This window comes from Hippopotamus amphibius, chromosome 14 (genome assembly GCF_030028045.1).
Source record: "Hippopotamus amphibius kiboko isolate mHipAmp2 chromosome 14, mHipAmp2.hap2, whole genome shotgun sequence".
Taxonomy (NCBI): Eukaryota; Metazoa; Chordata; class Mammalia; order Artiodactyla; family Hippopotamidae; genus Hippopotamus; species Hippopotamus amphibius.
In genome coordinates, this window is record NC_080199.1 from 32,281,474 (window position 1) to 33,434,906 (window position 1,153,433).

The window sequence follows — 1,153,433 nt, forward strand, 5'->3', positions numbered from 1 at the left end:
TTCCACATATAAGTGAGATCACACAGTATGTGTCTTTTTCTGTCTGAGTTATTGACTCGTTGAAATTTGATGAGATTTCTTTTATATCCCAGGACACTGCCAATATTTGGGAATATTCCATGTGTACTTGAATAATATGTGTAATTCTATTTGTTAGGTGCAAGATACATACACATTACATAGTTTATCTAAACATAATATTTATAAAATATATACTTTATGTATATTTATTTGAAATCAAGTTGCTTATGTTATTCAAATCTCCTACAGTCTTACTAGCTTATCTATCAATGACTGATTGAAAAGTGTTTAAACATCCTATCTTGATGTTGTATATACAAACATATATATTTGTTGTGTTGTATATTTTATGCAAACATGTTCCTGATTTATATCTTCTTTGTGGATAATTCAGTTTATTATTATATAATGTTTCTTTCATCCCCGGTAAAGCTTTTTTGCCCTAAAATATATTTCACTTAACGTTAACAGTATTAATAATGCTATACCAGCTTTCTTTCAGGTAATATTTTTTTTGGCCACGTGACATGTGGGATCTTAGTTCCCCAACCAGGGGTCGTACCCGTGCCCCCTGTATTGGAAGCACAGAATCTTAACCACTGGACCACCAGGGAAGTCCCTCAGGTAGTATTTTTAATCTTCTTATTGTACTATGTTTTGTTTTAGAAGGGATTTACATAAGGTACACATAGTTGGATTTTGTTTTATCATCCAATCTGATGGTCTCTGTTATTTACTAAGAGAATTCATTTATTGTGATTATTGATATTTCTGGATTTGTTTATACTTTGGAATGAACTAATATAACATTTTGTGTTTTCTGTTCACTATACCTTTCTCCTTTTTCATTTTCTGTTCTGCTTTTCCTTAGATTTATACGTTTTTATATTTCATTCAGTTTTTTTTTTTCCTTCTGCTGGTCTAGAGACTATGGATTTGATTTCTGTTATTTTGCAGTTATCCTTTAGTTTTTAAAATTCATGTTCAACTATAAATTTTTCTAACCAAATTTCAGTTTATTTCCTTGTATTACTAGGACAAAGACTTCAGAATCTATTTGGCACTGCTTCCTCAGAATCCTTGTTACTGTTGCCTAGAGTTTTAGTTTCATCTTTTTTCCTTAGCACATACTCAAGCACACACAAATGTGATTTTAACAGTAGATGGCTGAATTACTCACTTCTCAAAAAATCAATTTATCCCCTCATTATTTTGTCTTTTATCTTTCCCTTACCTCTGAATCTGTTTCCTTCTTCTTAAATTTGGAGTTTTGCCTGTTTTGTTTTATTTTTCAATAAGAGTCGATGGGAAAAATGTATTTTGGGAGTTTTTTCGCCTTCATCCTTGAATGAGATTTAACTAGATATAAAATTCTGGGTAGATAGGTATTTTCTCTAAGAACTTTGAAAATAAACTTTTATTTCTTCTGGTACCTACCAGTAATAAGTCTAATTATAGGCCATCTGGTCTTTTCTCTCTGAGTAGATTTTAAGAATATCTTTGTGTTTTGCTCTTTTATTTTAACGTGTCTAGTTGTGTGTTTACCTTTAATTATCTAGAGTATATTTTCAATCTGGCAGCCCATGTCATCAACTCTAAAAATTTTCAGTTTTTATCTCTCTGCTTATTGCTTCTGCCTTTTCCGCTCTCCGCTTCTGGGATTCTGTGTGTGTGTGTGTGTTCATTCATTCGTTCGTTTGTTCATTGATTTTTAATTATCTCCTTATCAATCTGTCTCCACATCTCTTAAATGATCTTTCAAAAATTTTTTCCTCTTTGCCTTTCTGCTATGTTCTGGGTCATTGCCTTGTATTACCTCCCAATTCATTCATATCACTTTCATCATTCCAGTTTAGAGTTTACCAGTTTACTAAGTTTTAAATATCTTTTTTTGCATAATTTCTGACTTCTTTGGAATGATGCTTTTCCTTTTTGCATCTCTTTGATAACTGTAGACTTACTTATCTGAAAGCCGTTTAAGATGGCACATTTATTTTTATTTTGTCTAGAAGGATTTCATTTCCCAATATTTGATTTTACTTGGTGTCTTTCTTGGTGTTAATTTTCTTTTTTGGTTTTAAGGCCCACCTTGAGTTGGTGCTACTTTTCTTTTTCTCTCTCTTCCTCTTTTCTATTAAGAGGTTTTGTGGTTGCCTCAGGTCAGCCCCAAGACCTGTAGTTCAAAACCTGGTCTTCTGGGACTTCCCTCGTGGCGCAGTGGTTAAGAATCTGCCTGCTAGTGCAGGGGACACAGGTTTGAGCCCTGGTCAGGGATGATCCCATATGCAGCGGAGCAACTGAGCTGGCGTACTGCAACTACTGAAGCCCAGGCACCTAGAGTCCGTGTTCCGCAACAAGAGAAGCCACTATACTGAGAAGCCAGTGCACTGCAACGAGGAGTAGACCCCACTTGCCACAACTAGGGAAAGCCTGTACACAGCAACAAAGACCCAACACAGCCATGAATTAATTAATTAGTTAATTAATTTTAAAAAAAACCTAATCTTCTCTTGATGCTTAGGGTTCTTATTTGTCCATGATATTGGGAAGAGTTTAAACTCAGATGATATGTTGGTAGACTTGGACACAAAGGTTGAGTCTGTCCTGGCATCTGCCTTGGCACTCAGACTCTTATGAGCTATGGTTCTGGGCAGCAAACAGCAGCACCTTTTTTCTGCCTCTCCTCAGGACAGAAGAAGGGGTGAGAGTGTCACCACTGCATCCTACTTCTCTGTGGTCCTGGGGACTTGTACCCCTGCTGTCTCTGCACACCTGCTGGTGAGAAGGGCAGTCCTGTGGCTTTGTACCCACATTTCTCTTAATTCCTGGTTTACACATTTTTTAATAATATTTTTTCTTCCATTGTTTTTTGCTTGGATGTGGAGTTTGTGGGTGGCTCAAAGTGTGAACTTCGAATGTTATTTTGGTAAGAGGGCTACACTTTTATTATCTGCTTAAAAAAAATCCCCAAACTCAACAGAGCATCCTAACCCTAGTCTGGCCGCGGGCTCCGTATCTCTGCGTGTTCCAGCTCTCGTCAGCCAATGGCGCACCGCACACGGCGTCCCTTTCAGTTAGCACACCCCATCCTTGAGCAAAGAATGAGCAGAAGTTAGAGTGATTTTGAACTTCTCTCTTTATGTAAAGACTGAAAGATAAATTACTTAAAACATTTTCTCATAAAAATAAAGATGAAAAATATTCACATTCATTCAGGTATAGTGATAGGATTTCTCCTATCAACTGGGCAAGGGATACAGCTCGCCTCTCTGCTACTGCCTCCTACGAGTCTTTAGCCTCTTAACTCTAGTTTCCACATACTGGTCATCAGCCAGGGAAAGCTGATAAGATGTGAGGCATTGCCTTACCAAACAAACCATACACACACGCACACACAAAAACAAGAAAACAACGGCAAACCACAAACCACTGTTTAATATGGGTAGTAATAGATTTTCAAACCTAGGATAAATGACACTTTTAAAATAAACATCTCAGAATGGTACTTGTGATGTTTTTCACCCCTTTTTTGGGAAAGAGCGAAATGGAGATGATGAGGGAGGTTTACATTTAGATTTGTTTGAAATTTTAAAAAGCTGTTCTTTTAAATTTACCATCTGTTACTTCAGTGCTTGCAAGTGGCTGTGGTAACTGTTCGGGGCTACCAGACTGAACCGTGGTATAATCGGGTATGGCTTGACCCCTACTGGGCCTTTCTCATGCAGGGAGATCAATTTATTGTGAGTCTTGTCACATTACAAGAGAGTTTCTTTGCAAATATGTCAGCCTTCTGAGTTAATGCACAGCAGAGATAAGAATTAGTTATACGCTTTCTTGAGAGTCAGTTGAATTACAAGGTGCTAATTCTGTGAAGAAAATTCTGTCATCCTCCTGCTAGAAACTTCTATACATACTGCAGTACTTCAACATTTTTATACATATCTTAAATAACACCAAGTAAATATGCTTAAGACATGCAATTAGTCTTTGCTGAGAAAGAATGATTCATACTGTCAGTTTTCAGTTTCCATCCCTTTCCTAGAGATACTTTTATTTGAGTTGAAGAAATTACTAGAAATATATTGCTGATAGTGGAGTTGGTATAGCTATGTGGAGACTGGGATGTGTGTGCTATGATATGGTATATGGGAGAAAGCAGATATCCACTAAGATGAATGAGTTTAACCTTATAACCCTGAATTGAATATAAGTGCAAACTCATTTACATTTTTTAGTGAAAAGAAAAATTTATTTTTAGCACTATCCATTGAAATAGCCTAGAGATATTGACCAACCCAATAGCAATGAGTTACCCTAGTGCCTAGAATTTGGTCTTTAGATACCATTTTCCACCAAAAGGGGTCTGGGGCCTTGAAAAAAAGAGGCTGATTGGGTCTAAGGTAGGAAATGTACTAGATAAGTTTGAAACTTTTTACCAAATGCTAGTAGGATTGTGTGAAAAGGATTCAGGAGCTAACTTGAATAAGCTCCCGCTGTCCAAAGATTAGATGACTTAAGTGTCAATAAGAACAATACCATGGCTTGTAACACATCAAATATGTTTCAATCCGTGAGTTCAAAATGATACTTAAATACATAGATCATCTTTGGAGAATAACAGAGCTTTGAATTATTATTTTGGAAACTGGTAAATAAAGGATAAAGTCTTTATCCTGCCTTTTCTGTACATATTCAGAGTAACCAAATTGTGGATGAGACCAAGTATCTTTTTTATAGATGTGTTCTGGCTAACAAATGAAAAGGGAGAAGTAGAACGAAAACATCACATTTTGAAATACCCAATAAATTGTTAATACCACCAAGTGAAAGACAGTATGTGCTTCTGATGAAAGTACCCAATATCACTTATTAAGGAGTCTTCATATATACACACGTACACATACCAACACCACCACCACCACCAAACCTGAATTTAACTGCATCTCAAGACAGAGAAATAGGAGGGCCAAAAACATTTCTAAAACAAAACAAAGCAAAACAAAAATATGAACTGTAGGAAACTTTATGAGACAAATGACTCAGCTTCTCTTTCCCCCCATCCCCTTCTCCTCCCTTTCCTTCTCCTCCTCCTTCTTCTGCCACAACAACAAAACTGCAGGAGGAAAAGAGATGGAGAAAAAATTGTATAGGTTGAGAGCCAAGAGCCTATTAATCAGATGCAACAGACAGAGCTTTCGGAACTGTGATTCAAACAGACTTAGAGAACATTTATAGTGTAATTTGGGAAATGGGAGCACTGCCTGGATATTTGAGTAGATTCGAGAATCACAGCTGATTAGGGAGATACATTGATAATATTGTGTCGTGTTTTAAAAATGTAAGCATAGTAAATTGCTGTATTGAACCAATCTCCTGAGGTGGGAGGTAAGTGGGAGTAAGGTGGAGATAGAGGAGTGGAGAGGTCATGGAGGTGGGAAAGGAAAGTTTGCAGCTTCCTTTTTGCCAAAAGAAAAAACTGTAACTTGTATTTCAAATATGGTTTTAATTCACCCTGGAGCATGTGTATGAGCAGTTTAACAAATGAATAACGATACTGTTAAGATACATAGACAGTGGAAAAAGTTTCTCTCTAGCTCATTTTTCTCTACTGAAGTGTATTGAAACTTCAATAACAGATTCAAGCATCTCCATTTATATTACAGTTGGCAGAACAGAAATCTCAATACCTAATGAAAGAGTTAAAATATATACGTGCCTGCATTTTAGTATTTTGTGTTTGTTGAAATTTTGTAGAATTCTAAGATTTTTCTTTTTTCCTCCCTAAATTAATTATCCAATATTAAGCTAGAAGACAACCACAAGAGTAAAAAATAATAAAGAGAAAGGAAATTTTGAAGCTGAATATTTTGATACTTACATATGTAATTTTTTTCCCCCTGTGGCACATATTTCCTTTACCATATCAAAGAACCATGGGAATGAAGCACTTCAGCAGTAATTCCCATAGTATTTCTTGAATGACTTTGCCTCGACCTAAAATTGTTGAAAATTTTGCTAGGTTGTGAGATCTCTGAAAAGGTAAGATATTAGATCCAGAAACACATGCATGTGAAGTGCCTGAAACACAGTTGATTCCTGGTGACTGGAAGTTACTATTATTGTAAAAAAAAAAAAAAAATTAGCATATGTGTTGATTTTCCCCATTTCCCTGCCTGTCAAAGAAAATCTGCATCAGTGAACCCAATTTTCCATCCCTTCCCACCTTCTAAAAAGGATGGATAATTTTGTGCTGAATTTAAGCCTAAATTAATCTTCTACTAACGAGATGAGAAAGAGGAGAGAGAAAATGAGGGCAATATTAGGTAGGCTGGGCGTTTAGGAGGGTTTTTTGCGGGGGTGGTAGGGTTGGGGATAAGGGAAGAGGGTTTTAATAAAAGCAAATGTGGAGTATGTATTTGGATCCTCTTGAATGTGCTTTGAGAGTCACTAGTAAAAGATGGAATTCTTCTTAATTACATTTCAAGAGTTGAACTACACTTCTTGATGAATGTAGTACTGTTATGGGACTAAACCCTGAGTATCTCTGGATTTACAAGGTTTACAATATTATTTACTTGAAAGATGTGTAGTGAAGGATTAACGTTGCCCAAAGAGAAGCTTGTCCTCTGCCTTTGACTCCTGAGAGATCCCTGAAGTGTGTCTTTGTTTGCCTGGAGCCTTGGGCCACTCCCGATATGCTATTCTAACTCTGTGATTTATGGTGAAAGCTTTGGGCCACACAGTTTCAGCCCTACCTGGGGGGTGGGGGCGGGGCTGTAAGCTAAGGTCGACTATGTGAACGGGCAACCAAGTCTACCTGACTGAACCCCAATAAAAACTCTTGACACCAAGGCTGAGATGAGCTTCTCCAGTTGTCACAACTCAGTGTATATTGTCACACCTAATTGCTGGGAGAAACAGGCGTGGTCCGCACAAATTCACTGGGAGAAGACACCTGAAGACCTGTCCTTGGCCTACATGCTGCTTCCCTTGGCTGGTATTCATCTGTATCCTTTCACTATAATAAACCGCAACCATGAGTATGACAGCTTCTGGAAGTCCGTCTAGTGAATTATCGAGCTGGACTGAGGTCTTGGAGGCCTCTTGAACTTATGATTGGTGTCAGAAGTCTTGGGGACTCACAAACTTTGCAGAAGTGCATAACGAAAGAATATTTCTACACACAAATGTAAGGAGAAAGAATGTATGGAAAATCCTGAAAGTGAAAAAGGGAACCACATTTAGAAGGGAACATGTCTACAACTGTAGACCAACTAGCTATACTTCCAGAGGAAATATTAGCATATATATTCAAAATAGCAAAATATGGAAAACAATATGGCTTTTAAAGGAGTAAATCCTAATCTAATCTTTTTTTTTACAATAGTGACAAATCTAGTGAATTGGAGGCATATAATGAATATTTATATCAACTTTAGTAAAACTGTTATTTGGTCTCAGGATTTGAAGTATCTCATGTTCAATGGGATCCAAAAGGGCTGTTAAATTCTTCTAATTCAATAATGACGTGCACACAGTACAAAAAAATAACTCATGAAAGAGGACATCTATACAAATGCAAGCTAGGACAGAACTTGTTTTGCAAATGTATGGCATAAATTGATCCAGAATCATAAAAACCACAAGTTAAGTAGGAGTTAGCAGTGTGTCATTGTAATTCTAAAAGTTAATAAAATACTGAATTACCTCAATAAGAGAATGGCATGTGAAGCTTAGTCTGTCACTGTGTTCTGTTCTGGTGAGATCATTTTTAGATTATTGCACTCATTTTAAAACCCCATGTTTAGTGAAAGAGACTTTAGCATGTGGGGTTCCAGCCCTAGCTTTGCCACTGACAGACTGGCTCTATCATGGAACTGTTCAGGGACTGAGGTCCCCAGTTCTCCTCATTTCCAGATCCTATTAATTGAAGATATCAGGTCAGAAACACACTTAAATGGCCACATAGATCTAAAATCTTTTGTTCATCAAGAAAAGACATTATTGGGAATTCTCTGGTGGCACAGTGATTGAGAATCCGCCTGCCAGTGTAGGGGACATGGGTTAGATCCCTGGTCTAAGAAGATCCCACATGCTGTGGAGCAACTAAGCCCATGCGCCAAAACTACTGAGCCTGTGCTCTAGAGCCTGCGAGCCACAACTACTGAGCCCACATGCTGCAACTACTGAAACCCACACACCTAGAGGCCATGCTCTGCAACAAGAGAAGCCACTGCAATGAGCAGCCCCTGCACCACAACGAAGAGTATCCTCCACTTGCTGCAGCTAGAGAAAGCCCACACGCAGCAACAAAGACCCAACACAGCCAATAAATAAATTTATTAAAAAAAAAACTTGTTGCAAAAAAATAAATTTTAAATCTTAATGACCAAGAACATAACAATAATAAACAATGCTATGTTTAATAAAAAGAAAAAGAAAGAAAGAAAAGACATTCTTAAAAGTGATGGGGGTTGGGAGGTCTGAATCACAATGTCTTTGTAGACAAAGACATGTTTTATAGGAGACCCTGAGTTACCATCATCCACTGATAAGCTCTCAGAGTGGATGAGTCAGGAGCCTGAGCTTACAGGGCTCTGTGCAAAGATTACAACCTGCTCCCACAATCCATTTCTCCATCTTCCTTTAGGGACAGAAACCTTGGCATGTGTTAGCAGGTGCTTGGCTAGGAGACACACGTCATGACCTCCCTGCTTACGTGTGGCCAGTTGAATATGATGGACAGGAGTGGGGGCAGATGCTTCATCACATCCTTTCTTTTTCTCTTCCTTCAGGCAGGCGCACAGTTACGAGAGCCAGCTTTGATCAGGAGCTGCTAGAGGATGTACTGTGCTAAAGCAGTACAATACGCTTTAGACAATTCCGTGGACAGAGCCTCCTTCTGTTTTGCTATGAGAAAGAGAAAAAGAATCTGTCCTGTTTGAGCCACTGTATTTTATAGGTGCTTTGTTACAGCCGCCTCATTGTGCCCTAACTTATTTAGAAACTGGTACTGGAAACAGGATGCTATCAAATAAAAGCCTAAAACAAGTGGTATGGGCCAGTTGCTTGTGCAATAAGGAATCAAGAAATGTTGCAGGATGGAAATCTGATGACCCTTGTTATGCCATGGCAAAACATCTGGCAAAGTTCGTGCTTACTTTAGCTGTGGAGCCCATGATTCTAGAAGAAGAGATTGAGAAATCTCAGAAGGTTAGTATATGTTTGCTGCTTCTTACGGCAATTAACAAGATATCATGAGAGAGATGGTGTCCATGAGCCAGTTTGCAAGCATAAATGCTTAGGCATTGCAGTTCTGTTCTGACTGAGACCTGCAGTCCAAGTTGCCTGGGAATCCAGTGATGGAGGGTTTAATCAAGCTAGAAAAGCCAGCTGCAACGTTATGACGAAAAGCAGGAGATAAGAATGTTTCTTAGAGGCTGTACCAGGCCTTCCGCAGACAATGGCAATGAACTCAACTGCAAAGACCATTTAGCTGAAGGAGAGAGGGACAGCCAAGCACCGAGGCCAGTAAATAAATGAGGGGAAGTGGCAGATGAAAGAACTATGACCACCCGAGGCCTTAAGTAATGTTAATTTCATATGGAACTAACTAGAAGCAAGCGGACTGAAGCCTGTTAAGTTTTTAAGCAAAATATTCTGCTGAAGAGTAAAAGGTAAACCAGGCTTACAGAAGTCTATGACAGTTTGCCATGCTCCTTTCCACCCTGAAGCAACCCTGGGTCCCCAGATCCGTACTTCCAATGCCCACTTCACTCCAGTGTCCATGGTGAACAGTGGACAAGAGAGTGCCTCCCAGAGAACAGACCACATCAAACCAAGGATCTTAATACCAGAGGGGACTTTTCACAATTGCTACCCAGCAAACAATGTTCACTGCCACGCACCACTGACTGGTCCCATTCTTCCCTTTTCTGAATGAGAGGGTTTTTTTTTTTTTTCAATTGTTTATTTATTTAGACTTCATTGGGTTTTAGTTGCAGCCCGAGGGATCTTTTGTTGCAGCACACCGGCTTCTTTCTAGTTGTGGCGTGCAGGTTTTCTCTCTCTAGTTGAGGCGCGTGAGCTCAGTAGTTCTGGTGCACAGGCTTAGTTCCATCGCGGCATGTGGAATCTCAGTTCCCTGACCAGGGATCGAGCCCATGTCCCCTGCATTGTAAGGCAGGTTCTTCACTGCTGGACTGCGGGGAAGCCCCCTGAATGAGAGTTTTAGTTGTGATTACTTTGCTCCTGCTACACAATTGCGTGTTGGCTGGTTGGGAGACAGGGTACACCCTTTCTGCTTATAGGTCCCTGCACTGGAGGCAGTCATATCAGGGCCTGACAGAGGGCACTGAGAGTCAACCAGAATTCCTGGCCTCTGAGCTGGATGAGTGATCAAATGGGATTTCAGGGTGTACCCCCTTGAGGGGTGTGTTCTGTGTGTGGGAAGGAAGGTGCACTTGGATAATTTAGTAGGCAGCCAGAAGGACAGATTTGTAATAGATACTAGTTTTATTCTGCCTTCTTCCTTTAGTAGTAGAAACCCCTCAAATTTAAGCAGGACTCATGGCTAGAGATTACAGTTTATCCTCCTGTGCAACCCAACTGGCCAGGAGTCCCAAGTTATTTCAAAAGGGATGCAAATAGGAGTGTTGTGTGCAAGTTTTGTGTCACATCTTTAAAAAGGAAGGTGGTTGCCTCCACTCTGCCTTCCATGGAGCTGGAAAGCAGAAGTAGTGCTGGTGAGCCTGCTTTGACCTTGGAGTAAAGCATCCCTGAAGGAGTCAGCATCCCTGGATTAGACCAGAGCTGCTCTGCTCACCTTTTCTGAACCACAAGCTAACTCAGGTCTGTGGAAGAGAAAGAAATTTCTGTATGTTCGGAACCCTTGTCTTTCTGGATTTCATTGTTATGAAGCTTAGTCTGTGTTCTAACACCGTAACTGTCACTTGACAATGTTTACATGCTCCGTGTTAGTAAGCTACGGTAGGGGTTTTTTTTCTTTTTTTTCTTTTTTGATCTTAATCTCATATTTATTTGGTTGTTCAGATGTGTAAGACTGACAGCGTTTATAGCTTTTTCTCAAGAGAGAGTTTGAGAACGGTAGGGTTTTTTTTTTTTTTTTTTTTTGGCACACGGGCTTAGTTGCTCCGTGGCATGTGGGATCTTCCTGGAGCAGGGATCGAACCCATGTCCTCTGCATTGGCAGGCAGATTCTTAACCACTGCGCCACCTAGGAAGCCCCGAGAACGGTAGGGTTTTAATGATAATGTCTCAGTTCAATTTATTGAAAAGTTATATATTTTAGGGTAGTGTTAAACTTACAGAAAAGGTGTGAAGATAATACAGAGTTCTCATGCATCTCACACAGAGTTTCAGCTATTATTAACATCCCACAATAGCACGGTAGCTTTGTCACAATTCATGAGTCAATTACAAACTAAAGCCCTGGATGTGAGGGCGATCTGGCTGCGACATCTGTCACCCTATTGATCGCCAGGGTTGATCTGGCTGGCTAGGCAGGTGACCTCCCTCCCTCATTGCTCCATATGTGTCCCTACCGAAGCTGCACACTTGGTTGGCCTTCCCTGATAAAGGAGGACCATTCTTGGGTCAAGGGTTTATGAATCACTGTGCTCCCCTGCTAGAACCCTGCACACAAGATCTCAAGGTCCATTTGTAGGAGAATGTAGGGTAGCCAAAATTCCAGGGCTCCAGACACATTCAAATAAGTCTGCATGAGGCAATCTGCCTTTCTTTAAAAAAAAAAAAAAGAAAGAAAAAAACAATAACACTAACCTATATTTTACTCAGAATTCTTTAGTTCTGACTTCAGGTCCTTTTTTTCATTCCAAGATCTCATCCAGGAACCATATTACATTTAGTTGTCATGTCTCAGGCTCTTTTCTTTTGCTGTGATGGTGTCTCAGACTTTTTAATTTTTGATGCCTTTATTAGTTTTGAGGAGTACTGGCCCCTTAGTTAACATGTGGTTAGACTGGAGTTCTGGGTTTTGGGGATATTGTGCTATTTTTAATCACATCCTATGGAGTACATGCTAGTAATATGATTAATTATTATTGATGTTAATCTTGATTACCCGTCTGAGGTAGTGTTTGTCAGGTCCCTCCTTTGTAAAGTTACTTTTTTTTTCCCATCCCATACTGTGCTCTGGAAGATGTGCGCTACGGAGCCCACGCACAGGAAGTGAGGAGTTATATGTTCTACCTCCGTGAGGATGGAGTAACGATATAAATTATTTGGAATTCTGCATGAGGCATTTGTGTCTCTTCCATTATTTATTTATTCAATCATTTATTTATGCCAGCACAGATTCACAAATCTTTATTTTATACTTTGGGTTATAATTCAATGCCACATTATTTAGTTGCTCAAATACCAGCTTTGGCCAACGGGAGCTCTTTCAGTTCACTCCTCTGTCCCTTTGACATATCCACGTCATTTGTGTGTACATATGTGTGTGCACGTGTATGTTTGAGCACTTCCTTATTTCCTGGCACTATAAGACACTCCAGGTTCATCTTCTCGACATCCTGCCCCAGCCCTAGAACCAGCCATTTCTCCAAGAAGTCTTGGTCTCTTTTATTGGAGAATGGTATTAAAAATCAAGATCTGGATTCATTGCTTCTGGGCTCTGTTGGCTGACAGAGCAAGAAAATATATGTGTGTATACTCACCCATGTAAATGCACACACCTATAGAGATTTCTACGTGTAACCATCTCTATCTACGTGAAACATGAAATCACACTGATGTCTCTAACTCATTCATTACCACAGGGACCGTTCCTGTCTCCTCCCCCTCCTTATCTGTAACCTCCCATTTCAACAGTGAGAAATGTAGCTCCCACCAACCACTGTCCATTTACTGAATTATTCAATTCCAGTAAATATGTATATATAGTGGTTTCAGAATTGCTGACATGTACTCCATGAAAAACAATTTGATCAACTAGAGTACAGTGTTCTTACACAGTTACTTGTGTCTTTAGTCTTACACACTCCACTCATTTCCAAAGTTCCTATTCATTCATTTTCAAAGTTACTAAGGTCAGCACTTTTCCCCTTGCCCCCTTTACTGAGACTGTTTCTATACATTTGCAATACCCTTGGATTCTTTTTCAACACTCTGCATTACATCCTGGGATCCCTTGCCCCTGAACACCTTAATGAGATTTGAAATTTGCATATATTAAGGTTCATTCTTTGTACTGCAAAGTTCTGTGGACTTTGACAAGCGCATGGTGTCATGTATTCACCATTGCAATATACAGAATAGTTCGTGTGCACTAAAAAATTCCACAAGCTTCACCCAGTCAGCTCTCCATCTCCCCAGCCCCACTCCCCTTGAAGCCACAGCAATCACTGATCTATTTACTGTCTCTATGGTTTTGCCTTTCCAAAACCATATGTGTATGATTCACATAAGTGGAATCATACAGTACGGAGCCTTTTTCAGAGTGGCTTTTTTCATTTAGCAATATGCATTTAAGAAGTACCCATGTTTCTGCAGATCTGATAATTCATTCCTTTTCATTGCTGAATATTACTCCACTGTGTGGATGTACCATAGTTTTGTTGAGATGTTTGTTTATTGAAGGACACCTTGGTTTCTTCCAGTTTTTGATGATTATAAATAGAACTGCTATAAACATTTATGTGCAGCTTTTTGTATGGACATACATTTTCAAATTAGTTGGGTAAAAACTTAGGAGCACAATTGCTGAATTATGTGAAAAGAATATGTTTGGTTTTGTAAGAAACTGCCAAACTGTCTTCTGAAGTGGCTGTACCATTTTGTATTCCCATCAGCAATGAATGAGAGTTCCTGCGGCTCTGCATCCTTGCCAGCAATTGGCATTCTCAGTTTTTAGTTTTTAGCCATTTTCATGGGCGTGAAGTAGTATGTTATCATTATTTTAATTTGTATTTTCCTAATGAAAAATGATGTAGAGTATCTTTCATATGTTTATTTGCCATCTGTATATCTTCTTTGGTTAGGCGACTGTTCAGATCTTTTGCCCATTTTTTAAAATGTTTGTTGTTTCCTTTTTGTTTAGTTTTAAGAGTTCTTTGGTAGGGGGACAAATTCTTTGTCAGATATATACTTTGCAAATATTTTCTCCCAATCCGTGGCTTATGTTTTCATTCTCTTAACAGTGCCTTTCACAGAGCACAAGTTTTTAAATTTAATAAAGCTGAACTTGAATCATTTTTTGTTTTACAGATTGTGCTTTTGACGTTATATCCAAAAACTCTTTACCAAGTTTAAGGTCATGCTGTTTTTCTCCCATGTTTCCTTCGGGAAGTTTTATAGTTTTGCATTTTATATTTAAGTCTCTGACCCATTTTGAGTTAATTTTTGCAAAAGATGTAAAGTCTGTGTCTAGGTACTTTTTTTTTTCTTTTTTGCATATGGATGTCCAATTATTTTAGCACCATTTGTTGAAAAGACTATTTTTCTCCATTGACTTGTCTTTGTGCTTTTGTCAAAAGTCAGTAGACTGTATTTGTCTCAAATAATTTTAATCTCTTCATGAAACCAATAATATTCAGTAATATTTTAATGAAAAATTTAGAAGGCATAAATGAACTTTATGAAATGCCACCATTCAATTGATAATGTATATTTTTAATAACCCATTATGAAACAACCATAGTCTGCTCTTGCCTGCTTCTTCAACCTCATCTCTTCATGTTCACTAATTCCAGCCTCCTGGCAATCTTTCTGTGATTTCTTTAAATTACATAAAAGCTGCACTTGCCTTAGGGCCTAAACACTTTTTTATAGGAGACTTTCAATCCAATTTGTCTTTATGGGCCTGAAGGGTTCTTGAAGCTCATGATCTTTCCTTTTCTCTTGGGAAAGGAGGTAAAATTAACAAATTGTGACTGTCAAGAAAGTTACATCAAGATCTGAATGTTCCTTTCAACCAGATATATTATTCATATTGCAACAAAGGAAGAGAACGTGTAACATTTAAAAAATTCCTGTGAGAAGTGTTTTCTAAATATGAAATGATGCTGCCTGTTTAATATTTCTATTTGGAAAACAAAAAGGGATTTGGTCCTGAGTGCTGCCTCAGATGAGGTGAGGAAACATCATACCTGGCCCATTGTTTCCACTTCAGGTGAGAGCTGGTTCAGACCCACCTTTGACACAGTCATTCCTTTATCCAAGTGAGCAACTTCAGCCTGAGGACCAGAACAAAATAGCCATTTGGTGTAACCCACCCATTGGCAGAGAGCTGAAAGCTATGTAAGTAATATCTGAATATTGTTTTGCATGAGAAATAGAGGAAGCTTGAAAATCCTTTGACTGGTCTCTGTCTCTTGATACCTGTGAACTTTTAGCTCCTGTTTAAGAGAAGCAAGGACACATTTAGCCCAGAAAGTGGCCTGATTTTGGCTGATCCTAAAACATTTCCTGGAGTGCTTTTCCCCAGCCTGGTTCTTTCCCACTGTTTAGCTCTTATTTAAAATATCATCTGACAATATTATTTTTAAATACTACCCTTTGACTTAGTCGCTGCATTTTATTTCCTTCGTGGTATTTGCTTTCAGAAATTATTGTGTTTATTTATTTTTGGTCTTTCAAACTGTGCCTCCACCTTTCCTATAGAATTTAAGTTCCATGAGGGCAGGAGCCCTGGCTATTTTGATTATCACTAAGATCTGGAATATAGATTCTAAATGAAGATTTTTAAGTGATTGGATAACAGAACAAATGAATGAATGAATGAATGAATGAATAACAGTAGATTATAAACCAGGTATTTTTTCCTACAGAGTCTAGAATGATTGGGCATTTCATTGTATTAATGAGAAGAATGTTTCAAAGAGGCAATGAAGTTAAAAGATCTTTGCCAGATGGCATTTATAAGGCAATGAGAATGATTAGTTTCCCCTCTTCTAGTGAAAAAATTGAAACCATTACCTAACTCAGGAGGCATTTGAACATTTCAGTTACATCTCCGAAGCCATATTCCTCAAATAGCAGGACAAAGATCCAGTAAACACGATTCAGAATGGTGCCCAACAGTTGTGTCGCGACAAATTAACATGCAATTCTGTAGCACATGCAAACCATTCAACAACTCTTACGCATCTAACAAAAGAGAGAATCCAAGAATGGGGTAAGCAGCAGGGATAGATTCACAGGTCCATGCAGTGTTTGGGCTGGTGGGTACAGTAGCGAGCCAATGTTCTGAATCTTACATTTTAAGTAGCAGGAAATAGACCCATGAGGGAAATGGCCTATCCAAGTTAATACAGATATTTATGAGTACCTCTGGGAACTGTTGAGTGCTATGGAATAGGTGGAACACTAGAAAACAATTTATTTACATTGTACCAACTAACCAGTATATTCAGTAGTAACAACGACAACAATAAAAAATTAACATCATCATTGCTAGTTTGCCTGGACGTAGACCAAACAGTCACTTGTTTTGGCGGAGTTCTGAATCAAGCTGAGTAGGAAAATGTTCCAAACACTCATGATTTTCTGTCCTAGTAAACAAGTCAGAGAGTGCCCCAGCAGTGAGAACTGGACCATCTCATCACCCATGTCTAATTATAGGAGGGATTGCAATCAAACAATTAAGGATGTACAGATTACTTCTTGAATAAATTCATTTCTTGGTCTTAGTGAAAGAAAAAAAAAGATTAAAAAAATTCTATTTTCAAGATTACTAGATATATTTTTATTTTGCTTTTTTAAAAGGATACTCTCATAGTGGAGGAATTAATTATTTTTAAGAGACATCTCAATTAGTAATAGAATTCAAAGCCTGATATTCTGAGATTTAGGCTCTTGTGTCCAGGAAAAGTATGCCAGTCATAATATAATTAGTTAGCTGCAAAAATATATATATATCTCTTACAAATTGTTTTAGGAATCTATCATTCCTATGGTGCAAATAATCCCAGACATAAGGAAGTGAACTTTGTAAATCAGAAGCCCTTCTCTCTCCACTCTGTATTTATTCCATTTTTACAACAGCTTTCAGTTTAATTTAATACATTATTGTAGAAGAAAGGGTTCATTAAACAGCTACAGAAAAGTGAGAATTATGTTCCTTTTAGGTTTTTTTAAATGAAGCATTCAACAGTAGAATCCTTTAAAAATGATATTCAAATGATTTTTAATTACTACAAAGGCATTGAGATGTTAATACACTTTATATAAAAGAGAGGGATACTATTCCATTCGTCCTTTCCTGCCACGAATTCCAACTCCAAGAAAATTATTTCTTTTGATCCACTCTGATAGCATGTAATAAGAGAACAATAAAACACATGGCTCAATTACCACCGCTTCTCATCAAGCATGAATTAATGAATATCAAATTATTATTAATTGTTTTCTCTGGCTCCTCTCCATAGGACAATGATTACACATTGCTGTATTTTGATAAGCATTTAGCGTTTAACACTTTGTGAGCCAGTGTCTGAGAGGAACAGATGCTTGAAATCATTATACAGAAGAATAATTCTTTACATTGATCAACGTTTAGAAAATACATGATTATCTTTTAATCTCCCTAGTTTATGTCAGTTTTTTACAACTGCCTTAAACTCCCTTAGAATTCTTCCCTCTCTCAATGTCCCATATGTTTTCCTTTGAGAAGCAGTTGCCATGTGCATATAAAATAGCCCATAAGTGCAATGTCTCAATAACAGTAATGTCTTACTAATAAAAATAGTTCCTCACAAGATTATGGAATTTTCAATTCCTTAAGAAAAAGCTCTTTAAAAATCAAAGTTATAGCTTGAGCAGTTAAAAAATTAGGTTAAGCAGCACAGCACAGAACATAATAAACTATAATCATTATAATTGACAATATCAATGTCAGTGAGTGATATTTATAGACAATGTACAAGAAGATTCTGTGTAACTGACAGTTCATTTTATTTTTATAAACCATCTGTAAATATAAAGTGCTGTATAATAGGAATAGACATAGCATGCTAAAGAACGTGTCTTTGTAGTCCATTATTTCTCATAGATCATTTATGAATCCAGATTTTGAAATGCATGCAAAGAAAACTTAACAAATTATAATATGTAAACACTACATGTCGTATGACTTTACCCATTACCCATAAATGCAGGTCTTTCTGTTTTTAAACCACATTCTATAAAACATATCTGTGATAAACTGAAGGATGATACCAAAGGTACATTGTTTAGATATCCTATCTAGTTCAATACGCTTAACAAACACAGATTCAGGTATGTTTCTAGAGAGCAAACAAAAACTTGCTTTAGAATCTGATAATTTTGGAGCAGAAAGTGACCTCAGCAATCATTTTGTCCATTGCCCCTCATGTTACAGATAATAGCACAGAAATCTGAAAAGCATAAGTGATTTTCCGAGGTCCATACAACTTTATATGTTAACATCTTTCTGCCAAACTTTATCTTTCTGCCAAAATTTCTATCAACATTTCTTTTGCACAAAAAGGAAACATATCTTGCTTCTTTGACAGTTTTGTCAAGATGTCAATAACGTTTGTAAATCCAAATTCTTAGGGAAACAAAGGGAAATGGGAAATTTGTCTATAGTGGAAACCGTGACACACAGCCTAATACCGAGCAGAGATGGACCCGATCGAGGCTGACAATGCTCACTGACATCAGAAGCATCCTTCCTTTTGATGTTGGTAACTAGAAGCACTTGAATGTTTGATCTCTAAATCTAACCAGACACCAGATGGTTCCCTTTATGTATGTGACTTTAGTGGAGGCAATCAGATTATTTATGCAATAGTAGAGTTGTTAATTCTATACAAGAGTCAATCTTTGGTGTAAAAGCTTTTCTAGATTACATGTTCTCACAATACAAATTTTAATTCCTTAATGCATGCTTTCATCTTGATTTTCATGTTCCAGGATTACTGAATCCATTTTGCTGAAAAATTTAAAGAAAATAAGTTAGATATACAAATTCGGTACAAAAATAAGCCTATCACTAAAATTGTTAAAATAAATAATTATTCATCAAGGGGGTAGTGATGAACTAAGCATTTTACTTTTACCTCCTACTGCTTTCATCACTGTGGCATGGCTTTTGGTCATACCGTAAATACAAAGTACCGATGCCCTGTACTGATATTTATGACATGCCTGAGAGTCATGTCTTGACAACTTGTATGTACTAGAAAAATGCATACAGACAGGGAGGAAGACACAAAGACTTCTGAGTGTTTTGGTAACCACATCTCATAAACTGTATCATGGACTCCTAGGACTGAAAGTTTTAGAGCTGCCACCATGCACATCAAGGCCCCTCGATGTAACACTGGATCTGGATAAGGCTGCTCAATTAGGAAAAAAGGGAATATGAGAACTGGCTGGAGAAAGCAGAAAATAGAAGGCAAAATATGAATATAATTAGCTTTGTTCTTGCCAATGATTCTGCAGCCTGATGGAACATGGGTTTCTGAATATTTTTCAGAGCATTTTCCAGATGTAGCCTCTCAGTGCTTCATTAATATTACACATTTGTCATCAAATTCCATATTTTGGATCCCGTGTAAAAATCACAAATGTTCCTTTTTCATTCACCATCAGCAGGAAGCTTGCCCGTCACACAGTGCTGTTGACCATCTCCCTGGTACCTTCGTGATTATTCTATCTGCTTACTATTGAAGTCAAAATTAAATGTTGATACTAGCTTTACAAACACAATTCATAGGATTTTATATTGCTAACTTACCGTGCACTGTGCACATTCTTTTTTTTCTTTTTTGAGGACTTTTATTGAGATATAATTGACATACAATAAACTACATATATTTAAAATGTACAATTTGATTTTTTTTCTTATTAGTAATGTATATATGGCAATCCCAATCTCCCCATTCATCTCATCCCAACCCCCTCACCCCCCATTTTCCCTCCTTGGTGTCCATATGTTTATTCTCTACATCTGTGTGTGCACATTCTTTTAAAGCAAATTTTACAGCTTTCATGCTAAGCTTATTGAAAATATGAGTTAAAAATGCGGGCCCTTAAAGTTTCTTCTCACATTATTTATGCTAATTAGGTGCCGAAATTATAGTAAAGTTGGTCTTAAACTGTAAAAATATACTTAGATGTTATATTTAATATAGAATTGTACAGCATTAATTCTAAATTTTCCATTTAAAAATAACATTAAAAGGCATTTAGTATAATAACCAAATTAAGTTTAATAAAAGTGCATTCCAGTGGGAATGTAAAAGGTCATTCACAGAAATGTACTTCAATTCCAACGATTAGTTGAGCAAAGAAAATCTGTTTTTGTTTGGAAAAAATGGAAAATTTCCTAAAATAAGTGACTTTTGCTTAGTCGTATCTATGTGTGGTCTGACATCAGAAGAAAATATAAATGATTTTATATCATAAAATGAAATGCTTCCATTGTATCTGCAGCTGAATTTTTAATATAATTAATAAAATACTCTTTACTTCTGAAATCTTTCAACAATATCAAAAGTTGATTCATGTTAGTGATGATTCCTTACAGAGCTTAACACTTACCTACAACTTTAGAGTAGCAAGGTTCACAATGTATTGTCTGTCTGTAAATCCAAATACTATCACCTGCTTGTAAGTTTTCCAAAGGTTGTTTGCATATTTCACACTAAAGAAAAAGTATATATAAAGTTTACATTATACATGAAGTTTAGATTCTTGGTGTTAACAGGATTAAAAAAAGCCTTTTACTTTATTCTGTACCATCCTTCATAGCAACACTCAGGTGAAGCCTCAAGAGAACCCAGAGGGAAAATAAGAGAATACTTGTCTGTGATCCACACACCGAACTTTTCAAAACAATCTTCTCATAAATCCCTCTACTATGGAGGTATGCATTTCAGGGTATATCTACCCATGAAGTTTCTATGTAACACACCACAGAGTAGATACACATTTTCAAAAACTGGTTATGCCAAAGACAAGTTCACCACTGGATATCGCAGACAAAAACACAAAGTGTAATTATTGTTTGCTTACTAAGGGAGAGTTAAACTGTCCAGGTATAGCATCATTGAGCAAAGCAAACTTCTGATCCTAGGTTTAGGGGGAAGTTTGTTTCGAGTTGTGTTGATTAAAGAGGCACGAAAGGGCTGACATCTGCCTTAGACCTGTGCTCACTGGCGCAAGTCCGCTGCCAACTGGCTGACTTTCAAGTTCACTGACGCAAATTGTCATAGATCAGTTTGACATGTTTAAACCAGTTCAGATGGTTCTCTATTATTACGGCTATAGAATAATCCATCTTTTCCTAGGAGTGTGGGGACATTTTTATTCTCGATAGTATTTTATAATTAAATTGAAAATGGAAATAAATCATCCAAAATATAACAAATGGAAATTATTCCTATTTACCAAAAGCAATAATCAGGAGAATTTTCTTCTTTTAAAAAGTTTTCTGCATAATAATTTTAAATAAAGAGCTATAGACTAACTTTTGTTTCATTGAGTAAATTTTAAAAACTAAAAGGAAATTTTACTGTCTTATAATTAAATAATTATGAAAATTTCAGGTTATATTTTATATAGAATTTTATATATGATGGCCTAAAACTGGATTTTATTAGCTCAAAATGAGCTAATCATATTGCTTCTTGCTTTCTGTCACTGTCCGAAGCTAATTGAAGAAAAAGCAATCAGTTGTCAAGGTATTACATCTACCTGACTGAATTAGATAATTTGTATCAGTCATAGAATATTAGCACTAGAAAGGACTCACAGATTCAAGCTGTGGTTCTAAACTGGCTGCCCGTTAGATCTATCTAAGGAGCTTTTAAAAATACCAATGCCCAGGAATCACCTCTAAGATTCTTGGTTTAATTGGGGCTGGTCCCAAGCATTTTACTTTTCTCCTAATCTCCCTAGACAATTATAATGTGCATCCAGGGTTGAAAACCACTGATCTAATCAGCTGCTTCACTTTACAGATGAGGAGACTGAGTCTACACTAATTTAGGTGATCACCCAAAGTCACATGGCCACAATTAGTGTCAGTTAGGACTCCAACTCAGGTCTTCAGGTTCCCGGTTAAGTGCTCACCCAGTTACACCAAAAACTATATTATTGACCTATCCAATGTTTTTGTGAAAAGTAAAAGAAATGGCATATGAGAACACAAACTGAAGCATTCTACTGTGGATGCTTTATTATTGTTATACTAAGCCACATTTAATTATAATCAATCATGCTCTCACAAGTAGACTGAGTTTCAATTATTGTTAAGCCCATCGGCCCTAATTTCATGACGTAAGGAGCTGCTAGCTTTCTTCTCAACAATTTCTTTTCCTTTTCAAATTTCATTATATATCTTATTCAATGCATGATTTTTGAAAGTGCTGTAAAAACTTTTCTCAAGAGAACAACTGTTTATCTTTTTACAGATTTAAATCTGTAGTGTAAGAGTTATAAATGTGTCAGTAATCAACTCTAAGCCTAATGCCAAGAGAGTAATAATAAACCTTGGAGGTTTAGGCTGTAGAACTCTGAGAAATGTTTAAAGTGCATTAATGTGCATGACAGTGTTTCTGAAAGCTTAAACTTCATCTCATATATTTCATTAAATAATTATTTTCATTCCAATCATTATGCAATTTTATATTGAGTTAAATGCAATAAACATAGCCTTACCTTGAAGCAAGTGGAATGGCAGCAAATTTGTAATTCATCTAAAATCATCTTTGTTTCTATACCCAAGGGTTTTCGACAGTAAGTGCACATATCTCTTTCAATGACAGACCTATAGAGACGTAAGCAATTAAAAATAAATTAGTCATCATGCAACAGTCAGATGTATTCCCCATAAAGTCATATGGAAATGATATGTTAATTTTGTTGATACTTTAGTAAATTGTGTAAAAATCAAGGAAAGTTGAGGATGGACTTATCCTAGTGGTAGACTTGAATCTTCTAGTTATTTCAAAATGATATCAAAGAATTAACATGAAGGAAAGCCTCAAATTATTAATTCATTAGCAATCAAAAGTGCATCTGGGCAGGGCAAAGATGTTCACAGTTTTCTAAATGAACCAGGTCATAAGTACCTCTTGAAGCTAGAAGAGGGTTTTGAATTATTAATGTATGTATATCATAGAAAAAGTATGCTGCAGGTTAATATAAAAATTAGCTCTCAAAACATTCAATAGGACAAAAATAGAAATCCATTCAAGGATGTGTTGGTAAATTTACAAATGATGGACAACCTAGACTCTAGGGTCTAGAGTCACCACAATGCTCCCCTATGCCACTTGTCTTGGTGTCATTGTAAGACTCAGAATATTGGGGTCCCTTTCACGACAAAAATTCTCCAATATGATATACCCTCACCACAAATTTGATGGGGAAAAAAAGAGCTTTGTTATTTACTTTGGAAAAATCATGTTCAATAATAAATAAATGATTAGTAAGTCCAAAAGACCTTGGGTCAAACCAGAGCCTTAAAAAAGGCCAATAACTACACGCTTCTTTTCCTTTTGAAAGGTCTTAGGACTGTCTTAAACACCCTGCATATTTTTATAGTCTCAGGGTGTTAGCATACAAACCTGACATTTGCGGCGTAGGATACAGAATGGGGTGGTGAAATAAAAATAGCTAATATGTATACAGTGCTAATATGCTTCCTATGTGCGGATTTTCCATGCACGTCGCCTCTGTAAACTCTTTTATTCTTCATGACATCTCTGAGAGGCAGGGACTCTCATCTGTATCATTATTTTACAGAAGAGGAAGCTGAGGCACCGAAGGGTGAGTCATGCAGCCACTGAGTGGCAGAGGCGGGATCTGAAAGAAAGCAGAGCAGCCACCGAGCCCTGTGCTACTGCTGGGGCTGCGTGTGAGGTTGACCTGGCTCACTGGCTGAGAAAGAACTAGTCATGCCCAGAAACCACGATCAATCCTGTCATCAAACACAGGACTAGAAGCAGAGAGGAGGGAAAGTGAAAAGGAGGAAGGGGTACGAGAGGAAAGCGATTGGAGTAGTTAAAGCTTGTTTCATTTTATGCTCTCAGTCATTCTAGTAATCTCTTCTTAACCCTTATGTATATAGATAAATATTTCCCTCTTTCAATGAGCTCTTTAGCTACTTGCTTACATATTCCTGGAAAATAGTTTCCTATGCATTTTTCATATATATCCACATATGTACACACACACTTAAATTTCCCACATTAGACTGTAAGCACTTCAAGGGTAGAAAACAGCCACACTTTAGCATTCTTCCATTCCAGAAACGCTGAGACAGGAGCTGGGAATATAAAGAAGAGTGAGAGGGTCTCCTCCAATGAGAAGCCTTCTTTCCACTAGGGTAGCCAGGTGTGTGACTAGATGATCACCACATATTTATGGAAGTGCGAAGAGTTAGGAGAGCACAGCCAACAGAACAACTAATCCCTGGGGTGGAAGAGGAGAGGCTTGTCAGCGCAAGTGCCACGTGAGTTCAAGCTTGAGGGGGAAGGAGCTCTTGAGGGGAGCTCAGCGAGGAGGGGAGGGCGTGATGGAGGGGTTCCCAGCAGAGTGAACAGGATGTACCAAGGTGCTACACAGTGAGGGTGGCTGGAGTGACTGCACATTAGTCAGTGTTTAGCAGGACCAGGTTCTGAAGGTCCGTAAATCACCTGCAGAGGAATTTGGTCTTTATCCTGTAAACTGGCACTGGCCACTTTAAATGAGATTGATGTGCTTAGGTAAGAACTGTGGGGAATGCAGCTAATTTCACACAATAATCAACAGAAAAAGTTTGCTTGACTAACTGGCTTTAATGGAGAATTGACTTTTGCTCTGATGACTAAAAAAATTTCAAGGATCACTCAAGGAACAGGAGTGAAATTCTTCACACTGAGAGCAATACTTTAACAAATGTTTTTCTTCTTTAAGTTAACAATAAAAAGATGAGCCCAGGGAAAGCTCTGGTGTTCGTGCTATCCTTATCAAGATCATACGTAGTCAGGAATTCTCCGGTGGTACAGTGGTTAGGACTCTGTGGTCTCACTGCCGGGGACCTGGGTTCGATCCCTGGTCAGGGAGCAAAGCTGTGCCGTGTGGCCAAATAAAAAGATCACACTTAGTCAAAGATCTTTTCAGAGCCTTATGAAAAATCTAGCTCTGGTTTTTTGGTTATCTAGGCAGTACTTGTGGTGTTCCTGTGGTCACATCAAAGAGGTGTGACTTAAAGGCAAGAAGAGCATTGGTAACAGAAGATCTTACAAAAGCAACAAAAAGAGGACATAATTTTGATGCCTGGCCCATCTATGTTTCCCTTAGTAAATGGGACATAGGTTTGTCTTTTCAGGAATAATTTACTGAGTATCTGTTAGGCGTCAAGGACTGTGTTACAAGCTGAGGCTGCACATAAAAATGAGATATGCCCTGACCCTCAGTGAGCCATATTTCCACCCCTGCAACAGAGAAATACCATCAACAGAATACCAGACATTTGCACTACAGCTGGTTTCCAGGGGTTGGGTTGAAACGCGAATTATTTTCATCTCCTTGGCTGGAAGGCTGTAGGTCACAGTCTCGTGAGTGTCACCTCTTTCCCCCACGGACCATTAAATAGTAAAGAGAGTAATCGAGCGCAAAAGCCTGAGGTCCGTGTCCCGGCATTAAATGGATGCTTATTCTAACCCCTCTCCTGGAACTGAGTGTGGGCCCTGGTGGGTCACAGCAGCACCTCCACGCAGCTGTTGGCAAGGTGAGCTGGCTTGGAAAACCACAAGGAGGGAGGGCTGAGGGCACAGTCTAGGGATGCAGTGACGCCTAGATGCTAATAATGTGGCGGTCCTAGGGACTCCTGGGATCACCAGCAGCAGAGATGCTTGCCTGGGAAGCAGCGGCAAGGCACAGAGAGCTCTACTGGAATAAGGGGCATCAAAATCGAAGAACAACAGCCAGGAAGCCAAGGAACAAATTCCTGGATGCAGAGGTTGCTGTACTTTGTTCCACTCAAACAATCACCAGTGTAACAATCATTGTCGGGAGTGTCATCTCCGAGTTCAACGGACAACAAGCATGTGCACATGTGTATTTCAATATCATATATGTGATAAAGATATGTAAATATATATTATATATAAGTACATATACACATATATAATAAAATATGCATTACTTATAAAAGTATACACACACATATTTATATATAATATATAAGAATACATATGTTTACGTGTGTATATATACTTTTATGTATGGAAATACAGACATACTCACCTATCCGAAGTCGAATAAACAGTTTGTATGTATTTTCCAGAGATACTCTCCTGATATCCCTCCTTTGGTGATTTACTAGAAACAAATACATATGGACATGTGAGAATTGGTCTATCCCCCTAGTATTGAAGTATAAACTCCTATGCAGGCAAGGAAGCACACACCCACCCACTCACACAGCCTCACTATCATTCATCCTTGTGATGTTACAAGCCAGGACAATGTACTGACTCTTTTTTTTTTTTAATCTGGAGAAGTATTGATATGCAAGGGTACCTCCAAGTTGACATAAGTTGACATACCCATCAAAATAAATAAAGAATGGGGCAAGGGGACTGTGAGAACAAGTAGGGTAAGCAGAAAAAGCAGTTGTAGTCTCTCATGAAATGTATACTTGCACCTCCCTCATTTTTACTAAAAGAAAGCTATCTGTAGCCTAACATAGAGACTATACACAGAGCACGAGCCAACACAAGCAAACATAGACTGACACTCTTCACGTAGAGAAACACTCTTGAACTTTTAGAGAAAGCCTTGCAAGTTTTTATCTTTACTTGAAAACATTCAAGAATTGTTTAGAATGACAGTAAAAATATTGTGACTTTAAAAAGTCCTCTTTGTTCCCTTTCTGCTCCACTTGGTAAACATGACTCGCTCCTGGAGACAAACGCAGTGTGCCGTGCACCAGGCAGCCGGCGGTCCACAGCTGCTTCCCCAGTGCCCGTGCCACCTGAGATAACGTTAGCACCGCAGCAATACGTTCCCATTATTTCATACAGCGAGGGGTAACTCCAAAGCCCTCACTTGGGATTTTTTAATGAGAACTCTTTCTCTCCCTCCAAACTGCCTATAGGCGGACTGCTGTCAGACATAGAATCCACTACACAGCCCACCATGCTAGGTGAGAATTTGTACATCTTTGTGCAGGATACAAATACCATTACTCCCATTTTATCAGTCCGGAAACTGAGACTCAAATTGAGACAGGAAACGGAGGTGAAGTAGCTTCGCTGAGGCTACGTGGTCAGTGAATGACGAACTAAGCTTCAACAACAAATCCGATTCTAGGGCTTCTGTACTATACACTGCTCTGTCAGTGATGATTTTAGGGAGAAGTGGATTAAACAGAAAAATCAAATTTGAGGTTGCATTTTACAAGGTAACTTACTTATGGGTTTGAGAAATCCTTTTTCGGGGGAAGGGTGCTCAAATCCTGACACACCTTGAATTTCTGGGAGTCCCACCCCCACCCCATACTTTGCTCTCTGGCCTCTTTGAAATGGGCGGTGATCAACACGTGTACTACGGATATCCACATTTGAATGCCCCACCATTACCCTACCCCACAATTAGGCTAATTCTTGTTTTTATACTCTGTGAAATCGAATGACTTGTGAGTCCCTGACCTTGGTTGACATTTTCCTCAACCTCCATCACATTAAGCAGCAGATTTTGCGGGCCAGAGCTTATTTACTAAAAGTTATATCCCTTATTTCAGATTAGAGGTAGACAATAGTACACAGAACCACTTAAAGTGTGACTCCGCATTAGCATAGAAAGACGTGTGATTTAATAAAGCTTATTATGGGCATGTGTGTTTGTATGACAGCTTTCAAATAACTGTCCTGTTATGTATGCATGTGTTATATTAAAATAGTTTTTAGTCCATCCAATGAAATTGTATGATTATTTGACAACTACTTAATAACGGAAAGATCATAAAGAATTATATACCTAGAACTTAATATACTCTTAAATGGTCTGCTATTTGAGAAAAGCATGCATACCCTAAAATAATGGCATTTCTTCTTAAACACAGATTATTTCAAAATTATAAAATATACATATCAAAATACTTCAAATAAATTTCCAGTACCTATTTTCCACATACGTCCTTGTGTACACAAGTGTATCTTTCGGTGCTGTGTGCCTGGTTTCAGCTTTGGAGCTGCAATACAAACCATTTTACTTCATGTTTAAAGTTTGTTTACAGGATAATCATATTAACAGGACAATTATCCAATCCAATGAAAAAAATAATGCTCATATATTCCTTCTAAACCAGCGATCCCCAACCTTTTTTGGCATCAGGGACTGGTTTCGCAGAAGACAATTTTTCCATGGATGGTGGGGGGTGGCATGGTTTTGGGATGATTCAAGTGCATTGCATTTATTGTGCACTTTATTTCTATTATTATTATATCAGCTCCACCTCAGATCATCAGGCATTAGATCCCGGGGCTGAGGATCCTTGTTCTAAACTATTACCTTTGAAATACAAATATTAAAGTGGTATTAATCCATTTCTGCAAAATTTATTTATTTCTTCCATTTTGTCTTAACTTCTACTGTCTTGGCCTATTTCCAGAATACTACTATGAAAATTGGTCACTCAATAAGTCTGTTGCAGAGCACGATAGTTATTTTGAATATTTGTGTAACATGTTTTAGGGTCTATTTCCCTGATGTCCCATTCATCAGGGAAACCGTTGCTTGAGATTTCCCCACAAATCTCAAGCAAAAAATGAACCTTAATTAATCAACGTAACATCTGATTTAATGAAATCTTTAAATCTGCTTAAAGAATGTCAATGCCAATGTCATAATTATGCCTTTTTAAAAATTATAGACTTTTTAAGGAAAAATGACAATTTATACTTCTTATTCATAATTGACAACTTACCAATGACCAAGTTGTTTACTCAACACTCTCGTATAAGCCTGTTTAGCCACTGGTAAAATTAAAAATTTCTGCATTTCAAAGGAAGGAGCAGGTTGTGTGTGGATGTTTTCTTTAAAAAACCAGAAGGAGAAAAAAAGCCAGAAGGAGAATAGTCCTGCCATTTGTTTTGTAATTGACCACAGTACCTGAGCATCTTCTGTGCTTCATACGAATAGGCAGAGGTTCTAGAGGACAGGCTTATTAAAGCCTCAGTAGATCCACTGACTTGGCCATTTTGCCTGAGAAAGAAAATGCAAATATTTGTCACTTAAAATCAAGGCCACTTAGAAGTTTTTTTGTTTTATTAAAATTCTGTTCAATGGACATTTTTTTATATACAGTGACCCTCTTTCTGTTTGCCTGGTTTCTGTACAGATACACAAATAGAATACATGTACAACTTTACTCCTCCACAGAGACCACTGTCTTACCTTTAGGAATAATCTATAGGCATGTGTCACATTATCCAATGCTGGGACAGAATACTTTTTTACCAAGGGCAGGAACCATCTGAAATTGGTTCCAGTAACATTTTCACAGCAGCAGTGCCATTTTAGAAAGTTTTTCATGTACAACATATCTGAGAGTTTATCAATTTAATGAAAATTATCCAGGGGTTGCTTTGAGAAATTCTAGTTTCCATTTTGTTTCTAGTGGAAAGCAGTACTCTGAAGATTGCAAGAGACCTTTGACCTAGATTTCTGATAATCTAAAACTGTCACTATGCTTATTAAAGTGCAGGCATATTTGCTTTTTCCTATGAGACAGAGGAAAATTTCCATGCAGGAGTAGTGAAAGCTTTAGCTCTTTTTCCTCCCTTGCATTAGTAATCTCTGACATAGGAGAGACATAAAAACCAAGAGGAGGATTTAGATCTTAATCATGATTTATCATTCTTGACTGGCCTGTTCCTTTCATTTCCAGGTAGCTCTTAAAGAAGAGGAAAACATTTGTTCCCATATTATCCTCTCTGGCATACAAAAAACATACTTCTTTTAGTTTTAAAACAGATGTTTCACAGAAAATAAAGCTGAATTAAAGTGACACTAAGTAATGAGAAAGTAGAATTACTATTACTAGAAGATTTTTCTAATATGATCATTAGAATATGTCATTCCAGAAAGATAAACCTAGCTAGGAATTTTTTGGAAATATTCAAATCATTATAGTATACAATGCAAAACCCAGTTTTAGCAAACAGTTTCAAAGGACAGGGGCTGTCAATGAGTGCGAAACGTGTCTGTACTGTCCTCAGAAAGGTAAAACCAAATATCAACAATTCTCAAAATCTGCATAGGAAAGTGGAATAATTTGTAAACAGTTCTGATAAAGATTGAATTGCTTCCTGCCAAAATTCTTATGTTGAATTTGATTTAATTCGTTTGGTGTATGGCTTGGGCATTTGGATTCTTTTAAACCTCTCCATTGAGTCTCATGTGTAAGTCAACATTGAGAACCACTACCTTAGAGGCAGCCTGACATCTTACCCAAAAGAGCACTGGTTCTCAAAGTGTGATCCCTGGGTCAGCAAGTGATTCTGATGTAAATAAAATTTGGGAACCAGCACAATAGAGGACTCTCCACCAAAGTATTCCTCTTAGATGCCTTGAATAATATTCATAAAGAAAAACTTATGGCTCACAATGTTTTTTGCTCAATAGCTTTATTGTTAAGAAGTTACCCTTCATTGAAACAAATTGCTAAATTGTAACTTCCAAGTTTGTTTCTTAATTAAATAACTCCATAAACCATAAAACCAAATACTGTGTTGGAACTTACAAAATTCCAAATGGAATTACACTTGAGAAAATGTTTTCTGCAGTGGAAGTTCACCTTGACATTTTAACTATCTAGAGCCTTCATACACTGCTAGTGAGAACATCAAATGGTACAACTGATTTGAAAAATTCTGGCAGTTCCTCAAATGGAGTTACTATAGGATCCAACAATTTCACTCCCTGGGTATTTACCCAAGAGAAATGAACACATTCCACACAAAAACTTATATATGAATGTTTATAGCAGCATTGTTCACACTAGTAAATTATAATCTAATAGTGGAAACAAGCCAAATGCCCATTAGTTGATAAATAGACAAAATGTTATATAGTCACACAATGGAATATTATTTGGCAATAAAAAGAAATGAAATACAGAGACATGCTACGACATGGGTGAATCTTAAAAACATTATTCTAAGTGAAAAAAGCCAGTTATAAAGGGCCACATATTTTATAATTCCATTTATATGAAATGTCCAGAATAGGAAATTCAAAGAGATAGGAAGTAGTTTAGCAGTCGCCCAGAGCTAAGGGGATGGGGGAAATGATGTGTGACTGCTAATGGGCACTGGGCTTCTTTTTGAGGTGATGAAAATGTTCCAAAAGGGATTGCGGTGATGGTTGTACAGCTCTGTGAATATATTAATCAGAAAGCACATATCTATGTGGACTTACAATTACTATACAGAGTGAATACATTCAAAAAGTAAATCAAGTCTCAGTTTAACAGATTGGCCTATGACTTATTTAGATTTCCATTGTCCTATTTGACAACCTTGGCAACTTGACTTTAAACAGCATAATTTCACCTGATAAAGACCCATGCCACTGCAAACTTTATAAATTTCTTTTGCATGAAGAATGAAAGCTTAGTAAGAGCTTACCATTTTGAATCATCGTTATGTTAGAGTTTAGTTCTATAAAACTACGAAGGTTTTGAGCTCTTGTAAAAATTTCAGATTTTAAACATATAAAAAATATTCTTATGGGTACCAAAGGGGATAGTGGGGGCAGGAGGAAGGGGCGGGAGATAAATTAAGAGTTTGGGATTAAGATACACATACTACTATATATAAATTAGATAATCAACAAGGATCTACTGTGTAGCACCAGGAACTATACTCAATATCTAGCAATACCTATAATGGAAAAGAATCTGAAAAAGAATATATATATATATATATATATTCTTATATATATAAGAATTTTATATATATAAAACTCAATCACTTCTCTGTACACTTGAAACTAACATAACATTGTACATTAACTATACTTCAATAAAAATAAATAAAATTTTAAAAAAAGAATTCTCCTGTGGATAAAGAGAGGACCTGAGGCCAGGACATCTCTCTAATTTACTAACTTTCTGCACCTGATCAAGTCTCTTACTTTCTGATCCTCAATTTTCTATTAAATTTTTACCCATTTTGAGAGTCAAGTAAACCTTCTTTTCTGTAACCAGAAATATATGGGTGCAAAATTGGACCCAGAGATTTCTTTCTCCACTTTTTTTTCAAGTGAAAATCTTTATTACAGTTTTTCTGTCAGGGCTGGGGCAGTGTCTATACTTTCCATTTAATCTGGAGACAGATCTTGTACAAGATGCTGATAGAACTGAAGAAGAACGAATAACTTCTGGACACAGAACTCGGGGGTGAACAAATGATTTCACAGCAGCGGTTAAGGCCTCCAGGCGTAATGGCTGTGATGGTCACCATCCCACTGGAGAGAGGGGGTGCATTTGTGAATGTAGGTGTGACTGTTGGGTTATGTTAAGTAAGAAGCACAGATGAAATTGCAGGAAAGTAGAGGAGAGCGTGTGTCTGTTACAGTCAGCCACGGTGTTTTCCATCCCATATCCTCGTCTGTGCAGAGGGCCACAGCCACACTGCCTTGCTTAAGGGGGTCAGACAGACCTCAGAAACCTAGAGGAAGAGGAAGTTAGGAGGAAAGAAAAACAGGAAGGCAGCTAAAGTTCCCAACTATCAAACAGCTACAAAGTAGAGAATAAGGAAGCCAATAGGTAGAGGGAAGAGCAGGAGAAAAAAAGGCAGAAGCAAACACTCAGGAAGTAGCTGAGCTACAATAATGGCAAAGAACTAGGGTTAGTGTCTGGGGACTCCTGATGGAATGTCCTCGGGTCAAGAATGAACAACATTCCAGTGCAGGCCTCCACTAAGCCTGGGCATGCTACGAATCCTACCCTTGAATTTCCACTTCCTCATTAATCTTTCCAAAAAAACCCTGTTTCGTGAACAAGCCCAACTGAAACTGAAACACCTCTCAAATCATATTCAGTGAAAAGTTCCTTAATTATATGTCATCATTTACTTCTCATTTTTTAATCTCGATCTTTTCCAAATAATATTTGAGTGAGCTTGGTTAATTGTAAGTCCACTACTATTCCCAAAGTAGTGGATCCTGTTGAAAAGGAATCCTCCCTCATTCTATCAAAGCCTTGCTGGGGATCACAAAAAGAGAAAGCAGAGATGATTTGGGGAATTAGGGAACAGAAAGAAACTGCCTACCTCTTATATGCAAGAGCCCTTAACAGTTATTAAAAACAAACAAAGCAGTGAGCCAGCTCTTTTCCTACTTTTCTACTCTCTGCACCTGATATCAACAATATCATTTCTTTACATAAGAGTTTTTTTTTTAAACAGAAAAGGCAACTGTACCTTAGGATGGTTAAAAATAGAAACTTACTGCTTCTAGGGTCCTCCCATGTGTGGGGGGAAGAATTGCTAAACATGGAAGCCTTTTAAAATTCTTTCCTAATTTCAACAATCTGTTAACAACAATGAAGTATAGCTTCTATCTTAACCTTCGTTGTAAAAGAAACAAAGCACAACAGTTTTAAAGCTGGTATACTCCGTGGTGTAAAGAAACTCCAAAATTAGGTCCTGTTTTGTGGCTGTGATGAATTTGTGCATTCTTTTAGCGCTAGGTATCCAAGGAAGAGGTTCCCAGAGTGCTTTCTGCACCACTGAAAACCTACCAAGCAACAGTAAGTAAAAATAAATCTTCACAGCCCAAGTGCAAAGTCCTAAATTTCCATGATGCCTTGTAAACTAAGCCATTGAACAGCAGGCCCTTAGTCAGAAATTCTAACAGAATTGAGATTTTGTTAACTTTTTCCCAAAGTCAATTATTAAGCACCCTATACATTGTTTTTCATATTCGGATAATATTTATATTTAAATATCATAGTACAGTTCAACTTCTCAGAAAATCTTTCAAGGTTATAAAATTTATGGGGGCTCATATAGAATTGGTAAAAAAAAAAGTAAATTATAATAAGCCTTACCTTTCCTTGTTACTCCTAGACATATTGGAATTTACTTCAATTAAATTTTCTAGGTCCTGGTCTCTATAGAAAAAAAACATATATATATATATATGTATATATACATATATATAATGTAGTTACATACAATTTTAGGAAATAAACATTAGAATAAAAAATTTTTAGATCAGTGCAAGATTTTAAACATAGTCATTTGTAGTCTTTAAGAATATGGGACATTAAAAATCTGACATTGCACTATTTGATCTATACAACTCAAGTATGAGCATGGATTACATCATGAGAGAGAAATAAAGGACTAATTCTTTGGAAGGTTTGAGAAATCCAGGCTGAAAAGAAACGACTGATATTCACATTCAGCTAACTTTGAATGAATACTTACTTTGCATCACAAAGTACTAACTTGTGTATTTCCACGTGGGTTATCTCATTCAGATCTCACACACTCTTACAAGACAGCATATGCGGCTCAGAAAGGCTAAGTGCATTTTCCAAGGTCAATTAACTAATTTGCAAAAGAGTCAAGCCTCGAGGCTGTACCACCTGCCCATCTGAAATCAATTCCTAAATATTTAATTAGAGTCTTCATTCCAGCTTTTTGCATGACAGAAACATAAAAAGTCAACACAAAATTTGAATAAAGAATTCATAATGTGGAGGATAAATGGGACAATTACATTCTTAAATCTTTGGCTAAGTTGTGTCAAACTTCATGGGATACAATGTTCTCTAGTATGTTATGTATATATTAGTTATTTATATATTTGCTATGACACTGGTAGTTCTTATTTTTTTCCCTGAGTTTGGAAAAGCCTTGTCACCAGCCCTGTGGGTTAGCAGGAGAGTTTAGGAGTCAGAGCGAGGCCATTTCTTCCCCTACTTTCTTGGGCAAGTTAGTCCACCTTTCTAAGCTTCCTTTTGTACATTAGGATAATAATATTTAATTTCATAAGGTTGCAGTGAGAATAAACGAGTTAATGTAAATAAAATCTGTAGGCACAAAGACTACAGGTGTGACTGAACTAAGAATAAGTGATAATTAATAGAAGTGTAGTGACACAGCAGTAGGCACTTTGGATTCCAAAATTTTGAGGCACTAGATTTTCATTTTTATTTCTGCCCTAACTTTTCACATCTTTAGAGTTAACTCCAGTTTTCATAAGTCTCCCTTCTCTAATCCTGAACAGTAGATTTCAAGTAAGGTTCTTTTACATGGAATCAGTATATGGACTCTGACTCACAAAATTAATATTGATAAGGATGAAAAATAATATAAAAGTCCTCATATTTATGTGGAATGAGATTTCATACTCTTTTTATATAATATCCAACCCATCCATAATTGATAAACATGCCAATTAGGAAACATTCCATAGCTACACTTAAACCTCGCATTTAAAATACTAGCTGCACATCTTTGAAAACGTAGAAATTAGTTAAATTATTTTTTAATGTGAGTTATGGTAGAAAATATGCCAATTAATATATGTAAAAGTACAGGATTTCAGAAGTAGCACAGAAGTATCAAAATCATTTGATTCTGCAGTCTGAATGATGTAAAATTCAAAACTGACTTCCTGGACATAGGCTAGAACCGTGTGAGACCTCCCAGATTGCTTCTTGCGAATTTAGAAATAGAGACAGCAGGCTTTGCATCTGCCTAACCCCTGACGGTCCTTCCCTAATTACCAGCCTCATCTTCTTAACCTCGGGGTCACCATACTGCCTTAGTAGCCTGAGCATTAAATGATCCTCCCCTTAACATTTTAAAACACAGTAGTACCTTACTAACTACTTGGGGATAGTGGAATAAAAGTAAGTGGGTTATCATGATCTTCCATAACCCAGTTTCCCAGGAGTGCCAAGCTAGGATGGCTGGCAGTGGCAAACAGCAGGAGATCACCAGGAACTGTGAATCTTGGGGAAATTAGAATTCTGTCCCAGGAAGTGACTCTCCCTCCAAAAGCTGACCTTGGATGAACTGAGTGACATTTTTTAAGGAAGCTGGTGTTTTTCATTATCGCTTGAGAGTAAAATCACACTACCGTGGTTTAACATGGCCTTGCGTGCAGTAGCTGCTCCGAAGATACTTGTGGCATTCAATTAATTTAAATTCCCTTTTTCACCTTCTCTGGTGAAAATCTATTGCTACCTTACCCAACTCTGGGAAAAGACATGAAAGGGACTCCAGGGGAAAGATATTAGACCCTGAACCTTTACGGCAGCCAGATCAGCCTACATCTAGAGTGTGCACCTTGAACTCGCAGAAAAAGTTCAGAAGAGATGGTGATGGACATTTCACCACCATTGGAGTCTATCACCCAGAACCTGCCTGGGTTGCACACATTTCTTTCCTTTTTTTCACACAGCTCCCAACCCTGGCTTTGTTTCTATGTTTGGGGACACTTCCTTAGGGGTTGAATTTTGCCCACCCACCAAATTTATATGTTGAAGTCCTAATGCTGGTATGTCACAATGTGACTTTATTTGGAGACAGGGTCCTTACAGAGATAATCAAGTTCACATGAGGTCATTAGGGTGGGCCCTAATCCAATATGATTGGTATCCTTATAAGAAGAAGAAATCTAGGCTCAGATACACACAGATGGAAGACACTGTGAACACACAGGGTAGAGACAGCCCTCTACCAGCCAAGGAGAGAGGCCTGGAATAGATCCTTCCTTCTGGGCCTTCCGAAGGAATCCGCCCTACGGACTTGCTGATCTTGGATTTCTAGCCTCCAGAATGGTGAGAAAATAAACTTCTGTTTCAAGCCACCCAAGCTGTGGTTCTTGTTATGGCAGCCCTAGAAAACAAATACACATTCGCCTCTGCCCTCGTGACACGATTTTGTCCAGTCTCTCGGCCTGATGCTGCACGCCCTCACCTGCTCTGGCACTTTCCACTCCTGCCTCCTGCAGATGCTGCGTCTCTGATCTGCCTAGACCTCCCTCTCTTCACACCCCAGGACACAAGCGTTTTGGACCCTGGCTCTTGTGAGGGAGAGTGGAAATGGATTGAAGCCTAAGCAAGGAGGAGAAGCCAGAATCTTACAAATCCAGCCACTACAGGTAGATAACTCAAAATTGGAACCTATGCGTGCCTTCAAAGAAGCACACTCCCAAAGGGATATAGTGGTGAACCATTGAGGAAACCACGTTATTAGGGGTTTCATAGAATTTTTGCTGTTTTTATTTAACAATGCCACGTATCAAGTTTGGTAGAGTGGATTATAAGATTTTACTCTGAATATTTTATACTTATATTTAAAGCAAAATTAAAAGTTCCAGATTATGAAAAGTACAAAAATGCGGATTTGCTCTGGTCGTTCGCCCTGACTGACGTCATCAGCTAGATTTGGAGATCCAATAAAAGAAGTTCAGATTGCCCATAAACTTCCCAAGTGGAGGAAGGTAAAAATACATTTTAATTCTTTAATTAAGACCACATCTATCACATCAAGTCTCTGCCACTGTGGTAGAAGATGAAGAGCTGTGAGTCAAAGTGTGAAAAATAGATTTTTATAGAAGCCCAGCCAAATGCTGCAGGGTCGAACAAAGGCTTCATTCCAAACCTTTTCTGTGTCAGTTCGGTGGAAGGAAGACCTTATAATTTTGTGATTTTTATGAGCAGTTGGCATTAACTTCAAGAAAAACCACCAATTCTCTGTGGATACAGCGAGAAATGCTAACACAAAATTTTGTGAACCATAGCAACTAAAAATGCTTTTCTTTATGTAGACTTCAAAATGTTTGGGAGAAAATCTGAGTTATCTGTTATGTGGAGCCATAGCACATATTTTGAATATAAGCATTTATCTATGTTATAATCATGTAATTTATTTTCTACTACCCCATTAAGGAATATAGCACTCCTTACAAAGCAGATTAAATAAAAAATAGAGGTTCTGGGGACCAAGGTACTATTATGTCTCTTATAATACAGCTTTTCCTAGGATATGCTCTACATGAGACAAAGTTATCAGCTCACTTCCAAGTGCTCTTCCTCTCTTATGAGGGTGTGGGAGGTATTTATTAAAAGCTGCAATATGTTTCTCTCTCTACAGCTTACTTAAATTGTTTTTTGCAGAGTATCGAACACATTTGCAAAATTAAAAGCTCCCACATAAAAAATTTACTATGGTACTTCTTTTATGCCAAGAACTAAGTCTTAGGCTTTAAGCTTTAGTTCAAAAGGAATATTTATCCATCTGAAAGGAGTATAGAATACAGTGAGATAACTGTGATAATTCAACTCTATTGACTTCACAAAATGGGTCCAGCGTTACATATTTTTATAATTAGTTTCAATGAGGGAGTCAAAGATTTTATATTAAAGAAATTAACAGGTCCACAGAGAAAATGATCTATTTAGGTATTTTAAATATAAGATACGACCAAGAATTTCAGTGGCTCTAATTCACCACGGTTCCTTGAGATTATGATTCAAAATAGAGTCATTGGCTTCAGCAAAGAGACCAGTCATAGGATATCAGATCCCTCCAGTCTGGTTTCACTCATGGGGGGCTCAGAGTGTTAGAGTTATAAGGCAACAGGTTTTATCTAGTTGGATGATCACAGGTCTTGATTAGTTTTGAGATTTAGCCTGTAACTCCGAGAATATTTATCAATTACTGTAGATAAAGAAGTGAACAAGACAGCCCAATCCTTGCCCTTGAAAATCCAATAGTTGAAGAGAGATTATTAAATAATAATTCCCTCTAAGAGACAAATATTATAGGACAGAGAGCTTGAGAACATCTAGAAGGACCTGATGCAGAAGTGATGGGTCAGGTTGGGCTTCCCAGAGCCTGAGTAAAAGACACCTACACTGACACCTAAAGGATAAGTAGCACTTATCCATGCAGCAAAGACTACGGAGGAGCAAAGTGTGTGTGTGTAAGAGGGTGTGTGGGTTGGCTTTGCTTGTGGGTGGAGCATAGCATGGAATGGGGGTGGGAAGGCCTTTGGAGGCAAGATCATGGTGGGTTTTGGAAACCAGGTTAATGGGTACAGCTGTTGTCCGGTGACAATGGGAAACCACTGAAGGATTTCATCAGAAGAACGGGACCAGATTTGTTTTAAGAAGATCACTTTATAGTGTGGCAGATGGATTGAAGGGCAGAACGTATAACTAACAGCAGAGGGACCAGTGAGGAGTCTCAACAGTAAGCTGGGCTATAGCAGCAGTGGGGATGATGAAGTGTCTCAGTTCCTGAAATAACTAGGAGAAGCATCCAGAGTGACCTGTTGTTTATGGGGAATGAAGCAATGCAAAGAGTCAAGGTTACCTCCCACCTCCAGATTTCTGTCTTGAGCAGAAATATGAGAAATATGCAACAGGAAGATAGGAAGGAAATCTCCTCTTATTGGAATATTAACAAGGTATGTCTTAGCAAATAGGTAGCCTTTATAAAGATGGAAGTATAATACTACAAAGAGTGCAGAATATTTTTTCTACCTCAGATGAAAGATGCCTTTTCTAACTGTAAAGACCTATATCACTAGGTAGTTTTCAATCTTCATATGGGAGCTGCAGTTTATAGGCTACCGATAACTGAATATGACTCTTTAATGTCGGTTCATGCAAATGTGAAACTGTCACTGCTAAAATTCATGCAGTTTCTCCCTGAATAAATGAAAATTCTGTACACATCTGCATTTGTTTAGGTTGTTGTGTTCCTAGAAAGAGCTCAGGGACACCTGCTTACATTCTGATCGATGATTGAAGTTTATTCCACCCCTAACTGTGAATTAAATATACAGCTGCTGGAAATGTCAGCAAAGTCACACAAAAGGAACTCTTATTCACTGCTATTATACTATTAAATAATCAGTGCTCCTGTCACACTGAATTGGATGTAAAAGTGCCTTGTGGCTGTTATTCCTACTGGGAGGCATGTCAAAAGGCCCCCCTCTCTTTACCCATTAAAATCAAGTGGGCCACATAGATACATTGTAGATACAGGGGACTGAACACAGTGTGAAGTCATTCTTTTCAAATAGGCAGCTTGGTCTTTCCTGTTTGTTCTGCAATAATTCTTGAATATCCTGGCTGATTACCATCAAATCTGGCGAAACTACTAAAAAATAGTCAGACACCCCTTAGGTTAGATTTGTGGATCAAGCTGCCATCTGATATAGAGAACAAACCAGTGGGTACCAGTGGGAGAGGCAAGGGGGGAGGGGAAATATAGGGGCAGAGAATTGAGTGGTACAAACTATTAGGCATAAAATAAACTACAAGGATATATTCTACGACATGGGGAATATAGCGAATATTTTGTAATAACTATAAACGGAGTATAACCTTTAAAATTGTGAATCGCTATATCATATCATATAATCATATTATATTATACATCAACTACATGTCAATAAAAAATTAAAAAATAAATCCTTAAAAAAAACTGCCATCTGAAAACCACATGACGGTCAACATTTTTAAATTTCTTGTTTTAATAGTAATCCTATCTGTATAAGGAAAATGTCTTCTTTTTATAGATACTTTGTTAGGAGTTGCTGAAATACAAATTACTTTTTATGAAATCAGTCTCTTCTAATGAACAAAAGGCAAAACTCTTATAAGAAAGTTACCATTATCCATCCACATAGTGCATCTGCAGAAGGAGGAAGGGAAGGAGGGGAAGTCAGAAGAAGGGGAAAGGGAGGGAGAGGAGGAAGGAGGGAGCAGGGTTGAGGGGAGGAGGAGGAAAGAGAGAAAGAGAGAGAGAGAGATCTACAGTTGATGGAAGCAGCCACTAAGGGAGGAGTTGGCTACAGTAGCCACTGTTAGTCATTCCATACGTGCTTGTTAAACCTAACCACTTCCAACATGGGTTGGGAACCTCCTAAAACTGTTACTAATAAAAAGAAAGATCTGTTCCAACCAGTACCACTGTGAAGAAATGGTTCTACTTACCAAATAGAACCATTACCAGTGGCAGGGTTGACACCAAAAGTCCTCTATTATTTCAGTGATTAGAAAATCTCTAGAAGACAAACCTTTCTCCCCTCCCTGTCATTTCCACAGTAATTTTCTAGAAAAAGTGTATCTAATTGTAGTCCTTTAACTGCAGGGGTGGGAGGGGATTAGAAAGGAAGGGACTATAGGGAGAATAAAGGACAGAAAGAAGGGGTGAATCTGAGCTTTTTTTGCTCTCCATCTTTTATTTTTCTTCCAGTAGTGACATCAGAAGGACTTGAGTTTAGAACCAGGATGTGTTTTCTTTCTTGAGAAGTTTATTTTAGATCTTTGAGCTACAGTTTCCTCTTCTATAAAATAGCATGCATGAGTATATTTCTCATGGGGTTGGTTCTTGTGAGGATTAAACGTAGATACATTGCCAGGCACACCAGAGGTGCTCAGCAAATACTGCTCTCTAAGGAGCAGTTCAATTGCCTGGGTGCCTTCCTATCTCAGACACCCCAACACCTTGTGATAATAACTCACAAACAGAAAAGGCAAATTAAAACACTAGGATTGACATATATACACTACCATGTGTAAAATAGATAGCTGGTGGAAACTTTCTGTAAAGCACAGGGAGCTCAGCTCTGTGCTCTGTGATGACCTAGATGGGTGGGATGGGGGGTAGGAGGGAGGCTAAGAGGGAGGGGATATAGGTATACATACAGCTGATTCACTTCATTTTACAGCAGAAACTAACACAACATTGTAAAGCAATTATACTTCGAAAAAAAAAAAAAGAGAGAGAAAACCACTAATGTAGAAAACAAACGAAAAGACATAAGAGCGAGGCTAATGAGCATGTCACAGTGTTCTCTTTCTCCACATGGCTTCAAAGCACTTTTCCATATGTTAATTCGCTTTCTTCATCCCAGAATACTGAGACTATAATTCCCAGCTGTATATTTATTATGACAAAATTTCAGGTCAGCAGAACAATCTGGACTGCTTACACAATGCGCTCTGGTGCATTATCTTTAATAAGCTCTTTTGGTGAAAGATATGACATAAAGACAGTGAATTATAAGATATTTACAAAACTCACAATGGAAATTCAAGGTTAAAATCTGCCGGAATATTTTGTGAGCCCACACGAGCTGTGGATCTGTAGTTTTGCCAATGCTCCAATGCTCTGCAGGCATCTATGTAAACCACTGGTTTGGTCCAGCTTCTCCAAGATATGTTTTCCTCTTATTTAATTTCACTCATTTTTCATTTCAATCCTGATACTCTATTTCCTATAGACAACAAACTCTAAGTTGTCTTCGTGCAAATAAGAAATACAAAACTGAGTCCAAAAGAGTGCAATTGATTCCAGAAGTGTGCAGTGTGTTCCTTGCTGACAGGAAACACAAGGGTCATAAATGTGTGCTCATTTGAACAGTCAAGAAAAATAAAAGACTTGTTTGAAAAAAAAAGAAGTAAGAAAAAAGGAAGGAAGGGAAGAAAGGAGTGAGGGGGGAGGGAGAAAGGAAGGAAGGAAAGAAGGAAAGAAGGAAGGAAGGAAGGAAGGAAGGAAGGAAGGAAGGAAGGAGGGAAATTCCTAACCCTAGAACCTTGGGGACATGTCAAGATAGTTAGGCAAAGTCATTTACCGCTTAGTATTTCTGAGAGCTGAAGGTTTCACTTTAATAAGATTGTCCAAATCTTGGCTGTTCAAAAGAGAAAAAAATAAACTCAGATTAGTGATAGGTTTTTTTGCTTGTGCTGGTCTATACAGCAGTGCAATAAATCTATCCAAAATCTACTCCACTGAGGGGCAATAGACATGAGAAAGTGAAATGACTGCTTCTATTTGATTACCTTTGATTGCTCCTGATTACTGCAGGATTCACTTTGATGAGGTTATCGAGATCTTGGTTTCTTTAAAAAAAAATTAAAAGACAGCAGGTTAATTATAAATAAATTCTTTTGGTAAGATCATTAAGGTTGTAAATGTGCTTGAAATAATTGTAAAACAGAACATTCTTCCTACCCAAAGCACGAAAATTAATACAGTTCTATTACCTTCGGTTGTTGGAGAGAGTTTCAGGATTCACTTTGATGAGCTTATCAAGATCTTGATTTCTTTAAGTGGAAAAAAACATTAAAGCAGCTTGTGTTAGAGATAATACAGGTTTAAGTTGGTTGGAATTGGAAGAAGGGATTAGCTATTTTATCATTTAGTATGAGACACATTGGTTTGGCATAGAATCGCCTTGAAGTAAATTTTCAAACCAATCCAGGGAGGATGAATTATGTTGGATTAGGAGAAAAATTACTCTGACTTCACACACTTTATTGTCAGAGCCCATCTACAAGGGCACGGTGACTCAGAGTTCACAGCAAACATCTTGTGATTGACCACTTTTACTCTGGCATGCTTTCAACAGTATGAAGATACAAACTGGTTCTAAGGTCCTTGATATTTTAAAAATCATAGTCACCAAATAAAGATATCATTTTAAAAACATAATAAGCTCCCAAACTAGGATTAAACTTAACATAAGTCTTGACAAAGAGAGTTCCAGCAATCCATTGAAATTGTGACTTTTCTTTCCTCTCTGATGACTTAAAAAGCTGAAATCATGGTGAGATTAGGGAGATGCTCTGATAACCGCCCACTTCTTAGCTGAAACCCCATCGGCGTCTTTCCTCCGTCGGAGAACAGTATTTCCTCCCACGTGGTTCGCTATCACTCACTGCCTCATACAGTACTTTGTTTTTAAGTGATTTTTCAAAGCGTTCCTCTAAACTGCTTTGTAATATTTATTCAAAGAAACAGAAGAGCCCATGATAGCAAAAAGTCTTAGGATTGATAACACCTGCTTCCAGTAAATTTTGAACAGCAACCTGCCTATACCTCCTTCCCCCGCCAAAATTCCTTTTCCTTTATATAAAAATAAAGTACAGTTTACTCTTCAAAAAGCCTGACTCAAGAAAAAGAAGAAAAAAAGAAAAATTAAAAAGAAAAAGACAAAAAGACTGATGCAAGGTTAGGAACTGAAGGAGAGCCACTTAGGGGTTAATCATTAAAAAGTCTGAGAAAAAGATCTGCACTTCCTTCCCAATGCCTAAGCCCTTCCATAGAATTTGCCTCCCAGCTCATGGCTTCTCTGAGTTTGATCTCTTCATCCTTGTCCTCAGATCCCCATGGTAGACAGCAAGCCCCTACATGAATTTTCATTGTTTTGAATTATCTTCAATAATAATATTCTCAATTAAAGATAATCAACTGGTGTCTACAAACACTATTAAAGAAATGATAAACATAGAACTATCCAAAATAAAATTTTTTGTATAATTGATTACAAAATCTGTTATAAAATTAAATCATGCCTGAAAGATGATCTTTAAAATGAGGATAATTTCATACATTAAAAGAAAAAAAAAGTACAAAGAATAAAACTTTATAGAGGAAATAATATGCTCAAAGGCCACAACCTTTTAATACGAAAAATTAATGACAGTATTTTTAGTGTAACTACACATTATATTCACCAACTGGCATAATTAAGAATAAGCTGCATAAAAAATGCAAAGACAAACGTGACAGCTTCCATTTTTACTGTTCTGCTCAGTACAGAAAACTTGGTTCATTCCACAAATTAGAACTGTGCTATTCAAACCACTATATCATAGAGCTCATTAAAAAATACATTTTACATCACAGCCTAACCGTTTCTCTTTTCAGTCAGACAGACAGACACACACACATAATAAAACATAAATTTCACAAAATAAAACACCCACTATGTAAGAATAGCTCTCATACATTCTACTCTATTTCATTCTAGTTAAATTGGGAAAACAATGCTGACTGCCAGTCACTAAGTTAATTACAAGACCATTTAATAGGTTGTGACCCACGATTTGAGAAACACTAGCTTAGAAAACATATATATAAATGCGTGCTATGTTTTACCACCTCTCTTAAAAAGACCACACCTTGTGTTAAGTAAGCAAGGACCTCAGCAATAGTCCTGAATTGCCTTGACTGACAGCATCATGCAACTTATCTCAATGAATTGAAAACTTACAGACACTTTTTTCAGACCCTGGATCCTACAAACACAGGAATCTTATATCTAAATTTTATCCAGGAAAAATGTAACATTTTTCCTACTCAAGTTAGTGCTTTCATTTATTTTGCTTTAAAGATATAGGGATACACTGATTTGGCCCACCTCCTAGAATAATGGAAATAAAAACAAAAATAAACAAATGGGACCTAATGAAACTTAAAACTTCTGCACAGCAAAGGAAACTATAAGCAAGATGAAAAGACAACCCTCAGAATGGGAGAAGGCATTTGCAAATGAATCAACAGACAAAGGATTAATCTCCAAAATATATAAACAGTTCATCCAGCTCAATATCAAAAAAAACAAACAACCCAATCAAGAAACAGGCAGAAGACCTAAATAGGCATTTCTCCAAAGAACACATACGGATGGCCAAGAGGCACATGAAAGCTGCTCAACATCACTAATTATTAGAGAAATGCAAATCAAAACAACAGTGAGGTATCAACTCACACTGGTCAGAATGGGCATCATCAGAAAATCTACAAACAATAAATGCTGGAGAGGGTGAGGAGAAAAGGGAACGCTCTTGCACTGTTGTTGAGAATGTAAGTTGATACAGCCACTATGGAGAACAGCACGGAGGTTCCTTAAAAAACTAAAAAATGGAATTACCATATGACCCAGCAACCCCACCACTGGGCATATACCCAGAGAAAACCATAATTCAAAAAGACACATGCACCCCAATGTTCACTGCAGCACTATTTACAATAGCCAAGACATGGAAGCAACCTAAATGTCCGTCAACAGATGAATAGATAAAGAAGATGTGGTACATATATACAATGGAATATTACTCAGCCATAAAAAGGAACAAAACTGGGTCATTTGTAGAGACGTGGATGGACCTAGAGACTGTCATACAGAGTGAAGTAAGTTAGAAAGAGAAAAACAAATATTGTATATTAACACATATATGTGGAATGTAAAAAATGGTCCAGATAAACCGGTTTGCAAGGCAGAAATAGAGACATAGATGTAGAGAACAAATATAGGGACACCAAGGTGTTGGTGTGGGATGAATTGGGAGATGAGATTGCCATATGTACATGAACATGTATAAAATAGACGACTAATAAGAAAAAAATATCAAATTGTATACTTTCAATATATGCAATTTATTGTATGTCAATTATATCTCAATAAAATTCTTTTTAAAAGAAAAAAAAAGGATGTAGAGATACATCCAAATACTTAGCTATCATTACTTTCATGTAGTTCAAAAGTTGTAAAGTGTTTTGTGGTCATTGGCATAACTTTGTGCCACTGTCACTTCAAAGACTATGAAGTAATATTTCAAGTGACTCTGTGAAAGTAGAAGAGAACATGCCCTGACTGTCCCACGGCAAGAGCAAAAGTCCTAGCTTTATAGTTTCCACTATTTCCTGAGGTACTTAATCAACTTTCATTTATTTTAAAATCAAAGTCTACACGCTGTGATTTAAAGACCAGGAGCTGAGCTGGGAGTTGGAAGAACTCACAGAAGACTATGAGATTTTTGCCCTGGCCTTAGTATTCTTATCTGTAAAGTGGGGAGATTGGATTGGTTTCTCTCTAAACCTCTGCCCATCTCTAACATTTTCTACTCCTAGGAGTCTATGAATATGAATTTTACTGCCTGTCGTGTTTATTAAATTAACTATTTCATGTCTCCTTTTCTTTTTAAATGCAATTCATTGACAATACATTCTATATTCAGCAAGCAGTATGTGAGCACTCCAAAATGTAGTATATTAAGTTGACAACCTGTTATTGTCTTGGAATCCCATCTCTGTGCCCCCTGTACATAATTAGCTTTAATCTATGATAATTGCCTGCTGTTAATAAGATTGAGTATGTCTACTGAATTCTCTTTTTGGCATCCACGGCCTATAATTATACCTAATGTGCACCTAATGATACCTAGTTGTAAGCTTCAAACCCAGTAGGTGCTCCATAATTATTCACCACCTAACGCAGATCACAGAACTACTACTCGTCTTCCACTAGTTTTCTCGGTGACCCTGGTCAAATTATTTAACCTTTCTGAGTCTTAATTTCCTCTTCTGTAAATTAAGTAGGTTTGACTGAAACAGTGGTTTGCAAAATTGTTCAAAGTAACTGGGCTATGAGTTTTCTGAGGTTCTTTCCTTCCATTTCCAAAATTTTGCAATTTTTATATATACCAGCTAAACGCAAAAAAGTGATGAAATCATAAAAACATTCTTAAGTATGTATATAAATATATGCATACATATATATAATAGTAGTGTATAATGATATAAAAATCTCCATGTAACCAGAGACGAAAAGGGAATTTCATTTTCATCATTATAGATACTACTTAAAGAATTATCAAATTGTAGGTCCATTACTTTGCTGGGAGCTGCAAACCACCTAAGAAATAATGAACCTCATAAAATTTCCACTGACCACCAGAAAATATTCTCTGATAATGAGGTGAATGATATTACTTATAATGAATCTAATGAGGTGTTCAGCTCTTTTTAAAAAATTAACTATCATTAATAAATTTTAACCAAATCCAGAGACAAAGGTGTTAACATCAATACTACAATACAAAACATAAACAGGGCATAGACTAGCTATGTTTGTACCCCGATTACTCCCTTCAATTGCTTTGAGTTGCCTTTCTCTTAGATAGCAAATAGCTATCTAAGTTTTCAGGGACATGTGAAAATTCTGATGACTTTTCAAGATTTATACTCAGTTTGCCCATAGAATGATTACAAGTCATTTATATTCATATTGTGCTTAGTTAAGGAGAAACAAAACAAAGTAAATAAATCACATCCTTCTCTTACCCGGCTGCGTTTTTGACAGCTCTGGGGCTTACATTAATAAGTTCATCAAGACCTTGTTCACTGCTAAAACAAAATAAAATAAAAGGTCAAATTCAGTTGGAAATCAACAACTTTTATGACTAGCATTTTTTCTTTTGACACTTGTGAATCATTCCATGGGATCCTAGACAAAAGGTGATGTTTACCGAGTTTCTACTTTATATATATTAGTTATCTTTCTAAACTCTAAATTCAACTCAAAACAACTGAGTTGAATATTACCATTCTCTCTTTATAAATAAATTGAGTGTCGCAGAAGTTAAGACCTTCTTTGGGCCAGACACCTAAGAAATGACCGAGGGTGAACTAGGATGGAAACCATAGCAACTGCACCCCACACCACCTGCTCCCTCCTGCTAACATCCTTCCTCTCCTTTCACAATGATTCCTTACATCTGCACAATGCTTTTCACCAATGTTAGCATCACAATAATTTTGAGAGGTAGCTTGGAGTTACTCTGTTATGCTTTTCTTAACTTTTGCTCCAGTGAATAATGGGTCTTAACTTCTCAAGAAGACAGGAGTATATTCAAAATCATGCAGAAATATTCTAATCAAGTATTAGAATGTTATGTCATTGATCTTCTGAAGAGTCTTTTTAAAATTAATCCTCGGGTTTGTGAAAGAGAAGAAAGCCAATATTCTTTGGTTTATTCAGTTTTATGAACGTATAATTTATTTACTATAAATCTGCGGTAATAATCTAGTTATGCTACTATTGTGTCAGATGAATTTTCTCAATAGTCATTATCCAGAATTAGCATCAATATTACAATTTGAACAATATTATAATGTAATAAATTGAAGCAATATAGTAAAAGAAGAAAATCTATCCAGCATTATTACACATCAACAAATCAATTTATTCCAATTTTTTTTCATGTCTCCTTTCAAATGTCCTTAGCCAAATAATCTTATTCTGGGGCATAAATTCAAGACTTGCTCATGAGTCTTTGATAATCTTAATAAGCTTACCTTTTTTCTGCTAAGGGAGTCACTTTGATAAGATTGTCCAGGTATTGGTTCCTAAAAAATGTTTTAAATTTCAATAGTGGGTAAAATCAAGTCAAATAAATTATAACTTGTACATTTTTTTCAGTCTTAATATTGAATCAAGTGATTGTTGCCAATCAAAACTTCACCTTACTTGAATTCTCTTTTTAGCCCTCTGTAAAAGCAGGTGGCTACTATCAATTCATTTCTTACACAACTATATATATATGAAAATTTAGTTTAGTTTTATTCTTATTTCTTTCAAGACGACCTCAAATTTAAATTTCTCTTAAACTCCTTGTTTTCTGTATTATATTTTGGTACTAGAATTAACATTTAGAATATTTTTGAAGGTTGTAATGAACAAGAGAAAAATTTAAATGGTTCATCATTTCCATGTGTTCCTTGCTTTCTTCCCCTCAAAGTAAAACAAAACAAAACAAAAACCTGGGACTTTTTTTTAAAAAAGAGGCTATTTCCTGATTGATTCTAAGGTATGGAGGTAATATACATGATATGAATATGAAACATTGAGGCTACTCCAAGATATAAATCAATTCAGAATCATGCTTCATGCAATGCTAAATCAGAACAAGGAAGACTTCAGATAACATAACATGCTTTTGTTCTAAACACTCAAATAGGCAATAATAACTCTAAAGAGACATTTCTGTTATCACACTGGGCCTTCATACCAACTCTAACATCAAAAGGCCTGAACAAGATGCCTAATTTGATATACCTTATTATTGGACAATTGGTTATATATCCTGAAAAGAAAAAAGCCTAGAAAGGCTTATATCACCGAACTAATCTTTGGGATTACCTATAAACTAATTTTATCATGTATATATCCTTCCATGTAAATTACTGCATTCTATATTGAACTATATGAAGCTGTCATCTTGTAGATCGAAAATTGTTGAATGTCAACAATTTCATAAGATTCAACCTAACAGGATAATTTCTTTGGTATCTTCTTTGAACTAAGCATCGAGTGGTGCAATGGGGACACAACAATGAAGAAAAACAGTAACAGTAATGATAATACCAATAGATAATATCTAATAAGTACTTGAGAAATAAGTGCTTCATAAGCTTGCTCTCATCTAATTTTTCTGGTAAGTCATGAAGAAGGTAATTCTTACAATCCTTACTTTACAGATAAAGAAGCTGAGGCTTAAAGGAGGTTAAACGATTTATCCGAGACTATACAGGAAATACGTATTCTCTGAACTCAAAAATTTCACTACCAAGTAGAAGAGATGGACACATGACCTAAAGCAATACATGGCAGAAAGTGGGTGCTGAAACGAGGCTCACACACTGCAGGCATAGGTCATATCATTAAGGCCATCTGCACTTTACAAACGAAGTCATTTTGGAAGAGGGACAAGGGATAGCTGTCTTTCATTGAATCTTTTATCTGTAACATAAAATATTGCATGGTCTCTGGATTCAGTATCTGACCCTCAGACAGTGACACTATGATATGCTTTTATTTAGTGAACAAAATCTAAGGACAATTTATCAGTAAATATTCAGATGAAAGAATGATAAAATCTTTGGTCTAACCATACAGCGAATGAAATAATATATGTAAGGGAGGCTGTGTTTCAGAAGCTGTTCCAAGTACATTCAGAGTTGATCCTCTTCACTCACCCACATCAAATACTGTCTAGTCTAGGAGTCAGCAATCTATGGTCCTCAAGCTAAATTCAGCCTATAGGCTGGTTTTATAAGTAAAGTTTTATTGGAACACAGCCATGTTCATTCCTTTATAATGTATTATCAATGGTTGCTAGTTGACTAGTTAAAATAGAGGCTGTTTTGGCCCCCAAACCTGAGATATTTACTAAGTAGCCCTTTAAGCAAAAATTTCTGACTCCTGATCTAGTCTAATAAACTTTATATGATAGCTACCTACTGTAAAAATAGAAAGAATTCCTATATGCCAAGTAAGATAGAAAATCTGTCAGAAAAGATATATACCTTGGTATCTTTTGTATTTAACTCAATTCAAACTAGCATAACAATATATATTTATAGATTCACGGTCTTGTTACATCTCTTTGTTTACTGAACATGATACACCTCAAAGAAAATTCTCTCTATAAAAGACAAATGTCATTCTTTGTATTCTTTATTATTTCAATGAACTAAGTGTAATTTTAAAAAATGACCTCGCAACTTTAGGGATTACTTGAGTGTAGACATAAGAAAAGAGGGAAAAAATGATGAAGGATGAAGGAAGGAGAATTTTTTTCACATGAAGACCTTCTCTTAGGTTTCTTATGTCTAGGAAATTGTTTGGGGAAGATATTTCATCCCAGGAGGATTCTCGATTCATTTTGAGGAAATCCCAAGCATGCAACACAAATCTCACACTAGTAAGAGATTATTCCCATATTTTAAGGAATTCCGCCACAAATATCCACAACCAGGGAGCCCTGAATAAGGACCTGAATACTAGGTTTCTACACAGAGCTATTGATTTTGGGTCCCTTTATTGGCTGTCTCTGTGATGGGACAATGAATTTTATCGTATTTTCTAAGTTGAATAGAAGAAAATGGAGAAATAGAAGAGTTCCATAAACCTCACCCTTGGTTAGTTCTGTGTGTTTCTGGAGTCACTTTGATGAGGCTGTCAAGACTTTGGCCCCTTTAAAACATGGAAGCAATGATCAGGTCAATGGTCAACTTATATCAAGTGGTTGCAAATATTTATTAAAACGGAGAAATGTTTTTATTACAAAAATATTTTACTATAAAATATTTATTAAAACAGAGATCATCTCAAGGGGTTGGAGGTTTCCAGTGTTGACTAAAATATATATATTTGGATCTAACTATAACTGCATAGAAATAATAAACAATAAAGGTTTCAGAAATTTCATGATGTACCAGGCACCGTTCTAAGCGATTTACAAGATTTATTTGATTTAATCTTCACATCAATCCAATGAAATAGTGTTAAATTAATAAACAGAAACTTCAATGAAACAGAGTTGGGAGACCGGAAGGGGGAGCTCTCATGCCCTGTGATGAGAGCAGAGCCCAAGAGGAAATAGAGACTCCTCTTTTTCCCTAAGGACTCAGCCAATGAAACGTTGTAAATTCTTTGTTTACTGTAGCCCTCCCAACCTCCTTTTCTCCTTCTATGAAAGTGTTCTCCCCTTCCCCTTCAGGGACTTGCAGGCTCCCCATGGTTGCAGACCCCAAACTGCAATTCTCTGATGATCCTGAGCAAGTCTATCTTGGCTGGAGAACTATCTGGCAGTCTATTTGTTTCAGGTCAACAACAGGAAGTATTATCATCCTGATTTCACAAAGAGAAAATCTGAGACACACAAAGATTAAGTTTTCCCACATGGCTAGTAGTGGCAAGGCTGGAATTTAAAGCTACCTATGCCACCTCGAGTGTGTGCACTTTCCATAACACCAACCATCTCGTTGGAACTTAATAATTGAATTAACATTGGGAATGACCACGTGGCATCTGCTCCAATTTCCTCACTGTGAGGATGAAAAAACTGAAGTCCAAACAGGGAGTGTGGCCAGGCCCATTTTACACTCTCAGTGAGGGCAGAGCCAGGCCAAGACCGCATCTCTGGGCTCTGGTCTGATTCTCTTTCCACTCTCCGGTGCCATCCCTCTGCTTAAGAAAAGTAAATCAACAAATGTATCCCATCCATCCTGGGAAAACAGCTGTGCACCTAACGAATCAAGGTACCTACATTATGTTAGAAATCAGTTGACCAAAATCGTAAACATTTTACATATGAGGTCGTGGAGGTCACATGGTTTTTCTTGAATTACCATTGATATGTTGATACTATAGCAGTGTCAGTCTCCTGAAATGATGATTTAACTATGTTTTTCAGCATTGGTTAATGTGAAACAAAAAAGAGGTGCATGTTAAATCTTACTCTTGCATGCTTTTTCCTGTTCTTGGGTTCACTTTAATAAGGTTATCAAGGTCTTCGGAACTTTAAACAAAAAAGCAAACAAAAACATAATAAGTAAAAATGGAATTAAGTCAACTAAGTACTTTCTAGGATACACGTGCTCAAGATGAATTTTACAATTAAGTTTTGAGAGAGATCAATACCAATCTATGCCCTTCATTTAAAAGAGTAAAAATTTTGACCTCCATACAAATCATTGGTATACTAGCTCATTTCACGTTTACCCTCAAAATAAAACCATAAAATAGGGCAAGATTGAGTTAAAAAGATCAATTCTGGAACTATTTGCCAAAAACTGTCACCTGGCCAGCCCCTTTCAGTATTCTACCTAATGCTGTAGCTATAATTAAGCTATATTTAGTTAATAATTTCCAATTGTGGTGCCTTTTTGCTTTAAAGGGCTTTTATATCCATTATTTCACTTAATCCTTATAATAATCAAATGACAAATGTGGAACAGACATTATGATCCTCAATTTTATAACTAAAGAAGTCTCAGCTCAGTGTTCAAGGGACTTGCTCGAAGGTACCCAGCTGGTAAGTAATGGAGTTCAGACTTTCTGACTCCAATCCACAGATTTTTCAGCACAGCTTCTCTAATGAAAGCCACAAATTGATGCAGAATTTGATGCACAAATTGATGGGAAGGAAGAAAGATAAGATATAATCCTCACCCTGGGTTACTTCTGTTTACTTCAGAGGTCACTTTGATGAGATTGTCAAGGCTCTGGCCCCTTTAAACATAGAAAAAGTGATGAGGTTAATGATAGATTAGAACCAAGTTGATAAAACTGTTCATTAAAACTCAGAAACAGTATCAGCACTCACTGAGATCATGCCAACGAGTTGAGGATTGTTAAAGGTACGCAGAAGTAGGTAGGGATTTATAAATCTCTGACACTCATTGAGACTCAGCGAGACAATATTTTAATGTTGGAGCCATTAGGCCACTAGCAAATACTGACCTAGGACTCTGTTTTGACTCATTGAATGCTATGCTCTTAGCCTTTTCCAAGTACGCTAAACATATTTTGTAATAGTCCATTTCATGGAACATTCCACAAGACACAATACTACCCATCAGCTTCCAACATGCTGAGGGACTTTTGAACTTTGGAGAACGTATATTTTGTAAAGTTGACATTCATTAGCAGATTTTCTATTTAAACACTGGATTTAGATAAGTATACCAATTTGTTAAAGTCCATGATATACAAATCTGGTATCTGCTGCTGGTACTTAAAATTATGTGTTAAAACTACATATTTTGACTAGTTGTGTTGGCAATAAACAACAGGGAGGTTAAAATCTATAAAGTCCTGAAATGTAACCTATATTTACTGTAATATAAAACTCCCTGTAATCACTGAAAACAACTAAGTATTTTATGGTTACCCGTTAGTATATCTGCTTCTGATCTTAATGGAATTTTGCTTTTCCTATTGTTTCTACATGTGTTTTCCACATTCGCAGTGCCAGCCAATGTGCCTCTGATCTACAGAGATACCACATGGGTAAAGAGCATCCACAGAAGGCACTTTTACACCCTGTATCCCCATGCCCTGTGGCCCTGCTAAGATCAGATCACAAAGTCTCTAAGGTTGCGTCAATGCAACATCAAAGATATAGATATTGGGAAGCAGCTAGATGTTGACTTAAGTTTTCACTTGTATCCAGATGTCTGAGAATGTGTACATCCATGCTAAAAGCAGCAATAAAAATTTTGATCCTTTTCCATGCAAATAATGAAACTATTAACCCTGAGAGAAATGACGATTCTATCCCAGAATACCCTTTGTTGATTTTTTAACCCTTTGTTGCCTAAACGAAATATGTGGAATTTGAATGCCAGTGACCGAGAAAAAAGATTCCCAGGATTCTGTTTCTAGATTTGAGTACTCAAAAAGAAGCCCCGTAATGTTAAACATTGCAGCTCCTCCCTTGTAATATTTGTGCTGGTTGTGTTGTCAAGACCTGGATCTCTTTAAATATATTAAATAAAGCACATATCAGTATAAGGTTATCTAAATTTTAAAGTTCATAAAGTCAACAAAGAAGAGTGTGCTAATTAATGTGGTAATGTAAAATAATATGTTGAGATCAACTGTGGGAAGCAATGCCTCATAGTGTATACGTCTTCAATATTTATGCATTCTCTCAATCCACAAATAGTTACGGAAACCCTACTATGAGCTCCAAGTGCCGGGATAGCCGTGAACAATACAGACAGCCTTAGCCCTCAAGAAGCTTCCATTCTAACTTGGTGAAAGGCAGGCAATATGCAATCAAACATATAAATGAATGCCACAATTCCAGATTATGATATATGTTATGGAAAAAGTAAAAAAAGAGTGCCTGTTGCTGGAAATGTTGGGGTTGGAGAAGAGGGTGGTGACAGTTATATTCAATGGTCAGACGTAATCTCTTTGAGAAGGTGACAGTATGGGAATAGAGCTTCCCAAAGTGGGAATCGCATACACAGAAGTGTTAAGGCAGGAGCGAGCCTGGAATAGAAAAAAGGTCATTTTGGCTGGACTTTACTGAAGACGTGAAAGGTCATCACTAGAGTTTAGAACTTTATTCTACCTGAAATAAGAGAACATAGAAAGTTGTTAATAAGAGAGGGAGATGATCTTATTTAAGAGATCTACAGAATTTAATAATGCTCGGTAAAGGAAAAAAAAAGAAGATGACTACTGTTCCGAAAAGGTCCCAGGAAGCCCACACATGCACAACCATGTACGTAGGTACTCATGTACATATAAAAGCGCACAGGTATACCGACACATATATTCAGGCACACACAAGCAAGTCTACACAGGTATTCATTCACACACACGCTTGCACAGACATGCACACACTCACGCACACACAAGAACACACACATGAATGCACACATTTGCATGTGTGTACACACCTGTGTACACGTAGGTGCACACACACACACACCCCCAACCTATGAAAAACAATAGGTAATGATTCAGACTACTCTTTTTTAATAAAAATTAGAAAGGAAAAACATGAACTTTTCTTGGAGAGTGAAAGTAAATTAAACATTTGAACAGTATCTAAATCATTAAGGAAACATAATTCATGTGAATCTTTATTATTAATAATAATTATTTGTATCAGCTATGTGCTGGGTGTGATAGTGTTACAATCCCTATCTTGTAAGTAAGTAAATTGAAGCATACGGACACAGCTAGCAAGTGACAGAGCCAGAATTTGAACCCGGGTCCTTTTGACTCCTGGCTCCCAACCTCAAGTTACCTCCCTGAAATACCCAGGCAGCCAAGGAAATCAGTGCTTTCTTCTCAGTCTGTTGGCTGCAAAACTGTACACGTCTGTAACTCATCGGGTCACTGGGCCTGCAACCACACTGCGCTGCTGAGAACAGGACGGCCTGACAGCACACACCAGCTTTCAGCCAGCTGGGCTCTGCTGACGGGGCCTGCAGGCATCAGTGACACATTTTAGAATCAACTCATAATATCATGTACGAGTGAACGGTATGGAAAGGAGTTCAAAAGAAACCGCATGGAATTATTTGGTGCACATTTCAGCAACACGCCAACAAGCTCAGTTTCAGATATGTTCCATCTGTTTTTTAAAAAAATTAAAAAAAAAGCAAGAGGACATAAGCTCTCCAGATTTACTTGACAATTCATGGGTAGGGTAATTCTTTTACAAAGTACACTTTGTTAAGCTCTTCGGCTTTAAACATACACTACACCACATACACATACATACCCTACACACAAATATAGAACACATGTAGAGACACAGTTTGTACATAAACACATCCGCACACACTACTTACACACCCACAGACATACCCTTATTTATATACACTATTTATGCATACATACACATACACACACACTACTTATACGAACACACACACACACACACACACACACATATACACATACACATTGTGATGGTTAATTTCACGTGTCAGTTTGATTGGGCCACAGAGTGCCTGGATATTTGGTCAAATATTATTCCAGGTGTGTCTGTGAGGATGTTTTGGGATGAGATTAACATCTGAATCTGTAGACTGAGTAAAGTAGATGGCCATCCCTAGCATGGGTGGGCCATAGCCAATCAGTTGAAGGCCTGAACAGAACAAAAAGGCTGAGTGAAGAGGAGACTTTGCCTGCCTGACTGCTTGACCTAAGACACTGCTATTCTCTTGCCCTTGGACTGGAACTCGACCTAAGACATTGCTCTTCTCTGGCCCTAGACTGGAACTCGGCCATGGGCTCTCTTGGTCCTCAGGCCTTCAAACCTGAACTGGAACTACTACTGGCTGTCTTGTGTCTCCAGCTGGCCAACAACAGATCCTAGGACTTTTCAGCTTCCATAGGGGCAAGTGCCAATTCCTTATAATACATCTCTTTCTCTCTCTCTCTCTCTCTCTTTCTCTATAAATGCTGTTGTTCCGTTTCTCTGGAGAACCCTGATTAATACACACACATACACTTATACCAACACACTTATACATACACACTAACATATATACACATACATTTATACATAACACTATTTACACATGTATACACATACACACAAAGAAATAAATACTAGAGAAGGATGGTCAAATTCTCATTTAATTTCTCAAAATCTACCTTGTAGCAAATGTCACCTGAAAATAAAATGCAAGAGGTCACTTCTGTGTATCACTCATATAGAATTGTTTAATATGATGTATTTGGGAAAAAAGAGCTTGGTTTGGTTTGAATTTCAATTTGCTCTCCTGAGTGCAAGCACCCAGAATTCCAACATGTTTATAAATGCCAAAGGGGAAATAAAAAGCTTTAAATTACTTACCTCTTGATATTTTTGTCTGTTTCAGGATTCACTTTAATAAGCCCATTGAGGTCTTGTTTCCTTTGAATAAGGAAATGAGTTTTAATGAATGTCATTAAAATAAAACTAATCAAGTGAATAATGATTGGAAAAATTAAGAAGTGGTAAATATACACATTCTCTATCAATATAATTTTTAAAGCTCTAAATGCAAATGAAAATTCATCTCTTACATCTTGAGCCGAAGACCATTTAAGTTTCCTAATTTGCCAGCAAGAAACATACGATGTTTTTGTTTTGTTCTCAAAATGCGTAAGTATACGTGAAACTTGTTATTTAACAAAATCAACTTTGCCTTCAGACACATCTTGTTAGAATAGCCCAGATGGGCAGCACTGAAGTAATATAAGTTGGATAAAATTCTGTACTGGTTCCAGATAGAATGTAAATTTCCATCTAATGAATCAGATATAATTGCTTATTCTGCTTTAAAATAATAAGAACAATGTAAAGGATAATAATAGTTTAACAATATTAAAAATAATTTAAAAAATATATGTCTTCATATAAATGCAACCATCCCCCCTTTTAAAGTATAATTAGATTATGGTGAATTGTAAGAGCAAGAAAAAGATACCTTACATGGTAGGAAATTTAATGACTCACTTCTTGGAGAGACATGTCACCTCCATTAAAATGCACTGAGTAATACCAAAAGGGGCATAGCCTGAACCCAAAGGGGGCAGTGGAGGATGGCAGAAGTATCATGACTGGGTACTGCTGCCTTGTCAGCTTAGCCCTGAGGAAGAGAAGCCGTGGGATGTCCTTACTCCCAGTGTGTGTACCTGCCCAGCCCCTCCTCTGGGCTGCCTTCTGAGACCACCATCCTCAGAAAGGTTGATTTTCAAGAGTTTTACTCAAGGCTCACTCTTGGCTATCTTTGTCATTTTGGAGATCCACTTTTAAAATGTTGTCAAGACTGTGCTTTCTTTAGACACAAAGGAATTCAATTCAGTAACTCACCCCTAAAACCAAATCAAAATCTGGGAGAAAAGGCAATTTACTATTAAACCTTGGGACAATTCTTCAAAAATAAGCAATTTCATTGGGATCAGGGAGGAAAGGTCATGTGGCCCATCATTCTCATCCAATTGCATGCCAGTAAAACATATTTCTAAAATTAAAATGCCAAATCATTTTATCTTATTGTCACTTACAGAAATCAGACTTAAAGTTACTAATTAGTCTTACCCAGTGGTGTTTTCACTTTCTTTGGGATTCACTTTGATAACATTATCAAGGTCTTCACCTCTTAAAAAAAATTTAGATCAGTTTCAAAACATCAGTATCTTTTTAATATACACATTCCATATTATTGATGATTAATTCAAGCTCTGGAGAAAATTATTATACTAGTATTAAATTCATTTTTGTTATAAAATTACCTATCAATAATATAGTTAAGTTAATCTCTAGGATTCTATTGTATGTAAATTTAAATTTAGATAGACTCTCCAAAGTAAAACTCAGGTCAGTAGGATTCAGATACAGAAGAGAGAAGCCAAACTCCAAGATGTGACCCCCTTCAATATACTGAAAAGATCACACAATTAACCCAGGAGAAAATAAGCAAGATTTAGAAACATCAAAGCAGTTCCCACCCTCTGCTAGTCTGATCTGTCCTAGCGTTTGCTTTGATAACCATTTCCAGATCTTGGCTCCTTTGGAAAAAACATGAAGACAGTATGCCAATTAGGTTGCATTCAATTTTCTCTGAAATCCATATAAACAGGAATGTCCCTGAAAGGGTATCAGAAGTTTCCAGGGCCAACTGACCAGAGAAACATCAATATAAATTATCCCTTAGCTTATCTTTATTAATTTCCACAGTAGTACTTGGTTTAAACCAGTTTAGAAAAGCTTCACCAACACACCTCTCACTTTGTAATTTTGTCATTTGTATTTCTAATTTAGATAGAAAATTTGTCTTATTTTTAAATTATTTAAGAAAATATAGAATAAGAGATCATGTAACAGGTGTTCCTGCATTTACTTCAGTGCAACTCAAGCATGTGGTCTTATAGAAACAGGATCTATCAATTTTTTGCCTAACTCTCTCTGATAGGCCCCAAAGTGCAACAGTTCACCTGTGACAGTAAAGCATAACACTCCCATTTCTAAAGAGGTGTAAAAATCTAACATGAAAAAAGAGAGCCCCATCATGTTAGGAGCTTTACTTACCCTTTCTTATTTTTGTCAGTCCTTTGATTAACTTTAATTAGACTTCCAAGGCCTCGATTTCTTTATAACATTGGAGGGGGCAGAGAGGGCAGAGTAACAGAGAGAGAGAGAAAGAGAGAGAGATTCAACAACAGATTTTTCACAACAGAAGTAGGATGTCATCAGCACCTAAAACATCAGAAGTCTTTAGAAATGTTTAATTCAAGTGGCTCTTCTCAAGCCAAATGCTGATATGCTAACCATCCTACAGTGAGAAGCCAGCCACTACTCAGTTACGATGAAATCAACTCAAACGTGAACGTTCCCTCCACACCTCCGCTTTTGCTTTCTTTGTACTTTGAGAGTGGGTTGGTGAGTAACTAACTTTAATACATGTGTTGAGATACTGTCTTCCTTAAACATGAAAATCATTCACATCAAGGCTGGAAATCAGATGATCAACATTTTAAATCTAAATATTTTGAAGATTTAGACAAGTCATGTTTAATAAAAAGCAACCTTGGAGAAGTAGAAATAACTCTATGATGACCTCAGTACTTTATATGAGTTGACCACAAGCAATGAAACTTTCACAGGCCAATAGCTTAAAACAATTAGGGAATATGAAAGCTAATCTCTTTAAATCCCCCAATTGTTCAATGCCATTTTCATCTGTCTCTGTCTTTCACTGTGATAAGGCTATTGACATTTGAAGTTCTTTCTGTTTAAGGAAGAAGGAAGGGAGAGAGGGAGGGAAGAAGGAAAAGAAACTGTGGGCTCTCCCTGCTACACCAGTGAGACCCGTCTTTTCTGCATCAAAGCCCAGTTATCCCAGATTACAAAGGAATCAAGTTATGCCAGAACGCAAATCCCTTCTCTTGTCTCATCCTACCTAACACACACAATGACTGACTTGTGATGTTCATCTCACTTTTCCTAATTTCCACCACTTTTTTGGAACTTTCCAAACTTCCTTTCTTAAAGAACCTGAAATCTCAGCTTTTCCTGTAAAACTCATACAACCACATAGAGAATTGACTGCTTTCCCACTCCATCTGCTCTCCATTTGAAAAAAACCACCCATAATAATACTTACACATTCACATTATAGTAATATGTTGTTAATGAGCGTTCAGTGTCTGAATGGAGATTGTGATTGCCAACAATTTTCATTATATAGACTTTGTTAAGTGAGAGGGTTAAGAAGGCATACTGCCAAGATTGACTTGGAAAGCTAGAATACCCGTCTGTGCACAGATTGGCACAGATCAATGGTTTTTAAAGATAACCAGGACAATAGAAATAATTATCATGTTAAGAAAGCAAATCTAATGATTAACTGAATACAAGGTAAACAGGCAATCTGGAGAAAAAGCAGTAGAGACCTCATAAATCTTTACCCTTTGTCATTCTTGATTGTTCTGGGATTTTCTTTAATGAAACTGTCAAAAGTTTGATTTCTTTCAACATGAAAAATAACATCAGCAGCAATTCATTTTCTAGTATATCAGCATTGTCTGGAATTATATTAACCTCTTTAAATGCTATCCGTTCAGTTACTGATCATTAATTAACCCTTTTTATGATACAAAGTAAATAAAAGCATGGCTTTTGACCTTGAGATGTGGACAAGTGTATCTCAGCGACATACATATGAAGTGATTCAATCAAGATTCCAATGGAAAAATGCCTTAGTCCCTTAGAAAGACTTCAGTGGTGAGGGGCTACGCTCCCAGCATCAAAATGTCTTATAGTGAATATGTTTAGTTCATAAACCAGCCTGTCGTTCACTCTTGTATTGATCAGTTTGATTTCTTTCACTTTTAGATGTAAAAAGACCACCGAAATCGTACCCTTCATTTTATGGATTGAGGGAACAGAAGTCTCCAGAGGTTAAGCCACTTGTCCAGGGTCACCCAGATTGATGCTGGTGGCAGAGCCAGCACTAAGACACTCACCCATTTCCTGACCCTGATCACAGCCTGTTTCACCAGATTGTCTGACTTTTGTCTTGAGCACGGGGTCTCCCCCAGGAAATGGCATACAGTTTAGGACTCAATCAAAGAAGCCTGTAAGAGTCTCAATCTAGTCTTACCCTTTGGCATCTTTGTCTGTCTGGGTATTCACAACGATGAGATTTTCAAGGCTTTTGGCTCTATAAAACACAAAGAAAATTGAATAAAAGACTGCAGATTGAAATAAAATTGTGTGGTATCTTAAAAGGTCAGATACAGTAAAAAATTTTTCATGAATTGCTCATTTACTCTTACTGAACAGAGCAGCAGAAATCCTTCTGGGCAATTGTGTCTGAACTAAATGTACAATACTGAGTGCACTGCCCCATCTGCTAGTACATTTTTATGCCAGAGGATATAACTCCCTTCCAGCTAATGTCTGAAAGAATAAAACAAGCAATCTGGGAGATAATATTTTCAGGTTAGAGACAGATGCACTTACCTTTTCTCCATTGGCTCTGCCTTAAGGTTTGCTCTGAAGAGACCATCAAGACCTTGATTTCTGTAAATGTATTAAATAAAAAAGCTAGTCAGTGCTAATGATGGATACTTAACTCACAAAAACATAGATCAGTTTACATCTAAGACAGGAAATAAAAGCTCATTAGGAAAGATGAGCTACAATCCTTGAAATCACTTTATTCCAAACAGGTATCTTCCTGGACTCAAAATTTAAATTGCAGTGGACCTTAAAGAAAAGAAAAGATACAGACTGGGCATCTACAAGCTATAATAGGTCCAGGGGTGTGTTGTTTGGGTTCATGGAGTGTTTCTGTTTTTAATGTGGGCCAATAATTACAAAGCTGCCCATGACATGTAGATACCTGGAGTTTCAGGATCTCCTGCAAGTGTCCTGCAACTTTAGCCTCAAATTCTCACGTGGCAACATCAGCTGGAGCTGAGAAACAGCTGGGCATCCTGGACAGGGCACTCCCTCCACGTTTCAGAGCCAGCTCCCTTCACTCATCTATACTTGCCTGGCCCTAGCAGGCTGGGGAGTCTGATTCCTAACCTAATACCTCCTCTCTTTATAGATCAGAAAACTGACATTGGCTTTGTTTCTCCTCAGCTTTGGTCCTTGCCTGTTTCGTATGTCAGTGTGCCAAGTGACAGAGAGAGAACTAAAATTGCACAGACTTCTAACACAAATTTCAATTAATATGATCTTTAAGTTACACAATTACAGATGATTCAAAATAAGGAGATAATGTTGACTAGCAAAATGAGTGGTTTTTGTAGTGATTAAACTAAAAGCATTCAGTGACCAAAAGAAACGATTTACATACTAATATATTAGTATTTCAGGAAGAGAAATGTGGTTATTTTTTATAACTGCCTTACTAAACAATGGTGTATGAAAATCAAAGATACTTTAATACTAGTATCTTTAAATTGTAATAGCCATTTATAATAATGATGAAATGATTTCTGCAGGCTTTTTATTCAAGATTTGTAGGACACTTTTGACTAGTCCAGTATACGAGTCCTTGTGCTCAAATACTAAAAAATAAGAAAGCAAATTCAGTAATAAAGCAAAAAAAAGATGTTTTAAAATCTTACCGGGCTTCCTAGGTGGCACAGTGGTTAAGAATCTGCTTGCCAAAGCAGGGGAAATAGGTTCGATCCCTGCTCCAGGAAGATCCCATATACTGCAGAGCAACTAAGCCCGTGCGCCACAACTATTGAGCCCATGTGCTGCAACTACTGAAGCCCACACGCCTAGAGCCCATGCTCCGCAACAAGAGAAGCTGTGGCAATGAGGAGCCCGCGCACCACAACAAAGAGTAGCCCCCACTCACCACAACTAATGAAAGCCCGTGCACGGCAAAAAAAAAAGACCCAACACAGCCAATAAAATAAATAAATAAATAAATAAATAAATAAATAAATAAATAAATAAATAAATTTATTTTAAAAAAAGTCTTACCTATTTAAGCTTTTGTTCATTTTGATGAGATTATCCAATTCTTCACTTTGGGAAGAGAAAAAAATATATCACCTCAGTTAAAGCCTGGGGGCAGATTCAGCTTAAAATAACTATTTCTGAGTTCTCTGAAGTTCAACATATGTCCCACCTTTATCATCCACAAAAATCCTGTTTATTTTTCAAAGATCTCCTCAAACAACATTTTCTCCAAGAAATCTTTCCCAGTCCTTTAACTGAATAGAGTCCCCAACATTTTTGGAAGCCTCACAGTGTTTGGGGTTTTTGTATCTCCTTTATGGTGCTTACATTGCTATACTTTGTAGTATTGTCTCACGTTAATGGCCTTGCTTCTACATCTACTAGTGTACAGAGAGACACACACAGGCAAACACACACAGAGACATATATACACCACTTAAAATTGAGAACTGTATTTTATGTCGGATCCTCTTTAGGGTTTAAGACAGGATTTTTCAAACAGAAGATGCTTAATACAGGTTTTAATTGAATCAACAAATACAGGTACGTTGACTAATTATAGATTCTATCTTTGCATAATGTACTTGCACAAAACAGCTATTGGAAAACACTTGTTTATCAGTAAGTCTGGCTTCTTGAATTCTACTCTCCCTCATTCCAGGTCAGCTAAATTTGCTCCCCTGTTTCCGTATTTGAGAACTGTAAAGACTCTACTGACTGTTGCTTCAGGAGCTACTGTTTAAGCTAAACCCCTGGGTTCTGGAATATTCCTTCGAACCACAGGAGCTCAGCTTCTCCCCCAGTAAGGCAGCCGCAATGGTTTTTTGTCCCTGTTTGCTCCTCACAGCACGTCCTCTCGGCAACCCTTTATCCACTTGCTTCAGCCCCATTTCCCTTGCCTTCCTCATCTGGTTTTCCAGTTCACAAGTCTTGGTTCTCCCTTCTTCCTGCTCTAGCATCACCCATTTTCCACACTTCATCACTGTTCCTCTTTCTTCTCAAGTCATCACTGGTGTTGACCAGGAGGCCAAGTAACTTAGTAGTTAGACATTCAGGTTCCCAAGTCAGGGATATCTGGATTCCAATCTGGGATTCACCCCTTATTATTTGGTGGCTCTTGGTGAGTTACCTCTTGCTCCCTCAATTTTTTTCATCTGTAAAATAAGAATACTAGTTGCATCCACCTCAGAAAATAACCAATAAGTTAATAAATAGAAACTGATTAGCACGATGCCTGGCATGTCATCAACTCTCAATTTTGGCAATTATAGTAAACAGTTCCCAGTCGACATTAATTTTTTTATTAGAAAAATGCTCGTTATATTTATTTTTTAAACTAAATTTAGAGGCACCAAGACTTTGGCTCAGCCTTAGAGAGGTAAGATCACTGAGTCACTAATGGGTTTAGAAGATGCCCGGCAAAACCAGGATAGCTACTAGGACAGTTCTCTCAGGGAAAAGCTCATTCAATCAACAGCCATCACGGAGATGAATCGTTTCAAGGCGTGTTGCATATTTACTGGTAGAATGGAAGGCTGAGAATAAATATAGAAATATGAAAGTTGCTGACCCTGACAAAAAATGGATTAACGTTCTATCCTTAGGTGGGACAAACACTACCCAGACCCTTGACACAATGCTGCGTTGTCATTTCTTATTTGAAATTCTAATCTTCCAACCCTGAGGCTACAAATCGGTTCCATGTCCCCAAGGGAAAGAACAAACTCTGTCGATTTTAGCCCCAAACCTTTCTGATTGGTGAGTCACAATGATGAGATTATCAGGATTTGGGGTTCCACAAGAAAATTAACATAAATCATGAGAAAACACTCTGTGGGAAATTAAGTAAAACGGAGACTGCATTCTGAACAAAGTTGAACTGTCAAAATGGGCTTACATTGATGAAAGCTTTGGATATTAAGTTTCACCATTGCATTTACAATAAATTAAATGCTTAGTCAGATAGCAGTAATAGTTCATTTCCCAAAGGAGTATTACAAAGCAACTCAGATAAATAGAGCTATATGTAGTCCCTACAGACAGCCCACAGTAACAATACTCAGCTGTCCATGCAGCAGACATTTCCCCTGGCCTACGTCAAAGCAACAGCTTCTCCCCATGAAGAAGGTATCTGGCTGTGGAATCCATGCATCCTGGCTAGGGAGGTGGGACAGAGCACTGTTTTTGTCTGACTTTCCGCCAAACCATAATTGCCCTTTGACATCACTCACTTATCTCCCTTAAACACCCATCAAAAAACTATCCAGTCCAAAAAACTGTCCAATCCCTATTAAAAAAAATTACCTCAAACAAAAATAAATAAGTAAAATGAGAGATCTAGGCAACAAAAGAAATGAAAACATTCAGGATACTTTCAACTCTAGCTCCCTGGATTTAGAGCTTCTACTTTGTCCATGAGTTTGCAGAGAAGAGCTAAGGGTCACTTCTGTTTCTTCTGTTCAGTTCTTTGACTGAGATTGCAATCCCTGATAACACTCTTAGCAATGCTAAACTCCATTAAGCAAGGAAAAATTTTGTAGTCACAGGATTTAAACCATGGAATGTTTATACTCAAGGTTTTGTCACTGCTCAGCATTGTTTTCCCATTATCTACCATACAAACACTTCTACTTTGCACAAAGCATTGTGTCAGACTTTGCAGATGCCAGATGGTAAGACAAAATATCTGCTCTAAGAGATTAAAGAGATAACAAAGGAGATGAGACATTTACATAAATACATAATACAATACCAAATATGATTAGTTATTATATAATATGAATAACAGGGCTCTAATAGCTTAGAGAGACAGAAGTCACATCTAACTGGATCACTCACAGAAGACTTCGCAGAGGAGGCAGTATGTGATCTGGATCTTGAAAAATGGGTAGCATTTGAATGGATTGATATGGTGGCCGTGAGGTTGGAAAAGGCCACCATGTGGATGGAATGGTATGAACAAAGGCAGAGGCTCTAGAAACTACAAGAAAGGAAGTGATTTAATTTGGCATTGCATGTAGGATAAATGTAGGGGTGAAGTCAGAAATTGCTAAGGAATGTTAGGTCGGATCCAGGTTAGGCACCCAATGAGGTACATGTAATTGAATGGACAATGGGGAGCCAGGTGGAGTGATTTTTCCAGCAGAATCATAGAAAGAAAACTCTGGCAGTGATGACTAATAATGGTCTAGTGGGGGTAGAGACTGGAGGAGTGTAAGTCAATCCGGATAGCTATTCTGATAACCTGTGATGGAACCAATGAAGGTTTGAGCTGGGGTGAGGCCACGGGGGTGTGCGGGGCATTTTAGATATTTAATGCATACGTGCCTGATACTACACAAAGGGGTCGAGACATGGAGAATCAAAACTGATTCCAGAAAGGTGAGCTTGCCTGGATGAAAGAACAGAGAGAAGCCAGGAAACAGCACATTTGGGGAGGAAGTTGAAAATAGCCTAGAACATTCTAAATGGGGCTGCTAGGGAGACCTAAGTAAAGATCTGGGTCAGTAACATAAATACAGGACTGGGGGTTTGCAGCAAGGTCACCACCATGGGCAGCTAAGGTGACTGGGGTGAGCATTACTCACTAGAAGAGAAAGCAGAGGAAGAAGACTGTCCATACATGTCAGTACCAGCCCTTTCTCAGGGACACTAATCTAGAGAGACTGACTGAGTCTTTCATCTTTCAAAGTATACGTAATAAACAGCATTTGAAACAAAAAGAGAAGAAAAATGCAAGTTCAAAAGCTCTTGAGCTCTCACCCCTTGTTAGTTTTCTGAAGTGAAGTGGTCACTTTGACGACGTTCTCGAGATCCTGACTCCTTCAAACAATGAAAAATACACTCAAGTCAATGACAGTAGAGCTATGTTTGAAGGAGCTAAAATGTCTTATCTGTGTTCAGTGAAGAAAGCAAAAGTCCATGTGTTATCAGGAATTACTGCGTTTAACTAAGAAAATAGTCTATCATATCAGTTCACAGCCCTCATACACACACACACACACACACACACGTGTCACTCCACCTGGTCATTGGCTCTGCCATCTAGTGCCCACTGAAATAACTACAGTTTCTCCTAAAGACTTGTATTGGCTGCACACAAGTTATATACTGAAAAAAGGATATGGAAAGCAAAATTCAATTAACTGCACAAATAAACACAAAATATGTTCAGAGGTTTTTCTACCAATCAAGGGGCATTAAGCAACATATTCAGATGATCAATTACTCTCTTAGATGAAGTGAAAGTATCTGTCTTCTTAGACTTCCAAAGGGAAAGAAAGTACATTTAAAACTGTAAGTTGAATTCCTGCTGGTCTCCCTAGGTTATGAAAAGGAATAATTAGGGAAATCCTCATAGCTTTACCTGTAATTAAGACCTGTGTTTCATAAACGATATCTTACAGAAAGTTAATAGGGTTCCATGAAGAAAGAATTTTGTAGTCAAGTAAATTTGGGAAACATAACCGACTTTTAGAGATTTGGAACATATATAACCACACTGAAGGTTCTGGGAAGTTCATGATAAAGAGCTATTCTCTTGCATTTCCTAAACACGTTGGCCACTAAATGCTTCTTTCACAGAACATTCATTGACATCTTGTGGCACATGGGGCATAGTTTGGGAAATGCTGAGAGAGAGCTATACCTTAAGGTACTAGGTACATGATACTCTCCCCAAAGGTAAGGTATCTGTGTGATGTATGTCTAAGAGTCAAGGGAGATAATAAAGAAAATTAAAAGTATGTAAGTTTTGCACTTTGAAAAATGTTTTCAGTCAAAAAAATTGTCTACAGAAACTGCCTTATTATAATGGTTAAGGTGGTAAATTAATGTTATGTTTTTTACCAAAATAAAAAATGGTTAATCATATTGATAGACCTATAAAATAATATGGTTCAAAAACTAATTTCAAAAATAGTGTTTTTTTCAAATAAATAAATAAATATCCAAATAAACAAATAAATTTCCAAAATAAATATCCAAATAAATAAATATCTTGGATGGGATGTGCCAGACAACAGGCGTAAACTAAGCACTGTCATAGGAAGCCTTACTCAAAAGCATCAATACAATTTGTAAGCCTTTTACTGCTGCTGCAGGTGAAGCTGAATGTGACCTTACTATACAACCAATTCTAGGCAAAGCTTTTGCAGACATTCAATCACATGACTGTATTTCCACCTAGTCACTTATATATCAACACCAGCTATATCAGAGATCTTGGGACAAGTGCTGGGAATAAAGAGATGTTTTTCCATCTTAAGGGCTTCGATCTTATTCTGTTATCATGTTCAGACAATTTTGATTGTTCATAATGTAATGCTTAGAATAGAAATAAAAGGAATAAAATTCTGTAGGTACATATAAAAATATTTATTACCCACTATTGAAGTCAGCTGGAAAACTGATTTTGTCTATTTTATTATTAACTTTATGTATGTTTAAGCATTCTAATAAAGCATATTTTATTTCTACAACTACATAGATATAGATATATAGATATATAGACATAGATCATGGTACCTTATATTTCTTTCAGCAGATGTGATGGTTTCTGTATATACACTTGGCTTAGGTGAACATATCTGCCTGTGTTTTTCAAGTTAAAGATAATGTCTGTTAGGTAAGAAAACACTTCTCTGCTAAATTTAAATTTATGAGAAAACATTTATACTCAAAGAGATGAAAGTGTGTTCGAACAATAGCACTACTGGAGGTAAAAAACTTCTACATATGTTACTGCTCATTTTATTTTAGTTTAGTTTCCAGTCATCAATACAGTGTTCTCAGACTTATCTCTATTAGATAATGATGCAATATTTTCAAATAATAAGAATCATTTTTTTGTTAGGTGTCAGAAGGATTTTTTTCTCAAAAAATTATCCCCCAAACTTTGAATACTATCAAGAAATGTTTGCTCAGATAAGATGGTAAACACTTTCATATTTCCAGTACACACACCACATTGAGAATGACCACACTGAGTTGTTAGAATTAAATTTTACAATGTTAGGTTCTGTTACAATTTGTGATATAAGGCTTTTCTCTGCTCTTTTTCTTAGTATCTGATTGACCTACTTATACATTCTTGCTTGTTCTCAAGAAACTATATCCAACTATTTTTTTGTACTCCTGAGGACATGTGTTAATTACATAGGAAACACTTCCCTTTCATATTCTTTCATTAAAATCATCTTGCTGTGATTAAAGTAACCAGGGTTTAAAACATGCAAGTTGTCCTCATTTTATATTTAAGATCATTCGTGGAAGAAATAAATTAGAGTAGTAAAAATGGATTAGACCAATTCCCATGAAATCTTGCTTCTTTTGAATCTATACAAGCACACTGCTCCAGAGTCCCAAGGTTTAGTTTAGAATTTAGGGGTACTAACACCAACTTTTTTAGCCCCCTAAAAAATCCTATTCAAATTAAGATTTAATTGTTCAATACTATCAAAGTAAAAGGAAAAATAATGTAAGATAGAAAGGCTGAGAAGTTATTTTTAGGAGCATAATTATAACCATTGCACAAATTAAAAGTTATAAATCTGGCCTATATTTTAATTAATTCAATGAAGAAGTATTCTTTTAACATTAAAAAAAATTATCGTCTCCCCTTAAGGACAAAGTTTCAGAGGTACTATGAAGTTTCACTGAATAGAAATTCAGACCTGGGTTTTTAACTCGTTAGTATGAATGCCGAAAGCTACATATCCCTGCCACCCCATCAGCATTTTCTGGCTGAAGTTACCCTCTTAATGAAGAATAGTTCTCAAATTGTCTTACATGTTGTCAAAAAAAAATCACCATCAAAAAGTAAAAATACAAAAGAATCAAAGGCAGGCCATCAAGCGAATCTAATGTATTCAGTCTTCACTGAGATTTTATTTTTTAAATTTCTCAATAATAATGGAAATGTGCCATCTAGGTCTTGAAAAACAGTTTGAGATTATTAAGCAGTTTAACAGCAACACATGGGAAGATGTTCAGATCTCTGAATTTGTTTCTAAGTAATTACAGAGCATTGGAGATTCAAAGTAGAAAAGCAAGCCTGTCTATTTTTTCTTGATTTGAAGACAAGTTAATTAGAGAATTTTTTCAAAATTTGTAATAGTTTTGAAATAAATTACAAACTTCTTAATTAAAATGAGACTAAAGAACTACCCAGAGGTATTTCCTAACTTAAGGGAGTGTTTGAGCAATAACAAAGTTTCAAAAATATCTTTTGTTAGAAAATGTAGCTCTTAATGGGAATCTTAACTAGTTAAGATATATACATATGTATGTATATATATATATGTACATATATGGATATATATGTACATATATTTTATATTTTTATTGTATATATGTCAAGTACATATATACATATATATTTATATATATATGTGTGTGTGAGAGAGAGAGGTTCCTAGTATATAAATTAGAGGAAGGCTGAGTATGAACATTTCCTGGACATGACTGTTGTTCAGTTTCCATCTTTTTTTTTTCCAGGTCTTTATTAGAGTATAATTGCTGTACACTGTTGTGCCAGTTTCTGCTGTACAACAAAGTGAATCAACTGTATTTATACATACATCCCCACATCCGCTCCCTCTTGAGTCTCCCACCCACCTTCCATATCCCATCCCTCTAGGTCATCACCAGTCATCAAGTAGATCTCCCTGGGTTATGTAGCAGCTTCCCGTTAGCTATTTTACATTTGGTAGTGTGTATATGTCAATGCTACTCTCTCACTTCATCCCATCTCCCCCTTCCCCACCCCTGTGTCTTCAAGTCCATTCTGTTACCTACATCTGCATCTTTATTCCTGCCCTGCCACTGGCTACCTCAGTACCATTTTTAAGATTCCATATATATGTGTTAGCATATGGTATTTGTTTTCTCTTTCTGGCATACTTCACTCTGTATGACAGGCTCTAGGTCCATCCACCTCACTACAAATAACTCAATTTCATTCCTTTTCATGGTTGAGTAATATTCCATTGTATATATATGCCACATCTTCTTTATCCATTCATCTGTTGATGGACATTTAGGTTGCTTTCTAGTCCTGGCTATTGTCAATAGTGCTGCAATGAATGTTGTGGTACATGTATCTTTTTGGATTATGGTTTTCTTAGGGTATACACCCAGTAGTGGGATTTCTGAGTTGTGTGGTAGTTCTATTTTTAGCTTTTTAAGTACTCCATACTGTTTTCCATAGTGGCTGTACCAGTCTACATTCCCACCAACAGTGCAGGAGGGTTCCCTTTTCTCCACACCCTCTCCAGCATTTACTGTTTCTGGATTTTTTGATGCTGGCCATTCTGACCGGTGTGAGGTGGTACCTTGTTGTGGCTTTGATTTGCATGTCTCTAATGATTAGTGATGTTGAGCAGCTTTTCATGTGTTTGTTAGCCATCTGTATGTATTCTTTGGAGAAATGCCTATTCAGGTCTTCCACCCATTTTTGGATTAGGTTGTTTGTTTTTTTGATATTGAGCTGCATGAGCTGTTTGTATATTTTGGAGATTAATCCTTTGTCAGTTGCTTTGTTGGTGAATATTTTCTCCCATTCTGAGGGTTGTCTTCTTGTCTTATTTATGGTTTCTTTTGCTGTCCAAAGGGTTTTAAGTTTCATTAGGTCCCATTTGTTTATTTTTTATTTTATTTCCATTATTCTAGGAGGGCCAAGAAGGATCTTGCTTTGATTTATGTCATAGAGTGTTCTGCCTATGTTTTTTCTCTAAGAGTTTTATAGTGTCTGGCCTTACATTTAGGTCTTTAATCCATTTTGAGTTTATTTTTGTGTATGGTGTTAGGAATTGTTCTAATTTCATTCCTTTATATGCAGCTGTCCAATTTTCCCAGCACCATTTATTGAAGAGACTGTCTTTCCTCCATTGTATATTCTTGCCCCCTTTGTCAAAGATAAAGTGACTATATGTGCATTGGTTTATCTCTGGGCTCTCTATCTTGTTCCATTGATCTATATTTCTGTTTTTGTGCCAGTACCATACTGTCTTGATCACTGTAGTCTTGTAGTATAGTCTGAAGCCAGAAAGCCTGATTCCTCCAGCTCCATCTTTCCTTCTTAGGATTGCTTTGGCTATTTGGGATCTTTTGCATTTCTATACAAATTGTAGAATTTCTTGTTCTAGTTCTGTGAAAAATGTCATTGCTAATTTGATAGGGATTTCATTGAATGTGTAGACTGTTTTGGGTAGTATAGTCATTATCACAGTGTTGATTCTTCCAACCCAAGAACATGGTATATCTCTCCATCTGTTTGTATCATCTTTGATTTCTTTCATCAGCATCTTATAGTTTTCTGCATACAGGTCTTTTGCCTCCTTAGGCAGGTTTATTCCTAGGTATTTTATTCTTTTTGTTGCAAGGGTAAATGGGAGTATTTCCTTAATTTCTCTTCCTGATTTTTTGTTGTTAGTGTATAGGAATGCATGAGATTTCTGTGCATTAATTTTGTATTCTGCTATTGCAGTAAATTCATTGATTTGCTCCAGTAGTTTTATGGTAGCATCTTTAGGATTTTCTATGTATAATATCATGTCATCTGCAAAGAGTGACAATTTTACTTCTTTTTCAATTTGGATTCCTTTTATTTCTTTTTCTTCTCTGATTGCTGTGGCTAAAACTTCCAAAATTATGTTGAATAATAGTGGTGAGAGTGGGCACCCTTGTCTTGTTTCTGTTCTTAGAGGGAATGCTTTCATTTTTTCACCATTGAGAATGATGTTGGCTGTTGGTTTGTCATATATGGCTTTTATTATGTTGAGGTAGTTTCCTTCTATGCCAACTTTCTGGAGAGTTTTTTTTTAATCATAAATTGTTGTTGAATTTTGTCAAATGCTTTTTCTGCATCTATTGAGATTATCATATGGTTTTTATCCTTCAATTTGTTAATATGGTGTATCACATTGATTGATTTGTGTATATTGAAGCATGCTTGCATTCCAGAGATAAACCCCACTTGATTATGGTGTATGATCTTTTTAATGTGTTGTTGGATTCTGTTAGCTAGTATTTTGTTGAGGATTTTTGCATCTATATTCATCACTGACATTGGCCTGTAATTTTCTTTTTTTGTGATGTCTTTGTCTGGTTTTAGTATCAGGGTGATGGTGGCCTTGTAGAACGAGTTTGGGAGTGTTCCTCCTTCTGCTATATTTTGGAAGAGTTTGAAAAGGATAGATGTTAGCTCGTCTCTCAATGTTTGATAGAATTCGCCTGTGAATCCATCTAGCCCTGGGCTTTTGTTTGTTGGGAGATTTTTAATCACAGTCTCAATTTAAGTGTTTGTGATTGGTGTGTTCATATTTTCTATTTCTTCCTGGTTCACTCTTGGATGATTGTACTTTTCTAAGAATTTATCCATTTCTTGCAGGTTATCCAATTTATTGGCATATAGTTGCTTGTAGTAGTCTCTCATGATCTTTTGTATTTTTGCAGTGTCAGTTGTTACTTCTCCACTTTCATTTCTAATTCTGTTGATTTACATCTTCTCCCATTTTTTTTCTGCTGAGTCTGGCTAATGGTTTATCAATTTTGTTTATCCTCTCAAAGAACCAGCTTTTAGTTTTATTGATCTTTGCTATCGTTTCCTTCCTTTCTTTTTCATTTATTTCTGCTCTGATCTTTATGATTTCTTTCCTTCTGCTCACTTTGGGGTTTTTTTGTTCTTCTTTCTCTAATTGTTTTAGGTGTAAGATTAGGTTGTTTTTCGAGATTTTTTCTTGTTTCTTGAGGTAGGATTTTCATTATCATTTGTTTCTAGGTATTTTTTGATTTCCTCTTTGATTTCTTCAGTGATTTCTTGGTTGTTTAACAGCATATTGTTTAGCCTCCATGTGTTTGTATTTTTTTACAGTTTTTTTTTCCTGTAATTGATATCTAGTCTCATGGTGTTGTGGTTGGAAAAGATGCTTGATACAACTTCAATTTTCTTGAATTTACTGAGGCTTGATTGGTGACCCAAGATGTGATCTATCCTGGAGAATATTCCATGTGCACTTGAGAAGAAAGTGTAATCTGCTGTTTTTGGATGGAATGTCCTATAAATATCAATTAAATCTATCTGGTCTATTGTGTCATTTAAAGCTTGTGGTTCCTTATTAATTTTCTGTCTGGATGATCTGCCCATTGGTATAAGTGGGGTGTTAAAGTCCCTGACTATTATTGTGTTACTATTGATGTTCCCTTTTATGGCTGTTAGCATTTGCCTTATGCATTGAGGTGTTCTTATGTTGGCTGCACAGATATTTACAATTGTTATATCTTCTTCTTGGATTGATCCCTTGATCATGATGTAGTGTCCTTCATCTCTTGTAATAGTCTTTATTTTAAAGTCTAATATGTTTGATAGTATTGCTACTCCAGCTTTCTTTTGACTTCCATTTGCATGGAATATCTGTTTTCATCCCCTTACTTTTAGTCTGCATGTGTCCCTAGGTCTGAAGTGGGTTTCTTGTAGACAGCATACAGAAGGGTCTTGTTTTTGTATCCATTCAGCCCATCTGTGTCTTTTGGTTGGAGCATTTAATCCATTTTCATTCAAGGGAATTATTGGCATGTATGTTCCTATTACCATTTTCTTACTTGTTTTGGGTTTGTTTTTGTAGGCCTTTTCCTTCTCTTGTGTTTCCTGCCTAGAGAAGTTCCTTTAGCAATTGTTGTAAAGCTGGTTTGGTAGTGCTAAATTCTCTTAAGGTTTGCTTGTCTGTAAAGCTTTTGATTTCTCCATTGAATCTAAATGAGTTTCTTGCTAGGTAGAGTTTTCTTGGCTGTAGGTTTTTCCCTTTCAACAGTTTAAATACATCCTGCCACTCCCTTCTGGCCTGCAGAGTTTCTGCAGAAAGATCAGCTGTTAACCTTATGGGGATTCCCTTATATGTTATTTGTTGCTTTTCCCTTGCTGCTTTTAATATTTTTTCTTTGTGTTTAATTTTTGTTTGTTTGATTACTATGTGTCTCAGTGTGTTTATCCTTGGGTTTATTCTGTATTGGACTCTCTGTGCTTCTTGGACTTAATTGACTATTTCCTTTCCCACATTGGGGAAGTTTTCCACTATAACCTCTTCAAATATTTTCTCAGACCCTTTCTTTTTTCTTCTTCTGGGATGCCTATAATTTGAATGTTGGCATACTTAACGTTGTCCCCAAGGTCTCTGAGGCTGTCTTCTATTCTCTTCATTCTTTTATTCTTTACTCTGTTCTGTGGCAGTTACTTCCACCATTCTATCTTCCAGCTCACTTACTAGTTCTTCTCTATCATTTATTCTGCTATTGATTCCATTCAGAGTTTTTTTATTTCGGTTATTGTGTTGTTCATTACTGTTTGTTTGCTCTGTAGTTCTTCTAGGCCCTTGTTAGAATGTTTCTTGTATTTTCTCTGTTTTGTTTCTGAGACTTTGGATCCTATTTACTATCATTATTCTGAATTCTTTTTCAGGCAATTTGCCTATTTCTTCTTCATTTATTTGGTTGTGGTTTTTTATCTTGCTCCTTTGCCTGCAAGATGTTTCTCTGTTTTCTCATTTTGTCTTATTTACAGTACTTGAGGCCTTCTTTCCCTCGGCTTCCTAGTCATAATTCCTCTTGCTCTGTTCTCTGTCCCCTGTGGTCCAGTGTCTTGAGTAGGCTTCCTGATGGAAGGAATTGGTACCTGCATTCTGGTGAGTGGAGCTGAGTCTTTTCCCTCTGATGAGCAGGGCTGTTTAAGGTGGTGTGTTTTGGGGTATCTGTGAGCTTAGTATGGCTTTAAGTAGTCTGTGTACTGATGGGTGGGTTTGTGTTCCTGTCTTATTTGTTGTTTGGTATGAGGCATCCAGCACTGGCAGCTGCAGGCAGTCAGGCAGAGTCAGGTCTTAGACTCTGATAGAGGCCTCCATGAGAGCTCTCTACAATTAATATTCCCTGTAGCCAGGGATTCTTTAGTGGTCCAGCATCCTGCACTCAGTGCTCCCACCCCAGATCCTCATGCTCTTCTGGTTGAGGAATCAAGACCCTGTAGGTCACTCGTTTCCACAATAAAGGGGATTTAACAAGACTAACTAAGCTCCAGATTAATGGTAAAAAGTTAAATAAAACAAATACTGAAATAAGGAAACATGTACACACACAAGAGAAACAAAAACAGAACCAAATAAAACATAAAGCAATAGAACAACTAGACAAAAGAACCCCAGAATGAAATCAGACAATTGAAAAGAGAACCAACAAAAACTCAAAACCAAAAAAAACAAAACCAAAGCAGAGTGCCAACTAAAGGCTGATGCAAAGAAACAAAACAAGCCAACAAGAATGATTTAAAAAAGAGAGAGAGAGAGAGAGAGAGAGAAAGGGGAAAGAAGACAGAACAATAGAAGAGCAATGTAGAAATGGACATATATAGAAAAAATTTGAAAAGGATGAGAAAAAAAACCCAGAGAAATGGTGAAAACAAAATCAAACCAACAAAAAACAGAAACAAGAACCAAATATAACAAAGAGCAAGAGAACAACCAGATAAACTGAAGAGCCCCAAAACTAAACCAAGCAATTAGAACTAGAACTAAGATAAAGATGGAAGCTAAAAACAAAAACCAAAGCGGTGTGTCAACTGAAGAACAAAGCAAAGAAACAGAACAGACTGATAATAACAATTAAAAATAAAATAAGATAAAATAAAATAAAAAGGGATAAAACACAGAACAACAGAAAAGCAAAGCATAAATGGAAATATAAAAAGAAATAAAATAAAAATACAGTAAAGAAAAAGAAGAAAAAAAGATAGAGGAAAAGAACACAGCACAACAGAAAAGCCAACTAGAAATAGGAATATATAAATAAATAAATAACTTAATTAATTAATTAAAATAAAAGTGAAAAAAAGGATAAAAAATACAAAGATTCCATAAGACTAAAATAGTAATTAAAAAGAAAAAAATGCCAGAACCAACAACAGAATGAATCAAAACAATAGAATTAATAATAAAAATTCTGTCTCCTTGGGGTCTCAGCTGTAAGTGTCTTTATACTTGTCTTGAGCCACAGACCACTTTCACCTCCCCAACAGGCCCTCTTCTGCCTCTGGGTTGGACTCTGGACCTGCTGTGGGGCCTGTGGGATCCACTTAGGCTCTGATCTGGCCCAATTTCTGTGTGTGCTTGCCCCCAAAGTCCACAGCTGCCAGAGCTAGACCTTTTTCGTTTGTGGGAACATTCATTGTCTACTCAGATATTCCAAAGACACAGGGTCTATCTAGCTGATCATGGGGATTTAATCTGCAGCTTGTACAGCTGATGGAAAGATTTTCAATCCTCTCCCTTAGTCCCTCTGTCTCTGGTGTTCAGCTTTGGTTTTGTCCCCAGCTCTGCATGTGTTCCAACCCCAGGAGTCTGGTCCTGAGGCTGCCTTGGAGCTCTTGGGTCTGTCTCAGTGAGGGCTTCCTTTATTGTTCATCTGCAGTCACTGGCATGTGGGGAGAGAGAGGCTACAATAGTGGTTCCTCTCCCTGCTTGTGCCTCAGCTGTAGCACCCTGCTTGGATCGCGGGAGCCCTGGCAGCAGTGCCAAATGTGCAGGGAAGCTGGCAGCTGCAGGTGTAGGAAATCTGGCCCTATTAAAGGTCTTTACTGGCACCTGGTGAAAGGCCCATGAAGGCCAGCCCTCAGGGGGCTTTTTGTATTACTCTGTGACCAGCAGGCAATAGCCAATCCTAGAGAAGGCTTCCTTTATTGTTAGTCTGCAGGCGCCTGTGTGTGGGGGGAGAGAGGGTACAATAGCAGCTCCTCCCCCAGCATGTGAGTCAGCAGCAGCACTCTGGTTGGATCATGGGAGCCCCAGTGGTGCCAATAGTGTAGGGAAGCGGGCAGCTATGGGTGTAAGCGGTATGGCCCTAGTGATGGTCCACCCTGTGCAGGCTTTTTTATGGCACTCTGCAGCAGGCACAGTAGGGCCAGCCTTTAAGGGGGGCTTTTTCTATTACTTGTCAACTGGCACACAACAGCCAGGCCTAGAGAGGGCTTCCTTTATTGCTTGTCCCAGGTGCTGAGAGAGAGGATACAGTAGTGACTCCTTCCCTTGCATGTGACTCAGCAGTAGCACCCTGCTTCCATGGCAGCCCAGTCTTCCCTGGTAGGCATTCCCTGCTGTGGATTTCTTCCCTCCTGTCCCCTCAGTCCATTTCCCTGCAGCCAGTAGTGATTCTCACCCTGGGCCTGTTCTCTGGTCCCCATGTTCCAGCTCCCTGCCCCCCTGCACTCCTGTGAACACACATCTCAGACTGCGTCCCATGGTACAGACCGTCTATGTATTTCTCACTCTGTCCCATCTACCACATATTGGCCGCTTCACCCTCTTTGGACAGCCCCAAATGTCTCCCCTCTGTCCCAATCAAATTCCCCATCAGAGAGGGGGTTTCCCCAAATTCAGGAATCTCTCCTCTGCTTCAGCTCCTCCGCCCTGGGGTGCAGATACTGTCCCCTTTCTCCTCCTCCTCTTTCTCCCTTTTTTTTTTGTCCTACCCAACTATGCAGGGATCTTTATAGTCCTTTCCAGTGTCCAAAGTCTTCTGCTAGTGTTCAGCCAGTTTTTAGCGAGAATTGTTGCACCTATTGATGTATTCCTGATACGTCTGTGGAGAGAGACAAACTCCACGTCCTTTTACTCCACCACCATCTTGCTCCCCCTCACTTTCTATGTTGAAAGTGGATTTTCATAAGACAAGGAATGGTCATAAGGATCCAAAGGCAAACATAAATACACATTTGTGTGGACAAATAGAATTAGAAAACCTTTCCAAGTGCTTCTTCAGTGAATGTGCACACAAAACATACCCATGCTTTGCACAAAACAAGTCACAGTTCACTTGCTTTCATTTCCCTCGAACTTCTTCATTTTGCAAGAAATTCTGGAGTGCTAGGTCTTACCTATTATCCCGCCTCAGCTGGTTAGGAGATGAAACAGGAGAACTGGGCTTTGGAGGTATTGGAGGGTGAACAGTTGGTTCGCTTTAGAACAGAAAACAGCAGTCATTTCACCATGGAAACGTGGTAAATTTTAGCATCTATTCACCACATGCATTTATTGTCTATATGAACATATCTCATGTGTCTTACAACCCCTGTGCATGAGCTACCTGAAAGGCCAGGATCTTTGGAGCTCTAAACTTTAAATAAGTCAAATACTTAAATTACAGGTATTTTAAAAGTTCATTTAATCAGATTTTTGGAAACACTGTCCTCCCCAACTATAGTCTGAAGCATAATGTATTCTTTACACAGCTTAATATTTTACTAGACTATCTCACTCATGTTGTGACATTTTGGATCAGCAACGCACAAGCATAGTAAGTGGTTCTTGGGCATTAACATATAAGCTTCTTTAGGAATTATGTCAACTATCTAGCTGCTATGGAACCAACAAGAAAGGTTTTCAATTCTACAGACCTCAAAGTGAAGTTCATTTGAAGCTCTTAGCTAAATCTGACTTAAATGTTGTCAGCACAGGCCAGTTTGATGCTCGCAAAGCTTACATACCCTGTCAGCCTAAACTTTCCAACAAAGGGCCAAGGTAGCCTCTGAGCTGGCATGATTTGATCACCCAGGAACTGGAACAGGCAATTATGGGCATGTTTGGGATGCAGTCAGCACTTTACCCAGAGCATGTCAGTCCCCCGCCCTGAAACTCCCACCCCAGTGGTTCCCCATTATCCTCAAGATAAACTGCATAAAATTACCCCTGTGATCTAGACTCTCTATACCCCTCTGGCTTCTGCAGAGTACTAGGGAGCAAGTAGGCTCTGGAGTTAGGCTGCCTGAATCGCCAGCTATGTGACAATGGCCTAAACTAATTCCATTTCTGCATTTGTAATAATCCTTCCAATAGGATTGTTGGGTGATGTCGAGATGAATGAACTCATGCTTTTATTTAACACGTTTATTGGTAGCTTTCTATGCACAAATAGCTTTCTTTCACTCTACAATGTGGATAATTTCCCTGTTCTCAAAAGCCTTTCAATACACAAATAAATGTATGACAGATGAAGAAAAGTACCAAGAAGAAAATAAAACAGAGTAAGAGAATATAGAGTGATGATGTGGGAACACCTGTCTGTGAGGTGAAATTTGAGCCAAGACCTGAAGGAAGTGATCAAATGAGCCATGATGATATCAGAGGAAGAGCATATAAATACAGGCACCATCAGTTTCGAGATGACATCTAACACCTGAAACTGGATGAGATCACCAAGGAAGTCAGTGTAGGTAGAAACAAAAAGAGGGCCAAGGGTTGACTCCTGACCCCTGCAATATTTAGAAATCAAGAATATGAGAATGAAACAGAAAAATAATCTGAAGAGAAGTAGCCAAGGAGAGAAGAAGAGAAATATGAGGGTGTGGTTCCAGGAAGTCAAGTGAGACAAGTGTTTCAAGAAGGAGGAATGAGCCATGTAAGATGCTACTGAGAAAGCAAATAAAACAGGGTGAGGGTTACCATGGTGCTGGCAATATGATGGTCATTGATAACCCTGATAAGAGCAGTTTTGGCGGAGCAGTGGGGAAAAAGCCTTCTAGAGTGGATTTAAGGCAAAATGGGAGGCAGAGGCATTGAGGTAGATACTTCTTTTGAGGCATTTTGCAGTCAAGAGGAAGAGAAAAATGGGTCGCTACCTCAAGGTCGATAGGTCAAGGAAGGTTACTAGAGTAGGTGGATATGATAATGGGAGTGATGCAGTGAAGACAGTAAATTTGATGGTGCAGGAGAACAAGTAGAAAATTGCTAGGCTCGGAAAGCGAGGAGACGCAGGGCACAAGTGGGAAGGCTGGTCTTGGATGGAAGCCCAGAGAGCTCACTCATTTAATCCTCACTTCAATCCCAGAGAGAAGTATTCTGCTTCTTCCTGTTTTACAGATGAAAAGACTGCAGCGCAGAAAGTGAAAATAAATATCCCATGATGATACAGCTGGTAAGGGGCAGAGTGAGAAATCCACACTAGGAAGTCTGGCTCCGTAAGCCCTTGCCCCCCACCATGCTGCCTCTCAAGGGCTCTTTGGACAACACGAATGGCTCAGCTGAGGTTAATGCTCTTGAAATTAAAATAAGGCTAGTAGTGACTTCCCTGGTTGCACAGTGGTTAAAATCCGCCTGCCAATACAGGGGACACAGGTTTGATCCCTGCTCCAGGAAGATCCCACATGCCACGGAGCAACTAAGCCCGTGTGCCACAACACTTGACCCTGTGCTCTGGAGCCCGTGAGTCACAACTACTGAGCCCACGTGCCACAACTACTGAAGCCTATACACCTAGGGCCTGTGCTCTGCAACAAGAGAAGCCACAGCAATGAGGAGCCTGTGCACCACAACGAAGAGTAGCCCCTGCTTGCCACAACCAGAGAAAGCCCATGTGCAGCAATGAAGACCCAACACAGCCAATGAATAAATAAATAAGTTAATTAATTAATTAATATTAAAAAAAAACAAAATAAAATAAGGCTAGTAGCCATTGTTTTCTTTTGCCATGTTCAGCTGCTTCGGGGCAGGAACAGACCAAACAGAGAGTTGGATTTAATGAAGTTTCTAATTCAGCCAAAAGAGTGCAACAAAGAGTGACAACAAGAGAAGGGAAGGGGTACACAGAGAAGCGATTACAACGAGGGACCATAGGATCTGAGATGGACATGGAGGGAAATGAGGATATGAGGGGCAGGGGCTGTGAAAGGTGGTAGAATCAATGGATTGGTGATTGTGGTGGGGCTGGAGAGCTTCTGGTATCAGAGGACCAGAGGGATTGTGCTGGTTAGAGTAGGGAGAAAGTGAGTAGATAGAAAATGGAAGCCAGAAAGGGAAAGCTTGAAACTGAAGTTTTGTAGCATGTGTGGTTACTTATGAGGGCAAGATCTACCGGGTGGCTGGGGTAGGGCAATGGACAAGATCATTGGAAAGGAGATCAAGAAAGCGAAAGGCCAGGATGGGGAAGGATCCTCCCCACAGATGTGGAAATCACCATGCATTATGACAGGAGGGATGTTTGTGGGAGACAGCCCTTTGCCAAAATCTCCACAGAGTTAGGGTGAGTGACTCAGAGACCTTCCGATGACTCCAGAGAGGAAGAGAAGCTCATGATGGCACAGCTTCAAAGACGATGGGGAGTTTTAGAGGAAGGAATTAAAATTGATAGGAAGTAGCAATATGGAGCAAAGAGGATCCCTCTTCTTCCTCCAGACCCCGTGATACACGGGATTAGAAGAAAAGAAGCCCTCACTGAGAAAGAGGTTGTGGGGGCAGGGTCCTTTGGGAGAACCCACCAAAGAGGTGAGAGATCATCCAGTCAGAGACGACATTGAAGAGGAGCAGATTTTGATGGTACTGGATGACACATCCAGGAAGGTTAGTGTACGGGTTTGAGGGGTTGGGATGCTGTTAGGTCGGGTCATGTTCAGCAATGCACAGAGCTCTGTGGGGTCCAGGTGATGAGAAATGATCTGACTGGGGTTCCCCTGGGGATCTATGACCACAGGGATGGGGGACATGATGGAATTAGTCCTGAAGCTTTTTACCAGTGTGGTAGTGAGTCCCTGGGTGATGGGCAGTGGAGAAGTGGACGCAGAGCATGGTGGGTCTTGTGGTTCTTGTGTGGATGGTGGCTTTGAAGCCAGCAGGAGGGCATGCAAAGTATTAGAGAACCACCTGGCTCAGTGCAAGTGCTGTGGCTGTTGTTGTTTTCATCCCACACGAACCCAGTGCTGTAGCTGGGCCAAACCACTTGCACTTCCTAAACCCATCCCATTCCAACAGCACATTCTCTCTCCTCTTGGGCATACCTCCTTCTCCCTTTCACCTGGATACCCCTCCTTGCCCTTCAGACTCTGGCTTGGGGGTTACTGTCTGCAGTGGTACCCAACGCTGTAGTGAATACATTTCTATGTCTCCCCATAGCACACCTTCCTCACAATATGTACCATGCTGTCCCAAATTACACATAATTTTCTGTTTCCACCCTGGCTGGCCTGAAAGACCCTAAAAGGATAATTATATCCTGAGTAGTAGGATTATATATGATGTTGGTGTCCAATAAAGATGTGTTGAAAGAGGGAGGGATTGGCTGAAATTCTATTTGTTAAGAAGGAAAATGGGCACTGAAGAGGGGCCTAAAACTTAAAATCTCTTCAGTGTTAGCTGTCCCATAGAACTGCATTGTCCACTGTTGATTCTATACCGAATACTTAGTAGGTGCTGGGTTCTCAGATGAGTTGAGTAACATGATATGTATGGAAAAAATAATTTACAGGAAAATAGTCTCCCCATTCTGACCTAATGTTAGATTTTACAATTAGATGTTATTTTGTTTGTATCAATTGCCATCAGCTTCTCTTCTCAAAACATATCCCTGTGTTGGGAATAATGTAACATCACTCAAGGGATAACGTGTCTTTGATGTGTCTGTGTCGATTAGCTGATTATATGCTTCTCTTCCAGGGATAGAGGAAAGGGTAAGAAGGTGGTCGGTCCCAGGTATTAATGGGTCTACACAAGGCACTGGATATCTGAAGACAGGCAGGAGGGCAGTAGCGAGATGGAAGGGAGGATTACAAAGAAGGAGACATGGGATGGATCCCAACTTTGCTTATGCCAGAATCACATTGATAGAAAGCTAAATTTCTTCCATGTAAAGTGGCTAAGCCCTTAAAGAGGTGGGTAAATATTGACTGGGTGTGTCTGAGAGTCAAAGATGAGTAGAAAAGAAAATCTGGGTGCACAGGAAGAAGATGGTTTGGGGAAAGAAAAGGTAGGTGTGTAGTTGTGATGCCAGGAAAAGCAGAGGCCTGTATTTATTTCTGAGGATGCTGCATTTACACCCTCAGGCCACAGGCTGGGCCAGGGCAAGGCCACGACGACGGTAAGCCACTTTAAAGGAGCTTTCCTTTGCATCCCTGCAGCGACAGCAACAGATGACAGAACCCCTGACCTGGGGGCAATGAGAGGAGTCTTTCATGCTGTGTCAGGAGCTCGAGACCATGCCAAGCAGGGGCATGGAATGAGAGGGCAAGGCAGGAAGCTGTGGCCTGGAACGTTTTGAAGAGATGAAAACAAGAGACATTCACGCGGAATGATGTTGTTTGAACACCACTTTGAAACGCACTGTTTAAGCTTGGATGAGTCGACCCTGGTTCTCCCCTCTGTCTTTTCCTCAACCTGTAAGACCTTGGCAGGGTCAATGACACCACACTAGTGGCTATCATTGTAAAGGATAACGTTCAGGAATCAAAAGGCAGCTTTCCTGCGCAGTGTGTGAACACTTGCAGATTGCAGACCAAAGGCCAGAGCTAATAGAAATAACACTGTCAACCTGTTTATATTTCCTCATTTTCATGTGCTGTTGCGAAGATCACTTCCTTGCATTATGGATTTTTTGGAAAACATGTTTGGCTCTGTGACTTCTGTTTCAGACTGACTTTGCGAAGAACATTTCTGTTACTCAGCACAGCTCAAGGCTGAAAAAATAATCGACTCTAAGAATTGATGGTGAATTTTGTTCTCACTTCCATCGTGCTTATTAGCTTTTGTACCCCACCAATAGAATTTTTATTCCACCAATGGCAAAGGAGAGGGAACTTATATTTTTTGAGTAACATGCCAAGTTGATCAAGTTCTCACCTACTTTATTTTATTCAATCCACACATCTATCCTGTGGAGTGTATTGTTTCTTTTGTTGTTATTTTGTTTTTTTCACTGAGTCTAAAAAAGGTGAGTAATTTGCCCTGGGTCACACTGCTAGTAAGTGACTCAGCCAAGGTTTTAACCTAGTCTTTTTGATGTCAAATCCCATGCTTTTTTCCTCTATATCATACTGTATTAAACCAACACTCTTCTAGGTGTTTCCAATGAAAATCTAATAACAATAGGTTGTCCTGCATTATTTCCTTCCCTAGGAAGGTGTCATTAGTTCAAAAAGCATTTATTCCACAACTGCCCTAGTTATAACGCTAGGACACATAACAATGTATGAGGCAAAGTTGGGCATTCAAAGACTAGAAAAGGTGTGGTGTGGTCCATGGCCTCAAAGAGCTTACAGAATGCAAGACATCCTAAAGGTTCAAAAGAATCTGTTGTTCATTCAAAAGAATGATTGCTGTAACAATGTCTTATTTTCAGTGGCCAGAGACCATTTCAATGAACCACATCACAACAATGGAAGCATGTGCTGGACCAAAATTCCAGAGACCTGGGTTTTAGACTAGTTTTGCCACTAACTTTCAGTTTGATCCTGGAAAGAACACTGATCCCGGGACTTCCCTGGTGGCGCAGTGGTTAAGAATCCGCCTGCCAGTGCAGGGGACACAGGTTCGAGCCCTGGTCTGGGAAGATCCCACATGCCGCAGAGCAACTAAACCCATGTGCCCCAGCTACTGAGCCTGTGCTCTAGAGCCTGCGAGCCACAACTACTGAACCCATGCACCACAACTACTGAAGCCTGCATGCCTAAAAGCCCGTGCTCTGCAACAAGAGAAGCTACTTCAATGAGAAGCCCTCGTAATGCAACAAAGGGTAGCCCCTGCTCGCCGCAACTAGAGAAAGCCTGTGCGCAGCAACGAAGACCCAACACAGCCAAAAATAAATAAATAATAAATAAATAAATTTATTAAAAAAAAAAAAAAAAACACGGACCCTCTATGAAGAATCTGCTTCTTCATTTATAAAAGGGCAAGATTTGTCCAGACCTGTGGCTAGCAAACCACTGCGTGACCATGGGAAGGCAGAGTGATTGCAAGGAATCCTCAGTTCCACAGAGCCCTAAGCCCCTGCTATGGACTAAGTCCCTGCACATTCATGTACTGCACTTTCTAAATGTGTGTAGATTTAGCTGTGCTTAACAGAATTTAAATTTGTATAATTTAGGTTGGCTCTATAAGAGCACAAATAAACCTTAGCTGCCAATAGACATAGAAGGACAGAAATTTTCAAATTATTGCAGAATTCATAGCAGCGCATTCTGTAGTAGCTTTCTCCTCATTCTATTCAAACAACGCTTCTCAAAAATAATAAACCTTGACTCAGGGTAACGTTCTAATTATTTTGAATGTCTCTAATAGGTATTCTAGGCATTCAGATAAGATTTTTAAATCATTATACTTTGACATTTTCCTGAGTCTTGGACCCCTAATTTTTACACAACAGATTCTGGTTAATACAAGAAGATTTTTGTTGAGATAAAAATTAAATATACAGTACTGATTTAATTTAAGGTTGCAGCAAACTTTGTAGAAGGTTTGGTACCAACAGAGTTAAAAATGTTGCAGCATAATTAGAAAGGCTAATTTTACCATTTATAGTTACAGACAGAAAAATATAACTGTAGTGCAAGGTTGCCACGGCAACTCACTTCTCAATCAGGATTTTTTTTCCTCCTTCAAATCTACCAATCAGCTAAGTGGAAGTGAAAACCACTGAAAGAGGAGAGGTTGAAACAAATATGGATGAGAAATTATGAAAGTACGTACCAAGCATTTAACAACATGATAATTTCCTATGATAATTTCCACACATGCGAAATTATCATATTTCCACTATTTTAATTTTATCAGATATTATATATAGTTTCTTTTCTGTCTTTGGAAATGATTGTAGAAAGAACACACTGGTTTTTCAGTGGTGGTGGTAGTGGTGGCTTCATTGCTGCTCCTGAATCACTATAACAGATAACATCATAACATTCATATTGTCTGTTAAGCACCTACCTAAATTGGGCTTCAGTGAGTTTTTGTTTTCTATTTAATTTTTTAAAAAATTAATTAATTTATTGCCTGCATTGGGTCTTTGTTTTTGTGCGCAGGCTTCCTCTTGTTGCTGCTAGCAGGTGCTACTCTTTGTTGTGGTGTTTGGTCTTCTCACTGTACTGGCTTCTCTTGCTGCTGAGCATGTGCTCTAGGCTCGCAGGCTTCAGTAGTTGTGGCACTCAGGCTCAGTAGTTGTGGCACATGGGCTTAGTTGCTCTGCAGCATGTGGGATCTTCCCAGACCAGGGCTTGAACCCGTGTCCCCTGCACTGGCAGGTGGATTCTTAACCACTGCGCCACCAGGGAAGTCCCTTAGTGAGTTTCTTAAATGAGCTTCATATGCCATTTAAGCACTGCATCTCTAAGTCACCTAAGCACAGAGTCAGAAGCATTGAATTTACCATAAACAGAACATCAAGATTTAAAGGTGGGTTCTGAAATCAAAAGCAACTTTAATATCAACTTCCTAGAAAGGCTGTGTCTACATTTTATTATGATTTGACTGAGCATTTCTCATGAATGGAGCCTGTTATCCATGCCAGTGGCTCAAGCCCTGGCAAATGTGATCACTCTTTCCAAAGACTCAAAGATGAAAAAAAGTTTAAGAACTTGAAAAATTAAGACACACACTAGTGATTGCTGACAAACTGCTTTGCGTCAGACTTTCTGATAAATCTTAAAATGAAAGAAATGGGAAAGGAAAACTTTCACTGGCTCTGACCTTCTAATTTTCTGTACTGATGACCTGTATATTTTCTTTTATATATATTTCAGGACCTTTAGTACACAGAGCTCGAATTACATAAAAGCAAAGCAGTAACTCTTAAAATAGAAGCAATCTTCTGAAAAGGTACCTAAGCCTATCACAAATTACAAATATGTACCCATAATGTCCTATACTAAAAGGCATTTTTCTACATGGCATGCAATTTGTAATTACTGGATTTACTGCTATCACTAAACATAACTGATAAAGAACGAGTGCAGCGAATACCTCTTAAATAGAGATCCCATAGTTCTACACACATGAATAGACACAAGCATGTGTGAGCTCTCATGTGCACATGCACGCATACACACACACACACACACACACACACACACACACACACACACACACGCACACAGAGCCCATGCTCTCTGGCGTTAGAACCTTTGTTCCTCCTCTCCTTTCTGCTTGGAATGGCTCTATCCCCACCTCGCCTCTGCACTTCGCTTACTCTTATTTCATTCTCTAAGGTTTACCTCAGGCTTCTCCTCTTTTGACCCCACTGTACCCCAAACACATCCTTTATTGCCTCCCTCTCCATGCTCCAGATTTTGTGGCTATCTCAACCTTAGTGTTTACCATACCCCCAAGGACCTGCTCTCAGTCAGGGCCTGCCGTCGTGTGTACCACTCTTGTCTCAAGATGACTCCCTCATAGACTTTGAGTTTCTTGAAATAGGGACTGTATCTTACTCATTTTTGTATTCTTGGCCTCTAGCAAAGTCCTTTCCTAGTTGAGAGAAATTCCTTATCTTGTAAATACTAAGATGTATTAAAATTAATCAACCAATATATACTTATTGATAAATTACTACAGGTAAATCTATTGATGATTCAAAGGGTTATAAGATGATGTCATCTCGAGGGACATACCATGTTCCTGGATTGGAAGAATCAACATCGTGAAAATGACTGTACTACCCAAAGCAATTTACAGATTCAATGCAATCCCGATCAAATTACCAATGGCATTTTTCACAGAACTAGAGCAAGAAATCTTACGATTTGTATGGAAATGCAAAAGACCCCGAATAGCCAAAGCAATCTTGAGAAGGAAAAATGGAGTTGGTGGAATCAGGCTTCCTGACTTCAAACTATTCTACAAGGCCATAGTGATCAAGACAGTATGGTACTGGCACAAAAATAGAAAGGAAGATCAATGGAATAGAATAGAGAACTCAGAAGTAAGCCCAAACACATATGGGCACCTTATCTTTGACAAAGGAGACACGAATATACAATGGAAAAAAGACAGCCTCTTCCATAAGTGGTGCTGGGAAAATTGGACAGCAACATGTAAAAGAATGAAATTAGAACACTTCCTAACACCATACACAAAAATAAATTTCAAATGGATTAAAGACCTACATGTAAGGCCAGACACTCTAAAACTCCTAGAGGAAAACATAGGCAGAACACTCTATGACATCCATCAAAGCAACATCCTTTTTGACCCACCTCCTAGAATCATGGAAATAAAATCAAGAATAAATGAATGGGACCTCATGAAACTTAAAAGCTTTTGCACAGCAAAAGAAACCATAAACAAGACTAAAAGGCAACCCTCAGAATGGGAGAAAATAATTGCCTATGAAACAACGGACAAAGGATTAACCTCCAAAATATACAAGCAGCTCATGCAGCTTAATACCAAAAAAGCAAATAACCGAATCCACAAATGGGCAGAAGACCTCAATAGACATTTCTCCAAAGAAGACATACAGATGGCCAACAAACACATGAAAAGATGCTCAACATCACTCATCATCAGAGAAATGCAAGTCAAAGCCACAATGAGGTATCACCTCACACCGATCAGAATGGCCATCATCACAAAATCTGGAAACAACAAATGTTGGAGAGGGTGTGGAGAAAAGGGAACTCTCCTGCACTGTTGGTGGGACTGTAAGTTGGTACAGCCACTATGGAAAACAATTTGGAGGTTCCTTCAAAAACTACAAATAGAACTACCATATGATCCAGTAATCCCACTCCTGGGCATATACCCAAAGAAAACCATAATCCCAAAAGAAACATGTACCATCATGTTTATTGCAGCACTATTTACAATAGCCAGGACATAGAAGCAACCGAAATGCCCATCAACAAATGAATGGATACAGAAGATGTGGCATATATATACAATGGAATATTACTCAGCTATAAAAAGGGATGAGATGGAGCTATATGTCATGAGGTGGATAGAACTACAGTCTGTCATACAGAGTGAAGTAAGTCAGAAAGAGAAAGACAAATATTGTATGCTAACTCACATATACGGAATCTAAAAATGGTACTTATGAACTCAGTGACAAGAACAAGGAAGCAGATACAGAGAATGGACTGGAGAACTCGAGGTTTGGGAGGGGACAGGGGGTGAAAGGGAAGCTGAGACGAAGCGAGAGAGTAGCACAGACATATATATACTACCAACTGTAAATAGATAGTCAGTGGGAAGTTGTTGTATAACAAAGGGAGTCCAACTCGAGGATGGAAGATGCCTTAGAGGACTGGGGTGGGGAGGGTGGGGGGGACTCGAGGCGGTGGGGAGTCGAGGGAGGGAGGGAATACGGGGATATGTGTATAAAAACAGATGATTGAACTTGGTATACCCCCCCCAAAATAATAAATAAATAAATAAATAAAATTTAAAAAAAAAGAAAAAAGAAAAAAAAGAAAAAAAAACCTTATTATGCATTGCTTCTTAATTTTGAAGATTATACCTTTGTATAATAAACATGTGCTCCTATGTATATTTTATGTATACTTTGAAAATTAACATTTTGATGCTTCCTAAATAAAAGTGAACTTTCAAAACTATATTTCTTCACCATGCATTCCACTGACAATAAATAAATCTCTTTCTAATAAAAAAAAAAAAGATGATGCCATCTCATTGATGAATATGCCCCTAAAAAGTAATGTTTCAAGGTAATGCACAATTAATTGCCAAGTGAGAACTGTATACAATAAACTAACTTTCTGAGTTCAGAGGATAAAAACAGACTTTTGGGCTGAGAGAGCTGCGTGGAAGAAGTAAGGTTCAGACCAGACTCTGAAGGATGGGCTGCTTTTGGAACGGTAGAATGCATCCACCTAGTCTATCTCCACCCTGCCTACCTCTCATCACACCTCACCTTGCCAGGTAATTGTGCTAGCTATTTTCTGGTTTCTCCTTTACCACACCAGAGCTCCCAGAAGATGTTGATGCTTTTCTCATGACCACATAGCTCTGATCTTGAGTTATGGTTACCTGTGTATCCATCTTACCAACATGTGGAGCTAGAGAAGCCCCCAGCTGCTGCTGCCCTTCAGAGTGCTCTGACCCAGGAGCTGCCCACCAAGCTGCTGCGTGTCGTCACCTAGGCAGGTAAGCTCCCTCTGTGATCCTCCTCTCTCTCAGGAGTTCCCTGGCCCTCCTCTCCTTTTGGGTCATGGCCCCTGTGCTGCTATCTTTGGACGAATTCATCCTGGGAATGACTCCCTCCCCATGCAAAGCTTCAAAGCACCATCGAAACAAAGCTCTTAGTTTGCTACTGCCCCTCCCACAGTGGCTGTAACGTTTCCCTTGATCAGCACCGTGAAGTCCCTGGAACTCACTACAATGACTGTTGAATAAGGGGAGTAAGGGAGACAGTTTTGGTGTCTTATGTGTGGGTGATTGAATGTTTATATTATTGTGACACAAGAAAATAATTTTATTTTAAAAGGCAGCATAGAATACCTCGCAAAGAGTGGATACGTCCTCATGTTTGGTTGTGATAATGAGATTCTCTGAGGATAACACGGGACAGCAAAAGGCAACTAAGCTACCAGGCATAAGTAATTAATAAAGAATTTGGGGGTGGGGTTAGAGGGGAGAAGAGAAGAAAGGAAGGTGGAAAAGAGAAAAAGAGAAATGGAAGAAAAAAAAAGGGGGGCTGCTGAGCAAAGTAACAACAGGATCAGGCTTGCAGAGAAATGTCAACCAATGAGAAATGGTCAATTACAGGAGTGGCCAAAGGACTTACAAACAGGAATTTCTAATACTACACTTTACATCGTTTGGTCCAGCTTTTTACAATGTATTGCTACCACTCCCATCATCCATTACTTTTATTTAAACATTATGCAAGTGGTATTTGGCCAATTCAAGGAAAAGAAGCTGCCATCTTCCAAGTCTGAGTTACTGTGGAGCAAAGAGAACAGAACAGAGATCAGTCAGAAGTGACAATTTGAAGAGAGATCAGATCAAAACATGGCCCCAAGAACATAAGTGCCCTGGATAGGGGAGAAGACAGTGTAGCAGGCAGTGAAAACCTTATATGCGAAGGGGCTAGAGAAGGTGGGAATATAGCACATTTAAAACAGATGGGGACTTCCCTGGTGGCGTAGTGGTTGAGAGCCTGCCTGCCAATGCATGGGACACAGGTTCAGTCCTTGGTCTGGGAAGATCCCACATGCCATGGAGCAACTAAGCCCATGCACCACAACTACTGAGCCTGCGCTCTAGAGCCCACGTGCTGCAACTACTGAAGCCCGTGTGCCTAGAGCTTGTGCTCCACAACAAGAGAAGCCATCGCAATGAGAAGCCTGTGCACCACAACGAAAAATAGCTCTGCTCACCACAACTAGAGAAAGCATGCATGGAGGGACGACCCAATGCAGCCCCCCACCAAAAAGAAACAAAACAAATGGAACAGAGAGCAAAGGGGAGTTACGAGGGATGGAAGGGAAGTAAGGGCAGGCAGTTAATGCTAAGGATTTGGGTCTTTATTCTAAGAAAAATGAAAAGTTATATTTTTATTTAGGAGGGTGATATGTTCCAATTATCCTTCTAAAAATATCAATCTAGCAATTGTGTAGAGACGAGATTAGGGGAGTGGATATCAGGGTGAATGAAGGGAGAATATTTAGGTAGCTATTGTTTTAGTTCAGGGGAGATGTGGAGATATAAATGGAGAGAGATATATAGATTCAAGAGGCATTTGGGAGGCAAAGTGACAGGATTTGCTGATGGATTGAATATTGGTGGTTAAGGAGAGAAAGGTGTAAAAAAAAAACTTCAAGATTTCAAGGACGTCGGTTGACTGGAGGAGAGTGCAATTGAGATAGTGGACAAGGTTAGTGAAGAGAATTATGAATTTCATTTTGAACCTGTTGAGTCTGCAATACTTTTGAGACATTTAAGTGAAAGCAAGTAGGCAGTCGACCATCCAGAGGTAACTCAGAGACGAGGTGTCGAGTGGATATAAATGAAGGTGTTAGGAACATACAAATAGCACTGAAGCTGTGGGCATGGATTGGGTGACTTGTCAAAACGCAGAGCATGGAACAAGGAGAGAAGAGGGACATTACGCCTTTAGGAACATCAACATTTAATGGCTCAGTAGAGGATGGTGAGGTAGCAGAGGCAGCTGAGATGAAATGGCTAGAGAAATATAGGCACACCTCAGAGATACTGTGGGTTGGATTCCAGATCACTTCAACAAAGTGAATATCGCAAATCACAAGTAATTTTTTGGTTTCCCAGGGCATATCAAAATTATGTTTACACTACACTGTAGCCTGTTAAGTGTGCAATAGCATTGTGTCTAAAAATATGTACATACCTAATTAAAAATACTGTATTGCTAAAAACTGCTAACCATCATCTGAGCCTTCAGCATGTCGTAATCTTTTCGCAACAGCAACATCAAAGATCATGGATCACCAAAACAAATACAATAATAACAGAAAAGTATGAAATATTGTGAGAATTATCAAAATGTGACACAGAGACATGAAGTGAGCAAATGCTTTCAAGAAAATGGCACTAATACACAGGGTCCCCACAAAACTTCAGTTTGTAAAAAGCACAGTATCTGCAAAACAGAATAAAGCAAAATGCAACAAGGTATGCCGGTAAAAAAAAAACAAAAAACTAGGAGTGTGTTGGGGTTGGTGAGAGGGGGATGATTTCAAAAGGCGATGAGAGGGACTTCCTTGGTGGCACAGTGGTTAAGAATCCGCCTACCAATGCAGGGGACACGGGTTCAAGCCCTGGGCCAGGAAGATTCCCACATACTGCGGAGCAACTAAGTCTGTGAGCCACAACTACTGAGCCTGTGCTCTAGAGCCCATGAGCCACAGCTATTGAGACCACCTGCCACAACTACTGAAGCCCACATGCCTAGAGCCCATGCTTCGCTACCAGAGAAGCCATCGCAATGAGAAGCCCACACACCACAAGGAAGAGTAGCCCCTGCTCACCGCAACTAGAAAAAGCCCATGCACAGCAATGAAGACCCAACATGGCCAAAAAATAAATAGATAAAACCAAGTTAATTAATTAAAAATCTTCTAGAAAGCGTGGCATAACCTGATTTAAAAAAAAATACAATGAGAGATAAGATTTTTAAAGGCATGAATAGCCAGTGGCACCTTCTGAAAGGTCAGTTAGTCATATGTACTGATAGGTCAACAAAAATTTATCAGCAAGGTCATTAGTGACCTTGAGGAGAGCTGTTTCCATGAACTAATGGCAGGAACCAGAAAATGAAGATGGCCAGTGTCATCAGCTCTTCCAAGAACTTTGTCTGTGATGGAGAGAAAGGGTGCTGGTTAAACAGATTTGTAAGATTAGGCTATTAATTTTTAGGAGGCTCTTTTTTAAAATGAAAGGGATTTGAAACAAGAAAAAAGGGAGAAACCAGTGAAGCAGAGGTTTGATCATAGAGGTAGGAGAGACAGATCAATGTAACAAGGAAAAAAATTATAAAGCTAAAGCTTGATTCGATCCTGATTAAAATGCAAAGAAATTACAGGTTCTGATGGCTTTTGAAAAGAAAATTTCAGAGGAAATAATCTTGTTGACTCAAGTCAGTGGTTTCCCTTCTCAACAAGAGAAGGAAGAGAGGATCAGAGAACATTTACATCCAATGACCAAGGAGCTAGAAATCAGCTAGAAAAGGTTTTATTTAGGCTCACAACTTCAGCTGCTATGTCTGACTATCGTGAATTACAGCTTCTCTCTTTAACCTTGTTTTATCAAAAAGGGAGCAAGTGGCTTTCAAAGATCCCAACTCTAAAATTTTGTTTGATCACCCAGATCTTAACCCTCTCATTGCAAGACTAGTGTACATCATATATAAAATGACACATTTTAAGAAATTGCTTTTTTAACTTTAGCTTTAAGATATGATTATTTTAGAAAATTAAATTTGCTCATTTAAGCTCTAGTTGAACTCACCAACCTTATGTTAATTATATAGAATTACATGTAGATATAGTTCTAGATGTAAATGTAGAAATAAATATAGAGATAAACAGACTTATAGAGTCACACACCCACACGCATATATATATATACATGTAGATAAAAGTGTGACATCATGAATCCTTCTGTTGATAATAAAGCTTACGACCCTCTGGATGCAGCTTACATCATGCCTGTAATATATTTTAATCCAAACACAGCACCAATACAGGTTGCTAATCCAAACACAACTAAGTTTGGTCCTTCCACACTATGTAAGCGAAGAAAGGAACAGCTGGGGAATGGGGTGGTCCATTGTGTCAAAAATCATGGAGAGGTCAAAGGAGAAAAAAGTTCAGGAAAATGATCCATTCCTGCAATGACTGGGAAAGGGTGTGTGGCAGAAATGAAATCTCCGGGGAAGATTAAGTGATGGAAAAATAAAGGTTTACAAGATGAAGAACAGAAATGAGAGTGAGAATGTTAGCATTAAGGGGAAATTCTTTCGCAGAAGATAGGAGGAAAGAGAAAGGGAGAAGGAGACCAGTGAATAAGCAAAGGTTGAAGGAAAATAAGGTTAGCATTGAGCTATTAGCTAGTGTTAAAAATCACAGGTCTCCATTTTTATCTGTCTTCGACCTATTTTCATTTTCTTTTTGTTCTTATGGGGACAAAGATCTCTTTTTGAAGCCTTTGCTTCCTTTCATCATTTAATAATTGCTTCTATTTTTCAGCTTTTGCTAAAAAGGCTACTTCTCTGTTCTGAGAATGCACTGGCTTTAAAGGTGGGAAACAGAAGCTGTACTTTGAGCTCTTCCAAAGAAAAGCACTTTAAAAAATCAAAGACATTGCTATATTGTTATTATTCTTTATTCTCTCTTTCCCCTGAAAGCTTGGCATGACATTAGCTCTGATCCTCGAAGAGAATTCTTACAGTTTAACCATTATATTAATAATCTGTGACTCTAATAAAAAAAGAATGGTTACCTAAATGCATCCACCTTATCCAATAATCTTCCCTCTCCCTTATTTCCCTTGTTAAGGATCTGATCCAGGAATCAGAAATAGGAGCATTGTAACTTATTTTATCTTCCATGTAAATCACATCCAGCTATGCATAAATTGTAAGGGAATATAGCCAAGCACTATCAGTTCTGTGCAAACAGAGATCTACAGCTGAATGGGCATTGAACACATGAGATGTTAGCTCATGAATAATTCTTCTGTATCTTTACACAGTTATATAAACAGTTGCTTATTACGATGATAATTTGCATTAATAATGGAATGATAAATAGAAGATAAAAATAAGAAGCTATTTTGGAAATAAGTAATAAACATTTCTAAGTATCAGTTACTGTCTATCAAGACAAAACTGGATGGATCTTACAGTAGTATCTTATAATAGTAACTAGCAAAATCCGTAGTTAATATTTTCCCACTTAGGTAGCTCCATGAAAGGTATCACTCTCGGAGAAATAGCTAAACACAGCCTGAGGAGAAAGGAGGCTTGCCATTCATACAATTGGAAATCACCCATAGATGAACAGGTTTAAAAAGAAAATATTTTAACAGAGGGTGGATGTAATTCCAAGTTGTGATTATTCAACATGTTCAATAATTTTATATATATGTTATACACATATAATATAATAAATACTCATGTATACACATATATATACACAGATGCAGCCAGAGGTACGAAAAAGACAACTCGAGCTCTTTGTGTCTATTAGTCAACTAAAGTTTACTTATGCTCTTATAGATTCAACTTAAATTATAAGACATTTGTTTCCAAATATGCCTATTATTTGGAAATAAAAGAGACATTAAAAGCCTGTGCAACAGATGAAAATTTTTGGAAATAAAACAATCTCATATGAAACAAGCACACTGTTTCATAACTCTTTTCCAATTGTTGAGCTGGGAAAATAGATCCCATTTAAACATGAAACTATTTGAAGAAGATATTCTAGGGGTTGATGACAGGAAAACAATTTTGGATACCCTAAAGCAAAACCAACTTGGAGATCTATTTTTCTCCAAGTGTCAGTGATGACATAGATTATGGGAGTCCTACACTTGAGTCTGCTTCTTTGAAGGCTCAGATGTAGGCTCTGTGTTTTGTTCACTAATATCTCCCAAGATCCTAGAACAATATCTGGCATACAGTAATCACTTGTTAAGTATTTATTAAGTTAAATAGTTGTTGACATTCCGGCATGGAAATTGTAGAACAAGGTGTCCTCGACATGGTCTATAATTTTAGTTATAATTATTGCTCTCAACAAAAACAAAAAAGTAAAACAAAACAAAACAAAACAAAAACAAAACCCCCCACTCATCTGTCACTTACAGTTTACAAAGAACTTGCCATACATATTCCCACTCAGACATCTGGGCTCATCACAGCCAGAAACGGCTGTGCACCAGGAGCCCACTAGTGCTTGCCTCTGTTCTCTCCTCTGCGACCCTTACGAATTGAATTATGTCCTCTCCAAATTCATATATTGGAGTCCTAACCCTCAGTGCCTCAGAATGTGACCTTATTTGGAAATAGGGTCATTGCAGATGTAAGTAGTTAAGTTAGGATGAGATCACACCAGAGTTGGATGGGCCCCATATCTGCTATGACTGGTGTCCTTATAAGAAGGGGACATTTGGACGCAGACACACACACAGGGAGAACACCATGGAAAGATGAAGGCAGAGATTGGGATGGTGTTTATGTAAATTAGGGGATGCCAAAGATTTCTAGGAAAACATTAGAAGCCAGAAGAAAGGGTAGAACACATCCCCTCTCACAACCGTCAGAAGGAACCCTGCCAACTCCTTGATCTTGGACTTCTCGCCTCTGGAACCGTGAGACAATAAATTTCTCTTAAGCCACCCACTTCATGGTACTTTGTTACAACAACTCTCAGCAAACTAAAAATACAGGCACTTACTCCTTAAAGCTTGTCAGATTTCCTATCAGGGGCACTTGTATTTTCACTGACCTTACTTTCACTGGGCACTGTCGTATTCAGCGCTCAGAGTTCACAGAAGTGCCTCCAGTTTTTTCCAAAGCATCCACAATGATACGTTGTCAATATCTAACATATTCTTCCATCAAATTACATAGCAATTACCTCTGACACCTTTCCCTTACCTTCTGCCTGCTCCTGTGCTTGGGGCGGCATTATAAGCTGGAGGGGGCGGCGGAAACCAGGACTGCCTGTTAGGAAATGACATTCGTTATAAACATGGTGCTAGAAAGGCCTGATCCTGCCCACACGTCTACCGGAAAAAGCTGAGAATAAATTGACAGTTAAAAAGGCAAGGAGATGACTTTCATACAAGGTCTCGGAACTAAGATGAAAACTATTCACTTCCTGCCACAGGAAGTAATGGTCTGTGTTCCAGGCTATCTGCTCTCCCAAGTAAACCCCTTTTCCCATTTCCTTTGACACTAAACAATGCAGACATTTCTTTAAAAAGAAATCTGAAGGAAATCTGGAAAATAATAACTTTGGTTGAATCTAGATGGTAGGTTCGTGGGTGCTTATCAACACACCTCTCTTTTTCTCTATTTGTCTGAATTTCTGAAACATTTCATAATAAAAATAACAACAATCTTATGCTCCACTCAAAATATGGTTTTAAAAAAACTGTATGATAGGAAACTGTGACGAGTAAAAATTTGAAAGTATAAATGAACACCATAGCAATGCTAACCTCAATTTTATATAGATGCATATATATGTATGTATATACATGTGTGTATATATATATTTACACACATATATACACAATTAGAAAGATGTCTTCACATTACTAGGACATAATTTTAATTGGCAGAGATAGCTAAGGACTCTGTCAAAAAGACTAAGTTCTGGATCAAAAATGAAGATGTTCTGAGGAGAGTAATAGAGCCTAGAATAGGAAGGTCTGGGATAAGGACAGGAGAGTCCTTTAAATTCTTGAAGCTGGTCTATTCTCTGAGGCATCACAGGACTGAACTAAGATGGGATGGGAGTAAATCAAAGCAGATTTCAGCTCGACACAACCTCTCAGAACTAGTCAAGGCATATCACAAAAGTGAGAGTCGTATTGCTGACTTCAATGGTCCTGAATTATGCCTAACCTGTCAGAGGAAAGAGTCTTGCACTGGGTAGGAGACTGAACTAACTGACCTTAAATTTCCCTTCCAACCTTTCCTAACAGATAACGGATCGAGGGGGGACGGGGCGGGTGGGGATGTGAAATTTGAGTCTAAGAGAAAGGTAATCATATTTTCTGAGACTCTAGATGCAACCACAATTCTGACTACAGGAGAAAACAGAGAGAGCCAGCCATTTCTCTCCAGGAGGATTACAGCAGCATCACGACCGTCAGCCAGCCCATCAGCCAACATGGAGTACCTACCCTATAGCCGGCATAGTCCTAGGAGCTCTTGAAGAAAATAATTTCAAAAGCACCAAGGTTCACGAATGCTAGTTTTCCACTTGCATCATGATTCCCTGGCACTGTGTTCTCGTCAAGATGCAAAAATCACGCCCACTATCACATTTTGTCACATGAAGAATATTCCACCACCAAAGGTCTAGCTCCTCTCCATGCTGGAGATAAATGGAACTTAGCACAGGCAAAAATGGGAGGCCTCACAGGGGAAGCTGAAGGAAGAATAATAACCATACAAACACAGGCCGATGCCTCGAAATGGGGCCTTTGGCTCTGTACTTGGAAGTAGCCCAGTCTATGGAGCAGACGCAGGCATTCCCTGTAGTAGAACTCTGTTGAAATGTGTTACCTGAAGTAGCTTACCCTTCAATACCTGAGCTCTATCATCAAAATGCTACCTAATTTTCAAGACGCTAAGTCGCATACTTGAGGAAGAGATCAGATTTGTGGTTACTAGAGGCAGGGGGATTAGAGGAAGGTGGCCAAAAGTTACAAACTTACCTTTTTTGTTTTTTTGTCCTTTAGGCCAATTTATTTAATATCCATTTGAGATATCATCCAACAAAGGACAACAAAGTTATAAGATAAATAAGTTCTAGGGATGTAGTGTATAACAGGATACTATAGTTAACACTACTGTATTATGTACAAGAAAATTGCTAAGAGAGTAGATCTTGAGTTCTCATCAAAAGGAGAGATTTTTTTCTTTTCTTTTTATTGACAATGAATGTTATGTGAGATGATAGATATTAATTAAACCTGTTGGGGTGATCATCTCACAATATATGTGAATCAAAGCATCACACTGTATACCTTAAACTTACACAGTGATGCATGTCAATAATTTCTGAATAAAATTGGGGGGAAATGATGGCGTATTTGAAAAGAAGATTGGGGGGAGTGGGGAAGGACTGAGGATAGCAGCAGCCAGTAGGCACTGGATCCCTGGGAAAGGGAGGAGGGAACAAGCAGGAAGGGCAGAGCAACTTCTGGGTGCTGCCTGGGGGCCTTGGTGGATGATTTGCCTCAGAAATTAAGAAAGAATAATCCCTTACAGAATTGCAGCAAGAGGTAGTCCCAACGAGCCCATCATACCTCTTTTTCTTTATAGGAGTAGTAGTGGAGGTGGAAGCTGGGGTGTTGGTAGCATTTGCACTGAACAAATCTCCAGGTTGCCTGTTTCATCATAAGAACAAACAATGATCACATTCCTGAAACTTTTCCATTCTACCCCACCTTTTAAAGGTCTTATAACCCACTCATATTCCCACCAGAAAATGTTTCACTTGAGGATGAAAGAACAACAGAAAAAGTTCTTCCTTAGTTCACCCATTTTACAAATTGCCAGGCTCTCATTCAAATAACTAAAACTGAAGGAATTGAATGAAGAAGTCATTCATCATATGACATTAATTGTGTGTCTGAAACCCATACTAATCAATCCTGATGTGCTATGGATTCCTACATATATTTTTTGATCCTGTATATGTTGTGGCTAACAGAATTATACTGTAATTTTTTGCATTAAAAGTATTAGCTCATTTAAGAAAACATTTAAAAATCACACCGTTTTAAGTCTCTACTTAGCATTTATTAATATATGTAGACCCTCAGAATAATGGAAGTCACCCAGGCCTGTTTCAACAACTGGAGGTGCAGTCCAGTGTGAAAATCACTTTATTTGTAAATGCAAATTTAAAAATCAAGTTTTCAAAAATCTACCTAGTTTGGCTGTTTATAACTACTATTACTACAAGGAAAATGTATTTCGTCTACATAGATTGTTAGCAAAGCCATGACTTCATGACTAAGCTGAGTTGTAGATACGATGGATATTTTGGGAGGCAAGTGAAATGTGCAAGAAGAAAGAGTCGCCATAGGAGTGAGGAAAAAATTTAAAAGTTCTAGATTTTAAAGAAAAGAAAAAAAAGAAAAGAGAAGAAAAGAAAAGAAAAAAGAATGACTTCAGCTTTGGTGTTTGGTTAGACCAGAAGGCTTTCTGTGTTAAAGTCCAGATAGAAAATACTTGAAGTTTTGTGGACCATTTCAGTATTTCTACTCTTCAACTCTGCCCAAGCTATGGGGGCATGGCTGAATTACAATGAAACTTTGGTCTGAAGGCAGTATATCCTGATTTTTCTTGGACACATAGGAAGAAATACACTTTATTCTTAAAATGTAATGTCGGTTACAAAAGTACATACGTCTTTGTCGCTTCTGGTGATCGAAATGTGGACACATTTCTGGTAAGAAAAAAAGAAAGCAAAGTTTGAGCAGCAACAAAGAATGAATTCTTGCATCAGCTTGCAATTGTCCATGAATTTAGAGTTACTATTTTTAAAAGTTAACATTATCTGCGAGAAAGAAAAAGAAAGCATCAGTATTTGAATAAATTTGAAAAGTTGACCTCATGATTTTTTAGCTTTGTGTAGTAGATTCCAAAAGAAAATTTTTTTCTTTAGAAAATTCATTATCTTTTAAGCTCAGTGTTTTTATTTGCTAGGTTCAATAATTTTCTTTAACAATAGAAATATAAAATTGACATTTACACGTATGTCATAATCTTGCCACCAGGATAACTAAAACAGAAATATAAGTGTGGTAAGAATTATGGCCCAGAGCAATGAACTCTTTTGATTTTGAAGCCAGGAATAAGATTTTATTTTCTTTAACTGTGAGCAGGGGTAAAGTTTTTATGCCAGAATTATTTGTGTTAAAAAAAAAAGGATAAGATTTACAGAAAGATATTAAGTAGGATTGAAGATTGTAAGTAAATAAGTAACGCTTAGAAAAATATTGTACTTGAGCCTTTTCCAAAGTGAGTAGATACTGGTACCTATTGGGTAGTCGATTATCCAGGGTATTGGCCTTATATGTTTTAGCAGCATCATTTCTGTCTGAGATCCTTTATAAAGAAATAAGACAAAAGTCTGGATGAACATTTAGATTGTTAAACTCTTTTCAGACCTCTTTCATGCTAGCATCACTTCACAACATAACCTTTCTCTGGTAAAGACAATTGCTTTTCAGGTGTTACATTTTAGAAAATTTTACAATTAAAAAAAGCTATAATACTTATGACAAAATCTATTTATGAGGCCATTTTGATACAGTTTGCAACTTTTAAAGTTTATGTTTTTCAACTAGCCTTTCTGACTCATTTGAGCATTTGTCTCATTAACTATTTCATATTCATTATTGTTTAATAGTATCTCTAGCCAATGACAGTACTTCCTATGTCACTAAAAGGAATCAAGAAGACTTAAGCAATTTTCAAAAATGTTTTATGGCCTAGGCAATGCTATATGTTTGCCAAACTCTTTATTTTCTTTCTGAGCACACGGGGAGACCATATTTCCCCATCTTCATTACAATTAAGTTGGGGCCACGTGATTGAGTTCTAAGTTAAAGAATGTGGGCAGAAATATTATTTGTGACTCCCACGGCCATCACAAAACCTTTCACGTGATCCTCCATGCTCTTTCTTCCCCTTCTACTGTGGCTTTGGTGCCTATGAGTCGAAGATGACAGCATTAAAACATGGAAAGAATTAGGTTTCTGAGTCATCCCATGGAGAAGAGACGTCCCCTAATTTTCAACCCAATCACTCTGGACTCTGATGAGGGTGAGCAGTAATCTTCTATTGGGCTAAACCATGAGATTTGGAGGCAGGAGAGGGAACTTGTTATAAGAGTTACTCTACCCTGGCGAATTTGTTTGCACTAACTAACACATTTTGTTAATAGGCCCTGGGAACCATCAGAGGTTTTTTTTTTTTTTTTTTTTTTTATTGGAATATAATTGCTTTACACTCTTGTACCAGTTTTTGAGGTACACCAAAGTCAATCATCTGTATTTATACGCATATCCCCGTATTCCCTCCCTCCCTCAACTCCCCCCCACCCTCCCCGTCCCAGTCCTCTAAGGCACATCAGAGGTTTTAAATTCCCTAAACTCAGGTCTCCCGAAGGAGGGTAGGTCTGGAAAAGGCGTGTTTGTCCGTCTTTTGGGTCATAAGACAAATTGGGAATCCTGTAGTCTGCACGTCAATGGTGGGATCGCACACGTGCAACCCCTGGAAGAGCACACCAGAAAGGAAAGCTCTTCCTGAGATGTGGGGCTGTCTTCTGGAGCATTCAGCAGGCTTGCACAAAACTAGGATGTGGCAAAATTAGGCTCAGGAAAACAAAAGGTCCACAAGATGCCTCTGTTGATCTCATACTATGGGTCTGCTATAGCTTTCTCTAAACTTTCACCTTTATCATCCATCTTAGTACAGGGCTTTATATAAACTGTTCCTGGGAAGATGGACACTAACCTTGTCTTGCTCTAAAAAAATTCATGATGGAAAAATATGGTTTAACTTTCTTAGCTTTAAAATGATTTCAATTTCTACCTGTCATTTTGACATGTGGAACTAAAGCATTTGGTAAATAACTCTAATACATTAAAATTCTACAAGTCAACCCCATTGTGATACATAATGAGCAGATACCTTGAATGCAAACTGATAGCTCTTGAATGCAAAAAGGAAGGAAGGCTGATTCCTTCAGAGCTCCACATTCTCAACTGACTGTTCACAATACAGGTGTCAACTTGTACAGAATGAATCCAACCACTGAAAACTCATGATGATAACTCAGATGACCATTAGGCCAAAGACTCATATATCCCTTGTCCTAATTGCTACTGAGCCTCTGATGTGTTTATATTTGAAGAGCTCTGCAGTAAACCACTGTGAATACCATAAGATGTCAGGTAATTCTAAATATTAAATCTTAAATGTTCCTTGGAAACTACTCAGCGTTTATAGCTGTCTATGAGGTCCTCACATAAGTTAAAAATAATCTTGGATAATTGCTACTCTGGTACACTGAAAATAACAATCTGTCTAAAGAAAACGTAACCTTCATATCAAACATCTTTAAGGATTAAATAAAGGAGAGTTCAGCTGTTAAAATTAAATGAAGTTAAAATCCGACCGTTTTCATCTATGTGGGCAATAAATACTTCATGTAATAATAAAAATAGCTATCTACTACTATTTGCCACTCATCTTGTACAATTTCCTCTACTCTTCAGAACATCCCTACAAGGTAGGTTTAATTATTTTCATTTTATAGATGAAGAAATGGAGTCTCAGAGAAGGCGGGTGGCTTTCTCTTGGCCACACAACCAGGAAGTAGTCTATCTCCAAAGTCTTTCCAGTAGGGCCCAGGGTCATACACCTGGTTCTGTAGCGTAATTGTTCCAGCACTCGTGATCAACATGTCTTTCTTCAGTTATTATTTTCCACCTCCACTATCTCTTTCATGCCACTAGGGGGATCCATCTATAAGTAATAATGGAGAGAACTCTAAACCACCATTCCAATGCTTTCATCAATTTCATATTACTGAGGGAGATTAACTTGATACTTCTCTTAGAAACTAATTTTCTGCCAATTCGTGATATGAGACAGGTTGTTTTAACAGAAGTCAGTCTTGGAGACAGGAAATACAACATTAATTATTAATTAGCAACATATTAAATTATAATGTAAAATAATATCAAATATAAACAATATTAATTAGCAACAGGATCAAAAGAACCAAAGGAAAAGTTACACTTCCACAACAGAACAGTAGAGGTCTCCCTAACTTAGGTTTTCCAAATTAGTCATGAAACCACCTTCAGGGTTTGGGCCACAGTATACACATGTACACAATTACTTACTTATGTTTCTTTAGAACACTTCATATTTTTACCAACGGATGTATATTTTAGAAGGGAACTCTTCAAATGTAAACTCAGCACATTTCTCATTCATTTACTATACGCATTAGTGTTGAGATGGCCCAAATACTCACACGCCTGACACATGTGATCACCTTCCCCCTACAGTTATTTCACATCTTGCACTGGGAGTGGCCTGAATGATGGGAGTCTGACTCCTGTTCTCAGGACACGCCTTTCTTTACCGACTCCTGTTTTCTCTCCTTCACATCTGTTTCCACACTTACAGAGATGCAGCTCACTATTGGGAGACAGACACCACCTGGGGAAGGAGTTGACCAGGATACTTCTTCCAAACCTGTGCTGCTACACCTCTGCGCAAATAAAGCAGGGAATCTCTGGCCACAATGCCTAGTTTACAAAATGAAGGACTTGGGCTAGGTTGATGGTTCTGAATTTTAGCTGCACATCAGAATCACTTCCTAAACTTTAAAAGATGCCTGGTTCCACCTCAGACTAATTAAATTAGAATTTGGGAGATGAGAGCTGGCAGGACCAAGTTATCAGCACAGTTGAAAAACTCTCTAGGTGATTCTAATTTGTTGCTGAGGCTGAGAATGGCTCAGTTAGCTTCCCTGTGAGGCCTGGTTCAGTCTATTGCTAATGTTCCAAGGCTCCATCTTGACTGGCCTGATACAAACTTTCAGACACACGGGCTACAAAGGCTTAGGTCTCTCTCATATTTACCTTTCTTGACACCTAATTATCTCACTTGCAAGTACATTCCTAGAAGTAGGGTTTCTTCCATCAATTAACAGTGCAATAGGCCAGCCTGAAAGGCCAGGTGAACAGGCAGAGGTACTGCGACTCCTCTCTCCACTCAGTGCTGCAGAGATGAGAACCTGTGTATATACTTCCACAAACTGATTTTTGTCAAGGTTGTTAATTACAAGGGAGACGTCAACTCCTTAGGGATACCAGTGCTGGTTGTCTGCTATTAGGGAGATTGACTTTAAAAGCTATGAAGGGTGTAGAAGTACATGCATTTGCCGTATTAATTGACACGGGCATGGTCTGAATATAGACTCTATTAGATGCCATAAGTTTTAGCACATATGCGTCAAGTGCAGCAGGTGGCATGTTTGTCTCCAAAGGCAGCACACCTTTAGCTACAGGGAGTGGCTTCAACTACCAAGGGCCTCAGGTATTCACTGTGTCTAGACTGCAAATAAAGATGTTAACTTTGTTCTTTACTCGTGCCTAATAAGCACCTCTACCAAATGTAAAATTAAAATGTGACTTGTAGCATGTACGTTTCAACCTGAACAGATATTCCTCAATTTTCTATTGAGGGATAGGGATGAGCCCTTCCTTTCCCTCCATCTAAGACTGAGCCAATAACAGGCACAACACAATGACTCATTCTACAGCCATATGGTAACTACACTGCCGAAAGAGCAGTTTCATTTTCTAAAGTCAAGAGTTAAGGTCTTTATCCTAGAGTGGATCAAAACTACTGTATTATTAAAATGTACAGCCTCTCCATAAGGCAGTTATACAGAAACTGCTGTTTCTCTGCCTCCAGGATGGAAAGACCAAAGTTAGAACAAGAACTGGCTACTCACACAAAAAACCTATATTCTCCATTTAAAATTGAACAGACTGCATGCAGTGCACACCCCACCTATACTCAACTAGTTTCTTCAGAATTTTTTCTATTGATCTACTGTGAGCAAGCTGTTAGAAAAACGGCATATCAAGTCAACATTTTGTGAGTTTTGAAGAAGAAGATACTTCGATCTTTATCGTCCTGTCCCTGGAGATAAAATATCATGGTTGAAAGCTTACTTTGGTAAACATTTAAATGCCTCATGCTTTATGAGAAATGGAATTTAACTTATGATACGCATTCTACTTGTGTGTTTCAAAACACCTTACCTGTCCAAAGTGTCATCAGATCTGTACCGACTGATTGTGGCTCTTTGCTCCTTCTTTTCATTTGTTTTCCTGTAGCAAAAAATAATTATAGAAAGAGCAAATAAATTACAAAATATAGTTTATAACATATCATGGATTTGGCAAAATTTTGGCCTATTCAGGTAGGAGATGTACATGTTACCAAGAAAAGACACATTTGGAGTACCAAAATCTTCCCAGGCTTTCTTTGACTTGGATAGGATGAATTATAGCAAACCCGATTTCCCATGCTAATAAAAGAATTCTTCTCTAGGTCCAATTATTTTAATTGCAATGTAACATATTCAAACTGGGAATAAGAATAGGTGAATAAGCAACACAACATGCAAAATGGTTAATAACTAATATGTACTGTTTTCAATGTTGTTGATTTTTACGTAATAGGAACTCAATCCCTTATAATCAGCTATGTTTTGTTTGCAGAGTTTCAGCAGAGTCATAAACCAGCCCAATGGCTACGCACAAATTGCTTTATTGCAAGTTCAGCACCGTGGACAGTGTTGAAAAAAAGAGATCTTGCTGGGAAGGAGAGAGAAGAAAAAAAAGGAAAAGAGAGAAACATGAGATAAACTGCAACATGAGAAAGAACTGAAAAGAAGAAAGTGGGAGAACAGAGAAAGGAGGGATGGGAAGGATAAGAGAAGAGAGGGGAGACCAGGAAAAGTAGGGAGAGGAGAGACAGAGGCAGACTTGAGGCAGACAGATAAGTAGGAAAAAGGGAGTGGGAAGAAGACAAGAAAATAAGGGAAAAGAGGATAGGAGGCCCAATAGTAGGAACCATGATCATCAAAGCAGTGGAGAAATCTTGATCAGACTGATCAATCAGCAAGAAAAGCCTGTTCAATGCCTTACACAACCCTGTGATCCAAGGGAAGCAAGCTCTTTGGAGAATTACACCATGATTTACTGTATTTGCATTTCAAAGCATCATTTGAAGCTGACAGATCAAAGGTATTATTTGAGATGTAATTTTTAACTTGGTGTAGTATATCTTTCTTAAGCAAATATTTGGAGGTAAACAATATACTGTGCTGATGATTGTAAGTCAAGAATGAATTAACTATAAACCCTACACACACAGAGCTAGAGGGACAAATCGGACATATGTCCAATGTCGTAAAAGAAGTTCAGGTCAAGTGCAAGGAAGTTTGAAGCTGAGAAAGCTTATTTGTAGAGGTGGGGATCAGAGAAGGCTGTCTGGATGAGGTCTAGGTTGAGCTGGACCTTGCAGGATACACAGACATGAACAAACAGAGGTAGAGGGACTAGTGTTGCTTAAGGCGAGAACAAGGTAAAAAAAAAAAATGCCTAATGCAATTTCCCGTGTTTTTAAGGAAACTCAGATTGAAATCATGGTGCGGTTCACCAGCGTATATGATGCGGTGAAAGCAAACAGGCGCTGCATGGCCATCTGACCCCCTTCCAGAAAACAACCCCTTCGCAGCTGCTCTTGCTTTGTGTCTCATTAGCAGCTTTGTTCTTCCAGGCACTTATCCCCACATGACATATTACATTGTGTTTACTTATTTTCAGTCTCTCCCTCCTCCACCTTCAACTAGGGAGCAAGTTCTATGAAAGCAGGGATTTAGTTTTGTTTTGTTCCCAGACTTTAGGACATCTCCACAGGTACCACTTGAGTAGTACCTCATCTGTACTCAACAGTACCTCATTCTGCCTCATTCGACATATTTTAATGATCTGGCAGAGGAAGGACGCAGTCAAATGTCCTAGTTTGTGCATATTATGGAGCTTGTTTTCTAGGGTGATGAGACTATTATTTATTTTCCTTTTCCTTTATCTTCAGTCTCTGCCGGTGTGGAACTCTGGGACATATTATTGCTGCTGCTGGAAGCACCTCCTTCCCTGCCCCATGCCCACCAGCCACCCTTTCCTACTTGGAACCCCACCTTCAAGCAGCAGCACCAACTCCAAGGACCACTTTCAAGTGAGGTCTCCCACTCACGCAGGCAAAGTCAGCCACTGCCTCCTCTCCTTCTCATAGCACTGGCACACACGTCTACAAGCACTTTCCTCAGTAAATGTGAGTATTTGTGCTTATAGATTCATCTTTTTCCATGAAATGTGAAAGCTCCTTAAGGTCAAGGCGGGTGTCTCATGCATCTTTGTGTTCCCAGCACCTGACACAGTTCAGCACACAGTAGGTGCTCCAACGTGGTGCTGGGTGAACACCAAAGTGGACACAGCCTCTGCAAAAGGGCGGAAAAGTGTCACACAGGCATCCACGTGAGCAAATGCTAGGAGAAAAATAACCTACACGACCTTTTAAGAAGATATCATTTGAGACGCTAGTCAAGGAGTCAAGGGGGAAATGTCTTAGGCTTACAGACTTTGCTACTTAGGATAAAAGCTCAATGTGCTGCTTTAGCCACAATGCTTTCCAGCAAAAAAAAAAAAAGGGTTCAGGTAACCGATATAGTTTAAAATATAAAATAAGCATAGAAGGCATTAAGATCCCATTATTCTGAAACACACTAAGAACACGAAGGTTAGTTTTCTTGGTCACGCTTCTCAGCAAGTATGTTTGTTCTTTAATAGTTCCAGAGAAAGGCAAATCAAAGGGTGGGCGCATTTTCCATTGGTGCCTGGATTCAAACGATCAGGCTCCCTTTGTTTGGGGAGATGAGGGCCCACAGAGAACAAGGCTGTAATTTTCAAAATCCATGAAGACCAAGGATGGGGAGAGTCTGCTGAATCAAAGAACAGCCAATTGGATGGGCAAAGGCTGGGAACCCCAAAACCAATCGGATACTTGGTGCAGAGGGGGGTTTAACTCAGGACCCTTAGAACAAGTCAAAATTATGAACAGATTAAATTTTCCAAAATAGACATATTCAAGGTGTCTACGTAACTTTTTAAAGCCCTACCATGAAAGACAACCGCAGTCCTTTACTAAGTATGTTTTGGTGGCAGACACTGGCTACTGGACCAGATAAAACTTGTGTTTGAGAAATAATCAGCTTCTTCTGATGGGTGTGGCTGTTTGTAAGTGTGTGAGTGTAAATGTGCTTTGGGAAGAATATTACCCATTTATTTGATTAGTCAGATTATTTACATCATTGTGATCACGAGTTTTGTTTGAATTTTCCTACTAATTTGCATTTGTCAGTCTACTTGCCACTGAGTATCATTTAGTGGTTTTCCGCAAGCCTAGGAGTTTCTGAAAAGAAATGTACTGTCCCATAAAGCAAGTGAACTCAGCTGTTATTTCTCTTTTAGGGTTCCTTTCTCGAAGGCTCAGAAGTATCTTTTCTCATCATGTTTCTGTGGGGGCCCTTTCCCGTCAGGAAGGCCACCTGGGTGAGGTGGGCAGTGGATTGATTATTCTACACCTCCAAGCCGGATTCTGGAAGCATAAAGCTGGAAAGCCACAGCGGGCCCTGTGAAAAACCCCGATGATATCACAGATTCTCCTTCACGTGCCCAGAATGTCAGGGAAAGCCTGAGGCTAGCCACAAATATTCAGCCTGTCTTGAACATGTCTACTCTCAGAAACGAACCTCTCTGTGTTTCTGCTAATGATGTAACTCATCTGAAACACCCACCTGTCCAAGGCATCGTGGGAGTTACATCTGTGGAGTACCTCCCTTCCATAATTTTCATCTCTGCAGAGAAAGAACAAAATTAAGTCGCATGAAAAGTTATCACAGTGTTTAGTAAGTATTAAAAAAGGCAGACATGAAAGCGCTCACAATGTTTGGCAAGGTTAATTCGTTTTACTTTGGGCATAAAAACACAACCATGCATTTATTTTAACCAGTCACCACGTGAAAGAGCATGGTGAAAAGAAACAAGTTTGTCAGTACAAACAATCATTATTCTAATTTATCCCATGAGATTTCCATGCGATTCAACAATGGAATGAGTGTTCGTTGTTTGGTTTTTTGGTTTTGGGGTTTTTTCCATCAGGTTGTGGGAACACATGGTCATCTAGTTTGTATATATTAGAAAAGTCCTTCTCTGCAGGAAGGCAAACATTTTTTCAAACATGTTTTAAATTTAATTAAGCCTGTTATGTCTGAAATTTTTCCACTTGATGGCCTTGATTGTTTTCCTTGACAAAAGGTAGGAAAATAAGTACCAATGTTTGTGGCTAAGAAGGTTGATTGTTCACAGACTGAGCCTATTTTTGAATCATGAGAAAATTGATCAGGGATTCTGTGGCTTTCCTGAGGCTAAAAGGTTAGCAAGTGACAGGGCTGATCTTTTTATTCCAAACTTTTGCTTTCCCTACTGGTCAACCCTGCAATAGAACTTCATACATAAAATCCCAAAGCTATGTCTTTCTTACTTTGTATAGTGGGCCTGAAAGTACAGGCAATTTTAGGCAATGTCAAAACATGTAGTAGAGACTTTGGCCTTGAGCCACGGCAGAGAGTAAATATCTGAACCTTTTCATGTCAAGTCAACCAAACCTGAAATACCACATTTCTCCTGGTGCTGGTTACTTAACACGCTGGAACCACTTACAATAAAGCTATAAAAGAACTGCAGTAGATAATTAAAGAAAGATGAACAGTGAAACTGAAACAATTCCAGTGACTATACACCCTAAAAGATCCCAAGAGAACTTTTCCATCTCCCTGGTATCCCCTCCCTAAACTTGTGGGAGAGTAGCAGACATCAGATGCATTTTTGCCTGAAGAAAAATATGTAGAATGTAACCCACCGCTGGGTCAGAGGGTGTGGGGAAACATCAGAGCCCATTTCCCCATCACTCAGCAGCTGTCATGCCATCCACACTGGCTTCCTTGGGCCTTTTTAAGGAAGCGTGTCTGGTATAAAACCATCACTCCTACCGACTATAAATTGTCTTAGACATTTCTGTCTCCTCACATCTGTGCAAATAGGCACAACCCAAAATTTGTGATCGACCTTTGATACCATTCTACCACCATGGAAAAATAGAAATGCCATATTCAGTTTCAACAGAAGCAGTAGATGTTGCTGTATAGAAGGAAATGATTGTTTTCTAAGAGTGTTAACTCCAAAACTTAGTGTGAGTCTCCAAATAACCTTACAGTTCCTTAAAATAATAAGATTTAATAACAGAATTGAATAGATATTTTTGTTTAACAGTTACAAGCATGCTCCTCAAACAACCATGTATGGTCAGTTTAGTAAAAAACTTAGAGTGAGTATCCTGCAATGCAGGAATTCCCGACTTCAGTGCTGTTGACGTTATGGGTTTGGTCATTTTTCACTGTGAGGAGGGTCCTGTGCCTTGTAGGTTGTTTAGCGGTATTCTTGGTCGCTACCGACTAGATGTCAGGAGCACCCCCCAATTTTGACATCTAAAAATGTTTCCTGACCTTGTCAAACATCCCCTGGGACCAAAATTGCCCCCGACTGAGAACCATTGATGTAATGGAAAGATAATGGGTCATGTTACTCTCAACTCCACCTTTTCATAGCTGTGTGCTCTTGGACAAGTTACTTCACTTCTCTGAGCCTCAGATTCCTCTTCTGTAAAAATGAGGATGTAATAACTACCTTGTGTGACTGTTGTGAGATTTAGTGATGCTTCATATGTGAAGTATCTAGTATTGAGCCTGACACATAAGAGGGAATCAAAGGGGTGTGTGTATGTGTGTGTGTGTGTGTGTGTGTGTATACACACTATATAAGAAATACATCTGGGCTGGACACATGTCTACTATAAATCTATGTTGGCAATGGGCGATGGTCATAGTCTTCAGATCTTTAAACATACAGCTAATAGAAGCAATGCTTAAAGCAGACAATACTTTCTTGATGGTAAGTGTTTTCTCTGACAAAGTGATAGTGCGTTTACCACCTTTCTGTACCTAGAGGTACATGGCCGGGGGGACTAAAATGAGTTGAGAATTTATCGATTTTACTTGCACATAAGGAAATTTTAGATAAATTATTGTTAAATTTGTAAACTTGGAATCATATTTGTGTTTGTTTCAACTGACATCAGGCACCAGCAATCTCCCTACCATGGGTTAGATATTACCCTTTTGGAAACTGGAATGTCTTTTTGTTTTTTTTTTTTTTTCAGGTTATCAAGTAGGCTCTGATGTCTATGCTATTTATAACAGTGAAATCCTACTTTTTCTCACTAATGACTCACATTCTCTTAGGTATGGGAATATTAAAAATGGTAGAGATATTCTTAAAAATCTGATGTAACCGATTTATGCTTTCTAAATCTTACCAAACGTGAGGCCAAGCAACAAAGTGTTTCAGAAGGAAAGTATCCACTTTCCACATGGCCATTAGTTTCCCAAATGGAGAATGGCTCTCTCTATTCATCCACCCACCCACACTCCCCACACCCTCTTACCTCTCTTCTTCAGGACGTTTCTTTATCCAGCTGTTATCCTGTAAGAAAGCCCTTCTTCTGTTCACCTCGTGAACACCCTGTTGTTTCAGTGTAGTCCCCTGAGTGGTAATCTTCACGTCTACCAACAGAAAAATGAAACATCAAGAGATGTAGCTGCATGGAGTTGAGTGTGTGTTTATTAACTTGGAAACCTTGAGAGGAGCGTCTGATTGGCCAGCATCAATCTTCTAGGCTGGCAAGTCCAGTAGTGTTTCAAAGCAGAATGCACCGGCAAGAACAACTTCCACACCCCATCATCAAAGATAACATACAAAACTGCTCAGGTGCCAACTGAAACTGCTCGCGCACAACATGAAGCCCTGCCCGGCACCTGGGAATGTAGAATCACAGAAGCAGGATAAACCAATAATGGATTTAGTGGGTTGGCCATTTTGCTCAAGAAGAAATATGCCTTATAAAGACACACAAGACTGTTTTAGAAGTACCTAGCGAACCATAGTCAATAAGTCCTGGTGCTTCTGATTATAAAGAAATTAATTCTTTGATCTCATGGGAGCCAAAAGCACAGAAGGTCACACACACACACTTGATTTTTAAAAGAAATCTTTGAATTGCAATTAGGTCAGTAAAATCTATAGCACTCTTACTTTTTTCTTAAGCCTAACTTTGGCCATGTTCATTAAATTAGACTGCTGCTTCTGAGAATTTCACATCTACATGAAAAAAATAAGACCTGTGAGTTGTTTTCCCCAGATTTTTAAGTTCTCTGAGTAAGGGAGACATCGTCTACATTACCATTTCCTGTGGGAGATGTTTTTCTCAAGGTAAAATTGGACATGCTGCCTTCCAGTAAGGATCTAAAAGAAAAATGGGGATGCAGAAAACACAATAATGACTCGACAAAGAATCAACAAGGGACTCGTTCATTGCTAATGAGACACATTTTTCAATGACACTGACAGTCGCATAAGCTGGTATAACGAATACATGATATAAAGTGCCCCCTAAGAATCTGAGAGTTCATCCATTCCAAAATATTTATTCTTAATAGACCAAGAAACTGAAGCCAGGAGTATTTAGTGTCCCCTAAGTTATAGGACAAGCAGTTGGCTAAATCAGGCCATCAGCCAATTCATTTATTCAATGAATAAATACGCATTGAGTGCCTGGCACTGAGCCAGGAGCTGGAGACACAAAAGATAAGTAAGACACGTGTCTGGTCAGATCAACAGGGAGACGGAGACATGGAATTCACAGCACAATATGCAGAAGGGCTCATCAGCTCCTTCTCTGGGGAAGCCAAAGTGAACCCAGGTAAGTGATGTGTGATTAGAAGGGAAGTAGTCAGAGCATGGGAATCACAGATCTGGGGAAACACTGGTGGATTTAGGTAATGCCTGTGTGGGAAAGCCCTAAGATTCTCAGCTGTGACGAACTGCCACTGCCAGGCTGCTAAGGGATGAAGGTGATGCTCAGTTCATTTGCCTGGCACCGATGGTGCTTTCAGGGCTGCAGTATGACACTGTGAGTCTTAGGCATTTTTGCTTTCAATGGCCTCTTCTTTCACACACACAGGCACACACACACACATATACACGCATACACACACAAAATTAAAAATTATATTTTATGACTGTTAGTTTAAAAATTAGTAACAATCCAGGCTGGCTTCCTTAACACATATTCATTATTATTATAATATTCATTTTTTTCTTCTGCTATTGAAAGGAATTAAAATTAGGACCCTTTTGTGGGCCCCAAAGCTATACTGGGTCCTGAGTGTGGCCTTTTTTGCTTAACAGATAAGACAGTCCTGAGTTTCCCTGAATGTAGCACTTTCAGTTTTTAAACTGGAAAACTCCTGGACAAACAGGACGGGGCTGGTCACCCTAGGTGGGGCATTACATTTTTTGCAAAGTCCATCCCACCGGATGGTGTATGGAAGTTTGGAGGGGCCCTCCATCTCAAGTCAGAAGCAAGTCCTAGGTCCCGCTTTATAACATCAAAGTTCTACAACTGAATCACTTAATCTCTCTGTAAAATGGGCTAATGAAACCTGCCTTCTACTTCATAAGGTTGTGATGATCAAATGAATAATGTACATGAAAAATGCTTTGTTAAAATATAAACACTGTTGAGACTTACAGCTATATCATCAGATGGCAGTTTATAGGTATAACGTGGAGGTTCTAAAGCCCCCATCTCCCACCTTCTGGTCCAAAAGTATCTCCTACAATAACTCGCCGTAGGACCTGAACAGGTACAGATACACTCCTCTGGATCAAGGCATGGTTTCCCTGGGAGCTTCACGTAGAATATCAACTCCCCTAAAGTAGCTGATAAGTGGAAGCCGCTGGTGCCTTTACCTGCTGGTGCTGGGCACTGTGGGCTCACGGCTGCACCCGTCTGGGGAATTGCCCTTAGCTTGTGGGGCTGCCAGTAATACACCCTCCTCCTCCACTAAACCTGCAGCCAGGGACTGACTGACCTGGAATGTAGAGCCAGGTCTGCAGGGGACTGGTGCTTCAGCACTCACCTAGGCTAGATGGGGGCGCGTCGTGACTCAGCTCCTTCACCTGCCTCCCCTCCCTGCTTCCTTCTCTCCTGAGCACATACCCTTCACAAGTCACAGGCACCCAAAGCCCTGCCAGGCGCTGCTTCTAGGGGGCACAACCTAAGAGTAACAACCAGCACAAGACCAGCAGCTGTTCACTCTGCGGAGAGTCTGAAAGTGTTCGTGAAAGGAGACAGACCTGCGTGTAAAGCGTGCTGTTTACTGTGTCACCTTGGGACTGTCACCTTTCAGCTCCCTTATCTGTAAAATGAGGTGAACTGGGACTGTTTTGAGGATCACATTAGGTGACACAGGTAAAGTGTTTGATTATCGCCCAACACACAGTAATGACTCAATAATTCTTAAGCTTATGTTTCTATCACCTTGGAAAGTGTAAAGCAAAGAGGAGGTGTGGTTGGGAGTGGGGAGGAGAAGAAACAGCCTTGCATTTGGGCCCTGGGCACGCAGGGAGTGTAGAGAAGCCCCCGTCTCGTTATATTTGGAGACTCCTGAAACTTGGGCAGAAAGGGGAGGAAAAGACAAACTTCCATCTCAACTACTTGTTTGCTTCACCTCACTCTGGCCTCGCTTCCCGTGTTCTTGGCTAACCTGTTTCCTGTTTCTAAATGGTAAGTTCTTCCCCTGAGCTGGCGAAGAGCTGGAGGGTTCACAGCAGACTGAACCGGGATTCTGAGGTGGGCAGGATGCTGAATGTATATCTGGTGATACATTTGCAGAGATTGCAAACTCAATCATGAAGCATGGGGCAGGGTCAATGGAGAAAAGGCATTTTGCAATTATCTGCTTTTTTGTCTCTCACAAAGACTGAGTGTCCTGTGAGCCGGACCTAAGATCATCCCTTCTCTTTTCCAGTGTCTGGGACGGAGTAGATGCTCTCTAGGTGCTTGTTATATGGGCTGAATTGGGTCCCTCTCAAAATTCTTAACACCCAGTACCCCAGGATGTGCCTATATTTGGAGGCGGGGCTTTTAAAGAAGTGATTACATTAAAACGAGGCCATTGGGGTGAGGTCTAATCCAATCTGTCCTATGACCTTATAAGAAGAGGACTTTGGGCACACAGAGACACCAGGGATGTGTTTGCAGAGAGAAAAGGACATGAGAAGATGCAGAGAGAAAGAAGGTGGCCATCTGCAAACTGAAGAGAGAGGCCTCAGAAGAAACCAAAACTCATGACACCTTGATCTTAGATTCCCAGCCTCCAGAACTATGAGACAACAAATTTCTGTTATTTAAGTCAATCAGCCTACGGTACTTTGCTTTGGCAGCCCTAGCAAACTAATAGAGTATTTATGGAAAAAGTGGTTTAAACATTTCTAAAATAGCTAAGTCATTCAAAGAGCTTTGTGCCACCCTGTCTCTGACCTGTGCCCTTTGTGTCTTTAATTGCCCTACTGCCCAGGGCAGTTGCCAATAGCCATAGTACCTGCTCTCAACAGGATACCTCAGAGGCATCATCTCATCCTCACATAAACTGCACAGCAGCTATTGCCTCCATCTCCCAGATAAGACACCTGAAGCTCAGGGAGAGGATGTAACCTGCCAAAGTGGCAACAAGCAGAATCTGGCTTCTAAACCAAAGCCAATTCGTTCCTCAGCAACCAGCAATAATGCTCGTCATGAGTCATTGCAAGGCGGGACCCGTACCCTGGCATTAGAGTGAGAAAGGGAAGGTACACAGCAGGGCCTGCCTGACTCTTGACATCTCTGGAAGTCCCATGAGCTCTGCCCCACTGCCTGCAGCAGGAGAACCAGGACAGCTTCTCAAGGAATCATTGCAGCCGACAAACTTCTCTGTGTGTTCCCTGATATTTCGTTGCTTATAAACATATGTCCATGCAAAAACGTGTACACAAAAGGTCATAGCAGCATTATTCAAAATAGCCCCAAAGTGGAAACAACCACATGTCCATCAGTGGATGGGTGGATGCAACATGGGGCAGATCCATGCAATGCAATACTACTTGGCAATGAATGGTATCGATACATATCACAACATGGATGAAGCTTGAAACACACTAAGTGAAAGAAGCCAGACATAAAGAAGACGTATTTGTGATTCTACATGGATGCTGTCGTTTAGATTTTCCTTGGTATCCTCAATTCTCCTCACAAGCCAGGTGTCTGCTGCCCCTTTAGGCTCTGTTGGGTAAGGAGGAGAGTCCAGACAATAATAATGGTTTAGATGATTTTATAGTCACTTATAATATAATTTATAGTAATTTATAATATAATTTATAATATAATCCCGTTTCATTTCCATACCCATGTTCTAAGAGTAATATAATCCCTACTTTGCGGAGACATGGCTCAAGGAGCTGCTGGGTAGCAAAGCTGGGACTCCACCTGAGGCTTTCCAGCTCAAGGCCCATCATTTTGTCCTCTCTGCCAGGGACTCCCAGATTTACAGCACTTCCTGCAGTTGTAGAGAGAAAAGCAGATATCTCCTCTTTACCTTACATTTAGGGCTGGCTCTAATCAGATCCAGCATCCTGCTAAAGGGTCCTATATTTTCACACCTTTGGTAGCCGGGCATTCTCTAGAAGGAGTCATAAGGTAAGACACCCAAACAAGCTCACGGCCCTCACCGCTTTCTCCCTGCCAGTGACTAGCCTCAGGTATCCTATAAACACCTCATTGGCTCCACCCCAGAGTCTCTGAAATACTTTCTAGGAATAGTTTCCAACGAACTCACTTGCTTTCTCTGGGGACACCCCAGTTTTATCCTGTTGCCTCTTTCATGAAAGTCCCTGGGAATAACTAGGCCTTTTGTGTTTCACCCTTTTCCTCTGAAACTGGGCTGCCAGACAGAAGGTAAGAGCGCCATCTTTGGACCATGAACTAACCACAGGACTAAAGTCACACACTAAGAATGGCAGAGCAGGAAGTAAGAAGAAGCCTAGTTCCCCACGGAGCTGCCAAATAGCCCTGGATGATCTCTCTCTTAACTTTTGGCAAGAGAAAAAGAAACCTCCTAGTTTTTTCATGAGATTACTCTTTCACATTTTTGTTACTCAAGCTTAATGCTCTTCCTACCTGTTACAAGATCATAGTGGAGCAAACAGAAGGTCTAAAAGCCCATGGCGGTCTACAAAATATAAGATACTAGTGACTCTTATTAGTAAAACACTATTTTTTGCAAGACATTCAGTGTTCCTAGCAAGAAGGATCATGTGTTCAGTTCCTACTATTGCTTCCGATTGGGCCACATGCTTAGTGCACATTATCTTATTGAATCCTTCCAGGTGAGTATTTTTACCTCTAATTATAGGAACTCAAAACTTGGAGTGGTTAAATACCCTCTCACAGGAAGTGACAGCCAGGAACTGCAGTTAGGTCTATATGACTGCAATGCCAGGGTCTTTTCAGTGCATGATACTACATGTTGCACAGAGTACCATGTGATATAGCCAACCCAAGACACACAGGGAAATGCCCAGGAGTTCCAAGAGCTGGAAGATAACGGGAGGGAAGCTGGAAAGAGCAGCAGTATAAACAGCTGCTGCATCAACCCCGGGCAGCTCAGCCTCAAGCCTCACCCCTCCCGTGGCCACACTGAAGCCACGGGTGGCCTGGCACTGTTCCTTGCCAGACTCCTTCTCTAGATCTATCCCCCTACTAGGTGGCTGGATAATGTTTTATACTCTCTCCTAGCTCCAGGCTGTCCATTGACACAAGGTAAATGAGACAGGAAAATATAATGTATTCTATTTTCAGGTGAGAATAGTTTAATAAGTATGCAGGTGTTTTTTTTAATGAAAATGACTAATATTGGGAGGAAAGAAATTTTTTTCATCAAACCTACATGTTTCACTTACATCTCCTGCACAACCTCCCTCAGCACTACCTGCTCTTTTTTTTTTTCTTAGGACCCATTGGCCATGTCACTCTAACCATCTCCTTATGTCAGCCCATTTGGTGGCCCTAGAATAATTTCTGGAATCTCCAATCTAAAACATTTATGGTACAGCCCCACTCTCATCAACCTCTAATCCCACAGAAATTTTACTGCAATGGAACACTTTCCATCCTGACCAGAATATAAAGCAACATTTTTTATACGTGGATAGTTTCTATACTGTTATTAAAAGTGAATCAACCATATATGTCCCTGTGAATAATGCTCTTGTTAAAAAATACCCTTTTGTAGAGTGGATTAGAGATTAAAACCCTTTCAAATTGATAATGTCAAGAAATACATGCAGCAAAATTTCAGTTTTAAATTATTTTTTAAAGAAATTACTTATTTCAGTGACTGAGGTTATCCTGAGTTTCATATCTACTCAACACACATATAATGACAATTTAATAGCCTAAGTTCAGCCAATTAGATTTATTTCTAAGTGCTATCCTTCAGTATCCTTCCAATCAACTTTTAAACTTCTCACAAGAAAGATGAAACTCTCATCTCAGCTCCTCAAAATGCTGTTACGGGTACATTTGCCAAACAATGGCAGATACCAGCAACTATATTTTTTTTCAGCAACTATATTTTAAACGTATAATATTGTGGGGAAAGATGTATAAAAAGATGTGTCTCTATTATGCTGGGAACTACAAAAACCTTTCCCTTTTAAAGCACCAAATGCATAAGTTGAAAACTCTGATGTGAAATCATGATGTCAAAAGTCAATATGGAAAGAGAGAAAAAAAAAACCTTTTCAACTTCTGGCCCCTCTTTCATTTCCTCTTTGCGGCAAAATACCAGAAAGTGCCAGGTTTTACCCAATGCCTACAGCCTCTGCTCAAAGACATCTGTCTTCAGGTTTTAGGTGAAATTACTCTTCTTAAATTCTGAATCACAAAACCAGTCATAGTTTTGTGATTAGTTTTCTTTTTTTGAAACTATTGAACATTTGAAACTATCAAACATCCCCCATTTTTTTTTAAACCTCTTTATTGGAATATAATTGCTTTACACTGTTGTGCCAGTTTTTGAGGTACACCAAAGTGAATCAGCTGTATTTATACATATATCCCCATATCCCCTCCCTCCCGTGACTCCCTCCCACCCTCCCTCTCCTGGCCCTCTAAGTCATCACCCATCATTGAGTTTATCTCCCTATGTTATACAGCAACTTCCCACTAGCTATCTATTTTACATTTGGTAGTGTATCTATGTCAATGCTACTCTCTTACTTAGTCCCATTTCTTAAATGTGTCTCTTTTCAGATCCTCTTCATCTCCCTATGGTCCTTCTCAATTTCTATTTTTAATAATAGCACTATCCCAAGAGCATATAGGTCCACTAGGTAATCCACTGCTCCCCTAGCCAGTCAGCCCCAGCGCCTCCTGTCCCAACTCCAAGAATCCCCTGGGCCACCTCCCAACTAAGCTACAATTTCTCCATCTTTTGGGTCCTCTTGACAAAAAGACTTTGTGGATCTCACTCCTTCCCTTCCCACCCAAAGACAAAAATGCCTCTCGACTTAATAATAACTCTCCTTAAGAAAGATTTTGTGAGCAAAGAAATTGGAATGAGGTGGTGTAGAGATGAAAGAGAGTAGGAAGAGTAAGACAGCGGAGAAAAATGCAGAGCAGAAAATAGGATAACAAAGCAGAGGACAAGAGAAGAAAAGAGAAAAAAAAAACAGCAAAAAGAATTCATGGCTGGTATTTGGTCATGTAATAGTGTTAGCCATATTGAGCTTAGATTTTATACATATTATCTCATTTAAGACCCATATAATAATGCCTGAAGGCTGATATCATTATCCTCCTTCTATACCTAAGTGAAACTTTATAATGAATAATTTCAATGAAGTCGGAGTCCTTTTTTGGAAGGTAGGGCAAGAGTTGGAAATGTGGACAGTGGATAAAATTAGTTCTTTCTGGAAAGAGGTTTTAGGATGAGTAGTTTGCCTGAGGCTACACAGCCAGTGCACAGTTGGGATTCCAACCTAAATTGACCTGACATCAAAGTTCCTCTCCCAGAAGCCCAGGAAACAAAAAGGGGCCAACAGGTAGAAATTTACCAGGTTAAAAGAAAGGCTGAGAAGAATGACATTTCCTTTGCAATAGAAGTCTCTGATGGACCTCAACCAAGAGTGAGATTTGAAGCGACTTTCTCTGATCATTTTACCAAAGCATCATGAGATCAGCATAGAGTGACAGCTGGATATTTAATGGCTCCAAAGTCTCCCAATTAATTTATCAAGCTTCTAATATACTTATGTAAATTGATATCTTTACGGAAAAGACCAAATGTGAATAGTTGCCTAAGAGAAAGCTCTAAAGTGATAGAAAGTATAAAAAAGCAAACATAGAATAAGGAAATAAATACAGCAAAAGTGTCTAGAATGACATATGTAGCTTGGTGGTATTCACTTTTGTGTATGAAAAGGTCTTCATGGTCCGATAATACCTATTGGGTTGGCTAAAAAGCTCGTTCAGGTTTTCCATAAGATGTTATGGAAAATCCCAAATGAACTTTTTGGCCAACCCAACACTAGTACTTTTTTCCCAAAAATCACTGGTAACAGGGAAAAACCCCTAGAAACTGAAAAAGGACGAATGCTATTAAACCATTTTCAACAGAAGAATAAGAGAGGCTCTATAATTACAAATCAATGAACAGCAGAATTATTTTCTGTAAGATGAATACCACAAACCATCAAGCAACTAATTATCACCTAAAAGAACATGAAATATCATGTAAGGATAAAACAAACAGGGCTTCCCAAAGTGTAAACGTTAACAAGTGCATTTAAATTAATAGACTATGTTTAGCCTTCACACGCAGTGTAAAGGAAATCCGATAATTATCAGACTGGGAAAGACTCATTTAGCCTGCTGTGATGGTTAGCAATTTGCTATTTCTTCAGTCACAGAGCCTCCCAGTCTACACTTAACATTAGAAAACTTGGGTACTGATGGCGAAAGAGTTTATCAATAGACTGTAGCACAAATAAAATCTTGTAGCCAACTAGTTGTCTATATGCTATGAGTTGTGAGTCTAATAACCATCAACCGTAAAATGTCCTTACTGTTTGCTCTTGCTTTTAGCATGAGCCCTCACCTGCCCTTGTTTCCGCCACCAGCCTCTTCTGCAGAACGATAAGTAACACCAAACTTTAGCATGAGGAGTCCTACTCGCTGGGACAGTGATCGATTTCATTTTATGAAAGACACTGGTCTAATACTCATTAGTAAAACTGCTATCTAATAGAAATTATCTATTGCTTGAGCCCCTCATGGACTGTTTTCAGTTCTAGTTGAAAATATTTGTTAAATGAGTAAAAATCACAATTTTGACCATGGACTATAAACCAAAGTACTGTTACCTTAAGTTCCTTATCATATTTCATATTCACCGCAGCTCTGCCATGTGGTCACTCTTCATCCCAATTTTACACAGTGAAATCTTTCTCATTATATTAGTAATAACATGTTCAATAGAAAATATGGAAAATTTAAGAAAGGACAAAGAGGAAAAAGTCAGACACTTTTCATCAATCTTTGTTCTTTTCTTCCATGGTTGTTTATTATTATTATTATTAATTATTATTATTGTTATTATTTTGCCTATTAGAGCCTACTGATACACATTTTTCAATGCCATTTAAAAATATTTAAATAATTATTTCTTCTGCAACTACAAAATATTTCATCTTATGGGTCTATCTATCAGTATAATCAGTATAACATAATTCCTCTGTTTTTTCCAATAAAACCATACAAAAATCTTTTGACCACATCCCTAATTATTTTCATCTATCTCCAATGGATCCTTAAAAGTTACTTGCCAAGGGATGTAACTTCTAAAATATTCTTGGTCCCTATTGTCAGATCTCTTCCCACAAACTTTATACCAGTTTATAATCTACTAGCAGCTTATGAATGTCCACACATGGGCCAGCATTTAGAATTATCATTTATTAGTCTCTTTAATGATTTAATAGATGAAAGTGGAATCATTTTGGCTCAAATACATATTTTTACAATTTTATTGGTCATTTTATTTCTTATTTTGTGAATTTTCCATTGATTAACATTACAGATGTCTTATCGTTTACTTATTTTCTTTATATGTCAGAAAGATTTGTTTTTACTTTCCCAGTTTTCACTTAGCTTCTAATTCTGATATTTTTTTTGATCAGCAATTTCCAATTTTGTAATTCTCTATCTTTCCCCTTATTAGTTCTTTCACTCCTTAAAAGTTCCTGTAGACCATCCATGACTTCTTTCTGACCTCAAAATCCAAGTCCTACAACGCTGCTCCTACATCACTCTCGTCTTTCTGCCTCTATTCAAGCTACCAAGTCAAGCTGCCATAAACTGCTTACTGTTTGAACAGCTTCCTACCTATATTCCCAATCTCTAGACTTACCCTCTTCTAATCCATTCTCACAAGTGCCAAAGTAGTCACCACCTTGCTTAAAAGCCTTCAATGGCCCTCCATTTCTGTCAGGATAAAATCCAAATTGTTAACAAGGCTTACAAGTCCATACCCTCCGGCCTCCTTTCTCCCCACTCCACATGCCTCACTCAAACTCTAGTTCAGCTAAGCTAAGTAGTTCCAGTTCCTGAGGGCTCCATTCTTTTCATCACTTTTAGGCTATTGCTAACTCTGCACTTTATACCTAAAGCATTCTTCTTTCTGAGCCTCTCCTCATCCTTACTCTCCTTTCAGGAAAGACTTACACACATTTTTCAAGTCACACATTACATATCCTCCTGGATGCATTCAGAGACACCATTGCAACCCGTCCTCACCTCCACCTCCCCAGGCTGAGTTAAGAGCCCAACTAAGTGTTCAAATAGCAAAGAGCACCTCTCCATAACAACGTTACCATACAGACTGCCTGTCTGTGTGGCTGAATAGTTTTTCTCCACCCCCAACACACACACACACACACACACACACACACACACACACACAGACCTATTGTAAATCTTGAAGGTTGTAACCAAGACCTTCCTCTTTACAGTTGTATTTCCAAATATTATTTTATCTGGCGTATGATCAACTCCAGAGGAATATTTCTTGGACAAATGAGATTAATAAATATTTACATGTTTTCTTCTAATTTAAAAATTATATTTTATCATTACATGGAAACTTAAATCCATGTGGATTTACTTTGGTAATGGCTGAATATGTTTCCCATTTATATAAGATTTTTTCCTTTGTCACATAAAAAATTCTTATATATTCTAGCGTGTGCTTCATAGCTGTCTCTTCTGTTCCATAAATCTACCTTTAGTTTCTTGCAATAGAAACAAACTGTTTTACTTACTGTCTTTTTATAATACATTTTAATACCTAATTCAAGTACTATCATTAATTTACCTCATAGAAATTCTATCAGCTGTTCTAACTATTTCTTTAAGATAAACTTTAAAATTATTTTCTCTGGTTTCAAAACAAATATTCTATTAGAACTTTTGATTGGAATTTCATGAATCCTGTAAAATGGTTTAGGAAGAGCAGATATTGATGATGTTCAATCTGTCCATCCAGGAATAGTACTCAAAGAAGCACTTCCTCAAGGAAGTCTTTAGGTCTTATAGTAAACATATGTGATTTTCTTAATCTAGGTCACACATTTTTCTTATGGAAATTTTTTTCTTGAAGTTTTACACATATTTGTGCTATTGTAAAAGAAATAGTAACATATCATATTATGTTACTATAAATATATATGTATAATTCAGTAGGAATCCTGAATTTTCTTTTTATTTGTTGGTACTGTGAGGTAAGTATCATCATACAAGTGACACTTGGTCAAAGTGGGGGTTGTAATTAAATCCAAGGCTATCTGAGTTTCAGCCTCCTCCGGTTTTTTCCTACATGAATTCCATTCAAATATTTACCTAATGATAAAAGAGAGAACACTGGGAAGGAGGGGAGAGGAGGGTTGGGCTGTAGGGCCCAGTTTTCTCCAAAGTGTTTAAAATTAACTCTTGGTATAGATGTACTATGCATATCTTGTGGCTTCTATGCATTTTCTGGAATACTGCCACAGTCTCCTGGGATGTGTGTATTCTAGTTGAAAAAGCATGATCTATATAGTTCATTACTTTCTCCCAAAAGGTTCCATACAAAGGAGACCATCACATTTTAGGCCAGGGAAACCTGGGTCTAGAAATACAGAATAAATTATTTAGATGCTTAGAACACTCAAGTATACAATTACAATGAGTATTCAGAACCAGAAGTAAGCCAGTTGTTTAATGAACAGCTATAAAAAGTACCCTTCCAATTAATAATCACAATAAGAGGATGACTCATTTCCTTAAAAAGTTTAGCAACTCACATAAAATGCAAATCTAATAGATGTAGGTGTCATTTGACAAAGAATCCATTTGAGGAAGGGCCTTTCCCAAATTCTAAAATCTCATGGATTTTTACAATGGTAAACTAGAAACCCTTAAGAAATACATTTGATTAAAAAGTAAACTTTGAGCAACTGCAGACAAATATTCAGTAATTAATACATAAAACCCTTATTTCCAAGTTCTCAGCAAGAGAAAAGGAAACATGATCAACAAATAGCCTAGAAGCAGGATAATGTGAGAAGGCTAACTGTGTGGGACCAACAGAGGTTTCCCCTGGGCCACTGGCTGGCCAAGCATCCTATCACAGCCCTCTTAAAGAATGCTTAGAGTTAACGCCCAGATCATAGGGACACTATCAGTTAAATCATGGTGAAGTTGACTGCTTAGTAAATTATATGCAGCTCATTCCACAGTCTGAGTTAGTCGTTCAGAACATCTCCTCTTTGCTTTGTTTACAAAGTTTCCAGGAAAATAAATCTCTCGGCTGTTTCTGTCAGGTAAGCAGCCCGTATGGACTGGTAGCTGAGGTGAGGCTGTCTCTGACTGAGTGTACCACAACCTACAACCTACACACACATTGTCTTCCTACACAGGGGCTGACCGCTCCTGAGTCTGAAACCTAGGAATATAATAAATAACAAGACTGACTCCACAAGCCACAAATTAAAAATGTATTTCTTCATGTCGCAGTCATTCCATACGCACTGTAATAATGCTCTCAAGTATTACTGGATAAAGGAAATTCTTCTTTCCAGATAATTTCTTTTATAAAGCCAGAGGGAAGCTCATTTATTGCTACCATGTATTTTATGTGAAAGAAATATGAAAAATCATTGAAAAAATTCAGTAGGACCAAAATCAGGTGACTCCTTCTGGTTCTGTTAACTATGATTCTGGCAAGTTGTTTAACATGTATACGTTTTGTCACCCTCGTCTAGAAAATTCGTGAGTTAGACTAGATAAGTCTATGCTCCATTCCAATTGAAAATTTATGTCAATTTGATCTAAGGTTTACATGAAGCTAAAATTTTAATGAAAATCCTGGCCTCTTATCTGAATTCTATATCTATCCTGACATTTAGAATCAAACAAATGTTTTACTAAAAATGTTACTGATGTAATATCACAGTTTTCTCAAATTGATTTTCCCAATACTTTAATTCTAGAATACAGCAAATATCAGAAAGACCATAAACTGTGGAAGAGAAAGCTGGTTTTAAATTTGATCACATTTCATGGCAAGTAAAATTATAATCCACAAACGCTATACTTTAGCTTTCTCATTACTATAAATGTTTGAAAGCCAAATTAGTATAAAATTCCTCAGTAACTTTTGGGAACTGAGCTCTAAACGCCCCTGAGACAGCACGTGACCTGCTCAGCAATGGGAAGTAATAAAAGCTCTAGAATGGAAGACAGGGCCAGGTACGCTGTGGGAAGCACCCTTCTGGAGGACAGAGAGAGCTGGTTGCAAGTGTGAGTAGCTCCTGAGTTCAATTCCCACAACTCTGTGTCTCGGATACAAATGGTGGGGAAAAAACACAGGTCAGACAAGTCAGCCTAGCTATTAATTATAAAGGAGAGCCTGGTTAAATAACTTTTCTGTTCTTATCAAAGAGCTTCCAAAACTGTTTTTTCAGGACCAGGATATGAATAGAGGTTGGAAATTGCCCCCGTGTACATTAATCAACATGTAGGTCAGAAGTCAGGATATAACGGAGCAAAGTTAGCCAAATGCACATGAATCCTCGTGGGAAACTGTGCACCTCCAGTTAACCCTGCCATGCTTTACTCCCTGGTACATTCACTCAAGAAATGTGATTTTCTTATTTGGGAAAGACAGAGTGGAGGTCTGGGCAACTCTCACTCACAGGTCAGATGTTTTCAGCAGTTAAGAGAAACAAACAAGACTTCTTATCTATAAAACGGTAGAGTTCACCATTTCAGTAAAAGCATCATCTGTGAAAACAGGGAGCTGCTTTTAAAGAATGTTTTTATAGTCACTTGAGAAAATAGACCAGTGAGTGCTGGTCCCTCGACTTAAAAAATTTGCTATCCTTACGTGTGACTGGAGTCGCCAGCTGACAGCTCCTACATGGAAATTCAAACAGGCTTTCATTTCTCTGCTGCCCGGAAATGTGTAAAATTGCAGAGAATGTAAAAGCAATACCATCTAAAATCACAACAAGGAGAAGCAGAGTTGTCGACAAGCAGAACAGCCCGTTGGAAGCTGTTAAAATTTCACTTGGAAAAAAAAAAGTTAAGAGAGTAAGTTCTAATTTTAATCACTTGCAAAGAAAACAGGGAAAGTTATGCAATAAAGCAGATGTATTTACATTTGCAAATATAATTCAACTTACCAAATTTCTTGAGCAGAAAACCGGAACTTTTGGTCTAAACAGCCTGCAGTGATTCCCCAGGTGGATCTGACTGAAACTAATAGTTACCTGGAGTTTACTGAGTGCAGTTTCCACCTCCACCTGCCTGTGTTAATGAACAGATCAGAGGCTTCTCTCTCAGTGGCTGAGTCACCCCGGGAAGAGGTGGGTGGTGTGAAAGAGGGTGTCACCTTGTACAAATACCGATTCAACTAAAGCAGCTCGCTCACGGACCTGCTGTCTTTGGTGAATTCTTCGTGTAATTTATGGCCTTGATAGACCAAAAATATGTACTTCTGTTATCACCCTTTTAACTGACATCAATACACACAACTCTATTCCTGACAAGGTGCCATGGTATCCAACCTACTTGGGATTCTCTTTTGTAAAACAAAGCATAAAAGTTAAGGTGGGAGGAATCTCTATCTGCCCACGGTGCTGGACGGCTGGGGCCCAGATACACACACAGGAAATGCACTGCTGGTAGGAATCATCCTCAGGAGAGAAAAGTCCTTTGGAACCCTGAGATCAGGAAATATGAAAAGAATCTATTACACAAATTCTACACATGGAAATTTGGTAAAACTATCAGAGGAAAAATATATCCTGAAATATAAGAACTCTGACCTTTTTACGATTTTAGCACTTATAAAAGTGTAAAAAGAATGCTGGAAACGTCTTTCACATCTGAGGGCAGCAGTAGACTCCAGCGTTGACACCTCCTTCTGGTGAGGAAGGAACGGTAAGGAAAAGCCACACTAGGTGGGGGCTCCTATTACAGGTTCTGAAATGTACCTTTCGTGGCAGCCGGGAAGGCTTTAAAGAAGCTTAGCGAATCTGGAACACTGCTGAGAGGAGCAAGTCATTAGAATTTCCTGGGTCATCTTTATTCATCTGTCACACCAATAATTAACCAAACCCTCCCTGTTTCAAGACAGCTCCTGGAAAAGCACAGTCCAGCTGAGCTATAGTCACAGAAGGGACTGTAAGAAGATGTAGAAACATGCAGATTAGAAGGTTCAGGCAACTGCAGGATGCAGTCATTATGAACTGAGACATCACTTTCTTGATGTGCCCTTATTCTGGGATGAGGAATTTGAAAATCTAAAATCTACATATATATATATAACTTTTACAGAACATTTTATATATGTATTTACTAAATATATTTAGTAAATATATATATGTAAATATATATATATATATATATTTACTCAGTGCTTTCATAGAATTTTATGTCTCCAAGATATTCTAGAAATACGTTTTAAATTTCTGTGATGCCCATAAATGTCAGTTGGACTGAGGTTGGCTATTAATATCACAGATGAGAAAGTTGAAAAACCAAGATTTGAATTGGCTCATCTCAAAAAAATAAGTAAATTAGAAGTATTACATTCAGGATTGTTCAGCATTCTTTTTTTAAATTAATTAATTAATTTATTTATTGGCTGTGTTAGGTCTTCACTGCTGCGCTAGGGCTTTTTCTAAGTTGTGGCAAGCGGGGTCTATTCTTCATTGCGGTACGTGGGTTTCTTATTGCAGTGGCTTCTCTTGTTGTGGAGCATGGGCTCTAGGCACCCAGGCTCAGTAGTTGCAGCACAGGGGCTCATTAGTTGTGGCTCATGGGCTTAGTTGCTCCATGGCATGTGGGATCTTCCTGGACCAGGAATCAAACCCATGTCCCCTGCATTGGCAGGCAGATTCTTAACCACTGTGCTACCAGGGAAGCCTCAGCATTCACTTAGCTGAATGAAGGGCTAAAACAGTTTCCGAGTTAGCTTGTAGGGACAAGTAGTAACTTATAGAATGCTTAAATGTATGTTTTCGTCCTTTGTAAATTATAGAACCAGAAAATAATTTCCTACCTTGCAATGAAGAAAAATATACTGCCCAAGATACATTTAAAGCTTTTAAGCTTCCAAGCAATTGTTTCTGCATGGAATAAAAGAAACTTTAATTTCTTTTATATACTGGAACCCATACCACTAAGCCACGTCAGTGTCTTTCCATTTAGAACTAAATTTTTGATTCAAAAAACGGCTAATTCTAAACACTTGGGCAAAATTCAGACCTCCTTATTGCTGAACAGACATTCACCCAAAAGACTGCTGAAAATTAAGGATCTCAAAGTTCAAAGAGGTCAAACAAGGATGTGCATGGGCGTGGAGGTTGGCCAAATAGTTTGGCCTTAGTTTCGCTCAGGCCTTGAGCTGGGCAGCTTTCAGCATGCTTAGAATAACTTGGCTTTACCACACCTATTTCACTGTGAGTGGTGTTCTTGAGGTCTTTTTAGAATGTAAGCTCCTAGGCTGGGATGGCAAATGTTTTACCATGGGTGCCAATGCCAACTGCTTGGCACTGGCCGCCTGGGGGGACATGGTGAGATTTGTAAGGCAACTTTGAACTGGCCTAGGAGAGAGCCACACCTGATTAGCAATGTCTGCCGCAGGTCTCAGATGGGGGAGGGTTTGATGAACCTAACTCCCAAAACAGGGCAGTGCTTTTCCGAGGAGTTGTATCCAATGAAAAAACAGCTAAAAACGAGCACTTATTCCTACATAGTAATGAAAATAGCAAATGCTTACATATTTCATGCACCAGGCATTGTTTTAAGAACTTGTCATACATTCATTTAAGAACTGCTATTGAAAAATTGTCACTTCCTGCTACAGTCTGAATGGTTGTGTCCCCTCAAGACTGATATGTGAAATTCTAACCTGCAAAGAAAGATGATGGTATCAGGGAAATGGGGCCTTTGGGAGTTGCTTAGGTCATGAGTGTGGAGTCTTCATGAATGGGATCATTGTTCTTATAAAAGAGAACCTCCCCCCACCCCACCCCCCCCACCCCCCACCCCCCACCCCCCCCCCCCGGGTGCCCGCTCCGCCCCCGAGCTTCCTAGCCCCTTCTACCATATGAGGACACAGTGAGAAAAAGCAGGCTATGAACGAGGAAAAGGAGCCTCACCAAACCACGCTGGCAGCCTATCCTCAGACTTCCCAGCCTCCAGAACTAGAAGAATCAAATTTCTGTTGTTTATAAACTGTCCAATCTGTGTAATTTTGTTATAGCAGCCTGAACAGACTAAGATAACTTCTCATCCCAGAGAGATTCAAAAAGTGACACTGAAAATGCAAAAAAATACAAACAGGACAAATCAGCATCTCAAAGCTCTCTAATCTGTCAGGCAAGGACTTTGAGAGGTTGAAAGATAGAGGGCTCCCCACTTTCCTCCCAGATGGAGAAAATAAATGTTGTGTACATGTTGAAACAAAAGCCATATCATTTGAGTAATAATTACAGAGCTAATTTCTCTTTGGCGGGGAGTAGACAGATGCCAGAATTAATGAATTACTGCCTTAGTGCCAGTGCTACAGGAGCGGGTGCATTGCTTAATGCACATGGATGGGGCCAGCATGATGCAGACCCAGGGAGGGCCCAGCAGAAACCCCACGGGAGCCTGTGTTCCATCGTCTGTGCAGACCCACTGTTCCCTATGGGCAGTCACTTCATCCTCAGGTCCACGTCTTTCTTGCTGCGGGGAGATGGATGAGACCAATCTCTCTACCACCTGAACAGGTCACAACGAAGAGATCAGGTTTATTTAATCAGGACTCCATACTTGCACGCTATAGACCACATCAGGAGGAAGCAGGAGGGCCCAGCCCCAGGTTCCTGAGGCTTTCTGACTCTCTTCATGCTCCACGCAGGCAAGTAAACTTGCCCAAAGAAACCAGCAGAGACGAGGCAAGGCTGATGATTATGATGGTGGTAAAAGTAACAACAACTAGAGCTTAAGTAGGTGCCGGTCATTGCTTAGCGCTTCACAGGTTATTTCATTTAATCCTCACAGAAACCTTATACTCTAGGAACCATAGGAACTGCTGTTAGGTCGCGATAGCAGAAAACAAACGCCTAAGCTCACACAGTTGGGCATTAGACATGTCCAGAATCTCAGTCTAGGCAGGCTGACTGAAGAGCCCACATTCTTGGGAATGAAGGTCCCCAGTGTCTCTCCAAGGTGCCGGAAAGGAAATGGGCACTTTACCCAAGAGACCGTGGTTGGATTACAGGGTGAGCTAAATTTACAGCAGGTGACAGAAAAGCACAGTGGCTTTTAGCAGGAAACATGTGTGTATATGCTTGTGTGTAGGCACTTGTATCACTCATAGCATCAAAAAATAATAAACCACAGCCCACATGTGTTAGATCAAAATTATCAGACAGGAGAATAGCCAGAAGTTGCTATAGAATCCAGGTCCTTTAACAATGGTGTAAATCTAACTCACCAGTTTTCTTTTTCCCTTTCAAATAGACTCCTTTTAGAGCAGTTTTAGGGTCACAGCAAAATGAGGAGGAAGGTACAGAAACAACCCATGTACCCCTTCCCCCCACATGCATAGCTTCGGCTATTTATCAACAACCCCCATCAGTGTGGTACATTTGTTACAATCAATGAATCTGTACTGGTACATCATCATCACTCAAAGTCTGTACTTTGCATTAGGACATCACTCAGAGCTGAACATTTAATGGGTTTTGATGAATGTATAATGGCATGTATCCACCATTAGAGTATCATGCAGAATAGTTTCACTGCCCTAAAAATCCTCTGTTCTCCACCTGATCATCCTTTCTTCCCCCAAAGCACTGGAAACCACTGACCCTTTTACTGTCTACGTGGTTTTGCCTTTTTAAAAATGTCGTATAGTTGGAATCATACAATATACAGCCTTTTCAGATTGGTTTCTTTCACTTAGTAATATGCATTTAAATTTCCTCCATGTCTTTTTATGGCTTGATAGCTTATTTCTTTTTAACACTGAATAATGATCCACTGTCTGGAGGTACCGGTTTATTTAGCCATTCACCTAATAAAGGTCATCTTGGTTTCCCAAGTGTTGGCAATGATGAGAGAAGCTGCTGTACCCAACCACATGCAGTTTTCTTTTCGATATTCATTGGCGTATAGTTGCTTCATAATTTTGTGTTAGTTTCTGCTGTACAGCAAAATGAATCCACTATACATATACATATATCTCATCTTTTTTTAGATTTCCTTCCCATTTAGCTCACCACAGTGCATTAAGTAGAGTTCCCTGTGCTATACAGTAGGTTCTCATCAGTTATGTATTTTATACACAGTATCAATAGTGTATATATGTCAATGCCAATCTCCCAATTCCTCCCACTCCCTCCTTTCCCCCTTGGTATCCATACATTTATTCTCTATGTCTGTCTCTATTTCTGCTTTGCAAATAAGAGCACCTATACCATTTTTCTAGATTCCACATATATGTGTTAATATACGATATTGTTTTTCTCTTTCTGACTTACTTCACTCTGTATGACACCCTAGGTCCATCCACGTCCCTACAAATGACCCAGTTTCATTCCTTTTTATAGCTGAGTAATTAATATCCCATTGTATATATATATGCCACATCTTCTTTATCCATGCCTCTGTTGATGGACATTTAGGTTGCTTCCATGTCCTGGCTATTGTAAATAGTGCTGCTATGAACATTGGGGTGCATGTGTCATTTTGAATTATGATTTTCTACAGGTACATGCCCAGTAGTGGGATTGCTGGGTCATATCATAATGCAGTTTTCTTTTTTAAAAATTGTTTATACAATATTTTGAACTAGTTATATATCTACATTTTTCAGAAATTAAAAGTATAAGAAGGAATACAATGAAAAGTCTTTCTCTCCCTCCAAAACTTAATCTCCAAAAAAAGGGTAGTTATTAGCTTCTGCTGGAACTAATAAATCCCAGAGATATTTATACACATACAAACGAATGTAAGCTATAGATATTTCCTCTATTTTTTTTTTTTTATTATTATTATTTTTTTTTGGCACACGGGCTTAGTTGCTCCACGGCATGTGGGATCTTCCCAGAGCAGGGATCGAACTCATGTCCTCTGCATTGGCAGGCAGACTCCCAACCACTGCACCACCTAGGAAGCCCTATTTCCTCTATTTTTACACAAATGTTTGCATATTATACTATTCTGAATTTTTTTTCCTTTAACATTATATCTTGAAGATCTTTCTACATAGTGTTTTTCACAGCTGCCTGGCATTCCATCATACAGATATTCCATAATCTATTTCATCTATCCACTACTAATGGACATTTCTACTATTTCCAAGCTTCTGCCAACAAACAATGCTGTACTGAAGAGCACTGCATGTAAATATTTTGCACACATGTGCAGATAAATTCTTAGAGATGTAATTGCTGGAGTCAAGGATATATATATTTTAGCTCTGGTCGATAAATATTACCAAATTGCTCTCATGAATTTACCAATTTATCTTTTATTCTCTTTTGTTTCAGTTATTTGTTCATTTAACAAATATTAAGTTCCTAATATGCCTCTCATAGTTTCAGTTCCAAGTGACAGAAAAATTAATGGCTTGATAGCTCATCTCTTTTTAACACTGAATAATGTTCTATTGTCTGGAGGTACTACAAGGAGACCTGGTGATTGGTCTCTAGGAACTCACCATGTTTGAGGAGACAGACATTGAATTAAATAGCTGTAAATAGCTATAATACACCAGGATAAAGTAATACAGAGCAATTTGGTGGGTTTCACATGGTGGAGAGACTAAAGAATTCCACCTGGACCTGGAAGATGTTGTTGATGCTGAATTTTGAAGTTTGAGTGGATGATGATTAGATGCTCAAGAGGGAAGTGAGTCAACCAACCACAGTGCCTTCCTAGAATTTCTTCTTAACATCCTCCAGATTTCTGCTTGTGAATATAAGCAATCCGAGGCATGGCAATCCAAGGCATGGCTGGTTCAATTAATGAGAGACATAGGAGTTGTAATTCGGTAAGCAGGACTTGCTGCTGAATGCACCTCAATAGTGCCAAAGCTGAGAAACCCCGGTTGAAAGTTTTGCTACCTTCCTCCTTTGCTACTTGCTTCCTCGTGGCTGCACCCACCAGAACCAGCCGTTTTGCAGCCCAGCAATACCACTTCCTCAGGGCCAAGACTGAGATTTGGAGCAGACTTTCTTTTATCATTTTACCGAAATATCAGAGTTCAGCATAGAGTGATCATTGGATATTTTAACTGCTCCAAAATCTTCCAATAATTTATCAAGCTTCTAATATACTTATGTGAATATCTTTATGGGAAAAGCCTTACTTTAAAACACAGATTATTTCATTGTTTTATGATCATCATTTCTGATTTTCCTCAATTCACAATCCATCTTTCCACTTTTCATCAGGCTCTCCATTGCCAAATATTCCATGGTATTACCTCTCAAGCTACCCCTTGCAATCAGGGGCCTGTATATTTAGCTTTATTCTAAACGTGTAGCACAGTTCTGACTCATAGTAGCATTCCGTATTGTTGATTGAATGTTGGAATTATAACCATAAACAATAAGAGTGCATATACAAGGAGTATTCACTCTTTGCCAAAACTCTGATTTATCTGTTTTATAAATCTGATTTTCTTATCAGATTTTTCTATCTCTGCCTGGACTACAGACTATAGATGATATAATAGGCTGAATTTAAGGCTATATTATTGGCTCTTCGACTCACCTACAGGTTATAACATTCACTGTTCTCTTAAAGCAAGAGAAGATCTCTCTGCATCTTGTAGAGATTGCTCAAATCATAATTACCATAGCTGCACTTATTGCCCAAGGTGGAAACCTTCTTGTCATTGCCTCCTGCTTCCCTCTCTCCACTCCACATCCTCATCCAATTAAATGGTGACTGGTCCATCACTGTCAAGTCTACCTCCTAATTCAGTCCAACCTTCCCCTTCCACTGGACTCCCATTGCCCCTGCTTTGACTGGGAACCTCATCATCTTGAGGGAACACTACTTTCATCGCCTGATAACTGGCCTCTTCCTTGTTCAAATTTGCCCCCTGCTGAGTCAGTCAGGCTCTTTCAGGTTGTAAAGATCAGATATAAGCTCCGGAAACCTCAGTGGATAGGAGCGTACTAACAGTTACTTAAAATCTATGTAGATTTCTAAGAATCATCATTTTGGGTACTGTGGCTCTACCCTGTTTAACTGTTAGTACACTCTCATCAACTGAGGTTTCCGGAGCTTAAAACTCTACTTAGTACTCTGTAATGACCTATATGGGAAAAGAATCTAAAGAAGAGTGGATATATGTAATATGTATAGCTGATTCACTCTGCTGTACACATGAAAGTAACACAACATGTAAATCAACTATACTCCAATAAAAATGTTTAAAAAATAATAACGCTATAGTTCATTATAGGAAAAAGATGCAGTGGTAGCAACCACATTAAAGTAAAGATAAGCATAACAGCTAAAGGCTGTCTCAGTTGAGGGTCAGCAAAGCCATTTGCAAGCTCAGTCCTTTCTCTGGAAGGTCTTTGCAAGATATACTTTCTCTCACGTATCAAGAACCACTGACGTGTGAATGGGTCACCCAAATGGAATCTCAGCTGGAATCTCTTATACCCTGCTGGTCATGTAGGGTATTCCTGCTATGTGACCAGGGGTTCCGGGGACTCAGCAGGTACAAATCATCCGTCTCACTATCATCAATAAACAATGCTGATTAACTGCTTCAAACCATCCTGAAACTCTTAGGGCACAGGGTTACAAAGCAATGCTATTAATCAGTATGTTTCAGATCAGGGCTGTGCATGCTTTTTTCTTATTTTAGTACAATAATCAGGCTAATTCCAGGCATGCTGGAACTAATCCTCACAGCACAAGAGGTTTAGTATAAAGATTCGGGGGACTATAAGGAAGACAGGCTACAGTGTCAGCAGCCTTTCTTAGAAATTAAAAAATTTTCCCTACTGGTTAACTTTGCAAAACAACAGTAGTTGTCCAGTGCGACTCTGGCCACCCAATAGCAATTCTATGAGTCTCCCTACCATGACTTGGTTCTGCTACCTCTGATTCTCTTCCTGCTTCTTCGTTCTACCACGTTGCCAATTTATCACAGTCCCTGCATGTATCAGTTTAAATCCTCTGGGAGAGACCTGCTTGAGTTGGTCAGCCGCCATGCCATGCTGGGTTCCTATATATAGGTAGAACTCTTGCACCAGGCCATCCCTGGGCGAGCTTTGGGATGGATAATTTTGGCAAGCAAGGAGAGTTTTGCACAGACACCTACCCTATCTCAATCCGCTGTGACCAAGGCAACAGCACTGCATGGAACAAGGCACTGCTCCCCTAGGCCTTGTAACTACTCGGAAGTGGGCTACAGGCAGAGCACACAGCAAGTCATAACTTTCTCCCCAGTAAAGATACATCATCCCTTAATATTATTTTTCAGATAATCACATCACTCCTCAGCTTCAAACCCCTCATAAGTTCCCCTTGTCCCATCCTTTGAATTAATACCTTAGATTCATGTAAGACTCTGCTGTCCAATGCAGCAGTCACTAGTCATGTGTGGTTATTTAGCTTTAAATTAGTCAAATTAAATAAAATTTAAAATTCAGCTCTTCAGTTGCACTAGCCACATTTGAAGTACCATATTGGCCCAGCAGATAACACAAGCAAAAAGTTGGTTTAGATGCCTTTTCAAAGTAACTTTCAGCTATTCCAAGCTCATCTCCCACCACTTCCTCCATGCACTCTAAGATCTAACTTCATCAAAATCCTTGCTTTTGCCCAAACATACTGTATATTTCAGGCCCGTAATATTTGTCCTTATGCCATTCCTGTGACCTGAAATATTCTTGCCTCTTGTGCATCTAGTATTTCTCTCTTTTTGTTCCCATCTTATTAACCTTTAACGGTCCAGCAAATATCTAACTTGCTCTGTGAAGATTTTCCTACCATCCCACTCCCCAAACATAGGCAGGCGCCCTCTTTCTCTCTGCTCCAAGGCAACTCTGTATATGCCTCCATTACAGCACTTAACCACAGTATATGATACACTAATTGTATCCAGCATACCACATACACTTCTAGGAGACCTCAATAGTGGAGGCAGTATGGCTAGTGCTTAAGAGCATAGCCTCAGGTGTCAGATGGCCTCTGCCAATGACTGCTTGCGTAAACTTGTACTATGCATTTAGCTCCTCTTGTCTCGGTTTCCTCATCCATGCAGTGTTCACTGTAGCATTCCGTAATTCCTTTCTCTTAGATGACAACTTGCTCTGGTATTCGATTGGCTTGGCATTTCTCTCTTTTTGTTCCCATTGTTCCTCTTTCCTCAGTATCCTATATCCATCATGGTAGAGTTTCATTTCTTTCCTGAAATCTATTTTATCTTTCCTCTAATGATTTACTAATGTATTAGTTCCCTCTTGCTGCTATAACAAATTACCACAAATTTAGCTTAAATTTGACTTAAAAACAATATAATTTATTACCTTCTATTTCTAGAGATCAATCAATGTGTTGGCAGGGTTGGTTCTTTTGGAGGATCAGAGGGAAGAATCCATGTCCACCCTTTTCAGATCCTAGAGGCAGCCAGCACTGCTTGGTTCACAACTCCCCCCTTGCATCATTCCGACCTCTTGCTCTGTCATTCCATCTCCTGCTTCTGACTCTGATCCTTCTGCCGCCATTTCATAAGGACACACGATTACATTGATCCCACCCAGATAATCTAGGATGATCTCCCATTTCAAATCCTTAATTTAATCATATCAGCAAAGTTTCTTTTGCCAGGCAAGGTAACATATTCACAGCCTCCAGGGATTACAATGTGGATGTCTTTGCAGAAACATAACAATCATATTTTTGCAATTTCTCAAAGTTCTCTATAATTTCATACATTTTTTACAATTTAAAAAATACTAAAAATTTCATTAAGCAAACAAAAGTTCAAATGCAATTATTTGATTTAGTAAATAAATACCAAAAAATCTATAGTCTTAAAAATAGGTGACATCTTTAGGATTGCATCAAAAATTTTATATTTAAAAATCTTGTAAAATTCTAGAAACACATGCAATTTTTTAAACAGTCATTCTCTAAGTTCCATTCATGAGTAATATAAACAATGTTAACTTAGGCATGTTTTCAAATGATCACAGATGCTTGAGTATTCACAGCAATGATCATGTGAAATCTGTTTCCAGTTGAATCTTTGAGAAAAACATGCATATTACCTATGCAAACACACATATGTACCTCCATATATTCATATTTACACACATATAAGTCATATATCATAGTTGTACATATAGCTCATGTATGTTAGATTTATAAATGTGTAGCATTTATATATTAGGTTTATACACCTTTACACACACACAACTCACACACACACATACATGTGTTTTTCTTTCCTAGTAGAAGGTAAGCATCTTAAGGGCAGGAACCCAAGCTTCTTTATCTTTGAATCCTTAGTGTCTACACTGAGCCTGACCTAGACAGTTCTCAGCAATTGTTTCTTAATTGAATATATTTGCATTGTCATGTGACACATGGGAAAATGGAATAGACGTTGCCTGACAGAAAAATGAAATCACCAGATCCTCTCTTCTCCTAGGTCTTCCTTCTCAGTAACAGGCTTCAACAGACTAGACGAATGTGGTTCAAACAGTCTTCCTCAGTCATGCTTATGTCTCTGTTGCTCTTTTCCTCTTACACGTCCTGATGGACTGACTCGCTCAAGCCACCTCCCCGCACACAATATCTGCAAGGCCCCCACTTACCATACTTCAGCCGCTGCCACTCATGTCCTCCTCCTCTCCTTTCTCCACACAATTCAGCCTTAAATTTTCTCCTACTTCCTTGACCGTGCATAACCAAAGGATCAATCCTGCAGAAAAGGGCAGAGAATTCTAGAAAAAAATTTAATTTCCAAATATTTTTGTAAATTAGTGGGTTATCCTTCACTGAAACAAAATTTTTGACAGCATTAATGATGTCCCTAGAAAACAGTGATTCTCAAATATTTTGGTATTGGTACACCTTCTTATTGCTTTGATTTTACAGTTCCCCCTGCCAATACCCCCATTCTTCTCCTAACCCCAAATAATTTAAATTTAAAGTTATTAAAAATAGTTGGTTTCAATAATTTGGGAGTGTGTGTGTGTGTGTGTGTATGTGTGTATGAGAGAGAGAGAGGGAGAGAGAGAGAGAAAGAGAGAGAAGACAAGGTTTTAGGTGATTGAGAATGCTATGAGGTAATTTGCTTTTTATTTCATGCATTTCATGCTCTTTTAAAATTTTTTGATGTTTTAAATTTTTTTTCCTATTGGTTTTCTTTTTATTTTCCATTTTCTCTACTTAGTATTCAGTTCTTTCAGGAAGAAAAAAAATTACGTATGTGTATTCATTCAGCTGTCTTCCATAAAAACAAATCTGGACTTTTATCAGTTCTACTACTAACAGTCAAAGAAAAGTAAAGAAAGTGAGGGAATTTTAAACTAACAAACCAACCAAATTCCCAAGGCAGGCTAAAAAGTAATCTAAAGACTTGATTAAATGCATGTTTATACATAAAAGGCACACTACTGACCTATGATTCCAAAGTTATTATCTGTTTAAAATATGACAGTTACCCAAAAAAAGTACATCTTATAGAACATTTCTTCTCAATCAGGAGGAATTTCCAAGAAACCATCAGATTCTTGTTCACAAAACCTGCATTAGCAAATAAAGTATGATGCTCCTTGGCTTTGAGCACAGCGAGAGACAAAGTCTAACATGAAGTCATCAAACAAAATAAAAATGTTATGACAGCTTTCGCTCTTAATGTAACTGACACAACCTAGAATCAGCCCTCCTTGTTGCTTTTTGTCTGTGGCCAGAGGTCAGCAATCTTTTTCTTAAAGAGCCAGGCAGTAAATCTTTTATTTTAGGCTCTGTGGGCCATATCCAAAAACTCAGCTCTGCCGTGGCAGTAGAAAGCAGCCATAGAAAATACGGCCAAGGAACGGGCGTGTGGGCAGAATGGTCTGTAGCAGCCGGAACTGTCAGTGCTGGGCCCACCTCTGCTCTCTGCTAGCCAGCACTATGGGAAAAGCATGCCTTTTCTTTTTCCTCCTCTCCCTGTGAAGGAGGAATGCTAAATGAGAAAAAGATCCTAAACACTTAGCCAAAACCTCATTTTCAAGACATGAATACTGAGGCTCTGAATGGTCACGTGACTTGCCAAACATCCAGCAACTTCATTTGTGTGGAAGTGAGACCAGAGCCCACTCAAAATGATGGAACATTTCTGAACCACTTACTATGTCAGTAAGTTTCGAAGCACTTACAACTTATCTGATTTCATCCTCGCAACAACTTTCTAAAGTACAATTATCATCTTCATTTCACAGGTGAAGAAACTGAGATTCAGAGAGGTTAAGCAACATGCTTAGAGTTGCACAGCAGACACACAGTATGGGGAAGAGCCAGGGTCTTTAACCCTCTGCTCCTTGCTGCTGTTATTCCCGCTGCTACAACATGCACCTCATTTCACTTTCCACTGGACATTGTTCCATGATGCTCTTGAGAAGAAGCCGTTTCATTTTAGTACATGTATTTTCTGTCCTTGGAGGCCAACACCAGACTTCCCACCATTGCATCTGACTCAAGCTGGTTAGGATTTTTTCCCCTCAGAAGCACTCACACAACCAGACTTGCCTATCCAGTCTAACTGTAATTCTGCAACACAGAAACAGGGAGTGGGCCTGGAGTTTACACGCCCATGGCCAACCCCACGTGGAAAGGCCAAGAATGTCAGTGTTTGATCTCTGTTTGCACAACCCCAACCTGAGAGAACCCATATAAGTTACCCCTCCTACTCTGCTCGATGCCTGGAGGAGCTCTGGGGCTCATTCCCCTGTTCACAGCTACTAGGAGTCCACAGAAGGTGCCCTGAAAACCCAGACTGGGGTTCCCTTTCATTTCACAGCAAAAAAAGTGTGATTCTCTTGGAAAGTCGGGCTTCCCTGGCACCCAGACATTGCATTATGTTAGCATCGCCCACTTTGTCTACTTTGTTTCTCCAAAAGCCCTGTCGAACAAGTAGGTGCAGAAAATATAGGAAGGAGTATTCAGTAAACGCTTCTTTTCTGAATAAATGGATTTCCTTACAAACATTTGGCAAGCGTCACATCTAAAGCCTCCACCAAATAAAAGTCATCGCAAGCTATATGGCAAGATATGAGCTAAATGAAAAGGTTTTATGAGTTGATGTGTTCATGTCACAGAATCGAATCTTCTTCATGTGTCCTATGCGTGAATGGAGCTCACTGTTACTAATCCAGTTACTTAAGGAGAGGTTATGTGGTCTACGTACTTTTATTCTCATCCCAGACTCTAGAAAGGGGCACATAAAAAATGCATTCTCCTCTGATGACCGAAACCTATAAGCATATACTCCCTCTCTGCCCTTCCTCCCAATCAAGCCCCATTGTGCCTCTGCTAAAATAGGTAGGTTCAAATGAAAAACTAAATGGAAGAGAACTTCTGTCTTGCAGCAAGAGTAATTCCTAATGGGTTTCTAATGAAGCTACTTGATAAAGTCTACTGTCCTTTACCCTTTCATCCAAATCCTTACTTCTCCAACAGTAAGGAGAGAAGAAAAAAAACTGGGGTTAAATTGGTAAGGCAGCCTACAGGAGTCTCCAGTGAAGTAAAAGACTGGGGTAGTAAAGAAGTGTGTCAGATTATAAAAGAGCAGCATTAAACACCCTCCACTCCCTTTCACTCACTCCGCAGAGTCCATGGCAGAGAGAAGCAGTGTGTGTGGTTGGGGGAGAGTCGGGGGGTGGAGGGGAGGGGTTCTGTCTGGGACTTTCCTGAGTTGACTGCAAAGATCAGAAGGAAAGAAAGCCAACATATTTCACATAACTGTGTGATTTGCCAAGACGGCAGAGGCAAATCAAGAAATGTTAAAAATCATGTCATTGACATCATTTAGTGAAGGTAACCAGAGTTACTTAAAAATAACAACAAAAAATTACCATGGAGAGGATCTCATTGAAGCACTTCAGATATTTGCAGGCAAACACCTAACTACAGGAGAAAATTCTAATGTTGCACCTCAAGTTCCCACTGCCATGTGGGTGGCTGGGCAGCTTCCTGGATCTCCCAGGAATGCAGCCCGCCCTGTGGGCTGACCCACCTTTCACAGCCAAACCTGACAAGGTCCGAGTAAACATACTCTCCGAAGCAAGGACATTCTTTGGGGATTGTGCAGAGGAACTGGCAGCTGCGTCTTCCTCGTGGGGTGTGGCGTAAAGAACAAGTTCCTCAGCCTGGGGCACGGGGTTAGCTACAGCTTCTCTAGAAGAAGTCCCACTACTAAATTGTCTTTATCCAGAAATCCACAATTACACTAAAATGCCTGTAGCCTTCTTCTGCTAATGATACCTTTAAAATATTAAATCATAACAAAATAAAATTTACCCTGGCAAATGTTACTTGTACTGAACCAAGTGATGGGTGCAACTAGTACAGGAAGCTGTATACAAACACCATCTCTACTCTTCTATTTTTTCCCCTCCTTCCTTCCATGGAATACCAGTGAAATAGCTCCTGACATTCATGGTAGATTCTGGGAACCCAGTAAGGAAGACTCTAGGACCTCATACATCCCAGGAGGGATGACAGCCCTCAGACCCAGAACCAGCCCTCCATAGGGTTCTTTTTCAATCCCAAAGGGCACTGTGCGTGCAGAGAGATACTACTGTCTTTTTAACTATAACCTTGTTTCCAGAGACCACATCCATCATGAGAAAAGTCAAAGCTTGAGAGGAATTAGGTTCCAGCCCCCACCTTTTTATCTCAAGGATTCCTACTGGACCCAACCCGAGGTCAGCATGTTCCTATTTTTGATGTGTGGCTCTGCTTGCTTTGGACAGAATACAATACTGGGTGTTAAAGGTGTTGTTATTCTGTTGACTTGCAAAAGGGGTAAACTTACTTCTCTGTTGGAGGGGAGGAGTCTTATGCTGAGTGGGAGAATCGGGAGACTGCAGAGGTGAGCTGAGCTGTCACCCTGGGCTGAGGGCTGAGTCTCTTATTGATTCACAATGAGAGTCAATTGCCACGGCCCTGTGAATCACTTGTGAACTAGGCACGAACCTCCTGAATGCCAGCATTGAGTGGGTGGAGCACTGAAGGATTTTTTGTTGCTCTTATTTAGTTTTTTGCAATAAGGAAGGCTCTCTGACTTGTCCATGGGCAGAGGTAGATGAAATAATAGGCCAGTTCCTAGAGGCCAGAAAGACAAACTAAAAAACAGGAAGGATGCTGGGAGAAAAACACCAGACAAAATATCTGTGGGATGGTGTCAGCCCTCTGTGACTAAACCAGAGTTACCTTAGGACAGAAAGCTGTGCTGTCTGTGATCACTTCCCCTTGTGTGCGCTAGAGCAAGAATTACTAATGAATAATGGTTTATAGCCTTTCCCTCCCCCCAACCCCTATTAGAACATTTGAGCTTTGCCCATTCAGCAGTACCCTCCACAACACACGTTTTCTAGGTCAAACTTAGGAGGAAACTACCATAGTCAGAGAACAACTACACACCATAGGACTCGCACAAGATAGGAAAGATGGAAATTCCTGTGTCCAGAAGTCTGCTGGATGGTGAAGAAAGAGGTGATAAAAAAGCAAGATGGCAGGGAGAAGGATTGTGAATTTGAGAGACAATAATTGGAACATAAGAGTGAGAGACTTGCTAGAATTGCTGGGCCCTAGAGAAGTACTATCCAAAAAAACTGATCTCATACCGCTACCAGCAAAAAAATATTTTGAGCTCATACCACCTATATTGACTTCATTTTCTTTTCTTTTTTTACTTTTGTGTATCTTGTGGTGTGCAGATTATCTGTGGGCAACCCAGCACTATTCATCATTCAAGATCCCTTATTCACAAGGGCTAGAAGCCTAGGAACTGCATTTCGAAGAACCCTCGCCAGCAGGGTTTTGCATTGTATTATGCCTGTGAGAGATACTCACGTGAGCCTTGGAAGGTGGGAGAGAGGCAGAACCCCTACCAGCAGGCATATCATGTGCTTTGGCTGATGGTAGATTAAAGATGTTTCCAGGAGCTTCTGGTATTCCTCCTGTGAATTATTTCATATCAGTGGTGAACAGGTAGCTGAATCATGGTCAGCCATTTCCTGCAATTCCTGATTTCCTGAAAGCCATTAGCAATTTTGTTTAAGCTGAATACTCCCAGCTTTTCTGTTTCCTTAGCAGAAATTTAACTGACACATATTCCTCATAAAGTGTAATTATACAATAGATGTGAAAAGAGTAACACAAATACTGCTTTGATCATTTGTTTCTATAAATAAATTCAAAACTTTTTTCTCAATAAAATATTAGTTTGTAATTCTTTTCAATTACTTAGCATATAATTTGAATGTCTGAATCTACACGTATTTCAGTATTTAGTTTTAATAGCTATGAGCTAAAACAATGATAGCTCACAAAAATATATAGATTAATATGGAAGATGCACCCGTACATTACTTACTGCACTTACTACATATGCAAGAAAATTATGATATGCAGAAAATTATGAAACTTTCCAAAAGGACACTAAATAATACCTAAATAAAATGGAGACAGATCTTGTGTTCTTGGGTAGGAAGGTTTAATATTATAAAGCCACTGTGATTTACCCCAAATAAGCTACAGACAATGCAGTTCCAATCAAAACACCAACAGAGCTCTCCATGGAAGTCAGTGAGTTGATTCTAGAACTTACGGAGATGAAAGAGAATACCCAAGAGCTTCCTGAAAAAGAAGGCTGTGGTGGGGTGCAGGACTTATTTCTCCAGACATAAGAACTTGTTATAAAGCTGTAGTAATTAATCCAGTGTTGTATAGGAATAGATTAATTGATTAATTGATTAACTGGACAAATACCAAAGAAGGAAACCCACACAAATGTTTAACTTTGATTTACAACAGAATTGTTTGCATTAAGCCACCCAGTCTGCGGTCCTTTGTTCTGACAGCTCAGCTAACTAATATAGTCTCCAGACCAGAATTTCTGTCACCTCTCCTCTACGTTTCCCGGTTTACATGAAAGCACAGCTGAAACATGCTGGCACCTTCTGCAGAATGACTTCTGTGTAGCTACTTTGGCATCATTACAGGAAAAAGGAAACTGATAAACATTATTCAATTCTAAACTTTCTCACCAAATTCTCTTCTGATCTTACGATTACAAAATTAAATGTCGCATGATTGCCACAAGTGTATGCCTCAATTCTGAGTTTTGCTTTTTGGGGGGGATTATCACTTATTAGTATTTATTTTATTGACAACATCCCACATGCCTGCCATTACTACTAGCTAAATAATATCCCTTTACGTTCATGAAATCCACAAAATGGCTAACCTGAAAAGGTTACGCTGCTGTTACCAGAAATGGTTGCCAGGGAAATGATGTGAATCCTAGGACTGCGTGAGGACCAACCTGGAAACCATCCTTCCCATCAAAGCCAGTCTATCTGGGCTGCTACCCTCTTCCACTCAAAACTGAGAGAAACTAAGAGCAGAACATCGAGGCAGCTAAGCAAAAAGGACACACATCCCCAGAGCAGAGCTGTACGGCTGTGCTCAGAATGAGGGAGGCCGTTCTCCAAGTCATGCGCCAGGTGACACAAGAACTTTGCTGAGGTCTTTAGAGCAAATGGACTTCCATTTAATGTAGGGGATCACGATTACTGTCCTAAAGGTGCAGAGAAACAGAATCCTTTGCCCTGATAGAAAACATGACGCACCTGTGACAGCAACACAAGTTTGCGCCCTGAGCAGTATTTCCTGTGGCTGCAGAAGCCAGTAAGACTGTGTGTCTTCCCAGGAGTCAGGCCAGTAGGAGCATGGGCGCTCCTCCACAGCTAGAAAACCAGGAGGCTGCATCACGAAAGCACCACTTAGGAGCCGGCCAGCTGGAATTCAGAGTTAGGGGGCTGGCCCGTGACAGCAGCCCAGAAGATCTTCTCAGCCTTGTAGCTGCCACGGGGGTGCACAGTGCAGAAGGAAACTGGGTAATTCCAATAGGGTCTGCCTTCACACATCTCTGAGAGTTTATTTTAAAGATGGCTCAAAGCTCATTCATTGAAAGCCAAAATAAAATATAATTTCTACCTTTAAAGATCTCCAAATTTATTATAACACCTAAAAACCAAAAACAAATGATCAAAAACAACAACAAAAAACCTTTGCCAATATTTTGGTCAACTTCTTGGATGGTAAAGTAACTGACTGTGCTTCGTGTGTTTTAAATAATATAGGCTCCCTGTTTAATTAGTTGAATTTTTCTCGATTTGAAACTTGCTTCTTTTTAATTAATAGACTTTATTTTTTAGAGAGGTTTAAGTTTTACAGAAAAATTAGGCAGAAAGTACAGAGTTCCCATATAGCCCCTTCTCACCCCACCCCCAGTCTTCTCTGTTGCTAACCTCTTGCATTAGTGTGGTACATCTCTTACAGCTGATGGGCTAATATTGGTTATTATTAACTAAAGTCCATAGTTTACATTAGGGTACACTCTTTGTGTTGTACCACTCGATGGATTTGGACAAATGCATAATGTCTTGTATCTACCATCACACATCAGAAAGAATAGTTCACCGCCCTAAAAATCCCCTGTGTTCCACCCATTTACTCCCCCTCTCCTGGCCAAACCCCTGGCAACCACTGATTTTTTTTACTTTCCCTATAGTTTTGCCTCTTTCAGAGGGGCATATAGTTGGAATCATAGTATATAGCCTTTTCAAACTGGCCTCTTTCACTTAGCAATACGCATTTAAGATGCAACTGCCTATTTTTCTTTATGGGGTGGTGAAAAAATGAAAAGGATAAAGAGAACACTGTCAATTTTATAAGAAATACTCCTAGCGGTTTGCCAATAATTCTCTCTCTCTCTCTCTCTCTCTCTCTCTCTCACACACACACACGCACACACACCGGTCCTTAGCTTCAATAACTCTTCCCTTTATAGGTTCTGAATGCTGAGAGCACCTTCACTTATTAAATGTTATACAACATTTAATATTAGATATATCTCTGACCCCATTTAACCAACCAGTAAGAAAGTAGGTTCAGAGGCAATTTCATTGGCACATTCAACAATTAGCATGCACACAGGAAACAAGAAGTAAGGGATGTTGGATTTCTGAGTGATGCTTGCATCTTCTCAAGCATACAATACACTGCAGCACACAACTGATCTTCAGGAAAGAGCAAAAGGACACTAACTTGGAAAGAATTTTCATGCACAGAAAAAAAATTTAAAAACCTTAACACTCTGATAGTCACAAAATATATTTGAACTTTTACTAATGTGTCAGGCCATTTGCTAGACATGAAAGACAGAATGGCATAAAAGAAGGAACAGCTTAATTTCATAGAGGCTTTAGCTTCAGAGAGTTCTCTCAGCTAGTAAGTGGTAGAGTGTGGTTTCAGCTTCAGTCTTGTGTACTTCCAAAACTCATGCACTTTAGTTGTGGCATGCAGGGTCTTTAGTTAAGGCATGCAAACTCTTAGTTGCAGCATGTGGGATCTAGTTCCCTGACCAGGAATCAAACCCAGGCCCCCTGCATTGGGAACACAGAGTCTTAGCCACTGGACTGCAATTAAAAATTCCTGCATGCCACAACTAAGACCCTGCACAGTTAAATAAATAAATAAATAAATAAATAAATAAATAAATAAATAAATAAAAGAAACCTCCCTCACTTGACCACTGTATTTTTACATGAAGAATTAGCTCCTGTGGAATGCTTCCATCTTCAATTTTGGGCCTATAGTCAAGTGATAGTTGAAGATTCTAAATTGTTGCTTTTCGTATTTGTTCTTTCACATAAAAAGTGAAGCTTGTGGTAATGGGTAAGAGAATTGAAATATTTTTAAGTAAAATAAAATACTCATTGGTATTTTATTTTTAAAGTCTCACTCCACTGAGTTCTGCACAAATGAGTTACCAAACTTTTGCAGTGTTCAGATTGCTTCATGGTTGTCTCAACATAACAACCAACATTTCGAACTGCAAAGCAATAATTTGGGTACTATTTTTCTACTTGATGCCAAAAATTCAAAGTATCCAATTTTCCCCCTAAATTGACTCGATAATTTGGCACTGTGAGCAGCCTCAGCATAGCTGTCAGGGATATCAGATTAAATATTATCCAAAATAAAATGTGGGGCTCCAGAAGAAGTAAAACAAAAGCCATGCCAAAACAGACAAACACACACCCTCCTCTGAAGATTACTGCCAAGTGTCTTTAAGATAATGCCAAAGAACACATCTCACCCAGGTTTACTTCATCTTCATCTCCCCTGTTCTGATTCTCATACCCAGGATATTGCTTACAGCACCACACTTCTACCTTGACCTTCAAAAACATATTAGTGGACTAACTGGCTGAAATCTGAGTGATGCCATTTTACTCTGTCACCCGGTTTTATCACCTGCTGGAGAGGAGGCAAGGAGAATGAAGCTGAGGGGTCTGGCCATAGGTGTGAGATCACAAAAGGTGAGGGTTTTAAAAAATGCAGCGCATCGGCATGTTTCCCTGCTGGCCTGTCCAGCACCTTCTTTACTGAGAAGAGGACAAAAGCATCCCTGACAGGTTGTCACACCTAGATTCTCTGATTCATGGACCTGTCAATGTGGGAAGTTGTCCAGTCTCAACTGTGAGATCACCAACCCTAGAAAAACGACAAAAATATTGTTTAGCCTCCTGCCAAAAGGAATATTAAGTGGCTCTGAATCACAGTTACGGGGCACCCACCCAGAGTGACTGCAAAGCATAGTCTTCCTCATTTAGAATACCAATAAGACAGTAATTCTTCCCCAAAGTACTAGTTCTTGCTCTGGTAGCAAGCCCTGATCATTTTTCTCTTTCTTAAGACAGGGGGAAAGATAGACATCTATTACCTCAGATGCTCAAGAATGACCAGAAATATGACGACAGTGTCTTTGGATCAAAAATTGAGTACTTGAAACCTGGAATCCAAATATTAATCCAATTCCCCTTTTGAAAAGTTACTATAGTGCTATAGCATTATGAAGTGAAAACTTGAGTGTGTTAAGCCTATAAAGTAATTTGATTTTATTGACATCTAAGATAAAAATTGTTCCAACTTGAGCCTGATACCTGTACATCATTATAATTTGTAGCATCACTAAATTCAGACAAAATACCAGGGCCATGTAGAAGATGTAGAGACAAATATAACCTTGTGTTTGAACCCTTGAAATCTGAGTATTAGCAGGAAAATAGGTATTCAGTAGTTGGTGAGTTAGGGAGGTAGAGGGGATTCAGAAGTATGGTTCACACATCATCTTAAAAGGGGCAATAGTACCCAACTTCTAAAAGAAACCATGAGAGTCAATCTTCTCAATTCCTCTTTTTTTTTTAATTGGAGTACAGTTGCTTTAAACTGCTGTGTCAGTGTCTGCTGTACAGCAAAGTGAATCAGCCTTATGTATATATATCCCATCTTTTTTGGATTTCCTTCCCATTTAGGTCACCACAGAGCACTGAGTAGAGCTCCCTGTGCTATGCAGTAGGTTCTCATTAGTTATCTATTTTATGTATAGCAGTGTGTATATGTCAACCCCAATCTCCCAATTCAGCCCACCCCCTCTTCCCCTTCGGTAGCCATACTTTTGTTCTCTATATTTGTGCCTCTATTGCTGCCTTGCAAATAAGATCATCTATATCATTTTTCTAGACTCCACATATACCCAATTCCTTTTTTTTTCCTTCCAATTCCTTTTTAAATGAACACATTCCTTTGAGTTGGATGTCTTGCTAGAAAATTCCCCATGCACTTTTCACTTTGGGCACTAGAGGGAGACAAAGTAAGAAAAATAAGGTCAAAGATATCAAGTAATTAAAAGAACACTTCATTTTATTAATTTATTCTTCCGTTACTTTAGGAGAGAAAAAAAACTTTCAAATAGTAGCCTGGTTTCAAAATACACTGGTTTGGATTTTATTTCACAATATTTCAATTCTACTTCTCAGGAATAAATCTACAGCAGAACCTCAGAGATGCATTAACTCCCATGAAGGTGGGAAAAAAAAATGAAGCTGTAAGTCAGGTTTGAGAAGAGTTTACACAAGGTTACACAAGCTTATTATTAGAGTCCTATTTAAATTCTTTTCAGGAAATTACTTTCCAAATTACATGTAGGAGCACATTTTTCTACTGTTATTAAGAGCAGGAGGCAATAACCCATTTCTGACTTTGGCTTTCTTTTAAGTACACCCATAGGAAGGTCATGGCTTTCAGAAATAAAAGAGGAAGAAGTATTACAATTTAGTGCATACACCTCCTCATCATCTTCCCATAAAGGAAATATGTCTGGGATTTTCATTGCCGATGATAACGAGTGTCATTAAGCCCTTCGGGGAGTTGCCAGGCTTGAATCCTTTCATCTGCTGTCCATCTTCATCTACAAATGGAGCAAAATTACAGGTGAAGGAAGACTCATCTTCTAAGTGCTACCCCAGTGACTGGTTATAATCATGTTTTACATATGGAATAATTTTAGAATTAGTTTGCTATTGAGATATAATGATAACGTTTGAACTTGAACTTGTAACTTGCTTCATCCAACCAAACTTCAAACTAGGGATTTATTGAAAGGAAAAAATAACATTGGTTCCCAGTAACTTTACTCAAAGTATTTGGCAAAGTAATTCTTGATTTTAAAATGTATACATGTAATGTGTGTGTGTGAGTGTGTGTTTGTGTTATAGTTAAAAGCCAGCCATTGTTAGAATAGAAAAAAACAAAGTGAGAAATGCCAGTTTTATGTATTTGAATTATCTTTGTGAAAACCAAATGTATGTACTTTAAGTGCTGGTGCACAGTTGGTTTTTATTTGCAAGGCTGAATGAGGATAAATTTAGTCCATCTTTTCTGGTCCTTAAAATCTGGGGGAGTAGAAGTTCAATAGTGTTTGATGCCTCTAATTTGTTCCATATAGTAATAGAATGACCTTGAAAAAATAACATTACACTTGTGTTTTATTTATTCTCAAGTTTCAAAACTTAACAGCTCTCATAAATCCTATAAATGATAATGATAATAATAATGGCAATTTTTTTTGTCTTTTCATCTTCAAGTTCAGCGTTTGTGTTGCTCAAATACAAATCATAGAAGTGCAGGGAGCTGTGCCCTATAGCAGTTTGCCTGAAAAAGAAAGGGAAAGTGAATATTGAAATAAAATCCTGTAAACACATGTACAGTTTGCACAGTTATTTCTAGAACATAAGCTCCATGAAAGTGGTGGCTGCCATTGCCTGGCCCAGCGTGGTGTCCCTGTCATTGGGGCAGTGCTGAGTACACGCAGGGCACTCAGTCTTGGCTGAATCAATATAACTTGGGCTTGAGCAATGAAAAATAAAAAATCTGTCCTCATCTTAAAAACTGAAATCAACAGGAGAGTTTAAATTGCATAAATTCTAAATAGTCTGACTCAGGTATAGGCTAATTTGAGCTAGCCGCTCAGGCTTCCTTAGGAAATGAACTGACCATGCAGAGCACTGTATCTGACACCAAAGCTGTGACAGTCACTGATAGATGAAATGTGGAGAGAACCATTTAATATCATGCCCAGTGTAGATGAGAAAACTGATTTACTCTAGTTTTCACAGAGCTAGTGGCAGAGACAGAACTTAATCTCCGTCTCTCTGAACCCACAGTTTGTGGGTTTTACCGCTGTTTCAGCTCAAGCCAAGATGAGGGGCAAAGTATGGGGGACAGTAATTTAAACAGTGATGTTACTTTCTCACTAAAGCCAAGATGAAAGACCATGACTAATGAATGGGAGAGAAGGCAGAATTAGGGAACACACGATTTTTAACAAACTGGTTGAAACAGATAGTGAAGTCCACAACTTGGTATAACGATTCCTAAAATGTAAATGAAATGCGTGATGTCAAATATTCTTCACCTCAATGCCTCTGTGAGGATTTTGCAGCAACACTGATGGACCTAGAGAGTATCATACTAAGTGAAGTAAGTCAGAGAGGTGAAGACAAAAATTATATATCATTTATGCATGGAATCTAAAAAACATAATACAAATGAATCTATACACAAAACAGAAACAGACTCACAGACATAGAAAACAAACTTATGGTTACCAAAGGGGAAAAGGAGGGAAAGGGATAAATTAGGAGAATGGGATTAACAAACTACTATACATAAAACAGATAAGCAACAAGGATTTACTATACACCACAGGGAATTATATTCAGTATCTTGTAATAACCTATAATGGAAAGTAATCTGAAAAAAATACATATATAGAACTAAATCACTTTGTTGTATACCTGAAACTAACACAGTATTGGAAATCAACTATGGAAATACTGGGTTGGCCAAAAAGTTTGTTCGGTTTTAAGTAAAAATAAGACACGTTTTTCATTTTCATCAAGAACTTTATTGAACATATTCACTGAGCAAATTTTTTGGCCAACCTAATAATCCAAATGTCCACCAATGGATGAATGGAGAAATAAAATGTACTCATCCATAAAACAGCATATTATTCAGCAATGACATGCTATAACACGGATGACCCTTGACAACATTATGCTAAGGGAAAACATTACACCAGTCACAAAAGAACCACATATTACATGATTCCATTTTTATGAAATGTCTAGAATAGGCAAATCAATAGAAATAGAAAGTACATTAGTGGTTTCCTAGGGCTGGGAGACATGGAAGAGTGGGGGAATGGCAGGTGAAGGGTACACGGTGTCTTCTGGGGGCGATGGAAATTTTTTTAAACTGATTGTGGCAGTGGTCGCACAACCCTGTGAATATACTAGAGTTACTGCACTATATATGTTAACTGGATGAATTGTAGGGTATGTGGACCATATCTCAATAAAGCTGTTAAGAAAAAGAAAGAAAAAAGAAAGTGGATTCAAAGTCAGCTGTCTTGGGGTGGGGCTGAAGACAGCGTTTCTAACAGGGTCTCAGAGAATGTAACTCTGCGGATTCACAGACAGCTCTGTGCATGGCAACGCTTTACCTGATGCCTGTTTGAAATACCAGGTAAGAACTACATCTCTCTGCTTTGTCAAATGAAGCAAGACCTTTTCAGGTTTCACCAGCTTGAAACAGGTATGGTAATAGCCAGTTGTACCAGAAATCAAAGCAATTACAACAGGCTTAAAGCAAGATTTTGGAGATTAGGATAAGGGTTTAGGTGGAGTCATAATTATGCAAACATTCCAGAATACCTCCCTTCGTTTCCTTATTGAACCTGGCATATTCCTTCAACTTCTCACCACTCATAAAACTGGAATATAAACACCAGAGTATCGGGAGTTCAGTACAGTATAATGGTAGAACATGCTAAGAATCATGGAATTCCCAAGAGATCAGGTTTGTGGTTATCAGAGGCAGGCATTTGGGGGAGAGGGAACTGAATGAAGGTGATCAAAAAGTACAAACTTCCAGCTATGAGATAAATAAGTATCAGGGATGTAATGTACCACAGGATGACTATAGTTAACACTGCTCAACGTGATACATGAAAGCTAAGATCCTAACAGTTCTCATCACAAGAAAAAATTTTTCCTTTTTCTTTTATTTTTTTGTATCTGTATGAGATGATGAATGTTAACTAAACTTACGATGGTAATTGTCTCATGATATATATACATCAAGTCAGTGTGCTCTGCACTTTAAACTTATACAGAGCTGTATGTCAATTATATCTTGATAAGACTGGGGGCTGGAGAATTATGATTTTCCATGTCATCTTAGAGTGCGATGCAGGATCATTCTATTTTTTTTTTAATCTAATGTGTGGTTCCCCCCCTGCTCATTTCAAAGACAGCAGTGAAGTTGTTGTTACAGTGGTATCTCTCCTGGGTTTTTAAGCTGGTATTTATTTATTAAGGATATACAATGTGTAGATAGTATACTAAGTATTTAAATGAATTATTTCCTTTCTCTACACAATAATTGTGTATAATTGTGTAAGTCCTACTATCATAGCCATTTTAGAGATGGGAAAACTGAAGTTTGAGGAGATAATGCAAGTTTCCCAAAGTAACATAGCTGATTAGTGAGAGTTAGATTCCCTGAGATCTTCCTGAATCCAAAGCCAAAGCTATTATTCACTATGCCCTGAGAGATCCTTTTCTGAAAGAAAGGAGTCCATTTTATTTTGAATATTTGTAAAGAGCAAGTTAGAGGATCCTTTTCATAAGCCATTGTCAAGCCAAGAAGGCATTTCTGGCTTGCTGGAGGGAGTGATGATTTTCAGCCTGGTCTGAACCACCAATCCTCTCAAGTGTACCTGATTTTCATTAACATGATAGTGAATTCTGGCAGTGTGCATGGCAGTGTAAAACAGGAATAGTTTTACACTATGCATCTCTCAGCTGCAAATTTAATTTGTAGCTCAGCTACCATAAGAAGTGTCCTCCCACTACTAACTCTTCCATCTAGGACTATGTCTCTACAATGATGAGTATGTCAGTAGTGAGTTTTGTTTTGTTTTTACATCATGCAAAAGGACTTAGAACGAGTCGTGAAGCCTTTCACTTTTCATCTGGATCATTAGGCATATGAAGACATAGGGTCTCTAGAAGGGGCAAGAATAGGGAAGCAAAAACCTATAGGATAAAGACACGCCAGTGGGACAAGCAGTCCAGAAAGGTCCAGGCAGTGCCCAGAAGCCCAGAGTGGCATCATGGTTTGGTGGTGAGCGTCAGCACCAGGCATACAGTGCTGGAAAGTCCAGTGAACGCAGAGGTGGATGCGGTTGATATCAGGGACAGGTGCTGACACGACCTCAGAGAAAGGCTTAGGGCAACTGTCCCCCAAAGGAATGATGAGAACTTTGGCCCTACAGCATCCATGCAGTGACGTTCAAGGCAAGGGCTTATTTTTTTAAAAAGTCAAACTTGAGAATCAAGTAAAGGGTCTGGGAGGGAAATTCACAGCATGTGACCTGATACTAAGCATCCACGCCAAAGAACTAGATTTCCCTAATTTTCTTCCAGCTCAGAATGAAATTAATCCTCAGTTAGGCACACACCCGATTCTCTGGGGAATCCACTATGGGAATTAAACAAATACAGGTTTAGGAAGCTAAGCACATCACTAAAATTACATCTTCTTTGCTTGAACTTCTAATTCACTGATGGAAATAAAAGGGCTTCTTTCATGATAATTAATTAAATACTATATTTTAAGAACTGAGCAATTGGAGATGTCTCTGAAATACTTAGGTGAACATTTCAGTGCGCATTACATTGTATCTTATTTTACAGGTTGAGTCATGGTCAGCCTAGACCCAAAATGGCAAAGGCTGCTATTTGTCTCCAAATAACTGGTCTCCCTTCTTCCTGGGCACATCATTGTACAAGATAAAGAGTGTAGTTCTCAGTTTCCCTTACAGATAGGCGTAGCCCTGTAACTAAGTCTGGCCAACAGGATGTGAGCAGAATGTGAAGCATCAGGAAGTGTCCTTAAATGATGAGAACATGCCCTTCTCCATTTCCTCATCCCCGGTTTCTGGGTGGGACATGGTGGCATGACTTCAGAAATGGAGACCCTGGATGGAGGAGCACCAAGATAGAAGCCTGGGTCCTTGAGCACTTCAAGAAGCAGGAAATGTGTCATCACAGCCAGGGAATGCCTACATCCAGGCAGTAACGGGAGAGAGAAATGAACTTTCTTTATTAAAGCACTTTCACTTGAGTTCTATTGATAGTAGAAGTCCAACCCAACTCTAAGTAATTCACTTTGTTGCTGTCATCTTTGTAAAAGTCACATCAAGAAAAGAGCACTAGGGCCTACCCTGGTGCCCCAGTGGTTAAGAATCCACCTGCCAATGCAGGGGACATGAGTTTGAGCCCTGGTCCGGGAAGATCCCACATGCTGTGGAGCAACTAAGCCTATGCTCTAGAGCCCGCGAGTCACAACTATTGAGCCCATGTGCCACAACTACTGAAGCCTGCACACCTAGAGCCCGTGCTCCACAACAAGAGAAGCCACCTCAATGAGAAGCCCGCGCACCACAACAAAGAGGAACCCCTGTTCTCCGCAACCAGAGAAAGCCCGTGCAGCAGCAAGGAAGACCCAAAGCAGCCAATAAATAAATAAATTTTAAAAAAAGAAAAGAAAAAAAAAAGAAAAAAGCACTAATGCTAAGCGGTTACAGCAACTATCAACGTATAAAGTGGTAGAAATGAGGGTAAATCTGTGGTGCATCAGTTAGATCATGTTTCAGCCATTTAACGCTCTGCCTCACGAAATATACAAGTTGAGCAGTGAAATTAATATTCCTAGATTACTTCTATCACCATTTCTTTGAGAAATTTTCACAGTCACCAGATTTTCTTACACAGACATAAGATAGACATTGAACAACCTGTATATTCCTATTGCTTAGTACAAAAAGTTTTGTTAAACTAATGGAACTGAGAGAAGAAAATAAATAACTAGGAACCAGAAAACTCCCCTGCTGACAAACAAAAGCATTAGCGGACCATAAGATGAGAGAGAAGGTTTACACTAATCTCTCTTTGGCAGCTACAGTGCTAAAAGTGCTTTAATCAGTGACTAGATGATTCTCTGAAAAATTGTGAGAGCAGAGAAATTCATAATTGACACCCACCACGCTTCTGGGTGGTTTCTTCATATTTTCTAACACTTGCACTGTTTTCAGCCCTGATGTTCTTATGATGTCTTTTGGCTGCTCCTTACACACACACATACACACACACACACCCTTGCTAGGATATGATTCCATTCTCAAGACCTTTTCTCTCATCTCATTAATGTACTACGAATTGATACTTATACAGTTTTTATATATATTTGCTCATTCAAACCCATGAAGTTCGTGGTTACAAGGTACCCTTATTATCCCCATTTTAAAGATGAAAGTGCGAGTTGCTGACTTAGTAAATTGTGGAGCTGGAATCCAAACACAGGCAGTCTGGCTCAATGTGAATTTGTTCTACAAATATATCCCATTTCCTCAGGAATATGTGTGAAATGAAAATCGTTGGCATTTCTCAGACAATTATATTTTCCACAAAACACAATTCCTTAGCCTAGCAAAAATATGTCTTCTCAAGGAAAACCGAGAATACAGAACTGATCGATCTATTGGAAGAGTATTTTGGGAAGGGGGCCATCTGTATCACCCAAATCATGCTCTTTGGACACTCAACCAGTTAGTACAAGCTGGTCTTCCATCAGAATCCTATGTGCGACTATGCTTGAGCTACTAGCACGCAATATGAATGTGAGAAAGTAAATTAATTTTGCAATTTTTTAAAGTGAGATTGGTTAGAGTGAGCCCTGCTATACCTGAGCCAAATAATATATTCAAAACGTTTGAAATGGTTTCCTTTTCTCTTTTATGAGGCCCAAGTTTTTGATCTAAGGAAACTGCGGGAATTTTATTATTTCCAGCTTGGTGCTGAGCTGCTATTCTTTGGTACCACCATTTATACTTCATTGTTATCTTCACTCTACCATTGATTTTTTTTTTTCCTCTGTGCTGTTAGCCTTTTGAATCTGGCAAATACAGACATTAAAAAAAAGACTTTTTATCTATTGTGATCATGACATACTTTATATTTCTGAGTTCTGATGCTGAGTCTTTCAGTAAAGGCATTATCGACAGAAGACTTGCAAAGTGGTATATTTATAACAATAATTGATATTTTACATCCTGTGAGATGGATTTTTTGGCCCCTGTCTGCAGATGAAGAAAGTGATGCTCAGGGGCATATCATGCATTTCCCAGGAGTAACCAGTGGGTGAGGCTGGAACCAGAACTTACCCAGATCTCCTGACTCCAAACTTTATATAACACTGTGGTGTCATGCCCTTACCAGATTTAAAGGGTCCATGTTTATAATGGAAAGAAGAGGTCCATGAGTTATATCTTTAAGATTAGAAAGTCAATGAAAATCATGATTCAATTTCTAAAAACTTACTAAAAATCCCAGCACGATTTCCATAAACATATTCACTTACGTCTCTGGCCAATGCAAGTTTTATGGTGTCTGTTGCCCACCTCTCTTCTGTTGGAAACTGGAAAACTGACTGTCCATACCTGGTGAGGGACAGAGCAACACTGTGTACATGGATTCCATCCCCACCCCCGTACATGGAACTGGACCAGAGCAAGGCATCTGCCTAAAAGGCAGCCAATCCACTGGCCTGCTAGGAACCAATACCAATGTGGCCCAGCTTGAAAAGATGAACTGAGCCAAAGAGACTCCTCCCTTGAGAATGTGGGACTGAGTTAGCAGCAGGGTCAGAGCTATCTTGTAGAAAGTATCAGGACAGCCATAACAGTTCACCAGCAAGCTAAAGTTCTGAGGACATGAAAACCAAGTATGTTAATAATAAGAGCCACCATTTATAGGATACTTACTCTGTGTTGTGTATTCTTAGTTTATTTGCCCTATGAAGTTTTTGCTGTGGTTAACAACTCCCCACCACCACCATTTTACTGATGAGAATACCGAGGCTCCAGGAAATAAGAAACTAGTCCAAGGTCACACAGCTAGTGAGATTACTAGCTGGGAAAGGAAGACTGAAACCCAGGACATGTGGCCTTGCTGCCAAATTTGATATAAGGCATAAAGGCAGCTTAGCGTACAGACATAGAGAAGATAATAACTGGCAACACACGTGCAAAGAGAAGCAGAAAGTCACCAGAGAGAAAGACTCAGAAACAAGTGGGGAGCGAGAGGACATGATTCACAAGAGGCATCCAGCTCCCAGCTTTACTTTACTCTTCTTCTCAGACTCCCATTGAAATCCCTGATTATGTCCTCATGCAGCTTAGTGCATCTGTTCCTTGTGAATGAGAGATCCCTAAATAAAATAATACAACTCATTTTGGTACTTCATAAATATAGCACCCAGAGGTACTAAAAGTTACATTACTGTGTATTTCTTGTTTGAGGTAAAGAATGGATCTCTTAAAGATGAATGATCCCAATACAGAAGAGAAGGTACAAAAATGTGCATGCAAAAGAAATATTTATAATTTCAAGAGTATGAGAGTATGATGTAGATTAAAGTAAACCAAATAAACTCAAAACTGTTGTTAATAAATCAGGAAAACTTTCTGAAGAAATAAAGCATAAGCAGGAAAATAAAGATCATGTTTGTTTAATATAGAGCTTGAACCAGGGTGAATGGAATACTTTTTGCCTCAGTGGAGTAGAGGAAGCAGCATGGGGAGGGTTGGATAATAAAAAGTGTGTGTGTGTTATTGAAAGGTAGAGGAAAGACAAAGATAAAAAAGAAAAATCGAAATGAAGTTAGGTGTTGTGCCATTGTACAAGAGCCTAGGCTAGAGTGATGAATTTCTCTGGATTTACAAAAAATCTAATATGTTTTTGGCTAATGCTTCAATGAAAGCACTTAAACATACAATTTTATTTTCATAAAACCACCACTAAATTCTCATTTGATGACATTTTTCAAATAATCAGGCGTCCTGATTTCATGCCTTCTTGCTCGCTGTCTCCCAGCCACAGGGTGCCCTTCCTGCTGTCCTACACGCTGCCGCACGCCAGGCACTGCACAGACACACATGGGCTGAATAAATAAACAATCGTGTTACCTCCCATTTAGACACGAGATCATATCTATAAAACTTTAAATCCCGTGCAAGTTTTTTTCAATGAATTGCCTATATTCATGTCTTATGAAACCAAAAAATTCTTTGCTCATGTCTCCCTGCTTTCTGCACCCTGATGAGACTATCTATTCACACTGTATCATGATATTAACTTTTCGTGACTGCAAAAAAGATCAGTTAAAACATGAATTTTTAGATATTCAAGCGGGTTAACTTTCGCCCAAAAATAAAGTGTTGGCTATACTTTGTTTGCGCATATAATCCAAATAACATTTCAGCCCTCTCTAACCTAGAAAGCCAAATGGGCTGGATTCTAGGAACCATGATGCTAAAAATAATATAAACTGAAAACAGTAGCAACATAAAGAGAAAAAAAAGAATAACAAGTCATAACAACCTACCCTGTAAGCAATTGCCATACCAAATACAGTTGAGAGTCTTCTTTGAGCTTCTCAGGGAACTGTACAGAAAAGCTGCAAAATAAAGCTTTTACCCTTTGTTAGAACATATATAGTCTAATGGTTGCTAATCTATTCCAAATGCAAAAGAAAATATTCAGTCTGAGCTTTTGTGCGGGTAAATGGAGATTTGTAAAATTACAGATTAGCACCAGTATTTGTAGTGTTTACATAGCATAAGTGAAATGGCAAGTAACTCCGAGAAGCTTTGATATTATCTCAGGATGAGTAAGCAGATCAAAGAAAAATTTTAAAAACAAAGATTAATGCTATAAGATGTTTCAATATTTTATAAAGCTATAATACTTAAAACAGTCATCTTGGCTTAAAATGTAATTATACATTTTTATATTTATATATAAATAAACACAACCTTGTGATTTATTCAAAGTAGTTTAAAGATTTAAATTTAAAAATTAAAGCATTAAAAAAGGAAGAAGAAAAAAATAAAGTGTTGAAAATACTGATAGAAAATCATTTGAACATCATATGTCAAACAGTTAAATGACACATTTGGAATAACATTTGCAACAAATTCAATAAAGAGTTAACACCTTTAAAACATGTGCATATATAATTGCACAACAGTGTAAATGCATTTAATGCCACGGAACTGTACACTTAAAACAGCTAAAATGGCAAATTGTATGTTATATATATTTATCACAATGAAAAAAAAACAGTACATTCATACCTCATTTTATTGTGCTTTGGTCTATTGCACTTCTCAGATATTGCATTTTTTACAAATTGAAGGTTTGTGGCAACCCTGTGTAGAGCAAGTATATTGGTGCCATTTTTCCAACAGCTTTTGCTCACTCTTTGGTAATTCTTGCAATATTTCAAACGTTTTATTACTATTATATTTGTATGGTGATTGGTGGTCAGTGACCTTTGATGTTACTATTCTAATTGGTTAGAGGTCACCACGGACTGCCCCCATATGAGACGGCGAACTTAGTCGATAAATGTGTATGTTCTGACTGCTGCATCGACCAGCCATTCCGCATCTCTCTCCCTCTCCTGAGGCCTCCCTATTCCCTGAGACAAAAAATATTGATAACTCTACACTGGCCTCTAATTGTTCAAGTGAAAAGAAGAGTTGCATGCCTCTCAATTTAAATCAAAAGCTAGAGTGGGGGGGAGTCGAGGGAGGAAGGGAATACGAGAATATGTGTATAAAAACAGATGATTGAACTTGGTGTACCCCTCATAAAATAATAAATAAATAAATAAAAATTAAAAAAAAAAAAGCTAGAAATGATTAAGCTTAGGCTTGGTGAGGAAGTCAAAACCCAAACAGGACGAAAACTAGGCCTTTTGTGCCAGGGAGACAAGTTGTGAACTCAAAGGAAACGTTTTTGAAGGAAATTAAAAGTGCGCCTCCAATGAACACACAAATGATAAGAAACAGCCTTATTGCTGATACAGAGAGAGTTTCAGTGGCCTGGATAGAGGATCAAACCAGCCACAACGTTCCCCTAAGCCAAAGCTGAATCCAGCGCAGGGCCCTAACGCTCTTCAATTCTGTGAAGGCTGAGAGAGGTGAGGAAGCTGCAGGAGAAAAGTCTGAAGCTAGCAGAGGTTGGTTCATGAGGTTTAAGGAAAGAAGCCATTTCTATAACATCAAATTGCAAGATGAAGCAGCAAGGGCTGGTGTGGAAGCTGCAGTGAGTGATCCAGAATGGCTAGCTAAGATAACTAATGAAGATAATTAATGACAGATTTTCAACGTAGATGAAACAGCCTTCTATTGAAAGAAGATGCCATCTAGGACCTTGATAGCTAGAAGGGAGAAATCAAGGCCTGGCTTCAAAGCTTCAAAGGACAGGCTGACTCTCTTGTTAGGGACTAATGCAGCTGATGACTTGAAGTTGAAGTCAAGCTCATTTCCCATTCCGAAAATCCTAGGGCCCTTAGACTTACGCTAAATCTACTCTTCTTGTGCTCTATAAATGGAACAATAAAGCCTGGATGGCAGCACATCTGTTTACAGCATGGTTTATTGAATATTTTAAGCCTGCTGTTGAGAACTACCACTCAGAAGAAAAGATTCCTTTCAAAGTATTATTGCTCATCGACAAGGTACCTGGTCACCCAAGAGCTCTGATGGAGATGTGCAACGAGATGAATGTGTTTTCGTGTCTCCTAACACAACATCCATTCTGTAATTCATGGATTAAAGAGTAACTTTGACTTTCAAGTTTTATTATTTAAGAAATACATTTCATAAGGCTATGGCTGCCATATACAGTGATTTCTCTGATGGATCTAGGCAAAATAAATTGAAAAGGTTCTGGAAAGGATTCACCATCCTAGATGCCATTAAGAACACTTCATGATTCATGGAGGGAGGTCAAAATATCAGCATTAACAGGAGTTTGGAAGAAGCTGATTCCAACCCTCATGGATGACTTTGAGGGGTTCAAGACTTCAGTGGAGGAAGTAACTGCAGATGTGGTGGAATAGCAAGAGAACTGGAGTTAGAAGTGGAGCCTGACGATGTGACTGAATTTCTACCATCGCTGATAAAACTTCAGTGACTGAGGAGTTCCTTCCTATGGATGAGTGAAGAAAGTGGTTTCTTGTGATGCAATCTGTTTCTGGTGAAGATGCTGTGAAGCTTGTTGACATAACAGAGGATTTAGAATATTACACAAACTTAGTTGATAAAGCAGTGGCAGGGTTTGAGAGGATTGACTCCAGTATTGAAAGAAGTTCTACTGTGAGTAAACTGCTACCAAACAGCATCGCATGTGACAGAAATTGTCCATGAAAGAGTCATTTGATGTGGTATAGTTCATTGCTGTCTTGTTTTAAGAAATTGCCACAGTCACCCCAACCTTCAGTAACCACCACCTTGATCAGTCAGCAGCCATCAGCATCAAGGCAAGATCCTCTACCAGCAAAAAGATTACTAGGACTTGCTGAAGCCTCACATGGTGCTTAGCATTTTTTAGCAATAAAGTATTTTAATTAAGTATTTTAAATTAATTTTTAATTTTTAGTTAAGTATTTTTAATCAAGTATTTTTAAATTAATACATGAATTTTTTAAACACAATGCTACTGCACACTTAATAGACTACAGTATAGTGTAGACTTATAATTTTTATATGCACTGGGAAACCCTAAAATACACATGGTTTGCCTTATTGTGATATTCACTTTATTGTGAACAAAGAAAGCAATAATGCTCTAGAACCAAACCCGCAGTATCTCTGAGTTATGCCTGTATATATGCAAAATCACTAGGAAAAATATTTTGAGAACCTAATAGATTCATGGCAAAGAGATGACTAGTTACTTCAAAAAACACAACAGCACTTGTTATCAAATATTTGGGAAAGTGATCAACCTCATGAGTAATCAAACAATGCCAAAAGCAGTGCGGTACAACTATAGTGCATCCAAAAATTTACCTCGTACAAAGGTTTTTAGGAAACTATACACAACTATGGGGTACAGTGCTATAAAACCGGCATTTTCCATATCAGGTCACTTCCTGACAGGACCACAGCCTGAATAATTCTTTTAGGAGCAATTTGACAATGTGTGCTTTGGTGGGCATGGTGGACTGGTGCTCCACAGCCACTGCTACCTCCTTCTTCTAAAATATCTTCCTAACCTGCTAAACTGCCAAAGCCAGGAAACTGAACATTCATTGTCTTGATTCTCTCATAGTTGTGATGCTAATATGATTTGAGTTGGTACGAGTCCATGCCCTTGGTGAGATTTGGAAAGCAGACATGAAGTAGTGGCCACCTTGGCTGCTTTGGCTTTTTTTTTTTTTTTTTGATTTAAGTATAACTGGCTTACAATGTTGTGTTAGTTTCAGGTGTACAGCACAGAGATTCAGTTACACACATATACATATTCTTTTTCAGATTCTTTTCCCTTATAGGTTATTACAGAATATTGAGTATAGTTCCCTGTGCCATACAGGAGGTCCTAGGTTATCTATTTTATATGTAGCAGTGTGCATACGTTAATACCAACCTCCACCTTCACCTTTGGCAACCATAAGTCTGTTTTCTACGTCTGTGAGTCTATTTCTGTTTTGTACATAAGTTCATTTCTGTCTTTTTTTTTTTTACATTCCATGTATAGGTGATATCATATGGTTTTTGTCCTTCTTTTTTGTTTGGTATGATAATCTCTAGGTCCATCCATGTTGCTGCAGATGGTATTATTTCATTCTTTTTCATGGCGGAGTAATATTTCGTTGTATATATGTACCACATCTTCTTTATCTGTTCATCTTTCGATGGACATTTAGGTGGCTTCCACATTTCTTCTGGCAAGCACAGATGTCGATGCAATTGGATTTACAGTGGCAGGGTGAAGAGAACTGCTAGTGTTTCTTCACTTTCTTTAGGGTGTCAAATATGGGGCATCCATTTGCTGGCTTGGGTTTCAGCTGGTGAGTGTGGTTTTGCATATGGAAACTGTGGTGCCCAAGTTTCAATTCAGCAGGTAGCTTCCTGGCCATTCCTAGGAGAGGCATCAATCCCCTTGTTGGCCCGGTTCTGAGTATGGAATTGAGAATTATTTCTGGGAGCTCAACCTAGACTCTCCTCTCAAATTCTGTAAGTCTTTAAATTCCTTATTATAAATATTTTCTGCTATTCTCTGTGGCTCTGTTCTCTGACTGAACCCTGGTTGATGCATGCATCAAAAGTCTCTAAAATGTTCATATTATTGTCCCAATCATTCCACTTCTGGACCCTAGTCTATTTAAATAATACTTAAGAAGTATAAGATTCATAAGCAAAAATATGCATACTTATATAATAGAAATTTAAAACTACATAATCAACAATGGGGACTAATTAAGTAAACACAGGACATTCATTCAGTACGAAGGAAAAAATAATAATAATAATATGAGCCCTGCTCTGCTGTCTCTAGAATTTTGCTCATACTCTGTGCTCTTCAGAAAACACCGTTTCTGGACACCCCAGTCCCCTATCCCTATGGCCTCCTCTTCTTTTGTCTAATTATTGTGGTTCTTCATCCTTCAAATATTTATTGATTGTCTACCATGTGCCAGACAACTACCTAGACACTGCATGTACAACAGCAAAAAAAAAAAAAAAAGTCATGAATCGATAAAGGTTAAGTTCTAAATAAGGAAAGATCCAATAAAAATTTTTTAGCATAATATATACGGCATATCATATGCCATATAGTTCTCCTTTAGGAAACCTCCTATGATCCCTCAAAATTGGGTTTGGTATCTATTCCTTCCTTAGCAATCTCAGTTCATACTACAAGTTATATACATCATACCATATTAAAATTGCCTTTCAACTGGCAAGACACTTTTTGACAATAAGCTCTTTGAATGCTGGGCCTTCTCTCCTTTGTTTGGTAGTCTACACTAGTGTATAGTTAATAGTCAATAAATATGCTAATTCCATAAATAGATGAATGATGTTTTGAAGATTTTTCACTAAATGAAGAAAATTGCTATAATGATAATAATAATGATAAAAAATAAATTTCAAAATGTTATGCACTGCAGAATGATGACCACTGTGGAAACTGGGTGGTGGGCTCATGGGAGCTTAGTCTTCTTTTTACTTTTGTGTATATTTGAAACTTTCAATAATAAAACGTTTACAAAAATGTTATGCAAAATTTAATACCACTTATGTCGTGGGACCTAATGAAACTTCAAAGCTTCTGCACAGCAAAGGAAACTATAAGCAAGACGAAAAGACAACCCTCAGAATGGGAGATAATATTTGCAAACGAATCAACAGACAAAGGATTAATCTCCAAAATTTATAAACAGTTCATCCAGCTCAATATCAAAAAAACAAACAACCCAATCAAAAAATGGGCAGAAGACCTAAATAGGCATTTCTCCAAAGAACACATACAGATGGCCAAGAGGCACATGAAAAGCTGCTCAACATCACTAATTATTAGAGAAATGCAAATCAAAACTACCATCAGGTATCACCTCACACCGGTTAGAATGGGCATTATCAGAAAATCTACAAACAGTAAATGCTGGAGAGGGTGTGGAGAAAAGGGAATGCTCTTGCACTGTTGGTGGGAATGTAAATTGATACAGCCACTATGGAGAACGGTATGGAGGTTCCTTGCAAAACTAAAAATAGAGTTACCATATGACCCAGCAATCCCACTACCGGGCATATACCCAGAGAACACCGTAAGTCAAAAAGACACATGCACTCCAATGTTCATGGCAGCACTATTTACAATAGCCAGGACATGGAAGCAACCTAAATGTCCATCAACAGAGGAATGGATAAAGATGTGGTACATATATACAATGGAATATTACTCAGCTGTAAAAAGCAATGAAACTGGGACATTTGTAGAGACATGGATGGACCTAGAGACTGTCATAGAGTGAAATGAGTCAGAAAGAGAAAAGCAAATATCGTATATTAACACATATATGTGGACTATAGAAAAATGGTACAAATCTACCAGTTTGCAAGGCAGAAATAGAGACACAGATGTAGAGAACAAACATACGGACACCAAGTGGGGAAAGCAGGGAGGGTTAGGGGGGAATGAATTGGGAGATTGGGATACCAAATTGTACACTCTAAGTATACGCAGTTTATTATAAAAAATTAAAAATTAAAAATTAAAAGAAAAACGATGTGGTACATATATACAATGGAATATTACTCAGCTGTAAAAAGCAATGAAACTTGGACATTTGTAGAGACATAGACAGACCTAGAGACTGTCATACAGAGTGAAGTGAATCAGAAAGAGAAAAACAAATATCGATATTAACACATATGCGGAATATGGAAAAATGGTACAAATCAACTGGTTTGCAAGGCAGAAACAGAGACACAGATGTAGAGAACAAACATATGGACACCAAGTGGGGAAAGCATGGAGCGTTGGCGGGGAGTGAATTGGGAGATTGGGATACCAAACTGTACATTCTAAATATATGCAGTTTATTGTCTGTTAACTCTATCTCAATAAAAGTTCTTAAAAAATATTTAATACCACTTATGTCAATAACATTCTACACAGAAAAAAAATATGGGAAAGAAATACCTTAAAATGTTAAGGTTGTTATGATAGATTGTTTGAGTGTTTTTTTCTGTGGTTGGTGGAATTCTAAGGTACCTGTGATTGTATATAGTCATCTTCCCTTGAGTGTTAGCTGGACCTGTGAATACAATAGGCTACCTTACTCATGATTAATTTACATCATATGGCAAAGATGAAGAGATTTTGCAGTGATAATCAAAGCCCCTCATCAGCAGAGTTCATCAAAAGGGAGATGATCCTGGGTGGGCCTGGCCTAATCAGGTGAGTCCTTTGAAAGCAGACCCAGATCTTCCCTGAAAAGAGAGACTCCTGTTGCTTGAAGAAGTAAGCCACCATGAGTTCTACAGCTGCAGGAAAGGAATTTTTGCCAACAACTACTGAGCTTGTAATCATATCATAAACCTCAGATGAGACCACAGTCCCTAGTGACACCATGAAGGCAGCCTCTGAGCAGAGGACCCAGCTGAGCTGTGCCCAGACTCCTGACACACCAAAACTGTGAGATAATAAATGTATGTTGTTTCAAGCTACTAAGCCTGTGGTAGTTTGCCATGCATCAATAGAAAATGAATGCATTTCCTTCCCAACTTTTCTGAATTTCCCAGATTTTCTATAATAAATATACTTATTTTATAACAGAAGAAAAAACTTTTATAACAAAAATAAAACTAGCATAGATAATTTAAGTCAACCAAATCATATTTTGCAGAAAAGTGAACTGACATGATTTTTCTTAATGCCGTTAGCAAAGAACTACATTAAACAGGAGGAAATCTTCTCTTTGTACTTTAATGTTTGGGAGCAACTCCAAAACCCAACTCAAGGACAAAAACATTCACTCTATATAATCAAACTGAATGGGTTCTGAAAACAAATGTGCTGAAAGATAAACCTTTGCATAAATCATCCTTCTCTCACTGTACTAAGCTTCCATGAAACCATCCTCAACAAACAGATTTTAATTTCAGTTTAGACAGTAACAGCCCGCAGGCTACCCCATTGATTAACGATAATAAAACAGTGGAAATGGAAACCATTCATGAAACAAACAATAAAACAATCAATCAGGCTAGGGCTGACAGTATTCAAACACTGTCAAGTATTATACTTGACTCTCTAGCACCACTCCATGGAGACCAGCTGAGCTGCTAAACACTTTAAAGTTAATATCAAATGTATCAATGCAAAGGTTCACAGTATCAAGTACGATGAGAAAAAGATATAATATAGTATTGACTGAACACACAGAAAGAGCTGGATTCACTATGTTGCATGCTTAGCTTAAATCCTGATAGAGAAACACAAACACTTTTTCTCCAGCTCCAATCTGCCACCTGCATCTGCCACATAGACACATTTAACATGGGGATGGGAGAGATCACCCTTGCATCTTTCAATTCCCTGCTGGTGACTTTGTGATTTCTTCCACTATGTGAAACTGGTTTGTTTATTATTTTTTGCATTTGGTATTATCTATTATTTCATTATTCCCTCAATCTGTGTTTACATTGGTCACCTCAAGAGGTCCAGGACCCCCACAGTAGCCCTCAATTCTAATCCCAATTGGCTCTGTGAGAAATGAAGCAATCCCTCCACCCCCACCCCAAACCTGATTTATTTTTTTCCATGGCACTATCTGACCTACCATATATTTCTGTTTTTTTAAATATTTATTTACTATTTTAATTTATTTATTCTTGGCTGCATTGGAGTCTTCATTGCTGTGTGCGGGCTTTCTGTAGTTGTGGTGAGCGGGTGCCACTCTTCATTGCCGTGCATGGGCTTCAGTACTTGGAGCGCATGGACTCAGTAGTTGTGGCTTGTGGGCTCTAAAGTGCAGGCTCACTAGTTGTGGCGCTCGGGCTTAGTTGCTCTGCGGCATGTGGGATCTTCCCGGAGCAGGGCTTGAGCCCATGTCCCCTGCATTGGCAGGTGGATTCTTAACCACTGTGCCACCAGAGAAGTCCCCATATATTTCACCTATTAATGTATCTTCTTCCTCCAGGACTTTAGCTCCATCAAGGCAGACATTTTTGTTTGTTTTGTTCACTGATAAATAACCACTGCAGCGTGTCTGACATAGAGTAGGCAATCCAAAAAATTGTTTAATGAGTGAATTAAGTACTTTTTAAAACCATTAGGAAGAATTCCAGGGGCTTCCACTGGGCTCTTTTTATCATAATAATCTTTATGCCATGTGTCAGGATCGATGAAGGGATTTTGGGGTTGCTGAGGGTTTTCATTCCAATCACAAAATCAGGAACAGAGTTAAGTAACAGAGATGAGTCCAGGTCCTGCTGATGTAGATTCAGCTCAAAACTCCATTTATTACCGGAGCCCCACAAGCCCTCACACTGACTGATAGGTCACAGCGAGGTTCTGGACCCTCAGGAACTGGCATAAGCTCAGAGCAACTGTTGTACTATACCTGAAAGGTCTAGGCATTTCCCTTTCCTCATGCCCAGTCAACCCTTTGCAGAAGAGGCTGGAAGAAATACACACTTGCAATAGTAGCAGTGAGTTCCTTTTCAAGACTACATAGCCTTCCTTTTAGGATGGAGAATTTAAGTTTGGAAATTGGGTAAAAAGGCCAACACTTTCTTATGTGGCAATTCAAGTTGGACCTCTGATTACCATACCTAGAATTTTGGGGGTTTGGTTGATGTTGGTATTATTTTACAAATCAAATATTCTCTTGGTGGGCCATACATAGAGTTCATTTCTAGAATATCCATGGGTGTTTAGCAAATACCAAAAATCTCTAGGGGTAGGACCACGTTGATTACCACACTGACTCAACCTCTCCTTCCTCCCACAGCCACCCAAACCCCCAACTGCCTCCAATGTTTACAGCTGCTGCTACGTGGCTTCTGCCACTCTGGGATTCTGGTATCAAAGTAAAATCAGAGCGCTCATTTCAACTACGTCTCCTCCCGCTGCATTCTAGGGCCGCGAAGAACAGCCTCTGTAGGGATTTTCTTAAAGGCTGGGATGCTCTTCACCAATCAATTTCTCAATGCATGGCTCCGTGAAAAGGACTTGGGGCCACAGTTAGGAGTTATAGGAATGGATTGTACACAAGAAACTCACTCCCCCTTTCCTACATCTCTAAGTCTTAATTTCCTTTTCTTTAAATTATACCCGGAATGTCTAGGCCACCGTTGAGCCCAAATTTTGTCAGTAGACTACAAAAAGTAACTAAAATCATCGCCAGTTGAATATAGAATTGTACAGAGGTGTGTGCACAAACTGACACATTCTGCTTCATTCAAATCGCATTCCTCCATCCTTGGGTAACAGTCCTCAGATTTCACTTCCATATGTATCAGCCAGATTTTTGCAAGTATAAGTGAACAAAATCTTGCCATTCTTTTAGGCTGTCTTTGCCAAAAGCCCTGGGGGCGTGCTCGCACTGGTGGGGTCCAAACAGATTCACAGTGCCACTAATGGTTAGAATGCTGAGCAACCCAGATCCTCTCACAGGTCTCCATCCGATGTCGGGACCTCCGCTTAGCCTCCTATGTTAGTTGAAGGTGGAATTTCTACATAAGAGACAAGGGAAGGTTATAAAATTGATGTAAGCCAACTTGGAGGCTAAATCTTGGAGCGCACATTTCAACTGAGGCTGAGAGAGATTATTCTTTTAGCACTACTTTAGAAAGTGACTGGTTTTCAGTGGTGAATTGAGCTGAGAGTTAAGAACGTTGAGTCTGTCATTTTTTTGCTACCAACCTGTCCATTGCTATACCCCAACAGTCCTTGAATTCCTCCTTTCAACTGCCTTCTTGTAGCAATCACTGTCTCACAAATCCAGGCTTCAATGGAACTGTCACTCAAGGGGACAGCAGGGGATAATTTGAATAGCTGTTTTTTCCTGAATTTCTATGGCTGTTCAGGTCCAGTTTCTTAATAGCAACTTGATTTCTACTTCCCTTTAACCCCTCCTGGAACAGGTAATGTATTCCAATTTCCCCCCTGTACCAGGAGAGGTTGAAGTCCATGGCCTGCAACCTCTCCTGGTACAGCTCTTAGTAACAGTTAGAGCTTTGGGATGCAAATAAAAGGAACCAACTCTGACTAATTAAAGCAACAGTGGAAATTATTTAAAAGATGCTGGATCGTTCACATATTTTCTGAAGGGCTGGAGATGTACATTTAGGAATTTTACAGCCAGAAACAATTCTCAAAGGCAAACCACAGGACTTGTCAAGCAAAGACATCCTGAGATTCCTGCTAAGCACAGCCACCTCAGCACATTCAGGCAGCTTCAGTGACCAGACCCTGGATTCTGCCGTGGGAGCCACCATCCCTGTCATCTTAGGGAATTAGATGTAGCTGTGGTTGCTGTCCCCAATCCCATATTTTATCCAAATATGTTCTGGGTGGCCCTTGCTTCTTGGCGTCACTAGGGACTGATTCACAGTCTGGAGAGCAGGTGGATCTGATTGGCAGAGCCCAGACCAGTGCCTTAACCACAAGGAGCCTGGCAAGACATCATAAGGAAGAACAGTTCCCAAACAGAGACAGTGAGTCCTGATGCTGGGAGTGACTCCCCAACGTAAGATAAATATCCACTCCACAGGAGTTCTAAGCAACGGCAGAGGCCGTGGCTATAGACAGACCCAGGTTTGAATTGGTGAACGTTCTTCACTTTCTATGTGACGTTGGGCACGTTACCCTCTCTGAACTTTGTTTTTTCTCATGAGCAAAACAGATGTGAAATTGAAACCTATTACTTAAAAAATTAATCAAAATATACACTATGTTGAAAGGATTCTTCTTAGTAGAACATTTTCTTTCTATTGGATTTTTCACATATTTATGCTTTTTCTCTCCGATCAGAAGATCACTTTACATGAGAGGCCATGTGGGAGTAATGTGGCCTTTTATTCCCACAGCATGACATGCACGTACACAGAGTTAATAAATGAACTAACATCCCAGACCTCATAAATCAAATAGCAGTGTTTCATTCTATAGCAGTGAGTCAAAGAATATTTAAGTACAGGGTATATCACACTCCAACTTTGAAGTGGATTCCTAGAGAGCCTCCGCTGCTGACTACAAAGGAACAGGTATGTTAGTGCATATCACATAGGGCTCTAAAAGAACACTGAGCAAGAATCATAGCAAATAAGTCATCACTATTATAACTCAAAAGTTTCCACCATCTAAATCAAGTCATTTCAAGGTGAAACATATGGCCATATCTGGAAACAAGATGATAGTAGAAACGGTAATGTATTTCTTGTACACATCCAAAATGCCAATCATGCCAAAAGAACTGGATTGCATTAATAAAAAAGACTGAAAAAATTTTGATAGATTCAGTTTTTTTTTTTTAGCTCATTTACAGTACTGAAGAATACTCCTGCTATAATAACTTCCTAAAGTATAAATCTGATCTTTTCATTGTCCTCCTCAAATTCCTCACTGATCCTCAAAATAGACCCTACACCTCTTGGAATGGAGATTATACATGAAGAATGGGTAAATAAAATCTGATTTAAATTTTTAAAAAATTCCTCCTCCACTTACCTAGTGTTGGAGAATAGAGTTTTTCAACTGTCTCTCCCAAATACCGATGATTCTGTAATGATTCAACCAAGAAGAGGAAATACAGCCTCCTATTTCTGTTCCCACATTACAGCCTTGGCAAGTCATTTGGCCTCTTTAAGTTCAGTTTCCTCATTTGCAAAATGAAGAAATCAAACAATGTTCTTTCCAGCCCTAAAAGATTGTCAGCTCTCCTTGGCAAAGTCCACTTGCCTGTGCTCTGCTCCCACCTAAAGTGGGCTCTGTTTCCCTTTGGCTTCATTGACCAAGGTAATCAGCCAAAGAAGATAAAACAAAATTATACAGTCACCAAGTCTAAGTCACACAAGCAAAAAGTAATCTAGTTATTCGGCATTTCCGTAATACTTTATTATGTTTTCAAACAGTGTTTAGCCATTAACACAAATTGTAGTTAAGAAGATCCAGAGACCCAGAGAGGAAAAAAATTGTCATTGACAAAATTGGTCCAACAAGTAAAGCAGAGATAATGACACTGGGAATGGGTGAATGAATGATCCCATGAGTGACGGGATGAGCCACACGTACTTTTGGTGTGGGTCTCACATGGGCAAGGGATGCCACAATTCGGATTGAGCCCTACTTCTTGGGTCCTCATCCCCTCTCTGTTACACTCCTCGTGGCTCACTTGGAGCTGGGATGATGACTCTCCCACCTGACACTCCCATACATCGCACTTCGTCCCAATTAGATAATTCATCCAACTTTCCCCAAACATTTGTTAGATATGCCAATGTTTCACACAACTCCCCAAATAAATAAATTATTGAAATCCTCTTCCTTCATCCTCATTGTCTTTCTGGCCTCTGCTCTCTCCCTTGTTCTGCTCCAATCACACTGAACTCTCTTCCCCCAACACACATGGCAGATGCCTCCGTGTCCTCCCTCCTCGTCCCTGGACTACTCCCCCCAACCCCCATCATGTGTCTGTCCAGCACCATCGCTGTCTCGACTTGCTCCCCTCGCCCTGCTATTCCCCCTCATGGCTCTCTGAACCAGGAGCTTTATCTTGGAACGTGTGCTTTATTCCAAGCTTCAGCCTGGTGACCCCTAGACACATCCCTCCCTTCATTCAAACCTCAGCCAGATTAGAAGTGATAACGTTGAACAGTGACTGAACCTTCATTTTTGGTGAGGAAGTAACTTGTGGAATTTCAGAATAAAAGTTTTACTCTTAAATAAATTACTCATGGGGAATGACGTCTCTGAAAATTAATAATGAAGTTTTTCAGTGAAAACATAGCGGAATATACTTTATTCAACAAAGATATTGTGTCTAACATTCTAGTGATAAAAAGATGAAAAAGATATATTCTCGAGCTTAAAAAGTATACCACCTACTAAGAGAGGTAGACATGCAAATAACTAAATTATAAAGGCAAAATGGATGCAATAGACATACGATTTGGGTGGAAGAAAATGCAAAGCAAAGTGCTATCATGGTTTTTACTGGAATTTATTAAAATTGCGTGTTTATGTCTTTGTTTCTCCCTTTCGATTGTAGGCTGCTGAGCAACCAAACTGTGTCTTTGATGTCTTTGATATTTCTAGCATTGAGAAAAATGCTATATCTTGCATACAGAAGTCATTCAATAAGTGTTGACGTGAATTATTAGTTCCACATGGGGCAAGGGGAGGATTCATGGATGGATTTGGAAAGAAGGTAACATCTGAGCTGGATCTTGAAAGGTGCGTTGGAATTTCCTATGAAGATGTAGGAATAGGATAGAATTTGAAAAATCATGGCAGACATAAAATAATAATAGTAATAATAACAGCTAACATATGATGCGCCATGAACTATGCTAAGCACATGCCCTGTCATTACATGCACTGTCATTTTATTGTTATTTCAACTAAAGGAGGTAGGTACAATTTTTATCAATGAGGAAAGTGAGGATACAGTGGTTAAAAAACATGTCCAAAGTCACCCAGTGGTGAAGCTGGGATTTCAATTTCAGGGAATTTCATGATTCTCTGACTCTGAAGCCTGTAAGCTAGGAAATACTATACACTCCTCCAGAATTGAGCCAGCTCCACTGTCCCAAGCAACCCAGCACCTATGGTCACTAGTTGTCTCACCATCTCCTGAGAGTGGACACCAATCCATCCCTTCTACTCTCACGACTCTACCATTTTCATGATATGACTTCTGTATGCTCTTTGACTGTATCTCATCTTTGCTCCTCTCTGCTATTGCTTCTCTCTTTCTACTACTTTCTACTTCTCTGTTATGTGTATCTCCTATTCATGCTCTTCAGGAGAGCATCTCATTGTGGAGCAGAGAATAACAAACGTCCACACAGAGAATAAAAACTCCATACTGGATCTATTCCTTTAGCTCTAAGCCTTATGCTCTGTTGCCTGTGCTTAGTCACTGCTGGCTCTGCACCTTTGTAAAAGAATGTTGCCTGTAGCCTGAAATATACAAGATAGCCCATTCTCAAGGCTCTGACCCTTAAAGGTATAACACTTTTCCATTCACATAGAGATAAAAAACTGCAGAACAGAGAATAATATTTGTCTTGTTGGAGGTTTATAGGACCAGGTCTATGTGAACCGCTGCAAGAACAAAGGACTCTGCCACCAAGAAGTTTGCAACAACCAGACACACCCCCTTCCCTTTTAGTATAAAAGCAGCCTGAATTCTGACTCACGTAAGATGGTTCTTTGGGACACTAGTCCACCATCTTTTCAGTCTGCTGGGTTTCCAAATAAAGTCCTATTCCTTGCCCCAGCAACTTGTCTCTCAATTTATTGGCCTGTCATGCGGCGAGCAGTACAAGCTTGAACTTGGTAACAATTGTGTTAGAGAGCCAACTATAGTCACCATTTGTTGGTTTGGGCTGTCCAGCATCCAACTCCTGGGAGCAATCTAATCTCCTTGTGGGGGAATCTCCTACTGTATATAGCTGTAGGGATGGAACCCACTTCCCACACAGGAGCCAATGAGCCCATGTGCTCTCTCCCTACCCAGCCCAGCTGTGGAGCAAGCCTGTCACTTGCCTAGGCCAGGCAGACAAGTGTAGGTGCAGCTGCAGACCACCCCCTCGAAGAAGCAGCAGAAAAAGCAGCCAATTGCACATACTGCTCTTCCTGTATAACTTGCTGCGCTCCTCACAGCAGAGCTCTTCAGAGCTCCCTGGCTCTTGACTCTTTTCTAAGCCAGGTCCTCCAGGCCCCTATAGATATGTGAGCCACAGACATCCTTCCAGTGAATATCCTGCTGAGGTTAAATTAGGCAGAATCATTTTTTATTGCTTGCAAACAGGAATTCAAACAGGACTCAGACACCATGTAGTTTTGGCTCTCACATCTGAGATGCATTTGGCTGCAGCCTTTACATCTGCTGCCTTTGGCTATAGCCCCACCATAATCCTGTCCCCTGAGGCCAGGGTGGCAGGGCCACAGAACTGAAAACATGGCAGCTTCTGTCACGGGAGCCACCTGTGGCTTCTGTGTTCAGGAGGGAGCCGGGAGCTGTTGCTTGGACTCTCACGGACCTCAGTCAACACTCTAGGAGAGATGGTGTCAGGTTTATATGCTGAGAGAATTCTGTCAGTGATGAGTAGGAGACTGAAGACACATGAGAGAGAAGAGACCAGGATGGAGCAAGGGCCCTGAGGAAAGAGGAGTGAGGTGGAGGGATGGGTCTTGGAAAAGCAGGGGAGTCCCCTTGCCCTCCGCCCCAACCCCGCTCCCGAGACTGCAGAGGCAGGTGTGTTTTTTCAGTGGAAGGAACTTGAAGGAGTTACTGTAAATAGAGTCTATTTCCTCTGTGAGGTAACAGCCAAGGTAACCTGCTGACAGTGCGTTTAGGCAGTGCCGGGGAGGATTTGAAGAGAGGGACGAAGACTTGGAAAAACCACGATAGACGAATGGGGAGAGGGGCCTCCTGGGAACTGGCAAAAGGACCGCTGAGCTGCATTGAGGCAACTGTTTCTATTTGCATTTGCTAATAGCAATTACCCACTTCATAGACCTGTTTTGAACGAGGACCCAGACAAAGGAAAACACAAGCTTTCTCTGAAACTTTTTCAGTACAAAACCAGGGACTTGGCAAAATCTAGCAAATTTCACAAAACAGAAGACCTTTAACCTAGCTTCTCAATTTTGCAGATTTGCAGCTGTGGGACTTTTCAGAGTGACCTCTTTTGCTGGCCCAGAAGGCAAAAATTATTGGAGTAAAAAAGAAAGTTTGAAACAAGAGAAATTTTTTTCTTAAGTCATCTGGATTCTGTCTGATTCAGTTCTTTTTGAGATTAAGAAATGGGTCCACTTTGTACACAAAAGTATAAAAGAAAATTTAGACAAAAGACTTTTAGGGTCCTTACAGAAAGAGTAAGTAGCAGTGTTATTCACATTGACAAATTTATTCAAAATGATCTTTATTATAATTTGTAAAAAAAATGTAACTACCAAGATGATCCTCATTGAAATTCAAGTAGACAGTGAAAAGCTAATCTTTAAAGTCTCTGAAAAATAATGGAGCTTGGGTGTGGTTATGTTTGACGGTGCACTGAATTAAATATTAAAATGCCCTGCCTTCTGGTTCTGGTAAGCAACTGAATTGATAAATAAATTGTAGACGTCGCATTAGATTGCTGGTTAGATTCATAAAGTAAGAATGTGCTTCCGATATGTCATAAGAAAATGAACAATTGCTCTGCATCAGTTGGCACGTCCTAAAAGAAGACAGCCTCTGGATAAAATTCAACATGCAATTTTAGCTTTTGTCCCATTTTGAATAAATGTAGTTGGCTGAAAAACTACCTATTTAAATTATTGAAAGCTGGTGATTACAAATAAGCATCCTGGCTGATAATTAGAGGGGCAGTAGAAATCATTTAGAGTATGAAGAGCTTGGACAGGATTCCAGAAGTAGTTTTCCCTTAAATTGAGTGGCGCAGACAAAAGCAGTTTGTTCTTCAAAGAATGACTGTTCTTAAACTATCGCATTCACGGATGGAGGCTGCACAGACGTGGGTTAATTTACTTAACACTTCAGAGGTTTGCAGTTTTCAAATCGCAGCAAAGATAAGGCAAAATAGAGATTAAAAGTCATCCTTATTCTGTTGTCCTTTTCAAAGAGGAAAGCATCGCATTCTTCGAGGACAGCTCCCAGCACACAGGTTTTTATGTGAGACACGGTAAAGAAACAAAAAGACAAATTCTCTTTTTGAAAGATAGTATGATTCAAAACAGCCACTAGGGGACAGTCAAAACACTGGGTAATGTAGCAAGGCGAGTCCCTGGATCAGAACCTTAAAATGAAAGCTGTTTTGCAGAATTTTAAAAACATTTGATTGTTTAGCGGGCGTAGGGAAGAGAACAAAGTATCTTCCTGATCGCATTAACATAACATTAATGGGAAACAGCAGTAAAAATCTCACACAAGCCTGCAAGGATTTTTACTGGCACACATTTCCACGGCACTGTGATGACAGTTCAAAGTCTGCCCCGTGCCTCAGGGACAACAGTTGTAGGGCAGTGAATCAGCATATATGATGTAATGAGGTCAGTGCCTCAACACCGTCTGACTTAACATTGCTTCCAAAACAGCAAAAGATCAAGGATAACACACCAAAACACAAATCGCCTGCATCAGCCTTGTGGAACATTCACAGGCAGCTGTATTGGTGAATCATTTGCTGTCTACTCGTGTGTTTTTAATGTAAGCAATGTCTTTTTAGATTCTGAAGTCAGAATTATTACTTTAAAAAAAACTTCCCATAGCTCCATTTAACCTACGCTGTTTGTGGGAGGTGAGGAGAAAATGACTCACGAAATTGCTAAAATGCTTGTGAAAATGCAGATAAAATGGTGACAGACACTGAAGCACTCAGTTCTTATTCTTTAAAAATCTTTCCAAAAGGAGAATTGGGCTAGGAGTGGGGACGGCATGAACAGGAATTAATTCTAAGCGTTATGTAGAATCCTAGGCGTTACGGCTAAAAAGTATTTTAAGGTCCTCAGCATAGAGTATTTTACATTACTTCCAGTCTGTAATTTTTCTCTTAGCCATTTTAAAGTAGAAAAAAAATCTGTATACCATGATATCACATACAAGAGGCTTTTTCCAAATCAGCCGCTGTTCAACTGAGCATGGAACTGTGGTTATAAATGTAGTTTGCAAAGGTTAAAAGTAACTAAAGAATCTTCAGGGATTCCACGCATGAAGGTAATGAATACGGACAGAACACATTTGATTTCCTGAAGCAGAGCTCAGCCAGCCGGTGCTGGGACTTCCCTGAACAGCACCCTGGCTCCTTGGAGGAAAAAGCTTTAGGCATTTCAAGCTGAGACAATGGGAAATAATCCTTATTCCTTCAGAGTGAGATGACTAATCCTAACTCGTTGACAGTGAAAAGGAATAAGTGTGATACTTAGGTCCAAGACAGTTTCTCTAACCATCTGCATACATTGAACATATTTACGTATACTTTTGTCAGGAAATACATATTTTTCAGATGAATGCATAGGAAAGCAAACCATTTGGTCTAATGTAAACCATCTTACAGTGGGTCTCCTGACTATTTTTTATTCTAAACTCCTCTCTAGTGATCTGTGTGACCTTGGGTTTGCCTTTCCTTTTCCTTCTGTGGAGCAGATTCACAAGGGAGCAGTAGAATCAGGCATGCCTTCAGTATTTGGCCACTTGTTATCACTGGAGTCATTCTACTTCCTGTAAGAGACAGGGGAATCTGGAGTAGTGATTCCTAAGATTCCTGAAGAGGCCTTCAAAAGCTGCATGGGTTCTGAGCACCGAAGGGGTTTTATGTATCTTGTTCTGCTGCAGGCCAAGAATAGCCTACACTATGTAAATTTCAGGACAGGTTGTAAAATAATCATATGTAAAAGTAAAAGTTCAGTTCCAAAAGTGCCTGCAAGTTTGAGACTTGGGCCACCTAGTTAAAATACGCAGTGGAATAGATTCTAGAAATTCCTCTCTGAAGCTTCTCAGGTTTCACCAGGAGAGATATGCACCCCTGTAGTTTCTAACTGTATCTTTCAGATGCCCTGTGAATCTTATAGTTACTGTAAAGTCCTAAAAAGCCAGGTGGTATCTCATACACTGCTCAATTGTCCTGGACTGTCTTGCACATTTGTAATTCAGTGAATGTTGACGTGATGAATGAGATTGCAAAAATAGAAGGTAAGCAAGGGATGCGACTCACCCATCCCTGGGCACTTCACTTCCCAGGGCAATTTAATCCTCCATCCAGAGGCAAGACCCAGAGCTTCTAGGGATGCTCTCCACCTTGTTCACAAGTGTTGGTGCTGCCTCGGGCCACGGTGGCTCAATGCTTGACCCATTCAACCTCTGCACCGATGACAGTCAACCTCCTGGTTCTTGAGCTGCTGGACAATATTAACTGATACTCTTCCATAGGATGTGTGGACCGAGTCATGTCTAGCGCAGCATCTCTCATATTGGAGGTCCTCTCTACAAAAGAAGGGAAGAAAGAATGACTATATGGAAAGACATTAAGCTCTAGTTTCTTGAATATAGACAGAATTTTCAAAACCAAATCTGCCAGACGGCTAGTGCAGACCACTTGTTCTACTCTGAAGCCCTTCTTGTCTCTTCCATCCTTCACACTCAATAATGCCATTGGAATGGGCCATGTAGCTCCCATGAGGATCATTTCATAAAGTTGGATGTTTCAGGGAAAAGTTGGGCTCTTTGATCTTTTATCTGGTTTGTAGCTATATTTCTACTTATTCTCTCCAGACTCTGCTTTTCTTCCCAAACCGCCTCCAGGTTATGGTGTTTGTGAAAGTGCTTACACTTCAACTGTACTCCACCCAGAAGCCCACAGCACTGCTGTATTAGACGTGACTGCTGATGGACGTAGCGATAATCTGGTATAACTAAAGGAAAAGAAAAATCATTAAACCTGCTGCCAAAACAAAAATAAAATTCTGCCTGTTTTTCACAGTTGGGAGGAAAACCTGGAAATTTAATGGGATCAATTGTTTAATAAAAGAGCACAGAAAATGGTCACAAAAAATGTGTGGGAGTGTTTATATACAAAGTATGATTTTTCCTTAGTATATAGGGACAATTCTCCCTTCCTTCTCTCTCTTTCATTTGTTCATTCATTCTTTCATGATCACACATGTAAGCAGATAAAACAAAGGAGCTTTTCGTCTTTTGAAATTATGAAAAATGAGACAAATGGGAAGAAGCCAAACATCCTGCAAAAATAGCAAAGTGTGACTGAACTGTCTTCAGTGTACACTAAAATACTGATCATTGTTTTACCATGAGAAAAATGTAATATATTGGCAGAGTTACAATTCTGTTATATCAACCATGTATATTATAATGTTCAATATACTTTCATATATTTAACTTCATTTCCATAACTCGATATGTCCAAGGGTAATGGTTTCTCAACTAAAAGAATCTCTGAGGACTTCGTATATATCCCTTGAGGCTGCAATATTTTTTCTTAGCTTTTAGTTAGAGCCATTTGTAATTAATAGAAACTGAGACTCACTCACAGCATCTGTGCCAACAACTAGTTAGCTGTTCACCAAATGAGTTTTTCTTTCTTCCCAGGCACACTTCTGGGCAACATGTCATAGCCCATTTTGCAATTGGATGTAGCCATGTGACTGAGTGTTAGTCAATGGACTATGAGTAGAAACAACAGTATATGAATAGTAAGAGTGTATGAATAGTAACGTATATGACTTCCAGGGCTCACTCACACAATACTCTTTCTTCCCTCACCCCTCCCTCCCCACTGAATAGAGAAGACTAACAATAAGGAAAAGGATGTAGAGCCTACAGCCTCCTGCTTGGAGGACAGCCATCCAGTAGAGCCAGCCAACCTTGTGAAGGCTGTACTAGTGTGACAAATAAACTTTATTTTGATTTCTAATCCATATTTTAAATTTTGAAATTTTAAAGTTCTGTATTGTAGCAGTTGGCTTGTCCCAACTAATAAGCCAGTCTGAGAAAATTAATGTTCTTCCATAGCTCTTCACCAACGTGAGCTGGGATGGGAAACCAAGCTGCTAGGAACAGGTGTGACTATAGAGACCTACTGTTTTCTCCCTTCTTCTGTCACTCATTCCCAAAGCTCCAGACTAACATAAGATAGCCCTGGCAAAGATGCTATGAATATTCAATTCAAAAAAACATTTAGTAAGCAAAGCTATGTGCCAGAAACCAACACGATGTCTTCCTTTGGTTAATCACCAGATGGGAGGAGTAAATACTTCTTGGCAAAAAGGGTGGAGACCCAGAAAACGCACAGCTTAGTAAGACAATTAACTAAAGGCTTGGGGAGGGAGAAACAAACAAGGTATGAAGAAATGGGGGAGAAAGGGGGGAGGAGTACCAGAAGAAGGAAGTTCGGGATGGGAGTAGGAAGCAGGGCTTGGAGAGATTCCTTGCAGCACCCCAGAGCAGCAGTCCCCAACCATTTCAGCACCAGGGGCTGATTTTGTGGAAGACAATTTTTCCATGGACCAGGGGTGGCGGGGGAGGGGAATGGTTCAGGCGGTAATGCGAGTGATGGGGAGTGATGGGGAGCAATGGGGAGTGACGGGGAGCAACGGGGAGCAGCAGGTGAAGCTTGGCTTGCTGCCCACCGCTTACCCCTTGCTGTGCGGCCCTGTGCCTAACAGGCTGAGGACCAGACCGGTCCTGGTGCGAGGCCCGGGAGTCGGGGACCCCTGCTCCAGGGGACTTTCAAAGGGATCTTGAGGTCCTGCCCAGGGAAGAGGAGAAAACAGGAACAATCACCAGTCTTGGATCTGATCCCTTCAGCCTTTTCATCATCACTCCCCATCTTCTTCAATTTTCTCTCATAAATCTTATTTTTTAACCATTTAATTGTCATTCCGTTCCCTTAGCTCTCTTTTAAAGTAGATTGTCTGTTTCCTGGTTTTGTATAGACAATGTCAAGTACAGTCCCCTAAACTGGAGACAAGCTGAAGGACTGATGAGCAGAAGCACCTCCCCATGTTTTCCTAAGTCATGCTCCATACTTACAGGTCAAGGTACACCCCACGTATCTCGTCAGAATCTTGAGGGGGCTGTCACACCAACCAAGCAATGGCAATTTCTGGATCCTTTCCTGCCACAGTGAAGCACAGACCATTGCACAAGCCTTGAATTTCTATGCAGTACTTTTGGTAAGATATGAAAAAAAAAAGAAATACTGCCCTAATTTTTGTGATTCTCTGGAGCTGGCTGCCACCAAGCAAGGTTGAGCAATCTATTTCTCTGAAGGGAACTCCCATTTTTCTGGGAAAATTTAGGCACATTCCTTCCTAGAAAAGAAGGGAGGGACTAGGTGACCTTTGGTAGATTTTTAAATCTAACTGTCTAAAAAAAATGACACTTAAAATGATGACATGGTATGGTTGTGAAAATTTGATTCCATATGGCCCGCTGTCTTCAAGTCATTCCCAGTGCCTTTGCACATACACCACTTAGCCCTAAGATACATGGTTTGGCAATAGCCTCACTTGCAGAGCCATGTAGATTACTTTGTCTAAGGCTTCCAAGAAACTACTGTAGGCCTAGAATTAGTGCTTTTGTTCAAAGAATAACTAGACAGAGGTTGGAATCTTAATGTTATCCCTTTTGAGTCAAATGTGCTTGAGTAGCCTAGGTAACTCTGCCCTGTCATCTTTATCTCTGAAATGGGAGTAGTAGCTGGATCAGGTTCCTTTCGCCTTCACTCCTTTTTGATAGGGATAGAGTAGGATAGTTATGTAGGTAGTTTTAGAAGTCCCACTAGGGAATTATAGACAGAGAGGAAAACAGGAAACTTTAGGAGACCACTGTAAGTTAATGATCACTCAAGAAAGCTATTGGAACATCATGGAAGGAAGCAGGCTTGCTTAACTATAAGGCCATCAATAAAAGCATGAGCTATGCCCCAGGTCATTAAGTGAAAAAAAGTGAGGCCTGCATCCTGCTGGTCAAGTCCAGCAAGATAATGATCCTTAGAAGCAAGGACAGGAATATAAGGGAAAGGTGATATTCCAAAAGCTCCTCATGATACTGAAACCTGAGCTGATTTAACATATTTTAGTATATGCTACCACCCTTCTGCTGATTTAAATAAGCACCATGACAGTCTTGGTTTGACCTCATAGGGTCAAACACTCTCCTGCCTGATGTGAAGGAGGAGCTAGTGATGTAAGCCTGACGTCTACTCAAAGAATGAGGAAGAAGGTGGTCTTTTCCTCCTCCCCACTTTCCTTTGATTATAAGAACAGAGCCCATTTAATTCTCAGGGCAGAGGCCCCTTGCCTGTCTGCTTGCATCCCTCACAAGCGTCCTGTATTAATAAATCTATTTCTTGCCTACTGTTTTGCCTCTTGCTGAGCTCCTTCTGTGCTGAGACACAAAGAACCTGAGCCTCAGTAAGTCCAGACACCAGGTAAGTGATTCTAATTAAAAGACCACAGGTTCAAGTCCCAATCTGAGGCTCACCGTTTCACTTTGACTCTTCTCATTCCATCCTGTGGTGCAAGGCAGGCTCTACTGAGAACTTTCCTGACCTTCCAATCTAAAGGAAACATTCAGTTCTCCATTACATTGCCCTGATTTATTTTCTTCATAGAATTCACCATTAACTGAAATTATCTTTTTTTAAAAAACATTACTGGTTCACTTGTCAAACATTTGCACCCCCCTGCATACACATATATTACAACGTAACTTCCATATCTACTTGTTCACCACTATATATCAATAGCATAGTACCTGGTACACAGTAGTCACTTAATAATTAAGTGAATAAATCCAAGATGCACTATGAAAAGTGATCAATATTAGCTTTTCTTGGTCTTATGGATGCTTCCCAGGAATGGGAAAATACAACACAAAGAGAACGTACTAAGATGGTTAAGTAGAACAGTGACATAAAGTCAGGACTGAGGGACAGGGCAGAGGACCAGGTGGAAATGAGGATGAGACTCTGTGAGCCCTGCTGAGAGCAAACTTGGCAGTGACTGGAAGACACCCAAGGGGAGCAGTAGAGGAACATCTCACTTCTCTTTGTACTCAAGGATATTTCTAACAGACATGACTAAGCCTGGGGCCATTCTTATTGACTTCCTAGGCATTTGGAATGTAACAAGTTGTTACAATTGTGATACTTATTCCTAGTGCTGTGGTGAGGACTAACATGGATTGAAGTATATAAAACCCTTAGTACCCTGATACAGGTAAGTAGTAGCCAAAATTCCTTGGATTCCTCTTCTCCCAGGCATCTTCCACATGTATTAATATTTACTTCTTCAAACATGCACTCATTCCTCCATCTTTTTTTTTCTTCTAATGTTTGTGGTTGTGTTCCAATAACAATGCATTTACAGGACTTCCTAGGTGGCTCAGTGGTAAAGAATCTGCCTGCCAAAGCAGGGCACATGGGTTCGAGCCCTGCCCATGCCGCGGAGCAACTAAGCCCGTGTGCCACAACTATTGAGCCTGTGCTCTAGAGCCCGTGAGCCACAACTACTGAGCCCATGTGCCACAAGTATTGAAGCCCACGCACCTAGGGCCCATGTTCAACAACAAGAGAAGCCACTACAATGAGGAGTCTGTGCACCACAATGAAGAATAGCCCCCACTCGCAGCAACTAGAGAAAGCCTGTGTGCAGCAACGAAGACCCAACGCAGCCAATAAATAAATTAAATAAATAAATTAAAAAACAAAAAAAAAACCCAATGCATTTACAAGAACAGATTTGGCCCAAGGGCCAGAGTTCGCCAACTCAATGTAGGTCATTCCATGCCTGAAGCCATCACCATCTCCAGACTCTCCAGCTCAAGCCAACAAATCCTTTTTTACCATTTGCTTAAGTGGTCATCATAAATTCCCAATTAAGATCTACCGTCTCAAGCTCCCACAGCTCCATCTTCTAAATAATCTCTGTTCCTGCCTCTAACTCTATCTTTTTGTTTCTGTTTTTGAAAAGAGCTCCCCACCCCATCACTGGTTGGCCTTCCACAATCCAGTTACAGAAATGCTCTTGCTGAGGCCACCAAGAACCCCTTGCTGTCACAAACAAGGAGGTCGTTTAGACCCCTTCCCTACTACCGCTTTGCAGCAGTCAACATTCTTGAGCGCTCGCTTCTTGAAACCTCTTTTCTCCTAGCTTTTTTGACACCACACTCACCAAGTTTCTCTCCCACTGGTCAGGCCACTCCTTCTCACTCTCCATTGCTGCCTTTTCCTCTTCTACCTGATTTTTAAATGTGGAAATTCCTCTATCTTCATTCTTTAAATATTCACATCCATTCCTATATTTTAAATCCATCTGTATTCCAACTTCCAAACTAATAACCTCCAAATGTGTATCTCAGCTCCAGATATGTATATCCAAATGTCTGCTTGACATATCCACTTGGATATCCTCCAGACATCACACACATGTCCAAAACAGAACTCTTGCACTCTCCTCACCCCAACACACTCCTCTTCCAGTCTTCTCCATCTTGGCAAATGAGACCTCCATTCACTTGGAAAAGAGCAATTCTGCTCCTCAACCATGGTGACCAATTCATTATTAAGCCCTGCCAATCTTCTCTCCAAATTAAATTTTGGCTCTTTTTCTCTTCACCTCTACTTCCTTTACTCTGGTCTTGCCTCCAACATCTGTCATCTGAATTTTTTTCCTTAAAATTTTGTGCAACTTCAATTCATTCTTAGAGTTCTTACGATATCCTAGAATGATAATTTAAAAATTAAATTTGATCATATAACTCACCAGCAAATAGAATAAAATTTGTCTTTTCCATGGCCCATTCAAACAATCCAGTCTCTGCCTACTTCTAAAGCTTCATCTCATCTCAGTTTCTCATCCCTTGTCATGCACCCAGGACATGGTATATACCCTTTACATTTGCCAAGATGTTTCCCACTCCTGCACCTTTGCACAAACTGTTCCTTCTGGATAGAATGCTTTCCCCATCGCCTTTACCTGCCTACTCCGAGTAACTCTGCAGATTTTCATTCAAATAGTTTCTTGATTCACCAATCTAAACTAGACCTCCCCCAGTTTTACCTGAACTCTATTTAACACAGTTGGTAATTACTTAGCTGTACATGTGATTATCTAGAATATTTACCTATAATTATCTATAATGTAATATAAATTAATTTATTTAATATTCATATATACATTATATGCAATTACATATAATTATTTATATTTATATTTTATATATGTAGAATTATATATATGTAAGTATATATATGATATAATTGTATATAAATCTACACATACACATACATATATATATATGTATCTGTCATTATATAGCTGTGCATGTGATTGTCTCCTCAACTAGAAAGCATATGTTTTCCTCGCTCTTATATATCCTGCACCTAGCACAGTGCTTGGCACATAATATTCATATAATAAATATTTATTTCATGAAATATTATCATTATTTAGCAGTAGTAATAAAAATGTTTATAGTAGTATAGACCTAAATCCCTTTTCTAAAGCCTTTGAGCCAGAGGTGTTTGGGAATTCAGAAATGTTCTGATTGCTGGAGTAACGTGGTGCACAAACTACTTTATGGAACCATCCCGGTAGCATCTGGGGTAGCAAGTGTAATCAAACACTAATATATCCACAGCTAAATGTACAAACATTTATAATAAGTAGAACCAGTTAAAACTAAGAATAGCCCCACATCAAGTCAGGTCCAAATTTATCACCAGTGAAGCTGTGAAAATGAAGTCTTTGAGTTTTCAGAAACATTTAGATTTGAGAATTGCCCGTGAAGGGCCGAGGAGCTGCCCCATCCTGCTATGATCTCCCGCCTTCATAAGAGGTGACACAGAGGAGCTCACTTTCCCCATGCGAAAACGCACTTGACATTTACTCAGACTGACCCCAAATACATTCAAACCACTCACGAGCAAACAACTGACTCTCAGGGAACTCCAGTTACACGAACTTTCCACCATGAAATTCACTCTCGCTGAACTAACCACCTCCTGGGAGCACTTAAAACTCTCCATTTTGCGACAGATTTGGGAGGAAAAAATAACCAAGGAATCTGTCCAAAGTCAGGGTCAGCGCTGCCTGAGATGCATTTAACAATAAAATTTCTGCATATACATATTAACTGTTCTCGGAGGGACATTAGTCTTGAAATATTTTATTTCCCTGCCCAGGGATTGAACCTAGCCGCCAGTCCACTAGCAGCTACAGGCTAGAAGCAAAGTTCCCTGATTCTTACCCTGTTTGAAAGCAAAAATGTTTCAAGGAGGCAAAAACTGCAAAACAGGTACAAAGTTTATTATTAGAGACACAGTGCAACTTATGGGAGAGAGCACAGAGAAAGAGTTTATTTAAAGCAGAAATACACACACAAATAAATAATGCAGTTTATTTATTTAAAGCACGGAGGGGAGTGCGGTCATCCTGAATGAGGAGCACAGTAAAGAGGTGATTTAAATCACTTACAGGACAGTTCTTCCGGGTCTTCATTTACACTTAGCCAATTCTCTTATTTCTTTTTTCACACCTGACTGATCCTAAGACCCTCCCCAAGATGCGTGTGCAAGTTTTTTCTAAGACAGATTCCAGCCCAGAGGCCTATGAGGCGGCCTTAGCATCACATGTATGGGGTGGCGTCCCCTTCCTTTCTGACCCCCAAGGAGCCTTTCTGTACATGTACAGACCGGGAAGTTTTCCTTGACCTCAGGAGTGGGCACCTTATCTCTTTACTTTAGCAGAGCTCAGCTTATGCGACTAGCTTTGTCCTTGGAGTGTCTGGGTGAGAACAAAGCTTCAGTTTTACTTCACTTCACAAAGCCAGCTATCTGGCCCAGGGGCCCATCTATCTCCTACCTCACAACCACTCTTTTTTTAGATTCTTTCCTCATATAGGCCATGACACAGTATTGACTAGAATTCCCTGTGCTATGCAGTAGGTCCTGATTAGTTATGTATTTTATATATAGTAGTGTGTATATGTCAATCCCAATCTTTCAATTTATCCCTCTCCCCCTTACCCCCCAGTAACCATAAATTTATTTTTTACATCTGTAACTCTATTTCTGTTTTGTAGATAAATTCAATTGTGCCTTATTTTTTTTTTAGATTTCACATATAAGCGATACCATATGATACTTGTCTTTCTTTGACTTACCTCACTCAGTATAATAATCTCTAGGTCCATCCATGTTGCTGCAAATGGCATTATTTCTTTCTTTTCCATGGCTGAGTAACGGCTGTACACCTGACACTAACACAACATTGTAAATCAACTACACATCAATAAAAACTTTTTAAAAAAATAAATAAAAATTTAAAAATAAAAAATAAATTAAAAAAACAATAAAAGCGCTGCCTCACCCATCCTTGACCTTGCCCCCACTCCTGACTTATTCAACTTCTATGCTGATAACTTTCCTGAATCTTCCAAATGTGTTTGTGCTTGCATTATAAATGTTTTCACCTTTAAATTCAACACAGTGTCACAAATTATTGATTATTCTTTGTAAGCATTGTTTTATTTTAAATTATTTTATCCATACAAGAATTAAGCATTTATGAATTTTTTTCTGCCAAAACTTAACAATAGACTCACAGTAAAAAGGGATTAATTAAGGGGGAAAATTCAAGATGCTTTATATTCTGTCAAAATATGTCTAGGTTCTTGCAGCCATGTCTTCTTGCCTTTTACCACCATCCTGTGATGCGAAACAACTGTTCTAAAATAAATTTCAGGCAAGTTTTTAGATGAAAATCTGAATTTTAAAACACCTGATACATTCTGTGACTAAAAAAAATGGAAAAAATCGTTCTCACTTTAGTGTTACTGGCTTGAATCTTTGACACATAAAGGTGTTCACAATAGTTATTATGACAGAAAATAAGCAGAAAAATAAACAACTTTTGAAGGCATTATTAGCCTACTTTAAGTAAGTGGGCTACTTTAGCCTATTAGCCTACTTTTAAAAAGCCTTCTATTAGCCTACTTCAAAAAAATAAAAGAATAGTAAGATTCAGTCAAATATTCATAAGGGAACAAGAAGCATATTATCAACAGATGGGGCTCACTTTAGCAAATAAGAAAGTATTTTATAAATATCTTTAACTTGATGCCCAAATGTACATTTTTAAGTATGTTCAATACTAAAAAGATATGATAATATTACATTTTAATGTTAACTGCCATGTACACTTATCTCTGACAAAGCAATTTTCTAAGATGATAGCATTATTTTTCTTAATTTTCTCTTCATATCTGTAATTGTAAAACAAATGCTAGATGCAATTCTATTTTATCTGAAGTCAGAGCCACATAGACATGTCTCAGAGCCGACGGCCTACCAAGAGATACATCCTAAAAGAGGCAAAAGAACTGTTGGTGACATTTTAGCAGCAGAGACAGAATTTTAGAGAAGTGGTCTTATTCCCCTCTTAAACTAGGGAAAAGGATAAACATGAAGATGCAGCTAGAATTATTTTAAACTTTTTTCTTTTCAAATTGTGGTAAAATATACATAGCATAAAAGTTGCCATTTTAACCATTTTTACGTGCGTAGTTCTGTGGCTTTAAAGTACATTCACACTGTTATGCAACTATCACCTCTGTCCATCTGCAGAACTTTTTTATCTTCCCAGACTGAAACTCTATACCCATTAAACACTAACTCCCCTACTCCTCTAGCCCCTATCAATCACTATTCTACTTTCCATCTCTGTGAATTGAACTATTCTGGGTACCTCATAAAAGTGGAATCATACAATATTTGTCCTTTTGTGACTGGCTTATTTCACTTAGCATGATATCAACATTCATCTCTGTTGTAGCATGTGTCAGAATTTCATTCCTTTCTAAGACTGAATAACAGTACACTGTATGTATATACCACATTTCCTTTAACCATTTATCTGTCTATGGGCACTTGGGTAGCTTCCAAATTTTGGCTATTGTGAATTACACTGCTTAAACCCTTTTTAAAAAAATCTTGTAAAAGGAAATTTTTTTGTAAAATATTGGCTAGAAAAATTTCTCAACAAGATAAAACTGACACCCTTTGTTTCAAGTGGAAACCTATTCAGCCTAGGAAGAAACTGCATGTTATTCAGTAACCCTACAATCACCTTCCCTCAAGTTTAGGGTTGTTTCATTAGATGAAACATATACTATCTCCTTAACCAACTTCCTTCCAGATCACCAAACAGTTTTAGAATTCATGGGAAATAGAGACTGTAATAAAACATCCTCCATTCGTTACTAAATTTGTGCCACTGAAAAATGACAACCATTTGCCAAATTCACCAAGATGGTAACGAAAACAGAGAACAAATCCTTGTCTTCTACTTTTCCAGGGAATTGGGTTGACATCAACTCTGCGGATACATGTAAGCTTCAGAATCACAACAGTACAAATACCAGGTAGACTTTAGGATGAATTTAGGTCTATCTTAAACCCCACATTGGGAGAATTATTATTAAGACTTCATTTTAATATGGTCCCTTGCAATGAAGTTTTAAATGATAGACTCCCAAAATTTTCTCATAAAAGGCATAATGTGGAAGACACTATAGAGATTATCTTGGGCAATTCCTCATTTTACATCAGGTCAAGAAGGAGTATTTTCCCATTATATCCTATAGCTAGTTGCCTTAAATCATTTTAGGAATAACAAGGGAGATGAGCTAATTAGTAACATCCTATGTCCCCTTTTATGTCTAAAAGGATGATTCCAGCATAATTTGATGGTTTTCAATGCAGCACCCTAGGAAGTTATCATTTCATATTTTCAGGCTGCAAAGATTGAGTGTCATGAAGTTGAAAGTATCCGAATCTTTCATCTCAGGAACTGCTATTAAAATGGATGTGTTTATCAAAGGCCAGATCTTGTTGATAGCTCACCTGATTGAATGCTTCTTGGAGATGAACTATTTATACGGGAGAACCATCACATTGCTCAGTAATATATGCAGTTCCTTTCTCACAGGTCTAGTGCTGTTTCCTTAGATGAAAATTACATTCCAGCCCTCCTCACACTAACCTTTCCTCGAAATCACTGTCCTAATGTTGCCTCTCAATGTGATTTCATCACGAAGGCACAGAGCAATAAATTTTGGGTTTCATACTATAACGAAATTGTAATAAAAAGCACCACTGTTGCTTCTAAATTTGTGCCACTCAAAGGTGACATCTTATCATCTGTTTAAAAATACTGTGCTCAGTCTCTCAAACAATGTCACATAAAAAGCAACCTAAGGAGGAAGAAAAGTCATTCACCTTTTTGTCTAATAAAGGATTCAATCTTTGCAGCAAATGCTGAACAAACGGGTATTTCTTGCTTTAAGTTGGGGGGTGGGGTGGGAGTGGAAAGCCCCTCTTCACAATTCCAAACTTATAAAGTCAATAAATTAGGGAAATCATTATTTATATTGCAAAAGAATTTTTATGTTTTTCATACATGGGCTCACTAAGCCTCGATTCTGCCTGCAGAATCTTGCATGAGTTCATTTCATTGACAGAACGTAAATCACACCTACAACATCAAAAGCAAAGAAGTCTGGGAGAGAAGGTTCTCAGGCTTCCAGCCCTGTGATACAAGGGAGAGCATAAAAGTGTGGAAATAAATGTCAATTTTATATATATGTTTGGAGAGAGGGAGTCATAATATAGAATATTCATGTCACACACACACACACATCTGCCAAGTTGGGTAGAGGGTTTCCCTTTCTCGCTTATCAACTGTGCTAGCCTGAGGTCACAGCACCCATACAGAGGGTTTCCTACATGGAACAATCCCTAGGCTCTTCCACAGAGATGGTTATAACACTACTTTGTGAACGGTCATCCCCTTACTTTATTTACTCTTATACTCTCTTCTTAACGTTGCCATAGTTATGCAACAATGCAGAGCTCCCCCCACCCAAAAAAAAGCCAGTTCAGCCTGAAGATTCCATTTATGAATTAGATGAAGAAGGCTTTCTTCCTAGGACTTTGTCTAGAGCAGCCAGCTGGTTTGCATTTATAAGCCAGTTTCAGCATGTGCTCTTGTGTTTGCATCTGAGTAGTTTCTTATTTGGCAACATTTCTTGAATATTCACCCTAAAGCGAAACAAAGAGAAACCACAGACATTTCCCTGGATGAACATACGTTCTAGTTAATTTTTTGAGCACTTATTGAGCAGCAGAAACTTTACATACATTTACGTACATCATTAAAATAAATCTGCAAGGCAAATATTATCCTTATTGTACAAAAAAAAATTAAATAAAAGAGAAACTAAATATCTTGCAAAACCCCAACTCCAACCTAATTACTGCTAACATAGAAACACATAAGAAGTAGTATATCCACAAGTCCACCTCAGTGCAAAAGTGCTGAAAGGATGCAAAGCTAAACAGAGGGGGAGATGGGTGAAGATAAGTTCACGGAAAACTACAGGTTGCTGCAGCATTACCCCAGGTCCCTTTTAAAAAACAAAAACATAACACACAAAAAACTCTTGCACTAACGCCTTATGACGCTTAAAAAATGTTTTAAATTTAAAACATTGCTAATTTAGCACTCACTTTTGCTTTCTAACATGTCAATTTTCTCTTAACAATGAGTATTATTATGAACTAAATTTTGACACCACACACGTAAAAGCTCCAAGTTAATTAAGAATCTATGACTATACAATCATTTCCAATGAAAATCTGACGTCTAGGGCTTCCCTGGTGGCGCAGTGGTTAAGAATCCGCCTGCCAATGCAGGGGACATGGGTTCAAGCTCTGGTTCAGGAAGATTCCATATGCTGCGGAGCAACTAAGCCCATGTGCCACAACTACTGAGCCCACGCACCACAACTACTGAAGCCTGTGCTCCTAGAGCCCTTGCTTCGCAACAAGAGAAGCCACCGCAGTAAGAAGTCCGCACAGGGCAATGAAGAGTAGACCCCGCTCTCCGCAACTACAGAAAGCCCACGCACAGCAACAAAGACCCAATGCAGTCAATAAAAATATAAATAAAATTACTTTTTTAAAAATCTGATGTCTAAGTGTGGCTCTATATTAACAAGTATAATGTGATATGACCAGAGTTCACAGGATTTAGCTATAGCAAAGATAAAGTTTACCTTGCCTGGCATAGGTACTTATAGTCCCAGGCTCCTGCTATTCATTGGATTTATAGACTGGCCTCAATAAATCACTGGTCAGAGTTTTAGCCTCTCCAGTTCTTCCATCCTGATAGTGGACCCAGTCAAAACAAAGAGGAACATGAACAATAATCTAGTAAATAAAACAACTAATTTGGAACATTTAGGCCCAAACCACTTTCTTACAGGTAATAATTCTGTACTGCTTCAGCTGCCCTCTTCCTGTCAGCCATATGCTCTCAGTCTTACTGTCCTTCATGGCCTTTAATTCTTTGAGGCACAGATAATAGTAAACATAGGATGTTGCCTTAGAAATAAGTTTCTGGAATGAAAATGATCAACTTAAAAATTGAGGCTGTTTTTTTGAGGTTATTTTTAAAAGCAAAAAATTGTTTTCCTGCTTGGAAATCACATTAACCCCCCAATTTTTTTTAAGGATAAAACTTTTGAACCTTTGACTTAGCTTGTCCAAGCAATAGTCTATTACCAAAATTTCAAAAGACTTAGCCTACTTCTCTTCCTAAAGAATGGTATTGGTGTTATTGGGTTCATGTAATTCTCACAGACATGTCCTCAGCAAATCAAAGATTGAGTTACACTGGCCCATCAGTCTACCTGCTTCTGTTTGTCACTACAGGGCTCCGGCAGGACTCACAGCCACAGGGCAGTATTCCATGGTCTCTTCAGTTCATCACAATAGCCATTTCCAAGATGAAAAGCTTGGCTTAAATTTTCCTTAAAGTTCTTTTAAGCCCTTATGGTTGGCTAATTTTCAACATGGCTTTGATTACAAAGACTTTATGTAGCCAAAAGAACAAATCCAGGTAAGTAAAAAAGCAATTTTGGTGTCATATGGATACAATTGTAAAGGCTGATTAACCATCTCCCAACAAGATTGGAATTACCATGATTAAAATGTTATTGTCTACCCAAAACCACCAAGAACACTTTCAAGTGGAATAAAGCATGGCTTGACTGAGAGCAGAAAGTGGATACATGTCTCATGACCTGAGTTAGTGTTTCTCAAACATCCTCATTTCTGCCCTGGCTCCAGCCATTATAATCATATCTCATGGAACCCCAACCCAACCTTAAGCACATACACATGATTTTTAGTCTTTTGAGATGAAGAAATAGCAACTCTGCATTGATCAAATGATAAGATTTTCCCCATAGCTACAATCTAAATCAACTTGGGTTGGGTACACAAAAGCAAGATGTGATCACAAAGCCTTGTCACAAATCTAATCACATCTTCTACTGAAGGACTACACTAAAGCTCCCTGAGTCACCTCCATCAAAAAGGTTCATGATTACAACATATATTTAAAGGAGAATTTTTCTTAAAATGGACATTTCTTAGCAGTCACTCAAGAAGCACTCAAGTCTCTTACTCTTCCCTTTTTCCCATTAACTTTCTTAATGTAATTAGCTCCATACAACTATGGGTAACTGTCTATGTTTCTCTGAGATTTAATCACTTAACATTATTTTTGTACCATAATTAATTTTTATGGACCTGCCTATCATCTCTCTTCATCGAGTGAGAATTTTGATTTTTTTTCTTTCCCCACTGACCTATGTACTTATGTCATCCACATTTCTTTGAGGTATAAACTCTAAAAGGTACTTTATAAACAAAAATCCCCCAAGTCAAAAAAACATATTTCAATTGTTTTTACCTCTTTTCTAATCTCTGAAATACCATTTTTAAAGTTCCATTCATTAATATCACCAATTTAGTATGACATTAAGAAGAATTATGTAAGCAATTAAAAATTTTTTCAAATTAGATTTTATTTTGACATGTATTATAATTGTCAACCTCCTTTGTTCCAAATACGAACTTAAGCAAGTGACATTTACCTCCAGCTCCTGAAGAAATATCTTTGCTTGCATGTTTGAAGTCTGAATGTCATCTTCTAACAAAATTTGGATCACCATTATTTAATTTTCTAGTGAGAGTCTTGACCCCACAGACTGCTAATTCTTTCTTCTGTGTGTGCTCTCTTTCTTATAAACTGTGGTCTCCTCAAGGGCATGGGGAATACTTTATTCCTATGAACATACAGGGACTGGCAGACTAAATGATGTTTATCAATGATTTACCACATCTTATAAACTATTCTGGTCTGAAATTCACATCAATAGAATAATAGTAATTACATCATATCAGTGATTAAAATCCATATCTTCTATTCCAAAGAGAATATTGTAAAATTTTCCTCCACTTTCCCTGGGAAAAAGAAAAAGAGGTACAAAGACATAGGGACAAAAGTTGGATAATTATAGCACACAAAATAGCATTCATACACCACTACTAAAATCATATAGTCGTGTGAAACAAGTAGAAAAAATGCTAAAATATAAAGTGACATTTTGCAGAGTCAAGCTCATTTTAGCACCCTAAAATGTATATTACCTACCTACATATACACGGGAAGAATTCACCCTGATCTATAATGTAATATACTCTTCCACAAAAGTATTACATCAGGTGTTGTTCTACTGGACTTAAGGTAGAGAAGATACACCAAGCACTTGGGCTAAGACTTAGTCAGAGTTAGTCAGACCCAGAGGTTAGATGCAGCTACCCTTTTGACTAAAAAGGATGAAGAACCTTATCTTTTAAGGGCCCATTAGATGTGTAGTAAGCAGAAAATGACCCCTTCAAATATATCCATGTCTTCATCCTGGTGTCAGTGAATATGTTGTCTCACATGACAAAAGAGATTTTTAAAAATGTGATTAAATTAAGGAGCTTGAGCTGGGGAGATAATCCTGGTTTATCCAGGTGGGTCCAATGTAATCATAAGTGTGCTTATAAGTAAAAGAGGGAAGCAAGGGTTTAAGAGTCAGAGAAGGAGATATGATGAGAGAAACAAAGTCAGAATGACGACCATGAGAAAGACTTGGTTGGCCATTGTTGGCTTTGAAGATGGAAGAGACACCATTGAAGGAATACAGGCGGCCTCTAGAAGCAGGGAAAGGCAAAAGGAAGAGTTCTCTCCTAGAGTTTCTAAAAGGAACACAGCCCTGATGACACCTTGATTTTAGCCCCATGAGGCCCATTCCATATGTCTCACCTCCAGAAATGTAAATAATAAAATTATATTGTTTTAACTCACTAAATTTGTGGTCATTTGTTACAGCAGAAGTAAGAACCTAATACAAGGTCATCAAGCCCTCAAAACACTGACCTAAACACGTGATAATCACACTGTAATAGAAACGCTGAAAGAATTAAGTGCACAATTTATACCTAGAGGAAATCAACGTGGAAGGAAAGAAGGAAGAAAGGAAGGGAAGAAGAAGGGAGGGAGAGAGGGAAGGAAAGAAGTAAATCTAATTTAGCAAGTTCACAAAAACACTAAGATTGCTCAAAATTCAAAGCCTATGTATGGCATTTTGAAGAAATGGGCTACTGAGAGGAGAAATGTTAGGAAGCCTAGAAAGTAATTAAAATTTTTAAAACTGAAAAAAACGTTTAAAAAAATTTATGGGATCTAAAAAATGAACTTATTTACAAAACAGAAACAGACTCACAGACTTCGAAAACAAATTTGTGGTTACCAAAGGGGAAAGGTAGGGGGGAGGCATAAATTAGGAGTGTGGGATTAACACATACACACTGCTATAAGTAAAATAGATAATCAACAAGGACCTCTTGTGTAGTACAGGGAGCTCTACTCAATAGTCTGTAATAACCTATATGGGAAATGAATCTGAAAAAGAATGGATATATGTATATGTATAATTGAATCGCTTTGCTGCACACCCAAAACTAACACTGTAAATCAACTATACGCCAATATAAAATAAAAATTAAATTAAAAAAATTTAACAGGAATGAGATGGAAAAGGGGTACAGATAAACAGCATTGCTCAATAGATCTAAGTATTGCAACAGTGGACTGAGATCTCTTTGGGGGCATGCCTCAAGTTTTATTCATTTTTCCATACTTGTACTCCACCATAGTACCTAACATAGGGTTGGCACTTAATAAGTATTTGTTGCATAAATAAATATAGGCCCTAGAGAAGTAGGATCTAAAGGAAGAGAGAGAGAGCAATACAAAATAGAAGGTCATTCATTCATTCATTCATTCAACATATTTGTTCAGTGCTGATTTTGTGCCACATGAAAGAATAATAAGAAAAATACAGTCCTTACTGTCATGAAGCTTCAAACATTCTTCAGCCTTCAAATACCCTCCAACCTTTAAGCATCTTTGACATCAGTTTCCCAGGGAGATAAAGTTTTTTTGTTTTTTTGTTTTTTTTTTATTTTATTTTTTTGGGGGTACATCAGGTTCAATCAACTGTTTTTATACACATATCCCCGTATTCCCTCCCTTCCTTGACACCCCCCCCTCGAGTCCCCCCCACCCTCCCTGCCCCAGTCCTCTAAGGCATGGAGATAAAGTTTTAATTTCATAAATTCCTATTTCATTTTGTCAGGTTTTTATAGTCTCAAGAGTCTGAATTATTTGAGGCCAGGATTTACTTATTTCCCACCTTGTGCCAATGGAGCCAAATTACTTTAAAGAGCATTTTTCGTACTCTATTTAAAAGAAAAACAAACAAAAAAAGGATTGAGCTACACAGTCTACCAAGTCTTCCAGGGAATCCTGTGCCTCTAGCTCTGGAGCTTCCATCACCCCCAAATGGCAAAAACAAGTTGAGAAAACCCAGGCAATACAGTGAGAGTGGATGCCTCAAGCACAAAGAGAAAATGGAAAGTACTTTAAATGAATGTAAGAAAAGTGACTGAATGTTTTTGAACATCATGGATGGGAACGACTAAGCTAGGGAACATTTTTTCACCTGCCCTCAATCTAGCAGGAATTTTGCTACATTCACAGGATACCCCAGTGCAGTGGAGAGTGCCACAGAGTGTACGTGCTTCATAAATGAATGAATGCCTGATGGTCAGGGCTGGAGCCAAATTCTCCTTCCCAGAGACAAACCTGTCCTCTGGTTTAATAAATAGTATACCCACTGGGAGCCCTAGAGAAAGGAGGGCTCTAATCCATTTCCGGTTTGAGTGCTGATGAGGAAGGCTAGCAGAGTTAAGCATCTGGTTAACAGTTTATTTATCGCTTCCCTCGTTTACCAACCTGGGTCCTGGCAACGCTCACTCAGAGCCAACTTCAGCTCAGAGCCAGGAAGGTCAGAGCTTCATGCCTGTGGCAAATTTAAGCAAGGAGACAAGCAGAGTGCTGCAATAGTGTACAGATTTAGAAGAAAAGCAAATGGGGAACTGCTTCTCGAATTTCGTGACTTTGGCTAAACATTTTTAAGATCAGTGTTTTTGTTTTTTTTTTTAATTAGAAAATGTTTTGAGTGCCAGCCCAAAGAAGTTTTGTGAAGTGGACAAAATGTATTTGATCCTCTCAAGCCTCATCTTGGCTTCCTCCCCTGCCCTCTTGCCTTGCTCTGCTCAGAGAGGCTCTCCCTGCACTGGCTTCCGGTATCAAATCTGGCTGCTAAGAGCCTTCTCTCTTTGGGAGTACTGGCTCCATTAATTCCCAGCTGACTAGAAAATACGTTTCTGCCCAACTCCATCCCCAACTGTGCAGTTAGCAGCCTAAAGTATTCCTCCTAAGAAATCCTACCCTTTAACACAGAGGGTATGGAAACATTTCCTTGTCCTCGAGAAATGCAACTTAGCACACATGATATTCATCAAAAAGGCTTCTCATCCAGCTGAAGTTCTTATTGTAAGTTTGATAATGGCCACCCCTCTGGAAGTCCTGTCCATGTGAATGTAACACTCCAGGAGTCAGACAAATAGCATCACAGCATGCAGAGATCAAATCCTGCACTAAAGGGTTCTATTGGCTTACAAATGAACAAGATGACAGAGGAAGAGTGAACCTTACTACTACATCACATGCTGTTCTAGCGTGTTCCTGTATATCAGGTTCGATTATGGAATAGCCAACAAACATCCCAAAGGTGGGTCATGGTTCTGTAAAGTTATTATTTTCCCGCTTACAATAATGTTCTTTTGTCCTTGGAAAGTACTCTAACAGGATTTCACTGTATTATGAACAGCTCTGCCAAGGGTGTAATTTTAGTTTCCTGTAGAGACTTCAGTATATATCTATACTGGAACCACCAAATTCTTAAATAGATTACATACAGATTGTGTGTGCGTGTTTAGGAAATGATAATGTTTTCAAAAAGATACAAACTGTGTAAATGCTGCTGCTACACATACTGTTATGCTGATCTAAGACATACCAGTTAATAGAAAATTCACTTTGGAAAATAATTTCTATAATACACACAGCATCATCTTCCTTACAGCCATCAGGGTAGCAACAGCACATGTGGCTTGAAGTTGACTCTCCAAGCCCTGGGAAAAGGTTCATGACTGTAATAGGATTGTTTAGGTGGGTAGTTTGTCAATATGTCTAAAGTGGTGTATATAGTAATCATTTTTATGACCACAAGCACTAGAGAGGCTATTTTAAAATTACAACTGGAGAAAGATAAAAACACAGACTCTAATCATTGTGGTTATTGCCTGTCATTTTAGATCTATTCTTTTGTTGGTTGCCACTAGCAACAAGAAAATCAAGCTGATGAAATTTTAATCAAATAAATACTGCTCTTTACCTCCCTGATCATATGCTATGTTGCACTGAAAAATAGGTAAGTTCAATAGCAATCAATAATCTGAGATATGAATTCTTTGGATAGAACTTTAAAAATCTTATAACAGTAATCATCAATTGTAAAGATTAGGTTCTTGGAGCCATAAAAAATAACCTCCACTGAGTTCATGAGCATTTTCTACTCTACAGCGTGTGGAACAATGAGATTTCTTCTCTAGCCCCCATAAATAGGAAGAGATCAACTTAAATATCCAGTATCTGACCCAGAAATTGATCTGAGCTCTAGTATTGCTGATTGTAATCCTGAGGGCTTTGATCATTAAAATAGAAAGTGCCTTTTAAAAAAGCAATAAAAAAATCTTAATAGCACAAAAATAATATAGCTAAAGCTACTCTTAACTGAGCATTTATTAAGCTAGGCACTATGCTAGATGTTTACATATCATAAGTCATTTAATTTTCATGTGTCTGCAGATACAGTCTTCTTTTTCTTTTAAACACAGGGAAACAGAAACTCAAAGAGGTTAAGTAATTTGCCTGAAGTTGCTGGTGGCTAAGGAGTGACAAAGGAGAATAAGGATGGCTTTATGCAACTTCAAAGGTTCTGCTCTTTCCTCTCTGCCATGGTGGCTGTCTGAAAATGCAGAAAGCTACTATATATTCTCAGTACAGGTATATATTGTTGTAGGTCAAGGAGGTAAGAAAACAGAGGACCTCCTGTGTTCCAGGCACTTTCCACATATTACCTCCTCTAAAGCACACTGCAACCTGTGAAGTAGGAATACTGACACTCAAACCCATTAAGGGACATAATCAAAATCACAGAAATACTAGGTGGCACAGCTAGTATTTGAAATCAGGTTTATCTGACTCAAACGCATCTTCTTTCTGCTCTACCTTCATACCTCCTACAAAGTGGAGTCGTTAGATAATGTTGGTATTTATGGATTGAATAAAAATCATCTTAGATTAGAATTTTTTAATTGAATATAGTTATTTTCAGAGGATAATATCTGACCTATGGCCAAATCTGTATACATCACAAATTGCTATGTGACAAAGTTCTCCTATATATTCCAGTTTTCATTAGAGGCCACAATTCTCATTTAAGTTGTGTATTTTTTTTCTTATTCTACTTGCATGGAGAAAAAAAATAAAGAAAAGGCACAATGAAGCAAAAGAATGTTATGGTCAAATAGCATAAGCATAAAATGCTATTGCTTATGCCTAACCTATTTAAACTTTTATTGCTTTATGAATGTCATTTAAGAAAAAAAACTAAACAAAAAATCCAAATTCCAATGGAAATTAACAGCCAAAATTTATCGATTGAATAGTCATTTCCTATAGACCAAATTGTAACGTACATTCTTACAAATACGCATGGCATTTGCAAATTTTAACAACGTGTTAAACGGAAGCAAGAACAGGTAGCTGTCTCTTCTGGAGGTTGTTCTCCTGGAGACGCAGCCCTACAGGCACTGTACCTTGAATGAAATCTGCATAGGTCTGTATATTGCTTCGAACCAGCAAAGGCAGTGGTGGTGACACATAAAGAGGTTCTTGTCAACCACGTTGAACCGCAGAGAGAGAAACTGGAAGCATAGGAAAGTGGCAGGCACTGTCTTCATTTTGAACAGAAGATGATGCTAATATTTTAAATTTCAAAATGCTGTTAAAAATAATATCTGCTTCCCAACACTATTTGTACTCAGGCAAAAGGACAGTGTCTGCAAGACCCCTCACATGATCAGTGGTTTCTACAAAGATCCAACACTGTGGGGCAATCTCCCCCTCAGACCCATCATCCTCACAGTTGGCATCCCCAGATCACTCAGCTTCTTTCCCTCTGAACTTTGGCTTTGTTTAATTTCCATACTGGGTTAGTTTGTTTGTTTGTTTTCAATTTCATTGACTTCTGCTCTTATTTTTGTTGTTTTTCCTTCTATGTATGTTCACTTTACATAGCTTTGCTTTTCATTTCCAACCTTCTTAAGATGGAACTTTAGATCATTGACTTTAGACCTTCCTTCTTCCCTAAAATAAACATTTCAAATTTTCAATTTCTCTGTTAAGTGCTAGCTTTGCTGCATCCCACACATTTTGATACACGGTCATTCTATCCTTCAGTCTGAAATATCTCCTAATTTCTCTTCTATGTTTTTGATCCATAAGTTATTTAGAAGTCCAGACTTCCAAAAATTTGGGATTTTCCTTGACATGTCATTGTTTTTCATTCCTAATTTAACTGTTGTGGTTCAAAATCATCCTCTATGATTTTTGTGAAAATTAATAAACAGAAACCTCAATTAAAATAGTCATGAGGCCAGAAGGGGGAGCCCTCACACCCTAGGATGACAGCAAACCCCAAGAGGAAGAAGGAAGGCTTCCTCTTCTTACCTGACAAGAGCTCAGCCAATGAGACACTGTCACAATTCGGCCAGTGAAAAGCCACTATACTTCGAACTCTCAATTCCTCCAATGGATCTTTGTTTACTGTAGCCCTCTTATAACCTCCTTTTCCCCTCTATAAAAGATGTCTCCTTCCCTTGCTGTCTGGGGACTTGCATCATGGCTCACCGTGATTGCAGACCCTGAAATGAAATTCTTTATCGATCCCACAGAAACCCATTTTTGCTGTAGAAATAACTGGCAATCGATTTGTTTTAGGTCAACAATTTTAATCCTTTCAAATTTATTGAGGCTCATTTTATTGCCTGGCATAGTCTTAGTATCATGCATATTTTTAAAGAATATGTATTTTGCAACTGGGTGTAGTGTCCTGTAAATAGCAGTTAGATTATGATGCTTGATAGTGTTGCTCATTTCACCCACGTCCCTACTGATTCCTTTGTCTAGTCTATCAATTAGTGAGAGAGGAATATTTAAATCACCAAATGTGATGGGGAATTGTCTATTTCTTCCACTAATTCTATGAATTTTGCTTCATGCGCTTGAAGACACTTTTATTAGCCATTGTGGTATAATAAAAAATAGACATTTGGTTTTTGTCCCTGTTTCCTGGCTCAGAGACCCTAGAACCCCTGGAATTTACTGTCCTTTGTATGCGAATGAGATAACTCATGGGAGAGCCCTACATAGTTTTAGGATGCTGGACATCAGAAAAAACAAGTGATTAGAGGAATTAGACCTCAGGGAGGAGAGACAACTGGAGATTGAGTTCAATCACCAATTTACCGGTGATTTAATGAATGGTATCTACGTAATAAAACTTTCATTAAAAAAAAACAACAACCACTGAAAGACCAGGTTTGGGGAGCTCCTGGGCTGGTGAACACACTAATATGCTAGGAAGGTGATGTACCCAGGATGAGCAGGGATGCTCTGCAGCCCTTCCACCTATACCTTGCCCTAGACATGTTTTCCACTGCCAGTTCTGAGTTGCATCCTTTACAATAAACCAGTAATTGTAAGTAAAGTGCTTTCCTGAGTTCTGTGATTCATTTTAGCGAATTATTGAATCTGAGGAGGGTCATGAGAACCTCTAAATTTGTGATCAATCTGGCAGAAGTATAAGTCTCCTGGGAAGTCCATTTGTGGCTGGTGTCTAAAGTGCGGGCCGTCTTCCAGGATTTAGCTCTTACCTTGTACGTTTTGGACCAAGTCTGAATAGCTAGCATCAGATTTGAATCAATTGAATTGCACGGTAGGGCACACAGTTGGTGTCAGAGAATAAGAGAATAAGGTGGTTTCAAGAAAAAAACACACAGGCATATAAACATTTGTGACTGTTATTGTTTCCTGCTTAATTGATTCTCTTATCATTATGAAATATTCCCATTTATCTCTAGTAAAACTCTTCTTACTGAAGGATGTTTATCTGACATTTGTATATTATATTCTTTTATATCTTTACATTTAAAGTGTATCTATTGGAGCTTCCCTGGTGGCGCAGTGGTTAAGAATCTCCCTGCCAATGCAGGGGACATGGGCTCAAGCCCTGGTCCAGGAAGATCCCACATACCATGGAGCAACTAAGCCCAGGTGCCACAACTATTGAACCTGAGCTCTAGAGCCTGCGAGCCACAACTACTGAGCCCATGTACCACAACTACTGAAGACCATGCACCTAGAGCCCATGCTCGACAACAACAGAAGCCACCACAATGAGAAGTAGCCCCCGCTTTCTGCAAAGAGAGAAAGTCCACGCAGAGCAACGAAGACTCGACACAACCAATAAAAAAAAAAGTATGAAAAAATAATAATAAAGTGTATCTCTTGTAAAATGCAAATCAAAACTACAATGAGATACCACCTCACACCGATTAGAATGACTATCATTAAAAAGTTTACAAATAACAAATGCTGGCAATGCTGGGAAGGGTGTGGATGAAAGGGAACCTCTTGCACTGTTGGTGGGAATGAAAGTTGGTGCAGCCTCCATGCAAAACAGTCCAGAAGTTCTTCAAAAAACTAAAAAGAGAGTTGCTGTATGATCCAGCAATTCCTCTCCTGGGCATATATCCAGACAAAACTATAATTTAAAGAGATACATGCACCCCTATGTTCATAGCAGCACTGTTCACTATAGCCAAGACATGGAAACAACCTAAATGTCCAACAACAGATAAATGGATGAAGATGTGGTGCACATACATGATAGAATACTACTCAGCCATAAAAAAGAATGAAATAATGCCATTTGCAGCAACATGAATGGACACAAAGATTAGCAGACTAAGTGAAGTAAGTCAGAAAGAGAAAGACAAATATATGATATCACTTATATGTGGCATCTACAATATGATGCAAGTGAACTTAACCATGAAACAGAAACAGATTCACAGACATAGAAAACAGACTTGTGGTTGCCAAGGGAGAGGGGATTGGGAAGGGATGGAGTGGGAGTTTAGAGTTAGCAGATGCAAACTAGTATATATATAGAATGGATAAACAACAAGATCCTACTGTATAGCATAGGGAACTATATTCAATATTCTGTGATAAACCATAATGGAAAAGAATATATAAATAGACATTCATATATATATGAATGTTTATATATGTATAACTGAATCACTTTGCTGTACAGCAGAAATTAACACATTGTAAATCAACTATATTTCAGTATATATAAATAAATAAATAAATAAATAAATAAATAAATAAAAAGTGTATCTCTTACAGACAAGACATAATTTTTTAAAATTCACTTTGGCCTTCTCTATTTCCAACATTGTCTAGTAGAGCTTTCTGGGATGATGGAAATGCTCTACCTCTGTACTATATAATATGGTAGCCATTATCCATATGCAGCTATTGAGCACTTAAGATATGGCTAATACAACTGAGAAATTGAATTTTTAATTATATTTAATTTAATTAATTTAAAATTAAATAGACACATATGGCAGCTGCAGCCATATTAAACAGCACACGTTAGTTCAGTAACATTTAAAGTAATTGCTAATTGGGAGATTGGGATACCAAATTGTACACTCTAAATATATGCTGTTTATTGTCTGTCAAAAAAAAATAAAGTAATTGCTGATATGGTTGGACATAGGTCTACATTTTGTTTATTTTCTGTTTTGTGTCCCTCTTGGATAATTTCTATTGATCTATTTCCAAGTTGCCTGACACTTTACTTCATCATATGAGCTTTAACTCCTCTGCATACTCCTTTCTTCTCCTCCACCATTTGGAAGCACACATTCACTGTTCAATACTCAGTTAAATGCTTTCTAACTCTTTGATGAATTTCCTGAATTCCCATAAGTGGGACCCTTCCCCTCCTTGATGCCCCTACTATATTGTACATATTCTTCTCTCCTGGTAGCTCTAATCTTATTGTTAGCTCTGTCTCTTCCTCCTAAGTTGTCCATGTCTTATTTGTCTTTGATCTGTCCTAACACTGTGATCTGTCCTCCTAACACTGTGATGTGTTCTCCCTGTATTGATTCTTCTTCCTTTAAATCATTTTTTTTTTAAATGATGATAAGATCCACTAGAAGTAAAACCATTTCCTACAACAGAATTTTTATCTGCCATGGACTGGACAGATATGAGTAATGTTGTCCTCAGATTCATCTAACTGAAAATATTATGAAAGAATTGCACCTCAGAAAAACCTCTAACAACAGCACATCCTTTGTCAAGACAGGGCCTTGTTGCTATTAGACTGAATTGAAATCCACATCAATGGAAATAATTTAATCAGCTAAAGGGATCTTGGATTCTAGCAAAGAAGAGAATGTAGGATTCCCTAAGAGATTGTGAAATTGGCAGCAAAATATTTAGTATTCACTAAGGAAACAAAATCACATGCTGATTTTCACTCCCTGTAACTGGAAGGACAAATTTCCCGGACCTTTTGGCATATTCTCTGATCATACAGCAGGTGTGGTGGAAAGAACAAAGGCTCTGGAGTAAAACAAATCTGGTTTTAAATCCCAGGTCTTCTGTTTACTAGTTGTGCAGCCTTTGAGATGTTCTTTAATCTCTCTGATTGATCTATAAAATATGAAAAGTGATACTTAATTTGTGCCACTGTTATAAATACTTAAAATTGCATATTGAAAGTCCCTGGAAAATAAAATTTGCATTGAACAAATAGAAATCTTTAATGTTATTATCTATATAAGGTTTATTATTATTATTTTCATTTATAGTATATATCCAGTCAAGTTCACTGGAAATAATTTAAGACCCATTAAGGCTAATTTGGTAGCTACTCTTGGCATTATATTTTATTTTGCACAAATTTAAAAGTCTTCAAAGTTTTATTTTATTTTAGCTATTCCTAGGACTTATAATTCAACCTCTGAGAAGGAAATTTTCGACCAAAAGAGATTCTCCAGGATCATAGGTCAACTGCAGAAAAAGCTGTCACTTACTAAGAACTAAGTGCCAGGTACTGTGCTAAGTGCTTTACGTGCATTATGTTATTTAATCCTTTAATCATCTAAAGTAGGAGCTGTTGCAAAAGATGAAATAAAGCCTTTTAGAGGTTAAACAATTTGCCCAAGCTCATACAGTAAGATACAAGCTGGGATTCAAAGTCACATCTCTAAAACCCTAGCTGTTTAATTCCCACTCAAAACTGTTTTCCAGCTGATTCAAACCCTCTGTTTTCCAGTCCTGCTGGCTCACTTAGAGGCCAGTCTAGGGTTTGCACTTTCTTAATGGTAAAGCCAATGGTGAAACCAACATGACCCAGAAAAGAAAGTGCTTTGACTTCAGGAAACCACATCATTTTAAAGGTGCTACCAATTAATGTTTCTAATAAAGCAGGGGGCAACCCACACTGGTAGACATTAGCAATCCTAACACTAAGATTAGCTTTTCTTCCAAACACTTAGCTATGTTTTTCCCTAACGCTCACAAGTGTTCTCCTGGTGGAGCTATCTCTGCCCTGCTTACCAATGGGGAAAGCTGAGCCCACTTTTATGCAGACACCACCCACACAACAGAATGAATCACTGTTCACTAGTGATTCACTAGTGAAGAGAGCTAGTGAAGTTCTCTTCATCAGCATCAAGATTTTTCCCCTTTTGCTGCTTCCGCCTAATGAATGAGAAACTTAAAGGAGAAGGTGAGGATTAGAGAGACAACAGATACTATGATCCATCCACAGAGATCACATTCCTAAACGTATTTAAGGACAGGAAATCAATATTCTAACCTGAGGACTTGCAAACAGAATTGAAACATCCTCTTCCCCACACAATGTTTAAAATTGAAGAGTCCTTATTAAAAATTAATACAAACATCACTCTTAAAAGGCATGCTGTAGCAGAGCTATAATCAAGGCCAAAAGGGCTTTAATTGGCATTTCCTTTGGTCAAGAAAGGAATGTTGGCTTTAATTCCTTAATTTTTGGAGTGTGTGTATGTCTAAGTGAGATGAAATGGAGCTTTAAGCCTTCAGCTTTAATAAATTCTTCTTGAGGAACTATCACTTTAATGATCACTTGTAATTAATTGGAGCTGTTTACAGAGCCACTAACTTCAGCAGAATTCCTGTGTTTCTTGCTATGACTCGAGTTGCCCCTAAATTCCTGCCTAGCACAGAAAAGCTGTGTGTATGTGTCTGCAAGAGAAAAAAATTATTTTAAGTTTTTTAGACTCTGGCTTTAGCTAATTTTTCTTTTTTCTAGTGGCTCATCTAACACACAATAAGAAGAATGCACAAGAAGATCAGAAAATTCATTGCATGTTCCATTACTAAAATATCTAGATTCAGGCTCAATGTTTTTGGTTTTCAAAATCTCAAAAGATCCTATTAAAATTACTTATAGATTACAATATTAGAAGGGAAGGAACTAATCTATCTAATGCACTTTCCTTGAAAAATAAAGAATGACATGGATGTATAATAAGGTGTAAATCAATAGAATGTAACCATTTTAATCTTTCTTGATTAAGAAATACAAAAGGATGCTTGCCCTCCCCCCCAAAAAAAACCGAGGAGAAGATGAGATAAATTAGACCGTCCCATACAGTTGTATATTTTGTGCACTGCTTAAACACACATGACCAAGCCTGGGGCAAATCTAAGCTCTATTTGCCTCGCTGGACTCTATGGCTCTCCAGGGGAGGCTCTCGGGAGTGGGGGTGGCGGGGGGAGGAGGGGGACAAGTCAGAAAGAACGCATCTACCCAGTGGATGCCTTTTCCTAATTTATCCAACCAGAGGGAGCACTCTTTCTAATTTGTAAAAGGCCCCATAGAGGCTGGTTGTGGTCTGGTGAAAAGACCACATTCTTCATGGTTTGCATTTTGTTGCTTTAAATCTAAAATTGCTTGTGCTCAGTTTCATATATGGTTCACTCGTTCATTCAACGAGTATGTCCCGAGTCCCTTGGCTGTTCCAGACACTGATATTCCCAGGAACAAACCATAGCACTTGACCACAAGGAGCTTTTAGTCCAGGTACATGGAGACAAGTACCCAAAGTTTACAAAGCATGGTTAATTTTAGGCTTTTGTGGGATCATGTTCCTAAAATTACCATGACTATCAAAACTGAAGCTTGCAAAATTGACACCTGGTAGGGAATATGGAAGGATATCATTTCCACAGCAAATCAGTTTCCCCCATGTTAACAACTTTGCTTCAAAAGCAAATATTTCTCTTGACAATTTTATCCAATTATTCAGAAAAAACTGCTGCATCCTTGTGATTTGGGAAACTGTAGAATTTCTTACCAGTTCCACAATCTGTGGACTCTCTAGGTCTAATACAAACTCCACCCTTTATTTAGTGTATGAACTGGGCAGGTCCTGTGCCTCAGTTCCTCACTTGCTAAGTATGGATTGTAATAATATATTTACCTTATAGAATAGTTAAGAAGGTTAAATGAGATAAATCACATAAAGTGACTGGATTCTATATTTTATGCATTTATTTTAAAGTTTATAAATCTAATATTGCTGGAAAGTTTGAATTTAATGGGTGGTTTTTTGTTTTGATTTTGGGGAGGGATTTTTTTTTTAACTTCTTATTTTATATTACAGTATAGTTGGTTAACAACCTTGTGATAGTTTCAGGTGTACAGCAAAGCGATTCAGTTATACATATACATGTATCTATTCTTTTCCAAATTATTTTCCCATTTAGGTTGTTACATAATATTGAGCAGAGTTCCCCTGTGTTATACAGTAGGTCCTTGTTGGTTATCCATTTTATTTTTTTTCATTATTTTTTTTTTAACTCTTTATTGGGATATATTTGCTTTACACCCTTGTACCAGTTTTTGAGGTACGCCAAAGTGAGTCAGCTGTATTTATACATATGTCCCCATATCCCCTCCCTCCTGTGACTCCCTTCCCCCCTCCCTGTCCTGACACTCTAAGGCATCTCCCATCATCAAGTTGATCTCCTTTTGTTATACAGCAACTTCCCACTAACCCTCTATTTTACAGTTGGTAGTGTAAATATGTCTATGCTACTCTCTCACGTCGTCCCAGCTTCCCCTTCACCCCTCACCCCAGCCCCGTGTCCTCAAGTCCATTCTCTAGTTCTGTATCTCCACTCTTGCCTGTCACTGGGTTCATCAGTACCATTTCTTCAGATTCCATATATATGTGTGAGCATACAGTATTTATTTTTCTCTTTCTGACTTACTTCACTCCGTATGACAGACTCTAGGTCTATCCACCTCATGACATATAGTTCAATTTCATTCCTCTTTATGGCTGAGTAATATTCCATTGTATATATGTGCCACATCTTCTTTATCCATTCATCTGTTGATGGGCATTTAGGTTGCTTCCATGTCCTGGCTATTGTAAATAGTGCTGCAATGAACTTTATGCTACATGCTTCTTTTTGGATTATGGTTTTCTCTGGGTATATGCCCAGTAGTGGGATTACTGGGTCATATGGTAGTTTTATTTTTAGTTTTTTAAGGAACCTCCAAACTGTTTTCCATAGTGGCTGTACCAGCTTACATTCCCACCAACAGTGTGGGAGAGTTCCCTTTTTTCCACACCCTCTCCAACATTTCTTGTTTCTAGATTTTTTGATGATGGCCATTCTGACCGGTGTGAGGTGATACCTCATTGTGGCCTTGACTTGCATTTCTCTACTGATTAGTGATGTTGAGCATCTTTTCATGTGTTTGTTGGCCATCATAAAGATCAGATCAGAAATAAATGAAAAAGAAATGAAGGAAACAATAGCAAAGATCAATAAAACTAAAAGCTGGTTCTTTGGGAAGATAAACAAAATTGATAAACCATTAGCCAAACTCATCAGGAAAAAAAGGGAGAAGATGCAAATCAACAGAATTAGAAATGAAAGAGGAGAAGTAACAATGGGCACCACAGAAATACAAAAGATCATGAGAGACTACTACAAACAACTATATGCCAATAAATTGGATAACCTGGAAGAAATGGATAAATTCTTAGAAAAGTACAATCTTCCAAAACTGAACCAGGAAGAAATGGAACATATGAACAGATCAATCACAAGTACAGAAATTGAGACTGTGATTAAAAATCTCCCAACACACAAAAGGCCAGGACCAGATGGCTTCACAGGCGAATTCTATCAAACATTTTGAGAAGAGCTAACATCTATCCTTCTCAAACTCTTCCAAAATATAGCAGAAGGAGGAACACTCCCAAACTCATTCTACGAGGTCACCATCACCCTGATGCCAAAACCAGAAAAAGATGTCACGAAAAAAAGAAAATTACAGGCCAATATCACTGATGAATATAGGTGCAAAAATCCTCAACAAAATACTAGCTAACAGAATCCAACAGCACATTAAAAAGATCATACACCATGATCAAGTGGGGTTTATCCGTGGGATGCAAGGATTCTTAAATATACACAAATCAATCAATGTGATACACCATATTAACAAATAGAAAGATAAAAATCATATGATAATCTCAATAGACGCAGAAAAAGCTTTTGACAAAGTGCAACATCCATTTATGATAAAAAAAACTCTCCAGAAAACGGGCATAGAAGGAAATTACCTCAACATAATAAAAGCCATATATGAAAAACCAAAAGCCAACATCGTCCTAAATGGTGAAAAACTGAAAGCATTCCCTCTAAGGACAGGAACAAGACAGGGGTGTCCACTCTCACCACTATTATTCAACATAGTTTTGGAAGTTTTAGCCACAGCAATCAGAGAAGAAAGAGAAATAAAAGGAATCCAAATTGGAAAAGAAGTAAAATTGTCACTCTTTGCAGATGACATGATATCATACATAGAAAACCCTAAAGATTCTACCAGAAAACTGCTAGCACTAATCGATGAATTTAGTAAAGTAGCAGGATACAAAATTAATGCACAGAAATCTCTTGCATTCCTATACACTAACAATGAAAGAACAGAAAGAGAAATTCAGGAAACTCTTCCATTTACCATTGCAACAAAAAGAATCCATTTTGAATATAGCCGTGTGTACATGTCAGTCCCAAACTCCCCAACTATCCCTTCCCTCCACCCTTTCCCTGGTAACCATAAATTCATTCTCTAAGTCTGTGAGTCTGTTTCTGTTTTGTACATAAGTTCACTTGTATCATTTCTTTTTACATTCCACATATAAGCAATTTCATATGATATTTCTCTTCCTCTGTCTAACTTACTGCACTCAATAGGACAGTCTCTAGGTCCATCCACATTGCTACAAATGGCATTATTCCATTCTTTTTAATGGCTGAGTAATATTCCATTGTATATATGTACCACATCTTCTTTATCCATTCCTCTGTTGATGGACATTTAGGTTGCTTTTATGTCATGGCTATTATAGACAGTGCTGCAATGAACATTGGGGTGCATGTATCCTTTCAGACCATGTTTTTCTCCATGTTTTCTCTGCAGAACCTGCCCAGTTCATACATTTTGCCCAGGAATGGGCATTGCAGGATCATATACTAACTCTATTTTTAGTTTTTTAAGGAACCTCCATACTGTTCTCCACAGTAGCTGTACCAATTTACATTCCCACCAACAGTGTAGGAGGGTTCCCTTCTCTCCACACCTTCTCCAGCATTTGTTGCTCGTGGATTTTGATGATAGCCATTTTGACTGGTGTGAAGTAATACCTCATTGCAGTTTTGATTTGCATTTCTCTAATAATTAGCAACGTTGAACATCTTTTTATGTGTCTCTTGGCCATCTACACATCTTCTTTGGAGAAATTTAGGTCTTCTGCCCGTTTTTTTATTGGGTGATTTGTTTTGATCATATTAAGCCACATGAGCTCTTTGTAAATTTTGGATGAGAGGGATTTTTTATATTTTCCTTTGGTTTTATATTTTTCCCATTTTCACAATTTTCAATAAAATTTTTATTTTCCTCATGAGTGTTTCACAAGTATCTTGGTAGCTGAGGACAAATCTTCTGAATTGTAGGAACAGAGAATAGTAAAAATATTGGTTCTGAAACCATACAGTCCCGAGATCAAACTTGCCTCTGACACTCATCAATTCAAATGCATCTGACATCGGGATCACCTCAGAATTACCATGTGTATATAAACCCATATTTCTTTCTCTCTCTGAAAACCTGTTGTTAAACCATAGTGTTTTGGCTTTTGTTTTGAGTTTTTGGTGTTTGGGGATTTCTCGGCCTTGCTTTGTTTTATTTTTATAACCTATAGTATCTTACCATTTAGGAAATAGTAATTTGTGTAATGGTAAGCAATTTATTTAAACTTCTTAAGTCACTGTTTCTTCATCTGTAAACCTATTTTACTCATAAACCTGTTCGTTAAAGTCAATATGAGAAATAAATGAAATAATGCATATAGGGTACCTGGCATAGTGCCTAGCATGTACCAAATGATTTATACATATTAGCTATTAATTATTGGTATCCACATTTTGCATTGAGAGGATGAAATATAAATAGATTCTCTTTCTCTTCAGTAAACCATTAAGTTGCTCCCAGAAGGGTCTACTGGAAGAGTCATTATCACGGACTTCTTTAAGGAAATGCATTAGAGAATTAGAGATCTCAAATTTTGTCATTTATGTGTGAGTAGGGGATTGCTGTACCGTCGTGGCTATTTTGATAGGATGAATAGAGTCCAGAGAAATTCACAGATCAGCCTCTTGGAGATCATCTGTGGAAATCATTTTGGGGGAAGTGACTTCTAGACTGAGATTAGAAGAATGAGCAAGTGTTAGCCAGGTAAGCACAGAGGAAAGAGATCTGCAGGTACAGGACGTGCCAAGTCCTGAAGGTGAGAAAACAGCAGGGTGTGTTAGAGACTAATCAATGCTATTCATAAAGCTTTACTGTGTTTACAAAACACACTGCATATTTGAACATAAGTAATGAATACACTTCTTTCAAGATTCAGGGGATCATTCCTAAATCATAAATCCTCTCCTTTTTGAGATAAAGAAACCAATGTTTAGAGATGAATGATGGGAAAGAGGGAGAAATAGAAGGTAACTAAAATGATGGGCATAAATTGTGTGTCAGACAAATTATATTATGCATATATAATAGATGAGGAGGCTGAGACATAAATATGTTAAATAAGTCACTCAAAGCCATAGTGTTAACAAGAGCAGAGCCAGAATTCAAACCCAGATCTACAATCCCTCCAGATTCTAGGCTCATTCTCACTCTACTCCCTGGAACTTGTATGAGTTCTTCCACATGTGAAATTATCTTCACAATGGCATTGCAATTGTTTATTTGTGTATTTATTTCGGCACTAGTCTGTAAACTTCTTGGGAGTCTTTTTGTGTTTGTTAGCACACTTCCTGGAAGATAGATGAATCCAACAAGCTATCAGATGACTGGATGGGTGGATAGATAGATGGATAAACAAGCATTTGAGAGATTACTTGCGTGGATTTTTCCAAGCGTCTATCCAGTTACCTTTCAAGCAATTTGTGATACTCTCAAACATATTTCTAAGTCTAATTAATCATATACATTTAAAAAAGTCAATAAGAAATCTACCATAATTTTAAATTTAACAAATATAAACTGAATGGTTGTGAATAAAGTAACAAGTGGCAGATTCATGAATAGAAGCCCTACATAGTGAGTTCCTTGCAGACACAGTCCATGACCAACTCATCCTTTTGTCCCTAATATATGGCCTCTGAACAGATTTGGCAAACATATATTGAAAGTCTAATCAGTCAACAGTTCTGATTAGAGTCATGCATGGCTGGCCTTTAAGTAATAGAAACAGTCCAATTCTGAAAATAACATTTTCTGGTGGACAAATAATTCTAGACTGATCCTTAAAGGAAGAGGAGAGATAATGTTTTACCACACAAAAGATCTACATTTACTATCTCCATTATGAAATTCCAATGATGCTATCAGATGTCACATTAAATGTTGATTATGGGCAGGAATGATGTGAACGTATCTAACCACTGTACATATAGGTACCACTAGTCAGAACGGACATCATGACCCAGCAGAAGGATGCCTCAGTAGCTAAGAGCAGATACCAGTATAAATTACCAGTCAAATGCCTTGTATATGGCATGAATAACAGCCCTGCTCATAGGTCCTTGAAGATGAGAAGCAGAGATGTGGTTGATGAGGAGTAGAGAGAGAGATGGATAAGAGGAAAGAGGACCACAGAACTAAGCTACAATGTGAGGACTTGTTCTGAGCAACAGGGTACAGCACAGTTTGCTAACCACATAATCCACATCAGTCTTGTAGCACAAGTGTTACTAAAAAGGCTGAGCACAGATCAGATGCTTGCATATTTGGTGCTAGATAACCTAAGTGTTGACCTAGAGGTGCTCTCAAAGGGTGGGATTTGTCCAATGATCTCTGGGGTTAAATAGAGCAAGTGGAGCTTACGTGATTCAGCTGTGGAGAAAGGAGAAAACCACTCAGACTTCAAAAAGAATATCATATGTGTTTGTAGGAACAGCATCCTTTGTTCCTTCCTCCTTTTGTTTATTTTCTCTTTGAATTAGATAGGATCAGTTGCTATTGCTTGCAATCAAAGAATAACTGCTACACAAAATACTTTGCCTTATTCCTGACACAATATCCCCAGTAATTCTTTCTAAGCTCATTAGCTCTTTGAACAACCAACTGCTTACTCATTAGGTGGTTTCACAGATGTTCGTATAATTTGGGGTTTAGTTCTAAAATATTTTGATGCAAAATACTGGACAAGAACTACTTGAGTGAGATTTAGTGGTATAAGTAACAGACTTTTCCTTCATTATTTTATATTGAAGAAACCATCGTTGGTTATTGCTAAGTTCCAACACTCTCTCTCCACAGCCCCATCCCTTGGTTCATGCTGCTTTTTCTCCCAGAAATGCCCTTCCTACCATCTTCACCTGTAGAAAACATATTTATCCTCAAAAGACTGACTTAAATATCAGCTCTACGAAGCCTTCCCCATTTCCCAAGATAGAACTAATCGCTCCACATCTGTGCTTCCTGGCAACGTCACCTCTGTTGGAGCAGTGCCCTGATGTGCCTTGAACTGCAGATAACTGGAGTCCTCAAAGAATTCATATGAGGGTACCCAGGGCTACAACGAATGTTAAAAGTTATATTTATGACTCACTGGTATAAAGATAAATATATTAATATTGTATACTAAAGCATTTTCTTTGACCTAAAAGTTTATTTCTTTCTTCCAATTTCAAAAGAGAGTAACATTTTACATTGACCTTTAAAAGTAGGGTGCACCCTTGGCACTGTGCCCACTTCATCTAATGAGTAAGCTGTCCCTGTGTGTCTGTGCTCCCATTTAAACAATCTTCTCACTTATATAATCTACAGCCTAAAGGGGCCTCTCTGAAGGAGGACAGGTTTGGTTTCAGAATGTGGGGACAGAACCAAATCTGAGGTAAGGGTAAAATGAGTCAGCCTCAAGGGGTTCTCTTAAAGCAGGCTTACATATTTTTTTTCTAAATGAATGATTCAAGTACATAATAATTCTCTTTAAAAAGATTTTTAAAGCCATGGACAGTTTGCTAATTAAAAATTTTCTCCAAAGAAAAAAAATTTTAAGATAAACCAGGGCTACTACGGGCATTAGCAGTCATTTTGTTTGGGGACATACCAATTTCGAGCAATATTTGAATTAATCTGAAATAAAATAACTAGCCCTTGCATTATACTTTAGGACTTTTATAAAGCACTTTCACGCATTTAATCTGCACATCCAACTTGAAAGGTGTGTATCTTTTATTTTTCATTTGATAGGCAAGAAAAACAAGCCTCGGATGGATTGAGTGACTTACCCAAGGTCACACAGCTGGCAGCGCAGAGTCTGGGACTCATGCCCAGTTTTCCTAATTCCAGAATCTTGTATTCTTCCCACTACATCAAGCTGCCTATAGGAATAAAAAAAGCATCTATGTAAACACAAGCTTAAAAATATGGATCTCACACTTCTAAGTAGATTGATGTTCCTTTGGAAAATGCAACGGCATTTCTGGAGATGTAATTGTGTTGTGGGTTTGGTTCTAAAACGTTTTAACAAGAAGATGATTGACAAAATTTATTTTTCATGAAAGTCAAAATTAAATGAACAATATCTTGAACTTGCATGAAATCTTACGGACAGTGAACTTTGGTCAAAATTATGATTAAATGTCAGGAATATTTACGTAGGTTTATATTTTTTATTCCAAATTCCATGTCTTTGTTCTTTGGGTTGTTAGATTTCTTTTTTCTTCCTTTCTCTTCTCAGTCCTTAAGCTTCCCCTTGGAGGTAGACTCCTTTCATACCCTATTTTGGTAAACAACCTAAAACAGAGTTGATTGTGAGAGTTATCTTTTATCAACTCTTTTGCTCCTGAAAGGAGTAATTTCCTCACAAAGGAAAAACAAATGGAAGGAAGGAAACGGCATTGAACAAGTCGGATCTTGAAAAAAGCAAAATTCTGCGAAGCATGAATTCTACTAACTCATACATAATGTAGAAAAAAGGGGGTGGGGGGGAGCTTTTAAAATTAGTCAGCAATTCACTGTCACAAGAAAATTGGGCAAAACAAAGAATGAGACTTCAGAAGAACGTGTTGAGCCAATGCCATACAATACACAAATGGACTCTTTCAAGTATAAATCCAGTAGCTTCACAGTTCTAGGAACTAGTCTGGCTGAAAAGAAATTGTATTAAGCCAAGTTTGCAAGGTCAGGCAGTGAATAATTGATGATTGATTGTGAACATGTCATTTTGATTACCCACAGGAGAAGGATCAGGAAATAGTGATTAAGAGTCTCCTGGAATGCATTTCTGAAGTTTAAAAATATTTGTGTGTTATTTTACTCAGAAATAAATGCCCAGTTAATTTCACAAATGTCTTGATTTTACATGCCTTACTATGTGTTATTCTCTCCATTTGCAGTCTGAATACAAATAATTATACTGTAAGTTTTTAAAATATACAACCTAATTCCATCTTACTTTCTATGCTGGTCAACTTTTTGGTCTCTGGGTCACAAATCAGAAAGTATAATTCAGGAGCAGCCTCATGAAGCTAGCACTGCACAGATTGCTTTATCTACAGCAGACGTCCTAACCAGAAAGTCAGCAACTCACCCAAATGCTGCATTATAACCTGTCTCAGTGCGGCAATGAAGTACTTGAAGCAATATTTGCATAGTGTGTGTTCCTTGTACTCAGGCAATGATTGCCATAGCAGTGAATGTCATTTGAAAACCTAAGAATAATATTTGCTTCCCCATATTTTACTGATTGGTACATGGAATGATCCCAAAATTTGAACAAACATTATTGGAACAAAGAGGAAACATCAATACAGATGGACCACCTCACAGGGCAGATGGCTTTGGGGGATACTTTCAATAACAACTTTATGGAAGGTTTCCTATGGGTCAGGCATGTGTTCAGAACTAAGGATACAGGATGAAAAAGACATAACCCCTAACCTTAAAGAGCTCAAAGGGACTATCTTTATCTTATCTCCAAAATGTAGCACACAGATTGGCACATTCTAGGTGCCCAATAAATCTTGGGTGAATCCCCTGGAAGACCTGATTACTATTGCAAAAAGCCCGCTACAAACACAGATAAATACACAACAGGAGCTCCAAGCCAGAGGGTCAGAGGGAATAAAAGAAGGAGTCATGCATAAAATGAAAAGGATAATAATAGGTGTGGCTGGTATTAGACAGCATGGAAGAGAAATGTGGTGTGAAAACAAAATTAATCTTAAAATGAAAGATATCAGTGAATTTTATCAGAAAGGAAAAGAGAAGCTTATTAATAAAGACACTAGAAAACCAAAATATGTACATAAAAATTTTATACTAGAAAACCAAAATTTACTTTGAAATCAAAAAGAACTTCATTGATAAATATAAAATTTTGTGTCAACTTGAAGTATAAATTTTAAAACAAATTTTGGAGACTTTAATCATGACTTGCCATTTACAAAATCGTCATTTTAAAACTTCCATTTTTTCAGCCATTTGAGCTCCTATGCTAAATAATAAGATTGTTAACCATTATTTTCCCATAGTATACCTTATTTTTTAACTTGTTTCGAAATGTAGGAAAAGAATGTTGTACTATAGATTTGGTGATGGAAATTGTCAAAAATAAAATTAGTAAAGAGCCACTTTAGGAAAAACTAGCACTCACATAATTTATGATTACACCGTAAAATTCTTAATTTTTTCTTAATTTCTTAATTTTTCTTTTCTTAATTTTAGTCTTAATAAAATTACACAAAGCAATAACTGGTAATGACTTCCATAAGTCCAGTGAAGATAATATTTTCATCTTCACAATGAACTTTTCATCCATGTAAATCAATGGGACTAGAATCAGAAATTTGAGAAAGTCATCAACTTGACTTGTTGAAATTTGCCAAGGTTCAGGGAGCAACTAGCAAATCAGACAAAGCAGAGAAGGCAAGAATTTGATATTTCAGATCTCAGTGCTATTTTGGCTACGGGAGTTTTTTGAACTGGAAAACACAGTAAATCTTGAAAGAACAATTTCCACCTAGGCTTTATGAAGATAGGCTTTGTTGACAAATTAATACATGATTCTGACAAAGATTTCTTCATTTTTATGGCTAAAATGTAGCCAACTATTAAAGAGTTACCTACTGCTAAGACAGCTGTTAGTCTTTGTTAGTCTTTGTTAGGCCAACAGAGAATTTCTAGTCTAAAAGACCAACAATGTTCAAAATCTTTTCAAAGAAGTCCTGACTTCCCAATAAGATATACTTATGCTTTCTTTACGAAGTAAAATAATGCAGGCATGACACACTTTTCCCCAAAGACCTGCATAACACTAAATACATTTATTTCATTTTAAATTTTTTCATTAACCGAAAAATTCTGAATTACAAAAGACAAATTTGGGGACTTTCCTGGTGGTCCAGTGAGTAAGACTCCAAGCTCCCAATGCAGGGGGCCCGGATTCGATTCCTGGTTGGGGAACTAGATCCCACATACATGCCACAACTAAGTCCACATGCTGCAACTAAAAGACCCCACATGCTGCAACTAAGACCCAGCGCAGCCAGAATAAACAAATAAATAAATATTGATACTGTTTAGTGATAAACATTTAAATTTCATTTACTATTATATAATTTGGTCTTCCAACTGCTTAGCTACTTAGACATTAGTCAGGTGAGGCTTACAGTGTCTCAAGCATTTCACAGAGTGATATATGAATTTTTCAGATTATTGGAATAAAATATAGATTTGCTTTAAATCTATACCTACTCTTTACTTGTGAAAGCTACTGACAAAATAAATATGCCAGTATCAAGCATAATGTTGCAGCCAAATTGTTAAGAAAATCTGGCCAAGTTTAATTCCATTCAAGAACAAATTTTCATTTTCAAAAGACAAAATGGCAACTATCAAAATTATTAAAACATTCTATACCACAGGCCCTTTATAGCCAGTAGAATCCAGTGTACTTCAGGGCTGCAAAGTTTTACTCTGCTTTAAAAAAAATCAGTTCATTCTGGAAATAAAGGGATTAATTCTATCAGAAACAAAACAAGCAGTACCTGGAACAAGGACACTTCCCTGGGAAGAAAAGTAAGTATTTTTCATGATACTGGGAAGAGTATACAAGAACATGCCAATGTTCTGAAGATGTAAAGGGAAGTCTACCCAAGAACAAATGACCTGCAGAATCACCCTCTCAGCACACACTCAAAATGATGTTGGACCATGTCTTTGCATTTCATGGCACAGGCAAATTGACCTATAAAATTAATCATCGCAAATGATATCTTTAAAGTACTGAAAGAAAAATTACATTTTTCAAAGAAAATGTTCTTTATAAATTACCCAAAAATGCATTTTCAGACAAACAAAAACTGAAACATTTAATTTCCAGTAGACCACACTAAAAGAAATACTGAATGAAGTTCTTCAGGCATAAGAAAAATAACCCCAGATTAAAAGTATGAAAATTCAGGGAAGAATAAAAAGTCATAAACAGGGAAAATTTGTTAATAAATCTAAGTTAATATTGAATAATTTAAAAATATTTTCTGGGGTGTAAATACATAACAGCATTTGCAAAAAAAAACTTAGGTTCTAATATGTTAAGGATGCATGTTATAACCTCTAGAATAACTATGAAAAGACTGAAAAAGAATGTGCACACAGTGAATAGCTGAGGGAGAACAGAATGCTGATTAATGAATGAATAAAAGAATGAATGAATTGTAATTTCTTCTTAACAAGAAAAAGAAAGGAAAAGGAAGATAGATCAGGGAGAAAAATGAGAAAACAATGTTAATGTGGTAAATTTAAACTCAAATATGCCACTATTTGCATTAAAGTTAAATGGATTAAATATTCTAATTAAAGAACAGAGTGGATTTTTTTAAATTAGAGATGTAACTTAAGTATAAGGACATAAAAATATTGAAACTAAAAGAATGCAAAAGAGATCACAAACAAAAGCAATAAAAAAAATAAAGAAAACTATAATAGCTGTGATAATTAGACAAATAGGCCTCAAGGCAAGAAGCATTCCTGTTAAAAGTGACAGTTGACAAGAAAGATATAAAAAAGCTACATTTGTCTGTATCAAATAACATAGCTTCAAAATATAGAAACAAAAATTTGCACAACTAAAAGGAGAATAAAACAAATCCACAGAGTGTGATACTTTAACACAACTCAAAAGTATTAATAGAGATAGAGGAGATTTGAACAACATAATACATTTGACCTAATTGACATATTTAAAGCATTGGATTCAACATGTAAAAATATACATGCTTTTGAAGTGCAGGTAGAACATGCAAAATTGATGCTATGCTGGCCATATAGAAAACCACAACAATGTTCTCTGACTACAGTGGAATTAAGCAAGAAATTAATAAAAAAAATAACTATTGGGCTTCCTAGGTGGCGTAGTGGTTGAGAATCCACCTGCCAATGCAGGGGACACGGGTTCAATCCCTGCTCCAGGAAGATCCCACATGCCACGGAGCAACTAAGCCCGTGTGCCACAACTATTGAGCCCATGTGCTGCAACTACTGAAGCCCATGTGCCTAGAGCCTGTGCTCAGCAACAACAGAAGCCACGGCAATGAGGAGCCCGCTCACCACAACGAAAAGCAGCCCCCACTCAGCGCAACTAAAGAGAAAGCCTGCACACAGCAAAAGAGACCCAACACAGCCAATAAAATTAATTAATTAATTAAAAAAATAACTATTAAACCCTAAACTATTTATTTATTTATTTATTTATTTTAATTTATTTATTTATTTATTGGCTGCATTGGATCTTCATTGCTGCGCAGGGTTTCTCTAGTTGCAGCAAGCGGGGGCTACTCTTTGTTGTGGTGCGTGCGCTTCTCATTGCGGTGGCTTCTCTTGTTGCAGAGCACAGGCTCTAGGCATGCGGGCTTCAGTAGTTGTGGCATGCAGGCTCAATAGTTGTGGCTCTCAGGCTCTAGAATTGAGGCTCAGTTGCTCTGCAGCATGTGAGATCTTCCCGGCCCAGGGCTCAAACCTGTGTCCCCTGCATTGGCAGACAGATTCTTAACCACTGCACCACCAGGGAAGTCTCCCCTAAACTATTTATTATCCCCAAAACTTCCAAATAACCAATGGGTCAAAGAAGAAATCACAATAAGTATTAGATAATATTTTAAACTAAGTGATAATTAAAATGAAAAGTATAAAAAATATGTGAAATATTAAAGCAATTAGAGGAAATTTTATAGCCTTAAATACATATTTAGATAAAAAAGACTAAAATCAATGATACCTATATCAATATCAAGAATTTAGAAAGATAGCAAAAAAACAAACAAATAAAAAGGGAAAATATTTAAAATAAAGACAGGTTAATCAAAAATTTTTAAAAGTCAAACATTAGTTCCTTGAAAAAAAAATAAAATTTGTGAACCTCTAGCACAGCTAATTAAGAAAATGAGAAAAAAAAAGTCACAAATAATCACTACAGGAATGAAAATGGAGACATCAGTACAAGTGCTAGAGTCAGTAATAAGGTAATAAAAGGATGTTACTAGCAACCTTTTATCAATGAATCTGAAAATTTACATGAAGTGGTCAAATTCTAGAAAAACACAATATACCAAAACAGATTCAAGAAGAAATAGAATGAATAGTCTTATATGTATTAAAGAAATTGAATCCAAAATTAAGAAACTTCCCAAGAAAAACAAAAGGCAAAAACACCTCCAGGTTCAAATAGCCTAACAGATGAAGTTAAGGAAGAAATAGCACCAAACTTATACAGACTTTCACAGAGAATCAAGAAAAGAGTGAATAAGTAGCAACTCATTTATGAAGCCATCATAATTTTTAAGCCAAAACCTGACAAGGACGTTGTAAGAAAGAAAATTACAGGCGAGTCTCTCAAAAACACAGATGTAAAAGTTTAAACAAAGTATTATAAAACATTAACCAATACATAAAAAGTATTATACATCATGACCAAGATGGGTTTTTTCTTAGGAATTCAAAGGTGGTTTCACATTTGAAAACCATTAAATGTAATTTACTATATTACAGAACAAAGAAGAATAAGAATGCTATAGTAGACTTAAAAAATGATAATTTTCAATACCCATTTGTGATTTAAATAAACAGTAATTTTAAAAAATTTAACAAGCCAAAAATAGAAGACATCTCCTTACCTTGAATCTGGGCTGGTCTTTGTGACTTCCTTAACCAAAAGAACATGGTAGAAGTGACATTCTGTGATATTTAAGGTTGATCATAAGAAGCCTTGAAACCGCCACCCCAGCTTTCCTGAACACTGCTATCTAAAGTCAACTATCCTGAGACCACCATGTTGGAGAGGACATATGTGTGCACTGTGGTGAATAGTCCCAACTGAGCCCAAACTTCCAGCCATCCCCCACCAAGAAGATACATGTGAGAGAAGCCATCCACCAGCTGAATACCTCAAAGTTGACCTCCTTCAATATCATATGAAAGAGGCTTCCCAGGTGGCACAGTGGTTAAGAATCTGCCTGCCAATGCAAGGGACACGGGTTCTATCCCTGGGCTGGGAAGATCCCACATGCCACGGAGCAAACTAAGCCCGAGCGCCACAACTACTGAGCCTGAGCTCTAGAGCCTGCAAGCCACAACTATTGAGCCCACATGCTACAGCTACTGAAGCCTGTGTACCTGGAGCCTGTGCTCCACAACAAGAGAAGCCACCGCAATGAGAAGCGCACGCACTGCAACGAAGAGTAGCCCACACTGGCCACAAGTAGAGAAATGCTGGGCAGCAATGAAGACCCAATGCAATAAATAAATAAATAAATAAATAAAATTAATTTAAAAATATCATATGAAACAAAAGAATTTATCAGGGCTATACTCACTAAAAACATAGCAATTGCTGAAAAGTTAAGTACATCTTGTATTTAAATGGGATGGGGTGACAAATGTTATCAATCATTTTCTAATTAGTGGTGGAAGATCTGAGATGTTAGAAGCTGCCACAATTACACAGATCATCTATTTCCTTCACTAGAGCAGAAGTTGGCAAACATTTTATGCAAAGTCTCAGATAGTAAATATTTTAGGATTTCTAAGTTGAGTCCAAAAAGGATATTATATATAAACTATATAAGTAAGAAAACAAACATAAAAATTTTTACCCAAAATTCAAAGTATGGGAATTCCCTGGCAGTCCAGTGGTTAGGACTCTGTGCTTCCACTGTGGAGGGCCCAGGTTTGGTCCCTGGTCAGGGAACCAAGATCCTGTAAACCACATGCAGTGGCCAAAAATATGTGTATATGATAATTATGATTGAGTATAATTTTTTGTAATGCAGGTCTTCTAATGAGATGAACAGAATTCTTTTGGCAATGATTGCTGAATTGAGGATCAAAATTAGTATGCTTTATCATCAAATAAATTGCAAATGTTTGTCTATAGAAAACGCTCTTATCACACAGGCCATACAAAAACAGGCAGCAGGCCAGATTTGGCTCACAGGCTCTAGTTTGCCAACCCCTGCAGTGCAATATAAAAAAGCTAGGTACTTTCCTTGACACTTCTCTGCAATTAGGTGAAAGCACAAGGTCAGTTTGTTGTTGTTTTATATGCTCTTCTGTTGGCTTGGGGCAGTGCAGGACAAATCCAAAAACATTGGCTGGGTACTTTTATGTGATTACTGAGATATATGGGTAAGGGGACAAGAAACTTTAGCCTTCAGGCTTTTCCTTAATTTTTTTTCACATTTCTTGACTTTCCTTAAGATCTCCTTTAGAAAGCCTCCCCACATCTCTGGCACGGAATCTTAGAATTGGCTCTAACCCCTTAAAAGAATAATGTGGGCCCTAAGACTCAGGTGAATCTTTCTCCAAGTACAAAATCTCTCTCTAACCAAGTTTAGGCATCACTACTGTAAAAAAAAATTTTTTTCCAATCTCAATCATTTAAGTTGTGATTAAAATTGCTTTGAACTTAATTAAAATAGAGGGCAGTTACTTCTTCTGTGCAAGTATCCTTTCAATACCTTCAGGATAGCCCTAGATATCCATTTCCATCTCTTCCTCTAAGTGTGTGACAACATCTCCTTGACTACAGGAAGTGTGTTGCTAAGAAGCACATTGTTGTACTGGATCTAAGACAAAAACCAACACCATTAATGAAAACAGTTATGTCATATAGTTATTTCCTACTTGCAGTTAGCCATGGAGTTTTGTTAAAACCCAACAGACTCCACCTGGAAAACAATGTGATTTGAGATGAATCAACATTCTTAGAAAACTTCCAGTAACTCCTACTAAAAATTCCACACTATCATTAGATCAGTTCATGTGCTAACAAACATTCTTTAGACTACTGAATTTAGTTACTTTACAAGTGAAACAGAATTATGTTAGAAAAAACAGCATTTTAACTGCCATTACTAAGCATCCTCCCATTCTCCCACTTTATTTCTTTGCATGAAAACATTCATTTTGCCCTACTAGTACTACTATTTGGGATTTGAGAACTAAATTTTTTTTTTAATTTCTAGTAGCATAATTCATCTGAAATGATAGGGTACAGTGATGTATAAGATACAGAAAAGTATAAGGTACAAAATTAGCAAATATTTATGCAAATGAATAACCTAAAAGTGGAATTTCTTCTTTTTTTTTTCTATGCCTGGAAATTCAAAGAAGCTCATATCTATTTTTCCTTTAGACTCTCTACATAGTGTTTTATCATCTATTATGACATTCTAATGAGTGAGTTATCTTTTGTGCACATCTTATCTCCCTTACCAGGGACTTTCCCTGTCCCATGTCCACATTTTTCCATCTGGAGCACCAGAATAATAATGGGTCAAATTAGGATGATTAAATCACCAGTCACCAGCTTTAGTGAGTTCCCACCAACCTGAGCATTTTCACTTGGCTGATAAGGCAATGAAAAGATGGCTATGAACATTGTCTGCTTTCATAACAGGATTACATCTTGGCTGCAGCTGACTATACCTTAACGTTGGGGTGGGACTTTTCTTTGGAACACATCAATTAGGACTCCAAGGAAGATAGCATGTGTTGCTCACCTAACATGTTAATATGTCATCTTCTTTCTATTGGAACAGGTTCCCTTATGAGAACAATGAGCTTTTCAAAACGTTTTGCTGTGGATTTTTTTGTTTTTGTTTGTTGGCTTGTTTTTGCCTTAACGAAGATGCATCCGTAACTGTAAGCCTAGGCATGATAGTTTCTGAGAGCACAACCAGATTTGTTTACTTCTAACAGGCTGATTCATCAGATTGTTAGCTGCTGGCTTTGTTTGTCGCCTGGGAATGGAATTCAGAACTGCACAATTACGAGTGTTTTCATGAAAGGACACGTACATGTTCCATAATTTTATTTACCATTTCCATATTACTTCATTAGGATTGCTCCATTTTGCCTTTGTGTGCTCTGGGAAGGATGGCTCAGTCTGAAAAGTAATCATACATGACTAGGAGTTCTTTGTTAATAATTTGATTTTTAAGTGAATTTTATTTGCAATATCTGGAGTATCTCACTCTGCTCTGAATTTTTCCAAATCAATTTCTTTGCATCTCTTTTCTGACCTTTAGTATGTGTTGTGGGCTGAATTATGTTCCCTCGAAATTCGTATGTTGATACAGATGGCCAACAGGCACATGAAAAGATGCTCAATATTCCTAATTATTAGAGAGATGCAAATCAAAAGTACAATGAGGTATTACCTCACACTGTTCAGAATAGCATCATCAAAAAGTGTACAAACAATAAATGCTGGAAAGGGTGTGAAGAAGCCAAGACAGCCTTGGGGACTGCACAGAAAAGGAAGGGGAGAAGGGAACTTGCTATGAGGTGAGTACTAAAAGGCAGCTGGGCAGGCTGAGGGCCAGTGTGTAAAAAGACACGTCAAGCTCAGGTGTGGTCTAACCATACAGAAGTAAAGGTTAATCTCAGTTTCCATCAAGCTCTCTATCACCGTAAATTAACTTTTAATTTATTTAGTGGGATGGAGACGTGGAAATTATGTATCTGCTAAATTTGAAAATTAATTCCATTCAGAACACAAATTCTGGCAATCATTCCAGGTCAATGTCCTAAAAAGCATTTAACTGTACAGAGGTATCATTTTTAAAACACTATTTGATGTAGCTTAATCATTTTTAATAGAGCTGCTGAGAAAGGGACACCATTAAATTTCAGAGATCTGTATATAATAATTGTATCTCTGTAGGAAGCATAAAGTTTAATAATTTATTGAGAGACCATGATCAATTAGGTACTCTAGGTGGGATGTTATGCAAATACAAAACAAATACAAATAAGTAAAAACCAAAGCAATATTGGTTTTGGGAATAAATGGTGAATTTGGTTTTGTTGTTGTTGTTGTTGTTGTTTTTGTTATATATATATATTTTATTGTTTTATTATTTTTTTGGGGGGGGTACACCAGGTTCAATCATCTGTTTTTATACACATATCCCCGTATTCCCTCCCTTCCTTGACTCCCCCCCCTCGAGTCCCCCACACCCTCCCTGCCCCAGTCCTCTAAGGCATCTTCCATCCTCGAGTTGGACTCCCTTTGTTATACAACAACTTCCCACTGACTATTTTACAGTTGGTAGTATATATATCTCTGTGCTACTCTCTCGCTTCGTCTCAGTTTCCCCTTCACCCCCCGCCCCCTCCCATACCTCGAGTTCTCCAGTCTATTCTCTGTATCTGCATCCTTATTCTTGTCACTGAGTTCATCAGTACCATTTTTAGATTCCGTATATGTGAGTTAGCATACAATATTTGTCCTTCTCTTTCTGACTTACTTCACTATGTATGACAGATTGTAGTTCTATCCACCTCATTACATATAGCTCCATCTCATCCCTTTTTATAGCTGAGTAATATTCCATTGTATATATATGCCACATCTTCTGTATCCATTCATTTGTTGATGGGCATTTAGGTGGCTTCCATGTCCTGGCTATTGTAAATACTGCTGCAATAAACATGATGGTACAAGTTTCTTTTGGGATTATGGTTTTCTTTGGGTATATGCCCAGGAGTGGGATGACTGGATCATATGGTAGTTCTAGTTGTAGTTTTTTGTGGAACCTCCAAATTGTTTTCTGTAGTGGCTGTACCAACTTACAGTCCCACCAATAGTGCAGGAGAGTTCCCTTTTCTCCACACCCTCTCCAACATTTGTGGTTTCCAGACTTTGTGATGATGGCCATTCTGTCTGGTGTGAGGTGATCCCTCATTGTGGTTTTGACTTGCATTTCTCTGATGATGAGTGATGTTGAGCATCTTTTCATGTGTTTGTTGGCCATCTGTATGTCTTCTTTGGAGAAATGTCTATTGAGGTCTTCTGCCCATTTGTGGATTCGGTTATTTGCTTTTTTGGTATTAAGCTTCATGAGCTGCTTGTATATTTTGGAGGTTAATCCTTTGTCCGTTGTTTCATTGGCAATTATTTTTTCCCATTCTGAGGGTTGCCTTTTAGTCTTGTTTATGGTTTCTTTCGCTGTGCAAAAGCTTTTAGGTTTCATGAGGTCCCATTCGTTTATTCTTGATTTTATTTCCATGATTCTAGGAGGTGGGTCAAAAAGGATCTTGCTTTGATGGATGTCATAGAGTGTTCTGCCTATGTTTTCCTCTAGGAGTTTTATAGTGTCTGGCCTTACATGTAGGTCTTTAATCCATTAAGAGTTTATTTTTGTGTATGGTGTTAGGAAGTGTTCTAATTTCATTCTTTTACATGTTGCTGTCCAATTTTCCCAGCACCACTTATTGAAGAGCCTGTCTTTTTTCCATTGTATACTCGTGCCTCCTTTGTCAAAGATAAGGTGCCCATATGTGTTTGGGCTTACTTCTGAGTTCTCTATTCTATTCCATTGATCTTCCTTTCTATTTTTGTGCCAGTACCATACTGTCTTGATCACTATGGCCTTGTAGAATAGTTTGAAGTCAGGAAGCCTGATTCCACCAACTCCATTTTTCCTTCTCAAGATTGCTTTGGCTATTTGGGGTCTTTTGCGTTTCCATACAAATCGTAAGATTTCTTGCTCTAGTTCTGTGAAAAATGCCATTGGTAATTTGATCGGGATTGCATTGAATCTGTAAATTGCTTTGGGTAGTACAGACATTTTCACGATGTTGATTCTTCCAATCCAGGAACATGGTATGTCCCTCCATGTGTTTGTGTCATCTTTGATTTCTTTCATCAATGTCTTAAAGTTTTCTGCATACAGATCTTTTGCCTCCTTAGGCAGGTTTATTCCTAGGTATTTGATTCTTTTGGTTGCAATGGTGAATGGGAGAGTTTCCTTAATTTCTCTTTCTGCTCTTCCGTTGTTAGTGTATAGGAATGCAAGAGATTTCTGTGCATTAATTTTGTATCCTGCTACTTGACTAAACTCATCAATGAGTGCTAGCAGTTTTCTGGTAGAGTCTTTAGGGTTTTCTATATATAGTATCATGTCATCTGCAAAGAGGGACAATTTTATTTCTTCTTTTCCAATTTGGATTCCTTTTCTTTTTCTTCTCTGATTGCTGTGGCTAAATCTTCCAAAACTATGTTGAATAATAGTGGTGAGAGTGGACACCCTTGTCTTGTTCCTGTTCTTAGAGGCAATTCTTCCAGTTTTTCCCCATTGAGAACGATGTTGGCTTTTGGTTTTTCATATATGGCTTCGATTATGTTGAGGTAATTTCCTTCTATGCCCATTTTCTGGAGAGCTTTTATCATAAATGGATGTTGAACTTTGTCAAAAGCTTTTTCTGCATCTATTGAAATGATCATATGGTTTTTATCCTTCAAGTTGTTGATATGATGTATCACGTTGATTGATTTGCGTATATTAAAGAATCCTTGCATCCCAGGGATAAACCCCACTTGATCATGGTGTATGATTTTTTTAATGTGCTGTTGCAGTCTGTTAGCTAGTATTTTGTTGAGGATTTTTGCATCTATATTCATCAGTGATATTGGTCTGTAGTTTTCTTTTTTGGTGACATCTTTGCCTGGTTTTGGTATCAGGGTGATGGTGGCCTCTTAGAATGAGTTTGGGAGTGTTCCGCCTTCTGCAATATTTTGGAAGAGTTTGAGAAGGATAGGTGTTAACTCTTCTCGAAATGTTTGATAGAATTCACCCGTGAACCCATCTGGTCCTGGGCTTTTGTGTGTTGGGAGATTTTTAATCACTGCCTCAATTTCCGTACTTGTGATTGGTCTGTTCATGGTTTCTATTTCTTCCTGGTTCAGTCTTGGAAGATTGTATTTTTCTAAGAATGTATCCATTTCTTCCAGGTTATCCAATTTATTGGCATAGAGTTGCTTGTAGTAGTCTCTCATGATGTTTTGTATTTCTGAGGTGTCCGCTGTTATTTCTCCTTTTTCATTTCTAATTCTGTTGATTTGCATCTTCTCCCTTTGTTTTTTGATGAGTCTGGCTAATGGTTTATCAATTTTGTTAATCTTCTCAAAGAACCAGCTTTTAGTTTTATTTATTTTTCTTATGGTTTCTTTCCTTTCTTTTTCATTTATTTCTGCTCTGATCTTTATGATTTCTTTCCTTCTGCTCCCTTTGGGGTTTCTTTGTTCTTCTTTCTCTAGTTGTTTTAGGTGTAAGGTTAGGTTGTTTATTCGATCATTTTCTTGTTTCTTAAGGTAGGACTGTATTGCTATAAACTTCCCTCTTAGAACTGCTTTTGCTGCGTTCCGTAGGTTTTGGGTTGTTGCGTTTTCGTTGTCGTTTGTTTCTAGATATTTTTTGATTTCCTCTTTGATTTCTTTAGTGATTCCTTGGTTGTTTAAGAGTGAATTGTTTAGCCTCCATGTGTTTGTGTTTTTTGCAGTTTTTTTCCTGTAATTGATATCTAGTCTCATGGCGTTGTGGTCTGAGAAGATGCTTGATATGATTTCAATTTTCTTGAATTTGCTGAGGTTTGATTTGTGACCCAAGATGTGATCTATCCTGGAAAATGTTCCGTGTGCACTTGAGAAGAAAGTGTAGTCTGTCGTTTTTGGATGGAATGTCCTATAAATATCAATGAAGTCAAGATGGTCTAATGTGTCATTTAAAGCTTGTGTGTCTTTATTTATTTTCTGTTTGGATGATCTGTCCATTGATGTAAGTGGGGTGTTCAAGTCTCCCACTATTATTGTGTTACTGTCGATGTTCCCTTTTATAGCTGTTAGCATTTGCCTTATGTACTGAGGTGCTCCTATATTGGGGGCATAGATATTTACCATTGTGATATGTTCTTCTTGAATGGATCCCTTGATCATTATGTAGTGCCCTTCCTTGTCTCTTTTAATAGTCTTTACTTTCACGTCTAATTTGTCTGATATGAGTATTGCTACTCCAGCTTTCGTTTGACTTCCATTTGCATGGAATATCTTTTTCCATCCCTTTACTTTCAGTCTATATGTATCCCTTGGTCTGAAGTGGGTTTCTTGTAGGCAGCATATAGAAGGGTCTTGTTTTTGTATCCATTCAGCCAGTCTGTGTCTTTTGGTTGGAGCATTTAATGCATTGACATTTAAAGTGATTATTGACATGTGTGTTCCAATTACCATTTTCTTAATTGTTTTGGGTTTGTATTTGTAGGTGTTTTCCTTTTCTTGTGTTTCCTACTTAGAGAAGTTCCTTTAGCACTTGTTGTAAGGCTGGTTCGGTGGTGCTGAATTCTCTTCACTTTTGCTTGTCTGGAAAGCTTTTGATTTCTTCCTCAAATCTGAATGAGATTCTTGCTGGGTAGAGTATTCTTGGCTGTAGGTTTCTCTCTTTCAGGACTTTCAGTATATCCTGCCATTCCCTTCTGGCCTACAGAGTTTCTGTAGAAAGGTCAGCTGTTATCCTGATGGGTTTTCCCTTATATGTTGTTTGTTGCTTTTCTCTTGCTGCTTTTAATAGTTTTTCCTTGTGTTTAATTGTCATTAGTTTGATTAATATGTGCCTTGGTGTATTTCTCCTTGGGTTTATTCTGTATGGGACTCTCTGTGCTTCTTGGACTTGGTTAATTATTTCCTTTCCCATGGTGGGGAAGTTTTCCACTAGAACCTCTTCAAATATTTTCTCAGACCCTTTCTTGTTTTCTTCTTCTTCTGGGATGCCTATAATTCGAATGTTGGTACTTTTAAGGTTATCACTGAGGTCTCTGAGACTGTCTTCTAATCTTTTTATTCTTTTTTCTTTTTCCTGCTCTGTGGCAGTTATTTCCCCCATTCTATCTTCCAACTCACTTATTCGTTCTTCTGCCTCAGTCATTCTGCTGGTTATAGCATCTAGAGTATTTTTAATTTCAGTTATTTTGTTATCCATTGCTGTTTGTTTTTCTGAGTTCTTATGAACTGTTTCTTGTACTTTCTCTATTTTATTATCGAGATTTTGTATCATTTTTACTATCATTACTCTGAATTCTTTTTCAGGCATTTTTCCTATTTCCTCCTCATTTATTTGGACTTGTGGCTTTTTTTCCTGCTCCTTAGCCTGCATGGTGTTTCTTTGTTTCCTCATGGTTGTCCAAACTTTTGGGGTTGCTTGTCCTGGCGATAGAGGTGTTTATAGAAGACTGTCCAAGCCTCAGACTAATGTCCAAGTATTGGATTAAATGAATATTAAGTCTAGGAAACACATACATGTATAAGACACACAATTACTGAATCCGTTAGGACATAAGGCTCTAGAAAGACCTGACAGAACCCCAGTGTGCTATCAGATATTCAAAGAGAAACCCAACAGAAATTGACAACTGAAACAGAACAAATCAGAGACAAAAGCAAAAGCAAACAAACAAACAAATAACACCTTACGCATACAAACATCAATCCAGGGAGATTTTGTAAGCTAGGATCAAATATAGAAAAGAGCTGGAGTACCACCAGAGAGAATGGAGATTCTCAGAATGTAATTAGACAACTGTAGTAAGAACTAAGATAAAGACAAAAGCCTAGTATTAAATACCAAGGCAGTGCGTCATCTGGAGAATAGAGCAAGGAGTCTGAGCAGACCGATAGTGTTGCTTATAAGTATGTTAAGATAAAATACACTTAAAATGGCTGGAAGAAAGGGGAACAGAAGAGCGTAATGTGGTTGGAAATATGCAAATAAAAAGAAAGGAATAGAAATGTATAAAAGATAGGGATGAAAGGAAAGTATGAGAGATATTTTGTCCGTACTACCAAAAACTTAGCGGCTATGTCGGGCTCCCCGCAGCCCTTTCTGGTGTCCGAGGCCATCTGCTGGTGTTCAGCTGGTTCTCTGTGGGAATTACTGCGTCCTTCCGTGCATTGCCAATGCATCTGTGGAGAGGGATGCACTCCACGTCTCTCTACTTCACCGCCATCTTTTCTCTCCTGTTGTTGTTGTTTTGTTTTGTTTGCCACAGTTTCCCCAATCCATTCTCTTCCTCATTAAGTCCAACCTTCTAGCCACAGGAAGTGAACATACTCTATGAACCTCTTTGATCTTTTTACCAATATCTATTTACCAACTATAAAGTTTTAAGTTTCTTACTAAATATAAAACTAAACATATGCTTATGACGTAGAGAATGTTAAACCTACCAAAGAGTGGGCCTCTGAATAACTTTGGAACCCTTAAAGTAGAACATGTTTACCAAACATCACCAGAACTTTTTAAAACAGTCACTATAACGTATATATACATATATAAAAATGTATATATATATGAATAGATAGATAAAATTCAATATTCTATATCACTGGGTAGAATAGCAAATATTTCTTTTCCCGGTTGCTTTTAAAGTCTTTATTGAATTTGTTACAATATTGCTTCTGGGTTTGTTTTTTTTTTAATGTTTTGGTTTTTTGGCCACAAGACATGTGGGATCTTAGCTCCCGGATCAGGGATCGCACCCGCATCCCCTGCATTGGAAGGCGAAGTCTTAACCACTGGACTGCCAGGCAAGTCCCTCTTTGCCTGTTTTAACTCTTTAGTAGATGAATAACCATAAACAACTCATATAACTTCTCTAAGCCTTAGTTTCCTCCTCTGAAAAATGAAGGGATTGAATTAGGGGATTGCATCAATGTCTCTGACTCTCGAGTTCTATGATTTTAATTAAGCCTGTGTGTCTTCATTACCTACATAGTAAAATCCCATTATGGTGAATTTCATATAAGCTTTACAATTTTTAGTCAAAATAAAATGTTAGATGGGAATTCAATATGAGAATTCACATATTGTTCCTATAGAACCTAGGGAAAAAATAGTCAAAGGAGATAGATGATTAAGGGAAAAGAAAGTCTTGGAATCCTTTATTAAAAAGGAAGGAACATCAATTTCCTTCTATCTCAGTCTATCTTCTTACAAGCTCCTGGATGCTGTCTCTGTAGTGGGTGCTCTGGGAATTCAGCCATATTTTCCCAGTAAGAGTTGAAATATAAGTGAGGTAAGAAAGCAAAAATGGAAGAATGGTTGTTAGTTGATGTTTTTGACAAAAGAATTCAAGAACTACATACAGGTGTGATAGTAGTTCTGCAATGCAAACAGCACACAAACAAGCTATTTTGACCATGTGTGACGAAGACCAAGAAAAGCATTTATAAAGAAGCAGAGCACAGAGTCCACAGAAGACTGTGAGCCATTAGCAGAGGTGGAGAAATGACTTTGTTGTGGCAAAATCTTCTTTGTAATTGTTTTCTCATAATTACACATTTAACTATAAATGCTCCCTTACCTGGCTGAGACCTGCCTGGCCTGGCCACCTGCACTGGGTACCCCTAGCACCCACTGGCTGTGCATTGAAAAGACCAAAGCATGTCTGCAGAGAAGAACAGATGGGTGCATACGCCAGTAGGCAGTTCTGTCTTCCCAGAAGAACAAGCTTGTTCTGGCAGAAGGGTTAGAAAATGAGCTGAAGGAATCATTCTATTCAGACAAAGCAAAAACATCATTTCCCCTTTCACATGTATAACTGGAAGCTATATCCTTCAGTCCTCTTAATTACAAAAAGCCAGTAAACATATCTACAGCATAGCTACGATTTTCTATAACCAACTGAAAATGACTTTCATTAGATTTCATAGTTCATGATTTATTTCACTCAAGAATCTCTAAAATAAAACAAATTTGGCCAGGGATGCTACTAAAAGCCTATCGAAAACAAAATATCCCCTGACCACTAACCAAAGTTTGACCCATGATGAAGACAATGGTTTTATAGACAAAACAAACGCAAATTTTAAGCAATTAACTAATTATTTTTATCAAAGGCATCATCTGAGCTGCTTAGACCACCAACATTTGCTTTTTTCCTCTCTAAATCAGGTACGTAAGGTGGAAAATCTAGGTAATTTCCCTTACCATGCAGTAGGACATCTACAGTTTTTCAGGAAAAACCACATTCTCTACTGAGCTCCAAATAAGAAAAGGTCATTCATTCAGTTATTCTTCTGACTTGCTACTCATCACCTCATCCCTGACCTCCAGGGACAAGTGTGGCACATTTACTAACGGACAGGTATTCTTCCTCAAACCCATATGCCAATTACAAGGGATGCTAGAGAATATAAAACCAAAAGAACATAGGCAAACAATCCTGAACACAGTTGCTCAGAATCTGCTTAAAGCAAGCTGGGAGATACAGGCAGAAGTCCAAGTTGCCCAAACACTTTTGCAGCTTTGCATTGTCATAGAACTTTACGTCTCAAATGGTAGGCTGATATCCTAACACCCAAGTGTGAAGCACTCAAAACAAGTGCACAAGGAGCAAGATTCAGCACTCTCAGGGCCTGGCTTGCCTTGGCGGTGTGGTGGTAAGGCTTACAGTGTCCGACAAGAGAGATAAATGGCATATCCTGCAGGCAACTGCATACCTATGAATATTAGATATTCATATATCTGTGGATATTATTCCTTTAGATAGTTTTAAGTATTAGACATTCACATTATTAATTTTGTTCTGAATGGAGTTTTTGAAAATAATGATTGAGAAGCAGGGTCGTCAAGGTTAAAAATTTTATAGTAGGAAACCTGAGTATGGCTAAGCTATGTTTCTAACTAAGGGCAGATTAATAGGCTTTCAAATCAACTGAAAGTAGTGATTATCTTCTACGAGTGCTGAAGAGCAGACCTAGGACTTATGGCCACCAGATATCTGCATGAAGAAACGATATAGCACTGTCACTGTGGAGGTCACCCTTCAGGCTACCAGTTAAGCTTTACTCTCGACATAGCATATTACTTAGAAAAAGAGAGAGTTTTAATATTTTATCATTGCTTTTTATTCTTCTCTAAAATGGATTGAAATCTCCCTGTTATGTTATTTCATTTTGCATGTGTGTGTGTGTGTGCGTGTGTGTGTAGTGGAAAAACTGAGCCCAGAAAGGTAACAGAGGGATTGAATTAGGAATAATTTCTTCATTCCCAAACTGCTCTCCACGATGCCTAAGCGACTAGAAACTCCCGTTAAAACCAGTGATTGAGATCAGGGAGGGCAAACAACTGATTAAAGTTTCTACTTCCATCCAGTCTCTTGCTTCTGCTTAAAAAAGCTACCAGTAACTAGTATCAATTATCTCATAGGCAAAATGGTACAAGTCTCAAGGTGCAATTTCAAAATTCCTTCTAAAGACAAGCCATTGAGTAACAAAACCTACAAATTACCCGCTACTGAAAGACAGGCAAAAATTACATTTTCTTCCATGTGACATCAGACAGAAATCACTCAAATTCAAAATAAGACATTAGGTCTGTGAAGTAACCAGATTATCTTAATTGTATAAGCCAAATGTTTGTCTATTGCATTACAGAAGCAAAGCAGCAGGACTGCTGTTGCATGTTCGTAGGTCAATATGCAACTCCTTGGAGATGTTGATGTGGAAATGTAATAATTTAAAATCAGAAAGGTTATCCAACCTTTTACTGGAGAAGAAAAAAGGACAATACTTTTTGTCTACTGTACCAGTTCCGTTCTCAGATATATTTTAAATTTTATTCAAAATTTTCTGTAAAATTTTTATACATAGCACTCTATATAATATATCCATAAAATCAAGATAATAGTGTACTAATGAGCTTTAAAGCTTCAAACAACCAAAGGCATTTCCTATCAAACACATGAAAACTTTTGTTAACACTGTACTTGTTTTCACAGAAATGCTAGAAAAGCTGTTCTACCAAATTCCCCTTTCAACATACAATTTGCCTCTTCTCTTGTAACAGGAACTTTCCCCGTTATGCTGTAAGAACCAAAGATTCTTTCTGTGGAAAGATTTCACAATATTTAAGCAGATGTTTAAACATCTGTTTCTGAGTAAACAAACAAAAAGTGAGCAGGCCCTTCAGAGAGGTGCCCCACATGAAATTAGTTTCCATCACGTGACATTGCTTACTCTGTGCTGAGCAGTCAGTTATGCATATTGGAAGGTGTGCCTGGAGGCCTGAAATTACTCAAAGGTGAGACATGACTTGGCCACAAACAGCAACGTTCATAATAACTGTGCAGGGCAACTGACAACGCTGGAGTCAGAGCAGACTGCAGGTGGGTTAAGTCTCGGGTTTATGAGCACGACTTAGTAAACAGGAACCAGAAGGTTTTACCACGGGCTGAGCAGGCCACACACAACAAACATCAGGATCAAGCAGAGTGAAGGAAGGAAAGCTGGCTTCCCTGGAGACAGCCTGAGAGCTGCCTGCCAGTCCCTGAGGAGCAGGCTGATGTAATGGCATAGAACCTTCAGGTCACCGAGCTGCAGAGAAGAGCCCAAGGGGCCCTTGGCCGAGATGATGTTGCCTTCATCTGGTCTCATGTGGAAACGTAAGTGGGAAATCGGAACTGAAATGGCTGGCTACGTAGGAACCAGACAACCTGGATGTTTTTATCTGCTGTAAGTGTTCTCTGGGTGTGCCCATGCCCAAGTGCCAGGCTTTGAGTGTCTCAGTGTGGGGCCAGTGTGCTGGATGATGGGACCTTTTGTGGCTCCAGAAAAGAGCTCCTCACTGGGAGTTGGGATATACAATAACTCAGATTGGTGGTCATCTATGAGCCAGACCTCACCTCTCCCATCAGGTTCCATCTCCCAGAGGCTCACCTCAGCCCTTGGTCTCTGCATTGGGCCAGCTGCTCACATCCTTCCCAAAGTCATTCAAGGTCTCCTAAATTATCTTCCTGCCTCCAGTCTCTCATCTTTTCATTCTATCCTTCAAGAATTATCTTTTCAAGGTAACATTTAGTTTTTGAATACAAAAGTAATACATGTAATACGTGTCTGTAACAGAAGTTAAATATATAAAAAGAAAATCACACGTAATCCTACTTTTATCTTTTAATGGATATGAAATAAGTGAAACTCCTTCCCTTCTCTCCTTTCTCTTTAGCACCCACCTCTGTAGCCACCATCAAGAGATCATTTTACATTCTTTCAGATTTTATTCTATGCTAATAGGAATATATATTTTTGTTGTTTTTTTCCCCAAATGAAATAGAATCAGGTTATGAATATGGTTTTGCAACGTGCTTTTTGTTTTACTTATAATGAATATTTTTCCGTCAGTACATATGAATCTATAACTTTCTTTTTAATTGCTATATGAATTTCCATTAATGATATTCTGTATTGATTTAGCCATTTTCTTATTGACTGAGAGTTCTCCTCTGATTTTTAGCTAGTAAACAACACTGCAATGACATCCCTGGACATTTATTTTGTGTGTAATTAGGCTAGTATTTCTGTATGATAGACCCCTAGAAGTAGAATTCCTAGTAAAATTTCTGGGTCAAAGGTCGTGCATATTTTAATTTTGATAGATAATGTCAGTTTGCCTTACAGAAAGCTATACCCATATTCACTCCCATCAATACAATTATGAAAGTTCCCATTTTCCCGCACTAAAGGCACATGTTATCAATCTATTGAAATGTTGCCAATCAAGTGGGTGAATAAGATATCTTGTTATTCTTTAATTTGCATTTATTTAATAATTATTGAAATGTCATTTTTTCATAAGTTTATTGGACATTGATAGCCCTTCATTCATTAAAGGAACTCTGTTTGAGTTCTTTGTCAGTTTTCCATTGGGCTGATTATCTTTCTCTTGTTCACTGATTGAATGTTAGTAAGACAATCCAGATATTAATCTTTTGTCTTTATATATGTTACATATATTTTTCTCCCAACCTCTTACTTATCTTTTACCTTTACTTTTATCTTTTCAAAGGAATTTTTTAATATGTTGATTTTCTTTATGGTTTCTAGGTTTATATCATGGTGAGAAAGTTCTTCCTCATCCCACAATTATACGCTTATGTTTTACTTCTTTTCTTCTAGCATTCTTGCAGTTTGGGGGGTTTTTTTTGTTTTTTGTTTTTGTTTTTTGTTTTTAGTGTATAGATCTTTAATTATTTGAGATGTATTTTTGTGAAAGGTGTGGTATAGAGATCTAACTAGATTACCAAGTATGTTAACATCATATGGAATAATTATTTTGCCTATTATTTCTGAAATTCCACAATTGTTACTGTACTAAATTTCCAGATATGTTAGTGGTTAATATTGACAAAGTATGTGTGTGTGCATGTGTGTGTGTGTAGTTGCTACATATACACATGTTTTAATATCTGGTAGGCAAGTTTCCTATATTATAGACTTCATCCTAAAGGCAGCAATAATGACTATGGCCAATAGGACATAATAAATGAATTTACAATTCACAAGAAATGAAATTATGCTCAAGAAACTCTGATGTACTTATTAAAAATGATGCTATTCAAAAGCACACACACAATGGTTTTTAGTTAGTTCTTTTAAAATATTGCAAAATATGTAGCTTAAATTAATGTGTAAATAGTATTGCAGAAGTACTCCTTTTTCAAATATTATCTCACAGTCTAGTTGGGAGAAAAAAAGCTTTTTAAAAGAGCAGACAGTTTTCTGTCATTTCTTTAAGCTGAGAGTAAGTTATTGCTACCACATTTTACAGTTCATGTCATGACATAGCTTCAATTAGGAAGCAATTTATTCTGTCCAGTGAGACAGAATAAATAGCTCGCAGTGGCAGTCCATTTTGCCATTACCAGGTCTCTAGTCCAACAGAAATAGAATTTTTTCACAGATGGGTAGTTCCCAAGGGACCAAGTCTCTGGAATCTTCCCTCAAAGTCTACATTTTAAAAAAGTCTTTGTTTCAACCCAGAAGAAACAGTTTTGCACTAAACTTTATTCTTACTAGCACTAAAGTATAGAAAAGAAACTTAAAAAATTTATTTAATAACCTAGACAGAGATAGCATGCAGGGTATCCGTGAGGGGTTGCTAAAGGCATAAGGTACCAATAAACCCTACCACTTCTTGAGCGCCACTCAATGTTCACTGTTGCTGAAGCCACAGATACTCTGAAAGAGCCAGCAGTTGTGGGGAAGCATGAGGACAGGGTGGCAAAAAGACACCATAAGAACATGTCTCTGACCCAGGAGGCAGGTCTTCCCAACTCCACCATCCTTGCACCACTGTTTTGCAGTATAAACATCTTCACAAGGAGAATAAATGGAAATGTATACAAACCACTGAATTATTAATGTTCTTCACACTGTGGAGCTAAGTGATGAAATGTTCCCTAAATTAGCTTGACATGAAGATGTGGATTTTGTCATCAGCTAGGCTGTCTTTGTAACTGCTGAAGAACGTTCAGGCAAAGGTCATACATAATGAAATATAGTTTGAGAAAAAGTCTTCTTAAAGAATGTAACATCAATTTAAATCGGTGAATATCCTCCCCACCCCCCATAAAAAGACACAGATTAAATGCTCCCAAGGTGTAGGGCATCTGTCTGCACACCTGTGTCTGCTCTTTCAAATTGATAGAGATAATTAAGCCAGGAATAATTTGCATCTTGAGTATATAATTATTCTTTATCTTAGCCAAGGATAAAAAACTAAGATCATGTCATTCTTAAAACTGCTTTCTTGTCCTTTAAAAACTGTATTGGCTACCCTGTTCTGTGCCAATGTCTGTGCAATTGTCTTAATCCTTCCACACTAGGGCCAGGACTATGCTTTACTCATTTTTATATCTCTTATAGCATATTGCCTTGTACATAGTAGCTTTTCAGTAGACTTAGTAGATGAATTACATGAAGCATCAAATGTTCTATAGAATAGTGTGATCTAGGCGGGCATCTGGTCCAATCTGACTTATATAAAAAATTAGTACTCATTTAAAAATGTAATATTCACTCTGAGGTTTAAATATATAGTTATCAGATATTTAAAAACCACTACAAAGAAAGACATGCAGTTTGCAGATATAAATTGTGAATTAGTTAAGTCTCAAGATTCTTTCAGATTAATAACAGCTCTTGTATTACAAACCAAAAGAAGGAAATGCACAACTCCTTAATCATATACCTTGCCTGTTGCTCCACACATTAAGAATTTAATAAATGGTTACTACACTAGATGTATTCTTATGTGTATTTCTTTATACACCCCTCAGAATTAAGCAGGAAGTAGCATTTCAAACACCACAAAGGAAGGTGACAAACTCCAGGTCAATTAACCTGATATGGATACTCAGTTGGCCCTCCCTAGAACCACAGCCATATCGGCTTTGTGTTTATGAACCAGTCTTTTGCCCTTCCCAGAGTTCTAGCAAGAACTCCCAGGAAAGCAGTTGCCAAGGTTTAGGAAGAATATAGGGTCCCAGGGAAAAGGCTGAGATTAGAAGCATAACATCCATTCTGAAGGTGATACTGGAGTACAGAAAAGGAAGTCATGGTAAGAATTTCGTCTTAAGATTGTGTCAAACAGTGGAGTGGAGGAAGGAAAATGGTTAAGGGGGTGGATCATAGGGGTATGCTACTCAATTTAAATTCACTCCAGATCCCATCATCAGGTATGTGTGATTCCAGTGATGTATTGTTGCTTTGGACAGGAAGAGTTCAAAATCTGGGCGGGAGAGGAGCCTGGTATAGGGAAGATCCTCTGTATCTGTAGCTGAATGGGACTGGGACAGGCAGAAATGGACCAAAGCATTAGATTCATTAATGGGCCAGTGTTCTCTCCCCACTATCCCACTCATATCCAGTGACCATCTCCTCAGAATAATTTAGTGTTGTGTGAACAAGTTCAAACACAGTTATGCTGCTTTTAAAATATTTATTTTGAATAATTATAGACAACAACATCATCTGTCATCTTTTGAAGATGGTAGAAATTGATAAGGATTAACAAGGAGGACAGGCAGAAATAGAAAATGTTTAAAAACGTCTGCAAAACTGATTTTATGGTTTTAAATTACCAGCATAATACAATGTGCATCAACGTTATAGACAAGTATATGAAATGGATATCAGTATAATACTGCCCTTGGGGCCTAGTCTATGAAATTAACTTTTTGTGAGATAATTTATTTAAACACATACATGCCATTTTTTTACATTTCATCCAGTAAATTATCTGAGGATAAAGAGGATTCCACTTTTTTTTACTAAGTTTCTCTCCATCAGCGATTATAACTGAGTACAATGGATCTGAAGCAAAGTTGGGAATCAAAAATTAGTGTCATGGTAAAAAACACTTGAATCAGGACATCCAGCAAAGTGAAGAGAGTAGTAAACAGTGTGTGGAGAGGCAAACAGTAGTAAATAGCCAGGAGAGGCAAAACTAGATTCAGAGCCTACAGTGGAGTGAGACTCCAAATACGGATTTCACATCAGAGTGCCAGGACAGCATAATAAAGTCAGAGCTAAATAAGACGGCCTTTGGGCTCTCATTCATTACAGAGAATTCTAAGGCTTTGGGTTCATAAGCGAGACATGGCTGAGAAGCAGATGTAGGACAACAGATTACTTGTTCCCCTTAGCAGGCACAGGCTAGCCAGTCAGCCCCAAAGTAGTCTAAAGAGTAAATGAACTTGAAACTCAAAAAAAAAAAAATTATATCCAAAGCATTTTATGAAAGCATGTTAGGAAAGCTTTCAGTGAAATCTTATCTGTACTTAACCAATCTTATCTGCCACCACTCTCCAGCATGAGCCCACAAAACGGATTTATTCATGTCTCCCAAACATGCTTTGTGCCTTCCTACCCATAGATCTTTTGTAGCTCTTCCCCCAGTCAGACAAGGCCCTCTATCATATGCCCATTTACCCAAGCTTTCTCCATCCAATAAAACCAATTCAAATCCCTTACCTCTCATGAGGTCTTTTTTTCATTTATCCCAACTTATATGATTTCCCACTACTCTGAACTCTCAGGTCATTCACTGGACCCTTCATATATATTGCCCTGAACTACTAATTTTATTTCCTGTTCCTATAATTAACTGGATTGCTAGCATTAAAATACTCAATAAAGATTTACAGAACTGAACTTGAAGTCAGAGGTCTTGTCTTAGAGTATATATCTCTATCTCTCCAGTCCCAGCACCCCTGGCATATGCCGTGCTATAAAGCTAAACAACTCAAAACGATATCTGGTACCGGCTCTGATAAGTTAAAATATAAATACATGTTTAATTTTCTCTCTCTTCCTCTCGCTCTCTTTCTTTCTTTCTTTTCTATTTGCCAGTAGATTTTATCTTTCCTAAAGCTACATCATATTGCTAGAATTTGAAATTTCTCTACCAAATGGAGTTAAACCAAAACTATAAAACTACAGAGAAAAAAGTACAAATCACATTGTAGTGATATTATTTCCTTATTTCCCAAATCATACATAATCATTAAAGAAAAATTAGAAAATAGCAAAACACAAAAAGAAAAACACGTATTTTTCAAATCATTTTTAATCCTACCACTCAGAGACAGGCATTATCAATTTTCTGGTGTCTATCTTTCCTTAGTAAAATTACTTTATGCTGCCTATATGCCTAGGTCATTCTAAATGAAATTACCCTACTCACACCCTCTACCTTATGAGACTTACCACGCCAGCCCATCACTGCAGCTGCTGGTAGATATCTCCCCAAAGAAACAGACTGTCCAGCAATAAATATAGCCCAATAAAATAAGCCCAAGCAACAGGCTCTATCTTGAGAATTTAAGTTGTATACATGAGATATTGAATTGTCTTCTATAGTTTTTAAATTGCCATTCCCAGATGACAATCATTAAAATTTATATCCATTGAATGGTGGTTATGAAATGGACACAAAATAAATCCACCAAAATGGTGATTTCTACACACTCACAAATTAAAAACTCGCTAAGCTATACCCAGACTCATATTATGCAATTATAGTATACAATTGCAGCATTTTTCTTACTTGTGGAAAGAGAGCAATTTATTTTCTCCTTGATAGAAGGTAAATGATAGTAGTACAACAAACCAAGTGATGTGAGTAACTCTGATTTTCTCATTTGTTTTAGATTTATCAAATAATGTGGTCAGAGTATTTTTTTCTCTCGAAAAACTCACTGCAGCTATAGTTAACCCAAAATCTTTATGAGTTTGCTATGGTCCTTTCCTCGTTCTTGAAAGAGATGACATTCCACTGAGATAAAATGATCACTTATGAAAACTTTGATATTTTTGGTATAGTCTGAATTTAAATCACCTGCAGAAAAGTTCATCAGTGAATTTATATAACTCCATGCACCATTTTGAATGATATTGACAGTGACTTTTCCTGAAACTGAGTTATAATTCCTATTTGATGAACATACTATTTGATTACTTTCATTTGAAATGTTCTTGCATATCTTAGTAATGTGTGGCCCACAATTTCATTCTGGATTATGACTACAGCCAAAAATGTATAACAAATTCACACAGAATGTGAATATTTTTTCCTCTCTAGGAGCCCTTCGGGCAGTCTTGTCAAGGATCCCTGCTTAAAAATGCTGTGGAAATGTTTGATGATTAATGACTGTATACTGATCATGAGAAGGGAGAGGCACATAATAATCACATTCCCTTCTCAAAATATAAATAAAGAACCCAAGACTAATCTCAGCTTCCCCATCCATAAAATGAAATGAATGCCTACTTCATAGATTTTTTAATGACCAAATGAAATACATATGTGGATTAATTCAGTTAGCCTACTATGTGGCACATAAGTGTTCAATAGTGTTTTTTTTCATGAAGCTGATTTAGCCACCTGTAGGAACACTACTTTTGGTCCAGCTTAAAGTCTATGAAATCTTCCAAGAATTTGTGACAGACTTTACAGAGGTCGTTCTCTTTACTTAATGCTCAGAAAAAGGTTTAAAAACATGAAATTCCAATAAAAAGTCAAATAGGCTTTCTACTCACACTCACCCCATAGTACTGAAAATGACAGAAAGAGAACCCCCGAAGTTATCTAATTTGTGTTATTTCTAACCTACTCTAAGGTTCAATATAGTAGATCAGATTTATTTATGTTAACCAGATGGTGTTGAAAAATAAACAGATTATATGAATACCATTTTAGCTTTAAATGAAACGAGAAAAATAATTTTTAAATAAGCTAGTAGAACAGACACAGAAGAGACTTGGTTTTGAAGAACATCCAGTGGAACTCGATTAATTAGACAGGGAGGAGTCCTGGCAGTGGGGTTCTTGAGCTGGCTAAGACTGGCTTGCAAGAGCCAATTGTTGAATTTTCACGAATTTTGCAAGCCAGTTGTTAAAGATGGCTATTATTAAAAATTAATTACATAAACACAATATATTACATTAAATTGAAAGGTAGTAAATACTCAAAACTCATCACTTCCTAATTATTTTACTAAATTTTAGTGTTGTCCAGTCTCGAGATTATTTATGTCTATTACACGTATATGGTAGAAATACTACACAAATGTTCAATGGTTCTATTGGTAGTTTAAAGTCAGCCATGATGGGCATATTTACATCATGTAAATCAGCAAATGCTACAAATTAGGGCCCTTTTTTCTTTTCAGAGAACCACTTGTTAAACATTTGTCAGCACATCAGTGAATATTGGTCTCAGTTTTGCTTTCAGAAAGACACAAATTCTGACCAACTCCTGGCTTTGGGAAAGAGCTATGTCCTTTACAATACCTTGTTGGAAGACAATTCTCCGTGAGTCTCTCATGATTCTACACCTCTTGTGAAACAAGACACTGTCATTCATTCTGAACTATCTTTTCAAGGATTTTAGCATAGCAAACAGTCTTGAAGGTTATAGGCATATTTGTTGCCCATTATAAAAAAATTTGAGTTCCCTAAGCTTAGGGTTCCTCTCCTGTAACTCAAGTCACTTCCATGAAGGCATCCATCTGAGCCTGTGTCACCTCTGTGGAGCTTGGAGGCAAAGGGAACAAAGACAAGTATGTGTGCTAATGCTTAGACTGTTTGCTGTGCTGTATTTTTGTCACTCTAAGGCCCAGGATTTTCATGTCTTCCACCAGCCTCCATCAAACCATGGAAGGCTTATCTGTAAGCTGGCAGAAGGGGTAAAATCTTGGGCCCTTCGTAGTTCTTGACAACTCTTTCTGAAAGAGTAATCTAATAGTTTAGGATAGCCTCAATTAGGCTAAAAAGAGCTAGAAGGTTTTTTTTCTTAATATTTCAGCATGTTACTTTTCTTAGATGCAGTTCCAAGGATTTTAGTTGCTAAATACTTCCCTGGACGCTTACCTACTTCATATTGTGTCAATTCCAGACTAGGTCCCTTCCATTTCTCTTCCATGACACAAGCAAAAAAGTATATTTTCAAGAGAATGACAGAGAAATGATAAGAGGAAGAATAATAGCTTAGAAGGAAAGAGAGACATTTTTCTTTTTCAAGAAATTGAAATTAAGTTAAATTTAAATCTTAAAATTAAGTTTAAGATGGCAGTAAAAATTTTTTAAATCCAAAGACTGTTACAAAAATAAGGAAATTTTTCCAAAAAAAATGTATTTTAAGGAAATAGCAGTTGATATCAAAATAATAGTCACCGAGGGAAAATAGTACCTGAAAGTTCTAAAAAAGTATGACTATGATACATTTATTGCTATTATTATTATTATTATTTTGACATAATACTATACCCATTTTGGAAATATTCTTTTTCTCAAACAACACAAATTCTTATTTTGTAGGGGATTATGGTGTCTGGAGTGAGTACCCTCTTAGCCAACCCAAATATCTATGACATCACCTTCCTCTTTAGTTACTCTGACTGGCTCTGGGCACTAGAGGCCACTGTGAGAGTCACCAGAATGAAGATTTGTGAACGTCGAGTTCTGTATCACTAAAGCAATGCCTGCCCCAGGTGGCACATGCTTGGAGCACTGCCAGCACTGTTTATGACAATTAAATCACACCTGTTCACAAAGAAATGGGTAATAGCATTTACAGGTTACCACTTTTAATAGTATGTTCTAATATAAAAATCTCTTTAGTTTACCATTTTGAAGTCAGTGGCTATGGCTTATTTCTCAAAAACAAATGACGAAGGCAATAGAAAAATAGCAATAGAAAAATAATCCATTATACAGCAACAGAACTTAAAGTAGACAATATTTTTCTAAATCACGTCCTCTGCAGTCTTTCCCATTTACAGACCCAAGAGAGTTTTAGAATTAATTAGCACTTAGAAATCACAGCAAAGTTTTCATCATTTAAAAATAGTCAAGAATAGCAGGAAAATAATTATTGTGCCAAACAAGAGGGCTTTTTTATAAAGATATGTTGATTAGTAGTCGATTTTATCAACTTTTTTTCTTTCTTTTATCTCATTAAACTGGACTCAAAATTAAAAGTGTTTTAAATTAACCTAATCAAAATATGTTGCCCATATTTCACCATATAACACCCACCTAGAGAATAGAATTAAGGTACACTAATGGTAACGACCCATATTTCTTCTGACTTTGTCCCCCAACCACAATTTTGGGATCTCCAGACTCACTCAAAATCTAGTTTCACCTGGGAGTCCCCAGAAGCAGATCCATTCTGCCTCCACTACCTGCTTGGAGACTTGGCATGTGCAGGACCCAGCTCTCATGATGGTAAATTCTCATGATGCTGAATGTGGCAAGCTCTCTGGAAACTTGTATGTGTCAAAGCCATGCTGTGTTCCCTCCAGAAAAAGGAGACTACATCTCTTACTTTTTGACTTTGTGCCTAGAGACCAAAGTAGAGATGCTTCGTGTTCTCATATCTTAGAGTGCAGTTGTGGACATATATACTCAACTCCTATTTTCTATAAGACCTATGTGGCACCGGATCAGGGACATTGGCTGAGAGTCTGACAAGGTGCTTCACATAAAATCAAGGCTCCCTTTGATGCCTGAGGCATCTGTAAGCCATGGTGTCCCTGCCTGACTTTTCCTTCTTAAGTATGAGTTCTTTCCCAGGAAGCTTCATGTATTCATGTAAATAGGTCTCTTGCAGGCCCACTCACCCAGCCAGCCAGACATGCTTGAATCCTATCAGGAAATACAGCTTACATGCTAGCAGTGCCCCCATCGTACTCAAAAAGAACTGTAAAAGTTGGCAGCCAACCTTAATTATTGTTAAATACCCAGTGTGAGATAAAAGGCTAATAATGGTCTGGTGAATTGAGGATGTAGAAGTGAGTTTTCGACAATCATTTAGGAAACTCCCTTTGCTTCATTATTTAGAACATCAGAGCAAGGAATATGTATCTGTTTATGGATACGCTCTTAAAAGATGGACTCACAAGATGATTGTTGTATATAATGCAAAAAAACAAAAACAAACCCTATAGCTAACAGAATACTTAGTGATGAAAGACAGAATACCATCTCCCTAAAATCATGGTCAAGGCAAGGGTGTCCACTCTCAGGACTTCTATTCAACATTAAATTGAGGATTCTAGCCAGTGCAAAAGGGCAAGAAAAACAAATGTACTCCTCCATACTGGAAAAGAAAATCTGTCTTTATTCAGAGAAGACATACATAATTATTTATGTAGAAAATCCTATGGAATCTATTAAAAAATGGTAGTAAAACTAATAGGTGAGCTTGGCAAGGTTGTGGGATATAAGATTGACATAGGAAAGTCTATTTCATTTCTATGTATCAGCAACAATCGGAAATTAAAATTGAAATAAGAATGCCATTTACAATAGCATAAAAAAGTGAAACATTTAGGGATAATTCTGACAAAAGATATGCATGACATGTTGAAAACTATTGAGCATAGCTCAGAGAAATTAAGGAAGACCTAAGTAAGTAAGTAAGACAGACCATGTTCATAGGTTGAAAACTTCAATGTTGTTAAGATATCTGTTTTCCTGATTGATTCATAGATTCAACTCAGTTCCAATCAAAAAAGGAATTTTTGTACAGAAATCGACAACATTCTAAAATTTATATGGAAATGAAGAGAATTTAGAATAGTCAAAACAGTTTTGAAAAAGAAAAGCAAAGCTGGAGGACTAATGCTACCTGATTTTAATATTTATGATAAAGCTACAATTATTCAAACAGTGATATTAAGATAGATAGACTAATAGAGCAGAACAGAGATTCTAAAAGTAGATCCATACATATATGGACAGCTGATTTTCTAACAGATGTGCACAGGCAATTCAATACGAAAGGATAGTCTTAATAAACAGTTCTGAAATAAATGAATATTAATATACAAAAAATTGAACTTCAATCCATATCTCAAACCATATATACAAATTACTTTAAAATGCACCAAATATCTAAATGTAAAATCTGAAACTATAAAACTTCTAGGCAAAGACATAGAAATTATTTGTGACGTTGGGTTAGGCAAAGATTTCTTAGTTATGCCACTAAAAACACAATCAACGACAAAAACAAAAAAATGATAAATTGGCTTTGTCAAATTTTAAAACTTCTGCTCTTAAAAGGACATGGCTAAGTGAAAAAAAAAGGCAACCTACGAGGAAAAAAATATTAAAAATGTATTTAAAAAACATTCAAAATTTAACAGTAATAAAAAACAATATAATTATTTTTAAAAGGTCAGAATATTTGAATAGACACTTTCCCAGAGAAGACACATGGATGTCAAATAAGCATATAAAAAATGCTCAACAACTTTAGTCATTAGAGAAATGTAAATTAAAACTACAATGAGATACTATTGATACTATAGAACTATTAGAATGGCTAAGATTAAAAAGACTGAAAAAAAAAAGAAAGAAAAGAAAAAAAGACTGACCAAAGGGGATGGGGGGTGGGATGAATTGGGAGATTGGAATTGACATATATACACTAATATGTATAAAATACATAACTAATGAGAACTTGCTATATAGCACTGGGAACTCCACTTCACTATGCTGTACAGACTAACACAACATTGCAAAACAACTATACCGCAGTTTAGAAAATAATAAAAAATAAAAAAATAAAAAGACTGACCATACCAAATGTTGGCAAGACACCTACGACTCTTATCCAACTGTGAGTAGGAATATAAAATGGTTTGGAAAACAGTTTGGCAGTTTTTGAAAAGCTAAACGAAGACCTACCATTGACCCTATAATTCTGCTCCTAAATATTTACCTAGAGAAATGAAAGTACATGTCCATACAAAGATTTATATAAGAATGTTCGCAGTAGCTTTACTGTAAGAGCCCAAACTGGAAACAACCCAAGTATCTATCAACAGGTTAATGGATAAAGAAATTGTGGTAAATTCATATAATGGAGTATTACTCAGTATAAAAATGAATGAACTATTGATACACACAAAATAGATGAATAAAAAAATAAGTATGCTGAGTGAAAGAAGACACAAAAAAAGATTACATACTACACAATTCCTTTTATATTAAATTCTGAAACATCCAAACTAATCTAGAGTAACGGAAAACAGATCAGTCTTTTCTTGGAGAGAAAGAGGAGAAAGGATAGGGTTTATGAGAGGCACAAGGAAACTTCTGGGTGTGATGCGTGTGTTTTCTATCATGATTGTGGTGACATTTTCCGAGGTATATAAATAAGCTAAAACATCACATTTTACTCTTTAAATATATGCAATTTATTGTATGACAATTATACCTCAATAATGCTCATAAAAACAAAACACACAAAAAATACTTTCCTTAGATTATCGAATGGGAAATATTGCTTGAAGCTTCAAACTTGGCACCTACATTAAGAATTACTAACATTCATATCAACTTCCTACATTCTGAACAGTCTGCAAATAAATGGATATTTGAACTTACAATACTTTGTCACTAATAGTCTTATTTTGCGCCACAGTGAAACAGTAAAAATTAAATTACTACTTTTTTTGAAGCAGTAAAATGTTAAATTAGTATCTTTTAATGTGAATGTTTTGAATTGATTTGAAAAGAACTATACGAAGGGATTCTGGAGTAGTTCACTTTCCCTGAAGTTTTAGCTTAAACGCATGGAACACAGCGCATTTCAGTGGGCTGTGCTAGTAACCCCAACCTCTCGAGGTGTTAATCACCATTAGGTACCTAGCGTTCTAGCTATTCAGTGGGTAAAGACATATATTGACTTAGTAAGATAATAACACTTTTATCAAATCTATATCACACGGTGTTCGCTGTACTATGTTCCAGGCCTGCTATGTCTACCAAGCATACAAGAGCAATTAATAAGGTCTTAAGGGACTCATAGTTTAGTATTATTTTGATATCAACAAGCATTACTATTGTGTCATGAATGTAATTTAGCAGACATAGCATTGCTAAAGAATAAGATGCAACTCTACCATTGCAGAAATAATTGCACTGAATTTATAGGGAATATGGCTTTCTGCCCATGGAATAATAAAGACTACTGCATTATGGTTTTGATTTGTGAACACCCTGTGAATCAGACACTCTGACACAGAAGAGATCAAGCACAGTGCATGTCTGGGTACAAAGAAAGAGGGAAAATATAACACTGTGTAGCAAATTATCTGTTCATGAGGCCTAATTTATCTTTAATTTGAATTTATTCTTGTCAAATATGAAGGCTGCTGTTTTCTTACAGACTTTCTTTTGACATCTGTAGGATGTTTCCAGGTTGATTCATTACCTTGGTGATAGACTTCAAATTCTATTTTCGGGCTTTTTTTTTTTTTTGGCAAATTCCAGAATCAAGATTAACTGCCTGTGTGATCATTTCTGAAATAAGAAAGTGTTTTGCATCATTCACATAGATATGTCCTAGATTATGGTCAGCAAGTTTAAATAAACAAATGCAGCTAGTGGGTGTAGTGTAAGTGTAATGACTATAATTAGGTAGGCACTTCCCTATCATTAGTCTGCAACCTTTCACAATAACCCTCACTCTTATTAATAAGCCATTATTTTTTATGCACTTAACCCTGCTTCTGAAACTTGATTTAAATTCTAAATGCTCTGCCCATATCTACACAACACAGAATAAAATGAAGATCTAGGGAAGTTAAGCTGGATACAGTAAATCTGAATAATTCCCATCTATGTTGCTAACCTATGAAAACAAAATCACTATTTAGTTCTAAATTTGTCTCTTTCACTAAAAGTAAAAAATTTGATTCAGCTAATATGAACTGGAAAGAGTTATATATTATTATGTACTATAGCTCTGGTTAACATGCCCAAATTTAATTAAAAGGGCTTGGTGAAGTTCTTGAGGAGTCTCAGCTCATTCTACAATTTCAGATTTTCCACCAAATAATATTAAAAGAAAGTACACTAGTAAAACTATATTCTGAGTTTAGTAATAGAAAATAACCTATTATTCTGAGACTAAGCTTAGTTGGGCTAGCCTAGAAGATCATACTCATAAAAAGTTCTTAAAGAATTTGTTTCACTTCTTTCATTCTCCTTAGGCAACATCAATCACAGCAAGCACAGTGATGCTGTGAAAACTTATTTCTACCATCAGGAAACAAAGTTAAATCAATACAGGCTGATTTAACTTTCTGGAGTATGTTCTTTAACAGACATCAGTTTGACTTCGGTTTTCCAACTGTTTCCAACTTGCTAATGCACTGAATACATCGTATACTATTTTCAACTGGCTTATGAACTAAATGCTGCTCTATGAATTTTTGTAATATCATGGTAATATTGTAATTAAGCAAATTTTATGATATTGAAGTGAATGAATAACAGAGCATGAGCATCCTCCGGGAATTTCCAGAAGGCACACTCCAACATCAAGAGACATGAAAACAAAACCTAATTTTCATGATTCTGTTCTCTTTCTAGATATTCCTTCACTAAGATTACAGCAATGCTAGTTTCTCTATTTCCAAAATAAAGACAAAATTTTCTAAACAGGAACTGATCTGTGCAGGGTTGCCTAGAGAACTACAAACAGTACATTTATTTCTCCTCTTGTGTTCTCTGCCCTCTTAATTACGTATTTCAATTGCATTAACATTACTTCTCTTGGGAATTTTCCATTAACTGATCAATCTGTCCATTAGGTTATTATCCCTGATATAATATTGAGCTCCTGCTCTCATTTGCTATTTTCCCCACATTAGTGCTAATTAAATCCCCTTGGATCAGGGAGAATAATACTGTTCCATCTTGGCATTCTCTCTCAAATGCTGTAGACAATGATGTACAGCTTTATTTATTATACATTGAATACTTTTAAACTGTCCTGAATAAGTCTGCTTGAGACTGTAATTATGTTGACTAGCCCTTCTTTGAAAGTTCTCAAACTTTCTGATCTTTTCAAAGGTAAGGTATTTAAAATTCACTAGAATATATTAAAGAAACTGTCAGCACCCACACCAGTGACTTCTGATTATATCTAGAGAAGAAAGAGAGAGACAGTGAGAGGGAGAGAGACAGAGACAGAGAGAGAGAAAAAGAGAAAGAGAGAGACAAAAAAAGTGTGATTTACCAAAGAACATTAAAGCAGAATTTAACACAAAATACATTTATGGCCATTTTAACTATGAGATTGATTAACCCAATTTCTAATTTAAAGCAAAACTATCAGAATTTTAAAATTAGTCCACTTCTAATGCTAAATGAGCTTAAAAATTTGATGACTTTGTCTTTTTTCTCTGGTATTTCTCCTCTCCTCTAGCATTCTTCTCTCAAAATGCCTTTTGCTTGTACCATCTTAGACATTAAATAAATACTGGTTAATTGAGAAGTACAACATTGATGGATGATGGGAGGAAGAGATACAAAGAGGATTAAACATGTCATTTCCATAGGATTTATTTATATTTTATTTTATTTTTAAGCTCTTTATTGGAATATAATTTCTTTACATTCTTGTACCAGTTTTTGAGGTACACCAAAGTGAATCAACTGTATTTACACATATATCCCCATACCTACTCCCTCCCGCTACTCCCTCCCACCATCCCTGTCCTGGCCCTCTAAAGCATCACCCATCATCAAGTTGATCTCCCTTCATTATACAGCAACTTCCCAGTAGCTATTTTACATTTGGTAGTGTATCTAAGTCTATGCTACTCTCTCACTTCATCCCAGCTTCCCCTTCGCTTCCTACCCCCACCCCTGCCCCTTGTCCTCAAGTCCATTCTCTACATCTGCATCTCCACTCTTGCCTTGTCACTGAGTTCATCAGTACCATTTCTTCAGATTCCATCTATATGAGTTAGCATACGGTATTTGTTTTTCTCTTTCTGGCTTACTTCACTCTGTATGACAGTCTTTAGGTCTATCCACCTCACTACAAGTAACTCAATTTCATTCCTTCTTATGGCTGAGTAATATTCCATTGTATATATGTGCCACATCTTTTTTATCCTTTCATCTGTTGATGGGCATTTAGATTGCTTCCATGTCCTGGCTATTGTAGATAGTGCTGCAATGAACATTACGGTACGTTTCTTTTTGGATTATGGTTTTCTCTGGATATATACCAAGTAGTGGGATTACTGGGTCATATGGTAGTTCCATTTTTAGCTTTTTAAAGAACCTCCAAACTTTTTTCCATAGTGGCTGTACCAGCTTACATTCCCACCAACAGTGCAAGAGGGTTCCCTTTTCTCCACATTCTCTCCAACATTTATTGTTTCTAGATTTTTTGATGATGGCTATTCTGACCAGAATGAGGTGATACCTCATTGTGGCTTCGACTAGCATTTCTCTAATGATTAGTGATGTTAAGCATCTTTTCATGTGTTTGTTGGCCATCTGTATGTCTTCTTTGGAGAAATGTCTATTCAGGTCTTCTGCCCATTTGTGGATTGGGTTATTTGCTTTTTTGGTATTAAGCTTCATGAGCTGCTTGTATATTTTGGAGATTAATCCTTTGTCCGTTGCTTCATTGGCAAGTATTTTCTCCCATTCTGAGGGTTGTCTTCTTGTCTTGTTTATGGTTTCTTTCACTGTGCAAAAGCTTTTAAGTATCATGAGGTCCCATTTGTTTATTCTTGATTTTATTTCCATGATTTTAGGAGGTGGGTCAAAAAGGATCTTGCTTTGATGTATGTCATAAAATGTTCTATGTTTTCCTCTAGGAGTTTTATAGTGTCTGCCCTTACATTTAGGTCTTTACTCCATTTTGAGTTTATTTTTGTGTATGGTGTTAAGGAGTGTTCTAATTTCATTCTTTTCCGTGTAGCTGTCCAGTTTTCCCAGCAACACTTATTGAGGAGGCTGTCTTTTTTCCATTGTATAGTCTTCGCTGCTTTGTCAAAGATAAGTTCCCCGTATATGTATCGGTTTACCTCTGGGTTTCTATTCTGTTCCATTGATCTTCCTTTCTGTTTTTGTGTCAGTACCATACTGTCTTGATCACTGTAGCCTTGTAGTATACTTTGAAGTGAGGAAGCCTAATTCCAGCAACTTTGTCTTTCCTTCTCAAGATTGCTTTGGCTATTCCGGGTCTTTTGTGTTTCCATACAAATTGTAAGATTTCTTGTTCGAGTTCTGTGAAAAATGCCATTGGTAATTTAATAGGGATTGCGTTGAATCTGTAAATTGCTTTGGGTAAGACAGTCATTTTCACAATATTGATTCTTCCAATCCAAGAACATTGTATGTCCCTCCATCTGTTTGTATCGTCTTTGATTTCTTTCATCAGTGTCTTATACTTTTCTGTGTACAGGTCTTTTGCCTCCTTAGGCAGGTTTATTCCTAGGTATTTTATTCTTTTTGTTGCAATGGTAAATGGGAGAGTTTCCTTAATTTCTCTGCTTTTTCATTGTTAGTGTATAGGAATGCAAGAGATTTCTGTGCATTAATTTTGTGTCCTGCTACTTTACTAAGTTCATCGATTAGTGCTAGCAGTTTTCTGGTAGAGTCTTTAGGGTTTTCTATGTATAATATCATGTCATCTGCAAAGAGTGACAGTTTTACTTCTTTTCCAATTTGGATTCCTTTTATTTCTTTTTCTTCTGTGATTGCTATGGTTAAAACTTCCAAAACTATGTTGAATAATAATGGTGAGAGTGGGCACCCTTGTCTTGTTCCTATTCTTAGAGGGAATGCGTTCAGTTTTTCACCATTTAGAATGATGCTGGCTTTTGGCTTCTCATATATGGCTTTTATTATGTTGAGGTAATTTCCTTCTCTGCCCATTTTCTGGAGAGCTTTTATCATAAATGGATGTTGAATTTTGTCAAAAGTTTTTCTGTGGCTATTCAGATTATCATGTAATTTTGATCCTTCAATTTGTTGATATGATGTATCACAGTGATTGATTTGTGTATATTGAAGAATCCTTGCATCCCAGGGATAAACCGCACTTGATCATGGTGCATGATCTTTTTAATGTGCTGTTGGATTCTGTTAGCTAGTATTTTGGTGAGGATTTTTGCATCTATATTCATCAGTGATATTGGCCTGTCATTTTCTTTTTTTGTGACATCTTTGCCTGGTTTTGGTATCAGGGTGATGGTGGCCTCGTAGAATGAGTTTGGGAGTGTTCCTCCTTCTGTATACTTTAGAAGAGTTTGAGAAGGATAGGTGTTAGCTCTTCTTTAAATGTTTGATAGAATTCACCTGTGAATCCATCTGGCCCTGGCCTTTTGTTTGTTGGGAGATTTATAATCAGTCTCAATTTCCGTATATGTGATTGGTCTGTTCATATGTTCTGTTTCTTCCTGGTTCAGTCTTGGAAGATTGTACTTTTCTAAGAATTTATCCATTTCTTCCAGGTTATCCAATTGATTGGCATAGAGTTGCTTGTAATAGTCTCTCATGATCTTTTGTATTTCTGTGGTGTCACTTGTTACTTCTTTTTCATTTCTAATTCTGTTGATTTGCGTTTTCTTCCTTTTTTCTCTGATGAGTCTGGCTAATGGTTTATCAATTTTGTTAATCTTCTCAAAGAACCAGCTTTTAGTTTTATTGATCTTTGCTATTGTTTCCTTCATTTCTTTTTCATTTACTTCTGATCTGATCTTTATGATTTCTCTCCTTCTGCTCACTTTGGGGTTTTTTTGTTCTTCTTTCTCTAATTGTTTTAGCTGTAAGGTTAAGTTGTTTATTCGATATTATTCCTGTTTCTTGAGGTAGGACTGTATTGCTATAAACTTCCCTCTTAGAACTGCTTTTGCTGCATCCCATAGGTTTTGGGTTGTTGTGTTTTCATTGTCATTTGTTTCTAGGTATTTTTTGATTTCCTCTTTGATTTCTTCAGTGATTTCTTGGTTGTTTAATAGCGTAATGTTTAGTCTCCATGTGTTTGTATTTTTGATAGTTTTTATCAGGTAATTGATATCTAGTCTCATGGTGTTGTGGTCAAAGAAAATGCTTGATATGATTTCAATTTTTTTTAATTTACTGAGGCTGGATTTGTAACCCAAGATGTGATCTATCCTGGAGAATGTTCTGTGTGCACTTGAGAAGAAAGTGTATTCTGTCATTTTTGGATGGAATGTCCTATTAATATCAATTAAGTTGAGATGGTCTGTCATTTAAAGCTTAAGTTTCCTTATTTATTTTCTGTTTGGATGATCTGTCCATTGATGTAAATGGGGTGTTAAAGTCTCCTACTATTATTGTGTTACTGTCGATTTCCCTTTTTATGGCTGTTGGCATTTGCCTTATGTATTGAGGTGCTCCTATGTTGGGTGCATAGATATTTACCATTGTGACATGTTCTTCTTGGATGGATCCCTTGATCATTATGTAGTGTCCTTCTTTGTCTCTCGTAATGGTCTTTACTTTAAAGTCTAATTTGTCTGCTATGAGTATTGCCACTCCAGCTTTCTTTTGACTTCCATTTGCATGGAATATCTTTTTCCATCCCTTTACTGTCAGTCTATATGTGTCCCTTGGTCTGAAGTGAGTTTCTTGTAGATGGCTTATGTAAGGGTCTTGTTTTTGTATCCATTCAACCATTCTGTCTTTTGGTTAGAGCATTTAATCCATTTACATTTAAGGGAATTATTGACATGTATGTTCCTATTACCATTTTCTTAATTGTTTTGGGTTTGTTTTTGTAGGTCTTTTCCTTCTCTTGTGTTTCCTGCTTAGAAAAGTTCCTTTAGCAATGTTGTAAGGCTTGTTTGGTGGTTCTGAATTCTCTTAAGATTTGCTTGTCTGTAAAGCTTTTGATGTCTCCATCAAATCAGAATGAGATTCTTGCTGGGTAGAGTATTCTTGGCTGTAGGTTTTTCTCTTTCAGGGCTTTCAGTATATCATACCACTTCCTTCTCGCCTGCAGAGTTTCTGCAGAAAGACCAGCTGTTATCCTTATGGGTTTTCCCTTATATGTTATTTGTTGCTTTTCTCTTACCGCTTTTAATATTTTTTCTTTGTGTTTAATTTTCATTAGTTTGATTAATATGTGCCTCAGTGTATTTCTCCTTGGGTTTATTCTGTATGGGACTCTCTGAGCTTTTCGGACTTGGTTAATTATTTCCTTTCCCATGTTGGCGAAGTTTTCCACTATAACCTCTTCAAATATTTTCTCAGACCCTTTCCTTTTTTCTTCTTCTTCTGGGATGCCTATGATTCGAATGTTGGTGCGCTTAATGTTGTCACCAAGGTCTCTGAATCTGTCCTTCATTCTTTTTACTCTTTCCTGCTCTGTGGCAGTTATTTCCCCCATTCTATCTTCCAACTCACTTATTTGTTCTTCTGCCTCAGTTATTCTGCTGTTTATACCATCTAGAGTATTTTTAATTCTGATTATTTTGTTATCTATCACTGTTTGTTTGCCCTTTAGTTCTTCTGAGTCCTTATTAACTGTTTCTTGTATTTTCTCTATTTTGTTATGGAGATTTTGGATCATCTTTACTATCATTACTCTGAATTCTTTTTCAGGCAATTTTCCTATTTCCTCTTCACTTATTTGGCCTTGTGTATTTTTACCTTGTTCCTTCATCTGTGACATATTTTTTGTCGTCTCATTTTCCCCCCACTTTGGATGGGCAGGATTGTGTTCCTGTCCCACTGGGTGTTTGGCCTGAGGTTTCAAGCACTGGAGTTTGTAGGCTGTTGAGTAGAGCTGGGTCTTGGTGTTGAGGTGAGAACCTCTGAGAGACCTCACTCTGATGAATATTCCCTGGGATCTGGGTTTCCCTGTTAGTCCAAAGTTTTGGACTCAGAGCTCCCACCTCAGGAGCTCAGCCCTGACCCTGGGCTTGTGAATCAAGACCCCACAAGCTGTGTGGAGTAGGAAAATTTTAAAAATCAAAAAAAAAAAAAAAGATGGAGCAAGAACTGGAAGGTAAAACAACTGCAATAGCCTAAGTGAAGAGGTGAGAAAAAAAAAAAAGCCAGAAAAGGCATTGGCTGTGGGGGCGAGGCTTAGACAAGGGGGGTGGGGTTAGGCAATGGGCAGGGCCTACACTTAGAAAAGGCCCTGGGGGTGGAGGGGAATGGGGCTTAGGCCCAGTGAGGCAGAGGGGCCCAGGAATGCCTCTGGTCCTGGGGGCAAAGGACCAGGTCGAGGTACCCAGTGGGCTCCCTGGGCCCGAGTTGGTGGGAGAAATCTTAGGCACCTCCCCTAGTCTTCTAGTCATCAGAGAGTCACTCCCCCTTGGGTTCTCTTCTTCCTCACTCCCTCCCTCTCATTCTCCTAGGACCCTCACAGCTGGAGGGGGCACTGGAAGACTGGAGACCAGACTATGATGCCCAACAGGCTTCCCAGGGCCAACTGGGCTAAGGTAATGCCTGCAGCACTTCCCCAGATCTCCCAGTCTCGTAGGGTCCCTGTCTACCTCTCCTCCTCTCCCCCTCCCCCCCACTCTCTTAGGTCCCAAGCAGCTGGAGGGGGCCCTGGAGTGTGAAAAACCAGGTCTGTGAGCCTAGCAGACTTCCCAAAGCTAGTGGGCAGGGGAAATACATTCTCCACCTCCCTTGATCCTCCAATCCCAGAGGGCCCCCTACCCTGCCCGCCTCTCCTATACTCCCCTGCTTTCCTTCTACACCCCCAGGACCAGTGAGACCCAGACGGGTCCCTGGAGGACCGAAGACCAGGCCTGGGAGTGCAACAGACTTCACAGTGCCAAGTGGGTAGGGAGATTTCCCACAGCGTCCCCCCTGATCCTCTGGTCCTGCAAGGTTCCCTCCACCAGTCTGCCTCTCTTCCTCTTCTCCTCTCCTCCCTCCCATGCCTGTACAACCCACTCAGCTAGAGAGACTGAGGGGCCAGACTCAGGAGCCCAGCAGGCCCACTGGGCCCAAGTGGGCAGGGGAAAGGTCCCCTGCACCTCCCTTGGTCCTCTGCTCCTGGAAAGTCCCACCACCGGTCTGCCTCTCTTCCTCTTCCCCAGCCACGATCCAATGTCCCTGGGACCAACGTGTCTGGGAGGGGACCCTGGAGAGTTGAAGACCAGGCCCAGGAGACCAGCAGGCTTCCCGGGTCAGTGGGCAGCAGAAATGTCTTTATTTCCTCCCCTGATCCTCTGATCCCAGAGGGTCCCTCCCCCCTTCTGCCTCTCTTCCTTTCCCCCCACTGCTTCCCTCCTGTACTTCTAGGACCAACAGCCTGGAGGGGCCTTGGAAGGTGGAGGACCCACCCAGAAGAAATACCCAGCAGCACCTCCCCTATTCTTCTGACCTGGAGAGATCCCTTCCTACCCCCACTGTCTGCCTCTCTCCCTCCCCCCATCCCCCTTTCCCCCATGCCTCCAGGACCCTCATGCCGGAGTGGGGCCTGGAGAGTAAAGAACCAGGCCCAGGAGCCCAGTCAGCCTCCCTGGCCAAGAGGGCAGGCAAAACACCCTCTCGCCTCCCTGTCCCCCAATCTCAAAGACCCCACCCCCACCAGTCTGCCTCTCCACCTCCTTGCCCCTCCTCCCTCCTTCCCACACCCCCAGCACCCAGGCAGCCCATAGGGGGCCCTGGAGGGTGAAGGACCCCGCTGAGGAGCCCAGCAGGCCCCCAAGCCAGGGAGCTCAGCAGGCCTCCTGGCCTCCCAGGTGGGAGACACCCAGTTGCAGTTTTGGATCTCCCCAGCTCCCAATGGTCTCTCCAGGCAGGAACCTCCCCCCTCATCTAGTCACCCCCCCACCTCCCCCCCAGCACTGGTCCCATCCAGATTTCCCTTCCGCATCCCCCTGACTTCCCCCTGGTTCTACCTAGTTGCTCCAGGATTCCTGTGGTCTCCTTCAGCCTCAGGTCCCCCACTGGCCTTCAGCAACCTATCTATTTGTGGGGAGACGCGAACTCCACATCTTCCCATGCCGCCATCTTGACTCCGCCCTCCCTAAATTTAATGTGTGACATAGGTTGCCACCTGATTTAAGTAGCTGTAGAAATCCCTGCTTGAATTCTTTTAAAATTACTAAATTACAACATCAATGGCATGGAAAAAACAAGTGAGGGACAGTGTTCCAAGTTAAAAGAGTCAAAAACAATGTAATAATTAAATATTCTGTGAGAACCTAATTTGGATCCTGTTTCAAACAAACCAACTGTAAAAAGACATTTTTGAGGCAATTGGGGCAATTTGATTATGGACTGGGTGTTACATGATACCAAGGAATTATTGTCAATTTGTGAGGTATGATAATGGCACTGTGGTTGTGTAATAAAATTTCTACAAATCTTATTGACGCATACTGAGTTAGGAGTGAAATGGTATGCTGTTTGAGATTTGCTGTAAGGCCTTTTAGCAAAGAAAAAAAGAGGTGGGGAATATATGCAGTAAGTAAGGTAAAACCCTGATAATTGTTGGCTGTACTAGATGGTACATATATGGAGATTCATTATTCTATCTTCTACTTTTGTGTATGTTTAAAACTTTTAAAATAAAGATATTTTAAACAATACAAAAGTAACACATATTCAATATGTGAAAAGACATGTATAAGTTAAAATGCAAAAGTCCTCCCTCACCACCACCCATAAATCTTACTCACAGAGGAAACCACTACTAACAATTTGGTGTGTATACCAATATGGACATTTCTATCTACATATATACTCATATACACATATTTAATTTTTTTACCAAAATATTTTTTAACCTTTTCTTTATTAAAACTGTATCTTGGACACTTTTCCATGTCAGTAACTTTAGACTTACCTTATTCTTACTAACTAATGCAGATAATTCCACTGCTTGGATATTTTGCACCGATGATTTTATTTTTACTATCCCATATGGATAAGTAATTTATTTCTTCCCAGTTTCTAACTATTACAAGCAAAATTACAGGTAATTTTTTGTACATGTCTCTTTGTACATTTGTGTGACCATGTGAGTAGAATAAAGTTTTAGAAGCAGGATTGAGAGGCAGTCTAAGTTAGTGGGAAAGGGTATGCACACTTCAGTCAGGCTCCTCAGGTCCTAATCTCAGTGTTGTTTCTGACAATCTGAGTGATCTTGGCCACTCAGAATGTCCGTTTTTCTTCTGAAAGTAGGATTAATAATAATCATACTCACTTGACAACATTATTGTGAGAATAAATAACATATAAAGTGTTTCGAATAGCTGTGAAATAATAGGAAATATATATATTGGTCTCTGTCCCTGATTCCTGCTATTTATATACTTATATTTGGTGTTTGACCTCATTTTCTGACACAGAGCTCCTACAATCCTAGTAATTTCCTAAGTGATAGGAGTGTCTGACACAGAGCTTCTAAATCTCCTGGAATTTCCTGGGTAATGGAAGTATCTTTTGTTCTCACAAGGTGACTCCTGCTGGGCTCCTGGATGGGGCCAGGACATGGTTAGAAGCTTGGAAATTTCAGTCTTACTCTCCATTCTCTGGAGAGGGGAGAGGAGCTGAAAACTGAGCTTATTATCCATCACGTCCACACAATGAAGCCGCCATAAAAATCCCTAAAGCACAGGATCTGAAGAGCTTCTGGTCTAGTGAAACCATCATGTACAGGCAGGGTTGCACACCCCAACTCCATGGGAACAGAAGCTCCTGTACATGAGATCTATCTGGACCTCACCCTATGTATCTCTTTATCTTGGTGTTCATCTGTATCCTTTATTACATCTTTCACTATAAACTGGTAAATGTAAATAAGTATTTCTCTGAGTTGTGTGAGCCATTCTAGAAGTTATCAGACCCAAGGAGGGGGTCATGGGAACCTCCAATTTATAGCCAGTTGGTCAGAAGTAGAGGTGAGAACCTGGGACTCTGAAGTGGGGGCAGTCTTGTGGAATTGAGCCCTTAACCTCAGTTAAGGATCCAATGCTAACTTCAGGTTAATAGTGTCAGTACTGAATTGAATTGTAGGACACCTAGCTGGTGTCAGAGAATTGGTTAGTGTGAGAAAAAATCCACACAGCAGGTCACAGAAGTGTTCCGTGTGAATGTGGTGAATAAGAAAAAATAGTTTTCCTTTAGTTGGTGTAGAGAGTTTTTTTCTTCCTATGAAATAGGTCATGACACACATAGGAAGTTCTCAATAAATGTCAGTTATCATCATCGTTAATGTAGATTGGGTTGATTTACATTCCCGCCAATAGCAAAAAAATCATTTTTTTAATCTGATGAAGGAAAATCATCTCCTTGTTTCAATTTCCATTTTCTCAATATTTATTGAGGTTGAATATTTGTTTATAGATTTCCTGGCCACTTTTATATCATTTCTTTCATGTTAACTTTTATATTAACAAATGTCCTTTACCCATTTTCCCACTGAGATTACTAAGTTTTAACTTAGTAATGGCACATTCCAGAGAGATGAACAACCACCTACAAGCTCTGATCAGACCTGAATTTCCAGGTAAGAGAATCTGCACATTCTAGTTGCAACCTGACTTAAAGCAGTCTAGGGGACATTCACCCCCAACTATGCATCAGACCAACACTGTCACCAAGAATCTGGATCAAATTCTGTAAAAGAAATCAGCAATTTGAAGGCACTCAAGAGCAACACATAAGGGGCAAGATCACAGAGAGAAAAGAAACACACAAATGTGAACTCAACATTCTCCTCCACTTTGCCTCTTGAGAAATTTGCCAGTATTTAAGCACCACTGGGCTTAGTAGCCAAGCAGAGCGTTCAACTTTCAAGCTCAGAGATTTCAGCATGTTCACAGGGATGAAAAGAAAAAAACTGATGCTTAAGAACCATCAAGGTAAACAACTGTGCTTTGCATTAGACTCCAGAAAGTCTATGCTCCAGGACTGAGGACAAATCAAAATATACCACATCTTACAAAGACCAAAATTCCATCACAAATCATCTTAATTGTTGATTAAATCAAAGACATCTACTCTTATACAAACTGCTTACCAACAGAAAGAATATCTTCTCTAGAAGGAATATAAGATCGTCTGAACGTCTACAATTTTTCTGCCTAATATCCAGCATTCAGTCAAAAATTACTAAGCACACCAGGAGACAAGGCCCTATTACCAACAACCAAAAGCCTAAACAACAAGAAAGTAGACAACAGGAATGTATCCACAGATAATCAAATAATGGAGTTATTTATGGCAAAGGAAACAAAATACATTTCCTTCAAATAAGCAACAATAATACTGACAGCTGTTTTCTTATCATAAATGTTGAAAGAAAATAACTGTCAAGCTACATTTCCATAGCCCCCAAAAATAAGTTTTGCAAGATGAAAATGTTCTAGAGATTGATTGCATGACAATGTGAATGTACATAACATTATTGAACTATACACTTAAAATGGTTAACCATACACTTAATGGTTAATTTAATGATAACTTTTATGTTGTATATTTTACCACAATTTTTTAAAAAGTAAAGGAGGAAAAAATAAAGTGAAGAAGGTGACTTTTGTGGTACGTAAATTGTACCTTAACAAAGCTATGTTTTTAATGTGAAGAAATAAAGACATTTCAAAACAAAACAGAGAGAGGTCACCAGCAGCAGATCAGTATTAAAAGGAATATTAAAGATAGTTCTTCAGACAGAAGAAAAATAACCCCAGGTAGAAACACAGAAATGTAAAACAGAATGAGAAGCAATCAAAAGAAACTCTAAATAACTGTAACAGCAGAAAACACTAATACTACTCCTAAAAGGGGCTAAATATACATATATATGAAAATGTAAGAAAAAAAGGCAGGAGTGTAGCATACTGGGTCAGTGTTCAAATATCTTGACATTGTTAGGAAGTGGTAAAAGTACTAAGTTGTGTAGACTCTAGTAAGTCACGAATGCATGTTGTAATGTCTATGGTAACTACTAGAAAATATTATGAAATAACATATAATCAATAGTTCATAGAGGAAAAATTGATTTATAAAAATATTTCATCAATTCAAAGGAGGTAAGAAGGAGAAAGAAAGAAGAAACAGAGAAACAAGTAGGAAACAAATAACAAAATGACAGATTTGAAAGTAAAAATATCAGCAATTTGGATGAAATTCTCCAATTAAAGAGACCATCAGAAACTAACACAACATTGTAAAGCAATTATACTCCAATAAAAAAAGAGAGACCATCAGACTAGATTTTAGAACTTAATTATATATTCCTTAAAAGAGACACACCTTAAATGTAAGGGCATGGAGGAATTAAAAACAAAATATTGGAGAAATATATACAATGCAATAACAAAAAAAGTTGCTGGAGCGGTACTAATATCAGGAAAAAAAGCCATTACTAGAGGTAGCAAATATATGATCAAGATAAAAGAGTCAATCCACTAAATTGAGTTAATGATTATAAATGTGTGTCCTTCTAACAACAGAGCCTCAAAAGAAGCAAAATTTGACAGAACCCAAAGGAAAAATGATGCATCATGATTAGATTTGAGGATTTAAATGCAACATTCTCAGTAAAGGAAAGAACAGGCAACAAACAAGAAAAAAACAAAAAAAAATCCCGCAGGATTTAGAAGATTTTAACAAATGGGATTAATGAGCCTCATTTAATTGGTATGTACAACAGCATAGTTTTTTTTTCAAGTGTACATAAACCATTCACCAAAATTAACCAAGTGTTGGACCATAAATCAAGTCTCAACAAATTTCAAAGAACTTAAATCATTAATCTTATGAAATAAGCCTGGAAATCAATTATTAAAAGTAACTAGAAGAGGTCCAAATGCTTGGGGGGAAAAGCCGTATCACTACTAAAAAGAACCCACTGGTCAAAGAATTGCTCACAATAAAATCTTTGAGCTGAATTATAACAGAAAATGTGAAATATCAAATGTGTAAGATACAACTAAAACTGTGCTTAGGGTGAAATTTAGAGCTTTAAATGCTGACATTAAGGAGACAGAGTGCTACAGTTCAATGATCTAAGTACTGATCTCAATAAATAAACATATACTTTTGATGTGAGCAGTTTTCAGTATGAATATTTTACTTGGATTTTTAAAAGTTTACTTAAAACCTTCTTTTCAGAAAAAGAAACTTCGCAAGGTACATTTGAGATTTTACAAGTACTCAGAGGATCTCAAAGTCTGTGAATATGCTTCATAAGCCACTCAGCTCTAGCCCCTCCTGAGAATGCCCTAATCTCCGAGGGTTTTGGCAGGTTTTTTGGTGAATTTTTAATTTTTTTTTTCCATTTTGCAAATGCTCTAAGGTCAGATTAGCCTCTTTAGAACCACGCTGCAGAAGAAAAGAATATCCAAAAGCTCTGTGGTTCAGACTCAACCCTTCCAGAAACAGGCAGACACAAGCCTCTGCGTGGACAGAAAAAACCAGTTACTCTGCAGGATTTACCACACCCATTCAGCAAGAAATATCTGTTTCGCATAAGCGTTTATCACACTAACCTCAAAACAGGATTTGCTAAGTACAAAATTACACAGGCAGTATTTTCAAAAAGTTTCTGACCTCTTTTCATAACATCATAAAATACAAAATTAAAACTCATTCACTGCACTTGTTAAATTATTAAGCAGCAGACATTTCGTTACTATCATCTATTGTTGTTGGCATGATTCCTGTCCCTTATTCATGAAACTTAATATTGTTTTGAGAAAACAATGCATTTAGTATTTTAGTTCTAAAACTTAATTACTAATGTACTGAAAGAGAATTTTCATAATGTACTTATGAATTTTCATTTGAAAAAGTATTTTGGGTGTGGGTGTGTATATATTGTAAAGGTATTCAAATTTATCCCCCCATAAATAGAATTAGATGGTTTGTGAGCACTAATTAGAAAGATTTCATTGAAAACACCAGATTAACATATTATCAATATGATATAATTCTCAGCCACACTAAATATACAAGGGCTTTAAAATTTCCTTGTTTCCTTCTCAAATACTAGTGTGACACTGGTCCATTTATATAATTTTGGTGAATAAAATGATTAGTTTCATTTCAAGGTCTCCTACTTATAGAAATATTATGAGAAATGACACTCGATAAATCTGAGGTCAGTCTTCTCCACTGAGTATAAGTAACTAATGTATTTCCTTGAGCACAAAAGGAAAAAGAAACCTCACCCTGCCCTGCACCTAGTTTCTGTAGGAACAGGTTGCCTCTGCAGCCACTAATATGACTCCTTCTCTGGTCAGGGCAGGAAAATGAGAAAAAAAGAAAAAAAAAAGAATAAGTCTCTGCCATTTCTTCCTGGGAGGTTTCCAAGCCCCAAGTCAATGTCCACTGCCTTGTGAGTGACTGTAAGAGGATACTCATTCTGCCTACAAAAACACCCAGGGAATTCCCCATGGAGGTTTGTGACAGAGGGAGGTGTGCCTCTTGGCAAGCAGGGAGGATGACTGGATAGGAGGAGTTTGGGGAGGATATTTAATCCTAGACTGATGGCCGCCAAAGGGAAGATCTGTACCCTTTCTGCAATACTTGTGTATTGAGCACCACCCTTTGTTGAAACATAATGAGCATCTTGCAAATCTTTCTCCACCTCCATGTATTGCCTCATGTCTCAGCTCCCTTTGCACATTTAAACTATTAGAGCAGGCACTCTGCTCACTCCTACTCATCTGGAGTGCTTCCTATCTGAATTCTGCACACCCATTTTTAATGCACCCTTGGAAATTACCAATACTTTTCTCTCAGTCAAAGCTCAATCTCTCTTTTGAAGCAATTATCTTTCAAAAAATTGTTACCTATTTCAGTGTTCCTACAGCAAAATACGTTGAATTGTGGGATCAAATATCTGCCGGTTTGCAAGTAGAGCCCTAAATAAAGAGAAAGAAAAGAACCCTAAATGTTATTCAAAGCACTGAGATGTTATTGAAAAAACAGTCTTGTATAACCTGTTCATTTTCTGTACAGCAGAAAATAACACAGCATTGTAAATCAACTATACTCCAAAAAAATTAATTTAAAAAAGCAGTCCTAAATGACAACACTTTATTAAACATTTTTAAGTTTTTAAAAATTTATTTGAGGACTTCCCTGGTGGTGCAGTGGTTAAGAATCCACTGGCCAATGCAGCAGACATGGATTCAAACCCTGGTCCAGGAAGATCCCACATGCCATGGAACAACTAAGCCTGCAATCCATAACTACTGAGCCTACCCACCATAGCTGCTGAAGCCAGCAAGCCTATAGCTTGTGCTCCTCAACAAGAGAAGCCACTGGATTGAGAAGCCTGAGCATCGCAAAGAAGAGTAGCCCCCGCTCACCACAACTAGAGAAAGCCCATGTGCAGCAACAAAGACCCAACACAGCCAGAAAATTGATAAATAAATAACAAATCTTTCTTAAAAATTAAAAAAAAAATAAAAATTTATTTGTCCACATTCCATTAAAGTGTCTTTAATACCATGGTCACTCATTTCTGGTTAAAAGCTATGCATATATTTCAAATGCACCAACATTTGCATCATAGGGGTCCCAGAAGGAGAAGAGAGAAAGGACCTGAGAAAATATTGGAAGAGATTATACTTGAAAACTTCCCTAACATGGGAAAGGAAATAGCCACCCAAGTCCAGGAAGCGCAGAGAGTCCCAGGCAGGATAAACCCAAGGAGAAACACATCAAGACATATAGTAATCAAATTGACAAAAATTAAAGACAGAGAAAAGTTATTAAAAGCAACAAGGGAAAAACAATAAATAACATACAAGGGAGCTCCCGTGAGGTTAATAGCTGATTTCTCAGCAGAAACTCTGTAAGCCAGAAGGGAGTGGCACAATATATTTCAAGTGATGAAAGGGAAGAACCTACAACCAAGAATACTCTACCCAGCAAGGATCTCATTCAGATTCGACGGAGAAATCAAAAGCTTTACAGACAAGCAACAGCTAAGAGAATTCAGCACCACCAAACGAGCCCTACAACAAATGCTAAAGGAACTTCTCTAAGCAGGAAACATAAAAGAAGAAAAGAACCTACAAAAACAAAAACAAAACAATTAAGAAAATGGTAATAGGAACATACATATCGCTAATTACCTTGAATGTAAATGGACTAACAGCACCAACCAAAAGACACAGACTGGCTGAATGGATTCAAAAACAAGACCCACATATATGTTGTCTACAAGAGACCCACTTCAGACCTAGGGACACATACAGACTGAAAGTGAGGGGATGGAAAAAGTTATTCCATGCAAATGGAAATCAAAAGAAAGCTGGAGTAGCGATACTCATATCAGATAAAATAGACTTTAAAATAAAAAATGTTACAAGAGACAAGAAAGGACCCTACATAAAGATCAAGGGATCAATCCAAGAAGAAGAGATAACAATTATAAATACATGCACCCAACATAGGAGCACCTCAATACATAAGGCAAATGCTAACAACTATGAAAGAGGAAATCGACAGTAACACAATCATAGTGGGGGACTTTAACACCCCACTTACACCAATGGACAGATCATCCACATAAAAAATAAATAAGGAAATACAACTTTTAATGACAGAATAAATCAGCTTGATTTAATAGATATCCCTAGGACATTACATCCAAAAACAGCAGATTACACATTCTTCTCAAGTGCACATGGACCATTCTCCAGGATAGATCACCTTTTGGGTCACAAATCAAGCCTTGGTAAATTTAAGAAAATTGAAATCATACCAAGCATCTTTTCTGACCAGAATGCTATGAGATTAGAAATCAATTACAGGAAAAAAATCTGTAAAGAACACAAACACATGGAGGCTAAATAATATGCTACTAAATAACCAAGAGATCACTGAAGAAATCAAAGGGGAAATCAAAAATACCTAGAGACAAATGACAATGAAAATACAATGATCCAAAAGCTATGGGATGCAGCAAAGGCAGTTCTAAGAGGGAAGTTTATAGCAATACAATCCTACCTCAAGAAACAAGAAAAATCCCCAATAAACAATCTAACCTTACACCTAAAGAAACTAGAGAAAGAAGAGCAAACAAAACCCAAAGTTAGTAGAAGGACAGAAATCGTAAAGATCAGAGTAGAAATAAATGAAATAGAAACAAAGAAAACAATAGCAAAAATCAATAAAACTAAAAGCTGGTTCTTTGAGAAGATAAATAAAATTGATAAACCTCTAGCAAGACACATCAAGAAAAAGAGGGAGAGGACTCAAATCAATAAAATTAGAAAGGAAACAGAAGAAGTTACAACAGACACCACAGAAATAAAAAGCACCATAAGAGACTACTACAAGAAACTATATACCAAAAAATGGACAACCTGGATGAAATGGACAGATTCTTAGAAATGTATAACCTTCCAAGACTGAATCATGAAGAAATAGAAAATATGAACAGACCAATCACAAGTAATGAAATTGAAACTGTGATTAAGAATCTCCCAACAAACAAAAGCCCAGGGCCAGATGGATTCACAGGCAAATTCTATCAAACATTTAGAGAAGAGCTAACACCCATCCTTCTCAAGCTCTTCCAAAAAGTTGCAGAGGAAGGAACACTCCCAAACTCATTTTATGAGGCCACCATCACCCTGATACCAAAACCAGACAAAGATACTACAAAAAAAGAAAATTACAGACCAATATCACTGATGAATTTCGATGCAAAAATCCTCAACAAAATCCTAGCCAACAGAATCCAAAAACATATGAAAAGGATCATACACCATGATCAAGTGGGGTTTATCCCTGGAATGCAAGGATTCTTCAATATATGCAAATCAATCAATGTGGTTCACCACATTAACACATTGAAGGATAAAAACCACATGATCTTCTCAATAGATGCAGAAAAAGCTTTTGACAAAATTCAACACCCATTTATGATAAAAACTTTCCAGAAAGTGGGCACAGAGGGAACCTACCTCAACATAATAAAGGCCATATACAACAAACCCACAGCAAACATCATTCTCAATGGTGAAATACTGAAAGCATTCCCTCTAAGATCAGGAACAAGACAAGGATGTCCACTCTCGCCACTACTATTCAACATAGTTTTGGAAGTCCTTGCCACAGCAATCAGAGAAGAAAAAGAAATAAAAGGAATCCAAATTGGAAAAGAAGTAAAACTGTGACTGTTTGCAGATGACATGATACTACACATAGAAATCCTAAAGATGCCACCAGAAAACTACTTGAGCTAATCAATGAATTTGGTAAAGTTGCAGGATACAAAATTAACATGCAGAAATCTCTTGCATTTCTATACACTCACAATGAAAGATCAGAAAGAGAAATTAAGGAAACAATCCCATTCACCATTGCAACAGAAAGAATAAAATACCTAGGAATAAACCTAACCAAGGAGGCAAAAGACCTGTACTCAGAAAACTATAAGACACTCATGAAAGAAATCAAAGACAACACAAACAGATTGAGGGACAGACCATGTTCTTGGATTGGAAGAATCAATATTGTGAAAATGACTATACCACCCAAAGCAATTTACAGACTCAATGCAATCCTGATCATATTACCAAGGGCATTTTTCACAGAACTAGAACAAGAAATCTTACAATTTGTATGGAAACGCAAAAGACCCTGAATAGCCAAAGCAATCTTGAGAAGAAAAGACACAGTTGGTGGAATTAGGCTTCCTGACTTCAGGCTATACTACAAGGCTACAGTGATCAAGACATTATGGTAGATGCACGAGAGTCCTAGATAGCTTCCTCCACAGAGAGCAGACAGCAGTATCAAGCAGTATCAGCAGTATTTTGTCTTGAGGAACTGAAAACCACAGCCACAGAAAAATAGAGAAAATGAAAAAGCAGAGGACTTTGTACCAGAGGAAGGGACAGGATAAAATCCCAGAAAAACAACTAAATGAAGAGGAGATAGGCACCCTTCCAGAAAAAGAATTCATAATAATGATGATGAAGATGATTCAGGACTTTGAAAAAAGACTGGATGCAAAGATTGAAAAGTTTACCAAAGGCCTAGAAGAATTAAGGAGCAAACGAGCAGAGATATGCAACACAATAACTGAAATGAAAAATACACTAGAAGGAACCAATAGCAGATTAACTGAGGCAGAAGGGCGAATAAGTGATCTGGAAGACAGAATGGTGATAATCACTGATGCAGAAAAAAATAAAGAGAAAGAATGAAAAGAACTGAAGACAGCCTAAGAGGCCTCTGGGACAATGTTAAACGCACCAACATTCGCATTATAGGGGTCCCAGAAGGAGAAGAGAGAGAGAAAGGAGAAGAGAGAGAGAAAGGACCTGAGAAAATATTGGAAGAGATTCTAGTTGAAAATTTCCCTAACATGGGAAAGGAAATAGCTACCCAAGTCCAGGAAATGCAGAGAGTCCCAGGTAAGATAAACCCAAGGAGAAACACGCCAAGACATATAGTAGTCAAATCGACAAAAACTAAAGACAGAGAAAAGCTATTAAAAGCAACAAGGGAGGGGACTCGAGGGGGGGGGGAGAAGTCAAGGAAGGGAGGGAATACAGGGATATGTGTATAAAAACAGATGATTGAACTTGGTGTACCCCTTAAAAAAGAATAAATAAATAAATAAAATTTAAAAAAAAAAAGCAACAAGGGAAAAACAATAAATAACATACAAGGGAGCTCCCATAAGGTTAACAGCTGATTTCTCAGCAGAAACTCTGCAAGACAGAAGGGAGTGGCAAGATGTATTTCCAGTGATGAAAGGGAAGAACCTACAACCAAGAATACTCTACCCAGCAAGGATCTCATTCAGATTCAATGGAGAAATCAAAAGCTTTACAGACAAGCAACAGCTAAGAGAATTCAGCACCACCAAACAAGCCCTACAACAAATGCTGAAGGAACTTCTCTAAGCAGGAAACATAAAAGAAGAAAAGGACCTACAAAAACAAAAACAAAACAATTAAGAAAATGGTAATAGGAACATACATATCGCTAATTACCTTGAACGTAAATGGACTAACTGCACCAACCAAAAGACACAGACTGGCTGAATGGATACAAAAACAAGACCCATATATATGCTGTCTCCAAGAGACTCACTTCAGACCTAGGGACACATACAGATGGAAAGTGAAGGGATGGAAAAAGTTATTCCTTGCAAATGGAAATCAAAAGAAAGCTGGAGTAGCAATACTCATATCAGATAAAATAGACTTTAAAATAAAAAATGTTACAAGAGACAAGAAAGGACATTACACAAAGATCAAGGGATCAATCCAAGAAGAGGAGATAACAATTACAAATATATATGCACCCAATATAGGAACACCTCAATACATAAGGCAAATGCTAACAACTATGAAAGAGGAAATGCAAGGCAGAAATAGAGACACAGATGTAGAGAACAAACATATGGACACCAAGTGGGGAATGCAGGGAGGGTTGGGGGGGAATGAATTGGGAGATTGGGATACCAAATTGTACACTCTAAATATATGCTGTTTATTGTCTGTTAACTGTATCTCAGTAAAAGTTCTTAAAAAAAAAAAAAAGACAATATGGTACTGGCACAAAAACAGAAATAGAGATCACTGGAACAGGATAGAAAGCCCAGAGATAGACTATCGTCAACTAATCTATGACAAAGGAGGCAAGGATATACACTGGAGAAAAGGCAGCCTCTTCAATAAGTGGTGCTGGGAAAACTGGACAGCTACATGGAAAAGAATGAAATTAGAACACTCCTTAACACCATACACAAAAATAAACACAAAATGGATTAAAGGCCTAAATGTGAGGCCAGACACTATAAAACTCCTAGAGGAAAACATAGGAAGAACACTCTTCGATATAAATTACAAGATCTTTTTTGACCCACCTCCTAGAGTAATGGAAATAAAAACAAAAATAAATAAGTGGGGCCTAATGAAACAAAAGCTTCTGGGGGCTTCCTAGGTGGTGCAGTGGTTAAGAATCCGCCTGCCAATGCAGGGGACATAGGTTCGATCCCTGTTCCAGGAAGATCCCACATGCTGCGGAGCAACTAAGCCCGTGTGCCACAATTATTGAGCCTGTGCTTTAGAGCCCGTGAGCTACAACTATTGAGCCCATGTGCCACAACTACTGAAGCCCACGCACCTAGAGCCTGTGCTCCACAGCAAGAGAAGCCATGGAAATGAGAAGCCCATGCACCACAACAAATAGTAGCCCCCACTCGCCGCAACGGGAGAAAGCCTGCGTGCAGCAACGAAGACCCAACACTGCCAATAAAAATAAATAAATAAATAAAAATAAAATAAATTTATTAAAAAAAAAAAAACCTTCTGCACAGGAAAGGAAACTATAAGCAAGATGACAAGACAATCCTCAGAATGGGAGAAAATATTTGCAAATGAATCAACAGACAAAGGATTAATCTCCAAAATATATAAACAGTTCATCCAGCTCAATATCAAAAAAACAAGCAACCCAATCCAAAAATAGGCAGAAGACCTAAATAGGCAATTCTCCAAAGAAGACATATGGATGGCCCAGAGACACATGAAAAACTGCTCCACATCACTAATTATTAGAGAAATGCAAATCAAAACTACCATGAGGTATCACCTCACACCTGTGAGAATGGGCATCATCAGAAAATCTACAAACAGTAAATGCTGGAGAGAGTGTGGAGAAAAGGGAATGCTCTTGCACTGTTGGTGGGAATGTAAATTGATACAGCCACTATGGAGAACTGTATGGAGGGTCCTTGCAAAACTAAAAATAGAGTTACCATATGACTCAGCAATCGCACTGCTGGGCATATACCCAGAGAACACCGCAATTCAAAAAGACACATGCACTCCAATGTTCATTGCAGCACTATTTACAATAGCCTGGACATGGAAGCAACCTAAATGTCCATCAACAGATGAATGGATAAAGAAGATGTGGTACATATATACAATGGAATATTACTCAGCTGTAAAAAGCAATGAAACTGGGACATTTGTAGAGACATGGGTGGACCTAGAGACTGTCATACAGAGTAAAGTGAGTCAGAAAGAGAAAAACAAATATGGTATATTAACACATATATGCAGAATATAGAAAAATGGTACAAATCAACCAGTTTGCAAGGCAGAAATAGAGACCCAGATGTAGAGAACAAATGTATGGACACCAAGTGGGGAAAGTGGGGAGGGTTGGGGAGAATGAACTGGGAGATTGGGATACCAAATTGTACATTCTAAATATATGCAGTTTATTGTCTATTAATTGTATCTCAATAAAAGTTCTTAAAAAAATTAACAAAGCAAAAAAAAAAAAAAGATATGTGTATATTTCAGAAGAAAAAAATACTTTTTTCAGAAAACCAAACAAGGAGCAAGTCAATTAATGACATCTATGTTTATATAGTATCCTAGTGACACTTCATTTTCACATACCTTCTGTGATTTAATCTTTCAACTAACCACACGGGGTGGGCAAGGCAAGACTCATTACTCGCATTCTAGCACTGGAACCATCAGAATCTTGTGACTAATACAGCATTCTAGTACTTTCACTTTAACACACACACTCTGCCTCTTCAAGCATTCATAGCAATTCAAATATTCATAGCAAGAATCCATCACCATAGATTATATCTAAACAAACATGACATTTTCATTTTCTGTAACATCTTTAAACCAGAAAAGAAGATGCTAAAATATGAATTCATCCCAAGGAATGTAGACCCAAAGGATATGACAGACTTGTTCTCCCAGGAGAAAAGGCCCAAAGATTGTCATAAGCACATGCCCCGGAGTCTGCTATTTATTTGGATCAGCCTGGGTCCGTATCCTTCTGCTAAAGGGAGGGCTTATGGAAAAAGTCACCCTGGGTTGACCTGGGTATGCTGGTTCATGAATTCATTCCAAAGATCTGAGAGGAAAGAGGGCTAGAATCTCAACATGTGAGTCTAAGTGCAATAAAGTGGTCATTTCTTCTCTCCCTCTCTACCCCTCTCCCAGCCTTTGAAGAGAGCGCTTAGATTCTGTTCTGTGATAAGAGGGAATCCCAGCAAAGTTACGCTTGCCTAGAGAAGGACCCAAATAAAATTAAGAGAACACTATCACTCATGACTGGAGCTGGTCTGAGAGACCTAGAAGTGAGTGCTAGAGTTCCTTCACTTCTGTAGAGAAATCATGACATACAACGTGCTCTTTATGGCTCTCCAGCCTCAGCTACCCCGGAATCTTGAAGGTTCCTGAAAGCATCATGCTCTCTCTCAATTTACAGGATTTGCACAAACCTCAGGTGAGATCAATCCTCACCTTTACCTGCCTATGGTCTGCTCATCCTTTTTGACAGAGCTCAATCATCACCTCCTCCAGGAAGTCATCTTTTACAATCTGCACTCTTCACCCCTGCCTTGTATGTTCCTGCAGAGTCCTGTGCTCATCTTTATTTATGGTTCTACCACACTTGACTGCAATCAGCTTGTCTAGTTCACCTACAAGACTCTAAATTATATCTTATCATCTTTGTATTCCTCAAACCTAGCCTAGAGCCTGGCATATAATATACACTGAATGAAAGAAAGGAAAGAAGGACTGCTTATCCCTGCCCCATCCCAGAACTTCTGATACCTTCTGGCTCATCAGCTTGGTAGTGTGTACAAATCTCCTCTCTGAATGACTTGATCTAGCTTTGGTTCTACCCCTGCTCCTATTCACCCTGGACTTAGTTGAGAGGCTCTTGACCAAAACAAGCTTAGTAGGATTCTCCCAGTCAGGGAAACTTTGTTTCCCAGCCAAAGGAAGGAGATACAAATAAGCTCAGTCTTGTTCCAATCGTTCCTACATCACAGCCATCATCAGGCACAGTCCCATCTAGGCCCAGAACAACTGGATGATAATTTAGCAGGTTATTAGGAGCTCCTTTCCACCTTCTTTGCTTTGTTAAAATAGTCTGCTCAGACACGTATTGTCTGGTGCATCGTTTTGCTATAGTTATGTGACCTACCTTCAGATGCCAATATGCTTAAAAAATCCTTCTGCCCATATTCATTTTTCCTAGTCTCTCTGTCATCAGGCTAAACTTCTTGTTTGCTTTCCTGCACTTCCAGTCAGGTGGTCTTCCCTCTGAACAAGCTGTTCCTGAAATCCAATGTGGCCCAGAATTTCTGATGTCATCACCTTCTACCAGCTTCTCTTGGATTTCCCTCCAACTCTGCCCTTCAATTTCCACACCTATTTTTGAACCTGGTTCTGCTCTGGGACCTGTACTTTGCTTGGGATTTTTTTTTCAATGTGTGTTTGCATTTTTTATTCCAAATTTAACATCCAGAAGCATGTTACCCCCTGAAGATAAGGATAATCACATTGAAGGTCAACATAGGACATTATACACTTCTAAAATACTTAAACTGCTCCTAAATGTTTCCCTTAAAGTAATAAAAATGTTTATTGTTTGTAGATCTTGCCAATAACTTCAGTAGAATAGCTGATTAACCCTTTGGAAGGGGCACTGTAAATTGGGCCAAAATTAAGAGTCTGAAATAACTATAGACTCCACAAACGTTCATGTGATCACACCATGTCCATTGCATTTTATGGCAAATCCATTTTTATAAGTCTATTTACGAGTACAAAGAGGCTTAGCCACCATGCTCTGGCTTGCCAGCTTGGGCTGACTACTGCTATTTTAACCACATTCCCCTCTAGAAAGAGCACAGCCAACAGTTCCAAATTCCTGAGGGAACCATAACTATTTATACTGAGAAAACTGAATGACACATCGTTTGGAAATTTGTTGCTATTTAAACCACTATCAACTTGGGTTTTGTTTGTTTTTGTTCGTCCAGAGTGATCTCCTATGGCCCAAAGTGCCATATTTCTACCGAGCACTCAAGAGTGACTGGTCCCAGGAACAGAAGACTTGTCCTGGAGAAGAGCCTAGACAATGGACACCAGGAACCAATACACCCTAAAAAAGGAAAGTCTCAGGGCTCAGCCAATGTTCTCCATCAGGAAAAGAGCATCACTTTCTCTTAAACACGGAGAGTGAAAATGGCCAGGGCCTGCCATGCCTGGGCCTAGAACAGTCCAAGGACTTAGCAACTTTAAGAAAACAAAGTCTGACATAAGGTCCCTTTTGGAGGAGGGAAAACAACCCAATCTGGATTAAAAGTCATGCTCTACAATAGAAAGGAATCAAGTGGTTACTTTTTGCCAACTTGTCTCTGACTACTTTTGTCTGGGATATGTGCTTCCCTGAGCTATCCTAGCCTCACAGAGTCACCTGTTTCCTAGTCTGTTCATTCATTCAGGTCCACTCTGAACTCAGTCTAAGTTGCACTTCTAGATGATTCCAGATCACCTCTGTTTACTTGATATTTGCCTCAGCCTAGTAATGCGTTTCCCTCCAGATTCAACCCTGCCCCACCCTGATCATCCAGCAATGATCCACACCAGATGTCCTGATTTAGGGCAAGCCTTAAATGACACCCAGGAGAAAACCTTCCAAACCCATACCCTGAGGAAGCTTCTTTGCAAGTGTCAAGAACTGTTACAGCTCTTGAGATTTTTACTAAGCTTTGCAGGCTGACAAGCTAGTCTGCCACAGTTCCTTGGATACTGGCAGAAGACACAAGACTCCAGGGTCGGAGATAAAGGATTTTATTACTCAAAGTGCAGTCAGCACCTTGAGCTTCATGTTCCTGTTGCTTCCCCTTATCCCTCAAGTCCCACGGGAATTACGTGGAGCAGCGTGGGTAGGTGCTGCTCATGCAATGCGTTTGTATCACGGCTGAAAACTCTGGGTTTAGGAAACCCCAATCTTTTACCCAAAAAAATGGACAAGAAAACCTGTCTAAAGTTGCTTCAGAGGGAGACATTCTTTTTATTATATTGGACAGCAAAAGAACTAGCCCTCTGCTCCAGAGGGAGATACTGTCTCTATCTCGTATTCACTATTGAGCATCTTTGAAAAGATCCAGAAACAAAAGACAACGTCAGTACCTTTACTCACAAGATGTTCAGAAACATGAGAAACACATGAAAAATTGTCTCAACAGTAAGTTGAAAACGTCAGTGAATAAATGAATGAATGACACAATTTATGGACATCTTGGAGGAAGAGACAAAGTAATGAGTACTCAATACAAATAGTTCATCCATTCTCTACTTCTCTAAATAAGCACATAAGCCTATGTCAGCAAAGGTCATTTCTGCTCACCAAGGAAGAGTCTCATTTTATTCATTTAAATGTATGTCACTCTTTCAAATAATTGGCACTCCTTTGAATAAATCCTATAAAACTTAACAAGTGACACTTTTTAACTTACCAAATGCCATCTACTTCATGGATATAGTTTCTTTCAAATATCCTTCCATCACTTCACATGAAAGCTATGGTACTTGATTCTAAAAATCTTTATCCCAAAGACAAAAAATGCAAATGACACAGAATTTTGAGATTGAAATCAGTCAAAATAAAGAAATAAAGAAAACTGTATATGAAGACTGTGCTTCTGACTTTATTACAGAGTTGATCAGAGGCCTTGGAGGGCAGATAGGCATAGGTTAAAGTCACAGAAATACTTCACAAGTCATCCCTATCTTCTGTGGCTTGCCTACTGATAAGTGCCTTGGTATGTCTTTTTGAGGATGGGGCTTTTCCTAAACAAATTGTTCTTCCAATCAGAAATGGCATGAGCAACATTCAAGGAATTCCAAGCATTACGATGGTTAAGCAGCATTTTGCGAACTGTGCTCTGGAGAACACAAGTGCTCTTTATGATGTTAATAAATATTCTGCCATCTAAAAAAATTACTTGGTCAAGTAAGTTTGGTAAGCTATAAACTGCAAAATTTCTCAGAGCCTCTAATTGGGCTAACGTAGACTAATTGGACTAATGACGTTCATTTATCATGGAACCTCCAATAGGTGCATTAGGAATATGGTATGAAACATTTCCCACACTTATTTCACTGTGCAAAAGTTTTAACATCAGATGTTTTGTGTTAGAGATACTAGATGCTTAGGAAATACCAGAGTTCCATTGAACACAGTTAGAAAAACTCTGGGCCACAACCCAGGCTAGATGTGGGAAAAGAACAATGAAGGTATTGAGATAGTTGGGTGTTAGTTTTGCAAAGGACCTTGCATTGTATGCTGCTATTTGAACTTTATTATGTAAGCAGTGGGGAAATATCCTGTTGACATTCTTTTTATCTATTTGATATGTTTAGATGTGGTCATTTTAGTCAGAAAAATATTAAAAGATCCTAGGAACTTGCAATTTTGTAATAGATTCCTTCATAGAACAAGAAATCGACAGAAGAGAATAACCTCTGTAAATACCCAAGTTCAAAACTTAATCGCATTCACTCTTAAGAAAGTCCTCTGTATGTCTAAGAATTCCTATGCAGTAGTTTAAATTAATTTACTTTTTTTGCTGTTCTGTGTTCATTGTACTTCCTCTTCTCTGAATTTCAGCTCTAGAACTTAGCCTGGCATCAGAGACCAGCAGAGACACCAGATCCATCCAAGGATTGTCCTCATCTGAATAAAATGACTCCCCAAGTTTCTATCATTTCGTCTTATTTTCCAACATTTCCATCATAGTCAGGACTATCTTGGATACTCTAACCAAGTTTTCTTTGTTTTGTCATTCAAGGAATATTTAATGAGCACTATCTGATGCAAGGCATTGTAGTATGTGCTGAGAGATATAAAAGGAAGATTTAGATACATTCCTCTTAAGATCTGTGTACACTTTTGAATATTTTGCTTTAAGATCAAATTAGCTATTTCTTTCAAGCTTTGATTGATTTGTGCAGCTTGTAAAGGCCAAGTATATAAAGAACAATTCAGTCCATCAGTCAGTGAGTATTTATTGAGTTTTCAGTATATGCCAAACATCACATTAGGCGCTAGGGATACAGTAAGATAGGCCTAGTTCCTGCCCTCATAGAGCTTATAAATCTGGTTGTAGCTAAAGAAAATAGAATGACTGTGAAATTTGTATTAGTTATCGAAACTCTTTTTAAAATGTTATTAGCGACTTCCCTGGTGGCGCAGTGGTTAAGAATCCACCTGCCAAGGCAGGGGACACAGGTTAGACCCCTGGTCCGGGAAGATCCCACATGCTGCGGAGCAACGAAGCCCCTGCACCACCACTACTGAGCTTGCACTCTAAAGTCCGCGACCACAACTACTGAGCCTGCGTGCCGCAAACACTGAAGCCCACGAGCTTAGAGTCTGTGCTCCACAACAAAGTAAGCCACCACACTGAGAAGCCTGCGCACCTCAACGAAGAGTAGCCCCCGCTCGCCACAACTAGAGAAAGCCCGTGTGCAGCAGCGAAGACCCAATGCAGCCAGAAATAAATGAATAAATAAACAAACCATAAAAAGTTATTTAAAAAGTTATTAGTTATGGGGGGGGGCATGTATGGCAAAATGCTAACTAGCTGGTCTAGAAGAGTATATGGGTATTCATTTAACTATTCTTTTGATGTTTCTGTTAAGTTGAAATTTTTAAAAATAAGATGGTGGAGGAAAGTTTAATAAGAACAAATCAGTAAAAATTTAAACATTTGAAGTCATATTTCTTTCATAATCTAATACTTTCTTTGCTTAGCTGTAACATTTCAGTGTTCTATGACTTGCAATTCACTTATTTCCATATTAGAACCCCCAAGGCAGAAACCAAAACCTTGCCTTATTAAGAATAAAAGCAAGACTTGGTTTGCATTTTCCCTACCACAGAATGTCCTGCCCAAAGGGAACACTGTGGCTCTTGAATGTGGCAAGCATTTTTGTTAAACTCCCTATAAAATGTCAGCGTACTTAGTTTTTGGCTAAGTAAATAAGGAGAATTACAATGTCCAGACTTGCTATTTGCTGTCATTTGTTTGGCATTTTTTAAGCCATTTTCTAAGGCAAGTATATATGTTTATATATATGATTATAATGATTATAATAACCTATAACAATTAATAAACTCAATGTATTTGCTGTAATTTTGCTAAGATATACAAGATAGAACCTCTTTGTGCTACTAATGGCGGGACAGAATTGACACCACCTATGGTATATCCATATAAAACACTGGATGTGAAGAGAAAGTATGGGTGGATTTAAGTGGCTTTTAACAATGTCTTCCTATGACTCCTAATTCCAGACTCACCAAATATTATCATTGTTTGCATTATTATTTTCTCACAATTTCAAATTGCCAGATATATTTCTGTCTCTGATACATGATATATCTGTATTTTCAGCAAGGAATGCCTATAGGAGAAAATCAAGGGCATAAAAGTGAGAGCCAGTGATTAAAAGTGAAAATGAGCATGAAAACTATTTGCGTAGGAAATAATATGACATCAAAGACCTGCTATAGGTATTCCCAAAGAAAAGAAATACAAGTATCCCTTGCTTTTCAGAAGTTCCCTTTATGTTCACTCGGCTTTTATGAAAGACTTAACATTAGTAGCTGTTTTTTGATAACCAAAAAAGATCTGAAGAGGATTTTCACTTTTATGGAAAAAGACAAAAAAGCAAAAACAGCATTCAGTGTTGGTTTTGCAGTGACCCAGTTATAGAGGTAGTGCACACCCCGACCAGTGAGAGCGGCACCGCCAAGCTCCTTCCCGGAAACTACACTCAGCATCTCAGACTCAAGCTGCCATAGCTTCGAGCTGTGTCTGTGAGCATCCCTGCTTTATCTTGATTTATTTTGTGTATTTGTTAGCACGATGTGTCCTAAGGTAATTGTTTCTTTGCTTTACCCCATTTTGGCTTAGGGACTTTCAGATAGTGGGGAAAACCTGTACAGATTAACAGGTAAGTGACATTTCCCCTCCACTCAAAAAATGTGTTGCATGTCTGCTATGTGCCAGACACTATGCTAGTGGAGATAAAAGAATACAATATAGTCTCTACTTTCAAAAACTTTAGCAGACATGCATGATAGAGTAAGAGAGGTGATAGGTATAGTGGAAAAAGCAATGTGAGTCTTGGACTCAAACTCACATTAAGTCTCTGTCATTTATAAACTACAGGCATACCCAAGGATATTGCAGAGAGGGTTCCAGACCACTGCAATAAAGTGAACACTGCAATAAAGTGAGTCAAGCAAGTTTTTGGTTTCCTGGTGCATATAAAAGCTGTGTTTATGCTATACCGTAGTCTATTAAGCGTGCAATAGCATTATATCTAAAAAGTAATATACATACCTTCATTTAAAGTATACCGTATTGCTAAAAAAATGCTAACCATCATCTGACCCTTCAGTGATTCATAATCTTTTTGCAATATTAACATCAAAGATCACTGATCACAGATCACCATCACAAACATAATAATAATGAAAAAGTCTGAAATATTACAAGAATTACCGAAATGTGACAGAGACATGAAGTGAGAAAATGCTGTTGGAAAAAATGATGCTAATAGACTTGCTTGAGGCAGATTAGCCACAGATCTTCAGTTTGTAAAAACTGCCATATCTGAGAAGTGCAATAAAGCAAAGTGCAACAAAACAAAGTATGCCCATTGCCTCAGACACATGATCTGACCTCTCTGAGCTTCAAGGTTCTCATCTGTAAAATGCAAATAATTATACCTACCTTGTCCTCTAGTCATAAGAATTAGGATTAAGGTGTGTAAACTGTTAGGCACACACAACTACTCAAAAAACCTTTATTATAAATACTTCAATAGAGGTACATGTATAATGATTAAAAACCACAAAATTTGCCCCTCCTAAAATTTTACAACTCAGAATTTTGAAAATTATGCTATCAATCAGTGTCCTAAAGGAAACTGAGATTTTGGGTAGAATTTAATGAAGGAACTCTTTACAGGGATGAGGGCAGGATTAGTAGGGGACCCAAGAAGGATACTGAATCCCACAGGGGCCATTACACCCCTAGGCCCGCCCCCAGTGGTAAAAGAGACTTGGAACTAGGTCATCCCCTCTACAAACACAGAGATGATGGCTCTGATTCTCAGAGTCTGATGTCATCAAAGATAACTAATACCCTCACTCAATAATCAGCAGGTTGATTACAATTTTGTTTTTCCACTTAGTTTGCCTGCAAGAACAGAAGTTGCTAGCCAGTTAACACAACCGTTTACAATGCTCATTGAAAAATAATGAGTTGACAGTAAGAGTAAATGAATATTCAGACCAAATAATTTAAACAAGCCCACTGCTCTAGATGTGGGTTAAACCCAGCAGAATACAGTGGCACCACTGTCTGGCTATTTTGCCTTTGTTAATTTAGGTTACCTATATTAGCTGCCATGCAGACTACAACGAAAATTCTTAGATCTTTTTGCTCATGAAATTCTGTTAAGCTATGATTCTGTAATAGATGTTTTAACCTAAATTTCACATTTTACCTTTATCCCTGTTAAGTGTTACTTCAGCATTCATTTCAACACATTAAGATATTTATATATTTCATCTAAATTAGCAGCTTTATATCATCTACAAATTTATAAGCATGTCTTTCTATATTTTTTTCTAAGTTGCTGATAAAATGACTGAATTCAATAAGACAAGATCAGAGCCATTCGTATGTATTCAATAAAAAACTGAGCATCTTATGTGTACTAGGCTCTATGTTAATTACTGGGGGTCCAGATAATAGAGAAAGAATCATAAAATTTTGGTTAGAGACAAGTGCTACAAAGACACAAAATACAGTATTACACTAGTGACTAAATAGGGCATAGCCAGCTTTAGATAAGGGGAGAAGAGAGGCTTCACTGAGCCCTAAATGATGACAATTTGACTGCCCTATGCATATTCCATGGAAAAGTGGTCCAGGAAGAGGGAAACAGGAAGTGCAAAGGTCCTGAAACTGAAACAAGCTTGACGTATTGGTAGAAAAGAAAGAAAGACAATTTGTTTGGAACACTAGGAAAGGGGAAGAATAACGCGTGATGAGTTAAGAGAGGTAGACAAAGATCAGATTATGCAGAGAACTATAGTCTCTAGCAAGGAGTTGGAATGTTATCAAAGTATAATGCCATCTCCTAAACTGGCACCGATTCCACTGATCTATTTATGAATATAGCTTTAGAACAATAACTTCACTGTACTAACAATCAGCCTAGCTAAAATCAAGAATGAAGACATCATTCATGGGGACACAAACAATGAAATATTTTCTGCCAAACAAGAATTTAATCTGCCTGAGAAACCTATTCATTTCTTTAATCTGCTTTACATACTGGGATTTTACATAAGCAGTCAGAAGAGAATTTACACAAGCCTCCCACCCCATCTACACAGCTACCTGCATCCGGGCCCATGGACTCTTCCATGCCTGCTATCACCGTGGATGAATTATCCTCCTCCTGAGACCAAATTCTTCTCAGTTTTTACCTTTCTATAGTCTCATATCCACTCAACGTTACACATGAAGTAATTTCTCCAATCATAAATACATACGTACTTACATCTAATCATATAAACCTCTCTTGGCCCCTATATCCCTCTCCAGCTACTACCTTGTTTCTCTTCTAGCTTTTATAGCAAAACTTCTCAAGAGAGTTGTTGGTATTTACTGTTTTAATTGCTCTCTTTTCATACTTTCTCGAACCCTCTCCAATTAGATTTCCTCCCCACAGCTTCCATAGAACTGCTCCTGTCCAGCTACTTGACTTATTTGCCTCACATATTGTTAGTTGTTCAGGCAATAGCCGTTTCTTTCTACCAACTTCATTGCTCAAAAAACAGCCATGTGCTTTAGGAACCTTGGGCCTTTCTCTGGCCCGAGGGTCGGGAATCATGATTAGTCTCTATGCCATCCACCCTACCACCATTCCCCTTACTGTTAGCTGGCTTAGGAAGGACAGACATGTGTCACAATTCAGGCCAATAAACCTGAGGGAGATTTTGCGCTTATAATAAAGTGAATGCACTAGTTAGTTTAACTACTGCCTTACTGGTAAATGTTAAACGGATTGCAATTTAGTCTTAATTATTAATCAGACAGTTACAAACATCTTTTTGAATGTAGAGGACATCTGTTTCCTTCTGTTTTGTTGATTAGACAGAATTCTGGTGGTCATCGTTTCAGGAATGACTTTACACCCCCATCTCTATTCCACTATTCTCTAATGCAATGATAAATTCCTTATCAGTAAGCCCTCAACTTAAGTTCACTCCCCACCCCCATCATCCACTCTTAATCGGGTTCTCTTGGTCTCTACCTTCTTAGAAACACATTCCTTTCCTTTCGGATATTCATCTCTATAATAATACAACTGCCACTATCATTATTTGAAGATAGCTATCTCCCCCATAAAGTTGTAAACTCCATGAGCACAGGGATTCTATTTTCTTCTCATTGAATAGTCAGCACTTGTCAAAGTGTAGGCACATAGTAGGTACTAATTTGTTGAAGGCGAGAAAAGACAGAAGACAGGAAATCCTCTGCATAGTAATATATGATAATGTTTCATGGGCAGAATTGCATTGCATTCAGACATTCTGTTCCTTGTAATGTGAATGAGCTCATCTCATTCAGAGGGTACATGAGATAACTTTTAAAACTAACAGGGGCTTCCCTGGTGGCGCAGTGGTTAAGAATCCGCCTGTCAATGCAGGGGACACGAGTTCGATCCCTGGTCTGGGAAGACCCCACATGCCACACAGCAACCAAGACCGTGCGCCACAACTACTGAGCCTGCACTCTAGAACCTGCGAGTCACAACTACTGAGCCCAGGTGCCGGAGCTACTGAAGCCTGTGTGCCTAGAGCCTCTGCTCTGCAACAATAGAAGCCACCGCAATGAGAAGCCCATGCACCACAAGGAAGAATAGCCTCCTGCTCTCCGCAACTAGAGAAAGCCCGTGTGCAGCAACAAAGACCCAACATAGCCATAAATGAACAAATAAAATTATAAAAAAAAATTTTAAGTAACAAATAAATTCTGGATAACTTAAATTTTTAAAAAATGGGGAAGGGGATTTACGAGATGAATACTGAGGCATTTCATAGAATCAGTGGAAATATGGACAACAAAACCACAGGAAGGCAGATGCAAAGGTCACTAGGTAGGAAACCTCAGAGCGAGAGTTCAGAGGCCTTATCTCTGGGCACTGCCATTATTAGAGCAGGCCTTCAATCAGACCAGTCTGTGCTTCCCTCCTACAAGTTTCAAATTGTCTGAAGAGAGGGTACGATTGCCCAGCTTGTGTCAACTGTCCACCTACACCTGGATCGATCAACTTTGACTGGAGTGGCAACGTCATACAGTACAGGCATGGCCACTAGAGGCCCGTTCCTTTGTTTTGATTCATTCCCAGAAAAAAGGAAACTACTGTGAGCGAAGTGGCCACCCCAGATGACGACCCCTTTAGATACACAGGGAAGACGTGTATATTGTCCAGCAATCGTTAGAGCAAGGGAAGGGGCAATTTCAGGGTCAATTCTGTTGACAAAGAAATATTTTCACATAGACTTTTAATTATATTTATTGTTTATTTTTATATTTCTTTACATTTATAGTTATATATAACATATTATCTGTATTTATCTTCAAACACATCAAAGTAGAGAAAGAAAATGACCCCTCAATGTACCCATCACCCAACTTTAATAATTACCAATTTTTAATTATTATTTTATATTCTCTGTACCCAAAAACTTGTTTCCTGGGGTATTTTTAAATAAATGCCAGATATTATATTTCACCTTATAAATATATCACTGTATATCTGTATTAGGTGAGGAATTTTAAAACCATAATCATAACATCATTATCATACTGAAGAAAGTAACAATAATTCCTTAATATTAGATGCTATTGGTCTAGTTCCATTTCTATAAGACTTGCTCTCTGCTATCAAAAAGTTTAAATCTAGAAGGAGTGATAAGACTTTTACTTAAATAACCAAGAGAAACAAATGCCATAAGAAAAGAAGAGATGAAGCACCATGTGATGGTGCAAGGAGGGAGATGGTGGTGGAGATGGAAGAAGTAGAATATATATTAGAATACAATCAGGAGCCCAGAAACAAGTGTGTAACAAAAAAATCAAGGGGATCACTGGAAGCTGAGAAAGTGGAAGACTCAGAATTCAAATTGGCACCTGGGTCTTGAAGGAGCAGTGGAAAGCCATAGGGCCTGGTACAGTCCAGAATCACAGGAACAGAGAACACAGAGCAAGGAGGGGAGACCCAGCTGTCCTGGTCTCAACTAAGAAGCAGGTGAAAATCCCCAGTGAATGGTCCAGAGGCTACAAGTGATGAAACCAAGAAGAGTTAGGTCTTGGAGACACTCAGCTGGGATGCACTGGTCCAGCAGAATCTGTTGTTTACTGCTGGCTTTGCTTCTGATTCTATGGGACTGTGATGCATGAGATGTTAAATATTTGAACATAACCCCTGATTACAAGAAATATCTCCATGACATTGGCTTTTACCCAGAGTATCCTTCGTGCCTAGTCTGGTGCCTGAAACAGAGAAGGCACTCAAATATATTCTGATAGAACAGATGAATGCATAAATTTTAATTGCTTCATTAAACTATTTTTAAAGTTACATATAAAAATCTCATTCATTCATTTACCTTATATTTTCAAAACTCGTGCTATGATAGCTTCCAGCTATGTTGAGAGATTTCCTCATTAACTCAGGTATAAATTGGCTCCAAGAGAAAAATGAAGAACATGCTAGAGAAATTATTTTTCAATATGCTTCAAAAAGTATACATTTCCTAGTACTAATCACAGAACAACCTTAAAAGAGAATTTAAGATTATTGCCAAAGTAACATTGCTATCGACTAAACATTTCCTTTATTTGCAGAAGCATAAGTGTAAAAATCATACATCACAAAACATCTGAGGAATGAATGCCCTTAACTGAAAGAGAAAGTTTGTTTTTTAAAAAGAAAAAAAACCCTTAATAGTAGTAATATTTTAGAATTATCTTATTCTTCCATAAATCAAGAATTACCTAAAAGTCAATATTTCTGTCGTTTCTAATAGTATTGTGAACTTTCTCACTTTTGCAGAAAAAAGTAGAGTCAGTGTAAATATTATTTTTTATTCACACAAACATTTAATTCACTCTCATCTACATAACTACTCTAATAGTCAAAGGGGTTCCTGAGCAAGTTTTATCTTGTATGGCAGGACTGAGTCAATTAAGCTCCTAAAACAATGTGTTAAAATGAACAAGGCTGGTTCATAACGGATCATTGGATCATTGTGCAGGAAACATCTCTGTTACATAAACAAGCTTATAAAAGTGCAGCATTGAGTAAGAAATTTGGTTTGCTTCACAAATTACTGAAGGTCATAGCTTAAAATTATGTGCAGTGTCTCCAAACAAACATCTCAGAAGGTTCTATGTCTGGGTTTTGGGGGGTGGGGGGGGGGCGGTGTTTTTCTTTCTAAGAAATAAATATTCACATTGAATTGGAAAACACTTCACTCTATAAAAACAAAAATAAAATGCAAATTGTGATTTCCAAGAGTGACTCAGAAAGTTATGCAACCACCTGTATCAGTTACAGTCTTGGCAGGATATAGATGAGTAAGTAGAGAATTTAAGAGAGAGATCTTTAGAAGGGGTGGGCAGTGTTAAGGAAATCAACAAGGGAAAGTGAAGCACTCCACAGCCAAATAATTGGGAGTCATGACCATCCCTAGATCTGAAGGAGCAGGCAATTACTGGAACCTGAAGAGGGTTCCAGAGGAAGCTGTAGACTCAGGCAGAGGAAAGCAGCTATGAGGCCCTGCAGAAAGGGAGTTGGGTGAATAAATACCCCAAACTCACTCCTTCTGCCCTTCAGATTTCCTTCCAGTGCCTCCCATTGGCTGAACCCAAGTGGAAGCCAGAGGGCAAGGGAGCAAATTAATACAATTCATAAAGACCAGCCAGAGTGGTAGAGAGTGGGTCTAGAAGGGCATTGGGAAATATCCAACACACATTCCCTTCCACCATTGTAGCTCCAGTTTCACTAGCCTTACATATTTTCCAACAGTTTCTCTCATCCCTGTGATGGGCAAATCAAGAAGCAATCTAATAGGTATTTAGGAAACTCAAACTATCTAGATAGCTTTATCTAGATTTTAGTACTATATTAGAGTCTTAAGAGACAAATATAAAGAAGTCCAAGACATGGATTCTTCCCCCAAGATAAAGACTGGAATAAGTGGGAACAAGATAATATAGGTGACAAGTTTTAGATCATAGAAAAAACTGAGGATTTGGCTTCAGGAAAGACCAGTTATCTCCTCTAAGGCAGTTTTCAGAAGGCTGTGTGAGTGAGTTGCAGTTTTTATAATTTTTACGGATTATTCAGGAAAAGAAAGTTGAAGAGTAAAGATGTTTTTTGGGGAATGACGGTAACCTAACATCCTTAGAAACACTCTAGTAGCAACCTGGAATTTTGCCCAGGCTTTTTTGCTAGGTAATCTGTTCCAGCAGAGAAAAGGAGGCTAAAGAAAGAAATTGCCTATTCTTTTCATCCTCTTAACATGTATACCTCTCTAAAATGCAAAGACAGTTATCAAAAAAGCTGTTTTCAACATTTGTAGGGCTGTCACATAAAAGCCAAACCCAACATCAACTGGCAAAGGCTGTATATCCCCACTACCTGAGATGCTTTCCACACTTCCTCATCATGCAAACTCATGTTAATTCCTCAAGATTCCACTCAAACATGACCTCTACTTAGCATTTTCTGAGCATTCCAGGCAAAGTCAGACCCTTCTCTGAACTTTAACCTCTAAAATGATTGAAAAGAGTTACTTTTCAACAGTATCCTGGTTCATATATTTACTTTTGAAGAAGCTACCTAATATTTGCTTTCACTACTTTATTCCAGTATAAAAATTTAATAAAAGACACATATGTCTAGCTTTGTTCAGGATCAAAAGCATTGCCCAGAGATCTTTTCATGGTTAATAAAATTTACCAGGAGAAAAGTAAGAACTTGCAATAACTATTGTATATTTTAAGACAATAACTCTAAACTTGAATGTATGAAAACTTTTAATATAGCATTGAAAGAAAAACCGTCTTTTCCCATTAAATATCTCATCCTTTGTTGAAAAAAAAGCTATTACCCAGTCACCATCCATTTATCTTTTATGGATTTTTCATAGCCATAGTTAAGACTGCCTTTTGTTGTTGTTGTTCTCCAAGCATACCTTTGAGATCGAATGACTTCATAACTTACCAAGCCATCACTGAGCCTGGTTAATTTTGAGAGAGAAAACAGAAGTACTTATACATGTTCAATAAATACCTTTCTATTTGAAAAATTATTTGAAATCTAACCATGATGAAACTGAAGAAAGTCTGTTCTGGAACTTCATGGAAGAAAATAATCTAAATGGAATGAAAAGCTAAAATAAATGGGTACAAATACGAAGAAGCAATATCTTTAATTTCAAATTTCTATTAAGGATTCTAAAACATATGACCATTTGGAATCCAAAACAAGTTGGAGTTGAGGGAGAAGGTGAAATAGCTGCAGCCTCATCCAATTTTCCATTTGAATCAAACATATGTCTGATTTGAATACAGAACTGTTCACTTAAGGCAGGCACAAAGTCACAACTTCCAAAAAAATTTGGAAAGAAATCAGAGCTATTCATTCATTCATCAAAGATTTATTGAGTGCCTGGTCTGGGCCAGACACTGTGCTCTGTCTGTCTGTCTGTCTCTGCTGGTATAATATAGTGGGTGATATAAACATATTGTTAAAATCAGACATGTTACATGCTGAAAGAGGAAGTCAGAAGTTAATATTTATTAATGGGCCAGGCACAATGTATATAGAGTCTGATTTAATCTTCACAATGACCCTATGAGCTTGGTATTATTCATCTAATTTTACAAATGGGACACTAAAGTCACGGAGACTCAGTGAGTCACCAAAGTTACCCTGCTAATGAGAGGTGGGGGTTAAATGCCAGCTAAGATCTGTCTGACTCCAGAATTTATTCACTTTCCTCTCCACAATGAGAGGTGAATCTTGAGGCACATGAGGAGACTTTTGAGGCACCTCTGCATAAGTACCTTAGAGTGTGTGCAGCACAAAAAACCACTGTTGGACACCATGCCTGTGGTTGGCAGTAGAGTGCAGTGGGAACACGAGCTAGGAGTGATGGATTCTGTGCAGTGGAGCCAGAAGGAAAACACAAAGAACAGGAACTGGGCAGGCTAAGAAGGGGACGGGAATTTCAGGGAAAGGAAGAAAAGAGGTACCCACTTTAATAAACATTAAAGACCATAGCTAATTTGGGTATTGTGGAGAAGACCAATCTCTAGCCAGAGCATAGGAAGAAGTGGCAGCTAGTACAAATGGAAAGCGAAGTTGGGTCAAATTGTAAAAATTTAAGAGGCACTTTTATAGCTATGCTGGCAAGGAGCACGATGGTATGTTATGTACTCCAATACTCCAATTCAGATTTCAGAAAATAATGGAAAGATTACAAAGTATTAAGAAAAAAATATTAATGTGTCCTACAGAGACCAAACCTTTCATTTAAAGACAATCAAATACCAAGCTTCTCTAATGCCAAGGAAGTTATTGTTATGCAAATCACTGTTGTGTTTCTGTTAATTGGGGTTTGTTCTCAGTGAAAGAGGAGAAAAGTTTTTATCTTTAAAAATGGAAATTAAATCAATTTTAAACTATACAATGAAACAACAAAATTGCAAAGTGTGTTTTTCTATAATTAACAGTTTTCAGTGACTCCATTTTCTATGTTGTCAGTATACAGTGTTCTCACAATTTGCACTGGGTTTTTTTTGTCATTCAGTAATATTCAGTAATTTAGTAATAATAAATATCCCATCATTGATTAAAATTTGTACACAAAGCAAACAAAAGTCCACATGCAAGACGAATAAGCATTTAACACTTAGAAATTCTTCCCCAGCTGAAATGTAAGGCTAGGATTAAAAAAAAAAAATCCTAGCTGATTGGACCTAGAGTTAATTCTGAACCTAAGCTTGGTACTTAGGACAAACTTTGGGAATCTCTGTCCCCTAAACTGAGATTTTCCTTATGTTCAACAATATCATTCTAGTCCCTGTGGCTACTACTCAAAACCTTTTTGCAATGGGAATAACTTTATTATTAGTCGCTAACCAGTAACATTACACTTTTTTCGATGTATCATTTTTTAAATTAAAATACAATTCATATATCAACAAAATGAAGTATTTAAAAGTACACAATTCAGTGATTTTAGTATATTTACAAGGTTGTACAACCATCACCACTATTCCTTAGCTGTCACCTGCTCAGGCCCTCCTCCTCCTAGCTTCTGGCAACCACTAGTTTACTTTCCGTATCTGTGGATTTGCCTATTCTGGACATTTCACATAAATGGAATCATACAATACATGGTCTTTTGTATCTAACTTCTTTCCCTTAGCATATGTTCTCAAGGTTCACCCACAATGTAGCATGAATCAGGACTTCATTCCTCTTTATGGATGAATAATATTTCATTGTGTGGATAGACCATATTTTGTTTATCCATCCCTCAGTTAATAGACATCTGGATTGTTTCCACTTTTTGGAATTATGAGCAACCTTGCTATGAACATTTGTGTACAAGCTTTCTTGTGAACATATGTTTTCAATTCCCTTAGGTATATACCTAGGAATGGAATTGCTGGGTCATGTGGTAGCTGTACGGTTAACTTTCTGAGAATTATCAAACTGTCTTCGAAAGTGACTCTGCCATTTTACATTCCTACCAGCAACGTATGAAGGGCCCAATTTCTTTACATTCTCACGTCAGTTATTTTTTTTTAATTTTTATTATAGTTATTCTAGTAGGTATGAAGTGGTTTTGATTAATATTCTCTGGTGACTAATGTGATGTCATGTAAAATAATAGTAATAAAAATTAGGAAAGTATTTCTATTAAAAAACAGTAATCATAAATGCTTTGTATGTTAACATAAATAACATATTTTCCAAAACTGAAAAATGAGAGAAGCGGTATTGTTTTACATTTTGGCAAATCCCTTTGATATCTGGCTTAAAATAGAAAAAAGTTGTATTTTCATGTCTGCTTCCACATTGATCTGTTGTGATATGTTGCGGTTGATGTGGGTAAAGAAAATCCAATTTCAGAAATGTGGTTTGAAAAGGCAGGAGTGTTTTCATAGCCTTTTCAGATAACTACAGATATTCTTCCATTGATAACTGGGCAGTGGTTGTTTTTAAGACGTTAGATGCAATATGGAATTTAAAACCATACCAGTGAATTTTTCCTTCTTTGTTATATTAAAATCTATTGGTCTGTTTTTCACTTTGAATAGATTTCTTGCCCATGATTTTGTAACATCCTGCATTGGCCATTTGGCACTTATTGGCTCACTGAGTTATACAGATCTTCCAAATGTTGACTCAGTTCATTACATAATACTTAAAAAAATCACATCCATTAATTTAACCAACAATCTCATTAGAAAAATCTTTAGGTGTTAGGAAGCTGTCAAGTTCATGGTAGCAGATACAAGCTTTACAAAATACTAATTTTATCATTGACAAAAAACCAAAAATAACCCAAACTACTGTTTTCCTGAAGTGAGAGACTCAATTCATTCACTTTCAAGAAAATATCTGCCAAATAGCTTGGGCCCCCAAAATCATAGTTTGTCTGTCAATTGTTCTTTCAAGTAAAAATGATGTGCTACAGAGTGGTGGGGGTGGAAAGGGCTGGTTGAGCTGGTAATTCAAACAATCGTGCAAATGTTTTCCTTGGAAGAAAAGGCATTTTGATTTGTAGAAGTGTTTTATAGGTACTTCCCATTTCATCACACTGATTATTAAAAAGCTGTGTTCTTAAGGACCATGATTTAATAAAATTAATACATTTCCCTGCATCATCAAAGATATTCTTAAATGAGAATGACTATTTTTTTCCTTGACACAAATGTGCGGGTACAATGATGACTGTATACTACTGACACAGTTCAGTACCACTGCCTTGATTCCAGTTAAGGAGTTGTTTTAGCCACTGTTGCTTTTGTACCATCAGTGCAAACGTAACCATAGTGGAAAAGGTAAATAACATCTTAGTTTTACCACGAAAATAGTTTTAACCTTGCAGAACTGCTGCAAGGGTCTCAGGAACCACAGCTGTCCATACTCTGAGGACTAATATCCTAGACAAAACACTTAGTTCACTGTAGAATACTTTTTTTTCTTTTCTTTTCTTTTTTTTTTTTTTTGGCCACACTGCGCAGTATGTGGGATCTTAGTTCCCCAACCAGGGATCGAACCTGTACCCCCTGCAGTGGAAGCATGGAGTCTTAACCACTGGACCGCCAGGGAAGTTCCTAGAATAGAATACTTCTGAATGAGATGTTGGTATTTACACTATCTAGAAAATTGGGAAGAAGTGGGTTCTTTTAGGGAGCTCTAGAATTTGATCTCTGCAATCCTCTCAGCTGTTCTTTCACTTCCATTGTTATGGACACTATCCAAGTTTAGGCACCTGTCACTTTATATACAGATAACTCTTTGGACTGCTCACTGGTTTCTCTAGCTCCAAACTCTCCTCTCTCCAAACGTCCTTCTATGCTAACTGCTGCAGGTTGATATTCCTAAAGCCCACTTTGATCCCTTTGTGCAGATATTTCCAGTGACTTTTTCTGCCTAACAAATAAAGTCTAAATACCTTCATTTGACTTCCCTTGTTCTGGGTCCAACTTCCAGAGTTTTTCCCCTGCTTTTTCTCCATGCTTTCCAACCTCAGAACATACAGAGCATTTCCCAACTTGTACTGTATTTGTCTGAACACTCTTTTCATGTTTGAGGCACTTCCCCACCTTTTGAATCTTCATAGATGGCAGAGTCCACCTCTCACTAACAAGGCTAAAAAGGATGGATCCTTGCTTTCCCAGGAAGTGTGGTTAGGACATGGGCACATGAGCAAGGCTCAGTCAATTATCAGAATCAGACTCTTCAGGATTTTGAATCTGGAGCTAGTGACATGAAGTTCCAGGGAGGTGGTGGATCCATTTGGCAGTGTCAGGGGCAGGGCAAAGAGCCACATGGGGAGCTGGGGTAGCACGCAGTAGCCAGGGGCTGCTGTGGTGCCAGTGGCAGCAGCAGCACCTAGGAACACCTGGCAGTGCCCGCGGCATTGGAGCTGCAAGCTGTGGAGCCCAACGCTGCACATCCCCTGGGTGAACTTGGCTACAGTGACTGGTCACAACTAAGAGGAAACAGGGTTTGCTGCTTTACAGGAAAGTAAAGTGGTAAACTCAACATGCTTAAAATAAATTTTTATTCACTTTTGCTACGTGAAAGAGAAAATATAGGAAGATTGAATAGCAGACTTTTCTGCAGTCAGTTATTTTGTGGTAGTAGAGCTCGAACTAATGAAACCATGGTCACTATCTCACAGGCCAAAAAGGTAAAGCAGCTATTCTGTGTTGTCTGGTCACACAGCACAGGTTATAGGACAGAGGTGGAAAGTGATCATACTGCAGTCCCAGGAAATGACAATATTTGTATCATTGTCAATATTAAGATCATACTCTAAATATGCAGTTTGGTGTGTCAGTTTCAGTATCTTCACATACATAAACTAGAGTCCATTGACTAATTCTGTCCCTGAAACCTAACCTGGCAGAAAACTTCATTTATTTCATGAAATTTGAACTGGTACCTTACTACCTAGCTACTTATATCAGTACACCAGGGAAGCAGAAACATTTCCCTGTAATAGGCTCACAGGATGAAAAACAAAAAAGATACCACATTAAACAAAACTTCTGGCACTTGATTTTTTTTTTCCAGAGGGCTGATGGGGGTGGTTATCTGGTCTTTACTAATTTTTTCATGTCCTAAATTTGCTATTGTTTTCAAGATTCCCTTGGCCTCTGGATTCCACAAGCATACAACTGATTTAACACTGTGCAAACAATGTATTAGTCAGAACTTTGGTAAAGTTCTCTATTGCAATTTTGCGAAAGTCCACTAAAAAGGACAGATATAATTCAAAGGTCAGTAGTAAGGAGAGTGAATAAAAAAAGTTGAATTTATATGACCTGAAGTATAGAAGGTTTAAAAGAGACTGATGCTCGTTTCTGAGTACGAAAAGGCTTCCTACATAAAAGATAGAAAACAATTATTCTCAGTCCCACGTGGTAGATGGAAATTACAGCAGGGAGAATTTAAACTAGAAATTAGAACTCTAAGGATTGTGAAATGTGGGTATATATTGTCACAAGATTATAGAGTTTTATTTTTTTAAAACAGGGTCGAATTGATAGTTATTTTCAAATAATTTTAACACAACTAAAAACAGGATGACTCAATTTCTTAAAACAAAAATTCACATCAAGATTCTTTGTAGGGATGGAGTGATATAGGAAGACACATCTCTATCCTCTGAGAGTTACAATATTGAAAGGAGGGTGAGCAGATTTAGCCAGATATAAAAATAACTGCAAAATAAAGCAGAGTATAAATGATAAATACAAAAAAATAAAATCCTGTATTCGTGCAGAGCATATCACTGTAATGACAATTTATCAGATTATATCACTGGTGACAAAAACTGAGATTCAGATGTCTCAGCCCACAGGCCATGTTTGCTCCTCAAAGTGGAATTGAGCATTGGTTGAATAACCATAAGATGGACTCACTATAGAAAATAAAAAGAAGTTGCCATTTGGCTATGCTACATAGCAATATTATTTAACACAATTTGGTAAACAGATTTGAACATTATTGTTTTTTCATCTTTGACCAAGTGTATAAAGAGGGAAAGTTTTTAAGTTAGGAAAACTTGCAGAAGGAAGAAAATGTGCTTAAAGAAGAATCTTTTCATTTCAAAAATTTCAACTTCAAAATAGGCCGAGAATATTTATAATTTTAAATTTCTACAGTATGACCATGTATATACTCTGGTAGTTGAAAACATGACCATATAAAAAATACCATAAGGAAACTTCCACAGAATCATAGAGTAGAAATGTAAGAAGGGTTTTAATGGCACTTCCCTGGCAGTCTAACGGTTAAGACTTTTAAGACTTCTCCTTCCAATGCAGGGGGTGTGGGTTTGATCTCTGGTCCCTGAGCTAAGATCTCACATGCTGTGCAGCAAAAAAAAACCAAAAACCATAAAACAGAAGCAATATTGTAACAAATTCAATAAAGACTTTAAAAATGGTCCACATCAAACATAAATAAATAAAAATTTTAAAAATTTAAAAAATAAAGAAAGAAGGGTTTTAAAACTTGCTTCATGTTCAGTTCTATGCTTTGGACAATTGGTAAATACATTCATATTTATTTCTGAAATATTTATTAAAATCAAATATCCACTTATAAATGGCATTGACTTTTAAATCACCTAGCCTGTCTGTTTCTCATACATCTGTGCTAGAAATAAGCTTTCTGGAAATAAGATGCAGAGAAACACTGTTTTCACATTTTCCAGTGTCCTACTAATGCTAGTAGAACCGTGGTATCTCTAATAAAGGTATCTTTATTAATAAAGATACCTTTATTAGTAAAGCCATCTTCAAAAGTCAAACTTTAAAAAATAATTTGCCTTAAAATATAACCTGATTTATGATCTTTTGACATTCATCAAGAAAATGCTGAAACTACAGTAGATAAATTGGCAATGGCATGACCAAAACAATTTACAAAAGAAAAAAAAGGTTTAATTAAATTGAAAAAATATAATCAAAGAAAAACAAAACATTTTCCTATAATATTCAGAAACAAGTTTTAATTATAATGATCAGCATTGAGGAGTGTAATATTTAAGTGAACACTTGAAAACACAGCTTGTGTAAATGGAACTTGGTATAATCTTTATGAAAAGCTAGTCAGCAATTCAGATCATAAGCCTTAAGAAGGTTTATAACTTTGACCAAATTTTTCTACTTTTAATAATTTACCCTAATGGTGCAGCCACTACAGAAAACAGTACAGAGGTCCCTCAAAAAATTAAAAATGGAACTATTATATGATCCAGCAATCCTACTTTGGGGTATATATCCAAAAGAAATGAAAGCAGAATTTCAAAGGGATATCTGCACTTTCATGTTCATTACAGTATTATTCACAATACCCAAGATAAGGAAACAACCTAAGTGCCCATCAATGGATGAAGGGGAAAAGAAGAAATAGTATATACATACAACGGAATATTATTCAGTCATGAGAAAGAAGGACACCTTGCTATTTGTGATAACATAGATGGACCTTGAGGGCATTGTGCTAAGCAATATAAGTCAGACAAAGGCAGACAAATACTACACGATTTCCCTTATATGTGGAATCTATAAAAGTCAAACTCATAGAAACAGGGTCTCCAGGGGCTGGAGGGTGGGGGAAAGGGGAGATGCTGGTCATAGAGTACAAACTCCCAGTTAAAGATGAATACATTCTGAGGATCTAAGATACAACATAGTCACTGTGGTTACTAATACTGTATTACACACTTGAAAGTTGCTAAGAGACTAGATTTTAAATGTTCTCACCACAAAAAAGAAATGGTAATTATGTGATGTGTTGCAAGTGTTAACGAGTGCTATAGTTACAATCACTTTGCAATGTGTATCAAATAAACATGTTGCGTACCTTAAACTTACATAATGTTATATGTCAATTATATCTCAATAAAGGTTGGGGGTGGGGGTAGGGGGAGGATTTACCTTGAGGAGAAGGAGCTAGAGTCAACAATATTCACTACTTATAATGGTGGAAAGTTGGCCCCGTTAGTCTTCCATGGGGAAGGCAGCCATGAGAATCCTTTGCTACAATCACCTTTGTCTACACTGTAATGACTACACAGAAATAGCAATAAATATGCTACTCAATGTTTTTCAGCTTGTGTAATTCAGAGCACGGGGTCATGTTTCCTAAGAAAATGTCTGGCAATATGTGAGAAATTTGGTAGGAGTTGGGGTGGGACAAAGGGTTCTAAAATACTTAGAAAACTATGTAATACTCTTCTCAAGCTGCCATAGCAAAATGTCATAGACTAGGTGGCTTAAAAAACAAAAATTAATTTTCTTACAGTCCTGGAGGCTGGACATCCGAGATAAGGGTGCCAGTATAGTCAGTGTCTGGTAAGTGTTCTCTTCCTGGCTTGTAGATGGCTATCTTCTCTCTGAGTCCTCAACATGATGGAGAAAGAGAGACAGCTCTCTGGTATCTCTTTTTACAAAAGCACTAATCTCATTATGGGGTCCCCACCTTCATGACCTCATCTAAATCTCATTATCTCCAAAGCCTTCATCTCCAAATACCATCATTTGGGGGTTAGGGTTTTAACATATGAATTTTGGGGTGACACATTTCAGTCCATAATACTATATGAAAGAATAATCTTTCAAAGTAAATCTAACTGTAGAATGGTTCCAGTAAATGATAATTGTGTTAAACTTAATCCATTTATATAAGCTAAAGATCTAGCACCCTGATGCAATTTTTTTAAGCTCTTTACTGGAGTATAATTGCTTTACATTGTTGTGACAGTTTTTGCTGTACAACAAAGTGAATCAGCTGTATTTATACATATATCTCCATATCCTCTCCCTCCCACAACTCCCTCCCACCCTCCCTATCCCAGCCCTGTAAATCATCACCCATTACCAAGTTGATCTCCCTGTGTTATGCAGAAGCTTCCCACTAGCTATCTATTTTACATTTGGTAGTGTATATATGTCAATGCTACTCTCTCACTTCCTTACAGCTTCCCCTTCCACCCCCCAACCCGTGTCCTCAAGTCCGTTCTCTACATTTGCATCTTTATTCCTGCCCTGTTGCTGGGTTCATCAGTACCATTTTTTTAGATTCCATATATATGAGTTAGCATACAGTATTTGTTTTTCTCTTTCTGGCTTACTTTGCTCTGTATGACAGACTCTAGGTCCATCCACCTCACTACAAATAACTCCATTTCATTCCTTTTTAACATAATTATGTTAAATTTAATCCATTTATATAAGCTAAAGATCTAGCACCCTGATGCAATTCTTTAAAAAAAAGAGATACTGAAAAAAATTTCCTGTTAGTACGACAGTATTAGAAAATCAAGATTCTGAAATAAATGATTGCTAAAACCACTGAGTAGAAGGCTGCTGGGAGAATAGAATAATTCCACAGTGTCCAAGTATCACTTTTCAGATTACTTATTAATTCTACAACCTAGAGCTCTGGCATTTAAAATCTGAACTTAATGATCATATTCAGCATCACTGGTAGTGGGACAACCTGATGTTACATGCCTCCTGGTTAGATGTGAAGATGTGAATGACGTGTGCTTTACAAATAGGTTTAATCTGACTTTAATCAAATCCAGATCTAAATTTCAGTCTTCATAAAATAAAGGGATTAGAGGAACAGGTTAAATAGCATCACGAGAAACAATCAGGATATAGCATAAACTATACAAGACAACTAGCCTAGACTCTTCAAAAAGTCAGTGTCATGAAGAAAAAGGTCAAAATTGTTCTGGTTTAAAAGAGACAAACATCAAGTTCAATATGTCAAATTTAATACATTCAAATAAATATATATCCATAAAAGGTATTTGGAGACAATTGGAAGGATTTGAATATGGAGTGAATATTAAATAATGTTATGAAATTATTAAAAATTTTCTTGGATGTAATAATAGCATTGGGATTAAGTAGAACATTCTTAGAAGTTGTATGATTAAATATATTAAGGAGGGAAGTTTCATGTGTCTACAAATGACTCAAACATTTCAGCAAGAAAATAAATTTACATGTGTATATAGACAAATATTTAAAAATTTGGTAATGTTAAAAATTGTTGAATTTACTGCGGATATATGAATGCTTTTTTGTATCATCCTTTCACCATTTCTGTATATCTGATACTTTAAGATAAAAAGTTGTCAGAAAGGCAAATTAAATGTTTTTAATTAAAAAATAAATAATACTAAATAATATACTGAGTAAAGATGTAAGTTATAAAACATAATATAATCAATAGCCATAAATATATCACCCAAGATCTGGAACACTAACAATATCAATAAATCTACATATATGCTCTTCTTCATCCTATCCTCCAAACTCCTCCCCAACTATCTTGACATTTTTAAGATTTATTGTGGAAATATTCAAGTATACACAAAAACTCTAGCCCCATATTTGCAGTTTTGTTTTTGTATATTTTAGTGGTTTATCCTTACAGAATTCCCCCATCATGTGCAAAGCCAGAAACACCTCCAAGGTGTATACTGTCTAGAAGTTTAAATTTCCGTAAAGGAAGATACTTTCAGAGATATTAAACCAATACATATCAGAAGGAGAAATCCTTAATGCAATTCTTAAATTTTCTGAGGATATACTCTCACTTCAGTTGGGATCAGTTAAAAAAAAAAACAACATTGTTTTGGATATAATATTTCTTTCCATACAAAACCAAACAGATTTTTAATATGAAGTCCAAAATGTATTTTATAACTAGCATCACCTTGAAGAATCTGTTCTGGTACTTCATTCAGTTTAATTCATTGCTATTGTGAAATGAGCTTGTAAAACAGAAATGAAACTTAGTTCTCTGTACTGAGTAACAGCTGAATGGAAAGCAAGTATACCAATCAGAAGGCTGATAGTCTTTGAGTTTGATAATTAAAGTAGCTAATGCTTACTCAAGGACAAAGAAGAATTTTAGTTACTAAATGGAATGAACCTAGCAGAACATTGAAAGATTAAGAACGAGGAGCTTAAAAAAAACAAAACAAAACAAACAAAAAAACCCCAAGAAACAAGAGAAAAGAGAAGAAAAGAAAGACTTGAGTCAAAGTTTACAGTACTGTTAAAGAGGAAATAAGAAAAGGAAGTGGTTTATAGAGGAGGGTTTTTATGTATTAACTTGAGATTTTACCTCTAATGACAGGAAATATGAGTTACCATTAAAAAAAACCGAAAAGCTAATACATTATGAGATGAAACTGTTAAAGCATAATGTAATTATACTTTCCCATTAATCACTTTTCCATTGTGTATCTAGATGCTCTCTCATGGTTTGATTTTAAAGCATGATAGAATGTTGTATACCTATAGAGTGCTGGATTCGCTCATGCATCTTTTAATTCTCATGATAACCTCAGAAGACTAGAATCATCCTTTCCATTTTATAACTGAGTTAACTGAGGCTCAGAGAAGTTAAGTATGGATACAGATCACAGAACTAGTAAATGATAAAAATAAATTTTGAACTGGGTTTCTTTGGCTCCAACTTAATGCTTTTTATTTGCTAGGCTAAACTACCTCAATAGCCTAAATAAGTGTTCCTAAGTTAAGCCTACCTTCATAAGACATGGGATTTCTGAACTGTTAACAAGTGTAAGATTAGACAATTTGATTACTATTTAATCAAATCTGAAAACTATAATAAACTTTTAAAAATTGCCAGTGCTTGTTAGAAAAGGAAAGAACAAACAGTTCCCAGAAGATAAAGTACAAAAATATTTATATATATATAAATATATATGTACACATGTATATATATATACACACACACACATACATATGCACACACACATACACTTTAAATATATATGTGTGTGTATATATATATATATACATACACATACATTAAAAAAAATAGACTCTAGTAAGCAAAATGACAAACAAAAACAATCATACTTTCATTTTGCCTATCAGCTTGGTAACTTTATTTTAATCCTAGCAAGAGTACTACGACACAGGTCTAATCCAATTGTTCTTGGAGTTAAGACTGACGTTATCTTTCTTGAAAGTGATGTACAGTATGTAAAAGTTTTAAAAAGAAAACCTGTTTATCTGGTATGTCTGCTTCTAGAAATCTAGTCCAAGAGAAAAAAAATGGTGATAATCATAAAGTTTTGTAAAGAATGATATACAACTCAACATTATTTACAAGGGTGAAAGAATGGGAACAATTGAATAACAAAAGGGGACTTCTTCAATAATGCAGGGTACTTTCACATGTTGCTTAGTATATAGTCATTAAAATGATTTTCTCAATTATTAATTATATAAAAATCACTACAACATAATAATGAGTAAAAAAAGATACAATGCTGGATATACAGTATAATCTTAAAATATCTTTAGAAATATATGCACACATAGAGAAGAAATATTAAATGAAAATATACCAAAATACTAACAGGTATTATTTCCAGGTTTTATGATTATGGGTTAGTTTTCTTTCTCTCTTTCTCTCTTTCTTTCTTTTTCTTTTCTTTCTTTCATTCCTCCCGCCCTTTCTTTCTTTCTTCCCGCTCGTTTGTTCTTTCTTTTCTTTTTCTTTCTTTCTTTCTTTCTTTTTCTTTCTTTCTTTTTCTTTCTTTCTTTCTCTTTCTTTCTTTCTTCCTTTCTCTCTTTCTCTTTCTTCCTTCCTTCTTTCTTTCTATCTTTCTTTCTTTCCTTTTCTCTGCACCACACTGCTTGCGGGATCTCAGTTCCCTGACCAGGGATTGAGCCCAGGTCCTCTCTCTTCTTTCCTTGGTTAGTCTAGTTAAGGGTTTCTTGATTTTATCTTTTCAAGGAACAAACTCTTAGTTTGCTTAATCTTTTCTATTGTTTTTCTGTTCTTTACGTCATTTGTTTCTGCTCTAATCTTTACGGTTTTCTTCCTTCTGCTAACTTTGGGCTTAGTCTGTTCTTCTTTTTCTAGTTCCTCAAGGTGTAGTTAGGTTATTTATTTGGGATCTTTCTTGCTTCTTAATGTAGGTCTTTATTGCTTTAAATGTCTCTCTTAGAACTGCTTTTGCTGCATCCCATAAGTTCTGGTACCTTGTGCTTCCATTTTTGTTTGTCTCAAGAACTTTAAAATTTCCTCTTTAATTTCTTCTTTGATCCGTTGGTTTTTCAGAGTTCTGATTCTTTACCCTCCTTGTGTCCTTGGCCTTTAACAGAAATGTGCATGCTCTTTCACTAGGACGTAGAGTCTACTTTTTCATTCCTTGAATCTGGACTTGCCTTGGGATTTCCTTGCCTCAAAATTATTTTATTTTCTTTAATAAATGTTGTTTCTGGGTTGTTCTTTGGCCAATGAATAATTAAGAAACATGGCGCAGGGAGGAACTTGAAAAGCATTGGTACCATTGGGTTTTCCATGCTCTTCTTTGTTGCCTTCACCATGAGAAGTCCACGTCTGTGTCGACCAACGGATCCCAGGATCAGAAATGCCAAAGCCATCCTAGCTGAAGCCATCCTACGTTATTCAAGAACCATCAACCCCTAGAAAAGGAGTGAACTCAGCCCAAGTCAGCCGAATCTCTTACACTTTTGAGTGAAATACATATCTGTTAAATGAAATTTCATTGTTGTTTGTTGTATGACATTATTGTGGCAATAGATAGCTTGTGTACTCCATTTAATGGTGGTTATGCCAAAGCTGGTCTATTAAATTGCTTTCTTCGGTCCTGCCATCTTTCTGATTTCCTTTTCCTATGTTTAAATAAGCACAAGGGAAGAGCAATATACATCCACTGCCTAAACAGATTGTCAAGAACTGTGAAGCCTGAGACTTTCCCTTACTTACAAGCTAACAACTTAGCCTGCCAGTTTCAAGGATGTCCATAGAAAACACAAGATTCTCGCATCAGAGAAGAAGAGTAGTTTATTACTCACAGCAAGAGTGGAGCCACAGTATCATTAATTTTGTGCTGTTTCTCCAAGACCCATTTCCCACAAGGAGTTATGAAGAGGGCCAGATGACACCTGCATATGAAATGGGTTGTATTTCAGGAGAGGAGCTTCAAGTTTAGGGAACCCAAATCTCTTAAGACAGGCATGTGTTGAGCCTGACCTTTGCTCCAGAAGGAGACATTGTCATTATATTAGACTGCAAGCATTCTCGCCCTTTGCTCTTGAGGGAAACACTATCCCTGACTTCTAAGGCTGTTTGCTATACAAACAGTCTTGAAAACATAGGCCAGAACAAAGTGTAGTCCATGCTTCACTTGTGAAACAAGCAGATATGTGACAGACCCATGAAGAAGGGGAAGAATTTTTTTCCAACAGAGACAGATGCCTACCAGGAAATAGAATTGTATTTTTTTCTTCTAGCCAGTTATTCCCCATTTTTAGAAGAGATTGTCCTTGTCCCTCTCCTCCCCACCACTTCCTCCAGGCTGACAATTCTAGCTGTCTTTCATTATCTTGACTCTCAGACTTATGTAGACTGAGAATGGGTGGCAAGCATCAGTTATTCCAGAGCCAGTTCTGTAGCCGCTAAGCAATCTTGAGCCTAATTCTCAGCAACAAGAAAAGTCCCCATTCTGTTACAAATGGCCATATTGCTCGGTGTGTGGACACTTTGTTGAGCTGTATGCTCAAGTAGTATCTCCTAGGAAATAATGCAAACTGGCAGCAGAAATTTGATAACATTTCACAGCCACACAAATTTCTATGAGCAGCATAGATGTGTACTATTGGAACTTGGCAGCAGATGCCGTAAGAACAAGTCTTGCAACAATCTTAGATGGAGAAGTTCCTTTGAGAATATACCAGATTCCACATAATATGCAACCTCTGAGGCAAAGAAGACTTAGAAGTGGTTTCAGCAAATGACACATATTCTTTTCGTCAGTGACATCTCAAAGTTAATAGGCAAGTCATGAATATTTGCAACACTGCAACCAATTAGTCCTTTACTGTAACCAATAAAGGATTAATATTTTAAATGTACAGTAAGTCCCCTACATATGAACGAGTTCTGCTCCGAGAGCACATTCGTAAGTCCAATTTGTTCAAAAGTCCAACAAAGTTAGCCTAGGTACCCAACTAACACAATTGGCTATATTGTACTGTACTGCAATAGGTTTACAATACTTTTCACACAAATAATACATGAAAAACAAACACAAAAAATAAAGAAAACATTTTTAACCTTACAGTACAGTACCTTGACAAGTACAGTAGTACACACGACAGCTGGTGTACAGGGGCTGGCATCGAGTGAACAGGCAAGAAGAGTTACTGACTGGAGGAGGGAGGAGGATGGGAGATGGTAGAGCTGAAGGACTGTCAGCAATAGGAGATGGAGGGCAAGTTGCAATTTCACTCATGCTTCACGTCGATGGCACAGGTTCTGGTTCCTTGCTGGATTCAGTTCTATCGACTCTCTTGAAAAAACAATCCAGTGATGCCGGGTAGTAGCTCTTTTTTTCTCGTCATAGATGACACAGTAGCACTGGATTACATTCTGAATGGCTGCTGGAACCTTTATGTACTGTTCTATGTTTGGGTCCTATGCATCAAAAACTAACAGTGCCTCCTCATATAAAGAAAATTCCCCTTGCCATTTCCTGCATCGTGAACCTCTTCAATTTTTCAGTTATTTCTTCTTCCTCTTGTCTCTCTTCATCCTTTCTCTGGGCCTCCAACTCCATCAGGTCTTCATTAGTAAGCTCCTTGTGCTGCACAGCAAGGAATTCAATGAAGTCATCCTCTTGCAGAGCCAGCTCCAGCTTCTCACTGAGGGAGGGTCACTACGTTGCTAAAGACCTCTTTGGACTCCTCATTCACCTTCACAAATCCATGACAATCATGAACAAACCATGGGCAAAGGTTCTTCCAAACCCCATTCATGGTGAAGGCTGTAACCTCATGCCAAGCAAAGTCAATGTTTTTTTATGGCCTTGTAGATGTTATAGTCCTTCCAAAATTGTTGTAAGGTTGTTCCTGATTCGTCACTCGCCTTTACTGCCTGACGAAAAGTGTGATGTAAATAATATTTCTTGAAAGTCACTATAACTCCCTGGTCCATAGGTTGGATGAGTGACATAGTACTGTTTTCGGTGGCAGATGCACTACTTTGACATTGGGAAGAAAGTCATCCATGAATGGAGGATGGCCTGAAGCATGGTCAAGCAGCAAAAGAATGTTGAATGGGACGTCCTTCTCCAAGCAATATTACTCTGCCTCTGGGATAAAGTGATGGAAAAACCAGTCCTGGAAAATGACCTGTGTAACCTAGGCTTTGGGGTTACTCTTCCGCACAACAGGAAGAGCACACTTAACTATGTTTTTAAGGGCGCTTGGGTTCTCTGAATGATATACTAAGAGAGGTTTCAGTTTCATATTGCTGGAAGCATTGCCACCAAACAACAGAGTTAGCCTATCCTTTGCTGCTTTATAGCCTGGCATCAACTTTTCCTCCTTCCTGATGTAACTTCGGTCTGGCATCCTCTTCTAGTACAGTCCTGTCTCATCTATGTTAAAAACCTCTGGTAAATGCGTGCCTTCATCAGTAATTTCTCCAAGCATTTCAGGAAATTCCCTGGCAGCTACTGTATCTGCACTCGCTGCCTCACTTAAGTTTTACATTGTGAGGTTTGGCTCTAGCCTTGAACCAATGAAGCCAGCTGTGGCTGGCATTAAAAGATGTGCCCTCTGATTCTTCACTGTGTTTCTTCTTCAAGTCTTCATAAGGGCTTTTAGCTTTCTCTTGAATCAGCATTAAGCTGAGTGGGACTTGATACTGATGGTGATCCCGCATCCACACACTGAAAAGTTACTCCATCTCCTCCATCCCTTTTCTACGCTTCTCCAATGCTATTGTCGACATCATCGGTGCAGCAGACTTCACACGTTCCACAATCTTGTCCTTGTTCTTTAGAATCGTGCCAATGGTTGAACAATTCATGTTATAAGAACGAGTGACATGTATCATCTTTTCACCTTGCTCCACTCTCTCAATTGTTTTCACTTTTGTTTCCATCATTACCGCTTGGAGCTTCTTAGCAGTACCGGCTATATCACTGCTGCTTTTACGCTTGCTTCCAGACATCCTGGGCTTGAAATAAAGATACTGTACTACTGTATGCTATACAGTACTATGCAGCAAAGTACACAAAAGCACAACCACTTGTAAAGGATGTGCGCACGTGACAATGTACGCCACACAGGTGAGCTAAATTTAATGTGATTGGACATGTCAATGCATGTTTGCATCTTTGAAAGTTTGCAACTTGAAGGTTTGTATATAGGAGACTTACTGTATAAGGGATTCCTTAGCATCAGCGAGACAACACTGGGCAATTGTGGTAGTCATGGAGATTCCTTACTCAGATCTCCCTCCTAAAGAACTGTGGCAAAAGGGTAGTTGGCAGATAGCTGCAACATCTTTGGATACATGACAATGTTTATACCAAGGCCGGGCTCGCCAGGTTGGCTCCCAACCAGTGACTGAGCAGGGGAGGGCACTAGGGTCTGCTGATTCCCACCAACCACAGCACTCCTCTCACAGGCATTCTTAGCTCTGGGACTCCCCACTGGCCTGGCTGACACTCTCTCAGGGCTGCACTGCAACGAGGGACTCCTACCCAGTCATATTTTCTGCCTTCCCTCCTTTCACAGGTGTCAGAGGCTTTTGCTATCCATTCCCATTCACTTTTATCCTTTTTTTAATACAAATATTCATACACATGTCAACTTCAAAATTTGAAGGTAAGCACAATTGTATGTTTCCCTCACAACAATAAAATAAGGAGCAGAGAAATGTAAAGGTGGCAGTTTTACAGCTCAACATTAACAAACCTTAACTGCTAAAATGGATGCTATTTTTAAAAGATAACGTAACATATGATCTCATAAAGCAGTGGTAGATATACCAGTACCTTTCCTACCCTAGTCTAGCAAATACTGCACTACAGCAGGGACAGCCAAAACAATGGCAGCAGAAAGTTTCACTGCACAAAGGAGAAGCAAAAAAGAATCCTCCCTTTCCACATTACACTCCACTAGCAGATCACCCTATTCCCACAAAGTTTGTCATACAATTAAAATTAATAATAAATGTCTCTCTATATGTCTATCTTGGCATCTGCTTCCTCAAAGTAGGTATACAAAATAGGTATACAAAAGGGTATACAAAATAGGTATACAAAGTAGATATATAAAACTCAAAGTAGGTATACAAAAATACACATACACACAAATAAAACTATGAAAGGCAGATTAAAAAAATCTACCTAAAATATATGAAACTGAAGACCTAATGGAGGAAAGAAAATGGGATTAGAATTCAGAAAAGGATGTCCCTCTAAAAAGCAGGGTTATTTATGGACCAAAGAAGGAATTATAAAGATCAGTGGTCACAGCAGTCACAATGGTTACCATTCACTGAGCACATACCATATGCTTAGCACTGCTGTATGAGTTTCCATGAATTAACTCACAACAATCCCATGAGACAGGTACTACTAATGTCCCCACTTTAGGGATGAGGACATTGAGGGACAGAGAGTTTAAGTAATGTGCCCAAGTTGTTTAAAAAGAATTCACAGGGGGCTTCCTAGGTGGTGCAGTGGTTGAGAATCCACCTGCCAATGCAGGGGACACGGGTTCAATCCCTGCTCCAGAAAGATCCCACATGCCGCAGAGCAACTAAGCCAGTGTGCCACAACTATTGAGCCTGAGCTTTAGAGCCCGTGAGCCACAACTATTGAGTCCATGTGCTGCAACTACTGAAGCCCATGCACCTAGAGCCTGTGCTCCTCAACAAGAGAAGCCACGGCAATGAGGAGCCCACGCACCACAACGAAGAGTAGCCCCCACTCACCGCAACTAAAGAAAGCCCACACACAGCAAAAAAGACCCAACATAGCCAATAAAATAAATAAATAAATAATAAATAAATAAATAAATAAATAAATTTATAAAAAAAAACTCACAGGACTTCCCTGGTGGTCCAGTGGTTAAGACTTCACCTTCCAATGCAGGGGCTGTGAGTTTGCTCCCTGGTCAGGGAGCTAAGATCTCACTTGCCTCATGGCCAAAAAAAGCAAAACATAAAACAGAAGCAATATTGTAATAAATTCAATAAAGACTTTAAAAATGGTTCACATAAAAAAAATCTAAAATAAATGAAAAATTTTTAAATTAAAAAAGAATATAAAGAATTCACTCAAGTTCAGTTAAAAAGGTTGTATGCAAACATGGTTTACAGACTATTCTAAATGCCATTTTAAAAACATGATGGGAAATAATAATAAAATGAAACATAGCACTCCACCACATTTTAATAGCATGATCTTGGACACGTATTTTAACCTTTCCAGACTTAGTTTACTCATCTAGAAGATAGCACTTTATTATGCTATGGTACTTGGTACCATGGTATTATAGTACTTTACTATTTAAATTACATTTTGTAATTATATTTAATATAAATATGATATTAATATTCACTCATGTGCTAAAAAAGTGCAATTTAAAATAATAGAATAGCTATAAATTACAATTTAGAAAATCCTAAATTTGGAGCCATGCAATAAATAAAGCCAAATATCAACTTAAAATTTATTGTAGCCAATTATTTTCATTCTTCTTAAGCTATGCACTTATGTGCATGTGTGTATACCTGAAGATTTGTAAGTAAATAAGCATTTCACCAGCTATTTATAAGAGTTTGAATGTTACAAGCTTCCAAGTTCACTCTCTTGGAATGGGAGCAGTTACAATGAATCAGCTTATTGGGGTTTTTTTTGACAAATAATTTATCATACTCATAAAGGATAGGATGACATAGTTATGATTTTTGTGCAGAATGGAATAGGAAGAACAAGAATGGAATGTTCTCATTGATTCTGCAAAATTCTGCTAAGCCTCTATATCTTTATGCCCCATCCTCTCATGTTTCATCTTTCCAATCCAATTATTTCATTTAGGAACTAGGGCTGTTTTCCTTATGAATGTTAGCCATATTAAAGCAGTCAAATAAACAGTACAATGGCCCCAGAAGTATTCTGGCTTTTTAAATTTATTAATAGGGCTACACTATGATCTCACATGGTATAAATTCATTTCATATAAGACAAACCATTACTGTGGTATTCTACAACTATTTTGTCTTAATACCAGTTACATAAAGTATGGAATCATAGCAGTGGGATTTACAGAGTTTATGATAGTTTATTCAATAGTTATCAGATTTGTACAACTCTGAAAAAGTAATAACTCTAATAAGTGAAAAATTCATAAAATAACCCTATTATTTTGAATATTGGAATTGTAATACTACTACTAAATAATGTGTTTATTATTTTTAAATGTGTCACGATACACTGAATTGGGGGATGCATTTTTCTTGGGCAGAAAAGGAAGTTGTTTTTTCTTTTGTAGTATTTTATGTTTTGAAGTCAGATTAAAGAAAGAAATTTAGGGGTTATGCTCAGTTCTGTGCTAGTGGCTAGAAAATGGATGCAAGGGGCAAGACATTGGGTGTACACACACACACCCCCACACACATTTTGAGGCAGTGCTTCTGTTTGTCAACAGAATTAACTTTCTCTTGCATTCTGTAAACATCATTAGGACAGGCCAATGTTCACTATTAGAACCTTTTATTGTTTTTAAATAAGAGTAAATTAAAGAATGTAAGCAATGATATTAACTCAAATAGACTATGTACCTGTATTACAAACAATAGTGGTGGGTTGACTTCTAAAATTTATTATTATGTAGTATACCTGTTATACCTTTCTTGGTGCAAATATTAAGTAAAGTTAATTTTTTAGCCACTGAAGAAAGACTATGATTTGTGTTGGAAGAAAACAGGGTGACAAAGAAGATGAGTACATCAAAAAATATTAAATGTCTTTTAATGCTGTACGTTGCCAGTTTTTTTAAATTAACCATTAAATCAGTCACTGTTTGCATTTAGAATGAGTCAGACTCATTTTTCTCTTGCCACATTAGAAATGAGGCTGACCTATTTCCCCAAATTAAAACTGAAGTAGACACAGTGGTTGGCCTAGAATGGGGATTTTCTTTCTGTGCTCTAATATTCTTGGAGTTCCCACACGAGTCTTTAGTTTTATAAAGCATGTAGATAAAGCCTGATGTGAAGCTAGATTTCTCTTGTCCCTCCTTAAAATACTTAAAGAAAGAAAATGATAGTGTTTACCTGAGCCTACTGTAGCAACAGTAGTTAAGTAATTATGTCTCTTACATCCTTTCCATGATAGACTTCTCAGGGGCCATTCATGCCATATGCCAGTAGTAATGAACAGAGAATAATTTACTGTTTCCTGAGCAGAAGCTGAGTGATGATTTATAGGACTGTTTTGAGACCTTGCTTCTCTACTGCCTTACCAGACCAGAAGGGCAACATCTGTCTACTAGACCAGGAAAATAGCATTTGCCTATTAAACAAGGAAGTAGCATGTGTTGACCAGACCAGAAGGGGAGAATCTGCTGATCCATCCAGGAGAGTGGCATCTACCAGATCAAGAGGGTATGACCTGCCTACAAGACCAGGAGGATGGTATTTGTCTACTAGAACCAGAAGTTTTGTTTATCCAACAGCCAGAAGGGTAGCCTCTGATGATCAGACCAGGAGAGTAGCATTTTTCAGAGCTTAAGTGGATTTATTTGGTTTTTATATTTGTCTATTTGCTTTAAAAATCATATTATGGGAAATACTGGTGATTTAATAATCAAAGACCCATTTAAGTATTTTGGTATGAAAGTAAAAATATTAGAAAACAAACCCTTGAGTGCAGAGTAAAAATTACACTTGTACAAGCAGTAAGAGGTCACAGGAACTGATTATAAGTACTTAGAGCTCTACAGAATTTAGTTTCAGATGGTGAATATATTCTAAGTGCAGTATTTTAAGGAAAGCTATGGGATAAATACATTTGTGCATAGGCTGGCTTCACTAAAAGGTCCAATGATTTTTTTTTCTAGAGATCAAAATATGAGGTGAAGCACTTTGCAATGTCAAATTCAAAACAGTTATATAAAATTTCAGTTTTATTCCAAAAATATGATTATGTAGTAAATAAATTTAAAAAATTCATAGTAAGGTACATCAATAAAATATGAGTGTTACTACAACATGTATCTAGACATTCTTACTAACCTGGTTTAAACTAGAAAATAATAGAATTATTTCTGTGGGAGAAAAGTCATTTTAAAGATAAATGCTATATATTCTATAAGAATTATATATCTGAATAATTGGAAAAATCACAGAACTAGCTGTTTAGTCATTCATTTATTTATATTCCCCACGTTATTGCTCAGAGATCTGAGTCGATCTCTGTCTAGAGTACACATTTTGAGTTAACAAAATTTAAATCAAAGTAGAAAATTAAGATCAAGGAGAAGATACGGAAACCAAAAGGAAATGCCAGAGTATCAGTTCAGTTTACACAAACCAGTGACTTTTCAACTCAATTACCACACCTCTTCCTTACAGTAAATGTTGTGTAACAACTACTTTACTATCCTGATATTAAATTAATAATATAACTTATCTTCATATGTACTAAATAAAAATACAGTGCCTTTATATAAAGGAAAACTAAAATGAAATTTTTAATTTACCTATCCTATCAATATTTTGGTGTTTTATATATATATTTAATAAATAAAATGCACATATAAATATATTTAAATGTCATTTTCTAAATATCTTATAATTATTTTAATATACTTGAATAGGTAAATATGCTTAAACTAAACTCAAGTGAAATACATGTACATATGTTTATATACATGTAGTATATATGTCTATACTACATATTTATAAATGCTTTGGTAAGATTTCACTAGAAAATATAAAGAAGCAATCAAATACATGAATTTAAACATTCACTCACCACACATGGGACAACTACAAAGACAGACTGATGCGGGTGTGTTATATTGGTGACTCAAACATAATGAATAAAATTACAAATGAAACAAAGGTCAAATTTCCCTTGGTTTATACCTTTGCTATATTTCTGGGAAATTCTTAAAGCAGACAAAGATCACTTAGTGTCTGAGATAGCTACTCTGTGGAGATGACCCTCAATGTTCTTATCCTCCCTGTATGGGCAAGATGCTTCCCACAAAAGGTGGTTTCTTTGTCCTCACCCTAAGTCTGGACTGGCCTTTACCAATAGAAAGCAGCCAAGTGCTGCTCTGGGACGGCTAAGCCCAAGCCTGAAGAGCACTGGCAGCTTCCACTTGTCATCTTTTGGAATGCAGCTACTATGTCATGAGAACCCAAGCCATGCAAAGACGTCACGTGAATGAGGTCTGAGGTGCTCCAAGTGATCAACTCCCACCCAAGTACCAGCAGTGTGAGTGAGCCACCTTGGACGTTCAAGCTCAGGTGAGTCCAGCCGACTACAGCAAAAGTCGACCTCACCTGGAACAGAACTGCCCAGTTAAGCCAGCCATCCCGTAGGATCTTAGGAAATGATAAACTTTTATTGTTTTAAGCCTCTAAGTTTTGGGTTGTTTACTATACAGCAGCAGATAACTAAAACAGCGTTTATATGTGAAACTGAATTAGGTTCTAGGCTCAGGTTGCTATAAATAAATGTCATCTACTTGAAAATCTAGTGGGACATTTGAAAGTGTTGCAGGAAAGAGAATAACTCTTTATTATGAGGGACTGTCCTACATAATACAGGATGTTTATTATCTCTAGCCTCTGCCCTAAATGTCAGTAGTGTTTCCTAGTTATTATGACAACCAAAAACACTTCCACAAATTTTCAAAATGCTCTATAGGTGCTGACTCTGCTAAGAACAACTAACTAAAATAATTATTGGTACAGCGACTACATGATAGATACTGGAAAAGGTAGAAACGAAATATAATCCATGCCTTCAAGAGACTCACAGTTCAGTTGACAAGAAATGAATGAGATAACACAAAATGATAAACATTTTGATGGAGATGTTTTCCTGGCACAGTGGTAGTACAGAGACCTGGTAGTTAAATCAGACTTAGGAAAGGTCAGGATAAGTTTCCTGGAGGAGTTAATTATTGAGCCGAGTTTTGAAGTTAAGCCAGGTGGAGATGAGTGAGAATAGAAACTGAAGCAGAGGAGACAGCTTGTACAAAGGCACAGCATGGGGCACCAGCAGCCATAAAGGTAGTAAGGTGGGCTGGGGCCGGATGGTGGTGTGTTTTTTATGCCCTGCTAGACTCCACTTAAACCTGAAGGCAAATTTCAAATTCTACCCAGAGGTAATGTTATATGTTCACCACACCACTAATCGCAGCCTTCCTTGCAGTTAGCTTGTGGTCCTGTGACTTGTTCTCAGCAATGAATGTGGGTAGAAGGGATGTAAGCCACTTCCAGGCCTGGCCCTTGACAGCATCCCCTGCAATTTTCCAATGTACTCTTTTCCTGCCTTGTGTTGGAGCCCACACGGTGCAGATGGCAAAGCTCCAAGATGAAAGAGGGCTATCTGACGTGTATCAAATGTATGAGGAGTAAGCTTTTATTGTCCTAATCCATCAAGGTTTGGGGAGTATCAACTGGAATTATGTGAGAAAACAAATTACCCCAGATGGTTCACATGAACAGACTTTAATGAGGGTAATCCTTTCAGAGGTGTGAGCAGGGTAAGGGAAGAAACATGGGTGGCAGGAAGCTATTTCATTCCTAGAACTGAAGGGGCAGAGACGAAAAGAGTTATCAGAGCCCTGGGAGCTGGTGCCTAGGAGGAGGAGCAGCCCAGCAGGAACCTAGTCTTGAAGCAGCACAGCCACTGCCAGAAGAATGGGGAGAGCTGGGGGGAAAATATCCTGACCTCCTCTTCTCCTGTGCTTCAGTCTCCTGAGAGGGTATCCCCATTGGCCAAACCCAATCAGAATGCAGCCTCAAGGAAGCCCAGGCGATGCAGTGCACAGGATCCAGGCTCCAGGGGCACAGAACAATTCAGTGAAGGGAGGAGAATGGCTCTGGGGGGTAAAAAGGCCGAGCAGTTCATGAGGATTTTCTGTGGTGGCAGCTAGCTGTAATTACTCTAATACAAAGTCACTGACAGATTTTCAGCAGATTTTTAAAATGTTTTATTAAAAAATAATTTGCATCCCATAAAATTCAACCTTTTAAAGTATACAATTCAATAGTTTTTAGTATGTTCAAAGTTGTGCAATCATCCATACAATCTAATTCTAGAACAATTTCATCACATTCTGTCCCCCCAAAAAAGTCCCATACCCATAAGCAGCCCCGCCCTTCCCCAGCCAACGACAGTGACCAGTCTACTTTCTGTTTCAGTGGATCTGCATATTCTGGGTGTTACAGATAAATGGAACCACACAATATGTGGCCTTTTTTGTCTGGCTTCTTCCACTCAGCATAGTATTTTCAAGGTTCATCCGTGTGGCAGCATGTATTCCTTTTTATTGCTGGATAATATTTCATTGCATATGATACAATTTTTGAAGATGACAGCTATGTAGAGAATAGGTTGGAGTAAGCCAAAAATCAATGGCAGAGGAATGTGTGTGAGTTGCAGAGTCATCGCACTCTCTTAAAAACATTCTCTCAAATTATTTTTGGCGCAAGAAACAGAGAAGGTAAACAGCGCTCTTCATCTCCCATCCTGAAACAGCCTTCTTTCCCTGGATTCCACTTCAATGAATGGCACCACGGTCCACCCAGAACCTGCGAGTGACATTAGGATCCTCCATTTCCCTCGCCCTTCCCGTGTGATCACTTTTTCCTCTGCGTTTTACTTCTCCCCTCCATGTTGACTGCCTTAGCTGAGGCCCTCAGCAAATCATGCTGAACTACAACAATAACTGCCTAACCAATGTCCTTTGTTCCTGGCGCCTGGCTACATCTATCACCAGGAAGAGCAGCCGTGACAGAAGATGGATGAACGATGGCTGGGGGAGGTGCAGTGCCTTATCTCATTGCTGAGTTAGGAAGCAGAAATACACAGGTGTTTATAGCCCCTTCCTCCTTTCATCCAATCGGGAGTTAGGTGCCTTCAGGGAGCACGCACTCTCTTCCCAATAGCGTAATGAGGACTGCCCCTGCCAGTTTTAAAGTGAGTGTGTGGCTAAAGCTGCTCACATCTGGGGTTCAGAGAACAGAGCTTCTTTAGCTTTACATTAACTGTCCTCTCAGCCGTTATTATAATAAAGATGAATTTTTGTTCCATTTGCTACTAACCTTTTTCACAGCTATTTTTTTTCAGAACTTGAAAGGACTGCAGCAAATACTATGTTTACTGTTCTGCAGTAGCTGAATGTAAGGGGAATCGTGATCAATTATGTAACTTTTATTAATGAAAAGGGAACGAACAGTAAAATCTGTTTTTCTGATTACTTCATTGCAAAATCAGATTTAGAACATGGCATGATGACATGAATAATGTCATCAATATTTCAAGCAAATACAAGGACACATTTTCTGTCTTCTAATCATACTAATTATCTTGGTTTAAGTTTCCCAGGAAACCAGCTCTGAAACAAAAGCTTGCATGCAGAAGTTTACTACAGTGTACACTCAGAAGCAAAACCTGTGAAGAAGTGGGGGAAGCAGGACTAGGTAAAGGGAGACGTTGAACAGAGATCAGTTACAAAGAGATGCATCAGCCAAAACCTACAGAAAGCTCTGGAATTGAGATGCCCTTAGAGTTGTATCCAACTTAAGGCAATTGGGCTAGACCCTTGTACCACCACCATGTTAAGTCACTTGATGCAAACTGCACCTCAGGGAGGGGACATAACATAACCATGATCCAGGCAGCAACCTTCCACTGACTTCCGGGCCCAATGCTCAGAGAAGAGCTCAGCTGTGAGGCATCAGAGCCAACACTTCCAACGACTGGGAAATAAGTGACTCAGTGCTGAAGGGGCGATCAGTCTGGACAAGAACCCTGGATAGTCCACCTCCAGCACTGCTCAGATTCACTTGCTTCTCTAGAGAGTTCACCCCATACCCAGGATTCTGGATACCCTTTTTTTTCTGCAGAAACCTAAAACTGGAAGGCAAGTGGGGTGAGCCAGAGCCCTTGTTGCTACAGCTGGTCTCAATGCTACAACTGAAATTCAAAACGACCGTCCTCCACATCTATCCTAGATTGCCTTCGCTTCAGCTAGAGTCTCTGCTAGGCTCGGTGGACTCCCTGGTAGGACCACCCACATTCTTATCCCTGAGCTCCTAGTGACCAAGCCCTTCTCAGGCCATGGGGACTGCACCTGCCCATTTAAAGTCAAACTTTTGTTAGGAGTAACAAGAGACACACCCATAGCTCACCTAGGGGCTATACACACTCTTCCCTGCTCCCTTATGTAACAGCTACCCTATCTACTCCTGATGATAGGGGCCGGTTACTCCTGCCAGCATAGGGACTCCTTTCTTAGTCTGCTGGTCTCCTGGACCAAGGAGCCTGAAATGACTAAGAACAACCATATTTTAAAGTCCAACGGGGCTCATACTGGGCCCTCTGGTGGAAGCATTACACCTTTGGGAACCAGGAGCTCTAGAGCTACAGAGCCCAAGTAGGCCAGAAAGCACATATTCTCTAAGGGGTTATTGGGAGTAGGGCCACTACTGCTTTGGCTCTGGGTTCCTTAACTACTATGTTCTATCTACTGGGGACACAGCACCATGCAGTACTTGGTAAAGTACATTATGTTCAGCTTATGCCCCAACTGCACCTTCAAAAGACCACGCACGTCATCATTCTATTAATAGCCAGTTCTGGGTGGCATTTTATATTATAGGATAAGTGGATCCAACAGATATTGTACTTGTTTCCTTTGCTTCTGTAACAAATTTACTGGGTTAAAACAAGCCAAATTTATCTTACTTTTTGGTGGTCAGAAGTCCTAAAAATCAAGGAGTCAGCAGGGCTCTATTTCTTCTGGAGGCTCTGGGGAAGGATTTGTTTCCTTTCCTTTTCCAGCTTCTAGAGGTCATACGCACTTCTTGGCTTACAGCCCTCCCTCTACCATCAAAGCCAGCAGCACAGCATCTTCAAATCTCTTTTTCTCTCTCTTCTCTGCTTCTGCCATCAGCTTTCCTTAGACTCTGCTTCCACTGACACATTGCCTTCTCTCACTCTGACACTCTTGCTTCCCCTTTATAAGAACTCTTGTGATTCTATTGGTCCCACCTGGATAATCCAGAAAGCTCTTCTCATCTGAAGATCCTTAATTTAATTACACCTGCAAGACCCCTTTTGCCATTTAAGGTAACATATTCACAGGTTCTGAGGATTATAATGTGGACAATTTTGGGGGGAGGGTCATTATTCAGTTTAACACAGACATATACTATCAAGTGGGCACCTTGGTCTGAGACAGTGCTTTTCAGGACCCCATATCTGTGAAACAGAACTCTAAGCCTTCAGATAATGGCAGTGGCCAATGTGGGCAGAGAACACAAATCCACACTAAAATATGCATCAACCCTAGGCAAGTTGAATCGCTGACCCTTCCAGAGTGGGAGGTAATCACCTATCCAGCAAGCGGCTGTTTGGCTTCCTTGAGGTACTGTACTTGATCCTGCAGGCAGATCGCACATCCTGCAGTAGCAGCAGCTAGATCAGCATTGTTAAGGGAGAGCCCTCCCCGAAGTTCCATGCGTAGCCTCCATTTCTGCACCATGGCTACTCTGTCCATGTGCGCTTTGTGCCGCTACTGGGTGGACAAAAAAACAGAGGCTAACCAGTATCAACTGGCAGAGTCATTGTATCTACGTGGTCATTTCCTGTCTCTTCCATGGTGGGATGTTCTCTAATGGGCATTACCATGTGATTCAAAGATAGTCACCTTTGTGCTTCCTCCCATAGGTTCATTCACATGCCTCTTCCATAGACCTTTTTCTCCCCAATCTTCCAATCTTTCTACTTCCAGGCCCCTACCAAATGGCCAAGCCATCTGCTACTACCCATGAGTCTTACATGTTCTTACTTTAGGCCGCTTCTCCTGATGTGCAAAATGGGTGACTGTGTGCAGTTCATGAATTTTGCTTCATCACTACCTGTCAGATCACAGGGTAGCAGCAGTTCATGTCAACGTGCACCTGCTCATCAAGTCATCTTATGCTTGAACCAAGCTCAGCCTTTTTCCTCTTCTACGTCAGTCATAAGGGACCCCTCAGTCCCATGCAGCCATATGTCTGAACTTAGAGGCAGCTACCAGTGCAATAACGGTTGATGACATCTGGCCACACAGTCATGCAGCTTACTTGTTCTCTGGCCCTGTTCACGCCCAATCCTGGGTATATCACCTCCATTTTATCATAGGTTTTTGCTGGGCCCACTGGACCTTATAAGTTGGAGGATCTGATAAAACCTAGCTCCCGTTAGTCAGTTCGAGCCACCTGACATCTCATGGCAAGGTGCTCTGTCATTATCCTGGCCCAAACAGGGTGCCAGGAACTATTTTTCAATAGTTTGTGATTTTTTATTCTAAAGATCATGTGGCCTTGCTCCAGAACCCTTGGAGTTTTCTTTGTGATTTTCCTATTGAAACTTTCCATTTATTCCACAGCATCTTTCCCTACCACTAATACATTAATATCGTACACTCTGTCATGTTGTATGGTCCACGAAGCAAAAGTGCTTGCCCCACACTAAGAGATGATGCAGAGCTCTTTCCTGCTCTGGGCACCAGTCAAAGCTGGCAGCCATCTGTGTCATTCAGGAAATGTGTCAGAGCAATATTCTCAAGTAAATATTATACCTGCAGAACTCAGAGGAGCCTAGCAGGTGTTGTCTCTCCTTTGTGTAGCAAGTGCAAGGTATGATAACCTACTATTTACTTTGTAGGATGTATCTGGCATGCCTCAGACCACTGGACCCCTAACTCAGTACTTCACTGTCTTTCCACAGTGCAATATTACCACAGATTTAGTGCCTTAGATGACACACATTTTATGGCTTAGTTCTGTCCTCTGCAAGCCTGCAATCAAGGTGTCAGCTGGGGCTACAGTCTCATCTAAGATTCAGTTGGGAAAGGAACCACTCCCAAACTCAGTTTTTGGCAGAATTAGGTTCCTTGTAGGCTGCTGGACTGATGGACTAAGTCCTTGCTGGCTGTTGGCCAGAGCCTACCATCTGCTACCAGAGATGTGGACCTCTCCATACAGTGGCTCACAACATGGTAGCTTGCATCTTCAAAGTCAACAAAAAAAGAGAGGGTCCCAGCAAGATGGCAGCTGTAATATTATGTAACTTAGTCGTATATGTAATCATGTATATCCTGTCACTGTGCCATATTCTATTGGTTAGAAGGAATTTGCAGGTCCTACCCACACACAAGGGGAGAGGTTTATACAAGGGCAGCAATATTAGGAGACAGAGATCATGGGGTCACCTTAGAAACTGTCCACCACAGATGGGGTCTCATTGCCACCCAGCCAGTGGATGATCCAGCTCCAAAATCCCATATTAGAGTCTGCTTCTTTGGACCACTATCCATACTGACAGGTCAGGCTCCCTAAGAAACAGACTCAGAGATGGAGGCTTGCATGTAGAAAGTTTATCGTTAAGTCCTTTCAACAATACTGCCTGTGAATTAGTGAGGAAAGCGGGTGAGAAAGAGAAATTGATGCAATGCACTTGGAACAAACGCCTTAGCTAATGGAGAGTTGTGAGCTAGCATGGCTTTTCAGAGTCATCCTGAAATATGGTTAGAGGGCCAGGTTTTTGTATACCACATTGAGCAATTAATTCATGTGGGCTCCCCTTGGGGAGGGGCTGGAACCCTGGACTCTTGGACAGCTCCCTAATGTCAAGAGTAACTTATGAGAAGAGGCTTAGCTGTGATCAGCTAGCAGTCAATACTTCCAGCAGCTGGGTAGAATAAGTGCCTCAGACTTGAAGGATATCTGGGAGGCACACCACTGTAGAAATTGTTAATAAACCCAAAAGGAATGACATAAAATACAGTTCACTGAACTTTTTGATGTTGGACTTGAATAAAGCAAGAAGGGTCTTTTTTCCCCATAAAAATAAATTTGAAACTTTGTTCAACGGCTCCACATGTCAAGGATGATGTCAGTGATGCCCTTGGCATTTATCTCATACCTCTTATCTCATGGCTACAAACATCAGGCATTCTGACCATCTTTGAGGCGGAAAGAGAGAGAGACAATAGAACAGTACCAGCAGACTTCCCATCATCCTGCTGGCCTGGATTGTGTCCCAAAGCCAATCTTAGATGTAAGAGAGTCTCACAGAGAGAATACTTCATTTTTTCCTGTCTCTAGAGTAGAAGCAGGCATGGAAGAAGGGGATTTGGAAAGGGTGCAGTGAGTCAATCAATATTATTTTCAAAGTAGGTTTCTGTTTTTCGAATTGAGGCCAGATCTACAAGCTTTAAAGACCAGATGAAAGATGATGACATGCCATCATTTGGCTAAGGAGCCAATTCAGGTCTATTATGTGGACGGGAGACTACCTATCTCACTCCAAGTCCAATCAGGAAAACAAACAAGTGCACGCCAGGTCTTTAAGAGAGGGGACTGAATATGGGGAGCTAATTGCAATGGTACTGAAGGAGCCAAAAAGCCAAAGAAGGGATAGAGACATCTCAAGGATTAATATCATCAGGAAGCTAATATAATCCCTAAGGTTGGAGATCCCAAAGTAGGAGATACTGTCACAAGACTCCAGGAGTTGGGACTGCCCAGTGAGAACTTGTTCCACAAGAGGATACCTGGCTGGAGCTGGATCATGAAAGGAGAGGCTGCCCAGCAGAAGCTGGAATCACAGAGGAGATGTTGCCCAAAACAGAGCAGGGAGGGTGGGGGATGGGAGAGGCACAGTTTCTCCTCCTTCCCATTTTCCAATCACCCATCTCACCCCAAAAGCTTAACCTAATTTGAAGTTAGCTGGCAATAGAGCCTGGAAAATGAAGTCTGCAGGGCTCATTCCCTTGCTGTACAGAGCAGGGCTGGGGCATGGGGAAGAATGGACTCGAGCAAACAAGCAAATTACTTGCACACCATCCCACCTGCATGTGGAGATGCATTTAGGAGTACCTGCAGGGAAGCAGTGTTGTCTTTGCTCTACCACGTGAATAATCTAGCTCCTAACATTTGACATCATACAGATAAGATTATTTATTCTATCTGAACTAAGAAAATAGTTCCACTTACCACAAATTAATTCAGGAAAAGCATGAACTATTTTTTATGAAATATATGTTCTAAAAACTTTTTAAACAGCTTCTGGCCCAGTTTGAAAGCAAACCTGATGTGATACAGAAGGAGCAAAATATTTTTAAGAGAATTATTTATGAAGAACTAGTAAATCGATTCCTTTTTACTTTCAAAATATAAAATAAAAATACTGATCAAAACAGGAAGTTGAACTAGGTGGGACTAAGAGTTTGATGTTAATTACAGATAAATTAACAGAGAAAGTGAGCCATGGATGATTTATAATTTTTGACCTAAAAGTGTACCAGTGCCATCAGCCACCTGAGAAGAAACTATAACATTTTGACTATCAAAAATACAGTCACCAGTTAAAATTCCAAAAACTCACTGAATTTATGAAAGTAAGCAATATGTTTTGTGAAGTAACACATCAATCAAGAAAGGGTATTTTAGGAAAATGAAGAGTCTTTAGATTCTATTCTTCTTGTCATATCAAGATACAGTAAATCTGTGTTTGTGGCTAGGACTCAAAAAAAAACAAACTCCCAAATCCCAGTGTTTAAAACTCAAACTGTATAACTGTTTTGTTACTTCCTCTAGCACAAGATTGGGACACACTTCAAATAAAGCACCACACATGATAATAATAGTTATTGCCTGCCAGATAATGTGCTAAGCAAGTCCTTCATACATATCACTTAACTTAATTCTCAAAGAATCTAATGAAGTAGCTCCTATTATTACCCTCATTTTACTGATGAGAAAACTTAGCCTGAGGAAGGCTAAATGTCTTTAAAGTGAGAGCATGCCTAGTATAATCAGTTTAGAGCCATTTAGATATATCCCGATAGCTGGATTAGCCAAGCACCCTTTTAAAAATAATATATTTCAAAGAAACTTTGACATTATAAAATTGCCATTCTATATAAAAATTTCAATAGTCCTTTAGGGTTTGAGGAAATATGATTTAATTATTAAACTATTTAATCTTAGTAATAAAGACCAGCCTAATAATTTATGAACTATATTGAAGTTTTCAAGATTAAAATTCTGTGGTTCTTACATTTCTCTCAGAGTTACACTTTACGTGACTTTCTGTATCACTTGTGAAAGCTGCTTCTGGGCTAAAACATATCACAACAATGAGATTTTTAAAACCATGACTTGCATTCAAATATATATGAGGGTGAGTCAAAAATTATCTGCACTCTGGCTGTAGAATTTATTGTAATTAACATTTAGAAAAGACACATCATTTTTCGACATAATCGCCTTGCTTTTCAATACAGTTTGTCAATCTGTCAACAAGCTTTCGTATGTCCTCATTAAAAAATGTTTTAGGCTGAGCTGCAAGCCATGAATGCACTGCTGTCTTCACTACATCAGAAGTGAATCTTTGTCCTCGAAGGGCTACTTTCATGGGACCAAACAGGTGAAAGTCCAATGGAGCAAGATCAGGACTATAGGGAGGATGCTTTAACACCTCAAAATGAAGTTTTTGCAGAGTGTCAACAGTGTGTGGATGTGAACTGTCATGCAAGATCACAACACCCTTGGATAGCAATCCTCTGCATTTAATCTGAAGTTTAGGCTTCAACTCTTCAATAAACACCTCACTGTAACAAGCACTGACGATTGTTGAACATATTTTCTGATAATGTTCCAATGCTGGTCCTTGAGAATCTCGGAAAACTGTAAGCATCAATTTTCCAGCTGATGGTTGACTTTTGGACTTTTTCTTGGTCAGTGATTGAGGATGTTTCCATTCCATACTCTGCTGTTTACTCACAGGCTCGCAGTGATGAATCCATGTCTCATCATCAGTAATGACTCTCTTGAAGAAACTTTCACCATCCTTAGAGTATCGGTCCAAATTTTGTTTACAGATATCCAAACGCTTCTGTTTATGCTCTTCTGTGAGTTGTTTTGGTATCTATCTCGCACAAACTTTTTGAAATCTAAGTCTGTCATGGTTTATTTCATTTTGAGGTGTTAAGGTACCCTCCCTATAGTCCTGATCTTGCTCCATTGGACTTTCATCTGTTTGGTCCCCTGAAGGCAGCCCTACGAGGACAAAGATTCACTTCTGATGAAGAAGTGAAGACAGCGGTGCGTTCATGGCTTGCAGCTCAGCCTAAAACATTTTTTAATGAGGGCATACAAAAGCTTGTTGACAGATGGACAACGTGTATTGAAAAGAAAGGAGATTATGTCAAAAATGATGTATTCGTCTTTTCTAAAAGTTAATTACAATAAATTCTACAGCCGGAGTGCAGATAATTTTTGACTCACCCTCATATTATTGAATTTACATACTTCAAAGAATATTCTTACTAACAGATGTTTTAGAATAATTTTTCAGGGAGAAAAATTTAGCTCAGGGCCCCTAGAATCTAAATTTTTTATTTGTTGGAAAAGTTGGACATAAAATTTGTATCTTTTAAAACTAATATGAATAAAAAGGAAAAAGCATTAACTCTTCATACCTACAAATTACTGACTCTTTCAAGGCTCTAAAAACAGTTGTTTAAAAGGAAGAGGTCAAGGTATCTAGGGGATCCAATATGTAATTTTTGTTTAAAAGAATTTCAACTGCCATGTTGACTTTTTCTGTTCAGTTTGCAGTATTAGATACATGAAATATATTTCACTTTAAAGTGCAATATGGCCATATTTGTCAAGAATGCAGAATCCTGTGGTGCTTAGAAAGTGGCTACTGAAGAGTGAAGCATTTCTTCACTCTTCAAGCTGGAGCACTTTTTTCCTTCCAAATTGTTTTCAGCGACCAAGCTTGTTTTAGGATGCTCTCAGCCACCGATTTTGTTTTTTACATGCATTATTGTACAAATCCGGGAAACAAACTCAGACTCTTGACTCTGACCACAACATTTTCAGCAGTCTTGATGTTTCTGATAATATATATGTTTCCTGTGTTTGTAGCATTAGTCTTGTATAGCATTAGTACAATATTAACCTTTTAAATGAAACTAACAATATCAATCATTGTCCTCTTACATACACTTTATGGTTTCTGCCTGTTATTTACTACATCAGTGCTGATGGCTTCCTTAAAAGAAAGTCTACTTATAGAGTACCAAAAATGTAAATCTGATAAGAGTTCAGAAAATTGTAGTCCCAGGTTTGCAATTTGAAGTGGAAAAGAGTGATAAAATCTGTGATCATAGGGATAAAAGATGAAGCCATGGTCTTATATGGTCATAGAGAAGAGAGATGCTTTTGAGAAATGAGCATGATATCAATCACAAAGACTAAAAAATACTATGCATGTATTTCACTAATAAAATGGGCAAAGTCATTTGCCTTAGTTCAATTATATTATGTGTCCTGAACTCCTGACTAGCCAATTATGACACCCTACCCGCCCAATGCTCCCTCCCAACACGAATGCACACACGCCCAGCCCGGCCAGAAGATAAAGCTAAGATGGCAGCGCGGAAAGTACTGGAGCCGTGCTCAATGGGCCTGGAAAAACAAAAGCAAAGCCTCTATATATTTCTTCATTCAGCACATTTCCTTGAATAATAAGAGCCCCCTGCCCCTCTTCCCAACACAAGGCATTCTATCGTAGTGCGCGCAGTACTGGCGGGAGGTGACGCTTGCTTTTGCACATTTCGGGAAATTCACTTCTCCCGTTTGCAGCGCTGGTTCAGGTGACCCTCACGACTTGCCTTGGGGACCACCCTCCATTTCAGGTCCCCTGGACGTTAGAATCAAGGGTGAGTCCAAAGGCCCTTTCCTTCCCTGCTTGCGCCCCATTCCCTGCCACCCCAGGGGAGCCTTCCAAGGTGCCCAGCTGCCAAGGCAGAGGAGTAGCAGTTGCAGTGACCCGGGAGCGCACAGTGCGGAGGCAGGAAGAGGAGGAGGAGGAGGAGAAAAAACGCTGCATTGGCTATCAGTTTAGAGTAGAGCGGCCGCTACCGCTGCCGTGGAAGGAAACGCTGCCAACCGCAACAGAAACGCCACCCTCGGATACCTAAGTGAGCATGTGTGCGCTTCTGCGCACGCCTAGTTGTGCCCCTCAATGACAACGGGTTTCTTAGAAAATTATCCAGTTACCGGGTTTTGTGTGTAGCCAGAAGGCTCGGGAAGGGGCCTGTCTGGGACTGAAGGGTACCTTAAGAACCTAAGGGCAATTAAGAAATGGGTAAGGGGGAACTTGGAGGCAAATATTCCAGGTCAGTTTCCACTAGAAACTCTAAAAGGGCAATGACTGCACATGCCATCGCCTAAGCCGGAGCTGGAAATGTTTCTCTGTGCTGGCAACATTTATTCAGTCACTTATTCATTCATTCAACCAATATATATTCCCCTCCTGCTTAGGGCTAGATTCTGTGCTAGGAGCGGGGAATGTAATAGTGGAACGGGCACAAGCATCATTCCAGTCCTTATGGAAGAGTCTAGTATGTTTTGTTTTGTGTAACAATTTGTGAAAAGCCATGTGACAAGGTGGCTGTCCTCCCACAGTCTCCTGTAGTATTATTTTGACCATTTTTCAGAGGATGAAACTTGCCCAAAGACATACAGGTAGCAGAGTCAGGTTCCAAACCCCTCCTCCTTTTGGCTACCTCTCTGGCTCTTGCAAAAAAGAATAACAGCCCTTAGAGCTGCTAAGAGTTCAGGCCTTTAACTCCACCAGCCTTTAGCGGCCTCTATACCTGTGTCTTGGCTCTCACCACAGGGTTGGTAAGGGGGTGGACGGATGGGGGGGTTGGGGTGGAGGGGGAGGGGGGCGGGGCGGTTTCTGTTCAATGCAGGTGTGTAACTGCGCTGAAGCATCAGGATAGGAATTTCGCCCAACAAATACTGGATATCTACCATATACGAGGTTCCAGACCAGGGGCTGAGGAGGACACCAAAATAAACAAGAAGCTCTGAAGGAGCTTCGAAGATAGCTGGCGAAATAAGACAAGTACAAAACCTGTGCAAGGGAGCTACTCACATGACTAAAATACTATTATTTCTCATGCCTGTCCTTTGTCCCCATGTCTTCATTATCCCACTTCTACTTATCTTTTTAAAATCAAAATGACATCCATTTATTATTCAAAGCCTCAGATAAATGCACTCATCAGCACTCTCTCCCCACAAAAGCTAGAATTAATTTAACTTACTTCCGCATTTCTTGTTTGTACTTCTCTAAACAGTAAACATGATGTGATTTTTTTTTCCCCTAAAGAAGGACAAAGAAGCTTAAGAGCCAGTAAGTATTTGATATAACACCAGGATGATAGGACTTAAAAATGATTTTGTCAGGACTAAAAGTTAGGCAAACTCTTCAAACTGAGAATCAAAAGGATAAAACATAATAGGAATCAGGGTGCACTGGTGCATATATTTCTAGAGCATTTACTTAGAAGTTAGTAGGATAGCTTGGAACAGGGGGTCTCAGCAAATACCACATTTTTATAGATAACAATTATCTTTGGTAGATATGACATTTTCAGATGTCACACACTGTCACGATTAGTTTCAGATCATATTCAAGAATTATCTTTAGTAGCGTAAAAAGATAAGTCATGAAGTGACCACTGTCAAGAGATAAGAGTGCTCTCTTAGGGTGAGTGTGGAGCCAAAAAAAGAATATTTAGGAAAAGTACTACTGCATTAAGATTCAGCCCTGATGTAAATGTTAAAAACAAGAATTTTGGAATGCCTTAGACTCGTGAATACTCTCATATCTGGGAATTCTACTTTCACCGAAAAAAAAAATGCACTAAATTACCACCTGTGTTTCGTAAATGAAAACTATTTTAAACAGACTTAAATCCTAATGACAAAAAAACCAAAATAGGCTCGCCAAAGGGACTGCTGATTCGGCTGGCCTCCCCTGCCTTGAATTCTGAGTGCAAGCAGCACCATACACAGTAAGTCTTTCCGTTGGCAGCACACACTTCGGGGAAAGGTAGCAGGAGTGCTTAAGGGTCCTCTCTGGGGGTGGGCACAGGGCCTCTATCTTTCCGGTCCCAGTTCTCCCACCTGGAGGGAACCCAGTACCTGAAGCCGACTGGCTGTCGTTGACAGCCTCCCCAGCACTTTCCTTACTCTTCCTCAAGCTGCTAGTAAAACCCGGAGAAGCAGACTTCTTTCGGATCCCGCGCGACTCTACGGCCCCACACCCAGAGCCCGGAGGTGGAGGGAGTGGTGCCGGAGAGGGGGTGGGGAGGGAACGGGGCCGCAGTGACTGAGCATGTGCGAGGAGTGGCGCATGCCCAGTGCGGCCGGCAGCTTCCCATTGCGGGTGGCTCCGGCGGTGGCAGCTGTGGTGGTGGCGGCGGCGGCAGCGGCGGCACCGCCTCCTCCTCACACTCCTGGGGTGGCGGGGTTAGATGAGCGGCCCCAGTAGTGGCGAGGGCGGCGCGGGGAGGAGGAGGAGGAGAAGGAGGAGGAGGAGGAGGTCGCTGTCTTTGTAGTCTCCCTGCTGCGGGAGCGAGAGGCCGCCGCCGGAGCCGTCGTCGTTGGAAAAGGACTGTGTGTGTGCGCGCGCGTGTCTGCCTGCCCGGCCCGCGGGTACGAGGCGGCGGCGGCGGCGGCGGCGAGGATGATGATGTGCGCAGCGACTGCCTCTCCCGCCGCCGCCTCCTCGGGGCCCGGCGGGGACGGATTCTTCCCTGCCGCCACTGTCTCTTCATCCCCGGCGCCGGGGGCGCTGTTCATGCCGGTTCCCGAGGGCTCCTTGGCGGCCGCCGGGCTGGGGCTGGGGCTGGGGCTGCCGGCCGCGGACTCCCGGGGTCACTACCAGCTGCTGCTGTCAGGCCGGGCCCTGGCCGACCGCTACCGGAGGATTTACACAGCTGCGCTCAGTGACAGGGACCAGGGGGGCAGCAGCGCTGGACACCCGGCCTCCAGGTGCGTCTCCGGGTGCCCTTCTTTGCGCCACATGCTGCATGTGCGCCCGTGTGTACGCGCGCCTGTGTGTATGTGTGTGTTTGCGTGTGTGTCTGTCTGTCTACATACGTATTTGTTGAGCTGTCTTTCAGCAAGCGCTTGATGGTAGATGGTGGAAGCACTTATTGAGATAGGAGGGTGCGGTGGCAGCAGTTTCTGTTCTAAGTGTGGGTTACTGTCTTTGTGGGGGGCAAGGGAGGGTGGGAGGAGAGCGTGTGATGCTAGAAAAGGTGATGGTGCGGGTCGGTTATGACACGTGTATATGTATTGTTGAAGAAGGAGGAGGGATGAGTAGAGGGTAATGCACGGAGAGAATTTGTAAGAGCGGTGAGGGAAGTGGCGTTTCTTGTATTTCTGCCGCAATGATATTTGCACGTTATTTGTCATCCACCCCCCCCCCCCCCCCGCGCCATCCTCACCTTTCCGCCTCCCTTAAAAAAATATGCCTTTCACTTAGGGAGGTGATGGTATCAGTTCAGGACAATGTCATATATATAGGATGAGTATTAGATAATCAGGCTGTAAGATAAGGCATGGGGTTTCAATTTAAGAGATTTACGCGAAAGGGATGCAGATGGAGGTTCCTGTGGACGTGAAAGGTGTCTGATACAGATTTTTAGATCCGTACTTTAATAACTGGACCTTTTGGTTCTCTAGAGATGCGGTTGCAGCAGCGCTCGTGTTCTGTTGTCCAATCGGCCATTTCCCTTTATCTTCTGTTCTATTTCCTCTGTCACTTTTTGGCTTTAGATTAGAGGGGGTTTTGTGGGTAAAAGGGGAAACCTGAGGAACTTCAAAATGTGACAGCTGGTGTAGTGATCAGCTGCCGCCAACTAGAAAATTTGAGTAGCTCCTACATCTCTTCCTGGGCTTGGTGCACCTTCAGCTTCCTTGATGAAGGAGGTGTTAAATCACTTTCATTTTCTTTTTCTTAAAATGTGGGTGTCTTTTTGCTTAGGGCTCACCTATTGTTTTCCTTTCCATGCCCTTACATGCCACATACCCTGAAGGATGGTGACTGACTTGTTTCACCAGCTTGGCTTTGGCAGTGGTATGATTGGGAGTTGGCTTCATCTTTTTTTCTCACACCTTCTTGCAACACATAGGGAAAGCATAGTTGGATTTTGTCAAATAAGTTACAGAGTTTACTGTATCTATTGAATGTGCAGTTTGTTTGGTAATAACCAGATGCCATTTTCTCTCATTATGAAAGGGGCTAGGCTGTGAGTCAGGTATTCGTGGTTGACCAGCGTGTACTGTGGCTCTTATCCACTGCAGAGTTGTAAAGATGGAGCTTTCTTCACACTTTTTCTGGGTAAACCACTCTTCTCATGTGTATAATTGTTTATAGAATTGGGACTTGAGTATTTTTACCATACTCATATAAATGTGTGTAACTAACTACCCTTTGCTGTCTATACCGAAAGCCACAAATGGCACAAGTCTGTTTCTTGCTAATGTTTTTGAAAATAGCACAAAACCTCAAGAGACAGTTTGTTCCAACAATTAGGTATAATTTTGAGCTGTGAGTCTGTAAATTATGGCACTGCAGGTACATCTTTACAAACCCCTCTCAAAGAATTCGAATTTATTTTGTATGTCGTTTCCAGACTTATACAATAATTTGTGACTGGTATGTTCCCTGTTTTAACTTTCTACTACTGCATTTGTGTAATAATACAGTTTCTGTGTATTTAGAACTGTATAAACAGTTTTAAACAAAATTAATATAGATTAACTACATATATAAAGTCTGAATGATTTTTAGTCTTTGGTCTATTTTTGTACAAGATGTCAATTAAAATTAGTGAAGAATTAGCTCAAGTACCATCTTTCAAGAGGTGCTCATGGAAACGAGCCTTAAGTTGTATGATATTGCCTTCTAGTGCTTGTTCAGAACATTATTGTTTATTATAGTTCACATCATTTTTTGTAAGTCTTGGCTTGCAACTATTCATTATTGAGGATTTGCTTAAGAATTCAGTCACATTTCTTATTAAATATGAATGGGGAAATTGGAGCTGGGATTTTGGTTCTGAATGAATGATATAATTATTTGTATAGGGGCACTAGTTAGAGGAGAAGATGAAATGTTTCGGGGACAGAGAATGGAGCAAGAATAGAGGGTGGAGTTCTAGTGAGAATCAAGTTTAAAGGTGTGAGAGAAAGGAGACAGTGACGAAAGCTGAAAAAAGATTTAAGAACTTAAGAAGAGAACCATGGGACAGTAGCACCTCTGATCCTAAGAAAGTGGATTGAAAGTCCTCAATAGGGTTAAATGTTGAAGAAAGTGAGAACACTTTCCAGGGCACTGATGACTTTTGAGGAAGTGGTCAAGATTCTGTGGAAGAGAGATGTGGCTGAGGAGTCAATGGGATATTTTGGGGTAATGGGGAGATGCAGGGTGGAGGGAAGGGTATTTGAGTATGGGAGAGTGGGTGGGAAACATCCAGTAAGTGGAGAAGGAGAAATTAAAGAAGTGGGAGAGGGGATAAGTGATTGGGGAGAAGTCTAAAGGAGATCTCGGGGACAGATTTAATATGACAGGTGGAGAGGTTAGCCACTAAAAAGTTAGGTGATAGTCATCCTTTAATATAGAAGAGGAGAAGGTATTTATTAATCTAAAGACTAAGAGTTTATTAACTATATCCTATTCATTTTGGTAATCCCAATGTCTAGCACAGTTTTTGCCATCTGTCTGTAAATATCCAATGCCTACTGTGTGCCAGGCACTGTTTTAGGTGCTGAAGATGTAGCAGTGAGCAAGATAGACAAGGTCTCTACTCTCTTTGGAACTTTCACTCTAGTGGGGAGACAAAAGCAACTGGTCATTTCAAGTAGTGATAAGTAACCATGAAGGAAATAAAACCTATTTCATGTGATAGACGATTTGTAGTTGGCGGGGGGAAGGGGGTGGTATTTGAGGTATGGTGGTCAGGATGGGTCTCTTTGTGAGTTAACATTTAAGTTGAGTCATAATGATTGGAAGGCAGACCTAGAGAAATAGTGTTTTAGGAAAATATAAAGCCTCTGATGCAGAAACAAGGTTGTGTTCAAGGAACAAAAATAAAGTGAGTGTTATCGCTCAGTGTTGAATAACTTAAGTACTGTGGATTACGTTTTAGGTGTAGGTAGAGAAGTTGAGGGATGGCAGCCTGATGATGTCAGTGACTTTGATGGCATTCTAGTGAATGCTTGGCTTCTGAAGCTAGACTGGTTTTAGATCCTGGCTTTGCCACTTTTTAGCTGTGTGACCTTGGGTATTACATAACTTCTGTGCCTCAGTTTTTTGTTTACAGGATATTTTGGAGATATAATTGGCATATAACATTATATTAGTTGTTGGTGTACAACATAATCATTCCATATTTTGAGAAGTGACTACCACGTAAAGTCAACATCCATCACCACACGTAGTTGAAAATTTTTTTTTCTTGCGGTGAGAACTTTTAAGATTTACTTTCTTAGCAACTTTCAAATATACAGACCAGTATGATTAATTATAGTCACCATGCTGTACATTAAATCCCCATAACTTATTTATTTTATAACTGGAAGTTTTTATTTGTACCTTTCTACTTCTTTTGCCCATTTCGCCCATCCCTACCTCCTGCCTCTGACAACCATGAATCTGTTCTCTGTATCTATGAGTTCAGTTTTTGTTTCTGTTTTGTTTTGTTTTTAGATTTCAGTTAGAAGTGAGATCATATGGTATATTTGTCTTTTTCTGTCTTAGTTCACTTACCATAATGCCCTCAAGATCCATTTCTGGTGTTGCAAATGGTAAGATTTCCCTCTTTTTTATGGCCAAATAATATTCCATTATATATATATATATAACATCTTTTTTCATCCGTCAGTGGAAATTTAGGTTGCTTCTTGGCTATTGTGAATAACGCTGCAGTGAGCATAGGGGTGCAGATATCGTTTCAAGTTAGTGTTTTTGTTGCCTTTGAGTACATTCTCAGAAGTGAAATTGCTGGATCATGTGGTAGTTTTATTTTTAAGTTTTTGAGAAAGTTCTGTATTGTTTTCCATAGGGGCTGCATCAATTTACATTCCCACCAACAGTGCATAAGGCTTCCCTTTTCTCCACATCCTCGCCAATACTTTTTATTTCTTGTCTTTTTGATAATAGTCATTCTAAAAGTGTGAAGTGATATTTCGTTGTTGTTTTGATTTGCAATTTTCAGGTGATTAGTGATGTTGAGCATCTTTTCATGTACCTGTTAGCCATTCATATATCTTTTTTTGGAAAAAAGTTTGTTCAGAGCCTCTTTCCATGTTTTGAATTGGATTATTTGTGGGCTTTCTTTTGTTGTTTGTTTGTTTATTGTTTTTTGATATTGAGGTGTATGAATTCTTAATTTTAGATATTAACCCCTTATAAATATATGGGTTGCAAGTATTTTCTCCCATTTGGTAGGTCACCTTTTCATTTTTGTTTATTTCCTTTGCTGTGCAGAAGCTTCTTAGTTTGACCTAGTCCTACTTGTTTATTTTTGCTTTTGTTTGTGCCTCAGTTTTCTTCTGTGTACAGTGGGAATAGTAATAGTGAGGATTGTCTTGTAGATTAAATGAATCTGTATGTGTAAAGTGCTTGGCCCATTAAGTGCTAATAAGTATTAGTAATTTCTACGAGAGTGAAAAGGCAGATGGAATTTGGGGATTTACAGAGAAGGCAGAGATCATGTCTTACTCTTTTATGTTTGGTCTCAATGACTGTGTCGAATGTGGGAATAGCTATTTCATTTATTCAGTGACTGAATAAGTATATTTTTGTAGGAATAAATCAGTCAAAGTTGGGAATTTGCTTGAGGAAAGGGATTGTAAGGAAATGAATAAAGGAATGTTTGATCAGTTCTAAGTGTGAATGGCAGTACAGCATTGACTGAGTATAGCATTGTTTGCATTTGGGAAGAACCATAGCACAGTGGCTAAATCTGCTGGGGAGTCAGGCTGCCTTAGGATTTCAGTTCTGCTTTTTTCTTTCTTAAAATGAGCAAGTTAATTAGCATTTCCGTGTCTGCTTCTTTACTTGTAACCTTATAGGGTTATTGAAAGGACATTGTGCCTGAACATGGTTTAGTACTCATTAAATGTTAGCTGCTCTTGTTGGTAGTTTTGGTATTACTAATATTATTATTAAAATCACATATTTAAAATTCCAATCAGCATGATGTCGTAAGCTTTTCCACTCAAGAGATAAATGAAAAAAACTGCTAGTTGATTCAAGGTCGAAGTGTGCCCAGAGGTCAAAGAAAGAAAGAAAGTGAAGGTTTTTGGTGACAAAGATTGACCATATGGTAAAAAGGAAAGTGATGCTAGGAGGGAACTGATAGACTGGGAGATAAAAGTAGTCAGGGTATCTGGGTTGAAGTGGTAGAAGAACAGTGTTAGTGGAAACAATAGAGGGGATTGTGGTTAAAATGGGAAATTGCTTTTCTTCTCTAAGCTAAATCCACTTACTTCCTTCAGCTTCTTTATCTGTTTCTTGTTAGAAATGCTATTTGAGCCCATCCTTCAGATGCATGGGATTTCAGTTATAAGAGGTTAATCCAGCAAAGATTCTGTGATTAATACTTGGTGCTAACCATTGGCCTTATAAAGATTTGCAAGATAGTTTCTACCTTGAGTTTATTGTCTGGATGGGGGTGAAAGGTACAAAGGCAGGTACTTACAAAAGTGTTAAATGAAGTTACTAAGAAAGCATAGCCTGTTATGACAAAGAGATGGCATTCTGAGCTGGTACAAAAGCATGAGCAAGAGGTGAGAAAACACAGTTTGTGTGTAGGTAATGGTAAGAATTCTGTTAGAGCTAGGATGTAGGTGTTATGAGGGAGAGTAATGGGAATTCATTCTGGAAGCGGAGGCTTTGGTCAGAGGGTAGGGCAGCTTGAGCTGCCGGGTAAGAGTTAGATTTTATTCAGTAAATACTGAGAGTTTTGAGCTATGAAGAGACATTATTGTAGGAGTGTTTTAGGAAGTGATATGGGATTGAATCAGTGTATTCGTGGATAGGTAGTAATTTGCTTCATATAGCTGTTACATCTATGGAATCCTCTATAAACAAAAATTACTCTATTGGCATATTAGTGGATAGAAATATGAAATGAATTTATTTCCTAGCTCAAAATAAGAGAAAATCTTGCCTTTGGGCTTAAAAAGAAATTAAAAATGTTAATTTAAAAATAGTTTTGCATTTTAAGATATTTATTTTAAAAAATCAACAGAATAGCCATAATAGTCTCACTTTTTTATTCAAGAACAGATTAAATATTCAGCTTTTGGGGGGGAGGGGGGAGGTTAATCGAAGTTTAATTTACATATAATAAAATTTACCATTTTTAAGTGTCCATTAGAAGAGTCTTAGAACCATCACAGTCAAGTATAGAATATTTGCATCATTCTAAAATGTTTCTTTAGTTAACTTGCTTTTCCTTCCCCTAGCCAGTGGCCACCACAGACCAGTTTTCTGTCGCTAGTATTTTACCTTTTCTAGAATGTCTTATAAATCTAACTCCTTAAGGGCAGGACCCAAGATATTGTTCCTCTCTATGTCATCTATCCCCATATTTCCTATAAATGGAAGCTAGGCTTTAAAACTTCAATAGGTTTTGGTTAAACAATTTTTGGCAAGAATATTCTGTTGAGTACCACACATTGAATCCCATCCAGAGGTTTTCAGGTTGTCTCGTTTAATAATGCTCAGTCTAGTTTCTTGAATTACCTGGATAAGATGGTACCCACTAGATCTCTTTTCTGTAAATGTATGCTTCTTCTATTTGCAATAAGCAGATAATTGTGGGTAATAACTTTGGCACACTGTGAATATCTTGCACCTAATGGCTTTAGCATCCTTTGATAATCCTTGACTGAGTCAATAATTTCATTAGGGGCTTCAAAATGATGATTTTTCTAATTCTGTTAAAATAGGATTTAGTAGCTTATGCTCTTCTGCAAAAAAGAGTTTTCCCTTATCAACTGGTGGTGAACTTAGTTCCTCCTAAGAAAGCAGGGTAAATGATTCATTTTCTCCCCTCATTAGCCAAATTGGTATAATAGTCCAGCAGTGGTGTCGTAGGTGCTGTAATTCATCACCCATGTCCCCCTTCAGGTACAAGTTCCCCTAGCCATTGAGAATATTGGCAGCTAAAACTGATTGCAACTGAGTCTCTCCAGGCATTGCTCTGAGCCAACAGGGCTGCTTCCCTCAGAGTCATGTGTCTTCTTCAGGGTCAGCGTGTGTCCAATGCCAATTCTATATGGGGGTGTAAATGCCTGGCCCTTTTGCCCTAAGGTAGGACAATGTTGAAGATCCAGCCCAACTCCAGAGCTCCCCATGATTGGCTGAGGCATTCTTGTGGCTGCGTTTCAACTCAACTCCTTCCTCTGTTTTAGTCTCACTTCCTTTACTCTCCCACAGCTGCTGATTTGGAGGGCATTCCCCAGTACTTTGGGTATGCAAATCTCCATTTCAGAGTCTTTTTCCTTCCAAGACAGTTGTGGTGGCAGAGTGGTCTGAGGAAGTAGTCTTTCAAATGGATTTTGGAGCTAGATTATCTGCTGGCTGGCTAGCAGTAAGAACCCCACTACTGGTTGTAGATGGAACATGATACTGAAACCTTTTGCATGCTGTGCACCTGTTAAAACTTTCACTGGTGGTGAATTGGAATGGCATTTCTGTAGGAGAGAATGTATTTGTGGGTACAGTATCTTAGGCTTTTGAAACATTTAGGGAAGTTATTATTTGTAAGGACGGTGTAGTCAGATGGCTGTTTGGTGAGCGACATTGATAGACTGGAGAAAGACTATGAAAGGCTGAAGGTAATTGGGGGCAAAATGAGAAAGGTAGGTGATTTCTTTCTTTGGCATCATGTAAAGAAACTCATCTTCTGCAGTAGGAGGAAAGAAAAAGCTAAGCAAGATTTAATTTCAAGGGTAGCAGAGCTCCAGGGCAGGTTGATTTCTCAGCAAGTCTGCTAGGCCAGCACGTCTGTGCTCTGCTTAGGAAGGAATGGGACCCTGGCTTTTAAGATGGGACCTCTGAGTTGATGCACTGGAAAACCTTGAAACCCTAAATTCCTCTGAACCTTCTGGGCCTACAGAAGTGGCCTTCTTCTGGCTAGCGGGCAGTTACTTGAAGATTATGCTGCCCCTACTATCCCCATCTACTCTCTTCTCCCCTGCTGACATCACCAAACCAATAGCTAGAGTTAAGTCACAACAAAACCTACTGGAGGTGCTGGGCCTGCTGAGGGAGGAAAGGGACTGAGGTGCGCATGTGTGTGCGTGTGCATGTGCGCGTGCACACACACACACACGCCACACACACACTCCTGAACTGTGCACTGAGGCACCCCAGACACCCCAGCAGACACACAGGAATACCATGTGATATTTCAGAATTTTAAAGGAGATACAGAAATGTTTGTCACAGACTGCTAACTTGAGGTAGTTCATGGTTTTGACATTAGGATCATGTTGCACTCCTTTTGCTGATTTCATATTTTTTTGGAGTTGAAATTTTGGGAGTTGCTGTGATACAGTAAAGCACTGCACAAAAATCAGTGTGGAACAGAAAAGGAAGATGGCATGTTTAATCTGCACAAATTTGGGAAGTTGTGCAGTACTCAGCAGGTGCAATGTCCTATTATTAAGTAATTATGGTTATTTAAGATTAAATAGAAATATTTTTCTTTAAGTTTATGTTTATTATTTTTTCTCATGGCTACTAAGTTGTTAGAATGTAAATTCTTACTAATTATTTGGATCTCATTACATAATAAACACTACTGTTAGGTATTCCATTTGGCCTACAAGTGTTGTGGAAAAATTACTGATGATGGCTGTTCAAGGACCCAATAATGGACTTATATTTATATCAGTGCTGATCTAGCAACTGAGTTGATGAATGTCTAGCCTGACAGTAGCAGAGACTAACTTCAAGGAAGCTAACCAGTCCTTGTGCCTTGGAAAGGACTGTGGTGCATTTTGACTGGATTTGACACATGTTCTGAGTATGAGTTTCCTTTTTCAACATGCAGGGGCTCAACCAGTGCTGCTATCTGAGGTCTTATAGAGTGATCCATCAGCACAGGGTGCAATATAACATCATTTCAGGGTAAAGGTCCCCCTTTATAGCAGCTGGATCCCAGAGATCCACTTGTGCACTCGTGCCCCATAACCACCCAGAAGCTGCTGACCTGATAGAGTAGGAAGCCAGTCTTTTGCAGGCGCAACTAATGATGAGCCTGAGGTCCTATCCTTCAGTGTTCCCAGGAGGAAGAACACATGGAAATGGGGATGCCTCCACTTAGCATCGCTGTCAGTGATCCACTGGGGATTTTACGCTCCCTATGTCTGAAGCTCTGAGCACTGGGGACTAAAAAGTCCTGGTTCTCAGAAGGGAAACATTTTCAACAGAGACACTGTAAGAGTCCTGTTATACTTTAAGGCCCAGCTGCTGGTAGGATTTGGTGCTCCTTTTCCATGAGAAGGTGTCACCATTTTGACAGGGCTAATGGACCTGATCATTAGCTGGAGGAGGTAGGGCTGCAGTTACACAGTGGAGCATGGAGTTTGGCACACAGGTGATGTGATCTACTGGATGTCTGTTGGTTCTTTCTTTTCCAACTTTAATGGTCAGTGGACATGAGAAAGGCCTGATGGCCACCTCACAGGATCAGCTAACTGGACCAGCGGAAATTCTAGCCAAAGATGAAGGGAATCCAGAGCAACTAGCAGAGAAGAGGTTGTGACTGAAAGTTTTGGCCTTGAAACCATCTGAAACCAGTGGTGGAGGCTGTAGTTTGTCCTACTTTACTTCCTCTGGAAAGTTTCTCCAGGAAATGAGAATGACCAGAATTCTGCAGGATCATTATCCAGAATTTATTTGAAGCAGTGAATGCTAGTAGTATAATAGGTGAACTATAGTGAATGCTATGGATTAATTTTAATTGTTTTATAGATTCTCTGGGATGTGCTATATAATCATATCATCATTCTTTCTGATCTCCAGATACCCCTGTGCTCCCCCCACCTTTATTCCAATGACAAGAACCTTTCTACTTCTGTTCAGTGCTGAATAGAAGGGGTGAAAGTTGCGTATTTCCTTGTTCCTAATCTGAGGGAGAAACAATGACAAATTAGTCTTTCTTTCACTAAGTATAATATTAGCTGTAATGTTTTCGATGGCCTTTGCCAATTTGAAGATCTTTATTATTCCTATTTTGCTTATAGTTTTTATCATAAATGTTTATTGAATTTTATCAGATGCTTTTTCTGCATTTATTGATATGATCATATATTAAGAGAATAAAAGGCAAAATTAAATTAATTTAGAATGATAAGTCAACCTTGCATTCCTGGGATAAAACCTCGTGTGTGATATATTGTTGAATTTGATTTGCTGTTTTTTTAAACAAAGACATGTAAAAAATTTTATTATTTATTTTTGGCTGCACTGGGTCTTCATTGCTGCGCATGGGTTTTCTCTAGTTGTGGGGAGCAGGGGCTACTTTTTGCTGTGGTGTGTGGGCTTCTCATTGCAGTGGCTTCTCTTGTTGAGGAGCACGGGCTCTAGGCCCATGGGCTTCAGTAGTTGCGGTGCATGGGCGCAGTAGTTGTGGCACACAGGCTTAGTTTCTCCACAGCATGTGGGATCTTCCTGGACCAGGAATCACACCCATGTCTCCTGCATTGACAGGTGGATTCTTAACCACTGTGCCATCAGGGAAATCCCTTGATTTGCTTTTATTTGTTAAGGATTTGGGGGTTTATATTCATGAAGAATATTGGTCTGTAATCTTTTTTTCTTTCTTTTTGGTAATGTCTTTGTCAGGTTTTGGTATTACAATTATCTTTGTCTTGTAAAATGAGTTGATTAGTAATTCCTTCTGTATTTTTAAAAAGTTTGCATGAGAGCAGCCATTTCTTGAATATTTGATAGAATTCACTGGGGGTACCATCTGGTCCTGGAATTTTCTCTGGGGGAAGCTTTTGACAAATTCATTTTCTTTAATAGATACAGGAATATTCAGATTTTTTGTTGTTGTTATTTCTCATGTGAATTTTGGTAACTTGTTTTTTTGTTTGTTTTTGAGAAATTTGTCCTTTCATCCAAATTTTTGGCATAAAGTTGTTCATAGCATTCTTTTTACTATCCTTTAATGTCTGTGGGGTCTGTGGTGATAATCCCCCCTTTTTTTTTTAAAGCTCTTTATTGGAATATAATTGCTTTACACTGTTGTGCCAGTTTTTGAGGTACACCAATGTGAATCAGCTGTATTTATACATATATCCCCACATCCCCTCCCTCCTGCAGTTCCCTCCCACCCTCCCTATCCTGGCCCTCTAAGTAAGTCATCACCCATCATCCAATTTATCTCCCTATGTTATGCAGCAACTTCCCACTAGTTGTCTGTTTTACATTTGGTAGTGTATATATGTTAATGCTACTCTCTCACTTCGTCCCAGCTTCCCCTCCCCGCCACCCCGTGTCCTCAAGTCTGTTCTCTACATCTGCATTTTTATTCTTGCTCTGTCACTGGGTTCATCAATACCATTTTTTTACATTCCATATATATGAGTTAGCATATGGTATTTGTTTTTCTCTTTCTGGCTTACTTCGCTCTGTATGACAGACTCTAGATCTATCCACCTCATTACAAATAACTCAATTTCATTCTTTTTTATGGCTTGGTAATATTCCATTGTATATATGCGCCACATCTTCTTTATCCAGATAATCCCTTTTTGATTCCTCTTTTGGGTTTTCTCTTTTTTCCTTGAATAGCTGTAAGTTTGTCATTTTTATTTATAAGTTCAAACAATCAACTTTTGGCTTTGTTAATTTTCTCTACTGTTGGCTCATTTTCTATTTCATTGACTGTCCTCTCATTATAAGTTACTTCTTTTTTACTGCACTTTTTTTTTTTTTTTTTTTTTTAGTTTTTTAAGATGGAATCTTAGGTCGTTGATTTTAGATTTTTCTTCTCTTCTAAGTATTTGAAGCAATGGATTTTCATATAAGCAATTCTTTGGTTGCATCCCCCAATTTTCATATTCAGTATATTCTTTGTCATTTAGTTTAAAATATTTTCTAATTTTCTTTGTAATTTCATCTTTGATTCATGCATTGCTTAGAATTATTTTATTTAATCCTCAGATATTTGATATTATGTATATATAATTGTTATTACTTTCCAATGGGCATTTTGTATAATTTCAGTTTTTTAAAATTTATTGAGATACACATTATCTCCTAGGATATGGTCTACCTTCATGATTAGACCATGTGCACTTGAAAAGAATAAACGTTCTGCCATTTTTGCATGTAGAGTTCCACTAATATCATATAAAATTGGTTGATAGTGTTGTTTGGCTCTTTTATGTCTATACTCATTTTTTGTGTGTAGTTCTATCAATTGCTAAAAAGAGATATTAAAAATATCCCACTCTGTGGATTTGTATCTGCCTCTGTAATTTTGTCAGCTTTAGCTTCATATATTTGGGGCTCTGCTGTTATGTACATGTATGTTTATAATTGTTAAAACCTCCTGATGAATTATTCTTTTGTTTCATTATGGTACATGTTTCTTTATCTTCAGTAATACTCTTTGTCTTGAACTTACTTTATCTGATACTGAAATAGCCTGTTTAGACTTTTTAGGCTTACTATTTGCATGGTAAATTTTTTTCTGTCCATTTACTTTTGATCTATCTGTATTTTTAAGTTTAAAGTTTTTATCCTTTGGGCAATACATGTAGGATTTTGCCTTTTTTTTTAATCCATTTTGTCAATCTTTACCTTTTATTTGGAGAGTTTAGACCATTAATATTTAATATAATTAATTATTGATATGGTTGACTTTAGGTCTGCCATTTTATTGTCTTCTGTTTCCCTCTTTTTCATTCCTCTCTTACTGCTTTTCTACCTTCTTTTGATTTATTCTTTAGTATTCATTTTAAAGTATCTATTGGACTTTTTTGGCTGTATCTTTTTGTGTTAATTTTTAATGCCCTAGGGATTACAATATAGATACCCAAGCTTTCACAGCCTACTTAGACTTACTGTTGTACTGCTTCACTTAAAATAGAGAAACCTTACAACCACATAGATGCTTTTTTTCCCCATCTGCTACATTCCACTCCGTCCTTTATGTTACAGTTGTCATATATGATATGGCTGCATATTTTGAAAACCTCACCATACAATATTATAATTTTTGCTGTCAATAGTCATACATATTTTAAAGAACTTAAAGGAAAAAGTATTTTATGTTTACCTATATATTTATTATTTCTGTTATTCTTCTTTCATTCCTGAAGATCCTACATTTCCTTTCAGCATAAAGTACTTACTTTAGCATTTTTTTGTAAAGTAGTCTACTGGAGATAAACTCTCTTTGCTTTTCTTCATCTGAGAATGTTTGTATTTTACTTTCATTTCTAAAGGATATTTTAGATTAACATAGAATTCGGAGTAAAAGCTAGTTTCCTTTCAGCATTTTCATGATGTTCCACTGTCTTTTCACCATTATGATTTTTGATGGGAAACCTTTGGTAATTCAAATTTTATTTCCCTTTATGCAGTATGTCATTTTTCTTTATCTGCTTTCAAGAATTTCTCCTTTGTTTTCAGTTTTCAGCAGTTCGATTTAATGTATCTGGTCATTATTTTCTTTGAGTTTCCCCTCTTCAGAGAATGCTCAGCTTCTTGAATCTGTAAATTTGCCTTTTACCAAATTTGGGATGCTGTCTGCCATTGTTTCTGAAAATATTCTGCTCTAGTTTCTGCCTTTTTTTCTGCTAAGATTCCAGTGACAATTATGATGAAACTTGAGATTGTGCCACAAGTCTCTGATTATTCATTTTTTCTATTGTCAATTTTTTTCCTCTTTGTTCTTCAGATTGGATAATTTTTATTGATCCATTTTCAAGTTCACAGACTCTTTTCTCTTTCATCTTCATTCTCTTATTGAGCCCATCTTGGTGAATTTTATCTCACATACTGCATTGTTTGATTTTTAAATTTGCATTTGGCTCATTTTAAAAGTAATTTCTCTTTGTCTTCTGAGAACTTTTTCCTGTTCAGTTGAAGTGTGTTTGCCTTTACTTCATGGAGCATATTTATAATAGTTGCTTTAGAGGTACTGTTGGATAATTATAATATGTGGATCATCTCAGGGTTGGCACCTGTTAATTGTTTCTTCCCTTGAAATTTATCACATTTTCTTTTTGCATTGCGAGAATTTTGGGTTGTATCTTGGACATTGCGCATGTTTGTTTTGAAAACTCTGGGGCTTACCATAATTCTCTGGAGTGTTGATTTTTGTAGTTGTTTCTTTTAACAAACTATCAACTCATTTTGTTTCAGATGGCAAATTTGGTCTTGCCTTTTGTGGGTGATGGTTTTCAATTCTCAGAGCCTTTGCTATGTTGGTATCGGTCTGTCTCATACCTGTGCAGCTCCAGAGCAAGCCCAAGACTTATGTGGGCCTATAGACAGGACTTAGAGAATCCCTTTCTCCATCTTTCTCCCTTCCAGGATTTTCTCCACATTCTCCACATACCGGAGCCCCTTTCCCCAATTTCTGTGGCCAGAAAGGTAGGGTTTCTCTTGGAGTTTTAACTTCTGTGTTGTTTCCCTCTGTATGCAGTGATTGCTTCCTGGCCTTAGAGCAAAGCTGTTAGAGAAAAGAAAAAAAAATAGCCGAGCTGGGAAGCTCACTCTCCCATGGGTTACTTTTCCGAGTTTGACTCCCCTCCACAGTCTGCTTTTGTTTCCTTTTCAGAGTCCGCAAATAATTTTTTCTTTCTTTTTTATTTTGCCCAAAGTTTGTAGTTGTAAACAGTGTGGAAGACAGACTGTATTTAGTTTATGCCACCATACTGGAATCAGAGTTCCTTCTCTGGCTGCTTTTAAGATTTTTCTCCCTATTTTTGATTTTTAGCAATTTGACTATGTTCTTCCTAAATATGTTTTTTTTCTTAGTGTGTGTTTATCATGCATTTGATGTTAATTGAACTTCTTAGATCTGCGTGATATAATTTTTGTTTAACTTGACACATTATGGCCTTTATTTCCTCCAATATTATTTCAGACCTAGTCTCTCTCTCATTTTTTTCTGGGAATCGACTTATACACATATGAGGCAGCTTGATATTGTCCCATGGGTGAAGGATCAGCAAACTTGTTCTGTAATGGGCCAGATAGTAAATACTTTAGGCTTTGCAGGCTGTCTAGTCTCCCTTGTGATTATTGCAACTCAGTTGTTACAGTTTGCAAGCAGCCATAGAGAATATTTAGACAAATGACTATGACTGTGTTCCAGTATAATTGTATTTACATAAATAGGTGATGGGCTAGATTTGGACTGCATGCCATAGTTTGCTGACTCCTGAGGTGTAGACTGCAAATAGTTGCCGAAGCTACATTGTGAATACAGAGGTAAAATCAAGTGTAAAACACAGATATTATCAATAACTAAAGTATGGGGCAACAGAACAAAAGAGAATAAGAGTATATGAGAAAAGACGGAAAGATATATTAGGACTGGGTTACTATGTTCCAGGTATTGCTTTATTTGGGGACGATAGTGACAGAGTTAAACTTTCAATGTGTAAAAGTATCTATAGTAGCATTGTAAAGGATGAGAAGACATCCATCCCCAAAGCAGGGCTGGCTACCTTTAAAGAAGTGCTTGCAGTGGTTCTGACAAGTGATAATAAAACCTGAGAGAAGCCAATGGGAATAGATGAAATAGAACAGATTTGAGAGACATTTTGGTGTTAGAAGGCTAATGAAAGAATGATAGGATAGCAGATGACTAGATGTCAAATATAGAACTATTAATGCCATTCCTCTATGTATTAAGGTAGGAAGGAAGAGCTAGTTTCTCAAGAGGCCATTTTTGATACCTTTCTCTCTAAATTTTCTTTGTTGGTTATTTCAGTCAGTCCTGTGATTTCAATAATTACCTAATTTTTTTGGACTTCCTGGTCTGTGGTTTGTAGCTAAAACCTTTCTCTAGACCTGTATTTTGAAAAGTCTACTGTTAGGAGTCTCTCAATCCTGTCTCAAATACATTATGTGCAATATATTCAAAGGCTCCTCATGAACGTATTGTGACTTACAAGCTGACTGTTTTTCTATAGGTCAGCTAAATGAAAGTCTGAGACAACATCTTGAAGTTGGCGTTAAGAGACTATAATGACCTAACACTCATTCACCCCCACCTCCTTTTTCCAGAAGGCTGAGAAAAGTCACATTCAGTGGGAAAGTGAATTGCGGTTAGACAGAGAAGGGAGTACAGCATTTAGAAATTAGTGTTTACGGTGGGGAAGGGGAGGCTGGGATGAATTGAGAGAGTGGCATTGACAGATATTTACTACCTTGTGTAAAATAGCTAGTGGGAAGCCTCTGTATAGCACAGGGAGATCAGCTTGGTGCTCTGTGATGACCTAGAGGGGTGGGATGGGGAGGGTGGGAGGGAGGCTCAAGAGGGAGGAGATATATGTATACATATAGCTGATCCACTTTGTTGTATAGCAGAAAGTAACACAACATTGTAAAGCAATTATAATCCAATAAAGATGTAAATAAATAAATAAATATGAAAAAAATAGTGTTTAAAGGGAAAGAAGGAAGATGGTAGCTTGAGGAAGGGGACAAAGAATTAATCTATCTTTTGGATAAGAGACACTGTAGCAGGTGTTCTTAGTGTCCTAGCCATATCTCTTTGACTTTCATCTCTATACTGTCTACTTACATTTATGAATTTCTGCCTGAGAACTTTCTCACTGGCCATAGAGACATGCTTGGCCTGTGTGCAGGGCAAGCCAGAAATGCCAGGGAGTTAATGCTGTTGGAAAGGCTTTCAGCCATTGATCGATGGGAATGTGGTGGATAAATACCTTGTTTTCACATCTCTCTGTTGGGATAACTGAGCCGTGTTCTGTACCATCTACTAGAGTTCTCCAGTAGGATCACACTCTAGTTGCCCATCAGGTACCTGGCTTAATAATGCACTCTTTCTTGATTGCCTCCCCTTCCCTATCTCACTTAAAATTTCCCCCGTCAGTGTTTTTACTGACTCACCTCTCAAACAGCTGCTTGCACTTGACTCCTTGAATCATCTCTGCTTTTGGGGAAACCCAAACCAGGGTAGACACTTTACTTTAGCGTGGTAATAAAAAGAAGTAAAATTTGTTTGGCCCTTACTAAATATTAAGCATAACTCCAAGGGCTTCATAATCTAATGGGATAAGTACTATTTCCTTCTCTTTTACAGATGAGACAACTCAGGCACAGAGCAGTTGATTAAATTTCCCAAGATCACAGAGCTAATAAATGACAGAGCCTGCATTTGAACTTATGCCATATGTCTCTAAATTCTGTCCTCTTAACCTGGTAGACTAAGGGAGAAGAGCAGGAATAATGAACAAAAAAGAGAGAATGAGGACAATAAATGGAGTAAGGCCCTCGTAGAGATTATTTTGAGGTAGGTGAAAGGAAAGGAAAGGGAGTAGTACATTCTAAATGGTGTCCCTTTTAGCAGTTAAGTAGAGGGTTAGGTTATGTGCTCTGAGCTAAATGGGTAGTGGTGGGATTTTGAAGAGGCTCAAAAGGTGGTAGATTTTCATGGTGGATGTACCTTTATTGTCAGAGAACATAACTGGTTCTAGACCAGCATTCTGATGATACTTGTGAACTCTCAATAACTGTTATTAATATTGTTATAGCTTATTGAAAACAATGTAATTTACCAATATAGAAATAAATATAGATTATGAACAGATAACTCTCGTGATAAGTAATGTATGTGCTAAAGATTTAAGAGACAGGAAAAGGAAGAAAAAGGAGCTAATGAAGAATGAGAAAGAATCATCATCAAGGGAGATGGAACACTAAAACAGAGATTCTTCTAGAAGCTGAGGGTGGGGGAGTATTTAAAGAAGTAGACTGTTTGATAGTGCTCATATGTAGAAGAAGATAAAGGTTGAAGACTGAAGATAGGGAATTCATTAGGCAACAGGAAAGTTTGTGATGTTGAGACGTCTCATACACTTGTAGGAGCTTGATCGTAGGGCATTGAAAACATTTGAGACAGTTGTTCCTCAAGAAATTTAGTCATGAAGAGGGAAGAGGGTTAGAGAATCATGTAAACACCCTTTTTTTTTTTTTTTTAAATTTGAGGCCAGTAGGCCTCTATGGTTAGAAGCCATAGAAGACAGAGATTAAAGAATGAGAAAGGATGTAAGTGATTGAGCAAAATCCCAAGGATGGTGAATGAGATGGGTTCCAGTGTATGGGAGGAAGGGTGTATTTGCCATCTCTTTTGGGATGGAGGGACTTGGAGGAGATTTCAGTTTTGGAAGAGGTTTCAGGAGCATATTTTCACCCTGTTTATCTTTCTATCTGAATTCTAGTAATTTTTTCTGATCTCTTCAAATTCTCTCTCACTGTGTCTAATATGCCATAAACTCACCTATTTAGTCTTTAGTTGCAGTTATATTTTTCATGTCTAGAAGTTGGATTTGATTCTTTTTCAGATGTGCTAAATTCTCCATACCCTGCAGGTATTTTAAAGCTAGACTTTTATTTACTTAAATTTGGTAAGCGTAGTTGTGTCTGAAAATTTCATCTGAGGTCTGTTCTTCTTTCTGTTGTCTTTTTCTGCTAGTTCTCACTCATGGTGCCTTGTATATCTTTGTGTGCCTTGTTGTTTGACTGTTAACTCTCATTACCCTTCTGGTGGCTCTCTTAGTCCTAGATGAATGGATTGTCTTCAGAAAGTGTTTTAGTTGCTTCATGGCTTGAGTTTTGCTTGCCCACCTAGGCTCTGTGGAGCTAGATTATAAATCTGTATGAGGCATGGTCTAATAAAGTCATAACTTTTCAGAGTCTTTTCCTCACCTCACTGTCTACTCCCAGTGTCTCCCCCACTCTCTTTTCTTTGTGCTGCTCTGCGCACTGCCAAGGTAACTTTATTTATAGTCCTTACTCCTCCCCCACTCTCCCACTCCTACCCCCAACCTAAAGACTTCCAAATAAAACAGACTGAAGATATATAGGAAATCTGTTTGCATCTCTCTCCTAGATCAACTTGAACTGTTAAAAATCTCTGTTCTTATTACTAATTATCAGCCTGAGTTAAGTAAATAAAAGTTTTCTACTTAGTAATCAGACTACTATCCCTCCCTAATTTATTCAGTGATGCATGAACACAATGAGAGTATCATTACATTAATTACACAGAAGAAATGTCTGGCTTCTATAGAAAAGCTGCAATTTACATATGGTGTTTTATAAATTAGTTGATTTTTAAAAATTGGTCTTCTATTTACTGACCTTAGTAATTCATTTATTCTTTATTTGTGGATTATTTTGCATTTTCTATAAATATGGTTATGTTATCTACAAATAAAAATGCTTTACTTTTTCCTTTTCAATCATTATGACTTTTATACCTTTTGCGTGACTTACTGACTTCCAGTACAGTATTAAATAGAAGTGGTGATAGTATAAGTTCTTGTGCTTTTTTTCCCGTTCTTAGTGGAAGTATTTAATTTTTTATTGAGTATAATTAATGTTAGCTGTAGGGTTTTTGTTGAAAATCTTAATTAGATTAAGTAACTTCTTTTCCTAGTTTACTGAGGCATTTCGTCATAGATGGTTGCTGAGTTTTATAAAATAACATTTTTGCTTCTGTTGAAATAATCATATTTTCCCCTTTATTCCTCTTATTCAGAATAAGGGGAAACATTTAAAAATGAATTTTGCATTTTATTTATTATCCTTTTTATGTGTTGATGGACATTAAAATTATTTTTAGGTCAATGGCTTTTTTTCTCATAATTTTTGTAGAGATATGAAATTCACATACCATAAAATAGACTTTTTTAAAGTATATAATTCATTTTTAGTATATTCACAACTTTGTGCAACCAGAACATTTTTCTTCACCCCAAAAATAAATCCCATATCCTCTTGTAGTCACTCCCTGTCTCCTTTTGGTCAGCCCCTAGCAACCAGTAATCAACTTCCTGTTTCTCTGGATTTGACTATCTGGACATTTATATAAATGAAATCATACCATTTGTCGTCTTTTGTGGACTTTGCTTCTTTCACTTAGCATAATGTTTTCAAGTTTCATCCATATGGTAGCATGTGTCTCCTGCATTCTTTTTTATGCCTGAATAATATTCTATTATATGGATGTGCCACATTTTCTTTAATCCATTCATCAGTTGAACACTTGGGTTTTTTTCACTTATTGGCTGCGTAGTATTTTTGCTTCTGTGTTCGTAGGAGATACTGGCCTGAAATTTTCTTATTTTGAAATATCCTTTTCAGACTTTGGTATCAGAATTATGCTAGCCTCATAAAATATGTTGGGCAATGTGTCTTCTTTTTATATTCTCTGGAAGAGTTAGTCTAAGACTGATATTGTTTGAAAGACTGTACCAGTGGATTCTTTTAAGTGTTTGAAGGAATTCACTGGTAAATTTAAAGGAATTCACCGGAATTCACTGAGTCTAGAGTTTTCTTGGGGGAAGCTTTTGACTAGGGATTCAATTTCTTTAACAGATACAAGACTACTCAGATATTGTATTTTTTTTGCTTTTTTAGTGTCAGGAAGTTATGTTTTTTTGTTGTGAAATTTATGGGCAGTGTCTGTAATGATCTCCCCTTTCTAATTTATTTCTCATATGAGTAACTTGTGGTTTTATTTTTTCCTGACTAGTCTTTCGAGAAGTTTATTAAACTTATTAATCTATTCAGAGAATCAGTTTTGACTCTTGATTTCCTCTGTTGAATATCTGCTTTCTGTTTCTTTGATATCTACTCTCATTTTTATTTCTCTCCTACATTCTTTATTTTGAATTTGCTCTCTTCTTTCTAGCTTCTTAAGTTGTAAGCCTATATCATTTACTTTCAGCTTTCTTTTTTCATTGTATGCAAAAAGCTATATATTTCCCCAAAGTTACTGCTTTAGTGACAGTCCACAAGTTTTAATATGTCATATTTAATTTTTATTCCATTTAAAATATTTTCTAATTTCCATTGTAAGTCTCTATTGACCCATAGATTATTTAGAAATCTCTTTTAGATTTTCAAACATTTGAGAATTTCTTAGTTTTTTTTTGTTATTGGTTTATAGTTGAATTTTTCTGTGATTATTTTCCTTGGAGAGATGTTGAGACTTGGCCTCTCGTCCAGCATATCATCTATTTTGGTGAATATTCTATCTGCCTTAAAAAAGAATGTGCATTCTGCAATTGTTGGATGTGGTTTTCTATGTATGTCAATTAGGTCAAGTGGATTAATCATGTTTTTAGATTTTCCTGCATCCATGCTGTTTTGTCCTCTACTTGTTCTATTAATTAGATAGAGGTATATTAAAATCTGATCTTTTGACTGTGGATTTGGCTTTTCTTTTTTTACTTCTCTCATTTTTGCTTTACGTGTGTTGAAGCTATGCTGTTGTTATTAGATGCATTCACATTTAGGATTTTTGTGTCTTCCTTTTGAATTGACCCTTTCAGCATTATGAAACATTCTGCTCATCTCTAATAACACTTCTAGCCTTAAAAATTACTTTGTCAAATATTAGTATAGCCACACCAGGTTTTTTGGGGGAGGCCAGTGAGTGTGTACGAGATATATCTTCTCCAGTCCTTTTAGTTTTTAGTTTGTGTTCTTTTATTTAAAATTTTGACATAGCAATTTTTAAAGAAAGACCTTTCTTTTTTATTTCTTACAGTGTTGTTGTATTGACAAGGAATTGTGTCAACTTTTGTAGATCTAAAATTATCTCTATTTTTGTCTTCATTTTTAAATACATTTTGATAGATGTATAATTCTAGGTTGCTACCCCCCCATTCCCCACCCCCCAGCACTTTTCAACACAGAGAATGGAAGCTATCAATCTTATTGTTGTTTCTTCAAATATATCTTTTTTCTCTGGCTGCTTTTACAATTTTCTCTATATCCTTTGTTTCAGCAGTTTGTGCCAAGCATTTGGTATGCCTAGGTGTGGTTTTCTTTGCATTTTTCTGCTTGAGAGTTCCCTGAATTTCTTGAATCTCTGGGTTGATTTCTTTCCTTACTTTTGTAAAATTATCATCAATTATTTCCTCACGTATCGCTTTTGTTCCATTCTTATTTTCTCTCTCTTTCTGCTATTACAGTTACATGAATATGAGACCATTTGACTGTGTCCCAAGTGTTTCATACTCTCGTTTTTGTTTATCACATTCTTTTCTCTGTGTTTGATTTTGGATATTTTTTCTTGGCCTGTTTTCAAGTCAATGAATTTCTGTTTTCCTCTGGTCAGTTCTGCTCTTAGAGTCTTCTGAAAAGTTCTTAATTTCAGATATTGATTTTTCTGTTCCAGGAAGTCCACTTGGATTAAAAAAAAACTTTTTTTTAATTGTTGAAGATTACATCATTTCATCCATTTTGCTCAACTTTGCATCTATGGCAAGTCCTTGCCTCCTAATGTCAATGTCTGAGTTATCTTAAGTCTGCCTGATTGTCTGGTTTTCTCTTGATTATCTGCCTGTCTCATTATTTTGCTTCTTTGAATGTCTCTTAATATGTTTATTTTATGTCTAACATTATGTGTAAAAGAACAGTTAATTTATTTCACATGATATTTTCTTTCAGAAAGGTTTGTTCTTTATTGTGTTAGACAGATAGGGTGAGGTGTTGGCTACCTCAGTCCAAATCAGGGATTAAATAGATTCCTCCATCTACTGAGATTCTGTCTTCTAGCCATCCACTGAGATTCTGTCTTCTAAAACTGGGCAACTGTGGGAAATTGACCCTACCCTATTGGCCCAGCCTCCCTATCTTTCTTCAGTGCCCCATCACTAAGCAGATGTCCTGTTCAGTATCCTGGCCACATATTTGAAGATTTTCTGGATTCCAGTCTGTCATTCCAGCCCATGCAGACATCTGAAGTATCCTAGTTTTTGGTTTCCTTTAGTGAGCTCAATCCTCACTTGTACCCAAACTCTGCAAATGCCCTCGTGCAAGTAAATGCCAGTGATCTCAGCTCACTTTGGAAGTGCTCTTCATCTCTGCATTTTTACTTCATCTGGTCCTCAGTTGCTTCCAGACCTTTCTATATTACTCTAGTTTTTGAAGGAAAAGCAATGGCTTGCTTCTATCTGGTATCTTACCTTAGTAAAATAAAAGTGAAAGTCAGGAGTTTATCTTTGTGGAAAGAAAAGGCAGATAATTTTAAGAGTCCTTATTTGTGTAAGCATAGTGATGTTTTGAAGTTTTACCTGTGTTGCATACTAATAGTTATATATTTTTTTCCTTCTGATATATGAGCCTGTGTATCAAAATATACTCTAAGCCAGGGGTCAACAAACTACGGTCCACAGACCAAATCCGGCTCAATTCCCATTTTTGTACAGCCTGTGAACTAAGAATGGCTTCTACATTTAGAAAATACGTACATACATACATATATAAATAGATATACATATACAAATAAATAATTATATAAATAAGTAAATAAAAGGAGAAAAATATTTTGTCACATGAAATTCAAATTTCAGTATCCAGCACCCAGAAATTACAATCAGATTGTAATATAACCACACTCATCTGTTTTTGTGTTGTCTGTGGCTGCTTTCATGCTAACAGATGAGTATTTGTAACAGAGATCTTATGGCCCACAAAGCATAAAATATTCACTATCTGTCCCTTTACAGAAAAAAAATTTCCCTATTCCTGTCTTAGAGCATAGACTCAGGAATTTTTCATTTCTCATTTCTAAGGGAAAGTAAACAAAAGGTTGAAACCCTCTTATTCCATAGGTTCTTTGAATTTTGACTTATTTAAATACTAACATTTTAGAGTTAGAAGGAACCTCAGAGATAATCTCCTTTATCTCTTTATTTTGCAAATGAAGAAACAGAGCGAGAGAAGTTTTAAAGTAAATTATGACTAATTTTTGTGTTGTAAAATAGACTCAGTAAGAAGGTGATTTAGAAACTAATGATCTATATCACAGAACAACTTGCAAAATTCGTTTGTTCTTATTGCAGAAGTATTTGGTTTTACTAAACAGTGGTAGCTATTAAGAGAATTTCTTCTTTGGAATTTTTAAAGTAAATATTTTAAAATAAATATTTAGAGCATGTTAATAACCTTTGCCTTTCATTACCACCCATAATTCTTTCAAATCTCATGGGTATGAGGTTCTTTTTGTGAGAAGACTAAAAATATTATAGGACCAATTCCAGACATTCTTCATTAAGCTCCTATTGATTAAGGATTTAAAGTCCTAAATCATCAGAAATTCCACCGTGAAATGTTAATGTGTAAGACTTGTTTCTAGAGTTTTTCTTTTATCTGTCTATCCTCAGATACCATGAAAAGTTTATTTAAGCTTAATTCTGAAATGTAGTCATATAGTGGGATGTTATATTACTAACACATAGCATTTTTATTTTCTAATGTTGAATACAGATTTTCTACATATATTTTTTAGCTTATTATTAGCTCTTTTGGACAACCTTCTTCTAAAACAAGCCAAATCAACAAAAAACACAGTAAAATCAATTCGTGGGGATTTGGGGAAAGCTGATTCTTCAGCTGATCTATATTCAGGATTTGGTGGGTCCAGATTCATTAAAATTGTTATAACTAATTAAATGCCAAATGCATACAAATAAATATTTTAGGAACACATATGAAGTCATTTGAACTTTAAGGAGGTCCGTTGAACAAAACAGACAAAGGTATTGGTGTATGCTTTGGAAAATTTAAGTCTGTGATAAGTAGGCTTCAGGAAATTTATCTTAATTTGGATTTATATATTCTGTTTCTCTGAAGATTGGTTTTGAATGAACCTTGATGCTTTTATAAATTGTATAGAAGGGGCTAACCTTTTAGCATTTACATATTCCTTTTGCTCAAATAACTGATTTCACTTAAGTAAACTTTTGTATGAAAAAAAAGTTGGTTTCCTAAACCACACATGAAAGATACTCCTTGCTTTTCATCAACTTGTTTATTCATCTGATATTTCTTGAACATCCATGATGTGTCAGACACTGATGAAGGTGCTTGAAAGGGACAATGTTGAAATAAATGTTTTTTGCTTATAGTTGAATAGATTGCGTGAGGAGGTATATCTGTTCACGTGTAGCATTTGATACTATTACTGTCTTTTCTTTTATAGCATACTCTCTTGGGGAAATCCTATCTACATACATGATTTTCATTACCTCCTTTGCACCAAAATCTGAGTAAAATAATCCCATGGATAATACCTTAATGGACATTTCTGGCTAGATACCCTTTAAATGTATTGATGTATCTATGGATCCATCCTTGGCCCTCTGTTTATCTTACTCTCTAAGTAAGCTATAGCTCTGAACTTCCTTCTTTTTTCCCTGTCCTCTCTCCTTCCCCCCACTTTCTCCTTCTCTAAAAGTACTATTGAGTACTTTGTTTCAGGCACTTTTCTGAGCAGAGAGGCTGAAGCAGTGAACAAGAACGATATGGCCTCTGCACTCTTGGAGCTTACAGCTTGTTAAGAGTGATGCATTAAACAAACAATTCCAAACATAATTACAGTTGTAGGTTATTGAAACACAAGTATAAAATGAAATGAGAATGAATGTTAGGGAAACTAGCCTAGCCTGGGACATTCCTGAGTAAGTGACACTTAAACTGGGACCTCAAAGATGAATGGGTGTTATGAAGAGATGTGGAATAAAATTCCAGGAACCTTCATGAAAGCCCCTAAGGAGTTTAGTAGGTTCAAAAACTGAAAGAATAGTCCTTGTGTCTGGAGTGTGATGAACAAGTTGGAGAAGAATGCAAAATGAGGCAGGAGAGACCGGCAGAGGTCAGATATTGCTAGAGGATCTTTTAAACTATGTCAGTGCTTTTGGTCTTTATATTAATAGAGTTTGTAGTGGGAGAATCACCTATTCATTTGTTTTTTTAAAAAGTTGACTTGAGTTCTTATATGAAAAATGGATTGAAGGGGGGCAGATGTGGATGTGCGGAAATGAAGCTTTTACGAAGCTTTTGCAGTGGTCCAGGCGGGAGGTAGTCGTTACTTAGATTATTAGCATATCAGCAGTAGAGGTGATGTAGATAGATTCAAGAACTTTTTATGAGATATAATTGATAAGATTTCATGATTACTTTAAGGTATGAGGCTGAAGGAAGTGTCAAGGATAAAATTTTCATATGCTTGTTCATCTGTGTATTGTTGACATTTTAGTGTCTTGAAGTCAAACATTTTCAAAATTGAACTCATTTTTTCCTTTTGCAAACTAATTCTTCCCCTTGACTTCCCTGTTTTGTGAATGACACTCCTACCTCCAAGTGACCTAGCGTTACAACTTTGTTTTGGTCACAGGTTCCACTACATTAGTTACCAAGTGTCAAGGACCTGACCTCTGTAGCATCTAGTGTCTCTTCCTTCTCCTCCTCCTCATCTCTTTCCCTTCTCCTCTTCCTCCTCCTCCTCCTCTTCACCTTTTGTCTTTGTTTATAGCAGTAGCATCCTTTTGCTGGATCATTAAACTATGTTTTCATTCAAGTCTCTGAGCTCTTGGAGGACAAGAACTGTCCTTTTCATCTTATGTCTTTAGTACCTAGCAGTGTGCACTTCAGCATGATAGACATAAAAATATTAAGTGAGATGAAAATACATTTTCCTTGATTCTTGTTTCTTCCACTATAATTCTTTATTCTTTGCCATATTAAATTTTTTTTTCCTCAGAGTCATTCAGGGGCTTCCTTTTGCTTAAAGAATAATTGGGTCTTAGGGCTGCGAGGTAATGAAAAACTGGCTGCTGGATATGAGAGTTGGCGTTTTCCTATAGTTATTTAGTAAAAATGGACTCCTGACCCTTTTTGCACTGTAGTCCTGACTACTACAAAGAGCAGGCTTTTCTGGAAGGGGACATAACTGATCTTTATTGGCAGCCCCATTGTTAAATAAAGTTTTAAAAGTTTCATTTCATTTTATAAAAGTATTTGCAGAATTCACATTTTAAAAAATGAGTTAATGTGTGCTTCTTAGCTATCCAGTATTGTGCTGTTGTATCAATAGCTATATTGTATGTTAGTATCTTATATGTACATCTGAAGTATATTGTTTCATAGAAAGAAAGTTTGTACAAGGAATATTCATCTATTTTGGAAGTACCTGTTTTTAGTAGCTTTATATGTTCTAATGCATGAACTTCCATAATTCTTTTATTCTATTTTTCCCCCATTTTTAGGAATAAGAAAATTTTAAATAAGAAGAAGTTGAAAAGAAAACAGAAGAGCAAATCAAAAGTGAAGACAAGAAGCAAGGTAAAACTGTTACCAATTTATAGGAAATGAGGACTTTTTCAAATAGTAATTTGAATAAAAATGCCAAGATTAAAAAGGTAATTTTAATTTTGGTAAGAGGAAAGAGGTACAAACTACTACGTATAAAATAAGCTACAAGGATATATGACACAGGGTATACAGCCAATATTTTGTGATAACTATAAATGGAACGTAACCTTTAAAAATTGTGAGTCACTGTGTTGTACACCTGAAACTTGTGTAGTATTGTACATCAGCTATACCTCAATAAAAAAACAGTATGAGTATAATTAGCAAACCATTTTATTTCTGTGTGCTAAAGTAATTTTTAGCAGCCCCTTATTATTTGGTCACACTGTTTAGTTTCATCTTTTTGGCGATTTCTTGCCCATCAACCTGGAAGTTACCGTCTGGGTGCTGAAAATTACTTATTATTTATTCTTGTTACCTTTGATCAGTCCTTTGCAGGAAGGTATTTCTCTTCTCTTTTTTCACTCTGACTACATGTACTAGAAACTGATTAAAATTGGCTTGTGAGTTGGGACTTGGATTTGGTTTGTCACATGCCTACGCATACATTATGAATCAGAGAGTGTCTTGGTGTGTCTGTATTGTTCTGAGCTTCTTTTGACTGTTGGTGGCTGTACAAAAGAAAAGGCAATAGAGAATATTGGAATTGGGTGGTACTTTAGAGATCAAGGGTCTGTGTTTCTACGCAGTACCGATATCTTCTCTATAAAATCCATCTAGTTTTTACTTAAACATTTTCGGGGACCACATCCCACTTTCTGTAAAAGAATCTGTTTTCTAATGAGCAGTAGTAAGAAGCTTAGACAGGAAGAAGAAAGAAATCATAACTATGATTTCTGAAGAGCTCTGCTTTTGGTTATAGAAACAGTCACTCAGCTTGGGTTGTATATCATATTTAAGTTCTAGAGACAATTGTTTCCTGCCCTTTTTAATGAGTGCTCTTGCTCTTGTCACTGAGAGAAATCTACTTTAAAGTAGTAAACCAAAAATAGAAGGATAGGGGATGCGATTGATCAGTTGGACCCAGGGATTATAATAATGTCATCACATCTTCTTGCTCCTCTTTCCCTCTGAGTGTGAGCTTATTGCCTGTGGCTGAGGACTAAGGCTGCTGGCATCTCCAGCCTTATTTTCTTTAAGCAAAAGGCAATTTCTTCTACTAGTTGTGGCAGAAAATCTTGGATAGGGTTTTTGATTGACCTGCATCATTCACTTTGACCTTGAAGATGGGGCACTTTGATTAGACTGAGTTATGTTTATAATCTTGTAATGGACTGTATGTAGGTGAGCACCCTGATGAGCAGGCTATTTGGAATGGGAGAGGGGTGGTTGCCCTAAGGAAAATGTTGCTGGGTCGACAGATAAATAATATATGTTCACTATATCACATTTTCTATTTTTGGGACAGAAGAGGGAAGTGGAGAGCATTCTTACTGTACTTAATATATGAAAACCTTTAACAAATATATAGTCATTCAGATTTACAACCTCTATCCCTTTGCCACTTTTTGGTGCTGTGTGCAGAGTCGGAATATGGGAATACTGAAAATCTTTTAAAACCCTTTTTAAGGTTTCATTTGTTGATTTTCCTGAAAGTGTGGCATGTGATATCCAGGAAGAGATGGGAAGTCAGGGTCTTTCTTCTCCTTCAATTCTGTCTCTAACAAGCTTTGCTTCCTTAATAATTCATCTTTATTCTGTTGGTGATCAGGTTTTATATCTGCTTTTTAGGGGCAGCTTGTGATAAGAGTGATATAAAAAAACTTCATTTACTCCTCAGACATTAATTGCATACTGACTCTGCACAGGCCTTGTGCTAGGTATTTGGGATGCAAAGATAAGTAAGAAACATCTCCTGCTCGTGATGAGTGTATAAAATGGTGGTGTTAGTCTCCTTGCCCTCTGTTAGTGTTTTTGGGCTATTTTTTATCCATCCTCTTTTTATGAAACTTATTTTAAAATGCCGTTTAGCTATACTAGTTCATCTCCTTCTTATTGATGTCATTTGACCTATTTCTCCATTAGCCATCTCCTTCATTTACTTTCCTTCTTATCCAGTGCAGATACCATAGTGTTTTTAGAAAAATTCTTGCTTAATCTACTGTATTAGTTCTTTATGGCTGCAGTAACAAATTACACAAACTTTATGGTAAAACAACGCACATTATCTTACAGTTCTGGATGTCTGAAGTCTAAATGGATCTCAGTGGGCTAAAATCAAAGTGTCAGCAAGGCTGTGTTCCTTCTGGAGGCTCTAGGAGAGCGTTCATTTCCTTGCCTTTTCCAGCTTCTAGCGCCTGCCTGCATTCCTAGGGTTGTGCTTCCTTCCATCTTCAAAGCCAGGGATTGTTGGTTGAGTCCTCTCAAGCTGCATTACTCTTGACACTTTCCTGGAGTTATATTTCCTTCTCTGACTGTCTTGCCACCCTCTCCCATTGATAAGGACCCTTGAGGTTACATTAGATTAGGCCTACCTAGACAATCCATAAGAATTCCCCCCATCTCAAAGTTCTTAATTTAATCACATCTGCAGGCTCCCTTTTGCCATGTAAGGTGACTTATTCACAGGTTCTGGGGATTATGGAGGAGATCTTTTTGGAGGCCATTTTTCTGCCTACCACATCTTCCTTTCCCCCATGTATATTAGTTGGATTTATCTGACAAAACTCAGTTCTGTGCAAATCCAGCCATCTTTCCCTTCAAGTAAATACCAGGTCCTGCTAAAAGGAGTTAAACAAGAGTTTATTGATACCAGTACACTTTCATAATTACCAGTATCAAATGGACCTTCCATAGCCAGACTGTCTTCTTATTTTTTCTGGTCAAATAGTTCGTCCATTTTTTCCTGTGACTATTTCAAACCTTTGCCACTCTCATCAAACTTCTGATAAATTCTGCTCTCCAGCAAATAACTTCACTTTCTTATAAGAGAAGTCAAATCCATTTCACAGGAAACTTCCTCAATGTCCTGCTACCAAATGTGGCTGTCTTAGATCAGGTTCTTTAATAGTAGAACCAGAGTTAGGGATATAAAGTGTACAATTCAGTGAGTTTTGAAAGGTACAATCAAGGTTTAGAAATTTTCTGTCATTCCCAAGGCTTTCCTCATCCTCTGCTACATTCCATCCCTCCTTATAGCCCTGGCTCTCAGCAACCACAGAGGTACTTTCTGTCATTATAGATTAGTTTTCATTTTCTAAAAGTTCATATAAATGTTATCATACTGATCTGGCTTCTTTCCCTCAGCATAATGATTTTGAGTTGTGTTGATGTAGTTGTATATATTAGTAGTCTTTCTTTTTTTTTTCTTTCTCTGATTAGTGTCTCATTTTTTGGATATATCCCAATTTATTAATCCGTTCACCTGTTGATGGACATTTTGGTGTTGTTTCCAGTTTCTGGCCATTGCAATTAAAACCGCTGTGAACATTTGTGTATTAGTCTTTGTGTGGATATATGTTTTTGTTTTTTGAGGGAGGATAAATACCTAGGAGTGGGATTTAAGTGATGTTTTCTTCGATGATTTGCCAGAAGGACTCATAAGACTCAAAAGCAATTTATACTAATGGCTAGCATTTAGTACAACAAAAAGTACAGAGTAAGCAGCAGGAAAAATAAATGTATTGGTGGTTAGGTAATAATGGCATAGGCCTCCTGGTCCTTCCTGTGTGAGCACACAGGACATGCTTTCTCTCTGGTGGTAAACTGCAGGAATATGTGTGGAATGTTACTGTCCAGGGAAACCCATTTGAATCTTAGGATCTGAGACTTTTATGGAGATCTGGGTCACATAGGCATATCCTGATATGCAACCAGCCATAGCAAGTGAAAGTTGGGTTCACATCATCAGTCTTGATGTTTATGCAAAGTAGTTGGACAAGCCAGTGGATGTAGTCCATTGCTCCAGGAGTATGTAACAAATGCATCAATACCAAATATAAAGAAAACTCTAAAGACCACATTCCCAAGTGTTGGCCAGGGTGCACTGGTGGTTCCCTCAGAGAAATACAAGGAATAAGCAATGTTAATTCAATGTTAACTCTTCCTCACAGGTGACATAGTAGATGAATGTTTAGCATTTTGAGAAACTGAAAACTGTTTCCAAAGTGATTATTCCATTTTACTGTTCCACCAGCTGTGTGTGAGAAGTCCAGTTGCTTCACATCTGTGCAAGCACATGATCTTGTTAGCTTTTAAAATTTTAGTCATTCTTTGTTTTTTAATACTCACATTAATTTTATTCTTTTGTGAAAGAAAGGGGCATTTAGAGTCATAGATAAAAATGATTTTAAAACAGTTACAATTATTTCCTAGGGAGTAATTATGGTCAAAGTTTATATGCTAGGAAAAAAAAATACTTCTGAAAAGATATCACTGTTTTTCACCCTGTAAGAATGTTACACAAAATTTTAGTCATTCTGATAAGTTTATAAGGGTATCTTACTGGTGTTTTACCTTGCTTCTCTCTCATGAGTAGTGATGTGGACATCATCATCATCATATATTGTGCCTTTCACCAATTATGTCTTTCTATTGTGAAATATCTGTTCGACTCTTGCCTCCCCTTTTTATAGTTGTCTTCTGCTTACTGAATTCTCGGAGTACTTTATATATTTTAGATCAAAGTCCTTTGTTAGCTATCTGTGCTGCAAATAATGTTTGTGCTTTGCCTTTTTTGTTTTTGTAGAGTGCTTTATAAGAGCAAAAGTTTTTAAATTTTATAAATTTAATGAATTGAATTTTTTTTTTTAATGATTCATGCATTTTGTGTCCTAAGTCTTTGTCTACCCCAAGGTCACATAGATTTTCTTCTATAATTTCTTCTAGTGATTTTATAGTTTTAGCTGTTACATGTGATCTATCCATACAGGTCTGTGATCCATTTCAAGTTAATTTTTGTGTATGGTATGAGATAAGGGTTGATGTTCATTTTTTCACATGTTGGTATTCAGTTGATCCAACATCATTTCTTAAAAAGACATCTTTTTCCGTTGAATTCTCCTGGCATGTCTGTAAAAAAAATCAGATGACTGTATTTATTTAAGGCTATTTCTGGAAATTATTTTGTTTAATTGATCTATATGTTCTATATGTTTATCTTTATACCAATACCATACTGTCTTCATTACAGTAGTTTTGAAATAGGTCATATGTTTTCAACTGTGGTCTTTTTTTAAAAAATTAATTTAGTTAACTTAGGTTCTTTATGTTTCTATGTAAATTTTAGAATCAGCTTGTAAATTTCCATTTTTAAAAAGCCTCTGGAATTTTTATTGTAATTACATTGAATCTGTAGGTTTGGGGAAGAATTGCCATTTTAATGATATGGAATCTTCTCATTGATGAACATTGTTTCTCTCTCCATGTATTTAAGTCTTCTTTAATTTCTCTCAGCAGCATTATTTTGGTTTTCAGTGGACAGAGCTTGTGCATAATTTTTATTAAATTTAATTATTACATGTTTTCGATGTTATTGTAAATGCTACTACTTAAATTTTTTTTTTAATTTTGAGGTGATTGTAATGTGAACACTGTTGTAGGAAGTAATACAGAGATATCCTGTGTACGCTTTACCCATTTTCTCCCATTGTTAAGGTATTGCATAATTATAGTAAATATCATTACCAGGAAATCAACATTGATACAACCTACAGATCTTATTTGGTTTTCACCAGTTTTACATGTACTAATTTGTTTGCGTGTGTTTAGTTTTATGCAGTTTTACCATGTGTTGGTCTTGTGACCATTACTACAGTGAAGATGTAGAACAGTTCCATAACAAGGATCTATTGTGCTACTTTTATATAAACAAAGACATCTCCAAACCTCACCTTCTTCCTAGCCTCTGTGAACCAGAAATCTGTTCTTCCCCTCTATAATTTGTCATTTCAAGAGTGCTTTATAAATGGACTAATGCAGTATGTAACCTTTTGGGATTGGCTTTGTTTCCACTTAGCATAATTTCCTTGAGATTTATCCAAGTTGTTGCATATATCAATGGTTTGAACCGTTTTATTGCTGAGTAAGCATTCCATGGCATGGGTATACCACAGTTTGTTTTAACCCTTCATTCATTAAAGGACATCTGAGGTGTTTCCAGTTTTGATTATTTTGAATAAAGCTGCTATGAACGTTCATGTACTGATGTTTGTATGATCATAAGTTTTCATTTCTCTGGCATAAATGCCTAAGTGTGTAATTGCTGGATTATGCTGTAAGTACATGGTTAATTTTCTAAGAAAAAGCTGTGCTTTTCTCTAGTCTCTGTATCATTTTACATTCCCATCAGCAGTGTATAAGAGATCCAGTTTCTCTGCATCTTCACCAGTATTTGTTGCTGTCACTGTTTTTTACTGTAGCCTTTCTAATAGGTGTGTACTATATCTCATTTTATTTTCATTTGTATTTCCCTAATGTCTCATGATAATTGAACTACTTTTCATGTGCTTATCTGCCTTCTGTATATCTTCTTCAGTGACATGTCTATGTCTTTTGCCCCTTTTCTAATTGGGTTGTTTTTTACTCTTTGAGTTTTGAGAATTCTTTGTATATGCTGGATGCTAGTCATTTGTCACATATGTGGTTTGCAGATATTTTCTCCCAGTCTGTAACTTTACTGCTGTTAGTTTTAAAACTACATATTTTAATTGTTTACTCCTAGGAAATAGATATATTATGCGTTTTTTATCTATTTATTTGGTACCCTGTGACTTTGCTAAATCCACACATTATTACTAGTGACTTTGTTTTGCAGACCTAAGATTCTTTTTTATGTCTCCTACAAATAAAGACAGTTGATTTCTAGGAGATAATTTTTCCTTTCCAACTATATATTTTATTTCTTTTCCTTGGCTTATTGCACTAAATAGCATCTCTTGTACATTGTTGAGTCTAGTTGCTGAGAGTAGATATCTTTGCCTTGTTTGCAATCTTAGGGTGAAGGCATTCAATCTATTACTATGTTAGCTGGGGGTATTTCATAGATGCCCTGAATCAAGTTTTGGAATTCTCTTCTATTCCTAATTTACTTAGGCTTTTTGTTGTGAATGGGTATGTAATTTTTGTCAAATGCTTTTTCCATGTTTATTTGTAGTCTTTTTTTTTTTTCTCTTATTTTTTGTCAGTGTAGATTTTGGATTGCTTTTCCAATGCTGTACATCCTTGTTTTTGAGTTGATCATGATGTATTAGCTTTTTAAGAGTATATTGTTGGATTTGAATTGCTAATATTTGTTTGTTTTTAATATCTCTGAAAGACATAGTAACATGTTATATGTCAGTTAACTTTAGTACACTTTGATTTAACAAGGAGTACTCCATTTTTTTTCTAATTATTTATGGAAGAAGGGTAGAATTTTGAGACTAAGTGTTCTTGGTACTCAAAGTGTCGTTTTATCTATCTTGGATACTTCCTGGACATACTCTAATTGTTGGAATATGCATTTGCAGAATATCTTAAGCTAGTTCTGTATATTTATAATGTAAATGTTGATCTCAAAAATGTGGTTGGAGTCTGATGAATAAAGTGCTGGGCCAAAATAGAAATTATTTAGTTTTAACAATTAAATTACCAAGCATGTGATTTGTAGTACTTATTAAGACAGATGGCTAAGAGAGAGCTTTCAGAAAGCTATGCCCATAATCTGTAGTTATCTTAGCATTACTGTTATTTGAATGAGAATGAAATTAGAATTGACTAAAATTAAGGGTTTGGTTTTTTTTTATGTTTTTTGTTTTCCAATCCTAATTTCTGTTTTAGGGCCCTATATCTACTTTTGAAAGAAATCAAAACGTAATTCAACATTTATAGTAGGTCTTTGAGACTCTGCATTATATCTGGTGTCCCCTAGAACAGCAACAAATGAATATCCTTTGAAACTCCAGCAGTTAGGCCTTGTTGCCTCTTTTCCTATTGTGAGGTAAAAGTATATTCCTGATAAGTTCTTTGCTGACTCCTTTCCAGCCCTTGTCAGGTTGGTTATTGCTGTGTTACTTAGAAAGTAGTAAAGTGTAGTAAAAAGTGTGCTATAAGTTGAGTCAGTAGACTTAGATTATCTTTGCTGTGTCACCTATGTGATGTCTGCAAATCATCTAGCCTGTCTAATGTTTAGTTGTTTGTTAAACAATGAGAATTGATGATGATGGAAAGGAATATGAAATTGAAATATTATATCCTGTATTTCAGTCTGAAAACTTGGAGAATACAGTAATCATACCAGATATCAAACTACATAGCAATCCTTCTGCATTTAATATTTATTGCAATGTACGCCATTGCGTTCTGGAATGGCAGAAAAAGGAAACATCGCTGGCAGCTGCATCTAAGAATTCTGTGCAGAGTGGAGAATCAGATAGTGATGAAGAGGAGGAATCCAAAGAGCCCCCTATCAAGCTTCCAAAGGTAAGTCACCAAATTCTACTTAGATGCATAACCTACAGGTGTTTGGGCTATAATACATATGTTTGCGTTGCTAAAATACCTTGTTTTTAATAAAATTGCACACTGAAAATAAGAGGGCCTATGGGTAAAAATAGGTTTGAGCTAGATCAGGAAAACTTTATGCAGCTTTACAGTTGGAGTGCTAATAAAGTCAATAATTGGAACCTCAGTGGGGAGTACTTAGAAAGCCCAGGGAGGGAGCTCAGTGGCTTGGAGTCTGTTACAGGGCCTATTAAAAATGTACAAAAGCAGTAGAGGGGAAATGGTGGCTTGCAGGCACTGAGCCATTGCAGATGGAAGTGGAGCTCTGAGCCAGTGGGCTGCTATTAAGGTGGGCATAAGAGGAAGTGCAAACCACCACAGCCAAGAGCCGTGAAAAGCTGGAGGAGCATCCCTCCCTCTGGGTACAGGTATGCATTTTAATTTTTCTTGAATAGAGCTAGAAAAGCTCCTGACTGTGCAGCAGCTGAGCTGAGAGCTTTTGCCTTTTCTGTCTAAGGTTATAATTGTACTCTCACTATCCTGGTTCCCTTTGCCTAGGAAGGGAATTACATATGAACCAATAAAACTTCTGCATTGTTCTGATATCACTCCCATATTTACCAGAGGCATATACTCTAACTAGTGTTATAGAAACACGTATTGAAGTAGAACAGGCTGTTCTTAAGGGACTCTGTTATATTTAAGCATTGGTATATTTCAAGAGTGTAATGTTATTTTATATATATATATTTTTCTATATTAGTATGTGTAGTTAGTATTTCTAACCAAAGAATGGCTGAAAATATAGACATTTTAAAATGGTACCTTTAGCATAAATGATTTATGCGTATTGCTTTTTTCTAAATATAGACATTTTAAAGTGATTTATCATAAACAATTCATTATATTGTCTTTTTACCAAATGGATACGTTAAAACTATGCCTTGAAAACTTCTTTATATGCATACATAAGATATCATGTAAATACTTATTTTACTACTTGGAAACAGCAGCCAGGTAGAGGCTGTGTCCCTGATCTGACTTATTTTACACATTTCATGGTGGCTCTTCATAAGTTCACCATTGTCCTTGATCACTACTGTCAGGGTCTTCTCACCGTATTCTCAGCAGTTGACTTGCTTCCTGTTTCGTAGGGTAGTAGAGGTTTTGTGAAGTTCCTCAGCCTCTTAATCAGCCACCTTCAAATGTCCTTATCTCCTCTTGGGACCCTTTTCCCCTTAGCCCTTTTCTCTCCAGTGTCCTTAACTGTACCTTCTCTACTAGCTTCTTGCTTCAACCTAAAACAAAAGGCTCATCTTTTCTGTGTAAGTTCCTCCAGGTAAAGAGCATGGTCTCTAATTCTGGTTTCTTATGCTTAATTATGGGAATTTGAGGAAAAATACATTGTTGAGTTAGGATATAGGGTTGAAGGAATCAAATATACTTTTGGTATAAGAATTCCATTCTGTGTGTGGGCGAGTCCCACTGTACTACAGTAATCACTCAGCTTCGGTTCAACATTGGGAAGGAAAATAAAGACCCAGAGGAACCTTTCACACAGGTATGCAGATTTCAAATAATAAACTGTAGTTAATTTAAAAGATAATGCACAATCAAGAACAGCGGATTCTTAAGCTATTTTAAAACATCAGCATGAGTGAGTATTAAAGAAATAAAATACCAGGCATTCTTAAGACTGTTTTTTTTTTTAGCATGATTAACAGAGTCAAAAAAGATGCAGAGTCAAAAGGGATCTTTCACAGAAAAGTAGAAGAAAAGCCAATAGCTCAAGTGATTAATATTGAGTTTTCCATCAAGTTCTGACCTGTCAGAAACAGGGTATGGTGATGAACATGGGCAGTTGAGTCAAACTGCCTGAGTTCAAACACTTGTCATTAAAAATACTAGCTGTGTGATGCTGGGAAAGTTATTTGACCTCTCTGTGCCTCAGTTTTGTCATCTCAGAAATGGGGATAATGTCTACCTCATAAGTAGTAGTGAGGATTCAAAGAGTTAATAAATGCATGTGTGCTCAATAAATGATAGCTGTAGTTGTAAGTATCAGGTGCAAATAGGAAAATGTGTAGGTCCAAATAAATTTCAGTTAGTTTTCAGGGAACTCATCAATTTATTAAGAAATACTTTATATCCAAGGAAATGAAACTTCTAACAGTCAGTGAGATCAGAGAGGAAGGAGCAATGGGATGCCTTTATGCAGAGGTAGTCAGAATGCTGTGGGTGGGGGCAGGGCTGGGAGTGAAACTTTCAGGACTTTGGCAGCAGTTTGCAGGACACAAAAGAGATGAGGCCTTTAGGGTTTGAGGTGATGGGAGTGTGAGGGCAGGTGAGAAATGCTGACTTTTTCTTTTCCTTTTGACCATTTCTGTGCCTCTGCTCCACCAGATGCTCTTTCATGTCAGTTCTTTGCTTTTCTTTGTTGTTCTTCTCTTACTCCTCCTGAATGTGTGGCTGTCAGTTTCTTTTTCCTTGCTGGATGTTTCTTTCCTGCTTCTTTTTTCTCTCACATAATGAAGACAGTTTTTATTTGTTGCTGATGTATCATTTTGATACAGTTCTGTGCTTTCCCTTCTTGACTTTTAAAAGTTAGTTAAATTGATTTTGACTGATGTAGGCCTTGCTTGTCAGATTTTCTTGGTTTTTGTTTTTTTGAGGGTCAGTAATCATTCTAAATAGTACTTTCGTACTTTCATGTGCTTAAAAGTTTTTTTTCCTAAGCCTTTTTTTTTTTTTTACCCAAAACAGTTTTTACCCAGCTCAAACTGTCTTTCACTATCTAATTTCGAGATCCTCTAAAGCGTTCCAAATTTCATAGCTACCTAATTTTTTAATATTGATATTTAGGATTCATACTTCCCATCCAAGCTTATTTGAGGCTAGTAATGCCTCATATTTTGTTAAAAGATGTAGGTGTACACAGATTCGTTTATATACTTCTTAGTTCAGTAAATTCTTTTTGAGTTTATAGCAGGCATTCTATTAGGCCCTGAGAACAAAATGATGAGACACGATCCCTACCCTCAAGAAAGTTAAGTCTAGTTGGGATAGTAGGCCTGTCCAGTGCCCTAAGGATTGATAGGGGTGTGCAAGGTATAGTGGAGCACAGTGGAGTAAGGATGCAGTACTGACTGACTGCAGGCAGGGGGAATAGCATCGTGACAAAAACGCAAGCGGTCAGCTTCGGCTAGAATGGACTGGCTGAATAGGGCAAGAGGAGAGAAGGGCCTTACGTGTTGCATAGCCATTTTCAGATTTTGTCTTATAAGTTGAAACTATGGAAGATTTTAAGCAAAAAACTATGATCAGACTTGTATTTTATTAAAGTTGCTCGGGTGCTGGAAAAGCAGATCCACTAGAGGGTGGGGAGACTAAGCGGAGGGACCCGCGAGGCAGCTATTGCAGTCATCTGAAGTGGCCATAGGGGATGTGGCAGTGTTTGGCATAAAAGCAATACTAAGGAAGTAGAGTTGTCAGAAATTGTTAATTTGTTGGTTATGAAGGCTGAAAGAGAAGGTAGAATGCAAACATATTTCTGAAGTTTCTAGGTGGTGATGGCACTTACTTGAAGAGGGAGAACTGAAGGAGAAACTGGTTTGTTGGGATGATAATAGGTTTAGTTCTGGTTGTACCGAGTGTGAAGTAGCTGTGAGATGTCCAGTGCTCACTGTGTAAGACTGAAGTTGAAAAGAAAGGTCCCAGCTAGACGTACAGATTTGGGAGTTAGTGTGGTGGCAGAGGTTGACACAAAATTCTGTCAGAGATGGAGCAGTAGGTGTCATCAAGAACATTGTTTAAAAACTAAATTAGCTTTGAAAAGTTGTAAGAGCACTTTTTTTTTCTGGTTGTGAAGAGAAGGGAAGAAGGTGGTAGAAGTCGTAGATCAGTTTGTGTATTAGAGGCTAGGAGGTTAGACATTCCCACCTGGACCTTCTGAGGTGCAGGATTCTCCTCTTCCTGTCCCTCCTCTCCTCCTCTGCCGTGTGTATTGCCGTTGCCTCCTCGTCTTCCATTCTCTCACTCCTTTAGATTTTTATTTTTTATTATTCATAAATGATATCTCTATCAAATGTTTACAGAAAAAACTTTAAGACAGTATATCTCACTCTATAGTAATATGTAAATCCACTTTTGGTTCCCTTTTGTGCTTTTGCAAATGTTTTCTGTAAGTGTTAGAACTGATTCTAGAACTTTTTAATAGAAGATACACTTTGTAATGGCAAAGAGTTTATTATTATTAAATCCAAATGTGATGTATCTAAACTCTCATGTTATTGTTAGTGAAATAATAATGCCACCTTTGGAAATATGTGATTTGAGGAGAGCAAACTAAATCCTCAAAAGACTTTTTTTTTTTTTGGCGAAATATATTTTTGCCTCACTTTTCTCAACAGTGGCATTGGACTGGCTGTACCAGTTACTTATTGGGTTTTGTATTCCTTCAAGTATAATAGAGAGCTTTCAGGATTTAATTGTTTGAAAGCAACAGTGAAGATAACATTCAGTAAATTTACAAAAGATTGTTTTCTGAAGAGAAGTGGAAGACCTTGTGTTTGGTGGTTAGTTATGGTTTATCATCAAAAGTATTGAGAGCGTAGTGTGTTATTATAATGAACCGTTCTATTTAGCAAACTTATTAATAATTTATTTTGCCATTTATAAAGGCAGTGCATATGCATTGTAGATAATTTGAAAAAATGGAGAACATTTTTATAAAGAAAAGAAAATTTTAGATTAGAAGCTATTTCTAAAATCCCATTAACCAAAAAATACCCACTATAAACATTTTTATATACACACATTAAAATGTATTTATTTCCTCACAGATGAAATCATATTGTGTTCTATGTACTATAATACAGATTGCAGTACATGTATTGTATTATATAGTACTATATTTTTTCTCCTTATTCTCATCCTTCTTAATATTAAGGAAGGAAGACGTATGGTATGTTCTCAGTGACTGTAAGACAGGCTTTAAAGTGTAAAGTGCAATTTCAAAGTTCGTATGTATAGTAAAATACTCTCAGTCAAACCTCAGAAAAAAGTCTTAATTCACAACATGTTTTGTTCCTCTGCTCAATGATTCAAAGCTAAATCTGATTGGAAAACTTGAAGTTGATTTCTATTTTGTTGTATATTGAATACATATCACAGTTCTGGAAATGAATTAGTGTTCTCCCTTATTAAAAAAATAAATCTAAACTGGACCAAGATACATGTGGTAAGTGAGAATTCACAGTAGTTAACCTAGAGAGATGGATAATTCCTTGTCCTGATCGTTTGACTAACATTTTATGCGTATTTTTCACTAAAGCCATCTAGTGCTCTGCTCCTAGACAGCCCACCTGAGTTACCTGTTGTCATACATTTGTTATTATACCTTAAACTTATTAGAGAGACAACTCAGGAATCTGTTCAATAAGCAACCTTACTGTTTTTGGCAAGGTTCAGTACTTTTTCTGTTACTATAGGAACATACTTATAAAAAGAAACCCTAGCCAAGAATGTCATCTGTGAAGAATTCTTTGAATTATGAAAAGTTATGATTGGTAGTGGTAGAGTAAGAGATCTTAAAGACTGATAGGATAGAGTAGTCTCTTGCTGGCCTGAGAATAGAACCCTACCTTTTGTACTTAAGAGATCTTTGACTTCAGATTTGTCTCCTTTATGGACATAAACAGATGGAAATCTTGGACAGCATGTTTTTATTTTCTGGTCTGTTTCAGGAAAATAAACTATATGAAATGGCAAGTTTTCATTTCCATTTAATTAATTGAAACTCTATACAAGCACTTCTGTAATCTTAGCTATGATAATCAAGTATTATATGATTTTAGATAATTTCTCTAAAAACAATCCTACTAGTTATTTTGACTTTTCAGTCATATCTGTATTCTTCAGAAACCTTGCAGATGGTAATGAGAACTGCAACTGCCTTGCCTGCAACCGTTTTGACCCTTGTCAGGCAAAACATTTATGAGTCGCAGTGGTGTTTAGCACACAACTGAGAGAGTAAATGAATATTTGTTGTCTGCCTATCATGTGTAGGCACTGGGCTAGTCATGGGAGATGTTAGTTAAGATATACTCTGTGTCCACAAGGAGATCCCAGTTTAGTTGGGAAAATAGAAACAAAAATAGTTACAGGATAACATGATAAATGCTGTAAGAGATGTCTGGACTGGGTAAGCATTATGTATGAGATTCATTTACCCTGTTAGTTTAAACTCTTAGAGAACAGGGTCTGGTATAATATATCTCATATCTCCTGTAGCGAGTTGCACAAAATAAGAACTTGAAAAATATTTATGTAATATATGAATTAATGTACAAATCTCAGCAGAGAGAATACCTTCTACTGTTTTGTTCAGTAGAATTAATGCTTTGAATGCACTTATACTAATTAATTTAGTTTTAACTTTTTCTGTTACTTACTACTTCTCCAAATAATTTAACACTTCCTGAGAAGATCTTTTACATTTCCTTCTCAAAATGTTGGCATTGACTGAGAAACGGAATTTCATTGTCTCTTGTTCTGTCAGCCTTCTGAAGGTATCTCCTTATACCAGTTCATCATATTTGCTCTCTCAATCTTTAGTTACAGATTTATTTATCTTTTGTTAGATACTGAGTTGTATTTTTCTTGGTCCTGATACGGAATAATAAGATAATTGGAGTAAAAATAGCCATGATATTTCGGCTAGGCAGTTTTTAATTCTTTTTGTGATAAATCCTACAGGAATAAGGGACACCATCTACAAATAATGATATGGTGATTGTGCCATCATATAGACTTTTTTCTGGTCATAAGTAACAATTAATATAATGTAACAAAAGAGTGCTGATTTTTACTTGAGTACAGCCAAATGAACTTTGTAAATTAATAGTTTATTTTTTTCTGAGTGAATGCAGTTTAGTACCTAGTTCGCTGTTAAACCGTTTTCATGATGTTTTATTATGGCTTCTTTATACTAACACTGCTTTTTAAGTAGTACCACTATTTTTTAACCCGTGTAACCAGATGATTTTCTGAATCTTGAAATTATGCACAATGAGTTTTATTCTTTTTTATGTGATGACTTTTTCTGTGCCTTTGAAGTGTTGTACTGTCGGTCATTTGCTGTGGAGGTAAGCTGTACCGATTATCCTGCCTGAGAAGTGTTGTTAGCTCACATGCTGTAAAGTATAATATTTTTTTTCATCTTAAATAGATCATTGAGGTTGGACTTTGTGAAGTTTTTGAGTTGATCAAGGAGACGCGGTTTTCTCATCCATCCCTGTGCCTCAGGAGTCTCCAGGCCCTGCTTAACGTGCTTCAGGGTCAGCAGCCAGAAGGCCTCCAGTCAGAGCCGCCCGAGGTCCTAGGTAAGAGCTTGGGCACGTCGAGTGAGTCCTTTAAATGTGAAGAGCTTTTCTCATGAAGCACATACAGCAGCCTGTAATTCAGTCTCTGTTTATGGTACTGAAACAGCAAGGGTATAAATTTTAAGTTACTTTGCTGTGTTCCGCTGGAGTCATGATTTAAGAGTTATAGTTCATGCACAGACGTTTCCTGATTATTATGATGATGGGGAAAAAGCAAAATATAAATTCTTGGAACCCAGAAATAATCCTCAAGCCTTATAGTCACTATGAACTTAAATCATTTTTATTTAAACCTTTGGCCAAAATAGCTAACATTGACTTTGTTTAACTTTACATGTTACTTTGGAGAGTAAAAAAAGGTAGGAAAAGAGGGAACAAATACTATCAACCCCAAACAACACAGTTTCTAAATAGAGAGGGCATTTCTTTTGTGTTCATGATAAACAAAAATCTTTTTTTGTTAAAGATAAAGCTTTTGACTTAGTAGCAACTTCCATTAAGTAAAAATGTTTGCTTTTTGTAAAGTGCATTTGAATTTTTGAATGCCTGCCTTTTATGCCCAGTGACCGAGGCTCAACACATAATCCTGTAAGCAAGATGGGGACTTAAGGAAGCAAAATGGAGATGGAAGCTTGATTTTTGGAGGCTAATTACTATTCTCTGATGCTAACTCTGGGCCTTCAAACAGTCGAAAGTCTTCTAAATCTCAGGCATTAGCTTGTTCAGCCATATATGTGGGCCCTGACTGTGGAGTTCAGTAGTTTGGGATGGCACCTGAGAGTTTGCACTTGGAGTGAGTTTCCGGTGAGGCTGATGCTGACACTGCTGGGCCGGTGCCCACGCTGCTGGGCTGGACTAGAGTTTGGTCCTTTTTCTCTGCTTGGCTATTTGGACTACGTTAGGCCCACGTGTGAGAACTTAATTGCGTGGTTTTAATTTGCATGTCAGATTGTTATTTTTTCAGTCACATACAGTGCTTAGATTTTGTGTTCAATTTGTTTTGTTACTGTTTTGTTTTGGTTGGTGGTGGGAGTAGTGGCCATGAAAATAAGCTGAGGATTTTTAAAAACATGTCATTAAATGCTACTACCGAATAAAAGCTGCATGTGTTAAGAAGCAGGTACCTTGTTGTTTATTGTCACTGTATCACCAGTGATCGCATTACTTTTGTGAGGCACTACTTGATTTCATGGCATTTTATTGAAGATTTCATTAAATTAATTAATTTTATTTAAGAATATTTTGCTAGTTATCCTTAGCTCTGGTTTGTAAATTAGCAAATAGTTGAAGTATTTAAAATATCCACTAAAACCAGTATATCCTAAATCTTATTTTGAACAACGTGCTAATCATTGTTTTCCTCCTAGATCTTCTGCCATTCTGTTGTCTTCTGTCATTTGTTATGTACTTTCTTTTATATTCGGTTTATACGTAAATACTCCCTTTCCTTTATTCTTTTCAAAATGATCTTTTTCTTAATACTGGGTTTTAAACTTATCATATGTGCTTTAGCTTAATCATCTTCTATCAAAACTTAAGTTTCCCAATTTATTATTTTCTTACTGACAGTTTCAAATGCTGCTGTACTATACTGTCTTTGGTCTCTCTTCTGTCCTTCCAGTGCTTGCTTCTGATCTTTTCACTGCAGTGACATATTTTTCTGTTCAGGCATTTACCATCACTTCATATTTTTTATTTTGTTTAATTAGCTCAAAGGTGTAAGTAGTAATTTTGTTCTTTAAAATGAAATTTGTATTGAAACCTGCCTCTGTTTTTTTCCTTTGATTTAATATCATAATCATATTAGTTACACTTTTCCACATTGGTTTTTTTCATGTTATTCATGAAGGTATATGTATATATGTATCTCTAATTGTTGGGATAGCTTGATGATTATTATACATCAGACTTCTCTTTGAAGATGGATTTGATTTGCAAATTGGCCAGTTTTTAAAAAAGTCCTTCCCTTATATCTATCTTTTTATTCAATTTAAAGTTAAAATATATATTCTCAATTATTCACTTAAATGTAATAGCATCTCCTGTCTTCTGTGCTAAGAGTGTAGAATACAGAGGTGATTAATATAAACATCATTGCTGTTATGGAACTTAGCATCAGACAGTTGGACACGTACAATTACAAGTGTGGATAAATAGTATGGGGGGAATAGGGAGTTCTGGGAGTTGATAACAGGTTTCCCTGAAGATGTGACATTTAAGATTTGAAGGATGAGTAAGAAGGAGTTAACTAAGTTTCCAGGCAGAAGGGAGAGCATGTAGTAAGGCTTTGAGGTAGGAAGGAGTATGCCTGGAAAAAGACTGTATGGCTGGAGTGTGGAGAGTGAAGGGATGGAGGAGGCACAGAGTAGGTCATGTGGAGCTTGAGAGGCCATGTTAAAGGAGGATGGTTATTGTTCTAGGAAGAATTGAACGTCACTGTCTCACTGTCTCCTTATGTTTAAAAAAAACCAAACTATGGTCTTAGACTGTTTTCTTCCATTTGAATCTAATTTCGTTGATGGCAGGGCGTTCTTTGTATTTGTCACTGTACTACCCCCACCTAGAATAGTTCTGGATGTGCAGGAAGAATTCAGGAAATACTGGCTGGACTGAAGGATAATGAGGGAAGGGAGGATGGACAAACAAGAAAGACAGATAAAAGGATGGAGGGAAGGAAGGATATTTGGAGGGAAAGGCAGAGGAAAGGTTAGATGCAATAAAGGAAACACTGAAAGATTTACAGGGACATGAAGAAGGGAGGGAGAAAGGAAAGAAGGAAGAGGAGCAGGAAGGAATTAACAAAGGAGTAAATGGATTTTAAATAGAAAACCAGATTTTTGGTTTAAAAATTGTTTGGCTAGAAGGATGCAAAAGTGAATGGTAGAAGCTAATTTCTGAACAATTTTTAGTAGTCTAATTAAGAGATGGTGATAGATAGCATGGATTGGGGAGTTGCTGGTGATACCCAAAAGCGGAGGAATTAATCAGGAAGTAAAATTGACAGGATTTAGGGATTAGATATGGAAGATGGGGACTAGATAGAGGAAGCCTAGGTTTCTGTGAGCTAACAAATAAAACACAGGTGGCCTTTTAGTTTGCAGAGAATTACAACACGTCAGTTCTCTCTCTTGCTCTCCTCCTTCCTTCCCCTTTCCCTCTCTCTCTTTCCATCTTTCTCAATTTTCCTCTCTCTTTTTCTGACTCTCTGCTTTTTTTCTTTCTCCCTCTGTCTCTGAGTATGTACTTGTAAAGGATTTTCAAATCTCCCTTCCCTTCTATGTAAGAATTTCACCTTTTCTTTTCACTTTTTTTTGGCACACGGGCTTAGTTGCTCCGTGGCATGTGGGATCTTCCTGGAGCAGGGATCGAACCCATGTCCTCTGCATTGGCAGGCGGATTCTTAACCACTGCGCCACCTAGGAAGCGCCCCTTCTACATAAGAAATACCCAGAAGTTTACTGATTCAGTCTTGGGTGGAGTTTTGTGTGGAGACCTCTAATGGCCATAGAACATTCATGTGTTATTTTTCCATCTTTGCCACTATATGGCTTTATGATTTAGGGAAAATCTCTTAACCTCTCTGTGTCTCAATTTCATTATCCATTAAAAGGGGGTATCTGTTCTATTGATTTGGAGGTTTTTTCTAGAGTATAAAATGAATTACAAGTGTGAACTGTTGTTATGTTAGTGGTAAAGCCAATTTTATATTAAAACAAATTATTGCATATGTTTTATGTATTCTGTTGTTGTTTTGCAAATAAATACACAATTTTCTGAACACCTAACATTTTAAGAAGCCCGTATTTTTCCCAATCTAAAAGGTACAAATAAGTGCAATGAGTAGTCTGTTACTATTTGATAGGCTACTTCCTGAATATTGTGAGTGCCTCAAAGCAAGGTTCTCTGCTTCATTTACAAAAATTAGGAGTTGAACTAAATATTCTCTAAGGTCCTTTTTATATATATATTCTAACTTTGGGGGGAAAGGGTAACTAGAAAGGAACTAATGCAAAGTAAGTGTTGTAACTGCCTTAAATATTTTTTTATAATGAGGCAAGGTATAAACAGACAAACAGATACTGTATAATGTTCTGTATGTTGAATGAATATAATTGAGTTCTGTTTTATCTGCAGAGTCTCTCTTCCAGCTCCTTTTGGAAATCACCGTTCGAAGTACTGGAATGAATGACAGCACAGGACAGTCTCTGACAGCACTTTCCTGTGCTTGTCTCTTCAGTCTTGTGGCTTCTTGGGGAGAAACAGGAAGGACACTTCAGGCCATCTCTGCTATCCTCACCAACAATGGCAGCCATGCTTGCCAAACTATTCAGGTATTTCATGTCTAGCTGCTTAGAAATTGATAAGATGCCAGGTTGCAGTTTTACCTCCGTTTCTGTCAATAGGAATTCCTTGCTTTTTCTCACTCAGTATAATGGTTTGATCTGTCCAACGTTGATATATAAATAATCTAAGGTATTTGAGCCAAGCTACGTGTGTGTTCAAGTCTGTGACATTAAAGGTAATAAAGTGAAATTTGGAGAAAACTTAAATCTTTGACCTGCTCTTTGTGTCTGCACTACAGCCTCCTCTTTGGTTGCACTGTCTTGCTCTCTGCCCTCCCCCACCTCCCATCTTGCCCTGAATTTTCAGGTATGGAATTCCTTCATTGTTTCTAAATATCTTTTCCCTATTGAAAGAAAAGGATATATCACTTTTACCATGTTTTTTATTGATTATAGTTTTTCATGAATTGGTTTGTTTCTGAGCCACTTCAGCTGCACGTATAGCATTTAGAGCTTTTAATATGCAGCTGTGGAATGAGCTCATCATCCTCGTTAGTGGTGGGGAATATAGCCCTATTATAGACAAACTTGATTTAACTGTTTTGGACTGTTCTGGAAATTGAGTGAGAAGTTACAGAGGTTTTTTTTGTTTTTAATTTTTATTTATTTATTTATTTGACTGCATTGGGTCTTAGTTTGTGGCATGCAGGATCTTTAGTTGCGGCATGTGGGATCTAGTTCCCTGACCAGGGTTCAAACCCAGGCCCCTTGCATTGGGCACATGGAGTCTTAGCCACTGGACCACCAGGGAAGTCCCTGTGGTTTTTTTTTGTTCGTTATTTATGTATTTATTTATTTAGCTGTGTTGCGTCTTCATTGCTGTGCGTGGGCTTTCTCTAGTTGTGACGATGGAGGCTACTCTTCGTTGCGGTGTGCAGGTTTCTTGGTGCAGTGGCTTCTCCTGTTGCGGAGCCCGGGCTCTAGGCGCGCACAGGCTCAGTAGTTGTGGCTTGCGGGCTTGGTTGCTCCGTGGCACGTGGGATCTTCCCGGATGAGGGATCTAACCTGTGTCCCCTGCATTGGCAAGTGGATTCTTAACCATTGAGCCACCAGGGAAGCCCCGATGGTTCATACTTATTTTGAAGTTCCTCTAATTTAGTTATTTCCAAACTGTTCTGCAACTGTGCTTTGAGGGTTCAGCAAAAATTTAGTTTTAATATATCTTTGAAATATACAAATACTGCCAAAATTTTAATAGAATAACACAAACATTCAAATATCAGTGCCAAAATTTAAAAGTATAGTGACCATAAACATGTACTTATTTGAATCCAGTGATTAGTGGTGTAGAGAGAGAATGTTCTTGATAATCATGTGCTAAAGCATGGAATTAAGAGTGGAATACTGAAGGCTGGAAGAAGTATAGTGTAGTTATAGTGTAGAGAGCTGTCATATAGCAGAGACAGGACTTGAATGCATGTCTGTCTAACTGCAGTATTATGCACAGGCACTAGGCTGCACAAAAGTATGCAGTCCCCCTGAACCCACAGCCAAGGTTCTCTGTAGATCTGCCCTGTCACTACGTACCAACTTCAGGCCAAACGCCATATTAAAACCTGTTATCTTAACATGGCATATAGTGTTCTTCATCATTTGGCCCCATCCCACCTACCTACTTCATTTCACAAAACTCCCTTGGCCAGGCTATGATTGGGGGGAGAAAAGTCTTCCCTGAAAATGTATAACTGTAACATCTCAAATTATTTTGGAATCTGAATGCATATTACTTATCTTGTTCCTAAAAGCTTACGCTGAGAGTTTAAAGTAAGTTAGGAACAGTAGTCCTGTGAAGTCCTTCACTGAAGGAGACTGAAATCCTTTCCGGAGGGATGAACTCCAGACTTCAGAGGCCTCCCACAGACACAACACTACTGTGTCTGAAATCACAAACAAAAAGGACATAGAAAAAAGGCACTGTCATTGAGAGTTAGTAGAAAGAAATGTAGCAGAATCAATCTTGCCAAGTGCATATATATTGAAATTATTTGAGAGTATAAAATATGTGTATATATATTTAATATGGTTAAAGTAATAAAGTGTCAAAAGTATTATTAAGGAATAAGGATATAAAAAGTAATCAGATCAGAAAACAAACCAAATAGAACTGGAAATGAAAAACCAAATAGTTACAACTAGAAATGTAAAGGATGAGTTAACCAGTGGATAATATAGTTGAAGATAGAAGCAGTGAACTGAAAGATAGAGAGGAAGAAATTATTTAGAATTCAGCACAGAGAGACAAAATATGAAAATAAGAAACATGGATAGAGAATGAGAAAGTCTAAAGTATCAGTACAGTCTTGAGTTCCACAAGGCAGCAATAGATTTGTGGAGAGGCAGTATTTGAAATAATACCTATGATTTTCCAGAATTGGTGAATGACTTGGAGAATCCTCAAAGAAAGTCTAGTTTATCAGGATAAATTCTCTAGGTCCTGCAATAGCATTGGTGAGAGAAAATCAATAGGAGAGGAAAAGGAGTATTTCTGAGACTTCTGATTGTAGCACTGGGTTTTCTTAAAACTTTAATACCCCGTTAAAAGTATATGAGAAATAGAGCCATGTTGAAGGCACTGCTCTTCCCTCCATCCCTGCAGTCTCCACTAAGATTATAATAAAGGATTTTTTTTTAAGTAAAAACTTTTAAGAATGGGACATTTTTAGAACATAAATACTGGGGAAAGCTTAAACTTAATCTCATCCAGAGGCTAATGCCCATAGAAAGTAAGTTGATTTTCACCTAAAACTGCAGATAGGATTTAGGATTGGAAGCATTAAACACCTGGAAAGTGGTGTTGAGGGGAGGAGGTAAAAACTGATTGAAAGTCTGTGTAATGAAAGCTCAAGAACCCCAGAGCCCTTCCTCTATACTTCCCAGCCAATCAGTTGTCCTCCTCTCATACCCCTAAGAGTTAGGTTTGTTGTGTAAAGAAATTGAGCCAGAGGCCAGGGGAAACCAGGCACAGTAGAGAGTGGAATTGAGGAGCCAGGCTGAAGATGGAGATTAAGTGAAAGTCTCCATATTGATGATGAAATTTCTTAATCCTCACTGAGTTCCCAGTACTGGGAGTGAGGCTTATAGCTTCTAGGGAAAAGACTGGCAGATTCTTCTTTGGAGAAAAAGTGAGATAAGACATAGATGCAGACGTTTGGCGGGGTGCGGGGGGGAGATCCTCCAATGAAACTTTAAACTTAGTGTGATCATTTTGAGGTGAGCTCACTCTCTGTCAGGCCCTATCCATTCACACCAGCTTCCTATCAGTTTTTTAGTTGCTTGCTCTTTAAAAAAAGTGTACAGCCAAGTATCACTAGGCTAACAAGAAAGACAGAATATCCCAAATCAGTAAAAATAGCAATGGTAATAATAATAATAATAATTAAAAGAACTTTGGTGAAAAGAGTTTAGAGGACAGAAGAACTCTAAGAAAATTGTAATCACTGTTTTGAAGAGGGGTGAGACAATGATTATTTACATTAAATGGCAGTGTTAAAAAATAACAACTCAGAACAAAGAGTTCTTACCAGTTAAAAAAATAAGATAGCAGCAGTAAAATCAGTAGAAGGGTTAGAAGTTCAGATTAGAGAGTCCCCAGACAGTAGAAAAGAGAGAGAGAGAAAGAAAAAGAAAGAAAATAGGTGATATAAAGTAAAATTAGAGGATCCTTCCAGAAAGGCTAGTATCTAATAGGTATTCAAGCAGAGAGGAGGAAATTACCTAAGTTTTATAAGGAGAATTCCCATCCCCCAAAGATACACATTTTCATATTGACAGAGCACACGCTGAGTGCCCAACACAACGAATGACAAAAGACTCACACTGCGTATAACTTTGCAAAATCATAACACATAATAAAGAGAAAATAAAGGTTCCATCTAGAGTGCAGAGACAAGTGATGTACCAAAGATCAAGCTGAAGGCCATTGGACTTCTCAAAAGCAACATCGGAATAGAAGATAACAGCAGTGCCTTCACAGTTCTGAGGGGGAATGATGTTCACTATATCTAGCTCAACTGTCCATCATGTTTGAGGGAAGATAAAGAAGCTTTTGAACACACAAGGCATGGAACAGTTTTAACCTCTGTGCCTGCCCTTGACCTTAGCCTAGACTGGAGCAGAGCTACTTTTTTATTTTTTTAAAGATATTTTTTTAAGCTCTTTATTGGAATATAATTGCTTTACACTCTTGTACCATCTTTTGAGGTACACCAAAGTGAATCAGCTGTATTTATACACGTATCCCATATCCCCTTCCTCCCATGACTCCCTCCCACCCTCCCTGTCCTGGCCTTCCAAGGCATCACCCATCATCGAGCTGATCTCCCTTTATTATACAGCAACTTCCCAGTAGCTTTCTGTTTTACTTTTGGTAGTGTAAATATGTCTGTGCTACTCTCTCACTTCGTCCCAGCTTCCCCTTTGCGCCCCTCCCGCCCCCAAACCCCGTGTCCTCCAGTCCATTCTCTGCATCCACATCCTTGTTCTTGCCCAGCACTGGGTACTTCAGTACCATTTTTTTAGATTCCGTATATATGAGTTAGCGTACAGTATTTGTTTTTCTCTTTCTGGCATACTTTGCTCTGTATGACAGTCTCTAGGTCTATCCACCTCATTACATATAGCTCCATTACATTCCCTTTTATGGCTGAGTAATATTCCATTGTATATATGTGCCACATCTTCTTTATCCACTCATCTGTTGATGGGCATTTAGGTTGCTTCCACGTCCTGGCTATTGTAAATTGTGCTGCAATGAACATTATGGTACATATTTCTATTTGGGTTATGGTTTTCTCTGGGTATATACCCAGTAGTGGGATTACTGGATCATATGGTAGTTCTGTTTTTAGTTTTTTAAGGAACCTCCAAACTGTTTTCCATAGTGGCTGTACCAACTTACATTCCCACCAACAGTGCAGGAGAGTTCCCTTTTCTCCACACCCTCTCCAACATTTATTGTTTCTAAATGTTTTGATGATGGCCATTCTGACTGGTGTGAGGTGATACCTCATTGTGGCTTTGACTTGCATTTCTCTGATGATTAGTGATGTTGAGCATCTTTGCATGGGTTTCTTAGCCATCTATATGTCTTCTTTGGAGAAATGTCTATTTAGGTCTTCCACCCATTTGTGGATTGGGTTATTTGCTTTTTTGCTATTAAGCTGCATGATCTGCATGTATATTTTGGAGATTAATCCTTTGTCCGTTGCTTCATTGGCAAGTATTTTCTCCCATTCTGAGGGTTGTCTTCTTGTCTTGTTTATGCTTTCTTTCACTGTGCAAAAGCTTTTAAGTTTCATGAGGTCCCATTTGTTTTTTCTTGATTTTATTTCCATTGTTCTAGGAGGTGGGTCAAAAAGGATGTTGCTTTGATGTATGTCATAGAGTGTTCTGTCTGGCTTACATGTAGGTCTTTAATTCATTTTGAGTTTATTTTTGTGTATGGTGTTAGGAAGTGTTCTAATTTCATTCTTTTCCGTGTAGCTGTCCAGTTTTCCCAGCACCACTTATTGAAGAGGCTTTTTTCCATTGTGTATTCTTGCCTCCTTTGTCAAAGATAAGGTGCCCATATGTGTATGGGTTTACCTCTGGGTTCTCTATTCTGTTCCATTGATCTTCCTTTCTGTTTTTGTGCCAGTAGCATACTGTCTTGATCACTGTGGCCTTGTAGTATAGTTTGAAGTCAGGAAGCCTAATTTCACCAACTCCGTCTTTCCTTCTCAAGATTGCTTTGGCTATTCAGGGTCTTTTGCGTTTCCATACAAATCGTAAGATTTCTTGTTCTAGTTCTGTGAAAAATGCCGTTGGTAATTTGATAGGGATAGCGTTGAATCTGTAAATTGCTCTGGGTAGGATAGTCATTTTCACAATGTTGATTCCTCCAATCCAAGAACGCGGTATATCACTCCATCTGTTTGTATTGTCTGAGATTTCTTTCCTTAGTGTCTTACAGTTTTCTGTATACAGGTCTTTTGTCTCCTTAGGCAGGTTTATTCCTAGGTATTTTATTCTTTTTGTTCCATTGGTAAATGGGAGAGTTTCCTTAATTTCTCTTTCTGATTTTTCATTGTTAATGTATAGGAATGCAAGAGATTTCTGTGCATTAATTTTGTATCCTGTTACTTTACTAAATTCATTGATTAGTGCTAGCAGTTTTCTGGTAGAATCTTTAGGGTTTTCTATATATAATATCATGTCATTTGCAAAGAGTGACAGTTTTACTACTTCTTTTCCAGTTTGGATTCCTTTTATTTCATTTTCTTCTCAGAGTGCTGTGGCTAAAACTTCCAGAACTATGTTGAATAATAATGGTGACAGTGGACACCCTTGTCTTGTTCCTGTTCTTAGAGGGAATTCTTTCAGTTTTTCACCATTTAGAATGATGTTGGCTTTTGGTTTCTCACATATGGCTTTTATTATGTTGAGGTAATTTCCTTCTATGCCCATTTTCTGGAGAGCTTTTATCATAAATGGATGTTGCACTTTGTCAAAAGCTTTTTCTGCATCTATTGAGATTATCATATGGTTTTTATCCTTCAGTTTGTTGATATGATGTATCACATTGATTGATTTGTGTATGTTGAAGAATCCTTGCATCCCAGGGATAAACCCCACTTGATCATAGTGTATGATCTTTTTGATGTGCTGTTGGATTCTGTTAGCTAGTATTTTGGTGAGGATTTTTGCATCTAAATTCATCAGTGATATTGGCCTGTCATTTTCTTTTTTTGTGACATCTTTGCCTGGTTTTGGTATCAGGGTGATGGTGGCCTTGTAGGATGAGTTTGGGAGTGTTCCTCCTGCTATATTTTGGAAGAGTTAGAGAAGGATGGGTGTTAGCTGTTCTCTAAATGTTTGATAGAATTCGCCTGTGAATCCATCTGGCCCTGGGCTTTTGTTTGTTGTGAGATTTTTAATCACAGTCTGAATTTCCTTATATGTGATTGATCTGTTCATATGTTCTATTTCTTCCTGGTTCAGTCTTAGAAGATTGTATTTTTCTAAGAATTTATCCATTTCTTCCAGGTTATCCAATTTATTGGCATAGAGTTGCTTGTAGTAGTCTCTCATGATCTTTTGTATTTCTGCGGTGTCAGTTCTTACTTCTCCTTTTTCATTTCTAATTCTCTTGATTTGCATCTTCTTTTTTTTCCTGATGCGTCTGGCTAATGGTTTATCAATTTTGTTTATCTTCTCAAAAAACCAGCTTTTAGTTTTATTTATCTTTGCTATTGTTTCCTTCCTTTCCTTTTCATTTATTTCTGATCTGATCTTTTTGATTTCTTTCCTTCTGCTCTCTTTGGGGTTTCTTTGTTCTTTTTCTAATTGTTTTAGTTGTAAGGTTAGGTTGTTTATTTGATATTTTTCTTATTTCTTGAGGTAGGACTGTATTGCTATAAACTTCCCTCTTAGAACAGCTTTTGCTGCATCCCATAGGTTCTGGGTTGTTGTGTTTTTATTATCATTTGTTTCTAGATATTTTTTGATTTCCTCTTTGATTTTTTTAGTGATTTCTTGGTTGTTTAATAGCGTATTGTTTAGCCTTTGTGTGTTTGTATTTTTTACAGTTTTTTTCAGGTAATTGATATCTAGTCTCATGGTGTTGTGGTCAGAGAAGATGCTTGATATGATTTCAGTTTTCTTGAATTTACCAAGGCTTGATTTGTAACCCAAGATGTGACCTATCCTAGAGAACGTTCCGTGCGCAGTTGAGAACAAAGTGTAGTCTATCGTTTTTGGATGGAATGTCCTATAAATATCAATTAAGTCGAGATGGTCTAATGTGTCATTTAAAGCTTGAGTTTCCTTATTTATTTTCTGTTTGGATGATCTGTCCATTGATGTAAGTGGGGTGTTAAAGTCTCCTACTATTATTGTGTTACTGTTGATGTCCCCTTTTATAGCTATTAGCATTTGCTTTATGTATTGAGGTGTGGAGCAGGGCTTCTGGAGGGGTATTGCCAAGGGGAAAAAGTAGAAATGATTTTTATGACTTTGTTGAGAGGAGTGCGAGGAACACTTAATGGAAGGTATAGAAAAAACTTAGCAGATGCAAGAATAGGGCAATTGTTGACTCAATGAACAAAAAGAAAAAATATATAAGGGAAATGTAGTATGTAATACAGTTTGGCTCAGTTCTGAACCATGATCACACAGGCATAATAAAATGACCTCTGAATACTAGTTTACCCAGAAATTATTATGTAGCTGAATTTGAGGATTTGGGAAGAGAGGAGGAGCATCATCTTTCATAGAAGACCCAATAGAAAGTATCTGAAACAACAACAAAGAAATTGCAAGTGAAGCTTTGGCAGATTATATAAGACTATATATATCAATTCTAGATAAATCAGTTTTAATTTTAAAGTAGTTACTTCTAGGGAGAGAATTTGTAGTATTCAACCATATACATAAATAAAGGTTTTATTTAGTAGAAGTTCCATATTTTGATTGGGTCAGATGCCTTAGAACTCGAAGGGGAAGAGAAAATATATGTTAACAGTGGGTCAGTTATCCCTCTGAAATCTCTATCCTGTAGAACAGTGCTGTCCAATAGAAATATAATGTAGTCCACATGTGTAATTTAAATGTTTCTGTTACCTACATTAAAAAGATACAAACAGATGAAGTTAGTTTTAATAATAGATTTTTCTCAATATATCCAAAAAATAATTTCCACATGTAATCAATAGAAAATTATTAATAAAATCTGTACTCTTGTTTTTATACTGTCTTCAGAATCCAGTGTGTATTTTATATTAAAGCACATCTGAAGTCACATTAACCCCATTTCAAGAGCTCAGTAGTCATTTGTGACTAGCGGCTGCCGTTTTAGACAGTGCAGTTGGAGAACTGGGGCTGATACAGTGCCCTAGGGTTTTGCCCTGCAGTCAGATGTGTGGCAGCCATCCTTGGGTAGTGAAAGAGAGACAAAAAATGAGGAGCAGGGAGCTTTCTCTGGTGGCCGAATGTTGGTCCCTTGCTGGTGACTTTTGAGGACTCATTTACAACAAACACCAGATATTTGATAAGTATTGGTTAAATGAATGCTGAATGGATACACAGTTCAAACAGCTAAGTTTTCATATCATGGAAAATTGTTGATGTAAATGGGTATTAGGCATAATAAAAAAGCAAAGTAGAAGAGAAATACTGGAAATTTTGTTTCATCTGTAGAAGCAGCAGTATTTCTCTTATGCTTAATTTTGTACTTCATTATCATGGAGTATATTAATGGATATACATATCATACCAAAGTGATCATTTTGGCTTGCGTGTACTGTATATATAAAAAATATGTGTTCGGTATTCATACCTTTCACTAATCTAGTATGTTTTAGTTTATAAAACTTAAAGTCATAGGTAGTATAGGTTACCTGATGTTTTGGAAAAAGATGCATATTTCAGTGTTTTGGTCACAAATGCAAATTAATATTTTTGGATTTACATTTTTATTTTGTCCTGCTTGAGATTTGTTTCTTATAGATTTTCTAGTTGGTACTTTTTGCTGACATGCCAAACATGATCATTCTGAATAATTTTTTTTTTCTTATAACTGATGCTATATTAATAAAGTATTTTTATTTTGTCTGTTTTGTGTTTGGAACGTTTAAAAATGTCTTTTTATGTTTTTCTTCTCTTTTGATTAGGTGCCAATGATACTAAATTCACTACAGAGAAGTGTACAGGCAGTGTTGGTGGGAAAAATTCAAATTCAGGACTGGTTTAGCAATGGCATTAAGAAAGCAGCTTTAATGCACAAGTGGCCATTAAAGGAAATATCTGTTGATGAAGATGATCAGTGTCTGCTTCAGAATGACGGGTTTTTTCTTTATTTGTTATGCAAGGATGGATTATACAAAATAGGCTCTGGATACAGTGGAACAGTTAGGGTAAGTGATTCCTTACAGCTCTTAATCATAGTGGAGTTATGTCTAAAATGAACTATGTTCTGTTTGTTTCTTGCTTTATTTTTAGTGTACCATCTAATTTTGATATAATATTTATTTGAAAATCAAAATGGAACATACATATTAAATGTCATTCATCCATTTGTTATTTTCCACTGATTATTAATTATGAAACTGTTGACAGAACTAACTTTTGTTGTTTTGCAGGGCCATATATATAATTCTACATCTCGCATCAGAAACAGAAAAGAAAAAAAGTCTTGGTTAGGGTATGCTCAGGTAGGAGAATAACCGCAAGAAACCAAACTTTTCTTCCTTATCTTTTAAAACATGTGGTTCATACTTGTTTAATCAATAAATAATATCACTTCTATTTAAACAGATATAGCATATTATTAATACTTTGACTATAACAATAGTATGGTGTAGTATAGAATTTATAAGAGATTTACTTTTAGATCTGGCCCTGCTTCTTACTAGCTGTGTGACTGTGGACAGCTAAACCAATTTGTGTGATCCTGTGTGATTTAGCTGTAAAATGGGAATAAAATTGAATTCTGTTGGAATTCTTGTTTAAGTGAGTCTCTAGTTAAGAATCAAAGACCACCTTTATCATTTGCAAATCTGAATTGGGAATGTAACTGTGACCCAAAGCTAAATTAGAGCTTTTTACCACAAACTCCTTCGTTCTGCGTCTAGATCAGTACCCTCCAGGGAACAGTGTGTGGCCTGCTCACTAGATCTCTGCCTGCATGGAGCATCATGCAGAGTGTGAGCGATGAGAGAAAAGAGCTAGGCCTGTGTTGTTCTTTTAATAGTGTGATCTCATCACCTGACTAACGTGGTCAAGTGGGTGTCAGCACTTGGATGCATGAAGCAAACGAACAATGAAGCAAATGAACGATGGTCAAAGGACCGAAAGTGTTTATTTCTATACTATCCTTTCCTGAGTAGTGAAGCCCAAGTTTCCTTGTGGGAGAATGTAGAATAAAGATGTCCCTGCCCTCCTGTCTTGCACAGCTCTCAGTTTGTTGTCAGCAGTAGTTGAAAAAAAATATTTGAAAGCATTTTGGAAATTAAAAAAAATTACTATTGTATGAAAAATAATCTTACTATATCAACTTTTGGGGGGATTTTTAAATTAAATTTTAAATGTCAAATTAATTACAACAACAAATTAGTTATCTCTTAAAACATAACCTGGTTTAAAGTATCAAATTTTTATTTGCCACTGCTGTATTTTATCTAACAAATAATATCATGGGAAATACATTTATAGAAATATGTTCAATGACATTACTCTGCCTAAAACCATTATTCTATTGATTTTTAAATATTAACCTAAATATTTGTGGGAGTAACAGCAGTCATTTCTATTCCTTACTTGGCAAATGATATAATTTTGACTGAAATAACCAAAATATTGTCCTGTGTGATGTATCTAATATGTGTATCTGAGAATTAATAGGTTAAATTGATACTCAGTGGTGTACAATACCTCCTCTTATTAAAGTATACCCAGGTTCTTATATTTTAAATCTTTAATCTGTTTTAGACATCAATATTGATGTTTTATTGCGCCTCAAAAAACTGTAATACAGACCTGTATGGCTACTTCATCTACTAGGTGGGTAATGAGAAAATATTTTAATATATAACATAGCAAACTTTTTTGTTGTTATCAGGGTTATTTATTGTATAGAGATGTGAATAACCACAGCATGACAGCCATAAGAATAAGCCCTGAAACACTGGAGCAGGATGGTACTGTAGTGTTACCAGGTATGTTACTCAACTAGTCATCTCTTTTCTTCACAGGTCATTTTAAGAGATGTGCATGTTAGGCCACTGAGACATATAAAGAATGGTTAGCAAGGAATAGTGCTTGCTTACAAATGGGTTAAAAAAATCTTGACATGCAAAATATTTTATAGTCTATATAAAATTAATGCATGTGAGGAAAAACAGATACCATGAGTATAGTATAAAGTGTTTTAATACGTGTTTTGAAATTCTTGCCCAAATTCTGTAGCCTGAACCCCCCCTCCCCCTCCCCCCCCCCCCAAGACGGTTTCAACTCCTGAATTAGTGGGGGGAATGTTGCTTTGTTCCTCTTATATAAGCCATGACTCTGACTCTCAGATAACCTTGGTGTAAAGAGCTTTCTGTTTATTTATACTTTAATGACAGTGTATTTTGGGTTTTCCTCTTTATTTTAAAGAGTTTTTAGAGATAGAGATTTTAGGGTGGGTCAGGAATTTTTTAAATTCTGTCATCTATACTTTTCAGTAATACTCTGATAAGGCACTTTGGACACAGTTCATTTTGCTTTAATTTTGAGGTTGTACATATGTATTTATCCTTCAGATCACTGTGCTGTCTAAATTCTTGGGCAGTGAATATTAAATTTTGTGGAACACTGGGCAAATGTATAATATATTCTCCATTGTAAGGTATTTGAATTTGCTTATACCTTTATTAATACACTCTACAGATTTTTTTTAAAATCTTAAATGTTTACTATGTCTACCAATAATTTCATGGTAAGCAGCACTATTACTTTGAGGTGCTTGGCCATCTGAAAATGACTGAGAACTTCTGGAGAATACATTGAGAAGGATAATTGCTCCCTGGCTGCTTGTGAATTTTTAAGATATTTTTATAACTTCATCAAACATTTATTTAAATATTGCTATGTATACATATATCCAAATTAGTGTACCTGACCACATGTTAAGGTAAATATCACATTTCATGTTTATTTCACAAATAAAGCTGCTTTGGAAAACCCATGACTTATTAAAACCATTTTGTAAATAACTGTCTGTTTTCAAATATGTCTACAGGGTTTTTGTTTGTTTGTTTGTTTGTTTTTAATCATCACAAGCCCCAGGCCATGTCTCTGGTCTTAATAATGATAGTAACAGTAATAAAAATATTTTGAAATAATAACGTACCCCATATATATATACATATATTAAAAGTAACCATACTTATTGTACAAGTATCATATAAGCAAAACAAAATAAAAATTGTTACCCCACTTCCCATCTATAAACACTACTGACATATTAGTGAATATCCTTCCTGTCTTTTTCCTATGATTATTATGTACATACTTGTACAAACGTGATGTATGCTACATATTGCTTTTTTAACCTGTCCCTTTCACTTAATATTCTGAATTAAATTAGTCTTCTGTAACATCATTTTAATGTTATAAAATATATTCCATTGATTAACATATTGCAACGGAGGTCCCTTCTGATTTTTTGCAGTGTAAATTTCACTGCAGTGAGCATCCCTATGGCTCTGTCTTTGTGCAAGTCATTTTAGCATGTCTTGGAAGAAAAAATTCTTAAGCCCTTCACCCCACCCCCAACAGATGGATACTAATATAAAGGATTTACTTCTGAAAACCCCTGATCATTTAACGGAGATTGTGACTGAGAAAAACCATTTGAAAATAGTCTGCAGCTATTTTATGTATTCCATCATGGTAAAAAATGACTTGTTAATGTTCTTATTCAGTTCAAATCCCTCTCCTTCATTTAACATATGAAAGGCGACTTTTAACAATACAAATGTGGCTCTCTGTGTTTCACAAGTATGTACCATAGTCATGGTGAAGAAGGAACCAAACCGGGGGGAGGATGGTCACATGTGTGTCTTGATATTTTCCTGAAGATGCTGTCTTACAGTGTTACATGATGGATACAGAAACGATAAAGAGAAAAATCTTTTTGAAATCATGCAGCAGGAAGACCTGCCCTCAAGCCTGAAGAAGCCTGTTGTCATTTTTCCCTTTCTTTGACCTGGATGGCAGTTTCTTTAATAGTCCTTTTTTTTTTTTTTCCCCAGCTAGGGGCAACCTGGCTTTGTATCTTTCCCACCAAGAAGGAGCAGAAGTAAACTGTCAGGTTTATAGATGGTGATGAATACATGTTTAAAATTGACAGAAATCTGAGCTTCATGTTCCAGCTTGTCTTATAGTCTAGTTTATAAATGAGTTGTTTTCAACCCAGCACTGATGAGCTAAAAACATACTTTTTTCCCCTGTTGTCATTTTAGCCTTGATATGTTGGCATACCTTTTATACTGTATCCCTGTGTCGTTTACTCTTTGTGTCTGGTGACAGATTGCCTCAGATCATGAGGGTTTTTGCTACTCTTCTTGCGCCGCTTCAGTCCTCACCCCTGCATTTATCTGAAATTATAATGAGTTTTTCTTCTTTGCTTTTTAGTTTAAAATCTTACTGCTTAGAGCTTGAGAAGCATCTTTCTTGCGCCTCTTTGTATTCTGTACAGTGGACTAGGAACTCTTTCTTTCGATTTCTCCTCTCTTTGATTACCAAGTCTCTTGGGCTACCAGTGGGCCTTGTCTCCCAGTTTCTATTTCCAGTTTGTGATCACTGAATTCTCTATTTGGTAAGGGTCTGCCTGTGTTTTGCATATTTATAATAAGGAAGTATGCTAGTATGAAGCTCCTGGGCAAAGATATAGAGTAATCCAGCTTACTTGGGTGGGCTCCATTACTGCAAAAACCAGAATTTTATATTTTGCTGATTCAGGTGCAAATAGAAATGAAATATTATTTTTTTTTTTTGGTATTGTAATTAATGGAGAGATTCATCCTAGTTCTCTGCAGTTATTTTGGGAAGTGTGTGTGCTTTTAGACTTGCTTGCTGAACATTTGTTTTTCCAAAAAGATACTGTTTATACTTAGATATTGAGTTGCTTGTAGTTTCATGTTATTTAGTAGCAGTCACTAACACATGTCCCAGTGATCCTTCTGTGATACTGGTATCCCTTGTTTCAGCTGCACTTGTGCATTATTTTGATCAAAATATATAGTGCACTGTTCCACGGAGATATATACGGTATTGGTGAAATATGGCATTCCAGCCAAAATATATGAGCACTTTCAGACAAAAAGAAACATGTAAGCATAGATTTATCTGTTCTCTGAAGGGTGAACATTTTAAAAGTGTATAGCATGCTAAATGCTAAAATTACTGGGAATAAGCAATAAACCTAAGTGGAAACTGTATGGCTAGCTCTACTTTATAAAAGCAAGGGATATCTGTAGTTGGACACCATAGACCTCAAATGCAGAAGCTTTAGGTCTATCTGTATTTTTCTGTGACACTAATGACTGTGATGTATGTCTGAAGGTAGAGTGTTGCCTACCTCGCATGTGATTGTATTGAAATGATTATAACCAACATTATAGTTTGTTCATCGTGGTGCATGTTTATTGTCAGACAGTATCTAATACTAATTCATTTTGAAATTAGCTGGGCTCTCAGGTCCTTGATTATGGAAGATTTATAAATGTAAGCACAAAATGTAAGGCGTATTATTAGTTGAATTGTTTAGTTTCTGCTAATTTGTAACTCATTATTAAAAAGTGCAGTCTCCCTTTGAGTTTAAATTATCTTTATTGTGTGGAGAACTCTCATTCTGACTTCAACAGAGGCGTAAAGTCATTTTGTGAGATGTTTATTTATATTGTAGTGTAATTGCTGTTTCTTCCTCTTGCACAGATTGCCACACTGAAGGTCAAAATATTTTATTCACTGATGGAGAATATATTAATCAGATAGCTGCTTCCAGAGATGTAAGTATTCTGAGTCATGAGAAACTGGTATAGATGGAATCCTCTTCTCATAAATTATTTGATTTTTATTAGATGGAAAGTAGAGCCTTAAAAGAGCAATTCATGTAACAAAGTACTGTGGATGTTTTCTTCCTTTTAGGATGGCTTTGTTGTCAGAATATTTGCCACAAGCACTGAGCCTGTGCTACAACAAGAATTACAACTTAAACTGGCCAGAAAATGCTTGCATGCCTGTGGTATCTCACTATTTGATCTGGAAAAGGACTTGCATATTATAAGTAAGATGATCAAAAAAACTTTTCTCCCATATTTTAATTTTCAGATTTTTTATTCTTTTGAAAGCTAACATGTTTTCAACATTGTAGCTAATCTTAGGTAGCTATTTTGCTCTCTGTTACTATGAAGGGCACTTATGAATTAATATGTGTAAGTAACTAGGAGTAATTTGAAGCCTTTGATTTTTATTTGAACAAGTTTTAAGAATAGCCATCGAATGACCCCATAGATAGTGAAGATGATAATTGGCCTAACATTCATTTCATTTGGATACAGACATCCACAGGGTATTTCTTGGACTTAGTATACTTACTCTTGCAGGGTCATAGTAGTAGTTAGGATTACTAATTTCCATGAGGGTCTCAGTTTTGGTTTGTTATACTGCTCCTGGTTTAATGTTTCCCTTTCTTAACTTGTGGGATTCTTTGCAAGACCCAACTTTCTTGACCGTTACCTTATTAAATTTATTAAACTTCATCAGTGATTTAATTTGCATATTTGTGTAGTATTTTTGTTTTTCCGTAGAAAAATATTGTATTGAACTCATAGTTTTTAAATTTCAAAATCCCATAAGCTCAGTAGTAGTTTGTATAATTGGAGAACTCGTAAAATGTGCTATGCATAATTATTTACTCATAGATTAACAATTTGCAAGTGTGCATAAGGGTCTGTGTGTATATATTCAAACATATGTAATCAGATTCATGGAGTAGCTACATGAAATGTTCTTCTGTAGGAAAAAGCTTGAAACAGGGAATCTGAAATACCTTAGTTCAGGTATCTGTGTGGCATTGTTCAAGCCCAAAGACTCCATTTTAGGACTTAACCTTACCACGCTTTACATATTTGCTTATTTGTAAGCCAAGCAGTAGAGTTGTGAGGATCAAATAGGAAAAGGCTCATGCATTCTATAATGCCTGATAGCTAATAGATGCCCAATAAAAATTAATTCCTTCATTAATGTAAGGAATATGGCTGACATTGATTTAAACAATTATTTTAACATTAAAAAAATAATTTGGCACTAATTTGAAACAAATTAAGAAGCTTATGGTAACTTTATCTTTCCTTGGAGTAGTGTAGCTACTGTTAATATTTTTTTAAACTGAAGCATCTGACATACTCTGTCATCCTTGTTTTTGGGTGATATTAACTGAATTGACTTTTTCATCATTCAAAATAATACAAGTTATGCTTGAAATTATTCATATTAAAAATGTGATAATATTTATTAAGTCTTGTTATATTATCAGGTACCGGATTTGATGAGGAGTCAGCAATTCTTGGTGCAGGACGAGAGTTTGCACTAATGAAAACAGCAAATGGAAAGGTAAATTACTTTTATAGGATTAAAAATTAACATATATGCTTTAAGAGATGGTATAATCAGTTGATTAGCTTACACAGTTCACATATTTAAACATAATCATATTTTAAAGTTTGATTAAACATTTTTTAGATAGTAAAATTTTATTCGTGTTGAAATAGTATAAAAGAGAATTATGACATTTGAGTATAAAATTTTATAAACTTTATAAAATGTTACCTTTTTACAAATATTTACCTTAATTATGGGGCTCCTTGTGTAATTTTTTGAGTTAGGGTAAATTCACATTTGTGTTTATTTTGAATAGTATATTCCTCACAAATTTTTATAAATGTGCAGACATATAGACTACAAGATGGGGTAAGTAGGAGTAGGTATAGTTAAGTTATAGGTTGTCGAAGTCTATTTATAGAAATGGAAGCTTTTTTCTTATCTAGTGTGTGTGAGGATAAAGTAAGGTACTTAGAAGAATGCTGAAAATTAAAATTATAAGGCATATATATACAGTATATTTGTATGTAAGACGTTTTTCACTGGGAAAAATGAATTGAGAATTTTATGAATTTCCTTCTGTATGTTTGGAGTGTATTTATGGCATATATTTATGTCTATTCAGGATACTCATGAAAGATGATTAGTATCCTCAGTAGATATGAAAAAAAACTATTGTGAACTGTATATTTTTGGAAAGATATTCCTGTTTCTCTCCTGCTCAGCTGTCAGAAGTTGAATAATATTAAAAAAGAGTTTGAGTTCTTGTTGTTTTTATTTTCAACGAAATATGGAAGTTTTTTGCTCTCATGTGAAACCTGGTGCACTACTCCAAAAGGCACTATAATTCTTCTTTTTTTTTTTTTGATATGTTAAGATATATTACACTGGCAAATACCAGAGTCTCGGAATCAAGCAAGGTGGTCCTTCAGCAGGAAAATGGGTTGAGCTACCAATTACAAAATCCCCAAAGATTGTGCACTTCTCGGTGGGGCATGATGGCTCTCACGCCCTTTTGGTTGCAGAAGATGGAAGCATATTCTTTACAGGATCTGCTAGTAAAGGAGAAGATGGAGAGTCAAGTGAGTTGACTATTCAGTAAAAATACTGTGGAATTTATTAACAAAAGAAATATCAATTTCAACAGCACCAACCTTCCCAAGTTAATAGAATATTTTATATTGAGGAATATTCAGTTAATGGTTGTGGTGTTCTGTTCGTTAAAGAGCTGTGATTGCTGATTTCATACTAGAGTTCATATTCATGAATTTTTATATACTTTATGCATTGCATAAATGGCTATTTATCTGTTTTGTCAGTGGTGTTATTTTAAAAAAACTTATTTATTCCAATATATTATTTTAACCCAAAATTTTGGAAAGAATATATATTTCACAATGAAGTAAACCTTATGTAAAATGTGTAATAGTGTCAGGTATGAAATACTGTTCTTGGTGTTATTTCTTTATGATGAAATTCCTAAGCAATGAAAAATTAAACAATTTTCGTTTATCTCATCTTTCCTATGTTTCTGTTCAGTCTTCCTCAAAGTGTCATTTTTCTCTTTTTGTAATTTCTCTTGTACGTTATACATTGTAGAGTTGGGATAACATCTTATGAGGATTAGGTTTGAAGTCAACATCTAATGTAGAAATCATGTGTAAATAGAAGTTATCCTGAAAAAAAAAATCCCTTAATATAGCCATGAAGTGTATTACCATATCTCACAAACTTCAGCCCAGCCAGTTTTTCCTCCTGGCATTTGGAAGACATCATTCGTCTTTTGTTTGAGCACCAGATAACTTAGTTGCTATATATATGTATATAGGTCATGTTATAAGAAAAAATATAGTGGTATTTTAATCCCAGAATTATACCCAGCACAGCAATATGTTTTTATTCAGAAAGGCTTGCAAGAACTGGGATTGACTAAGGGACAGAAGATTGATATTTCCCATCTTTTGCTCATTTCAGGGATTTAGTTTTTGAGAGCAGAGGCTGCTTAAATCTTCTACATTTAAATTTATTTGCTCTCCCTCCATATGCATATTTCCTTTCCTTTCAGTTTCTGACTAGGTGTAGCTACTTAGTAAATATGTGTTGAATGAATGAGGAACTGGTTTTACTTTCCAGGATCCAGTGGAGGCATACATGTGAGGTAGAGTTTGAGAGAAAAGGGATTTAAAAATATATATATATATATATATATATATATATATGATAATGGAATGATATTGGTAATGTAAGTAGCTAATCTAGAGATTGGGCTCCCCAGAAATTTGGTAGAAAACTGGCATTTCTCGTTGGGAATTTCATTGTGCTACAAAGAAGAGGATCTGATAGTGATAGCCTAATAAATATTTAATGAGATGAGGCTTTCAGATTGACTCATTTAACTGACGTTGGGAAGCCCAGGCCTTTGTGAAAATAAAGTGTATGATAAATGCAAATGATATATTTTTTCCTTGGGCTTTATATACAAATCATTATTTTTACTTGTACATGAATGCCTTATATTAAATGTTTCTTTTTTTTTTTTTTTAGCTAAGAGCAGACGGCAATCAAAACCTTATAAACCTAAAAAAATAATTAAGATGGAAGGAAAGATTGTGGTGTATACAGCCTGCAATAATGGAAGTAGTTCTGTTATTTCTAAAGATGGAGAGCTATACATGTTTGGAAAAGATGCCATTTACTCTGATAGTTCAAGTAAGTTAACCTTAAACACCACTTCACTTTTTTGCACAGAAAGTCCTATACTACACATTATGTATTGCAAAGATATATCTAGAAAATTAACATTTGTAGCATGCTTTCTCTGCATTTTTCACATTTCTTTCCAAATACAATGTTGTGTTCTTCTTTCCGTCTTGTTGCTGGCAACACTGTCACTAGTTTCCTGCAGAGTTAATCATGGGGCTTGACTAGTGCAGCTCTACCTTAGCTGTTACTTTCTCTGGAAAGCTTTCCCTAGGCTCAGACGCTCATGTGACATGTTCCTGGTGGTACCCTGGGGACATGATTTTCATAATTTACGGGATTTAAAACGGATCAATTATTTATCTCCCCCTATTGTTAGATAGAGAAAAGCTCTCTCTCTCTTATTTACTTTTATATACCCAGTGCCCAGTGCAGTGTCCGGTGCATGGTTGGGTTTAAAGAATTACTTGTTAAGTGACTGGGTGACTGAATTACAAGTAGTGGGTATGAGGAATAGAACTAGCCAAATAAAGAGTTTTATATTTATAAACAGTAAACTCAAAAACTTGTCATATTTGGTTGCTAGATTTTCTTTCTAGCATTTAGAAATGAGTATAATGACGGTGACAACCCACTTGGAGGGATTTTATATGAAGTAAATATGTAAAGTCTATAGATTTCTTTGTAAAAAGGAAATCAGAATTAATGAAGTTTCTGATGGGAAGTTTAAGTGATTGTCTCATGCTGGGGAAATGACATATATCGAACATTTATAACCATCCATTATTAAATTGAACTGTTCTCAGGTGACTTATGAGATGGTTTAATGTGGTAATATTTAGAGTCTCAATTGGCCTCAGCTGTCAAAGTGAATCAAAATTTGGGGATGGGCTCATGCATAGTTTAAAAATAATATTCAATGTAACTGTTGAATGCTCAAATCCTCTTGGCTAAGGCTGATGGTAACTTGTGCATTTATTAAGCATATATTTATTAGAGAACTAACAATATGTCAGGGATTGGTAGACCAGACAGACGTAGTCCCTTTGTTTTGGAGGCTCTGAGACACAGGTGGACATTATAGAACTTAAATGTTAGAGAGCTGTGATCTAATGGTTATGGATATAGACTCAGATCCTGGCACGGCCACTTTTTATTTGGCTAACTCGCTTTTATTATGTAACTTTTCAGAGCTTTTCTTAACTTTTCATTTTTTTTCCACCAGTAAAAGGGAGCTAATGATAATACCTGCTTCATATGGTTCTTGTAAGGTTATAGGAGATAGTGCTTATGAAGTGCTTAGAACAGAGCCTGGCTGAAAATATGTCAGCCAGTACTGTTATTAACAGTAAATACTATTTCTTTATATACATATCTTTTTCAGGTATGCTAAATACTAAAAATGGAAGGTATTTTTAGTATTTTGGGGTATGCTTAACCAAAAGACCTGAGTTAGTATAGGATGAAAGGGAAGGTCACCTTAAGGAAGTGATATCTGAGCTAATAATGTAGAATAGTTTTGCCAAAGTGTGATATGAGAATTACATTATTTGTAATTTAAATAAAACAAATACTTCAACTTTTAAAAAATGTTTTCATTTTAATATATGATGGAAATACTCAACAGTCATTGATTTTTTCCTGTTACTACTACTAGATAAGGTTAAAATGCTTTAGTCAAATTTAAAATTAATGTAAAAATATTAAGATAATATGGGTGGTACTTGAATATGACAAGTATAATGAATGTAATATGTGAATAAGTGAAATTTAGGAGCTAGCTCTCAGTTGGATTGTGGAAGAACGCCTTGTAGATTAAAAAGGGTTGAAAAAGACTGCTTTGGAAAATCTCAAGGTTTCTACCAAAGCAATGTTATTTCAGAGTACTCTGATGAGTGTTTTACTCTGTTTTGCTGAGGCAGGTCCAAACAAGTAAAGTACATGATTCAAAGGTTCCTTTGTGCTTGGGTCAGGAAAATTTGAAGTCTAGTGACCCTTCTAAGAATTGTTGAGATGTGCTGCCCTTCAGAGCAAGCGTCCAGGAGAAGCAGGCTTGAGCTGATGCCACAGTAAAGATGTGTCCCAACGCTAGGTGGTAACATTTTAAGATTTTGAGGCTCACTACAAAATTATAAAATTAATTTACTGATACCCTGCCCATCTTTTGGCCACTATTTCCTGTTCTGGTGGGTTATGTTATCCCAGAAATGAAAAGTTCTGTGTTGAGGTGGTCCTTTTACATTGCCGATGATTTACTAGGCTCAGAAAGGCTTTTTTTGTTTGTTTGTTACCAAGTTTGTATCTTTCCTGTAGGTTTGGTAACAGATTTGAAGGGCCATTTTGTAACTCAGGTAGCTATGGGCAAAGCTCATACTTGTGTTTTAATGAAGAGTGGAGAAGTATGGACATTTGGTGTGAATAATAAAGGACAATGTGGACGAGACACTGGTGCCATGAACCAAGGTGGGAAAGGTAGGTGTTTAATGCGTGGATATTAAATTTTCTGCTATCTTTTCAATATTTTTTCAGGACACCATGGTGAAGAATCTTACTCTTTCAAAACAAGTGGCTTTTTTTTTTTAATGATAAAATGGTTCACTTTTTAAAATTATCCTTTAGGAAGTAAAACATAAAATTTCCAGAGAAGCATTTTGTTTTCATTTTTAACAGTAGTGCTAATAGCAAACAAAACAAGTGGCTTTTTGATTTTATACTTATAAATTATGAGAACTACTAAATTTCTTATTTATTTGTCTGTCTGTCACTCACTGCATTAATCAAAATACTTTAGACTTTGAATTTCTGATCAAATGAGCTTGCTTACTTGTATGTTTTTCTTAATTTTATATAAAATGTAATAACTCTTCTTTGATTTAGCATTTTTAGTGACTGAATTATCCCAGAAAAGTGCATTTTTGAAACTCTTTGTTATTAGGTCCTTTTATACCCTGTGTTTCAGTTATAACAATTTTTGACAGCAGTCTATCTGCAAATATTATCTTCCTGTGTCACAGCATGTACTACCTGTAATTCAATCAGTTCTTGATAACTAAGAATGATCTGTAAGAATACTTGACCCATTGTCAAGAGTTAAACTGTAGATGCACTTTATATACTGTATCCTTTGCCCCGACACTCAGGCTGTTGAAGGGAGATGAGGGGGTAATCCTTTGTCCTGCTTGTTGTGGGTGTTTTGTTTGTTTGTTTTTTGGTTATAGTTGTGTTTACCTCATGCTTCCTATCAGATTTTACTTCTAGCTGCTATCAGTCCTATACCCTTCACTCCAATTTCTAGTTTTCTCTTTTTAATTTTGTATGGATAGAGAGACATATTATTAGAATTAAGCACTGAATTGTGTTTAAAGCATGAATGGGTTTGAGGATTAATATTTGTATAAATTAACAAAAACAAGTTTAGTTCTTTTGGGGCCTTCTTGATGGCAGACTCATCTGGATATAAGGAACCCTCTTATTTTTTTCCTTACCTTATTTATATCTATGTGTATTTAAAATACTGTAATTTTTAAAAGAGCAAATCTGTTAGAGCATATTGATTTTGAAGAAGAGGGAAGAACAAAATAAAGAAATGAATTACTCCAAAATGGAAATTTTCTTCTTCTTCTTGCTGAACTAGTGAGCCATAGATTTGGATAACACCCACTGGGCATAAAGGAGAGAAGCAGCTTAGTTTTCTATATATAGTATAAATATGGATTCAGATTATATTTTATAAGAGTTCTGAGCTGAACAAAATTGTTTCTTTATTATCCCAAAACTCTTGTGAAATTTTGGCATATGTTTACACCTATGTTCTGGATTCTTAGGGTAAATTTCATAATAACCAAAATGAAACTAAAAGTTTTTTTTCCTTAATATAAATCTGTTAATATAAATCACCAACTCTGTTAGTAAGTAATGCATTAGAAAGCAAACTGGTAGTGCAAGACACACAATGAATGCAGGTTGCAAAGTTGTAAAGAAATAAAGGATTTTTTTAAAGTTTTTTAAAAAACAGGAAAAGTACAGAAAATAATATTGCAATATAAAAAAATTGTGTATATACCACCATGTCGTATCATTTTTCAGTAAAAAATATACGGAGAGATAAGATTCAAGTGTCCCATATTCCCTTTCTAAGGCTTATTACTGTTCTGCATCTCTCTCTTCAGAATTAATCACAATCATGACTTTGATTAATATCCTTTCAGTCATGTTCCTGTATTTTTACTTATTTTTATATAGTTTATATATTACATGTTCATATTTTACACATAGGAAAGATTTTTATATGTGCTCCTCTGTATTTTTCTATAAATTGATTTTTTTTAAATCTCACCATTGTGTTTGAAATATAGCCACATTGGTACATATAAATCTAGATGACTCATGTGAACTGCCATGTAATAAACCACACCACTAACATATCATAGTTTAGCCATTCTCCTGCTGATAGATGAATTTATTTCCAATTTTTCACTCTTATAAATAATTTTAAAACCTCCTTTATTCATGTTTGCTGGCAAAAATGTGTGAGACATTTCTCTAGTGTAACTGCTGTGCTGTAGATTTCAGCTTTGCCAGATTTTTCTTGAAAGGTTGTACCAATGTATATTCTTACAAGTAAAGTCTGATTTACCATATCACTCTAACAGTTAGTACTGACAGACTGATTTTTTTCATTTTGATGGCTATGGCATGGTTTTTTGTTGTATTTTTTTGTTATATCGAAGTATAGCACATACAGAAAAATACACATAGGATAAGTGCACATCTTGAGGAACTGTCACAAAATAAACACATTCATGTAATCAGCACCAAGATCAGGAAATAGTCTGCTACCAGCACCCCAGGAATCCTCCCTTTATGTGCTTCTCCAGTTACTATCTACCTCTCCACTTAACACTGTAAATTACTGTTGCATACATTTATACTTTATATAAATGGAATCCTGTAATATGAGCTCTTTTGTGTCTAGTTTCCTTTCATTCAGCTTAATGAGCTCCATCCATATTGTTACCAGCTAGTTGTAGATTGTTCATTCTCATCATTGTATAGTATTAAATTGTGTGAGTATACCACAGTTTTAAAATCTTTCCTAGTATTATGGACATTGGGGTGGTTTCTAGTTTGGGTTATGTTAGTGTTGCTGTGAATAATCTAGTAAATGTTGATGAAAATATGAGTGCCCTTTTTTGGGGGTATTTAGCTAGGAGTAGAGTTGCTGAGTCTCTCTTGTAATTTGCATTTCCTTGACTATTAATAGTAAATTAGATTCTCTTCAAACTTTTCTTATTTGCTTGTTTTTTTCTTATTAATTTGTAGAAATTTTTTGCATATTATATTGTATGCATTGTAAATATCTTTGACCAACCTGTGGCTTATCTTTTACATTTAGTTATGGTTTCATTTGTTGTGTATAATTTTAAAATTTTGGTAAGTTCTTCATTCTTTTTATTTATAAATTTTTGCTTTATGTAGTCAGGTTGGGGCCTTTATTTTCCATATGAATTAGAATCAGTTTTTTTACTTATCACTGTGATTGGGATTGCTTTGAATTTGGAGATTAATTTGAGCATGATAGTTGTGGTACTGTTGGGATGCTTAAATGAGTAATACATGTAGAGCCAGGTGCAAGTAAATGCTCGATGTATTTTAGCTATTGTTAAAAACATGAGTCACGCCTTCTTAAGGACTGCTTTATTCTAACCCTTGACATAGTTATTCAATACTTGGTCATCTAATTTCTCAACCTGTCCATAGGTTAGAAGTGGCAGAAATAAAAAAAGATTATATATCCTCTGAGTTCATTTTCTGATTAGACAGACTTGTATTGAGTCTGATATAAGTGTAAGTGATAAGAGAATAAGGTTGACTAAGAAAAAGAGATGATAAGTAAGATATAACCTTGTCTTTGAGCATCTAGGTCTGCTAGAAAAGAGAAACATAAAAAATAATTGCTTGATCCCCACAGATTTGCTCTTTCATTATATGGTCTTGTAGCACTATATGTTCTTCGTAATTCTATCACAGTTGTATATTTACACTTTTCAGTGTGGTTGTTTGATTAATGTCCATCTTTCTTACTAGCTTACAAGCTTTATAATGGCTCATTATTGTAGTCCTCAGTGCCTAGAGCAGAGATTTGCAAACCATAATCTGATGCCTTATCTTCTCAGTGGCCTGTTTCTATATGGCCCTTCAAGCTAAGAATATATATTGTATTTGTAAAGGGTTATTTCTTTTAATGTGACGTAGACTTATGTGGCCCCCAATGCCTAAATTATTTACAATCTAGCCCTTTACAAAAAGGTTTGCTGACTCTTTGCCATAAAGGAGTGCCTGGGACATAGTGTTCAATCAAAAAAATAATTGCATGAATTATAACACAATGAAATAAGTTGTAATTGAGGTATAAACGGGCTTTGAAGAGAGAATGACTTATCCCGGAAAAAACTGTTTTCATAGGAAAAGACCACTGAGCTGAGTTTTTGAAGGCTGTAAAGGAGTTTCTCTGGTAGATGAGATAGGAAGCGGCACCTGATAAATGAGGTAGAGAGATATAGGTGGAGCAGGAATGAGCAAAGGCCCTGAGCATGCAAAAGGGCACAGGATGTTTAGAAGGCAGAGGGGACGTAGACTCAGAGGGAATATAGCTTGCATGGAGGAAGTGAGGCTGGAGGAAATTGGGAGCCGTATTGTGACTGACTGTATCTCGCTGAGGAGTTTTATTCTTTTGAAGACCTTGGAAAGACATTAAAGATTTGTAAATTGTGGAGTCATAGGATCAAATATATATTTTAAGAAGCTGGGTTCTAGCAATGGGAGGATGTTCTAGAGTGGAGGAACTCTTGGCTTAGAGTATGATTAGGAGACTTTGGTCTCTTGAACCAAAGTATTGGTGGTGAGGAAGGAAAGTATAGACTAAAATCAGAGAAAACTAGGAATATGAGTGACAAAGAAACAGCTAAGAGATACACCTGCCGTCACTGACTCTTTTTGCAGAAAGGATATGGAGAGAGAATTTATTAGTGGTCCCTAAATTTGTTGTTGTTGTTGCTCTTGTATTTTATCATTCCTTTGTATATTCACTTTGATTAGTATGTGTTATGTATTTTTTTAATTGGAAAATAAAATTACCAGTTTTTTAGACATGGGAGTCATCTAGATGAAAATTATAAACTGATCTTTCAAATAGGGTTTGGAGTTGAAAATATGGCAACAGCAATGGATGAGGACCTGGAAGAAGAGCTAGATGAGAAAGACGAGAAGTCCATGATGTGTCCTCCAGGCATGCACAAGTGGAAGCTGGAGCAGTGCATGGTGTGCACCGTGTGTGGAGACTGTACCGGTTATGGAGCCAGCTGTGTCAGCAGTGGGCGTCCAGACAGAGTCCCAGGAGGGTAAGAGAATGATTAATACTCAAGAGATAAAATAATAGTAGAAAATATGCAAAACACATTTCTTTTCAAAGTTATTCGAGTGTATTCTATTGTGTTGTTTCTTTGCTTCCTTTTTTTTTTTTTTTAATTTGTTTATTTATTTATTTATTGGCTGTGTTGGGTCTTCGTTGCTGCACATGGGCTTTCTCTAGTTGCACTGAACAAGGGCCACTCTTCATTGTGGTGCACAGGCTCCTCATTGCGGTGGCTTCTCTTGTTGCAGAGCACGGGCTCTAGGCGCATGGGCTTCAGTAGTTGTGGCACACAGGCTCAATAGTTGTGGCTCACGGGCTCTAGAGCACAGGCTCAATAGTTGTGGCGCACAGGCTTAGTTGCTCCAGGGCATGTGGGATCTTCCTGGAGCAGGAATTGAACCCGTGTCCCCTGCACTGGCAGGCGGATTCTTAACCACTGTGCCACCTAGGACAACCCTCTATTGTGTTGTTTCTTAAAGGCATATTGGCATTTACTTATAATTCTTATAATTGTTTTCTGTTATAATAATTTCTAATTCAGTGTTATTTTTTTTTATTTAAGGTGCTTTTCTTTCAATTGATTTGTTTAAACCTTTATTTTATTTTATTTTATGTATTTTTTCCTCATGTCCTCAGTTCATTTTATTACTTAAATTTTTATTTCACAAAAAAATATACATATATTCTATTTTTATGTATTGGTGAATCTGTTTCTATGGAGTATATTCCCAGACTGTTATTGCTTGTTTAAAAAATATTGGTTTTTGTTTGTTTTGTTTTTGATGGTTGTGTTAAAAAAAGATGAACAGTTTCTATTTTCACTAACAGCAGAAAAAGGCACGCTTTCTCTTGAAATACTGCCAGTATTTAGCAGATCATATAATTCTTTAATTTTTGTCAGCCCAGTGGATGTAAAGTGATATTATTATTTTCATTTATAATATATTTCCATGACTGACATTTTTCCTGACTATTTAAACATACTCTTCTGTGAATTTTCTCTTCAAAACCTTTGCCTGTATTGTTTTTATCCTTAACAGTTGGAAGGTGTTCTCTGAATATTCTTAGTATTAACTATTTTCTGTCTTCTCTACAAATAGTGTTTCCCAATGTACTGATGATCATTTAACTAAATTAGGGTATATTCCGTTATGCAAAAGCACTTAACATTTTTTATAAGCAAATGTGTACTTCTTTGGCATTTTTGAATTTTCTATTTAGACTAGAAAGATCTCTCAATTTCTAGTTGATTATATAATATCTTAAATATTCTTCTAGAAACCCATTTTATTTCTTTTTACATTAATAGTTTTTAATGCCAGTGGAAATGATTATTGTTTTGATATGGGGTAGACGTCCAACTTCATTTTCTTACAGATATGTAGCCAATTGTACAGTCATTACATTTGAAATGGTTACCAGATTTATCATTTATTATATTCCCTTATATGTCAGAACCTATTTTCTGGGTCTTCCATTATTTTCCTGACTTACTGATCCAGTCTTTTGCTAATATTATGTGGTTTATGTTTTGTAGAGTATTTTAACATTTACTAAAGTTAGCTCCTCTCAGTGTCTGTCCTTTTTATCGTTTGAGGAACTATTCCTAGATATTTAATTAAAACGAAAAATAATTTTAATTGAAATTGTGTTTAATTTACCTATTAGTTTCGTTCTTTTTTTTTTTTTTTGGAGTTTTTTTTTTTTTAATTTATGTATTGGCTGTGTTAGGTCTTCGTTGCTGCGTGCGGGCTTTCTCTAAGTTGCAGCGAGCGGGGGCTACTCTTCGTTGCGGTGCAAGGGCTTCTCAGTGTGGTGGCTTCTCTTGTTGCGGAGCATGGGCTCTAGGTGTGCAGACTTCAGTAGTTGTGGCATGCAGTCTCAGTAGTTGTGGCTTGCGGGCTCTACAGTGCAGGCTCAGGGGTTGTGGTGCACGGACTTGGTTGCTCCATGACATGTGGGATCTTCCTCGACCAGGGCTTGAACCTGTGTCCCCTGCATTGGCAGGCGGATTCTTAACCACTGCGCTGCCTACGAAGTCCCTATCCTTTTCATTCTTGTTGGACCACTTTTCCCCCATGCAGGGTTCTGTGTTATCATTTTAAAGTTAATATGTGAGTTTGGCAGAGTCAAAATGCAGGTTTTTCCCTAGAATGTTGGGGAAAATTTCAAGTCCTATTTTTGTGTTGCTGTTTATAGCTAATATAGTATAATGAGGTATCTTTTGTGAGATCAAGTTAATTATCATACATCTTTGTATTCTTTGTAAGATCTGATTACTTATAATTAGCAAACTTTGGGAAGTAGGGGGTATCTTGTGAAGAAACACTCAGAGTGAGAATAGGCACCTCCCCATCTCTGGCTTCCCTATTTGACACCTTGTTAGTATTCAGGCACTTCTTCCCAAATGATGTCTGGATTTCCTATGAGTATACTTCTGGGTTTATACTTGGCCTAATATAATTAAATAGATCATGTATAATAGGCCTTTTTTTAAGGCTGTTGAAATATTATGATTTTTAACAATAAATTTTCTTTGCACTTTTAGCCTGGGTTAAAAAATATTTTAGCTCTCTTTATCAAAGGATAATGATACTATTTCTTTTAGAAAGCTATATGGTTGGCTCTGTTTACTGTATTTAAGCCCTTAACTTGTTTATTTTAAAATTTAATTTCGGTAAAAGAAAGAGTCTGTGATTTTTTTTTTTTTTTAAAAAACAACGTTGGAGTTGAAATTTATCTTTTTGGATCTCTCCCAAGCTATTTCCATTTAAAATTAAGTGTTCCCAATTCTGAACTTAATCCACTGATAAACATCATAAAAATTTTTTAATTCTTTGGTCCTTCCTAAAATTAATTTTTCTTCTTTATATACTTTTTCCCCAGAGATATACTATCAGTTTCTAGTAATTATTTATAGATTTAAATGGACAGTAGCTAACCAAGTACAGTAATTTCTTTATTAGCGAAGCAGAAATAAACACGAGTAAAGTCAACATAGGAATAAATATGCAGGACACTAGCACTATTACAGGTGACTTAAAATATTATAAAATTGTGACTACATATCTTAGAATAAATTTATAATTAAACATTATTTTTAAAATAGTGCCCATGGCCAATTCAGTAGGGCATATTATTTTATCAGCTTTTTACTGTTGTAGTAAGTGATCTTCCAAATTGTCATTAATACTTGCTTTTAAAGGCAGGAGTTTCACAAGACACCTGTGAAACGTTGCCCTGTGAACGTTGCCGGGTAGATCCTTCGTCTTGTGTCTCCACAGATCCAGATAACCAGGGAGAGGCTCAGTGAGGCTGTCAAAAGTTTTTCAGGACTGATCCAACAAATAACATTAAAGCTAGGACTTCTACATGTACAGAATATGTAACTAAGAAATTGGTGTTCACTGATCCTCTAGCCAGCTCCTGGGAGCGTTCTTGTTTTCTTTATATTATAATCAAATGCCATATGCTTAGTTCACAACTGATAGGAAAAGGACAAAGAAAGGGAAAAAGAACAGGTAATTGGATGCAGTGAAAGTAGACGATGGGAGATGATGGCATGGTAAAGGAGAGGGAGGAGTAAGGAGACAGTGTATAAAGCTGGCAAGCTAAGCTCACTCGTTGAAGGCTGCCCACATCTCCTTTATCTGGGAGATGGCAATGTCGTTTGTTTGCTAACCTTTTAATACTAAAGCTGCTGGTGCCTCACTAATTGTGAAAACTTTTAAAAAAGACTTTGTTGATAGTGGCTTTGAAGATAGCAGAATCCATTTGTATTTTATGTGGAAATATACCAATTATGTCTATTAGGAGTTTTTAATATCTATTCATACCTTTTAATTATCTGTTCATACCTTTTCTTTAAAATTGACAAATGTTGATCTGAAGGGGTGATTTCATTGCTGATTCATTTAAGTTAATCTTAAAAATGCAGAAAAGATGTTATGGAGTTTTAAGGAAAGAGAAGGGTTTCAGTTAATCATTTATTTATTTATTTTTAGGATCTGTGGTTGTGGTTCTGGAGAATCTGGCTGTGCTGTATGTGGATGTTGCAAGGCTTGTGCAAGAGAATTGGATGGTCAAGAGGCAAGACAAAGAGGAATTCTTGATGCAGTGAAAGAGATGATACCTTTAGATCTTCTGTTAGGTAGTAAATCTGATAGTTTAAACAATTTTTTTTAAGATACATGTTAAAAAATTAAGACAATAGTTGATTATGCGATACTGCTTGGGTGGTAACTAACAATGTGTCAACTGTGTTTTAGATACTGTTTTTGTTAGCTTTTACTTTCTTGAATTTCATATAGGTCTGTCATATCTATTATAAAACTAATCGATCAACTGATTGTCCATCATCTAGCTGTCCCAGTACCCGGAGTTAACATTGAAGAACACCTTCAGTTACGACAAGAAGAAAAACGGCAGCGTGTAATCAGGAGACACAGATTAGACGAAGGAAGAGGTAAGATGTAGCTGCAGAGAAAATGTGTGTGACAATTCATTTTCTTACCCAATACTGAGACCACTTAAAAGTTTATAGACTAGGATGATTTGATAAGAAATTAAAATTAGTAACATTCTAGTAACTCATGAAAGTATTGTGAAAATACTTAGGGTATTTACAGTTGTGCTAATAACAAACATTTAATTCAATAGTGTGTTTAGGGCATGTCAACCATATTAAGAATTGTGCCATATGCTAAGCATCAAAAAATATTAGCAGCGGCAACCTTCAAAAGTACAGATGCTAAGCACTGTCCTTCACTCATATTTTGACTCATCTGCTTAACTATAAACACCAAATTAGTTTAGTATTTTAAGTTCTGTTTTGTTACTCATTTACAGTTATTATCATTTGGGCATAGTCTCACCACTCTTCCTTCCAATTTAGTGCATAATTATGCTTTTATGTATTTTTCTGGAAAAAGCTTATTATGGCTATATAAGGGTAAGTTGGAGTGTCTGCAGGTTTTAATTGCAAAGATAGATTTATTACTTATCTTTGCCTCATTGTTTGTGACCATTTTTCAGCCTAAAAAATACATTTGCCAGTGATTATAAGGAGTATTTTAGTATATATCCAACAAGCACAGATAAATAGAAGTATTACTACGTTATTATTGCCCAATAGAATCTTTTCTTTGTATTGATAAGATTAAGACAGATTGTTACAAAGGACTGTGATTTTATTCCTCTGCTAGGCAAAATCTTGATTAGAAAAAGTGATATTGTATATTTTAATATTTATTAGAATGGCATGATATTTGATATAGGAGATAAAACCTATTACTCATTTAACCATCATTACAGAATTTCTTAGGCATTCCTTTTTTTAATATAAAATGGAGTAAGTACAACATATGTAGCACACATGGTAATTCTATTTTTATTAAACTTAGGTCATCAAACATCTGCTTAGAACTTGAAGATTGTTTTTTGTCGTGTCTCATAAGCAATGTTGAGGAGTTGATACAGTGAATATTTGCTGTTAGGCTTTGTTTACATAAAATCATTGCCTTTAAATGATATTTTAATGAGATTAATGTATATACTGTTATTTATATTATATAAATGTATGGGAAAATTGCATATTAAACATTTTGTAGAGAATAGGATAAAATTTAAGTTCTGGGCCTTTATGACACATGGTAATTAAGTGATAATTCCTTTTATATTAATAGTATGATTTCCTTAAGGTTAATTATCAGTGATACGTTTACTACCTGTTTTTTCTTTATTTTGGAAATCTTAGCTTCAATCATATGAAAAACCAGCAATTTCCTGTGTTTTAGCCAAAGCATAGCAAATCCTTGTGATGACATTTAATTCTTGCCTGATGCTATATATCTTTTTTTTTTTCTCTCCCTCCATAAAAAGTTCTTTTTCTCTAGGTATAGTATATTTCTGTATATCAGAAGTTAAAAGAACATTGATTATCCACTGATTATTCAGCAAAACTTTGTGATTGCAGAATATTCTTTTGCCATTTATTTTAAAATGTATTATAGGCCTTTAAAACATAAACTCTCGCCCTTTAAAGGTTAAAAAATTCCATTGTTTAAATATGTATGGAAGTTAGATTATTGTATCTGCTTTAACAAGCTTTCCTGGTGATTCTGAGGGTGCTGAAGTATGAGAACCGCAGCTCTAGGGCAGTATATGAAAGTTTGGTCCACGGACCTTGTACATCAGAATCACCTGGGCCTCATACTTCAGCTTTTCTGCCTGAGGATCCTTGATACAGATTTGAGTCATATGCACAGTGTTCTAGGGCTCTTGTTTGGCATCATGCTTATAGCAAGGATTGTTAGTCTTGTTTTGTCCTCATGAGGAACAGGAATGTCAAATAAATTTTTAGTGTTCCAACTGCCACACATACATATACTGGTCTCCCCCACCCTTGGCTTCTACTTTGTACTTTTTAGATAACTGTTAGCAGTCCATTGATAATTATGCTTATTAGTAATTGGCTTTACATGTGTTGAAATTTCAGCCTTTCAGGATTAGATTGTTAAATTATTTTACTTGATTTATCTCTCTCATCCTGTTTCCCAAGTTTGTGTTAATTGTTGTAAAGTTGATCAAAACTTTAGGACCTAGCTCTTCTATTAAAACCTTGCTCATCAACCTCAGGCCTATTGATGTAGTTTAGCTGCTGTTTTTGACACAGACTCTTCTATTGCTCTTTAAACCCCCAATAGCAGTGTGGTTACTACTTTTTGATAAAGTTGGAATTTTGTCTTTAATTTTTTTATGCTATTACTCTTCCAGGTAATAATTTTCTTGCATATATATTCTTAGGTACCAGTAGTATTCATTTGCAGATTTTTTTTCAGTGGTGTTTGTGATAGTTTTTAGTTCGTCTTTTAGATTAGACAGAGTTGATTGATATATAAGTTCTCTGAGACCTGTATTAACTTTACACGCGGAGTGCTTGTTCAGTGGGATTTTTAAGTAGAACTCTTAAGTCATCAGGACTCCTGGGTGATTGTGCTTATCTTTATGCTCTTTTTCACCACTCTGTTGTTAGGAAAACTAAGCTCAAATGATGTTGCCTACTTTTCCTTCTTTCTTTTTACACTAAATGTCAAAGCAAAGTTTCATAATTGTGAGCTGTTGCTGGGGTGAGTTATGTCCTGGTTTGCCTGGGACAGTCACATTTTATGCCTACTGTCTGGGCGTATTTCTTACAGTGCCCTTTTCTGCTCTCAGTGGAGAGTTTCATTTGGATAATGTTATGTAGTTAGCTTAGCTATATAGCATGGTGGTTGAGAGTATGGATTCAGAAGTTAGACTTTGGTTCATATACTGGCTTCTTAAGTTTTACTTGGAGTACTTGATTGCTTTTCTCGCAACATGGGGATGCTCATCACAAAATTTTGATTACTGTTAATAAAACCCCTACATCTTCTGTAGAATAAAATGATTCCATTTTGATAGAAAAACAGTTTTCCCATAGTTACAAATTAGAATGTAGAAACAAATTTATTAAAGACTAATTTCAAAGCAATTGAGAAGTTATTGCTATTGATTTTTAAGCCTTGAAAACCATTGTTTTCTTGATTTGACACATCAGATCCAGTATTAGCTGATCTTCCAATACTACATTAAAGTCTCTTTTTAAATTAAAATATTATATGACGCACATAGGAAACATAAGTAAGAAAAAAATATCAGTGTAATTCTTTATCCAAAGATAACCACTGTAGAATTTTGGTATACTTTCTTAAAGTTTTCCTATGCATACTTTTTTGTTTAGATATTTTACATCATTTCATATTGTGATATGTATTGGTGTACTGTTTTTTTTCCCCTTAATTCTATCATAAATGTTTTTGTGCCATATTGCAATACTGTATTAAAGTTATATAGGAGTTTAGGTTAAAAATTTTCCGTAAACCTATCCTTTAATTAAATTATTACTTTTATTTATTTCATTGTCATCTTCTCATCAAGTTTTATACATTTCCAGTTGCATCACTGACTGAATCTTATATTTTATGTATTTGCTTAGTGTTATAGTGTATACATTTTTTTTTAATTTTCTTGCAGTTTTTTCCTTGCCTTCTCATTCTCTTTTACCAAGCAAATGAGGTTTACTCTAGTAGGTATATTTCTGTGTCTTATTCCATTAAAATATAATCATGTGCAGATATCTACATGTGTATGAAAGTATAGGCATCTGTTTATTTGCAGAAGTGATATTGTATTAAATATACAGTTGTTTGCAACATCTTTTTCCCATTTTACGCTACAACATGAATACATTCTAGCGAATATGGACCTGTCACATTGTATTTAATAGCTACATAACCTTTCATAGTATGTCTATACCACAGTTTATTCAACCAGCATTTTGTTGATGATCATTAAGGTTATTTTCAGGTTTTTATAAATTTTTCTCTAATAACTATTCTTAATAGTAACCATATATAGTAGAATTTTTGTTTATATAGTAGAGCTTCCCAGAAATAGGACATTTGGGCCAGAGTGTGTTTATTTTAAATTTTAATAGATATTTCAAATTATTTAAGAAATGTTATAGGAATTTATCTTCTCAAGACTAATGTATGAGAGTGGTGTTTTTCTCTAGCACCACTTGTATTAGGTATTATTATTATTTTTAATTTTTGCAAAACATTGGTGAACGATGTTATGTCATTGCTAATTTAAATTTCACAGAAGACTTTTTCTTCATAAATCTTATTTTAATGGCTGACTATTATTCCAGTGAGAGAATATACCATAGTTTTTTATTAACTGTTCTTCTTTTTGGATTGTTTTAAATTCTTTGTTACACTTAATAAGGTTATAGTAACACCTTTGAGCTGAAATGTTTTTAAAATAACTTTAGTTTTCCTTAGGACAGATTTCTGGATGTATAATTACTGAGCCAAAAGATAATAATAATTTTTAGGTTCTTGAAATGTATCACCAATAACTTTCTGAAGGTAACTCCCTACTTTCCACCCTCAAGGTTTGCCAGCTGTCCTTCCCAGTGTACTTAATTTTGTCATAGCACACGGTCATAATTTCTTCTTGAGTTTTGTGTAAACTCCTCCCTCAACAATTAGACTGTTAGCTTCTTGAATCAGAGATGGTGTCTTGCTTATCCAAGTGTTCCTAGGACCTTGCATGGTGCTTGAAATTGGTCAGTACTTAATTTGTCTTTGTTGACTAACTGAAAACATTTCATGGACTTTTCATCACCTCTACAATGAAGTATCAAAAGACATTAATTATCTCTTTTGTATATTCATCTCCAAACTCATTTTCCACTACTTTCCGCCTCATAACCTTATAGTGCATCCATTTCAGCTGTGTGTGTTTTTAATGACCATACTGTAATGTTGTTTATGTCTTCATGCTTTTATAAGTCCTATTTCTTTTACCTGGAATGCCCTCTCTTTTCTTTTTCTCTTGGCAAACTTTTTCTCATTCTTTGAAACCTGTTTGATTCCTTCAAGTTGATTTGATTACGTTTCATCCTTCAGGGTATAATGTGTACAGATTTCCTTTATAACATGTATTAGAACATATTGCAATTCTTTGTTTTTACTCTGTCTTCCCTGGTGGACTGAATTTGAATGAGATCTGTGTCTTTGTCATTATATCTATGATACCTAGCATCTGTTACATTAAGCATAATAAAAAATGTTTGGTGAATAAATGAGTGACTTAACTGTGTAAGAAAAATTATTTTAGTCCATGGGAGACAAGAGTATTTTAGAACCCGGTAACCTGATATTATAAATGGTTGAGCTCGAATAGTATATACTTTCTATGTGGGATTGCCTGTGGGCCTTCTGTATTTATGTATAGAAAGGACTAAAAAGATTGAATTTATGACAGGCTAAATAACTCTGAATATTATGGGTACAATGTTTTCATGGAAAGAAATAATATCTCAGGCAGACCGTAGAAATTAGAAAATGGTAATACAACTTAATATTGTTACTTTAATATTTACAGTTCTTTTGTATAGTTGGAAAGTGTCTTATACTTTTTAGTGTGATTTATATTATCTGTTTTAGTAAATCAGTTGAAAAATGGGGCAAGTTGAAGAAATAAGATGTGTTCATATTTGAAATGTGTCTCATTTTATTATATTTTAAAGATGAAGCTTAGTTTATATAATCTTAGTTTCAAAGTGATGGATACTGCATTACTAGAAGATAATAACATTTAATTCTTCTGTTAAAATTAAGTTAGCATATTTCTATCTGTAGTAATCATAGAATATGTTATTCTTGGTTTTTCATAGAATTGATGCTGCTTGTGTTTTTTTCCTATATCTAGAGACATAATTAAAATATATTTTTTCTACCCATTTTTTAATGCTTAATGCAGGGTGCTTTGGTATTTAATATAACATTTGTCAAATTTTATTTTTTTTTTTGGGGGGGGTACACCAAGTTCAATCATCTGTTTTTATGCACATATCCCCATATTCCCTCCCTCCCTCAACTCCCCCCCACCCCGCCTCGAGTCCCCCCCACCCTCCCTGTCCCAGTCCTCTAAGGCATCTTCCATTCTCGAGTTGGACTCCCTTTGTTATACAACAACTTCCCACTGGCTATCTATTTAACAGATGGTACTATATATATGTCTGTGCTACTCTCTCACTTCATCTCAGCTTCCTCTTCACCCCCCGCCCCCTCCCAAACCTCGAGTTCTCCAGTCCATTCTCTGTATCTGCGTCCTTGTTCTTGTCACTGAGTTCATCAGTACCATTTTTACATTCCGTATATGTGAGTTAGCATACAATATTTGTCTTTCTCTTTCTGACTTACTTCACTCTGTATGACAGACTCTAGGTCTATCCACCTCATTACATATAGCTCCATCTCATCCCTTTTTATAGCTGAGTAATATTCCATTGTATATATATGCCACATCTTCTTTATCCATTCATTTGTTGATGGGCATTTCAGTTGCTTCCATGTCCTGGCTATTGTAAATAGTGCTGCAATAAACATTATGGTACAAGTTTCTTTTGGGATTATGGTTTTCTTTGGGTATATGCCCAGTAGTGGGATTACTGGATCATATGGTAGTTCTATTTGTAGTTTTTTAAGGACCCTCCAAATTGTTTTCCATAGTGGCTGTACCAACTTACATTCCCACCAACAGTGCAGGAGAGTTCCCTTTTCTCCACACCCTCTCCAACATTTGTTGTTTCCAGATTTTGTGATGATGGCCATTCTGATCGGTGTGAAGTGATACCTCATTTGTCAAATTTTATTATAGAGCAATAGTTTCATTTTGTCCCATTATTAGAAAAAGTTAGTTATAGCTGAAGATCTATAGAGAATCACAGAGAAATTTAAAAATATTCAGTGCATATATACTGTTAGTTTCCTTTTCAAATACTGTTAACTTCTTAACTGTCAAACTTAATGCTTTGAGATTTGTAAGCATTTTGATGTCGCTAAAATGCAAGGAAGCTGTAGTTCTGTTCTGTAAAAAAACTAAATTTTAAGTTTTCTTTTCAAGCTAAACAGTAATGGGGAAAACAGTTTTTTAATTTTATTGAAATTAATTTGGCTATAGATTTTTTTCTTAAATATTGTATAAGTAGAAATGACTGTAATCTACATCAGTATATATGTATATATGTATATGTACATAGAGGAGCTTCAGAAGGAAACTATTTTATGAGAGAATGGTTAATGTTCCAAAAATGTTACTGGGTTTAGAGTCCCCTCTTCATCATCAGTATGAAATTCAGCTTATCCTTGTGTCTGATTTTGTATATGTGGTTACAGAAGTCATATATAAACTTAGACTTATCTTATTTTTAGAAAATCAAATCAAATGCAACTTATGCAATTCTTTATAAAGCAGTGATTTTATATATATATACATATACATGTGTATATATGTGTATGTGCATACATGCATGTATATATGTGTATATATGTGTGTGTATATAAATGTGTATGTATATAAATATGTATATCTCAGATCATAGTAATTTTTTGTTTTTGTTTTGTTTTTGACCAACTTGTTTTCTTACCTCTGTGATAGAATGCAGTTGTCAATAACATCTTGGTTTTATATGAAGATTAATGTGGATATTAAATCTTGAAGACTTTGTTAAAATTTAATCATTAATTTAAAACTTACTGGTTTTTGGTATTTTAAAAGGAAAGATACTTGTTTTTAACAAATGTATGGTTTGCTAAATTTGAACATATATGATACTAAAAGATTTGCAAGATAATTTGATTTATTCTATTTGAACTTTATGACTATCTATTTGAGACTGTTAGTAACTACCTAATAATTTTATAAGTATAAAAGATCAGAGTTTATACTTTATTAAGTATATTTAAGATAACAAGACGTGTGTAGAATGGTGAATTGGTTATGGTTGGGAGTGGGAGGTTAACGAGGGGGACTTGGGAGAGAGGTATGATGTCCAAAACTTTAATTTCTCTGCTTTTTGGTTTGAATTATTTTTGTTTATTGTAGTGTTTTCATCTTGTGAGCTTTTCTATGCACATACAAAATGTTTCTCCTCAGGCCCCCTTGTATTTGCTGGTCCTATTTTTATGAACCATCGAGAACAGGCTCTAGCCAGACTCAGATCCCATCCAGCACAGCTAAAGCATAAACGGGACAAGCACAAAGGTATTTGGTCTTACTTATCAACTAGGTGGGATACCTTCCCAATTTCTTCCACTTATTTGAATTTTGTCTCTGGGAAAATGCACAAACCTAATTCTTCTACTTTGCTTCTATCATTATTATATAGCCTGAGGAGAAAGAACGTGCTCAAAGTGTACTGTTTGTCAATGACTGTCAATCTTGTTTTATTGTATTTTTTTTGGTTAACTTTAATAAAAATGATATTTTACAGTATAACTTTTTCTTTTTCATATCTTTTCAAATTTCCTAACATTAATAGAAGGTGGAAAAAGTAATTATTGCTATTTTGTATACTTTATTATGTTCTTAGATGACTGCCATCTGACATTTTGCAGTCCTTTTTTCTTTTTTTAATGCTGTTTGCTTTAGAATTAATAGAATTGCTAAATTCATTGTATAGAGTAATAATGAGTTGACTACTACGACACTTCCATTGTTTTAAAGTTTATATTCACAATACACATGATTTATTTGATATTTGAGGTTTAAAAGTGATATATGTAAGTAAAGAGTTATGTAGACCTACTCCAGTCCTCAGAAACTGTCATAGGTCTAAGCAAGACTGGAAATCTACTTTTGCATAATTCTTTGAGATTGGAGTTCTAGATTAATTAGAAATATTCCTAAAGCAAAATTATTTTTTCTTAAACCGCAGATTATGGGTCAACCAAGATCAGAAAGAATTTAAAGCAGAGAACTTATAAATTTATATATAAATTCTGCCTTGAATCCTTGCATGTGAACCAGGCACTCTGAGTAGTACAACTTAGACTTACTATTTTCTTAAATGCCTGAAATAAACCTCGCAAAATAGAAGATTTTAAAAACACATATTCCATGCAAATTAAGTAACGTTTTGTCTTTTTTTTTTTGCTGCAAAACTGTTATAGACTAATTTTATTTTTAAACTTTCACATGCAATATATTATAATCTACTTTGTTTTTATTTGGCTGTTTCAATCTATCAGTTTGTTACTCAAAGCAAAAATGCAAAACAAAACAGACAAAAACCCCTGTTTTTAGTAAAAACACAAGTAGAATACTACTCAAATTATATTCTGCAGAAATAAAAATTGAGAGTATTTTAAATCTAGTGTGATTAACCGTAGTAAAATTTGTGATTGCCTTATTTACTGGGTGCTCTAACAATGCCGTTAATATTTAAATCTAAGGAATAATATTTAAATCTAAGGAATAATATTTAAATCTAAGGAATACTATTTTCTATGTAAATTATTTTAGTTGTCAAAATCTGTGACTGCATATTTTCTACTGTACCAGTATTAGAACAGATTGTTTCTTTAAAAATTTTTCTGATGTGGACCATTTTTAGTTTTTAATGAATTTGCCACATTGCTTCTGTTTTATGCTTTGGTCCCTTGGCCGCAAGGCATGTGGGATCCCACCTCCTCAACCAGGGATCGAACCCGCACCCCCCCAGCATTGGAAGGTGAAGTCTTAACCAGTGGACCGCCAGGGGAGTCCCAGAACAGATTTTATCAGTGTCATTTTCTCACCAATTATGTGGAAGTGGAGTTCTTCTAATACTTTACCTGAGGTTAACTATTTACATTGCAATAAACAGTTTAAAACTTCTTCAGCTCCTTGTTAGTATCTTATAGACAGTCATCTTTTTTTTTTTCCAGAATTTTAAAATGAAATTACTCAACAATAGCAAGCCTTACTTCCATCTGGTCTGCCATAGGGTTATTATATGAGAGTGTGTATTTGTAGCAACCTCTTTGGAAAGATTTACTTTGTAGTATTACAGTGTAGGGCAATTTTTTTAAAAAAAATCATTATATTGTATGGTTTTATAGAGTGAAATAGTTTCACCTCTTTACCACAAAAATAAATTTAAAGTGTAAGTAGTATTTTATCAAATGGTGTCCCACTTTTTGTAGAGAATGTTAACTTACCAATCACTGTACACAGATTCACTCTCCGTTACGCCCTCTGCTTTCGCTGTTCCTGTCGTTTAATCCCCTTGCCAGTCACTCTTTTACTCTTGCTGCATATAGTCATAGTCTTTTAATAAATTTTTCTTCCTACGTAAACGTTTTTCTCTTTTGTCTTACCCTATTTATCTTCCACTGAGAAATTCACTGTATTAATTGCTCTGTTCTATCTTACATTTAATTACATTGGTGGCACAAATTGTAGAATAATAACGATTTAAATTTTCTAGACTATGACTTTTTTGTGAGGGTGTGTGGAGGGTGAGAACTGTGGGTTTATTGTTAACAGGAGTGAGTTCTAAGATGGAAAGTTGGAGAGCTTCTGGCTGATTGGAGAGAGTTCAGAGAAGGTCATGGAATCTAAACTATACAGGCAAATTTTGACCAGAGGCAAAATAGTGTATAAGACTGAATCAATATGTATAACCTATAATCCATATAACATATAGTATTTAAAGACTGTAACTATAAACTATATTTTAAACAGTTATCTGAATTAACATCTGTTTTGGCTATTCAGTGCCTTACATAGAAAAAAAAGATTTTAGTGTACTACTCTTAGAAATGTTTGAATTGTTCTGGAGATAGTCTTGAAGTGACTGATGTGAAAATCTGAAGGCACACTCAGAAACATCTGTCTGTATTTTACACCTATTTTCCATAAAGCAATGGTATGGTGTAATGGAAATACAGGCTTTGGAATTAGGCCTCAGTTTTAATCCTGTTTTTCATTTACTAGAACTATGTGGCCATTCATAAATTTCTTAATCTCTTTGGTTTCAGTTTCCTTATTTTAAAAATAGGAATGATAATTCCTGAGTATGTTGATATGAAGATTAAGATATATATGTGTTTGTGTGTGTGTACATATATGTATATATATTTCTTGCAAATAAAAATTCTCCATGAATACTAGCTTGAATTCTTTGAATTGAATGCTTTCTCTTTTACAAAAGATTTAAGATATCAGCCATTTGGGGGTGGTAAAATGTGTGAGCCTTATTTTTGATCAATTTCTAAAACTGCTCTGCCATTTATTACTTTGGGCTGGCTACTTAACCCCTCTAAAGCCTCGGTTTTCCCAACTGCAAAATGGAATAACAATACCATATCATCGGATTTTTGTGTTGATTAAGGAGAGCAACAATAGTGAATATTGATGGAGCACTTTTCATACATTATTGCACTTATTTCTCATAAGCACCTTGTGAGGTAATGTACCATTATTGCTATCTTACAGATGGAAAAACTAAAAAATTAAAAAGATCCAGTGTCCAGTTATCATGAAACTAATGAATAGTAAAGCCAGGATTCCAATCCAATTCTCTTAGGCTCCAGTGCCCAAAAGCACTATCTACTGTGCTACCTAAATTTTCAGTATTTAGTGGAGAGGTGCTTAGCAAACTGTAATTACTACTGCTTTGCTGTTTTATTTTAGTGATTTCTTTCAGAGTACTCACTGTATTCTGTGATACATTCAGTGATATGCATACCTATAAGATTACCCCAAAAGTATAGATTTAAATAAAAAGTAAAAATAAAAGTTAGAGTCCTTTAGATACTGAATCTTCTTTTCTCTCTTTGTGTACACAAATATGCATAAATAATGTATATATATACACAACATTTTAGTTACGTATCTATCAAAACTTTATAGCTATCACAGTTTCAATATCACATGATATATGTAGGAACATACTCATATTAGGGAAAATACAGATATACCTAAATGGCCAATTATAAGACTATTTAGACCTAACTTTCCTAAAAACCTGAGATTAATTTTATTGCTGCTCATGAACACTTGATTGAGTCATGAGCTTGAGCAGAATTTATCTTGCTGACTTTCACTTGCTAGTTCTTGAATTTACACTAGATTCTTGACTGTTTATTAGGTATCTTTTTTGCTTTGATAAACTTTTATAAATTATTAGAATTGTACTTAATTTTTTTAACTGACATAAAATTCCAGATACAGATTTTAAAAATTCTGTCACTGCTGCTACCAGTGATCAAGAACCTCATCCCTGTTTTCTTATAATAACAATATTTTCACCACCTATAGTAACTGAGAAATTATTTTCTATAGATAAAGGTCTGTTTAGATGAACTAAAGATGTTTCTCATATTATTTTTTACCTCTGAATAATAGCTACTGCTCTTTTAATCGCTCTCTTTTAATCGCTATGATTTTAATTGGTAAATTACTAGGCTTTTTTTTTTTTTCCTCCTTCCCTGATGCTATGTCTCTGTTGTGGGCTTTGTATCTATATTTAATCTCTGATTCAAGGGAGAGAGCAAAATGCCAAATTCAAAGTTAAAAAACTTTAACCAGGCATCAGTACATTTATATAAAGAGAAATTAAAGTGTAGCATTGAATGTAGTTAGGTCTGGCACAATCAAATGAACACAATTTGTTTTCTATATTAAATCAGGTTTGGTTTTAATAATTAGATACTTTTGCCAATTGAGATAAAGTTGTAAAAGTTTTATATATCTGTCATCTTATTTAAATAGTCTTTGGAAGATACTTATTCCTTTATGGGTAGGCCCTTGTTTATACTTAACCATTTCACTGCCTTTCCAAGATAAGTCTTTGAACTAAGAGTGTATTGCATTTTGGGTGGAGTGAAACTAAATGTTGTGATTTTTTTTTTTTTAGCCCATCCATTCTTGCAGATTTAGTTTGGCAAACCCACATTAAATCACTTAGCAAAAGAGGAATCATATTCTTTATCCTTTCATAGTAAAACCTCTCACTAATTCAGAATTTATGATACTTCAGATGCAGTATTTGTGATCTCTTTTGAGTAAAAAATTCAAAATAACTTCTTCCTCTGAATTTTCAGGGTCATACTTATAAGGGGAAACCTGTCTAAAATCACTAGCTTTTCAAACCAAGGGCTCAAGAAATGAAGGATTCCTTCAACGTGCCTTCAACCTCTGGGTCCAGCAATTAATTCTTGTATGTTAAAGGACTTTTATGTTTATGGTGCATTTTTATGTAATATAGGCCTATTTTGAATTATAATGTAGGTAACCACATTTAATTTATTGTATCAATAGCATTTAGTTTAATTTATAATCTGTACTGCTTGAAAGTAATACAACTGAATTTTTACTTAAACATTCTATAATTAAGACCTTTTCAGTAAGTCATATAGACTAGCCCATTCTGTTATTCCGAATTAGTGAGATTTTACTGTCCTAGTGTTGTGAAGAGTTTAAAGCTTTTTAGAATGCTAGAGTCATTTAGTTATAGAAATGGAACTCATAATTTAGGCCACTTTTGTCTTACCTGGATGTTACTAAAGGTTAGAAATATTAGATAGAAAAAGAAAGGATAATGTGAACATGAAATGATTTGATGTTATTCTGTTTAATATTCTAAAATGGGTAATTAAAATACAGAATCGTTTTAAAATGTGTGTCTGTAGATCCACATGTGGATCTGCATTATTATACACACTTTTTTAGGTTTACTGTATCACGAAGCAATTAGCTTAGACTAGTTGACTTGAAATTCCTTTCAAATTTACATTTATTCCATGTATAAAGAATTTGAATCTTGATGATATAGAGGTCATAATTTTAACTGATGTACAGTATTAGACTAGGAAAAGTAGTTGCCTTTCTTATTTACACATTCCAAAGTAAAGTTGTTATATTTTGGAATGTGTTTTTAAAATTTTATGGTTAAAATGCCAGAATATTCAAAGTCAAATGTAGAAACCAGGGTTGGAGGGAGGGCCTTGAAGTAAGCTTATGGTAGGAAATTATAAAAAGAAGGGAGGAGGAAAGAAGGAATAAAAGCAGAGGGTTTGGTTCAGAGTTGTGGTTGGGGGCCAGAAGAAGACCACGAAGCAGACTGGCTGAGGGTCAAGGTGGGACAGATAAAATGAATGGCAGGAAACCAGTGAACTACAATACATTGGATAAAGCTCTTTGGTCTTTATAAATTTTTTAAAGTTCAGTTGAGTTTAGCAGTACTGGTGGACAGAGTAGCCTTTCTAAGGTGTGTTTGGGAAATCTAAGTCATTTGCAAGTCAGCTAGGAATTTTTTTAAAATGGCTGGCACTAACAACATCACTAAGTTTAAAACAATTGTTAAATGATTTTGCATGCAATTATTTTTATGCAAACTAAATTTTCCCATATAAACTATTACATTTAGAATTTTATTTCTATACCTTAATGACCCATTTACATTACATAACTGATTAGGTTCATAGGTTTCATCTGTAACCAGACCTTATCTATGTTTTTACTGATTTAGTAATATTTGCAAACAGAAGTATATAGCATATCTTTTCAAAATTGCTTCTTTGCAGGTAGATTCTTGATCTGTCATTTCTAACAGCTGCAGATTCTTCTTGCTTGTTCCTTTTAACATTTTCTCTTGTTTTTCCGTAGTAAACTGATTTAAAATTTTATTTTAAAGATGAATAACGGCTTAATTACAAATTATAACACTTACAGATGGAAGTGGAGAACGAGGAGAAAAGGATGCCAGCAAAATCACAACATATCCTCCAGGCTCTGTGCGATTTGACTGTGAACTCCGAGCAGTACAAGTCAGCTGTGGATTTCACCATTCAGGTAGCAGCTGGAACTTTAGGGTATAATTGCATTTTTACAATTGTGCTAAATAACCTGTTTGTTTAGTTTTGACAAATGTAGTATGTTAACTATGTTTAAAAGCTATAGTGTGACAGTATCTCTCAAATCTATGAAAGCACGTTCATTACAGAATCTCTTTTAAGCTATGGAATGATTGTCTAGAGATCTGACTTCTAATCTGTCTTCTGATGAACTTATAATTCAGTTCATGAAATTCCTGAAGATAAAATAATCTCTGAAATCCCTTTGAACTCTACAACTCTGTGATTTTTATAACCTAATCATAAAGTTTGTTACTGTTCAATGAGAAATGTGCATCAGCAGATTTCTTTATTTTTTTAAAATGTAGAAGGTATTTCAATTCCCAGTAAATCACTGACATTTGGGTTATACAGCTTAGGTTCTACTATTCAACCTAAAAATAATGTTACATTCTTTCTTTGATATTCAGTATATTTCTTTATTTGATAAGACATTGACAGATATTAAAGGTTTGACACACATATTGATATTGTACATAACTGTTCAGAGCTCAAACCCATCTACCTGTATAATTATCCTAGATATGAGAGAATATTTTATATGTTGGTACTCATTATAAAAAGCCTTTACAGTTGACCCAAACCAATATTTTATTAAATATTAATGTTAAGTGGCATTTATAAGAATTTTAAAATGTATATTATGAAAACATTATACATTTTTATAGCCTACAAAAATATTTTACGGAACAGAAATTATATTTATTTCTCATAAATATAGATTTGTGCTTCAATTGCCTATTTTTAATGGCTCTACAAATTTTAAACAGTGAAAACTGCGCTGCATTCAATATAGTTGTGATAGAAAATGAAAAAATAAACCTCTGGATTTTGGTTTCAGTGGTTTTAATGGAAAATGGCGACGTCTACACATTTGGGTACGGGCAGCACGGGCAGCTCGGACATGGAGATGTCAATTCCAGGTACTTTAACTTTTTGTGTGAAATTACTGAGTGTTTCGTTTTGTTTCGTCTTGTTTTTTCTTCCTTTATTCCCTTTTTTCCTTTTTTCTTTCTAAATATATATTTATACACTTGAAATAGTATTTATACCCCTCTTTTGCAAACTGTGGCCCATAAATTATTGCTGGTTCTTGATTTTTGTGGTTGAGTGCTTTTGTGGGGATAGATGATTTTGTGGTTTCAGGAGAAAAGTTGATTTACATTTTATACATTTAAAATGTAAGAGTGAGTATGGTTATCACGAAGTCTTAACTATGTTTATATTCTTAAGAATTAATATCTTTTTAAAGGCTGTTTATGGCAACAGAAAAGACAGTGACTATCCCCAAATGGCATTTTAATGTCAGCAGTAGATTTATTCATATCCCTCAGTGTTATCATTTTTAAATTTTGGTCTAATATTAATATGAAGTCATTGAAGCTTTTGAATAATTTTCAAACAGAATCTAATGGTCACTCACAGAAACTGTTTTAACTTACCAGAATAGTGAAGAACTAATTGTGGTAGAGACTACTATATGCATTCTTCCCTACTTCACTTGGTAATAGAGTTTTAGTTGGTGACATGACTTCCTTTTTCCATCTCCATTGCAGCAAGATACGGCCATGTGAACTAAAATGATATGTGCCGCTTTGGGATCTTGCTGTTAAAGGCAGGGGGGGCACCCTTCCATTTCTCCCTCTCCTTTCCCAGCTTGCTGCCTGGAGTCCATGCCTGCTGGCAGGAGCTGGAAAAGTCATCATAGTGATCATAAGTTGGAAACTCTGTATTGAGAATGTCAGAGCCACAAGGTAGAAATAGTCTGGGTTCCCAACACCATGGAACTGCCACATCAGCTTCTTATAATTGGGCACTTATGTCAAAGAGAAATAAACTTCTATCTTATTTAATTCCCTGTTACTTTGCTTTCATTACAGCAGCTGGTTCCGTATCACTTAATACAGTGAGAGTGCTTTTGGTCAAAAGTGTAGAAAATCCATCTTTATTGGCTCAGGCCTTCCAAGAAAAAAATGCTGAGACGGGATTCAATGTGCAAAGGATTTATTAGTAGAAAACTGCTGTGAAAAATAAAAGGGATACGAGCAGGAATAGGCCTGATGTAGACCTGACCCTGTGAAAGGAAAGAAGGAAGAAGAGTGGGGTGGGAAGAATTAGATCACAGTGTAGTTCTGATTGAGTTTTATTAGCAGACCAGTGGGGTGTCCTCAAGCCAAGGTTGCCTTTGGAAGAGTCCCAAATTGGGCAGGATGGGCCAGCATTCATACCTGCACAGTGCTCAGTCACAGGCTGGTAGCTCCCCAGGGGAAGAATGGCCTCGTGGACCCAAAAGAACAGCGTCTGAGGCTCAGTCGTTTATGTTCCCTGCAGCAGATGGTCTTCACGAGCTGAGTGGTCCACGTATCTGGCTGCGCCACCATTGAAACCAGGTGTCTTTATAAGTCTGGGGATATATAGGGCAGCTTCCAGCTAGACTTGACTCGCCAGTTTAGTTTGCCACAAAACCTCCTTTCTTTTTGTCTTGCCTGATTCTTTCTGTAGTCACAGAGAGCATCCAGGATCAATTGGAACTATATGGTTTCTCATTCACAGACAGTGAATCATTCTAGTCGTTAAATAAAATCTGGAATTTTCACTTTATTCTGAAGTCACTTCATTACTGTCAGGGATGATGCCATTTACATGATAAAGACCCGTGATTCTTAATCCTGGCTGCACAGTAGAATTACTTGGGGAACTTCAGAAATACCATGCCTGGATCCTAAATCTAGAATTTTTAAGCGATGTGTGTTGGGAGACGGGCATTGGGGATGGCAGATGGAGGCAGCAACGGTGGGATAGGATGCCAGCATCAGTTTTTTCCTAAAAGCTCTCCGCACTCTACTGTGCATCCAGGATTAAGAAACACTGTCCCTCCCTAAAGGGCAGGGTCAGATCCATTTGCAGTGCACACAAAATGAGGATGAAAGGAATGTCCTTAGTTACTTTGATGAATGTTGTTACTGATGAAAAGAGATGACTTGAGGTATCATTGAGTTGAACGTCTCACTGAAGACACAAGTGCAACATACATTTGGCACTTGTTAAGATGTTTATAAAACTGTCACAATCTTAATGACAAATATTGTGCCTGAAAAGAGAGCAAAAGGCCTTTGACAGAATTACTTTATCAAATGTCACTGGACATGACATTTGTATATTGAATGTTGGATATGACAGAATATCAGTGGCTTTTCAGGGTTGGGCACTTACTGTCACAGGTATTAGAAGGCAGCAGATATTTTGCTTCACAGTTGAACGTCATCATTCATGTGCAGAGACCGAGACAGGGCTTGTAATATGGGTGGAGAAGAATTTGGAAGCTTTTTATTTTGTTTCTCATGGAAGATTCATGACCCAGAAGAGGATTTATTATTGTCATTGTCGTCACGGTTCTTATTCTTGCTGCCGTTGTGTAGCTGGCGATTGTTTTCCGAGTCATGCCATAACCTGGGGAAGGTGCGTCACAGTTAGACATGACAGAGCTTCAGTCGTGTGTGCAGCACGGGTGGCACTTTTCCACAGATCAGACTCTGCACTTGTATATCATTCCACAGAAAAGAATGAGCAAATAGGTGTATTTCCTGGCCTTGACTGAGGGGGAGGGAAAGAGTGGAAATCAAATCTATAATCAAATCACAGCCCTCGGGTGATGGCAGTGTGAAGAATGAACAGCATAGGTGCACTACTACCCCCACATAGAGGTGTAATGGCTGTTGAAAGGGAAGGATCTCATGTCAGCTTTTAAGATGAAGACGTTACCTGAAAACATGCCTCCTGGTCCTGATTATCAACCAGGGAGCACCATTCCCTGACTTGTAGTGACTTGCTCAGGTGACAGTATCATAGCAGTATGCTAAGTATTTTTAATAGTTTGAATACATCTTCATGACATAGGATAGTTGTTAATATTGAAAATTAAATAATTAGGGTTTTTTTAAAAAAGAGACTAAACTCTGGTGGGATTTGTTTTAACTGCCCAAAGTTGTTCTTTTCCAACATGTAAATTTTCACTCCTGGTTCCATTGATTGAGTTGTAACTGGAAGGTTGAGTGGGGAATGCTAAGTTAGGTAACTCGGTGAAATAAAGCCTACGCCCTGTGCCTGGGGGACTAACTGACAACCAGTCAAAACCATCTGTGCCGTAAACATTCTGGTTACCCTGTTTGTCTGGATCTGTGTGGGACTTGGAAGGCAGGAGTCAGGAACTGTTCCACGAGGAATCGACCACGTATATGGAGGAACAATCGCAGGAGGGAGAAAGCCTCAAGAGCATACATGTGAACTATCACAAAGCAAAACATTTATAGATATTTAGTTGAAATAAAGTTGGAAGGTATTTTTTTAAAGTTTCTAGTGATGAAGTGCTTTTAACTGAAATTTATTATATAGCACACGTTAACAATGTGTGATTGATAATAAGATAAATATTGTAGTGTGCACGTGCTAAAGGTAGAAACATGTTATTGGTATTTCCTTTATTTAATGTGTTGTCTTGCCAGAGTGGCTGAACCTGGTTTTATCACTTGCTGCCTATGTGACCTTGGCCAAATTACTTAACTTTCCTGTGGCTCAGTTTCTTCCTCTTAAATGGGAATGTGTATCTTTCTCTCCGAAGATTGTTGTGAGAATTCATTGAGGTGATACATGTTGTTTACTTAGCACAGGGCCTAACCCATAATAAATGCTCAATAAATGTTGGCTGTTACTGTTGCTGCTTCTAAAGGTGAATGCCAGAAAGCTCCTGAGGGCTTTTATACAATCACTCACTCACTCATGATATGAGTCTACCAGCCCTCTTTTTTGTTTGTTTATTTTCTTCAGTATGCTCCTAAATCTCTGAATTCCAGATTCTTTTACTCTTTTCAGTAAACTTAAACCTGGATGTTGGGAAAAGGACTATGTTTAGATGATTTTATTCTCCTTTTTTCAGTAGAATTTGATAATTCTTATAGTGTTTCTGTTTCTTCTTTTTCTTGCTATAATATCCTCCTTCTGTGTTAATATGCTACACAACCATGGTGTCTGGAACCATTTAGACAAGGCTCAAATCTTTGATTCTTCTCTTACCAACTATGTGACTATAATTTACTAAGCCTTAGTTTAAATATCCCATAGGATTATTAAAGAATTAACATAGTGTCTGTAAATTGCATGCCATGCATACATGCACACACATAATTTTTCTTTCCTCTTCTTCCTTTGTTTACCAAATAATTTAATAAATTGGCTCTAGTATCATGAAAAGAGTTTATTGGAAGAATTGCCACTAACTCTGGGAAAATCCTTTTTAAAGTGCTTCATATCTACCCGTAGAGTTATTTTGATAACCAGTGATACATTTTATATGAAAATGCTTTATAAACTGCGGACAAGTAAACAGTTATAGGAACTTTCCCTTTGTTTGAATTCTTTGTTTGAGTCAAACTGGACATTTTTGTGAGGGCATTAGTTCACCATACAGCCCTTTGACATGGTAACTGTTTATTGCCAAAACTCCCGGTACCTCAGATTTGAGAACCAGTGAACTTTCAGTGCTGTTCCTAGCCATATTATTATATCCTCAAGTCAAAACTACTGCTCTTTTGAGGCAGAACCATTACGCCCTCCTCCCCTTTTGTTACTACCTTCCTACCTTTTAGTCACCGCTTTTCATTCATTGAAAATTGAGTATCTGGCTCTCAGTGGTTCCCAATCTGAGTCTTGTCACACTCGTGAAGGGACTACGTGGTCCCATACCATATAGTTACCTTGGCACCCTTCGTTACATCTAGTGACCTTTACTTCCACATTCATGGTGGTCATTCCCAGGACCCATTATGGATCTAAGCATAGCTCTGACTCTGAATTTTTAAGTTTAAACAACCTGTAATCTGATGACGGTTTCTTCTTCTGTTACTTGGCATTACTTTACTTGGTGTTTGACTTTATCAGTACTTCATTCTCTACATCCTTCTACTTTCTTACTGTTATCACCTGTTTCACTTTTTTCCTGACCCAAGTTAGAAATTGTCATTTATTCTCTTCACCTATACTCTTACCATTATCCTCAGTTTTCTCACCCTTTTGGTCTTGATGCTAAGGCATGGCAAAACTTCAAGCATGAATCAACCTACCTATATTCTATGTCTAACTTAGGCTTCTGGAAAAAAATTAATCACCATGATTATACAGATTTTTATGATTTGTAGATTCTACCAATCCTGCAATAGGCAGTGATCCTCCTGTTTTGCAGTTTTGAACTATTTGATTTCAGACCTTTTGAGGATGTGATGGAAGATATGCGTTGTCTCTACAGAAAAACAAGCATAAGAATATACACTTAAACGTTGGCTTACAATATTCAGAAGGTTCACAGATCTCCTGACACTCACTCTTAGACTTCCTAGAAGTCATTTGGATCTGGGTTAAAAACTTCCAGTCTAGGTTTTTATTTGTTCCATTCACCACCATACCCTTTCCGTTATCTTCAAACTCTCTCCTCACTCATTTCCTTCATCCTGTCAGCACTTGACCTCTCTTCACATCACAGCAAAAATGAAAACATTACATGGGAAATTCTTCAGCCCAGCAACTCTGCAAACCTGCCTGCATACACACTACTTCTTTGCTTCTTCTTCATGTTACACTGAAAGAGGGGCCTGTTCTTGACCATGCTGTGAAGCCTCTGCCTTTTCCATGGGGATCTGGTTCTGTTTCTTGTCCCCCCCACCCCCACTGTATCTCCTTACCTTTACTGACTCTTTCAGACTTCTGCAAATTCTTAAAAAGGACAGAGTTTCCCCTTCAGCTCCATTTTCCCTCCCTGGAAGCTGTTAGTTCTCCTTTCTTTTGCCCTTTTGTGCTGAGATTTTTGAAGGGGTTTTGCATAGTCTCTGACCCCACAGTTAACTCCTCCTTTGCTACATAGTGTTGTGCCTACTTCACCACAGAGACGTCCTTCTTGCAAAGTCAAGTGGTCATTTGTATCTGTCTCTAGAGCATTCAGCATGTGCATTATTTCCCTGTTCTTGAAATGACTCTCTACATACATACCACATTTTCCCAGAGTTCATTCTTTGTTATGTCCTAGATTTTTATGAGCTCTTCTTCCTCTGTTCGTACCTAAATGTTAGAAGAGACAATGAAAACTATCTCTTTTCTCTTTTTGTCTTCCGAGATCTCATTCATTCTCATAGCTTAAGTGAATGTTACCACCATCTGCCTTGTAACTTAAGCAAAAAACTTCTTTGCCACATATCAGTCATTGCCGGAGTCTAGTCAGTTCTGTCCCTTACAGAGCTGTCAAATCCATTCATTCCTTTCAGTCTACCCTGTTCCTATTTTAGGCCTTCACCATAACTCACCCAGATTATTGTGACATTTTCTTAACTAGGTTTCCAGCTGCTCATCTTGCCTCTTCCCAATTCATTTTCCATTGCAGCCTGAATAATCATTAAAAAATATGTTATATGTAATTTAAAAAATTTAAAGTATTAAAATTACATTGTCTCAGAAACAGCTCTCCTGTTGTGTGTGGACTATTTCTATAGTGGTGATTGTTCCCATTATAGATAATGATTACCAAAAGTGGTTAGTAAATGGTAAATAAAGTGATATAAGGAGGGTTACAAGGACAGATACAATGGATACAAGGATGCCATTTATCAAAGTAGTTACCATTTATTAATTGTTAACTGTGTACCAGACACTGATCCAAGCACTTGACGTATGTGAGCCTCTTTATTGTTCATAGGACCCCGATGGGGTAAATACTGTTTAATATTATCTCCATGTAATAGAAGAGAAAGCTGAAATACAAAAAAGATGAGTAACTTGTTCAAAGTCATGGTACGATGCTACTACGTGGTAGAGCCAGGATTTACACCCAGGCAGTCTACCTTTAGAGCCTGAGCTTGTAGCTACTGCTGCGCTGCCTCTCATGATATTATATTCTAATTTATTAACTACTATGTATGTTAAAATCTATAGTTCAGTGAAAAAAGGTAGAAAAGAAGACATAAAATTGTTTTGTATGGTTCTGGGATTGAATTTCTGTTAAATTAGCACATGATTTTTATTTTATCCAAGAAATATTTATAGAGATTTCTGCCTTGCCATTCACTGTATAAGGTAACATTTTTTTTTTCTTTTAAAGCAAAGGTAGCACCAATCTTTCAGAAAAAATAAAAGTTATGTGTCCATATTTAGGGTAGTAAATTCAAGAAATCTTTTTAATAATCTCCTTAAAGTCAGTGATTATGTCTTTTTCATCTTTGTGTACCTAACACCTAGGATGGAGACAGGCGTATAGTACCTAAATAAGTGTTTGCTGAATATTCTTATTAGTGCCTTTTATCTCTTCTATTTTTTATTGCATTGCTTATTTTTATTTCAGTTGGGTCTTGTAAGAAATTGACTTAATTTTTTTTTTTTTTTAACCTAGGGGATGTCCCACTCTTGTTCAAGCATTGCCAGGCCCTAGCACACAAGTTACTGCAGGCAGCAACCACACGGCAGTACTTTTAATGGATGGACAGGTCTTCACATTTGGAAGTTTTTCTGTAAGAAATTTTTTAAGCGTTAATAATATTGCATTGTACCGTTGCCTTGCAATTTGTCTACGTTAGCTATTTTTTCTGGTTTCAGTGAAATTCTTGTATTATAATTATTGCATATGCATATTTCCTGTCTCCACATCCAATGTACACAAAACCTAAACAACTTTACTTTGAAATTATTTTCTTCTCTAGTGTAGCATTAGAATTTATTCAATTTAACAGCCTGTTAGCACATTGGACATGTTTATTCCAGGTCAGAGTCCGTTAAGCATTCAGTAGAGGTAATTCTGTCATTGACCGCTTATTTCCCAACTAGCTTGTAAAGAATCATTTTTCTTAACATGTAGAATTATTTCTGTTTTAGAACTTTTCAAAGGCCTGGTTTTCTTGTTAGATTTGTTTAGAATTATAGTTTACTTTTTCCTCTCCCTCTCTGTGTTTCTCTCTGTTTGCCTGTCTATTTGCGCTTTCTCCTTTTGCCAAAGCTTGAAAAGAGTGAAATGCTCTGAGAATTTTGTATAGTTTGGGCATATTAGTGATCGGGGAAAAGCTTAATAAGACTGTGCTGATAAATCTATGCCATCTGTGATGTGGACAATCGCTCAAAACCGTATAACCTAAGTCTCTGGGATGTAATTTGCAACTCTTGATTTTTTAAAAATGTAAATGTGAACTTAAAAAAAAAAATCTCTTACTTGGAAATGATTTTAAGCTTACAGAAAGGTTGCCAAAAATATGAATAGTACCTGGAACACCCATATACTCTTGAATCAGATTCACCTGTTGGTAGCATTTTGATCTGTTTATCATTTGTATATTCATGCTCCCGTTCTCTCTCACATATTCTGTATATGTGTGTGTATAAAATGTTTTTTTCTTGCCCTTTAAGAATAACTTGCATATATTATGATCCTTTACTCCTAAATAGTTTGTGTTTTGTCAGTTGATTCGGTAATTCTTTTTCGGCATTTTTTATCCCCTCCAATCTAGGATCAGACATTGTATTTATTTCTCATGTCTCTTTAGTCTCCTTTAATCTGTAACATTTTCACACCTTTTCTTTGTCTATTATGACATTGACATTTTTGCACAATATGGTACTTTTTTTCTTTTTCAATAAAACGTTCCTCATTCTTGTTTCTCTAATATTTCCTTGTGTTTAGATTCAGGTTGTGCATTTCAGACCAGAATACCATGTAAGTGACATTGTATCCTCCTCCGGGCATCACATCTGGAGGCACAAAATGCCCACCTGCCCCTCATTGGTGATGTAAACTTTGATCACCTGTAAAATTTTGTTTGATTTCACTACTGTATAATTAGAATTTTTTGACTTGAAACTAATACACAGTCTTTGGGTTGACACTTAAGTTTTAAGATACCCACTGCTCATCAGAATATCCCTCTAGATTTATCATCTATTGCTTGTTCTTGCCTGAAGCAGTCTTTACAATAATGGTTGCAAAAATGATGATTTTTCCAACCCCAGCACCCCCTCACATTCACCTGTCAGCCCTCTGTGTTTTACTGTAAGCAAGAGCCCGTTTAATATCTGTGTGTCTGTCTACTTATTAATGGTATAGACACATGTTTTTCTTGTTTCTTCATTACTGTACTTAATTATTTGGGTGCTTAGATTGTCTAAGATTTTGCCAGTAGGTGTCCCGTCATGCCGGCTTCCATGTTCTGGTGACATGCCTCTTCTGCCTCTTCGTTTTTTTGAGTACTTCCTTACTTCCCGGCATAACAGGTTGTTCCAGGCTTATCTGTATGAGTTCTAGAATCAGCTGTTTCTCTAAAAACCTAGGTTGTTTTTAGTGGGGAATAGTATTAGACACCAGCTTAGCACTAGGTATATTCGTTGCATCCCCAGTACACATCTATGTGCACATATGCATGCGTACGTGTGTTTTAGAAATCTTAAGTCCACACCAGTACCTTTAATTCCAGCCCATTCCTGTAGGGTTCTTTCTTACCTTGTCCCATTCCGTATTTATGTCCCTTCTTCCTCAGTAAGAATCCTGGCTACCAACAATATCAATACATTTACTTCTCATTCACTCAGTCCTAAAATATGTCTAACATAGCTTTATATTTGCTTTGCCCACACTGCTATGAAAACAAACTCACTGAAAAGAGTTTAGGATTTGATCATCACTCTTGCTTCTGGCCCCCTCTCACCTATGTCATACCGCAAGACTGAAGCTATAGTCAAATAAATGTGTTCATAAGTTACTTGGATTCTTTCTCTCCATGCCCTTTCAGTGGAATTATGTTATTCCTTTGGAATAGAGTTGGGTTCATTTGTTTTAGTTTTTTTTTTCTTTAAACTTTATTTAATATGGATAAAAATACGTACAACTAGCAGATTCTTTGTAAAGAGTGACAACAGCCAAGGATCACCTTCCTTCCCTTGTTCCTGAAAACAGGCCCTTTTACCAGGTCCATTTTGTCTCACCCCGTCTGGGACAGGGATTCATCTCCGTAAAGTGAGTAAGATCTGATTTCAGGGGTTGGGGAGAAAGAGGGCTGATCTTTCAGCATGAAGATAAATTTGGCCTTGAACAATGAATGAGGCTCCAGAAGAACGATAGGGCAGAATAGGGATGGATTAAAGGACTGTCACTGAGTGGGGTTCCTCTTCTCCCTCTTTTTTTAAATTAATTAATTAATTAATTTATTTATTTATTTATTTTATTGGCTGTGTTGGGTCTTTTTTGCTGTGCGCAGGCTTTCTTTTTAGTTGTGGTGAGTGGGGGCTACTCTTCATTGTGGTGCATGGACTCCTCATCGCCGTGGCTTCTCTTGTTGCAGAGCACGGGCTCTAGGTGCGTGGGCTTCAGTAGTTGCAGCACATGGGTTCAGTAGTTGTGGTTCACGGGCTCTAAAGCGCAGGCTCAATAGTTGTGGCGCACAGGCTTAGTTGCTCCGTGGCATGTGGGATCTTCCTGGAGCAGGGATGGAACCCACGTCCCCTGCATTGGCAGGTGGATTCTCAACCACTGCGCCACCTAGGAAGCCCCCTCTTCTCCCTCTTGTAACAGTCTTTCTAGCCCTTCCTAGGAAGACATTGGTTTAACTGCTGACCCCTGGCATGTCCTGCCAACTTGGAGCTCATAGGCTTCCAAGGAGAGTAGTTTGTGGTCCAGTGCTCTGTTTCAGTTTGCTTTTAAGTTTAAAGATCTCTCCTCCCACAACCTTAGATGGAGTTTTATTTTTTGAATGTGTAGAACCTTAACATGTTCCCAAAAGTGAACTCATATAAAAATGGTATTCTCACCCAAGCGTCATTCCCTCCCCCATCTCTGGCATTTCTACTCCCCCCACCTTCACTCCATGCTTGTAGGTTACAAAGGTCACTGTTTTCCAGTTTTTCCTTCCTGTGTTTATTCTTTTAAAGATTAGTACATAAATAATCACACATACCATCTATCTGTATCTGCGTTGATATAGATGTGAATATGGTATGTATATAGTATATATATATATATATACACATAATATATAATTATTTTCCCATCTTTACTTTTTTAAATGTAGCATTTTATATATGCTTCTCTGTACTTTGTCTTTTCACTTTACTGTGTCTCCTAGAAATCATTCCTTTCCAATTCATATTTTACATCTGCATAGTACATTGTGTATATATATACAGTAGTTTATTAAATGAATTTCTTATGCTTGGAATAAGAAGTACTTTCTAATACATTTGCAACAGTAGCAATGAATATTGTTAGAGGTGTACCTTTGAGATAACTTTTTCAAAGTAAGATTGCTGGTTTGAAGGCTAATGCCTATGTAGTTCTGCGAGATACTAGCGATTCCCCTCCATTTTGCATTCTCATCTGCCGTGTGTGAGAGTGCCTGTTTCTCCACAGCCTTGCTCACAGAACGTGTTGTCTGTCATACCTTCTAATTTGCGTCAGCCTGATGAGTGAGGAACGGTCCTGCACACTTTGCAGCCTTTTTTCTGTGGCTGGTGCTGTGAACCTCCAAGTCCTTGCCCATGTGTAGCATTTTCACATTAAGGTGTGGGTTTTCCCTTTGGGGGACTAATTTTGCCAGTTCTTTTCCTCTGTTCTCCTTCTTAAGCCTCCCCTTTTGTGCCCTGCACCGCTCTCCTCAGGCTTGCAGGGCAGGTGGGTGGAGAAGACTCTTGGAATTTGATTTTTCTCTGGTTTCAGGTAATTTTAAAATCGTGAGATCCACTATTTCCTCATACTGCTGAACACTTGAGTCATGTTACGTTTTCTTTGCTCTGTGTTGATCTTATGTTGTTTTGGAGGGAATGTGAATGGTATTGTTTAGAATCAGACAATCATTATTGTCCTCTAGCCCCAGAAGCCCAAGTTGTGAACCTCTGTGTCTTTAAATGTGGCTTAGTTACAACCACGTTCTGAATTCCATGGGGCTGTCCAGGCATCTGTCATATTTTTAGACTGCTTTTCTTCACATTAGTTGGTTGATTGTAGGCGAATAGATATTTCAGTAGTCAATGAAAAATATAATTAATTTCTTTTCCTCCAAAAGCATAATATATCCCTCAATATGATGTACACGTTTTTATGCTGTTGTTGTTTTGTCAGAAAATAAGGATAGACCTTGAAAGAAGCTGAAATGAACACTGATATTTCTTGGCTTCTTCTCTAATCATGTGCCTTCCACTTGTCCCTCTGTGGGTTCGACCCAGGGATTGGAGCTCTGTTGCTTTTGCAGTCAGTTTGTGATGGTGTTTTCTTGCTGTGGTGTTGAAGCGGTGACAGAATTCATTAGAAACCTGGTAGTTACTTGGGTGAGAAGTTAGCCACGATGTTTGCGGTGCTCCAGGGTCCCTTGGTGCTTTGAGTGTTTTGCTGTGGTTTCTCATTCCCATTACGTGCAGTGAACCCTGGCTGCCTTGGTGCAGCGTGGTCTCCCTCCAGGTGGTTGTGGAAGGGGAATGCTAGGAGAGCGAGCGAGCTGCTGAGCCAGCGGTGGGTGAATATTTCCTAATCCAACAGTAACATTCTTTTACAGCTTCTAGCTTAGTAGTGAGAAACTTCCTGTTATTCTTACTTAACCAGCCCAGCAGATAGCCATACTTATTGAGTTGACAGTTACTTATTTAAGGCATCATAATGATTCTGCTCTTTATGTTGAAACATAAATGAAACAACTTACTAACACATGATTATGTGAAAAATATCTAATTTCCTAATTATATTCACAGTTACAGTATTCATTATTTCGGTCTTTTACCCAAATATCTTTAGACTCTGTGAGTTCCATAGTGACATTTTGTTATACTGTCAATGTAAAATATCAAAGTGATTTTTTAAGTGAGCAATTTGTATTACTAATTTCTTTTTTAATTTATTTTTTTGGGGGTACACCAAGTTCAATCATCTGTCTTTATACACATATCCCCGTATTCCCTCCCTTCCTTGTCTCCCCCACCTCGAGTCGCCCCCACCCTCCCCGCCCGAGTCCTCCAAGGCATCTTCCATCCTCGAGTTGGACCCCCTTGGTATACAACAACTTCCCACTGGCTATCTATTTTACAGTTGGTAGTATATATATGTCTGTGCTACTCTCTTGCTTCGTCTCAGCTTCCCCTTCACCCCCCGCCCCCTCCCAAACCTCGAGTTCTCCAGTCCATTCTCTGTATCTGCGTCCTTGTTCTTGTCACTGAGTTCATCAGTACCATTTTTAGATTCCATATATGTGAGTTAGCATACAATATTGTCTTTCTCTTTCTGACTTACTTCACTCTGTATGACAGACTCTAGGTCTATCCACCTCATGACATATAGCTCCATCTCATCCCTTTTTATAGCTGAGTAATATTCCATTGTATATATATGCCACATCTTCTTTATCCATTCATTTGTTGATGGGCATTTCGGTTGCTTCCATGTCCTGGCTATTGTAAATAGTGCTGCAATAAACATTATGGTACAAGTTTCTTTTGGGATTATGGTTTTCTTTGGGTATATGCCCAGTAGTGGGATGACTGGATCATATGGTAGTTCTAGTTATAGTTTTTGAAGGAACCTCCAAATTGTTTTCCATAGTGGCTGTACCAACTTACAGTCCCACCAACAGTGCAGGAGAGTTCCCTTTTCTCCACACCCTCTCCAACATTTGTTGTTACCAGATTTTGTGATGATGGCCATTCTGATCGGTGTGAGGTGATACCTCATTGTGGCTTTGACTTGCATTTCTCTGATGATTAGTGATGTGGAGCATCTTTTCATGTGTTTGTAGGCCATCTGTATGTCTTCTTTGGAGAAATGTCTACTTAGGTCTTCTGCCCATTTGTGGATTGGGTTATTTGCTTTTTTGGTATTAAGCTGCATGAGCTGCTTGTATATTTTGGAGGTTAGTCCTTTGTCTGTTGTTTCATAGGCAATTATTTTTTCCCATTCTGAGGGTTGCCTTTTAGTCTTGTTTATGGTTTCTTTTGCTGTGCAAAAGCTTTTAAGTTTCATGAGGTCCCATTTGTTTCTTCTTGATTTGATTTCCATGATTCTAGGAGGTGGGTCCAAAAGGATCTTGCTTTGATGGATGTCATAGAGTGTTCTGCCTATGTTTTCCTCGAGGAGTTTTATAGTGTCTGGCCTTCCATGTAGGTCTTTAATCCATTTGGAGTTTATTTTTGTGTATGGTGTTAGGAAGTGTTCTAATTTCATTCTTTTACATGTTGCTGTCCAATTTTCCCAGCACCACTTATTGAAGAGCCTGTCTTTTTTCCATTGTATATTCGTGCCTCCTTTGTCAAAGATAAGGTGCCCATATGTGTTTGGGTTTACTTCTGAGTTCTCTATTCTATTCCATTGATCTTCCTTTCTATTTTTGTGCCAGTACCATACTGTCTTGATCACTATGGCCTTGTAGAATAGTTTGAAGTCAGGAAGCCTGATTCCACCAACTCCATTTTTCCTTCTCAAGATTGCTTTGGCTATTCGGGGTCTTTTGCGTTTCCATACAAATCGTAAGATTTCTTGCTCTAGTTCTGTGAAAAATGCCATTGGTAATTTGATCGGGATTGCATTGAGTCTGTAAATTGCTTTGGGTAGTACAGTCATGTTGATTCTTCCAATCCAGGAACATGGTATGTCCCTCCATGTGTTTGTGTCGTCTTTGATTTCTTTCATCAATGTCTTAAAGTTTTTTGCATACAGATCTTTTGCCTCCTTAGGCAGGTTTATTCCTAGATATTTTATTCTTTTTGTTGCATTGGTAAATGGGAGAGTTTCCTTAATTTCTCTTTCTGCTCTTTCCTTGTTAGTGTATAGGAATGCAAGAGATTTCTGTGCATTCATTTTGTATCCTGCTACTTTACTAAACTCATCAATTAGTGCTAGCAGTTTTCTGGTAGAGTCTTTAGGGTTTTCTATATATAATATCATGTCATCTGCAAAGAGTGACAATTTTACTTCTTCTTTTCCAATTTGGATTCCTTTGATTTCTTTTTCTTCTCTGATTGCTGTGGCTAAAACTTCCAAAACTATGTTGAATAATAGTGGTGAGAGTGGACACCCTTGTCTTGTTCCTGTTCTTAGAATTCTTCCAGTTTTTCCCCACTGAGAACAATGTTGGCTTTTGGTTTTTCATATATGGCTTTTATTATGTTGAGGTAATTTCCTTCTATGCCCATTTTCTGGAGAGCTTTTATCATAAATGGATGTTGAACTTTGTCAAAAGCTTTTTCTGCATCTATTGAGAAGATCGTGTGTTTTTTATCCTTCAATTTGTTGATATGATGTATCACATTGATTGATTTGCGTATATTGAAGAATCCTTGCATCCCAGGGATAAACCCCACTTGATCATGGTGGATGATTTTTTTAATGTGCTGTTGGAGTCTGTTAGCTAGTATTTTGTTGAGGATTTTTGCATCTATATTCATCAGTGATATTGGTCTGTAGTTTTCTTTTTTTGTGACATCTTTGCCTGCTTTTGGTATCAGGGTGATGGTAGCCTCATAGAATGAGTTTGGGAGTGTTCCGCCTTCTGCAATATTTTGGAAGAGTTTGAGAAGGATAGGTGTTAGCTCTTCTCGAAATGTTTGATAGAATTTGCCCGTGAACCCATCTGGCCTTGGGCTTTTGTGTGTTGGGAGATTTTTAATCACTGCCTCAATTTCCGTACTTGTGATTGGTCTGTTCATGGTTTCTATTTCTTCCTGGTTCAGCCTTGGAAGATTGTATTTTTCTAAGAATTTATCCATTTCTTCCAGGTTATCCAATTTATTGGCATAGAGTTGCTTGTAGTAGTCTCTCATGATGTTTTGTATTTCTGAGGTGTCCGTTGTTACTTCTCCTTTTTCATTTCTAATTCTGTTGATTTGCATCTTCTCCCTTTTTTTCTTGATGAGTCTGGCTAATGGTTTATCAATTTTGTTAATCTTCTCAAAGAACCAGCTTTTAGTTTTATTTATTTTTGTTCTTGCTTCCTTCCTTTCTTTTTCATTTATTTCTGCTCTGATCTTTATGATTTCTTTCCTTCTGCTCACTTTGGGGTTTTTTTGTTCTTCTTTCTCTAGTTGTTTTAGGTGTAAGGATAGGTTGTTTATTCGATCATTTTCTTGTTTCTTAAGGTAGGACTGTATTGTTATAATCTTCCCTCTTAGAACTGCTTTTGCTGCGTCCCATAGGTTTTGGGTTGTTGTGTTTTCATTGTCATTTGTTTCTAGATATTTTTTGATTTCCTCTTTGATTTCTTTAGTGATTCCTTGGTTGTTTAGTAGTGAATTGTTTAGCCTCCATGTGTTTGTATTTTTTGCAGTTTTTTCCTGTAATTGATATCTAGTCTCATGGCGTTGTGGTCTGAGAAGATGCTTGATATGATTTCAATTTTCTTGAATTTGCTGAGGTTTGATTTGTGACCCAAGATGTGATGTGTCCTGGAAAATGTTCCGTGTGCACTTGAGAAGAAAGTGTAGTCTGTCGTTTTTGGATGGAATGTCCTATAAATATCAATTAAGTCGAGATGGTGTAATGTGTCATTTAAAGCTTGTGTGTCTTTATTGATTTTCTGTTTTGATGATTTGTCCGTTGATGTAAGTGGTGTGTTCAAGTCTCCCACTATTATTGTGTTACTGTCGATGTCCCCTTTTATAGCTGTTAGCATTTGCCTTATGTATTGAAGTGCTCCTATATTGGGGGCATAGATATTTACCATTGTGATGTGTTCTTCTTGAATGGATCCCTTGATCATTATGTAGTGTCCTTCCTTGTCTCTTTTAATAGTCTTTACTTTCAAGTCTAATTTGTCTGATATGAGTATTGCTACTCCAGCTTTCTTTTGACTTCCATTTGCATGGAATCTCTTTTTCCACCCCTTTACTTTCAGTCTATATGTATCCCTTGGTCTGAGGTGGGTTTCTTGTAGGCAGCATGTGGAAGGGTCTTGTTTTTGTATCCATTCAGCCAGTCTGTGTCTTTTGGTTGGAGCATTTAATCCATTTACATTTAAAGTGATTATTGACATGTGTGTTCCAATGACCATTTTCTGAATTGTTTTGGGTTTGTATTTGTAGGTGTTTTCCTTTTCTTGTGTGTCCTACTTAGAGAAGTTCCTTTAGCACTTGTTGTAAGGCTGGTTTGGTGGTGCTGAATTCTCTTCACTTTTGCTTGTCTGGAAAGCTTTTGATTTCTCCCTCCAATCTGAATGAGATTCTTGCTGTGTAGAGTATTCTTGGCTGTAGGTTTCTCTCTTTCAGGACTTTCAGTATATCCTGCCATTCCCTTCTGGCCTGCAGAGTTTCTGCAGAAAGGTCAGCTGTTATCCTGATGGGTTTTCCCTTATATGTTGTTTGTTGCTTTTCTCTTGCTGCTTTTAATATTTTTTCTTTGTGTTTAATTGTCATTAATTTGATTAATATGTGTCTTGGTGTATTTCTCCTTGGGTTTATTCTGTATGGGACTCTCTGTGCTTCTTGGACTTGGTTAATTATTTCCTTTCCCATGGTGGGGAACTTTTCCACTATAACCTCTTCAAATATTTTCTCAGACCCTTTCTTGTTTTCTTCTTCTTCTGGGATGCCTATAATTCGAATGTTGGTACGCTTAATGTTATCACTGAGGGCTCTGAGGCTGTCTTCTAATCTTTTTATTCTTTTTTCTTTTTCCTGCTCTGTGGCGTTTATTTCCCCCATTCTATCTTCCAACTCACTTATTCGTTCTTCTGCCTCAGTCATTCTGCTGGTTATAGCATCTAGAGTATTTTTAATTTCAGTTATTTTGTTATCCATTGCTGTTTGTTTTTCTGAGTTCTTATGAACTGTTTCTTGTACTTTCTCGATTTTGTTATCGAGATTTTGGATCATTTTTACTATCATGATTCTAAATTCTTTTTCAGGCATTTTCCCTATTTCCTCCTCATTTATTTGGTCTTGTGGGTTTTTTTCCTGCTCCTTTGCCTGCATGGTGTTTCTTTGTTTCCTTGTGGTTGTCCAAACTTTTGGGGTTGCTTGTCCTGGCGATAGAGGTGTTTCTAGAAGACTGTCCAAGCCTCAGACTAATGTCCAAGTATTGGATTAAACAAATATTAAGTCTAGGAAACACATACATGTATAAGACACACAATTACTGAAACCATTAGGACATAAGGCTCTAGAAAGACCTGACAGAACCCCAGTGTGCTATCAGATATTCAAAGAGATACCCAACAGAAATTGACAACTGAAACTTCAAGAACAAATCAGAGACAAAAGCAAAAGCAAACAAACAAACAAATAACACCTTACACATACAAACATTAATCCAGGGAGATTTTGTAAGCTAGGATCAAATATAGAAAAGAGCCAGAGTACCACCGGGGAGAATGGAGATTCTCAGAATGTAATTAGACAACTGTACTAAGAACTAAGATAGACAAAAACCTAATATTAAATACCAAGGCGGTGCATCATCTGGAGAATAGAGCAAGGAGTCTGAGCAGATTGATAGTGTTGCTTATATGTATGTTAAGATAAAATACACTTAAAATGGCTGGGAGAAAGGGGAACAGAAGAGCGTAGTGTGGTTGGAAATATGCAAATAAAAAGAAAGGAATAGAAATGTATAAAAGATAGGGATGAAAGGAAAGTATGAGAGATATATTGTCCATACTACCAAAAACTTAGCTAGATATAGAAGTATATAAAAAGGAAAAAAAAAAAAAAGAATAAAAAATATCATTAAAAAAGTATGTTATAGTCAAGGAAGGGAGGGAATACGGGGATATGTGTATAAAAACAGATGGTTGAACTTGGTGTACCCCCCCCCAAAAAAAAAATTATGTTATAAAACTTGTAGATCCCTTAGGGCTAAGATCATATTTAATAAAGAAAAAAAAAGAGAAAGAGAGAAAAAGAGAATAAAAAAAAAAAAAAAAAACCAGAAATGATCCCAGAATGGACCAGTTCAATAGGAATTGATACTAATATTTCTGTTTCCTTAGTGTCTCAGCTGTAAGTGTCCTTCTCCTCGCCTTGGGTTTTTTTTGCGTTATTCTGTGACCAGCAGAGGTTCCTTTATTGTTCGTCTGTGAGCATCGGTGTGTGGGGAGGGAGAGGGTGCAATAGTGGCTTCTTCCCCTGGGAGTGAGTGAGCAGTGGCGCCCTGTTGTTTCAGTCGGGCTTGGAGGTGCCTGTTGCAGAGGGACGCTGGTGGCTCAGGAGTAAACAGAAAGTCTCAGAGTTGGGCCTCTCTCCATTTTTTTTGTTGTTGTTGTTGTTTGTTTGTTTGTTTTTCTTGGCAGCCTCCCTGCTGCCGGCATTCCAAGGGGTTTTAATCCAGCCCCGCCCGAGCGCCTGAGGGTGCTTGTTATCCTGGAGCGCCTTAGGTGGCCACAGGCGCCTCTCCACTGCCTGTTGCAGAGGCGCTGAAAGAGAGAGAGAGAGGCTATGTGCGTGGCTCCTGCCCCCCCGCCCGTGAGCCTGCAGCCTCCAGCCGCCATCATGGCCGGGCAGCTCTCAGGGACAGGCACTCCTTGCCGCGGACCTCTTCCCTCCTGTCCTCTCGGTCCGTCACCTTACTGGCAACAATGTTTCTCACCCTGAACCAGCTCTCCGGTTCCCACGCTCCTGCTCCCAGACCCTCTGTTTAGCTGTGGATCAACATCTCTGTCCGGGAACGCTAAGCTGCGTTGTGGAGCTTCCGTATGTTTCTCACTCCCTCCTGTCTGTCACAGCTCCACCGCTTCACCCTCTTTGAGCCGTCATAGATGCCTCCCTACCCGTTATATCAGGCTCCTTGCGGTCCTCTCTGGTGTCCGAGGCCGTCTGCTGGTGTTCAGCTGGTTCTCTGTGGGAATTATTGCGTCCTTCGGTGCATTCCCAATGCATCTGTGGAGAGGGATGCATTCCACGTGCCTCTGCTTCGCCTCCATCTTTCCTTCCTCACTAATTTTTTTAACGTATTGTGTTTTTCTTATGCTTTTCATTTAGATGTTGGTGAAAACAATCACAGTATTTCAGGGAGATTTCTTACATGCAAAAGCATTTCAACTTTATTATTATTTTTTAATCATGTACTTTGTGGTTTATTAAGGAGAGAATTCCTACGAATAATAGAAATGATTTAACTCCTTTATAAATATTTGGTCCCAATTTCACATGAATTTCATTTATTAAAAGAAACAGCTAACAATTGATGAAGAGTAGTGTCTCATAAAGCTATTTTTATCTACTATTTTCTTAACCTTATAAAATGTTATAAGTTGTTTATCCAGTAATATTGTTAACACGATTTATTTAATCTTTCAGAAAGGACAGCTGGGTAGACCAATTTTGGATGTGCCTTATTGGAATGCAAAACCGGCTCCTATGCCTAACATTGGATCAAAATATGGAAGAAAAGCCACCTGGATTGGTGCAAGTGGGGACCAGACTTTCTTACGAATCGATGAAGCCCTTATTAATTCTCATGTGCTCGCTACATCAGAAATTTTTGCCAGTAAACACATTATAGGTAATACCCCCAAATAAACAAATGTCCTTCAAAGAATCCTGAATAGTAAATAGTTCATCTTTCTTATTAGGAGATGTAGTCCTGTAGCTTTTTGTTTTCTTCCATTTGAAGAAGTTTAAAAGAAGCTTCTAAGTGTCTGTGTTTATATGTATCTATGTGCTGGAAGAATGGAATAATTGGGAGACTAGAAAGCAAAGTATTTATAAGCTAGAGAGTGGTAGAAATATGAGCTAAACTGTAGTGGTACAAAATCTGTACAGTGTATTGGAAAGAGGAATTTTTCTGTATTGGTTCTTGTTAAATAAATGATAGAAATTAGTTTTATGGAAGGTTACATAAATCAGACTTTAAAGTTTCATTGTGACCGAGGTGTCTATTTATATAGTGTCCATGATATCATGAATAATTATATAATAGAATGGTATAGTGTAGAAATTAAGAGCATGTGTTGTGGATTTAGACAGCCCGAGGTTTTACTCCAAATTCTGCTACTAAAAGGTTTTTAGTTAAACTCCTAAGTCTCAGTTTCTTCATCTGTAAAACAGAGATAGTAGTAGTACTTACCTTATAGGAAATTCTTATCTTATAAGTTGGGGGAATATAAAAAGGTAAAGCATCTTTAAAATATATAAACTTCTTTTCCCAAGGCTTGGTACCTGCTTCTATATCAGAACCTCCTCCATTTAAGTGTCTTCTGATAAATAAAGTGGATGGGAGTTGTAAAACTTTTAATGACTCTGAACAAGAGGATCTGCAAGGATTTGGTGTGTGTCTTGATCCTGTGTATGATGTCATTTGGAGGTAAGCTTCTCTGTTTATAAAACAGAGTAATAAATAAGGTTGGATGAAATTGTACTTTTGTGGAATATAAAAGTCATGTATAGGCAGACTTTTCCTAGATGAGAACTCTCCTATTTAACTGCTAACTACACTTCTATCACAGTGACTCTCCTTTACAGTGTTGTATAGTGGTTAAAAGCATGCATTCTGAACCAGACTGCCTAGATTTATCCCAGCTGCACACTTTGCTTTCTGTGTCACTGTGGAGAAGTTACTGTATGCCTTACTTTTCTCATTTATAAAATAGGTATAATAATGGTACCTTATAGGCTGTTATGAGAATTGAAGAACTCAGGGCAGAGGCAAATAGTAGGTGCTGTAGAAGGCTTTGCTACTCTCATTATAATAAGAAGTTTTATATTTTCTCTTGTTAATTATTTTTAGTCTGTTGGCAGTCTTGGCTGTATTGTATAGAATTCACTCTATTTCCTGGTCCCATAAATATCTGATCATTACCAACTACATAGAAGAAATTATGCCAAAGATAATAAAGAATAAGTAAGATCAATGAGCTTGCCCTTTAGGAATGTATGTAACAAAATTCCCATATGGGTGGAGAAATACACAGGTTATCAAACTCTGGAAATTATAAAAATGTAGAGATGGATACAGGTACACACGCAATTCAAGAAGTTATGTTGCACTTGTTTAGCATTTGTTATGATGCTTTATGTACATAATGAGTACAGGAAAGAGTTATCCTCAGGTTTCTAGCTTTGAGTACTAACAGGAGGTGTACCCTGCCTTTACCAGAGTGGCTCGTCACAGGACTTACCGTTTCTCCCCCTTGCGTTGTTTCTTTGGCCAGTCAGTAGGGAGGAATCCAGATAAGTTGAAATGTTGAAGTGGCATGAGTGAGGAGAGGGAAGACTTTGTCTTCTCTCTTCTGCCCTTTTCAGCCAGCCAAGTCTTAAAAAGCCATGTTTTCTGTCAGTCCTGAGGCCTGATTCCGAATGAAGGAATTATAGTGCTTCCCAGGTTGCTGACAAGCTTTCTGTCTCATTTGGGCATTTCGTGAGAAGACTTAGAGGCCAGAATTGAGTTAAGAGGTGCCTTTAGATCTCCCTAGCAGCAAGATACAGGACCGATTAGTAACAAGAGCCTAGAGGTGAGTAGTCTTATAGTGATTCTTAGGAAGATGTGAGATACTGAGAACCAGAATTGGAGTGGTCATAGTGGAAAGGAGGGGATAGAGAAGCAAGTGATGTAAAGGTAGAAGTGTTCTCAATTATTTACTGATTGGAAGTCAGTATACAAGAGACTTAGTTACCAAAGAGCAAGCTCTGGTTTGGACCTAGTTTTAAATTGGTGTTTTATTTTCTGTGATCTTTACATGTTTTATTTTTAAGTGAAGTAAATTTGCATTAACAAAATAAGGTAAAAACTGGCAGTATGAAATTTGTTTCTGGATACATTTACTAAATTAGAAATGCATTCTCTAAATTAGAGATAACAGTAGAAGTAGGTTTTGACAGTGTAACTAGAGTCATTTCCATGGGGTCTTAACAGAACTCCGAAGTGTGGTATCTGAATAGTTGAACCTTGCCTTTGTCACATGTGGTGGCAGTGGGACAGATGATCTCACATGCTGTGCCGGGGCCTTGATCAATTTCCCCCCTTATCCTAAAACAGAGATTAAAAGATGAAGGGCAATCTCCTCCTATATTTGAGTAAAACAGCTGGAAGGTGGAGAGTTTGTTCCATTATCCTGACTTCTGGCTGCTTTGTGTCCTTTGTGTTTTTCAGTAGTGTACCTGCATTTTACAGCTATCACAGACATTGCAGATTCAGTGTTAGCTTACTTTGACTTTCCTTCCGCCTGCAGTCTGCTTCCTTTTGTATTCTTAACAATAACTTCTCCTGAGTAATTAGAAACTTAACATCTGTAAAGAGCAGATAAATGTTAATAGCAATTTTATTTCCTATTTCAAAATTTACAAAACTAACACATGAATCTGGGTTGTTATTTTTTAAAAAGCAAAGCACGAATACAAACAGGAAAAATGATGTGGTCCTTCCAAATCTTTTTTTCCCCTGTGCCAAATCCCACTAACCTTCTCTATGGGTCACAAATATTAAGTTTGGTTTATATTGTTTGATACCTTTTAAAAAACAGATGATTAAACTTGGTGTACCCCCAAAAAAATAATAAATAAAAAAAATAAAATAAAAATAAAAAATAAAATGCATGTATTCTTTTTTAATATAAATATGAATACAATTAACAGATTGATAGATTAAATTAAAAGGCAATAATACAGTAATATTAATGCTACTAATTATTGCAGCTATTTTCATAGAATTCATTCTGTGAGAAGTATTATTTTTGTGTTTTTAAAAGTAATTTAAAATTTTTTAATTATGGTAAAAAACATAAAACTTACCATCTTGAGCATTTTTAAGTGTACAATTCAGTAGCGCTAAATATAGTTACATTGTTGAACAGTAGATCTCCAGAACGTTTTCATTTTTTAAAACCTAAACTTATGCAAAGAATAATTCATTTCTCCCTCCCTCCTGCTCCTGGCAACCATGGTCTACTCTGTTCCTACGCATTTGCCTACTTTAGATATATAAGTGAAAGCATACATTGTTTGTCATTTTGTGACTAGCTAATTTCACTTAGCATAATGTCTTCAAGGTTCATCCGCATTGTAGCCCATGACAGGATGGATGTCTTTTTTTTTTAAAGCTGAATGGTATTTCATTGTCTGTTTCTACCACATTTTCTTTATCCCTTCATCCATAGAAGGACATTTGGGTTGCTTCTGCCTTTTGATTATTGTGGATAATGCTGCTATGATCATGGGTGTACAGATATCTCTTCAAGATCCTGCTTTCAGTTCTTTTGGATATGTACGCAAAGTGGGATTGCTGGATTTAAGCGCTTTTATATTTAGTAAATTTGGATCATCAAGTGCCATTGATTGAGAAGACCAAGATTTAAATAATATATTATCAATATTTTGATACAAGCATATGAAAAATCATAAAGAAAAGCAAGAAAATAATGAACTTCTAAAATTCAAGATAATTGTTACGTTTGAAAAGAAAAGGAAAGGAATTGAGTAGGGAGGGAGACAGAGTACTTTAATGATAATTGTAATGTTCTTTTTACTAGTGTACATTGTATCATTATTCTTCATACCTTTGTTATTTTGAAAACATTTTGTTACTGTTCTTTTGTGTATACTCAGTAGTTGATAAAGACAACTTTTCCAAAAAGAATTTATAGAATAAAATAGATAGAGAAGTGGAGACTGCTTTTTGAGAATTTTGTTATGAAGAAGATAAAAGGACTGAAATAATGGCAAGAGGGTATTGTGGGTTCCTCATGGTTTTTATGATGCTTTACTGTTTATTAGTAAGATTCAGCATCTACATACATTCTATTCGTGCTTTCTTCATAAGAACAGCATCCCATGGCCTTTGCCCACCTTTGGTATTGGATTGATAATCTCTTATTTGCTTGCGGGAGCTCCTCTGCATTATAGATATTGTTGTTTTGTGTCATATGTTTGTTTCATGTATTTTCTTTTGACTTGCCTTTTGTCTTTACACCTTTTTTATGGAGTTTTTGCTGTACAAAATCTTTATATATGTATATATATATATTTTTTTTTAAGGACTCGTATTGAGATTTAATTGATATACAATAAACTGCATATATTTAAAATGTACAATTTGATATTTTTTTTCTTATTAGTAATGCATATATGGCAATCCCAGTCTCCCAGTTCATCCCCCCCCGCCCCTGTTTTTCTCCCTTTGGTGTCCATATGTTCTGTACATGTGTCTCTATCCCTGCATTGCAAAGCAGTTGATCTATACTGTTTTTCTAGATTCTGCGTATATGCGTTAATATATGATATTTGTTTTTCTCTTTCTGACTTACTTTACTCTGTATGACAGTCTCTAGGTCCAAACATGTCTCTACAAATGACCCAGTTTCGTTCCTTTTTATGGCTGAGTAATATTCCATTGTATATATGTACCACATCTTCTTTATCCATTCGTCTGTCATTGGACATTTAGGTTGCTTCCATGTCCTGGCTGTTGTAAATAGTGCTGCAGTGAACATTGGGGTGCACGTGTCTTTTTGAATTATGGTGTTCTCTGGGTATATGCCCAGTAGTGGGATTGCTGGGTCATATGGTAGTTCTATTTTTAGTGTTTTAAGGAACCTCCATGCTGTTCCCCATAGTGGCTGTGTCAATTTACATTCCCACCAACATTGCAAGAGGGTTCCCCTTTCTCCACACCCTCTCCAGCATTTACTGTTTGTAGATTTCCAGATGATGCCCATTCTAACCGGTGTGAGGAGATACCTCATTGTACTTTTGATTTGCATTTCTCTACTAATTAGTGATGTTGAGCAGCTTTTCATGTGTTTGTTGGCCATCCATATGTGTTCCTTGGAGAAATGCCTATTTAGGTCTTCTGCCCATTTTTTGATTGGGTTGTTTTTTTTTTGATATTGAGCTGGATGAACTGTTTATATATTTTGGAGATTAAACCTTTGTCTGTTGATTTGTTGGCAAATATTTTCTCCCATTCTGCGGGTTGTCTTGTTGTCTTGTTTATAGTTTCCTTTGCTGTGCAAAAGCTTTTAAGTTTCATCAGGTCCCACTTATTTATTTTTGTTTTTATTTCCATTACTCTGGGGGGTGGGTCAAAAAAAAAGTCTTGCTGTGATTCTCCCTTTGAGTGTTCTCCCTATGTTTTCCTCTAGGAGTTTTATAGTGTCTGGCCTTACATTAGGTCTTTAATCCATTTTGAGTTTGTTTTTGTGTATGGTGTTAGGGAGTGTTCTAATTTCATTCTTTTGCATGTAGCTGTCCAGTTTTCCCAGCACCACTTATTGAAGAGGCTGCCTTTTCTCCATTGTATATCCTTGCCTCCTTTGTCATAGATTAGTTGGCCATAGTTTATCTCTGGGCTTTCTATCCTGCTGCATTGATCTATATTTCTGTTTCTGTGTCAGTACCATATTGTCTTGATTATTGTAGCTTAATTGTCAAAAGCTTAATATTTGTAAGTACACATTAGACTTTAAGCATATTCTTGCTCTATTATTCATGAAATAATGTGATCTATATTACTGTTTTGTTCAAATTATTTCATTTATAGTAACATAAATCATTTTATTTATATTTTTAGCTCAGATATGGAAAGTAATGAGCTACATTTTATCCTGTTTAAACTGGGTGTAGTATTCTCTTTGTATCAGCAATTATACTTGCAAGTTTTTTTTAAATGAAAATGTATGTTGAGGTGCTATAATTACTGTCTTTCTTGAAAGGTTTCGACCAAACAGTAGAGAACTGTGGTGTTACAATGCAGTGGTTGCTGATGCCCGACTTCCCTCTGCAGCAGACATGCAGTCCCGATGTAGTATTCTAAGTCCTGAACTTGCCTTACCAACGGGATCAAGGGCTCTCACCACCCGGTCTCACGCAGCTTTGCACATTCTAGGTAGAGTTGGTATTTGATGATCAGCTAATTTTCATTAATGTGTGCTGACGATTTTTAAGAGTATTTAAAATTGTATATCATTCTGTCATGTTTGTTAAACAGTAATATGCTGGGTGCAAAATAAGTTAAATCCTCTAACTTGAAGAGGTTTATCCTACAGAAAACAGTACATCAGACTTATACCAATACCGTGAAAGATTCATATATGCCCAAATATAAAGCAGTCCTGAATATAATTTTCCTAATAGGTAGATCTCTTAAAATGTTTTTGCTTAACTTGAATCTATAAACTTTAGTGATATAGGTTAAATATTCAAATGTGTAATTATAATATTTAATTTTTATACTTTATTTTAAAATAAATTCTATAAAGTATTATACGAATTTTATAGTTACCACTTCTATTTCTTCTTACATAACAATTTTCCACAGCACATCAATTTCACTTCTGTTTAATTAATTTGAGATATAGTACTTTTACAACATCTGGTAACCATTGTAAACATCCAAAACTAGCATTGATTAAGGTTATCTCAGGCTCCTGTGCCTTCCTGAGATAGTACTTTGAGAATCAATGTAAAGTGATTCAGAGAGTTTGATAAAAGGAAGAACCTTGTAAGTGATTCCAGCTTTTCAGAGAGACAGTTTTGTGTGAAACATTGTCATGTAGCTTATGTTTAAATATGATAATTACCCAGGCAAAGGATGATTTTTATTGGTTGCAAGTACTTTCCATGAAATGTTAAAGCTTGGAATAAATTTGTTGAGCACATTCAGAGTTTATTGTCTTAATTTATCCCCTCCAGCATCTCATATTATGACTACTAGGGGAAATTTTAATTTCAAGGAGTTGAATTTTTATTTGTTTGCTTTTAGGTTGTCTTGACACCTTGGCAACTATGCAAGACTTAAAAATGGGTGTTGCGAGTACAGAGGAGGAAACTCAAGCAGTAATGAAGGTTTATTCCAAAGAAGATTATAGTGTAGTAAACAGGTTTGAAAGTATGTACATTTATGTTTAAGGAATATTGTCTTATAAATGAGATATATGGATATTTTAAAACCTAAATTATCATTTGCATCCTTTAGGTCATGGAGGGGGCTGGGGTTACTCTGCTCACTCAGTAGAAGCTATACGTTTTAGTGCCGACACAGATATTTTACTTGGTGGTCTCGGTCTGTTTGGAGGTAGAGGAGAATATACTGCTAAAATTAAGGTAAGCAATTCATTCACAGTGTTGCCCTTTGTGCTTGAATACAGCGATTTTGGCTTAGTTTATTATTTTATAGAATGCCTCCTTTTGTAAAGGATCTGAGGAAACGTTGCTAGGATCAAATACAGTAATGCTAAATCAGTAACTCATGAAAAAATCAAAAGTCAAGTAAAGGGGAGTAAAGTAAATAGAAAATGATTTTTTCAATAATTTTAGATTGAAAAACGCTTTAACAGTTAATCTCTATCCTTTGTGTACCTTTCTGTGTGCCTACTTTCTTGTAGTCGTTTTAATGACAAGTTGCAGGGGTATTTTGATGTAGCACTTTCACTGCCAAATAGTGTGTAAACAGACATCATCCCCACAGGTGTGGGGACCAGGGATGAAGTGAGTAAGGGGATGGGTTCCATCTGGTAGTGAGTCAGAAAACAATCAAAAGTCATAAGTTTACTGCACTTTTCATCTCAGCAAGGGCCAACAGTTATGCTAAGCAAAGGATATGCTCAGTCTTTGAAAATTCACTAATAGCTTGAATGTTCTGTTGTCACATTATCTGATTTTGCTCTTAAAGTGAAAGAGAAAACTATAGTTTATGCCTTAATTTCAATAGCAGTCTTCATAAAAAAATTCTCAGTTAATGCTACTGTAGTCTCAGTCCTTATCTTCCTTAACCAGTCAACAGAATTTAATCCAGCCGAGCTCTTCTTTGATACAGTTTCTTCACATGGCTCCCAGGACACCACACTTCATTTTCCTGCCTCTCACTGGCTGCTCTTCTTAGTCTCCTGCTGGTTACTCATCATCTTCCTGATCTCTGAATGTTGGAGTGCCAGAACTCAGTCTTGGACATCTTTTTAAAGTCTGCTACCCCCACAGTGATCCAGCCTTATGGCTTTAAGTATTTTTCCTATCACTTTCACACGTAATAGACCTCCAAAGTCTCATATACAACTGCCTACTCTGCATCTCCATGTGGATAGCTAACAGATATTTGGGATGTAACATACTCAAAACTAGGCTTCTGACCATCTCTCTAAACCTGCTGTTCTCTTGTCCTTCCCCATCCCAGTTAACTGTGTCGGAATAGAGTTAACTTCATTCTTCCAGTTGCTCAGGCCAGAAATCTTGGAGTCGTCCTTGACTTCCCTCTTTCTTTCACACCCCACATCCCCTCTTGCAGCAAATATTGTTGTCTGCGCTTCGAAAATAAATCCAGGATCTAACCACTTCTAGAAACTTCCCCTGGTACCGAGTTGGTCCAGACCACAGCCACTTGGATCATTACAGTAGCCTCCCAATTTGTATCTGCTTCTCTCCTTGCTCCCTTCCGTCTCTTCTCAATGTAGCAGAGTGATTCTCTTAGAATGCACCCCAGGGTATGCCACTCCTCTGTTCAGATTCCTGCAGGGTCTTCTTATGTTAGAATAAACACCACAGGCTTTACAGGGGCCTGAAAAACACCATCAGAAGTGACTTCCATTACCACTCTGACCTTGTGTTATACTGGTTGCTTCACTCTAATCTGGCCACACTGGCTGGCCCTTGTTCCTCAGACATGCCAGGCATCGTCAGAGCTCAGGACCTTCCTCCTTGCTACTCCCTCTGACTGCAGGTCTTCACTCTAATACCCGCATGGCTCACCTTCTCTTTACCTTAAGATCTCAACTCTGTGGGTAGCCTGTTTAAAACTGTAAATCCTCCCCCTTACCACAGACTCACTTCCAGTAGCTCCCATTTTTTGTTGTGTTTTTATTTGTTTGCATTGTTCACCTCTGTATGCCTGGTTCCTGGCTCCTTGCCTGGCACACAGGATGTGTCCAAAATTATGTGTTGAACCTAAAGAGGGGATCCAGGTTAGGGACAAATCATTGAGGACCTTTATGTCATGCTACAAAGCCAGGGAAGAGAAGCCACTGAAGACTTTTAGATTAAGGAAGCATTCTAATTAGATACTCATTTTACAAAGACGACTATGGGTTATTAAAGAAAAGCAAAACTCCTTAACTTTGTGGAATTTGGGTTTGGAGCAAGGAGAGAATGTAGAGAAGAATTAATTAATTCGTATTGAACTCTTCCAGCTAGTAACACTGGTAACACTGGTTGCATTGACAAACTTTGGTGCCAGCAATAGAATAGATACAGTGCTGGTAGAGAGATAAGGAAAAAAGGATTATCCCAGCTTTTTAAATGTGAGTGAGTAGGTAAATGATAGTGCCATTATTCAGAACAGGGAAGGCAGGGGGAGAGAGAGATGCGTCACTTTACAACTAGTGAGATTGAGCTGCCTGGGGGAAATCCCAGGCATAGACTAGGATCTGAGGTGGAGACAGATTTTTAAATTATTAGAATATAGTTGAAAAATGGAGACATCTAACAGAGTGATTGTCCAGTAAGTTTTAATGTCCCTGTCTCTTCCTTCTTAGTGTTTTACTCACCTTTCTTGTAGTTCACATACTGTAATTATCCAGAGAAATAAGGGTTTTAAAAATGTTAGTCCATTTTTTTTTTTTTTAACATGGTCAGAAAAGCCTTTAATGCAGTATACATAAGTGATCCTAGAAGACCAGGAGTGCTTCTGAAAATTTCACTGCAGTCTATAATTACACTTTTCCTTATTTCAGTCATATTTCACAAAATATATGTCATCTCTTTGTCCTGTTGGTTGACTGTATGACAAGAATGGAAACAATCTGTTTTTTTTTTTTTTTTTTGCTTTGGTATTATATCTTTTTTTTTGGGGGGGGGTACACCAAGTTCAATCATCTGTTTTTATATACATATCCCCGTATTCCCTCCCTTCCTTGGCTCCCCCCCCTCGAGTTCTTTTTTTAAAAGATCCTTTCCTCATAATTCTTGTTTATTTTCACTTAATTTCATAAGTTTTGCTATTTGATATCTTCTCTTTTATTCTTTGCCTGTACTCTGAGGTCCTTCCCCTTTATTATAACCATTTTCCGCCTCCCTCTTTATATCTCCTTTTCCAGTGCCATTTGAGCTATTTTTTATGTGTTTTCTTAAGGATCCTTACCTTCTGTTACTCCTCAGCTAATATTTTTCTAGCCTTTTTTTTTTTTTCTGGGTATTGTTCTAAGTGTTCCACAAGTATTGTCTTATTTAATTCTCACAATTACAATGAAATAGGCACTGCTAGGAAACTGGGTCCTAGGATCTCACAGCTAGATATGTGTTGAAGCAAAATTCTACTACATTTGGAAGCTCTCACCCCCTTCAGATGTTTACATCTGGTACAGAATGTTTTCTGGAGCATTTGATATAAGTAAATGAATATATAAAATAAGAAAAACAGAGGTTAATATAGACCATAAGATATTGTATATGTTTCTTAATTTAGCTATATAGAGTCATGTATTTTACTGAATCACATTTTTTTGAAAGCAAGTCCTCTTTTACCTTCTGTAGTGCCCAGCTTATATTGGAGACATGAGATTATAAACATATTATTCAGCAGATTTACATGACCGAGTGACTGAGCACAGTGTGTTTTTCTCCTTCCCCCAGCTGTTTGAGTTAGGTCCTGATGGAGGTGATCACGAAACTGATGGAGACCTTCTTGCAGAGACTGATGTGTTGGCTTATGACTGTGCTGCTAGGTAAAGATTCCTTGAGTGTTTAGTGTAATCCTTGCATACTTAATGTGGGGTATTTTTTACAGATGAATAATGGAACTTAAGAAGAAAATTTTAAGTAATCTGTGATCAGATGCTTAAGAAACTAAATTATGTACTAGGTAACGTTAAGTGTTGCTTTTAACAGTGCTACGTTGCAACTAATAGTATCCTTCATATTTGTATTTCACAAGATAAGTTGACTGTTTCTACATTGAAGATGGAAATATGCATATATTTTGCACATATTGATATGCATTGCTTAGAGAACACAAATATTCTAGCATTCTAGTGATGCAGTACTATTGTTTACTACCGATAGCATTCTATATACTGTCGAATAGTCATAGTGAGCCATATTTCAGATCACCTGTATACTCTGACACCGTGCCTACAGTTTTTGCTTGATTGTGACACACGTGGAGAGGTGGCCAGCTTTGTTGAAACCTCTTAGGAGGTAACCAGAATCAGGATGTTTATTTATGAAGGTTCGTTAAATAATAGACTTAGATTTTATCAGTCTTCTCTGTGTAATCCCAAGAATTATCTCAACAGTGTGTTATGACAAGTTAGTGATTTGAATCAGGGAATATTATGATGAGAAAAAGAAATAAATTGAGCTTCATGAAATGGTAGTATACTGTCTTTCCGAGTGATAACTAAGTTAAGAAAACCTCCTGTGGCGTTCATAAGCTTTTTGCTGATGAAAATGTCTCTTTTCTGAAAATAGTAATAAGGCGTTGAGCTTGCTTTTAACAGATAGATACTTTTGAGAACAAAATAGTAAACCTAAAGAAAATTTTGACTGTTTCTTCACTATAGGTATTCACCAATATTAGGAGATGCTTTTTCGGTAACTTCTTAATGCTATACTCAAAGATTAGGGAAATTTCAGGAAAGTTAATTAATTTTTAAGGAAACTTTAAGATGCCATTGTCATCATTTTTTTTGAGCATATGATATGAGTCAAAAATACAGTGTATGATTTTATGTATAGAGAGTCATCTGGATTTTCTTTATTTGCCTACTAACGAAGCCTAGATTCCTAAGTCTAGCATTAAAGGGCTTCCATAATCTTTCACAGCATCTTTTTAAATTTTCTACCTACTGCTCTTCTATATCTGTCTTAATGCTTTAACCTAACTGGACACCTTGCCACTTCCAGACCCTGTTTTGTACTTTCAGACCTCTGCAGATCTGTTCATGACAGTCTTCCCCTTCCTCATACCCTTTATTCTTCTCTGTATCCCAGCTACAACCAATATTCATTCCTTCTACTCTATTACTTAGGACTTTGTAACTTGGATATATCTTTATCAGATGCCCTTATTTGTGTACACGTTTTTTCTCTCCTAATTTAGTAAACTTTTTGTGTAGTTACTGTGTGACAGGCTCAGTTCCAAACACTTTTTCTAAACTCAATTCCCAGAACAATCCTATGAGCTAGATGTTATTTTTATCCCTATTTTCAGATGACAAAACTGAGTCACAAAGAGGATATAGTAACTTGCTCAAGGTCACCCAGCTAGCGAGTTACAAAGCCAGACCTTGAACTCAGGTCATCTGACTCCAGAGCTCTCAAAACACTTTAGTTGAATAAATGAACTTTAAAATTCAAAGTTTTCCAACAAAGCTGGAGTGTTTTTTTTAACAACAGTTAAAAAAAATTGTCTTCTTTTAGTATGAAAGCTTTATAACATTTAAGCAAGTTTTAGAACTCAGATGAAGGGGAAGAAATGTAATGCCATCACCGTAACACAAGAAACTATTATTTGTGTTCTTGTCCAGACTTTTTAAAATAGAGGAAGTAGGGGGTTTTTAATGTTATTTGACAAGAATCTTATAATACAGTATATTTCATGTTTTCTTTATAAAGGATTTTAAAAAATAAATGTATGTAACAGAGAAGTGCAAAGGCATTGTCTTTGACACATTAATTTTCTTCCTAGAGAAAAGTATGCAATGATGTTTGATGAGCCAGTCCTCTTGCAAGCTGGCTGGTGGTATGTAGCCTGGGCTCGAGTGTCAGGACCCAGCAGTGACTGTGGATCTCACGGACAGGCTTCTATTACCACAGATGATGGGTAAGCAGAATGTTTAAGTATTTCTTAAGCAACTCTCATTTTTGTTAGTGGAATATCGTTTTGAAAGCTCAGAGGCCTTTTAGTAGGGTAAAAAATCTTTGTAGATCTAGAGCATAATATGACCTGCTAAAAATTGAATTCATATAATCTCATGAAAAATTAAGATAAGACAGAATGAGGACATAATAGAACTGCTATTCTTTGCTCGTCAGTTGGCATTTGTATGCATTTCTGGATGTTACATTGCTTAAAAGCTTATTAGCAAAATTAGAAATTATATAGAGAAAAATGATAAAGATAGTGAGTTTGGAAACCATAAAAAAGAAATATATACATGCTATAAAATTAGACAGTGCTTATGAAAACACTTTATAAATTGCAAACCCTTAACGATGTGAGATAGTGTAGTTTTAATAAAATGTAAAGGGAAATTTACTGTTTAAATTTCAAGTATAGATTACTTCCCAGTTTATAAAGTACTTTCATATGTATTATCTTGTTTGATGCCCTCAGTAACTTTGTGAAGCAGTTACTAGCCCTGTTTTTTTACTCTGGAATAGAGAGACAAAAGGTGAAACAATTCGCTTCAAATCATCCATCTACTGTGTGTCAGACCAAATTTGGACCTGGAGTTTCTTGACTCTAAGTCCAGCCTTCTTTATACTCTGTACTCTGATTCATGTGAAAGGACCATCATTTATAAGAGAATTCAGTTTATTCTTTATTGTTCTTGAGCATAAACTGTTTGAAATGGATAGAAGTTATGAAATAGTGTATATTTCATATGGTTTCATTCAGCTCATAACAAAGCTGACCAAAAAAAGAGCAGACTAATTTATGAGATGACTAATTTAACTTGTTCCTGAATGTTCAAGTAGAATGCTGAAGAGAAATTAAGTCTACTGTTGTAACAAATCCTTTTCAGTTTACTCTAAAATTGTATGGTAGAACTGGGGAGACTGCTTTGATCCTGACTGTATGATTCCCATACACAGTTCATTCAGACTTGGAATATCATAGCATTTTGAAGCTAAAGTTTATATTGTATCTATTTAAGTAAATTTTAAACTGTAAGTTGAAATATTTTGTTAAAAGCTTATTGTTCTGGTTAAAGTTAAGCTTTAACCAGGAGGGAAGGAGCAGAAAAGCTACTCCTCTAGAAGATCCCAGTCAGGTTCAATTCTTTCATTTAACGCATTAAAGCCATTCAGAGCTAGAATTAGAATCAGAACAATGTTTTTTTTACTTTATTTTTGTCCTTAAAGAATGAATCTCTTTCAGTAACATAAGATTTGAAAACATGATTAGATTTTTCAAATCCTTTCATATGAATTTTGAATCATGTTGGTTTTGGTTACATTGTTATTTTTTCTCTTCTTAGGGTTGTTTTCCAATTTAAGAGTTCAAAGAAATCAAATAATGGTACAGATGTTAACGCTGGTCAGATACCTCAATTGCTATACAGGTATTTAGCATATTTATAATTAACATGGTCTATCCTTTTAATATAATGAGCTGGGAGCACTATAAAATATATGGCATATAATACGGGAGAAATTCTTTGAAGCATTCAGCACATTATAATAAGCCTTTAGAAATAGAGCTATGCTTAACAAAAAACATTTATGTTTTGTATATATTTAAACATTTTTTTACCTCAAGTTTAAATAAAATATCTCTAAGGACTCAGATTCTGTATTATGCCTATTAAGAATATTTTAATAACTTATTTTTTAAATCTCTTGGGTTTTCTTAACAATTTCAGAATGTTTTAAACTAATAAAATTAGTCTTAGACAATGAAATCTGAGTGTTAGATGGGGATTTTAGATGTAGGCCTGGTTGATTTGTTCTACAATTGTATGTTTCTTGTTCACCTTGTGATGGAATGAATTGGAAAATCCCTTACTGCTCAAAAATTCCACCTTTAATTAAAATATCAGACAATAACTTGCTCACATGATAATCCTGTTATATTTTAACATTATTTAAGAGTTTTAATTACTTCATGGGAATTGAGACATTTATGGGAGCAATGCCTATGTGTGTGTCCATCTATCTCGAGGTGATTACTGCCTTAATTTTTAGATCAAAGAATTTAAATAGATGTAAACCCTCACTAAAAAATGACATTCTTACTTTAAGTAGTAAAAATCAAAAATCAAAGGAAATACCTTTAGAACAGTAATTCCATATCTTTTCTAGTGATCTCTTTAAGAACCTGGACGATATAACCTCACTTTTTGCAGGAGGAGATTTTTGTTTGTTTTTATGCAATCTGTTATAGTCAGTATTTATAATATGTAGCATTTTGAACAAAACAAGTTGCTTGAACTAATCCTGGGTACAGTGGTTGAGTACCTTTTTAATAGTAGCATTTAATAGTAACATTACTAGAGAACATAGGTTATATATGTTGTCTAGTTAGAGTTTCTACTTCCCAGGCTTACGAAGGTGGCATTTAGAAGATGAACTGCTCACGTGCTAAAAATTTTGCTTAGCATTGAAAAATGTTTATAAAAAGCCCCATATTGGGATTTTACCTAACAAAGATACTTAAATGTTTAATTTATTTTGCTATTGCAAAAATGTATATTTGAGAAGAAAAATGTCATTGGACTTTCCGACATAAACTTATGTGTGCATGCTACCTTCAGACTTCCAACGAGTGATGGCAGTGCTTCAAAAGGCAAACAGCAAACTAGTGAGCCTGTACATATTTTGAAGAGATCTTTTGCAAGAACTGTCTCAGTGGTAAGCCATTTTTTAAAATTTCAGTTTTCTGTCCAGTGCTCAGTTTCATTTTGATGTTTAGCACTTTGCTACTTTTCTAAGAGTTTATCTCAGCATAGCTTTATAATTCAGATTTGTTTGTATTAGCTTTGACATCTCAGGCCAAAGAATGTGGACTTCAAATAATGGGAAAATAGAGATGTTGACTGATTTTAACATAGCTTGCTGTTTCTGAAATAAATGTTGGATTTTCTTATAAATTGTATGTGAATACATATGCTGAAGGAGTTAGAAAGTGAAGGAAAAGTTGAGTGATGTTAACCAAGAAGTGTTACTTGAATGCTAAAGAACTAAGTAGAGGAGTCATATATTTAACTAGGGACTTTGTTGAACTACTTGGCCATCCCCATTGTACATTTAAAGACCTGGTGCCATTGAGGTTACCAGTGTAGAATGGAAAGCCAATAAGATGTAATTGAAATACCATGGTGTTTCAGCTCAGGAAGTTTAGGTTAAATTCTTATTCTTTCATTTGTTAGTTGAGGATTCTTATGCAGATTACCTCAACTACATCATAGCATCATTGTGAATTTCTAATTAATTAAGGGATAAAAAATTCCTTTAATTTGTAAGGCACTACATGAATGTGATTTATTAATGTAGCTGGTAGTCTATTGTATTAGTAAAATGCATAGGGAGAATGCTTTTTTTTTTTTTTTTCCTTTCTTAGTTTTTTTAAAACCACAAAATTAATACACGTCCCTGGTGGGAATAGGGTAGACTAGAGTTAAAACTGTACTAAAATTACATTAAAGTTCTTTTACCATCATGCTTTTATTACCATATATAACTACTATTTACATTTTGATGTATATTCTTCCAGACTATTTTTTGTATATAACAAATCTATTTACTATATGCTATACAGTCTTCTTGTTTGTTTTGATCATGCTTAAAGTTCTGCATCTTTTTAAAAATTTCTTTTTTTGAAAGGAGGTAGTAAAATACTCTCTATTCAAAATGAGATGATTTTTCTTTTTCTTTTATTTATTTTTTTAATTTTATTTTTTTATTGAAATATAATTGATTTACAATGTGTTAGTTTCAGGTATATAGCAAAGTGATTCAGTTTATGTATATGTAAATATATATACATATACATACATACACACTCTTTTTCAGATTCTTTTCCCTTATAGGTTATTACCAAATATTGAGTATAGTTCCCTGTACTATACAGTAGGTCCCTGTTAGTTATCTATTTTATATGTACTAGTGTGTATATGTTAATCCCAAACTCCTAATTTATCCCTCCCCCCTTTCCCCTTTGGTAACCGTAAGTTTGTTTTCTATGTCTGTGGGTATATTTCTGTTTTGTATATAAGTTCATTTGCTTTTTTTTTTTTTTTAAGATTCTATATATAAGCCATATCATATGATATTTGTCTATTTGTCCTTCTCTGGCTTACTTCACTTAGTATGGTTATCTCTAGGTGCATCCGTGTTGCTGCAAATGGCATTATTTCATTCTTTTTTATGGCTGAGTAACATCTCATCATACACACACTCACACATACATACACACACATCCATTCAGCTGTCGATGGACATTTAGGTTGCTTCTTTCTCTTGGCTATTGTAAATAGTGCTGCTGTGAACATTGGGGTGCATGTGTCCTTTCAGATTATGGTTTTCTTTGGATGTATGCCCAGGAGTAGGATAATAAAAATTTCATCAAACACACTACAGATATATTCCATATTAGTACATTTGGCTCTGAATTTTTTTAATGTTTGCTTAGTATTCCATAGAATTTTGTACTCTAATTTACCCAATCTTTTCCTGTCAAAGGACTCTTTGTTTCTCATTTTTTACTATAAGAGTTGTCCCTTGGTATTTGAGGGGGGATTGGTTGCAGAACCCCCCACAGATACCAAAATTCCTAGATGTTCAAGTCCCTTATATAAAATGGCATAGTGTTTGCATATAACCTACACACATCCTCTTGTGTAGCTACAGATGATTGTGCTACTAATCATCTGTAGCTGCTTATAATACCTAATGCAATGTAAATGCTGCATAAATAGGTGCTGGTATACCACACTTTCAAGTTTTGCTTTTTGGAACCTTTCAGAATTGTTTCTTTTGTGAATATTGTCGACCCCTGTTTGGTTGAATCTGTAGATGCAAAACCTGTGAATACAGAGGATCAACTGTATATCCATATCTGTACATGTGTGTATTTGAGTACTTCTGTGAATATTTCTACTGGAAGTGGGCTAACTTAAGCTTTGATATATCATGTCAAATTCACCTTCCAGAAGAGGGTGTGCTTTGAATAAAAGACTCTAGGAGCTTTGACTTCTTGGTACCTTGCATCCTTTTAGTATTAAGATCAGTTTAGTATCTTTAGATCCAAAAAATAATCTTTGCCTCTGTTATCTTTTTCAGTCATCTCTTTTTTCTGTACATAGTAATTCTTTTATATATATGTCTAAGTTGTTTTGTGGTCATTAGGTAATTGTAATCTTTGTATAAGAAACTTATTCATTCATTTATTTAAAAAGTTAAACTACAAAGCTTTATTCTTGGTATGCCACACCAGAAGACTGAGATTTGGTGGAGATGAGGGAATAAGTGCTTTACATTGAGATTCATCTAGTATCTGTCGTCATGTAAGATGGTAGAACCTGCAGGCCCACTAGAATGCCAAGGGATGCTCACTACCCTACACCCACAGTCTAGAATTTTTAAAGAAAGATCCAAATAAGTGTGTTTTCGTATTTTCTAGTCAATTTTAATCCTCTATTAACTTATCAAGATTTGGCTATAGTTTGTATTGTGAAATTTAATATGTAGACATAAAATAAGTTATTTGTTATTGTCACTGATATCTAATATTGAAATACTTTATTATATTAAAAAGTTATTAAAGTGCTTAAAATATTTTTCGTTTATATACATAATACTACATTGACAATATTAAGTTTAATTTTTCTTTCAAGTAAACAAGTTTATAAGTGTTTATAAGTGTTTTTCTTTTTTTCTTTATTTTTATGATAAACTAGATAGCCTGATAGCAAGGAAGCTTAAAAATGTATTTTTAAATAGGTAAATATTGAAGAATGTTGTTTTTATAGAAGCCTAATAACTGTGCCTTTCTGTCAAGCTTCAAAGATACTCCAAATGGTGATGTAATGAATGAACTAATGGAATGCCTATTGTTTGGGCTACCAAAACTCAGTAAAAACTTCAAGATAAACTTTTCAAGTTGAATGTCATCTTTCCATTTCATTTGAACTAATTGTTATCTATTTTTTCATATTCTGGATTAGGAATGTTTTGAGTCATTATTGAGTATTCTTCACTGGAGCTGGACCACCTTAGTTTTAGGAGTTGAAGAACTTAGAGGATTAAAAGGATTCCAGTTTACAGCTACACTTCTAGATTTAGAGAGACTGCGCTTTGTGGGTACCTGTTGTCTGAGATTATTGCGTGTCTATACCTGTGAAATTTACCCAGTGTCAGGTATGATGCATTTTTTAAATAACTTTAGGAAGAAAATGTTTTGAGACATTGAGAAGGTTTATTTAGGGATTACCAAGAGTTTGACATCCCCAGCTGCCTTTATTTAACCTGCTCCTGCATAGAGGGAAAAAAATTGGCTTGCTGTGATGCTTATATATTTACTTATAAAGGCTAATAGGTTACATGTCATTCTGATAACAAAAAGTCATGTTAGACTAAAGTTAAAAACCCTAATAAACTGTTATTTTAAACAGATTCTGTCAAATAGAAATATTTTGAATGACTGATTTGAACTTAAACGCTGAAACCAGTATTTTTTTTTTTCCTATTTAGATTTTAAAAAGAATTTTGGACCACATGTAATCCCTATATTGTTTCATTTCTAGGTTATGAATACTTACGATTTTTAGCCATATAGGAAATTACTTGAATTATATTGAGTGTTTTCATATATATTTATTATTCTATTTAATTAGCAATCTGCTTTATTCTCTTAAAGCTACAGGAAAAGCTGTTGTAGAAGAAACTAGCAAATTAGCAGAATGCATTGGAAAAACGAGAACTTTGTTAAGAAAAATTTTGTCAGAAGGAGTTGATCACTGCATGGTGAAGTTGGATAATGATCCCCAGGGATATCTCAGTCAACCCTTGAGTCTCCTAGAAGCTGTCCTTCAGGAGTGTCATAATACCTTTACTGCCTGTTTTCATTCTTTCTACCCAACTCCTGCCTTACAGTGGGCTTGCCTTTGTGATCTACTGAATTGTTTGGATCAGGTAATTTAAGTTTGTAAAATGTTAGTTAAAAATATGATACATTACTTAATACTCTTCAAGAAAATATATTTCAGTTATACTCTCTAACTTGTATAAAAGGTAAATTGGGAAATCAGTTTGGTGTATGTGACTTTAATCAAAGGTAAAAAATTTTTTTTTTCTGTTTCTTTATAATTTCTTAGTTATAAAATTGGCAGGCACATTGTACAGCTGCCGGGTTGCTCTTCGAATCTATGAGTGAGAGCAAGGGTGCTCATGGTAGCCCCTGCCACTCCCACATCTCCAGAACAGTTGGGAGAGAGAGCTGTGACTGAATTTGCATGCTAACGTCATTCATTTATTCATGAGGAGACTGCAACCCTCTTATAGTATATGCACCAAATCACTTTCAGAACACCTGAGTAAAATACTGATAGAACTAAAGGGAGAAGTAGACAAATTCACATTGATAGTTGGTGACTATCAGTGATAATAGAATGTAGAACTCTGTCAGTAATTAGTAGAACAACTAGACAAAGAAAGTCATTTGGGATACAGAAGATTTGAAAAACACTATCCACCACTTTGACCAAATTGACATTTATAGAACAGAATGTGCAAGTTCAGTATACATATTGTTTTTAAGTATACATATCATGTCGACAAAAGTAGATTATATGCTAGGCCATAAAATAAGTCTTAGTAAATTTCACAGGATTAAAATCTTAAAGTGTTTTCAAACCACAGTAGAATTAAATTCAAAATTTAAATGCAAAATATATCAAAGAAAACACCACATATTTGAAAAACAGACAGTGCTTCTGAGTAACCAGTGAATCGAAAAATTCCAAAGGAAATTGGAAATTTTTCACACTGAAAATAAAAATATAACATATCAAAATTTGTGAGAAGTAGCCAGTGTGTTGCTTAGAGAAAAATTTATGCTTTTAAGTACCTATACTAGCAAAGAAGAAAAGTTTAAGATCAGTGATCTAAATTTCTACCTTAAGAAGCCAGAAAGAACAACAAATCAAAGCCAGTGTAAGAAGAAAGTAATAGAGATAAAGGAAGGAAATAAAGATAAAAGTCAAAATCAATGAAATAGAAAATAGAGAAGAAAGTCAAAAATTGATTCTTTTAAAATAAAACAAGATTTTAAGACTCCTAGGAAGTCTGACTGAGAGAGAAGAGAGAAAGAAAAAACACAAAATATCATTATCAGGAATGAAATACGAAATATCACTATAGATCCAACACACATTAAACTATTACAAGGAAATATTATGAACAACTTTATGCCAATAAAGTATAACTTTAGATAAAGTCGACAAATTTCTTGAAAAATACAACTTAACCAAAACTGGCACAGCAAGAAATAAAATAATCTGAATGTTCTTATATCCATTAGAAAAATTGAATTCATTATTAAAACCTTTACCACAAAGAAAACTCCAGACCCAGATATTATCATTGGTGAATTCTGCTAAACATAAAAGAAAGAAATGATATCAATGTCTTAGAGACTTTTTCAGAAAATATAGGAGGCAACACTTCCAAACTGATTTGTCAAGTTAGCCTTATCCTGATACCAAAACCTGACAAAGATAGTAAAAGAAAAAATATTATAGACAAAGTATTACTCAGAAAGATGGATGCAAAAGTTCTAAACAATATTATCAGATTGAATCCAGCAATATAAAATACGTATTATACCAAGTGAAATTTATTTAGAAATGCAAGGTTAGTTTTACATTTAAAAATTAATGTAATTGGAACTTCTCTGGTGGCGCAGTGGTTAAGAATCCGCCTGCCAATGCAGGGGATATGGGTTCGAGCCCTGGTCCAGGAAGATCCCACGTGCCACGGAGCAACTAAGCCCATGTACCACAACTACTGAGCCTGCGCTCTGGAGCCTGCGAGCCACAACTGTTGAGCCCATGTGCCACAACTACTGAAGCCCACACACGTAGAGCCCATGCTCTGCAACAAGAGAAGCCACTGCAATGAGAAGCCTGCACACCACAGCGAAGAGTATCCCCTACTCGCTGCAACTAGAGAAAGCCCACACAGCAATGAAGACCCAACACAGCCAATAAATAAAATAAAAAAATAAAAAATTAATGTAATTGATATTTAAATTGCTATTACAACCATATTAACTGAATGGAGAGGGAAAACTGTATGATCCTCTCAATAGATACAGAAGAAGTATATGACAAAATTAGCACTTACTCAGTGATGAAAACTCAGCAACTTAGGATTTAAGGACACTTTCTCAATCTACTAAAAGATATCTACAAAAAAAATCTACAGCTGCTGTCATATTAATGGTGAAATATTGATTGCTCCCCTAAGTTTGGGAACAAAGTACAAGGTATCTGTTCTCACAACTTCTATTTAACATTGTACTGGAAGTTCTAGCACCAGCAACTCCTCCCCACCCCCCACCCAACCAAAAAATTCCCTGTCAGAGGCAGGGTACCCTAGTGGAGTAGAAAGGTTATTCTAGTAATGACATCTGGGTAGGCAACTTTGGTTTAATTTTATTATTTTTTTGAACTATTTACATGTTGAATTTATTTTTCCTGGCATTAAAAAAAAATTTGTTATTTCATTGTTGTGAGCACACCTAACATGAGATCTATCCTCCTAACACATTTTGCATTATAATACAATATTGTTTACTACAGATATAATATTGTAGAGTACATCCCTAGCACTTATTCATCTTTCATAAATGAAATATTTTACCTCTTGAACATCAATTCCCCATTGCCCCTCCCTTCAGCCCCTGGCAACCAGCATTCTGTTCTCTGCTTCTGTGAGTTTGACTATTTTAGATTCCTCATGTAAATGGAATCGTGCAGCCTTTGTCTTTCTGTGACTGGCTTACTTCACTTATTAGCATAATGTCCTCTCCACGTTCATCCATGTAGCAGGGTAGTGTATTTTACCACTCAGTTTGCTGAGGCAGGATTATTGCCTGGGCTAGTGCACAACTTAATTACTCTTTCACTCTCTTAACCTGCCCAGTCTGATGTGGCTGTTTCTTCCTTTGCTACTGAAAGACTAGTTTGTTTGTTTAACAAACATTGGCTTTACATATAAAGTGGAACGTTGCTTTACTTTTAGCCTGACTTTGTAACACAAATATTTGATGAACTAAGTGTACACAGTTTTTGTGAATTAGGATATCCTGTGTTGATAAGTTTTTAATACTTTGTTATAAAATCCTACCAGGTGTGGTACTAAATTTTCTGAATAAACTTATGTGTAATGTGTTTACATAATTTTGTGACCTTAGTGAAATGCTGTTGTAGACTTACAGTAGCACAGAATTACAATTTAAATCATTTGCTATCTGAGGAAAATAGTTTTCATGCTTATTGCTGAAAATGACTTTAATGTATACTAATTGGGACCTATTTGATGTCATTTTTGGAAATTGTGCTAGAGACAACTGTGATTCTAAGGATATATAAATACATAAATAGTACAGGCAACTGATTTTTCTCAACCATATTTAGTAATTTTCCAGTTTCATTGGGTAGTAATTTAAACAATTGTGTTTAAAAGTGTTGATATAACATTATCCTATAACAAGACAAAGTGACTGAGTGCTAGAAAATTTTGGTGTGATTTAAAAGGTTGTTTGGCTTCCTAGGTGGCGCAGTGGTTAAGAATCCGCCTGCCAATGCAGAGGTCACGGGTTCAATCCCAGCTCCAGGAAGATCTCACATGCCGCGGAGCAACTAAGCCCGTGTGCCAAAAAAAAAAATAATAATAATAATAAAATAAAAGGTTGTTTAACTTTTATATATCCAAAAACTTGGATTATACTGATGTGGTATTTCTTTGGTGGGGTGCATATTTTTGTTTTTAAAAGGACATCCAAGAGGCAAACTTTAAGACATCAAGTAGCCGACTCCTTGCAGCTGTGATGTCAGCTCTGTGTCACACTTCTGTTAAGCTGACTTCTATCTTCCCTATTGCATATGATGGAGAAGTACTGCTACGATCAATTGTTAAACAAGTTAGCACAGAGAATGACTCAACACTGGTTCACCGTTTTCCCCTTTTGGTAACGCATATGGAAAAACTCAGCCAGGTAGGTCTTTTTTTGAATACCTTTTATATGGAAGCAGTAAAACTGTAAACGGAGACATACTTGGCTTGGTGCTTATTCTTCTGTATCGGTAGGTATATTTATCAGATTATTATGAGTTTTATAAGAAGAGTTAAAATTAAGAAAAAATTTTTCTCATGTTTATCTGTAAATGAGCAATCTTTTTCTCTAAATTTTTTATTTCAGATGTTCCCTACCCTATGAAAAACTTGATAGAGTTATGAGATAAATTCCTGTTTATTTGTTTTTTACTGAACCACTTAAAAATTGTAGCTACTGTAAGCAAGCTTTTATATTCTAACATAGTATTTTAGATTGCCAAGATAGAATTTTAGGGAAATAAATTTTTAAAACATTTTTTTCTATAATATTTTGGTATGTTAAAATAAGTATTTTAAAACAATAGTCATAGGAAACATTGTTTAGTAACTGCTTCTGGTTTATTAGAAAGCATTGTGGAGAAAATTATTTTATATAAATATATATACATTATTGTACAGTAGCAATTTTCTGTTGACTGAAGCAACAGAAAAAATATGAGAAAAATTTCAACGATGTATAGAAACAAAACAGGACAATAGTTGGAATGGGAAGAAAATCTGCAGTTAATATAATACCTTTGTAGGATCCCAGTAGAAATAATAAAAATAAATAAAAGAGAGACTTTAGAGAGTAAGCCAGCACAGGAAATTTTTCAGCCTTACTAGTAATTAAATGTGGATGAAAGTTTTATCACGGTATCGATATATTTGTAAAAACTTAGGAAAAATATTTTTTTTCTCTCATACAGTCCTGTGCTGGTGAAACTATAACGAAACCTACTAAACTTATAGACGGTTCCTGGTGTTATGTAGTGTAAATGATCCTTTTCTTTCAATCTTTTAGCAAGTATTATCATGTATCTACTGTTTACTAAGCATTTATTAGGTATTGTTTGAGATAGGAGTTAAAAGATAAATACAGCTCTTGAATTGGGGGTCCATAAACTGGAAAGTATTTTTGAAAGATAAGTTGTTAATTCAGTATTACATGTGACATTTGCAAAGGAGGTTATCTGAGGAAGTAATTGGAAGACTAAAGCTGTATATGTATTTTATTAAAAGGAAAAATGAAAAACTTAATTAGAGCCTTAAATGTTCATCATTAAATGAAATAGTTGAATTTGGATATATCACCTTGATAGAATATGGTTCTATCAGACATTAAAAATAACTGTATTTACATTTAATATCAAGGCAGATGTTTTTAAGTTTTTAAAATAAAAAATCAGAAACCAAGGTATATATACACACTGTGATGACAAACTATGTAAAATATATGTGCAAAAACATACATACTTTGCAAAACACTGGAAGAGAAAATAATGTTTGGGTGATAAAGTTATGGATAATCTTTGCTTTTCTTTTGGAATTCCCTTTAGTGTTACAGTGTTTTCCTTAAAAATAAAGTAAAACTTCAAAATATTAAAAAAAATTTTTTTGAGAACTACTAACACTTGGTAATTATTAAAATTAATAGTTGCATATTTGAATGCATTAACATTCTGTGACGATATCTACTGATTAGTATATATTCTACCCTCTTTTTAATGGATAATATAGAATTGTACCATTTGGGTGTGGTGTAATATAATTAATCAGTCTTTTCTCTCTCTCTCTCTCTACATATATATACATAGTTAGATTTTCCCCAGTATTTCAGTATTTTAAATAACGCTGCTGAAAATATCATTGACTAAATTTTTATGCATATACACAATGATTTTTCCAGAATAAATCTTCAGGAGTGGAAAGATTATAAGTCAAAGGAAAACACATTAAGATTTCGCTACAGATTGCCAAAATGGTCTCTAGAAAACTAATGTCAGCTTGCATTCCCCACCACGAGGGGAATAAGAGTTCCTTTTTCTAAAATTTAGTGGCTAGTAATATGCTTATATATGTATATACGCACACACGTATGTGCATACGTGTGTGTGTATATAGATACATTTGGTCCTTTAACTAAAACTTATTGACAGTCTTGACTCCATGTTAAGATTTTATGGGAAGATTCTTGTATTAATCTTTTAATTACAAGTTAGAAACTAAGTGGACATAACTAGATAAATGCACTCCACACATCCTCCATGCCCCCAAAGAAAGCCCTTCTAGGCTACTGATTATGGAGTACTGTTGGGGATTGAGTTTCATCCAAAGCTAATTTTCCAAGATGTTCCAAAAAGTAAAGTTTTGGGAGAATGAAAGTGATGTAAGGTATAGAAGAATTATAATTTTAACAAAATTAAGAATTGATTATTTTTAAGCCATGAAAAACTTAATTACATAAGATACTGACCTAAATGTTACAGTAATTTTATTCAAAGATAGTAGAAATGACTAAGTTTGAAGCTTATCTCTAAGTGACTTTTTATTTTCAGCCTGAGATTGGACATTAATATGAAAGACAGTGCACATTATTGAGGGTGATTTATAATAATGCTCATGATGATTTTAACTGAAAAGTTACTTAATTTTTTCTCATGGATTGAAAGAACACTCATTTATATATTTGGTTTGTCTTGGGAAGAGTGATTTAAGACCCTTTTCTACCTTGAGATTTTTATAACTATGAAATCTGTTGAATCGGCGATATCTTGTAATGCAATATAGAATGTAAGTATTGTGGGAGAACTTGCTTGCACAGGGAGCAACAAGGTGTTTTTTATAACATAATCATAGCAAATGATTTCCCTGATTTTACAGATGAAGTTGAGACACTGAAAAAACTGGAACTAGATCCCAAATTATTTGATTCCCTAGTCCACAGGACAGCTGGAAGGGTCATTGGTCACATTTGGCCCTCTGATGAAACTGAATGCATCTCATTCTCTGTTATCAATGGACTAAAAGATATTTAGGATGGTAAAAGAGATAAATCGTATTCATGCTGGATATTAATTAAAATATTCATCTTTTTTTGCTGGAAAAAAAGTATTTTCCCATTGGTCTTTAATGGGACTGTGTGATTTCTTATTTTGAAAGTTGTTCATTAATAGGGATTGGAATTTCTTATCTTCACTTCTGTGATCAAGTATAATAGGAATTGTAAAGCTGCACAGAAGGATTTATTATACAATTGCATATTTTTGTTACATGCATGTAAAGAAAATTTTATTAGAAAATAGATTTGTATAGACTATTTCTCAGTTGCTTTGCCTTTAAATCAGAAATAATTATATTATTTCATACCAGAAATTATTTCATACTGGAAATAATTGTCTGTTTGGAATCTTGTCCTATAAAAAGAGCTTTTTAAAAAGAAGAGTTTTTTTCTGTCATATATGATTGTTATTGAAAAGTGAAATAAGAAGGTAGGTGAAAATGACTCTAGGTTAAAAAAAAAACACAAACACCTTGTAAATGTGTGGTACTTTTATGATACCCAGAGACTAATAATTTAAAAAAGAAGTTCTACGTGAAAAGTAGATATAGTAACTCCACATACAACTGGATAGGTGTATAGACATAGACTCAAGTCTGAATTATAAAGGTGTCATCTAGAAAGATAAGATTTTGCAATTGAGTACTCATGTGAAGGAAAATAAAGCAATATCTTAGAACTTTTTCTTTTCATGTATCACAGAATGAAGAGAATATCTCAGGGATGACAAGCTTCCGTGAAGTTCTGGAGAAAATGCTGGTTATTGTGGTGCTCCCAGTCAGGAACAGCCTGAGGAGAGAAAATGAGCTCTTCTCCTCCCACCTGGTCTCCAACACCTGTGGATTACTGGCCAGTATTGTCAGTGAACTGACAGCGTCAGCCCTGGGATCTGAGGTAATGTTATATTTTGATACTGGATAATGAGCACATGTTTAAACTCTCCACATTGTTTCTTTTTTCATATATTTTGACTTTATAGAAACTAATTTTTGTTAAGAAAATACCTTCAAGCTAGACTGTTCCCCCACCTCCACTTTCTCATACCTCTCCTCTGCTCTTACGTGCTTCCTATCTCTCACCAGTGTACCCAGGACGTTGCAGTAATACAAGGTATACGTCTTCCCCTTGACTGCCTCATTGCACAACCCACCATCATGTCCCAGTAAAAGCAAAAATAGTTCTCATTGCTGTGTAATGAGAAATAGAAGCAGGACTACTAATCATGAATATATGGTGTGGAAAAGGTAAAGAGGTTCACATCTTAGCTCTGCCCACTTGATTGACCCTAGATAAACACATATGTAATATGGAAATAATTTTTATCTCACCTGTATCACAAAGGCTTTTTTTAATTGTAGTAAATAAAGTAACAAAAAATTTATCATTCTAATCATGTTTATGTGTAGGGTTCAGTGGCATTAAGTATATCCACATTGTTGTACAGCCATTATCACAAAGTTTTAAAAGGATCAAATATTAATATGTTTGAGAAAATCACTTGGAAACATTTTAAAGTCCCTTTACATTTTTGTAATTATTTTTCACCATTTCACTGCCCTGCTCACTCTGTTTTATAATTTACCTGAACGTTTTGACTGAATTTGTTCAATGTTTCTGTTTTTTTCCTGTAAAGGTAGACAGTAGATTGGTTTTGAAAATCTTGTCATAATGTGAAATATATCATACAAATGAATGTTTAATAACCGGCATGTACTGAGTGGCCCCAGGTCTCTCGTTTCTTACCAAGGGATGTCTTTCTCTATTTTACTTTTATATTTCCTAGTCTTTACTTTTACTTACTTACAGATTTATTTCAAAATATATTCTCAATTAGTCCATTCAGTCTATACTCATTACTGATTCATAGTGAGAGTTTAGCCTTTAGGATTTCTAAATGATTATACACACCTGAACAGATTTTAGTATCTCACCGAGGCCTGAGAATTGAAACCCTTGTTAGAACATTTTAATTTTCTTTTTCATTTATTCATTCAGCCTATAATATGCTTCCCTCCTATACTAGATTGTGGAGGAAGAAGTTTATAATGCAACAGTCCCCCCTCAGAAATTTACTATCTCATAATCTCCTGTGAATTTACTTTTCTAATGAAAAGGAATGCCCAAAATTGCAGGTGCCTGATATACAACCTTAAGAGTTTCTAAAGGTCCTGACTTAGATATCCATATTTTTTTTTCCTCAGAGGAGTTTGTAATTCTTGCTAAAATCATAAACTTCAGTTTTTTCCTCTTGTAGGTCTTTCAGACTTCTGCAGCTAACTTAGATCAGAAGCATGCACTATAATTAAAAAGATAGTTTCCAACCAAAATAAGTACTCTGATCCTCTCTAATCAAAGTCTGTAATTAATGATATTGTACTTGTGTGTATATATTTTCCCATATTGACTGCCAAGTTATAATATACACTAACTAGTGATGTTCAGATTTAAGGCATAGAACATTTTCTGCAATGAAGTCTTAGCTTGAAAACTGACATATAAGAGGAGGGATGGTCTGACTGAAGAGGGGAACCTTGAATCCATCTCTTTCTTGAATATCCTTCTGTCCAGCATTCCTAGTGTTCTGTGTGTAGCATTGTTTGAAAACCATTGGTTTATGAAATATTTATGAAATTTTTGGTATCTCTTTGCAAAGTGAGTGATCATTCATGTGTCATGACTGTGACAGCTTACAAGTTCATAGTTCTGACATAAATTAAGTGAAATGTATAGTTTATATGACTAAAAAATACTGTCACATGATATCAATTTGTGAATTTAGAATGATAAAATCTGACTTTATTCTTGGTTAATCTCAATGGAATGTACCTTTAGGAAGGTTTAAACCATCTTGTTAAAGGTAGGTTATTTTACTGAACTTCCTAGAAACTTTTAGACACTTTTGTTAAAGGTGTATTAGTAATGCTTAAGTACAGACTACTGATGTAGTTGCTTTTGTCGTTCACAGGTCGATGGGCTTAATTCTCTCCACTCTGTTAAAGCCAGTGCTAACCGATTCACAAAGACAAGTCAGGGGAGAAGTTGGAACACTGGGAATGGGTCCCCAGATGCAATCTGTTTTTCAGTAGACAAACCTGGAATAGTTGTGGTTGGTTTTTCTGTCTATGGAGGAGGTGGAATTCATGAATATGAGTTAGAGGTGTTGGTTGATGATGTAAGTACCACTCTTACAGTGTTCATCCTGCTGTGTGGGTTGTGTGTCAGGACATATCATCATTATAATAGTACAGTGGTCCAAATACTGAGGGTTAAGCAGATTAATCATAGATGAACAACATTAGAGAAATTGAAAGGGAGTGATTCTACATGATTGCTTATGTACCATTTTGGATCGCTCCTGCCTCAAGTTTTTTGCACTTCCAGGGAAGATTTTAAATGGAAAAACTAGAAATTGAATAGCTAAGCCTCTGATTATAAATCTTGAGTAATTTTTTTTTTGCTATTGTAATATTTCAAAAAACAAGAACAATATTCGGGCTGGTATTATTACCTGTATCAGTGATTAAGCAGTTTTGTCAGAGTGCTAATGGATGATTCCTAGTAAAGATAGTGTTGTTGATTAAATTAGCTGTATCTTGCTATATACTCTGTAAATTTTTTAAAGTGCTCGAGTTTCACAAGGTTTTATTAAAAGTGAGACAGGTAGCATGTAAATCATTTGCTAATCAGTAACAGTCTGTATTTTGCTTCTTTTGAGCAATTAATTTGAATTATTTCTTTACTTGATTTATTTGATTAGACTCTATAATTAGATATAGCATTCTTATGAAGAAGGGGTAGTCATTATAAGACAGATGAAAAAGCCTATTTATATGATATAATTTGTAGATGCCTCAGGAAATCAGATGAAAATGAATAGTTTAGAGGAGCAAAAATGTTTTATATTTATATGCAAGGAAATAAACTGCTTAAAAAGAATAACTGATTATAAGTCAAAATTGTTCATTTAATGAAATTAAGAGCATGTGGGCTCTGTTTTATTTTGTTTTAATTAGAGTGAACATGCAGGGGATTCAACTCATTCTCACAGATGGACATCTCTAGAATTAGTCAAAGGAACTTATACAACAGATGATTCACCCAGTGATATAGCTGAAATCAGACTTGACAAAGTTGTTCCTTTAAAGGTAATTTTAACAGTATGTTTCTTTTTTAAATAGGATGTATTATTATGAGTTTACTTAAAAACAGTGAAAAGTATATCCCTATATGTGGTCCTTTAAATGTTTATATAGAGTACCAGCTGTATTCCTGATATTGTACTGTATTATATTCTATTTTTGCAGAAGATCTCTTAAAGTGCAGTAGAGTGGACAGTATTCACAGGTTTTGGAGTCAAACAAACCTAGCTCAGATACCTGCTCTTCCAAATATTAGCTCTAAGACATTAGACATGTCATCATTTGCCTACTCTGAGACTGATCTATAGATTGGGAAGGATAATACCTCCACTGTAGTGTTGTTCAGATTAAATTAAGGAATGGAATAAAGTACTTGCCTCAATGTCTAGCACAATATAGAAATTCAGTAACTATTAGTTCCTGTTTTTTCTTCTCCTGTTGTGCCAAAACTTATGTAAAGAACAAGTGGTCTTAATAGATAGTATTAACTATTAAAGTTATTAATATCTTATACAACTTAATTGTCTAGCAGTAAATAACCATTTAGCAAAACAAATTTTACTTAACATTAAAGTAATAATTAATAGAGTAATTCTGAAACCAACTATAATAATTTTTATTATATACAGAATTTTGGATGAGGTAAGTTCATCGGTTATTTCATCAAAAACATAAGCGATACCAAACAAACAAACAAAACCCCATCATTATGAAGTTTATGTCATGGGTCATTAGGCACCAGTGTGTGTCTCACATTTTCTCTATACAGTAAATCTCGTTTTGGACAACTTTTTCTTACGGATATTTTTTTCCGTTGTCTGTCTGCCTATCTATTTCTGTCTCTGGAGGTCTCTCTTAAAATAAAAATATAATGGACTCACCATTATTTTTCCCATATTTAAAACTATTTCAAAAGTTAAACTCATCAAAGGAAAATATTAATTCATATATTTAAAATCTCTTATTAAGGCTAATATTCTTTAGAGTGTGATTTAAAGTAGGAACTAGAGTCACACTGCTTGTATTTAAATGCTAGTTTCACTACTTACTAGCTGTGTGACTTTGGGCAAGTTACTTAATTTCTCTGTGCCATAGATTCCTTATCTGTAAAATAGGGATAATAGTAGCACTTACCTTATGAGGTCATTTTAAGGATTAATTTAATGAAAGTAAATCACAGAAAGTACTTAGGATGGTATCTGTTAAATAGTAAACATCAGTAAGTGATAGTTATCACCGTTTTATCCGTCAAAAACCTCATTTAACCAAATTGTCTATAAATATAACAAATTCGTTATACGGTTGACCCTGGAACAACATGGGATGGGGTTTACCCTCCTCACAGTGGAAAATCCAAGTGTAACTAATAGTCAGCTCCTTTTATACCTCCCTATACTGGTTCCATATGTGTGGATTCAACCAACCTCTGGTCATGTAGTACTGTAATATTCACTGTTAGAAAAAATCCCATGTAAGTAAAACCATGCAGGTCAAACCCATGATGCTCAAGAGTCAACTGTGTTTGCCCAGGTTGCTGCTAGAGCTCATTTTATTTACCCTCTGTACATTATGAATAAATATAAACATGCCTTACATCTTTATCGTGAAGGAAAATGTTAAATATGCTGTGCGCTTGAGGAACTATGGAAGCCGCACAGCCAATGGAGATGGAGGAATGACCACGGTTCAGTGCCCTGATGGCGTGACGTTTACCTTCAGCACGTGCAGCTTGAGTAGTAATGGCACAAACCAAACCAGGGGACAGATTCCACAGATACTCTACTACAGGTAGGTGTGTGTATAGAAATCAGGGAGCTATTCTACAGTGGTAGAATATGTGCATTTTACTACCGAGGGACGCTGAATGGGGCAGTGATAATTAAATTATACAGTGTATCTTCCTTGCACGTGCTAATTTGTATAAAAAGATCTCATTTTAGGGACTTTCCTGGCAGTCCAGTGGTTAAGACTTCACCTTCCATTGCAGGGGGTAAGGGTTCCATCTTTGGTCTTGGAGCTAAGACCCCACATGCCTCACAGCCAAAAAAACCCAAAACATAAAACAGAAGCAGTATTGTAACAAATTAAATAAAGACTTAAAAAAATTTTTTTTAAAAGGTCTCTTTTTAATATATAAATTCAGTGTTTACTTTAAAACATTCTTTGTCATTATTTCTTTAATATCTTTGAAATGTTTATGTCTGGGCATACGTGCTATTTGTTGTCACTTTTAGAGCTTTGTGGTCTACATTTTCAAATTTTAATGGCATTTATTCATTTTTCTAAAAAATACCAAAAGTTAATGATCAAATCAACTCTATACCAAAGTACTATTGTTACCTTGAGCCACTTGTTCAGTCTGCAGAATATTTTGGTGTCTGTGAATCTAGTCCTTGGAGCCCTAGAATACATAATGATATGTTTCTAATATTTTTAAGAAAAACCATTCCTTATGTAAAAAGTGGAAAACAAAGAATTAGAGCAATTTTGAGTTAAAAAAAAAAAAACACCTTTAAATATACATTTCTCACTGAATCTGAATTTTTCTTTTAGTAACTTAGCTGGAATCATAGGTAATAGTGAGTACCATTCACCACGTTTGTCCTCAACCTGACTTGACATCAGATCACTGAAGTTGCATATCACTTTCAGAGGCTTACTTCTTCTTCCATTTCCTTCATAAACAATCTGGGGACACTGTCTCGGCAGTTAGTACAAAATGTTTTCCCCTAGATATAGATGATCTGCTTGCTTTCTCCACCAGAAATAGAATAGAAATAGTAGGCATTAAATAGTTACACAGTGGCATATTGCTGCTGAGATACAAAAGCTTTCTAATCCTTTTACCCTAATGGAAAACCTTTTGTTATATAGCCCTACAATAAACAGTACATTATTCTCTTTCTCAAACTGTAGATTAGAAACCATATCAGGCACAAAAGAAGAGTTATGTGTTTCAAAAAGGTGGAGAGCCCTTTAAAAACATCTGCTATCCAGAGTTTATATGTTTATAAAATAGTGTTTTCTATATTTTGATATTTTCCACCAAGATTTAAGTACCATTAGCTTTAAACTCTAATTAATTAAATTTTAAAAGATGAAAATCACTTAACTATAAAAACCATGCTACTCTGATGGCTCCCAAGTTTCTATCTTTAGCTTCTGTCTCCTCTGAGCCCTGGAACGAATATCCAGGTCCCTCTAATAGCTTCATCCAAGTGACAGTAATGGAGATGATGATGAGAGTTCTTGTGTACTGAGTACTTCCTTTATGCCATGCAGCGCTCTGAGTGCTTTCCCTGTGTTATCTCAGCCTGTCCTCACAGGAGCTCCATGAGGTGGGCACTCTCCTATCACTGCTTTACAGATGAGGGAACTGAGGCCCAGAGTGGCTCAACAACTTGCCTGAAGTCACACTTGTAGTAAATATGGTCCTGGGATTTGTAGGCAGGGGATTGGACTCCTGATAAGCTACCTTTAACCACTGTACCACACACACATCCTCTTTAAGATTGGCTAATAGGCATCTTAGTGGATGTCATCCACGGTGCTTCTCCCCATCCACAGGTACAGCAGACACCTTGGGGGTATTATTGACATCGCTCTTTCCCTCACACTTTACATCAGTAAGTCCTGGCAGCTGTATTTTCAAAATATCCTAAATCTGATCTTTTCTACCACTCCCATAATTAACAGTCTAGCCCAGACCATCTCTACCCTGACCTAGGTAACTACCTGGATAACTGGATCTTATAGGAAATAGCCTCTAAACCAGTCTCCCTCCTTTCACTGCTGCTCTGCTACAGTCTGTCCTCCACCGCACAGCCAGAGTGACCTTAGAGAAATGTAAATCACATCAAGTTCTCCCCTTGCTCACATTCCCTTCATAGCTTCCCTGTCCCATTCCAGGATAAAATGTAAACTACTTACTGTGGTGTTTGAACCTCACGTGATCTGACTCCTGTTTGCCTTGCCCACCTGTCACCCTTCACTCTTTGTCTCCTTTCACTCCAGTCACTTGTCTTCATTCTGTTCCTTAAACTTACCCATCTTGTTACTGTCGGAACACTTACCTTACTGTGCCTTTTGCCTGAATACCTTTCTCTTAGCTCAGATCTTTTTTTAACACAATTCAAGCCTTTGTTTAAATAGTGGTTCCTTCTTGATCTTATTTAAAATAACTTTATGCCCTTAATCTGGCTTTATTTTTCTTTGAAGCCTTATTACTCCTTAAAATTATTTAGTTAAATATTTACTTTTTTTTAATTTTAACTTTTTTAACTTAAATGAGCTATGATCCAGATATGATTCCTAGAGTTAGATCATGTTTTACCCACCATATAAAATGATCTCATGTGTTACTCATGTTATAGGAGTGAATTTGATGGAGATTTACAATCCCAACTTCTGAATAAAGCTAATGAAGAAGATAAAAACTGTAGCAGAGCTCTCTCTGTGGTAAGCACTGTTGTTCGAGCTGCAAAAGACCTCTTGCACAGAGCTCTTGCTGTGGATGGTAAGACTTTTCTTTTACTTCCTTAATAGTCATATATTTGATTCTTTAATTCCCTAACTTATGCATAGGGTTACTGAAGAGGAACCATCTTGTAGAATCCGAGTGTTTTATTCATTATAGATCTAAACTTAAATGTACATTCATTTTGGATCAGGCATACTCCCTGTACCCTAATGCAGAATTTTTTAGAATGTTCAAAAGCAATTATTTTATACTGTAGTTTTCTTAGTTAACCCAGTAAGAGAAAAACTCTTGATGAAACTGAGTCTTTGCTTCTTTTAGTCGTCAAAAAAACATTTTGTTTTCTCCTTTAGACCTGTTTTTCTTTCTGTATGTTCTGTTTCTAGCATCACCACTCATCCAAAGGGTAACCCCAAACATCTCCCCAAATTCACTTGTCTAAATTGAGTTCTGTGAGTTCCTCCACTGGAAGCTTTCCAGTTTGTATTCTCCTCTCTGTTCTCCCATAGTTCAGGCCGCCATGGTTCAAGCACATGTCCTCCTTTTCATGGGTTGATAACATCCTAATAACCTCCCTGCCACCTTTCCCCCGTACCCCGTCGAGTTATCTGGTCGTCCTCCACAATAGTAGAAGAGTTGCATTTATAAAAACATTTCTGTTATCTATAACATTTGTTCCTAAATGAAGTTGCACATCAGAATCACCTGAGAAAGTTGCTGAAAATAAAGAACATTTGGTCCATCCAAACTAGTGGTTTAGGCTGGGTTAAGAAACTGTATTTTTTAAATAACTGTCCAGCCTATTGTGATGCAACAGTAAATCTAGAACAAGTATTTGGAAATAATTGACCTTTAATATAAAGGCCAATTTATTATAATTTATGTAACATAATATACTGTGTTCACAAACTAGACTCAACTTCCCAGTACCATGTTCATGGATAAATAATTAAAATGTCCATCAGCAAAATGCTTTCCTTGGAAAAATGGAAGGTAGTATAGCTAATAACAGCAAACGTTTTTGGAGTACTTAATGTTTGCTGGCATTGTTCTAAGCGTTTTATATGTAAACTCAATCATCACAACTCCACTGAGGAAAGTATTGTTATCCTCTTTTACAGATGAGTAACCTGCATACAAAGATTATGTAGTTTGCTTAATGTCAGGCATATAGCTGTGTGCGGCACCAAGAGTAGTGGTTTAGAATCATGACTGTTACCTGAGTTCTAATCCTGGCTCTGTCGTTTTACCGGTGTATGATTTTGGATACGGTACTTAAATACTGTGTGCCTTGATTTCTACTTCTAAAAAGTGGCAATAATAAAAGTACCTTATTTTAAGGATCAATTGAAGTAATATGTGTAAAGCCCTTAAAATAGTGTCAGGTCCTTTATAAGCACTCAATCAATGTCAACTATAATTTTACTCAAGAGACTACAATATAGATTCAGTACAGCGTATATACAGTACAGTGAAATTGCCTTCTGACTGTAGTGTTAATGCCTTTTTTAGCTGACGACATTCCAGAACTGCTTAGCTCTTCCAGCCTGTTTTCCATGCTGCTTCCCCTTATTATAGCCTACATAGGACCAGTGGCTGCTGCTATTCCCAAGGTGTGTGTTTAATTCTCTTTGAATCTTTTTTGTAAGTACAGTTTTTTTTAGATTTTGTATCTTTGCTTTGAAAATACTTAAATCTTTGAGGCATCTGGGTTACAGATAACAAACAGACAGACGTGTAAATGGTAGAAGTTATGAGTTAAATAACTATCTGATCTTAGTATTATTTACTGGATTACTATGTTTACCTATTGGCTTTACGTTTGAAGAACTTGGGAATTGGAAATATGTTTTAGAATATGATATGTAAGGAATGCTTAAGCTCACTGAGATGTTTAATATTTATAGTGATGCCAAGTCTCCATTTTGAATAAAAATAGCAATGTAAAAGAATGAGTGTTGTAAAATTGTGAAACATTCACGTCATGGGAGAAATTATAAACTGTTAATTCTTTGGCATAATTAAGTTTGAGTACAGCCTAGTTTATTGCAGATCACAAAAAGGCAGATGGGTTTAAAAATAGACTAAGTTATTTTCATGTAACACCTAAGACATTTAAGATAAATCTTTTTTCGCATAGAACAAATTTCTCTTTGAAGAAAAACTTAGCCAGAAAAAACTTTAGATGGAAATTCTTAATAATAAGGATAACCAACAATTATAGTAATTAATAATTTTAAAGCAACTTTCACATTTACTGTCTCATTTAATCTTTTTTTTTTTTTTAATACTAGGTGGCTGTAGAAGTCTTTGGCCTTGTCCAACAGTTGCTTCCTTCAGTTGCCATTCTGAATCAGAAATATGCACCCCCTGCATTCAATCCTAATCAGTCAACAGATAGCACCACAGGAAACCAGCCTGAACAAGGCCTGTCTGCCTGTACAACCTCTAATCACTATGCTGTCATAGAGAGCGAGCACCCCTATAAGCCTGCATGTGTGATGCACTACAAGGTGGGCACCAATTCCTAGGGACCGTTTAAACTTAAAACTTGATATTCTATACGGATATCTTAAAAGATACTTAGCCTCTGTTCAGAAGTATAACTACTTCTGTTTGTAAATATAAAGAATCAGCAGGTGGTTAGACACTGTCAAATACACAAAAGGGTTAAAGAGAGAATTTTTACTGTTAAAGAGTGTAGTTTTATAGGGTTTATGAGAGTTGTTTGCATATCTTTTTACAAGTACAGGGCTGTGTGTAATGCTCAGCTGCATATTATATATTGTAATACTGGATATAAGCATTAAAATTTAAAAGTCACTTTTTTCTGAACTGATATTATTTGTACCACAGCCTGAGCTCTGAAAACACCCGATGTAGGATTTTGAATATTATACATAATGTTAAAATGTACATATAAAATATTTATAATGTTGTCATTATAGAGTATTCAAAATCCTATTACTTGCTTTCTAAATTGTATCATTTAAATTAAGGGGGAGAAAGAGAATTTGCCCTCCTAATTATAAATTTAAGGTTTATGCGCTTGTAAAATATTCAACTTTTTATTGTAGACTATGGTAAACATATGAAAGGAGAGACTAGTACAGTTTACCCCATTTATCCATCATCCCAGATGCAGAACTTATCAACTCAGGGTCAAACCTGTTTCATTTATTCCCCATCCTCTTTGTCCCTTCCTATATGGTTTTAAAGCACATTCTTGGATTCTTCATTATATATCTGTAAAAATGTAAGGGACCTGTGAAAAATAACCATGTTATTATCACACTTAAGAAAACTAATAATTCCTTCATGTTATCAAATACACACATTTTAATTGTTTCAACTAGAATCCGAATAAGATCCATACACTGTGAATGGTTATGTCTTTTAAGTCTCTTTTAATCTATTGGTCCCCCTCCATCTCTCTCTTTTTACTTTCCTTGAATTTTATTTAAGAAACTGGGTCATGTGGTTTTTCGGGGGGTTTTTTTGTTTGGTTTTTTGTTTTTGATAGGATCTTCTTCAGCTTGCCTCCCAAGTCCTTTAGACACACCCCTTGTAGTCATTCATAGCATCCTCACTCTCTGGTGTAAGATGTTATAAGATGTTACAGGCTCTCATATAAGAGGTTTTAAGAGGCTTACACATTTCCTGCCTTAGATCTGAAATCCGCCATTTTTTCAAAGTGCTGTGATTCCTTTTAATGGTAATGAGTGTTTAAAAGCCAAAATATGTCACTAGGAATGTTCATTTCCCCTGGGTTGGTCATTGTTTCTAGATATTTCTAGTGTACAGAGCTAGTACATACACTCACATGTAAACACACATATATACAGGCATATATTATTTTTATATATATTTATATATGTGTGTATGTATTTATGGATAAGCACATTTATGTGTATAAGAATAAAATACCTCACGAGTTTGTACAGATGATACTCATTCAAAATAAGGACCACAAGTTGTTATAACTGAATCTTCTTTCTTGTAAATCTAGAATTTACCACATAAGTGATGTCTTGTTCTCCCCAGTACATCCTGTTGAGAAGTACTTAGTCACTTGATTAAGGTGATAGCTCCACTAAAAAAAAGCATCTTTTTTTCCTTTGAAAATGCATGTGTGTGGCTATCTGTGGGTTACAGACTGTGTAAAAAATTCTCTTTCAACACATTTTAGCATCCATTGGTTATTCTTACCCAAATCATTTATTTTTTTTTATTTTTTTTATTTTTTTGGGGGGTACACCAGGTTCAATCATCTGTTTTTATACACATATCCCTGTATTCCCTCCCTTCCTTGACTCCCCCACCCTCGAGTCCCCCCCACCCTCCCCGCCCCAGTCCTCTAAGGCATCTTCCATCCTCTAGTTGGACTCCCTTTGTTATACAACAACTTCCCACTGACTATCTATTTTACAGGTGGTAGTATATATGTCTGTGCTACGTGGTTGCAAGATGGTGGCTTTCTAATTCTGTTTTTCCTCCCAGCTGGTGTTTCATTGTAAAGGAGCGTTTTCCCATCCCTTCCACTTTAAAAAATGTATTTATTTATTTATTTTATGTGTTTATATTAATATGGACTCAGAGATTCTCTTTTTGCTCAGTGTTATAATTTTTTGCTGTCATTCAGTTTGATGCCCAAATTTTAATTGATTTGGCCAGGGAAAGTCTGTTCAAGCTGGATTCTGTGCCCTTTTTCTGTGTTTTCATCAGTTATTGAGTGCTTCTTACTAGTTCCAGTCAACACCATTGAGGTCTTTTTTTTATATCTTTTACATTTACATATGCCACTATGAATAATAAAAATGCTATGTAAAATTAACAATTTCTTTGGAAAATTTTTGTCTTTGTTATTAATCCCACTAACATTAATATAATCAAAGCACTTTATTCAGAAGTTGCTTGGAGTAGTTCAATTTATGTATATGTGTAGGTGGCTATATATGATCAGTTTAAAAGTTAGACTTATTTATTTATACTTAACTTTTGTGAGTTTTTTCCTATCCTACTTGATTTAATTTTACTTTTAAAATATGTAAAATATTAAGATGGCTCCAGAAATAAAATTATACAAAACAACATACTCAGAATTATAAGTCCTCTTTCTTCTCTGCTACTCACTTACTCCAGCAAGTATCCTGATGTATCCTTCCTGTGCTTTTTTTTGGGGGGGGAGGGAATCAGAAAGATAGATAGATTGATTTAGATGTAGTCTTATTTTCCTTCTTTATTTAAAAATGGTAATACGCTATATATACTACTTTGTACTTTGCTTTTTAAATTTAGCATTGTGTATAGAAGTCTCTCCATGTCCATTTAAAGAGATCATCCTCACTCCTTTTTACAACTTTGGAGTTCTCCCCTACAGAGACGTGTCAGTTTCTTCAGCCAGTTTTATGTGTGTGAACCTCTGGGGTGTTTTTCATTTTTTTGCAGCTTTTTTTTTTTTTTTTTGCAGTGAATAACTTTGTGCATATGTTTGGGGTTTTTTGTTTGCTTTTTGTTTCCATATTGTTAGAAACATATCTTCAAAGTAAACTCCTAGAAGTGGGATTGCTGGGTTAATCAAATATAGAATGAGGAGCTTTGTGCTTGGTAGATCTGGGATTGCTGACTCAGAGGGTAAATGCATATGTAATTTTGCTGGATGTCGACAGTTCCCTTCCATAGAAGTTAGGCCTTTTTGTATCCCCAGTGCTTGTTTTCTCACAGCCTCCCCAAAAGAGTATGTAGTTACATTTTGGGCCTTTGGCCAGTATAATAGAAGGAGTGGTAGGAAGATGGTGTCTTGGTTTAGTTTGAATTTACATTTATGTTATTGTAAACAAAGTTGAGCTTTTTATTTAGATAGAGATCGTAAAAAATCCCTATTAAAAATGTTTGCTGTAGTCCAAGGTAATTTTTTTTAGACTAATATCATACTTAGGAAATGTCTTAAGGTTTATATCATGTCCTACAACCAGTTCATAATTTACTACTTGATATGGTCCTACTTAACTGTATTTTGACTACCATTACAGAATTCCTTCTACCATGATGGTGACAGAAGCTTAAAAGTGGTCCTAAAAATACTTATAATTATGTGCCATCATAAACTTATATATACAGTAAAATTTTAGGTTAGGAAAACATAAAAATCTAGGCTTTTATGGAGTATATAAGTGTATGTGTGTGTTTATATTTATTCTCATAATATATGAAGTTACAAAGTTTTTTTGTTGATAAGAAGAAGCATTTGTAATGGATACTATGAGTGATAGATAACCTAAAAGTGACTAAAACCTTACATTTTAATGATTTATTCATTTCCATCAATGTATCTGTATTTTACCTATCAAATTATATTATCAGTTACCTGCTTATATTCCTTAAATGCATACTGACTGAAATGGAAAATTTATTATATAAATATACTCTTCCAGAGGAGAATCGATAGCTGAATGTTTATGGAAATTAAGCAGCTTTGTAATTGTTCTTCTAATGATATCAGTGTGTATTTAAAAACATTAATGCAATATCAACCAAATATTATATAGAAAGCAATAGATATTTCCGGTGGGGAGTAGAGACAATTGAGACTGACTATTAATAACTTGATTTCTGATCACTTATTTCCTTACTTAAAATTTATTTACAATATTAATTCCTTACTTAAAATTTACAGTATGTTGAAGGCATCATCTTTACCGTATGATGTCCTGTTTCTAAAATAAACAAAAAGCTAAAATCTAATTCATCTTATGAGAGTGACCTTGCCTGTTGACCTCAGGTGACATTCCCAGAGTGTGTGCGGTGGATGACAATCGAGTTTGACCCTCAGTGTGGTACCGCACAGTCAGAAGATGTCCTCCGTTTGTTGATTCCTGTCAGAACTGTTCAGAATTCAGGATATGGACCAAAATTGACATCTGTTCATGAAAATCTTAATTCCTGGATAGAATTAAAGAAATTTTCAGGATCCTCTGGGTGGCCTACAATGGTTTTAGTGTTGCCAGGTAAGTTATCTTTTTCTTTTTTTGTTTTATACTGTAAAATATGTGCATTTATGATAATTATGCTTAGTAAGGATACATCATTGAAAATGTTTATTTAACTTTTAGAAGAATCTTTTCAAGACCTATTCTGTATTTGGATTGCAGTTGGGTAGTGAAGAAGACTCTCTGGGCATGGGGCATAACATGACCGAGTTTTAGAAAAGAGAATGTTTTGAGGATCTTGTGAGAAACGATTAGCTTGACGGAAGTAGAGACTTAATACTGAGGAATCTCTGTCTGTATAGTTGGGGCCAAACTATAGAACAAGTGGGTTAGGTATTTTATCTTCCTAGTAAGTGCTAAATTTTAAGAAGTTACCAAGGATATCTTTGGTTCAAGAGAACTGGTGAGCCACTGAACCCACCGAGTTGTGTAAAGCTGTTGTTTTCAAGCTTGAAGGTGTATGTGGCCAGGTGGGTGGGGGCACTTTTGTTATTGCAGTCTGTTGTGTTTTTAACCAGTTAACCATAACTACTCTTGTGATCTCTCAAACTAATAGCCAGTTTGAATTCAGAAACTTCTTTCTTCTAGTCTGACCTGCCTTGTTTGTGAAGAGATCAGACACAGCCAGGTTCCAGCATAGAGAGGATTGCTCACACTGAAACAGAAAAGGCTAACCTAGGTCACCTCAGTAATTGACAGATAATTGACAGTGATTGCTCATGTATCTTAAAAGTAGGATATGTGATTAAAGAGAATTAGATCATAGAGAAAAATAACAACCTGGTATAGTTTTATTGTTTCTAGTGTTATTTTGAGCACAGTTTTTTTCAAGTAGATAAAGGGACCCCAAAACAGACCAGGTTTTTCAGTGCCTGATTTGTATTGCCACCTATCTTGAAATGGATGAAAGTAAGGAAATTTTAATAAAGTTGTTTCAGATTTCGAACTCAATGTTAGCTTTTTTCTTAGGAAATGAGGCCCTTTTTTCATTGGAGACTGCATCAGATTATGTGAAAGATGACAAAGCTTCTTTCTATGGTTTCAAATGTTTTGCAATTGGATATGAGTTTAGCCCTGGACCTGATGAGGTGAGAATGAATTATCTTTTGATTCTATTAAGGATGACTGTGTTTCTGAGGGCTGCTGTTGACTTAATTGTGTTTTCTGCCTGTATACAAGAAGTCTGAAATTTATTTTGAGCTAGGGTATATAATTTAAAATATTTTGTGGTTTAATATTGTGCAGAGGTGTGGTTTTGTTACTTTTAATATGTGAAGAGAATGGAGTCTGTGTAACATGACTGAGCCTTTAAAGACTTAGTATAATTGTGCCTGTTTCAAACCTGGTCTGGTTGCTATACCCTAAATAAATAATAGAACCTAATTTCACACTGAGACTAACTTCTAAATGTTTCAAATCATGCAGTTAAAAAAAGTCAAGGTGAAAAAATGATCATGTTCCTTCAAAGTAATGAATGAAAAATTCTTTGGCAGTGATCCTGTAGGTCTGAACCTTATAGGCAGTATGAGATGTAATATTGAATCTCTTACAATCTTTTTTTTTTAATTTAATTTATTTATTGGCTGCACTGGGTCTTCATTGCTGTGCGTGGGCTTTTCTCTAGTTGTGGCGAGCAGGGGCTACTCTTCGCTGCACTGCACGGGCTTCCCATTGCGGTGGCTTCTCTTGCTGCAGAGCACGGGCTCTAGGCGTGCGGGTTAAAGTAGTTGTGGCACGCAGGCTCAGTAGCTGTAACTCATGGACTCTAGAGCACAGGCTCAGTAGTTGTGGTGCATGGGCTTAGTTGCTCCGGGGCATGTGGGATGTTCCCAGCCCAGGGATTGAACCCATATTCCCTGCATTAGTAGGTGGATTCTTAACCACTGCATCACCAGGGAAGTCCAAATCTCTTACACTCTTAATTAACCATTAGCTGCTAACACATGTTTACTTTTAGTTTCAGAAGTTATGCTTGAATGCAAGTCACACTTTTTGATAATCCATATCATCTTTCAAAAATTTCATCTTCCAAACATTTTTTAAAGCATCTGATTTTGTTTTTGCAATTCTCCAGGGAGTTATTCAGTTGGAAAAAGAACTAGCCAATCTTGGTGGGGTTTGTGCAGCAGCTTTGATGAAAAAAGATCTAGCACTTCCTATTGGTAAGTCTGGTCAAGGTGTTTGTTTATGATTTAAAAATAATTTTTAAGAATAGAATATGCTTATTACAGAACATTCTGAAAATAGATTAGCAAAATGAATTCAGCAGTGTCATACATTCATGAGCAACTGCTTAATACACTGGTTGTTTGAGTTTTTTGAATGGAGACTGAAGACTCTCTCTCTAGTCTTTTTATTCACACATATGTGCACACAAGCATCCACTTTATGTACATACGTGCTATGTACCACATTCTGGATTAAGCATTGGAAATAGAGTGTTAAACCAAAAGCTTAAAATATCTCTCAGGTATCCTAGTGGACATATCAAATAAGCAATTGGATGCTCATTGTCTAGAGCTCAGGGGACAAGTCAGTAGAAATGTCATTTGAACATAGCATTTAAAGACATGGAGCCATATGAAAGATGAGCTACGAAGAGAATGCAAATGAGAAAGAGGAGATAGCCAAGGGTCAAAACTGGGACTTGCCGAAATTTCAAAGACAGATGGAACAGCAGGAAGAGGCTGCAAAAAAGACAGGCAGCAGCCAGTGAGGTAGGTGTAAAACCTCAGAGGAGTGAATATTGGTGGGATTTTTTTTAATGCAACTGAGAAGTCAGTTAAAATTTGTCATTGGGTTAAATTTGTTGGCTATTTATATATTCAATAAGAAATATATCAGAAAAAATGAGAGAAATATAAGGACTTTTAGAGTGGGGTGAGAGAGTGGAAAGTCAGGAGGGGGAGTCAGGTTGAACGTAGAAGAACTCTTTAGAAGAGTTTTCATGTGATGCACAACAGAGAAATGAGGCAGTGGCAGAAGAGTACCCATTTCGAGGATACAAAATTGTGTGAAACATAAATTGATTTATTATAAAAATGTAAAGATGAAAGTAAAGGTTTGTAAAGATGAAAATAAAGTTTAAAATGTTTGCTAGTTCTGTGATGTTTACCATAGTTGAACATTTTATTTTTATAGTAGTTGTGAATAAATGGCATTATTACTGCATTTTCCCAATTCTCACCCCCAAAAGTTCATCTGTATCTCCTCCATCTGGGACTAACTACCCTTCCCACTTTATTCTTTCTTTCCTACCTTCTCTTTCTTTACTTTTTTCTTCCTTCCCTATTCCCGTCCCTTTTCCTGCTCCCTTCCATCCTTTTTGGTTCCCTTGTTCCTACTTAATGTTGATACGTAAATGAGGAAATGAGACATTTGTGTTCTATTCACGTGAGGGAAATTGGTACATCTTTGAAGGAAATTTGTCAGCAGCTATTCAAATTTTATAGGCATATACCTTTTGATGTAGAGATTTTATATACATACTTGCACAAATGCTCAAAAAATATATGTTTTAAGATAGATTAATGTAGCAGTACCTGTGATTATATAACCTAGAAGCAACTGAAATGTCATATCAGTTAGGGATTGATTCAATAAGAAATGGGACATCCGTACAGTAGGAATGTATGTGACTGTTACAAAATAGCAACAAAAAAGTAGATCTGTGTATCCTGGCCAAGAAAGAGCTCCAAATTATATTCACTGATAAAGCAAGCTGCAGAAGAAAGTCCCATTTTTGTGAATGTTATCTTTTATGTGTATAAATACATGTGTATGTGCCTGTGTGTGTATATTGACACACATGTACATACACTTATTATTTGCACACAAAGTTTCTAGAACAATGAACTGTTGACATTATCTTTGGAAGGGGGCGGTGGCAGAATTTTTCATTCTGTACTTCTATATAATTTGACTATTTCCCTTTGAACATGTATTACTTTAGTAGTAATATTTTGTAAATTAATTGAATTGTCAAAATTGAATAAATAAAATATGTTCTACATCAAACAGTAAAGGAGAAAATGGCCAGAGAATACAGTTACTATCTTATGTTTTCCTATAAGTAATTGTTGTTTACTAAATGTAAAGCTCTTCTATAATATAACCAAAATAGAAAGGCTCAGATTCTGAATAATCACTACCCCTATGGTTTTTTTTGGTAAAAAAGTAAGTATACTAAATTCAAAAATACACATTTATATACATAAATATTATATATATCTTTTGAAAATCACTTGATGGATGCTTTCTTGAGTATTATCTTGAGAATTACAGCTTATATTCATACTGAAAGTGACACTTTAAAATATAAACTGCTGAGACTTATCCAGAGCGATGATAGTTCTCTTCAATTTGGAATATCAAATTTGTGGGAAAGGTGTAATGAATGCAAAGGACGGGAAAGTTAGTCTAAATATTGATATATTTTAGTAAAACTTTTCATTTACACAACAGGTAATGAGTTAGAGGAAGATCTTGAAATTCTTGAAGAGGCTGCATTACAGGTATTGTCCTCAAAATTGTAACGGTACATTAATTTTAAGCAGAATTTTCACTCAGATAAACATTGTTTTTCTTGAACATAGGGCTCATCATTAAGTATTTCCTTCCATAATTAGCAGATAACTCATAATTTCTCCCCTTGATGGGAGGGACCTGGGTGAGCCCTTGCTATACTGTGTGGTAGGTGTTAACTGGAGTGAGACGTAAGCCCTTCTGGAGGAAGAAGAGCTACCAAGTGCCAGTGGTCAGGGGAAGGCTTTGCCTAGTGGTGAACTTTTGAATCGGATCTAGAAAGAAGTTTTATTTACCAGTTAGAAAAAGGAGGGGAAAAGTGTTAGTGGTAATCATTTAAATAATATCTGTAGGGCATTTTATAGTTTACCATATTTTTGACATTATCTGTCTATTTCTACAGTTATACCTTGAGGTCAGTATTTTCTCTTGTATCTTACAATTATAATATCTGAAGTTCAGAGAAATTTTGTGATGTGTCTAAGAATTCAGCTAACTGGGAGATAAAGACCAGTGTCTAGGTCTTCTAATACCTGCAGTTAGTGGTTTACATTTTATTTATTTTCTGAAATGAATTGATTACAGCTGTAATAATAAAAACATTTTTATCTTAACTTTATCAATTACTATTCCAAACACTTTGCATATTTTTAACTCCTTTAGTCCTCACAACAACCCTATGAATTAGAGACTCTTACCTTTATTTATAGATAAGGAAACTGAGGCACAGAGAACTTAAGTAACTGGCCCAGAATCACACAGCTAGTAAGCAACTAGGCTGGAATTTGACCTGTGGCAGTTTAGTGACAGAGTCTATGATCTTGATCACTGTGCTCTAAGCATAAGGAGCCATGGTGTCCTCAATAATGTTAAGAAACTTCTGTGTTTTAAAAGCCCACCAGCTTTTGTTTTTGTTTTTTTCTTTTAAAAAAAGTGAAATCTCTGTATCTTAAGATACAAAAATAGAGATTGATTCAACACATATTTAATAAACATACTATGTCAGATAACATTCTAGCTAAGTAAAACCATCAAGTAGCTCATATTATCATTACAGGGATTATTATGATTTATAGAATGTCGTTTAGGCCAGATATAAAGAGATCTTTATTGTGCCACTGTCAAGAAAAAAAAAAATGACGTCCCAAATTTCCCACCTTTTTTGGCATATAAAGTAGTCGTTGTGATGGTCTAACATATATTAAACACCTACTGCTTGTTAAATTACATGTATTATTTAATTCAAATTTTATTATAACCATGGAAGAGATATCATTTGATCACGAGTTTATACATTTTACTGATTCAGGAATGCCCTGTAACTTGTTAGCTTGAGAGCACGCAGCAATAACTCATCCAAAGTCAGGATTTGAACTCGTCTGTTTGATTTTAAAGATCATGATTTTAAAATTACATGGCTTATAGAATGCAGAAGTTACTGTTGTAGAAATTGATTGAACTGAAGGTATAACCCTTTTCTATGAAAAATATTTTGTTTTGAAATTTATTATAGTCATTAAAGAGTTTCTAGAGTTTTAGCACTTAAAGCGGGTCTTCCCAAAATATAAGCCTTGCTTCTCATATAGCTGAGAACTAAAATTTCAGTTTTATCTCCCTTTTTTCCCTTAACTTTAATAAGGCTTACACAGGCTAACACAGTATATGTGCAGCCACAATCAGGCTTCCATCCACTTTTTGTCCAAGCTAAGACCTTGGTACCCACCTGCCCAAGAGAACAGACACCGCCAACCCATGATAGTTGCCAATAACAGAGATGCAGAAAGAGGGAGACCTTTACAGCTGTCTTCAGAGGGTGCCCTGGTGCTGACAAATGGGGATGCGGCACATGCCGAGAGCTAGAGTGGGAGGAGACGTACCGTTGAAGCTAGCATGCAGATCTCTGGTAAATCACTTACTTTCGTGGGAGGAAAGAGACTGGAAGTATTATCCACAGTTTTTCCCTCCTGGGAGTTTTCTACTATATAGGCTAAAGGAGCACTGAGGCATGGAGAGAAAATGATTTCCCCGAAAAGGCCTATCTAAAATTGGGAGTAAATTCAAAACATTCATTTAAGTAAAGTTTTATATTTTAAAATATATTAATGTTATCTTTTACCCAACAGGTGTGCAAAACCCATTCTGGTATTCTTGGAAAGGGTTTGGCTCTTTCTCATTCACCAACTATATTGGAGGCACTGGAAGGAAACTTACCACTTCAAATCCAAAGCAATGAGCAGTCCTTTCTGGATGATTTCATTGCTTGTGTTCCAGGATCAAGTGGTGGAAGGCTTGCGAGGTAACATACTTTAAGTACTACAAGGACTTTCTTTCAGGGTTTGCCTCAGCCTTCATTTCTGAAGAGAAGTGAGAAGGCAGTCATTAGGATGTTACATTGCTGGCTAAAATAATCTAGTTTAGGTGTTTTGGACTTGCTGAAATATAAAATGGTTGTTAATATTTCAAAATTTTTTTAAGTGTATGATAGTTAAAAATATGTGGAACACATGATAAAATTGAGAAATCTCTGTATTTGACGTTAATATTTAATATCTATACTAAACTCCTAAATTTTGTACTTCATTTATTTATTTTCTATTTATTTTTAAAGATTTATTTTATTATTTATTTATTTTTGGCTGCATTGGGCCTCGTTGCTGCACACGGGCTTTCTCTAGTTGCGGCGAGTGGGAGCTACTCTTTGTTGCGGTGCACGGGCTTCTCATTGCAGTGGCTTCTCTTGTTGCAGAGCATGGGCTCTAGGCACTCGGGCTTCAGTAGTTGCGGCTCATGGCTCTAGGGTGCAGGCTTAGCAGTTGTGGCACAAGGGCTTAGTTGCTCCATGGCATGTGGGATCTTCTGAGCTCAGGGATCGAATCCGTGTCCCCTGCATTGGCAGGTGGATTCTCAACCACTGAGCCACCAGGGAAGCCCTTACTATATTTATTTTAATATGGGATTTTTTCCAAATCTACAGTTAATGCAAATATAAATTTAGAATTTAAATCAAATCATTTGAGGTTGTGAAGTTCTCATTTATTTTGTTACTATTTGCTTTTTTTTGAAGATGAAAAGAGCAAATATGCAGATTTGTGTGGTTTTACTGGTGAATATAGAACTCTAACTTCGTTCTGGCTTTAATTTTAAAAATACAGAGGTTAACTCTTTAGTTTCTAAAAACCAAAATGGTGATTGGAGAAGAATAGAAAATCTTTTAAGTCAGCCTCACTGCTATCTCTGTGGACATTTTTATAATACATCACAGAATTACTCATTATTCATATCACAGGACAATTTGAATGTAGATCATAGGCATGGATATCACAAAGTATAGAAAGCTGGCAGAATTTACATGGAAGGGAAAATAGTGAGGAAAGATAGTTAGGAATTGTGTAAAGAGAGGACAGTGCATCTTTAACCTGCTTGCTCTCCAGCAAGCAGAATGTCACTTCTGTCCCTGACAGAGATGCTGCTCTTTCCCAGGTTTTCAGGTTGGCAGATTAGGCAGGCCTCCTTTAAAGAAAGTATTTGGGACTTCAAGGTATATGCAACCTAAATTCATTTTCTTGGTTATTTTAAATCAACTGTCATTAAAATTTCAAATTTCCTGATTTTAAAATTGTTTCTATTTTATTTATAATCATCAGGGATCTTATATGCTTTAGCATATTTTTTAAAGAATTTGTCATTAACAATTTCCAAGGGAGACGCTTGTAGTCATTATTACTGAGTCAGAAATGAAGCTATCATTTTAGCATTTTGTTCAATGTAAGTTTTATTCACTTGGCTTAGTATCATGTTAATTATTGAAGATGTTGATAAGTGTTTGGTTTTTGTTTACCTATTTTTTTTATTACTTCTAGGTGGCTTCAGCCAGACTCCTATGCTGATCCTCAGAAAACATCTTTGATTCTGAATAAGGATGATATTCGTTGTGGTTGGCCTACCACCATCACTGTGCAAACAAAAGACCAGTACGGGGATGTGGTACACGTTCCCAATATGAAGGTAATTATATCGGGATTAAATTAGTAGACATCTATGCACTGATTGTTGTAACTAATGAAATCTGAGAAATGGCAAGAGCTTAGAGTCTATTTGCAATACCCTCTTTCCATATACATAATGAAGGAAGCCAAAAAATTGTTTAAATGACTTGTTTATATTCATCAGTACTCATTTTTCCAAGACATATTTTTTGGTTTGTTTTTTACATTTTGCTAAGTGCTAAGGTGATTCAAAGGAAAGATAAGAAAGTGTCCATACAGAGAGTGCTAAGCACATGGAGGGGAAGGCCATAGTACCTAAGTGATTGAATGAATCATTGAAAGAATACACTGAAAAATTTTGTATTCATTTTTTAAAAGACGCATTTTGTATGTGGTACTGTTGAAACAATCCTTAAAATATAATATTAATACTTGTTAAATAAATTAAAAATACATAAATTTGGATTATGAAAGAATGAGGAATGGAACTAGTTATGTGCTATATTGAAGGTTATAGTTCTTTGGATACTCTTCCCTGAGACATTAATAATGACATTTTAGAGGCTATTATAATGCGTAAAATTAAATTATTTGTGATATAATCTATTAATTAAATATCTTATTTAAAACTTTTATTATATTTCTGAAAACAGTCAGTATTGAATGAAAATTTGCATAGGCAATTCCCAGCTGCCCCTGCCCTCCAAAGTTGTGTTACAAAGTGATTTGGTCAGTTGGTACTTAGAATTGTTTAAGCCACAAACTCTTTTTTACTCACAGAGCAGATGATTTTACCTTAGAATTACTTTTAGTAGAAGTATTTCAACTACTTGGTACATTATTTCATTTATACCATGAAGAAAGACAGTGCCACTAGAGTCTTTTACTTGACTCATAGTAAAAAAGGACAAGAGATATATAGTTCACATGTCTTAAGACCAGTTAATAAAACTGTGTGGAAAAGTATTTGACCCTGATACTAAACGAACATCAGGCTTTACCAGTGGCTTTCAAAGTTCTGTCCATGACCCCCAGCAAGGATTTGCATCATGACCCAAACATACATATGTAGGATGAAATAGTATGTACTCTTTATTTTGATTTAATCTTTCTTTAAGCAGCTATATTTACCCTAAGTAAATTAACAGTAGAAGTACATCTGTCTATGTACTGTGAACTTTAAAGTAAATCACTGAATAATTTCGTACTCTGTAAGAGTACTGAGATATAAAGTGATAACCATTCTGCTTTCTTTTATAAACTGTGCTTCTTTGTGAAAGTTGTTATTGTTTTATTTCCTACACAACTTTCTCTTTTCACTAAATAAGATTTCCTTGGAATAATAATTTTATAAGTTAAAAAAATTACCAATAACACTTGCTGCTTTAAAAAGCATTTTTGTTTGTGTATTCACTGATGAATTTCTCACTTAAGTATATGTGGTAAGTTGTTAAATCCAGTCTTTGAGCCCACAGTAAGTTCCTTATTCGTGTGACTACATTGTCATTACCATTTTCCAGGTCAGCATTCTTTTTAATCTATATACTGTTATGCTCATGGTATATCTTTAGTTGTGTTTTCCTGTGTTTCCTCCTTTGCACCTTTTTTGTCTCTCACTCCATCTTGGTATCTGGGTTGTTTACATCTCACAGTTCAGAGTCAGACTTTATGTTTTGTCTTTTGTTCTCCTCCTCGTCCTCTTTTTTTTCTTCCTACATATTTTGCTTCTTGAGGGCAAGAAGCCCTAAACTTCTTATTCAATATGCTCAAATTCATATCATATTTATCTCTAATTTAGAAACCATTTCCTAAACATACTATTTAGGAAAAGTGATTGGCATACCTATTGATGTTTAATTTGTTAATATCACATTATCATATTAGCTGGAAAAAAAATTTATTCTGTTTGTTTTATTTTCAGCCTGATAGCACATGAAGTTTTAGGAGCAATTCAGACTTATCAAAAATTATCGACGTATCCTTACATAGTAATAACTAATTATTTGGAACATAAAAGTTGGTTTGCAGCTAATATTTCAGTGAGATCCAGAATGCTTTTTAAAGCATCAAGTGTTATTGGTAATTTTTTTAACATAAAATTATTATTCCAAGGAAATCTTATTTAGTGAGAAGAGAAACTTGCAGAGGAAAGAAAAGAATAACAAACTTTACAAAGAAGCACAGTTTATAAAAGAAAGCAGAATGGTTATCACTTTATATCTCAGTACTCTTAGAGTATGAAATTATTCAGTGATTTACTTTAAAGTTCATAGTACATAGTCAGATGTACTTCTACTGTTAATTTACTTAGGGTAAATATAGTTGCTTAAAGAAAGATTAAATCAAAATAGTATGTATAAAAATAGTGGCAATAATTTAAAATCAGATGTCTTAAAATTTGGAAGCATTTACTTTTTTCCTTATTACATTTAAGTTTAAAGCTTTTAATAGTGGCAATGTATATAAGCTGAAGAATTTTACTATATATCTTTAAACTTCCGTGTTTTAAATGTCAGAGGAGTTTTTAATATTTCCAGAGCATTATATCCATCCAAATACTGATTTCTCATAACCCCAGCCGAAGATTGTGGTTATTTAATGGAACATATTCTCTAGCTGCACGTAACTTTCTGTAGACAGTGAGAGTCTCAAACTGCTGACTCCCTAGAATGGCATTAATAAGGACAGTAAACATTAAAGACATTCCACATTTCTGGGATGTCTCTCAATTACTTATGTAATATTGTCACTTTCGTTTACACAATGCTTTCTATTTCTGTGAAGATCCTATTGTTGAATTACCTGTTCTTGCCAGCCACAAAAGTAGTGTCTGAAAAGAACAGAAGAAATTTTGGGTGATCCTCAGAATGATAAAGCACTAAAGTGGTATTTTAAAATGTTTAAGATAACTTTGTAGTTATTTTTTGCCAATGCATAAACAAACAAATAACAATAAAATGTTTTGTTATAACTCTTCGAAAGTATTTCCGAGTATTGTTTGTGTTTTAACATGCTTTAGGAAATCTGTTCTTTTCATCTCTACAGTAAAGTAGATAAAAGATATCCGCATATTATTGTTGAAGAAACTGAGTTGGAAAATTTAATTAGATTGTTTAGCTCTAATAGTTCATGTTGGTGACAGAACTATCTAATAGTACTCTTTCTGCAGAGTAAATAAACATCTTTACATTTTAGGTATAAGGTTTGTTTTATTATCTGTTAATTTCTAAAATATCTGTCAGTGGAGTACTTTTTCTTCTACAGAGCAGTATAGCTGACATTGAGATTAGTGCTTCAAAATATGTGATGATTGCTGGAAAGTATTTATACTTGAATTACCAGATAAAATAATTTAATGTTAATCCCTGCAAGAATGGATTCATTTTACTGTCCTTTCCAGGGCTTTATTAATGGTGGCATTTGTTTTTATTTTGTGCTTTGATTTCTGTGATTATTTATTCCCAAAACAAGGCCTCTCTTTTACACTGTGCTCAGGATCCCTCTTGAGGTGGAACCATGTTGATCATTCTGGCACTGTTAAGTAATTTTTGAAAGGAATGCCCAAGAGGGACAAGTGGTAACATGAAATTTATAGAATTGTGAGTTTATACTTGTAAGTTGCTTCTTTTGGTGTGTCATGGACAGTTTTATAATAATAGCATTTGGTTTTTATAATATCTTGCTTAGGTGGAAGTGAAAGCCGTTCCTGTTTCTCAGAAAAAAACATCTTTACAACAAGAGCAAGTAAAGAAACCTCAAAGGATTCCCGGCAGTCCTGCAGTAACAGCTGCATCTTCTAATACTGACATGACTTTTGGCGGGCTGGCATCACCAAAGCTGGATGTTTCCTATGAACCAATGATAGTGAAGGAGGCGCGCTATATTGCCATAACAATGATGAAGGTAATTTATTTTACTTATCAGAGAAATTTTATTTTTCACCATTCATGTAACACACATTTCAATGATTCAAACCTTAGATACAAAATCACAGGTCTAGCGAGCTGTTGATAGATGTAAAACTTGCAACGCATTTTTAAGGATGATGTTACTTTCCTACAAAGAGGATTTTCATTCGTTTTTAGCAGAAGTCTTGAAGGGTTTCTAGTTGTAGATCAAGTTGATCCAATCAGAGATTAAGATGTTTGGAAACTGGATTTCAGTTCCTGCAAAAGTACTTGTCTGTTTTCAATTTACCATTACTCCTAGGACATAGCTCTTCAGGGATTCCAGGTTTACCTAGGCCTCCTACATTTGGGTTCTTCCAAATGCCAGGTTCATCTCTTTGAGTTTCTTACTTCTTTAGGCTTTTTAGCTCTTTGATGCCTTTAGACAGATTTTTTAAAAAACTTTGTCCAGCTTTTTGAGTTATCTTTAGAGACTGTGTTAGTCTAAATTATCAAGTTGATCATTATTTGAAACAGAAGTTAGGAATTATGCTATTTTCAGAGAGCAGTGGTAAGCCACTGAAGGCTTTCAGTTGGAGAAATGGCACGATTATTTGTGTTTTACAAAGATCATGGTGGATTACGGAGAATATAATTGGGAGGATACTCAGGAGACATGGTTTGGTTTCAGTCTCTTTAGGAGACTGTTGACTTAATCTGGTGAGATATGCTGATCCCTTGGACTAGGGAGTTGTCAGTCAGGGTACATTAGACATATTTAGGATAATTAAGACTTGGTGGCTAATGCAGATGGGGTAAACAGAAAGGTCGGAAGTAAGAAATGAAGTTCACATTTTGAGCTTGAGTAGTGAGATTGGTAATGTTGGAGAAGGGGAAGGTTGAGGAAGATAATAGATTCAGCTTTTGATGTGATGAGTTTTAGATATCTCTAAAATATGCGTGTGCAGATATATAAAAAGAAGTTGAAACTACAAACCTGAAGTGATCACAGTCTTACCTCAAGAAAAGAATTGGAGAATCATCAGTACTTGGATTATTTATGAAATTACAGAAGTAGATGATATCTGTCTAATGTGGTAAGAGGAGAGAGAAGTTCCAGGACAGGGTCCTGAGGAACACCAATATCTGTGATCCTCAAACCTTTGTCTACATCAGAGTCATCTGGAGCATTTATTTAAAAAGGAGATTTTCCTTTCATCCAAAGATTTAGATTCAGTAGGTCTGAAAAGAGATTTTGAAACTTTCATGTAAAATAAATATGCAGTTGATTCAGGTTCAAAAGCTACACTTTGAGAAACATTGATTTACAAGATAAAGAAAAAAAAGAAAAGGGCAACAACAACAACATCGGCAAGAAAACTAGCCAAAGGGCTAGTATAAACTAGGACACCAGCTCTTACCTTTGCCACTTTTCCCACGACTTGCATATGGTAACTCATTTAATCCTCATAACAACCCTTTATAAATTACTGTTTTTTATTCCCATTTTACATATGTGGAAACTGAAGCACAGAGAGTTTGGGTAACTTGTGCAAAGGGCACACAAACAGCATGGAGTCTGATTCCAGATTTGGTTTTCCTAACTGCTTGCCCCAGCTACCTTATGCCATGTCTTGAAAGTCACAGAAAGCAGTTTAAGAAGGGTTCACGATGTTATGCCGCAGAAGTGAAGTTTTGAAAAGGATCTAGCTGATCAGCAGTCTTGGCAGGAGCAGCTTTAGAGGCATAGTCGATTTATGTGCAGATGAAGAGGAAGTGAAAATGCTAAAGAGAAAATGAGTGTAGCTATTTCTTTCAAGATGTTTGGTTATAAAAAGAAACAGAGGAAATGGTAGAGTGCAGGCTTTAGAGTCTGAGATTGAATATAGAAAGACATGTTTTAATACCGATGAGGAGATAACTGAGAAGAAGGGAACAAAAAAGATACTCCAAGAGATAAAAATAGTCTCTATAGCTCAGGTAAAGAAATTGGCTGTAAATAGGAGTATTGCCTCTTTCACTGTACCAGGAGAGGGAAAAGAAAATAATTAATACAGTTGCTAATAAATTTGTAGGTTGTGCCGCCAAAAGAATTATTTGTGATAGCAATTGTATGTTTTAGATTGGAGATGGGAGTGATGAATCTTAGGGTCAAGATTTTGAAATGAAGGGAAAAAATGAACTAGTCGTAGGGAATGAAGAGAAACTGATCAGAAAAGACTTATCAGACATCCTTGGAGAATCAGTTGAAACTGACGATGCTGTGCTAACAGGGCAGTGTGAGCCTTATGAGCATGAATAAGATTTGAATTGATTTGGTATGGACGTTGTGCCAGCTAGTTCAACAAAAGAGCAGTGACTGAGGAAGAAGTTAAAGAAAGGACAGTGCAGCCCAGCTGCTTTGGAAGGGAAAATAAAAGTGGATTCAGAGAGAGAAATTTGAGGAGGTGAGAACTAGAAATCTAAGAATAGATATGGTAGGAGTTATAGAAGCAGAAAACTGAGCAGGCCATTTTATTTTGATTTCAGAGATTGGACTATTCTGAGTAATGTCACAGGTCTGTGACTTTTGGTGTGAGTGGCTGAAACAAAGTTGAAGTTGAGATTATTGAGGTTGAAGAAATAAAGGAACTGAAACGCTAGAATTTTGGATGGGTTGTCCACAGACTATTAAAGAATTCAAAGCTAAACATTCTCATCCATTTCAACTTTTTTTAAAAGGGATTTACCTTCTGGTCTCCTACCTCCCTAATCGTTCTTTTAGTTTCCTATGAACATACTTAGGTTTGTATAATTTCTTTTGAAAATCTAGTTACCAGAACTGAATTCAGTATTTCAGGAATGTTCTGAGAGGCCCAGCTTAGGGTAGTTACAGAATACCATTCCCAAACTGTCTCTTTGGGATATTAATTCACATTCCAGGAAAGGGGATTTTCTTATATCAACCAGTCACAGATACTGTGTGCTGCCCAGGAGTGAGCTAAGTATAGCGGAGGATGGGAGAGGGAGATATGGTCTATTCTTTCTTTATTAAATATTAACAGTATGTATCTGAGGGAAGTTGGTAGAGTGGAAAACCCATTGTACTGTGAATCTGGAAGCTTGAGTTTCCTGCTGTTAACACCTTCGTAATCTTGCTAGACTTACCCTTAAACTGCCTTTTTCTCATTTGCAGCTTTTTAGTAGGTGACAGTAGCTAGATCATGTCTAAATCACTTTCATGAAAATAGAAAGGGTGGACAAAGGAAGGAGGATTGTGAGTGGCATGGGTGTGCTTCTCTTTGCTGTGAGTATAGTTTGAAGTGAATGAGCAGTTAGAGAACTTCACCTGAACTTTGGAAGATTAATTTGGAAATGTTGCAGGAATATAAAAGCGTTGGGAATAATGTGATAAGTTTCATGTACTTACAGCCCATTTTTATCTTTACATTTCAACAAAATTTTTTCAGATCTTTTTGTTATTTCTGTTAAGAAACAGATTGTTAACAGTACAGTTGCAGCCTTCTGTAAACCCTTCCCTAGACTCATTCCCATCCCTTCCCTAGAGGTGACCACTGTCCTGAATGTAATTAATGGTTCTTGTTCCTCAGATATATTTTTCGAATTTCACTGAACACAAATTTATCTATAAGCAATATAGTATTTAGAATTTGGTGTGTTCTTCAGAAGTTTATAAAAATGGTATATCATATGTACCTATCATTTTGCCAGTGTTTGCCCAACCTTGTTTTTAAGGTTTGGAATAATCCAGTGTTATTACTGTTCCATAATTTGTTTATTCTCCTATCGATGGGCATTTAGGTTGTTTCTAGTTTTTTTTCATACTGTCAAATTTATTGAAATAAACATCCTCTTATATGTTCCCTTTTGTAGATGAGCAAGAGTTTCTCTAAGATACATATCTAGAAGTGGAATTGCTGGATTGTAGGGCGTACCTGTCTTCAGCTATACTAAATATTGCCAAAATTTATATGCCCGTGAGCAGTGTATCAAAATGCATGTTCTCACCAGCATTCGGTTCTTACCAGCACAGTTTGATGACTGTGATATGATTATCTTGTTTTAATTTTGCATTTCCTTGATTCCCAATCTAGTTGAATAACTTTTCAAATGTTTATTGGCCTTTCAGATTTCCCTCTTCAGTGACTTGTCTTACTCACTTTTCTTTTGTGCTGTTTCTCTTTTTTGTATTGATTGGTTCTGTGTATATTATGGGTTCATATCCCATTTTGGTGAACTGAAATATGAATCCTCTTCCAGGTGAAGGCTTATCTTTGCAATATCTTTATCATGTCTCTGTTTTGGAGAAATTTAAAATTTTAATGTGCTCAAAACATCTTTTTTTTTCTTCTGAATTTGTTGATGTTTTGTTTGTTACATCTAGGTCTTTAACACATCTAGAATTTATTTTTATAAATGGTGTGGTATAGATTATTGAGTTTTTTCTTTTTCTCCTGTGTGGATAACCAGTTGTCTCGGCACCATTTATTGAATATTCTGTGACTGCATTAGTTAACAATGTTTCTAATGATTTTGTGATTCTTTCTGGTCTTTTTCTTAAAGGTTTATGAAAATTACTCATTTGAAGAACTGCGTTTTGCATCACCAACTCCTAAGAGGTGAGGATCATCTTCTCAAAGCGTAGCCACAACATGTGTTGTCAACTGCTTACAACTAAGATTACCCTGCATTTCAATTTTATTTTCTATAAATAAATATTTTCTAGCATTTTTAAAATAGAGATTTACGACAGGTTGTATAATGTATAGGTTTGCTATTGAACTGTAGTATGCCAGTATGTTACATAACACAAAGGTAATACAGAAATAACTAATATCTAAAAGTATATAAATTGGCTTGTTAGGCATTCGTTGGTTGGTTTTTTCTGTTTTTGTTTCCCTCTCCGCTTCACCTAAAGAGTGGCAGAACAATTTCAGTGTATGTTGTACTTGTACTTAGTTATGAGGTCTTTGTTTTTAAGCCCTGAGTAATTCTGTTAACTCCAGATTGAAGCATATTTTTTGGCTATTTTATTTGCTTGTTAATAGAAGTACTTTTTAAAAACAGTCGCTTGGAAAAATTATTAGATGGACTGTACTTTAGAGAGACCACCTGCATGGAATTTAGAAAAAGCTTCAGAGTGAATCTGAAGGAGCATAAGTACTTGTACATTTCATTTGTCATGTATCAATGACTTATTAGAAATTAACAGGTCACTATGACTTTATTCTGACATGTATGCAAAGTAGAGTTTTAATGCACAATGTAGAAAGTGTTCTGTCAGAATAGCCAAGTTTTGAGAATGTGTCTTTGTCTAGAAATAGGGGAGTTGCCTTTTGCCTCTGGCTTAATTTTAGTTACAAAATGTCCATTCAGTGGAAGCATATGATTTTTGTAAAATAAATATGGACTCCATAGGTTTATAGAATGTTAAATAAGAACAAATTGACCATTTGCCGATAAATAGCTTTTCATATGCATTGGGCATTTTAAACCTAATTTTAAAAGTCTCTGTCAAAGTAAATGCATTTATTAGCTCAGCAAATACTGTTAGGCATCTGCTGTATGGAAGGCACTGGGGTACTTCTATGAACAAGATAGACAAGGAGCTAGTTCTCATGGCAGATACATTCTTGTGGAGAAACAAACGATAAATAAGTAAACTACATAGTAACAATAAATAACATTATTTGATAGAGAGTGATGGGGATGGTATAGGCCACCAAAGTATTAGATGACATGGGAGGGCTATTTGAGGAGGTGTTTTTTGAGTGGAGAGCTAGATGATAGTTGGTTGTGTAAAGATTTGGAGGAAGTTCGTTTTAGGAAGAGAAAACCTGGGATAGATGGAGCTTGATGTCTTTGAGAAACAGAAAGATAGCGGGACTGAGCAGGAAAGAAAACGGTGGAAGATGAGATCAGAGCACCAGATGATGGCCGTATTACATAGGGACTAGTAGGCTTTGTTAAGAAGTTTGAGTTTTCTTGTAAGAAATTTATTTGGAGGGCTTTAAGCGGGGGAGTGATATAATCTGATTCATAGTTTTACAAAGACCATTCTGGCTGCTCTGTGAAGAATGAATTTCAGGGCAGTAAGATTGGGAACAGAGAGGTGAGTTAGAGACTCTAAGGTGGCTTGGACTAGCGGTGGACGGGTCTTAGCAGCGGAAATGAAGAGGGGTGGATGGATTTGGGATACATTTAGAAGGTGAAGCCAACAGCCTGCTGCTAGAATGGAGATAGGAGGTGAAGGAAAGAGAAGATCCAAGAGTAATTGCAGGTTTTTTCAGCTTCAGCAGCAGTATAGATTATCCAGCAGAGTAGGGATTGGTTGGGCTTGGCCTGCGGACCCAACCAGGCGTGTTTTTGTAAATAAAGTTATGTTAGAACACAGCCTTGCTCATAGAGCTTATGTATCGTCTGTGGCTGTTTTCACACTATAGTGATAGAGTTAAATAGTTGTGACAAAGACTGGTGCAATAGGCTAAAATAGCATTACGGAAAGTGTTACTGACCCCTGGTATAATTTTTTTTATGAGGATCAAAAAGTCTGAGAAATGAGCAAGTATTTTTTGTTTTGTTGGGTGCTGGGGTGAGAGGGGGAATAATAATTCTTCTCTGGATGTATGAAAATTGAGATGCCTCTTAGCTATCCAAGTGGGGATATTTCCAGGGCAAGAGGAAATACCAGTTTGAAATTCAGGGAAGAAATAAATTTTTGAGTCATCTTTATAGATATGGTATTTAAAACTGAGGGATGGATGAATGATCAACTAGAGAGACGATACTGAAAGAAAACAGGAGACCTAGACCCAAATCTTAGGGCATCCCATAAGTTAAAGGGTGGTCAGAAAAGGGAGAGCCAACAAAACACTGAGTAAGAGTGGCCCGTGAAGTGTGAGAAAAGCCAGAAGAATATTGCAGAAGCAGAAAGAAGGTTTTTCAGGAAAGCAGGAGTTATCAGTTATCAAATGCTACTGAGAGAATCCTGAGGACAGAGACAACCATTGAATTTGGTGATGTGGTGGTCATTGGTGACTGTGATATAATCAATTACAATGAATTGCTGGGAGCAAAAGCCTAGTTAGGATAAGCTTTGGAAGAGAATTGGAAATGAGGAAATGGAGAGTGGTTGTAGAAAATTCTTTAGATAAGTTTTGCTGTAAATGGGAAAAGAGAAATGAGACTGTTTTAGGGAAGGCTGTAATATCAAGAGGAGGTGTTTAAGATGGGAGATTCTGGTTTGTTTGTATAGAAATGAAATAGAAATAGAAGTGATCCAGTAAAGTGGGAGAAATGAACAAGGAATGAAAGAGAGCAAGATAATTGCATCACAGAATGAGATTCACAGCACAAATGGAGGGGCTAGCTTTGGACAAGACCCAGAACATTCCTTCCGTTGTGACAGGAGGTAGAGGAAAGTAGGTTTAATCTGATTGCAACTTTAAGGTTGTATCTGACTGCTTCTGTTTTTCACTGAAGAAAGTGATGAGGTCATGATCCGTTGAGTTAGGAAGAGGGGTGCTAGAAGTTTGAGGTGAGGAAGAAAAAGTAAATTCAATCACGGAGATAGGAAAACATACTATGACAGGGCAGGATTGCTATTCATTGTGATAATATAATCAGAAATTTAATGTTGGCTGATACATGTTAATGATGATGTCAACTGTTTAACTAAAAGTAAATATTCCAGTATCCATCTTATTTCCTTTTAGGCCCAGTGAGAATATGCTGATTCGTGTCAATAACGATGGCACTTACTGTGCAAATTGGACTCCAGGGGCTATTGGACTCTACACTATTCATGTTACCATTGATGGCATTGAAATAGGTATTTTTTTTTTAAGTTTTAAGTTACTTAGTGCAAAGAACTAGAATCGAAACCCTCTTTCTGTTCTGGTTTGCCCTTTAACGTGTATCACAGACATGGACAGACTTCATAACTTTTAGGGAGCTTCATATCCTCTTTTATAATGAGTACTTAATTTGTACATTCATAAGGTCTTAAAACTTTGTAGTGATTTCTGGGTCATTGTAGCCCTCATGACTCCTTCCCTGCATTCCCTGCTGTGACTAGTCAGGTTCCATCTCCTCTGTGCTGCCCAGAACCACGTGCATGCCTCATCTCCACCTCGTGGTATGTCCATCTTCCTTTCCTTTCTGTGAGAAGACATCTCTTTGGATCTCCCAGTCTGACTCAATGCCTGGCGCACAATGGCTGCTCAGTAAATTCTTGTTGAAAGAATGAATTTTCTTTACCTATCACTAACTTTGAAAAATATATTGCTTTTCCTTTGGGCATTAATCTTTCTCTTTTCTTTATTTTTAAACTATCCGTATAATAGGACAGCAGTAGAACAAGAAAGCTCTAATAAGTGTTTATCAATGTGGATTCCTTATAACACTATCTTTCCTAATGCTCCTTAAGGAAAAGGTTTCCTATGATCAGGTAGCTTTAGAAAGCCCAATATATTGTAGTCTCGTCTTAAACATTAATATAATTCACATTATCATATTCGGTATAAGAAATCCTGAAGTTAAGAATCCTCCCTAAATTTGTTTAATCCTTATCATGAGACCCTTACATATAGGGAAGAGGGAGGAGACAGGTTACAGATAAAAGTAATACAGATTAACATTCCACCAAAATACCCTTTGGGAAACTTTAAGTAGTTTGTTTTTACAGTGGAAGTAAAGAGGTACTTTACATTGATGTAACTATAGAAGTATAAAATATACATTAATGGAACTATAGGATCAGATATATCAGATTCATCTGTACCATCCTAGAGACCTTTAGTGGCAGCCTTTCCTATACTCTTATTTCAACGTACCCTTAAAGCCTTTACTTCAGCAAACTTTTGTTGGTTCTGAGCAAAACATTGTTCTAGGTAAGACAGTTCCTGTCAAGTGTTAACAACTTACTGATGATTGCAAGATAAAATAGGCAAACAAAATCACATGAAGTAGAATATAAGTAGTGACATGCAAGGGGTACATATTACAGGAGTTCAGAAGTGGAGATAGTCAAGAATGGTTTCATCTTTGGTAATAGTGGGTAAAGAAAACTGATACAAGAGTAGATAAGAAAAATCCATTTACATTTGTTTTCTGGAATGATGCTGGAAAAAAAGATTCATAGTTACTTAGAATCATTCATTTTCTTCCCTACCTTCTTAACTTAGCTTTCTCCAAAGGTGACCAGACTGTTTGTAGGCTAGGATCTTGCTTGACCACAGTCAAGGACAGATAATACTTCATTAGAATAATGATGATGATAATAACTAACATTTATTGAGCATTTTATATATATGAAAATTTGTATACACACCTTATATATTTTATATATATTTTTAAAATCATTCTCACAACTGCTCAGTGAGATAGGTGCTATTCTCATTCCTGTTTTATAGATTAAAAAAATGAGGCACAGAGAGTCAAACAGTTAGTGACAGATGTGGGAACAACCGCGTCTAACGTGGGAACAACCGAGTTAACATGAGAACCCCGGCTCTTAAACGCCATACTGTGCTGCCTGTTACTCATGAGATGACTGGTATAGGTGATGAGTAGGGTGCTCTGATCAGTTGTTGTGAGATAACGTTTAATTACACAAGGGTTTCTTTTTTATTATTTTGAATTTTTCAATATTGTTTTATATATTCTATAGCCCCTCTTCTTTTCCTTGAACCCCTTTGGAATCTTAGGGTCATTTTTTCAAATATTTCTCTTTTTAGCTATTAAATATTAATCACCTTAAAAGGACAGAATTCAGATATTTGTTTTAATTGTTTAAAATAGCATGTGAATGTATATAAAGTTAGGTTTAAAGGTCCTCCCTCCCTTGTATTCTCAAATGTTACAGTTCCCTTCCTTTTCTTACAGATGCTGGCCTAGAAGTAAAAGTAAAAGACCCACCAAAAGGGATGATACCACCAGGAACTCAGCTGGTCAAACCAAAGACTGAGCCTCAACCAAATAAGGTTAGGATAGAATGAAAGCAGAACATGAATCGGTCTGAAATTTATTAATTTTCTTCATGGATGCTTCAAGGTGGCCATCAAACATCTGATATTTTACTTTATTTCAGTATTTGAATTCTAAGTATTTCTAAATAAACTTGAAGAATAGTTCATGGTAATTCTAATTATTTCTCAATTGTAGAACCTGTACTTTTTGGTATCTTTGTATAATGCTATAGTAATTTATAGGCCTTGTGTACTTTCTGTTATTGAAAGTTTAAAATTGGGACTTCCCTGGTGGTCCAGAAGGTAAGACCCGCACTCCCAATGCAGGGGGCCTGGGTTCAATCCTTGGTCAGGATCCCGCGTGCCACATCTAAGAGCCCACATGCCTCAACTAAAAAGATTCCACATGCTGCAACTAAAGATCCCTTGTGCCACAACTAAGACCTGGTGCAGCCAAATAAATAAATAAATAAATAATTTTTTTTTAATTGCTACCCTTTAAAAAAAAAAAGTTTACAATTAACAGAACATCTACTGAAATTGTGTATAAAGTTGACAAGGTTAAAGTATCCTGTGCTGTTAAAAGAAAAATTCATTTCCTAACATACAAAGAATAAGCACTATAAGAATTTTAGTAAACTGCTTATTAAAAAAGAAACATGGGTAATAGAATTTATATCATACCTTCTGAAAAGGAAGAAAAATGGCTCTTTTCTTCTTTTTATCATGTCTTCAAAGTTTAGAAATTATAAATATATATTAATAATTTTCTGTTTTTTTAATTTACATTTTTATGCTTAAAAATGTTTTTATAAATGTTTTCTCTTATTGTTATGAATAAACCACTGTTATCTGCACAGGGAAACCAGCTACAAATAATTTCAGAAACTTTCTCAGAATTGTACTTTCAAATCTGTTTAATTTTATCTCTTACCACTTGCAAGGTCTCTAGTCCATGATTTCCCCTGTCTCATCTGTTTGTCTTGGCCTTCTCAGGTTCGAAAATTTGTGGCCAAGGACAGTGCAGGGCTCCGTATCCGTAGCCACCCTTCCCTTCAGAGTGAGCAGATAGGCATCGTGACGGTCAATGGAACCATCACTTTCATCGATGAGGTAATTTGTGAAGAAACACTTGGTAATAAATTTTGGACAGAAGTTTCTGCATTGTTTGCACAATGTGAAGTTACTAAATTGTTTGTTAGAATATGTTTTAAGCAGTTTGGGTAGTGTTTGGGAAATTGTTTTGCAGAATTTCAGAATTCTGTTCATTGAGTTTCAAACTTTGCACTTATTTTTCTTCATCAATAAAAAAGTAACTACAGTTAAATGTTTAACATAAAAGGAATTCAGTTAACATGGTAGTCAGGACCTGTCCAAGGATTCAATGAAAATGAGTACAGATTTTATTAAATTTTTAAAATGTTTGTTTTTGAATGGCTTATTGTATTGCTTTAACTTTGGACAGTATATTTTTCTAATACAGTCAAGTAACTTTTGATTCTTAAAATCTAAATTGAGGGGAAGGAAGACTTAAGTTCTTTTAGGAAATATCTGATTTTATGTTTTAAGTATTTATCTTAAAGTGTGATTTCTTTGTGCTTTTACTCCTAAGCAACATTGTTTTTTACAATCTCACTGTGTGAATTATCATACTGCTTGGCATTCCTTGCTGGTTTTTTCCATAAAGGTCCTCTCATACTTACCTTCTGCAAAAACTAGATGCTAAATCTCCATGTCCACCATTATTTGCCTGCTTTGTAGCCTTTCAGACCTTGCTACCCTCATAGGAGTTACAGGAGGGCGTGGCTTGTTTCTGTTGCTTCTATTCCATAGATCCATAATGATGATGGTGTATGGCTGAGGCTGAATGATGAGACAATAAAGAAGTACGTTCCTAACATGAATGGTTACACTGAAGCCTGGTGCCTCTCTTTTAATCAGCATCTTGGGAAGAGTCTTCTGGTCCCTGTCGACGTAAGTAAAAGGTGGTTTTAAAAAGCATTATAGGTATACTCTGTCCTCACTGCAGGGCTTTCTTTAATTAAGGCTTCTCAGTTCTGAGGTAAACCACAACTAAATAACTTTAAGTGCTTGAATTCGGAGAGCTTCTGTGTAGTAAAGAGGGAGTTCGGCAAGGCTAAGGACTTCAATACTTACTACCGTCCATCACAGGCAGGGAGTAGTAAATGAAAACTAAGCCTGCTGAATTCCTTTCACAGAGCAGGGAATGAGACGAGTTACATTTTTCTTCTTTCTTTCTTATTCACACTACTGTTTGGAATGAATTCCAAACTAAAATTTAAGAATTCAGTATTACTATTCATTTCAGAAATATGTATAATGTATTTTTTTTATGTTGGCATTTTGTAATTCTGTGTTGTCTAAGTTTGAATCTTTTTTTTCTTGGCTTATGATACTTCTGTGTTAAAATAAGGTGGATTTTTAGACTTGTGGTGCTGTAGTGTTCTAGTTGAAGCTGAATCTTAGTGTCTGAGAGAATTCATTGAGCCTCTTTGACAGATGCAGTAGAATACTTAGAGCCAGTGTTCAAAAGTTTGCTGTATCACTAAATATGATAGGAACCCACAGCTCTTTTTATAATTTAAACAGAAATGATTTTTTTGTCTTTCATCTCCATCAAATGTATTCCTTATAACACTGCTAATAAATAGCACAGGTAAATTTTTACCTTAAAAAAAAGTATTTTTTTAAACCGTAGTATTTTAAACAGTTGAATTTCTTAAAAATCAGTGTATAAAACTAGCTCTTTATATCAAATCATTCAATATATTGTTTTTCTCCTTGATAGTTCAGAGTAATATTCTCCAAAGGGGTGGTTATACAAGATGATTATTTGGGAAAGAAAATAATGAACTTCTATTTAAGTTTATTGATCTCATTCTTTTTCTATTCTTTTGTATATGTTCTGTAATAATACAATGGGGAGAGAGATATCTATATATTTTTAATGAATAGATGTGTGTGTGATAAAGAAAGTTCGGAGGGTATTGGTCTACTGCTTTTTGATTTTTTTTTTTTTTTATCTGTGGCTTGAAAGTTGGCCTTAAATGGTTTGAACCCATCTCTCATTACAGTAATTAAATATTCTTATGAATTATGAAAATATTTTAAATGAGATAATTTTAATAGCCATTTTATTTATCTTGTTAACAGTATACTTTTAAAATTTTGACCAATTTAGAGTTTTGTGTATTTTAAGGCCCTGAGAAGGGATTATATTAGATTATATTATCTTTACTGCCTTCCCCACTTCAAAATTTTCTTCCTAATTCTTTTTTGCTCATTTGAGGAGATTGTATAGGAAGAGGAAGATATTCACACAGATAAAACAAGAGAATAAACAAAGGTAGAAAGGAAGAGCAAGAAGTGTGCTGTGTGTTGAAGTTCTGAATCCCATGGCTTCGTTTTGGAACAGTGGTGTTCTGTTATTTGATGCTCTTAAACTCCAACCAAGAGACAGTTTTTAGTAGACAGTCTTGAGGTCAGAGAGAGAGGACATGATAAAGGTTAAGAGGGAATGCCAGATGGAGTGAGCCATACAAATGCTCATGGATGGCTTTTCACTGGTATGTGAACGAGGAGATTCTCACTGACTTATTTGAAAAATCTAGATGAAGATTATTGGAGATAGAAAGTAAAATGAAGTAGCTTTTGGTACTTTCTAGATTGTCTTTATGTTGAAGAATGACATGAGTTCTCTTTTAATGTAAGTAACTCAGAGTATCTGGTATCATTAAGAAGGCTGAGGTTTTTTTGGTTCCTTTATTTTAAGGATGATAGTGACTTGAGATCCTTATGAATTAAAGGAAAGATGCCAGTAGAAGGGGGGACATTAAAGGTATAGATAAGAGATGTGAAGGCCGAAAGAGGAGGAGAAAATGGAATTGAGAGCACATTAGAGAGTTGTTTCTGTAAAGGAGGAAGGGGTATGTATGGCAGTGGGTAAGTTTTTAGGGATGAGGGAGGAAGGGAAGAGGTTGAAGGAGACCGTGATTTCCATATAGAAGAGAGAAAAGTCATCAGTTGAGATTGAAACAGTTGAGTTCAGCTAGAGACTTTGGAAATGCCATGAAGATTTGGAGTAATGTTTGAGAGAAATCGGAGCGGGATCTGACAAAAAACTACTTGTTTGGGGTGGGCCACTAAGGACCCAGTGAGACCACTAGGTAGATCCATTCTGGATACCCTTCCTCCCCCATGGCTCTAAGTATCCAGCATTATAGGAGCCAGGAAAGCAGATGATAGCATTGGCTGGAATTTCCTGGCCTGCTATGACAGAAAAATAAGGACAAAAGGGAATTTCAAATGCTGATGAAAGAGCAATTAAGATCACCAACTGTGGGATCCGGCCTACGTTAGAAATGTAGAAGGATAAATGGAGGGTCCAAGGGACTTGGAGGACTTAATAAAATAGAATAATATAGTGAGTGCACCATAGCTGAAGAGCTGGAAGGAGATAGGCAATTTGTGTGATAATGTAGCATATTTGAATTTAATTTCATACTTAGAGCATTTTATTGAATGAAATGGCTCATTACTGTGGCAGTGAGAGCGCAGCTGAAGTATATTGGAAGTCAAGGTCATTGGAACTGCCCAGGTTTAAGAACTAAAAAGCTAGGCAGTTGGATGATATCCACATCGACACGAAGACATACCGATGATGGCAACGCTGTGTGACCTGCAAGGTTTGAAAGCGAGTTAGTATACCGTTGTAGGAGGAGTTCCATTAGTTACAATATAAAGTCATGGGACAAATGGGAATAATTAGCTGTTGGATCAGGAAGAAGCCTAGAGTGGTTTTGGTATAAAAATAAGAAAACAGGTAAATGACATAAGGGTTTATATTTTATGTGGTGACCAAAGAGGACAGAGGGGATGTGTGACGACTCGCCTAGGGCTTCAAACAGATGTAGTATAAAGTTGCTTCAGCGTAGGTGTTAGATGAGGACCCACAAAGTTAGAGACCGGCATAGGCAAGAACAGGCTCGTTTTCCAAGGTTTTGATTTTAGGGACCAGGGCAGGCATCTTATACAGTCAATTTTTTAATGAGTACCTCACTCTACAGGGCTGAACATGATAGGGCATAGAGGGAATAATAATTGCATCTCATCCCCTCAAAGAGTTAATACAGCTAAACAAACGCATCTTGCTACTTCTTCCTTTGCATCTCTTATTTCATTTACTTCTGGAAAAATACTTGCCACCTACTTTCCCTTTTTATACTTCAATTCATTTGTGAATAAATCAACTATAAATTATGGCTAACCCTTGTGAAACACTACCTAATTAAAAAAAAGAAAGCTAGGAGATTTGAAATAAAATTAGAAATTATCAAGGACTGATGTCACTAACTTAAAAAGATGCAAAAGCACCAAAAAGTTGCCTTGAGCAATCTTTACATCAACCTCTTCAGCCTTTTCTAGTTACAACAATTTTGTATTTACGTGACTGCTTATACCATGTTTGGAGCCTGATTCAAACAAACTGTTGGGGAGAGTGGGGGTGGGGATTGGAAATTGAATACTGACTAAATATTTGATGGGCTATTTAAAAAAAAAAAATTACCGTAAATAATCATATTTAGAATAAGCTTTAAAGTGATGTTTGTTGCACTGTCTTGTTTATTTACTCATATTGTAGAACTATCATTTTCATTGTAGATATGTACTTTAGCTAAGTTTTGACCTGCCTAGCAGTAGTTCTATTTAAACATCATACTTTACTAGGACATAATGACATCCTAACTTAGTTCAAATATAACTTAAACTAGATTTTAGTACTTTAGTAATGCTCTAGTTTAGAGATTAAATAGCATTAGACATTCATATTATGACTATGTCTTTTTAAAAACATTTTTAAATCAAAAAAATGTTTAAATCAATGGAAAGAATGAGGAATGTAGATCCTTTTTTGTGAGGTGCTCGTGGTCTGTTAGAACCTGTTGCCCCTTTTAGAACACACTTTAATTTTACATCTTTGAGCCTTTGTTTATGTTGTTTCATTTGTCTAAAATGCGTTTACTTTTTTTTTTTCCCTAACTTTTCTAATATATTCTTAATTGGGCAGGCTCAAAAATTTCTGTCGACGTTTCTTATCCCTGTGCTGCCCAATAATGCTGTAGTTATCAGTTCATTAATTGTTCATTTAATGTATATTTATTGAGTCCTTATTATGTACCAAATACTGAGTTGAAAAGTTAGTGTTGGGTGGAGAGGCGGAGGAGAGGAATACAAAATAAGTAGGAGTAGTTCTTGCTCTTGGAGTACTCACCATGTAATGTGATAGACATACAATATTCAGATAATTAAGTTGTGCCTTGTGATAAGTTATAGAGTGACTTTACTTAGAAGATGACATTTGAGGAAGTCTTAAAGAAAAATTGCCAGGTCCCAGTAAAGGAATTTCACATTGGAGAATCAAATGTCCAAAGTTACGGAGGTATGCTGTCTATGGGAACTAGTAAACAGTTGGTAAGGGTGAAGCAAGAATTGAGGATAAAAAGCGTATAAGTACTGGGGAAATTAGCTTCCTCTCTCCCTTCTCAGGTAGCACTTTGACTGTAAAAGTGGAAAAGGCTTATGTCTTTCTCCAACTACCCATAATGTTTAGTTTTTTGGGGTTTTTTTGTTTGTTTTTTGTTTTGGGTTTTTTGTTGTTGTTGGTTTTTGCCTTTAACCCATTTGTATTTATATACCTCTTATTTCTGTTGTTAACCTCCTCAAGGGTTAGGACTCATTTAGGATCCCTTCTTACTCTTATTTTTTTCTTCTAGTGTGTCAAATATTACATTTTGCTCATAGTAGGCTTTCAACATTTGTTAAATACTAAATTTTAATTCTTGGCATTGGGTATGATCATACCGCTTAAAATAATTTCTGACCTCCTTATGCTCTGTACCTTAGTTCTCTCGTTTAATTTTCAGTGTGCCCCTTTGATTTAAGTTTTTATCATTCTCACTTTTCCAATGACAGAAGAGAGCTCTTCTCCCAGGATCGTAAGTAGTAAGTAGTGCAGCTAGTTCTGGAACTCCAGTTCATGTGATTCCAAAGCCCATGCTTTTATGTTTAGTCTACCTTAATGTAGTGGAGACATAAGGATAAATAGTTATAAAAGGATAAAGTAAATATAGCTATAAAGTTAACATAGCTATATTACTTTGGCTAGCACTCCACAATTAAATAAATATGAATACTCAAAACCTTAGTGGTTGAATGAGGATGAATATTGTGATGTATGTTGAAGGTATACTTGGGGAAGGCTGATTTTAAATTAAAACTCTTAAGATTTGGAAACTACAAATATAAGCTAGTAGAAAGTTTCATTAACCAAAAGAGAGAGAAAATCAGTTATGCACATAACATGGGAGACATTTGACTGCCTGTAATAGAACCTAAATTTTTTGGAAAGCAAATTTACTTCTAAAATTAGGGGATATTAGTGATTTGAAACTTATAGGCCCGATTCGTTGTCAAAAATGAGGTCTTTTAACATTGTGAGTGAGATTGAGTGGTAGAGAAAGTTTATATCAAGGAAGGTAGATGATACCTCAGAAGTATTCAAAGATATCTTTATAATGCGCATATTATCCAAATTCTCACAGAAGCATCTTGAGTCTCTGAACATTTCCGTGCAATGATACAAACCACTTTCTACCTACTTAGGCTGATTGGTGTTCACATATTGAAAGTAGGTTGATTTCCCTGGATTTGGGGGCTCTGAAGATTTGGGGGAGAGAGGAAGGAAAAATATCATTCGGTATTCTCTCTTATAATATTACTCAGAGTAATTGGTAAAATTCACAAATGTTTCTTGTGTTTTATGTCCAGTTTCATTCTTTTGGGGTACCTAATGATGCTTGGTAGTTACAGCTTTAATATATGCCAAATTTCTTGGTTTTGTCTCGTAATAAATTGTGTATATATGTATGCATAACCTATTTTTCAGTCTTAGTATTTACTTAATACACCATTAGTAAATATGCTGTCATTAGATGGTTATCAAAAGCTTCATTTCATACTTTGGCTTGATGTTTAAGTTTCCTAAACAGAATGGAATTGAGGCCATTAAAATAACACTATAATTAGTTGTATATATGCTGAGTTTAATTTCCCTAAGCTATTTTATCTTTTTCACTTTAAAAATAGCAATTCTTCACTATGTGCTCATCCACCACAATGAAACAATTATCATTTTCTTTTTTTGCATGAGCCTTTGGCATGTTTGGTCATGTATTTCTCTGTAACAATTATTCACTTATTTGATCTCTTCTGTGCCTTGAAAGATTATGGTCTTAGAGTTGCAACTTGATGCTCATCAATTTAGTTAAGTTTTTAGCATGCTTCATTTTCTAATTTTCTTGACAGACTTTTTTGCCTTCAAAATAGTCTTTGAAGATAAAATGATTTAGATTATTGTAGATATGTATTTGTGTGTGTGTGTGTGTATATACACACACTTATACATGCATATATAGTGGTGCTTATATTAGTCTATAGAATTATGCAATATGAAAGCTAATTTATATATTTTAATAGTGAGACATTGAGACTTTGGATAAATTAATATTTTCATGCATGGTCATATCTTTAGACTAAACTTTCCTAAATTTTCGAAAGAAAACTGCAAGTATGTCTTATTTTTAAACTCCAGCTTTCTGTCTGGTGCTTTTTTGATACTTGATAAATACAATTTTATTAGGACACCACATTTTAAAAATAATCTTATAGTAAACCAGCGTAGACTAAGAGTTTTCTACAAATGCAGAACAAAAGCAAAAGAAGTGTCAAATTTGAATCCACATATAATTAACATGTACAAAATTGATTTTATTGGCAATTTGTTACTACAGTTAGCAGTTACATCACTTTAAGGTATCATTGTACATATTAACTCATGCCCTCAGACTCGGAAACACTTGAGTTTGCACATTGAAATAAAAGAGGGGGAATTCCCTAGTGGTCCAGTGGTTCGGACTCTGTGCTTTCACTGTCAAGGGCGCAGGTTCCACCCCTGGTTGAGAAATTAAGATCCCACATGCCACACAGTGTGGCAAAAATTAAAAAAATAAAATAAAAATAAATAAAAATCAAAGAGAGATACCCGCTTTAAAATGGTCAGTCACCATATTGCTTCTTTTTTTTTTTAAGCTCTTTATTAGAATATAATTGCTTTACACTCCACATTGCTTCTTTATTCCTAACTCGTCTGCGTGGCTTTTTACGCTTTTCACGTCGCTTTTGCTACTAGAAAAATTTATGCTAAAAAGTAGATTATGCTAGAAAGTATTAATATTGTTTTATGTCAAAAAGTCTGCACTACTATTCTCTGCAAAGGAGAAAAACCATTGAGCAAATACTCCACAAATTCTTGTATACATGGGTGAACCAGTAAGGACATCTTTTTCCTCCCAAAATAGCATTTCAGAATGCTTTGCAACATGTTTGCACGTCACCTAAAGAGAAAGTGCCCTATCTGTGGAGGGGGCTTTGGTTTTTTGTTTTTTCTCTTGTTTTGCGTTTATCTGTAGGCACACTAATGGAAGCTCATTTTTTCCTGGCTTTTATATATCTTACATTTCTGTATTAGCATATATGTATGTATATGGGTGTGTATCTACATCTGTCAGTACATGTATTTACATGAGGAAAATACAGAACTGGTGACTATTAAATAAATTCTCGCTATCTAAAATGACTTGCAATTGGTTGGGAATTGTGTTTCTTTTGTACTGAAATCTTGGATAAAGACAACTTTAACATTTTGAGTCCTCTCTTTTGTACTTATATAAGCAGTAAAATTGTGTAACTGCTAGTTTCTAAAAGGATTTTAATTTCAGATCAAATAAATATATTCAGTAAGATGATATATCTATGTAAATGTGTATTATTTTAATTTTCATGAAAACATTTTGTGAAAATATTGATTTTTCTGGAACCATGTTGCTGTAAATTGGTTGTTCTTTAAGAAAATATTTTTAGATTGTAGATATCCTAAATGCTCTGTGCACTTCCAAAACTTTGAAGTGGGGAAAACTAGGCGTGCCTTTTGATAAAAGTTCAGATTGTATGTTCTTTCTCTGTGCTTTTCTGAACAAATTTGCTAACAGATTTCAGTAACATTTCCAAGTGACTTTTTTCCCATTTATAGAAGAGAGCAAGATTAAAAAATGACTTACATTTTTTTTTTTACTTTTTGTTTTTGTACCTTAAAAAATAACTAGTTCATATATACTACATGCCATATTATTCATAATAATAGTTGCTCTGTCTGTACAATCTGTATTATTCACATTTTCTTTATAAAACAGCAGACTGTTTTCTGTCACAAAACAAATCTGGCTTATACTGGAATAGATATGTCATCATTTAAAGGAGTTTTAAGGTGTCTTTCTTGCAGTGGCTGTCTTAAGCTTTAAATCAATGTCTGGCTCTTAATTATAGTAAATGGCATGACACACTATATCCATGGAGAGCTTTTGACAAAAACTTATGTATCGGAATGTCTTTGCTGTGTGGTTTACTCAGGTGGCTTCAGTCTCCCTTTAGTGAAATAATATCCCAGTGCTGGTGCTAGAGTATGGGACGTTGTTGTTACTGTGAACGCCTCTTCTGCAGATGATATCCTGTTCCCTTTCTTTGTTGATATTTTTCTTTCTTAAACTTTGTCGCTCAGCATATCTTTAATGCTAGCCAAGGAGTCAGGGATTTGGACGTATTTTCATGGACTTCCAAAGCTTTTTTCCCCCAGGTGAGTTAACTGTAAGGAACAGTAATACATTATTCAGGTATTTCAGCTTGTATAACAAATTTTACATTGTATCTTTGAAGCCTTTGCTTAAGATTAATGAAAAAAAAAAATTTTTTTTTTTACCAAGAACGATCAGTGCAAAGTACTGCAATTGTTTCCCTATAAACCTTTCCCCTCTGTTTCTGCCAAAGACTGTATTATTAAAGTTAAACCTTTACTTGACTTCAAATTTGTTACATTTAACCTTACGACTAGCTTCTTCAACAATTATATAGAAGTCTAGCTTTTTCAGAACTTATTTAGGTGGGAGAGTTCCAACTCTCTATGGCTCTTGTTTTTTCCTAGCGTCGCACAGTGCTCTTTTGAATGTTGGGGGGGGGGGTTGCAGTGAGCAAAAAATAACATTGCAATTCATCAATTTTGTATGCTGGTGTCTTAAATTTCTGTATTGAATAAAACATGCGTTTTAGGATTGCTGGAGAATAACACAGTTCTGTGATTTTAGGTCTGTCAGTTCTTTTTATACAAGCTACTATAGAAAAAGGATCGATTTTGCTCTCCATTTATTAATTTATATAGTTTCTTTAATCAGTAAAATATTAAATGTTTTAGTACAGTTTTTATATATTGCCTTTCATTGAATAAATTGCAATTATTATTAGTGTTTGCCAAGACTTTTCTCTCTCTGTTACCCTGAGTGGTCAGATTGGAAATATTGTTATTACTTAATTAAATGCTCGAGATGTATCATTAAAGACCAGTGAAATTGTTTCTTCACTAAATCCATGAATATTTATTTAGTTTTTACATCATGCCATGTAATTTTTAAAAAATCATTTGTAAATATGACTAATTTGACTCTTTCGTCTATGAAATAGCATGATGTATTTGCTAAAATTGATCCTTCACAACTAGACATTTCTAAATATTTGCTGAAAATCTCATGAGTAAAATAGCACAATTTAAAGTTTAGACCTTACTCTCCATTTTTATTTTGAGTGCTCTCTTTGTATTCATATAGTTGTGTACATATATAAAGTTTTACAAATATACACACATGGATATATGAGTATTTTATGTTCTATTATAAATCTAAATTTTTTAAGTACTTAAAATGCTCATTTCCATTAAATTGGCAATATATAAATAAGGAATGTTGAATAAATATGATACAATAATTACAGTAAATGTAAATAAATATTGTCTATAGTAGATATTTGTATAAGTAAAAATTGATGATTACTCATCACTGCAATGAAATTTACAAGATATTATGTGAAGGTTAATAATGGATTTAAAATTTTTCCTGACCAATCATACATTGAATTAATGTCACAGGTACAGAAAATTCTTGAATCCACATTTTTTTAACCTTATGATTTTATTTTTAATTTTCTAGTATATAATGGACATATCTTTTAGAATGAGAGTACTCATAGGGATAGAGCTATTCAGTAATATTTTATCTTGCATAATGTTAGTGGGTTTTTTTCATTTTTATCCTATTTATAACATAACTAAATATTAATTTAATTTTAACCTAATGTTTGAATAAGTGTCCCATTATGATCTTTTTCTGTATTTGAATAAAGCAATTTTTAGAGTCTATATCACTGTATTTAAAAATGCAGTTTAAGTCTATTTTAAAGAAGTAATAATGACAATGGAAGAACTTCCAGGGTGGAACTTTCCTTTACATTTAACCGGGAAAAAAAGCAAATATGGAAAGGTTATTATTTCTCTTTATTGCATTCATGTAGGAAGTAATCTCATCACAGCATTCAGATTCAACAGAAAATTTAAGGCATGTTCTTTTCTTTCACTTTAGAGGTGACTCCTTTATATCCAAATGCATTTTATTTATGTAAAACCACATCTTTAATGTTAATCTCTCCTCTCTACTAAAATGTAATCATCTTTTTCTGTTAATAGCATTAGTATTATCACTGTTTAATAATGGCCTATCAAATCTAACAAGACATTTTTATTTGCACTGTATTAAGAAAGTGTGAAAACCTTTAAAATCTTATAAGCATTCTTATTTCATTCATAACTAGTAAATATTAAGATGTAGCTATATTTCATGCACATTTTTCATCAGTGTTATCTCTGTTTATAGATAAGTCTCCAGAATATTCATACCTATTTTCTCTATTTATTAATAATTATTATAAACAAAAGTAAAAGAAAATGAAGATTTAGACTTTTTTGACCCATACCAACAGGCAGTAATGCAGTAATAATGATTAAAAATTATTCAGTTGTGGTACATATAGTAAATTATTTTTGTTTCTCCTACTGTTAAATATTTCACTAAAAGATAAAAGTAAAATCAAGTACTACCATATATCTCAAATTATGGTGGACAGAAGCTAGAGGTTCAGTTGCTCTACTGCTATCTTTTCTTCTCTTCAGCTCTATTTTAAATATTTTTCAGAATTGAATAACTGAAAGATTTTAATAGTAGTGTTAACCAACACGAGTTATCTTTGGATATGTGTTCTTTTTCTTAATTGATATGTTATGGACTTGCTGTAAAAGCAAGAAGGATGTTGAAGGTGATGATAGATTGTATTTTGTTTACTCTTTTTTCCTATTCAAATTTTCAGGAACCTAAAACTAATACTGATGACTTTTTCAAAGACATAAACTCCTGCTGCCCCCAGGAAGCAACAATGCAAGAACAAGATATTCCGTTCTTGCGAGGAGGGCCAGGCATGTACAAGGTAGTGAAGACGGGACCCTCCGGTCACAACATCAGAAGCTGCCCTAACCTTAGAGGTATCCCAATTGGAATGTTAGTTCTGGGAAACAAAGTCAAAGCAGTGGGAGAGGTATGGATTCTTGTAGCTTCATGACTTCTAAACTATTCATTTTTAATATAATAACAACCAAAGCATCTCTTTCTTCCAAAGGTTGCCATTTCCATCCCAGGTTTTTAAATGTTAATGTTCTTTATCTTTACCTGTATTGAAAATACTAATGCAGTTTTTTTGCGCTTCTTTAATAACTTTATTCTCACAATTATCCTTGTGAAAACAATATTTATATATAACAAAGTGATTTGTATTGTATACATAAATGTTCGGAATTTGCAAATATCTTCTCATTATTACAAGTGTGTACTATAATGTCATGGATGAACAGCATTTTAAAATATTTGCTATGAATCAGTTTGGAGATGTGATATATACAGAGTTTCATTTCTTCGTTCCCATTCATGTGTCTCGCTGAAGTCCTGAGCAAATAACATTACTCTTCAGTCAACTGTGGCACTTGCCTCAGCTGATGAGCTTAAAGATGTAGTGTGTCATGCTATTTCTCAGTGTCAGGGTTATTTTCAAGTTGCATTATAGTCACTACCAACCTAAATAATAAAATGTTGGGACATTTTAGGTGCCAAACAAAGAGCCGCGTGTTTTGGGGAAGCATTTAAAATTATTTAGGAATTATCGTGTGCCTTAAAAAAAATATCATTTTTACTGAAATCATCAGTGAGCACTATTTTACAAGACTGTTTATTGATTTCTGTCTTACCTCAGGCTGTGGTCTTAATTTCAGAAACTAATTTGATGATAGAGATTTATTGGAATAATCACTCACTTGCACTTTTTGCTGCTTTTCAGCCTGAATTCCCTGAAAGAATCAAGCCAATCAAACATGCTTTTTGTTATGTACTAGGTAACCAATTCTGAAGGTACATGGGTGCAGCTGGATAAGAACAGCATGGTAGAATTCTGTGAGAGTGATGAAGGAGAGGCATGGTCCTTAGCTAGAGACAGAGGCGGAAACCAGTACCTCCGACATGAAGATGGCAAGTTGGCTTAAATTTGTGATTTATTCCGATTTACCTTTGCAATGCAGAAGTTTAAAGTGTACTGTATTTCTTTTGTTGTAAAGAGCTTTTTTGTGTGTTTATTTTTTAAGGAAACCCAAAAGTAAAGGTTTAAAAATCTTTCAGTTATTAAAATTCCTTTGTAAAATACATGGGTACTAAATGAATACACATAAAAGAAGAATTAAAAGGAAATGTCAAACATCTGAATTAATCTTTGTAAAACATACTATTTATTTCATTAATATGAATTTAAATGATAATTCTTTTGTGCCAGTTCAGGACTAAACGTTTTACTCTTTCTACCGCTAAATGGAAGTTCACTTTTGAAACCACTGATCATAGTACTTCTCCCAGGCAATTTCATTCTGTTGAATTCTGTCTCAGGAAAGGAGCATTGAATATATGCATAGCTTCTTTTGGGGGTTTCCTATTTTGTTGCTGGAGTTTCAGCTTTAAACTTTATTTTAGCGGTTTTCAACAGTGATCTCATTTAATAAAAGATTTTCCTTTTTGTCCTCCTCTCTTCATTCTCCTGGTGGCAAAATCTTGTTCAGATCATGTCATCACTTAGGTGAAGCTTTAACTGATCCTGACAGAATGAAGAGTTACCTCTGATCCTAAAGAACTGAATGCACCACCCTAACAAAACTGATATTATATTAAAGTTAATTTTTATTTCTTCATACCCAGATTGTGAGTCCCTTGTGGACAGGCACAGGTTTTTTATCTTTGTATTCCTAGTTCTAAAACAGTTTTCGCACATACTAGTTGCTCACTAAGTTTTCTATATATACAAGTTGAGTCACAAAAGTATTGGGACATCAAAATAAGTGGGTAAGCCAAACATAGACTTTTTCCTACCAAATCCCCAAATTTATAGGATAGGGTCAGACAGTTAAAAGAACATGCTTCTTTATCCAAAAGAGTATAAAGTTAACCATTATCCAAGAGGTAATATGGCCATAATATAAATAGATTCAAGAAAGTTTGGAATTTGTATGAATGACAGAGTTCGTTTAGACATATTAACGTAGTACATTAAACATTCTCCCTTTTTTCCCCACAACAAGCCTTGACATAGATTATATAATCTTCATTTTATAGGTAAGGAAATTAAGTAAGGATTGCTGTTCATGGGTGTGTTTCAGAAGAAATATTCCACTGCTGAAATACCTCATACTGAAGAGTATTGCCTAAGGGAAGTGCTAGGATTGGTTTCTTGGAAAAAGTCTAGAAATGCTAGTAAAGAGGTAGACCATACAGTAGCACCAGTACAGCAGAATTCCGACTTATAGGTAGGAAGAAAACACTCTACCACATTCTTCTAGTTCTGTTTTCAGTTTAAAGGGATATGAATTTTTAAATATATTTAAAACTTTTAGCTATTCATAATGTTATTTTAATGAAATAAATACTATTTTCTCCTTTTTACCATTCATTTGACAGACTTTATTTTGCCCTTTACTAGTTTGCATTAATATGACTAATTATGGTATTAGTGTTTTTAGTATTATATCAGACATAATCTTATAGCCACTTTATTGTTAATAGGGGATTAACTTAGTTTACCAATTTAAATGTTGCATTCTTGCCCTTTATAAACTGGAAAAAATATTTGCCATTTCCTTCTTGAAATGAGAATTTTGATACATTTGTTGTCATCAGGGTATGTTAATAGCAGTGATTATATAACCAGGTTTATCCTTTCATTTAGGGAAAATATCTTTTATATAGTGAGTAAAAACAAGTATAAAGTTAAATTCTCCATAATTTTCACATTTCGAACTTATAATATTTTATAAGTGAGAATTTCTTTTGATAACATATACTTAGACATTTTGAAGACATTTTTCTATTTGAATACTAGTGTACAAGATACTTTAATTTCTGGTTTATAGGGTATCCATTTTTATTTTATAAAATGCCCTTGTATAAGTTTGTTACAAATATGAGTTCCTGGTCCAGAAATATTAGTATACATTCAATGATGTATCCTGCCCCAATAAAAGCAAACTGACTCCATAAAAGCATATCTCATTTCTAAATAGCATAGTGATTTTGATAGATGAAAACAAAGATTTCCCATATACTTTGTCAGTGTCAGTGACCTAATTGGTAGACTTATTATCAAATCTAAATGTGAGGTTATTTTAAAATTTAACCATCATAAAAATCTTTCTTGCAATTTTCTCTCTTTAGTCTATAAATAGGGAGTAGCACATAAGAAACTAATTTTATAGATGTTCCTTTTATTGTAGAACAAGTTCTTCTGGATCAAAATTCTCAAACTCCTCCTCCAAGCCCTTTCTCAGTACAAGCTTTTAATAAAGGGGCAAGTTGCAGTGCCCAAGGATTTGATTATGGACTCGGAAATAATAAAGGTAGGTGTTTAAAGTGAGTCTTTTACTTACCTGACTGTAATTTTTTTTTATTACCTGCTCTAATACCCATTTTTATTACTGTTCACCCACAAAACTTTTTTTAAAGTTTATTCCTAGAAAACTAACAAAATGTTTATGAAGGTGTTCTTTTAACAATATTGTTTTTATCCATTTTAGCTTGTTTATAGTTCTTCCTTACTTATTCCTATTTTATAGACACTTGTTTTGAATTCACATCATAAAGGTTCAGTAGAAGAACCTTTTTTTATCATCCACTTATTAAATGCTAATGAGCAAAAAAGAACTTTCCAAAATGATTCATTTAAAATCAAAGTCTTTTAAGTAATATTTTTAAGTAATATTGCACATCAGTTTTATTAAATATGTGTGGCTTCGAATGTCTAATCTATCTTAGTGAATTTCGAATTACATGAAATGAGATCTTTGGGTTCGGTATGTATAATGAAACCAAAAAATTGTAAAAAGGAAAACAAAACCCCTAAGCCATATGGATATACAGTGTATACAACTTGTTTTGGTTGCATGAATAGAAGAGACCAGCATCATAGACAGTCCAAATAATAACTATTTTGGAATAATTTATGCTCGAATTACATCCCAGATTCCATTTATGTGTAAATTTGGACACATTCACATTCTTTCTAATGAACCTAATCCTAACTCACATCTTCAGCATCAGCGGTATTGTCAGCAGGCAGCATACAGCTGGACCATGGGTAGGAAGAAGATAGCCTACGTGGAAATGCTTTTATTTTAAAATGTTTTTTAAGCTAATTCATAGGACTTGATTTCCGTAGACAAACGCAGCGTCTTCTTAATACCTGACTTGCAGAGCAAGTGAAATAATGAAATGGTCAAAAAAATACAAAAATACATCAGTATAGAGGAAATATTCAATTTAAGATAAAACCACTTTCTGTTTGATATCTTTATTAGTTTCTGCAAAGTATTTTTATGAAGGAAGCCTTAGCTACAAGATTTCTTTTTGGCTCTTCCTCCTGTAGTGGGTTGCTGTGTCCTACAGACTTGGATACTATCTGCGGGCTCATTTCTGGTAGCTCAGATTTTAACTAACTTAAACTAGATCTTCATGCTTAGATAGGGTAAATACTTTGTGGTGTTTTCTTCCTGTCCCTTTCCTTCTACCACTGCCAATCCTTAAATTAAAATCTCAGTGTTTACTTACGACTATATACTTGTAGTCTGTTTTAAAACTGTGTTTAATTCAAATTGTATGCTTTCAGTCTCTAAAATGTCTAAATTGTACTGGTGGCTGTCACATTTAAATCAGTCTTAAAATATAATTTGTTAAAACACCGTAAGAATAAAAATCAACTCTCAAGAGACACAAACATTGCTGAGAACATTTGTTATTAAATAGAAATAACATCACTTTTTGAAAGTGGTTTTGCTACTATTGTTCAAAAATAGCATGTACTTAATAGGTTTTTAAAATATTTAGATGGAGTGAAGAAATATTAAGAAACTTTAATCTGATTAAAATATATCTAAACTTTATTATCTTACCTTAATTAGTAGTTCCAATTTTCTTTAACTCTTCATACTATCCAAGATCAAGCAGTTGTTTTCTGCAAAAATTCTTTTTCCTTAAAACAATTTCATAAAATTCTTCATCATCTCTAAAATCTTTCCTGTAACCTGCAGCATTAATTTTTTTTAAGTAAAGATATGTAGCTTGTGTGCACAGTTCTTTCTATATTAATCTGTTTCTTGTTGGTGCTTCATTTGAAATTTCATTTATGAAACTTTGTTATATCTAGGGACTATGGCTGGAAAGGTACTGTTTTCCGGTTTCTGCATCAGCTAGTCTGGATGTGGTTTCTCCCCCCCTCTTCTTCAGCATCATTTAAACTACTTAATATATATATACTCATAAATAAGGAGCTGTCACCCATCCAATTATATTGTTTCATATTTTTAAAAGTATTTTTCTGTTAATGTCCTTTGTATTTAATTTTGAAGAAGATATCAGAATTCATGTTTGAGCTACTATTCAAATAAGGTAGCTCATATTCCTTTTTATCTTATAGGTCTTTTATAGATTTTTATATTGTCTATCTGAGCAAAAGAGTTCATGCTTTTAAAAATGTACAATTTCGTTGGCAATAACAACTTTGAAAAAGAAAATATTAATTTATAACTGCAATATACATGTATTACTAAGTTAATAGCATATATTTTGCCTCCCTTTAACCCTACATTAAACTGTTCATATTATTTGCATATTTTCTGCATGAAGTGTACTGCATATGAGGCAGGGTGATAATAGTTAATGTCAGGTGCTGCATAGAAGACGTCATTGACTTAATTAGATCTTCATTTATACTTGTATGATACTGAATCAATTTTTCACAGTTACTTCATAGACTGTATTCTCTCATGCTGCTGCTAGATGTGGTATATGAATTTAAATGGCTTTGTTTTTGTAGGTGGGCTATTACGTAAAATTTGTTGGGGTGCTTCCATTATTAAAACAGCAGACAACATTCGGTCCCTCCTTTGAGGATAACGATCACCCGCCTCCACAGCAGCTGTGAACTGGCATTGTTTTATTTAGTGTTTCACTTTATCTAAATGTCATAAAGCACCGTTTACTTTGCCATTTGGATGTTAATTAATAACAAGCTGTAGTTTTGACTGTTTTGCCCACTGCAGGTGACCAACTGAGTGCCATATTGAATTCCATTCAGTCACGGCCCAATCTCCCAGCTCCTTCCATCTTTGATCAAGCTGCAAAACCTCCCTCTTCCCTAGTTCACAGCCCATTTGTGTTCGGACAGCCCCTTTCCTTCCAGCAGCCTCAGCTTCAGAGTAAGTCTTGTCAGCCTTACCTGCCTCATCAAACCATTTCTGAAGCTTTGTTCTGAGTTGTTTATCAGTTACTAATGATTCATCAACTCACCTAACTGGTTTTATTTAATGAGGATGTTATCCCTTCCCACTTTTTTGAAGCACTTAAGCTATTCTGACCTAAGACATTCTGCAGCTAAGAAATTTGTTTTTAATCACATTTTTTATTAAGTGTAGTTATTGAAATATGACTACCTCGTTTCCTATTCTGATTCCAGAATAAGCAAATCATACTATAAAATATATTAAGAAATCACTTGAATTAAATTTTTTTATAATATGCATAACTGTGGTAAGCATCAGTTTTAGGTATAACTTTCATTGTTTTACATTGGTTCTTTGTTACTTAGAGATTCCCCAAGAGAATGAACCTATTTCAGTATACCAGTGGGTGGAGCAGAGGCTGTACTGGGCAGATTCGTTTGTTTCATTTAAGTGAATTTGGTGTCCATGAAATGTATAGCAACTTAGGTTTCCAAATTTTCTCATATTGTTGTTTTTTCTCTTATTTTCTTCTGTTGTTGTTGTTGTTCTTAAGAAGTTAAACTGATCATTTGAGTCCAGTTCTGCCCTCTAGGATTGCTCTAGCCCTTTACCCATGATAGTCATTCACACTGATCTGGAAAACAGACCCCAAACAAATTACATTTACCTGAGTCTTCTTTTCTCTTAATAAGCTCCTGAGGCTTCCCCGTAAACGTCTCAAAGCTCCTAGTATGATAACAATATGCTCTCCTTGGCCTTCGGTTCACATGTTGGCTGTATAGTATATAAACACACTCACTGAATTGAGAGAGTTTATGAAAGTCTCAGCTTGTATACCCATTTGTTTGAATTCAAATGCATGACCTTTTTGCTTTACTTTAATAAAGTACATTCACGCTTAGATCTAAGTTATTCTTCTATAAAGATACTTTTATAACTATTATTAGGATTACTTAAGAGAATGCCAACTGTTTTAGTTTTTATTAGGAACCAGAGTAGTGTATAGTTAGCAAATGATATTATTCATTATGATACTATTATCTGTCTTAGGAAAAGAGTATACAAGAGTATAAACTTTTCTAGGTTTGCGCTATGCATTAGGCAAGTTCAATTAATGAAATTAATTAGTTTGTAGATATAAGTAGTATCAATTTCTTAGCTAATCATCTCTATTCATATATAATAGTCACTTTAATATCTCTTAACTGAAGAATTTCAAGGAAACATAATGGTGTCATGTGTGTGAAATAGTTTTTTCTTCCTTGATAAGCATTGTAGAAGAATGAAGTTTTTTCTTCCTTGATAAGCATTGTAGAAGAATGAAAGAGAAGTCTTAGTTTACCCATTTAATGGAGCAACAGACATTTAAATTTAAATATACCCAGGTTGCAGGAAGTTTTAAAGGTAAGGACAAGGAAAAAAAATCACAGCCAGGCAGAAAATTCATATTAAATACAAAATTTTAAAAGAGAAATTTCCCTGATAATGTCATAGTGGCAGCAGACAAGAGAACTAAGGAATAAGGACCTTTTTGTTCTACCTAAAGGCTCATTGCTAGTCTTCTCTAAAACTTCCCTAAAAAAAGTATAATTACTACTGTTTATTTTACCAAATTACTTAATAAAATATTGCAAAACAAAATGTAAAGACCATAAGAAAATCAGATTTGTCTCTTTTAAAGGATAATAAGTTTCTAACTGACATCGTGTCAAAATAATTTTGTTCATATTGTGTCTAAGCATTATCAGTACCACCACTTCCTTTACCACCATCTTGGAGCAAATTTGAAATCATGGCCTAGAAATGTCTCAAAATTACCAGTTTCCTGAATCATTACCGGCCTGTACTCCAGTGATACAGACTTCTTATTCTCAGCAGAGTATCACTGAAGTTTGACTACCCAATTCCAGAAACCAGAAGTCTTAATCTTTAGCACAACTGAAAACGAGTATGGAATCTGAAAATAGTTTAATACTTTATAAATAAGAATTGTAATTATCACGTCATATTAGGAAAATTAAATGTGGCAGAGTTAAGACTATCTGAGTAAGATATTCTTTCTTGAATAGCTTACCATCCCACCAGCATTTCGTCTTGCTTTAGAAGATGGTTTATTCATACTGAACTTCCCTTTGCTAATTAGTAAAAGGAGAATCATTTGTCTTATACTTTTGTGATTCTAAAATGAAATATTATGTATAGAAGACTGTATTTACTAATTCTTGCTTATTCTGATAAGTCACCACAATGTACTAAATACTATCCTTGAGCACTTTAGTACATCCTCATGTGAGATGAAGTCTCCGTTTTACGGTAAAGGAAATGGAGGCTTAAAGAGGATAAATGGTATGCCCTAGAAACATACATAGTGAACGGTAGGGTCAGAATGTGAGGCCAGTTCTACTGACTACAAAGGCCATGTTTTTAAATATCTAGCTCTGCCTACTAATAAATAATGTAAAAATCTGTTCTTTAAGATATAGTTTTTAAATTTCTGTTTCCATTTAGGTCTAACATCTAGAGTATTAGCTTTGTTTAGATTGGTTATTTTCCCCTTCATAGTTTAAGTATGTAGCATGGTTTGAAAGGAAAAGATTTCCTAAATACCGTAACTCAAGTTCCCAGCTAAGTAGATGAGCTCTACAGGGACATACATAAACTGCCCCACGTGTCAACTTTGTAAGCGTTATTATCACTATTTCTGTAGGATTTTTTTCCCCCTGAAGCATAGAGGTTTTTAAACTAATCTTTGGAATTGAAAATAATCTGGCACATTAAATTAATTTGGTAATTTTTTCAGTTAGCAAAATTATTTTATACGTGCACACATGCATATGTATATACACAAATTATTTCAACTGTTTTTCTAGTGAAATAGAATAATTATAGAAATAAAAGTCACAAATTTCCTTGTGTTACCATATTTATGTATGTGCACAGGCACAAGAGAGAAGAGAGGTGTGTATATAAACTTCTCCTGTACTGTTCCATAATTTCCTTTTTTATTTCAAAAGTATTTATGTAGGTATTGCCAGTTGGTAAGCAATTTGGCAGTGTTTCTTGTGGACTGAGGCGGGGAATGATATATGTGCCCACTTTCTTTTAAGAATATTACATTCTTTATTTTCATTGTCTTTCCTCATTTCTTTTGAAAGCATCATTTTATTTAAGTCCCACATCCTCTGACAATATCTTCCACATCATAAGCATTCAGAGAGTGTTTATTGACTGTAAATACCTAAGATTATCACTTCTTCAGTGTAAACCATGAAATTAAGATGTCATAACATCTTATCTTATGATTGATATTCCAGTATTTACTCAGAGTACATCTTCGAAATAGAGAAAGAATATTTCAGTTGTAATTAAATCCAACTATGACGTGATGACGTGATATCTAATAACTCTGTTTATACTGATGGAATTTTACACAGGATCCTCCAACTGAAAAACTATTTCACGACTGTGTTTAACATAAGCATTTTCTACCTACTGTCCAAGAAGATAAATAATTTGCTTTTACTTTTTTGTAGAAAAAAAATGGTAAATAGAGCATTAATAAGACAGTTTACGATTCTCCCAGAGATTTTAAACATGTAACATACATATGTCAAAGTATATTGTACTTTCAAGCCCAGATATGAGAGCTCTAGGTTACTTTGCAATAAGAGTTTTCCTGTTATGCCCATGTATCACATTCACAAATGAGACAAAAATTTTGCTAAATGTGACAAAAAAGTCCACCTGAATATCTGCATGCATATTGATTTGTGTTCGAGAATACTAACATATACTAAAGCACTGTGTTTACTTACTGAGCTTATAAAGATGTAGTGATGGGGAGACGTTAAGCTCAGCTTTCCTCTCCAACCGCTTACTAGCTTTTGTTAAGTTTCTTGAGGCATCTGAGCCCTTTTCCCCTCATCCACAAAGTGAGGTGCCTAATAAATGTTATCTGCTTATATTGATACTGCCTTTTGATGCAAACATTTAACATCTCTCATGCTCCAAGGAAGACTGGAGGAAATCACAGTCTCAGAACAGTCTGTTCTCTGTGGAGTGAGTTGCAGGAAAGAATTTGGAAAGGCACAAAAGAGGTTTGCAACTCTTCAGTACAGTTTTCACAGCTTAACTTCATTATTTGCTTTGAGATTAATTAGTCATATGGTAACACTATATTCAGATGTTAGCATGAATGTTAGTGTAAAAGCAAAGTTTGTTTCTAAGACATAGACATCATTTTTATCCTGGTATAATCCTGGCCCAGAATCTGTCCACTTGTTTGCCTGCCTGCTGGGAGCTGTGACATGGATGGAACACTTGACTTAGGAAGGAGACCTGTGTTTTAATTCCTCCGGTTAGTTTTGTGATACTAAGCTGATTTCTGAGATCCCTTTCCTCTTTATAATTTTTATTAAAAAAAAAATTAAAGGATGATATCAACAAAGATTTTATAAAATAAAATAAAGTTCAATAAAATTTTTCATACTTGAACCATCTGTCACAATGGCCAGTATATTTATTTCAGGGCTCTAACATCTTTAACCATTCCTACAAATCCTTGTCATTTCAGTCATGGGCCAGGATTTGTCTTCACTTGGTGTCGCCATCTTCTCTGTGGCAGGAAAGCATTGACCCATGTTCCTTTGCATCTTCATCAGCCCTCACCTCATCCTAGGAATCTGAACAACAGAGAACACTGCTGTTGTTTATAAGACAGTGTGCCCTAGTGCATCTGTTTGCTTTCTCCTCACTAGATCTGACCTTTTGTCTCTCCCTTTGCTCCCATCTCCTTACTGGCTAATAAGTTTATTCCACCCTTCATGACTGCTTTTCTCCAGATGGGTCATTTATTCTTCCATCATCCATTTACTTGCTTTTGCTAAATATCTGCTCTATGCTAGGTTATAGTGAGCAATAAGGGAAAGAAGATATCATCACTGATCTTGAAGGGCTTTTGGAATACTGTAGAAGGCAGCCACATTAAAAAAAATGATGGCATTACTTTAAGTCTGCAGGAGCAATTTTCACAGGATACATTGGAAACACAGGAGAAAACAGCTGCTGGCTCAGCTAGGAAAGGTTACAGAAGGCATTAGCAAAAGAGATGGACCCTAATCAGAGTGTTGAGGGAGTCATAGGAATCTATCCGGCAACGGTGGGCGTGGAGAAGGAGGTCACAGGTGCGTCCCTCTATGAGGATAGCATGAGCTAAGTGATAGAGATCCATTGACTGAAAAATATTTATTGAGCACCACCTACGTGTCAGGCACTGTTCTAAGCAGTGGTCATGCAAGGAGTCCAGGCTTTCACAGTAATCCAGGTGAGAAATGATGGTGGCTTTACCAGAGTAGTAGCCAGAGAGATGATATTAAATCATGGAATACTGGATACATGTTGCAGGGGAATCAACAGGATTTGCTTAAAGATTGCGTAAGCAATGAGAAAATCAAAATAGTCGGGGGGGCAAATCTAAGATTTTTGCCTAGGCATTTGGAAGAATGTAATTGCCATTTACCATGGGGACAATAGCAAAGGCTTAATTTGGGGCATTATATTGGTAAGCTACTGTTGCATAACAGACCACCCCAAAACATAATGACTTAAAACGAGCACTGCGTAGCTCACGATTCTGTGGGTTGGCAGAATAGGCTGGATTCAGCTGGGTAGTAGTTGTAATCTTGCCTGGGATCCTTCATGGTCTGTAGGTCAGTCAGGTATTTTTGCCTTATAGGTTGGCTGGCCATTGGCTGGTGTGAAAAGGGTGATTAAACCAAACGTCTCTTGTCATTCAGTGGGCTGACTGAATTTGTTTGCATGGACACTGCAGGATTCTAAGAAAGCAAAAGCATGCATAATCTTTTGAGGCTTAGACTTGAAACTGACACCACATCACATGCTGTGTTGGTCAAAGCAAGACACTTATGTTCAGAGGTGGAGAAATAGACTCCACTTCTTGATTAGAGTTGCTGCACAGGGGCATGGATACAGGGATAAGAATAATTGTCACTGTGTTTGCAAATGATCAGATACATTAAGTTTGAGGTTCCTGTTAAGTCCAGTGGAGATAGCAAGTTGAGACTGGTGTATGACCCTGGAGTTCAGGAGAACTGTCTGGGCAGGACACATAAGTTGGGAGTTCATTGGATTATAGCAGAATAATTTGAGAGTTGTTATATATATTTAAAGCCATAGGGGTTGATTAAAGCAGCAGGAGAGTAGGTATAGGGAGAAAAGAGAAGATGCCTAAAGACTGAGCCCAGGGGCGCTTCAGTGTTTAGACATGGGAGAGAGGAGGAGAAATCAGCAAAAGTGACTGAGAAGTGGCCAAAGAGGTAGAAGGAAAACAAAGTGAGTGTGGTGTTTCTGGAAGCCAAGTGAAGAAAGTATTTCAAGGAAGTAGTGGTAAGCTGTATCAGATGTTGCTGATGGATCAGGTAAAGTGAGGACTGAGAATGGACCATTGGATTTAGCACCATGGAGGTCACTGCTGATCTTGATAAGAGCAACTCCAGTCGGATGAGATGCCAGAGCTCTATTAGAGTGAGTTCAAGGGAAAGGGGGGAAAGAGAAATTGGAGACAGTTATTATCGATAAATCTGTCAAGTTTAAAGAGAAGGAAAAAAACATAAAATGAAACCAGGACAGAGGACGTGAGATCTAGAGAGGGTTTCTGTTTGGTTTGGTTTTTAATGGGAAAAAGGTAACATCCAGGGTTGTTTGCTAAGGAGAATGATCCAATAGAGAGAAAAATTGCTGCTGCAGGGGAGAGGGGAGAATTGCTGGAACAGTATTCTTCCGTGAAAGAGGGGATGGGGTACAGCACAAAGCAGAAAGGTTAGCCAGGTAGGAGCAGAAGCAGTTGATCCACCATCACAGTGGGGAAAAGAATGTTTCGCGTTAGCAGCTTGAGAATGTTCTCTGTTCCTGTTTTGTTTGTTTTCTCAGTAAAATAGGAAGCCATCATCGGCTCAGAATTAGCATGATGAGAGTGTGTTGGTGGTTTGAGGAAAGAGAAGGTTTGAAATAGCAATAGCTAACACATGGCAATCTTTTACCACTGACCAGGAACCATGTTAACCACTTCAAATGCATCAACTCATTTGATTATGTTAGAAAATATGATTTACTTGAGAAACTTCATGCGTTTGTAGCTTAGAGTGTTAGTGTCCTAGTGGCATTTTCTTATACTGCAGAGGGTGGGGCCACATCATGAAGGGTCTTGTAAGCCATTCTTAGTAGTTTAAGCTTTATCCCGTGAGTGAAGTGAGGAAAATGGAGGGAGCGGGTGAGAGGATATAGAGTTCTGCAGAATTTTAAACAAAAAGAGTAATATGATCAGTCTTATATTTGTGAAAGATAACTGAAAAGATTATGAAAAAGGTTCCGGAGAAAGGGAGAGTGTTAGAAGCAGGTTTTCCAGAGAAGAGCTGAGTAGGGCTTAAACTGAGGTAAATCACAGTGGGCATATAAAAGGAACACATTTAGAAACATGTTGGCAGTAAAACTTTTCAGGACATGCTAATCACAGTTGAAGGAGACAGCCTAGAAAGACATCCAGTTTTCTGTCTTTGTTTTGAAAGATTATATGCTTACCTAATGCCAATACACAGAATAAAAAGCAGATTTTAAGGAAAAATGAGTTCAGTTGGGTAGCTTAGCCTCCAGAAAGCTGTAATATAACTTGAATATGGGAGACGTATTTAGCCATAACTGAAGATGGCTTCGTTGACTGACAAGTTGAAAATACATCATTACAGATTTCCATCCATTTTCCTTTCTGCATTTGTACCATATGGATTAATGTTATATTATAGTGAAAAGCATAATCCTGTTTTATCCTTACGTTGGAAATTTTGTTCCAGCTGTCATTCTTTTATAATTCATTTAGTATACTAATTATTATATAAACAAATTTTATGTCCTTTTCTGTGTCTTAAGCTCTTTTTCTTCTGATACATTTACTAGGATTCTGTTCTGTTAGTGCTTATACATATCTACATTTATGTGTGTGTATATATATATATGTATATATATATATATATATATATATTTTTTTTTTTTTTTTTGGCGCACGGGCTTAGTTGCTCCGCGGCATGTGGGATCTTCCCGGAGCAGGGATTGAACTCATGTCCTCTGCATTGGCAGGCGGATTCCCAACCACTGCACCACCTAGGAAGCCCCTGTGTGTATATATTTTTAAGATATAGAAAGAAATCTAATTCTACAGAAACTTCACAAACGATGGTAACATTTTGTCAAGTTTACAGTAGAATGATAGGAACAGTGTTTGTGACTTTTTTCCCTCAATTTAAACGCTGGTAATTGTACACTTTCATTCTTCTCCAAATAGAACTACAAATATTTTGACAATATAGACTCTTACGACAGGCAGTAAATGATTAAGGTTAATTTATAATTCAGGTATTCTGGAAATTACTTATTTTAAAACTACTTTAAAAATATAAAAAACGAGTTTATTGGTTATTGAGGAAACAATATATACATTATACCTTCAACCTGGCCAGAATATGAGCTACAAAACAATATGCAGATAAGAAATAAGTATAATTAAGTATGAGTATTATTCCCACATCTGTCTATTGATGTTTTGGAATTTAGAATAAAGTGATAGTGATGGTAATTACATACCTTAGCTAGCAGCTGCCTGGACTGACAGCTTTAGACGCAAATTCACTGGATATAATCCAAAGAAAATGAAAACACTTATTTGAAAAGATAAATGCACCCCAGTATTTGTAGCAGCATTATTTATAATTGCCAAGATATGGAAGCAACCTATGTGCCCATCAACAGATGAATGGATAGAGAAGATCATTGCTTCACTGTTTTGCTTTGTTTTTGTGGCAAATTAAGTTCCTTTATTTTTTTTCTTTTTTCTTTTTTATTGGCGTCTAGTTGCTTTACAATATTGTGTTAGTTTATACTGTACAGCAAAGTGAATCAGCTATATGTATACATATATCCCCTCTTTTTTGGATTTCCTTCTCATCTAGGTCACCACAGAGCATAGAGTAGAGTTCCCTGTGCTATACAGTAGTTAGCACAGGGTTCTCATTAGTTATCTATTTTATACATAGTATCAATAGTATATATATGTCAATCCCAATCTCCCAGCTCATCCCATCACCCCCTTTCTCCCTTGGTATCCGTATGTTTGTTCTCTATGTCTGTGTCTCTATTTCTGCTTTGTAAATAAGATCATCTATACCAATTTTTTCAGATTCCACATATATGTGTTAATATACGATATTTGTTTTTCTCTTTCTGACTTACTTCACTCTGTATGACAGTCTCTAGGTCCATCCACGTTTCTGCAAATGACCCAATTTCGTTCCTTTTTGTGGCTGAGTAATATTCCATTGTGTATATGTACCACATCTTTGTCTTTTCCTCTGTCGATGGACGTTTAGGTTGCTTCCATGTCCTGGCTACTGTAAATAGTGCTGCAGTGAACATTGAGGTGCATGTGTTTTTTTTGAATTATGATTTTCTCTGGGTATATGTCCAGTAGTGGGACTACAACACTGGAAGAGTATACTCCCTTTCTAAATCTCAGGACTACAGTTTTGTGTACTGCCACCAGATGGTGACAAGTGCCTTGATTCTTCCACTGTATTGTCCCAATAACGAGGTCAGGGTCCTAATACCCACAGCAAAACCACAATTTGTCTTTGTCCTAAAACGACAATACTTTCCTTATTAAAAAGAAAAGTTGTACTGTCTTATTATTATCATTAGCCTAGGGAATAATTTTTTTTAAATACAATTTACAATGAGCTCAGAGGGCTTCCTAGGTGGTGCAGTGGTTAAGAATCTGCCTGACAATGCAAAGGTCACGGGTTCGATCCCAGCTCCAGGAAGATCCCACATGCCACGGAGCAACTAAGCCCGTGTGCCAAAAAAAAAAAAAAAAGTACAATGAGCTCAGAATTGATATGACCAGAGAATGAATGAAGTACCGCAGGGAACTTGATACTTGGGACTTAAAACAAAGAAAACAAGGAATAAATGACATGTAAAGAACCATATTGTTGATAAGGGGATATTTTCTACCAAACAATGTTGACTTCAAATGAGTACTGGAGGAAAAATCCTGCTTTTTATATTGTTTTAAACATTATTCTCCTTAGTTAACTATATTATGACGAAAAAAATCAAAATTCTTCAGAAGTTAATTTAATATTTGGTTTTTTTATCTATAAGGTAAGATAAAAAGGAGCATGATTAATCATCAAATATCTGAAAGTTGATCACGTTTTTTCTTCTGTGCATAGATAGCAATGTATCTTTTAAGGATTACTTCTTTACTTTTTAAACTGAAAGATATAAATCTTTTAAACAGTTAACTATTTCAAAGTATTTTAAACATGAGCAAATTTTGTAAAAACTAAATGTCTAGAACAAAATGTTGTGTGAAATCACAGCTTGCTTTATTTAGGCATTTGACAATAACCTTTTTTAGACTTTCAAAAATTGTTTCTTTCTTATTCACCCTGAATCATACCTACAAATCCAGTCTCTTTAGGTTTTATAACATATTGAGAAGACTTCAAGGATATTTTGGCTTCAAAACCTTTTCCAGGAGTTTGTTCTTAAACCTCTAACATCTTATCCTACAAGTATCCATGTAGTTTTGTACATTTATGTTACAGGTGCTTTTAATTAAGATCATATTCTGATTTCCTGCTCATGTGTCCTCCTGCTAAACGCAGTCTTCGCAGATTTTAGTGACCAAGCTACAAGACTGTATCCTTACATTGGCAGTTTGAATTGCCCATGAATTCCAATCAAAAGCTGGCACTCTCCTAACTGACATTTTCATTGAGAGTTGCAGACTAAGTATTATATGAGATTAAAATAGCATAAGAACTCCTTTTGCAATACCGATTAGCTTTGAGTTTTATCGACTTTAAAAAGAGGGATGCTCAGAAACATTACAATTTTAACATTTTTTTTTTAACTTACATGAACATGACTTGATGGCATGTGTGTCTACCTCTCCATCTACTCCTGCCGTTCTCTCTTGAACCAACTACAAGGGGTCTTTGCAATTGTCCTTATCTGTAGAAATTGTTCTAGTCGGTCTTTGAGTTTTATTTTGCTAAGTTAAATTGTCATTTCTAAGATTTCATTTTATTTGCTCTGTTTTCAGTGTTTGACAGGGTTGATCTTTCTTCCCTGAAACAACTTCTTCCTTTGCCTGCTGGATATCTCCTACCTCAGCTATTCATATCCGATCTCTTTTCTAATACCTCCTCCTCTATTCTGTATTCCTAGGAATGTCCCGGGGCTTTGTTCTCTTCTAGACCTTGCTCCCTGAGTAGTCTTATCCAGGCATGGAGTCTTACCCAACATCTATGTGCTTATGACTCCCAAGTTTATCACTGCTTCATCTAGGGTATATTTGTTCATTGTCACTCTCCCTTTTACTGGAGGATAAGTTCCATAAACGCAGGGACTTCTTTTCCGTTCATCACTTTATGCTTGATTCCTCGGACAATGTGTGACACCTAATACGTACTCAGTAACTTATATGGAAGGACCTCTTGGTTTATGAGTAGTTCATCTTTAATCTTGGTCATAATGAATCCGTCAACTATTACTTTTTCTGTTTTGAGAAAAGTGTGTGTTGTATCCATTTTTTTAATTTCAATAATTTTAAGAAAGTTATCTCCTTATTAGCTGAATTTATTTCAGCTCAGTTGATTACACTTATTTTCATTGCCATGAGTTAAAATTTTAAACAGAGGATTTATTTTTAGATTTAGAGTTTTGTTTTTTTTTTAGCATACTGCTTTTGAAAGACCACTTTAAAGGTTCTGTTAACCTTTGAAAAAAAGATAATTTTTTTAAACTTTAAGTACTTCATTTTCTGCATGGTAAATCATTAATGTGTCTAACATTTTCAGTGACTTGTAAATTTTTTTTGCTGTTTGTGTTGTGAGACTTTTTATAAACAAAATTTGGTATCTCAGTAATATGAGCTACAAAACAAATACTAAATCTTGGTGTTAGCACTAACATTTTTTACTGAAGATGGACTCAGAAAAGTAGTCAACCATAAGTGTCAACTTGGGTCCCTTCTGAGATATGTACTGGAAAAATTATAGTCATGTGTCCATATAGAAAACCAGGTGACAATAGGTTAAACTAAGTAGCATTTCTTTATCTCCCACTATTTACAAAAAAAAAAATTACTCATAAACTTTCATTTAAAAGTAAGTGAGCACCAAATTAAAGAAAACTGAGGTAAAAAAATATTAGTCTGAAAAGAAATGCTCAAATTTGATTTATTAGTGCTATGAATGTTATTTAACTTTTAAGCATATGCATTTGGTGCTGTCGTTATTAGTCTAAATTAATTAATTTGACCTTTGTTTTCAGTTTTTAATTTTAGACAAATATAAACTTGCTGAAAAATTGAGCAGAATATAAACTTTTTAATAACAGTTAATAGTTGTGCATACCATTTGAAATGCTTTGTTTCTGCTTGTGTTCTCTGCTAAATTTTTTTTTTCCATTGAATCTGTGCTGCTTCTTTGCCAATGTTTTCCACTGTAGAATCTCCATCTCGCAACCTTGCTTCTCGTGAGCGCATTTACAAAAATTATGGTGTAGCTGGGCCTGCCTCTGCTCTCTCATCTCTGTCTCACAAACTGAAGGGTGGGTATGCGTGCCTTCGTGGATGGGCCATTCTTAATGAACATAGGAGGTTTCAAGAAAGAATTTCGTTCACCTCAGTCATTTTCATCTCATTCCATTTAAGAGTAAATTTATCATTTTATTTAAAATTTGATATTTTGGGATAATTTGTGATATATCTATTCAATATTGTATTGATTATCCTAATTGATATGCCTGATTACTATATCTCTAGGTTAAATAGTACTCTCACTTAATTTCAAACTTATATGAGGTCTTAAATAAAAGTATGTAGAAAGAAATGCCTTTGGGGAATCGTAAAACCATTATTACCAGAACAAGGTGGTATATGTGTAAGCCATAAAGTGCGTTGTGATCTGTAAGAATATAGTATCTTATGTGACAGGTTTAGTCTTAGACTCATTTTCCTGTTTTTGTTTTTTATGAGAAACAGTTTGATAAGTTTTTTAGTTTAGTTTTCAGGGCTGTCCTGTCTGGCGTGAGTCTTCATTATAGTATTTTCTTAGTCGCTTAGTTTTAATACTTTAAACTTAGAAATGTTTAAACTGTTGACAATTGATAAAATGGCAGACAATTTAAAAATATGCTCTGGTCTTTTAAAAATGCTATAGATGCCTAATCAGATTAGAAATATTAGATGCCTAATATTAGAGAAATATATAATTAAAGTTTTAAAAACTTGTATTCCTAGAAATGAGTAAAACAGTTTTACATTTCTCCTTTGTACAGTTGACTGACACTATATAATATTAGAGTGTAATTATAGACCCTGATCTCTGTAGTATATATAGTCTTGTGTAACCTGGTACATAGTATGTACTATGGCATATCATATTACAGAAGAGTATTATATTATGGGCATATTATAATACAGGATGGTATTATATAACCATTTATTTATGGTTTTGACATGAAAAAAATTATGCACATTGTTAATGAATGAATACCTAATATTTAACATTTTTACTGTTGTTTGAATGTACTAAACTTTTGTCCTGTCCTGTATTATTTTTTCTTCAGAATTCTTTTGAGATGAAGAAAAGGATCTGTTATCACTTAAACTTATGTATAATAAACATAAAACAAAAATAAGTGATGAATGTGAAAGTATTTATTATCTAAAGCTTTTATCAGTGTGTTTATATTAATACTTAAAGCAGCCACATGACCACTTTTAGTAATACTGAATGCCTCAAAACTTTTGAAACCCAAATGAAGGAGATAAACATCAGTTAGTTAGCATATGGGTTTACCACACTTAACTAACCATACTCTCTAACCCTCTATATAACAAACATTCTTGCTCGTATATGACAAGTGGTGTTCCTGGTATTTGAAAGATTCGATTGTTTAGCCAGTCACAGTGGAGATTTCCTGTATGAGGAATTGTGCATCATTAATTAGGAAGCAGAACTCTTTCAATTCACAAATTGATCTTGTAGAGAGAGGGAAAGCAAATGTAAAAAAATGTACTAATTTGTCTAGATTCACCATTATGTATGTTTCCACTTGTGAAATACATGTGATGATGAGGGCACTTCCAGCTGTCAGAGTAGTAACAAAAACCAGTGCTCCTTACATTAGTCCCTCAAAATTAGTGGCAGGGACTAAGCTGATGTTTAATTCTACCAAACACAATATATTGGTTTATAAAATCTGACCCTCACACAGCAATGGCTGCTGTCACCTCAGCCCAATGACCGTGGGAGCCATAAAAGTAAAAAAGTAAATTTTCAGAGAATCTGAAGATTTGTGACCAACAGAAGGGAAGAAAACTAAGAAAACAGGAATTTATTTACTCATTTAACTTATGTTTATGAAACACTTACTGTACTGACCCATTCTTGACGTGACATCAGTGAAGAGCAGTAACAAACGAAAATACCAGCCCTTGCTGGCCTTCCAAGAGGAGGCAGACTCTTTGGCAAAACTCTTCACAAATCGATAACTAGGGTGTAATTATAAATACACGCGCATGCAAGCAAGCCCAACAACACTTTTCTGCTTTATCCAAATTTGTTCATATCCCTTTAAAAAAGAAAAAGAAAGAACTGCAGTGTAACCAGAGTCATTTCAATTTACTAAGTACCCTTTTTCAAAAAATATTAATGCTTCTAGCAAGGTTTATGGATTTTCAGTTTTTCATGCCACTTGAATCACTTCAGATTGCTTTCCTCCTAACAGTGAACTAATATCACTTGTACTAAGGGTAGACGTTTTGATTTTAGGGAGCAAGGATGAACTTGAAGGTTGTACCACTTACTGAGAGCAAAGACAACCTGGCTCTAATGCCTCAAAGGAAAGCATGAAATAGTAGGAAGGAGAGACACTGAATGAGGGCCAGGAGGCCAGAAACAAGTGGTGTCCATGTAGAAACATCTGGCTCTTGCCTAGGCAAGAGCAGGATTATTTTTCTTTTTATCCTTTTTTTCCTGTTATTCTCCTGACTCCTTGTTTAAAGGCCCCAGAATTCAGACTTGTACTTCTCATTCTGAGGATTCCACCATTTTTCCTCTTTCCAAGGGGACACAAGCCCTGAGTTCTAACCAGCTAAGCTTATGAACTAAATAAGGTTTTACAGTATAATCTCTTTATAAATAACAGACTGTGTGAATTACATGTAATTAAATAATAGCTTTAGGGCATTCATATGTTAATTATAAATTATTCTAAATCAGTCATTAGAATATCAGAATTATAGAATGGTGTAATCGAAATTTGACAAGAAATATTTCCCCAGTATTTCCCCCTTTTATCTTTATTCTTAAAGTATTTTTGTCTATGACAAGCAATACAAATTTTTTTTAGCTGTGTTATTTCATTGTTTAATGGCTAAATCATCAGTAAGTTATAATTATATTAACAAGTGTCACTATGAAATGGACCATACAGGTGACCGAGGAACTATCTCAGCATCTTCTAGACCAGTCTGTACATCAGGAAAATCAGAACTGTCCTCCAAACACAGCAGAACACTTAAACCTGATGGACGTATGAGCCGGACTACTGCTGACCAGAAGAAGCCGAGGGGTACAGAAGGGTTGTCGGCTAGTGAGTCTCTCATGTTGAAATCTGATGCTGCGAAGTTGAGGTCAGATTCTCATAGTAGGTCATTGTCCCCCAACCATAACACCTTGCAGACACTAAAATCTGATGGGAGAATGTCTTCTAGCTTCAGAGCTGAATCTCCAGGACCAGGTTCTCGGTCATCTTCTCCTAAGCCAAAGACTCTCCCAGCCAATAGGTCTAGCCCATCCGGTGCTAGTACTCCACGCTCCTCCTCACCGCATGATAAAAATCTACCTCAGAAAAGCACTGCTCCTGTTAAGACGAAACTTGATCCTCCTCGGGAACGTTCCAAATCAGACTCTTACACACTTGACCCAGATACCCTCTGCAAGAAGAAAATGCCCCTTACAGAACCATTAAGGGGACGTTCAACATCGCCAAAACCAAAACCAGCCCCAAAGGATTCTAAAGATTCCCCTGGATCCGAAAACAGAGCTCCTTCTCCCCACGTGGTACAAGAAAACCTCCACAGTGAGGTGGTGGAAGTCTGCACTTCAAGTACTTTAAAAACCAATAGTCTAACAGACAGTACCTGTGATGAAAGCAGTGAATTTAAGAGTGTGGATGAAGGTTCAAATAAAGTTCATTTCAGCATAGGAAAAGCACCACTGAAAGACGAACAGGAAATGAGAGCATCCCCCAAGATAAGTCGAAAATGTGCTAATAGGCACACCAGGCCCAAGAAGGAAAAATCCAGCTTTCTCTTCAAAGGAGATGGATCCAAACCTCTAGAGCCAGCCAAGCAGGCCATGTCCCCTTCCGTGGCTGAGTGTGCCAGAGCCGTCTTCGCCTCTTTCCTGTGGCACGAAGGCATAGTACATGATGCGATGGCTTGTTCTTCATTCTTAAAATTTAATCCTGAACTTTCCAAAGAACATGCTCCTATAAGAAGTAGTTTAAACAGCCAGCAGCCTACAGAAGAAAAGGAAACCAAATTAAAAAATAGACACTCATTGGAAATATCATCTGCACTGAATATGTTTAATATTGCACCTCATGGACCAGATATATCTAAAATGGGTAGTATCAACAAAAATAAAGTATTATCTATGCTTAAGGAACCTCCTCTGCATGAAAAATGTGAAGATGGGAAAACTGAGGCCACTTTTGAAATGTCCATGCATCACCCAATGAAGTCTAAGTCTCCTCTTCCCTTGACTCTACAACATTTAGTGGCTTTTTGGGAAGATATCTCTTTGGCTACTATCAAAGCAGCTTCCCAGAATATGATTTTTCCAAGTCCTGGTTCTTGTGCAGTCCTTAAAAAGAAAGAGTGTGAGAAGGAGAATAAAAAGGCCAAAAAAGAAAAAAAGAAAAAAGAAAAGACAGAAGTTCGGCCAAGGGGTAATTTGTTTGGTGAGATGGCCCAGCTGGCAGTAGGAGGACCAGAGAAAGATACCATCTGTGAGCTCTGTGGAGAGTCACATCCGTACCCAGTGACATACCACATGAGACAGGCTCACCCAGGTAAGTGATGTTATTGAATACATGTAAGTACTTTGTGTAAAAAAAAACAAATTAGGTCACTTTGACTTAAGCTGTTCTATGAATTATGTTAAAGTACAGGGAAAGTTTTGCACAGAATTTTTAGTGTCTCACAATGTAATTTTTCAGTGCTTTATCAATACAGCATAGGTTTTATGAAAAATAGGTAAAGAAATCTAATAGTATGGTGGTAAGGCAATTTAGTACTATTTCATTTTGACATACCACATTGAGATACTGTTAACTTTTTAACTGTTTCCTGTGGTATCCAAAGGATGCTGTTAAGGTGTCTCACACAATAGAAATAATGACATGTCCACGCACACAGGAAAGATTCCAACATTAGGTCTCCTTTGATTATATTGTTTTCTTGTTCGGAATTGCAAATTAAATTAGACTCTACTGATTTCTTTGGGCATTTTCCAGTGGAAGAGATATTGTTTCATCAGAAGACAGTATTTTAGATAAATGTAACAATTTCTGTAACAATTGGTTAGTATTATAAAATTCCCTTATTATGAATTTGGGTAAATGTTTTCCTCTTCCTACATAGTACACAGAAACCTTTTGTAAATTATGTGATTTGTAAAATATATTATTCTTACAGAGTATTTTCTACCTAATACCTGTTTTGTCCAATTTTTTTAGTGTACTTAAATAAATCTAAATGTACCCACATCTTATATTTTTTTATCTGCCTATGTAGAGTATCTGCAGTATTTTAGTTATCAATTTAATTGATTACTTTTCAATTACACATGCAATTTTGCTGATATAATTAACAATCTGGGGGGGTGAAGGAAGTTAGATATTTGCTTCATATTTTGCTTACTTCAAGAAGGGAAGTCTGTCATTTATGTGTAGGTGGCAAGGATCAGACTGTTAAGGACACTTAAAGTGTTACATTTTTATCTATGTTCTTATTTCAAGGTTGTGGCCGGTATGCTGGTGGGCAAGGTTACAACAGCATTGGGCATTTTTGCGGAGGATGGGCTGGTAACTGTGGAGACGGTGGCATAGGGGGAAGCACGTGGTATCTGGTGTGTGATCGCTGTAGAGAAAAGTACCTCCGTGAGAAACAGGCTGCTGCAAGGGAGAAGGTATTTTTATTTTGTTCTGGCTGTACTGTTAATGATAAGGGTAAACCTTATAAAAACCTTTTTTTATGATCATATGATCAGACAGCTCCAAATAGTTGATATTAAAGATCAGCTTTTTTAACAGGAATGATACGTAAATTTAATTTATGTACCGGGTCAGCTGTTTTTAATTACAAAAACAAATTATATCTTGGGATAACACAAAACAGCTGTCCTGTAGCATACAGACCTTATGGACAGATGTTCATTGTGTAATTTTTCATTATTAATTTGTCCTCTACTTTACGCATATATCTAGCTTCCCCTCTTCACCTTTATCTCTCTTAACTCTCTCTTTTTCCTTTTCTTTTTCTACTCTTTATCTCTTTTCTCTTTTTCTTAATCCCTAATTGTGGGGAGGACTCATGGAAAGTCAGGATCATTCACACTAGTGACACACCTAACTAAAAATATTTGCCAAGTACACACATACACACACCTACAGATTATTTACTCTTTTATTTAAATAATTACATTTAGTGTTTACTAGTTAGGTTTTTAACTTTCCCAAGGAAAGAGAAAAATATAATTTGTATTTGATATAAATTAGTTTTAATCAGTTCAGGAAAAGCATGAACTGAATGTTGTTTTTGGTAATCACTATTACTATTTTAAAGAAACGGATGATTGGACCTGGTGTACCCCCAAAAAAATAAAAAATAAACAAAACAAAACAAAAAAAAAAGATACCAAAAAAAAAAAAAAGTTCAAGTGTTTAATAATTTTTATTAGAAACTCGAAATTTTTAGGTTAAGAAATTTAAAATTTGGATATAAGTAGGAAAAGATCCCTACAAATTCTCTTTCCAGGTCAAACAATCCAGGAGGAAGCCAATGCAAGTCAAGACGCCTCGTGCCTTGCCCACCATGGAAGCTCACCAAGTGATCAAAGCAAACGCCCTCTTCCTGCTGTCCCTGAGCAGCGCGGCTGAACCAAGCATTCTGTGTTACCATCCCACAAAGCCGTTCCAGTCTCAGCTTCCCAGCGTGAAAGAGGGCATTTCTGAGGATCTTCCTGTTAAAATGCCTTGTCTTTACCTGCAGACATTAGCTAGGTAATATAACTTGGTTGTTGTTTTTTTAAAATCACTTTGGATTAACAGCTGCTGTTGATTAATATCGTGCTCTGAATTCGCACGCTACGGTACATATTGTATACAGTAAAGTGACCTCTAGGAATTTATTTTCTGAGTTGCCTTAACAAACATACAACTGGTAGGGGTACAAACTTTATGGTAGTAGGTATTTGAAAAAATATGTAAATACTATATTGATTTGTATTATTATTAATACACAATATGTCTTAGTAAGACTTTAGCTATCTTTTACTCTTTGGTAGGCTGACATTAGTCTGATAATAGTGGGAAATGCTAAAGTGGAAATAAATTGATATTTGCTATCCAAAATCTTTCATTTCTCAAATTATTAATTCTGTTAGCATTTGAGTGTTAGTTAGCTGGGTACCAGCTTTCTGTTATACCTTGAAGACGCCAAGATGAATATAATAAAATCCTGACTTCAGTGTGTTCACACTCTGGTGGAGACAGACATGTAAATGAAACATTTAAAATGTTACGTGAGGAGTACTTATATAGAAGTGTGTATAGAATACTGTCAGAGCATAAAAGATAGAGAGTGTCTGAATCTTCCCAAGGAAATAAGGAAAGGTTTCCCAGAGGATCTGACATGTTAGGAGTTTTGAAGGATTAGAAAGTTTAGAAATCAATCAAGCAGGTGATGAGAGGAAAGCAATTCGTGGCATAATAAATCACATATGTGAGGACACAAATGAAATAGCATTACACATTTAAGGAATACAGGCTTATTAAAGTATTGGCTACCAGGAGAAATATATGAAATGTCCTGGAAGTTGTTACCCAAGGCCAGGTAATGCAAGGCTCTGTAGCCCATGCTAAGGTTGGATTTTATCCTATTAAGGAAACAGTGGAAGAATTTTAAACAAGGAAATGCATGAACTGATTTGCAGTTAGAAGATCGCTCTGCTGCTACTGTGGAAACCGGATCAAAGGGCATAAGTGAAGATGGAGAGAAGCTTGTTAACAGAATACTATTTTCCTATATTGGGCTTCGCTGGTGGAACCCATATGTTCACACACTGTACGCTGATACTCAAAGCAGCCTTTCATAGGCCAAGCTCAGATTTTTTTCGTCAGCTGAAAAATGAAGATTTCTAGAAACTGCCTGCGGGCGTGGCTTAGCAGCCAACAGTTCCATTTTGAGAAGCAGAGTTATGTAGTTCATTTTTGTACTTATATTCAATAAAATGAATAGGGAGCAAAAATGAAAATGTGAGACTGAGTACACTTGGGACTGCGGAGGAAATCATCAGGAATGCCAAAGTGCAACAAGCCTTCAGCTTCAGTCACCTGCTTCCTGTACTTAAGCTAGTACCTCTCTGTTCCAGTTTGAAAAGGATAGAATCGAATGGTAAAACATATGAAAAATGCTGGCATATTATAATTATGGATTTTGTATTTTAGCCTTTTGGGGAATAGATACGGCTCTAACCCATGGAATGTTTCTTTTTTTTTTTTTTAAAGCTCTTTATTGGAATAGAATTGCTTTACACTCTTGTACCACTTTTTGAGGTACACCAAAGAGAATCAGCTGTATTTATACACATATCCCCATATCCCCTCCCTCCCGTGAACTCCCTCCCACCCTCCCTGTCCTGGCCCCCTAAAGCATCACTCATCATTGAGTTGATCTCCCTTTGTTATACAGCAACTTCCCACTAGCTATCTATTTTACGTTTGGTTAGTGTATCTATGTCTATGCTACTCTCTCACTTCATCCCAGCTTCCCCTTCGCTCCCCAACCCCCACCCCAGCCCTGTGTCCTCAACTCCATTTTCTACATCTGCATCTCTTGCCCTGTCACTGGGTTCATCAGTACCATTTCTTCAGATTCCATCTATATGAGTTAGCATAAGGTATTTGTTTTTCTCTTTCTGGCTTACTTCGCTCTGTATGACGGTCTCTAGGCCTATCCACCTCACTGCAAATAACTCAATTTCATTCCTTCTTATGGCTGAGTAATATTCCATTGTATATATGTGTCACATCTTCTTTATCCATTCATCTGTTGATGGGCATTTAGGTTGCTTCCATGTTCTGGCTATTGTAAATAGTGCTGCAATGAACAGTATAGTACATGTTTCTTTCTGGATTATGGTTTTCTTTGGGTATATGCCCAGGAGTGGGATTACTGGGTCATATGGTAGTTCCATTTTTAGTTTTTTAAGGAACCTCCAAACTGTTTTACATAGTGGCTGTACCAGCTTACATTCCCACCAACAGTGCAGGAGAGTTCCCTTTTCTCCACACCCTCTCCAACATTTCTTGTTTCTAGATGTTTTGATGGTGGCTATTCTGACTGGAGTGAGGTGATACCTCATTGTGGCTTTGACTTGCATTTCTCTAATGATTAGTGATGTTGAGCATCTTTGCATGGGTTTCTTAGCCATCTATGTCTTCTTTGGAGAAATGTCTATTTAGATCTTCCGCCCATTTGTGGATTGGGTTATTTGCTTTTTTGGTATTAAGCTGCATGAGCTGCTTGTATACTTTGGAGATGAATCCTTTGTCCTTGCTTCGTTGCCAAGTATTTTCTCCCATTCTGAGGGCTGTCTCTTGTCTTGTTTATGGTTTCTTTTGCTGTGCAAAAGCTTTTAAGTTTCATGAGGTCCCGTTTGTTTTTTCTTGATTTTATTTCCATTATTCTAGCAGGTGGGTCAAAAAGGATCTTGCTTTGATGTATGTCATAGAGTGTTCTGCCTATGTTTTCCTCTAGGAGTTTTATAGTGTCTGGCCTTACATGTAGGTCTTTAATCCATTTTGAGTTTATTTTTGTGTATGGTGTTAGAAAGTGTTCTAATTTCATTCTTTTCCATGTAGCTGTCCAATTTTCCCAGCACCACTTATTGAAGAGACTGTCTTTTTACATTGTATATTCGTGCCTCTTTTGTCAAAGGTAAGGTGCGTATATGTGTGTGGGTTTACCTCTGGGTTCTCTATTCTATTCCATTGATCTACCTTTCTATTTTTGTGCCAGTACCATACTGTCTTGATCACTGTGGTCTTGTAGTATAGTTTGAAGTCAGGAAGCCTAATTCCACCAACTCCATCTTTCCTTCTCAAGATCGCTTTGGCTATTCAGGGTCTTTTGCGTTTCCATACAAATCATAAGATTTCTTGTTCTAGTTCTGTGAAAAATGCTGTTGGTAATTTGATCGGGATTGCATTGAATCTGTAAATTGCTTTGGGTAGTACAGTCATTTTCACTATGTTGCTTCTTCCAATCCAAGAACATGGTATGTCCCTCCATCTTTTTGTATCGTCTTTGATTTCTTTCATCAGTGTCTTACAGTTTTCTGCATACAAGTCTTTTGCCTCCTTAGGCAGGTTTATTCTTTTTGTTGCAATGGTAAATGGGAGAGTTTCCTTAATTTCTCTTTCTGCTCTTTCGTTGTTAGTATATACGAATGCAAAAGATTTCTGTGCATTTATTTTATATCCTGCTACTTTACTAAATTCATTAATTAGTGCTAGCAGTTTTCTGGTAGAATCTTTAGGGTGTTCTATGTATAATATCTTGTCATCTGCAAAGAGTGACAGTTTACTTCTTTTCCAACTTGGATTCCTTTTATTTCTTTTTCTTCTCTGATTGCTGTGGCTAAAACTTCCAAAACTATGTTGAATAATAATGGTGAGAGTGGAAACCCTTGTCTTGTTCCTGTTCTTAGAGGGAATGCATTCAGTTTTTCACCATTTAGAACGATGTTGGCTGTTGGTTTCTCATATATGGCTTTTATTATGTTGAGGTAATTTCCTTCTGTGCCCATTTTCTGGAGAGTTTTTATCATAAATGGATGTTGAATTTTGTCCAAAGCTTTTTCTGCATCTATTGAGATTATCGTATGATTTTGATCCTTCAATTTGTTGATATGATGTAGCACAGTGATTGATTTGTGTATATTGAAGAATCCTTGCATCCCAGGGAATAACCCCACTTGATCATGGTGTATGATCTTTTTAATGTGCTGTTGGATTCTGTTAGCTAGTATTTTGTTGAGGATTTTTGCATCTATATTCATCAGTGATATTGGCCTGTCATTTTCTTTTTTTGTGACATCTTTGCCTGGTTTTGGTATCAGGGTGATGGTGGCCTCTTAGAATGAGTTTGGGAGTATTCCTCCTTCTGCAATATTTTGGAAGAGTTAGAGAAGGATAGGTGTTAGCTATTCTCTAAATGTTTGATAGAATTCACCTGTGAATCCATCTGGCCCTGGCCTTTTGTTTGTTGGGAGATTTTTAATCACAGTCTCAATTTCCGTATATGTGATTGGTCTGTTCATAGTTTCTATTTCTTCCTGGTTCAGCCTTGGAGGATTGTACTTTTCTAAGAATTTATCCATTTCTTCCAGGCTATCCAATTTATTGGCATAGAGTTGCTTGTAGTAGTCTCTCATGATCTTTTGTATTTCTGCGGTGTCAGTTATTACTTCTTCTTTTTCATTTCTAATTCTGTTGATTTGCGTCTTCTCCCTTTTTTTCCTAGTAAGTTTGGCTAATGGTTTATCAATTTTGTTTATCTTCTCAAAGAACCAACTTTTAGTTTTATTGATCTTTGCTATTGTTTCCTTCATTTCTTTTTCATTTACTTCTGATCTGATCTTTATGATTTCTTTCCTTCTGCTAACTCTGGGGTTTTTTTGTTCTTCTTTCTCTGATTGTTTTAGGTGTAAGGTTAGGTTGTTTATTCGAAATTTTTCTTGTTTCTTGAGGTAGGACTGTATTGCTATAAACTTCCCTTTGAGAACTGCTTTTGCTGCTTCCCATAGGTTTTGAGTGATTTTGTTTTCATTGTCATTTTTTCTGGGTATTTTTTGATTTCCTCTTTGATTTTTTTAGTGATGTCTTGGTTGTTTAATAGCGTATCGTTTAGTCTCCACATGTTTGTATTTTTTACAGTTTTTTTCCTGTATTTGATATCTTGTCTCACAGCGTTGTGGTCAGAGAGAATGCTTGATACGATTTAAATTTTTTTGAATTTACCGAGGCTTGATTTGTGACCCAAGATGTGATCTATCCTGGAGGATGTTCTGTGTGCACTTGAGAAGAAAGTGTATTCTGTCATTTTTGGATGGAATGTCCTATAAATATCAATTAAGTCGAGATGGTCTAATGTCTCATTTAAAGCTTCAGTTTCCTTATTTATTTTCTGTTTGGATGATCTGTCCATTGATGTAAATGGGGTGTTAAAGTCTCCTACTATTATTGTGTTACTGTCGATTTCCCTTTTTATGGCTGTTGGCATTTGCCTTATGTATTAAGTGCTCCTATGTTGGGTGCATAGATATTTACAATTGTCATATGTTCTTCTTGGATGGATCCCTTGATCATTATGTAGTGTCCTTCCTTGTCTCTCGTAATGGTCTTTAAAGTCTAATGTGTCTCATATGAGTATTGCTACTCCAGCTTTCTTTTGACTTCCATTTGCATGGAATATCTTTTTCCATCCCCTCACTTTCAGTCTATATGTGTCCCTTGGTCTGAAGTGAGTTTCTTGTAGATGGCTTATGTAAGGGTCTTGTTTTTGGATCCATTCAGCCAGTCTGTGTCTTTTGGTTGGAGCATTTAATCCATTTACATTTAAGGTGATTATTGACATGTATGTTCCTATTACCATTTTCTTAATTGTTTTGTGTTTGTTTTTGTCAGTCTTTTCCTTCTCTTGTGTTTCCTGCTTAGAAAAGTTCCTTTAGCAATTGTTGTAAGACTGGTTTGGTGGTGCTGAATTCTCTTCACGTTTGCTTGTCTGTAAAGCTTTTGATGTCTCCGTAAAACCAGAATGCGATTCTTGTTGGGTAGAGTATTCTTGGCTGTAGGTTTCTCTCTTTCAGGGCTTTCAGTATATTCTGCCACTCCCTTCTGGCCTGCAGAGTTTCTGCAGAAAGATCAGCTGTTATCCTTATGGGTTTTCCCTTATATGTTATTTGTTGCTTTTCTCTTGCTGCTTTTAATATTTTTTCTTTGTGTTTAGTTTTCGTTAGTTTGATTAATATGTGCCTCAGTGTATTTCTCCTTGGGTTTATTCTGTATGGGACTCTCTGAGCTTTTCGGACTTGGTTAATTATTTCCTTTCCCATGTTGGCCAAGTTTTCCACTATAACCTCTTCAAATATTTTCTCAGACCCTTTCTTTTTTTCTTCTTTTTCTGGGATGCCTATGATTGGAATGTTGGTGAGCTTAATATTGTCACCAAGGTCTCTGAGACTGTCTTCCATTCTTTTTATTCTTTTTTCTTTTTCCTGCTCTGTGGCAGTGATTTCCCCCGTTCTATCTTCCAACTCACTTATTCATTCTTCTGCCTCAGTTATTCTGCTGTTTATACCATCTAGAGTATTTTTAATTTTGATTATTTTGTTATCTATCACTGTTTGCCCTTTAGTTCTTCTGAGTCCTTATTAACTGTTTCTTGTATTTTCTCTATTTTGTTATCGAGATTTTGGATCATCTTTACTATCATTACTCTGAATTCTTTTTCAGGCAATTTTCCTATTTCCTCTTCACTTATTTGGCCTTGTGTATTTTTACCTTGTTCCTTCATCTGTGACATATTTTTTTGTCATCTCATTTTCCCCCCACTTTGGATGGGCAGGACTGTGTTCCTGTCCCACTGGGTGTTTGGCCTGAGGTTTCAAGCACTGGAGTTTGTAGGCTGTTGAGTAGAGCTGGGTCTTGGTGTTGAGGTAAGAACCTCTGGGAGACCTCACTCTGATGAATATTCCCTGGAATCTGGGTTTCCCTGTTAGTCCAATGTTTTGGACTCAGAGCTCCCACCTCAGGAGCTCAGGCCTGACCCTGGGCTTGTGAGTCAAGATCCCACAAGCCATGTGGAGCAGGAAAATTAAAAAATTAAAAAAAAAAAAAAAAAGATGGACCAACACCTGGAAGGTAAAACAACTGCAATAACCTAAGTGAAGAGGTAGGAAGGGGAAAAAAAAGCCAGAAAAGGCATTGGCTGTGGGGGCTGGGCTTAGACAAGGGGGGTGGGGTTAGACAATGGGCAGGGCCTACACTTAGAAAAGGCCCTGGGGGTGGTGGGGAATGGGGCTGAGGCCCAGTGAGGCAGAGGGGCCCAGGGATGCCTCTGGTCCTGGGGGCAAAGGACCAGATCAAGGTACCCAGTGGGCTCCCTGGGCCCAAGCTGGTGGGAGAAATGCTAGGCACCTCCCCTAGTCCTCCAATCTTGGAGGGTCTCTCCCCCTTGGTTCTCTTCTTCCTCACCCCCTCTCTCCTATTCCCCTAGGACCCTCACAGCTGGAGGGAGCACTGGAAGGCAGGAGACCAGACTCTGATGCTGAACAGTCTTCCCAGGGCTAAGTGGGCTGGGGTATTGACTGCAGCACTTCCCCAGATCTCCCAGTCTCATAGGGTCCTGGTCTGCCTCTCTTCCTCTCCCCCTCCCCCCACTCTTTTAGGTCCCAAGCAGCTGGAGGGGGCCCTGGAGTGTGAAAGACCAGGTCCGTGAGCCTAGCAGGCTTCCCAGGGCTGGTGGGCAGGGGAAACACCTTCTCTGCCTCCCTTGATCCTCCAATCCCAGAAGGCCCCCTCCCCTGCCCACCTCTCCTCTCCTCCCCTGCTTTCCTTCTACACCCCTAGGACCAGTGAGACCTAGAGGGGCCCCTGGAGGACCGAAGACCAGGCCTAGGGACGCAACAGGCCTCCTGGTGCCAAGTGGGTAGGGAGATTTCCCACAGCTTGTCCTCTGATCCTCCGGTCCTGCCAGGTCCCCCCCACTGCTGTCTGCCTCTCTTCCTCTTCTCCTCTCCTCCCTCCCTCCCACGCCTGTACGACCCACACAGCCAGAGAGACCGAGGGACCAGACTCGGGAGCCCTGCAGGCCCACTGGGCCCAAGCGGGCAGGGAAAAGGTCCTCCGCACCTCCCCTGGTCCTCTGCTCCTGGAACGTCCCACCAGCAGTCTGCCTGTCTTCCTCTTCCCCTGCCACGCTCCAGTGGCCCCTGGACCAGTGTGTCTGGGAAGGGACCCTGGAGAGTTGCAGACCAGGCCCGGGAGCCCAGTTGGCCTCCCAGGCCAGTGGGCAGGCGAAACGCCCCCTCACCTCCCCGTCCCCCAATCTCAAAGCCCCTACCCCCACCTCTCTGCCTCTCCACCTCCTTGCTCCTCCTCCCTCCTTCCCACACCCCCAGAGCCCAGGCACCCTGGAGGGGGCCTTGGAGAGTGGAGGAGCCCGCTGGGGAGCCCAAAAGTCTCCCAAGCCCGGGAGCTCAGCAGGCCCCTTGGCCCCCCAGCGGGAGAAACCCAGTTGTCGTTTCGTGTCTCCCCAGCCCCCAACGGTCCCTCCAGGCAGGAACCTCCACCCTCACCCAGCCACCCTGCCAGGGGCACCGGTTCCATCCAGCTTCCCCTTCCCCGCCCCCTTGACTTTCCCCAGGTCCTACCCAGTTGCTCCGGGGTTCCTGTGGTCTGCTTAGGCCTCAGGTCCCCCGCCAGCCTCTGGCCACCATCTATTTGTGGGAGCATTTCTTATATCTAATCTTTTTCAAATTTCCCTCTTATCTATGTCCTATCAAAAAGGTCACTGCCTATACTTCAGTAGTCCATGCAAGAAATGTCATTAGCCTGAAGCAAGGCAGGCAGTGGTGATGGGGAACAAGAAAAGAGAATAGTGAGAGGGAACCTGGTATCCAGAGGCCTGAGTGAATGGTCGTGGCCGAGGGCTGAGCGTGCTGTGATACCAAGATATTTTAGTTTAAGGCATTGGGATAGCTGGTGTGATCACTCACTAAAACTGGAAGATGGAAAAGTCCTGCAAAGGAAAGAAAATAAATTCAATTTTGGATTTGAAATGTTTGTGGTACCTGGAATATCTATGTGTAAAATTATCAGACTTTTATTTCCTCCTACTTACATCTACAACTATTTTAATACTTTAATCCTCAATTATGGACTCATGGGTTTCTTTTACGAAGGAGATTAAAAATGGAAAGTATCTGTATTGCCATCATACTTAAGTTATTGGGTTTGATTTAATGCAGGCATCATCATGAAAATTTTGTGGGTTATCAAGATGACAACCTATTCCAGGATGAAATGAGATATCTGCGTTCAACATCTGTCCCTGCCCCGTACATATCAGTAACTCCTGATGCGAGTCCCAATGTATTTGAAGAGCCAGAGAGCAACATGAAGTCCATGCCACCCAGGTATTTGAGTTATTTTCTTCCTGTTGAGTCCAGTGTTTGGTGGAAGAAAGACGGTAAACCAGAAGAGAATGCTGTAGAAGTTCTTTTGTACATCCCTCCATCTCAGGAAGGAAGTTGTGTCAGCTCTGCTAGCTGTTAGAGCAGTAAGAAAAAGCATGCATTCATGAATCAGGTAAGGTCCTTGACAGCAGAGGCAGGTCCAGTTGCAGAGAAAAGATCAACTAGTCAAGTAATGAAGGATTCCACTCCATGATAATTATGTCTTTTAATGCTATGGTAAATCCGACTAGAGAAAGGTCACTTTGAGGCAGTGCTTAGAGGAGGTTTCATGGGAGAAGGAGCACTGAAAGTAAATCTTGAACTGCTTGGATTACTACTTGCTGTGTTCCCCCACCCTACCCCCTTACATTATAGTATCAGAGTAAAACTGAACAGAAACATGTAAATATAATACAGAAGGAAACGGTACCACTGAGACTTTAGAGGAGGAATGACATGGTACAAATGCAGAGATACTCTCCGTGTCAACTGAGAAGCTGAACATTTTAATCAAAGATTTCAGCTAAGGGTGTGGAATTAGATTGTGTTGGCAATGGTTGTTAAAAACAGGTGGATAAAGGAGATAGTTTGTAAGAAAATCAGTGTGACTTAATAATGAAAAGGATAAGTTTAGGATAGCATCAAGAGTTCAGGCATGAATAACTGTGAACATGTTGTCATTAGAAAGGAAACCTTTGGGTTTTCTTATGTTGCTTGAGTTTTTTCACAAGGTTAATCAATTTTATATGAACAAGTCATTGTTTTTTTAGGTTGTACAACAATTTTTTTTAAGTTGATAAACTTCTGAAAGCAGAAAAAATGTGTTTTACAGTAACACCATCTATAAAGTGAATTAAATTAACATATCCCTATATTCTGGTCATTCTGGAACCAAACAGCTGAAACCGACACCCAGGCACCTTTACTCCAGTTAGTTATGTACAACATTTATCATCTGTTCAAACAAGAGTGTGCACACACTGAGCCAGTGAAGCAAGAAAATGGCCTGGAAGTTAGCCACTTACTAGAAAGTATATAAGCTTTACTGAGGGACACAGGATTTTAAACCTGACTTGAATGGTAGAAAAGAAGCAACTCTAGAACTCATGGTTAGCAAAAATAGCCCAATATGGAATGAGGTGACAGAGAAAGAATACATGAAAAAAATAGTTTGTAAATTTACCTTGGAAAGTAAGAAAAGATATTTCTATTTTTATAAAATGTCTCAATGAAGGAAATTATATAACCGTCTTAATACTTTTTCAAGTTTTTTTTTTATAAATTTATTTATTTATTTATTTATTGGCTGTATTGGGTCTTCATTGCTGCACATGGGCTTCCTCTAGTTGCAGGAAGCAGAAGCTACTCTTTGTTGTGGTGTGTGGGCTCCTCATTGCTGTGGCTTCTCTTGTTGCAGAGTATGGGCTCTAGGTGCGTGGGCTTCAGTAGTTGTGGTACATGGGCTCAGTAGTTGTGGCACATGGGCTCAATAGTTGTGGCTTATGGGCTCTAAAGCACAGGCTCAATAGTTGTGGCACACTGGCATAGTTGCTCCACGACATGTGGGATATTCCTGGAGCAGGGCTCGAACCCGTATCCCCTGCACTGGCAGGCGGATTCTTAACCACTGCACCACCTAAGAAGCCCTAAAGTGTTTTTTAATGCTGCTAAAGTAAGTAGAAAAATTGTTGGTTTCCTAAAGCCCTCATGAAAACCATTGAGTTCTCATATAGATGTAAGTATAATATAAATGACACTGGAAATCAGTTTGTCACCTCTCAGTACTCTTTGGTGTGGCCATGCTCTGGATGGGACTTTGGGCAGCACCTCCAAAGAATGAGGAACGTCATAGAACACTCAGCACCAAAGGAGAAGTGTGTCCTTTCACTTTCCATTTTACTAGGTTTCTTTATGTACATATCCATTTTCTTTCTGTTCAGTGCTATTATGAATATATCTGCCTGCTTTTCCCGAATATCTTGACACACGTCTTCTACCACGGTGCTTTTGACTCTGAAAGGAGCTTAGAACATTTGACGCCTTTTCTTCTTTTTCATTTGAAATACAGAGTAGATTTAAGAAAATCAAAAGTTTTAAGATGCCATTCTGAAATCAGTCAAAATGTGACTACATTTGGAAAGATTAAGTTATGATTTACAGAGAGAATGTCAAGTTGGCTTTGAATTTGTGTTCTTCCACATGAAATACAGGTTCACATATTTGACTACACTATTAAAAGCGAAATAAATATAGTATCACATCATTCACTTTTTCTCCTGAGTTTTTGTCTGTCACCTTGTTCTATCTGCAGTTTGGAAACCAGTCCCATAACTGATACTGATCTCGCAAAGAGAACTGTCTTCCAAAGATCATACTCAGTTGTTGCTTCTGAGTATGATAAACAACACTCCATTCTACCTGCAAGAGTTAAAGCCATTCCTAGAAGAAGAGTTAACAGTGGAGACACTGGTAAGTATAAGATGAAAAAGAAGAACTGAGTGATCCAAATGGTTTTATTTGTAGATATTTTTTAAAATCCAATTTTTGAAGGCAGAGGAATGGATTAATTCTAAATTGTGGTAGACATTCCTTTTATGTGACATAGCCTTAGATGTGCCTCTCTCAATTTCACATCTCAGTTGGAAGAGACACCCAGAGATCATCCAGTGTTATTCAAGAATAAATTGACTTTTAAAATATATCACTTGTTAGATATCTAAGCCAAATATTGCTACCATTATGCCTTCTGCTAAGCTTCAGTGAACCAGCAGTTCCAATGACTTAACACTCTCACAGTGGTCTTCCCGCTCTCAATAGAAGCTTATAACTCCTGTAGCTACTACCACTCAAATAGGTAATAAAACTGGGGATATGGCTAGCTCTTAATCAGTAAAAATGTTAGATAATCTGGACCAGTTGGTATCAACAGCCCCAAATTGGGACGGATTGATTCTATCTGAAGAATAAAGAAAGAAACCCAAGAAAAAAAGGGTAATATGTTAATGATTTATCAGGCCGACCACTTACTAAATGAAGATCCGACCTAATATTTATAGGTAGATGATTGTGTATCTAAGTGAAGATCTTTAAGGAGAATAGTATTGAGGATAAATAGATATCAGTGATTTATCATTAATGATTTATTGTTCATTCATCAAGTATTTTTAAGCTGTTATTGAGATCCTATTTGTTATAAAGCAGTCCTTTAGAAAATGATAGGGATAAGAGGTAGATTCCATTTAGGGAGAAAATAAATCGCTTTGTGTTTAGTGTTTTAGAAAGCATGAACTTTAGATTCAGACCTGGATTCAAAACCCACCTCTGCAACTTAATAGCTATATAACTTTAAGAAAGTAAGATATTTAATCTTTCTGAGCCTCAGTAAAAATTGAAATCATTGATTTGTGTCACATGCAAAAACAAAAACAAAAGAAACACAAAGACTCTAGAGTGAATAAGCTAGATGCTATTTATTAGTATCAGCTTAAATACATTAATCATGTGTATTGCCTATGAAAACTAATAATTTTCTCTCTTTTTTTTCTTTAAATAGAAGTCGGTTCTTCTCTCTTGAGACATCCATCTCCTGAGCTTTCCCGACTAATCTCCGCCCACAGCTCTCTTTCTAAAGGAGAACGCAATTTCCAGTGGCCAGTTTTAGCTTTTGTCATACAGCATCATGATCTAGAAGGTCTCGAAATAGCAATGAAACAGGCCTTAAGGAAATCTGCTTGTCGAGTTTTTGCTATGGAGGTAAGAAAACATTAATAGGATTGACTCATTCATCACACAGTTCATGTGATGATTCGATTTAGTGATACCACTTCTCTACCAAACAGAAATTGTGACAAATGAAGAGACGTTAGTGAATAGAAAATACCGTGTTCACAACAAAATTAAACTCTTAAGTTTATGAGTATAGTGAATTTAGTTTCATAGTTAAGCACTCTTAAAAACTTTATTTCTGCATTGCTTTAGTATTTGAACTTAATAATATCTTTTTTAAAAAGCTTTTTGTAATCACAGTGTCATTTCAGTTAGAATAATCACGCAAAGAGGATGAAAAGTGGGCTTTTGAGTTATAAATTTAACAACTTATCTGAGTCTCTGTTCTCTGGAAATGGATTGCTGTATGTCACAGACTTGTATATAAAAGTCTTTTTTCTTTATCATGGGTAGGAAGCAACCTGCCATTTCATCAGTGGGAAAAATATGAGGGTATTTAAGTAAATGGTAGCTTATGTAGAACCTAAGAAACATTCTGTGTTGATTCTGAATGCAAGTTGGAAAAAAAATGTGCTTGGGTAAATTAATATTAAAACAAATTTTGAAATAAAAAGTGGTTTGGAAAAATACTTTGGTATTGTATTCCATATATATTATTTTTCTCTTTTATTATTAATTAGGCTCAAAATTATTGACTATATAAGTTCAGTGTGCCTTCAGTGAAATGAAGATCAGACTTCCTAGTATCTTTCCTTAAAAGACTTAGTCCAAGAAGGTTCTTTGTTTCCAAATAAGATAAGTCCTGATATTTTCACTCGTATATTTTCTTTTTATCTTGGACTTACTTAACCGTCATTTATTCAGGCTTTCAACTGGCTTCTGTGTAATGTCATCCAAACAACTTCTCTCCATGATATTCTGTGGCATTTTGTGGCCTCACTGACTCCTGCTCCAGTGGAACCAGAAGAAGAAGAGGATGAGGAAAATAAAACAAACAAAGAAAATGCAGAACAAGTAAGTAAGATTCTTGGTTTTTTAATTGTCCATATTTTTATAGAAGAGTACTGTTTTACTCTCAGATAATGCAATAATTTGCATGAGACCATTCACAGATTATAGAACCTAAAGGCAGGAATAAAATTTCAGTGCTGTGAGCCGCTTATGAAGTATGCTGAGTGAAAGTTTTCTGTCTCCAAAAATGCTGTCAGTCAATTCTGATTTCTCAGCCATCACTGTCACAAAGTGATCAGCTGGAAGATAAACACTATTCCAGTGCAATAGAAGACAGGTAAACAGGGCAGCACTGTCACAGAGAAGATCAGTCTACTTTACAACACTACTGTAAGGCACAGAGTGAAAATGAAACTGTGTGGGGACATGAAATTCAAAACTGTTTGGCTAGAAGGGACTTGGATTTTATAGGAGGCACCCTGTATTGTGGAAAAGCATTGAATTTGGACCCTGAAAGCCTGGGTTCCAGCCCCATTTCTACCTCTGTAGCTGTGATTTGTGGGCCTCATTTCTATTTCTAGAATAAAAAAGTAGAGGACTAAATCCTCCATTTAAAAGGCTGTCATAATAGATAGAAGAAAAAAAAAAAAAAAACTCAAGCTAGGTAATGTTTATAAGTATCGCATCTAAAACATAAGGATAGAAGAATATTACAAGTAGAAGATTAAAAGTAGAAAAAGATATACTGGGTAAACACCAACCCAAATGAGGTTGCTGCAGCTAGTTTAACATCAGAAAAAATTGACTTCAAGACATAATTATCAGTAGGGATAAAAAGGCTCTCTACAAAATGATAAAAGAATAATTCTATGTAGTTAATGTATGTTTGTAGTTAATAATATAGCCTTTAAAGAAGTAAAAATCAACAGAGCTGCAAGGAAAAATAGAAAAAAATCCACAATTACAATGTGAAATTATCACACATCCATAAAAGCTATCTATTCCTGTGTAACAAACCACCCCAAAACCCATTGGATGAAAACAGTTGTTTCTTGGCTCACAGCTCTGTGGGCCAGCAGTCTGGGTGAGGCTCAGCTGAAGAGAACAGCTCATTTCTGCTAGTAGACTAGTGAGTACACCGAAATATATACTCATATATAGCATTTATTTGTTTGGTGATTTTATTGACAGGTGACCTTATCAATTTTTCCTTTAAAATAATATAAACATAATTAGTTAATCTTAGTGGATGTTTTGGGTATGGTTTGATTTTGTTGTTTACGTTTCTGTTACATGAGTGTCCTTAAAGTATACATTTTCTTTTGTGGGGAAAATTCCTTTCAGTACACAGACCGATCAACTCGCTTTCATTTTCTGTCTTAGGAGAAAGATACAAGAGTATGTGAACATCCACTCTCAGATATAGTGATTGCAGGAGAAGCCGCTCATCCTTTACCACATACATTTCACCGCTTACTGCAAACCATCTCTGATCTTATGATGTCTCTCCCCAGTGGCAGTTCATTACAGCAGATGGCCCTGAGGTAATCTTATATCTAAGTATTGTAGGTACCCTGGAAAAGAGACTTTATGGAGTAGTTAACGCACGGAATGCTTGAAAAATCTCTTTAAATAGTAAGATAGAAGGAATACCTGCATTATGTGAATGGAGACTCCCTCATTACTGTCATAATTTAGAATTGTCCTTCTTCTTAGCTCATGCCTGTTTGGCCCTTCTGTAAAATGTGGATAATATACTTTAGTCCTCTAAATTATCACAGTCTGTAGCAGTCTTCCTAGCTTTCCCCTCTCTTCTACCCCAAATCACATGTCTCAGTGCTACTCAAGAGTAGAATCTTAAATGTCGCCTAAAGGGAGAGGGAATGAAATCTCAAAAACAGAAATCAAAATAGGATTTTGAATTGAAAAGAAAATCAAGAGAAATGGAGCCTAGTCATATGCAACCAGTCCTGAAACTGCACTGAAGAGCATCGCTTCCTTTTAAGTCCAAACCTGCTGAAATTCAACAGTACTTTTACACTGTGAACCTTGTCATTAGAACCACGTCCTAGACTACACATATAAATAAATCCTCTGCTGATTTTTATAAGAAATAGGTTCTTGGAGTGATTTTGGTTACACAATCCCTAATGATAAGACCAGCAGAGAGGAGATTTTGTTTCCTCCTCGCAAGATTTTTGAAGTACAAAGTGTGTTATATATGCTGGTGAAGTAATATGGAATTGTAAGACTAATACATTTAAGAGCCTCTTATAGTTGAGGTAGCACTTGTCTATAAAACTGTCTTATAGCCTTTTTTATTTCTGAAGTCTTGATCTTCATGTATCCAGTTTTCTATGTTTAAAATGGGTGAACTTTCCTTAGAATTTACATTGTTTGAAAGAAATGACCTTTATTTCTCAAAAAAAAAAAAAAAAAGCCAGTAAAAATAATTTTGTTTCTTGAAATATTAGCTACAAAGTGCTTTTTTCCACAAATTCCTTAGAGGTTCCTGAAAAAGAATTTTTGATGTATTATTTATGCCTTTTTAGATGCTGGAGTCTGAAATTCAAGCAATCTGATCACCAGTTCCTCCATCAGAGCAATGTCTTTCATCATATTAACAATATCTTGTCAAAATCAGATGATGGAGACAGTGAAGAGAGTTTTAGCATCAGTATACAGTCTGGCTTTGAAGCTATGAGTCAGGTCAGTCATTTAACAGTTATCCTGTGTTATCCTGTTAATACTCAACAGTGTATTGAAGGAGAAACTGAAAATTACATCTAAGTTGTTCCTTACTTTTATTTCTTACCTCATGTCTGTTTGTTTTATTATCGTGGAAGATTTACATTTGAGTATTATAATTATGTATGTTTATTTCTGGTAGGAATTATGCATAGTAATGTGCTTAAAGGACTTAACCAGCATTGTTGACATAAAAACTTCAAGCCGACCTGCCATGATTGGCAGTTTGACAGATGGTTCCACAGAAACCTTTTGGGAATCAGGAGATGAGGATAAAAACAAAACTAAGAACATCACCATCAACTGTGTAAAAGGCATCAATGCTCGCTACGTATCTGTTCATGTGGACAATTCCCGAGATCTTGGGGTAAGAAAGGAAACTTAATTTGTGCTTCACTAGTTCTTTTCAGACCTTTATTAATCATGCAGTCTCATTTCTGAGTTTTAGCAAAAAGATCTTCCTCTGGAACTTCACCAACCAAACTACCTTTTTATATTTCCAAAATAAATGTTAAGTCTAAAAACAGATTAATGTGACTGGGAGCATTGTGGAATACCAATTCTAAGCAGAGTTCAGATTACAAATATACCATGGCTATAGCTAAGCAAGATAGATACCTACTCCATGATTTTCTACCTCCATGCCCTTGTTCAAGCTATTTCCTTGGCCTGGAAGTCCTCCCCTTGAACTCTGCTTTTTAGATCCTTCCCAAATCTAAAACCCAGTAGATAAATCCTCTCCCAGTACCTCATCTATAAAAATTACTCTTTCTTTCCTCTGGGTCCTTTTCTGTATTATTCTGATGGCACTTAATACACTTTGACCTATAGTGTAATTAGCTTTGTGTTTTTAATCCTCACCCCTGGCCATCATGGAGGACTTGAGGGGAAGTTCCTGGACTAACCTAAATAGTCATACTTTATATTCTTCCTAGCTCTAGCCTATCTACGTGTTTCAACAGAACTGAGCGCTCTTCTACAAAAGACTCTGAAAAGGAAAAAGCGTCCTATTTACTTGAGTGTTAAGAGACAAGAAAAAAGTAGCACCAACTGCCAAACTCCCATGCTTTTACCCCATTCCTGGGGAAGGATACTTCTTGGAATTTTTTCCCTCAGAATGGAAGTGGCTTGCTAGCAGATATAGTATTAATAAGTCCCCTTGGGCCATTGCCAAGCTGCTCCTATCCCATTTGTGTATTTCCTTTCCCAGGGACAGCCAAAGTGGTGTGTTTGGGTCTCCTGTGTGGAAACCACCAACCACAAAGTTCAGTCTGCAGTCAGAGCACTTCTTGCTGTCCACAGTCACCCCAACTTGTGTCTGTCAGCTCAGACTGAATAAGAAATAAAGGCTTAGCTAATATATCACCAGTTCATCTCCTCTTGAGACCCAAGAGTTCAGTTGGTACAACTACTTTCTCTTACTTGAAAGTCAAGTGTAATAAATCAAAACATTTTTCTGCCAGGAACTCATGGCTCAGTGCAATGTTATTTTTGGTTCATGTTTTAAGCTAGGACATACTTTCCCTTAGAACAATGGTTGCAATCAGTTTGACATTTTTGTGTTTTAGGAGAGATGATCATGATAATATTCATTTTTAAAAGCTCCAGTATGTATGCTGACATGAGCTTTTCTTTTAGGAAACCTCATCTAATTTATATGCATCATTAAGACTTATATACTTCTATGTCTCCCAGCCTGCCCACCACACTGCCTTAAATACAGCATTTGTTGATTTGAATTGCAACAATCTATAGTACTTAAAGTATGCAGCTCTCCAAGGAATTAGTATGTCAATCTCTTTCTTTTTTTTTTTTTTTATATTATTGGCTCTGTTGGATCTTTCTTTGCTGTGTGCAGGCTTTCTTTAGTTGCAGTGAGTGGGGGCTACTCTTCCTTGTGGTGCGCAGGCTCCTCATTGAGGTGGCTTCTCTTGTTGTGGAGCATGGGCTCTAGGCACGTGGGCTTCAGTAGTTGCAGCACATGGGCTCAATAGTTGTGGCTCGCGGGCTCTAAAGCACAGGCTCAATAGTTGCGGCACACGGGCTCAGTTGCTCCGGGGCATGTGGGATCTTCCTGGAGCAGGGATGGAACCCGTGTCGCCTGCATTGGCAGGTGGATTCTCAACCACAGCGCCACCTAGGAAGCCCTGTCAATCTATTTCTTGATGCGCTTGGCGTAAAACCTACTCAAACTTAAGGTCTCTGGCTCTAGGACCAGCATGACTCTTTTCAGTACTTAGAGATATTGAATTTCTTTTGATATTTTACTTTGTGTGTTAATGTTCCTTTCCTAGTTTGGCAAGGATCTCGAGGGGGTAAAACCCATCACTCTAATATATCCTTCTCCAAGTCCCTAAGGCCGTCTGGGTACATCTGATACTCACAAGTATGTGTTGCTTAAAGCTACCTGTGATAAAAATTGGATGAGAGTAACAAAGCGAGTTGTTGAAAGGCTTCATGATAGAGATATTATATATATAATATCTCTATCATGAAGCGAATGCAAATGATTAGACTTTGGATGAAAAGAGGGAATGCCAGCCTCATCTCTCAGAGCCCATAGAGATGGGCTGAAATGTGAGATTCAAGTTGGAGTTTGTGAGAATTAGAAAAGACTGGAGTAGTAGGAACTGGGGTTGCTTGGACAGATGGAATGAAGTCAGTTAGGAAGGACCATAAAAGACAGGCAGAGCAGTCGATGTGATATTGATAGGCTGTAAGAAATCACTGTCACTTCTGGAGCCTGGAACATGACATAGTAACTATTTTGAATTGTGTATTTTAGAATAAAGTTACCTCAATGACCTTCTTAACTGGCAAAGCAGTAGAAGATTTGTGCAGAATAAAACAGGTAATTAAAACTTTGTCATTAAATGTTTTACTGCCCAGGGAGAAATTTCTTCATCTCAGTCTCCACTGCTGAGTTCTAATTTTGGCATGCCACCCAAGTGTTATAGGGAATCATCTATTTACAAAACAATAAACTGGCAAATGGTCCATGTATAAGAATAGTTACAACCATCTCTGTTCTAAACATCTTACCCATTATTTCCCTAAATGTTCTCTAGTCATGAGCAAGTATACTGTGCCCACAGCCCTCCACCCTGACTCCTACTCCCCTGCAGAGATTCACGGTGCCTTAAAATTCATCATAGATCTGATTCACAGTTGTCACCTACACTTCAGGTTAAAATGTAGGTTGTCCTGTAGCTTGAAAATCTTCCAGTTATAACACTGCAACTATATCCAGGTTGAAAGTCAGTTTACAAACCAATTCTAGAAACAGGTTAAGTTCTATTTGGGCATGTGACTGAGATTCTGTATAAACTCACTCACTTATGAGTGAATAGTGTCAAAAACCATTTTACTGTGCGTTGAAATTTAATCCTTGAAAAAAGTTACAGTCTCAATGAAATATACTGAAATAAGTAATCACAGATGTGAATTTACATATTATATAATTTTTCTTCAAAAGTAAAACATATTAAGTAACTGCACAGTGAAAATCCTCGCTTTAAATGTGCTTTCATGTGAAGATGCACAAAACAGGACTTCATTGCTGATCATGTGAGCATTTCTACTTACAGCCAAGTTCAGCCATGTAAATTGTTTGCAATGGTTTCACTTATGTAACTTGTGCTCGGAAACCATATAGTAAGCAGACCTGCATTTTAATTCTCAACTCCGTCACTTACTAGCCTCCTACCATCTGTATTAACTTCACTTTCTTCATCTGTAGCTATTATAGTATTGCTTAGCCTCACAAGGTTTAAAGAAGATAATCAGTGTGAAATAATGTAATGAAATTTTCTGTATATACAGTTATTTGAGCTTGTTGTTATTAATGCTAAGTCTAGGACAGTGATAAAATAGTAATACACCTGTATCAGGTTTCTGTCCCTTTTCTGCTCTCCTAGGTTGATCTGGATTCCAGGCACATTGGTTGGGTAACAAGTGAACTTCCAGGAGGGGATAATCACATCATCAAAATTGAATTAAAGGGGCCAGAAAATACACTGAGAGTTCGACAAGTTAAGGTTCTGGGCTGGAAGGATGGTGAAAGCACAAAAATTGCTGGCCAGATTTCAGCCAGTGTGGCCCAGCAAAGAAACTGTGAGGCTGAGACTCTACGAGTATTCAGACTTATTACATCACAAGTGAGTGTCCTCACTACACATTTTCTAGCACAGGATAAATCGAAATAATATACTACTTCAATAATAATATCAAGGGGGGTTGGGGTGGGATGAATTGGGAGATTGGGATTGCCATATATACATTACTGATAAGAAAAAAATATCAAATTGTACACTTTAAATACATGCAGTTTATTGTATTTCAATTATATCTCAATAAAAGTTCTTTAAAAATAATAATAATATCAAGAGGTTAACAAAATATTTTGTAAAACTTGTTAGAGATTGCTGGCTACAAATGTGGCCCATTTTTTTCTTCTTCTCATAGCCCTAAATTCCTGTATTTCATTTTGCATTCTTAATTCTGAAAAGTAGAGGTATACTGTAGGAATAGCCTAGTAACATAAAACCCACAGAGTCAGCTATTGAGTCCTCTAGGCTTCGCGGTGGTAGTTCTGCCACTAATTTGTTCTCACCTCCCTGTCTTCTTCATCAGGTATTTGGAAAGCTCATCTCTGGAGATGCTGAACCCACACCAGAACAAGAGGAAAAAGCACTACTGTCATCACCTGAAGGAGAAGAAAAAGTATACAATGTATTTATTTATATTCTAAAAATATTTATTCCCCCTTTTCATTTTCTTACTTTTTTTCAGTGAAATCATCCATGTGTTGCTATGTATTTTAATGTATATGTGACACTAGTTTCTGTGCAGTTAATATTTTTTACTTAAATAAGGAAAAAGATGAAGGAGTGATCAGGAGACATTCATTTTCTGTTCATGGATGATCTAGCTAATATTTTAAGTAACAACAAAATGCTCTAAACCTTAGGCCATTATGTTCAAATGTTGGCATTTGTAAAAGCAACTTCGTCGTTGGTTGACTGTGCTGTGCGCCTTCCTCCATCTTCTCTGTCCTTCACGGTTCACCTCAAAAATCCTGTCTTCTTCATGAACCTTCTTTATGATTGTTTGGGGGAAATCATGAAGAAGGTTCGTGGAGAAGACACAAAATAGTATTTCCTCTGCTAAACTTCACAACAATTTCTGTGTTTCTTCTTGGTTTCTCTCATGTTAGGTCTATTTGTAAACATGTTTTATATCTTCCACTTAATCATAGCTTCTTAAAGACCAAGTACATGCCTGGTTTGTCTTTATATCCACCATGGCATAAACACACATGTGTTCAGTAAATTTTTATTGCAATAACCTATTCTTTACACTGTTCTTGAAATTTCTTCTAAAGTGCATTTGCCTAACTTATTTGGTCTAAACTAAAGCACTATATCTAAGAGGAGAACCTCATCCGTTTTCAAAAAGAGAAGTCAACCCTGCCTAGTCTTCATATTTTTGTGTCTTTAGATGCTATAAATAATCACCTTGACAGCCCTTTGAAAGATAATTTCAAGGACTTACCTAGGCTAACTCTGTGCCTTCTGATACAATAGCATCTAAATCATCCACATTTTTCTATTTGGGTTCTGTTAAAAAAAAAATAGGATTTCATAAACTCCGGTAATTTTTTTCAGCATCTTTTGGAGATCTTTGGACGACTGCAAGACTGAGTAACTACTCACTAAATCAACTGAATTTTAACAAGCGGCAGTTCTTTGCTAAACAACCTTGAGAACTGGTACTAAGCCCTCAAAAAGCTTGCCTTCTGTTCTTAGATATGAACAGCCCATCCTCTCCCTCCCAAAAAAGATCAACAGGGATACTCTATAGTACAATATATAATCAAGTTATTAAATATGTGAAAAATTGCACGTCATAGGATTTTAGAGTATATTGAGGTTACTGTGCCCTGGAGTGGTCAAAGAAGGCTTCTTGGGGGATATTAGACTTTGATGACTAGATGAATAACACCAGTTACTCATGTCTAGTATATAAAAATACAAGACTTTTGTGTATTAAACTTATATTCTATGGTCTTCTTAAATTCACTTATTAGTTCTAGAAGCTTTTTTGTAGTATCTTTGGGATTTTCTTCATAGATAATCGTGCAGTCTTCAGAGGAAGTCAGTTTTACCTCTTTCTTTCCAATCTTGTGTTATTGCAGTGGCTAAGACCTTCAGTACCATGTTGAATAAAAGTAGTGAGATCAGGTGTCTTTGCCTTTTCTAGATTGTAAAAGGAAAGTGTTCTGTCTTCCACCATAGATTTTTTGTAATTGCTCTTAATCAGTTTGAGGATGTTCCTTCTATTGCTAGTTTGCTGAGAATTTTTATCAGAATGGATTCCTTATATATTTCTCTTTTTTCATTTTCTCTTATTCAGTAAAATAATCCATGTATTGCTATGTATGTTAATGGATATGCAGTACTTGCTTATGTGCAGTTTATTTTTCTTTGATAAAAAAGAAGATAAACTAGAAGACTGATAGCTGAATGGCATAGGGTTTCTTTTTGGGGTGATGAAAATGTTCTAAAATTGACTGTGGTAATGGTTGCCCTTATCTGTGCATGTATATAAACCATTGAACTGTACACTTTAAATGAATGAACAGTGTGGTACGTGAACTATATGTCAATAAAGCTGTTTTTAAAAAGCTGAAAAAAACCCACACCAAAAACAAAAAGCAAAATAAATTGTGAAAGACGTTAAAAGGTCTTCCTATCTCAAAGGAGCTCATTTGTTAATGTATAATCTAGCTAGTGTTTTAAGTCGCCAAAAAATAATAATAATAATTCTACAAATTTACTTTCCTTAGTAGATACAGGGATATTGCAGTTATCCACTCTTTTTCAGTGAGCTTTGGTAGTTCTTTCAAGTAATTTGCCCATTTCATCTAAGTTGCTGAATTTATTAGCATAAGTTGTTCATAATATACTCTTATTATCCTTAGACTCTATAGTGATATATCTTCTTTTATTATATCTTTCCATCTGTTTACTTTGGATTTGATTTGTTCTTTTACTGGTTTCTTAAGGTCCTAATACTATGACTTGAGACCTTTATTTTCTCATATAAGTAATGCTGTAATTTTCTGCTAAGCACTGCTTTAGTGTCAAAAATTTGGATGTGTTGTTTTTTCCATTTCATTAAATTCAAAATATTTTCTGCCTTCTATTTTGATTTCTTCTTTGACCACTGGGTAATTTAGAAGCGTCTTTTTTAATTTCTAAATATTTGGGAGTTTTCCTGATAGCTTTGTGTTATTGATTTCTAGTTTAACTCCATTGTGATTTAAAAAAAATATATCCTTTGTATCATTTCATCCCTTTTAAAAGTGTTAAGACCTGAATTCTGGCTCATAGTATGGTATTGTTTAGTGAATGTCCATGTGTTCTTGAAAGTAATGTGAATTCTGCTGCTGGTCTGTGCAGGGTTCTATAAATATTGATTAATTCAGTTGGTTGATAGTTTTGTTCAGGTCTATAAGAACCTCACTGATTTTTGTTTGCTCACTTACTTGTTCGATCAGGTACAGAAGGAATAAGTCTAACTATATGGATTTATCTGTTTAGATTTTAGTTCACCTGGTTGCCCATCTCAGCTCTCTGATAGGCACCCAGAAAAGTTATGGTTTTGTAGATTATCAGCTTTTCTCATTGTTCAGGTGGGAATGACATTCTTTTGTGGCTTTATCCTAAGAAGTGTGAAACTAAGAGTCATTTTTAATTCTAGCACAGGGTGGTTTGCCTCCGTTTTCTTACCTGTAAAATAGGCAGAACATCAGATCTTACCTTATGGGTTTTTTTGTGAAGATTAAATAAGGTTGTGTGTATGTGCGTATTTTTACCTGTTTTTGTATTTATCTATCACTTAAAAGAATGTCATACACACAATAAGCACTATAAGGCTTCAACCTTCATTTTTCTTCCTATGATATGTTTCTTTGTTTACTGTTGGTGTTAGAGTAGCTTAATTTAAGACCACCGTTATCAGAGAGTTTTGTTAGGGCACTTTCCTTTTAACCAAATGTCATTTTCCCGAGTTGCTTTTCTAATAACCAAATGTAGGATATGAACTAATAGTGTTCATAGTTTAGAAATAGATTCAATCAAAATGACACAAATTGGGAGTTCCTAGGTGGTGCAGTGGGTGGGAATCCGCCTGCCAGTGCAGGGGACACAGGTTCGAGCCCTGCCCCAGGAAGATACCACATGCTGCGGAGCAACTAAGCCCGTGAGCCACAACTGTTGAGCCCATGTGCCACAACTACTGAAGCCCATGTGCCTAGAGCCTGTGCTCTGCAACAAGAGAGGCCACCGCAATGAGTAGCCTGTGCACCACAATGAAGAGTAGCCCCCGCTCGCCACAGCTAGAGGAAAGCCCGTGTGCAGCAACGAAGACCCAACACAGCCAATAAAATAAATAAATAAATAAATAAATAAAATTATAAAAAAAAAAAAGACACAAATTGACTAGGTGAAAGAAATCCATGAAGTATACTTCTAGATTTCTTAAATTCAGAAATTTTGTCCTTTTTAAACTCACTTTAGCCAGTAGTGATTTCTTCAAACTTTTTATCCTTTGACTTAGTGTTATAGATCTCAATTTAAAATAAATTCACCTTGTAAAAATATCTGCATAATTGTTTCTCAAGATACTTCAAAATGTCAAATACATAAATTTTATTGAAAAAACTGCTTCCTTTTTTCCCCTTTCTCTATCTATATAAAGGCAACATCAGATGCTGACCTGAAAGAACATATGGTTGGAATCATATTCAGTAGAAGTAAACTGACTAACCTACAAAAACAGGTTGGTTAATAGCCATTTCATTGTCTTCATCAGTTTTTATTTGTTTGTTTTTAGGGTGTAAAGCATTTTCCAAAGTTTATGGAGGCTTTTTTATGCTGACTCTTTTATAGGTCCTGCAGAATGTGCCTGCCTTTTTCTAGAGAGGAAGGAGTATATTGGCATACCTGCATCACTTTAAAGATTTTGTTACGAATGTTAACTTTCTTACCTTGCTGCTCTTTGTTTTTCTCATTTTCAGGTAGATTGTTTCATTTTGGTGTCAAATACCCAGCTATATCAGATTTCATTTACATTTCCTGTGTTCCTTTCCCCACTGTTTTTTTGTTTGTTGGTTGATTTTCTTTTAATTATTTTGCTGAGCAATTATAATGTTAACTAAAGCAGTGTTAGTATTTTTAATTATCAGGAGATAGGAGAGTAGCACTAGATCGTTCATATGATGGGAGTTCATTTAGGGGTGCCGAAATAACATAAAATTAGCCTGTCAAAAGTCAAGTAAAATATTGATTTTTGAATTAGGTTTTAAATCGGCCCATTATTTTAACTTTCAACACCATTAAATCTTTCAGATAAATCACATAAATTTATTTGCGCTTTATCTTTTTAACAGCGTTTTATTGAATCTTAGAGGCTACCAATTGTAAGATGTGCTGTTATTTTATGTGTCACTAAAAAAGAATTTGCTGCCAAATAAATTACGAATTACATCAGTTACAAAGCACATTATGAATAGAAATGTTAAAATGTGGGGGGAAATATGCCTTAGAAGTGATTAAATATGATGATTTGTTTTCATTTCATGTCTTAAACCACAGGCAGGGGAATTGGTAACTAGCATGTAATTCATTTCTATACTAGTTGATTTAAATATTCAGATTTTAAATCATGATTTGCCTAGTTTTCCTTAATTATTTTTAAGATGAGTTAAGAGAATGGTGTGATGAAGAATTAACTGGGAAGAAGATTAAATTGAGCATCAACTAATATTGTGGGTTTTTTACTAGGCCTTACAAATGTGTTTTTATATTTTCTTTATGTTGCCCTCAAATAGGTGTGTGCTCACATCGTCCAGGCTATTCGTATGGAAGCCACCAGAGTCCGTGAAGAATGGGAGCATGCCATATCAAGCAAAGAAAATGCCAATTCCCAGCCCAACGATGAAGATGCCTCCTCTGATGCCTACTGCTTTGAGCTGCTCTCCATGGTCTTAGCCTTGAGTGGCTCCAACGTGGGCCGGCAGTATCTGGCCCAGCAGCTGACTCTGCTCCAGGACCTCTTTTCACTGCTCCATACTGCTTCTCCACGTGTCCAGAGACAGGTGACTGTCCCACCACATACCTGAAACATCATTAAAGATTACTGTAGTAAAGAGAATCAGGGGTTTTTGTTTGTTTGGTTTTTGTTATGTTTTGGATTTTGGATTATATTTTAACCACGTGTTTTTCATTATAGTGAAAATATGGAAGAACAAAGTATGTTCCGTTTTAGTAATGTGCTATTGTGGTAAAGAGTATTCTGCTGCTGAATATCTTACCATGAGGTATATAATGTATATAATGACCAAGTAAGAGACATGCTTTTTTCTTGCTGCCCTGGAGTGGTAATTACTACTTGAGAAATTAAATCATGTTTAAATCATTTCTCTGTCTTTCTCAAAGCTTTTGAAGTCATAGAACAGCAGCTAGACTCATTAAAAAAAAAGAAAACTTTAAAACACCAATCTTTTTTTTTTAATTGGAGTGTAGTTGATTAACAATGTTGTGTTAGTTTTAGGTGTACAGCAAAGTGATTCAGTTACGCATATACATATATCTATTCTTTTTTAAGTTCCTTTCCCATTTAGATTATTGCAGAATATTGATCAGAGTTCCCTGTGCTCTATAATAGGTTCTTGTTGGTTATCTGTTTTAATACGGCAGTGTGTATATGTCAGTCCCAAGTCTTTAAATAGGATTCTTTTATTTTTTGCACCAGGTGACCTCCTTACTAAGACGCGTTTTGCCTGAAGTGACCCCTAATCGTCTGGCCAGCATTATAGGAGTGAAATCCCTCCCCCCAGCAGATATCAGTGATATTATTCACTCAACAGAGAAAGGAGATTGGAATAAGCTAGGGATCTTGGACATGTTTCTAGGATGCATTGCCAAAGCACTCACAGTACAGCTAAAAGCCAAAGGAACCACCATCACAGGAACAGCTGGTACCTCCGTGGGCAAAGGAGTTACAACAGTTACCCTTCCCATGATTTTCAATTCCAGGTTGGTGATTGCATCTGCTTTGGTACAGAAATAGAACAGAGTGAGCTACTGCTTGAAGCATTCAGATATTTCAAATTCCATCTTGTTTGCTTATTTACCAGAAATAGAAGCCATAAATGACTGACCCATCTATGCTGTGTATAATAAAAATGTCTTTTCAAATTAGTTGGGAAAGGAAAATCCGCTGAGTATATGATGTTAGAATACTTCCCAAGTATAAAAAAAAAAAAAACTGGAGGCCCTCAAACCATGTACAAAATAAACTTTAGATCAATTAAAGCTTTATATATCTTTGGTTTTAAACTCTACTAGGAAAAAATATAGAAGAATATTTCTGTAATCTTCAGTTTGGAAAGACATTCTTAAATAAAACACAGAACCCAAAAGTAACAGAGGAAAAGACTCAGATTTGGCTCCATAAAAGTGAAAATTAATTGATAGATAATACTATTGAAATGTTTTAAAACACAAACAACTGACTTGGAAAAAAATATTTAACACATATAGTAAGCAATGAATTATAGTCATCATATTAGAAGAATGACTACAAATCAATGGAAAAAAAACAAAGAACTGAAACAAAAATAAATGACGAGAATAGTCAGTTCAGAGAAGAAAAATTACAAATCAGTAAATAAATGAAAAGATACTTCACTGATAGAGAAATGTAGATTAAAACAATAGTAAAATATCTTTGCATTGGCATAATTGTGAAGAAATAGGCAATTTTTATGACGTCCAATGTAAATTGCTAAAACCTTTCGGATATCAGTTTGATAACGTATCACTATATTTAAAATACACATATTCTTTGACCTACCAGTTCTACTTCTATAGAACTGTTTCAGAAATGTTCATACATGTACACAAAGATATATAGAGAGGGCTGTTTGTTACAGAATTGTGTGTGTAACCACAGATGCTTAGAGACATCTAGAATAATGCTAGTCAAAGAGCCAATTCATGACATTAAGCAGTAGCACCAGAATGTAAATAAGTGTATCATTTCCTTCATCTGGATAGTCTTGCTAGGGGAAGACATGTGAGCTGAACTGAACAGTAGTAGGCTCAGTGATATAGCTGACATATTCTGGTACAAGCTTTTATCTTTATGTGGACTAGTAACGAATAGTTTGTGTTCTGTAGGTATATTTTGAACAGTACTATTCTAAAAGATGCATACAAAAATATGTAAACAGTGAAATATTTAAAAGGAACACATATCAGAATAGCTACTCTCTTGGGGTTGAAGAGATAGATTATGGGTAATGTTTTGATTAATTTTCTTTTAAAATGCCATGACTGTTGAATCATTGTAAAATTAAACTGCTGCATGCTGAAATAACAGTTTTCATCTTATTCATTTGTTACTCTCACTGATTGATTTACAAATACTGACTTTTCTTTGTAGTTATATCCGTCGGGGTGAGAGTCATTGGTGGATGAAGGGCTCAACTCCCACCCAGATCTCAGAGATCATCATTAAACTTGTGAAGGACATGGCGGCAGTAAGTTCCCATCCTCCTGATCGTTATGTCAGTGACGTGCTGTGGAAACCTGATTAACGAAACAAGTAGCGTAATCATTCTACTGAATGGATAGGAGGACTGAGTGTGTTCATTGGATAAAAATATCAATACTTAGGAACGATGTTTAGGAACACCAAAGTTCTATAATAGTAACATTTGGTGTTCAGTAAAAATCAAGCCGGCAAATTAATGTAGTTGTAATTTGAACCCATTTATGCTCTTGGATTCCAATAATAGTCTTCTAAAGCAATTAGCTTAGGTGTATGACTTCCATGTTAGATAACAGTTTCATGATCAAAATTTCTCAATCATAGACACCTTAGTATTTGTTATGTTTTTATCTAAATGTAAGGTGAAATGTCAGAACTCTATAGGAAAAGAGTATTGAGAAACTAAATTTTTATCTGCTTTTCTTTGGAATCATCAAAATAGTAGATAGAAATTGAATTTTTATATGGTTGTGAAGGATTTTTATTTTAAAGTATGCCCTTTGATCTAAAATTCCACTAGCAAATAAATTTTCCTTTTTGGTGAGAGATGTTAAAAGAACAGAATTTGCTGCTTTGATTGTATATTTTTGATTGCTTATTAAATTATTCTGTCCTCATTAGGGTCATTTGTCAGAAGCGTGGTCCCGAGTGACAAAAAATGCCATTGCAGAAACCATCATTGCCTTGACCAAGATGGAGGAAGAATTTAGATCTCCAGTGAGATGTATTGCAACAACTAGGGTAGGTTTCCTTTCATTTGGTCTATCTGGTTGCATGTTCTTTTTCAGTAATGGATTTGAACAAATTTAAATCAATAAGCCAGCTTAATTTTCTTTTTTAAAAAATTTATTTTATTGAAGTATAGTTGATTTATAATGTGTTAATTTCTACTGCACAGCAAAGTGATTCAGTTATACATGCATACATACACTCTTTTTCATATTCTGTTCCATTATGGCTTATCCCAGGACATTGAATATAGTTCCCTGTGCTATACAGTAGGACCTTGTTGTTTATCACTTCTCTATATAATAGTTTGAATCTGCTAACCCCAAACTCCTAATCCATCCCTCCCCGACCTTCCTCACTATATTGTATTTATTGAAAAAGTATGAAGGGCTTTTTTGAACTATAAGCTAAGCATGGTAATTTTTAATATTCACTGTTATGTTTTCTTTATCACTTGTTTTTGTTATTATTTAGGGAGCTAAGGATATACTGGTTAGAAAAGGCTAAATTACCTATATGTCAGTGCACTGTCTTTTTTTTAATAAATTTATTTATTTATTTATTTTATTGGCTGTGTTGGGTCTTTTTTGCTATGCACGGGCTTTCTTTCTAGTTGCAGTGAGTGGGGGCTACTCTTCGTTCTGGTGCACAGGCTCCTCATTGCCGTGGCTTCTCGTTGCAGAGCACGGGCTCTAGGCGCGTGGGCTTCAGTAGTTGCAGCACATGGGCTCAATAGTTGTGGCTCACAGGCTCTAAAGGGCAGGCTCAATAGTTGTGGCGCACGGGCTTAGTTGCTCCGCGGCATATGGGATCTTCCTGGAGCAGGGATCAAACCTGTGTCCCCTGCATTGGCAGGCGGATTCTCAACCACTGCACCACCTAGGAAGCTCCTGCACTGTCTTTCTAATGATGTATGTACTGTTAATTTTAGTGTCAGCATGACGTGATAGACTGAAGATCCTTTAAAGACAAGGACCCTGCCTACTCCTCCTATAATAACTCAGTTGTCCTAAAATAGAGCCCTGTAGCCTACTTACTGAATGTGTAGGCCTTACTTTTTTTTCTTTTTTTTTAAATTTAATATTTTTGGCTGCGTTGGGTCTAAATTGCTGTGCGTGGGCTTTCTCTAGTTGCGAAGAGAGAGGGGGCTACTCTTCATTGTGGTGCATGGGCTTCTCATTGCAGCAGCTTCTCATTGCAGAGCATGGGCTCTAGGCATGTGGGCTTCAGTAGTTGCAGCATGTGGGCTCAGTAGTTGTGGCTCACGGGCTCTAGAGCGCAGGCTCAATAGTTGTGGCACACAGACTTAGTTGCTCCGCAGCATGTGGGATTCCCGGACCAGGGATCAAACCTGTGTCCCCTGCATTGGCAAGTGGATTCTTAACCACTACACCACCAGAGAAGTCCCCAGGCCTTACTTTTAAAAAGCAGAAAGTGTGTGCCCAGGGCATGGTGGGGTAGAATCTCTTAGGAAGTGAGATTGCATCCTTCAGATGAGACATCTATTGTAAATTTTAACCTACCAAATTTTATGTCCAATATACTTCCAAAAGAGATTTGAGATTTCCTTGAAGCAAGGCAGTGTGACAACATTAGGAAGAATTAAAAGCTGGTAGAAGTTGCCTAAGTTAATTCTCAGAAGTCTGAAAAAGAAGATACACTGTATTTCCCTTGGGCAGAAAAAGCAGGTTTATGCCATGTTGCCAGTGAGTGTGACTCCGAAGCAGCTGCTCTCACAGTCACCTTTTCCTACCACGTGCGCTGCACAGGTTCTTCAGTCGGCTTTCTCCTTTCTCCTTGCATACTTTAACTTTCTTCTGGTTTCTCATTACCTATTTTTCTCCCCTCCTTACTCTTCATGTCCAGTGACACTCACATACACTTCTCAAAGTTGAGACAGTGAAGTAATTTTCTATTTTTCAGTAATGAAGAAATATTCTGTGTAAAAATGACTTACACTCAGAAAGTTTTGAGCTATTTTTGAGGACAATTTTCTAAAGCTTATAAGATGTTTACTTATTTCTGACAAAGTGTACCAAGCGAGACTGTTAGAGGCATACAGAGATTTCTGAGGAACTGTTTATTACCCAGCTCCTCGTGGGACTGTTAAAATTTCAACAGCCCTTTTTACCACCTTCCTTGGAATTAATGCCTCAGGCAGATACTAGACGGAAATATTTGTCGGAGGCATTGGTTTATTAAATATGTAAATTTATGTATTGACATGTTGTTTACACAGAATAATAAAGGATAATTTTATATGTCAGGTAGACAACAGAATGGTTCATCAGAGCAATAGTCATTCATTCACTATGTACTTGCGTGCCTACTGTGTGCATGGTACACACAGTAGTGGTCATGTGTGCCTGGTACCACATCAGGAAGACAAGAGTGCCACTGGGGATCTACCTTGTTTCAAGTCCAGCTAGCATTTACTGAGCCGTGGCAGTCAGTGTTTTGTAAGTCATAACCAAACACTCAGTAGTGTAACAGCCTTTCCCTTCAACAGCTCTGGCTTGCTCTGGCGTCACTGTGCGTCCTTGACCAGGACCACGTAGATCGCCTGTCCTCAGGAAGATGGATGGGAAAGGATGGACAGCAAAAACAGATGGTAAGATCAGAGTTATTTTATAAAAATTCAGCTTGTTTCTCTTTAGCTTAGATTTTAAAAAGCACACTACATGTCAAAATACACAATTAGTGGCACTCTTGAAAAATTGTGTCACGTTGCCCAAGTTCATCTCACAAGTCTATTTCACTTAGAGTTCCCTCTTCATAGTCTATTAGGGGATTTAGTTATATAATAAACTTTTCTTCTCTGCGTCATGTTTGTATCATGTCAAAATTTGGTTTTAGCCAGACTCTGAGTCTATATCTACATTTTGTACTAAAATGTAATCAGTCTTATGATGAAAGAAAGCAGTAAGAGAGCCAGATGATTCACCATTATTCACAAATGTACTTAATGTGGGTTTGATAAGTATCCCTTGTTTCACTGGAAGGAAAAACTTTATATAGGCCCTTTCAACATTTTCTTATTAACATTCAAGTTTCAAAAATGCATGATTTATTCATTTAGCACACAGAATGTTTGACTATAATGGGAGAAATTTTCTTATGTCACTAAGAAAAGTATACATGTTTGTTTTGTTAATCATTGAACACACAGAGCACATTAATCATTGATTTGGGGATTTTGAGGGCTTTTTATAGTTAAGTATACTTGCCATAATTCTGTTTAATGTTCAGATTCTAAATTCTTAATTAGAGTTCAGAGTAACAGTCTGCTCCTGTTGTAAATAAACCACGTTCAATTTGTATGAGTACTTAAGACTTCCTTGTCAATCTGTGGTAACATATGGAAATGTCCTTTTCCAGCCTATGTGTGACAACCATGATGATGGTGAAACTGCAGCCATCATTTTGTGCAACGTATGTGGAAACTTATGTACTGACTGTGACAGATTCCTTCATCTTCATCGGCGAACCAAGACTCATCAAAGACAGGTGAAGATTTCTGCATTTACATGCAGGATAGTATCTGGAACATAAACATATTCAGTACGAAATAAATGTGGGAAGGAGACTTGGTATAATGGGAAGAAATGAACCTGGAAATCAAAGACCTTGGTGGAGTTCCCAGCTGTGCCGTTTACCAGCTGTGTAAATCAAACACATCATTCCACCGCTGAGACTCGGTTTCCACATTTATAAAAATGGGGCTGTTGTGAAGATTAAAGAGAAGCCCAGAAATACCTGAATTTCTTAGAGTGCTTAATAAGTAAAAGCCATTTTCATTATTGAATAATTAAATTTTATACTTCTTTCAGAGAGATGACTATATTTTCCCCTTTGCTTTAATGATACAATAGGTCTTCAAAGAAGAAGAAGAAGCTATAAAGGTTGACCTTCATGAAGGTTGTGGTAGAACCAAATTGTTCTGGTTGATGGCACTAGCAGATTCTAAAACGATGAAGGCAATGGTGGAATTCCGAGAACACACAGGTAAAAGGATTTAAGATTGAACCATGCCTGACAAATACATTGAACCATCCCTACTGATTACGATTAAACTAGATGTTAGTTTAATTTAACTATTTAATGTGAATAATTTTGAGTGTTTTCTTTTAAGTGGTTATGACATCATTGATCACCGTCTGTATTGTTATATTTACTAGACAATGTTCAGTGTTCTATTGTAGAGCATTAGATTAAAAGTCAGGAAAGTTGGTTTGCCATGATCTAGCTGTGTGGACTTGGGCAAGTCATTTTATCTCCAAAACATGCATTTTTTGTTTCGATATTTTTCTAAAGTCTGGTCCATTCCCAGCTTAAAGATACGTTGAATCTTACAAAATTTCAGTTTTCAGCACCCTTGTAGTCTGCCATTTATCTGACACAAATTTCTAATTTTGGTAATAGATATAAATCTGACAAATTTAAATATAACTTTTCATGCTACAAGAGCATGGTGTTTTTTTTTCTCACAGCTGATTCTTTTTCTCTCCTGTTATCCCTCCATACCATATACTACATTAACGAATGTTCTAGTGTTTGAACCATCATTGTACTTATGACATAAACTATGCTTAAAATGTTTTAAAAAACATTTTCTGTGAATATCACTAAATTCAATTATTATATTTAGAATTTTGTATCTGTGTTTTAAAATGAGCTTGGACTGTATTTTTCAAATCTTGTTCTTTTTCCTTTTGTTCTTTGTTTTATGGATTCTATTCCTTCCTTAACTATTTCAAACATTTAAATTCCTTTTCAGATTCCTCTCTTTATTATCTTTAGTTCCTTGTGTGGGAATTCTTCTGTTATTCACGTTTCATATACTTTGGTGATAGGTTTTCTCCTATACCTTATAATATTGTCATTGGGAAAGGTACTTTATGACTTCCCTTTCTTCTGTGTATTTTTATTTAATTTTTGTTGTTATATTTTGTCTGGTGCTATGCTTTTGTAATGAGAGAGCGTACCATAGCTGCTCAACCTGCTATCTTGACTGGAAGCCTAGTCTATTTCTATGTACTGAAGTATAAATAAATCAGTTAATAATTTGTCTTCAGATAGCTCTTTAGTTGCTTATCCTTTTTTGTGTGTGATTATTTACTTGTAATTAGGGCAGCTTACAACCCTTCGGCTGCAAAACTGCCAGGCTGATTTGTCAGTGATAGCAAATGATACATATCCTGGTTTGCTTGTTTTGTTTTTTCAATTAGTTATATTAAAATATGTAGGAAACATATACTGAAGGGGGATTTTTCTTTTTCTGCTTGCACCTAGGTAAACCCACCACAAGTAGCTCAGAAGCATGCCGCTTCTGTGGTTCCAGGAGTGGAACAGAGCTGTCTGCTGTTGGCAGTGTATGTTCGGATGCAGATTGCCAGGTGCGTGTGTGGTTCGCCATCGTGTAAGGAATAGCATGTACTGCTCATGACGCCTTCACTTCACATAAATAAGAGTTTGAGCTCAGCATCACTTTTGTTTTCCAAATTAGTGTATTGCCCATGTCAAGAGTTAAATGCTTTATCAGAGCTGGAGAATGGATCAGTTCAAGCTCTCAAACCCAAATCAGTCTCTTTTGTGTGTTTCCCAACTACCACCATCATATATATTTAACATTTACTTCTGTGCTAGAAGCAGATAAAAATCTATGGGTTGCATTTCCTTTGCTTATTACATATTTTATTCACTTGTTTCCTTAAAGTTGTTTATGCCTGAACATCCAAATATTTTTGATTCCTCAGTTTAGTTAACAAGAATGTGGATAGTGTCCAGACAGTGAAAGATGCCTGTGTTTTTTTAATCCCCATTTTGGTGAGGGGTAGGTGGTGATTGGAGGATTATATGTCAGCAATTTTTCTTTTGTTTCATGGCTATGCATGATTACAAATAGATTAAAATCGCAGTTCACTTTTTAATCAGCATTCCCTTATGTGGAGTGAATTTTTTTAAATCACATTAAAGGAAAAATAGACTTTGTTAATAATCCTAAGTTATATTTAAACAAAGAATAGAAATAACTTTACTTTGTGGTTACTTAGCCTTCTATCTATTGCCCATGGGAACGTGTCTTGGAAAATTACTATAATGGATGTAATTACCAGGATGTGTGCCTATTTTCATATTTTCTGTGCCGTTGTAATTCATCTTTAACAGGAATATGCTAAGATAGCCTGTAGCAAGACGCATCCTTGTGGCCACCCATGTGGAGGTGTTAAAAACGAAGAGCACTGTCTGCCCTGTCTGCACGGCTGTGATAAAAGCGCCGCGGCCCTGAAGCAGGACGCTGACGACATGTGTATGATCTGCTTCACAGAGGCACTCTCCGCAGCACCGGCCATTCAGGTTGTCTCCGCTTTTAACGTGTTACGTGTGTCTAGATTTTTTCAGTAGGAGATATAAATATACTTGTCAAATAAACAAATGATTGAATCTTTCTCATACCACTGGGAGAAAATATCCCACCAGTTTATTAAAGAGCAGATGCTGTCTCTTTATGTTCTTGTCTCCATTTTGTGCAGTGAGCTTTAATCTGTGATTTGTGTGAGCCTGTATAATGAATTGAATGTATAAAATGTTCATAAGGGAGGAAAAAAATAATTCGATTATTCAGTAGCTTCCCTCTTCTTAATTTCCAAAATCCAGGACGGCATTTTATAGCATTATGTAATTGATCTATGCATAATGATATGTACCTCTATATTTAATGTGTATCTATATACACATCTGTAATATATTAGTAATAATATAAAAGTTATAATTTGCTAAATAAGTTTTTTAAAATTTATTGGTCATTTGTTTATACTTTTAGTTCTTGATTCCAAGACAATGAGTATTCTCAAAAACAAATCTTAAATCTTTAAATCAGTAGTTTTTTTTCTCTTCTTCCAGTGAGATGCAAAATTGAATAATTTCACATTCCTCCCTAACCCAGTTTACTCTGTATAAGGTGGCATTAATACATGAATGGTAAAAATTCGGAGAAGCTGAGCATCTAGTTCATAATGTGCATAATAGAGAAGTACTGAAATTTCTAGCTTTTCCTCTTACCTGCTCTGAGTAGCGCCTTACATTGAATAATCTGCCAGTTACTCGTGTTTATTGTTAGCACATTTGCTTATATCCTTCTCTGTTCGTTATTTAAGCTGGACTGTAGTCACGTATTCCACTTACAGTGCTGTAGACGAGTTTTGGAAAATAGATGGCTTGGTCCAAGGATAACATTTGGATTTATATCTTGTCCCATTTGCAAGGTATGGACAGAATCAGAAATTATCTGATTTCTATTTATTTTTATCTTTGTCTTCATCATTCATCTTTCAAAGTAAACATGTAGCAGCACCTCTTGGTGTCCTTCCCAGTCTACTTTGTAGCACCAGCCCATCAGCTGCTGTTCTCTTCACCTAGATGGTACCTGAGAATATTATAAGGTCTATCTATTGTAATACATTTCAGAACATTAATTGTCTGTTAAAAGCTGATTAAATTAAACTATTGCATCAGAAAATTGATTTAGATATCATCCCGTGTTTGTGGGCACACATCACTGCTTTTAGACCCCCTGAGAATTCAGTCCATGTGACATAACCGTGGGTGACTACCAAAAAAGAAGAATGCGCCTGTGGTGCTTGTAGGTGCTGACACGTGCCGTGAAAGCATCAGCTCTGAACTTTAAGTGCCATTAGGTCAGATTCTTTAGAGCTCAGGTAAAACAAGGAGAAAATTCTTGACATTTTGACGCTTCTCTACAAAGATATTAAACCCAAGTAGTAAGTTATTTTGGCAAGCTAATAACATTTAACAAAAAACTCTTATTTAAGAATATACTTGCAGACTGATGTATAGGGTATAACATGGACTTAGCACAATCATTGCTTAGACTGAGCAGTATTCAAAAAGATTATAGTATTTTTTCTTCCTTCTCATTTGGAGCCATAAAGAAAAGTCACATTTAGGAAATGATATGTGCAAGTGATATAGAAAATACAAATTGAACTGTATTGTTCATTTCTGTTACCTAACATTCTGCCCCACCCCCAAGGAACCAAAACACGCATAGAATGATGTTTGTGGCAGCGGGGTAACCTTTTATTCCCAGAACAGCTAAGGCAGCAGGAGATATATTTCATGCTCAGGAATGTGAAGCTAATAAAATGGAATTTTCATGTTCTGTGCCCCACTTGCCCCCACCTTCCCTGCTCTTGGGGGCGTATAGGCTTGTGAGGACTTTACAGGATTTTTTTTTTAATTTTACTTTTTTAACTTTTTATTTTATATTGGAGTATTGATGATTAACAATGTTGTGTTAGTTTCAGGTGTACAGCAAAGTGATTCAGTTATACACATACATGTATCTGTTCTTTTTCAAATTCTTTTCCCATTTAGGTTGTTACAGAAACAGGGATATTTTTAAATGACATTTTATTTAGGAAATGTTTGGTTATCTCCTAGCACAGTACTTGGCACTTAGGTGAACACTAAGTCTTTGTTGAATTAATAAATAAATGATTCTCTTGAATAAAGAATGTTTATTTTTTAAAATTTCAGAACAAAATAAATCATATAGTGTTAAAAGACCTGCTTGATCCAATAAAAGACCTTTATGAGGATGTCAGAAGAAAAGCCCTAATGAGATTGGAATATGAAGGTCTACATAAGAGCGAAGCTATCACAACTCCTGGTGTGAGATTTTATAATGACCCCGCTGGCTATGCCATGAATAGATACGCGTATTATGTCTGCTACAAATGCAGAAAGGTATGCCGCTAATCATACTACAAATTTTTAAGATTACCTGTGTGATTAAGAAGTTGAATTGTATAATGATGTCTAATTATTCTTATGTCTTAAGTCTAAAGTTAAAAATGAGAAAGTTTGGTGCTATGCTTCAAGTAGAATTTATTTTCTTAATTTGCTTTGGGATTTTTTTTTTTAACAAACTGTTTCCAAAACATGAAATATTTCACTACACAAGCTATTTCCCATCAGTAATACCCTCTTGTTTGCCAAATCCAGTTGGTTCTTGAGTAAACATCTCTTGCTTAACTCTTTTGACCATTCCCTTCTTAAAATTCTTACCTCCTATGCTTCCAGGACAAGACTCTCTTTGGTATCTTCCTTCCTTTCTGGTCACTTGTCTTTAACTCCCTCACAGAGTTCCTTTTTATTCACCTAGTCTTTACATATTTGTTTCCCCAGCCCTCAGTTCCTACCTCTGGTGACCTATATACCCATGCCTTTGCCTACCACCTGTATTGTTCTAACCCTCCAGAATTGTTGATACTTGGATACACATAACCCCCTGTCTACTAGACCTTTAGATTTTTCGCAGATACTCCTGACTCTCTCAGTCTCCAGTGTTAACAAATTAACAAAGTCAATTCTCTCTCCAAATCTCTTTTGAGTTTTTTTCTTTCTATGACATCTTCAGCAACCCTAATCATTCTGTTTATAATTACAGTAGCTTTCTCACTGGACTCGTTGTGTGGAGCCCCTAACGTCCCCATTCCATGTTTTACACTTACACTTCCATTAGTAGATTAATATTTGTAGATCTCAAATCGGATTGTGTCAGTGTTCTGCTTACAGTCCTATAGCCCCTCCACCTCTCCACTCTCATCTCCCAGTATGCTTCCATGTGGGCAACACAATACTGAACAACTTGCAGTTCCCCACACTGGGCCATATTAGCTCCCTGTCACCTCCAGGCCATCGTGGAGGCTTTTCTCTTCATGGAATGCTCTTCTCTACCTCCTCCTGTGCATCTTACTCTCACCTGCCACCCATACCTACATGCCCTTAGGGCAGCCAAGTATGTCTAATCACATTTCCGGATGCAGCTCGGGCTTCAGCTCCTCGGTAGCGTGCCCTGCCTCCCCACCACCACCACGCCATTTTGGTGTCCTGCATGTGCATCCATCGCAGTGCGCATTATTTCTACGTTATAACTGGTTCATGTGTCTCTCTGTCCCACTTGGTAAGTTCCATGAGGATGAAGACTGTGTTTTTTACGTTCTCTACCTCCAGTACTTGGCACTTATTAGACACTAAGTTAACTGGAGAATGAATAAATGAATGAAGGAATCAGTATGTGAAAAATGCATCGTCTCCCAAAGTAACAAAAAGAAAATACAGATAATAAATGGAAGGCTAAATAGGTAGTTGATAGCCAGAAAGGCAGACAGATACACACACCCAAGGAAAGATCAGGGGTGTACATTTGTGAAACTTGAATTGTTACACATAATAAAATATTATTTCTGTGTATTTAATTTACTGAACCTCATAAATGAATAATGTGCTACCACACGGATGAGGCAGTCAAATGTTCAGGAAGCCAAGCAGAGAATCTAGAAAAGTGAAGCAGCTGGAATAGGCCCCCAGGACAAATGAAATACTTCCGAGGCCTGATTTAGCTGGTGGACGACCATTTATAACCTATCAATGAAGCCTGTCTCTTGACCTGTTTTTCTAGTAATAATAATAGATTTCTATTAACAGATCTTATTTATACCATCATGGATATAGTTTTTTTTTTGGCTATGAGACATGTTATGTATGCAGATTGCCTCAGTTATAATTGGTCTAATTTATTTTGTGCCCAGAGCAAACACAGATAAATTAGTCATCATGATAATTTCATATATTCTGTATTAGATACTGTTGAATTCCTGCATATAATGTAGCTCTATAAGTATGAGCAATGGTCTGAACAGAATATGCAAATTTGCCTTTCCTTTTAAAAAATTTTTATATGAACAAAATTGATTTTTTTCTTTCCCATTAGCCTCAGGATTATAATTTTATACTAATATTTATTTTAGGCATTTTTTTTAGAGTAGTAGAAGGGAATATGTTATTTAATATTTCAAAAAGAGAAAAACTATTTAAACTTTGCCCTGGAAAAGCACACTTTTTCTTTACTACTTAATATCCTATTCTTGATATTTATTTAGAATATTATACATTCTTTCATTATTTTGCTTTGATGGTGCTGTACAGTGTTTGGACTTCCTACTGTAAGCATGAATCCATTCTGGAATTGAAGGAGCTTTATTCCTTACCCTGATCTGTTCCTTACAGTCAGCAATCTGGGCATCCACGTGGCATAACAAGGGAAGGTCTAATAGACAATAGTATTTCCTGAGGCCTCTAGATCGCACTCCCACTGCCCCCACACTGAACCTCCCATGGCAGAGCCTTCTGTTTCCTGCTGTAATCTGAATGTGTTCCCTCCTTAGGCATACTTTGGTGGCGAAGCTCGCTGCGATGCCGAGGCTGGACAAGGGGATGATTATGATCCCAGAGAGCTCATTTGCGGTGCCTGTTCTGATGTGTCCAGGGCTCAGGTGGGCAGAACATATTATTAGAAGGGACAGTTTAGAAATGTTGAACTTCTATTTTTTAAAAATAATAATATAATGAATATGATGGGGGTAGTGTAGTAGGTTTCTTCCCCGGTGTTTTCTGATGTTTGTAGCTTTGTAGGGCAGTGTATAATTTTCCAGATCACTTTGTGTATATTATTTCTTTTGGATGGTATTTGCATTTTTTAATTTTGTCTCCCATAAAATAATCACCATATTTCAACAAGTAATAAATCTACTTATTCATTTTCTTAAACCTGCAGTCACACTTTTAGGTTTTCCCCTCTTCAGTGAACTCTTAACTCTTAACAATACATCTATGAGACTGAGATGGAAGAAATATTAATGTTTCAGTTTGGCTGACCAAGAGACATTCACAAGGAAATTAAATGACTAGCTTATTAAATAACACTGGTTATTTTGGAGCTGGGATTTAAACGTGGGGCTTCGTCCAGACCTTTTGGACCAAGCCACACATTTATTCACTTTTTTTTAATATATGTATCATCAGTTCTTCAGTCAGTTTTGAGAGCTATGTATACGCTCCAAATATGAATCACTGCGCTATGTATATGATTATCTTAAGTATAATTGAAATAGACTCGCCATAATCTTGTATATATTTTCTTTTGCTGTAGATGTGTCCAAAACACGGCACAGACTTTTTGGAATATAAATGCCGCTACTGCTGCTCAGTGGCTGTCTTTTTCTGTTTTGGAACAACACATTTTTGTAATGCTTGTCATGATGATTTTCAGAGAATGACTAGCATTCCTAAGGAAGAACTACCACACTGTCCTGCAGGTATGCTTTTAATATTTATAAATATGGTTATGATGTATATGGTGTCTAGTTTTACTCAATGGTCACATGAGAACACCTTGTTTCCAGTGGCAGAAACCCCATTCAAACGATCCTAAAGAAACAGCAAATTCCTCGGCCCTCGTAAGCTTCTGACTTTCTGAATGAAGTAGCAAGTTAAGGTGACCATGGTGAGTGAGGGGCTCAGAGCTGTGAGAAGCGACTGCATGAGGACCAAGAAGGAAGTCAGCTAAGGATTAGTAGAAGGGTTGCTGCTCAGCACTAAAGGGCCTTGAGAAGTTTGAAATTATAAATTGATAACAGAACCATTTAAAAGGATTTTGTAATTTTTTTTTTTGTCACACATGTGCCTTTATTGTGAGCAGCTGTGATTTTTTTAAGAAGCCTTGGAATCAGCACCATAAGCTGGACAAGTGACTTAATCTCGACTGGCTGGGGGTGGGCAGCATAGTGAGCACCGGAAAGCCAAGGGAGTTACAGGAGCCTCTGAGGATACAGGGGAGAGGACTGTCCGTGGAGGTCAGGCTGAGAGAAAGTGAACGTGAACCCAAAAAGAGACTGAAGAAATGGGAAGAAGGCGGGAGGCTGGTGATCACAGGGAGGTGGAATACCACCAGGCTTAACAGAAGTGAGAGAAGTGGAAGGAGAGGTGCATGTGACCATAGAAAATAGAGATGTGAAACTAGCGAAAAGACATGCAGAAGCGCATACGCCACCGCGTACGGAGTTGTTAAAGCTGGGAAACTCTCATCCACTGCTGATCAGAGTGCACGTGGCAGAAGCCTGTGGGGCCTCTCAGAGTTGCCAGTATATCTACCCTTCAGCAATCCCACTTCTGGGGATGTACCTACGTATGTGAGAAAGATATAAAAGAGCAGACATGCAAGGGTATTCATTGCATCGCTGTTGATAATACTACAAATTTGTGAACAATGCAAGTATCCAGTAAGGGGTTGGTTAAACACTAAATACTACACACTATTAAAAAATGAAGGGGGCTGAGAATGGAGTTTCTGTGTACTAATACGGAAAGATCTATAGGAGATGCTGTTAAATGAAAAATCAAGTTACTGAACAGTGTATATAGTATGCTGCCTTTTGTAAGAAAGGGGGAAATGAGAATACATACTCACATTTATTTCTATTTGCATTTAAAAAACACTGGGAAGATTCACAAAAAACTAATAAAATTGATTACGTATTGGGGACAACCGGGAAAAATGATAAAAATAGGGGAAGCTGACTTCTTTTTATATGTAATTTTTTTAATATTTTGATTTTTAAACCATGTGAAATATATTATCTATTCAAAAACAAAGATAATAAGACAAATAGGGTTGTTTTTTTTTTAAAGTATGGCTACTCCTTGCTATTTGCTCATGTCAAATAAAACCGTTACACTGTTCTCCCTCTAAAAACTTTTTTTTTTTAACAGTAGAAGTACTTTAGGACTTTGAAAAAAGCAAGATGAGAATAATGTGAGGCTGGAGTGTTTAGGATAGAGAATAGAGACCCGTGAGCAGGAGGAGGGTGGCCAGCGAGTGAAGGGAGTGAAACGGGGACAGCAATTGTGTGGACGAGGGCAGGAGTCCAGATGAAGAAGCTGAAGTAGATCATTGCTCTGTCGAGCCTTTCCTTTCTAAAATATTTATTGACTTCTTTCTTGGTGCCAGGGTACTTACTCTTCACAGCACCTGTGAGTTAGGTATTCATGTGCCTATTTTAAAGATGAGGGATCTAAGACTCAGAAAAATTAAATTAGCTTCACCTCAGTTTCCGTATCCACAAAATGGGATAATATTTTCTGCCTCTGTGACTCTTAGAGGATTAATTGGGTTCGTGTACTAGAGTAGTGCCTCAACAGTAAGCACACAAACCTCTGCAGGTGTTTTTTCTTTTGTTTAAATTTTAATTTCACTGTTATCATTTTTTACTATCACATTGGATTACGAATTCCTTAAAGATAGGGGTCATATACTATGTATCTTTACATCCCAGGCACCTAACATGTCACTGTTCACATATTAGGCACTCAGTAAATATTTGCTGAATAAATGACCCCTTATTTTTTCCCCAAAAAAACTCAAGGACTGCACGCAGTTTCGGGAAACCACCATTGATGGCATTGGGTACCTGCGCCAGGTCCACCACTGAGTGTCCTCCTGACCACTCTCCCCGCCCACGGGAGGGGCAGGCAGAACATCGGTGTGGTGTGATTTGGAGTGGGAGATACTGTATAGTTTACAACAGAAATAAGTACCTTCCTAAAAAACCTCTGATGCCCTCCTATCTTGACCCATCCTGGAGTCACGTGCGTGCGTTTGTGAGACAGCTCTAAACTGCTGCTCTTGTGTCTGTCAGCTGAAACCAGCAGTTGACTTCTCCCTCTGAGATTAGCTGCTTTTGGTTTGAAACGTACCTTCATGCCTCTGTCTTATTCACATGGAACTTCCTTTTTATTCCTCTAGATCAGGCCACAGTTTGTTGTTGTTCAGTAATAGTAATAGTAATAGTAGCTAACATTTATTGGGTAGTTATACTGTGCCAGGCTAAGAGCTTCATAAACACTAGTCTTTTATCCCTCATGTTTTCCTTCTTTTATGTCAGAGAAGTTTTTAAACCTAAAAGAAGTAAATGGGATCTCATTCCCCATCAATCTGGATAAGCTCATTCAGTTCAACCTCATCCTGCTCTTCTCTCAAACAAAATCAAAACTTACATTTATTATTGTGGAAATGAGCTGTAGGAAACTAATGGATAGTTCTGTCCCTTCCTTTCTGTTAATAGGAATCTGCGTTCAAGTATAAGCCCAGCCTATATTCCCCGCACAGAAATGCTCCTTACTTAGAAAGCAGCAAGAATCCTTTTTAAATGATATGAAACAAAAATCTTTCAAAAACTAGAAAAGTACAGTTTTTTGTATATTTTAAGCCTAGTTTATTTGATTATAAATACATATATCTTCCCCAAAATTTCTTCCAGATTATTATATTTTATATTATTTTACCATTCATACCTTTAAGCTGGTTTTCATTTTTCTACTAATCTCCCTTTAGATACTCTTTAAAATAACACTAATAATCAGTCTTCCTATTTTACCAATGTGTGCTTTTTCTTCAGAGAAAATAGAAGGATAACGTACATGGCTTGTTTGCACTTAATTTCCTTTTACTTGAAGAAAAACATTCTATACAGAAGTCTCCGTATTTTCTCATCCAGAATAATTTTCTGCTATACTGCATTGAGAGATTTTTGTGACCATTTTTGTTCATTGCTTTTTGTTTTAAAATGATGCATCTAATTCATCTATTAATAGAAAAAGATCTGTAGTTCATAGTGGTTATCTCTAGGCAGGATGCTGTGGGTAAGGGACCCTATCCCTTCCTGTCATGTGTATCTGGTATGTTGAATTTTTCATAATGAATGTTTTTATTTTTGTGGTTAGAAGAAAATAATTTTTTAACTTTAATTATATATTTGCATAACCATAGTCATATTATTTCCATAAGTAACTTATTGGTGATTAATATTTACATTAGGGGTGTGTGTGTGTTTTAATTATATTCTTTTGCCTCCTTCAAAATTTATACAGGTCCCAAAGGCAAACAATTAGAAGGAACTGAATGTCCTCTCCATGTTGTTCATCCACCCACTGGAGAAGAGTTTGCTCTGGGTTGTGGAGTGTGCAGAAATGCGCACACTTTTTAAAACACTCAGCTTCCTTTGTCTACAGAGAGAAAAGTTGCCTTCATCCCTCAAGTGGATGTGGTGAAGTTTAAACTCTGCTCAGGATAAGGATGGGACCATTTTTACATCCATGAAAATGAACCATTCACAGTGCAAGGAGGATGCCAAATACCATGTACATAATTCTTGCTATGGAAAGTTTCCCCATTATTTCAGTTTATCTTCTTTTGAACCAAGACATCAAACTTGTGAGGTGTTTGCATGTGGCCATTATTGTCATTGGCCTGTGAAGCATTGGACATTTATAGATAATTGATATCAAAGAATTGCCATGCCCATGGACTAAGAATGATGCTGGCTTTCAAGCAAAAAAGAAAAATAATCATTGTTTATTGTATACTGCCTTTTTGTAATCCTGTACAATTGCATCACGGGCGGGGATAAAAAGAGGAATATTCTGGTTTATTTCCTAGACTGTTATTTAAGAAAAAAAAAATTGTGTTAGGACGGCATATAAATGTAATAAGTATCACACTGTATATAAAGATATCAATGTTTGTCCTGTATAAGAATTACTAAATTACAAATGCAGTTTCATTTAAACTTCTAGGTTAAGTTTGAGCCTGAAATTTTAATGAAGTGCAATACTGAGTGTGCCTCATTATCTTGCAGCTGTAAACATATTGGAATGTACATGTCAATAAACCACTGTACATTTTTATACAGTGATAAAGTCTAACAAGTGTGTAAGGTGTTGCTTGAGAAACAAAATTTAAATACCTAAGGTCTAAAACTCCACCCAGTTTTCCTTGGAAAGAAATTTACTAATGTAGCAAAATCATAACTTTCATAACTGTTAGGGAAAATAAGAGTAGTAAGGAAGTACAATGTTGGAATCCTAACACTGGAGAGAGAGAGAAAGATAGATATTCATAAACAGACATACGCCAAAGACAGAAGAAAATATTTAGGAAATTCACCAACCTCCACCTTACTAAGCAGCACCTTCTTCAACTTTTATAACAATCAACAAAATCACTATTTTGTTTGTGTGTTTTACTAGATATTTTTTACAGTTAACTCATGAAATTGACAAATTGTTGATTTATGATGAGTCATAAATCAGATTATACTAATTTCATGAGACTGACAAAAGTTTTGATCAGTTTTGTTCTAAATTCCCACTGTTGAAAATAATTTGTCAATATTACTTTAATGACATTTGTTAAGCATTTGTAAGAAATTTAAAATAATCTTTGCCTTGAAGAAACTTAAAATATGAAGAAAAGATCAAGTCTGAGTACAGATACCTAGAGAATCTTCTAGTTAAATTGCATAAAAATGTCCAAACCAAATGCTTCAGGGTTTAGGAAAGATTGTTGTTAGTGATTTTTGTTTTTGTTATTGTTGGGAGGGGGGTAAGCTAAGAGGCTCTTTAAGCTGCCTTTTGAAAAATAAGTAGCATTTCAAGGGTGGAGATGTAGAGAAAGGCAGGAGGAAAAACGTGTGTAGAAAATTCTAGAATGTGATAGAACAGTGTCAGTAGTCAAATTTGCCTGGTGTTGGAGACCTAACTGCAAAAAAAAAAAAAGCCAAAAAAATCTGAAGATCATAAAGACTGATCTCTTCATGGTGCAATTTGTGGATCCACTGTATGTACAAGCACAGGGGCATCCTGAGCAAGGAAGGACTCTGGAACAGTAGAGGTCCCCCTTCATCTGAGAAAGATACATCTGCACCGTCAAAGAGAAACTAATGATAACACTTGTAAAATCTCTCCAGGGACTTCCCTGGTGGCACAGTGGTTAAGAATCTGCAGGGGACACGGGTTCCATCCCTGCTCCAGGAAGATCCCACATGCCGCAGAGCAACTAAGCTCATGCGCCACAACTATTGAGCCTGCACTCTAAGAGCCCGTGAGCCACAACTATTGATCCCGTGTGCCGCAGCTACTGAAGCCCGCGTGCCTAGAGCCCATGCTCCGCAACAAGAGAAGCCCCTGCCGTCAGGAGCCCATGCACCACAATGAAGAGTAGCCCCGCTCGCCGCAACTAGAGAAAGCCCATGTGCAGCAACGAAGACCCAATGCAGCCAATAAATTAATTAATTTAATAAAATAAAATAAAATCTATCCAGAGAAGGGCATTATGTAAACTTCCTTTGTATTAGTGACAGTGCCCCAGAGTTGCAAGCAATTTTTAATTGCCCAATGGGTTCGAAAGCGAGGGACGTGATTTGTTGTCATTGAAGGCACTTCTGGTGGTCCCAAGACAAGCTGAAAGTGTTGCTGGCAGGACGCGTTCAATTTCAACCTCCAGAATACTTTGGATTAATGTTTCGGGAAGAAACCCTTATACCCGAAGCAGAAAAGGGACCCAAAGGCAAAGGCATTCGCATCCCCTCCCCCGCCCCCCTCCCCCCCAAACGTTTCTCTTTCTGACAAAGGGCTAGTTGGGATTCTCTACCTATGTTCAAAAGAGATTCCAGAACCTTCAGGGCAACACCGTCCTCTTCTTCGAAACACTCATTCTACCACGAGGATGTTGGGCCACAGGTATCAGGAAGGAGTGGAGACACTGCTCACAGACCACCCCTCAGCCCCCGCTTCCACCTCTCAGCACCTGCTCGCATAGCTCTGCCTTCCCATCCTTTTCCAGCCCCGCCTCTCACAGTAATCTTGTTCCATGCCCAGGCCCGTGGGAGAACACTGGGGACACGGACGCAGGATTGGCTTTCAGTGTTTCCGGAAAACACAGAGTAGGTCAGAGACGGAAGCAGTTCCCAGGTTTACCCCAGAAAACCAGATGTGATGAGGCCATTGCGAACATATCTGACTGCAACGCATCAGCCACAGGAATGGAACTAACCTTGAGAATGCCACACAGATAGGAGGCGTCATGGACACTTGAGAACTGTAAGCCACAGTGTGTAAATGGGAAGGAAAAAGAAAGGGAAACTGTGGGGATGGCTTGACCGGCTTGAGCCATCTCAGGTTAAGATGCTGGTAATAGAAGGGATTAAGAACAACAAAGTCCTAAACCGTTCTCACAATGACTCCAGCTTATCTTCATTTATGAGGAAGCTATTTTTAGTCATATTCCCCGCATCTCAAAATCAGAAAAGCATTTTAAGAATAAATAGGTTCTGACAAAGCACAGAGGCAGATGGCTTTGGCAGACTTCTGGCTCAAGCATACTGTGCACAGGTTTCAAATGCTGTGCAGGATACCAGGCAGGAAACAGAAAGCAGAATCATGAGAGCAGGTGTAGGGGAATCTGGAAACAAACTCTTTTCCTGTTATATTTTCAGGCCTGGAAAAAGCCATTTTTCTTAAGTAGTTTCCTGGCCAGTCTATTTAGGTGTAAAAACTCCTTATTCTATCAATAAGCATATTTGAAAAATACACACAGTTCTCTATTAACTTTTCACATAAAAAGGTTACTTATTCGCCTTCTTTTTCAGATTTTTCAGCCCAACATCTCTCCCTGGGCACTTTGTCACTGAGTTCCATCAGTACATAGTCACACATGTTTCTGACAGTAGCGACGTGATGGAAAACTGCCACTTGTTTTCTTGAAAACTGCCAATAGAACATTGCTGAAACCGAAGCCAGAGGACTTGGGTTCAAGCCCCAACTCTGGCTGTGTGACGCTGTCAGCCACTAATTCCTTTCCGTCACAGATTCTTAGAGGTAATAATACCTAATGAAATCAGTTGAGAAAGCATTTACAAAAGTGCTTTATCCCACATAAAGTATTATTCAAAAGTGAAGAGTAAAAGAACATTTATTCAACGCCTCCTCAACAGCAGGCACTGAATTTTATTAGCATTTTATTTAATCCTTCCAGCAACTCTGTTGCTTCCCCCGAAAGAGCTGCTAGGCAACTGAGTAGGTAAAACGTTATTAATCTCATTTCAGCAGATGACTTTAATCTCGTTTCAGCAGGTTAAAGAAGTTAAAGAACTTGCATTAGATGCCAGCTAATCTAATACAGATTTGGCTGGGAAAAAAAAACCTGCAATGTGAATCCAGATCTTTCTGTGTCTCAAACCCAAACTCTTCCTACCCCATCATGCTATTACTATAACATCACCAACCAGTCCTATGAAAAGAAGTACTTTATGAAATGGTAACTGGCCACCGGTAATACGGGCAACATTGCAAAGGAAACAAGACAAGGTTCGCCTCAAGGACCGTGCACAGTAGACCTGGAGGGACCCGGCTCCCATCTCCTTCATGGGGGGAGAGGGTCAGCCAACTGCCTGCACCTGCCCCACCTGTGGGATCTGCCACAGCATTTGATCCAAAGCTACACTCTTCCCCAGCAGCCCTGGCCAGTGACAAAGCACGGCAGGGTACCAGGGCCTGGCCATTTCTGCCCAAAGAAGTGCTCCTTTCTGGGCCATCTTTACACCAGGACTCAGGCTAGCCTAGCCGAGAGAGAGATCCCTTAGAGCCCAATGCTCCTTCTCCCTGTCATCTCATAGACACCAAACCTGCACATCAGTCTGAAAGCTCTCCCCACCTTCTCCTGCTCCCTCACCCCCTCATCTTTCATAGGCACCACCCCCAACAGATTTCTTGCACTTCTAACTTTATCTTGGCATCTGCTTCCTAGAGGACTTGGCTGGCTGACACAGAAGGATAACACATTTTAAATGACTGACTTACAGTTGCTTCATTTCATAAGTGACATAAGGTAGCTTAGAAAAAAATGCATAGACTGTAAAAGAAATACTGGAGGGAGTTACAGTGAAGAAAAATTATGAAAGAAAAATCAAAGCCAAGGTTAGAGGAGAGTGTCCAGTAAGTAACTATACAGTCTTACATAGTTGCTAGAGAGAAGGCCATAAACTTCACAATATGTTTGTCAGCTAACAAAGCCGGAAAAGAAACATATTCATTTACAATTGACAATGTCCATTTCCTCAAAAAAGAACAAAGCAGGTATTTAAGCCCAGTCTTGAAGGATGGATAAGTTTGACAAGCACAAGTAAAAAGGCATTCCAGGCAGAAAGTGTGGTGAAAACTAAGGCTTTGATGTGTTCCTCCAAAGTGGAAGTAGGTTGTTTTGCTTCATTAATTCATTTAATAAATAGTTGAACACCTGTTCTATATCCACACTTGGCACTACATGCTCACGAGGATGGGAACTGTGTTCCCACTGGCTTAGTAACTATGACTTACACACAGAAGGTGCCTGATAAGTGAACTGCATGCGTTAGTGAGTAAATACGTGCAGCACTGTGCCACGGGCTAGGGCTGAGATGCCCACAGAACACAACTACAGAACCAGTGTTATTAAGAACTATGACCAAACTTTTCTAATAATAAAAGAGAGCATTTGTTGAGGGCTTACAGCAGCCAGCCACTGTGTAATGCCTGGGTGTAGTAGGCAGAATAACGGCCCCCCAAATAAGGCCACATCTTAGTCCCCAGTGGGTATGAATGTGTCACCTTACACGGCAAAAGGAACTCTGCAGCTGTGAGATGGGGAGATTCTCATGGATTAACCTGGGCGGGGGCGGGGCTCGATGGGATCACAAGAGTCCTAATATAGGAAAGAGGAGGCAAGGTCAAAGTCACAGAAGGAGATGTGATGACACAAGCAGAGCTCAGCACAAGAGACATGAAGACCCTACACTGTTAGCTTTGAAGATGAAGGAACGGGCCAGGAACCAAGGAATGCAGGCAGCCTCTAGAAGCTAGAAAAGGTGAGGAAACACATTTTCACACAGAGTCTCCAGAAGGAAAGCGGCTCTGCCATCACCTTGATTTTAGCCCATTTGGACTTCTGCCCCCCGGAACTGTGCGATAATAAAGTTGTGTTATTTCAAGCCACTAAGTCTGTGATAACAGGAAACAAATACAATGGGTTTCACATGCATGATGACATTTTAATCTTCCACACACCTATTAACTCTCATTTTCCTTTTGCAGATGGGGCGATTCCAGTCTCACAGAGGGTAAATAACGAGCCCAATGTTTTTACTTGGTATCGAAGGACAAAGAATTTCAAATATCTCAATAATTTTTTAAATTGCGAAGTACCATATTGAACTGATGATATTTTGGATATACTAGTTAAATAAAATATTTAATATTAAAATTAATTTCACCTACTCCTTTTTTGCTTTTGTAAAATGTGGATTCTAGAAATTTTTAAGTTATATACATGGCTTGCATATATTTCTAAATGAACCATACTGGCCTAGAATCTCATTCTCAACTATCTGGATTTTATCACCCATCTTTGGGGTTTTTTTGAGAAAGGGACAAGTGCTTTAGGAAGAAAATGCAAGAAGCAGGTTAGGTGGTTTGAAAGGCACTGTCCCTGCAGAAGACCAGTTGGGAAGCTATGACTGTGGTCTCAGGAAGAGTTGATAAAGGTTCTTGTCACAGGTTTTTAAAACAGACTTCTTTCCTTTGAGGAGTCTACAATCTAACCCTAGATAAGAGTTAAAATACAAAGAGACAGCCTAAAATGAAATTGTTTCGTTGGGCTAATTTGCCTGAGAGGGAGCTGTATGCTGGAGCAACTCAGAGGAGAGAAGTGGGGTTGCGGAGGTAAGACACCATGCAGGGATGAGTGCCCTCACTTGCGGAGTTGGAGCCAATGGTGATAATAAGAGCAAAGTAGCTAACAGTTACTGGTCATTGACTACATACGTTAACTCACTGAATTCTAATGGCAACTCTGTGTGGTAGACATAAACTCCATTTTACAGATGAGGAAACTGAAACACAAAGAAATTTAGTAATATGTCCATGCTTGTATATGCAGTAAAGGCAGAACCAGGATCAAAACCTAAGCCCCGACCCAGGTCCACACCTTCTCCACCCCATTCTGGAGCAGCTTTGATTGAGCAGGGGAGACATGGCTTTCAAGTTTGCAGGACCCAAGAAAGACCTGAGGAGATGGGAGTTCCTCCTCCTGTAGGGAAATGCCAAACTGGAGGACCTGAAAGGAAAGGGCTTCAGAGAAAGGAGATGAATTGGGAAAAGAGAAAAAGAGGTCAAAGAATGGGAAAGAAACTGTGAGCATCCTCCTTATAAAACTGTACATATATAAGGCCTTTCCTTTGTGTGATTCAAAGGAATGACTAAGTTAAAATTAAAGGTCTGTCCCTTCCCAAGTCAATTGCTCCTCAGAGATCTACCTGAACTCAGAAAAGAACTTCATGCATCTTTCTTATACAAGATCTGTGGCTGACCTGCCAACTTGGAAAGCAGGAAATCCTGCAAAAAGAGGCAGTCATCATGCCCACTCATTTTCCTGGAACTCCATCCAAGAGAAGCCCACCCCCAGCCACCATCCCCCCTGTATTATTAGGCAGAATCAGGCTTGGTTAATGGCAGCTGTGGAGAAATGCCACCCCTATCCCCACCCCACTCCCAGACACAGGACACAGTGGGAACAAATTCCATGATCGCCCATCAGTTAAAAGGAAACATCATTAAAGACCCAAGGAGAGGGCTTCCCTGGTAGCACACTGGTTAAGAATCCGCCTACCAATGCAGGGGACATGGGTTCGAGCCCTAGTCCGGGAAAATCCCACATGCCACAGAGCAACTAAGCCCGTGTGCCACAACTACTGAGCCTGCACTCTAGAGCCCGTGAGCCACAACTACTGAACCCATGCTCCACAACTACTGAAGCCTGCATGCCTAGAGCCGATGCTCCACAAGAGAAGCCACCGCAATGAGAAGCCTGTGCACTGCAATGAAGAGTAGCCCCTGCTCTCCATAACTACAGAACGCCCACGTGCAGCAATGAAGACCCAATGCAGCCAATAAAAAATAAATAAATAAATGTATCAAAAAAAAAAAAGACCCAAGAAGGAGCCTTTCCAGGTCAAGTTTGTACTGGTAAGGAGTTGCAAGCAAAAGAAAGCAAATTCAAAGCAACTTCAAGCAAGAAAAAATGCAATTGCTGGGATACTGCCAGGTCTTCAGAATAGAATAGGGCAGGGCAGAGGGCTGTGGTTTTCATCTCTCCTCTAGGTCCTCTCTCTGCAACTACCTTGTTCTTCTTCCTTCTCACTGCAGAGCACCTTTCTCTGCTTTCCAGACCATGTGGTAGAAAGTGACCACCTCTAGCCTTTGGGTCTATATGTTACAAGTCCAAATGCCCAAGGAAGGGACTACTTTCTTTCCTTCTGCATTAATTCCAAATTCCCAGGGGGGAGGATTGTCTTAGCTTGAATGATGTGTCCATTTCTGGACCAATCAACTGTGGACAGGGCCTAGCTTCTTGTGCTACAGGAAACCACTACTAAAACCAAGCAGATAGGGCGGGGCTTCTCCCCAAAAGGGCTGCTAGGCGACAACTGAATAAGAAATGTGCACTACAGATTTCAGTCCTGGGCAGTATTTGAACACAACCCTCCAATAAGTAGTTGAAATGACCTTCTAATTTTGATTCTATCATCTTACCAAATCCTGCCCTTGTGCTTCCCTTGCCACTTGGATAGATGGCCTGCCTCTCTTCTGCCTAATTCCATTATTTTCTTCAAGATTTGATTCAAAACCAACCTTGATCAACGCATGAGCTTTGCCCATCTATCCCTATTCTACTCTGCATCTCATGCCCTCAGCACTCTCGTGTTCTACATTATTAGGAACTTATTAATACATCATTGTGCAAGTGTTTTCTAATTTCATTGGTGCATATTATCCCTTTAGACAGCTACAGAAGGACATAGACTTGTCCCCTTTCCTCCTTTGCAACCACCAAGCACCTGCAGACAGTGGAGGAAAATGAGAAGGAGGAGGAGGAAAAGGAAGACCATGATAGTTACATTTTCTTTCTCTTGTTCTATTAACAGATTTCCTGTTTTCTGTGAGGAGGCACCCGGTTCCTCGTGGGACTTGTGATACTAGAGAATCACAAAAGCACAGGGTTCCTTGTATGATCTGGAGCCTCTGGTCCATAATCAAACTGGCTTTTCCCCATTTACCTCTTAGGATTCTCCCTCTCCTGCAACATGTCTGCCCATCTACTCCCCACAATGGATTTATTTTAGTTGCAACATGGCTCAAATCCAGGACACTATACCATGTAATACAAACAGAAGCCCTGTCCTGTCACGTTCTTTCATTCTTCAAAGAAACACTTACCAAGCCAGGAACTGTTCCAGGAGCCTAGGACTGGCAAACAAACCAAACTAAGACTCATGTTTTCACGATGCATATTATATCTGAGTTGGGACATTACATAACAGACATACGATATATAATATGCTAGGAGGTGATACGTGCTGTGAAAAAGGAAAAACAGGTCAAGGGAGCTCTGGAGTGTTACTGTCACTGTTTTGTCCTGGTTTCACTTATTTTTTGATTTTAGTAGTTCATTGTTGAATTTGATTAATTTTTTTTTTGAATTTCTGCACCTATTTTCAGAGGAGAAGTGGGGCTTCGGTTTTCCTTTCTTTTCTATATTTGGTTTGGAAGTCATGTTTATACTAGCTTCATAAAATGACCTGGGCAGCTTTTCTTTCTTTCTATTTATTTATTTATTCGCTGCATTGGGTCTTCGTTGCTGCACACGGGCTTTCCCTAGTTGTGGCAAGTGAGGGCTACTCTTTGTTGCAGTGAGCAGGCTTCTCATTGCAGTGGCTTTTCTTGTTGCAGAGCACGGGCTCTAGGTGCTTGGGCTCCAGCAGTTGTGGCACATGGGCTCAATAGTTGTGGCTCTCGGGCTCTAGAGCACAGGCTCAGTACTTGTGGCACATGGGCTTAGTTGCTCCTCAGCATGTGGGATCTTCCCCAACCAGGGCTTGAACGGGTGTCCCCTGAATTGGCAGGCGGATTCTTAACCACTTTTGCACCACCAGGGAAATCTCAGGGCAGCTTTTCTTCTTCATCCTTTTTCTCAACTTGTGGAAGAAAGGATTAACACTTACATGGAAGTCTGGTAGGGCTCTTATAATTCCCTGTGGGTCTAGGGTTATATGGGAGGAAAGGGCTTTACTAATTGCATCAGTTTATTGATCTATTCAAATTCTCTACTTCTTCCTGCCAATTTTGGCATTTTATATTTTTCCAGGACTTCATTTTATCTAGGCTTTCAACTTTATTAGCTAATAATTATTTACAACATATTTTTATTGTTTTAAGTAACTATGGTGGCTATATTTGTTCCCCCTTTAAAAAAATTCTGTACTTTGTTAATGTGCAACTTTTTTTCTTAATCAATCTGACTAGAGTTGTATCTACCTTATTCACTTTTATTTGAATCAGCTTTTGGTTTTGATAATCTTTATTTTTTTCCTATTTTGTTGATTCTTGTCCTTGTCTTTATTAATTCTCTTCCAGTTACCTACGACAGTGCGACAAGCCACTCAACGCTTACTGCATTGAAACGGGTGTTTATTATTGTATCTTGGAGTTCACTGAGTGTTGCACCATGAAGCTTTGTTTTCCTCCAACATGGTGACTGGTTCTCCTGGCACACTGTCTGAAGAATAAGTATTCCAAGAGACCCAAATAAAAGCTGTAAGGTTTCCAAAGACCTAGCCTCAGAAGCTTTAAAACGTCACTTCTGCCTCATGCTACTGGTGAAACAAATCACCAGGGCAAGCCTAGGTTCAAGGGCAAGGGAACTGGACTTTATCTCTCGCTCTCTCTTTTTTTTTTTTGGCTGCGCTGTGCGGCTTGCGAAATTTCAGTTTCCCCACCAGGGATCAAACCTGAGCCCTCGGCAGTGTAAGTGCAGAGCCCTAACCACTGCACAGCCAGGGAATTCCCTGGACTTCATCTCTTAATATGAGAAGCAGCATTTGACTACCAGAAAGGGAAGAATAGGTGGTAGCCATCTTGTAAACAACGTTATACTATCCTTGATGTTTTGGATTTTTTCTGTTGCTTTTTCTTTTGAATTATTGAATTAAATATTTGGCTTTTGTTGAATTGTACTTGTTTATGGCTACCTATATTTAAAATTATGAATTTCACTCTATGTTGGCATAGATTTTTTCACAAATACTGATATATATATCAGTATTTTCATTATCATACAAGAAAATTTTTCTTAATCTCTGCACTAGCAACTCTAAACGCGGTTGGTAACAAAATATTCTTCCCTGTTGGACCGGACTACTCCACAGCCGCCCTCTCCCTTCCCGCCACAGTGCCACTGATCTTGGCTAATAGGACTCATAAATTTAATTAAGTATTGACTGATTTAAAAAGAAGTACAAGTTGCTTTCTTCAAAAACGTAAAATAAATTTTTAAAAATAACAGGAAAGAAAAGGAAGCATTAGATAGGTAAAGTGTGCCAAGATCCTATGCTTGTCTTCTTTAGGGACAGGATAGACTGTAATGAGGAATTAAAACGGGACTACAGTTGGAGTGTGAAAGTTTTAGTGTGATAAAATATATACCGGTTACGTTTGCTGATTTGGTTTAATGTGTTTTGCTGATCATTTATTCTGTTAACCGAGCTTTAAATAAATGGACCTGTATGTGACTTTCCTCCCTCTAATAATTATTATTGTCTCTCTTCCTGTTGTCCTTCATCAGGCAGTCACGGAGGAACCTAAAAAGTGTTGCAGTGCAGGTACAGCCACATTATCATATTGCTAGAGACCTTGTTCCCTTTGACTTGATGATCAGATAGCCAGGCCCTAACAAAAACAGTAGCGTTTTCCCATATTGAATCTTACTGTCATTTTACACATGCCTTCCTAGCTCAGTTTTGTGGAGGACTGCCTGGGTTTTCACTGTCTTCCAGTCTCTTACACATGGGTCAGATTCTTGAAAAGACATCTTGGTTTGAATGAAAAATTACTCTCTTTTTCTTTATTTTTGAGGGAGGGAGGGTGCATGTTATGATTTTGCACCTACGGACAGTTTTAACTTTACGAAAACCCAGTATTCCCCAAACCCAAACTTTTAAAACAAGCCTGGTTAGCTTGTCACAGTTACAAAGATGCCCCTACTTACAAAAGGCTTCACTAGACTTTTCATTAGCCATCTACTCCCTTACACTTTCTTCACTGTGTTTCAGAAAGCTACTTAAAAGTTTCAGGAATCTATCTACCTTATAAAGGCAATTAAAAAAATTATCTGTAATCCCAGCGTTAACACTGTCACCATTTCTGCTTTAATTCCCCGCAGTTTTAAAAACCACCTTACATATACATGATGCATATCACTATGGTATACCTGTCATGGGTCTTTATGGTGTATATTATTACAAGCTGTATTCTCCCCCCGCTGGTTACGCGGCGCAGGTGTGGCCATCGGAGGCCCGGCCTCGCGCGCGGAGGTGTGTCCGCTGCTGTCTACCCTGCGGCCCGAACCAGCTCCTGGGCTCCGGCCGGCTCCGGAGACTCTCCCTTCTTTCTTCTCGCGGCTCCACCTCCCTAAACTTTCCACCTTCCACTGCAGAGTCTCCTAGGCATCTAGCTGGCTCCAGCCCGCCCACCTTGGGCAGTCACGTCTCGGGGAGGAAAGCTGCCGACGCCCCTCCCGGAAGCAGGAGGACCAAGGCCCCCCGCCGCGCGGGGGCGGCGCGCGCTCCCGCGTGGGCGCGGCTTCCTCTCGCCCCCAGCCTCGCCCTCCGCGGACGCGCCGCGGCGGACACGCGCCCGGGAAAGCGCGCGGCCGCGAGCCCGGGCGCCATTTTGGACTCGGCATCTGGGCCGCGGCGCCGGGGACCTACGCGGCGGCTGCGGCTCGCTGAAGGCGTCTCTCGTGCGGCGAGGAGGGGACCCGAGAGAAGGACGCGGACTGCGGGGGACTGAGAAGAGCGGCTTCTCCCCGGGCAGCCGGAGCCGCAGAGGTGGAGCCGCGTGGGCGCCCGCCCCGGGACCAGCGCCTCGGATGCGGGCGGAGCGCGGGGGGCCGCGGGAGCGCGAGGCGCGGGGCTCGCGGGGCCTCATGTGAGAGCGGCGGGACCAGCCGCCCCGGGAGCCCGGGCTGGAGTGTGGGGGAAGCCGCCCCCGGCAGCAGGTAACGGCGGCGGGCCGGAGCCCCGGACGTCGGCAGGTGTGGGGAGGGTGGCCGACGTGGGCGGTTGGTGGGGCGGGGCGGGGGGCGCGGGGCCCCGGGTGCGCGCGGGCCGCCCCTCGGGAGCGCGGGGCGGGGCTCGGGGCGCGGCGCCGGGACCGCGGAGCCCGCCTGGGGGCGTCGCCCCGCTGAGCCGCTTCAAAACCCGTCAGCAGGGCGTGGTGCGTGCGCGGCGGCCGCCTGCAGCCTCCTCGCGACGCCGTTGCTCCCGTCGCCCGGCTTGGTCCCCCTTGGCGGAGGCTGGTGGCCGACACCGTGGAGCTCGCGCTCTGCCGGGCTCTTCCCGGTGTCGGCTGCGGCCGTGCTTGTAGCTTGAGAAATGAGGGGCCTTGAGATGTCAAAACAGACTGCCCGGGATAGGGCGCCGCAGAAGTGTCAGGGAAAGCCAATCCGTGGAGGGGACGCGGGAGGAGGGGACGCCCCGGCCGCCCCGCGCGCAGCCAAGTGGAAAACTTGGTCACCTTGTGATGAGCGGCTGCGCGCCTGCTTTGAGCGAGGGCACCCCTTTCAGGTCGGGTTGCGGACAGGCATCAGGAGACAGCCCGCATCACCAAGCGAAGAGATGAGCTATTTTGTTGCTGATCATGTCCAATCGAATGGCCCGGATCTTTTAATTAGTCTTTTTGCTTCCACTCCTGAAATCGTTGTAAAAATGCCATCAGCTCCCAGGATCTACAAATGATCGCTGAACAAATTTTCACCACCACACTCTCTTGATACCATCTACTTCAGAGAGTTAATCTCTCTGCACTGTTTTAGTCTTGTATTCCAGCCAGAGAATGCATATTAATTGTGATATTAGTCAAAGCAGAACATAAATGGAAAGGAAATGCGATGCCAAAACAGGCTTTTTCGAGCTAAATACAAATGGGCTTTTAAAATTACTTCCAGGGCAATGTACTAAAAATACAGTGAGGGGCACACAGCTAAGTGTGCTCTTCCGCTCTTCTTGTACTGAATAAGTTGACTGCTCTTTTCAGAGTGTATGGAAATGTGAAGAGTTAATTCCATAACTCCCTGTGCTGCTCAGCCAGGCTGGAGTCTCTCCTCATTAGTCTGCTTTTTGATGCTTTGCAGTAGTATCAGTTCCTCACCAAATGCTTTTAGTGGCCTAAGTTGCATCAATTATTTGGGGCCTGGAAAAGTTGCAGTTTGAAGTGAACTGCCGGAGTCATGAAGAGGCCTAGTTTGGGTGTGCTACAAAATCTAAGAGACTTTGATCAGCCAGCTTCTCCTCTGCACTCCTGTTCAAGTGTGAGAGGGGTTTTCACTTGGACTACAAGTGAGAGATAAATACTCCGTTGAAGTAAATTCTTTGCAGACCGGTGGATGCTCTAAATTGTTTAACTTTCTATATAGCAGAGCTTCATGTGTAAATAGGTTTAATAAAATATTTTTGAAAGCAGTGTAAAGTTTTACATTAATAAATGAGATCATTGTGGGGAAAAATTGACATTAAAATTTTTTCTTAGGTGCCCACTATGATCTCATATTTTGAGGATACTAGAGACATTTGTATTGGCATTTGTATTTGGTCTTACGTTTTTGTTTCTATTGCTTAATATACTGTAATTCTGACATTGCAGTCATTTATGACAATTTACAGACTTTAGTTCAGCTAGTCATAGACTAGTAAGTGCTTAAAATATACTTTGGTGATCATATAGTCTTATATATCTAGACCAAGAGATGCTGTTCCTCAGTGTTGCATACTTCTTTTTAATATGTCAACTTTTTTCTCCCCTCAATTTGGAAAGGTATTGAAATATACTTTATTTAAAACAAGGCTGCAACAGACAAAAGAAGGTATTTGTTTTTAGGATCAGCAGAGATAATTGTGTAAATAAGGTTGTCATTTTATTTTTGTTTGTGTGTCCATATACTTTAAAGTAAAGTGAATCATTCTGTCTTTAAGTTGAACAGTTCTGGTTTGAGAAGACTTTTCTCCAGAAATAGATCATCATTGTATAATAAGGAGTGGAAATTATAAAGGCAACTTTATTCTTTTTTGAATTTCTGTATCTCAAAGTTCTGAGTAATTTTAAGTAGTCAGAAATTATAAGCCCTGGGTAGCAAACTCTTTGTTCTTTGACCCAAATTTTATATGCTAAAATTAAAGTAAACCTTCAGGAGAAGTTAAAGCAGAAAAATGGGTCATAACAGTGTTATCTCAACCTCTAGTGAGACATTATTCCTAGGAGAGACTTTTATTTTAATATTGAAGATGACATTGTAGATTATACTACCTTTTCTCTAAACACATTTAAAAAATTTATTCTTAGGTTCACTTGTAAGTTTTAGTCTTCCATAAAACAACCCTCTTGCTATCACCTTTGTTATTCAGGTTTTCTCCCTTCCTCTCGACCCGCGCAATAGTATATACATTATTTACTTCACTTAACTTATAGTTGGAAGTAGGAGTAATGAGGAATAGGCAGTTTATTGCACATGTACTAAGACCTCCTGGGCTGACTTTAATGGCCTGAAAACCAGGCTCCCCTGCTGTTTTCTTCCAGCCCCTAATCCTCCATTAAATTTTAGCTAGCTACTGGATAGAGAGTCTGCAGCGGCATATTTGGTTAAGAGCCATGCATGTGTACATTTGCCCCACACAGGAATCAGAATTCAAATGTGCTGATGTGCCAGAAGAAGGGAGTTGGAGCTACAAGCCATCCTTTGTGGAAAAGCTGTGACTCTAAATCCAAACCATACCCTGCCGTAACTGCTCTCTAGAGACAAAAGTATTGCAGGCTCTAAGCTAAATAGGGGTACCAGTGAGCAGTCTGCAGTTACCCCCATTTAGTTAGAGCCTGCAATACTTATTTTTCCAAATAAATCAAAAGGAGACCTTTTATCTGATTACAGTGTAATTCATTGACATTAAAAGAAATATGTAAAATATAGGTAAGCATATTGACAAAAAAAAAAAATCACCTGTAATCCCACCACTATTATTATCCCACTGTTATTAATATAATATATAATCCCACTATTATAGTTACTATATTAATGTGGTAATCTACTTCCAGTGTGTGTTTCTCATACATAAGCTTGTGTTCTTACACACTCTCTCTCATACACACTTCATTTTAAAACAAATCTAGGATCTTTCTTTGCCTTCTGATTGGTAACCTCTATTTCTACTGTGTGTTGCACTTCGGTGTCTTTAATACTAGATTACTTTCCTATACCTGAGTTCAGCAGTCATCAATATCTCCTTTCAAAAGCCCTAATTCTGTTTAATTCCTCACAAGAACCCTGTGTGTTTCTGTTATCCCCATTTTACAAACTGAAACACAGGAAAGTCGTGTAATTTGTTCAAGGCTGCGTAACCAGTGAGAAGGTGGAGCCAGGAATTAAACCCAGGGAGCTTTATTCCAGAACCCATTATACTATTTTACAACAACAAGGAAAAAAACTATTTTCAAAAAATCAAATGGAATGAAGGTAGTCCAAATATATAGGATAAACATTTACCTCTCATTCAGAAATACAACTTGGATAAAATATTGTAACAGCAAGTGATGTGTTGGAAGAAGAAGCCATTTTCCAGACCACACTATGTACAGTAGGGATTAGTTTGCTCATTTTAAGCAGAGATTGGGTCTGGCAGTAACACATATCACGGGTTACTCAATATGGAAAGATCTGTTGACTACTTAATTTACACCCTCTCTGAAGGTTCCTGGGACTCTGTCTGCCGTGAATTCAGGAACTCAAATATAGTAGGTAGCCTTGGATGACTTTTAAGAAATCTTGAGGAAGTGTCACTGTAGGTTCTCTTTTATATTCTTTTTAGTTGACCACAACTTTTGAAATATAAATTCTTGGTTTAGTTTCAAAATTATGATAAACTTCTCCCCCAAGTTAGTACAGTACAGATAAAAATGTTTAAAAGCACCCACCAAAGGTGTAAGATTGTAAAACAGCAGTTGGTCTCTTCTGGCATTTTTCATTATATTTTGTTTGGCATTCTTCTCTTTGAATTACTGGTCCAGTTCTTCCTGCGTGTTTGTGTTTGTGTTTATAAGCACATGTATATATACATCTCATGACAGAAGAATGGATTTTGCATTTATTTCTATTGAAAAGTTAAGTATGAAAAAAAATGATGCATTTTTTCTGAATAGGATGAAACGAGGAGGAGAAAGAGAGAGTGACCATAATTCAGAAGAAGTTACTGCAGAGAAATCCAAGAAACTGAGGACTACAAGTGAGCATTCTCAGACTTGTGATTGGGGTAATCTCCTTCAGGACATTATTCTCCAAGTATTTAAGTATTTGCCTCTTCTTGACCGGGCTCATGCTTCACAAGTTTGCCGCAACTGGAACCAGGTATTTCACATGCCTGACTTGTGGAGATGTTTTGAATTTGAACTGAATCAGCCAGCTACATCATATTTGAAAGCTACACATCCAGAGCTGATCAAACAGATCATTAAAAGACATTCAAACCATCTACAGTATGTCAGCTTCAAGGTAATACTTTAAATGCTTCTTTTAAAAATAAAGCTTATTTAGTGGCTTTTGTGTCCTAAACCAGTATATCTTGTCATGTCTTTTAACTGTTGCCTTTTTAGGGAAAGTGCTTAAAGATTTAGAATAATCATGTACCTTAGAGGCTGTCACAAATAACTATATTGAGCTAAATTTTCCATTTTATTATACATGTTAATAATTTCTTAAAAGAGCAGAAACAACCTTTAAATAAACATAAATCATATACCAAAGCTGTTACATTGAATTATTGTGAACAAAGTTGAGCCAAAAGAAATATACAATAAAATAAAAACCGTGGAGATTTTCACTAAAACTCAGTTGCTATTTCTATCTAATGGGACTTAGATAGTTTTGCTTATTGACGGCTTTGTGTGGAGTCTTTAAAGAAAAAAGAGATATAGAAACTATGTAAAAGGTATAGATGAGTATATTTTAGAGAGATAGAAAAAGGTACATGGAAGAATGCCAAGGAGAACTGTTTGCTTCTTTTTATTGCCAGCAGGGACATGCCGGAAGTTAGGCAATGATGAGATAAATGAAGCGGGGTGGTGTTTTTGAGATGTCAAGAATAGTTAAAGGAATCACAGTGGTTTGTGTGAGTACGCAGGCTTGTAGTGGTGTTTTGTTTTGGGAATGAATAATGAAATGGGGGTATGTTCACTAAATCCTCAACACACCTGATGATTACTGTTGAAAAGTAACACATGAATACTTTATTTGCCATGTGCAGCTGTTGTTAAACAGGTCAGGTTAAACCCAAATATAGCAATGGTTCTTAACCCAGAGATCCTTGCCAAAAACTAAAGCCTTATCGGCTCCCAAGACTGTCATTCCTTTTTAGATGGAGATTTCCTGTTTATTCTCCCATATGTGTCACAGGTGGAAAAGAGAGCTGGTGTCGGGAATGGTTGGGTGTATTTGGCCGTCTTTCTAGGATAATGCACAAAAGCGCTTAGACAACCGAGTGTAGGATTGCTAGGTTTAGCAAATAAAAATGGCGAATGCCTAGTTAAATTGAATTTTAGATAATCAATGGATAATTTTTAGTATAAGTATCCCTTGCATTATTTGGGACATACTTAATACTTATTTAATTGGATGTCCTGGATGTTATGTTGCAACCCTAAGTGAGGGCCAGGGTGAGGGAACAGTGGGAGGATAGAAGAAGCAAAAATCCAGGAACTCCTGGTGTGTTGTCCCTGTCTGCCTGCCTGTGAGGAAACATGAAGAGCCTTGCCCTCGGTTTCAGTCATCGTTGGGTTCTCCAAAAGTGTTCCTGTGGTAACTCCTGTAAAAAGATGCGTATAATACTTTAGTGTCCTAGTTCTAAAGACTAATTCCATCCAGTGGAATGGCTGGGTCAGTGTTAGTCTCTGACACAGTTCAGCTGTATCCAACTTGTATAACCTTCACAAAACCATTTGTCCTATGAGTTTAAACATTTTTATTAGGGATTGTTTATTTTTCTGAGGAAATTTCTGAATTGTAGAAAGAGCCACATCCCAGGATTCTTCTGAGCTCTCCTGATAATATTAGGGTTTAATTTATCAGTGACTATAGGCCAAAGAGTCTTATAGTCAGAGTTATTAGTGTAGAACAGTGGTTCTCAAATTTTATGTGCATCAGAAATGCCTGGGGTGCTTCTTAAGACAAAGATTGCTGGGTTCCAGCTCCCCGCTTCTGATTCAGATAGTCTGGATTGGGCATGAGAATGTGCATTTCTACCAAGTTCCCAGGTGATGTTGATGCTGCTGGTCCAGGACCACAGCAGTTCTCAAAGGAACCACTGGTGTAGACAGACTTAGCCAAAGGGTAGTGTTAAAAATAGCTCTGAAACTGTAATATAAATCGGTACATCAGTTTCACAGCTAGCTCTTCAGAACATTTTTGGGTTAAGGTAATGTACATCAATCTGGAGATTAAAGCAATGATATTAGATATTACTTTTAACTACTCTGTTTAAGATGCTTTTTAGCCCAGGGGACAACTTCCTTTTTGATAGAGGAGCTCATTCTTATATGCTGAAGGAGTTTTTTGGCCGTATTTCCCTTCCCCCAGGAGATGTCTATGCAGAAGAGTGTATGGGAGTAGCCACTTCTCATTTGGTTCAGATTTTCATGCTTGACTAGTTGGAGGCCCTCATTTTACTTACATTCATCTTCAATTAATAACATTAATGATGAATCCTGGGTTGTGATTCTCCTGAACCTTATGAGTAAATACTCATTCAGTTTGTTTTGAAGCATTTGTACCAAAAGCACTGTATTTCCATATGTGATCTGATCCATTACCAAATATATAAGTATTTTTCCAAAGATTATAAATTCATGTTTCTATTGTTATATAGTCCATTTGGAATAAATCAACTTAAAAGCCAAGTCCTTTTAACATTAAATAGATATCTTATCATAGTGAAAGTTAAGTCTTGACAGTTGCTTGTAATTTTTCAGACAGATTTGGAAAAGGCTGACGTACGTGAGGGTAGATGATTTAAAGGATAAATGTTAATTCTTTAAATTATAATGCAGTAAACTAATAACTGTTTCTTTTGTAAAGTTAAAATATGCACTGAGAAATGTGACCATATTCACGTGTAGAGGATGTTTTCTTTTCCCAGGTGGACAGCAGCAAAGAATCAGCTGAAGCAGCTTGTGATATATTATCACAGCTTGTGAATTGCTCTTTAAAAACACTTGGACTTATTTCAACGGCTCGGCCAAGCTTTATGGATTTACCAAAGGTATCTGCTGGTTTTGTTTTATTAGCTATTACTGAGAAATACAGTGAAATCCTACCCATTTCTTATACTGATAATGAGAATGTAAGAAAAGTGGTATATATAATGGAAAATCAGTTACTATTTAGAATGTTAAGTATTATGATTTTTTAGAGAGCTTTTCCTTTTTTTTTTTTTTTAATCACTTTGTGCTTCTTTATGGGTAATATTAGAGAGTGGATGAATTTGCAGAGGATCGTATAGGAAGTACTGAAAGAGACTAAGTAAAACTGAGAAATAAGTGTATTAGAGAGAGACATGTAGATGCTCCTTTTTGAACTTTCAGAGCAGATTGGTGAGATTATAATCAAAGAAAAGTAGACAGTGCCAGTATTAAGAGCAGGTAGAGCTCGCTTAGAAAATTTTCTGATAAGTGTGTAAAGATTTATTCTTGAGCAAAGTTAGTATCAGTATAGCTTGGATTAATTTACAGATTTTATTTAAAGAAAAATTTTTTGGTGAAATTTATATTCATATAAATTTTATATTCATATATATGTTCTAACATGATTCTGCATGTAATTAGAGATAGTCTCTTTCTCTAATAACTGTTCTCCTAAAATAGAAAAGTAAGAAGTGTGCATTTTTAGAAAGGCAACTGATAAAGTGCCGGTGTATGTTAGCTCATGTTCAGGAGGTTAGTATCCAGCAATAATTTGTAAGGTTTTAGCAGAGTACATCACAAACTAAAATATAGACAAACCCTTTAAACACCTAATCGTTTAATTTACTAGGATGATTCAAGAGGAAATACACCTCCTTTTATTGCACTTCACTTTATTGCAGCACTTCCAGATAATGCAGTTTTTACAGATTGAAGGTTTGTGGCAACTGTGTGTCAAGCAAGTCTGTTGGCACCATTTTTCCAACAGTGTTTGCTCACTTCATGTCTCTGTCACATTTTGGTAATTCTTGCAATATTTCAGACTTTTTCATTATTATTATATTTGCTATGGTGATCTGTGATCAGTGATCTTTGATGTTACTGTTGCAAAAAGATTACAACTTGCTGAAGGCTCAGATGATGGTTAGCATATTTTAGCAATAAAATATTTTTAAATTAAGTATATACATTGTGTTTGTAAATATAATGCTATTGCGTACTTAATAGATTACAGTATAGTGTAAACATTACTTTTATCTGAGCTGGGAAACTAAAAAACTTGTGTGACTTGCTTTATTGTAATAGTCACTTTATTGTGGTGGTCTGGAACCAATTCCTGCAATATCTACAAGGTATGTCTTTGTTACTAAATTGAATGTATCTTATAACCCAGGTGCTTCAGTGGAATATCAGTAACAATGTGTCACCAGTTGCTTTCAAAGTCTTAATTGATTTTTTAAAAAGGTTCATTAAATATGTACATTTGAGATAAATTGTTTCCCTCGTGTAAAATAAGGGATATGGGAAAGAGTCTGTTCATGTCAACATTTTAAGGTTCTAAGTACATGAGCTCAGTGTACTTAATATGCATAAAAATCATCTGAGGAACTTCTAAATTTTGGGTATTCCTCTTCCAAATTTCCTTTTCCTAAGAGCAGTCCAGGTGGTTCTGATTAAGGTGGTGCAAAGCCCTCGCTCTAAGAAGCACTGAGTTACATGGTATAGTAGCGCCTTGTTCAGGCTTCATATGGGAAATGAAATATTTTGAATTGATTTTTTTGTGACATACTATAGTTAAAAAACAAATACACATACAGTATATGTAAAAGATACCATAGTAAAAGGTATGTTGAACATAATTTCCTTTTTTTCTTATTACTCAGGATGATCATTATGCATGTCTAGTACTAGTATTGTACTTACACGTAGTCATTTTGGTTTTAGGAACTATGGGTGCATCTGGGACTGCTTCCTTCCTTATTCAGTGGGTCTAGGATGCTTATGCTGTTTTTCTTTCTTTTCCTGTTATCGCTTTTGTAGAAGATTGAAATATGCTCTTGATGTATCTTGGAAATCCTGGGAGAACTGAAGAGAACAGGAAAGAAATGTATTTGACCAGAGCTAACTCTGAGGGAAATGGGAAAAAGAAGGCAGTGATGGAGTTGTGTGTATACTAATGTAGAAGTGCGATTGTATAAGATACAGTTGAATTTGATATGGAAATATTAGGAGAAGGATGTTAACATTTAAGTTGTTAAACAGTTACTTAGTGAAAATTTAAGTAGTTGTTTAATCACAGTAGGAAAAAAGTAATTTAGGGAATGTGACCAAGAAGATAAATGTTTCATTGTACTTTCTTGGCTACTAGCCTGCCCTCCTCCCTTTCATTGCTGTAGTGACTCCATTGGTTATGACTTATTAGCTCTGATTCAGAGTCCCATGCTTTGTGTTTAATTCCTGTTTCCCTACAATGGTTTCTTTAGGTCAGGTTCTGTGTTCAACAAAATAATATATATAATATATAATATATAATAAAGAAATGATTAATTTGTACATATGTGGTAAAAATACATTAAAATAAAATAGGTTTGAAAATGTAGATAATTTAGAATATTTAAAGGAGTTTTAAATTTAGAATATTATTTAGTTATAATTTTTATTATTTTAGAATCAACTTTTATATGAGCTTCCATATTCCAAATGTCTTGCATAGCTTCTAAGTTGATTGTTGTTTTAATTTTTGATGATTGTTTTAATTTTGATGATTATGTTGTTATTAGTATTTTAATGGTCATCACTCTCACCAAAAAAGAATGCAGTTCAGTGTTATAATACACTGGCGTGGGCTTTCCAGATAAGGTGCTCTGAAGTGTCTGAGAGGTATTCTCATGCTGGGTTCCAGAATTCCTGTTTTCACTTACCAGTGATTGTTGTGATTCAGAGACACCTGTCCTGAGGCTTGAAATCTTCCCCCCCCCCAGGTAAAAAGGTCCTTCTCAAAGATGGCAGGAGGTCACCTCTCTTCTTTACCATATTCCCACAACAGAGTGAGGGGCTGCTACCCCAAAACAGTTGTGAAGTATATTAGGGTTCAGATGAGCTGTATGTGTATTATATGAAAACCCCTCAATTCTCATTTGTAAAAATTGAAACAGTGTTTTAATTTTTTGTTTTTCAGTCTCACTTTATCTCTGCACTGACAGTTGTGTTTGTAAACTCCAAATCCTTGTCCTCGCTTAAGATAGATGACACCCCAGTAGATGATCCATCCCTCAAAGTACTAGTGGCCAACAACAGTGATACGCTCAAGTTGCTAAAAATGAGCAGCTGTCCTCATGTCTCTCCAGCAGGTATGTTGTGGTTTTTGCCAGATAATGTTTTAGTAAAACATATTAGTGTGTTTATCAAATTAAAGAGAATTATGATCATTAACCTTGAAGCTGGGTTCATGTGATTATTTCCTCTCCATTGCATAAAAAATATTTTATTGTAATACAATAGCATAAATTCTGTAGCATTCCTAGGCTAGACACTTACTTTCAACTTATTATCTAAACGTTTTATTTGGAGATTTGTGTCCAGCCTGTGCTAGGAAATGGATAAATTAAAAAAATGAAAGGACAGTATGAGGTTGGCCTGAGATGGCCCTTTAGGTAAAGTAGAATTTTCTCTAATCATGATTAGGCTAACAGAGTAGGTTTTGAGTCAGAGCAATCTCACAGTTGTTTTTTGTCTCACTATGTAGAGGGAGAAGAGTTGTGCTGAAGTTATTACCTCACATTTTACAAGTTGAGTTTTGGAGCCGAGAGCACATCAGATGGAGGAGTAGCATCATTAAAGCTCTTCCCAGCTTGTATAGACTTTTAAGCATTGCTACTTATTCAGTTTGAGAGCATTTAAATTCCAAATGGTTTGTGTTATAAAGCAATTATGAACCCACACTTTGTGTTACTCTAACACTTCACTCCTGACTCGCCCTCCCCCTGTTGACATCTCTCCCAACCCTATGGCTGTGTTATTTGGAAACCTGTTTTGATCTCTTTACAAGAACACCTCCCACCTTCTTGCCGTAACTAAAGCCTGGCCTTCCCCCAAGGAGATGATTCCCTCTTGGATGGAGATTACTTCCTGTGCTCCCATGTCTCCCACACGGAGAGTCGGGTAATGGGAATGGTGAGGTCTATTGCAGTGTTTTCCTAGCTTTTTCTGTTGCTTCTAGACTGTCATTAAAGGGGATGATATCTAAATAAAATAGAAGTTAAGAAGATTGGGCATTTGCAGTTCCTTCCTATGTGCCCTTGGTCACATTTTACTATCTACTGTATAGGTTCCATGAGAGTATGGTCCATACGTCATAGCTTCATGGTGTACAAAGTTCTTTGTATCCTGACCTCCACCTCTCTCTTTAATCTTTTTACTCGTGTGCAGCTTTTATTTGAGCCCTCTCTAACAACAGTTCTTTGTACGTGTGTGTGGTCAGTACACTGTACTTCGGGGGATGCCATAAAAAAATTTTTTTTTTCATTTCTTCATCTGGCTAAACTCCAGTCCAGCCTTCAAAATTTAGTGCAGATGTTCTGGTTTTTTCTTCCTCCTATATGGTTTAGAACCCCCACCTGCTGTTAGAGCCCCCACCTGCTGTTTCCATAGCACTCTGGACATAACTTGTAGCACTTACCACACTGTGTGAGAACCGTTGCGTCTCTGGTTTCTCTGTGAAGTTGAGCTCATTATTCTCTTTATCCTGGTACATCCCATGTTCATTTACTTCTATTAAATACACATACCAATTCTCATAGTATAGTATAAGCTCACTTGGTCTTACCAAGCTTTAATGGCATTTGGACTAGTTGTTTGGGAAGGGAAGAGAAAGAGCCACTTTTTAATTACAGAGTATAAACATAGAGGATTTAATTTAAAATTTAACACGTGTATTTTTTTTCTATGCATATTTTGCATATTTAAATAGTTTCTCTAAGTTGAAATTAAGGGCTATTTTCTATGCTTTTCTTCACTGAACAATTTTTCAGTTAAATTTTATCAGTTTTTCCCATTTCATATAGTCCTTATAATTGTCTATTACTGGATCTCTAAGCGCCATGTGATACTAGTGACGGTTCTTGATTTTCCTCCTTCCTTTCTTAATTGTTCCTACTCTGTTTCCTCTGCTAGTTTCTCTTTTCATTCCTTAAATTTTGGTGTTTCACTGTGTTCTGTACTGGGCCCTTTATTGTTTTCTTCTGTAAACTCTGGGCTGTGTCATCTTCATCAATGGCTTCAGTATCTTTTTAATGTTAACACCTGCTACTTCTAGTGTTTCTGGAACTTCAGAGCTATGTGTTGAGCTGTCAATGGCGTAGAGCCTCTAGAACGTCTCACTGGTATGTCAGACTAATGAACTTCCTTTTCTGCCTATTGAAATCTCTTGCGTCTCCCTTTTTACTATCTCAATGAATGGTATTGCTTGTTTGGTTGTCAGGTACCAGGCAGATATCCTTGATTTCTTCTACCCTTACTTTCTACATCCCTTTAATTACTGAGATCTGATGCCTCCATCACTGATACATGCTTTGAATCTCTGTGCTATGGACTGATTGTGTTTTTCTCCTCCACCCCTCACCCCCTGCCCCACTTCACACGTTGAAGCCCTACTCCCCAGTGTGATGGTGTTTGAAAGTGGGCTTGGAGGTATTTAGGTCATAGGGGAGAAATTCTCATAAATGGGATTAGTGTCCTTCTAAAAAGGGATAGGAAAGATGATCTGATCTTTCTTTGCCATGTGAAGACACAGCAAGAAGGTGGCCATCTATAAGCTGGAAGGAGTTCTGGCCCTCTCTAGAACCCAGCCTTGCTAGCACCTGATCTTGGACTTCCAGCTTCCAGCACTGTGAGAAATGAATGTTTATTGTTTAAGGCACCCATTCTGTGGTGTTCTGTTAAGCAGCCAAAATTCACAAACTACCTTTCTTCATCTCCACTCTAATCTAACCCTATAATCTTTGTACCTTCTTAAGTGATTTCCTAACTTGCAACCGTGCTCTTCTGTAATTTGATTTCCATGGTACAGCCAGAGTAATCTTTCTAAAATATAAATCTGATTTTTTTCTCTCCAGTTTCCCTCAGAACATCTCACTATACTTTAGGTGAGATCGAAACTCCTTACTGAGGCTGACAAGGTCCCATGTGATCTAGTCCTTGCCTGTCTGTTGGATTTCAGCCTTTAAGATACTCTCTTACTTACATACTGTGTGTTGAGATCCCTTTAATTTCTTAGAATGTGTGTGTTTTCATCCATGTCTGAGTGTTCACACAGGAAATACTATTCACTTCCTTCTTTATTCGCCTTTTGCCCTAGCTTGATCTAATTCTTTAGGTCTGTGTTCTGGAAATTCTTCCCTGATTTCCTTGTTATGACTCCCAGAGCATTCTTGTTTATCTACTGGCTTCTGTTAGGATGAGGATGTCTTGTTCCTGTTGACGCTCTACCATCCTAGCACCAGTTCTTAACATACAAGACACTCATTAATTATCAGCTGAACTATTGAACTAATTTAGCTACTTAATTTTCTGTCTTGTTGATAGGCCAATATTTGCCTTATAGTTCTTTTACGGTTGAACATCTAACTTGTTTCCACTTCCTTCAGAGAAATTATTAAGATGTGGAAGAGCTAGGTCAAAGGGTTTAGATTTTTTAATGCTTCTTGCTGTGTTTTTTTCCAGAATGAGTTATATGAATTTATATACCACCACGAGTGGATTTCTGTACCAGTTTTGTAGCAGCTTTATTGAGATGTAATTCATGTATCATACAGTTCACAATGTATTGACTTTTAGTGTATTGATAGAGTGGTGCATCCATCACTACCGTCAATTTTAGAACACTTTTACCATCCTCAAAAGTCCCATGTACCTCTTACCTGTCATCCCCCCAAAACCCTCATTCCACCCAGCCCTGGGCAATCACTAATCTATTTTCTGTCTCTGTAGATATACCTATTCTGGACATTTCATTTAAATGGAATCAGGTGGTCCTTTGTGACTGGCTTCTTTCACTTAGCGTGATGTTCTCAAGGTTCATCCATGTTGTAGCATGTTTCAGTATTTCATTTCTTTTTATTGCCAAATAATATTCTGTTGTACAGATAATACCACACTTTTCTGTTGACCAGTTGATGGATATTTGAGTTGTTCTCACCTTTTGACTATTATGAATAATGCTGCTATGAAAATGTATATGCAGGTTTTGTGTGGACATATCATTTAATTTCTTTTGGGTGTATAACAAGAGATTAGAATTGCTGGGTCATATAGTAACTCTGTTTAACCATTTGAGGAACTGCTGGACTGACTGTTTTCCAAAGCAGTTGCAGCATTTTACATTTCCACTAGCAGTGTTTGAGGGCTCCAACTTTTTCATATCTTCATCAACACTTACTGTCTTTTTTGATTATAGCCATCCTAGTGAATGTAAACTGGTATCCTGTTGTGGTTTTGATTTGTATTTTCTTGATGACTCAAATGTCTTTTCATGTGCTTGTTGACCATTTGTATATCTTCTTTGGAGGGATGTCTGTTCAGATCCTTTGCCTATGTTTTAATTAGGTTATTTGTCTTTGTATTATTGGGTTGTAATAATTTACCAGTTTTATCTTTGTCACTATTTTGGGTTAAGTGTTTAAACACTTGTAACTGTGTTTGGTTTTCTACTGCTGCAAAACTAACAACTACATATTTAGCAGCTTTAACCATCACCCATTTATTAGCACCCCAGTTCTTTAGCTCAGAACTAGGGGCATGGCTCAGCGGGCTTCTCTGTTTAGCTAGAGAAGCTCCGAATCTGACTTCCTGTGCTGCAACCAGTCAGAGAAAATTGTGGTACAGGGCTCGTGTGATTAGATTAGGATCACCTGGATAACCTTACTTTAAAGCTAACCCTGCTGTCTATAGCATACCATAATCATGGGAATGATCATCTTATCACAATCATAATTCCAGAGGTTAGGGCATGGAAACTTGAAAACAACTTGAAATTACGCCTGCTACAACTGTTTTAGCAGTTATTAAATGCTATCTCAAAGTTTCTTTTATTTGCATCTTTTTTTTTTTTGATTATCGTTTCCCATGTGTTTATTTTCTTTTTATATCAGGCTTTATAAGATTGCAGAGAACAGAGATGTGTTCAGGTTACTTTGGGTGATCAGGGTTTATTTCAAAGTACAGTATGTACATACCTTGTGGAGAACAGAAACTTTGCAGTGGCTGAATAGTGAAGCACAGGTGTCTTTTATCCCCTCTTATGGTGACTCTTTTACTCTGATGATTCAGTTTATCACTTCACTGATTGTTGCCTGTATTCTGCTCCCGCTGCTGTATAAAGCTTTGGCTTATTGGTGAGCTCTGTCTTGTCACTTCTTAGGCAGTAGGTGAACACATGAACTTAAAGAGTCACTCAGTCTGTGAATTCCAGCTTTGCTATCTTTAGCTAGCTGACTCAACTTCAAAATAGAAAAGATACTTATTTTTCTAGATTTTTTGAGTATTTGTGGGATAACATATCTAGTACCTGACATATCATACTTGTACAATAAATAGTAGATAATACGTGTTTTGTTGTTCCTGTCCTTGTTTCTAAACACAGAAAAGAAATGGTTTGAGTGGGTCTTTTATCAAGTAGTATCAGGGTGTCTCTTTGGGACAGAGTTCTTACACTAGGCCACTTTAGAGATCAGACACTGACCTTTGGTAAAACCTGCTCCTGCTAGGGGCTTTGGGCAGTTTTGAAGCATAGTGCCTGAAGTATAAGGAACCATTTAAGGAATTGTTTTCTGAGTATGTTAGAGCTTTAAAAGCCTTAAAGTATATTTCCATTAATGTGAATTGAGCAGTTATCTTTTGGTTCATTTATCTAGTGATATCCTGGTATTTTTTTCTTAGAAATTTGACAAGCTTGTTATATTATTATTAGCAGTTAAAGTCTCTGCTCATTTGATGAGAAATTTTTTTTTTAATTTTTCAAATGTCTTATTTAGTTACATAAATCAGATTTTATCTGGTTTTACCTTATTTTTTTCATTAAGATTAGATTTTGAATTTCAAAAAATGTCTTAGCCTCTGTCACAATGATCATGTAATTTTTCTTGCTTAACCTAAAAATTTACTGTTAGTAATCAGTTTTTTTAAACAATATGATACTGTGCATTACTGGGATAAGTCTTAGTCATGGTATATTTTAAAATGATAGTTAACAATTTATGATTTTTCCAAGTTGGTTAGTGAACTTCATTTCTTTTAAGGTATCAGATTTAGAATTGGTCTCATTTTCTTATGGACAGAATTGGTAATAGATTTTTAAATGTGTATGACTTTCTGCTGGTTCAATCAGTACAACTAAATTTTAAGTTGTATAGCTTTGTGGTAAGTGGATGTGGTAAAATTTTATTGTAGGACATGTACTCAATTAAATTTTTGAACAGACAATGAACTCGTACAAAACTTTATAAATAATTGGGTCTGTTTTTCTTCCAAGGTATCCTTTGTGTGGCTGATCAGTGTCATGGCTTACGTGAACTAGCCCTGAATTATCACTTGTTAAGTGATGAATTACTGCTTGCTTTATCTTCTGAAAAACACGTTCGATTAGAACATTTGCGCATCGATGTGGTCAGTGAGAATCCTGGACAGACACACTTCCATACTATTCAGAAGAGCAGCTGGGATGCTTTCATCAGACATTCACCCAAAGTGAATTTAGTAATGTATTTTTTTTTATATGAAGAGGAATTTGATCCATTCTTTCGGTATGAAATACCTGCCACCCATCTTTACTTTGGGAGATCAGTAAGCAAAGATGTGCTTGGCCGTGTGGGAATGACTTGCCCTAGACTAGTCGAACTAGTAGTGTGTGCTAATGGATTACGGCCACTTGATGAAGAGTTAATCCGCATTGCAGAACGTTGCAAAAATTTGTCGGCTATTGGACTAGGGGAATGCGAAGTCTCATGTAGTGCCTTTGTTGAGTTTGTGAAGATGTGTGGTGGCCGCCTGTCTCAGTTATCCATTATGGAAGAAGTATTAATCCCTGACCAAGAGTATAGTTTGGAGCAGATTCACTGGGAAGTGTCTAAGCATCTTGGTAGAGTGTGGTTTCCAGACATGATGCCCACTTGGTAAAAACCAGATGACAGAGGGCATGATGAACAGCACCTTAATTTTAAGCACGTTGTGTTATAATACAAGTTTATTTCCTGTAGGTCTGATGTAATTCTACTGTTTTGTAGTACAGAAATCTGGTATCTTCATTGAGTATATAAGGATTGTTTTTTGGAAGACCCATGGACCAGTTCTGGTCAGAAAACATCTATTTCTTTAGCCTGATAGCCGTCAGGTCTCAGAAAGTTAAAACAAAAAGTGATTCAGATCTGAAAGTAATAACCAGTAATAAAGATTAAACATTTTACAGTCTGAAGGAAATAAAACCTATATATTGTACTATCTAATAAGTGAGTACTAATAGGTTTTCCAAAATGTTATGTTCTCTATGCATTTTTTTAAAATGTAAACTTGACATTTTAGGGTCCTCAGTTATACATACACCTGTTATAAGGTGTTTAATATAGCTCAGGAAAGTGAGCATTTTGTGAGAAAAATATAGTTAGATGCATCGTATCTAATGAAGAAGATTGGTTGAATGTTCTAAAATGTTACAAAGCTGTTTAAAGAGGTATATATAATTAATTGGAACACTTAAAAAACTGATGAATGTCACACAGTGGTTATTATGAAAGATAATAAATAGAGCCAAGATCAAATTAAAAGAAAATAAGTGGAATAGAAGGGAGGCAGTGTTTCGCTTTGTATAAACTTTTAGGATTGCTCTATAATCTGCTAAACTCTATAAATTCTTCTGTGTGATATATTACTCTGTATGTGGCACTTGGGGCATCATATGTAAAGTAAGGAATGCTTTACCAGCTCTTCTTGGGTTTATCTTTGTTTAAACTAGTTTTGAAGTATTATACAGTAATTGAAATGAGAAGTTTGTCTACTTTAAAAAGCCAAATTGAAATAATTAAAGGTAGAACTTTAAAATGTTTATAAATTGTTTCCATGAGAGAATATTTGTCTCCAGTGAATTTTAGTGATGGCTTATTTTTACATTTTGGAATTATATAGTTATGTAAGTAGAATTTTCAAAAATCATAAAAGCACCAATGTACAGTTCAGCATAAACAGTAAATTTGAAAGAGCATATATTTAAGTTCATAATCATTTTTTTGAATACATATTGCTCAGTGGACTGGAAAATTTTAATAGAAAAATGTCTGCAGTTTTGTGATTGTTAATTTGGTTAAACTGACATTTTATATTTAAGTTAGGTAGCATTTTTATTACTTTCATATGAATAAAGGTAATCCATACATTGTAGAAACTGTAAAAATATTAAGTTTGGGGCTATAGTTTTTTTAGGTATTATATAAACTTTGATTCTGAGCACTAGTGCTGGTAGATATTACCCTCCTGAGGGAAATTAGAAGTGATTTATGCCTGATGGAATGTATTAGTGCTTGAAACTTAGAAAGCATCTTGGTAGATATGGAAGCTAATAGTGTTATGGGTCTAATCTATTTTTAAAACAGATTACCTTCCTAAGAATAAAGTGAAAAGGTGATTTTCTACATAATTTATGCTTTCAAAAGTGATTCTGAGCACATATAAATGAGAAGAAAAAAGGCTGATCCAGACATGGAAATTAAAAGCAGTTATTGTTAATATTCCTCCCTCTTACTAAACAGTAAAAAACTTTGTACAAGAAATACCTGTGTTAGTGGATAAAGCTTTTTTCTTTGACAACTTTGGAAAATGGATTTGACAGTATGTAATCAGCTCTACTAACCAAAGCTTTATTTACTTTTTGTACAAATTGAATTATATAATGCTTGAAAAACTTTGTCACTTTATAAGCAAAATGCATAGCACTTAATTTGTTTATACTGTAAAGTATATGTTAAATGCTTTTATCAATTTGAGAATAAAGATAGTTACTAATGCTGTTGTAGTATTAGTTTTTTAAAACTACCCTAACAAATGTACTTATCTGATTTTAAAACAAGGTAAACTTACAGATTTATGGTTTTAGTTTCAAATCCATATTTGATGGATATAATGTTTAATATAAAATATTTATGATAGAATGGCTTTTTTGAAGATACAAGATTAAGCATTTGGAATAAGAATTTATAAAACAGATTGCTAAAATAGAATTCTTAGTCAGGATCCTTGAAACCAGCTTGCATTTTTAGAGAGAAATGCCTTTATATAAATCCATACAATCAGAATAGTTTCTAAACTACTGAAATTATTTGCATCTCCAGCTTCCATAAAATAACTTCAATTTACTTTGGTAATCTTAATCTGGGCTATTTTATTAACAGTATTATCAGAAAAAAGGCATGACTGACAAGTCAGTTTACTGCAATCAAAGAAGAATTTTTTATATTTATGGCAAAGCTTAGGATAGAAGGGAAGGGTTGGTATGAAGAAGGCTCGGGCCTGAACTAGGTCCTTTAATAATTAAACTGTAAGTAATCTCTATCCCATACACAGCTGGGCACAATCTTTGCAGTTTATCTCTGGGGCTGTTTTAAATGTTACCAAGCAGCCAAAAAATTTTACCTACTTGCTGATACTCAACTTTCCTTTTAAAAAAAAGGATATATGATATATAAAAAAGAACACAAAGCCTTTTACTCCATAGTGAATTAAGAGCATATCCTTAGAATAATCAGTCCTTTAAAAGAATGTATGATTAACATGCTATCTCATTTTATTTTTTTAAATATTTATTTGGTTGTGCTTGGTCTTAGTTGTGGCAGGCAGGCTCCTTAGTTGTGGCACATGGGATCCTTAGTTGTGGCACACGAACTCTTAGTTGTGGCATGCATGTGGGGTCTGGTTCCCTGACCAGGGATAGAACCTGGGCCCCCTGCATTGGGAACGTGGAGTTTTAACCACTGTGCCACCAGGGAAGTCCCCATGCTATCTTATTTCAAATAGGGGAGAGAAAATGTAGAAGGTTTGAGGAACAGGGTGCTATTTGGACAATAAAAGGGTGAATATGAGGAAGATGCTGGAAACAGACTTTGGCCAACTCATTTGCTGTGAAGGGAGAAGCATGTGTGTGGTCTGGGAATGTTGTTCTTTCTATAACATACCAACAAGTTCTTAAAAAAAGAAAAGTCATCTTAAAGGAACTATAGCCGCAGAGAATTCATTAAGTGCCACCAGAGCAGATTATAAAACTGGATGAGACGTCCTAAGATTTTTTATTTTTTTTCCTGATTTCTAATAAGGAGCCAGTATTGATTGAGGATTCCAAACATTTGAAGTTTAAGAGTTATTTTCACCTTTTGACTATTTTCCTGTACCTACAAATGATGACACTTTGTGGGTATACTTAACTAATATGGAGCCAGAATTAATGAGTGAGGATTTATTTATTCTAAAGCCTAATATAACTCAAACTTCAACTAAATGGTTTCTCACAGAGAAAATTTTATACATTTACAACTGAAATTAACCAGAAAAATAGAAATCACATTTATATAGTAGTTCAAAGGACAGCAAAATTTAATTGGCAAATTCCTGCCTGGTTTGTGTTTTGGTTTTCTAATTACCATTTTAAAAGCTTGCTCCCTGAATCATCTCTACTTCAAAGCCCTGCTTCATCTTGTAAGTATAGTTGACAGGTTTGATAAATTCTTAACAAGTAATTACTTAATGAATGCTGTATACTCTGTTATAGTCACCAGAGTCTATGTCACTTGCATAGAATTTCTTCACTTAGTACTTTTAGGAACGGTGAAAAATCATGAATGCTTTTTAATGTAAACTATTAGAATCTTACTTTAATATTCAAGTTCCATGTACGGATGTCCTCATTTGTCTTTGCCATGGAACTAAGTTATGTGATTTACAGTTAACACAAAGTTGGCATAGAAGTTTCTGCTTGTTACCCCAGTGCAGTTCTGGAAATTCAAAACACTTTTCCCAGAGTAATCTTCCTGAGAATCCCATAGAAGTTGACATTGCCCGATTTTAGCCACTAGATGGTGATAGTGCAAAGACCCAAGTTTTCCTGTGACACGTTCTGAAGACAACTAGCAGGTTAAAGATGCTAAAGTAATCAGGAATGTTTGGCGCTATTAACAGGAGTAGACAGGCTAAATGGTAGGCAGTGAAAGCAAGCTCTCCCTGTGCACGTGGGTAAGACGTCCTCTGTGCAGCAGACATCATCAAAATGGTGCAGCACTTCTCAAGCTACCTGTGCTAAAGGGCTGGGTTTTTATTTTCAGACTCTGATTTAGCGCCTGTAGTTTTGAAGGAGACGATAATGAATTCCTAGACAAATGAAATAAAAGCAAAGTACAAGCCCCATTTTTTTTTAATTAAATTCAACAGAAACAAAATTAGTCCAACAAGTTGCTTTAAGAGTACCTCCTCACAGACCAGTAACATATGGTGTTAGGAACATAAGGTCCAGGCATTGGTCTGAGGACCACATTTTGAGTAGCGCTGAAAAATTTGCTTGATAGTGCATCCCATTCAGTCAGCGGAACCTGGTTCAAAATGAGACTCCGTTATTACTAGCTGGGTAGCTGTGGAAAGGTCACGTGAGCTTTCTGTCTCAATTTACTCATCTGAATCATGTAAAGAGTACCTATGCTTAGGCTTTTTATGATAACTCAATGATAATGTACTAACCTCTTATGAAGCACTCAAATGTGGGCAGAAACTGAATAGAACTGGTACATTTACATAGTAAATACAGACTGTTCTCTGACCTCTGCCTCATCATTTTCCTCACTGGTATTTTTTCTATGAATAGAAACAGGGTGTTCAATTATCATGAAACACTTAACGGACCTTAGAACCTTGTTTGAGGGCCTTAATGGCAGCACAGCTACTTGGAGATCCTTGACAAAAACCTGCCCTCTCTGGGAAGTGTACCTTCTTGCATTGCTGGCAGCTTTAGATGGCAGCGGAAGGACTGTGTGAAGCAGTGAGGGAATTAGAGGGTGCTTGTTCACCCAGACATACCAGCAGTCAGATACTTCCACCTCCCACATGTGTGAAGAACCACAGAAGCACTGTGCTGCCAGCTGAAAGTCCAGGTGATCATTACAACCAGGAAAGGCTGGCACATTAGGCAAGATCAACGATGGCGGTTTGTTCTTTGATTAACCGTTATAGTTAGCACTTGTTACCTTACTAGGCCAAATTATACATGGCTTCAATCTTTACAACAATCCTGACAGATGAATCATTTTAGAGATAAGGAAACTAAGGTCTGGAAATGTTAAGTTGTTTAAATCACAAAATGCCAGTTACTGGCTAGTTCTAAAATGCTAGCCAGAAACTTGTGCTCTTATCACTGATTGTACCACATCTGGAAGCACAAACACTCCAGCTGTGGTGTCCAAATTACTCTTTAAGGTTAAGTGAAAAGGAACAAAATCAAACTACTAGACCTGGTTCCAGAAGTTACAAAGGCTGTAAAGTCAGTCAAAACTACCAAAAAGTATTTAAGTGAGAAAGTGTAACTACCATACCTGGAAAAAAGCACCTCCTGCCATGAAAATGTCACTGATAGTATTTTTAAAGTCTTGGCACACCATATCCACAATTTCACATTCCAAGTCCAAGATCCTATATGTATGATATGATACAATTCTCCATGTTAACAAAGGCTTGGAGATTGAAATCAAGATCACCCAACAGGTTCACTTTGTCCAACACAATAAGAGTTTTCAGCTTCTTTCCCCCCAAAATTCCTGAGATATTATTATGCAGTGACTCTGCCCATGTGTATTTTACCTTTCTGCCTCAAGGAAGAAAGGTCTAAGAAATCCACACATGTAAAACCACTCTCTGAAAAACTGATGTGCTGGTAGAAAAAAAAAGCAGTAGAAGTAAGGTTTTATAAACCAGAGAGCGTTTTGTTTCTGTTAGGTAAAGGGATTTCTTCATATGTTATTTTAATAAAAGGGAATTTCATGGGTAAAAACCAATATTCAAAATTATAAAACAAATAGAACTGTCTGTGTATAATCACTGCATCAAAAATTTGCAAGAGACTCAAAAGAAACTCTTTAGTTGACAAATGTGGTTTGAAAGGGTAATAAAATCTTTTTATGGCTAAAGCGAGAGTCTTGTTTCCTGTTGGCCCAAAAAGAGATGTTTCATTTCCCAAATAAGTAGGTTCTCCGCTGTAAAGAAATATTCTTGTATAGTTGGTTTCTATCTTCTTGAAGTCTGCTCCAAGTTCAGCCAACTTCGTATACGTCCTTAACACAAATTTGGAACAGTCGTAAGATTCAAACCATGTGTCTGCCCCCTTTTCTGGGCTGGCTTGGACAGTCCATGTCTCATAATAAATCCCTGTTTCATTGTCCTGTTTTACCCACTTGGCCATTTTGTTAAACATGTCTCCTAGTTAAAAAAACAAAACAAAACACTATGTGAACATCAAAGCTAATCATGTTAGTTTTAAGTAAAATGTTCTAACAAGATTAGGGCCATGAGTACATGAATAAACAATAGTTTCTGAATTTCCAAACCTGCATCTCACAATAGGAATCCAAGCTCAGCCAATTTCTGTTCCATTTTTCAAGGCACAAGGTATTTTTGAACTATAAACATTAGATATAATAGGTATGTAAAAAGAAGTCTTACATACTAATTCTATAATCATTTAAGCTACAGTCAAAAGCTAAATTGTACACGTGCCGAAGTCCTCTTTCTCTGCTCCACTCAACAACTGGTGGACTCAGAGGCAAGAGAGAAAAAGGAAGCAAGGGAGAAACTGTGGAAGAGCAAAGAGTGAATGAGGCCAAGACAGAGTAAGAAGAACTGAGAAAGGTGAAACAAGCTTTTCAGTGCAAAGTACGTTATGTGTAGGGTACAAATGGCTGCCTGAGGGAACAGCTACTTGAGAAGGAAGCACCATACCCCACCCACCTTGAATATCTGGTATCTCCCTTTGCTCCCTGTACTTGCGGCTACTGGGATTCTGCTTACAACCTTTCTACCCACCACGCAAATTCTTCCAATGAATCAACTAAACTGGAAATGTTTTTGACCAAGTTCATGGGTTATACAGACTCCAGGACGACTAACATTCTCTCCTACCACCTTGTACCAGACCAGAGGAATCGCTCAAATGTTAACTAAATACTGTACTCTGCATGGTTACAACCTCATCCGGGCCTAAAACAGCACAGCCCCAACTTTTCACTTTGTCACTGTGTGGAATCTTTCTTAGGTTACTCCAACTTGAGTCCATAAAATCACTACTTCAAGCCCTTCAGAATGAATAAAGTGGCTGCTTTTATCAATTTTTATGGTATTAAAATTGTGAAATAAAACATAAATCCTGTTTCCTTAGAACTGGGGATACTTTTCTTAATGTTCTTCAACTCTGAAAAGCCACTGCTTGTAATGAAGACAGAAGAATGCTCCAAAACACTATTTTGTAACATGAAAAAAGGTCAATGAACAGGATTCATCACAAGGCAGATGGACAACTTAAAAGATTTAAGTGCTGGCATATTACAAACTCTTCTACAGAAAATAGTGATCACTTATTCATATGATCATACTTTGATGTCAGAAGGAAGATTTTGCAGATAATGAGGTAGGTGGAAATGGAGAAAGGAGAGATGTGAACTGGCCTGGAATGAAAGAAGGATAGCTATTTATCATACTGAGCATTGTTAAGAGAGAAATGGACTTTTATATTGTTGGGATGGCTTGGGGCACATCAATTAGAAAATAGGAAGACAGAAAATACCATGATACATAATTAAAAGATTTCCAGATTACATTTAAAAGACACCAATTCTGCAAATCAAAACCACAAGATATTACCTCACATCTGTCAGAATGGCTATCATCAAAAAGAAACCAAATTATAAGTGTTGGTGAGAATGTGGAGAAAAGGGAACCCTTGGGCACTCTTGACGGGAATGTAAATTTGTGCAGCCACTATGGAAAACAGTATGGAGGTTCCTCAAAAAATTAAACATAGAACTACCATATGACCCAGCAATTCCACTCCTGGGCATTTATCCAAAGGAAGAGAAAACACTTGAAAAGATATAAGCACCCCTAAGTTTACTGCAGCATTATTTACAATAGCCAAGACATGGAAATAAACCAAGTTTCCATCGAGTGATGAATGAATAAAGAAAATGTGGCATATACATACAATGGAATATTATTCAGCCATAAAAAGAATGAAATCTTGCCATTTGTGACAACATGGATGGATCTAGAGGATATTATGTTTAGTGAGTTAGTCAGACAGAGAAAGGCAAATTACCATATGATTTCATATGGTATGTAGAATCTAAAAAATGAAACAAATAAACAAAACAGAAACAGAGCCATAGATACAGAGAACAATCTGATGGCCACCTCTAAAATAGGGATTTACCTCTATTATTTTATTTAGAAAGTCCAATCTAATTGTACAAAGCTTTTTATCATATATTTTTATGATGAAAATAGAAAAGATAATCTATAGATAAGGTACTTACCTGATATGGTTGCTACTAGAACTAACGTCCCATTTTCCTTCCAGTGATTATCATCGATTCCTTCAAAAAAGCAGGCAGCTCCTTGATTACACCAGAAAGGGGCATTCATTTCAGGTCGGAGATGGGGAAATGTGCAGTTTCCAAGTTGGAAAAGTTCATACCATTCCATTGTGTAGTTCTTTCCAGTTAAAGTACTCCTGAATCCAATGGCATCGTGCATAATTTTCTGTGTAAAGATCATACATGTATAAAAGCATTTGTGAAGTAACCACTGGTTCAGGAGCCAGACGGGAGAAAATGCGATCCCATAACTGCACAGAGTAGAAGAGCTGTTCCCCTTCCCCGTTCCTATTCTCGCATCTAGTCCATGGCTTCTCAAACTCCCAGCCCTCATCCACTCAGGTACTGGCCACTGCAGTTCATTTCAGGTAGGAAAAATGCATGCTGTGTGGACATGTTCAGAATTTTCTTACAGCTCAGAAGGAGTATGAGAAGCCTCCATGCCCCAGACTCAGGAAGGAACTCTGTGTACCTCTCAGGTGATGAGAGGCTCAAATTGTGGGCTAACCCAGGAAAAGTGTGCACAACAGGGACTGAACATGAAGAAATGCTTCCTGCCTGCCTTGCCCCTTGCTCTGGGCCTCCTTCTTTCTTTCCTTCCAGGATCTGGGTACAGGAATTGGGTTTGGATTCGGAGTGTTAAAAGGAATTAAAGCAACTGCATTGATTATTGTCAGGATAAAATCTGATTTTTTTTGGACTACTCATTTAAAATTCACTAAGAGGAACACCAATAAACATAATCTAAAACCAGCCCTTTTTTAAAAATTAATTTTTATTGGCATATGGTTTCTTTACAATGTTGTGTTAGCCTCCACTGCACAACAAAATGAATCAGCCACACACATACAGATATCCCCTCCCTTTTGGACTTCCCTCCCATTTAGGTCACCACAGTGCATTAGGTAGAGTTCCCTGTGCTACAGAGTATCTTCCCATCAGTTGTCTATTTTATACATAGTATCAATAACATATATGTGTCAATCCCAGTCTACCAATTCCTCCCACACCACCCCTTTCCCCCTTGGTATCCACACGTTTGTTCTCTATGTCCGTGTCTCTATTTCTGCTTTGCAAATAATATCATCTATACCATTTTTCTAGATTCCACATATTTGCGTTACTATACAGTATTTGCTTTTCTCTTTATGACTTACTTCACTCTGTACGGCACTCTCTAGGTCCATTCACGTCTCTACAAATGACCCAATTTCATTCCTTTTTATGGCTTGTTAAAACCAGCCCTTTGAATGGTGATTATTCCCTCAAATCTACTTAATCAAATCACTTAATTAAAGAGCTATATCATCAAGATGCAGCCTTACCAAGTGTCCCAGGAGATCTCCATATTTAAATTCCCACACTGGGGCTTGTAATCGAAAGACTTCAATGACATCATCATCCTTCATCACTGGGATGGGGGAGCCAGTGGGACAGAAGGTGTACTTAGCTTGACAATAAGGATCTGGTTCCGGACGGAAGGAAAAGCGCCTAATAAAGAAAAAAAATCAACTTAGACTCTAATAGGAATTTGGTTCTCGCACATCTTAGAATCCAGATTTTAGCTTCAATGTTAACATTTTTAGGAAAAACATCCAAAGCTCAGGCCATAATGTATAAATATACATTTTCTTTGTTACATCTGTTGTGAACAAACTCCAATGATGTCTTTAATAGCAAGTGATACATTAAAAGCACTGATAACTGCATGTTTCCTGGTTCCCTGCTCCCATGGTGAGAATTCTGAAGACCGACCATATCTGAAAACGTTTATAACTAATTTAGTAGACAGATATTTACTGCATAAAGAAGGAGTTTTCAAATGATATTTAACTTCCCAAACAACCCATACATCAAGATTATTCAAAGACAGTCACGATTAAATAGAACATATTTTCTATTTTCTTAAGAATTAGCCAACATTCCCTTCAACCAATATTTATTAAGGATCTACTATTATACTAGGAAGGAGGGAAACAAAACTTAAAATGCTGTTCCTCTCCTCAAGGAGCTCTGGGTGGGGGCTGGCAAGACATGAAACAAATGATGAAGAGCAGCAAAAAGAAATACACGAAGTCCTGAGGGTGCAAAAGAGGGAGAAATCATTTTTACCTGATGTGGGATGACTGGGGGTGAGGAGGCAAAGGAAGAGATGAAGGCCTGGCCTAGGTTTTTAAAATACTTTAGAAAGTTAGTACCGAAAAGGAGAGAAAACGCTACATATTCTAAGACAAGCATGACACGCTGGAAGAGTCTCAAGTAGGTAAATAAGACTGGAAATCAGGCTTTAAGGCAGGAGCGGTGAGAGGAGAGGGGGGCAGCGACTGTCATTTTGCCCTAATTCAGGTGTTCCTCGGAGGCAGTGTGGGTTCACTTCCAGACCCATATCAAATATATCGAATAATGCTTTAAAGTGAGTCACTTGAATTTTTCAGTTTCCCAGCACATATAAAAGTTATATTTACATTATACTGTGGTCTATTAAGCATGCAATAGTACTGTCTAAAAAAACCAACATATACACACCTTAATTAAAAAATACTTTATTGCTAAAAACTGCTAACCACTATCGACAACACAAGGTTGCCACAAATCTTCAGTTCGTAAGAAACGCAGTGCGTGAGAAGCGCAATAAAACGAGAGGTATGCCTGGACAATGCGAAGGGCACCCCCCAGAGTCCCACAACTGGGGAGGCCTGAGCCTGCGAGGGGGCTTAAAGCATCGGAGGTAGCAGATGTGATATAAATGAATTTGCTCTAAAATAAACCTTATTTTATGAATTAGAAGAGAGTGGGGAGAGAGGCCAAATTAAGGCTAAGGTTGGTGAGGAGATCACCGCAATAATGTATGAAAAGGGGGCCTGAGAAGGCCAAGGCAGTAGGACTGGGGGAGGGGGAACTACGGTGAATTCAGACCAGCACTCACTACACACCTTCCATATTTGGCACTGGGAGAGAAAGATGAAAGAGAGAATGAACTTGCCTCTATCCTCTAAGAATCCCAGATCCTTGAGGCTCTAGCCAGATCTATTGTTCTACAATCCTAACACATCAACAAAAACGTCTATTTTAATTTAAGAAGTTAAAAATCTTGATTTAGACAAAAATATTAACAACCGGCCTAAAAGTTTACGAGGCTTGGGCATACCTGTTTTATAGGTGTTTACCTAGTTTAAACAAACAGGTAACTATATATACGTTTCACTTGCCCATAGCAAAATCTATTTTAGGTCAAAGGTAATTTCAAAAGTATAATGTAAGTGTGAACTTAATAACGTTAAATTTTTATTTTGAGGATTAGATGAAAGCAGGGACTTAACACTTCAAATTTTTAAAGAAATGTAATGTCATAGTCAGCACCTTGGCCTTAAATCAAGTAGTTCTGAATTTCCAATCTCCTCCTTGTTTTATTAAATATTAAACTTTTACTTCTTTTTGAACATTTTATTAACATTTTCAAGAAAATCAGCTTCAAACTCAGACTTCTCTTTTCATGTATATCGAGCAAAACAAGAAAGCACTGCAAGCCATTCAGGGACGAGAATACACTAATACTGTATCCAGGTTTGAAAATACCTGGCTGGCATTTATACGTTTAATCCCCCCAACAAACCTGAAGTAACTACTGTTCCTACCTTCTGACTCACGATATGTGGGCCCAGAGATACGGAGCCACTTTCCCAAGATCACACAACTAGTGATGGTGGAGCCTGACCGATCCGCAGCGGTCGGAGCCCAGAACTCTCCTCACTATTTTGTCATCCAAAATAGTTGTGCATTTTCAAAAGCTGCTGGCCTTTGCCCTGCCTGATGCTGACACTGTTTTCCTTCTCTCTGCTTAGCCATCTCTGACAATTAGGCCGTGTAAATACTCTTCTAGTTCAAAGGCTCAAATGTTTCATATCTCTGCAGTCTCCGCGTCCTCAGCTAATGATGAACGTCCCACCTCCAGGCTGAAGACAGTGGACAAACGAGGTCGCCAACCGAGGGGGCGAGGGGATTCCCGCGACGCCGGACTCCTGAGGGCTAAAAACGGGAAGTCCCAGGCCAACCGGGTCAACTGGAAACTGGGCGTGCGAATGTTATGCACTCAAGATACCGACAGGGCACGACACGGTAATAAATACGATGTTAAAGGTCTCCCGAAACTATTCAAATTGTCTGTTACCTGCATCCGCAAGTTACGCAACAACATAGCATTACTCCCTTTTCTTCCACGATTCGGGACAGCCCTGAGCCTAGGTCACCCCGTAACAGGCTCAAGCGTCCCAGGAGAAGGAAAGACCCCAGGGCGGCGCGCAACAAACAGCCGCGACACCGGAGCTCTCCACTTCGTTCCACGCCGCGCCCTCACTGTCGCCGAGCGCCACCTCCGCACCGTCGCGCGACCGGGACCCAAACCCTGACCCTCCTCCGCCCCTCGAACCTCGGCCGCGCGCGCCCGCCCGCCCCGCCGCGCACTCACTTGTAGGGCACCGGCCACCGTCGCCGGGAGGGGCCCGCCGCCGCCGCCGCCGCCGCCGCCAGCCAGAGCAGCGCAAGGACCCAGCGCCAAGGCGCGCAGCCCGGGACCGCACCTGCGCCCGCGCTCCGCCGACCCCCGGCCCCCGGGTATGCCTCCTCCGCCGGCGCCATCAGACGGCTCCCGCTGCTGGCTGCGTCTGCCGAGCCCCGCCACAGCGGAAGGCCAGCGAGCCGCGCATGCGCAGAGCCGTGCCCCCGCGCAAACCAGGGACCGGGCGGCGGACCCCCGGCGGCCCCGCCCCCTTCCCAGCGCGCCGCGCGGGAGGCCTCGGTCAGCTCCACGCTCCACGCTCCACGCTCCACGCTCCACGCTCCACGCTCCACGCTCGACGCCCGATGCCCGACGCCGCCTGGAGCGCAGGGGAGCTAGGCGCAGGGTCTCCGCGCGGCCTCGTCTCCTCGCCTGTCGGCGCCCTGGGCGGGCGCGGCTTCCGATCTTGACCGAACAGGAAGGCGCTTCGGTCCAGCTCCCCAGAGCAGCCCAAGCAGGCCGTGGGCCTCCTTTTTCTCTGACTGACTCTTGATGCCGAGTCCTTTTGGCCTCACGTCTCAGTTTAAAGGTCACCACTTCTTTGGCGCTTCTGCTCCCCCCGCAACCACCACCAAAAGCAAATGAACAGAAAATCCACCTTTGGCTTCTTTTGGATTCTCTAGCACCGAACTCTTACCCCATGCCTCAGGGCCCAGATTAGGAGACAACAGACGTTTGAGTGAAGGAGAATATTTGGGGGGTGGGGGGTGGGGGGTGAGTGCAGTGAGGAAGACGATGGTGGGGGAGTGACTGGTCCTCAGCCGCCTAAGCTGGTGATGACAGTGCCACACTAGCAGCAGGTAGCCCACTTCCACCCCCCCCACCCCCACCCCGTGTTCTTCCTTGTTGGATCTGCCACTTCAGTGGCGAAGCGTCTACATTACTCTGTCACCTTTGAGCCTGCAACCACCTCAAGAAAACAGTGGGATCAACTGCCCTGCTTCTGATGACCCTGCTCTCATACGCAGAGGTTGACGTATGTCTATAAATAGTACATTAAAGGCACTTACCATCATTTCCAGTCACTTACGGTCACTTACAGTCACTCGTTTTACAAGAGGGCAGCCTGCAGAACTCTTAGACCTGGGCTTTCCAACGACTTCACTTCACGCACGACGGAGCGAAGCCGCAGAATATTTGTAAGTATGTTGGAATGAACAGGGTGACTGCAAATGGCCAGAGAGGCCGCTGTGACCTGGGGCGTGGGGGGGGGGAGTGTCATTGGCTTCTCCACGCCTGCCAGGCCTTCTGAGGGTTGATGAACATTGTTGCCCACTACGCGCGCGCGCGCGCGCACACACACACACACACACACACACACCCCTTTGCCCACTTGCTGCAGCAGGTTGGCGGGGCTCTGGGGAGCTTCAGGCAGGGGTTCACTTTAACACTAACTTACCTAAGCATTTAGGTGGCTCCAATCCTACCCCTCCTCCATATACCACCACCCCGTTCAAAATCGCTAAGGCTAAACTGCCTTCTCCAAAGACCCGCCCAAGATGAGAGGGAAACTCATCCAAGCCGTGAAAGTACTTGTGTGCTGTTTGACTTGAAGGGCACCTGTAGGATTCTGAGTGGGCCCGCACTCGAGCATGGCTTCAAACTAAAAGCAGCAGCTCTCAGAAGGAACATTATAGCTTTTACAAATAAGGAGACCAGACACTCGAGAGCCACAGTGGAACTTTCCATCCTGCTCAGGATTTCCCAGAGCTACAAAAACAAGCTTCAGGTTGACCTTGGTTCGTGGTGGGGATCTCCCTTCTTGGGTGTGCAGTCTCTTCCCTGCGTGTGCAGGGAGCTCTAATGGTGAGAAAGTGTTTCCTCGTATTAGCAGCCCCAACGCAGCCTCTCAGTAGCTCCCATCTGCTCTGCTCTGGTTCTGCCTTCTGTTCTTCTTGGCTATGACCCCAGCACCCCAGGCTAAGGATGCTTCTAGCCTATTGTTGCCTGATCCCACATTGTACTGCTTACTTCTCTCTAGTCTGAGGTTTTGAAACTTTGAGGACCCAACAAATAGACTGAATTTTAATCCAATAGATATCTCTTGGGGCCTTTTCCAATTAGCCTAGGACCACTGTGGAACAATACTGTAGTAAAATCAGGTTTATTAACCATTGCATTGTGGGAGATTGCACACAGAGGAATTGTATCTCCCCAGACAAAGGAAAAGATAGAGTTATAGGATTCTGAGGTAGGGTGGAGTTTAGATGAAATGTAAGTGAGCAGTATTTTGGTAGGCTCAAAGCAAGGCTGTGCACAGCACACAGTCAATGTGCAGTCTAGACGACAGAGTGGACCTGGGGTCTTATTTCCTTGAAAACTACAAAGTTTCAATAGAGATGGAATTTTTGTGTCTAGAAACCCCTTATTGGGAGCTCTGCACCTGGGTTATAAAGGTTGTAAATTGAAGCTGCTTCTCTGTGTCAAGGGACTGAGAATCTCCAGGCAAAGGTGGGATATTTCATTCTTACTGATGTAATTTGCAACAGCAAAAACTCTCTGAGTCTTTAATTTTAGAGAACAAATTTTCTCAGTGAGGCAGAAAGCAGGAGGTAGTTATGACACTTTACAGCTCTACTGTGTTTGGGGAGAAATATTGCTTTATGTTAATTTTGCAACTGGTTTCATCAGCCTTTTATTCCAGGCTCCTGAATGGCAGGGCAGATTTTTATAGTCCAGGCTAGTTTTACTTTCTCACTCACGATGAAATACAAATTCATATTTTAAGGCAAGACAAGAAAAACTTAAACATAAATTTTTTTCTCTTCCTATTCGGGCCTCCTTCCTCCCCTCTAGTGTGCACCGTGCACCTGCATTATGTGTTGAGGAGACCTACCCAGAGGCAGAAATACCTGTTCAACCATAAAGATCAATTTTTCTTCTTCTGGCACCAGCCATACTGTAACTCTTTAGAAGGTAGCTTTCCTTTCTCAATCCTGTAAGGGGTCACAATAACCCACCACTGGCCTTGTATGCGCAGACATCTTTAGTGAACTTTATGCGCAATGCCAATATATCTTTTCCCTTAAAGATAGGGATTGGTGCAGAACAGACTGGTCAGAGGACCTGGGGTGATCCTGAGCCACACTTAATGGAAGTTCTTAGCTTAAATACTTACGTAAGACCTATTAATGTTACTAGCTATGTTAGTAAATATTTGCCTCTTTTACAAGATTATTGTTTCTTGAATTACCAAATGTGTGACTTGCCGAGACCAGCTCGGCGACTAGGGGTGAGTGACGGGTGCCGCAAGCTTAAAGAAACAGAGACACAGAGTTAAGAGAAAGATGGGACCGGGGCACTCAAGACCTCTAGGATCAAGAGCCTCGCTGATTGATCCCATGTTGCTTTTATTGAGCTCTCAGCATAGCCTAAGGGTCTAACACTCCCAGTTTCACCCCACAAACCCCGTTATCTTTGAAGTAAACAAACAAAGGCCTCACATGACTGGCGGCAATGATCTTTGTTTGCTTCCTGGGTCCGATTTGAGCTGGGTGTGGATTTGAGCTGGGCATGGAGAGCAAAGCAGCCCTGGAGACCTCGCTCAAAAGGATTAAGGGTCTGTGCGCCACCCCTGTTGACCCCTCTGAGACTGTGTCTGTCTTAGGTTGTTCCTCCCTTGAAGAATCTTACCCGTCTCTGGCTAACCAGCCATCCTCCGGGCCAAACAGGGTGATATGAGGTGTGCAAGTGAGAAAGGGGCTGTGCCCCCAGAGAGGATCAATTTTCTGTTTCCATGGTAGCCTATGCCCCCATGGTCTGCACGCCCAGCACCCTTAGTTCCTCCGCTGCTCAAGCAGGACATCCTGCATCCAGTTGCTCAGCCCACATACTTTAATTACTTTTAAAACATTTTCAAGGTTTCAGAAAGACTTCTGAATGTTTTCCCACAGTGACTGAGCCTCAGATAAAATTAATGATGATTATGTGACTGGAAATGATTAGCCAAATACACAGTTCTATAAGATCAATGATTGTAATAGTGTAACTCTAGACATGGAAAGAAGCAACAAGAGGGGACCATGTCCTGGACCATGACAAACTGATAAAATAGGCAGTCCGGAAGCTTTCGTCTCTGGTTCACAAGGCATAATTCAGTAATAGCACACTGAACGGCCTACCAAGGAAATCCTTGCCCGACCTGAGGACGAGCATTGCTAGCAAACCGGTCATGAAATGCCTCCCAAACCTTGGTTGAAATTAAGACTGAAAGGAGATGGATTGGAAAATGAAGAATGTTGCTCACTCTCCAGTTCTACAAGAATCATTTCAGTAGTCACTGCAGCCCCTGACCTACAATACACCCTAAGGGAACTCAGGGTGACGATCAGGATGAGGTACTTTGTGCTCTGAGAAAACTGACCGAACTGGCCCTCAGAAGGTTAGATAATTTCAGGAGAAAAATTTTTATAGACCTAGTTTCTTACATCTTCCCATACTTTGGAAAGCACTAAAACCATTAAGATATCTGTTCCTCATGACTAGCAGTAACCTTCTACCAAGCTGTGTGCTTGATAGCACATACCCGCTTCACCAGAATCACATGTATACTGACCTCCCCTCTTACCTCTTTGGAACAGTTCTCAGAGCTCTCTGAGAGATTGTCTCCTGGGTTATAATCGTCAGTTTGGCTTGAATAAGATTTTTCATTTCTTTCATAGACTGTTCATTAGTTTTTTCATTGACACATAATCCAGTGTCAATATTGTAAATCCAGTGTTAATATTATTTTAGATACTAAAAAACATTAGTCTGAGAAGGGCTTTAACCAGGCTGCCAAAGAGATCCATGGAACACGAAGAAGGGTTAAGATCCCTTGCCCTGGACACACTAATTTCCTGCACTTATTTTATTTTAATTTTTAAGCTCTTTATTGGAATATAATTGCTTTACACTCTTGTACCAGTTTTTTAGTACACCAAAGTGAATCAGCTGTATTTATACATATATCCCCACATCCCCTCCCTCCCACCCTCCCTGTCCTGGCCCTCTAAAGCATCACCCGTCATCGAGTTGTCCTCCCTTTGTTATACAGCAACTTCCCACTAGCTATCTATTTTACGTTTGATAGTATATCTATGTCTATGCTACTCTCTCACTTCACCCCCACTTCCCCTTCGCCCCCCACCCCCCACGCCAGCCCTGTGTCCTCAAGTCCATTCTCTACATCCTGCGCTAATTTTAATGCAAGAGGTTAACAGTATCTTGATGTTAATCAAATCATTAACAGCCCCCTCCCCCGAAAGCTTGTGAAACTTGGGTAAATGTACCTGTTTTATAGGTGCTTAACTGGTTTAAACAAATACAATCAACTATATGTCAATATATAGGTCCTATTTTCAGGTTTTTATTGGCAGTTTCACCTACCTACAGCATAATTTATTTTAGATCAAAGATAATTTAACAGTATAATTTAGTGTGAATTTAATAAAGTTACAGATTATATTCACTTGAAAGAATTAGTGTCACATACATAATATGTAATGCTTTAAAACAAACAACTATGGAGCTATAGTTAACACTCTACCCTAATCCTAAATCAAGTAATTTTGGATTTACACTCTTTCACTTGTTACTTTAAGTCTTTTAAATAATTCTTTACAATCTTGTAGTTATTTATTGAATATATTTTTTACTTCTGTTGTGAACAGTTTTTTTTAATACTGTCAAGAAAGGCAGCTTCAGAACAAAAACTTCTCTCCTTTCATGTATATCAAGCAAAAGGAAGCAGTGCCTACCATGAGCGGAAATACATGATTATTAAGGTTTTGATACAGCTGATATTCACTGTATTTACTCCTCCAAACAGGCCTATGAAAAATGTGCTACTTCCCTCTTTCAGACTGAGGAAATATAGACACAGAGATATTAGTAATTTTCCCAATATCACTCAGGGTAGATCCCCAGAAGGCAGACCCGGAACCTGCTCCCACCACCAGGTTATCCTGCTTCTCAAGTTGATTAATACTCTCCTCCTCTTCCTTCTCCTTTTCCTCCTTAACTGCAGTGATGTGGGCAGATACATATGTGTTTTCATAGACAGATGATCTTTCCCCTGCCTGATGTTGGTACCATATACACTTCCTCTTTCTAAATTTAGGTGTCACTGACAGTCTTAGGTTATGAATATGTCTTTCTGGGTCAAGAGTTAGAATCAGCCTCATGGGTTTGTAATTTTCCATCCATGGAAAGTTTGTGACCAGCATCTACCTCCAGACTAAGAAAGGTAGATTTTCCTTCTTGAAAGTAGATGCAGTGCTTTATTACATGGCACTTAACAAGGGCATAATTTTTGTTGGAGGAAGATAGGGTTAATAATTTAAAGATCTAATAGGGGAAGTAGAGACGTAATTGATGGAGATTGTAGATATCATCCTTAAATAATACAAGACTAAATTTCTTTCAAATATCTGGTCAGTATATGAAGTCATACAAAAGAAACTTAGGGAGCATCCCAGCTAAACAAGGTTAACACATTCTTTGCTGTTTCTTTCCTGTGGTCATAGAAGAAAACTAGGCTAAATATATGGATATTGGACTTTCTAAGAACTTGCTGCATTTGTGAAACGCAAAGTATCATGAGGCATTGCATCCTCACCAAGACTGCCTCATTTCATGGCTCTTAATTACGATCCATGCTGTATTTGGTCATCAACCTTTCCATTTTAAGTGTCCTAAGAAATTATTCATCCTTCAGCTCTGATGCAGATGAAAGGGTGCAGTGGCAATTCTCATTCAGTTTCTTTTCTGTCAAAATCAGCACTTCAACTTCAAGCTTTGGAGCTGAGCAGTTAAAAAACCTATTGTACACACTAAAAAATTTTTTTAATTGACATATAGTTGATTTATAATATTGTGTTAATTTCAGCTGTACAGCAAAGTGATTCAGTTATACATATATAAATATTTTTCAGATTATTTTCCATTATAGGTTATTGCAGGATATTGAATATAGTTCCCTGTGCTGTGCAGTAAATCCTCGTTGCTTATCTATTTTATGTATAGTAGTTTGTGTCTGTTAGTCCCGTACTCTTAATTTATCCCTCTCCTTGATTTTCCCCTTTGGTAAGTTTGTTTTCTATGTCGGTGTCTCTTTCTGTTTTGTATACAGATTCATTTGTATCACTGAAATTTTTTAATTAAAAAATTATTGTATATAAATATTGACGTTCTCTTTCAGAATAAGTTGCTTGGAAGTTACTTCAGTCCAGCTAAAGGTGGAATCCCATTTTTTTTCTCTTAAATTTATAGATAATTTTCAAATAAAAGTTTGGTTAATAAAATCTGGGTTACAGCTCACTGGCACAACTTTTCTTTCTTCCCAACACCAAGGACAGAATAGCTGCAGCTTCCCCCGGTCCGGATGCGCAGTTTTAGCAGGCGCCTTTCTCTCCCACCGGGCTGGTGACCCCTGGCCAACACCCTCTCCATCAGGCTGTGCGCTAGGCCAGTCCGCCGCCGGGCGGAGATCGAGTGCAGCCCGCTGCCGCCGCCTCCCGCAGGAAGGCTGCCCCGCCCTCCTTCTGGCAGAAGCGGCGTTTCTGTGGCAGCCAAGTGCATCAAACTTTGGCCCGGTTAGTGCACCTGAGGCACCAGGGGAAGGTTAGCACAGCCTGCGCGCGGGAGGAGGGCGCGCGTTCACTCCGCAGCCCGCGGAGTTGCGGGGCAGACGCATCCCAAGACTTTTTAAGGAGACCATAGTTTACTTCTAATTTTGAACAGTATTCAACGCTCCTTTGTCCTCTCCACTCGTCACCAGCCATTGAACTGCGCTTTAGTCAAAAAAAAAAAAAAAAAAAAAAAAAGCGGGGCCGCTGGGAATATTCACCATCCTAGTGTGAAGGCAGGGCTTGGGCCTAGGAGGCCCGTCCTTCACCTGCAGCAGCCTGAGACCTCCCCACGTGGTTGCCCATGGTGGCCAACAGTGTGTTTCCGGTTTGGTTTGGATTTTCTTGTAGTAAAATATACGTAAATTTTTTTTAAATCATCTTCAGCATTTTTAAGTGTGCAATTCAGTGGAATTAAGTACATCCACATTGCTGTGCAACTGTACCATTACCCATTTCCAGAGCTTTTTCATCATCGCAAACTAAAACTGTACCAAATTGTGATACTGTGATTTATTATAAATATATGTTTGGGTGTCCTTCATTTTCTGGCTCAAAGCTCCTAAAACCCAAGGAATTTCTTAAGTGCGATGAACTTTAAAGATGTCTTTTGTTGTGTTAATGAGGTGATTTTGGATGCACCTAACCAGGGGAACAACCAGGTGATTAGAGGATTGGAACTTTCAGTCCCACCCTGCTGATGTCCAGGCAAAGGGAGAAGGGCTGGAAGTTGACTCAATAGCCAATGGCCAGTGATTTAACCAAGTATGCCTATAAATGACACCTCCTTAAATACCCAAAAGGACAGGGTTGGGAGAGCTTCTGGGTTGGTGAACACATGGTGATTTGAGAAGATTGGAAGGTTCAGAAAGGGCTTGGAAGCTCTGCACCCTTCCCCATACCTTGGCTCTACGCTTCTCTTCCATCTGGCTGTTCCTGAGTTATATCTTTTTGTAATAAACTGGTCATCTAGGAAGTAAAATGTTTCTGTAAGTTCTGTGAGCTGCTCTAGCACATTAATCAAACCCAAGGAAGGGGCCATGGGGATCTGATCTATAGCTGGTTGGTCAGAAGCAGAAATGACAACCTGGACTTGCAACTGGTGTCTGAAATGGGGGCAGTCGTAGGATGTCTTCACCCTGTGGGATCTGATGCTATCTCCAGGGAAGATAATGTCAGAATTGGGCTGAATTGTAGGAGACCCAGCAGGTGTTATGAAAATTGCTTGTCGGTTCAGAGAGAAAAAGGCTGGAAAGGCTGGAGTTGGGTGCAGAATCTTACCATTGAGCAATAATTCCCCATTACCCCCTCTCCCAGCTTCTACTAACCTCTACTCTACTTTCTGTCTCCATGAATTTGACTACTCTAGGTGCCTCATATAAATGGCATCGTACAATATTTGTCCATTTATGACTGGCTTATTTCATTTAGCATAATATCTTCAAGGTTCACCCAGGTTGTAGTCAGAATTTTGTTCCCTTTTAATGCTGAATAATATTTCATTATATGCATATATCACATTAATTGATCCGTTCATCTGTCCAAAATGTTTGGGTTGTTTTTATCTTTTGACTGTAGTGAATAATGCTGCTTTGGCCATTGGTGTGCAGGTATCTACTGAGTCCCTGTTTTTAGCTCTTTTGGGTACATACCTAGATGTGGAATCATTGGATCATAGGGAAATCCTGTGTTTAACTTTTTGAGGAACCACCATACTGATTTCCACAGTGGCTAAATAATAGTTTAAGGTATGCTACTCATTCATTTTTTTTTTTTTCTGACTGCAGGATTTGAAGTTTGGAGTCAGAGAACATGTCTATTCATGAGGAATTCACTGTTACCCCAGGAGGAAAAATGACTTGCTTAAAATCATTACTAGTTAGTGACAAAGCTCCTTCTTTTAGAAGCCTCTTGTTTCTAAAACTTAGGGAAAAAAAAAAACCATTTAAACCTAGTACCTATTTACCTTCAAGGGTTTTAAAATTTATGTGGCTGATAATCACTCATTTGTTCACCAGGGAGTTATTGACTTCCTAGAGGGTGGAGGGCAATGTCGTTTTTTAATGAGCCTAGGTGTCTGTCCTTGAGGTGAAGTTCCTTGGAAGTAGAAGGACTTTTTATTGAAGTATAGTTGATTTACAATGTTGTGTTAATTATTGCTGTACAGCAAAGTGATTCTGTTATACTTATATGTATTCTTTTTTAAAAATATTCTTTCCCATTATGGTTTATCATAGGATATTGCAAATAGTTCTCTGTGCTATGCTGTAGGACCTTGTTGTTTATCCATTCCATATATAAAGCTTATATCTGCTAACCCCAACCTCACACTCTATTCCTGCCCCCCCCCCCCCCCCCCCCCCCGCTTAGCAACCACCAGTCTGTTCTCTATGTCCGTGATTCTATTTCTGCTTCATAGATAGGTTCATTTGTGTTATTTTAGGTCCACATATAAGTGATATCATATGGTATTTGTCTTTTTTCTTTCTGACTTTCTGAACAAAATAATGCCATTTGCGTTTTTTATAGCTGAGTAGTATTCCATTGTATATGTGTACCACATCTTCTTTACCCATTCATCTGTTGATGGACATTTAGGTTGTTTCCATGTATTGGCTCTTGTGAATAGTGCTGCTATAAACATAGGGGTGATGTATCTTTTTGAATTATAGTTTTGTGCAGATACATGCCCAGGAGTGGGATTGCTGCATCATATGGTAATTCTATTTTTAGCTTTCTGAGGAACCTTCATACTGTTTTCCACAGTGGCTGCACCAACTTACATTCCCACCACCAGCATAGGAGGGTTCCTTTACTCCACACCCTCTCTAGCATATTTGTAGACTTTTTAGTAATAGCCATTCTGACTGGTGTGAGGTGATACCTCACTGCAGTTTTGGTTTGCATTTCTCTAGTAATTCCTGATGTTGAGCATCTTTCCATGTGCCATTTGTCCATCTGCTTTGTCTGCTTTGGAGAAATGTCTGCTTAGATCTTCTGCCCATTTTTGGATTGGGTTGTTTGCTTTGGGGAAATTGTTTACTCTTGCAGCACTTTGTTAAAGGGTCCAAGGGACACCCTAGTGTTGGATGTATGTTTGACCTTCACCTCCACCTTGGGCAAGTGGATCCAATTAATTCCATGAGGCAACTGCAGGACAATCTGTTTCCAGAATTATTGGTTTAAAAACCAGTCCATGTTTGTTTGCGTCTTTCTTTCCCTTCAGAATGTTCTGTCTTTTCGCAAATAATGGAATATGTGATTGCTTAGAATCTCTCTCACATGTAGCACAGATAGGAGATATTACTCAATTTTTTAAAAGCAAAACTATGGAGCAGAGAGCATGTTTAGAATATTAATATATATTTTAATCAAATGCAAAGCTTAGTAACAGGAGGCTGAAACTCATGACCTATGCTTTCTAGCCCTAATGATGCCCTCTCAGAGTTGGGGGACATTTGACTCAGACCAGCCCTGTCCACCTGCAGTGGAAGTGGACCTCAAGCTTGAGGTAAAGAAGGCAGTGAAGAAGGTATGACTCAAAGGCTGTCCCCCGCCCCCAATATACAGGTGCTGGCCCTGAGCTTCCTCCCTTGCCTCCAAATCCTCATGTCTCCCCAGATCAGTGCCCCTGGAGGACTTAAGGGTTGAGGGCAAGGAAACTGCAGTGATCTCCCCATCCAAGTGTTTCTGATGGCAGACGAGGGCGGGGGAGGGATGGTGTTAATCCAGAGCTTGGTGGGGCTGGATGCATAGAAGTGGGGCAAGTGAGAGCTTCCAGATCTGCCTTGGGCTCTTGGTATTAAAAGCTCTGGGATTTTAACTCAGAGCTCTGAGGTTGTGAGTTTTATATCTCATTGACTTTAGATCATCGATTGCCAAGCTGACAAATAGTGGAATCACCTGGGGAGGTTTTAAGACATACTATTGCCCAGGCTAGTGCTTTACTCCCAAAGAGTCTCATGTAAATGGCCTATTTGGGCCTCAAGCACCCCAGGGGATTCTAATATGCAGCCAGGGTTGAGAGTCACTGCTTTGGAAAGATTTCCAGGGCTGATTTCATCACTTCTCCCATGTTTTGGAGCCCTGTATGTTCCTATCTGTAAAATTCGATCCTTTCTTCCATCTCTTTAAAAAGCACATATATGTATATATGTATATGCTTTTTATAAATACACACATTCACACACATACAAGCAACCAACCTCTTTCTGTTCTGCTTTCTTTCTGGAAACTAATTTATAGCTCTATTTTTTTTTTTCTTTAGAAGTCCTGTGTAATTTCTCCCTTGCGGTCAAGCTGTAATATTTGCAGCTGGTGTTGGCCCCAAAGGCACAGAGAATTAGTAGATTTCTGACTTTCTTTTATGGTTTAGGATCTGAGATTGATTTGCTTGATTGTTTTCTTAGAGGCAATGACATAATTTGTTTTTAATTTCTATTTTTGAAGGTGAAGATATTTGCTCCTAATGCTGAGCAGATGCACATCATTAATCACTTGAAAGAGAGCCCAACAGAAGAGAAGAGAAATATGCTGGAGGAAAGTGCCAGGAGGGCCCATGGGGATGCACAAGACTTGGCAGACCTGAACTTCAGTGAGTTTGATGCTGTCAGGATACCTGGTGAGTGAGTTGAAAGCTGTGAGGCCAACTGTTCATTTTAATTAATGCTCACTGACTTCCAAACCCTCTTCCCGAGAGAGTGGTACGGACTCAGCTACCATTTTGAACCCCTGTTCCAGGCTCTGGGTCTGAGGCACGTCAGAAACACTGGAGAGTTTTTAAAACCTCCCAATGCCTGGGTCACACCTGAGACCAATTACATCAGACTCTGAGAGTGGAAACTGTTTTTTGATGCTCCCCACGTGATTCTTCTGTGTGGCCAAGTCTGAGAACCAGTGCTCTACCTAGAGTGACCAGTGGCTTTCAGACGTGGCTGCACCTGGAATTACCTGGGGGCTTCAAAACCATCTATGCCTGTGCCCTTATGGCCTGGATTTTGAAATTAAGATTCCCAGATGATTTTCATATGCAGACAAGTTTGAGATCCACCAGTCTATACCAATGTGTCTCTAACTTTAATGAGTATTTGAATCACCTGGAGATCTTGTTACACCGCAGATTCTGGTTCAGCTCCTAGGTGACAGGTGGCATGTGGAATGCAGCCCACGTTTTGGCTCTAGGAATCACAATGGAGGACTGTTTCTGGGCCTTTTCTGTGCAGGAATCACTTATAGATAGGTGACTCCATCTTTTAAAATAAAAGATTGATTTATAACTGTCAGATATTTTGATTTCATTTTGTCCCCTTCATAAGGAGCTATATGTTATATATTTATTTTTCAAACTAAACAACTAAAATAAGTTTTAAGATTATTTTAAACATTCACAATACTCTTGATATTTTGGGAGGTAGTTTGGAGACGTCCCACAGTGAGAACTGGGAGTCGTTTTATTTATTTATTTATTTTTTAATTTATTTTTTAATTTTTAATTTTATTTATTTTTGGCTGCGTTGGGTCTTCATTGCTGCATGTGGGCTTTCTCTAGCCGTGGCGAGCGGGGGCTACTCTTTGATGAGGTGCGCTGGCTTCTCATTCCTGTGGCTTCTCTTGTTGTGGAGCACGGACTCTAGGCTTGGAGGCTTCAGTAATTGTGGCACGTGGGCTCAGTAGTTGTGGTTCTCAGGCTCCAGAGCACAGACTCAGTAGTTGTGGCTCACAGGCATAGTTACCCTGCGTCATGTGGGATCTTCCCGGCCTGGGATCGAACCTGTGTCCCCTGTGTTGGCAGACGGATTCTTAACCACTGTGCCACCACGGAAGTCCCTGGGAGTCATTGTTTTAGGTTAGGAGTGTGTTGCTCCTAATGCTAATATGAGGATACTTATATGTATCTAAATTGGTTACTTACTGCTCCTTTACATATACAGTATTCCAGGTATCCATTGCTGTGTATAAAAACACCACCAAAGTTTAGTGGCTTAAACAATAATTTATTATCTTTCCTATTTCTGTAGGTTGACTGGACTTGGCTGGGTTTGCTTAAGATCTCTCATGCAACGAACATATGGACACCAAGTGGGGAAAGCTGGGGGAGTGGGGCTGGGGGGAATGAATTGGGAGAGTGGGATTGCCATATATACATTACTAATGAGAAAAAAAAATCAAATTGTACACTTTAAATATATGCAGTTTATTGTATGTTAATTGTATCTCAATAAAAGTTCTTAAAGAAAGAAAAATCTCTCATGCAGTTGCAGTCTCAGATAGTGGCTGGGGCTGCAAAACACCACAATGGTGTCTTCACTCCCATGTCTGGTGCCTGAGCTGAGATTGGCTGGAACGTTTGCGGCCGTTCTGTGTGGCAGTTTTGGGCTTCCTTATAACCCATAGACTTCAGGTGCTTAAGTTGCTCATGTGAGAGCTGGCATCGCTCAGCACAAGCATTCCAAGAGAACCAGGCTTTCCTCTTACGATCTAGCCATGGAAGTCCCTCAGCATCATTTCTGCTACATTCTGTTGATCAAAAGTGAGACCAGATTCAAGGAAGGGAGACTATAAAAGGACATGAATATTGGGAGGCATGGATTCTGGGGCACCATCTTTGGAGACTTGCTATACATTATGTGTACACCAAGTTTATTATGTATAAACAAATTTAAATATCTGTTTACAAAACCCCAGGGAGAGTGAGGTAAATTGATTGTATTTGAGCTTTGGTGTTTTGAGAATTTACTCTTTTCTTCCATTGCAGACAGGTTTGCCCTAAGACAACTTTATAAAGATTATTGCCCTTCAGGTCAGATGCTAAAATTAGTGTTTTCACATCTAAGACAGTATTACCTGTAAATCAATAAAAAAATTACTGCTATTTTAAAAAAAAAACTTATTCTAACACATAAAAAGAGGTTTTTGTTTTTAGGAGAAATGATCTCAAAATGCTTTAAAAATATATATAGTTTACTTTGTACCAAACTTGAAATATTTAGCAAAAATTAGCATCATGATGGGTATCCCAGCTTGTGATTCAGAATTTCATACTGTTGATGCAAAATGTTTATTATTTTTATTACTATTAGGTTAATATAAACCCTTTATGTTTGTCTATAAAGTTTGCTTACTACAAGGGCTACACTGAAGCCATAATGATTAGGTCTGTGTTCTAGCATTTGGCACCAATTTTTACAAAAACATCTCTGAGTCACTTTGGCAAATATAGATTGCTATCCTGACTTTAAAACTAAGTTAATGAGGGACTTCCCTGTTGGTGCAGTGGCTAAGACTCCGGGCTCCCAATGCAGGGGTCCCGGGTTCCATCCCTGATCAGGGAACTAGATCACACATGCCACAACTGAGAGTTCTCATGCCGCAACTAAAAGATACCGCAACTAAAGATCCTGTGTGCCGCAACTGAGACCTGGCAAGCCAAATAAATAAATAAATAAATAAATAAATATTTAAAAGAAAACCTGTTAGTGAGTTAATCAAAGTTATTATCAACTCCATAAGACTTTAAAGAAATGCTATTTTGCCATTAGACTCAAATGTATTATTGCTCTTATATGCCTTCTTTGCTTAAGAATTAATTGTTCATAGGTTCATTTTGTCAGCTGCCTCAAATAATCCCAGGCCCCCTATCTTTCCAGTTGGTTTTGGGGTGTCCCAGAACCGCACTGTCAACAGTTCTGTAAAGGACATTTCAGTCCTAACACTGTGCTAAGAAGCCCATGAGCTGGTGCTGCATTTCCCTGTGCTGGCAGCTGAAACCTTCCTGCTCGTGAAGTCACAGTGGGTCAGGATAATATTGTGGATGGAGGAGAAGAAAAGGATGAAAAGCTTCCTGTCGGGTAAGCATTTTCCTATTTCTCTTCTTCCAGGTGAATATAAATGTGACTGCTTTTCTGATAGCTTAACAAATTATCATTCGTTATGGGGCTGCGGTATTTGGTGATTGGCATTAAGGTGGGGGTGGGCATGGCAAGGGGCTCTGGTTTAAAGTGATAAGACCAGGTGACATGAATCATAGAGAAGATGTATTCTTACAAAATACTCTGGCTTAGTCTGTAAGAAAAATATTTCAATATAGCTTTTCTCTTGTATGATATTATTCAGCTGTGTGGATCTAATTGTGCTTACTTGAATTATTTCCTATTGATCCTAGTACATATAGCCCTCCTTTCTCTTACTAACTGGATATTTCAATGAAGCCTCACACTGGAACAGATTTCTTATGTGCACGGTGCCTATGAAATTTTGTTCCAAATACTGCAGTGTTTGAGAAGCCATTGAGAGCTGATAATTTTAACTCTCTTCACAATCATGCTGTCAGGTGCCTAAGAAACATTTTCCCCCACTCGGTTAGATCTCCTCTTCTGATAGGTTTGCTGATGCAGAGCCAGCCACTGCTGCCCAGAAGCCTAGATGCAAACACAGCTTTGGGGATGTGAGGGAATACTGCCAGGATACTGCCAACAAAATGGCACAGACGTGCGCCTTGGTGGCATGGCCCCTCGCATGAAAATTGTGATGGAAAAGGGAAGATGATAGGGGGGTGCTTTACAATGTATTTGAAAAGTGATACTTTATAGTATTTGAAAGAAATTGTGCAAGTAAAAATATTTTAGCTCCAGCCAATTGAATTACACACTTTACCACTTGATGATAGGGATGTTTGATGTGATCTTCACTCAAAGATGAAATAACTGTCATTGAATTATCCACATACCCATGGTTTCTAGACAAGCACTTTGTCATTTTTATTTTTCATTTTTTAAAGTCAGAAGCAATACTTTCATGCCATGTTTTAAACAGATGGGCCTCGGGCTGTTGCAAAGGCTTTTTCCTAAATCTCCAGGTTGGCTTCTACATGGCCACCAACTGTAACTGGGGAGGGTTGACTTGTTTTCAGAAATAACTCCAACAAAAAGCAGGGAAAATCTTTTAAGTGAGACAATATCTGAGTGTTGATATCTGCATTAACAACTGAACTTGGTGACTAGATTGATTTTCATTATTTCTGTGAAGGTATTTATTCTGTTCTGTATGATTCAGATAAAGCCATGACACTATGCGCATAATACGTTCTTTAGATGTGCTGTGAAGCTGTCAACTGCTGGGCGCCCAGGGTTTCATCAGGAGCCAGAGTAGTGGCTTCTGAAACATTCGCCCGCTTTGGATGTCTTTTGAATGATCGCTTTCTGTGAACTATCTCTATGCTGTGTTTTCAAATGTAGAGTAGAAGGGAGGAACAGTGGAGCACTTTCACTAGTGAGTAATAAAAACTGCAGTGCTGCAGATAGATTTCATTGGTGGGAAGAGGCCACACACATGTGCATGCACACACAGGCATGTACCCACACACATGTGCACCTCTGCTGGAAGGAAACAGGTGCACCTGGTGGTGACTTTGCCCCCTGCCTTCAGTCCCCTGTAGCTTTGCTCTGTGCAGCGAAGTCCTGCCAGAACTGACAAGGAAGCTACATCCTTACAGTTTCACAAGTCCTTTGTTATCACAGATTATATTCTTCCAGGAAGAACTGGAAGCTATTGATTCACATGCATTGGGTTCCCTGGTCCCTGAACCCAACTCAGGCTCCAGAAGCTCACCTTCCCACCAGGGGAGGAATCAAGGAAGCATAGCTGACCCAGATGAGGTGCAGAGCACTTTCTTTGTGCTATTTATTTATTGTGCTTGTCTCTCTACTCACTCTAGATTGTAAGCTCACAGTTGTAAGGGGTGTTTGCCTGTTTTGTTCACTGCTCTATCACCTGCACCAAGAACATCCTCTGACATATACTAAGCCTTCAGTGCACATTTGTTGAGTTGAATGGACACTCACCATTTACTCCACATCCCCAAAGAGGTTCCCCTACATAAACTATCACAGACCTTAGATAGAGCTTCAGAGTAAAGTTGTTATAAAATATATAAAAATTCCCTTTAAACTCACATATTCTCATTTTAAGTGCCTGGTTAAAATGATTATAGCTCTTTGGTCTGTGGCAGCCCTAAGCCTAGTGGGGATATCAGTTTTAGTTAATATGATGATAAAACACACTGTTTATAGAGCTCAAGCACTACAGGGCAGAAACAATTCTTAAAGTGGAGGCAATGTCTAGTTTTTCTGTATCATTTTTTTACCCTACAAATCCACATGAACAGGAATGGAAGACATTTCAGGATGGGACAAGATGTGCAGACAAGAGATAACATAGCAGGCTGGAGGCTGCTGTCTTTATTAGGGCCTGTTTACAGTGTTGGTACTTGGTGGCATCTGGGAACCTGGCACTTGACCCACTCTCTAACTGATAAAATGGATCCACTTTGCCTAGACTGTGCAAACAATGTGAATTATACTGAACACCTACGCTCCTTCTTGGAGTTTGGAATTATGATTGTTGCTGGGCAGAGGGTACCTTCATGACCAGCTGCTTAAAAACCTTGGGTGATAAGTCTCTTCTTGGGCAGGAACATTGAACACACTTTACTGAACTTTTCTCTGCTGGTGAAAGGAGCACATTCACACATCTCCTCACTGGAGGGAGGGAGCATTGAAAGCCTATGCAGGGGTTTCTCCAGACTCCGCCTGTGTCTTGTTCTCTTGTTGATCCTGTCACAGATCCTCTCACTACAGTAAACTTAGCCATGAGCACAGTTGTATGCAGAGCCCATGAGTTCTTTTGGCATGCACCTGAATATGTGCATGGTCTTGGGGATCCCCCAAATATGTACAAGAGCACTAGGGGTCCCCAGAGCGGGCAAAGGTATATCTGGGGACTAAGGCACTTTGGCTCAAGGTCATAGATGTGTGCTGAGGATGCAGAAATACAGAGAGGGAGCTGGAATAAACCTCTCTCTGTGAACTAGAGCCTTTGTCTCAGTCTCACGGTGGGTGTTCTCCTTGGCCTTCTGGCCTGATCCAAGTGGAAGACTCATTTGCCTACACACAGGGCCTAGCACACTAACAGTGGACTAAGCTGCATCCTTTCTTGCTGTCTCCAGGGAAAAGGAAGGTTAGAAGCAAGCATTTGTCACAATGCCTAGACTTCAGATCAGAGCCGCCTGAGCCCCGTTTTGGGCTTTCTCAGGGTAGCATATCTCACAAGCTGTTCTTGCTCCCCAGCCTCATGGAAGGAAGAGACGCGGGCTCAGCTTTAACTTTCTCATTCCATCCAAAGTCTCCACCAGCACTGTGCCTCTAAAATGCCCTAGCTTTTTGGAAGGAATCATCTAGAAAAGAATGTGAGGAGCCAGTCTCTCTCTTCCTCTTTCTCTTCTATTATTTGTATGTGGTAAGGTGGGGTGGATGGTGTGCAGGGCTGTCAGGGAAGAGGACCCTTAAGCTCTCTCTACAGACCCATATTCCCCCATATTTTCTCCTGTGTTCAGTTAACTCAGTGGGCATAATAGCCAAAAACAAGGTCATCTTGAGTGCTATTGTCCCCCTCAGGAGAGATTGTCTTCCCCAACCCCTGTTGTGGGTCCAAAGCAAGCTTCTGGGTGTTAAAAGATAAACTGAGTCATATTAAGGTTTTTTTTTTTTTTTTGAGTTTAGTTGAGCAAAAATCGATTTGAATCATGCAGTACCCAATCTAGCAGGCAAATAGGCAGAAGGGAGTGAGAACAAGGAAGTTACACTAGGCAATCAATCAATCAATCAAAAAACCCAAAACGAATTGGTTATTGCACGGTTACTTTCCTTTAGAGGTTTGCAACGTTATCAGACAGATACCCTAACTAATGCTGATCAGAGATTCCTGATTCACTGGTTCAAGACTCCATTTCTGGAAGAGCTGAAACTGTAACTCAGTCTCGATGTGGTAGATATGGGTTTAGCATAAACAACTCCATTTTGGGTTTGTTGTCTTGTTTTTGACAGGGATTATCTGAGGATATTATTAATGGCCCTCATATCTTGCCCTAGAAACTTCTAAAACATATCAAGACAGGATAATTAAATTAACTCTCAAGGTCACAGTAGAAACCACCTCTTCCACCTCCTCTTTTATCAACCTTGTTCACATCATCAGCGTTAACATGACCATCCTATGGAACAGCATAACCCGTGTAAAACAGAGGCAGCAGTAGACAGTCCTACCCATTTCTAAGTACTGCTTTTGCTACATCCTATACGTTTTGATATGTAGTATTTTTGTTATTGGTTAGTTCTAAATGTTTTATAATTTCCTCTATAATTCATTTTGTGACCCAAGAGTTATTTAGAGGAATGTTTATTTCTAAACACTTCAGGCTGTTCTAATTGTCTTTTTTACATTGATTTGTAACTTGATTGCGTTGTGATTAGAGAAAATGATCTGGATGGTCCAGTGCTTTGAAAAGTTGAGACTTGCTTTATGCCTAAGTAGATGGTTTTTAAAAGATAGTGAATTCTCTAGTTGTTGAGTGCAAAGTCCTCTATATATCCATTAGATAAGATATGTTGATTGTGTTTAAATCTTATATTGTCTATTGATTTTTGGTTTCTTTGAAATGTAGATTACTAAGAGAGAAATGCTAAAATTCTCTTAGTATGGTGTTGGATTTATCTATTTCTCCTTGCAATTTAATAGTACTTAGATGCATATAAGTTTAGAATTATTTTAGTTACCTAGTGATTTGAATTTATCATTATTTTTTTCTAGTAATGCTTTTTTGCTTGAATTCTTTTTTGTTTAATATTAGCATTTATTTATTCTAGCTTTCTTTTGTTAATATACAATCCACATTTCCCCCATCTTTTTTACTTACAAATTTTCTGCATCCTTATGTGTCTTGAATAAAGTATATAACTAGATTTTAAAAATGTCTCTTAATAGCAACAAAGGAAGGAACAAACATTTTTAAAAGAATGGTAAAATGGACTTGATCAAAATTTAAAACTTCTGCTCTTTGAAAGAGACCATTAAAAACACAATAAGACAAGCCACAGACTGGGAGAAAATATTTGCAAAAGAGATATCTGTTCAAGAACTTATGGCCAGAATATAAAATGAACTTGTACAACTCAATAAGAAGACAACCTAATTAAAATAATAGGCAAAAATGGGCAAGAATTAGTCATTAGGGAAATGCAAATTAAAAGCACAATATGATACCATTATATACACACTTGTTTGGCTAAAATTAAAAAGACTGATAATTCCAAAGGTTGGTGAGGATAAGAAGAAACTGGAACCATTGTACATTGCTGGTAGAAATGTAACATGATAGAGCTACTTTGAAAAACAGCTTTTAGTAAAGTTAAACATGTACTTACCAAATGACCCAGCATTCCTGCTTCTAGGAATCCACCCAAGAGAAATGGAAAGATATGTTCACAGAAAGATGTGTTTGTGAATGTTCATAGAAACATTATTCATAATAGCCCCAAACTGGGAATAATCCAGCTTCTCTTTAATGAATGGATAAACAAAATATGGTATATCCATACAACGGGATGCTACTTGGCAATGAAAGGGATTCCACATACTGATAACATATGTGGAAAAATCCTAAAACTTTTATGCTAAGTGAAAGAGCCAGACACATAAGACTATATATTGTATAATTCCATTTATATGAAATGTTGGAAAAGACAAAACTATAGAGATAGAAAGCAGATAATTGGCTGCTGAGGGCTGGAGATGGGAGTGGGAATTGATTGGAAGCAGGCCTGAGGAATGTTTGGAAGGGATAAAAGTATTCCAAAACTGGATTGCAGTGATATTTGCACAACTCTGTACATTTACTAAAACTCATAAAATGTAAAATGGATGAATTGATATGTAAACTAGATGTTAATAAGACAGATATTTTAAAATGTGTTCATAATACACACGTAGATGCACAAAAATACACAGTGACATTTATTGTAGCATTTGTTTCTAACGCTAAAGGGTTAGAAACAATCTAAAAATATTTCCATAAGGGAATGATGAAATAAAGTAGAATACTCTGCAACTGTTAAAAAGTTTTATATGCTAACATGAAAATGTCTCCAAGGCAATACTAACAAGGCTAAAACATGTTGCAGAATAATTGATAAAATATGTATGTCAAACAATTATATACATTTGTATGTGTAAGTATATATCTGTATACACAAAAAAACTATTAATTATGATTACCTTTGGTGACTGAAGGAAATGGGAGGGATGGGAGGAGATAAAATGAGATCATACTTAAATTGTTTTTGCTCAATTCTATAAAAAATTATGATAAGAAAAAAAACGTGTTCATAGTCTTTGTATTTTTTAACTGGAGAATTTAGTCCACTTATTCTTTTTGTAATTATAGATATATTTGGATTTTTTCCTATCATTTTATATTGTGCTTTCTGTCTGTTCTGCCTTTTCTATATTTCTTTTCCCCCTCCTTTCTTACTTTTCTTTGGATGTTTTTCCCCTAATTCCATATTTCTCCCTCTATTAACCTGGAAGTGATACATTCTACTGTTGTTTTATAATAGTTACCATACAAATGTCAACATACATTCTTACAGATCAAAGTCTAGAGGTAATAGCTTTGCCCTTTTCTTGAACAACATGAGGAATTTAGAATACATTAATTATAATAACTCTCTGCTTATATATATATTATATGTATATAATGCTAATGTTGCAATTTTTAACCCCACAAGACATTTTTATTATTTTATACAGTTTAATATTTATTTTATTACCCACATATATACTATATTTTGGCTGTCATTCTTTTTTTATAAAACATATATGAAACTTAATTTTTATTGTTTACATTGACTTTAATATATAATTTTTCAGTGAAAGTGTATTTCCTGTGTAACTTTGAATGCAATCACATTTTATTTCTTAATAAATTTATTTATTCATTTATTTATTGGCTGTGTTTGGTCTTTGTTGCTGCACAGGGGCTTTCTCCAGTTGTGGAGAGTGGGGGCTACTCTTCATTGTGGTGCTCAGGCTTCTCACTATGGTGGCTTCTCTTGTTGTGGAGCATGGGCTTCTAGGTGCACAGGCTTCAGCAGTTGTGGCTCATGGGCTTAGTTGCTCCGAGGCATGTGGGATCTTCCCAGACCAGGGCTCGAACCCGTGTTCCCTATATTGGCAGGCAGATTACCAACCACTGTGCCACCAGGGAAGTCCCTAGCTATCTTTTATTACATATCAGACTCTACATCCATGATATTTGTCTCAAAATTTTTTTTGTAATGAAAGGTGATATTGTAGTGGTTAAGAACATGGCTTTTAGAGCCAAACTGCTTTATTAATATTAGTTATGCTTTAAAAAGAGAGAAACTTAAGTAGAGCATTATCCAGAATCATGCCCAGGGTCATTCCTAGTCAATGGTAGAAGCAGGATTTGAACCCATGAAGCCCTAATTTTAAACCTAATAACATCCACACCACTGTGAAGGGCTTCTGATAACCAATAGTTTAAGAAGTCTGTTGGTGGCACAACAGACCAGAGCCCTTCTTCACTGTCAGCAAGTTGTATGTAGAAATTCAAATCCCTCTCATGCCTTGAGGTTCATGAAGTTCATAAATAACTCCTCTGAAAAGATTAAAGAAATCACAGTTGACTTGAATTTCAGCCTTATGAATGCTTATAAAATAAATTTCTCTGTGTTTCTTGTATCATTATCTTGCAGTAGGTAACTGGAACTGTGCTGCAAAATTTACAGGACAAGACTTCTTCCATGTATATCCAGTTCTGTGTCTGGACTCTCTACAGCATGCTGCATTTATTTTGAGGCAGACCAAGAACAGACCCTTGCTCTATAAAGCAAAGCATTGAATCTCTCCCAATATAAAGTCATTTAGATGTTGTTAAGCCTTAGGAGAGATTGCATGATGGAATTGTTAAATGCTAGAGAGATTCAGAAACTATCTGTGGTGGAAAGGGTTCTTTCAGAAGTGTGATCAACACAGAGCAGTCTTCCAGGTCTTCTAGGTTTTCTACTATCTCTATAAGCCTTTCTACAGTGTGGCGGGACAGCATCCTGCAGGCATTAGCTCTGAACTTTTCCTGTAGGTCTTTCTGGCTCAGAGGCTTCCTCCAGTGACCGTAGAAGGTATCAGAGTGCCCTGTGAAGATGGCTCCATCCTTGAGGGCAACACTTATCTCGCAGTACAGTGTGTTGAAGTTTGGTAGGTTGTCCTGAGGATGCTCCAGCTTCACCTTACCAAGCAACTCTCTCACCTGTGGCCTGTTGATCTGGTGTTTGTGGAATGATGGGACAGTGATGGCACCATCGAGCAGCGAGGCACAGGCCACGTACTGGAAGGAGTGGCGGGCTTCATGCTCCGAGTCTGGGAAGGGCCTGTTCACATACTGGACATCTGGAATTCTAAGCACAATTCTCTCAATGTGGTCAGTGGGAAGCAGTGTTCTGTCTCTTATAAGGTGCCTTCTCACAGATGCAGCTGCATCTGCCACCCAGTGCGTGGCCAAATGGGCAGGGAAAAGCTTGAAGGCCACATCCTGCTGGTCCAGCAGCCAAGTGTGTGAATCTAGGTCTGGAAGGATTTTGGGGGAATAGTTAGCATAGAAGGCCCCAAACCCTGCCTTCATGTCCAAGACCTGTTTGTTTCCCTGGAGACCCAGCATTGCCAGAAAAGCAGCTTCTAGCCCGTGCCTGGCAGCATTGCCGATGTGAAGAGGCTTGGTCTGAGTGGCGGCATTTGCCATGGGTGCCCCAGCATGAGAAACAGCAATAGCCAGGGCCTCTTGGCACTCTGTCATGTTGAGCCCCAAAAACTTAGATGCAGCAGCAGCACTACCCAAAGTTCCCACCACTGAGGGGGGATGGAATCTGAAAAACAAACACAGAGTTGGAGACTTACAAACCTCAACCACCAGAGGGCAGCGTAGTGCAGTGATCAGGAGCTTAGCTAATGGAGCCCTAATGCCTAGGTTGAAATCTAAGCCCTTCCTCTTACTAGCTGTGAGTTCGGAGAAGTCACTCAACTTCTCGGTATCTGTTTTCTCGTATATAAAATGATCATAACAATAGTATCTATCTTATAGGGTTTTGTAAGTTTTGAACAAATTCACATGATTACAACAGTGCCTGCCACATAGTAAATTATTTATAAATGGTACTGTTACAATTATTGCCAGAAAGGCAAAAGTTGTTGATTGCTGAAAGCCTATGTAAGTAACTGTAAAAACTGAGGGCCTTGTAGAAACTGTGAAAGTTCACTCAGTATTCCAATTTATTTCTCCCCCCAGCAGGCTGGACCGAGTAGCAAAGCAAGTATTAGATTGAACCATGTGATAAAGGCAGTGTTTGACCATTTTTGATCTCTGGATTGAACAGTCAGGTTTAGGATATTCTGAATGTTCTCATTAGTCTGAAGGACCCTAGCAAATACCAAAGTAGATTCTGCTTTGAGATGAGATGAGAGATATTCAGAGTACCCACAGAGGCCAGAATGACATGATCACCCTGGGGTGAGAGGCTCCAGTTGAGTGCATGGTGCTGTTTGCTTCATCAGCTCTCCAAACCCAGAGGAGACTTTTAACTAACACTTTGTATATGGATGTACAGTTTGATATGTAACCACTTCAGTTGACTTATCTGCCCGCACTAACATAATATCTTCAACTGAACCAACCTCTGTGTCAGAAAGAGCTACAGAGATAACAACTAATGGATGAAGGGGAACGTGGCCACCTCATCATGAAGCACACTTTCTCCATACCTCTTTGGTATGTCATTGGCTTCCTTGGAGAAATGCATTAATCGGCCTTGTACTTCAATACCAACATTGAAAGCCAGCAGCAAGTCAAGGCCAGAGCACTTTGGACTTGGAGGTAGGGCTTCTGATAAAGCCATGAGGACAGGAAGGACAGCTCCAGAAGGGTGGGTGGCAGGGTGCCACGTGTCATCAAAATCCATTGAGTGAATCTATGTGAAAAGATACACAAACAACAACTGAAACCAAAATGTATTTCCCTGAATAGCAATGGCTTTTGGGCCAAAGTTTAGTTGAGTAATAACCTTTGATGTGAGATTTTTAAATCTAATTCTCTGAAAATTAAACCTATGAACTGGCTGTGATTCTTAATCACATGGCTGAACACTAGACCTGCTATCCGCGGGCCAGATCAGGTAGGACCTTAGGGTGCAGCTAGTGAACCCAAGGAGCTTAGGTCTTACTCAGGTGCCACCATTCGAAAGACCTGTACACACCTTATAAACAAAGCTGTAGAATTAGGTGACTGCTCCCTCCCTCTTCCACCTTTCAAACAAGTCACATGAAAAGTGTAATGTCATTTATTCTATATCAGGTGATATTTTTTGAACACTTTTATTATGCAATAACTTCAAACTTATGGAGAAGTTGCAAGAACTCTTGAACCCAGATTAACTAATTAGCTATATTTTAAAATCATTATTTTCTGCTATAAGGTTCTATTCCTCTTCATCCCAGCAATTTGCTTTTTCCTTATATGAAATAGTAATAACCGGAAGTTCATTTAAAAGTAGATTTTGTCTACTAGGTGCAGCTAGTGCCTTTCCCACTGCTTTCTAGACATTTACTTCTGGATGCACCATTAGGTTTGACTTTCAATATTTTGAACTACTGTCCCCAGAAACCATAAAAATATCTCAGAAATCCCAACAGATTGATATCCGAATTAAATCTTATAGACTGCCTCTGACACACAGAAAAAGCATAAAAATTGTTTGTCAGATGAGAAGTGCTGACATTTGGTTCAGCAAATATAGACACCATGTGGTTCAGCAAATATAGACACCATGTGTTTCTTTCTCAATAAATATCTGTTGAGTAAATGAATGAATGAATGAATGAAGGCTGATTACTGGATAGAAACTGATACTGGCCACAACAGAGGGAACTGAGAAAGAATTGAGTATGGACATTTAATTTAGAGTTGAGATACCTTAGGGGTATTTTTATCTAATATCTCCATCTTATTTCCTCCATTTCACAATTTGTTTGAAAAGCATCAATTCACTGTAAACATGTGAAAACTGAAATTACTACATAGGAGAGAGGGCAGGCCACTTCACCTCTCTGAACTTCAATGATCTCATCAGTAAGATATGGAAACTGGGCAATTTCTGAGATGTTTTCTGGCCCTGAAATTATTCTTATTGAAAAGACATGGAAATCTCCTTACAGCTACACCGTTAACGAAAGCAGCATATGTTGGTGGGAGCCTGAAGTCCGGCCGGCCCCAAACAGTGCTGGATACATTGGAACTATAGATCTGGAACATAAAAATATCAATCAGTGATACAGAGTGTGAACCCAACATGCCAAGTTAGCATTTCAAGAGTCTTTCTTTATCTTTAGAGGCGGTACTTTAATACTCCTTATTGAGCCCTTTGTGCTAGACTGAAGCCCTAGTTATTGGATGTCTCTCTTCCTTGTAGAAGAATATACAGCTTTCTCCATGGAAGGCAGAGGAGATGCTGTTGCTCAGTCCCAGTCTGTGATCCATAAGTGCACCAAGGAATGAAGCCTGAATTTGCTCTTACTTCCTCCTTGAGGATAAATGCTAGGAAAGGTGGGCTCATCATCCATACCAAGCACATTCTTTGGAGAGTGGATGGTACATCTCCCATGTAAACACCTACTCTCTGCTCAGGTTGTTGGTCCAGCCTTTTCTCCAGAGAATCTTAAAGTCTTTGCATGAACAAGTGGCCTGGGGCAGGTGCTACAGCTGCTAAGACTCTCAGGTAAGAATGTGCTTTCAGTCATAACAGTAGTCAACTTTGAGATATTGCTAGCCTTAAGATTGACTACTCTTAAGATAGTGACTTAGTAAAGAACGTGAATGAATATTAAGATTCAGGTAATAAAGCATAGAAAAGCATAATAGATAGCTAGTGGGAAGTTGCTGTATGACAAAAGGAGAACAACTTCATGGGAGATGCCTTGGAGGGCCAGGACGGGGAGGGCGGGGAGGGGGGGGAGTCGCGGGAGGGAGGGGATATGGGGATATGTGTGTAGATGCAGCTGATTCACTTTGGTGTACCTCAGAGACGGGTACAAGAGTGTAAAGCAAATATATTCCAATAAAGAATTTAAAAAAAAACCTGTATACAACAATGCTATATACACCAAACACTATCTCTAAAATGAAGAGTAGAGCAGTAGAGCCCAAACGTACGTCCCTGGGTGTACACCTCACAAACAGGCATGTGTGCACACTTGGTTTTAGCTCTAAAGTAGACATCGAACTTCTTACCTTACTGTATTCACTGGCTTTGTGAAACACTTCTGTACCGGTTCCCAGGAACCCAACACCCAGAGTATCCAGAATCATTCTCTTGCTCCTCTGAATAACACGATCCGTGAGGTGTCCCACGTTCAAGCCATGGATCACTTTGGCAAAGCTTTCTGTGACAGACTTTAAAGGGAAGAGTGTTAGAACAGTGCTACGCTCACTTTGTATTCTCACACTTCCTTTCTCCATGAGAACTTGAGGTACTTTTATGTAAAGAGTTTACTACAGAAAAGTAGTTGGTCACATTAAGTTCAGTTCCTAAAAAATGATGTATAGTGAATGCATGTGTGAGGCACAGGGATGTGGAAATGTACGATGGTCAGTATCTGTCTGCAGTCGAACTGAGGACACAGAGTAGTAAGCAGATAATGGCCACAGAGTGTGGTGGGCTCTGGTGGAGGCAAGTGGAGCCTCAGAGGGGGAGGATGGGAGGGATGTCTTGCGCATCCAGTGGTCATACCTGGGTGTGGGCTGCATTCAGACAGCCAGGAGCTGTCACTGTGAGACATGTGCCAGGTGTTGAGCTGAATGTTTTGAATAGAGCATCTACTAAATGCGCATAGGTCTCTAGGCAGGTATCATGAGTCTCACTCTGCAGGTGAGGAGACCAAGACCCAGAAAGGTGAAGTCCCCAAGTCACCCAGCTATAACTTGGTTGAGTCTGAACACATACCCCTGTAGGTTTAATTCCTTTTTTTTTTCTCTTTCCTTTTTTTTTTTTAAAGCTCTTTATTGGAATATAATTGCTTTACACTGCTGTGCCAATTTTTGAGGCACACCAAAGTGAATCAGCTGTATTTATACATATATCCCCACCCTTCCACAACTCTCTCCCACCCTCCATATCCTGGCCCTCTAAATCATCACCCATCATCGAGTTTATCTCCTTATGTTATGCAGGAACTTCCCACGAGCTATCTCTTTTACATTTGGTGGTGTATATATGTCAATGCTACTCTCTCACTTCATCCCAGCTTCCCCTCGGTTGAATTCTGAAATCAATGCATCTGTCTCTTAAGCCCCCGTTTCCTGAGGAACACATACATCAGAAACCTAGACTTCTTGCTGAAAATGAACATTTCTGGTTCTTCACCCATGCCTCCAAAATTAGACCCTCCCCAGAACTAGAACATTTGGAAGCTTAGCACAGGGTTCTAGGTTTCTATTAAACTCTTGAGGTGATTCCTAAGTGATTCCTAAGACAGCTCTAGTGCTGTCATGTTCCATGTGGTAGCTACTTTCTACATGTGGTGATAGAGTGCTACAAGTGACTAGTCCAAACTGAGACGTGTCATCAGAGGAGAATGAACACTGGGTTTTGAAAATTTAGTAGAAAAGCAAAAGGAATATAAAGCGTCTCCTTAATAATTTAAAAATATTGATTACATGCTGAAATGATAATATTTGGGGTATATTTGTTAAATAAAATATATTATTAAAATTCATTTCATTAGTTTCTTTTAAAATATGGCTACTGGAAACTTTAAAATTACACTTGAGAACCACTGCCTGCTCTTTCTATTGGTGGAAACTTCCTGGAGGTGTAGATGCCCGAGCTGGTTATGAAAACTTCTGGGAGTCAACCAGGCAAAGCTGCTGAGGATGAGGATGGAGGTTAAAGGCAGAGGTAGCAGCGTGGGCTGGGGCTTGGAGGTGTGTGTGTGGCGGGGGTGCAGTGAATCGGGAAAACTCCAGCTGCAGGGCTGCACGCAAGGGGCAGAGATGAGAAGGAGAATGGATTTGCAGGCCAGGGCTGAATGGTGACAATTATATTATGCTGAAGATTGTGACGTCATCAGGGAGCCATAGTGCTGTCTTAAGAGAGGAAGAGGTGTGATTAGAACTGTGTTTTGCAAAGACCTCTGTAGGTACTCATGTAGAGAATGGATGGGGAGGGGTAGACAGGGCAGGTAAGTGACCGATGCAGCGTGTTGTGGATGGGGAAATGGCAGTGCCATTTGCCATGAGAGGGAGCACAGGAAGAGGAGCAGACTTCTGGGCAGCGATGCGGGGCTCATTGTGAACTTGTTGAATGTGAATTGCGTGTGATCATCCTAGTTGATAAGACCTTCTATTTCTACCCACAAACCAGATAAAGAGCATATCTGTTATGTATAGTTAAAAACATCCTCTCTTAAGTCACGTTTCACTATATGCCTAGCACTTAGTACCACTTAGTAAATGTTAGGTTGCTTCCCTTCCCTGCTCTGACTATTGCATCATTGTACAACTTCTTTGTCTCTGTGAACATCAGATACCTCATTTTAAAACATGAGCTATAGGATGGGGTAAGGGGTTACTGGATAGAGGATCTGGGGTGTCTGGGGCTCTCTGATGCTAAGCTCGGTGCCAGAGCAGATGTGCAAATATGGAACAAGGTTCTAGCTGAAGGTCCTTCAATCTGGCCACTGATTAGTCCTATATTTTCAATCCCTTGCCATTTGCAAAACAATGGGTTGCTTTTTATGTCTCTGAAGCTTTGCTAGAATAATGAGAGGAGGCTGGAGTGGGAGAAAGCAGGAGAGAGGATGCCTGGAATGGAGAAAAGGTGCTGGGATGGGCGTTTTAGGTTAGGGTAGAGAATAGCAATAACTTTGATTTTCATGCTGCTAGAAATTTGGGTAAACATTTTATGGACAGAGAAGGGAAGGAGGGAAAAGAACTGGCTTGATGATCTGCCCAGTAAAACTTAGAGATTCAAGCACTGGTTGGACCCTTTCTTATAAGCAAAACTGCCTCTTTTTGACCTCTCTTCCCATCCCCACAATTCCCACAGTTGAGGCATTTAATGACGGACTGTTCACTTCTTCAGGGTTAGGTCTGACCTGGGAGTGCCTTCTGGGGCAACGTGTATGCCTGGGGAGCATGTGTTGGCCGGGCGTCAACAGGGAGCATAGGAGGTGATTGGAGCATGCATGCACCCAATCCCACGGTGCTAGTGACTAATGAAAGGAGGGCCCCACTGGACCCCCTGACAAGTCATGCACACCATCCTATGTGCCAGAGAACAAACAGCCTCTTTCTGGCCCCTGAGGAAATGAACACTAGAAAATAAACATGCAGCTGCTCAGCTGTCTTCAGCCTCGTGCTCGTCTATTTCTAAAATATCTTTTTGGTCTTCTTGATTCTCTCCTGGCATTTACATCTGATCTTAGTAAAATACTATGATTAATGTATAAATTAAGGTGAAATGTGCAATTATTTAATAAATATTTCATGAGTTCTTGCTATGTGTCTGCCCTGTGCTAAGTGCTCTAGAACACCAAACCAACATGTTACGGTTCCTGTCACAAAAAGCTTATCTTCTCCAAGGGACTAAGGACAGTAGACGGATAATTAGAAAAGCAATCTGGCAATGCTATAATGGATACACACCAAACTAGAAGGTTAACATTCTATGAACTTATAATAATCTATTTTCTTCCTAATTTTATACCAGAGAGTTATGTCTATTCTTGGTAAAACACTGATGAAAAACAAGATGCAGTTAATTAGATCACCCAGAGGCTGTGAGAAATATTTCAATAACATTTTAAAAGTAGAAGCAGGTAGCTTTTAAAAGGAGAGGGCAACTGAGGAAATTGAGCAGAAAAGGAAAGCTAGTAAAAACCCAATTTAAATAAGCCACGTAAAAGGAAACAGTACCTTGAGCATCATGTTGTCCTAAAGAGGAGGTCTGTCTCAGGAGTGAATTGGGGAGAAATTTGGTTGCTATATGACTGTCTTTATACCCCTGTGTTCTCTCAAACCCATTCTCTTTCACTTTATTCTAACTTGAAATTTTCCACCATTTCAACACCCGCCAGCTGAACTTACTTCAACTTCCTCTGTAATGAGTTGCTTAACTTACCAGTAAACTAGTTAAATAAACCTAGGAAGTACCATAGTGACGATCAAATGATTCCTCACAGATATCAGAAAAGTCTATTGATGGCAAAACTAGGCTTGCATCTTGTGCCTAGATGCCATATGTCAAAATCAGAAAAATATTCACACTCTTTTTTCTAGGTATTCTACTTCTGAAAATTTATCCTAAGGAAATAGACATGGATTTATGAAGAAGAATTAGCAAATAAAAAAATAAAATTCATAGACTTACTTACAATATTAAAAATTGGAAAAGATCAAATACGCCCTAGTAGTGGTTTGGTTAAGTGAAATACGGCATGTACAGTATTTAAGGTACACTTTTATTTTCCCCTCCCATTTCACCTCTGCTAGTCACCGTTGTCAAGGGACAAATATGCCATCCAGAAGTTTCTGGTAGCTTGAGATTAAGAATCTAGAATGGCATGGAACGTTAATCACACTTCTTCTCAGGTGTTCCCTTGTTTGTTCCTGAACTGCATTTTTCAGTATATGCAGATCTCTGGTTCCTGGTTCTCTGCCTGGCTTCTGGGATCTATTGACCGCCTCCCTGCTATTGCCCAAGTGGGCTTCAACACAGCTTGTCCAGGCTTTTTTGTTTATAATCAGTCACTGCAGGTTGGCTAGTCTGAACCTAGCTCTGGTCCCCTAGGAAATTGTTATTGCCCTCGGGCTGTCTGACCTGGCCAATTGATTTGTACTTATAATGGGTACCAAAACTCAGGTTATTTAAAATCTGAGCTTGTTGTTCCAGGTGTAGTGGCAGAATTCTTCTTTGGGGGGGATTGCATTTTCATTTTGGAGGAACTCTCCAGGAGCCTTGCGGTTCTACCCTGATCTTGTTACAGAAGAGAGAGTTTGAGACAAAGAGAAACTAAATGGCTCTGCAAAAAGCTGTCTTTCTTGTGGTCAGACAGCATCTCTAGGAGAAGAGGTTAAGTGGTGTGCTTCTCTTGGTTGGAGCCTGTGGAGTGTGGGACTCTGGAGACAGGGTCAAGGGAGGGTCAGTGAAAACCCCCTGGATTGATGGGGGTGGTACCCTGGTTATAAGTCAGAGCTACACATGGGTGGGGATGAGGCTGGAGCTAAGAGGGTGGTCAGTGGAAGGCTCAGGCAGACAAATCTAAGGAGCCGTGGAATCAAATGTCTAATTTGAAGTCTTTCTTTACAATATAATAATTGTTTGTCATCCTCAGGAAAGTTTGTTACGTACTACAACCTAATGTCAGCCATGCTTTGGGGAGGGAAGGCAGGGCGGTTGTTTCTGCATAAAGAAGGGTGGGGTTATCAGTCAGAGGAAGAAGTTACAAGCAGCAGCCTGGGGAGTGGAGGTACTTTTTAGTGATCCTAAGTAGTTAAGGAAAAGCCAAAGGAAAGGGCTCTGATTGTACCTACTTGAATGATTTAGGGAAGAGGGACTTGAAAGGATAACACTGGGGGTTGTTTAGATTCTCTTCTTAAGCTAATTGCTGCCTAAAGTTAGCTTCCCAACCATGGTTCAGACTGGGGAAACCCAGAGCCAAGCTCAGTATTGGCACCCACAGTGGTTGTGGGCATTTCAGACAATCTATTTTGTATCAGTGGACTCCAAAGCCAGGTTCCAGTGAATGGGTGAATTTCTGTATCCAAAAGTAAAATGAATATTTGGGTATGGGGGCAAGATGGGTATTTGGCGCTATTTGGATAGACTCCAGCAAGTAAGAGCAATCACATTACAGGACTTTGTGATTTATTGTTGGATAGTCTACATAAATTGGGGTTAACAGTAATCTCAATGAGTTGAAAGGAAACAGACATCTAGTTTGAAAACACTCAGGATAGAACTCTCCAGCCATTATCTCAGTTGGGAGTTCTGGAGTTTTCAGCTTACTTAGATATTTAGACTCCTAAGACCACTTTTACATGAAAGTGAAGAATGGGCTATGATGGCTTCAACAATCTCACTGTGGAAAACTTTATAAAGTGATGATGACCTTTATCAAGTCTGATGAGCTTTGATGGAAGTGCTGTTATTTAGCTTCTCTGGGCTCTCAGTTTTGGTCACTATTGAATTTGAAGGCGCAATACTTCAATTATTTGCTTGCTTAATTACTTTGTGCTTTTATGAAACTGTGACTGATTTAAAGACTAAGGCCCTCGGGTAATTAGAGTCACTTTCTAACTATCAAGGGGCTTAAGTGATAAATTGTAGATTGACCAGCACTTCTCTAATCAAAAACAATTGATGGCTTCCAGTTGCCTCCTTGCTCCTAGCTCTAAGTAGAAGCCAGGTTGTTTTTAAAAGCAAATTTGATTTTCCATCACTGTCTGGAGGGGAAGCAGTGTAGAGAGCAGCCCCATGAAGGCTCACGTGAGGAGGAACAGAAGCCTTCTGCATTTAATGGTGGGTTTGGGTGCACATCTTTCCATAGCAAGCCCAGTCTTCAGAGACCCAGCTGGCAACTTAACTGCAACCTCCTGAGAGACCCTAAGCCACGCCTCCTAGCTAAGCTGCTCCAGGAATCCTGACCCTCAGAAACTATTAAGATGATAAAGGTTAGTTTTTTTAAATAGAAAAGACTGGAGGGCAATTTGTTACACAGTAATAGACAATACAAACTCCAACCTGATAATATGCCTTACATGGGCCCTTAGGATCTGACCTGAGTTCTCTCTTCATTCTCACATTGGGCTTAGCATCTCCCCTCCACCCAAGGGGCCGAGGTCTTCATGCCTTAGGGACCTTTGTGCCACTGAGTACCTCTCAATTCTTGTGTCTTCTCCCCATACCATACTCCTTTCTTCTTCCTTCACCCCACAACTTTCTTCTCATCTTCCATCTGTCAGTGGTCCTTAGTCGGAGATGAGCTGTCCCCCAAGGGACATTTGGCAATGTCTGGAGACATTCACCAAGTTGTGGCATCTAGTGGGTAGGGTCCGGGGATGCTGCTAAACATTCTACAATGTACGGAACAGCCCCTACAACAACAAATTAACTGGTCCAAAATGCTAATGGTGCTGAAGTTGAGAAACCCCTATCTAAGTGTAGAGGTTACATCTAGGAGGCCTCCAAAACATGCCAAGTTTAGGTCAACATGCCCACCTGCATGTTCCCATGGGGCACAAAGTTTCCCTCTTTATATTCCTTATTAGATAGGGAAGTTCTGTTTAGGAAGGGAACTGATCTACATTCAGATCACTACATTCAGATTCTCACACATAGTAGGTGCTCAATAAATTTTTTGTTGAATAAATTAATGCAAACCCAATGCTTTCAAAAAGTAATTACACTAACACGTGAATGAAATTTAATTCTTCTTTATTCCCAGTGGAAGTGTGTCAGGAAGGTATTTTTTTTAAATAGCTGTGGCTTTTATACTACTGTGGAGTGCTGGTCTGACAGCAAGTAGAATAAAATGAACAGATCTTTCTCTTTCTCTTGACAGCAGTAGGTCCAGCTATACAGTTTGGCTTGTGAATGTGAGCTATCAGAGTAAATCAGTAATATTTGAAACAACAAATCAGAAATGTAGGAATGCAGATTATTTCTAAAAAGGAAAAACCATTTAATAGGGTCAACTTTGCCCAGAATAGCTGATTTGGCCTATTAGAATTTTGGTTTTCCTTTTTCTGCCTTGCCCTTCCTGTGCAATCTGATGAGTCAATCTCTGGACTATAACTATTAAGTTTCATTTTGGGGGAAAGGTTATGTTTTATCAGAAAGCACAGTGGTAGCAACCAGGATTCCTTTCCCTGATTAGTTCTTTGTTAATTCCTTTGTGATATTGAAACATACTTACCATAAGAATGTTTTGTAAAGGAGAAAACTTTGGGGTAAAGTGTATTTAATTTCCTTAAAACAGCAACAGCACCACAGAATTAACAGCCATCAAAATCTCCAAGGCTTATGCCATTATCTATCTGCCATTGTTCTAGTTCCATTTTCCCCAGGCCCTAGACAATAAAATGAAACCAAATTTTAACATGAAAACTTCATAAGATATCAAGAAAGAATGTTTTAAAACAATATTTAAGAGAATGCCTCACAGAGTCAATGTTTTTTTTCTGTATATATGTTCTCTATAGGTTCTCTCTCTGTGTGTATATGTGAACTTTTCTGTACCAACTTATTAAATTTTGGATGGAATTTTGAAAATGCTCAGGAAGGAATTAGATTCCTATGAAATATTGAAGGAATGTGTGGCTATAAAATCATTGCTTCAATATAATTGACTCAACATATTTTATTGTGAAAATATCTTTCCATTTGTGGAAGCTCAGGGTGGTTATAATTTATCCTCTAAAGCACTCTACCTCAAAGAAAAGTATTGTCTGTTGCTTTTCTCATAAGCACAAAATAGCCTGTTAGTGTTTCTTAGTTAACTAGTAAATACTGAGTGGTTATCTGCCAGCTGTGTTGCCCTGCATCAGATGCTGGCAAAAAGAAGAATATAATGGATGGATGCCTTATTTGAAGAAATCTGGTAGACATTTAAAAACTATTCCATGCAGAAATTGTATATGCACATCTGGCAGACAGAATAGATTCTAGGTACTTCCTTCTCTTTTGAAGCTATATGTGTAGAACTGTTGTGGACCTCAAAAGAAATGTGGTTAAGCAATTCAGGAGCAAAGGTCTAGTTGTTTCCTTTTGATAGTCCCGTTTCACACCAGAGGCTCTTTTTCAGATGACCAAGTCTTTCTTCAGCTCCAGGAAACTTTCTTCTGTTGTTTTCTTGATTCAGTTCCCTGTCTATTCTCCTTCTGGACACATATTAGGTAGATATTGTTTCTCTTGACTTTATCCCACATATCTTCACTTGATTCTTGTAATTTCCATATTTTTACATTTCTGTTTAATGTTCTGATAGGATTGCATGACTCGGTCTTCCAATCACTAATTTGGTCTTCAGTGGTGCCCATTCTGCCATTCAGCTCTTTCTTATTTTGGCAATAATTTTTTTTTTAATTTTGTAAGAACTCTTATTGTTCTCTGATTACATTTTACATAGCATCATTTTCTTATTTTATGCCTACTGTAACTTAATCTTGAGAAAATTACTTTAAAATTTATTTATTTATTTATTTTGTTTCTTCTGCGATCATTCACAGATACTTCATCTGGTACCTCTCTTTCAGGCTGTTGGTTTTCCTCCTGTTTATTTATGATGAGTCTCACATGAATGGGACTGCTCATCAGTGTTGGGACATGACTCTTGACTGCAGCATCACTCTGTCTGTGGCAGATGCTCCTCCATCCCCTCAGTACCCCAGATCTAGAATGTTGCCTCCTAGGCTTGGAGACCATGGGGCCTCCCTGGCCAGATCTAAAGGAAGTTCTCAAACTCAGCTAAGGTGAGAGGTACTGGTCAGGATACAAAAATATGAGGGCTAACATGGTCAGCCATGTTTGCATATTACAGTTTTAACTCAAGGAAAGAAAATCTGCAGACCACAGAACCTTCAGGTTTACTCACTGCCACCTCACTTTGGTAGAAATTTTGGATCAAACCACGACTGGACCATTGGTGGTTTCTAGATTGCTCTCCTTAGATCAGTGTCTACTACTGAGGTCTTGCAGGACCTGTGTGGTCACTTAGTCTTCAGAGGGGGACTGTGGGTATGCCATACGTTATTTGGCTTGTCTTTTCAGATGTGATGATCTTCTTCCAAGAGCTGTCATCATCTACTTTTCATATTCTTTTCTTATTTTTTATGTGGCTTTGACTACCCCCATTCAGTTGAACATAGACCATTAAGCAGGATATTTTGCTGATGTCTCAGTGATTTTATCCCCTTGTCCTCCGTTTGCATATTTTCCTTATGGCTGATAAGCTAGAATTCAAAAACTTGCTTCATGGAATTAGGGTGGGGGGTGGGGCGAGAGAGAGAGAACGAGAACAAAGAGACACCAAGTGACAGCTGGGCTGGGCCCCATGGAAACATCATCTGGGCTCACTTTGGTATGTAAGCACACTCACAGGACTGGTTATCAGTTTTACAGGTCTTTTTTTTAATCAATGCATCCGTGATTGACTTGAGTCTTGGAGCCTGACTCTCACTAACCCAAATTATTTGAGAACAGAGAATCAATCACAATGCCAATTTGTTAATTTACATTGATCAGAATTCCATAGGGTCTTCTATTTAAGCCCTTCTCCATATTAAGGTCCCCAAGAATTTAAGTGAGTGATGTTTACTTGGTTAGTAGCAGAGGAGTGGGCACTGAGAGCTGCCTTGTCTAGACCATGGAAGAGCTGCTGTCCTTGCCCCATGAAATCTCCCACCTCCCTGGTGCCCAGACTCATGCATCCATCAGATTCTCTGCTAGATACACCTGGCCAGATTCTTACTTTGCTCTCCATAAATTACCTTTATGTAGTTAGCCTTTTAGTCTTTGCTCTATGAAGACATGATGCTAACTTATAGCACAATGCAATCAGACATTCCTGGGTTTTATATTTTACGCCCCAAACATATAGCCTTGTCTGTTGGCGGGCTGGGTGAGTTCTGTAACCTCTACATGTACTACGCAATATAACACAGTTTCTGGGTAACAATAGCGTGACAACTAATAGGTAAAACTCACTGTTGTCACGTTTCAAAAAGAGAAAAATTCCTGTTGGTTGAAATGTCTGTCATGATTCATTCAAAGGTAAAAAATTAGCCATGTATTTCAACATCTTGGTATTTCCTCAAAATTTTAGAAAAATACTTAAAATTAATGTGGCTTCTTCTGATTTTTCTGAGACTTGGTATTTTCCATATGACTACTTGGGTTCTACTCTCTGGAATTCCTACCTAGCCCCGCTCCTTCCCTTCCACCCTCTGTAATTCATAAAGAACATACTCCTTTTCCTGCAGTTTAACAAACAAAACAAAATCTGATTTGTAAAGATTTTTGAGCTTTCTGACTGGTTTCATTTCCTTGAATCAGTGTTATTCTTTTTTCCATCAACTAGAAGAAAAAGCTGTCTTGGTCTCAGATGTGTGAAAAATGGGAAAAGGAATGGTCAAAATCAACAAAGAATCTTCCGTATGTGGGGAAACACCATGCTATGGTCTGTGGATGGGGAAGTGAGACAGGAGGGAAAGGGGCAGGGCACAACCGTTACCATTAAGGATACAACACAAACTGGTCATGGGACTTCCCTGATGGTCCAGTGAGTAAGACTCTGTGCTCACAATGCAGGGGGCCTGGGTTCGATCCCTGGTCGGGGAATTAGATCCCACATGCATGCCGCAACTAAGAGTTTGCATGCTGCAAGGAAGATCCTGCGTGCCACAACCAAGACCCAATGCAGCCTAAATAAATAATAAATAAACATTAAAAAAAAAAAAAAGTGGTCAGGACCTATTTGGGCCAAAATGGCATAAGATTTGACTTCCAGGACATCTTGAGCCTTATTATACGCTCATTGTAATACATTAGCATATGCTAAACGACACACCCACAGGCGCCATGACAGTTCTGAGGCTGACCATAAAAGGCCAAAAAGGGGGCAGTGACCCAACTCTTGGAGATCACCACCCCCCTTCCCCAAAATAGTTGGAATAATCCTCCTACTCTTTAGCCTATGAAATTACCCAGCCCATAAAAACTAACCACCCCATATTTCGGGGCCATCTCTCACCTTCTGAGATGGCCTAAACTCTGTCTATGTAGTGTGTATCTATCTGAATAAACTTGCTTTCACTTTCCTATGGCTCACTTTTGAATTCTTTCCTGAACAAAGCCAAGGACCCTCACTTGGTAGCCCCATCTCAAGGACTCACCCGAGACCTGGGACATGACCATCCTCTCGTACCCCATTTTCCTACAACAGAATAATAAGATGTTGGGAAAATGTAACTAAAGTAAAAATCTTCTCTCAATGCAGAAATCCTCTTCACCGAGGTAATAGAGAAAGAAAACACTTTAATTATTGAATAAGCATTAAACCAGAATGTGATACCCATACAGGCAATCCCTAAAGAGACTGCAAAGACAGAAGAGAATCTCACCCCCTCCTGTAGCCAAGCAGACACTGTGCATTGCATACATGTTCTCAGGATAAACAGTCCCTAGTCCTCAAGTCAGAGGATTTGACAGCACCTTTTGTCACACACAATTCATTCTAAATTTACCTGGTAACTGACGTGACCATTGGCTAATTGACTTTATCCAGAGGAAAAACACATTTCTCATCTCTTCATGAAAGGAAGTAGCTTTGCAATTTGGAATAAGGCACCCACCGAAGTTAGGCTCCCGTACCTATTAACAATCTCTGCGCTGTCCTGAGTGCTGTGTGAATGAACATGTGAGGGAGTGCATACATCTGGACCCTAGGTGAGTATAGTAGCTCCAGGTCCCTACCTTGTCCTGGTTTTTGACCAGCTGAGAAATTGCATTTTAATTCTGGGGGGTACATTCCACCTGTATGTCCCACAATGGACAGTGGGGGCTTTCCTGAAAGGCTCTGGAATTGCTCTGCATCCATGGACTTTTGGAACACTGGGGACCAGTTTCAGCTCAGGAACTCACCTGGGGGAAGGATAAAAGCTGACAGTGGGACCAGTTGTCATCAGGGAGTAATGAGGGGAAGTTTAGACAGGCCAGCTGTCCACTCCTGCAGATCCTTCTTGGGAAAACGTCTTCATGAGGTCACCTGAGTGAGTGGGCTGTATCCAGCCCTGAGTGCTGAGCTCTTCTGGTGAGGGGTCTCACCCCTCATAGGAGGCTGAGGCATGGACCAGAAGGCCAGTGTATCATTTTACACTTCAGAAGTCCCTTTACATTGCAAGGCTGGATGCGTTAACTGTGTAGGAGCCTTCCCAATGGCAGTGGGGCTGGGACATCAGATGAGTGATGGAATGTTGCTTGCTGAGTGTGAAACTGGAGTAAGCAGTGGCGGAAATTTGAGGGACATTTACCAAGACTTTGGGAAAGCTAGACATCCCTGTTCCACCAGTGGATACTTCTCTTTGATCTTCACCAAATGTAAGATCTTGCCTTTGTTTGCTTTTTTATTTTGTTCTTCTTTTAAAATTCCATGTGGTCATCTTCCTGTTGTAACATGCAGACGCATGACAGTACATTCTTGTTTGGGCACAATTTTAGTGTAGTTCTAACAGGAAGTTAAAACTGAGTTCTTGAAACTGGGAAATTGGCAACTTATTTGTAGAATATCATGTTTCCCTGAAGTATCCTCGTGGTCCTGAGGTCCTGTCATAACTCTTAGAAATCTCTCCTTTCCTCTCTTCCTTAGCATTTGTCATTTGTGTGGAACTCAGTCATTGTATGTGGATTTTGCTAGTGTAACTTTGAGTGGTAATCTGTAGAATGAGTCCTAGTCTGGGGGGCACCTTACGTTGCTCCAGTGTGCTAATGTTAAAGTATTAGACCCACGAGTGTATGAGACTGATCGTGTTTGAAAGTATCAAAGTCTTAAGGTAAACAACTAGTGGAAAGTTGAGGTGGAAGAAGGAAAATGATTAGCAATGAGATGACTGAAAAAATAAGTCCAAATGCAAGGTTGCATAGGGACCAACAAGGATAGAGTAGGAGAGTGAGATAAAAAAATAAGAGCTGAGACACAATGCCCCAGGATACAGTTGTGCAGGTTGTGAATTGCTAAATAATGCCATACATTAGAGGGCTTCATTCGCACCATAGGCATTGCAGTTTTGCATATTTGTTACGATAATTGCAGAGCAGAGGATGTAATGTTTTTTAATTCTAATAAAATCAGTATATTATAACAGTTTTTTCTGACAGTGGAAGTGTACTGGGAGATAGTTCCTCATGGATCTCACATGTATCTTCACATTTTGCTAGCAGAGGCACTGACTGTTTATTCTGGATTGTCCTTTCAAGGATGTGTGGAGCAAAGAGTCATGGAAGGTAGAAATATTATCTGTCTGGAGTAAAGGGCAGGCAGGCTTACTGGTCATTATAAAAGATTTAGGTTCCCTAAGTTCAGGGGGTCCTCTCCTGTAACAAAACCCATACATGTGCAGATGTCACCTGCCCCTCTCTGCATTGTGAGAAAAGGAGCTTGTGGAATTGGTGTAAGAAAAAGTGGACACTCTAGCTACAGTTATTTCTGTGAGTAATATAGTCCTTTGTCTCTGGCCTAGGAGTCTTGTGTCTTCTGCCACCATCCAGGAAACTGGCTGGCTGACATGTTAGCTTGCATGTAGGGTGACACCTCAGACCCTTCTCATTTCTTAACACAGTGTCTTAAAGAAGGGGAACATTTTTCTGAATTGCAAAAGGCGCTATGGAGACTAGAGCATCGGGCGAGGAGGTACGTGCTTAATGCAGCCTAATGCTGGGGGGTGGGGGATGAGCTTTTTAGCTTCTTTACATCAGTAAAACAATGGCATGAGGTATACACTCAATTTAAAGGTTATTTAGACTTTGAATACTTTGAAAATCAGTCAGTCAGAAATGAAAACTGCTGGTTTTGGGTCACTGAGAGTAAAAGGTGGAGAAAAGGGAAAGCTATTTTCACTTTTACAGTTTGGAAAAAAAGATAGGCAGACAAGATAAACATCAAGTTCTTTAAAAAGTGAAGAAAATAGTTACTGAGATTATTGTTATTTTCCCTACGTCTCGATAAAGATTTTTGGATTTCGAAAGTCAAAGGATGAACAATCAGATAAGTCTCCAACACAGTAAGAGAAAATAATTTGCATCTGTCAATAGATTCTGACAAGCTGGGTGAGAACAATCAAGCAATATCAGCAATATCAGCAAAGCTGCTACTTCAAACCAAAAGGTGTGATAAATGGAAGCATTTAATAAATGTTTCTGAATTATAAATTCTAAGTGCTACAACTACCTGCAACTTAATAATCAGAATAGCTATCTTTCTTGGGTGCTTAACTGTGTGCCAGGAATTAAGCTAAGTGCTTTATCTATATGTTCTACATGATCTCATTAATCCTTGCCAAAAACCTTAGGGTTCTACAGTGATTTGTATTTACAGATGAGGAAACTGAAGCTCATGGAGGCTTAAGACTGAGTGTGTATATAGGCATGTTAATATATGTATACTGCAATTACACTCTGCGTAATCTACCTCCCAAAGAAATAATTATTGGCTTATTTTGCCTGAATGTTGCTGGTAGGAGGATAAAGAGGAAAACCTTCACAGATTTACTTAATTTGCCTTTTATTAGGATGAAGAATGCTTCCTGTGACCAGCTATCTTGGTTTTTTTTTTTTTTTTTCAGTGCTAAAACCAGAAAGTCTCAGACAAATTGGGACAGTTGATCAGCCTACTGGGATTTCAGGGAAGTGAAGCATTGGAGCCAAACCTTTAAAAGCAGATTGCTTGAACTTTTCTCAAGTTTTAGATAACAAGCGGTTCTTATGATAAGAGCGAACTAAAAGCACTGAAGTTCCTGAAGGTCTATTCTTAATGGATTAAAGAATGCTGAACCTGCCGTCACTAGAACTGGCTTTTTTTGGTTTTGCTTTGTTATTCTCAGCAGTAGTGATGGATGGTCAGATGAGAATCACATTCTGAAGTCATGGATACTGTGATTTGCCCCACCTAAGAGAACACAGGGAAGAAATCAGCTTTGAAGGACCCTCACCCTGGACGTGTCTCCAAGGCTTTGTGCCCCTGGACTTTTTTAGCTGGCAAGTGAAAAAGCCTACCTTGCTTGCTGTATACAAGTACCCCCACTTCCACCCGTGTTTTGTAATTTGGGGTTGTGAGCTTATCTTTAGTGAGGCTTAGTCTGTGAACTTCCACAGTGGCCTGAGTTGAGGGATTGATCCCTCCCCACTCAGAGTAAGTTTGTATTTGCTTGTATGGGGAGTCCTGGGGTATCATGGTCTGAGGGACATTTCTTATACTAATTTCTGGCTTAGTAGGTGAGGATCATGCAGGTAGTATAAAATGTTGAATCATAAATCTATGTAAGGGCAGGCCTAAGACTTAATTCTTGGGAGGATACTCTCCCCACTACCCCCAACTGAGAGCCCATACGGAGATGGGCACATATTCTTGTTGACTTCCTATACTGCTGAGTACAGGCAGTAATTTTTCTCGTGTACCTAGGGTGACCAGGTGAAATACAGAGCTCCCAGTTAAATCTGAATTTCAGATAAAGAACAAATAATTTTCTAGTATAAGTGTATCCCAAATACTGCACTGGACATGCTTGTGTTAAATGCTTAGCTGTTGTTCATCTGCAATACCCATTTAACTGGATGTCTTGTATTTTTATTTGCTAAATATGGCAGCCCTAGGTATACCTTTCACTTAGGCTGAGGTCCTTGGGAAGTCTAGGTTTATTTGGGGTCTCAGTGGTAACTCCCAACATGAAGGGGGTCTCCTGCTTCCACGAAGCCTTGGAAACCTCAGTCCTGAGGTTGTAACGCTAGCATTGAATAGGAAGTTTCTCACCCACTTGCCTGCTGCACTCTTGGTACTCTGGATTCCTGCTGCAGTTTTCAGTTTCAGTTTCATTTTTGGCCCCTGGAGTTCTCTTATTTTCTTCCAAGCCTAGGCATGCCTTGAAGAGAACATTTGCTATGTTTCGTCCAGGAATTTCAGGTGTTTTGAAGTGAAAAAGTTTCAGGTTATCTGGTCTACCCTATCACAGAAGAAGGAAATTAGGACATAGGTTCTGTCACAGTCAACTAAGGTCTCTGATATTATATTGCTGTTGAGAAAGTTAATATGCTGTTAAAAGTTAAAAGTCTCCAGGCTTTCTGAGCTATTAATAGGAGGGAGATGTTATACATGATAAAATATCTTTGACCATAATATAACCAAATCAGTGGTATGGTGAGATACTTTGAAATTAGGTTATTATACGAGGGTAAGTCAAAAATTATCCACGCTCCAGTTATATTAAAACTTCTGTTAAAACTAAAGCCAGAGTGTGGATAATTTTTGACTCACCCTTATAAAACAGTTTTACATGTACAAAGGGTTAAAGATGCATGGGAAGAAATAATTAAAAGAGCACCTAACTAATTTAAGAACATGTAATTTGTAAGTCCAGGTGACTCAGTTCTTAGGGTTGTGTTATAAGTAGATGGTATTATGGGTCCCCAAATATTCTGTTCCCTCTTTGCAGTGCCCTTCCCTGGGAGGGGTGCACATCCCCTTCCTGGCCATGTGACTGAGGTTCGGCTAGGGAAGCAGAAGTGCTAGCAAGTGATTTGTGGTTTGTCATTTCTCTTTACTCTCTGCCATGGCAATCTTCTAGCGGATATGAGGTAGACTGAGCTATATATAGCCAACCTCTATGGCGGATATATAGCGTGAGCAAGAAAAAAACTTTTTGTTCTTTTAAGCCATTGGGGTTTTCAGGCTGTTTATTACTACAGCACAACTTGGTCTGTTTTGATTGACACAGATACCATTGGCCCTCAAGCAAGAAGCCAGGCGCCAAAGATGCAATAGTGAGCAGATTAGGTATGGTTTTTCTCTTCGTGGAACTTAGGTTCTAAGAGAGGTGACAAAAATTAATCAAGCAGAAAATGTAAAAGTTTTGAAATGAAAGTTTTGAAGGAAACTAATTCTTGGTAAAATTAAAATGCATTTCTTTAAAATGATACCCCACCTATTTCCAGAAAAGACTGAAGCTGTTTACAAAATCAAGCGCAATGTACAACTTAAACCAGAGACACATTAATATAACAGAGGAATCAATGTCATAGGGCCATGAGATAAACCAATTACAGCAGTACAGCACAATAATTATTTCTACTTTCTGGAGCTAAGGCAAAAAGGGAGATAGTTGGGTAATACATTTCTTATTGTTTGACAGCAGGATGCAAGCTAGATCTTTGAGGAACTGAACTTTTTCTTGCCCTGAATCAAGAAGAAATTTATCAACTGGGTCTTCATATAAGAGGCATTTCAAAACTTAACAGGCAATAACTCTACATGTGGCCTTGCAAAAGTCATGGGGACATTGTTTAAGTGGATATTCCTGGTATAAACTAACTATAAAAACTGAAGAGAACAAAAATCTTCATTAAGGGAGGCCATTTCTGCAGGGAGCTTAGGTAATATAAGCCAGATTGATTGCTTTCTGCTGTCTAACCCATGGCAAGGGTGGGTGGGGGTGGGGAAGGCAGTGCTGGAAGAGGGACAAGGAAGAGTATGTCATTAGTAGATGACCCTTGGCCTCACATGAGCCTATGGAAGGGGCTGTTTTTAAAGTGGTTTGTGTTTGGGTTTTTTCAACCCAAACCTAACCTTAAATTATGTTCTGTGTTGTTGGCAGAGGAATCCATCCACCCATTCAATGTAGAGGCCAGAAGGAGGCAGAATCGCCAATGTGTTGTAGAAGTTCAAGAGTCTGACTTTTTTTTTTTTTTTGATGTGGATCATTTTAAAAGTCTTTATTGAATTTTTTACAGTGTTGCTTCTGTTCTATGTTTTTTTGTTTTTTTGGCAGCGAGGCATTTGGGATCTTAGCTCCCTGACCAGGGATCCAACCCGCACCCCCTGCACTGGAAGGCGGAGTCTTAACCACCGGACCACCAGGAAAGTCCCCTCGAGAGCCTGATTTCTGTCTTCTGTCATACATCAGTCACACAGGAGACTGTGGGAAGGACCCATATTTTCTTCAAAAAGGAACATTAAATTTTCTCAAATACTTCATTAGTTATTTAAGAGACCAGCATTTAGCACCATAAAACATATGCTGTAAAAGATTATTTGTGTCTGAACACTTTAAAGGCTTTTAATGAGGGACTGCTTCAGCCAAATAAGAGCCTGACAGGCTGTTCCTGGCTCATTAGATCAAGGGATGGTGAGCATTTTGTCTAGATCAGCACTGGGTTTGGGAAAAGGTCTGCCACTGAGTCCTGTCACTTCCTTCTTGGAAAGCTGATCTGGCTGTGTGGTCCAGGAAAGCCGATCTGGCTGTGTGGCTGTGACACCATAGACACGAGCAGAGCACAATACTGTGTGATTTTAGCAGAACACTTGTCAGAGTTTCTCATGATTTGTGGGGCAGGTGTGCATCTCCACCCATAAAAGCATGTGTTTAAGAAGTGTATCTTTTACCAGACTTCCCTGGTGGTGTAGTGGTTAAGAATCCGCCTGCCAATGCAGGGGGCACAGGTTTAATCCCTGGTCCAGGAATCCCATGTGCCACGGAACAACTAAGCCCGTGAGCCACAACTACTGAGCCTGCGTGCCACAACTACTGAAGCCTACATGCCTAGAGCCCATGCTCCACAACAAGAGGAGCCACCACAATGAAAAGCCCACCCACTGCAATGAAGAGTAGCCCCCACTCACCGGAACTAGAGAAAGCCCACACGCAGCAATGAAGGCTCAATGCAGCCAAAAATAAATAAATAAACAAATAAATGAAAAGAAATGTATCTTTTGTAAACTTTTTATAACTGAATGTATTTTCTCATTGAATCTTTATTCTGCTGAATGTCCGAAGTTAAATCTAGCTGGTGCCAGGACCTCCCCCTCCCTCATCTTCCAGTACCGTGTGGGAAGGTGGGGGGGGCACTATCTCAAAGGATTGGGTAGGGGACATCAGGTATCAGCTGTCAGGGCGGGGTGGTCATCATCTATGTAAACTGGCTTTGATGGAGACACACTTGCTCCTCCTGGCCTCTGGTCTAGCCTAGCAATGTGCCATACAACATGGGCCTATAGTTAACAAAACTGTAGGGTGCACTTAAAAATTGGTTGAGTGAAGATTTCATGTCAAATGTTCTTCACACACACACACTCACACACTCACACACACAGGTACAAGGAGACTGTTGGAGGTGCTGGATATTTCTATTACCTTGATTGTGGCGATAGTTTCATGCGTGTATGCATATGTCCAAATGCATCAAATTACATACATAAAATACGTGCAGGTTTTTGTATATCAACTGTACCTCAAGAACACTGTTTTTAAAAAGCTGTTTGAAAAAAGAACCTAATATGTGGCAGGTAGTGGTCTAAAGGCCTTTATGTTAACTTATTGCACTATCACAATAGACCTTATGAGATGAGGACCCATCGATGTTGCCCATTTTACAGCTGAGGCAACTGAGACACAGAGAGTGAAAAATAATTTACTCTATTTCACCCAACTAGTAAGTGCTGGAGCTGGGACCAGCAGGGAGGCAGACTAAAGTCAGACCCTATGGCCTTAATCCCAGCACTGCACTCCCTCCTGAAACACCCTTCCTTTGGACCCCACCACACCAGGCTGTCCTGGTTCTCCTTCAGCCTCTCTAACCATGCTTTTCTGTGTCCCCCAAGGCTCCTCTTTCCTCAGCCAGTCCACTTCACCTGATGCTGTCTGAGCTTTGCCTTGGCTTTCTTCTTCTCATGCTGAACCCTCTCACCAGGGGCTGTTTGTAGGTCTCGTGGGCCCTGACTGCAGTCAAGGGCAGATGACTCCTTGTTCCCTCTCCTTGGCTCATTCTGCTACCCCATGCTTCAGGCTCGGACATTCCACTGCCTCATAGCTATCCACACCTGGATATACTTAGGCACCTGATGCATCAGCTTCCCCCCTAAACTGACTTCTGTGTACTCCAGATCTCACGTGGACCCATCCATGCTGGAAAACTAGGAGTCATCTTTGCCTTCTCCCTCATCCTCCAGTCTATTTAATCACCAAGTTTGGAAAATTTCATTTTTCCCTTGACTGTTGCCCTTATGGGTTCTTACTTTGACTGCTGAAAAGGCCTCCTAACTGGTCTCTCTGCTTCCAGTCTTGTCCTCTTCAGTGTACCCTCCTTTAAACCAAGAGTGTTCTCTCTAAAATACGTCTTTGTTATTTGTTTGTGTAAATGCCTCAAAGGCTTCCCGTCATTTACAGAAGTGTTTCTTAAAAATGTGGTTCTTGGGTAAGATGCAACAGAGTCACATGGAGTTTGTCAAAATGGAAGATTTCTGGCCCTTGCCCAGACCTACTATATCATCACCTCTGGGGCTGCAGCACAGGGATGTGCACTTTCATGATGCTACCAGGCTGATTCCTAATTTGCCACCTGAATGAAATCTAAGCATCCTAAAAGGACGTGAATATTCTGATCTCTACTCCTCTCTCCAAGCTTTTCTCTTACCAGTCTCTCCAAGATTCCCCAAACACCCAGCAGCTTATATATTCTACCCAACACCACCAACGCCATGTACACACAACTCACTCACCAGACTTTCCACTTCCCCTCTGCCCAGGATGCCTTTTCCTTCAAGTTGTTGAGTGCACCTTCCACTGGCTGTCTCAGGTATCCTTTCCTCTCGTTAAGTCTCTTGACTTCCCAACCGCACCACCACAGGCTCAATAACTTGTGACCCTTCTGTGTTTCCCTAACGTCCCCCGCCCCCCGCTGCCCCTGCACAGCCTTGTCCATCCTTAGTGTACCGTCCTGTAAGCATGCTCCTGTCCCAGTCTAGTGTGCCAGCTTCTTGACAGGTGATCATTCATCTTTCTGTTTCCAGGGCTAGATACAATGTCTGATCCATGCCAGATGCTCAATAAATATTTGCTGAGGAGATAAATGAATGAATATAGTGTTAGTGCAGCAAAACAGAAGGAATGGATAGAGCACTGAGGAACCACTGAAGTAGGGACTACAGATTCAGCTTGGAAGGCCCAAGAAGCCATCACAGGGGAGGTGACGTTTCATTAAGGCCTTCAGGGAAAAGGATGAGGACAAATTTGCTAGTAGAGCAAAGGGGAAAAGGGAATTACTGGCAGAGGGGACTTTCAGGGCGAGGTGGGCACTTTGGCAAGGCTGGGCCCACGGTGACCCAAGGGGAGCGGCAGTGGGTGAGCTGGGACCAGTGTGATCCCTGCTTCAGGACCAGGGATCACAAGGGCTTCCTGCCGAGGGCTCTGTGGCAGCCACGTGACCCTGACTGAGAAACCCAAGGGAGGCAGTGCCACCTACTGTGCCAAATTAGTTTTCCAGCCTCTTAAGTGGGAAGAAGCTAGTAAGTCACTCTTTATCTTGTCAACGCAGTGAAAGTTTTAAGTTAAAACCTCTTATATATATATGCCACATCTTCTTTATCCATTCATTTGTTGATGGGCATTTAGGTTGCTTCCATGTCCTGGCTATTGTAAATAGTGCTGCAATAAACATTATGGTACAAGTTTCTTTTGGGATTATGGTTTTCTTTGGGTATATGCCCAGTAGTAGGATTGCTGGATCATATGGTAGTTGTATTTGTAGTTTTTTAAGGAACCTCCAAATTGTTTTCCATAGTGGCTGTACCAACTTACATTCCCACCAACAGTGCAGGAGAGTTCCCTTTTCTCCACACCCTCTCCAGCATTTGTTGTTTCCAGATTTTGTGATGATGGCCATTCTGATTGGTGTGAGGTGATCCCTCATTGTGGCTTTGATTTGCATTTCTCTGATGATGAGTGATGTTGAGCATCTTTTCATGTGTTTGTTGGCCATCTGTATGTCTTCTCTGGAGAAATGTCTATTGAGGTCTTCTGCCCATTTGTGGATTGGGTTATTTGCTTTTTTGGTATTAAGCTTCATGAGCTTCCATGAGTATATGGAATATTACTCAGCGATAAAAAGGGATGAGATGGAGCTATATATCATGAGGTGGATAGAACTACAGTCTGTCATACAGAGTGAAGTAAGTCAGAAAGAAAAAGACAAATATTGTATGCTAACTCACATATACGGAATCTAAAAATGGTACTGATGAACTCAGTGACAAGAACAAGGACGCAGATACAGAGAATGGACTGGAGAACTCGAGGTTTGGGAGGGGGCGGGGAGTGAAGGGGAAGCTGAGACGAAGCGAGAGAGTAGCACAGACATATATATACTACCAACTGTAAAATAGATAGTCAGTGGGAAGTTGTATAACAATGAGAGTCCAACTCGAGGATGGAAGATGCCTTAGAGGACTGGGGCGGGGAGGGTGGGGGGGACTCGAGGTGGGGGGAGTCAAGGAAGGGAGGGAATACGGGGATATGTGTATAGAAATAGATGATTGAACTTGGTGTACCCCCCAAAAAATAAAAAAAATAAAAGTAAAAAAAACCTCTTATAGAATTAGAAAACCCATGTGTGTGACATATAGAACACTTTCACCAAATATAATAAGCGTTACCTTACTTGTGACATTTTCTTGCATTCAGCATTTTTAAAAAGACCCTGTCTTTTATTATTTTATGGAACCTATCTCACTCACTTGCGTGATTTTCCCTTTCCCTTTCTTGATGTTTGTAATATGTAAGTATTAGAGGCTTAATCGCTGCTGCTTCTTTTAGTAACCTTCATTCACTGTTGAAATTTTTATTTTCATAAAATAATGACACACCAAGAATGATACCTCAGTTATTGGTAAAGTTAATTGGAATTCAGCTCTTTCAATATTTCTCGTTTTATCAGTTATGCCCAGAGTTAAAACAGTTGCACTCTATTTTGTATTTGACACGGTCTGAGCACCTCATGGGGTGCTCGATAAGCTGCAGTGAGTAGAAGGGAAGCATCTCTTTCAATTTGATCTTGCGATCTATGCGTGTTTGCATGGTGCTGTTTCTATTTAAGGCTACTGTTTCCTCCAAAATTTCAGAGATAAGTCCTTAAGCCTCTTCTGGAGGGAAAAACAGGCAACCAGGAAGCCCAATTCACTGTCTGAGTCTTGCAACAGAATCAGAAGTTCCTGAGGACATCCCTTCTTTCCTACCTCCATTCATTTGCTAAGATGAGTTGGTTCGATGAGTTAGACTTCTTTAGATCTACATATAATTGAGATCATACGGTATTTCTCTGTCTGGCTTATTCACTTAGGACAAGGTCCTCCAAATTCATCCCTGTTGTCACAAAGCAGGGTTTCCATCTTTCTTTCATGACTGAATAATATCCCATTGTATATTATAAACTACTTATAGAAGCGGAGAGTAGAATGTGGTTGCCAGGGGTGGGGGTTGGGATGGGGGAAAATGGGGAGATGTTGGTTAAATGATAGAAACTTTCAGTTATAAGATGAATAATTTCTGGAGATCTAATGTATCAATACATCAAAGATGACTATCATTAACAACGCCATATTGTATACTTGAAATTTGTTTAGAGAGTCGCTCTTAAGTGTTCTTATCACCCACACACATAGATGATAACTATGTGAGGTGACAGGTGTGTTAATTAACTTGATTGTGGTAATCATTTCACAATGTATATTAATGTATATTAGATGCCTAATGGGCACTTAATCTAGTCTCTTCCAGGCCAATGCAGTCATGTCAGTGATTTCTCATACAAACTGTCTTTAGCAGCTGAAGCTCTCGAGAGTCTCAGTGCAGTGGGAGTAGGACCTTGTCTATGGCCGTCTTGTGCTGACATGAGCTCATGTGCAGACTCATCTGGTTTTGGGAATCGCCACCCCTTCAGACTGCACCTGCTGAGGTGTCCCTAAGCCACCTGGCCTCTGTGGCATAGGCCACACTCCCGCCTGGGGCTAAATCCCCGTCATGCCTGTGAGACCCTTTGGAGCCCAGCAGCTCTCAGGGTCCCATCTACCTCCCTTTCTTTCTGGGCTCATGAGGACCGTGAAGCTGCCTAAGCCCATCTGCTATTGTTTCCCACATGTCCATCTCTCCTCTCCTTCGCCGTGGTGGCTTAGAGGAACCACAGATAGATCGCAGGGCAATGGCTGCTCTACTCTCAGATCCCAAAACTCACATGGAACCCTCTATCATCTTCCCTTCAGAGACTGAGGAGGTGGGAGTGGGTGCTTCCAGTGAGTAAATATTTTTCCGTAACTCTATGCAGGTTGTAGCGGAAAAAACAGATGCTTCCTCATTGTGTCTACCCCCAAATCTTTCTGTCTCACACCCATACAGGTCAAAATTGCTCTAAAGTCAAGAATGTGATAAATGTATTCTTGCATTCCTCCTGGTTCTCCACACAGGGGTGGGTTATGTGGTTAAATCAAATTCAGGAGAACCCACATCAGCTAGCTGTGTGAGAACATCCCACACTTTTGATAAGTGTTGTCATGGGAGCAGATGAGGTCATTTGTGCGTGTGATGTACAGCAGGGCTCCTGAAACTTTAGAGAGCATCAGAATTGCCTGGAGGGCTTGTTGAAACACAGATTATGGGCCCCGTCCCCAGAATTTCAATAGGACAGCAAGAAGGGCCGTTATTTTGCATTTAGGATGGCAGGAGTTAGCAAATAAAAATATAGTATCCGAATTAAATTTGAATTTCAGATAAGCAGCAAATTTTTAAAGGATAAGCATGTCCAAAATATTGCTTGGGACATACTTCTCCTGAATTTTTTAATCATAAAATTTATTCATTGCTTATCTGAAATCCCAGTTTAACTGGATGTCCTGTATTCTATCTGGCAACCAAATTTGCATTTCTAACAAGGGCTCTGGTGATGGGGATATTGCTGGTCTGGAGACCACAGTCTGGACCACATGTACAGACTAGCGTGAGTGCAGAGCCCTGGGCAATACGAACATTTAACCACCAAAAGAATCTGAGCAGGAGTGTAAGGGAGGCAGCAGAATTGAGTGTTTTCTCAGAACCCAAAGGAAGAAAAAGTTTCAAAGACACGGAGTGATCAACAGAGTCACGTGTCACAGAGAGTCTGGGGGAAGCTGAGGATTGAAAAGGAATTAGATTTGGCAAGGAGGAGGTCTCTGGGGATCTTTGTCATTTTCAGTGCATTAATGGGGGCAGGAGCAGCATGCAGTGATGAAGAGAGTGGGAGTGGCAGAGTGGAGATGACAGTTTGCATAGGATTGTTTGGTGGGGGCTACTTTGTGAAGCAAAATAGAGGGGGATTCAGGGGCACTTGAGGGTATTTAGTATGAAAGGAGACAGGGAATATATTCATGGCCACAGAAGAAGTCAGTAGAGAAGGAACATCTGTGATTACAGAAGACAGAGAATAGCAAATGCAGCACAAGGCCCAGAGATCACCAGCTGGGGAAGCAGGAAGAATATGAAACAAGGGAGAAAACCTGGGAGGGTAGTAGCTGGACAGGGTGCAGACTCAGCATCCCAGACCAGGGCAAACTGTCGGATGTCAATTTTACAGTTTGGCCCCTAAAGGGGAAAGAACATCTGCCGTGAAAAATCTCTGCTGACATTGAAGGTTACTATTGCAAAGGATAAAACCTTGTGTGTGTGTGTGTGTGTGTGTGTGTGTGTGTGTGTGTGTAGGGGTGCTGAATAATACATTACAAAATTCTGTGTGCTTAAAAAAAAACTGTTTTTTTAAAGTTTTTATTTTTGTTTTTGCTGTAATTTATTCTTTGAATTTCTTGTGCATTTGGCTTTATTCACAATTTTCCAAAATTGGTTTTTCCTCCTTGGGGCTTTCTTTTTCTTGTGAAGAAATCCATTTTAATCTGCATTTTAGGGCTGCAGATTTTCATTAGTTTGTAGCTCATTTATTTCCTTTCAGGGCTGCGCTTTGCTGGCTGTGCTTCATCCACAAACATCCGCACCCAACCTCACTGGTTTGTCTCTCATGCTTTTCATTCTTGCCTTTCCCACTAATTTCTGTGTTAAATTAAAAAACATTGGTCTTGAAGAGGGCAGACAGCAGTATCAAGCAGTATCAGCAGTATTTTGTCTTGTGGAACTGAAAACCAAAGCCACAGAAAGAGAGAGAAAATGAAAAAGCAGAGGACTTTGTACCAGATGAAGGGACAGGATAAAGCCCCAGAAAAACAACTAAATGAAGAGGAGATAGGCACCCTTATAGAAAAAGAATTCATAATAATGATGATGAAGATGATCCAGGACTTTGAAAAAAGACTGGATGCAAAGATCGAAAAGTTTACCAAAGACCTAGAAGAATTAAAGAGCAAACAAACAGAGATATGCAACACAATAACTGAAATGAAAAATACACTAGAAGGAACCAATAGCAGATTAACTGAGGCAGAAGGGTGAATAAGTGAGCTGGAAGACAGAATGGTGATCATCACTGATGCAGAAAAGAATAAGGAAAAAAGAATGAAAAGAACTGAAGACAGCCTAAGATACCTCTGGGACAATGTTAAACGCACCAACATTCGCATTATAGGGGTCCCAGAAGGAGAAGAGAGAGAGAAAGGACCTGAGAAAATATTGAAAGAGATTCTAGTTGAAAACTTCCCTAACATGGGAAAGGAAATAGCTACCCAAATCCAGGAAGTGCAGAGAGTCCCAGGCAGGATAAACCCAAGGAGAAACACACCAAGACATATAGTAGTCAAATTGACAAAAATTAAAGACAGAGAAAAGTTATTAAAAGCAACAAGGGAAAAATGACAAATAACATACAAGGGAACTCCCATCAGGTTAACAGCTGATTTCTCAGCAGAAACTCTGCAAGCCAGAAGGGAGTGGCATGATACATTTCAAGTGATGAAAGGGAAGAACCTACAACCAAGAATACTCTCCCCAGCAAGGATCTCATTCAGATTTGACGGAGAAATCAAAAGCTTTGCAGACAAGCAACAGCTAAGAGAATTCAGCACCACCAAACCAGTCCTACAACAAATGCTAAAGGGACTTCTCTAAGCGGGAAACATAAGAGAAGAAAAGGACCTCCAAAAACAAAAACAAAACAATTAAGAAAATGGTAATAAGAACATACATATCAATAATTACCTTGAATGTAAATGGACTAAATGCACCAACCAAAAGACACAGACTGGCTGAATGGATACAAAAACAAGACCCATATATATGGTGTCTCCAAGAGACCCACTTCAGACCTAGGGACACATACAGACAGAAAGTGAGGGGATGGAAAAAGATATTCCATGCAAATGAAAATCAAAAGAAAGCTGGAGTAGCAATAGTCATATCAGATAAAATAGACTTTAAAATAAAAAATGTTACAAGAGACAAGAAAGGACATTACATAAAGATCAAGGGATCCATCCAAGAAGAGGAGATAACACTTATAAATATATATGCACCCAATATAAGAGCACCTCAATACATAAGGCAAATGCTAACAACTATGAAAGACGAAATGCAAGGCAGAAATAGAGACACAGGTGTAGATAACAAACCCATGGACACCAAATGGGGAAAGCAGGGAGGGTTGGGGGGAGTGAATTCGGAGACTGGGATACCAAATTATACACTCTAAATGTATGTTGTTTATTGTCTGTTAACTGTATCTCAATAAAAGTTCTTAAAAAAAAAAGAAAATAGAAAAACTGAAAACAAACAAACAAGAAAAAACATTGGTCTTACATATTCAGTAACCCTAAATAAATCCTACCATTAAAACATTGTTTTCCTCCATAGTATTAAAACATTATCAAGCTCAGGTTGTTTGAAAGTCAGAGTTTCTCAAACTGTAATCTTCGGAACATCTGTCCCAGAATCATTTACTGATTTAGGCTTTAGGTGGTATCTGGAAGTGTGAATCTCTTAGGAGCCACAGAAAACCATTTTGAGAAATCCTGGAAGGAACAGGAGGCTTTGAGGTAGAACCATCAGGTTTCTCCTCCTCTACTTCTGCCTGGCTGGCTGGTTCTCTGCTGGGATCAAGCTCACCACAGGAAGGAATATTCCTTCTTGCTTTATTTCTTTCTTCCTCTCTAAAGTGGATTAGGTAGATGTGGTGATTAGAGTTCTAGCAGCCTTTTTGGACCATGAGGGGAATTTGAGGGTGGAAGCTAGTGATAGGGTAGAACAGAAAAAATAGAGGACCTGGATCCTTGATCGTGTGGACAGACACTAAGGTGACCACGAGTGAGTCACACCTTTGTGTAATGCTCTCTCATTGAGTTCGGATGAAACCCAGGACTTGTTCCTTCTAATCAATAGAATATGGCAAGGGAGGTGGGATATCGCTCCCATGTTTCTACTATATTGTATGGCAAGGGTGAAGGAATTTTGCAGGTGTAATTACGGTTCCTTGTCAGTTGACTTTTAGTTCATCAAAAGGGAGATTATTCCATGTAGACCTGACCTAGTCAGGTGAGCCCTTTAAAAGAAGGCCTATGGGGGGGAGAAAAGATGGCGGCGAAGTAGAGGGACGTGGAGTGCATCCCTCTCCACAGATGCATTGGGAATGCACGGAAGGACGCAGTAATTCCCACAAAGAACCAGCTGAACACCAGCAGACAGCCTCGGACACCAGAAAGGACCGAGGGGAGCCCGACCTAGCTGGTAGGGAGGCATCTACGAAGGCTCAAAGAGGGTGAAACAGCGGAGCTGTGGCAGACGGGAGGGAGTGAGAAGCATACGGAGGGTCCGCAGCGCAGCTCAGCGTTCCTGGACCGATACATCAACCCGCGGCTGAACGGAGGGTCCGGGAGCGGGAGTGTGGGAACCGGAGAGCTGGTTCAGGGTGAGAAACATTGTTGCCGGTAGGGTGACGGACCGAGACTACAGGAGGGAGGAGGTCCGCGGAGAGGAGTGCCCGTCCCAGAGAGCTGCCCGGCCATGATGGCGGCTGGAGGCTGCAGGCTCACGGGCGGGGGGGAGGAGCCGGGCACATAGCCTCTCTCTCTCTCTTTCAGTGCCTCTGCAACAGGCAGTGGAGAGACGCCCTGTGGGCCAACTAAGGCGCTCAGGGATAACAAGCACCCTCAGACACTCGGGCGGGGCTAGATTAAAACCCCTTGCAACGCCAGCAGCAGGGAGGCTGCCGAGAGAAAAAAAACAAAACAAAACAAAACAACAACAACAGCAACAACAACAAAAAAAACCCCGAGAGAGGCGCAACTCTAAGACTTTCCGTTTATGCCTGAGCCACCAGCGTCCCTCTGCAACAGGCACCTCCAAGCCCGACTGAAACCACAGTGCGCCACTGCTTACTCACTCCCAGGGGAAGGAGCCACTATTGTACCCTCTCCCTCCCCACACACCGACGCTTACAGACAAACAATAAAGGAACCTCTGCTGGTCACAGAATAATGCAAAAAAACCCAAGGCAAGGAGAAGGACACTTACAGCTGAGACGCTAAGGAAACAGAAATAGTAGTATCAATACCTATTGAACTGGTCCATTCTGGGATCAGTTCTGGATTTTTTTTTTCCTTTTTTCTTTTTCTTTTTCTCTCTTTTTTTTTCTTTATTAAATACGATCTTAGCCCTAAGGGATCTACAAGTTTTATAACATAATTTTTTAATGATTTTTTTTCCCTTTTTATATACTTCTATATCTAGCTAAGTTTTTGGTAGTATGGACAATATATCTCTCATACTTTCCTTTCATCCCTATCTTTTATACATTTCTATTCTTTTCTTTTTATTCACATATTTCCAACCACATTACGCTCTTCTGTTCCCCTTTCTTCCAGCCTTTTTAAGTTTATTTTATCTTAACATACTTATAAGCAACACTATCGGTCTGCTCAGACTCCTTGCTCTATTCCCCAGATGACGCACTGCCTTGGTATTTAATATTAGGCTTTTGTCTTTATCTTAGTTCTTAGTACAGTTGTCTAATTACATTCTGAGAATCTCCATTCTCTCTGGTGGTACTCTGGCTCTTTTCTATATTTGATCCTAGCTTACAAAATCTCCCTGGATTAATGTTTGTATCTGTAAGGTGTTACTTGTTTGTTTGTTTGCTTTTGCTTTTGTCTCTGATTTGTTCTGTTTCAGTTGTCAATTTCTGTTGGGTTTCTCTTTGAATATCTGATAGCACACTGGGGTTCTGTCAGGTCTTTCTAGAGCCTTATGTCCTAATGGATTCAGTAATTGTGTGTCTTATACATGTATGTGTTTCCTAGACTTAATATTTGTTTAATCCAATACTTGGACATTAGTCTGAGGCTTGGACAGTCTTCTAGAAACACCTCTATCACCAGGACAAGCAACCCCAAAAGTTTGGACAACCACGAGGAAACAAAGAAAAACCATGCAGGCAAAGGAGCAGGAAAAAAACCCACAAGACCAAATAAATGAGGAGGAAATAGGAAAAATGCCTGAAAAAGAATTTAGAGTCATGATAGTAAAAATGATCCAAAATCTCGATAACAAAATCGAGAAAGTACAAGAAACAGTTCATAAGAACTCAGAAAAACAAACAGCAATGGATAACAAAATAACTGAAATTAAAAATACTCTAGATGCTCTAACCAGCAGAATGACTGAGGCAGAAGAACGAATAAGTGAGTTGGAAGATAGAATGGGGGAAATAAACGCCACAGAGCAGGAAAAAGAAAAAAGAATAAAAAGAATAGAAGACAGTCTCAGAGACCTCAGTGATAACATTAAGCATACCAACATTCGAATTATAGGCATCCCAGAAGAAGAAGAAAACAAGAAAGGGTCTGAGAAAATATTTGAAGAGGTTATAGTGGAAAACTTCCCCACCATGGGAAAGGACATAATTCACCAAGTCCAAGAAGCACAGAGAGTCCCATACAGAATAAACCCAAGGAGAAATACACCAAGACACATATTAATCAAACTAACGACAATTAAACACAAAGAAAAAATATTAAAAGCAGCAAGAGAAAAGCAAAAAACAACATATGAGGGAAAACCCATAAGAATAACAGCTGATCTTTCTGCAGAAACTCTGCAGGCCAGAAGGGAGTGGCAGAATATACTGAAAGCCCTGAAAGAGAGAAACCTACAGCCAAGAATACTCTACCCAGCAAGAATCTCATTCAGATTTGAGGGAGAAATCAAAAGCTTTCCAGACAAGCAAAAGTGAAGAGAATTCAGCACCACCAAACCAGCCTTACAACAAGTGCTAAAGGAACTTCTCTAAGTAGGACACACAAGAAAAGGAAAACACCTACAAATACAAACCCAAAACAATTCAGAAAATGGTAATTGGAACACACATGTCAATAATCACCTTAAATGTAAATGGATTAAATGCTTCAACCAAAAGACACAGACTGGCTGAATGGATACAAAACCAAGACCCTTCTATATGCTGCCTACAAGAAACCCACCTCAGACCAAGGGATACATATAGACTGAAAGTAAAGGGATGGAAAAAGATATTCCATGCAAATGGAAGTCAAAAGAAAGCTGGAGTAGCAATACTCATATCAGACAAATTAGACTTGAAAGTAAAGACTATTAAAAGAGACAAGGAAGGACACTACATAATGATCAAGGGATCCATTCAAGAAGAACATATCACAATGGTAAATATCTATGCCCCCAATATAGGAGCACCTCAATACATAAGGCAAATGCTAACAGCCATAAAAGGGGACATCGGCAGTAACACAATAATAGTGGGAGACTTGAACACCCCACTTACATCAATGGACAGATCATCCAAACAGAAAATAAATAAAGACACACAAGCTTTAAATGACACATTAGACCATCTTGACTTAATTGATATTTATAGGACATTCCATCCAAAAACGACAGACTACACTTTCTTCTCAAGTGCACATGGAACATTTTCCAGGATAGATCACATCTTGGGTCACAAATCAAACCTCAGCAAATACAAGAAAACTGAAATCATATCAAGCATCTTCTCAGACCACAACGCCATGAGACTAGATATCAATTACAGGAAAAAAACTGCAAAAAATACAAACACATGGAGGCTAAACAATTCACTCTTAAACAACCAAGGAATCACTAAAGAAATCAAAGAGGAAATCAAAAAATATCTAGAAACAAATGACAACAAAAACACAACAACCCAAAATCTATGGGACGCAGCAAAAGCAGTTCTAAGAGGGAAGTTTATAGCAATACAGTCCTACCTTAAGAAACAAGAAAATGACTGAATAAACAACCTAACCTTACACCTAAAACAACTAGGGAAAGAAGAACAAAGAAACCCCAAAGTGAGCAGAAGGAAAGAAATCATAAAGATCAGAGCAGAAATAAATGAAAAAGAAAGGAAGGAAACCATAGCAAAAATAAATAAAACTAAAAGCTGGTTCTTTGAGAAGATTAACAAAATTGATAAACCATTAGCCAGACTCATCAAGAAAAAAAGGGAGAAGATGCAAATCAACAGAATTAGAAATGAAAAAGGAGAAGTCACAACGGACACCTCAGAAATACAAAACATCATGAGAGACTACTACAAGCAACTCTATGCCAATAAATTGGATAGCCTGGAAGAAATGGATAAATTCTTAGAAAAATACAATCTTCCAAGACTGAACCAGGAAGAAATAGAAACCATGAACAGACCAATCACAAGTATGGAAATTGAGGCAGTGATTAAAAATCTCCCAACACACAAAAGCCCAGGACCAGATGGGTTCACGGGCGAATTCTATCAAACATTTCGAGAAGAGCTAACACCTATCCTTCTCAAACTCTTCCAAAATATTGCAGAAGGCGGAACACTCCCAAACTCATTCTACGAGGCTACCATCACCCTGATACCAAAAGCAGGCAAAGATGTCACAAAAAAAGAAAACTACAAACCAATATCACTGATGAATATAGATGCAAAAATCCTCAACAAAATACTAGCTAACAGACTCCAACAGCACATTAAAAAAATCATACACCATGATCAAGTGGGGTTTATCCCTGGGATGCAAGGATTCTTCAATATATGCAAATCAATCAACATGATACATCATATCAACAACTTGAAGGATAAAAACCATATAATCATTTCAATAGATGCAGAAAAAGCTTTTGACAAAGTTCAACATCCATTTATGATAAAAGCTCTCCAGAAAATGGGCATAGAAGGAAATTACCTCAACATAATCAAAGCCATATATGAAAAACCAAAAGCCAACATCATTCTCAATGGGGAAAAACTGGAAGAATTCCCTCCAAGAACAGGAACAAGACAAAGGTGTCCACTCTCACCACTATTATTCAACATAGTTTTGGAAGTTTTAGCCACAGCAATCAGAGAAGAAAAAGAAATCAAAGGAATCCAAATTGGAAAAGAAGAAGTAAAATTGTCACTCTTTGGAGATGACATGATATTATATATAGAAAACCCTAAAGACTCTACCAGAAAACTGCTAGCACTCATTGATGAGTTTAGTCAAGTAGCAGGATACAAAATGAATGCACAGAAATCTCTTGCATTCCTATACACTAACAATGAAAGAACAGAAAGAGAAATTAAGGAAACTCTCCCATTCACCATTGCAACAAAAAGAATAAAATACCTAGGAATAAACCTGCCTAAGGAGGCAAAAGATCTGTATGCAGAAAACTTTAAGACATTGATGAAAGAAATCAAAGACGACACAAACAGATGGAGGGACATACCATGTTCCTGGATTGGAAGAATCAACATCGTGAAAATGTCTGTACTACCCAAAGCAATTTACAGATTCAATGCAATCCCGATCAAATTACCAATGGCATTTTTCACAGAACTAGAGCAAGAAATCTTACGATTTGTATGGAAACGCAAAAGACCCCGAATAGCCAAAGCAATCTTGAGAAGGAAAAATGGAGTTGGTGGAATCAGGCTTCCTGACTTCAAACTATACTACAAGGCCATAGTGATCAAGACAGTATGGTACTGGCACAAAAATAGAAAGGAACATCAATGGAATAGAATAGAGAACTCAGAAGTAAGCCCAAACACATATGGGCACCTTATCTTTGACAAAGGAGGCACGAGTATACAATGGAAAAAAGACAGCCTCTTCCATAAGTGGTGCTGGGAAAATTGGACAGCAACATGTAAAAGAATGAAATTAGAACACTTCCTAACACCATACACAAAAATAAACTCCAAATGGATTAAAGACCTACATGTAAGGCCAGACACTATAAAACTCCTAGAGGAAAACATAGGCAGAACACTCTTTGACATACATCAAAGCAACATCCTTTTTGACCCACCTCCTAGAATCATGGAAATAAAATCAAGAATAAATGAATGGGACCTCATGAAACTTAAAAGCTTTTGCACAGCGAAAGAAACCATAAACAAGACTAAAAGGCAACCCTCAGAATGGGAAAAAATAATTGCCTATGAAACAACAGACAAAGGATTAACCTCCAAAATATACAAGCAGCTCATGCAGCTTCATACCAAAAAAGCAAATAACCCAATCCACAAATGGGCAGAAGACCTAAATAGACATTTCTCCAAAGAAGACATACAGATGGCCAACAAACACATGAAAAGATGCTCAACATCACTCATCATCAGAGAAATGCAAGTCAAAGCCACAATGAGGTATCACCTCACATCAATAAGAATGGCCATCATCACAAAGTCTGGAAACAACAAATGTTGGAGAGGGTGTGGAGAAAAGGGAACTCTCCTGCACTGTTGGTGGGAATGTAAGTTGGTACAGCCACTATGGAAAACAATTTGGAGGTTCCTTCAAAAACTACAAATAGAACTACCCTATGATCCAGTCATCCCACTCCTGGGCATATACCCAAAGAAAACCATAATCCCAAAAGAAACTTGTACCATAATGTTTATTGCAGCACTATTTACAATAGCCAGGACATGGAAGCAACCTAAATGCCCATCAACAAATGAATGGATACAGAAGATGTGGCATATATATACAATGGAATATTACTCAGCTATAAAAAGGGATGAGATGGAGCTATATGTAATGAGGTGGATAGAACTACAATCTGTCATACATAGTGAAGTAAGTCAGAAAGAGAAGGACAAATATTGTATGCTAACTCACATATACGGAATCTAAAAATGGTACTGATGAACTCAGGGACAAGAACAAGGAAGCAGATAGAGAATGGACTGGAGAACTCGAGGTTTGGGAGGGGGCGGGGGGTGAAGGGGAAACTGAGAAGAAGCGAGAGAGTAGCATAGACATATATATACTACCAACTGTAAAATAGATAGTCAGTGGGAAGTTGTTGTATAACAAAGGGAGTCCAACTCGAGGATGGAAGATGCCTTAGAGGACTGGGGCGGGGAGGGTGGGGGGGACTCGAGGTGGGGGGGACTCGAGGTGGGGGGAGTCAAGGAAGGGAGGGAATATGGGGATATGTGTATAAAAACAATTGATTGAACCTGGTGTACCCCCCCCCAAAAAAAAATATACACTAACAATGGAAGAGCAGAAAGAGAAATTAAGGAAACTCTCCAATTCACCATTGCAACAAAAAGAATAAAATACCTAGGAATAAACCTGCCTAAGGAGGCAAAAGATCTGTATGCAGAAAACTTTAAGACATTGATGAAAGAAATCAAAGACGACACAAACAGATGGAGGGACATACCATGTTCCTGGATTGGAAGAATCAACATCGTGAAAATGTCTGTACTACCCAAAGCAATTTACAGATTCAATGCAATCCCGATCAAATTACCAATGGCATTTTTCACAGAACTAGAGCAAGAAATCTTACGATTTGTATGGAAATGCAAAAGACCCCGAATAGCCAATGCAATCTTGAGAAGGAAAAATGGAGTTGGTGGAATCAGGCTTCCTGACTTCAAACTATACTACAAGGCCATAGTGATCAAGGCAGTATGGTACTGGCACAAAAATAGAAAGGACAATCAATGGAATAGAATAGAGAACTCAGAAGTAAGCCCAAACACATATGGGCACCTTATCTTTGACAAAGGAGGCATGAATATACAATGGAAAAAAGACAGCCTCTTCCATAAGTGGTGCTGGGAAAATTGGACAGCAACATGTAAAAGAATGAAATTAGAACACTTCCTAACACCATACACAAAAATAAACTCCAAATGGATTAAAGACCTACATGTAAGGCCAGACACTATAAAACTCCTAGAGGAAAACACAGGCAGAACACTCTATGGCATCCATCAAAGCAAGATCCTTTTTGACCCACCTCCTAGAATCATGGAAATAAAATCAAGAATAAACAAATGGGACCTCATGAAACTTAAAAGCTTTTGCACAGCGAAAGAAACCATAAACAAGACTAAAAGGCAACCCTCAGAATGGGAAAAAATAATTGCCTATGAAACAACAGACAAAGGATTAACCTCCAAAATATACAAGCAGCTCATGCAGCTTCATACCAAAAAAGCAAATAACCCAATCCACAAATGGGCAGAAGACCTAAATAGACATTTCTCCAAAGAAGACATACAGATGGCCAACACACACATGAAAAGATGCTCAACATCACTCATCATCAGAGAAATGCAAGTCAAAGCCACAATGAGGTATCACCTCACACCAATCAGAATGGCCATCATCACAAAATCTGGAAACAAGTGTTGGAGAGGGTGTGGAGAAAAGGGAACTCTCCTGCACTGTTGGTGGGAATGTAAGTTGGTACAGCCACTATGGAAAACAATTTGGAGGTTCCTTCAAAAACTACAAATAGAACTACCATATGATCCAGTAATCCCACTCCTGGGCATATACCCAAAGAAAACCATCATCCCAAAAGCAACGTGTACCATAATGTTTATTGCAGCACTCTTTACAATAGCCAGGACATGGAAGCAACCTAAATGCCCATCAACAAATGAATGGATAGAGAAGATGTGGCATATATACACAATGGAATATTACTCAGCTATAAAAAGGGATGAGATGGAGCTATATGTAATGAGGTGGATAGAACTACAATCTGTCATACAGAGTGAAGTAAGTCAGAAAGAGAAGGACAAATATTGTATGCTAACTCACATATACGGAATCTAAAAATGGTACTGATGAACTCAGTGACAAGAACAAGGACGTAGATGCAGAGAATGGACTGGAGAACTCGAGGTATGGGAGGGGGTGGGGGGTGAAGGGGAAGCTGAGACGAAGCGAGAGAGTAGCATAGACATATATATACTACCAACTGTAAAATAGATAGTCAGTGGGAAGTTGTTGTATAACAAAGGGAGTCCAACTCGAGGATGGAAGATGCCTTGGAGGACTGGGGCGGGGAGGGTGGGGGGGACTCGAGGTGGGGGGGACTCGAGGTGGGGGGAGTCAAGGAAGGGAGGGAATACGGGGATATGTGTATAAAAACAGATGATTGAACTTGGTGTACCCCCCAAAAAATAAAAAAAAATAAAAATAAATAATAAAAAAAAGAAGGCCTATGACTTCCCTGAATTCAGAGACCACAATCAGCAGAGTCTTTTCCTTTGTTGCTGGCCTTGAAGAAGTAACGTTCCAGGAATTTTACAGCGAGAAGGCAATAAATTCTGCCAACAACCTAAGGGATTCTTGCCATGTTTTCAGAAGGGAATGCAGCCAAGCCAACACCTTGATTTCAGTCTTGTGAAACCAGCCAGCTAAGCCATAACCAGACTCTTGACCCATGGAAATTGCGAGATAATCAATGTGTGTTGTTTAAAGCTTTTAAGTTTGGGCTAATTTGTTATGCAGCATAGAACACTAATACATTGATGTCCATGTTGTTACTCTAACAGCCTGGGAATGCCTACCTCCAGACTTCTTTTACATGAGCAAGAATTAAATTTCTTGCTTCTTTAAGTCATTGTGATTTTGTTTGTTTATAGTTATTTACTTATTTATGTATTGGCCATGCTGCATGTCTTGTGGGATCTTAGTTCCCTGACCAGGTATTGAACCGTGGCCCCAGCAGTGAAAGCGCCAAGTCCTAACTACTGGACCACCAGGGAATTTCCAAGCCATTGTGATTTTAGATTTTTATTTATAGGCTGCTGAACCTAAATTTAACTGATTCTTGGAGTAATGAGGAAGGGTTTATGGAACATCAATCATTTGTGATTGAGCTTGAAAAATGGATACAGTTTCAGAAGGTGTAAACTGGGTGACTGGAGGTAGAGAATAATTTTTGTGGGGCAGAATGAATAGAGAAGAATAGTAGGTATTTTGAAGAAACAATGAATACTTCAGTTTCACTAGATTGAGTGAGATGAGGATGGGAAGGTAGGTTATAGCCAAGTCACAAATCCAAATGGGCTTGGGGATTATTTTTCAAGCAATGGAGAACATGGAGATTTTCTGACCAAGGTAGTAGCATGATCAGAGCTATGATTTATTTTTGTTTGTTTGTTTGTTTATTATTTACTTAATTATTACTTTTTAAGTTGAAGTGTGTTGATTTACAACATTGGGTTAGTTTCAATTCTAATTCAGTTATACATATACATATATTCATTCTTTTTCAAATTCTTTACCTATATAGTCTATTGCAGAATATTGAGTAGAGTTCCCTGTGCTATACAGTAGGTCCTTGCTGGTTATTTAGGTTATGTATAGTAGCATGTGTGTATGTTAATCCCAGGCTCCTAATTTATCCCTCCCCCCCACCCATGTTTCCCCTTTGGTAACCATAAGTTTGTTTTCAAAATCTGTGAATCTGTTTCTGTTTTGTAAATAAGATCGTTTGTATCATTTTTAACAAAACTAGATTCCACATGTGAATATCATATGATATTTGTCTTTCTCTATCTAACTTACTTCACTTAGTATGATAATCTTTAGGTCCATCCATGTTGCTGCAAATGGCATTATTTCATTCTTTTTTTTATGGCTGAGTACGTTCCATTGTATGTATGTACGACATCTTTATCCATTCCTCTGTCAATGGACATTTGGGTTGCTTCTATGCCTTGGTTATTGTAAATAGTGCTGCAATGAACATTGGGGTGTGTGTATCTTTTTGAATTAGAGTTTTCATCTTTTCTGGATATATGCCTAGGGATTGCTGGATCATGTGGTAGCTCTATTTTTAGTTTTTATTTCTATTTATTTATTTATTTATTTTATTTTTAGTTTTTAAAGTAACCTCCATAGTGTTTTCCATAATTATGCCTTATCTTTAAAATGTAGTATGAGTCAGTTCTCTTTAGGTTGCAGAAACATATCTCAAAGTAGATTTTGTCTCAAAGAGATTTATGGGAAGAGAAACTGGGGAAGAGAAACAAGAACAGGAAACAGGAGACAAGGGCAGCAGCAACCAGAACAAGAGACTCCTGTCCTAAAGGCTCTTTCTCCTCTCCTTTCCTCTCTCCTATTTCACTTCATTCTCTGCTGTGCTAAGTTTCTTATGGCTAGAGCATCACCTATTACAGCTCGTTAAAGGGGAAGGAACAGACTTCTCTGCCAGTTCTGGTTCAAGGCATCACTTCTGGAAGCTGCACTTTGATCGGACAATCTTGGAATAATCCCAAAGGCCAAAAAAGGGTTGAGATATGGTGATTGGCCTGGCCTGTGTGTGCATGCTTGTGTAATGTCTGGTACTAGAAAAGGGAGCTTGGGGAAAAAAAAGAAAATAGGTGTGATTTGAATTTCACAACTCTTTCTTTTTATATCAGGGTCTCAAGGGCAGATGACATTCATATGATTACAGTCCCACCAAGGGAATAAAATTTTAGTTGAATTTATATTTAATTTAGGAATTGAAGTATGCAAAAATGCTTATTCATAATTTTCCAATTATTTCTCCTTACCACTATCATTGTCAACCAAACTATAAGCTATATAACTAAAACTAGTTTCCACTATAAAAGTTTTAAAAGCTCAATTATTAATTTATTGTGTATCCAAAGTGTGTGAAATACTGTATTATGCTTATGACATCCATCACTGGAAGTAAAAGGAATTTCAGAGTAGCTATTACAGGTACCTCAAAGTTCTTGAAATAATCTCAGTGAAATACAACTTCTTAAGAGTTCTTGAAATAATCTCAGTGAAATACAACTTCTTACTTAAGAATGCAGCACTCTTTTGATCAAATATGTTAGTAGACTTAGATAAGTAATAATTAAATAGACTCTCAGATCATCTAAGAAATATACAATTTTAACCTGAACATTTTACCATACACGGTTTGGGTATCTCTGAAAAGTTTAGGGTCTTTTTCTAAATTCTTGGATATATTAATAATCTATACATTTTATTTGAAAATATTCAGACACATTAAGTTGACTCAAATCTGTAGCTGACATACATGACAAACACCATCTTGGGAATTAAAGATGCCTGAAGTGTGTTTTGTTTTTTTTTTAAATGTGACTGAAATACTTCCTGGAAGACTTCCAGTCAGCTCCCTGGTGGGTGCAGTTGATACTTGTTACCACTAGGTGCTGCTCTTCCTCCATCACACATGAATCTAGAGTTTCAAACGCAAGGCTGTGCATGCAAAACCAACAGAGTTCTCTATCTCCTGGCTACTAGTTAAACACCAGATACAACTTTACCTTGAATATTTACTTATCATTGTAACCGTATAAGCACTCAGCACTGTAGAAAGTGAAATTTATTTCTGTTTTTTGTAGTATCATTCCACACCAGGTGTCAGAATATGAAAGGTTATCAATACCTCTAGTTGCTGCTAATTCTTTTTAATGGAAGGAAGCTACAGGGTTATAATCTCATTAAAAAGACAGTTGACCTACCCATGATTTCTCCCTGAAAAGGCGATATATTATAATATCTAAACAATTTCACATGTGAGATGATTAAAAAAATACAAAATTCTAAGTTATTAGTTATGTATTATGAATTGACCAAAGGTATTATTATTAATATACTGTACATCCAAGAAAGAGGGAAATGTATAGGATCTGTTTAGAGTGTTCTGCTAAATGTTTTGAGATAGAAGATAACTTTTTGTTTAACTTTCCTGGAAGTGTTTCTCCCACTCTCTGCCTGTGAATGCACAGTAGCATTTTTGAAGATGAAGAGGACATAAACTACCCTCATATTTATGTCCACTGCGTCCTTTCGAGAAAAGATTCACACATTTACCAAAGGATCTGATTTTAAGTTCAGCAATTTTAAATACTGAAACTTTAAAAATTTCTCTCCCCAAAGGATAAAAAATATGAGGCAGGAAATAATTAGAAGCTAAATACATTATGATCTAAAAATTAAAACAAGCCATTTGGGCAGTTTAGATGCTTGGAACATATTTACTCCCTTCCCTCAGAATCACCCATCCAGTTTAGTTGTTCATTCACTGTCTCCTTCATTCATTTATTCACTGAACACACTTTTAGTGGGCAAGCTCCTATATTTCAGATACAAAAATAAAACAAAATGCCTTCTGTGTGGAAGCTTAAAGTTTAGGGTGAAGTGGGGCTGGTAAGGAGGAGAAGGAGAGTCAGATTTGTAAACAGAAAACTGGCACAGTGACAGCTCACGAGATCATCTTTTATTTGGGTATAACAACAAGATATGAATATAAGGGTCTTTTGGTGACTCTAACATGTCTTGAGGCTAAGTGGACAAATATGTTCCATTGACTGGATAGATGTGTTGCTGACCCTGCTGGTGGCCTGCTGTCCATCACCTGATAGTCCTCCAGGTAGATTGCTCCCACCTGCCTACCCCTGTTATGTCACTGCACTGGATGTGGCCTCATGACTAAGTTTTGGCCAAAGAGATTGATGTGAAAGTGTTGGAGGCACCTCTGGGACAGCTGAGTTGCCAGGTGTTGCCTGCTTTTCTCTCAGCCACCAGCACGTGCCAGGGTCCGGAGTGGTGAGATCTACTCCCATTCACTGTAATGGGATCAAGGGTAAGCTGGGAATAAATCCAGAACTGGTTTTTGTTTTACTCAAATCTGTTGCATCTAGTTTCCCTGTTAAGAACCCATTTTGATCATAGGAATAAGCACCTGCTTTTTGTCCTAGCTTTGGAAATGGAGCATTAGTTTTCAGCCAGACAGAAATGAAGAAAAACAACATAATGATCAAATCTAGCAACTCAACCTCTTTCATACAGGCAAGAGTACGTCACCAACAAAGGTTATTTTTGAAGGTCAAAAGAGAATTTAAGTGAAAGGAATATTGATTAGTCCAGGAGAATTTGGAAAGGCTCTGATCTCGTGGTGGACTAGGAGCTGCGGGCTTTACACATGTGATGTTAAAAAAGGAGGCTAAAGAGATACTGAGAGACTGTAAAGGCGAGAGGTGGGAAACGGCCTTCCCTTTGTCTCCTCTTGGTTGGAAGCCCCGTTTCATGCTCTGTTGGCTCCCTGAACTCCTCCTTTGAGGAGAAAAGAATATTGAAGAGTAATCCCATGTCTTTAAGTGCTATTTTCAGCAGGCCCTACTCATGGCCTCATTTCCCTCCTTGCACAGATTGGATTCATTCCATCATTTTAACCACTCCCCTGCCTACACCTTCAGCTCCCTCCCTGGATAAATCCAACTCTTAGCTTCACCTGAGTAGCTGGAAATAGCTGGAGGAAGAAAACATATGCCTTTTGATGTTCCTGTACAGGGTACATTGTTATGGCCTTATCCTGCTGATAGGAGAAAAAAGTTACTCTTCTCTGGACTGAATATCTGAATGTTTGGTCAGAATATTTAAATACCTAACACATGTTAGCATATACTGTATTTAGCTTTCCTAAAGTGCTCTGACAAAGCATTCAAGGATAATCATTTGGTTGGCTAAAGTTGCTGTATAACTCAGGAAAAATATTAAATAAAAAATACAGCTCATTTGAAACTCCTAACATCAAATAAGTGGTTATACCAGTATTTTTAGTTAGCCAGTTTTAAGGAGGTTGAATATGCATACATTATTCTATGATATTAATTTTTCTTAGTAAACTCTTTCTAGGTGGTATAAGGGAAGTATTTAATTAAGCCCAGGTTATTTTCCTAATCATTAAGGTCATTCATTCATTCAACCATTATTTGTTGAGTGCGCATTATGAATGTGATACACAGAGTTGTTTATTTATTGTAAAATTAGTTTGTTGTCTGTCTGCATTCTCTGCTGAGGATAGAAATTTTTCCTGCCTTAGATAGAGCTGTAGACCTGGAACTCAATACAGTGCCTTACACATGACAGGCACTCAACAGCTACTTCCACTGACCAAAACAACATCCCTGAATACTTAGGCAGTGTTAAGATGGGTCAGTATAACTTCTAGTTAGATGGCTAGAAGGGTCAGAAGGGTGATGAAGATTGTTTCAGGAAAAGGGATCAGATAATCCAAGTATGTATAAACTTCTCAACCATGGAAAAACTATCCCACTGTCCTTGGGATATATTAAGGAGACCTGGTTTTATATTAAGTTGGGTAGAGTTAAGTCAAACTTCCAGATTGTGACAACGTCACCCATTGGGACTACTCCTGAGATAAATGAAAGCTGTTTCTTTCTATTTTTAGTATCTCTATGGATGAGATATGTATAAACAATTATGAATGCAGGGTGGTAGACCCTTTGGGGGCATGGACCAAGGGTAAATAATCAGAGGGCTGATGAAATTTTGAATGCTTCATTTAAAAAAAATTAATAGACTTTATTTCTTTTTTCCTGTTTTTCCATAATTTATTTAGCCACACTCCTATGATGTACATTTATGAATTCCCCAACCCCTTGTGGTTTCGCTGTTACAAACCAGGCTACAACAACTATCATTTATGTATAACTTTTGCACATGGGCCAATATTTTTTCAAGCTGGGTTTCTAGAAGTTAAATTTCTGGGGGAGAGGGAAAGCAGGTTTTTAAAAACTTGAAGTGCTGTTGATTTACATTGTTGTTAGTTTCTGATGTACAGCAAAGTGTCAGTTATATGTACAAGGGTGAGTCAAAAATTATCCGCACTCCAGTTTCATTAAAAACTTCTGTAAATTCTACAGCCAGAGTGCTGTAGAATACATATATATTCTTTTTCATACTCTTTTGGTTTATTACAGGATATATATTCAGTTATATATATATTCTTTATCATATTCTTTTCCATTATGGTTTATTACAGAATATTAAATATAGTTCCCTGTGCTATACAGTAGGACCTTGTTGTTTATCTATTTTATATATAACAATTTGTATCTGCTAATCTCCTCAAAACATGGACTGCTTCACGAATTTGCATGTATCTTTGCGCAGGGGTCATGCTAATCTTCTCTGTATTGTTCTAATTTTTAGTATATGTGCTGCTGAAGTGAGCACTAGACTTTATTTCTTACAGAACTTTTAGGTGTAAAGAAAGACTGAATAGAAAGTATAGATCTGAAAAATGGGAGACAAGGTTAGAAAAAAACAGCACCTACTGTGCTCTGAAATTGTAGAATCTTAGAAAGGAAGTAGAGATCACTTAGTACAGCTTCTTAAATCATGAATCCCTTCTCTGTCGCTTGTCTTTGGTGGGTCTATAGCTTAGATTTACAGTAGGAATGGGAACCCAGCTCTTGTTAAGTGGCCTTTCCCATCAATGGGTGGCACTAGTTGTTCAAAAGGTTTTCCTTAAGCTAAACCTGAATTTTTCCTTTTAAATACTTCCATCTGTAGGCTCTAGTTTTGCCCTTTAGTTTTGGAAAGAATACAGCTGCCATGCTGCCTCTAATAGTAGTCCCTCCTATACTATTCTAAGCTAAAATAAAAAAAATCTCTTATGATTTTATTATTTTTGTTATATTGTTTTTAGATTACTCACACCCTTGCTTATACTCCATGAAAATACACTCTTGCCTATTAAAATAACTCTTTTTCTTTACTTACCGTTATTATCATTTGTGATAAGAACAGTTAGCATAAGATCTACCCTCTTAGCAAAATTTTAAGTACACAATACCATGTTGTGAACCATAGGCTCTATGCTGTGCTGTAGATCTCTAGGACTCACTCATCATTTCATCATTTCATCAACTGAAATATTGTGCCCTTTGACTTATACCTCCCTGTTCCTGCCTTCTCCGAACCCCTGACAACCACATTCTGCTCTCTGCTTCTATGAGTTTGACTATTTTAGATTCCTTGTGTAAGTGATATTATGTAGTATTTGTCCTTCTGTGTCTGGCTTATTTCACTTAGCCTAGTGTCCTCCAGGCTCATCCATGTTGTCCCAAATGGAATGATTTCCTTCTTTTTTGAAGGCTGAATAATATTCCATTGTATGTACTTACCACCTTTGCTTAATCTATTTACCTGTTGATGAACATTTAGGCAATAAAAGCAAAAATAGACAAATGGGACTACATGAAATAAAAAGCTTCTGCACAGCAAAGGAAAAAGTCAACAAAATGAAAAGGCAACCAACAGAATAGGAGAAAATATTTGCAAACCATGTATCTGATAAAAGGTTAATATCCAAAATATATGAGGAACTTCTTTACCTCAACAGCAAAAAACCAAGTAACCAAATTAAAAAATGGACAAAGGAATCGAATAGACATTTCTCCAAAGAAGACATCCAGATGACCAAGAAGTATATGAAAAGATGCTCAGCATCACTAATCATCAAAGACATGCAAATCAGGACCACAATAAAGTAACTCTAAAGAGTACAATGTCTACAATGAAACATACATAAATACCAGATGTAGTTTTACAATCAGCTATTGTGATTTTATTATTGCATGCTTAGCTTTTCTCTGCAACATGAGGGATTTGACTTGAATAATTTCTAAGATCCTTTCCAACTTTTAAAAGCTATTGTATTTGAGTGTGTGCATGTGTGTTACATACATGCCGTCTTATTGGCTTCTTGAACTCACAGTTGATGCAGAGTCTCAGATCATTTTTCACATGAACTTCTGCTAAGCCACATCTTAATCAGCTGTACAACTTTACATTCATCCTTATTATATCCTCTCTTGTTTGTTTCTCTTTGTTACTGAAGCCCATGTGAATGATTCTGAATAGCAATTCCCTATTTGTTAGATTGGTTAGCCCACCAAGATCTGTGTCATCTATAAATTTTGTTAGCATGATTTCCATATATGCGTTTAATTTTTTATTTTGATTTATTTAATTTTGATTAATTTAATTGTTGATAAAAGTTCAGTAGAAAAGAGCTAAAACAGAATCTTATTTCTAGCTTTTCTCTTCAGTTTGACATTGCTCCATTCATCAACAATCTTTGAAAAGACCTGTCTTACCAACAATGTGTCCACCTAATTGAAACTATTATCTAGCTTACATTTCTCTAAATTGTCCAAAAAGATATCATGAATGAGCTGTCAAATCCTTGCAAAAATATAATAAATTGTGTCTACAGTATCACCACACTTTGTAAGATTAACAGAGCCATCCAAGAAGGGAAAGTGTTTTGTTTGAACTGACTTCGGATGAGCTCATATTGTCTCCTGAAGTCACTTCTCATATTCTCTCTCTCTCTTGCTCTCTCTCTCTCTCAAGGTCAAAGATAGTCTATTTAATCATCCATTCTGGAATTTTTTATGGGGAGAAATGTTAAGTTTTCTAGTCTCTATTTTCTGGGAACCATCTTTTCTTTCTCCTTGCAAAACACATTTGATTGTCTCATTCACGAGTAAAAAAGGTCAATCCTTTGACATGCTGTTCACATAGAGCCTAGAGATGGAAGACACAGAGTGGGAGGGAAAAGTGATTTTTGGAGGGAATGCGGGTCTTGTCAGTTTAGTTACATAATGCTTCCTTCCTCTACCATCGCTTCATGCCTTTTTAATAGTCATTAATAAGTGATACATAATAGATTAATAAATAATAGAAAATATCTTCATTAATGAGTGAGCATTTATGTAACTGATGCAATGTATCCAAACACCTAGTTTATCTCTGCTCATGGTACTATAAATACAGTAGAGGGTCTCCTCCACCGCCACATTAACAAAGCTGAGAGTGGAACTACTATAGCTCTTCTGATCAAAACAGCTTGGACTTCGCACAAGTCTGTCTGAAATTTGATTATAAGTACAGGGGGACTAAGAAGACTAAGCTGGTAACCACAGATGCTCTTACACTAAACACCAGTATAGTATCAGTTCTTTATAGCTTATGAAGCTGTGGCTTCTTGCTGATGAACAAGTATCTTTCCTCAGAAGAAGCTCAGTTTCACTTCCAATAAAACACTGTCTGGAAAGTATGATGGTTAATTTTATGTGTCAACTTAGCTAGACAATAGTGCCCAGCTGTTTGGTCAAACACTAGTCTAGATGTTGCTGCAAAGGTATTTTGAAGACATAATTAGCACTTACAATTAGATACCTTTAAGTAAAGGAGATTATCCTTGATAATGCAGGTGGGCCTCATCCAGTCAACTGAAGGCCATAAGAACAGAAACTGAGGTTTCCCAGAGAAGAAGGAATTCCATGTCAATGTAGCACAGAAATCCTGCCTGAGTTTCCATCCTCCCTGCCTGACCTACAGATTTTAGACTTAAGACTGCAGCTTCAACTCTTGCCTGAATTTGCAGCCAGCTGGTTTGCCCTACAGACATCAGACTTACCAGTCCCCACAATTAGGGGAGCCAATTCTTTCAAACCAATCAATCAATCTTTCTCTCTGTATATCTATCATTTAATAGATTTAGATATAAATATATATACAGATATCTATCCTGTTGGTTCTGTTTCTTTAGAGATTACTGACTGAAAAGAAAGGTAACTTCCTTCCCTATGATCTTCACATGTGGAACTCCTCATGGCTCCTGCCATTACTGGCTGCTCACTTTGATATTTCATACTTTCCCATAGATCATGGACCATCCATGACTTCCAGCAAGATCAGGCACATAGCATCCACTTCATAAATACTTGAAGGGATGTTGAATACAGTGGAAAGAGGGGATAAACATCCCATGCACTGTTGATATTTCTTCCAGTAATATCTTCTCAATGATGCGGTGTGCATGTGTGTCTTCCTCTTGTGCCTCAGCACAGCCTGGGAGACATGGGGAAACATCACAGTTCCCCTTTGGGATGGTACTCTTGCTGCTCCACCCTCTTTAGTTTTGGATCTTCATCAGTTCCTGGAGGAAATCACTCTTGTAGGAGTCTAAGGACACATTCTAAGCCCCTTCATACAGTGCCTCTGCTTATTTCTACCTAGACTTTATCTCCTAGGTGTTGCCAATGGCTAAACTTTTAGTTAGAGATGAAACTAAGCTATATTAGTAATTGTCACTTGAGATGCAAAGACCAGGATGAGAAATAAGCTCTGAAATGGGGAGTTCCAAGGTTTCTAGATTTGGACTACATCTTCCAACCAAAAGCAAATTTGAGAGAAATGACTGACTACTGGGAAGAATAAGGAACTGTAGATGAAATGCCATTGACCCTGGTCCATTATAGATACTACTGAAAAGATGTCATCCAAGAAAAAGGGAAATAAAACTAGGAGAAGAGCAAGGAAAGCACACTCAACAAGAAACTGTTTGGATTATAAAAGTCAATGGAGACAGGAGAGTGGGAGGGTGGAGGCAGAAACTTATGTTTATTATGTGCGTGTTATGTGCTGGACAGTGTGAAATGAATTGGTTTGTATCATCTCATTTAACCTCACAAGAGTCTGATGAAGTAGGTGTTTTTGCAGCATTATAAGATAAAGATATAAAGTTGAGAATATTTAAATTCACCCACTTTCTTAGATTTTAAGTAACAAAGCCAGAAGAAGAATATAAGTTCATCCAACTCCAAAGTGTATGATTTTCTCATCTATACTTAACTGTAGGAAAAGAAACTTATTTTCTAAAAACAAATCATATTAAGTAATATAATAAATTTAAAGTTTAGCATAGTTTGAGGCCTTTTCCCTACTGTGAAATATCATGCATATTTCTGGAAAGCAAATTGGGGAAAGGTGTTTTTCTCTCCTTAATTATATCAAACAAATGATCTTACAATTACATAAGTAGTTGCCTATTACGGTCTAGCCTGGTTTCTTGTCCAAACCTCACAGTGAAATATGCAGACTTTCTGGAACCACTTATTAAAATCTTTGCAGTTGAATCAGCCTTTCTTCTTTCTGAGTAACCTAAACTCGATACTATTCAGCAGATTAGGGAATTCCAGGGATGAGATCTTTAAAACCCAATGTCAAAAGGTGAATACCTGATAATCATTACTTTAGTTTCACACTCATGAAAACTAGCTTTGTTCTAATTATTCTCAGGCATGTGGGTGTGTTCTGCAGTGTGGTTCCCTGTATTACAGCCTTGTAAAAAGAGATCAACCCAAAATTTGGCATAAGTGTAAATTAATGAAATAATGTTCTTGTGTAAATTAGCCCTGAAGAAAATTCCTAAACAGATATGCCAAAAATGGTGGGTGATTCTGACATCTCTCAAATAAGCCTAGAGTCCCCAGGGTGGTTATTTTGAATACCTTATTGGGGGTATTAAATGGAGTAGATTTGATAGGGCTGCTAAGGAGTTTGAAGAGCACTGCATGTGCAGTCAGGAAGCATCTATTTGTATCCCAGCTACCTGAAAGGCACCATTTGCATTTTGGTGCTACCTGAGAGGCAATCAATGTCAGGCACCTCAACTTTCTGAGCTTCTTTCTTCATTTTTAGCACTGTTGAATAACACTCCCGAAATTGTGATCACCTAATCAACCTGATGATATGAAAGCCCTCAAAACAGTGAAGCACTAGAATAGAATGTGATCTCATTTATAGTTAACCTCTAAGTTTAATATCACAATTTGAAATCAAAACCTTCAGATTCATATGAAACATCAGTGATGTTAATAATTAGCCTTTGTCAGGGAATCCCCTGGAGGTCTAGTGGTTAGGACTCTGCGCTTCCACTGCAGGGGGCATGGGTTCAATCCCTGGTCAGGGAACTAAGATCCTGCATGCCACGCAGCATAGCCAAAAACAAACAAACAAACAAACAACTTCAAGTGCTGAGGAATAAATCTAACAAAAGGTATACAACAATAAAATAAAATAAAATAAAATAGCCTTTGTCAGAAATTCCAGAATCACCCATGTGTGTGAGGTCCAGGTACTTTTGTGCTCAGTTTGATATCTAATGCCACAAGTAGAATACATTTGTTCAATTTCACAAGCCGAAGAAGACCAGTGGATACTACTTGCTTCTGAATACTAGAGCCTAGGTCTCAGTAGTTTCCATGGACTCATTTTATCCTAGTCCAGAGTAAATGAGATCAGAATAAAACTGAGTGTACATACTATGAACCTGGTGCTTTGCAAACCATGAGGTTATTTTAGAGAGCCAGAAATAAAATCATATTTATTGTGTGTAGGACTCAGGGGAAGAGTATGACAACAGTGTGTCCATTCTGTCTATGGGCTCAATATGTCCTTGGAGACTCCTACTTGAGGCAGGATTGTGCCATTGACAGGAGATATGAGAGCCAAGGTTTTAACTCCTTCCTAATCCTAGTTCTTTCACAGTAGCTACTTTGAGTTTCTGGTTACCAATCCTATAGATCATAAGCCCACAGACATTAGAATACCATTCTTGTCCCTAGCAGGGCTAAATGGCTGCATTATCTTGGTCACATTACCTAACCTCTCTTTGCCTTGGGCTCATCATCTGTAAAGTGGGGAAAATCATAGAACCTATTTCTTTCCTACATATAAAGCATTCATAGAAGTGTTTATATATAGTTATTGATACATACACACACACAGTGTTTAAAAGCACAAATTCTAAAGTTAGACTGCCTGGGTTCAGATCCCAGCTCCACCGCTTATTTGCTCTCATGATCTAAAAATCAGGTAATAACAGCACCAACCCCATAGAGTTTCTGTGAGGATTAAATGTGCTAATAGACGTATAGTTCTATTAACAGGGCTAGCAGATAGTGTTACATAAATGCTGTCTATCAATTGGAAAAGCTTCAAATACTGTTTATAAGGATATGGAAATATAAACTAAAAAAATTTCCAACATTATCAACTTTTGTTTCTTTGGTTCTCTTAGATATAAAAATCATATAATAGTGATGTTGGGATTTTCTTTACTCTCTAGACCTAATATTTCAGCAATGTCCCTCACATAACATTTTCACTGTCTTTTTTAAAGATTAATTATTGCCATATCTTTTACCAGATTTTCATTAAGATCATTTTATCCCCTGGTTCACTTAAACTTAATGTTATTTAATCTCTCTGTATCTAATTCTTTTCTGTCCCTGAGTGCAAAAAGTCAATGATTTTTAAAGCATGCATACAGATAAGATTCACACATACTGGGAGGATGATGAATGAGCTAAACATTTGTTTGGGACAATTTCTGATTGTCTCTTCCCCCTTTTCCTCACAGCATTCATTTTAATGTTTCTGCCGTTGATTTATTCATTCAGTATTTATTGAGTAGACTTGTCAAGCATGATAGACAGCAGATAATCCTGATTCTGACACTTGAATGGTGTTTTACAGCTTACAGATCATTTTCACATATATTAAATTTATTCAGTCCTCAGAGACACTCACTTCATTTCACTCCAGTTCTTCCTCCTCTTTTAACTTCATATTTCTCTTAATCTTCCTCATTTCTTTTTCAAATCTTTGGTGTACAGAACTTTACTATGTGCATTGGAGGTGGGGTGGGAAGCTGATTGGAAGAAAAGGCAATAGGTGGGGGAAGAGATACAAATCAGATGAAAATGTAGGTCCAGAGATGTTCCCAACACCCTACACTTTAGGATAAAAGGACAGCTGTCTGTTATGTAAGAAAGAACACAGTCACTTGAAAAGGAACAATGACCATCAATGTATCCATCACCAGAAACTGGACTGAGACGAGACACAGAGCTAGTGGCTTCCCAAATCCTCCCTTACCCTCTGACAAGTAAGCATATTTAACCTACTGAAGAAGCTAAAGAGTTATGGCCCCTCCTTTCCTCTGTAAACACACAGGCGCTTAAGTCCCAGCATTCAAGTTCCCTATTTTATTTCCTCTTGAATTTCATGACACCAACCAGTAGGCAGGAAAGACAACATACAAAGTTAACCAGAAAATTATTCCTTCAGTCTCACATCACCTGTTTCATTCATTATTATTCCTCTTATGCGCAACCGAGACTTCTGTACGGAAATCCTGATGGCTTCCTGCCATCAGTAGACCAGCCTGAGGACTATGAGCATTTCGGTGATGGAATGAAGGTAGCGTCTAGGCATGCAGTATGGCTCACATCTTAGCTTGTACTGACCTCTTCAAGGGGACTCAGGAGATCACAGGATACAAGCAGATGATACAACACGCTACAGCGAGGTGTACCAAGCTCACTCCTAACCCAGACTCCTTTCACTTGCTTTGCCCTCTGCCTGGAATGTTCTTCTTCCAGAATTTCTCATGGCTTTCTCGCTTATTATTCAGATCAAATGCCACTTTTGTGGAGAGGCTCCCAGCCAGATTATATAAAGTAGTATCTCTGTACTCAGTCCCTCTATGTCATTTCACAGTTTTACTTTCTTCATGGCATTTATCTCTACCTGAAGATTTACTCATCTATATATTTATTATCTGTCTGCCTCACAAGCCTGTAAGCTCCAAGAGAGCAGAGTTTTTTTTTTTTAAACATACTGCCCAGAACATAGTAGTACACCTTTAATAAATATTGGTGGGATAAACAAGTAAGAAACAGATATTTATCCAATGTCTATTATATGGCAGTTATGTTCTAAGACACTGGGGATGTTGTGATGAATAAAGCAAACCCAAATCTGTGATCTCTTGGACTTTATATTCTAATACAGGGAAACAAACAGTAAACAAATAAAGCAGGGTAAGGGATGCTGCTTGGGTCAGGTTGTGCTATATTAAGTAGGGTGATCAAGGGAAGGTCTTGCTGCAGAGACCTCACCTGAACATGGTGAGGAAGATAAGAGGGGGAGAGGGAGTGAGTCTTAGCACACGGAGCAGGAAGTGCAAAGGCCCTGAGCAAACAGTAGGGGGAGAGGGTAATATGGTTAAAGCATGGAGCTCCTGGGAGAGTGGCAGGGGATGGGCCTGAGAGGTCCTGGTGGGACAGCTCCCATCTTGAAGAGTATTGTAAGCAATGAAAGGACTTTGGTTTTTACTCTTTGGTGAGATGGGAAGCCAGTAAGGGGCTTTGGGCAGAGTGACATGATCTGACTTAGGTTATAAGAGCATCCCTCTTTTAGTTCTGGTGATAAAAGACTGTAGGAGGCAAAGGTGGAAGCATTTAGGAGACCAATGCAATAGATGATGGGTGGCTTGGTCCTGGGTAATGGCAGGGAAGGGGTAAAACATGTTAACAGCCTCAAAGAATTCTGAAGGCAGAACTGACAGGATTTGCTGATATGATAAACAAAGTAATGATACAAAATATGTACAGAATTGATATGAAGAAGGATTTTCTTGGATTTACAAAAAAGAGACTGGTTTCCTTAGGGCTTTGACACTGATATAACAAATAGTAGCCCAGCCGCCTAGAAATTCAGCATTGGAACTTGGAACTTTTGCGTCAGCTATTATTTACACCAAAGAACAAATGAAAAAAGAGTAGTCAAATATATTCAGTATCAAAATCTGCACTTGCAATTAAGTGAGCTGGTTTGGGGCTTGATCTTATTTCAGTACACTGACATGAATGAGATAATTGTTCAGCAGACATAAACATTTCAAAGTAAAAATGACACACATCCGTGGGGAGACTGTAAAGCTCATTGGGTACTTAACACAAAAGGGGAAACATTATCATCAAGAACAAAGATCTCGCCTAATTTATACTGATTGACAGACTGTACTTCAAACTGATAACTGCTCCAACCTCTGACCCTTGCCTACCGTCCTACACTGAAAGCTCTTTGAAGCCTGTTCCATCTTGCATTCTTCTACCCGGCGCGACCGAATAGCTGGCGCACAACAAACAACCTCAGACTTGAAGATTTCTAAACATGCTTCACTACCCTCTCCTGTCCTCTTTCTGCAGTGCCCAGGAGCACTCTATTTACCAAAGTCAGAGATCAGATAATCACTCACAAACGGGTAATTTCAGAATGTGTTGGGCGTTAGAGCACGTGGAAGGAGCCATCCGACGCCCCACCGGCCTGAGAAGTCAGGGAGGGCTTCCTAGGGGAGGAGACCGCTGTGCTGTATTGTGAAGGGCGAATATGAGTGTAAAGGGAGCCGGAGTTAGAGGACCAAAAGGGATCTAGAGCGGGCCTTCAAATGTACAAGGACCCTGAGACTAGAGGGAACTTCGAAAGGGCTGAACAGAATGACCCAGGCCTGCGGGAAAACGGGGGCGCCAGGACCTTTAGGAGGATAAAGACGCAGGGTTTGAAAGGTAGGTTTTCTAAATCATATCAGATCTTCAAACCCTCCGAATTTCACAGCGCGATTCACCTGGGGCTGATTGGGCTGCGGAGGTGGGAGCTTTCCCTTAAGCCTCAGGCATAAGCCCCTTCAGCTTGGCCAAAAAAAGGTGCGGGGCGGGGGCGGGGGCGGGGGGGGGGCGGTGAGGAGTGGTCGCGTCGCCATCCGGAGGGGAACCCGACCTAAGTCACTCCTTTAACTCACCCACGCTCCCCCTTTGCCATTTCCTCCAATTCTGAGGTCTCCCAACTAGTTAGTTTGCCTTTTTAACCAGAAAATAAACTATGGGAGAGCGTCCTATAGCAGGATACCAAGGTTAGCTTTTAGTTTCCAGGGTGTTTTGGGGGGCTACCCGTGAACACGCGAACAAAACCTAGCTGCCTGCGGGCTGGGGCGGCCCCACCGCCTCTCCAGATGTTTTCGTCTCTCCCTAGAACTTTCAGCAACGCCCCCAGTGTTTAAAGCGCCACGGTTCCAGTGTCTAAAACTGCTGGTTTCCGGGGGCGGCCAGGCACTTCCACTCTCTGGGTGAGGGGAGACGGAAAGTTTACGTGCTCCTTCCACAATCCCCGGGTGCAGTTAGGAGGGGAGGGGGCGCAGTGACTGCCCCTCCAAAGAAGGCTCGTCTTCCGAAGCGGCCAAGCCCAGGCTCGGTCCGCTTTGGAAGAGGAAGAAAGTGGGGTGGCAGCGGGAAGAGGCAAGAGTGCGGGGCGAGGGCGCGGTAGGGAAGTCCCGGCGCCCGGGCGGCGCGCGAGCCGGGGTGGAGCCAGCAGCCGGCCGCGGCGTCAGCGTTTAAGATGCAAATCCATTCCCCGCTCTACCACCCCCTCCCGCTCGGGGAGCCAGACTCCGCCGCCCCGCAGCCGCCCCCGCCTCCTGCGCGCCGCTGCGCCCAGGCCGGCGGCTCTACTTAAGCGGCGCGCCGGCCGCCACCCGGCACTCCCCTGGAGCGCGCGGGCGAGGCGGGAGGAGCGCGGCGGGGCTCGCGGGGGCGCACAGCGGCGTGCTCGCATCGTGTGCTCGGCTCCGCGCGGCTCTCGGCGGCGGCGGCCGGGGCGCAGGGCTGAGCGAGCGTCAGGGAAAGGCTGTGGCAAGCTCCAGCGCGCGGCCCGGCTCCCGGCCACTGCCCTAGCCCGGCCACCTCTTGGCCATGGCTCTGGCGGACAGCACTCGTGGATTACCCAACGGGGGCGGGGGCGGCGGCGGCAGCGGCTCCTCGTCGTCCTCGGCAGAGCCGCCGCTCTTTCCCGACATCGTGGAGCTGAACGTGGGGGGCCAGGTGTATGTGACCCGGCGCTGCACGGTAGTGTCGGTGCCCGACTCGCTGCTCTGGCGCATGTTCACGCAGCAGCAGCCGCAGGAGCTGGCCCGGGACAGCAAAGGCCGCTTCTTTCTGGACCGAGACGGCTTCCTCTTCCGCTACATCTTGGATTACCTGCGGGACTTGCAGCTCGTGCTGCCCGACTACTTCCCCGAGCGCAGCCGGCTGCAGCGCGAGGCCGAGTACTTCGAGCTGCCCGAGCTCGTGCGCCGCCTCGGGGCGCCCCAGCAGCCCGGCCCCGGGCCCCCGCCGCCGCACTCGAGGCGTGGGGTGCAGAAGGAGGGCTCGCTGGGCGACGAGCTGCTGCCTCTCGGCTACGCGGAGCCGGAGCAGCAGGAGGGCGCCTCGGCCGGGGCGCCGTCGCCCACTCTGGAGCTGGCTAGCCGCAGCCCGTCCGGGGGCGCGGCGGGCCCGCTGCTCACGCCGTCCCAGTCGTTGGACGGCAGCCGGCGCTCGGGCTACATCACCATCGGCTACCGCGGCTCCTACACCATCGGGCGGGATGCGCAGGCGGACGCCAAGTTCCGGCGAGTGGCGCGCATCACCGTGTGCGGCAAGACGTCGCTGGCCAAGGAGGTGTTCGGGGACACCCTGAACGAGAGCCGGGACCCCGATCGGCCTCCGGAACGATACACCTCGCGCTATTACCTCAAGTTCAACTTCCTGGAGCAGGCCTTCGACAAGCTGTCCGAGTCGGGCTTCCACATGGTGGCGTGCAGTTCCACGGGCACCTGCGCTTTCGCCAGCAGCACCGACCAGAGCGAAGACAAGATCTGGACCAGCTACACCGAGTACGTCTTCTGCAGGGAGTGAGCTCCCAACACCCCCTTGCGATTCCAGCGCGCCCATTCCCTCTCCTTCTTGCCCGGGAGAGGGCTCTAGATTTACCCTCCCGCCCCACGTTCTCCCATCCCCCTGTCCCCCACTTCCAGTAGCCCCACTGACCCCTCACTTTAGAACCTGCAGCCGCAGATCCTCTCGGCTTCTTCGTCTTCTCTGAGCCCCACTAAAAGAGAGAGCCACTCCACCCCATGCTTCCTCTGGCCCCCAGCCTCAAACCACCACCCCTCCCCCGGATTGTCCTTCAGTCTGGATCTAGTGGGGCAGTGTGGCTAGAAAGTCACCGAGTACCTGGGAATGACTGAAATGTTCCGAACCTGACTGGACCCCGTCCAGTGTATAGAAGATTACTTGAAATCTTCTCGACCCCTGATGACTCATTCGCGGTTTAAGAGATGGAATTGGTAGCACTGACTGGCAATAGTTACGCATCCTTTTGACCCTCTTTAAAGGTAGAGTTTTAGAAGGCTGGGTGGAAGACTCTGGAGCCGGAATTAGGATACCGCGGAGGCAGTTCAGTGACTGTAAATGAATAAAGTTTTGAAAAGTTACAGGTAGAAGTAGGAGAAGAATCTAGTGCTGGCACAGTGAAGGAGCATATGGTTTCCGTGCAGATTTAAAGGTCTTCGCCTGTGGCTTAAACTTGTAGAAAGTTCCCCTTCTGCCTGAGGAGGCACCCTTTCTCCTGGGCTCACAGCCAGAAGCCCTTGGTCCGACTGCTTGACGTGGCAGCTGTTTTTGACAAGTGGGGGAAAGAGAGCAAGACAGCCCAGGTCACCATGTACTGCGGGAGGTCACCTGGCTGTGACTGTAAAGGGAGCTGGGTAGTAATGCCCATCGTGGGTATTAGGAAAGCCCGTGTTCTTACAGTGAATGGCAGTAGGACCTTAGCTCTTAAGACTTAGGGGGGGTGGGTGGGGAGGGAAGAAGAAGGGTAGGAGGGGTGGGGAGGGAGGAGCAGACATACTCATTTATTATTTGAGAGTTGGAAGTTTGTGCCATCCGTCTGAGTACATGCACATTAACAAAATAGCACACAAAAGCATGCAAAGCATTTTGTAAAAATCAATCACAGACCTACATTTACCTGGCAGTTTATTGAACTATTTTGAGTCCTAAACTTAGAAGTTGCTGATACTTATATAACCTAACCAAAGAGTTACCCAGTAGGGTTTTAGTTTTTCAACTTTATTTTCTTGTTGATTATAAGTCCTGATTTAAAAATCTATATCCTTGAGCAAAGTATGTTGATTTGGGTTACTTAGACTTAAGTTCTCTTATTAAAAATACTTATTTTCTCCAAGCCCAGCCAGTGTTGACTTCTGGGCAAACCTGAAAATGCCGCTTTGTTTGAAGTTAAGGTGGAATCTTTGAGTGACAGAGCTGCAGAAAAATAGAAGCGCGAAGGGCTGCCATCTGTAGATAGCTGTAAAGTGGAAAATTTTTAAATGAAGGCAAATAAGTACTTAAAAGTGAGCTGAGCAATAAAATGGTGTTCCAGGTAAATGCAACTGAAATAGAAGGAGACCTGGTTGCCTTATACCTTTAACATGGAATAAATCCCCACTGTATATCCTATCTACACTGTAAGTGAAGGGAAATGAATCCTTGTCTTTCATGCTGTGAGGCTCCTTTGGATATTCTGTGATGACGGAGAAGCCTTTCCTTTTTCATTTGTTTCAGCATCTTTCTCTGAAGTATGTTTTTAAAAGATTTTGTATGAGTCGTTTTCAGTGTCTAAATTAGCGCTATTTTTTTTCTTCTTTTTAAAAATGAATCTTGTACTGTATCTTGCTATATGTCCATAACAGATGTTAAGAATTGGAACAGTTTTATTCTTAGACTCATGTGATCCAATCTGTATATACCATATATAAACATTTTACATGAATCATTTAGTTTTTTAATTCATTTACTAATGCTATAAACTTTCCTGTATTTACCCCCAGTAACTTGCATCAGATGGTGTATATACTAAAGCAACATGTTTTAATGAGTTTCTTATAACCTTGTCTATGGGGAAATTAGGTTAGGAAAAAATACATAATTATAAAGCTGAGTTTCCTCCATACTTTTTGCTTGGATGTTAGTTGTATACTAATATGTCGATAAACTGTCTATGTAAACCAAGGTACCTGTATTTTTAATCCACTAATTCTTTCTTTTTAATTGGGGAAGAGAAAAAATTGAGATGTTTTATTGGAGGTACAGTTTTTAGAAAAGTAAAGTTAGCTTTATTTACAAAGACGGTAGTTGTAAGGGAATCAGAAACAAATTCAGGAAATCATATTTGGTTATGGGTTGAGTATGTTCTCGATCAGAACTTACCTCTGTTTCAAGCCTGAAATGATTTAGGAATGTCCCTCACTGGCCAAAAGTGAGTGTCACAGAGATTTCTGCACCCCATGTGGTATTCTGTTAGATTGGGCTACAAAAATCACATAATTGAGAACATCTTGGGACAGATCAAAACTACTGACATGTGGCAAGACTCTGAGATTCTGGTTTTCCTTGTTAAATCTGCTCAACTCCAGGAGTCACGGGAAATCTGCTCAAGTTTTGTCTCTGACACTCAAGTCCTAAAAGTTTTATCTTGTAGAACTTTGAGTTGAACTGTTCCACTGCTTTGTGCACACACAAATCACCCCTCCACACATCCTTGTTGCCCTGCAGTACTCCCCTACCCCTTTCATTATCTGAAAGGCTGGGAATTGAATGGTTAGAGACAGGAAACTGACCTCTTTTTTTATGATGACCTTTCCCTCTAAAGTTGGAAGTCGATACATGAAAACATTCTACCTTCAGCCCAAAGTAAAGGCTGTGTTTTTACATTGGGTGGCTACTGTTACTGAGGTAAGATAACTTGGCCTCTACACTTCTGGGTCCCTTATTCACCATGTGCTTTGAGCCACAGAAGGACCCTTAGTGGTTTACAAAGTGGGCTGGAGTGTTGGCTGTCATCTGTGAGCTTGGATGAGTTACTGAGGGTCCATTTGAGTAAGCCCTCCAAAGACTTTCAGTAACCTGGGAGGGTGACATAAGTTATTCAGAAATTATGACTGCATTAATCTGACTCAGTATAGCATGCATTTACATATGTAATGGCTCTAATTACCATTTGGTTGGTAAATACAACTGAATGACGTTAGATTTTAATAACAAATTTAACTTTTAAAAAAAGAACAGTTGACGGTGGTGGTTAAAAAACAGGTACCATGTTCAGTGCTTTTGCACCAAGTGTTTGACAAGTTGTCTATTTTTTAATACATGTAGACTATGAACGTTCATTTTAATTTTTCAAATTATGTGTTGTGGAAAATGTTCCTTGAATGTGTGAGACTTAAATTTTTTCCCTTTCAATATGATCTTTGTTCTTATGTTTTATTTGGTTTTTGCATTGATAACAAAGTGGTAATTTATAATACTAGCCAAAATTGTCTCCTCTTTCAAACCAGATCCATATATATATATGGGGCCTGTTGCTTCCCTGGGTAAATGCATAACCTGTGAATTCTCAGACAGAATGGGCAACTGGCAATGCCCATAACGTATTCCAGTTTTTATTGGAATTTTCCATGGAATGTTCTTATTATATTAAAGCCATGTAAAGTGAAGCTTTGATAATTTTTTACTTTTTAAATTATGGTAAATTCTAATATTCAAAACCATTTTTGTACTGCACATGAAAAATGCTAAATGATAGGGCAGGCATTTAGGGAAGTATTGACTGGAGGGGTTGAATTCCTTAATTTCTTTTATAGTCTAAATCATAAATACTCAATTGACTTAAATTTCTAAAATTGTAAACTGAATGTTTTTATTATAAACCTACCAGAGTAAATCCTTTGGAATTTTTTTCTGCATTTTCCTTATTATAACTCATTTAAAAACTGAATTAGTTTTTTTAGATGACCTAAATATCTCTTTTGAGAAATAAAATACTCTTTGTGTTTCCAGTGGCTATAGTACCTGAAGTAGGCCTTCCTTGAGCCAGAAACATGTTATGTTAAACTTAACTTTTCTTTGTCATAATTTTGGACAATAAACATCTAAAGGTTTTAATATGTGAAGATTTATTCTCTACTGGGGCCCTTGAAACTTCAATGGAAGAAATTCAACCAGAATATTTATAGAGTATAATCTCGTGTGGTAGGAAGCTGAACTAGTTGACCAAGAATTCTTGTCATCTTATACATTTTGTGATTTTTTTTCCCAAATTTTTTAAAAAAAAATTTTAAATGTGTTTTGAGGTATGTGAACATTAGTTGTGATGTAAACTATTATACAACTGTCTTTGTGACTTTATAGGCAGATGAATTTTGCTATTACTATTGAATACAAATGACAATTCATTTATGACCACTCCAACAGCATTTGTGACATTTAATAGCAAACATCCATTATGGATATTAATTTTGAAGATGTAAACTACATGTTATTCAAATTTTTCTGGGCATCTGAAAAACTTACCTGCAAAACAATGTAAGAGTCCTGCAGAATTATCTGGGATTATGAAGTTATTGAAAATGTTATGTGCTAAGTGGTACTGAGCCATTTTCTCCAAATTGAAGGAGAAAGGGAAAAAGTCATTATACAATTATCAGACTTCCTAATGAAACAGAAAGCCAAGAAAAAAAAATCCTTCTATATTTTAAAACTGATGAAGTCTTTTCAGACATGCTCAAATTTTAAGTGAGAATTTCTTCAACCATCTAAATGCTCTAGAGATTTTGGTTCCCTCTGTTCACAACCAGTTGTATAACAGAAATTCTCAATACTGTTTTCCTCCCTGTGTGTGATGTAATGAATCATTGATTATGTGACTTGTTATGTATTCTATTAAACACTAAAGAATAAAACATTCACTCCTTTAATTATTTCTCTTGGCTTCTGGGTATGGGCTGGCTCAAACACTGGTCTAATTTCATTTAAGGGGTTCTCTGAACACTGGGAGTGCTTCCTATATGGTTGTGGGGCTGGTGTCCTCAGAAGGCCTCCTCACTGGGAATTGGCTAGCTAGGCCAGGAGTGAATGGGCCCTTTCCCTAGAGTTGATTGTCAAGAACCACTGTTGACAAGGTGGTTTTGTCCTTAATGTGGAGGAAGAGTCCTTCACAAACATTTTCTTTGACCACAGTCTTGTCAACACATGTGAATTATTTTGAACATGGGGGATATAGGTAGAGATGACCTTTTAAGCTTGTAGGGAAAAGGAAATAGAAGCTGTGAGATAGGCCTTAATTAAAAGTACAATGCAGGAAGATAAAAGTCTAAAGAATGTAGGGAGAGGGTCTGCATTTTGGATATAGGGGCTCTTTCCTGAACCATCCCCAGTCATTGATATCCCCTCTCTGGAAAGAAAGCATAGTGCCTCCCAGGTTGGGAAATCACAGAAGTTGGAGTGACCTACAGCAGCCCCAGGCTGCTGGGCTGTGGCACAGGAAGCCATGAATCAGGCCTGGAGCGAGGCAGGCTTTGCCCTTCCTCTTTGTTTTTGCCTGTACTTCCTCTAGATAGCTTTTTGTAAAACAGAAAATTTAATTGATTAATTTTGGCTGTGTTGGGTCTCAGTTGCGGCATGCGGGGCCTTTGTTATGGCTCAGGGGCTTCTCTCTAGTTTTGGCAGGAGGGCTCCAGATCACATGGGGCTCAGTAATTGCCCCTGCACTGGGGCGTAGTTGCCCTGCGGCATGTGGGATCTTAGTTCCCCAATCAGGGATGGAACCGGGGTCCCCTACTTTCCACCAGGGAAGTCCCAAGGTAGCCTTTGCTTTAGTTTTTGAAAAGGTTCTGGTGAAAACTTTAAGCAATAAAGGTGTGTATCATGAAAAGTAGATCTTCACCCTCCCGTAACCCCTCGTTTTTCCCAGGGGTAATTACTGGCTGTCTTTACAAAGATGTTCCATATAAATGATTGAATGGATGAATGAATGAGTGAATGAATACATAAGAAATCCTCCTCTTTTTTTTTTTTTGTATTAAGTAGGATTTATACCTATTCCTTGCCTTGCTTTCTTTTGATTACTTACCCTGGGGCTCTTGTAATGCATGCTTGTACAAGTAGCAATGATCTATCTACCTCATCTTATTTGATGGCTACATGATATTCTGCATGATATGCCATTGTCTAGATAGGCTGTCATTTATTTTACCAGTCATTTTTCTGATGGGCATTTAAGTTTCCAGGTTTTTTTGTTAGTTTCTATTTCAAAGAGTGCTGTATTGAATATCTTTTTTACATATATGCAAATATATCTGAGTCTTTTTTGTATGAAGTGATGCCAAGAGAGAAACACCTGGAGATAGTTTTTACTTCTTTAAGGGCTAGGAAGTAATAGGATTCATTGGAAGCTCTTAAGGGAATAAGAATGTTGGTGTTGTGAAATAACTCTAGAATTATTAGGTATACAAATGTGAAGTTTTATGTAGCTTTCATGTTGAGGACAAGTGCCCCTCGCAAAACAAAACAAAACAAAACAATAAACAAAAAAGCCCCCACCACACACACCTTTTTTTTTTTTCAGTTTCAGAAAGTCCTCCTCCGTTTTTATTCTAGTTTTTTTCGTTAAATATGGCTGACGCTTGGTTTTTAAGAATACAGTACAAAAGAGGAACTATAAGTATCCCCTACTTCTTAACGAGGCATCTCTTGGGGGAGTTGGAAAAGGATGGGAAGCTATAGATTAAATATGGGGCACTTTCCTGGAACATCAGTTTGACTAATTGAGGTGTGGATATAGGAGTTGGGGAATTAAGTCATTTAACTGGTAACAGATTTACGAAGATTGATTCTATTTTACGGAAAGAATGATAAATTTACATGAATTTAAAAGACAAAAATCCTAACTAAAAATAACCTGAATTTGTAGAATTCCAGGGAGGAGTTAGCCTTCTTTTTGCCATTAATAACTTGGTGGTGGGGGTGGTGGTGATGGGGTTGAGAACTTCTGCTGGTATCTGCTGGGTGAATTTTTTGATGGACAGTTTAGGGGAAATTTACTAGTCTCTCAAGTTCTCTGCTTTACTCCGCTCACAAAAGTTTCAAGGCCAATGTTCCTTTGGGGCCAGAAAGCACCTCTCCTTCTACTCACAGATAAGAGTGGCCTATGGGGCTGAGCGAAAAAGAGGTGTCGAGGACCACTTTAGGGCCTTAGCTCTTAAGTTGGCTCCTGCAACATTTCTCCATGTACACCCATTCAGTCATTCATTCAAAATCTCTTGAGTACCTACTATGTGCTGGATCTTGCCAATCTGACGGAGACACACAAATGAGTAAGCGCTGAGAATTAGTAAGGAAGCTGAATGAATAATGACAAAATAACTTGGAAGTGCAGTGTTGGGATAGTCTGAGTAATTATAAGAGTGAGAAAGGGGGATATCAAACGCCTGCCCTGGGCTTGCTAGAGGAGGAGATGCCAGAACTGAGGCCTGTAGGTAAAGAAGAGGAAGTGGAGGTGCCTTCTGGGCACAAGCCAACTTAATGAGGAAAGACCTGGAGATAGCAAGAACCAGAAACTCATGGGAAAAAAGCTACCCCCTCCAAAACCAAACAAAAAAAACAAACCCCCAAAGCCGACCAAACAAAAAAACAGCTGGAGCGGCAATGAGAGTCTCATATACCGTTTTGAATGATTTGGACATTAGTTTTTAAAGGATGAAGAATTTTAGGCAAAGTGTGAAATAATTAGAGCGTTCCATTTTGCCAAGACCACTTGAGGCTTTGTGGGGGGTGCGTTTGATGGACATGTTGAGTTAGAAGCCAGTTAGGCAGCTGTTTTTGGGGTAAGGTTTATGTACATTAAGTCACATGCAAAGCACCTGGCTGTAGGGGTGGGGTAAGGTTTTGTTCACCTTTTTTCTCCCTTCAAACCTGTTGGGTCATGCAATGTTACATGAGATTTGTTTGCAATAATATTGATACCACCGTGTTTGAATGAGGACCTCTTTTCTTCTGTTAATTCCTAGATCTCATCAAGAGACATATTAGAAAGTCTTGAGTGAGACAGTAAATTACTTATTTAGTAGGTAGTTTATCGAGCACCTGCTATAATGCATCAAGAACCCTGAAATAGCAATTCATCCTTTCAGTTTTCAGCAATCATTAATTGAGCCCCTAATATATTTGAGACACAGGCATATCCTTTCAGGTGTGTTTTCCTTACCTTCAATAGAGAGCAGAATGGTAAACTGGCCAGGTAAAGGGCCTTTACCTCTGGAACTACAAAAAATCACAGAACACTTAACCATGTTGGGCCTTATACACTTTGCATGTTTGAACTATTATGAACAGTACCTTCCTCCCCATCCTGTGCCCCCAATTAAAAAAATACATTTAATAGCTGCTAAGAATGATACCCTGTGCACATTTCCCCCCCCAGTTTTTCCAAGGGGGAAAGATGAAGCACAGTAATGGCAGATGCTAAAATTTTGGACTTCCCTTTTGCTACAGTAACTGACAACAATTTCCCAAGTTATTTACAAATTACTCCTCATTAATTCTTTATCTTTCTCCATTCTATTATTTTCTCAGTGGGTGAGAACGAATCCAAAGTAAGAGCAAGCCCTCGTTTCTGTGTATAGAAGAAAAGGGCAGTACAAGTATCTTCTTGTTCAGCCTTTATCTTTCTTCTTTCTTCACTGAATAGAAGTCACAGGTTAGAGTGAGAGGAATGTGAAGGAAATGAAACTAGGAGTTTAGATTTCCTGGTGACTTGGGTTGCTTGCTTCTACTTTATGGTGTAGTCTTAATATTCACTCGCCTTTGACATCTGTTTGCCCATTTGTAGGAGGGGAAAAAAGCATTGATTCCGTTATTTCTGTTTCAGGGCTCCATACTGCCTAGCACATAATAGGTCATCAGTAAAAGTTTGTTGAATAAATGAATGAATGCTTATGTTAATTCATTCTTTTATACATTAGGGTGAAAAAGAACTAACTTAAAATTGCCCTTTACTTTTTTGGTAACACTACCAAGAATCAACTATCTGTATACATATATGTTATTATTATTATTTATTTTTAATTTGGCTGTGCTGGGTCTTAGATGCAGCATTCAGGCTTTTAGTTGAGGCATGTGGGATCTAGTCCCCTGACCAGGGGTCAAACCCAGGCCCCCTGCATTAGGAACATGGTGTCTTAACCACTGTACAACCAGGGAAGTCCCTATATGTATTTTTTTGATGAATTTATAACTGTAGTTTTCATAAATACATAAAAATGACTATCTTTCTCTTTGTGAAAGTCACAGAGATTATGATGAGACCTAAACTGATTTGGGTATTTTGTTCTGAATAGTTATTAGGTGGCAGCTGCTCCAAAGCCCAAAACACTTGACAACGTTTCCATTTTATGATGAAAGTTAAGTTCACTGACAGCCACATTATAGGCTATCCTCTGGGGCTGTTACTTGTTACAGAGTTTTGAAAATCTTAACTGGAAAGTTTCAAGAGGTGCCTCTTAAGAGTTGTAGGAAAGAAATTTGAGTTCCCTGAAATGCTAGAGTATATTGTTCCAAATGTTCAGCTGGTGAGAGTTGTGAGTTTTTAAAATGACAGTTTCCAGGGCTTTTAAAAAAATAAATGATTTGTACAATGATGTTCTGACCTTACAATAGCAGATATGTTGTTTTTTCTTACCTCTGTTCAGAACCACATGTATTCAAAGTATATATTCTCTTCCCTGAATTTATGTTGAAACACAACTGTAAGGTCAAAGTTTTATCCACAGGATCTGAGAGGGTTTCTTTTAAAATGTGAGCAAGAAACAACAACAGTGCTATGGACTGAATGTTTATGCCCTTTCAAAATTCGGATGTTGACATCCTAACCGCCAATGTGATGGTGTTTGAAGGTGGGGATTTTGGGAGGTGATTAGATCACAAGGGTGGAGCCCTTGTGAATGGGATTAGTGCCCTAATAAAAGAGACCCCAAAGAGACCCCTCGTTTCTTCCACCATGTGAAGACACAATGAGAAGACAGGTGTCTATGAACCGGAAAGCAGCCCTTCATCAGACCCTGAATCTGCCAGCACCTTGAGCTTGGACTTCCCAGCCTCCAGAACGGTGAGAAGCAAATGTTTGTTGTTTAAGCTAGCCAGTCTATGATATTTTTGTTACAGCAGCCCAAACTGACTATAACAAAGTTTCACAACAGTGAAACTTCATTATATTGTTGTTGTATTTCTCCCTGTAATGAATGCATCGTCTTCTCTCAGAGTCTTAAAATAATTTTCAGAAAAGCTTCATTTTATTATCACCATATAGTTTCACTCTAGGTTGGAGTCAGTTTGAGGATAAGTGAGGAAAATCACTACTTTTATTTTAGTTTCTGGATCTAACAGGTGAAAAGTGACTTAGGGGCGTGTGCATGTTAGGTTCCCCTAGGCTGTTGACAGGAAGATGGAGGATGGACAGGATTAGTCAGGCATGGAGTAGTGGGAATGCGTGAAGCATGATTATGAAAAGACAAAAATTCTCTTTTGGTGTAAGAAAGTTGAATGAATAAATCTGTATAAATGTTGTCCTTCACAATAACTGTTTTGGTAGACTTTACATTTATTTCAATAAGAGCTACAGGAAATTAACTTAAAGTGACATTTAGCAGATTATTAGTAGACAGAAGGGAGGGAGTACATATTAAAAACTGTCATTGGAGAAGATGAAAAAGTTCTGGTGATGGATGGTGGTTATGGCTGCACAACAACGTGAATGCACATAATGCCACAGAATTGTACACTTAAAAATGGTTAAAATGGTAAATTTTATGTTATTTATAGTTCACCACAATAAAAATAATATGGGCTTAATAAAGATAACATAAAATATAGAAAATTGTAGAGCAAATAAAACATTTTATTTAACCCTACCAAAAAAAGTTGACATTAAAATCACCTCCAATTATGATGAAGAGTTACAGAAAGTCACTTCTCTGATTGTGTTATGCCAGTAATGTAATTCTCAAACATATTAGCAGTTCCCCATTTGGATGACTTATGAATCACACGGTAAAATCAGTCTACTGACTTTTAGTAACCTTTTAATTTCTGAAAATTTGTGAATATGAGTTTGTGTCAGTATGTGCTTAAATTTGTATTATGTGAATTTTCTACTTTTGGTGCTTCATCCCTCTCCATTGGTTCAAATAATTAAGATTTCTTACTCGAAATGAATTGAAATGAAATTCCACCCAACTTGGAATTTCAAAGGGCTTTGTAAGAACATTATAATTCCTATTCCACAAGTCAAAAGGAGGAATGAATAATTGTTCAGGAAGGTAAGTATGTTTAGAGTCAGGAACTAACTTAACATTTCTAATGTGAAGAAAGGGTCTGGTCTGTGTTCTGTCTATTAATACTCTCATTGTTATATAAATTAATTTAGTATGTACAGGGCTTACAGCATAAGGCCAGTCTTTATGGAACAAGGATATGTAATAGAGGAATCACAGTTGTTCCTCTGCAATGGGAGGCTTAAGGATGACTAACAGATGTAAGAATCTGTCTTAGCTGCTTTGGAGTTGGCATCATTTGGGAAGTTGAATCAAAGCTGAAGGTTGCCAACTCAGGAGCAAGTAGATGCTTCAGGATAATGGATTGTAAACTTGGGTGAAATTGGAGCTGGGAAGGAAATACATAGCAGATGGCAGAGGAACCAATTCAATTGAAGTAGTTTGGGAGATTAGGCATACAGACAGAGCAGTGGTTCTCAGTGGAGTGTCGGGATTGGGGGTGGGGGGGTGCAATTCTTCCCCCTCCCCAGGGATCATTTGGCCATGTCTGGAGACATTTTTGTTTTACAAGTTGGGGGAAGAGGCTGTGGGCATCTAGTGAGAAGAAACTAGGGATGCTGCTAAATATTTTACTAATACACAGGACAGCCTCCCATAACAAAGAAAGATTTGGCCTTACATGTGATAGTTCTGAAGTTGAGGAGCCCTGTGATGGAAAGGAGAATGGATAGGTGGACGAAGGAATGGCCAGGGTAAGGCATTTGGTCCGAATATAGAACAAGGTGTTGACTGTTGCTGAGTTCCAAGAGGAAAAGTTTATGTGAGTTGTCAGATTTGAGATGGGCTTAAGTGAAGGAGGGAAATGGCAGGTGGGTAGGTAGGATCTTGCTGAGGTACTTTTGTAACCTTGGTGGGTGTTCCATTGGGAAAAGCCAAGAGAAGCTAGGACCTGGAAAAGGATTGATCAGGAATCTTGCCAGGTGGTGTATTGAGTCTGGAGAAGATTAAATCAGTACCATAGCAACAGGCAGCAAAATAAAGGTCAAGAGGCCCTAAAAAGATGGTAAATATGGTGGGTCTGGGTAGGTGAGTGTGGAAGAAAGTCCCCAAAGAAGTGGAAGGTAAAAAGGAACAGAAGCTCTCAAGGTAGAACAATGATTCTTGAACCTGTTTACGCATTAGAATGACTTAGGGAATTAAGAAAAATACTGATGCCTAGGCCCCACCTCAGATCAGGCTGGGTTCTGGACTTCAAATATGTTGACAGATGTGTCCCAAATATTTCTCACAAGCAGCTACGGCTGAGAACTGCTGTCTTAACAGTCAGTAAAGTCAAGGAGGAACAAATAGGGCGACTAGAACAATACTCTGAAATAAGCAGCCATCTAAGATTAAGGGCTGCTTGTCCTGTGTTGCAGTGTTTTGCTACCTGTCCTTTGCAGGGATGTGTGTGGGCTGTGGCTGAGGTGCACATGCCAGGAGCTTTGGGATGGGTTTTGCTTATAATTTGATGATAAAGACTGAGCAGGTAGCAGGGGCTCACTGCTTACTAGCGACCAATGACTCAGCTTTGGGTGTAAACTTGCAGAGAGTCCCCCAAATTACCTTGTGAAGGAAAGACATCACTTAGAGTAAAAATAATATTATGTAAGTTACATGGACAATTAAAAATTACTTCATATTCTGCATATAAGAATGACACTGTAAGAGAAGAAATGAAAAGCCTTCAAACTATGGATATCTTGGAGAAAGTGCATAATTTTCTCTACCATTAGCTGATAAAGGTGGCCTGTTTTCTTACCTCGTTGCCCAAGGAAGGATGATGAACTGGCCAGAGGGTACCTCTCAGGGCCTCCTTTTCAGAAGGTCATCCCTTATCTGCCTTTTCCAGATCTGAGAAAACAGTCCTTTCTAGCAGAAAGGGAATACTAGTGAAAGCATTCTCTGTCTACAGATTCTTGGGACATTTTCAAAAGGATTGAGTTAAAGTGACTTGGGGTGAGAAATCTGTTCTGTTTTCATTTGTCTCTAGCAGGGCCTGATGGCAATTTAATATGCTTTATTATTATTTTACATGCAACTTCCTTCCTAGCTTATGATTCCTGTCAGGACTGTATTATTACCCATCAGTCATTTTTCTTGGGTTGGCCTATGGTGCTTCAAAGGAGGGCTGGAGTATTTCAGTCATTTTGCTTACAATTTGATTTGCGTTCTTTAGAATCCCAATTTAGTTTCATCAGCACATTTCAACATACAACAGCTGGGCCCCTGAATGGGATCATTTACATACATTAGCAGCTGAAAGCTAAGCACCAGTGACCCAGAAGCTGGCCTGATATTTTCCCAGAGCCTCACCTGACATTTTTTGAAATAAACTCTGCCTTCCTATTTGTAACTATCAGTATCAGTGACAATATCCTGTGAACAGTTTAAAACAACTGTTGGTCTCCAGTTAACTTTTAAGCTAAAACACTTTGATGGAAAACCTTAAAGGATAATCAGAGAACAGGTTTAGTCCTACTTTAGTATCAGGTAAGAATATTGCCTACTCCCATTAAAATTATCTTTACTATTAGACAAATGTTAGAGGAATCGTTTTCTTAATTTGTCAGTGACTGCCTAAAGACAAATAATCCATTAATCCATGAACATCACTGTGACTGAGACCCAGAACATGACTCTAAACACCTGACGTGGTGTGAGGCTTATGGACAATTGTGTTTTGTTTTTGCTTTTGTTTTTGTTTTACCATATTCTTTGTCTATGTTTAAAGTTTTGAACTGTGGTTTTGGTCTGTGTGATAGACTGAAAAATACCCTCCCCCCCCACCGCCCCCCCACTCCCCTCCAAAAAAAAAAAAAAAAAAAAAAAGGAGCTATCTCCTTCCTAATTCCTGGAACCTGTAATTGTGAAAAAATTGTCTTTGCAGATGTTGCTAGAGTTAAGGATTTTTAGATCAGGGTTTTTGGTTATATGGGTCATTCTTTAATGCCATCACAAGTGTGCTTATTAGAGAGGCAGAGGGAGATTGGAACACAGAAGAGGAGGAGGCTGTGATACCATGGAGGCAGAATTGGAGTGATGAGGCCACAAGCCAAGGAATGCTGCAGCCACCAGAAGCTGGAAGAGGCAAGGAAATGATTCTCCCCAGAGCCTCTAGAGGGAGTGTGGAGCTGCCAACAGCTTAATTTCAGCCCAGTGAACCTGATTTTGGACACCTGGCCTCTGGACTGTGAGAGAATAAATTCCTGTTGTTTTAAACCATCACGTTTGTGGTCATTTGTTACAGCAGTCATAGGAAACTAATAGAGCCTATAAGAGTCTATCCTATGGTTCTTGGACAGTTAACTTATTCATTTTAGTATGTCAGTGTCAGTGTTTTTTTCTGGAAATGTTAATTTTCTTGCTATTCCCCATTTGGTATCTTATTTAGAATCCATTCATTCTACTGAGTCCTTTCTGTTTGGGCAAGTAGAGACACTGCAGTAGGGTAGATGAACTGCAGGATTAGTTGATCTGCTGAAGAAATCCTCAGATATGGGGCAAAAGATTTGTGAACAAGTAACCCAGAAAACTCATTATTCCAGGAAAGAGAGAGAATATTCTCTGCTATATATTGAATGTTTATCATTTCAGCATTTTACTTTCCTTTCAAGTTTCCATGAGATGGATAGACTCACTGTATTTTATCAGTATAAAATAGTGTTCTACCTTAGAACTGGAATTATACTCTATGGAATGGATATTGGTATGAGTTACAGATTGTTATGATGCTGGACTGAAGTGGAGAAAATAGAACCAGAATGTCCTTGTCCTATTTAGTCAATAGCAGAAGACTGTCAGACTTTGCTTCCTCTGCTGTGAGTTGACCATGATGCACTGGGGCCAGTTCATGAATTATGGGACACTGTAATATGTGTCCCTGAGGATAATATGGGCGTTTAGGGGAGACTATTTATACATAAGTTGTGATGCCCAGTGAAATGTTTCTGAAAAGGTAATGGGTTTTTGGTTTTAGCCAAAGGTCCTAGAAATATGGATGAAACAAACTGCTGCTTTTAAAAAGTTCTTCTATTAATCAAACAGAGAAATATAATTCTTTTTATAAGCACTGACCCCCTCGTGTGAGAAATAACTACTTTTTCAAGAGAACCAGTGTCCCCTGGATTGGCAGGTGAATTCTTAACCAGAGAAGCCCCTTGCAAGGAATTTTGATCATGCTATGTGTGCCTGTGTGTTTGCCAAAAGATACCAATAAGCAAGCATTTTTTGAAGACTTACAATTTTATGACAAAATTGTTAAGTAAATTCTCAGTTGAATGTAAATGATTCTGTTTTCCCAAGTATCTTCCTGTTGGAAATGGGCGAACTCTTCAAAGGTACGTTTGAGTCAATGGTAGTGGAAATCTGTACCTAAAGATTAATTTTATGGACAAAACCTAGGAGTTTACAGTTTTCACATGTTCTCCCTGCCTTCCATAATTCAGTCCAGGGCACCTCAGTAGATACTGATTGAAGTAAATAAGACATTGTCTTTGCTGTTAAATGTTTCATCAAAGCTCTCGTGAATTTTCAGATCCAAAGTGGTTGTGAGCCAGGTGGGCCTGAGATCAGATTAAGAAGGGAGAAGCTGTTCACTTTGGAACAGATCTAACAAAGACCAAGACTAAGTTAAATTTCACTCATTTGGGAGGTGTGTAATTTTTATTTGTAAAATAAACCTTTGATAAGGAAAATGCTGAAGAATAATGACAGTCTTTGCTCTGAAGGGTCAATCTGAGAATTGACCAGAGAGATGGCAGATGATTTATGAATTTTCTTTTCCAGTGAAATCTCTTTTATTGCAATTCCCTAAGAAATTTTACATTGTGCGTATCAAAGAGAATGAGAATTAATTATCCACTTTCTGTTGCTCATTATTTATCTATTTTTTATATGAAAGAAAACACTGAGTTTTTTTTTTTTTTTTTTTGGCACAACGAACAATTTTGTTAAGTGAAGCTGTGATGAAAGTACATAGAATATTTCTGTTATTCAAAATGTTCTACTCTATTTAAGGAATATGTTTTCTTTATTTGAGGCAATACAAATTGACTTACCTATCTTAATGTACTAAGAAGGTGGATAGTGAAATAGCGTCATCTGAAGTTGAAATTTGCTAAGTGATTTGTGGATTGAGTTGTGTAAGGAGATCAAAAAATAGAAAAGTGGTTTTTTGAATTTGAAGTGAAATGTCTTTTATGTTTGGAGAAGCTTGTGTGGAGGGAAGGAAGGGGGATTTGGTTGTGGGGAGGGTGAGAAATCAAAGGGTTTTAAAACACAGACTTAAGTGTTTCCTTGCAAATGTCCAGTGGTCCTGCCTTTGCGATACATACCAAGTCCCACTACTCAAGTCTGATTTCACAGTTTTGAGTTCTTGACACTGGTAGCTCCCAGCTCCCACTCTTTCTCAGAAGTCTTGGTGGTCTGAGAATCAGGCTGCTAGAGCTGAGATTCTCACCTGATTGTCAAATAAAGAAGGTGTAATAGAGTAGAAAACAGGATTTTCACACGGGACACCTGGTTTTGAATCCTGGTAACTAACACTAATTAAATCTGTGACCTTGGTAAGTTCTCTCTTTGTGCTTCCATTTTCTCACTATAAAATGGAAGTCCTGCACAGCTTTGTTTCAAGTACTACATAAAATAAAGCATATAAAAGCATCTAAAAGTGATTTTTAAGTAGTAGGGACTCAGTCTTTTTCTTTCTTTCTCTCTCTCTCTCTTTCTTTCTTTCTCCCTTCCTTCCTTTCCTTTTCTTTCTTTCTTTCTCTTTCTTTCTTTCTTTCTTTCTTTCTTTCTTTCTTTCTTTCTTTCTTTCTTTCTTTCTTTCTTTCTTTCTTTTCTTTCTTGCTTGCGTGTGTGCGTGCTTGCTTTCTTTCTTGCTTGCTTGCTTGCTTGCTTTCTTGCTTTCTTTCTCGCTTTCTCGCTTTCTTTCTTTCTTTCCTAGCACCTTGTTCAGCCAGTCATTGAAGCACCTCCTCTGGGTGCTGGTGTAGATTCTAAAGGTTCCCTGGAGATATTTCACAAATATTTTCTTATTTTGAAATAACAAATGAGAGAATAATTAAGGACTTTGTATGTGCCTATGCCTCTATTTAGATATATATATTTCATTTTTGGTGGGACATCTTATCTTTTCCTTCCTTCTTTTTTCCATATTTTTTCTCAGACTGGACTAGTCCAAATGTGGACATTGGCATAGGGCTGCCAACAGGTGCCCTGGACAAAGTTTTGAATTTTGTTTTGGTAGCAACTTTTTGGTATCCCTTCGTGTGTGAGCTCCACTTTTGCATCCTAGCATTTTCCAGTTCTGTCTCTAGGGACGACCAGTGTATCATGCTGCTTGTGGCAGTCAAACAGGCCAAAGATCTCGAAAACCCATTTCTGAAGACCTAGAACATGAATTAGGTTTGCATTTCCCAGGAAGAATTTCTCTGTGTAAAAATGAGTGGATTAGCCCATTTGGGAGGATAAGCAGGGCTAGGAAAGGCCTTCTCTACTTTCTCTTTTCCTCTTAAGTGCAATCTCTTCCAGGATTTGCAGGTGGAAGTGAGGATTTGCAGATGTAGATAAGAGACATAATTTATTTGACTTGCATGAAATTTGAAAGACAATGAATTAGCTGCAAATTTTTCAAATTCAGTAGATTTAGATTCAGGTTTCTCCTAGAAAAGATCTGGCAACATCCAAACTGGGTATGGATTGATAGAGGACAGATAGCTGCCTTTGGAAGGGCAAGTGAGCCCCAGTGCAGACAGTCCTCTCCTGCCTCGTGTAATTGCCTAAATTAGCTGTTTGGCCCTTGTAGACATTTGGATTTGTGACACCCACTCTACACTTAGCATTGCTTACCCACCTCTACCTGTCTTGGCCACATCTTCCCTCTTCCTACCCTGGCATCCACCCACACATATATGTTTTTCCAGCAGAGTCCCTGAACTCAGTAAAAACAAGAACTGGTTGTCAGAGAAAGAACAGTGTTTACCATGGCAAACCAATGATATTCAAAACCACAAACCATAATTCCAGAAATGCCAGTTCTGTTTCTTGTTTCTTTTGAGAAGTGAATAATCTTATTTTGGAAAGTAAAACTATAATTAGAACATTACAGTGGTAGTAGTATTATGGAATCATTTAAAAAGCAGTGGAAATGATAGATTAGAATTAAAAGGATGTAAAAAGATAAATCAGGCAAATTCTTACCAAAGAAACAGCTATGTTAATTTATTAAAAAATAGACTTTTAGAGCAAAAAATCATTACTAGAGATAAAGGTAACATGCTCAGTCCCTTTGAATGATATAGCAGTATTAAAGTTGGATGATCCAAATAATACAGTTTCAAATGCATAAAGCAAAATCGACAGAACTGTGAAGAAAAATAACTTTACAATCACAGTGGGAGATGTAACAAATCTCTCTCGGTAAGTAACAGAACTAGTTAACAAAAAAATCAATAACGAGAGAGAAAATTTTGAGCAACATATTTACAAATTTGATCTAATGGTCACATATAGAACATCCAAGAAGTGAAGAATACATTTCTTCTTAAGAACAAATGGATCATTGATAAAAATTGATGTATTCTGTGCCATAATGGAAGTCTTAAAAATGTAAAATAGTAAAATCATAAACAACATGTTTTCTGACCACAAATGCAATTAAGTTAAAAATCACTAAAAAAAGATAAGAAAGAAATCAATAAAAGTTAAAATTAAGAAAGAAGGTTCTAAATAACCCATGGGTCAAAGAAGAAATCATAATAGAAATTAGAAAATATTTAGAATCACACCTAAAGATACTATGTATAAAAACTGATGGTGTGCAACCAAAGCTGTACACAGAGCAGAATTTTTAGCCTTAAATTTATATTTCAGAAAGCTTTAAGCTAATACATTTGAAAATATAAATGAGTTTCTAGAAAAATATAACTTCCAAAAACTGACTCAAGAAGAAATTTAAAAAACCATCCTACAAAGAACATTTTAGGTTCAGATAATTTTACCAGCAGTTTTACAAAATCTTTAAGAAAGAGCTGTACAATACTATGTAAACTTAAAGAATAGAAAAAGAAGAATAATGTTTAGAATAAAAAAGTCCTTAGGATCAATATAAAAAAGACAGTTCCATAGAAAAAGAGGCAAAAGACTTGAACATCTTCACAAAAAGAACACTTTTTTTGTATTTTTGTATTTTTAAAACAGCTTTATTGGGATATCACTGATATACAAAAAACTGGACATATTTAATGTGTACAATTTCGTGATTTTGGAGGTATGCATACACTTGTGAAACCATCACCACAATTAAGGCAATAAAATATCCATTACCTCTAAAAGTTTCCTTCTGCTCCTCCCTCCTTTTTTTGTGGCAAGAACACTTACCATGAGATCTGTTCTCTTCAAAAAATTTTGCGTGTACAATATTGAATTGTTAATGATAAATACTGCATTGTACAGTAGGTCTCATGAACCGAACTTCAACCTCAACCTCTTCTCTCCCCTCCCCTTCTTGTCCAGGGACCCCAGTGGTCTTATTCATCAGCAAATTCCTAGAGCATAGAAAGTAGAACAGGATCTGGCTCACAGTAGACCTTCAATAAATATTTATGTAACCTGCAAATTAATACATATAGATGAAATCATCTGAGCAAAGGAGAGAAAGCTGTAAGAGAAAGTAAATGGAATAAGAAGAGGGGGAGGCCAAAGGTGACAGTTTTCAGAATATTAATCTGCAGGAGGTGGTAGAGCAGGGCCTGTAGAGTAGGCAGAATGTAGAAGGGAGGCCAGGAAAAAAGTATATCAGCTAGGATTTTTTGCCTGCAAGGGACTGAACATCTAGCTAAGAGTGGCTTAAACAATAGGGGCTTATTATCTCACATAATAGTCTGGAGGTAGGTAGTTCCAGGGTTGATTAATTCAATATTTCTTCGATGTCCAGGCTCTACCTTGGCTTCTGGTGATTCTCCTGGTTTTCCTGTCATGGGCCTAAAAAGGCTGTCACAGGGCCAAATGTCAAAAACTGAGTTTAAAGATAAGAATTGTGCATCAGGAGGAACATATCCTCAGGTTCCATTGGCCAGTACCAACCCCTAAACCAATTACACCTAAGGGCAATGAGATTTCCTTGACTGGTCTAGGCTGACGTGGTTCATCTCCTGGGACTAGGGTAGGGGATTACTTCCTCGGAGCATGTTGCTGCCCACACCCGAACACAGTGGGCAGTGTGTTAGCAAGAAAGTAGGGGTATGTGCATGTGAACTGGGGTCATGTCTGCCGGAGAGACTACAGGCAGCATATCTGCTACAGGATTCAAAGAAAGAGATATTCGAGGAAGCAGTCAGTTGGGTCATGTGTGACTGAGAGGTCATTCATATAAGACGAGGATTGAATGTGACCTTTGGATTTGACAACAAAGAGAACGTTGATGGTGGTGGTGAGAGCAGTTGCTGTGGAGTTGGGAGAGGAAATTAGGGGCAAGAGACCGGGTTACGGTAAGTTAAAGAGTAAATGGGGGATGAGAGAGTAACGGTAGGGAGGGAAGGCAAATGATCCAAGGGTCTTGGTTGTGAGGGAGCTGAGAGACAATGGAGCTGGCCTGGGTCTCTGTCCTGTTCCTGGCTGGGAATCCTATGCATTATGCTCTCCAGCCAGGACTCTATTGGCTGTGCCATTTCCTGCCTACATACTTCAGAACTTTTTAAATCATTCCCAGATCTGATAATGTTGATTTACTAGCCATTCCTCTGACCATTCTAGTTAATTTTCTTTGACCTTCTTAGTACCAACATTTCCTTTGTTAGATGTGGCAATAAGAACGACATATATGCTTTTGTTGAATTTAAAAAATGACTCTTTTCTCATTGTAAAAATATGTATTCATCATAAAAAATGGAAAAAATAAAAAGGTGCTTAAGGAAAAGTAATATATATATTTTATATATATATATATAGAACCCTAATGCACAGAGATCATCAGAGGTAACATATTTCTGTGTTTTTCTTTTAGCTCTCCCCATCCACATTTGTATTTATTTTGTATAGTGAAATACTACCTTGCTTTATAACTTGTTTTTTCCTTGATATTATGTGACGAGTTTCTCATCTCATGAAATGTCCTTGATGAATACAATTTTTTGACTGAAAAATATTCTATTGTATGAATAGGTCATCTAACATTCTTCAGTTAATGAACATTTACAGTGTTTCCAATTTTGTTTGCTCCATTGTGCCTGCCTATGACAAATTATCTTAGGATATGTTTGTAACAGTGGCATGAGTGGTTCAAAAAGTGTAAGATAATTTTAAGGTTTTTGGCAGCAATTTGTCTAAATGTAGGTGCTCTGGGTCATGCTTGAATTTTACCTCAGATTGCCATCTTCTAGGTGTGTGATTTTGGAAACTAAGACTAACCCAAGTCTTAGTTTCCTAATCTGTAAAATGCGGACCATAGTTTCCACTTCCTGGGGTTCATAATAGGTTAAATAAAATAATTTGTGGAGAGCTTTTAGCACAGTGTCTAACTTAATAAATATGAGCTATTTCTAGAAATGATACATCAACTTATAAGTCTAAACAGAATCTATTTTATTTTTAACCTGCTATCTATAAAGTTTAGCATATGCGTTTTTTTTTTTTTGGCACACGGGCTTAGTTGCTCCGCGGCATGTGGGATCTTCCTGGAGCTGGGATCGAACCCGTGACTTCTGCATTGGCAGGCGGATTCTTAACCACTGTGCCACCTAGGAAGCCCAGCATATGAGTTTTTTAAAAAATCTACAATGATATATGGCTGATGTGTTCAAAGACATTTATCTTAATAAATTTGGGGTCAATACATCTTCAGCCTGTCGATTTTCCCCTCAGGCCAAATATTTCAAGTTCAGAGGTAACACTGTGTTGGCTACAGAATGTTCTCTAGAAAATATTTATTTTATCCTTCACTGGGTATCTCTAGCTAGTGCATCTGTGTATATTCTCTCACATTTGATGAAAGCATTTGAATTGATGTGAGTGGTGCTTAGACTGCTTATTCCTCAAAGAGCTTTCCCCACCCCTAACCTACTTTAGTTTCTATTATGTATTATGCCACCAAGACTAAACAAAGATATAAATTGGCTGTGAATAATAGTAATGCTTAGATCTGTAAAAAAGCACTGATACCAAATGTAACCTTTAGACCTTCTGGAATCTCTCAGAACAGAGAAAAGACAATCTTATAACCTTGCTGAATGCCAAAGGATTTTCAATAGCTAGTCAAGTGATCTATAGCTCTGATAGCATCTGATTTTTTCACCTTCTGCCCTGAGGCTCAGTTCCAGCTCGTGGAAGTTTTCGGGCCCATGGATTTGCTTTAGTGCGGCAGTCATGGAGCCTGGAGTTCTAACTGCATAATAATGTTCTCAGGATTTGAGAGTAATCTTTAGGAGGATAGAATCAAGTTAGCTCACCTGACACTTTTATGTACCAGAAATAGCCCCTACTGAATTTTTAGTTACCAAATGGAAACTTATATGTTATTTTCTCATATACAAGCTTATTTCAATCTATTTTTTCAATGTATGTTTTTTCCTTTAATGATAACACAAAATTCAAATAAAGAATGATTTTTTTAATTATGTGATTCCTCCCCCCCACCCCCCAAGATATAGAACTTTCATTTCTGTATCTCTGCACAGGGTTTTGCAGTGGTCTGCTGGAGCTGGCTCATATTGCCTCACCTGGGACAATTATTAAATTTTCACAAATTGGTTGAGGTCATGTTGGTAGCTTGAAGGTGTCCATGGTGAGGGTTTACACGATGGAAATTAGCAAGGCTACAAATCAGGGCGTTCCCCCCTCCCCACCCCCACCAAACTGGTTGGTAAACATTTGCTAGCAGAATGCTGCTTTTTGGGCAGTTTTAAAGGAACTAGAAATTTTAACCTATCAGACTAAAGTTCCATGTAATATAGTTGAGGTAGGATAAAAAGTTTAGTTTATCAGGTATTGCACGTTCTAGCAGTGGATGTTTGTGAAATGCTATCATTTACTAAAAAGATAGTCATTTAAAACATGACAGACAAATTGAATGTGGGAAGAAAGGAAACCACGAATAGAAGGCACACATTACGGTAAATGTAGAAAAATAGACAACGGAGGTAAAAAAATAGAAAGACAAAGGAAAAAATTATTGAAGAGTGAAGGACAGGAAGAAGACTGTGCTAAGTAAAATCGACACTAAAATTGAATTTGAGAAGTACAGAGAGGCTAAAAACGGCATCAGAATGAAATCGTTTTGAAAATGGTCAGCAATACCAACTTGGTGAAGTCATGTCTTCCACCTAAGGTGACATTTGCTGAGATGGAAAGCGGCGCTAAAACCACCAGCTGCTGAAAAACAATGCATTTTGCCTTTGGCATGTTGGAACACATTTAGAGAATAGTACCATGGGCAGGAAACCATATATTTACTGTCCAAACTAGGACTTCTGTGAGTGGAGATGGGCTCTGTTAATAATTACTCTGAGCAACAACATGAACCAGAGCCTTGGAGGCAAACCTGGATGTATGTACACACTAATAGGCTCTCCCATTCGATAAATATTACAATGAAGAGGTTAAAGTAAATATTCCAAGAGTCTGTAGTGATATTAATTAGGTGTTTTTCCATTATGAGAAGGTTAAAAAGTAACAGGAGGTGATTCACAGTACTGTTGAATACACAAGAAAAAAATACACGAGGACCTGCAGAGCCCCATCTTCTTCCGGTTTCTCCTGACCTGGTGGAGGGGATCCTAAGGTAACTGTTCTTTTTGTAATGGTCAGTGTTGAACACTGTAGGCCCAGACACTCTCCAACTTCTAGTTACTTATTAATTCTTGTAATGTTTGTAGGCCTTTTTCTTTTTCCTGCTTGAATGACTAAGTTTCTCAGAGCTCCCAACATCTGGGTGCTGAGGAATCCTCAGTGCCATGTAGGAGCATGGCTGCCTTGGAGAGAAGGGCTCCTGAACTCTTTTGAATTCCGTGGTTTTCCTTCCTCAAACTTGCCATTTCTCATCATAGCTATTTGTTTTAGTCAGCTTTCTGAAATCTTTCTCAGAGACTTGTACAGGATTTCTCTTGAAAATCACCGATTTTCTGATTTTTGTGGCTTCTGAATTACGGTCCCAACTTGTGCCTCAATATCTGGGCTTACCTTTCTCATGATGTAATGGGGCTGCAAAGGTGATTTCATGCTCTGGGGCTTTGGCCATACTTTACTTTCTAGGAAATGGGTCAGACTTAAAAAATTCAGTATCTGAGGCAAAGGACTCAAACATTCTTTTTCCTGAAACTCTCTTCACAAGTATCTTCCTAGAAATCTTAAGGTCATTCTTCCGTAAGGAAAGCTCTCGTAAGACTGTGTTTCCATTCCCGTCATCCTGAACTTCAAGCGAGCATGTCACATGGCGCTGCACAACAGACCTTTCTGTCATTATGGAAATGTTCTGTATCTGGGCTGTCCAATATAATAGCCATTTTCTACGTGTGGCTATTGAGTATTTGAAATGTGGCTAACAGGACTGGAAAATAAATTTAAAATTTAAGTTCATGTACATGTAAATAGCCACTTATAGCGAGTGGCTACTGTATTGGGTGGTACAGCTCCATACCAACCCAGTGGCTATAAGCTCTGCCTATTCAGTGATGCCCTTGCTGCAGTTCAGTTCAGCAATACTTCCAAAGCTAGGAATTATCTTTAAGGGCCCACAGTGATCTGACTGAGACCATTTAAAAGTCTCACTGCAATTTCCCACAATATCAAGGAGCTGAAATCAAGAGAGGGCCGAAAGTCTATGGTGTAGCTGAATATTGCACCAGGATTTGGACTATTCCTGGTCAAACCCCTTCTCCCTCAAAGGTTACAAATATTTCTGAAGGCTCCTCAATCTAATATAAGAATAAAAGAATAGGGCTCATGATAGTGCTATGAATACTGTGAACACTGTTTATATTGTTCATAACAACACTGTGAATAATGTCATCATCTCTGACTCATTTTTGTAACCAGTGAAACTTCCAAGTCTTCTCCGTCCCTGGTAGTGACTGAGTTCAGGTCAGAAGTGGTCTGTGCTGTAGTCATTGACGGTGCCAAATGCTCCCTCCTCAAGGGTGGGCAGAGGGAGCTCCCACCCTAGTCATCATCCCATGGCTGGTTCCTCTTCTGCCAATACCATTTTCCTCTTTTTTAGACATGTCCTCATGTACTCACAGTTCTTCAAAGGGAAACTTAATATTTTTTTAAAACAACTTTATTGAGATATGCTTTGCATGCTATGCAATTGGCCAATTTAAATTGTAAAATTCAGTGGATTTTGTATATTCACAGAGTTGGGCAACCATTACCACAATCAATTCTAGAACATTTTCATCATGCACAAAAGAAACCTTGTATCCATAAGTAGTCAATTCCCATTTCGCCTCATCATCTCACTCCCAGTCCTAGGCAAACACTAATCTATTCTCTGTCATGATAGCTCTACCTATTCTGCAGATTTCACATAAATGGAATCATACAGTACATAGTCTTCCGTGAGTGACTTCTATCACTTAAATTTAAAGGTTCATCAGCATTACAGCCTGTGCCAGTACTTCATTCCTTTTTATTGCTGGATGATATTCCATTGTGTAGATACGCCACATTTTAGTTTTTCATTCATCCGTTGATGGACGTTTGGATTCTTTCAACTTTTTGGCTATTATGAATAATGTTGCTTTGAACATCCATGAACAGGTTCGATATGGAAATCTGTTTTATTTCCCTTGGGTATATATCTAGGAGTGGATTATGGGCTCATATGGTGGCACTATGTTTAACATTTTAAGGAACAAACAAACTGTTTTCCAAAGCCAGTAGATTCCTAATGATAACACTGAATCCTAACCACTAGACCACCAGGAAGCATTGAGTCCTACTAATTTAAAAGCCAAATTGTCTACAGAAGAGAAAACCTATGTGGCATAACTCTCAGGACAGCCATCCTACACCTCGTACTTCAGCCCATCAAAATACATCATAATGATTGTGTTACATCTTTGCCTTTCCTGAAATGGTACTTTCTTCCCCTCCCACCTAGTTTTATTGAGAACTAATTGAAATACATCACTTTATAAGTTTAAGGCATACCTCATCATGGTTTGGTTTACATATATTGTAAAACAATTATCACAATAGGTTGAGCTAATATCCAGCTTCTCATACAGATACAATAAAAAGAAAAGAAGGAAAAAAAGGAAAAAATATTTCCCTAGTGATGAGAATTCTCAGGGTTTACTCTCTTAACCGTTTTCCTGTGTGTCATATAGCAGTGTTAACTGTAGTCTTCATGTTGTACATTACATCTCTAGTACTTACTTATAAGCGGAAGTTTGTACGTTTGGACCACCTTCCTCCAATTCCCCATCCCTACCCTCTGCCTCTGGTAAACACAAGTGTCTGATGTCTTTTCCGATAAATCTGATCCTTTTCCTTTTAGATTCCACATATAAGTGAGTTCATATAGTATTTGTCTTTCTCTGTCTTACTTATTTCACTTAGCATAATGCCTTCAAGGTCCATTCATGTTGTGGCAAATGGTAAGATTTCCTTGTTTTTATAGCTGAATAATATTCCGTTTATTACTTCTTTAGCCATCCATCCATTGATGGACACTTAGTTTGTTTCCATGCTTTGGCTATTGTAAATAATGTTGCTATGAACATGGGGGTGCAGGTATCTTTTCAAGTTAGTGTTTTCATTTTTTTTGGATATATTCCCAGAAGTGAAATTACTGGATCATATGGTAGTTCTATTTTTAATTCTTTAAGGATCCTCCAAGGGAAATTTTTCTTATAGTTCCTCAGGAAGAAAAGTCTCAGATGGCCATGCTAGGCATCACATGACTCTTGTCCATAGTTGTAGTTCATTGTTCCAGAGATGGGTACCTGTCCCAAAGGCAGCTGATTCCCAGGCTGTCCAGAGCCCATTAACTGGCTCCAAAAGATGAGCTGTGCCAACTCAATTCTCTCTGCCAGAAATGTGATTTGTGAACTATAATAACAGAGAAGAGGCTAGCCATGGGAGCTGAAACTTAAAGACTGCTTAGAGAAAAGCGACGGAGTAGAACTGGCACCACAAGCATCACAACACACCAAAGTCATGAGGAAGCAGAAATGATGAGGAAGATGAAAAGACAGAAGCTATGAGTAAGCAGAAGATACAAGGCAGGGAACAGATAAACAGATTAGCATATGAAGAGTAAATCTCTAGCTACTGGAGTATGGTAGACACATGAAGGAGTAGCAGAGCCACATTGATGGCAAAGCCATAGCACGAGAAGTACAAATTCCCGCTGCTGAGGCCCTCAGTAACTGGGCATCTAAATGGCCCTGGTCCCAGAAGCCTGATTCTATCATTTCTTTTCCGTGTAAGACAGGGCTGTTGGTTTCTCTTGGGTTCCCTAGTTTACATCTGTATTAGGCAGGGTTTTCTAGAGAAACAGTATATATATATTATATATTTAGAAAATATATAATATATAAATACATAACAGAAAATACATAATATATAAATATTTAATTATTGTATATATAATATATAGTAAATAAACATATATAATGTATATATTATATATACATAGTGTATATAAAATATAAACATCTAATTATTATACATATATATAATATACATATAATATGTAATATATGTTTATATATGTAAAATATATAATACATGTGTATCTATGTATTATTATATTGTATACTATTTTGTGTCATATATGTGTGTATATATATAGAGAGAGAGAGAAAGAGAGGGAGGGAGGAAAGGGGGGAGAAAGAGAGAGAGAGAGAAATAATTTTTAGGAGTTGGGTCACATGATTGTGGGAACTAGAAAATCTGAAATTTGAAATTCAGGTAAGCGGTGATGCTGCAGTCTTGAGTCTGAATGCCTCAGGGCAGCAAGTCGGAACATCAGGCAGGGTTTCTATGTTGCAGTTTTGAGGAGAATTTCTTCCTCTTTGAGGAACCTCAGTCTTTAAGGTCTTCAGTTGATTGGATGAATCCCACCCACATTATGGAGAGTAAACTGCTTTACTCAAAGTCTACTGATTTGTTGCTTACATGTTAAAAAATACCTTCACTGCAACATGTAGCCTGGTTTTTGACCAAACAATTGGGTACCATAGACTAGCCAAGCTGACATAAAATCAGCCCTCACAGAATCCTTACTAAAAATCTCCTCTTGTTTGAGGCAATTTTAATCTCTGTACTATTCTCAAGCGTCTTCAGCTAGTATGGATTTGAGGAAGGATTTGAACCCATAAATCTGAAACTTGCATATTTAACCACTTGCATTTTTAACCACTAAGAGCTTACATCATTTGTCTTATAGCTATCACTTACTAACTCGTTTCTTTATTCAGGAATATTTATTGGAGACCTCTTAAATGGTAGGCATGGTATTAGCTTCTGGGGAGAGTAAATAGTTAAAATCTGTAATAATGTATTTATTAAATATAATTAAATATGATTAAATACGTCTTAGTTAATGCCTATATGAAATATATTTTAAATATAATTAAAATAAACCATAATATATTTAAAATATAAAATTAGATCTAATGTGATAATAGATGGGAGAAAAAGGCAAAATCGGGGGGGCAACTACTGTGGTTGGGAGGTGGGTTTCAGGGAAGTTTCCACTGGGCAAAATTGGATGTTGGATGTGAAAGACGAATTCAGCATGAACTAGGTAGGAGGAGAGAGTGGAGAAGCACAGAGCCTGAGAGAAAAAAATCACATCACTGAAATGTTAGCAGGAGGTCCCCATTTAGGATTTAAGTGCTTTGAAATAATGTTTGCATGCTTTCCTTCCTTCCTTCTTTCCTTCCTTTCCCTTTCTCTCTCTTTCCTTCCTTTTATTTTCTCCTTTCTTTCTCTCTTCTCTAATTTCATCCCCCAGGCACTTAATTGAGCTCTTATATATCCTACAGTCTATTAAAATTACCAAATGAATAGATGAGTGAATATATGACTAATAAGAAATATACACTTTATCTTGATAACCAAATTCTTCCACAAGTCTAATTGCTGCCTTCAGAGACCAAATAAACTGAGATCACAGGTCTTAGCTGGTATGATAGTTTTGTTCTTTCAAATAATTTTCCTTTGATGATGATATTTTAAATTATGGTTGCCCCTTCCCCCTTTTCTGCATAGATAATCAAGGACTGGTTGTGGCTGTGAACTAGGTAGGCAGAGGAAGAGCCTGAAGACTATGTGGAAACTTTGGCTCAAGCAATGGAATGTTGCGATTGACTGCGGGGAGCAGCTGCCACAAACCGCTCCTTCTGGAAGCCAGCAGTTAGGAAAGAGGAATCTTGGAGTTCAGTTTGAATAGAACCAGTGGGCCATCTGGAGGGCCAAAAGGCAAGGCGGTGAATCGTAATGAATATTGCAAGAAACAGTGTGTGTGCACACCATACGTGTGTGAACACGCATGAAATATGTTAGGAATGTTTCAGTACATGAATGCTTTCTGTTTAAAGGAGAGTTAATACAGAACAGTGACACGGGGCACTCTTGGCTTAAGTAGTTATTAAAATGTTTTGATCTTTTAATTATATATTTTAAAATGTGGAAGGAACTGAGTAACTGGATTTAATTCAACGCACAGCTTAAAGGCAATCTGCTAGTAAAAATATGTAAGGTTTTTTTTTCCTATCCCAGTAGTCTAGCACATGTGTCATTAAACAGATACGTAGGCACTATTTGGTCTGTGCAGAGTGATGAAAATAACTAGTCATAACTCCTAACTGTAATATTATAGTAAAGAATAGTCCACAGGTTCATATGGAATTGAAAATTCTTCTCATATTGATATTCTTTAGGCTCTAAACTTGGCACTACTGTTGGCTACTTATGAGTAAGTTCTTTAGCTTTCCCAAGCCACAATATCTTCATCAGTAAAATAGGGGACCAAAGTAGTTGATCTTTCTAATTCATAAAATGTTGTGTTCATCAGAGAGGTTCATATTTTAAAAAGTACTTTGAGGGCTTCCCTGATGGCACAGCAGTTAAGAATCCACCTGCCAGTGCAGGGGACATGGGTTCGAGCCCTGGGCCAGGAGGATCCCACATGCCATGGAGCACTAAGTCCGTGCGCCACCACTACTGAGCCTGTGCTCTAGAACCCATGAGCCACAACTATTGAGCCCACGTACCACAACTACTGAAGCCTGTGCACCTAGAGCCCATACTCCGCAACAAGAGAAGCCACAGCAGTGAGAAGCCCACGCACTGCAATGAAGAGTAGCCCCTGCTGGCCTCAACTAAAGACTGTGCCCAGCAATGAAGACCCAATGCAGCCAATAAATAAATAAATAAATAAATAAATAAATAAATAAATAAAATTAAAAAAAATAAAAAGCACTTTGAAAAGTGTGAGATTTCATGCAAAGATAGGAAGTAGAGCTATCTTTAATTCATTTATTTAATATATTGAGCATATTACACGTTGACATATGTATAGTCATATATTATATATGTATAACTATATTATATTATATAATAGGGACTGTGCTAATTGTTGAGGCCACATTGATGAAGAAGACATGTTTTTCCTGTGAGGTCTGTGTGGTCTTTTTGAAGTGGATGAAGACAACTGGATGATTCTTGTGAGTTTCTATGTTACCACTTACTAGGTGTGTGATTTCCACTTAATAGATGTGTGATTTCAGGTGTATAGTGGAAGACTGTAATATCTTCCAGGACTATATCATAGGATGGCTATGAGAATCAAATGTGGTAATTGTTGTGAAATGTATTAAGTGCTATAAAATGTGACTCAGCTATGAAACAGAGACAAGAAATTGGAAAGAGGTTGAACCATGGAAACTTCCCTAACCTAAGGACAGGGATAAAAGAAAAAACAAAGAGAGCAGAGTAGAAAATTGACAAAGAGGGAGGTAGATAAGTGAGAAGAAGTAATACATGGAAGGTATTTATAAGCCAGCTGAACTGAAAAGATTTTTCAGATTTTACCTAGTTTAATATATTAAATTCATAGGTCTTATTCCAGCAATATTTCCTTCAAAATTTGGGTAAGAAGTACATTTTTTACTTTTAAAAAAAGACATCTGATTCTTGTATACAAATTCTAAATTAGTTTATTTCTAGCTTAAAGAAAGGTCAGTTATACAAAATCATTCTGTATTTGCCCTTTATCTTGAGCATGTCTTTTTAGCTACTTTACTCAAAAAGACCTTTGCTTTGGACTTGGAGAAAGGGCAAATGGTGTTGCAGGAGAAAGATTCTGTCCAGTTGACCACAGATTTCTAGTTGTGCATGGGAATACACATTCTGGCTAAGATCTGACACCAAAACTTCGTATTTATAAAGAACAAATCTTGCTGGATGGTATGACTATTTCATTGGTTTTGTTGAGGAATGCAGGCAAGATTAAATGCTTCACTGATGCAAGAACAAAGGTAAGCCAGGGGATCTGGCAAAGGTTGAGCTGTATATTTTTAAAGTGAATACAATACCAATTTTTATGAGTCTACTAGTACAGTTTGGTTGAAAATCTAATCTTTTTCGAAGACTAGAAGGATGAATTGATACACTCTTGACAACATAGAAGATGTTCAAAGGCAAAACTATTTGATTATTTTTATTCGGACATGTTGAGAAACTGTCTCTTTAATCCATACGATGAATGAGTACGGCACTGTATTTGAAGCTTTTATAAAGTAAAAAACTTGTTTGTGAGTGGTTTTCCTGATATTTATCGTTCTCTCTCCTCTTTGGTCGCCAGCATTTTGGCTAATGCTTTATATTCCTTCTCTTGACGTAAACCCTAATCATTATCTACATTAAGGCACTCATGAATCTCAAAATATTTTGCTGAAATAGAACCACTGATATTTAGGGCCAGTTTTAATGATTTGTCTTCTTCTGAAGTGACTAATTTTAAAGGAAAAAATGCCAACTCATACTCACACTTTCCATGCATGCATTATTTTGTGACAGATTTTTTTTTTCTGAACATAAAGAATTTCTTCTTAGAGAAAGAACTTGGAAAAACACAGGCACCAGGGCCAAAGTATCTGCAAGTGGATTGTCTACAAGGGGAACAGCTTATCTTAAATTTATGCTGCAATCAAAAATAAAGGTAGATAAAACCTTCTTACATTGTCACTGTAGGGAGGAAAAGCACAAATGAATACTTGTTGCTTTGTATCTCTTCTTACATATCTTGTGAGACAAAGATTTTCCTGGTCAAAGCATCTTTGGTAAATTTATCTCCAGGGGGACAATGCTATTCAATCAAATCTTTGCAAGATTTTATCCTGGTGTTCCAAAAAGAAAAATTACTCAGTGTGATATGTTTTATTATTTTCTTTTGAATAATGCCAGGAATAGGTCATAAAATATTTTGGTCAGCAAGTGTTCCAGACTGAGTCTTGGAGATTAAGTTGTCAAATTAAAATGGAGAGGTTACAGAATCCTTGTCTGTGATGGTTTAACTGTTACTGTGTCAAGCTGAAAAGTAGCTTTATGTTAATTTATTTATTTCAGAGAATGAAACATGAAATAAATACAATTTTGCTTATGCTCAGCTTTCTCATTTTAAAGTGAGAAGATAATCTTTTATGGAAAAATTAAAAAAACATTGAATTAATTCCTGAGACATGAAGTAAAGAGGTATGATTTTTAAAATTTTTCTGTAGCACACACACATTAACTCTTCTTTAGTCTATTTTGTTCTGCTAAAAATATAATAATATGCCTGCTTGGTCTGGGTTACTTTGGTGACAGGTTTTTCCTCAATTTTTGAAGCTAATGGAAAAAATACCCATTCTCCCCTCAAATTTTCAATGTGAGAAAAATACTGGCATACTTATATGCCACCCAGAAACTGATATCTTTGTCACTTTGAGATTTAGAAGAATAAAACAAAAAGTTTTTGTGTGTGTGTACATGTGTGTTTCTTCTTTTTTTCCCTCATTATTTTGCCTAGTTTTATTACTTGTACTTTAAAAACAAAAACTGGTTTCAAATGTTAATATCAAAAGTTGACTCACCTGTTAAGGTTTATGAGCCCTCAATAATGAAATTATTCATCTTTAGAGCTTTTGTAGTTTCAATTAAATGTCTCAGTCTCCACGTACAACATATATAAGCAGGATGAATAAAAATTGGCTCTCAAATGAAAAAGAGTGATAAACCCAACCCAAGTTTAATAGAGGGACTGCATAGAAAGACAAATATTAAAAAAATAATGTTTAGTTTAGTTAAAAGTTAATTTCCTGCCAAGAATCCTGGTTCTACCAGAACTGTTTTTTGTTTTAATTATTTTTTTTACTGGAGTATAGTTGCTTTACAATGTCGTGTTCGTTTCTACTGTACAGCAAAGTGAATCAGATATACGTATACATACATCCCCTCATTTTTAGATTTCCTTCCCATTTAGGTCACCACAGAGCACTGAGTAGAGTTCCCTGTGCTAAACAGTAGGTTCTCATTAGTTATCTGTTTTATACACAGTAGTGTATATATGTAAATCCCAGTCTCCCAATTCATCCCACCCTTCTCCCCTTGATATCCATAAGTTTGTTCTCTACATCTGTGTCTCTATTTCTGCTTTGCGAATAAGTTCATCTGTACCATTTTTCTAGATTCCACATATAAGCAATATTATATGATATTTGTTTTTCTCTTTCTGACTTACTTCACTCTGTATGACAGTTTCTATGCCTATCCACGTCTCTGCAAATGGCACTATTTTGTTCCTTTTTATGGCTGAGTAATGTTCCATTGTATATATGTACCACATCTGCTTTATCCATTCATCTGTTGATGGACATTTAGGTTGCTTCCATGACCTGGCTATTTTAAATAGTGCTGCAGTGAACACTGGGGTGCATGTATCTTTTTGAATTATGGTTTCCTCCAGGTATATGCCCAGGAGTGGGATTGCTGGGTCATATGGTAGTTCTATTTTTAGTTTTTTAAGGAACCTCCATACTGTTCTCCATAGTGGCTGTACCAATTTACATTCCAACGAACAGTGCAGGAGGGTTCCCTTTTCTCCACATTCTCTCCAGCATTTATTGTTTATAGATTTTTTTGATGATGGCCATTCTGACCAGCGTAGGGTGATACCTCATTGTAGTTTTGATTTGCATTTCTCTAATAATTAGTGATGTTGAGTGTCTTGTCATGTGTTTGCTGGCCATCTGTATGTCTTTGGAGAAATGTCTATGTAGGTCTTCTGCCCATTTTTCCATTGGGTTGTTTTTTTGATATTGCTCTGCATGAGTTGTTTGTACATTTTGGAGATTAATCCCTTGTTGGTTGCTTCGTTTGCAAATATTTTCTCCCATTCTGCGGGTTGTCTTTTCATTTTGTTTATGGTTTCCTTTACTGTGCAAAAGCTTTTGTTTCATTAGGTCCCATTTATGTATTTTTGGTTTTATTTTCATTAATCTAGAAGGTGGGTCCAAAAGATCTTGCTGCAATTTATGTCTAAGAGTGTTCTGTGTTTTCCTCTAAGAGTTTTATAGTGTCTGACCTTACATTTAGGTCTTTAATCCATTTGGAGTTTATTTTTGTATATGGTGTTAGGAAGATTCCCACTCTCCACGGTAAATTAGTCAATGGTGACAGTGGTCTGACCTTAGCAGAGGAAATGGGTGATGCTGGTTACTATTCTCCCATATTCTTGGTTGGATGTTACCTGAGGTGTAGAACCTGAGTGTGTTGGGTGGTCTGAGATATTAATGAGCAAGAGGAGGAGAATTTCACTTTGTAGAAGAAATTTAAAAACCCAAAAGTCAGTCATAGTTTGCTCAATCTCTTTTTCCCCCAACCTAATAGTTTTCTGAGTTTTTATAAACTTAGTGTTTGAGTAATAATCAGAAAAATACTTGAGGATTCTTTGTTGAGAAGCTTTACTTTAACGAAAACTGCAAAGGACTTTTTCCTTGGGTCAAGCACTGGGGCCTCAAAGCAATGTTATTTAATATGCCATTTTTAGTAGACTTTCATCTGAACAAGTTGGAATTTTTAAAATGAAGTTATCCCTCCAATTTCATTATTATTTAATTATTTATCAAAGGAATCAGGACCAAGAGAACTTTACCTTTTGCTTTTACATGCCTGAGTTTTTACTTTTGGTTTGATATTAGAACTTCAGTGCTTCAAGTACATCTCCTTTGAACTGATATATTGAAATGAATGGCATTCCAAGGAATTTGATGGCTGGTACTAGGAACACTATAGGTGACTGGAATTTTCCCATGACAGTCACTTTTATATAACATTCTATAGTTTTGTTTTAGTTCCTATCCACTGTCCTAACTAGAATCAGTCTCATTTTTCCTTTCTTCTATCATTTTCCTTTTGGTTATAGATATCAAGAATTTTAATGATTTGTTTCTAAACTAGTGAAATAAATGTGTCAAATAAATTTTTTTTTTTTACATTTTATGTTTTAATAATTAATTCCCCGAGTTCATTTTCTTGCCATTCTAAAGGCAATTCTAGTATGGGTTCTATTTCATTAGTGTTGAAATATAGATCTTTGAAATCTCATGCTGTGGTACCATATCACTTGACTGGTACTGTTACTGCCAAGGAACCATATTTCATAACTTTTCTTGGTGAAGTTAAATTTTATTTGTGAAATTAACCAGAACATTTAAACCAGGAACTCTTATCTCCCCATCTCAATCTTAGAAATGGAAAAATTAAAGACCATCCAGGTTTCTTCTTTTTTGTCCTGTGTCTGATTTATTGACCTAAAGGAGCCAACGCTCCCACCATTCTAAAGAGGTTCCACTTTGACACCCGGCTTCAGTCCTTCCATGGATCCTTGGGCCATGTCATATCCTGGGTGACTTTGACACCTGCCCAAATGACACAGGCTTTTCAGGGCTTTGAGTTACCTATCTCTAATAGCTTCTACCATAGCCCCTCTTCATCGTGTCCTTCTGTTTCCACACTCAGCACATTTTCATCCTCAATGTCTTCAGCACTGAAATTTTATTTTATTTTATTTTTTTTTAGCACCAAGGCATGTGATTGCATTTATTTTTTTTTTTATTTTTTATTTTTTTTATTTAGATTTTTAAATTATATATATATATATATTTTTTGGGGGGTACACCAGGTTCAATCATCTGTTTTTATACACATATCCCCATATTCCCTCCCTTCCTTGACTCCCCCACCTCGAGTCCCCCCCACCCTCCCTGCCCCAGTCCTCTAAGGCATCTTCCATCCTCGAGTTGGACTCCCTTTGTTATACAACAACTTCCCACTGACTATTTTACAGTTGGTAGTATATATATGTCTGCAGCACTGAAATTTTATATCCAGACCTTGCTCTCTTGACATAGCCTCCGACAAGGATCGTTCATCTGTTTGGCCCATTAGGCTCTCCAGACTCTACAGTCTTCTGTTTTTCTCTGTTACCCACTTTCTATATTCATTTCCTATTTAGATTTTATGTTCTATAACTTCTGTCTTTCTTTGACAGTATCAGTTTTTTTGCCCTACGTTCTTCTTTCACATCTGCTTAGCAGAATCCCAAGCTTGGATAATTTAATCATCAGTCTTTCACACTTAAGTCTTGCTGATTAGAAAATCTCTCCATGAGTCTATTGGTGCCGCCAAAGGTTTGATGCCTTCAACTGGATTCTCAGTATATCTTGGCCTTGACTCCTTGCCATTCCCAGGGATGTGCCACGTATCTTCAGCTATTGGAGACACCTGTTATGCCTCAGAAAAAGAAGTTGCGACTCTCTTTGAGCATGGGTTTACATATGTCTTCTTCAAGTTTTTCTTTAGTATCAGTAGTTCAAATTGTGGTGCTGAAAGATTCAGGGTAAATTTTGGCTGTCTAATGTGGTGGAGATCCATGGACAGGAATACTGATATTGAAAGTCTAATGGGAGGTACATGGTGGTATGTGGAGGTCTTTCTGATTTATGGCTGGTTCTAGGTAATAACTGAATAACAGGGATTTACAAATAGGCTGGGAAAGTTGTCAGGGCCTCGGTTAAGTGTCCAGGCTTAGGGAAGAGCTTCAACCCCAGTAAGGGGACAGGAAGGCTCAGTCAGAATCTGAGCAGGAAAACCATGCATGGTGTGCTCAGCAGTTGGGTAGGATTAGCTCAGTTCTGGTTCCCAGGGCTCAGCCAGGCACACTAGATACTAATTATCTCACCAACTACCTCCTTTGTCAGGACTGGTTTTGAGATATGTGTGGAGCTGCGAGTACAGGAGGGTGGGCTGGTGACACTCTAGGGGTGACAGGGAGAGAGTGTCATCAGAGATGAGGCAAGAGAGATACACTGGACTCAGCCTGCAGAAGGCTCAGCCCGAGGGCCTTACCTGGTGGAAAGCCTGGGAGGAGAGTGGCCCAGTTGCGAAATCAAATTAAATGGAAACTGAACAAATAGGAGAGGGTCAGTTGTAATGTTTTTTTCACAGTACTATTTCATTCATTTAAAGAGATGGGAGGGAAATTTTAAGCCAAAAATCAATGCTTAGTTTGCCCTTTGAGGATTGTACACTTTTAGTGCATTTTAGACCTGGGCATAGTTTTTGGGTCTGTGGCCTCCTGGCTCTCTCTTCTGCATACTAATCTTCTGGTTGCAGTACATGCAAGGAAAATAAACTAATTTTAGTATTAGCCTAATCAAAGTACAGGAAGGCAGATCTGCTTTAATAATATAATACGGTATAATCCAAAGCTTAATATATTTGTTTCCTGCTGTAGGCAACTATAATATGTTAATAGTTACCAAAAAAATCAATTGAAGGATAGTTATTTGCTTTACAAAATTTGATCATAAGATTCCTGTAAAAAAACTGAATTTCCTCTAGGGAATTTAAAATCGGATTTGGTGTACTATGATTCCATTTGCCTGCACATTTATCTTCATTAATAATCAAGTGAGAATTATTAATAGGGATAAATATACATTTTTGAGTTCAGGCTTAATGTCAGTGTAAGGATGGAGCTGAGTGCTCTGGCTTTTCAGCAGATCAGGGGGCTAGTTTTACTAGCTAAAAGCTAAGTATAAGGCAATAGTGTGACACGGATGCCAAAGAAATGGGAGCGCCCTCTGAGCCTCAGTTAACAGAACTCAAGGTCGGGAGTGAGAGCGGTCGATACTCCGCCAGGTGAACCGCATCCGGGTACTTCCCGCCCCGCTTTCCTGGGGGACCGAACAACCTCGGTGTCTGCAGAGGCCAGTGTCCCAGACAGTGAGGGAGCTGGGGCCCCAATGCAAGTCTCAAAGGATGAAGACGTAGAGGATACTTGGTTTGAAGAAGAGAAGCTGATGATGGTTCCTTAAAAACTGTGATGGTTTGCCAAGCGGAAGCAGACTTGGATTTATTTGTTATGATTTCAGGTTTAGAATTCAAGGTGGAAATTACAGGGAGGTGGTTTCCAGTTTCCCCTTCCTCAGGTCAAAGTGTATCAAGGTTTGTTTTTGTTTTAATTTTTAATTTTTTATACAATTTAAAAAGGTTACACTCCATTTACAAAATATTGGCTATTTCCCCATGTTGCACAATATGTCCTTGCAGCCCATCTCTCACCCAATAGTTTTTTTCTCCCACTCCCTTACCCTATAGTGCCCCTCCCCTGCTCCTTGTTGGTGATCACTAGTTTGTTCTCTATATCTGAGAGTCTGCGTCTTTTTTGTTATATTCACCAGTTTGTTGTATTTTTTTAGATTCCACATATAAGTGATATCATACAGTATTTGTCTTTCTCTGTCTAACATTTCACTTAGCATAATATCCTCTAAGTCCATCCATGTTGCTGCAAAAGGGCAACATTTGTTCTTTTTTATGGCTGGGTAGTAGTCTGTTGTATGTACCACATCTTCTCTGCCCATTGATTTGTTAGTGGATACTTAGGTTGTTTCCATATCTTGGCAGTTGTAAGTAATGGTGCTGTAAACTTTGGGGTGCATGTGTCTTTTCAAATTAGTGTTTTTGTTTTTTTTTAGATATATACCTAGGAGTGGAATTGCTGGGTCGTATTTTTGGTTTTGGTTTTGGTTTTTAGAGGATTCTTGTATGAAATAAGAGGTTAGACTGGAGGCATCCATAGCTCTCCCACTGACTGATTAGTTTAAATTTATCCCATCAGGCATCAGGTAAACTACTCAGCCATTATTATTTGTTATTTATACTTATGTATCACTTATTATATGTTTGGGAACAGTTCTAAACACTGTAAAAATATCAGTTTATTTCACTTATTTTAACAACCCTGCAACATAGCTATTACCTGCATTTTATGAACGTGGATACTGAAGCTCAGAGATGTTAAGTTACTTGCACAAAGTAACACAGCAAGAGCCAGATCCACACCCAGGCTATCTGCCTCTCTATTTTAGTAATATGTGTCTTGAGGATTACATTATGCCTGAATTATATATGTGGTGACTCCATTTTTGGTGTATTATTGAGGTACTGCCTGAAAATGACTTTTTTTTTTTTTTTGAAAATGACTTTTATCTTCATTATTATTATGATTTAAAGTTTTTCTTAGTTGGGAAGAGTTTCTGATTCACTTTGATGCACATATGTGTGTTTTGCTAGAAGAACAAATAGAAATACTGTTTTGTGTTCCCTGAGGTATAAATTATTTTCAAATAGTAATTTGGATGATACTTTAGCAGCTCAGGTCTCTCTTATTTGTAAATTTTAGTGAATTTTTAAAATGACATCTCTCACAATTGCTTCTTTTCACAACCCATGTGATTTCTTTACAATCACAGAATCTTGTATTATACCTCCGTGACTTAGAAGAACTGTTCTTTGTTTGTTTGTTTGTTTGTTTGTTTGTTGTTTTTTCCCAAATTTTAACTCCCTATTGGGGGTAATCTCAGTACGGGGCGGTGGGGGGGAGGTATATGGTTTATTAAACACAGAATGGTCTTTGCTGTTCCTTCAGCTCACAACCTCCAAAGCCTCACCTGTTAGCAGGCAGCTGTAACACACCCATAACAGCCTTCCCAGTGTTTATGTTTAGTTCATGAAGCAGAAAATATGACAGGTTCTGTATCTTTCAAAACCTCCCCCCCAAAATGCTAGTTAATCCCCTGGCTTTCAAAGGCCAACAACATTTATCTGTCTGCTGGCGACAAGAATATAGGTTTTTTTTTTTTTATTCTTATGTAGATGTAATTTATTGACACTATTGTTTATCCAAGATGACTATAATTTTTCATATGATATTAAGCAGACAAACCTTTGTTTCCAAAATATGAACTAAGTTGATGAAGAAAAAGATATCAATCGAGTCCAAGTTCCATTTTTTCTTTGTTATTGAAATGGCTGAATGATTTTAGATCTGAAGAAGTGCTATCTAAAATAAGTCCATGGACAATTTAAAAATATTTTAATAATGTAACTATTTCAGTGAACAGTTTGGTTGTCTAAACAGCAGTAATACAATATGACAATTGGAAACTGCAAATGTGACTATTTGCAAAGTGTGTAGCTTTTACCAGGTTTACTGTGTATACTGCTGCAATTAGACTTCATTAACCAGCCAGAGGGGGCTGAGGAGTGATTGAGCAGGAGGGCTTTTTGAGAACCACTGGGGCCTAGAAAAATTGGCAAGAATAGTAAAACTGATAAGGTGGAGAGAGACAAGTGATGGGAAGATGTCTGCCTCCATTACCAGGTGACACTGAAGAGAAAATTTATGAAGTTGGTGTAGTAGCACCAGTATAGGAATGCTGGTCACCTAGAATGTGGCTTCCTGGAGGGCAAGAAATGAAAAGGCTGCAGCCGGAGAAGCTGGAAGTGGGATCAGCACCTGGGAGCAGGAAGATGGAATGGGGAAGACCTAGAAGGAAGGGCTCCCTGGATGTTTCCAGGATGCAACTTATGCAGGGAAAGTTGGAATGCTGAACATAGAAGCACAAGAACCAAGGACCTAGTTTTACCCTAGGAAAAGAAATTGGGCATCAGTGAGAATGACAGCTGCAGACTGAGATCTCTTGGGTCATCTCAAGAGCAGCGTGGAGTCTATAAATGTATCGTTCAAGAATGCTTTCGGCTGCATGCATCAGAAAACCTGAATATGGTGTCTTAATTGTAAAGGGGTTTATTTTTCATGCATGATGAACAACCTGAGGGTGGGTAGTTGTCGGCGCTGCTTGAGGGGTTCAGCAGGGTTAGCACTGAGGGCTCCGATTCTTTTGGGGTTTCCTTCATTGGCTTGTGATCATTTTAGTAGGAAGAAGGGAAAATATTTGTCCTGTTGCACTGTGTCATGTGCACGCTGCAAGCTGGAGGAGAACCTAGGGAAGAGACTGGAACTGGGGTTGAGTCATTCAACCTACAATGTCTGCCACGATATACTTTTCTGCTAACTAATCTCTGTAATGTAATCTCTTGAGAAGAGTTCTTTTTTTCTCTTGTATTTCAAACATCCCAAGAAGTGCTGGAAAAGAAGAGCGTGTGTGAATGTGAAATACCCTGTGGCACTGCATGAAACTATTTCTGAGAATTAAGATTAATGGATTGTGGTACCTGATGATGATGATGATAATATTAATAATTGCTAGCACATATAGCTTCTTACATGCCAAGCTCTGATTTAAATGCTGTGTATAAACTATTGTTAAAATCTTGTCAGCAGCATTATGAGGTAGGAGCTAACATTATTATTCCCACTTTACATACTGGATAACTGAGACCTCTGAATGATTAAATGACCTATCCAAAGTCATCTATCTAGTATAAGTGGGGAAACCAAGAGCCACATCCTGCAGTCTGGCCCCAGGGCCCATGCTCTTCACCACTGGTCTACTTGCTTTTTAAATTTTTATTTTCTTTAACTATCACACTTGCCTTTTTAGTATTATTCTAAATTTTATCATCTTTGTTATTTTTCCTAATGATTGCTTAATTCTATGGTGCTGAAAAGGCTAAAAATGTAAATATGGACATTTGCTCATCTCCAAAAAGTAAAATCACTGCTAGGAAAGTAAGATGGAAAGATGAGATGCTGCATCCAAATACAATGAAATTGGCAAAAAATGGCTAAGTTAATCTAGTTTTATCCATTTTGAGAAGTCTGGCCCAGATGAGGAGCCATTAGAGGAAGCAGTGTGCAAGGAGCAGTTTGGAGACATGACATATTGGAAAGACAGACAGACAGTTGAATGATTGCAGCTCATATATAACTTTGGGTATAATGCATTTTGTCACCTGCCTGAACCAAACAGAATTATTTCCTGCTGGTGTTTTTCTTCTGTGTTAATGGTTTTAAACATCCAGAGTAAACAATTTGTTTTTTATACTGAGGCAAAATTTCACAAAATGCCAACATTCAAATCAACCAGCTTCTCACCTCTCAAAATTGGGTAGAAATCTGTGTGTGTATGTGTTCATATGTAAGTATAAAGCAAATAATTGAACCTTTTGGTTGCAAATGAAAAAATTTAGTAAATAATTTATATCAAAATACTAAGAATAAAGAAATAATAATCTCATACATTTGCCTGACATGGTGAGCTATAATTGGAGAAAAATATAGTTTGCTGGAAAGAGAAGTTAGCTAGGACTGGGAAGAAGCAGGCTCTCATTCTATGGCACTTTTAGCGCTCTTTTCATTTTACTATCTTAATAACACTGTGGTATTTGGGCTGCAGTATGGGTTTAGTGCCTTCAGAAGGACAGATCCACGTTATAGGTTCACAGTTTTGTCGGCCATTTAAAATCAGAAAATAGAATCTTGGCTGGAAGGGATTTATCTCAGAGGTCATTTCCTCCAATATCCATCTGTATGGATCCATGAAATGCCTGAATCAGTATCTAAGTAGCCATGTTGATGAGGATTCTATGGCATTTAATGTAGTTGGTTCATCTAGAATCAAAGCTCTTCTTATTTTGCTTATTAGATCTTGGAAGCTGCATAAAGCCTTTAACGCCTAGGCATTCTCCATTTGCCTTTAGGATAAAGTCCCAAGTTTTCTCCCTCCAAGTTTATCAACTAGCAAGCGGTCACCGCCTCTGTAGAGGAAACCTCATCACTTCCAGCCTCTTACTATGCAGAACTATCTAGGCTTCTTCCACATACCATGTTATCAGTTTCCTTATCCCTCTGCTTACATACTTCTCCTTACCTGGAATATCAATCTTCATCTTTCACTTGGCTAATTCCTTTGCCAACTCTAATTCTCAACTCAAGTATCACCACCTCCAAAAAAGTCCACAATCTCGATTGCTTCAGGTTGAGTTAGGCAGCCCTTCCCTGTGTTCCCATAATGCTCTGTGTGGGTATACTCTAGTACTGTATGTCCATTGTGTTAAAATGATCTGCTTATGCCTCTTCCCACTAGGACTATGAGTACCTTGATGGTAAGGACATGTCTTAGCCATCTCTGTATTTCTGGGACCTGCTATAGGACACCTTGTCAATAATACTTACAGACTTTATGAAAGGATAGAAAAAAACACCCCTGAATATTTCTGCCACAATATATGGGGTCATTCTGTCCAGGAGCAGAATGGAATGAGTTTTGAGACTGCCTGTATCCTGGTAGACACAATTTTGGTCAGAAGCCCTGTATGCTTTTCTTTGCACATCATAGGCTGAGGTTGGCTGTCAATGCATTTTGGTCAATGGCAGCTACTGGTACCTAAGGGATTTTATTCGTTTAGTTGTCCATAGCGACAATAACATGAAATGTTTCTGCTTACATTGTTACTTGATACCTGATATTATGTTATCTTATTTTCATTTTTGATATTTATTTTCTCCAGTTATTTAAAAATAGTTCAGTATCTGTGCAGTACGTTATTTTGCAATTCCTGTGTTCAGCACATTGGAAGGTTTAATACTAGAAAAGCTTGGATGTTGTAAATCTTTTACTAGTTTCTAGACTCAGATTTATAGGTTTTTTTGTATTATATAGTTTGCCATCAGAGATCCAAGTCAAAGCCAAACACCAAGTATTTGTTGAATCTATTATGTGCAGAGTCCCATGACATGTTAGTGATAGAGTAGCAAGAGACACAAAGCAGAAGTACTTGAAAAATTAAGGGCAAGATAAGGGTTAAATAATAAAACAAGAACAGCTACGATGCTGGATGATTGTGTAGCTGGACAGGTGTGTAAAATTAGAGGCAGGCAAGGAACCCTTGGGCTGTGGAGATCTGCGAAGGTTTTGGAGTTGCGAGACTCAATTGGGACTTGGAGAAATACGAATGCTGCCTTTAGGCAAAAAGAAGGGGAGAGGGCTTTGCAGATGGTGGGGAAGAGGCTTGAGAGGCCTGGAAACTGGGGTAGTTTGGTTTGGTGGAAGCAGAGTATTCATGGGGCCTGAGACCACAAAGGGAGAGCCTAGAAAGAAGATATTCTGACAACAAGGCTGATAAAAGTAGTTTACTGGATAGTGCTTCTCAAGTGTAAATGTAGCTCCTGAGGATCTAGTTAAAATGTAGATTGTGATTCAGTTTGTCTAAGGTGGGGCCCTAGATTCCAAATTTCTACCATGCAGCTACTACGTGGACCTCAGCTTGAACAGCAACAGATTGGAGGACTAAGTGAAAAGTTGTGAAGATTTAATTGGAAAAATGGTTAATGATATTCTTATTATGTATTATATAACTGACTATTTCAGGGTTTCATACATTGCATTTTGGAGGCATGAAAGAATTATATCCAAAGGTGCATAATATTCAACCAAGGAGTTACATAGACAAAGTTTACATTCAGTAGGTAATGCAGTTTTATGGAGCGGTCCTGAAAGAGAAGAAATTGGGTTGGTTTTTTTTTTATAAAATATCACTATAAAATATGTATTTTACTGAATGTTAGACAAACTTAAAAATCTGGAGGAATTGCTTGTTTAAATTAAACTGGAATAACTTCTTCAGTGTTTGTCCAAACAGTCATAATTGAGCAAGAATTTATTCTTTTTTGCATTTGCAAACAGGTTCAGTACTCTGCTTTTCTTGGGTTAGATCCTTGATTCAGAACCCTGATTCACCTTTGAACCACCTGCAGAGCTTAAAAAATACTGCTCTATGCCAGACCAATGAAATCAGAATCTCTGGGGCTGGTGCCTGGGGTTAGTCATTTTTAAAGGCTTGCAAGAGATTCAAATATGCATCCACTTGGTTATCTGACCAGATTGTCTAACACTGAATTAAAACACTGGAAAGGGGAGGGGTTTGACTAACATACTGTGGGCTTGGCAGGAGTGAAACCAAAGTTGGTGCGGAGAGTCAGTCTGTGATCCAAGAGGCAGAATCCCTGGCATCCACCTCCGTAGGGTTCTAGGAGCTCACGGGGGAAGCTGCAAACAGACAGGGCTGGTGTCAGAGGTATGCCAGGGATTGGGAGCCCTGGTAGCTAGGGAAGTGAGCAAGGTAACCAGAGGCATGGGTGTGGGAGCAGTTGCTAGGGAGGGAGGCAAAAGCATCCTGCCAGATGGCGCCTGCCATCTCCACGGCATGGAACTGTTTTCATCAGGCGAGCCTGTTCTTGCAACACAAAGTCTTCAAACTGCCATCCTGGGTAGGTGGTTCAAAGCACAGAGCCCGTTGATGTGGACAGGCAATGTGAAGATGGTGACCTAAGAGAAGCTCTCAAGGGATTCTACAGAGTGTAAGAGGGTGCAAAACAGAGAGAAGGGGACAAGCCACGCAAACCTCACATACTTTCTAATCCTCCTTAGTGGCGCTGCGGTGAAACCTCACATTCAGTGCCTGAGCCTGTGCCAGTACACGGTCATTCATAAAACACATATCCTGGTGGCCAGATTCTTGACATGTGTTTATATCAAATTTGAGCTGATGGTGTAAGGCCTTTGCCCAAGCTGTTTCTTAGGTTTTTTTTTTTTTTTTTTTTTTGGCACACGGGCTTACTTGCTCCGCGGCATGTGGGATCTTCCTGGAGCTGGGATCGAACCCGTGACCTCTGCATTGGTAGGCGGATTCTTAACCACTGCGCCACCTAGGAAGCCCTGTTTCTTAGGTTTTAATGAGCTTCCTATTGATAATAATATGCCAAGCTCAGTGATTTGGGTACTGAAACAAGTCTTTCAAAACAAGATGAAACTCGATGGCTTGGCTTAATTCTTTGCTTTTTAGATATAAAAATCTCCTTTCATATGAGAAATAAGTTCTTATTTTTCAAGGATTTATGGAGGCAAACATTTAACAATATTCATATCTATGGGCAGCCACATCATGAAGTGAACTCGAGGACCTAGCCCGAGTCTTAGGCTGTGTCTGTGTGTGCAATAGTGTTGCTGACTTGGGCCCTATTGAAATTAGAGGGAGACAGTTGCTCTGGAGCAAATGTGACATCTCGGCTCCCCTCTGGGGTTCCGAGTATAACAAACAGGCAGAAAGATAAGGACCAGCGCTTTCAGGCTGTGAAGGAGTTAGGCACACGTAAATTATCATCTGCTCTCAGTTTGAGACTGAAATAGGCACAGGGGAGACCATTCTTATTCTTGGCAAAAGGCTCTACATTGTAAAATGTGTTTTTCGCAGGAGATTCATTTGAGCCCTCCTAATATGAGATCCTAGCTCTGAAATCTCTTAGAGCAGAAGAAGCAGATCCCAGATGATGGCTTGGTGGAAGGACTCTGGCCAGGAGCTGAGCTGCAGCTGTCCCCCTCCTTTCCTCGCTTTGGACCTTGGATGTGTAGGAGACCTCACAAGGGCTGAGAGGGATCCCCAGCACAGGCTTGCTGGGAGGGGGTTGGGGCCGTGGGAGTCTGTGGGGTGGGCTGGGAATGGAACACTCAGGCTTCAGTAGGCGAGGCCAGTTTTGATTTAAAAAAAAAAAGGATGGGAAGAAAAGTAGGTGAGACAAAAGCATCTAACTTTGCAATTATATTTAAGGCCAACTATAAACTCAGTAGTTCCTCCCTTGTGAGATCTTGGCTGAATTTTTTTTTTTAGTAACATCTCCGACAAATGGGAAGAACGTAGCCATTTAAAACAGTTATTCAGCAAAATGTTTCAAAGTTGGGATCAATTGCTTTTTTTAGAAGCTAGTGCTTCCACCAGGCAGCCCAGACAAAGCCGCCCGCAGAGGACATCTGTCGTCTCTACTCTCCCTTCTGCTTCTATTCAGGCGCCCTGATTCTTCTTATTAAAATATGTTACCTGGGACAAGGTATGAATGACCAGTAAGAGTTTCAAATGTTCTCTCTCCAGCCATCACTTTTACCAGGAATCCAAGCCTCAGGCCGCAGGTTAGTTCCAAATCTGACTCAAGCGGGGCTCTAGCTGTGCTGGCTCCCTGTTCCCCTGAGCTGGGAAACTCCTCGAAGGGCAGGTGGGGTAGTGAGGCCAATCCATGCTGTTTGTTTACAAGCCAGAGTCTGCAGATTGTCAGCCACCCTCCTTTCCCTTCTTGTGCTGGTGGTGATCTCCCTTGTTTCTTCTTTCCCACCTTCAGGCCTTTGAGAGACTGGGACCTTTCATGGAGCAAGTCCAGCATAAGGGAAGAAGCATAGACTGTGTGTGAACAGAGACATGTCAGTACACTCGAACTGGCTCAAGCCAAGGAAAACCAGCTAATTGAGAGGGATCCCTAACTGTTGCTTTAGGCCTAAGTCTTGGCAAAAATAGACCTGTACGTATTGCCTCTCTCTCTGTCCCCACGATGAGCACCCCTGTTTCTCCCACTTTAGAAATCCCAATAAGAAAGGAAGAGATGGATGGCCTATAGGAGACAGCCCCACTTGGGCAGCCACAGGCAGGGTCTGCTTTAAGTGAGGTCATGCAGTCCAGGGACCCCTTGAGGAAGGAGTCTCCTTTGGGCTTCCGGGAGTTTGTAAACTCCTGAAATTGCAGGCAAATATGTTCCCTTGTTTTTCGAAGAAGAGGATTGATTAGATTCCTTAGGTTTTCAAAAGGCTGAGCAATACCCTCACACCTCCCGCTACCCCCGCCGGCATCCCAGATGCTCCAGGATGGCATTTCAGGCAGCAGGTAGCAGCTCAGAGAAACTAGCTGAGGTCTCTGGGGTCTTCTTGGTGCACAGCTCCCATGGATCAGAGGTCAGGTCCTACCAACACACAGTCCTCCATTAAACATCCTTCCAGGCTTATTCTCTGTTGAGTGTAGACAGTGTTAACACGGTGAGCCTCTTAACTTAGCCTCGCAGCAACCCTGGGAGTCCCAAGATGGAGGCCTGAATTATGCAGCACTCATTCAGTTGCAAGTTAATTTAAACAGAAGAAACTATTTATTAGCTTACATAAATGGGATACTTGGGATTTAGGGATGATTCAGCTCATATCATCAGGAATTGCTTTCCCTCTCAAAGATAAAGGTGGCTGCCTAGACTGCCAGCTTTCATTCTGCTGGTTTAGTCGCCACGATGTAAAGCCTTTCATCCCTTTCTCCCTCCCTCCCTCCCTTCTTCCCTCCCTGACCTGATAGCTCCAGCACATGTCCTAGAAACTCTCTGGTTAACATTGTGCCATCCATAATTTCTTCTCTGGGCCTAGGGGAATAAGCTTTTGTGACTGTTTAAGCTTGGGGGATGTGCTCACTTCTAGGGTTGGAGGGAGTTGGTCCATTTTTCTTGAAACACAGGGACTGAGAGTGGGAAAGAGGTGGTGTCACAGAAGGGGAACTAGTGCTGTTACCAAAAGGGAAGGAGAGCGGTGCTGGGCAGGCGAAGGCAATGGCTGTCTACCATGATGTCCTCCTAATTCAGGGGCCTTCACTGTCTGAGACATGGATGGGGTATTAGAACATCTTATACTTGAGAGATTTATGACTCCCTGAACTTGTATGAAAAAAAGACTCTGGCACATATATAAGTGCACCTAGTTTCAGGGAGAGGATCCATGGCTTTTACCAGCTTCTCCGATAAGAACCACGGAACTAAGAAACCTTCATTTTTCAGTTGAGGAAGCGAGGGCTCAGAAACTCTAGATGACATGGTCTTGGAGACACTGTGTCCAGCGTTATCCACACCCCCATGGTTTCCTATCAGGACACTAGCCTCTGGTTACTGTGTTAAGAACAGCCTTCTCTGGTCAAATGCATTTGGGCAACACTGAACAGTATCCACCTCCGGAGACTGACAGCACATTGAGGCATATTAGAAGCTCTGAGAAATCTTATTCTAAAGAAGTGCATTTTACTGTGTTTAACCCAGAAACCTATCTGAATGCTTTTTCTTTTCATGAGCCACCAGTAACACACTTTGGGAAACTGTGTTGCGGCACCTTGCCTCTCCCTCAGGCCAGATGCTATCTCGTGGGTCCTTGTTGGGAATCCAGGCCACCTACTTTCCAGTGCTGTGTGCTCCCTGTTAATCTGGTTCAGTTTCAGAGATTTCAGGACACAGTCACTTTCTAATGTGTGGAGGCTGCTCTCCCCAGCGCTCTCCTGCGTTTTATCACCCCCCACTGGCCAGAGCAGGGCAGAGAGACGAACGCCTCTGGCTCAACCCAGGAGGGAAAAGGATGACCACAGTTGAGTGCCAGGCCCTTGGCGGGCCTTGGTCAGTGCCATGTGCCAGGGACATGGGCAGTGTCTGCAGGATTTTCTGTATACTCTTGCTCTCTTTCCCTTTCAGCCCACCCCCTACTTTCTGTGCCACCCATTTCTTTCACCCCCCACCCCCAACCATGCACATCCCTCCATGGGGCTTTCCTGTTCTGGTTTTCTAGACCTTTTTCCTCTCCCATTGCTCAGGTGTTTAATCAGCCTAATAATAATAATAATAATAATAGTGGTATTTACCGGGAGCTTATTATATGTCAGAAACTATTCTAAGCATATTAGATGTATTAATCATTAACTCTTCACAATGACATGATGTATTAAGTGCTATACTGTCTCTACTTTATAGAGGCAGATTCATAGGACATGTTACATCCAGGGATTTGCACAGCTCCGACGATATAGCAGAGAAGAAAATGAACATATGTCTATGGTTGGACTTATTCCCTTGGGATAGCTGACTGGGGACCACCAGGGAATACAACACCCATGAAATGCTCATGAAAATATTAATGGGCACTAAGGATATAGTGTATTTCTCCGAAGAAATGTTCTGCTTTTATCAACGTCTTGGGAAGATACGACGTCTTTAACTTAAGTATGGTCCTAATGATGAGAGTTTTAGACCTTGAGGGGAGTGATGAGGAGATGATTTTTCATGAGGGAATCTTTTATTCCGCCTTAGAGCAGACCCTACATGTGGCTGCCTAAGTGGGGCTGCCACCCATAGGCCATCCACCTCTTCCTTTTTTTATTGGGATTTCTAAGGAGGAGAAACAGGGGTGCATTAGTGGGGGCAGAGAGAGAGACAATACTTACAGGTCTATTTTTGCCAAGACTTAGGCCTAAAGCAACATTTAGGGATCCCTCTCAATTAGCTGGCTTTTCTTGGCTTAAGCCAGTTCAAGTGTATTGATGTGTCTCTGTTCACACACAGTCTATGCTTCTTCCCTTATGGTCTTCCTGTTCCGCAGGGGAGCCCAGTGTCCTCCTATGAGCTGTATTTCTGTAATTCATATGAAGGAGTTAGTGGCAAAATGTATTACACTTCCCCAACGTTCTTACCTTTCAATTAAGGACTTGGGCTTCAACATTGGATTGTGAAGTGCTTCCCTTCATATGAACTAAAATGTCCTTCTTACCTCCTGGGCCATTTTTTATAGATTGCACCTGTTTGGCAGAGTAGAGAGATTTTCATGCAACTGATATATAGTTATAGGTCTTTGGTTAAGGAATCAGATTAAGGAAGAGGAAAAGGGAAAAGTATCTGGTGAGTTCAGGGCTGGTAATAAGAGGCAGGGAGGGGTAGAGGCCAAGAGAGGCTGGAGGGGGCAAGGCTGAGGGCCGCCCTCCATGGCCAGGGGCCAGAATGAGGGAGGCAGAGGAGAGTTAGGAGCTTTCTAAGTCATGGACGTACCTATGCTTTACCTCAATGGGTGTATTATATAAGCCCATATTCCAGTATCTGTGATAAAGCAGAAGTTGTACTCTAAAGAGCTTAATTGATAATTTGCTATGGAGGAAAGGAACTAGGGTGCAACCTCTAGGCAAAAATCTAAAGAGGGGTGCATTTTGTCCCCCCCCCCAAAAGGTATGTTGAAGTCCCAGTCCCCAGTACCTCAGAATGTGACCTTATTTAGAAATAGAGTCTTCAGAGAGTTAATCAGGTTAGAATGAGGTCATTAGTGTGGGCCCTAATCCAATATGACTAATATCCTTATAAAAAGGGACATTTGGACACGGAGTCAGACATGCACAGAGGAAAGACTATGTGACGTGACACAGAGAAAATGTAACGTGAAGGTGGAGGTGGAGGTTGGAATTACACTGGCACAAGCTGAATTGGGAGCTACCGGCAGCTGGAAAGGGCCAGGAAGGCTCCTTCCTCTACAGGTTTCAGAGGAAGCATGGTCAGGCTTCACCTTGATTGGACTTCTTGCCTATAGAACTGTGAGACGAGAAGCTTCTGTTGTGCTAAGTTACTGCATTTGTGGTATGTTGTTGTGGCTGCCCTAGGAAACTAATATCAGGGGAGAAGGTAATTACATTTGCTAAGACTGCCTAAGTGCCAGGCACTGGGAAAAGGGCATCATAACCAGTGCTTCTCTTTATCTTCATGGCAACCTTGGGAGGTAGGCATTGTTACGTTATTGAGGTTAGATAATTGCTCAAGGGCATATAATTAGTACTCAGTGGACCATGGGGTTTCAGACAAAAGCCAGATCCTCTTACCACACTGCAGCTCTCAATTCCCTGGGCAGTGGTCATGGAATTGATGGTTAACCTGGGAAGTTTTCCACTGGGGGCCACCCTGGGAATTTGGTCTGAGACTTAACTTCTTGGTCATCACAAAACTCACTGGTCTCTCCTGTGTTCATCTGAAATCTTCATCCTCTGCTCTGTTACACTAGTTTGAAAATTTTGATGTGAGAAGCACAGTGATGAACTATGATTATTATGGGTCTCTCCTAGCTTTGTTATTCTTCGTACTGACATTGAACCTTCTGGAGGTCTTATTTCAGTTGCAGGAAAGTCTAACCTGGGATAGAAGGACCTAGGATCATCAGCCTCTTCATCTTCGTCAAAAATAATTGGTCTACTGCATTGAGTCTGGTTCTTTTCTGGGAGAGGTACACAGCGAGTTAAATAGGCATGATCCTTATTTGCATACACATTTCAATTAATTAGTAACCTTTAAATTCCACAAACAGTTTAGACTACAGAGAGCATACATGCAATAAAGTAGTGAGATCTGAGTTTAAAAATAATAGAACCAAAGGTAGAACATTTTTGGGTAGTTGTCAGCCCAGGAAGAAAACATAAAATGCATAGATGCTAAGTGTATCAGTTTGGAACTGATCAGGAGAGAGAAACTCAGGCGTTTGAACATGGAAAGTTTCATATAAAGAATTATTGAGTGTAACAGGGAATTGAAGCAACAAGAGGTTGCCTGGGAAGACGTCAAGAGAACTCTATAGAATATCAGAAAGAGCTATGGAGCAGACACTACTCCAAGGGCAGAGATAGAGTGGGTGGAGGACTCCCCCAGGGCTGAGACACAGGTCTGGCTGGAGAGGTGCAGCTGTGACTGACTGGATAGCAGAGCAGTCACTGTGATGCTGTGCTGTAGAATTATCTAGAAATTCGCCCCCAGGAACTTGCTGGCAATCTGCCCTCTAGGGTGCTGGAATAAGCTGTTCACTGGGAAGCAAACAGACAGGGAGGTGTCTCAACAGAGAAACTCTGACTCTTCTGTAAGTCAGCCCGAAGGTGTACTGGGGAAGCTGCTGGTTGCTGGGCGATGTTGACCACTGTGCCTTGCAGGAGTCAGGCCGTGGGGAAGCTGCTTCTGCTGCAGATACTGGGTGCTGGGAAAGCCACGTGTGCTGTCAGAGGACCCTAGAGAAGCTGTGTGCCCTGCAGGAGCCTGCAGAGCAAGCACTAGACTAGAAAACAAAATCCTTTCATCCTGAAATGTCTCTCCAGAGGCCACTGCTGGTAAAGGTTAACAGTGCCAGCTGACAAAGGAAAAACATTTAAAGGGCCCACACCCATTTTCACAGAGCAGACAAAATGGATGCATTTGGAGCTGAGAGGCAATAAATTGTTAACTGGCCTGCTGAATCATAAATGGCTTCAATTCTAGTTGCATCTAAAATAATATAAATATGATTGGCCTGAAGTTGGTGCTGAGTTTCCTGGTGGCCAAGGTAAACTGAAAATCATGATCAGTTTTCATTGTTTATAAGACAAATGATTTCGAGGCAAAACATTTTGTAGAACAAAAATTTAGAGACATTTTCTCATGTGGTACCTGCTTCCAGAAGGTACAGGAAGAGGGTGGGCACAACATTCCCACAGTAAATGGGTTTTCTGTTATTTTATAGTTTTTTTTAATGAAAGCTGAAAGCATATTTATTGAGATGTTACTTTTTTATCAGACACTTATGTTTAGAAGCTTATCATCCTGTGTAGGAAACATTGCGGTAGGGAAAATAAAGTCAGCTATATTCCTCATGAGAGAAGAAAGTCAAGCATCTAGCAAGAGATTACCAGTAATACTTTCCTTGGATGAGCAGACCATAATAGAATGAAAAAGAAGAAGGCAAAAAAGGGTTTTTTTACTTGAGCCACTAGAAAATGTTAACTTTCCCATTAACTCTTATTATAAATATTTGAATTAGTGTTTGATTTCTAGGATGTAGATAGCTGTCTATACCACACTCTTAGTATTTTCTTGAAAATTGAGGCTTTTGGAGTTTATTCTCAGACATGCCTCAGGGAGAATGATTAGCATACCATTAACTTGAAGAGGTGAGGGCAAGTTTGGTTTCTTCATAGACCTTTTTGCATGTACGGGATGTTTCTGTGTGAATCTCTGGGCCACAAAGAGGCAGATGTTTCTCTCACCTGTTTTATCTGACTTGACTCTTTAGGGAGAGTGAGAGAAAGTACAACGTGTGCTTTCTAAAGTCCCCTCAAACAAAATCAGAGATGGAGAAATACTGGTAAGCTTTCTTCTGTTGAACCATTCTCCATGTTAAAACAAAATGTTTTGTGAAAGTTTACTTTCAAATCCTTATCATATACTCCTGTAGACACCATGATTAAGTTTGCAGTGTGAGAGAGGGTTTTCTTGGTCACTAGCCAGTGGCTGAAAGCACTGTCCTGGAGCCAGCTTGTCTGGGTTCAATCCTGGGTCTGTCCTTTACATGCTGTGTGACCCCAGTTGGGTTTTACACAGGCTCCCGTTTGTAAAATGGAAATAATGTCATTTACTTGATGGAGTTGCCATAAGGATTTGTGAGCTCTCACAATGTGCCTAGCATGGCCGACCCCTTCCTCCCTGGATCCCCTAAGAAAGATGTCCTACTTAAGAAGATGCACATGTGTCAGCATGTGCAGCAGGACTATGCTAAAAAGCAAGGGCATCTGTAGTCACTCTGATGGTTAAGAACTCTGTGGAGTAAAGTAAATTTCAAGATACACAGCTTTGTGGACTGCCTGCAAGGAACAACGCCTCATGTGAAATGCTATGGGCGTTCCAAGAAGTCTAACAAGAGCTTCTGCTATTAAGGGCTTTAGTGGCTAATTGGGGAGATAAGACATATTCATGTATAAATAAATAAATAAATAGATAGATAGATAGATAGATAAATAAATAAGAAAAGACACAAAGAGTTTGAGACAATGATAGAAGTGATGTCACTACTGACAAATGGATCATGAGATGATAGTTACCACTGGAGGTTTTTTAAAATTAATTTTTATTGGAGTATAGTTGATTAACAATGTTGTGGTAGTTTCTGCTGTACAGCAAAATGAATCAGTTATACACATACGTACATCCACTCTTTTCTTAGATTCTTTTCCCATATAGGTTATTACAGAGTATTGAGTAGAGTTCCCTGTGCCATACAGTCGGTCCTTATTAGTTATCTATTTTACATATAGTCGTGTGTATATGTCAGGCCCAATCTCCCGATTCATCCCTCCCCTTCCCCCTAGGTAACCGTAGGTTTTTTTTCTGCATACTACTGGAGTTTGAAGAAAAGTCCTTCCTATTACGGAATTATGGAAGGTAATGGGTGTGTAACCAGAGCTGTTGTATTGAAGGATGTAGGATTTGGGTAGGCTAAGTGGATGGTGGCTGGCCCTGTAGGGATATGAAACAAGGTGAAAGCACGTGCTGGGCCTCAGGATGGGTGGCAGGAGCTCAGCAGTATGGCTGTGGGAGGGAAGAGAATTGGAAGGCATGGAAGGTAAGTGGAGAAATGCTGGAAAGACAGACCAAGATTGTGTCGTGGAAGACACTGAATGGTGATCTAAGGACTTTGCTCTTTTTCCTGAAAGCTGTGGGTACTTTTGGTGCTAGTGAGGGCTTTGAGTCTACATAATTGGCCTTACCTAATCTCTAAACAGAGACAGAATCTCATTTTCTAGGTAGCAAAGCTTTATCGGAGGCGCTGTGTGGAGGGATGGAAGTAGTAATAGCCTTTTAGTGGCCACAGTACCCCCCCACCCCCAGGCACCTCTTGCATTCTTTTTGACTGTTCAGTAGTCATAAGTAGGACCTGTGAATGTTGTGCCCATGCGTGGAGAATTCTCCAGCAAAGAGACCTACCAGTCCCCCCAGTTCTTACCCAGCATCCCTCCTGTCAGGGCACAGGCACGTGCCCTGGGTCCCACCAGTCAGACTTTGAACTGGAAGCGTGTAAACCAGGGATGGTGTGAGGTGCATTTTGGCTAGTGTCGTGGGAAGAGCATCCGGTTTCTGGAGACGGTTGCCGCAGAGGGCCTAGGGAGCCTGGCGTGCCCCCGTTGGCAGGGTTGTCTGTGGTCGCCTAGCTCTCTGTAACCACTGGGCTGACTGAACGTGATTTGGGGCATTTTCTTGGCTGCCTAGCCTCCCGGCCTACGGATGGGCTTTTCTAAATTTTCTGTAAGTGAATTAATCTCCTTTAATCAAATTTTTTTTCTGCTTAAACTATTTAGAATTGCTTTTGGATTACCTGAAAGGAAACTAGCATGGCAGGCTGCTCAGGGGGCAGAGGCGGCCAGGCCTTCTGGGTATCACCACTGCAGGGAAGAGCCACGCTTCTGCATCCTTTGTCTGAACATACTATGCGCTCTCTGTCCTCTTCCTCTGACTTTCTGAATAATCTATAGACCCAGGTGCCCTGGTCAATAAGTCAATCGAGGTGATTCATAGGCCTTTTGGTGCCTTGGGTCAGCTGTCTTTGCCACTTTTGTAAGCGCAAGTGATCAGTGCCCCCTCCCGACCCCCCATGAGCTCCTGCTGATTTCATGTTGTCTTATTTGACACGCTTGAGGAACTGCCTTGAACATGTAGGCTGTGGAGCCCAAACTCGGAACTCAGGGTGCCTGGTGACTTGGAACTTCTGGAATGATAAAATTAATAGAGTGAGTGGACAGAAAGGCAAGACAGAATATGGAAATGGCGAGAAGGACAGGGTATCTGCAGTCATTTAGTGCCTGAAGCAGGGTGGGAAGCGAGAAGGGCGTCGTGGTCAGGGGTCAGAAGCCTGAGCCAAAGGAGAGGAGGAGGCAGGTACCAAAGGCACATCCAGGCTTGCCTCCTGCCCCCTCCTCCCTTTGTCTTCTGTGTTGTTAGCAGAGAGCGCACGACCCCCCGGGGCCACCCCATCGTAGCACCCTCCGGCCAAAGACTCAGTTAGCTTCTCACCTGGGTTTCCTTTCTCACTCCCGTGTCCTGGCAGACGTCTTTGAGGGAGAGATGCCATCAAGCTACTTTTACCATATTTTAACTGTTCTTTTTAAAAAACGAAATCTCAGGCAAAGGGGCCAAAGGATGGGACCAGCAGGTGGGGTTTAAGAAGCTACAGAGGTGTGGGCTGTGCGGCCTTTGGTGGGAATGGCTGGCTGGGAATGGCTGCTTTGAGAGGAAGCTCCTGTGTGGAGCCTGAGAAGTTGCCCTAAGCAGGCGTTGGGAGGAAAGCAATTTGGGAGAGCCCTGGAACCCGCCCACCAGCCAAGCGGCTGGGCTAGGAGAGGCCGGAAGCTCTGCTGACTTCATTAGGGACCTGGAGGCAGAGAGGTAGACTCGGAGCCTGAGAGCACACGGTCACGTGGAGTAGCCCTATGTAATTGTCTTCCCCTCTCAGATAGATCCTCTAAATAATGTATTTTTGGGAATTCCCTGGCGATCTAGTGGTTAGGACTCCGAGCTTCCACTGCAGGGGGCACAAGTTTGATCCCTGGTGGGGCAACTAAGATCCCGCATGCCATGCAGCACTTTGTGGTAAAATGTGCATAAGATACAATTTACCATTCTAACCATTTTCAGGTGCGTGCTCTAGTGGCATTGCGCCGGAACTTTTTCTTCTCCCCAAACTGAAACTCTGTACCCATTAAACATTCTCTCTCCATGTCCCACTCCACCCAGTCCCTGGTGAACACCTTTCTACTTTCTGCCTCTCTGAGCTTGACGACTCTGCTTACCTCATATAAGTGGAACCATAGAGTGTTTGCGTTTTGGCGACTGGCTTGTTTCACTGAGCACAATGGCCTCAAGTTCATCCATGTGTTAGGGAAGTTAGTAATATAGTCTTGTTCAGGCCTCAGAGACAGAAACAGGCCTGTGACCTTGCCTGGACTGTGCACTTGCTTACTTACCTAGCAATTGCTGCTAGCAAGTCAAATGGCGCTTATGATAAGAGAGGGAGTGGGTCTTGGAATTTCTTGAGCCCTGGGGACCTGGCCAGTCTCCCAGGGTCTGGAGAATCTTGTGACTCACATGATGAAAGCAACAACATTGTTAAAGTAAATCGAGAGCTGCATTTTTACATGCACACTGATGATATCAGCGTGTGGCCTGGAATTATAAGCAGGAGTGCCCGGAACTCCAATCTGAAGTCTCACCCGTGGAGTGGATGCGCTGCCTGGGACCCTTCCCAGCTCGGGCTCCAGACTGCTGTCCCTCGGGACTTCCCACCGCTGCTTGGATCTGCATGGAGGTGCTTCCCCAATTCGCTGATGTATGACCCTCTGTCTTCACTATTCTTTCTTAGCTAATTATTCTCTTAATTAGTATACTGTGGTCTTTGTTAATTCAGTAAACTCTTTCTCTAAATTCTTGTTTAACTGAGTGTAGAGTCGTCATTTTGCCAGCAAATCCTGCTAACCTTGAAACCAAAAGTAAGGCTTTTGGCAAAACACCGTATTGTAGCATGTATCAGAATTTCTTTATTTTTTAAGGCCAAATAACATTCCAGTGTATACATATACCACATTTTGTTTATCCATTCTCCTGCCAATGGGCATTTTTGTTGTTTCCACTTTCTGGCTATTGTGAATAGTGCTGCTATGAACATGGGAATGAAGAGGTTTGGTTGAGTCCCTGCTTTCAGTTCTTTCGGGAATATACCCAGAAGTGGAATTGCTGGATCATATGGTAATTCTATATTTAATTTTTGGAGGAAATACAATGTTTCTAAACAATATTTGTAATAAACTTTTGGCTGTGCTGCGAGGCTTGTGGGATCTTAGCTTCCTGACCAGGGATTTAACCCGGGCCCCAGTGGTGAAAGCACTGAGTCCTAACCACTGGACCACCAGGGAATTCCCTGTAATAAACTTTCTTATTAAGGGAAATTTTATTTTATTTATTTATTTTTAAAATTTTTCAAAAAAAATATTATTATTATTATTTGGCTCTGTTGTGTCTTTGTTGCTGTGCATGGGCTGGGCTTTCTCTAGTTGCATAGAGTGGGGCTACTCTTTGTTGCAGAGCACGGGTTCTAGGCGTGTGGGCTTCAGCAGTGGCAGCGTGTGGGCTCAGTAATTGTGGCTCGCGGGCTCTAGAGCACTGGCTCAGTAGTTGTGGCGCATGGGCTTAGTTGCTCCGTGGCTTGTGGGACCTTCCCAGGCCAGCGATCGAACCCGTGTCCCCTGCATTGGCAGGTGGATTCTCAACCACTGCGCCACCAGGGAAGCCCCTGAGGGAAATTTTAAATACACAAAATAGAAAGAATAGTATAATGAATTCTCATGTGCACAGCGTTTGGTTTTGAATATTATTTAGGACAGTTGTTTGATGTGCAGGATGGATCACTTTATCAATTCAGCAAACACTTGTTGAGCAGCTGAGTGTCCAATGATGAATCAGGCATGATTCCTGTCAGCTGAGGTAACCCTGGTGGTGGTGATGAAAATGTGCAGCTCCTGTCCCCTGCTCTGGGAGCATGGCTGATTGACAGCCTCAGTTGCTGCCTCCCTGGATCTATCATCACGTTTTCACTGAGTACACACTTTTGGTGGGCTGCTTCCAGCATGGTGGGGCCTTATTGCAGGACTCCTCCAACAGTGAATTTGACTTGAGGACTTTCCACCAACCTGGCTGGGTCTTTCGTAGAACTGCTCTGTGATCTGAGGCTCTTTCTACCAATTTTCCTTCCTCCCCCCCTCTTCTTTCATGAGTGTCAGACCTACATCTCTTTCTCAAGTCTCTTCTCACCTTCTCCAGTTCCCTCCCCTTACTCCTTCACATGTGTTTCCCCAGTAAATCTCTTACACATCCAATCATGTCTGCTTCTTGGCAGACCCAAGCCAAGACACTTGAGTTTTGGGTTTTAATAATACGGCCTTATGTCTTTCACTGCACATATCCTGGGAAGCCCAACCTCATGACCAAGATTTCTGCAAATTCCTGAAGGTTTATGTTTTCATTTTGGCTCCAAGCTGTAAGCCTCTGAACTCCTACATTCACTTCTATCTCATTTCCATGGTTCCCCTCTTCCCTCTACTTCATCGCAACTCCTGCATGGAATTCAGCTTCTTTTCCTTGATTTGGTCCCAAATCACTTGCCACAAGCTCTTTGTGTGTATATCAGGCTTTACGTAAGTATTAGGTCTTTCTCACATCTCAGAAATACAAACAATTTGAACTTAAAGATGACCCATTCCTGTTTTAAATGTCCTTCAGCCCCTGCCACCAAGAATCTCTCACTGGCCACCTTTCTCTACAAACCGAAATCTTTTTTTCATGTTGTTTGACTGGCTTTGCCCCATTCAGCCAACTAATTTTTCACTGCTTACCCTGGTCCCCAAATGTATGTGTACTCCTCATGCAGAGGAATTAGATCTCTCTTTCTTTTTCTCATTAGAGTCAGAGTCTTTGGGACTCATCTTTCCTGCCAAAATTTACCTATCAAGGTATTTTTCTTAAATGTAGACAATTTCCTATCTAAGTGGGCTTCTGATATCAGCTGTCAAAATATGTGTTTTCCATGTAAATCCTAAAAGAAAATATAGGAAAAAAGCTCCTAGATGCAGGTCTTGGCAATGATTTTTTTTGGATATGACACCTAAAGCACCTAAAGCGCTACATCAAACTAAAAATATTTGTACAGATATTTTTCCAAAGTAGATACATGAATGACCAACAGGTACATGAAAACATGCTCAACATCACTAGTTGTTAGGGAAGTGTAAATCAAGACCCCAATGAGATGTCACCTGACACCTGTTAGACTGGTCCTCAGAAAGACAAGCGATAACAAATGCTGGCAAGGGTGTGGAGGAAATGGAACCCTTGTGCACAGTTGGTGGAATTGTAAATTGGTACAGCTTTTATGGAAAACAGTATAGAAGATCCTCAAAAAATTAAAAATAGAACCTTATGATCCAGCAATTCCACTTCTGGGAATATATCCAAAGGAAATGAAAACACTGACTCGAAAAGATATCTGCACCCACATGTTCAAAGCAGCTTTATTTACAATAGCTAAGACATAGAAGCAACCCGATGTCTGTTGATTGATGAATAAGGAAGTCGTGATATATATATACGTATATATACATATATATAATGGAATATTATTGGAATGTATATATACATTGGAATATTAATGAAGTGTATATACATAGGAATATTAGTGGAATGTGTATATATTTTATACTTACACATATATATATAAACATATATATATATAATGGAATATTACTCAGCCATAAAAAATGAGGGAATCCTACCATTTGTGACAACACGCAAGGATGGCCCTTGAAGGCCTTATGCTAAGTGAAATAAGTCAGATAAAGACAAATACTGTATGAGTTTAGTTATATGTGGAATCTAAAATAAGAAACAAACAAACAAACAAACCCCAAACTCATAGAAAAAAAGATCAGCTATGTGTTTACTAGAGGTGAGGGATAAGAGGAGGGGAACTTGGAAGAAAGTAGTCAAAGTACTTCCAGTTATACGATAAATAAGTATTAGGGATATGATGTACAACATGATTAATAAAATTAATGCCACTGTAAGTTATATGTGAAAGTTTTTAAGAGAGTAAATCCAAAGAGTTCTCATCACAAGGAAAAAATATTTTTTTGTTTCTATGTGAGATGGTGGATATTCACTAAGCCTATCATAGTAATCATTTCACAATGTATGTAAGTTAAACTCTTGTTCTGTACATTTGAACCTCATACAGTGATAGATAACAGTTATATTTTAATTGGACTGGAAAAAGTTTTAAATGTGTGTTTTTCAGCCCCACTACATGTAAATATAGATGGATATAGTCAAAAGTGCAGTAGGTACTATAATAGAAGTGTCTACCGGGTAGAGTGAGCCACAAAGGAGGGGATGTTCAGTTTGAACTGGAAGTGGGTGAGGTGGAATATACTAGAAGCAGGAAGCTCAGGTAGGATCCTACTTGTTGCAGGTGATCTGGGGAGGGTTTGGGTGGGTGTAGGGGCTGAAGAGGAGTAGAAGCGGAGGTACCAAGGAAGGCACTGATATGAAAAAAAGATCATTGTCATTGAAAAAGCTGCTGCTCTGTAGCATTTATTACATAGCAGATACTGTTCTAAGCGCTTTCCGTATAACTCAGCGAACACACATAACAGGAGGTGTTCCTAGCTCCTCTTTCCACAGGAGGGGAACGAGGCACAGAGTGAGTGACTGGCCGAGGCCGGAGCGCTAGGAAGTGTAGAGTCAGGACCTGGGCTCGGGAGGGGTGCAGGCCGTGTGCTCTCCTCTGTGGCTCTAAGACCGCGCGGCAGGCCTGCTCGCTGTTTGCATGGGGTTCTGTGGGTGTCAGAGAGAGAGAATGCTCTGTGTTCATTATCTTAGCAACTGGCACTCTTATCTTTTCATTTGACCTCAAGTGCAGAGACAGCGGTATCATTACTAATGCTTACTCTAATATAAAAGATAACATTCAATATTTATAGTAAGCCAAGACCATTTATTTGAGCAGAGACAGAGAATGACATGAGTGTTATTTATCTGTTGTAATACCACATGCAGGAAATGATGGGTATTTCTGAATTTAATTGTCATGCATCTTTCAGTGCCCTCAATCCCATACAGCTCATAACTCACAGAACCGTTTTCCTTCTGAATTGTAATAAAATGTCTTCGCCGTAGTGTGTCATCTTTACCTGCAATTAAAACGGAATAAGGATATATGAGTCAAAAAGCACATTTTAATTCTTTTCCAGTTCTTATCTCCATGAGCTATGGAATAAAATAACAAAAATGACAAGAGAAGGTTGAAATATGAGTCTGTGTGTTAATTTCTGTGTCCTGTTTCTAAAGTAAGCCAGAAAGTATTCATATTAAAGAAGATTTCATTTCCAAAAAAATGTACATCTTCTTAAAAGATAAGCCATTGATATGGCTAAAATTATTTTACAAATAAAAAGAGACTTCCAGTTTATCAGTTTCCTGTGCTATTCCTTCAAAGCCTTATTTATTCTCCCTGAAAACACTCAGCAAACCATGGATGTAGTAAAAATCAAATGTCCTAAATGCAAGATGGAATCAGGGCAATGGCTCTTAGTCTGGGGAGTATGATGTATTGATTCAATGCATAACATAAGCTATTTGTATTCTTTATTTACAGTCACTTAAGTCTAATTGCTTTAGAAGCTAAAGGTAATTTTTGACTGATGTAGAATACCTTGGGGAACAGTTTTGGAGCATTTGTAAAGATATTCACAGCCAAGGTCTGAGTGCCTTCTTCTGGAGGAAGTCCCATCCTGGCTCGAGAGTGTCTCCACAGTTCTTATCCCTGTCATTTCTGCCCTGTTTTATACTCAGACTGCAGCTATGGCTGTTAACTCTTTGTGAGTGAGGCTCTGTGCTGTCACACTGACCCTGCTCTGTGGGCTCGATCATGGGATGCAGAGCCTTCTTGGAGAAGACCCCGATGTGCGGCTGGCTCACCAGGGGGACCGGCTCTCTCCTCCAGCATCCCCCCGTTGAGTCAAGCTCAGCGTGTTATCAGGGAAACCAGTAACCCAGGCACCGGCGTGAAGGTTTTGTTGATTTCTTCCTCCAGCCTGTCACTTTGGCTCTGAGCTGGGTGACTCAGGCGCGGTTGGCTCCCTGTTGTGGGAGCAGGTGATGCTTCTGTGTGCTAGCAGGCACTCTTCCTGAAGCAGTTGCCTCCCACAGCCTCGGAGCCCCTCCTGCCCCCCTCATTCAGTGCCCTGGGAGAGAGGAGACACTAACCATCATCTGGTACCACCAGAGAAAACCAGTTCACAGAGACTGTGCTTCCCATGTCCACCGAGTCCCCTACTGCAACTTGTTGGGAAATCTGTAGAGATAATTCTGGTAAAGTGCCCTGGAAGCTTTTACAGAGCAGAGCCTCACAGGCCTTTATCCCGTCATCACCATCATCATCACCACTGTCTCCATTTAGAGATCAAACCCTTATTAAAGACCTAATTCTAAGTGATTTTCTATTTGATACTGAATCAAAAATTAAACAGTCTAGATTCCTTCTGTCTAGGATTATAACCTAAGGTAAACCCAGCAGTATGGCCACAAATGTATAGGTATTAGAGAAAGATGAAACCAACCTGCTGGCAGCCAGCATGGGGAACACACTTAAAAAGTGGACCCCTGATTGGCATACCAGAAGAACTTTTAGGTATCTCAGAGAAAAAAGGTAGTTTGCCTTTCTCCAGTTAGCATTCGGGAGAATAGTGAGCGTAGAATTCACCTTTGCTGAGTGTGTGTGTGTGTGTGTGTGTGTGTGTGCGCGTGCGCGGGGGGTGTGTGCTCAGCTTTACGGAGACTAGGATGGAGGGGATTGTGAGCTTTGGCCGGCGGCACCTGAGATGGGTGGGAAAAGCCCAGGTTCCAGATCCAGGCCTTGTTTTGAATCACAGCCCGGGTACCCATTAGCCCTATGATCTAGGGCAAATCATGCAACCAGAGATGCTCACCTCATTTTATTCATCTGTAAAGTAGGAATAAGAACATATACTCTGATGTATTTGAGATCCCTGGCATGGACCACAAAGAGGGATTACTGTTATCTTGATATGTAAGAAGGGACAAAACAAGTAACACCATCTGGAGGACCTACGTGAAAAATCCTGGAGGCTTGGATTTCAGTATGAATCTGTGTTTCCTAAAGATGACGTGACCCCCAGTTTAAAATCTAGATTTCGTGCTGCATGTCAACCCACAATCTAAAGAAGAAGAAACCGTGTTTTTTATTTTTAGACTCTCAAAGCCCCATTTTAAAAGGAGTTAGGGGGACGTTTCTGCCACAGGCAGGGAAATTCACCTGCTTTCACACTGGCTTTAGAACAGCACCTGTGGAGGCGGTAGGGCAGGGGCGTCTGCAGTTGTGGATTAGCTGAAAGCCCTCCATGCTCCATCTCTGCATTTTGTCTGCTAAGGCCGAACCACAGCTTCCCCTTTCTAAGTTTCCACATGTTTCCACTGTAGCTGCAGGCTGCCCAGCCTGCAAGAAAGAGGCCCTGGGATACAAAGGGCTCTTCCTCTGCACCTGGGGACTGAGCTGAGTTCTGTTACTACTCCCCTTTCTGCAGAGCTGTGACCATGCGATGAGGATGGGTCTTTGGAGCAGCCTACCAGTTGCCTCATGAGAACTGTGGACAGAACAGATGAAACGTGCACAATTCTTGACTCAGAAAACCCTCAGCTGGGCGTTCTCATACTTTTCCTCTCCCGGACCCTCTTTACTTCCTTTCTCTTCTCATCCCTTGCACAAGGAGTCAGTGAGGAGGAGTAGATGGAGAATCATTGGGAGACTGGAATTCTACTCCGGGCTCTGCCTTTGTGTAATCGTGGCTTCCCACCACCCCACCAAGCTAGCTTTTTCATCAGCAAATGATGAAGGTGGACAGAGTTTCCTCTCTGTTGAAATGCCTGAATCTTGAACCCCAGGGACATTTAGAACCTGTCACAAATACCAGCACCCCCACCCCTCCCCACCATGGTGGCCCATATTTCTGGTGCACAGGACCAGGGCTCTGCTTGTGTCTTTGCTCCCCGGACCGCCCAGAGCCTGGCTGTTTGCCACCCACCTCCTGTGTGCAACAGAGGGTGCCGAGAGCTGGCGCTCGAGCAGGAAGTGAGAGGAGTCAGAGCCTGTTGCAAACCCTTGGTGGGGAGGATGGGGCAGTGGAAAGTTTGCGCTCATTTCTATTTGCCTGATGGAAATTGAGACGGGTTGCTGGGAGCCAGAAACCGTCCAATAAACACGATTTCTGGGGCAGGAGTCAGGGGGCTCCACTCCCTGAAAATTCCGCTGTTCTGCTTCAGGATTTTCACATGAAACCTTTCAACACTTGAGTGCTTAGCTAAAGCTTGGCACTGTTCCTCAGCCGCTGGCCTTCCTGTTGGACTGGCCAGGCTGCCAAAAGTGGCTCATTGTGTTTCGGGGCAGTGAGGTTTGGTAAAACCTATGATCTCATTCTCACACTTTCCTCCTCACAGTCTGCATTTGAACAACAAATCTAGCGTCTGAGATGGGGCTGAAGAGGCTGCAATGAAAGCTGGGTCAACATATGGAAATTGGAAGAATGGATTAAGAGACATGTTATAAGAAACATCTCATTAATGTGGTGACTTCATTATTTGGTTATTCCAGGCGAAACCTCCAGCACGGCTTGCGCCCTTGAATATAGATACATCTAAAGACAGTGTGATCGTGTGACCTATGGTATTCGCTGCCTGGTGCCCAGTGATATGCTTAATGGTGCTAAACATGTAACGTATGGCCTATAAAACACTTTTAAAAATGGTTTCTTAGAAATGACTGCCATCCACGGCCCTTAGCATGTGAAATGGCAGATAGAGTTGCATATTCCCCGCGGGAGTAAGGATGCGTGTAGAGATTTCTTTCTTACTCCAGTGCATTTGTGACTGAGACAGAGGAAGGATCATGGAACCTGATGCCTTTGCTCATTACTGCTCAAGACTAAATGCAGCCCAAGTTGCTTCTCTTAGAGAAGTGAACTTAGATGGTTCCTTTAATGAGGCAAGAAGGGGAAATTCCATTTTCTGTCTGAGCTCAGTGCAGCCTGCCCAAGGGCTGAGGGGTCCGGATGCAGCGCCTGCGACTGACTTGATTTCAAGTGGAGCAGGGTCAGCAGATCTGGAAGCTCAACCTGACTTGGAAACAGACGCCATTAAAGCAGAACAGAATCCACTCTGAACGAGCTGCTGCCACAGCTTGCATGGCCACCATCTGCTGTAGTAACGTTCCCCCCATCATGGCTCCCTGCTTCTTCTGGTACCCTTCCCATGTGAGTGGTGCTGCCTGGTTTGGGAGGCTGTAGGCTATAAACGATGGTGTTAGCATCCATGCCGAAGTCTGGAGCAGAATTCTCTACTGTAGGATTGGGCCCCGCAAAGGGAGAAGTAGGTGGTTGCCTTCATCTGCCCTCCCCCCTCCTTCTCTTTCCTCCCTCTAGTCAGTTCTGTCCTCCCAGTCTCCACCCTCTCTCTCATCATCTGCTGCTCTGGCTCTCTTGTTTTGCCAGCTGCACCTAATAGGCCAGCTTGGAGCAATGAGCCTCTGCCTCCCGATCCAGTGGAGTCTGCAGTTTGAAAAAGAGCCCCAGGGAGAGAGCAATGCTTGTTCCTGAGGAATGGACTTTTGAACAGTGACTTAGCAGGTCCCGCACTAATTAGCTCTTGGGCCAATGAGATACTTCTTGTACAAGGTTGCCTCTAGATGCCTGTTCTTCAGATCAGACCATCTAGGTCATTTGCTATGCATTTGGAGGTAGGGTTGGCACTGATACAAATTAATTTTAATCCTGCCTTTTTAGTAGCAGCACCCAAGAACAGGGACTATTGGCATTCAGCTGACGGCCCCAGGGACAATTTCTTCAAACATTTCTGTAGTTTCCTTTGGCCTCTGTTTTTAGCACAGGATTCAGATGTGGTACTAACTATAGGGCATTTGGTGTCTTAGCTTGGCTTGCTATAACAAAATGCCACAGAGTGGGTGGCTTAAAGAATAGACATTTATTTCTTGTCATTCTGGAGGCTAGAAGTCCAAGATCAAGGTGCTGGCTGATTTGGGTCCTGGTAAAGGCTCAGTGTCTGCCTTCTTGTTGGCTATGTCCTCACATGGCAGACAGAGACAGAGAGGGAGAGGGAGAGGGTCGGGGGAGGGGGAGTCTCTCTTTGGCGTCTTCTTATAAGGGCACTAATACTATCATGAGAATGAGCAGTGATCCCACCCTCATGATGTCATCTAAATCTAGTCACCTCCCAAAGGCCCCACCTCCAAAGACCATCACGTTGAGGGTTAGAGCTTTAGCATATGAATTTGAGGGGACACAAATATTCCATCTGCAACACTGGGCAAATCCCATAGTACCTCTGGACCTCAGTTTCTTTATCTGTGAAATACAGATGATGACAGGACCTACTCATAGAGTGGTTTTAGGGACTGGACGACATGGTGTGTGCAAAACGCCTGGAACTTGGTAAGGATGTAGTCACTGGTAGCTCTTTTCTTTCCCCCATCTTAGCAGAGTTTTTCAGTAGTCCGGCATGCCGGTTCTAGTATCTTAGAATCATAAGAATTTAGAGCAGAAAGAAACCCTGGAAATGATCTCATCTAGCTTTCATGCTCTTTAGATAAGGAACTGAGGATGAGAGTGGGAAAAAAAGGATTGCTAGAGCTTTAGTGGCTGCACAAGTTCAAGAATCCAGGTATTCTGAATCCTAGTCTATTGTTATTTCAACTTCTTTGTGCCTCTGGTATAAGTTGTTCTTTTAGTTACAAAATCTGCCATTTCAGACTTTCCTTGGCAAAGAATTTGTGCTTATGAAGTCATTTTAATAAAAAGAATGTTTATCTCTTAGGAGAAAGTTGAATACCTGAGGATTTGCAGATGCGACCATTGAATGAGTAGCACTTGCATCAAAAACAGGCCAAATATATTCTTCTCTAAACAAAAATAACACGAGTTCTTTTTTTTAATTTTATTTTTTATAATTTTTGTATTTTATTTACTTTATTTTTTTGCGAGGGGCCTTCATTGCTGTGTGTGGGCTTTCTCTAGTTGCTGAGGGTGGGGGCTACTCTTCGTTGTGATGCACTGGCTTCTTGTTGCAGTGGCTTCTCTTGTTGTGGAGCATGGGCTCTAGGTGTGCGAAAGCTTCAGTAATTGTGGCACTCAGACTCAGTAGTTGTGGCTCATGGGCTTAATTGCTCTGCAGTATGTGGGATCCTCCCGGCCCAGGGATCAAACCTGTGTCTTCTGCATTGGCAGGCAGACTCTTAACCACTGTGCCACCAGATTCCTCTAAGCGGAGGTGACAACTTGAATAAAAATATCACATGGTCGTTGAGATCACGTATTGGCAATATTAATCTTAGAAACAAAATATTTCACATGCAGTCAACACGAGGTTCAAGAACCTTGCTTGAGGACTTCCTAGGTGGTGCAGTGGGTAAGAATCTGCCTGCCAATGCAGGGGACATGGGTTCGATCCCTGACCCAGGAAGATACCACATGCCACGGAGCAACTAAGCCCGTGTGCCAAACTATTGAGGCTGCGCTCTAGAGCCCGTGAGCCACAACTACTGAGCCCATGTGCCGCAACTACTGAAGCCCATGCGCCTAGAGCCCATGCTCCGCAACAAGAAAGGCCACCGCAATGAGAAGCCTGAGCACCAAAAGGAAGAGTAGCCCTCGCTTGCCGCAACTAGAGGAAGCCCGTGTGCAGCAACGAAGACCCAACACCGCCAATAAAGTAAATAAATAAATAAATAAATTTATTAAAAAAAAAAAAGAACCTTGCTTGACCTTATCAATATTATGAAGAATGAGAGAGAATATGACATCCAGGTGTAGGTGGGAGAGTAAAGGACAGGTGATTGTGGGGTGCAGGGAATCAAGAGAGGTCAACGTTTCAGGCTCTCTCCTGGGAAGGCGGAAGGCACTCATCTTCCCCAACTTGTTGCACCGACTCCTAGAGACAGATGTGTTCCTTTGTAGTGATGAATGGACTGGAAGTCATAAAATCTGAATCCTCAGACTAGCTCCAAGGCTAGGCTCACAAAGTGAACTTCTGCTTTCAGTCTGTGTTCTGTGTTGTATTCATAATTGCAGAGGCTGGGCTGGCTAGAGGAGACATGCATGAAGATCCTGAAAGCTACATGGCTTGGTGTAAATGCATGTGCTGGCTTTTTTGTTTACCCCTCAATCTCCCATGAGCTTAAATTCTCAAGAGATGAATTCACTTGTGTGTGCTAATGACATGAAATATCAGAGCCTGCAAAGGGGAGGACTTGGAGAAAGCACCAAGGGAAAGTAACCTTGAGGGGTCATTTGTCCCTAAGACTGCCAGCTCTCCTGGTGACACATCTAACCTTCTTTCAAGCTTCTTTTGATGTAATCAGGGCAATTATTTATATGCATACAGTGTAATTGAACTCCATGTCCTCCAGCTACGTCAAAGCTTAACTTCACCCTATGTTTCTCATTTTAGCTCTTGCTCTGCCTCCCAATTCCTGTTTTTCATTTCACAGGCTTATGGGTCTACCTATTGTTGAAACAATTTGAGAAAGCGAAGTGGGGCTTATCACCTGCTAGTCTTACTTGCGTGTGATACAGTCTTGTCCTGGACAAAATGCAATGCTTTATTACTCTATTTTCTGAGCAATGAGTCATTTCTGGTTGTGCTTCCAAGATACAGTCAATTTAATAACAAAAGTATTTGTCTTTATGCAATATGTAATATGAGAATATTTGTCTTAAAAATAATATTTTACTTTATGGTCATGCCTCATGCAGGGAAAGAATGTGACCCAGGATCTCCTACCAGATGAGGGGAAAGAATTCAAGCCATGAGAGTACTAATAACAAAGATGACAGAAGATGGCTTTTGTGATAATAACAGTTACAACAATAATAGTATCCTTCTATATATGTACATCACTTCCCATCTGTTACGGTGTTTGCCCTTTGTGACAGCTTTGTGAGGCAACTGGGAAGGCTGCATTGTTTGCCTTTAGTTATACAAATGGGAACTGGAGATTGCTTCGTTTTGAATGAATGTTCTGTTTGTGGTGGGGAGTGATGCCACATATGCAGTATAGGAGGTTTTGGAAATTCAGGCTACTATTGATTTGGAATCTATGAGGGTGAGTCAAAAATTACCCTCACTCCAGTTGTGTTAAAACTTCTGTTGTCTGCACTGTCTTCTCAGCACTTTCTGTTCAAGGCTACTGTGTCCTCAGTCACTGCTGTGCAGGTGTGAACATGTTATATCAGTTCATTTATAACTGTGGTGTGAGCAAAAATGGATGCCCCACTTGTGATGTGCACGAAAGAAGAGCAGCGTGCCAACCAAGAAAAAGTTCAGAAGTCAACCAGCAGCTGGAAAATTGATGCTTACAGTTTTCCAGGATTCTCAAGGGCCAGTATTAGAACACCATCAGGAAAAAGGTTAAACAATCAGCAGTGCTCGTTACAGTGAGATGCTTATTGAAGAGCTGAAACCTAAACTTTGGATTAAGTGCAGAGGACTGCTATCCAAGGGCGTTGTGATCTTGCCTGACCATGCACATCCACACACTTCTGCCCACACTGCCGACACTCTGCAAAAACTTTGTTTTGGGGTGTTAAAGCATCTTCCCTATAGTCCTGATCTTGCTTCATCGAACTTTCACCTGTTTGGTCCCCTGAAAGCAGCCCTACGAGGAAGAAGATTCACTTCTGATGAAGAAGTGAAGACAGTGGTGCATTTGCGGCTCGCAGCTCAGCCTAAAACATTTTTTAATAAGGGAATATGAAAGCTTGTTGGCAGATGGACAATGTGTATTGAAAAGCAAGGAGATTATGTCAAAAAATGATATATTTGTCTTTTCTAAAAGTTAATTACAATAAATCCTACAGCCAGAGTGCAGATAATTTTTGACTCACCCTCACAGATTCTCTCACAGACCCACCTACTATATAACAATCACTGCCTCTCACCAATCCCCATAACCAGCATCACATCATCTACCTACCAGGGAGAAATTAGCTTATTAATTATTATTGTTGAGTGCCTGTTATGTGCAGGTCACCCTTCTAGATACTAGAGAAAGATTTATAGACACGATTCTCGCTCTGAAGGGCACAGTTAGTGATAATATTAACACTAAGGAGAGCTTCCTTTCACTGAAGTAATCATCAGTGTTCTAGATGTGGAGTTACAAAGATAAATGAGACCTCATCCACATCTTCTAGGAACTCGTGCTTGATGTTGAAGATAGAAGGATGCATAAGAAACTGGTCCTATACTTGAAGAGCACAATCAAGTAAATGGTAATAAATATAAATAACAATAATAGTTTCTAGTCATCGAGGATCTACTCTGTACCAGGCACTGTGGTAAATTCTTTGATTCTACTCCTTAAATGTTATGCTTTGCTACTCTGTTCGAATATTTAATTGGGACTAGTGATCCCAATTCCAGAGAAGTGTTTAGGGTCAGAGAGATAAAGTGAGCTGATATTGATCACTTGGGCAGAATATTGTGGAAAAGGGATCAGACTCAGTTCGACTCTAAAGCTTGCCCTATTTCCTGTGTACAATGATATAGAAGCCTGCTGTTTAGTAAAGTTTTATCATCAATGAAGAACAGGTTCTCTTATACCGTCTGTATTGTTTCAGAAGCTCTAGTGATAGATGGTAAAGGAAAACACACAGCCACCATGGTGGGCACCTCAGAAAGAAGGTGCATGTTAACTAAGGTAGACTCATTGCTGCAACAAACAATTTTGAGTAAAGAATATAGAATGGCTCAAGTACAACAGACGTTTACGTCTCACTTATGTAACTTTCTAAAGGGTTTGATTGGAGGCTCCTAGTGGTGATTCAGAGACCCAGGCTTCCTTCTACCTTGTGGCTCTGCCATTCTCACCGTGGGGCTTCCAAGGTGGTTGTGTTTGTTGCATCAGACCAGTGGATGGGGAAAGAGCATGGATTACTGTGCCTCGGAGTTTCGGGGGCCAGAACTGTGAGTGCCGCTCAGCCCTCACAATCCACTAATTAGAATTCAATCTTGTGGCTGTAACTCACTACGAGCGAGCTGGGAAGGGAGGTCCAGCTGTGTGCCCAGGAAAGACGAGGGAAATGACTACCCATCTCGGCCACAAGACGGTCTTGCTGCACTCAGTACCAAAAAGCATAACTAACTCGGCAGCACCAGTGTGTCCTGTGAAAAAGAACGTGCTATTTTGATTATAGTGGCCTGGAAGTTCTGGCTGGAGGATTTTGTGCAGAAAAGCAGGGAAGAGGTTTCTGAAGGAGAGAGGAGGAAAGGTGGGGACCGGAGACATTCAGCACCACTCACATTTCCAGAGTCCTCCTCTCATCTGTAAATTTACGAAGCTCTTATTGGCATTTAATTGGTTGCATCTCTGCACCTGACCCAGCATCTCAGCGGGGCACAGGGAGTGTCTTCTTGAGTAGCTTGCTGTGGACTGTGCAGAGTGGCAGAAGGCTACCGGGACCTGGGTTTTCATTTTACAACCGAATGTTCACTTGGCCTTTCAGGATTAGACACACAGGACTTAGCAGTCGGCAGGTTATGGTGGCAGAGGGATGAAGAAGTTGATCACTGGAGCAAAACCACAACACGTTATTTTTTCTTTTCCCCAGATCTTTATTCTTTCCCTCATTTCTCGTCACTGAACATGAATTTTCTCTGAGAGAATAATTGTGCAGACCTCATGGATTCCCCCTCCATCGTCCACGTTATGGAAAATGTCATCTAAAGACATGCTGTGCAGAAGTTCATGGGGAGAAGAGTTACAGGGCCAGCCCCCCAGGCACAGCTACGAAGGGGTGGCATTATCTGGGCCCCTTTGCTTTTCCTTCCATTATGTGTTCCAGACAGGTGCCTTTCTTTCTTTCTTGGCTGGAGAAATATCTGATAAAAGAATCTCTATAAATTCTTAGCTGTTATGTGAGGGTAGGTATTGCATTGTTCGGGCAGCTCTTCACACATCTTCAGGACAAATCCCCAATGACAGGATTTCTGGCTCCTCAGCAGCTTGCTGGGGCTTAAAGCCTGGACAAAGCCTTCTAGGTGCTCTCTGGAAGCTATAGATGCTTCTTGAGATTCACATTCTTGCGATCAATTGTTTTTTTTTTACCAGTGACACTGGGTGATTTTATCCGAGAGCCCTAAGTGGGGTTCACTTTCTTATATACATGGAACAAATCACTGAATAAATGTGAAAAGGTTCTTTGCTACCCCAAATCATTTCCTTTGCAGGTCTGAAATTCTCATCTTTAGACAATGTACTGGTTAAGCACCTGGTAAATTATGATTATTCAGTGGAAGAGGTGCTACAGTTGGAGCATTTGATCTACACTGAACAATGAAAACAGAGGTTCTTAACATTTTTGTGTTCTAGGCGTTAACAGATTGACAGCACATTGCAAAAGACTGAGAATCTCCCAACAGCACAGCAAGCAAACAACGATTACAGTGCAGTGCTATGGCCGTGTAGTGATGCTTCATGGCGTCCAGGAAAGCCTTCCCCTTTCTCACGCTAGTTTGCTCCAGTGATGTTCGTTTTGGTGGATTTATTGCTAGCCCTTCTCTCATATATTCACAGGGCAAAATTCTTGGGTGTTGTAGTGAATAGTCTTTATTTGGATCCAGGCAGATTATGTTCCTCACCTTTTATTCACAGCAGATTGTCTTCTACTCTATAAAATTTAAATTAAAATATGACAGCACATCCACGCAAGGCCCATAGTGACTGAGAACCAGTTCAATAAAGGGTTGAATATACAAAGAGAAACACAATATAGCTAAGCAGTAGCACAAGGCTACTTTGTGTTATAGAGGGTGTTGTGGGTTGACTGTGCCTCCCAAAAAGATATGCGGAAGTCTAAACCCCCAGTACCTGTGAATGTGACCTTATTTGGGAAAAGAGCCTTTGCCAGTGTACTCAAGTAAAGATGAGGTCATCCTGGATTATGGTGGGGCCCTAATTCAATGACTGGTGTCTTTATAAGAGGAGGCAGTTTGTGCACAGGGACACAGAGGCACACAAGGAGAGTGCCATGTGACAGTGGAGTCACAGATTGGAGAGATGCAGCTGCAAACCAAGGGACGCCAAGGAACACCAGCAAGCACCAGAAGCCAGGAGACAGGCAGGGAACGAGTTCTCCCTTGGAGCCTCCAGAAGGAACCAACCCTGCCAGCACCTTGATTTCAGACTTCTAGATTCCAGAGCTGTGGAAGAAAAATATTCTGTTGCTTTAAGCTACTCAGTTTGTTACACTTTGTTATGACAGCCCTGTAGGAAACTAACACTTAAAGTAATGTTGAAATGTCTTCTCCCATGCTACAGGTGTGCCTGGTATTCATGGAAACCCTGGAAATGTCTGCTGGTGGGAAAATGACTTTGGTGTAATACTGTTCCCTCTTGGAACTAAGACATGGCCACCCCCCGCCCCCGTGCCCTGTTCCTTCTCTATTTCTCCTAGCATCTTAAAGGTCACCCACTGGTAAAAGCATCACAATGTTACATGTACATTCTTTAAAAATATGTGTTGACAGGGGCCTTTGTTTTTCTCTTTCCTTTTCAATGATGAAATTTTTAGTGAGCCCTTTCTTGTTAATACTGCAGGGCTTCAATCAAATAGCACTTGAAATCTTTCAAAGACCTACAGGATTGAAAAGATTCCAGCCTGTTAGAATGGGGGATAATAGGTTTCACACACCCTCCTCATTCCTATAAATATCTCTCTTCCCTTGCTGGCTACAACTGTGAAAGAGAAGGGGACCCAAGCTCAGAGGAGATGCAGTGCAGGGCAGTGCAGGGCAGTGCAGGGCAGTGCAGGGCAGCACGAAAGAGAGGAACTAGCATTTTGTGGATTATGCTGATTTACTGATCGTCCCAGAACAGTCTGTTGAATCCAAGGTGCCTGTTAAAACCACCCCAACAGTCCCACTGCTGCCTTTGATATTTAGAATCGAGGAGGTTGAGGTAAACCCTGTCCAATTAAGCATGTGGTACTTTAATCAAATAAGGATTAAGGGCAAGCAAAGACAAAAACAGTACCTTTACTGATTTCTGGGAGATAATTAAATCAGACTTACAGCACAGGGAGAGAAAGGATATTATGAGTTTATAAAAGAGAAAACCTTAAATTCTGCAACGTTAAGTTAATGCTCTGCATCTACAAAGCGAAGAAATCCCCCCTTTGCTGAGTGATGTAGGAGAAGCAGGATAGTAAGTAGCTATTAAAAAAATCACAAGGGTGAATAATGAAGTATCCTCAGCCACTTGAGTATCATAAACCACACATACATTGAATAGTTGGAAGAAATGTTCCTTAAATTTACTGCATAAAATACAAAATATTTCAACATAGGGAGGTGACTCACTTCTTCACTATTGGAATTCTCACTGAAGAACCTTGTTGCCAATTTTAATTGATTATCCATTGAAAGTACTAATGAAATTTCAGAACACATCACTAGGTGTGTGTGTGTGTGTGTGTATCATGACTGAAAAAGATGTTTTCTCAGCTCTTATTTCTCTGGAGAGACCTCATGGCAGTCTTCTTGCCTGGAAATTTAACTTCCCTGGATTCTCTTTACTCATTGAGTAACAGGATGCATCTATCCATATATACTAATTGCCCAAAATGTAAATAATGTATTTAATGTATGTTCCTACTCAGTGTTTATTTCATCGGTAAGTGTAATGGTCAGAGTCCTTGGGCTGTAGGCAACAGAAACTGACTTTGAGTAATTTAGGAAGGGAAGCTCCTAGAAATTGACCAGGAGTTCAGCAGATCAGTTGGAAAGCTAAGAACAGGGCTTGGTAATAGTCATTACTTAAGGCTGCTCTGAAGGGCTGAGAATGTTTCCAGACAACGAACAATCATGTCAGGGAACCGTAGCTGGAAAGAATGATTTTAACAGTTTCCTCCATCCCAGCGTCTCTCACATAAAATGCAAATCCTGGAAGACAGGATTCCCTGGGCAGCTGATTCCCTGGGCTTCTGCGACTCTTCCCAGAAAGTGTGAGGAATGCTGGCTTATTTGACATTCCTAGTGGGAGGCAGGCACTGGGTTTTATTATTTCACTAAAGCAGTGCTAGTAGAAAGAAAGAATTCTCCAAAAGAAAATTTGTGTTTTATAGAAAGGATAAGTGGATATCAAGCTGCCAAAAATATGAAACACACATGTACACAACTATCTGCTGAAATAGTTTATATTTATGTATTTACATTTGATTTTTTATTGTATATATATGCATTTGTATATATACATAGATTCTTGCTAGTTTTTAATGGTAACTTGCAGTGATAGTGCTTCATTAATACTTCACAATCAAAGTTTTACAGATTTGATGTAGATTTTGAAGGCTATGAAACCCTCCTTTGATGATTCTCTTCTGGAAATAATTTTCCCTAATCTGAACAATTTCTTCAGGGTCTAGCAGAGAAGGAATGAGGGTAATGTATTGAATCAAAAACACATCTGTTGATTTACAGGGTGCTTCAGTAGTGACTTGGAGATGAACAGATCATTACTTTGATAATTGTTGAAAAGATGGATGGAAACACATAGAGAGAGAGGGGTTGAAATTACTGGACCACTGACCTTTTAACATATTTGGGAAAAGGAATCGAAAGTGTGGAGGGGTCTGGCTTATGATACAATGGTTGAAAAGGAAGAGGGGAACAACTATGTAATCATCTAGTCTAGGTCATTTTTAAAACTTGTGAAGCTAAACTAAAAATTATCACATTTTATACTTGATGAGTATATCTTTTGTCTTGATTTTGTTTCTCTAAGAAGGAGTCAGTTGTTATTTAGCTATATTTATGGGTAAACATCTTCATCAAATTCAATGTAGATACTAAAATTTTATTTAATTAAAAAAATAGGGCTATCACATTAAATTTGTAGGCAAATACAATTAAGATGTGTCTTTTTTAAAAAAGTGGTTTCTATTAAAGGATATTCTAGCATTTTGAAAACATTGACACCTGTGATTAAAAAAACCAAGTCTAAGTTGTTATATTTTGAATCTTGAGTTTTTGTCGGTGTCTTGACCTATAATCATTGATACACACTGTCAGCAAACTAAGTGTTTTTAGTAGAAGAGAGTGGGCATTAACTACTAGTAGAAGTTACTAATAGAGTTAAATGTTATTTATTTGGGTGTACCGAAATAAATGTGCTTTTCTGTATGTAATTTCCTTTTAAATCCAGTATAAAGTTGTGGCTTTATTTTTTTCACAATTCTGCCATGATGGTGTTCAGTTGAAGTTAGTCTCTTTTGTTTGTTTAGCTCTCCAATGGTGGGTATTACTTTATTTCCTCCAAGGCTGACCGTGTATGTAAGAATGACAGGATGGTCTACAATGGAGAATAGCTTTTGCTTTACTGACATGGGGCTATGTGAGCTTGTCAACCATTTTAAGCCTAAAACAGGAAGTGGATGGTAATGTATTTGGTCTCCAAGGTGAAAAGTCAACAGATTCCACATCACTATACTTTCCTTAATGAAAGAATCTTTAGCCATGGCATTCACATATTTTGTGTAGTCTTAAAACCTGCAATGCCTATATAGAAATGTAAGAATCTTGAGCAAAATCTTAAGCGAGTGTTCTTAACGTGGGGTTAGTAGTTACCTGGGACCTGCGGAGGTCTGATGGAGAAACTGTTGGACCAGAAGAAGAAGTATATCATAAGAGAGAGCTTTTACTAGAGAAAGATTAGGTGGGATGCTAACCCTGGGGAAGGGGTGCGCTGGGCTTCTTTCTCTGAGTTCCTTATATCATCCCACTCCCTCTGTGCTCCCTCCCACTCCTCCCAAATCTCTTAGAAACCTTCATGCATGGGGGTGGTTGCTATAGATGAACTGAAAGGATTTTTTCTTCTATTATTCTTACAGAGTCTCCCTGGAGTAGGCTAATATTATCACCATTTTACAGATGAAGGAACATATGTCACTAGCCCACAATTATAAAGAAAATGGCAAAGCAGAGATTAGAAAATTGTTCTCTGCTTAGTTACCTAAAAAAGATTCACGATATTCATGTGATTAATCCCAGAGTAAGTGGTGTGAAGGTTCAGAAATATCTGGAAAATTGCACCCCTCCTCCCAAGGATTTTCTTTTTCTTTTTTCTCTAAAAAAGTTTCAGTGAGAAACTTCCCCATGATCTCAGAAAGTGAGAAAGAAAAAATATGTCCTCCCCACACTGGAACATTAAAAAAATAGGTTTTCATACCTTAATCCAGAGAGAGTAGAAAATTGGTACTCCTATCTTGAGATCCAGTGTTTTGTAAGGTCCTACACACTTGCTGGAAATAGGTATCCAGAGTCAGGTTTCTATAGCAAGGAACAGAACAGAGGGGTGGCCACTAGAAGATGCTAAGACAACCTTGCAGTGTTCGTGCATCATCAGAGGATATGATGGCTTCTCATTACTGAAGCCAAGATAGGGTTGGCTCCCGGGCAGTGCCCCGGTGACATATCCTTCAGGACCCATGTTTGCAGCCTCCTTAGGATCCTTCCTCCCCTCTGACTTTTGCTTGCACCACTTGTCAAAATCTAGGGCAAGTAAAAGCAGAAGTTAATTTTGTTATATTAGATCTCAGAGAAGAGGGACTATAATAAACACTACAGTGAACGCTTAGCATGGTGTCCTGAATCAATGATCGATTTATTTCCTATTTTAACTCCATCTGGCACTTATGTGAGCTTTATCAGGTCATAAGTCTCCAAGTCTCAGTGACCTCATCTGTAAAATGGAGCCCTTCTTCCTACATCTTGACAGGATGTTTTGAAGGATAACTGAGTTAAGATAGGTAAACGTCCTATACACAGTACAAGCTGGATCTATACTGAATACTTTGGTCTGACCTACAATTACAACCCAGGTCTTTCGGACAAGGTCTGAATTCTGCCTTTTGGAGTTCCATGTTAGAGTTATCTTACTGAATAACAATGTAGAAATGTGCAGACAGGGGCCCTTGTGTTTGGAACTCAGATCTGTGGTTTTCACAGTTGGTCACGACTTCAATCTCTCCCAGTTTGTGTGATTGTCACAAAATCACTGAAAAATGGTATCTCATGTTCTCTGTAAAAGCATCACTTACCCACCTAGGGCTTAATAAATTGAAAGTTTTACTGCTTAGAAAATAATCAGGTATTGAGAAGCACAAATTGTACTATCATTTTCTGAAGGTTAATAGGCTTTCTCTTTCTGTTTTTTTTCCTCCACAGCATTACCATCTAACATGAGGCCATTCTCCAGATGAAGGAGAGATTGACGTGTCACACCAGGATGATCAATTAGATGATGGAGAAAAGAGGCATTTGCTACCTGACTTTACTCTCCTGGGCAAGAATGACTGAATGGGGAAGGCTGAATACAGAGAGACTCAAAGGTGGAGGAAATCAGCAGAGTATCGTTTAAAGAGACACAAGGTAGTATGAATGTTGACTCGTGACAAAATGGACATCCTCAGGATAAATGCTTATTAGGATGTATACTGGTTCACTTATTTGTTCAATTCTGAGTGACTACAGAATGGATATAAACACCTTTAGCAAAAGCAATATGGTAGAAGAGGAAGCAGGTACATTTTTCAAAAGGTCTATATTTTGTATCACTTAACTTGCAACCAAAATGACAAGAAGAAAGATGATACAGAATATATACGAGCTGTGGGATGTCCTATGAAGAAGACAGAAGAAGATATGACTAAGAAGGGAATATGATAGCTGACTTCCTCTATTTAAAGGCTTGTCATTGGAAGAAGGATTAGACATACTTTGGTGAGAATGACAGAGTGAAGGAGTGTAAGGACTTGACTTTGACTTAGTGTAGGGAATGGTTTCCCAGTATTTGGAACTTGACAGTCATGGGAGCAGCCATGCTCAGCTTCTCATTGCTGGGTCGATGGATAACCATGGGTATAGAGGGATTCTTGCATTAAGTAAGATGACCTCAATCACCCCTTAATATGTTTGTTCTAGAGCCATAAATCACTCTGGAAATGTCTAAAATGGTTTTGAAACCTCTTTAGGAGCAGAACTGAGTGAACTTTGATGCTGCTCAGACTTTGATCGAATTAGTCCATCTTAGCGGTGTGTATGTATGTTGTAGGCCTGGGAATGGTTGCTGGCCTGTTTCAATTATGGACAGCTGGTGTTAGCCAAGGGATTTACTGGATCAGTCATCCCTAGTAACATTGATATGAGTGTTTCCCCCTGGATTATTAGGTGATATCTGTTATGTTTACTCGTTCAGTTTTATATTTATTTTTCTTTTCCTTTCAAGCACAACTTAATGTAAAAGCATTGTGGTTGGGAATCTGCTCTCCAAAATAAGCCACTTACTTTTTTCTAGAATCCATTTGGTTGTTTCTATTTGTGGAGTTCACTTGTGAGACGTCAATTTATTGTAGCTGTGGAAAACTAGCAGAAGGTCCAGAGAAAAGCCAGGGAAATGATGAAGAACTAGGAAAATGGAATTCAACCATGTATCCTGGAGAAGTAAGGTTGAGGATAACATTTACGCTTGTTTGCATGCCTCTTTTCCTAGCACAGATGCTCAAATGCATATGTGTTGATCAATTTATATACAGCTATGGTCTTCTAGTTCATGAAGGCAACTGTAGAGGATGTTTTCCATTGAGACACAAGCATGATCAAGATGGTCACATAGTAGGTATCATCTTGATCATGAGTAAGTAAGTATATTTAAGTAAGTAGGTATATTTAACGAGTATTTAATGGATTAACTTGAATTCAACATTAGTTTCAATATGTGTCACACTGATAGTGAAGGTCATTAAACTTTAAAGTGTGTTCCCAGGGAACACTGTGGCATCTTCATTTGAGAACATCTTTTAAATTGGATAGCTAATTATCTGTTTAAAATAAAAGCAGAGGAATAATTCTGAGCACTTCATAAGGACTTGTACAGTTCTTGATTTCACTTATGTGCTTTGCCTGTGTGTAAGCAAAGCACTAAATCCATAACTCAGGGGTAAAATAACACACACATAAGATGACTAGGTAGAAAGAATCTTCTCATTTGAAGTCTTGATTTTCCTCTAATCACAAAGTATTTGATAGTCCTAGTTCTGCATTATCAAATTTCCCAATGAAAATAATTATCATTCACGTGCCTTAAAGTGCCCAACATGTATTGCAAACCTGTTGTCCTTAGGAAAAATTGATTCTGGGGAAGAGGAGATAGAATACATTTTTGACTTTTATTTTTTAAAGTAACTACATCGAGGACATATTTTTCCAGAACAAATAATGCCAATAGGAATTAAGAGTTTCCAGCTGGACTATGATTATAATTATAATTATGCTGTTGGAGAAACTTTCTATGCTATTCTGGCTGATGAGTACTGTAGTAGACACTTGGTACTCACCTCTCCAGCATCCATTATGCCCCAGGAAGTTTAGGTGACATGGATCCTACTCATACCTCCAGGTATATAATCAGATGGCCCTGACTGGCTTAGTCTAATCTGCATATCTCAGTCTTCCTGTCCATAAGGGAAGAGCATGTAACACAATCTGGCCAGTGAGAATGTGGATTCCAGAAGAGAGCTTCTTTTCCTCTGAATGGCATGGTAAGGAGATGTAAAGGCTAACACTACTGCAGCCATTTTGCTGCTAGGAGGGAGAGCCCAGATCCGGTCAAGATGAAGCTGACTAGCTCTCTGTTCTTTAGTTTCCTCATCTTTAAAACAGAGATGATAATAGCACCTTTGTCTGGGTTTGTTGAAATTAGATTGTTTACGTTATATAAATGCTTAGAATAGGAAGCACTCAATAAATGATCGTTTTTATTAGTAGATAGAGTGTATTTCCTCTGCTTTAACAAAAAACATCATTTCCCCTCCCTGAGCTGAATGTAATAATTTTGGGGGCCTGAGCTGTCTGGTTAATTGTATTTAGTTCCTTAAATTATTTTTCCCCCTCTTAAGTGAGCTCTATACTTAAGTGATCTCTGCACAGAATTGGTTTTGCTGGTAATGAGTTGTCCATGTCAGCATGTAAATAATGAAAGCTTAAGGACTGGTCTCTAAGTGCCATCTCTGGACTTCTAGTACCTGCAAAATACCTGATCCTTCCTCTCGAACCCAAAGCTCTGTCTGGATTTTGCAGAGAAGGAAGAGTTGTGATGCTGTTTCCTAGCAGCGCCCACAGGCGGGATGTGTTATCAAATGGGAACTAACCTGGGGCATCTGTTGAGCTCAGTTAAGAGTCTGAGCTAATAAAGGTCGGCATATGCTTGTGTCTGGGAGGCCAAAAACTGCACACACAGAGGCTTCTGTGCTGTTCTTGCTGGCCTCGTAACATTTCTTCTTCTAATATCCATGTTTATTTGCTTATTATTTTAAAGGTAAAAAGATTAGCTGAGATAGAGAATAATGATCAACATCAATTCTAGAAGCTATAAATAATGGACTTTGAAAAGCAACTATTCCATTTTAGTAAGAAATCTGTCAAGTTTTTGGTTAAATTTGACATAACAAAGACGTGATATTTATAGATATTTTAGTGGTGTTTTGGGAGAGACAGAGAGGAACCATGTAAAGATATGTATGTTTAAAAGGGTCTAAAACAGTTTACCTGTGGGTAGAGGAGTGGGTGGGCAGAGGGTGAGATTTGAAGGAGAACTTTTATTTTTCACTCTATGTCCATCTGTATGGTTTGAATTTTTACAGCAAATTTATGTATTGCTTGTATAATTTTCAGAGTTTCACTTTAACGTGTCAATAATTCCATCCAAGTTAAGGGTTATGTTTTCCACGACTAATTGCTCAGATCAGGTTATTGTAATCATTCTAGGTGTTTATACCTGAGTCACCTGATGATTCAAATGAATTCAGACTATTAAGCTTAAATAGTAAACTTAAATATTAACTCCTTATTTATGTTTGGGATATTGCATAATTTAATGTTTCTCAAAGACCACCTTGCCTATCTCTTTTTTGAGCCTGCCCCCCGCCCCCAATACTGTAGATATTTGGGCTGTATTTACATCTGCAATGGATATTTTGCGTGAGAGATTCATCCTGAGATAAAACAGCATGTTGGATCTCCTGCATATTTATGACTCTTGGCCTTCACCACTTCCGGTTGAATGAGAATCATTTGCTTTGTGAACAGAACTTTGCAGTAACCTCACACTCACGGCACTTAGAACTTTCTGCTGCAATTGGATCTAGCAGCTCATGGAAAGCATAAATTTTGAGTGAAATGGGCCCAATCTTTCAGTTCATATATGGGGAGAGTTTGGGACAGGATGCTCAGGGGTTTCCAAGGTCCCTGATTACTTTTGGGGGCAGGATGGGGACTAGGAGCCAGTTTTTCTGGCTCCTTCTGCTTCCTGACACACGATGCACTGAGGAGTCACCAAGAAGTGAGCCTACTTTCTTCATTTGTATTCTGGATGCCAGAAATAAAGTTTAACCGTGTGGGCTTTGGGAAATCCAGAGATAGGAAGTGAAGCTAGTGGAGTAGAACGTGGTGTAAATAAACAATAACATGCAGGTTTAAACTGAGGACGGTCTTACTTCCGTGTAGCAGTTTGAAAAGTTTTTTTTTTTACTTATAAAAATAATACATGCTCAATTTAGTAAATTTTTGAAAGCATAAAGAAGAAAATCAAAATTACTCTTAACCACTTGTCAAGAAATGATCAAGATTAATACACGGGAATCACACACACATACATATGCACAATCAAATTGGATCATATCACATACATAATTTTTTATCTGGGTATTTTTATTTAACATTATATGATGAGCACTTTCCCATGTCATTGAATGTTCTGCAACAACATGGTTTTTAAATGGCTAAATAGTATTCTCAGGTTGTTCTTTTTGGTTTTTGTTGTTTTAAGTGATGAACCATTAGAACTGGATGATGTGGAATAAATCCTGGTATTTTAAAAGAAAGGGGAGCTCAGGTTCGGTGCTATGATCTGAGGTGTCAGCGTGGAAGGAACGGTGACAGCAGCAGCTGAAAGCTGTCAGTCCTTTGCAAGCAGCAACATAAGGGCGTTTAGCGGCAGGTGACAGAAAGTCAATTCAAAGACACACACTTAAGACAATGTAATAGTTTCTTATTTCATCTTCCCCCTCAGCATATATTTGTAACGCAAAGCACTATTTAGGCCGCAGACTGGTCAGTCTAGGCTGCCACAAGATACAGCCCTCATCTTGGACGTGACTCAGATGCAAAACTGACTCTGCAGCATTCAGGTGCCGATTATCCAGTCCACTTTGTCCCCTTTAGACATTCAGCCTTTAGACCATGTCACTGCTTATTGCTCTTCCACCAGAAACAGAGCAATTAAAGGAAGAAGGGGTAAAATTTCAAACAGTCCACTTTGTTCCATGTTAATCAGTTTTGCTAAAAGGTATGTTGAAGGATGAGGTGAAGTATTTGAAGGGCTTGGCTTCATTTGCTTCACGTGTTCCCTGCTGCTGTGGCTATTTGGGAACTTGCAGAGTGGGGAGTACCAACATAACGCAAAAAATGAAAGCCAAATCCAGCATCGAGGCTGGTTTATCATTTGCGGCTGTGGAGGCCTACGTGATTCGAGAGGGCTCCTCTTGTGAAAAGTCCTGGGAGAAGGGGTCTGGGACATAGATGACACCCAGCCTCCCTCTAGTGCTCTGGATGCAATAATGCCTTTCCTTCCCCCCATCCCCATTCCCCCCAGATTTCTAGTATCATTAAGGAAGCTAATCATACCACTGTTCTAATTAAACAGAATTCAGATAGGGAGCACAGCACTTCAGGTGAAAAGAGAGTTTTTGTAATGATTCAGGGAAATGTTCCTAAGACCGATATGTACTCACAAGGTACTGAGAGCAATAAAGATGCAGCGTCTTTTGCTTGCTTTGTGTTTTCATGGTGGGTTGGGTTGATGAAGAGTCTGTCGCCAGCAGGGTACGGTTTCCTCCTGTGCAGAAGTGCCAAATTTGCAGCTCTTGCTGGGGGATGAGCTCGGAATGTGATTTCTTCCTTTCCCCAGCAATTTTCTGCCTGCCTGCATGAAATGCTAATGAACATCTCACACATGACAGAGCAATGAGATGTATCCTTATTTTACAATTTTTGGCAGATTCGACTTTACAAAGTCTAAGTCTTAATGTGACGGTGACAAGACACTTCCAGCAGACCCTTCTCCCACCTCCTTCAGATCTGTGCTCCAGGTGTTCCTCTCCCAGCATTGAGCCGATGTGTGTGTCTCTGATTTGCAGCAAGTTCTCTGTCACACTGGCATCTCTGCATCCCACCGCTTCCCACCATGCCTCTGTGTCCAGATCTCCAGGAAGAGTCTAGCTCTGGCAAAGTAAGTCTTGAACTTCACTCTCAGACCAACTCAGGTATTTATTATCAGTTGTTAGTGAGGAGCACCAAACCAGATTTTATTTATTTATGATTTCAACTAGTTGGGGGTAGGATGAGGCACAAATAGGGAGTTGGACAATCTTATGGGCTGCAGGTTAAATACTTACATGATTTTATAATGATGCCATCAAATAAGTGTACTTGTAGGGGGGACTGAAGTGAAAACAGAGCTTCTGTTTAGGACTAGGCTGATGGATGGTGCCAGTGCAGAGCTTGGTTTGGGGCACAGTGACCTTCCATTGTGGAACTGATTGGTCTGATAGTCTCGCCACATCTGCAGGAGGGCCACTCTCAGACTCTGTGAGTGACAGAAGTATGCACGTACCTGAGGCATTAAGGGTGAAAGCTTGCTAACTGCAGAGACAAACAGAGATGCTGTTTTGGGGAAAGTCTTCTGTCAGCACTGACTGATGAACCCAAACATGTGCAGCTGGGGTTCATCCTGTTTCCTTTTTGCAACCCAAGTCTGCCTGTGGCATTTGGGCACAGTTTCTTTCAACTGTAGAAGAATGAGAGAGACCAGAGAAGAAAGAGGTGGATTTTGTAAATGCAATAAAACTTAGAAAGATGCAGGGCAGAGAAAAAGATGGGCCTGGGGATACATTCCCCAGCCTGAATCCAGCTTGTTCAGAGTCCCCTGGTTCTGAGGTTTAATTCAGGCTCCATGTTTCGTTATTTCTGTTCCATCTTCACCTTATGTCCTCCTCATTCATCTTCTCAGTGACCTCAGAAATTCTAGCGTATGATGTTAAGGTTACTATCCAAAAGTTCGTGGCTGCAAACTATGCCAGCTAGAAGGCCCTTTGATCGATAATACACCCAGAAAAAAGATGTGTTTGTTCCTCTTAGTTTCTGTCATACAGAAAAGAAATTGAAAGATGCCACAGTTGGGTAAATAACTTGGGAACAAACTTGCTCTGCTACAGACCTGATCTCAGAATAGCCTAAGGGAGTGAATGTGGAATAATTATAAGTACTAAGAAAGATGAGTTAGAAAGGTCCTTACTTTTTCTGAAAGAGCTTCAATACTTAGAAAAAATTCAATAAATTAGCATTTGTGGTTGGAATGGCAAAGGCTGGGAAAGTTTGACTGAACATTATGAAAGTGTGAAGAATACGGATTGGATTGACATGCACAGGCCCAATCTAGGAACACCAGGCAGGAGGTAGAACTGGGAGCTTGTGAATCTATAGAATGCATCTCACACAATCTATAGCATTATCCTCATGGAAGAATAGGATATAAAATATACACAGATTCAAAAAAAGGCTTAGATTAACAACAATAATGGTTATAAAGGAAGTGATGAGTGCCTAGAGGATGCATTTCCACCTTTGTTTTTTAATATTATAAATATTATTTTGAACTAATTTAAAAAATACATTCTTTTGTTAAAAAGGAGTGTATATATATGTATAACTGAATCACTTTGCTGTATAACTGTAATTAACACAACATTGTAAATCAACTATACTTCAATTTAAAAAAAAAATCACAGCAAGATCTTTTCTGACCCATCTCCTAGAGTAATGGAAATAAAAACAAAAATAAATAAGTGGGACCTAATGAAACTTCAAAGCTTCTGCACAGCAAAGGAAACTATAACCAAGATGAAAAAACAACCCTTAGAATGGGAGAAAATATTTGCAAGCGAATCAACAGACAAAGGATTAATCTCTGAAATATATAAACAGTTCATTCAGCTCAATATCAAAAAAATACACAACCCAATCAAAAAATGGGCAGAAGACCTAAATAGGCATTTCTCCAAAGAAGACACACGGATGGCCAAGAGGCACATGAAAAGCTGCTCAACATCACTAATTATTAGAGAAGTGCAAATCAAAACTACAATGAGGTATACCTCACACCGGTTAGAATGGGCATCATCAGAAAATCTACACACAGTAAATGCTGGAAAAGGTGTGGAGAAAAGGGAACTCTCTTGCATTGTTGGTGGGAAAGTAAATTGATAATAGCCACTACAGAGAACAGTATGGAGGTTCCTTGCAAAACTAAAATTAGAGTTACCATATGACCCAGCAATCCCACTGCTGGGCATATACCCAGACAACACCATAATTCAAAAAGACACATGCACTTCAATGTTCATTGCAGCACTATTTACAATAGCCAGGACATGGAAGCAACCTAAATGTCCTGGCAGCAGATGAGTGGGTAAAGACTATGTGGTACATATATACAATGGAGTATTACTCAGCTGTAAAAAGGAATGAAACTGGGACATTTGTAGAGACATGGATGGACCTAGAGACTGTTATACAGAGTGAAGTGAGTCAGAAAGAGAAAAACAAATATCGTATATTAACACATATGCAGAACATAGAAAAATGGTACAAATCAACCCGTTTGTGAGGCAGAAATAGAGACCCAGATGTAGAGAACAAACATATGGAGAACAAACGGGGAAAACAGGGGGGTTTGGGAGGGAATTAATTGTAAGATTGGGATTGCCGTATATACATTACTAAAACGAAAAAAAATCAAATTGTACACTTTAAATATATGCAGTTTATTGTATGTCCATTGTATCTCAACAAAAGTTCTTGAAAAAAAAAGAAAAAAGAAAAAGAATTCCAATTTTAAATTCTATTATTAGAAATAAAGTATACCAAATCACACAACAAAATGGTCATGGAGAGTTAAAAAAAACAATTTGGAAACTATAAAAAGGAAGAAGAAAATAAAGATTAATCACAGTCTTACTTTACAGAGTTTTTAACATTTAATATATTTGCTTTCACTTTTCCACACTATTTAAAAATTATCTTACATAGTTGTGTTTGCAATTTTGTATTCTTCTTTTATATTTTTATTTAAACCCAAAGTTTTCTCTACGTCTCCAGGCAGTCTTTATTTTAAATGATTTTAAGATGCCATTGACTGTAGGACACATTATTTTACATACTACTATGAAAGGAAAAAAATGTTTCCAATTAAGCTATGACACAAAGCCTTAATGATCATCTGAAACACATTTGTTGCTTATATCAGCCTTTTGATGCTTTGACATTTCTTTCATCTATTCTAAGCGTTTGGGAATTCTTTTGCCTTGAGTTGTATACCACTTAGCACGTAAGGGATGCTTCTTTTGCACATTCCTCAGAAAAAATGTAGCACAGTTTCATCTACTTAGGTTCTATAAAACACACTGGTTTTTTTTTTTTTTTTTTTTTGGTTTTTTGTTTTTTGCTTTGAAACGAAATATGAAATAGTGATCATTTCTCCTATGATGAATTTTTGCTTCACCAATATAAAATTTACCTCCTGCAGCTCTGTTTACATACCTTTTTTGTGTACACAATAACTTCTCATCTCAATACTGAATCACAGTGTTACTTTTGAAGACATTTTAAATGGCATTGAAATCAACATGTGTAGCACCTACAATGTATTGCTACATCATTCAATTGAGGTAATGACAAGATAAACATCTGTGACCAAGTTAATGCCTGCCTGCCAATGACAGCTACTTTGTGGCTACTTCATGACTGATGGTGATAATAAGGTTCCAGTTACCATAAGACACATTCCGTTTTCAGAGAAGTTAAAATGTGGAAAGAAGTGAGTCTTAGTATCAATGAATGCACCTGAATTTTGCTGACCATTTTGTTATTCTGGATCTTTTATTTACAGAAATTTATTTATAAAAGATAAACATTTTTTCTCTTATAATACAAATGTTTCTTTGCATTTGTGATTATCTGTTTGGGATTCTGAGAAGAGGAATTATGCAGTCAAAGGACAGACATTTTAAACGTTTTTGACGTATATTTTCAAATAGTTTTACAGAAAGGTAATTGCACTTATATAGTCTTATGAACAATGTTATTTCAGCTCCCAGCTTGAAAGCTGTGGTAGGTAGCCGGCAGGAATGCACTAAAGATTCAAAGTGGTGGCATGTGGTTTTGAAGACTTGGTCTTACAAGAGTATATTTCCCACCTTGTTCTTTTGGACCACATATTCTTCAAATGACTGTAACATCTTACAAAGAAAACCACCGTGAGACTTTCTGAATTCCATGAACAAGGAGGAAAGTCTGCATTAAATCCAGGTCAGTGTCATGTAATATTGTATCCCTCCATCAACATGAATTATATATTAAACAGAATCATTTAAAATAATGCACATTCCTTTTGACGTGGAATGTTTCCGTTTTCCTTCAGCTGTTATGCCTGATCTGTGTGGCTTTTGGTCTTTGCCTTGCAGATGCTTAATGTAGGTGGGATCCAAATGCATGTCAAACGGAATATTGCTAGATGTTAATTACGAGTTCAAGAGAAAACAGGAGGGTCAAATATCTATGCATTATGGATGAAGACCATAGCAGCAATTGGTTTGAATTCAATTCAAGAAACACTTATTGAGAGTTAACTCAGCATGTGCCAGGTAGTATGAGTAGAGTGGTCACTAAAACTGATGGTCTTCCTGCCCTGGTGGAGCTACGACCAAGGGGCAGCATCACGCATCCCAGCTTTCCCAAAGTGAACCTTCATCTTAGGTTATAAGATGTAAGTAATTGAGGTGTTCGAAGGATGCTGAAGCTGGGAGTGGCCTGTAAGATGTTTTACTGGGAGAAAGAATTTTTCTCTTTCTTATATTCTATGGTATGTAAGACACTGTTTGTTGGAAACTCCTCATCCAGCTCAACATGTCGCCAATGTGATTTCCTAAGATATTGAGAGTCAAACAGAATCTGTCTTCTTTAGGTTATCCTGGGACCCCAAAAGGTCTGTGTCTCCTCTCAAGAATAGAAATACTGTGTGTATTTGTGTCTTGCTCTTTTCTGGTACCTTCTATATGCATGTCATCCTGGGCACCCTCAGAGGTGGTGTGAAATAGTGGAAAGTTACAGGAATTTGGAATTACAAAAGCTCGGTTGCAGTCTGTTTCTCCTTCTTCTTAGATATGTGTGATCTTAGGAAAATTGCTTAATTTTTCTTGGCTGTCATTTTTCTCATCATTTTCACAGCCACCTTATGATTTGGATACTATGAAGCCCATTTTACACTTGAAAAACCAGAAGTTCAGCAAGGCAAGGTAATTTTCTTAAGAGCTAGGGTTCAAATACATGAGGCCTGACTTTCATGTCCATACTTAAGGACTCATTTATGTCAATTATTAAGAGCTGAACACAGTATTTTGTTCATAGAAAATCCACAATAAAATATAGGTATGATTATGGTTGTTATGACTCAGAACCAAGATAATGGGAGTATTTACTAAAGGTGGAAGCAAAATCTCAATGGCAGACCTGTGCTGGAGTTATTTTGGAGTACAGAATCATCCTCATTCAACCTCTGACCCCAACCACATGTAAGGCTAACTTTGATGAGAGTGGTAAATGTCATCTGTAATTGAAAGATCTAATTTTTATAATTCTACTTCTGCTGTAAAGAAAAATTACACTTTTGACATTTTAAGTTAATGCTCTAGATAGCTCTGGATTGACATATGTGGAACGAGGGGCCTTAAACCAAGAGCTGAAATATTGAGATGAATCCTTAATCAATGAGTTATGGGTCCTGATAAAAGGTTAAAGTTAAATAAAATATCTGCAACTAGCGCTGTCTTGAGGGGTTTAAAAATGTTCCTTTTCTACATGTATTTTTAAAAAATAGAGCAAATTATATAGAGATTTTCATCTATGGCAACACAGAGAAAAATTTTGGCTAGTGATGCACTGTTCTCTCTTTGGCTCAGCGTGGAGAAATGCAGTCTAATTACCTTATGATTTCCTCCCTATCTTATTAGTATCTCAGAGGTTAATCCTCTGTTAATACATCGTCTCAGAGTGCTCTTGTCTTACACTCACAGGTTTTATTTATTTTTTACCCACCGTAGAGAGAGATCATCCTCATTTTGTGTTGTGTTTAAGTAGGGGATTGATGTTGTTCAACTGTCATGTTTAAGGATGTCTTCCCTGTTCTTTCCAATCCCATTCTTTTTTTCAAGTTTTCCGTTGTATCTGACATAGTGTTTGAATTTCTGGAGAGGACTTAAAAAATCATTTTATAGCAAAACTTAGAACAAAAACTATTGCAATTATTTTTCCTTCTTGGAAACAGAATCAAATCTCATTTTTCTATATAATTGTGAACCAAGTCATCTGGTTGGGGTAGACAAACAGGGCAGTGACTTGACTATCCTTAGTCACCTTCACAAGTCTCTGAGGAGGGTGAAAAACTTGTGATATGACCACCAAAACGTGTGTTCCACTTGCTTTTCCACAGAACTATGAAAGTTCAGTTCAAATAATAGTCATTAATGGACTCATTTAAAAAAAGGTTTTTTAAACCTACACCAAGTAAAAATAAACTTATTCAAAAGCTGCTGGCAACACCTGACTGTGGCTTTGAAGATTTGCACCAGCGTCTTAATACGATTCCAAAGCGTGGAAAGAAATGAAAAATGAAAATCTAAACCAAAATATTTCTGTTTTTGAAGGAAGTGAAGAAAACTCATTGCTTTACACTTACATAAACACTTATAAACATGCAAGAAAACCAGTATTGTTTCTAGAGTGTATGTCAGTTCTTTAGAGATGAGAAAAGTCAGACTTCAGGCCTGGGACTTAACCGGAATTATTTATTGTTAATGATTTAGCATTTTATTTTTTTTCAGAGTTCATTCCTCTTCAAGGTTAAATAACAATAATAAGTGAAACTAACACAATATTGTAAGTCAACTATATTTCAATTAAAAAATAACAATAATAGAAAAGAACTTTTTATTTCATTTTATTCCACTGCCAGTGAGACTGTACTGTGGATTTTGCCAAAAAGAAGTAAGTAAATTTGAAAATTGAAGACATCCCATGAATCTAGAAGGGTCCATTCCATCATCATCCTTTGACTATTTTGTTCTAAATAAATTTAGACAAATGAACACATCTGAAATATTTTGTTTGGAAACTCATCAAGAAACTCCAAAGTTGTGACTCTTAGTGTATATTTATTGAAAATTGTAAGAGCCAAGAAAGGGAGAGTCAATTTTAGGATCCTAAGAATATATAATTAAATCACTCTGCTTTGTTCCATAAAAGTGACTGAAGGCTAACGGAATCCCTTTTCATCTCTAGTGTGATGCTGTTGTGACAGAGACAATTTGTATGATATAGAAGTTAACCTGCCTCATGAAAATAATGTAATAAAGGTTTCTGTTTCTGCTACTGAATCACAATCCTTTCAAACTCATCTCACCAGTGCATTGATCCCTCCTAGAGAACTCTCTCAGAACTCCCTATGATCTGCATGTGTAGAGGGGCATAAAAGTCCCATGGAATTGTTAACGACAGGGGAGATGGAAGTTTAACTTCTTTCTTAAAAACTGAAAGTCTCTTAGAACACGTCCTTTTATTCTACCCAGATATGAGGGTCTGGAAATTGTTTTGTTTAAATATACAGGTATTTTTATGGGGCTCTTAAAACTTTGTCTTATACTGTAGTTTCCTCCCATGTGTTTATCATCAGCTAACAGCTGAGAACTGATGAGCTGGGTGGAAATGTTTTGTAAAGCTGCAGTTCTTCCTTTCTGACAACTGTTTCTTTTGTTTAACTCCAACTTCTTCTAAAAAAAGAATATGATTTATTTGCATATTTTTTGTCTACAGAACATGGCCAGTAAGGATAGCTTTTGCATGATGTGAAAGGGGGTTTTGTTAGATACAGTTTCTTTTATTGTGATTACAATGGATGTGACACAAACCTGCTGTGTTTTGGGAAGATCACTTTGGTCACAGTGAGGGAAATAAGGTGAGACTGGAACCAGGGAGACCAGATTGAAGGGTGATAGGAGTGGTATGGAGAAGAGGGAACAGAATTCAATAATGTTCTAGGAAGTAGAGTTATTGGAAGGGAAATTTATTGAGGGGGAAAGAGGATTTATTATGACTCAAAATGTCTTCCTTGGGTGATGTGAAATAACATTGATTGAGATAGGGAATGCAGAGGGAAGATGCTTCTGTGACATTTTGAGATTGAGATACCTTTGGTTACCTGCATGTGGTTCAGTTAGGAGCTGAACTCAAAAGAGAAATAAGTCTGTACTGGAGATTCAGAATCTATTGTCTTTATCTATGTGACATTTGGGAGTATGTGGTTTGAGAAGACAAGGGCAAGGAAAGTGAGAAAACCCAAACATGAAAGAGTGGGTAGAGAAGAGGAGGTTGTTGCAAAGGAGTGTCAGAGAAAGGAGGCAAGGATGCTTGAGTCCCCTCGCCATCACATAAAGAATGCTTGAATGGACGGCCATGTTTGGCTCTAGGGAGAGCAGATCTTTTCAAGGCTGGACTGGTGTGCCTTTCAGTCTTTTAAAGAGGGACTAGATTTAGTCTGTGTTGCTTCTCCTGAGGGCACTGAAGAACTTTGTGGAAGTAAATTCTGCTTTTGTTTATGGAAGCACTTTCAAAGAATAGAAACGCACAGCAGGGGATGTAACTACCTCCAAGAATCCTTAGCTGCCTCCCCGCTAAAGAGAGCTTTACTGCTGGTCAATGAAGAAGTAAGTCCTGATTGGAGGGGGCTGGTGGGGACACTGGATGTCTTCTAAGATTCTCTGAAGTCTAAGATTCAATAAAAAGTCTAAAAAATGTCATACTTTTTTTGTGAAAGTGTTTTGCAAAATTTAAGGTCAGCTTCAAGGGGACAGTACAATGCTATAGTGACAAACACACACACACATTCCCCTTCATGTTGGTATTTCCCCAAATTGTGATACCTTAGTCCCCCTTACACCACGGTGTAATATTCAGGATTAGAAATTATATAAACTAAGCATTTTGAGGAAAGATCGACAGCTTTTCTTGCATTGTCATCTATGCTGTGAGTCAAAAATTATCCGCACTCCAGTTATAGTAAAACTATAAATTCAACAGCCAAAGTGCGGATAATTTTTGACGCACCCTCATATTTGTATTTGAAAATAAGGAAGAACATTTATAGAAGTTTGTAGTCTGATAGTCAAATGATTAATATTGTTTTTCCAGCAAAGATATAATCTTTCATAATACAGATTTGTCACTATGCTAATTCCACAGCAGAACCTGAACATAGCTTAGGTTCACTCATTGTGGCACCATAATGCTGTATCTGCTGTACCAAAGAAGCCTCAGAAACATATATTATCGTTCATGGGAATCCTTGAGAATACATTAAATGAAAATAGCCCATAATAACCAATAATCTGATCCTGTTAAGCCAGGCAGATGTGGCAGGGTTAGGAAGGCTATTATTTATTTTACAGAAACACATTTCTGATGGAACATGTAGATTGAAGTTAGCGTGTTGGGATTAGAACTAGGAGAGGAATTGAGTGGAATTGTGGTGGTTCATATAATTTCTCCTGCTCAGTCACATGGACTTTATTATACCAAATTACAATTTGCATCATTCAAATGCAAATGAATGTTCGAAGCCCTATGTGGGCTTCATGTAATTCTTTTTGGGCAAGAGCTGCTCAACGTTTTACTTATTTGAAAGAATTCAGTAGTGCAACTGATTCCAAGAGAAAAAAAAAGATGTGAATTTGAAAGTGTTCTTCCTATTGGGAGGGATCATATAATCCTATCAAATTCACATCTGGTTTTATTTTGCTGTCTGTCTTCTTAGTTTCCTTAAGTGTATATGAATTATATCTCTTTATCTGACTTTCCTTTGTTTCCCAGAGTCTGAATCTTCCCAGAATTATGATCCCACTCAAATATTGACTATAAAAGTAAGGAACAGAGAGGAAAGTTTTGAAAAGTGTAACAAGCTAATAATGTTATTATGGAAATGTGGAAATTAATTCAACGGTAACACTTCATTTTTGGCCTTTATGAACCCATCTCACAGTAAACCAAACTGCTTATAATGAAGGACACTTCATAAGTCACCAGACCTGCCTTGGCAGTGTATTTTAACATCTTTCGTTCTTGAATGTAAGAAAGTATTCACACAGCTTTTAATACTCTCCAGACGCTCACTGGTAAAGACCTCAACATGAGGCTTATAGGGAGAAATTGTGCTTGATTTAAATTCTAAAAGGGACTCTACAAAAAGCCTGACTCTCTTTAGCCTCTGCTCTCGGAAAATATATCTTCTCTCATCAGCCCCATGACAATTGTGCTTCTCAAGGCTTTCCACCTTGAAAAGGTGATTCTGTGGTCACCAGTTCAAGTTACTCAGTGAACAACTAACCGGTGTGAGCTTCTCTTCAGATCTTTTTCTGACCAGGTTCTTCCAGGTGGAGAACATGGTTTGGTTCTAACGAGGTTCTGTGGAGAGCCAATCACGCAGGATACTTCATGGCAAAAAGGGTGCACGGGACAAGTCAGTTTGGGAAAAGAATTTAGAGCTTATAAGCAGAAGTAGTATATTAAAGGGCCTAAGAAATTCTTTAGCAAAGAATTCCTACTTAACTGTTTAACCCAGTAGTAGATCACAGTATTTAAGAGCACAGCTTTGAACACAGAGTTGCACTGAAATCCCAGGATCACTATTAACCATGAAACTTGGGCAAGTTACTTCTGTATACAATGAGAAAAACGAGTCCCCACTCAGGCTGTTGTGGAAAGGAAAAATATAACGTATGTAAAACATTCAGTAGAGTGCGGGATCATAGTCCACACTCAGTTACTCATTTTTAATATAATATCTTATTTGATTCTATGACTCTTTTCCGGGTAACATACAAGGAACTACTCTTCTAAGGAAATGTGATGGAAATTGCTGCTCTGATAGACTGAGATGTGTATCAATACTTTTAAAGAACTGAGAGGGTCAGAACCCTTTATATCATGAGAATTCTGTTAAGGTGGCAGATACCTCTGTCCCCAGTGTTGTGTCACAGACAAAATATGTAGAATTTTGGGTGAATAATGTGAAATTGACTTTGAAATATAATACACAAAGGTTGTTATAAACGAGGCCTATTTTCTGTCTTGGATATCAAAAGCTACATTCTAGGACCTAAATGTCCAGAAAGATGCCATAGGAGGGTAAGAGAGAAGGGAGGGAAATTTGTTTGCCTGTGTAAAGAAGAAGTTAATGGAGAATTTGAACACCTGTGGGAGCAGGAGTGGCGCTAAGTCATCTTTTAGAACAGAGATGAGGGTGTAATAAGGCTGATAATTAATTAGGTTCTGGTAGGTAATTTGTTTTTAAGCCCAAGTGAAATGTAGGAAAGGTCTGCATTCAACTCCAGTAACTGTGCTTTTTCATTTTCTTCTTTCACTCTGAGATACCTTCTGCCCTTTTCTTAATTCCTCCTCACCCAAGGCACCTTGCTCAATGAGATAAAACTGTACGGAAACCTGCTCTTAGTTAGCTAAACTTATGAAAGAATCTGATTATTAATTCACGTGGAAGTATAAAGTGGGGTTTCTCAGCCTCCTCACTGTTGACATTTTGGACTGGATAATTCTCTATTGTGGAGGCCTGTCCTGTGCATTATAGGATCTTTAACCAAATCCCTGGCCTCTCCCCACCATATGCCAATAGCCCCCTTCACCCTAGTTTTGACACCAACAATGTCTCCAGACATTGCCAAATGATCCCTAGAAGGTAATATCCCTCTCTCCCTTCACTGAAAACCACTGAGTACAAAGGGTTTACAGCAGATAAATCTGTACCATTTTCTGAGTTAGATTCCCCTCTCATCATGTACAATTCCTTAATTATCCGAGACAGAACTTTGAAAAGGAAATTCATTTATAAGACACAGGTCAGGGAAGAATAGTTTTGTACAATCACATTGAAGAGTTGGATGCCTCATTTATTTAAACCAAAATAGTCCAAATCTGTTACAGTGAGTAAACTCTCCTTCACAGCGGATAGTTTGAGACAGGTTTGAGGTTTAGTCCACATCTGTATTAAATTTGAAGCCTATTTCCCACCCTTCACTCCAAATATTCTTAATGGCTGAGCATTAAGCAATGAAAAGGGTCTCCAATACTCCAATAGTCTATCTGACCTGGTCATGAATAAAGCAAAATAGCAAAATAGATTGACTGCTAGTTTTTCTTTTTGTCCTTCAGTGACTGAATTAGGTTTATTGTTCAAAAAACCCTATGGCAGAACAGCACTTCCGACAAAGGCAAAAAATAAATTCTAAATTGGGGGTATTTCTTTAAATACACATTTGGCAATGAATCCAAAAGAATACCGGCTGAAGTCCAAAGGCTGCTGTTTGTTTTTTTTTTCCCTTAATTTGCATTTGGCTTTTTGAGCCTGATCTTTCATGTGCCTGTTTCCCCTTCTCCCTCCTCAATTGCAGTTCTTCTCTGTGAACTTTTTATTTCACAAAGAGGAACACATACTGTGCAATGAAAACATCAGCTGTAAATCATCTCAGCTATAAAATGTAGCTGTTTGGAGCCCAGTAATTGGGCCTGTGTTTCTGAAAACAAGAAGGACAGCCAACATCTGAATGTGTCAGTTAATTGGTCCACAGGGAGAGACCCTAGGAGTGTCCAAAAGATTGTTTTTGTAAACTATGTATTGTTCTAATTTTTCCATGGGATCCGCAGTTTTCCCTTGCTAATTCTTTACCACAACTAACTTTCTTTTGTGTAATGAAATTCCATTGGTACTACAGAATTCAGAGCTCTGACACAGGGCGAGCCTTTCAAAGGCTTGAATGCTTGGCAGGCAAAAATATGTGTGCTTTGTAGATCTGGTGCAAAGTGAGTGGGAACATTTCTTTATGGTCACAGTGTGGTTTGGGACACCAGCTACAATGTTATCTGTGAAACCCAGGTTGGGAGCAATGCAAAATTCTTGCTTTGGTCACAGAGCAAAGAATTAACTAATTTATTTTAGATATTTTAAATGTGCTTCGAATTCTCATTGCTTCATGAAATCCACAGCTTAAGAAGGGATATATGCTATATAAATGTGCAGATTTGGAGTAAAAATAGTCAATGCATTGAGGGACCTCGTATGTGTGTCAATGATTTGTTCTCTGAAAGTCAGGTATCAAGGAAATAATCTATTCTCTAAAGTTTGAGAATATGCATTCCCTGCACTGAAGTAAGAAGAGGGTTTTGTCTTCTTTCCTTTTTTTGCCAAACCTGAGAGAATATATTAAATTATATATGAATTTGCACTTCTCTCTTTTAATTAGTAGATGTTAATCCTGAGACCCAGAAGTGTGCTTCCAGGGATGTTGGGAGCGCACATTCCAGAAACAAAAGGAAAGTCTGGGGAAGGTCAAAGTTGAGGTGAGCTGAGCCAATGGCTGAATGTCAACTTTACTTTAGAGTGTGGTCTAATGTTGTTTTCTTCTGCTGGGGGCTGGGGGCTGCTCTCTCTATCACCCAGCATCACAGGGTCACAGGGCACTCAACAAATGCTGACGGAATTACTTAATAGCAGTCATGCCATTGATAGCATTCCTTCTTGACTGACAGTCTGAGAGAGGACTCAGGAAGGTGACGGGTAGGTGTGGTAGGTCAGCCTCATGGAGAATAGATCATAAAAAAGATTGATTCTTTGCATGAACATAAAAGAAACCCCATTTAAAGTAGCTAAACTGAAAGGGAAGGATTTATTAAATACTGAGTGGTCTCACGAACTCAAGAACAGGAACTCAGTCAAGACTCAGGAACGAACTGGACGCAGGGACTCAACCACCATCAGAACTTTCTCTCCAGTCCCTGATTCTGTTTGTTTCTGTTCAACTGCTCCTTCTTTTCTCTGTTGGAACACTAGCCCTCGCTGCCTGTCTTTTACCCATAGCAGGACACAAGGCAGATATCAAGACATCAGCATCCAAACTGTCTTTTTTTTTTTCTGCCTCAAATTTTTGGGAATTGTTTCCAAATCCTTGGGAAGGACCTCATTGGCCTGGTTTGAATTAGAGAGTCACTCCTGCTCCACTAACTAGCATCAGTGGTGGGATGTCATTCTATCAACAGGGTGGCTCAGGCATCAGCCTGAGACCGAGGGAGAGAGACATTTCCTAGAAGGAAACACCAAAGCGATGGCACCGTTAAGGTCCACTGGATTCAACGTAATCCAAATCGTAAGTGGATGAAGAGGAAGAAAAAAAAGGAGCAACACAGAGGCCTGCTATGAGTAAAGAGAAATGAGGAAATATAATTATCACTTCACAGGAATTCGTTGGGGGCTACTATGTGCTGGTAAAATCAGAAATGGCTTATTTGGGAAGGACGGCTTTGATTCTGGCCTGGAAGAGTCTGGATCTGGGGCTGGATCTGGAGAGACAGAGGAGAGAGAAGAAGGCTTTCCAGACAAGGACTGCACAAAAACTAGGCTGGGGGCTCTCTCCCCATTTGGAGGCAGTGAGAACAAGCCTGACTGTACTGATTGTATTGCGATATCCTATGGAGAATGTGCGAGATAAATTTGGATAATTAGGGTGGCGCTGGATTGAGGAGGGCCTTGAAAGGTGAGCAGAGGATTTAGACTTGGCAAGCAAAAATGAACCAGTAAAGATTCTTAAAGGAAGAGTAATATAAGAAAAGAGAAGTTTTAGAGGGTGAATGCGGTACAACGGATAGGACACATTCAACGACCAAGACACTGAAGTCGAGCTTCCTAGGAGCTGCTTTGGAGTTCAATGTAAAATATAGATTCTCAGACCTCATAGAGTAGAGGCCTATTAGAATATAGAATCAGATTCTCTGGGGTTAGGGTTGGGAGCTATGTTTGGAAAATTCCTTAGGTAGCAAATGCTGAGGATACACCTAAATGATGACTGATCTGCTATTTTTCAGCTTGGGCGGTGACAAATTAAAATTTTTAGGTAGGAAGACTATATCATCCTTTGAAATATACAGCTCATTCTTCATTAATGGGAGGAATGGGAGAGGAGAGGAAAGGAATAAGTAACCCTGAGTCTTAGCTAATTTAAAAACTGAGGTCCACTCCTGATGATCTAGTTTCCCCCAGCTTTTGTTTATTTAATTGATCATTTATTCTGTTATTTTAAATAATGTAATGATCTCCTTTGATCCAGCATCCAAAACAAAAGCTGGGGTCCTGGCTGTTACTAACCTGTTCCATAGCTCTATTCCCATCTCATTGTCTGGATGTTTCCCACCAGAGGCAACCACCACCCTGAATCCCATGTTCATCATTTGCTTGCGTTTCTTTTTATCTAGTTTGTTGTATGTGTCACTGTTAATTATACATGTTATTGTAGTGTTCCTACAAAGTATATGCAGTTTTGTTTTAATTGCTCTGACTTTACAAAAAGTAAAGCAGTGTTTTGAAAGTTACTTTTAAAATTTAATATTAAATTGCTAAGAATCTTCCATGTTGTTGGATGTCGCTGTAGTTCAGGTGACCAGGCTTTTGGAGGAACAGGGGAAACAGGCACCAGGACCTGGACTGAGCTTGCCAATCACCCCAACAAACTGTTAAGAGACACCGACTGTCTCCAGCAGCCTCCCCTTCCCAGGGGAGGAAGCGAGAAGCCATGCCCTGGTGTCTTTTCAGAAAAAGGGAGGTTGAGCCAATGGATTTCCTGTTCTCCAACCTGAGTAGCTCAGAGGGGGCAATACCTTTTTCATTTACATACCTGCAATCAGTTATAATTCATGCCTGCCACGATATTAAGAGAACAGCCAATGAGCGATTGTGCAAATTGGTAAATTCACCCTGTTGCCAAGAACCAACTGTACATTCAGGCTATTTTTCTCATATATAATATACATTTATTACATCTTACCTTTATGTAATATACTATTTTATACACTATTTTATTGTATGATATATTGTTATGGGCTAAACTGTGTCTCTAGCTCCAAATACATATGTTGAAGTCCCAGCCCCCAGTACTTCAGCATGCAACTGTATTTGGAGATGGGATCTTTAAGACATAATTAAGGTTTTGGTTTTTTTTATTTTATTTTATTTTTTTAATTTTAATTTTATTTTATTTTTTAAGCTCTTGGAATATAAGGTAATTAAGGTTTAAATGAGGTTCTTGGTATGGGCCCTAATCCAATGTGACTAGCCTTATAAAAATAATTTGTACACAGACACATCCAGAAAGAAGACCATGGGAAGACGTGTGAAAAGGCTGCTGTCTATAAGCCAGGCAGAGTGGCCTTCGAAGAAACCTACCCTGCTGACACCTTGATCTTAGACTTCCAGCTTCCAGAATTGTGAGCAAATCAATTTCTGTCATTTAATACACCCAGTCTATGGTATTTTGTTATGGCAGCCCTAGGAAACTAATACACACATAATTTTTTATTGTGACTAGTACTAGCATGACAATTAAAATAATAATTTCTATGACTAGACTTCCTTGGTTCAAATTCTGGCCTTACTATTTTTGAGTTTATAAGACCTTGGATAGTTCTGGCTCCAACGAGATCGAGTAGCCCCATTCTTCCCAGGCTCCCCGTTTTACAACTGAACATCTCTGGACGTGATACAACAAACAAGCATAGGAAATCTCTGAAAGGTGAAAGAAGAATAGGCTGCCTGGGACCTCAGAACCTTGAGGAATGACATGGTGGTGAGTTCCTGAGTTACCTAATTGTCATCTATATATTTTGTACAGGAACTGTAGAAGCCTCCAAACCAGAACCACCAACAGGCAGGACCAAGTGGGCTGCTCATTTTCCATCCCCTGCCCAGTGGGACCATTTCTGCTGGGGTAGTGTCAGTAGGGCCCAGTGGTGACCCGACTCTTCACCTTCACCCAGTAGCAGTGAACCTTAAGGAGGTGGTACAGGCCAGAGCTAGTCAGCTTCCACTTTCCCCTGGGCTCAGCAGGACCCAGTGGGAAGCTGAGCCTCCACCCCATCCAGTAGCCACAAGACAGAATTAAGAGGCTAGAGGCAGGGCTTGTTGGCATTCCACCCCCCTCCCTCCCACCTTGGGGGCAGCAGAGCCCAGCAGGTGGGGATTTGCTGCCCCTTTTCACCAGGAAAGTGTCAATAGGGCAGAAAGGGGAGCTGACTAGGAACCCCCTGTCTACAGTGAGGCAGGGTGAGGCAGTGTCCTACTCTTGCCAAGCTGGTGTTGGCAGGGCCCAGAGGGAACTTGAACTTATATACCCTTGCACTACACCTCACCAGGGGGACTGCCTGCTGAAAACAAAATAAAACAGGATCCAGAGCCTCATAATACAATATCCAAAGTACGCAGAGTACAATAGAAGGTCACTTATACCAAGAACCGGAAAAATCAAAACATGAATTGACAATCAACTGAGATGAACTGGATTTTGAAATGATCTGATGACAATTTTAAAGCAGCCTCAGAAAAGTGCTTCCCAAGGAATTACAGATTCTCTTGAAACAAATGAAAAATTAAGAAATCTCAGGAAATAAAATAGAAATTATTAGAAAAAGGAACCAAAAGGAAATTATAGAACTAAAAACTACAATAACCCAGTGTAAAAACTCATTGGATGGGTTCAATAGTAGAGCGGAGAAGACAGGATAAAATCTGTGAATTTGAGGACAGGTCGATAGAATGTAATCAATATGAACAGCAGAAAACATAGACAGAAAGAAAAGACCTTGGATGAGTTAGTTACTTAAACTGTCTGGATTTCACCTGCCTCATCTTTAAAATGAAAGTCATGTTTGTAACTACATCAAAGGCATGTTGCGACAATTAATTGAGATGTATATAAAAGACTTACTTGTCAGAGTGCCAGGCACATAGTAAGTACTCAGTAAAAGTTTACCATTATTATAATCGCTCTGGGTAGCTAGCCATATGATTTCATCTCTTTGTACAGCTAATTCAATTTAATCTCTAATTCAAAATGATAAATGCTATTCTTAAGCTCTGAGGGAGAGATCAGTGTGAGGGACTGGTGGGCAGGGAAGCTTTCTTGAATGAAAGTGTTTTTGATCAGGGCTTGGAAGACGTCACAGGCAGGGATGAGCAGGTGGATCCTGGCACCTTACTCACAGAGAAGGCAGGGTGCCTAGAAATGAGAAAGACCTGGTCAGGAGCGGATAAGGGCTACTGCTGGAGTTCCTCTTGTGTACTTAAGCTAATAAGGATAAAAAGAGAAGTGAATGGAGCAGTGAGGAAAGCAGGCTTCAGCCTCTAGGGGACCATTTAGGAAATGACTTGGCACTGCATGTGGTTCTGGTCTAAGTGATCTCATAAGAAGCAAGTTGATATGCTAATCAGCCCTCGAAGATCTGTACTCTTTGTCTCCTTCAAAGCCATGGAAACACCTTACCGTTTGGTTTATTAGCAGTGATCTACTGTTAGCAACAGCTCTTACATGTGCTTACATGTGCTAATCTGCACTCACACGCACACTCACATCACACTCACATGTACACTCATACATACATACTTACATACACTTACATATATACACATTCACCCATATACATCCACATTCACATAGAGTTGCGTGTATTCACAATTACACCACCCACAGACTCTCATGCACAGAATCACAAACACTCACATGCGCTGTCACACGTGCCACACACTTCCACACCTGTTCATAGGCACCACTGCACACATCACGCACAACCACATACACACACACTCAAGTCATGCAGACATATGTAAACACACCATAGACACATCAGCAGTCACCCACATGTGCTCACACCTCCCACAGAGCGTACATACATAAACACACATGCACAAGCACCTTTTGAAACATCCCAAGGTATTTATTTTCATAATATGATGTTAGATTAGTATGTAGACCATTTTCATAAAATAAACTAAAAATAGACACTCTACTACTTAGTTAAGAATGAACCTCCACCAAAGTCATATAGGGAATTGCTTTCCTTTTCGTGATTTCTCAAGGTTTAGCTTTGTAGGAAAGCCCCCAAGATTCTATAACTTCTCTTAAGAGGCAACAGAAATGTAGTGTTACCAAGGCTTTTTATTTGCTTTGGATCACTGTAGTATTTAATAGTAACATACATTCTGGCTATCAACCTTCTTAAATAAATAATGGCCTCTTTGTTTACAATATCCTTTCTACCTTCTCAGCATTTTCACTTTTATTCTATTTTCTGAAACAGCCATCTGTTTTTCAATTGGTCTTGTAGGTTGTTTTTCTCAGAATCATCTTTTTGTAGTGGTTAAATTAATCTTCCAAGCCTTTGGATTTTTTTATCTTTGATCTTGGGAATCTCTGAGACGTTCTTCCTGCAATCTATGACTTTCATTTCATTCTTTTTCACCTCTACTTGTTTTTATAGAAATATCCTTTTTTCTGCTTTTGGTATTGCCTTTAATGTTACAGCACACTGCTTTCTTCATTCTAGCTGTGAGTAGCCTGCACGAGCAGATAGAGAACTAAAACCCATGATGAAGAGTCTGACATCATTTTCACAAGGCCCCAGATATACATTTGTCATGCTGTGTGCCTAATGGTCGAATCTATCACCAAAGCAATAAAGGGAGCATATTAAGCAGATATATTGGTGCTGGGATGGTTGCTTAAGAGAGTATAAATAAGCACAATATTTCTCAAATAGATAAATACTACCCGAGTTTCCATCTTAGCACAGACAACTGGGAGCCATAATGATAACCAGGAATTGCTTCTTTGTAGGTTTCTTGGTTTTTAGTTAGGAAAGAAAAGTCTGTAATTTAGATCAGGGCCGTTGGCTGTATATTATCAAATAGGGACTAACAATGCCAGTTAAACCAATAACATACCTCATCTCTAACCTAGGATAATATGATTCAGGTTGAGAAAGTACCTTGGTAACTAGGTATATTTAGCCTTCTTAAAACCCAAACCAAACCAAACCAAACCTGGGTCTGTTAACCCAATTAGACAATTTTAGATTAGTCCAGTAGGAGAATTAAATTAGGTAAATGTGCAGTGACCCAGAAGTCAGATTGTGCTTTCCAGGAGGTTAGAGGGGAGGGCCAGGGTCTGCCCTGGTTTGCTTCAGTGCTTTTTTTCACAGTGACCCCCCCCCCCCCCAAGTGAAATAATTTAGGATGCTGTCAATTCTTAGGTTGCCAGGCTGGCTGGCCTGGTCCATTGACAGAAACTAGTCCAGGCCTATCATTCTTCAGCTCAACTTTTATTCTTCCCTTTGGTGTTGGTGTCCTTGGTGGTTGTGGTAGACACAGCAGTAACAGCCTTTTCTCTGGCTCCTTGCAGTGTATAAGGTCTTCACATTAATCCTCTAGGCTTGTGAGATAGTGTGAATCACCCTTTCCACGTGATCAATGAGAAAATGGTCTCAGAAAAGTTGTATGACTTGTTCAAGAGCCATGCTTTTCCCACTCATGGCAGAAGTATTTACTGAATATCCATGTTTTCCCCGACATTTACTAGTGCCCTTGTGGGAAGGTGGAGCATTTAACAGCCAGTGCATGACTGTGATCCCTTGCTCTGAGGGTCTTTGCTGCCACGGTGATCTGGAAGCCACATCCTGAGATGCTGGAGCCCCAAGATGCAAGTGGACTGGATTCTTGATTCTCTGCTTGAAGGGAACTGCCCTGGAGAGCTTTTCGACTTGCCAGTGATTTTTGCCTGAGCGAGAAATAAACCTTTGATGTATTTAGTTACTGAGATTTTATTTATTGCTTATTATTGCAACATAGTCTGTGCACTATAGTAAAATAATCCTTATTTTTATCTAAGTATGTATTATTTAAAAATATGTTTTTGAATATATCAAATTTAATCTCCACAAGAATTCTGAAATTAAATATTATGTTTATTTCTGCTTGATCAGTGTAATCACAGTACTGATGTGTTCCAATTGTTTTCTGCTCTTTTAGGACTAGAAACCTTTCACACATAGCATTTATCACAACTGGGATTTTATATGTATTTATATAATTCTTTGATCAATAGTTGTCTAGAATTCAAGCTCCACAAGGATACTGTATTCTTAAGCCTGAATTAGGTGACTAATGCTTATTTGTTGAATTTAGTTAATATATGAGTGCATCTCATCCCTATGGACAAGTCACAAATATTCTATTTAGAACCAGGAGAGTTGGTTGTGTGTGATTTGACTAATCCATGGCATTTGGCAAAAGGAGCTTGATTAATTCGTCTTCATGATGGGGATATATCTACCCTTGAGACACGATGAGCCCTGACCTTGGGCCAGAACATTCACTCTTCTGGCTGTTTTGATATAGGAAATACCGACTTCAGGCTCTTTATGTTTTTGATTAAAAATAATCTATGTTGGTGATCAGTCTTCATGCTCAGTTTATTGGCATAATACATTCTGATGGCATTCTAAACTTTGCCACAATTACTCTGGAGGCAAAGCCAGTTTCATTGCATTTTCTTTTTTTTGCATTTTTATTTTAAAGTTATTATACTGACCAGAAATTGCAGAAATAGTACAGAGTATGATTGATAGATTGTATGATAATTTCATGTTTAGTTTCAGTTTCATTGCATTTTATGCTTTAAGGCCATAGAGAAAATCCATGAAGGCTTTGGTTGTGTCGATGTAATTAATTGTGTGAACCTTAGACTCTAATCTTTGACACTGTAGGTATTAATTACAGATATTAGGTATTGGTACATGTGCTGGCTTGGAGATTTTATATTATATAAACACTTTTATATAAACACTGAGTGAATGGCACTCAATGGAACACTTCTATATTCAATGCAACTGTTTTCACAGACAATGACCCTTTTTTTTATTGTGGGATAGATGCTTTGAATTGTTTCATCTCTTAGGAAGGTGGATTTGTGCTGACCTGGCCGCATTTTCATAAGTTCGTCTTCTTGGTAATGTACAGTCATTTCTGGGACAGTTGGCTAGGACTGGTACAGTCTGTGACATAGAACTGTGTGACATTAACTGACAAATGAATAGATTAATGACTCTGACCTTATTAAAATAATGTGCTAATCTGTGAACTGAAGAACACTAACTTCAAAGAGAATTCTTGGAACCAAGCAAAGCTACAGGGATAAAATGCAAAACGAGTGTATGTTTTCTGTGGATTCAACCAGCAACACAAATCCTGCTCAACTGTGTAAGTCTGGCCACCATGGGCTTAGAGACCCATAATTAGGAAACCGAATCCCTCAATCTAATGAAGAAAATGCAGCAGCTTTATATACAGCTCTTATCTCTGCCTGTGAATAGGCTGTGTGGTAACGAGAAGTCAAAGCAATGGCTGCACTGTTTGCAGACAGAGGTTACAGTCAAGAGCAAGTGTGAGAGCCACTGACAGTGAGGAGGCTGGGGCTCCAGACCGACCTGGCTGAGCTGTCATTCGAGGTGGGGCCATCAGCCAAGCAGGTCTGACTCGTGGGGCAGAGTCACAGGGCCCCCAGCTAAACAGCCCAGTGTCTTTTATGTCAAGTACAAGCCAGACATCTAGCAAGGAGAGCCATGTGGATACAAAAGCTGATCTTTTAATCAGACTGGTACGTTGAGGGGAGTCACCATTGGCTAGACATAGATGGTTTGCCTCGGAGGGCTGGAGCGCTCGTCCTCACGCTCACAGGAAGCAGAGTGCCTTATGATACCCTATTTAGGAAACCCCTTCATCTCTGACCCTGCAAGTGTTTAGCCATTTATCTGGTTTCTTGGTTAATTTCCTGAGCAAATCCTTTCATTAGAAGTTACAATGTTGTGAGTTACTGCATGGAAGTGTGTATTCAGACATCTCCGAAGTTGTAGGGAGCAGAGTGCATTTCCTGCTGATGTTTCAGAACTTTTCTTAGTGCACAAAATAAGGAAAGAGTTAAGTGTGAATAATTTAAAATCGGTGGCTTGGGAAATAGATTCTGAATGAGGAAGATGAACAGTCCACTGAAGAAGGAGGAAACATAGAAGTTTCCATCCAGTGAGGTGAAAACCATCAGTGTGTTGTGCAAGGAGATGGGATAACATTGCTTAGCAGTCTAATTCTGCTAAACCTCCACAGCCGGAGCTAGATAAGGAAGGGATGCTTTTTTTTTTTTTTTAATAGCACTGTTCTCTTTTCTTTTCCTTCTCTTAAATTTCTTTTAAAAGAAGCCTAAGAAGCAGCATGTAAAGCATTCAGAATAATGCAAATTTACTCTCAAAGGCTGATAAATGAAAATAGCACTTTTTTTGCATTTGAACAAAGTGCATTTTCTTGTACCTTGAATGTTCATGTTTTGTGGTAGTTTGTGTCATTATTTCTCACAGTAAGCAGACTTTAACCAGCTCAGCCATTTCTGAAAATAAGGCCCACAACATTTCTTTCAAAAATTTTCCACTAAAGAATCTTTCTTTGTTTAGTGTCACAGAACGAATTGTTGATCGCACAGAGGTCTTTTAAGGAAGAAAAACACTCTATAAATAGCAAGTATTATTAAATCAACCCAAATTCTCCATCTATGAGGCAGAAAGCAAGTGTTCTTGAAAACCAGCAGCAGAAAGTACTTCTAGATTGAGAGAAGTTTGGGAATGAAGAGATGGAAAGCCCATCTCCTCACTCTTTGCGAGGGCAGTGAGCCAGGCATTTAATAATTGTGATAACAATAGCAAACACTTATACAGCACTTACCTTGTGCTGGGAATTTTCTACGCACCACTTTCGGTATATAGCTTAAGGAATCTCTCACCCCCCACGAGGTAGGTATATTTTTGCACATGGGAAACTGAGGTACAGAGATGCTATGACTTGTCAGAGTTCACACAAGCAGTATGTGGCCTACTGTGTTTTGGCCAGCTCTCCTTACAGATCAAGGCGACTGCTCAGGGGATATGATTTATGGTCTATGCAAAAGAGACCTTCTTAGTCAAAAGTATGTCCATAATGCTCTCTGAGATTCTTACCTTAGTGTCTCAAGCCTGACTGATTCAAAACTTCATTTGAGTTAAGTAGCAGACTTTATTCAAAGGAAAGCCTCGGCATGAGAGGAGTCACATTTCCTTTCCTACCTACAGAACTGAAGGGAAAGGTGTAGGAAGGAGAGGTTAATTTGTGTGTGTGGAGCCTTGCAGGCTGGAGAGAAGGCAGTGAGGGTGGGTAGCCAGGGACAGGGACCTGCCCTCTACTAGGGGAACCACGTAGGAAAAGGTAGAAGGGGCCAGGAGAGGCCACCCAGGTGGACTTTCAGAGTCAGGCCGACTTGAGTTTGAAACCCTTGCTACCACTTCTCAGGCTACTTATTTCACCTCTCTAAGCTTTAGTTTCCCCTTCTGTTACCTCTTGGAGTGGTAACATTCAGTGAGATAATGAGGGTAACATTTTAGCAGAGACGTTAGCACAAAATGGAGAGGCAAAGTGAAGAACACAAATTCCAGAGCTAGGCTGCCCAGGTTCAAGTCCGGGGCCTCACCCGCTGGTTGTGTGTCTTCAGACTCATTAGTAAAACTTTCTGCGATCTGGGGCCCATTATGGTATATACCTCCTAGTGTTGTCTTGTGGCAAGGGTTGGGGGGGGGCGTTGTTGATTGAGTTAGTGACATGTTTAGAATTGTCCTTAGTATGTAATACCTGCTATATAATTGCTGGCTATTTTCAGAGCAGCACTCAAAAAATTAGCGATTGATATCAGTAAGTATAAAGTAGCCTCTGTAGAATTTTTTTCTAGCACATCCATGCCATGTCTTGCTAACCTGTCAGCTTGTAAACAGGCTCTTTTCATTGGCTTTGAACTTTCTTCTACCCACTGTGAACTCTCTGTGTTTTGATTAAATGTTATCTCTTACCAAGTATAAGATTGGTTCAAAAGTGTAATGCGGTGGGTAGTGAGGTGGGGTTTTGTTCTTTTAGGCTTTGAGAAGCAGTCACTGGAGGAGTGAAGGGGTTCATCTTTGTGTTTGGATCCACAACCAAAGGGTAGATGTGAATTATATGTGTCCTTGTGGTCCAGGTTATCAGGGAATAAACTTGCAGTTTCCTGTTCAGCTTCCTGAGCTGTGTGTACCAATGTGACACTTCAGAACTGGGACAGTTCCAGAGCTTTGTTCCAGTGGCACAGAAATGCAAGGTCTCTAGCAGGGTGGCCCAGTGCACTACTGACGAGCCCATTTACGAATACGCATTTGTCATTATTTCCTGTGAACATTTTTAAATGATCTTGGGGCGTTGCTCTGGCCTCCATTTCAATGTGCTCTGAGTGGCATGCCCCCCAGGGATGTTGTGAACAAATGTGAAATGCTGGAAATCATATTTTTGTAGTTAGTGATTGTTGACTCACCTATCCATCCAATCACTTAAAACATGTTCCTTGAGCATCTGTTATGTGCCAGGAGTTATTCTAGACCCTGGGGATTCAGCAGGGAAGAAAATAGACACAAATCTCTGCCTTCAGGGTGCTTGCATTCTAGTGAAGGGTGAGAGGTAATAAGATCAGTAGAGCACGTGGTTTGTGAGGAAGGGATAATGTTCTAAGGAGAAGGACAAAACAAGGGAGGTTGGTAGGGAGGTACGGTGGGTACGGAAACCTCCCTGAGAGGGATGTTTGAATAAAGACCTGAGGAGTTTGGGAATGAGAAACGTGAGGAGGGCATTCCAGGCAGAAGGAACAGCGAGTGTAAAGCCGAGGAGAGTGTAGGGCAGGGCAAGGGGGTGTTGTCATAGCTGGAGAGGAGTGAGTGATGGGGACAGTAGTGGGAAACAGAGTCAGAGGACAGACACGTTACTTAGGTCACGGTGAGGGATTTGGCTTTTCTCAGGGTGGCACGGGAAGCTATTGTATGGTCTCAGGCTAAAGAGTAACCCAACCCGAACTTCATTGCTCCAGGATCACTCTGGTTGCTGGATTGAAAGTACACAGTAGGGGTAGGGAGAGAACACCAAGTAGAGGCAGCAATGGTGCTATTAAAGTGATCCAAGGGAGAGAGGACATCAACTCGGATCGGGCACTGGCCTGGTGATTGGATTCTGGAAACATCTTGGAATGTAAAATGGTACAGTCACTCTGGAAAATAGTTCGGCAATTTCTAAAACAAAATGAAAAGAACAAACGAACATAAAACCCTAAACATATATTTACCATATAACCCAGTAATTGCAGTCCTGGGCAGTTATCTCAGAAATAAATACTTATGTTCACATAAAACCCTGTACATGATTATTCATAGCAGCTTTATTTGTAATAGTAAAAAAAACTGGAAACAACCAAAATGTCCTTCAATAAGTGAGTGGTTAAAAAACCGTGAAACATCCATACTACAAAATACTGCTTAGCAATAAAAAAGGACCCGATTATTAATACACATGGTGACTTCTAAGGACCTCAAGGGTATCACACTGTGCAAAAAAAAAGTCAGTTTCAAAGGATCACATGCTATATGGCCTCATTTATGTGACATTAAATGATAAAAATCAAAGCGATAGATAACAGATTAGTGATTTGCAGGGGTTAGGGATGAGGGGAGGTTAGGGATGAGGGGTTAGAGAGGAGGGCAGGGTTAGGCTTAGTATAAAGGGGTATATGAGAAATGCCTTTTTCGTGATGGAATAGTTTTGTCTCCCGATTGCAGTGGTGGTTACAGGAATCTATAATATATTTATGATTAAATGACATGGAACAATACATATACATGGATGTCAATTTCCTGGTTTTGATAATGTGCTGTAGTTATGTAAGATGTAACATGGTTGGAAAGTGGGTAAAAATGCGTGGGATCACTGTACTCTCTTTGCAACTTCCTGTGAATCTGTAAATATTTCAAAACAAAAAAATTAAGCAATATTATTAGCTTATGTAGGGGGTAGGGCAGAAGTGCCAGGGGAGGCAGGGAACCAGGAGGGCTCTGAGGATCAGGCAGAGTTGTGGCTCTTGCTTGGGGTCATCTGTGCTCTTTGGCATTCTTGACAGCATCTGTGCTTCCTTTCGAGTTTCTGTAGCTGCGTGAGGTTTAGAGCTTTTTAATAATAATAGAAGATGCTGATGAAGGCAGAAAATGAGTGGAGTCAACAGGATTTGCTGACAGAGCTGATGTAGGGTAAAAAGAAAACAGAGCTAAAGATGACTCCAAGAGTTACAGCCGGAGCCACTGAAGGAACTGAGTTGCAGTTAGCATCAAAGGAGCTAATTCGGGGTATACATCAAGAGTTCAGGTTTAGACGTGATAAGTTGAAGGCGCCAGTTAGACATCTTTGGAAATGGTCAGCATGAAAATGGTATTTCAAGCTCTAAATCTAGATAAGATTATCAAGGGAGTGAGTATAGTTAGAGAATTTGGGGCTAAGCTTGGGCTACTCCAACATTTAGAGATTTGAGAGATGAAGAGAAACCAGAAAAGAAGATCAGGATGGTGTATCCCGAGAGGCAGGGAAAAACCAGGAAAGTGACGGGTCCGCAGAGTCAGAGAGGGAGGTGAAAAATATAGTTATCACCTGCCTCAAATGCTGTTGAAATATCAGTGAGATGAAGACAGACTTTGGACCATAGCTTTAGCAATGTGGAGGGGGCTTGGGACCTTGATGGAGTTTTGAGGGTAAAAGTATGACTGGAGTAGATTCAAGTCACAGCAGAGAGCATAAAGTTGAAAACACTTCTTATGACAGTTCCTGGGGAACCTTGCTATAAAGGGAAGGAGAAAATGTGGAAGTAACTAGGGAGAGAGGGTTTTTTTTTTTTGTTTTGTTTTGTTTTTCCGCAGTTGAGTGAGAAAGAGCGTGTTGTTTTCTGATGGATGTATTCAGTATAAGAAGAAAAAAATTGATGCTGCATGAGATTGGGGAGAACAGCTGAAGAAATGTCCTAAAAGAGGCAAGAAGGGCTGAAATCTAGTGCACAGGTGGAAGCGTTAGTCTTTTCCAGAGTCCAAAGGTGCAGGTGTGGATGGGTGGGGCATGTGTATACAGGTCCGAGCTTGCGGGAGTTCCCTTTGGGTGGATTCTTTTTCTGGTGAAAGGGTAAGCAAGGTCACAGCCGCTGGGGATGAGAATGAGGAGGTGGGGCAGGAGGCTTGAGAGGAAAGGGGAAGTGGGAAATGGAGAAGATGGAATGCACCAGGGGCACCTCGTAAGCTCCCTGGGTGGCACAAAGTGATGAGTGACCTTGAGTGTGGAGGTGTGGTTTTCCAGTGCACCTTTGTTCAGCTACAGCATGTGTGTCGAATGCAGTGAGACCTTTCTACCATTAGTTCGGTGTGTCTGTCGTTGCAAGAATTGTACTTCCTGTTTAGTCAAGGATTCCACAATGTGTGCAACCCCTGTGACCTCAAGTCTCTTTTAACCTCTTAAGTTGAGAGGCTAATTTTCAAATTGTAGATTTTGGAAGAAAGAAAAAGAAGTGGGGGGACATCTCCATGAGAGGAGATGTGAAAATCAGCATCAGAACAGAAAATAACACTGCTGCTTATTTCATCAGTTGAGGAACTCGTGAAAGGGTTTTAAGTCACTGACATGAAAACATGGCATTTGTACCTAATGGCATAGCTGGAAGAGCTTTACTTGTGCTACGTTCATTCAAACAAATGCTTATTGAGAATCTAGTATTGGATCAGGCACTATGCTGTGTCCCAGGGATGTGAAAGCAGGTGGTCACTGCCCTCAAAGGGCTCTAGGTACTGAGGAAGCAGAACTGTAAAAAGTGTGGTAAGTGCAAGGATGCAAAGATAGAAATACACATTTGGGAACCAGGAAGGGTGGCTCTTGAATCCCATCCGGCAGTGGGTGGGAGTGATTCAGAAAGACGCTGAGCTAGGGAGGCTGGAATTGAGGTTTATAGGAGGGGGGGACAGCCAGGTGACTGGACAGAAGGGCAAAGAAAGGTATTTCCTGCAGTGGGTGAGAACAAAGATGAAAGAGTAGAAAGGAAGAGAAGCAGGGAATAAGGGCTCCAAGGGAGAGTCTATAGGGCTTATGGTCACAGGGCCTAGATGGAAAGGACAAGAAAACAGAGGAAGTGTGGGTGAGTAAGGAAGAGAGGAGAGTGGCCGGAGAAGGGTTTTGATCCTGGGAAACTGCGTTTTATTGCTTAAGCCATGTTCGTGCTGTATCTTCTTGCAAGCCTGGCTGGGACCTGGGAGAGGAAGAGGAACTGACCACTAAGGAAATAAGGACAGGACAGGAAGAAGGTCAGCTTACCGGTAGATGCGGCTGGGATGGTCCCCAACAAGTGAGGCTCCAGCCCTGAGCTTGCCTTTCCCTCCCTCTCAATCTGGATCAGAGTTTGTACAACTTGTCAGTAAGCCGGGGGGTCATGGAAGAGTGCTGGACGAGACGTCAGGAGACCTGATGCGAACTTCTGGGCAACTCATTTACTCCTGGGCCCTACTTTCCTCCTCTGTGAAACCAGGAGGTGGGCCTAAAGCACAGATGAGTCATTCTGAAAGAATATAACCTTGTACTAGACATTAAACCTGAGTGACTTCAAGGATATCCTGTTTCATTCCCCACTCAACTCCGCATGTGGTGCTCCGCCTCTTTCATGCTGGTGAACTATTCTAATTCAGGCTGCTGCCGGTGCATTTGTGTCCCCTCTGCATCTGTCCTCTTAGTCTCCTGTCACTTAGTGTTACCGGTTGCGATAGAAGATGATTTAGTACTTTCACAGCGCAGACAATGGACTGTCAAGCTTGTGGGTGGATGTTCTGAGAGGAGTGAGGAATGCGTGCACTAATGATGGGGATGGGGAAGATGGTGATGAAGATGATGATTCTAATAGCTAAAGTTTATTGATCACCTATCTATTTTTTACATATGTTATCACATTTACTACTCGCAACAAACCTTTGATGTAAGCATTTCTGTTATCTGCATTGAACAGGTGAGGAAATTGAGGTACAGAGAGGTAAGGTAACCTCCTCAAAGTCATGCGGCATTTGAATCCATGTCGTCTGACCATGGCCGACATTTCAGCATCACACCAGGCTACCTCCCAGGTACAGGAATGGCAGCTCTGTGCAGAGCTCCAGAGCTCCACTGCAGGCTGTGAGTAGAGGAGGGGAAAGGGAAACAGGTGACCGCTGGGCAATACGTCATTCGTGCAAATCCACGGCAGCCTCCCCAGTCAGTGCTTCCGGGAGATACCCTTTTGATCAATTGACTCTTTAATATTTTTAAGGGATAATATGCACAGCACAATGGAAAGTGGGGCTGCACCAGCAACAGAAGAACTTTCCAGGAGACCAGGCTCTCCAGATCAGTTAAAATGGCAGAGGGGGAAGTTGGAACCAACACCTCTTCCCTCACCTTCCTCCCCAGCTCTGGAGGGCGCCTTCCTGTTAATTCCACCGCTAGCCAGGCAGGAAACTCACCATGACAACCTTTAACCACCTAACCTTTAACCCACCGTTAACCTGTGGGTCTGTTGACAGAGGGAAACGTTATTTGGAAGCAATTTAAAGCGGATTCTGTAATTATTCATGTCATATAAGGTAACTGACATTTGTGTCATACTCGATGTTCACAAAACACTCTCACATTATAGTTAACATTTATTGAGTACCTACTGTGTGCCAAGTACTGTGCTAGTTACACAGTTATTACAGTTTTCTTTTTTAATATTTTGATTTCAACATTTAAAAAAAATTAATTTGCTGCATTGGGTCTTCGTTGCTGCACATGGGCTTTTTCTAGTTGCGGGGAGCAGGGGCTTCTCTTGTTTCGGAGCACGGGCTCTAGGGGCGTGGGCTTCAGTAGTTGTGGCATACATGCTCAATAGTTGTGGCTCATGGGCTTCGTTGCTTTGCGGCATGTGGGATTTTCCTGGAGCAGGGATCAAACCCATATCCTCTGCATTGGCAGATGGAATCTTAGCCACTGCACCACCTAGGAAGTCCCAGTTAGTATAGTTTTATATGGGTTATTTACTTGATTCTTACAGCAACCCTTTCAGATTGGTTTCATTGTTATCTCTATGTTACAAATGAGGAGACTGAGACACAAAATTTAAGTGAGTTGTTTAAAGTCACACGAGTAGTATACCAAGAACTTGACTCAGGCCCAAATGACCTACTGTAAAACAGGAATGCACATTTCCTGTTTGTTATAAGGACATTTTCTTTGTCTGCCAAATTCAACTTGTGGCACAAGGGCTGCTGTAAATGTTCAGGTTTCCCAGAGACTAACTACAACTTGAATGAAGAAGGTCTTTCTCATTCATCAGAAATCAAAACCTTCTCTATTCAACAAGAAATCTTTAGTAATTTTCTGATCTTTCCTCTAGCAGGCTGTGAACCATTTCTGTAAGTAATTATCCCTTCCTTGCAAAAGTCCTACAAAAGAGGTCAAAAAAAAAAAAAAAAAAAAAAAGAGGTCAATGGGTGAAGGAAAGAAATGACACATTTCCAAAGATCTGCTTTCCTCTTTTAAATTCTTTTCTGGCCACTTCTTTTTCCTGTTGTGTAACCAGGCAACTCTCTGTCTGATGAAGCAAGTCTGCTCCCTCTTGCTTTGGATTTTTGGTGGTTGGTCTTTTTGATATTTTGGGGCTGAAATCAGGCCGAGGGCCCACTGGGTAGCTTTAGTCTCTGCCAGACCCTTATGTACCACTGACGCTCAGTAGATGTTAGTTACCAACCATGATAACAAGGCAGGTAAGATCAGCTGATCACACTGTTCAGCCTCCTTCTTAGGGGTAGGAACAGAGCAGCATGAAGCAGAAATTGTGGCCACTTCCTCCTTGAATGCAAGGCTCTTTGGGCGCTGGCGGCAGCCATCCATTACTATTTGAATCATCTATGGTACTAAGAATAGAGGAACTAATTTCATTTCTACAGTGCTACTAGGACCTGCAGCAACTCATTTTAGGATGCCACAGTTGCCTGCAATTGTCTTGCCAGAGAATGAAGAAGTATTTGGAAAATCTTCTCCCTGGTGGTGATGCTGTTGTTCATATTTTGTCTTTCACTTTGCTGAATGACTTTCCCCTCCCTTGGCCACCAGAACACTTTACGAAGCCTCTGTGTATAAAAGTGATGCCAACTGTAGGGAAATGAGTGCTCTACACACTTCCCCCTTGTTTTGTTTTCGGTGCTCTCTGCCTCCTGACTCACTCTGTGACTTCAGGAACCAAATTCACATGGCCTCTGAGTCTGGGATATATCTTCTTATATCTGTGTTTTCTCATGGCTGTAATTTCTGTTACCAACCACAGTAGGAAATGCATCTATTTCTGAAATTAAGAGTAAGTTTAGAGATTAAATGTATACATTTCCTGACATGTATACATGTCAATATATTAAAAATGCCCAAGTTTTAAGTAAAATAATACCAATCTAGAGATCTCTGAGTATTTTAAGAGTGTAATTTAAGAATGTAATTTAAGAATGTAATTTAAGAATAAATACTTGAGTGTTTTGTTTGGCTGTTCAAGGGACACAGTCTAAAAGTATGTGACAGGTGGATTTAGTCACCGTAGCAACTGTTCAGTTCCGTTCTCTTGGTGGAGTGAGAGGGTTCTGTTCTTATCTATACAAGGCTGTAGGGAATGAGAACCCCGCTCTCCATGTTCAGGCAGGGTACTGTGCTCTGGAGAGGAGAGACTTGCCCTTAGAATCCGGGGTGGCTAAGAAGTCTCTGGGTCTTTGGGATCCTTCACTTTGGGATAAGACTGTGGTAGGATGGGGAAGGGGTGTGACTTTGTTCCTATGGAGGATGGATCAACTCCCAGGCTAAGTGGCCTGGAGAAGAGAGGACAGTGCTTGGAGCTTCCTGGGAAGAGACCAGGCTTCCTGGAACTCATGGTGGTTAATTTTATGTGTCAACTTGGCTAGGCCTTGGTTGTTTGGTCAAACACGAATCTAGACGTTGTTGTGCAGGTATTTTTCAAATATTATTAGCAGTTAAATGAGCAGATTTTGAATAAGGCAGATTCTCCTCCATAATGTGGGTGGGCCTCATCCAATCAGTTGAAGACCTTCAGAGAAAAGACGAAGGTCCCTGGAAGAGAAAGGAATTCAGCTTCCAGTCTGCCTTTTTTTTTTTTCTTCTTTTTTCTTTTTTTTTAGCTCTTTATTGGAATATAATTGCTTTACACTCTTGTACCAGCTTATGAGATACACCAAAGTGAATCAGCTGCATTTATACACATATCCCCATATCCCCTCCCTCCCACAACTCTCTCCCACCCTCCCTGTCCCAGCCCTCTAAAGCATCACCCATCATCGAGTTAATCTCCCTTTGTCATATAGCAACTTCCCACTAGCTATCTATTTTACAGTTGGTAGTATATATATGTCTGTGCTACTCTCTTACTTCATGCCAGCTTCCCCTTCGACCCCCGAACCCCCGACCCTGTGTCCTCCAGTCCATTCTCTGCATCTGCATCCTTATTCGTTTCCTGTCACTGGGTTCATCAGTACCATTTTTTTTTTTTTAGATTCCGTGTATATGAGTTAGCATACAATATTTGTTTTTCTCTTTCTGCCTTACTTCACTCTGCATGACAGACTCTAGGTCTATCCACCTCATTACATATAGCTCCATTTCATTCCTTTTTATGGCTGAGTAATATTCCATTGTATATATATGCCACATCTTCTTTATCCATTCATCTGTTGATGGGCATTTAGGTTGCTTCCATGTCCGGGCTATTGTAAATAGTGCTGCAATAAACATTACGGTACATGTTTATTTTTGGATTATGGTTTTCTCTGGGTATATGCCCTGGAGTGGGATTGCTGGGTCATATGGTAGTTCTATTTTTAGCTTTTTAAGGAACCTCCATACTGTTTTCTATAGTGGCTGTACCAACTTACATTCCCACCAACAGTGCAGGAGAGTTCCCTTTTCTCTACACCCTCTCCAACATTTGCTGTTTCTAGATTTTTGGATGATGGCCATTCTGACCGGTGTGAAGTGATACCTCATGGTGGCTTCGACTTGCATTTCTCTGATGATTAGTGATGTTGAGCATCTTTTCATGTGTTTGTTGGCCATCTGTATGTCTTCTTTGGAGAAATGTCTATTTAGGTCTTCCGCCCATTTGTAGATTGGGTTATTTGCTTTTTTGGTGTGAAGCTGCATGAGCTGCTTGTATATTTTGGAGATTAATCCTTTGTCTGTTGCTTCATTGGCAAGTATTTTCTCCCATCCTGAGGGTTGCCTTCTTGTCTTGTTTATGGTTTCTTTCGCTGTGCCAAAGCTTTTAAGTTTCATGAGGTCCCATTTGTTTATTCTTGATTTGATTTCCATGATTCTAGGAGGCGGGTCAAAAAGGATCTTGCTTTGATGGATGTCATAGAGTGTTCTGCCTATGTTTTCCTCTAGGAGTTTTATAGTGTCTGGCCTTACATTTAGGTCTTTAATCCATTTTGAGTTTATTTTTGTGTATGGTGTTAGAAAGTGTTCTAATTTCATTCTTTTACATGTTGCTGTCCAATTTTCCCAGCACCACTTATTGAAGAGGCTGTCTTTTTTCCATTGTATATTCTTGCCTCCTTTGTCAAAGATAAGATACCCATATGTGCTTGGGTTTACCTCTGAGTTCTCTATTCTATTCCATTGATCTTCCTTTCTGTTTTTGTGCCAGTACCATACTGTCTTGATCACTATGGCCTTGTAGTATAGTTTGAAGTCAGGAAGCCTAATTCCACCAACTCCGTCTTTCCTTCTCAAGATTTCTTTGGCTATTCGGGGTTTTTGTGTTGCCATACAAATTGTAAGATTTCTTTCTCTAGTTCTGTGAAAAATGCCGTTGGTAATTTGATAGGGATTGCGTTGAATCTGTACATTGCTTTGGGTAGTACAGTCATTTTTACAATATTGATTCTTCCAATCCAGGAACATGGTATGTCTCTCCATCTGTTTGTATCGTCTTTGATTTCTTTCATCAGTGTCTTATCATTTTCTGCATATAGGTCTTTTGCCTCCTTAGGCAGGTTTATTCCTAGGTATTTTATTCTTTTTGTTGCAATGGTGAATGGGAGAGTTTCCTTAATTTCTCTTTCTGCTCTTCTGTTTTTAGTGTTTAGGAATGCAAGAGATTTCTGTGCATTAATTTTGTCTCTTGCTACTTTACTAAAATTCATCAATTAGTGCTAGCAGTTTTCTGGTAGAGTCTTTCAGGTTTTTTATGTATAATATCATGTCATCTGCAAAGAGTGACAATTTTACTTCTTCTTTTCCAATTTGGATTCCTTTTATTTCATTTTCTTCTCTGATTGCTGTGGCTAAAACTTCCAAAACTATGTTGAATAATAGTGGTGAGAGTAGACACCCTTGTCTTGTTCCTGTTCTTAGAGGGAGTTCTTTCAGTTTTTCACCATTGAGAACGATGTTGGCTTTTGGTTTCTCATATATGGCTTTTATTATGTTGAGGTAGGTTCCCTCTGTGCCCACCTTCTGGAGAGTTTGTATCATAAATGGATGTTGAATTTTGTCAAAAGCTTTTTCTGCATCTATTGAGATTATCATATGGTTTTTATCCTTCAATTTGTTGATATGATGTATCAGTGATTGATTTGTGTATATTGAAGATTCCTTGCATCCCAGGGATAAACCCCACTTGATCATGGTGTCTGATCTTTTTAATGTGCTGTTGGAGTCTGTTAGCTAGTATTTTGTTGAGGATTTTTGCATCTATATTCATCACTGATATGGGCCTGTCATTTTCTTTTTTTGTCCAGTCTGCCTTTGAACTCAAGAATGCAACATCAACTCTGCTGGAGTTTCCAGCCTGCTAGTCTGTCCTGCACAATTTAGACTTGCCAGGCCCTAAAATCACTTGAGCCAATCACTTAAAATAAATCTGTATTTATATATCCTATTTGTTCTGTTTCTCTGGCAAGCCCTGAGTAATTCAGAAGCCCATTAGATTGTGGGTTGAGACTTCAGCATGTGCTCTTGGGACTGCTGGAGGGAACTTCACCTTGAGCTGTGGGCAACCATGTGGATTCCAAGTGTGGCTGCCCTTCCAAGCTGCCCTCAAGTCCCCAGTTCACTCAGGCTGCCCTGTGGTTCAGACATCCATGTCAGCAGATTTTGGTAGTTCATGCGCCTTTGGCTTCCAAGTCTCATGGGTGATGGATGGGTGGTTTGTATTTGCAGATTAGGGTTTAGTTAACCTACTCCGAGTATCTGGCAAGGTCTCTGCATGTCTGTTTCCTGGCTCTAAATAATTAGTGGCTGTCTTGACAAAGGTAGAGAGACTGTTTGGTAGGGAAAATGTGGCAGAAAAAATAGATCATTTCAAGCTCTGAAGGTGTAGTGTACCTTTGAGGGGACAGAAAGGGATGGGGATGTTGTTGAAGATGGAAAATGTGAGTTGTATTAAGTTAACCAATTAAATTAGGGCAAAGAGGGGCCACTAAGGAGAGAGAGGAGGACTGCAAGTCTCAAGAACTTAGAGGAAGGGGAGAGCTTCAAATAATGAGCCAGGAGGGTGATAGGCACAGAGGACAAATGAAGGCTGGCTCCACTCCATGCCATTCTATCCGCCATATTCACTAGAGGATGCCCCGTAGCCCTGCAGAGCCACAATAGGTGATTGAAATTTATTTAAATAAGGTCAAGTCCTGTTCATTTTCCCCTCAGAGGCTGTTTCCTCTTTACTTTTTTTTTTTTTTTTTACCGTTTTCATTTAGTTGACTTGCTCGCTTGTCCTAAGTTTTGGGCAGAAACCCCCATAAATGCAAATTTAGGCAGACAGTTTGGAGGTGCTGTGGTATGTGTGGGTCACATGCTTTTAAAACCTCATAAGCCCAGGGCTGAAAAGTGAACTGCCCATATACATGGCAGGTTGACCTCTGGCACCATTGGAAATTTACATCTTGGCTTCCACTCAGTTGGGTGCAATTATTACCTTACTCTAGATAAACATTGCAATCTTATTTAAACAATTAGTTAGTATGATTCTTATTTGTCCCTCAGATATTTTTATGATATGTAAGTGAGGGGTACTCCAGGTCATTCTCCTTTTATTGACACTTGGGTTTTTAGTCTAGCTTCCTTTATAAGAGCAAAGTGACATGGATTATACCAAAGCTATCATCAGTGGTATATAAAGGAAGGAGTAGTGGGACATCTGGGAAGTTTTTGTGGGGCCAGAAAAGATGCTGCTCGAGTCTATTTGAAAGGATGGTGTTAGGGAGCTGCAAACATTGATTGGTGTGGGATATTTGCCCATGTGGGAGATATGTACAGGTGCTAAGTAGCTGGTGATGGAAAGGATTATACACCATGTGGACTCTGTTGCTTCATGAGAAGAGCCGATGCAGATGTGACAAGCTCATTTGGCCTACAGACAACACATCACCAGGTATTTTGTCATTTTTGTCTGAGCTGTATGATGAAATTTTCTGAGGTCTGAATTATACATATGTTTACACACTAGTCATTCTTGTACCAGTTAACAAGCTAGTATAATCAGCTACTAGGGATGTCCCAACTTTTACCCTGAAATCACAGGGCAACGTGGTCAATGGAAGGAGAGACCTGCAATCACCCTGAAGGGGCAGGCACATTCAAGAGCCCTATTGTGAGGTGATGGATGTTAACTAAACTTATTGTGGTAATCATTTTGCAGTATAAATGTACATCAAGTCATTATGGTGTATACCTTAAACTAATAAAAAGTTATGTATCAATTACATCTCAATAAAACTGGGGAAAAAAGAGGAGTAAATGTGGGGGGTGGGGATAAGAAAGGAATTATTGAATGTCTACCCTGTACTGGGATGCGGTCAGGTCCTATGGGAGAATTAAATGTGACTAAGACAGAAATTACAGATGACTAAAATAGGTCAGAGAAATGGAGATGCCATAGGTTGTGAGGCACAGGGTTATTTACCATTAAGGAAGAAAGCCACTGCAAATTTTAATTGTAATAAACTTTATGTTGTCAGATACCCCAACAATTCCAGAGATGTTTAAATGTGAAAAAATATGCCTCTTAGAATTAATGCAATTAAGTACTTCAGAGTCTGGATTCTGGTATCAGATTGTTGGAGCAGTTTATTTAATCTCTCTAAACCTCAACACCTCCATCTGAAAAATGAGCATAATAACAGTTCCAAACTCACAGTGTTGTGAAAGGACTAATCGAGATAGTTCTTGCATAGCTCATAGCCCAGTGTCAGACATATAGTGGGTGCTCATTAAATACTGGCTTTTAATGGCTTAATTAAATTAATTAATTAATTTTATTTTAATTTTTTTATTGACGTGTGGTCAATATTGTGTTAGTTTCAGGTGTATAGAATGTGATTCAGTTATAAATATATTTTTTCTGATTATTTCCCATTCCAGGCTTATTATTATTATTTATTAATTTTTATTGGAGTATAGTTGCTTTACAATGTTGTGTTATTTTCTACTTTACAGCAAAATGAATCAGCTATATACATATATCTCCTCATTTTTGGATTTCCTTCCCAATTAGGTCACCACACTGCATTAATTAGATTTCAATGTGCTGTACAGTACATTCTCATTAGCTATTTTATACATAGTATCAATAATGTATATGTGTCAATCCCAATCTCCCAATTCCTCACCCCTCCCTCCCTGCCCCCATCCAAACATTTGTTTTCTGTATCTGTATCTCTATTTCTGCTTTGCAAATAAGATTATCTGTATCATTTTTCTAGATTCCACATATATGCATTAATACACAATATTTGTTTTTCTCTTTCTGACTTACTTCACTCTGTATGACACTCTCTAGGTCCATCCACATCTCTACAAATGGCACTATTTTGTTCCTTTTTATGGTTGAGTAATATTCCATTGTATATATGTACCACATCTTCTTTACCCATTCCTCTGTTGATGCACTAGGTTATTATAAGACATTGAATATAGTTCCCTATGTTATACTGTAAATCCCTGTTGCTTATCTGTTTTATGTATACTAGTTTGTATCTCTTAATTCCATAGTCCTAATTTATACCCCCCTTGCTCCCTTTGGTAACCATAAGTTTGTTTTCTGTGTCTGTGGGTCTGTTTCTGTTTTGTACATAGATTCATTTGTACTACTTTTTCAATTCCACATAGTAGTGATACTATATAGTATTTGTCTTTGACTTACTTCACTAAGTATAATTTTCTCTAGGTCCATCTATGTTGCTGCAAATGGCAGTATTTCATTCTTTTTTATGGCTGAGTAATATTCCATTGTGTGTATACCACATCTTCTTAAGCCAGTTGTCTGTTGATGAGCACTTGGATTGTTTCCATGTCTTGGCTGCTGTAACTAGTGCTGCTGTGAACATTGGGGAGCATGTACCTTTTCGAATCACAGTTTTCATTTTTTCTGGATGTATACCCAGGAGTGGGATTGCTGGATCATTGAGTTCTTTCCTTCAAAAATAGCTTAGTGGGAGACATAGCTAACGTAAAAGAGCCAATGAAATGCGGAGATGAATGGGAAAATTCCCCAGCCTATGTATGCCAAGTGGGAAACTGGTATTTCTTAGTGTGGGCTGCTTCTCCAACTACAGAGAGAGGCATGATTTGTTTAAAAGAAGTCAGTTGGAAGAGCCTTTTAAAAATAGTTCTAGGACAGTTAATGTGTGTGGTGAATATTATGCCTATTTAAATGGTCTGAAGAAAATCTCCCAAAGCAGCAGAGAGAAATATTAACCATTCAGACAATACCATTACATTATGCCTCAGTTCCACCCATCTGCCTCGAGTGGACCCATCTGAGAAGACTGCCTCCTGCACAGAATTTCAGTCACTGGAAAGACTTGAATGAGGCTGAGGGTGTTAGAGGTTCCTCCCGATGGGAGACTTACGGAGCATGTTCTTCTGGAAAGTTCTCACATTTTCACCAATGACTGGACAGATAAGTTCCCAAGTGAAATTGTTCTTTGGAGACAAATATCCAAAGCAGAGAAACTCCCATTTGTTTTCAAGGAAATGCTGACTATTGCAAAAGAATGGAATCCTCACCCCAGAAAAAAAGCTGGTTATAATAGGTTTTATAGTCCTTTGACAAAGAATCCTTTCCAAACACATTTTCTTTGCTATGCTTGATTTAGAGCAGAAAGCCTCTTTCAAGTATGTTTATTCCTTTTGGTTAAGTGGTACCTACAACATTTACGGCCTAGAAGAGTGCAACATATCAATTAAGTCTTAAAGAAACTAGCTAACCTAAAGTTCACCAAGTTATCTCTTGAGAATTTTTGGGTTCTTAAAGTACCTCATATATTATATTATGTAGTTGAAGTTTGAGACAGAAAAAATTTGAAAATCCCAGATTTTTAAATATATGTCTCAAAAGCAATATTTTATTGTATTCAGGGAAATTTTTAAAATGGATTAGTCTTGCTTAATAATGTCTTCATTTCTAAGTTTTATATTATTTATGGGCTGGCCTTGGGATATTGTTACTTAATAATATTCACACAAAATATTTTTATTTGCATCAATAGAAGTTGGACATTTCTTAGATTCCACCACCTCGTGGAAGTCCCCTGGTTGAGGTGACTTTCATAGTAGTAGTCCTCTCATTCCTGGGATCAATGACCACTTCTTCTGAGAGGCAGGCCTGCATTTGTTATGGCTAGTGTGTTATTCAGGGAATCCTCCAGAAGACAGAGGAGGGCAGGGCAGAAGCTGGCTGGGCCTTTCTGGTCCTGCAGGTTGGCTGCTGCCTCTCTGCTTGGCATGCACAACTTGCCCTTGACCTCTAGTGACCTGGGGTGTTTATCCTCTAAGTTGCTATGGCCTGGAATTCTGCCTTCTGACCCCAAACTGCTCATTTCACCCTTTGGTCAACAGGAAAATATCCTCTCCTTCTAGAGCCCCCTCTCTCCTTAAGCACCTGGGTGGGTGGGAGATAATTAGACTGTCTCATAAACAGACTTCAAGAGATACATCTGTTTCAGTTAGGTTACAAGCTCTCCCGGGAAGTGGCAATTCATCCAGCAGAGTGGCTTAGGGTCTTACTGATACAGTTTTGCACATTAAAAAAAAGGGGGGGGGGTTCTTTACATATTTCTCTCTTTTTTAGGGAGCAACATTTTTGAGGCCCAGAGGAAAGGTAAAAATGGAGACGAACATATAAAACTCTAAATACTTGAGTACAAATCAAGTAAACATACTGTTATATAAAATTTCATATCCTCCTATCTTGACAAATGTCCCTTCATTACAATGAAATTTCTATTTTTTAAATTTCAGCCTTTTTACCTTTCTGAACTCCATTTTGTAGTTTCTATCATGATTATATCTCATTTCCAGCCTTGATGATCTAAAGTATGAAAAAATAAAATATAATTTGATTTACAGTGTACTAAATTTGAACACACTTTTTAAAAATGTAAATTAAATTAAATGTAAAGATCGAAAAATAAAATCTTTTCATAATTTCCAAAATGTTCTTTTTTTCTTCTGAAATATTAAAAAAGATCTATTGAAATTAAGGGACAAAATTCAAATGGGGGTTAATCAATTTTAAAAATAAAGCTGGTACTTTAATTTAATTTTCTGAATATAAATTAAATGATTTAAATATATCTATAAAAATAAAACTACTCCTACTTCTACTGTTCAATATCCATCTAGCTGCCAATGTAAAGAAAAGATATTTTGCTTCATGCATGTTTTGTCTAGACCTTCACGCATAGTTTTAAAGTATAAACTTATGTGTATAATTCAAGAGTAATATGAACTATTTAATATTGAGGAACGTTTCTCACCTTGCACATGCAACTGCTGTAAATGGTGTGCTGATTTGTGAGTGGCTCTAGAACCCCAATTTGAAACACGAAGAGAAGGAACACAGTGGATGCTCGGTAGCAGTGGGATATGATACTTCATTATGCAAGAATCCATTATATTTATAATATTGGAGATAATTGTGACACATTATTTAATGTTTTTCCCTTCCTTCAATACGTTTAGCTACTCACATCCTCCCTGCGCCCTGAAGCGCTGTCAGTCTCTGAAGCTGGCAGGGGCATAGCCCACAAACCTTCATGGCATTTGGATACAGTTGTCACTTCTTTCAAGGACAGGATGAGAGATGTGAAGAGTTTCCCTGAGGCTTGAACCACATTAGTAAAGAGAGCGGATGTGCAAGATTATGGATTGTGCTTAAATTCTGAGTCGTGGAGTGCAAGAAACAAAGATGCCCAGGTGTTCTTTAGTGAATTCCTTTGGCTTGGGTTTAAGGGCTTAGGTACCATCAAGAGACTGAGTTTTAAAAGGTGAGTGTCAGTGCATTGCCTCGACCACTCAGCACTTTCGCTTTGGATACTCAGTTCTTGTGCTGCTTCTCATCCAACATCCCAGATTCTCTCCTTATTTGCAATGCTTTTTTGGGGGCACTTGGCTGTCCTTTCCTGACATCTAGTTTCCCTTGGACTTTTCCAGAAGACATACTTTTAATGTATCTGAATATCAGTGTTGTCACAGTTTGAATCTTTTCCATGTTTTGTATGTCCCTGAACATCCTGTGACAGTGAAAGACACTTTTTTAGGGTCTTAGGGAAGACCCTAAGTACATCTAGGAGTGTTGCCTAAATCCACATGCTGGTCCAACACAGCCTCTTGTCTAGCCTACAAAAAAGCATCCTGTTACATTTAAATTATTGTCTTTTGAAATAGTCTCTTCTCAACACTGGTGGTCTAAAAAATGACCAGATAGTGTGCTTTGAAGATAAGCATGGTGTTAGTGGAGAGCTTATTCCTCTACTCCTTGATTCTTCTGTTGATCTTACTTCCTCATAAGAGGTTGTCACCACCCAAGTGTAAAAATAGAGACCATTTCTCCTTTTTGGGCAATAGCTCTGGAGCTTCTAATCTTTGGCTTTTCTGAGAGGGTCACTATCTTCATTGTGACTGTATCCATATGGAGCAGAGACCATGCAGGTAATTTGTGGTGAAAATAGAGAATTTAGGAGCTCTGATTATCTTTTTTATTGAGATGTAATTCACATATAACATATTAGTTTTATAATGATTCAATATTTGTATACATTGCCACATGTTTAATGATCACCACAATAAGTCTAGTTAACATCTGTCACCTCACATAGTTATAAACTTTTTTTTCTTATGAAGAGAAATTTTAAGATCTATTCTCTTAGCAACATTCAAATATACAATACAGTATTATTAACTATAATCACCATGCTGTACCTTATATCCCCATGACTTAATTATTTTATAACTGTAAGTTTGTACCTTTTGACTCTCTTCACCTGTTTCTTCCATCCTAGATTGCCTCTGGCAATCACCAATGTGTCCTCTGTTTCTGTGAGTTCAGGCTTTTTAGATTCCACATATCAGTGAGTTGATACAGTATTTGTCTTTCTCTGTCTGACATTTCACTTAATGTAATCCCCTCGAGATCCATCCATGTTGTTGCAAATGGCAAGACTTCATTCTTTTTATATGGCTGAATGATATTCCTCTCTATGTATGTGCCACATTTTCCTTATTCATTCACCCCTCGATGGACACTTGGGTATTTCCATGTCTTGACTATTGTAAATAAGGCTGCAATAAACACAGGGGTGCTTATATCTTTTGAAGTTAGCGTTTTATCTTCCTTTGGATAAATACCCAGGAGTGGAATTGCTAGATTGTATGGTAGTTCTATTTTTAATTTTTTGAGGAGACTCCATACTGTTTTCCATAGTGACTGTACCAGTTTACATTCCCACCAACAGGCTTTCCTTTTCTTCACATCCTTGCCAACATTTGTTATTTGTTGTCTTTTTCATAATAGCCATCATGACAGATGTGAGGTGGATCTCATGGTGGTTTCAATTTGTATTTTAGAGTATTTATGGCTGAGACCAAACTTTGACTATCTAGGTATTTCTCATCAGCTCTGTATCTCTCATCAGTTTTAAACTCTTTAGCCTTAGTACTTCTTCAGTTACCTTCTTGAGTCAGAATGAGAGATCAGTCATTTTGACACCAGTACTGTCTTTTCAGTTCTTCTCTTCTGTAGCCCTTCTTCCCTTTCACTTTCTTCCCATTCCACACTGAAATTTGCATGGTGGTTAAGGGCAGGCCTATGCCTTGAATCCTACCCCCATCACTCGCTAGAATGTGACTTTGGGAAATTGCCTCACCTGTCAGTATCCCTGTTTATAAAAGGGGGTTATAATGCCAACCTCATAGGATGGTGGGAAGGATTAAATGAGATAGTGCAGGTAAAGCATTTGGTAGAGATCTGACATGTGAAAGATGCTAGTAAGTGGTACCTATTGTTTTTTGTCTTCCCTTTTATTTGTCTTCTGGTTGTTTCACAGCTTTACCTGGACATTGGTTCAATTGAAAGAGGAGAGTTGAAGGGGAATTTCAGAGTTAAACAGCAGAACCAAGAGTTTTACAGTAACCTACTGGCTGTTATTTGAACACAGAAACATAGGGTGCCTCCTCTGAGGTATACTGTTTCAAGAAAGAAGGAGATTCTTTCATGGATGTTGCCAAAGCCAAACAAAATAAATATTGTCTTTCTCTCCAGGTATGGGTTTTTGGCACTATTTCCATTTCCAATGGAGCTGAGGTTAAGTAATTAATAGAACAATATCTGTATATAAAATACTAGCAAGCAAGTCCCACCAAACTCTCAAAACAGAAAAATTCAAACTGAACCCATATGGCCCTCATGCTTTCTTAGTCCTCCCCTGCCCCCAACTATTACTAGGCTGGCAGTAGGGTGGAGAGGTAGTGTGAAGAACACGTTTTGATAAAATGTGGTTTCTGTAGGAAAGAGGCCGTACTTTGGTTATGAGGAAGCACTACTTCAGGTGCTGCATTTAGTTTACCACCAAAAAAAAAAAAAAAATTGTGCATTAAGGGAAATAGAACTTGAGATAAATGAAAAACAACAACAACAATAACAACAAAAATCATCTAGTCGAAGCATTTGATGCCCTAAGGAGCTGAAAAATGACCCCTGCTTAGAGTTTAAATAATTGAAATTCTTTTTTAACGTGTTAATTGCTTTTCTCTGCTTGCTTCCTTTTAGGCTTACTCAGTGTTCCTAAAAATTCTCAAAGCATCCTCTCCCACACGCCTTCAATTTTGCTATTCCCAGGCTGGAATCTTCTCTGTGAATCCTAATAGTTCAAGGTCTTGCTGGCATTTCATTCCTCCTGAGACCTCCTTTCCTCCTGCTTGCCTTTTCACTGCTCTCTAAATTGTTTCAGTTAAATTTTAAGCTGTGTAGGAGCAAGGACCACGTCTTGTATTTTAAAAATGTCACATCCCTTACGGTGCCTGGGTATAGTTCCAGACACGTTGTAGGTGTAAACTGAGTACATTTTGTCTGATGGTTTGAAGACCTTCCTTTAACTTGACCAGACACATTTGTCAAGACTTTTATCCCTTTCAAAATATGATTAATAAGACTTTGAGAAAAACCCTGCTTCTCTTATATTTAAAATGTCTCTGCTCACATAAGTCTATGGGGTTAATGATGGCAGCCTCACATAGTGGACATTAGGTGTATTTCCTGTACAACAGGGAAAGCAGACAGTTGCAATTGAAACCCATCTGGAAGAATAAAGGTAGTAGAAACATCAAACTAGGAAATAAATTCGTAAACATCATAGGCTTTGTTGTTGCTCTGAAGAATCACCCCAAATGTACTAGGTAACAACCTTCAATTCCCATGACGCTAAACAAGCAGAGCTTCTGGAAAATAATCACTTTTGCCTTGCCTGTTTTTCTTGATTCAACAAGAAAAACAACATGGAAATGGATGGCAGGGTAGTGGCTGAAGGAAAAAGAAAAATCTCAAACCCAGAAGGCCACGAGTGTGAGATGACATTTTAGTTTACTCTCTCCTTTTTATCTGCTGCTGTTTGGGATTCAGGACAGACAGCTCTTCATGTTGTCTCTGCTAGATCTGCTGTAGCTTTTCTTTCTATTTTTAAAAGTCTCTTAGCAGATGCTATCATCTAAACAAAACAGAACAAACCCACAGATAACTTCCCTCCTTGCTTTAAATGTGCGACATTCTGACGTCAGGAAAGAACAATTCTTTCTTTTTACTTCTCTATGTCCAGTAGTAGCCTTGGGTATGTGCTTGTCTATTAGAGTTTTTTTATTTCAATGTTTATACATTATGTTCTTTTCTGCAAATCCACGTTAGATAATATAGGTAAGGAGGGTTTCTACTAATTACTGCATAAATCATTGTAGTAGCTGCACTAGAGGTTTTTGTTAAGTGGATTATTGAAGATGGGACACTGTTAGCATCCTCAGTTCTCTTGGCAGAAATGGTATTTGTAGAGGCAAGTAGGCTTGGTTTGTCCTGTTACTGATTTAATCCTTCCTTCTTTTCCTTCCTTCTCTCCTTGCCTTCCACTTCTCCATCCCTATTCTTAACCTGCTATGCAGTGATTCTAAAGTTAATGACCTCCCAGTGTCTTCTTAATATTCGCCCACTTCATATAGGAAGGAAGACACTGGCCTGAGTTTGCTGCTTTCTTTAATATCTACTTATTCAGTTGCATTTTAGCTTATGGACACACAATCAGAATTTTTAAAAAGTTTGGCTCCCATGTTTAACTCAAGTCAGTGGATCCTCTTTAGTATCGCATAGATTTTCCACATATTTTAAGATGCATTTTCCTCTAGTCTTTGTTGAATTAAATCTCACTGATCTTTAGTTCTTGCTGATGATTCTTTTCAGGGATGGTGTCATATTAAATAAAAAAAAAAAAAACCTGGGAAATAATTTGACGTTTATAAAATGTTTTGAATTTGCAGGAAAATGGATGTGACTTTTTTCACTCCTTCCCCAACTATTTGAGAAAAATCAGAAAGTGGGAGCTAAATAGCGGCTAATATATGAGGCGGAGTCAAAAATTATCTGCACTCTGGCTGTAGAATTTACAGAAGTTTTAATGCAGCCAGAGTGCGGATAATTTTTGACTCACTCACCTATGTTCCAGTACGTAATGAGGAATATTAAATAATCACTCCTAAAGCCCCTGGCATTTTCCTACCATCAAAGAGAGCAGTGACAAATAATACTTTATCTGTAATAGTGTACCAATGACATTACCATTAATATTAGCTGGAGTTGCAAACACCCTTAGTGTTGAAACTAGCTTTGATACCCAAATGTAATAAGAATAGGGCAACTAAGGGAGGACCCCAAAAATGCGTCAAACTGGGAATGAGAGCAGCATCTAGGATTGTCTATCTTGCCGAAGAAGAGATCAAAATGAGATGTGAAAGAGGGAGCAGACTCTATCCATTCTATCCCTCTAGGCTTGCTTGGTTTGCTGCCTTCTAGAAATAGTCCAGCAGAGGTTGCGCGACTAAACTTCTGGAATGTGACAAACAGAATTCTTTCACTGGGTGAGAGCATGGGGCAGATGGTATCTGTGGTCCATGCATTAGAAATAGGGAGGGTTTCAAGTTGCTAGTTGACATAAAGGCAGGAGGTCATTGGGGTAGTTGATGGAAGTCTGGCATTGAGCTTTCCCGATGGCTTGGGGCTGTGACCCCATTTCATGTCGCGGGTTCCCCTGTCTCCTGTTTGCTGTGAGTTGTGAGGCTGTGGCCCCTGGTGGCTGACAGGGAAGTCTGCAAGTCTGCACTGGAGCAGTGGGCAGCAGGGAGCCTGGGAAATTCATCCAGGCTGTGCTTAGCAAGTCGGGGTTGAATACTTTGGTCAACCGATGAGGGAATTTGTTTATTGGTACCAGGCCTACCTTATTCTTCCACTGGAATCACAGGAATTTTCCTCTTGTTAACTTTAGAGAAGTCGAGAAGGTGAATATCAAAGCATTTGTGGAGGTTGTCAAAGAACACCCTTATAAAAGCTATAGACCCTCTCGGCGAGGCCCTGAGCATGGTGTGAATATCAGTTGGGACCTGCGTCATCCAGGGACCTGGCTGTCATGGAGGACTTCACTGTTTTGTCACTAAGGCACCATAGAGACATCCTTTCCTGTGATGGCTTTGGTGTAACAAGCTAATAGGAAGAAAAGAAAAGGCAAGTGTGGGCTTGGGAGAGTGAGAGAATTGCTGTGAGAGAGACATGGATGTATTGAGAGGAAAGGAGAGAAATCATTGTAGGATGGGAATTTGAAACATGGAAATAGGAGAGGAAAAAAAAATATATTCTTTGGATGCTCACAGATCAAAGAATTAGAACTAGAAAGTGAAATTGTCTTATAGAAACAGAAATCGTACTGAGAGAAGAAACAATGGAAATAATTTTATCTCATTTTCCCTGTGAAATAGAACTCTCCTTTGGTGAAAGATGTATTATCTGGCCTACTCCCAATCCCCAAGCTCTAGAAGTAGGCACTTGTGATATTTCTTGTTTCAATCTAGGAAGCTGATGGATCAGTCATAGTGATACATACTTAAAATAAACACGAGTTTTAAAAAATCAGTTAAAGATGGATTTACATCCAAAATTTCACATTGGTAAAAAACCAGAAAGCTTAAGAAGCCCATGAGAAAGAGACTTTTGTTTTTTTTTTTTTCATTTAACAGAATTTGATTGGAAACACAAGAACCTAGAGGTGATTCTTAAAACCTGGTAGTGAAAATAGTAAAATACCTGTGAATGATATACTGGAGCAGAGCCAGAGACCAGTGTAAGTCCCAGTTTCCTGGGAAGAAGGAAGGATACTCGTATTTGTGGAAGGAGAAAGGGAAGCCATGCTTGTAGAGTGCCAGGCACTGGGCTAAGCACTTACATCTACGATCTCATTTATTCATCAAACCCTGCAATTCAGCATTATTATTACTATTTTTCAAAAGAGGAAACTATGGTTCTATCACTTAGGAAAAAAAATATGGACCATAAGTAATTTTTAAAACTATATCTTCCATTTATTGGGTATCTGAGGTTTGGATTCAAATCTAAGGTTTCTATAGCTTGACTTTCAAGGCCATGAAATTTCTTTTGAGAAACTGCCAGTTTCTCTCTTCTGTGAGAGTATATTGAAATCCTACATTTCCTGCCACTGCCACTACTTGGATACTACACATCTCAACTAAGATGGTAAGAAGGGCTGGAGACCTCCAAGCCATGAGGCCCTGCCATTCTGAAGCTTCGTCTGCAGCTCCTGATGGCAACACCTGTTGAAACTTGGTTAAGCCTGTAGCCAGACAGTGGGACAACTTATCTGTTCTTCTGTTGACTCAGGTTAAGCATCTCTTACACTTGTGATGGAGAGTCCCTGGGGGAGCAGCATGGAACTGATGTCTCCCGCCTGGAAAGTCCCATCTCAAGATGTTGTTATGGACTGAATTGTGTCTTCCCCTTCCCACAATCCATATGTTGAAGCTTCAACTCCCAATGTGACTGTATTTGGAGATTAGGCCTGTGAGAAAGTCATAAAGATTAAATGAATCATAAGGGTAGGGTCTTAATCCAATAGGACTGATGCCCTTATAAAAAGAGGAAGAGATATCAGATCTCTCTCTCTCTCTCACTCTCTCTGCCTGTACACAGAAAAGAGGCCATGTGAGGACACAGCAAGAAGGTGGCCATCTACAAGTCAGGAAGAGAGGCTTCACTGGAAACCAACTCTCACAACACCATGATCTTGGACTTCTAGCCTCCAGAACTGTGAGAAAATAAATTTCTGTTGTTTAAGGCACCCAGTCTGTCGTATTTTGTTACGGCAGCCTGAGCTGACTCATACAGGTGGCTTCTGCCAAAAACTGAACCTGAGATAAAGGTTTGAGTACCAGTAGTTTCTTTGGGACGTGGGCCCAGAAAGCACTGTGAGACAGTGGGGGATCTGAGACAAAGAAGGGAGGAAAACCAATGAAAAGTGTGGTAATGAGTGTATTGGGGCTATGAGGAATTGGGTCTCAATCCTTCTGGGGGGCTTCCAGCCTGCCAGGATTCTCCCACAGTCAGAGATTGCCACCACAGGCAGAGAGATGCAGAAAGACATTTAAGCATGAAGAGCCAAGTAGTTATCTCTTGAATAGGCAAAGGATGACCTTAAAAAAGTGTTAAACTTCCATCTTAAAAAGAAATCACTGTATACTGGGATATGTGTATAAAAACAGATTATTGAACTTGGTGTACTCCCAAAAAAATAAAATAAAATAAAATAAAATGCTTTTTGCCTAAAAAAAAAGAAATCACTGTACAATGTGTGTGGTAGATAACCCACTCCATCTCTATGTCTTACCTGAATCGTTTTCCAATCGTGGGCTGATCCCATTCCTGCAACTCATCCTCTCCTGAACTGCTCAGGTATGGAGTAATATTTTGGGATGGGGGAAAGTCACAAATGTCCTCATGTCAGAACGACATCATCAAAAATTCCCACATTGAAATAAAGAGTTTTGTTTCTGGTAGGATGGTTTAGACAAAGAGTTGACAGTACTAGCCCAAGAAGCTTATTTCAACTGATATTTCCCTGACAAAAAAGTCCCTGACACTGCCTAGCAATGGTTTGAGAAAATCTCACCTTTAGAATTTTCCTTTTATATTAAAGCATTATGTCTACTAAAAGGCTAACCAAATGCATATTTCAAGGGAAGGGGTGAACAACACAAGGGTACATTGTTTCCCACTGGCACCCTTTATCAGAGCAAGAGGAAGGAGAAGTAGAATAGTTTGTATTTTGTTGGGAAAGAGAGAGGTAAGTGCACAAGCACTCCTGGGCTATTTGCTGGTGAGAATGTAACAGCAGGACTCTGGGCAAAACTTACTTCCTTCCCGTCACTATTGCTGTTCTGCCCAGGACTCCATCCCAAGTGAAGTTTTCCTTTAGTGAATTTCCAGGGCAGTTCTTATTGGCAGCAGCGTGTTCAACACTTCCTCACTCATTGTTTTAATGTGTGTTAGTCTTGTTTCCCTCAAAGGGCACATGCAGCTTGAGTGTATGCAGTGAAAATTTCCTCTTTCCATACTTCCCTCCCTTCTTTTTTTCTCCTCTTCTTGTTTCCTTCTCTCTGTACCTAATCATATAAAGAATATTGACACTATCTTAAAAAAAAAAAATCCTTGCTCACTATAAAAAAAAAAAAATCAAGCAATGCTGAAAAATACAAAACTGAAATTAAATATCTTCTTTAATTTCACCACCCAGAAATAACCCATTGTCATTTCAGATACCTTTCTATGTATATTAAAAAGATAAATACATAGAGATATAGATACTTATAGAAAAATGGGGCTATTCTCCTACCTAAGGAGGCAAAAGACCTGTACTCAGAAAACTATAAGACATTAATGAAAGAAATCAAAGACAACACAAACAGATGGAGAGATATACCATGTTCTTGGATTGGAAGAATCAACATTGTGAAAATGACTATAATACACAAAGCAATCTACAGATTCAATGCAATCCCTATCAAATTACCAATGACATTTTTCACAGAACTAGAACAAAAAAATTTGCAATTTGTATGGAAACACAAAAGACCCCAAATAGTCAAAGCAATCTTGAGAAAGAAAAACAGAGCTGGAGGAATCAGGCTGTCTGACTTCAGACTATACCTCTAAGTTATAGTAATCAAGACAGTGTGGCACTGGCACAAAAACAGACACATAGATCAATGGAATAGGATAGGAAGCCCAGAGGTAAACCCATGCACCTATGGTCACCTAACGTATGACAAAGGAAGCAAGAATATACAATGGAGAAAAGACAGTATCTTCAATAAGTGGTGCTGGGAAAACTGGGCAGCTGCATGTAAACAAATGAAATTAGAACACTCCCTAATACCATACACAAAAATAAACTCAAAATGGACTAAAGACCTAAATGTAAGGCTGGACAGTATAAAACTCTTAGAGGAAAACATAGGCAGAACACTCCTTCACAAAAATCACAACAAGATCTTTTTGGACCCACCTCTTAAAGTAATGAAAATAACAGAAATAGACAAATGGGACCTAATTAAACAAAAGCTTTGGCACAGCAAAGGAAACCATAAACAAGATGAAAAGACAACTCTTAGAATGGGAGAAAATATTTGCAAATGAAGCAACTGACAAGGGATTAATCTCCAAAATATACAAACAGCTCATGTAGCTCAATAAAACAAACAAAAAACAACCCAATCAAAAAATGGGTGGAAGACCTAAATAGACCTTTTCTCCAAGGAAGACATACAGATGGCCAAGAGGCACATGAAAAGATGCTCAACATCACTAATTATTAGAGAAATGCAAATCAAAACTACAATGAGGTATCACCTCACACCGGTCAGAATGGCCATCATCAAAAAAAACCTACAAACAATAAATGCTGGAGAGGGTGTGGAGAAAAGAGTACCCTCTTGCACTGTTGGTGGGGATATAAATTGATACAGCCACTATGGAGAACAGAACTAAAAATAGAACTACCATATGACCCAGCAATCCCACTCCTGGGCATATACCTGGAGAAAACCATAATTCCAAAAGATACATGCACCCCAGTGTTCACTGCAGCACTACTTAACAATAGTCAGGACATGAAGCCACCCAAATGTCCATCAACAGAGGAATGGATAAAGATGTGTTACATATATACAATGGAATATCACTCAGCCATAAGAAGGAACAAAATTGTGCCATTTGCAGAGATGTGGATGGAACTAGAGACTGTCATACAGAGTGAAGTTAAGTCACAAAGAGAAAAACAGATATAGTATATTAACGTATATATGCAGAATCTAGAAAAATGGTACAGATGAACCTATTCACAAAGCAGAAATAGAGACACAGACATAGAGAACAATCGTATGGACACCTAACGGGGAAAGGGGGAGTGGGATGAATTGGGAGATTAGGATTGACATATATACACGACTATGTATAAAATAGATAACTAATGAGAACCTACTGTATAGCACAGTGAACTCTACTCAATACTCTATAGTGACCTAAATGGGAAGGAAATCCAAAAAGGAGGGGACGTATATATATGTATAGCTGATTCGCTTTGCTGTACATCAGAAACTAACACAAACAACTATACTCCAATAAAAAAATAAAGGAAAGAGAAAAATGGGGTTATTCTAAATGTGCTACTTGAAAGTGATGTTTTATTTTAATTTAACCAAAAAAGAAGGATCTGAATTAAAATGAGGTATTGCTGAAATTAAGATAAATTTTCACTGTAAGGCAAATTGGCTCTCAAGGAATCTTGCTATGAGGATAGAGAGAATGTAGTCTTTTTTAAAACTACAGATTTAAATTTTAGACAGTATCTATTGACTCCTTGCTCTGAAGATTAGAAAATTAGCACACTTCCTCCCTCTAGCTTTCAACTCTATGGCAGTTTTTTTAAATTATTCATATTATAATTTTTCTATTTTCAACATTTTTGAGGTATGTTTTGTTTAAGCATAGTCCCATGTACACACTGATTCAATGTTTACCACCTGTCCTTTCCAAAGTAATTTATTTGGTTCACTTTTATGTTGACTGAACTTCACCTTCTAGTAGTCTTCTTGTTTTTTAAATTAAATTAAACTAAATTAGATTAATTTAAATTAAATTTCTTTTGGTTGCACCGTGTGGCTTGCAGGTTCTTAGTTCCCCGACCAGAGATCAAACATGGGCCCACAGCAGTGAAAGCACTAAGTCCTAACCACTGGACTGCCAGGGAATTCCCAGTTTTTCATTTTTCTTTCCTTTTTTAGGTCATAATGGGTTATGGAGTTTCAAAGTCCTTGCCCACTTGAAGATGTTTCTCTTTTGCTTTTGTTATAGCTCTTGAAGAAAAAGATTGGCTGTATATAAAGTTCTTGGCTCAAACTTACTCTCAAGATTGTAAATATTTCATCACTGTTTTCTAGAATTGAGAAATTTTGTGGAGAAATCTGGAGTCTACCTGATTAGTTACTTGCTTTTTATACCCAGATTTAAAAATGTTTGTTACTTTTTAATGGCAATCAAAATTGGCAGGGTATATACTGCCTTTGATCCTACTGGTGCTGTTTTTACAGCTACATGTTGTAGTCTTATAATTTGTACATGGAAGGATCTATTTCAAGGAAATTTATTTTTCTAGTATATTTGTACATTTTCTTCTGTTCCATTTATTCTGTTCTGTCTTTAAGAATAATTATATGTATGTTAATTTCTTTGGTCTGTCTTCCATATCTATTACTTTTTCTAGACATTTTAAATATATTATTCCTTTCTATCTCATTTTATTTAATTTTCTCAAGCCTATTTATTATATCCCTGAGGATATTTTCAGTTGTGCTTTTTCCATTTTCTTAATTTCTTCTTGTGTAGCATCTGTCTCTGAAATGTTTTTATTTTTCTCTTCCATTTATTTCCTGAGCTCCGCTTACGTGCATAAGATATTCTCCTATAATTCAACAAACTCTTCTTTGAGTGTTTTTTCCTTCGGACTTATACTCTCCCATCTCTTTTAGATAATCTTGCCTATCTTTTCTATGAGACCAAGGAGAGCTATTTGTCTATCTTCATCTTCTTTCTTTTCCCTATTCATTCCTCATTTTGAATAAAACTAATTGTTTACTGACAAACTGATGCATTTGTGTGTCAGAACTGGGGTTAGGGTGAGGCAAGCAAGGTGCCTGGGGTGCAAAATTCAAGAACAGACTTTCAGGGTTTCCCTGGGCTCCTTGCTTGCCTCACCTAACTCCTGGCCCTGGTGTATGTGTGTGGGGGTGGCGGGGGTGTGAGAAGGGGTACTGGGGGTAACACTGAGGGGGTAGCAGTGGCAGAGTAAGCCATGGATATGCATTGCCCCCTTAGAGTTTCTTGTCTTGAAAACTTTCTCCCTCCCCAAAGTGACCCTCCCTTTTTGCCTAGGGACACAATTTCCCTGTGTTTTTCGGTATATAGAAGATAGTATCGCTAACAGCAAAGCCATTTGGATCACAGGCTTACAGTTTTCTGCCCATCACTGTCTCCTCTCTTCCCTCTACTCTGCTTCACATCTGACCATTTCCCTTGGATAAGAGGCTGGATCATCCCATAGAAAAGGCAAGATGACATGCTTTCACTTTGAGCTCCTTCTCTTTCTCCAGTTTTGTGATATTACACTAATGAGGAAACTCTGGAGTTCATACACAGCTAGAAAATAGCATTATGCCTGCTCTGCTTCTGTAAAACCCGCTTGCTGCATTAGAGTGAGGACAAAATACTTTAACAATCAACTGGAACCTAAAAGATGATCAGATAAGTATGGAATGTTCTGTTCCTGTTCCTGCTCACCTTTGTTTGAAAACCCTTTGCATGTAACCCCTAGCTACGCCCATGCTCTGTTATCACCTGTAACCTATGGAAACTGAGTAGCCAATCAATTAATGCCAACTGTAGCTGTCTGTCTTAACCTATATAAGGAGAGAATTCACCTGGAATGAGGCCCAGAATTTTGGAGCGTTGGCTTGTCTGGGTCCACTGGCTCAATAAACCTGAGATCTCCAACCCTCTGAGTGTGGTGCTTGGTTTCTCGTGGGATTGATTTCTGCAACAACACTATGACTGGGAACATCCTGCATCTCTCATCGTCTGTCTTCATGCCAAGAACACATGGTTTCAGTTCAAAGATTATTGGCTATGACCTTCATTTTTAGTAGGGGACGGCTTTATCCCACCTGATATCTGAGAAACTGTGCACCTAGGCAGTTACCTGACTCAGTCTAGATTGCACAGTGCCTAGCAGGTTGGATCTCAGGGTGTGTGGTTTGTGGTTGTGACAACGCTCATGTTTTGCAGAAGTAGGATATTTTCCTCTGTATTTTTAGATATTTTTGGTTGTTTTTGTGGTTTTTTTAGGGTGGCAAGCTGAACAAAAATGCTTTTATGCTATATTCAACAACAGATAGCATACTGCCAGGCCCATAGGAGATGCATGGTAATTACTGATTAATAGTGGATGCAAAGATCTGGGGTAGAACTTTAAAAGAGGTGGAGTGTGAAAGGAGGTGGAGAGGAATCAGAAGGGGGCAATTCAGAAGGATTGCTGTTGAGGCTATGACTTCCACAAGGTACCAACTTTTCCCTTTCTGTAGCCTCCACGCTGAAATTAGGGCCAGAGATTAAGAAGGAAGGAAAATTTCTTAGCTTTACATCTTTGTTTCAAGGAAGGTGGGTTGTGGAGGGCCTTTTTCAAGTCTAGGGCTAAAGATCCCAACTATAGATAGTGCACACGAGTGTACTGTTATTTCCAGACATAGATAAGCTGTTGTGATTCACCTGGTGAGTCAGTCACTTCACAGTTTGCCTACAGCAACCATGGGGTCAGATTGGTTCTTGTCTGGGTCTTTCCCTGGCTCTTCCTTGGACCAACCGACCTCTTTACTTAATCTATGTAATTTTTTGATATTTAGCAAAATAGGCTAAAATAATTTAATTTAAAGCTTTTAATCAGAAGAAGAAAGCAACACATGAATATAATTCCAAAAGACAATCATATTTAGGAAAAATGTCTTTCCTGAAAGTTGATTGTTTTATTTTTATTGGTCCCATGATAGAGTTAAAAATGATATTTCAAGGTTGTTGGGAATTGACTGATGGGCATTTTCAAGACTGATTGTAGGGGACTGTCTAGGTTGCTCAGTGGTTAAGAATCCGCCTGCCAATGCAGGGGACATGGGTTTGATCCCTGCTCTAGGAAGATCCCACATGCAGCAGAGCAATTAAGCCCATGAGCCACAACTACTGGGCCCATGTGCCACAACTACTGAAGCCCACGTGCCTAGAGCCTGTGCTGCACTACAAGAGAAGCCAAAGCAATGAGGAGCCTGCGCACCACAATGAAGAGCAGCCCCTCCTCGCTGCAGCTAGAGAAAGCCCATGAGCAGTAACGAAGACCCAATGCAGCCAATAAATAAATAAATTTATTAAAAAAGAAAAAAAAATAGACTGATTGTAGCATCTCCTTTTCTGAGCCTTGTAAGAAAAGGTTAAATAGGAATAAGTTTTGTCGGGTTTGAAATCATTACTGTCTGGAAGAATGTGGATTTTTAGACAACTGCTTGAGATTCTTTCCAGATCTATGATTCAATGGTAAATCCTTCCCAAATTTTCCAATGTAAAACTACTATTTATAGAAAAATCAGGAAAGAAGGAGTTATGGTAAATAATTTCTTGTAGTATCTTTGGTGATCCTAGACCAAGTCCTTTAAAAAACGTTTTTGAACAGCTCATTTGACATACCGAGTACAAAAATCTTTTATTTTTCTGTTTTATTTGCCTCACTTGTAAAACATGATAAATGGTATTCATAAGCTCTCAGATAATTCTCTCATGTAAATAACATTTCTTTTAGGTTTGGGTGTTCTTGAATAAGTCGCCGTTAAGTGTTCATTTAGACTTACAACATTTTAAGGGTCAGTACATTATTGAGATTATCTATTGCTTTATTTGATATTTTCCATTTCCTCTCTTTTTTGGAATCATTTAGTTTCAGTGGGCATTATATCTATTTAATTTATATTTTTGAATAGCTGTGGTAACAATATCTTTGAGATTTACTATTTGTTTCTTTTTTCTTAAACTACTTCAATTGTTTTATCTGTTCTTAGCAACTTAAATGTAAAACTTGTTCCGTAAGGAACCATTTCTTGTGCTTATGAGTGATCCCCTCCCCCATTTCGCACCCCCCTCTTTGTTATTTTCATCCTTTATTTCTGTCTCCACTCCTCCTCTGGATCCACACTTGTTTATTTTGGAGTAATCATATATAATTAATTGCTTTGCTGCTGATGGGATTCACCATATGGCTCCCAAATTTGATAGTACAATGGGCCAACACTTTTGATTTAATCCAGACAGTACTATGAAATTGAGAATATTAGGTCAAATAATGTTGGGAAAAAATTAAAGAATCAGTAACTGTAAAAAAAAATCATTTTTTTTTTGTATGTTCTAATCACATGGCTTTTATTTTCTTTGATCACTCTGCTTCTTTCTTCTTCCATTCCTACATGTGGCTTTGATCATGGTATTTTTTGTTATGGTTCCTCTTTCCCATAATCCCTTCTCATCTAGGATGAATGCTTAGCCCAGCATAGGAATTTCTCTCCTGTGAGCCTTCCCCTTCAACAAGCTCAACCTTCATTCTTCTCAAGAGATGGATTACAGAAGGACCAGATTTAAAATTCACTGCCTGCTCATGAATAAACATGGTGAAGAGAGCTGGAGGTGAAGTTGTATTACAAAATGTTTGTTTAAAAAGCTCATCATTTTGCTCTCATGTGAATTTCTCTCTTAAATTTACCTTAGCAAATAATGACATCCATAAAAAAAAAATCTACTCAAGGGCCTTAATGAAAAGGGAGAGCCAAAGCACAGCATTTTATGTCTTGAAAGTAATAGCTCTGAGAAGTTCGCAGGAAAGCCCTCTGCTTTAGGTTGACTTTGTTCAGTTTTCCAGAGCTTCCCCTCAAGTTCTGTACAAGCTGTGAGCACACACGTGCACGCAAGATCACCCGTGCCTAAAGCACACATGCTGATTAGAAGTTGGTTTATTGAGGTTTCATGATTGTTTTTGTTCATCAAAGTGCTTATTTAAAATAAATGATGTTAATGGCAGTCCACTCGCCTCTCATTCTGTCCTCCTCCCCAGTCTTTATTTCAAGTGTAAGAAGAACTTGTTCTTCCCAAATAGTTAGCTGCAATTGGGAATGTTTTTTCCTGAGTTGATAGATTTTCACTGTGGTTCTAAGTAAAAGACAACTATCTGCTATAATGGCCTGTACAGCCCCATGAAAACCACTGTTTGTTGTTCTGATTAAAACAAAAAAACAAACAAATCCTGCTGCTCTCTTTCTAGCTTCTTTTGAACCCTCTCTAGCCAGCTACTCTGAAGGGCAGAATAGTGGAGTATTTAAAAACTGGGTTTTGGAGTTAGATCTGGGCTTAAATTCTTTTTTTTTTTTCTTATCGAAGTATAGTTTATTTACAATACTGTGTTAGTTTCAGGTGTACAGCAAAGTGATTTGGTTATACACACATATATATGTATATATCTATATTCTTTTTAAAAATTCTTTTCCATTATAGTTTATTGTAAGATATTGAATATAGTATAGTTCCCTGTGTTATACAGTGAATTCTTACTGTTTATTTTATATATAATAGTGTGCATCTGTTAATCTCATACTCCCAATTTATCCCTCTCTTTCCCCTTTGGTAACTGTAATTTGTTTTCTCTGTCTGTGACTCTGTTTCAGTTTTGTAAATGTCAATTTGTACTATTTTTAGACTCCACACATAGGTGATATATAATATTTGTCTTTGTCTGACTTACTTCACTTAGCATGATAATCCTTAGGTCCATCCATGTTGCTTCAAATGGCTTTATTTCATTCTTTGTATGTCTGAGTTTTATATATATATATATATATATATATATATATATATATATATATGTATCATCTTCTTTATCCATTCATCTGTCGATGGACATTTAGGTTGCTTCCATGTCTTGGCTATTGCAAATAGTGCTGCTGTGAACATTGAGGTGCATGTATCTTTTTGAATTAAAGTTTTCATTTTTTCTGGATATATGCTCAAGAGTAGGATTGCTGGGTCATATGGTAGTTCTATTTTTAGTTTTTTAAGGAACCTCCATACTGTTCTCCATAGTGGTTTCACCAATTTACATTCCCACCAACAGTGTCAGGGGGTTCCCTTGGGGCTTAAATTCTGACTCCACCATTTACTACATGGCGGAGAGCAAATTATTTAATCTTTCTGTCTGTTTTCTCATCTATCAAATAGATATTTGTGGAGACAAATGAAATCATGCATGGCATAATTGCTTTCACAGAATAAAACCTCAGTAAAATATCTCTCTTATTATTGCTGTCTTATAATACTAATGTGGGCTTGCAAGCCATTTTATTATTTTTAAAACGTTTGTATACCCTTTTTATTTCCACGAGACTCCTACCCTTGAAGGAGTCTTAAAGAGCATTGCCATTATCAACATTTAGCAATCCCCAGGATGTTTTGAGCATTTTTGATGAGAACGCTGGACTGGGCTTTTTTGTTGTTACTAAAAAATAATGGAAGTATCTATTCATTTTCTTAATGTGCTAAATATCTGGTCCAAACTAAATATCATGGCAGGGGGATTCATTAAGGGAGGAGGACTTCCTGGAGAGGGGAGGTCACATTTAAAATTCTGAGAAGCAACCAAGGTTCCTCGTCCTTGTGTAGAATGGACCAGGAATCCAGAGACCTGCATTTGGTTCCATCTCTGACACTAACCAGGTGTCTTCTTCCCACTTAACCCTTTGGAATCTTAGTCTCTTTGCTGATTAGGTTAGTTTCCCAGAAGAACTGCTTCAATCATGTTGTTCTACTGCTTAAAAGCCTCTCCCTTGCTCCTTGGATTAAAGCCCACCTCTGAGCTTTGCGTCCGTGGCCCGCAGCCTGCTTTCCCGACCTGGTCTGCTATGAAGCTGCTGCATGTACCCCACACTCTGTCGTGGGTGGCGTTATTCCCTAGGGCTGCCCTTGCGCTTTTGTCTTGGCCTGGCCTGAATGCCCTTCTGCATCCCTGCCATGGTCTCCTACAGTGAACACACTGCTTCCCACCCAGCTGCCGAAGGCAGGGGTCTAGCTGTTCCTCAGCGTCCCTCATCAATTGATCATTTGCCCCCCAGTCCTATTAATTTCCTCTGACTAAACTCTTTTCATGCATTCCCTCTGTATTCCATGCACTAGGTTGGGCCTCCTTGATTTTTTGCATCAATTGTTGCTATAATAACCTCCTAATGGTTTTTTGCTTCACTTCCTCCCTTTAAAGCTGTTCTCCATCCTGCTGGCTGGGTGATCCTTCTAAAATGCCGTTAACAGTTGTGTCACTCTCGTGCATACAGTCCTTCAGTGCTTTTCCTTTAATCTACGGAAAAAAGCCAAAAGCTTTTCACAGCCCACTTTGTACTGTAGTTCATGTGCCTTTGCTTTGTCTTTCCTCTTGATTAGAAGCTATTAGAGAGTAGGGACTATGTGTTACTTAGCTTTGTATTTCCCGAAGCATCTAGTGGAGCAGCTCACATTCTAGTAGGTATTCACGACATGCCTGTTACATGATTCTATCAAATAGAACTGATATTATCAACTTTGTCTTTCTCAAAGTAGATATGGTGATACCATAACGTATTATATAGGAGACCATCGGTAAAATTGAATTGATCTATCCTCAGCAATATTAAAAAAAATAAGCCTGGGTGAGTCACATATTCATAAGTCCTTCTGAAGACTTCATTCTTTCTATGAACAACTCAGTAAAAATTCATCTTCACATGATTGATGAGCCATCGCAAATCTCAAAAACAATGGCTGAGCTCTATAGATAGAGTCCAAAGAAGGTTGAGCTGGGATGCAGTCTATCTATAGAGCTCTCAGCAGCAAATAGGGCAGCAGGACTTGATGAGGTCTAGGGCTCCCTACAGACAGCCAACAAGCATTTAATGGGCATCCCAGAGGGGCTTAATGTTCCATACTGTCACTCAAGGACCTTTTTTCTTGGCCAAGATTACTTGGTAAATCCACAAAGCCAACTGTCTGTTGCCAGAGTTCAAATATTCTCTTTCTTTCTCGTCAGTTCTTCCTTTCCTCTCCTAGCTGCCAGACATGGAGAAGAAGATATGAGATGGGACGGCTCTCGGCCCTCGTCCTGGTCCACTTTAAGCATTATTTCACCGTAAAAAAACAACTCACCGCTGCTCCTCTTAAAGAGATGAAAACTTCTCTGCTTAGAATTCAGTGACTCATTCCACTTGGACACAACCACCCTCTTCCTAGGGCAGAAACCCTGAATTCAAATGCAACTGGCCAAGTTGTGGAAAGAACTTTAAGCTGTTTCTGGGAAAGAACTTAAGTCTTCTTACTGCTGATGAGAAACAATTTTTACTCATTGCGAAGAGTTAGAAGCATAAGTATTCTAGTGAATGGCAGTCTTGGACCGAGCCAAAGAATGTTTTGAGTGGTGTTTTGATTACCATTAAGATTTTTTTGTTTTTGTTTTTTTGTTTTGTTAATTTAAGCATCCAAGTTCCTGAATTCTTGTCATAAATTTAATTCTGGAGAAGCATCAAAGGGGGAAGAAGTACAGACTGGAGTGAAAATAGGGATGGGTTATCAGATATTTGTAACAGCATAGTGTCTTTTTGCTAAACTCTTCTGTAGCTAAAGTCACAGTTTTCAGTGCTATATGTAATTGGGGCTAACCGCCATATGTGCTTTCTTATTACATGCTGGGGTCTAAGCTAGGCCCTCACCCCACAAGATTTCACTTAATCCTCACATAGACCCTGCGTGATGGGCAAACTATAACTGCCAAACTGAATCTACATTTGCCTGAGAGACCAATGAGTATTTATTCAGTGGCCCTGGTAGAACTATTTAGGGGCTAAAATAAAGCTGTGATGGGTACAGCCCTGAGAAATGCCATGTTTAACAGAATCCCAGTAAGGAAAGGGATGTTGAAGGAACAGGACTGATGCTAAACTCCCTTGGGCAGGTCATCATCTCTTCTAGCCTTTATAAAGCACGAAAGTGTGCTGTAAATTTTTATGGTCTGCATGTTTCTATCGTCTGCGGAGTCCTTGAGGATTGCTTGGCACTGTGCTCTCATCCAGGTTAAGGGGAACCTAAAAAGAATGTAATTAGCCTCATTATCTAACCTAAAACCTTGTGCAGTGGACCTAGAGTCTCCTGAGCACCTGCTGTGGTTTAAAATCCCAGGGGGCTGCATTTCAGTAGGCAGCCGAGGTGTGCTTTTGCATATATCTTGCCAGAATCCCTTAAGAGCATCTTTATAGCTTGGCGGTTTTCAGGACAAATCCTTTTGAAGTGTAAAATAAACAGGGATTTAAAAATCTTTCCTTCTGTTTCAGACAGAATTCTAGCTGTCTGCTTCTTCCTTCCCTCCAACAAAAACAAATCAAGTGACTTGTATTCATTTATGATCCACAAAGTTTAATCTTGGTACTCTCTTACAGGATGCATTCCTTTTGCTGTATTTCCTCCATCAGTGAGCTTTTCATCTTCTGTCTAATCTCGGTGTCCCTAAGTGCTTCCCCTACTCATTGTAACTCTGTTCAAGCCTTTATTAGTTTTCCTATTGCTATCACTTACTAATTTTTTGTTCACTTTTCCAGTCTTACCCCTTTCCTGCCAATACACCATGCTGCTATAGTTACCTTTACAAAACACAGCACGGGTTTTATCTGTCTTAAACCTGCTTAAAACTGGTGATAAGTCCCCACTGTTTCCGAAAGCCTGCAGGATGAAATACCAGCTCCCCGGTGTTGGGGTTTGAGGCAGAGCTTAACTATTTACCTTTCTTCCCTTGATTCCAGATTTGGAATCAATTGTGTGTTAGACACACAAGCCAGATGGGGATGAAAATGCAGTATCCGGTTTACTGCTGATCACGCTGCACTGGGGCTGGGGCCAGAGGCAGGCTAAAATATGGCTTCCTGCAATCCTTTCCTTGAACCCGGCCGTAAAGTTCAGGAAGAGCTGATGGAGAACTGTAGCCCATTTCCTTTTGGTGCCGGTTTGGGGTTGGGGGAGCTGGAGACTGCCTCAGGGGTTGAGCAATTAATCACAAGCCTGTTGGCAGCCTTGCTGAGTCTCTGGAAACAACACTTCCTTAAAATCTCAGAGGGACGCCAGCCTATTCAATTTCTAGAAAATCCAATAGGCTGGCAACTAAGACGCAATCATACCACGACATGGTCCTTGAATCCAACCTGGTTTCAGGGTTTCTGTCTCTTAGCAGTGTCTTTGCCTGTTTGCCTCTTGGTCCCTGTCCTTGGAACAGGCTGGGATAATGAGATGGGGTTCATCCCTGTGGATGTCTCTTTAAAATGGTGAAATTACAGTCTTTTTGAGGTTGGAAGCATATAGCCTGAAATGTTTGGTAAGGACTGGGGAAATTAGGTTTCCCAATATTATCTCCTCTCAAAATAGGAAAATAAGTTTTTGTGTCTTCATAAAGATTGCCAGAGAAAGCAATGATCTCTTTGGTGAGGCTATCTGGACCCTTCCTTTCTCCTATCAGAGGGTAAACTTGGCCTGAAACTCTAAGGACCACACTAAAGGTTGACTAAAACACAGTCAACCCATTTTAACTTTGTCACAGTCGGTCCCCAGACACACAGAGATGAACTGGATTGAGTCCCAGGGCACAAATGGAAAAATCAGCCCAACTGCTGTGTTACCACTTACAAAGTACTGTAAGTGGCAACAGGTAATGAAAGGCCACTTTCACTGCCTGGCACCCCACTTGTTTTCAACCAAATTCATGTTGTAATGCCTGTCAATTCCAACACCCAATTTCCAACTACTGATCTCTGCATTAGGCAGAATTCTTTGCGTGCAAGTGAGAGAATCCCAACTCAAACTAGATTATGGCCAGAAGTATGGCAACCGAAGAGGTGTCTCTGACCTCAGGCTTGGCTGCATCCAGGAGCTTAAACTACCTTATGATAATTTTTTTTCTCTCTGTATCTTGGCTCTTTCCTCTGATAGTCTTTAGCTTCAAACTGTCTGTATTTTTATACCTGCTTCTTGTACCAGAGAAAGAAGACTCTTCTTTTCCCAGAGACCATATCTCAAATGTGATGGAGAAGGTCTGATTAGCCCACTTGGAGCACATGCCTCTCCCTGGACCAGTTACAGTGCCCAGAGGGATGGGCTGCTCTGAACAGGCAAGTCTGGGTCGTATGTATGTCATATGCCTGCCTCTGGGGCACACAGAGGTGGGGTGGGGGTGGGGGAGATACCCCCATCTTAACCATCGTGGAAGAAGGTGGGTGTTTCCTGAAGGAAGAGAGCAGAACAGACAAGAAGCACATGCCCACTTCATGGACTGTATCGCCTTGTACCATAACCGTGTGTTGATGTGTCTCACTTAGCCTCATAGGACTCAGAGCGACAGCATGGGAAGAGGATCACAGTTTGTCCCTCTCACAAGTCAGAAGGCAATGGTGCAGTCTGGGTTTCACTCGTTTAAAATGGGAAGAAAAGAGACTCCCCAAGCACGGCAGCCTGGTGGCTGTGTCCTGTGTGGTCTAACCACCAGAGCCAGCTGGGTCAACACCCCATCAGTCACACTGAGAAAGGACCCTGGCACAGCCACTTGCCCTGCTAAGCCTGGCGCCTCCCCTGCCGAAGCCTGAGGCTTAGCGTAGCTGTCGCTTGGGAGGTCTGCAGAGACACGGCCCTGGCCAAGCCACCTGCTCTGGCTTTTCAGTGCCCCCCACGCTGTTGAACTTTCCCAGGCCACTGGGGTTTCTGAATATAGGATAGAGAATTTTTCCTGACTCAGGGATGCGCCTGGTTAAGGGTGCTGCACACCAACATGGTCCACACTCCATGTTCATTTTATAATGTTCCTTCCTAAATAAACTTCTTATATTGAATTAATTTTAGTTTTACAGAAAAGTTGCAAAGGTAGTACAGTTCCCATAACATACTTCGCCTGGCTTCTCCTCTTGCTGACATCTTACAACCAAGATGAATTTTTCAGAACTAGGAAATTAATATTGCTCTAAACTAAAATACAGGCTTCATTCAGATTTCAGCAGTGGTCTCATATTTTTTTTTTTTTTTTCTTCCAGGATATCACATTGCCTTTAACCAAGTTCTTTTGATTTACTCACAGAACTAATTCTCTTACATCAAATGCTGGTGTGGTAGATTAATTGTCCTAATGGTCACCATTGATTACCCATCCCTGTAACCGTGCTCCTTGTGATGTGAAGCACCTCCTATAAAGAAATGCTCTACCTCCCCACGCTTGAATCTGGGCTGACCTTGTGACTTTCTTTGGCCAATAACATGCAGCAGATATAAAGATGTGCTCATTCTGAGCCTGGGGCCCAAGAGGCCTCAGGTGGCTACTGCTTCCTCTCTTGGACCCCAGCCTCCTTCATAAGAACGAAGCTGGGCCAGCCTGCTGAATCGAGGAACCATGTAAATGAGACAGGAGATATCCCAGCTGTATACTGAGGCCACTGTAGACCGCTGGGCCCCAGCTGACTGCAGATCCATGAGTGAGTCCAGCCAAGATCAGCTAAGTCTGTCCCAGAGCAGCAGGATTACCCAAATGGCCTGCAGACTTGTGAGCAAAATAAATGTTTATGATTGTGAGTCACTTAGCGCTTGTCATTGTATTTATGTAACAGTGATAACTGATACAGCTGAGTCTGGATGGTGGCCCAAGTTTCACTGTCACCAGCAAGTTGAGTTAAATTTGTTGGATTTTTAAAATTGTTGGTCTTCTTAGGACTGATCTTAGACCTTTGTAACCAGTTTTAGTGAACACTTCTTTATAGGATTCCCTTCTCTTGGTTGAGTGGATTTGAATAGAAATCTCATATGTGAGAACATATTTCTCTTACAACACTGGGTAGTTCTGGGTGTTTTCCTAACCCCTGGTGTCTTTGGCTGGTGCATACTGACTGAAGTCTTGGGTCACCACAATAGGTCCCCAGATTTCTTTCTAATTCCAAGGACAAGAAATCTCTGCACACTTGCTCTAGACTTTTGCGGCTTTGAGTATTTCCCAAATAGGCTGTCTGTGTTGGCAGGGCTTTTTGCTGACTGTTGTGGGTACAAGTCTGGAATTTAAATTTGATGTCTTCAGCCATGTTAGAGTAAATATTTCTCTTTCCCCTCTCCCAGGGTAGACAATGGTCAGTTTTAAAAAGTGCTCTCAAAACTGTGGGGTGCTGCTCTGAGGCAAAACCAATTACAGAGGGACATTCTATCATCTCATATAATGCCCATTACACAGCTTTACTTTCTCAGTCTTGAAGTTAAATTCTGTTCTCCTGGAGGAGGCTCTGGTTTTCTCCTTTACAAGGTCTCAAACTTTTCCTCTGCCTTTTCCACCCTCTTGGATTCCGCCTCCTTCCTACCGGGGTGGTGGCAGTTTCCCCAGGATTACAAAGATGCAGGCGGCAGTCCCAAGCTTTTTGCCATTCTCCCTCTAGAGACTATTTTACCCCTGACTTCCATGCAGGAGTTTCAATATCTTGTGGCTGGGAAAGCAAGAGAGCAACGTGTTTCTGAGCTCCGATCAGCAGCCTTTGCCTGGACGTGTCAGATGAGCAAGGGGATCTGGAGGTCCCTTCCTCCTCCTCTCTGTGGTCCTCTGGCCAGCTTTTGAGGCAGCTGTGCCCCCAGTCTTTCCGGGTTTTGTGGAATGAGGTGACTTGCTTCATTCACTTGCTCCTCCCTCTCCCCCCCACTAATTGGGGCACTTGTTAAGCTTTTGGTTCCTTGAACACATTTCCATCTTCCAAAAATGTGTTGACACTGCTTTTTTACTAGTGTATCCTCTTACATTCTCTTAGTCCTTGTGATTCTTCTTTTTGAATGCATTATTAACTTTTATTAAGCTTCAAAAGTACACAAATGCTTGACATTAATTTTCATGCCTTTTGTGCCTAAGCGATTAAATAACATATAAAAACAATGAAAGCATTATTTACTATTACATCCACAAAGCTAATGATAAAAATGACATACATCAATATGAAGAAATATTGAAAAAATATAATAAATCTTCTTAAAAGTAAAATGAAAATAAATACACCCTCAGAAGTAACTTATATAAAACTTGATGCTACAGGTGTGGTTTTGTATCTTGATTTGATCCCTTTACTCTTCTTTTAGTATGGTTTTGCAAGAGAGTTACAGTCACGTTCCATCTGCCATGCTAGCCTGAAGTCTTCAGACTTTTTAGATTTTTATGAACATATATAAATTTTTTCTGCTGTAGCTCAATAATTGTCTTCTTCAGGAATCTTGTCTTGCTTTCTAAAAAGTCATGTAATAAATTATTTTTAAAAGATAAAGGAGTTGCAACTGTAGAGTTTAGAATTTTAAAGCAAAATTACTTTTTGCCTCTAAGGATTTGAGTAACTCTTATAAGAAGAGAAACAAAATGTAAACATCCCTGGACACATCTAGCATCTGATTATATACAGTTTTTGTTCAGGAGACTGGATTTTCTTTTCTTACCGCTACTAGCACTCTCATTGACACAGAGCTCGTATTCCTTCCTATCATTTTAATCACCCATTTTACCACTCTAAAGATAAACAAAAGAGTTTTTCTGAAACACAAAGGAAGTAGCTCTGGTGCTACAGCTTCTCCTCCGTGAACTTGATGTTGGCCATGATAAGGACAATGTAATGCAGTCTTTGTTCCGTAACATATTAAGGATATGACATTATAATGAACTCCCACCTACATTTCCAAATATTATTTAAAAAATATGTAAACTGGATCAGAACACATCCACTGTTTTGCAAATAGCTGATTTCTCTTCATAGACTGTGGGTCCCTTTCATATGAGCACATAAAGAACTAACTCATTGTTTTTCTAAGATAGCTTCTCAGATGGTTTCCAAATGAAAGCAATGTTCTAGTAAATATGCTTTAATATACTTTTTGGCTCATTTGTTTATGTATTTCTGTAAGATACTTTTTCCTGGAAGTAGAATTATGAGTCACACGGCCAGCACATGTTATACTTTGGTAGATAAGGCCAGATTGCCTTTCAAAGAACTAATCAATTTATCCAAGCAATTGTCAGAATGTTCATTTTTTCATTCCCTCTTCAAAGTTACATTTATCTTCTCCTTTGGATCTCTGCCTTTCTGGTAAGTGAGACAGTATTGTCTTAGTTCACACTCTCCATCGTCAGTGGGCGGTGTTGCTCTTTCTTCCACCTCCAGTCTCCGTACACAAAGAAATACTTTTCTCCCATTTCTGATAAATGGTGGAAGAGTGAAGTCAGCCGTAAGGTTTTCAACAAATCCGGACGTTTGTTCATGAAAGGGCAGTTGTCCTTGAGAACATGAATGACCTGAAAAGCTTATCTTGTTTACCTCCTGATTCTGTCACTTTGGTAGCATTTTAGAAATATGCCAGGTTAGGACTGAAATGCTCTCTCCCCGGTGCTCTCTGAAAAGAGCCTGAATTCTTGGTAATAACTGTCTCTAGCTAGAGGGAGAAACATGTCTTTGACTTCCTTTCTTGGTGCTTTCATCAATCTGTGGGAGCTTCTCTCTGTGTCAGTTCCTTGTGGTAGTCACTAGAGATATATTTAGATTCCTTCATGTTAGGCTTTTGAAGGGTTCGTGTTCTGTCCCTCTTTCTCCCACATGAGATGTGGCCATGGGATGCTTCCTCGTCACCTGAAGCCCCGTGAGAAGGATTCTAAGGAAGAAAGAGTGGCCTGATGCCTGAGAAAGAGAAGCAAACTGGCTAAAATTGCCTGTGTCTTCAGATTAAAGGAAGGAAGTCAATTGGAGGTTTCACCTCTTACTCTAGCCATGTGGGCTTCAATCTATTCTGGGAAGTAAAAATTGACTGTATCTTACCTTGAACCTCTTGCTTCCTGTGCTGGGGCTTCTCTGAGGCTGTGGCATGGGACACCATAGGACCCCACTTGGCACGAATGCACTGACTCCTGGACTTATGGGGGAGTTAACACCCAAGGGACAACCTTGATCAGTAAGGGATGGGTGCTGCCAGAGAACTTTGTCTCCCCTTCTTCCCCTAGGTGGGTGGACCTGAGATGGATTTCACAAGACTCTTTAGAAGGTTCTGCAAGGAATGCTTTGTCCATAGCAGTGGCCAGTGCATCCGTGTTAGGTTGAAAAATGACCCCCAGAGATGACCACGTTCTTACTCTGGGATCTGTAAATATGTTATCTTTTATGACATAAGGAACTTTTCGGACATGACTAAGTTAAGAATTTTGAGATGGGTAGATTATCCCAAGTTATCTGGATGGGCCAAATGTAATCACAAGAGTCTTTATAAGAAGGAGGCAGTACAATTAGAGATAGTAAAAGGTATGAGGATGGGAGCAAGAAGTTGGAGTTTTGTGAAAAAGGAGTCATGAGCTGAGGAATACTGGCAGCAACTAGAATCTGAAAAAAACAAGGGAACAGATTCTACTTTCAGAGGCTCCGAAAGAAATCAGCACTGCCAGCACCTTGATTTTAGCTTGTAAGACCCTCTTAAGACTTCTGAATTCAGGACTATAAGATGATAAATTTGTATTGTTTTAAGACACAGCAGTAATAGGAAACTAACAGAGCGTCCGTATTTCATTCCCTCATCCCTTACTCCTGTTCCGTTGGATCGTATTACCATACTAATCACTTATACAGGCACCTTTGTCTCAGAGTCTGCTTTTAGGAGAACCCAGGCTAAACCAGGAAGTAATTAGACTTCCATGGACAGTTTCTACAGTGTGTTTTTCTTGAGGATCAGATTTAGGACATGTGTAGTTGGTTTAACGTAGATTCTGTCTAACATGGACATTGGCAAGGAAAGGAGGTCTCAACGGAAAGATACTCAAGTATCCCCAAGGAACCGGGGAAGGAAGGAGAAGCTGCAAGTGGTTAGTACACGCCCGTGTCCGGGAACTGAAGATGAGGTTCCCAGTATTGGGGGAGGCAGTGTGTGTGTGTGTTGCAGTGTATCATCAGGGGCTAACGAGGAAAACAGAAACACCGTCAAGTATTTACAGTGAAGGAAACTTACTGCAGGGAATTGTTTATGCAGGTAACAGAGGAGCTGAGAACCAGACGGGAGATGAAGAGGTAACCCAGAGATTGCGAAGAGCAGGGAGCCACTACATCCTCAGGTTGGAGGGCAAAGTGAGGGGTGGTGTTATTAAAGCCCATGGGCAGGGACCACCAGAAAGAAGCTGGAATCGGAGTGGGGCTTTTCAGTAGGACCGATCTCGGAGGAAGTGCAGCCATTCGCTGCTGGAGAGGCCACTGGAGGTAAAGTATCGGGAAAAGTATCCTCCTGGCTTCTCTCCCTAACCCACCTTCCAGTCCCCATTCAAAGTCTCCAGTTGGCCAGACCCAAATAAGCCAGCTCCACTGAAATACAGGGCAGCTGGAATAAGAATGGGTCTGACAGCAAACAGACCTGGGACCGGCATAGAGCATCCTGCCAAGAGTCTATGAAGAGACACCCACAGAAGAAAGAATCCATTTTAAATACCCGCTAATCTCTGTGGAAACCAATTCCAGATTGGTGCCAATTGGGCAAAATTTTTTCTTGCCTTTTCTCTCCTCCCTTTCCACGTTCCAAGCCATGAGGGATCATAAAAACTGTAGCCAATAAGTAGGGCAGGTTCCTGGAGATGCTGACAGAATAAAGAAGGAAGAATCTGCCTTCCCCTTTTCCACTGCTGGCTTGCCACCCATCAGGGCTTGAGCTAAGGGAAGTGGAAACTTTAACTCTGAATGAAATTTAAGTTTTTGGTTATTACATAAAGCACACATTAATTACTAAAACAATCTGTTTTAGGCAGCACTGAATAACTAGAAGGTGTTACCTGAGGAACCCTAGAGTTCATCTAAAGTAGTGGGAATAAATTAGCCTTCTCTCTCCATGCTGAACAATTATGCTAAGAAAATTGTGAGAGACGAACAAAATTTAGTTGAACACTTCTCATCCCATCTGTGCATGGGAAGCTTTGTGACTGGTCCCCTTGGTTAGAGGTTACAAGAAAGATTCTACACTTCTCCCTTTATACTGACTAGTGGGTTAGGGGCCAATGACTGCATAACTGTTTTTGTTTTCATTTTTGTTCTAATGACCTCCGCTGTAGGAAGTCAAATGTGGGGATGGTTGGCATCCATTACTTTGGCACTTCAGGCACAACTCAGACTATAACATTCTGTTTTAACATTCTTTATATCCATACTTGCAATGGTTATGTTTTTAGAATCAGCAGAAAAAAAGGATTGTATGAGATGTGTTTAGTTATGCAGGTATAAAGAAAATATCTCTGTACACTCACCTTTTGTGATCGTTGAAACTCATATCACTTACACATGAAGACTTGTCTGAAATGATGAAGAATCCCTGTATAAGGCACCTCTGTTCCACAAACTAATATAATCTTAGGTGAGCATTGGAACGCGTCAGCTTGAAATCAGAGTTGTGAGCTTATGAGAAAAATGGTGTGCAGCAAGGAAGTAAATTCTTTGAAATCCCAGCTGATTTTGGAACAGAGGCTATCGTAAGCCTATGATTGAAAGTACATCACAGAAAAGGATGGGCATTGAAAGACCCCAACTGCAGACGTATAGGAGCTGAGACTGCTGACTCTTCCTGAAGAGAGAATGGAGAGAATGCTGCACAATCTTAGATGAAAAGTATGGAGACCTGGGACAAACATGTCCCAGGAGGGTCTTTGCTTTGAAAGGAGAGGTTGTATCCCATAATTAGGCAGGGAAGAGATTTTAAAGCTAGGAATTGGGATACTAAAGCTGGTTCAGGAGATCTGAGGGAGGGGGTGGGAGTGGGCACGAGAGAGGGTCCAGAAAGTGGAGACAAGAACTACTCGAACTGGACAACCACATCTCAGAGACTCAATGACCCTGGGGAAGAGGAAGGAATGGCAGGAGATTGTGTTGGTGTTTCACCCAATATCTCCCTCTGCCTTTAAGCAAGAGCAGCTGCTCACCCTCATTGAGCAAGCGCTACCTGAAGCTTGTCACTCTCAAGGGAGGCCATGCCTACGAGGTTGAGCAATCTGGGTTGGTGGGGTGAGTGTGGTCAGTGATGCTGGGAGAAAGGAGAGTGTCTGGAGAAACAAGCAGTGGTTCTCTAGTGGCAAGATGTGAGCACTTCACTTGGATTTAGGTTCGACCTACCTGCTCTCGGGTAGCCTACTGCTCCAAAGAAACAGATTCCATTTGTTAATTCTGTCCCACCTTCTGGGAGGGGCAGGTTGTGTGGGGTGCGATCAGATGCCAGCACATGTCACTTGTAGGAATGCAAAGCAAGTAAAGCTAGTCAAGGGGAGAACTGAAGCAGGATGACACACATGCACTCAATTACCAGGGAAGAAAACGGATAAAGAGCCCTCAGCAGACTGGAGGAGGGTGGCCAGTAGTGCTGGGTGGCGCAAGGAGAGTGTGCATGGTCTGTGACATGTGAGGAGGTCACGCAATGAGAGGAGAAGCTTTGGAGGGACCACACAATGAAGAGCAGAGGTGCCATGAGACTCCGCCGGCTCCTGCCACGTGAACACTATGGAGGGCATGGAGGTCCGTCCGTGCCCATGCGTTCCCATCCATGTGGCCTGTGCCTGCACTTTATGCAGAGGAGCTACAGCAGCTGTCCTTCTAGTGGATATTTGGTGACAACTGATGTGATGGGAAAAATGAATGCCTGCTCAGCTCCATCTGAAACCCTCAGCATGGATCTCCCCCTCGTAGTGACCCAGAACACTTAGAGTTTCCAACGTCACTCCCAAGCCCATCTATAGAGTACACACGAATCCAGAAACTTAGGCCCTTGACACACAGGGGACGTGGGACGTGGGAAAGAAAACCTTACTGCCTTTACTCGGTGTGGCTGAAGAGGGACAACTTGCGATTCTTTCCCAGAGCTGGGACACGTGGAAACATGGCCATGTACCATCTCTGTTATGTGAACAACAAAACCACATTTTCTGAAGCCATCTCCCCACCCTGTAGCTCACACTGCTATTTTTTAAAAATCCCAATTAATATTCTACTTCAATTTTTATTTCTAAAGAAGACCCCAAATTATGGGTGTCACCAAGACTTTTATCATTTTCATTTCTCTTTGACACTATAGCACACACTATCTTTACAATCTCAGTATCAGCAAATGCTATCTAGAAGTTTACAGGTGGTGTTGAAACCATAGCTTTCCGCTCCCATACCCTGGTTAGTAAGTAATCTCAAAAGGATCAAATACACTGTTTCTTGAGAGAGCTTGTCCTTATTTGAATGATTCAGAAGTACAGGCAGAAAAAGTCAAAGGTTATTTTGTAATTATTAGCAATTTATGAATATTTAATATAATACAACATTGAACATAGATTTCCTTTGCTGTTTTAAAAGCATTTTCATACACGAGCCTAGAAATACATTTGGCCCAACTCTGAAAAATATACATTGAAGCAGGTAGCTCTGCAGTTGTTGAATTTAAATCCTGTCTGGATCAGGGAAGAGGAAAGGCCTGCCTCCAGCATGATCTGATATAGAAAGGTAGGTAAGTGGGGATCTCTTCTGAGTAATTCCACAGAGGCCTCACTTTCTCTGTGTATATTTGAGAGTCTTATGACTCACTAGGCTGGTAGTGAAAACATTAGGAAAATGCTGTGCTTGGAAAATTTTCTGTATCTGCTTATTTTTGTTGTTTAAATAGATAAAGCAGCTAGGCTACTACTAGAGGTAACAGGCTTTTTAATTTCAATTTGTCAAAAGTAATCTCTTTTATGTTATACAAACATACACACAAATATAAACCTGCCAAAAATATTTTAGCCAACTTAAAAATTAGCTAATCATTTGTAAATTAATATTTTAAAACTAAAAGTCCCTTAAGAGTGGCTATAAACTTGCAAATTAGATTTTTAAGAAGGTTTAAAAAAAATCTCAGTGAGGTCTCATATCACAAGAGATAATTTTTTAATTCCAAAATTCATCTGGCCTTATAACCTTTCTAAAAAAATAATTGTTCTTTGGGGATTTCCATATAAAACACTATTATTCTCCTATTCCATTTTACTTGTATTTTTAAACACAGTAGGGCAGATTTGGAGAAGTATGGAAGGAACTAAATGTTTTAAACTTTGCGTGGAAAGTTTTTGAGAGGGAAAGGAAGGGAATTTTTACTTTTAAGACTGCTTTTAGATTTCCCTCACGTGTAGATCCAAGATTATAGGGAGAATTGAACATAGCTGGAAACTCAGAAAGTGAGGCCCTGTTAACTTAATTACAGCTTACCCTCCACAGACAGATCAACACCTCTCTTCCCATGTTAGGGCACATTGGTTGCAAGCAACAGATACCAACTCTTTCTGGCTTAAGCATATAAAGACTTTTTAGGAAGGATTCTGGAGCCCTTACACATTCCAAGTAATTGCTGAATCCCCAAGTGTCTGGCAGGACAGGGGCTGGAACCACTCTAGGGGATTGTCAGGAATCCACTCACAGCGTCATAGTGCCCTTGGAAAAGCTCAGCCCTGATGGCTTCCATCTGTTTTTCATGTTGTAGATGGATGAAGCCTCCTAGGAAGGACAGTCCAATTAGTCTGGCCTGGGACACATGCCCTTTTATCAGTGCCATTGAGATGGCCGCACAGGACCAAAAGAAAGGGAAGGGGTTTGGTTTTTCAAAGGGAAAGCAGAAGTTGTTGCCAAGAGAAGAGGGAATGGAGACTGGACCAGTGTCCCCTGTACTGTGGTGAAGCAGATCATCAAATAGAGTTTTATTTCCTGCTGCCCCTTGAGCCTTATCATCTAACACAATGGCAACATGTTTGCAGGTATGATGACAATATTCAGATTAAAAATCTGGTTTTCTGACATGCTTTTTATGTTCTTCTTCTGATGTAAGTGTATGGATTCTCAGTGGAACATTCTGGTAGGAAAGGCACTGAGCTGAAGGAAAGGCATAGATTAGGAAAGTTGGGTGGTCGAAGCCTGCAGGCAGTGACGTGACGCCTCTTCTTTCTCAGATGGGCATCCCTCATTGTTAGAAGAATTAGGAAAAAAAAAAAACAAGTCCAATCTACTTTCTGTTTATTTCACATCCATAATTATAATAGCATGCTCTATAATTCATGCAAATTATCTGCAAATCTTAATAAGAGTAACTGGAAAGCAGTGCAATCAACATTCTATATATACTTACCTCGACACTGGGAATTACCATATATTTAAGTGTTATGACATAAACTGCTCCCATCTGATTATAGTTGCATAATGAGACGGTTTCTATATCTGACATGCATCTAATTAAAGAATGTGTCAATGATAGGCATATAGGAAATGATTTAGGTAATAAATGACAAACGTTGACATTACAAACAACTCTGTGTTTATATATTCCCATCTTTTTTCCATTCTATCCAGAGTTCTGAGGTTCTTGTCTTACGTAAAGAACACTCTTGCACAATATTTGTATTTCTTTTAGGAAAAGTCGCCACAGTTTCACCGGTTTATACGCAGAGGTGGATTCACTTTGAAGCAAACTAAGCTTTAGTTTCATTACCCCTCATTTTTTGGGCTCCTTCCAAGCCCCTGTATCTAACTTTGTATTTTTGTGGAATTTTTTTCCTTAAAAGATAATTCCTCAAATTTTATCACTTTAGGCCCCAGAAAATCTGGCTCTACCCTGCTTTTAGATTTTATATATGTAACCAACCCAGTGTTAGCCATCCCCTCAACCACGCTCTGATTCTGATTTAGGCTGCATCGACCCAGATTTAGAACATCGTATATTCAATGATTTTGTCAAGAAATCTAATAAACATCAACAATTTTTGTTACTGTATTTTTTGGGGGGTAGTGTTTACTGAAGATACGGGGTGGAGGAACAGGGTGGGAGGATTGAGTAGGAGTGGGAGTTCCGTATTAGGTAACATAGAGCATGGTAGGGCTTGAGAGATTTTTCTGTCAAACATCAAAAATGGAGTCAGATTCCACGCAGTTACCTATTTGTTAAAAACAGTTCACACAGTTGCATAATGGGGACAGTTCAATATCATCCGAATATATACATGGAAATAACCACCTTACCAATAACTAGCAGCCTTAATTGTATCTGCAAAATCTCTTTTGCCATGTAAGATAGTAATAATCACGTGTGATATCTCATCACATTCATAGTCCCAACTTTAATTTAATCATACTATGCATTAAACTATAGGCAACAATAGTTGCAGACAGCATGAGAGCTTAGTAGCATGACATTGAATAATTAGTCAATTCAATTAGAAAAATGATCAAGATTGAAGCTTATATGAATTGACTGGGAAGTTGTATCAAGATTATCAAACACACCAAGAAAATATCACTAGGGTGAAAAAAAAATCATACTAGGTACTTATGTTAACTGGACTTCTTTCCTGGCCTTGCCCCCTACCGAGACTCTGCTACTGTTTCTTTGCTCATGCCTCTGCTTCTCTGTATTCCCTTTCTTGTTTTGAATTTCCCCAGAGGTCTTCAAGCTCCTTTACCCTCTATTATGCAGACAGATCCGGCTCTCTCACTATTCCTACCCCTAGCTGTTGCTCACCCATCACAGGACCTAGAACATACGGCCGCATTTAACAGGTTTCTGAGCCTTAGAAAACACGTTAACAGAAATCTTTTACTTGAGTGTGTCCCCTGGTGTCTCAAATCTCACTAAAATGTGCAATGCTTGCACCAAGAGGCATGTTGAGAACGGAAATAATCTTTACCCCAACTTTCTACATGTGTGTTTTCACATTTGAACTATATTAAATTGAAAAACACCTGGAATTACATGATTTGCTGCCAGATTACTGTCTTGTCTCTTCATCATCTAACCTAGCAGTAGTGGCTCATAGTAGAGGCTCAGTAAACGAATGCTGAATGCTTATCGAATGAGATTATCATTTTAATAAGAAGTGGCATTATTGATATCTGCTTTTTAGTATGGCTTGGTACAGGAGCTGCAGGAAACATACACTGAATGTGCCTTTTCTCCAGGGAGTTTACAGAATCTGTATAGATTGGAAGAACAAAGAAAAGAAAAGAAGAGAAGAGAAGAGAAGAGAAGAGAAGAGAAGAGAAGAGAAGAGAAGAGAAAGAAAAGAAAAAAGAAAAAAAAACCAAAACGATTAATCTATTAATCTACAATTTAAGGGATTAATAACAGGGGCATTTTGAACTAGCTCTTACCATTGACACGTCTGCCTTCATATCATTTTATAAGCAGTGCTTTCTAGCTTTGGAATTTTCGTGGAAAGATAGTTTCTATAGAAAAACAATTTAACTTTTAAGGGGCTTTTTTATATTGTACGAGAAAATACAGACATAGAATATGTAAAAAGATATAAAATAGACTTATGACAAAGACAAAAGCTAACAAGTCTTTTTGTTCCTTTCAAATATTCTAAAAGCTACTGGATACTATCATGCAAGCAAAAGCGATTTTCAAAATAGCAACTGAAGAAACAAAATATTTTTAGGTGTCCTATGTAGTAGGGCTCCTGGCTTGAAACAAATTGTAACTTATATTTCCCTTTAAATTAGTACCAGTTCTCTTCTCAAAGGGGAGATATATTTTCTGGTCCCGCCAACATGTTCCCTCAGTATCCTCTGTCATTGTTGTTTCATCCGGAGAGTTGATTGGGGCCAACTCTTGATTCACATTAGTAGGAATGCAGTAGTCAGGGATGAAGCCTCTAACTGATGTGCCCTGGGAATTTTTCAATCATATCTTAGATGGGGTTTTGTCACGTAGTCACTTGACGAAGGTGTTATTATCACTCTGCTGGAAGACCTCGTTGAGGCTATTGAAGGGATGGATATAGGGACCAACTCAGTATTTTAGTTGTAATCTTAGTATCAACCATTTCCTTAAATAAGCTTCCAAGACAAGTTATCTACTCTTAGTGCCCAGTATCATTATTCCAGAGAGAGACAACATTAACACCAGAATTTTCCATGAATAAGTCATGATTAGGAAACTTTTTTGATGAGCGGATCTTATATGGCATGAGAGTTAATAGAATACAATAGAGATTAAAAGAAAAAATATACATTTTTCTTTCTTTAACAGGTTTCTGTGACACTATTTATTTCAACTCCATTTCCCATTCCTCCTTAACAAGTTTAGTCATCATACTTTTTCTTAGCATAGACAAGGACTGAAAATATGAACCTAAAGTATTTTTAGGGGCAGATTGACAGGAACTGGATTTAGTATTAGGAGACGTTAGTTTGGGACAATATGTTCCTTTAAAAAGTACACATAGCCTGGGACTTCTGTAAGAAATCATTTTATAAATTCAAAGTAAATAAAGCAAACATAGGAAAAATTTTTCTTATTTTTTATTTACCTTGTCTTTTTTTCTTGTTATTATTGTGGTTAAAAGAATGACAGCAGCCTCCATTTATTGCTTAACCTATTGATGTAACCATAGTTGTATCATTGATTTCCAATTTTCAGGAAAACCGTTCCTGCTGGTGGAAGCCCAAATCTATTCATTTATTATTGTGTGTACTCAAGGGAGGAAGATGAGCCCATTGATCCAGGGGTACACCAGCTGGTAAATATTTAATATTTATACTCATCACTGAAATTATTTCAAGTTTGAATATTGACAGTCACTGGCATGCATGGTCTGGTATGGACTGTGGTACATGACATGTTTCCAGAAGGCTACAGTTCATTTCGTCTTTGTAGACTGACTTCCTTGCCATGTAGTAGTTTTGCAACGTTATTTTCCAGATGGCTGTCCTGCAGTCCAGATTTTTGTTTTTAATTTTATTTATTTGTTTGTTTGTTTGTTTATTTATTTATTTATTTATTTATTTATGGCTGCGTTGGGTCTTCGTTGCTGCACTCAGGCTTTCTCTAGTTGTGGTGAACGGGGGCTACTCTTCGTTGTGGTGTGTCGGTTTCTCATTGCGGTGGCTTCTCTTGTTGCAGAGCACGGGTTCTAGGTGTGTGGGCTTCAGAAGTTGTGGCACTCAGGCTCCGCAGTTGTGGCTCATGGGCTTTACAGTGCAGGCCTAGTAGCTGTGGCACAGGGGCTTAATCCCTCCGTGGCATGTGGGATCTTCCCGGACCAGGGATCGAACCCATGTCCCTTGCTTTGACAGTAGGATTCTTAACCACTGCACCACCAGGGAAGTCCCTCCTGCAGTCCAGATTTGAATTGCAGTGAATTTTGGTGTCTTTTGGTGGAAGGATTGTGTAAAGGACGCTTGATCTCTACTCTTTCTCACCATTTGAATATATTCGGACTTTAACATCCTCAAGTGTACTTGAGAATTATTGACCTTCATAATGACTACCCACCTGCATCTTCTCCTGCTATTTCTTACTAGAGATAGTTTGCTGTGCCAAGTGAAAGATTCTGCTTTCAGATTTTCACCACAGCGAGAAATACTTTGCTACAAGCCACTAAGGTTATTCACATTTAAGTGTTTAAATCTTGGCTTTTATTTTGAGATCCTTGGAGGTCTGCCAAGCCTCCGTCTTTGAAGCCATTGTCATCTTCCCAGCCATCGTATAGCTTTTGGCTCCTTCAAGGGAGCATGAATACCTGGAAGTAGTGGAGACAGTTCTCCTGAAAACTCATGTCCTGTTGGACTGGTTCTGATCCACTAGAATGTTGATTTCAAGATGAGGGCTTTTTGTTTCTTGTGTTAATTCTTGCCTTTTACTCTTGGATTTGACCTTTGGCTTCTGTCTCTTAGGCCTTTGAACCTCATTTTTTTCCCCCAGGGATTCTCCATCAGCTATCCCCCTGATTCTGAGTATTCACTGTCTCTACAGTTCCCATTCAAACCCAGGGAATCTGATCCTGATCCCAATTTAATTAATTTAATTTATAATTAAATACTTAATCATAAACCCGGCTGAGTCAGATCAGCAGCCTGTTCAAGAAGGAAAAAAAAAATATATTGTTTGTTTCTATGTTTTTTACAACAAAACAGATATGACTTCAGCTTTCTGGTTAGGGGGTCCAGATGTTCTGTGTTATTACAGCAGTGTTTATACTGCCATTTTTAGGTTGTGAATTAATATTAACTACAGCTTATTCATTAAAAATTACACACTCCACTGGCTTCTCTACAAAATTATTTCTATTATTTCTTTCATCTTGGAGGAATCTCATAAGAGTCAGAGAGAATCAGCATCTCTAAACAAACTTTTGGCTAGTCATACTTGTGTAATGGATTGAAAGTTGGAAACTGGTGTAATAATCTACTTATTATGTGTTTAATTTATCAAGTACATTTTTAAAGAAAAATGGCTTTCCCCATGGTTCTAATAAGGGATTATTAAATACTCTAGAAGATAATGTTTTGTTAAAAAAAGGGGGCAGGGGTGCCCTAGAGGCAAACTGCCTGAGTTGTAAACCTGGCTCTCTGTGATCTTGGACAAGTCACTTAATTTGGGGGGCCTTGGTTTCCTCATCTCTAAACGATAACATTTAGAGTGTCAGGAGGGTGATGAGATAAAATGAGAATGTACGAACTCTTTAGCATGGGTTTGTTCATAATTAAGTACTAAACGAACGTTATCATGATATGTATATTAGATCAGAGTGCTTTCGTCTAAAAGAAACAGAAATTTGACTAAAACTGGCTTAAATACGAAGAAAATTTACTTTCTCATATAATAGGAAGATCAGTTGTAGGACACTGGTTACTGCCCTGAAGGGGTGGTTGAGTCCATAGCTCAGTGATGTTATAGAGATTCATATTCTTTCTATCTGTGATCTGCAATTCTTAGGGTTGGCTTCAGGCACAGATAGTAACAGGGTCACAGTATTTCCTTGAAAAAATCTAGTAGAACAAAGGAAGCCATTCCGTCTAGCAGCTTTCGTTAAGCAAGGGTACTTTTCTTAGAAGCTCCCTAGAAGACATCTCCATACTTTTCTTTGTTCTCAGTTGAGTCACAAGCCTGTTACCAAATGAATCACTAACAAAGGAAGTGATATTCCCTAGACCAATTAAGTTTTCCCTCTGAATCTAAAGATGGGGTCAACTTTCTGTGAGGGAAGAGGTGCATTTTCCAAGCTTGTGTGAACAACCTCAGTGACATAAGAACGTCTTCAGAGATTGGTGTTAAAAGTATTAAAGAGTGGTTTGTACTCTTGGGAAATGTGTCATATTGACATCACTAAGGGAAAAGCTGCAAGAGATAGGTCTTCCTTACTAACCCTTAGGGTGACTGTCAGAATCCCAGCTTTTGTAGAATAAAGAAGTTCTATATGGAATTTTGATATTTGTCACATTTAAAATAGAATAATTAGTAAAGTGTTGATTCTTCATGATCAATTTTTCCATTATAATTTTCAATTTAAATTGCTCGAGTGTTTCACATTCTTTTGAACTGATCCTTAACATATACACGTAAGAAGGCAGAGCAAATATGAAATCTTTATTTCACAGATGTAACTAGAGATAGAAAGGTAAATTGATAGTACTAACAACATTCTCCTGACACTGACCCCAGACCTTTTCATTATATCATGTACTATATGTCTATTATTTTTCTTGGTGTCCTGTCTCCTTAACTCAAGGATATACTTTTTAAGGTAAGGGACATAATGAAATAAAATTCATATTTTAAGGCAAGAGAAGAAAGATTTAAACATAGAAATTTTTCTCTGCCCATTTGGGCCTCCTCCTTCCCTTCTAGTGTGCCTTGTGCATCTGCCTCATAAAGCAGAAATACCTGCACATGTGGCAGAAATAACTGCTCAACTGTAAACATTGTTTTTTAATGCTTCTGGCACCAGCCATGTAACTCCTTAGAAGATAACATTCCTTTCTCAATCCTGGAAGGGGTCACGATGACTCACACTTGCGTTGTATGTGCAGACATCTTTGTTGAACTTTATATGCAAAGCCGATATGTCATTTCCCTTAAGGATAGCGATTGGTATGGAACATACTGGGATGCACCTGATGAAAGTTCTTAGCTTGTACATTTACTTCTGATGCTATTAATGTTACTGGCTATATTACTTTTATTCTGTCTATTTTACAAGGTTGTGTCTTGCATTACCAAATTTGTGACTGAAACTCCGATAAAAATAATGATGATTAGGTGACTTGAAATGATTACCAAAATATACAGTTCTATAAGATCAATGATTGTAATAGTGTAACTCTAGATATGGGAAAAAGCAACAAGAGGGAACCATTTCTTGGATTATAGCAGGCAAATAAGACAGGAGGTCCAGGGACTTCCCTGGTGGTCCAGTGGTTAAGACTTCGCCTTCCAATGTAGGGGGTGCAGTTTCGATCCCTGGTCGGGGAGTTAAGATCCCACATGCCTTGTGGTCAAAGAACCAAAACATGGAGCAGAAGCAGCATTGCAAAATACTCAATGAAGACTTTAAAAATGGTCCACATCAGGAAAAAAAAAAAAGATAGGCGGTCCAGAGGCTTTTGGTTACTGGTAACGGAGCCTGGTCCAGTATTGGTACATTGAGTGGCCTACCAATGAAATCTTTGCCTGACCTGGGGATGTGTGTTACTAGCACCTTGAGACAAACTGGTCATGAGATGCCTCCCAAGCCTTCATTGAATTAATACTGAAAGGGAGGGGAGTGTAAAATAAAGAATGTTGCCCATCATTCAGTTCTCTAAGAATCAAGTCCTTAGCCACAGACCTACAATATGCCCTGAAAGGAATTCAGGCTGAAGATCAGGATGAGGCACTTTGTGCTTTGGGAAGACTGGCAGAACTGGCCCTCAGGTAGTTAGATATTTTCAGGAGAAAATTTTATGAACCCCGTTTCTTGCATCTTCCCATACTTACAAAAACACTAAAACCATTAGCGTAGATATCTGTTCCTCGTGACCAGCAGTAACCCCTACCAAGCTCTGTGCTTGATAGCACATACCCACTACACCAGAATCACGTTTACTGACCTCCTCTCTTACCTCCCCAGAGCTCTCTGAAAGACTAACTCCCAGGTTATAATCCTCAGGTTGGCAAGAATAAAATTCTCTATTTCTTTCTTAGATTAACTATTAATTTTCTGTACACAGGTGTATCTTCTATGTTTTCTAATGTCTAGTATTTTAGGATTTAGAAACTGTTTGTTGACTATAAATACTCCACTGAACTAAGGCAAGATTAAAATCTTGAGTTTGAGTCTTTCCTAGACAGTGATATATCTCTGCACAAAGCAATTAATCTCTGCCTGGGTCACGCTTAGAGGGCATGTATTTATATCTAAGTAAACCCATTCTCCTATGAAATAAAAATGGCAGTTTGGTACTTAATTCCCTCTTATTGACTTTTTTGTGGGCACTTCATAGAATATCTCACAATTTAGACTGTATTTTAAAAACATCAAGCCGTTGACATACCTGAAAACCCAAAGATTATAAAGTAAGGCAAAGAGAGATGTAAACAAAGCCGAAATTGAATGGGAGCAAAAGAAGCAAAAAAGAAACAGAAAGCATTCAGCAGAAGCAAACAGAATTACCAACTTCCAAGCAGGGCTTTTCCAGGAGAGAGGAAAACATTCAATTGGAAATAGCTCAATCACCTAATACATGCAGTTCAGGATAAGATAACAGCAGCAGCATCAACAAAATCTGCCGTAATTGAGTAGTTTAAGACATCTGAGACCAATCACTTTTTGTCATAAATAAATTTATTTTTATTAAATTATATTATTTTAATCTAAGAATAATTTTCTAAGTAAATTACATTGTATGGTGCTATGTTTTCATATGGCTTCCATTTGTGAATTGTACTCTGGGGATCCCAGTGGAAGCACCTGTGTGGTCCTTCACCATCCACGGACTTAGTTGGGAGGATGCCTCCGTGCATGGCCCAAGGAGATGAGCCAAAGGCTAGAACCTAAACCCAGGTGGATAAAGATGTGGCATTGGACTAACATTTACCTGTTTAGTGTCATTTAAAAAGTAAGCTAGTTGTTTTCTTCTATTTGCACCTTGAACTCTTTCTTATTCCAACGTTGTTTTGGTTTTATCAATGCTTTGATTACAACCAAAGTCCACAAGGTCATCTGCATGGACAGTTGCTGCAAAGGTTTTTATAGGTAATAAATATTTTTATTCCATGGTATGTGACCTACACACATTCACAGGAAGAAAAGGATACACCTAGAGTCTGTCATACAGAGTGAAGTAAGCCAGAAAGAGAAAAACAAATACTGTATGCTAACTCATATATATAGAATCTAAAAAAAAAAAAAAAAAATGGTACTGATGAACCCAGGGACAGGGCAAGAATAAGGATGAACATGCGGAGAATGGACTGGAGGACACGGGGTTGGGGGGGTGGGGGGCGAAGGGGAATCTGGGACGAGCATAGACATATGTACACTACCAACTGTAAAATAGATAGCTAGTGGGAAGTTGCTGTATAACAAAGGGAGATCAACTCGATGGTGGGTGATACCTTAGAGGGCCAGGACAGGGAGGGTAGGAGGGAGTCACGGGAGGGAGGGGATATGGGGATATATGTATAAATACAGCTGCTTCACTTTGGTATACCTCAAAAGCTGGTACAAGAGTGTAAAGCAATTATATTCCAACAAAGAGCTTAAAAATATATATACATATTGACATTTTATCAGAATATGACACTTACAAGTAATGTGTAATAAAAATTTAAGAATAAAAATGTTTCTTTCCAACTATTATTTAAGATAGACCATTGTTTAAATATAGTATAATGTAAATTTTTATGAATGCTATTTGTACACAAAAAACAAAGTTTATAATGTCTTTTGGGGAATGAAAGAGAATTTGGGGGGCTAAAAAAAGTGTACTGTTTCAGTTGTAGCTCTGGTGCCTCTGCTTTTGATTTAAAAAAAAGAAAAAGCACTTTTAAAACCAAAAGTGGGCTATTTCTATTCTGGTAAATGTTACATTATTCAACAGATGTGTATTGAATTCATGGATTATCTAGTTCCTTTATTTTCTCTCCTTTTTTAAACCTGCCTTCATTTTAGTCACGCTACCAGAGAAAATATAAAGATTAACAAAGAATGAACTAACAGTCATGGCTAAATTATGTTGTTTGAAATACATTTTAGTCACCCATTCTGGCCTTGTCTCCTCATTTGTTAAGGCCACTTCCAACTCTGTCACTAAATTTTAATGATGTGCTGAATTTCTCATGTAGCCTTTCAGCTGTTTTGGTCTAGTAAGGCATGGCATACCTATTTTAATTGACAGTGATTCTACCCCAATTAACTGTAAACAACTCTGAAAAGTTAATTTTCAGTCTGTACATTTTCATAGAATATCTTTTTCACTCTAGCAGAAACTAAATTTGAAATCATACTTAAGGTAAAGAGAAAAGATATTTGAGTCCTGAAACAATTACTAATTCCTTCTGGGAAACGTATTAGCTATAGTTTCAGCAACACTTTCTATTATTAATCTTATTGCTAAATTATTAAAGTATTAGGAAAATGGATTAATTCATGAAATCTGACAAGTTCTCTTGATTTTCTATGGTAGGTAAATCTGTATGCACTAGGTATCATTTAGTTATGCAAATCCTTGGTAAATATTGCCCTGAAATGTGAAAACTGGGAGATGTCGCTGGAGGAGGCAGTAGAGTCTTGGAAGGGTGTGAGGGATGCTGTTTGCTTGTGATGGTTTGAATGTGTCCAGGCTGCAATCAGAGGAATGGGCTAAATGTCTTTAGAGGTTTCTTTCAGACCAAAGAGCATTTCCTATAATTAGCTGTAACTGCAGTTCAGTATCAGCAATTTCGGTCTCCATATTTAGGCCCCAAATGCCCCATTGATTATTTTCCTATGTCACCCACACATAAAGCCTCTCATGCTCCTGATGTCTAAATATTGTTTTCTAAATCCTTGCTAAAAGCATGGTTGTGAGAGTTTAGAGCTTGCCTCATGATTTCTGTTAATTTTTAGAACTTTCACTCATACAGTAAAATCCTCTATTTTCCTGCCTTTTATCCCACGTCAACCACAGTGTTCAAAATTATTTTCCTACTTTTTTTCAAAGGAATTTTCACTCCCTCCCTTTCCCCCATCGAACTTGCATACCGAAACTCAGAGAGGATTATCTCTTAGGGTAACTAGTCACTTTGGCAAGACAGCCATTTATTAGATATTAGACATATGTCGTATTTGATTACAATAGCTCTCTTTCTCCAAATATCAGCTGCAGAAGAATTTTCTTCCTCTTTCCTTTTACAGCCTCTCTTCCTTTAAAATTATCTTTGAAACATTGCTCCATGGCATAGCGACCCATCTGGAACCATTTGCAGGTAGCCTGCCTCTATTAGAGTCTCCAGTTACACAGGATGTGGTCTGGGAAAGGGGGGCCAAAGTAAAATTCCACGTCTGTCCAGTTGATGTTGATAAGCCCTGCTATTTCTGCCATGTCTCTGTTAGGGATAAAGATGAAGCCTTAGCTAAAAGGTAGCATATCAAGACAAGTCAGAAATATAGGTGTCCTAAAGATGTTTCCATTGCAAGTTTTCCCTCCCGCACTTGTAATCAAATCCTCATTAAGCCTGTGGGACCACCTGGTACTGCTACTTTGAATTATAAATTCAGCATAGATAATGCATCCAGCTGGGACTACTTAAGAAAACTCAAATGCTTTTTAAAGTTTTTAATAAAAATAGGTTTTAATACTCAAATGAAGATCTTTGCGAGATTTGGGTTTAATCGGATGTTGGCCTAAATTAGAATAAATGATAGTTGAATATTTTCTTAACAAATGCTATTGAATGTCTTCTGATTGTTTTTCTAGCCTCAGCTGAGTGTAGCATTTTTTTCCTGAACATATTTGAGAGTTTGCAAAACTTTGCTTACAATAGGGACTTAAACAATTGTAGGTTTGCATTCAGTACGTAGGACTGTGAAGTAATTATGTATTTAAGTCTGTAGAATGCAGCTCTGGTGTATGCTTCAGCAATGTGGCAAATTATAAATTTATCTTTCTTTTTATTAAACTTTCATTTACCTGCATGATACACTCCCTTTTTTCCTTGGAAGGTATCTGTTTTTGACGTATTCTGAGAGGTGTTTAATCTTCCTTTAATTTTTTTTTCATTTAATCCAAGGATTAACTTTATTATCTCTTCTCTCTTTTTTCTTCCCTAAGAGCTGCAACATTTTCATGATGTTCTAAATCTTACAGCACTGAATTGAATATAAATGGAATTCCAAACAAGCAAATGCATAATCTATCACCCCTTTCCAGGGCTGCCAAATATCAAAGAAAGTTTATTCTTTGCTTTCAGGGTTTTTACATATACATATTATTTTCACTTAGGCATTTAAAATGCTTTATTAAATTTTAGTGTTTTCTGAGGTGCTTCTATTTTTATATAAACTGATATGTTGAGTAGAATATTTCTCTCTTCCTATAGTTCTACAGTTGGATTTTTCCACAGAAATATGTTCCTTTCTGAGGAAAAATATTATGTGTGCTTGATTTGGAGTTGCAGGGCCAGGAGCAAGTGATTCAACACTAGGTTTTCTTAATAACAGGACCGGGACCAATCCCCTCATTTTAAAGAAGAGGAGCTGAAACTCATAGAAGAAAATGACTCATCTAAGTTATCGGCAGAGTTCAGTGCTCTTTTGGGCACAGCCTGCTTCCTCTCATCTAGAGACCTTTCCACATTTATTGAGCTCCTGCTGCATGCCAAGACTCTATAGGGGATATTTTTTTAAATTGAAAATTTTTTCAACTTTATTGAGACATAATTGACATAGAACAGCATGTATATTTAAGCTGTACAGTATGATGATTTGATACACGTGCATATTGCAAAATGGTACCACAATAAGGTTAGTTAACACATCCGTCACCCCATGTCGTTACAATATTTTCTTATGTATGTGAGAATATTTAAGATCTACTCTCTTAGCAACTTTCAAGTGTGTGATACAGTGTTGTTAACTATGGTCAATGTGCTGAATGTTAGAGCCCCAGAACTTACTCATCTTATAACCGGAAATTTGTACCCTTTGACCAACATCTTCCCATTCCCCTCACCCCCAGCCCCTGGCAACCACCATCCCACTCTCTGTTACTGTGAGTTTAACTTTTTTTTTTTTTGATCCCACATATAAATGAAGTCTTACAATATTTGTCTTTATCTGACTTGTTTCACTCAGTGTAATGTCCTCAAGGTCCAGCCATGTTGTTGCAAATGGCAGGATTTCTTTCTTTTTTATGGCTAAATAATATTATGTATAATATTACATATATATAAACACTTTCTTTATCATCCGTTGATGGACACTTGGTTTGTTTCCGTGTCTTGATCATTGTGAAGAGTACTGCAATGAACATGGAGTTGCAAATGTCTTTTTGAGATCCTGATTTCATTTCCTTCAGATATATACCTAGAAATGGGATTGCTGGATCATATGACCGTTCTATGTTTAATTTTTTAAAGGAACCTCCATACTGTTTTCCATGATAGCTGTAGCACCAACTGTGCCCTAGGGTGTCCTTTTTTCCACATCTTGGCAACACTTGCTAGCTCTTGTCTTTTTGATGATTGTTGGAGGAGATCATCAAGAGGTTGTGACCATGGGCTAACCCCTGAGCTGGGCCAGGGCAAGCTGAGGCTCCTCACCCCTCCTCTGTCCTTGGAATGTGTGTTCTGTGGGTGGGTGTGGCTGCCTAAGACAAGCTTCGTGTGTAAGTTCTCTTGTTTATTAAACCTGTCACCTCCCAATCTGGAGTGGGCTACCCCTTACTTCTGTCTCTCATTGACCTCAGTGTATGGGGGCCAATTTTGTGAAACCAACAATAATGACTGAGAGGAGTTAGAGCCAGCTCATGGACCACTTCAAGGTCCACAGCCAGAACCAAGTTGGATGGGGCTTCTCCTGGGTCCCTTGGTACATAGTGCTGGAGACAGACACAGAGCCAAATAGGGCTGTAGCCAAGTCCTCAGGGGTATGGAGCTGTTTCCATTTCTGCAGCCAAGACCGCGTTGGCAAGTTAGCTACCAGATTACAAGCCTGTCTTCTCAAAACAGCTCTCCTTGGTCTTGGACTGCACTGGGGTTTCACTGTCTTCTACCTGGATCCCAAAGCTCCCACAAAGGCACTTTTGTCCATGCAGGGATGCCAAATTATTGTTGTTGTTGGGGGTTATGTATGAGGAACGTATCCCACCATTTTGCTCAGGATGCTCTTTTTATGTGTTTATATATTTTTCCTTAATCTTTATGACTTCCCAAACTTCAGAGTATATGTACTGAGAGAAGCACGTTAATAGTTACTGTTTAAATAAATTTTGTTTAAGAAACTAGACATAAGCAAACCAAACAAATGACAGGAAAAATTCACTTAAAAGAATATTTGAATACAAAGTATTAGGATGTGTTATCTCAGGAGTAATGATTCCAGATAAATGGTTTGACACACCTTTGGTATACATTTTCAGATAAGAAGCCACAACATAAAAATCAAAAGAACATAGGCTCTAATATCAGGGAGGCCCAGGTTCGAATCCCATCTCCATCATCTACTGGTTGTTACTCATGGCCAAGTAGTATTGATGTAGGGGAAACCAACAAGCAAATAGAAATATGGAATCTACATAGTATGTGCACTGACTGGGACGTGTCCAGCATGCTATGAGAGTGTGGAAAATGGGCCCCAGCAAGGCTGGGGATGTTGAGGAGGCCATACCTGACCCTCCGCAACTGAGAGGCTAATATTGAGGTCTGTAGTGTAATCCGTGAGATGCAGAAAAGCTCTCTTGTTCAAAAATGTTTCTCTCCATCATCAGCCATTACTCTCATATTGCTGGGATGCCTAAAATTGTCACGGTTGTAATAGCTTCTTTGGGATAAGTCTTTTCTCTAAAGTACCTCAATAAAATACAAATATGTCCCCAAAGTGGGCTGACGTATCCAGAATATATCCCCCCGCCCTTTCTTTTCTTCCCTGGTTACCTGGACGCAGGTCACGTCTTTTGGAATATAAATAAGGATAAAAGAGTTGTGACGAAGAGGCTGGGAGAGACTTGGTGAAAGGGTTGAGGCCCAGATGTCTGGAATAGTACTTCTCTGGAGGAAGGAGGGAGTGTGTAGTGGGCACAAGTGGCTATGAGGATACATTTTGCTGACCTGATAGTTTTTCTGAAACCAGCTGAGTTCCTAAGAGTGGAGACAAATTTTCAGGACAGTGACCTTATAAAATCCTGACAGCTGGAAACCTAAGACTATCAAGGAAGTGTTTTCCTTTATCTACAGCTTTAGCAAGCACATTTTATATATTTAAAAAATGAGGGGAAAGTCAGCATGTTTACAAATGTGGAAAGTGCAGAAAACAGCTACTGTGAGGAATTACCTTTTATATGAATTATATTTTATGTATTTGTCAAAGCCTAAGTCCAGGGTTGAATGAGAACTAGACTATGAGGAGAAAACCTTGAGAAAAAGTATCTAACCAACCCCAAAGCTGCAGTTTTCAACACGTATGTCTTGTGACACAGCTGACTCTGTCCTAGGGAGTTCTAGGATTTCCATCAGAACTCCTAGTGCAGCAAAGCACACCTTGGACCACTGTGTTTGGCTCAACTATGCTCTTAGGCCTCCATCTTACCTTTGGAAGGCCAAATAGCTGAAGGTTTACTTCATTTCTGGCATCCTGGCATTTGTACTTTGAACAAAGTAGATTCTATCATACCCTATCAACTATAACAAACAAGTGATATGAGCAAGGCATGTTTCGGAGTCATTGCTAATATTTGACTTCACTTTTAAATAGAGGTATGAGTGTTTGATATATCTTGGAGCCAAATAAAATCTTTATGTGCTTTACATGTTGAAATTCTATCAATGTCTGAAATCAAATGTACGGTAACAAAAGATGATTAGCAAAGTCATTGATTTTATATAAAAACAGTGATAAAACTTTTAAATAATTGAGTAAGGAAACAGATTGGCAGTTACTAAAATATTACAAGTGTCTTAACTTGGTAACTTTAGGAAGGATAGTATATACTTTCAGACATATAATTATAGAAGTTTAAATAATGCAAGACGAAATAAGAGGGAGTAGATAATATAATTTTAAAGATTACAGAATCGTTTGGGGTATTAGCATTCATAAATGTCAACAAAATGATTTGTAAAAATTGCATTTAATTTTTATTTCCATTTAGGGCTTAAAATTTTCAAGAAAAAAACTCCTTTCTTCACATTTGTGAGGAAAATTAAAAACAGAAGATCAACTGTGCCACCCGAAGATTTTTAAAGCAGAGAAATCTTCAAAATACTGTACAACATCCATGAAAATCATCTCTGATCCAGATATAATGGAGGCTATAAAGAATGTGAATAAGCATTTATTAGATGTTATTAGGCTGAGTAGTTAGATGATAACATTCTCATGAAAATTGATTAGCTGCAAGTTTATCAATGCTGGAAGTGATGTTGAAATATGCATTTGGCTATTCAGTTTTCTGAAGGCCAAGTGTGAAGCTGACTGGTAATTTCAGTCTGTGACTGAAGTTAAACAACTTTGCCTTTCCAAATTTGTGGGAAATCAGTGCTGCCTCAGATACAGCCGTATCTCCAGAATTAATAAATAATGAGTCACATGGGGAGTACGTGTGCCTGCCATTCAGAGTGGGCTTGCACAATTCTGAAGACACAGAACTGTCAGTGGATGCTTTATCCAGCTTAAGAGTGTTAGTTAAGAGTTAAGGTCACTTATAGGAGGAACATGACCTGGCCCAGACATGCAGAGGCAAAGACTCCACGCGCTTTGGAGCAGGTCGTCTTGTTTTACATTGCTGCCAGAAAGGAATTACCCAGGTAAAAATCAGGATCTGAACTTACACAATGTGATTGACCACATGCCAAACAAAAATAAACATGTCCTCAAGTTTTTTCCCTTTGCTAGTTCTAGTGGCTAGGAATTAGGTTATCAAAATCTAACCAGGCAATATGTTGGAGATCCTTACTTCTGTGATCGCAGCGAATCGTTTGTTTAAACTGCCCAAGGAAACTCTAAAGTTTGAGATTGCCTGCTGTTGTGAAATGCTCTAATTTCCAGGAAGTTTGATGAATGAAGCAGGAACAGAGCCAGGTGGTAGTGATTGGGGTATCCATAATATTTTCAGTAATACTGCTGATAAAGAAGATAGAGAGGTGAACCAAACTGCAAATGAGTCTTCAGGATGAGGCTGATGTAATAATCCCAGCTACGTGGTCTTTTGTTGTGCCATCTTGTGTGCGTGTACATCAGGAGTTCCAGCACCACTTGGTTTATTACCAAGGTAGGTCAGCGGTTTTTGTGTAAGCCCTATTTTTCCCTGGGTATAACCAACTTCTGGGTCTATAGCCATGAATTCTGACAAATTTTGAAGATGTTGGAGACCATGAATTTTCAAATGCGCCCTTCTTTTTAAGTGTCTGACAAACTTGCAAGGGAGCAGTAGATCTGGTTGCCGGCCTGGTTTGGAGCAGTGGCTGGGAAGTCCAGAAACACAAATTTTGTTTTCAGACCATAGTTTATGGAGCGGAGCATGAGTTAAAAAGGCAGCATCCAAAGTGGAAACTGACCCACAATATGACTGGCCAGTGGTGTTTTCATCTAAAGCAAATAGTCAGGAGTGGAGGGAGGCAGGAGTGTCCAAGTATGAAGCCACAGGACAAAAATAAAAGAAATTTACCCATTCAACAAATATTCATTGCATCCTTACGTGCAACAGGATATACTAGGCCCAGGTTTAGGCATACTAAGCCTGATGCTTAGCACATACACTCATACGGCCTGTAAAGGTGGAGTAGAGAGCAGAGTAGAGCCTGAAGGAGTCTTTGTACTGAAAGGTGTAGCCTGGGCTGCTCTGCATACGCCTTCTGAAGCCCTGGGTAGAGCAGCTTGGGATTGAAAGGTCTGAGTGATGGGGTACATCCACTCTCCTCAGCATGACTTACAATACTTTCCTTGATCTAGATATCACTTAACAATTTAGTCTCAACTATTTCCATGCCTGTTTTCAAAACATTCTATCTCTTCCTCTTTCCCTTCCTCCCATCCTTTCATAAAGAACCATTTTTCAAATAAAACCTGTCCTTAGAAAAAAGAAGTAAACATATGAAATGATAATCAATTTTACTCACAGCTAAGACATTCAAATTAAAATTCCAATTGTATGTATGTAAGAATATATATACATACACACAAACATAAATATTATATATATAATATATATATATACATTTTATACTAAGGTCCATCCTTTATTCAGATTTCCTTGTTTTTTACCGGATGTCCTTTTGTGTTCCAGGGTCCCATCCAGGACACCACACTACGTTTAATTACCATGCCTCCTTATTTTCTTCTTGGCTATGACAGTTTCTAATATTTTGCTTGTTTTTGATGTCCTTGAAAGTTTTGAGAAGTGCTGTTAGGTATTTTGCAGAATATCTCTAATGCTCTAATTCCAGAATTGGCCTTTTCTCCAAGAAATCCTAGTTTTTTAAATTGGAGAATGGGTATTAGAAACCACAACTTGGGTGCTAGGTGTCCTTGCTGCTACTGGGGTGTTTAATGCTTCTTGGACCTTTCTGTTGACAGAGCAAGGAAATATATGTGTGTACACAAATCTGTGCATATACGATATTGTAAGTATTTCCATAATATATCCACTTGTATCTATATTAAGCTACCATCAATTTATACTGGTATCTCCAACTCTAGTCCATTACCATGCAGATCATTCTAGCCTCCTCCCCTTGCTTGTCTGTAAGCTCCTGCTCCAACAGTGAGAGACTGCTCCAACCATCCACCATCCACTTATTTGTTAACTTCCAGTATATGTGTACAGTGGCTTCAGAATTCTTAACTAGAAACCCCAGGGGAAATAAGTTGTCAACTAGAGTATAGTGCTTATCTACAATTTCTTTTGCCTTTTGTCTAAGCCATTTCCAAAGTTACTTAGATCAGCGCTTTTCCTTCTGTTCCCTTCAGTGAGGTTATTTCACATATTTGTAATACAGTTGGATTCTTTTGTCACATATGACATTCCATCCTGGGATTTCCTGACCTTCTAAATTTTAAAAAATTTGCATAACATTTACTCTTTGTGCTGAAGCATTATGGATTTTGACAAATGCATAGTGTCATGTAGCCACCGTTACAAAATCATAAAGAATAGATTCACCACCCTAAAACTCCTCCATGCTGCATGCACATAACACCCTCTGATATAACTGAAAAAATATCTACAGTATTTGTAACTGTTTTCTATTTATTGCATTCATTCTTTGTTTTTCCCCTTCTTTAATTGACCATTTTATATGATTCCAAGTAATCTTATCTCAATGTATTAATTAATTTCCTTAAAAATGTTTAGCGGTTGTCCTAGCATTTAAAATATACATTTGAAGCCTACTTTTGAACAACCCTCTACTACATCACATTACCTGCACTGTTGCAGGTAACATGGCATAGTGTCCTCAGTTCCTCCCTTCCATCTCTCGTGCTATTGCGGGCATTTGTTTGACTGATCTATGTGCTATAACCACCCAATACAGTGTTACTATATTCTTTAACAGACACTTATTTTTTTAATTAATTACTAGTGAGAAAAAAAATTTAAATATTTTAACTCTAAATCTGTCAAGATTCAATCACAGAAATGAAAGCAGTAGGAGATATATATGGAGATTTATTGCAGGGAATCGGCTTAGGCAATTTTGAGGGCTTGCTAGGCAAGTCCAAAATCCGCAGACCAGGCTGTCAGGAAGGGAAGGCTAGAACTCTGGGGCTTCTGAAGCTACTGTCCACACAAGCAATTTCTTCTTTAAGAAAACTTAAGCTCTGCTCTCAAGAACTTTGAACTGATTGAGTCAGCCCATTCAGATTATCTAGGATAATCTCTCTTACTTAAAGTCAACTTATTGTTGACTTTAATCACATCTATAAGACACTGTCACAGCAACACCTAGATTAGTGTTTGAACAACTGAAGACTGTAGCTCAGCCAACTTGATGCATAAAACTGACCATCATGCCTTCATTTATTCCTTCTTAGATGCTCTTCCTTTCTTAATGTGGACCCAAGGTTCTAACCAATGTTCTTTTCCTTCTGGCAGTAGGTTTGCTGGTGATGAGTTCCAAGTTTTGTTTGTCTGAGAAAGTCTTAGGGAGTCTTTACTTCTTTTTCAAACTTTTAAAAGATAATTTTACTGTATATAGAATTCCAGGTTAGTGATTTTTGTTCAATACTTTACACATTTCATTATCATTCTCATTCTTGTTATTCTAGAGCTAATGTGTCTTTTCTCCCTCTGGCTTCTTGGCTTCTTTCAGGATTCTTTCTTTATCTTTGATTTTTCCGGCATGTGAACATGATATGCCTAGGTTTAAGTTTTTTGTTTGTTTTTTAATCCTGTTTGGTATTCTTTGAGTTCCTGGATCTGTGGTTTGGTGTCTATCATTAATTTTGAAAAGTTCTTGGTCATTATTACTAAAATATTTCTTCTGCTTTATTCTTTTTCTCTTTCCTTCTAGTATTCTAAATAGGTGTACTTATGTCTTTTCATATTGTCTCACAGTTCTTGGATATTTTCCTCTATTTTTTTTTTTAATTCTTGTTTTTCTTTAATTTCCCTTTGGGAGATTTCTATTGCCCTATATTCAAGCTCACTGATTCTTTCCTTAGCTGTCCAGTCTATGAATGAACCCATCAAAGGGATTCATTTCTGCTAGTGTTTTGATTTGTAGCATTTCCTTTTGCTTATTTTTTTCTTTAATAAAAATAAACTTTTCATTTAGAATAGTTTTATATTTACACAAAAGTTGCAAAGATAGGACACAGAGTTCCGATATACCCTTCAACCAGTTTCCCATGTTGGTAACATCTTATGCTACATTTATAGGATATTTGTCACAACTGAAGAACTAACATCAGTACATTTCCATTAACTAAACTATACACAGTTTTTAGATGTCCCTAATGCCCTCTTCCTGTTCCTGGATTCCATCCAGGGTATCACATTACATTTCATTTTCAGGTCTCCTTACACTCTTCGGGGCTATGATGTTTTCTCAAACTTTACTTGTTTTTGATGACTTTGACAGTTTAAAGGGGTGCCGGATAAAGGTTTTGTAGAATGTCCCTGAATTTGGATTTGTCTCATGTTTATCTCATGGTTCCACTGGGGTTATGGGTTTTGGGTCAGAAGACCACAGAGCTGAAGTGACATTTTCCTCACATTATATCAAAGGTATATGCCAAGAACATGACTTATCACCGAAGACACTGACCTTGGTTACTTGGCCAGTGAAGTGTCTGCCAGATTTCTCCATTTTAAAGTTATCTTCCCACCTCCCTTTCCAAACTGTACTCTTTGGAAGATAGAGTCCAAAGATTCTAGCATACCCCACAGTCAAGGCTCTGGAAGGGAGCTCCGCCTTCTTCAGGGGGAAGGAACTACATAAATTATTTAGAATTCTGCTGCACGGGAGATTTGTCTGTTCCCCGTTTATTTATTCAATCATTTATTTCTATCAGTCTGGATTTGTGAGTATTTATTTTATACTTTGGGTTATAATCTAATACTACTCCATTTATTTTGTTCAAATTCCAGCTTCGGCCTTTTGGGAGCTCTTTCAGGTTCGCTCCAGGGTCCCTTGGACATACCCCCATTGTTGTGTTTTTATTGAGGACACCCTTTCTTTCTGGTGTCCTTTTGATTCTTTTTTATAGCTTCCATCTCTGCTCACCTTACCTCTCTGCCCTGACGTGTGGTCTACTTTTATATTAGAGCCCTTTGTGAATAAGTCGTAGTTCTCTTAAAATTTTTTTGTTTAATCACTTCAACTTCTGTATCATAAATGAGTCAGCTTTTATTATTGCTTTGTCTGGCACAAAGTAGGTTTCAACTCTAAGTGGGAAGAGTAAGAAGATGAAAAGTAAAATAAGTAAGGATAACAGAAATCTCTATTACTGAAGTACAAAGTTTAAAAACATACACATATATGTTTAATAAAAAAAGATAAAAAATGGAAAGAACGATAACATACTGTGATAGCTTGAATAATCACTTCCAAAGGTATCTAGATCCTAATCCCTGTGACCGACCTGTGAATATTACTTTACATGACAAAAGAGGCTTTTCAGATGGTGTTAAATTAAGGATCTTGAGAGGGGAAGCTATCCTGGATTATCTGGGTGGCAATTGGAAGTGAAGGCATGTGACCACAGAAGCGAGATTGTTGCTTCTGGTTTTGAAGATGAAAGAAGGTGCCAAGACCCACAATGCAAGGAATGCAGCTCTAGAAAATGAGGAAGGCAAAAGAATGGATTTCCCTCTAGAGCATAGTCCTGCTAACACTTTGGTTTTATCCTAAGTGAAACCATTCTGGACTTCTGGTCTCCAGAAGTGTGAGAATAAATAAGTATTGTTTTAGGTCACCAAATTTGTGGTACTTTGTGACAGCAGTCACAGGAGACTAATATAGGTGCTGAAGTTTTTAAAAGAGGTCTGAGTGAGCTCTGACTTCCTATAGAATTGAAGAGCCCCACCTGAAGCCCCACCATCTCTGGGGTGGAACCCCTGGTGAATGGAGAGCCTGAGGCAGAAGACTCTTCATATCTCTTCTTCTCTCTTTCCTTTATTGTCTAGCAGCTTGAGCTCCTTGCCAGAGCATCTATTTCAAGTGGAATTTACCTGCCAACTAATTAGAGATTATTAGGCAAAAAGAAGTAATTCATGCCTTTTCTGCTATGCAGCTTCAAAGTCTCCGAGGTTGAGCCTCTTGGCACAGCCACAGAACTAAATACTCAGCAATAAATGTAAATAAAACGAAAGTTGTCTTAGATAAATTGGGCAAAAAAATCCTGAATACAAACAAAATCAAAAAGGGTACATTTGAAAGGATGACAAAAACGTCAAAGAGGCTGAGAACATGAGTATATATGAAACGCTGATGGTTATTGCACTCTTTTTAGATATAAGAAATTAAAACAAAAATGTCTCCAAGTTGACTAAAGACATTTTTGAAATAATTAATTTGTTAAAATAGAGAACTACTTTAAGGAGAAAAAAATCTCAGGAAGAGTTATACTGATATAGCATAAACAAATTAAATTTTGATAAAAATGGATTTTGGGTAAATATGCCACTAGAAATTAATGAGGAAATGAGTCCACATATTCCTGTATATGGTGTGGAGTAATTTTTTAAAATTTTTTTATTATTTTTTAATTTTTTGGCTGCATTGGGTCTTTGTTGCTGCACGTGGGCTTTCTCTAGTTGTGGTGAGCTGGGGCTACTCTTTGTTGCAGTGCGCAGGCTTCTCATTGCAGTGGCTTCTCTTCTACAGCACAGGCTCTAGGTGCACAGGCTTCAGTAGCTGTGGCACATGGGCTCAGTAGTTGTGGCTTGCAGGCTCTAGAGCACAGGGTCAGTAGTTATGGTGCACGGGCTTAGCTCCGTGGCATGTGGGATCTTCCTGGACCAGGACTCGAACCTGTGTCCCCCGCATTGGCAGGTGGAGTCTTAACCACTGCGCCACCAGGGAAGCCCAGTATGAAGTAATTCTAATGTTTAAAAGACTACAAATATCTGTAGTACATATCATTCTAGTAAGTGTAACCCACTAAAGACCCTTATTTTACTCCAGTAACTGACTAAAAAGTCTTCATCAAGAATTCATCCTAGTGGATCATCTAAATTCCTTCTATGCTTGCAATTTCAGATCTGCCCCAGTCATACACAATATTGAGATCATTACACACCATCTTTTCAATTCAATAAATATTCATTGAATATCCTCTATGTGTTAGACACTACTGAAGTTTCTGTCTCCAGGGAGCTCCATGAATTTGAAGTTTTATGGGTGGTAACTTTATTTGCCGAATCATTATCACTGCTAAGTAAATGGGTCAGATTGAAAGGATGAGACTGTTTTCAAAGGATGCATCTGAATCAGGCTGCTGAAAATATTTTGCCAATATGGTAGGTTTCTTGTCTATCTACATATTTCTTAGTGGTCAACATTAAGAGCCATTTCTCATTCTCAAAAGTTTCCTCTCTTGTGTTGATTGAAACAATTTAAGGATAACTTAAGTGTTATATGAACATAATCGGGCCATGTCCTCTGCTCTAAATTTTGACTTTGATGTGACACACCTCCCTTATGTTTTGCATCCATGTTGCTCTGTCGACATCTACACTTCCTACTTACTAAGTTATTCACTTTTGCTAGGCTAGTTGATTTTTGATAAAGATCATGAAGCTAGACTAAGACAAAGAGTTTGTGTTATATAAGAAATTTTGTAATAGGGTTGCTTTGGCCTCATAAGCTCATTAATTGTAATGTCGTCTGCTTTTATTTTATTTTCTTTGGTCTATGTAACTGAACTTGCATAGCAAGAAAAGCTATAAGTCACAGCGTCACAATTGCTGAAGTGACACTATATATATTCAAATTTGTTGGCCCACTGCCCCTGCAGAACTTCAGAGCTGGGAATCTGATTGTCTTTGTTCCTGTGGACATGGTAGGGACATGGCCAAGGCCCCAGGCATTTAATAAGCTCAGGCAGGGACTTACAGTCAGGTCAGCTTTGTTGGTGCTGGTACTTTCAGAACCTTGGCCTAGTTAATTGGTCTTTCAGAAACTGGGCCTCAGTGTTACTTCTCCACATTCTTTTTCTATCCTGGAGTCCTGCCTAGGATCCCAGTTCCTCCATAACCAAAGTTCCTCTTGTTTCTTGTCAGTCTTCTCAGGTCTGAATCCTTCTCTTGTCTCCGAATCTCAGGCATCAGGACTGGATTCCAGTTCTTTGGTGTCCCAATGCTCTCCCTAGTTTCCTCTGTCTTTGTCTCCTACCTGGTACCAGAGCCCCCTGAAGTTTCCTCCTTGGAACTGTGCTCTGTCTGCTGAGAATCTGTTCTTGGTTGTTCACAGTACTGACTCTTTGCAGCTCTTGCTTCTTCGGTACAGAAAGTGATAAGGATCTTTCCTCATTACCTGCTATCTCCACCCCATTGTCATGGCCGAAGCATAACATCAACTGCTATTTCCTTACTTATAAATAAAAGACAGTGGCAACTTCAAAAAGATGTTTATTTATTGGTTTCTTTAAATTCAGCAAATTATTTCTATGAAATGCATGTTGATATCAAACACGTCGTGTAGTAAAAAGTAGTGAACAGTCCACCTTTCTTTTCATCTGATCTCACTCCTTGAAGAAACTGGAGTTGACAGTCTATCAGCAGTAGTTTTCCACTATACCTGCCTGTTGGAATGATCAGAGGAGTTTGGAAAATATGCTGGCACAGCTGGCTCTGTGGGGTGGAGGTGGCGGGCAGTGGCTGGCCCCCAAGCCAGCATGAGCCAGCGCCAGCAGCCTCTGCACCCTCATCCCATCCGACTCCACCAGAAATGAACCTGAATCTCTGAGGATCAAGCCAAGGAAATCTGTCCCACACAGAGCCCTTGTAAGGCAAGGCTTGGCACCCTGGATTTGTAACCTGTCTCTATCCCTTAATATCTGTGTAACTTTAGGAAACTTGTTATGCCTCTATTTTCCCAGCTATACTACGGTGATATTAATTGCCCTACCTCTTAGGGTAATTACAAAGATTAAATGAGTTTATCTGAGGCCCTTAGATGAATGTTGGACATGTTAGCTCTTATTAGTCTCTCTTAGCTCAGTTTCTTCCTCTTAATGGGGCCTCTTGGAGAAGATTGTCTTGGAGAAGACTTGAATGGTAATTTTTGTGTAACGGGTTGTTTCAAATCACTCAGAGGTGTGTGTTGGAGAGAATTAAGGAAGAGCTTAGATTAAGAATTTAAACTGAGGACAGACAAGAATTTTAATTAAATAGACACCTGAAATTCATAGAATATTGTATTTCATTTCGTACCGCAGACTGGGTCAAAGGGGTTAGAGAACGTTTGATCAGCTCAAAACATTTCCTGTGGACTCACTCCAAGACTCTGAACCTGGGTTAAAAGTGCATGCTACTTTGGTAGTGCACAATGCAAAAGGCACGCTGCTCTAAAGAAGCTTGCCTCCACGGAGTAAGTGCGGGCTTGGGCTTTGATGAATACTGAAAGCAGAAATCAGTCCCTTGAAATGAATTTCTGAAGAAGAGCTTAAGGGTTCAGATCCACTGCTCATATCATTAAAAAACTTGCTCTCTTAAGGAAACCCTGCTCACTGTAAATCACAGAAATTTTGAGCCAGAAGGCACCTTAGAGATTATTCCTTACCCACCTAAAAGAGAAGAACGTGTTGCTAACCTGGTCTGAGTTTTAATAAGCAAGTTCTGAATAAGCCCCTGGCATTTTCTCAAATGTTCTTGGCCTCTCGGCTTTTCCCTCCCTCAACTGAGCCTTCTGAATGGAATTTTTAAAATTTGCTGCAAGTTTCAGTTAACTACACTTTGCCAGGTCACTCTGAACAAAGGGACACTTACTAAATGAGAAGATAAAGGAAAATAGTAGAAGGTTATTTCTAAGTAATGATATTGGTTCAGCTTGGAAAAATGATTTTTTGTTTTGTTCTGTTTTGTTTTCAGTGATGCAGCCTCTGCAATTGTATGTAGGGTTCCACTCCACGGCAAGTTGTGGTCTGCGTTAAGTGATAATGGAAGGTCCATCCTGTCTAGATGATCCAAGTTCTCACCACTTTTTGGATCAGAAAAACTGTTTACAGTGGAAGAAGTAAGGTACCAGTAAGATATGATTACTCTGTAGGCTGCTCAACAGACCAGCAATTATGTGCCTAGCTTTCGTTTGTCTCTGTGGTTCAGAAATCTGGAATTTCATCTTTTTAAAAAGTGTTTTAAGATTTCCCATATGATGTGAAATATCAGAGGGCAGGGGGAAGAAAAGAGAGCAAGCGTTTTTCAAAAGTTCTTGTTTCACATGGGACACGGCAAGCTGCGGTTTTCATGTGTTCTCCCCGAAACCTAACTTCCACCACTGTCATGAGGTGGGGAAACCTCAGCATAGTGGTGGAAGTTAGGTTTCACAATGTGTTAAAGTTGTAAGGTTAATACTTAGCAAAACTGTCTTGCACAGCTGGTTCTATGAGACCCATGCTGCTTATGAAGATGCAGGATGAATGCAATATTGTTACAAGGGTGTTTCCTGTCTAGGTTCTTGCTTTGCCCACTCTTCTATGAGCTCCCCTGAGAGTAGAAATATTGTCTTCATCTTTACATCTATCACCAAACGGTGTCCCCTGGTACAGAGAGGGATGCCCTAGGTCTGCAATAACTGGAAAGATTACAACACTAACATACATCATTATAGGCCTTATCAGACTTTCAAAGACTGGATTTTCAAATCTCCTGATAGGAAATTAAGTAAGACTTAACAAACTGCCCTATCTTGGAACTTAATAGTTGCTAAGTAAATGTTAATTTTCTTCTACCCCTTTATGCCGTCCTGGAGGTGGGACAAGGAAGGGTGTTGTGAGGAGGAGGCATGGTGAAGTAGGTGATGTGCTCGGGATTCTTGCGTATACTTGGAGGTTTGCTATTATGGAAACAGTACAACCAGTGTCAAATGGAATCAAATATGCTAATGAAGATTGGTACCATCATTTGAACATCATTTATATGGTCTCTGTGAAGAAATTCAATGCAGTGAATAATTGATGATAAACTTTTGAACTAACCCTAGTCCCTGTTTTGTCTGCATAGGACTCATATAAGCATTTCAGGTTAAATATGTCGAAATTATCCAAGTTTTCTGAGAAAATGCTGAGTTATTTTATATTTCCACATTTATTTTTGATATTCATAAAGTAATATTTTCACAACACAAGTTTAGACAAGAAATATTATCATGATGAATAATGACTAAATAAGGTTTCAGTTGAGACGCATATTACAAGATAATAAACAGAATGGTGTTTGAAAACACATCTTTCTTTCTTTCTTTCTTTTTTTTTTTTTGCCACACCATGCAGCATGCAGGATCTTAGTTCTCCGGCCAGGGATCAAACCTGTGTCTCTGGCATTGGGAGAGCAGAGTCTTAACCACTGGACTGCCAGGGAAGTCCCCCAAACACTAAATCTTGTGTGAGAAGCAGGGCTGGAGAACTTGCCCTTAGATAATATCTGCTCTTAAACCCTGGCGTAGAAAACATGTAGAAATTCCCTTCCCAAAGATGTTCATAGTTCCAAAAAAGGCATAAGATAACCAGACAAAAGTCTGGGACAAGTAGCAAAGAATCAGCTTCTCCTACAAAAGGAACACAGGCTGTGTGTTCTATGGCCCAGGCTCAGATAAGAAGTCTGTAGACATTAGGTCCCACTTCAGAGCTTCAGCTGGGGAGATTTAGATCACAGAGAACGCCAGAAAATATGCTGAGGGAAGGTTCTCACTGACACACCTTAGAAGCTGCAGGATCTCTACTGGGAGGCTTAAAAGCCTCCTTTCAAGTGCCTGCTGGTAGATTGGGACTGATCAAACCCAGACACAACCAGAGCCCTTAACGTTTTTCTCCACACTCTGTTCTCCAGACAGAATTCTTGGTGCCTTAAGTGTGGGTTGAAGTGGCTAAATATGGCATCTGGATGATGAGAAAACTACAGTTTTTCTTTTGGGTGATCAAGATGTGGGAAGAAGCTATTGGAAGCATTCAAAACAAAACAAGACAGAACTCCAACCAAAACCCCAAATCAGAAGAAAAGGAAACAATCAGCCTGCTGACCTTGGAGAACTCTTTGAAAACCCACCCAGCCTTTGCTATTCTGCCTAAAATCTTGTTTCTGCTCTGTTTTGACAGACTCCTTTTACTACCTCTTTCATCTCCAGTTTGTGGGCAGGTTTCATTTCTCTGCGTTCAGGATCTCTCATGCTGATGCCTTATTTGTGCTAATATCAGGTATTGTTTGTGGGTGGGAAGCAGGAGGTGCTTTGGGGCTCCCTAAATTCGTGATAGATAGTTCCAGACTCTAAAGTGATTCCAGCCACCAGGGGAATGTTTAGAGATGAGAATGAGGAATTATAGTTTGTAAAAACTGGAGAAGCTCTATGGTGGGAACAGCCGGGGAGAAAGGGTCTTGAGACAAGGAACTTGGAGAGTAGGTTAGGTATACATACATATATCTCAGACAGCCTCCGGGTGAGGTGGATGGAGCTAGGCAGAAGGGATAGTAGTAGGTTGGAATTTGAAAGAGACTCCAAACACCTTGGGATGTTCAAGGAGGGAGAACCAATTTCAAGAAGAGTTTGGTCTTCAATGGCCAAAGACAGCCATGACCAAAGAATCTTCTAAGCAGTTTTCCTCTGCAAGTAATCAACCCTCTTGGACTCTATTTTCTCATCTATACATGATTCATGTATTTTATTCCATATATTCACTTTAAGAGCAACTTAAAAGTTTCCATCACATGAGCGTGCATAGCGCTGACCACCTTGTTACACGGTAAGTAGATTCTCTCTCTCCTGTGCGGTTCTCTCTGTACTTCTAGGCAATGGGCTGTGTCTCACTTGTCTGTGATGTTCCAGTGTCTGCAACACACTGGGCACTGAAGTATTTGCTGAAATAAAGTGTTGCATTGGTGTGATTGTGTTGTCGAAGTTGAGCTATAACCACTGAAAGGAAAAGCAAGACCTTGGATAAAGATAGGGAAGAAGAGAATATGCTATGATATCTCACATCCCTTCTCCAAAATACAACATGATTTCACTCACCTTCCTTTACAAGCTTTGTGCCTTCTCTTAGAACATAACTGAATATTCTTCTTTTATTTAAGGTATGGTTAGAAATATAATCGCTGAAGATGGAAATGTAGTAGGGAAAGCCTGACAAGAGCTATAAAGAAAGGCTCTGAAATATTTACATAACAGTTTATCAGACATGATTGCCAAGTGTTTAGAAATCTGTGGTGCCCTGCAGCTGACAAAAAAGTGTAGTCAATAAATTAAAATCCCATGGGGAAAAAAGGTCTACAGAAGGTAGAGAAGCAAAAGGCAAGTCAGAATTAATGGGAGCTGAATTAGGTTAAATGTGCTGATCTGATTCTAATCGGACAATCTCAAGATTTCCTTTATTGGTAAAAATACACATTATCTAGTACAATAGAAACATTATGCATTTCTCAGTAATTAACGATAGAGTTGATGGGATCATTGCAGTGATTTCTCTAGCTATTGTGACAAGAGCATTTATTTTTCATTGGCACTGTTTAAGAATATAATACAGATACTTCCTTCTTTCAGAAACATACAATAGTATTTAAAAATCCCAACCTAATATTGAGGAAAGCGTATTTATTTGCATTAAAAATAATTCATTTCAGAGTTTCTTTTAATAGACAATTTCCTTTGTGTATTTAAAGTAGCATTCCGATTGTACAAATTTTCAGAACAATTTAAGTTCATGCCTGTGGAAACTCAACATTTGCTTGCTTCTTATGTAAAGGACTTATATTAGGGTGGTAGAATTATGGAGGAAAAATTACTCAGTAGCTGTGAGGTCTTGAGCATCTTATTTAATGCTCTGCTCTGATCTAATCTATAAAAGGAAAGAATTGAGATAGGTATTTCTAAGATAGCTTCCAGTTATCTTCTCTGCAGGTCTAGAATCCTGCTATACACAAGACAAAGTTTCCTAAATAATAAAACGTCTCTTTCATGCCATTGTGCAAACAAATTTCTGTGTTCTAGAAGATAACCTAGCCAAAGAGCAGAAGAGGCTTGTTTATCTGATTCTAACACCTTCTCCCCTCTGGTTCCTGTTCCTGTAGCCATCATGCCCTGTGGCGTAATGGGCAGAGAAGAAATCTGTAGAGCTATACCTGAATTCTCCCAGGTTCTTTTGTTCCAACAGAGCAGTTGCAAGTAGCAATCATATCTTAATGCTTCTTTCTGTTCTGCTTCCTGATTCAAACATCATTTCTCCTTAAAGAAAAACAACCAACCAACCTTAAGGAAAACTAACCAGCCCCCCCACCACCCTGCAAAAAAAAAAAAACTCACGAGAATCAACATATATAACAAAATATTTTATAATCAACTAACTAAACAAACAAAAGGGTGAAAAACACTTGCACTAACATAGCACCCTGTGCTTGCTTCATCTTTACACTCATTATACCTGCATGGCTCTGTGAGGCTAGAGGTTGTACTTGTCCTATAAAATGAGTATAAACATAAATGCTAGAGACTTAGAGGGAAACAGGATAGCATTTACATGATGTTCTTGTTTCTCCTCCTGGATTGATAATCTAAATTAATACTTTTTATTCACCATTTTTACTAGCTAGGAAACATCTTTACTTCTCTATGTTTTTCAGAAAAGGAAATTTAGTTTTAGCACAATTTTAGTCCAATAGGCAGTCTTCTATAATTCATGAAGTTTTTCTAAAAACTGGATGTTGCTGGAAAAAAGGAGAGAATGAATGGATGGCAATATACAATCACTGTTTGCAGTGTCAGGAATGCCAGCCCTCCTCTTTGTTCATCTGCCAAAGCCACTTCTCTTTCTCCAGGATTCTGCTCCAAACGCTTAGCCCCAGGTAGCTGGTTACTTCTTGGTATTTCTAAAGGTGTTTTCTCATACTTCCCTCTAGGGATTCAACATTTTGTTACATTAAAGGATTATCTCACCCTATTTTAATTTTTCATTTCCTATATCTGTTCCTACATTCCTTTAAATTTGCAGGGGGATTTGGCATTACAAATAAGTGAATGAATGAATAAAAGGCCATGAACGCATGGGAAAAATGGCTATGGGAAGGAATTAGCAGAAATAATTTATTTCAAGAAAGAGTAAGGAAAATGTACTAAAATAAATGAGACAGATAGGAGCTAGAAAGAGGCCAAAAGGAAATACAGGAGAGAAGAGCGACAGAGAAATTAAGGGAAGAGTTTAAATCCGAATAGGTGAGATCAACAGGGTCAAATGTCCATCTTGAATCAACAAGTATTCTAGAAAATACTGGTTTTTTTCCTAGAAAAGAGTACTTTAATAAACATCTGTAATTACAAAATGTGTTTATTGAAATTAGTGAAACAATGCAAAGATGTACTGAAAGATTTGTTTTTATTTCCTTTATTCCCAGTTGTTCCAAATTAACATGCTTGTTGGATGTCATGGTTTCATGACTTTCTTAGTGCCTATACAAATGTGTATACATTTATAGGATTTCGTGCTCTTTCACAAAAAAGTTATCATACTATACTTGCTCACATGCAAATTAGCAACGCAGCTTGGATATCCCTGTAGTGAATGCCCATCTGTCTTTTCCTTTTTCTTTCCCTTTCCCTTTTTTTCTCTCCTTTCTTTCCTTTTCTTAATTTAAAATTTTATTTTACTGTGGTAATAACACTTACCATGATATCTGCCCTCTTAACAGATGTTTAAACGTCCAATACAGTATTGTTTTCTATAGGCACAACGTTGGACACCGGATCTCAGACCTTGCATTACTTTACCTTGAATTATCGTAACTTTATACCTGTAGGTTAGCAACCCCTCATTTCCCTCTTACTTTCTTCTTCTTTTCAGGACCGGGATCTATAGAATGGATTTTCCAAAATCTATTTCACTGTTTCTGTATTGATGACATACTTTGTTTCCAGGGCTTTTTCTTGTTCTTTTTTTTATCTTCACAAAAAGAGTTGCAACAATCATCCCTGTGTTTACCATGGTGCACTGATACTTTTGTTTCTGTAAGAGAGAATTTCCAAAGTGAAACTGCTTGTTCAGAAGGTGTGTATATTTCGGATGCTGATAGTAACTGCTAGACCTCTTTAATGTTAGCTTTCTATAAGGAGCTTGAGCAACTTATGTCCCAACAACAAAATACAGGAGCGCCCATTTTCCCATATCTTCATCAGCACCGAATGCCCAAAATCTTATTTTTGCTGATAAGGGTGAAAAATGCCACTTCTCTGGATGCTAGTGAAGCTAAGCATCTTTTCATGTTTATCGCCAACCGTGTTTCATCTTCTGTGAATTGCTTGTTTGCAGCTTTTGTCTATTTTTCATTTTTTCAAATTAGAGGCATTCTTTTTGCTTTTTAGAAGTGCTGGCCCTTTGTCACATAAACTGCAAATGTTTCCCTAGTTTATCTTTTTTATTTTGACTTTGTTTGTAGTGAATTGGCCATATAATATGTTTTAATTTTATGTAGTCAAAATATGTCTCTCTTTTGTTTATGATTTCAGGCAATTATGTTTTGCATAGGAAGTTTTTCCTCTACCTCAAGTTTATGAGAATATCTTAATTTTCTAATTTTTAAAAACTTGAAAAATATTTTTGCACTTAACTTTTATCCATCTGGAATTCATTTTGGCATATGGGATGAGGTAGATGATCTAGCTTGTTTTCTTCTAGACAGCCAATTATGCCAGGATCATGTATTAATACACCAATTATTTCCCACTGAATTAAAATGTCACTTTTGTGGATTTATTTCTGGACTCTGTTTTGTTCCACAAATATATTTATATATTCCTGTGTCAATGTTAGAGATTATAGTGACTTTATAGTAAATTTAAATATCCAATAAGGTACATATTATCCTTATCGTTTTTCTTTGTTCATAACTTTCTTTTCTACCATAGACACTTCTTTTATTTATAAACTTTAAAACAATTTTATCCATCCCTCCACCAAAACAACAAAAAGATCATCAAAATTAGGACTTTGATTGAAATTGCATTAAATTATTAAATTAATATTGGTTGGAAAATAATTTTTGGAAAAAACACCTACTTTTTATAAGAATTGTTTGGGTATGTGTGCATTCATTAGAGTATTTTTGCTTCTTCTCTTGAATGACTTTATAATGTTGATTCCCCCCCCAACACACATGCATTTTATTTTTTAATTAGTTCTTTTATTACCTTTTTTTGGTTATTTTTTAATGACAGTTTTATTGAGATATAATTCACTTACCATACAATCTATGCATTTAAAATGTACACTTCAGTGGATGGAGTTGTAACTTTTATTATGAAGGACATATGCATACAAACATTAAAAAAGACAGGTTAGAAGGGAGGGAATACGGGGATATGTGTATAAAAACAGATGATTGAACCTGGTGTACCCCCCAAAAAAAGAAAAAAATAATTAAAGAAGGAAGGAAGGATGGAAGGAAGGAAAGGAGGGAGTCCTTTTATGCAACATCTTTAAGTGAACATATTTGTAAAGAAGTGTTCCTTATCCTATAAATCCATTTGACTGTGCTGTGAAAAAAAAAAAAAAAAAAAAGACAGGTTAGCGAATTATCTCAGTATCATTACAGTATAATAAATGGCATCAATCTTTTTAATTTCTGTCACTCTGGTGGGTTTATAGTGATAGTGATTTATGATCTTAGCTTGCATTTCCTTGATTACTATTGAGTTGGACAGTGTTGATAATTTTATTGGCTATTTGGTCATCCTTTTTGGTGAAATTCCTATTCAAGTCTGTAGAGCTGTCTCTTTAATGATGATTTGTAGTAGCTCTTTAGTCTATGTATGAGCCCTTTGTTGATTATAATTGTTGCAAATATCTTCTTCACTTCTGTAACTTGCCTATTTACCTGTTTTGTATTGGGATCTTTCAATAGAATTCTTAAGTTTATTTTTAATCTAATGTACCAAATTCTTTATCATTAGGACTTTTTCTATTTAGTCAAACTACTTCAAGGTCCTAAAGATATATGAAAACGTTTTCATCTAGGAACTTTCTCCAGCATTTCATTTACATCTTCAAGCCACCTAAAATTAACTCTTCTGTATGACATGAGGTAGCGATGTTGTTTCACCTTTTTTCCAGTTGAATATCCAATTGACATAGAACCATCTACTGAAAAACTCTTTTCCCCTAGTGCTCTGTAGTGTTATCTTTATCATAAATGAAGTCATCAGATATATGTGTTTCTATCTAGTCTTTAGTTGGCTGTATTAGTATATTTATCTTCTCTTGAGGCAATACCACACTGTTTTAATTACTCTAGTTGAGTAAATATTCCCACCTTGTTCTTCATCTTGGTTATTCTTGATCTTTTGCATTTTAATATGGAGTTCAGATTGCCAACTTCTACCAAAAGCTGTAGAAATTTGAATCCATAGACAAATTTTGAAACAATTGACATCTTTATAACACAGTTTTCCAATTCATGAAAATAATTACAGCCCTCCATTTATTTAGGTCTTATTTAATTTCTTGTAATAATGTTTTAGAAGTTATTGATTCCTAGGTATTTATTTTGATGCTAGTTTAAATGCCATTTTTAAAAAACTTACAATTATTTATACTATATAGAAACAAAACTGATTTTTGTATATTGATGCTTGTTTCCAGAACTCTTGGTAGTATCACATTAATTCTAATAATTCATCTGTTTGTTTACAAGTTTCTCTGTGGATTACAATCATCTCATTTGGTGTGACTATTTAAGGGAGCCAGGGTAGACTTCTATGCAGAAAGAACGGATAGAAGAAAACTTGCTTCTACCTTTCCAGTTTCTTCTCAAACCAGAAGCCAGGATATCCTTTAAAATGATATCAGAGTGTGTGATACACTTGATTTTGTACCTTTTAAATGGATATTTACTACTTATTTTTCCCTCTCCATTTCTCCACTTTTATTGGCTTACTAAAATTTTCCTTTTTATCTGTTTGTTGGTTTGGAAGTTCTATTATATTTTTCAGTTTTGACAAATGTTTAAGCCTATGTAACTACTACCACAATAAAGATATAGAACACTTCCATCACCCCCTCACCAAAAGTTTGCATGCTCCTTTGCATCCAAGCTCTTAATTCTTCACCCCGGCAACCACTGATTTGTTTTCTGTGCTAGTTTTACATATTCTAACATTTTATGTAAACAGACTCCTTCAGTATGTACTCTTTTGATTCCGGTTTATTTTGCTTAGCATAATGATTTAGAGATTTAGCTATGTTGCTGCATGTATTTTAGTTCATTCTTTATTACTGAGTGTTACCCCATTGTGTAGCTATACCATAGTTTATCCTTTCATCTTTTGATAGAAACTTGGGTTGTTCTATTTTTTTGGCTATTATTAATAAAGCTTCTATGAATATTTATTTCAAGGCTTTTGTAAACACACATTTTCATTTCTCTTTGATAAATACCTGACAGTGCTATTGCTGGGTCAAAACATTCTCCAATGAATTCTCCAATGGTATTGTACCACTTTACACGGCCATGAATAATGTATAATAGTTTCAATTGCTCCACATTCACATCAACAGTTGGTACTATCAGTCTTCTTAATGTTAACAATTGTGAGTGGCTTATAATAGTATCTCATTCTTGTTTCAATTACCTTTTCCCTGATGATCAAAGATATTGAGCACCTTTCCATGTACTTATGAGACACACATATGTTTTTTCATGTGTGAAGTATCTTTTCAAATCTTTTGCACACATTGTTTTTAACTGATTTATCTTCTCATTGAGTTGTAAAAATTCTTTATATCTTTTGGACATAAGTCCTTTGCCAACTATATGTATTGCAAAAAGTTTCCCAGTCTTGGCTTTCCCAGTCTTTTTGACTTGGATTTTCCATTTTCTTAGTGGTGTTTTTTGAGGAGCAAGTTTCATATTTTTTTAAAAATTCTAATTAATCACTTCCTCTAAAATGGTTATACATATGGGGATATATGTATAAATACAGCTGATTCACTTTGGTGTGCCTCAAAAGCTGGTACAAGAGTGTAAAGCAATTATATTCCAATAAAGAGCTTAAAAAAATAAAAATTAAAAAAAAAAAAACAAAATGGTTGATTTTTGTGTGTTCTATTTATAAAATCTTTGTTTCTATCAAGGCTTCAAAGGGTTTTGCTCATTTTTTTTCTAGTAGTTTTTACAGTTTTTTAAAAAATTAATTAATTAATAAGTTTATTTATTGGCTGTGTTGGGTCTTCATTGCTGTGTGCAGGCTTTCTCTAGTTGCGGAGAGTGGGGGCTACTCTTCCTTTCAGTACACAGGCTTCTCATTGTGGTGGCTTCTCTGGTTGTGGAGCAAGGCTCTAGGCTCACAGGCTTCAGTATTTGTGGCACGTGGGCTCAATAGTTGTGGCTCGCAGAGCACAGGCTCTGTAGTTATGGCGCATGGGCTTAGTTGCTCCATGGCATGTGGGATCTTTCCTGACCAGGGCTTGAACCCATGTCCCCTGCATTGACAAGTGGATTCTTAACCACTGTGCCACCAGGGAAAACCCTGTTTTTATAGTTTTAATGTTTATATTTAGGTTTATAATCCATCTGGAGTTGATTATTTTTGCCACATGAAGTAAGGATCAAAGTTTGTCTTTTATTACACACTGATCCAGTTGTTCAGTACCATATGGTGAAAATACAATTTTTTCCTCCCCAAATTACTGTGGTGATTTTGTTAAAAAATAAAAACTCTCTCCCCAAAACCTCCACTCCCTGAAAAAGCTCACCCTAAATGAAGCAGATACATGTGGGTCTATACTTGGATTCCTTATTTTGTTTCATTTTTTTTAATGTGTCTATTTTTATGCCACTATCACACTCTCTTGACAACGGTAGCTTTATACAGTATGTGTTAAAATCAGGTGATGTACATCTTCAAACTTTGTTCTTCGTATTCGAAATTGTTTCAGCTCTTTTAGGTTCTTTCCATTTTCCCATGACTATGAGAATCAGTTTGTCAATTCAAAAAAGCCTCATGGCAATTTTTATTTTTTTGAAATTACATTGAATCTACAGATCAGTTTGGGGAGAATTGCTATCTTAGCCTGGCATCAATCATTCCATGGACATGGTACATTTCTCCACTTGTTTAGCCTTTCATTTGTTTTTCTAGCAATGTTTTGTAGTTTTTAGTTTGGAGGCCTTGTACATGTGCTTTGAGCTTATCCTCAGTATTTTAGTTTTAAATACTATTCTAAATGGCATTTAAATTATGTTTATGTTCCAATTGTTTATTGGAACATAAACATTTTTGTTGGTTTATAGACATATGATTGATTTTTTGCATTTGCCTTACATCCGGTGACTATTCATTTATTAGTTCCAATAGCTTATTCTGTAGATTCCTTAGGATTTACCATGTACAAAAGTATGTATAAACTAAGAAAGTTTTACTTCTTTCTTTCCAATTGGAATGCCTTTTCTTTTTCTTGTCATGTAGGCAGACTGGCTAGGACCTCAAATATTACATAGAAATGGAGAGAGCAGACATCCGTGGCTTGTTCTCACTGTGTCACTTGTAATTCATTTTTATTCTCTTTTAATTTGTAGATATATTTTCTAATTTTCTCTAGTAAACACATTATTTCTTATGTAAAAAATGATAAAAAACCAAAGGAAATGCTGATCTCTGAATATAGAAACTAATGTTTATAGCTAATAATGTTACTTTTCAAGATTTTAATGAATCAGATACAATCTTAGAGTTCTCATTCTTGAGATAAAGCATATATACAAATTTAAAATCTCAGATATTGGTGGATGTCTTGGTTTTGTAAGTTCTAACTATGAGATCAAAATGTATACATATGGCAATGCTGAAGTAACCTTGTTGGCCCTCTGAAGGATATATGTGGTTCACCCCACAATCAGTTCAGCCATGGATATTGCTATTGGTCATTAAGAGACTGAAACTTGTAGGGTGGCTGACTCTGCTGCTGGCATTTGGTGCCTCAATATAGATAGTCATGGGCTCAATATCTTTTATAGCAGCCATTTTCCCATTGGAGTTTTAAAGTTGGGAACTAGAATTCACAGCTAAAAAATATTTCTCAATATTTAAATTAAACACATAGAATTTCCATTGTGGTAAATGCATTGATTTTACAACTGTGTCCTGAAAGAGGGTGATTCTTGGAATGATTTTGCCTAGGAACCGTCTATGAATGTAAAAGTGTTCTCAATAATGACAGACAACCTCATTGCAAAATGTCTTGCACACAGTTTCCTTTGGTTTGCCCAAAGTGGATTACTAAAATTGGATTTTGATGCCTAAATTCTTTCTGTTTGTAGAACACCCATGCAATCACTTTTGATGCATGGGATCTTGCCTAAGTTTTCTCAAATTAATATGGCTGTGTATTTATATTTACTTTTGTTTCTCCTTCTATTTCCTTGCATTCGTGGCCTTTCCAGATGCTCTAAGACCTAGGATGAAAGATGTAAGACACAATCTCATACAATGTTAAATTCTCCAGTAAGCCAGCACAAGTTAGTAGGGGAAAAGGATTTACATATATTAGCTACTTGTTTAATAATTTCTGCCTGTCTTCATTAGTCTAGTTATTAATATTCACTAATCTCATCCTTATTTCATTAAGATCCTGAGTATTTACTTACAGAGCTGCCTTATATTTTACATGAAAAATTTTAAAATGCATCTGTTATTTCTTGGAATGATCTGTCTTCTCTAAATTGATTGCCAGCCCACTGTTTCGAGCACTATCTATGGAGTCAGATAGTCTGGGCTTTTGTCCCTGTTCTGCTTCTAACTAGTTGTGTGACCCTGTATAAAGCACTTATTCTTCCTAGTATTCAGTTTCCTCATTTCGTAGATGAGGAGATTGGTCTAGATGGTCCCTGAGATCCTTTGTAGTTCCAATATCTCAGGATTATAAATTGATTAAAGTTCTTCACTGGAAATTTCAGTCTCCAAATGGACTTCTGCAATAGAAGATTATATATAGTTATTTGATTTCTATGTCAAATTTGTTCTGCATGGGCATATCATACAAATGATGTCAAATGGGTTATTTTAAAGAGTACAAAATCAGTACATTTATAATATCAGTTAGGATGATAGATTACAAATCATGCATGTGTCACGTCAGTAAAGGAGAAAGATGTTCATACAGTTATATAAATCACTGCCATTGTATTTATTGTCCACCTAGAGTAAAACAAAAGCTATTTTGTCACATTACTGATTCCTAGATGGGAATGTTTTGCCATGTGCTCACTGAAACTGCAGAAGAGAAAATTATTTTTCTGGTTTCTGACAAATCTTTCAATAGTCTTCTATTGTTTCAAGAAATCATTCCCTTAGAGCCAATAAGTTTCACATCCACTAGAAAGCCTAATCTTGTTTAGGACTGTTTTGGGGCAAATTTTATACAGACTGCATTCCTGAGTTGTCACTTGTGTTGCTTGTTTAGCAAGTAGAATTGTCTATCATAGAGAAAAGAAAAGTGTTTATAGCCTTCCGGCTTCTTGCCTTTTATATTAGAAGCTTTCTAATTAAATGTTTCCATAGACCCCTGAGGAGTTTGGTTTGCTGGGTGCAGGATGCCATAACCAAAGAGAGTTGAAACTTCACCTTCCTCGGTGAAGTTTGGTTTGCTGGGTGCAGAATACCATAACCAAGGAGAGTTGAAACTTCACCTTCCTTGGTGAAGTTTGGTACCTATTTTGGTGAATGATGGACACCTATTTTCAACCTGTTCCTTGATTCCCTTTCTATATTCTGTAGTATTAGAATTTGGAGCACTTTAGCAGGCAAGGCTCACTGCATTATTTATTATTGTCTGACAATAGCTATCATCTATTCAACTCTACTAAGTTCTAGTTACTGTACTATGTACTTCACAATATCCAACATCACTAAACTCTTACAACAATTAAAATATTGCCCTTTGAGGCACACGGCTGCTAAAAATCAGTAAGTTAAGTAGTTTGTCCAAAGCCATACAGTAAAAGGAGGAGCTGGAGGATGATCTCAGTTCCGTGGCTACAAAGTTTTGTCTTTTCACTGGGTCTTAGATATGATGTACAACATAGCATTGTTTGTATGTTCACTCTGAATATGAAAGTTGTTCATAACACTTATTATATTAGGTTGGTTATAGAGTAAGCAGTAAAACTACTGCTTCATCCATCAAATTCCCTTTTCCTAGTTATTTGCATCTTTTTTCCTCACTGATATCATACTCTGTTGGAGTTATTTGCATCATAGTCTTACTTCCTTCTATTTGGCACACTTCCTGCAAATAAGGCCATAGCCATTCTTAATAATGGCACAGACACGTGGTATAAGGCCTTTAAATAAGCTTACTCTTATTCCCAGCTGTGGCTTCAGTTATTAAAAATTTCAGCCTCTGATCCTTAGTCATAGTTACAGAATCATAAAATAAGAAAAAAACTTTTGAGATTATGGGAAATTAACCCTTTACTTAACAGAAGAGGAAATAAGTTTTCCAAAAGATTGACTATCACTCAATACATTTATGAAGCTTGGGGAACTGTTTTAGTTGCTTAAATTGTTGGAAGAAAAAAGGATACTCCCATTACTAGGGTTAGATCCATATAATGATCTGTAATCCAATTAATTTTGTCCTTCAGTCTTTCAACTTCTTGGATATCCTGTATACAACAGTCTATAAAATGGTTTTTAAGTGATTTTTCACCAAATCATATCATGACCTGTTTTCTGATTCCTAAAAATGTTCCTAATGCTTGGCTACTTCATATTTTGATGAAAATAATATTGTGTGTACAATAAGGGCACTTTGTTTAAGACAGAATCTGTTTCACTTGACCAAGTTTAGTGGGGTTTACAGAGCTTCCTTTAGGGGGTCTCAACATCAAAATTTAAAAAAATGGTGTCAGTAGATAAAAATACTAATTAAAAAAAAAAAAACAACCAGTTATCCCATGTGAAGGAAGAATTGGATGATGCAAACATGTATTTTGTAAGGAATTAAGAATGAACTCCCGGGGTAGAAGACACATACAAACTTTTACTGAAGACTTTTGGATTCTGTTCCTTGATTTGGTCAGATTGGTCATTCTTGCCTTTGAGCAGATGTTCTACCATATACACACTTCTGCTGAACTAAAAGAAAGCTGTCTTGCATGCTGTCATGTGAATAATTAGCTCTGTGTGTCATGCATCCACTCAGCAGGGAGCTAGCCATTTACTTACTTCCCACCTGAACTGACTTAGTTTCCATGGTTCACAGTTATAAACCCACAGCATCCCTAAAGGCCTTTGTCTGCTCTAGAGCACTTGCCTAGTTAGAGGACAATCCTACTGTATATCTTTTGTATATTTTATTTTTCATTCTTCAAAACAATTTCAAACTCTCAAACTTTTCTAAAACTCTTATATACCCTCCTCCTTCACTCTTAGCTGATGACCTTGTCTCATATTTCACTATTGAAATAGAAGTAATCAAACAGAAACTCTCCAAGATCCAAAACCACCAACTCACACACACCTGTAGCCAACTCTCTGAGTAGTTATTGTAGATGGAGTGTCCCTGTGCCTATCAAGGGTCAAAACCCGCAATTTATTGTGGTCTGAATCATAATTTTTCTTAATTTTTTAATATCTTGGCTCCATCAGTTCTCCTTCTCTGTCTCTTGCATCTTCTGTACCTCTCCACTGTATAATTTCCATCAATATCTAATGAAATTTCCCTCCTATCTTAAATATCCTATCTCAAAGAAGAAGAAAAACTCATTTCTTTGTGGTTTTAGCCCCATTTCTCTGCTCCCCTTTGGAACAAAATTTCTTCAAAATAGTTTATCTTTTTTCCCACATGATATTTATATTCTCTCCTCAACCAACTCTAATTTGGCTTCTATCTCCTCAAATGAGCCAGGGTGGCTCCTGTCAAAATCATGAAATGACCTCTGGGTTACCAGTACAATGGTTATTTCTTTTTTTCTTTTTTTAAAATTTTTATTGGTGTATAGTTGATTTACAATGTCGTGTTAGTTTCAGGTGTACAGCAAAGGGAATCAGCCATACATATACATATATCCACTCTTTAGGATTCTTTTCCCATTTAGGCCATTACACAGTATTGAGTAAAGCTTATTTCTGTCTTTGTCTTTGCTAACCTCTCAACAGCATTCAACATTAGGATGTTACTGGGACCCTTCTGCTTTCTATATATTCTTCCTTGATAATTTCATCCAGTCATTAAAAAAAAGAAGCAAAACAAAAAATGTATATAGCAATGATTCTCAACTCTGTATCTTGAGTTCTGATATTTCCCCATAATTCTAGACTCATATATCTAGTGCCTACTGGAACTCTCCATATAGATGTCTGGTTGATACTTTAACTTAACATGGCCAAACAGAATTTTTAATTCTAGGCACACCTGAACTCCACTGATTTTTTTTTTTTTTTTAGTCTTTCTCGTGCTGATAAATGGTGTCACATCCCTTCAGTTGTTCAGGTAAAGACACTGGGAGTTATACCTAAGTTTGCACTTTATCCCACTTGTTGAATTCACTTTCCTAGTGAGTTTTGTTGATCATATCTCAGATATATTGACCCCATTCATTTGTTTTAATTTCTACCTTTACCCTCCTAGCCCAATCTACCATAATTGTCATTTTACCTATTGCATGAACCGCCTCTTGGTCTCTCTGTTTCTACTTTTGTCTCCTGAGCTGGTAAACTTTCCTTTTGTTCTCTGGTCTCTTGTTCAGCTCTGTGCCTCAGAGAAATAAATTTCCCAGCCTCCCTTGCCCTCTGGTTTCTGAATAGATTAGGCCAATAGAGGGAATTGGTGGAAGACGCCTTGTTGTGTTGTCTCTCACACGTTTTCTCTGTGGCTCCAGCTCCTGCCAGATAGGTCCACCTAACTTTGCTGGAAAGCCTTTCCATGCTAATGTCAGTTGGATGACTGCAGCACCTGGGCCCTGCTCATACTGCCTCTTTCTTTGATTCCTTCAGTCCCTGGGGTAGCAGTGGCCATGGTGAATCTCACATTGCTTCCTCACACCCTGTTTGAATTCTTGTCTTCTATCAACTGTGTACCCAATTCCTAGTACTAAATATCCTTTGTTTAAAAGACCCTAAGAGATTTTTTAAAGCATTTCTTTATTTAACACTAATTAATATACTCCTCCATGGTATAATTTCTACAGAGCAGTCAGAGAAATAGTTTTAAACATGTAGCTTAGATCCTGTCACCCCTTCCTTCCCAAAATCATCTAAATTTTCCCCAAAACAACTTATCCCAATGAGAATGAAATTTAAACTTCTTATACTGGCTGACAAAGTCTACCATGACCTGGTTCCAGTTTGTGACTCTTATCTCATTTACACCACTTTGCCTTTCACTCAGTATACTCCAGCCATGCTGGCCTTTGTTCTATTCTTTGAATAAACCAAGCTGTTCTGGCTTCAGGAATTTTGCACAAAGTCATCTCTTTACCTGGAATGCTCTTCTCTCTGATCCTCGTGCTGTGGCTCCTTCTTATCATTCAGACCTCAGCTTTAACATCACCTCTTCAGTCAAGACTTTTATGATTCCCATTGTAAAGTGATTCTTCTTTACTCTCTCACATAAATCTATGTTAATTCTTTGCATATCATTTGTTAATATGTAATCATTTTTATTCTTCTGTCAATTTTCTGATTTATTCAAGCATTCATTTTGTCTCTATCTTGTAGGGAGAACAATGTTTGGTACCTACAAATCATCAGTAAATATTTGAATGGATGTATGAATGAATGAAAGTCAGACTTCTGGTTAGGCAAGGGTTGCATGGATAAGCACTAGAATCTCCAAATTAAGTAGTTAAATAATTATTTAGTGTTTAGAAGGTAAATTGAAAAATGTTGCTAAATTGCTAAGCACTATGTATAAAAGAAGACTGTAGCTTAATATAAAAGGAGGTAAAATACTAGAGTCTAGTTCACTGCTCTATGTCTGCAGGCCAAGCCACAAATATACTCTTATGCCCTTTATAACTGAGTGGAAAGAGGTTAAAAATAGTGACTGTATGTTTCATCTGCCTGGGACTTCAGCTTCTGGTAATGGCTGATAAGGTAATTCAGTTCAACTCTGATATTTAAAATAGATTTAATAGGTGGAAAGAATAAACTAAAAATACCTGCTTGAAAGCATTGGTGAGCTAATAAGGCAGTAAAAAAAATTATAGATTCAAGATCTGGATAAAAAAAGGAGGTCTAAAGAATTAAGCCCAGCATTTGGGTCAGTTTTTCTCTAAGGATATCTGCTGATTCTTAAAGAGGTAGCAGAGAGGCTGAAAAACACAGCAGGGCTTTTGATAGCTACATGGCACCAAGGGTACAAAACTGGAATCACAAGAAATACACTGAAAGTGTTTTTACATCCAGACATATAAATAACTCACACAAATCAATAGGCTAAAGGTAGGTGATGAAATAGAAGCCAAAAGACTTAACCAGGCACTTCCCAAAGAGGATGTACAAATGGCCAATAACGTGGAAAGTACTCAGCTGCATTGGCAATAAGTCAAATGTAAAGTAAAACCACAAATGGATGCCATTATACAGCCATCAGAAAAGATATAATAAAGTGTTGGTGAGAATATGAAGCAACCAGAACTCCCATATAATTGGTGAGGCTGTAAATTAATACAACAAACCTAGGGACAAAGTTTGGCATTATCTTCGAGAGTTGCCACACCAACAGGAATGCTTGTGTACCAAGAGACATGTACAAGAATATTTATACCAATATATTTGTTACTTCAAATGTTTCTTCTGCTCCTTTCTCTCTTTCTTTTCTTTCTAGTATTCCAATTATTATACTTTTTTATATTGCCCCCCACCCCCTGGTTCCTGCATGCTCTATTCTTTTTTTTTTCTTTCACTGGTCATATTCAGTGCAGTGATGAGCCCATGGAAACAGTTCTTCATTTCTATTACAGTGTTTTTGGCTTGTAGCATTTCCTTTGATTCTTTTAGAATTTCCAGCCCTCTACTTACGTTACCTATCTGTCCTTGCATGTTGCCTACTTTTTCTAACAGAAAAAGGATAGAGTCCTTTTTCTAAATTTCCTATCTGACAATTTTAACATCTAGGTCATACCTAAGTATGCACTGTTTTGTGTCTTCAGATTGCTTTTTATCTTTCCTCTTCATATGCCCCACAATTTTTTGTAGAAACCTGGACATGTTGTATCAGGTAATAGGAACTAAGGTAAACAGATCTTTCATGTGAGAATTTATGTTAATCTGGCTAGGAGTTGGGCTGTGTTTAATGTTTGCTGTAGCTGTAGGTGTTAGAGGCCTCAAATTTCTCCAGTGTCCTTGTTTTTGTTTCCCTTCTTGACTTTGGGCTTTCCTATTTACTCATTTTCAAAAAGAGACTGTGAATTGCAGTTTTTTCAACTGTAATCCACAGCTATTATACTAGAGCCCTGTTGGTGTGGTGGTAAGATGTAGCAAAGGGGAAGCATTCTGTAATCTTCTGATTAAATCGCAGATTTTGAGTGTGCTATAGAGTAAGTATGGTAGGCAAGAACTTCTTGGATGGGTCTCCTGTATTATATACCTCCTAATACCTGGAACCTGTGAATGTGAAGATCTACATTGTGTTATGTTATACGATATATCAGTTTCCTAGGAATGCCGTAACAAAGCACCACAAATTAGATAGCTTAAAACAACAAAAATGTATTGCCTCACAGTTCTGGAAGTTAGATATCTGCAATCAAGGTGCTGTCAGGACCATGTTCCCTCTGAAACTCTGGGTAGACTATTTCCTTGCATCTTCCTAACTTCTGATGGGATTGGATAATCCTTGGTACTCGCTTACAGTTGCCTTAGTCAATCTCTACCTTTCTATTTACATGCATTTTCCCCATTTGTCTTCATATCATTTTCCTTCTGTGCCAGTCTCTATGTCTATATTTCCCCTTTTTATAAAGATACCATTATACTGGATGAGAGTCCGTTTTAATTACCTCATTTTTTACTTGATTACCTCTTTAAAAACCCAATTTCCAAATAAGGTCCCATTGTGGGGTACTGGGGGATAGGACCTGAACATATATTTCTTTGGGGGACACAACTGAACCCATAACAGAAGGCATGGTTGACCTTAGAAAAGGGAGATTATCTACATGAGCCTAATGTAATCACATGAGGCTTTAAAAGCAAAGAACTTTCTCTGCCTGGTGGCAGAATGAGAAGTGAGAGAGATTTGAAACATGAGTGGGATTTGAAGTGTCATTGCTGGTTTGAAGATGGAAAGGGCCATGAATCAAGGAATGTGGGATCCCTCTGGGATCTGTGGGTGGACTCTGGTTGGTAGTCACCAAGGAAAGGGACCTCAGACATGGAGTTGCAAGAAAATGTGAGTACTGCCGACAATCTGAATGGTTTTGAAAGTGGATTCTTCTCCTGAGCCTTCAGATGAGTCAGTCAACATCTTGATTTTGGCCCTATGAAAACTTAGCTGAGTCCACCTGGACTTCTGACCTACAGAACTAAGAAATAAATAAATATTGTTTTAAGTCACTAAGTTTATGGTAGTGTTTATATAGCAGTAAAAAACTAACACGGTAAGGTACAGAGTGCTATGAACTCATCTCTAGAGTTTATGCTGAGAGAGCCACACTGGGATCTAGAACCATTCTTAAGTGACAGTATTTCCCCTTTCCTATAAGAGCTGCTGACACAATCGGATTTGGGGGACAGACTATGACTAACAGTGAAACAGATCCTGGAAGTTTCTTGGAGCTAAGGGACAGTTCAAGAATTTGCTGTGCTGTCAAAGGGCAGCTGAAGCCACCATTGAGCCCTGCTAAAGGCTGCTTCCTGAGAGTGCCAGAAGAAACACACCGACAGCAACCATCCCTGGAAGCAAGGGAGACCATTCTAATCAGAAACGTCTAGTCTTTTGTATCAGTGCTCCTGGAAATAGGAAATTGCCACAGATTTGTTAAGCATAGCCCCAGACAAGCAGGCTGGAATTAGGGCAAAATTTAAGAGTCAGTGGGGGAACTTGAGGAGCTAACAGGAACGAGAGAAGTCCTATCACATGGATGGGGCAAACATGGCAGGGCTCAGACATGAGCTGGCAGCTTGAGGGCAGAGAGATCTTCAAGGGCTCCCATGGGACAAACTGGATAACATCCACAGGGCAGCCAGACTAGGGGTGATGCTGAAGCTCCTGTATGTGGTGGGGCTTGCTGATTAACTGAAGGGCTGAGTTGAGCAAGCAGCATGGAAATCTTCAATCCTCATCCTTGGGCAGGAGCTTGGGCATGTGGGAGCTGACCTGATATGGTTAGAGACCCAGGAATTCTGATGAAATCTCCTCTCTGCCTTGAATTGAAACTGATGTTCATATTCTCAGCTTCTCAGGGTATTATTTAGGCTTGGAAAAGGAATACATACATGCCTATTTCCTTAGATCCTCTAATTTCTAAATCACTATTTTCCAGGGATGATGTATCTTTATCCTTTACTTAATTAGAAGATTCCAGTGTAACTATTTCAATAGAAAGTGAAGGTTATACTCTCTATTGTGAAATAGGATTTGGCTTTTTATTTATATCCAGTTTAAGATTATGTACCAGTAGCTTATGAAGTGAACACAATGTGAAAGAAACAACCTCTTAAGAACTGCTTGGTTTCAGCTTCTGTAATTCTTCTCTCCCTTTAGCTGGTATAATTGGTCCCCTCAACAGAGTGAACCTGATTCCAGCACTTGACATAGCCTGACCCTTCCAAGTTAGGTTTCAGGGCTGATGACTCAGCCTCAAGTCACTGTTTCCACTCAGCCAGCGTTGCCCTTGGTCCCCATAATCTGCTCCTAGACTCTGCACCACCTCACCTCAGTAGACCAGTCCTGGTTCTGAGTGGCCCCAACCAGCTGCAATCGTTCACACCTAGGCTTTCTGCAGTGCTTCTGGATGTCTTCCCCTGGCCAGGCTGCAGTGACTGATTTCTACTCTGAACCTCCTTAGTACCTGATAGCCTGTAGTGATTCAATACTTAGCATAAGCTACCGTGTTAAGGTATTCACATTTTTGTTTAATCTGAACTCATTGACATTTCAGAGCTATGAGAGCTCTAAGCAAGCATTTATCCTAATCTCCCCATTTTCAGAAAATGAATCCAGCCTTGAAGAGATTAAGTATTAGCCTAAAACCGTATTGAGGAAGAGCCAAGGCTAGAATTATATGAAATAACACTCCTAGTCTTCTGTTATTTTTGTTGTACAATCTGGGCATATTTTATTTTGTATTCTCACTGGAGTATCAGCCCCTTGATGATCAAGGACCTATGTTTGTTTCCTCTACATTTATAACAGGTAAAACATATTGATGTCATTAATGAGAAAGCTTACTGATAGGTATCTTAGTCATTTTTCATGGCTATTTAAAGGTCATAATGATTATGGCTGCCTTTATACCATGAGGATTGACATTAGTTAAATAGTTGTTTTTCTTTATGAACTTCATGAAGATGTTGTCCAAATTTTAGCTTCTCTGTAAGTCAAATAGGAACCAATCCTGTAGTAAAATTCCATATAGGTAATGAGTTTGACAGAGGAATAGCTTTAGCCAGAATACATTTCTTTAAAAGGTAGGAGAAACACCTAAAATATTATATATTTGTCCATTTTATCAATTTCACTGTCATTGAGAACACAGGCATACTTGAACTAGAAAGGTTAATATAAGTACTAGAGAGTTGACGATGGGAAGGAATTTTTTGTTATGATATATACTAACTGTGAGGCATTTTGACACCACGTTTATGGCTGAATGTGGTACACCACAACACTGTATATGTAAATTTTTTTAATATCTGATTAATGTAAAACATATATTGCTATTTGCTGTAGTCTGGTAGTAAGGCCTAATAATAAATTTAGTCAGAAATCTAGATTTAATTGGCATACTTCAAATTGCTGGTGTTCCTTGATTAGAAAGGTTATTTCCAGGGTACCACTGTTAAGATAAAAAAGTTACAAATTTGACATGCATATTTATTTAAAGGAATTTGAGTTACTTGTGCATGAACTGAACACTTTTCTGATAAGTTATTAGTGTCTGTTCTGCATCAAGGAACAGAATTTCACTCTGCAGTCCCCTTTTCGCTCTTACCTTTTAAAAACCATTATTATTGTGTGACAGCTTACTGCAGGAAACATTAAGCAGTTGTCAATATTCTTTGCTGAATTTGGCAACAGACTTTCAAGTGTTAAAAGTATTTATTTGTGTTTTCTACTGACTCATCAGCTGGGTCATAGAATGAAAGACTGAATAAAAAATTGCAGTAAAAAGTAACCCAAAAGTAACAGCTTGGATCAACCCTGGTACTTGGTGGAGAATAGGGTATAGTTTATGAAGCATCCTTCAAAGTCCTTGGTGTATCTAATTGCGGAGTTAGGAATCACAGGCTTGAAGAGCAAGGAGGAGACTCTACACAGCCATGTCAACAATTCAGACAACCGGTGAGCAGCAGTCAGGATGACTAAGCTACCTCCCACCCCACGAAGAAACCACATTACTTGGCAAGTTTGGCAGTGAGACTGGGCAGCAGGTTTTTTTTTTTTTTTTTTCTACTGATGCTCAATCTAATCTAACCGATGCTATTTTTTAATTTCCTGGAATTGGCTTAATCAGCTATGTCATTTTAAAGTCAGTTTATCCATAGAATCATCTTGCAGTGAGGCACGGCAGTCCCTTAGAAGGTAGATGACCCTTTCAGGTCTGTGGCCAATACACACAGCCAGAGTCATGTTTGCATATCCCCAAACCAGGATATGCAGGCAGCAGCTGGGGTTACCCCTCACCAGGGCAACCATGGGGCAGCTTCTCCTCAGGACCACACAGGGCTTGGGGTCACATGCAGCATACTTCTGGGGAAATAAAACCTGAAGCATAAAGATTTTTGGAAAAGAGTCTATAACCATGTATAATGAGCCATAGAAGAGCAGGAATTTCTTTCTAAGGAGGACACACGTTTTTGTTTTTCTTTTTTTAGTCCAGTAATTAGGTTTCTCATATGAGAAATCTGTTGTAATTTACAAATTTAATAGTTATGAAATGGTATAAAATGTCAAGTTATAAATAAACTCTACCGTTCTAGATAAAAATTGTCTGGGTTGAAAGTGATCTGTCTAAAGGAAGTTGTGTGCTTGAGCTCTTTACTGGGGATCCTCCCAGTCTCCTGGTTTTGCTTTCCCTGGGCAGAACTGACTGCTGAAATTTTTCTTAGATGTAGTTTTCCTACCACTGGAATTCCTTCTCATCCTTAATACCTGTTCAGTCAGGTGAATGTTCACTTCTGCTCCTCACTGTTGATGAAAAATATCTTTTACAAGGGGTGTCCACTGTGAGACTAAGGTTCTTTGATAGAATGATTGGTGGAACATGATGTAGATAACTTGGCAAATCATCACTTACTGCACCTAGCATACCTGTTGCACCTACGCTGGTAACAATACAGTCAGTTGCTAACTTGTTTGTGAAAATCCTGGTTGTTTTGTTCTCCAAATGTGACTCATTAATTGGCTTGTAAATTAAAAATCTTTTCCTGTTACCTTAGTTTCTCTTTCTTCAAAATCAAAAGAAAAAAAAAAAGAAAAAAGAAAAGGAACAAAACAAAACAAAAAATTCCAATCTTACCTTACTTGAAAGGCTCTATTGAACAGGCCAAAATATTCCAAGATGCTAAATAAAATAATTGGTAACAGGTGGCTAGTTAAGTTCCACCAGCTGTAATCATGAAGACAAAGAGAACTTTCATGGTCAAGGTCGGGGTCTTCAACCTACTTTTGATGTGAATGGAAGCCTTTGTAAGTATAAGGAATAAGACTACAACGAAACCCTGTGTCAGCAAAATGCTGTCAAATGCTAGGAAAACTAAAAAATAATAGTCATTTTTTAATTTACAAAAGCACTTTACAGTCCTTATAATAAATTCTTACTTTATTTCCTGCTTTTTGCTCATAGATGTAAGGATTTATACAATTAGAAGAACCATTTTCTTTACTTAATCATGAGATGATTGATGGCCAGAGTTAAGGCAAAATTATTTGGGGAAGCATAATTTGTTCTTACTTAAAGGAATGACAAGTGTAGCTTAGTTATTCTGTTTCTTTGAAAAAAGTAGATTAATTTATTAACAAATTTATTTTAATGCAGCATTTACTTCTTGAAACCATGTTAGAGACAATGAAGCTAAGTATTAAACTTCATAGCTACTTAATTCACCAAGTTATACGATTGCAGAGTTGGCGAAAATAAAAAATAGACCTTAAGCAAATCAGACAGGTAAATGTTGACTCTACGGTTTAAAAAATAGTCAGAGAAAAAAACAAACAAACAAACAAACAAACAAAAAAACAGTCAGAGTAGGAGTGCCCATAAGGACTTTGGTGGAGTTTTCCAGTATTTGACTTTGGTCTCTGTGTTACTGGTATTTATGCTGTAACTCTCCGTGAAGTTTGTATTCTTAGCTCCAACTCTTAGTATTGTTGTAGGGGGGAATCAAAAGGAAAAGTACCTGTACTCATCTTCCTATTACTTAAGATGGTGCCCTGTTTTGCCTCTTCAATTTATTGCCATGCTTCTTCAAAGATTATTTTATTGTGCAATATATGTACTGTTCTCTGATTCCTTAGAATCTTATAATAATAAATTGTAGCAACAAACATTCACATAAAACCTGCATCAGGCAGCGGTCTTAGCACTTTAAACATGTTAACTCATGTGATTCTCATGTCCACTCTCTGAAGAAGGTGCTATCATTATCTCCATTTAATAGATCTAGACGCTGAGGCAGAGACAGAATAAGTAACCCACCCAACATCACAGAGCAACCAAAAGGTTGCTAGGATGCAAACCCAGGCATTCCCACTCCAGAGTTAACCAGGCTGCCTTCCATTCAAGGTTTAGTACTCTCTTAATTACTGTATCGAATGACTTTTTTTTTAGTTCTCCTGTTGCTTGGAGTTTTGATGTTACTCGACACTGGTAATCTCTTTCAATCCTCCCTTGGATTCTGTGACCATGAAGTCTTCTGGTTCTCTTAGTTATCTCCTTTCTCCCTTTTTGTGGATTTTATTATGCTGTTCACTTTTTCTGTGTGCTCTGTATTCATACATTTACCAAGGCACTGTCCCTGTTCTTCTTGTTTATATGCCCACTCTACTACCATTCCTCTGGAAATCTCTCCATCTATCAACACTTTGTTTCGATGATTCTCATGTATTATTGCCATCCCCCATCTCTGCCAGAAATATATGCTACATCTCTGTCTTCCGGAATGTTTCATAGGTTACTAAAGACAAAAGAATTCATCTCCACTATCCCCTTCCCTCCCTTCACCCAGTGTCTGCATCTCAGTTCACTTAACGGCACCTCTTTCCTTCCATCCATCTATATTAGGCACCATGAGAATTATCCTCGAAAGCTCTCTTTGCCTGACTTTTTGGGTATAGTTAGTCATAAAGAATTTTAGATAGAAAGAACAGTTTTAGGAAAGCATAGCAATATGAATGTTGTTGGCATGTTAGGGGAATGATGAGTAGCATAGAGGGTCAAAAGAAGAAGTGATGAACCTGGGAAAGAAATGATTGGAAGAGGTTGATTTTTTTTTAATTAATTAATTAATTTTATTTTTTAATTGGAATATAATTTCATTACACTCTTGTACCAGTCTTTGAGGTACACCAAGTTCAATCATCTGTATTTACACACACATCCCCGTATTCCCTCCCTCCCTCGACTCCCCCCCACCCTCCCCGTCCCAGTCCTCTAAGGCATCATCCATCCTCGAGTTGAACTCCCTTTGTTATACAAAAATATGGAACGCTTTACGAATTTGCATGTCATCCTTGAGCAGCGGCCATGCTAATCTTCTCTGTATCGTTCCAATTTTAGTATATGTGCTGCCGAAGCGAGCACTAGAAGAGATTGATCAAGTATAGTTTATAGACCTTCAAACAGACGTGTTCTGTGATGCCAAAGTGTGTCATTGTTTGACTGGCTTTTCATCAATAGGTTTCTCTTCTTTAGAGTACCCCAGGTGAAGATATTGAGGTCAGATCTGATCTTCATTCCTGCAGATCCAGGACCTTGGCATTACCAGTACTTCTAGAGACCAAGAGACTCTCAGAGATGGACTGACACCAACCAAAACACCATCAGCCAGTCATGGGAACTAGAAGTAGAAATTAAGCCTGAGAGAGGGGAACATCCCTTTCCAGTGCTTATGTCCCCTACTCAGGATACTACCCCAAGCAAGAAGCCCCTTGGGAAGCCAATCCAGTCATTAAATCACCTTGTGATCCTGGAGAGAGAGTAAGGATGGAAAGTAGCCTGGAAGCAGGGAGTGTGGTTTCTCCTCCATCCCTTTGCTCTGAGAATTGATGAATTCCTAGTGAGTAGCATCCACCTTTCCTGCCCAATTCTAAGCGTACCTGCCAAAGGTTATTTCTGTGAATTCTATTCCATATATTCCCTCCATCCATCTTCTTTCAAGCACACATTCTTAGGTAGGTTGATATCGTTGGTAAGCTAGAGGTGAGGAGACAATTCTTTAGGAGATGGAAAGCACCTTTTACTGTAAAATCAAGCCTTTCCTCAGGTTAATGGGGTGAGATTTAGGCAAATAAATGATGTTTTAATGAGTCAAAATAGGCAAGTACTTTATCTTGAACAGAGAATCTATAATCCTCCATTAGGGCAATGACCTGGCTTTTGTGGGGGCTTCTAGCTGATGTCAGACCTAACGGAAGGGCATTCTGGGGGGGAGTTGTGTCTGAGAAGTTGAAGGAGGGGGAAGGACCCTCCAAGCAAAGATCCTTGTTTACTAGCTTTGTGAGATTCTGTTTAGACACTTAGATACTAGGGCAGATTTGGGAGTTTCCTGGGGTTTTCTAATTTAAGACATATTCTTTTTTTTTTTTTAAGAACTTTTATTGAGATACAGTTAACAGACAATACATTGCATATATTTAGAGTGTACAATTTGGTATGTTTTTTTCTTATTAGTAATTATATATGGCAATCCCAATCTCCCAATTCATTCCCCCCCCCAACCATCCCCGCTTCCCCCACTTGATGTCCATATGTTTGTTCTCTACAACTGTGTCTCTATTTCTGCCTTGCAAACCGGTTGATTTGTACTATTTTTCTATATTCCACATATATGTGTTAATATACGATATTTGTTTTTCTCTTTCTGACTCACTTCACTCTGTATGACAGTCTCTAGGTCCATCCATGTCTCTACAAATGTCCCAGTTTCATTCCTTTTTATAGGTGAGTAATATTCTATTGTATATATGCACCATATCTTTTTTATCCATTCATGTGTTGATGGACATTTAGGTTGCTTCCATGTCCTGGCTATTGTAAATAGTGCTGCAATGAACATTGGAGCGCATGTGTCTTTTTGAATTATGGTGTTCTTTGGCGATATGCCCAGCAGTGGGATTGCTAGGACATATTCTTTTTATTTTGATAAAGCCCGAGTAAGAAAATGTGTTCTCTAAAGACGCTCAATAATCTATCAGTTCCTTTGCTCTACTCTCAGGAGGCTGGCTTGTTTGTAAATTGAACAAGTCTCCTCCCACCCTCACCAAACAGATATAAAAGATAGAACATTGTCGTAGTCTGGTCACCTCTGAGTCGTTCTCATTCCCCTTGAGTGTTCTAGGGGCTCACATCGTGAAGGTCCAAAGTGATGGGAAGTATTATTTTTAAGGTATTTTAAAAATCTTTATTGAATTTGTTACAATACTGCTTCTGTTTTATGTTTTGATATTTTGGCTGCAAGGCATGTGGGATCTTAGCTCCCTGACCAGGGAGTGAACCCACACCCCCTGCATTGGAAGGGGACGTCTTAACCACAGGACCATCAGGGAAGTTCCTGATGGGAGAATTTTGATATAATTATTTCTTTGCTCTAGTTTTCTTTGTTTTGGTTTCCTCACTATGGTTACTTTACACTTAGTCTGTTTTATAAATTGAGTTGGCAATTTGTCAATGCAAAGAAAACATGACGTGCTAAAGAAAGTGGGGGGAGGAAATAGAACTAGTGAAACAAAGAAATCTGAACATACGGTCACCATATTTCCTGCATGAAACATCAGTACACACGGTCTGACCCCTGTGTGTCTATCTAGGGACAAGAACACCAAATGTATTATACTCCGAGTATTCCTGATAACTTAGCTTTTATGATTTCTGCAAGCCTCAGAATAAGGGGCCTATATGGGCACCTCCCACTGCCAGCTGCAATGGATACTTGGAGAGGGTCCATTTAAACCCTTCAGCTCCTGTTCTCCAGGCGATATTGACAGAGAAGGGATATTTATTCCCCCAATTCTCTGAAAGTATCAGCAGGCTTCAAGTAGCAAAATCTCCTACCAAAGTTCAAATGTTTGATAGAACTGGCTTTTCTAATGTAAAAACGCCAGGAAAGCATTCATAAAGTTACCAAGAGCTCAAAGCTGCATTACCTAATAACTTTACTATGCATTAAAAAGTTGATTAAAATTAGGCTTGATTCTTAACTGCATCGCTGTGCTCTTTCTGTATGAAAGAGATTCACGCAGAGCTATACACTTAAAAGGACGGTGTGTGCCTTTCTACAAGCAGATTTCCTCTTAACTGCAGGTTCACAGCCCCTTTCATGCTTTTATGTATCTGTGTACCTTTTGTGTTCCAGTGGTTGGAAACATTTTTGTAACAATAAAAAAGATCTCTGCAAAGAGCAATCTGGTAAAAGCATTTTTTCTCTATTTTAATTTGCATGACAACTTAGACTTTTATCCTGTCCATTTTGGATAAGACTAGAGTGATATTGAATGATTAATAATTGTGTATATACATATATATATATATATACATATATATATATATATACAGTTTAGCCACATGCTTATATTTTTACTCTTTTTATTTGAAGACAAGTTGTTAAAATTCATAAAAACATAGAATACTACGGAGATGGGAAGCTTAGGTTTTGTGAATATGAAATAAAATATTCCTTGGTATGTCTTCTCTTAAACTGTCAGCTGAAGTTCATTCCTGGGGGGAATATTTTGGCTTTGATGGTTTAATAGGCCTGGAATTCATTTTGCAAGTGCCAGTTTCCCCATTCTTTTTTCTTGATTCTGTACCCTCCTCCAAAGTCATAACACTGATGGAAATTAAAAGACAACACTGGTCCATGGGGAGGGAAAAGGCCTCTCCCACCCTTTGATCCCTGTCCTTCATCCCCCAATCCTCCTCCGTAGGGGAGCTGGCATCCTATTTCTGCCACTTGAACTTATTATAAGGCAGAGAGGAACATTGGTAATAAGGTATAAGTCGTCCCAAGCTAAAGCCAGAAATTATAGAGGACCTATTGTTCTCCAGGGTGAGAAATTCACTTTACTTTTAACTCAGGCAAGCCCCTGAGAACTACTATAACAGTGAGAAAAGATTCAATTCCCACACCACAAAATGTTCCTGTTTTTAGCCAAGAAATTTCACATGCTGCTTTTCCCTCCCCCCTCTGCTCATATTTCCAAATTCCTGCACCCTAGAAATTCCTGCTGAGGTTTGGACCTCCAATGTCAAATACAACACCAAGCTGCAGCACTTGCTGCCGGAAAGTAAATTCGTAGGTTGTCGTGTTTCTACTTCATTTATTACCAACTAGACAGACTTGGGAGCCTTGTTTTGTTAAGTATCAATATCTGGGCTTGTCTCAGAGAAGCACTCTTTACTGCACTCTGACAGCGGTGCTCAAAGTTAAGCCATTGCCCTTTCCTTATGAAGAACTTCCAAAATGCCTCACTTACGTGTCATCGTATATTGTACTGTCTTCAGATGTTCTCCATAAAAATATGAGGACACAGAATCCCTTGGTCTTGTTTCTATTTTACCACCCTTTGTGTTGCACCTTCATGAAGTTCTCAGTGTAAACATGGGTCTTCTCATTAAGTCCAGAGGGTGGGCTTAAATATATGAAGAACTTTGAGAATCCTGGCTGTGATGGTTAATTTTATGTGTCAACTTGACTTGGCTAAGGGATAAACCCAGCTAGCTGGTAAAACATTACTTCTGGGTGTGTCTATGTTGGTGTTTCAGGAAGAGATTAGCATTTGAATCAGTAGACCGAGTAAAGAAGATGGCCCTCCCCAGTGCAGGTGGGCATCACCCAATTCATTGAGTGTCTGAGTAGAACCAAAATGCAGAGGAAGGGTAAATTTGCTCTCTGCTATAGCTGGGAGGTTCATCCTCCTCTGCCTTTAGACACTGATGCTTCTCTGTCTCAGGTCTTCAGATTCAGACTAGGACTGACATCATTGGCTCCCCTGGTTCTCAGGTCATCACTGGCTTTCTTGAACCTCCAGCTTACAGATAGCAGGCATGTCTTGGGACTTCTCAGCCTCTATGATTGCATGAGCCAAGGACTCAAAATAAATCCTGTACACACACACACACACACACACAAGCGTGAGGCAAAGATTATCTGCACCCTGGCTGTAGAATTTATTTTAATTAACTTTTAGAAAAGACAAATACATCACTTATTGACATAATCTCCTTGCTTTTCAATACATTTTGTCCATCTGTCAACAAGCTTTTGTATTCCCTGATTAAAAAATGTCTTAGGCTGAGCTGTGAGCCATGAATGCATGGCTGTCTTCACTTCATCAGAAGTGAATCTTCGTCCTCATATGGCTGTTTTCAGGGGACCAAACAGGTGAAAGTCTGATGCAGCAAGATTAGGACTATAGGGAGGATGCTTTAACACCTCAAAATGAAGTTTTTGCAGAGTGTCAACAGTGCGGGCATAAGTGTGTGGACGTGCATTGTCATGCAACATCACAACGCCCTTAGATAGCAGTCCTCTGCGTTTAATCTGAAGGTGTGGACAGGCGTCCACCTCCTTCTTGATGGCTAACATTTGTGTGACCTTCCTTGAACTTCTCTATCCATTCATACACACTTCTTCGTGACAAAACACTTTATACTGTACACCAAGTCTTCAATAAATAACAGCACCAGGTACACCCTTAGACCACAAAAAACGAATCACTGCACTCTGCTCTGCTTTTGTGCAGATCACAAGTGGGACATCCATTTTTGCTCGCACTGCAGTTACAAATGAACTGATGTAACACATTCACACCTGCACAGCAGTGACTGGGGAGACAGTAGCCTTGAGTGGAAAGCACTGATAAGGCAGTGTGGCCAAGATAAAAATTTTTTAATTAATTAATTAATTAATTTATTTATTTATTTTATTGGCTGTGTTGGGTCTTCATTGCTGCGCACAGGCTTCCTCTAGTTGCAGTGAGTGGGGGCTACTCTTCCTTGTCGTGCACAGGCTTCTCACTGCGGTGGCCTCTCTCGCTGCAGAGCACAGGCTCTAGGCTCGTGGGCTTCAGTAGTTGTGGCACATGGGCTCAATAGTTGTGGCTCACAGGCTCTAGAGCACAGGCTTAATAGTTGTGGCGCACGGGCTTAGTTGCTCCGTGGCATGTGGTATCTTCCTGGGGCAGGGATCAAACCCGTGTCCCCTGCATTGGCAGGTGGATTCTTACCCACTGCGCCACCTAGGAAGTCCCAAGATAAATTTTAATATAACTGAGTGTGGATAATTTTTGACTCACCCTCATATATATATACATACACACACACATATACACACACACACACACACACACATACATACATATATATATATATATATATATATCTGCATCTCAGGAGAACCCTAACTAATGCATCTGCTAAATGTCATAATGCAAGTTCAAACTAGTCACGTGCTAAAGACCTGAGTCAGCCTGTGTAGGACAGTAGTGCTCTGTGGTGACCACATGGGAAGGAAATCTAAACAAGAGGGGATATATGGGTATGTATAACTGATTCATTTTGCTGTACAGCAGAAACTAAAACAACATTGTAAAGCAACTATACTCCAATAAAAGTTAAAAAAAAAAAAAGACAGAGCTCTGGAGTCATGTTGGAGTGTGAGTCTTGGCTTTGCTGCTCCTGTTACCAGCGCATAATGGGGAAGTTATTTAGCATCTCCTTGTTTTAAGTTTCTCAGCTGTGAACTGGGAGCATTAGTGCTGACCTAATAAGATTACTTATAAGCACCTGTAGCGGAGCAAAACTGGCAACCCCAACATGTCTCCTTGGCATGTAGATTATTTGGAGCTGAAAACAATCAAGGCCAAGGAAGAAACGTTGACCTTTCCTCTACCTGTCTAGAAGAATTTGTGTAGAGGGCCTATTCCTGGAATAGAGCTTTGCAGAAATATCTGCAGAGCATGGGCCGGGTGTAGTGCGGGGAACTCTAGAGACCAGAGTCCACTCTGTGTCCCGTGGTCTCTGCATGGCCCAGCAAGCACTTATTTACCAAACATATGCTTTTTCCATCTTCATGTGAGTTGCCTTCCTCCCTTTTGAGATCCCAAAGCACTACCCCCAGCATCTCTTGAAGATGGTATTTAAGGTGAGCGTTTTGGCCATTTTGGCAAATTACTCAGGTTTCCTGGGTCTCTCCCATGCATAAATATTATTAAACTTTTGTTTGATTTTCTCCTGTTAATCTGTCTCATGTCAATTTAATTCTTAGACTAGCCAGAAGAACCTAGGAAAGTAAAGGAAAATTTCTTCCTCCCTCGACACACCACATGAGATGAGCATGCAAGGTTTTTAGAATAGTCCTTGTCACGTGTTACCCATTATTTAAAAATTTCCATCTTCCCATTTGCTGCCATTTCTCCTTCCCCTTTCCCCCCTCTTTGACTACATATGCAGAGTCTTCATACTACTGACGGGGCAGTTCCCACAGATACATGATGACAATGCCCTGTTCTCTGCACCCATCCTTCCTCCTGCCCACAACTGAAAACCTTGTGCAGTGGGTTCTCCACTTAAGATATAATAAAATAATTCACCCTAAGATGTTAATGACTGAATGTGTCTGTGCCTGTTCTTTCTTACCTGTCTTTGTAGTTAAAAAGGCCCAAGATCTTAATTCAAAGTGTGAACTCCTAAGGGGTAGGCTTTAAGATGGGATATATTTCCATTGGTGTTTAGTGCTAGAATATTGATGACATCTTTCAAGATATAGATAGAAGGCAGTGGTCAACTCCAGTTGTTTAAAGTTTTAATAATCAGCTTCCTTGCTGATTTACGACTTTCACCACATCCTCGTGCTTGTGGTGGTCATTGTTTGAATAAGAATAGTCATTTGAGCACGTTCCTTGGTATTTTAGAAGGTTATCTGAATCCTAGAAAATCTCTGCAAGGTAGGTATTACTACTGCCTTTTTACATGTAAAAGAACCAATATTCAGAGAAATTGACCTGGCAAAGGCACATGAGTGGTAAATGTTTGCTGTTTGAGCTCAGATTGTGCTCCAAGTCCATCTGGCTCTGAAGGTAATGCCTTAATTCCTACAGGAATAGAATGCACAGGCACCTGGTTTATGTTCTTCCTTCTCTTGTGGACAGTCACAGGACAGCAGGCTCAGTTCCTGCCTCTTGCCGTGATGACCCTCAGTCCCTAGCACGGTGCCTTGTTCAGAATGTCCCGCTGCATGTTTGTGGGAAGAATAAATAGATGTGTGAATGCATTCATCAAATCTGAACATTTCCCAAGGAATGAGATGTGACCAAAGACTGTTGGCTGGGTTTGTTAATTTTCATATAATGAATGGTTTAAGAAGTATTAGGAAAGTAAGCTATTGCATCCACTATTCACAGACCATCTTAGTAACATTCGTAAGTCTGAATCACATTCACTTGCACCTTATGCAAACAGAACTGCCTACGATCACAAATAATATCTGACAATTACATGATTAATTTGACCAATAAGGAGAATAGTTCCTAGATCCATCTTATAATTTAAACAGGCTCACTTAGGTAGTCTCCCGTGTCCAAATTAACTGATCTCTCAGATCCTCTATACTCTTTGTGCTTTACCTGCCCAACCATAGATGGTGTATTCTACTGTTTTCAGTTGTACTGTATTCTGAGCGTTGTCCTACTGGCATCAATTTCAGCATGGTGGGTGGAAATGTATTTCTCATTGCACCATAAGGCTATTGCAAGTTGCATGGTGAAACCCTACAACTGCTTTCTGTGCTGCAAATGTGTCTCATGGTGTCCTATATTTTAGTGCCCCATGAACCAAATTTCTGAGCAATGTTGAAAATAACAGGAACCGGACGCGTAGATCCACTGTCTCTACAAATTCCTGTGCCAAAGACTAGCTTTCCATTTTTCAACAAAGAGGTGGCATGTGGTACATATCTAAGAGCTTCCCTTTTGATGTTTTGGGCTTTCTAATTTTTTAAAGAACTCAAAAACGTTATATAGTATTGATAATATTCAAATACAGTGCATAGCTGGGATATTCGAAGAATAGTGCTATTGTGTCTCTCTTAAGTGATTTCTAACTTCAAAACAATAAAACATATAACCAAGGACTAACACATAAGGGCAAAAACCAAAGTCATTTTATGCCATAGCACAACTTAAAAAAATAAAGCACATACGTGGGATTCAAATAAATTGCAAAAGCAAGATAGTAAGCTAATTTTCCCTTATCTATTTAGAATTCAAAAATATTTTCATCACCCCGAATTAAAATGTCACAAGAAGCAACTGATAATGTGTGCAATTGCTTGGAGACATGCAGAAAAATGCAACCATATTAAAAAACTTTAATTACATTGTTCAGAATTTGTATCGTATTTTGTTTCTTCGTTCTGTTTTCTTTCAGGAACTTTGTTGTGTTGCCAGTGAAATGATTCTAAAGCTTTTTATAGTGAGTAAGCCTGGTGCATTCATATGACAGATTAAAATTACTCCAAGAAAAGCAGTTAAAGTCAAATAGATCTATAATCAGCCAGTAAAGGTGGACGCACTAAAACTGTATTTTCTTTTGCTGAGTGATTGGGAGAAAAAATTGCCATAACATATTTTTTTACTCCAAATAGTAAAAAAAAATGCTTACTTTACTAGTCTCTGCTTTTGTGCACTGCTGACTGTGCTGATACATGAATTACTTTCCATATATTGATTTTCTGTTGAAATGAGAATCTGCAAGGTGCTCTAAAATGGATGGGCAGGGTCTTAATGCCTATAAAGTGGTGATTACTGATTCGGGGAAACTTCAGTTTTCAGGCTGCATGTGCCACTTGGAAGGAAGTGATTCCTACTGTACACTGGGTGTTGGTGGTGCCTGAGGCTTTTATGAGCACCCTGGGCAGTGACTCTCAACCCGGACACTTCAAAGGTGAGGAAACACTGCACAGGACTATGTATCTGTCATCAATGTGATTGCTCAGCCATTGAGATGCTAAGTTTGGTCCATTTAAAATCCAACACAGCCACAAGGTCACCACCATGTTCATCAGCAAAATAAAACCTAGGACCTCTTGGGTCAAGCCCTGGAAGAGACTCTCCAAAGGGGAGGAGTCAGCATCAACTGTCCTAACAGTTCTCTTTTATCTGAGAGTCCTTTCATTCTAATTCCTTGTATCGTTAGGGATACACTCAATCCCGTAAAAGGATTTCGAATTTCTCATAGAGCAGCAGTAACAGACTAGAGTTTTCAAAAAGGACTTTTTTAAATACTAAGGATAAACAAAGGTATAAAATACAGAAATGATAAGCTGAACATTACAGCTAGCATATGTATTGGGTTGGCCAAAAAGTTCATTTGGGTTTTTTTAAAAATCTTATGGAAAAACCCGGATCAACTTTTTGGCCAACTCAATAATAGCATTTTCCTGCTATGGCGAACCTTAGCTTCCTTCCTAAAAGAGCACCTTTAGCTCAATTCCTCATTTTCTAGCTTCCCGAATGCATTTCATGTCTTGCTTCCAGAAAAGAAATGCCTTTTTTCACTTCGATATCCTTGCTATAAAGTCAAGAAAGGGTATTTTAACCATGATCCTTTCCTGAGGCCTTCCAATCTTTCTGGTTTTTAACCTGAGGGACAAGCCTTTACCCTAAAAGAATGCCAGAATAAGACACATTTTTAGGTGAAAATTGGCTCTGTGTATAGGATGTGGTTTGGTCTCTAGTGCCTCAAAATATGATATTCCCTTAAACCAGCATCAGAGCCACATGTGTCAATTAGTTTGCTTTTGGTCGAGAGTGACAGAAACTTAACTGGCTTAAATGTGGAGGAAATATATGGGGTCATTGAACAGAAGCAGGACGGGCATCAGGTTTGGTTGAGCCAGCAGCTTAGGGTGTCATAAAGGATCCAGATTCTTCCCTCCATTTCACCTGCTGTTCACAGTGTAGACTTCATGCTAAAGCTCGATCCCTGACAATCATAGAAGAACTGCTGGTAGCAAGGGAACTGCGTTTTCAGCCATTGCAGCAGAAAAGAGAGAAGGAATTTCTTCCTGTAATTCTCTCTCTCTGGAAATTGGCCCCTGATGTCTCATTGACCTGATGTGAGTCATATGCCTATTCCTGAACTGAGGTCTGTTTCCGGGGAAATGCCATGATTTGTTGGCCTAGGCCTGGCTTCTTGATGCTTGTGCAAGTGAAGAAATTTCCATTATTGGCATAGACTACTTAGTACCTACTCTGAAGTCGGGTCAGTCCCCTGCACTGCACTGCTGATGCACGAGGAGTAGTAGAATCAACACGGGACAGTCAATCATGTGTGTATCTGCCCATAAAAATTAATGATCAACAAAAGGTGATGAAAAGGCCACTCATGGTCTTCTATCTTTTAAAATGATAAGACTCTTGACTTCTTTATCAAGGGGCTCAGTAAGCATTATAAATGACTAAGACACTGTGGAAATCTCTTTGGTATAATGGCTCTCTTGAAACTCTGGGATGCTCATAAGGATATTTGGAGGAGAATAAGAATTCTATCTTTTCTCTCACTAGTTTTATGTGCACATTTACTTGGAGAGGGGGCTCTTAAGCTGGATATGTTCAGTTTCAGCTAATATGTGTGCTTCCTGTTGCACCTTGACCACTTCATCAGATGTCACACTTCCCAGCCCCATACAGACGTGGGCTTATGAGTAGGGATTTTACAGAGAAGTGAAGTTGATAAAGACCAAGCAGAGCCTTGGGGGTCTGATGGGTGTTGCTATGCTGGCAGGTCAATAGCCATTGATCAATTCTAGCTGCTGTCAAGAAGAGGTCCTCTCTGAACTCCAATGGGGACTATAACTAGCTCTTTGGTGCAAGCACCATTCATGTGAGTGGAGACTGGGTGGCTTATGGGCTCTGCTTCTGCACCCGTGGTGTGTCTGGGTGTTAGCAATGGCCTGGACTTCTGTCTGGGCCGTCTCCCTATCCTGATTTGGCTTCAATCTGCAGTCTCTTCACAGTGGAATCTCTTGTCCCAGGTTCCACCAATTTCCACATGTTCTTGTTTTGCCTCCTCAACGTAGTCCAATGAATTTGTTTATTCCTTGAGTTGTTTCTTACCTTCCTTAAGAGTTTTGCACCTTAAAAACCAAGGAGCGACTCCTACGTTCTACTCCCTGTATATACATGCATATGGATTGAACTATTTGTCTAACCCTCTTTCTCAGAATCTAACCATTTTCTGTGCCTTTAATTTCAAGTTAGTCTCACTATTTATTCTTCTTTGAAAATTACATGCCCTCAGAGTCCTGAGGACTGGAATATTTTTTATAAGGTGAAATAATAAATCAATATGATACTGTGGGTCATTTATTTTACATTAATGGCTTTGAGCCAGCTAGATAGTAGATGACATTACTCTTGGAGAATATTTTTTACTTTCTGGAGGTAAATGTATTATATAAACTTGCTTTGAATTTTAGAGGAATTTTAGAAATCAGAAACATTCTATGCCTAGTTTGCAGGGATTGCCTTATACAATCAGTTATTTTTATATCAGTGTCCTTATTTCTAAGACATTATTGATAAACTTTTAATTAATAGCACAATATTTTATACATATAATAATAATATTGACTAGTATTTAGAGTGCTTTGAGAGATTATAGAGTGTTTTCTTATTTTTTAATCTCATTTATTTTTAACCTGTGGTGGCAGGTATAAGTATTATTTCTATTTTACAGAAACCTTAAGCCACAAGCTCAAGGTCACATATGCAAATTGGTAGAGTGAATATTTGGACAAATACAATGTGACTCCAAAACCTGCACTCTTTCTATTGGATCAAGCTACTTGTATTTACCACTGGGGAAACCCCTCTACTAAAATCTAAATGTTTCCTTAGCCTCTGTGACCTCTTTCCCTTTTTCCCTTGGAAAGAATCGATGGACATATTTTGATGCATTTGAGTAAGATGAAAAATGATTTTATAATCTCAATGGCAAGGAAGAAGGCTAAAAGGGATTTTGTTATTTTTCAAAGGACACCCACTGCTACATAATATATAGCTTGTTGACTCAGGGAGTGATCTAACTCATTTTTGTTAAAGGACAACACTATTTCCTTAAAATTATAGGCTAATTAGTTTCTTAGCTATTCTGTCTGAGAGGCAGCTCAATGCCAATTACCTAATTGACATACTGCAGACTTCATTGTCCTAGGCCTATATTTTATGAGAAGAGAAGGAAAGGTTTAAGTTGAGAAAGGGAAAAGGAGCCTTTGATACCTAAGAACGGGCCTGACACTATGAGCTGGGTGTTGGTGTCTCTAGGAGCTGGTCTTGAAAATCTCACAAGTCCTTGTTGTTGCCTGTCTCACAAAGTACCAGCATCAGGCACAAAAGGAGACACACTGTAATGTTGTCCACACACAAACAGAACAGGATTATGTGCAAACCACACAATACCACACATTCCCCAATCTTGCATAATGTGCATGACTGCTGCTTCTTTCCTGATCACAGCTTTAGTCTCTTTCTACACTCCCCTTCTTCTCTATAAGATGAGATGTGGTTCTAGAATTTCTCCTGTTTCCTGAAAGCATTGCTTTGCTTCCTGAAACTTCCCCAGAGTCACCTAATCTAAGCCTGATAGCTGTAAAAAGTTCTCTCTGATGTCCTCTTATTGAGACATCCCATGGTTCTCCATGGTGTGTGTCTCCCTTATTACAATGATCAATAAGTCTAACTTGTTTAAATACAGAGGTGTTCCTCTTGGTAGATTTTGGCTGGAGGCCATTGAAAAAGTTTAGTTTTTCAACAAGAGGAAAGATTTAAGTGCAGTGTATTCCACTAACCTCTTTAGTTATATGCTTTATTACCTCAGAGATATCTTCTGGGAGTAATAGAAGGTTATTTGTGGTTGTTGTTGATAGGATTATCAGTATGATCTCCATAGACACCACTCCCACCCAGTTATTGACAGTTATTTAGAATTTGCACCTTAATACAAGGTCAACAGTAAAGATTTTGGATGGTTCTTTTGTCAGTTTGCAGCAGATAAACTAGAACTATGCCTTGAAGCTATTCTTAGCAGTCCAGCTACTATTACTAGCTGGGTGGCTTTGGGAAAGGTGTTCATTAGTGAAATGGAGATGATGATAGTACCAAATTCATAGTGGACTGAGTGAGATAATGTGTCATATATTAAGTACTCAATATATTTTAACAATTATAATGATTTTCACTATTGTCATGACTTGGGAGTGATGTTAGTCTGCTCAGGTTGACATAACAAAATACCATAGATTGGGTAGCTTAAACAACAGAAATTTATTTCTTAGTTCTGGAGACTGAAAGTCTAACATTAACATTGCCAATGTGGTCAAGTTCTGGTGAAAACAGTCTTCCTGGCTTCCTTCTTGCTGTATCCTCACATTTGGGTTGGCGGGGTAGAGGAAGATGAGAGAGAGAGAGAGGGAGATGAGAGAGAGAGAGATAGTGTGTGAGAGAGAGAGAGAGAGGGAGAGATTGAGAGACAGGGAGGGAAGTAAAATGTAAATGAGCACAAGCTCTCTGGTCTCTTCTTCTAAGGACACTAATTCCATCGTGGGGGTCCCACCCTCATGACCTCATCTAAACTTAATTTATCTTCCAAAGGCTCATCTCCAAATACCATCACAGTGGGGGTTAGGGCTCCAGCATATGAATTTTGTTAACACCTAATTCAGTCCACAGCAAATGGTCTTATCTTTTAACTCATGAAAGAGCTACAAAATAACTATATTAAAACCCAAATAATAATTTTTGGTGGTCAAGTCCCTCAATATTGGTTTATGGTTAATCATTTGATATAGTCAGTTCTGTAGAATATATCAAAAAATTATATGGCTCAAGGTTATACTTTCTGTGAGTCCCTTATGAAGATTTTTTCATGGCCTTTCCCATCTGTACCTCCTCCAACCTCTCTGGGCTGAGGCAGAGTGGCTTTCTATTAGGACTGAAGCACTTATCAGACTTCTCAGCTTTTGTAAGAGAATGGCAGTTCCACCCTGAGCTGGGCTGACTCAGAAAACAAGTAGTTCTGGATTTAACTGAAAAGGTAGAATATGACACTCTAGGTACTTATTGAGTATTATCTCAAATTCTCTGCCACTTACTGTTTATTAAAAGCTCAGTTTAGAGAACTAATACTTACATTTTGTGACCCATTTTTTCCTCTATGCTTTCTAAAATCCATGCTAAATTTAAGTCAGAGCAGGAGTACCTGCATTGTATCATTTTGGCTCATGTAGGATTGCTTTTACAAATTGGGTTTTGTGATTGTGCTGTCAGCCTTCATTAGATGTCTCAAACTAAGGTCTTCTGTTACTTACTGCTAAACCTAGTGAGTGGTAGAGTGTCTAGAAAAATAGTAAGTGTTCAGTATTTGTTTAGTGAATGAACAAATGAATGAATAAAAAATGAATAAATGACTACATGGGTATTTAGTATTCATTACTATTCATTACACTACATTCATTAGGATGGGAGAAATTTCTCATAGGACTTAGTACAAAGATGAGGCATTTTACCAGTATTTATAATCTTTTTATTTTTAAATAAACATATGGTAAAATTAACTTTTGGGGGGCATACAGTTAGTAGAATGTACAGTCAGTAGGTGTACCATAGAATTTTAACATGTGTCTACTTTCAGGTAACCATCACCACAACAGGATCCAGAACAGTTTCATCACCCCAAAAAACTCCCTTGTGCTTTCATTTTGTAGTCATACTTTCTCCCTCCCCCAGTCCCTAGCCACTGATCTGTTGTTAATCACTACAGTTTTGTCTTTTTGACAATGCCATAAAAATGGAATCAAACAATACATAACCTTTTGATACTGGCTTCTTTCATTTAGCATAATGTCTTTGAGATCATCCAAGTTGTTATATCATTAGTTTATTTCTTTTTATTGCTGGGTAGTATTCCATCATATGAATGTAACATTATCTTCTCATCCACTGAAAGGTGTTTAGGCTATTTCAGGTTTTAGTTGTTATAAACAAAGCTGCTGTGATCATTCATGTACTGTTGTGTATATGTCGAAGTTTTTGTTACTCAGGGGAAATAACTAAAAGTGAGAATGTGGGATCATATAGTAAGTGTATGTTTAGCTTTGTAAAAAACTGCCAAACTGCTTTCCAGAGCAGGCTTACTGTTTTACATCCCTACCAGTGGTGTATGAGAGTTCCAGTTGCCCTGTATGCTTGTCAACACTTAGTATTGTCAGTTATTGTTTTGGACATTCTAGTAGATATGTTATAGTATCTCATCATAGTTTTAATTTGTGTTTCCCTAATGGCTAATGATGTTGTATTTCTTTTCAGGTGCTTAGCTGCCTTCTGTATATACTGTTTTGTGACATGTACAAATCTCTTGCTCATTTTTTAAAGCCTGGATTATTTTCTTACTGTTGAGTTTTGAGATTTCTTTGTGTATTTTAGATAAAAGATCTTTGTTGAATATGTGATTTGCAAATATTTTCTCTCAATCTGTACCTTGTCTTTCTTTTAATGATGTCTTTCAAAGAGTAAACATTCTTAATTCTGATTGGGTCCAATTTATTAATTTTTTTCTATTATATCTATGAATTTCTGCCAATTTTTTGCCTTCACCATGAGAAATGTTTTTCATAAATTTTGCCCTGTTTTTCTCTGAAAGTTTTATAATTTTGCATCTATATTTGGGTCTGACATTCATTTTCAGTTAATTTTTGCATAAGGGGTAAGGTTCTGGTTGAGGGTTTTTTTCTTTCTTTCTTTTGCTTATGGATGACCAATTGCTCTGTACCACTTGTTGAAAAGGCTATTCCTTCCTTAAATAGCTTTGAGTATGAACTGGCCATGTTTGCTATATTTGTGTGAGTCTATTTCTATGCTATCTATTCTGTTCTATTAATCTATATGTCTATCCTTTTCCCCATATTACACTGTCTTGATACCATAACTTTATAGTAAGAATTAAAATGGGGTGGTGAGATTACTCCAACTTTATTCTTAGTTTTGAAATTTTCCTTGACTATGTCAATGCCTTTGCTTTCCATATAAATTTTAGAATTACCTTGTCTATATCTACCAAAACTCCTGCAAAGGCTTTAAGATTAAATCTATAGATCATTTTGGGGGAGAATTGGCATCTTAATAATATGGTGTCTTCAAATCCACAAATGTGAGGTGACTTCATTTATCAAGGTCTTCTTTCATCAACATTTTGTAATTTTCAGCATACAAGTTCTGCATGTGTTTGTTTAGATTTATACCTAAATATTTTTTTATTTTTTGGAGCTAATATAAATGGTATTTTTAAAAATTTCTGTTTCTACTTGTTCATTAGTAATATAATTAGTGATATAAATATAATTGATTTTGGTGTGCTGACTTTGTATACTACATCTTTGCCAAACTCACTTATTTGTCTTAGGATATTTATTGTTGATTACATGGGATTTTCTGGGTAGAAAATCATGCCATGTATCAAAAGAGAGTTTTATTTCTTCCTTTCCAGTGTGTATGCATTTTTGTTCTAGTTCCTGCCTTATTGTTCTGTCTAAGAATTCCAGTACAATTTTGAATAGAAGAGGTGAGATGGACTTCCTGAGTTGTTCCTTATCTTAGAAGGAAAGTATTCAGTCTTTCACTCTTCAGTTTGATGTTAGCTGAGGGTTGTAGATGCCCTTTATCAGGCTGAGGAAGTTCTCTTCTGTTCCTAGGTTGCTTAGAGTTTTTTATCATGAATGGATACTGAATTTTGTCAAGTGTCTTCTCTAGGTCAATTGATATGATCGTGTGGCTTTTCTTCTTTAGAATGTTAAAATATGGTGGATACACTGACTGATTTTCATATATTAAACCAGCTTTGCGTTTGTTGTGGTGGGTCATACTTTTTATATATTGCTGGATTTGACTTGCTGATACTTTGTTAAGGATTTTCGCATTTGTGGTTTGTTCTGTGGTTATCTTTCTTGTTCAGTCTTTGTTTGGTTGTGGTATGAGAGTAATGCTGGTTGTATAAAATGACTTGGAGGTGTATTCTTATGTTATCTGGAAAAGATTGTGTAGAATTGATGTTATTTCTTTTTTAAATGTTTGGCAGAATTCACCAGTGCAACGATTTAAACCTGAAGATTCATTTTCTGGAACTCAACTCCTTTAAACTTGTTGAGGATTTTTTAATGGTCCAGGATATGTTCTATTTTGGTGTGTCTGTGGACATTTGAAAACAATGTGTATTCTGCTATTGCTGGGTGGAGTATTCTACAAATGTGGTTCTACTTTCTTCTGGCCTCCGTGGTTTTTAGTGAGAAATACATAGTAATTAACATCATTGTTCTTATGTAAATAATGCATTGTTTTTTTCTGGATGTTTTCAAGACATTTTCATTGTGTTTAGTTTTCAGCAGTTTGATCATAATACGACTCGACATGGATTTATTGTATTTGGGATCACTGCACTTTACATATTCTATCAAATTTAGGAAGTTTTCATCCATTATTTTTTCAAATATTTTGTCTGCATTATGCTCTTTCCTTTTATTCTGGGCTTCTGATGACATAAATATTAGGTCTTCTGGTATTATCTCATAGGTCCTTGAAGCTCTGTTCATTAAAAAAACACAATGTTCCTCTGTGTTTTTCAGATTGAATAATTTCTGTTCATCTATTTTCAAGTTCATTGAATCTTTCCTTTGTCATTTCCATTTTGCTTTTAAGCCCATAGAATACGTTTCTGTTTGTTTGTTTTTTACTTTGGTTATTATATTTTTTCAGTCCTAAAATTTATGTTTGGTTCTTCTTTCAATCTTCTATTTCTTTGCCAAAATTTTCTGGCCTTTCAGTTATTTCAACCGTGCTCACAATTGCCTGTTAGTACTTTTTTTTTTTTTTTAACTGGCTTCTTTTTTGTGTTCTTTTATTGTTTCATTTACCTTTTTTATTTTATTTTTTATGCTCTTTATTGGAATATAATTGCTTTACACTCTTGTACCAGCTTTTGAGGTACACCAAAGTGAATCAGCTGTATTTATACATATATCCCCATTTTTATAGTAGCTGCTTTAAAATCTTTGTCAGACAATTTCAACATGTGGGTCACCTTGATAGTGACATCTATTTATTTTATTTTCCCATGTAAATTAAGATTTTCCTGGTTTTTCATGTATCGAGTTAATTTGGATTGTTTTCTGGACATTTTGAATATTATGAAACTGTACATAGTGTTTAAACCCAATGAAGGGTGTTGATATTTTTCTCCCAGCAGGCAATCAGTCAAGTTGGGTTCAACCTGCGTATTTCCATCAATCCTCTGTTGGCTATAGTTTCAATGTTCTTTTATCTTCAAAGCCTTTTCAGTACTATTCGGTTCTATTTCATATGTGTGTCACAGAGTGGCCAGTTCTGGGACCTGGGTGGTGGTCTAACCTGGCTGGTGTTCTATACTTTGATTCAGTTCTCAGAGTCTTTACTATGGTATTTAGGATTAGGGTCACACATATGCAGCTCAAGGTAAGTCTCAGTGGACATAAAATAACTTATGGGATCAGTTTCCTGAGTTCTTCCCTCTTAGTGATCTCCCTGGTACTTTCCAGTTCTTTGGAGATAACTCTTTTCAATCTTTCGGCCAGAAACTTAAGACTTAATTGCCGTGCACTCCTATGACTGTGCCCATGTCTAGGGCCAAGAGGTGAAAGGACAGTGAGAGAGAAAAAGTATCAGGGATTTACCCATTCTCTTGGGACTAAAGCTCCTCCAATCAGGGAAGAAGTTTCCCCTTCCACAGAGTTTTAGGTGCCTGCTGTTCCAGGTGCTGCTGTTGGTGGTGCTGGTAGACTTCTTTCTCATTCCTTGAGTCTCAGTAGTGGGCTTCTTCTGGGGCTATCCCAGTTCATTAATGCCCTCCCCTCTGTTTCTTCCAAGTCCTGGCTGGAGCTACTGGAGAAAAATAGCACTGAACTCACCAACAGTTCATCAATACTTTGGATTTTGGCCAGCTTTCCTAATATACTTGCTACATTTCAGAGCCTTTAAACAGCTCTTCCTTGCATTCTGTCCAGCTAAAAGCACTCAGTGTTAGAGACAGGGTGGTGAGTCCTTACTCCCTATTATCTGGAACAAGAACCCTGTTGTGGTTTGCTTTTATATTTTGAACATAATGACTCATGTAACTTACAGTTTATCTCTCATTGCCTTTCAGAAATTTTAGAGCCAAGTTTTGGCTAACTTACGCCCACATTCCCAGCCCAAGTTACTCCATGGCTTTAGCCACTATGTCATATCTCAGAGATTTGAGAAAGGTCTAGAAAATCTAGGTAAACATTATGTCCTAAACCTTACTTTTTCCCCAAGCTGTCCCCTTGAATCATGTGTGCAGTTGTGTGTGCTTGTGTATGTGTCTTACATGCTGAAGAATCTTTTTTTTAAGTTTTTTAAAAAATATATATTTATTATTTATTTTTATCTTTTAACTGTGTTGGGTCTTTGTTGCTGCACGCGGACTTTCTCTAGTTGCCGCAAGCAGGGACTACTCTTCATTGTGGTGCATGGGCTTCTCATTGCAGTGGCTTCTCTTGTTGGGGAGCACAGGCCCTAGAGTGTGTGGGCTTCAGTAGCTGTGGCACGTGGACTCAGTAGTTAGGGTGTGTGGGCTCAGTAGTTGTGGCTCACAGGCTCTAGAGCGCAGGCTCAGTAGTTGTGGCACATGTGCTTTGTTGCTCCACAGCATGTGGGATCTTCCCAGACCAGGGATCTAACCCGTGTTCCCTGCATTGGCAGGCAGATTCTTAACCAGTGTGCCAGCAAGGAAGTCCATACACTCAGAAGAATCTTGTGATCTAGCTAAGGTGAAAGGAATACACTTGTAAAACAGATGTGATTCATTCTTGCAAGGTTATTCACAGTTTTCTGAATGTAATATGCTATGTAATGCTTTCATGCTAATGCCCATTGTGTTTTTTCTAGAATGGTTTTGTATCCTTTTATGACTGGAAAATTCCTAGTCATCCCACAAAGGTCTTTGGAACATGTTTTTATTTTTTTCAGCCTCTTTAATTGATCTGCTGCAGGCAAAGCTGGTTGCTTTTTTTATGCTTCAAGAATGCTTCATTCACATGCCAATGTTTTGAAAATGTGGTATGTCACATTATTGCTTCCAATTGTCTGCTCCTTCCCCTGTAAGAGTATAACATACCCCCACCCTGGCCAAGTAGATTGTGTTTTGCTGTACCATAGTCAGGATGGGCCATATGACTTTCTTTGGCTGATCGAATATGAGTGGACACGTGTCCTTTCAAACAGCAACTTATACATGCTGTGTGGCTTAGTTCAGCCTTTTGTTTTGCTATCTGCCAAGAGAACAGGATATCTAGGTGCGGGTCACACTTTCAGCCAGTGTACAGAATGAGAAGACACATGGAGCAGAGACAAGCAGAGTCCCCGATGACCTGCAAACCAGTAAGTGAGAAATACTTGTTGTTGAGTAAGCCATTGGGATTTTCAGGTTTATTATTAGTAGTATTATTATAAAATCTGACTACGAGAATGTCTGATTCTCCAGCTGGATTTCTCAACAGGGTCAGAAACTGCATGGGCAGAGCTTAAAATACAAGAGTTACTTGTGGAAGACTGTTGAGGCCAAAAGACGAAAGAGGACAATGGGACCAATGAGGATTTCACACACAGGAGCCCCTGGGGCCTCTGGCACTCCCAGCCTGAATCTCCTGGGGCAAATTCAGACCAAATGGACAATGAATGGATTGGCCCAGTCTGAGTATATACTTTGGAATGGTGCTGGTTTTCTGATACTGATTGTGTCCAGCGGTAGCCAAGGATGGTTCACAAAAGCATATATTATATGATCTATACTTCAGTGGGATTCAATCTAGGAATGAGATGGCTTAAATTAACTCAGATACTGATAAACTGGATGACCATGACCAAATCACTAATATCTCTTCTCAGCCTCATTTTTTATCATCCATGAAAATGAAGGGCCATAAGAGTGGATGAGGGTTAGTTTACCTATTTTCAAAGGTCCCATTTTTTAGTGTTATTTTTTCTAATATTTTGTTTAAGTATTTGTGCTTTAGTTCTTTGTGTGCCTACATAGTTTAGATGTATCCATAGAAGAGGCCAAGTTAATATAAGGAAGGCACCTGCATAAACATACCACTTCAATTATTGGGGATTTTATTAAAGAACTACAGGTTGCATCACTAAACAGAACCATCAACAGATCAACTGTGTTTGGTGACAGCCAGGCTGGGAGTGTGCAGGCTTTCCTGAGCATCTCAGCATCTTAGCTGTGAGCTGCCTTCTCAGCTTACTCTCCAGCTTTGCTTGGACCCTGTAAGCCACTCTCAACTCCCAAACCTATGGCTTCTTTGCCCTGTCCCTGGCAAGGACAAATAGAGACTTGCCCTTCTTGGCTGTCTCCTGCTGTTTCTACTCAGAAAGGAAGGTAAAGAGACTGTATTTGGGGCTTGTCATGTGCCCCTGATAAAAGGTGCAGTTGGTCTCTTGTGGTTCAGGGTCCCAGGAGTTGTACATAAAGACTCACAGGACAATTGAGTTGGAAAAGAGATTACCCAATTCCTAATTTAGAGATGAGGCATCAAAACCCAGATATTTTTATTGGGTTGGCCAGAGTTCATCAGGGTTTTTCCAAAGGTGTTATGGAAAAACCCGAACGAACATTTGGCCAACCCAATACTTACTTAACTAGGCAAGGCCGACTAGTGGGAAGTTTGGGGATAGAAATTGTGTCTGTGACCCTCCCCCTCAAAACTAAAGATTGAAGCTTCAGGAATCTGAGGAAAAATAAACTACATAATAAAATGCAAAATGATTCCTAAATTATACCAGGTTAGAAGCAGAAAAGAGATCTGCTAGTTCAGCTCCAGTCTCCTTAATTCTTATCCTTCTCTTCCCTTAAACATGTCATTTTGATCAGACCACTTGACGACAATCCACCCTTTAAAAGTCTTTTGCATTAGCTTTTAAGCAGCAACAGCTAAAACACTGAAAAGGAAAAAAAAAAAAAAAAGAAGAAAAAGAAAGCACAGCAAAAAAGCCAATCAGCTGCTGGTATTTTGAGGATCACAAGAAAATTGACAAGCCATTCAGCCCATAAGCCTCAGATACTGTAGTTATCAATTAGGTGTCATAATTCTTGCTTGTAAAGGCCTTTGAAATATTCAGATATGAGACTCAAAAGGGACAAAGTAATTAAGATGATTAGTTACAGCAGAAAAAAGTTAATAATGTTCCATGTAGTGTCCTTCACGTTACATTTATGCTTAGTTTTTATCCTCCCTGTTGCAGATATAAGAGATGAACTATGAGACACAGAAAGGGTGGGATTCATTTGAGGGGTGGGGTGGGGGTGGAGGAAACTAGTCCTACTCAGCATCTGTTGAGCAAGATGTTGCCTTATTCATATTGCTTTATTCAATACTTCTAACATGCCCCTCCAAAGAAAGAAAGGTAAGAAAACTGAGGCTCAGAGAGGATACATTGCCCAAGATCACACCATACCTAGACGTGAATGCAGACCTTTCTAACTCCAAATCCACACTCTTAAGATAAGTTGATTTCTTCACTTGCTTTATGTGTGCATCTTAAAAGTAAGTGGGACAGTTGGACAAGGGGTGGGGGTAATGGGGCAAGAAGAGATATGTGAACAAGATTGCCTGGCTTTAGGTACACATTTATTAATTCATTGTTTCATACATTGCTTGCTGACTGTTCTTGAGACACTGTGAGATAGGGATGAAACTGACACAGTTTAAGGACTTTAGGGTCTTGTAAGGGGAGGGATAATCACTAAAAGACTCCAGGAAAGTATTCTAAGTACTCAGCTAGATGTGTAAGAGCAGAGGTGGTTCTAAAATTTTTATATAGAAGGGACAATTTGATATTGTCAGTTGGCTCTACACATCCATTCCCACCTCTTTCTGTGTCCTTTCTTGTGTTGAAAAAGGCTAGAAAGCAAAAGTCTAGTTTTCCCAGACTCTCTTGCAGCTAGTGTTCTCAGTGTAAAATAGGTTCCGCCAAAGAGATGCATATGCATGAGTCTTGGAAAGCAAAAGAGAGGCAGAGGTCTTCTTCCTGATGCTCCTGCTGGTAAGCTGGGCTCGGGGTTGTGGATGTCAATATCAAGAGGCAGGTACAGCAGCTGAAACCATTTTCTCTGTCACTTGCCTTGTGGGAGTCATAAGACAGTTGTTTTGGCTGTTGCAGTTGGGTTGATGACAAGGTCATCTTGATTCTCATGGAGGAGTGTTCTTGAATCCAACAGTTCCAAGGTCACCCCTGGCTCCTTCTCCTCCAGCCCTTCCAACAATCTTATAAGCACTTAATCCTTGTAATCAATCTCCTTCTTATTTATATATGTAGAGTAGGATCTATTTCCTGCCCAAATGCCTGATGGATGTACAGGGTCTTAGGGAGAAGAATTGGTTGGAAGGGGCAGGGAGTAAAGAACTTTTCTTGAGAAGTCATTTGCATGGCAAGCACTTTGTATCTCTTTAATCTTGTGCTTATTTTGATTGGCTTAGGAAATAAATGGCTTTAAAGGATAGGCTTGCTTCAAAAAAATAGCACCAACATTTTATTTGTTGTTTTCTTTCTTTCTTTCTGCTATTATGTTTCAGTTTAAATTACCTGTGTATCCTAACCTCTCAATTGAATATAGGCAAGAATATCAGGCAAAGCTGATTAAACTACCCTTTTTATGTTTTGTTTAGTTCCTCTAATATTAGTTGGAATGATTCTCACCAACCCAAGGTCAAGAATCTGTGAGACATGGGGCTGAAGTACTAAATTAAACATACTTTGAAATCAAAACTAATCTTTAAACCAAAAATATAATAGTGATTTGACATAGGAAAACACTGAATTTTTAAGATTATGTTAGACTATGTTAGTTTTGAAACAGAATGTCTTATTAAATGCTGAAAGCCATTTTAGCATGATGATGGCATGTTTTTCTCTTTGCTGACTAAGATAAAGAGATAACTGGTGGTTTGCTAACTTCTGTTTCTTAATACGGATTTGCTGGTTTTTATTAATAATTACTTAGGTGCCATTTGCAGCAAGTGTGGACCTAGAGGTTATTATGAAATAATAAGTCAGACAGAGAAAGACAAATACTGTATGGTTTCACTTATATGTGAAATCCAAAAACAAAAGCAAATGAGCAAACAAAACAAAACAGAAATAGACTCATAGATGCAGAGAACAAACTGGTTATCCTCAGAGAGGAAGGGGGTGGGCGAGTTGAGCAAAACAGGTAAAGGGGGATTAAGAGTTACAAACCTCCAGTTATAAAATACACCAGTCATGAGAATGTAATGCCGTAATGCACAGCATAGCACATATAGTCAATAATATTGTAATAATTTTGTATGGTGACAGATGGTTACTAGACTTATTGTGGTGATCAATTCATAATGTATATAAATGTTGACTATGTTGTATACCTGAAACTAGCATAATCTTACATGTCAACTATATTTCAATAAAACAATAAAAAGGAAAAAATACTTATTTAGATACTTTAAGATCTGTAAGTATAAAAATATTCTGCTGCTATCTGCAATGCATTTTATAATTATTTCTATGAAATGTATTTTTTTAATCAGATAAGCTAGTAAGTGGATTGGTTATATCAGGAGTCCTCAACCCCTGGGCCATGGACTGGTACCAGCCCATGGCCTGTAAGGAGCCAGGCTGCACAGCAGGGGGTAAGTGGCAGGCGAGCCAATCTTCATCTGCTGCTCCCCATCACTCCCCATGGCTCCCATTACCACCTGAACCACCCCCCCCCCATTGCTCGCATTACCGCCTTAACCAACACCACTCCCCCCACACACACACCCCCACCCCCGGTGCTGATCCATGGAAAGATTATCTTCCAGGAAACCAGTCCCTGGTGCCGAAAAGGTTGGGGACCACTGGGTTACATCATTTGTATTTTTTAGCCTATCAGACAAGAACTGTGCCTGGTGTGCTTCTGGCTTTTAATAAATACTTATTTGTTAAAATGCCCTGCTTGAAAAAACAAAACAAAACAAAACTGAGAGAGTATAACAGCCATCCCAAACAATCCCTTGTACTGTCTCCCTAGTTCCTAGAGTATAGAGAGAATAATAAAGGTGCTGATAAGGTAATAATGAGACCAGTCTATGAGATGTGGGTTGAGAGGTAGAGTGGCTAGTCAGGGAAGACTCCGCAAAGAGGAGGCGACCTTTGAATTGAGTCTTGGAAGATGGAGGTCCTTTGTCTGGTAGATATGGGGAAGGGTGGGGTGTTCCAAGTAGAGGAGCATAAGGATTCGAAGCCTGAAAGTAAAAGAAGGCATTGGGAATCCACAGAACTGCAAATTGGTCAGTGTGACTAAAGTACAGGAGGTTGGCAGAGGGAAACCTAGAGAGGCCTTCGCTGGACCAAACCTTCAGGGTAAGGTCCACTTCACCACAGAGTTTGCACTGGGGCAACGGGGACATTTTGATGGGTTTTAAGACGAGAAGCAATGTGATTGGTTTGAATTTTGGGAAGAACACTCTGGCTGCAGCAGTGAGGATGGAGAATGATACTGGAGGCTGGAGGACACTTGGGAAATTCAGTGAGAAATGTAAGATGACAGAGTGTCGATTCCAGTGGGCTGAAGAGTGAAAGTTGAGATTGTATTACCAGATTCGTCCCCAGAGAAGATAAGTTGGGAAGCAAAGGAGGGGTAGACACTAACTAGAGAGAGGTATGAGGTCACAAGTGCTTTTTATTTATTTGTTTGTTTGTCTGTCTAATGTGTGAGACTTCAGCAAGCTTATTGGTTAAATGGAAGAAACAAGGGAAGAAAGGCACTAGAACTACAAGAGAGACAAATTTATTTTTTATGAGGCCTAAATAAATAACATACAATACTGAAATAAGGTCCAGATTTTTCTAATTATAAAAATCAAAATCATACAATATATTAGAATATAACATAGGTAATGATGCTTATAATCTTTTGATTGAAAAGTATGGTAGACAGAAGAATGGCCCCTCACAGATGTCCTACTTCTTGAAGTCTGTTAATATATTATCTTACATAGCTGAAGGGGCTTTGAAAGTTTATTACACTAAGGATGTTGAGATGGGGAGATTATTCCAGATTATTTGGGTAAATGCAATGTAATCATAAGAATCTTCACAAGAGGGAGGAGGCAGGAGGGTCAGCGTCAGAGATGGAGATGGGCCATGTGATGAAGGAAGCAGGGGGGTGTGTGTGTGAGAGACAGAGACAGAGACAGAGAGACAGAGATTGAGGTTTGCAGATACCACACTGCTAGATTTAAAGATGGAGAAGGAAGGGGTGATGCGCCAAGGACTGTAAGTAGCCTTTAGAAGCTGGGAAAGGAAAGGAAGCAGATTCTGTCCTAGAGCCTCCAGAAGGAACGCAGCCCTGCCAACACCCTGATTGCAAGACTTCTGACCTCCTGAACTGCAAGCTAATAATTTTCTGTTGTCTTAAGCCACTGAGTTTGGGGGTAATTTGTTACAGTAGCATAGAAAGCTAATACAAGAAGATATGAGATGAAAACCAAAAAGCAAAGGGAAAGTGGATATTCTTGATGACAAAGTTTTAAACTTTTTGTATTAGTTCCAAATCATAAACCTGCCACAAGACAATTGAAAACTGAGAGAGGTTATACAAAAGGCAATATATGTGCAGATAAAAAAGAGTTAACAACAATGTTAATATAAAGCATACTAAATTCAATATAAAATATTAATCTAATAGAAAGTAAGGACGGAATAATAAATTGTTAATGTCAGAAGAAATTTAAAAAAAGGTAAATATGTGTTGCTAAGAAATGCAAATTAAAACATTGAAATAACCTTTTTTTGTTTTTAATCTGAACAAGCAGCATTGATTTATTAGACACACAGTGCTGGTCAGGGCAGAGGGGACAGGCATTGCCATAAACTTTAGGTGAGCTTATAATTTGGTAAAACTTTCTAGAAGGCAATTTGGCATTTATTACTTAAATGGTAACTGTATATACTCTTTGATGTAGCAATTTCATTTTTAGGATTTCATTCTTTAAAAATGCTGACCCAAGCGAATAAAGATATACATATAAGAGTGTTCGTAGTAGCATTGTTTGTATATAAAAGAAGAAAAGAACCCCAAATGGGTATAATTAGGAGAATGTTGAAAGACATTTGCCATATTCAAATAATGGACTACTATGTTCCCTATAAAGGATTGAGGTAGATAAGAGAAAATATTTGTAATACATTGGTAAGTGACCAAAGCTAGTCAAAAATATGCACATTTTGATTCTATCATAAAAATGTGTATGTATGTTATGTGCGTTTATATATTTGTGAATTACATGCACATAAAATTTGTATCAGTGTATACTTGGAAAAAATCTTTCAGAATTTACAAGCAAACTGTTAACAGAGGAAATGTTGTGATTACAAGAGGCTTTTACCTTCTGTTTTATTTATTTCTCTATCATTTGATATGTTTTTTACAACATATGCTTTTTTTAAATCCAGGAATAAAACACATAAAATGGTGAACATGTATTTATGTTAGAGTTTTTATGACTCTTTGGTGACTCCTAATTGAGCACAGTGGAGAATATTCTTCCCTTGCTAACAAATGACCACACTCTGATTACATGTGGAAGAAAGAATCTAGCAAATTATTATTTTTGCAGCGTAGACAACAAATAACTACTTGCTGAATGAATAAGTGAGTAAATAGAAGAAAACTGACATGCTTTCATGGATAAGAAAGGAAAGGCTCTATAAATCTCTCAAAGGAACCAACACTCATTCCTTTGATGCTACCTGAGGAAAGAAAAAGTGTTCAAATATCTCTGGCAATTTCTTTCCTCCCTCTTGCAATTCCTGAAACTGTCTTCAGAGTCCTGACATCAATTTGGAATCTTCAATAATACAAAGTATAAACATAACGTATTAGGAAACTCAAGTGCAATGTTTTCTGTTGATTAAAAGTAAAGTATCTCAAGAAGAAATTCCAGAGGAAATCATATCTGGAGTCAAATATTCTGAACCATGTGAACCTAGTGGTTGCAACTATATCAAGTAGGATTTTGAAGGGCATTTAAAGACTTCTCATTTTAAATGTGATTATGCTTAATTGTGTATCACTGCTTAAAAAATGATATCAACCTTGACAGTTTAAAAAATATTTTGGCCATTAGCTATATCATGAAGGTGAGTGAGGTTGGAAATTCACAAAACGAGTTTCAAACGGTTAAATGGAACCCAGTGATTGAAGTTGGCTTTATGTCTGAGGAGAGCTTGAAAAGATTAGGTCTTACAGTTGAAGTTTTAGAACTGTTGTCTGTTCACATGCTCCCAAGAGACCCCCTTTCCCAACCTTTTTTATCTTCACAGTTGAACCAAGTATAGACACCTGGACTATTCAGTGTCTCTGCTCAGGAAAAGTGGAAATGGATTTGGGAGACCAGTTCTTCTCTAGATATGTGTAGATGTGACATTGAAAGTCAGGAGTGGTGGTAGCTTCTTATTTCTCTTTGTGGATGGACAGTAGAGAAAGCCTATTGGGAGGGAAAGAGAGAGAGAGGGAAAGTGGAGGGGAACAGGAGAAGGAAGAAGATGAGGGATGAGGAGGAAAAGGAAGAGGAGAGCTGTGGGAGAAACCAGATGTGCAGAAAGAAGCAGAGGAAAGAGACAATAAGAGAAAGAGAAAGAGAGTACCACCTGGGTGCCTGAGAGATTCACAGTTGTAGTGCTTTCCTAGGTCCAGGTTATATTCCTATAACCATTTGCACCTTTTTCCTCAAGCTACATTGCTATGATTTCCACTACCTGCAAGGTAAGAGTCCTAATTAGCACTAGAGAAGTAAATGTGCCTTTTGTCCAGAATTATTTCAAGTAAATCTGGAAGTCAAAATCTGTCTAGGTGGTCAGAATCCCCTGCATCTGCTGGGGTCTGTGTCTCATTTCTAGACTCTGGAGGTGAGTAACTGTGGAGTCTACCACCTTCAGCCCTGATCGTTTCAGTCGTTTCATTCCAAAACTTGGATTTCCACTGGAAGCAGGGAGCAACTGGGTGCTTTGGGGAAATCACATAATTACCAAAGCTTTACCCTCTCCTCTTTCATTACTGACCACAAAGGCACACACCATAGATTATTGGAGCTGGAAGGGGCTCAGAAGTCACCTGGTGCAACCCCCTCATTTAATAGATAAGAAAACAGAGGTTCAAAGCAATGAAGAGACTTATTCAACATTACATGACAAATCAGACGCAAAGCCAGGATCAGTACCTTCCAATATTAGTCTCCTCCCTGTGTACTGCCAGCTGAAGTGAGCATCTGCGTTGGGCTACAGCCAAGGAAAGGAAACTGGTGCTATGGGGAAATGGTGATGCATTTCATGAAAAGCAACAGTTTTTCTCAGCTCTCAACTTCTTGGGACGCGGCTTAGAGTTCTTGTTCCCTCTTGCAGAGCAGAGTGTTCAGCCCTGCTCCCACAGCAAGAAAAGCATTCAACTTTTCACAGCCTTCATTTTCAGGGTCAGTATAGTAAATAAGAGAAAAGCTCTGAACTTAATTGGAACTCTTTTGTAAAGCAGAATAGAAGGGTCACTTAAATGTCAACACATTTTCCAGTGATCTGGGCAACTTACCTTTCCCTAATGCAATTGCCAAATTTTTTTAGCATGACATTTGCCTTGTAGAAAGGCTTACAGGAAATTAGAAATCACACTGGGCGAGATCTTTTTTTATCCTCTGCAATGATGGAAATAGGGAATTCCCACAGAGGTTTTGCAAGTATTTTGTTTTTGATTCTTTCAAAATTTTTTTTTGAGCTTGAAGTTGGTTTTGAAAATTTTCTCTCCTTCTTCCGTGAACCATAATTTCCCTATGTAGAAATTGCTATCATTAAAGCACCCCAGTATCCAAATTTCAACAAATTACAAAATCAAATTTTTTAATCTTAAAACAGCCAAATAAATATTCACTATGAATATAATTAATAATCAAACGGACATCAAAGCCATATTCATGGAAATGTTTTAATGGATTGTAACATATTGCACTATTTGTTTTGTTATTTTAATTAACAGTCACTGGTATGCATTTTAAATTAATCATTCCCTACCTTGTGTATCGAAAGAGGACAGTGAATTTAGTTGAACTCTACTGTTTCAGGACTTGATCATTCAAGGCAATGCTATTTTGAGATCTGAAATTTAACTTGCTTGGTAAAAACTTCTTTCATAGTTAAATTAAATTTATAGTGCAAACAAGGTGCCAGGGAAAACAGTTAAAATACTTCCTTTATTTTCTCATTTCCTTGTCAGAGCAACCCAGTAAGATAGGCATTGTTACCCGCTGTAAACTCCTTTTACAGCTGAGACAAGAGGGTGGCAGAGAGTTTGAGAAACTTAAGATCACACAGCACTGTTTGGCTTAGCTGGAAAGTGAACCCAGGTTTTTCTGACTCCACCGCCTGTGCTATTTTCTTTGCCAAGATGCATCCAACAACACATTCAGCAGCTTACTTATTCACTAATTAACTTACTCATCAAGCATTTACTGAGTCCCTATAACACATGGGCCAGACAGGCTCTGGCAGTACCAAAGTGAACAAGATCCAGACCCTGCTCTGTAGGGTAGGGTCACAGAGCTCTGCACACAGAGTAACCACAAAAGACATACTCATTTGCTAGTAATGAATTTTACTTATTGCTCTACCAAAGTCATGTTGTTGGCATTCTCTGAGTTGCTTTGTGTAATTCAAATAATAGAACAAACTTCATTTCTTTAACAGATTTCAGTAGTTCAGATTATACTATTTAAGGCTGGCCACTCACCAAGTAGATCAACAATAGTTAGGTTTTACCTTATTTACCTTGTTGATTTCTGAACGAGGGATATTGTAAGATACAGCAAGCCAAGCCAACATTTCATCTCAGTATGAGTCAAGAAATTTTTGTCTCCTCCAGGAAACTAGAAAGAAACACCCTTGCTGCATCGTATTTCACCATATGCTTTATTCTTGCAAATGTTGTTCTTTGAAACCCCTTAAGTAAGATATCACTTTAAAAGTGATTATTTTCTTCAGTTTTGAATTTTTTATAGAAACATTTATTGAGCTTTTTCTGTCTTTCAGGTACTGCTTTCATATACATTGGTATATACCAAGGAGGAACATTTATTTGAAAAAAGTCTGTTTTCACTCATTATAACAAGTCATTTCACTGCCTATAAGTTGGAGATAAGAGCTGTGCTGAATGCTTAGGGTTGTAAATGGGATAAACTTAGGTGACATATACAAAATTATTTGGGGAGCTCTATCAGATAAATATTGTAGCTCTTGTAAAAGTAAACTTATGTGCTCCAAAATATGTAGTTCATAAATTGGAAAGTATGTGGTGTGGTTTAGGTGGACTAAAGGATTTCATTTTTGAAATCGATTCTAACTGATTAAGCATCTTAGTGGTGCAAACGACTTCCTCTAAAACATTTGTTTTATGGGTTCAGGTGTTGAAATTTCTCATTGCAGAACCCATTTGCACTTCTTTTATAAAGCACATCTATTTTAATGGACTTTTATGTAATACCTCTGTTTCAATGCACCTAGAAGCCAGTTTGATCCTTGTATATTTGTTTTTTTCTAGAAGTCCAGTGTTTCTTAGATGACAACCAAAAACAAGTGAAAGCTTTCAGCACAACCAGATTCAAAGTCTGAGAGCTTTTTAAAATCAGGTCTTTAACTTTCCACAAAGCTGGACCCCTGGATGTGAGAGTAACACTGATCAACAGTGTTGTCACAGTCCCAGATCTGTCATACAGTACTTAAATGCTGTTACAAGTTGCTACAGAAAGTGCATCAGAATCGAATGATTAAATTTGAGCTTCGCCTGCTGTGAAAGTTTCAAACAACCACAGAAAAGGAGACAGGCTTGTGTTTTCAGCACCTACAAGTGCAGCATGAAGGTGCTGAAGGAGTGGGTAATTAATGATATCGGAGAGATTGGAGCGCTGAGTGACAAATGGTTGAGGATGGGGCAGCTCCTGTGGATAGAGCTGGCTGGTATTGGTGAAAGTTACTGCTGGAGCTGTGGATTGCCTCTGGGAGCATGTCAATACTTCTTCCTAATTCAAGTCACTATTTCCAAAGGCTATAAAAGGAGAGTCAATCTTGTGTAGACTGCCTGAAAAAAAGAAAGCAAAATACCCGGTGGGCAATTGGTATTATAAAATTACCACACAGAATACATTTAAGAAGGGGGCGGGGTATAGGGGGAAGGGAAACCTATTCTATTTCCAGATAAATGGCAGAGTCTGGCAATAAACTTTCATTGCTCATGAAGTTAGAGTGCCTTGCTATAACAGTTCTAAGGGAGGCTTAGAATGCCCCAGATGAATTCTTTTTTTTTTTTTAAATAAATTTATTTATTTATTTATTGGCTGCATTGGGTCTTTGTTGCTGTGTGTGGGGCTTCCTCTAGTTGTAGCAAGTGGGGGCTACTCTTTGTTGGGGTGTGTGTGCTCCTCAGTGTGGTGGCTTCTCTTGTTGCAGAGCACAGGCTCTAGGGGCATGGGCTTCAGTAGTTGTGGCATGTAGATTCAATAGTTGTGGCTTGTGGGCTCTAGAGCACAGGCTCAGTAGTTGCAGTGCACAGGCTTAGTTGCTCCACAGCATGTGGGATCTTCCTGTACCAGGGAAAGAATGTGTGTCTCCTGCATTGGCAGGTGGATTCTTAACCACCACACCACCAGGGAAGTCCTCAGATGAATTCTTTAAACCATAGCCACCATCCATGAGAATACATTGGGGGCAGGCATTGATGGAAGGCAGGAAGAGAAATATTGGAAACTCAGGTTTGAGGATCAGCTGAACCACTCACCCTGCAATGGTTAACTCTGCTTCCAAACATTCTTTTTTTGAGATTTTCATTTTGTCATCATATTACTTGTTCAGTTCAAAGATCTTTTTTTCTCTCTATATATGTTCTTAGACATATAGTTTTGTGTTTTTGTTTTGTGGATTAAGTATAGTACTATCTTACTTCCCTGAGGGTTTCAATTATACTTTATTCAAAATTCACCTCTGCTTCCTGCAATATTTTTATTTCTCCTCAGTTATTTTTTTACTTTTTGTATATCTCAGCTTCTCTCCTTCATGCTGGAGACTTTCCTCAATGACTAATGATTCTTGACTTCCATTTATTCTTAAGAATGAGGCAATACAAGATTGGTCAATCACTGTGTATAAATGGGAAGGGTTTATCAATGGATGACTTCTTAATTGAGGAATCCCACCTGTCAGTACGTGAAAGTCTTTTCTTTTGATTTGGTCATTTTCCTGTCTGAAAGGTGTAAGCCTTTCTAACAGCATTCTAGATGAAGTGAGCAGGGCTCTCACCATTTACTTAATGCCCATATTTTGAATGCAACATACTGACCTTCAGTTCTGCTTAAGCATTGAGCTCAGCATCTCTGTTTCACTCTTTTTAGAGAGTAAGACCTCAGTCTTCTGTTGGGGTGAGAGAGACTCCTGGGATTCTCAATGCATTTTGTGCAGATTTTCAATTTATTCTCTTGTTTTTATAGCCCATCTGTACTCTCACTCTCATGTAATAGGGTGCCTCAATTCCTGAGGTTTTCTGTGGATCAGTCTGGCTTCTTCCCACCTGCTGGTGGTGGGTCTCTTTTCTCAGCTCTATGTCATCAATTACCTCTTATCCACCAGCTTTCTAGTTTCCAAAGTTGTTTTGCTGTTGTCGTCTTTCTTGTTTTCTTTTTCTTTGTGGGTTCATGCCCTTTACAAAAACATCTCTCTACTGTCATCTAATGCAGTTTTGGGAATGAAGTGATTGACACCATGTGTAACTGGTCTCAGTGTTTGTTTTTAATATTGCTTTAAAAAATCCGGTTGTAAAAGTAATGTGTGTTATTTTGGACAACTTTTTAAATGATAAAGTATAATAAAAATAAGCTGGAATCCTACTTTCTGCGGGTAATTAACATTTTGGTTATTTCCTTGAAGTTATTTTTTTCTAGAATTGTTTTTTACATAGTTGAGACCATTTTGTGGCTGTAATTTTATATCTTCTTTTATTTTTACTCAACACTATAAGGATTTTTCATGTTATTAAAACAATTTGTAAACATTATTTTTATAAGCTTCATTATATCGATTTCAATACAGCACAGTTTATATAGCCATATGTCTCTAACTGGGCATTTGGGATGTTTAAAAATTGGGGAATGAAAATCTGTATGTAAAGTCTTTTCTGTATTTGGAAATATTTTTAAGGACTAAATTCCAGGAAGTGAAATTACTGAGTCAAAAAAGTATGAACATTATTAAGGACATTAACATAATAAAGCAGGCATTACATGTTTTTAGCATTTAGTAGAAATTAAATCAGCAGAGTAGTGACCTGGCTATTCACAGGCTATCTGTTATTCTTTTCTCTCCTACCATGTAGTGGAGAAGCCATAAGGTGGCTCATGGCTATGCCTGGCTTTGCCTCAATCCCCATCCTTACTGCAAAATCCACCGCTGACATTTGTAGGGCCTTGGGTCAAAGAATGAATGGAAGCTATCAACCCATAGACTCCCACCTTCACTTCGCACATCCGACCGTGGCTTGGAATGCACGTGTGTAGATATTCCAGCTTCTTCATCCAAGAGAACCCACACTTTAAATAGCTTCATCTTGGGCATTTCTCGGGACTAGAGGTGTCTATAGTGGCAGTGCAGTCCATCTGCAGGAGGAAAGACTTGGGGTCTCTTTGGGCAGCAAATGTCAAGATTTCAGATGCCCAGATTATGGTCTAGAATGTGAAGGGGAGGGCATGAGCTCTACGTAGGTGCTTGTCTTTGACCCATGAACTCCTTGCCTTGTGAGGAGGCGTGCAGACATAGTGAGGCCTCCAAAGTACAGGATCCATGGCAGGGGCCCTAGTAACCTGGGTCTAAGGCCAGTGTAACTCACAGCCTATGGCTCACCTTACTCCAGGAACAGTTCCCTCTAAACACGACCCGATTTAGCAGGGGACGAAGGTGGGATGAGAATCACTAGGGAGTAGGGAGCCTAGAAGGGATATAGAGGGAAAAAGGGATAAAGAGTAGTGTCTTGTTCATTTTTTTCCAAAGAAACAAAGATAGACTGATAATCTAACTCTACTACATGTAGTCCTCTTGTATGTGAGTGAAGAATAGATTTCACCAAATATAATGCTATAATGGGTTGAATAATAATGACTCAAAGATATTAAGTCTCAATCCTTGGAACTTGTGAATGGTAACTTAAATGGTGAAAGGGTCTTTGTAGATGCAATGTAATTAAAGATCTTGAGATGAGGAGATTACCCTGAATTGTCTGGGTGGTCCCTAATGCCATCACAAATATCCTTATGAGAGAGAGGTGAAGGGAGATAATACAGACAGGCGAGAAGGTTATGTGGAGACACAGCATTGAGGGCTGTGGCTTCAAGCCAAGCAGTGCCAACAGCCACCAGAAGCTGGAAGAGCCAAGGAAAGGATTCTCCCCTAGAGCCTCCAAAGAGAGCACAGTGATGCTGACACCTTGATTTGGAACTTCTGTCTCCAGAACTATGAGGAAATACATTTCTGCTGTTTAAGTCACACAGTTTGTGGTAATCTGTCATAGCAACCATGGGAAACTAATACAAGTACTATTAAATGAAAACTATCATTATCATGGGTTTTAAGATATAGAAAACAAAATTATGAGATCATGCTTTGTCTGGGCAAGGATTTTCACAGAACACCAGTTAACATTTTCATAGTCTGGAGAAGCTGACATTGAGGACAAAGACATGCTATATGTAATTCCTGGGATTGTTGCATATTACCAGAGCTTAGCCCCCTCCCTGCACCCACCCCTCCCCCCACCCCCAGGTCTACTCCCCTAAGCAATGCAATATATTTGGCTCAACACTCAGCTCTACCACTTAATACATGTGTGATTTTAGGCATGTTACCTAACCTCTTACCTTGCAACATTGGAGATAAACTTGTCCTAGTACCATCTTCAGAGATACTTCAAAGGAACCTGTGTCCTCCATGAAGATCTTTCCTGATCCAGCCTGAGTTTCATATATGTATTCCTTTGTTGCAGTGCAATAAATCTCTGGGCATTCAGAGATTATAGTGTGAAGAATGTAAGTTTTTCAAAATTCGGGTAATTTGGTTTCTATTAGATTTTGAATGGTTTAACATAGCACTTATTTAAAGTCTTTCTTGGATTTGTTACAATATTGCTTCTGTTTTATGTTTTGGTTTTTTGGCTGTAAGACAAGTGGGACCTTAGCTCCCTGGCCAGGGATTGAACCCACAACCCCTGCACTGGAAGATGGTAGTCTTAACCACTGGACCACCAGGGAAGTCCCAAAGGGATGAATATCTAATGGTAGAAATTTATACATTATGGCTGGCTCATGAAGGTGATCTATTAGACAGAATTGCATTTTATGGGCTTCCTAGGTGGTGCAATGGTTAAGAATCCGCCTGCCAATGCAGGGGACACGGGTTCAATAGCTGCTCCAGGAAGATCCCAAATGCCATGGAGCAACTAAGCCCATGTGCCACAATGATTGAGCCTGTGCTGTAGATCCCGTGAGCTGCAACTATTGAACCCATGTGCCACAACTACTGAAGCCCACTTGCCTAAAGCCTGTGCTCTGCAACAAGAGAAGCCACAGCAATGAGGAGCCCGCGCACCACAAGGAAGAGTAGCCCCTGCTCACCGCAACTAGAGAAAGCCTGTGTGCAGCAACAAAGACCCAACACAGCCAAAAAATAAATAAATAAATTTATTTAAAAAAGAATTGCATTTTATGTGTAAATTTCAGGAATAATCTGTTGATAAACCAGCCCTTTTCTATCAGTATTTCTTTCTGTCTCATTAGCACAAGAGGGCAAAAGGAGTGCAGTTATAAAAATAATGAAAAGGTAAGATTCATCCCCTTATGTTATTATTGTAGTCTAGAAGGGTTTACACTTAGACCAAGGCTTATTTCCCTTTATGTGGGAAAGAAATCAATTGAAAACCACAAGGGATAAACAATCCCTGTTATAGATCTTAAAGAGTGGAGCTGTGAACAGTTTCCACGAACAGCAGCAGACCATCCCTAACTTATCACACTGGATCAAAGCCAACATTCACAGCTGCTCTTTCTTCTCGACTTTGCAGAAGCAGCTTACCTGAGGAATTAGTTTTACTCTGTATTTCTTTTGGGGGCTGTGCTCCTTTTGACTATGCCTGGAATTAAAATATTCATTACTAAATGCCCACTTTTAAAATTAATCTTTTGAAAGCATTTTATGCCTGCTTTTGGAGGATCTGTAGGTGGTGGGGTTGGGTCGCAGAAATGATTGCAGTGATAATAGCTGTCACTGCTGTAGGAGTATCATAAGTGATTATGAGATGAATTCTCTGATGTGTGGACCAGATGTGTTCCTGGTGGGAGATATAGCAGCTGATTTTGTTTCACTGTTGTTCTATGGTGGGGGAAGGGAGGAGAGGTGTTTCCAAAATGGAAGATGCTGAGAAGCTGGAACTTGGTGATAGAGTGGCTGGTCAGTTCAAGAAGAACAAAAAACAAGGATATTTTGGCTAGTGCATTAGGGCACCAGGGTCAGTGCTGTTCTGGTAAATGTTTAACACGCAGCTTTGTAGTATTTGCTAATGTTTATGAAATAAATACCAACAAGATAGTTGATTTTAAGCTACAAAGTGATGTCGGCTCAAACAATTTCTGAAAATTTGACATTTGGCTCTGACAAGTTGGTAAGAGCCAGACCCAGCACATCACTGGTAAGATAGGGGCTGAAATGTGCTGTGTGTGTGTGTGTGTGTGTGTGTGTGATGGAATTCCCCATTATAAATGGAAGTGGTTTATGTCTGTACATTCTGATAGCCCAGGATATTTGAACATTTGTGGATCAGAAAACTATGAGGCATCTCTGGTTGGTCTTTGACCTCACACATGAGTTGTTGCAGGTAGCAATGTTCTGAGCATGTGTTGGTGGGTGCAAGGTCATTGCAAGTTTTGTTGACTATGTGAATGGCTCTGGGGACTGGCCAAGATGGCATCAGGAGTTATATGTCTTTTCAGCCAGTGTCAGTGTATATTGTGTCCTGACCTTATAGAACAAGGTACCAACTTCTTTTTGTGCCTCTAGGGACACCAGTAGGCACTCACATACATTCTACTGTCATTAAGCATTTATTCAGTCTGTGGGGCTGTAGACATATTTTGGGTTTTGCATCTAGATATGATTGTGGTAAGGCTTCCCTCTGCTATTGTTTCTGAGAAAGAACATTCGTGTGGCAGTCTGTCAACAAATGGTGAAGTGTGACACCATCACACACTGAATTCTGAGTGTTTCTAAGTTGTTCCAAGTGACAGAGGAAGGTCTTAATACATCTTCAAGGAGCACCAGGTCCCTTGGGGTCATGCCTCTATGCCTTGAAGGTGCTATCATTGACCACATGTGTTCCCCTACACTGAAATTGACAGTGGCTGAGACTCATTTTTGGAGAAACAGGCAAGGGACGAGGTCCTTTGAGTCAGTGTCCGCCTGGATAGAATGTTATACACGTCCATGCTGAGCACAAACCAATGAAGAGCCTGATCAAAAACCAGCATGAGTGTTTGCACTTATCCTCTAGAAGAGGGGTTGGCAAACCATGGCCTCCAGGTCCAATGCAATCCGCTTTCCTGTTTTTGTAAAGTTTGATTGTGAGAAGGCCATGCCCATTTATTTGCATACTGTCTACGGCCGATTTGTGTTACAACTTGTGACAGAGACTGTACAGCCTGCAGAGCCAGCAACCTTTCCTATCTGGACCTTTACAAAGAATTGATTCAGAGCCCCTCCTGTTTCTCTGCTTCATGGCCCCGTATCTTCACTTTCCTGATTTTTCTTCTTCTGTGCTGGTAATTATGCAACATGATAGAGGTGTTAGCTGACATTGTGATGGGAATCATATCGCTATATATAAATGTATCCAGTCAACGAGTTGTACCCCTTAATCTTCCACAATGTTATATGTTAATTGTATTTCAATTTTAAAAAATTGAAGGGATGAATAGGATGTGTTGGATTGTGCCTCGTTCTTCCTTGGGCTTTATCTCAGATTTTAGGACTTTCCATGATGCTAATAAGAACAGAAGACTTCATGGGACTTCCTTGGTGGTGCAGTGGTTAAGAATCCGCCTACCAATGCAGGAGACACACGTTCGTGCCCAGGGCTGGGAAGATCCCACATGCCGCAGAGCAACTAAGCCCGTGTGCCATAGCTACTGAGCCTGTGCTCTAGAGCCCACAAGCCACAACTACTGAGCCCACATGCCACAACTACTGAAGTCTGCATGCCTAAAGGCCATGCTCTGCAATGAGAGAAGCCACCGCAATGAGAAGCCTGTGCACCCCAAAAAAGAGTAGCCCACTCACCACAGCTAGAGAAAACCTGCGTGCAGCAACAAAGACTGAAAGCAGCCAAATAAAATAAATAAATTAATTAAAAAAAGAACAGAAGACTTCAAAAAATGATGAGTGATGATCAGTGTTAACTATGAAATTCTTCAATGTGAAGTATTTAAATTCTCTTTTGAAAAGTATGAGAACTTGAGTAGAGGAAAAATAAAGAAATATTAAAGGAATTTCATTAGTTCCAATTTTAGAAGGAAGAACTGATTGTTCTTCCTTTTGAGATGTTCTCCTTTCCCAGAAATTGGAGAATAAACCATGTAACTCTGAAAAAAGAAAAAACCCTTCCATTTTTTTAGAGAAGATCTTTCTCAGCAAATAGTATGAAGTATGCTCTTGACAAGAGACATGGACATTGGCTACTTACTCCTACAATTTCTAAGGGAAAAAATGTCTTCCACGAGGTCAGCCAAATGGCAAAATGTCATTTTTTGGACATAAGACACCATCTAAATATTTGGATTAGGGTTGAACAACTGACTACAGTGACTGTATTAGTTTCCCAGAACTGCTATAATAATGTACCACAAACTGAGTGGCTTAAAACAACAGAAATGTATTCTCTCACAGTTCTGAAGGCCAGAAGTCCACAATCAAGGTCTTGGCAGGGAGCCTCTAGGGCAAGATCCTTCCTTGCCTCTTCCAGCTTCTGGTAGCCCCAGGCATCCCATCACCTATGGAAGTACAGCCCCAATCTCTGCCTCAGTCCTCACATGGCCATCTTCCCTCTGTGCTTGTGCCCAAATTTCCCTCTTTTTATAAGGACCCCAGTCATAGTGGAGTAAAGGCCCACACTGAGGACTTCATCTTAACTTGATTACATCTGTAAAGATCCTATTTCCAAATAAGGTCACATTCATAGGTATTAGGAGGGTTAAGACAACCGGAGATGGGTGTCACTCTCTCCTAAAGAATCTGCATATTAATATTTTCAATACTCTTGAGTGCAGTACTCTTGTGCACTCAGAGAGGTGGCAAAAATAAGTTGCATACAGCCTCAGCTTTTCTTCCTCATCATGGAAATCAACCTGTAGTTTTTGAGCTTTCCAAGAAGTGGCTTTAATAGTTTGTTTAGTTAAAGTTTCCTATATTAACCTCCAGAAAATCAACAAAATATTTCTAGAAAGAATTTCAGTTCTCATTAAGGCATTTGGTTTTTGGTACTTTTAAACCTAAGTGGGAAACTTCTTTTATTCTTCAAGCTTTCATGATGAAAAATTTCATCCTTGCTCTCTGAAGATAATGTCTTCACTCTTGTGACTTTCATTTTGGGGTACAGAGTCAAGTTGAATCCGAAAGTGTGTTTGCTACTTTTGACTTTGGCAAGCAATATTCATCTGAATGCCTGTATCTCCCAGTCTTTAACAATCGCTATTTCAGGTGGAAGGTGCTCCATTTTGTTGAGAAGCCTTCTACCAATTGCCAGAGTTCCTTTTATGTGAACCTTGACATACATTACTAGCGTGGTTGTAAAATCTTTACAGTCATGTTATCTGTCAGGATCTGAGAATGATGTTTGAACATTGTCAAGTAGAAGATACATCTTGCTGGGAAAAAACTATGTTATGTGGTTGCCTAGCACATTTAAATTGGTATTGCTTGTTTTAACTCAGAGAAAATAGTTTCTGTGTTGGATAAAAGCAAATTATGTTATAAAATTCTGTATAAACATATTGTGAAAAGTTCTCTCATGCTCCTGAAAAGTTTAGTTTAATTAGGTACTATCAGATAGAGGACAAAAATCAGATAGTGTATTATTGGGAAGCATGTGAATAAAACCAATAGAGAAGTAATTGCAGCAGTAATGGTCTCCTGTTTAGGATATCTGGTTTATTCTTTATAAATCTAGATTTTCATGTATTTCCCTTTTGTTGTTTATTGACTTTATCTTGTTAACGGTAAAGAAGCATATGGTAAAATATAGCCCATACTTTTCTTTTGCTATGTTCCGTTTAAAAGAAGAAAAATGAAAATGAAGAGTAGGATGTGATAATCCTCTCTAAAGAAACCTGGCTGGTTTCTTTATTTTTTTGTGCAGATTGGATGTTACCGTATTAAGAGGAAAGGAGTAATTATTACATAATTAAATTTTCTCTCTCACATGCCACTGTCAATCTATTTTATTTTATATTTTTAAATGTTACTAGAAAATATATCTAGTACTTGCTTTTGAAAGACCTAGCCTGGATAATAAATCAAGTACCATACCAAATATTTCTTTCATCGCAGATCTCATGAACTCTGTTTTGTTTGTTTGTTGTTATCTTCCTTTGCTTTGGGGGAAAACCCAGGATCTCTACTTAAACAGCAGATGAGCCCAGATTCTGGAGGCAGACTACCTGTTGTCACATATTGGTTCTACCACTGATTAGCTTTATGACCCAGGGCCAGGCACATAATCTCTCTTTAACTTAGCTTCTTTATGTATAAAATGAGATAATGCTGTTATCTTTCCCATAGATAGTGCCAGCCAGAGCATTAGCTCTTCCTATTATTTACATGATGAATAGACAACCTGTCCCACGCAGCAAACATTTGATCGTGCACACTTACCTGGTCAACTCGTTTGTCATCTGCTCTCCACGGGGCCACCTTATCGCACAACATAGAATATAACGTGAATGACAGCCCCCGAGGCCCAGTATCGTGTTGTCTGAGAATAACGTTTCCGGGTGTTGTGTAATTTGGAGGCCTTGCTCCACCTGCTCCCATTTTATACCTACCAATGCAGACCACTAGCTTTTTGCAGAACTTCTAAATCACACTAAGAGGATGAATTTCCTCTCTGCATTCCAGAAAAGGAAAGAATAAAAAAATCTTCTATTGTAGAAGAAAACAAATTAAATAAACATCTATAGAGATGTGACCAAATTGGACTAAGCAATGTAGTCAGTTTTTGCTATTCTGTAATTCATCTAAAACAGGCAGATTATTCTGGGGAGACCTCACATTACTGTGTGTGTTGCTAAGGTAATGTAAAAGGTGATGCTCTCAAGGAACTGATACAACGAAATATTTCGGCTCTATTATCATGGCAATATTTACAGTGGGTGTTGCCTAATAGATGTTGCTTTCAAAAATGTGTCTTTTATAAAACAAGGACTGGTAAAATATTGTTTCTTAGTCTTTTTTTGGCGGTGGGAGGGTGGTTTGAATATGTGACCCGAAGTATGAAGTCACTCATTGTATTAGTATTTCAGAGCTCACCCTTGAATATCAATACTCAAGAGACATTGAAACTCAGTTGGACTAAATTTAAAAGAATTCTTTGAATTTGAAGGTATGGGAATTTGTGCTTATTTTCGTTTCAAAATGATAACCACCTGCTGCCTTGCTAGAGTTTTATTTCTTCCAATCAAAATAATGTAGCTCTTAAAAATTCATTTTCTCTACTTCTGAGAAGCAGAACATTAGGAGAAAATGTTCTCTTCTATTTCTTTAGCTTTTGTTTGTTTCCCAAGTTGATTACCAAACCCTAGGGGTAACAGAATCTAATTCAATCATCATAAATGTAGCATGAGGCCCATTTAGGAATTTTCTAGTCTATAATCCAATCACATCCTCCTTTTCTGGCCAAAAAGAAACTGTTGCCAACAGCAGAGAAGGCATTTGAAGTTTCCTTTTTTTAACTTCACATTAATAACAACCACTTTGTAAATATAAACTGTGTTCAAAAGATGAAGTGCTTCTGCATATTTCCTCAAAGAATTGTGAAATTACTATGTCAAATGTTTATAAAGGCTTTCATTAGCACCTTGGGATTTCACATAGAGATCTGTAAATAAACAGTGGATTGAAATTTGAAAAGTACTTTTGAAAACCTTACTGTATAAATACTTTTAATTAAGGCCTAACACATCATCCTGACTATATTATTTGTAGGAACGTCTGTAATCCTTTATCCTAGTTTCTGCTATTTCTTTCTGTCTGCAATCTTCTTTCCACTTTTACAACTGCCTTATTCTTATCAGCTTGCCATTTTATCATGGACTGATGGTGCATTCTCTCCAAGATTCTGAATTCTCACACATTATCATCCCTTTCAATAACATATTTATTTGAACACATCATCATCGTCCATTTCAATGATATATACCTGATGCCCTTGACGTTCCTCCATATTTTTCATGTATTTATGTATTTAATTTGCTTTAATTTTGGTTTACACCTGAATTTTTTACCTTCTCTGCTCTTTGCTGGAAAAAGTCATGCTGATTTATGTGCTCTAAATTCTTGGCAAATAACCTTTGGTGCGTTCTCAGTGGCGTCTGCTAGCCAACTGCTACGAGGCCGAGCCACAGTCTTCATAGCTGCTTTGATTTCCATAGATGCTTTGCTCTCTTCAGACCCAGAAACCAATCCATATCCCCTTTTATTTTCACCAAGGTGAATAACACCGCCTAAAAAAAGTCAAACTTATTTCCCAACTCATATTGCCTCCGGTATTTCCCACCTTACATGTACTTTGTATTAATATTTTCACCTGTTACCTCAGTCTTAATTCTTATAAAGTCTTTATTCTTATCATAGGGAAAGAAGATTCACTTTCCTTCTCAAGGCCAGTGGTTCATACTATGCTCACAATCCCATCTCTTTTGCAGAATTTGATCTATTAATTATTTCCTTTATTTCACATCTTCAAGAACGTTGTTTCCAATTTCTTTCTTCCTCCCTCCCTCCCTCGCTCCCTCCCTCTCTTCCTTCCTTCTTTCTTTCTTCCTGTCTGTCTTTCTTTCTTTCTTTCTTTCTTTCTTTCTTTCTTTCTTCCAATTAACACACTTGTATCATTCTTTAAACGGCTACTTTCTATGTTTCCTTTTCAGTAGCATTCTATGCCTACTAGCTCCATTTTTTAATAACTTGCTGGTTGCATAAACACAATATGATGTCTAGTATTCCACTGAGAGAAATACTCTCCTGAAGACACAATTTCCTAATTGTAATGAATTGTCTTATATTTAACATAAATCACATATATTTAAACACTTATTGTCTTTCTTCTCAAACAAGAATATAAACCCGTTCAAGACAAAGACTTTATCTGTCTGGTTCCTCACAAGATCTCCTACATATCCTGTCTGGGGCAGAGCTCGCACTCTATAATTATTCACTGAGTGACTAGGTAATCATCTAATCCAAACCAACTTTAATTTTCAGAGACTTCTGATAATAATTCTGTTCAATATTAATTTTATTGAGGAAACTCAGTCTTTGGGGATTATCTTCCACATCTTGCATTTCCACCAAAGTATCCATTCAGCCCCTGGATATCCTAGGCTCCTCCCATGCCTCTTGTTTAATCCATCCTGCACTGAGCTGTCAGTATAATCGTCATCTGAAACAAAGTTCTGGGCACATAACTCTCAGCAGCTTCTGTCACTTACACACGAGATTTGTAGGAATTCTATGACTTGGCTTTAATTGGTCTTTATTGCTTTATCTCGGAAAAATTTCCTATATGAAATTTATGTTCCAGTTAAACATTTTTCAAATATACTCCATGTGTTTTATAAATATAAAGATAAATGCCTTCCTAATCCAGTTCTTCTGAAATTTCATCTTCCCTTCACTATCTAACTCATCTGTTAGGATTTAATTCAAATGTTACCTATTCTAGTAAGCTCTGTCAGAGCTCCCCAAATGGAAGAGATCTCTTTCACCTCTACATCTTCATAACATCTTGTACTCTTTTCATAGCGTGTCTCACATTATGTATTTATTAAACATAGTCTATATATTTTTTCTCTTGTTTACAAAATTATACATTGTTTGAGTACAGGAATATTGTTTTTATATCCTTTTATTGCCTTAGCGCTTAGCATAGCATCTTTTCCCTCCAGCTTTATTGTAGTATAATTACATACAATGAAATCCATTTTAAGTGTACAGTTTGATGAATTTTGGTAGTTACATACAGTTATCATACCTTAATGAAGATATAGAATATTTCTAATTCTATAAAAAGTTTCCTCATGCATCTTTGGAATCTGTCCTCCTCCTTTAATCCCTAGCCTTAGGTGATTACAGATCTTTCTGGAACTATAGTTTTGTCTTTTCCAGAATTTATGTAAATAGAATCATATAAGTTGTTTTGTGTTTGACTGCTTTCATTTTGCATAGTTTTTCACCCATGGTGTTTCATATTTTAATTAATTTCATGTCTTAAAATTCCATTGTATTGTTGAGTATGAATATACCATAATGTTATGTTTATCCATTTGCAAGTTGATGGACATTTTAGTTTGTTTGTTTTTTCCAGCCTTTGGGTATTACAAATAAAGCTGCTATGAACATTTATGTACAAGTTTTGGTATAAACACATGCTTTCACTTCTTTAGCTAAATCACGTTGTAGATATGTGTCTAGCATTTAAAGAAACTTTAAGAACATTTTGAGAAGTTGTGGAGAAGCCCTAATAGAATATGGGATCTCTAAGGGCAAAACAGATGTGCTGTTTAATGTCTATAATTAGAAGGCATGAGGAGGAGCAGGCAGCTGAGTGCAATCAGTCCAATAAAAAGTCATAATCCCTTGCTCAGTTCTTGGGCCTGAGCCAATTTTCAGATTGGGGACCTATTGACTAAAAGGTGGCCTCATTCCTAGGAGGAAGGTCACAGCAACTTCCTGGCCATTGTATATTATAATGATTTCACAGTCTCTCCCCAGAACAACTTATGCCATTTACTCAGATGACTACATACTGGGGAGAGGGAAGTACTCAGACATTTCAAGGACTGTTGGACACAAGTAGGAGTTGAATTTGGTGCTTGGGGAACCAAAACATCATCATGGCTCCCCTGCTAGAGTGCTGGTTTATGAAGGCCAGATAATAAATGGAATTCTGGCTGAAATCTAATTTCTAATGGGTCCACAGTTTCCACGGATCTACTCAGTGGTCATTGCCCGAATGTAAAACTGAGATGAACATAATTGTAGCTGGGATAATTCATTCATTGAGTATTTGGCCTGTTAGATAAGAGATAATATAATGAGGACACTCTAACAGAAACCTCTGAAACTTCCTCCATCCAGGCTGGCTCACACATTCTGGGGCAAGGGTGTAGTAGAGCATGGCACAGATAGTGGGGTGGTGGTCCCTTCCCACTTCCTTATCTCCTTTTAATTTGTCAGTCTGGCCTCTTCAGATCCTGATGGATCCTGGAGAATAACAGTAGATCACTGCAAGCTCAAACACATAGTAGTCCTGTTTGCAGCTGTTGTGCCCAATGTTTCATTGTTGCTAGAGGAGATATAGAAAGCCTCAGCTAAATGACACTGGGCCATTAATTTGGTGGGTGCATTTTTTTGCGTGTTCTAATAAGAGAATAGGATCAGAAATAGTTTATATTTTTATGGAATGGAAAAAATATTTATTAAAAGGTTTGCCCTACCTAGGGCTATGTTAATTCATCTTCCTTTTCTCTTTATAAGGTATGAAGGGATCTGGAGCCCACAGAACATCACATGCATCCGTCATATCAATGACATTATGTTGATTGGGCAGGATGAACAAGAGGTGACTAATATGCTCAAGGCTCTGGATCCCACATCAGGATCCAGCCTTCAAGGTCTTCTCTTCTTTAAACTATTTTTAAAATTAATTAATTAATTTATTAGCTGCACTGGGCCTTCGTTGCTGTGCACGAGCTTTCTCTAGTTGCGGTGAGCAGGGGTTACTCTTCATTGTGGTACACAGGCTCCTCATTGCACTGGCTCCTCTTGTTGCAGAGCACGGGTTCTAGGTGCGTGTGGGCTTCAGTAGTTATGGCATGTGGGCTCAATAGTTGCGGCGCACAGGCTTAGTTGCTCCACGTCACATGGGATCTTCCCAGATCAGGGCTCGAACTCATGGTCCCTGTATTGGCAGGCAGATTCTTAACCACTGCACCACCTAGGAAGTCCCTTCGCTTCTTCTCTTTAAGGCTAGTTCATTCATTTGCCTACTCAAAAATCTTGTGCTATTGATTACACTTATTTTGTCTTGTAAATTTACCATCTTATCAATTTTTGAAGCTCTCTATTAAAACAAACTCTTCCTTTACCCCAAATTCCTGTCTATAACTGTTTCCACCCCTTAACCTTGTCCCACCTTATAATTAAAAATTTCCAATTTGGTTTTGATATCTATCATGTAGTAAAACTTGATAATATATTCTAGCTTTGCAATCCGCTTGAGGTCCAGATTCATATAACTAACTGCCTACTTAATATTTTTACTTGGATGATTCAAAGTTAGCTCAAACTTAACTTATTTAGATTCAAAGTCATGCTCTATTTGCCAATTCTAGGCTTTTCCCCTGAGTGGTCCTTGACTCAGTAGCTCCAGAAAACTCAGGAATTAATCTTAACATTTCCCTCTCTCTTATTCTCAATACCTGATCTCCCACTAGGAAGAGTTTTTTCCTCCCAATGCTTTCCTGACATGTCCCTTTTTCTTCTCTACTGCCTCTGCTGTTTTTCAAGCTACAATACTCTCATCTAGAATATTGTAATCATTTTCTAGCAAACTGTCCCTTAGTGTCAGTTGTTCTCTTCCAGTCTTTACTCCATAGAGTAATTTTTTCTCCAAATAGGAAACTGATCAAGTCACACCTTCTTTATAACACTTTAGTAAAATAAAACCCAAATATCTAATGTGGACAAACATTCTCTGCATTGTCTGTCCTCACTTTTCTCCACCTTGCGCTTTAATCTCATACAGCTTCCTCACCGCACACCCTTCACGTAGGGAGCTCTTGCCATTCGATCACCAGTCATGCAGGAAGGACTTCTCTGGCCATCTCAGTAATTTATTTCTCCCTATTAAATGCTCTCTATACATGTACTTCACTCTGCTCCCTTAGCTATGAAATATTCAACTAGAAGTTGCTATGCATCATAAGCATTTAAAATATTAGCTCAATTAATACTTATAACAATCCTATGAAATAGATACTTTAAAATTTTCCATTTTACATATCAGCAAAATGAGGACAGAGAGGTTAAGTAACTTTCCCAGGGTCACATAGTTAGTATGTGACAGAAGGGCTCAATCTCAGGCATCAGACTCCAGAGTCCATGTTTTAAGTATCTTACTTACGCTGCTTCTCTCCCTTAGTGACATTTTTCAAAGTCAAAATTTACATGTTTTGTGTGTGAATGTCTATTTTCCTGTTCTAAGGATAATGATCTGTTTTACTCATTACTATGGTACATTATACAACTAGAAATAAAAGAATGAAAACTGAATGAATAAAATACTAAACTATTTATTTACATCAGTCTGTATTTTGGATGTTAACTTTGTCTCACATGTGTCCTGTGCTCTGGAGTTTCATATTGCTAGATTAAATTATTTCCAAAAAAATCCATATGAGCTTTGGCAGAGGTATTTAAAATAGGTAGTGAATATTTTCATGGCCTAACAGCTTAAAAAATGGAGGGTCTTAAGTAGAGAGATCAACATGTCAGAAATGTTAGAGAATATTCATTTTTCATTCACGTTGAAAGTTTCATGAACCAGAAAGTTTCATGATGTCTCATTTCCTTTCTTCCAATTAATTATGAATTCAAATTCCTTGTCAAGCTAAAGTCAAAGAATAGTAAAAGAAGGGAACATTTTTCTGATTATAAAATAACACATGTTCATTACATGGAACTTTAGAAACGTAGAAGATTTTCAAGATATTAAGAATCAATTACTGCTAAATCTGCCAAGAAAAGAAAAACCAGAATATTTTGGTGCATAAATCCTTTAACATCTGTGTGCAGATATAGATATATAAATACTATTTATACATGCATATATGTCAAATACAGAGGAATATATATACATATGTGTGTATGAGTGTGTATACTTTCAAAATTTGCATGTTACTTTAAAGGAATGCTTGTTTCACTTTATATAAGAAGCACAATTCACTATTATTGTTCTTCAAAAATGTGATATTTAAGGTCAGATAATAGTCATCCTATGAATCAGCCTTAACTTATTTTACAAATTGTTCTTATTTTCAGTATTTTTTAAATAATAATTCAGTGTTTTCCTATGTATAAACCACTATCCTCACGTCTGAACTTTTCTTCATGATTGAGTCCCCAAAGTGGAGAGAATAGATCTTAAATGTTCTCATCAGAAAGAAGAAATAATAATTATGTGAGGTGATGGAGGTGTTAGCTAATGCTACAGTGGTACTTTTTTAAGTTAATTAATTAATTAGTTAATTTATTGGCTGCGTTGGGTCTTCGTTGCTGCGCTTGGGCTTCTAATAGCGGTGGCTTCTCTTGTTGTGGACCATGGGCTCTAGACGCACAAGTTTCAGTAGTTTTGGCACTTGGGCTCAGTAGTTGTGGCTCACAGGCTCTACAGCGCAGGCTCTGTAGTTGTGGCACACAGGCTTAATTGCTCTGCAGCATGTGGGATCTTCTTGACCCATGTCTCCTGCATTGGCAGGCGGATTCTTAACCACTGTGCTACCAAGGAAGTCCCTACAGTGGTAATTATATTGCAATACAACCTGTGTATCAAATCAACATGCTGTGCACTTTAAACATACATAATGTTATATGTCAACTGTATCTCAGTTTAAAAAAGTGAGTTTAAATTTCTTGACTCATATTGCTTTATTGCTTCCCAGAAAGGTTGTACAGAATTAAACAGAAGTGTATAGGGGTACCTATTTTATGGTACCTTTATCAACTTTAAATATTGCTCCTGGAAACGAAATCTTCAATGCTCAAAAGCTTTGATAACACTGTCAATGAGTGTTTGAGAAACAGATGGTCTCGTATTTTGTGAACATGTGTAGAATTTGCTACAAATTATATGAAGGGAAATTTGGAAGCTCCTGCTAAAATTTCATTTCTCTTTTGATAGCAACTTGACTAGTTTCTAGGATTTCTCCAGATATATTCAAGCTTGGTCTCAAAGTCATGTATACAAAAATATTCATGACCCCCGTTTGTAATGGCCAAAGGCCGTAAGCAACCCAACTATAGGAGGTTGGTTATACAAATATGGTGCAGTGACACCATAGACTACTGGATCAATTACAGCACTTGATGCTAAAGGTAACAGAAATCTAACTCAGAGTGGCTTACACTATAAGAAAATCCATTGATAACTTGACACTCAAGAGGCAGAGTGGACTTCACGGTGGCCTTTACCTCCCGACTCTCACATTCTTGACTCTTCCTATCCCCAAAGACCTAGTTTCTCTGCTCTGCCTTCTCCATTATCTGCTAAAACGTATGGCTGGGCTGGCTCCACTGGTGATTAAGAAATGCTCGGGGCTTCTTCATCTCATGGAAAGAGGGGCAACTCCCCAAATCATTAAAAAAAAAATCTGTGTTTCATTTTGATTGGACCAACATTGGTCATTTGACACTGAAACAATCACTGTTGACCAGCGATAACATCTACCCCTGGAGTCACAGGTGGTATGAGTCTCATTCAAACTTTAGTGCAGTGACACAAAGGAGGAGGAAAACTGGAGGGGCACTGGGAGGCAACCTCAATATCCATTACAGTTTTGATGCATGAATTAATATATAAGGTAGTTTTGTATGCACAGATATCAAGTAAACTCCGGGGTATAATATGTCTAAAATTAATGATAAAATACTAATTATGAAAACACATATTTGCTTGTATATGCAAAGAATCTTTCTAGAAAGGCACATAGGATCTGGTAGCATGAGTTGCTTCAGTTTGGGATAGTGGAATAGAAAGCTTTCATTGTTTTGTTGTTGTTGTTGTTGTTGTTTTGTTTCGTTATTTTACTTTGAGTTATCTATTTGTAGATTAGTTGGCCATTTGTATTTATTCTCCTATGAGCTGTCCGCTAATGTCTTTGGCCACATTTTTCTACTGTGTGCAGTTCTTATGTTCCAATAAGACCCCCAGTGGTCCTCGCCTGGTATTCATACCCTAGTACATCTCCCTTTTACATTAAGATTGGCCTATGTGACCAATTAATTATTGACAGACTAAGGCTTCCAGATTAGGTCATAAAAAGCTTTGTGGCTTCCAACGTGATCTCTTAGGTCTCTTGCTCTGGAGGCAAACAGCCCTCACATCATGAAGATGCACAAGCAGTCCCTGTGGAGAGGCCGTGAGGACACTCCCATCAACAGCCAGCACCATGTGTGTGAACCAGGGGCAAAGGGGACCCTCCAGTCACTGCCAACCTCCAGGTGACCGCAGCATTTGACTGTGACCTCAGGAGAGACCTAAGCTAGAATTCCCAAATTCATGACCCACAGAGAATGAGAGAAATACTAAATGATTACTATTTTAAGCCATCAAATTTGGGGATAATTTGTCATGCAGTAATAGATAATTAATACTGCATACAAGCAATTTTCTTACTGATTTATTAGAGATCGTTATACATATTTTCCAAGTTTATGGTTTACTTTTCAATTTGTCTTCTTAATACATGTTTAAAAAACTTTTTATACAGTTAAATGTATAATTCTTTTAACTAATGATTTATTTTGCATCTAAACACTCTGCCAATTAAAAAAATTCTAATTTTCTTCTGCCTTATGTGTTTGAAACCAAAGGTATTTAATTTTGCTTCATGTTCCATTTCTTTCTAACATGTCTCAGAACCATGTAAACTGATATTGGTGATCAAAGACTTTCTAATGTGAGTCTTTGATTTTAATGGAAATCCCTCTAGTATTTCACTATCCAATATTATGTTGTTCATTGGCATACGTTAGATATTCTTTATTATATTGAAAAAGATTCTTTTATTCTTAGTTTTCTTTAAAAAGTCAGTGAAAAATATTGACTATTAGCAAATGTTTTTCTGACATTTATTGAAATCATATTTTTAAATTTCTTAATGCAATGTACTATATATTAACAGTGTGAATCAAATGAATAGTAAGTCAACACTGAATTTCTGGGAAAAACAATTCTTTGTGTGGGTAAATAATTTAATATACTCAAGTTCTTACACAGTTTTTAAGAAAAGTATGCAAACTTATAGCTACTCAAATAAGAAATTAGTACATCATTAAGTATTTACATAGGTTCAAGTATTTTATCAATATAGGAATTTTGTTTTCTGCTTTTACTTCAAAGACAGGAATAAGTCTTACAAAGGTAGAAATTTTAAAGCTCTTTAAATGACAAAACTGGAAAAGGATTAACAAAGCAAAAAGTTCGGCAGCATTGCAGGCAAAAAGGGTTAGTGGGTAAAAACTTGCTTCATGAAAAAGCACTCATGTCAGAGCTTGAACAGACCAATCCTTGACCCTCACTATTAACCGTCAACGTCTCTAATTTATTAATATTTTACTCAATATTTTTACATTCATTTCACTAATAAAACTGATTTTTAGTTTCCTTCTTTTGTTTTGGGCTCTATTTTATGATTTTATATACAACTTCTATTAGCCCCACCTCATCTTGGAGTCTTATTTGTACCTAAGTCTTTGATAACGTTTTCAAGTCCTCCGTTGGTATTCGGTTTATTTTGCTTTTTTATTTTTAAACTTTCTTTGAATTAATATTGATAATTTTCATTACACAATTGTAAGTTGGTGGTTTGTACTAGACCACTGATTTTCAAAGTGCAGTCCAAAGTATTTTTTAGGGCACTGTGAGGTCAAAATGATTTTCATAGTAAAACCAAGTTGTTGTTTGCTCTTTTATTCTCATTCTCTTCTGGGTGTATGGAGTTTTCCAGAAAGTAAATGATATGTGATGATGCCATTATTCTGATGTTTAATAGAAAGTGTGCTTACATATTCTTGTGTTTTAGATATTCCTTGTTTTGTAAGTCAACTATACTTTAACAAAAAATAATGAAATACAATTCCTAACTCAAAAAATTCCTAGTTTTAATTTCCAATATGGTAAATATTAATAGATATGACAAACGTAAATAAAGGCACTTTGGGTTCCTCAAAACTTTTTAAGTGTTTAAAGGGGTTCTGAGAAAATTTTGAGCATTGCGATTCTATCTAGATATTCTCCATTTTTTTTAAATGCAAAGTTTTAATAGTGATTGTAAAAAGTATTCCTTGATTAATGTTAGTCTTCTCTCCCTCTCTCTCTCATGTATCTTTCCTAATAGTCCTATTTGTGTTTTATTCTCTTCTAAAAATTGGATATGCCCAAATCTGTCCATTTGATTGATTTCACTTGGTTTTGCCTGACCATAGCCATAACTAACTCTATTCAGAATTATTTTATGTTTAGCTTGGTGTATCTTTCATAAAGATCTGAGGTTTAACACAAAGCTCATTAATTTTTATTCCTTATTGTTCAACATGAAAACATTTACAGCTATGTTTATGAACAAAAGATTTTGCCCTAAAAATGTAAAATAAGCCGAGCTAATGCTTATGTACTACAGCAGTAAACATATCTTCCTAGATACACAGGAACTCAGAAATAACATGCACATGCTTTTTCTTGAAAAATTACTTGAAGACATATTACAGTCAACCAAAAAATTGATCACAAAAATTCAGTAGCGTGGAAGGAGTATTATAAAATGAAGTGACATTATTCATTGAAACTACCTAAACAGAGATTTGGTCAATCAAATTGCTGTAAATAAGTATATTGACTGAGCCTTTGACGTCCTGATGGTATTTTTCTATTTCTTTCACACATTAAAAATAACTTACCAGAGTAAAAAACAAACAAACAAACAAACAAAAACTTACCAGGTAAATAAATTTGTCACAACTTTTCCCCTTCAAATTTCTTTAGATCATGTATATTAGTATCCTATTGCTCCTTTAACAAATTACCACAGACAGTGACTTAAAACAAAATCAATATGTTATCTTACAATCTGGGGGGCTGGAAGTCCAAAAGCAGTTTCATGGGACTAAGATAAAAGTGTCAGCAGGGCTGGTTCCTTTTGGAAGCTCTAAGGGAGAATGTGTTTGCTGGCCTTTTCTGGCTTACAGAGGACACTCACATTTTAACTCAGGATTGCTTCCTCCGTCTTCAAAGCTGGCACCGTAGCATCTGCTCTCCTCTCTGACCTCTGCTTTTCCGTCATTTCATCTCTTTCTGATTTGAACCTTCCTGGCTTTCTCTTATAAGGACCCTTATGATTACATTGGACCTACTTGGATAACCTAGGATCATCTCATCTCAAAATCCTTCATTGATCACACTTGCAAAGTCCTTTTTAGCTTGGAAGATAACATATTCACAGATTCTGAGGATTAGGGTGGGGACATCTTGGACAGAGGGTATTATTCAGCCTACCATATCATGTTCCATTTCTTCTGGTACTTAGCGTTCCAGAGGAAGAGTGAGGTCATCGCTACTTTCATTTTATTAAATCTGTAGCTATTTTCAAAACAGTTTAAAATCTCTCTCTTTTTTTTTTTAATTCTTAAAAGAATATGGTAGTGGTGGACTTCACAGAAATTCATTGAATTATAGGCCTCAGTTCTGCCTTTCTACACCCAAACTCTTTGCCTTGAACTTTGCAGTCCCTGCCACCAGTGGGGGCTGCACTCCCCAGCCCTTGTCTTTGGTTTTGGCCAGCTGGCTCATCTTCCAGCCTCATCATCACTCCTCACTTGCTCTGGTCCAGCCACATGCACCAGGCCTTCAAATAACGTTCCCTTTGCCTCAAAGTTTAACCCCCTCTCTCTTGAATGTGGTTTCATCCTCCTCGTCCTCCAGGCCACTGTGTTAGGGAAGCCTTCCCTGACTCCTGGACAAAGTTTTGAATGCCTCAGCAGCCATTCATTGCTCTTCATTAAGCCAACTGCTGAGACACAAGACTATGTTCAACTGTTCTAGGAAACATAATCCATTCAACACATATTTATTGTACACCTGATATAATGTCCTTGAGAGGGCTCTCAATCCAAGAAAAATGTCCCATCTCCAAAGGCAACCCCTGTTGACTGAGGACCTGCTCAGGCAGCTTGGCAGGTATAGCTCAAATCTGGTTTTCAGCTGCCCCTACACGTACTCACACGTATGTACTTTAATCTGCAGTTTGTAGACTTTGAGGATTGCTGAGGATATGCCTGGGTAGACAGTCTTGACAGGAGGCAGGGCTTATTAGCAACACAGACAACTTGGATGATCTTGAGACATCTGCCACATGAATAAAATCAAGGCACTTTTACAGAACCTTGCCTTCAGAAAACACTTTGGTGCTGAAAGCCCCTCCGGGAACACTCGGGAGTGTATCAGGGCTGACTGATGAGCCCAAGAGCCAGTGCTTATTGGCAAAAGCTGAATATGTTATTCTGCACCTCATTTCCCAGCCTGCCAGGCAGAATGTGATGGCCGGGATGACAGCTGACACCATGGGATGGCCGTGAGATTTCATTTACTTGTTAAATGAGGCCATGGAACTGCTTGGTTTGGCTGTTGGCAGTGTTTCCAAGTCTCCTATGGAAAAGGAAGGACCCTTCAAGCTGTTATAGAAGTCTTCTTTCAGACCTCCAAGTTCTAATTATGCACTGTCCATGACCTTGAGCTCAGCTGATGCGAAGGACACTGTGCACCCATCTATAGGCCACCCATCTCCTCCAAGCCTGGGAGAGAGGAGAGTGGAGATGGCTACGTAGAGAGTTGAATCCCCAGAGAAACATGCCTCCTAGCATGTCAACATCCTCCCAGTCTCCTTCCTTGGTATTTCTCTTCATTAAGGCATATCTATTCTTCCTTATCAAAATCTGTCATTAGATTCAACATGCTTATAGGGCCAGTTGATCACTGAGCTTTCTGGAAATCTCTCTTTTTTTGTGACACCATACCAACAACTTCTTACCTAGCATATGGCCTGGTTCCACATGCCAGAGGCAGCTTGTGATTTTTGGTGTGCTAAGCTGACATCTTCCTTGGCCTCAAGTTATGCTATAGCAATAGTATTCTTTCTCAAAAGTAGCACAACACTAGACTGAAGCTCCATGAGGAGAGGAACTATTTTGCTCCTTGCTATATCCTTAGCAACCCGTATACACCTTCAACCACAGTAACTCTTTAGTCATGAATGAACTAATGGTTTCCTTGGCAACCTCCCAAAGACTTGTCAGTTCCTGCTGCTGCTTCCTGTCTACCTCTCTCAATGTTTTATCTCAAGCGAAGTAGAAGTGGAAAGAAGAGAGCTGTGCGCAGGTGTTAAGCAAGTCCTTCATCGTGTTTTCTGGCATCTTTCTCTCCAAAACTACTCTTTGTCCTAAAATTCTCTGCCACTATTTATTTTGTCATTGTGATTTCTTCCGTTGGCCCATCTTCCCTGTTCTTTAGGTCCACATTTTACAAAACAGTTTTTGGTTATTAGAATTCCAAGTTGAACTAAATTAAACAAAAATGTGGGAATTTGTTGTCTCATGTGACCCGTGGATATAGCTGGACCCAGGAGCAACTGGAACCAGGATTCAAATGCTGCCAAGATTCTCTACATGCCTTCTTTCTTAGGGAAGCTTCATCTTCTTTACTTCAACTGAAGGTCAACTTTCTCCCCATTGTGTGGGAGATGGCTGCCAATACCATTCAAGTCTTTCATCTCAGAATCTCTATCCCAAAACTAAGCATGAAAAATCCTATGGAGAGACTTAATTTCACATGGTTTGGATCATGTAGCCCCTGCATGCAGCTACCTGTGGCCAGAAGAGTGGAGTATTGGGATCAGAAATCCTTTCTGATGAGGGATGGAAATGATATCCCACAGAAGTCAACATAGTTTCCAGAAAAAAGTAAGCTATTACTCAGTGTCTGATAGTAGACCAAGAGAAGATACCCCCAAAGTTGTGTTTATGTTACGCCACATCATCCTTTACATCATTGATCATAGCTATAATAGTGATTCCTGTCTGCTAATTCTAACATCTGGGCCATCTTGGAGTCAGTGTCTGTTGATTATCTTTTCTCTTGAAAATGGGTTACATTTTGCTATTTTTAATATGTCTAGTAATTTTGGATTGTATCCTGAATGTTGTGTTAGAGTTTCTGGATTCTGTTGTATTCTTCTGAAGAGAGCTGATTTTATTGTTTTAGCAGGCAATTAAATGAATGGGCTATAACTGCCAACTTTGTATTTTCAGCAGCAACTCCAAAGTCAGTTCAGTTCTTTTATCTTCTGTTTGACTATTTTATGCACGCATGGCTCAGGGATTAAACAGAGATTTGGGTAGAATTTATAAATAAAATTTGGGATTCTTCTTTTCTAGCTCTCACATTTCCAAGATCCCCCACTAACTTTCCAGGGCCTGTGTTTATTCCAAACTCTATCCTCAAGTTCTTTAGGCCAGAAAGATTGTGGCTTTTTTAAATCCAGGATTTAGATGTCCTTCATTTATATTAGGACCTATGTCAGTCTACATTTAAATCACACTTTCAATCAGATTAATTGATCCTGAAACACTTTGAATGTGTTTCCTTTGCAATTGTAAAAAGAAGCACCTTTTTGCAGAGATTAGGAAGAAGTAGAGAGACAGGAGTTTGAAACTGTAGGCAACAGCTGTGTGACCTTAGGCAAATCACCTCCTTTGTCTGAGGTGTGATTTCCTCATTTGAAACATAAGGTATGAGCCTCAAATTTCTTTAACACTAGTGTCTCCACAAGTTCTAAATTTCTGTGGTTTTCATGGTGGGATGAGAGGTGGGAGGGAAGATTCCTTCTCTCTATTATCTTTTTTAAACAGCTGGATTGAGGTACAATTGGCACACAGTAAACGGCACAAATTTAAATTGAATAATTTCATGTGCTTTGATTCGTGTCTACCCCTGGGAAACCATCACCACAGTCAAGGTAGTGCATGTATCCATCACTCCCCAAGTTAACTTGTGGTCCTTTGTGATCCTTTCTCTTCCTCCCTCCAGCTCCTTCTCTCCAGCCAGAAAACCACTAATCTGCTTTTAGTCTCTAAATTACTATGTGGTGGTATGGTTTTGATTTGCGGAACCCTAATGACTAATGATATTGAGTATCTTTTCATGGGATTATTTGCCATTTATATATCTTCTCTGGTGCAATGTCTTTCAAAGTTTTGGCTGCTTTTTATTGGATAGTTTGCTTTTTTATTATTGGGTTTTCAGAGTTGTTAATATATTCTGGATACAAGTTCTTCACCAGATATATTAGCAGTGTCTTTTAAAGAGCAGAAGTTATGTGGAGCCTGAATTTCTGACCCACATAAATATAAGATACCATAAAATGGTGGTGGTTTTAAGTCACTAGGTTTTAGAGTAGTTTATTACACAACAGTGTGTTATCAGAACATTCACTATGGGATTTTTAATCTTTAATCGCCAAGGAATAAAGGAAGAGAGGAGCAGAAATGAGTTGGGTAGCAGATACAATGATTAAATCTGCTTTGGCCCCATCCAGTGGCTCTGTTTTCACTCCTTTAGGAAGATGGATCTCTCCTTGAATTCTGTAATTTCAGGTCCTGATAAAAGAGAAGGAAACTTAGCTTCTTCTCTGCAGAAATGAGGCTACCCTCTCTTCTATGTCACTTATTTTTGGAAAATAAGACTTTGGTAACAAAGAGGGCAGATCCTTGAGATACCCCTGAAATTGTGGGTCCAAGGCAAGGACCACTGGAATGGTCCCCATAGTCTTCAGTAAACATTTGAAGTAGTTCAGGTTTTCCTCCAGTGTTCCTCGAGATCCATCCTCTAACAGGCTCCTCTTCCTTTTCTGCCCTGGGCCTTGTGCTTTCTCCTTCCTTTTATCTGTTACAACTTATTCTTAAGAAAGAATCTGTTGTCAGTCATTTGTCTGTTACAGGGGCTTAATTTTTGCTTTTATTCCTCATCTTATCCTGTGCAGATTCTTTTGTATAAAGATTTACCCTCTCTGAAGAATTTCGTGGAACATCATTCCTTCATTCATCCATTTATGTTTTTACTCACTTACTCTACAAGTATTATTAAATACTTTTGTACGTCCAGTGCTGAGGATACAATGTGGCACAAGTTTTAGTGTCTGCCCTCAGGGATCTTGTAGAAAGTGAGGTTGTTGCCTCTCAGGCCAGCAATGTGTATTGGGGTGGACCCAGGAGCTCTTTCTGATATATCCTTGTATCTGTCAGGACAATGCCTGGGTCTGAATGTAAAATATTTCCAGTGAACATATGCTACTTCCTGTAAGAGCATGTCAGTCTGGGGGCTGCAGAGGTTCTTCCAGTCCAGAGGCAGACATCTCAGGTATCCTCTCCAGGAAATTACACCTTGCTCTTCCACAGAAGGAAGTTGGGGAGGGAGTGTTAACTTTCTATATAAGCAACATTCTCAGACTACGGTTAATGGGCAGTTACTTTTCTCAGTAGTCATACCTTTGGTACCTCAAAATGATAGATTTTGAAGTCCTGAAATAGCTTCCTCTTTTTCTGAATGTGAAATTTGAAGGGGAATACTTTGATGGATTTCCTGCACTAAGCAGTACCTGAACATTTGCAGACACGATGTAATTAGAGCATTGCTTGATGCTCATAGGGTATGGGTTGTCAAGAACTAGGGCAATTGAATGGGGGAAAAGGTCAATTAAAATTATGAGTGGAAAGGTATAGGGAACAAGGTTGTTAAAGTTCCCCTTGCTTTCAAAGGCAGAATGAAACATCACAAAAGAAAACGGAAATATCTAAGTAGAACAAAAGTCCAAGTGGCTTCTGCTCTGAAGTCTCAAATCTACACATAATGGCAAGGACAGTTCTCAAAACCCATATAGACTGTCAGCAGTGGAAAGTCAGATTCTTCCTCTCTTAAGCTGAAATAGGCTTGTGTTAATGCTTAGTGTTTTTATTTGTAGTTGTTTTTAAAAACAATTTTGGGCTCAATAAAGGAAAGGCCATAGCTGTAACAGTTAAATTATTTGAAGAATCTGAATGTCTTAGATTATGCAAGTGTGCAATTAAAATTACTTGGGGGTATTTTTTGTTATAATAGTAACACATATTCATTGTTATAAATCTTGAAAATACTGGTAGGTAAAGATTGCATCTCAGCTATTAATATTTTTTCATTTAGATTTTTAATCTTTTTTCTTTGCTTTTATGTATTTGCCTTAATTATATAAGGAATCAAGTTATAAAATATAACAGAAAGGTATAGCTCAGTAGGAGAAAGTGGTTCTTCACCCAGATAATCATTGTCAAGAGTTTGTTAAGTTCTATTCTTTAAATTTTTATTTTATTTTATTTTTTTCTAATTTTTATTGGAGTACAGTTGCTTTACAGTATTGTGTTAGTTTATACTGTACAGCAAAATGAATCAGCTGTAAGTATACATATATCCCCTCTTTTTCGGATTTCCTTCTCATTTAGGTCACCACAGAGCACTGAGTAGAGTTCCCTCAGGTACTCATTAGTTATCTATTTTATAGATACTATCAATAGTATATATATGTCAATCCCAATCTTCCAATTCATCCCACTCCCCTTTCCCCCTTGGTATCCATGCATTTGTTCTCTACTTCTGTGTTTCTATTTCCGCTTTGTAAATAAGATCACCTTTACCATTTTTTTCAGATTCCGCATATATGCGTCCACTCTTTTTTCTATGGATATATATTGACGAAAAGGGGGATTTCAGTGTACATTCTGCTTTTTGACTCACTATTTGTCTGATCATATATTAATCTTGTAAAATATTCTTTTATATCCTTTTTTATGTAATGGACTTAGTGGTTTAATTACTCGAACTCTTAAAACATGTAGGTTTTTTTAATGTTAGGATCGTCATGATTAGGTAAGTATTTGTATGTATCCTTAGGATAAATTTCCAGAGGGGGACTGTTGGATCAAATGTTTTCTGAACTTTTAAGGTTTCTCTTGAGATAAAAACAAAAATTGTTCTCCAGGAGAATTTTACATATTTAAATTTCTAACAGCAGACTATGAGAAAGCATCTTTCTCTTATTGTTGTCTAGGTTGAATATTATTTTTTAATCTTCTCTAATCTGATTCTAACAATATCTGATGATTGTAATTTACATTTCTTTAATTGCTGGGAGGATGTGAGTATGCAGCTTTCCAGTTTAGAGGAAACAGTAAAGTGAATGTATTTTAGTCCTTGGGGCTTATCTGTGTAACTTGGATCAAAGTGATTCAAAGTGGGCAAGTGGCTGTTGAGCATTTTGTAAGATGGAATGGGAGGTGGGGTAATACCTAACGCAGAGCTCCCCTGTCTACAGCCTGTGTACATACTCATTTTACATAAGAAGTGGCAGCAGGATGAGAGGTGCTGGGAGCAAAGACGGGAGAAATGAGGGCCCTTGTGGGGCCATGTTTCTTTTTCCTTTGGGAGAGTTTCTTGGCTTCGGGGTATCTGGTGTCTCTACCTTTGACTTTCCATCAGACTTGAAGGTAGGGCCACCTCTTCGAATGCCTTTATTCTTTCTGTAGGAGTTGCTGGAACCAACCTGTTTTAGAGAGCTGGTCTATACACCTGGACTTCATTTTGAATAACTATCCTCTCTCCTCTGCCTATTGCAGCCCAGGACAGCACATTAGACCTGCCAGTGGAGCTTTCCAGACAATTCATATGTCTCTCCCCTCTCCGTCCCCTCAGACCAATTAAATTAGAATCTCTGAGCAATGAGACTTGGACACAGTGGTGCTTTATTAAAAACTCCAGATAAGACACAAATGTGCATCCAAGCTAAAAAAAACCACTGGTCTAATTTATTTCCACCCTTAAGTTATCACAGGAACCACTTCTCTTCACACCATCCCCCTCCATGTATGCACATGTCTTTTTATCTAGCCAGCTCCAGTTTGGATTTTATTGAGAAGAGTCAGAACAACAATATGGCAAACAATATGCAATTTTACTACGTAAATGCATGTAAGCCTAACTGATAAGTATCACAAGGATACCTTCTTGCTACATCAGCAATCTCACCTGCAAGGGGTAGTTATGTGTTATATGTATTGAATCAATTTCATATTGATTCAATTGATTCAAATATATATTAGTAGCAGCAAATAAATCATTCCCTTAGCTTCAAGGATGTGGATCTAGAAGTTCAGCCGGGGGACTAGAAATAGTTATTGGTGTTCTGGTGCAGCCTATGAGCCTAGAGAAACTGTCTTATCTGAAGCCCTGCTCTGACCTCCGGCAACCAGGCCACAATCCCAAGTCTGTCTTCTTTATTTTCTTGCGGACACCTTGGATATAGAAATCACCAAATCACACTAGCTCGCTGGACCCATGGCTCCCACTATGGCTTCTCTTAAATCTTTCTCTCTTTGGGTTGGCTTTGATGCAGACTTCGTAGTTTCCATCTAATCTTTCAGTACTGGTCCAAAACGTTTATCTTTCCCCCATGGTTCTGAAGGACCATAGGCAAGAGTAGCTCCAGGCCAAACAAAGACGCCTGCTCCCCTAGCAACAATCATCTCCTTTTTCTAGGGTCTTCTCCAGTTCTCTCTTTGGAAAGCTTCCCCATTCTCTAGAACATTCTCTAGAACAAAAGTGTATCTTTGACATGCTTAGTATTCAAATAGTGCTATCCCAGCAGAAAAGTTTTCATCACTTTTAAATCCATTTCTTTTCTATTCGAACACGTGTGGTATGCTGCTGGGGAAAATGAAAACACAGTGTAAAGAAGACGAGAGAGTGGTCAAAGACCTACAGGCGTGCAGGAGACTTTAGCAAGTTACATTTCTCTGAGCTTTAATGTTATCATCTGTAAAGTTCATAATAATACCTGCCCTGCTGGCCCCACAGGGTTGTTGCAAATGGGATAATATATGGGAATATGTGACTTGAAAACTGTGAAGTGTTAAACACCTCTTTATTGAAGTCTAATCTATAAATGATAAAATACACAAAGTTCAATATGTTTTTGCCAAATACATACACTTATGTAAAAATGCCCAAAGCAAGATGCAATAGCTCACCATCACTAGAGAAAGATCTCTCTTGTTCTTCTGTGATTAATCCACGCCACGTCTCCCACCACCACACAGAAAACCACCATCCTGATTTCTACAGCCGTAGATTCATTTTCCCTATCCCTTAATTTCAGATAAATGGAATCATGCTTTTTGTTTTTTTGTATTTGACCTCGTTCTCTAAAATAATGTCAGTGAGATACATATATGTTCTGTGTGTCTTCCTTCTTATTGTTGAGGAGTATTTCATTGCATGACTATACCACATTTGGTTATCCATATTTCTGTTACTGGATATTTGGGTTATTTCCAGTTTTAGCTATTATGAATAAAACTACTATGAACATTCTTGTACATGTTATTTGATGAATATACACTTTCATTTCCCTTGGATCTGTACCCAAACTGGAATTGCTGGATCGTGGGGTAGGTACAACTTTACCTTTGTAAGAAATTGTTAACCTGCTTTTCCAAAATAGTTTCATAAGAGTCCCAGATGTGCCACAACCATGCAGATCTTTTCAGTCTCTTTAATTTCAGCCATTCTAGTGGGTTTCAGTATGGTTTTAATTTGCATATCCCTAATGACTAATGGAGTTAATCATCTTTTCATGTGCTTATAGGTTATTTGTATATATTCCTTGGTGAAGTGTCTTTTATCTATTTAAAATTAGGTTATTACTACATAGTCAAATCCATTTTTGTTTCTATTGTTATAGTTAAAAATCCCTCTAATTATATCAGTTTGTTTCTTTAGCACACACAATTGAGAACAAATTTAAGAACAGAATTCTAAATCTAATAGCCATTGTTTTTTCAGACTTTAAGATTAATACAATTCACCTGGATATACTGCTAAAATGTTTCAACATGCCTTGATCCTGAATTGCTATCAAGGCACCGCAAAATCTCAACACCTCTGGTCCAGTTACCACCTTTGAGTAGCAAAGTAATGAGTGCTCCTTTGATGATGGAGCCCAGCAGTACTGGAAGGTCATTTTATAGAGCTACACCTATATTTATTGTAAATCACTGTTCTTGTGGAACCATAGCCTGAGAATGCCAAGGGTGAAAGGAGTCTTCAGAAATAAGATTAAAAGTTATAGACTCTGGTATATTGATTTGAGTAGCGAGCCCAGTTCCCCACCTCATGTTTTCAAACCATTTGCCGTAGAGCTTTGTTGTGTCCCTTCACTTCCCTTCTGTTCAGGCATGTGGCTTGCTTGTCCAGCGGGATGTTAGCAGCTTTGACAAAGTGGAGGCTTGACCAGTCCTTTGGCATTTGGGTTTGCCCTTGCTTGTTTCTCTATGTTCACCCATTTAGCTTCCTGAAGAATGAGAAAAGCACATGGTCATTTACTGGCCAATGTTTCCTTAGTGCCTACCATTTACTGAGCACGTGCTAGGGATCAGGCAACATGTGAATCACTTTGCTTATATCTTCCCAGCACACTTTCCACAATAACTGCATGCCATGGCAATACTATTGAGGACATTGAAACCTACAGAGCTTCAACGAAGGTATAAGCCCCAGAACTAGGATTTGAATCCTTCTTTTCTTCTGACTCTAGATGAAGATTTAGCAACCAAGGTTCAGCGGACTAAAGCGACACCTGGAAAGGGAAAGAGAAGGACTCGAGGATGTTGAGGGGCGGCCATGGAGAATTGAGGGGGGTTTTCTTCAGTACACTTATGCCTTCCTTTATGCAGTTCTTTCCTCCATCAGAAGGTCATCCATTATCTGTAGCCCTGGTAACTCTGTGTAACAAACTACCCAAAAAAACTCACTGCCTTAAAATAGCAAATATCTATTTAGTTTAAGAATTTACAAGTTGACAATTTGGGTGGAGGTGGGTGGGGCAGTTCTTCCTGTATCCGTCATCATGCTGCCTTAGCCAGCAGTCAGCAGACAACCAAACATGTGCATGACAAGTTATAATTATTTTTATCTGGATTTTATATAATTATCATTTTATTATATATATGTAAATAAATTACAACCGCGTGATAACAGACATCACTATTTAAGATAATGTGTAAAAAGCATTATTATACTAGGTTCTATTCCAGGCAGAACATGCTATTCAGATACTTGTATAACTTTTATTGAAGCACCAAAATATTTTACTTTTATGGGTAATAACTTTATTCATAATATTGATTTCCTATGCTCCCTATCTAAGTCTGAGCTGATAAATCTGTCTTTAAAGGATCTTAAATCTTTACCTAAAAGTTAATTTTACATGTAACATCCTACTCTTGGCAGCTATATCAACTCTTACCTGGACTGTTTTCTTTACGTTCAACCATAGCTTATTTCAGCTAAAAAAAGTGTAGCAGCAATTCCCCATTCAAAATGCTATTTGGAAGACCGCTTAACTCAGTAAGTAAGACAGACTTCCAGTGATTTGGGTCAGTAGCTGAGTAAAGCAGAGTGATTAAAATGACACACACTCTATGTTACCAGAATCCATTTTCTTGTGTGCCCTCTTTATCTCATGACTTTTATTCTTTTTTTTTTTTTCCAGGGTGTTGGGCACTATACATTTCATCGTTTGGAAAAGACAATTACGTGTCTGTGGTTCTCCCAATACTAAATAAAAGAACCTTAAGAGGAAAACATGTCACTTTATTAGAAATAGTAAAAGGGAGAAAGTGTTCTTTGTGGTTAAAATTATGAAGGAGAGCTCTGTGTCTTGAATCTGATGCTGTTGGTATATATTGGGAGTGTCTGGAACAATAAAGATTGTTATGAGCCAAGAGAGCTAGAAAGCAGTTAGTCTGATGTTACATTTATTACTTTCTCCCTGGAACAACTCACTCAGACACTAGGATCCTGGAGAGATCAGACACAGGAGTGGTTCATGTACGAATTGCCATGGATGACATGACATTTTAAGCTCAAAGTTGGGTACTTAAAACAGGTCTGCTATTCAGCTGGTCACTTGAGGCATTCTCCCACGTATGGAAAATAAGAGTCTTCTCTTGGGTTTTAGGTTTGGATAGACAAAGGGGAAAAGATAATGAGTTCATCTATACATATAGCTCAGAGCAGTACCTAAAGAACAATGTTCTGAGAGGGCAAATAACAATAATAAATAATGGATTGTAAAATGCAGATCTGGAGAGAGGAGGTTTCTGCTGGGCTTTAATCTTCAAGGGTTCTTAAAGGCTTCAAAAAGTGTGTAACTTTCTGTAGTCTTGAGAAAGAATGACAAATCACCTAATTGTCAGTATACAGGGTATAGAATCCGCACAGGAGATACATAGATGTGACTTAATAAGAAATAAGATGGAAACAAAACAAAATACAACCTCCAGTAGAAACAGAAACTGCAGAATAGAAGGCTTTTATTTTGACCTTAGATAAAGTTAAATCAAATAGTTATAAATAATTAATTTTTGTAAAATTGATAGTGGCCTTTCACCTGGCTGCTGCTAAACTTAAGGTGCTTTATTGGAGGGATGGCTATAGCACTGGCAATAGTTATAGCTTATGAAATGAAAGTGGGAAAAAAAGGCATTCTCCAGCAAAGTTTTTCTTAATGTTTTCCCTGTCTTTCTTTCTTTCTTTCTTTCCTTCTTTCTTTCTTTCTTTCTTTCTTTCTTTCTTTCTTTCTTTCTTTCTTTCTTTCTTTCTTTCTTTCTCTTTCTTTCTTTCCTTCTTTCTTTCTTTCTATTTATAAATTTATTTATTTATTTATTGGCTATGTTGAGTCTTTGTTGCTGCGTGTGGGCTTTCTCTAGTTGTGGCAAGCAGGGGCCACTCTGTTGCGGTGCATAGGCTTCTTGTTGTGGTGGCTTCTCTTGTTGCAGAGCACAGGCTTTATGCACATGGGCTTCAGTAGTTGTGGCATGCAGGCTCGATAGTTGTGGCTCAAGGGCTCTAGAGCATAGACTCAGTAGTTGTGGTCCACGGGCTTAGTTGCTCCACGGCATGTGGATCTTCCCAGACCAGGGCTCGAACCGGTGTCCCCTGCATTGGCAGGCAGATTCTTCACCACTGCACAACCAGGAAAGCCCTTAATGTTTTCTTTTGATTTTTAAAAAATATTTATTTCTGAAATAGTATGAGAGCATCCAATATTAGAGGAGTATTTCTTTTTCTTGTTTCCTAGTTACAAAATCTGAGTTTCTAAAAGTCTAGCTGGGTTAATTCATAGTAGAAGTAGTAGTAGTAGTAGTAGTATAGATTTTACTATCTATGGCTTGATGACTCATCTTTTGACAAATATTAGAATTCAGATCTCTCAAGAATCAGATATGTGTAGCCTGTGTGACAGAAGGCAAAAAGAGGTAAATAATATAGTTTCAGGCTTCTGCATTTAGGAGTGTTTTGGCATCCTTTTTCTATGCAAAGGGAGATCCTTTATAAATGAGGCTAATGTAGAAATTTTTTTCCTACCTCAAAAGGCAAAGAATTAAAAAAACCAAAAACTTCACATGTTGCAGTGTAACCACCTACATGACCCCAAACAAAGTATTCAGAAATGAAGTTTCAGTGCAAGGCAAATGGGAAGAGGAGTCATTCTCTAAATCGAAGTAAATGGCAGTGGCATTTTTCTAAATCGGTTGGAAGAAGCAATCTCCTTAGCAAGAGAGTTAATGAGGGCTTTGCTCTTTGAAGTCTGAACTTTGAGCAATTTCAGAGAAGCTTAGAATTTGCTCTATTTACTTATAAGGGAAAAAATATATGGGTGCAGTTGATTCAGCACAAAGCAGACTGGGACAAGATCAAGGAGGACGTGGAGAGATCATCAAGTCAGAAAGATGGAAACAAGAGGGAACATAGAACATTAAAAATATTCCCCCAGCCACATTATTCTTCAGTGAGTAGGGGTAGAGGAGGCAGTTAGTGATGGAACACTACTTTGCATCACTTATAGCTAGCTGTATTCATCCGCACTTCTGTCAGTTGTGTACTAAGAGGTCTACGTCTCCAAATTTCAGAACGTAAGTTCGGTCATTCTCAGTTGAGTTCTTGGTATATTTTTATGGTCATGCATTAAAGAACTTCGTGTACTGTTGTGGATCTATATCTGAGCCAGTTGGATCCCAGCTGGCAAGATCCTGGTAGCTTAGACTAAATAAGCAGTAATCCTTCTACCATGTTACATGCTAAGACTTTCTTCTTCTCTGGAAGTGATATACATTACACACACACTTCATGAGACATAATATTTTGACTTCACAAATGGAAACTAATACTGTGTCTCTGGTTGTAAGATGTTTAGTTTTGTAATACCACAAAAAGAATTTAAGTAACTTGCCTATTTATGGTGTTTTATAAGCTACAAGCACTTTTATATCTATTTTCTTACTTTATTTTATCCTTGCTGGGTAGATATAGATTTTTAAAGATAAGTATTTAAATAACTAACTCGGGTCATGTGTGTAGTCAAAAGACCTATAGTTAAGGTTTTCTTTCTTTTTTAAGAAAAATCTTATAATAATCCTGTCACCTTGCCATTCTTTCCAGCATAAACTACTACAGATTATAACTGAAGTCTTTATTAGGAAGGCTCTTTTTGTAGAGCATTTATTTGAATTTCTCTTTCTCATTGCAAAATTTGTTTTAACCACAATCTTATTTCACACATAATTTAGTCATTTTTTTGTTTAATAAAAGTCCTTTTGTAAGAATATTATATACTTTCTGTTATTTAAATAAAAAACAATAAGTATGTATTCTTTTAGGAGAATGCGAACGCGTACTCTATAATAAGAAGTGACAGTTCAAAATTCTCAGTTTACCATCTGACGATGGTAAAACAGGCAGATTCACTTTATGAAAAGGGGTTTGCAAAGCCCTTGATAAAGTGAATGATGTTGTGTAAACAGCAGCCTCTGTAACTGCAAGGTGCACAGGCTTGAATAAACTGTGCTTCTATTCTGATAAAAATGAAAGAATTGACACATTCGAACTCTGTCATTCTTCCCAAAGATTCATTAAATATAATCTATCAACTTTTCCAAGGTGATCTTGAATATTAATAAGAGGCTATGCTGTGCTAAAGATAAAGGCAGATATTTCAATTTTTGAAGGACTTTTATTGTTTGTTTAGTGAATATCACAGAGAATCAAAAGTTAAGATAAATACTGGTTGTTTTTCAAAGCTACAGTAAATAATTCCAGATTCTCCATATGTCTGTGTTAAAATGGCTGTTGTAGCTAAAAAGGATCATTGACCAGACTGTGAAATTATAGAATCTTTACAACTGTGGAAAAAAGGAAATGCCATATTTTCCAATCTGTAATTTTATTGATTTTCCCTTCACTCTATTTTCAGAGACCCTAAATCCTAAAACTCAGCACCAATTCCATTCTTCTAGTCTCAGACTTTTAGTTTTTTGGTTGTATAACAATATCATATTTAGATTTCCATTGTTAGAAAACAATTAAAAAGTGTGGTACAAATGAACTTATTTACAAAATGGAAATTGACTCACAGACATAAAAAAAATTAAGATTACCAAAGGGGGAGGGGGAGTATTAACAGAGACACACTACTATATATAAAATAGATATAACAATAAGAACCTATTATATAGCACAGGGAACTATACTCAATATCTTGTAAAAAGAAAGTATAATTTTTTAAGGAAATGCAAATTGATAAACTATAATAATACCTGTTTGTGTGCCTGAAGGTTGCTATCCTGAGCATATAAAGCACAAATTTCTCATAGCTGACAGCATAATGTGTCATTCTCTTCATGGCTCTACACCTCAAGTTGGCATAACCATTTGTTTTATGGATGGAAGACGGGGAGACATTCTAGGTCATTTGTGTGGAGACGATGGTGTTTTCAGCTAGATTTCCCCTGTCAAAATTACAGCATGATCACAAAGTATGTCAGATTTCCCATCAGAACTGGACAGCAAAGCCACATGACTCTGGAAAGATCAGATAGCAACTTGACACATCTGTACTAATGAAATGTAAGTGGGGAAGTTACTAAAAAAATGTTAGTTCCCCCAAAGAAACAGTCAAAACAAAGGGCAAAAAGGACAAATGAGATGGAAAATATGTCCAATCAAAGACTCTTCCGTTAGAGAGAGGCACTTCTAAAAACAACAGGACACCAACCCCAGCCCTAACTATTGTAACTCAGGGGTGGTCTGAGAAATGTAAGAGACAGTATAAAACAGAGCAAAAACCAATAATGCTAGATTTTCTCCTCTTCAGTATAAAATAAGAACTTACTCAAACACCTATCTAGAACCAAACCTGAAACTTGGTAATTTGAATATGTTGAAACAATGACATGACTATTTTTTCCTTTGTACCCATACGTTTCTTGATTTTTCCAGGAGCAGAGGTCTCTTAATGACCCATCCAGAGGTCCGTGGTTCAAGGACTGTCTGTCATGGATCAGCATCTGGCCGAGAAAGCCCAGTAATGGAGGAGGTGGAACAAACGCTCAGACGGGAGTAACGGTGGGTACAGTGGTGGCAGCTGTACTGTATCCTCAGACGTATGTGTTTATGTCCGCTTCTGTTGGGCCTTTGCCAAAGAGCTTCAGCTCAATACGAGACTTAGTTTTAAACACCTCTGTCACTGTTTCCAGAGAGACACTTGGGTTGGATTTGCCAAGACGAGGAAACTGCTGTCCTTTGGGACAGTGGAATATGGAATCCACGGGCTGCATTTCACTAGACTCTTCACTGAGTGCTCTGTATTTCTTTAAACAGTGCTGGGTGGCAGTGGTGCCTGGACCTTAAGAATCAGTCTTTACAGTGGGAGAGAATATGTTCTATCTGAAATGTGCCACCCAATAATCTCTTTGAGGGCAGGACTCTTTTCTACAGTATTTGGCACATAGTATGCGAACAGCAAGTGTTTGCCAGATGAAAAAAATAAAGCATAATTTTGTCAGATTGAAAGCTTTTACAAGTAGGTGTTATAACTCTCATCTGCCTTATTTTTATGGAAGTTTCAGTAGCATCATGACTGCCAGAACAGCTAGAGATTTGTCGCTCTACTGGAGGTACGTCAGTGAACTGAAACTGATAGAGAAGAGCACATGAAATGAATTTCTTTCCAGTTGATGAATTTGGTTTGCTGTTGTGTTCTGTGAGATTCCTCATAGGGGTTGAGCTAAGTGGAATAGTTGGGAAACCACTTATGCCTGACAGGATTGGTACTGCTGTTTCATGAACTTAGTAGTTGTATCTTTGCTTTACGGGCTGGGAAGAGATGCTAGCGATTGTCCTGGCTTTTAGGGAAATGACTTTCAAAGCAATTAAAATATTTTGGACCCCTCCTGTGTAAGTTCCTAAGAGGAGGGGAAAGGAGATCAAAGACATTTAATAGTTCGTCTCTGCTGTCAAGCAGCGTAAATCCTAGTTGAGGGACAGAGACATGTACGTATCTTCATGACTCACACCTTCATTTCATAGAGGACTTGCTCAAATGTTTTATCCCCTTACCTGAACTTATTTTGCTTTGTACTACTTATAGCATGTTTGTTCATGATCTGTCTCCTTCCACTAGAGTGTAAGCCTGTGAAGATAAAAGGGGCTTGTTTATGTTGTTCATTGCCCTGTTTCCAGTGCCCTGGACAGTTGTTGGTTGGTACATAGTAACCCCTTAATAAATGTTTATTGTTGAATGGACTGTCAATATCAGGTAACCTATAATTTCCTCATTGATTTAAGACTAGATAAGCTGTGAGTCCTTCAATGATAACAGTCACCTATGGTCAAGAACAAATGTCCAATCAATAAATAATAGAATTATAAGAAAAAACCTGTTCTTATCCTATTCAGAAAAGACCTGTGGAATCCAGTGGATTTCATCTCTTTCAAGCATATATTAAGATGTCTTATTTTCAGCAAAACATTTTTTTTCTTTTTAGTTTCTGGTGTTTCTGTTAGTCAATTCTCTTTACCACTTCTGCTGCTGAAGTGACAACAGTACAGATGGACCTCAAAAATGTCTGATGGCATTTTGTAGTATACAGAGCCTTGTACTCACAGAAATAAAATTTTTAAAGATGTTATAGTCTTTTGGGAAATTAAGACCACAGGATCTGAATTGATTATTTGAGGGGGAAAAAAAGAATCAATACATAACTGCTTAATGTCTCCCAGACTCTGAATTACAGAAGAATTTTTGTTGAAACACAATGAAGTTTTACTGTGCAATTCAATCACGGAGTAAATCATTCAGAGTTGTTTTCTCCCTAAAATCCATCAATAATAGCAATAATGTTTGGTAGCAAATGCAATTTTGAAGACTGATGTGAACTGTCTACTTAAATAACCATAACACCAACCAATTAAATTTTCTCATAGTCATTATCCTCTTTTTTTTCTTCTGTACACTGGTATCTTGGAAAACACCTGATGATGACAGCTAAGGAACTATAATTCTGCTGCCTTAGCTTGACTTATTTTTGCCTTAGGGAATGAATAAGCATGTAAATTAGACATGACTCATTTTAGTCACTTGTCAATCCAAAAATATTTGAGCAAGGTAGGCCAAAAATGACTGGCTGGGGATGGCAGAATCTATTGGATTATATTGCTTTCTTTAAAATATATTACTTTCTCTAATTCAATTAGATTAGCTTCCTGTAATTGACACAGACGAACCTGAAGGACTGATGAGCAGGAGATGGTAGCCTGAGGGTCAGGCTAAATTTGAAATCAGGAAATCACTTACTATTGGGAAAGATGACCTTTAAGTTACTGCCAACCAGACACTGTATGATTTTAAGAAATCGTAGCCACTTACTACCTGCCTCAACCCAGCAATATCTTGCAGATTCAGAATAGGAAGCTGAAATATCTGTAATAGAGTGGAAAACATAATTAATTCATCAACCTGGATTGTCAAATAGCCTAATTGATATTTTCCAGTGTGGTTGGGTCTTAAGGGTCAGCGGAGGAACTTGTTAAGAATACTTAGTCTCAAGTTCCTCTCTATTCCTGAGCTCTGCAGATTGTGACGAAGTGGGCACAATTTGAACAAAGGGGGAAAACTATAATCCTGCCAGGAATTAGCTGAATGTAGCTTTACCTTTTCCCAGTAACTAAATAAAGTGACTGGCCCTATGTATGACCATTTCTTATTATTTACATGTTTGCCTGATCCAGGGGATAATGAATTTAGATTGTGAATTACCAGGGACAGAGGATTGATCACATCCAAATTTGATTAGTATTTTATATGTATACATACTTAATAAGAATTTTCAAAATTATATACATCCACAACATTATTTACACAAAATATTTATTATACATAAAATTAGATATGTACTTGTTTTTGAAAACATTGAATGGAAAAGTGATTGATGTTTTCTGCTTCTCATTTGTATTGCAATTCTCAGGAAGAGAGGAGTTAAAGTTTTAAAATAGTGTGCAATTGCCAATCAGATGTTTTAGATTACATTCTTAACATCCTATTCATCAAGCAGAAAATGATGTGAAAGGGATGGGCACATTGATATGTGAACAACATCATTAAGAATAAAAAACTTTTATGGCCTCGTGTGTATGAACTGAGATGCCATTTAATTATAGACTCAAATAAATGACTGTCTCAGGATAATTTTGTGCATATTTGTATGTGGTTACTTTGGGAACAACATATTTATTTTTGGTAACTTTAAAAGTTCACTCTGTACAAGATAGTAAAAAAAAAGTCCTGGGAATTAGCGTGAAAAAATCATTAATTAAAATATTTAACTTCATGCTGATATTCTATAATGGGTTTGGCACCAGAAAAAAACACAGCATGACTATTTTTTTCTTTAAGAAAGTTTTGTGTTAATTATACAGCACACTCACTGAAGGCACAAATGAAGACATTTGTACTCAGGCAGCTATGTGGGAAAATGGACATATACTACCTGTGCAACTAATTATTTTTTGCATTCATAGATGAAGCAACCAACATTCATTTCTATATGTTTAGATCTAAGAAGGTCCATCTCTCGATGGACCTTCTTCTTTTACATTTTACAAGTTAAAAACAACATTAAAATATTTTAAAAATTACAGGGGAAATCAATATTTCTAGTTTAAGATGAGACTGAGGACTAGAGGGATGGATTAATTTCAAAGTTATGGCCTGGGTCTCCTAGGGCATGTTCTTCTGTGCTTCAACTTCTTCACAGGGAAAATTACAATACTTTCTCTTAGGTTGCAAAGATTCAGTGAGTTTACACACATAAAATGTTTGGAAGAGTGCCCAGCAAATAATGATGCCCGATAATAATAACTTTTATGATCATTGATCTTAGAACAGGAAGCACTCTCAAGAAAATATCAAGTCCAGGAAGCCCTCTTCTGAAGCACTATAATCTCAGGTCTAAAGATGAGGCAATGAGGGAAAGGTCTAGAACCTACCTCATAAGCCAACTTTTCTTATGAATGTCCACTAAGATGCTTCCCAGCTCTTCTCTCCTTCAAAAAAATAATTTTAAAACATTTTCTGAGCCTGTCTGCCTTAGGACACACTGAGTGTCCAGCTCATGTGGGACCTGGCCCCCACCCACCAGAGTGCCCAGGACCTGGGCCTGCCCACTAGCACACCTGCACTAGCCCCAGGAAAAGGCTCACCTATCAGTGGCTTGCACTAGAACCAGGATGTAGCCTCACCTACCAGTAGGAGGGCATCATCCAAAATTAGCAGAATACACATTCAAGTGGAGATGGCGTATTCTCCAGGATAGATCACATGCTAGGTCCCAAAAAGTCTCAGTAAATTTGAGAAAATTGAGATCATATCAAGCATCCTTTTCCAATCACAATGCTATGAGACCAGAAATCAACTACAATAAAAAAACTGCAAAAACCACAAACATGTGGAGACTAAACAATATGCTACTAAACAATGAATGGATCACTGAAGAAATAAACATAGAAATAAAAATACCTGGAGACAAATGAAAATGAAAACACAATGCTCCAAAATTTATGGAACACAGCAAAATCAGTTCTAAGAAGGACATTCATAATAACACAAGCTTACCTCAGGAACCTAGAAAAACCTCAAATAGACAATCTAATATTACACCCAGTGGAACTAACAAAGAAAATAACCCAAATTAGTAAGGCAGAAATCATAAAGATCAGAGCAGAAATAAATGGATCGGAGACTAAAAAAACAATAGAAAAGATCAATGAATCTAGGAGCTGGTTCATTGAAACATAAGCAAAATTGAAAAGCTGTTAGCCACACTCATCAAGGAAAAGAGTGCAGCCCCAAGTCAATAAAATCAGAAATTGAAAAGAAGTTACAACCAACACCACCAAAATACAAAAGATCATAAAAGATTACTATGAGATTATACACCAAAAAAATGAACAAACTAGAAGAAATGGATAAAGTCCTAGAAATGTATAATTTCCAAGACTGAGTCAGGAAAAAATAGAAAATGTGAACAATTACCGTAATGAAATTGAATCAGTGATTTTAACCACACACCCCACCCTCCAAAAACAAAAATCCTGCACCAGACATTTTCACAGATGAATTCTACCAAACATTTAAAGAAGAGTTAACACCTATCTTTCTCAAAGTATTCCAAAATTTGCAGTGAAAGGATTGCTTCCAAACTCATTCTACAAGGCCAGTGTCACTCTCATACCAAAACTTGACAAAGATATCCCCCCCAAAAGAAAATTAGAGGCTGATATCACTGATGAACATAAATGCAACAATTTTCAATAAAATATTAGCAAATCAAATTCAACAATATATTAAAAGGATTAAATACCATGATCAAGTGGGATTTATTCCAGGGATGCAAGGATGGTTCAATATCTGCAACTTGTCCTCTCTGTTCCAGAATCCTTAAACCCTTTGTCTCTTGCCCAGCCTACGAAAACTGTCTTTAATTTGAAGGCAACATCCATTTTACTCAACTGTGAATATCTTCAGCGGGCATAGACTTTTGGAATAAAGGCCAAGGAGTCTTGTAATACACTTTTACTTCCTACCTTGCTTCATACCTCCCATCAATTAGTGAACACAGAGACAGCTACTTCCTAAAGATGATGAAATAGGAAAAGAGAAGTAGACACGAAGACATTCCCATGAATTGCTGTTAAAGAATACTATCCATCCATGCTGATTTATTTTCTGTTACAGCTTTTGATTATCCTACCCAACTTTCCAAACTATAAGCTTTATGAAAGCAAGGACTATTATCTTTGCCAATATGTATCTAGCAACTAACACAACATCTAGTACAAAGTAGACACTTAAGAAGTTGTGTTAAATAAATGAATAAATATAATAGGCATTAAATACATATTTATTGTATTCCCATTGCTGAATACATTACTTCACAAAGAGAACATATTTAATAAATATTGAATGAAAAAACATAATAAAAGGTTGACAAGGAGATGCAGCATCAGCACATTGGAGGTCGTTTCACACAACCTTGAGCCAGCTGAGTTGGTAAGATCTGACTAAGGATGTTGAATGTGTGAAACTAACCTCTGATCTAATCATAGCACTGATGACAAATCCCTGGGTCTTCTGATTCAAGTTGACTATACTAAATCTCTATCAAGACATTTGCCTTGACTTTTTAGCTGTGGTTCTGGGCTTATACAAAATTTCACTTTGAGACGGTGATTAGAAAAGAACTGTGTGGTATGAGACTGGTAAAAAAGAAAAGTGAAATGAATTGACCGAGTTAGCTGAATGCTCCAAACAATTGATGAACTCAAACAATGTGGAGCATCTCATATATTTTATAAAGAAAAAAACAGAAAGGACTGTTGTATTGATGAGAATTCTTTTGGAATAAATATACAATATTAGAGAAGACATGCTTTGTTATTAAACAAATTCATGACCTAAAAAATTCATTTTTTAAATTTCTCTGTGAAGTGAACAATTGAAAAGTAAAATTAATTATCTCATGGTTATCTCAGAAAAAGGAACGAGTGTAAAAATATTCCATTTTGCTATAGAGTACTGTGAGTATACTGTTATAGAAATATCATATTCTTGACTGTTTATTGATATACCTGTGAAAGGAATTGAGTCTTAACACTCTATCCAGTCAAACACAGTGCCCAAAACTTTACTGAAATTACATATTTCTCTTTTGTGCTCAAATAGCGTAGCAAACATGCTCATCTTATCAAATAATATAAGCCTTCCTATTTACCTCTTCTAGTTCCTTTCATTTGCTCATGTGGATTCATGCAGTGTCATTTTCTTATTTCAATATAGCTTTGGTCTCACCCTCTTCTTGGACTTGCTGTTTTCAAATACATTACATTTCCATGCTAAGCCTATTGTTATAGACTTAACAGTACAATCATATATGTATTAGTTTTTTAAAAAAACATTTATTTCTTATTTGAGTATAGCTGATTTACAGTGTTGTGTTAGTTTCAGGTGTACAGCAATGTTATTTAGTTACACATACACATATATCTATTCTTTTTCAGATTCTTTCCCCATATAGGTTATTACAGAGTATAGAGTAGAGTTCCTGGTGGTATACAGTAGGTCCTTATTGATTATTTATTTTATATATAGTAGTGTGTATATATTTACCTCCTAATTTATCGCCCCCCCCCCCACACACACCTTTCCACTTTGGTGACCATAATTTTGTTTTCTAAGTCTGTGAGTCTCTTTCTGTTTTGTAAATAAGTTCACTTGTAAAACTTTTTAGATTCCACATGTAAGTGATATCATATGATATTTATCTTTCTCTGTCTGACTTACTTCACTTATTATGGTAATCTCTATGTCCATCCATATTGCTGCAAATGTCATTATCTCCTTCTCTTGTATGGCTGAGTTATACATATATATATCTTAACTACTCATCTGTCAATGGACACAGGCTGCTCCCATTCTTGGCTATTGTAAATAGTATTGCTATGAACTTTGGGGTGCATGTATCTTTTCAAATAGATACAGTTACTTTTTAAATAAGAGAAGAAAGGAAAAGATCTTTTCTGAATAAAGGTGTGTTTTTCTAACTTAACAGTCATGAGAAGTGCATTTAATCTCATTACTCATATTCTTTGCATTTTATTTGTGCTGAATCAAACGTTCAGATCCATGTGTTCTATTATACTATGAACTTGTAGAAGGTTTGACAGTATTCAGCAAGTAAGTAAATACATGCCTATCTTGTGCAAGATGACCATAAAATGTTTGTGTCTTTTACCTTTACAGACTTTATAATACTTTCTATTAACTTGCCTCAGTAACACATGACACAGCTTCCCTCACCTTAAAATGAGCTACAAGTCATATCTGCATATACGACAGGAAAGGATATAAATGTAAACAGGAATGAGAAGCGTGACTCCATAGCCTTATATAGTGTAAAATGCCAGCCCTACTTATGTATTCTCACTTTTTATTTTTACTTTTGATCATCTCTCCCTTCAGTTTTGGATCATTATCCAGAACCGTTATCTCAGAATCCTGCTGCTCATTGATTGCTGACAAGTTGCAGCTTTATTTTTCCCAAGAGAAATTAGCACTCCAAGTGACTGGGGCTGCGAACACCTGCTATGGAGTTAGAAAGGAGTTAAATATAAGCCATTCATTTTTCTCATGGACAACTAGTGAGAACCTGGCACACTGCCTGGCGAGTTAGATTAATGAGAAGGGGATGAAATCGAGAATCTAATGTTACCTGTTTCTGGATTCACATGTAGATAATTCTTCAGTTAAGTTTGGCATTATACATCCTCTTGAAATGATTGAGAATGTCCAGTGTAAAACAAAAATCTAGTTACTTTGATTTTTAAGCCATATTTATTGAAGTGTAATTTGTTTACAGGAAAAGTTATCCTTTTTTAGGTACACAATTTACTTTTGACAAAGGTATACAATTACATAACCACCATGACAACCGTGATACAGAACGCTTTTATCTCAGGGAGTGTCTGTGCCTGTTTTTGGTGTATATCCTCCACTTCCTCCCCCAACCTTCTGGTAGCCATCGACATGATTTCTGTATCTACAGACTTACCTTTACCAGAATGCCACAGAAATAGATTATATGGTATATAGCCTTTGATGTTTGACTTATTGCTCTTAGCTGAGATTAACGTTGATGCAGGTATAAGAAGCTTCTTTCCATTGCTGAGTAGTATTCAGTTGTATCACATATTACAATTTCTTTATATATCTACCAATTTTTGGACATCTGGGTTGTTTCCAATTTTTGGAAATTATGGGTAAAACTGCTACAAACTTGCATGTACAGTTCTTTGTGTGCATGTATATTTTTATTTCTCTTAGGTAAATACTTAGGAGTGGCATTGTTGGGTGTATGGTGAGTATATGTTTAATGTTACAAGAAACTATCTGTTTTCCAAAGTAGCTATCCCTAGCTATGCCATTTTTCTTTCCTACCAGTAATGTATCAGACTTCCAATTGCTCCACATCCTCGATAGCATTTGCTATTGGCAGTTTTTTTTTTTTTTTAATTTAGCCATTCTAGTAGGTGTGTAGGATGTCTCTGTGGTTTTAGTTTGCATTTCCCTAACAGCAAGCTTTGTTGACCAAGTTGTTATGTGTTTTTTTGCAACTCATATCTCAATTTTGTTGAAATATCTGTTCAAATTCCCTAGCTCATTTTTCTAAATTTTTTTTATTATAAATTAGTTGCAAGAGTTTTTTAAAACTACATTTTGGACACAAGTTGTTTATCAGATTTTCTAAATATTTTCTCCCAGTCAGCAGCTTGTACTTTCATTTTCTTAACAGCATTCTTAAAAAGCAGAAAATTTTGATGTTTATGAAGTCCAGCTTATCAAGTTTTTTTTTTCTTTTTTTAGTGGCATGTGCTTTATTGGTTCTAAGAAGTTTTTTTCCCTAACCTAATGTCATAAAGATTTTCTCATGTTTTCTTCTAAAAGATGTATAGTTTCGGGTTTTACATTTAGGTCTATGATCCAATTTGAGTTGATTTATGCTTAAGGTGTCAGGTAGGGCAAGCTTAATTTTTTGTGTGTGCGGAGGTTCATATATTTGTTGGAAAAACTATCCTTTGGCCATTGATTTACTGCAATACATTGGTTGAAAATCAATTGACCATGTGTATGTGTGGAGGTCCATTTCTAAACTCCACTTGTTCTTATTTTACACTAACACTGTCTCTATCATTACAGCTTTATAGTTAGTCTGAAATCATGGAGTCTAAGTCCTCCAACCTTTTCTTCTTTTCAGAATTGTTTTGGTTATATATGTCACTTTACAATTTCTACAAGAAAGAACATTTTGGAATTTTGATTGGAATTGTGTTTATCAGTTTATGGAAAATTAATATCTTAGTACCAGTTGTTTCAATCTATGGCTGTGACATAACTCCTATTTGTTTAGACTTTATTAATTTTTCCATTAATTTTTGTAATTTCCATCAGATCTTGGAATTATTTGTAAACATTATATCCAGGAATTTCATGTGGTATGGTCCTATAATAAATGACACTTTAAAAAATTTTTAATTTCTAATTGTGCATTGGTACCATATGGAAAACATCTGATTTTTGCATATTGACATTTATCATTCAACCTTGCTAAACTAACTTTTAGTTCCAGTATTTTTGTCTTTTTGTTCTTTTTTTGTAGATTATTTGGGACTTTCTATTTAGATGATCATATTATCTGTGACTAAAAACTGTTTTATTCCCCTTCCCATTTTTATGCCTTTTATTTTTTCTTGCCTTAATGCAGATTAGGATCTCTAGTACAATGTTGAATAGAAGTGGTAAGAGCAGAGATACTTGCCTTATTTCCTTTTCTTAATATATTCAATTTAAAGTGTAAAGATAGTAAAAATCAGTGGTGTCAGAAACTAAGTTCTAACTCCAAATCTACCATTAACTGTTAATTGAGACACTATTTTCTTCTTTATTGTAATGAATATCCCCAAGAATGAAAAGTATTTAATACCAAATTAAAAACCTATTTATACTATGAAATAAAGTATCAGATTTCCTGATCATATTTTGTATTTATATGAATGAAATAGAAAAATTCCTGAGACCTAATTAAACTTCCTGACCCATAGGCAAGAACATTTACAGATATATCCGTATAGTTATACGTATTACTCAACAGTACTTGAATCTTATTTCTTAGTCACATATTGTGTGCACATTATTTAGATAATTATAAATCTAAAGTTAAAAATAAGCCATAAGGATATACTGTACAACACAGGTTATATAGCTAATATTTCACAATAATTATAAATGGAACATAACCTTTACCAGTTGTGAATCACAATGTTGTACACCTGAAACTTTTTTTTTAATTACTTAATTTATTTATTGACAGCTTTGGGTCTTTGTTGCTGCACACAGGCTTTCTCTAGTTGCAGTGAGCGGGGGAGCTACTCTTCATTGCAGTGCACAGTCTTCCTCATTGCTGTGGCTTCTCAATGTGGAGCATCGGCTCTAGGTGCGTGAGCTCAATAGTCGTGGCTCGCGGGCTCTGGAGCGCAGGCTCAGTAGTTGTGGCACACAGGGCTCCATGGCATGTGGGATCTTCTCGAACCCATGTTCCCTGCATTGGTAGGTGGATTCTTAACCACTGCACCACCAGGTAAGTCCCTACACCTGAAACTTACATTGTACCTCAACTATACCTAAAAAAAAAAAAAAAAGGAAAAAACCCAGATTTTTGGTAAATCAATTAAAAAGTTATCTACTTTTAGTTTTAGTTTTTGTGAATCCTACCTTCTAAGCTTCCAGTTGGTGGATGACAAATAAGATATGTATCATATTTATCAATTATAATATTAGTTTTATGGTTTTGCAATTAGCTTTTTGTGGGTTTAAATTGTGAAAATTAATTCATTAGGTTTGAATGTCTCTGAGTAAATACAAATAAAATTTTCTTAAGTTTCTAAAGAGTGGTTAGAAGCAGCTTTTATTTTATTTTATTTTATTTTTTAAGCTCTTTATTGGAATATAATTGCTTTACACTCTTGTACCAGTTTTTGAGGTACACCAAAGTGAATCAGCTGTATTTATACATATATCCCCACATCCCCTCCCTCCCACCCTCCCTGTCCTGGCCCTCTAAGGCATCACCCATCGTGGAGTTGATCTCCCTTTGTTATATAGCAACTTCCCGCTAGCTATCTATTTTACAGTTGGTAGTGTATATATGTCTATGCTACTCTCTCACTTCGTCCCAGCTTCCCCTTCGCCCCTCCAACCCCGTGTCCTCCAGTCCATTTGCTGCATCTGCATCCTTATTCTTGCCCTGTCACTGGGTTCATCAGTACCATTTTTTTAGATTCCATATATATGAGTTAGCGTATGGTATTTGTTTTTCTCTTTCTGGCTTACTTCACTCTGTATGACAGTCTCTAGGTCTATCCACCTCATTACATATAGCTCCATTTCATTCCTTTTTATGGCTGAGTAATATTCCATTGTATATATATGTGCCACATCTTCTTTATCCATTCATCTGTTGATGGGCATTTAGGTTGCTTCCATGTCCTGGCTATTGGAAATAGTGCTGCAATGGACATTATGGTACATGTTTCACAGAGGATTAATCTCCAAAATATACAAGCAGCTCATGCAACTTAATACCAAAAAAGCAAATAACCCAATCCACAAATGGGCGGAAGACATAAATAGACTTTTCTCCAAAGAAGACATGCAGATGGCTAACAAACACATGAAAAGATGCTCAACATCACTAATCATTAGAGAAATGCAAGTCAAAGCCACTAATCATTAGTCAAATGAAAATCACCTCACACCAGTCAGAATAGCCATCATCCAAAAATCTAGAAACAATAAATGCTGGAGAGGGTGTGGAGAAAAGGGAACTCTCCTGCACTGTTGGTGGGAATGTAAGTTGGTGCAGCCACTATGGAAAACAGTTTGGAGGTTCCTTAAAAAACTAAAAATAGAACTACCATATGATCCAGTAATCCCAGTACTAGGCATATATGCAGAGAAAACCATAATCCAAATAGAAGCAGCCTTTAAATTATGATGACCCTACCCAGAATGTGTACCTAATCCTCATTGTTTTTTAAAACAAGGTCCCTAAAACATCAGTTCAGTAAAGAATTTTTAAAAATATCTGAATGTGTTCTTTCTTTTTATACTTGCTTGAGTGTGACCTCTTTTTCCCTTTCAGCCAGTGGTATCTATTATCTTAGGAAGATATGGATTGTAATAATTTGGAATGTAAAGTAGTCCATTTTAGCTTTTGGACTATTACAAAATAGGATCTTACAGCCCACAGACAGAGAATAGTTCTGAAAGCATTTGCATATTGGTGATCTGAACTGAGATTTTAAGCCATAGGTAGTAAGAATTCAAGATATGTACAGGTTAAAAAAGAAGTCTTTAAAAAAGTTTTTTCATTAAATATTGTTTTCAATTTTAATTTTTTATTTTTGGTGAGAACATTTAAGTTCTACTCTCTTAGCCAATTTTTATGAAAAGCCTTTGTAACTGGGAAGTGCGGAGAAGGCAGAGACTCAAGGAAAATGAGACTTTCCCTCAGGGCTCTGCTTTCCCTTTTCCAGCCTTTGTCCTTCAGGCTTTGCCTTGGGTGTGAACCCTAAGAAGGAAGAAACTCCAGGTGGGGACTTCTAGATCTCAGGGCAATTACCACACAAGGTGCCCCCTCTCCAGCATCCAACACAGAGCAGGTACAGATGAAGGAAACAATGTTGTGGTATGTTTCAGAGGAAAGAGGGCCTAAGATAATATCATGTGTCTGAGTAAAACGCAGCTCTCTAGTGGATTTGTGTGAAATCCACAGATTCCTTGGTAGCCTGAGAGGGTTCTAGAAGATCAGTGAGCATGAAATTAGTGTGGACCCAGAAAACAATTCTGACTACACATTAGGAAATTTGCAGTCCTCATGAGGAGAAGACTGGCCAACAGTGAGAAGCGGCGGATGTCTTTGGGGGCAATAGGCATGCCTTGCCCAGGCTGAGAAAGCAATTCACAATTATATGAATTGATATACAGCCACGGACCCATCAGCATCAGAGGTTGTGAGCACATGCCCAAAGACAAAAGGGGCAAGACATTCAGGGGACAGCATTTGAACCTCTGATGATCCAATGCTATGAGAATATTAGCTTTTCTTTTCTCTGTACCCACGCACTATGTTGGGAGGGGCAGGGATGGGAGACCTCCTTGATGGTGAAGAAAGCCGGGGAGGGAGATTAAATTTTGACCCTGGCCCCATTTATATCCAAAAGAGAATGACTTCCCTTTAGTTAGAAAGTTAAAATCACTCAGGAGCAAAATGAAGTATGTCTTGGACAATAAAGAAAGGAACTTTTTGTTTTTTGCACTTCGGGAATATCATGTGTGAATTCTCATCCGATTCAACCCTTACAGATAAAAATAATTTTCAGGACAGAAAGTTTGCTTCATGCATATGGTATGTGGCTACTGACCCTTTCCGTGATGATATTAAGCGGAAAGCTTGACTTTCTGGCAAACTCCACGTCTCACCTCTATCTTGTCAAATTTGGAGTTAGAAACTCTGAGAGAGCTTTGAAATTTGTCTCTACTTCAGTGGAAAATATATCTTGTGTACCATGATGAATCAATTATAGTCTAAATTTTTGAATAGCAAAATGTTCTTTACAAGAAAGTAATTCATGTATTACTGAAACAAAATTTTAAAAACGAATACACAATGGGATTTATATGGCTTAAATTTAGATGATCAGCCTGAGACGATCCAATTGCACCTGCCAGCATCAGTTAAAGATAAAATACTAAAATGTTTAGGGATAATGTTCTTGAAAGGATTTATTGTCTATCCAGAACAAAGCAGCATTGTTTCCTCTTGACTGCAAAGCGCTTCTTGCTTCCCCTGACGCTCAGAACTTATGTCATGGGGCTATTTATAAGGGAGTATGTATCCAGCTCTTCTATACTTTGAAAGTGAGAATGGTCATCTGAGTTTCAAGCTTTCCTTAATACCCATGCCAGTTTTAGTTTCAATATTTCAAGAGAAATTAGAGAGCATGTAGGCAAGAGTAATTCAAATGTATTATTTATTCTTTTTTTTTAAGATTTACTTTATTACTTATTTATTTATTTTTGGTTGCATTTGGTCTTTGTTGTTGCACACGGGCTTTCTCTAGTTGTGGCGAGCGGGGGCTACTCTTCATTGCAGTATGCGGGCTTCTCATTGCAGTGGCTTCTCTTATTGCAGATCATGGGCTCTAGGTGCGTGGGCTTCAGTAGCTGCGGTATGTGGGCTCAGTAGTTGTGACTCGTGGGCTCTAGAGCTCAGGCTCAGTAGTTGTGGCGCACGGGCTTAGTTGCTCTGCGGCATGTGGGATCTTCCCAGACCAGGGATTGAACCCGTGTCCCTTGCATTGGCTGGTGGATTCTCAACCACTGAGCCACCAGGGAAGCCCTCAAATGTATTATTTATTCTTAGACTTAAGTTTGGAACATGAATCAGATGAACTTAGATTTAGAAGTAAGGATGAATTTCTTGGCTCCTGACCATCACTGACTATAGCAATGATTCTTAAATTGCTGTCACTAGACCAGCAACTTCGCGTGGGACCATGCTATGGGAACTTGTTAAAATTCTCAAGCCCCACTCTTGAACTACTGAATCGGAAACTCTGGTTGTGTGGCTTGTATTTGAACAAGACTTTCAGGTGATTCCAATGCCTGCTAAACATTGAAAACCACTAATCTATAGACTACTACTAAATAAATATCAATTATCCTGAAATCCCTTAAAAATGAGACCATGGCATATATTGAATGCTTTGGTAAAATCTTTCCAAGAAGTAGCTGGACCAATAATCTATTTAGCATTATTTTATTTAAATGTATTAAAATGTTTAATTATAAATTTCTCAAAATGGTATACATAATGGTATATATGGTCACTTTTGACTCTAAACATGTGTGATATACAAAGATAAGAAAAGGAAATATACAAAAGTATTTAGAACAGTGCTTAGAAATGTGCTTGGCTATTAGCTGAATGCTATAAAAAGCGATAACATTTAAGGAGCATCTATTTCACGTAGGCAACATGCTAGCTAGTTTTACATGTATTATTTTGTGTAAATATCTAATATTTATAACAAATGTAAAATATCTTCCCAAATGTCACCCAGTTAGGAGGTGATAAGTCAGATGCAAGTCTGTTCTTCAACTATAGCCTCACCTCCTTAAGTTAATTTACTTAAGTGCTACTACTCTAGCTAGGAGATTCATTAATGACGATAATAAGATATTATTTTGAAATACTCGTCTCTTAGTATTAATAATTGTGCAGATACTAGCATGTATTTTATTAATATGGTGATACACTGGATAAAGCCATTGAGGAGGAGGCCCTGAGTAGCAGCCTTTATACTTATGATGTACTTAAATATTTCTTCTATCAGTTATCTTTGATGTTAAATCATCTTTATAATCTGAGCACTTCAGTGCTACTACTTTTCCCGTGAGTCTATTTTATATATCACTACTTAAAGAACAGTCTTCATAACTAGACTAAGAGAAGAGCATGCCACAAGAATGAGATTTAAGTCAGTAATTTGCTATATCAAAGTTTTATTACATTATTTTAAAAGTGTCTTTTCTCTGAAAACTTGGACTCTATGCTATATTATTGCTATCTCAAACATTTTTTTGGAAAGAGTAGTGATTAACTAAGCTTGAAAAACACCTTATCACTCTGTTATTTGTAATTCCAGTCTGTATAAGTACATATTCAACATCAATGAAATGAAATCCAACTGCCCATAACAATTCGGCGTAACTAGAAATATCTTGAGGGCTGATGCTATAGGTGGAAATAGAGATAAGACATTCAGAAGACTGGAATTCAATAAACAGCTATAAACTTTTAGTTTATGGGCTCAGAGTTCAAGAGAACACTGCTATTATTCAAGAAAACTATCAAGAGGTCATAAGACTCGCGGGTCAGATAAGACTTTTGCTTTCCTCTGAAGCTGCGCTAAACCTAGAGTAAAGCACTTTTTTGGAAAGCATAAACAGATTAGGATAACTGTTATGGATTGAAATGTGTCCTCCAAAAAAAAAAAAGATGTCAAAGTCCAAACCCCTAGTACCTTATAGTATGACCTTATTCAGAAATAGGGTCATTGCAAATGTAATTAGTTAACATGAGGTCATACTGGGGTAACATGGGCCCTTCACCCAATATGAGTGCTATTCTTATTGAAAGTCAGAAACATGGAGGGAAGAGGGCCATGTGAAGACACTCACAGAGAGCCGGAGATTAGAGTGATTTACTATACAATACAAACCAAGGAATGCGTGCCCAGGACTACTGGAAGCTGAGAGAGGCAAGGAAAGACCTGCCCCTAGAGGCTTCAGAGGGAGAATGCCCCTGTCAACACCTGGATCTGGGAAGTGTGAGAGAATACTTTTCTGGTGTTTTAAGCCACTCAGTTTGTGGTACTTTGTTATGACAGCACTCGAAAACTAAAACAATGAGGCAACCGGTGAGGAAAGAACATAAAAAAGAGAAACTGAAAAGTCTCTAAAAATCATTAGTTACTTCAGCAGAACCAAGAAAGCCAAATCCCAAATTTACCATGGAAAGGTCAAGAAACAACCTGATCCCCCAAATCTCAGGAAACAATAATCCAAGGTATGTATGTTAACTAAGTTCCTGGACTCAATTCCGACATGTGTGTGTGGAGGCTTCCCCGCATTAACAAGCAATTCTTGGACCCCTGCAGCATGGCCAAGAATTCAGTTCTGACCTTATCTACCTGGACATAGATTCTACAGATAAAGGGTTCAATCCCACAAAACCACCCTCTACTTCAGACACCAATTGCAAGCCCAGGTTACCTGTGCTTCTGACCAACTGGCTACAAACTGGGGATTCCAACAACCTGCTCCAACTCCAGATAGCAATCGCCAAGTCCAGGTTGTTACCAGTACTTCTAACTGACAGGCTTAGGTCAGAAGTTTTCACGACTCCCTCGCTGGGTTCAATTTATTTGCTAGAATAGCTCATAGAACTCAGGAAACCTGTTTACTCACTAGATTACCAGTTTATTGGAGAGGATATAAATCAACTGCCAGAGGAGGAAATACTTTTGGTGAGGTACCTCCCCAACATAGGAGCTTCTGTCCTCATGGAGCTTAGGGACTGGCAAGGCGGCTTGTAGAAACGTTCAGATTCCTCAACTTGGAAGCTCTCCTAATCTCTTTTGGGGTTTTTATGGAGACTTCATTACGTAGGCGTGATTAACTCATTGACCACTGGTGACTGATTCACTCTTTAGCCTCTCTCCCCTCCCTGGAAATCAGGGGGCGTGACTGAAAGTTTCAAACCAGCTCTCAGTTGGTTACCCTGGCAACCAGCCCCATCCTTAGGTACTTTGTAAAAGTCACCTTCGTTAACATAAAACCAGTAGTGGTGAAAAGGGCTTGTTATGAATAATAAGACACCCATTTCACCTTTATGTCTCTGAAGTATTTCCAGGAATTGTAGACAAAAGAACAAAGATTATTAAAAAAGATGCTCCCATTGATTTTATTACTTAGGAAATTCCAAGGATTTGGGGAACTATGAGCCAGGAACTGTGGAGAAAGACCAAATATAAGTGAGAAATACATTTTGGTTATCTGACCATATATATATGTATATATATATGATAAATCATAATATCACAGTATGGAAGCAGGGATGAGGGAGAGTGAGGGGTGAAGAATAAGTGGGTAGAGATAGAATCAAGCAGGAAGCTTCTGAATAGAAAGAGATAAAGAGCTTGGAGAATCTTCCTGAGTTCCTGGAATGTAGCAGCAGGTACTTTTTATATTAAGAGCCCAAGAAATATAAACCAAGACTAGAAGGGAGTTTCAAAAAGTGTTGAGCTAGCATGGACAGATCTCTTGATATTTTAAATTTTTAATGGTGTGACAATACAATTTAAAGATGGGGCAAGGTGGGAAGAGAGATCAGCTTGTCAACAATTGTGTTACAAAAATAGTTGTATCTTGGCAACAGTGTGATTTTACAGGACTTAAAGAAGATGAAGTCAAATCAGAAGAAGTTGGGTTCCATGTATGTTTTCTAGTTTATAATAAATTTGTAGAGAAAAGGACACCCAATTAACCCTGGCTATTGAGGAATAGGGAGGTTAAGGACAATGATGCTTGGCTACAACCAAGGAATTTCCAGTTAGTTCTCTTTAAGGCTATTGAAAAAAGAATCACCATATTCTACCTAAATGCAAAGCCTTTGGAACCTAGTTTTAAGTATGAAAATCTATGAGCAGTTTATTAAAGATACAATTTTTCTTCTTTGTCATAAATCTCTAAATGACTTGGTGTTTTGCTCTTAGATGTACATGGTATCTTTGTAAAAATCTACTTTGTACTTAAATTCTTTTTTTTTTTTAATTTAATGAATCACTTTTCACTTGAAAAATAATTGGTTGTCCTGCTGTTTTTCTACCTCGAGTTTGAAAACCAATGACCCTAATAGTAGCCGCAAAATGAATGAATGCAAACTGTTTGGTGTTGTCGAGAAGGGGAAAATTTTCTCCTTTACCCCTCTTGAGTTCTTGTGGCTGGACTGATAATAAAGTCAATACAAGACAGACTAACAGGAGAAAATGAAACAAACTTTAATTCATGCATATGGAGGTGTCATAGAAATGGAACCTAAGAAGTGGCCAAACCAGGCAGCTTTTATACTTTTTATACAAGAAGACAATAACTTTGGAAGGAATTGAGAAGACAAAGAAACTTAGCTTTTGGTTGCTCAACTAGTGAAGAGTCTAAACAGAATGTGGGCTTGGGGTAGTAAATTAAAGAAGTAACAAAATTTGTTTATACGGGCTTCTCAGACTGAATTTCTTATCTCTGGTTATAAGAGTGTCTTTCTACCTCCAGATGCAGGGAGTGAACCTTTCATATGGCAGGTTTATTTCCTGCTTTCAGGGAAAAATATGTGTGTGTGTGTGTGTGTGTGTGTGTGTGTGTATGTCTTAAATAACCTGAATAGATAATGCTTGTATAATTTAAGTTTGACATGACATTTACCAAAACCAATGGAGTTCATTTTAACTGGTAAGTGTGGTAGAAAGTAAAGGACTAAAGATAGAAAACAAAGAACAAGGCAAAACAAAGAGCACTGCTCACCACCCAGTTCTACAAGAGTTAAGTCATTACCCACTGAGGCTACCCACGGACAGTGCATCCTTGGAGGAATTCAGGATAAAAAACAGGATGAGGTACTATGTACTTTGGATAAACAGACCCTTAGATGCATATCTCAGGAAGACTTTTGGTGACCCAGATTCTTGCATCTTCCTGTACATAAAAAAAGCACTAAAATCATTAACTTGAGATCTCTGTTGTGATTAGCAGCAATCTTTTACCACGATGTATGATTGCCTGCATGTATTTCCTAGCCAAAAAAGTCATACATAAACTGGCTTCTCCCCTCGCTCTCTCTTTGGGGCAGTGTCCTCAGAGCCACTGAGTGGCTATCTCCCAGGCTACAGTCCTCAGTAAGTCCTTGAATAAAACTTAAACTCACAAGTCTTACGTTGTACATTTTTCTTTAAGTCAACACATCCCAAATTTTGAAGAATTGGGAAAGAATGTGGGGAAAAAATCAGTGTTTGGGGGGGGTTAATTTTCCTTTAGAAAATAGTTCTAATGCTAACTCTTTTTGTTCACAATGTCCCATTTTCTAAATATGTAGTTTTAAAAAAAGTGGATTTAGGTCAAGGGCTATTTTGAAAATCAAATAGGGTCACTAATTCCCTCAGAGAATTATAACTAGTTGTGAAGTGAACCAGTTTTCCTAAATGCTGACTGGATGATATATATTACTTTAATTCAGGTATTGTAACATTAAAGCTTCTTTCAGTTGTGGATTATGTATATTTCAAAAAGATAGCATTACTTTACCTCCTAATTTGATGTCGCTCTTTTTTTATGAATTTCTTTTATGACTTTCTCAAGAGGCGAGGCTACATAAATCAGAAATTCAGACTATAATTTCTTCAAAAACTAGTCAGTTGAATTAAAAATTTAAACCAAAAACAGTTTAGTTTAAAAAATATGAAGAATACTTATTCTGTTGAAAAAATAATGATTATTGTGACATACACTAAGATGATGCAAATATATAATTGTATAGATACAAAAACCTGGTACTTCCTAAAAAAGGAGAAAATAACTTTTCTATCACCAGATTTAAAAATTAGAATTGTTTACCAAAAATTTTCTCATGAAGATAAATGTTTCAAAGAATTTAATTGTTTTAATTCTGACTTGTCAGATTCTATCTTCATCAAATATAAACACAGATGTGAAATTTTTGTAAATAACAGTAATGCACTATCATTAAATAGGTTTTTTTTTTGGAAGTGGGGATGCATTTATTTTGATCACTTTTCACATTCTTATTGGGTGTGATTAACTGTCCTTATTATCAATGTTTCCTGGTGAAATGGCTATAATTAAGTGGGCAGCATATAGGTGCAGAAAAATAATTGCTAGCACTTATGTAGCGCTTACTGTGTGTTGGGCTTTTTGAAGCTCTTCATACATATTAATACAATTGATTCTCAGAACAACCCAACAACATGTAACTAATATTATCTCCCTTTTGTGCGGAGAGATTAGGTAACTTGTCCAAGGTTACACAGCTGTTAAGTGACAGGCAGAATTCAGATCCAGGTAGTGTGGTCCTGGAGATTAAGCCTTAGACCATAATTCTATAGCCCAGGATTCTACAGTAACAACTCTGTAGAGTTAGTCACTCATAGACTCACCGTTCAAAATATTGATTATGCTAAATTAGGATAAGTGTGGAAGAGGGAAGCAGAAGCCAATTTGATGAACTATGCAACTAAGGGAATATATTACATTCATGGTCTTGTATTTGTAGAACTCATCCAATGGCCTTCTCTGTTATTTCTGAAACATTGACAATTGTAAAAAAAAAAAAAGAGGAATAACTACAAAGAGTCTCCTAAGACCCACTATTCAAACCATTAAATGTTTTAAGTCACAACAGAAGAAAATAGTTCTTGGTCCTGTTTTGATCTTGGTCACAGAGGCATTTGGAGTAAACCATTTAGGTTATATCCAACAGTTCCAAAAATTCAACTTCTTTCGGATCTCTCAAATCAATTTAAAAATGATTATTTACAAGGGTTAATAAATATGTACATCTAGTGGTCAGCCACAATCAAGTATCTGAAGAAATGAAACAGCTGGCACTCTCCTGCTGGACACACACACAGTGAGGCAGAGATAACTAGTAGGTATCAGTAAGGCAGCTTCAGGGGCTGGTGAGGGCTGCCTAGGTGCCCAGGTAGCTGCATCCTGGAGAGTCCTGAAGCTACATCCAGACACTAAAGGGAAAGAGGATGCCCTGAGTTATCAGCCGTTACGAGGGTATTTGCCATCTTAGGTAAGAGGGTACAATGCCTTAACTTCAGTAATTATGAAGAGTCCTCCAATTCAGTGTGTAGCACTAATCAAGTTCTCCCTTTACCTCAGTTTGCCTTTCAGAGGCAGTGATCATTTACCTGTACCACTCTGCCTCTGTAGTTTGTCAGGACATGATATGTTTCTAATTTAAAGTCTTTTAAATGAAGGTATTATGGAAGTATAAAACATTTTAATTCACTCCTCTAAGGTAGCATCGTAAACCCAGTTAGAAGAATAAACAAATAAGGAAATATACCTCAAAAACATTATTGCTTTTTATTTGCTGTTCTGAAGAAGTATTAGTTCTGGAGAAATTATTTATTTCCCCCAAGAAGCAAAGCATCACTTATAATATGAGTGCTCCTGGCACACATACTTGAGAAACAATCACCTGTTTGCAATAAAAGCACTGAATCAGAATCTCACCAGGTACACACAACAGTCAGGGTGATCACAGCTCCTCCAGCATGCGTTACGTCTGCTGCAACTATTTGAACTTAGTAAGACAGTAACTATCCCATGAGCAGATTTCATGGTCACAGATTGCTTCAGAAGTGTTGGTAGGAGAATACTATTAGTAATGCACTGTTAAAAATTGTTCAGCATCTGGGCCTTGGGGTTGCCAAGAACTGTGGTGTGTTCTTGATTGTTGGCTGAAATCCTGGAGCAGATGAAGGAGGACGAGGAAGAAGAGCAAAACCCTGTGTTGACATCGGATGAGGCAGGTGCTAAAATGACTAATGGGATGCAGTCACGTGCAGTGCCTTTAACTCAGCAAACGTTCCTGTTCCATAGTGATAACTAAATAAAGGGGAAAAAACACAGCAAATTTTGAAGCCTAATCTTTAAAGGTGCAACTGTAGCCACTTTAGGCTAGAAATTCAGAAGGTTCCTTATCTCAATATTGATATGTGGTTTTGTGAGCATTCGGGTTATTGCACATTTATTAATAGGCAAGAGGAAGTTGCCTGGTTTGAATGTCAGGGGAAATCTTGAATTTTTCTGGTTCTCACAGGAACGCACAACAGCTTGGATCGAATTATGTTGATTCTTCAGCTGGCACTATTTGCACAGAGGTTTACTAATCACTCTGTTTTGGTACAAATTTATAACCATTGCTCCCAGAACACCCTGGGACTGGGGGTTGCTGGGCATTAAACAGGGTGATTCCTGGGCCCCTTTCCACCAAAAGGGGACTCTGATATTAACATCCTTAGTCAGCTCCTTGAGTTCAACCCATCCTTTCATATTTTTGTGCTTTTGTATGGAATTTCCTTACTTAAAGCACCCGTCTTCCTTTATTTTCAATTAAAATCTCATTAATCATTCAAAATAAAGACTAATATTTCAAGGACAACTGAAATAGAGACTTTTCTAAGTCTATTAGCCTTAGCATTCAAATTTTTCCAGAGTGAGGGTTCTCAGAACTGTCATGCAAACTATATATAGATTAACTGTATTTGCTTAAACATGGCTCTGGTAATTGGAAACTAATTTGCTCCAAATGAAAAAGGCAAAAAAGAAGAAATAAGCATAATATTTATGTGGAATCTAGGAAAATGGTACAGATGAACTTACTTGCAAAGCAGAAATAGAGTCACAGAGAACAAACTTATGGTTGCCAAGGGGGGAAGGGTGGGTGGGACGAACTGGGAGATTGGGATTGACAAATATATAGTACTATGTATAAAACAGATGACTAATGAGAACCTACTGTATAGCACAGGGAACTCTATTCAGTGATCTATGGTAATCTAAATGGGAAGGAAATCTAAAAAAGCATGGATAGATGTATCCGTATAACTGATTCACTTTGCTGTACAGCAGAAACTAACACAACATTGTAAAGCAACTATACTTAAATACTAGATATGTGATACAATTCCACCATTTACATGAAAATTTTAACTATCTTCTACACACATATTGTGGTACCTATGCTTACCTCTTTTCATTAGCAGGTAAACAAAGTTGAAAATTTTAAAACAGTCTGTTTTCATATTTAATTGTTCCATCAGGTTGGAATTTTTCTTTTTTTTTTTTTTGGAGAAGGGGAGAGAAGGACACTTCAGTATGTTCTTCTGTATTCTGTAAGGCTATAACTCTTTTCCTATGAAACCATCTTGAACATATAGGCCAAAATTTCAGCTTCACCTTGAAAGGCATGACACACTTTTGCTACGTATGCCCTTGCCTTGATGTCCTTCAGAGCATTGTTTAGAAAATTACTTTTACTGGCATATTTCCTCTCTCATAGCACCCGTGGGAATGTCATTGCATGGAAATGGGAGGGTAATGACCCAGACTCTTCTTAGAACTCTCAGGAAACGATTTTTGAAGACATTTAATTACAAAGAACTGCAACTCGTACACACAAATATTTCCTCAGTAAGCATTGTTGTCCTTGGTATTATGTTTATATCATTCCTAGATTTTCAGGAGGACTGCAAAGCAGACAGTGGTGTACTCATCTAGGAGGAGAGTCACCGAGACTTTATCTTCCTATTGGGCCAGAGTAGACCCCTGGGGGGTCCTTCATTTTCAGACTTTTAACAGCTGGTGATTTGCTCTCAAGTCACAAGGATTTGTAGAAAAACAGCTTTGTTTTATCCTAGGAAAAGCAGTCTTCTTTTCTCCTCTGAAATCTTTTTCTGAGCTTTTTTTTTTTTTTTTTAGAAAATTTAAATTTCCAAGAATATCACATTGGAAAAAATAGCGGTTGGGACTGTATATATCACTTTATTATTTGCACAGCACATTCTCATATTTAATTCTCCATAGATACCATTATTAGGCACCAATTAAATTAGCACTCACACTGATTCTTCCAGGGGCCATGTCTTTATCAATCCCATCCCTCCGTTTGGAGAATGGCTTTCTTTTTCCGTCGCTAGACAATTGTTCCAAATAATCCAACTTTTTTTTATGACTCTGACTCTCTGGTTTAGCAGTTGTTGATGGTTGGTCATGTGACCCAAGCCATAGTCCTTCCTTGGAGTTTTATTTTTAATATCAAGTGTGTGCATGGTGGGCAGGTCAGTAAGTGGTTACCAAGTAAGTCTACAGTTGCTGATGGCCGTGGCCATGTCCTAACAGTGTGGCACAGGGTGCTCTCTGATGACGAAATCAGCGTGCAGAGAGAGGCCAAGATAACCTTGGCAGGGAGAGAGGAAAACTCCACCTGCAATTTGGTTACATGAGCCAATTCATTACCCTTTATAGGTTGAAGCCATCAGTACAACTGAAGTGCATTGATACAGTACTTATTCCCAACTTAAACTGGAGAAATTGAAATCCTGTAAACATAAGTGACTTTACTAAGATGTTAAAATGCATCCTGTTTTCTGCCCCTTTTAGAATTATTCCCATTGAACTGCTTTTTCATGTTATGCCTTTAGTGCAAACTGAAGTAAGTCATACGAATAAAATTCTCATCGTTTTACAACCTGTTGTTCACTAACATTGTGCAGTGTTTGTACCTATAGCTAGGAGGAGCTTACTAGAAAGATGTTTTCATACGTGATAAGGTAAGAAAACAAGTCGATATAAGGAAAAAACACGGAAGATCCTCAATAAGAAGTTTATTTGAATTTTGAAACCATTACTGATTTTATAACTGATTTTATTTCCCTCTTTGTCTGGCTGGTGGAACAAAGAGATAAATTTTCAGCTTACCTTTAGCAGTTGCACAGGACTGTATGGTACATATTTTCTACTGTCTACCTCACCTCCAGTTTAATTAATTTTTTGTGCATCTATTCCTTTTGCCAAAAAATATTAACTTCATTCTTTTTGCATTATATACATTTTTGAAAATAAACAAGCAAATGAATAAATGAAACAGAGAATGAATGAGTAACTAAATACATTTTTTATATTGCAGTAAACTAGTTTGGTGTAGGTTCTTCCAAACTTCCATTAAACACTACTGAAGGCAGATAAAAGCAGAAACTAGCAATAGCACCTTAGGTTAAAGGAAGATCACATGTGAGGTCTTTTTCCTTTCATGGGCCTGAAGAATTTGCATTTAGAGTATATCCTTAAGAGGCGTGCATTGAGATTCTTAGATAATACAGCATGTATTTTGCTCTCTCAATGAGAAATACATGAATGGTCACCACTGAAATAGGAAAGGACTTTGGCCTCTCATGGTCTCCTGCTAATTATTGGAAATGGTGATTAGGAGAAACACGGAGGTGAAAAGCAAATGGCTACCCCATAATTGCTCAATATCAATTTTTCCAATCCAGTCAGCTCTAGGAGAACCTTTGTATCCAATCTTTCTCCACCCACATCCCAACACATAAGATCATCAGCTTTTCTCTTAGCCTTTCAGAGACCATACCTGCCAGGACGTATCATGGCAGAGCTGTATTGTGCCTTGGGCTTCTTGGGTACCTGAAGAAGTTTCATCTCATTGCCTTGCTTCTTTTCACAGTAGATTTCTTCTGGTCACTGTCTGGACTAAGGGTAAGTAACTCTTGGATCACAAGTTGACCCATGGTCCAATTGGCCATATCTGGAGGAAGGAAGGGTATACAGTGCAGGGTACCACTGTGTGGCAGAAGGGCTCGTGAGCAGGTAGTGCACCTCACAAGAGGCTGTGGGCATGGCAGGCAACTTGAAGATTGCCTCATTCATTACAAAGTCTTTGCAGTTATAGCCTTTTGCTTCCTTTAAATTATGAAATCTTCAAGTGTAAGTATTTAATTCTTTGTGAGTTTGTCTATACCTTTTATGGTTTCATGTGTTCTCCTTACCAAAATACTATGTAATTATCATCTGCATTTTCTCTTTGACCCACTAGTTTTTAGGAGGGTCTTTGAATTTTTAGTTGATTTCTTTGAAATTTAAACATTTGCTATTAATTTCTAGGTACTTTTGTACTGTAGTTAGAACAGAGTCTGAAAAATTGTACTTTTTAGAATTTCTTATGATTCTTTCATGGTTAAAAATAAGATTTTTTGATAAATAATTTATAATTCTTTCCCATGATTTCTCATATACTGAGAATGCCATGTTGAAATCATTTGCCTATATAGTGTTTTTACCCATTTCTTTTATAATTGTTATAGTTTTCCCACATATGCAATGTTATTTGTTGCATCCAAGTTTACATTAACTTTACTATTATTATGCCCTGTAAGCTTTTATTGACATAAATTATTCTTTTTTGTCCTATTTAATGCACTTCATTTCTCATCAATTTCTACTTTGTTATTATTACCACTAACTTTTTTAAACTTACCTTTTTTTATTCCTTTTATTTTTAAACTTCTGAAGCCTTTTGTTTTAGGCATTTCTTTCAAATGGCACGTAGTTGAAATATTTAGAAACTTAATCCTGGTATATATTTTTCATCATAAACTTTTAAAATTTATTTTCATAACTGAAGAAAATATTAATGCGTATTTACCCAATCCTTGACTGGGGAAGTAATCACTAAAAGGAAAAATGATAAAAGCAGTTTCAAAGGAAAGGAGTAGTATGTTAGGTTGCCTAAACTTTAAAAAAACATGTGTTGTAAAAATGTCACAACCTCCTTGAAAACAGAGGAATCACTGACAAGTGTGACCAAGGCAGAAACAAAACTAAACAGAAATATAAAACATTATGATAAAGAAAAATTATATAACTAGCAACATGGTGAAGAGTAAAAAAGAATTAAGGATACACAATGGAAAACTTCATGGAAACAAATCTGAAAGCAGAGATGGAAAGCAGAGAAGATAGAATGTTCTTGCAGTAGTGTAAAGATGTCAGTACACCTTCAAAGTAACCTCTACTTTTAATACAATTCTACTGTGTATAACTGTAAATTGTTTTAAAATGTCCAATGGAATAATATATCATTAAAAACAATCACGAACCTTAAAATTATTTTTTCCTTTGATTATCAGTGTATCTGCCGTGTAAAGAAAATCTAAACAGAAAGCAAGTACACAGTAATTATTAGTTACCCGAATGCACGGATAAATATGACTTTCCCCGTATTAAAACATAGTAAAAAAAAAAGTCACAGTAATTAAAACAATATGGTATTGGTCTTAGTGCTGTATCTAAATTCTAGGTATGGAAATTCAATAGAGTATAGAATAGGCTTATTAAGCAGAATAGAATAGGATGGAGTAGAATAGAGAATCAAATAGAACAGAATAGGTGTTTTTAAAAAACTCTCTCTGTAATGTTATGGGAAGAGATCTATGAATTATTGATAAATGACAAAGCAGTTAAAGAACATTTTATGGTATGATAATGCCAATATTAGCACATTGCCTACTATGTATTAGACATTTTCTTAGGTGGTTTCAGACAGGCTGTTACTTAAAAGTTTACAGATGAGATTTGAACCCAGACAATTTGTCCCTAGAGTCCATACTTTAATCACTTGGCTATATTTTCTTGCAATTATGTGTGTGTGTGTGTGTGTCTGTGTGTGCATTATAAATATACCCATTATATAAATCAATATATAAATAATGCAATCTTATCAAATATATGATAAACATTGATAGTGGTGTGATGTCTCTTACAAGAGAGATTTTTAAGGAAACATTAACTCTATAATTTTGAATTCTATCCAAAGGACATGAATTATTTTTACTAAAAGCAAAACGTATATCCTTTTTGGAAAAAAAGAGAAGCCTCTCTTTTTAACAAATGTGGTTGACCAAAGAGGTATCCTTATGGGTGAAAATCAACCTCGAATCTTAACCACACCATATACAAAAATACCATCTGGACAGTAAGAAATACAGCCCAAATCTCAAGCATCCAGAAAATATTAAAAAGTGTCAGCCTAGAGGCCAAGCAGGGAAGAGCCATGGTAAGGCCTGCTCCCAAGAGCAGGCTGAAAGGTATATACCAACCAAGAAGGCAGGGGGCTTCAGAAATAAACACAGAGGCTAACCATCTCCGTAGGGTCCCACACAGCCACATACCTCAGTAGATGTACAAGTCCTATGTAATATCAAGTCTGCTTGAAAACTTTAATTCTACCACGTTTATTTGCTCAGTCTTGTGTTCCCAAAACCAATCCTGTCAATTGTATCACCTGGCTAGTGATAAGATACTAATCACTGCACTTACTCAAATTATCTTTTTTTAAACATTGATTTTACAGATCAAAGGATCTGCTAGTTAAGTTTGGGACTCAAAATTTGATTATACTTCAAAGAGAACTTTTTTCTCTAATTTCACCTTAAGTTTCTTTTCTTTCTTCATTTCCTCCAAACCTTGTCAGTGTGAGAGGTCTATTTGTGGGGTTGAAGGGAATCTTCCCTGGAGCAGAAGAGGTGTTTTTTCTCCGTGAGAGGAGGAACTGTGCTTCTGGAAAGTGGACTATCTCAGCAGGATGATTTTACACTCTATGGGTAGGACATAGAGAGTCAGAAAAACATCTGGAAATCTATAAATAACCACTTATATTTTTCAACTGTCTTCCCTCCAGACACTCTCCCTGTTATTAATAGATATTTATTGGCATTTATGTAAAATTATGAATTGAACCTAATCGATATAGCTGCTGTTTATTAAACGAGAGGAAATCAACTCTTTTATTTGCCAGTGGTGGAAAATAGTCATAAATTGGAGCTTGAAGCACCTTGAATTGTTATCATTTTGACAATTAATCAAATACCACTAAGGATAACTGCTCCAACTCTGAAAAACAATGAAAATCATAAGGGCTAAAGGAAAAAGCAAATGAATGAAAGTTTCAGAATAACTCATAAAAGAGCCTAGAGGGAGAGAAATGGACAGATCCAACATCAATGAAAATCAGACAACCACTGGCAGGCGTTAGGTTCAATTCCTAGAAACCAACCAGTATCCTCATAGTCAAGTATTTACTCAGCTCCTCTATAGTAAATACCATGACTCTTGAAGAAATAAAGAACATGCATACTTTTTAAAAACTTCATGTATGTGTACATTTATAATAACACCTGAAAACAAATATATTCTATAGATTGCCTTAGGAACAGTCTACACATTGCAATTTAAGGAGTTAAGAAATCTTTGCTAACAGCCAAGAAAGGTTTCCCCCAAGTTTACTACATCTTGAAATTGGTTTATGAGAGCAGAGTGATTTAATGAGAATTTCTGGGAAAAAGTACATCAGTAACTCAAGGAATATATTCCTGATACTAATACTGTCTATTAGTAGAGGGTCAAAGGGGGAAGGAAAGACCAAAGAGCCCTAGGGGTAGTAAGTTCAGAGGAGGAAACTTCACCTCCTTCATATTTTTGTGCAGACATGGCTAGGCATATTTTAAATTTCTTTCAGCTATAGGAGATGAAGGAACAAAGACAGGTTTTTCTTTACCTTTTTCTCCTCATCCTCTTTTGACAATCTGGTATAAGCTATAAATTCTGCACCAGGAAAAAAGAAAAGTATATGCATATATTCATCCAAATATTGGGGGACAATTTCAGGGATTCAAAGATTCTGAAACTCATCCAAGATGGCAGGTTGAGAACCACTGATCAAAGGATTTGCTGGCATTACAAGAATAATGGGGTGTTTGTTAGAAGTCCTGAATGCGATGAGTGCTTTCATGTCAGCTGGAAGAGAAGGCATGGGAAAAGGTCTGGAAATAAAATTATTGAGTGGCAGATAGAGCGAGTTGGTTTGTCTGGAGTAAAATGTGCAAATGGATAAAACAGAAGGCAGAATTAAAAAATTATAACCAGTACCCAGAACAAGTACAATCTGTAGGTTGCAATTCTCAGAGCACATTTATTTCCTTTTCTCACTGGTCTCTTCGTACTCAGTGAGCTAGAATTCCCCCTGTCTATGCACAAAAAAGGGCAGTTATAGGGCTTTGTAGAACACATGCCAAAGATTAAGAGCACTTTAAGTCACAAAACCGACTCACAAAATTGTCTCATTTTGGTGCTTAACATATGCCGTCTCATATATGGAAGTTAATGCTTCCAACTTCTGCTGGAGTGGGTTGGGGGACATGGACTACCTCTTGCTTTCTCTTCCCCAACTCACTAACCCTGACTTCTGGTCCAATTACTCTGTGGTTGGAAAGTGGGGAGCGAAGTGATGTAGGAGGATGGGAAAGTGCTTGCTCTCCTAAGCCATCTTCATGCTAGGTCTGAGTCAGGTTTAGGTTCAAACCACTTTTTGACTTAGAGATGGGATCCTTCCCCATTGCTGGAGATCTTTTACTGGTAATTCCCTAGATGCAGATAAGGAACATTCTTCTGGCTTCTCATGTTCTCTTATTCCACAGTACCTAGGAACCCTGAGCTTCCTTCTGCAGAGGCCTATTCCCCAGAGTGCCTCCACTGGGACATTTTCTTAACTGTGGTCTCCATCCTGACCCCAGGGAGTAGTCATACTTCCTTTGCGCTGATGCATTTTTTTGAGCTCTATGCAAAACCCCTTTTCTCACTTCTGCTGCTGGAGGAACTGGCCAGCCTGTCTTCTGCCTTTTGCAATTCTCAGGGAGGATTCAAACTCAAGAAGTTAGTGAAATCCCTCAACTGCCGGGGACACAGTGGAAGCTCTCTGATTGGTCCCATGGAAGCTGAAGTGAAGGAGGTGGCTCACCGCATTCCTGCTCCTGGATGTGGTAAGTGGCTCACCGTGTACCAATAACACTCCTCAAGATTTTTCTCACAAATTCTCTCTGGGTCTTTTACATGCTCAATGTAGAAGGACATAATAAGATCTTGAGCATCTAAATGTTTGTTGGTTGATCTCGCAACCCATTTTAGAATCAGCTTAAGGTAAAAATCAGATAAAACTTTCAATACACAGAAAATAAAGAACATATATGTGTAGTTTTACAGAAATGAAAACAAAATTAAAACATATGTGCATATTTTCAACAAAATAGTTGTGAATCAATATAAGGTTTTAATTTAACAAATTTAACAATTTCTATTGCCAGTTTTCCAAGCTCTTTACAGATTAACTCATTTAATCCTCATAACAATCAATTTTACGATACAAGCACTGCTATCCTCATCCTCATTTTCTGTGTAAGAAACTGATGCCCAGAGAGCCTCAGCAACCTGTCCAAGGTCACACAGCTGGTAAGTGACAGAGCCAGGATTTAAGCCTATTCTATCTGGTTCCAGTATGATTGATCTTAGCCTATGCTATCCTTCCTCTCAAGGTTATTGGAGTCCCTAAGGAATTCTAAAAGGAGAAAGTGTATGTTTTATCAATCTGAACTCCAGAGTAGTAATTTCAAGCACTCTGAGGCTCCACTCTCAAATGCTTTGCTTCCTTGTAGCTCTCTCCCTCTATCACCTGGCAAATCAGATCATGTCAATTTCTTACTTAAAATCTTTAGTATTTTTTATTACTCACCAAGACCACATTTCTTGGTGATGTATGAAAAGCCTTTCATGTTCTAGTTTCTTTTACCATCCCTAATCTCGTTCCCTGTCATTTCGCTAAACACTCTTCTCCATCATACTGATCTACTTGTCTATGCCCTGAACATGCCAAAGCTGTTTTATTTCTCTATACCATGCCATCCACGTGGAAGTATCTCTTTCATGTATACCTTTATAGTCTTCAATCCACAACTGAATTGATTTTTCTTCTAAGAAGCCACCTTTGACCCTTCCATCCATCTATGCATGCATCCATCCATCCAGTCATCACACATTCACCAAGTGCTACAGGTCTGTGTTCTAGGTGCCGGAATATGACGGCGACCAAAGCAGATACAAATCTTCATTTTCTCTATGGTGCTCTCTTCACCCCTGAGAAAATATCCATTTCATTCCTTATTGCATCATTTTGTAATAGTTTGTTTACATCTCTCTTATTCACTATAATCTGATATCCTCCAGGACCACCAAACAGGTTTTTTAAACAATATTATCTCCATTTCTCCAGGTGCGTAGCAGGGTTCTTAATGTATACACGAAAAGTGATGGATTATTAAATTAATAAATGCACACATTAGTGAGAGGTAAACAAATAGTTGAATCTAAGGATAGGCTTGCTACTTTTGTATCATTATTATTATTATTATTTGGTGTAGTTAGAAATTGGTACATGGGGAACTAGTAAGAAAGATGTTTCTGGAGTCTAGGTTCAAGGATTTCGAGTCTGAACTAGCTTCCTAAAACTGAGGGGAAAATGTGGAGATGGAAAAGATTTGGCCTTGATTGAGAGAACATAAATGTGGTCCACTTTGAAGGCAAAAGGAGTGCAGCTTTTCAGATTTAAGACTTGCTCTGTTATCCAGAAAACTTTTGAATTGACCAAAATGGAAATTTTCTACCAAAGAAAGGCAAAATTACAAAAAGAGATGTCAAAAGTTTTCAAAAACTTATGGTTTTATTTTTTGTCTATTCAAAGTTAGATTCTTTCCTTTGATGTCAAGGGATTCCAATAAAGCATTTTAATATTTAAAGATAAGTAAAACACCCTACTGAGCCAAGTTTGCCACAGTCTTCTCATGCAAAGTGAATTGAATACTCAAAGAAATTAAAGGTAAGGTATATTTAAGAAGTTACTGTTCTTAGCGAATGTGGGTCTCTGTTGACATGTGTGTTCAGTACTCAGATTGGCTTTCAGTACATTTTCTTAACTTCATCACCCGGGCTTCCAGAAAATTATTAACAACTCAAAGAAGAAAGCTGTCTTTTTGTTAGATCTTTCTATGCTTATCTAATAAAATAAGTTAAGTAATGGTTTCTTTGATGTCACTGTATCAAGGGTTACATTTCCTCTAAGGATATTATTCACATCTCTTCCACAATGTGGTGAAAACGCTGAGTCACCTGCCATTGACCTTCACATGTTTATGTGTACTTATCTAAACCTCACATCTGTTCTTTATTTTCCAATAAAGAGACCATATGCCCCTAGACTCACATATAAGAGCATAATGTTCTAAAACAAACACACTAAAGTTAATTTAGGGGATAAGATGAACTTTGAAGAGGATTCACATTCAATGCTCTAGCTGTGAAAAATAGCAGAATTTATTCCTAAACTCGTGTGGCATTTTATCTCTTCTTCCATAATGCTCTGGTGAATAAAATAGTTTAATGAAATTGCTTTTCAAGAAAGCTAAAGAGTTAACATCCATTTATCAGTGAGTTTTTAGTGAAAAGTTATATAAAAATGGGTTTCACAGTTTTGATACTTCATGCCTTAGAATAAATTAAATTTTTCTTTCAAACTTTATATTTTACCTATTTAAACCACCCAATGTCAGTCTTAGAGACATATCAGTCATAGGTCTGAAATATAATAAAAATAAAAATAATAAAATAATATAATAAAATAATATAATAAAACTAGTATTTCATATTTGAAAAAACTCAGCTTTAAAAAATTTTTACATTATTGACTTTCATTTGCTCCTTATAACAATCTATTAAGATAGGAAGGATGATTATTATTTTGGTTCTACCAATAAGAAAACTGAAGCTCAGAGAGCTTAAAAAAATAGTCTGAAGTTCTAACGACAAAAGAGAAAATAGATTTTGGACCCAGGTCCTTTGCCAAATATAATGCTAAAAAACACAGTGATGATTCAGAAAAGTGGAAGCTAATGGTTTAAGTCATGTGAAGATGATTGTTCTCTATTAAAAAAAAGGGCATAATCATGGAAGTATATGTCCACTGATATCATTATCTATCTATTTACAAGTATCTATCTATCGGTCTATCTATCTAGATATACATTTCCTAAGGTTCAACCAAACCACAGCCAGAGTGGGAGATTTAATATATCTTTTTCAGAATGTAATGGCTTAAGTTGACAAATATAAAAGGTGCAGAGGGATTTTAATGTAGATACATTGACTCCAAACCCAAGAAATATACGATTTTCAAATATTCACAGAAAACATACAAAAAATTGATCACATACTAGAAAAACAGAAAATCTAATAAATTCATTACTAATCCTACACGTTGTAATGAAAAGAGAGTCCTCCAAATACAATCTCTTGGAAATAATAAGAATAATAAACAATACATTCTAACTCTTGAATTAAAGTAGAAATAAAGATGAAATAAAGATATTTTAAAATTAATGTTGATGAAAATGTTATATGTCAAAACCTATAGGGTGCTGCCAAATCTATAACCCAGAGGAAACTTTATGGTTTTAAGACGTATATTAATGAATAGGAAATACTGAACAAAACTGAAATCAGAAAAGATGACAAGAGATGAAAGAAGAAATGGCTAAAGATAAAAAGATAAAGGTAAAAGCAAAAATTAATGAAGTAGGTAAGAACCACCACCGTCACCACCACCACAACAACAAAAACAAATCTGTGTAGTGGCGATTCTTTAGACTGAAAAAAAGAAATAGACAAATCTTTTAATCATGTTTGACTAAGAGGAAAAGATTAAGAAAAATATAAATACATAACATCATTAATGTAAATATTGACAAGAGATGATTCGTATAAGATCATCCCTTACTTAATAAAAATTTACACTGAAATTTTTTTCAGGAGAGGGAAGAGTGTCAGAAAAATGTATGTTCATATTTTCAACAAGAAAAAATGACAATTTATTTCTTGCTTCATGAACTCAAAACATAATCTCCCATGAGGAAAAACCAACTTAACTTAGTGTTTATGCTAAGAAAATCCCCAAGAAAGTGTTTAAAGAATAAAATCAGAGCACCAGTTTTCATAGCTAGAGAGTATATACTTTTATCATTAATATAAAATGTGAGTATATATAGATAAATAAATATCCCCCATCACCGAGACTTTTGCAATATGTTCTGTTGTTGCCTTCCTCTTTGTTATTTTGGTGTTAAGTAGAAATCAGCTACAAAATAACATGGAAGGCAAAGTCCCATATAAAATCTGGAAGGACGCATACCAGATAATCAACAACGGTTAGATTTGGGTGTGAAATTACAGAAGGCTTTCTACCTTTATACACGTCTATAATCTTTAAACTCATAAAAACCATACATCTTTATTACACAAAGTAAAAAAAAATAGTTCATATACTTTGATCCATAATGCAAAGTGCAAGAGTCTCTTTCAAGGAAAAAAATTATAGATAAGGAAAAAAAGCCTAAATTTTACCCTTATAATGTCATAATACTGAAAAATTATATATAACAAATATTCAACAATATAAAATAGCTATCTTAATTATAAAATGTTAAAGCAGTAGATTATTCTTCAGATGAAGTGGTCTCAGAAATGTGTAATAGCTGGGGAAATGTTTATAATTATATATTTATCTCAGATTATGACAAATATTAAATATTTTATATACTTAGGAAATGCAATATTTACAATGAGTATCTGAAAAAATGGTGAAATAGAAGTGAAGTGCAGAAAAAAGTTGCAGTAAAATCTTGAAGGATTTTAAATTTTTTAAACTTTTTTGTATTTTCCAAATACCCTATAATAATAGAGGTCAATTTCATAATTGGAGAAGTACTATTTAAAATATATTATACCTACTAAATATTTTAATTAAGATCAATTTAATCATCAACCTGAGAGTTTACTTTAATTGTATACTTGAGGGCTTATTTCTGAGCTTGCTTTTTAATGGTCTTGCCATTTGATATTTTAATCAACTTTATTCATAGAAAAAGGCTGGAAACAAATCTATTCGAATTTTAACAGCAATTGTTTCTGTACCATGAAGAATTCTTTGGTTCCTCTTTATTCCTTTTATTATATACTTTACAAGTTTACTATAGTGAGGATGTTATTACAGTTTTATACAAATTATGCTGACTCTTTTATAAGCAGAGCTAGTTTCTTTTAACCTTCACTAGACCTTAATCATCTCCTGTGTTCTATGGTGCAGATTAAATACATAGCTGAATGATGGATGAATGCATACGAGGAAGAAAGGAAGGGCCCTGAACACCTCTTTGTACATTATGGTATCACATTTAACCTTCATAACAACTCTATTTTACATATAAGAACACCAGAAACAGAGAGCTTAAGTCACTTGCCATCTTCCTCTCTATCCATCCATCTAGTCAACAAATATTTATTGAGTTCCTACTGTTTGCCTGTGATAGGCATTGGGAACAGACAGACATGCGAGATAGATGTGTTCCCTGCCCCCAAGGATCTTAGAGTCCAGCATGGAATCAAGCATGGTATAATTAAAATAATTATTGCATACCTAACTAATTAATTGCAATTATGAAAAGTACATAAAAGATGTACTTAGGTGGGCAAAGAAATAAAATTGAGGTAAGGCTCAGAGCAATGAAGGAATACAGGATTCTGAGGTCATTACAATAGGACGCATTCTTCTTCTATATCTCCTCTTCCACTTACTGTGAAATTAGAAATAAAGTACCTATTGAGCTTGTACTGGATGCCAAAGAGGGACCTATTTATACAGTGTTGTAGACTTTATAATACAGGTCAGTCTCAGGAAGGAAACAGATGTTCTTAGTAAGAATAATGCAGAGGTTGCTGTTTTATAAAGAGCGGAGTCAAAGTCAAATTACTGGAAGAAATTTTCCTTTCCTCAGAGAAAACGTGAGTGTATGGTCTTTGTGAAAAATTCATGCTCACTTGGGTGGGGTGTACCAATTTTTTTAAATGAAGAAATAAATACTAAACTTTACATTTACAGTTCAGTTATAATTGAGATTATAGTTTGGCTTAAACTGAAATCAGAGTACCCATTTTGTTCCATCACAGGATGGTAGTTCAATTTTAGTCTTTAGGGATGAATGAGGTCCACTAAGCTCCATTAATATTCAGTTGGAAGAATTCTTTTCAAAGAATTCAAGGAGGAACCAGGGAGATATATTTCCCAAATGAAGATGGATAATCAATTGGGGGTCTTGGATGAGGAATATCCAGCAAAAAGGAGGGGGATTGAAAAGTGAGGGTCAGCAAAGAAAGAGCGTTCAAGCGTTCCTGCTTATATAAACGTTAGTCTCTTATGAGTTGAATTAATATGAGTCAGTCTGCAGAGATGGATAAATTTGGCGTGCTTTGATTAAAATGAAGACTCTGAACTTGCAAACATCAGGACCCTACCACAGACTCTGATAAGTGCGTCAAATTGTGACCACATTATGAGATCCCTCCTTTACTAGCTGTCTTTCCTAAATGATTTATTTACTTACTTACTGATTGACTGATTGATTGATTGTATATCCCAACACACCAGTTACTAAATAGAGCTAAACAGTGTTTTCTGGCTAACTTTTCTCTCCATTTTTGTAGATATCTGCCTTTGTTTATGGGGGCTTGTTCCTATCAATTTCTATTTCAAGAATGCATTTTTTAAAACATTTATTTGGGGATAATTGTAGATTCATACATCATTGCAATAACAAATACACAGAGATGTCATGTATCCATCACCCAGTTCCCCCAATAATAACATCTTGCAAAACTTACTCAGATTTTCCCAGCTTTACATGCACTTTTGTCTTTGTATATTTATTTCTATATGATTTTATCACTTTTATCAATTTGTGTAGTTTGTGTAACACAGTTGTCTTAAATGTTTCCTCTGTATTCATTGAGAACTACTTTAGGCTATGTTATAATTTATGCTTCAACTGTGAAATATGATTGAGAAAATTTAAGAGGAAAAAGAATGTCAATTGCATTTACTCATATTTTCTCTCTCTTCATTTTTCTTCTGTTCTTTCTCTTATTTCATGATTCCTTCTTTTACTATTTCTTTTCTGCCTAGAGTTCTTCCTTTTATCATTCTTTTATGGTATGTCTACCAGTGACTAATTCTTTAGTATCTTCATCTGAGACTGCTTGATTTCTCCTTTCTTTTGAAGGATATTTTTGCTGGATATAGAATTCTGTGTCAACAGTTCTTTTATTTCACTTCTTGAAAATATCAAGCATCTTCTTTTGGCCTCTGTGGTTTTTGAAGAGAAATGCACTTCCATTCCAATTTTTTCTCCTCTATGGGTAATGTATCATTTCCCTCTTACTACTTTCAAGATATTTTGGTTTGGATTTTAGTTTTCAGAAGTTTGACCAGGATTTGCCTTGGTGTGGATTTCTTTGTACTTTTACTTTTGGGGCTTACTCAGCTTTTTGAATCTGTAGGTTTATGTCTTTTGCCAAATTTGGAAAATTTTAGCACTTTTTTACCTCTCTCTTATTTCTCCACTTCTTCTAGAATTCTAACAACAAACATTAGATCTTTTGTAGTAGTCTCACCTTTCCCTGAGACCCTATCCAGTGTTTTTTTTTTCTCTCAGTTTATTCTCTCTCTGTTTTGCATATTAGGTAATTTATATTCTATCTTAAAGTTCACTGATTTTTTTTCCCCTCTGTCCCTTCTATTTTACTGGTGAGCTCAACTATTCACTTTTTATTTTTTTATATTTTTCAGTTCTAAAATTCTTACTTGGTTCTTCTTTACATTTTCTGTTTCCCTTCCTTATACTTTCATTTTTCCATGTTTCAAGTGTGTTTAAAATTCCTCATTTTTTCCCCAAGAACTTTTATTGAGATACAATTGACATATAATGCCTCATTAAAACATTTTTATGATGCCTGCTTTAAAATTCTTGTCAGATAATTCTAATATCTGTATCATCTTGGTGTTGGTATCTGTTATCTTTTCTCATTCAAGATGAGATTTTCCTGGTTTTTGGTGTGATGAATGATTTTCCACTGACACTGAAGCACTTAAGACATTACGTTATGAGATTCTGTGTCTAGTTTCAGTTCTGTGTTTCAGCAGGCCTTATCTGAAACTGCTCCAGCAGGGGTTGTAGAGTGTTGCCTCACTACTGCTAAGAAGGGGTAGAGGTCCAGGTTTACTTATCCTCTGTGTCTCAGGTACAGGGGCAGGAAGGAGGTTTCTCATTACTGCTGCGTGGGGCTGGGAGTTCAGGCCTCCATCCTCACCCCCAACAGTCCTCAGCTGGTACCATTCTCCCCATGTGGCCTTCACTGAAACCATAGGAGGCTGTCACCTCATTATCACTGATAATAATCCCTCATTATCACATTATCACTGGGTGGTGGTGAAAGTCCTGACTCCCCATTATGCAGCCTCTGAGCCATCTCAAGGTAGGTCTATCTTGTTACTACCTGGTGAGAATGTCATAGCTCCCAACTTGCTTTTCGTGACACGACCCTGCAGTGCGTTGGAATGCCTTGTTACCATTTGCTGAAGGTGGAAACTTATATTTCGCCTGGTGGACTGTTGTTTTTCTTTTTTTCTTTTTTTTTTTTTTTGTCTGTGGCATTTGGCTGAAGAAGAACAATTATTTTTTAAAAGTATTCTATCTTTCTAGGCTGCCTACTCTTGGTTTCTCAGCTAGAAAGAGCAGGCTCTCCTTGCTGTCTTTGTTTTGTATTGTTTTTGTCTCTGCCTGAGGGTTTCCGGGATTCTGGCTTCTCTGGAACCCAGTCTGGGGTATGTGAGACAAAAAGAAAACTCTGGAAATTCACCACCATGTTATTCCTTAGGCTCCAAGTTTTCCTTTCTCGAACCTTGAGAGCCTCCTTATGCTTGCTTTACATATATTTCCAAGGCTTTTAGTTGTACTTAACATGAGGAGTAGGGAAAACTATGTCTACTTTATCTTCTGAAGCAGAAGTGGAATTCATTTTTAAAATGTAAAAATGACCCTGGCTTGCAGGATGGTAGTGGTGATGGATTTGTGGAAGGGAGCAAATCCTGAGGGAATTCTGCTTACTCTTCCTCCAGGTGACTTCTAGGGCCATTTCTGGAGGTACTTGAAGAAAGAGGCTTAAAATTTAATTACCAAGAATTTTCTTTAATAGATTCAAGAAGAAATAAGATCAACAAGAAAATATCTGTTATTCTTTTTTTTTTTTTCAAGGAAGCAAATTAAAGGTGAGAGGATAGATACAGGGAAAACCAGATTTATCTAGAATAAATGGTTATATTAGAGAAGTAATAGGAAAGAGATGTAATAAAAGTTGCAAATTAAGGTTTGGGGTATTTATATAAATGGATTTAGAGGCTTCTATTCTCAAAACCCTGAGAAGTAGGAAATCTCATTCCTGTGAGGACAATATGAGTTTCAAGGAGGAGCTGTAGAAAATGAGGGTGAAACTAACATGAAAGAAGTAATAAAAAGTAAGCCACAGATATGAGAAATCATATTCTCCAAAATGGAGTTTTCTCCCTTCTTCCCAGCTTTATTATGTCTGGAAATTCAATCACAGTAATTTCCTACAACTATTGAAAGAGTATTTGTAAAACTCATTCCTCCAGAATTTCATGTTCTATTTTGTTCATTAATTTTAATGAGGGTAGATGCATTCTGGAGGACAGAAATAAAGGATCATAATTAAGAGATCCTTAAAACTCATTTATTAAGGAAGTAAGTTATTGAAGTTATCTTCAATGTACTTTATGTGCTAAAAGTATTTTATCATATCCTTTTCCTATCCATCCTAGCATGTACAAGTTTCTGTACTAGATTCTGTGATCCAAAATAAATTAACCACAAGTCCCTTTCCATAAGGGGTTAGGCAGTAACTGAGATGCCTTGAATTAGTCTTTGGAGTTGGGTGGGATATTTATTATAAATAAACACATCATGATTACACTAACCAGGGTACTCTACTATGCAAGCATGATATTTTACAAAGGTAGTTGTATTAGAATATATAAAAAATATCACAGTTAATTCAATTACGAACTAGACATTTCATTCTACCTTGCAGTGACATGACTATAACAAGAATTTCTACAGAGGGGCAACATGGAATTAGAAAGAACATGATAGACTGGGTGAAAATACTGGCTCTGAAACTAATTGGATTTACACAAGTTATTTAATTTCTTTGTCTCAATCATTAACCCAATTTTGGAATCCTTAATCCTAATAAGAATCTGAATTCTTAAATTCAGGTGTGTTTAAGAACCAAAAACATCTAAGCACATACAGCTTAGTATATACCTTTGGAAAAGTATACTGTTAAGTTATTTTCACTAGTACAACTTTACCATTCCAGGAAACTGTTGCTCAAAAAGATAAAAGTTGCAAATAACTGTATATATTTTTTTAGGAGAATCACTTCATTCCCCCAAAAAGACATCTACATGAACATCAGACTTTCAGCTTTTCAATAGCTACTTTTTTTCCCCCTAAAACTACTCTTTTCTCCTCATTATTGTTAGAAACTCTTGCCTACAAATCTCCACCTTGCTGTGTTCACCACATCTCCTCTGAGGTAGTTAAGGGATAGAACCAGCCATTTCATGTAGCTCAGCTCAGAAATTGTAGTACAGCTCTTTCTTGCTCTAATCTTGTTCTACTCTTATCTTCATTTCAAGACCATCAAGGGGACACATGCAAGCTGTTGATATTTAAGTTTTGATAAACACATACAAACATGCAGAATGTTAAATAGACGGTCCCAAGAAACAAGTAAGTCCCAGGAAATAGTCTCTGTATCTGACAAAATCATCTCCCTTCTAGGATGATACTTTAATGGACTCAACCTTCCTTTCATGCCAGCAGATTACTGAGCCACAGAGGAAACTTTTTGATAGGAGAAAGTCATACACAAACATTTTATTTGCTTTTTTTTTTTTGGCTGAAATATAAAATACAATTTCTAGATTCTACTACTCCAGAAACCAGTTGAAAATGGAGTAGTTCATTTTATACATGGTTTTGTTTTTATAAACTGAATGTATTTATCATCCTTATGCCAAAGCTTCAACCTAATAGAAGTAATGCAACAGATTCAGAATGGCCCAGATCCTCAGGACTGTTTTTCCATGAATTGCAAGGATTAAGAACCATCTTGACATTTTTAAGTCTCGCACATTCTGAAAGGAAGGCATCCTGAATGCTCAGAGATGGTAGCTTTCAGCCCAGCCCTGAACCATGTAGGTCAGGTGACCTAGCAGAGCTGCCACCTTGACCTGAGGAGGTTAAGTGTATTTATCCAGGTTCCCTCATAGGATCAGTTCTACTCTATAAGAGGCCAACCAGCACACAGCATATTTAGAGGCAAGAATCAATCATCCCAATGTCTGCAACTTTCAAAAGAGGAAGGATATCCTTGCCCACCTGCCAATGGACTTCTCGTGTCCCTCTGTGACCATTAAAGCAGCATTTCATGCCAAGGAGGGCATCTTTAGCAGATAATTCTCTTCATTGTTGCCTGGTGGAGGTGTGGCACTTAAATATTCCAAGATCCATCAATTTCAATGACTCCTAAGAATCCTGCAGAGTGTTTTGATGACCCCTGGGGGGTCACTGAGTGAGCATCTTTTGAATGACAAAACAATTTATTGAAACCAGTAAATTGGTGTGTGAAGAACTGAATTTGAGATGTAATCACTATTTTTGAGCCTTTCTTAGGTGACTGTCATCATGAGAGCACTTTCACATATGTGGTCTTAACTACCTTTATAAAGTGAGTACTGTTATTTTTATTTTACATGTGAGAATACTGAAGCTTAAAATGTTGTCCAAAATAAGATGCTGGCATACATGTTTAGTTGGGATTTGGAGCCATGGCTGTATTTCAGAATGAACATTTTTTTGTATAAGCCACTTCAAGGATCATAGCATCATCAAAGGAATATATGTCTAAGAAACAGATTTTGAAGGCACGGAAGAATATGATATTTTATTTCGGAAACCTCTGGCCTTGTAAAGTACAGGAAAATAAGTAGAGATGTTCAGTATGAAATTTTTTTGCCCCTGAAATGAGAAGCAACTAGCTTTGTGCTCGGTTAAACCTTCTTTGTATTATATGTTCATTCTTTGAATGTAAAAGTTTCTCTTCCCTCTTTTTTAAACTTTAGCATAGACAAATTTTAATGGTTAGAAACTGCTTTTAAATTTAGGACAGTGTTTAAATAGACTTCTCATATTAACATTATTGCAAGAAGTAAAGGCAAATGAAATGAAGAGGCTTTGCCCATCACCCCAGAGGGTGGTGATTCAGAGCATCCAGCATCCAGAGAGGACTGTTTTCAACAGCAGTGCTGGAAGGGTGGCAACAAACACTACTCTTTCTGGCTGGTAATTCCTCCTCTTCTTTCTTTGAATTCTTGTCTGTGTAGATTCTCCCTTTGGCTAGAGGTTTTGAAATCTGATGAAGAGTGCATGAGTAGGGTGCATTTCAGGTTATAAAGTTTGATTTTTCTAGTCTATTGACTGAGGTGCCGTGTAGATATGATACCCACTATAATTAACCATCAGTCAACAGTCTCATTGGGTCTTCTGTTTCGTATGTTCAGTGATGGGCTACCTTAGACTGGTTTTGGAACTTCTTTTACTTTTGACTGTTAACTTTGGTCATGTAAGAATAGGAATACTGGAAAGTTCCCGTAAGTAAAGGAGGAATTAAGTGGCCTGTTTGCTTCATTATATTTTTAGAGAATGTTTACTCTTGGCATTTAGAACATGAACTTGAGGAGGCAAGATTATTAGAATTTGGATCCTGCCTCTGCTACTTTTTAGCTCTGCTTGCCTGGACAAATTACTTAAACTTTCTATAGGTCAGTCTCCCTACTTACAAAATGGAATGATACCTACTTTACAAATAAAGCATTAAAACCATGCCAGGCACACCATAGGTGTTAGTTGTTTTTGTTAAGTGTGCTTGATCACCCTGATAGCACTTCTGTGTGGGACTAAAGCATCTCAGTTCAAGAGTTGAATAACATCATTGACGCTTTAAGTGAAATAGAAAAACAATATCTCTTTCTCCAAACTTTAGTCTTTATTAACATTATATTCTATAAAGTTAGAACCATAGTCTTATACGCACTGAGCTCTTCCTCTCACTTTAGACACTGAGAAATCTTATATTTCAAACGATGTCTGCATTTCTATGAGCCTTTGATCCAAGTACTCTGTGGAGTAGTCAGCTGTGTGGAGAAGTCAGGGCAAAATGACTATGAACAGTTAGGGATGATGTACAAGAAGGATTTTGTTAGGAAAGAAGAATTGGCATGTTTGTGGTGATGCCAGGCTGGAATTTTAAGTCACCGTAGCTATAAAACACATGGATGGAGGAATTCTAGCAAATTTGCTGTCTCTGCCCTCATAGAAAATGTTTAGTGTTGACAACCCACATAACCTGAGGAGTGGTTTAAATATATACAGGCATCACCTTGAGATAGCACTGCAGATTCAATTTCGGGTCAATCTCTTGCAGATGAGAATTCCATCACATGTTTACAACTGAGCTAAAAACTGTCGTACATTTGGCACAGGTGTGGGTGAATGTATCCTGGGAAATGTCTAAATCAGCAGGAGACTCATCAGTCCAGCTTCTCAAGTATCCCTCATCTGGAGCCAAGCCCAGTGGTGCCAAAAGCTGTCAGCAACAATCAAGCTCACAAACAGAGAGCCTCCAACATGGTGTGATTCCAAGGGTATTTAAAGCCCCTTTAATTATCTGCTTATTCAGTTTATCAATACCAAGGGTTCCAGTCTGAGAAGGTCTTTGATTTCAGTTCCATGTGTTCTTTTAAACATGTGTTCTGTTAGAAAAGGAAAAAAAAGACTGCTCCCAGCTCTAAGCATCCTTATCCTCCCGGATGCCAAATCTACTGTACACACTTGGTCTTTATTTTTCTTGATCGCAGAAGCATCTGACAAAACTGACCACTCCCCCCTTTGATATTCCCTTCTTGTGGATTCTTTAACACCTCTCTCTCTCTCTCTCTCTGTCTTTCTCTCTCTCTTGCCCTCTCCCTCTCTCCCTTTCTCTATCAGTGTTTCTCCCTCTTCTTTGGATTCTCTTCTTAGTTTTCTCTGTTAATTCTATCCAATCAGTAAATATTGGATTTTTGAAGCCTGCTTACTCTTTTATCTCTCTCCTTCTGTGATCTTATCCACTCTTGGCACTTGAATTACCACTTACTCACTGATAACTCCTATCTTATCCCAGGTTCCTTCAAAAGCAGAATGAGGCAAAGGCTTGTAGTTTATTCGAACGTTATTCCAGGCAGTGGCAGAAATGCATGGGGCAAGCAAGACAGGGAAGGAGGGAAAGCCAGCAGAGGATGCATTATCAAGTTGACCACTTCTGAAGAGGCAACGGATGCTGGCTCTTTCTGAAATCTTCTGAGCGGCCTTATAAAATGCAGCTCAGATATGTCCACCCAGGGGAAAAGAAAAATAAGTATTTATTCATCAGCCTCTATTTCCCATTGATTAAGGATGGTATCACAAGAGTTAACTCCTTCACATTCTGGGGGGTTCATATACATATGAGCCTCAGGCCATCCATCAAGAGATACAAGGCCAAGGCCTAGGAGAGGCGTTATCAAATTAGACCTGCAAGTATCTGGCTGGAACTTGGATCAGAGGGGATACCAGCTGTGGCTGTAGCAGCTTTGGTTGGAGTAAGAGGTAGGGTTGAAAGGATGCAATGGGATGCCTGATACCACTCCCAACTCCCAAGCATATTTCTTTAGCTCAGACTTTACTGAACTCTGGACTCATACAACCAACTGAACTCACATTCTTTTCCATGAAATTCCTGCAAAGTCTCCAGCCTTGGGAAATGGCACCTAGTTGATCATGACACAAAACTTAGTCATCATCCTTGACGTTGCCCCCTCCTCAATTCTACATCTGAATGGCTCCCCATTTCCTCTTGGTGATCTTCTCCCTTCCCCAGACCCTCCTGTAGTCTAAACCACCATCATCTCTTACTTTGACTGTAGGACTAGCTACTCCACATTTGCTCTTGATTCCTTCAGATCTATTTCTCCATTGTGAACTGAAAGGATCATTTTTACATGAAAGTCTAAACACATAATTCTCTTATTAAATCCCTTTACTGACTTCTCATTGCTCTTAAGATAAAGTCCAAACTCCTTTAAAGTGGCCTGAATTGAGCCCTCTCTCTCTCTGCCCATCATCCTCCTTGTGATTCATACGGCCCAGCTGCACAGAGCTTCCCTTCATGTGTCCAGTGATGCAAGCTCCTTCCTGCCTCTGTTCCTAAACAACCTCCTGCGGTAAATATTCCTTTTCTGTGAGATATTTTGGGGGGAAAAGCAGATTAATGGAGATGTTTGGACCTTAGAAAGATGGCATGAGGCATGTGCAGAGGACAACCAGAGAGAGGTAAGTAGTCCAGAAAGAAGTTCTATTTAAACATTGACTACTTAACAGTTTTTATCCAGGTCCTGTGCATCCAAGCATTCAGTATTTACTTAACAAACAGTTATATCAGTTATATAGCACTTAGTTTGTGCAAAACACTGTCCCAAGTGCTTTGAAACATTAATTCATTTACTTAATTGCTGCTGTGTTTCAAAACAGAGCTATGTTCCAGATTCTGGTTCCTTAATGTTGTCATGCTTGTTAGGCAAAATACTACACCTCTGGAAAGTCTGGTGGTTTTATAGAATGAGTGCTTTAAACCTTGAGGTTAAATTATTACATCTCATGCACTTCTGGAAATACCTGACTTCAAAACACTCTTGCGTTTTCATTTATTTTTTCTTTAATTGAGTCAATATTTGATGAGAATCGTCTTTATTTTAGGAACTTTGCTACCACTGGGACGTGCTTCCAGGACCTCAGATTCTCTGTCCAAACCTGACCTTTCTTGCCCTTGCTGGCGTTCACTGCCACCTGTCTCTCCTTGTTTTGGATAAACCTCGTCACAGCTACCTAAATCTTCTTGCAATAGAGGACACATTTAATCTATTCCAAATTCCTTAACTTGTAATGAAGGGCCCTTTACTATGCATGTGTAGCCCAGACCGTGTCCCTGGGAGCTCAGTTCTAACCCCCTTCCGCATATCTCTAGCTCCAGCCATCCTGCCTTTCCTGCAGGAGCATCTCACCAGGAGTGCCTTCTTCTCTCACTGCCCTGTTTTTGCATTTCCCCTTCCTTTTGCCTGCAAAGTTCTTTAAACTTTGGCTGCCCTAGAGACTCCACTCATTCTTAAATAACCAGATCAAATGTTGCATTTTATTAGGAAACTTATTTTGCAGAGATGGACACTGTCTCCTCTGAATTCTTGAATCATTTTGTGCAAATGTTTATTTTCCCAACTTTACATGTTTGTAAACTCCTAATTCAATGCTGAGCTTCTCAAGTTCACAAATCACATCTTCTCCATTTTTCTTTTATCAGCACTTTGGGAAGACACTACCACCATCAAAGCAACAGATATGTCTAAGAATAAATGCAAATTAAAGATATCCAGACATTATTTGAAGAGAATTTTAATATTTCACTGAAGGATATGAAGTAAGCCTTAAGTAAAAAGAAAGCCATACCCTGTGTTTAGATAGAAAAGCAGAATTCCTGTTGGCAATGTTCCCAAAATTAAACAATAAGCTCATTTGTATCTCAATTAAAATAACAAATTTTTTTAACTTAGCAAAAATTCATGTAAAATAATCAGCATGTGAGAATATCTTGGAATATTCTGATAAAGAAAAGTAATTAGCAGAAAGTCACTTTTGTTGGTTTACAATGTGTTATTAAGCTACACAAAAGTAATGTGGTACGAGTTCATAAATAGGTCAAGGAAACAAAGTCAGAAGCAAACACATGAACATAATCAATATATTGGTGAAGAGGATATTTAAAATTGTTGAGAATCGATCTGATAGATTATTCAGAAGTTTCTGTTGGGCCATTTGGCTACCTCTTCTCAAAAAACTAAAGCTAAATCCTTACTGGGAATTTTTTTCTAAAATAAATACCAGATATACAAGCATTGAAACTAAAAAGAGAAATTCTAAAAGCACCAGAAGAAATAACCTTACTTTTTAAAAACTTTGGAACGGAAAAATCTTTTTCTAACTTAGAAATTGAAAGGGCAAAGTCTTAAATTGGAGCACATAAAAAAGTACAAATTTGGTATTGCAAAGAAATTTCACAATGTTGCAAGAAAATGACAACTATGGAAAATGTATGCAAAGTATAAAATCTATGCCAGAAAAATGCCATATTTTCTTACTACACAAAGAGTTCTCACAATAGAAAAATGAATAAAAATGAAGCACCATTTCACAGAAAATAACTACAAATAGTGAATAGCCAACCATATGGTAAAATGCAAAAATTCACTCATAACTATATGTGCAAATTTAAATAACAATAAGACGCCATATTCCCCTATCTTATTGGAGACGCTAGAATGTTTTATAATAGCCAGTGTTGGCTAGAATAAGTAAGTACTCTCACATTGTGTTGAAAGACAATTTTAAAATACCAAGTTTTCTTGGGATCCAGAATCCTACTCACAGGAATTTCTCTAACAGTTTCACTGAAATGCAAAGATGTTCATTGATGCTCAGATGCAGAAACAATACAAATGTCCATCAAAAAGAGAAGCATTAGTAATAGTCATACATTGTACCATTTTGCAGTTGTGATCAGAAATAAATAGATTTAACTATTTAAATGGAAAGTTGACCAACATATCAGTTAATTAAAAAAACTGTATCATTTATCAATACATGCAATAATACATATATTTTTCTGAACATGAAGACACGAAATTTAACATGGTTGAATCTGGGGAATAACTGAGAGGGAGGGGAGGTGGCAAGGGGCCAGTGTTACTTTCAACACTTCTGTGTTACTGGGATCATTTTATAAACCTAACGAAGGATCATTTTTTTTAGGTTTCTAAGTCTTTCCAAAAATAGCAGCTCTTCTTACCTCTGTCCCTTTAGACGGAGAGAGATATTCAGGAATAACTTGTTTGTTCTAAGACACTGTGTGTCTTCCTGGTAACCGATGAATCCAGAAATTGAAATATTCATACTCCCTGATAGTGGCAAATCCCTTTTGGGGTTAATTTTTGTATTTATACTTTGCTGTGACAGGAATGCTGAAATCTGCATGTGTGTGTCACAGCTAGGATGTTTTTGGCACAAGCAGAGCTCTTGCTGCTGCCACGGGGAAAGGATGGGTGCCAGTGACAGGAGTGGCAGCTCGCGTTGTGTACATCATACTTTTTTCTTAGTCCTTTGCTTTCTGCACATCCTTCCAAGTTTAGTAGAAACATAGATTTCACAGTATTATTATTTTCTCTGTTGCTTCCTGATAAAATATGAGGGATAAATACTGCCTTTCTATGTGCTCTAATTGCCAGACATGGAAGCCTGGCTCGCAATCATGTGACTACAACTGCTTAGGTGAGTGACTCTTCTGATGTCCATGTGTGATTCTGCACCCAATTCCATTGTGTGGGTTTTTTTCCCCCAAACCACCAAGCAATTCTCTGAAACCAGCTGGGTGTACTACAATTAAACTTAGTTCTGACACCATCTACCATAGCATCAGACCCACAGGTCTACCCCCGACTTCAGACATCAGTGGCAAGTCCAGGTTGTCACCTGTTCTTCTGACTGACCAGCTGTAGATCAGAGGTTCCCACCACCCCCTCTTTGGGCTCGATTAATTTGCTAGTGTGGCTCACAGAACTCAGGGAAACATTTTACTTACTAGATCCCCGGTTTACTATAAAAGGGTAGCACTCAGGATCAGCCAGATTTAGGAGCTGTGTAGCACAGGGTGTGGGGAAGGACTCAGAGCTTCCATGCTCTCTGCGAGCTACTGTCCCCCCATCTCTATGCATTCACCAATCCCAAGGCTCTTCAAACCCCGTCCTTTTGGGTTTTTATAGAGGCTTCATTACATAGGCATCATTGATTAAAACATTGGCCATTGGTGATTGAATTCAATCTGCAGCCCCTCTTCCCTCCCAGGAGATCAGTGGGTGGGACTAAAAGTTTCAGCCCTCTAATGACATTGTTAGCTCCATTGACAACCTACCCCCATCATTAGGGGACCTAGATACTTTCCAAAAGTCACCTAATGAATGTAAAAATGGCACTTTTATCTCTCTCACCGCTTAGAAAATTTCCAGGGTTTTAAGAGATCTGTGTCAGGAATGGGGTGAAGACCACATATGTATTTCTTACTACAAGTCACAATGTCACACCATGTTTGGTCAGAATTTGGGAGCGTCTGAGGGTAACAAATACAAATGAGAAAACCAGCAGAAACCATGGAGAGTTCCCTTCCTATTGTCCTTGTATTCTGCAGGGACGCTGGTATCCAGGATTTCTGCTGATGCCACTTATTTGATTCAAAGACGTGGAGCTCAGCTTGCAGCCTCTTCAGGGAGAAGAGCAGGGTAAATACGGATCACTTCTGGCCATGTTTCCTATTCTGAGTTCGACATCGTTAACTAGATAATCATTGTTCCCAAGGGGTGGTAGTTTTTAAAAAACATGATGATTTCTTTTTTTTTTATAAATTTATTTATTTATTTATTTATTTTATTTGTTGGCTGTGCTGGGTCTTCATTGCTGTACACGGGTTTTCTCTAGTTGCTGAGAGCGGGGGCTACTCTTCATTGTGGCGCGCAGGCTCCTCACTGTAGTGGCTTCTCTTGTTGTGGAGCACGGGTCCTAGGTGCATGGGCTTCAATAGTTGCAGCACATGGGCTCAGTACTTGTGGCTCACGGGCTCTAGAGCACAGGCTCAGTTGTGGCGCACGAGCTTAGTTGCTCCGTGGCATGTGGAATCTTCCCAGGGCAGGGCTCAAACCCGTGTGCCCTGCATTGGCAGGCAGATTCTTTACCACTGCGCCACCTAGGAAGTCCAAAAACATGATAATTTCTTAAAGCTGAATTTAGTGTACCTATGGCCTTGTATATGGTGATAATAAAAAAAAAAAAAAAGGTTGCTGCCACACTTGTTTGTTCCTTAAATAACAACAGGATGCAGAGGACACATATTCCTCTAATCATAATAGTCAGTGTTTCTAATAAATAAGAAAAACAAAAGTATAGTAAAGAGAAAAAAGTTACTATTTAAAAATAAAATATAAATGTATTTGACCCTCTATTTCCTCAAACATTTAACACAGTAATTCAACACAGTATATAGGCAGTATCAGAATTCAACTCACCTGATTTCATAGAACTTTCTTACTCCTAGAAACTGATGCACTTTTTTTTCCTTTTTTTTTGAAATTGTGGCTCATAAATGTTTCTATAAGGAAAACCACCAACTTACTTTTTCATGATTTCAATGTGAAATCATCAAAAAGCATACTAGCTACTTACCAGAAGAGGAAGACATTTTAGGACTGGGGCATGGGGAAGCTGTTTCACTTTTCAAAATGGAATTTAGTTAATTTTATGGAGTTTCACTTTTACTTTTTCTTAATTAAAAATCATGCTCGTTGAAAATAATTCAAAGCATACAGAAAGTTATAGGGTGAAAAGTTACTCCTCCTTGCCTTACTTCCCCAAGTTAAGAGCAATTGCTCTATTTTTAAATACCTTTGTGACAGATCAGCTAAGATTTTCATTGGTTTCAAGAAAATGTGTAATTTCTTGTTGAAACATTTTTTATGAAGGCTGCTTGTCCCATAATTCCAGTATCTGATTCATCTTGGTGTTGGCATTGGTTGATCATCTTTTTTTGCAGTATGATAGTTACTTTTAATTGTAGCAACCTTTCAACAATTACGTGAGGAGACGCTAAGTCCTATTTAAATCTTTTATTTTAGCCGACAGTCACCTGTTTGGAATTAGCACATAGCTCCTGGCTTACCTTTGCAGACTGTGGTTCCAAGGGCAATTCAATGTTTTTGAGTGTACACTTCAGTGGTTTTTAATATAATTATTGATATGTGCAACCATCACTGCAGTCAATTTTAAAACATTTTCATCACGACAATGAGAAACCCTGTGTCCTTTAGGAATCCTCTCCCTGTCTCCCCATCACCTAGCCCTAAGCAAGCATTAATCTACTTTTGTGTCTATAGATTTGTCTGTGCTAGAGATTTTACATAAACGGAACTCAAACACATGACTGCTTTCACTTAGCATAACGTTTTCAACATTCAGCTGTGTTATAGTACGTATGAGTCCTTATTCTTTTTCTTGACCGAATAATTTTCCATCTATGGATGTGCCGCATTTTGTTTATCTGTTGATGGATGGCCAGTTGATGGACATTTGGATTGTTTCCACCCATTGGCTATTGTGAATAGTGCTGCTATGAGAATTTGTGTATAAGTTTTTGTTTGAATGCCTGACTTCAGTTCTTTGGGATGTATATACAGGAGTGGCATTGTTGGGTAACCCTGTACTTAATGTTGTAATTCCATGTTTAACCTTTTGAGGAGCCACTGGACTGGTTTGCACAGTGTCTACACCGTTTTATAGTCCCATCAGCAAAGTATTAGGGCTCTAATTTCTCCACATCCTGGCTCACACTTATTTTCTTTTTTCTTTCGGACAATTTGATTTCTAGGGCCTTGAGAGTGCTATTTTGTCTGCTTGGTTCGTGGGGTGTCACTGGGGCTCCTACTGGACGCTTCCAGTGCCTGAGGAGGAGGGAGGAGCTCCACAAAGCTGGGCTGCCTGGTGTCTCTGGGTGATGAGTGTCTCCTCCACCCAACCAGGGGACAGAGCATACAATTGGGGGAGGTTCTTAATGTAGCTGGATCCCTTTTGCCATTGGTGCCCATTTACCCAATTTCGTGGTTGGGGAGGGGAGTCTCGGGTCTACAAGAACAGAGACTTTCTGGCCAGGCTGCCTGCTGTGGCTCTCCTTGGCAGGTGTCACCTGGCCACCCAGCTTCTCTAAGTGGGAGAGGATCCTGTCCCCTGCCTGCTGATTTCCAGGGTGGGTCTTGATCTCTCACCCTTGGATACATTGCCCTGCTTGCCTTTATACATTGTAGAACTCCTACTTGATCCAAGGGAGGAAGGAGTCCATTTGGGCTCCCTTCTCTTCCCTGATGGGAGATCCGGCATGTGGGGCTGAGTAGCCTTTCTCTGTTGGGTCGAGTGTTATAAGACCACCACCATTATGTTTTTCCTTTTAGTCTTGGGATTAAAAACCAGTTCATCTTCCTCTTTTCACCATTCAGAGTTCTCCTTCCATTGCCTCTTGAATTATTTCCAGGGCTTATAGCTGTTCCTCGTGAAGAGAAGCTGGGAGAAATGAATCTACACCTTCTTGTCCAGAGCGGAAATCTCTAATTATCTCTTAATGTGTATGTCTCCCTGACTAAACTCTGAGGGCTTAGGGAAAGGGACCACGTCTTAAAGTTTTGTCTTCAGTGTTTCAGTTTCTGACACAAAGCAGGCACTTATTGTGTTAATGAATTAATATACAGAATTTGTTCTACGTATATTTTACTATGGTGAACAGGAGATTTTCTGTGCCATGTTACTTAGCAGCGACAACAAACCCAGATGAGGGCTTTGCTTAGCAATGTAAAAATGTGACTTTTTTCTCTGTGCTTGGATAGCTGACTTCACATTTATCTCTTAGTGTTATCTCCATTGCAGGCAACTAAACGATATCAGGAAAGGATATCAGTAATACTTCATGCCACCATGTCATAAGCATCAAAGAATGCCCGAGTGGGCAAATAGTTTTCTCAAAGGATTTTAGAAAATGGTCTCTGTGTCGCTATGCTGCTCAAGGCTTCCGTTCAGACAAGATAAAAAGAGAAGTTTTACTCTTCTAATAACAGGTAAGCCTGTGAAACACAAGCACCCAGCGTAGTTGAAGATTTTACTTGTTTGTTTGTTTGTTTATTGCCATCATTCAATGGAATCCTAGAGCAAAAACTAAATGTAGGTTAAGATTATTTAATAGTAGTAATAATGCCTCCCTCTTTTTGAGTATCTCCTGGTGAGAAGCGCTGAGCTGGCCACGTTACTTATATTCCTAATCAACTCCACAAATCACCATTCTGTAGATGCCGAAGTTATGAATTAGAGAAACCACATTATCTAAAGTCACACCATTTGTACACAATACAGTAAGTGTGCAAACTCAGGACTGTCTACCCTTTTGTTTGTAGGTTGTCTCTTATAAAATACAAAATTTCTAAAAGAAACCATGAAAATGTAATGCATGACAGAACAAGATTTGATGAAAAAAAATCTTTTTCTTCATTTATCCAAGTGTCCGAGTAACAGCTTAGTAAATTTTACAGGATGTTTTGTTGCAGTGATAGTAACACTGCCTTTTGACAAAATAATGCATTGTTGTTAGCTCATTGAACTAGAATGGAGAACATTGTTTCCAAAGGCAATAATGTCTTATAACACAGCGACTTCTGCCCTGCCCCCTACTGTGTTATTTTCTTTCCTCCACACTGACAAAGGCATTCCACAAAATGAGAAAATAGTGGAGGGCACAGCTGAATCAAATTTTGAAACAAACAGCCAAAGATAAGTGTGTCACATGAGACTAGCTCTTAATTGTTCTGTGATAATTCACTCAAAATAAAATGATGTTGTTAGAAAGAATGCGGATTAGGAGAAAATCATTTGTAGAAGATGAAAGGGCATCTAGTATTTGAATAGACAGAGAAAAGAACTGCAAGAACATGAAATTACTTTTTTGCCTGATAAGACATTTATCTGTGTTTCTCTATCCTCATGCTAAATGAGGTCTAGAAGATAAAGTCCTTTGAAAGCAGAAATGGTATTAGGTTGGAATTCTGTTCAAATCACTCTGAAGAAAGACATAAATAAGCATTGCAGTGAAGCTGGTTACTAATGAGGAGACCTCTTTTGCAAAAAGTCATCTTAACTAATTTCTTTTTTTTCCTTAAAACTGCCGATAGTGTGTAATCAGAAACCAAGGCTGCATTCTATATCCTCAAGGAAATAAATTGTATAAGCAGCCCCCCCCCCCAAAGCCCCACTTCACTGCAACCTAGAATATATTAGCCTTTAGTGTTCACACAGATTTCAAAGCAGATGGCCATAGTAATTTGCCTTTCAAGATAAACCTGAAATCTTACCAATTCACTCAAATTTTTAAAACAATCCATCCTCCTACTAGAGGCAGCCTAACGATATGAACTAGCCTCTGCATTAAACTTACACTTGAGCTTCCCTGACAGCTTTTTCTGTTGTGCCCTTCCAATGCGGAATCTTAGCTACACTTTAATGATGAACCCTCCCACTCTAAGTTGGACAATCAATTGATGGTATGTTTGATGGGAGTAGAAAAAACCTGAAATCTTTGCATGAAATAGTACAAGTGGGCTCTTGAATGTTCTCAAAGTGAAAATCCCTGGGCACTTTTTGGGAAATTCCTAGGAATTTTTTGGACTAAATTCTTTTAATGACAATTTCCCTAGAAATTTGGATCTATTTGGTATAATACGAGGGACAAAGGAATTGAGGTTTGAGGACTGAGAGTGGAGGGGTTAGGGTCCAGATGATATCTCATATGACTGATTCTCAAGGACCCACCTACTTGATGCAAGCAAATCGTGCATAAATTATAATAAAGTGTTTGTATGTTTAATATACATATTTCTAGGCTTGAGGAAGTTAGAAACTAGAGGAGCAAGCAGTGGGGAACACACGCACATGAAAGCGGGACTTGCTTTTAAGCCAAATGCCCAAACAATGGAATCAGGAAATCAGATATTAGGAGTCGTGAATGAAGTTTATTCTGACATTTCTAATATAAACTGGAATCTTCAAAGGGGTCTCAAGTAGCTTTAGAGAGAAACATGTGTAAATTCTTTTTGGAAGAAAGCATTCTGATAATAGTTTTTTAGGAATCCATGGAATAAACTTAATTAAACATAAGTGTAGACTTAAAACTTATGTAAAATTCAAGAAAACAATTCTCCATATGTGAGAGTCAACAAAAACAGCAAAAATATTTAGAACTAAATATTATATATATTGGAATTATTAGATAAAAAATATACAGTAACTATGTATAAAATGTTTAAGAAGTAAAATATGTGCAAAAATGACCAAGGAAAAAGGAAATGGAACCATGAAAAATAATCCATAGCTTTGTGTTTGGTAATTCCCAGCTGGTTTGGGTCAACTATCCTGGAGAGGGTACGAAACAAAGCTGCAGGGGGGTGGGGTGGCGGTGTGCACATAAGTATGTATGTGTTCCAGTTTACAGGAGTGAGAGACCTGAAAAGCCGGTTAAGAATTCCTGGTCCAAGACCCATGTGAAGCGTGAAGCCAAGAAAAGTGGAAAAAGATATGCCATGCAAATAGTAACCAAAAGAAAGGTGATACGGCTGTCAGAAAGCACTACTAGCAGTAAAGAAAGACACTCATAATGCTAAAATCCGGGAAGATGTAATAATATTTGAAGGAACCTCAAACACTGACAGAACTGAAACGAAAAAGAGATAAGTTCAAAGTGATAAGGGATGATCTTTAACACAAGCCATTCAGTAATTAACAGAATGTGGGCAACAATTATGTAAAAGAAATAAACATTTGAAATACTCATTAATAGACACACACACACACAACTTCACCCAACAACTGTACAATACAGCTCTTAAAGACAAATGGGGCAGTTAAAAATTTTATCATCTGCTGCTTCGCAATTCACGTCTCAACAAATTTCAAAGAACTGAAATGATACATGCTATATTCTCTAAACACAGTGTAATTAATCTAGAAATTTGAAAAAAAAATCTATTTAGAAAATCCCCATATGTCGAAAACTAGGAAATATACCTCTAAGTTACTCATGGTCGTGGAGGGAATCACAGTGGCAAAGAGAAAATATTTTTAATTCAATGTAAAATAAAACACCATTTTCAAAACTTGTAGGTTTCTGTTAAAGTGTGCTAAAAGGGAAATGTGTGTCCTTAAAAATGCATATAGTAAAGAAGGTGAAAACTGAAAATCAATCATCTAAGTCTTCATGTTAATAACTTAGAGGAGAACAGCAAATTAAACCCAATGAATGTAGAATATAAGAACAATTGTAAGGCCATAAATAAATATAAAAGAGATTAACAAATGGATACATCTTTGGTGAGACTGACTAAAAGTGAAAAGAGAGAAGACAAAAATAATCAATATCAGAAATTTAAAAGAAAGCATTAAATACTTTAGAAAAGTGTAATAAGTTCGTTAAAGAAATAATCCAATGTATCCAATAAAATAGACATTTCTAGAATGATAAAACTTACCAAAATGTAAAAGAAGATAGAAAATCTTCATAATTCTTTAATTGTTCAATGTGATTTAAAATTTTCCTGAAAGAAAACTGTTGGCTAGTCCAGATGCCTCCATTAGTGACTCATATTGAATGTGAAAGTAGGAAATGTCAATTTTGCTCTTCCTGAAAATAGAAAACAGAGGCAGACACCTCAGCGTAATCTTTGAAACCAAAATGACAAGCATATGTGAAACAAACCTAACAATTTTTATAAGGAAATAATAATTAGAATAAAAACTTAATGGATGAATTCAACAACACACAGACATAAGTGAGGAAAAGATTAGTAAAACTGGGCTACAGAGGTAAGTAAATTACCCAAGTTGCAACATAGGAAAACAAGAAGATGGAAAGTGATAAATGAAGGGGACAGTCTAACAATACAACACATCACTGTCCCAGAAGGAAAAATAGAATGAAGAAGGAGGCTGATAATTTGCCAGAGCTGATGAAAGGTACAGACTCAAAGATACAGAGGGCACCACTTGCTCAAGGCAGGATAATTTAAAAAGAAATATAGACTTAGTAAAGCTGTAGAAAGCCTAAGGGAAAAAGTAGCCAGAGAGAAAGAACAAATTACTTACAAAGAACAACACGTTGTCACCAAGCTTCTTAAAAAAATTGAAAGCCAGATGATAGCAGAATAAAATTTTTGAAGTGCTTATAGGAAGTAACTGTTAACTAGAATTGAATATTCAGCAAATTTATCTTAAAAAAAAAAGAGGAGGGGTTGAAACAAATACATTTTCAGATACTGAAAGTCTGAGTTAATTTACCACTAATCAATTTCACTAAAGAAACATATAAAGGCTTTCTTTAAGAAGAAGGAAAATAATCTTGCAAGGGAAATGCAAAAAATAATTGTGAGAAAAGAAATTGGTAAGGATAATACATTAGCTATGTAATGCTGAGTAACAAATAAACCCCAAACTTAGTGGTTTAAAACAATAACCTTTATTTATCTCTTACAGCTTCTGCGAATCAGGAATATGGAATTGACTTGAATAGTGGTTCTAGTCCAGAGTCTGTCACAATGTTGCCATCACATAGCAACTAGGGTTGCAGTCATATGAAGAATTAATTGTAGCTAGAGGATACACTTTCAAAGGTGGCTCACTTACATGGCTTTAAAGTTGATACTGGTACAAAACCTCTGTAATAGTTCTTGGGTGTCCAGGCAGCATGGTGGCCAGATTCTCTCAGAACAAATGATTCAAGACATCAAGGTGAAAGTTAAGATGTCATTATGACCTAGCCTTGGTGGTCACACTCCATTGCTTATACTATATATTATTACTCACACTGGTCAGTTACGCTTCAGAATGAGAAAGGATTACACAAACATGCACACATATAGTTACAGCCAAACAAACATTGTCTTCATAACATGATAATAATGATGTGTCAATTTTCAAAAAAAAAATTAGAGGATGAAATTATCACCAGTAGAGACACAATCAGAGTTAAATTCTTTTAATTTTTCAAGAAGGGAATAAGGAAACTGATTTATAGTTTTGTGCCCATGGCAAAATTGTAATGGTAATCAGTTAAAAAACTAGAATAGGTTATATAAATTATGAATTGTATAGAAAAATAAAAGACCAAAAGAAGCCAAAAAAAAAAAAAGTCATAGAAAATAGAAATAAGATGCAAGAAGCATATAAAAATAGATCAACAAGAAAACACAGTGAAATATGGTAGAAATCAGTTCTGTTATATCAGTAATCACATTAAATGCAAGAAGAATAAATTTGTTCACTAAAAGATAGACATTGCCACTTTGGCTAAAATAAATCAAATTTAACCATATAAAACACATATAAAACACAAAGACATAAAAAGTTGAAAACAAAGAATTGGAAAAATATATATGTAAATGTCAGGAAAATATAAAATGAACAAATTTTAAAATGTGTAGTTATATTAATATCAAAATGTAGAGTAGCCAAGAATTAATGTTTTAAAAATATAAAAGAAACACAACTTGTTTATTTAAATATATTTTTTGGTGCAAAAAAACCCCATAACTATTTACTCTTAAAGATGATTTAACATATAGAGTATTGCATGTTCTCATAAAGGAAAATCCAATATCATGTTTATTTGTCACATATTAATTTTATTGGTTCAGTGGAATTGCAATCAAAATCCCAACAGATTTTATTTTTTAAATATCGACAAGTAGATTCAGATATTTCTTTGGAATAGAAAAAGCTGAAAAACCATCAGGAGTTTCCTGAAGAAGAATACTGTGGACATAGCCCCTGGAACACTGCAAGACTCATTGCAAAGCTCCTGTATTGCCCCAGAAAGAGACATACTGCTGATTGACCCTAACAGAGAGGCCAGAAACAGTCCATGAATATACAGAAATTACATATGACATGCGATATTGTAAACCACTGGAGAAAGAATAGACTAAACAATAAAGGGGCCAAGACATTTGTTTATCCCTCTAGGAAAAAGGCAAAATTGAATTTCTATCTTGTATCAGGTACTAAAATAAATTCCAGATGTATTAAAGACTAAAATATGAAAGACAAAACTTTAAAGCATTTGAAGAAAAGACTTAGGTGAATATTTTAAGATTTCGAAGTGGGGAAAAATTTTTAAACTAAGGTTCCAGTAACAATAACACCACGGGAGGAAACAAAATAAAGGGAAATCCTGATAAATTACTTTTTATGCAAAATAACATCTACTCGTTAAGACATAGTGGAAGTGAAACATAAGCAATCAAGTTGTAAGAAGATATTAGCAACATATGTAGCTGAATATTTATATTAGTTTCCAGAACATAGAAAGAATTTGTATTGCTTGGGAAATGCTGAAAATTATGACAGTTTCAAACATTCGTAAAGATGAAGAGCAAGGGCATATCCGACAGTTTAGCAGTTCACTCCAGATCTCTATCCAAAGGAGTATTTCCCACAGGCAAAAGGAGGCAAGTACAAAATTTAAAATATCCCAAAATATCTTAGGCATGAACACAAATGTATATACTTCCTATTATAGACTAAATTGTGTCCCCTCCCTGCAATTCCTGTTGAAGCCCTAACCCCTAGAATGTGACCATATTTGGAGATACAGCCTTAAAATGTTAATTAAGCTAAAATGAAGCTATTAGGGTGGGTCCTAATCCAATATTTTGTCCTTGTAAGAAGAGAGTGTAACACAGGAGAGACACCAGAGATGCGTGCACCAGGGCTGGATGTGGACACAGAGAGAAGGCAGCATCTGCGAGCCGAAGGGAGAGACCTCAGGGGAAACCAAACCTGACAACACCTCGATCTTGCACTTACAGCCTCCAGAACTGTGAGAAAGTAAAATTCTGTGATTGAAGCCACTCAGTCTGAGGTATTTTGTTATGGCAGCCCCAGCAAACTGATACACTCACCCCCTTCATAAGGCAAAGAATGAAAACAATGCAAATATCCACCTACATGAAAATGGACTTTCTCTCTGAGGTATAGCCTTTAAGATATCTCAGGGGAAGGGAATCTTAGTCCCTGTGTTTTATGATTCCAGGTCCCCTGAATCCAGAAGAGAGAATCTGGAACACATGCAATGACTAGCCCCATCGGGTTAGCTACAAGTGTTTGAAATAAAGTGTGGGTCTGAGATCTACCATCGAATCACCACTGTTGTAGAAAGTGTTCATACATGTTTTTTCTACTTGTAAAAGCAGAATGGCCCTCTGGCAAAAATTCTATAATCCTCCATCTCTCCCCCTGTTGCTTTTTCTTCACTTGATCTTGGTTTAGGTCTCTTGAATTTCCAGAAGTGAGAAGGAAGATGAGAATCAGGATAAGTGTAGAATAGTCAGATTTTAAAATTTGTGCTGTAGTGGAGTTTATTTTAATCTACTTTATGTCCTTACTCCCTTTGATAAATGTGTGCCTTTAGGCAGACAAGCAAGACTTGAATGTTAGATTCTAGTGCTCTGTCTTGCAGGAATTTGGGGGGGTGGATATTATTACAGAATAGCCATCAATCAAAATTTATAAGATTTGGTACTGAGGACTTTTTAATCTAATAAAGAATCAGTAGAGTAAGGCAATGATGAGACAGCAATGAACTATTTATCCAAGCTAGTCTTTTCTATTAATCTTAAGTAATTAGTAAATGTTTGCACACTTACTGTAAATAAACACATTTAAGGAGACAAGATCGGAGGGTTAAGTATAGTAAAAAACAATAGGTCAGAAACTATTAATTGTAATTAAACATGTTACAAATTAAAAGAAAAAAAAACTGTTCAACTCTATTTAATTTGCTTTGCTTTAATTTTAATTTAATTTTGCTTTATAACCAGAAGTTATATTTTGTGTATCAACCATAGATAAGGAAAATTGTTTCAGCTAGAATTTGACAATAGAGGCAAATATTTGCATAAACAAAATTGTTCCCACAATTAAACTTGTAAAAACAAACAAGAAGCATATTTCTGTTATATTTGTAGCAATGCCCAAACTGCACAGAAATAATCCTTAATTCTATGTGTAGAGGAAATTGACTCTGTCTCTATGGTGTATCCATTCAACCAGGACTTCTTTACCTCTGGTGGTAAGTCAGGCACAATTCCTGAAGGCGGAGATTTAAAAATTAAACAAAGTATGTGTCACCAAGTTATTCATGAGTCCAATTGGGATGATGGAAAAGAGAACCGTTATCATCATCTAGTCAAGTGTGATCAAGTTACACAAAATTCAATCACTAATGACTGGCTTTAGATTAGGGAGCAATTCACGGATGAGGTGTGCTCCAGCTGACTCTTAGAAATGACTAGGGATTTATCAAGTGGTGGCAGAAGGGGGATGAAGGGGACTGTAAGAGGGTGGAACATTCCAGGCAGAGGAGCTATAGGGTCATTCATTAAACAAAGAAAATTCAGTCTTGAAAATACATTGACATTCAGAAAATTAAAAAATAACAGTTAATCCATCTGGTGCCATGGGAACTTGATCCTAACTTGTACTGACCTCAAAAATGGTCAGAAACTCAGCTGCTTTTTAAAAAATCTGTGTCAGTGCTTGTCTTATTTATTTGCTTCCAACTTTAGGTAATTTATTCTTAGTGTCTTTATATGTTGTACAAGTTGCAGAAATTTTAATTCTTAGCAGACACAGGTCTTAAGATTTCTAAGAGGTATGTTAGATAGTTTTAAAATTCTCCAAAACTTTTAGAACTTTCAAGAGAGGCAATAAAATAAATTGAATTTTTCAGCATCCTAAAGACATTCATGTGTCAAAAGTACCCCTTTATAGCCCAAGGTTATACATTACAACTCCTCAGATTTCACTATAGTTTATTACAGTAAAAAAACACCCACATGGTCTTGAGTGCATATTCAATTTACAAGCATCAAAGGAAGACAAATTTAGATACATTAACATGTAGTTTCTATGTTTATAATGATATGCAGCCACATAAAAAATAATGTACAGAACACCTTGTCCTAAAAAACAGCTTCGGGGATTTTCTCTGACTAGAAATTATCCCAGTTTGGAAACATTGGGTTAGACGTAAACATAAATTCAAGATATTATTAATTTATTTGAAAGAGTGGAACCTTTAAGAAGGCTGTTTCTACCAGTGGAAACAAAAATGGAAAACTGTCAAATTCTTGCAAGTTGCTTGGAATTCTGCCTGGCTTCCAGAAATTAAATTGGGAACAGATGTCTGCCCACACAGTGAAAATGATCCTATTAGTAAATGTTTCTTTAAATGAAACACACAATGACAAAAATGATTCTTTTGCGGACTCCCAGTCAAAGGGAAAGAAATATTAGATAGGTTGGAAATTCTGCCATGGTCTTCAAATTTCAGAAGTAGAGACTAGCAATTTAGAGGTATTTTTCTGGGATACTTAACTAAAAACAAATCAAAAACCAAAAGAAAACAAAAAGCCCCCAAACCCCCACAACTTTGCAATTCATTAAGAATTGATTTTCTGTGAACCTTTTGATGAACAACAAGAAATAGTTGATGAAAAGATTAGATAACTGAAAGAGGTCTTAGATTTCATCCTTCTTAGTTCCGTTTCATACCCTAGTACATTTACTGTTGATTGTTGAGAAGCACCAAACAGATTTTTACTTAAATAATTTAAGTAATTAAGTAGCATGTGGTTTCAAAACAAGAAAATACTATTAATTATTAAAAAATGAAACGAATCATTTTACTTTAGCTATATTTATATTGATAATCATAGGTTAGAACAAGTTAGTCTGTCTTACTCTGCATTTATAATCAAATTTTTCATGATAGTTTGATAGGTTTTTGGTTAGGTATTTGGAGTCGTCTTTCAAGGAGAATGACTATTTTTCTTGAATGTTAAAATATGAGTGAAATATATAGCATTGTGCCAAAGCCCCTTACATAACAGTTTTAACACAGTTCTCAATATTTCTTGGTTTTATTGGAGAACTAGGACTCTAGAGAGGGGTGAGGTAAGTTTAGCAGTTACCACCAGGGGGCAGCAGAGGCTGTAGGATCTCAAGACCTGGAGGAAGCTCTACTGGCTAAAATGGGTACAATCTCTCACTTTTCCTCCATGTTTGCCAAGTTGCAGGTCTCAGCTGGGAGTGCACATCAGAATGGTTCAGAGAGTTTTGAATCGTAATCTCTGGGGGAGTGTAATTTCGAAAAGCTACTGGTTATTCTCATGCATAAGAACAAGTGAGGGGTGAGAAAGGTAAGAAGGATCCCCAAGATGGCTGCCTACTTTCCCATGGGTTGACCTTAGGGAAGGGAAAACATGGACCACACCTACAGGGTTTTCAGTGGCTTGTCTGGGGATATTCAGTCTCATATTCTCTAGTCACTTGATAGGAGGAAGGGTGAAACAGCCTAAACTGTTTTTTCGAGGTCCCTTAAGGACTCACATTTTAACTCGTAGGGAACATCCACTGAAGTTCATTAGACTTGCCTCGGCTGTAAGTTGGCCCACAAAGACCTCTGATTATTCTCGTTTGCTCTGGCTCTCTAACAGAAGTTGTTGCCATGCTTTTAAATTGTCAGTGATTTCAGTATTCACTCAAATAACAGAATACTTTCTTTTTTATTACTAAGCTCCTAGCATTTGCACTAAAATCATTGACGATGATTAGAGCATATAGTTCTGATTCTTTTGGATAGAGGAGTGAGGTTGAGTTTCTTGCAAATCACTGCTCCTCTCATTATGCCAAACTCAGGGGCAGATAAGTTTTCTTTTAGACTTTCAAAATCAAATGTAAAAAAAAATGGCCTTTCCATTTATATGTTAGAGCTGAATCTAAGCGCTTAAACAAGAATTGAATAAAGAATGTGGAATAACAAAAGGGGAAATAAACATGAGCTTTTTTCATGATTCTAGATAATATTTTACATAAGATAGGATCTATTTTCTGGACTCACAAACTTCATTTTATCCAAGATAGACCACAAGAACAAAGGAGATGAGTAACATATTCTTTTTGTTATCAGTTCTTCTTCCAACTTTAGAGTACTACATCCTCCTCTCCCAATTTGGTTAAGAGGTTTGAGTTTTGTTGTGACTGTGTTGAGAAACCTTTGGAAGTTTTTAACCAGGAAAGAGAAGGTTCAATTTGTGTTTAGAAGAGAGGAATCTGACGGTTTTGTGATAAACAGATGGTGAGAAGATGAGAGGAAATGCAAGAAGATCAATTAGGAAACTAAATGGTAATCTCAGAGAGAGATGATGTTGTCTGGACTATGAGAGTAGTGATGGAGATGGAGAAAGTACACATATTTAGAACATACTTTGGAGACCCAAGATGAACTGGGTCAATTTTTGTATGGCAAGGTGGGGTGGCATGGGAGAGAGATTTTGGAAATGAGTGGTTGGGAAATCTACCTTATTTCCTTTCGGTGCCCTTGCATTGGTCTCTGAGATGCTGCTTGTGCTCCTATCTTGCTAAGAAAATTGAGTAGAGTAAGACTAACTGAGTTTGTCTTACTTCTCTCTCCTATATTTTAAAGAAATTAATGTGTTTTCCTTTACCCAAACAAGTTTGTTGAAGAAATGGCATATTATGAAGAAAAACAAACTTGTGATATAGTGTATAACACAAAGATAGGAAGTGGCACACCAGGCAGGATAAAGTATGGTGTGGACTGTTTGCTAGAGGCACTGGTGTGTATGCCCAGAGATTGGTTGGTTGTTTATTTATTTATTTATATATTTATTGGCTGCATTGGGTCTTCATTGCTGTGTGTGGTCTTTCTCTAGTTTCAGGGAGCGAGAGCTACTCTTCATTGCATGCACGGACTTCTCATTGCTGTGGCTTCTCTTATTGCAGAGCACTGGCCCTAGGCACATGGGCTTCAGTAGTTGTGGCACATGGACTCAATAGTTGTGGCGCACAGGCTCTAGAGCACAAGCTCAGTAGTTGTGGCACACAGGCTTAGTTTCTCCTCGGCCTATGGGATCGTCCCAGATCAGGGATTGAACCCATGTCTCCTGCATTGGCAGGCAGATTCTTAAATACTGCACTACTAGGGAAGCCCTCCAGAGGTTGTTTAAATGAGATGCTTGTTACTGCGCATCCTGTCCTGGGATCAGTCTGTCTAGACATCAAGGGTAAGGCATAGATTCATTTTGGTGGAACTTGGTCATTACAACATATACATTTTTCAGTTTTCCTTTAGTGTTCTGTTCTTTCCAGTGAGGCTCTGACTTCTTTTTTTCTTTCTCCCCCCATATATGTAAGGGATTAAAAAAAAAAAAAAAAAGAATGTTGGAAAATGTCCTCATGAAAGCTCTTGCCTGAATGTCTGGATTTCTATTTGTGAGCTCCGCCTCCCTTACCAATAGCCAGGCACGTCACGTATCCACCCTGGAGAAGTGATTGTAATATAGGGCGTTTGACTCCATGAACCCCAAATGCCTTTCAGCTGTCTAATCTGTGACTCTTATCTTTGAGGTCCATATGAAAGTAATGTCAATTTTGATCCCATCGATGGGTTGCCAGTTCTTGATTTAAATGAAAGAGATCCAGCCACTGCATGGTATATCAGCAATCTCAGAGAAACACACATATTTGAACTTTCAAGGCAAAGAGAAACATAATGACTACAGGCTATTGTTTCAATCCCACTGGATATATTAATATTTCTTTTGGGGTTCATTGAATCCACATTTTGCTTTTCCTTGGGATTGTCATCATTTGCTTTCATCCATCTTTTTTTGTTGTTGAATGTCATTTATTTCTTTTTTTATTTGTTAAGATTTTTTTTTGATGTGGACCACTTTAAAAGTCTTTAATTGAATTTATTACAATATTGCTTCTGTTTTACGTTTTGATTTTTTGGCCACAAGGCCTGTGGGATCTTCGCTCCCTGGCCAGAGATTGAACCCACACCCCCTGCATTGGAAGGCAAAGTCTTAACTACTGGACTGCTAGGGAAGTCCCAGGAATATCATTTATTTCATATTACACTGGGCTAGTAGTAATGTCTTCAGATTTCTGATTTCTATGTAATCCAATAATCTAATTCAACATCAATACAGATCAAGACTATTAGACAGACATTAGGCTAGCAAAGTAGTTTCTCCTAGCTTGGAGTGGACTCATAAAGTCAAAGTAAGCAAGATACGTTGGCTTTTTGGGCAACAAGAAATGGACAATGAGTGGTTTCCTTCATGAGCCCAGAATGACCAGATAATTCTGCCATCTCCCTCTTGTTCCAGTGCTTCATTGGTCATAAAATCCAATAAGAGGTTTAACATTAGGCCCTGTGACAGCTCAGAAGAAGAACTGCCAGGTGCATTCAAGGTATATAAAGAGGAGGATGTTGGATGAATGTTACCTCTTACCTTGTGAATTGAAAACAAACCAACTGATAGGCTGCTGGTTTTATTCTTTCCCATTTGATCAAATATGAGAGCATCCAGAATTTTGAAGAATAGAGTTGAGATTCTCAAGTAGCCTGTCCTATGATCAAAGAAGACAGCCATTTCCATGTGGATGTTTTGGTATCAACTTGAATGAAATCCGTGAACATTCAAATTACTCATTTGCTCCTGCCCCTTTGAACCAGCTCCTACTAAAAGTTACCATTCTCACATTGGTCTAACTCACCTGAGTTGCCAATTGCCAGTTTTTGTTATTGTTTTAGAGGATGCTTTCATACTGACCGTTTAGTCACCAATTCAAAGTGTGTAAAGGTTTTGCAAGTGGCACTGACTCCATAGTGAGCGTAGGTAATTAAAGGACCATTTACTCTGAACATGATTTCTGTGTAGGCTCAGGTAATATCTGTACCAGACTCCTAAATTATTGTTAGGTTTTTATTTCATTTGCTTTTACAATGCAAATGCATCTTGACATAGAGCTTAGCACAGATCTTGAATTAGAGTTTAGCCACGAAGTTATCCTCTGCCTACCAAAATCAAAAGTGACTGGCATTTCCTTCTGCTCCAACCCGCATCCCCAAACTCACATCTCCTCCCCTAGGACAGTCCCAGGCGCCTACAAAAGGAAGATTTGATAGTGTGCAGCACCAATCTATACAGTGAGAGGTACAAACGGAAGCAGCAATAACCACAGAAAACCCGTAAGGATTACTCTTTCAGGCCCGAGACACTGCAGTGAACGTGAGGCTTGTCTGCAATTAGTGTGCCAGCTCTGACAAAAAAGCACGGATCGTTCTAAGATGGGGCAGAATAGCGTGGCGTCTGCCCTGGCCTGGAGCATGTAGGGGATGGAATGGACAAAGCAGAGAAAGACGATGGTGAAGATAATCCTGCAGGAGGAATTTACTGACCTTACTCAGAAGATATTAAAGTTACCATGAGACTCACACTCCATCTTTAAATAAAGTGCGTAGTGTGGGTTACTTCACTTTCAGGTTGCCAGAAGGTTTATAATATCTAGAATCCAAAAGCACCAGTTAAAGTGCTGCTAAAATAAGTAGGTGGCTTCAACCAATAATTGAAATCAGATTTCCATGCCCAGAATGTGTTTCATCCACCCAGATTAGTCTCTTGCTGAATAAAGAATTTTGGTGTCTCTGTGTCTGCCACAACTACCAAGTTTTGGCAGACTCTTTATTTGCCTTTTCCTTAGGAACATTTCATGAGCCAGAGCAATAATTTTGAGGTCTGGATAAAAATACTCTATAAATATATGATTAAATTTTGCCTTTAAATACACAGGCTCAACTCCAGTTGAAATCATGAGTACTTTCAGATGGGGAGCCGCAAGGACTGGGTCAGGATGTACTCAAAGAAAAATGCAAAGCTAAGTCTTGTATGTTTAGGACAGGAGGGATAAAAGACATCGTTTGGGACAAGGCAATATATTGTAAATAAATGGAAGAATTTATCACATTTCAAGCACTTTAATTGATGACCCACATCTTTCAGATGCTATGGTGAAACGCAAAGGCAGATTAGCAAGAAAATTTTGGGTATGGAGTAAATCCACTTCACACAAATAGTGCTGTCTCCTATGCATGTTCTAGAGAGAAAAAAGAAGGTTCTAGTGCGAATGTTAAATGTTTTAGCTACGTGAAAGTATTTAATTGGGCAATGAAATGATTTATTAAATAATTTCTAAAAAATGTCTCACTAAGATGATTCTAGAGCAGCAGTCCCCAACCTTTTTGGCACCAGGGATGGGTTTCCTGGAAGACAATTTTTCCACGGGGGGAGGGGTTCAGGCGGTTCTGCGAGTGATGGGGAGCATTGGGGAGCAGCAGATGAAGCTTTGCTTGTTTGCCTGCTGCTAACCTCCTGCTGTGCAGTCCAGTTCCTAACAAGCTGAGGACCAGGGGGTTGGGGACCCGTGTTCTAGATGACATAGATTTGGGGATTATAATTTATTTATTTATTTATTTATTTATTTAAATTAATTAATTAATTTTTGGCTGCCATGGGTCTTTGTTGCTGCGTGTGGGCTTTCTCTAGTTGCTGTGAGCAGGGACTTCTCTTGTTTCAGAGCACAGGTTTTAGGTGTGCGGGCTTCAGTAATTGTGGCTCCCAGCCTCTAGAGCTCAGGTTCAGTAGTTGTGGCACATGGGCTTAGTTGCTCTGCAACATGTGGAATCTTCCGGCCCAGGGCTTGAACCTGTGTCTCCTGCATTGGCAGGCAGATTCTTAACCACTGTGCCACCAGAGAAGTCCTGGAGATTATAATTTAAAAATTGCATATGTAGACATCTAATTTGGGAAATTCTTTTCTAAAAAAAATTGAAACAAAATTTAACATGGTCCCAGTGGAATTCAATTGGCATAATACAGAGGTTGAAAGAAAGCCTTACAAAACAAGTAATTCATTTTTCTCTATGAGAGACATTAGAATGAAGTTGGGGGAGAACCTATAAACTAAAAGAGATTTAAGATAAGTAAAAGTATAATTTTAATATGTGGAATTTGATTCAAGTAAATCAAATCGTGAGTAGACAAAGTTGCACAGCATTTATAAGGAAATTTAGAAACTGTAAACACTGACAGGATATTTGATAATATTAAAGAATTATTGTTAATTTTATTCAGGCGTGATGATGTTTAAAACAAAAAATTCCAATCATTTGGAGCCCCATGTTGAAATCTTTACGAATAAAATAGGTTAATGTGTTTGACTCAGATTTTTTGGTTTTGGAAAGAAAGCCAATGGAAAACTTTTAAAACAGCAGAGTAGTTGATTTTTTATTCTCTATCTAATTTAGAGTATTTTTTAAAAATTCCTATTAGAAACATTTTGTTTTAGTTTCTTGATATTTACAGATGATTATATTCAGAGGAAAATAATTGTTACCACTAAGAGAGTGAATGAAAGAACCACACCTGCAGTTTGTAGAAGAAAATCCATTTTAGATATTCCTACTTTGATTCGAAGCAAGGTGGCCCATTTTTCCATTTAAGCCTACTTCCCATCACCATCAGGATGCATTAGACACTTTCTCTCCTCTGGGAGGAGATGCCCATTAATGTCCTTTTCTAACTGTGGGGCCACTGGGCAGGGATGACAACTGGCTGTATGTCTGGAAGACAGCAAGCTATAGGTCACATTTAGAGTTTTGTGGGGTTGTGCTGCCAGATGAGTGTCCCTCCCACCACAGCTCTTGATTGGGAAAGAGATTCAAATCAGCCTGCAATACTCCACTGGTGAACAAATAACATCCTCTGTACCTCAGTCTCTTTCACTTTATCCCATAGATAAAATACGAGTTTCCATATTTTATCTATGGGATAATGTACTATGTATATAGCATATGTATGTAGGTTTAACTTTAAAGAATTAATTACTGACGGCTTAAAAGGGTTTATCACTAAAGAAACCAAATAAGAGAGTAACAAATCAAAGGGAAGCACAGAGATTTCAAAGAGAAAAAAAAGAACAAAACAACAACAAAAACCAAAGGTGACAGACAGTAGAGACTGGGAACCAAACAGATACACTATAGAAAGAAGAATCCAGCTAGTAGCTTAACTTGTATGTTATAGGTTTTGTGTTTTGGAACACAAAATAAAAATGTCTTGGGAACCAGACAGAAGAATGGAAATGAGATGGAAAATCAATTGGTGTTGAGGGACTTGACAGAGCTACCCACATAGTGGGAGGTTAGGAAGTGACTCTTCAGTAGGTATGAACAGATGATTCCTGGATCCATTCATTCATTCTTGTAAAGATTATTACACTTTCCATGTACCATGCACTCTTCTAGGCACTAGGGATGCAGTGATGAACAAACTGACAATGGATTCCCTACTTGTGGTTTGTATCCATCCGTTATTGCTGCATTCAAGAAGAGTAACGAAATTCTCTTGTAGGAATGAAGGCTTACTCTGAAGATTAGATATGAAGGAAAACAACAAACAGACAAACAATGTGCTGTTAGAGAACTAAAGGAAGCCCCCAAAATGGACACTTACATGTGGTGAAAAGCTGATAGCACCCTCTCCCCACGTGAAGACATAACTCCTGGGATACCTCGGGCTAATCTCCTTCCCATCACAGAAAGTGCAAAAGATATATATTCTAAATCCAGAGGTGAAAGTTGCAGAGAGTATATGGGAATGCTTTGCTTTCTCTTTTCCTTTTTTTGACCCTCTTTTCCCCTTTTCAGAATTTTCTCATGAAAAGGAGACTTGAAGCAGTTTGACTGGTTTCAGGATTAAAAAAATCAGGCACAGAGGGTACAACGGAGACCCAAGGCAAACGAGACACATATCTGAAGATGAGCGACATGTTACTCATGTTTTGAATCACTCAGGAATCTCCACAGATTTGGTAGGAAATGAGGAATATGGCATCTAAGTTCCATGAAGGAAGCAGCTTCCTCTATGTGTTTCTACCACTGGATTCTAAGGGACCTAGCATATTTCTGGTACATGTTAATAAATATTTCTCGAATGAATGGCAATGACAGACTTCACTGATAGTAAAGAAAATGAAGTATATGAAGGTGGTGACCAGTCTTGTAGTCTTGCAATCCTTAAGTCTATTTCCTGTTGTTTCAACCTTAATGTCAGCTTCTCTAGGGACCCAAGCTTATTTGTGTTCTCAGCCTTCTAAGATATGTTAAACAGGATAGAACTTTTTTAGTTCATGAGACAATCTAAGATGGGACTAGATAGACACATTTAATGTGCATTATATATCAGTAGTTTGTGTTTGATACACACTTGGGATATTGAATTGAGAAATGCTCCCTGACACCATTAGTAATGGTTTAAAACTAAATCCAGTAAACACCATGTCAACTCTCATTGATTCAAGGACTGGTTATCTATTTGGAGGATTATCAAGATTCTATACTGTTTTCCTTTAACTGGATAGCCTCTTCTGGGATCATGGCTGAATTAACGTGGTTTATTAATAGGTAAGCATAAAATATTCTGGTGTCCATAATTTTATAAAGGGGTGTGGAATACAATGAAGGGGAGGCGAGAAGTAAAATGTGTTGGGTGACTCTTTTGAAGGTCCATCCCCTGATGTCCCACAAACCCAAAGCCTCTTATTCCTTCACATTCCTTTTCACTTTTTTCTCCTTCTGTGTATGACCTGGGATGGTAGTGATCGTCATAGAGCCATCCACGAGTGGGTGGGTAGATGTTCAAAATAATTATAGCGGAATAAGAGAATCAGTTTGGAATCAAGTCTGCATCTCTCTCACTCCGAATCCCACACTAGCAGAAGCAAACTCATGTCAAATGAAAGTCCAGTGGACGAGCACTGTGGGACAAACATTTCAGAATCGCAACTGATTCTCAAATGTGCTACTTCAGAGCTGTTTGACTTTGAGTCAGTAATTTAATCCAATTTTAAAATGTTTATCTCCAAATGATGGTAATGATGCCAAATTTATATAAGTGTGAGAATTAAATCCATTAATGCATTTAAAAGTTCAATATAGTGTTTGGCTATTTGTTAGGGTGTAATAGATGCTAGCTAATATTATTTTTACTTTGTTACAATGATTTTGTTACAATAAAATAATAAAACGTTTCATTATATTGTGATTACCCTTCAGCTTTCTCCTCAGGTTTTTTTTTTTTTTTATTTTTAGCTAACCATTGAGTTTGTTTTCATGTAACATGCAGATATAATGTTCTTTTTTTTCTTTAAGAACTTTTATTGAAATACAATTGACATACAGTAAACAGCACGTATTTAAAGTATACAACTTGATATATTTTTCTTATTAGTAATGTATACATGGCAATCCCAATTTCCCAATTCATCCCACCCCAAGCCCCCCTGCTTTCCCCACTTGGTGTCCATATGTTTGTTCTCTACATCTGTGTCTCTATTTCTGCCTTGCAAACCAGTTGATTTGTACCATTTTTCTATATTCCGCATATGTGTAACATACGATATTTGTTTTTCTCTTTCTGACTCACTTCAATCTTTATGACAGTCTCTAGGTCCATCCATCTCTCTAAAATGTCCCAATTTCATTCGTTTTTACAGCTGAGTAATACTCCAATGTATATATGTGCCACATAGTCTTTATCCATTCACCTGTTGATGGACATTTAGGTTGCTTCCATGTCCTTGCTATTGTAAATAGTGCTGCAATGAACATTGGCGTGCATGTGTCTTTTTGTACTGTAGTATTCTCTGGGTATATGCCAGTAGTGGGATTGCTGGGTCATATGGTAACTCTATTTTTAGTTTTGCAAGGAACCTCCATACTGTTCTCCATAGTGGCTGTATCAATTTACATTCCCACCAACAGTGCAAGAGGGTTGCCTTTTCTTGACACCATCTCCAGCATTTACTGTTTGCAGATTTTCTGATGATGCCCATTCTAACTGGTGTGAGGTGATACCTCATGGTCGTTTTGATTTGCATTTCTCTAATAATTAGTGATGTTGAGCAGCTTTTCATGTGCCTCTTGGCCATCTGTATGTCTTCTTTGAAGAAATACCTATTTAGGTCTTCTGGGTTTTTTGTTTTTTTGATTGGGTTGTTTGTTTTGTTGATGTTGAGCTGGATGAACTGTTTATGTATTTTGGAGATCAATTCTTTGTCTGTTGATTCGTTTGCAAATGTTTTCTCCCATTCTGAGGGTTGTCTTTTCATCTTGTTTATAGTTTCCTTTCCTGTGCAGAAGCTTTGAAGTTTCATTAGGTCCCATTTATTTATTTTTGTTTTTATTTCCGTTATTCTAGGAGATGGGTCAAAAAGTATGTTGCTGTGATTTATGTCAAAGAGTGTTCTTCCTATGTTTTCTTCTAGGAGTTTTATAGTGTCTGGCCTTACATTTAGCTCTTTAATCCACTTTGAGTTTATTTTTGTGTGTGGTGTTAGGGAGTGTTCTAATTTCATTCTTTTATGTACAGCTGTCCAGTTTTTCCAGCACCACTTATTGAAGAGGCTGTCTTTTTTCCATTGTGTATCCTTGCCTCCTTTGTCACAGATTAGTTGACCATAGTTTACCTCTGGGCTATCTATCTTGTTCCATTGATCTATGTTTCTGTTTCTGTGCCAGTACCATATTGTCTTGATTACTGTAGCTTTGTAGTATCATTTGAAGTCAGGGAGTCTGATTTCTCCAGATTTCTCCATTTTTTTCCCTCAATATTGCTTTGGCTATTCAGGGTCTTTTGTGTCTCCATACAAATTTTAGGATTTTTTTGTTCTAGTTCTGTAAAAAATGTCATTGGTAATTTTGTTTTCTTTTTTTTTTTAAGCTCTTTATTGGAATATAATTGCTTTACACTCTTGTACCAGCTTTTGAGGTACACCAAAGTGAATCAGCTGTATTTATACATATATCCCCATATCCCCTCCCTCCTGCAACTCCCTCCCACACTCCCTGTCCTGGCCCTCTAAGGCATGACCCATCATTGAGTTAATCACCCTTTATTATACAGCAACTTCCCACTAGCTATCTATTTTACAATTGGTAGTCTAAATATGTCTATGCTACTCTCACTTCATCCCAGCTTCCCCTTCACCCCCCCCACCCCCCACAACCCCATGTCCTCCAGTCCATTCTCTGCATCTGCATCCTTATTCTTGCCCTGTCACTGGGTTCATCAGTACCATATTGGTAATTTGATAGGGATTGCATTGAATCTGTAGATTGCTTTGAGTAGGACAGTCATTTTCACAATGTTGATTCTTCCAGTCCAAGAACATGATATATCTCTCCATCTGTTTGTGTCCTCTTTGACTTCTTTCATTAGTGTCTTATAGTTTTCTGAGTACAGGTCTTTTACCTCCTTAGTTAAGTTTATATTTTATTCTTTTTGTTGCAATGGTGAATGGGATTGTTTCCTTAATTTCTCTTTCTGATCTTTCATGGTTAGTGTATAGAAATGCAAGAGATTTCTGTGTGTTAATTTTGTATCCTGCAGTTTTACCAAATTCATTGATTATTTCAAGTAGTTTTCTAGTGGCATCTGTAGGATTCTCTATGTATACTATCATGTCATCTGCGAACAGTGACAGTTTTACTTCTTCTTTTTCAATTTGGATTCCTTTCATTTCTTTTTCTTCTCTGATTACTGTGGCAAGGACTTCCAAAACTATGTTGAGTAGTCGTGGAGAGAGTGGACATCCTTGTCTTTTTCCTGATCTTAGAGGGAATGCTTTCAGTTTTTCACCATTGAGAATGATGTTTGCTGTGGGTTTGTCGTATGTGGCCTTTATTATGTTAAGGTAGGTTCCATCTATGCCCACCTTCTGGAAAGTTTTTATCATAAATGGGTGTTGAATTTTGTCAAAAGCTTTTTCTGCATCTATTGAGATGATCATGTCATTTTTATCCTTCAGTTTGTTACTATGGTGTATCACATTGATTGATTTGCATATATTGAAGAATCCTTGCATTCCAGGGATAAACCCCACTTGATCATGGTGTATGATCCTTTTAATGTGTTGTTGGATTCTGTTGGCTAGGATTTTGTTGAAAATTTTTGCATCTAAATTCATCAGTGATATCGGCCTGTAATTTTCTTTTTTTGTAGTATCTTTGTCTGGTTTTGGTATCAGGGTGATGGTGGCCTCATAAAATGACTTCGGGACTGTTCCTTCCTCTGCAGTTTTTTTGGAAGAGCTTGAGAAGGATGGATGTTAGCTCTTCTCTAAATGTTTTATAGAATTCACCTGTGAAGCCATCTGGTCCTGGACTTTTGTTTGTTGGAAGATTTTTAATCAGTTTCAATTTCATTACTTGTGATTGGTCTGTTCATATTTTCTGTTTCTTTGTGATTCAGTCTTGGAAGGTTAACCCTTTCTAAGAATCTGTCCATTTCATCCAGGTTGTCCATTTTATTGGCATATAGTTGCTTGTAGTAGTGTCTTATGGTGCTTTTTATTTCTGTGGTGCCTGTTGTAACTTCTCCTGTTTCATTTCTGATTTTATTGATTTGAGTCCTCTCCCTCTTTTTCTTGATGTGTCTTGCTAGAGGTTTATCAATATTATTTATCTTCTCAAAGAACCAGCTTTTAGTTTTATTGATTTTTGCTATTGTTTTCTTTGTTTCTATTTCATTTATTTCTGCTCTGATCTTTATGATTTCTCTCTGTCTACTAACTTTGGGTTTTGCCTTCTCTTCTTTTTCTAGTTTCTTTGGGTGTAAGGTTAGATTGTTTATTTGGGGTTTTTCTTGTTTCTTGAGGTAGGACTGTATTGCTATAAACTTCCCTCCTAGAACTGCTTTTGCTGCATCACATAGGTTTTGGATTGTTGTGTTTTCTTTGTCATTTGTCTCTAGGTATTTTTTGATTTCCTCTTTGATTTCTTCAGTGATCTGTTGGTTATTTAGTAGCATATTGTTTAGCCTCCATGTGTTTGTGTTTTTTACAGTTTTTTTCCTGTAATTGATTTCTAATCTCATAGCCTTGTGGTCAGAAAAGATGCTTGACATGATTTCAATTTTCTTAAATTTACCAAGACTTGATTTGTGACCCAAAATGTGATCTATCTTGGAGAATGTTCCATGTGCACTTGAGAAGAAAGTGTAATCTGTTGCTTTTGGATGTAATGTCCTATAGATATCTATTAAATTTAGCTGATTTATTGTGTCATTGAAAGCTTGTGTTTCCTTATTAATTTTCTGTCTGGATGATCTGTCCATTGATGTAAGTGGGGTGTTAAATCCCCCAGTATGATTGTGTTTCTGTTGATTGCCTCTTTTATAGTTGTTAGCATTTGTCTTATGTATTGAGGTGGTCCTATATTTGGTGCATATATATTTATAATTGTTATATCCTCTTCTTGGATTGACCCCTTTATCTTTTTGTAGTGTCCTTTCTTGTTTCTTGTAGCAAGTTTTATTTTAAAGTGATTTTATCTGATATGAGTATCGCTAGTCCAGCTTTCTTTTGATTTCCATTTGCATGGAATATCTTTTTCCATTCCCTCACTTTCCATCTGTATGTGTCCCTAGGTCTGTAGTGGGTCTCTTGGAGACAGCATATATATATATGGGTCTGGGTCTTGTTTTTGTATCCATTCAGCCAGTCTGTGCCTTTTGGTTGGAGCATTTAGTCCATTTACATTCAAGGTAATTATCAATATGTATGTTCCTGGTACCATTTTCTTAATTGTTTTGTTTTTGTTTTTGTAGGTCCTTTTCTTCTCTTCTGTTTCCCACTTAGAGAAGTTCCTTTAGCATTTGTTGTTGGGTTGGTTGGGTGGTGCTGAATTCTCTTAGCTGTTGCTTGTCTGTAAAGCTTTTGATTTCTCTGTCAAATCTGAATGAGATCCTTGCTGGGTAGAGTATTCTTGGTTGTAGGTTCTTCCCTTTCATCACTTGAAATATATCATGCCACTCCCTGCTGGCTTGCAGAGTTTCTGCTGAGAAATCAGCTGTTACCCTTATGGGAGTTCCCTTGTATGTTATTTGTTGTTTTTCCCTTGTTGCTTTTAATAATTTTTCTCTGTCTTTAATTTTTGTCAATTTAACTACTATGTGTCTTTGTGTGTTTCTCCTTGGGTTTATCCTGCCAGGGACTCTCTGTGCTTCCTGGACCTGGGTGGCTATTTCCTTTCCCATGTTAGGGAAGCTTTCAACTATAATCTCTTCCAATATTTTCTCGAGTCCTTTCTCTCTCTCTTCTCCTTCTGGGACCCCTATAATGCAAATGTTGGTGCAATTAACGTTGTCCCAGAGGTCTCTTAGGCTGTCTTCAGTTCTTTTCATTCTTTTTTCTTTATTCTTTTCTGCATCAGTGATTATCACCATTCTGTTTTCCAGGTCACTTATTCGCCCTTCTGCCTCAGTTAATCTGCTATTGGTTCCTTCCTGTATATTTTTCATTTCAGTTATTGTGTTGCATATCTCTGTTTGTTTGCTTTTTAATTCCTCTAGGTCTTTGGTAAACTTTTCAATCTTTGCATCCAATCTTTTTTCAAAGTCCTGGGTCATCTTCACCATCATTATTCTGAATTCTTTTCCTGGAAGGATGCCTATCTCCTCTTCATTTAGTTGTTTTTCTGGGCCTTATCTTGTCCCTTCACCTGGTACAAAGTCCTCTGCTTTTTCATTTTTTCTGTCTTTCTGTGGCTGCGGTTTTCAGTTCCATAGAATGAAATATTGCTGATACTCCTTGATACTGCTGTCTGCTCTCTTGTGCAGGAAGCTATCTAGGAGGCTCATGGGTGTTTCCTGATGGGAGGGACTGATGGTGGGTAGGGCTGTGTGGGCGGAGCTCAGTAAAACTTAATCTGCTTGTCTGCCAATGAGTGGGGCTGCATTCCCACCCTGTTGGCTATTTGGCCTGAGGTTACCCAGCATTGGAGCTTACAGGCTTTTTTGTGGGGCTAATGGCAGACTCTGGGAGGGTTCATGCCAATAAGCACTTCCTAGAACCCCTGCCACCAGTGTCACTGTCCCCACAGTGAGCCATAGCTGCCCCCCACCTCTGCAGGCAACCCTCCAAACCCAGCAGGTAGGTCTGGTTCAGTTTCCTATGGGGTCACTGCTCCTTCCTCCTGGGTCCTGGTGTGCACACTACTTTTTGTGTGCTCCCCAAGAGTGGAGTCTCTGTTTCCCCTAGTCCTGTGGAGGTCCTGAAATCAAATCCCCCTGGCCTTCAAAATCTGGTTCTCTGGAGATTCCTCCTTCCATTGCTGGACCCCCAGGTTGGGAAGCCTGACGTGAGGCTCAGAACCGTCACTTTAGTGGGTGGACTTCTGTTGTATGACTAACTGTTCTCCAGTTTGTGAGTATTCCACCTAGCAGTTATGGGATTTGATTTTATTGCAATTGTGCCCCTCCTACCATCTCACTGCAGCTTCTACTTTGTCTCTGGATGTGGGGTGTCTTTTTTGGTGAGTTCCAGTGTTTTTCTGTCGAAGATTGTTCAGCAGGTAGTTGTGATTCCGGTGCTCTTGCAAGAGAGAGTGAGCACATGTCCTTCTACTCTGCCATCTTGATCTGTCTCTTCTCCTCAGTTGCTGTAATGTTCTTTATCATTGGTCTGGAAGATATTATTTTGAGAAAAATGATTATTGTGGATGCTTAAAATATAGATTTAAAGGGATTTTTTGAAATGAACTATTTTGTATATCTGTGAGAAGAAAACAAACTTGTGGTTACCAAAGGGGAGAGGGAAGGGGAAGGGACAAGATAGGGCTATGGGATTAACAGATACAAACTACTCTATGTAAAATAGATTAGCCAAAGAATATACTGTAAAGCATAGGGAATGATAGCCATTGTCTTGTAACAACCTATAATGGAGTATAATCTGAAAAATATACTGGACACCTGAAGCTAATATAATTTTATAAATTAACTACACTTTGCTTTTAAAAAAGAAATGATTGGTTCTAACCTGTTGATTCTGCAGGTGAGATTATGGTGAAGCAATGAGGCTAAATTGGTGGCCGATAGTTGCAGGTACCAGTTAGGGACAACTCTGATGACAGCTCACGTCTCTGCCACTGTGACCAGTTCTCTTTCCCAAGAGACTATAGCCTCATTTAAACAAGTCCTGATTGGACTGTGAAACATCTACTTGACTCTAGGTGGTCTTATGAACTTCTCTTGTCTATTAACATGAATTAATGACAGAAATGGTATATCTTGAGGTTGATAGAACTGAGAGGGAGTGTTGTGGGCAGGAGAAGCATTGTGCTGCCCAAATGGACATGGTAGCAGAGAAAACCAGCCAACACAGGGAACGATATGGGATTGCAACCTAGTTGTTTCCCCCAAACTCCTCTTTTTGGCTTCTGCTAGTTGGGATGAATTTCTGCTACTATGATCAAAAGAGCCTCGATAAGGACTAAATGAATAATAGTTTTTGTACAGATCAAATAAGTATTTAACTGAAAATTTATACCTTTTTACTAGACATTAATGAATGCAACTTGGAATTGGATTTTACAAATGTGTTGGCATTTTAGATGTACTCATGTCTTCATAAAATAGAGCCATCTGCTAATAGCTTTGATCAAAGCATAAAACATCACTTAAACTAACAGAGAGATTCTGAAATGGAAATATGAAGAGAAAGATTCTTTAATTTTCTAATTACTCTTCCCTGCTATTGAAATTAACCAGCATTTTATCTTTAATGGGAACAATTATGAAGAGAAACATTTGCTAGCTGATTTAAAGGTTAGCCACTATGGCATGACTAATATCTATGGGAAAAAGAATCAGTAAATTGTTACAGCGCAACATTCAGTATAATTGATTGCTCCTATGAATACCTGGGATATTTAAGTCCGCATTCTCTTCAATGGCTCATAACCATTGACGTCTGCACAAAGTAGAAATTTGGCACAATAAATCTTAGTTTCATGCTTTTGCCTGTTTAAATACATTTCTAATAATAGCAAGATGGTATCTTCTGTTTAAAATATTTTGCTTTTAACAAAGAACATTTTTCGCTTTGATTATCATTTTTTACATCCCAGTAACTCTTTCTCATGGGCAGGTCGGAAGAGAGAAGGTACTGACAGTCCTGCGGTGGCAATAACTTTAGAATTACATCATCTCCAGCATCAAATGTGGCCCCTGGGAACTGATATGGGGAGAATTCTTCACTACCGTTTATCGGTCACCTCATATTAGTCCTTGTCATCCCTTAGCTCTTTTGCATGGGATTTCCATGTGTGTAGGAGCAAGAGGAGAAGTGGTTTTAAAAATCAATGTTTTCACTTGAAAAGCTCGAAGAAATTAAGACTTTACTTTTATACAACTAATGGTTTTTAAATAAAATAGCTAATTTTTCAAGTTGAAAAGTCAGTTCTCTAAAGAAACGAAAGCCCAGTCCCGATGCACATGGCTTACAGTATTCTTACTGTGGCCACGTCATGGAAAAGCATCTGACACGGTTCATTGTATCTCAAGCCAAAGCACACATCTGTGCCCCCAGGATGTCCCAATGTAGATGCTGTCCTTTCCAGCCAAGTAGTATGGTCTGCCAGTTGGCATAATAAAGCCCCTTGAGGAGCAGGATGAACTTGACTGGCTGGCTACATATTCATCTCTGCCAACTAGTAATGATTATTTTATTTTTACAAATTGCTTACTGAATTTTACATATGCGCTTTCTCTTAGAAGACTCAAATTTACCCAATGAAGAAAGAGAATGCTATTTGTTCAGCCGTGGTGTTTGGGACCTTACAATGACAATTCTGTTCTGATAGACTACAGAGCCCTATCTCAAAATGTACAGATAACAGGCTCTATCCAGACCACTCAATTGGAATGACTGGACAGAAGGAAGCTGCCAGCTTGATTTCTAAAGAAGCTCTCCAGGTGGTTCTTAAGCAAAGTGAAGTTTGAGAATCACTGATTTAGAGGACTTCAGCATAAAGTCCTCTCCAAATACAACTGGTTTACTGAACCCTTTGGATTTCTCTTAGGCGTGGCTGCCTAGCCCTGGAGCACATTATTAAGACATCCTTATGGCCATCCAGGTCCTCTAACATGTTTTTATCTCTATTTTCTTAATTCCCTCAGTTGGTCTCGATATATGTTGGAGACAGGAATATCATTTATTGGGTGATTTCAAACCCTCAGATATGAACAAACAATATTCTCTTCTTTTAATCTAGGAATAGACAGCTTATATCAGCTTACACTAAATCCGTATCTACCATCCATGCCTGTCTGTCTATCCTCCCTCTAACAGAGGGAAAGTACTAAGCAAAGCATCATTGGAAATACTACGGTGCATCAGACACATCCTCAAAGGAGGTTACAAACACCTGAGTGTAGTGCTATAAACACATGTAGTTAGGGGCACTGGATTTGGCATTGAGATGATTCTAACATGAGCTGAGTGTGGCACTAGGAGACCTTGAAGTTTTGAACTTGGAACACTTGGACACTGGTGAAGTTTTGATAAGTCACACTTGAATCCCTACACTGTCATGTGTGGCATTGTAAAGCCATATTAGGGGTTTAGGGGACAGAATAACTGGCACTAGGGAGGAAGCACTTTGTGCCTTTTGTCAGGGATGAAATTGGACTACCATTGGAGCATAGCTGAGCCAATCTATAGCACTGCAGCTCTTCTTTTTAGTTCTGCCATCCTTTTTCCCCCCTATTTGAATGGATTCCAAGTTAGCGGTTCCCCAGCTGAAATGAGATGGTAATTGTAAGAGACGATGGAAAGAACAGCAGACTGAATACTGGCCATTTTGTGTGGCTGAACTCTTCCCAGCTTGGAAATTCAGAGCAAAGAGACATCTGTGTGGGTTGAAGCTGTCCCTTGAGGATCTGCAAAAGTCTGCCTCTCACTCCTACTAATTTTAGGTAGGTCTTCACCAAACTCTTTAGACAGGAACCTCTCCATTTTTATCTTAAGGCAAAACAAACAAATGGCAAATCTCCAGTGAAGATGTAGAGAACCTCTTGGTATAAATGATTTTTCAATTTTGTTACAAAGTAATACATATACATTGCAAAACATCAGAAGACACCTCATATGGAAAGAAGAAAAGGCAGTTTTCCTTCATCACTGTAACTTTTTTAGTGTATAATTCCTTGTTATTTTTTCTGTCTTATGTACTATGTATATACATTCTTATTACTTTCCACAAAATGGAATTCTTTTGTATACAGTTTTGATACTTTCATCATTTAAAAATTTAAATCCATATTCTAAACATTTTCCCCATTGTTTAACATTCATCCTTAGTATTATTTTAATGGCTAATAATAACCTTACATTTGAATGTGTCACACTTTATATAAACATTTCTCTATTGCTGGATATTTAGGTTATTTCTAGTTTCCTGTGAGTACCGCCATGTAGTTGAGTGCAGCCAAATATACTTCAAAGTATTAAAATTTCCAGTCAAAAGATCAAAATGATCCTTTTGAAACAGTGCTATAGGCTATAAGTTGGCCAAGGAACTTGAGGTGTCGGCACCTCAGTGGTTAAGATTGTACAAAACGGGGCAAGTCTTGGAGAAGATAGTTCTAGGTTTTTAGGTGATGATAAATTGTGTACTGATCTCTGAACAGGGGGAGTTATTCCAGTCTGCAAAGTGGACTAAGCAAATAAGAAACTAGGCAAATTAATGGTCTGTTGATGGGTTCAGGGGAACCTGGCTTTACCGTGACTGATGGCCTCCAAGTGGAAAACACTAACAGGCCTGCAAAGGGTTTAACAATTTAAAAAAAAAGAGCCTTCCTCTGTCCCGTGAGTAAAACTTTTAAATGCCCTTATTTTAAAATGATTGTATCCAATCATGTTATTTTTATTTTGGAAACTTTTAAAAGCTATGAAAAGATTCATTTAATAAAACCTCTTTACAGGAATCATAATCAGCATTTCATACCAGAGAACAATGGTGGGAGGGAGAATTCTTTTCAGAAATACAAAGAACAATGCCAAGTTTCTGATTTTCAAAGGAGTTGTTAAATAAGGCACAAAAATGAACTGGGGAAAAAAACAAGTTAGGAAATTTTCTCAAGTTTCTCTCAAGTCAAAGACAGTGTACTGCAGAGTTTAATAGCATAAAGATTAGGCTTGGATTTTTAAGATCTGCATGTTGAGATTACAGAACTCTATAAATCTTGTTGATAGTATGAGCCTCAATATTTAAAATATTTTATTTAACTGTAGAGGCCATGTTCAGCTGATTACAATAAAGTTGTATGCTAATGCAAGTCTCATACCGTAAATCAATACAGACTCACTATTACAATTTATGAAGAAAAAAATGAAAGACTCCACTACCCTCCTGATGTACATTTCTGAATGGCTTTCCTCCCTCCACAAGAAAAATTAAAACATTTTTAGAATGAAAACTTTGAAAAGAAAAGATACATTTAATAAAACCTCTTTAGAGAAATCATAATTAGTATTTCTAACCAGAGAACAATTTAGCATACATATTATGTATACAGGATAGAACTTACACTCAAATATGTGGATGGCTTCTCCAACTATTAGATATAAGGAAAACAGAGGTACTCTTTATGACTTATACTGTCTTTATTTAGACTTGCTTGACTCTATAATAATGAATAATGCATTTAAAAGAGGAATGTACCAACAGAGCGACAATGATTAGTACAGCAAAAAGTTCAAATGGTTGACCTTTGAACATGTGTATGTCTAGCTCTTTGGAAAGATGCTGGATTTGGAGTCTAGGAGTATGCTTGTTCCTCAGACAGGTGTTCTGAACTCTTTGCTGGGAGGTGTTTTTCTTCTGTCATTTAGAAATAAGAAAAGTATAACTACTGCATAAATAAGAAATGTTACAGCTTTCTACCCACAATTTCCTCATCTATTAAACACAGCCATCTAGTGAGTAACTCCTACTCACTCCCCTTTTCTTAGAACACTTTTCATCTTTTTTCTGGTGTGTACATAACTCTGCTTCTAATATAATCAGGGAGAAATACCTAAGTGTCAGGATGACTATGCAGTTTGGCTGCTTCAAAGAGGACAGTGAGTATCACCGGGCTCTAAGGGTTCAGCAGGGCCAGAGGGAAGGCAAAGAATGAGTGATTTCAGTGGCAAGTTACAGTATCCTAATTCCTGGAAAATGTTCCCTGTATGTTAGTGGTGATTACAGTTTGTTTAAAGGGCTGCCTATGCGAGAAACCTGCACTCCTGGAAGGGCTACTTGAGACCTGTAGACCTCTTAAGCCCCCTTTTGAGCAGCCCACCTCACCTATGACTGAGTGATCTCAAGATGCAGCCAGTCTGATTTACATTTGTTTTACTTCCACATTATCCCAGGACTCCCAAAGTCTGAGACAGCTAAAAAAAAAAAGGAGGATACTGAAAATGGAAATACTCTGGATTAGCAGCTTCAATCAACATTCAGAATAACTTTGTTTCCTCCTCTTGTTTATCTCTTTTAACCCTATTGTGTGGGTTCCTGGCGTTTATCTTGTCACTCTTTAAAAATTTTTTAAACTTCCATCTATTACATGTGTTTTCCCATATTGTTTAACTATCGTTTAAAAAAATGGCATCATGTTTACTTCATGAATTTAATGGTTTCTATTTTTCTTCCTAAGGATAAAAATTTTAGTTTTTTTAAAGACTCATGTTACTTTTCAGAAAAAATTTATATTTCTCTGAATAAGACATGTGTTTCTTCCTATCCTTCACACTTTATACTTTTGACATGAGATGCTGTTGTATTTTTTGAATGAATTTTGTTTAATGATAAAGTTAAATATTTTTTGTAGTGATCATTTAAGTTAAAAATTTTAATTTTTACCTTCGTAGTTTTTTTTTTCAAAATTGCTCATTATGTTCAACATCTTCTGAAGAGGATTTACCTGTGTCTTTGATTATGCATGGTTACCCTCAATATGTATTTGTTTTTGTTTATAAAAAATAAAGTTTTCTTTTTTTTCTTCCTGCCTTATCTCTTTTATTTTGAGACACTGTATCTTTACACTGTATATGGTTGGTGATGTCTTTTTGTGTGTTTTGGTCTTCTTGTTAGTTAGAAGTTTTCCTCAAATGTCTGTTGGTTTCTGACTGATTTAAAAGTGAGGCAGTAAAGTTGTGTGTCTGTCAAGTCAGCTACTGAATATAATATTGAAGGATCCCCAAATACGTAGTTTTCTTTATACTGAATATAATATTGAAGGATCCCCAAATACGTAGTTTTCTTTATACTCTAGAGAAAGTTCTCAATCTTCTGCCTTGGGCAGCCCATCAGCAAGTTCTGGATGAGTGAAGAGGACTCACTCTTTGGCATGTTCTCCACATCTCACGACCTGGTGTCCCTAAACCTGGATTTTCCTGGTATAATTTCTGCAGGGAATAAACCTCTGATCTCTTGCAGGAGTATAAGGAGGGCTGTTGATTTGGTCAAATGGGGGCCAGTCCCTCTGATTGTTCCGCATATAAAGTATCAGTCAATCCTGTTTCAGTCTCTCATGTCTTCACCCACTTTCCAGCACACCTTCTGCGTACAACCCTTAAAATTCCTAGGTTCCCAGGACTGGAGCATCTTGTTTCTTGTCAGTACGCACCTTAGGATATTGGGTTTCATTGAGGCTTCTGCCATGTTTGTGCACATACCCGGAGTATTCAGCTTCTAGTGGAGTGTCTTAAAACAGCAAGGAAAGATTATAACCAGACCTGAGCAGGGTCTCCTGGGCCGCTTCCCTCTTTGATGAAACTGCTTCCTCCCATTCTCTCTCTAACACTAGGAGTTTGCTACCATATCTATGCCTTGTTATCCACACCATACTGACACCAGTCCCAGAAAAAGGAGGGACGTGTATCCTTCCCCCATGTCCTCATTTTCTGTCCCAATATTACTTTCACTCCACACAGAAGGACACGATCCAGCCATGTGGTCCCCAAATTATACAACTGTCTGGCTTCACCACATGTCCCGGATTCTGAGTTATTGAGTTCCACCACATGTAGGAGATCAGCAGCCCCGGATGCACAGCTCCAAGCTCCATTCAGTTTCCTCTCAGCCTCTCCTTGGCAACGGTTTAGAAATCTTGTGGTCACAGTTAAAGCAGAGTCTCTCTTGTCCAAGACAAATGAATAAGACAAAGGGTGGGAGTGACAAGCAACACAAGATACAACAACTTCAGCTGAGAGAACTGGGAAACGCTCTTTTTCTTTTTTATCTTTTATCTTTTTTTCTTCTTTCTTTCTTTCTTTTTTTTTTTTTTTTTTTTTTTTTTTTTTTTTTTTTGATGACCATGGAGAACAAACAGTTCCCAGTTTCTCTTGGAGGAAACTCTGCTGTGTTACAATTCTGGTAGCCAAGAAGTTCTTCATTATGTCCCACCTAAATTGCCTCTGACTTAATTTAATGCTATTTTATTTCCTTCAATTCACCATGGAAAGGGAAAAAGTAATAAATTTCATAGAATCCCTTCATATACTTGAAGACAGTGATTAAGCCACTCCAAGTTTTCTTCTGTAGCTTAAACAACCCTGACAAAAACCTTTCCAAAAATGATTTTTAGATTGGGTTCCAGGGATTACGTTTCTCTCAGTAAAATAAGATCTGACTGAAACTTTCAGAATTCTCTCATTTCTTCTGCTTTTCTGGCTGTACTTTTTTTTTTTTAACTAGGCGTGTACCTCAATCACAGTTTATAAACCTCATTTACAACGTTCAGCACTTACATACTCAAAACTTATAGGCGTTTAAAAATTGCAACTTTACTCAAATTAACCAAAGCAGATATCATGGTAATTCAAAAGTGATTACTGGCTGACTTTGGTTTTATGACAACATAAACATTGTTCTCCTGGGCTAAATTTCCTCTTTCATATGGTCACAATTTTAAGAACAGGCTGTGTAGACAGGAGTGTTATTGCCAGAGACACCAGTTGGAAGCAGCCCTAAGTGTGCCAGTGTGGTTAGTTTGAGCTAAACAAAGAAACAGTAAAAGTGCAGATTTAATCAAGTCCAGTTGAGAACACAGTCTGGGGGATTGTGTCTGTGATAAGAGAGATTACACTGCAAAGCAACTTTCCTTAAGCTTCTCTAAAAGCATATAGGTATCACACAGTTTTTGTTTTCAGTTAGGAAAGATCATGCCACTAAATGATTAATAGCTGCCCATGGTATTTTGACATGATTGACCTTCACATTTATGATATGCAGTCTTAACAGAGAAGGATTACTTAATAAAGATTATTTAGTAGGTGTTAAATCCTGAAAACAGAACCAGGTATTTAATCATCTTTAAAATACGGAAAACTATTTATTCCATGATCCTTGTAATGGATAGGCTATGTCGAGCTTCCCTTTCTCATTTTTGGTAAGAAAATCTCTTTTCCTAAGGAAATCCATTCCATGAGATTTGGATGGAGTGATGCCTCTCACTCACTCTGTGTCCCACCAGCATTAAGGGGTAGACACATGATACAGGCCTTGCCTAGCTGAAGACTACTTGCTCTTAGAGGCAGTGTAGTCTCTCATGAACAGACATGTGATAGAAGCAGTGGTATTTCTGAGATTTTTCAGCCAGTCCCAGATAAGGAAGGTGGAGTACAAGAAGTCTACATTATGTAGAGAAGCAAGAAATCTGTGTCAATAAATTCTGCCCCCAGCCACTTAAATTTTTTTTAGACCAGTTTTGTTTGAATTTCTATTACAATTAAAAGTCCCAATTAATAGGACTGATCAGAAACACTCCATTTTATAAAAAGGAAAATGAGGCATGAAATGTCAAGTGATTTGCCTAAATTAACACATAGCTGGTTTACTGTGCACCTATGCTTGATGTCCAGTTCTCTTAAACTTTGTTCTTTGAGTCCTTATTTCCTGGGCACCTGCAGTGTGTCAGATCTTGGTGGTAGTGATAAGCCTCCTTTCACCGAGCTTATAGTCAATTTCTCTTTAATTTTCCACTTTGGTGAAGCTGAATATTTTTAAACAATTTAGTCTCCAAGAGAGAATTTCTAAAAGCAACTTTGTTATAATAAATTGAATTGCAAAGAAGAAAGTGAAAGATTTTCCATAGAACCATAAATATTAAATTTAGAAATATTAAATTTTCATTTAAATCTTAAAGCCTTCTATAAACCCCACTTTGTAGCTGAAATAATACAAGAACAAGGAAAATTAAGCCAGTTTGCCAAATTCATACTCCATTCAGTCTATTTTTAAAAAGAGGTTTACTGTTTGTTGCTTAATTCATTATGAAGATTGTGTACAAGAAAAAATACTGAGGTTAAATATTTTTTCTTGTCTTATTTAATAGTATGCATGATATCATTTGTTACAAACTTATAATTCTTTCTATTACCATAAATATCCTAAAGATTAAATAAGTACTGTTAATGGAATGATTACTATGAATATATCTCATTGCCAGCTACCTGCATTGTGGGAAGGAATATGAGACCCAAAATTCTTCCTGTTCTTTCATCATGCCTAGAAGCTCCAATGACCCCTCATCTTTTGCCTAGCTTGAATGTCCCAAACATATAATCTTCGAAACTTCCCATCAAGACAAAAGAAGCCCAAGAAGGTCTAACATGACTAGAGGGGAAAAGGTAAGTCTAAATTATACCTAAGCTTTTTTCTCTCTTAGATTCACATGCTTCTTGTCACATACCAATTTATTAGGCAGAGGGTGGTAATAAACAAAGTGCATAAATTTGATTATTGATAAAGGTAAATTTATTATTTTTCAAATAAGCATGTTAAGTGATTTTGTTCTGTTTTTTACTTTAAATATGTGTGGTTCATTTTATGCTAATTATAACAATGAAGTTGTTTAAAAAGAACAAAAAGGGATGAGATACATTCATACTAGCAAATTCACACTCACAAGGAAAGATGTCTATAGTGCATTAAGTGAAGAAAAAATGGAAACAGTAGGTATGATATTTCTTGTGAAATACTTATAAGCAGAAAATGTAAACTGTGGCTGTGGGAATACAAAAAGATTTCACTTCCAGATTTAAATACTGGCATAGTTTACATATGAAAGATTCAGGCTCCAAGACAGCCCCCAGTGATTCCCTACTTCCTGGGATTCATGCCCTTGTATAGTTGTCTCCCACATTGTATCAGGCTTAGTTGGTGTGACCAAAAGAATATCTCAAAAATGACGATACACCTTAAAAGGCAACATGGCTTCCTTTTTGCTCTCACCTGAATTATTTATTCTGAAGGATACAAAGCAGCTTTATGGTGGGGTCTACATGAAGAGGAACTGAGGCCACTTGCCACCAGCCATGTAAGTGAACCATATTGAAAGAGCATCCTCCAGACACAGCCCAGCCTTCAGATGACTGCAGCCCTGTCTGTCATACTGATTGCAACCTCATGAGATACTATAAGAGAGAATCATCCAGCTAGGCCATTTCCAGATTTGTGATTCTCAGAAATATTTGTTGTTTTAGGACATTAAGATTTGGAGGAATTAGTTACATAGTAATAGATACCCCAAACAGCATGCATTCCATATAGATGATATATAGATAGATAGATGATAGATAGATAGATAGATAGATAGATAGATAGATAGATAGATATAAATATATATAATACAGTGCATACACAACACACTGTGTTCAGGTATAATTAATATATAATAAAATAAAATGTACATATATAAAGAATACAATTTGATAAGTTTTTATGTATACAGTTGACCCTTGAACAAAGTGAGTGTTCCGGGCATCAACTCTTCATCCAGTTGAAAAAAATCTACGTATAAATATTAGTCAGCTCTCAGTATACACAGTTCCTGAATATCTGGGATTCCATATCCATGGATTCAACCAACTTCAGACCATGTAGTACTGTGTTTATTGAAAATAATCCATGTATAACCCAGTTCGAGCCTGTGTTGCTCAAGGGTCAACTCTATATGACATAAATATATAGATATGATATATATCTATATCTGTAAAGTATCACTAAAATCAAGACAATAAACATACCAACGATTCCCCCCCAAAAGTTGCTTAGGACCTTTGCTTACTACTCCTTCTTCACTTTCCCAGCTTGCCTACCCCGAAGAACCCCTATCTGCTTTCTGTTGCTATAAATGACTTTGCATTTCCTAGGATCATGTGTAAATAGAATTACACAGTATGGACTCTTTTTGTTTGGCTTCATTATTAACTTAGTATAATTATTTTGAGAATCATTCATGTTGCATTATCAATAGTTCATTCCACTTCATTGCTAAATAGTAATCCATTTTATATTCAGCATTGGATATACCAGTTTGTTCATTCAGTCACCTATTGATGGAGAGGTGGGTTGTTTACAGTTTGAGGCTATTCCAAATAAAGCTTCTATGAATATTTATGTACATATATTTAATGGATATATGCCTTCATTTCTCTTCAATAAATACTTAACAGGAGAATGGTTGGGTTATATGATAAGTATGTGTTTAACTGTTTAAGAAACTGCCAAACTGCTTTCCAAAGTGCTGTCTCATTTTACATTGCTGGAGAGTTCCAGTTTTTTCACATTCTTGCCAACACTTGGTATGATAAGATTTCTTAACTTTAGTTATTCTAATAGATGTGTAGTTGCATACTGTTATAATTTCAGTTTGCATTCCTCTAATGACTAATCATTCTGAACATCTTTTCATGTGCCTAACTGCTATCCATATGTTTTTTTGTGAAAATTCTACTCAGTATCTTGTCCAATTTTTTTGAGTTGTTTGTTTTTAGAATTTTGAGAGTTCTTTATATGTTCTTTATCATATATGATTTGCAAATATTCCCTCCCAATCTGTAACTAGGCTTTTCATTCCTTTAGTAGTATCATTAACTAGCAGAAGCTTTAAATTTTGATGAAATTCAATTTATCAATTTATTATAAAAAATAGATTATGTTTTTTCAATCATATCAAAGAAATCTTACCAAATCCAAGGTCACAAGGATTTTTTTTTCCCAATGTGGTCTTCTAGAAGTTTTATAATTTTAGATTTAACATCTAAAATTCACTTTGGTTTAATTTTTGTATAGGGTGAATTTATCAAAATTCACTTTTTTCCTATGTGTATACAATTATTACAGCATAATTTGTTGGAAAGAAGACCCTTTTCCACAGAAATGTCATTTTATTTTTGTCAAAAATCACTTGAATGATGTACATTTAAGACCAGAGGATTAGTTGATCCTCTAGGGAAAACTTCCAAATAAAGACTGGTTCTTTTATGTGAAAATAAGTATGTTTAATAACAAAAGTTATAAAAGAAAATGCAGAAAATACAGAGGAATATTAGACTCAATCATAATATCACTGGCCATAGATAACTAATGATTTTCTAAGTATCCAATTCATCCTTTTACGTTTTTAGTAAAAATGGGGTCAGAATACATTATTTTGAAATCTGCCTTACATATCACAGTATCACAAATGATTTTGATATTATTAGCATCTTCTATGATATGTATAGATTTCAATGAAACCATAGTTGTGACCACAAAATTCATATAGAGGCAGAACATGTTCTTGTGTATCAACCAAATTTAGAAAATCATTATTCAAAAAAATTTAAAAACTAGATAATTGATGATTAATTTGAAAGTTTTCTTTAAATTATTTAAAGTGGACTAACATTAACTTGTGACTTTTTTCTCTTAGTTTTTGTCTGCATTTCTGGGTTTTTCCATCCTAACAATTTGCCTGAACTTTTCATTACTCTTTCTTTTTCACAGAACAGAAAAATAATTTTGGTACAGTTTTTTTTTTTTTTTTTTACCATATGGAGATTTTGATATTGACAAATATTTAGAATTCATATGAATTCATTTCATAGGACTCTGAGGCTGAACATTAGCTGATATAAATGGAAATTTGCTGCCTAAAGTTTTTGGATCTTGATTCTCATAGTCACTCAGAAATGATGTTTCTGGAACCTATCCAGGATTATACAAACTTCCAGGCTCATTGAAATGGAGACAGAATATATTTTGAAAACTGCATGAAGTCCATCTGCGAGTAATCAAATTAAACCTTTAAAGATAGACAGCACTCTTGACAAGATTCAAATCAATTCCATGAATGATTCAATAATACTGACAGAGTTTCAGTTATCCAAAACCACCTAGCCAGTCTTGAAAACACGTTAATCTTCTTGTATAGAAATGTGACCCAAGAGAAATGAGGCTGTATTAATTTGGTTTGTTGCTAGGAGAAGTGCTAGCCAAGTTTTATAACTCATTTTCCCACTGTTGTAGTAGAAGGAAATGAAAATAGAGAGGATATAAATCAGCTTTGCTGAGCCAGTTCTGGAAACAGTTTTTACACCATTTTCTAAGTCGAAGAGGGTACTGCCAACAGGGGTTGTTGGCTGAGAAACTGTTAACTTAGGATTTTGCAAGTAGGGAATTGGGGCATCCAGATGAGTTCAGATAAAGTTGAAAATTATAAAGTGCTTATCAAACCTGAAATAAGTGTGTGTATGATGGGTGTCTAATGGGACACTACCATCTTAAGAAGGACGCTAACGAACATTTGGGTGAGATATTGTCTGTTGATATTGAGTACGATCCTTGCCCTTTTAAAATCCTCCCTATGTCTGCATGTCCCAGATTCCTTCTCCACATGGTTTAAATTTAATTCCAGCAAGAGAATTAGTCACAAGAGAGTTGAAGGACAGAATTGAAAACATTTTTTGCTTCCAGCAGTAACAGGTGAGATGTTCAGCCGACTGTAGACATAAGGTTTGCAGCATCTTCTGGATGAGCTTCTTTTAATTACCTGCTTCAGTGCTGTAGGCAACTGAGAGATTCAGCAACACTTTCCTGAATCTCCACACTTCCTGATTTCCTAAAACCAGCAGTGGCACACCCTGACCTTTATTTGCCCTTAGGAACAGCAATTTAAATATCCAATTCTTTCTATTGAATCCCCTCCTATTAAAACAAGGAGAGTGGTTTCTGTCTTCCCACCGAAATGGGCAGATAGGCCACTTAAATGCCAAGATTACACAATAGAATTCTCACCATTTGTGTATGGTGTACACACTTAAAATTTCAAGTGTAAGTTCAACTTGGGATGGTTGACAGGGATCATGAACAATGGCATAGTTCTGGCTGATCCACGATACAATATCCCCCAAGGCATATTGGAACGAAACATTCCGTCTGAACACAAAATATTGTGAAAAAATGATCTGAAATAATTATTTCGATTATTTGATGATTTCAGGTAATTTTGTCTGGCATAATTATCTAGATTTTCCAGAGGGAATAAATGCAAGGAGAAAACCTTAATTTAGGTTTGCAGTTCCCTCTTCCTGCTCCACTCAAGACTGTTTCAGAGAAATTTCCAGCAGCAAACTAGAGGCCAGAAGAAAGCACAAAAGGAAAAAAGAAAAAAAAGAAAAGGAAAAAAACCTCCTAACACAATGTAAGGAGGTAAATGACCAGCTTCTTTCTCCAAGCAAGCATTTGTGGTAAACAGCAATAGAAAACACAGATAACTGTTTTAAAAACAGGACCAATTTTTATCATTGCCCTGATTAACCCCTCACGGATACTTCATTAAGAAGACTCAATTTAAAAGAAATGTTTAGGACTTCTAACACTGGCAAGGAAAGTTTGTTATGTGGAATCAGTTTTGGAGAAAAAAATACACGTATGTTAGCTGACATATTTCATTCAAAATTTTAATAGCTTTGTTGAGCCTTCCAGGGGAAAAAAGATACATTCCTACAATTTATATTATTTGCATTTTTGAATGAAATATTGGCAATGAAAAAAGTTGACAACCCAATGAAGCCATTAAAATGTTAAAAACTGAAATTATTTAAGAACTAGAAACATAAAGGCAGCTTTTTCAATGTTTTATCAGGAAATTTGGTTATGGGCTGAATTTCAAAACTTCTTGGGACACATGTTAAGCACCCATTTATCATTGCTCATGTCTGACATTTAAGATAAAAACCACAAAACTTTATAGAGGGACATAAAGTCAGTCAAACAAACAGCCTGGATATGAATAGATGTGAAAGTATGTCATGTTCCTGGATGGAAAGACAATATTTTAAGATACTCATTCACCCTGTAATTAATATCTCCATTTCCTGTAATGTTAATTTTAAGGGGATATTTATTTTTCTTTGACCTTTCAAAAATTATTCTAACGTTCATGTGGAAAAACAAAGACAACATAACGAAAGCATTTGGGCAAGGGTATGCTCATTCCTGATTAGGTGCTATCAATGCCTGGAGAAATAGCTGTGGGAGTGGGGAGGTTGTGGCAAACATGGCCTGAATCAATTATGCTGCATTCATGAAGGGGAATGCACTGCAGCCCTAAAAACACACTGGTGTGCGTACTGCCCAGAAAGATGCTGGGGATATGTTGTTCATGGAAAAAGCAACCTAGAGACCAATGTGTTTCACACAATTATATTTCTATAAAAACTGCACACACGTTTATACGTATGCATGCAAATGTCTGTATTAGCCTAGAACACTTAGCGACACAACAAACTGCTAAAATGATCACATCTGAGACACAGTGGGAGCTGAGGTTGACATTTGCTTCATATTTTGTGTGTGTGTGTGTGCACGCCCATAATATGTAATGATGACCTTGTAACTTTCAACTTTTTGCATTTTTAATATTATTCAAATGAAAGTGTAAAGTAATCCATCCTGTACGGCTTTCTGTTAATGTAAATAGACGTACATTCACAGACATATACATTTATGCAAGAAACTTTGATATTTACAAACACGACTGTTCTTTTTTGAGGATGGATCCTTTTTTCTAGAAATGGTATTTGTTATGTTGAAAATTTTGGTCTTGTGTAGGCAAATTAGGGAGCAGGAGTCTGAGAAGTTCGGATTGCTTTGCACGATAGAGAAAGTTTTGTGTGCAGGATGTGTTTTGAGTTGGTTACTGTCAGCAGTACGATTTCAACATTGCCTCTGCCACCCCTACAAAATCCTGAATAAGGTCTACATGGTTCACGAAAGCTTTGGTATAAGTGGATTTCTTGGCACAACTCAGAGTCAATTAGAGTGCAGTTCAAGGGCAGATACAGTGACAATGGGTCTTGAAGAAGAAGGGACTGTGAAAAGTAAGACTCCAGGAATTTTCAGATATTTCGAAGATATTTTGCATTTCCCCCGGGTATGGCTTTGGACAGTGCTTCAAGGAGAACACTCAAACAGCTTTACCTGTGTTACCTGGAGTCTGTCCAGCAAAGGAGGCTGGTTCAAAGTCTAACAAAGCTTAAAAGTGAGAAGCTATAGCTGTCCAGTTATTCTGAAGGCTGAGCAAGAGTGATTAAAAAGAAGGTTCAAGAGGGCTGCATAAAGGGATAATGTGCTCCTAGTGTAGACGACATCCTGTGAGTGGCTGGGACAGCAGAGATTTATGAGTAGCATCAGGGGAAGACTTTGCCTGCACTAAAGCATCTGCAGTGAGAGATTCCCAGCAAAGAAGGAGTGGTGTCTGAAGAAAACACGACCACTCACTAAGAAACAAAAGTAGTCTTAACACCCACCAAGCTCAGAAAGTACCAAGGCCAGGTCAACGCTAGAGTTAAGTAAGATGTTTCTTGTGCTATAACTCCCTTCTTTTCTGCCATGTAAACCTTGAAGTGCCAGAGGCACTAACATGTGTGGGAATGGGAGGTGTGCTAGATGGACCTTAAAGAAGCATGCGAAACTCAAGGTCCTGATTTCTACAATAAGCCTAGAAAATTTAAGAACATTCTCTCCCCTCCCAACATAAACACACTTGAGAAAGAAAATGCGAAACATGCTAATATTCAAGATCCAGTGGTTTAAAACATATACTGATCAGTTATCTAGTTTTTTTAGTTTAATACATGTTATCTCCATAATAAATATGATTCATTTGCTTATATAGCCCCAATAATTGAGTGTCAACTTTGTGCCAGGCACACTTCTTCTGGGCTCTGAGGAATTAAGGAACAAAATGACAAAGTCTGGCCCTCAGAGAATTTACATTCCAGTTGGGGTGACCCAGGGTAAAAATCTAACAGTACAAGGCTGCAGAGCAACAAGTTCTATTATGAAAAGTAATTCACCTAAGGTGATAGAGTGACAGGACTGCTAACTTATATAGAGACATCAGGTTACCTTGAGAGTATGAAATTTAAGCAAACTGAAAGATATGAAGAAATGAGTCGTGGGATATCTCGAGGATGAGCCATCTGGCCAGAGAGAACCTGGAATGCAGAGGACTGAAGTGGGGACAATCTTCGCAGGTTGAAAAGTGCAAAGAGGTCCTGGTGGTTAGACTGTAGTGAAGCCAATGAGTGATGAACCCCTTACTTCAAATGAAACAACTTTCATTGAGAAGGACCTTTGAGATGCTGGCCTTTCTGTGAGCAGGATCTGGAAGGAGAGCCCGCTTGGCCCTGGTCAAGAAGAGGGTCTGTTATAACCCACACCTTGCATGTATATTTAGATAGTGTTCTGAGACTCACTGCCACCTTCATGGTTTGTCCATGAACATTATTTTGTTTTCCCAACACACAGGAATGATTGCCCTATGAATTGAGGTATCCTCGGATACACAATACATTCATAGCAAACCCTAGGGGAGGAGGACCCCACACAGCTCTCCCCTCTCCCCTGAAACGTCAGCTTCTGAAACATAGCTTGTTTGCTGCACACGCCCATTACATGTTACATCACCTGAACAACACTGCCCATGCACACGTACACACACACACGCACACAGACCTGCCCACAGGGTCAGGGATCATGGCCTCCAGGTGGGGAAGCGTGCCTGCAGACCCCCGGCTGCTCAGTGCAAAGTGTCAGAGCTGTGGAGCCCACGCGCGCTCCTGCTTGACCGAGGGGATCACTCGTGGGTAAGAGGGTCCACGGGAGCTCCCTGAAACCACCAGACACAGAATTCTTGTTCACTGGATTGGCTTGTTTTCTTCACCATTGAGACAAGCAGCTCGGCACACAAGATTTTAATAAACTGTGTAATAGCCCACACAACTTCTTAGAAAATGCGAAGTACGTTAACAAAACTCTTAACTGTGCAGGAAGATAATGACATTTGGCTTCTTCATGTGGCTACACAACTTTGTTACCGGACAGCGACACTGACCAGAATGCCACCCAGTTACTAGTGTGGAAAATCTGCCATCTGTGACCATAAATACATAACACTCTGCTTGCTCTGCGCAATTGGTTTGTGCAGGCTCCATTTGCCTTATTGGTCACAGATGAGCTGTTGATACCCTTTCTGACCCCAAATAAATAAAGTCCGTTAACAAGTTCAAGCACGATGAGGGGGCCTCACACTGAGAACTCAGGGCCCCCTTTGCTCGATCTCCTCTGCAGTTGCCTAAATCGGAAGCCCAGGAAGGGGTTCATCCAGAGCTGTGAGGGGGCTCCCCAAAGACGGGCTTCATCCCTTCCCATCGCAGCCAACGCTCCCACACAGGCTTCTCACTCGGCAGCCTCTCTATTTCTGCTTTGTCTTTGCATATTGAGTGGATTTGGGTTCAAATACTGCAGTGGTGGGTGCACTTGGGCTTTATACAATAGCACTTGGGACACTTCTCCAGGCTTCAGCAGCAAACCCTCCATGTATTTTTCAGCAGCTTTTCCTTTGGGTACTGCCCCTGGTGAGCATGGTCCTCAGGTGAGATCACAGGGCGAGCACTGCAAGGCAGTTAAAAATGACCCCATTGACCATGGAGTACCACAAGTCTTTGGAAGGCAGCAGCATGGCCAATGTCACCAGGAAGTCCGTGTAGGTGACCAGAAGCCATGTGACACAGGTGCAGATCCTGCGGTAGCCCTGGCGGATGAACCGGACTCTGTCAGCCACGTGGGCTTTGGAGGAAGTGGAGGCTGAAGCATCATTAATTCTCATCATTCAGTTAGGAGAGAATGATACTCAACATCCCAGAGCTGGTGTCCTGATGACAGCATGGTTTCCCTACGCATCCTCACAAATTATTTCTAAACATTACTTGAACATTTTGTGCCTTTTCTTCAGGATCTTAAGGTTCATACTGTCCTAGGGGCTCGAATACAAGACCTGGACAAGGGTCACTTGGCATTTTGGCTCCTCCCAGGCTGCTGCTGGCGGTGGCGGCGGTGACTGCAATAGACGAGGCAGGGACGCAGCACGTGGCCGCACTCCTGGCCAGGGCTGAGTGGGCCCTGCAGCTCGGCTCGGCTGGGCTTCGTACTGCTGGGCTGGTCACAAGAAGGTGGCCTCCGAGCAGACGACAGAGCCAGAGCCCAGCCTCCATGAGCATTAATGTGTTTGACTGGAATGATAGTCCTGCAGCAGACAGGCTTTTGCCAAGGTAGGTTCATTAAAATCAATACCGCATCTACCCGGGGAAGAATATCTGGTCTAAAGAATCGTCTCTCTTGTGACCGTAACATGTAATAAAACATTTCTTCCCGTTGGTTCACTCTATTGAGCAAAATGGATTAGCTAATGCAAATTGAAATACATTGTCTAGAAATTAAGCCAGTGCTGAACCCTTCCCCAGTGAAGATTGCTCCTAGGGCTCGTTTTATATGAGAGGTGTCTAAAGCGCTTGTTACTGTGCTTACCACAGCACGTGCTCATTAAATGGCAATCATTACTATGTGGTAATAATAATAGCCTGTCATCCCAATTAGTAGGTAGTGACTAACCAATACAAATGAAGTTTCTACTAGGCACAAGCACATGCTTGGTTATGCAGTATCACATCTGCATATCTACACCAGCCTGGGCAAGAGGTATGCACCCATCAGGATTGCCTTAGACAACAGGACCCCCCACTCTTCCTTCCAAAGCCTGAGGATAAGCAGTCCCTGAAGCACATGGTTAAATGCAGGCGAGCTTCTGAACTCAGAGTTCTGTTAGGAAGAAGTTCTATTAGACATTCTATGACAAGTTCTACTAGAAGAAGTTCAGAGTTCTATCAGGAAGAAGGAGAAGGAGGGGAGATGGGTCCAAGCTCATGCTGGCTTGCTACATGACAGGCTAATAAATCCAAAGAAGAGGTGTTGGGATCGGTATAGTGACTTTATTTGGAAAGGCAGCATACTGATAAGATGGTGGACTAGTGTCCAAAAGAACCATCTTACTTGAGTTATAATTCAGGCTTCTTTTATACTACAAGAGGAGGGGATGTGGCTGATTGTTGCAAACTTCTTGGTGCAGGAATCCTTTGTTAGTACAGTTGTCCATGTAGGTGTGTTCACAATGTTCCTATAAACTTCCAGTAAGACAATTGTTATTTTCTGTTCTGCAACTTTTTATCTCCATATAAATGGAGAAAGGTTATATCTCTAAAGGTCAGAGCTTTGAGAATGGGCTATCATGTATGTTTCAGGCTAGAGGCAACATCTTTCACAAAAGGTGCAGAGCCAGCATGACTAAGCACAGGCAACAGACCACAGGGGTTAGAGCTAAAGAAATAGATCCAATATGGAGTCAGGTTTGTTCTTCTCTGTTGCAAGTTGGCTAATAGAGAGCAACCAACAGTGTCTGTTACAACCCTTAGCTTTCCCATCTCTTTTGCTGCTCCTTCTAGTGAATTCCATAACCATATGGTTCTGAATTTCATATATGTGTGATGAAGTGAGCATTAAATTTCCATATGGGAATGTTTTCTCTTCTGTATACCCTTGCTCTTTTATGCTTTCAGATTTTCATACATGCTCTTGCTTCTGCTTGTCATTCCTCTACCTTTCTCATCTTATTCATTCTTCAGGATTTAACCAGTGGCCTTTCATTCATTTATTCATTCAAGCTACATCTGACAAATATCTGTTGTCTATTATAAGTCAGACATATAGACATCATGACAGAAAGTATAGACACAGCCTACAATGGAAGAGAGGGAGACATAAAGCAACAACTAAAACAGCATAGTAAGTATGCATCTGAGCTTCAAGTCACCAACTGCACCTAAGAGAGGAGATTGACCTTGTTGGAGGAGGTAATGCTTAAATGGTGTCTGGAAGGGGTCACAAAGGTAGGAGGGAAGAATAGTCCTTCCAGCATGTGCAGAGTTCTGAAAGAATGTGGTTCCTTTAGGAACATTAAATGGTAAAGCCTGAGCACCATCCAATGGTTGGAGAGGAACTTCCTAACCACCTCACAAGGACTTTATATCAGTCTGATAGGTTTATTATATGTGCAAGCTTTATAAGCTATTCTATACAAGTCAGTGAGTCATTATATGTTAGTGGGAAAAAGCCAGAGATTGCAGTTAGACAGATGTATCTTTGAATCCTGACACTTTCACACACTGTGTGACTTTGGCCAAGATATTTCCCTCATTTTGAGGTAGGAGATAGATGGATCCCTGGGATGGACAGCTGGTGTTGTCAAGTGGAGTAAAACCGAAGCTTTGTTCTCATCCAGACACTCCAAGGACAAAGCTAGTGGCAGAAGCTGAGCTCTGCTGCAGTAAAGAGATAAGGTGCCCACTCCTGAGGCCAAGGAAAACTTTCCTGTCTGCACATGTGTAGGAAGTCTCCTTGGGGGTCAAAAAAGGAGGGGGTGCCACCCCGTAATATGTGTGGACATGCACCTATAGGCCTCTGTGGTGGGATCCATCTTAGCAAAAATTTGCGCACGCATCTTGGGGTGGGTCCTAGGACCAGTCGGGTGTGGAAAAAGAAACAAGATAATTGGCCAAAAGTAAACAAAGACCCCAAAGGACTGTCTTGTATAAGAGACTTAAATCACCTCTTTACTGAGCTCCTCATTCAGGACGCCTGCACTCCTCTCCGTGTGTGTGTCTCTGCCTAGTTTCTGACATACTGTGCCTCTCCTCATTAGAGAGGATGTCCACACCCTTTCTCTCTGGGTGTATTATTTATGCCTTACTTCTCTGTGTGCTCTCCCATACATTGTGCTGTGTCTCTAATAAGAAACTTTGTACTTATTTTTACAGTTTTTGCCTCCTTGAAACTTTCTTGCTTTCAAACAGGGGAAAAACCTAGGGTCACTTTGCTTCTAGCTGTCCCTGGTGGTCTAGCGGTTAAAATTCCTGGTTTTCATCCAGGCTACCTAGGTTCCATTCCTGGGCAAGGAACTAAGATCTCTCTCAGGACTGCTCACTGCTGTCTCTCCAAGATCAATTTGAGCATCTTTCTTATCTGTGAAATGGCAATAATTATGCTTTAATATTATAAGCACCAAAATTAGTTAGTACTTGCAAAACACCTCTAAGTGCCTGTCTCATAATGAGTTTGTAACAACTATTACTCCTTTTCCTTTTTATTAACATAATTAACTTTGGTATTAACTTCCTTCTTGAAATTTTCTCTTCACTTGGCATCCATCACACACTCTCTCCTAGTTCTCAGGCTCAACTTTATAACTGCAACTATTGACAGTCACCATGGATTTCTCTTCCACTGATGGATCTTCTTTTCCTTAAAGATTGGTTATCTCTAAGGTTTTTCTACTTGATTATCCTCTTTTCTACTTGATTATCATGCAAAAGCTTCCAAATTTAAGGCAGTCTCTCTTGATATGCTTTCTAATTTCAGTGCATTCTTCTAAGCCTCAGACCTGTATTTCAACAGCTCTGTGGATAACAATATTGTGTTATGTAACTATTGTTGTGTAGGGATTTACCCTAAACATAGTGGCTCAAAGCAACATTTATTATTTCACGGTTTCTGTAGGTATGAATCTGGGCCTTGTTTATCTGGGCCATGTGTTTTGTGGTCTTTCACAGGGAGGCAAGCAAAGTGTTAGATGGGGCTGCAGTCTCATCTCCACACACACTCATGCAGTTGGACCATGTTTCCCATGAGCAATTGGACTGAAAGTCTCAGTTCTTCACTGGCTGCTGGGTAGAGGCTTTCCTCGCCTCCTTGCCACATGGCCTCTGCATAGGACAACCCAAACACGACAGCTGGTTTCCCTCAGAGCAAGTGAGAGAAACAAGCAAGATGGAACTCGAAGTCTTTTGTAGTCTAATATCAGAAGTAATATCCCATCATATTTGCTGTATTTTTTAAATTAATTAATTAATTTATTGGCCGTGTTGGGACTTCTTTGTTGCATGCAAGCTTTCTCTAGTTGCGACGAGCGGGGGCTACTCTTTGTAGTGGTGTACAACCTCCTCAGTGCGGTCGCTTCTGTTGTTGCAGAACATGGGCTCTAGGTGCATGGGCTTCAGTAGTTGTGGCACATGGGCTCAGTAGTTGTGGCTCACAGGCTCTAAAGCGCAGGCTCAATAGTTGTGGCGCACAGGCTTAGGAAGATCCCACGGCATGTAGGATCTTCCTAGAGCAGGGATCAAACCCATGTCCCATGCACTGGCAGGCAGATTCTTAACCACTGTGCCACCTAGAAAGCCCTGCTATATTTTATTAGAAGTAAACTGTTAGGTTTACCTACACTCAAGGGGGAGGGATTATACAAGGGCATGACTCCCAAGTGTCCTTTTAGCAACTACCTACCACATTTAAGAAATTCCCATGAGGTAGATATTATCCTTGTTTTACAGATGAGAAAATAGTGACCCTGGGAGTTTAAATCTGCTGCTCAATACTTACTAATAATTTATAGATCTGACATTTGAACCTCAAGTCTATTTTTTTATTTTGTATTTATTTAATTTTATTTTTTAACAAACAAATATTGTATATATTTAGGTCTATAAGTGTTTTGATATACGTATACTTTGTAAAATTATTACCACAGTCAAATTGATTGCCATACCCATCATTTCCCACAGTTCCTTTCTTTTTGGTAGTTAAGAACATTGGGGAGCCTGGCAAATTTTAAGTATAAGATACGTTGTTATTGTCGATAGTTACCATGCTGCCCATTAGGCCTCCAGAACTTATTCATCTTATAACTGAGAGTGATCAGTAACTCTCCATTTTCCTTACCCTCCAGCCTCACGTAAACACCATTCTACTCTCTGTTACTATGAGTTTCAGCTTTTTCGGTTTTTGTTGTTTGTTTGTTTGTTTGTTTTTAGATTCCACATTTAAGTGAGATCATGCAATATTTGTCATTCTGTGCCTGGTTTATTTCACTTAGTATAATGTCTTCCAGTTTCACCCACGTTGCGCCAACTGGCAGAATTCTCTTCTTTCTCATGGATGAATACTATTCCATTATATATAAATATCCCATATTTTCTTGAGCCATTTATCTGTTGATGGATACATGGACATGTGGAAACAGAAACACATCTGTTTCCACGTCTTGGCTATTGTGAATAAAGCTGCGATAAATTTCAGAATGCAGATTATCTCTTCAAGATACTGATTTAGTTTCCTTTGGGTATATAGCCCTAAGTGGGATTGCTGGATCATATTGTAGTTCTATTTTTAATTTTTTGAGGAGCCTCCAGACTGTTTTCCATAGCAGCTGTACCATTTATATTCCCACCAGCACTACACAACTTCTTTAATACTTGTTAAGTTTTGACTTTTTGGTAATAACCATTCTAGCAAGTGTGAAGTGATATCTCATTGTTGTTTTGATTTGTATTTTCCTGATGATTAATGAAGTTGAGCATCTTTTCATTTACCTGTTGGCCATTTGTGTGTGTCTTTGGAAAAATGTCTATTCAGATTCTTTGCCCATTTTTAATTGAATTATTTTTTCCCTCTTGAGTTGTATGACTTCCTTATATGTTTTGTATATTAACTCATATAAAATATATGGTTTGCAAATATTTTCTACCATTCCATAGGTTACCTTTTCATTTTGTTGTTTGTTTGCTGTGCAGAAATTTTTTAGTTTGATGTAGTCCCACATTTATTTTTGCTTTTGTTGCTTGTGCTTTTGGTGTCAATTCCAAAAAACCATTACTTAAATCAATCAAAGAGCTTTTCCCTATGTTTTCTTCTAGGAGTTTTACCATTTCATGTCTTAAGTCTTTAATCCATTTTGAGTTGATTTTTGCATATGCTGTAAGATAAGGGAAGGCTGCTTTATATTTTTTTCACACTAACCAATAGCTTTTGAGATGTTTTAAAGTTATGTTATTTCCAATGAGGTATTTTCTGTAGCCTATCTATGCTTATTCATGTATTTGCAAATGAAGCTAAAGCAGAGTTTTATGCAAATATGGACATAAAAGGAAATAAATCAAGTCTTTGAATTGTAAGTCTCATTTAACTGGAAGGCAACATAAAATATGATTGAAGCCAATAACTAGTATTTCTGGCTTTGATCCTACCTCCTTTTTTTAAAATTTTTTTAATACTGTTAATGTGGACTTGGGGTGAGGCCATGTCACTGTGCTATGGATGATACTGCTTCCTTTTGACCAAAGCTCAATCCAGAGTGATATTTTTCAGCCTCAAGGCCCCTATTGAGGCAGGAGAACCTGCTCCTGGACATTTCTAGCCTGGGATTTCCTCTGACCTAGCGTGCCCTGGCAATCGCTTAATACTTATGATTGTCTGGAAAAGTGTCCAGTTATGTAAATTTCTGAGGATGCTGATGAGAGAATCCTCAGTATGGAATTGCTGTATATATTCTCTCACCTTGCCTATAGTACAAGTCAAAATTAAACTTAGTATTCAATTGGAATAGTTTTTTGGCCACATTTTTCCCCTGATTTTGTGCTTAATGTTTAACTTTACTCTGGCATTGTATTACTTTTATTTTTATGTTTTAATAGTTATTTTTAATATATGTTTACCATTGTGAGATGTCTTCTATCATTTCTGGAAGTATTCAGGGCTTAAATTAGGAATAATTAATAAATATTAAATGCCACAAAATTAGCTTAAGGTTTAAATTTACATGAGCCATTTAAAAGAGAGTTTTTAAATGTATATGAATGCCATAATAGAACTTTAAGTACATGCCCACATCTTAAATATTAAGCAAAAAATATTTCATTATTATTTATTGAATTCTAATGTTTTCAATCATAAATCAATACTAATGAGAGAAATCACAGTAGTTTGTATGAATTAGTTGAGCACTCTTCCTGAAAAAAGAAACAAGAGAAAAAGGCAAGAACAGTATTTTCAAACTCAAGTCAGAAATAGGAAGATTTGCTTATTTAACAAATAGATCTAAGTATCATTGGTTATAATTTGAAAAAGAGTAAGTTAAGTTACTAAATGGAAATTGAATGGCTGAATCTCTTCACAAGAAATGAATAGCGTAATACCACAGTTTCTTTGAATATAACTTTTCATAAACTGATAAATTAGAAGACAGAGTTCTCTAGCATAACATCATGACACACAATCAAATATTAAAGAGCATAAGCTTATCGTTATTATCATTTTCAACTCTCTGATGTTAAAGAGTACTTCTGAAAAACATCAGAATAATATTTCATTTTCTAATATTTCTCTGGATACTCCCTATATTTTGTTAGAACTTGGTCATGCCTGTTGAATGATAATACACTGTGTTGGGCCACTTTACTAAAATCTTTGGGAATGCAACATCTAATTCATCAATGGCAATTTAAAATTTGGCCTACATCAAAGTCCACCCTTCACATGGCTGCAGATTTAGGTTTGATTCTTTGTGACAAGAGCTGGCTAGATTTAAGGGAAGGTCTCACTCGTCAAAGTTGTGACATTATTGTAGTTACTTATAAATTTCTATCTGAACCAGTGGCTTTATGAAGTAACATTTTGTGAATTATAATGCGAACCATTGTTTAAGCTGCTTTTGGGCTGACTTCAAGTGGCCGTAGTCTTATCTTGAAGCTAAACTTCATAGAAAGATGTGTCCAAATATTCATGTATTCGAACTTTCACAGGATTTGAAAGCTTCAATAAAACAATAAAATAATTTGATTGGAGAATGATGCTGTAGGATAGTGGAAAACCCATTAGAAATTGTCCTCAGTCATATGTCAGCTGCTTCATCCTTGAACATCTCCTTGGAAAAGCCAATCAACTCTCCTGAGTAGATTTTCTCATTTGTAATATAAGAAAGTGAACTAGATCATTATTACTATTTTGGGATCCTAATTTTCTATGATTTGATTAAGCAGAGTGAAAATGAACAAAACATGTTTCTCCTAATAAAGCCTGTAGCCATCCACATTTTTCTATCACCATTTGATGTCACAAGAATTACATTAAAAATGGAAGGAAAACTTTAGGGCCATTTCAAATATAAAGAAGCCCTTTAGCAATACAAATATGAACGCTTCTATATGAGTAATAAAAACAAAAACATAAACACAAAACATTGAGATGTTAACTTCAATATTATTTCTAATCAGAAAAGGGCTTATTATTACTAATGAGAAAAAAATCAAATTGTACACTTTAAATATATGCAGTTTATTGTATGTCCATTATATCTCAATAAAAGTCTTTTAAAAAATGGAAAGGGCTTATTCATTCCCTATAAATTAAATCAGACCTAAAGATCCAAAATATTTCTTTGAACTAGGACAGCATGTATCTGGCCTTTCACTGAAGAATCATCTAAATGCAAATCATCTAAAGGCTCTTCCCGATGATCCAGAACAAAGTCATAGAGAGGCCAGGAGGTATATTCAGATTTCTTGAACTTTAATTCATTTCCCCAAATACTCAGGGTGTTTTCTTAACAAAACTATTTTTAAAGTCATCTCACAGTTTGAAAAATAAAAGAGAAAAAATATCTTTCGAAAGTATATAATGGCTAATTGTTGGGAACTATCAAATTGCTATGTGATGGCCCTGATAAACGAAGTAGAAGTAGATCTTGGCTGCTGCTCAGTTTCTGCAATCTAAAACCATTCATAATAGAATGCATCACTACCTTTAATATACATATCAGGTTATTAAAATTTCAATGTAGTTGCTCCTTTTGCACAAAAGTCTAATTTTAATTCCTCAGTGAAATGGTTTGAACGATTTGAGTGTTTTTTGCTAAGATGTGAATCAGGAGTCTGTAAGCTGTAAACATCAAGACATACTGGAAATGAAGAACATAATCCTGTAATTTAAACTCGGAGGATCCCTTCTCACATTGTTAATTGAGATTTAATAGACAATAGCCCAAGGACATTGTCATGTGGGACTCTTTCCCCCCTCTGATGTCAACACACACTCTGTCAAAAATGCTTCCAAGAATAAGATGTTTTTCATATTTTTTAGTTCGTCAGCAAACATATACAACAATTTTAATGCTCTCTATGGATAGCAAGTAAGAATTAAAATGCAATGAGTAGCCAACCATGACACAGCTGGTTTTCATCTCAGAGAGCCAGTGAAGCAGCTGTTTTATTTACAATATGACATAAATGGTCAAACATCAGCTTGTTGACAATTGCATCATCATATGCTGTGGACTTAGATTTGGCTTGTCGTTGCTAAGACTCTCTCCTAGGACATTGTGAAATACTTTCTGCTTAGAGTGAGGAAGAAAATTCCATTTTTGTGTTTCACTTATAAAAAGCAAGTAATTATTTGTGTTTTGAAAGGGAAGTAATAATAATTTTTAGGCTCTCATTTTAAATATCTATGTATGTGCGTACACGTCATATATAGTCTTTCGTGTATGTGTATGTAGCCATTTATATTCTATACATAATGCTACACACATAAATAGTTAATTACATAAGCATATATATTCATTTTTCTATTAAAGTTATTTTCTTCCTTGCACACACATTTTATCTCGTACTATTTACCTCTACGGATGAAAATCCCATTTTACCAGAAAGATGACATTTGAGATAAGGTATGTGAAGATGTTTGGTAAAATACTTAACGCAAGTCTTCTGCGTTCACCACAAAATTTTTTAAAGTTCTGTGTCTCTTCCAGTCTTTTTCTTTTTTAGTGAAATTATGACATAAGTTGCTTTGGTGGCAAATACTTGCTTTCCATCATGCATGTTCTCACATAGCAGTGTGGTAATGCCAAATTGCAAAATCTTGAAACTTACTGCAATAACTTTCCAAATTATTTTCTTGATTTCAGGCATCATGATATATAGAAGTGAGAAAGCAGGAAGGATGACATTGAGTACAAGGAAAATATAATAGAAACAGGAGGACAAGGAGATAATAATAATTCCAAAACAGGAGCAAATGACAATAATGTGTTTTTAAGAGATATTCACTATGACCCTGTATCATCATGGTCCCCTCAGATGTGAATGGCATTCAGAATTTCTACCTTCTGAACCTTTCTCTTTCTTTGAAACCTAGCTCAAGAACCCTTTCCTTCCTGAAGCTTTAGCTTCCCTAAAAGTATAATTTATCCCAGTGTTTAATCCAGATGCCAAGTTATTGACAAGAAGAATATTAAGGTCTGAGATTATTTCATTTCAGAGAAATCATAAACTACATAAAAGGTTGTAGTAATTTCCTCCATTTCAATGTTAACAGTTATTTAAAATTCAATTTCTTAGAAAAGCTGCGAAAAGCATTTTAAAATATTTCCTTTGCACCTCTGTAGAGATATGTTGACTGTCCTAATTGGGCTTGGCTTTGAATTTGTTCTGATGAGATTCTGTAAAATGGGCCATAATTTTTAAGGAAGATCAACATTAAAGTCAGAACAAGGAGTCAGTTTAAGTTGTAACAAGGAATGCTTTGATAAATATGAGTAGGAAGATACTTCAACGCTGAGTCTCTGGAACAGCAAAGAAAAGGAAATTTCACGATTACCACTTCTGAAGACATTTAAGAATATTGATAATATAGTTTTAGACTGTAATTGACATTTACATAGAAGCATAGAGTTTAATGAATATGTTTAAAATAGGGAAAGAGATTAGATAACTTTTTGAAATTCATTTTGGTGTAAGTTGGTAGTGATTAAAGTTTAATGAAGTGAGTTGGGAAAAAAATAGTTTTCCTTTCTATAATCCAAAGGTTACTTATTTTTTCAATTTCTCCAAAAACCCCAAAGAAGTAAACATAGTACAGGCCTAATGTGTCTCTTGCCCTGAAAACTATCTTGCCATATCCTGATGTTACCACTGCCGCTGGATCTATAATTAGGATTTTTACTCTGGGCGGCTTTCCAAGGGCAACTCCAAAATAAAGCTAGTGGATAGGCATCCTGAACAAATGCCAGACAGTAAATCCAACTGTAAGGTAACAGGGTTGCCTTGGCTAATTGCATTATGCACACAGTTGCTGACAAGTTTTCTCTTTTTCCTGGTTTCAAACCTATTCAACAGAATATTGATCATTTTACAACGATGTTGACTGTGCAAATTAAAAGTGACCTTGGAGGATATCCGTGCTCACTTTTTAGGTAGCCAATATTGCAGTAATGGGAGTTGTCTGTACAATATTTTGGAATAAACATCTTTTCATCATCAAATCTTCAGGCAGGCTGGCAGTCAAGCCAAAATGAGAAATGAATGGAAAAAGAAAGAAAAGGAGAGAAGGAAGGAGAGCAGGAAGAAAAAAAGGAAAGTAGGAAGGAAAGGAAGGAGGAGGGGAAGAAGGGAGGGAGGAAGGAAAGAATTCTATCACCTAATTCTAATGAGTCATTAGGTTCTTGATGGAACTAAAACTGTATTTTAGAGTTCTTCCAGTCAGAATCTGAGGATGAAAAGGAAAAGGATAAAAGAAATCACTAAAATAAACAACAGAGAAAGAAGCTACCTTTTTCTGGCTTGTCAAGATAAATATTATGTAATAAAAAAATACATTGGCTCCTTGCCAATGTATTTTACTAAACAGAGAGACCAAACAGAAATCTTCTGCAAACATAAGATTTTGGAGAGGAAAACAATGGAAAACAGCAGCCTTAATTGGGGCTGTTATATTTTATTGTGTGTATTACCGGATTTCTACAGGTAGAATAAAGCTGGCTTTATATTAGAGCCATAAGCCTTTCAACTTTTGATGGTTTCTAGCAGGATGTTTTATCAAGTGTACTCACAGACATTCACATAAGTTGGGCTTTTATTTCTGTCCTTAAAATTTAAGGCAAGATTGCCATTTGGATGCTATTATACAGCAAGACCAACCAACTGCTTTATAAGACAAAGTGTGAAAGGGGAAAATTTCATTGCTAAATTTGTTGTATATTTAAGTGTATTTGTTGTGTCTATTTTTACATTTTATTTTTATAGAAAATATAATATACATTTATAAATGTAAGTTATAGAAAGTATAGTTTAAAATATTTTATAATTAGTGAGATCATATCACATTTACTGAAAGGAATTGGAAAATCTTTGGTCTTCATTCTTTTCCAAACTAATCTTATCTTCCTTTACCACATTTCCATCTGTCTGGACCATTTCAGTCTTCTCTTCTTTTCAGTGACAAATGGAAAGCCCTACTCCTGTCAAATGCCAGTACCTCTTATTTTCTAACTTCTGTTCTTTGGGTATTTTCTCTCCAATTGCATACCCAGTCTATCTCACCTACAGGATCTTCCCCAACAACTGCAAACCAGCTCTGATAGTTCATATCTTTTTTAAAATGATGAATACCAAAGCTTCCTTTGATTTCACATCCCTTTTTAGACCTAAGCTGTTTTTCCATTTCTTTGTATAACCCAGAATCCCATAAGCATCATCTGCTGTAGTGTTCTACCTTCTTACTTTCACTCTTTTACTCACACCATTTGGGATTCTCCCCTCACTTTTCCAAAGAAACAGCTCTTGCTAAAGCCACAGAAGCCTCTCTATAGCCAAAATGCAATGGGCCTCTTACCCCTTAGCATACCAGATCACTCTTTTTTTTTATCTTTCAGACACCATACTTTCTTGTCCACTGTTGTCTTCTGACCTGAGTTCTCCTCCCCAGGTCTATTAACTGTTGCTTCCTTCTTTAAGCAATTGCTTGGAGTTGGAAGTTCTACAGGCCTTGAACTGTCTTCAGTTTTCATCCTAGATTTTCTCACTGGATCATAATATCTATTTCCTTGGTGTTTGGTGACATTTACATGGTGGTGACACTCAGATTTGTGCTCCCAGTTCAGGCCACTCTTGTGAGCTAGACTTTCATAGTCAACTTCTGGTTGACATCTCATAGGTATCAGACAGGCAACTCAAATTCCTTAACATATCTGAAACTAAACTCTCCATCTTTGAGTTAAACAACCTTATTCTGGTCTCCTTATTGTAAGTAATTGGTATCAAACTACCCAGTTACTTGCGCCAGAGAAGAAGAAGGTCTTTGAGGTCTCCCTTTGCCTCTCTTCACTTGACACATCAACTCAAAAAATGATTCCTCTCTTTCCCTCTGTTCCACTGCTTCCTCAAAAATGTATTTAGAATCTGTATCAGATTTGCCCACATCAACTGCTGCTACTCTCTCAACTTGACTTACCTCCTTCCTCTTTCATTTTTTATCATCCATTCTCATAATCATTCAGTTGTCCACATCCCACACTTATTTTATATACCTTTAAAATTACTACCCACTGTACTTAGAATAAGTTCCCAAGTTATAAACATCCCTTAGCAATGTCCTACATGATCATACCTCCACCTTGCTCTCCAACCTAATCTCATTACTCTTGATTATTATACGCTGGTCATGTTGTCTTTTAATTTTTTGAATGTGTCAAGCTCCTTATTGCATCAGTGTCTTCATCCCTCATTGCCTCTACCTGAAATACCCTTTCTTCCACTTGCTCCTGGCAAATGCCCACTCATCTCTCAGGTAATAGTCTACAATTCATTCTTGAGATACCTCTTACCATGTCTCCCAAGCCGAATTAAATTAAGTTGCTTCTGTTTTCATATAGACCATCATTACTTTCATTAAAATTAATAGCATATTTAAGTTTGTTTGTTTTGCTCATCTCTTGAATAGATTTTAAGATTCTGGGAGATCCAGGCCCTTTTCTCAACAAGGTATATTTAATAACTACCAAACCCCAGCACTAGGAATAGTGTAGTTATTAACTGCTGTTCAATCAATATGTGTGAATTATTTTTGGTTACCTTGGTAACCAGTTTTCCCAGACTCAGTACCAGGATGATGTGAGCATTACTACACTGACAGTTATTATATAAAGAGGCAGCTGCCACTTTGTCATTCCCAGCTTTTATCTTCCCGGTTTCAATACAGGATGGACACTTTCTTTCGTATCCAGTTAAAATCTTTATGTAAATCAGTTCCCGGTGGCTTTCTTCATCAGAAAATTGTGCAACTATTATGCAAAGTTGTGCAGATGTTTCTAAATTCCAGTTCAGGTTTTACCCAGATCTTGATACACCTATAGGAATGTAAGTGGGAATAGTCAGTGAATATGCAGTTATTTGAATTAATCTGACTTCTCTTGTTTGCTAATATTTTAGAGACATTAGGACAAATACACTTAAAAAGAACGCTTGCTAATAAAGTTCACCTCAGTTTAGGAAAGGCATATATACTACATTTGCTCATAAAGTTCATTTCCTTTTAGAGAAGGCACACATGCTTTTAAAACATTTGCCTGTAAAAGCAGGTTGGAAAAGAGAGACAATTTAAATAAGCTAAAGCAAGGTTCATTTAGAAAGAAAGGTCAATAGACAACTAAAAAGGAAAATATATATCTAATCCAGAGCAGGACCAGAAGGAGGCTAAAGAGTTCAGAGAAAGGGGATGGCAAAATGCTGCAATATATTTTAAAGCTTATAAAATACTCATCAGCTTAAAGTTCACTTCTTGAGATAACGCTTGCCATATCTGCCAATCTGAATTAAGTTGCTTCTGTTTTCATATAGACCATTATTATTTTCGTTAACAAATTGATAATTAGTAGCATATTTACGTTTGTTGTTGTTGTTTGCTAATGCTTGTCTGTTTTTTTTCAAGAACTTTTATTGAAATACAATTGACATACAGTAAACTGCATATATTTAAAGTGTACAATTTGATTTTTTTCTTATTAGTAATGTATATATGGCAATCCCAATCTCCCAATTCATTCCCCCCACCCCCCACACCCCCCGCTTTCCCCACTTGGTGTCTATTTGTTTGTTCACTACATCTGTGTCTCTATATCTGCCTTGCAAACCGGTTGATGTGTACCATTTTTCTATATTCCACATATATGTGTTAATATATGATATTTGTTTTTCTCTTTCTGACTCACTTCACTCTTGTATGACAGTGTCTAAGTCCATCCATGTCTCTACAAATGCCCCAATTTCATTCCTTTATACAGCTGAGTGGTATTCCATTGTATATATGTACCACATCTTAATGCTTGTCTCTTGACTAGATTTTAAAATTTAGAGAAATCCAGCAAAGAGTATCATAGAGAAAGCAGCACAGTCAACTCTGAGACTTACAGATGGTTCCTCTCCATAGTATTTAAATGAGTCCTGATTAGGTCATAGTTGTGAAGAAATTTCTAGTAGCTGGAGAAAAGAACTACCTGAAAGGGTTTGACAAAATAGTACTCAGACTGGACAAGACCAGGATTAAATCTATTCTCAGCAAGATTTTAAAAATTTAGAATTTATGGATCTTCAGTTAGAGTACAAGGAGGTATCCTGTCTTAGTAGTGGGAAAAAATAAATCTTCGACTACATTAAATACTAACCTACATAACAAAGCTTAAAGGGAAGACCTGAAAGGATCAAACCATGTCTAACTAACTTGGTGATGTCCCAGAACAAAGCTCATAAATATTGCTGGGAATAAAAAAAAAAAATCAGCACTCAAGAAGAGTAAATCACAATGTCTGATATTTAATCAGAAATTACTGGGCATTCAAATAAGCAAAAAATAAAATTCGTAGTGAGAAGAAAAATCAATCATTTGAAACTGACCCTGAAATGACATACAGGAGAATTAATAAATAAAGACATTAAAGCAGTTTATGACTATGTTCCATACATTCAAGAAGCTGGAACAAAGGTTGAATTTGTTTTGTAGAAGCATGAAAGATATGTATATGACCCAAATTAAACTTGTAGAGGTGAAAATTATTATGTCTAACATGAAAAATACACTGGCTAGAACAAATAAGAGATTAGATATTGCAGAAAAATTGTTAATGAGCTTAAAAACATAGCAATAGAAACTATCTAAAACGAAGCACAGTGGAAAAAAACTGAAAAAAATATAGAAATAGAATAGATATTAATAATAAATATAGAAAAATATAGAATAGAAAATCAGTAAAATGTGGAATAAATTCAAGAAGTTAAATATACATACACCTGGAGTCCTGAAGGGAGAGAGAAAGAAGGGGGAAGAAAATTTATTCAAAGAAATAAAGGCTGAATATCTTCCAAATTCAAATAAAGCTATAAATGCATAGATCCAAGAATCTCTATGAACCTCAGGCACAAGAATTATGAAGAAACTATACCAAGCTACATCATTATCAAATTACTTAAGACAAGTGATGAAAAGAAAAGAAGGCTTAAAAACACTGAAAGAAAATAAATAGTTGGTACAGTGGGGAAAATGTGGTAGCAGCAAATTTTTATTTGGAAACAGAGGGGTAACATCTTTATTGTATACAAAAATCCCTGGAGACCTGAAATTCCACACCTAGCATAAAGATCTTTCAGAAACTAAGGCAAAATACTTAAATATATAAATGCTGTAAGAATTCATTACCAGCAGAAATGTGCTACAAGAAATGCTAAAGGAAGTCATTCACACAGCAAAGCAAAATTAACCAGATGGAAATATGGATCTAAATGAAGGAGTAAAGAAAAGCAAAATAGTAACTACGATGGCCATTATTACATTTTTGCTTATTATTTAAATCTTTAAAAATTTTAATTGTTTAAAGCAAAAATAATCATGTATTATATGGTTTATAACACATTGGAATAAAATGTCTAATAATATAATACAGGCTTGGAGGCAAGAAATAGTAATATACTTTTGTAAGGTTCTTATACTATATATGAAATGGTATAATGAACTGGAAAATAGACAGTTATAAAACAAATATGTATGCTACAAACAATACGTAGCCACTAAAATAACATCCAAAGGATTTATAGCTAATAAGCCAAGAAAGGAAATAAAATGAAATCATAAAATATACTCAATTCATCCAAAAGAAGGCAAAGTATGAGGGAAAACAAAATAAGACCAGAAAGCATTTTTTTTTTAAATGGACAAGTAGTAATATTATAGATTTGAATCTAACAATATCAATAATCTCCTTAAGTGTGTGTGTGTGTATACATATGGTGTCATACCACAAAACAAGGAAATAGATCAATTGAATAGAACAGAAAATGGAGAAATAGAGTCACTTATTTATGGACAACTGATTTTGAGCAAGGGTACAAAGAAAATTCGGTAGAGGAAATGATAGTCTTTCAACAAATGGAATATTACAATTGTATATCCATATGTAAAAAATTAGAATAAATTAAATTCGTATCTTGTACTATATACTAAAATTAGTATAAAATGAATCATGTACTGAAAATCTAATATTATAAAACTTTTAGAAGAAAACATAGGGGAGAATTTTTGACCTTGGCTTAGGCAAATATTTCTTAGAAACACCACCAAAAACATAATCTATAAATTAAAAATAAACAGCTAAATTAGACTGCATGAAAATTAAGAAATTCTGCTGTTTTTAAGATTCTGTTCAGAGGATGAAAAGATAAACTTCATACTTGAAGAAGATATTTGCAAATCACATGTCTGTAAAGGGACTTCTCTCCAGAATATCAAAAGAACTTTCAAAACTCACTAGTAAGAAAACAAACAACCCAATTACAAAACAGACGATATGCATAGACACCTTACCCAAGAAGATATATCAATGACAGTAAAAGCACATGCTCAGTATCTTTAGCCATTAGGAAAATTCAAATGAAAACCACAATAAGATAATGCCACATACTGGCTAGAATGTCTAAGCAAAAGAGCCAGAACAATACCCCTGCTAGCCCCCCAAAAAAATTCACGGTGCGTGATTCTATATATATCAAATTCTAGAAAATGTAAGATAAACTATAGTGACAGAAAGCAGAACATTTGTGATGGGGAGGGTAGGAGATTTAGGCAGAAAGGATAACAAAGATGCGTGAGGAACTGGAGGTGATGTCTATGTTCATTATCTTGACCGTGGTGATGGTTTACCAATGTATCTATCCACCAAAATATTTCAAATTGTACACCTTTAACATATGGTTATTGTAAATTTATTGTATGTACCTAAAAAGCTGTTTAAAGGAGCAAAATATAAAATGTTGGTAGTATAATTCCATTTATAGAAAAATGCAATACCTAGCTAATCACAGATAATCACACAAAACAAGACAAATAAAAATATGCTTGATTTTAAATAATGATATCAGGAGTGTTTTTTCTTTATTACATTGTTATTAAAGTATTTTAAAAAGATATATAATTTTAATCTTCAGAAAAGTTAAAAATTTTAAGTAAAAAAAAATGCCAAGTTTTAACTGTCAGAATAACTTTTCCCTTAAGTTTAAAGTACAGTTAACTTTACTCTTAAGTTCAAAATACATCTTTCTTTCTTCTCTTTCTTGCCTTCTTTTAAAATAGAAAGTCAACAGTAATACAGTTATCCACTACACTGCCCTTTGCAAAGTCAAACATGCAAAGAATGCTAAAACTAGACATTTTCTGTTAGATACAGGAAAACAAATAAAACTCTGGTTATGAAATAATAACTCAGTGTGCTTAAGAGTATACCTGATGCTATACGATGGAAAGAAAGGGCTCTGAAAAATTAAGATTCTCATTGCATAGGCAGATCTACAAGAAAAAGGAACTAGTCAAAGGAGACTAGTTAACCAGTTAGCCAGAAAATAAAAGAAAATAGAAAAAGCATGGGAAAACAGAAGAGGAGGCAGTGGAAGAGGTAGCAGTGGCTAGAGACTTGAAAACTTAAGACAAAACAGAGACAGAGGAAACACAGGCCTGACTTACTGCCTAACTGATGTCTCTCCCATCCTTGGCTACCCTTCTCCCCCGAGTGCCGCAGGGATAGGATTTAAAACCTATGTGAGTAGCATAGACATCTATATACTACCAACTGGAAAATAGATAGCTAGTGGGAAGTTGCTGTATAACAAAGGAAGATCAACTCGATGATGGGTGACGGTTCAGAGGGCCGGGACGGGGAGGGTGGGGGGGAGTCGCGGGTGGGAGGGGATATGGGGATATGTGTATAAATACAGCTGATTGACTTTGATGTACCTCATAAGCTGGTACAAGATTGTAAAGCAATTATACTCCAATAAAAAGCTAAAAAAAATAAAAAATAAAAAAATAAAACCTATGTCTCTTCCCACAATTCTGTATTTAAACATTATTTTGACATTTCCTTTCTTTTCTACCTATTTTATATCTTTGTACATATTGGATTCTCCTACTATCTATTTAGTTATTTTAAGAACAGGGATCATGTCTCTTTCTTCTTTGTAACTTGCATCTTCGCCCCCTACTTTTCTTGTATGAATGCCTAGAAAAGTGCTTTTCAAATAGTTGGGCTAATTAATAGACATTTAGAGTGCTTAATAGCAAGATAAACTTTTGGTGAGTCCTGTGTAATGGGCCTTCCATTCCTCTGCACAGGCTAAGTTTCCCAGTCTCAACTCTGCAAAGGAGTAGATACATGAAACACATTGTTAGTGTGTTAAAAGCTAGGGGTATCTTTGCCTTTCAGTGTCACACAATCATCACATTCACAAAAACCCGAGGATATTCCCCATGTTGTGCTTAAAAAATAGTGTAGAGTATAGTATATTTTTATCCTTTGTAGCAAAACGTTTAAATGCATAATTTAGAGAATTCACTTGTGTGAACTAACCCATAGAAGAGGCAAGTGTCAAGAAACTTGGACACTTAAGAAGATATAGAAATGGAAGAAATATGTGGTTCAGATAATGCTTAACAACTGAGGCATTATTGTACTCTTTTAAAAACAAAGATCCAATTGTTAGGATTCAGTTGGAATGATATTCATTTTGGATTTATCCTTCAATACCAGTGCTTGTTAAGGGAGAATTCAATGTTAGAATCCTTTGTTGTTGTGTTTCTGCCGTAAGCTCTGAAAACTCTTTCACATGTCTGTGTGTCAATAGGACACAGTCTAAGGATTGTGCGGTCTTCTATTTTGTCAGTCTAGACATTCAAATGGAGGCCATATGGTTCATGTCTCTAACAGTTAAGGCAAAATAAGACATTTAATTTGGTCACAATGTATATCCTCTCCACACTGATGTCATTCCTATTTAGTGGTGACTATGTTCTAGGTGAAATAGAAAACACTGCTATAGGCAGACAGATGCCTTCTCTAGCTAGGCATTCATGTGTTTAGAAGAAGTGGAAAAGAATATATCTCGGAAAACAAAACTTATACTTTGGGAGGCAATTTTTATCGCAGTCCGGTTAACGTTTGAAACACAGCTATAGTGCATCAGCATTTACTTGGAGATTTTCTTTCAATTATAATTGGAAATTTATAAAAACTAGAATGATTCAATTCAATTCAAAATATCACTAAAGAAATGTGGAAAAACGTTTTAATTCAGTTGTTCAGCTAAAAACTTACTCTGTTAGAAGATATTCAGCAAAAGATTCATTCCGAACATTATTTGCAGAGTCCTATTTAAGGTCCTTCATTATGACACATAATCAAGGATTTTTGACATTTTGCTGGTTATGTAAAACATTATGTTGCCAAGGGAAACGGTCTGAAATGATTGGGTGGTAACTGGAATAACTAGATATATAGCATGAGATGATACAATTTCTGGTGTTGGAGAAGGTATACCGAGGAAGGATGAGAAGGAAGTAGGGACAAATGGAAGTCATAAATAAGAATTAAATTACAGAAAAAAGGAAAATGTTCAGGAGTTAGAAATGCTTTAAAATATAACAGAAAGAAGATTTTGAACAAAGCAAAGACAGTACCAGAGCCAAAATTTAGCTTAATGAAAGAAAAGGTCTCACTTTTTTTGAAAAACACCAACAGAAGCATTTTAAGGACCAAAATATATCATTTGATTTATATTTCCTAAACAATGAGCCCTATTGTTACTTGTAAGGATAAATGTCAGCAATATGAATCTTGTAGAAGAACTAATTTTTGTTAAAGGTATCCAATAAGACCTTTACATTTTTATTTTTAAGTGAAAAATGAGAGGAAACATACCACCCCACTTTTACCAGTTGGTTAAACAGGCAGAAGTTTATTGCATTCAAAGCACAGCATTTATCACAGTCTACTTTGCATTATACTGTGTACTTCCCAGTGAACTATAAACTTCTAAAGGGCAAGGGAGGGATTTGGGGCATCTTGTGTCCCCACAGTTCTTTGCGTTTATGTAGGATGTTAAGTAGTCTTCTGCATAATATGTTGCTGCCCAAAGTCTACTGACTGGCTCAAGAATGTTTCTCTGGACTTCAGCCTACACAGGTACAGTGTAAAAGAGGTAGAGATACACAGTTGACTCTCATTATTCCTGGCAGTCAATGTTCTATAGAGTCACTGCAAACACTGAATTAGTGAATCCTGAACCAAGACATGCAGGATTAGGTTCCTGCAAGTCTCTGGTAACATGTTCATCAGCTGAGCGATTCATAACCTTGTTTTACACGTGTTTCTGTTTAAAGGCACTTAATACATATTGTTGATTCATTATCATCGAACTCACGGCCAACAGCACTACCAGTCATGACCGAACAAAGCTTATCTAACACACACATTTCCTTCCTAAGGCACATCTCAGTTTAGGAACACTGGACAGCATTTCAGCAGTATACTTGGGGCATTTTAAAGAGCAAAATCACCAAAAAAAAAATGAGGGGGTAAAAGTGGCAATAAATAAACTGTGAAAAGGACACTTGTTTCTAGTACGAGAGCCGAAATGAAAAGGCAGAGCTTTGCCTTGTTCAAAATCAGGTGAGAACATGCAAGCCAGACAACTAAACTTTCTCACTGCTCTGTGTGTGTCTGTAAATGACTACAAAAACCCCATGGGTGTGGATTTGGGGGTTATAGATAAATATTAGCATGTAGGCAAATTCTCAGATATGGAGTCTGTGACTAACGAGGAAGCTTAGGATGAGATAAAATGAACATAGGCTGGACCACAAAGCAAACCCGATCCAGTTCAGCATCTAAGTCTCAATTCAGTTGCACATTGGTTTCCCTCTCTACTCAAGTGATATTCTACCGGGTTGGAAAATGTGTGGTATACTTGTGGTTTCCAGCACAAGTCCACAAAATAAGTAGGTTTCTGGATTTGCTACCTGCCGCTGTGCCATGCATTGACCTATAATTCTTACTTGAGAAGGGAGCTGATGTTTACTGAGAACTGAACACCTTGCTAGTTGCTTGTCCTTTTGCTAATTCTTTTTTATTTTTTTACTTAAAGGACTCTGATTTGTTGGGGGAGGACATTTTGCCTGAAGTAAAGACATAAGGGCTGAAGCATCAGTAACCATATGACTGAATGACCTTGATTTTGAATGACAATCCCTCACTAAGGCTAGTGGAATAGAAAAATATAAAAAGCCTAGGTTTCTGATTGTATAATGGGGGCTCCATACCAGCCTTGCCTCCAGATTTCCCACGAGAAAGAAATAAAACTCTGAATATTTCTAAGGTTGATTGGTTTGTTTTTGCCACTCTATACTCACTGCTGTCAACTTTCTTTACATGCCTCTTATTATTTAATAATTTCATTTCTGAGCTTTTTGGTTTTTGATTGATAGTATTCTATCAAAGCTTCTATACTTTCCTCTGTTTCTCCGTGTTTTCTTTGATCCCCTTGCTAAGAATCGCACTCACCGTGGATCCTATTCATTTGCGCAACGATTTCTGGTTTTCTGAGCTCTTGAGATCACAAAACAAACAAACAAACAAACCAAAAATAACCTGCTTTTCCTCCCCTGGTGGAAGCTAAACCCACTCAGGTAATGTGCCCCCACCAATTTGTGCTCTGGTATTGGAGGGACGCTTTTCATCTGACTTTGTTTAACATGTTGTGCATAGATATTTCCCTTTGCTTTCCTAGTTGCTCTTTTTAATGACAGTGTTTGAGTAGAATAAAATGCGGTAGCCTCTCTCATGATCTTTTCTGCTGCAGAACTTTAATCTGCATTCTATCTAATACAGCACACCCCCACCCGCAGGTGCTTTCTATGTCTTCGTCTCTCCTTCAGAAAACCTTTTGAGATAAGTATTATTGCTAGTTACATTTTCAGATGACTAAATGGAAGCCCAGAGAGGTTAAGGAAGTTGCCAAAAGTCACCAAGATAGAAATGGATGTAACCTACATTTGAAGTTGGCTCTGTGTAGCCCATTCCTCAAGTGCTACGTAAACCCTTTAAAAATGAATCTGAAAACACGGTTTCACAATTGTGCTCTTGCAGAGGGATGCTATGCCCGGCCTCTAAAAGGTCATAGAGAACCTCATGATTTTAATGCTTAAGTCATGGGTTAAAATACAGGTTAAAATAGACAGCTAAAAGTTTTTAGGTGGAAAAGAATGTGGTAAAAGTTTAAAAGAGAAATAGAAGTATTTTTGTTTGTAGAAGTCTAGGCAGATTCTGGTCAGAACGTTTGTCCCTATGCCCGTTCCCCATGAGCCCCTGCAAACATGCGTATCTTTGAGATAAAGAGAACATTTACTCTAACAGCATCATAACTGCTTGAAAGCACACAGCAGCCTTTGTTACAAGGTTAAAGATTCCTTTACCTCTCTACATAGGACTTTTAAAAGCAAAAATGCTTGTATCTCTCCTTTAAACTTTTCCCAGATCCCTTTCCATTATCTGTGCTCTCCTGAAAGAGTTTAACATTTCTATTGGCACTTGCATGTATAAAATAATCTTTTTTATTTTCCCCAGCTTCCTCTTACTATTGTTTTCCTTGGATGTTATTTTCCCCTTTGAATTGTGAGGACAAAGAGACATAGGGTATTGCGTTAGAGAGACGAGAAGGTAAGATGCCCTGTACTTTGTGGGACAAGTGATTTCTATTTAATATCTAAGTTTACCCTTGCCTGGCTGTTTCCTCCACATCCCTACAGTCTCAGCCCAAATGTTGTCTCTTTAGATAAACTTTCCATGATCCCTACAGCTAAATCCACAAGTCCTCTCCCTATTTTCCTACCTCTCAATCAAGGCTCTCTGTTATTTTCTTTATAACATTTTTTTTTTCATTCTTTGAAATTGTCTTGCTTCTTTGCTACTTTCTGTGTTTATTTTCTATTTTCTCACATTAGAAAGTAAGCCTGTAGAGCAGGCACTGAGTTTGTCTTTTCAGTTACAAGACCTTAGCTCCTGGACACATAATATTGCTGGACAGATACTATTTGCTCAATAAATATTTATTAAATAGATAAATGATTAAATAAATAAAAGAACAAGGAATTCTATGCAGGTAGAGGCCAGGATCTCAATAGAACCAACATGTTTATGAGGATAAAATCTTGAGCAAGAGAAGAAAGAAGACTGGTAAGAAAAACTTAGAAAATATAAATGGAATTATATTTCCATATTTCCTTCATTCCCTCTGAGGCAATGTACAATGGATGGTACAGTGAAAATAAATAGGCCTATGACTAGGTTAAATAAACAAATAGTCTGTCTTACATTTTCTGTAGGGTGACCTCTGCTATTTTCTTCCTTCTTAACATTACTAAATTGTTACGTAATTGATAAAGAGCTTTTTCTTTTCTTTTCTCTCTTTTTTAAGGACTTTTATTGAGATATAATTGACATACAATAAACTGTATATATTTAAAGTGTACAATTTGATTTTTTTTCTTATTAGTAATGTATATATGGCAATCCCAATCTCCCAGTTCATCCCACCCCCACCCTCCCCCACTTCACCCTTGGTGTCCATATGTTTGTTCTCTACATCTGTGTCTCTATTTCTGCCTTGCAAATCGATTAATCTGTACCATTTTTCTACATTCTGCATATATGCGTTAATATACGATATTTGTTTTTCTCTGACTCACTTCACCCTGTATGACAGTCTCTAGGTCCATCCATGTCTCTACAAATGTCCCAATTTCATTCCTTTTTACAGCTGAGTAATATTCCACTGTATATATGTACCACATTGTGCTTATCCATTCAACTGTTGATGGACATTTAGGTAGCTTCCATGACCTGGCTATTGTAAGTAGTGCTGCAGTGAACATTGGGGTGCGTGTGTCTTTTTGAATTATGGTGTTCTCTGGGTATACACCCAGTAGTGGGATTGCTGGGTCATATGATAATTCCATTTTTAGTTTTTTAAGGAGCCTCCATATGATAAGGAGCTTTTTCTAACTTTCTGGAGAAAGCCAATCACATGCCAAATAATAATTATGAATACCTTAAGGCAAAGCTCATTGCTACCTTGTTTAATGTCTGATAAGTATAATTTAGCTGATGAGCATTTGTTTGCTCAACTCATATTGACTTAGGTTAATTCTTTCACCCTGAGATTTGGATATAGTACATTTATGCATTATCTAGTAATTATTGGTATGAGAGGGTCCACATTAACATGTTAAATTTTGCTTTAAGATGTGCTTATCTAAGTTTATTGTGTGGCAGACTCAGACCTTACATTTTGAGTTTCTCAGTATTTCTTTCTTGAAATGTCTGGGATATTTTTGTTACTCAATTATGCTGGTTTAAAAAATAAGGATATCTGCTACAATATGAAGGACACTTTACTCTCTCAATTTAGGTTATAGCTCTATTTATCAGGTGCAAGCAAGGGTATAGGAATTACTATATTTTCAATATCTAGATAATCATTTGGGTGTCCACAAACTTAAGTGCTGTGATTTGTCTGGGAGACAAGTAGAAATAATGTATCTGTTTTGTTTAATAATATTGTTGTGGCCCATACCAAACCACGCCCTATAAAAACTTTAATGTAGATGATTCTAAAATTAATCATTCCCATATTACTTTTATAATCTAGGCATTAGAAATTCCCTTTCCAATTATATAATGAGCTAGCTTATTTAGACAAACTACCCTACTGAAAACAATTATAAACGTCTTATGAGATATGTTTTTAAAATATTTTTTAAAGTATTGACAAAATGACTACAGAGGAAGGAAATGTAAATGAAAGTGGAAACACAGACAGGCAAGCAGGGTTTTGTGACTGCTTTTATGCTGGAGGCATACCGCCAAATATTGGGAACGTAAACAAGTTTTGGTGGTATTTTGCATATGATGGAAAAATTCTAACATTTGACACTGAATAGAGCTGCCCAGGATGCAGTATGGTGGACATCATCACCATGAAGCTGTCATCACGAGAAACTTCTCCTATGGACACATGGCCCAAATTTCCACCTCCTGGTTTAAAAAAAAAAAAGAAAAAAGGAAAAAACACTCAAGCTGTGAACTTAAAAGGAAGCAAAGCATTTTCTTTGTGGGAAACAGCAGAAACAATAGGTACAAAAATAGACCCGAAAGACTTCAAATACTAGAAGTATCAAAAAAAGATAAAGCAAATATTCTCACTACATTCAAAAACGGAAAGCAAGCAAGAAACATATATCTATAAGAAAATGTTATAGATTTAGAAGAAATAGAAACTCTAGAACTGAAAACTGTAACTAATATTAAAAACAAAAATGGTTAAATATATTAGCCGTTTTGAAATACCTAAAAAGGAAATTCACGAGTTGGAAGGTGGGTCAAAAGAAGCTACCTAAAATGCCCCATGGTGAGGCAAAGTGCTGCAAATCAAAGACACAGAATTTCATACACATAGAATTATAGTGTTGGAAGGATGAATAACTCCAAATATTGGAGAAGCTCAATGAATCCCCAAAAATTCCTTCAGAAGAAAAGTTATTCCAGTTGCAAGGGTTTAGATGCTTGAGGGAATAAAAATCAAAGAAAACAGTAAATATTGGTTTTGTCTTGATGAACTTTGGTTGCATAAAAGAATAATATTTATGTCTCAAGGGATTAAAATGAGAGAGAAATAAATTATCAAACAATGTCCTATAAGTCAGGAAGTGAATAAATGAATTGTGTTAGTTTAGGACCTCAAGAGGCATGTATCAAAGAAAATTAGATGTACAAGAGATTGATTAGACTACGCTGAAGGATAAAGGGAGGAGAGCTGAGAAGAGGACCACAACACCCGTCTCCCACATGTGTAAAGAGAGCAGAAGGAGGGAGCATTGGGTAAAAAGAGGATCAGGCTGCAGCATAGATAGGATAATATTTCATCCAGGCCAGTGGAGAGTCCTCCAGCAAAGGTTGTCCCTCAGAGGAAACCTGCGTTGGGCAGGAATGTCTGACACGCTAGTCCTCACTGTGGTCATTCTGGGGAAAGCATGACAGCAGCCTAGGGGAAACACGGCCTCACCATCCTCATGGTAGAGGAGGCAAAGAGGCAGTAACCGGAGCTGAGTGTCAGCTATGCTCCCACGGCAAAAGATCTGAGAAACATATTTCTATGACTGCCACATGGAGTTAAATTTTCTAATATCTTTGTATTTTGGAGGAAGTAGAAGAAAGATAAAAATACTGATGAGTGTAGATTTTAGTAGGTACGTGTACACATCATGATTTCCAGAGTATTCACTAAAGTAATAAAAACAGGTATGTTACTTCCAGACCAACAGAGGAGAAATGATGGAAAAATAAAACCGAATTTCAGAAGAAGGCAAGAATAGGGAAAGGGGACAAACAAAATAAGACAGATGGAGTAAGTAGAAGCAATAAAATAATATGTTATATATTTTAAAAAGTCACTTTTAGATTACCTGTAATAGACTACATACTCTAGTTAAAAACAGTGACTTTCAAAATTAATCTAAAAAACCAATTGGTATACCTTATAAGAGGCACATTTAGTCTCTATACTAGATTCTACTTCTCTTGAAATTTACTTCCTTCACGAATATTTTTTAGCATTTTCTTGATCTGAGAATGAACACAGAAATACCTAAATTTCATGAGAAAAAAAACCAACTTAGAATTTGAAATTTATTGAAAGACATATGCAGAACACTAGTGATTTTTCTTCAGTAAATTTGGGTGCATAGGGAAAGGCCAATACCATGAGAAAACAATAATTACTGTTTGAACTGTTTTTATTTATGAAAAGAAATTGAGATACCTTGTAACTCTAGATGTATTTAATTAGACCATTAAAATCAAAACAGAAGTTTAAAAATTGTATTTGAAGACAATGTGTATAGTAAAAACAAATCATTAAGTTGTACCATGATTATGATTAATAGTAATCTGAACAAGCAACAAAAGGAAATATCAAGGGTTATATACGTTTTTCTTTTTTCAGTACAAGGGAGATAACCTTTTTTTAGGAGTGACAGACTATCAAAGTGATTTTTTTCACAAATAATGAATGCATATTCAAGAAATACAAGTAATCTGCTAGAATGTGTCATAACTGTTTATTAGAAGATGAAGAAATGATCTTACCACATTTTTCTTAACAGGCCAATGGGTTTTTTAAGATGCACTCGGGCAGAAGCTAATGTACATTTCATCAGCCCAGTTTCATTTTGTGGCACCACAAGGAAGGTTTAATGAACTCTGCAAGCAAACTTTGCCACCTTACAAGCACATCTTCAATTTTGACTCTGATCTCTGTGTTCAATTCCTAAATGTTTAAAACTCAGCTTCAAACCAAGATTTATCTCTGATTTTTCTCCAGGATGGCTTTCCCCACCACTGTGGTCAGTCATTACCCATCCCAGACTGGGTGCTGACCACACCAATGCGTGTGTTATGGACTGAACCTGACACTCTTTCCATCAATAAAGCCAAATATCTGGCAGAGTTAATAGCTATTTGTACACTCCTATTAACAAGATGCAGGTTTATAAACCTTCCTTCATTGTGAAGTTCTAAATGTGTATTTTCTTCTATTTAGAAAAGTCATATATACAGATGTATATACAAATTTTGACTGTGCAGCATTTTTTAGTCATATCTGATTTCCTGTTGTCCATATATTACTGCCAACTTTTTGGAGCGTATCCTAGGAACTCCCATGCAGTACTTTTTATTCCCTTTGACCAGTTGCTGCTGTGCTTCTTTAGACAGGTGATGAAGCCAGGCAGCATTGTTCTTTGTTTCCTCCTCCTTACCCACTCCAGACGTTTCCTCTACAGATCTCAGCAAAGCACAGACAGCTTTGAAAATATTACTGAATTTTTTTTTTTTGGTGAGATGAAAAATTCTGACTCTTTCATGATATAGAATTTTAGAAAAACTAATTTTATTGAACTCTTCGTAATGATGCTGTTTCTACATTCTTTTTTCAATGGAGAAAAGACTCTCAAATGGTACCTGATGATGTTCTGACAGCTAATGAGGGAGATGTCATCATGATTCTGAGGACTTTCCATGTCACTGAGGCTGTTCTAAGATTTTGACTGATTTTTAGTTTTGAAGGCTCCCTTTTGTTAAAAATTACAACTTATTTTTGTACAATATTAAAATTCCATTGGCTGTCCAAAGAGAGAGTTGAGAGTAGTCTAATCCATCCTTCTAGACGAGTCATAAGATCCTTTTAGTCTTTTTAGAGAAGGTTGAACAGTATAACATCCAACCATGAATCAGATATTTGCCATGGTGAAACTTAAAAGAATAGGGCTTATTTTAATGTAGAATTACAAAGAGACAAGGTTTATTGATTTAAATTAAATGAGATACTGTATATGAAGTGGTCAGCACAAAGCTTGTTCATAGGAGTAGTAAACACTTGTTGTTTGACCTTTAGATGGGAGATTCATTTTCCTCCATGGTTTATTATGGAGTGGGTTACACTACCACTTATCTATCTCCTCTGCTAACCTATTTCTTAAGGTTGATGAGTATTGCTGCTGCTGCTGTTTCTCCTAAATGTAACCCACAGGACATCTTCCACCAACCTTGACCATTCCTCCACCAGCCCATTGCTTCAGGTGATGGGTGCAGGACCCAAGGACAAGCAGCCTTTTGCAGGTCCAGGTGGAACCTCTGATTCCTCTGTGCATAGCTCTATAATTAGTTCCTCCCAACACACTGTGGAGGTGGCTCTGAAATTTTGACAAAGTAATCTAAAACCTGACTTTGCTTTAGAATTACGAATACCAATAATGAAAGAGAGACAAAAATGATACAAACCACGTAGCCCCATCTTGGTCAGATGATTTGGACTTACACATCATGCACTGTCTTTTTATGTTTGAGTTTTCATCAGTTGAACAATCTACACACTTTTCGTAGAACTATTATTTAATTTTGGTACATCAGTAATCGTCTTCTTGAGCATATTTATCTCATTTCTTGACTTAAAGCTCACCCTGCCCATCAAAGCTTCTTTTTGTGACATAGTGAGAATTCTGAAGCAATATCAGTCATGCTTGTGCCTTGAGAAGAATTTCTTCATTAACCTACCAATACTGTTGGTTAATGACAGGTTAATGACTGTTCTTTATCGTATGAAAGATGATTTATATTGAATGGTTTTTATTCTTAAGACTTATATTGCATAGTTCTGTACTTTTTTTTCAAGTCTTAAAAATTGCCTTAGCTAACACATTTTCAAGGCATTTTTTAATTTGCTGTATTTCTGACAAATAATAGCAGTTATAATGAGAGTAATGCCACCTTCCCAAATGTAGTTTCTTTATATTAATTTCATGCCCTTTTCACACCACTTCCATTAATCGACTTGCAATGACATTTTAACTGAGTTAACTGAGTGTTTTTAATGGCTAATATGAAATTTCTTTATCAAATCATTGCTTTTACACATAAAAAACCTTGTCAGTCCTTTACTTCTTTTCCAGGCTGATATTTAAATAATTTACAGAATGGTGAAATTTCTGTTCTTTGTCTCTGAATTGAGTGAAGATTCATGTGACTGTGGATTGTGTATACATCAGTTCAGTTTCATCCTTTGCCTTTGTGGATTTTGTTTGGAGATAGTTCAATAAGTGTGGATAGACACATCTGAGTTCAGCAATACTTTGTCTTCCTTAAGTGATCAATTTCAGTTAAATTATTGCTGCTTTAAAAGATGGCCTCATGCTATTTCATCTTTTCAATGACTGACCATGAAGAAACATTGAGGGCTTTTCAGCCTGTCACGTATCAACCTGACATTTTCTGCCTTACTCTGTAGCTTTTCCTTACTCTGTAGATTTTCCTTCAAAACCACTCAGAAAAAAAATTTAGAGAGTTCTGAAGTATTTAGAACCATACTTCTTTGCCTTCCATTTTGTTTTAAAAGGTCTATCCACTACTCTTGGTTTCAGTCAAGAAAACTGTTATCTATTCAGCCTCATTAGTAACTACTTGTTCTCTTATTTTATGTTACACCATCTTCACAAGCAATGACCATGGCTAATTTATTTTTGTACCACTAAAGGTCTAGCACAATGTCTGTCAAGTAGCAGGTGACCAAATAAATATTTCTTGGTGTTCAGGTCTATTGTTGTGTGTAAATATAGTGACCAGCTGGTAATGAATACTTGACAGACACATAGTTTCCTCTGTAAAGAGACCTATGAGGACAAAGATAGACAGTTTTGTAAATTATCTGCTACCTGGTCATGTATTAAGCACTCAGTGAGTGTGTGTTGAATAAATATATGCCATAATTTGGTCTTGGGTTTTTGTTACTTTGATTTCATGTTACTATTGTCTTGCATTCATGACGTAGATTCATGGTATAGTTGCTAAAAGTTACCATTGCTTGGCAGAGTCACAACTTTAAATTTCTTTCAGGAATTTCCTGGTGATCCAGTGGTTAAGACCCTGTGTTTTCACTGCCAAGGGCCTGGGTTCAATCCCTGGTTGGGGAACTAAGATCCCGCAAACCATGTAGCATGGCCAAAAAAATAAGAACAACATAAAATAAAATTATGTTTAAAAAATTCTATTGAAAGATAAAGAATTGAAGGAAGAAAAAATGGTGTTGAAAATAACATTTTGGCTCTTCCTCTCTCTTGGGTTAGAAGGTTGGCATTCCTTGCCATAGACTTACTGTTTGTGTTCCCCCAAAATTCATTTGTTAAATATTAACCCACAATAGGATGCTATTAGGAGTTGGGGCCTTTGGGTGGTAATTAGGTCATGAGGGTGGAGTCCTCAAGAGTGGAGTTAGTGCCCTAAAGAGGGGAGCCATGAGAGAGCTTGCATCATCTCTGTCTGTTCTGCACCATGTGAAGATACAGTGAGAGGAAGACCATGTGCAAGCTAGGAAGAGTGCTCTCACCAGACACTGGGTCTGCAGCCACCTTGGTCTTGGACTTTCTAGCCTCCAGAACTGTGAGAAATAAATGTTGTTTAAGCCAGCCAGTCTATGGTATTCTGTTACAGTAGGCTTAACTAAGACAGCCCTTCAACCTCTGTAAATTGTCCTCTGCATCCAGACTAAACTTCTCCTTCATAGCAGGACTGCCCATCCTAGAGTTTCTAGTATCCTAATCAAGTTCAAGTTAGATGGCTGTTTTTGCAACTGCTACAAAATGGTGACCCAAAAGGTATATAGGGGACTTTTGGTCTTTCCTGAAGAATAAAATACAAAATTTAGCAACTTTGGGTACATGAAAAGAGTACAAAAGATAGATGAGAAAGATGGAGGTGACTCATTGAGACTTGCTGCTACCCCACATTCTTACGCTTAACATCATGGGTTGCTTTTTAAGCCAGCTCTGTTCATTAAAACTTCTGGAGACTATAGGCCCAAGTAGTTCTGGGGCCCAGAGAGTAAAATACCACCTTGTGCTTAAAAAGAGCCACCCACTCTCTTCCTCCCCACCTACTATGGCACAGCTGAGGGACACACAGCAGACAATAGTAACAAGCTTTCCCAAGGAAGCAATGACAAGGTGTCGTAACTAGTGGGCCAGAGTCAGAGAACAAGAGTAGATGTGTTCTTAAGCACATGTGTCCTAGGACCCTGTGGATATCCAAACATTACTGAGACAGTTTTGAGGATAGAGTCTAAATTATTGTCAGGAGAAAGAAGCCGTTAGAGACTGATACTAAAGACTTATGGAATCTGAATCAAAACCATATGAGATTATAGGGCAATTCAAAACTACCACTTCTGTTTCCTGAATCAGTCTCCAAAGTGGCTGAGAAACACAGCCTGATCTTACTAGGAAAACAGAATGATATAGTGTTTGTGTACTTAATATAAAAACCCAATATTTAGTATTTCTTCTGATAAGGAATTCTTATCAGAGGTTATATTGTAAAATGCACACACACACATACACACACACACACAGACAAATGCATACATTAATATATATTTTTTAAATTCTCAGATGTAACAGAATATAAAAATAGGAAAAATTTATAGATTATTGTTTAGAGATTTTTTTAACGGACTTGAATTAAAAATAATTAAGTCCATCAAAGAAAGACAAGGTAAGAAGCCCTAGAAGAGTAATTTATCTGGTATACAAGCCATGTTAATTACATGTGCTCTGAATAAGTTAGCATGATTCAGAAGGACTAAGGAAATCTAAAGGCGTTAGACTAAATGGACTTCAAAATTTGGTGGCTTTTATAGATTTATTATGTAAGCCCAACCAACTCTGGAGCAATAGAAAATCACCTTTGTGCTGTTTGCATCATGGATGCTTGAAATAATTGAAAAATTATTTTTGAATACTAACTATGCGCCTAGTTTTTTGTGGACTTAAAGTATATCAGAGAGCAAAACAGACAAATATCCTTGCCCATATGACATTTACATTCTGGCAGAGTAGCAGAAAATAAATGACAAGCAATAAAACTAAAATCAGTGTAAACTACATATCTTTCAAAAGGCGATAAATGCTATGAAAAAAAAATGAGAGTGGGGTAAGGGGATCAGGTTTCCCTGGTAATCACATTGAGGTGTTTGAGTAGAGAATCAAAGAAACAGAGTTTGGTTTTGAGCCATTAAATTCAAATGGCTCAAAGTAAACTCCAAAGATAATACGTACTATGCATGTACCAATAGATCCCCGTATTCCAAACTGCAATTCTTAAGCTACTATTATGAAAATAGCAGAACTTAAAAAGCAAAGTAAATGCTTTCCATCATCTATCCTTCTTGAATCTTTTATGCAGTGATGACTGTTTGGCAGTATGCAAAGAAAACAGTTTCACATTGCTATGAGTGCCCTCTCATTTCTCTTGGACAGCATCTGCTATCCAAAGAGTATAACAAAAAATATGATCTAACACAGCTTCTCAGTTGGGCCCTAGTCAAGAATGCAGGAGTTGGGATGATTACACAAGCAGAAACAAAATAATCTCCCTTTCAAAGAGTAAAGGTCATTAAATTTTAATTCAGAAGCTCAGGTAGTAAGGATATAATTTAAAGATGAATCCTCTTCTACTACTAAAGAAGAGAAAAAGGATAATAAGATTTCAGTAGGTCAGGTTGCCAGGTTAAATAAATGCAGAAGATTGTATATTTATTGAGGAATTTGAGCAGGTCTGGCTTCCACTTACTTTCCTCCCTTTTTTCTCATCTGAAGTCCAGAATCACATGATTGATTATCAAAGCTATTGGATATTTATTCATTCTGTGAAATATGACAAAGGCAGTCATCTTATAGGGGGAAGGTTTGGTTTCTAGTGTCCCTGATCAGATGAGTCCAGTCCTTTCCCTGCCATGATTTTCCATTCATATTATGCTTTCAGGCATAGTTCTTTAGAAGGACCTCATCGGGTACACAAAGGCATAATCTCATCCAACTGAGTACTTTGTGGACAAGTTCCCAGGTCTGTAAAAGCAGAGGTGATAATGTTGAAATGGCTCCATAATATATTCGGTGTCAAATTGTAAGTCAACTATTCACATGAAGATAACGCTGTGTCCTTATATGGACTGATGAACCACATTCTGTGTCAGCAGAGTGATTTTCAAGGATGTCTGTTTCCAAAGTCACTGTAAGAGATTTGGAACTTTGACACAGCAGAATCCTTTTTGATAAAGGTGAAAATTGAACTGACTCATGAATCAGTGGTCACGAGAGCTGTCCCCTCATTCTCTGGCCATCCCATTGTGGGTGCTGAAAGCCCTGAGCTCAGCTAACAGCTCATTGTTTCCTTGACATGCAATGTCTACATCATACCCAGGTTTGTATTGCAGGTGCAGTTTCCCAGGGTTAGGCTAGATGTGTAGAGTGAGCCAGAGGTAGACCTTGAGAATGTGTATTTGTCTATAAAATTTTTTCTAGGGTCCTGATTTTGTTTGGAATAGTCCTCCAAATCTAAAAGATTCCTACAGAGTTGCAACCATCCCAGGATGCTTACTCTAGTGATATTAGAATATTTTCTTCCCCTATTCACCTGTTCCAATCTCTAGCAGGTCAAAGTTCCCCAAAGCATTGTTAATGGATACCAAAGATATAAAGTAAGATTATTGTTTCACTAGGTGGTCAGGCTGTGCCACAGGATAGACTACAATATGAGTGCAACCAGGGTCAAAAGATAGGTAAGTACCACTCAGGGAAGACACCAGTGAGGGATTCAAGGTCGCTGAGAACAGAAAACATGTTTAGTGGGCTGAAGTAGCACAGCATTTACTCATAGCCAGGGGAAAGAGTACAGAATCAGTCCCTTGCAATGCAGTGGCTCCCCATGGCTGATGGATCTGTTCCACAGCCCAGACAGGCAGTGTGGCTCCATGATTCCCACTTCATGCTACAGTACAAGGACTTCAACTCTTGCCCTGTGGGGTCTGAGCAGAGAAAGTTGATAGCATGCTTGGTGCTCACTGAGGCATGCATAGCTTACACATCCCTGATGCAGAAGAAACAGCCCCTGCCCCTGCTCTGACTCTGCATGCTTATGAGATTTGTGAGTTTACCAGCACTTCCTGTGCAAAGCATAAGATTCTTCTCGGGAACATAGGGGTAGTGTAGGGCTATGTTTGGACCCTCCCTTCACAATTTTGATCAAATTTATTGTTTTTAATTTTCTGCTACTTTTTTTCCTCTATACTTCAAGAGACAGAAGAGCAGGAAATAGCCACAGGACGATCACAATTTTTGAACACCAAGCATTGACTTTTGGCAAGCCATGACAAGTGGGAAATATAGTACCTGGCAAAAGTAAGCACTCAATAAATGTAAAGCTGTCATTTTTATTATATATTTTCTGATAAAGAAAAAAAGCAAATATAGAGATGATAGTCATCTCTATCGCAATCTCAGTAGGCTGATAGCTTGCCTTTCAAAGAGTGTAAATTAATATGTTCAGAGAAGTGGTATTACCTGTGTAGTTCTTGATTATAGTACACTGCATTAGAACAAGCTATATTTGTCTCATTCTGTTCTTGATGCTGTACATAATTAATAGGATTTCAAATGTTTAATTATTTTTCTCTAAGATTTTGTTATGAATAATGTCAAACATACACAAAACTAGAGATAACTGATGAATCTCCAGGTACCCGTTACCCTGCTTCTACAATTATTAACTCACATCCAGTTTTGTTTCATCGATATCTCCATCTATTCTTTGAAATACAAATCATGTTAAAGCAAATATTAGCATCATATAATTTTATTGTAAATATGTCAGTATGTATCTCATGCTGGTAGAGACCCACAATATTATTATCACACCTAAAAATAATACATTTAAAAACTAAGGAATTCTTGTTAAGGAAGAATAAAGGGATTGGCAATTCATTTTTGAAAAACAAACAAATAAACAAAAACACCAGCCAATCAAGCAAATAAAAAAACAGCATAAAACTGAATAAGTTGTCAAAATCAATGATTTCAAGCTGTGGGCATAAATGAAATGCAGACAATGAGTAGCTTTCCAATGTGGGTCTGGTCATGAAAAGCAACAGATTTGCTGCCAGGGAGAAGGGGCTATATTTGGAGCCCAGACTTTGACAACTAAATACGGTGAATTTGTTAGGAAATGAATGGGGAAAACTCACAACTTTGCCAGTCGCAGTTGTGGTCCCAAGATACCTTGAAAATGAGGGAAAAATGGAAGTGCTGAGATAAGCTCTTCACACATCCCTGGCAGACTGGAAAACTATGTTTAATGTATTCACCAGACTCCACACAGATTGATCTACAAGGGGTGGAAGGCTCCTGGGTACAAGGTGTTGAAATGTCAACTCTGCCCACATCATTGACTGACCACTTGGTTATTCAGACAGAAGGATGAACTATAGGATATCAGACTTGAAAATATAAATGATTTTTCAAAATTGCGTAGAGACATCAGCAGCCAAACGCTTTGAGAGACAAATTCCAAAGATTAAGTCCAGAAGGAAGGAGGGTAGGAAGGGAGGCAGGGAGGGAGGGGAGAGGGAGGAAGGAAGGTAGAAAAGAAACTGGTAATATCAAACCTCAGAAAAAATTAAAACAAGATCCAGAATGACTATAAAATATTATGCAAAGCATCTAGTTTTTCATCATTTTCAGACATGCAAAGTGACAAGAAAGAAAGCAGACAATATGCACTCTGACTCTGCATGGACCTAAAGGTTGTATTTAGTAAAGACGCCAAAGCAGCCATTTAAAATATGTCCAGAGAACTAAAGGAAACTATAGTAACAGTGGCTTAACAAGTAGAGAATCAATAAAGAAAGATAAATTGGAAAAAAAAAAAAAAACAAGTAGAAGTTTTAGAGTTGAAAAGCACAATAACTGAAATGAAAATTCAATAAATGGTCTCAACAGTAGTTTTGAGATGCCAGAAAAAAAATAAATAAATAAACTTGAAGAGAGAAAAAAAATGTTAAAGAAAAAATTAACGGAGTCTCACAATCCTAACGGATATGGTCAAACAAACCAACACAGGAATGGTGGAAGTCCCAGACAGATAGAAGAGAGGAAGAAGTGAAAACAATGTCCAAAAACTTCCCAAGTTTGGTGGAAAACATTATTACATACATACAAAATCTTAACAAAAATTCCAACTAGGATAAATACAAAAAGATCTACACCTACATTCATCATAATCTATCTGCTTAAAGCAAAAAAGTAAAACATTGAAGACAGAAAGAGAAAAATGATTCATCATGTACAGGAGAGCAAATATCATTCATTTTTTTCCAGTGGAGGACTCTATAAAGGTAAAATATTCCTTATCAACTATTTGGTTACCCTGTGGGGTAATTCTTACAGGAAAGGCAGAAGGCAGGATAAATGCTTGAGTAATTGCCTTCACCACCACTATTTTTTTATAAGAACAATTTTCAGAATAATGAGTTGCTGCCCTAGAATTCTCCAGTGAGAATTTTCCCTTTTCCTTTCTGTCATCTCCACTTCTGATTCTTTCAAGAGCAATTAATATAGTTTTAATTATTTTAAATTTTTATTAGCCTCACAAATGATGCCTTATTTTCATTATATCTTCTAATTCATTTTTGTTTTTGTTTATGTATAAAATATTATTTTTGTTTGGTGATTTATAACATGCTGTTTTATTTTAAAACCTCATACTATCATAGTAATTTTACCATTGGTTATCTTGGGTTTCCAAATATTAAACAAATCTTTGGAAAACTGAGATAGTTCTTCCTTAACCTTTCCAATTTTAATGCAGTTAATTTCTTTTACTTGTCAATTGCATTTGCTGATACCTTCAATACAATATTAAATAATGTGGATGTTATGAGTGTGTTTTCTTTTCTTCATCCTGATTTGAGCAGGAAAGCTGCTTTTGAGATTTATTGTTGGCTTTTGAAATATATACACCCATACGAATATGATGAAACAAATATATGGAATATGTGTGTGTGTGTGTATATATATATGCATGCAATATATGTGTATATTTGGGTGTATGTGGAGAGAGAGAAAGAGAGAATGAGATATAGACAGACAAGAAAGGCAGAGACAAAGAGCACAAATAAAGCCTGTCAATTTCTACTTTAATAAATGTTTTCAACAGAAAGGGGAATTGACTTTTAGAAAATCTTTCAGAATGTGTGGCAATAGTTAATGACTTTTCTCCTTAGACCTAAAACTGTGATGCTTAGTATTAATGACTTGCCTTATGCAGCATCTCCCTTGCAACTGTGGAATAAAACCCAAGTGATGTATCATTTTTCAAATGGATCATTTACCCCTGTTTGCTGTTTTTTGAATGTAATATTTTTGCACTGATGCTCATATGTGAGTGTGGGTTGTGTTATTTTTCTTCTTTTTTGTTGAAATCTTTCAGGGTGTTTTTTCATAAAAGAAAATAGGAAGTTTTCCTTCATTGCTGTATTCTGGAATAGTTTAAGTAGCATTAGGTTTATCTGATTTTAAACGTTCAATAAAACTTCCTTCTGTTTCTTCTGTAGCAATTAGCCTATTCAGAATCTCAGTCTCTACTAGAGCTAAATTTAATAGGTTGTACTTTTGTAGAAAAGTATTAATTCATCAACAGTTTCACATTTATTTGCATAGTTTATTTAACTTAACTAACAATTCACATATGTTGATTTTTTAAAGTTTGACTTTATTTTCTAAAATATGAAAAATATGTTTAAAAGATACATATTATGTTGACTGTTTTTAGGTTTATGTCTTTACTTTCTAACTTACTAAATTCTGTTTCTCTTTAATGATTCCTAAAGTATACTTTTTATTGGCTTACTATGTTTTTCTTTTTAGGTTTTTGAGTTGGAATTAATCAAAATTTTTATTTTTAACTTATTAATTGATATACATATATATACACATATATATGTGTGTGTATACATATGTATATATATTTTTTGGCCACATCTCGGGGTATGCGGGATCTTAGTTCCCCAACCAGGACTCAAACCCGTGCCCCTGCAGTGGAAACACAGAGTCTTAACCACTGGACCGCCAGGGACATCCCAACTGATATATTTCCATTTTTCTTGATATAGGTATTAAAAGTTACACAATTTCTCAAATAACTATTTAAGCTATATTACAGAGATTCTGATATTTTTCTACAATTATTTTCAAGTATTTTGGCAATTTGGCTTTGAATTTTGTCCTTTATACAATAG

General features: G+C 37.9%; 6 protein-coding genes, 2 long non-coding RNA genes and 2 other non-coding genes across 29 annotated transcripts; 4 read left to right on the forward strand and 6 right to left on the reverse strand.

Annotated features, from left to right (window-relative positions):
- Positions 1-15,952: 15,952 nt before the first annotated feature.
- Positions 15,953-140,999, reverse strand: SCEL (sciellin). 7 transcript variants are annotated; one of them, XM_057707249.1, is made up of 34 exons: positions 129,943-130,116; positions 129,298-129,837; positions 114,878-114,939; positions 114,083-114,200; positions 111,318-111,377; positions 107,716-107,784; positions 102,899-102,967; positions 102,267-102,305; positions 101,158-101,238; positions 98,771-98,836; positions 79,791-79,871; positions 69,404-69,469; positions 67,640-67,699; positions 63,899-63,943; positions 62,414-62,473; positions 62,052-62,111; positions 59,978-60,037; positions 58,988-59,047; positions 57,758-57,817; positions 53,599-53,658; positions 52,886-52,945; positions 51,559-51,618; positions 48,939-48,989; positions 47,925-47,987; positions 43,061-43,120; positions 42,857-42,916; positions 42,649-42,705; positions 34,085-34,147; positions 29,140-29,232; positions 28,148-28,219; positions 26,272-26,346; positions 22,696-22,804; positions 20,575-20,677; positions 15,955-18,961 (listed from the first exon to the last, which is right to left on the reverse strand). In XM_057707249.1, the coding sequence occupies exons 3-34, from the start codon at positions 114,918-114,920 to the stop codon at positions 18,945-18,947; spliced, it is 2,100 nt and encodes a 699-aa protein (XP_057563232.1). In that variant the 5' UTR covers positions 114,921-114,939; positions 129,298-129,837; positions 129,943-130,116; the 3' UTR covers positions 15,955-18,944. The 7 variants fall into 7 exon arrangements, with proteins under 7 accessions (XP_057563233.1, XP_057563234.1, XP_057563237.1 ...); XM_057707250.1 differs by lacking the exons at positions 129,298-129,837; positions 129,943-130,116 and adding an exon at positions 140,968-140,999 and having other exon boundaries at positions 15,953-18,961; XM_057707251.1 differs by lacking the exon at positions 52,886-52,945 and having other exon boundaries at positions 15,953-18,961; positions 129,943-130,119.
- Positions 141,000-152,128: 11,129 nt separating this feature from the next.
- Positions 152,129-333,531, reverse strand: LOC130835506 (uncharacterized). Of its 3 annotated transcripts, none has more exons than XR_009048963.1 (4): positions 333,413-333,531; positions 219,424-219,516; positions 182,157-182,425; positions 152,129-152,684 (listed from the first exon to the last, which is right to left on the reverse strand). It is a non-coding gene; the product is annotated as an uncharacterized LOC130835506 (long non-coding RNA). The 3 variants fall into 3 exon arrangements; XR_009048962.1 differs by having other exon boundaries at positions 152,129-153,427; XR_009048964.1 differs by lacking the exon at positions 152,129-152,684 and adding an exon at positions 172,685-172,946.
- A 134-nt stretch (positions 333,532-333,665) lies between these two features.
- MYCBP2 (MYC binding protein 2) lies at positions 333,666-601,482 on the forward strand. Of its 8 annotated transcripts, none has more exons than XM_057707050.1 (84): positions 333,667-334,264; positions 361,583-361,658; positions 369,873-370,088; positions 377,338-377,491; positions 381,626-381,822; positions 391,482-391,724; positions 391,950-392,021; positions 393,428-393,524; positions 397,288-397,361; positions 397,501-397,639; positions 398,891-398,967; positions 399,833-400,037; positions 401,500-401,664; positions 403,969-404,127; positions 408,851-409,055; positions 413,074-413,219; positions 413,433-413,534; positions 421,601-421,708; positions 428,165-428,284; positions 429,188-429,269; positions 436,772-436,889; positions 449,620-449,824; positions 450,472-450,625; positions 455,967-456,139; positions 457,016-457,141; positions 457,229-457,356; positions 460,873-460,964; positions 462,929-463,063; positions 464,445-464,528; positions 465,720-465,816; positions 469,131-469,323; positions 469,823-470,097; positions 473,963-474,184; positions 477,827-478,018; positions 480,090-480,296; positions 481,138-481,269; positions 482,873-483,051; positions 485,637-485,779; positions 487,253-487,353; positions 488,035-488,253; positions 492,522-492,747; positions 493,699-493,817; positions 494,804-494,891; positions 497,194-497,243; positions 499,377-499,549; positions 501,114-501,258; positions 504,927-505,142; positions 509,690-509,745; positions 512,842-512,957; positions 515,012-515,109; positions 516,091-516,207; positions 516,928-517,068; positions 528,472-528,696; positions 529,544-529,676; positions 531,959-532,081; positions 534,755-534,934; positions 550,538-552,181; positions 553,130-553,299; positions 554,148-554,392; positions 563,425-563,592; positions 565,943-566,100; positions 567,185-567,384; positions 568,222-568,371; positions 569,692-569,852; positions 570,861-571,017; positions 571,199-571,423; positions 573,842-573,907; positions 574,974-575,213; positions 575,689-575,778; positions 579,820-579,900; positions 580,952-581,218; positions 581,875-582,158; positions 583,570-583,666; positions 584,299-584,418; positions 586,916-587,017; positions 587,785-587,913; positions 588,279-588,411; positions 589,699-589,802; positions 590,575-590,763; positions 591,564-591,671; positions 592,966-593,175; positions 595,659-595,766; positions 596,423-596,588; positions 600,199-601,482. In XM_057707050.1, the coding sequence occupies exons 1-84, from the start codon at positions 333,957-333,959 to the stop codon at positions 600,312-600,314; spliced, it is 14,214 nt and encodes a 4,737-aa protein (XP_057563033.1). In that variant the 5' UTR covers positions 333,667-333,956; the 3' UTR covers positions 600,315-601,482. The 8 variants fall into 8 exon arrangements, with proteins under 8 accessions (XP_057563037.1, XP_057563033.1, XP_057563034.1 ...); XM_057707051.1 differs by having other exon boundaries at positions 403,969-404,118; positions 575,689-575,787; XM_057707049.1 differs by having other exon boundaries at positions 333,668-334,264; positions 575,689-575,787.
- An 11,499-nt stretch (positions 601,483-612,981) lies between these two features.
- FBXL3 (F-box and leucine rich repeat protein 3) lies at positions 612,982-632,514 on the forward strand. Of its 3 annotated transcripts, none has more exons than XM_057707353.1 (5): positions 612,982-613,252; positions 617,440-617,788; positions 620,427-620,549; positions 623,648-623,819; positions 629,996-632,514. In XM_057707353.1, the coding sequence occupies exons 2-5, from the start codon at positions 617,441-617,443 to the stop codon at positions 630,637-630,639; spliced, it is 1,287 nt and encodes a 428-aa protein (XP_057563336.1). In that variant the 5' UTR covers positions 612,982-613,252; position 617,440; the 3' UTR covers positions 630,640-632,514. The 3 variants fall into 3 exon arrangements, with proteins under 3 accessions (XP_057563336.1, XP_057563335.1, XP_057563334.1); XM_057707352.1 differs by lacking the exon at positions 612,982-613,252 and adding an exon at positions 613,684-615,115; XM_057707351.1 differs by lacking the exon at positions 612,982-613,252 and having other exon boundaries at positions 613,684-617,788.
- A 2,377-nt stretch (positions 632,515-634,891) lies between these two features.
- CLN5 (CLN5 intracellular trafficking protein) lies at positions 634,892-643,893 on the reverse strand. 3 transcript variants are annotated; one of them, XM_057707872.1, is made up of 4 exons: positions 643,591-643,842; positions 640,451-640,616; positions 639,066-639,291; positions 634,892-636,957 (listed from the first exon to the last, which is right to left on the reverse strand). In XM_057707872.1, the coding sequence occupies exons 1-4, from the start codon at positions 643,758-643,760 to the stop codon at positions 636,446-636,448; spliced, it is 1,074 nt and encodes a 357-aa protein (XP_057563855.1). In that variant the 5' UTR covers positions 643,761-643,842; the 3' UTR covers positions 634,892-636,445. The 3 variants fall into 3 exon arrangements, with proteins under 3 accessions (XP_057563855.1, XP_057563856.1, XP_057563857.1); XM_057707873.1 differs by lacking the exon at positions 643,591-643,842 and adding an exon at positions 642,761-643,328; XM_057707874.1 differs by having other exon boundaries at positions 636,622-636,812; positions 643,591-643,893.
- A 51-nt stretch (positions 643,894-643,944) lies between these two features.
- LOC130835885 (uncharacterized) lies at positions 643,945-657,392 on the forward strand. The gene is made up of 3 exons (XR_009049059.1): positions 643,945-644,819; positions 655,737-655,908; positions 657,305-657,392. It is a non-coding gene; the product is annotated as an uncharacterized LOC130835885 (long non-coding RNA).
- Positions 657,393-667,113: 9,721 nt separating this feature from the next.
- ACOD1 (aconitate decarboxylase 1) lies at positions 667,114-671,700 on the reverse strand. The gene is made up of 4 exons (XM_057707193.1): positions 671,473-671,700; positions 670,399-670,488; positions 668,952-669,157; positions 667,114-668,059 (listed from the first exon to the last, which is right to left on the reverse strand). Exons 1-4 carry the CDS (start codon positions 671,698-671,700, stop codon positions 667,114-667,116), a joined length of 1,470 nt encoding a protein of 489 aa, XP_057563176.1.
- A 44,244-nt stretch (positions 671,701-715,944) lies between these two features.
- Positions 715,945-716,051, reverse strand: LOC130836039 (U6 spliceosomal RNA). The gene has a single exon (XR_009049103.1). It is a non-coding gene; the product is annotated as a U6 spliceosomal RNA (small nuclear RNA).
- Positions 716,052-726,999: 10,948 nt separating this feature from the next.
- Positions 727,000-729,177, forward strand: KCTD12 (potassium channel tetramerization domain containing 12). Its single transcript, XM_057707763.1, has one exon. The coding sequence runs from the start codon at positions 727,268-727,270 to the stop codon at positions 728,249-728,251; it is 984 nt and encodes a 327-aa protein (XP_057563746.1). The 5' UTR covers positions 727,000-727,267; the 3' UTR covers positions 728,252-729,177.
- Positions 729,178-943,020: 213,843 nt separating this feature from the next.
- Positions 943,021-943,127, reverse strand: LOC130836032 (U6 spliceosomal RNA). The gene has a single exon (XR_009049096.1). It is a non-coding gene; the product is annotated as a U6 spliceosomal RNA (small nuclear RNA).
- Between the last annotated feature and the right edge of the window lie 210,306 nt (positions 943,128-1,153,433).

Coding starts and splice junctions, on each gene's coding strand:
- SCEL (XM_057707250.1), bottom strand. CDS start 114,920: ATGTCCAATTTTACCTTGAGAAAAACATCTCCCACAGGAAATG. Junction 101,239..102,266: donor TCACCAGAAGCGACAAAGAC/GTATGTACTTTT, acceptor ATGATGAAACAG/GCAACCTGGAGATTTGTTCA. Junction 63,944..67,639: donor CTTCAGAAAACTAACAAGGG/GTGAGAGCTCAA, acceptor CTCTTCCCAAAG/TGAAGAATTGGATAATCTCA.
- MYCBP2 (XM_057707049.1), top strand. CDS start 333,957: ATGATGATGTGCGCAGCGACTGCCTCTCCCGCCGCCGCCTCCTCGGGG. Junction 413,220..413,432: donor ACCTTTAGATCTTCTGTTAG/GTAGTAAATCTG, acceptor TCCATCATCTAG/CTGTCCCAGTACCCGGAGTT. Junction 571,424..573,841: donor ACAATTCCCGAGATCTTGGG/GTAAGAAAGGAA, acceptor TGTGTATTTTAG/AATAAAGTTACCTCAATGAC.
- FBXL3 (XM_057707351.1), top strand. CDS start 617,372: ATGGATTTTGCATTTATTTCTATTGAAAAGTTAAGTATGAAAAAAAAT. Junction 617,789..620,426: donor TACAGTATGTCAGCTTCAAG/GTAATACTTTAA, acceptor TTCTTTTCCCAG/GTGGACAGCAGCAAAGAATC. Junction 620,550..623,647: donor GCTTTATGGATTTACCAAAG/GTATCTGCTGGT, acceptor TTTGTTTTTCAG/TCTCACTTTATCTCTGCACT.
- CLN5 (XM_057707872.1), bottom strand. CDS start 643,760: ATGGCGCCGGCGGAGGAGGCATACCCGGGGGCCGGGGGTCGGCGGAGC. Junction 640,617..643,590: donor CGGTGGCCGGTGCCCTACAA/GTGAGTGCGCGG, acceptor TTTCTTTATTAG/GCGCTTTTCCTTCCGTCCGG. Junction 639,292..640,450: donor GAGATCTCCTGGGACACTTG/GTAAGGCTGCAT, acceptor ATCTTTACACAG/AAAATTATGCACGATGCCAT.
- ACOD1 (XM_057707193.1), bottom strand. CDS start 671,700: ATGGAGAAAGGAAGTGTGAGAATACAAAGTGAGCGTAGCACTGTTCTA. Junction 670,489..671,472: donor AAGCCAGTGAATACAGTAAG/GTAAGAAGTTCG, acceptor TTTATGTTCCAG/ATCTATAGTTCCAATGTATC. Junction 669,158..670,398: donor CTTTCGTTAACGGTGTAGCT/GTAAGGAGATTT, acceptor CTTTTCACATAG/ATTCACTCAATGGATTTTGA.
- KCTD12 (XM_057707763.1), top strand. CDS start 727,268: ATGGCTCTGGCGGACAGCACTCGTGGATTACCCAACGGGGGCGGGGGC.